This window comes from Phyllobates terribilis, unplaced genomic scaffold (genome assembly GCF_046119375.1).
Source record: "Phyllobates terribilis strain yellow unplaced genomic scaffold, ASM4611937v1 Scaffold_14__1_contigs__length_39327217, whole genome shotgun sequence".
NCBI classification, from domain to species: domain Eukaryota; kingdom Metazoa; phylum Chordata; class Amphibia; order Anura; family Dendrobatidae; genus Phyllobates; species Phyllobates terribilis.
Genome location: NW_027362774.1, coordinates 17,296,168 through 18,174,054, shown reverse-complemented (window position 1 = coordinate 18,174,054; position 877,887 = coordinate 17,296,168). Strand labels below are relative to the sequence as shown.

Below are 877,887 nucleotides of genomic sequence, written 5' to 3'. Positions count from 1 at the left end.
TGTGTCAGAACAATGTGGAGCTTCCTAAACCGTGAGGGGCAGTCTGGCCAAATCAGGCCATCTCTGTACCTGTACACTTCATATTTTTTTTTTATTATTATTTATTTTATTCACTTATATAGCGCCATTAATTCCATAGCGCTTTACAGACATTATCATCGCTGTCCCCATTGGGGCTCACAATCTAAATTCCCTATCAGTATGTCTGTGGAGTGTGGGAGGAAACCGGAGAACCCGGACCGGAGGAAACCCGTGCAAATACGAGGAGAACATACAAAATCCTTGCAGATGTTGTCCTTGGTGGGATTTGAACCCAGGACCCCAGCGCTGCAAGGCTGCAGTGGTAAGTTTTATCAATTTCCTACCACTTTAATAAAGTCTGTATGCCGAGCTGTTGGTGAGACTGTTTTCTGTAGGACCCAGTAAGGCACCAACCATTAATAAAATAGAGGTCATTCTACACTGAAATGATTGGGATCTGCAGTCGTCCCTAAATTTTGATATCTTTTATAAGGAAAATACTATCCTTGCCCCGACTTTGATCCCTTCTGTGCTGCAGATCCTGACAGCATGACTTTCATCTCCCAATTCATACCTACATATCGGTGCTATCAGCGGAGGAATGCAGCCACAAGTCCCGGTCAACGAGTGCAGACACGGAAATGGTGGAAAATGCTAAAAATAACAAACCCTGGGTCTACACACCATTAGCAGGAGGCCCATGACTAAAGAAGCCGTGACATGAATGGTCGGTTTTGTCAGTCAGACTATTATTCATAATGACACGGGAATTAATTCTGAAATACAGGAACAATAAGGTCAGAACCTCACCTTATCTCAATGACAAATTGTAGTTCTCCTCCCAATTCATTTCATTGCACCCAGTGATGGACCTGCAGGACTAGAACACAAAACCTACCCAGAAGATGATATGGGATATTATCCAAACCCAAATGATGCCATACAGTTACACAGGATGAGAGGACCTATACTAATATAAGAGACCATACCTTCTTATTGATTCCAAGGCGGCAGCATGATCAGAATTAGGATATCACCTCCTTAGATGTGTCTCACCGGCGTCCACAGGCCACACTGAGATGCATGGAGATATCCACTTTCATATGCTCCTGTTCATATATGTAAAGAATAGTGTTGAGCGAGTATGTTCTGTTCCGAGTATGCTCGGGCCGAGCTCCGAGTAGTTACAGCTGCTCGGTGATATGGTTAAATCGCTCCCGTGTGCATGATTTGTGACTGAATGACAGCTTTATTACATAGGAGAAATGTCTATTTCTTACACATTCCTCCCATGTAATAAAGCTGTCAAACAGTTGCAAATCATGGGAGCGATTTAACCATATCACCGAGCAGCTGTAAATACTCGGAGCTCGGCCCGAGCATACTCGGAACAGAACATACTCGCTCAACACTAGTAAAGAACCCTAATATCTGAGCCCAGCAATACACTGGGCATATATATATATATAGAGAGAGTATATGGGGAAATCAGAGTCAAACATGAGCTTCTTAAAGGAGCAGTGGATGCAGCAGTGATCGCACATGCTCACTACCACTCCATTCACACAGGTCTCCGGGACCCCCGTTCTTAGGATTTGTCGGATCCACAGCAATCATACATTTATCATCCATGCTGGGGATGGATATTGTTTACCTACCGTCCCATTATAAGGATTCATTTTACAACAGCTGCAAAGATCAACCTTATGGCTGAAAGCTTCCCGCATCCTATCATTCTGAAGCATCAGATAATCCCAACACGCGGTGCTGAGCCGGATATGGACTGATTTGTAGCCACTGATCATCGCTCAGGTTTATCTATGTATCAAGCACAAGACGACGGCGATATAAAGATCACTCGCTGCTCCGTGTCTTTTACTAAAGAATATTGAACAGATTCCACAAAGCCTTTCATATGGAGCCCAGATGTCTCTTCAAAAGCTTCCAATCTTTCTATTCTAAGAGTTGTATCTTTGATGACGGTCTTATGGGCATGTAATATGTATGAGTGCACTTTATTGGTCCCTTACTGAGACACCTGAGAAATGTACAGAATAAGCTCCTGTTTGCAGTCACATAAGTCAGTGAGGAGCACTGTGCCATCCGTGGAAGGTCCTCACCTGCAGGAGACTGGATTCACAGGTAGATCTGACCTACCTGCCGGCTCATCCTAATATCCATGTGAAGGATCCACTCAGCTTCAGCTCCAACATCAGAGAAGATTTCTCCACGTTCCTTCAAAGATAAAAAAAAAAATACACAATAAATATGAATGTAAAATTAACAACAAGAAAAACTGAGAGAAAATGTTCAAAAAAATAACAAAATCCAGCAAAAGGTGAAATAAATGTGACTCGCCCCCTGGGCCGTGGGGCACTCGGATCCGGGCGGTAGGGGAACGATCGGGGTAGTGGTGGCAACCCGGTTCCGTGGCTCAGGGTGGTCAGACCAATGGTAGTCTGCTATGTGCTGCTGATATTGTCCGACTACGCCACCCGTGGATTGCGGTTACTAGGAACCGCCGCTGCAAGGCAGTCCACTGAGGTTGATGGTATGCGCAGCTGAGATTGTATAACTCCCCACAGGAAGAGTGTAACCCCAGGGCAGTGCAGTGGATGGTGGGGGTGATGGTGCAGGGAGTCCCAGTACCGTTAGTGCTGGAGGAGCGAAAGAGTACACAGACAACGTCCTACAGTCCAATGCCTTTTACTCACAATTTAGATTCTCCGGGTCACTTCTGTACAGGTAGTGACCACCCAAGCCGTGCTGTGTCCACCAGGTGTGGGGCGCGGTCAACTCCCAGGCAATTCAGAAGTCTGGCTCAGGACCCCCTTTTATCCTTTCTCTGGCCTGCCTCACCAGTGACCCACTTTTGTCCAGTTGCCGCGGATCTGCGCGGGTACACGTGGATCCTGTTCCCCGCTTTGCTATATGGTGCCTTCCTAGCAGGTTTGATGAGGTGTCGCACCAATAAATGATCACGACCTCCGGTCTTTGGCTGAGGGTAGTTTCTCCTCCACCAACTTGGGATCCGGTACCCTTAATCTGCCTGACCCTTCACCCTGGATTCTCGTGGGTTCTTAGAAACAAGAAGGTGGAAGGGACCCTAAGCCTTTCCACACTTTGGATACTTCTCTTTCTGTTTCTTGCTGTTCCTTTCTGCTCCTTTCTGTTCCTTTCTTCTACTCCGGCCTTCACTCTAGGCCTGTCTCATGGAGCTGGGCCGAGGCTGAGCCACAGCTCCCTGTCACATCTCCACTCTGCTTCTTCTCTGACTGAACTGAACTACCCCAGAACTAAGATGGTGCCCACCTTATATACCCTTCCCTAGTGTGTGAGCTCAGGTGACTAGCAACCAATGAGCTCCTTCCTATGCTCAGAAACCATCCCCTATCTGCTCCTACATCACTGGGTATTCTTCCCCCCTCCCCACTCCAGCAGGGACATAGTCGGTCGTGCCTGCACTTCTGTCTAGTGGGAGCACCGTTGAGCTGTCCCTCGGAAATGGGGTGTGTGTGCTGTATGCAGCTAACTGAGCCCTGGTCCACACTCCATCCTTACCCGGGAGTGGAATATCACACCTCTGGCAGAGGTGCAATACCCCTGTAGCGGCCGAGCCCTCGGGGCGCTACAAATGTGCAGGCTGCTGAGGATGCAACGCAAAAGAAAAAAATGCACACGAGAAAAATATCAGCCGTCTGCAAAAGCGCTAAGGAATACGAAACCTGCAGAAAGATTGATCCTGAATGCATCGCTGCTGTATGAACATCCAGAAGGTTCTTAGTGCACGTGTGTGTGTGTGAGTGTGTGAGCCCATCAACCCCAACAAGGCGGCCGGCAGCAATGCAATTCAGAATCCATACATTCAATGTCTGCATGTTGCGTGCAAAGGTTATTTTGGATGCACAAGCAAAGTCTTTTTAGTTTTGAGTCCCATCTAATTAGGTGGCTCTGCCTTTCACAGATGGGCTCACACACTAAGCACCTCACATTTATATGCAAAGTGAAGGTAATCCATATGCAGTTATAATCAGAATGATCCCCCCTTTTCACATTGCAAATTCGGTTTCTTTGGAAAATTTACAAACTTTCTGCTCTTTGCAAAAAAAACAATCAAGCAAGAACAATGTGGATAGGTAAATAAATTGAGACAACTAATATAACAAGCGTTTGCTCCAAATTCAGCACAAAATGCCACTTTTACTGACGCCTGCAGTCTCAGAAATATGCACCCCTTTATACAAGGATCTTTAGTACTAAGTCGAGCCTCTCTGGCTGTTATAACCTGCTGCAGATGTGATCCATATCCAGACACCAGCTTCTGACCATGTTCCTTAGAGATATTGGCCTATTGCTCATGGGCAATGGACTCCAGATCACTAAAATTCTTGGGTTGTCCAGAGAATGGGCCAAGAGGTTAAGAATAGATCATTCCCTTGCCCAAACAAGGTAAAAGATAAAAAAACAAACAGTGACTATTCCTAAAGATACTGCTGGAAACAGAGCTCACATAGTAACACTGGCTACACTACCTGGACATGGCAGCAAGAGGAAGCGGACACAGGCTACTACCAGATTCCTGAGGTGACAGGTGGACAAACAAAATTAAAAGAGTGTCTGCAAAAAAAACTGCAGCAAGATTTGGTGGCAGCGAACACTGAGGTTTCAGTTTGCGCAGTAAGGCACATGCTAAGAGCTGAAGGTTTCCCTGTCTGAACTCCACTGACCCAAAGCACAAGAAAAGTCACCTCAGACATACTCAGAGCCATGTAAATATCCACGGAAGTTTCAGGATTCTGTCCTGTGGACCTTGGCTCAGTGGTTTGTCTAGAAATGGAAAAATGAAGTGTACACTGAAATGAACACTCTACTGTGAAACATAACAGCAGCTTAGTGATGCCTATAGTGAAGCATGGTGGTGGCTCGGTGCTGCTAATAGTGAAGAATGGTGGTGGCTTGGTGATGCTTACAGTGAAATATGGCAGAGACTCGGTGATGCCTACAGTGATGAAAGGTGGGGGCTTGGTGAAGTCTACAGTGAAGCATGGCAGGGAACTCTGTAATGTCTACAGTGAAGCATGGTGGATGCCTATAGTGAAGCAAGGCAGTCGATCGGTGAAACCTACAGTGTAGCATTGTAGGGGATTGGAGATGCCTGCAAAGAAGCATGGTGGAGGCTTGGTGATGCCTACAGAGTAGCACGGTGGTGGTTTGCAGATTCTCAGGGGCTGCTTTGCTTCCGCTAGCACTGGAAACCTGCATGTGTGGAGGGCAAGATTGATTCAACCAAACAATAATTCCACGTATACCTCAAAGTTCACCAAGGCTTGATTTTAGAACAAATCCGGGAAGATTCAGGAGGAGATCACAGTCCCCTGACCAGAAACCTGAACAATCTTTGATGGAATATGAAAAGGCAGCAGCAGAAAAACCGAAGAATATTAGTGTCCTGGATGCAATTGCCCATGAGGGATGGTCTAAAATTCCTCAGGAACCTTGCCAGAAGCTGGTGTCTGGCTATTCATTACAATTGCAGCAGGTTGCAACATTACTTAAGACACGTACAGATAAGACTTGTATAAGGTGCTAGTCACACAGATATCCACTCTGCGATGTTATGTGGATTTGGTACTTAATGGTAGAGTGAGTCCAGTTAGCATAGAAGATACCACGGCATTTCCAAATTCAAATAAGAAAAATTACTTATGTATTTCATATTCAGCAATAGCTCTGTGCAGGGAAAAAGGACCAATATTTTGGTCACATTGTTTACAGCCTACAAAAAATGTATATAAATATGTACAGAAATGAATCAGAAATGGCAATTACATGACAGTCAATAAAAAAAGCCAAACGAAAGCATGTGTAAAAAATGGATGGCAATAGACATGACCTTCCTCAAAACTGGACACAAAACAGTTGCGTAAGAGGGGGCCACATTCGACCCCATGGCCATACCTTTCTTATAAATGTAAAAATTATCGCCAAGTAAGAATGACTATTGTGGTTGTATACACACGTGGTCAAAATTGTTGGTACCTCTCATTTAATGAAAGAAAAACCCACAATGGTCACAGAAATAACTTGAATCTGACAAAAGTAATAATAAATTAAAAATCTATGAAAATGAACAAATGAGCGTCAGACATTGCTTTTCTGCTTCCACAGAATTTTTAAAAACATTAAACTCATGAATTAGGCCTGGACAGAAATGATGGTACCCCTGAAAATAATGTGACAAAGGGACATGTTTAATCAAGTTGTGTCCACTAATTAGCATCACAGGTGTCTACAATCTTGTAATCAGTCAGTGGTCCTGTATATAGGGCTACAGATACTCACTGTGCCTGTATATAGGGCTACAGATACTCACTGTGCTGTTTGGTGACATGGTGTGTACTACACTCAACATGGACCAGAGGAAGCAAAGGAAAGAGTTGTCTCAGGAGATTAGAAAGAAAATGATAGACAAGCATGTTAAAGGTAAAGACCATCTCCAAGCAGCTTGATGTTCCTGTGACTACTGTTGCACATATTATGATCCATGGGAATGTAGCCAACCTCCCTGGACGTGGCCGCAGAAGGAATATTGATGACAAATCAAAGAGACGGATAATACGAATAGTACCAAAAGAGTCCAGGATAACTTATAAAGAGAATAAAGGTGAACTTCAAGCTCAAGGAACATCAGTGTCGGATCGCACCATCCGTCGTTGTTTGATCCAAACTGGACTTCATGGGAGACGACCAAGGAGAACACCATTGTTGAAAAAGCCAGACTGGAATTTGCCAAACTACGTGTTGACAAGCCACAAAGAGAATATCCTATGGACAGATGAGACACAAATGGAATTTTTTGGCAAGGCACATCAGCTCTATGTTCACAGACGGAAAAATGAAGCATATCAAGAAAAGAACACTGTCCCTACTGTGAAACATGGTGGAGGCTCTGTTATGTTCTGGGGCTGCTTTGCTGCATCTAGCACAGGGTGTCTTGAATCTGTACAGGGTACAATGAAATCTCAAGACTATAAAGGGATTCTAGAGAGAAATGTGCTACCCAGTGTCAGATAGCTTGGTCTCAGTCGCAGGTCATGGGTCTTGCAACAGGATAATGACACAAAACACACAGCTAAAAACACCCAAGAATGACTAAGAGGAAAACATTGGACTATTCTGAAGTGGCTTCTATGAGCCCTGACCTAAATCCTATTGAGCATCTTTGGAAAGAGCTGAAACATGCCGTCCGGAAAAGGCAACCTTCAACCACGAGACAACTGGAGCAGTTTGCTCATGAGGAGTGGGCCAAAATGCCTGTCGAGAGGTGCAGAAGTCTCATTGACAGTTACAGGAATCGTTTGATTGCAGTGATCGCCTCAAAAGGTTGTTCAAGAAAATATTAAGTTAAGAAGAACCATCATTTCTGTCCAGGCCGATTTCATGAGTTTAATTTTTTTTTTTTAAATCTGTGGAAGCAGAAAAGCAATGTCTGACTTTCATTTGTTCATTTTCATAGATTTTGAATTTATTATTACTTTTCTCAGATTCAAGTTATTTCTGTGACCGTTTTTCTTTCATTAAATGAGGGGTACCAACAATTTTGACCACACATGTATGTGTAGTGCAGGCTCGGATTGCTAATCTGCCTTATCGGGCAGATGCCTGGTGGGCTGGTCTGTTAGGTCATAAAATGGGCTGCTTGACTACTTTTATAAGCAGGAGGGGGCCCAGAGCTGTCAGTAGCATTAACACTTATCAGGAGTGGCTGCTGCACACTACACAAGATTATGATGAAAGGGGCCTCTGTCCTACATGTTAAAGGTTAATGCTGCTGTCCTGTCTTATCTATGTGCTGACACTGCAGGGAGGAGGGAGTCATGCTGTGATTCCCTCTGCTGTGAGAGAGAGGAGATCACTGAAGCAGGACATTAACCATGCCCTGATCACTATAAGAGGGGTCTCCAGAGCACCCCTTCATACGCTATTATAAAGTTATAGGCACTGCACACAGTGACATTTGTGCCTCATTGCCTGTCAGTCAATCACAGACTTTGCTTTATAAGCACATCTGTGATTGGCTGACAGGGAATGCTATCCCTGTGTCCTCTCTGCCCTGCCGTCACAGCTTGGAGCAGCCAGGGAGCTTCAGCAGAAGGCGACTGTGGCCCAGACTGACAGGATGGTAAGACATGCAGCCTCTCCTGTGGAAGTTCTGGAATAGTATAGTACACAGTGTGTAGACCCATAGGATTACTATTCACCCCATGCACTGCGCTATGCGTGTGCTGCTTACAAGAGCACCGTACTTCAGAGCGGTGTGTTGAGCAATTGGTGGGGGTCTCGGGACCCAGACGTCCACCAATCACAAGCTATTTGCAGTACCTATTGTATATTTAACAAAAAAATTGTTATAATACTAAATAAAATGACCGCGAATGTGAAGCAGCAGAATCACAAGCCGAAGCTGCCTGTGACCCCTCTATGCCAGCACTGGGTAAGACAGGCAGGAAGTTAGTGTAACATGCAGAAGTAGTGCTGTTGCAGAGTGTAACATGCAGAAGTAGTGCTGTTGCAGAGTGTAACATGCAGAAGTAGTGCTGTTGCTTTAAAAGCATTCAGCAACTATTAGCAGTAACACAAGCACAGGAGACAGGAAGTGTTGTGTCCAGAAGCATCCAGCAACTAGAGGGGTTCACACAATCACAGGAGAAGGGGAGTGTTTTAGCAGAGCCCCAAGGGGATTGTGGGCAAGTTGTTTATTGTCTGGCCGGAGCCGAAGAGAAAGGTGGCTTATGATCTGTATCTCACAAAAGTCAAGGGAACAGAATTCAGGTCAGGAGGGAAGCTAAACAAAGGTCAGTTAGACTCCCTGAGCTAATAGTGTGAGCTAACAGTGTGGAGTATTATCGGCCAGGAAGATATGGACTGGAAGGTAGCCTGTCATAGAGCTCATGTCCCTCATCCTTCTCCCATGTACAGCTCCCATGCTCTTCTGAACTTCCTATAGGTATTGCACAATAAACCATGTCACAAATCCAAAAACTATCTGCTCTTTCTCTTTTTACTGCTACTACTCATTTCAGGGGATATCTCTCCTAATCCCGGACCACCCTCCACCAACCTCAACCTCACATCGAAACCCTGCTAACCTTATTAACATCAGCTGTACTCCTTCATCTCCCTCCTTCAATTGCACACTGTGGAATCCACGGTCTGTATGCAACAAGCTTCTTTTCCTGCACAATTACTTTCTGACCAACTCTCTCAATCTGCTGGCCCTCACTGAAACCTGGATCTAGGATTCTGACACTGTCTCCCCTGCTGCTATTTCTCATGACGGCCTGCATTTTTCCCATTCCCTGAGACCTGCAAACAGACTTGGTGGTGGGGTCGGCATACTCCTGCCCCCACATTGCACCTTCCAGGTCATCCCCCCAGTACCATCACTCTCATTCCCTTCTTTTGAGGTCCACACTATCAGGCTCTTCCATCCCCTCTCCCTCAGAGTAGCGGTCGTATATCGTTCCCCAGGCTCACCCACACAGTTCCTTGACCATTTTTCTGCCTGGCTGCCGCACTTCATATCCTCAGATTTACCAACCCTTATCCTGGGAGACTTCAACATCCCCATAAACAGCCCCACCTCCTCATCCGCATCCCAGCTTCTATCTATAACCACTTCTCTTGGCCTCTCACAGCTTTCAACCTCTGAGACACACAAAGATGGAAACACCCTTGATCTGGTCTTTGTCCGGCTTAGTTCAATCCCCCACCTAAATAACTCCCCTCTTCCCCTCTCTGATCATAACATTCTCTCCTTCACGCTCACAAATCCTCGCCCGCCCCAGCACACTCTTACCTATCACCCATTCAGAAATCTACAAGCCATTAACCCTCATACACTCACAGACTCCCTTCACTCATCACTGTCCTAAATCTCCTCTTTTTCCTGTCCTGATCTGGCTGTAAACCAGTACAATGACACTCTCAGAAGCACGCTGGACCAAGTAGCGCCCCTCACCCTCAGAACCTCTAAACACAGAGCAAAACAGCCCTGGCTCACACCGCAAACCCGATTTCTCCAGCGTTGCTCTAGAAGTGCCGAACGCCTATGGAGGAAAACTCGCACACTAGAAAACTTTATCCACTACAAATTTATGTTAAATACATATAACTTTGCCCTTCACCTCGCCAAACAGACCTACTTCACCACCATGATCTCCTCACTATCCAACAACCCCAAAAGACTCTTCGATACCTTTCACTCCCTCCTCAGTCCTAAAGCGCAGGCCCCCACCACGGACATTTGTGCCGAGGACTTGGCCTCCTACTTCACAGAGAAAATAGACACCATCCGTCAGGAAATCAGCCCCCAGCCACCAAGTGCCGTGACTCCCATCCCTCCCCACATCTCCTCTGGATCACTCTCCACATATGACCCAGTCACAGAAGACAAAGTCTCCAGGCTCCTCTCTTTTTCTCATCCCACTACATGCACCACTGACCCCATCCCCTCACATCTACTCCAGTCTCTTTCCTCAGTCGTCACTACTCACCTAACTAAAATCTTCAACCTCTCCCTCTCTTCTGGTATCTTCCCCTCCTCCTTCAAACACTCCATCATTACTCCATTATTAAAAAAGCCCTTCCTTGACCCTTCCTGAAACAAACAACTACAGACCAGTCTCCAATCTTCCCTTCATCTCTAAACTTTTGGAGCGCCTGGTCTACTCCCGCCTTACCAGTTACCTCTGCACTCACTCTCTTCTAGACCCATCACAGTCCGGCTTCCGCCCCCTACATTCTACAGAAACTGCACTCATCAAAGTAACCAATGACCTTCTGACAGCAAAACACAATGGTGACCACTCTTTGCTCATTCTTCTTGACCTCTCTGCAGCCTTTGACACCGTTGACCACCACCTCCTACTCTCTATGCTCCACTCAATCGGCATAAAGGACACTGCTCTCTCCTGGTTCTCCTCCTACCTATCTGACCGCTCTTTCAGTGTATCGTTCGCTGGCTCCACTTCTTCCCCTCTTCCTCTCACTATTGGGGTTCCTCGGGGTTCAGTCCTTGGCCCTCTTCCCTTCTCTCTCTACACAGCCCCAATCTTTATGCTGATGACACACAACTATACACCTCATCCCCTGACCTTACCCCCGCTGTACTACAGAACACCAGTGACTGTCTGGCCGCAGTTTCTAACATCATGTCCGCTCTCTACCTGAAACTCAACCTTTCCAAAACTGAACTTCTTCTGCTCCCACCATCTACTCACCTCTCTAAATCTGACATCTCTCACAATAACACCGAGCCAGCAGGTGCGCTGTCTGGGCGTTGTGTTTGACACCAATCTTTCCTTCACCTTCCACATACAATCTCTTGCACGCTCTTGTCGCTTGCACCTGAAGAACATCTCTAGAATCCGCCCCTTTCTCACCTTGGAAACAACAAAAACCCTCACTGTTGCCCTGATCCACTCCCGCCTCGACTACTGTAACTCTCTATTAATTGGCCTCCCCCTCACTCGACTTTCCCCCGTCCAGTCCGTCCTTAATACTGCAGCCAGAGTCATCTACTTGGCTAACCGTTATTCAGACTCCTCCGCTCTGTGCCAGTCATTGCACTGGCTGCCCATGAATTATAGGATCCAATTTAAATTGCTTGTTCTCACCCACAAAGCTCTCCAAAGCGCGGCACCCCCCTACATCTCTTCCCTCATTTCTGTTCATCGGCCTACCCGTTCTCTACGCTCCGCAAGCAACTTTCGACTTACATCCGCACTAATCCGTACCTCCCACTCCCAGCTTCAAGACTTCTCCCGAGCTGCACCTATTCTTTGGAATGCTCTACCCCAAGAAATTAGGATGAACCACAACTTATACAGTTTTAGGCGCTCCCTAAAAACACACCTGTTTAGGGCGGCCTATAACCTTCCCTAATCAAAGTCCTTTTATCTTCTTATAGCCCATATCTTATTTCTCTAAACATAAGTCTCCACCGAACCAAAAAGCACTACAGATACTGGCTGGTGAGGAGCTCGTGCAGCCTTTATCTATCCCTCATCCCCTCAAGATGGCCGGACCATCCTTGTAAATAAGCCATTGTACTTTGTGTCATCCCCACCTCATTGTAGATTGTAAGCTCTTAGGAGCAGGGTCGTCATTATTTTTGCTGTAATTATTGTATTATCTTTAGCTATGTTACTTATGACTGTTGTATATGAACCTCTGAATTGTTAAGCGCTGCGGAATATGTTGGCGCTATATAAATAAAGATTATTATTATCACACCCTTCCCCCTTCCATCTCCACGCAGGATAAAGAATGCTGTGTACTATAGAGTTATTGTGAAGGAAAAGCCTGTGGTTGTGTATGCATTAAAACTGTGCTGTACTGTGCAACCGGATAATAGACTGTGTACTGCTGTGCTGCAAAGGAGACTGTACTGTTATTACTGGAGCCTGTTGTTCAGAGAGACATTTACATTGCACTGGCCGTGCCTCATTAAATGATACTGTTCTACCGTTTATGAAGACTCTTGTCAGATGTGTCCGGTCAGCAATTGAATATATCATGTCGCCCTGAGTAACGGTTCCCCCAGGATTCCAACAAATTCATGTAACTGGTCTCACCACCTATCTGAACTAAGGCGGCGTGCGTGTAACAATAGCAACAATCTGCCTGTTAGCTCATAGTAAAAAAAAAAGATACGGTTCCGGATAATCCCTTAGAGTTTTGAAAAAAAAATCCATGTCTCCTAATTACGGTATTATTTCCTCCAATATGTAAAGTAGTGAGAGTCTGGACCACTGGATAAGTGATCGGCCACGATAAGCACATCCAAATACGACGTATCAATGGCATGACGGCTCTGTGTGATATTCAGTTCCTAAATATCCAGCTTACATTTATTGTTAGGTTTTATAATTGTGTTCTAAACTAGTAATACATATAACAATCTACTGTCCTGTATATATACACTCTTTGTTTCATTGCAGCCATTTGGTAAATTCTAAAAAGTTCATTTTTTTCTCCTTACAGTCCACTCTGCACCTCATCTTGACTGAAAAAAAAACTGAAATGTAGAAATGTTTGTAAATTTATTAAACTGAAAAACTGAAATATCACATGGTCATAAGTCTTCAGACCCTTTGCTCAGTATTGAGTAGAAGCCCCCTTTTGAGCTAGTACAGCCATGAGTCTTCTTGGGAATGATGCAACAAGTTTTTCACCCCTGGATTTGGGGATCCTCGGCCATTCTTCCTTGCAGATCCTCTCCAGTTCCGTCAGGTTGGATGGTGAACGTTGGTGGACGGACATTTTCAGGTCTCTCCAGAGATGCTCAATTGGGTTTAGGTCAGGGCTCTGGCTGGGCCAGTCAAGAATGGTCACAGAGTGGTTCTGAAGCCACTCCTTTGTTATTTTAGCTGTGTGCTTAGGGTCATTGTCTTGTTGGAAGGTGAACCTTTGGCCTAGTCTGAGGTCCACAGCACTCTGGAAGAGGTTTTCATCCAGGATAATTCTGTACTTGGCCGCATTCATGTTTCCTTCAATTGCAACCAGTTGTCCTGTCCCTGCAGCTGAAAAACACCCCCATAACACGATGCTGCCACCACCATGTTTCACTGTTGGGATTGTATTAGGCAGGTGATGAGCAGTGCCTGGTTTTCTCCACACATACCGCTTAGAATTATCACCAAAAAGTTTTATCTTCATCTCATCAGACCAGAGAATCTTATTTCTCATAGTCTGGGAGTCCTTCATGTGTTTTTGAGCAAACTCTATGCAGGATTTCATATGTCTTGCGCTGAGGAGAGGCTTCCGTCGGGCCACTCTGCCATAAAGGCCCGACTGGTGGAGGGCTCCAGTGATAGTTGATTTTGTGGAACTTTCTCCCATCTCCCTAAAGCATCTCTGGAGCTCAGCCACAGTGAGCTCCAGAGATCTTTACCTCTCTCACCAAGGCTCTTTTTCCACGATTGCTCAGTTTGGCTTGACGGCCAGGTCTAGGAAGACTTCTGGTGATCCCCCACTGTGCTCTTAGGAACCTTAAGTACTGCAGAAATTCTTTTGTAACCTTGGCCAGATCTGTGCCTTGCCACAATTCTGTCTCTGAGCTCCTTGGGCAGTTCCTTTGAGGTCATGATTCTCATTGGGTCTGACATGCACTGTGAGCTGTGAGGTCTTATATAGACAGGTGTGTGCCTTTCCAAATCAAGTCCTATCAGTTTAATTAAACACAGCTGGACTCCAATGAAGGAATAGAACCATCTCAAGGAGGATCACAAGGAAATGGACAGCGTGTGATTAAATATGAGTGTCTGAGCAAAAGGTCTAAATACGTATGACCATGTGATATTTCAATTTTTCTTTTTTAATAAATTTGCAAAAATTTCTACATTTCTGTTTTTTTTTCAGTCAAGATGGGGTGCAGAGTGTACATTACTGAGAAAAAAATTAACTTTTAAGAATTTACCAAATGGCTGCAATGAAACAAAGAGTGAAAAATGTAAAGGGTTCTGAATACTTTCCGTACCCACTGTATACACTGCACAGTACCACTCCTCCTGTCCTGTATATATACACTGCACAGTACCACTCCTCCTGTCCTGTATATATACACTGCACAGTAACACTTCTCCTGTCCTGTATATATACACTGCACAGTACCACTTCTCCTGTATATATACACTGCACGGTACCACTTCTCCTGTATATATATGTAGCACCCTGAGGATTCGGCTGCTACAGGGGTATTGCACCTCAACCCAGAGGTGTGGTATTCCACTCCCGGGTAAGGATGGAGTGTGGAACTGAGCTAGTAGGCTGCATGCACTACACACATCCCATTTCCGGGGGACAGACCGACGGTACTCCCACTTAATAAATGTGCAGGTACGACAGTGTCTGTTCCTGGCTGGAGTGGGAGGGGGGTGGAACATCCCAGTAGTGTAGGGGCAGATAGGGGGAGCAGCCTGGGTAAAGCTAGGAGCTCATTGGGTGCTGGTCACCTGAGCTCACACATAGAGGGAGTATATAAGGTGGGCACCATCTTAGATCAGGGTCAGTCAGTCAGTCAGTTGTCAGTCAGCCAGTCAGACAGTCTGTCTGAGAGCCTGAGAAGCAGAGCAGAGGAGAAGGAAGAGGGACCCAGAGGCGCAGGAAGAGGGGACCCCAAGAGCCCATAAGAGAGCTAATAGGGTGAAGGGTCGGCAACAGGGTACCGGATCCCAAGCTGGTGGAGGCCACAGCACTAATCCTCAGCCAGAGACCGGAGGTCGTGGGCAGGATCTGCCACGACCACCCACTAAATCCACCCGGAAGGCAGACCAAGAATAGGGTCAGGGAACCCAGAGACAAGGGTTTACCAACAAGAGGCCCGAGGGAGCCGGACTTAGGTGGATCCCTGGTGGGAACGGCCAGAAGAAGGGAGAGTCAGAAAGGAGCTCAGGACCACACTCCGGAGTTGCCTGGGAGTTGACCGAGTCCAGGACCTGGTGGACGCAGCACGGCTCGGGTGGTCACTGCTGTACACAGTGACCCGAGCAACACCAGTAAGTAAAACCCTGGAACTGCATTTTATGCCTCTGAGTCTCTTTGCTGCACCTTCACAACCACCATCCTCCACGGCTGACCCCCTGAGGCTATACCCCTCCCGTTGGGGGTTATACTACCCAAAGCTGCACACACACCACCAGCCTCAGCGGACCCTGCTGCAGCGGCGGCCGTAGTGACCGCAAATCAACGGGTGGCGTAGTCGACATAAAAGAACATCTAGTAACATCTATAAGGACTGCCACACACTGAGTTTGACACCCTGGGCACGGACCGGGTCACAGCCACTCGGAGACTACAACCCCCATCTGATCCGGCTCCGGGTATCCCTAACAGCACTGGCCCAGGGGGCGCGTCAACTTTGGCGTAGTCGGCAGGATAACGTGCCCGCAACAACCGGGTACTGCGTGCCTGAAGAAAAGTTCACCGTTACCTCAAAAAGAAGTCTCCCGCCGGTTCCGGAGGGTCCCCGCCAACGGACCCCATCACAGGTCGTTTCCCGCCGGTTGTCCGCCATTTGCAGCTTTTTCCCGCCATCCATGGAGTTTCCCGCCACTGGGAGACGATTCCCGCCATTTCCAAAGATTTCCCGCCTTGTAAGAGCGGACGCCATTATGGGCGTGCCAGAGGGTGGCAAGAGGCCACCTCCCATCGTGGGCCAGGTCGAAGAATGGCGCCAAAAGCGGAAACCGCGCCCACCAACAGAGACTGTGATGCTGGAAGTGTCCATCAGCGTAAGAGAACTGCCCCTGGAACTGACAATCACTAAGTTGCCCCGGGACCACCCTCAATGTGGGCGGAGACAGAACAAGAGAACAAAGATGGGTGTCGCCTGGAGCAGTCTGGAGAGAGCGCACCCGGAGACAAGAAGTCTGGAGGAGAGTCCAGAGAGAACACACCCGGAGATGGAGGGAGAGGCAGGCAGCACCGACCCAGTGGTCAGGAGCCTGTTGCAGGTCGCCACTCCAGAAGGCCTGCTGGAGATCCTGGCGCAGCTCCCCGGAGATCGGGAGCGTGCACAGACCGCGCTGGAGGGCCTAGCACGGAGGATGGCCCGGGTGCAGCAGGAAACACTGGCGGAGTGGACTCGAGAGATGGCCCAGCAAGCCGGAGCCCGCCAGCGAATCATGCCACCCGCAGCGGGGAGCAAGTCCACCTCTGAGGACGGCGAAGGAGGGACGACGGCCGGAGACGGCGCCGCGGAGGGAGCCGAAGAGATGAAGGCAGGTAATGGGGACGACAGCATCCCGTGCCCAGAAGCCGTAAACCTGCCCCAGCTCCCCGTCGCAGAGCCCGAAGCCCCACTCACCGTTCCCGTAGCCGCTGCGTCATCGCTCCAAGCTAGGCCTCAAGCGGCCGGAGCCGCGGCCACGCCCCCTGCTATGTCACGTGCCTCAATCCAGAGCGCGGCCAAGCAGGAGAAGCCACCGGCCTGGTCGCAAGGCCGAGTGCCCCCGGGCGCCGCAGTACCAACAGCGCCCTCCACCTCTGCCGAGCCGCCGGCCTGGTCGAAAGGCCAGGAACACCCGGGCGCCGCCGTCTTCACGGTGCCCTTCACATTCAGGGTGCCCCAAGCCTGGTCGCAAGGCCTGGTAAACCTGGGCGCCGCTACCACCACAGCGCCCTCAACCTCTAGAGCGCCGCACCTGGGTGAAGACCTGTTCGCCCAGCATACGTGCCCGGATGGGCAGCCCTTTGTGTGGCCTCCGGAGTTCGTCAATCCCCGACTCCGGAGGGAACGGCCTCTGGATGAGCCCCTGATACCGCCTCCGGCGCCTGTCAAGATGACCCCGCTCCCGCTGGAAGAAGCGCAGTTCGAGTGGGACCCCATCGGAGGAGACCTCATGGGGTTCACTCAGGAAACAAGGGCAGCCGCAGCTGAGCGTGCGGAGTGCTGCCGCCAGCAGTTGGAAGTCTTTGACAGGGAAAGGAGAGAGAGGCGGGTCCGTGAGCAGCGGCTGCAAATACAGAGCGCTGAACAGAAGAGCCGGACCCGGAGGAACCCCCGTGCAGCTCATGGTCCCCGCACCATCGGGACTGTGATTAAGTTCAACCTGCAGCATGGGTGGGGCTTCATTAGAGACCATCATACCCCCGGCGACGTCTTTGTGACCCGCAGAGACGTAGAAAGCCATCTGCCGGAGGGACACAGAGGTCGTGACCTGTATCTAGGGGACGAGGTCACCTTCACCCGGCACAAGTGTGCCAAAGGACCCTACGCCCTCCATGTGCATCGCCTGACGGAGGAGGAGCTGCGGTGTGAGGAGGAGCAAGAGGACCCGGACGGGTCTGAAACAGAAACTGAATCCAAAGAAAGAGCAGGAGGAGGACGCCGTCGTTGAGTACGGTAGAGAAGAGACTGTATATAGTTGCCCGTAGGGGTACCAAAAAAACTGTTGCTGCTTAAAATATGTTCCCCGTTGGGACAAAAGAGTGAACTGTACCCGTGAGTCCCCATCCCTTAACAGGCTGAGGACTGTGAACAGCCGTCCTTAATCCCACTGGTCGAGGACTGAGAGCGGCCATATCCCATTTGTATATAGTTGCGCTTCTTAAGGCGCCCTCTACCGGTTTTATAGGAAACTGTTTTCTTCCAAGAGAGACTGTCGCACTTTACCCGGTCACAAGTTGCACAGTGACCGGAGGAACCAGAAGCAAGAATGTTATTTATGAAAAGTTTTATATGAAAAGTTTATTACTGATGATAATATATATGATGTTTTATATGTTGATGTTTATGAAAAAAAAAAAAATTTGTATGTTTTTGGATGTTTATTCTTTTACAGCCCGAGGACGTGCTGTGATTTACCAGGGGGGAATGTAGCACCCTGAGGATTCGGCTGCTACAGGGGTATTGCACCTCAACCCAGAGGTGTGGTATTCCACTCCCGGGTAAGGATGGAGTGTGGAACTGAGCTAGTAGGCGGCATGCACTACACACATCCCATTTCCGGGGGACAGACCGACGGTACTCCCACTTAATAAATGTGCAGGTACGACAGTGTCTGTTCCTGGCTGGAGTGGGAGGGGGGTGGAACATCCCAGTAGTGTAGGGGCAGATAGGGGGAGCAGCCTGGGTAAAGCTAGGAGCTCATTGGGTGCTGGTCACCTGAGCTCACACATAGAGGGAGTATATAAGGTGGGCACCATCTTAGATCAGGATCAGTCAGTCAGTCAGTTGTCAGTCAGCCAGTCAGACAGTCTGTCTGAGAGCCTGAGAAGCAGAGCAGAGGAGAAGGAAGAGGGACCCAGAGGCGCAGGAAGAGGGGACCCCAAGAGCCCATAAGAGAGCTAATAGGGTGAAGGGTCGGCAACAGGGTACCGGATCCCAAGCTGGTGGAGGCCACAGCACTAATCCTCAGCCAGAGACCGGAGGTCGTGGGCAGGATCTGCCACGACCACCCACTAAATCCACCCGGAAGGCAGACCAAGAATAGGGTCAGGGAACCCAGAGACAAGGGTTTACCAACAAGAGGCCCGAGGGAGCCGGACTTAGGTGGATCCCTGGTGGGAACGGCCAGAAGAAGGGAGAGTCAGAAAGGAGCTCAGGACCACACTCCGGAGTTGCCTGGGAGTTGACCGAGTCCAGGACCTGGTGGACGCAGCACGGCTCGGGTGGTCACTGCTGTACACAGTGACCCGAGCAACACCAGTAAGTAAAACCCTGGAACTGCATTTTATGCCTCTGAGTCTCTTTGCTGCACCTTCACAACCACCATCCTCCACGGCTGACCCCCTGAGGCTATACCCCTCCCGTTGGGGGTTATACTACCCAAAGCTGCACACACACCACCAGCCTCAGTGGACCCTGCTGCAGCGGCGGCCGTAGTGACCGCAAATCAACGGGTGGCGTAGTCGACATAAAAGAACATCTAGTAACATCTATAAGGACTGCCACACACTGAGTTTGACACCCTGGGCACGGACCGGGTCACAGCCACTCGGAGACTACAACCCCCATCTGATCCGGCTCCAGGTATCCCTAACAGCACTGGCCCAGGGGGCGCGTCATATACACCGCACAGTACCACTTCTCCTGTATATATACACCGCACAGTACCACTTCTCCTGTATATATACACCCCACAGTACCACTTCTCCTGTATATATACACTGCACGGTACCACTTCTCCTGTCCTGTATATATACACTGCACAGTACCACTCCTCCTGTCCTGTATATATACACTGCACAGTACCTCTCCTCCTGTCCTGTATATATACACCGCACAGTACCACTTCTCCTGTATATATACACCGCACAGTGCCACTTCTCCTGTATATATACACCGCACAGTACCACTTCTCCTGTATATATACACTGCACAGTACCACTCCTTCTGTCCTGTATATATACACTGCACAGTACCACTCCTCCTGTCCTGTATATATACACTGCACAGTACCACTCCTCCTGTCCTGTATATATACACTGCACAGTACCACTCCTCCTGTCCTGTATATATACACTGCACAGTACCACTCCTCCTGTCCTGTATATATACACTGCACAGTACCACTCCTCCTGTCCTGTATATATACACTGCACAGTAACACTTCTCCTGTCCTGTATATATATACACCGCACAGTACCACTTCTCCTGTATATATACACTGCACGGTACCACTTCTCCTGTATATATACACCGCACAGTGCCACTTCTCCTGTATATATACACCGCACAGTACCACTTCTCCTGTATATATACACTGCACGGTACCACTCCTCCTGTCCTGTATATATACACTGCACAGAACCTCTCCTCCCGTCCTGTATATATACACCGCACAGTACCACTCCTCCTGTATATATACACCGCACAGTACCACTTCTCCTGTATATATACACCGCACAGTACCACTTCTCCTGTATATATACACTGCACAGTACCACTTCTCCTGTCCTGTATATATACACTGCACAGTACCACTCCTCCTGTCCTGTATATATACACTGCACAGTACCACTCCTCCTGTCCTGTATATATACACTGCACAGTACCACTCTTCCTGTCCTGTATATATACTGCACAGTACCCCTCCTCCTGTCCTGTATATATACACTGCACAGCACCACTCCTCCTGTCCTGTATATATACACTGCACAGCACCACTCCTCCTGTCCTGTATATATACACTGCACAGTACCCCTCCTCCTGTCCTGTATATATATACTGCACAGTACCACTCCTCCTGTCCTGTATATATACACTGCACAGCACCACTCCTCCTGTCCTGTATATATACACTGCACAGCACCACTCCTCCTGTCCTGTATATATACACTGCACAGCACCACTCCTCCTGTCCTGTATATATACACTGCACGGTACCACTCCTCCTGTCCTGTATATATATACTGCACAGTACCACTCCTCCTGTCCTGTATATATACACTGCACAGTATCACTCCTCCTGTCCTGTATATATACACTGCACAGCACCACTCCTCCTGTCCTGTATATATACACTGCACAGCATCACTCCTCCTGTCCTGTATATATACACTGCACAGTACCACTCCTCCTGTCCTGTATATATACACTGCACAGCACCACTCCTCCTGTCCTGTATATATACACTGCACAGTACCCCCCCTCCTGTCCTGTATATATACACTGCACAGCACCACTCCTCCTGTCCTGTATATATACACTGCACAGCACCACTCCTCCTGTCCTGTATATATACACTGCACAGTACCCCTCCTCCTGTCCTGTATATATATACTGCACAGTACCACTCCTCCTGTCCTGTATATATACACTGCACAGCACCACTCCTCCTGTCCTGTATATATACACTGCACAGCACCACTCCTCCTGTCCTGTATATATACACTGCACAGCACCACTCCTCCTGTCCTGTATATATACACTGCACGGTACCACTCCTCCTGTCCTGTATATATATACTGCACAGTACCACTCCTCCTGTCCTGTATATATACACTGCACAGTATCACTCCTCCTGTCCTGTATATATACACTGCACAGCACCACTCCTCCTGTCCTGTATATATACACTGCACAGCATCACTCCTCCTGTCCTGTATATATACACTGCACAGTACCACTCCTCCTGTCCTGTATATATACACTGCACAGCACCACTCCTCCTGTCCTGTATATATACACTGCACAGCATCACTCCTCCTGTCCTGTATATATACACTGCACAGTACCACTCCTCCTGTCCTGTATATATACACTGCACAGTACCACTCCTCCTGTCCTGTATATATACACTGCACAGCATCACTCCTCCTGTCCTGTATATATACACTGCACAGTACCACTCCTCCTGTCCTGTATATATACACTGCACAGTACCACTCCTCCTGTCCTGTATATATACACTGCACAGTACCACTCCTCCTGTCCTGTATATATACACTGCACAGTACCACTCCTCCTGTCCTGTATATATACACTGCACAGCACCACTCCTCCTGTCCTGTATATATACACTGCACAGCATCACTCCTCCTGTCCTGTATATATACACTGCACAGTACCACTCCTCCTGTCCTGTATATATACACTGCACAGCACCACTCCTCCTGTCCTGTATATATACACTGCACAGCATCACTCCTCCTGTCCTGTATATATACACTGCACAGTACCACTCCTCCTGTCCTGTATATATACACTGCACAGCACCACTCCTCCTGTCCTGTATATATACACTGCACAGCACCACTCCTCCTGTCCTGTATATATACACTGCACAGTACCACTCCTCCTGTCCTGTATATATACACTGCACAGCACCACTCCTCCTGTCCTGTATATATACACTGCACGGTACCACTCCTCCTGTCCTGTATATATACACTGCACAGCACCACTCCTCCTGTCCTGTATATATACACTGCACAGCACCACTCCTCCTGTCCTGTATATATACACTGCACAGCATCACTGCTCCTGTCCTGTATATATACACTGCACAGTACCACTCCTCCTGTCCTGTATATATACACCGCACATTACCACTCTTCCTGTCCTGTATATATACACTGCACAGTACCACTCCTCCTGTCCTGTATATATACACTGCACAGCACCACTCCTCCTGTCCTGTATATATACACTGCACAGTACCACTCCTCCTGTCCTGTATATATACACTGCACAGCACCACTCCTCCTGTCCTGTATATATACACCGCACAGTACCACTCCTCCTGTATATATACACCGCACAGTACCACTTCTCCTGTATATATACACCGCACAGTACCACTTTTCCTGTATATATACACTGCACGGTACCACTCCTCCTGTCCTGTATATATACACTGCACAGTACCACTCCTCCTGTCCTGTATATATACACTGCACAGTACCACTCCTCCTGCTCTGTATATATACACTGCACAGCACCACTTTTCCTGTATATATACACTGCACAGTACCACTCCTCCTGTCCTGTATATATACACTGCACAGTACCACTCCTCCTGTCCTGTATATATACACTGCACAGTACCACTTTTCCTGTATATATACACTGCACAGTACCACTCCTCCTGTCCTGTATATATACACTGCACAGTACCACTCCTCCTGTCCTGTATATATACACTGCACAGTACCACTCTTCCTGTCCTGTATATATACACTGCACAGTACAGCTCCTCCTGTCCTGTATATATACACTGCACAGTACCCCTCCTCCTGTCCTGTATATATACACTGCACAGCACCACTCCTCCTGTCCTGTATATATACACTGCACAGTACCACTCCTCCTGTCCTGTATATATATACTGCACAGTACCACTCCTCCTGTCCTGTATATATACACTGCACAGCACCACTCCTCCTGTCCTGTATATATACACTGCACAGCACCACTCCTCCTGTCCTGTATATATACACTGCACAGCATCACTCCTCCTGTCCTGTATATATACACTGCACAGTACCACTCTTCCTGTCCTGTATATATACACTGCACAGTACCACTCCTCCTGTATATATACACTGCACAGTACCACTCCTCCTGTCCTGTATATATACACTGCACAGTACCACTCCTCCTGTCCTGTATATATACACTGCACAGCACCACTCCTCCTGTCCTGTATATATACACTGCACAGCACCACTCCTCCTGTCCTGTATATATACACTGCACAGCACCACTCCTCCTGTCCTGTATATATACACTGCACCAGGCCTGGACTGCTAATCTGCCTTATCAGGCAGATGCCCGGTGGGCTGCTCTGTTAGGTCATAAAATGGGCTGCCTGGCTACTGTTGTCAGTGTAGCATTGTGTATCAGTGAGTCATGCATTCTGTGTGGAGTCTGAGGTTATCTGCTTATCTTTATGGTAGGTAAATAATGACAAATGACTGGACAACTCAGAGTTCTAAGAGTTTAGGATGGGCAATCCAGAAACAGATTTCACTTTGAAAAGCTGGTCTTGTATATTGTGCACTAATTAATAGCTTATAATGCCTCTAACTGCAGAGTTTCCTCTGAAGAGTTTGTCATTGTCAGAATAGTCATTCACACAGGTACCATTCCTCCAGTATTCACTGGGAAAATACTAATGTGTTTACAAAATGACAGTGTTCATGAAGCAGAGCTGGGCTATGTTAAGGTGTCACAGGTGTGTCAGAGGTGACAGACAGTCGACCAGCAGTTGGTTGCAGGAGAGCTCTAGGTTTGGCATTACAGACATCTTCTTAGAGGCTGTCTGTCTCTAGGACCCAGCGGCTACCTCCCTCTGGCTAATTAGCTCCCTGGCCTGGGTGTATAAATACCTGGTGTGTCTGGGAGGGAGATGATGGCGATATTCATTACTACTTGTGAGGCTTTAGCAAGAGCAGTACTTCGTCCTCTCTGGAGCTTGAGGATGTGTGCGCATTTGTCTGGAGTCGGCTAAAGCTAAGCAATCCCCCCCTGTTTGTCTAACCTTGTTGTCTATAGAGTTTAGTGGAGATCGACTAGTGCTCAACTACTCCCTTCCCTAGCCTTAGCTATACGCCAGGGAAAGTCAGGGCGAGGCACGTGTTCGGCGATTGGTGAAGACCCAATATAGGGATGGCAGTTGAGACAGGGTGACACTAGACCAGACTAGGAGGTCTCCTCTTCCCCCATTCCCTAGAGTCTGCGGTCACACAATATAAATCCATGCAACTTGTAGGGATTTATATTGTGTGCCCAACATATGAGGAGAGTTCTGCTTTCAAATGGTGCATCTATACTAAAAAAAAGAAAAAAAAAAAACTTATACTCACCTCTCCGGCAGCCCCCGGTCTCCACCTGGCGGTGATCCTCTCTCCTCGAAGGCCCGCGTTGTACTGGCAGGACCTGCGGTGACGTCATTTAATCAGCTGATGGTCACGCGACCATCACCTGACCGCTGACGTCAGCGTTTTTTTTAAAACCGCCGCGGAAACGCATTAAATCTGCATCGTGGGCACACAGCCTAAATGGAGCTATGGCCGATCATACGCACTGTGGCGCCATTCACATGCGGCTCTTGAAATAGCTCCTTTTAAGAGAGTGAGGGGCACGATAAAGTAAAGCAAAATTCACTGATCAGGGGTAATGAGTGTCAGGGTACGTGCACACGATCAGTAATTGCTGCACTTGCGCTGCGTGCAATCCGCAGCGGGCAGATGTTCCAGAATAGTGGATGGTATGTGTAGAAATCCCATGTCCACTATGCGTCTCCATGCACCTGTTGATCACCTGCGGACACGGATATGTGGCGCATCTTTCCAGACTGCAGCATGTCAATCTCTCTTGCGGAGACGCTAGTCTCCTCAAGAGAAATTCTATCAGTGCAATGTATAGGATGCGGTGAGTCCGCATGTGTTCAATGAACACATGCGGCATCACCTGCGTGCAGCGCTTTGGACGCAGCATGAAGTATACTGCGTTCAAAGCGCTGCCATTACCGACTGTGTGCACATACCCTTATAGTATCTGGGCTGGTGGGGGCAGGGCTGCTTTTTTTACCCAGTCTGGCCCTGGTGTAGTGTGACTATTTTCTGACAATCACCCGTGCTGGCTCTAACAGCATTGGTTTTTATCATTATTGTTGTCGCACTCCATTATTGTCCATACTATTAGGTCAGGCAGGCTGCCCAGCACTATGACAGGGCATATCGCAAGGATAGGCACAGCTAGTGTCCGTCTATGCATCACATCTGTAGCAGGTCTTATAAAGACACTGGTCATGCAGGGGGTGACTAATCCTGAGACTGCAGTAGTCAATTGTGTTCAGCTATGTAAATTATTCTCCTACATGGTGTATATATTGCATATTTCTTAGCATTTGTCAAATGCTGCTATATTTTTGTGTTTCAAGGACCTGTAAATTACTAATGACAGGCTTTGTAAATCACATTTATTTCTGCAAGTCTATGTGCCTATTTTCAAAAATATAAATTCCTAAAATAAGATCCATAGCGGACACCAGCCAATTCCCCACAGTGTTAACGGACTAGTTTGGCTGGAGCTTGCCAAGAGAGTATACTCCATCAATTACTAAAAACTAAGCCAATATCCTATAAAGTGAGAAGGAAAGTTCCCCACATGTGTCAGCTTCTTACAAAATGTTCTATCTACAAGATGTATTTTATAAGAATTAGACTTTTATTAGCGTGCTGGGCATCAGTCACAAAAATGCTGTCACAATTTTCTAACTACCTAAGGCCACGTTCACACATTCAATATTTGGTCAGTATTTTACATCAATACTTAAGCCAAAACCAGGAGTGGGTGACAATGCAGAAGAGGTGACGTGTTTCTATTATACCTTTCTTCTGATTGTTCCTCTCCTGATTTTGTCTTATAAATACTGATGTAAAATACTGACCAAATACTGAAGGTGTGAACATGGCCTTAGATAGATGTCACGCCAAGTGTGGGAAAGACTTAGTGCAACACAGAGGGAAAAGGAAAAGGGAGCCCAGACATTAGGGAAAGGGGGAAGTGGAGACCTCTTAGTCTGGTCTAGCGTCATCCTGTCTCCCCTATCGTCCCTATGTTGCCTCCTCAACAATCGCCGCACGTGTGCCTCGCCCTACTCTCCTTGGCGTATGGCTACGGCTAGGGAAGGGAGGAGATGAGCACTGGTCAACGTCCACTAAACTCCATAGACAACAAGGGTGGACAAAACAGGGGGAAATAGCTTAGCTTTAGATGAACTCCAAATAAGCACACGGCCTCAAGCTCCGGAGAGGACGAAGTACTGCTCCTGCTAAGCCTCACAAGTAGAAATGAGTATAAGGCTATGTGCCCACGATGCAGAAATGCTTCGGATTTTTCCTGAGCGTTTCTACATGCGGATTGTACATGCGGATTGTACATGCGGATTGTACATGCGGATTGTACATGCGTTTTTCCTGCCAGGGACATGCGGATGTGAAGCGTTCTTCACATGCATTTCTGCATGCGGGTTGTCAAGCGCTTTCCAAGCGATTTTAGCATCACTGGGAAAGTGCTTGACAACTTGGTCAAACTACATAAATCCATGCAACCGGCATGGATTTATATAGTGTGACCGAAAGAATGGTAAAAAATAAATATTATACTTACCTTCTGTAGGCCCCCAGTGTCCTTGTCCTGGAATGCCGGCAGCTCGCGGTAGACATAATTTAGTCATGTGACGGGTCACGCGACCGCCGACGTCAGCCTTCGCGTGACCCGTCACATGACTAAATGACGTCACCGCAGGTCCTTTAGTCTACTGCGAGCTGCCGGCAAGCCAGGACAAGGACACCGGGGGCCATCAGAAGGTAAGTATAATGTATATTTTTTATTTTATTCTTTTTTTTACAGGTTCTATGGTACCCGGGTCCGGAGGAGAGTCTCCTCTTCTCCACACCCGGGTACCATCCGCACATTGAAACGTATGTTATCTGCATGTACAGATGCAGTGATGCGTATGACATGCGGCCCAATGCAAGTCAATGGAGGCAAAAACGCCGCGATTCCGCAAAATAATTGGTAATGCTGCGGATTTTTTCCGCAATGATAATCCGCAGCGGAAATTTCCGCAGCATGTGCACAGCACATGCGGATTATCATTGGGGAACCTGGCAGACCTTCTACCAAGCGTTTTTTAAGCGTTTCTGCAGCGGAATTGCTGCTGCGGAAACGCTTAAAAAACGCATAGTGTGCACACAGCCTAAAAGGCGATTCCCTCTCAGACACACCAGGTATATATGCACCCAGGCAGAGAGCTAATTAGCAAGAGAGAAGTAGCCGCTCGGTCCTAAAGACAGACTCTTACCTAAGAAGCTGTCTGCAATGCCAAACGTAGAGATCTCCTGCAACCCACTGCAGGGCGACTGTCTGACACACGCGTGACAGTAGGTTACCACCCTGTCATACTCAGACACCTCTTACTGGACAGGATTGTAATGCCGCCATACATTGTATCTGCAGACAAACGCGGGATATTTAAATATTTCTTTAAGACGTGAATAACGTTTTTCTTCACTGGATTTATCCCAGATGTAGCGGAGAATAAAACTCACTGGGCATAATTTCATCTTGGTCAGTCCCGCATTCTTCTCACAAGCAAATTATAAAGGATATACTGTATCTGGGTTCTTAAGATCTCCTTTTTAATATCGGTTTATACCTAAGATGGTTGGGCTCAGGCCAAGAGACACACGGGCTGAGGTGGGATATAAGATAATGTTTCTTCGAGTCTGGAGCACTCGGGTCGTCTAACCTGCTGGATCTAAGGAGGGTTCAGATCTTAATCCTGGGTTTATTGCTCTCCTTTATCGGGTTTCTGCAGCAATAACTGCATACACAATGATAACACATGCATCAAATATTGGGGTAAAATCTTTCTTCATCGTCAGCACATGGTAGAAAACCACATATGTGTATAACCACCGAAAATGAGAAAAGAAACAATAAAGGCTAAACTGTTGTGTACTGCTCTCCTGTGGTATATGCTGATAAAGGACAGGAGAAAAGACATCCCTTATTGGTACTATATATATATGTATATATATATATATATATATATATATATATATATATATATATATATATATATACACAGTACAGGCCAAAAGTTTGGACACACCTTCTCATTTAAAGATTTTTCTGTATGTTCATGACTAGGAAAATTGTACATTCACACTGAAGGCATCAAAACTATGAATTACCACATGTGGAATTATATACTTAACAAAAAAGTGTGAAACAACTGAAAATATGTCTTATATTCTAGGGTCTTCACAGTAGCCACCTTTTGCTTTGATGACTTCTTTGCACACTCTTGGCATTCTCTTGATGAGCTTCAAGAGGTAGTCACCGGAAATGGTCTTCACTTCACAGGTGTGCCCTGTCAGGTTTAATAAGTGGGATTTTTTGCCTTATAAATGGGGTTGGGACCATCAGTTGTGTTGTGCAGAAGTCAGGTGGATACACAGCTGATAGTCCTACTGAATAGACTGTTAGAATTTGTATTATGGCAAGAAAAAAGCAGCTAAGTAAAGAAAAATGAGTGGCCATCATTACTTTAAGAAATGAAGTTCAGCCAGTGCGAAAAATTGGGCAAACTTTGAAAGTGTCCCCAAGTGCAGTTGCAAAACCATCAAGCGCTACAGAGAAACTGGCTCACATGAGGACCGCCCCAGGAAAGGAAGACCAAGAGTCACCTCTGCTTCTGAGGATAAGTTTATCCGAGTCACCAGCCTCAGAAATCGCAGGTTAACAGCAGCTCAGATTAGAGACCAGGTCTGCTGAGTCCAAATTTGAGATCTTTGGTTCCAACCACCGTGTCTTTGTGCGACGCAGAAAAGGTGAATGGATGGACTCTACATGCCTGGTTCTCACCGTGAAGCATGGAGGAGGAGGTGTGATGGTGTGGGGGGGCTTTGCTGGTGACACTGTTGGGGATTTATTCAAAATTGAAGGCATACTGAACCAGCATGGCTACCACAGCATCTTGCAGCGGCATGCTATTCCATCCGGTTTGCGTTTAGTTGGACCATCATTTATTTTTCAACAGGACAATGACCCCAAACACTCCTCCAGGCTGTGTAAGGGCTATTTGACCAAGAAGGAGAGTGATGGGGGGCTACGCCAGATGACCTGGCCTCCACAGTCACCAGACCTGAACCCAATCGAGATGGTTTGGGGTGAGCTGGACCGCAGAGTGAAGGCAAAAGGGCCAACAAGTGCTAAGCATCTCTGGGAACTCCTTCAAGATTGTTGGAAGACCATTTCCGGTGACTACCTCTTGAAGCTCATCAAGAGAATGCCAAGAGTGTGCAAAGCAGTCATCAAAGCAAAAGGTGGCTACTTTGAAGAACCTAGAATATAAGACATATTTTCAGTGGTTTCACACTTTTTTGTTAAGTATATAATTCCACATGTGGTAATTCATAGTTTTGATGCCTTCAGTGTGAATGTACAATTTTCATAGTCAAGAAAATACAGAAAAATCTTTAAATGAGAAGGTGTGTCCAAACCTTGGTCTGTACTGTATATATTTATATACACACACACACATATATATATATATATATATATATATATATATATATATATATATATATATACACATGGCCGGGTATGAATAATAATACAATGTAGTCACAAATCTGCCGACGTGCAATCTACACATAGGGTCTTTATTTCTGACACCTCCAGCATCCATGTTCCTCTGAAAATTCTCATAGTCAAAACTAATTCCTAATGAAGGGTCCCAGAGTGAGAGAAATCTGACCGACGGCTAAGTGAAACAATGCCGGCAGATATCAGCACCATATAAAGCTGCTGCAGCTGATGGATCCAAGATCGACAGAGAAATCTAAAGTTTACATCATATATAACTCAGTCAGTTCCATGTTTACATCCCAGCAATAGATACCAGGTGTTTCAGCGGCTCCATAAATTTGCATTACGCATTTCCGTAAATTTGCAACACATTTAGTTGTCTAGGAAATTGAGAACAGGGAAATGTATAGATTTGCAGTGTTACATGTTAATGGTTGGTACTGAAATGTTAAAGAAGAGGATAATTCACGAGATGGCAGAAGCGCAATATCAGCGAAAAGAGACATGTCCTACCTCGAAACTGGACATTAAACAGTAAGAGGAGGCCACATTCGACCCCATGGCCGTACCCTTGCCACATGTCAGTAGGTAAAAGATAACAACCGTCCAGGCTTAGTTTAGTTTGTTCCTTTGGCAAGCTGACAGTGAAGCCATTACAGGTTGCAAGAGGGCCACCTTAGACAATGCACAAGATTCAATCTTGGCAGAAGCCACTGTAATATAAAGTGTGCCAGCGTGTGGCGACAGGGGCAAATCTGAAGCGTTGAGCAATGCAGATCTTCTACCTGGATGGTGCTGATTTGTAACTCTCATTCCTGTCCTATAATATACAGCACAAGTCCGTATAGTGTAAGATCACTGATGGATGGGTGCCCTGAGTGCAGTCATGCAGCAGGTGCTGCGCACACAGCTATTCCCAGCACTGCCACCTGCAGGTTATTTTCCATACTGCACCTCACAGCACAGGCTTTGCGCAGCATGCTAAGGAAATTTCTAAGGGGGTAACGTTTCTCATTGTGGAGAGTGACAAGCCAATGTGAGGAGGCTTTTAAGCCTTGCAATGCTTCTCTGGGAAATTAAATATGCAAATGGCCTCTTTAGAGCGAAGAAGGCAATTTGTATGTGGAAATTTCTGCAACAGTGAAGATTAGTTCAGAGTTTGTACAAGCAGCAAATAAGCATAAAACACTCTGGTTTGTAAGGATTTTACTGTCCGGCATTTGCAGAGGTTCATGATTACTCACTATCTGACAATAGGCAACATAATTATGGAGTAAAGAATGAAAAAAATGTCCGGAGCATGTTCACGCATTCTTGTACGCTGCTCTCGGTGATTCACGCTCTCCTTGTTGGCAGAGATTCCCGGCCTGGCAGGGTTCCCACATATAACTTATACCGATTTGCTCCTGTGTTTGTACACATGTAATGTCAGCACACCCATCACCTACCTAATGGATTGGTTCACCCCCAGGTCAGTGACTTGGCAGGTGCCCAGCAGACGTGGCGGGGTATAACCCCCTGTGAGCCGGGACTGCTCTCATCTACAGGGTTGTGGAGTCAGGGATCGGATGAGAAAGTTGGGAATATTCTCCTAGCAGCATGAAGCAATTAAATGCAGGAGAAGAAGCCGAGGTAGAAGCATCTCCCACAGCGCTGCCATCAGGTGCGGGGATCTTCTCATGACTCTGGCTATTCTCTCAGCTGATGGGATCTCAGGGGTTTTATCCATCGTCAAAGTCCAAGGTGATACAATGGTGTATTACATAGACAATTATAAGACTGGGAACAGACTATATTGTGCAGCCGCTATTATGGAGAAGAGGGGTACTGTCTTATCTTACTTTAATTTAAAGGGATTGTTCAGGATTAAACGAAACGTTTTATACAAACACTACCCTCCCTACCTAAACTACAATACAACTACTTGGAACTCACTAATTACCGGAACAAGGACTCTTGCACCATACTGTGGTCCCTGTTCAGCACTTCGTTGGAGGTTTCCGTCTGAATACCCCCCAAAAAAAGGTATCCCAAACAGAGGCTGACTTTAATGAAGCAAACGGGGTCCAAATAAGAAACTTTGCCCTCCGTTTGTCCTCCTTTGTGACAGAGTCCATTTTTTAAATTGCACACAATGCCATAGAAATTGATAAAAGGGTGAGAAATGACCAGTCACATTACAAAACGTAGGGAATATGTATAGACCCCAAGACAGACGCATACAGTAAATAGTAAGGAAAAGTTGTAGGAAGCCTCACGTGAGGTCTGTACACTGCTCTAATTATTAGGTGAAAAGTTAGTAGCTCTATATATTTTTGCACTGATTTTTTATTTGCTTCCTAAATGCAAAGTTGGGCAACTTTCTACATAGTCTCTATTAAATCTGTTCTGCCATTTTGCGGCTGCAGTGTCTGTGAATCTTGGTACTGACTTGGATGACTTTCTCTGCTCTTTCTTTCTCTCAGTGTCAGGGATATTCGTACAGAAAAAAACGTCCAAGTTTCATCAGTGTTTTCCATTAGAGTCTTCAAAGTTTGGTCAATGTCAGTATTTACATCAAAGTTTGGTGAAAGTTTCAAAAGTTTTTCTAGGGTGAAACAGAAGTAATGGCGGTTTCTCGAGCCTAAAGTATCAAACACACACTGTGAAAAACAGACATTATATGGATGGAATCTGAGTGCTGCCGATTGTTTTCATGGAGCCCATAGACTTGTATCTGATTTGACAACTGGACGAATATCAGACAAGTCTCTGTGCTTTTGTGCGCAGATCATTCAGTCTCAGCATTAAAATCGTACATGTGAAAAGCAGTAATAAAAAATCTATTATCAACTAAATCATGCATGTCTATAACTTGCCCTCATTACAACATCCTAGATGTGAATGAATGAAATCTTCTCATTGAATACTTTGTTCTGTATAAAGCTGAATGTGCCGACAACAAAATCACACAAAAATCATCAATGGAAATCACATTTATTAACCAATGGAGGCCTGGATTTGGAGTCACCCCCAAAATGAAAGTGGAAAAACACACTACAGGCTGATCCAACTGTGATGAAATGTCCTTAAAACAAGTCAAAATGAGGCTGAGTATTGTGTGTGGCCTCCACGTGCCTGTATGACCTCCCTACAACGCCTGGACATGCTCCTGATGAGGCTGAGTATTGTGTGTGGCCTCCACGTGCCTGTATGACCTCCCTACAACGCCTGGGCATGCTCCTGATGAGGCTGAGTATTGTGTGTGGCCTCCACTTGCCTGTATGACCTCCCTACAACGCCTGGGCATGCTCCTGATGAGGCTGAGTATTGTGTGTGGCCTTCACGTGCCTGTATGACCTCCCTACAACGCCTGGGCATGCTCCTGATGAGTCTCAGTATGGTGTGTGGCCTACACGTGCCTGTATGACCTCCCTACAACGCCTGGGCATGCTCCTGATGAGGCTGAGTATTGTGTGTGGCCTTCACGTGCCTGTATGACCTCCCTACAACGCCTGGGCATGCTCCTGATGAAGCTGAGTATTGTGTGTGGCCTCCACGTGCCTGTATGACCTCCCTACAACGCCTGGGCATGCTCCTGATGAGGCTGAGTATTGTGTGTGGCCTTCACGTGCCTGTATGACCTCCCTACAACGCCTGGGCATGCTCCTGATGAGGCTGAGTATTGTGTGTGGCCTCCACGTGCCTGTGTGACCTCCCTACAACGCCTGGGCATGCTCCTGATGAGGCGGAGTATTGTGTGTGGCCTCCACGTGCCTGTATGACCTCCCTACAACGCCTGGGTATGCTCCTGATGAGGCTGAGTATTGTGTGTGGCCTTCACGTGCCTGTATGACCTCCCTACAACGCCTGGGCATGCTCCTGATGAGGCTGAGTATTGTGTGTGGCCTCCACGTGCCTGTATGACCTCCCTACAACGCCTGGGTATGCTCCTGATGAGGCTGAGTATTGTGTGTGGCCTTCACGTGCCTGTATGACCTCCCTACAACGCCTGGGCATGCTCCTGATGAGGCTGAGTATTGTGTGTGGCCTCCACGTGCCTGTATGACCTCCCTACAATGCCTGGGCATGCTCCTGATGAGGCTGAGTATTGTGTGTGGCCTCCACTTGCCTGTATGACCTCCCTACAATGCCTGGGCATGCTCCTGATGAGGCTCAGTATTGTGTGTGGCCTCCACGTGCCTGTATGACCTCCCTACAACGCCTGGGCATGCTCCTGATGAGTCTCAGTATGGTATGTGGCCTACACGTGCCTGTATGACCTCCCTACAACGCCTGGGCATGCTCCTGATGAGGCTGAGTATTGTGTGTGGCCTTCACGTGCCTGTATGACCTCCCTACAACGCCTGGGCATGCTCCTGATGAGGCTGAGTATTGTGTGTGGCCTCCACGTGCCTGTATGACCTCCCTACAACGCCTGGGCATGCTCCTGATGAGGCTCAGTATTGTGTGTGGCCTCCACGTGCCTGTATGACCTCCCTACAACGCCTGGGCATGCTCCTGATGAGTCTCAGTATGGTGTGTGGCCTACACGTGCCTGTATGACCTCCCTACAACGCCTGGGCATGCTCCTGATGAGGCTGAGTATTGTGTGTGGCCTTCACGTGCCTGTATGACCTCCCTACAATGCCTGGGCATGCTCCTGATGAGGCTGAGTATTGTGTGTGGCCTCCACGTGCCTGTATGACCTCCCTACAACGCCTGGGCATGCTCCTGATGAGGCTAAGTATTGTGTGTGGCCTCCACGTGCCTGTATGACCTCCCTACAATGCCTGGGCATGCTCCTGATGAGTGTCAGTATGGTGTGTGGCCTACACGTGCCTGTATGACCTCCCTACAACGCCTGGGCATGCTCCTGATGAGGCTGAGTATTGTGTGTGGCCTTCACGTGCCTGTATGACCTCCCTACAACGCCTGGGCATGCTCCTGATGAGGCTGAGTATTGTGTGTGGCCTCCACGTGCCTGTATGACCTCCCTACAATGCCTGGGCATGCTCCTGATGAGGCTGAGTATTGTGTGTGGCCTCCACGTGCCTGTATGACCTCCCTACAACGCCTGGGCATGCTCCTGATGAGGCTGAGTATTGTGTGTGGCCTCCACGTGCCTGTATGATCTCCCTACAACGCCTGGGCATGCTCCTGATGAGGCTGAGTATTGTGTGTGGCCTCCACGTGCCTGTATGACCTCCCTACAATGCCTGGGCATGCTCGTGATGAGGCTGAGTATTGTGTGTGGCCTCCACGTGCCTGTATGACCTCCCTACAACGCCTGGGCATGCTCCTGATGAGGCTGAGTATTGTGTGTGGCCTCCACGTGCCTGTATGACCTCCCTACAATGCCTGTGTAGCACCCCGAGGGCTCGGCTGCTACAGGGGTATTGCACCTCAAACCAGAGGTGTGGTATTCCATTCCCGGGTAAGGATGGAGTGTGGGACTGAGCTCAGCTAGCTGCATGCACTACACTCACCCCATTTCCGGGGGACAGAACAACGGTACTCCCACCAAATAGATGTGCAGGTACGATAGCGTCTGTCCCTGGCTGGAGTGGGGGGGGGGGAGGAACATCCCAGTAGTGTAGGGGCAGATAGGGGAGGGACTCTGGGCATAGAAGTAGGAGCCCATTGGGTGCTAGTCACCTGGGCTCACACATAGAGGGAGTATATAAGGTGGGCACCATCTTAGGACAGGGAGAGTCCAGGTCTGCTCAGAGAGGAGCTCAGCCAGAGAGGGCTGACAGGGAGCTGTGGCTCCGGCTGGGCCCAGCTCCAGGGCCAGGCCTGTAGTGGAGAGGAGGAGGAAGAAAGGCCCAGAGACGCAGGACAAGAGGGAACCCTGAGATCCCACAAGTTAACGGGTGAAGGGTTGGCAGAAAAGGGTACCGGATCCCAAACTGGCAGAGGCAAGATATCCTTAACCAGGAACCGGAGGTCGTGGTCAAGCTTTGGCACGACCCTCACCAAACCCACCAGGAAGGCACACCACGAATAGGGTCAGGAAAGCCAGAGAAGGTTTTACCACCAAGAGGCCCGAGGGAGCCGGACAAAGGTGGGTCCCTGGTGGGAACGGCCAGTAGGAAGGAAGAGAGGGGAGCTCAGGACCACGCTCTGGAGCTGCCTGGGAGTTGGCCGAGTCCCACACCTGGTGGACGCAGCACGACTCGGGTGGTCACTCAAGGCCGGAGTGACCGGGGCAACACCTGTGAGTAAAAACCCTGAATCTGCATCACATGTCTCTGAACTTTCTTGCTGCACCAACGCTACCACCATCATCTACACTTGCTGCCCTGAGGCCGTACCCCTCCCGTTGGGGGTTATACCATCTACGCTGCACAACCAAATCACCGGCCTCAGCGGACTGTCCTGCAGCAGCAGCCCTAAAGCTGCATTCAACGGGTGGCGTAGTCGTACAACACCCTACTATTCAAGACACTGCCGCTCAGCTTGACTCCCTGGGCACGGACCGGGTGACCGCCACGAGACTACTACCCCCATCTGATCCGGATCCGGGTAAGCTCCCCCGTGCGCGCGATGCCGCGCGACGCAGCAGGCCCAGGGGCGCGTCAGCTTTGGCGTAGTCGGCAGGATAACGTGCCCGCAACCACCGGGTACTGCGTACCTGAAGAAAAGTTCACATTTACCGTAAAAAGGAGTCTCCCGCCAATTCCGGAGGGTCCCCGCCGTCGGACGCCGTCTCGGGTCGTTTCCCGCCGTTTGCCCGCCATCTGCAGCCTTTTCCCGCCATCCACGGAGTTTCCCGCCATAAAGAACCGATTCCCGCCATCTGAGACGATTTCCCGCCCTGGCAGAGCGGACGCCATTGTGGGCGTGCCAGAGGGTGGCAAGAGACCACCTCCCATCGTGGGCCAGGCCCAGGAATGGCGCTAAAAGCGGAAACCGCCCCCACCAGCAGAGACTGCAATGGTAGAAATGTCCATCAGAGCGAGGGGTCTGCCCCTGGAACTGACAATCACCAAGTGGCCCCGGGACCACTCTCAGTATGGGCGGATCAAGAACAAAAGAGAGAGGATGGGTGCAGCCTGGAGGAGTCTGGAAAGATCGCACCCGGAGATGGAGGGAGAGTCAGGCAGCACCGACCCTCTGGTCAGGAGCCTGTTGCAGGCCGCCACCCCAGAAGGCCTGGTGGAGATCCTGGCACAGCTCCCCAAAGATCGGGAGCATGCACAGACCGCGCTGGAGGGCTTGGCTCGGAAGATGGCCCGAGTGCAGCAAGAAGTGCTGGCCGAGTGGAGCAGAGAAATGGCCCTGCAGGCTGGAACCCGCCAGCAAAGGACGCCACCCGGGACGAGGAGTCTGTCTGCCTCTGAGGATGGTGCAGGAGGGACGAAGGCCGGAGACGACGCCGTGGAAGGAGCTGAAGAGATGGAAGCAGGTAAAGGGGACGTCACCACCCCAGGCCTAGTAGCCGTGAGCCTGCCCCAGCTCCCCGTCGCAGAGCCCAAAATCCCCCTTACCGTGCCCGTTGCTGCACCGCCACCGCTCCAAACTAGGCCTCAAGCGGCAGGAGCCGCGGCCACGCCTCTTGTGACGTCACGCGCCTTAATCCAGAGCGCGGCCAAGCAGGAAACGCCACCGGCCTGGTCGCAAGGCCGAGTACCCCCGGGCGCCGCCGTATCCACGGTGCCCTTCACCTTCAGAGTGCCACCGGCCTGGTCGCAAGGCCTGGTGAATCCGGGCGCCGCTACCACCACCGCGCCCTCGACCTCCACAGTGCTGCCCTTAGGTGAAGACATGTTCGAACAGCATACTTGCCCGGATGGGCAGCCCTTTGAATGGCCACCGGAGTACCTCAGTCCCCGACTCCGGAAGGAAAGGCCCCTGTGTGAGCCCCTGATCCCGGCTCCGGCGCCCGCCAAGATCACCCCACTCCCGTTGGAGGAGGCGCAGTTCGCATGGGACCCCACCGGTGAAAACCTCATGGGGTTCACCCAAGAGACCCGGGCGGCCGCAGCCCAGCGTGCGGAGTGCTGCCGACAACAACTAGAGGTCTTCAACAAAGAACGGCGAGAGAGGCGGATCCGCGAGGAGCGGCTGCAGGTCCAAAGTGCGGAGCAGAAAAGCCGGACCCGGCGAAACCCCCGTGCAGCCCACGGTCCCCGCGCCACCGGGACTGTAATCAAGTTCCAACTGGAGCACGGTTGGGGCTTTATCAGGGATCACAGAACCCCCGGCGACGTCTTTGTTACCCGCAGGGATGTCGAGTCCCATCTGCCAGAGGGACACCGTGGACGTGACCTTTACCTGGGTGACGAGGTCACCTTCACCCGGCATCAGTGTGCCAAAGGACCGTACGCCCTTCATGTGCACCGGCTGACGGAGGAAGAACTGCGGTATGAGGAGGAACAAGAGGACCCGGACGGGTCTGAAGATTACCCTCAGGAGGAGACAAGGAGAAGACACCGCTACTGAAGGGAAGTAGCCCAAATAAAGTACTGTAAATAGTTACCCGTAGGGGTACTTGTCATACTGCTAATTAAAGTGTGTTCCCCGTTGGGACTAGTGTGAATTGTTCCCCGTGTGCCCCTAATCCCTTACCAGGCTGAGGACTGTGAGCAGCCATCCCTTATCCCCACTGGCCGAGGACTGAGAGCGGCCATACCCTGTAAATAGTTGCGCTTCTTAAAGCGCCCCCTTTTGGTTTTATAGGAGAACTGTTTTTCTCTAGTGACTGTTGCACTTTACCTGGTCACAAGTAGCACCGTGGCTGGAAGAACAAGAACATTTTATATAAAAGAGTTTTATATAATATAAGAAGTTACCCGTAACGTTATATTTTCTGATGATGTTTTATAATGTTTTATATGTTAGTGTATGTTTTAAAAAAGTTTGTATGTTTTGGTATGTTTTACTCTTTTACAGCCCGAGGACGTGCTGTGATTTACCAGGGGGGAATGTAGCACCCCGAGGGCTCGGCTGCTACAGGGGTATTGCACCTCAAACCAGAGGTGTGGTATTCCACTCCCGGGTAAGGATGGAGTGTGGGACTGAGCTCAGCTAGCTGCATGCACTACACTCACCCCATTTCCGGGGGACAGAACAACGGTACTCCCACCAAATAGATGTGCAGGTACGATAGCGTCTGTCCCTGGCTGGAGTGGGGGGGGGGGAGGAACATCCCAGTAGTGTAGGGGCAGATAGGGGAGGGACTCTGGGCATAGAAGTAGGAGCCCATTGGGTGCTAGTCACCTGGGCTCACACATAGAGGGAGTATATAAGGTGGGCACCATCTTAGGACAGGGAGAGTCCAGGTCTGCTCAGAGAGGAGCTCAGCCAGAGAGGGCTGACAGGGAGCTGTGGCTCCGGCTGGGCCCAGCTCCAGGGCCAGGCCTGTAGTGGAGAGGAGGAGGAAGAAAGGCCCAGAGACGCAGGACAAGAGGGAACCCTGAGATCCCACAAGTTAACGGGTGAAGGGTTGGCAGAAAAGGGTACCGGATCCCAAACTGGCAGAGGCAAGATATCCTTAACCAGGAACCGGAGGTCGTGGTCAAGCTTTGGCACGACCCTCACCAAACCCACCAGGAAGGCACACCACGAATAGGGTCAGGAAAGCCAGAGAAGGTTTTACCACCAAGAGGCCCGAGGGAGCCGGACAAAGGTGGGTCCCTGGTGGGAACGGCCAGTAGGAAGGAAGAGAGGGGAGCTCAGGACCACGCTCTGGAGCTGCCTGGGAGTTGGCCGAGTCCCACACCTGGTGGACTCAGCACGACTCGGGTGGTCACTCAAGGCCGGAGTGACCGGGGCAACACCTGTGAGTAAAAACCCTGAATCTGCATCACATGTCTCTGAACTTTCTTGCTGCACCAACGCTACCACCATCATCTACACTTGCTGCCCTGAGGCCGTACCCCTCCCGTTGGGGGTTATACCATCTACGCTGCACAACCAAATCACCGGCCTCAGCGGACTGTCCTGCAGCAGCAGCCCTAAAGCTGCATTAAACGGGTGGCGTAGTCGTACAACACCCTACTATTCAAGACACTGCCGCTCAGCTTGACTCCCTGGGCACGGACCGGGTCACCGCCACGAGACTACTACCCCCATCTGATCCGGATCCGGGTAAGCTCCCCCGTGCGCGCGATGCCACGCGACGCAGCAGGCCCAGGGGCGCGTCACCTGGGCATGCTCGTGATGAGGCTGAGTATTGTGTGTGGCCTCCACGTGCCTGTATGACCTCCCTACAACGCCTGGGCATGCTACTGATGAGGCTGTGTATTGTGTGTGGCCTCCGCGTGCCTGTATGACCTCCCTACTAGTGTTGAGCCACCCCCGTAGTGTTCGAGTTCGGTTCGGTTCGTCGAACACCCGTGTGTTCGCCGAACTGTTCGTCGAACTGTTCGTCGAACACCTTCGAACACCGTTAAAACCAATGGCAGGCAAACAAAAACACATAGAAACACATAGAAAACACCTTCAAAGGTGTCCAAAAGCTGACAAACTGCTCAGAAGACACAACTAACACATGGAAAAGTGACAAGTACATATAGTCATGCGAAAAGAAAAGAGGTGGAGGAGTAAAAGGAGGGGGAGACACAGATATAGGCATGTCATGCCCTTCTAAAATCCAAAAAGTGAGAAGCCGAGACGGCCAGTCCGCTCCTGCCCGTGCCACCTCCGTGTCGCCGGGTTTGTGCCAGAGCCGCGGTGAACCCTGACGGCCAGCCCCCCTCTCCCAATACTGGTGCCTGTCCGCTGGTGGGTCGAGAGAGCCCCCCTGTGGTGGAGGCAGCTCTAAGCTTTTTAATTTAAATTGTCTCTCTAATTTGAATGAATACACTTTAAATCCATTTACAAGGATCTATTGGAGGGCAAGTCTCATGCCAGCAGCCGCGTAATTCCAGCTCCAGTAGCGTCCACTAAAGCTGCTGCAGTTAAAAAGCTTTTATAAGGATCGAGCTCGGCTGTCCACCGCAAGGCATCCTACTGCCAGTCCCAGCCCCTATGCCTTGGGGTGCCTCCTGATGCTCTTCACTAAGTATCCCGTGGTCCCGAAGCATTTACTTTGAAAAAATTAAGTGTCCAAACTACAGGTGGTGTAGCTTGCTTAACAGCCGGGATAATCCGCTGACTAGCAGACACTGCTACTAGGCACAAAGTATTTCCTGGGCTAGTTGCAGTTAAAAATTTGTAAGTAGATACTCTCGTTGGATGCTGAGAAAGCATTCCATAGAGTCTCCTGGCACGCCATATATGATTCTCTTAAAAAGCTTGGGGTAGGGGTCTAGGGGACCCTTTTATAGCCAAAATCACGGCCCTGTATCACAATACGTCACCTAGGCTGAAGATAAATGGAACTGTAGCACCGAGGGCTCGGTTGCTACAGACGTATTGCACCTCACCCAGAGGTGTGATATCTCACTCTCAGATAAGGATGGAGTGTGGATCAGGACCCGACACCTGCATGCATTACACCACATTGCCGTGGGGCAGGGCGACCAATATGCCCCTGAGATGGGCACGACAGTCCCTGTCCCTGGCTGGAGTGGGGGGAGGGAACACTGAGGAAGGGGAACCCTGCAGTGCAGGAGCAGGGAGGAAGCAGTTCCTGGGTGCATTGAGAAGGGAGTATAAAAGGTGGGCACCATCTTAGTTCAGTGCAGAGAAGTCTGAGCAGAAGTGGCAGGGAGCAGGGGCTCTGCATGAGCTCTGCTCCGGAGGCGGGCCTAGTAACAGAGGCCCAGGCCTGCAAGAGGGAGAAGGAAGGAAGAGGAGCGGAGAAGGCTCCAGGAACGAGGAATGAAGGGATCCCAGGGGTGCGGACGGGCGAGTCGCCACCGCACGCCCGAATCCACCTGCGTGGAGGGGTCAGGCCAAAGGGGGAGACCGGTCCCCGAACTAGTGGAGGCAGGAAACGACCCTCAGCTAGAAACCGGAGGCTCTGACATTTTATGTTTCGCAGCCCCTTGCTCCACCCGCTAGGAAGGCACCACATAGGGTCAGGGAAACTGGCGCCAAGTTTACCAAGAGGAGGCCCGAGGCAGCCGGACAGAAGTGTTGGTAAGAAAGGCCAGACAAAGGACACACAAAGGGGGTCCTGTGAAGCGCTCCAAAGTTATCTGGGAGTTGTCTGAGCCCCTCACCTGGTGAGCACAGTACGACGTGGGCAGCCGTTACCTGCAGACGTGGTCTGGATAATAAGAACTGTGAGTAAAGGCCCTGAACTGCATCACTGACTCCGTGTCGTTACTGCTGCTGCCCTGCGCCATCACCCCCATCCTCCGCATACACTGCCCTGAGGCTATACTCCTCCCGTGGGGAGTTATGCTACGCTCTGCTGCACCCACAACACCAGCCTTAGCGGTCTGCCCTGTAGCGGCGGTTCACTCTGACCGCAATCCACGGGTGGCGTAGTCGGACATTTAAACATCAAAACCACATAAATAGTTCCGCCACTGGTTTGACCGCCCTGAGCCACGGAACCGGATCGCCGCCACGAAGACTACAACCACCAGCATCCACCAAAAAGGGTCCGGCTCCGGGTGTCCCAAGGCCCAGGGGGTGCGTCAGAACATTTTCATCACCTTTCACAATCACCAATGGGACAAGGCAGGGATGTCCTCTGTCCCCTCTCTTATACATCCTAGTGACGGAGCACCTGCTCTCATCAATTCGCCATAACCCCAATATTAGGTGGATTGAGGTGGGAGGCACCGAGTACAAGTGCTCTCTATTTGCTGATGATGTCCTAGTATATATCACTCAATCACATATATCCATCCCTGCTGTTATGGCTGAAATAGATCACTTTGTTACATGGTAACATTTTAAAATCAATGCAGCGAAGTCTGAGGCCCTCGATGTCTCCCTCCCCAAATCCATATAGGATTCCATCCAGTCCAACTTTCCCTTTGCCTGGCCCTCACAGGGTATCAAATACTTAGGAATTCCTATTCATAGAGACCTCTCCCATCTATGTTATCTTAATTTTGGGCCCTTTATTGAACAATTCCATACAGACCACGGTTGGCAAGTTGGAACTGTGAGATTCACTACGTGCACCACTGGTATTTTGTGGAAAAGCACATGTAAGATTCTGCAACAGTCTCTGCTGATACTCCTGCATGCGTGCATCCCTTTCTATGGCAAGAATAATTTCTGCAAATTTACTTTTGTACCGGGGATCTAACAGTGTGGCAACCCAGTAGTCAGGATTATTTCTAATTCTCACAATTCGAGGGTCATGTTGCAGGTAGTGCAGCAAGAAGGCACTCATGTGTGTTGCGCATCCAGGAGCACCAAGTCCCTGTTGTGTTGGTGGCGAGGTAACAATCATGCTTCCTTCCTCTGTCCTCTCCCCCCAACCTCGCACAACAGAAATGTGATCAAGGTCTCCCTCATCTGATGAGTCTTCCATCAGTTCGTCCTCCACTTCTTCCTGGGCTCCTGCACCTTCCTCACTAGTTTGGCTGCTACCATGCGCCCTGGTTAAACCATCTCCCCCACCCTCACATGCCTGCCGCCCTGGTGCTGCCGACCGTCTGGACCTTGCAGATGTTAGCCCTTCCGCATACAACTCCTCCTCCTCTACTTCCTCCACCTCCTCTTGTGCCACCACCTGACTCCGAATTCTGTTTAACATGTGCTCCAGCATGTAAATCACCGGAATAGTCATGCTGATAATGGCATCGTCAGCACTAAACATCTTCGTCGCCATTTCAAAACTGTGCAGAAGGGTGCATAGGTCCCTGATCTGAGACCACTCCTCCAGCGTGATTTGCCCCACCTCTGAATCTCGTTGGCCCAGGCTATACGTCAGAACGTATTGCACCAGGGCTTGTCGGTGCTGCCACAGTCGCTGCAACATGTGCAGAGTTGAATTCCACCGGGTAGGCACATCGCATTTTAGCCGGTGAAGTGGCAGGCCCAACGACTTCTGTAGAGATGTAAGTCGCTGAGCTGCGGGATGCGAACGGCGGAAGTGAGCACACAGCGACCGTGCCCTCTGCAGAAGGCCATCTAGTCTGGGATAGTGGGCTAAAAATTGCTGGACAACCAGGTTCAACACGTGAGCCATACAAGGCACGTGTGTGACATTGCCCCGGCGAAGGGCCGCACCCAGGTTTGCAGCATTGTCGCACACGGCCTTCCCTGGTTTCAGGTCCAGTGGAGACAACCATTCATGAAATTGGTTCTCCAGAGCTGACCACAACTCCTCAGCTGTGTGACTCACATTTCCCAGACATTTCAATGTAAAAACCGCCTGATGACGTTGAGCCCTACTGCCAGCATAGTAAGGAGGTGTGCAGGATCCCTTCTGCGCAGTTAGAAAGCTTGTGGCATGACCAGACAGCCTTTGGGTGCAGGTGGAAGACCGAGAGGAGGTTGAGGAGGCAGAAGCAGTGGAGGAAAAATGACATAAAGAGGATTGACGCACAACTCGTTGGGACGGCAAGACTTGGACAGCAGCCCCTTGTCCTGCTGTCACCATAGTTACCCAGTGCCCAGTCAGCGACATGTAACGCCCCTGTCCATGCCTACTCGTCCAAGTGTCTGTGGTGAAATGCACCCTGTCACACACAGAGTTTCTCAAAGAAGCGGTGATGTTGTGTGCGACATGCTGGTGGAGCGCAGGCACACCTTTCTTTGAGAAGTAGTGCCGACTGGGCATCTGGTACTGGGGCACTGCGACGGACATAAGGTCTCGAAAATCCTCTGTGTCCACCAGGCGGAAAGGCAGCATTTCTGTAGCCAAGAGCTTGCAGATGGTGAAATTCAACCTCTTAGCTTTCTCATGGCTAGGAGGAAATGGTCTTTTACTTGTCCACATCTGAGGGACCGAGGGCTGGCTATTGTGCTTAGACGGGGTTGATAAGGGTGTCCCCGGCAAACTGCCGGTCTGTGAGGAAGATGCAGGCGGACATGTTAGGTTGCCTTGATCCAAAGGTGGTGCTATCGATGTCGGACAGCGCTCAAGACCAGCTGGTGTTACCACCTCCAAAGAAAATGATGACCTGCCAATCACGCTGGCTGTTGCGGGTAAAGAGGTGGCAGGTCTGCGCCCCAAAACAGGTGTGACTGCTGTCCCCCCAGTCACAGAGGATGAAGAGGCCGCGGATGCACAAGATATGGCAGACGGTGGTTGGCCCGGCCGGCTAGACCGCATTGTAGCACACTGAGCTTCCCACTGCAACTTATGCTTCATGTCCATGTGCCGGTTCATGCATGAAGTACTCAAACTATGTATTTTTTGGCCTCTACTTAGCTTTTGCTGACAAATGTTACAGATAACACGAGTTGGGTCATCTGTATCGATCTGAAAAAATGCCCAGGCTATGCAAGGCTTAGCACCCATGCGACCTGAAGAGCCACCACGACTTGTGGTGAGAGGCAGAGTTGTGTTTGAGGATGCAGTTGTTGACGTGCTTCCAGTACTACGTCTCTGTCCAGGAAGGCGCAACCTGACCTCGTCGTCACTAGCATCTTCCTCCACCTCCTCTGCTGACCTCATCTCTTGGCTGACTGTGGGTTGACAGTAAGTGGGATCTCCGACCTCATCATCATCACCCTGTGCGTTATCACACCCGTCGTCCTCAGAGCCAACCTGTTCCTGCCCTGACAAAAAACTAAAGTTGTCGCTCCAATCAGGTATTTGAGTCTTATCATCGTCTTCCTCATTGTCTCCACCAACAGGAGTTACAGTTTGGGAATGAGGGTCTACATTATGGTCAGAACCTTCTGCGTCTGGTCCTGGATCCGACTCATAAAGATTCTGGGCATCAGTGCAGATCATGTCCTCGTCTGGATTCACAGAAGCGCTGGAGTCGACCTCTGATTCCCAGGCTATAGTATGAGTAAACAGCTCTGCAGACTCAACCATCTGTTCTACCTCATACTCAGACGGGCAGCTGGAGATTTGGGAGCTGTGAGGAAGCAAGTGCGATTTGGGTGACACCTTTGAGGACTGGAGTATTTGTGATGTTGAAGTTGATGTGGAGGAGAGCCCACTTAAAGGAGCACTTGATATCCGTTGAAGCACCTGCTGTTTTTGTGCCTCATCTGGAATTTGTAGCGATTGGCGTGGCCGTAAGAAAGGGATCTTATCACATTGTCCGCTAAAAGAAGTAGACATTTTAGTTTGGCTGGAAGATGGTCTTTCTTCTGCACCTACCCCACGGACACAACCTTTTTTCCCCTTCCCAACACGCCTATTCCCCTTTCCACCAGCAGCAGGCCTTTTTCCACTCATTTTGGTGGTTAACTAATTCACAACTCTGGAGTTGTTTGCACAAAAAAACAATGGATGGTAACCGAGCAGAGCTGAGTGGCCAAACTGTGGTATTAGGCCAAAACTATTGGCTGGGTTAGATGCAGAAAAAAATTATTTTTAATTTGCAACCTGATGGAGGTCAGTATAGATGGACTAATAGACCAAGTCCCACACACCGCTAGAAGCCCAAATATTTTTTCAGAGCTAGATGCAGAAAAAAATTATATTCAATTTGCAACCTGCTGGAGGTCAGTATAGAAGGACTAATAGAACAAGTCCCACACACTGCTAGAAGCCCAAATATTTTTTCAGAGCTAAATGAAGAAAAAAATTATTTTTAATTTGCAACCTGATGGAGGTCAGTATAGATGGACTAATAGACCAAGTCCCACACACTGCTAGAAGCCCAAATATTTTTTCAGAGCTAGATGCAGAAAAAAATTATTTTTAATTTGCAACCTGATGGAGGTCAGTATAGATGGACTAATAGACCAAGTCCCACACACTGCTAGAAGCCCAAATATTTTTTCAGAGCTAGATGCAGAAAAAAATTATTTTTAATTTGCACCCTGCTGGACGTCAGTATAGAAGGACTAATAGAACAAGTCCCACACACTGCTAGAAGCCCAAATATTTTTTCAGAGCTAAATGAAGAAAAAAATTATTTTTAATTTGCAACCTGATGGAGGTCAGTATAGATGGACTAATAGACCACGTCCCACACACTGCTAGAAGCCCAAATATTTTTTCTGAGCTAGATGCAGAAAAAAATTATTTTAATTTGCAACCTGATGGAGGTCAGTATAGATGGACTAATAGACCAAGTCCCACACACCGCTAGAAGCCCAAATATTTTTTCAGAGCTAGATGCAGAAATTTTTTTTATTCAATTTGCAACCTGATGGAGGTCAGTATAGATGGACTAATAGACCAAGTCCCACACACTGCTAGAAGCCCAAATATTTTTTCAGAGCTAGATGCAGAAAAAAATTATTTTTAATTTGCAACCTGATGGAGGTCAGTATAGATGGACTAATAGAACAAGTCCCACACGCTGCTAGAAGCCCAAATATTTTTTCAGAGATAAATGAAGAAAAAAATTATTTTTAATTTGCAACCTGATGGAGGTCAGTATAGATGGACTAATAGACCAAGTCCCACACACTGCTAGTGACGCGCCCCCTGGGACATATTCCTTTTTGAGGGGAATACCCGGCACCGGATCAGATGGGGGGTTGTAGTCTCCGAGCGGCTGTGACCCGGCCCGTGCCCAGGGCGTCAAACTCAGTGTTATGTGGCAGTCCTACAGATGTTATTAAGAGTTCTTTTGTGTCGACTACGCCACCCGTTGTGATGCGGTCACTGTGGCCGCCGCTGCAGCAGGGTCCGCTGAGGCTGATGGTGCAGGTGCAGCTTGTGATGATATAACCCCCAACGGGTGGGGTATAGCCTCAGGGGGGCCAGGTGCAGAGGATGGGGGTTGTGGTGGTGCAGTGCAGACGGCAGTGAAGACAGAGTCGGGTTGTGCAGTTAAGGGTGTTTACTTACTGCAGATGTTGTACTGGTCACTCCAGCTTCGAGTGACCACCCGAGCCGTGCTGCGTCCACCAGGTCCTGGATCCAGCCAACCCCCAAACAAGTCTGGAGCGTGGCCCTGAGCTCTCCTTCTGTCCCGTTCTCTGGCCGTCCCCACCAGTGATCCACCTAGGTCCAGCTCCCTCGGGCCTTCTGTTGGGACACCCTTGGCCTTGGGTTCCCTGACCCTTCATGTGGTGTGCCTTCGGGGTGGATGTGGTGGGTGACCGTGGCAAACGCTGCCCACGGTCTCCGGTCTCTGGCTGGGGAATGTTTTTACCCCCACCAGCTTGGGTTCCGGTACCCTGATGCCGACTCTTCACCCGGGGATTTAGTTTGGGATCTTAGAGTCCTTTTCTTCTGTGCCTCTGGGTCTCTCTCTCTCCTCTCTCACTCTGGGTCTTTCCTTCTCCTCTGCTCGCTGACTTGTTCTCTGCATCTGACCCTGTTCTTAGTTGGTGCCCACCTTATATACACCCTCTATGTGTGAGCTCAGGTGACCAGCACCCAATGAGCTCCTAACTTTACCCAGGCTGCTCCCCCTATCTGCCCCTACACTACTTGGGATGTACCACCCCCCTCCCACTCCAGCCAGGAACAGACTCGGTCGTACCTGCACATTTCTAAGTGGGAGTACCGTCGGTCTGCTCCTCGGAAATGGGATGTGTGTAGTGCATGCAGCCTACCGAGCTCAGATCCACACTCCATCCTTACCCGGGAGTGGAATATCACACCTCTGGGTTGAGGTGCAATACCCCTGTAGCAGCCGAATCCTCAGGGTGCTACATTCCCCCCTGGTAAATCACAGCACGTCCTCGGGCTGTAAGACATAAAACAACACCAAAACATACTAATTTTTTTTTCATAAACATATAAAACATATAAAACAACATATATTAGCATAAAACTTTTCATATACAACATTCTCGTCGCCTCTGGCTCCTCCTCCGGTCACTGTGCAACGTGTGACCGGGTAAAGTGCGACAGTCTCTCTGGAAAACTGGTTTTCCTATAAAACCGGTAGGGGGCGCTTTAGGACGCGCAACTATATACAGGGGATATGGCCGCTCTCAGTCCTCGGCCAGGTATTAGGGGAAAAACGGGTAACAGTTCACACTTGCTGGTCCCAACGGGGACTATTTTATCAACAGTAACAGTTTCAGTTTCAGTTTACGGTGCCCCGACGGGCAACTATATACAGCTTCTGCTTCGCTGTCCTTAGCGACGGCGTCCTCCTGCTCTTGCTTTTTGGTTACCTTTGGCTTCAGACCCGTTCGGGCACGTATGCTGGGCAAACAGGTCCTCTCCAGATGCGGCACTCTTGGTCTTATGGGCGCGGTGGTGTTAGCGCCCGGGTTGCCCAGGCCTTGCGGCCAGGCCTGGGGCACCTGGAAGGTGAAGGGCACCGTTAGGACGGCGGCACCCTGGGCTACCTGGCCTTGCGGCCAGGCCGGAGGCTCCGCGGAGGTAGGGGGCGCTGTTGGTATTGCGGCGCCCGGGGGTACTAGGCCTTGCGACCAGGCTGGTGGTACTTCCTGCTTGGTCACGCTCGGGGTCGAGGCGTGTGACGTCACAGGGGTCGCGGCGGCGGCTTCCGGTTGGGGCCTAGTCTGCGTCGGTGACATGGCGTTTTCGGGCACAGCAGGGGGACTTTCGGGCTCTGCGACGGGGAGCTGGGGCAGGTGGGCGGTGTCCCGGCTTGGGGTGTAGACGTCCCCTTTACCTGCCTCCATGCGTTCGGCTCCCTTCTCGGCGCCGTCTCCGGCCTTTGGTCCTCCCGCGCCATCCTCAGAGGTGGTCTGTCTCCTCATCTTGGCTGGCGTGCTCCGGGTCTTGGTTTCAGCTTGCTGGGCCATCTCCCGGCTCCATTCCGCCAATATCTCGCGCTGTACCCGGGCCATCCTCCGTGCGAGGCCCTCCAGGGCAGTCTGTGCACACTCCCGGTCTCGGGGGAGCTGTGCAAGGACCTCCACTAGGCCTAGTGGGGTCGTGGTGTCTAGCAGGCTCCTGACCAACGGGTCGGTGCTGCTCTGCTCTTCTTCCAGCAGGCTCCTGGCCAGCGGGCCGGTGCTGCTCTGCTCTCTGGACATCTCCGGGTGAGCTTCTCTGCTACTCCTCTCCAGGCTTCTTGCCTCCGGGTGCGCTCGCTCCAGACTGCTCCAGGCGGCACCCATCTTCGTTCTTTTCTCTCGTCTCCTCCCACTTCGAGGGCGGTCCCGGGGCAACTCGGTGACTGTCAGCTCCAGGGGTAGTTCTTTCACGCTGACAGACACCTCCAGCATCACAGTCTCTGTTGGTGGGGGCGGTTTCCACTTTTGGCGCCATTTTCTGTCCTGGCCCACGATGGGAGGTGGCCTCTCGCCATCCTCTGGCACGCCCATAATGGCGTCCGCTCTTCCAAGGCGGGAAACCTTTGGAAATGGCGGGAATCGCTTCCCAGTGGCGGGAAACTCTGCAGATGGCGGGAAAAAGCTGTTAATGGCGGACAACCGGCGGGAATCGACTGGTGATGGGGTCCGATGGCGGGGACCCTCCGGAACCGGCAGGAGACTTCTTCTTGAGGTAAACTCGTTCTTTTCTTCAGGCACGCAGTACCCGGGTGTTGCGGGCACGTAATCCTGCCGACTACGCCAAAGTTGACGCGCCCCCTGGGACATATTCCTTTTTGAGGGGAATACCCGGCACCGGATCAGATGGGGGGTTGTAGTCTCCGAGCGGCTGTGACCCGGCCCGTGCCCAGGGCGTCAAACTCAGTGTTATGTGGCAGTCCTACAGATGTTATTAAGAGTTCTTTTGTGTCGACTACGCCACCCGTTGTGATGCGGTCACTGTGGCCGCCGCTGCAGCAGGGTCCGCTGAGGCTGATGGTGCAGGTGCAGCTTGTGATGATATAACCCCCAACGGGTGGGGTATAGCCTCAGGGGGGCCAGGTGCAGAGGATGGGGGTTGTGGTGGTGCAGTGCAGACGGCAGTGAAGACAGAGTCGGGTTGTGCAGTTAAGGGTGTTTACTTACTGCAGATGTTGTACTGGTCACTCCAGCTTCGAGTGACCACCCGAGCCGTGCTGCGTCCACCAGGTCCTGGATCCAGCCAACCCCCAAACAAGTCCGGAGCGTGGCCCTGAGCTCTCCTTCTGTCCCGTTCTCTGGCCGTCCCCACCAGTGATCCACCTAGGTCCAGCTCCCTCGGGCCTTCTGTTGGGACACCCTTGGCCTTGGGTTCCCTGACCCTTCATGTGGTGTGCCTTCGGGGTGGATGTGGTGGGTGACCGTGGCAAACGCTGCCCACGGTCTCCGGTCTCTGGCTGGGGAATGTTTTTACCCCCACCAGCTTGGGTTCCGGTACCCTGATGCCGACTCTTCACCCGGGGATTTAGTTTGGGATCTTAGAGTCCTTTTCTTCTGTGCCTCTGGGTCTCTCTCTCTCCTCTCTCACTCTGGGTCTTTCCTTCTCCTCTGCTCGCTGACTTGTTCTCTGCATCTGACCCTGTTCTTAGTTGGTGCCCACCTTATATACACCCTCTATGTGTGAGCTCAGGTGACCAGCACCCAATGAGCTCCTAACTTTACCCAGGCTGCTCCCCCTATCTGCCCCTACACTACTTGGGATGTACCACCCCCCTCCCACTCCAGCCAGGAACAGACTCGGTCGTACCTGCACATTTCTAAGTGGGAGTACCGTCGGTCTGCTCCTCGGAAATGGGATGTGTGTAGTGCATGCAGCCTACCGAGCTCAGATCCACACTCCATCCTTACCCGGGAGTGGAATATCACACCTCTGGGTTGAGGTGCAATACCCCTGTAGCAGCCGAATCCTCAGGGTGCTACACTAGAAGCCCAAATATTTTTTCAGAGCTAGATGCAGAAAAAAATTATATTCAGTTTGCAACCTGATGGAGGTCAGTATAGATGGACTAATAGAATGATGCTATGCCCAAAAGATTTTACTTCACTAGGTGCAGTAAAAAAATTGGTATTCTATACACAGGTGGTATATCTTGCAACACAGATAGGCTACTCCACTGACTAACGCACTCTGCAATAGGCCAAAAAGGATTAGCTTTGCTAGATTCAGCCAAATGCTGTGAAAAAAACTTGCACAGCACTGGCACAGACCTGCCTGGCAAAAACTGATAGGAACTCATGTAACCTAGTCCTGAAAAGGACTCCAATTACAATTAGTCTTTACTCCCACAATCTATCTATTTAAGAGCACAGACCTGCCTGATAAAAGTCGTAGGAAATGCTGTAACCTAGTCCTTAAAAAAAATGGAGATCTTCATTGTTCCTGCAGAGATCCATCCCCTGCCCCTCCCCCCGCCCCGCTGTACACTCAAACTGCGTATTAACATTAATTTTCATCATTACTGAGAAAAAATCCAGTTATGATTTTGGTGCACGAACAGTTATCGAACATAACCTCGAACAGCCGAATTTTTCTCAAATTGTTCGTGTTCGCCGACCGGCTCGAACACCGCCCAAAACAGCTCGAATTTGAGATTGGCGAACAGTTCGAGTAGAACAGCGCTCATCTCTACTCCCTACAACGCCTGGGCATGCTCCTGATGAGGCTGAGTATTGTGTGTGACGCGTCCCTGGGCCTGTGTCGCGCTGCGTTGCGCATGCGGGAGCTTACCCGGAGCCGGATCTCTTGAGGGTTGTAGTCTCGTGGCGGTGATCCGGTCCGTGCCCAGGGAGTCAGACTAAGTGGCGCTGTATTAGCGGTAGATGTTGGACGACTACGCCACCCGTTGAGTACAGCTAAGGAGCTGCTGCTGCAGGGCAGACCGCTGAGGCTGGTGGTAGGATTGTGCAGCGTGATAGTATAACCCCCAACGGGAGGGGTATGGCCTCAGGGCAGCCGACGTGGATGATGGGGGTAGCAGGAACCACTCAGAGACGGTACGGTGTAGTTCAGGGTCTTTACTGGTGACAACGATAGACCCTCCCGGAGTACTGGCTAGCGATTGGGGCCTGGTCAGTCCTTGAGCAGATGGGATCTCCCCTGGCCAGGCGGAGTTGTAGGCCTCCCAAACTAACGATACTCTTCTGGCTACCTTGCTAGAAGCGGGTATAAGTAGCCCACGTCCCTGAGTGTACCGTGTGGTGCTCACCCGTATGGCCGGTGACTCGGGGCCTTCTAGTAGCTTCCGCTCCACGACGGCGGTGCTGGTCCCACGCGTGTGACCGTGCCTTCGGGTTTCTGGGCCAGAGGACCTGCAATCCCCTGCCGGTCGGTTTCTGCTGCTGGATAGGAGTTAGTCCCCACAGCCTCGGACTCCGGGTCCGGTGATAACTTCTCAGTCAGGGCGAGCTCTGCAGCTGCCAGCCCCTGACTCCTTGTAGCACTGCTCCCACAGAGCTCCTGATGTTCTTTCCTATATCTGCTTCTCTTCTCTGTCTCTACTTCTTCTCTACTCCCTAACCCTGCCTCAGCCCTAGGTTTATATAGGGGAAGTTCTTCCCCTCCCAGGACTGGGCAGGAGGTGTGGCATGCACAGGATCCCTGACCAAGAGACCTCCCACCTGCTCTCAGACATAACATTGCCGTTACTGTGGAAACCAGACCCCTGGGGTGCCACATTCCCCCCTAGTGAAATTTAGTACTCCGGGACGAAACATATTTTTAGAAAAACATAACAAGGTATAAACAATAATAATACAATAAGAAAAACACATAAAGATGGTTACGGCGTGTCCGCAACCGGGTGCAGTCTTTGAAGAAAAGCAAGGTGTCCATTTCACCAAAACAGGGAGACGTAACCAGGTAGGGGTCTGTCCTGCCCCGAGTCCTTAACAGTCTTTAGTCCGTCCTGGGTTACGCTCCAACTATACACAAAGGATTCCCGGTAAATCCACCAAGGACTCCTATAAATAACTAGAAACACATAATTATACACAAGCAACAAGAAAAACAGGTAACCACAAATAAAACAATTTATACACTTCAAATCCTCCAACGTGCGGGTAACTGGCCTCTAGTGGCCCTAGTGGACCTACGGAGCTGACTGTCTAGCCCTGAACTACAGGGTGTAGGAGCTGTCAAGGGTAAACTGGGCAGCTGTCTACCGGCTCTTTGACTCACTAGGGGTACGGCAGGCTCACTATAAGCAGAGGGTTGATCCTCCTGTTCTGCTTGTGTGGAGTCTTCTGCCTCCTGGACCGGCTGCTCTTCCAGCTCTACCTGTTGCTCTGTAGGCACTTGGGATGCTGGTTGGAGGAACGTGAGGACGGGTACCACAACTGCACCATTGACTTGAGTCCAGGACCGAGGGAAGTCTCCGAGCACAGTACTAACCATATCTTCCCTTTCCTCTACGGGTCGATGGTCTTCTTGTTCCTCTTCAGGGTTCCGTAGCTGTTCAGGACACTTCTTCAGGTGATCCCGGGATACAATGGCTACGGTCTCCCCTCCGTCTTTACTGATGGTACAGACTTTCGGGTTCTCGTGGCTTGAGGGCAGTACGGTGTACGGGTCCTTCTCCCACTGGTCGTCCAACTTGTGGAGCCGTCTTTTCCTCTTCAAGACCTGCTCTCCGGGTACCAGGGGAACAGCGGGAGCATACTGGTTGTAAGTTTTCTCTTGTCTTTCCCTAGCCTGACAGAGACTTCGCTCCACGCTCTCCTGTACTTTCCGGTACTGCTGCTGCCTCTCTGTGTCCCAGTCTGCTTCTGGTGAAGTGTCCTCGGGTGTCAGGACTCCCATTTCCAGGTCAACAGGTAACTTACCAGGTCTCGCCCTCATTAGGTAAGCCGGGGTACAGTTGGTGGAACCTACCGGGATGTGGTTGTATAGGTCCACTAGATCGGGCAGCTTCTCAGGCCACAGACTGCGTTCTTCCAGGGGCAACGTTTTCAGGAGATCCATTACCACCTAGTTCATTTTCTCACAAAGTCCATTAGTTTGCGGATGATAGGGTGTCGTCCTTATCTTCCGGCAGCCATACAGATTGCAGAATTCCCGGAAGACCTCCGCTTCAAAGGCAGGTCCCTGGTCCGTCAGCACTTGGTCCGGGTACCCGTGTGGACGGCAGAAGTGCTGCTGGAAGGCTCTAGCTGCTCTTTGAGCCGTTAAGTCCTTAACGGGGACGACAACCAAGAACCGGGAGTAATGATCCACAATGGTTAACGCGTAGACGTAGCCACTTCTGCTTGGGGTCAGTTTTACATGATCCAAGGCTACCAGTTCCAACGGCTGCCGGGTGACGATGGACTGCAGGGGAGTCTTCTGGCTGGCACGGTCCTTCCTTCTTAGGTTGCACGGGCCACAGTCTCTGCACCACCTCTCGATGGTTCCCCTCATGCCTACCCAGTGGAACCGCCCACGCAGCAGGAACTCCAGCTTCTTCCATCCGAAGTGTCCAGCCCCGTCGTGGTATGCTTCCATCACCATGGCTGCGTCTCTCCGTGGCACCACTACTTGCCAGATTAGTTCATGCGTCCGGGAGTTAACCATTCTGCGGCACAACTTCCCCTTGTAAAGGAACAGTCGACTCTTCTCAGCCCACAGTTGCTTGGCTTCCTCCGGAGCGTCTGGGTCAAGGCGAGCCTCTGGCCGAGTCAGCATCTCCTTCACCAGCCGGACGGCAGGGTCACTGTCTTGCGTTTCCTCCCAGTTGTAGTGAGGCAAGGGGTTAAACGTAGCAGCTTGCTTACTCCTTACCCGATGGGAATACTGGATAGTCCCATGACGGTGGAACGCGGGGAGTTCGACTTCTTCCAGTCCCTCTGGATCTTCTCCTACGTCCGGTAGGTTTGGCATCCTGGACAGGGCGTCCGCGTTGGTATTGGAGCGTCCTGCCCGGTATTTGATTGTGAACTCGTAGTTGGACAGACGGGCCATCCATCTCTGCTCTAGGGCACCGAGTCTTGCAGTGTCCAGGTGTGTCAACGGGTTGTTATCCGTGTACACGGTGAACCGGGAAGAAGCGAGGTAGTGCTTAAAGCGTTCGGTGACTGCCCACACCACTGCCAGGAACTCTAGCTTAAATGAGCTATAATTCTCAGGGTTTCTTTCGGTGGGTCGCAGTTTTCGGCTGGCGTAAGCGATTACTCGTTCTTTCCCCTGCTGGATCTGGGACAGCACGGCTCCTAGCCCGATGTTACTTGCGTCGGTGTAGAGGATAAAGGGCTGGCTGTAATCAGGGTACGCCAGGATTTCATCCCCCGTGAGGGCCATCTTCAGCTGGCGGAAGGACTCTTCTTCTAACTTCTCCCATCTGAAGGGTGGCTTCTGGTTCTTGGCCTTCCGGGACTGGCCTATCAGGAGGTCCTGCATAGGAGCTGCCTTTTTGGTGAAACCGGGGATGAATCTGCGGTAATAGCCTACCAACCCGAGGAACTGCCGCACTTCCTTTACACTGGAGGGACTTGACCATTCCTTAATTGCGGTGATCTTATCAGGGTCGGGAGCCACTCCATCAGCGCTCACCACGTGTCCCAGGTACTGCACCTTTGGTTTCAGGAGGTGACACTTGGAGGGTTTCACCTTTAGGCCGTAGCTTGCCAGAGCTTCGAACACTTCCGCCAGGTGTTTCAGGTGGTCCTCATACGTCTTGGAATATACGATGACATCGTCCAGGTACAACAGGACCGTCTCAAAGTTTCTGTGGCCCAGACAACACTCCATTAATCGTTGGAAGGTTCCTGGTGCATTGCAGAGTCCGAACGGCATGCAGGTAAACTCGCTAAGTTCCATCGGGGTGGTGAATGCGGTCTTCTCCCGGTCCGCCTCTGCTACAGGAACCTGCCAGTACCCACTAGTGAGATCCAAGGTAGAGAAGAAGTTAGCAGATCTTAAAGCAGCCAAAGACTCCTCTATCCTTGGTAAGGGGTACGCATCCTTGTGTGTGATACGGTTGATTTTCCGGTAATCTACACACATCCTCATGGTGTTGTCTTTCTTTTTGACTAAGACTAGGGGAGCTGCCCAGGGGCTACAGCTATCCCTGATCACCCCAGCCTCCTTCATGTCTCTAAGCATCCCCTTGGCGTGTTGGTAGTGTGCAGGGGGTACGGGTCGATACCTCTCTTTTATGGAAGGATGGTCTCCCGTGGGGATGTGGTGTTCTACCCCCTTGACTCGCCCGAAGTCTAACGGGTGTTTACTAAACACTCTCTCGTACTCTTGCACCACCCGATAGACTCCCTGTTTCTGGTGTGAGGGAGTGGAGTCAGTACCCAAATGTAGTTGCTGACACCAGTCCTCCATTGTTTTCTGAGAGCCGTTACCTTCCTCCGGGGAAGATGGAGGCAAGGGTTCTACGGACTGTATGGAATCTTGATTGATGGTATACAATTTGGCTAGCGTGGCATACCGGGGCAGGTACACTTCCCTCTTCCCGATATTTATTATGCGAACGGGCACCCTCCCATGGCGTACATTGACCACCCCCCGTGCTGTCAAAATGGTGGGCCTACTGTCTGAGTAAACTGGTTCTACCATTGCCTGGTAATCTCTACCTCTCAGACCAATAGCTGCCTGGCACCAAATCATCATTTCACTTTTCGGGGGCATGGCAATAGGGAAAGGGTCACACATTCGCACGCTACCAATCTCACCACCGGAGAGTTCTAGCTGTTGCCGTCGCATCAGTGCCCGGATCTCTTTCTGGAGCACTCGCTGCTGGCCGGAGCTGGCGTTCTTGGCAACCTGCTGTAAAAGGAAAATCACCTCTGCAAGACAATTTTCAATTACATTAGTTCCTAGAGTTATCTTTGGGTGACTCTCGTGTTTGTCAATGTCTACAATGATCAGTCCCTGTGCTGCCAGTTCGACTCTACCGATTTTAATGGTCACCTCTTTAAATCCAATCTGTGGCACGGGCTGACCATTGCTGGCGATGATACTCAAGTCGCCGTCAGGGTAGCGGGTGATATCCGAGTCATTCCAGTACTGCTTGAAGAGCTACGGGATGGTGGTGACCTGTGACCCGGTGTCCAGTAGGGCACTCATAGGAATGCCATTCAGTACCACGGGTAAGACTGGACGTCCTCCCACATATTTGTCGCGCCAGTTCGATGGGCCTGGTGATCTTTTTCCTGGGGGTTGGCCCTCTACCCCAGGTTGTGCCAGTTTAAAGGACAGTACCTTGCCATATGTCCGGGTTGATTGCAGCGGCGGCAGATGGGTCGTCCGTCCTCGTTGTATCGGTCGCTGGGTCTTCCTCTGGCCGGTGGGGTCCTCCTTGGTCGACGCCACGGGATGTCCTCCGGTCTGGATGCCAGCTGGATCTTCCCTGGAGTGGAAACCTTTAAAGACTGCACAGTTCGGGTTAGCGCAGCAACGCTTTTAGCTAGCTCTTGGACCTGATGGTGCAGGTCTGGAGCCGGGTCATTGTTCAAAGCCTGCGCATCAGCTCCCACAGGCCCTGCCGACAAGGGCGCCGCCTCCTGGTGGTAAGTGGTAGTGGGGCGTCTGGGGGTCACAACGCCACCTGGTGCCGGTTCTCGAAGCACCCGGATGGCTCTGTCCTTGAACTGTGCAAATCCCAGATGAGGGTCCTGTAAGGCCATTGCCCGCAACTGGGTTCGGTGGGCATTGCAATATAAACCCTCTATAAATTGTTCAGTCAACAGCCTGTCCTCGTCTCCCACGCCGTCAGGGTCGGTCTGCTTAATGGCTCTCAGGGCCTCTTGTAGGTTCAGGGCATAGTCCCTTATACTCTCATGTGCCCGCTGTTTGCACCCGTAGAATCTAAGCTTGATCTCGGCTGAGGTGCGGGTATCAAAGGTGTCCCTCAGCCGGGTTAGTATCCCTGCGACAGTCCTCCCCCCAGGTAGCCAGGACTTTACCTCCTTTTGGGCTGCTCCGGTTAATTGGGCCACCAGGATGCTCACTTTTTGCTCCTCTGTGAGGGGGTACACCTGGAAGAGGCTATCCAGCTTTTCTCTAAAGTCATGCAGGGTATGTGACTCCCCTGAGTACTGGGGTAGCCAGGCTGCCCCCGGGATATAGGGCATGGTGAAAGGCATGACCGCAACAGCGGTGGCGCTGGCGGGGATTGAAGCGGTGAAGCTCTCCTCCGTATCCGACATCCTTCTCCCCCCTAGTGGACCGTGGCCTACCTTGCGATGATCCTCTTCCGTAGGCCGCGGCTCCGCAGTGGATCGTCAGGGTTGAGGACCTTCCGTCGCGCTCCTGTGACGTCGGCGTCTGCTGGGCTCCTTCCAGGACCTTACGCAACGTCCGGACGTGAGGTGGGGCTTCAGTTCTCGCGCGCTTTCGGAGTCCACGCCCCTCTTCTTCCCGCGCGACGTCCTCAAGATGGCGTCCAATGGCGGGAAAACTCCACGTATGGCGGGAAGAAGGCCAAAGATGGCGCCGGATGGCGGGAAAACTCCACCGATGGCGGGAAGGAAGCGGAAGATGGCGCCGGATGGCGGGAATCTTCACCACAGGTAAGTTTGAACAGTCTTTTTCAGGCACGCAGTACCCGGTGGTTGCGGGCACGAAATCCTGCCGACTACGCCAAAAGTTGACGCGCCCCTGGGCCTGTGTCGCGCTGCGTTGCGCATGCGGGAGCTTACCCGGAGCCGGATCTCTTGAGGGTTGTAGTCTCGTGGCGGTGATCCGGTCCGTGCCCAGGGAGTCAGACTAAGTGGCGCTGTATTAGCGGTAGATGTTGGACGACTACGCCACCCGTTGAGTACAGCTAAGGAGCTGCTGCTGCAGGGCAGACCGCTGAGGCCGGTGGTAGGATTGTGCAGCGTGATAGTATAACCCCCAACGGGAGGGGTATGGCCTCAGGGCAGCCGACGTGGATGATGGGGGTAGCAGGAACCACTCAGAGACGGTACGGTGTAGTTCAGGGTCTTTACTGGTGACAACGATAGACCCTCCCGGAGTACTGGCTAGCGATTGGGGCCTGGTCAGTCCTTGAGCAGATGGGATCTCCCCTGGCCAGGCGGAGTTGTAGGCCTCCCAAACTAACGATACTCTTCTGGCTACCTTGCTAGAAGCGGGTATAAGTAGCCCACGTCCCTGAGTGTACCGTGTGGTGCTCACCCGTATGGCCGGTGACTCGGGGCCTTCTAGTAGCTTCCGCTCCACGACGGCGGTGCTGGTCCCACGCGTGTGACCGTGCCTTCGGGTTTCTGGGCCAGAGGACCTGCAATCCCCTGCCGGTCGGTTTCTGCTGCTGGATAGGAGTTAGTCCCCACAGCCTCGGACTTTGGGTCCGGTGATAACTTCTCAGTCAGGGCGAGCTCTGCAGCTGCCAGCCCCTGACTCCTTGTAGCACTGCTCCCACAGAGCTCCTGATGTTCTTTCCTATATCTGCTTCTCTTCTCTGTCTCTACTCCCTAACCCTGCCTCAGCCCTAGGTTTATATAGGGGAAGTTCTTCCCCTCCCAGGACTGGGCAGGAGGTGTGGCATGCACAGGATCCCTGACCAAGAGACCTCCCACCTGCTCTCAGACATAACATTGCCGTTACTGTGGAAACCAGACCCCTGGGGTGCCACATGTGTGGCCTCCACGTGCCTGTATGACCTCCCTACAACGCCTGGGCATGCTCCTGATGAGGCTGAGTATTGTGTGTGGCCTCCACGTGCCTGTATGACCTCCCTACAACGCCTGGGCATGCTCCTGATGAGGCTGAGTATTGTGTGTGGCCTCCACGTGCCTGTATGACCTCCCTACAACGCCTGGGCATGCTCCTGATGAGGCTGAGTATTGTGTGTGGCCTCCACGTGCCTGTATGACCTCCCTACAACGCCTGGGCATGCTCCTGATGAGGCTGAGTATTGTGTGTGGCCTCCACGTGCCTGTATGACCTCCCTACAATGCCTGGGCATGCTCCTGATGAGGCTGAGTATTGTGTGTGGCCTCCACGTGCCTGTATGACCTCTCTACAACGCCTGGGCATGCTCCTGATGAGGCTGAGTATTGTGTGTGGCCTCCACGTGCCTGTATGACCTCCCTACAACGCCTGGGCATGCTCCTGATGAGGCTGAGTATTATGTGTGGCCTCAACGTGCCTGTATGACCTCCCTACAACGCCTGGGCATGCTCCTGATGAGGCTGAGCATTGTGTGTGTCCTCCACGTGCCTGTATGACCTCCCTACAACGCCTGGGCATGCTCCTGATGAGGCTGAGTATTGTGTGTGGCCTTCACGTGCCTGTATGACCTTCCTACAATGCCTGGGCATGCTCCTGATGAGTCTCAGTATGGTGTGTGGCCTCCACGTGCCTGTATGACCTCCCTACTACGCCTGGGCATGCTCCTGATGAGGCTGAGTATTGTGTGTGGCCTTCTCGTGCCTGTATGACCTCCCTACAACGCCTGGGCATGCTCCTGATGAGGCTGAGTATTGTGTGTGGCCTCCACGTGCCTGTATGACCTCCCTACAATGCCTGGGCATGCTCCTGATGAGGCTGAGTATTGTGTGTGGCCTCCACGTGCCTGTATGACCTCCCTACAACGCCTGGGCATGCTCCTGATGGGGCTGAGTATTGTGTGTGGCCTCCACGTGCCTGTATGACCTCCCTACAACGCCTGGGCATGCTCCTGATGAGGCTGAGTATTGTGTGCGGCCTCCACGTGCCTGTATGACCTCCCTACAACGCCTGGGCATGCTCCTGATGAGGCTGAGTATTGTTTGTGGCCTCCACGTGTCTGTATGACCTCCCTACAACGCCTGGGCATGCTCCTGATGAGGCTGAGTATTGTGTGTGGCCTCCACGTGCCTGTATGACCTCCCTACAACGCCTGGGCATGCTCCTGATGACGCTGAGTATTGTGTGTGGCCTCCACGTGCCTGTATGACCTCCCTACAACGCCTGGGCATGCTCCTGATGAGGCTGAGTATTGTGTGTGGCCTCCACGTGCCTGTATGACCTCCCTACAACGCCTGGGCATGCTCTTGATGAGGCTCAGTATTATGTGTGGCCTCCACGTGCCTGTATGACCTCCCTACAACGCCTGGGCATGCTCCTGATGAGGCTGAGTATTGTGTGTGGCCTCCACGTGCCTGTATGACCTCCCTATAACGCCTGGGCATGCTCCTGATGAGGCTGAGTATTGTGTGTGGCCTCCACGTGCCTGTATGACCTCCCTACAACGCCTGGGCATGCTCCTGATGAGGCTGAGTATTGTATGCGGCCTCCACGTGCCTGTATGACCTCCCTACAATGCCTGGGCATGCTCCTGATGAGGCTGAGTATTGTGTGTGGCCTCCACGTGCCTGTATGACCTCCCTACAACGCCTGGGCATGCTCCTGATGAGGCTGAGTATTGTGTGTGGCCTCCACGTGCCTGTATGACCTCCCTATGACGCGCCCCCTGGGCCAGTGTTGTTGGGGATACCCGGAGCCGGATCAGATGGGGGTTGTAGTCTCCGAGTGGCTGTGACCCGGTCCGTGCCCAGGGTGTCAAGCTCAGTGTGTGGCAGTCCTTACTGATGTTACTAAAGTTCTTTATGTCGACTACGCCACCCGTTGAATTGCGGTCACTACGGCCGCCGCTGCAGCAGGGTCCGCTGAGGCTGATGGTGTTTGTGCAGCTTAGGTAGTATAACCCCCAACGGGAGGGGTATAGCCTCAGGGGGTCAGGTGCAGAGGATGGTGGTTGTGGAAGTGCAGGGAAGATGGTAATGAGAGTCAGAGTCGGGTTGTGCAGTTCAGGGTTCTTTACTTACTGCTGTTCTTGTACCGGTCATTCCGGCCTTGAGTGACCACCCGAGCCGTGCTGCATCCACCAGGTCCTGGACTCGGCCAACCCCCAAGTAGTTCTGGAGCGTGGTTCTGAGCTCCCTTTCTGTCCTGTCCTCGTCTCTGGCCTTCCCCACCAGGGATCCACCTATGTCCGGCTCCCTCGGGCCTCTTGGTGGTAAACCCTTGTCTCTGGGTTCCCTGACCCTATGCGTGGTCTGCCTTCCGGGTGGATATAGTGGGTGGCCGTGGCAGATTCTGCCCACGGCCTCCGGTTCCTGGCTAAGGTGTGCTGTAGCCTCTGCCAGCTTGGGATCCGGTACCCTGTTGCCAACTCTTCACCCTTTGATTTAGTTTGGGCTCTCAGAGTTCCTTCTTTCTCCCCCTCTGGGTCTTTCTTTCTCCTCTCTCACTCTTGGCTCTGGGGCTGCTCTGCTCCTCTGCTTTCCTCCACTCCTCTGCAAAGACTTACTGACTGACTGACTTCTCACAGACTGACCCTGATCTTAGATGGTGCCCACCTTAAATACTCCCTCTATGTGTGAGCTCAGGTGACCAGCACCCAATGAGCTCCTAACTTTACCCAGGCTGCTCCCCCTATCTGCCCCTACACTACTGGGATGTACCACCCCCCTCCCACTCCAGCCAAGGACAGACTCGGTCGTACCTGCACATTATTAAGTGGGAGTACCATTGGTCTGTCCTCCGGAAATGGGATGTGTGTAGTGCATGCAGCTAACTGAGCTCAGTTCCACACTCCATCCTTACCCGGGAGTGGAATATCACACCTCTGGGTTGAGGTGCAATACCCCTGTAGCAGCCGAATCCTCAGGGTGCTACATTCCCCCCTGGTAAATCACAGCACGTCCTCGGGCTGTAAGATATAAACAACATCCAAAACATACAATTTTTTTTCATAAACATAAACATATAAAACATATAAAACATCATATATATCAGCATAAACTTTTCATATAAACTTTTCATAAAAACATTCTTGTCTTCTGGTACCTCCGGTCACGGTGCAACTTGTGACCGGGTAAAGTGCGACAGTCTCTTGAAGAAACACGGTTTCCTATAAAACCGGTAGGGGGCGCTTTAGGAAGCGCAACTATATACAAGGGGATATGGCCGCTCTCAGTCCTCGGCCAGGTATTAGGAAAGGGATGACCGCTCTCAGTCCTCGGTCAGTGGGAATAGGGACACACGGGGTTAACAGTTCACTCTTGGCTGGTCCCAACGGGGACTATATTTTAAGCAGCAACAGTTCTTATAACCTGACGGGCAACTTTATACAGTCTCTCTCTACCGTACTTCAACGACGGCGTCCTCCTGCTCTTTCTTTGTGGACAGTTTCAGTTTCAGACCCGTCCGGGTCCTCTTGCTCCTCCTCACACCGCAGCTCCTCCTCCGTCAGGCGATGCACATGGAGGGCGTAGGGTCCTTTGGCACACTTGTGCCGGGTGAAGGTGACCTCGTCCCCTAAATACAGGTCACGACCTCTGTGTCCCTCCGGTAGGTGGGACTCAACGTCTCTCCTGGTCACGAAGACGTCGCCTGGGGTGCGGTGATCCCTGATGAAACCCCACCCATGCTGCAGATTGAACTTTATCACAGTCCCGATGGTACGGGGACCATACGCTGCACGGGGGTTTCTCCTGGTCCGGCTCTTCTGCTCCGCGCTCCTTATCTGCGCTTGCTGTTCCCGGACCCGCCTCTCTCTCCGCTCCCTCTCAAAGACCTCGAGCTGCTGGCGGCAGCACTCTGCACGCTCCGCTGCGGCTGCCCGAGTCTCCTGAGTGAACCCCATGAGGTCTTCTCCGGTGGGATCCCACTCAAACTGAGTCTCTTCTAGCGGGGGCGAGATCCTCTTCGTGGGCTTTGGAGCCGGGATCAGGGGTTCGTCTAGGGGTCTCTCTTTCCGGAGTCGGGGATGGTGAAACTCCGGTGGCCATATGAAGGGCTGCCCATCCGGGCACGTATGCTGGGCGAATAGGTCCTCACCCAGGTGCGGTACTTTAGGTGTTATGGGCGCCGTGGTGGTAGCGGCGCCCGGGTTAACCAGGCCTTGCGACCAGGCCTGGGGCACCTTGAAAGTAAAGGGCACCGTAAGAACGGCGGCGCCCTGTGTTACTTGGCCCTGCGACCAGGCCGGGGGCTCCGCGGAGGTAGGGGGCGCTGTTGGTATTGCGTCGCCCGGGGGTACTAGGCCTTGCGACCAGGCCGATGGTACTTCCTGCTTGGCCACGCTCGGGGTCGAGGCGTGTGACGTCACAGGGGTCGCGGCTTCCGTTTGAGGCCTAGTCTGCGGCGGTGACGTTGCAGCGACGGGCACGGCAGGGGGTACTTCGGGCTCTGCGACGGGGAGCTGGGGCAGGCACGCGGTTTCCCGGCTCGGGGTAGTGACGTCCCCTTTACCTGCCTCCATTCGTTCGGCTCCCTTCTCGGCGCCGTCTCCGGCCTTCAGTCCTCCTGCGCCATCCTCAGAGGCGGTCTGTCTCCTCGTCTCGGGTGGCGTGCTCCGCTGACGAGTTTCGGTCTGCTGGGCCATCTCTCGGCTCCACTCCGCCAACGTCTCTCGCTGCACCCGGGCCAACCTCTGTGCGAGGCCCTCCAGCGCAGTCTGTGCACACTCCTGGTCTCGGGGGAGCTGTGTTAGGATCTCCAGCAGGCCTTCTGGAGTGGCGACCTGCAACAGGCTCCTGACCACTGGGTCGGTGCTGCCTGGAGTGGCGGCCCGCATCAGGCTCCTGACCGCTGGGTCGGTGCTGCCTGGCTCTCCCTCCATCTCCGGGTGTGCTTTCTCTGGACTCTTCTCCAGGCTTCTCGTCTCCGGGTGCGCTCTCTCCAGACTGCTCCAGGCGACACCCATCTTTGTTCTCTTCTTCTGTCTCCGCCCACATCGAGGGTGGTCCCGGGGCAACTTCAGTTCCAGGGGCAGTTCTCTCACGCTGATGGACACTTCCAGCATCACAGTCTCTGTTGGTGGGCGCGGTTTCCGCTTTTGGCGCCATTCTTCGACCTGGCCCACGATGGGAGGTGGCCTTTTGCCACCCTCTGGCACGCCCATAATGGCGTCCGCTCTTCCAAGGCGGGAAATCTTTGGAAATGGCGGGAATCGTCTCCCAGTGGCGGGAAACTCCATGGATGGCGGGAAAAAGCTGCAAATGGCGGACAACCGGCGGGAAACGACCTGTGATGGGGCCCGATGGCGGGGACCCTCCGGAACCGGCGGTAGACTTCTTTTTAAGGTAACGATGTACTTTTCTTCAGGCACGCAGTACCCGGTTGTTGCGGGCACGTAATCCTGCCGACTACGCCAAAGTTGACGCGCCCCCTGGGCCAGTGTTGTTGGGGATACCCGGAGCCGGATCAGATGGGGGTTGTAGTCTCCGAGTGGCTGTGACCCGGTCCGTGCCCAGGGTGTCAAGCTCAGTGTGTGGCAGTCCTTACTGATGTTACTAAAGTTCTTTATGTCGACTACGCCACCCGTTGAATTGCGGTCACTACGGCCGCCGCTGCAGCAGGGTCCGCTGAGGCTGATGGTGTTTGTGCAGCTTAGGTAGTATAACCCCCAACGGGAGGGGTATAGCCTCAGGGGGTCAGGTGCAGAGGATGGTGGTTGTGGAAGTGCAGGGAAGATGGTAATGAGAGTCAGAGTCGGGTTGTGCAGTTCAGGGTTCTTTACTTACTGCTGTTCTTGTACCGGTCACTCCGGCCTTGAGTGACCACCCGAGCCGTGCTGCGTCCACCAGGTCCTGGACTCGGCCAACCCCCAAGTAGTTCTGGAGCGTGGTTCTGAGCTCCCTTTCTGTCCTGTCCTCGTCTCTGGCCTTCCCCACCAGGGATCCACCTATGTCCGGCTCCCTCGGGCCTCTTGGTGGTAAACCCTTGTCTCTGGGTTCCCTGACCCTATGCGTGGTCTGCCTTCCGGGTGGATATAGTGGGTGGCCGTGGCAGATTCTGCCCACGGCCTCCGGTTCCTGGCTAAGGTGTGCTGTAGCCTCTGCCAGCTTGGGATCCGGTACCCTGTTGCCAACTCTTCACCCTTTGATTTAGTTTGGGCTCTCAGAGTTCCTTCTTTCTCCCCCTCTGGGTCTTTCTTTCTCCTCTCTCACTCTTGGCTCTGGGGCTGCTCTGCTCCTCTGCTTTCCTCCACTCCTCTGCAAAGACTTACTGACTGACTGACTTCTCACAGACTGACCCTGATCTTAGATGGTGCCCACCTTAAATACTTCCTCTATGTGTGAGCTCAGGTGACCAGCACCCAATGAGCTCCTAACTTTACCCAGGCTGCTCCCCCTATCTGCCCCTACACTACTGGGATGTACCACCCCCCTCCCACTCCAGCCAAGGACAGACTCGGTCGTACCTGCACATTATTAAGTGGGAGTACCATTGGTCTGTCCTCCGGAAATGGGATGTGTGTAGTGCATGCAGCTAACTGAGCTCAGTTCCACACTCCATCCTTACCCGGGAGTGGAATATCACACCTCTGGGTTGAGGTGCAATACCCCTGTAGCAGCCGAATCCTCAGGGTGCTACACCTACAACGCCTGGGCATGCTCCTGATGAGGCTGAGTATTGTGTGTGGCCTCCACGTGCCTGTATGACCTCCCTACAACGCCTGGGCATGCTCCTGATGAGGCTGAGTATTGTGTGTGGCCTCCACGTGCCAGTATGACCTCCCTACAACGCCTGGGCATGCTCCTGATGAGGCTGAGTATTGTGTGTGGCCTCCACGTGCCTGTATGACCTCCCTACAATGCCTGGGCATGCTCCTGATGAGGCTGAGTATTGTGTGTGGCCTCCACGTGCCTGTATGACCTCCCTACAACGTCTGGGCATGCTCCTGATGGGGCTGAGTATTGTGTGCGGCCTGCACGTGCCTGTATGACCTCCCTACAACGCCTGGGCATGCTCCTGATGAGGCTGAGTATTGTGTGCGGCCTCCACGTGCCTGTATGACCTCCCTACAACGCCTGGGCATGCTCCTGATGAGGCTGAGTATTGTGTGTGGCCTCCACGTGTCTGTATGACCTCCCTACAACGCCTGGGCATGCTCCTGATGAGGCTGTGTATTGTGTGTGGCCTCCACGTGCCTGTATGACCTCCCTACAACGCCTGGGCATGCTCCTGATGAGGCTGAGTATTGTGTGCGGCCTCCACGTGCCTGTATGACCTCCCTACAACGCCTGGGCATGCTCCTGATGAGGCTGAGTATTGTGTGTGGCCTCCACGTGTCTGTATGACCTCCCTACAACACCTGGGCATGCTCCTGATGAGGCTGTGTATTGTGTGTGGCCTCCACGTGCCTGTATGACCTCCCTACAATGCCTGGGCATGCTCCTGATGAGGCTCAGTATTGTGTGTGGCCTCCACGTGCCTGTATGACCCCCTTACAACGCCTGGGCATGCTCCTGATGAGGCTGAGTATTGTGTGTGGCCTCCACGTGCCTGTATGACCTCCCTACAATGCCTGGGCATGCTCCTGATGAGGTTGCGGATGGTCTCCTGTGGGATCTCCTCCCAGACCTGGACTAAAGCATCCGCCAACTCCTGGACAGTCTGTGGTGCAACGTGACGTTGGCGGATGGAGCGAGACATGATGTCCCAGATGTGTTCAATCGGATTCAGGTCTGGGGAACGGGCGGCCAGTCCATAGCTTCAATGCCTTCATCTTGCAGGAACTGCTGACACTCTCCAGCCACATGAGGTCTGGCATTATCATGCATTAGGAGGAACCCAGGGCCAACCGCACCAGCATATGGTCTCACAAGGGGTCTGAGGATCTCATCTCGGTACCTAATGGCAGTCAGGCTACCTCTGGCGAGCACATGGAGGGCTGTGCGGCCCTCCAAAGAAATGCCACCCCACACCATTACTGACCCATTGCTAAACCGGTCATGCTGAAGGATGTTGCAGGCAGCAGATCGCTCTCCACGGCGTCTCCAGATTCTGTCACGTCTGTCACATGTGCTCAGTGTGAACCTGCTTTCATCTGTGAAGAGCACAGGACGCCAGTGGCGACTTTGCCAATCCTGGTGTTCTGTGGCAAATGCCAAGCATCCTGCACAGTGTTGGGCTGTGAGCACAACCCCCATCTGTGGATGTCGGGCCCTCATACCACCCTCATGGAGTCGGTTTCTAACCGTTTGTGCAGACACATGCACATTTGTGGCCTGCTGGAGGTCATTTTGCAGGGCTCGGGCAGTGCTCCTCCTGTTCCTCCTTGCACAAAGGAGGAGGTAATGGTCCTGCTGCTGGGTTGTTGCCCTCCTACGGCCCCCTCCACGTCTCCTGGTGTACTGGCCTGTCTCCTGGTAGCGTCTCCAGCCTCTGGACACTACGCTGACAGACACAGCAAACCTTCTTGCCACAGCTCGCATTGATGTGCCATCCTGGATGAGCTGCACTACCTGAGCAACTTCTGTGGGTTGTAGAGTCTGTCTCATGCTACCACGAGTGTGAAAGCAAAACCAACATTCAAAAGTGACCAAAACATCAGCCAGAAAGCATTGGTACTGAGATGTGGTCTGTGGTCCCCACCTGCAGAACCACTCCTTTATTGAGGGTGTCTTGATAATTGCCAATAATTTCCATCTATTGTCTATTCCGTTTGCACAACAACATGTGAAATTGATTGTCAATCAGTGTTGCTTCCTAAGTGGACAGTTTGATTTCACAGAAGTTTCATTTACTTGGAGTTATATTCTGTTGTTTAAGTGTTCCCTTTATTTTTTTGAGCAGTGTATATATATCATCAAGTGGGCTGACAGATTTGTTGATGTTGAATTCTAAGGTGACCATACAAATACGTAAAAAATAGCCAGACCCCCCACAACTGTCTTTTGGGTGGACCTTCCGACTCTCTCCCAACAATTGACGTTGTGGTAGTGAGTTAGGCATGTTGAATTTTAGTTTTTGATCCATTGGTTCCCAGAAGAAATAAGCTGCCCCTCTCCCCATAGGAAACACGTGCACTCAGTTGAGCGGATGGTGAATGTGTCATGTGCAGTAGTCAGTAACTCTCAGCTCAACTTCTGGAGCCAGTGATGGTTTGACTGCTGCGTGTTGTATTGGCTTTGGTCTAAATTACACTGGAGAGCACGCTCAATACTCCTACCTTCACACATCGTGGGGCTGTCTTGGTTTCTGCCTCCCCTGCAGCATCATTTTGCTGTAATTTTCCAAAGCCGCAGGTTTACGGCAAAAAATACAACATGGTTGTAATGTACAACTTCCCAAATAAGGGTATGTTTACACTATGCAATCGTGCTGCATTTTCTTTATTTTACCAAATCACCAAGTTCTCTAAAAGCAGTGTCAAAAAAACACAACTCGCGTTTAGTGCTCATGTTGCATCTTTGTCACCGATTTTCAAAAATCATAGGAAAAAAAAACCAAAACACAACGTGAAAGAACACCCAAAGTATTCAATGCGTATATTGTAACCGGTGACAAAGTCATATAATATGAAATTCATTCATTTTCTTTTAATGACAGAATAAAGTGAAAGATACGACATTTGGGGGAAGGGCGAGTCATCCCCAGTGGCCATTTTACTGTGGTGCAGCTCTGCCTCCTCAACATCATCGATCATCATGTGTAAAGGGCTATTCTTATCATAAAGGATAAAATTGCAAGGTGTTTTCTGTAAAGACTTCATTCACACATCCCTTTTTCATGGACGTGTCCTATCCCTGATTTTCACGGACAGAACACAAATCTATTATATAATCACATGTCCATGTTTTCTTTTGGCAATTTGTCTGCAAAAAGTCACGGAGACGTGCACGCCTCTGATGTTGCAGAAGCAATAAAACAAGTGCAGACCACTCCCCAGCAAGCGGTAGCCAGGAGTAAGGGGAGCGGTGTGCTCCTGACCACTCCCCAGCAAGTGGTAGCCAGGAGTAAGGGGAGCGGTGTGCTCCTGATCACTCCCCAGCAAGCGGTAGCCAGGAGTAAGGGGAGCAGTGTGCTACTGATCACTCCCCATCAAGCGTAGCCAGGAGTAAGGGGAGCGGTGTGCTACTGATCACTTCCCAGCAAGCGGTAGCCAGGAGTAAGGGGAGCGGTGTGCTCCTGACCACTCCCCAGCAAGCGGTAGCCAGGAGTAAGGGGAGCGGTGTGCTCCTGACCACTCCCCAGCAAGCGGTAGCCAGGAGTAAGGGGAGCAGTGTGCTACTGATCACTCCCCAGCAAGCGTAGCCAGGAGTAAGCGGAGCGGTGTGCTCCTGATCACTCCCCAGCAAGCGGTAGCCAGGAATAAGGGGAGCAGTGTGCTACTGATCACTCCCCAGCAAGCGTAGCCAGGAGTAAGGGGAGCGGTGTGCTACTGATCACTTCCCAGCAAGCGGTAGCCAGGAGTAAGGGGAGCGGTGTGCTCCTGACCACTCCCCAGCAAGCGGTAGCCAGGAGTAAGGGGAGCGGTGTGCTCCTGACCACTCCCCAGCAAGCGGTAGCCAGGAGTAAGGGGAGCAGTGTGCTACTGATCACTCCCCAGCAAGCGTAGCCAGGAGTAAGGGGAGCGGTGTGCTCCTGATCACTCCCCAGCAAGCGGTAGCCAGGAGTAAGGGGAGCAGTGTGCTACTGATCACTCCCCAGCAAGCGTAGCCAGGAGTAAGGGGAGCGGTGTGCTACTGATCACTTCCCAGCAAGCGGTAGCCAGGAGTAAGGGGAGCGGTGTGCTCCTGACCACTCCCCAGCAAGCGGTAGCCAGGAGTAAGGGGAGCGGTGTGCTTCTGACCACTCCCCAGCAAGCGGTAGCCAGGAGTAAGGGGAGCAGTGTGCTCCTGACCACTCCCCAGCAAGCGGTAGCCAGGAGTAAGGGGAGCGGTGTGCTACTGATCACTTCCCAGCAAGCGGTAGCCAGGAGTAAGGGGAGCGGTGTGCTTCTGACCACTCCCCAGCAAGCGGTAGCCAGGAGTAAGGGGAGCAGTGTGCTTCTGACCACTCCCCAGCAAGCGGTAGCCAGGAGTAAGGGGAGCGGTGTGCTACTGATCACTTCCCAGCAAGCGGTAGCCAGGAGTAAGGGGAGCGGTGTGCTCCTGACCACTCCCCAGCAAGCGTAGCCAGGAGTAAGGGGAGCGGTGTGCTACTGATCACTTCCCAGCAAGCGGTAGCCAGGAGTAAGGGGAGCGGTGTGCTCCTGGAGATGGAAGATGAAGAAACCCTTCAAGTAATGTAGTCGTCCTGGATGCTTTATTACCTGCTGCGGTGCCCACTCGCGTGTTTAAAACCACTACAGATATAGTGCGCCTCTGAAAATGCAACTGTAAGTAAAAGTCACCCGGGTTGGGGGCCCCCCACATTATCCCCCAGGCTGGACCCCTAACTACGCCTCCGCAGTGCACATATACAGGACAGAGAAACCTTTTTTTATTTCTATGATCCCGTAACGTAATGGTCGCCATATTTATTACATGTGACATCAGACTTTCCATTCGATTTGCAGCGATTATCTAGAATGAAATCCATACATTAGCTGTAAATAAGCAGTCAGGATGCAGCCACTTTTCATTACGCTGTAATCTGAGCGGCGAAACAAGTACGGACCCAGAGGATATTAACTTTGCATTACAATATGTTCATCTGCACAGATAATGCTTTTCTTATTATGAGTCCCATAAGTTGGTTTTCAAAGCAAAAAAAAAAAAAATCCTGGAAATGATCTGGTGATTTTGATCTAGAGAGATCCTAGGCGATTAGACAAATGCATCTTAAGGCAGTTCAACAATAGGTCAAATGGCTATTAGCCCTATGGGAATCTGTCACTGGGGTTTTGCAACCCCATCTAAGAGCAGCTTGTCGGGAGAGGGAAGCATGAAGAGCTCTACAATGTCCTGGTAGACGGCGGCGCTGACTTTGGTCTTGATAAAACACAGTGGACCTCCACCAGCAGATGACATGGCTCCCCAAACCATCACTGATTGTGGAGACTTCACACTAGACCTCCAGCAGCTTGGATTGTGGCCTCTCCACTCTTCCTCCAGACTCGGGGACCTTGATTTCCAAATGAAATGCAAAATTTACTTTCATCTGAAAACACCTTGGAGCACTGAGAACAGTCCAGGTCTTCTTCTCCTTGGCCCAGGTAAGACGCTTCTGGTGTTGTCTATTGGTCATGAGTGGCTTGACACCAGGAATGCGACACTTGTAGCCCATGTCCTGGATACGTCTGTGTGCGGTGGCTCTTGACTCCAGCAGCAGTCCACTCCTCGTGAATCTCACCCAAATGTTTGAATGGCCTTTTCTTAACAATCCTTTCCAGGCTGCGGTTATCCCGGTTTCTTCTGCACCTTTTCTACCACACTTTTTCCTTCCACACAACTTTCCATTAATATGCTTGGATACCTGTTAAATGGTTAATTATGGAAATTCATTTGGAATGTTAATCGATAATCATTTTTCTGAGTCCTATGCCTCAGCCATCGTGTCTAGTTGACATGCGCTATTTGTATGTGTATTTTTGGTTCACTACCATATGTAGAACAGGTGTCCATACGACTGGCTATAAAAGCCCATGGTACAGAAAGGGGGGCTCTCTCTCTTGCTCTGCCCACCCCACAAGACACAGAAGAAGAATCTTCATGCTGAGAAGCAGATGACATGTAGGCCTGGACACGTGCTGGACAAAGACATGATTTACCAGCCAGGATCCAAGGAAAGATGGGTGAATCTCAACAATTAAGCTAATTATGGACAAATGGACAACTACTTTATAACTAATTATTATATGTACCTGCTGCAATCTGATTCTTTTTAATGGACAATCCAAGAATAAATAGATACATTTTTTTATAAGAATATCGTGATATTGATACTTTGAGAAGTCCTCAGTAGAAAAAATAATACAGAGAAGAGTATTATTTTACAATACCGCACTCTGTGAACAGCCAGCTTCTGTAGCAATGACCTTTTGTGGCTTATCCTCCTTGTGGAGTGTGTCAGTGACTGCCTTCTGGACATCTGTCAAGTCAGCAGTCTTCCCCATTATTGTGGAGCCTACTGAAACAGACTAAGGGACCTTTTTAAACGCATCGGAAGCCTTTGCAGGTGTTTTTTGTTAATTATTCTAATTTACTGAGATAATGACTTTTGTGTTTTCATTGGCTGTAAGCCATAATCATCAACATTAACAGAAATAAACACATGGAATAGATCACGCTGTGTGTAATGACTCTATATAATATATGAGTTTCACTTTTTGTATGAAGAACTGAAATAAATTAACTTTTTGATGATATTTTAATTTAGTGAGAAGCACTTGTACATGCACTAGTGAAGACATGAGCACCCTGCATAACCAGAGACCTCACATCCAGCATGTATTACTGGGAGTGACACACAGACCTCACATCCAGCCTATATTACTGGGAGAGACATACAGACCTCACATCCAACCTATATTACTGGGAGAGACACACAGATCTCACATCCAGCCTATATTACAGGGAGACATGCACAGACCTCACATCCAACCTATATTACTGGGAGAGACACAGAGACCTCACATCCAGCCTATATTACTGGGAGAGACACAAAGACCTCACATCCAGCCTATATTACTGGGAGAGACACGCAAACATCATATCCAGCCTATATTACTGGGAGAGACACAAGAGAAAAATCTTAAACTTGGATTAGGCTGCAAAATGCATGGCAGAAAATGTATGAATGCGCAGAGTAGAATTAGATACATTGTATTAAATAAAAGTTGCTACCAACATAAGTAAAAATATTTTCTTTTCATACCAAAGGTGTCTGCAGCCCTTAGAGCTTAACCCTTTGACTCACAATAAAAATGTCACAATAAAAGTATCATGCATAGTTAAAATACCTGAAACTCACCTTTCTCTCTGGAGCAGTTCCATTGATTCATAGCATCCACTTTGTTTCTGTGAAATGGCTACAAACTAACCTGAAACTCTGTATGTGTTACATGAGGAATTGGCTTGGGACATCAACTGCAAAAGGAGGTTGATTACAATTTTTTCCGATGCATGTGATGAGTTCTGTAGAACACCATCCAGTTCATTGTGTCGTACAGACTTTGAAACCTAAAAATCCACAACAAATACTCCTTGTTTAACCCTAAATGAGCCCTAGTGTGTATATGCTCTGGGGAAATCTGGAAACTCATTTGAGGCAGGATGCAATCTTGGCCTATGTTCACATTGGTGTTTGGAGCCTCTGTCGGCAATTCCATCACATTTGATAGTACAAATAGTGCAGCAATCTTTGACAGAAACCATAGCAAAATCCAGAACGTCCGCATTATAAGTAAATGGATGCTATTTGTAACATTCAGACAACAGATGCAGCAGTGGAAGGCAGTCATGAGCACACCTTTAGGTAAAGAGTTTGCTGGTTTTATCTACATTAAGTTAAATAGAAAAAAAAAATAAAGTCTTAAGTTTGATCATTGTATAATGAGAAGGTCACATTTTTTCCATTCCTTACTGATCTGCTACAAGTACACCAAAGTACTGAACAGATGAGCATCATGTGGTGGTCGTTGTGGGGAAGCAATTTAAGTGACTCCAAATCAGAAAAAAAGGTTAGCTAACAGTATATATGTGTATAAACTAAAGTAGAAAAAAAAAACTGCAACTTGGGGACCGGTCACTGCTCGCCCTCCAATATGTACAGACTACAAGAATGAAGGCAGCGCTCCACTTCCAGGAATCCTCTTTATCACTCACGCAAAGTTTTGACTTCAAGCATAAAGTCCTATACATATACATCCTGTATAACTAACCGTATTAAGGGCCTAAGGGACAGAACATAAATGTTTTGTGTCATGTATACAGAATGAAAGAATGTAAATTCAGTTCCCATAAAATTAAAGTAAGTGAATATAACGAGTTCTGGTGCAGTAGAGCAGAACAAGGGAAAAGTCGAATGAGTGCGTCCAAGCATCATAGGTCCTTGGATCACGGGTCCATGTATCATAGGTCCTTGTATCATAGGTCCTTGGATCACGGGTCCATGTATCATAGGTCCTTGTATCATAGGTCCTTGGATCATGGGTCCGTGTGTCATAGGTCCATGTATCATAGGTCCTTGGATCATGGGTACATGTATCATAGGTCCTTGGATCACGGGTCCATGTATCATAGGTCCTTGTATCATAGGTCCTTGGATCATGGGTCCGTGTGTCATAGGTCCATGTATCATAGGTCCTTGGATCATGGGTACATGTATCATAGGTCCTTGGATCACGGGTCCATGTATCATAGGTCCTTGTATCATAGGTCCTTGGATCATGGGTCCGTGTGTCATAGGTCCATGTATCATAGGTCCTTGGATCATGGGTACATGTATCATAGGTCCTTGGATCACGGGTCCATGTATCATAGGTCCTTGTATAATAGGTCCTTGGATCATGGGTACGTGTATCATGGGTCAGTGTATCATGGGTCCGTGTATCATGGGTCCGTGTGTCATAGGTCCATGTATCATAGGTCCTTGGATCACGGGTCCGTGTATCATGGGTCCATGTATCATGGCTCCTTGTATAATGGGTCCGTATATCACGGGTCCATGTATCATGGGTCCTTGTATCATAGGTCTGTGTATCATGGGTCCGTGTATCATGGGTCCGTGTATCATGTGTCCTTGTATCATAGGTCCGTGTATCATGGGTCCGTGTATCATGGGTCAGTGTATCATAGGTCCTTGTATCATAGGTCATTGTATCATAGGTCCGTGTATCATGGGTCTGTGTATCATAGGTCCGTGTATCATGGGTCCGTGTATCATAGGTCCGTGTATCATAGGTCCGTGTATCATAGGTCCGTGTATCATGGGTCCTTGTATCATAGGTCCGTGTATCATGGGTCCGTGTATCATGGGTCCTTGTATCATAGGTCCGTGTATCATGGCTCCTTGTATAATGGGTCCTTGTATCATAGGTCCATGCATCATGCGTCCTTGTATCATAGGTCCGTCTATCATGGGTCCGTGTATCATGGGTCCGTGTATCTTGGGTCAGTGTATCATAGGTCTGTGTATCATGGGTCCGTGTATCATAGGTCCTTGTATCATAGGTCCGTGTATCATAGGTCCGTGTATCATGGGTCCTTGTATCATAGGTCCGTGTATCATGGGTCCGTGTATCATAGGTCCGTGTATCATGGCTCCTTGTATAATGGGTCCTTGCATCATAGGTCCATGCATCATGGGTCCTTGTATCATAGGTCCGTGCCTCATGGGTCCGTGTATCATGGGTCCTTGTATTAATGGTTTGCACCGTGTGGTGACCCCTCTGTATTTGCTCTCATGATGTCTTCTCTTTATGGTGGACTTAGATACTGAGACCCCCGACAGCCTGGAGAGTGTTCTTCACTTGGGTGGATGTTGTGAAGGGGTTTTTCTTCATCATGGGAAGGATTCTGCGATCATCCACCACTGTTGTCTTCCGTGGACGTCCAGGCCTTTCTGAGTTCCCAAGCTCACCAGTGCGATCTTTTTTTTTTTTTTGCAGAATGTACCAAACTGTTGATTTAGCCGCTCCTAACATTTCTACTATCCCTATGATGGATTACTTTTTTTTTTAGCTTAATGATGGTCGGTTTCTCTTCCATTGAGAGCTCCTCAGACTGTATGTTGTGGGTTCACAGCAACATCTACCAAAGGCAAATACCACACCTGGAATGATCTCCAGACCTTTTACGTGCTTAATTGATGATAGATTAATGGGGCAAAGCCTATGCAGCCCATTAAAGAGCTTTTGAGATAATTGTTCAATTACCTTTGGTTCCTTTAAAAAGAGGCAGCTTCATATTAAAGAGCTGTAATTCCTAAACCTTTACTCCAATTAGGATGTGAAAATCCTCAAATCAAGGGCACGCGCACACAAGCTTATAAATCAGACGAGTGCTATCTGATATTTTATGACTGACACTTAGCTCAATCTGTTCAGAGTTTGAGCCGAGTGTAATTAGCATAATCGAGCAGATTCTCTCTTATGAGAGAATCTATGCTCGTGTGACCTCGGCCTCAAGCTGCACTTTAAACTCATATTGATTATAGAAATGGATCTGGAATATGTTTTGGCAAACAGCTAAAATGCCAAAACTTGTGTCACTGTCCAAATATTTATGGACCTAACTGTAGGTTCTTGTATTATGAGTCAGTGTATCATAGGCCCATGTATCATAGGTCTGTCTATCATTCATGCTCCATTTTCTACTGTCTCCTACACACAGACAGGTTGTTACTCTGCAGGATATGCAGTGTAGGATACTGAAGATGCACCTTTTTTTTGGTCTTTGTGTGCATTCTCAAAAAATCCTGTGTATTCAACCTGGACTAAAACACAAGTTGTTGAAGATCAAACTTAAAAGTGAAAGCCGAGGAACCAGGAATGGTTAACATAATCCAACAAGACATCTCTGGTCTTGCAACTTTTGAAGTCTGATAAACAAAAAGAGAAGAGACTAATTGTTACACGCACACTGCTAGGTTCAGATAGGGGCAAGACGGGTTTCATGAATTCGTTGGAATCCTGGGGGAACCGTTACTCAGGGCGACCATAGGCTGCAGCTTCTCTCAGGCACATGATATATTCAGTTGCTGACCAGACACATCTGACAAGAGTCTTTTTCAACAGCTTAACAGTGGAATTTATTCTGAAGCACGGCCAGTGTAATTCAGGGATATTACAGCAGCAATCTTCATTACAGTACAGTTTAATGAAGCAGGCACAGTAACGTCAGTCTCTTCAGTAGCATAATTCAGCACAGATTAGATCTCTTAGCAGCACACTTCTATGCATACAAAACCACAGGCTTTTCCATCACAAGGACTCAATGGTGCACAGCATTCATTATCCTGCATGGAGATGGAGAGGGGGAGGGTTTGATGAGGGAGAAGATCCCTATGACAGGCTTCCTTCCAGTCCTTATCTTTCTGCCCGATAATACTCCACACTGTTAGCTCAGGGAGTCTATTTGACATGTGTTTAGCTTCCCTCCTGACCTGAATTCTGTTCAGAGTCCACAGTACCATGTCTGCCACATATTATTGTGTCTGCAGCTTTTATGCAGAACTATGTGTTACCATGTATATTTTCGCTCGCTTGCTGATTGCATGTTTTAAGAAGAGGACACCTGGTAGCCTTACAGCTGGATCAGAGGACACAAAGTTTGTTTGTAGTCTGTGACTGGAGATGACTAGCTCTTCATAGAAATAGCAGACACAAAACAAAAATGTATGGTCCACAAATTGAATGGGCACTTTTCTCAATAATACACATTAATTTTTGTGATTTTCATTTCTCCATGAAATCCCCAGCTTACACCAGTAATGGGCTGCGAGCTGCAACAGTACATAAAGGGCACATCTACTGAGCCCAAATTGTCAGAAGCGTTTAGGGAACCCAAAACCATTCTCTGAGGCACAAGTAAATGCCGAAATTGATGGGATGAAACCAACTGTGCATGCGCGACCACCGAACTGGATATCTGCTGGTGCAAATTGTTAAGAATTGGTAAAAAGAGGAGACACAAGCTGAGCTATAAAATAATGAAATTCTACATTACAAATTTGTCTATTTGTTGATCACTTATGAACTTATTTTGCTTAATCGGAAAACTATTGTCAATGCATACAGTCATGAGTGAAAATGTTGGCACCCTTCAAATTGTTCCACAAAATGAAGTATTTCTCCCAGAAAATTATTCCAATTGCACACATTTTGTTATACACAGGTTTATTTCCTTTGTGTGTATTGGAACAACACACACACAAAAAAAAAAATAACAGAAGAAAGAAAAGGTGATTTCACGCAAAACCCCAAAATAGGCTGGACAAAATTGTTGTCACCTTTCCAAAATTGTGGATAAACAACTTTGTTTCAAGCAACTGATGCTTGTTCACACTCACCTACGGCAAGTAACAGGTGTGGGCAATATGAAAATCACACCTGAAACCAGATATAAATGGGAGAGGTTCACTCAATCTTTGCATTGTGTGTCTGTGTGTGCCACACTAAGCAAGGAGAACACAAAGAGGAGAAGAGAACTGTCTGAGGACTTAAGAACCAAAATTGTTGAATAATATCAACAGTCTCAAGGTTACTAGTCCATCTTCAGAGATCTTTGTCTACGAAGCGCATCATCAAGAAGTCTACAACCCATTGCACTGTAGCTAATCTCCCTGGAAGTGGACGGCAGAGAAAAATTGATGAAAGGTTACAACGCAGGATAGTCCCAATCAAGGTCCAAAGAAATTCAAGCTATCCTGCAGGTTCAGGGTGCATCAGTGTCAGCACGAACTATCCGTCGACATGTGAATGAAATGAAACGCTATGGTAGGAGACCTCGGAGTACTCCACTGCTGACATAGAAAAATAAAAAAGCTAGACTGCAGTTTGCGAAAATGTACGTGAGTAAGCCAAAAATCCTTCTGGGAAAGCGTCTTGTGGACAGATGAGACCAAGATAGCGCATTCTGGTAAAGCACATCATTCTACTGTTTACCGAAAACGGAATGAGGCTTACAAAGAAAAGAACACAGCACCTACAGTCAGATATGGTGGAGGTTCAAAGATATTTTGTGGTTGTTTTGCTGCCTCTAGCACTGGGTGCCGTAGCTGAGAGCAAGGCATCATGAAAACTGAAGATTACCAAAGGATTTTAGGTGGCAATGTAATGCCCAGTGTCAGAAAGCTGGGTGTGCGTCCTAGGTCATGGGTCTTCCAGCAGGACAATGACCCCAAAAATACTTCAAGAAGCCCCCAGAAAAGGATGGAAACAAAGTGCTAGAGAGTTCTGAAATGGCCAGCAATGAGTCTGGATCTAAATCCCATTGATCACCTGTGGAGAGATCTTACAATTGCTGGTGAGAGAAGACGCCTTCAAATATGAGATCTGGAGCAGATTGTAAGAAGAATCCAAGATCCCAGCTGAGGAGGAAGAAGATTTTTGATGGTTATAGGAAGTGAATGATGCACCTATAGATGGCTTAGGAGGGTTGATCCTAGTGACAAATTCCATTTAAGGTACAATGAGCTGGTCAGATCCACCCTCACATTACAAGATCCTAGAGTGACGCTACTACATGAGATCTGCAGAACTTATAAGACCTGAATACCATCGCTAATGAAGTAATGGTCAGCTAAACAAGCATCGTGGCCTTCTGCTCTTCCCAGATGGCGTCATTGAAGCTTTTTTTTTTTTATCATATCAACAAAATGAGTAATTTGCGTCACACGTCATTAACTAATACAGTCATTGTGATGCAATGTATCAGAGCCACGGAACTTTCCTAGCCGTATGTTAATCTAGAAGTCTGTCCTAAATGTTGTCCTCTCAGCAAAATAACTCTAGCGAACTAAATGGAGATTAGATATAAGATCCCCTATTATAATGCACATCATGGACACAGAATATCTTTATATCAAAAAGTATTAAACAGATGGAACCCCCCTCCCCCAAACCTGTCATCTGTAAATATATTATTCTCATAACTGGATAAGTATGGACTCTCAATAGAGCGAACGTTCAGCTGGATCAGGGTTAAATATCTGTAAAGGGGGTGGAGAAGGGAATCCCAGGCTGGAACTTGAGACTTCAGCTGAGAAAGAAGGTTTCAGACATAATGATGCAGCTCAGCACACAGAGTCTCAGGATGAGAATGTAACTCACAGGCTGGGAGGAATGTCCACAGTGATTCCTATAGGGAGGACCTATAGCCATGCATGAGACTGTCACCTGCAGGGTAAGTGCACAGCTGAAATGGACATGTCCCACATTCTGTACCTGCTATAAGTCGGACCCTGCGCAGTCTGAACCAGGGCTGCAGCCCCTGTGCATATAATGTGCAGCTGTTCTCCTGCTGTGTATGGTGCATTACCTGTAGAGGTGGTGCTATGGCCGCTGATCACACAAACGCTGCATTTTTACAAATTGATAACTGTTGTCACTATGCCAAAATGAGTTTTCTGCCGGGTTTAACCTGTTGCTTACCGTACACAGCGGTGACTTGGGTAATGGCAAGTGCATGGTAGAGTATGTAGCGTACGCTAAAAGCATTGTTATTCAGAAAATCGCTGTGAAAATCTGCAAACTGTCATAGGAAACAAAGGGGCGCCTGGTATAAGTGAAGAGGTCTGGATTCGGGGAGAGGCCTCTCAGACCATTGTTGCAGTACTCAGTTCTGGTTTGGTTCTTGACAACTTTGTGATTGGATATGACATGTGCTTGTTTTTTTTGCTGTCGAGCAATGTTAATTAAAGCCGGAAAAAAATTTGCCTGGAATATGGTGTTAATGTGGATTAAACAGAGGTGGCGTGAATGATTTTTTTGCACAGGAATGAATGGTGATGCCGTGCACTATATTTAGTCGTTATGATGCAACGACATACCAGAGAAAGTCAGAAAGTGAACGAGGTGGCGTCCTTGAGCTAGAGACGGATCAGCGTGAGCTCTTCTACTGTCAAACTCCGGCCATGTGTTCAGAGGGAGCTCGGGAAATACCTGAACACACCGCAGCCAATCAGATGACAGCATCAGGATCACTCAGATCCCAATATTATGAGATCCCAGCAGACGCACGGCCATAAAGCAGAATGAAAAAAAAAACCATAATCCATCTTTACTAGAAAACATCTATTAGAGTAGCGATCGCTACCTTTTCTGCATTTAGCGGCACTAATATATCAGCTGCCGCTCTCCCGGCGGTCGTCATCGGTATCCGATACTCTATAGAGACTCCTGAATCAGGAATATTCCCATTATATAATGGATAATGAGAAATATTGACACAGTCCTTGAATATATCACCTGCTGCCCAGTATCCACATCAGAAGCAAGTAGATCCCAAAAAGTCTTATTATCCTATATAATCGACTAAAATCAGGAAAGATTTAGGTTTCTTCCCTCCAAATCTTAATAAGAATAATTGCGAGCAACAACATAACTTTCTTTTTAGTAATCCAAATGGCCCTGGAATTAGAAACAGATTGAAAGTTTGTAACTTCGTGAAGCTTAACGTCACGGTGACCGCATCTGTCAAAAAAAAAGAGAAACAAACAAAAAAAAATAATAACCCAAAGCTGCAGATCTCTACATGTAGTCACCTCGGACGGCTATTGGCTGACGGTTTCCACAGAGATCAGAACAACTAATGTGGGAGGAAAGGAACTTGGCAAAGTTTAGTTTCTCTTGTATAAAATAAAAGTTCTTAAACTATTCCTAAGTTAGATAAGTTGTTCTCAGAAATGTATGTGACTGCTCTGGAATAATTCCAGGTAGACCGGGCGGCCGGCAGAGAGAGCACTGATCGGATGCAGCGACCGTACAGGTTTTATTATCGGGAAGTGATGGCCATTTGGTTTCTATTTAGGCTTCACTTTGGATATACTTTGCAGAATATACTATAGAATACTAATTTCTAAAAATATTAAGAGAATCACTCGTTAATCAATCTGCTAAGTAAGATAATGGAGGATTATATTTTCCAAGGGTTTATTGTGTATCTATCTGCCAAATACTATTTGGGAGAAGCCCACCGGAGGCCTGAAGCAAGGATTTCATATTGCGCCCCCCATTCTCAGTCTCTGAACCCCAGCATTGTGGCCATCAGATGGACTGTCATTCAGTTATCAGCCCTGAGTAAGAAGTGTGTTACTTGTGAAGTCCATATACTGTATATATATATAATCCATACCCTGGCCGGTCTTCAGCTGAAATCCATCGCCTGCTCCAGTGAGAATGTAACGACACATTATCCGGAAATGACAATGTATTTGTAATCGTTACCAACATTCCACCTTTTTATTTCTCCTGTAAATTCTATCGCTACTTTTCCCTTTGATCTTATAATTTTTAAGGGTTATTTACTATGAAATAATTCTGGACGTACAACTGTAAGGATGGGAAGGAATGCATCTCTTTTGGAAATTAAAAGAGCGTATTAGAAGGGTAGGCGACCTGTAATCTGACAAGTGCGGCTGAACCAGAGCCATAGATTCACGGAGGGACTCCCTGCGGCGCACTCAACCTCGGCTTAGACTTTACAGATTATTTCCCAAAACAGAGTATTGGCGTAAAAGCAGAAAAAGTGAGAGGAGCACAGGTGCAGATATCAACTTTTCTCTTACACAATATTGGTAGAATTACACCCTGTATGTCTATTAATATACACACAGCTTGGCGGCTTCTTCTACTATTGAGATTTTGTGTATTTATTGCCACAGGTACGTCATATAAAAACACATGTAGGTGTAATGGTCACTTAAGGAATCAATGGAATATATATATATATATTTATATATATATTGAGTGGATAGTAGTTGGCACATTCCTGACAACCCAAATAAATTCTTTTCATCATCATCAATTAAAACGACAACTGCAAACCTCTGTGGTTCAGGTGACATAACTGCCATGATTTGCAAAGGAAATTATTCAACTACATTAATACCTATCAGGCTTAGAAGCGAAGAGTCGAGCACTTTATAGACCTGTGATTACATGATGAAGCAGTAACACTGAAAAGCGAAACGCGCGTTGGGGTCCAAGTGGGTTCCTGTGTGCCAACCTGCTGCACTGTCTCTTTTCCCCATCCTGCTCTCTGGTAAGCCATGGTCATTATATTTGATAGATACATTATCTATGTGCTCACAAAAGTTTCATAATGACCTGGTTGTGCCTACCCTATTCATGCAATATTGGTGTGTTATTATGACTTGTCACTCTTTAACTCTAGCCTATTTTTGGGATATACAAACCTGTGCATCTTAAAGAAATTTTTCTAGCATAGGTCTGTGCATGATTGGAATATATACATATTTATAACTGTATGCATTGCTGTGCACACTTTTTGTACTAATCTTCCTGTCTGTTCTGTCTGTATTTTATCTATTCATGCTTTTTAATACATACCTAATAAAAATGGTTTTTATTTGCATCTATAATACTCCGTATTCCTCCTGATTTAATAATGTCTTAACTTGGAGTTGGATGGGGTTGCAAGGCCGTGATTTCCCGGCTGTGCCCCCCGGTATCGATATAAATAATGCCTGATCTGGGACTATTTGTGATTACATATAGGGATGTAGATTTCCTGACATTGTGGATCCATGTAAGACCATAAGGCAGTCAGGTCATGGGCTGCTCTCCTCTTGGTATTATTCCTGGTGTTGAGATAATAAATGCAGAGCAATATTCATTGAGAAGCTGCAGGAGATAATAAAATGAACAGTAAATTTCCCCCAAATTGTCAGCAGACTCTCAGCCGCTTAATAACGATCTGTGCTCTGCTGACGGGAGGCACAAAAAGCTGCAGGGGATCTGATATTCTCCAGCAAGCAACCACTGATGAGTTCAGCTCTTGGGTCATAATTCTGTTGCACATATAGTCCACGTGTGCAGAATTTAAAGAGTCGCTCCAGATTGGACATACACATCGGCAATTCTCCACTGATCTCCTATTGGCAGAATGCCTCCATCACTTTCTTCAATGAGAACTATCCTGCACCTACAGAAATCACTCAGCAGCTGCCCTTCACTATCTGTAGATTCAGCACAATCTGATCAGTAATGGAGGAAATCACGCAATGAGCCCCCGGATATCTCAGACTCTTAATATCTAATAAGAACGTTATTCCTCCCGCATATGAGAATAGTGTGGAGTTTTCTGATTACGCTGCTCTTGCTCCGTTTTGCTGGTAACATTACTACTGTATCAGCTTACTGAACTATATACTATGGGGCCGTACATAGTACCGCGAGGTTCGGCTTTGGGACAATTTGCACATTTTCTACTCTTGAATCTGGATCTTCTGCCAAACTGCTTCATCCTACAGGGAGATTTAGAAACAATGTACATATTCAGTGAGATCCAACTGGATTTATTACAATGTCCTAGGAAATGTATGAATTGTAATGTATGGATTCCCTGCTGCTACAATGTAACGATATCTCCCGCTCCTGGGGATACAGAGTAACACGCAGGTTCTTGTACTGTTTGCATTGCTCGGTGCGAGCGATTCCTCGCAGTCTCTTTTCTGTCTAAGTACTGACACGTGTATAGGAGGATTCGCTTCCTCTGAGATGATATGTTAATAAGGATCGCGCACAAACGTCAGAATTGTCGTTGCAAATATAATACTTCCACATTTTTCATTTCAGATAGTTTTTTTTCCTATGCTTTTTATTATCTAAAATCACAGAGCAGAAATAAAAGGGCTTATATAAAAAAAAAAACGCTGCACAAAAATACTGCCATCAGCCGCAGACAGAACCGACCCGAGGAGATCACATTATGCTAATAATTGTAGTAATTACAGCAGTGGATCAATATTCTGATCAGGTGTTATATTGTCCAGATGATGGGATTTCACAGCTCGGCCTGTTCATATCATTAATTGATGTCATTTCAATGTGGAGGGGGATGTAATGTTTTATGTTTTTATGAAGATTATTGATTCTTCATACGATGAATGGATCTAGATCCGGCTCTGCCGCGCGTTGTCTCTCGTATTATACGACATGTGGGATCGATGAGCTTGAGATGTAGCAGAGATGAGATTGTCCTTATTAGAGATCTGTAAACTACAACCACCTGTCTATTCAGTGGCCCCATAATTCTTTAATGTTACAGGATTGATGAGTCTGTAATGATCTGTAGCCGCCATCATTAACTACTAGAGACTTCACTGATTCAATACAATTTCCGTAACTATCGCTGAGAAGATACATATTGTTCCCTCCTGACGAAGGGTAACCGAAACGCGCGTCGGGGCTATAGCTCCACGTGTGCAGCTCTCTCCCTTGTGCTCTGGTGCCCTGCCTCTTTATCTGTATGGCCCTCGTGGGACTCCCTGGTATGTATGTGTGGGGTCCCTTGTTGATATATGACTATTTACGGCAGTAAGATTTATATGGTATCATACAATTACTAAATATTATGGGCACTTGACTATAGGGGATTGACTATAGGAAATTATTTCATGGTGTATTCCAATGTATTGTATTACTTTATTGTACTATTTGTGAATATATCTAAAATTTCTGTGCAAAATTTTATGCTGTACTACGTGGAGCTGGATATGTATGGTTCATACTGGCTGCATTTATATCTTACCCCCATGTCTGTTTGTTATTATTATCCCTAATAAACTTTGTTAAATTTCTATATAAATATGAAGGCTTAATGATCGTTGTTTTTCTGTTTTTGATTTATATTGTTCCCATAGTCTAATGCGTCTCATCCCATTCCGGCTGTCATTCCCCTATAACATGACATCATTGATTGCTATTTTGCTAATTTCGCCTTCATTTTCAGAAAGTGAAAAGTAACTCTTTTTTAGGTTTATTGCCTCAATCTGTTCCATAAAGTCACGGCTAAACGTGGGACAAAGGGGCTGATTTATCAGATTTAATTTTCGGAATTCTGCTGTAAAACTATTTGAAATGTTGCAAAATTTTACTGCAGCGCGTAGTTGTGCAAAAATTGTGTACCTTTTGGGAATATAACACTGAAAAGTGTGTAAGTAAAAATGGAGCATGGTCAAGAGAGGCCAAAAAAAAATCATCATAAGTCACACCACAGTCGGAGACTGGAGAACATTTCTTATGCTGGTGCCCAGAACCTGATTCATTAAAAATCAGAGGACTAATAAGTGGACTGGAATATAAACCGCCAGTGATGAGGAGTCAGTCCCAAAGTCCTCACTTTCTTTTAACACACACCGTGTACTAGAGCGGGATCCTGGGAATGGGATCGTCTGCGCTGCCCACCTCCCACGACTCACTAGTATTTTTGGGTGTCAATTTTTCTTGAAATCTAGAAAACGTTCTTAATGCAGAATATGTCGGCAAATAACCCAAATTCAAGCGTCAAGTCAGATCAGTCTTCACAGACGTCACGCAAAAAACTCCGGAGCAGAAAGCAATGGATACAAAAAAACTGGCCACAATTTATACGCCGCTTTCCGTTTGGCATCTGACACATGTTAATGTGCAATTAATGTTCTCTTGAGTGGCCCAAAATTCCTAACAGAAACCCTGCTGGCAGGGCACAGGTTAAGAATATTTATTTAAGAGCTGATCCAAGGAAAACGGTGAAATGTTCGTGTCTGGGAATGCTGGGGAGGATGGTCAGAGGGGGACATCCCGTTGGGTCCATATTACATAGTTCTCTGACAACCTGTCCGTTCTATCTTGGCTACTGCCAGGACAAGGTGATGAAAGGTTCCTGGCAGAACATGCGGCCCATGGTGGTGCCAACTGTCTCTTACTTTGGGGAGACTGCTGGAATATTACTAAATCTTCAGTATTACCACAACTCGCCTGTTTCCTTCAACGTGAATCAGAAAGAAGCCAATCCATTTAATAAATCAGAAAGCCAATGTCAATAATGGAATATCATGGTGTTGGAATTTGTGACAAGAAGGTATTAATGTGTTATTGGCCCATCTGATAGATGTGCAATCATAACATGTCAGGGCGTTTAGTGTTTATTATACCGCACCCATGTATTTGGTGACCACAGATGGCTATTTATTGCCTCTCAGGACAACAATGTGAGCGCACATCACCGCATCTCCCCCACCTTGTGTTTATGGAACAAAAACCCAACACATCTGATCCAAGTCCTCGTCTCTTACTAACACACTGATGCAGCTATTCCCGAGCCATCGGTAAAGTTTAGCCCTGAGTTGTGATGTCCCCTATAAAACAGCACTATGTGCGTTTCCATCAATTAGGCTCAGAACGGTAGAAGCCTGTGTTATACGCGGTTTCATTTTTCTGTAATATTTAGTTTGGTACAGATCCCTATATACTGATCTATGCCTTACCACGATGCAAAAAAATTGGCTTCCACCAATCCAGTGACAGAGGCATAAGTCCACCCTTACTACATGTTACATGCTACCAAAATGCTATGGCCCCAATAACCAAACAGTTTTGCCAGAAATCAGGCTTAAAAAGTGTTAAAAATTAATTAGAATTCTGCGTGTAACTTGCTATGGCACAAAAAATATTTGTCTTTGTACCAGTTCCGGAAACTAGAAGTGGTCCGAGCTTAACAGGGTTAAGACTAGTATATAAAGTGCAGTCATTTCTATATTTAAATATTTAATTTTTTTTGCTAAAGGCTCCAAAGGAAAAGGTAAAATCTAAACCTCCTGGGCTTAATGCAAAATCTGTAGCAGTGTCGTCACTCACTAAGTGTCACTTATGATACTGGCGTCTTGTTATATGGCTGGGCAGCCTTTGTGCTGTCATGATGCCTCCGCTCAGTGAGTGACAGCTCAGTCATCCAACCTAGTGCAAGGGCGTGCTGAGCCATCAGTATTTTGATAAACAGCTCAACTGTCCAATCTGAGACTGGGAGGTGCTGAGCTTCCTTCAGATGCTTTTTGTTCTAAGTGATTACCCAGCTACTTAGCTAAGCGGTCAGTCCCAGATCTCTGCCAGTCGTAGCATTTGTTCGGAGGTGCTTTGCCTTGTATTCCTGTGCTCTGTTTGTTGATCTATTGCTGCCTGACCTTGGATCTTGTTTTGATCATCCGTTTGCCTAACCCCTTTGCTCTGATCCGCTATCTTCCTGCTATTCTGACCTTAGATCGTGACCTGACTTCGCCTTTGTCTTTTCCCTATGGTCTCGTGCTCTCTTGGTATCTGACCCCGGAACGTTTGACTACCCTGCGTCACGGCTTGCCCGTGAGTAGTGACTATCGTCACACATGCCACCCCAGGCTCCACGGCCTGGGTGCGATTGCTGTGATTTTCTTTTTGTTTAGTGTAGAGTTTCTTTGCAGTTTTCCTTTTGAGGAGTGCATTGCAAACTTGAGAAAGGCAGAACAACGCCTGTACCTACCACAAATACAGAACGAGGGGGTCACAAGCTCCGCGCTGCAAACTGGGCATCAAAGATATAAATGGTAGTTCTAGTAGCGGCTCTCCCAGTGTCATTCCAGAGCTGTCACCTGTAATTTACATTGATCTATCCAGAGAAAACTTCTCAGATCACAAGCCCCAAATGATGGGTGAAGCAAGACTGTACAGGAATAAATACGTTAAGAATTTGACAGTAACCTCCTTGTGCTGTGTACATATTCCACTAATATCACATATTTTCTACAGCATGGGTGTAACGTGTGCTTTCAGGCAATTTGTTCATGCATTAGTGGGAGCAGTACATGTTTTCTCTACAATAATTGAAGTCTTAAGGGAAGAGCCAGTGTCATTGTCTTGTATACCGGGCGCTTGTGATGGTCTGATGGGGAGTTAATGGCTGTGTAACACATTTACTGTAAGTCTATCCGAGCTTGTAATGTCGAATGGAGGAGAACAATCTGTGTGTAATCAGAACTGGTCAAGCTCCAGCGCAGTCAGATGGTCCGTACTACAACACCCAGCAATGCCTAACTGTAACTCTTTATTAAAAGGGAAATCTAGGACTGACTGACTCGGTAATTGACCACTAAAGTGCATTAATCTCCTGGAAAATGTTATTCTACGATACGGACTGAAGATGACAATGTACCGAACGCACGTTACATGGTGTGGAAGCGGACAGCTCTAGAAAGAAAAGGAAATGACTGAAGTTTGTTATTGCTTGTCCTAAGCACCAACATATTCCTCAGCGCTGTCTAGATTGTATCCCAGGCCATTATTCCGCCCTCCACACGTCATGTACAATGTGACACCACGACAGGATGGGGAGGATCCGCAGCTTCAGCTGGCACTAAACTCTGATGGTTCTTTATGCAATAAAGAACCAATAAAGTCCATTACTGAATAACCCACATGGTGTACTTTTTCTACACGTTGGAAATATTTAGCTACATATCATCACCAGAAAAAGATATATGTATGAAGATGATGTGCCCCCTGGACCGTGGGATACTCGGTGCCGGGCCGGTCGTTGCTTGGGGAGATGTCACAGTGGCGGTGACCCGGTCCGTGACCCAGGGCGGTCATTCAAAAGGGGAATTATTTATAGGAAATTTATAAGGTTTTTATATACAGTTTGTGACGCCACCTGTGGTATGCGGCTATGTAGAGCCGCCGCTGCGCAGCAGGTCCTCTGGAGCTGGTGTTTAATGCAGCAGAGTTGGTTTGGCTCTCCACAGGTAGAGCTTAGCTCCAGGGCAGCTTAGAGATGTTGTAGATGTTATAGGTGATGCTGGGCGTTGTAGTGCAGGGGTGATGGCGCAGATAATAATCACAGAGACAGTGGGGTGCAGTCTTCAGGGTCTTTACTCATGGTTGTTGCAGTCCAAGTTACAGGTACCAGTGTAACTTCCCTCGTCGTGCTGCGCTTACTCAGGGAGGGGTTCAGCCAACCCTCAGATATCTCCGGAGTACTTAGCGGGACCCCCTTCTGTGTGTTCTCTCTTTCTGGCCGTCTTCCTACACCTCACACCTAGTGTCCCAATCCAGTACCCGCGGGCCTTGTCGGGCGACGTCTGTTCCGTCCCCTGGGTCCTCTATGGCTACCTTCTTGGTGAGACTGATGTGGACTGTTGGCTACAGGACTTGAAATACTACAGCCTCCGGTTTCTAGTTGAGACGTACAGTCTTCCGCTAGTTGAGGGACCGGTCCCCTTTGTGCAGCCTGACCCCTCCACCTCCTGGTGGATTCGGGCGTACGGGTGGCCTCCAGCACTGCCCGTACCCCTGGGGTCCCTTCTTAGTTCCTGGAGCCTTCCCTGCTCCTCTCTCCTTCCTCAGCCTTGGGCCTCTCTGGCTAGGCCCTCCTCCAGAGCAGAGCTCCTGAAGAGCCTCTGCTCCCTCCACTGTCCTCCTCTGACTCACTCCTCTCACTGACTGACCTGTCCTTTCAAGATGGTTCCCTCTTTTATATCACTTCCTTTCATGTGCTCCCCTGATCTACGTCCTCCACCCACACCCACTACATGGTTCCCCCTCACTTGGTTCCCCTCCACTCCAGCCAGGGACCAGGGACTGTGCTCTCCCTTAGGAGCAATCTCGCCCTGCCCTACTGAAGAGGATGTGTTGGATGCAGGTGTTAGGGTCCCGGGCAGCACTCCTTCCTTACCTGAGAGTGAGATACCACACCTCTGGGTGAGATGCAGTACCTCTGTGGCAACTGAACCCTCAGGGGCACCACATAAATATTCTTCATCAGTTGTGTAATCACTAAAGGATCTGAGGCCGGTGAAATCATACACGTATATCGTCTTACTGCAAAGTAAGAAGAGGAGACCCACTATAGAGAAATAGGAGGTATCTAGTGAGCATGTGCGACTTCTAATGTAAAAACTACAGGACGTGTCCATGGGAAACCAGGTAGACAAAAGCCTCTGACATGCACGTTTTCTAGGGGTGATACCCGAAGTAGCCAACACTTTGGAAAATCGACTGCATTTGACAGCTTTGTTTTAGGATTTTAAGCCACTGAGGTGTGTGACTTATATTGTCAGAATAACCTTTTAAGAAGTAAGATGATTCTTCCCAGGTTTTTATTCTTTAATCTTTTTCTGTTGCATGAGTGGGGTTAAAAAAAAAAAAAAAATTCACATGCGCTGGATGAATAATGTTACTGCGTTTGATGAGGACTGTGCCAATCCCCTCATCAAATCCTAAACATGTGAATGGGGCAAACAATATTTTCTATATATTGAGACACCCTGTCTGTGGAAGATCCTGTATGACATGTTCTTTAGCTCAGGGATGGTTTACATTACAGTAAGTGAAATCTTCCTGGAGGTGCGAGCGAAACCCCCACTTCATACTTTCCACTAGATTTCTCGGAAGCCCTGGAAGGCATATTCCACGGCAGGAATGTTTGTTAGCAGGACATAATGAAGCAGGATTTCAGGCCACTGAGATCCATTAACCATAACCCGACAGGATAAATGGCTCTTTATTAGTTACAATGAATCGAGTGAATGTAGGAGCTCGGTGACACAATGACACAGACAAAAGTTATCAGTAGAACCTTCTCCTAGATACAATTTATACATAGTATCCAGTGACAGGATACAGAATCAGAAGCTCTGTTCTCTCCTGGACCAGGAGTGATCGGCTTTTTGTTGGGCTGCGGTTGGGAAGATAAAGGCAGTAAATGGAGAGTGTAGAGTGAAGCATGTGTTACCATGGAGGGGTTTAGTCTTTACGGAAATTATCTGATGAAAGACTAGATGTATATCATCTCACGTCTTGGAGAGAAGCTCATTAACTACCGCTGTGATATTGCAGCAAGAAAGGTGTCTAAACAAGCACAATGGCCGGACAATAATAAAGCTGCGCGTCTTACAGTGTGGTCAAGAAATTAACGCCATTAGTCCCTGTCTTGGGTCATCTACAAGCACAGAAATAATGAATAGATGGATCTGAGCCAATGTACATAGCGATGTGTGGAGTCTGACTAGGAAGCGAGGCTTTCGCTGGGCTCTTCTCTTTAGCTGGTGCCAAGGGACTGTGTGATGTCGGGATAGTGAACAGCTGCGGGGCATAAAGCGGATTGGGCAGAAGATTATCTGCCTCACATCCTGATGATCTTCACATCAATATCTGTATTTATAGAAAATGAAGCGAACACCATGGTACAATATCATAGTCAATAAACAGGGTACTCCTCAATCGAACATTAAGCCTAGAAAAATTGGAGTACAACACCCTACAAATCAAATATAGGACAATATCCCCCCGAGGAAGCCACGCGAAAAGCGCGTCGGGGCTGCAGCACGGCGGTGTGGTCACTCTAGTCCCCCATGGGTGAGTCCCTGACCTTGATTTTTTCTCCCGTCTTGGTCACTTGACCTTCCCTTTTGAGTACTGGTTACCCTCTATACCTGGCAATACTTCTCTCACTCAGGTCCTTGAGCCTTTATACATGTTCTATAGCCGTGTGCATTATGTATACATGCTATTCTATCTGCTCTATGAACTATTCATTTATTGAAGGGATGATTTACCTCTTTTCCCGGGGGACCCACTAATAAATTGCCGTATCTGCTTTGTGTGTACTCCTACCCTGTATGACCCCCCTTTTTAATTGTTACACATATTTTTAATTTTTCTATCAAATAAAAGTTTTTTTAAATACATCAATATTGTCCTATATTTGATTTGTAGGGTGTTCTACTCCAATTTTTCTAGGCTTAATATCTGTATTTATGTCTGCAAACAAAACGTAAGCTGACGGAAGGTCACTGTGTGCTGCTATGACTTTTCTGTATGTGAAATCCGTTTTTTATGAACTTTATTCGAAGAGGCTAGTCTTACTGCTCCTCAAGTGCATACATCGCAAATGACACCTGGTGCAGCATTTCCGCAGACCCAGCATAGTTACGTAGTTATATAACCGTGAGGACTTGAGAGTATGGGAAGGGGTGGAGATAGGTTGTTGCATCCAATCTACAGAAAACCAAGAGGTAAAGGGTCCAGCACCATTTAAACATGTTAGCATCTCATGCAGCTCTTACTTATAGCATCTGAATATTTTCAGGAAAGCAAGTTGAAATATTACCAATTAGTAAGTAAAAACAACAACTCTGAAACAGCACAGATTGGTCTAATTGACCAAAACACGTTGCCCAATATTGCCCCTACAGAGCACAAACACTAGAGGCGATTTCCACCTCTACAGTTAATGAAGAATCATCTGCTTTCCTCCCTATCTACAGCCTGAGAGCTGCCTCCCTAATAACATGAATACTTCCCCCCTTCTTTGATTTCGTATTTACAACCACCTCTCTGCTGCTATCTCTAACACTAAGAAAAGGGAAGGTTGAGTAGAAAGACGTCAGAAGCAGAAGCGCAGCCGGGACAAATATCCTGGTTAACCAAGCTAGGTGAAGGACTCGGAAGTAGCAAAATGATGGGAAATTTTAAAGACGATGTCCTCTACTGGACAACCCCTTCTTAAATTAAAAAAAAAATAAAATCAATCAGCCAATAGAAGCTAAGAGTATAAACAAATGGTATATGCTTCTATACATCTCATTCGCATTAGCCCAAACCTTTGGTGTGCATTCTACTGGGGCTTGGGTGACATTGTCCTCCCTGCTCCGTACATGAGCGATAGAGAAATAGGGCAGTACGTTTCTGCCTCGCTGCTATCGTTCAAAGGAATCTCTCAATCTTGGCAGCAGATAATCTGATATTAATGTGTATATGGAAATTATGCGAAGAAACAAAACTTTGTATTTGACATAGACTCAAAAAACTTGATAAAAAAAACCTACTTTTTGTGATGGAAAAAATCATGTATAGCAGGGAGAATAACTTCATGTTCTTCTAACATGCCAAAAGATTTTGGAGAACATCTCACCATGGATGACTTCAAAAGAGCTATGATATATGTATGCCCAGTTTTTAGATATTCTCATAGTGATCTAACGTTTCTCTGACAAGCACGGCTATCTGACCCAACAGTCTTGTCCCTAATGTGTTCTCACATCAATATTTGTTAGGTTACCGCATATTGTAAATTGAGGACTTTATGTTGGGAGAGGGGCGTTCTCCAGTCCCGAATCCCATCGTGTCCGTTACTTCCAAGGAATATCTAAATTACTGGGTTACGCTCCAGCTCTGGAGATACAAAGCATCTCATAAGTGTTATCATGGTCTTCTGTCAGACTTTTTAAACACCGGTGGCTGTTCTAATGCATCCCATAGTAGGAGAAACCCGAAAGGCATATATCTTAAGATCTCATGCAATCTTCAACCCCTTTGCTAGAGAAATGGAAACCTTTTTGCAAGTTTATTTTAGGGGTTCAATGCATTCCTACATTGTCACAGATCCAAAAACACTCAATAAAATGTTTCTCTAGAGCAGAAATCTTCCATGTCTGCACCATTCACTCCGTCTTTGAGCCAAGGACTGGATTGCATTATTGGGAGGTTTATAATGATAGCAAGGTTTAGTATTTAACCAATTCATATCTATTGGGAATTCTCTCAGTATCAATGACATACTGGCCTTTTACATGAGTTATAATCCAACGGGAGGCTTACAACATGGACTTCTGCTTTACGGGCAGCAGTAACATATCTCTACAATGGATTATTGCCTAAACCATGCGGCATAATTCAACCTAAGAAACAGTTTAATTCCAGAAAGACTAAATCCTGAGTCAGGGATCATAAATCACTGTGTAGTCAAATCCTTCTGTGTTTAAAGAAACCTCTTTACAGCCGTCAGAAAGAGAAGAGATTCTCATGTGGATATTATCTTTTATATACATAACCACTGACATTTCTGAGAGATTATCAGATAGACGGAAAGCAAAAAGCTCCTTCTACATAAACCGGATACAATGTATACTCATAAAACGGCTTTCAGTCCAGTAGAAAGCAACTATGTGATTGTAGTAAAGAAAGTAGTTTACATCATTTTAGCAAACAATAAGAAAATAAATAACATAAAACTCCTCGGAATCTTAAAGGAATATTCCCATCTTATAAAGACATGATAGATTATGTGTCATCCACCACTTTATAGAGTGACGGGGATCTGATCTCTGGAACATTTACTTATTCTGACCTCAACCAACTGGTGCAAAGTGTAAACTGCGGCACAGCTCAACCTAATGGGCCTTTAGGCACTTCACGCAGCTTTCAGAAGTATGAAAATTATAATCCTCTGACTGAGCTCCTGTCCGTGTCCTCTGACCCAGCTCCTGTCCATGTCCTCTGACCCAGCTCCTGCCCGTGTCCTCTGACCCAGCTCCTGCCCATGTCCTCTGACCCAGCTCCTGCCCGTGTCCTCTGACCCAGCTCCTGCCCATGTCCTCTGACCCAGCTCCTGCCCGTGTCCTCTGACCCAGCTCCTGGCCATGTCCTCTGACCCAGCTCCTGCCCGTGTCCTCTGACCCAGCTCCTGCCCATGTCCTCCGACCCAGCTCCTGCCCGTGTCCTCCGACCCAGCTCCTGCCCTTGTCCTCCGACCCAGCTCCTGCCCGTGTCCTCCGACCCAGCTCCTGCCCGTGTCCTCCGATCCAGCTCCTGCCCGTGTCCTCCGACCCAGCTCCTTCCCGTGTCCTCTGACCGAGCTCCAGCCCGTGTCCTCTGACCGAGCTCCTGCCCGTGTCCTCTGACCGAGCTCCTGCCCGTGTCTTCTGACCGAGCTCCTGCCCGTGTCCTCTGACCCAGCTCCTGCCGTGTCCTCTGACCCAGCTCCTGCCGTGTCCTCTGACCCAGCTCCTGCCCGTGTCCTCTGACCGAGCTCCTGCCCGTGTCCTCTGACCCAGCTCCTGCCGTGTCCTCTGACCCAGCTCCTGCCGTGTCCTCTGACCCAGCTCCTGCCCGTGTCCTCTGACCCAGCTCCTGCCGTGTCCTCTGACCCAGCTCTTGCCCGTGTCCTCTGACCCAGCTCCTGCCCGTGTTCTCTGACCCAGCTCCTGCCCGTGTCCTCTGACCCAGCTCTTGCCCGTGTCCTCTGACCCAGCTCCTGCCCGTGTCCTCTGACCCAGCTCCTGCCCGTGTCCTCTGACCCAGCTCCTGCCCGTGTCCTCTGACTGAGCTCCTGCCCGTGTCCTCTGACCCAGCTCCTGCCCGTGTCCTCTGACTGAGCTCCTGCCCGTGCTTCTGTCTCCCACATTAGTAATATGTATCTGGGATATAACCTGCATCTGCATATATTGAAGCGTTGTTAATAGTTAATACATTTTAATGTCTTTTTATGTAATTTTTCGTTACTTCCAGGGGTTAGGAGTTGACACTGAATTTTGTTCTCTCAAACCTACTGAAATCAGCAGCAAAGTTCGACCATCTAATGTGTATGGGGCTTTCTGACTCTCCCCCCACGAAGGATTTTGGAAGAAAGAAGGAGAGGGATGGCGCCTGATCCATTTATTCCCCCACGAGATAAGTCACCGCGCCAGCTGTATCTTAATGGTACAAAGTGTCTGACAGCAGATTATTTCTCCGTCCCTATTGATAATGCATCAACATTCAGATGATCATTGATGATTATAGGGAAGATGAAAGTAATATCTACTGGTTAAAGAAGCATTCCGCAAACAGCTATCTGAGATGGAAGAGTACCCTAAGCCTCAATCAGCCGTACTGATCATTGTTAACAGCAGCACTCGCCCCATGTAAATGGGGAATGTGCTGCCGACAACATGATGTTCCATGGGGACAAGACAGTAGTCAGCCCGTGTGAACCAGAGCTCATCATTTTGTACATGGCAGATCAGAGCTTATTACATAGTTTTAAGGTTGAAGGAAGACTAAGTCCATCTAGTTCAACCCATAGCCGAACATGTTGATCCAGAGGAAGGCAAAAAACCCCATGTGGCAAACTCTAAGCTCCACATTGGGGAAAAAAATTCCTTCCCGACTCCATACGACAATCAGACTAGTTCCCTGGATCAACGCCCTATCAAGGAATCTAGTATTTATAACCTGTAATATTATACTTTTCAGGAAAGACATCCAGGCCCTTCTTAAATTTTAGTAGTGAATCCCTCATTACAACATCATGCGGCAGAGAGCTCCATAGTCTCACTGCTCTTACAGTAAAGAATCCCGTCTGTGATTATGATTAAACCTTCTTTCCTCCAGACGTAGAAGATGCCCCCTTGTCCCCGTCTCAGGCCTCCGAGTAAAAAGATCAGTGGAAAGGTCTTTGTACTGTCCCCTCATATACTTGTACATAGTAATAAGATCCCCCCTAAACTAAATAACCCCAAGTGTAATAACCTGTCTTGTTATTGCAGACCCCCCAGTCCTCTAATAACCTGTCTTGGTATTGCAGACCCCCCAGTCCTCTAATAACCTGTCTTGGTATTGCAGACCCCCCAGTCGTCTAATAACCTGTCCTGGTATTGCAGACCCCCCAGTCCTCTAATAACCTGTCTTGGTATTGCAGACCCCCGAGTCCTCTAATAACCTTGGTCGCTCTTCTCTGCACCCGCTCTAGCTCAGCTATGTCTTTCTTATACACCGGAGACCAGAACTGTACACGGTATTCTAAGTGTGGTCGCACTAGTGACTTGTATAGAGGTAAAATTATCTTCTCCTCATGAGCATCTATGCCTCTTTTAATGCATCCCATTATTTTATTTGCCTTTGCAGCAGCAGCCTGACACTGGCCACTAAACGTGAGCTTGTCGTCCAACAATACACCCAGGTCTTTTTCAGTGACAGTTTTGGCCAGTGTTTTACAATTAAGCATATAATTATACATTTTATTTCCTCTGCCCAAGTGCATTACCTTACATTTATCCCCATTAAAGCTCATTTGCCATTTATCAGCCCAAGCTTCTAGTTTACATAGATCCTCCTGTAATATAAAATTGTCCTCCTCTGTATTGATTACCCTGCAGAGTTTAGTGTCATCTGCAAATATTTAAATATTACTCTGTATGCCCCCAACAAGGTCATTAATAAATATGTTAAAAAGAAGGGGGCCCAATACTGACCCCTGTGGTACCCCACTGTTAACGGTGACCCAGTCTGAGTGTTTTCCATTAATAACCACCCTTTGTTTCCTATCACTGAGCCAATTCTTAACCCACATACATATATTTTCCCCTATCCCCATTGTTCTCATTTCATGTATTAACCTTTTGTGTGGAACCGTATCAAAAGCTTTTGAAAAGTCCATATACACAACATCCACTGCATTTCCTTGGTCCAGTCCAGAACTTGCCTCCTCATAAAAGCTGATCAGATTAGTTTGACATGAACGGTCCCTCGTAAACCCATGTTGATATTAGGTCATGAGGTTATTCTTCTTCAGATACTCTAGTATAGCATCTCTTAGGAAACCCTCCAGGATTTTACCCACAGTAGAGGTTAAGCTTACTGGCCTAGAATCTCCAAGTTCGGTTTTTGTCCCCTTTTTGAATATTGGCACCACATTTGCTATACGCCAGTCCTGTGGTACAGACCCTGTTATTATGGAATCTTTAAAGATTAAAAATAATGGTCTATCTATGATGTTACTTAATTCCTGCAGTACTCGCGGATGTATCCCATCCGGGCCCGGGGATTTGTCCACTTTAGTGATTTTTAGCCGCCGCCGTACTTCCTGCTGGGTTAAGCAAGTGACATTTAATGGAGAATTTTTGTTATCACTAATCATGTTTTCTGTCATGCGATTTTCTTGTGTAAATACGGTTGAAAAAAAATCATTTAGCATATTGGCTTTTTCCTCATCCTCATCCACCATTTCACCCAGACTATTTTTAAGGGGGCCAACACTATCATTTTTTAGTTTTTTACTATTTATGTAGTTAAAGAATATTTTGGGGTTATTTTTACTTTCTCTGGCAATTATTCTCTATGCCTCAATCTTTGCTGCCTTGATTTGGTTTTTACAGAATTTATTTAATTTTTTATATTTATTTAATGCCTCATCACTACCTACTTGCTTTAGTTCTCTAAATGCTTTCTTTTTGTCACTTATTGCGCCCCTTACAGCTCTATTTAGCCATAGTGGTTTCCTCCTATTTCTAGCATGTTTATTCCCCTAGGGTATATATTGTGCACAGCTCCTATTCAGGATGCTAATAAATGTCTCCCATTTGCTTTGTGTAGTTTTATGTCTCAGGATATCGTCCCAGTTTATTGCACTAAGATCATCTCTCAACCGTTGGAAATTAGCCTTCCTGAAGTTTAGTGTCCTTGTAACCCCTCTACTACACATCTTATTAAAGGTTACATGAAAACGTATTATTTTGTGATCACTATTACCCAAGTGACCCCCAACTCGTATATTTGATATGCGGTCTGGCCTATTGGTTAATATTAGGTCTAGCAGCGCCCCCCTTCTTGTTGGGTCCGGAACCAGTTGTGAAAGGTAATTGTCTCTCATAGTTGTCAAAAACCTATTTCCTTTGCTTGAACTACATGTGTCTGTCCCCCAATGTATTTCAGGGTAGTTGAAGTCCCCCATAATAATGACTTCTCCTTGAGTCGCTGCTTCATCTATTTGCTTTACGAGGATATTCTCCGCTGCTTCCATTATTTTTGGAGACTTATAACAAACCCCTATCAGTAATTTATTATTTTTTCCCCCTCCGCTTATCGCCACCCATAGGGACTCTCTACATTTTCATTAGATTCACATATATCCTCCCGCAAGATGGGTTTTAAGGATGATTTTACATATAAACACACACCCCCCCTCGCTTGTTTGCACGGTCATTTCTGAACAGACTATAGCCCTGTAAATTAACTGCCCAGTCATGGCTCTCATCCAGCCACGTCTCAGATATCCCTACTAGTGTTGAGCAAGTATGTTCTGTCCGAGTATGCTCGGGCCGAGCTCCGAGTATTTACAGCTGCTCGGTGATGTGCATGATTTGCAACTGTTTGACAGTTTTATTACATGTGAGGAATGTGTAAGAAATAGGCATTCCTCACATGTAATAAAACTGTCAAACAGTTAAGGGTTAATAGAACATACTCGCTCAACACTAATCCCTACCATGTCATAATTATTTTCCAACAAAATTAATTCTAATTCCTCCATTTTGTTGGTGAGGCTTCTGGCATTAGTGTACATGCATTTTATGTATCTCTCTGTACCTCTATTCCTTCTTACTTTATTGACTGTTCTAACCCCAACCCCCAATTTCTATATTTGCGCCCAGGTCACTATCTGCACTATCTTCCCCACCTATAAAATGAATACCCCCCCCCAATCCCTAGTTTAAACACTCCTCCAACCTTCTAGCCATTTTCTCACCCAGCACAGCTGCACCCTCCCCATTGAGGTGCAGCCGGTCCCTAGCGTAGAGTCTGTAGCCAACTGAGAAGTCAGCCCAGTTCTCCAGGAACTCAAATCCCTCCTTCCTACACCAGTTCTTGAGCCACTTATTTATCTCCCTAATCTCCCGTTGCCTCTCTGGCGTGGCACGTGGTACCGGTAGTATTTCAGAGAATACCACCTTGGAGGTCCTTGCTTTCAGCTTGCAGCCTAATTCCCTGAAATCATCTGTAACGACCTTCCACCTACCTCTAACTTTGTCATTTGTGCCAATGTGCACCATGACCGCTGGGTCCTCACCAGCCCCTCCCAGTAATCTGTCAACCCGATCAGCGATGTGCCGGACTCGAGAGCCAGGTAGGCAGCACACTGTTTGACGATCCCTGTCTTTGTGACAGATTGCCCTATCTGTTCCCCTAATAATTGAGTCCCCCACTACCAGCACCTGCCTGGCCTGCCCTACTCTCCTATTTCCCCCCTTACTGGAGCTGACACTCCTCCGGCTTTCAGGGGACATGCCTTGCTGCAGCAGTGCTACCCCTGTACCGTCACTCCCCTCATCTGCCAACTTTGCAAACTTATTGGGGTGTGTCAGATCAGGACTAGCCTCCCTGGCACTCTTCCCTCTACCCCCCCTTCTAACTGTCACCCAACTAGTGGCCTCACTGTCCTACAGCTCCCGACTACCACCCTCCCCCACATCTACCCCAGTGAGCAGCTGCTCAGTGAGCAGCAGACTCCTTTCCATATTGTCAATGGATCTCAGTGTTGCCAGCTGCTCATTTAGATCCAGTACCTGGGCTTCCAAGCGCACAACGTGCACACATCTCGCGCAGCAGTAAGCAACCTCGACCGGCTGTTCAAGGAATGTATACATGTGGCAAGATGTACACTGGATAGCATTGCCAATAATGGAGCTCATTTCCTAATGGGGATTGCAATAGACAGAAATGTTATGTAAAAAGAAATTTAAAGAATTAATAAAATACAGACCGCAATTCAGTAATTCAGTCCAATTTCCTCCCTTCCAAACTCCCTGAATCCAAAGTCACTGAAAAACAAGTCACACACTTACTTTCGTTTGCACTTACGCTCCGATCACACTCAGCTCGTTCACACTCACTAACTAAGAAGATTTAAAGAGTTTGTTTGTTTTTCCCCCCTTTATGCAGCAATGCACCCTACAGCTCAATGCCAGGTGACATTTAACCAATCAGCTGCTTTAAAGACTAGAGATGTAACTACTCGTGAATGTTACCTCTCCTGGATCCAGAGGTGGGAGTTGTATCTTCCTCCTACCGTTATCTCTCGCTATTCCTTGGCACATTGGGCTACCATGGAACTTCTGATGTAACACTGTTTAGCCTCATAGGCTGTCTAAACCTAGCATTGCCTTGGACTTGTAACAAACTCAGCTCTGCTACATCGCTGAGTAACTGTGCTATAATGTTGGCCAGCTCTGCCTTGGACTCTGTAGCAAACACAGCTCTGTTATATCTCTGAGTGAAACCTGTCGCACGGCTGTGCTAGCTCTGTGATAAACTCAGCTCCGCTCTTTCATTGAATAACTATGCTCTATTGTTGTGCAGCTCAGCTCTGCTTCACTGGTTCTTCAACACTATGTTAATTCTGCTATGCTGCCAGACCCGCTCTGCCTCTGAATCTGCTATGCAGCTCAGCTCTGCTTCAATAGTACCTCATCGCTGAGTCTACCAATTTGTGGATTAAAACTCTGCTGCATCGGATCTCATGATTCTCTTTTGCTTTTCCTGTTACCATTGTGCAAATAACATCTGAATTTTTCTGCTGCACCAAAATCATCTGTCCATGCTGCAGAACAACCGCTCTTTGGAATAAAAGCTTAGTGGATCCACCTCACCGGGGGAGACATAATATGAAAAGTCATCTTGAGTTGTAAAAAGCTGAAAATATTTATAATATTATTCAATATTGATGGCTCTTAATGCACAGCTAAAGGGCAGTTAGGTGTCAAACCCTCCTTAATAAGCCCATTCCTCTAAGACATACAGGTGCATCTCACTAAATTACAATATCATCAAAAAGTCAATTTATTTCAGTTCTTCAACACAAAAAGTGAAACTCCTATATTATATAGAGTCATTACACACAGAGGGATCTATTATATAGTCATTACACACAGAGGGATCTATTATATAGAGTCATTACACACAGAGGGATCTATTATATAGAGTCATTACACACAGAGGGATCTATTATATAGAGTCATTACACACAGAGGGATGTATTATATAGAGTCATTACACACAGAGGGATCTATTATATAGAGTCATTACACACAGAGGGATCTATTATATAGAGTCATTATACACAGAGGGATCTATTATATAGAGTCATTACACACAGAGGGATCTATTATATAGAGTCATTACACGCAGAGTGATCTATTATATAGAGTCATTACACACGGAGGGATCTATTATATAGAGTCATTACACACAGAGGGATCTATTATATAGAGTCATTACACACAGAGGGATCTATTATATAGAGTCATTACACACAGAGGGATGTATTATATAGAGTCATTACACACAGAGGGATCTATTATATAGAGTCATTACACACAGAGGGATCTATTATATAGAGTCATTACACGCAGAGGGATCTATTATATAGAGTCATTACACACAGAGGGATCTATTATATAGAGTCATTACACGCAGAGGGATCTATTATATAGAGTCGTTACACACAGAGGGATCTATTATATAGAGTCATTACACGCAGAGGGATCTATTATATAGAGTCATTACACACAGAGGGATCTATTATATAGAGTCATTACACGCAGAGGGATCTATTATATAGAGTCATTACACACAGAGGGATCTATTATATAGAGTCATTACATACAGAGGGATCTATTATTTATATAGAGTCATTACACACAGAGGGATCTATTATATAGAGTCATTACACACAGAGGGATCTATTATATAGAGTCATTACACGCAGAGGGATCTATTATATAGAGTCATTACACACAGAGGGATCTATTATATAGTCATTACACACAGAGGGATCTATTATATAGAGTCATTACACGCAGAGGGATCTATTATATAGAGTCATTACACACAGAGGGATCTATTTCACGTGTTTATTTCTGTTAGTGATGATTATGGCTTACAGCCAACGAAAACATAAAAGTCATTATCTCAGTAAATTAGAATACTTTAGAATAACAGCTTGAAAAATTATTTTAAAATCAGAAATGTTGTCCTACTGAAATGTCTGTTCAGTAAATGCCTCAATACTTGGTCAGGCTCCTTGTGCATCAATTTCTGCATCAATGCGGCAATGTGGCATGGAGGGATCAGCCTGTGGCATGGAGGCGATCAGCCTGTGGCATGGAGGGATCAGCCTGTGGCATGGAGGCATCAGCCTGTGGCATGGAGGGATCAGCCTGTGGCATGGAGGGATCAGCCTGTGGCATGGAGGGATCAGCCTGTGGCTGCTGAGGTGTTATGGAAGCCCAGGTGGCTTTGATAGCAGCCTTCAGCTCGTCTGCATTGTGGGGTCTGGGGTCTCTCATCTTCCTCTTGACAATACCCCATAGATTCTCTATAATAGATCCTCTATGGGGTTAAGGTCAGGCGAGTTTGCTGCCAATCAAGCACAGTGATCCTGTTGTGTGTAAACCAGGTATTGGTACTTTTGGCCGTGTGGACAGGGGCCAAGTCCTGCTGGAGAACGACATTTCCATCTCCATAAAGCTTGTCGGGAGAGGGAAGCATGAAGGGCTGTAAAATGTCCTGGTAGACGGCGGCGCTGACTTTGGTCTTGATAAAACACAGTGGACCTCCACCAGCAGATGACATGGCCCCCCAAACCATCACTGATTGTGGAGACTTCACACTAGACCTCCAGCAGCTTGGATTGTGGCCTCTCCACTCTTCCTCCAGACTCGGGGACCTTGATTTCCAAATGAAATGCAAAATTTACTTTCATCTGAAAACAACACCTTGGACCACTGAGAACAGTCCAGGTCTTCTTCTCCTTGGCCCAGGTAAGACGCTTCTGGCGTTGTCTATTGGTCATGAGTGGCTTGACACCAGGAATGCGACACTTGTAGCCCATGTCCTGGATACGTCTGTGTGTGGTGGCTCTTGAAGCAATGACTCCAGCAGCAGTCCACTCCTTGTGAATCTCCCCAAAATGTTTGAATGGCCTTTTCTTAACAATCCTTTCAAGGCTGCGGTTATCCCGGTTGCTTGTGCAGCTTTTTCTACCACACTTTTTCCTTCCACTCAACTTTCCATTAATACGCTTGGATACAGCACTCTGTGAACAGCCAGCTTCTTTAGCAATGACCTTTTGTGGCTTACCCTCCTTGTGGAGTGTGCAAATGACTGCCTTCTGGACATCTGTCAAGTCAGCAGTCTTCCCCATGATTGTGGAGCCTACTGAAATAGACTAAGGGACCTTTTTAAACGCTTAGGAAGCCTTTGCAGGTGTTTTTTGTTAATTATTCTAATTTACTGAGATAATGACTTTTATGTTTTCATTGGCTGTAAGCCATAATCATCAACATTAACAGAAATATACACGTGAAATAGATCACTCTGTTTGTAATGACTCTATATAATATAGGAGTTTCAGTTTTTGTATTAAAGAATTGAAATAAATTAACTTTTTGATGATATTCTAATTTACTGAGAAGCATTTGCATAATGATTTAGTCCTGAGATTCCGTTCAACTAAATATAGAGAATATGGAAAGACATTCCCCATACACCCTAGATATCTACTGACTAAATGATGGTTCGGCAGCTTTCTCGCTTGACTTGATTGCGCAGTGTGCTGGGTTTTGGTGAGAGCTGCTGCCAGTGTCTTCTGCCGGAGGCTTATCTCTTAGAGAACAAAGGAATCGGCAGACCAAAACTGAACATGCTGAATCCTTATCTTCCCCAATAGAGAAGAGTCTGAAGCCCCTATACACAATAGATTGCTTATAGGGGACTTCAGCATATTGAACCGAGTAAGCAATATTAGGTGTGGTGCAGTTGTGCTCCCGGGAATTAATGTATATTCTGGGGGTGTTACACATTTCGGACCCCAACTCCTGGGTTCTTAGTCATAAGTATGATCTCCACATTACGGTCATCTCTGTGTAATATTGCTTGCAATTGTCTTGCAGCCTCCCGAAGGTCTCATTATGCTGACTGTATGTACGCAATGTTGTGGTTTCATTGAAAAATGTAGGAGCTTACATCTTAGTATTGTCATGGCTCTAAAACTTTTGATTGTTCTTCAATGGTATCATTTGTTCAAAAAAATTTCTTATGAAAGTCACAGTGGTGATGCCCATTCTCAGATCGGAACAAAAAGCAGTAAAAGTTTCCATGGGGGGGGGGTCCGTGGGTATAAAATCCTAAGAATATGAAAATGGTGGGAGAAATGTTATCAATATCTATAAGAAATGCGTCTCTCAGACATAATGGGGGCATCGCAACCATGGACTAGACTATGAGAAGAGAGGAGAAAAGTTTGATTTGATGCTGTCTGTCAAGGATGACACTGGAGAGATCACACAGATCCCACCGCTCCCACCAACTGACAAAGATCACAGCCTAGGGCAGTGTTTCTCAACTCCAGTCCTCAGGACCCCACAACAGATCATGTTTTCAGGATCTCCTTAGTATTGCACAGGTGAGAGAACTTCCATCACCTGTGCAATACTAAGGAAATCCTGAAAACATGGCCTGTTGGGGGGTCCTGAGGACTGTAGTTGAGAAACACTGGCCTAGGGGGTCACACTTAATCCACCAAGCTGTTATCTTTTTGTCACAAACAGCTCTCCGCTGCCCCCTATTGTCAGGACAATTACACAATTGGCCGACGATTAACGGATGAGGCTGCGGTTGTTACAACTAACAGGCCGGTTATTGGAGAACTAACAGAGAGCGTATGGTATATACACCTCCGATTCCAACACATGGAATATATATATAGACCCGGGTACGGTCACTGCTAACTCAACGGTAACCCAAGAACTATTCGCTGCCACCACCAATTGTTTTTTTACAGGCCGATCAGATGCCTGGTTTATGTTAGCGTATGGCTTTCAGGAGTTTAGTTTACAGAACAAAAGGAACAAAATTATTAAATGTTATATTTAATAGAGAACGATGAGTAGTGTTTATAAAAATATACAAAAGATTTTACAAATGGGACAAAACAATACATCATATACAGTTACATAAAATAAAAGGAGAAACAAAAAAAACTTACTACGCTGGTCACAGAGATAGCTCGGCTAGCGAAGGAGAGCACTTCGATTGGAAACTTCCAGTGAACGGGAATCATGCATAAATTGATATGTACGTATCTCTCTGAGGGAACACAGATCATAATTCGCCTTGTCCTTTTATCAGCACCTAAGTAACACCCACACACCTCCCCTTGATGACTCTCAACAGGGCTGGTTATGGGATGTGGCTTCAGTTTCAGGAAATTATGAGATTTCCAATTTCCAAGATATTTCCGCCCCTGGGGAACATAGAAAAGTAGACAGGTAGAGTTGGAAGGGACCTCCAGGGTCATCTGGTCCAACCCCCTGCTCAATGCAGGGACGGGATATATTAAGGGCAGAATATATTACCGTCACATTTTTTTTCATGATTTTACCGTTACCCAGAGACCAAACATGACCCACTACACACCATTTATCAGGTGGTTATTTAATTGGAAGGATTCTAGTGAACCCGCGGTGGAGTGAGTGAGTGAGTGAGTTCGTCACATCTGTACCCACGCAAAGACGCCGAAAAACTTTATCTCATAAATATCTCATCTATACAAACCTCAATATTCATAACTTCCCATCGGTACGAATTAACTAGTTGCAGACATCCAGTTTCCTCTGAGGTAATAATAGTTACCTTTGAAGGTGTTAGATATTCGCTTCCCTTCCTTTTAATCTCAGACTCTATGGCTTCTTCTCCACAATAGATATCCTCTTTCAGTCACCTGGCCACTGCAAGCAGTCTGGGCTTCAAAAGGTGTTTTAATTAGCTTTGTCCCTTCTCAGCTACACATAATTTCCTCACTTCCTATTTGTCAAATGTGCAATTCTATTTCAAAGAGACTCTTAGATTACCAGCTCTTTCTCCTTGAAATTAGGTGCGAGACAGGAGGTGGGGGGGGTGAAAGCACCCTCACTGGAGCTGTGTCATGGATCCCCTGCCAGATTCTCCATGCCTCCCTCCAGGTGACTGACAGGTCTCTCCCTGTGTACATACGGGAAGGAGTTGAGAACAATCCAGCGGGTTCTTCAAACTATGTTTTCTCCAAAATGACACAGACTTTCAGAGGAAAAGAAACCTGGCTACAATCACACAGTCAAGTTTAGATTCATGCTGCCTGAGGTTTGGGTATCTGAGTGACAGGTTCCCTTTGAAAAGGAATACCGTATTTTTCAGACTATAAGACGCACTTTTTTCCTCCAAAACTTTGGAGGAAAATGGGGGGTGATTCTTATAGTCCGATTGTTGGGGGGGTATATACTGTATATATACTGTGTGGGAAGAGCGGTAGCGGCTGAGGAGCGGGGCACAAGAGGCAGCAGCTGCCTGCTGCAGCCTACACTGTCCCCGCTGCTAAAGAAAAATTAATATTCACTGCTCCCCACGCCCATGGGAGTGGGGAGCACTGAATGTTTATTGATCCTTAATAGCCAGCACACAGTGTAGCCGCAGTGGTGCCATGCATACCAGGATGGGAATGGGGGCAACGTATAATAGGAAGGGGGGCATATATACAAGGATGGGGAATATTAACAGAATTGGGGGACATTACCCCTATACCAGTGTCAGCAGCAGACCCCCTCCCATTAACAGTGCATCGTGACCACATATTTTGCTTTAATTTTTTTTCTATTTTCCTCCTCTAAAACCTAGGTGCATCTTATGGTCCAGTGTGTCTTATAGTCCGAAAAAATACAGTAAATACTAAGAGTCTCAACTTCTGTGTGAGAAAAAGCTTCCTACAAACCTTCAACAGCTATGCAGACAATCAGCCAACAGTAATCCCTCCCGAACACCATTCACAAGCATTTTGATAGGAAGATGGAAGTCCCCTGGTAGAGACATTTCCCAGAGAACAATTGTAACTACACATGCTATATCCACCTCTCCCCTGACATCATCTGTTGCCGAAAGCCCCCGTATATATATAATATTGTCAGCCGATCCCATCACGGATTCAACCAACTTTACTTTAATTGAAATACACACATCTCTGCCGTGGATCAACATCACATGGATCCAGCATACGCTATCCACAGGCTACTATGGACCCGTACTGTGCCTGAATTTACAGCGATATATAGGTGTCTTACAGATTCCGCAACAAAAAAAGTTCTAAACAAGTAAAATGAGCCACATTACAGAGATAGATCAGAGAGAATTGTAGCACCCCGAGGGCTCGGCCGCTACAGGGGTATTGCACCTCAGACCAGAGGTGTGATATTCCACTCCCGGGTAAGGATGGAGTGTGGACCAGGACTCGTTTAGCTGCATGCACCACACACACCCCATTTCTGGGGGACAGCTCAACGGTTCTCCCACAGAAGTGCAGGCACGACAGCATCTGTCCCTGTCTGGAGTGGGGCGGGGAAAGGAAAACCCAGTGGTGTAGGAGCAGATAGGGGTGGGTCTCTGGGCATAGGCAGGAGCCCATTGGTTGCTAGTCACCTGGGCTCGGGTGTCAGAAGGAGGTATAAAAGGTGGGCACCATCTTAGATCAGGGTTCAGTTCAGTGGAGACAGTCTGAGGAGAAGACAGGAAGCAGAGCCCCTGCATGGGCTCTGCTCTGCAGGCAGGCCTTGTCAGGAGGCTGGAGCCTGAAAGAGAGAGGAGAAGGAACGGAAAGGAAAAGTAAGAAAGGAACTGGAACAGAGGAGAAAGTAAGCAAGGAACACAGAGAAAGGCCCAGAGACACGAGGACAGAAGGAACCCCATATGCCCAGGAGATACAGGGTGAAGAGTTGGCAGAACAGGGTACCGGAACCCAAATTGGTGGAGGCAACAGATTCCTCAGCCAAAGACCGGAGGTTGTTACCACATCTTGGTGCGACCCCTCACTACATCCACCAGAAAGGCATACTGTATAGGGTCAGGGAAACCGGAGAGAGGTTTCGCCAACAGAAGGCCCGAGGAAGCTGGACAAAGGTGGGTCGCTGGTGGGGACGGCCAGAGAAAGGAAAGAGAAGGGAGCTCTGAACCACACTCCGGAATTGCCTGGGAGTTGACAGAGTCCCTCACCTGGTGGACGCAGCATGACTCGGGCGGTCCTAACTGCACACAAGTGACCTGATAAAGAACTGTGAGTAAAGCATTGAAAACTGCAACTGCACGTCTCTGTGATTCCTTACCGCACCAGCACCATCAGTACTGGGACACTCACACCATCACCACCATCATCCACATTAGCTGCCCTGAGGCAATACTTCTCCCGTGGGGAGTCATCCCATACTCAGCTGCGCAAACAACATCAGCCTCAGCGGTCGGCAGCACAGCGGCGGTCCCCACTGACCGCAATCCACGGGTGGCGTAGTCGGACATTGTTAGTACTTAAGACTGCCACTGGTTTGACCGCCCTGGGCACGGACCGGGTCACCGCCACGGAGAACTACAACCCCCAGCGATCCGCCTCCGGGTATCCCCTTGCACAGCACAGGCCCAGGGGGGCGCGTCAGAATCACCTGGAGTGTCTCTAGGATTGTACTGTAGATACATGGTGGACTGGAGTATACTGCCAGGAGTATTCCCTAACCATGGGATAGGGGGAAACTTTCTGATCGCTGGAGCACATGTGCACCTCCACTCCATTCACGATATGGTTCAAGCCATCAAAACCCAAGCAAACAGCAAGCTATCCCCTATTTTGTGGATAGCGGAAAAAAAAGCAGAAGTGGATAGGGGATAACATGATTTTTTTTTGGAATAGTCCTTTAAGCCAAGTCCATAACAGTCATTCTTTCTTTATAGAAGGGGATTCTTTACGGTCAGAGCCGTGAGACTCTGGAACTCTCTGGGAGAGGAAGTGGTGATGTCCAACTCACTTAATGAGTTCAAGAGAGGCCTGGACGCCTTTCCTGAGAACAATAAAATTACATCTTATGCTTAGTGATAGTTAATTAATTCAGGGATTTAATCTGACTGCCAGATTGGTGTCGGGAAGTGAATTTGTCCTCAATGATGTAAATTGGCCTATACCGCATGGGTATTTTTTTGCCTTCCCCTGGATCAACGCTGCGGAATAGCTGCAGTGCACAAGAAATAGGCTGAACTGGATGGACGCTTGTCTTTTTTCGGCCTTATAAACTATGTAACTATGTAATTTTGGTTATGTGGCTTTACCTTGATGATATTGTAGAAATGGCCTATATACAAGGCGAGTCAATCACCCAACTTGAACTTAGGAGACGGCACACGTTGTGGGAAATCTTGGGATAAAACTAAATCTGTTATCTATGAAGTGACTCAATGACATTAACATAAGGAAGTGTATAGAGCGCAAGATGGGAACGACTTGCACGTCACTACATAAAGCTACACCACCGCCCCTCAACACATTCAGAGACCACCAACCCTTATAGAAAGTTTAATGTGTTACAGAGACACACAGTGTTCGGCCTCACCCTTCTCCCTGAACGCAGACACCAGCTGCCTTGCCACCAGCGCATTCTTGGAGATTCTTACACAATGAAAACCAGGATGGACAAGTCACTATGTTAGTCTTTTCATTATAACGTTCTGCACAGATGTGTTTGCAATATACTCACACCCATCCAGATGTGAACTTATAAGTTAACATAAACAAAAACTTCAAAATTAGTCAAAGAAAATGGAAAGCAAGAAATAAAAGGGAAAAAAAAAAACACATCAGGAGAAGCCAGTGACCAAAAAGCGACAGTCAATGACGAAAATGGCTTTTCCCTTAAAATTTGGATGTTGGTCAATTATATAGATGAATGGGCAGTGACTCTTAGCATCTAGTCTAGTGGTAGAGATTCTGGTAAGAGCCGTAACACAACAGGGTAGACACCATTTATTTCTTTCTTAAGAAAAGTTGCACCAGTCTGAACCCGTGGACCTGTGCAGATGGAGCGGCTTCTTTGGAATTCCAACCTTAAAATGAATCACCTTGCAAATAATGCCAGGGACATTAAACCCACTCTTCCTGCCCCACACAAGGATTTATGGCATATCCTGTGGATTACGCCTTTAGAGAGTTTGTAAGGGGTTATATATTGGTGACCTACTGTATCTTTTACGATAGGTCATCAATATAAAATATGTAGAGGTCCAACACCTGGCAACCCCACCAATGAGCTGTCACCAAGTCCCACCACCGCTTATGTGAGCAGTGTATGCCAGAAAACCACAGGACTTTACAATGGCCGTTCTTGAGCACTGCCGCTTAGCTCCTGTTGAAGTGATTGTGATCTGAGCTGCAGTACCTGAGAACGGCCAATTTCCAGTGCACGAAGTTGTGCTGTTTTAAGCTCTATACACCGTTAATATCCAGCTGCAATGTGAGCTGCAAATAGCGGATCGGTGGGGATGCCAGGTGTCAGACCTCTACACATCTGACACTTATCCTAAGGATAAGATCATCAATATTAACGTTAATGATCATCTGTGATAATCCATGAGTTACACTTGATCAGTTATATGCAATGATCTGCAGCGTATTTTCTGCAGATCCGGTGGTTGGGGTTAAGGGTAAAATCTCCGGTAATGGTTTATGAATGTGTTCCTAAATATCAGTCAGGAGCTCCAGAAAGGCTACGGATCACTAAGTTATTTACTTGGCTATTCCAACAATTTTCTTTACAGATTTCTGGAGAAGCCATGCGGGAAAAAAGGGTCATGCTCCTAGGGAACATTATGGTTACGCACAAAGGCTCCAGTCTTGGCAGCCCGGTGCAGCATCAGTCTACGTGCTGCGGATTTGCCTCTGAGCACTTGTCGCTAGCAATGTGCTAAAGTGCATATGCCACCAACAAAGGGTTATGGCAGCTGGAGGAATTAGTTGGAGGAATAAGCTGTGATTTCCCAGGCACCTATAAATATTCAGATGGTAAGAGCAGATGCGCTCCTTTCCTCATGTATGTTCCCTCCGCACCGCTCATCCACAGGAGATGACCAATCTCCCACTGGTCAGTGTCTGTTCCAGTATTTTAGTAGAGGGACACGGTTTGGTAGAATACTTTGGTTGCTATTATTCTTGGCTAATACAAATTCATAAAATGCTTTCTTTCTGATGTTTTTCTTATCATGACTTTTTTTTTGTGACATGCAGAACTTTTTCTTTTCTCTCTGACTTTTGATCCTTTGTCCTTTTTTTTTTGGTCCTTGATCTTATAAATGTTTTTTTTGAGCGTCTGTACATGATTTCCATTAACCTACTTAATGTGAGCTGGGCATTACTAGATAGGAAACAGAACTACTAATTTACTTATGAAATAAGGATTTTTTTTGTGGTCTCACATTCATTATCCTACCGTATATATAAAGGTTTATCAGAGCAGTAGTGAAATACAGTAATAGCGACGCTATATTTTACCATTCATAGTGGCCTAAATTTCCCAACCTCCTGCAGTTTTACTCAACTCCATATAAATCACTGTAAAAAAGCCAACAATACACAATAAAAAGCTGTCGATTAAACGATTATTCGGTCGAAAGATGATTCTTCCAAGTCTCCCAACCTAACCGGCCCGGCTAGGCAGATCGCTCCTTTGCTCTCTTTGAGGTCTTCATCTAGTTCCAAATAATAGCAAAATAATAATGATAGGAAGCAATTCAGAATATGTGAAACTGCAGAAAACACTGTACAAGTATGATGTCATTGAGCCTATGGTGTTACTTTACAAATATACCGTAGAACAGGTAATCCTGCGCGACTCCCCCACCTGTGCTCGCTGAAGACTCTCCATTGGTATCAGCAATCATTGCTGGGGGTATTCAGGAATTTAAGGACAGAGTCATACCAGGACACAGAGCAGACAATGAATGGAGTGAAACTTTACTAAGATGGTCTTCTTACACAACAGAAGTATTGTACTGGACAGCAGCTTGTACAGTGTCTCAGAAAGCTGCCTTGAGAAAGATTGTTATTCCAGTCCTCGTTGGGGTTAAGATAAGCATCTGTTCCATAACACTTGAAAATGTTCTCTTTGTTGCCTTATTAAACGTTTTTCGGACTTCTTTCAATGTCCTGAATCCATCGCAGAAGTTGTTTATTTTTTAATGCTGTTTTCTTCCAGCATTCAGAATAAATTGTTGCTTTAAAGAAAAGTTCTCAAACTGCAGATTTTATTTTAGTTTTGAAAAATTAAAAGGAGATAAAAGAAAGCATCCTAAAGTAAACACGTAGCTCCGAGAAGAGGGAGGATACTGGAACGACTTTCTGGAGAGTCTTTTTCTACTTTAGATCTCGGGCTTAAAATAGTCTTCCCACAAAGGACATTTATTATTCACATGATATGTGTTACGTGTCCGGGTGGTGGAACCTCTGTGCTGGGATGCAAGGGGGGACCAGACGGGCGTAACTAAGCGCCTACTCGGACCGAACCTGGCCACACGGCGGCTTAGTCGACTCCATGAACCAAGGAGGGACCGGGCAGGGGAATCAGGTGCCACTGTGGGACCGACCTTGTGTGAGAGCAGGCGACTCCCACGGGTCAGGTGGCTGAGGCTGACAGGTACAGCGGAAGAGTACGGCAGGTAGCTTGACGGGTGATCCGGGTAGGCAAGCAGGTGGGTACGGCTGGTAGCCACACAGGTGATCCGGGTAGACAAGCAGGCGGACACAGCAGGTAACCTGACAAGTGATCTGGGTAGGTAAGCCGGCGGGCACGGCAGGTAGAGAGGCTGGCGGGCACAGCAGATAGACAGACTGGTGGGCACGGCAGATAGACAGGCTGGCGGGCACGGCTTATAGACAGGCTGGCGGGCACGGCTGATAGACAGGCAGGTGGGCACGGCTGACAGACGGACTGGCGGGCACTGGAACCTGAGGGCTGATGAGAGTATTAACACACAAACAACAACCTTGCACAGGCACCTCCATTTTGGAGGAGGTGCGTTATGGCCAGGGACTTTTTAGCACGGCGCGCGCGGCCCCTTTAAGAGGGAGGGAGCGCGCATGCCCTAAGCACAGTGCCCGGGAAGCAGCAGGCGGTGCGCGCAACAGCAGCAGAGGAGCTGGAGGACACCGGACCAGGACCGCGGCGGAGAGGGAAACGGCGGAAGAACTGTTTAAGCAATCCAGACGGTGTAGCACAGGAGCGGAGGAGAAGGCTTGTTTAAGAGAGATAAAGGCATTCTCTGCCTCGGAAGGCCACTCCCTGGTATTTGCTCCCTTATGGGTAAGAGCAGAGATGGGAGCTGTCCGGGAGGAGAAATGAGGAATGAAGAGGCGGTAATAGTTAGCATATCCCAGAAACTGCTGAATAGCCTTCAACCCCTCCGGTCGGGGCCATTTTAAGACGGCAGACACCTTCTTGGGATACATCCGCAGTCCGGTCTCAGAGATGATATACCCCAGAAACGGCAGGGAGGTCTGCTCAAAGAGGCATTTCTCGAACTTTGCATACAGGCGATTCTTCCAGAGCCTCAGCAGGACCTGCCCAAAATCCCTCCGGTGAGAGGGCAGATCAGGGGAGAACACCAAGATATCGTCCAGGTACACCACCACACAGGAATATAGGAGATCTCGAAAGATATAGTTTACTAACTCCTGGAAGACGGCTGGAGCATTACAGAGAACGAAGGGCATCACGTGGTACTCGTAGTGACCATCCCGAGTGTTGAATGCCGTCTTCCACTCGTCTCCTTTGCGAATCCAGACCAGAATGTACGCCCCACGCAGGTCGAGCTTAGTGAAGATCCTTGCGCCTTTTAGGTGATCAAACAGCTCTGAGATGAGAGGCAGGGGGTACTTATTCTTGATGGTAATCTGGTTTAGGCCTCTCTAGTCGATACAAGGGCGAAGAGAGCCATCTTTCTTTTTGACAAAGAAGAATCCTGTTCCAGCCGGAGAGGTGGATTTCTGGATAAATCCCCTAGCAAGATTTTCTTCAATGTATTCAGACATGGCATGGGTCTCGGCCAGCGACAAGAGGTAGATTCACCCACGAGGAAGTGAAGCACCAGGTATTAGATCAATGGGGCAATCATACGGCCTATGAGGTGGTAGTATCTCTGCCTCTTTTTTATCAAAGACGTCCGCGTAGGACCAGTAGGGTGCTGGCAGGCCAGGTAGGTTAGCAGGAGTAGAAGGGGGTCTAGCAGGACGAACCGGAACCAGACAGGTCTTATGGCATTCCTGACCCCAACGGAGCACCTCACCCGAGCTCCAATTCAGGACGGGCTCATGTCTCTGTAACAAAGGCAGGCCAAGCAAGAGGGGATGAGAGAGACCGGACAGTACATAAAAGGAGATCTTCTCCGAGTGCAGCATTCCCACCTGAAGAGTTACCGGCTCAGTGACCAACAAGATGGTTTCAGGGAGAAGCTTTCCATCCACAGAGGAAACCGCTAAAGGATCCGCCAGACGTATGGTAGGAATCTGAAAACGCTCCACAACGGCCTGTTGGATGAGATTCCCAGCGGCTCCGGAATCCAGATGGGCAGTCTCGAAGAAGCGGGTCTCACCACTGGTAACAGAAACGGACAGAGTCATTTGCGGAGAGGAAGAACTCTTGCTTAGGACGACCTCTCCGAGCGGTCCTAGATATTGGAGTTTCCCGGACTCACAAGGCAAGAGCGGATCTGATGCTGTATATTGCCACAATAGAAGCAACTCCCCTCAGCACGACGGGTTTCCTGGCGAGACTTGACCATCTTTACCTGGTCAATTTGCATAGGCTCTGGAGAACACACCCGGGGGAGTACAGGTTGCAAGATTGGACTTTGGAAGACGGGAGTAAGGCGCAGAAGTTTCCTCTCACGGGTCATCTCATTAGCGCGTTCCAGAAAACGGATGTCAATCCGGGTAGCTAATGACATCAGGTCGTCCAGGGAGGAAGGTATGTCACGACCGGCTAGCTCATCCTTGATCAGTCCGGAAAGGCCCTCCCAAAAGGTGGACACCAGGACCTCTTTGTTCCAGGCAAGTTCAGATGCGAGGGTTCGGAAACGCAAGGCATACTGGCCCACAGAGAGACTCCCTTGGCGGAGTCGGAGAAGTGAGGAGGCAGTAGAAGATTTTCGTCCAGGCTCATTGAACACCTTCCGGAAAGCCGCGAGGAAAGCCTGGAGATAGGACACCAGAGGATCCCCTCTCTCCCACAGAGAGTTAAGCCATGCCAACGCCTCTCCAGTGAGGCGCGACATGATGAATGTCACTTTGGCCCGGTTGGAGGTGAACTGGTGTGCCAGGAGTTCAAAGTGCAGCGTGCACTGATTTATGAAGCCCCTACATAGGGCCGGGTCAAAACCATAACGTGGAGGAGCAGATAGCCGGGGTCCAAAGCCGGATGCCACAGCGCTGCTGGGTTGAGGTGCCGCCGGAGCGGCTGCCGCACGGTTAGCGGTGGACACAGTCGGGGTGGACAGCACGTCCAGGCGGGATTTGACTGTCCGCAGGTAGGACAGGATAGTATCCTGTTGGGCTCTCTGGCGAAAGACCTCTTGGTACAGGTCTGAGAGCGAAGGAGCCTGGAAGCCACCGGATTCCATGGCCTGTGCAAACTGTTACGGGTCCGGGTGGTGGAACCTCTGTGCTGGGATGCAAGGAGGGACCAGAGGGGCTTAACTAAGCGCCTACTCGGACCGAACCTGGCCACACGGCGGCTTCGTCGACTCCATGAACCAAGGAGGGACTGGGCAGGGGAACCAGGTGCCACTCTGGGACCGACCTTGTGTGGGAGCAGGCGACTCCCACGGGTCAGGTGGCTGAGGCTGACAGGTACAGCGGAAGAGTACAAGCAGGCGAACACAGCAGGTAACCTGACAGGTGATCCGGGTAGGTAAGCCGGCGGGCACGGCAGGTAGAGAGGCTGGCAGGCACAGCAGATAGACAGACTGGCCGGCACAGCTAATAGACAGGCTGGTGGGCATGGCTTATAGACAGGCTGGCGGGCACGGCTGATAGACAGGCAGGCGGGCACGGCTGACAGACTGGCGGGCACTGGAACCTGAGGGTTTAGGAGAGTGTTAGCACACAAACAACAACCTGGCACAGGCACCTCCATTTTGGAGGAGGCGCTTTAAATAGGAGTGGTCCTCCGGCCATTGGCCAGGGACTCTTTAGGACGGCGCGCGCGGCCCCTTTAAGAGGGAGGGAGCGCTCTCCCTAAGCACAGTGCCCGGGAAGCTTCGTGCGGTGCGCGCAACAGCAGCAGGGGAGCTGGAGGACGCAGGACCAGGAGCGCGGCAGTGAGGGGAACTGCATCTCTGCCCGGCAGGAGGCAGAGACGCCGGCGCTACAATATGTAATAAATGTCTTACCACAAGGGCCCAAAGATTTCCAAAGAGTAAAGTAGTGGTTGTCTGAGACAGCTCAGTAAAGCGCACCTCAGGGGTTCTAGTGATCAGACATTTATATCCCATCCTGGAGAGGTGATACATGTCTATATGGGATACCCCCTTTAAGGACAATTTCAAATGAATACAATATAGCTACATTTTAACATCAATACTCAAAATACAAGACCAAAAATTCACCAAACTTAGATCACCATAGAAGCTAATGTGAGTTCAGTTCATAAAAACATGAGCGGCCTGAATCCCATAGATATGACGCAGCCTATCTGAAACAGACATTCACCATAAAGAATTATAGGAGAGGTGTTGCGGAAAATCTTCACTCTTTGAGCACTGCCAAATATATTATCTCCTGATCCTATCCCCCCTAGCCCATATACTTACAGACCCAAACGACACGACAGCACAGTTGGAAAATATTACTAGCTCATTATGTAAATGTGATGCATGGAAACCAAATGCCAAGATAAACACAATAATTAAATGATTAATCCCCAGCCGGGCAGAATGTTATACAATAGACCACCAGCCTAGGTTCTCTGGGTAGAACGGAAGGCATCACAGAGAGCTTCAGGGATCATAAAACATACAAACCTTTCAGTACCAAGTACATTAAGTGCAGATGGATACTAATAGTGTAGCTTTCCCATAGTGGGATTAGGAAATTCTGAATGCGATGATACAGCTGATAGGTAATCAACAGAACTGTGATACTAAAACTGCTCGCTCAGATTATTTGGTACGGAGGATAAATCTGTGAAATCTTCACTTTCCATATACAAAAATCCACATCACGTAGTACTTTCTTCAGTGAAAGGGGTTATGTCCATTATGCAACATCTGTGCTTATCTTCCCCTCTCATTCTGTCTCAAACCCAAGAAACAACTGATTCCGCTGTGCCGAAGTTTACAAATTTTGCATTGTTCACGCGTTAGTCAGAAGTTTTGCTCCACTACAACTGGCCATAAGCCACCCTTCTCTTCCCTCGAGTGAAACTTGCTCCAGGAGTATAAGAAAGGTAGTTTTCACCGTACCTGGTGCCAGTGTAGTTTACAGAATAGACAGTGTCAGGGATGTCAGTGACGACACCGGGGAGATCATACAATATCTCACCGTTGCCGTCACTCTGTCAGGATTTCGTCAGGGATCCGTGCGCACACGATCCAGACTACTCACTAGGTAGCTAATGGCAAGCGAGCAGAAAGCGTATGCCGTCACACCTCCAGATTCCAATGCATGGAATATGTGTATACGCCCCAGTATGGTTACTGCCAGCTTCTCGCTAGCCCAATTAATTTTATTCGTTGCCACCACCGGCCGAGTTTGAACTATAATACAGGCCTGGCCGGACGCCTGCTTTCTGGTAGCGTATATGGCTTCAGGGGAGCGAATGATTACTGGACAAAAGAAACAGAACTATTACATTTTATATTTAATCCAAAAGGGAGGCAGTGTTATGAAACATATACAAGGATTTTACAAAGGGGACATTTACAGTACAGAGTATACAGTTACACAAATAAAACAGGATTAAAGAAGAAACTTACTATAAAGATCGCTGAGACGATTCAGTATAGGTGGAGGGGAGGCACTCCAGATTTGACAGTTATCAAACGTGATCCTTTGCTATAACAAATATATACTCCCGGCAATGAATACTACTCCCCCTTCGGCTGTGTCCTTTATGCCAAAGGGGAGACCTGACCACACCCCCCCTGGGATGACATCATGTGGGCTGGGCTCTATCCTTCATATTTTTGTTAGAATATCTGGCTTTTGCGATAACTTATCGCCGGTTGGTCGCAGAAGCCCGAAAGTGATACCATATTTTCTATTATGATTTTACCTTTCTTTAGAGATCACACACAATATAGTTGCAGTCTGTTATTTTGGTACTGTTGCGCCACAGCTCCCTGGAGGGGCTTACAGCTATGGGAAAAGAAGCATATTGTTCCTTAGCAAACCCTGTCCCTAAATATATGGGCCCCATTATTATCGGACGTACGGAACTTTAGTTATTTTATATTTTGTGTCGGCTCCGGCCTATCTGCAGACTTCTGTTAAATTCCCTTTGACGTCCTTGGAATACAACCTTCTCAGCTAGATGTAAATTTATCACAAGCCTGTGTTAATTCGGTTTGGTAGCACCTTTTAGGCTAGCATTTGCTTACAAGGCATTTCTCATGTGTGTGTTAATTTGAATACAAGAAAAAGAAAGGAGAAGTGCGCTGTGTAAAGAACCAGGTGGACCAAATTAGATTAAGGGCGGCCAAGAGGCCACTCACCTACTGGAGTTGTGCACCCCTGCACAACCCCGGTGACTGCCAAAAGGTGGAGGGATGGTGGTTCTAACCGCACAGTGCGGGCCGGTATGCTCACAACGTGCTGCGGACCGCTGTCTGTGACTGCTGCTTCCGGGTTCCTGGTCGCGGACCACGTGACCAGCCGCAGACCATGTGACTCGGGACTGGGTGCGTGTCACCTCAGGTCCTTTGGAGTTAGGAAGGGCGGCTCCGGTGCCGCAGGTCCTCAATTGATGAAATGGGGAATTACAGGGATAGCTAACATATGATCAAAAAGCTGCTCCTGCCACTAACCCTCAAGGAGGGAATAGAAAAGACTATGTATGAAAGGAACAAAAGCAGTCTGTGGAGTGCGGGAGTGATCACTAGGAATCAAAATTAGGGCTAAAATCATTTAATGAGCCCTCTCCACAACGCGTTTCGATAGCCAAACTATCTTGATCAGGTGTTACAAGGGTATGGACACAGGGAAAAACATATATAGACAAAACTTCACAATGATTGGTTGACATACTAATTAGTTTTACAATGATTGGTTCACAAGCTGATTAGATAATCATAGGTTCAACAAGAACCCTTCATGTGCCAGTGTGCATGTACTTCTAATGGTGGCACATGGACTACCTTCACATGAATTCAAAAATCAAGAACACATTAGATAAGTCGTAATAGCAATACATATTGATAAAAAATATATTGAAAGATCCACTGCTGGCAGCTCCTGTGTAATTACTGATCAATGACGTCACTGATGTGCTCAATGGGAGACAAGACCGGAGACGCTGCAGCCACAGGAGCAGGTTTAGACCACGCAGGCTGCTCACAGTTGCAATAGAACTATGTCCATTAGGTTTTTCTTTTGAAAAAAAATGGCTCCTAGGACACTTTGGAGACCTATATATTTGGTCTATATAATGAAGGCTTTCTCATATTGTTAACTGATGGGCTTTGGGTTCATGATATTTTTCCTGCCACGCTCCATGTGAGGTCAGTCCCTCAGAAGTCACAGTTCAGGGGAGTCCAGTGATCCAGTAAACTATCAGCTGCGTTATAACACATATTATTCCAAGAACAGCTGTAAATCTTGAGGAACAGAATAAGCGTATGACCTCAGTGCCATTCATCAGGTCCATCTGGTAAGAACTTGGTTACAATAATGTGCAATCAGAATTTAATTACAGAAACAAATAGACAAAGCTTTAAGTCCTGAACGCCACTGTTAATACAAGGTTACTACAAGGTGACGGCAGAGATTGGTGTCTTTCTTGCTTGAGGATGTCTGTAAGAACTGGCAAGAAACTTGATTGAATTGAATATTGGTAGATACGTGGTGGGTATAACAAACAATATGTATTGTCTTAGTTGGTCAATCAGCTGGTCCCAAATAATTCCATTTCCTCTAAGCACAATACTTTGCCTTACCAATCTCTCCAGGTTGACTCACCTCTCCCCATTCCCGCGGGCACACACAGCCCTGCGGTGGCTCTCCTACTCTCAGTTTTTGGCTGTGTCGAGCTTCCTGTCAACTGGCACTCTTCAATAATCTCAGTTGTGGCACAATATTTAAAGTGTTTGATCCATGCGGGACATTTATGGCAGATTAATAGGAACAGGGACCCAAAATGCACTGTCAGGAATGGAGAGGTACAGTACAGACCAAAAGTTTGGACACACCTTCTCATTTAAAGATTTTTCTGTATTTTCATGACTTTGAAAATTGTACATTCACACTGAAGGCATCAAAACTATGAATTACCACATGTGGAATTATATACTTAACAAAAAAGTGTGAAACAACTGAAAATATGTCTTATATTCTAGGTTCTTCACAGTAGCCACCTTTTGCTTTGATGACTGCTTTGCACACTCTTGGCATTCTCTTGATGAGCTTCAAGAGGTAGTCACCGGAAATGGTCTTCACTTCACAGGTGTGCCCTGTCAGGTTTAATAAGTGGGATTTCTTGCCTCATAAATTGGGTTGGGACCATCAGTTGTGTTGTGCAGAAGTCTGGTGGATACACAGCTGATAGTCCTACTGAATAGACTGTTAGAATTTGTATTATGGCAAGAAAAAAGCAGCTAACAGTCTATTCAGTAGGACTATCAGCTGTGTATCCACCAGACTTCTGTACATCACAACTGATGGTCCCAACCCCATTCTCTTTAAATGAGAAGGTATGTCCAAACTTTTGGTCTGTACTGTACATCTCCAGGAGTCACCTGGTGAAGATGCAGAGAAATCTTTTTTGGAACTATTCAGGAAGAATTTGACTGACATTCCTGGAAGAAATCTTGGGTTATCTGTAATTGGCATCATTGGTCCATTTGGGTCAATTATAAATCCTTTCATACTTGGCAAGTATATTGTTTTTAGTGTTGGATGCTCAATGGCAAACAAATTATTGTTTCGCACCAGGGCCAAATTCAAGGTAAAGTGGACAAGGACACGGAGCAAACATCTTGAGCAGCGCTAATCCATAATTTAGAATTATGTGTTATGTCAAGGATCCTCGCATGAGCAGACACTCGATAATATCGGCAACAGTCAGTAGACCAACACCCCCAGCATTTTTTTGACAAGCAAGAGTATTGCTCCGAATCCTAGGGAGACCTGTCGACCAGACAAATTGACTAAAATGTCTTTGAATTGTCATCCCCAAGGTGAAAGGAATGCAAATTGTAAAGGTTTGTCATAAATATAAAAGTCCAGGTAAGACTCTAATTTTAAGGTTATTGATTCTGTAGAACCAAGAGAATTCTCTACGGTTCCAATAATTAAGTTCTTCCTAAGAACCACGGATACCTAAGGTCCTATGATGCCTGCCCATGAGGTAAGAGAGCTAGCGAATCAAAAATACTATACTACATTTCTATGTCACTTATTTCATGTATTGTGGGACCTTAGGTATCCACGGTTACGACCACTGGCAGCTAGATAACTGTCACTATATCAGTGGTCGTAACCGTGGATACCTAAGGTCCTGCAGTGCCTGCACATGAGGAAAGAGACCTATCGAATCAGAAACACTATACTACATTTCTAATTGAAGGTATTTGCTAATATTATTATTATTACACCTACTACATATTGAGATAGGATCTTGGAGATGGGAATACCTCTTTAAGGGAGGGAAGAGAAATGTGTGGATTTGTGAGGTCAATTAAAAAATCATCCGAGAGGAACATTTGTATTCCACTCCGGCAATTTTGATTCCATGAATGTCAGGGTTGGAGTGAATGGCTTTCATAACATGTTACATGACCAGAATGTATAGTATGGGAGAGAGAGGACAGCCCTTCATAGAGAAGGGGGCTGATAACGTGCCATTGATTTTTAACTGTGCAGAAGGGGTTTGGTAGAGGGCAAGAATCTTGGATGTAAAGACTGGGCCCAGACCAATATGGTTTAAGGTGTGTGAGAGAGACGACCAGGAGATTATGTCAAGGGCCTTTTCAGCTTCCAGAGACAAGATCATCAGAGGGGTTTTGTGAGTATGTGCTTAGTCAATAATGTCATTTGTTTTAAGGGTATTATCACGTGCCTCTCTACCTGGGATAAAACCTCCCCGATCAGGGTGAGAAAGGTGAAAAGTGAGTTTTTAATCTGTTTGCAAGTAGTTTGTCGTAAAGTTTTAAGTCTACATCGAGAAGGATTGGGCGATAGCTACTGCAGGAATTGGGATCCTTTCCTGGTTTAGGAATGACCGTGATATGTGTGGCTGTGGAGTGATGAAGAAATGGGGTGGATTCTGAAATAGAATTAAAGGCATTTAACATCAGAGGGATTAGATGTTTAGAACATTTTTGTTGTCTGGACCTAGGCTTTTATTTCCAGGCAGGTTTCGAATTGTGACCAGAAATTCCTGAGTGGTGAAAGGTCCTTCAAGATCGTTAATTGTTTCTACATTTAGTTTTCCAAAGGGGAGGGCACGTTGGAGGGCGTTTCTGTCACTGTGGTTGCTGAATGCAGATTATATCATTTAGAATAACATGCGTGAAATGTATCTACATTAGGGGTGGTGTGAACCAATTTGTTGAATGAGTTTTTAATGCAGCAGATAGTAGTCTGAGCTCTTTTAGAGTTTAGGGCTCTCACTAACATCCTCCCAGGTTTGTTGCCAAACTCGTAAAACTTACTACAACCTAGCTGGAGTAATCATTTATGAGCAAATGTTTAGCTTCTAGTCTAGCTTTAAGCCGGTTCCTAGAGCCCCCGTCTCACATAGCGAGATCGCTGCTGTGTCACGGTTTTGGTGACGCAGCAGCGACCTCACCAGCGATGTCGCTATGTGTGACACTTTGCAGCGATCAGGCCCCTGCTGTGAGGTCGCTGATCGCTGCAAAGTGTCCTGGACCATTTTTTGGTCGTTGCCCTCCCGCTGGTCAGCACACATCACTGTGTGTGACCAGCGGGAGCAGCGATCAGGCTGGTAACCATGGTAAACATCGGGTTACTAGGGGCACACGAGCACTTAGTAACCCCCCTGTTTATCATGGTTACGAGCCTGCTAAAGTGAGCGGTAACCTCCTGCTCACCGTAGCAGAGTGGTAACCATGATAAACAACGGGTTACTAGGTGCGCGTGTACCCCATGCCCCATTTAGCAGCCAGGACCAGACCATTTTGGTGAAAGTAGGTACCTTGATCGAGCAGAATACTGGTGCATGATCTGACCAGAGAATGTTTCCAATAAGGAGAGAGCCAAGGTAAGGCTGTGCATTGAAGAAAAATATAATCGAGTCCTGAGGGTGAAAATAAAAGCTGTAGTCCTTATCTGAGAGGTGTTGTAGTCTCCCAGTATCATAAAGCTGAAGTTGTAATAACGCTTTATTGATGCGTTTGATGACCATATACGAGAGAGGAGAATTGTCTAACACCGAGTCAAGGTTAGTGTTTAAGTCTTGTAAGGCAGCTATCGGATATATAGTTGATGGGAGGTATGTGTCACATAGATGGCTGTCATCTGTGATGAAATTCTGGATTGTTGCTCTAGAGCACATAGCACTAAGAGGATTGTTTGGTGCATCCGGGACCAGGTTACGGGCAGCCATGAGAGATGGACGGGTCTGGCTGCCCACATACATCATCTCTGGGTGTGATTAAGAGTTTAAAATGGAGTCCTTTGTTTGACACATGGTCTGTGTTTGGAGGGAGAAGGCCTCCTGTGTGTTGCTGTCTCCAGACTGAGCCAGGGTACTGGATGCTATCCAGCCTGTGAGCCCACAGGGCTGGCTACCTAGAGACTTTGCCTAAAGGATTGTTTACTATGTTTTGCCTGCACTAAAAGCCGTTTGTTTTCCTTTTTACTTATGAACAGTTTATGAAGGAATAAACCGACATGGACACTTAAATGAAAAACGCTTCCTGTTTGCCTCCCGACGCACCCAAGTGAGTAGAAACAAACAGTCTCTACAGAGTATTACTATTCTCTGGATCAGTGGTAGGGCCATGTCAACCAAATTGATTGTAAAGCTGGCTTGGTCTTGATTGGAGACATAAATATTAATAATTGTAAAAGCTTGACCACCGATGGAAAGTGAAAGAATAATGTATTTAGCCTCTCGATCTACCGTGCAGTCTAAAATTTGGTGTGTCAGAGATTTATGTATAGCGATCGCCACTCCTTTAGTACTTGAGTTTGGGTTATTAGCAAAATGCCACTTAGTGTAATGTTTAATTATTGGTGAAAGGTATATGTTAATTTTGTTTCTGTCAGTTGAATGGCCAATATGAACACTCCGGTTCATTTTTTTCTGTTAAGTTTCAGGTTTCTGCAGTTAGTGCAGGTAAGGGTGCGGCCTCCCTTTTTTTGAGCTGGACATTACATTCATATAGCTTCCCATTTTGCTGGGTACTGATGTTCAAGACCCGGTCCCCGCTCGGCCCTTATTCACACTGATGTCACTTTGACACATGGTAAGGTTTCAATACTAGAGGTTAGGACTATCTCGAATTTTGGTACAGCTTGGCGCTGGTTGGATGGCTTTTACGATTTTTTTGATCAAAAACGGTGTTTACTAAGGACCTTATTTATATGCACTATTGATTTTATTTATTTACTTAGAGAGTGGTATATGTTCATTTTGTTTCGGTCTTAAGTTTTGTCCGTACGAGTAGTAGTTGAAGATGTAGAGGGAGTAATGAGAGATTATAATTTGGACGACCTCTTTGTGTTGGTATATTTGGGGTTACAGTAGGCCAGTTAGGGAAAGAAATGTTAGGTAACCCCAGGCCAGTGAGGAAAGCTGGCAGGTCTTCAGGGGAGCATAATACACGTGACTGCGATCTTTTGAGAACTTTAAGGGAAAAGGGGTAAACCCCAACGGAAGGAATTTCCTTTGTTCTGTAAGTATCTCTATTAGGGGTTTGAGTGCTGCCCGTTGAGCCAAAGTATGGCGCTATAGATCTTGCATAATTCAAATTGGTTTGTTGCAATATGGAACAGACTGTTTTTTCCCGTGCTGCTTGCAGAATGGATTCCTTTATGACAAAAAAAATAGATATTGCAAATTATGTCTCTAGGGAGAGGGTCCTCTGGGTCAGGAGGTCAAAGTGCTCCGTACACCCTGAAGATTTCTGTTGGAGTCCCAGGAGGACATCCGAGGAGGTTGTTGAAAATGGACAGACGGACAAAAGGAATGTCTGACATGGTTATGGATTCTGGTAAAAGTTGAATTTGGAGATTATTTATTTATTTTACTCACTTACATAGTGCCATTAATTCCACAGCGCTTCACAGACAATATCAGCATTGTCCCCATTGGGGCTCACAATCTAGATTCCCTATCAGTATGTCTTTGGAATGTGGGAGGAAACCCACGCAAACACAGGGAGAACATACAAACTCCTTGCAGATGTCGTCCTTGGTGGGATTTGAACCCAGGACCCCAGCACTGCAAGGCTGCAGTGCTAACCACTGAGCCACCATGCCGCCCGATTATTCTTTTTATTTTTATTTTCCAGGTCATCCATGTTGTGTTGGAGAGAGTAGAGCTGTGCAAAGTGATCTCGGACATTATCTTGTAGGGACAGTATGGCAGATTAATCAGCTTTTTGCGCCTGGGATAGCATATCATCCTGGGAAGAAAGTGAGGATAGGTTTGCCTGAAATTGAGCAAATTGCTGTTTGCACTCCACAAAAGCTTGGTTAGCTAGGGATGAAATGTCATTCTTGGTGGGAATTGCTTGTAAGCATTCTCGTAGGTCAGAAAGAGTTGCCGGTCTGTTATCATCAATAAGGGGGGAGGCAAGGGGAGTAGGACCAAAAAAACAGTGCTGATTTTGTACGGCATTGTTGTAGTGTAGTGCCACATATTCACATGTCTCAAGGGTATCCTACTCCCTGCAGCAATAGTGAGAGAAGATTGAGGGGGGTCTGAAAACCCATTATTTCTTGGTAGGGTGATATAGGGATCGAAGTAGGGCTAGTGGGTGGGGGGGGATTTAGTCCATGAGGAACTGGTGGACCACCATGGTGGAGAAAAGAGCTGATGTCCTGGGTATGGAACTGACCATGCTGAGTTCCATATTTCTACTGAGGTGTGGAGGCTCATTCAATTATTGTGGAGATCATGAGATTTTGGGGTATATGAAGAATGAGGGGATTCAGGCCGAAAGATGTTCAGAGGGAGGCCCCTCTAACTTTCTTGGTATCTGGGTCATGTTTGCCTGAGAGATATCTGAAGGCAGAAGGAGTTAACCCAGTTTAGTCCTTACCTCCTCTTGGAGGGACTTTGTAGTGTCGTCACATAAGCCGGATGAGGAAGACTCCGAGGTGCTGTGAGTCTCTGACCGCCGTGGCTGCTCAGCTTCAGGCACAAGGCGGCGGCTATCTTGGAATGGCACCATCACTCCCGACATCACTCCTGAGGTGTCCTTCACAGACATCCAACTGCGGGCGGGGTCTTGTGGAGTTCTGGCCAGGTGGGAGCGGGTCACAAATGCATCCATGTCCCCCCAGGGGAGGTGAGAACTGGGTCGAGGATCTGGTACATAGCTTCCTGGTGGTTTTACCCTTTGCAGGAGTTGGATACTAGCCGTTTTTGATAAGATATATGGAGGAGCTGAAGGGAACACATCCTCACGCTGCCATGTCTAGTCAAGCCTTCCCCCCGAATGATTCATGACATTTCTTCTAGCTGGATTCCTATGTTCGTTATCGCACATAACAGACCATGTGATACTTGAAAGTGCAGCATTTAATCCTTTGATCCTGAAAGTTGCCAACTGTCTGGTTCCACTTCCAGAGCTGTATTCACGAATAATCTTTCTGCTTGCTTCATTGGACTGTACTCCCAAATGTATTTTCCGACTCGAGTAAATTCCAGGCGTTGAACCACACACCGTGATGGGCACATTACCCACAATGCCTCGGAACCACGAGTATTGCGGAACACACTTTGGCCATGTATCTCTTATGGCATATTTTCTGTGCTTAAGGTAAATAGATTATATTGCACCCACTCCCAAGGGTTATAGGGACCGGGCCAAGTACTGAGCTGAGGGACAGGTCAGCTGCAGTGTTAGTAAATAACTATTCGATTTAGAGCTGCTGCGGATGCCATTCTGCAGGGGTCATCGTTCACAACAGCTGGCACACAGCTACTGAGCACACACTCACTGGTTTCTGTCACTGCATATGTGGCACCCCAGGGGTCTGGTTTTCCACAGTAATGTAATGTTATGTCTGAGAGCAGGTGGGAGGTCCTTTGGTCAGGGATCCTGTGCATGCCACACCTCCTGCCCAGTCTTGGGAGGGGAAGAACTTCCCCTGTATAAACCCGGGGCTGAGGCAGGGTGAGTCAGACAAGGAGAGTGGAGACAAGAAGCAGCATAGGAAACAGCAGAGTTACAAGGAGTCAGGGGCTGGCAGCTGTAGAGTTCGCCCTGACTAAGAAGATTCTTTACCGGACCCGGAGTCCGAGGCTGTGGGGACTAACTCCTACCCAGCAGCAGAATCCGACAGGCAGGGGATTTCAGGTCCTCTGGCCCAGAAGCCCGAAGGCACGGTCACACGCGTGGGACCAGCACCGCCATCGTGGAGCGGAAGCCATTAGAAGGCCCCGAGTCACCGGCCATACGGGTGAGCACCACACGGTACACTCAGGGACGTGGGCTACTTACATCAGCTTCTAGCAAGGTAGCCAGAAGAGTACAGTCAGTTTGGGAGGCCTACAACTACGCCTGGCCAGGGGAGATCCCATCTGCTCAAAGACTGACCAGGCCCCGTTTGCTAGCAAGTACTCCGGGAGGGTCTATCGTTGTTACCAGTAAAGACCCTGAACTACACCGTACCGTCTCTGAGTGGTTCCTGCTACCCCCATCATCCACGTCGGCTGCCCTGAGGCCATACCCCTCCCGTTGGGGGTTATACTATCACGCTGCACAATCCTACCACCGGCCTCAGCGGTCTGCCCTGCAGCAGCAGCTTCCTGGCTGCACTCAACGGGTGGCGTAGTCATCAACTATTTACTACTAATAGACTGCCGTCTAGTTTGACTCCCTGGGCACGGACCGGGTCACCGCCACGAGACTACAACCCTCCACTGATCCGGCTCCGGGTAGGCTCCCGCGTGCGCAACGCAGCGCGACACAGGCCCAGGGGCGCGTCAACTTTGGCGTAGTCGGCAGGATTTCGTGCCCGCAACCACCGGGTACTGCGTGCCTGAAAAGCAAAGACTGTTCAAACTTACCAGTGGTGAAGGTTTCCCGCCATCCGGCGCCATCTTCTACCTTCTTCCCGCCATCCGCGAAGTTTTCCCGCCATCCGGCGCCATCTTCGACCTTCTTCCCGCCATCCGTGGAGTTTTCCCGCCATTGGACGCCATCTTGAGGACGCCGCGCGGGAAGAAGAGGGGCGTGGACTCCGAAAGCGCGCGAGAACTGAAGCCCCGCCTCACGTCCGGACGTTGCGTAAGGTCCTGGAAGGAGCCCAGCAGACGCCGACGTCACAGGAGCGCGACGGAAGGTCCTCAACCCTGACGATCCACTGCGGAGCCGCGGCCTACGGAAGAGGATCATCGCAAGGTAGGCCACGGTCCACTAGGGGGGAGGAAGATGTCGGATACGGAGGAGAGCTTCACTGCCTCAACCCCCGCCAGCGCTACCGCTGCTGCAGTTATGCCCTTCACCATGCCCTATATCCCGGGAGCAGCTTGGCTACCCCAGTACTCAGGGGAGTCACATACCCTGCATGACTTTAGAGAAAAGCTGGATAGCCTCTTCCAGGTGTACCCCCTCACAGAAGAGCAAAAAGTGAGCATCCTGGTGGCCCAACTATCCGGGGCAGCCAAAAGGGAAGTAAAATCCTGGCCACCTGGGAGGAAGACTGTCACAGGGATACTAACCCGGCTGAAGGACACCTTTGATACCCGCACCTCAGCCGAGATTAAGCTTAGATTCTACGGGTGCAAGCAGCGAGCGCATGAGAATATAAGGGACTATGCACTAAACCTACAAGAGGCCCTGCGGGCCATAAAGCAGACCGACCCTGATGGGGTGGGAAACGAGGACAGGCTGTTGACTGAACAATTTATAGAGGGTTTATATTGCAATGCCCACCGAACCCAGTTGCGGGCAATGGCCTTACAGGATCCCCATCTGGACTTTGCACAGTTCAAGGACAGAGCCATCCGGGTGCTCCGAGAACCGGCACCAGGTGGCGTTGTGACCCACAGACGCCCCACTACCACTTACTACCAGGAGGCGGCGCCCTTGTCAGCAGGGCCTGTGGGAGCTGATGCGCAGGCTTTGGACAATGACCCGGCTCCAGAACTACACCATCAGGTCCAAGAGCTAGCTAAGAGCGTTGCTGCGCTAACCCGAACTGTGCAGTCTTTACAGGTTTCCACCCCAGGGAAGATCCAGCTGGCATCCGGACCGGAGGACATCCCGTGGCGTCGACCAAGGAGGACCCCACCGGCCAGAGGAAGACCCAGTGACCGATACAGCGAGGACGGACGACCCATCTGCCGCCGCTGCAATCAACCCGGACATATGGAAAGAGGTGATTTTCCTTTTACAGCAGGTTGCCAAGAACGCCAGCTCCGGCGAGCAGCGGGTGCTCCAGAAAGAGATCCGGGCACTGATGCAACGGCAACAAGTGGAACTCTCCGGCGTTGTTTTTAGGAAACCTTGGTGGATTTACCGGGAATCCTTGTATATAGTTGGAGCGTAACCCAGGATGGACTAGAGACTGTTAAGGACTCGGGGTAGGACAGACCCCTACCTGGTTACGTCTCCCTGTGTTGGTGAAATGGACACCTTTGCTTTTCTTCAAAGACTGCATCCGGTTGCGGACACGCCGTAACCATCTTATGTGTTTTTCTTATAGTATTGTTATTGTTATACTTTGTTATGTTTTTCTAAATGTGTTTAGTCCCGGAGTACTAAATTTCACTAGGGGGGAATGTGGCACCCCAGGGGTCTGGTTTTCCACAGTAATGTAATGTTATGTCTGAGAGCAGGTGGGAGGTCCTTTGGTCAGGGATCCTGTGCATGCCACACCTCCTGCCCAGTCTTGGGAGGGGAAGAACTTCCCCTGTATAAACCCGGGGCTGAGGCAGGGTGAGTCAGACAAGGAGAGTGGAGACAAGAAGCAGCATAGGAAACAGCAGAGTTACAAGGAGTCAGGGGCTGGCAGCTGTAGAGTTCGCCCTGACTAAGAAGATTCTTTACCGGACCCGGAGTCCGAGGCTGTGGGGACTAACTCCTACCCAGCAGCAGAATCCGACAGGCAGGGGATTTCAGGTCCTCTGGCCCAGAAGCCCGAAGGCACGGTCACACGCGTGGGACCAGCACCGCCATCGTGGAGCGGAAGCCATTAGAAGGCCCCGAGTCACCGGCCATACGGGTGAGCACCACACGGTACACTCAGGGACGTGGGCTACTTACATCAGCTTCTAGCAAGGTAGCCAGAAGAGTACAGTCAGTTTGGGAGGCCTACAACTACGCCTGGCCAGGGGAGATCCCATCTGCTCAAAGACTGACCAGGCCCCGTTTGCTAGCAAGTACTCCGGGAGGGTCTATCGTTGTTACCAGTAAAGACCCTGAACTACACCGTACCATCTCTGAGTGGTTCCTGCTACCCCCATCATCCACGTCGGCTGCCCTGAGGCCATACCCCTCCCGTTGGGGGTTATACTATCACGCTGCACAATCCTACCACCGGCCTCAGCGGTCTGCCCTGCAGCAGCAGCTTCCTGGCTGCACTCAACGGGTGGCGTAGTCATCAACTATTTACTACTAATAGACTGCCGTCTAGTTTGACTCCCTGGGCACGGACCGGGTCACCGCCACGAGACTACAACCCTCCACTGATCCGGCTCCGGGTAGGCTCCCGCGTGCGCAACGCAGCGCGACACAGGCCCAGGGGCGCGTCACATATATCTTCATAATATTTGCAATGTGCTGCCCATTCAGTATATACAAACAGGATAACATATACTGATCGTTTATGTCATATAAGAGGCTGAGTCGTGCGTGTGCTATATTTATTCAGCCTACATGTTAGAGATAGATCCATCCCTTTGATTGTATGTCTTTGGGTTTGATATGTTAACAGAGTCTTGAAAAAGCATTTGCTGATACGGTATAAACATTGTAACTTGCACGTCTGAAATAAAGTAAGTTTTGGGCTGTGATGCCATCTGAGCTAATCTACGAGAGGGAGGAAATCATTCATTAACATGCAGAATCTCTTTGAGGCCGGCGGCCACGTTTCTGCTTTCATTCTGGGTTATGTCATTACACAAAGAAACATTTAATGTACAGAGATGTGAAAAACGAGTCTGGTGAAAGTGCAAGTTCAGCTCAATGGCCGCCCGTTCATGTGATTTCACTGCGTGAGCTCAGCCCCCCCCCCGTGCACATTAAGTATATCAGACTCAGATCTCAGTCCTGTTCCCCTCCAAACGATCCTTCCTCCCACCATAGAAGCGTCTATCAGATATAACTGGAGGGCAAAGGTTGGCGCATCAGACCAAACACTTTCTAGATCTAGTTCTATGATACTAGGGACATCACTAGCAGATGGGAAAGAAGTGAAGGCTTATGATAATGTATGTAAAGCGCTGCGGAATATGTTAGCGCTATATAAAAATAAAGATTATTATAAGATTATTATCATGTATCTACAAACGAAGTTTGGAGGGCGGTTCTTATAAAAGTCTTTCTATAATATTAGAACTACATGCTTGCATTAAAAATATATCACAGCAAATATGGTTTCCTTTAAAGTGCATTCAACCAAAATTGAAATATCACTTTATTTCTTAAGATTTACCAGCTTTACTACAAGGAAAGTCAACATCAGATTATCCCTTTTCAGGAAAAATTACTTCAAATAACAAGTTATATCACTGTGGGACCCAAACAATCAGCTGCAATCTATGGGGGACCTTATTAGTAAGTGTTCCAATTCCCTGCAGCGCCACCGCTGGGGAAATTAAGAATTACACAGTTCACAATGAAATCATCGGGCTCTGTAAGTTATGACTTTGTAGCACGTCTCTAAGTTGGTCCAACACGTTTTTTTTTTTTAATGGTTTTCTAAACCAGGATTCATTTAGGCTGAGGCTTTGTGGTTACTTTGGTCACAACTAGAACAAATTGGCCCCGAATCATCATTGCTTTTTCTCCACTTTTTTTGAGAAATGAACTCCTTATTTAGCGGCTTAAGCCTCGAAGACTGGATATTTATCATGCATGCTCATAGGCTGGAGACCCACGACCAGTCCGTGCATTGCAGTCTGCACTCCGACCATGGCATACAGACATCTGAATTTGGCCTTAAAGTTGAGGGATTCATGGAATTTGTACAGTCCGAGGGCCAACATGTAGAACCCACCACGGACTTCATAAAAGGGATTTACCAAGTTTAAAAAAAATAAATAAAAAAAATAAATAAAATACATGCAAGGTGGACAAATGTGCTAAAATATTAAAATAACACTCACAACAAAGTGCTTAATACTATATTGCAGTCATCATATTATATAGCATTGTGTTCTTACAATTGCTTATTTTGACTTTCTACCCAATTAATTCGTCTCTCTGCTCTTTGTAGAAACAGGAAGTCTGTTTTCTCTGCATAAATCATTTCCCTCTTCAACTCCTGACCCAGCTGCTGCCTCCTCCCTCCTGCTTTTGCAGTGACTTATGACTCATATAGGGAAAAAATTCAACTCCTGTTCTTACATGGAGCTTAGATGGATTCAGCTCATCAGTTTTTTAATCACGTGATGCCAAAGACCTAATAAAAAAAAAAGAGAAGAAATATCTGGGTGGAAAGGCAAAATGAGCAATTGTAAGTACACAGTGATTTATACTATGATGATAAAAACTTTGATGGGAGTTCTTCTTTACAAAAAGCTCCATCAGTCTTCCTGTTCTTGGCAGCGGTGATTGCCACACTGTATACAACACAGAACCACTGCAGTCAATCACTGCGCTCTGTGGGGATATGAACATGCAAGGCACAAGATTGCTGAGGCCAGTCCAGTCTTCATAAACTCCTTATATTTACTCGTAAAAACCACTTTAATTCAGATTTATTAAATTATTATATGATCACTTGAAGATTTTATAGTAAGCATGATTCAAGCGGCAGTTTAATAAAAAAAAAAAAATACACCAGAACTACGTACGAGCCCTCCGCACTCCACCACCGCTAACGTCCAGGCTACTATCATATTTTCTGTAATTTACGTCCCTATTTCACTGTTTACCAAAACTCAATTAAATAAAAAAGAAAGGATGGACCAGGGATAGATCAGATAGAATAGGATGAGATCTCACAGCCGGAGAAGAGCTCAGTGGGTGGTCGGAGCGACGCTTCCCATCTGCTGTCAAATTCTGCGTTTCTGACATTTTTCCCATCCGTCTGTATGTCAGGTACAATCTTGTAAAAAAAAAAAAAGGACTTTGCCAATTTGCTGTAAGTTTAGAATGTTATGGTATAAACTCTGTCCTGATTGAATTCCCATCCACCGCTTTATACATCGGAGTAAGGATATGCAGGTCGACTGGATTTTTAGCAGAAATGCTTATCGGGTTCATTTACAGGACACCCGTGTAACGTTCTGTCCTCTCTGACATTTTGCTGACAGTGTCCTATAGGAATGTAAGTTTAATTTATACCTTGTTCTTCTAAAGTGCATTAAACGGTCTCTGTATTTTCAGACGGGTTATTCTCACCAAGAAGTGGGGGAAAGTCATGTATACAACTTCATACAGGTGTAAGAGAGAGGCAGGAGGCACAGGATAATGGCAGGTGCAGTCCGTGCTTGGAAGTGAGGAAAAATAAGTTCTGGTAAAAAAATATGTATAGGAACAAACCACAAAAAAAAAAAAGAGAGTGGATGGCAAGTTACAGAACAAGACAATCAGAACACTTCCTGGGACTGTGAAAATGTTTTAGGCAGGAGTGGAAAAATGTAGCAAGATATTACTGCTTTCAAAAATACAAGTGTTAATAGTTTATTTTTACCATTTAACAAAATACAAAATGTGGGAACGAGAGAGAAATGTAAATTAAAATCAATACTTGGTGACCGCCAGTCACGTCCATCATCAGTATCTGGTGACCGCCCGTCACCTTCATCATCAGTATCTGGTGACCGCCAGTCACCTCCATCACCAGTATCTGGTGACCGCCCGTCACCTCCATCATCAGTATCTGGTGACCGCTCATCTCCTCCATCATCAGTATCTGGTGACCGCCCGTCACCTCCATCATCAGTATCTGGAGACTGCTCCTCACCTCCATCATCAGTATCTGGTGACTGCTCGTCACCTCCATCATCAGTATCTGGTGACCGTGTATGAAAATTGTACATTCACACTGAAGGCATCAAAACTATGAATTACCACATGTGGAATTATATACTTAACAAAAAAGTGTGAAACAACTGAAAATATGTCTTATATTCTAGGTTCTTCACAGTAGCCACCTTTGGCTTTGATGACTGCTTTGCACACTCTTGGCATTCTCTTGATGAGCTTCAAGAGGTAGTCACCGGAAATGGTCTTCACTTCACAGGTGTGCCCTGTCAGGTTTAATAAGTGGGATTTCTTGCCTTATAAATGGGGTTGGGACCATCAGTTGTGTTGCCCAGAAGTCTGGTGGATGCACAGCTGATAGTCCTACTGAATAGACTGTTAGAATTTGTATTATGGCAAGAAAAAAGCAGCTAAGTAAAGAAAAACTAGTGACCATCATTACTTTAAGAAATGAAGGTCAGTCAGTGCGAAAAATTGGGAAAACTTTGAAAGTGTCCCCAAGTGCAGTTGCAAAAACCATCAAGCGCTACAAAGAAACTGGCTCACATGAGGACCGCCCCAGGAAAGGAAGACCAAGAGTCACCTCTGCTTCTGAGGATAAGTTTATCCGAGTCACCAGCCTCAGAAATCGCAGGTTAACAGCAGCTCAGATTAGAGACCAGGTCAATGCCACACAGAGTTCTAGCAGCAGACACATCTCTACAACAACTGTTAAGAGGAGACTTTGTGCAGCAGGCCTTCATGGTAAAATAGCTGCTAGGAAACCACTGCTAAGGACAGGCAACAAGCAGAAGAGACTTGTTTGGGCTAAAGAACACAAGGAATGGACATTAGACCAGTGGAAATCTGTGCTTTGGTCTGATGAGTCCAAATTTGAGATCCTTGGTTCCAACCTCCGTGTCTTTGTGCAACGCAGAAAAGGTGAACGGATGGACTCTACATGCCTGGTTCCCACCGTGAAGCATGGAGGAGGAGGTGTGATGGTGTGGGGGGGCTTTGCTGGTGACACTGTTGGGGATTTATTCAAAACTGAAGGCATACTGAACCAGCATGGCTACCACAGCATCTTGCAGCGGCATGCTATTCCATCCGGTTTGCGTTTAGTTGGACCATCATTTATTTTTCAACAGGACAATGACCCCAAACAACCTCCAGGCTGTGTAAGGGCTATTTGACCAAGAAGGAGAGTGATGGGGTGCTACGCCAGATGACCTGGCCTCCACAGTCACCAGACCTGAACCCAATCGAGATGGTTTGGGGTGAGCTGGACCGCAGAGTGAAGGCAAAAGGGGCAACAAGTGATAAACATCTCTTGGAACTCCTTCAAGAATGTTGAAAGACCTTTTCCGGTGACTACCTCTTGAAGCTCATCAAGAGAATGCCAAGAGTGTGCAAAGCAGTCATCAAAGCAAAAGGTGGCTACTTTGAAGAACCTAGAATATAAGACATATTTTCAGTTGTTTCACACTTTTTTGTTAAGTATATAATTCCACATGTGGTAATTCATAGTTTTGATGCCTTCAGTGTGAATGTACAATTTTGAAAGTCATGAAAATACAGGAAAATCTTTAAATGAGAAGGTGTGTCCAAACTTTTGGTCTGTACTGTATATATATATATTTTAAAGCATTCTTATTCTGTAACATTTTTTTTCGCACCTGCCTAAAACATTTGCACAGTACGGTATATAACTGGTATGTGCAAAAAAATGTAGCATTAACTGATTGTAGGACATGAGGACAGCGAGACCATGCTTTTCTACAGATTTAGTGTGAAATGACATCTATGCTCTAAATTTCCAGCCTATTACGAGAATGATTCATATACAGATACCGGCCTTCATATGATAACTACATCCTTCCTATTCCTCATAGAATAAAAAAATCAACTGGATGAGCCGTGTCTTCAGAATGTGACTGTACCTAGTGTACTTTCCAAATCGCTGGTACCCGGCTCCGGTTGGTACTCTAGGAAGATAGTCCCATATCCACACATGATCATCGTTATGAATCTGCATGAAACCTTATACACTGTAATAAAATAATTCTGGATTCCGGTTTCTTGTAGCTTCTTAAAAAGCACAATAATCAAAGTAATAATGTTGTCATCACTTTTAATTGCCCTTAATGAGCACATGTATGTAATTAAAGTCAAATTAACATTGGCTTGCTTTTCGTAAAATGAATCTCTCTGATCCAAGATTTGTCATGGATCCCGCTATAAAGGGGTCAATCAAATATTTTTGCTGCATAATCACACGGATTTGTATTTTTATGTCATTTGTCTATTGGGTGATACACAAGGAATAAGGACACATTTAGAAGAGTTGATCATTCATATATAGGCTCCAGAAATCCCCTAAGGACTGACATCAGGTGATCAGTTTATTAATGCGAGGATTAAAATCATGATCGGCAACACAAGGTCTTGCAAAAACAGGAGATGGTCCTGCCAATAATGTTAATATTCAATGGTTGTATTAATAGTAATAATTGTATCAGAGGTCGATAATTACAAGGTCAAACACATCACTAGAGGTGACCATACACTTTAGAGCAGAAGGACTGCGTTCACTTGTATCTACAACCCTTTTACTTTTCTATGTACTGTATAAGAGATCTCCCAGAACTCCACTTACAACAAGACTTTAAAGGACTCTTTAAGGAAGGAATCTCAACATAACGATGAATATACCGTAAATATATTTTAAAAACAAAATGACAAATTTGGCCAATATTTCATCATTAGTAATCTGACAGTTTTCCTTCAGGCTGAACCCCCATATTGCAGATGTTTTGGGTTCACATATGTGGTGCAGAGCTTTCCACACCAAGCACTTGGTGACCTCAGTTACACAAACGCTCGCTATAATCACATCCAGATCAACTGCTCCCTTTGATCCACTGAAAATCAGTTAATCTTGTGATATAAATACAATGAGCAGTCGGTGGACTCTTCTTTTCATATCTTGGAAGGAAATAAATCAGATTATTGGTTCAGAAATAAGGAATTAAAAATGAGGAGAAAGACAACACATGGCGTGAAAGGATCTGACCATTCGACACTGCTGAGCTGATGCCTCTCTTCTGATATAGCTACTGATCGCTACTTCCAATAGGTGGCGCTATAGAGTACAAGTCCTCTTTTTCTCCGAAGATGCAATTTGCATATTAAATTTCCCAGAGGAGCTTTGTATAGCGAATAAGCCTCCTTACCTTGACGTGCCAGAGCCGGTGTGTCACTCTCCATAAGGAGAAACGTTACCCCTTAGACCTCAGTCCATAGACTCTCACCTAGCCAAATCAGTTCTCATACTTTGCACTGACGAGGGTCAACAGCCCGAAACACCGTGTCTACAAACTGAGATTCTGATTTGGCTTTTATCGTAAGTCATATTGCACGACTCGTTAAAGGGTTGATTGTGACTTGTAGGATCGCTACTTCCAATAGGTGGCGCTATAGAGTACAAGTCCTCTTTTTCTCCGAAGAGGCAATTTGCATATCTCTTCTGATATAAAGCCTTGTCGACCATTACTTTTAATTTGACCTGTTAGGACACGATCAGCTCATAGATACGGAGACGGCACAGACATGAGTAAGGAATACACCGCTGGTAAATGCTAGTTACACTCTATGGAGTGATCCACTCTGTTACCTTTACTGGTCAAAGATATCAATGCAGCTGTTAAAAAAAAATTACAATTTGAGAGTCCTCAGTGGTTGTTACCTTTTAATGGCCAACTGAAAATAAGGTAACAAATAGCAGCTTTCAAGACTACTACGGTCTCTTCATCTCGATCAGTATGTCACGGGTGTGTCAGATGTGACAGACAGTCGCCCTGCAGTTGGTTGCAGGAGATCTCATCGTTTGGCATTACAGACACCTTCTTAGAAGCTGTCTCACTCTAGGACCCAGCAGCCACATCCCTCCTGCTCTAATTAACACGCTGGCCTGGGTGTTTAAATACTTTCAGTCTGCTTTAGGGCGGCGCCGGTGATATTCACATGTTTTCTTGTGAAAGCTTGGAGCAAGTGCAGCTCTTACTTCCTCTCTGCTGCTGAGAGGATGTGTGTGCTATCTCTCTGAAGTCGGCTCAAGCTAAATTACTTTCCCCCGTGGCTGTCTACCTTGTTGTCTTTAGTTGTTAGAGGGGACTGACTAGCGTTCACCCCCCCATCCCACACCCTAGCCAGGGCCTAGCTCTAGGGAAATACAGGGTTTAAGGTTCCTGTGAGGCGATTGGTGAGGGACCAATATAGGGACGATAGGGGAGAAAGAGTGATATTAGATCAGCCTATGAGGTCTCCACTTCCCCCTTTCCCTAGTGTCTGGGCTTCCTTCCCCTTATCCCTTCGTGTTGCACTTAGTCTTTCCCACACCTTGCGTGACACAGTAAAACAGAAAATCTGAAGCGTCACTGGCTAACATGGCACAAAGATATATTTTCCTGTATCACAATGCAGCATTAGGCAGATATATCTGAGTGCCCTCTCATGTGTCTTCTATGTCAGAGGTGAAGGAGCAGGGTGGAAAAGTGCTCCGTGGCTTCCACTAATTTAAGAGGGCCTGTCACTAGTCAAAAGTTTTTTTTTCAATCTTATTTTATTCTGGCTGCTCCCATAAGTATTCTGTATTTTTTGGGGGATTTTTAATGTTTGTTTTATTTTGTTTCAATCCGCTATACAGTTCCAGATATAAATGTCTTTTTTATTTAGTGCTAATTTTTATGGTCTTTACCAAGGTGACTTTTGCCCACAGGATCCTCTGTGAGCGTGTGTTTGGACTGTTCTGCATTATTGCCATGTGAGCAATGTCCTCTTGACGAAGGCCATAACAATTTGCACACATGGAACACTAGATAAAAAGGGCCACATCGCTGGAACTGTTTGGCAGATTTAAAAAAAATCAAAATGTAATAATTGAGTAGCAACAGTAATAAATTAAGTGCATAAGCTGGTCACTTTGGAATTTGTCACAGGTCCTCTTTATGTCAGTGTGTGGCTAGTACAGAATAAGATATGGCGAGCATTACATTATGGCCACTAAGAAGCTGTCACTATGCCACTAATAAAAGTCAATGCAAATCAGGCACTACTGGAGGGGGTGCAGGCTCTCCATCTGTATTCTGTCCAATGGCTTGCCAGCCCTGAATTGAAATACCACCTCTCTATTATGCCTGTATTCAGTTTAACAGATGAGCAATAAAACTCTCCCCCACTTCCTATACAAAGACCCTCCTCTACTTCCTGTATAGAAACAAAGACCCTCCACCACTTCCTGTAGAGACAAAGACACACCCCACCTCCTGTACAAAACAATTCCCCCACTGCCAGTAGAAACAAAGACCCTTCCCACCACCACTACATGAAAATACCCTCCCTCTCTTACTGTATTAAGACCCTCCCTCAGATTTGTAGAAACAAAGACCAGCTTCCACTTCCTGCAGAGAAACAAAGACCTGCCTGTGTCCTGTAAAGACAAAGACAATCCCCCACCTCTTGTAGAGACAGACACCCACATCCAGTATGGGAGACCTGCCTTACTTCCTGCAGAGAAACAAAGACCTGCCCTTACTTCCTGCAGAGAAACAAATACCTGCCCTTACCTCCTGCAGAGAAACAAAGACCTGCCCTTACTTCCTGCAGAGTAACAAAGACCTGCACTTACTTCCTGCAGAGAAACAAAGACCTGCCCTTACTTCCTGCAGAGAAACAAAGACCTGCCCTTACTTCCTGCAGAGAAAGAAAGACCTGCCATTACTTCCTGCAGATAGAAATAAAGATCTGCCCTTACTTCCTGCAGAGTAACAAAGACCTGCCCTTACTTCCTGCAGAGAAACAAAGACCTGCCCTTACTTCCTGCAGAGAAACAAAGACCTGCCCTTAATTCCTGCAGAGTAACAAAGACCTGCCCTTACTTCCTGCAGAGAAACAAAGACCCGTCCTAACTTCCTGCAGAGAAACAAAGACCTGCCCTTACTTCCTGCAGAGAAACAAAGACATGCCCTTACTTCCTGCAGAGAAACAAAGGCATGCCCTTACTTCCTGCAGATAAACAAAGACCTGCCCTTACCTCCTGCAGAGAAACAAAGACATGCCCTTACTTCCTGTAGAGAAACAAAGACCTACCCTTACTTCCTGCAAAGAGAAACAAAGACCTGCCCTTACTTCCTGCAGAGAAACAAAGACCTGACCTTACTTCCTGCAGAGAAACAAAGACCTGCCCTTACTTCCTGCAGAGTAACAAAGACCTGCCCTTACCTCCTGCAGAGAAACAAAGACCTGCCCTTACTTCCTGTAGAGAAAATGACTCTCACCTACTGTAGAGGCAAAGACCCTCACCCACTTTCTGTAGAAAGGTCCACCTCTTAAAAGAGACAAAGATCAGTCCCACTTCCTGTACAGAGACAAAGATCCACCACCACTTCCAGTAGAGAACATGATTTGTCTACATTTCCTGTAGAGACACAAAGATCCGCCCAACTTCCTGTAGAGAGACAGAGATCCACCTCCACTTCCCGTAACGACAAAGATCCGCCCAACTTCCTGTAGAGAGACAGAGATCCACCTCCACTTCCTGTAGAAAATATGATCTGTCCCCATTTCTTGTAGAGAGACAAAGATCCGCCCAACTTCCTGTAGAGAGACAGAGATCCACCTCCACTTCCTGTAAAGACAAAGATCCGCCCAACTTCCTGTAGAGAGACAGAGATCCACCTCCACTTCCTGTAGAGAGACAAAGATCCGCCCAACTTTCTGTAGAGAGACAATGATCCACCCTACTTCCTGTAGAAAGACGAGAGCCGCTCCTTTTCCTGTAGAGAGACACAGTCCTGTCTACACTTCCTGTCTGTCTCATCACCTGTTGGTAGAGACTGATTACATTTAACAGCCTGCAGTGGACAGCAAGTTACACAGGATAGAGACACCTACAGGCTGACACTTTGGGATCATTTTTTTTAGGGTATCATAGTACTTTTTTGTTTTTAAAGAAGTGATATAGATCGAGATTGCACATTACCAATTTAGATCACTAAAGACTTTGTGAAAATACAGTCACCATTTAGGTAATATTACAATCCATGCAAAATTGTTACTGTGTTATGCCACATGTAGGTGTAAGGAGCAGCGCCATAAATACCTTATAAGTAGGGGCTCCAACCATTTGGCCCATCTGGGAGTTGTGCTTTGCTCCATTGGAGACACCTAGTGTTGAGCGAGTATGTTCTGTTCCGAGTATGCTCGGGCCGAGCTCCGAGTAGTTACAGCTGCTCGGTGATAAGGTTAAATCGCTCCCGTGTGCATGATTTGTGACTGTGTGACAGCTTTATTGCATGTGAGGAATGATTGTTTCTTTTGCATTCCTCCCATATAATAAAGCTGTCAAACAGTTGCAAATCATGGGAGCGATTTAACCATATCACCGAGCAGCTGTAAATACTCGGAGCTCGGCCCGAGCATACTCGGAACAGAACATACTCGCTCAACACTAGGATAACTCCACTATTAGGCTTTTAATATGTATTGACATCTTGCCATAGACATCTCAGATGGGAATAACATATTTTATGACCCAGCCTTAAAGCCTCCACGTAACAAGTTCTTGCAGTGCTCAGTTCACTCCATTTTACCATTTAACCACGTTACAATTACATTTAGTAAACCCATTACCGTAGTTTTAATCATTTTATCAGCACATATATTTTGGCTGGGAGACGTTGATAAACGACCCCTAATAAGTTTAGATTGATGAGGAAGAGGAATGTAAAAACACAGGGATCCTTCAGAGAGGATTTACAGAGCCCTGTTTGTATGATTTGCGATTTAAAACCAAAGGAAGACAGCGGAGAGCTGGATGTCAGAGCTCGTAAATCATCTCGGGGACCATTTTCCATCACGTTTTCAGGCTAATACCTCACTTCCTACCGACATTCCTGTGCGTAGACATAGTACAGTGTATATATATTGATACATGCGTGTGTTTACCTTGACGTAAACATGTGTGATTACACAAATCCTCATTTATCACGGTGTTGTTTCCTAACTAATATAATGTTTAAGGAAATGTGCATGAAGGTCAAATGTTAAGAGCAGTGCACAGCCGACAGATGGGAAGAAGACATGGGACAGCACTTTGGGACAATTGTAAAGATCCAAGGGGTTGCGCGGACCCCATTCATGCCGTTCGTAGAAACTATAGTTCACACAGCAAAAAATGGAAAAGCAGCACTGCAACAGAAGTAGCAGATTAGAAAGTTTATTCCAGTGTTGCAATGTTTCACCCATCATGTGCAAGGAGCTCTGAGGACGGGAGGATCAGTCCAACACAATCGAGATGAAAAAAAAACAAGGAAGAAAAAAGGTTGCGTGGTTTTCTATTTTTAAGAATATTCTAAATAATAGATTTAAGGAGAACTTAGATTGATTACAAAAAATAATGCGCTGGTATAAGGAGAGATATAGACCATTTAAAAATGAAAAAAACAGTACAAAGGCTTTGACACATTAAAAGGGTTTGTCTAGAATAAGAAACAGGGTCGGCTATATATAGTAGGGCAGCATATCCACGCTGCAATACCAATTATAGCCTACGAACAAGAGTGGCGCCATTTCTGGTGTAAAACATTTTCTTAGACGACCCTTTTAAAGGGAATCTATCGGCAGGTTTTGCTATGTAATCTGCCACCATCATGAGGTAGGGTCTGAGACCCCGATTCTAAGGATGTATCACTTAGTATACTGGGTGCAGCAGTCACAATTTTCTTTGTTGCAGATCTAGCAGAGCTCAGTTGTTGATCTGTATTTAACCCTGCGCACACCACTGAAGGGTAGGTTTCTGTGTATGAGACAAAGTGCTGCTAATCAGTGCTGGGGCTGTGGTTAGACTAAGAGGCACACGGCCAACTGTCCTGTAGTGATAAATCTCCTGATAATTAAACACTTGATTTTATCGAAACAGCAAAAATACAGCCTAGGAAGTGACACATTGCTGTAATCGGCCTGTGCTTCTACGTTGTGGTGCTCTCAGATTACATAGCAATTACCTGCTCACAGATTCCCTTTAACAGGAATTACTTATACCAGCATGGTGGCTCAGTGGTTAGCATTGCAGCGCTGGGGTCCTGGGTTCAAATCTCACCAAGGACGACATCTGCAAGGAGTTTGTATGTTCTCCTCGTGTTTCTGTGGGTTTCCTCTGGGTTCTCCGGTTTCCTCGCACACTCCAAAGACATACTGATAGGGAATCTAGATTGTGAGCCCCAATGGGGACAGTGATGATGTCCGTAAAGCTGTGGAATTAATGGCACTATATAAGTGAGTAAAATAAATAAATAAATATAGACCAGGCCATTGTCCTGGGAAAAAGGTATGCAAAGTAGCTGATCTCCAAGAGGAAGAAAGCAGATTCTCTAGTGTCACTTATTGAACGCTCACATGACTTAGGATATTCAGCCAAAATAGAGTCTTCTCTAAAAAGAAAGGACACCAATCTGTAAACAGCTGTTTTGGTGATTTTCTCCTCATCATTGCAAAGTAGGTTGGGTGACAGGTCATTGATGCGCCCAGGGTGTTGGGGGACGGCTACTCGGTACCTGGGCCTTGCTGTTAGTTTAGGGGGATGCCGCGGTGGCCGGCTCCCGGGCCCGTACCCTGGGGTCACTCTTTAAAAGGCGAAGAAGGAATGGGGAAAAGGTGTATGGGAAAGGGGATAGTTCGTGATGCCACCCGTGGTGTCTGGTGAGGATCACCAGCGCAGCTACAGTCTTCTGAGGCTGGTGGTCAGGCAGCTTGATTGGCGCGGCTCCCCACAGGTGGAGCCAGGCCTCAGGGCAGCATAGGAGAAGGGGGATGCAGGACAGAGGGGGCCCAGCTGGGTCAGAAGAAGAATAGGCACACTCACAACAGTTCACTTCAGTACCTTTACTGGTGGTGTTTCAGGCACGATCCAGGGCACTGTAGGGTGAGGGGTGCATATCAGGACTCTCCCCAGTGAGCGGGTGTGGGGCCTCCTGTTTCTTGCCTTTTCCTGATAAGTTTGTGACCTACCGGAAGCTAGGCCTAACTTGGTCTCTGTCTAGCACTGGCTGACCTGGTGGTAGGGCCTTCTGTTGGAGATCACACTCCCTGGTTTCTTGGGCCTCAGTGACTCCTGACCCTGGTATGACGGTCAGCTTCTGGTGTGTTCCTGGGACATATAGTTCACCAGGGGTTCCGGTTGTTTCTGCTGGTCCTAGAGATCCTTGCAGACACGGACCCGGTGTCCGGTAGATGGTTTTGGGGTGAGCTGGCTAAGCTCCTCTGCCCCCTATGTAGCTCGCTTACTCCACTTGCCTTCGGCCGCTCGGGGCCCTCACTAGGCTTCACACTGGCAGTAGGCCTCGCTACTCTTCACCGCTCTTATGGCGTCGGCACGCCGTTGGCTCATGATTCTGAGCTCTATGAGTCTGAACTCTCTCTAGACTCCTTACAGACTGAGCTGCCTAGCTCCACCTTCCCTATTTATATCCCTAATGGGCTCCCTCTGGTGGTCTGAGGTGGAAGGTGGAGGTGTGTGAATGCTATGAAGGCCTCGTGTGGAGGAATCCGTCCATGCACCCTTCTAGGATCTGTGACACCAATGCACAGCAGAGCGCCACATCATTGATGCCAGTCTGCACTGACAAGGGGCAAGAAGCTCAGAACCGCTGTCTACGGATGGATTTTACTGGGTCACACAGTATATTATCCAGCAGGAGGCGTTACAGAGTATAGGGGAAAGGGTTACACAGAGCAACGCCATGTAAGTTGCAGCAGTTTCCAAATGTAATACTACTAACAACCGCTGTGCAGGACCCTCGAGATCCACACAAATATCAAATCGATTCTTACTGAAATCAATAAGTGTCTCTGTAATGTTAGGACTTGATGTTTCCTCAGAGCAGGAGCCATTCCTTGTAGTGATTTCTCCTCTCTGGTTAAGGCCTCATTCAGACGTCCATGATTTTTCTGATACGTAAAAACTCGGACCATCGTTCATGAGTGTTTTTAATAATTTTTTTTTTTAATCAATGTTCGGTCAGTGTCAGTTTTTGCTATCAGTGATTTTTCATGTTATGAAAAAAAAATCCCAAACAAAAGCCTGAAAAACTTCTCTCCGTTCACAATGTTAATCACGGACAGCACTCTGATGCCATCCATGTGCTGTCTGACAGTTTCATGGACCCTAAACTTGTATGAGTAATTTTGATGCGTGACTCAGATAAAAAATGGACATGTGTTAGTGATTTTTTTGAGGACCACTCGGTCAACAAACCCGTCCCCCCCAAACATGTGAACAGCACCATGCACAATAAGTGTTCTCCATGAAAAACACAGATGTATGAAAAAAGCCTAATACGGGGGAAGTGAAAGGGCCATTTACCTCTAGGTCGTCCGCACACATTTATCCTATTAAAAAAGCAAATAATGGAGAATTGTCCAAACAAGATGACCCCTTTAAGACATTAAATTGATTATACTTCTTGGTAAGCATTAGCTGATAGATAAGCCAATGACAATCAGATTGATCCATCCAAAGTTAATTTCATGACATGCGGCTGTAGACCACCCTATGACATAATGCTCAGATTGATAAGAGGAAAAGGAAATTAATTTATTCAGAGTAGTTCAGAAGAAGACATGTCTAATTGACGATATGGCACCAGACCACAAGCCCTGACTCAACGTTGCTGTTTAAACTCATCAGGAACCACAGCGATCTCTTGCCAAGAACGAAATTTCCCCTCTATGAAGCTCTTGAATGACATAAAAAGAACGTTGAGGGATGATAGGGGCTGCTTCGACTTTTACCGGCCACAATGAGGTTAAAACAGCAAGATTTTTACCCGAGAAAGCGGCCATGTGAACGCAGTCGCTGGGATAAAGTGACTTCAGCTGCACAATGGCAAGAAGCATGTCCTGGAATTCTGCTTTTAATTGGCGGTTAATGCTGGCCTGATAAAAAAGTATGGCTCTGCGTCTCTTGATTTGTAATCTTTGGCAGAGAAAGAATTATAGGGCGGGAAAAAAAGAGGATGGTTCCAAAAATCAGCTTGCAAGGATTTTATTTTAACGCTCTCCCTGCTCAAGACCGAGATTCATAAGCGGCAGAATTTCATCTTAAAACGTTCGCGGTAGTGGATGTCATAAAAAAAGTGGTAAATTATTTGTATAGCGTCGGGCAGATTCTAAGAATGGTATTATTGTAGCGAAAGTTTATTCCGGATGTTGTAGATCACTCTGCTCCAGGAGACAAAGGTTTCACATTTTGGTGATGAATGTTGATTGTGACTTTCCTTGCCATATTATATCGGACGCTGGGTCAGTGCAGTAATTGTCTGCTCAGTGATGAATAGCAATAACGAAGCCATTATAGAAGTCATAGGCCGGGCCATGGACTGTCATACAGGCTTCCGACCAGACCAAGCGTTCTATCAAATAATCTGTTTGTTTGTTTGTTTTTTAACCTGAGATTTTGTAACAGCAGCAACCGACCATTACGTCTCCGGTGTGTACGCCAGCTTCCTCCGATGTAGACAGGAGACTTCAGCAATCACATAGAAAGCTAACTAATCATCGATTGCAAAGTTGTCTAATGAATGATGATAACAATATAGGAGCGCTGAGTTTTCCTGAGAGAAGATGCATCTGGGTGTTAAAAGGGGCCCATCATCTACTTTCTCTTCACAGTTTAAGTCAGTTTCTGATGTTTTTTGACCACGGTCGGTTCCACATGGTTAGTAGTACATACGATGTGTGTGTGATGGTTACATTGCCCTCTGCTGGTTCCAGTAGAGATGACACAAGACGTCGCTTTCTATCCTCTGTGTTTTCGCAGGACATCTGCCTATACATATTCCCACTGAAAATCTCACTCGGCGTTAGTGTTAACAGGTACACGGATGCAACATCGTAGACGAGGAGGAGACAGTGGTACTTAACCAACAACTATTCGATTATCACAATTAAAGGGGGGCCTCCGCACATTATCATGGGGTAACGCAAACGGTGAAAATGAAACAAGTTGTGTTACGAGGAGGATACAGTATCCTGTTCAGATAAACAGGATATTGACACAATGTTTTTTATACACAGTTGTTCTATTATTACCACTAAATAACTGCTATTGTCAATGATGTCTTAGTCCTAATACCCCAAGCCAAAGGGCGTCACTCTCACTACTGGATCCGTCACCATTGTCACTCTCTAGGCAACACACAACCTAACGGGGTCGACATTACTACCTGCTAGGCCGCTAGTCTTAGGTTGGTGAGTTACTCTGCCCCCCGGCCGGCCGGCCACCTTTGCTCCCTGAAGCACGGCCCCAGTCCCCATTTTGTACCGTATGTCTACACTGGAAGCGACAACTCACACGATCGTCCCTCCGCTGCGGCCTAGTTATCTCTCTCTCAGCTCTGACTCTGCTCAGCTCTCCCAACTCTGGTCTCTCTCGGGTCTTCACTCAGGTCTGGTCTCTCTCGGGTTTGGTCTGTCTCGGGTTTTCACTTGGCTCTGGTCTCTCTCGGGTCTTCACTCGAGTCTGGTAACAAAGAAAATGACGGCACTTCCACTACAAAAACTAGGTGTGAACAGGTGCTTACTAAGAGCAGCTACCTCCATATATAATGAACAAATAAAGTAGCACACTGTAACACTGAGTATATAGATATGAAATATGAAATATGAATAGCTTAACTGCTGTAGAAAATAGAAATAAATGAAAAAAATTTTTTGAAAAATTTTTTTTTTTTTTTTTTTTTTTTTTTTTTTGCGCATGTAAATATGAAGTATGGAAAATGAATAGCATTACTGCTGTAAATAAATGAGAAATCTTAGCGCATAAATTGGCCAATTCATGTGTACCTGACAGCCGCGGTAAGGCGTTTCTCGATGTCAGGACCTATAATGTGAATACCTCTCTAAGAGACCTCCGTCTGCTTATGTGTGGGAAAGACAGATCCTGATGCATTTAAAACCACCTGCGGCATGGGGGTGGGGGTGGAGTGCTCAGTCAACGCTAAATCTAGTAACAAAGAAAATGACGGCACTTCCACTACAAAAACTAGGTGTGAACAGGTGCTTACTAAGAGCAGCTACCTCCATATATAATGAACAAATAAAGTAGCACACTGTAACACTGAGTATATAGATATGAAATATGAAATATGAATAGCTTAACTGCTGTAGAAAATAGAAATAAATGAAAAAAATTTTTTGAAAAATTTTTTTTTTTTTTTTTGCGCATGTAAATATGAAGTATGGAAAATGAATAGCATTACTGCTGTAAATAAATGAGAAATCTTAGCGCATAAATTGGCCAATTCATGTGTACCTGACAGCCGCGGTAAGGCGTTTCTCGATGTCAGGACCTATAATGTGAATACCTCTCTAAGAGACCTCCGTCTGCTTATGTGTGGGAAAGACAGATCCTGATGCATTTAAAACCACCTGCGGCATGGGGGTGGGGGTGGAGTGCTCAGTCAACGCTAAATCTAGTAACAAAGAAAATGACGGCACTTCCACTACAAAAACTAGGTGTGAACAGGTGCTTACTAAGAGCAGCTACCTCCATATATAATGAACAAATAAAGTAGCACACTGTAACACTGAGTATATAGATATGAAATATGAAATATGAATAGCTTAACTGCTGTAGAAAATAGAAATAAATGAAAAAAATTTTTTGAAAAATTTTTTTTTTGCGCATGTAAATATGAAGTATGGAAAATGAATAGCATTACTGCTGTAAATAAATGAGAAATCTTAGCGCATAAATTGGCCAATTCATGTGTACCTGACAGCCGCGGTAAGGCGTTTCTCGATGTCAGGACCTATAATGTGAATACCTCTCTAAGAGACCTCCGTCTGCTTATGTGTGGGAAAGACAGATCCTGATGCATTTAAAACCACCTGCGGCATGGGGGTGGGGGTGGAGTGCTCAGTCAACGCTAAATCTAGTAACAAAGAAAATGACGGCACTTCCACTACAAAAACTAGGTGTGAACAGGTGCTTACTAAGAGCAGCTACCTCCATATATAATGAACAAATAAAGTAGCACACTGTAACACTGAGTATATAGATATGAAATATGAAATATGAATAGCTTAACTGCTGTAGAAAATAGAAATAAATGAAAAAAATTTTTTGAAAAATTTTTTTTTTTTTTTGCGCATGTAAATATGAAGTATGGAAAATGAATAGCATTACTGCTGTAAATAAATGAGAAATCTTAGCGCATAAATTGGCCAATTCATGTGTACCTGACAGCCGCGGTAAGGCGTTTCTCGATGTCAGGACCTATAATGTGAATACCTCTCTAAGAGACCTCCGTCTGCTTATGTGTGGGAAAGACAGATCCTGATGCATTTAAAACCACCTGCGGCATGGGGGTGGGGGTGGAGTGCTCAGTCAACGCTAAATCTAGTAACAAAGAAAATGACGGCACTTCCACTACAAAAACTAGGTGTGAACAGGTGCTTACTAAGAGCAGCTACCTCCATATATAATGAACAAATAAAGTAGCACACTGTAACACTGAGTATATAGATATGAAATATGAAATATGAATAGCTTAACTGCTGTAGAAAATAGAAATAAATGAAAAAAATTTTTTGAAAAATTTTTTTTTTTTTTTTGCGCATGTAAATATGAAGTATGGAAAATGAATAGCATTACTGCTGTAAATAAATGAGAAATCTTAGCGCATAAATTGGCCAATTCATGTGTACCTGACAGCCGCGGTAAGGCGTTTCTCGATGTCAGGACCTATAATGTGAATACCTCTCTAAGAGACCTCCGTCTGCTTATGTGTGGGAAAGACAGATCCTGATGCATTTAAAACCACCTGCGGCATGGGGGTGGGGGTGGAGTGCTCAGTCAACGCTAAATCTAGTAACAAAGAAAATGACGGCACTTCCACTACAAAAACTAGGTGTGAACAGGTGCTTACTAAGAGCAGCTACCTCCATATATAATGAACAAATAAAGTAGCACACTGTAACACTGAGTATATAGATATGAAATATGAAATATGAATAGCTTAACTGCTGTAGAAAATAGAAATAAATGAAAAAAATTTTTTGAAAAATTTTTTTTTTTTTTTGCGCATGTAAATATGAAGTATGGAAAATGAATAGCATTACTGCTGTAAATAAATGAGAAATCTTAGCGCATAAATTGGCCAATTCATGTGTACCTGACAGCCGCGGTAAGGCGTTTCTCGATGTCAGGACCTATAATGTGAATACCTCTCTAAGAGACCTCCGTCTGCTTATGTGTGGGAAAGACAGATCCTGATGCATTTAAAACCACCTGCGGCATGGGGGTGGGGGTGGAGTGCTCAGTCAACGCTAAATCTAGTAACAAAGAAAATGACGGCACTTCCACTACAAAAACTAGGTGTGAACAGGTGCTTACTAAGAGCAGCTACCTCCATATATAATGAACAAATAAAGTAGCACACTGTAACACTGAGTATATAGATATGAAATATGAAATATGAATAGCTTAACTGCTGTAGAAAATAGAAATAAATGAAAAAAATTTTTTGAAAAATTTTTTTTTGCGCATGTAAATATGAAGTATGGAAAATGAATAGCATTACTGCTGTAAATAAATGAGAAATCTTAGCGCATAAATTGGCCAATTCATGTGTACCTGACAGCCGCGGTAAGGCGTTTCTCGATGTCAGGACCTATAATGTGAATACCTCTCTAAGAGACCTCCGTCTGCTTATGTGTGGGAAAGACAGATCCTGATGCATTTAAAACCACCTGCGGCATGGGGGTGGGGGTGGAGTGCTCAGTCAACGCTAAATCTAGTAACAAAGAAAATGACGGCACTTCCACTACAAAAACTAGGTGTGAACAGGTGCTTACTAAGAGCAGCTACCTCCATATATAATGAACAAATAAAGTAGCACACTGTAACACTGAGTATATAGATATGAAATATGAAATATGAATAGCTTAACTGCTGTAGAAAATAGAAATAAATGAAAAAAATTTATCCTATTAAAAAAGCAAATAATGGAGAATTGTCCAAACAAGATGACCCCTTTAAGACATTAAATTGATTATACTTCTTGGTAAGCATTAGCTGATAGATAAGCCAATGACAATCAGATTGATCCATCCAAAGTTAATTTCATGACATGCGGCTGTAGACCACCCTATGACATAATGCTCAGATTGATAAGAGGAAAAGGAAATTAATTTATTCAGAGTAGTTCAGAAGAAGACATGTCTAATTGACGATATGGCACCAGACCACAAGCCCTGACTCAACGTTGCTGTTTAAACTCATCAGGAACCACAGCGATCTCTTGCCAAGAACGAAATTTCCCCTCTATGAAGCTCTTGAATGACATAAAAAGAACGTTGAGGGATGATAGGGGCTGCTTCGACTTTTACCGGCCACAATGAGGTTAAAACAGCAAGATTTTTACCCGAGAAAGCGGCCATGTGAACGCAGTCGCTGGGATAAAGTGACTTCAGCTGCACAATGGCAAGAAGCATGTCCTGGAATTCTGCTTTTAATTGGCGGTTAATGCTGGCCTGATAAAAAAGTATGGCTCTGCGTCTCTTGATTTGTAATCTTTGGCAGAGAAAGAATTATAGGGCGGGAAAAAAAGAGGATGGTTCCAAAAATCAGCTTGCAAGGATTTTATTTTAACGCTCTCCCTGCTCAAGACCGAGATTCATAAGCGGCAGAATTTCATCTTAAAACGTTCGCGGTAGTGGATGTCATAAAAAAAGTGGTAAATTATTTGTATAGCGTCGGGCAGATTCTAAGAATGGTATTATTGTAGCGAAAGTTTATTCCGGATGTTGTAGATCACTCTGCTCCAGGAGACAAAGGTTTCACATTTTGGTGATGAATGTTGATTGTGACTTTCCTTGCCATATTATATCGGACGCTGGGTCAGTGCAGTAATTGTCTGCTCAGTGATGAATAGCAATAACGAAGCCATTATAGAAGTCATAGGCCGGGCCATGGACTGTCATACAGGCTTCCGACCAGACCAAGCGTTCTATCAAATAATCTGTTTGTTTGTTTGTTTTTTAACCTGAGATTTTGTAACAGCAGCAACCGACCATTACGTCTCCGGTGTGTACGCCAGCTTCCTCCGATGTAGACAGGAGACTTCAGCAATCACATAGAAAGCTAACTAATCATCGATTGCAAAGTTGTCTAATGAATGATGATAACAATATAGGAGCGCTGAGTTTTCCTGAGAGAAGATGCATCTGGGTGTTAAAAGGGGCCCATCATCTACTTTCTCTTCACAGTTTAAGTCAGTTTCTGATGTTTTTTGACCACGGTCGGTTCCACATGGTTAGTAGTACATACGATGTGTGTGTGATGGTTACATTGCCCTCTGCTGGTTCCAGTAGAGATGACACAAGACGTCGCTTTCTATCCTCTGTGTTTTCGCAGGACATCTGCCTATACATATTCCCACTGAAAATCTCACTCGGCGTTAGTGTTAACAGGTACACGGATGCAACATCGTAGACGAGGAGGAGACAGTGGTACTTAACCAACAACTATTCGATTATCACAATTAAAGGGGGGCCTCCGCACATTATCATGGGGTAACGCAAACGGTGAAAATGAAACAAGTTGTGTTACGAGGAGGATACAGTATCCTGTTCAGATAAACAGGATATTGACACAATGTTTTTTATACACAGTTGTTCTATTATTACCACTAAATAACTGCTATTGTCAATGATGTCTTAGTCCTAATACCCCAAGCCAAAGGGCGTCACTCTCACTACTGGATCCGTCACCATTGTCACTCTCTAGGCAACACACAACCTAACGGGGTCGACATTACTACCTGCTAGGCCGCTAGTCTTAGGTTGGTGAGTTACTCTGCCCCCCGGCCGGCCGGCCACCTTTGCTCCCTGAAGCACGGCCCCAGTCCCCATTTTGTACCGTATGTCTACACTGGAAGCGACAACTCACACGATCGTCCCTCCGCTGCGGCCTAGTTATCTCTCTCTCAGCTCTGACTCTGCTCAGCTCTCCCAACTCTGGTCTCTCTCGGGTCTTCACTCAGGTCTGGTCTCTCTCGGGTTTGGTCTGTCTCGGGTTTTCACTTGGCTCTGGTCTCTCTCGGGTCTTCACTCGAGTCTGGTCTCTCTCAGGTCTTCACTCGGGTCTGGTCTCTCGATTCCTTTACCCGGATCTGGTCTCTCGACTTCTTTATTAAGTTCTGGTCTCTCAACTCTTTTACTCGGATCTGGTCTTTCGTTATCATCTCTCGTAGTCATCTCTCTTGGCTGTGCTCACTCGGCTCAGCTCTCCCAGCTCTCGTCTCTCTCAGGTCTTCACTCATGTCTGGTCTCTCTCAGGTCTGGTCTCTCTCGGGTCTTCACTCAGGTTTAGTCTCTTTATTCCTTTAATAAGATCTGGTCTCTCTCGGGTTTTCACTTAGGTCTGATATCTCTCGGGTTTTCACTTGGGTCTGGTCTCTCTCAGGTCTTCACTCAGGACTGGTTTCTCTCGGGTCTTCACTTGGGTCTGGTCTCTCTCGGGTCTTTACTCAGGTCTGGTCTCTCTCGGGTCTGGCTTCTCTTGGGTCTTGCCTCTCTCGGGTCTTCACTCGGGTCTGGTCTCTTTCGGGTTTTCACTTGGGACTGGTCTCTCTGGGGTTTGGTCTCTTGGTTCCTTTACTCGGATCTGGTCTCTCGACTTCTTTACTAAGATCTAGTCTCTCAGCTCTTTTACTCAGATCTGGTCTCTCGTAATGGCAGCTATAAGCCAGCTCGCTGTAGTGCACCTCTGTCCCGCTACAGGTTCGGGCGCCATCTCCTCCCCTTCATTGCCCTCCTGGGCCTTTTATAATAACTAACAGGGCCGTAGCTATCACCTGACCTGGTGTCCTCTCCAATCTCTTCCCTGAGGGAACATGCACTTCACTCTTGAGTTCCTAAAAATGCAATTTTTTTTCTGCTTTCACTTTCTCTACCAGCAGATGGCGGTGTTAACTGGCAGCCACTCTGTTAGGCGTTAACTGTGCGTCTTCTCACTTGTCTATCTCCTTACTGTGCGTCTTCTCACTTGTCTATCTCCTTACACTGCAATGTTTATCTTCCTTACATATGACCACAACAAACACAAATAAATAAGATAACATTTAGAATATGGGCTCAGACCTAGTAATTTCATGTTATGTCTGGAACTGGAGTAAATTTTTAACAATATTTATAGTCAAGTTATAATTAGTCTCGTCTATGCAGTAATCGCAATAATCAATGATAAATGCTTCAGTACTGGATAAAATGGAGTCAGCTTCGTTCACACAAACAGATTTTTTGTCAGTTTGCTACTTGTGACAACAATGAACGCATGTGACTAAGGAATCAATCATAGAATGTTAGAGTTGGAAGGGACCTCCAGGGTCCTTGTGTCCAACCCCCCCGCTCAATGCAGGAAAATCAATAGAGCACATTTATCAAAGCGGTCTAATTCGTAGGCTGTGGAAACTTGGACTACAGTCTGAAGATGCGCCAAATTTATTGAAGTGGTTCACACTATTTGATAAATCTGTTTCATTTTAAGATTGTCTAGTCTATCTTTACCCCACCTATTAGATGGCTCACTATGTGCCAAAAATGAGCGCTACAATTTGGGTACATTGTGTTGCATGTTAAGAGATAAGCCCTTTTTTGACAAACCACAACGTTTTCAATTATGTCATGTCCCTTAGTCAGACAAGTCGTAAAAAGTGTCTAAATACATAATAAATATGGTCCAATCCATGAAAGACAGTTTTTGGTGCATTTATCTTAATATATTAGGCCTAATTTTGGTGTCTGTAGAAAAAAAATGCAGCAATTTCTAGATTCTGAAGCCCCCACAGTCAGCACTGGGCACTAGATTATGGGTAATAGAGTCCTGCGGCAACAGGCAACATACCAAAGATGTGTCCCTTATGCTACCAACACTCCCTTCTTGTGGAGCACTGGTCCTTATCATCATCATATCCCTTACAATATTTATCTATTCTGTTAAACATTCAAAGTAATAAAACACAAATGTAACAACCTCCCCAATACTGGAAAGCATAAAAAAAGTGTCAAATCATCGATGTAAAACTCTCGGAACACTTAGTTGATACTGTAGAATAGTATTCCTGTTCCGGATTCTATGCGGTGACACATCTGACGACGCGACATCAGCAGCAGTCCAAGCTGAAGAATTGAAAATTCTCATTTCATGAATGGAAAGGACAACTGTTTTGTGGCAACTTTGAAACATTTTACAATACCCGTGTACAGAGCAAATGAGTTTTATAAGCAGGAGAGAGAATTGTACAAGTGCAGACACAGGACAATTAAAGTGCACCTGCTCTTTAAGGTGACTTTCAGAATAAGCTGTGATGTTTCTGCGTGAGGAATAACACAATTTCTGGCTATCATACACTTGTATCTTACAGTTTCCCTCTGCATGGTTGATCTGTAATTTTCAGTTGTTTCTGAGCTTGTGGGTTGGAGATTAGCTGGTATGAAGTCTCTTATACACAGCACACTCAGTTATATAAAAAAAAAATCCTGCTCCCCTGTGAAATTCCTGCTCGATGTGGCAAATAGAGGACATTATACATCAGTACTGAGCAGCAGAGCTGTGAATCCAGCTCTTGTTTCTGAGCTAAAACACTTCTGGAATGAGAAGCATGATTGCCATTATACAGAAGTACTGAGCAGTGTAGGTGTAAATACATCACAGGGGAGTGAGAACACACTTGTTAGAAAGTGGCATGATCTCTGTGTACCTGCCTCTCTCCCAAGACTTCAATATGTAGCTGTAACCTGATCCCTCAGCGATCTGGCAGTCCTTGATTTGAGCTGTTTTTCTGAGTGGATGGTGAATGCAGGAGCAGGACAAGTGGCTTATAGCTGGAGTTAGAAGCAGATTTATTTGATAGGATATAGTACATTTTCTTTTCTTTACTATTGATTTATGAAAAGTTTGTTAGAAACGACATGGAGCATTTAATACTTTAATACTAATGCCACAATGTAATATAACAGCCTGTATTCTGCTAATAAGCTGCTTGCTTAGAAAGGACTACGTAGTGGTATTTACGGGAAAATGAAGGCAAAAAAAAAGGAAAAAATAAAATGACAACAGCTACAGTTAAGTTTCTGCGGAAATCCAATCTGTGGTGGGCTGAGAGACGATGAAGAGAAGACTGTTGCGCTGGTGATTAATATTTATTCAGAACAGTAGTAAGGTTTGCTGGCAGGTTTCGTTGAACTGACATTTTGGCCTAATGGAATTTTCTGTCGTCCCTCAGCATAAATAAATTAGCCAGATTTGAGGCGATGTTAATTTTGGCTGACAAACAAACTTTGCTTTAGACGGACAAGAACAACCTTTCTTTTAATTGGTAATGAGGAAGAAGACCCAGCGCTGATGGGGTTAAGGCTGTGTAATAAAGTCAGGATCCTGTGCTATTTGCTATGTTGGTTCTTCTGATGCACGTTTATACCGAGTGAAGCAGAGATCTGATCAGAGACGCTGACTCTGCCCGAGCGTGTACACGCAGCAGAGTAAGGATTCAGCACAAAGCTGACGACTTTCTAATGCATCAGTACTCCACTAAGGCAGTAGCTGTACTCCAGAGCTGCAAACTTCTAAGAGGTCTTTTGAGCAATCGGCTTAAAATGAAAGGGCCTAAAATAGGTAAAAAAAAAATACAAAGGTTTACTTATTCTCTAAATTTATCACTGTAAGGCTTTGCAGTTTTCTCCATTGAGTCTGCTGCTGCTCGTTTTCTAATGGACTAGAACTTCTCATAATAACAAGAACATAAATCTAAAGAGGTATTTGAGCCTATATAAATTATTACCTTTTCACAGGATAGGTGAAAACTGTTAGAGTGGAGTGGATTCCATCAACCCCATGCTCGCCTATTTCTCCTATGGTTGTGGCCTGAAGCTGAGCGGTCATGCTTGAGCCCAGTTGCTCCCGTTTCATTGCACTGTAAGGAGGTGGATGAGTGAGAAGACACACACACAGTAATGCCTAAACTGAGTGTCTGCAAGTGAACATTGCCATCTGCTGACCAAAGATGATAAAAATGCAGAAGGCAAAGAGAACTTAATTAGTAGGAACTGAAGAGAGAATTACACGTTCCCTGAGGGAAGAGATTTGAGGGGACGGGTGACAGCTGTGGAGCAGTTAATAAGTATAAAAGGCCCGGAAAGATCGAGAAGAGGAGGAGTTTGCGTCTGGACCTATAACAGGACGGTTGTGTGAGCAGCGGAGTTGGACGCCATTACGAGAGACCAGACTCCAGTAAAAGAACTGAAAGACCAGACCCGAATGAAGAAACGAGAGGCCAGACCCAAGTGAAGAACCAAGAGACCTGACCCGAGTAAAGAACCGAGAAACCAGATCTGAGTAAAGAAACAAGAGACCAGACCCGAGTAAAGAACCGAGAGACCAGACCCAAGTGAAGGAACTCAAGAGACCAGACCTGAGTAAAGGAACCAAGAGACCAGACCTGAGTAAAGAACCGAGAAACCAGACCTGAGTGAAGAACCGAGAGAATAGATCTGAGTAAATGACCCGAGAGACCAGACCCGAATAAAGGCCCGAGAGAGACCAGATCCGAGTGAAGAACTGAGGGACCTGACCCGAATAAAGACTCGAGAGAGACCAGACCCGAGTGAAGAACTGAGAGACCTGACCCGAGTAAAGGAACTGAGAGACCAGACCTGAGTGAAGGAACTGAGAGACCTGACCCGAGTAAAGGAACTGAGAGACCAGACCTGAGTAAAGGAACCAAGAGGCCAGACCTGAGTAAAGAACCGAGAAACCAGACCCGAATGAAGAACCGAGAGAATAGATCTGAGTAAAGGACCCGAGAGACCAGACCCGAATAAAGGCCCGAGAGAGACCAGACCCGAGTGAAGAACTGAGGGACCTGACCCGAATAAAGACTCGAGAGAGACCAGACCCGAGTGAAGAACTGAGAGACCTGACCCGAGTAAAGGAACTGAGAGACCAGACCTGAGTGAAGGAACTGAGAGACCTGACTCGAGTAAAGGATCCGAGAGACCAGACCTGAGTAAAGGAACCAAGAGACCAGACCTGAGTAAAGAACCGAGAAACCAGACCCGAATGAAGAACCGAGAGAATAGATCTGAGTAAAGGACCCGAGAGACCAGACCCGAATAAAGGCCCGAGAGAGACCAGACCCGAGTGAAGAACTGAGGCACCTGACCCAAATAAAAACCCGAGAAAGACCAGACCCGAGTGAAGAACTGAGAGACCTGACCCGAGTAAAGGATCCGAGAAACCAGACCTAAATAAAGGATCCGAGAGACCGGACCCAAGTGAAGAACCAAGAAACCAGACCCGAGTGAAGAACTGAGACACCAGACCCGAGTAAAGGATCTGAGAGACCAGACCTGAGTAAAGGAACCGAGAGACCAGACCTGAGTAAAGACCCAAGAAAGAGACCAGACCCGAGTAAAGGAACCGAGAGACCAGAGCTGGGAGAGCTGAGTCAGAGCCGAGAGAGACGACTAGGCCGTAGCGAAGGGATGTTTGTGTGAGCCATCACTTCCAGTGTACACGAACGGTACAAAGTGGGGACCTAGCCGGTAGTAATGTTGACCCCACGTTAGGGCCTGTGTTACGTTTCGTCTTGCCTAGAGAGTGATGACAGTGACGGGCCCGATAGTGACGCCTTTAAGGTTAGGGTATTAAGACTAAGACCTCACTGATGATAACAGTTGGTTAATTGTAATAGAACTATAGTGTGTAAATAGCATCGTGTTACTATCATGTTTATTTGCATTGCTATACTCTCATTGTAACATACAGTAATTTGTTTCCTTTTCATTGTTTGCATTGTCCCCTGATATTGTGCTGTAGACACCCCTGTAATTGTGTTAATCAAATAAATAGCTGTTGGTTTAAATACCATTGTTTCCTCATCTTCTGCGCTGTTGCATCTGCGTCCATTGTTTCCTCATTTTCTGCGCTGTTGCATCTGCGTCCATTGTTTCCTCATCTTCTGCGCTGTTGCATCTGCGTCCATTGTTTCCTCATTTTCTGCGCTGTTGCATCTGCGTCCATTGTTTCCTCATCTTCTGCGCTGTTGCATCTGCGTCCATTGTTTTCTCATTTTCTGCGCTGTTGCATCTGCGTCCATTGTTTCCTCATCTTCTGCGCTGTTGCATCTGCGTCCATTGTTTCCACATCTTCTGCGCTGTTGCATCTGCGTCCATTGTTTCCTCATTTTCTGCTCTGCTGCATCTGCGTCCATTGTTTCCTCATTTTCTGTGCTGTTGCATCTGCGTCCATTGTTTCCTCATTTTCTGCGCTGTTGCCTTCTGCGTCCATTGTTTCCTCATCTTCTGCGCTGTTGCATCTGCGTCCATTGTTTCCTCATTTTCTGCGCTGTTGCATCTGCGTCCATTGTTTCCTCATTTTCTGCGCTGTTGCCTCTGCGTCCATTGTTTCCTCATCTTCTGCGCTGTTGCATCTGCGTACCTGTTAACAGCACTTGGCTACCTTTGTCAGTTCCATTAACCTTGAATGGATCAGCGGTGCAAACGCACAACCTGTCATTGCAGTCAACTTCTGGCTGCAGAGAACTAGGAAAAAACAGATGACGCGAGTCCTGACAATCGATAGGTAAATATTATCCAGCGAACTGAAATATCCCTTTAAATCCAGTCAATTAACACAGAGATGATTCATTAGACTTGGCAACAGTAATAAAAGCTGAGTAAGGACTGGGTAGGATGATGACCCTCTTAGAAGTCATTAAGAGAAGGGGAAGAAAACCTATTAAAAAAGTAGGCTGGTATAGCAGGCAGACATTGATAAAGCTTTCCATCTCTGATTTATCACTATGACTCATCTACCTGGAAACTAAACGAGGATCTTCTCCAGACGGATCATAGTTTTACTGCTCCAATCAGCCCTGATACAGGGATCTACGCTAAATGGAAAGTTTTTTAACGTCATGCATTGAGTGGAAACATCTGGGCCTGATACATTTCTTTTCATACCACTAAACGCCAGTATTATAATAAGACATTTGCATTTTAAAAAGTTCTTTAACTCTGTGTGAACTCTCTGCGATTCGCCGAACACCGCACGGCCCTTTGCCCTATCCTCTGCCGCAAACTTCACAGGTTACTTTGTTTGGAGAGTTCCATGATGTAGCTATAAGTAACCGTGGTGAAGAATGGAGATCTGATCCTCAAACTTTAATACTACACCTTCCTGTTTGTGTCTCTGTGTCATTGTGAATAGTTCAGTGAAAACAAGACTGTGTTAGCGACATGAGCACAATGTGTAAGAAGAAGTGCGACGATTGATCTCAGCCGGTTTACATTCGTCTGGGTGCATGTGACAGACGGTGAGAGGAGACATCTGCAGTCTGTTTGACTGCGGTATAACATGTCAGTATGGCAAGGACAACCGGCCTCCTGGAGAAAACTTATATTCATTGGCCTCTATACTGTAATATAAGTATATCCAGGGGCGGGCTGGGCCGGGTGGCAGAGGGACAATTGCCCCCCAGGCCGGTCTTCCAGCAGAGGTTTTGGGAAGCCAGGCCATCAGCCATCGCCTTAATACTGCCGCGGCCACTCTCCTCTGCACGCGCCCTCCCATCAAGGTGCGCGGCCTAATGGGAAAGCACGCAGAGGAGAGTGGCTGCGGTGCTAGGGAAAGGGGAATTGTCCGTGGGCCGACAGGTAGGTAGTCATCAGCGGTGGAATGGCAGGGGTGAGTATTTCATTATTTTTTTTTAATGTGGGCCATGTATACTGTGTGGAGCACTATGCACTATGCAGGGCCATATATACAGTACGGAGCACTATGCGGGGCCATATATACAGTACGGAGCACTATGCAGGGCCATATATACAGTACGGAGCACTATGCGGGGCCATATATACAGTACGGAGCACTATGCGGGGCCATGTATACAGTACGGAGCACTATGCGGGGCCATATATACAGTACGGAGCACTATGCGGGGCCATACATACAGTACGGAGCACTATGCAGGGCCATATATACAGTACGGAGCACTATGCGGGGCCATGTATACAGTACGGAGCACTATGCGGGGCCATATATACAGTACAGAGCACTATGCAGGGCCATATATACAGTACAGAGCACTATGCACTATGCAGGGCCATATATACAGTACGGAGCACTATGCACTATGCAGGGCCATATATACAGTACGGAGCACTATGCGGGGCCATATATACAGTACGGAGCACTATGCGGGGCCATGTATACAGTACGGAGCACTATGCGGGGCCATATATACAGTACGGAGCACTATGCGGGGCCATGTATACAGTATGGAGCACTATGCAGGGCCATATATACAGTACAGAGCACTATGCGGGGCCATGTATACTGTATGGAGCACTATGCAGGGCCATGTATACTGTGTGGAGTACTATGCGGGGCCATGTATACAGTACAGAGCTCTATGCGGGGCCATGTATACAGTACAGAGCACTATGCGGGGCCATGTATACTGTGTGGAGCACTATGCGGGGCCATGTATACAGTACAGAGCTCTATGCGGGGCCATGTATACAGTACAGAGCACTATGCAGGGCCATATATACAGTACAGAGCACTATGCGGGGCCATGTATACTGTGTGGAGCACTATGCAGGGCCATGTATACAGTACAGAGCACTATGCAAGGCCATATATACAGTACAGAGCACTATGCGGGGCCATGTATACAGTACAGAGCACTATGCGGGGCCATGTATACAGTACAGAGCACTATGCAGGGCCATATATACAGTACAGAGCACTATGCGGGGCCATGTATACAGTACAGAGCACTGTGCGGGGCCATGTATACTGTGAGGAGCACTATGTGGTGGCCATGTATACTGTGTGGAGCACTATGCGGGGCCATGTATACAGTACAGAGCACTATGCGGGGCCATGTATACAGTACAGAGCACTATGGGGGGCCATGTATACAGTACGGAGCACTATGCAAGGCCATGTATACAGTACGGAGCACTATGCGGGGCCATGTATACAGTACGGAGCACTATGCAGGGCCATATATACAGTACAGAGCACTATGCGGGGCCATGTATACTGTGTGGAGCAGTATGCAGGGCCATGTATACAGTACAGAGCACTATGCGGGGCCATGTATACTGTGAGGAGCACTATGGGGGGCCATGTATACAGTACGGAGCACTATGCGGGGCCATGTATACAGTACGGAGCACTATGCAGGGCCATATATACAGTACAGAGCACTATGCGGGGCCATGTATACTGTGTGGAGCAGTATGCAGGGCCATGTATACAGTACAGAGCACTATGCGGGGCCATGTATACTGTGAGGAGCACTATGGGGGGCCATGTATACAGTACGGAGCACTATGCGGGGCCATGTATACAGTACGGTGCACTATGCGGGGCCATGTATACTGTGAGGAGCACCATGCGGGGCCATGTATACAGTACAGAGCACTATGGGGGGCCATGTATACAGTACAGAGCACTATGCGGGGCCATGTATACAGTACAGAGCACTATGGGGGGCCATGTATACTGTGTGGAGCACTATGCGGGGCCATATATACAGTACAGAGCACTATGCGGGGCCATATATACAGTACAGAGCACTATGCGGGGTCATGTATACACTACGGAGCACTATGGGGGCCATGTATACAGTACGGAGCACTATGCGGGGCCATATATACAGTACAGAGCACTATGCTGGGCCATATATACAGTACAGAGCACTATGCGGGGCCATATATACAGTACAGAGCACTATGCGGGGTCATGTATACACTACGGAGCACTATGGGGGGCCATGTATACTGTGTGGAGCACTATGCGGGGCCATATATACAGTACAGAGCACTATGCTGGGCCATATATACAGTACAGAGCACTATGCGGGGCCATATATACAGTACAGAGCACTATGCGGGGTCATGTATACACTACGGAGCACTATGGGGGGCCATGTATACTGTGTGGAGCACTATGCGGGGCCATATATACAGTATGGAGCACTATACAGGGGCCATGTATACAGTATGGAGCACTATGCGGGGCCATATATACAGTACAGAGCACTATGCAGGGTCATATATACAGTATGGAGCACTATGCGGGGCCATATATACAGTATGGAGCACTATGCGGGGCCATATATACTGTGTGGAGCACTATGCGGGGCCATATATACAGTATTGAGCACTATGCAGGGCCACATATACAGTATGGAGCACTATGCGGGGCCATATATACAGTATGGAGCACTATGCGGGGCCATATATACAGTACAGAGCACTATGCAAGGCCATGTATACTGTGTGGAGCACTATGCAGGGCCACATATACAGTATGGAGCACTATGCAGGGCCATATATACAGTATGGAGCACTATGCGGGGCCATATATACAGTACAGAGCACTATGCAGGGCCATGTATACAGTATGGAGCACTATGCAGGGCCACATATACAGTACAGAGCACTATGCGGGGCCATATATACAGTACAGAGCACTATGCGGGGCCATATATACAGTACGGAGGACTATGCAAGGCCATGTATACAGTACAGAGCACTATGCGGGGCCATGTATACAGTACAGAGCACTATGCGGGGCCATATATACAGTACAGAGCACTATGCAAGGCCATGTATACAGTACAGAGCACTATGCGGGGCCATGTATACAGTACAGAGCACTATGCGGGGCCATATATACAGTACGGAGCACTATGTGGGGCCATATATACAGTACAGAGCACTATGCGGGGCCATATATACAGTACAGAGCACTATGCGGGGCCATGTATACAGTACGGAGCACTATGCGGGGCCATGTATACAGTACAGAGCACTATGCGGGGCCATGTATACTGTGTGGGGCACTATGCGGGGCCATGTATACTGTGTGGAGCACTATGCAGGGCCATGTATACAGTACAGAGCACTATGCGGGGCCATGTATACTGTGTGGGGCACTATGCGGGGCCATGTATACTGTGTGGAGCACTATGCAGGGCCATATATACAGTATGGAGCACTATACAGGGGCCATGTATACAGTATGGAGCACTATGCGGGGCCATATATACTGTGTGGAGCACTATGCGGGGCCATATATACAGTATTGAGCACTATGCAGGGCCACATATACAGTATGGAGCACTATGCGGGGCCATATATACAGTATGGAGCACTATGCGGGGCCATATATACAGTACAGAGCACTATGCAAGGCCATGTATACTGTGTGGAGCACTATGCAGGGCCATATATACAGTATGGAGCACTATGCGGGGCCATATATACAGTACAGAGCACTATGCAGGGCCATATATACAGTACAGAGCACTATGCAGGGCCACATATACAGTACAGAGCACTTATGCGGGGCCATATATACAGTACGGAGCACTATGCAAGGCCATGTATACAGTACAGAGCACTATGCAGGGCCATGTATACAGTACAGAGCACTATGCGGGGCCATATATACAGTACAGAGCACTATGCAAGGCCATGTATACAGTACAGAGCACTATGCAGGGCCATGTATACAGTACAGAGCACTATGCGGGGCCATATATACAGTACGGAGCACTATGTGGGGCCATATATACAGTACAGAGCACTATGCGGGGCCATATATACAGTACAGAGCACTATGCGGGGCCATGTATACAGTACGGAGCACTATGCGGGGCCATGTATACAGTACAGAGCACTATGCGGGGCCATGTATACTGTGTGGGGCACTATGCGGGGCCATGTATACTGTGTGGAGCACTATGCGGGGCTATGTATACTGTGTGGGGCACTATGCGGGGCCATGTATACTGTGTGGAGCACTATGCAGGGCCATGTATACAGTACAGAGCACTATGCAGGGCCATGTATACTGTGTGGAGCACTATGCGGGGCCATGTATACAGTACGGAGCACTATGCGGGGCCATGTATACAGTACGGAGCACTATGCGGGGCCATGTATACTGTGTGGAGCACTATGCGGGGCCATGTATACAGTACGGAGCACTATGCGGGGCCATGTATACAGAACAGAGCACTATGCGGGGCCATGTATACAGTACAGAGCACTATGCAGGGCCATGTATATAGTACGGAGCACTATGGGGGGCTATGTATACAGTACGGAGCACTATGCAGGGCCATATATACAGTACGGAGCACTATGCGGGGCCATGTATACAGTACGGAGCACTATGCGGGGCCATGTATACAGTACGGAGCACTATGCGGGCCATGTATACAGTACGGAGCACTATGCGGGGCCATGTATACAGTACGGAGCACTATGCAGGGCCATGTATACAGTACAGAGCACTATGGGGGGCCATGTATACAGTACGGAGCATTATGCGGGGCCATGTATACTGTGTGGAGCACTATGCAAGGCCATGTATACAGTACAGAGCACTATGCGGGGCCATGTATACTGTGTGGAGCACTATGCGGGGCCATGTATACTGTGTGGAGCACTATGCAGGGCCATGTATACTGTGTGGAGCACTATGCGGGGCCATGTATACTGTGTGGAGCACTATGCAGAGCCATGTATACAGTACAGAGCACTATGCGGGGCCATGTATACAGTACGGAGCACTATGCGGGGCCATGTATACTGTGTGGAGCACTAAGCGGGGCCATGCATACAGTACAGAGCACTATGCGGGGCCATGTATACAGTACGGAGCACTATGCGGGGCCATGTATACTGTGTGGAGCACTATGCGGGGCCATGTATACTGTGTGGAGCACTATGCGGGGCCATGTATACAGTACGGAGCACTAAGCGGGGCCATGTATACAGTACAGAGCACTATGCGGGGCCATATATACAGTACGGATCACTATGCAGGGCCATGTATACTGTGTGGAGCACTATGCGGGGCCATATATACAGTACGGAGCACTATGAGGGGCCATGTATACTGTGAGGAGCACCATGCGGGGCCATGTATACAGTACGGAGCACTATGGGGGGCCATGTATACAGTACGAATCACTATGCAGGGCCATGTATACAGTACGGAGCACTATGCAGGGGCCATGTATACAGTACAGAGCACTATACGGGGCCATGTATACAGTACAGAGCACTATGCGGGGCCATGTATACAGTACAGAGCACTATGCAGGGCCATGTATACAGTACAGAGCACTATGCAGGGCCATGTATACAGTACGGAGCACTATGCGGGGCCATGTATACTGTGTGGAGCACTATGCGGGGCCATTTATACTGTGTGGAGCACTATGCAGGGCCATGTATACAGTACGGAGCACTATGCGGGGCCATGTATACAGTACGGAGCACTATGCGGGGCCATGTATACTGTGTGGAGTACTATGCGGGGCCATGTATACTGTGTGGAGTACTATGCGGGCCATGTATACTGTGTGGAGTACTATGCAGGGCCATGTATACAGTACGGAGCACTATGCGGGGCCATGTATACAGTACGGAGCACTATGCGGGGCCATGTATACAGTACAGATCACTATGGGGGGCCATGTATACTGTGTGCAGCACTATGCAGGGCCATGTATACAGTACGGAGCACTATGCGGGGCCATGTATACAGTACAGATCACTATGGGGGGCCATGTATACTGTGTGGAGCACTATGCAGGGCCATGTATACAGTACGGAGCACTATGCAGGGCCATGTATACAGTACAGAGCACTATGCGGGGCCATGTATACTGTGTGGAGCACTATGCAGGGCCATGTATACAGTACAGAGCACTATGCGGGGCCATGTATACTGTGTGGAGCACTATGCAGGGCCATGTATACAGTACAGAGCACTATGCGGGGCCATGTATACTGTGTGGAGCACTAAGCGGGGCCATGTATACAGTACAGAGCACTATGCGGGGCCATGTATACAGTACGGAGCACTATGCGGGGCCATGTATACTGTGTGGAGCACTATGCGGGGCCATGTATACTGTGTGGAGCACAATGCGGGGCCATGTATACTGTGTGGAGCACTATGCGGGGCCATGTATACAGTACGGAGCACTAAGCGGGGCCATGTATACAGTACAGAGCACTATGCGGGGCCATATATAGAGTACGGAGCACTATGCAGGGCCATGTATACTGTGTGGAGCACTATGCGGGGCCATATATACAGTACGGAGCACTATGCAGGGCCATGTATACTGTGTGGAGCACTATGCGGGGCCATGTATACAGTACGGAGCACTAAGCGGGGCCATGTATACAGTACAGAGCACTATGCGGGGCCATATATACAGTACGGAGCACTATGCAGGGCCATGTATACTGTGTGGGGCACTATGCAGGGCCATGTATACAGTACAGAGCACTATGCGGGGCCATGTATACATTACGGAGCACTATGCGGGGCCATGTATACTGTGTGGAGCACTATGCAGGGCCATGTATACAGTACAGAGCACTATGCGGGGCCATGTATACTGTGAGGAGCACCATGCGGGGCCATGTATACAGTACGAATCACTATGCAGGGCCATGTATACAGTACGGAGCACTATGCTGGGCCATGTATACAGTACGGAGCACTATACAGGGGCCATGTATACAGTACGGAGCACTATGCGGGGCCATGTATACTGTGTGGGGCACTATGCGGGGCCATGTATACAGTACAGAGCACTATACGGGGCCATGTATACAGTACAGAGCACTATGCGGGGCCATGTATACAGTACAGAGCACTATGCAGGGCCATGTATACCGTACGGAGCACTATGCGGGGCCATGTATACTGTGTGGAGCACTATGCGGGGCCATTTATACTGTGTGGAGCACTATGCAGGGCCATGTATACAGTACGGAGCACTATGCGGGGCCATGTATACTGTGTGGAGTACTATGCGGGGCCATGTATACTGTGTGGAGTACTATGCAGGGCCATGTATACAGTACAGAGCACTATGCGGGGCCATGTACACAGTACAGAGCACTATGCGGGGCCATGTATACAGTACAGAGCACTATGCGGGGCCATATATACAGTACGGAGCACTATGCGGGGCCATGTATACAGTACGGAGCACTATGCGGGGCCATGTATACAGTACGGAGCACTATGCGGGGCCATGTATACAGTACAGATCACTATGGGGGGCCATGTATACAGTACAGAGCACTATGTGGGGCCATGTATACTGTGTGGAGCACTATGCGGGGCCATGTATACTGTGTGGAGTACTATGCGGGGCCATGTATACTGTGTGGAGCACTATGCAGGGCCATGTATACAGTACAGAGCACTATGTGGGGCCATGTATACTGTGTGGAGCACTATGTGGGGCCATGTATACTGTGTGGAGTACTATGCGGGGCCATGTATACTGTGTGGAGCACTATGCAGGGCCATGTATACAGTACAGAGCACTATGTGGGGCCATGTATACTGTGTGGAGCACTATGTGGGGCCATGTATACTGTGTGGAGTACTATGCGGGGCCATGTATACTGTGTGGAGCACTATGCGGGGCCATGTATACTGTGTGGAGTACTATGCGGGGCCATGTATACTGTGTGGAGCACTATGCAGGGCCATGTATACAGTACGGAGCACTATGCGGGGCCATGTATACAGTACGGAGCACTATGCGGGGCCATGTATACTGTGTGGAGCACTATGCAGGGCCATATATACAGTACAGAGCACTATGGGGGGCCATGTATACTGTGTGGAGCACTATGCGGGGCCATGTATACAGTACGGAGCACTATGCAGGGCCATATATACAGTACAGAGCACTATGCGGGGCCATGTATACTGTGTGGAGCACTATGCGGGGCCATGTATACTGTGTGGAGTACTATGCGGGGCCATGTATACTGTGTGGAGCACTATGCAGGGCCATGTATACAGTACGGAGCACTATGCAGGGCCATATATACAGTACAGAGCACTATGCGGGGCCATGTATACTGTGTGGAGCACTATGCGGGGCCATGTATACAGTACGGAGCACTATGCGGGGCCATGTATACTGTGTGGAGCACTATGCAGGGCCATATATACAGTACAGAGCACTATGGGGGGCCATGTATACTGTGTGGAGCACTATGCGGGGCCATGTATACAGTACGGAGCACTATGCAGGGCCATATATACAGTACAGAGCACTATGCGGGGCCATGTATACTGTGTGGAGCACTATGCGGGGCCATGTATACTGTGTGGAGTACTATGCGGGGCCATGTATACTGTGTGGAGCACTATGCAGGGCCATGTATACAGTACGGAGCACTATGCAGGGCCATATATACAGTACAGAGCACTATGCGGGGCCATGTATACTGTGTGGAGCACTATGCGGGGCCATGTATACTGTGTGGAGTACTATGCGGGGCCATGTATACTGTGTGGAGCACTATGCGGGGCCATGTATACAGTACGGAGCACTATGCGGGGCCATGTATACTGTGTGGAGCACTATGCAGGGCCATATATACAGTACAGAGCACTATGGGGGGCCATGTATACAGTACGGAGCACTATGCGGGGCCATGTATACTGTGTGGAGCACTATGCAGGGCCATGTATACAGTACGGAGCACTATGCGGGGCCATGTATACAGTACAGAGCACTATGGGGGGCCATGTATACAGTACAGAGCACTATGCGGGGCCATGTATACAGTACAGAGCACTATGCAGGGCCATGTATACAGTACAGAGCACTATGGGGGGCCATGTATACTTTGTGGAGCACTATGCAGGGCCATGTATACAGTACAGAGCACTATGGGGGGCCATGTATACTGTGTGGAGTACTATGCGGGGCCATGTATACTGTGTGGAGTACTATGCGGGGCCATGTATACTGTGTGGAGTACTATGCAGGGCCATGTATACAGTACAGAGCACTATGGGGGGCCATGTATACAGTACAGAGCACTATGCGGGGCCATGTATACAGTACAGAGCACTATGCAGGGCCATGTATACAGTACAGAGCACTATGGGGGGCCATGTATACTTTGTGGAGCACTATGCAGGGCCATGTATACAGTACAGAGCACTATGGGGGGCCATGTATACTGTGTGGAGTACTATGCGGGGCCATGTATACTGTGTGGAGTACTATGCGGGGCCATGTATACTGTGTGGAGTACTATGCAGGGCCATGTATACAGTACGGAGCACTATGCGGGGCCATGTATACAGTACGGAGCACTATGCGGGGCCATGTATACAGTACAGATCACTATGGGGGGCCATGTATACTGTGTGGAGCACTATGCAGGGCCATGTATACAGTACAGAGCACTATGCGGGGCCATGTATACTGTGTGGAGCACTATGTGGGGGCATGTATACTGTGTGGAGCACTATGCAGGGCCATGTATACAGTACAGAGCACTATGCGGGGCCATGTATACTGTGTGGAGCACTATGTGGGGGCATGTATACTGTGTGGAGCACTATGCAGGGCCATGTATACAGTACGGAGCACTATGCGGGGCCATGTATACAGTATGGAGCACTATGCGGGGCCATGTATACTGTGTGGAGCACTATGCGGGGCCATGTATACTGTGTGGAGCACTATGCGGGGCCATGTATACAGTATGGAGCACTATGCAGGGCCATGTATACTGTGTGGGGCACTATGCAGGGCCATGTATACAGTACAGAGCACTATGTGGGGCCATGTATACTGTGTGGAGCACTATGGGGGGCCATGTATACTGTGTGGAGCACTATGCGGGGCCATGTATACTGTGTGGAGCACTATGCAGGGCCATGTATACAGTACAGAGCACTATGCGGGGCCATGTATACTGTGTGGAGCACTAAGCGGGGCCATGTATACAGTACAGAGCACTATGCGGGGCCATGTATACAGTACAGAGCACTATGCGGGGCCATGTATACTGTGTGGAGCACTATGCAGGGCCATGTATACAGTACGGAGCACTATGCGGGGCCATGTATACTGTGTGGAGCACTATGCGGGGCCATGTATACTGTGTGGAGCACTATGCGGGGCCATGTATACTGTGTGGAGCACTATGCGGGGCCATGTATACAGTACGGAGCACTAAGCGGGACCATGTATACAGTACAGAGCACTATGCGGGGCCATATATACAGTACGGAGCACTATGCAGGGCCATGTATACTGTGTGGAGCACTATGCGGGGCCATATATACAGTACGGAGCACTATGCGGGGCCATGTATACTGTGAGGAGCACCATGCGGGGCCATGTATACAGTACGAATCACTATGCAGGGCCATGTATACAGTACGGAGCACTATGCAGGGCCATGTATACAGTACGGAGCACTATACAGGGGCCATGTATACAGTACGGAGCACTATGCGGGGCCATGTATACTGTGTGGGGCACTATGCGGGGCCATGTATACAGTACAGAGCACTATACGGGGCCATGTATACAGTACAGAGCACTATGCGGGGCCATGTATACAGTACAGAGCACTATGCAGGGCCATGTATACCGTACGGAGCACTATGCGGGGCCATGTATACTGTGTGGAGCACTATGCGGGGCCATTTATACTGTGTGGAGCACTATGCAGGGCCATGTATACAGTACGGAGCACTATGCGGGGCCATGTATACTGTGTGGAGTACTATGCGGGGCCATGTATACTGTGTGGAGTACTATGCGGGGCCATGTATACTGTGTGGAGTACTATGCAGGGCCATGTATACAGTACAGAGCACTATGCGGGGCCATGTATACAGTACAGAGCACTATGCGGGGCCATATATACAGTACGGAGCACTATGCGGGGCCATGTATACAGTACGGAGCACTATGCGGGGCCATGTATACAGTACGGAGCACTATGCGGGGCCATGTATACAGTACAGATCACTATGGGGGGCCATGTATACTGTGTGGAGCACTATGCGGGGCCATGTATACAGTACAGAGCACTATGCGGGGCCATGTATACAGTACGGAGCACTATGAGGGGCCATGTATACTGTTTGGAGCACTATGCAGGGCCATATATACAGTACAGAGCACTATGGGGGGCCATGTATACTGTGTGGAGCACTATGCGGGGCCATGTATACAGTACGGAGCACTATTCAGGGCCATATATACAGTACAGAGCACTATGCGGGGCCATGTATACTGTGTGGAGCACTATGCGGGGCCATGTATACTGTGTGGAGTACTATGCGGGGCCATGTATACTGTGTGGAGCACTATGCAGGGCCATATATACAGTACAGAGCACTATGCGGGGCCATGTATACTGTGTGGAGCACTATGCAGGGCCATATATACAGTACAGAGCACTATGGGGGGCCATGTATACAGTACAGAGCACTATGCGGGGCCATGTATACTGTGTGGAGCACTATGCAGGGCCATATATACAGTACAGAGCACTATGGGGGGCCATGTATACTGTGTGGAGCACTATGCGGGGCCATGTATACAGTACGGAGCACTATGCAGGGCCATATATACAGTACAGAGCACTATGCGGGGCCATGTATACTGTGTGGAGCACTATGCGGGGCCATGTATACTGTGTGGAGTACTATGCGGGGCCATGTATACTGTGTGGAGCACTATGCAGGGCCATGTATACAGTACGGAGCACTATGCAGGGCCATATATACAGTACGGAGCACTATGCGGGGCCATGTATACTGTGTGGAGCACTATGCAGGGCCATGTATACAGTACAGAGCACTATGCGGGGCCATGTATACAGTACGGAGCACTATGCGGGGCCATGTATACTGTGCTGAGCACTATGCAGGGCCATATATACAGTACAGAGCACTATGGGGGGCCATGTATACTGTGTGGAGCACTATGCGGGGCCATGTATACAGTACGGAGCACTATGCAGGGCCATATATACAGTACAGAGCACTATGCGGGGCCATGTATACTGTGTGGAGCACTATGCGGGGCCATGTATACTGTGTGGAGTACTATGCGGGGCCATGTATACTGTGTGGAGCACTATGCAGGGCCATATATACAGTACAGAGCACTATGCGGGGCCATGTATACTGTGTGGAGCACTATGCAGGGCCATATATACAGTACAGAGCACTATGGGGGGCCATGTATACAGTACGGAGCACTATGCGGGGCCATGTATACTGTGTGGAGCACTATGCAGGGCCATATATACAGTACAGAGCACTATGGGGGGCCATGTATACTGTGTGGAGCACTATGCGGGGCCATGTATACAGTACGGAGCACTATGCAGGGCCATATATACAGTACAGAGCACTATGCGGGGCCATGTATACTGTGTGGAGCACTATGCGGGGCCATGTATACTGTGTGGAGCACTATGCGGGGCCATGTATACTGTGTGGAGCACTATGCAGGGCCATATATACAGTACAGAGCACTATGGGGGGCCATGTATACAGTACGGAGCACTATGCGGGGCCATGTATACTGTGTGGAGCACTATGCAGGGCCATGTATACAGTATGGAGCACTATGCGGGGCCATGTATACTGTGTGGAGTACTATGCAGGGCCATGTATACAGTACGGAGCACTATGCGGGGCCATGTATACTGTGTGGAGTACTATGCGGGGCCATGTATACTGTGTGGAGCACTATGCAGGGCCATGTATACAGTACAGAGCACTATGGGGGGCCATGTATACAGTACAGAGCACTATGCGGGGCCATGTATACAGTACAGAGCACTATGCAGGGCCATGTATACAGTACGGAGCACTATGCAAGGCCATGTATACAGTACAGAGCACTATGGGGGGCCATGTATACTTTGTGGAGCACTATGCAGGGCCATGTATACAGTATGGAGCACTATGCAAGGCCATATATTCAGTACTGAGCACTATGCGGGGCCATGTATACTGTGTGGAGCACTATGCAGGGCCATGTATACAGTACAGAGCACTATGCGGGGCCATTTATACTGTGTGGAGCACTATGCAGGGCCATATATACAGTACGGAGCACTATGCGGGGCCATGTATACTGTGTGGAGCACTATGCAGGGCCATGTATACTTTGTGGAGTACTATGCAGGGCCATGTATACAGTACATAGCACTATGCAAGGCCATATATTCAGTACGGAGCACTATGCGGGGCCATATATACAGTACGGAGCACTATGCAAGGCCATATATTCAGTACGGAGAACTATGCGGGGCCATGTATACTGTGTGGAGCACTATGCAGGGCCATATATACAGTACGGAGCACTATGCGGGGCTATGTATACTGTGTGGAGCACTATGCGGGGCCATTTATACTGTGTGGAGCACTATGCAGGGCCATGTATACAGTACGGAGCACTATGCGGGGCTATGTATACTGTGTGGAGCACTATGGGGGGTCATGTATACAGTATAGAGCACTATGCAAGGCCATATATTCAGTACGGAGCACTATGCGGGGCCATGTATACTGTGTGGAGCACTATGCGGGGCCATTTATACTGTGTGGAGCACTATGGGGGGTCATGTATACAGTACAGAGCACTATGCAGGGCCATATATACAGTACGGAGCACTATGCAAGGCCATGTATACAGTACGGAGCACTATGCGGGGCCATGTATACAGTACAGAGCACTATGCAGGGCCATATATACAGTACGGAGCACTATGCAAGGCCATGTATACAGTACGGAGCACTATGCGGGGCCATGTATACAGTACAGAGCACTATGCAGGGCCATGTATACTGTGTGGAGCACTATGCGGGGCCATGTATACAGTACGGAGCACTATGCGGGGCCATGTATACAGTACGGAGCACTATGCAAGGCCATGTATACAGTACGGAGCACTATGCGGGGCCATGTATACTGTGTGGAGCACTATGCGGGGCCATGTATACAGTACGGAGCACTATGCAAGGCCATGTATACAGTACGGAGCACTATGCGGGGCCATGTATACTGTGTGGAGCACTATGCGGGGCCATGTATACTGTGTGGAGCACTATGCGGGGCTATGTATACTGTGTGGAGCACTATGCAGGGCCATGTATACAGTACAGAGCACTATGGGGGGCCATGTATACAGTACGGAGCACTATGCGGGGCCATTTATACTGTGTGGAGTACTATGCAGGGCCATGTATACAGTACGGAGCACTATGCGGGGCCATGTATACAGTACGGAGCACTATGCGGGGCCATGTATACAGTACGGAGCACTATGCGGGGCCATGTATACAGTACGGAGCACTATGGGGGGCCATGTATACTGTGTGGAGCACTATGCAGGGCCATGTATACAGTACGGAGCACTATGCAGGGCCATGTATACTGTGTGGAGCACTATGGGGGGCCATGTATACAGTACGGAGCACTATGGGGGGCCATGTATACAGTACGGAGCACTATGGGGGGCCATGTATACTGTGTGGAGCACTATGCAGGGCCATGTATACTGTGTGGAGCACTATGCGGGGCCATGTATACAGTACGGAACACTATGCGGGGCCATGTACAGTGGTGGCCAAAAGTATTGGCACCCCTGCAATTCTGTCAGATAATACTCAGTTTCTTCCTGATAATGATTGCAATCGCAAATTCTTTGGTCTTATTATCTTCATCTAATTTGTCTTCAATGAAAAAACACAAAAAGAATTGTCCTAAAGCCAAATTGGATATAATTCCACACCAAACCTAAAAAAGGGGGTGGACAAAAGTATTGGCACTGTTTGAAAAATCATGTGATGCTTCTGTAATTCGTGTAATTAACAGCACCTGTAACTTACCTGTGGCACCTAACAGGTGTTGGCAATAACTAAATCACACTTGCAGCCAGTTAACATGGATTAAAGTTGACTCAACCTCTGTCCTGTGTCCTTGTGTGACCACATTGAGCATGGAGAAAAGAAAGAAGACCAAAGAACTGTCTGAGGACTTGAGAAACCAAATTGTGAGGAAGCATGAGCAATCTCAAGGCTACAAGTCCATCTCCAAAGACCTGAATGTTCCTGTGTCTTCCGTGCGCCGTGTCATCAAGAAGTGTAAAGCCCATGGCACTGTGGCTAACCTCCCTAGATGTGGACGGAAAAGAAAAATTGACGAGAGATTTCAACGCAAGATTGTGCGGATGGTGGATAAAGAACCTTGACTAACATCCAAACAAGTTCAAGCTGCCCTGCAGTCCGAGGGTACAACAGTGTCAACCCGTACTATCCGTCGGCGTCTGAATGAAAAGGGACTGTATGGTAGGATACCCAGGAAGACCCCACTTCTTACCTCGAGACATAAAAAAGCCAGGCTGGAGTTTGCCAAAACTTACCTGAGAAAGCCTAAAACGTTTTGGAAGAATGTTCTCTGGTCAGATGAGACAAAAGTAGATGGGAAAAAGCATCAACATAGAGTGTACAGGAAAAAAAAGAGGCATTCAAAGAAAAGAACACGGTCCCTACAGTCAAACATGGCGGAGGTTCCCTGATATTTTGGGGTTGCTTTGCTGCCTCTGGCACTGGACTGCTTGACCGTGTGCATGGCATTATGAAGTCTGAAGACTACCAACAAATTTTGCAGCATAATGTAGGGCCCAGTGTGAGAAAGCTGGGTCTCCCTCAGAGGTCATGGGTCTTCCAGCAGGACAATGACCCAAAACACACTTCCAAAAGCACTATAAAATGGTTTGAGAGAAAGCACTGGAGACTTCTAAGGTGGCCAGCAATGAGTCCAGACCTGAATCCCATAGAACACCTGTGGAGAGATCTCAAAATGGCAGTTTGGAGAAGGCACCCTTCAAATATCAGGGACCTGGAGCAGTTTGCCAAAGAAGAATGGTCTACAATTCCAGCAGAGCATTGTAAGAAACTCATTGATGGTTACCGGAAGCGGTTGTTCGCAGTTATTTTGGCTAAAGGTTGTGCAACCAAGTATTAAGCTGAGGGTGCCAATACTTTTGTCCGGCCCTTTTTTGGAGTTTTGTGTGAAATGATCAATGATTTGATTTTTGCTTCATTCTCTTTTGTGTTTTTTCCTTGCAAGCAAATTAAATGAAGAGAATAAGACCAAAGAATTTGTGATTGCAATCATTTTCAGGAAGAAACTGAGTATTATCTGACAGAATTGCAGGGGTGCCAATACTTTTGGCCACCACTGCATACTGTGTGGAGCACTATGCGGGGCCATGTATACAGTATAGAGCACTATGCGGGGCCATGTATACAGTACGGAGCACTATGCGGGGCCATATATACAGTACGGAGCACTATGCGGGGCCATGTATACTGTGTGGAGCACTATGCGGGGCCATGTATACTGTGTGGAGCACTATGCGGGGCCATGTATACAGTACGGAGCACTATGCGGGGCCATGTATACAGTACGGAGCACTATGCGGGGCCATGTATACAGTACAGAGCACTATGGGGGGCCATGTATACAGTACAGAGCACTATGCGGGGCCATGTATACAGTACAGAGCACTATGCAGGGCCATGTATACAGTACAGAGCACTATGCAGGGCCATGTATACAGTACGGAGCACTATGCAAGGCCATGTATACAGTACGGAGCACTATGCGGGGCCATGTATACAGTACAGAGCACTATGCAGGGCCATGTATACAGTACGGAGCACTATGCAAGGCCATGTATACAGTACGGAGCACTATGCGGGGCCATGTATACAGTACAGAGCACTATGTGGGGCCATGTATACTGTGTGGAGCACTATGCGGGGCCATGTATACAGTATGGAGCACTATGCAGGGCCATGTATACAGTACGGAGCACTATGCGGGGCCATGTATACAGTACAGAGCACTATGCAGGGCCATGTATACAGTACGGAGCACTATGCAAGGCCATGTATACAGTACGGAGCACTATGCGGGGCCATGTATACAGTACAGAGCACTATGTGGGGCCATGTATACTGTGTGGAGCACTATGCGGGGCCATGTATACAGTATGGAGCACTATGCAGGGCCATGTATACAGTACGGAGCACTATGCGGGGCCATGTATACTGTGTGGGGCACTATGCAGGGCCATGTATACAGTACGGAGCACTATGCAAGGCCATGTATACAGTACGGAGCACTATGCGGGGCCATGTATACTGTGTGGAGCACTATGCGGGGCCATGTATACTGTGTGGAGCACTATGCGGGGACATGTATACAGTATGGAGCACTGTGCGGGGACATGTATACAGTACAGAGCACTATGTGGTGGCCATGTATACAGTACAGAGCACTATGCGGGGCCATGTATACAGTACGGAGCACTATGCGGGGACATGTATACAGTACAGAGCACTATGCGGGGCCATGTATACAGTACGGAGCACTATGCGGGGCCATGTATACAGTACGGAGCACTATGCGGGGCCATGTATACAGTACGGAGCACTATGCGGGGCCATGTATACAGTACAGAGCACTATGCGGGGCCATGTATACAGTACGGAGCACTATGCAGGGCCATGTATACAGTACGGAGCACTATGCGGGGCCATGTATACAGTACGGAGCACTATGCGGGGCCATGTATACAGTACGGAGCACTATGCGGGGCCATGTATGCAGTACGGAGCACTATGCAGGGCCATGTATACAGTACGGAGCACTATACAGGGCCATGTATACAGTACGGAGCACTATACAGGGCCATGTATACAGTACAGAGCACTATGCGGGGCCATGTATACTGTGTGGAGCACTATGCAGGGCCATGTATACTTTGTGGAGTACTATGCAGGGCCATGTATACAGTACATAGCACTATGCAAGGCCATATATTCAGTACGGAGCACTATGCGGGGCCATATATACAGTACGGAGCACTATGCAAGGCCATATATTCAGTACGGAGAACTATGCGGGGCCATGTATACTGTGTGGAGCACTATGCAGGGCCATATATACAGTACGGAGCACTATGCGGGGCTATGTATACTGTGTGGAGCACTATGCGGGGCCATTTATACTGTGTGGAGCACTATGCAGGGCCATGTATACAGTACGGAGCACTATGCGGGGCTATGTATACTGTGTGGAGCACTATGGGGGGTCATGTATACAGTATAGAGCACTATGCAAGGCCATATATTCAGTACGGAGCACTATGCGGGGCCATGTATACTGTGTGGAGCACTATGCGGGGCCATTTATACTGTGTGGAGCACTATGGGGGGTCATGTATACAGTACAGAGCACTATGCAGGGCCATATATACAGTACGGAGCACTATGCAAGGCCATGTATACAGTACGGAGCACTATGCGGGGCCATGTATACAGTACAGAGCACTATGCAGGGCCATATATACAGTACGGAGCACTATGCAAGGCCATGTATACAGTACGGAGCACTATGCGGGGCCATGTATACAGTACAGAGCACTATGCAGGGCCATGTATACTGTGTGGAGCACTATGCGGGGCCATGTATACAGTACGGAGCACTATGCGGGGCCATGTATACAGTACGGAGCACTATGCAAGGCCATGTATACAGTACGGAGCACTATGCGGGGCCATGTATACTGTGTGGAGCACTATGCGGGGCCATGTATACAGTACGGAGCACTATGCAAGGCCATGTATACAGTACGGAGCACTATGCGGGGCCATGTATACTGTGTGGAGCACTATGCGGGGCCATGTATACTGTGTGGAGCACTATGCGGGGCTATGTATACTGTGTGGAGCACTATGCAGGGCCATGTATACAGTACAGAGCACTATGGGGGGCCATGTATACAGTACGGAGCACTATGCGGGGCCATTTATACTGTGTGGAGTACTATGCAGGGCCATGTATACAGTACGGAGCACTATGCGGGGCCATGTATACAGTACGGAGCACTATGCGGGGCCATGTATACAGTACGGAGCACTATGCGGGGCCATGTATACAGTACGGAGCACTATGGGGGGCCATGTATACTGTGTGGAGCACTATGCAGGGCCATGTATACAGTACGGAGCACTATGCAGGGCCATGTATACTGTGTGGAGCACTATGGGGGGCCATGTATACAGTACGGAGCACTATGGGGGGCCATGTATACAGTACGGAGCACTATGGGGGGCCATGTATACTGTGTGGAGCACTATGCAGGGCCATGTATACTGTGTGGAGCACTATGCAGGGCCATGTATACAGTACGGAGCACTATGCGGGGCCATGTATACAGTACGGAACACTATGCGGGGCCATGTACAGTGGTGGCCAAAAGTATTGGCACCCCTGCAATTCTGTCAGATAATACTCAGTTTCTTCCTGATAATGATTGCAATCGCAAATTCTTTGGTCTTATTATCTTCATCTAATTTGTCTTCAATGAAAAAACACAAAAAGAATTGTCCTAAAGCCAAATTGGATATAATTCCACACCAAACCTAAAAATGGGGTGGACAAAAGTATTGGCACTGTTTGAAAAATCATGTGATGGTTCTGTAATTCGTGTAATTAACAGCACCTGTAACTTACCTGTGGCACCTAACAGGTGTTGGCAATAACTAAATCACACTTGCAGCCAGTTAACATGGATTAAAGTTGACTCAACCTCTGTCCTGTGTCCTTGTGTGACCACATTGAGCATGGAGAAAAGAAAGAAGACCAAAGAACTGTCTGAGGACTTGAGAAACCAAATTGTGAGGAAGCATGAGCAATCTCAAGGCTACAAGTCCATCTCCAAAGACCTGAATGTTCCTGTGTCTTCCGTGCGCCGTGTCATCAAGAAGTGTAAAGCCCATGGCACTGTGGCTAACCTCCCTAGATGTGGACGGAAAAGAAAAATTGACGAGAGATTTCAACGCAAGATTGTGCGGATGGTGGATAAAGAACCTTGACTAACATCCAAACAAGTTCAAGCTGCCCTGCAGTCCGAGGGTACAACAGTGTCAACCCGTACTATCCGTCGGCGTCTGAATGAAAAGGGACTGTATGGTAGGATACCCAGGAAGACCCCACTTCTTACCTCGAGACATAAAAAAGCCAGGCTGGAGTTTGCCAAAACTTACCTGAGAAAGCCTAAAACGTTTTGGAAGAATGTTCTCTGGTCAGATGAGACAAAAGTAGATGGGAAAAAGCATCAACATAGAGTGTACAGGAAAAAAAAGAGGCATTCAAAGAAAAGAACACGGTCCCTACAGTCAAACATGGCGGAGGTTCCCTGATATTTTGGGGTTGCTTTGCTGCCTCTGGCACTGGACTGCTTGACCGTGTGCATGGCATTATGAAGTCTGAAGACTACCAACAAATTTTGCAGCATAATGTAGGGCCCAGTGTGAGAAAGCTGGGTCTCCCTCAGAGGTCATGGGTCTTCCAGCAGGACAATGACCCAAAACACACTTCCAAAAGCACTATAAAATGGTTTGAGAGAAAGCACTGGAGACTTCTAAGGTGGCCAGCAATGAGTCCAGACCTGAATCCCATAGAACACCTGTGGAGAGATCTCAAAATGGCAGTTTGGAGAAGGCACCCTTCAAATATCAGGGACCTGGAGCAGCTTGCCAAAGAAGAATGGTCTACAATTCCAGCAGAGCATTGTAAGAAACTCATTGATGGTTACCGGAAGCGGTTGTTCGCAGTTATTTTGGCTAAAGGTTGTGCAACCAAGTATTAGGCTGAGGGTGCCAATACTTTTGTCCGGCCCTTTTTTGGAGTTTTGTGTGAAATGATCAATGATTTGATTTTTGCTTCATTCTCTTTTGTGTTTTTTCCTTGCAAGCAAATTAAATGAAGATAATAAGACCAAAGAATTTGTGATTGCAAGAAACTGAGTATTATCTGACAAAATTGCAGGGGTGCCAATACTTTTGGCCACCACTGCATACTGTGTGGAGCACTATGCGGGGCCATGTATACAGTATAGAGCACTATGCGGGGCCATGTATACAGTACGGAGCACTATGCGGGGCCATATATACAGTACGGAGCACTATGCGGGGCCATGTATACTGTGTGGAGCACTATGCGGGGCCATGTATACTGTGTGGAGCACTATGCGGGGCCATGTATACAGTACGGAGCACTATGCGGGGCCATGTATACAGTACGGAGCACTATGCGGGGCCATGTATACAGTACAGAGCACTATGGGGGGCCATGTATACAGTACAGAGCACTATGCGGGGCCATGTATACAGTACAGAGCACTATGCAGGGCCATGTATACAGTACAGAGCACTATGCAGGGCCATGTATACAGTACGGAGCACTATGCAAGGCCATGTATACAGTACGGAGCACTATGCGGGGCCATGTATACAGTACAGAGCACTATGCAGGGCCATGTATACAGTACGGAGCACTATGCAAGGCCATGTATACAGTACGGAGCACTATGCGGGGCCATGTATACAGTACAGAGCACTATGTGGGGCCATGTATACTGTGTGGAGCACTATGCGGGGCCATGTATACAGTATGGAGCACTATGCAGGGCCATGTATACAGTACGGAGCACTATGCGGGGCCATGTATACAGTACAGAGCACTATGCAGGGCCATGTATACAGTACGGAGCACTATGCAAGGCCATGTATACAGTACGGAGCACTATGCGGGGCCATGTATACAGTACAGAGCACTATGTGGGGCCATGTATACTGTGTGGAGCACTATGCGGGGCCATGTATACAGTATGGAGCACTATGCAGGGCCATGTATACAGTACGGAGCACTATGCGGGGCCATGTATACTGTGTGGGGCACTATGCAGGGCCATGTATACAGTACGGAGCACTATGCAAGGCCATGTATACAGTACGGAGCACTATGCGGGGCCATGTATACTGTGTGGAGCACTATGCGGGGCCATGTATACTGTGTGGAGCACTATGCGGGGACATGTATACAGTATGGAGCACTATGCGGGGACATGTATACAGTACAGAGCACTATGTGGTGGCCATGTATACAGTACAGAGCACTATGCGGGGCCATGTATACAGTACGGAGCACTATGCGGGGACATGTATACAGTACAGAGCACTATGCGGGGCCATGTATACAGTACGGAGCACTATGCGGGGCCATGTATACAGTACGGAGCACTATGCGGGGCCATGTATACAGTACGGAGCACTATGCGGGGCCATGTATACAGTACAGAGCACTATGCGGGGCCATGTATACAGTACGGAGCACTATGCAGGGCCATGTATACAGTACGGAGCACTATGCGGGGCCATGTATACAGTACGGAGCACTATGCGGGGCCATGTATACAGTACGGAGCACTATGCGGGGCCATGTATACAGTACGGAGCACTATGCGGGGCCATGTATGCAGTACGGAGCACTATGCAGGGCCATATATACAGTACAGAGCACTATGCGGGGCCATGTATACAGTACGGAGCACTATACAGGGCCATGTATACAGTACAGAGCACTATGCGGGGCCATGTATACAGTACGGAGCACTATGCGGGGCCATGTATACAGTACAGAGCACTATGCGGGGCCATGTATACAGTACGGAGCACTATGCAGGACCATGTATACAGTACAGAGCACTATGCGGGGCCATGTATACAGTACGGAGCACTATGCGGGGCCATGTATACAGTACGGAGCACTATGCGGGGCCATGTATACAGTACGGAGCACTATGCGGGGCCATGTATACAGTACAGAGCACTATGCGGGGCCATGTATACAGTACGGAGCACTATGCAGGGCCATGTATACAGTACGGAGCACTATGCGGGGCCATGTATACAGTACGGAGCACTATGCGGGGCCATGTATACAGTACGGAGCACTATGCGGGGCCATGTATACAGTACAGAGCACTATGCGGGGCCATGTATACAGTACAGAGCACTATGCGGGGCCATGTATACAGTACGGAGCACTATGCGGGGCCATGTATACAGTACAGAGCACTATGCGGGGCCATGTATACAGTACGGAGCACTATGCGGGGCCATGTATACAGTACGGAGCACTATGGGGGGCCATGTATACTGTGTGGAGCACTATGCAGGGCCATGTATACAGTACGGAGCACTATGGGGGGCCATGTATACTGTGTGGAGCACTATGCAGGGCCATGTATACAGTACGGAGCACTATGCGGGGCCATGTATACAGTACGGAGCACTATGCAGGGCCATGTATACAGTACGGAGCACTATGGGGGGCCATGTATACTGTGTGGAGCACTATGAAGGGCCATGTATACAGTACTGAGCACTCTGCGGGGCCATGTATACTGTGTGGAGCACTATGCAGGGCCATGTATACAGTACGGAGCACTATGGGGGGCCATGTATACTGTGTGGAGCACTATGCGGGGCCATGTATACAATACGGAGCACTATGCAGGGCCATGTATACAGTACAGAGCACTATGCGGGGCCATGTATACAGTACGGAGCACTATGCAGGGCCATGTATACAGTACGGAGCACTATGCGGGGCCATGTATACAGTACGGAGCACTATGCGGGGCCATGTATACAGTACGGAGCACTATGCGGGGCCATGTATACAGTACAGAGCACTATGCGGGGCCATGTATACAGTACAGAGCACTATGCGGTGCCATGTATACAGTACGGAGCACTATGCGGGGCCATGTATACAGTACAGAGCACTATGCGGGGCCATGTATACAGTACGGAGCACTATGCGGGGCCATGTATACAGTACGGAGCACTATGGGGGGCCATGTATACTGTGTGGAGCACTATGCAGGGCCATGTATACAGTACGGAGCACTATGGGGGGCCATGTATACTGTGTGGAGCACTATGCAGGGCCATGTATACAGTACGGAGCACTATGCGGGGCCATGTATACAGTACGGAGCACTATGCAGGGCCATGTATACAGTACGGAGCACTATGGGGGGCCATGTATACTGTGTGGAGCACTATGAAGGGCCATGTATACAGTACTGAGCACTCTGCGGGGCCATGTATACTGTGTGGAGCACTATGCAGGGCCATGTATACAGTACGGAGCACTATGGGGGGCCATGTATACTGTGTGGAGCACTATGCGGGGCCATGTATACAATACGGAGCACTATGCGGGGCCATGTATACTGTACGGAGCACTATGCAGGGCCATGTATACAGTACAGAGCACTATGCGGGGCCATGTATACAGTACGGAGCACTATGCGGGGCTATGTATACAGTACGGAGCACTATGCGGGGCTATGTATACAGTACGGAGCACTATGCAGGGCCATGTATACAGTACGGAGCACTATGCAGGGCCATGTATACAGTACGGAGCACTGTGCGGGGCCATGTATACTGTGTGGAGCACTATGCGGGGCCATGTATACTGTACGGAGCACTATGCAGGGCCATGTATATAGTACGGAGCACTATGGGGGGCTATGTATACAGTACGGAGCACTATGCGGGGCCATGTATACAGTACGGAGCACTATGCGGGGCCATGTATACAGTACGGAGCACTATGCGGGGCCATGTATACAGTACGGAGCACTATGCAGGGCCATGTATACTGTGTGGAGCACTATGGGGGGCCATGTATACAGTACGGAGCACTATGGGGGGCCATGTATACAGTACGGAGCACTATGGGGGGCCATGTATACTGTGTGGAGCACTATGCAGGGCCATGTATACAGTACGGAGCACTATGCGGGGCCATGTATACAGTACGGAACACTATGCGGGGCCATGTACAGTGGTGGCCAAAAGTATTGGCACCCCTGCAATTCTGTCAGATAATACTCTGTTTCTTCCTGAAAATGATTGCAATCGCAAATTCTTTGGTCTTATTATCTTCATCTAATTTGTCTTCAATGAAAAAACACAAAAAGAATTGTCCTAAAGCCAAATTGGATATAATTCCACACCAAACCTAAAAAAGGGGGTGGACAAAAGTATTGGCACTGTTTGAAAAATCCTGTGATGGTTCTGTAATTCGTGTAATTAACAGCACCTGTAACTTACCTGTGGCACCTAACAGGTGTTGGCAATAACTAAATCACACTTGCAGCCAGTTAACATGGATTAAAGTTGACTCAACCTCTGTCCTGTGTCCTTGTGTGACCACATTGAGCATGGAGAAAAGAAAGAAGACCAAAGAACTGTCTGAGGACTTGAGAAACCAAATTGTGAGGAAGCATGAGCAATCTCAAGGCTACAAGTCCATCTCCAAAGACCTGAATGTTCCTGTGTCTTCCGTGCGCAGTGTCATCAAGAAGTGTAAAGCCCATGGCACTGTGGCTAACCTCCCTAGATGTGGACGGAAAAGAAAAATTGACGAGAGATTTCAACGCAAGATTGTGCGGATGGTGGATAAAGAACCTCGACTAACATCCAAACAAGTTCAAGCTGCCCTGCAGTCCGAGGGTACAACAGTGTCAACCCGTACTATCCGTCGGCGTCTGAATGAAAAGGGACTGTATGGTAGGATACCCAGGAAGACCCCACTTCTTACCTCGAGACATAAAAAAGCCAGGCTGGAGTTTGCCAAAACTTACCTGAGAAAGCCTAAAACGTTTTGGAAGAATGTTCTCTGGTCAGATGAGACAAAAGTAGATGGGAAAAAGCATCAACATAGAGTGTACAGGAAAAAAAAGAGGCATTCAAAGAAAAGAACACGGTCCCTACAGTCAAACATGGCGGAGGTTCCCTGATGTTTTGGGGTTGCTTTGCTGCCTCTGGCACTGGACTGCTTGACCGTGTGCATGGCATTATGAAGTCTGAAGACTACCAACAAATTTTGCAGCATAATGTAGGGCCCAGTGTGAGAAAGCTGGGTCTCCCTCAGAGGTCATGGGTCTTCCAGCAGGACAATGACCCAAAACACACTTCCAAAAGCACTATAAAATGGTTTGAGAGAAAGCACTGGAGACTTCTAAGGTGGCCAGCAATGAGTCCAGACCTGAATCCCATAGAACACCTGTGGAGAGATCTCAAAATGGCAGTTTGGAGAAGGCACCCTTCAAATATCAGGGACCTGGAGCAGTTTGCCAAAGAAGAATGGTCTACAATTCCAGCAGAGCATTGTAAGAAACTCATTGATGGTTACCGGAAGCGGTTGTTCGCAGTTATTTTGGCTAAAGGTTGTGCAACCAAGTATTAAGCTGAGGGTGCCAATACTTTTGTCCGGCCCTTTTTTGGAGTTTTGTGTGAAATGATCAATGATTTGATTTTTGCTTCATTCTCTTTTGTGTTTTTTCCTTGCAAGCAAATTAAATGAAGAGAATAAGACCAAAGAATTTGTGATTGCAAGAAACTGAGTATTATCTGACAGAATTGCAGGGGTGCCAATACTTTTGGCCACCACTGCATACTGTGTGGAGCACTATGCGGGGCCATGTATACAGTACAGAGCACTATGCGGGGCCATGTATACAGTACGGAGCACTATGCGGGGCCATATATACAGTACGGAGCACTATGCGGGGCCATGTATACTGTGTGGAGCACTATGCGGGGCCATGTATACTGTGTGGAGCACTATGCGGGGCCATGTATACAGTACGGAGCACTATGGGGGGCCATGTATACTGTGTGGAGCACTATGCAGGGCCATGTATACAGTACGGAGCACTATGCGGGGCCATGTATACAGTACGGAGCACTATGCGGGGCCATGTATACAGTACAGAGCACTATGGGGGGCCATGTATACAGTACAGAGCACTATGCGGGGCCATGTATACAGTACAGAGCACTATGCAGGGCCATGTATACAGTACAGAGCACTATGCAGGGCCATGTATACAGTACGGAGCACTATGCGGGGCCATGTATACAGTACAGAGCACTATGCAGGGCCATGTATACAGTACGGAGCACTATGCAAGGCCATGTATACAGTACGGAGCACTATGCGGGGCCATGTATACAGTACAGAGCACTATGTGGGGCCATGTATACAGTACAGAGCACTATGCGGGGCCATGTATACAGTATGGAGCACTATGCAGGGCCATGTATACAGTATGGAGCACTATGCAGGGCCATGTATACAGTACGGAGCACTATGCGGGGCCATGTATACAGTACAGAGCACTATGCAGGGCCATATATACAGTACGGAGCACTATGCAAGGCCATGTATACAGTACGGAGCACTATGCGGGGCCATGTATACAGTACAGAGCACTATGTGGGGCCATGTATACTGTGTGGAGCACTATGCGGGGCCATGTATACAGTATGGAGCACTATGCAGGGCCATGTATACAGTACGGAGCACTATGCGGGGCCATGTATACTGTGTGGGGCACTATGCAGGGCCATGTATACAGTACGGAGCACTATGCAAGGCCATGTATACAGTACGGAGCACTATGCGGGGCCATGTATACTGTGTGGAGCACTATGCGGGGCCATGTATACTGTGTGGAGCACTATGCGGGGACATGTATACAGTATGGAGCACTATGCGGGGACATGTATACAGTACAGAGCACTATGTGGTGGCCATGTATACAGTACAGAGCACTATGCGGGGCCATGTATACAGTACGGAGCACTATGCGGGGACATGTATACAGTACAGAGCACTATGCGGGGCCATGTATACAGTACGGAGCACTATGCGGGGCCATGTATACAGTACGGAGCACTATGCGGGGCCATGTATACAGTACGGAGCACTATGCGGGGCCATGTATACAGTACGGAGCACTATGCGGGGCCATGTATACAGTACAGAGCACTATGCGGGGCCATGTATACAGTACGGAGCACTATGCAGGGCCATGTATACAGTACGGAGCACTATGCAGGGCCATGTATACAGTACGGAGCACTATGCGGGGCCATGTATACAGTACGGAGCACTATGCGGGGCCATGTATGCAGTACGGAGCACTATGCAGGGCCATATATACAGTACAGAGCACTATGCGGGGCCATGTATACAGTACGGAGCACTATACAGGGCCATGTATACAGTACAGAGCACTATGCGGGGCCATGTATACAGTACGGAGCACTATGCGGGGCCATGTATACAGTACAGAGCACTATGCGGGGCCATGTATACAGTACGGAGCACTATGCAGGGCCATGTATACAGTACAGAGCACTATGCGGGGCCATGTATACAGTACGGAGCACTATGCGGGGCCATGTATACAGTACGGAGCACTATGCGGGGCCATGTATACAGTACGGAGCACTATGCGGGGCCATGTATACAGTACAGAGCACTATGCGGGGCCATGTATACAGTACGGAGCACTATGCAGGGCCATGTATACAGTACGGAGCACTATGCGGGGCCATGTATACAGTACGGAGCACTATGCGGGGCCATGTATACAGTACGGAGCACTATGCGGGGCCATGTATACAGTACAGAGCACTATGCGGGGCCATGTATACAGTACAGAGCACTATGCGGGGCCATGTATACAGTACGGAGCACTATGCGGGGCCATGTATACAGTACAGAGCACTATGCGGGGCCATGTATACAGTACGGAGCACTATGCGGGGCCATGTATACAGTACGGAGCACTATGGGGGGCCATGTATACTGTGTGGAGCACTATGCAGGGCCATGTATACAGTACGGAGCACTATGCGGGGCCATGTATACTGTGTGGAGCACTATGCAGGGCCATGTATACAGTACGGAGCACTATGCGGGGCCATGTATACAGTACGGAGCACTATGCAGGGCCATGTATACAGTACGGAGCACTATGGGGGGCCATGTATACTGTGTGGAGCACTATGAAGGGCCATGTATACAGTACTGAGCACTCTGCGGGGCCATGTATACTGTGTGGAGCACTATGCAGGGCCATGTATACAGTACGGAGCACTATGGGGGGCCATGTATACTGTGTGGAGCACTATGCGGGGCCATGTATACAATACGGAGCACTATGCGGGGCCATGTATACTGTACGGAGCACTATGCAGGGCCATGTATACAGTACAGAGCACTATGCGGGGCCATGTATACAGTACGGAGCACTATGCGGGGCTATGTATACAGTACGGAGCACTATGCGGGGCTATGTATACAGTACGGAGCACTATGCAGGGCCATGTATACAGTACGGAGCACTATGCAGGGCCATGTATACAGTACGGAGCACTGTGCGGGGCCATGTATACAGTACGGAGCACTATGCGGGGCCATATATACAGTACAGAGCACTATGCGGGGCCATGTATACAGTACGGAGCACTAGGGGGGGCCATGTATACTGTGTGGAACACTATGGGGGCCATATATACAGTACAGAGCACTATGCGGGGCCATGTATACTGTATGGAGCACTATGCGGGGACATGTATACAGTACGGAGCACTATGCGGGGCCATGTATACAGTACGGAGCACTATGCAGGGCCATGTATACTGTGTGGAGCACTATGCAGGGCCATGTATACAGTACGGAGCGCTAGGGGGGGCCATGTATACTGTGTGGAGCACTATGGGGGCCATATATACAGTACGGAGCACAATTCGGGGCCATGTATACAGTACGGAGCACTATGCGGGGCCGTGTATACAGTACAGAGCACTATGCGGGGCCATGTATACAGTACAGAGCACTATGCGGGGCCATGTATACAGTACGGTGCACTATGCGGGGCCGTGTATACAGTACGGAGCACTATGCGGGGCAATATATAATGTGTGGAGCACCATGCGGGGCCATGTATACAGTACGGAGCACTATGCGGGGCCATATATACAGTACGGAGCACTATGCGGGGCCATGTATACTGTGTGGAGCACTATGCAAGGCCATGTATACAGTACGGAGAACTATGTGGGGCCATTATACTGTATGGAGGACTATGCGGGTCCCATTATACTGTATGGAGGACTATGTGGGGCCCATTATACTGTATGGAGGACTATGTGGGGCCCATTATTCTGCATGGAGGACTATGTGGGGCCCATTATACTGTATGGAGGACTATGTGGGGCCTATTATTCTGTATGGAGGACTATGTGAGGCCCATTATACTGTATGGAGGACTATGAGGGGCTCTTTATTCTGTATGGAGGACTATATGGGGCCCTTTATACTGTATGGAGGACTATGTGGGCCCATTATACTGTATGGAAGACTATGTGGGCCTATTATACTGTATGGAGGATTATGTGGGTCCCATTATTCTGTATGGAGGACTATGTGGGGCCATTATACTGTATGGAGGACTATGTGGGGCCCATTATACTGTATGGAGGACTCTTTGTGCCCATTATACTGTATGGAGGACTATGTGGGGCCAGTATACTGTATGGAGGACTCTTTGTGCCCATTATACTGTATGGAGGACTATGTGGGGCCATTATACTGTATGGAGGACTCTTTGTGCCCATTATACTGTATGGAGGACTATGTGGGTCCCATTATACTGTATGGAGGACTCTCTGTGGGGCCCATTATACTGTATGGAGGACTATGTGGGGCCCATTATACTGTATGGAGGACTATGTGGGGCCATTATACTTTATGAAGGACTATGAGGGGCTCTTTATTCTGTATGGAGGACTATGTGGGCCCATTATACTGTATGGAGGACTCTTTGTGCCCATTATACTGTTTGGAGGACTATGTGGGGCCATTATACTGTATGGAGGACTACATGGGGCCCATTATACTGTATGGAGGACTATGTGGGGCCATTATTCTGTATGGAGGACTACATGGGGCCCTATATACTGTATGGAGGACTCTTTGTGCCCATTATACTGTATGGAGGACTCTTTGTGGCCATTATACTATATGGAGGGCTGTGTGTGGATTACAGTTGGAGAATCATACTGTGATGGAGTCACGATTCTTTGTTGGGGGGATAGAGGTGGAGGGGTACAGTAGGATCATCATACTGTCAGTGTGGAGGAATTCTCTGTGGGGGTATTATACTGTGTTTGGGGGCACTCTTGCTTACATCATACATTATTATCTGTTTCATTCAAGGATTTTTATCCTCTGTTAAATTACATATTTAAGCTAGGCCATTGGGCCATATGATTTTTACTGCTTTTACGTAACATATAAGATTCCACTGTCATTTTTAAATTAATTGTCATATTTGATAAAGAAAAACTTCCTCAATTGTAGACACTTTTTTTTAATAAATATCAAGGTTGGTGCACGACTTTGTCCAAGCTTTGAACTTTGACCTCTGTGTATTTGAATTTGGCATCCCTGGCTTTAAAAGGAACCTGTCACGTCCTAGTTGCTATCTACACTGCTCCCATTGCTTTGCTAGTGCTGCAATGTGCAATGTGCATCACTCACAAGCTTTTTTTCATTAAAATTGGTGGTCATATAATGATTTTATAACATTATATACACTTTGTCCTACCTGCTCGTTTGCAGTCATAGGGGTGTGATTCTGCTATTCAATCAGGGGGGGCGCCGCATTCAGTCGCCGCTGATATTGTGGGGAGCATGCGCATTTCTACATGTCCGGCCGCTGGTCCCGCACCTGCGCAGTGAGGCTGTGCCGCTGCTCATGGGCCACTGCTGTATGCTTGCCCCCTAGGTCAAAAATTGCCAGCCAGCCCCTGAGTATATCTCCGGCCGCTGGATGGCTGAACGTTGCGTCACTCACGATCATTCAGAAGGGATGAACACAAGTTTTAGAGTATATGCACATGTTGAGTATTTGGATGCAAAAATTTCTGCACCATTTCTGCATCTCTTGGCAGGAAAAACGCAGCGGCAAAAATGAGCATTTTTCGCCACGTTGTCAGTGTGGTTTTGCATAGCAATGAATGCTATAGAGATAGATAATAGAGACAGATAGATATACAGACAGACATATAATTGCACAACCCCCGGACATATTATAAAATTGCACCCTGTGGCGTTTATTGGACAGAATTTATGATTAAATAAATGAAAAAAACGAAGTGGGGTCCCTCCCAGTTTTTGCAACCAGCAAAGGTAAAGCTGATAACTGCTTATATTATAAGGCTGGGAAGGCCCCTGGCTATTGGGCACTTTCCAGCCTAAAAATACCGGCCGTCAGCCACCCCAGAAGTGGGGCATCACATGAGATGCTCCTATTCTGGCGCTTTGCCTCGGCTCTTCCCGATTACCGGTTGCTTTAAAAATCGGGGTAATGGGGATTTGGGGTTGATGTCAGCTGTGAATTGTCCAAAAACACAGCTGGTGATAGTAATGGAGAGATGTCTATCAGACACCCCATTACTAACCCAATAAGAAATAAGAAAAACACACAAAAATACTCTTTTGAAATAAACACAAGACACTGTCCCTCGTACACCAATTTATTTAAGAAAAAAAGTTACCACGCTGGTCCAACGTAGTCCTCAGAATCCAACATAGTCCAGAGCGCAGAGTGAGCAGGAATGTCTGAAGAGTGGTGACGTCAATAAAAACGCAGTAAATACCCAATCATTTTTATACCTGCGTTTTTATAGAACGCTCTTAACTGACTTCATTGAAGTCAATGCGTGAAAAAAAAAACGCTGCAAAACGGTGAAAAAATTAACATGTTGCAGATTTGAATCTGCGCCAAATGTGCAAGTCACAAATAAGCAACATGTGCATGAGATTTTAGCATTCTCATTCACTTTGCTGGCATCATGAATCCCTTCAGGTTGTGTGACAAATCCATATGGCAAAAACATAGCAAAGATGCAACGTGTGCACACAGCCTTACACTTTTACATATCTTGCTGTATAAATATTCTATACACTGGCAGATCCAGACCGAAAAGGGCCTCTGTGCAAAAACATATGAGCCCTTTACAGTCCAATATCTTATCCTAATGCACAATACCACCTGATTTTGAGGTGGGAATGGACCCCTTTACCTCTTGCGCCGCTGTGCAGCTGCACCAATGATATGTCCACCCTTGATCCTATAGTTAGATAAATGCATGGTTAGCTTTTCAGCGTGGGGTCACATAAGGAGCCAGAACACCAAAAATGGTGATGAAAATAACCAGATGGGTCCTTGATTTCTTGGGGGACTGTCTGGCAGTCGCTGTAGGACTAAGATGGACGGTGCAGCCTGTTAGACTTGGTGGGATCCTCCAACTGCCTTAACATTTCACTGGATAGAGGCCAATGTTCTGCAATTTAATCAGGTCTGAAAACATCCAACCTTCCAACATCAACTGAAGATCGCAGACTCCTATAAAAAAAAAAGTTCAACCAAGGAGTTCCTCCATCTTTTTATTGGTCTTCAAGGATACTTCACAACTACAGTAGATACAGAAGTGATACGAGTGGGTTTCTTCAATCTGCTTTGTACTGATATAAATGTCCTTCTATACTTCTAGGGATTTAGAAAATGCAGAAAATATACGTGATGATCAATGTTAGAGGCAATGCCACACCCCAGGGTTCATTCCAGGGCTCCAGATGAAGTGTTGGTTAGGGAAACCTCATTAACAAACAAACAAGCCCGACTTCCGATTTGATTTCCTTCTCACCGCAGTTTATAACATATGTGCCTCTCTTTACTAATTACACCCTTTGGAATTAATTTGTCTCTGGGACAAGTGTGGTTCTGCGGTCCTGCACATGTGGGAGGCTCATCCATTGGCGTACTCGGTGCCTCAGGAAGATGACAGATATGGAGGCTTGTGATATACGCATGGTGAGAGCTGACGAGCCAGGGAAGACACATAAGGTTAATACCACGTGGTATAAAGTAATACAATGGATTTCACAGTTCGAACATACAACAATGCTACTCCTCCTCATATCACTGGGACTTTTAGGAAACATTACCAGCATATGAAAACATCAATGTTAATGCCTGGTTTAGGAAAGTTACTAATAAAAATAGGAGCTGCAGAGAACGAGCACTCCTTAAGACGAGTATGAAGTCTTCATAGCAAAAGAAATGCAAAAGAAATGTATCTCACAAATACCACATATGAAAAGTAGCAACATGACCAACCAAGCCAGAATCTTATCTACTGACCACTGTTTTGGGGTACTTGACCCCCATCAGTGTTGAGCAGAGTTTTGCTGGTTAAGGGCGTCTCACTCAACTAGTCCAAACTGTGCTCTGCACTGATGAGGGGCAATTACCCTGGAACAACAGGCTGTAGATGAGTTTCTATTATCCCTGGCAGGATCAGACATTATCTTATAGGGTTGCTACATGGCACTTGTGAGAGCAAACTTGCAAAACAAAATGACAAAAACAGCCATGTTTGCAGGACAAATTGTACGCTGATGTTTCAACAGTAGCATGACAGCAGGCAGGTGGAAGTTCGTTTAGGGATGAGACCTGCACTTGGTGTTAAGTGGGATAGTCACCGACCTAATCACTGATTTTGGGAGAAATTAGAAAGTAGCCCCTTTCGGTTTAGTGCTGCCTTTCTTGATGGTTGATTGCTGCGGTGGTTTGGGACTTCATCAGGTTATCAGTGCAGCACTGCTTTTATCTCCCACATAAGTATCTGCTTAGTGCGGGGTCTGGATTGGGGTATATAGTGACACGAAGCCGCCAGTCTGATGACTTTAAGAACAGCCATACTCCACGGCAGATGATCATTCACACAGTAAGCAGACAATCACATCATTATTTCACTGTAGGCCTGAAACTCCCGCAGTTGAAATTTTCTGAAATAACGAATAATGTGTGGCCCCCTGGAGAGAATAAGGGCCACATGTGAGGTCCCTAAAATGTATCATTTCCTTCATTCCTACTTTATAACCTGGATAAGCAAGTGACGCCTGACAAAGTATTAACAGAGGGTGAAGGAACCTACTGTTCCCCTCCATCTCTGTGATTTATGAATCCTAAAGACCGTGACTTTACAACACGAAATAATACCCAGCGGTGCCGGCCGCGGACACATGTGGCTCACTCTGTAATCCATACTGTATCGTCATAATAGTTTAGCATTTGTCTGAATTTTCATTCTTTATGAAACACTTGAGAATTACTTTTCTTGAATCATTAATGAACTGAAAGATATACGGCCGCCTGCAATAAGTCTCAATCAGAAAAGCCAACAGATGTACCGCAAGCCCATCAGCTGTAACAATAGACACAGCGGCGAGGCAGAAAGTCAATCACTTACCATACACGGACGTTTCATTCTTCGCGTTGATTTTTTATAACATCTTTTACTATCACGTCTTATTGCTTGTTCTTATTTGCAGGATTATCATCAGGATAGTTTCCTCACAATTGAAACTCCGTGTTCTCTTATTAAAGGGTATTAATGTACTCCCTGTGACGCGGAGTCACGTCTCACGGACAAGCCGTGAGTCAGGATAGTCAAAATAGTCCAAGGTCAAAAGCCAGGAGGGTATGTCATAAACAGAAGGAAAAGACAAAGGCGTAGTCAGGTAACGTTCCGAGGGAAAAATACTAGGAAGATAGCAGATCAGAGCAAAGGGGTTAAACAGACGGATGGTCAGAACGAGGTCCAAGATCAGGCAACCAAAGATCAACAAATAGAACACAAGACACATAGAGACAAACTACACACAAGATTAATGTACCTCTGGCAGAGGTCTGGGACTTACAGCCCAGTTAAGTAGCCGGGCAATCACCTGGGACAATGAACACCTGGAGATAGTCAGCACCTTCCAGTCTCATATTGGACTGCCGAGCTGTCAATCAAAGTACTGACATCTTCAGCACGCCCCTGCACCAGACTGGACACTGAGCTATCAAAGTACTGACATCTTCAGCACGCCCCTGCACCAGACTGGACACTGAGCTATCAAAGTACTGACATCTTCAGCACGCCCCTGCACCAGACTGGACACTGAGCTGTCAAAGTACTGACATCTTCAGCACTCCCCTGCACCAGACTGGACACTGAGCTGTCAAAGTACTGACATCTTCAGCACTCCCCTGCACCAGACTGGACACTGAGCTGTCAAAGTACTGACGTCTTCAGCACGCCCCTGCACCAGACTGGACACTGAGCTATCAAAGTACTGACATCTTCAGCACGCCCCTGCACCAGACTGGACACTGAGCTATCAAAGTACTGACATCTTCAGCACGCCCCTGCACCAGACTGGACACTGAGCTATCAAAGTACTGACGTCTTCTGCACGCCCCTGCACCAGACTGGACACTGAGCTATCAAAGTACTGACATCTTCAGCACGCCTCTGCACCAGACTGGACACTGAGCTATCAAAGTACTGACATCTTCAGCAGGCCCCTGCACCAGAATGGACACTAAGCTATCAAAGTATTGACGTCTTCAGCACGCCCCTGCATCAGACTGGACACAGAGCTGTCAAAGTACTGACGTCTTCAGCACTCCCCTGCACCAGACTGGACACTGAGCTATCAAAGTACTGACATCTTCAGCACGCCCCTGCACCAGACTGGACACTGAGCTATCAAAGTACTGACATCTTCAGCACGCCCCTACACCAGACTGGACACTGAGCTATCAAAGTACTGACATCTTCAGCACGCCCCTGCATCAGACTGGACACTGAGCTGTCAAAGTACTGACATCTTCAGCACGCCCCTGCACCAGACTGGACACTGAGCTATCAAAGTACTGACATCTTCAGCACGCTCCTGCACCAGACTGGACACTGAGCTATCAAAGTACTGACATCTTCAGCACGTCCCTGCATCAGACTGGACACTGAGCTATCAAAGTACTGACATCTTCAGCACGCCCCTGCACCAGACTGGACACTGAGCTGTCAAAGTACTGACGTCTTCAGCACACCCCTGCACCAGATTGGACACTGAGCTATCAAAGTACTGACATCTTCAGCACGTCCCTGCATCAGACTGGACACTGAGCTATCAAAGTACTGACATCTTCAGCACGCCCCTGCACCAGACTGGACACTGAGCTGTCAAAGTACTGACATCTTCAGCACGCCCCTGCACCAGATTGGACACTGAGCTATCAAAGTACTGACGTCTTCAGCACGCCCCTGCACCAGACTGGACACTGAGCTATCAAAGTACTGACGTCTTCAGCACGCCCCTGCACCAGACTGGACACTGAGCTGTCAAAGTACTGACATCTTCAGCACGCCCCTGCACCAGACTGGACACTGAGCTATCAAAGTACTAACGTCTTCAGCACGCCCCTGCACCAGACTGGACACTGAGCTGTCAAAGTACTGACGTCTTCAGCACGCCCCTGCACCAGATTGGATGGCTGAGCCATCAGTAACTGCATCCCAGACACACTGAGGGGTGGAATCGTGATACTCCCAACAACCACCCTGCTCCTACACCCACTATTTGGATAATTGGCTGAAGGTGCCCATACATATTAGATAAAAATAAACAATCGGGTATGATGAATTTCAACCGCCCAATCCTATGTTTTTAAGGCACAGAAGCCACTGCAAGAGATTTCCGGTAGCAGCTCATACACAAACTCCGGTAAACTGCGCGATCACGTGTATAGGGAGGTCAGAAACGTTTGGGGTAATGGACGTTCAAGCCGACAACTATTGAAGGTATATGGTCATCTTAGCAGAGGAAAACCACAGGAACGACCTCCTAGATGTGAAAAGTAATTTGTAATCATAACATTATATCAAGGAATGATAACCTTGCTTCGTTTCAATGCTGCACGTGCCTTCCCACTGCCATTTCTTACGGGATTGCGTCTGTTTGTCAAGCCCTGGCCGGGATATGTATTGCTACTGTACCTGGAAAGCTTAATCAGCAATGTGGTCTTGGCCAGATTCCCAAGATAAAAAAAAACACATTCATTCATCATGAGTGGAAACTAGGAAATCAGTAAGAGAAATGTAAAGTGCTGTGATAATTTGATGGAAATTGATCTCCAACTCGGGTAAACGTAAGTCCCGCCGGCACAGAGCAATGCATTTCTATGCTGTGCAGCGAACACCTATGATGTATAGTGGACCCAGCTCAGGATGAGACATAGTATATAACAGGATAAACATATGGTTATAAAGTGCAGAGTGTACAGCGGTGGTAACCACCAAACCTCGGAATGACTCACCGACGACGTCTAACCTTATAACGGGAGAAGCAGTAACTCTATCACCTCTTGGCTCGGACATAAAATAACTCCATTGAAGAACAGACTGTGCCTATAAAATGGATGTTCATTGCTAAGTAGTCATTATTATTAGCTGCGCCGTTTGCAGGAGAAACAACTGTCTGGAAGCCAGTTTCCGTTGATCACCACTTGGCAGACATCGTTAGTGTATTTTGTACCGGTCCATGGTAGAAATGGTACAAATGATCAGCGATTAAAATGATTTGTACGTTGTGTATACTCTGCATTTTATGAAACTGGATTAGGTGAAGTGGCCTGCTTTAAAATTGAATGATTTGACAGGAGCCATACATGTCCCATGTTCAGGCAATTATCAAGGATTAAAGGGTTGGTCTAGTATTTCATCTTGAGGAGCGTGCCGCTCCCCTGTCTCCCCTCTTCCGGCTTGCCATGGGGTGTTGCTTCCTGAAGATTGACGGTTCGGTCAGCGGCATGGTCCAAACTGCGCACTGTCCGATGTCACAGGGACCGCAGAAAAGTGCAGGGACACCAACGTTCAATCGGTGCTTCCAAACTTTCCTAAAAAGGGCTTGCACAGTGCAGTGCAAATTAATTGGGACAAAGCCAAAAAAAACATATTTTTGAATATTTAATAATTAAATGTTTTAATGCACTGTTACATACTAATTTTAGTAAGAAATATGTCCTCCTTTAGCCGATATGAGATTTTCAATGCGTTTTGGCACTGATTCTACCAAGTTTTTGCATAAATTCTTCAATTCTTCATCATGGAACCACACTTGTATGGCACTGTTTATCATGCGTTCTTTGGTTGTACAGTCCATTTTGCCAAGACGTCTCTTCACAATGCTCCACAAATTTTCTATAGGATTTAAGTCTGGTGAATTGCCAGGCCAGTCCAGCACGTTTACTTTATTTTCTTCCAGGAATTTCTTCACACACTTGGAATTGTGGCATGGAGAAAAAGTACACTAAACCACTCCTCAGGGAAACAAGCTCTCAACTGAAGCTGAAGGGGGCAGCTAACTGTTATTTTCTGACTAAAACCAGTCAAACCACATTTTCAAAGCAGTTAAAATTGGTTTGAATCACTGACTGGTAACCAACTTACGATTTTACTTAAAAAATGCTTTGTCCCAATTAATTTGCACAGCACTGTAAGTAGTGGGAATGCTCAGCCACTTTAGTCAACGAGCATTAAACAATAAAACCAAAAATCCCTTCCTTCTTGAGCTGTTTTTACAAGCACTTTGCTTTTTTAACTATTCAAGAGGTTGAGTCCCTTCTTAAAAACCAAAGCAAAAAAAAAAAAAGATCTATTATGCAGATGGGGCGGCAGTGACAAGGGGAGATATTCCTACTGGCGGACCCAGCATAACCACGTATAGGGCAAACTATTAATTTCAATGGGAGTTCTTGATTTCTCCTGCGGCTACAGAGGAAATGAACACTTACTGCCGGTGATTGGTCTCTGTAGGGAACAATTCTAAATAACAATTCTACTTGGGAATCTTAGAAAGTTATTGTGAGCATCTTAATGTCCACTAAGTCTCTATTCACATCTGCATTGTCGGATGCATCAGCCTCCATTGCAGATTCTCCTACATTGAATAACCACCCCAAAAATAGAGTTACACGCAGCACTATTTTTTTTTCTAATAAAACAGCAGCCAAATAGACATAACCCAGATTATAAGTCAATGGGGGTTAACTGGATCCTGTGGTGGATCCAACCCTACATCATGGTTTCTATCCAAGGCAGATGTGAGCAAAGAACTAACTGTCAACTGTGCTAATTCTCAATTAGCTAAGACCCCAAAGTGGTTACAAATAAGTAGTTGCCTTAAAGAAATTATTGAACAGAAATTAAAAAAGCAAACGTTTGTTTGGCAGACAGCCATCTCTCCCGACTCCTCGGCCGAGCGTTCATGGGTTTTCAATGTCAAGAGTGAAGAAAAAAAACTCTAGCCCCTGAAAGTATTGGGAGTTGAAATATCAACTTCTATCCTCCAGCATCTCCGGTTGGGGGAGTCACGAAGACCCTATCATGTACAACAGATAGTGTCAGCTGAGATCATCCGCATTTTGCCTTGCGGCTAGTGAGGTAATACGGCACTCATTTTCAGTGCCTGGCTGCGCGTCATCCCCTGATGGACAACCTGACAGAGGCGAAACGAGTCGGGATACAGTTATATGGGATAAAGGTATATGGGTTTCTGAAATACAACATCTATTAGCAAATCATTGTCTCACCTGAAGGGATGTGTCACTGAAGGATTGGATATATCTTATGGGATGTGATGGATTGGTTACATTGCACGGTCCTATCAATTTAGCCTTGGCAGCTTTCTTTTACAAGTTAGGTGCGTATTAGGGCACTCGCAGGGGAGTTTAGTTCTCTAGAGTGCCATCCACCGCAGTTATGAAGGGCCTTCAAGTATGGGATTGACAAGGCTACGGTTAGACGGATTCATAACTGGCTGATCGTACTCAAAGAATGCTAATAAAAGGGTTGCACATCCAATTGGAAGAGTGTTTCAAGTGGTGTACTGTTCTTGTGGACAGAGCCTTGTGGTCCACTGCTTAAACAATGGGCAGCAACGAATAGAATGGGATTTCACAGGGAGAAATGCAAGATTCTACATCAGGGCAAGAAAAACAAAAATGACATCTACAGAATGGGAGGAATAGAACTAAGCAACAGCACGTGCGAAAAAGACTTGGGTATACTAATAGATCACAATTGCAAAAAGAACTTCGGCACTCCATACATGAAAATATAAGAAATATTGTATCTGGACTAATGTCACTTTGAAAAATGAAGGTTTTTTGCGCATAATTTGGCCAATTTATGTGTGCCCATCAACCACGACAAGGTCACCTTCGTATGATGGGAAACTACGCTACACTACCACTGGATATGCCACTCTTGGGCTGTAAGCCTGTATGGACAATATGTCTCTGCTTGGGCTTTTAACCTACAATGTATGGGCTGGTAGAGCTAGTTAAAACCACCTGTGACTGAATGGGAGGGACACATGGTCAGAAAAAAGGCTGTCAAACTTCTAAAAAAATGAAGGTTTTTTGCGCATAATTTGGCCAATTTTAAATTGGCCAAATTATGCGCAAAAAACCTTCATTTTTCAAAGTGACATTAGTCCAGATACAATATTTCTTATATTTTCATGTATGGAGTGCCGAAGTTCTTTTTGCAATTGAGATTACTTTTTTCTTCAGAGCACCCGAATAGACCAGTGAGCGACCCCTCTCTTTTTTCTATTAATCATTTTTGGGATCCCGCTCCTGGAGCATTGCAGCAGGTACGTGTTCACACTATTAGAAGTTTGACAGCCTTTTTTCTGACCATGTGTCCCTCCCATTCAGTCACAGGTGGTTTTAACTAGCTCTACCAGCCCATACATTGTAGGTTAAAAGCCCAAGCAGAGACATATTGTCCATACAGGCTTACAGCCCAAGAGTGGCATATCCAGTGGTAGTGTAGCGTAGTTTCCCATCATACGAAGGTGACCTTGTCGTGGTTGATGGGCACACATAAATTGGCCAAATTATGCGCAAAAAACCTTCATTTTTCAAAGTGACATTAGTCCAGATACAATATTTCTTATATTTTCATGTATGGAGTGCCGAAGTTCTTTTTGCAATTGAGATTACTTTTTTCTTCAGAGCACCCGAATAGACCAGTGAGCGACCCCTCTCTTTTTTCTACTAATAGATCACAGACTGCACATGAGTCAACAGTGTGATGCAGCAGCAAAAGAAGGCAAAGACAGTTCAGGGATGTTTTAAGAGAAGCATAGAGTCTAGATCACGTGAAGTAATTATCCCCCTCAACTCCTTGGTCAGACCTTAGCTGGAATACTATGTGCACTTCTGGGCACCACATGTTTAAAAAAGATTCTATGATTGTAGTAAGGCGGAATAGGGACAGTTATTGCCTCTTTGCTCATAACTTAGCATTGTTTCAGGGTGCATAGGCATCATACTTGGCTCTCGTCATTAATTAACTCAATCTGGGTTGACACCTCTGTAATGAGATTGAGATGTGATAATTGTGGGGTCTCTCTGCCCTGGGGAAAGAAAAAAAAGAGGGGGGAATCGCCTTATGCGTTGCATTCATATTACCTTCATTGGTTACTTTGATAATACTCAGATGCTATTCTTAATAGTTTTCAAAACCTCATTTATAAAACTAATTATCTAACAAAAAAAAAAGATATCAAAGCCCAAAACTTAGAGAATGTGGTTGAACAATGGAGTTCAGCAATATATGGAAAAAAAATGCATGGAAATAAATGTGATTAATTTGATTTTCAACACTGAAAAGCGTGAAGAGAAAAGGAAGTGACGAAAGAGTTGTAAACCGCGTACAAATTCAGCTAGGCCGGCCATGGGGAAGTGCAAGGAATAGAAATCTGCCAACTGAGATGAACCAAAGTATTAGGCCACAAGGCCGTTTTCATAAAGTTTGCACAATTAGTGTCTCTTCTAAATTCATCCTTCTTAGGCTATGTTGGGTTTTTCAGCGTTTTTTTGCTGCAGATTTTTATGTAAATTTTCAGCTGCATTTTGCAGTACCAGCAAAGTCTATGAGAAACCAGAATTCTCTATTCACACATCACGTTTTTTTTGTTGTTGCGTGTATTGTGCCTTGGTTGGATTTTTGGAAAATAGAGCATGTCACTTCTTTCAGCGTTTTGGGTGGTGAAAAAAACGCATCAAAAATGCACCAAAAAACGCACCAAAATTTGCATCAGTGTTTTTGATAGCAAAATAGAATGGGGTTCTTTTTTTTCACAGAACTTTATGTGCATGCATAAATAGAGACAGAAGGACAGAGAAAAAACGCTGAAACAATGCAGCAAAAAAACGCCGCAAAACCTGTGTTTTTTGACGCCGCTGATTTCCTGCCAGAGATTAGGTTTTTGCTGCAGATTTGTGACGCTGAAAAACCCAACATGTGTGAATATAGCCTTACAGAACTACTGATACATATCTACTCTCTGGTAACAATTCACTGATTTGGAAATAATTCATCTTTGCATCAGAGTATAATGGAGAAACAGACACAGCAAAATTGACGTAGATATCGTGTAGTAATCTGCTGATCGTAACGACCCAGGAGTCATGCTACAATACAGCAGTCCCATAATTAAGGTCAATCTGCCTTCGCATATGTTGGACGGCCTTGGCCTCCGCTGGATTACAAAGTGAGGCTGAAAGTTCAGATCTATTTACTTTCCAGAGTTTTGCCTTTGAAGGCGCAGCGCTGTACATCATTTTACGAGCAGTTTATTTCATGTTTGCGAGCCAAAAAAGCGGAGTGATCTGGGACGTCAGCTCCTCGTCTCTAATCTCCGCAACTATTTTTAGCTGCGATAAGCCTCAATAAAGGCGAGAAACTCTGCCGGGAGACGAGAAGTTTTCTCACTTAAATTTAACTAGTTTTTCCTTTTGTTATAGACATCATCATTAAACGCCCGGCTCCTCCTGCAGACCTGGACCGTTCATTATCAGGTAAGGGAGCCACCATTACTTCATTCTCAGCTTCTTTACACTGTATAACAGATTTCTCTATTTTCGTCTCTTGTAACGTGTTGGAAAATACAGATTTATACAGTCGCGTTAACATTTTGGTATTGTAAAGAGGTTTTTCCTAACTTTGAAACATACCGCAAGGATATGCAATCGCTTTATGATCAGTAGCTAAATTCCGCACCGATGCTGAGAATAAAGGATCGGAGTGAGTCACTATAAAAGGGTCAGACACCCCGCTAAGCCTCACTTCTCATGATCGGTAAGGTCACATCCTCATATATCGTAAAGTTTGCCGTCACTTTTATAAAATTTGAAAAAAAAAATCTTTCAGGCCATTGCTGAGTACTCTCGTAGGTGCATAGCTTAGTGAATCGAGTCGCAGCACCCTGGTCCGCCAAACATGTAAATATTCCGCTGGACCAGAACACTGCGAACCTCTTCCAATCTGCCGGCTTGCCCAACTCCTCCTTCGATTAGCCAAAATGCCAACAATAACGTCGTGCCAGGCCGGCTAATCAAAGGAGTCAGGAATGCCGGCAGGAAGAATGTCTCACAAGACTACAATCCGGCCGTCATCGAACGTTGACGTGGCCTCTGGACTGGGGTCCCGTGAATATTTTCATTCATCTCTAAAAACTAATGTAGCTGTCAAGATTCTATCCTTTCAGAAAAATTGCCATTTTTTTGGGGGATGAAAATATTCTTTTGTGTACAGAAAAATACCAATGTGCACTACAATGAGGAGAAATAAGTAATTAAGATAATAATTGCCACTTGGATATGAAGCTGGCAAACATATGGATGTCCAGTCCATCCCAGAGCTCATGAGATCTGAATGGGACTAATGAAAATCTGGCAGCAGATTAAGAACAAAAAGATAGGGCACGATGAAAAAATACAAAAGCCTTCCCCCCTACATCTGCAGTCACGTAAGATTCTGGAAATTTGGGGTTCACTGATATTAAAGGCTACACAATACATGTAAAATAATAACACCTTTAAGTGACCGCTGCGTCTAATCACTGGACTTCGCTATCTATTACACAGGACAGTGAATGTTTGCAGCGGTCAAAAAGGTAAGCTCAAAACAAGCGGGGAGCATCAAGGTCACGTTACTGGAAAGTCGGGAAGAAAAAGGCTTCGTATTTATGCTGGTACATGTATTGCTGTCTGTGTGCAAAATGTTCCTAAAAGTACAAAAAGCATTTACAATACTGCCCCTTATACAAAGAGTAACTGGTATATCTATAACAGCGGTCAAAAAGGTAAGCTCAAAATAAGCGGGCAGCATCAAGGTCACGTTACTGGAAAGTCGGGAAGAGAAAGGCTTCGTATTTATGCTGGTACATGTATTCCTAAAAGTACAAAAAGCATTTACAATACTGCCCCTTATACAAAGAGTGACAGGTATATCTATAAAAGAAGGGTAACTCTGAGCGGACCAGACACTGGCAAAAAAAAATACATCTCTTTCTCATTTTACCCCCATACAAACTGCTTATACAAAACAGCTCCTCTAACATTGGAAGTGCAGCTCCCTAACATGGGTGGTCTCAAAAACGGGCAGGACCATCGCCAGCTCTTTCTCGGAAAATGATATCACTGAATTTCCCCCTCCTCTGGTATTGTCTCTGGACCCAGATTTCGTGGCGTGGCAAACTCTACAAATGGATGTTTTTCCTTCTTTTCAGTGGGACAAGACAGAATTCAGATCTCATGTCTGGAAAGCAGACCTACTGCTACATATTAATGCCGCTTTTCTCAGACTTACAACGTCCAAACTAAGCCTTTGAAGCTCAGAATTGATTGGACTAATGGTGATGATAGATTATTTCCAAGTTAATGGGTATTTATTCCTTAACTGGAGTTTCCACTATTATAAAACTCTTGACATGACTGAGGAAAAAGACAGACAGTTTGCAGACATTAATTGCAGTGTGATTCTCCTGAGCAGAACGATTGCAAGAAATGATTCCAGGAGATGAAAGTTAAATTATTCCTGTACAAAGAGTATTAAATCTCTCCAGACATCCGTATAAAATAATGTAAAACACAATACCAGTGGAAGTGAATGTAAACATCGTTAATAAAGTAATATTGACTCTCTCGCACAGTAAAGACATTTACAAAAGATTTCACTAATTAACTATTTTAATTTTAAATGACCTTCCTGCCATGATTCTCAGAAGAGCACGCAAGCCTAAGGAACATTCCCCTGTGCCGCATGTCGCCCCCTGCTGAGAAATGTATCTCATATAAACTGTACAGAGCAATTAGAAAAAAGGTGGAATTTTTCAACCTAATTTACCTATTTTCTTCATACATTTAAAAATTACCTTATGAACATAAATACATCTACTATAATACTGCTCCCTATATAGAAAAATATAACTACTATAATACTGCTCCCTATATAGAAAAATATAACTACTATAATACTGCTCCCTATATAGAAAAATATAACTACTATAATACTGTCCCCTATGTACAAGAATATAACTACTATAATACTGCCCCCTATGTACAAGAATATAACTACTATAATACTACTCCTATATACAAGAATATAACTACTATAATACTGCCCCTATGTACAAGAATATAACTACTATAATACTGCTCCTATGTACAAGAATATAACTACTATAATACTGCCCCTATGTACAAGAATATAACTACTATAATACTGCTCCCTATATACAAGAATATAACTACTATAATACTGCCCCCTATGTACAAGAATATAACTACTATAATACTGCCCCTATGTACAAGAATATAACTACTATAATACTGCCCCCTATGTACAAGAATATAACTACTATAATACTACTCCTATATACAAGAATATAACTACTATAATACTGCCCCCTATGTACAAGAATATAACTACTATAATACTGCTCCTATGTACAGGAATATAACTACTATAATACTGCACCTATGTACAAGAATATAACTACTATAATACTGCTCCTATGTACAAGAATATAACTACTATAATACTGTTCCTATGTACAAGAATATAACTACTATAATACTGCCCCTATGTACAAGAATATAACTACTATAATACTGCTCCCTATATACAAAAATATAACTACTATATTACTGCTCCCTATATACAAAAATATAACTACTATAATACTGCCCCCTATGTACAAGAATATAACTACTATAATACTGCCCTTATGTACAAGAATATAACTACTATAATACTGCCCTCTATGTACAAGAATATAACTACTATAATACTGCCCCTATGTACAAGAATATAACTACTATAATACTGCTCCCTATGTACAAGAATATAACTACTATAATACTGCCCCCTATGTACAAGAATATAACTATTATATTACTGCTCCTATGTACAATAATATAACTACTATAATACTGCCCCCTATGTACAAGAATATAACTACTATAATACTGCTCCTATGTACAAGAATATATCTACTATAATACTGCCCCTATGTACAAGAATATAACTACTATAATACTGCTCCTATGTACAAGAATATAACTACTATAATACTGCCCCCTATGTACAAGAATATAACTACTATAATACTGCTCCTATATACAAGAATATAACTACTATAATACTGCTCCTATATACAAGAATATAACTACTATAATACTGCTCCCTATGTACAAGAATATAACTACTATAATACTGCCCCCTATATACAAGAATATAACTACTATAATACTGCCCTCTATGTACAAGAATATAACTACTATAATACTGCACCTATGTACAAGAATATAACTACTATAATACTGCTCCTATGTACAAGAATATAACTACTATAATACTGCTCCTATGTACAAGAATATAACTACTATAATACTGCTCCTATGTACAAGAATATAACAACTATAATACTGCCCCCTATGTACAAGAATATAACTACTATAATACTGCCCCCTATATACAAGAATATAACTACTATAATACTGCCCCCTATGTACAAGAATATATCTACTATAATACTGCTCCTATGTACAAGAATATAACTACTATAATACTGCCCCTATGTACAAGAATATACCTACTATAATACTGCTCCCTATGTACAAGAATATAACTACTATAATACTGCCCCCTATGTACAAGAATATAACTACTATAATACTGCCCCCTATGTACAAGAATATAACTACTATAATACTGCCCCCTGTATACAAGAATATAACTACTATAATACTGCCCCTATGTACAAGAATATAACTACTATAATACTGCTCCCTATGTACAAGAATATAACTACTATAATACTGCTCCCTATGTACAAGAATATAACTACTATAATACTGCCCTTATGTACAAGAATATAACTACTATAATACTGCCCCCTATGTACAAGAATATAACTACTATAATACTGCTCCTATGTACAAGAATAAAACTACTATAATACTGCTCCTATGTACAAGAATATAACTACTATAATACTGCTCCCTATGTACAAGAATATAACTACTATAATACTGCCCCTATGTACAAGAATATAACTACTATAATACTGCTCCTATGTACAAGAATATAACTACTATAATACTGCTCCCTATGTACAAGAATATAACTACTATAATACTGCTCCCTATGTACAAGAATATAACTACTATAATACTGCCCCTATGTACAAGAATATAACTACTATAATACTGCTCCTATGTACAAGAATATAACTACTATAATACTGCCCTCTATGTACAAGAATATAACTACTATAATACTGCCCTCTATGTACAAGAATATAACTACTATAATACTGCCCCCTATGTACAAGAATATAACTACTATAATGCTGCTCCTATGTACAAGAATATAACTACTATAATACTGCCCCTATGTACAAGGATATAACTACTATAATACTGCCCCTATGTACAAGAATATAACTACTATAATACTGCTCCTATGTACAAGAATATAACTACTATAATACTGCCCCTATGTACAAGAATATAACTACTATAATACTGCCCCTATGTACAAGAATATAACTACTATAATACTGCTCCCTATATACAAGAATATAACTACTATAATACTGCCCCCTATGTACAAGAATATAACTACTATAATACTGCCCCTATGTACAAGAATATAACTACTATAATACTGCCCCCTATGTACAAGAATATAACTACTATAATACTACTCCTATATACAAGAATATAACTACTATAATACTGCCCCTATGTACAAGAATATAACTACTATAATACTGCTCCTATGTACAGGAATATAACTACTATAATACTGCACCTATGTACAAGAATATAACTACTATAATACTGCTCCTATGTACAAGAATATAACTACTATAATACTGTTCCTATGTACAAGAATATAACTACTATAATACTGCCCCTATGTACAAGAATATAACTACTATAATACTGCTCCCTATATACAAAAATATAACTACTATATTACTGCTCCCTATATACAAAAATATAACTACTATAATACTGCCCCCTATGTACAAGAATATAACTACTATAATACTGCCCTTATGTACAAGAATATAACTACTATAATACTGCCCTCTATGTACAAGAATATAACTACTATAATACTGCCCCCTATGTACAAGAATATAACTATTATATTACTGCTCCTATGTACAATAATATAACTACTATAATACTGCCCCCTATGTACAAGAATATAACTACTATAATACTGCTCCTATGTACAAGAATATATCTACTATAATACTGCCCCTATGTACAAGAATATAACTACTATAATACTGCTCCTATGTACAAGAATATAACTACTATAATACTGCCCCCTATGTACAAGAATATAACTACTATAATACTGCTCCTATATACAAGAATATAACTACTATAATACTGCTCCTATATACAAGAATATAACTACTATAATACTGATCCCTATGTACAAGAATATAACTACTATAATACTGCCCCCTATGTACAAGAATATAACTACTATAATACTGCCCCCTATATACAAGAATATAACTACTATAATACTGCCCTCTATGTACAAGAATATAACTACTATAATACTGCACCTATGTACAAGAATATAACTACTATAATACTGCTCCTATGTACAAGAATATAACTACTATAATACTGCTCCTATGTACAAGAATATAACTACTATAATACTGCTCCTATGTACAAGAATATAACAACTATAATACTGCCCCTATGTACAAGAATATAACTACTATAATACTGCCCCCTATATACAAGAATATAACTACTATAATACTGCTCCTATGTACAAGAATATAACTACTATAATACTGCCCCTATGTACAAGAATATAACTACTATAATACTGCCCCTATGTACAAGAATATAACTACTATAATACTGCTCCCTATATACAAGAATATAACTACTATAATACTGCCCCCTATGTACAAGAATATAACTACTATAATACTGCCCCTATGTACAAGAATATAACTACTATAATACTGCCCCCTATGTACAAGAATATAACTACTATAATACTACTCCTATATACAAGAATATAACTACTATAATACTGCCCCTATGTACAAGAATATAACTACTATAATACTGCTCCTATGTACAGGAATATAACTACTATAATACTGCACCTATGTACAAGAATATAACTACTATAATACTGCTCCTATGTACAAGAATATAACTACTATAATACTGTTTCTATGTACAAGAATATAACTACTATAATACTGCCCCTATGTACAAGAATATAACTACTATAATACTGCTCCCTATATACAAAAATATAACTACTATATTACTGCTCCCTATATACAAAAATATAACTACTATAATACTGCCCCCTATGTACAAGAATATAACTACTATAATACTGCCCTTATGTACAAGAATATAACTACTATAATACTGCCCTCTATGTACAAGAATATAACTACTATAATACTGCCCCCTATGTACAAGAATATAACTATTATATTACTGCTCCTATGTACAATAATATAACTACTATAATACTGCCCCCTATGTACAAGAATATAACTACTATAATACTGCTCCTATGTACAAGAATATATCTACTATAATACTGCCCCTATGTACAAGAATATAACTACTATAATACTGCTCCTATGTACAAGAATATAACTACTATAATACTGCCCCCTATGTACAAGAATATAACTACTATAATACTGCTCCTATATACAAGAATATAACTACTATAATACTGCTCCTATATACAAGAATATAACTACTATAATACTGCTCCCTATGTACAAGAATATAACTACTATAATACTGCCCCCTATGTACAAGAATATAACTACTATAATACTGCCCCCTATATACAAGAATATAACTACTATAATACTGCCCTCTATGTACAAGAATATAACTACTATAATACTGCACCTATGTACAAGAATATAACTACTATAATACTGCTCCTATGTACAAGAATATAACTACTATAATACTGCTCCTATGTACAAGAATATAACTACTATAATACTGCTCCTATGTACAAGAATATAACAACTATAATACTGCCCCCTATGTACAAGAATATAACTACTATAATACTGCCCCCTATATACAAGAATATAACTACTATAATACTGCCCCCTATGTACAAGAATATATCTACTATAATACTGCTCCTATGTACAAGAATATAACTACTATAATACTGCCCCTATGTACAAGAATATACCTACTATAATACTGCTCCCTATGTACAAGAATATAACTACTATAATACTGCCCCCTATGTACAAGAATACAACTACTATAATACTGCCCCCTATGTACAAGAATATAACTACTATAATACTGCCCCCTGTATACAAGAATATAACTACTATAATACTGCCCCTATGTTCAAGAATATAACTACTATAATACTGCTCCCTATGTACAAGAATATAACTACTATAATACTGCTCCCTATGTACAAGAATATAACTACTATAATACTGCCCTTATGTACAAGAATATAACTACTATAATACTGCCCCCTATGTACAAGAATATAACTACTATAATACTGCTCCTATGTACAAGAATATAACTACTATAATACTGCTCCTATGTACAAGAATATAACTACTATAATACTGCTCCCTATGTACAAGAATATAACTACTATAATACTGCCCCTATGTACAAGAATATAACTACTATAATACTGCTCCTATGTACAAGAATATAACTACTATAATACTGCTCCCTATGTACAAGAATATAACTACTATAATACTGCTCCTATGTACAAGAATAAAACTACTATAATACTGCCCCTATGTACAAGAATATAACTACTATAATACTGCTCCTATGTACAAGAATATAACTACTATAATACTGCCCTCTATGTACAAGAATATAACTACTATAATACTGCCCTCTATGTACAAGAATATAACTACTATAATACTGCCCCCTATGTACAAGAATATAACTACTATAATGCTGCTCCTATGTACAAGAATATAACTACTATAATGCTGCTCCTATGTACAAGAATATAACTACTATAATACTGCTCCTATGTACAAGAATATAACTACTATAATACTGCCCCTATGTACAAGAATATAACTACTATAATACTGCCCCCTATGTACAAGAATATAACTACTATAATGCTGCTCCTATGTACAAGAATATAACTACTATAATACTGCTCCTATGTACAAGAATATAACTACTATAATACTGCCCCTATGTACAAGAATATAACTACTATAATACTGCCCTCTATGTACAAGAATATAACTACTATAATACTGCCCCTATGTACAAGAATATAACTACTATAATACTGCTCCTATGTACAAGAATATAACTACTATAATACTGCTCCTATGTACAAGAATATAACTACTATAATACTGCCCCTATGTACAAGAATATAACTACTATAATACTGCCCCCTATGTACAAGAATATAACTACTATAATACTGCTGCTATGTACAAGAATATAACTACTATAATACTGCCCCCTATGTACAAGAATATAACTACTATAATACTGCTGCTATGTACAAGAATATAACTACTATAATACTGCCCCCTATGTACAAGAATATAACTACTATAATACTGCCCCCTATGTACAAGAATATAACTACTATAATACTGCCCCCTATATACAAGAATATAACTACTATAATACTGCACCCTATGTACAAGAATATATCTACTATAATACTGCTCCTATGTACAAGAATATAACTACTATAATACTGCCCCTATGTACAAGAATATACCTACTATAATACTGCTCCCTATGTACAAGAATATAACTACTATAATACTGCCCCCTATGTACAAGAATATAACTACTATAATACTGCCCCCTATGTACAAGAATATAACTACTATAATACTGCCCCCTGTATACAAGAATATAACTACTATAATACTGCCCCTATGTACAAGAATATAACTACTATAATACTGCTCCCTATGTACAAGAATATAACTACTATAATACTGCTCCCTATGTACAAGAATATAACTACTATAATACTGCCCTTATGTACAAGAATATAACTACTATAATACTGCCCCCTATGTACAAGAATATAACTACTATAATACTGCTCCTATGTACAAGAATATAACTACTATAATACTGCTCCTATGTACAAGAATATAACTACTATAATACTGCTCCCTATGTACAAGAATATAACTACTATAATACTGCCCCTATGTACAAGAATATAACTACTATAATACTGCTCCTATGTACAAGAATATAACTACTATAATACTGCTCCCTATGTACAAGAATATAACTACTATAATACTGCTCCTATGTACAAGAATATAACTACTATAATACTGCTCCCTATGTACAAGAATATAATTACTATAATACTGCCCCTATGTACAAGAATATAACTACTATAATACTGCTCCTATGTACAAGAATATAACTACTATAATACTGCCCTCTATGTACAAGAATATAACTACTATAATACTGCCCTCTATGTACAAGAATATAACTACTATAATACTGCCCCCTATGTACAAGAATATAACTACTATAATGCTGCTCCTATGTACAAGAATATAACTACTATAATACTGCCCCTATGTACAAGGATATAACTACTATAATACTGCCCCTATGTACAAGAATATAACTACTATAATACTGCTCCTATGTACAAGAATATAACTACTATAATACTGCCCCTATGTACAAGAATATAACTACTATAATACTGCTCCCTATATACAAGAATATAACTACTATAATACTGCCCCCTATGTACAAGAATATAACTACTATAATACTGCCCCTATGTACAAGAATATAACTACTATAATACTGCCCCCTATGTACAAGAATATAACTACTATAATACTACTCCTATATACAAGAATATAACTACTATAATACTGCCCCTATGTACAAGAATATAACTACTATAATACTGCTCCTATGTACAGGAATATAACTACTATAATACTGCACCTATGTACAAGAATATAACTACTGTAATACTGCTCCTATGTACAAGAATATAACTACTATAATACTGTTCCTATGTACAAGAATATAACTACTATAATACTGCCCCTATGTACAAGAATATAACTACTATAATACTGCTCCCTATATACAAAAATATAACTACTATATTACTGCTCCCTATATACAAAAATATAACTACTATAATACTGCCCCCTATGTACAAGAATATAACTACTATAATACTGCCCTTATGTACAAGAATATAACTACTATAATACTGCCCCTATGTACAAGAATATAACTACTATAATACTGCTCCCTATGTACAAGAATATAACTACTATAATACTGCCCCCTATGTACAAGAATATAACTATTATATTACTGCTCCTATGTACAATAATATAACTACTATAATACTGCCCCCTATGTACAAGAATATAACTACTATAATACTGCTCCTATGTACAAGAATATATCTACTATAATACTGCCCCTATGTACAAGAATATAACTACTATAATACTGCTCCTATGTACAAGAATATAACTACTATAATACTGCCCCCTATGTACAAGAATATAACTACTATAATACTGCTCCTATATACAAGAATATAACTACTATAATACTGCTCCTATATACAAGAATATAACTACTATAGTACTGCTCCCTATGTACAAGAATATAACTACTATAATACTGCCCCCTATGTACAAGAATATAACTACTATAATACTGCCCCCTATATACAAGAATATAACTACTATAATACTGCCCTCTATGTACAAGAATATAACTACTATAATACTGCACCTATGTACAAGAATATAACTACTATAATACTGCTCCTATGTACAAGAATATAACTACTATAATACTGCTCCTATGTACAAGAATATAACTACTATAATACTGCTCCTATGTACAAGAATATAACAACTATAATACTGCCCCCTATGTACAAGAATATAACTACTATAATACTGCCCCCTATATACAAGAATATAACTACTATAATACTGCCCCCTATGTACAAGAATATATCTACTATAATACTGCTCCTATGTACAAGAATATAACTACTATAATACTGCCCCTATGTACAAGAATATACCTACTATAATACTGCTCCCTATGTACAAGAATATAACTACTATAATACTGCCCCCTATGTACAAGAATATAACTACTATAATACTGCCCCCTATGTACAAGAATATAACTACTATAATACTGCCCCCTTTATACAAGAATATAACTACTATAATACTGCCCCTATGTACAAGAATATAACTACTATAATACTGCTCCCTATGTACAAGAATATAACTACTATAATACTGCTCCCTATGTACAAGAATATAACTACTATAATACTGCCCTTATGTACAAGAATATAACTACTATAATACTGCCCCCTATGTACAAGAATATAACTACTATAATACTGCTCCTATGTACAAGAATATAACTACTATAATACTGCTCCTATGTACAAGAATATAACTACTATAATACTGCTCCCTATGTACAAGAATATAACTACTATAATACTGCCCCTATGTACAAGAATATAACTACTATAATACTGCTCCCTATGTACAAGAATATAACTACTATAATACTGCTCCCTATGTACAAGAATATAACTACTATAATACTGCTCCTATGTACAAGAATATAACTACTATAATACTGCTCCCTATGTACAAGAATATAACTACTATAATACTGCCCCTATGTACAAGAATATAACTACTATAATACTGCTCCTATGTACAAGAATATAACTACTATAATACTGCCCTCTATGTACAAGAATATAACTACTATAATACTGCCCTCTATGTACAAGAATATAACTACTATAATACTGCCCCCTATGTACAAGAATATAACTACTATAATGCTGCTCCTATGTACAAGAATATAACTACTATAATACTGCCCCTATGTACAAGGATATAACTACTATAATACTGCCCCTATGTACAAGAATATAACTACTATGATACTGCCCTCTATGTACAAGAATATAACTACTATAATACTGCCCTCTATGTACAAGAATATAACTACTATAATACTGCCCCCTATGTACAAGAATATAACTACTATAATACTGCCCCCTATGTACAAGAATATAACTACTATAATACTGCCCCCTATGTACAAGAATATAACTACTATAATACTGCCCCTATGTACAAGAATATAACTACTATAATACTGCTCCTATGTACAAGAATATAACTACTATAATACTGCTCCTATGTACAAGAATATAACTACTATAATACTGCCCCTATGTACAAGAATATAACTACTATAATACTGCCTCCTATGTACAAGAATATAACTACTATAATACTGCCTCCTATGTACAAGAATATAACTACTATAATACTGCCCCCTATGTACAAGAATATAACTACTATAATACTGCTGCTATGTACAAGAATATAACTACTATAATACTGCCCCCTATGTACAAGAATATAACTACTATAATACTGCCCCCTATGTACAAGAATATAACTACTATAATACTGCACCTATGTACAAGAATATAACTACTATAATACTGCTCCTATGTACAAGAATATAACTACTATAATACTGCCCCCTATGTACAAGAATATAACTACTATAATACTGCCCCCTATGTACAAGAATATAACTACTATAATACTGCCCCCTATATACAAGAATATAACTACTATAATACTGCCCCCTATGTACAAGAATATATCTACTATAATACTGCTCCTATGTACAAGAATATAACTACTATAATACTGCCCCTATGTACAAGAATATACCTACTATAATACTGCTCCCTATGTACAAGAATATAACTACTATAATACTGCCCCCTATGTACAAGAATATAACTACTATAATACTTCCCCCTATGTACAAGAATATAACTACTATAATACTGCCCCCTGTATACAAGAATATAACTACTATAATACTGCCCCTATGTTCAAGAATATAACTAATATAATACTGCTCCCTATGTACAAGAATATAACTACTATAATACTGCTCCCTATGTACAAGAATATAACTACTATAATACTGCCCTTATGTACAAGAATATAACTACTATAATACTGCCCCCTATGTACAAGAATATAACTACTATAATACTGCTCCCTATGTACAAGAATATAACTACTATAATACTGCCCTTATGTACAAGAATATAACTACTATAATACTGCCCCCTATGTACAAGAATATAACTACTATAATACTGCTCCTATGTACAAGAATATAACTACTATAATACTGCTCCTATGTACAAGAATATAACTACTATAATACTGCTCCCTATGTACAAGAATATAACTACTATAATACTGCCCCTATGTACAAGAATATAACTACTATAATACTGCTCCTATGTACAAGAATATAACTACTATAATACTGCTCCCTATGTACAAGAATATAACTACTATAATACTGCTCCTATGTACAAGAATATAACTATTATAATACTGCCCCTATGTACAAGAATATAACTACTATAATACTGCCTCCTATGTACAAGAATATAACTACTATAATACTGCCTCCTATGTACAAGAATATAACTACTATAATACTGCCCCCTATGTACAAGAATATAACTACTATAATACTGCTGCTATGTACAAGAATATAACTACTATAATACTGCCCCCTATGTACAAGAATATAACTACTATAATGCTGCTCCTATGTACAAGATTATAACTACTATAATACTGCCCCTATGTACAAGGATATAACTACTATAATACTGCCCCTATGTACAAGAATATAACTACTATGATACTGCCCTCTATGTACAAGAATATAACTACTATAATACTGCCCTCTATGTACAAGAATATAACTACTATAATACTGCCCCCTATGTACAAGAATATAACTACTATAATACTGCCCCCTATGTACAAGAATATAACTACTATAATACTGCCCCTATGTACAAGAATATAACTACTATAATACTGCTCCTATGTACAAGAATATAACTACTATAATACTGCTCCTATGTACAAGAATATAACTACTATAATACTGCCCCTATGTACAAGAATATAACTACTATAATACTGCCTCCTATGTACAAGAATATAACTACTATAATACTGCCTCCTATGTACAAGAATATAACTACTATAATACTGCCCCCTATGTACAAGAATATAACTACTATAATACTGCCCCCTATGTACAAGAATATAACTACTATAATACTGCTGCTATGTACAAGAATATAACTACTATAATACTGCCCCCTATGTACAAGAATATAACTACTATAATACTGCACCTATGTACAAGAATATAACTACTATAATACTGCACCTATGTACAAGAATATAACTACTATAATACTGCCCCCTATGTACAAGAATATAACTACTATAATACTGCCCCCTATGTACAAGAATATAACTACTATAATACTGCCCCCTATGTACAAGAATATAACTACTATAATACTGCCCCCTATATACAAGAATATAACTACTATAATACTGCCCCCTATGTACAAGAATATATCTACTATAATACTGCTCCTATGTACAAGAATATAACTACTATAATACTGCTCCTATGTACAAGAATATAACTACTATAATACTGCCCCTATGTACAAGAATATACCTACTATAATACTGCTCCCTATGTACAAGAATATAACTACTATAATACTGCCCCCTATGTACAAGAATATAACTACTATAATACTGCCCCCTATGTACAAGAATATAACTACTATAATACTGCCCCCTGTATACAAGAATATAACTACTATAATACTGCCCCTATGTTCAAGAATATAACTACTATAATACTGCTCCCTATGTACAAGAATATAACTACTATAATACTGCTCCCTATGTACAAGAATATAACTACTATAATACTGCCCTTATGTACAAGAATATAACTACTATAATACTGCCCCCTATGTACAAGAATATAACTACTATAATACTGCTCCCTATGTACAAGAATATAACTACTATAATACTGCCCTTATGTACAAGAATATAACTACTATAATACTGCCCCCTATGTACAAGAATATAACTACTATAATACTGCTCCTATGTACAAGAATATAACTACTATAATACTGCTCCTATGTACAAGAATATAACTACTATAATACTGCTCCCTATGTACAAGAATATAACTACTATAATACTGCCCCTATGTACAAGAATATAACTACTATAATACTGCTCCTATGTACAAGAATATAACTACTATAATACTGCTCCCTATGTACAAGAATATAACTACTATAATACTGCTCCTATGTACAAGAATATAACTACTATAATACTGCCCCTATGTACAAGAATATAACTACTATAATACTGCCTCCTATGTACAAGAATATAACTACTATAATACTGCCTCCTATGTACAAGAATATAACTACTATAATACTGCCCCCTATGTACAAGAATATAACTACTATAATACTGCTGCTATGTACAAGAATATAACTACTATAATACTGCCCCCTATGTACAAGAATATAACTACTATAATACTGCCCCTATGTACAAGAATATAACTACTATAATACTGCCTCCTATGTACAAGAATATAACTACTATAATACTGCCTCCTATGTACAAGAATATAACTACTATAATACTGCCCCCTATGTACAAGAATATAACTACTATAATACTGCTGCTATGTACAAGAATATAACTACTATAATACTGCCCCTATGTACAAGAATATAACTACTATAATGATCTTTTTATTTAAAACTGACAACCAAATATTACAGAATAATTACATTAAAATCACAAAATAATAAATATTAAAGAAAATAAATACTGTGTTGTTACATCACTTACACAATAATATTAGATAACATTAATAAATCCCGCCACATGAATGTTCCTCCAGTTCACATTACCTGAGTTAATCTTTATATCCTTCTTATACACTGACTTGAGACTTTCCAGGATCTTATACCTGACACTATCACAGGACAGGACCTCCTTATTGATTAGCAGGCAGCACCGTGCGCACCACAGATGATAGATGGTCACCACATTTATTACATATAGTGAGCTTCGGTTATACGCCCTGAGCTCAGGCTGGAAGTCTCCGTACAGCAGCTGACCATACGACTGTCCCACCAGGTGCGGTAACTTTAGGGACAAGGACACAGACTCCCATACCTGCATACTGAAGGGACACTCTAGCAGCAGATGCTCCATAGTCTCCTGTATATGGGGGCACTCTTCTCTAGGACAGGATCTGTCTGATACATTCCTGCACTTTAGGTTGTCTCTGACGTACATCTTACTATGGAGCCCCAGCCACGCCACGTCTCTCATATGAGGGGGAATTCTGGGATCTAGTACGTTTTTTGCAGCCTGTTTTACATCTAGACTTGGGGCGCCCCTCAATTGAACATGGACACTAAAGTGAGATGACAGCACGTTCTTATACAACTCCTTCCTACTGAGCTGCCTGACGTCCTCATACAGGATCCTCCATCTAATAACCTTACTTATTACATGGACACCATACCAAGAAACATTATTCTTTAGTCGTCCTGAGATTCTCTTGATGGGGTCCCCTACCGACCACACGGACACAAACTGCTGGATCTGGCTCTTAAACAAACAAGACCATGGCGTCTTCTCTGAATTCTTACAAAAAGAGAAATTCTTCATAAGAAACATGAGATTAAAGAAGAGCTCAGGACAGGGCATGGAGAGACCACCCTCCTTATGGGGGAGATAGACAATGTTTCTCCTGACCACATTCACTCTGTTACCCCATAAGAAGTGAAAGAAGACATTGGTAAGTCTGGGGAGTAACGCATCGGGCACCGGGAACACCACACTGATATAGAGGAAGAGCGGGAGCAGGAAGGTCTTCAGCAGGCGGACCTTCTCCAGATACGTCAGCTTCCAGTGTCTCCAGCTCTGCACCTTCTGCTCACACACCACCAGCTTCTCCTCCCAGTTCACCTTCCCATCATCTACAGCTCCAAACACTACTCCCAAAATCTTTATCTGACCCTGAACTGTTCTGAAGGGCACAGAGAAGACATCACTGTCACCCCCCAACCACAACGCCTCGCTCTTCTCCATGTTCACAGAGGAGTTAGACACATTGGAGAAGGCTGTGATCTCCTGCTGTAGAGCCGCACAGTCATCTCTAGACGACACCACCACCGACACGTCATCCGCATAGGCGCAGAACTTTACATCCTCCACTGTACTCTGCAGGCGACACCTCAGCCCTGTGAAACCTCTATGATCCTGCACTTTTCTGAGGAAAGGATCCAGACTGAAAACATACAACAATGGGCTGAGAGGACAGCCCTGCCTCACCCGACATGATCCTGAAGGGCTCAGCCAAGTGACCATTAATCAGCGGCAGGCTTACAGCCTCCTTATACACAACCTGCAGCCACTGCACAAACCGCACCGGGAGGCCATAGTGTAACAACACCTGGTACAGGTAGTCATGATGGACTCTATCAAAGGCTTTACTCTGGTCTAAGCCCACAATATACGCCCCCACATTGTGCTGCTTAATGTACGTCACAGCTTCTCTCACCAGCAGCAATGAGTCCTCTATCGTCCGACCTCGCTCAGCCGATAATACAAGATCTTGGCCAGGATTTTATAGTCAGTGTTTAGCAAAGACAGTGGACGCCAGTTCTTTACATCTTTTAGATTTCCCTTCTTTGCTAAGAGAACCAGAACAGATCTATACTGGGACTGTAGGAGCTTCCCTGCAGAGAGGCAATCATTATAGACCTGCACCAGGTCCGGAGCCAACAAGTCCCTGAACTCTTTGTAAAACTCGCTGGTCAGGCCGTCCAGTCCTGGGCTCTTGTTGGCCTTTAAGGAGTCAATGCTCCTCTTCATCTCATCCTCAGTTATGGGATCGGCCATACTATCTGCCTGCACCAGGTCTAACGTTGGTAGGGACACCCCCTTCAGATAGGCTTTAATGTCATCCTTATCAATATGAGCCCCTTTATACAGATCTCTATAATAATCACCAATGATCCTGTGGACTTTCTCCGGCTCTGACTGCTCCACCCCATTCTCATCTAACAAGCCAATGATCAGCTTCTTACTGACCCTGTTCTTACAGGCAATAAAGGGATCTGGATTATGGACGCCCCAACTATCAAACTGTCCCTCCGCCTTGAGAGACTTGAGGCGATCGTACTGCAGCTCCCTCATCCGCTGCTTTATATGGCTGATGCTCCGTCCATCCACCTTCTCTCCACCATTCATCCTGCTGTATAGCCGGCTGAGGTGCAGTCTCAGGGCTGTGTATCTCATATAATCCATATTACTACGTCTCCTGGCTGCTCCTACAATAAACTGCTTGATGTCACTCTTCATGATCTCCCACCACTCGGCTGTGTCATCACACATACATTGGGTGGTCCTACGCTCATTATAGAATGTGGTGAAGGCCTCTCTGAACCGAGGATCTTGGACTACAGTGCTGTTCACCTTCCAGTACCCCTTTCCACAGACCACAGCTTGGGCCAAATCCAGCGTCACACTCACCATACAATGGTCCGAATACTCCAGGGGGCTGATCCTGTACTGAGAGCATCTCACCTCCCTCTTTATATACACCCGGTCTATCCTACTGGCATTACCACCCTTATGGTAAGTGTACGTCTTACTGGTATGATGAGACCCATAGGGGTCTACTAGGTGGGCCTGCTGGACTATATTATTAAGGAACGTCTCATCATATCTTAGTTGCTTATGACTACTGGATCTGTCCACATTACAGGACACATTATTAAAGTCCCCACACAATATAAATACTTTAGATGTAAAGCAATATGGTTTCATGTGGTCAAATAGTTCCCTCCGCTCTTTCCTGGTCTGCGGAGCATAAATGTTTATCGCTCTATAATGGATGGAGTCCAATGTAAAGTCCAGCATCAGACAGCGACCCGGACAGATCTCCAGGACTCTGTCCACCTGGACATTCATGGTATTAAAGAGGACCCCCACACCGTCATTTCTCTCCAGACCGAAGGACCAGTATGACGGCCCAAGTCTCCAGTCTCTCTTAGCAGCATACACATGGGCATTGCTCTTCAGATACGTCTCCTGCAAGAAGAAGACGTCAGATCTCTCGTCAGATAAACGCTGGTAAATCGCCTGCCGCCGGCTCACAGTCCTCACACTGTTCACATTAATGGAGTTTATTCTCAGCTGCATCCTGATCACTTGGACTTTTTAGTCTTCTTCCTCCTTCCACTGCTGTCACCTGTAGTGCCCCATCTCTTTGTGGACACGGGAGGGTCAGGATCCACCTCATCAGAGACGTTTTCTAGGACGCATGAAGGACTTTGCTCCATTTGTGCCTCTTCTTCTTGGTCGTCTTTTCCCAGCACATTGTAACGTCCAGGACTTATCGCCAGCACTGGAGGCTCAGAGGTTTTCTGTACTGTTGTGACTTTTCTGGTGGGATCCACAGATGCATTTTTTCTTTTTACGGTCACAAAGCCTTCCTCATCCACACTGGACAGTGCAGGCGGACTAACTGCTTCCACAGATGTACTGGGCTGATGTTTGGATGGTTTGGTGGCAGGCTTTCTGGACACCTTAGGCCTCTCTTTAACAACTGGCATTTTAGGCCCTACTTTAGTGGCTGATCGAAGCTTAGGTCTTATTATATTGGCTGATGGCGGTTTAGGTCTTTCTTTAGTGGCTGGTGGGCCTTTAGGTGGTTCTTCAGTGGCTGGTGGTCCTAGTAGTGCAGCATCCGTTAATACATGAGACTCTGGAGCAGGTTCACTGATACTGTGACTTCTGTCCTCATCCATACCAGCTTCTGGGACATCAGAACCTCTGGTGACATCTTCCTGAATAACTTCTGAGGAGGTCTGGCCATTATATTTATTGTGTTCTGCATGCCGGCAATCCCGGAACGTATGCCCTGGTTCTGAGCACAGATTACAGATGACGGGTCCTGTGCATTTGTCCTTTGTATGACCTGACTGTCCACATAATGAGCACGTGATACGAGAGCAGTTTATGGCGAGATGCCGGCCCCCACATCTATGGCACAGACGTGGCTGACCAGGGTAGTAGCATATCCCCCTCTCTGAGCCCAGGTAGAAGGAGTGCGGCAGATGTCTGGTCACACCGCTCTCTTGCATAAGCTGGATTCTTACCGTATATCCTCCATTCCATATCTGCTCCTCGTCATAGATCTTGTCGGGATGACTTCTCACTATGCACTGCCGGTTCAGCCAGTGCTGCAGATCCGCCACCGCCACCACCTCAGACTGGAACAGGACAGTGGCCGTTATCTCCTGCGGCTTAGACAGCTGGATACAATGGAGGTGATCCCAGATCTCATCTTCTCTGGTGTCATTATAGATGTTCCAGAACAGATCCAGATCACACTGGAGCTTAAAGCTGATGTCATAGATCCTGCTGGATGGGATATGGATCAGAGCGTAGACCTCAGACGCATTGAACTTCATGAAGTCTTTCAGGAGAACTTTCCCAATGTAAATTCTGGATGGGATGTTCTCCTCTGGTCCTGTGTATTTTATCCTTACAGCGTTTCTCCTCTGAGGCGGGGGGTTCACTGGTCTGGTGACATTAGAGAACAGTCTCCTGAACTGATGGTCAGCAGATGGGTCAGTGCCGGAGCTTTCACCAGCCGCAGATGGGTCAGTGCCGGAGCTTTCACCAGCCGCAGATGGGTCAGTGCTGGAGATCTCCACCGCTGCTGGAGGATTAGTGCTGGAGCTCTCCCCAGTCCCATGATTACTGACACCTGACTGTGCTGCAACAACGCCCAGATCTACTACTGATGGTTGCACAGTATTGTCTCCATTCACTGACATGGAGGGTTCAGAGTCCATTACCCCTGCAGTGTGGTCTCCATCCACTGACACACATGACATAGAGTCCATCACCACTGATTGCTGCACAGTATTGTCTCCATTCACTGACATGGAGGGTTCAGAGTCCATTATAATATTTGTATTATCTGTTGCAGACAGACATTCACTAGCACCAGTGAGCGGGGTCTCACTCACAGCGCTGAGGGGGGTCTCACTCACAGTATCAGTACAGGGTGCACTTTCTTTCTCACTCTCAGCAGCTGAGCTCACTTCATTGCTGCATAGAGAGGTCACTGCAGTTAACCCCTCGTTTGCTGGCACACTTTCCTCTGCAGCACTTTCTGGTGTCTCGGACCCCTGATATCAGCGCTGCACTTCTCACTGGGCTTCCCTGCTCCACAATGCTGTACACAGTTTTATATTTAATGTCCTTATTCCCTATGAAGCGTTTTCTGCTCACAGTCTGGGCTCTGGATCCTTTTTTTTTCTCTTTAGCCCAAGTCTCCTTTCTGGGCGCAGAGATTAAACCTTTCTCCAGTTTTTCTTTCCTGATCAGCAGCTCTCGGCTGCAATCATCCAGACACTCGCACTTCATCAGTTTTACCTTAGGATCAGTCTCTTTCTTAATTTCTTCTTTTAGTTTGCTGATATGCAATTCCAGCTTAAATATACTTTGCCTTGTAACTTTAGCATTTAATCCTCCAACATAACAAGCAGGTTTAGAAGACTCACCAGCCACCATCTCCAGCTTTCCATTACCATCAGGTGCAGGCTGCAGGCCAGACTCCAGACCAGGGGCTTTCCCTGGATCATCAGCCCAGCTCCCCTCCCCTCCACCTGGGTCAGAAGCCTCCGCCCTACTGAGAGCTCACAAGCACACGTCTATCCTCTCCTATGGATAAGAATAGAACTACTATGATACTGCCCTCTATGTACAAGAATATAACTACTATAATACTGCCCTCTATGTACAAGACAAGAATATAACTACTATAATACTGCCCCCTATGTACAAGAATATAACTACTATAATACTGCCCCCTATGTACAAGAATAATAACTACTATAATACTGCCCCCTATGTACAAGAATATAACTACTATAATACTGCCCCTATGTACAAGAATATAACTACTATAATACTGCCCTATGTACAAGAATATAACTACTATAATACTGCCCCTATTGTACAAGAATATAACTACTATAATACTGCCCCCTATGTACAAGAATATAACTACTATAATACTGCTCCTATGTACAAGAATATAACTACTATAATACTGCCCCTATGTACAAGAATATAACTACTATAATACTGCCCCTATGTACAAGAATATAACTACTATAATACTGCCTCCTATGTACAAGAAATAACTACTATAATACTGCCCTCTATGTACAGGAATATAACTACTATAATACTGCTCTATGTACAAGAATATAACTACTATATATACTGCCCCCTAGTACAAGAATATAACTACTATAATACTGCTCCTATGTACAAGAATATAACTACTATAATACTGCCCCTATGTACAAGAATATAACTACTATAATACTGCTCCTATGTACAAGAATATAACTACTATAATACTGCTCCTATGTACAAGAATATAACTACTATAATACTGCCCCCTATGTACAAGAATATAACTACTATAATACTGCCTCTATGTACAAGAATATAACTACTATAATACTGCCCCTATGTACAAGAATATAACTACTATAATACTGCTGCTATGTACAAGAATATAACTACTATAATACTGCCCCCTATGTATAGAATATAACTACTATAATACTGCCCCTATGTACAAGAATATAACTACTATAATACTGCCCCCTATGTACAAGAATATAACTACTATAATACTGCCCCCTATGTACAAGAATATAACTACTATAATACTGCCCCCTATGTACAAGAATATAACTACTATAATACTGCTGCTATGTACAAGAATATAACTACTATAATACTGCTCCCTATGTACAAGAATATAACTACTATAATACTGCCCCTATGTACAAGAATATAACTACTATAATACTGCTCCCTATGTACAAGAATATAACTACTATAATACTGCCCCCTATGTACAAGAATATAACTACTATAATACTGCTCCCTATGTACAAGAATATAACTACTATAATACTGCCTCTATGTACAAGAATATAACTACTATAATACTGCTCCTATGTAAAGAATATAACTACTATAATACTGCCCCTATGTACAGGAATATAACTACTATAATACTGCTCCTATGTACAAGAATATAACTACTATAATACTGCCCCTATGTACAAGAATATAACTACTATAATACTGCTCCTATGTACAAGAATATAACTACTATAATACTGCCTCCTATGTACAAGAATATAACTACTATAATACTGCTCCTATGTACAAGAATATAACTACTGTAATACTGCCCTCTATGTACAAGAATATAACTACTATAATACTGCCCCCTATGTACAAGAATATAACTACTATAATACTGCCCCTATGTACAAGAATATAACTACTATAATACTGCCCCCTATGTACAAGAATATAACTACTATAATACTGCCCCTATGTACAAGAATATAACTACTATAATACTGCTCCTATGTACAAGAATATAACTACTATAATACTGCTCCTATGTACAAGAATATAACTACTATAATACTGCCCCTATGTACAAGAATATAACTACTATAATACTGCCTCCTATGTACAAGAATATAACTACTATAATACTGCCCCCTATGTACAAGAATATAACTACTATAATACTGCTGCTATGTACAAGAATATAACTACTATAATACTGCCCCCTATGTACAAGAATATAACTACTATAATACTGCCCCTATGTACAAGAATATAACTACTATAATTACTGCCCCCTATGTACAAGAATATAACTACTATAATACTGCCCCCTATGTACAAGAATATAACTACTATAATACTGCTCCTATGTACAAGAATATAACTACTATAATACTACCCCTATATACAAGAATATAGCTACTATAATACTGCTCCCTATGTACAAGAATATAACTACTATAATACTGCTCCTGTGTGCAAGAATATAACTACTATAATACTGCCTCCCTATGTACAAGAATATAACTACTATAATACTGCCCCCTATGTACAAGAATATAACTACTATAATACTGCTCCTATGTACAAGAATATAACTACTATAATGCTGCCCCTATGTACAAGAATATAACTACTATAATACTGCCCCCTATGTACAAGAATATAACTACTATAATACTGCTCCTATGTACAAGAATATAACTACTATAATGCTGCCCCTATGTACAAGAATATAACTACTATAATACTGCCCCCTATGTACAAGAATATAACTACTATAATACTGCCCCCTATGTACAAGAATATAACTACTATAATACTGCTCCTATGTACAAGAATATAACTACTATAATACTGCTCCTATGTACAAGAATATAACTACTATAATACTGCCCCTATGTACAAGAATATAACTACTATAATACTGCTCCCTATGTACAAGAATATAACTACTATAATACTGCCCCCTATGTACAAGAATATAACTACTATAATACTGCTCCTATGTACAAGAATATAACTACTATAATACTGCTCCTATGTACAAGAATATAACTACTATAATACTGCTCCTATGTACAAGAATATAACTACTATAATACTGCTCCTATGTACAAGAATATAACTACTATAATACTGCCCCCTATGTACAAGAATATCACAAACCTGCTACAATATTTTCTGCCTTGCAATGCATACAATCAGAGGTCGCACTAACGCTTGTATAAACTTTGGCACTGCTAACTGATTAAAGTGTAATGTCAAAGCTGCCGGAGTTCCTAAGCGTCAAGCAGAGGCGTACGGTTCGGCTGTGTAGCGCTCCTCATCTAGAGTGGTGATTGAAAGTTTGTGAACCCTTCAGAGTTTTTCATGCTTATGAATTAATTTGACCTAAAACTATGTCAGAATTTCACACAAGTCCTAAAAGTAGATAGAAAGAGCCAAATTAAATAAACAAGTAAAAAAATATTAAGACTTTTATGTAAGGAATATGATCCATTATCACACATCTATGAGTGGCAAAAGTATGTGAACCTTGAGGATCAGCAGGTGATTTGAAGGTGAAATTAGGGTTTGTTATTTTCAATCAATGAGATGACAATCGGTGTGAATGGACAACCTGTTATGTTTAAAGAATATGAGTCTATCAATGTCGAATCTTCGCAACATGTTTGTGGGAGCGTATCATGGCTCGAACAAAAGTAAATTTATGGAGGACCTCAAAAGAAGAGTTGGTGGTGCTCTTCAGGCTGGAAAATGTTACAAAACCAACTTTAAAGAGTTTGTGCTCCTCTAATCCACAGTCAGACGGATTGTGCAGCACTCCCTAGGGCGGCATAACAATCTAAAAGAGTATTATGATCTCACCGTACATGCCATAAATGCCTGATATTTCATTCACTATTACTTATTTGGAGGATGGGAGTCCACATTTGGAACTTCAGGGAAAAGGAGTCAAGATAGAAACAGACAAGTTATGTAACCAGTCAAGTGCTTCACATCCCACATATGATAAGAGAGAAAGAACCACATTCATGCACAAACATAATATCCTCTCTGGAGTACAGACCAGATGGAGTACCAAATATGCAAGTGCCAAAGATGATGGAGGAATGGTATCGCAGGTTGGGCACTAATGCTGTAGAGTAACGGTCATTAGTGGGAATAACCATCTACTTGCAATTTGTCACGTTGTTGCTTTTCATGCGATTCTTTTCCAAGCAACATATTAAACTGTGACAAAATTGTGGGTATTTTTGTTAGAAGTATCAACTGTTCTCTTTAGTTAATAATCCGTTAGTCTTTGAAAAAAAATAACGATCAAGCAAAAATTGCCAGTAGTTAAAGCCTGTTAATAAGATTTGCCAAGTTTACGAGTGAACCTGCTTTGTTCCGGTCAAGCACTTGTAGGAGTCAGTGTTGGTTCCATATTTGACACCCACAGGCCGTCACCGCGCTGCCTCCAATGCAGAGACAGGAGCTGCGGTATATCCTACAACACTGTTTCCTCGCAAAGCGTGCCGGACACATTTGCTTTGTGTATCGCTGCTTTGGCTACAGTCACTGATGCATTATCCGATGAGTCAAACATTTCACTCGACAGAGGCAGTTCCTGGTGTCAACTTAATGGTCTGGAACCGAAGCAGTGAGACCGTGGAAAATGAAATATTTTACAGGGAATGTCATAGGATCGGGCCCTATTTATTTCACAAGGGTTCACTGCAAATTGTAAAAGGGATCAGGAATATAATTGAAGCTAAAAGGGAATGAACGTTGCGACCTGAATCTTTTCCAATAAATGGAATGAAAATCTATTATATAACTGTCTGAATAAAGTGGATGATTTACCTAATGGGTCTGTCCGTTTAATGCTTAGCCATATAATCAGGACAAGGGTGTGCCGGGGCTTCACCCATGTGTCTCCTGTTCAGAGCAGTTACCTGGCTATTCAACCAGCTCTGTGCCTTAGATTACTGCAAATTGTAGCTTTTCTCAAGAGGTGTGTATGTGCTCCTAGTTTTGTATTCTGATCTTTGTTGCTTGACCTTGGTTTTGCCTTGACCATCCATTTGTCTAGCCCTTTTGTTGTGATCACTACCTTCTTGGAATTCTAACCCTGGACTGTGCCCAGACTACGCCTTTGTCTCACCCTTCTGTCTATGACGTACCCTTCTAGCTTTTGACCTTGGACCTCTTGACTACCCAGCCATGTGGCTTATCTGTAAATAGTGACTACTGTCACAACTATGATCCTGTTCTTCTTGAATAGACCAGTCCGTCTTTACCTTAGCCCTCGGCTTGACACGAAAATAAGCTTTAAAAAAAAAGTTTATGACACTTTATCGGGAGATGTTTATGCTGTATGTGTCTATGTATAGCCATCCAGTGGTTGTGGTGTAACTTATAGCCAGTCAAGTGGTTTCCACCCAGTCGTGATAATGTATTGAATCCGTATTGAAACGCTTAAGGGGTGTATTCCCAGAATAGTACTTTATCCCCTATCTATAGAAAAGGGGATAACATTTTGAGGGATGGGGCGTCCCAGTAGTCGGAGTGGCTTCTACACGGTACATACTTGACCTCTTCTCTATACAGTACTGGGATATTTCAGGTGGTCCCATAAGCAATGAATGGAGAGAAGGGCATTTGTCCAGCACCTCAGAGAATATAAGGTGACACCACTATTACTTGAGGCTCGTGTGGTTTCTATTATGTTTGTACCGTAGTTTCTCGTTCGTTGTAAAGCGCTATGTTCACATTACAGCTGTTTATAGTAGAGATAGTCAATTAAACGCTCTAAATGCTTGGGATGCCAACAGAATGACTTACTAGCGTTCTTCTGAAATCCGGCATCATAACTGCCAGAAAAAAATACTACCTAGAAAGCCAAGAGTACATTAACTTAAAGGTGACCTCCTATAAGTCTGTGCACTTTAACTCTTTGTCAGTTAGAGAAGAATGTACAAGACCATTTTATTACGTGCAGAGTAATTGCCGTGAGCTTCGCGAAGAGGTCACGGCTCATATTACAGCGTCCACTTTTATTACTTAGCAATTAATGTCTTGGAGACCCCCAACTCTGGGCCCAACGTGACTTTATAGACTTAAATTCAAAGTTGACAAACTTTTTTAACCTCTTCTGTGTGAGTTTGTCTTAACAATGTAAATCAAGAGTTTCCTCTACCTGGAGATCATCTATGCCTGGGCATATTATAAAGAATTAAAGGGGTTGTCCAGGAGTAAAATACTGATGACTTACCCTTAGGATAAGTCATGATCAGCAGGGTGTAAATAAATGAATGGAGTAAATCTTACTATGCCCCACAACACTGAAAACCTTTCCGTACTTAGTTATCCTCTGTTTTCCTTCCTGGCATGCCTAACCACCTGCTTAATTGATTGGGCTCATGTTTGCTTCCCTTTATGTCCAATGGGAGTGGTATAAGGTCAATGGCATCATCAAGAAAATCCCTGTGCGGTTAGCGGAGGACCACTGAAGAAAGTAGAGTGGGCCATTAGACCCTGAAATTCAAGTTATTTAACATTTGAGAAGTGAGGTACAGTCTGCGTCCACATAACCGTGCATTAGGCGTCAAAACTGTGTCCTTCTTTATGAAGCTTTTTACAACCTTGTAAATACATTACTTATCATGTACTGATCTAAATTTACAACCGATATTATACTCCAGTGCTGTGATCACTACTCTCCTGTTCATCATGGTAATATTCACCAACAAGCATAACCTGAGATCCCATTATAGTTGTGCTCAAAAGTTTACATACCCCGGCAGAATTTTTGCTTTCTTGGCCTTGTTTCAGAGAATATGAATGATAACAAAAAAAACTTTTTCTCCCCTCATGGTTACTGGTTGGGTGAAGCCATTTATTGTCAAACTACTGTGTTTTCTCTTTTTAAATTTTAATAACAACCAAAAACATCCAAATGACCCTGATCAATAGTTCATATACCCTGGTGATTTTGGCCTGATAACATGCACAGAATTTGACACAAATGGGTTTGAATGGCTACAAAAGGTAACATCCTCACCTGTGACCCGTTTGCTTGTAATCAGTGTGTGTGCATAAAAGCTGAGTGAGTTTCTGGGATCTAGACAGACTCTTGCATCTTTCATCCAGCCACTGACGTTTCTGGATTGTGAGTCATGGGGAAAGCAAAAGAATTGTCAACAACGGATCTACGGGAAAAGGTAGTTGAACTGCATAACACAGGAAAGGGATACAAAAAGGTATCCAAGGTATTGATAACTCCAGTCAGCAGCATTCAAGCTGTGATTAACAAATCAAGGGCTCTGTAAAAACCAAACCACGGTCAGGTAGAACAACAAAAATTTCGGCCACAACTGCCAGGAAAATTGTTCGGGATGCAAAGAAAAACCCACAAATATCATCAGTTGAAATTCAGGACTCTCTGAAAACTAGCGGTGTGGCTGTTTCAAGATGCACAATAAGGAGGCACTGGAAGAAAAATGTGCTGCATGGTCGAGTCGCCAGAAGAAAGCCATTACTGCGCAAATGCCAAAAAGTATCTCGCCTACAATACGCCAAACAGCACAGAGACAAGCCTCAAAACTTCTGGAGCAAGGTAATTTGGAGTGATGAGACCAAAATTTAACTTTTTGGCCACAACCATAAACGTTACATTTGGAGAGAGGTCAACAAGGCCTATGATGAAAGGAACACCATTCCTACAGTAAAGCACGGAGGTGGATCGCTGATGTTTTGGGGATGAGTGAGCTACAAAGGCACAGGAAACTTGGTAAGAGTTGAAGGAAAGATGAATGCAGCACGTCATCCGCAAATACTGGAGGCAAAGTTGCACTCATCAGCCCGGAAGCTGCACATGGGACGTACTTGGACGTTCCAACATGACAACGATCCAAAACACAAGGCCAAGTCGACCTGTCATTGGCTACAGCATAACAAAGTGAAGGTTCTGGAGTGGCCATCTCAGTCTCCTGACCTCAATATCATTGAGCCACTCTGGGGAGATCTGAAGTGCGCAGTTCATGCAAGACAGCCCAGGAATTTACAGGAACAGGAGGCTTTTTGCCAAGAAGAATGGGTAGCTTTACCATCTGAGAAAATAAAGAACCTCATCCACAAATACCACAAAAGACTTCAAGCTGTCATTGATGTTAGAGGGGGCAATACACGGTATTAAGGACTGGGGTATGTGAACTTTTCATCAGGGTCATTTGGATGTTTTTGGTTGTAATTAAGATTTAAAAAGAGAAAAAACAGTAGTTTGACAATAAATGGTTTCACCCAACCAATAACCATGAGTGGAGAAAAAGGTTTTTTTTGTTATCATTCATATTCTCTGAAATAAGACCAAGAAAGCAAAAATTCTGCCGGGGTATGTAAACTTTTGAGCACAACTGTAAATGGAGAACAGCATTTATTTTGCTTTAATCAAATAAATATACAGTGAGAAGAGAAAAACAATGCAAATCACAACAGCAAGGCCTGTACATACAGTGAAGCAGCAGGGAAGGTTGGAGCATTCAACTCTGAAGACTGAAAAACATTTGATGGCAGCTCTAGAGCATAAAAGAGGCAGGGGACGTAGGGTTAGTACAGGATCAGTAATGTAATATATGTACACAGGGACTGCACCAGCAGAATAGTGAGTGCAGCTCTGGAGTATAATACAGGAGGTAACTCAGCATCAGTAATGTAATGTATGTACACAGTGACTGCACCAGCAGAATAGTGAGTGCAGCTCTGGAGTATAATACAGGAGGTAACTCAGCATCAGTAATGTAATGTATGTACACAGTGACTGCACCAGCAGAATAGTGAGTGCAGCTCTGGAGTATAATACAGGAGGTAACTCAGGATCAGTAATGTAATGTATGTACACAGTGACTGCACCAGCAGAATAGTGAGTGCAGCTCTGGAGTATAATACAGGAGGTAACTCAGCATCAGTAATGTAATGTATGTACACAGTGACTGCACCAGCAGAATAGTGAGTGCAGCTCTGGAGTATAATACATGAGGTAACTCAGGATCAGTAATGTAATGTATGTACACAGTGACTGCACCAGCAGAATAGTGAGTGCAGCTCTGGAGTATAATACAGGATGTAACTCAGGATCAGTAATGTAATGTATGTACACAGTGACTGCACCAGCAGAATAGTGAGTGCAGCTCTGGAGTATAATACTGGATGTATCTCAGGATCAGTAAAGTAATGTATGTACACAGTGACTGCACCAGCAGAATAGTGAGTGCAGCTCTGGAGTATAATACAGGATGTAACTCAGGATCAGTAATGTAATGTATGTACACAGTGACTGCACCAGCAGAACAGTGAGTGCAGCTCTGGAGTATAATACAGGATGTAACTCAGGATCAGTAATGTAATGTATGTACACAGTGACTGCACCAGCAGAATAGTGAGTGCAGCTCTGGAGTATAATACAGGATGTAACTCAGGATCAGTAATGTAATGTATGTACACAGTGACTGCACCAGCAGAATAGTGAGTGCAGCTCTGGAGTATAATACAGGATGTAACTCAGGATCAGTAATGTAATGTATGTACACAGTGACTGCACCAGCAGAACAGTGAGTGCAGCTCTGGAGTATAATACAGGATGTAACTCAGGATCAGTAATGTAATGTATGTACACAGTGACTGCACCAGCAGAATAGTGAGTGCAGCTCTGGAGTATAATACAGGATGTAACTCAGGATCAGTAATGTAATGTATGTACACAGTGACTGCACCAGCAGAATAGTGAGTGCAGCTCTGGAGTATAATACAGGAGGTAACTCAGGATCAGTAATGTAATGTATGTACAGAGTCACTGCACCAGCAGAATAGTGAGTGCAGCTCTGGAGTATAATACAGGATGTAACTCAGGATCAGTAATGTAATGTATGTACAGAGTGACTGCACCAGCAGAATAGTGAGTGCAGCTCTGGAGTATAATACAGGAGGTAACTCAGGATCAGTAATGTAATGTATGTACACAGTGACTGCACCAGCAGAATAGTGAGTGCGGCTCTGGAGTATAATACAGGATGTAACTCGGGATCAGTAATGTAATGTATGTACACAGTGACTGCACCAGCAGAATAGTGAGTGCAGCTCTGGAGTATAATACAGGATGTAACTCAGGATCAGTAATGTAATGTATGTACACAGCGACTGCACCAGCAGAATAGTGAGTGCAGCTCTGGAGTATAATACAGGAGGTAACTCAGGATCAGTAATGTAATGTATGTACACAGTGACTGCACCAGCAGAATAGTGAGTGCATCTCTGGAGTATAATACAGGAGGTAACTCAGGATCAGTAATGTAATGTATGTACACAGTGACTGCACCAGCAGAATAGTGAGTGCAGCTCTGGAGTATAATACAGGAGGTAACTCAGGATCAGTAATGTAATGTATGTACAGAGTGACTGCACCAGCAGAATAGTGAGTGCAGCTCTGGGGTATAATACAGGAGGTAACTCAGGATCAGTAATGTAATGTATGTACACAGCGACTGCACCAGCAGAATAGTGAGTGCAGCTCTGGAGTATAATACAGGAGGTAACTCAGGATCAGTAATGTAATGTATGTACACAGTGACTGCACCAGCAGAATAGTGAGTGCAGCTCTGGAGTATAATACAGGATGTAACTCAGGATCAGTAATGTAATGTATGTACACAGTGACTGCACCAGCAGAATAGTGAGTGCAGCTCTGGAGTATAATACAGGAGGTAACTCAGGATCAGTAATGTAATGTATGTACACAGTGACTGCACCAGCAGAATAGTGAGTGCAGCTCTGGGGTATAATACAGGATATAACTCAGGATCAGTAATGTAATGTATGTACACAGTGACTGCACCAGCAGAATAGTGAGTGCAGCTCTGGAGTATAATACAGGAGGTAACTCAGGATCAGTAATGTAATGTATGTACAGAGTCACTGCACCAGCAGAATAGTGAGTGCAACTCTGGAGTATAATACAGGATGTAACTCAGGATCAGTACAGGATCAGTAATGTAATGTATGTACACAGTGACTGCACCAGCAGAATAGTGAGTGCATCTCTGGAGTATAATACAGGATGTAACACAGGATCAGTAATGTAATGTATGTACACAGCGACTGCACCAGCAGAATAGTGAGTGCAGCTCTGGAGTATAATACAGGAGGTAACTCAGGATCAGTAATGTAATGTATGTACACAGTGACTGCACCAGCAGAATAGTGAGTGCAGCTCTGGAGTATAATACAGGAGGTAACTCAGGATCAGTAATGTAATGTATGTACAGAGTGACTGCACCAGCAGAATAGTGAGTGCAGCTCTGGGGTATAATACAGGAGGTAACTCAGGATCAGTAATTTAATGTATGTACACAGCGACTGCACCAGCAGAATAGTGAGTGCAGCTCTGGAGTATAATACAGGAGGTAACTCAGGATCAGTAATGTAATGTATGTACACAGTGACTGCACCAGCAGAATAGTGAGTGCAGCTCTGGAGTATAATACAGGATGTAACTCAGGATCAGTAATGTAATGTATGTACACAGTGACTGCACCAGCAGAATAGTGAGTGCAGCTCTGGAGTATAATACAGGATGTAACTCAGGATCAGTAATGTAATGTATGTACACAGTGACTGCACCAGCAGAATAGTGAGTGCAGCTCTGGAGTATAATACAGGATGTAACTCAGGATCAGTAATGTAATGTATGTACAGAGTGACTGCACCAGCAGAATAGTGAGTGCAGCTCTGGAGTATAATACAGGATGTAACTCAGGATCAGTAATGTAATGTATGTACACAGTGACTGCACCAGCAGAATAGTGAGTGCATCTCTGGAGTATAATACAGGAGGTAACACAGGATCAGTAATGTAATGTATGTACACAGCGACTGCACCAGCAGAATAGTGAGTGCAGCTCTGGAGTATAATACAGGAGGTAACTCAGGATCAGTAATGTAATGTATGTACACAGTGACTGCACCAGCAGAATAGTGAGTGCAGCTCTGGAGTATAATACAGGAGGTAACTCAGGATCAGTAATGTAATGTATGTACACAGCGACTGCACCAGCAGAATAGTGAGTGCAGCTCTGGAGTATAATACAGGAGGTAACTCAGGATCAGTAATGTAATGTATGTACACAGTGACTGCACCAGCAGAATAGTGAGTGCAGCTCTGGAGTATAATACAGGATGTAACTCAGGATCAGTAATGTACTGTATGTACACAGTGACTGCACCAGCAGAATAGTGAGTGCAGCTCTGGAGTATAATACAGGATGTAACTCAGGATCAGTAAAGTAATGTATGTACAGAGTGACTGCACCAGCAGAATAGTGAGTGCAGCTCTGGAGTATAATACAGGATGTAACTCAGGATCAGTAATGTAATGTATGTGCACAGTGACTGCACCAGCAGAATAGTGAGTGCAGCTCTGGAGTATAATACAGGAGGTAACTCAGGATCAGTAATGTAATGTATGTACACAGTAACTGCACCAGCAGAATAGTGAGCGCAGCTCTGGAGTATAATACAGGATGTAACCCAGGATCAGTAATGTAATGTATATACACAGTGACTGCACCAGCAGAATAGTGAGTGCAGCTCTGGAGTATAATACAGGAGGTAACTCAGGATCAGTAATGTAATGTATGTACACAGTAACTGCACCAGCAGAATAGTGAGCGCAGCTCTGGAGTATAATACAGGATGTAACTCAGGATCAGTAATGTAATGTATGTACAGAGTGACTGCACCAGCAGAATAGTGAGTGCAGCTCTGGAGTATAATACAGGATGTAACTCAGGATCAGTAATGTAATGTATGTACACAGTGACTGCACCAGCAGAATAGTGAGTGCAGCTCTGGAGTATAATACAGGATGTAACTCAGGATCAGTAATGTAATGTATGTACACAGTGACTGCACCAGCAGAATAGTGAGTGCAGCTCTGGAGTATAATACAGGATGTAACTCAGGATCAGTAATGTAATGTATGTGCACAGTGACTGCACCAGCAGAATAGTGAGTGCAGCTCTGGAGTATAATACAGGATGTAACTCAGGATCAGTAATGTAATGTATGTACACAGCGACTGCACCAGCAGAATAGTGAGTGCAGCTCTGGAGTATAATACAGGATATAACTCAGGATTAGCAATGTAATGTATGTACACAGTGACTGCACCAGCAGAATAGTGAGTGCAGCTCTGGAGGATAATACAGGATGTAACTCAGGATCAGTACAGGATCAGTAATGTATGTACACAGTGACTGCACCAGCAGAATAGTGAGTGCAGCTCTGGAGTATAATACAGGATGTAACTCAGGATCAGTAATGTAATGTATGTACACAGTGACTGCACCAGCAGAGTAGTGAGTGCAGCTCTGGAGTATAATACAGGATATAACTCAGGATTAGTAATGTAATGTATGTACACAGTGACTGCACCAGCAGAATAGTGAGTGCAGCTCTGGAGTATAATACAGGATGTAACTCAGGATCAGTAATGTAATGTATGTACACAGTGACTGCACCAGCAGAATAGTGAGTGCAGCTCTGGAGTATAATACAGGATATAACTCAGGATTAGCAATGTAATGTATGTACACAGTGACTGCACCAGCAGAATAGTGAGCGCAACTCTGGAGTATAATACAGGATATAACTCAGGATTAGTAATGTATGTACACAGTGACTGTACCAGCAGAATAGTGAGTGCAGCTCTGGAAGATAATACAGGATGTAACTCAGGATCAGTACACGATCAGTAATGTATGTACACATTGACTGCACCAGCAGAATAGTGAGTGCAGCTCTGGAGTATAATACAGGATGTAACTCAGGATCAGTAATGTAATGTATATACACAGTGACTGCACCAGCAGAATAGTGAGTGCAGCTCTGGAGTATAATACAGGATGTAACTCAGGATCAGTAATGTAATGTATGTACACAGTGACTGCACCAGCAGAATAGTGAGTGCAGCTCTGGGGTATAATACAGGATGTAACTCAGGATCAGTAATGTAATGTATGTACACAGTGACTGCACCAGCAGAATAGTGAGTGCAGCTCTGGAGTATAATACAGGAGGTAACTCAGGATCAGTAATGTAATGTATGTACACAGTGACTGTACCAGCAGAATAGTGAGTGCAGCTCTGGAGTATAATACAGGATGTAACTCAGGATCAGTAATGTAATGTATGTACACAGTGACTGCACCAGCAGAATAGTGAGTGCAGCTCTGGAGTATAATACAGGAGGTAACTCAGGATCAGTAATGTAATGTATGTACACAGTGACTGCACCAGCAGAATAGTGAGTGCAGCTCTGGAGTATAATACAGGATGTAACTCAGGATTAGTAATGTAATGTATGTACACAGTGACTGCACCAGCAGAATAGTGAGTGCAGCTCTGGAGTATAATACAGGATGTAACTCAGGATCAGTGATGTAATATATGTACACAGTGACTGCACCAGAAGAATAGTGAGTGCAGCTCTGGAGTATAATACAGGATGTAACTCATAATAAGTATTGTAATGTATGTACACAGTGACTGCACCAGCAGAATAGTGAGCGCAGCTCTGGAGTATAATACAGGATATAACTCAGGATTCGTAATGTAATGTATATACACAGTGACTGCACCAGCAGAATAGTGAGTGCAGCTCTGGAGTATAATACAGGATATAACTCAGGATTAGTAATGTAATGTGTGTACACAGTCACTGCACCAGCAGAATAGTGAGTGCAGCTCTGGAGTATAATACAGGAGGTAACTCAGGATCAGTAATGTAATGTATGTACACAGTGACTGCACCAGCAGAATAGTGAGTGCAGCTCTGGAGTATAATACAGGATGTAACTCAGGATCAGTAATGTAATGTATGTACACAGTGACTGCACCAGCAGAATAGTGAGCACAGCTCTGGAGTATAATACAGGATATAACTCAGGATTAGTAATGTAATGTATGTACACAGTGACTGCACCAGCAGAATAGTGAGTGCAGCTCCGGAGTATAATACAGGATGTAACTCAGGATCAGTAATGTAATGTATGTACACAGTGACTGCACCAGCAGAATAGTGAGTGCAGCTCTGGAGTATAATACAGGATGTAACTCAGGATCAGTAATGTAATGTATGTACACAGTGACTGCACCAGCAGAATAGTGAGTGCAGCTCTGGAGTATAATACAGGATGTAACTCAGGATCAGTAATGTAATGTATGTACAGAGTGACTGCACCAGCAGCATACTGGGTGCAGCTCTGATCAGCTGCTAGTCAGTGTGGTGATTGCGGGTGTGGTGGCTGCAGATCCTGCTGTGAGCTCCTGATCTCTGAGAACCAACACCTCTCCACCTGGGGACCTGCTCTCTCTCTTTCCCGGAGGGAGAGCTGGTTTCTGGGATGAGTGAAGGAGCCAAGCCCCAGGCTTCTGCTTCCCGAACCAGGCCGGCGGGGGGCAGAAGAAACCAGCAACCGGCCTGCACATCAGAGGACTCGGGGGTGAGACGCTGCACCAGGAGTCGCAGCAATGTGGCTCCTACTCCTCCCGGGATTGTGGAGACCCCTAGAAGCCGCAAGGCTTCCAGCATGGAGGTAAAGCCTGACAGCGGCGTGCATGATGGTGCTCCTTCCGGAGGAAAGTGGAGTGCTCACGGAGGTGAGGCCGACCTCCCTGAGGGGGGTTGGGCGCTGCAGGGACCCCGGGAGTCTGTGTCCACCTATGCCTCCCGGGTCATGATCCACCTCCGTGAGTATGAAGATGCCAGTAAGCTCATCAGGAGGCTCCGGGAGGAGCTGCGCTGCACAAGCGCCAAAGCTGCGGGGGCCTCCAAACAGAGCAAGGCTAAACTCCAGGCCGAGGTAAAGCGACTGACCAGCGAGATTCACCTGCTGGAACTGAGGAAAGCTGACATCAGGGAGCAGAGTGGTCATTTCAAAGAAAAACTAATAAATGAAGACCTCTTTAGAGAAATGGCTGATACCAGAGAGCAAAGGCAGATGGGGCTGCAGCCTGAGAGCCAGGTGGATGATGAGAGTGATGATGACCAGCAGGAAGCCCCACCTGGCAGCCTGCAAAGTCACCCGCAGGCCACGTGCAGCGAGCTCCCTCCAGGACAGGCGACAGTGACATCCGGTCGCAGTTCTGCCGGCTCTGGGGAGGACAGTGACAGCAGCGGCCAGGGAGGGGCGCTAATGGCGGAGATTAAGCTCCTGGAGTCCCCAGTGTGCCTCCAAAACTTCCATCTTGGTGACGATCTACGAGAAGAGGCACCTGGGGGCCACAATAAGGCAATGAAGACCAAGCCAAAGCTGCAGGAGGTGGTAAGATACGTATATGCCCCCCTCCCTGTACCCCCTGAGTCGGCGGCAGGCTCAGCTCGCTGTATAAGCCCCGTTGCCCAGCCCAGCCCGGGTTCTGCTGTGGATCCGGTGCAAAGGCGCGGGGAGATTACAGACCGCGGTAGTGAGGCGCAGAGCTCCGTCTCTGCTTGTAGTAGCGGGGACGCAGCAGGAGGTGCATCAGCCGAGAGGCTGGACAGTGAGGGCGGCCCGGCGGCGGGTGTTCCATCAGGCCACGATGCTGTGGTGCGCTCCTCAGTGGGAGGGGGGAGCAGCCCAGTGTCGGGGGCAGCTCCGGTAGCCTCGGCACCTCTGAATGCTGTTGCCGCTGATCACTTAGTTGAGAAGCGACGGCAGTGTGAGGGGGCTGTCGGGGCTGAGCGTTCCGGTCCTCCCACGAAAGTGCTATTTTGTGTTGGCATCGCTGGTCCGGAAGATCCTGATGCTAAAGATCAGCGGCGCCTAACAGCATCTAAAGATCAGCGGCACATTATACCGAATGCCAAACAGCGGAAATTACCGACCAATGATGTGGAGGGCACACATAAGACCGGGGGTGAGGTCGCCTCCAGTTCTATGGAGGTGACTGAGCCCCTTGTGCCTGATGCGGAGGTCAAAATGTCATCCGCCATTGTTACTGGTCCAGCAGGAATGAATGTGGTGGTGGGGGTGAATGAGGCTAATTCATTGTCTAGTGGTGTGGTTGCTGGTTTGGTGGAGGGTGAGATGGAGGTGGGTAATGGTGTTGCTGTTCGGGCTGATGTGGTCACTGGTCCGGTTGCCCCCCCGGGGGTGGCAACACCTGTCCAGAGTTATGCCAGTGTCACCTCCGGGGCAAATAGGGCATCCTCCTTGTCTCCGGGCTTTGGGGACGGCATGTTGCAACGGCGCCTTCTGGAGGCTCTAAAGAAGGGGGAGAGATCACTAATGGTAGAGGGTCGAGAGGTTGATCTATCCTTCTGGATAGAGAGGCATGGCCTCGGGGCCTTTCGAGAGCAAAAAGGGGGGGATACAGTGTGGTCCCTCCCAACAGCCGGGCCAGGCAGTGTGCGTAGGAATGTGGTCCGTCTTCGGTGGAGGGGCAGTGATGCATGTCCTCCAAGGTCTAAAGTTGTGGAGCTCCTGCTGAGGATGGGCTTCAAGGCGATTGACATCTACGCCTTGATACATCCCTATTCCACGCCTGAGTTTGATATCAGCTTTGTTCGGCCGGAGGGGCTTGAGCTCTTCTGGGCGAATTATGAGCTGGCAAAAAATGAGCCTGGCTGGCGAGACTTTGCCGTTCAGGCAGTGTCTTGCCAAAACCAGATCAAGAAAGTGACCGTGATGACTCGTAACGAGTCGCTTTCTTGCTATGACATCATGACGTGGCTTGGTCGGTATGGAGAGGTGGTGGAGATGCCAAAGAAAAACCGCGACGAGTTTGGTATCTGGTCAGGGGCCTGGACGTTTATGGTAAAACTTAAGCGTTCAGGTGGTACGGTTGCCCACATTCCATCGTCTGCCTTCCTGGGTAGGGATCGTATCCTGGTCTTCTACCAGGGGCAACCGAAGCTCTGTCACAGGTGCGGCGACCCCACACACTTCAGTGCAAACTGCACCGTGCAGAAATGCGTGTTGTGTGGGGGTGTCGGCCATCTTGCCGCCTCTTGTGTGGAGATTAAGTGCCACCTGTGTGGTGAGTTAGGTCACCCATTCAGCCGTTGTCCTCGCTCCTTTGCTAATGCAGTCGAGACCCCGGTGGGAGTAAGCCGTGAGGCCGATTCTGCTGGGGAGGGGACTAGCAGGGGTGGGGGAGCCGAGGGGCCAGGGAAGAAAAGCAATAAAAAGACGCCTGCCCAGCTGAGGCATCTAGACAAGCGCAGACAGGAGAGGGAGCGGGGCGAGCCCCAGACTACCGGGGCAGCCCCTGTCCTGGATGCCAGTCTTGCTGCTGAGGCCCCGAGGGATGATGAGTTGGATGAGGAGGTCAGGAGGATCCACAGGGAGGAAACCGCCTCTGCTTCAGAATCCTCCCATTATGAAAGTATGGATGAGGATAATAAGCGGTGGCTAGAGCACAAGCGTAAGCTCGGCACCAAAAAGAAGAAAAGGAAGGGAGATAAAACATCTTCTCCCGCTCTGACCAAGGTACCTAAGGAAGGTAAAACTGACTCCCCTCTGGTTGGTCTTTCTAACCGGTTCCAAGCCCTTGATAACATCTCTTCCTCTGAGGAGGAGGCCGAGGGTGAGGTTCCGGCTTCAGCGGAGCTTACAGGGGGTGCCGAGTCTCCTTCTCCTGGGGATGCAGGGTCCTTGGGGGGAGGGACTGGCCCAGAGTCCGGAGACGAGGACGAGAAAAGAAGGAAAAATGTGGGAATGGACACCTCTGTGTCATTAAAGAGGGGGAAGGATTCCTCCTCTGAGGCAGAGGGTAAGGGGAGTGGGAAGAAGAAAGCCATCTAACTCAATCACCAATGATGGCGGTACCCACTCCGTTGACGCTGGCTTCCATTAATGTCGCCAGCATTAAGTCAAATATGGCTAGATTTGCGGCCTTTGATTTTCTCAGCCGGGTTGAAGCTGACATTTTCTTTTTGCAAGAGACCAGGCTGCCAAATATGGCAGAGGTGTTTATAGCTAAGAGGGAGTGGAGACTCGGGCCCTCCTATTGGTCTCTTGCGGCCGAGCCGTATAGCGGAGTGGCGGTCCTTTTTACCGCACCAGTAGAATGCCGACGGGTTATTGAGTTAGAAATGGGGAGGTGCCTGATATTAGATGTCCTCATGAAGGGACAGGAGCTTCGGCTCATTAACATTTATGGTCCCCAATCTAAGTGGGACCGGAAGTGTCTCTTTACGAGGATCAAGCCCTACCTTTTTATGAGTCGGCAGGTCGTCTTTGGAGGGGACTTCAACACTGTCACGAGGCCCCGGGATAGAGGAGGTTCCAGAGACAAGCTGACTTATGATAGCGTCGCCCTTAATAGTATAGCTAGTGAGGCTCGCCTGGTGGATGTCCACATCCGGCACACCGCAGGCCACGAGGGGTTCACCTATCATAGAGGTAACTGTAGGTCCAGGATAGACAGGTTTTATTTAAAGGAGGAAGCCGTCTCTTCAGCAGTATCTGTTGTTGAGGTGGAGTTCTCCGATCACTGTATGATTTTGTTTTCCCTGAATGTTACAGAGACCCCCCGGATGGGAAGAGGCTTTTGGAGGCTCAATTCGTCTCTCTTGGAAGAAGCGGAGATAAGACAGTCCTTTGAGGATTTTCTTCAGAGCCAGGTACCCTTACTGGATCTTTGTAGTAGTAAGTCAGAGTGGTGGGAGATGTTCAAGAAAAGGGTGGCGAGATTCTTCCGCCAGCTCTCGAGCCTCAGGAGCCTGGACAGGTATCGCCTGTATCAGGGCCTGAGGAGGAAACTCGAGCATCTTGTCTCAACTGGAGGTAGCCGCGAGGAGATCTCCAGAGTGAAATCTTTGCTAATGAGGTGTCAGTATGATAGACACGCATCTTTAGTTTTTGAGAGGGATTACGGGAAGTACCGCTCGCCCGACCCTTACAGAAACTGCAAGATGTCAGTGAATAGTAAAGTTGTTACAGGACTGGTTGACACTGCGGGGTCCCTGAAAAGATCCAGATCGGGGATCCTGGAGGTCGTCAGATCCTTCTACTCGCACCTCTTGGGGAAGAGGGATCTGGATTGGGATGAGATGTCGGCTTTTCTGGCTGAAGCCGTCCCCGAACCAGGGGTAGACCCCTCTCTTGGCGTTTTGACAGAGATGATCAGGGAAGAGGAAGTTAAGTTGGCGATTGAAGGGCTTGCCCTGAAGAAATCTCCCGGTCCGGATGGCTTAACATCTGAATTCTATAAGACCTTTAAGGACGCCTTGGTTCCCCTCTTGACTGAGGTATTCAATGAGTGTCTTTCCTCGGGCACTCTGCCAAAGTCAATGAGGAGGTCTGCCCTGATCATCTTGTCAAAGGGTAAGGACCCATCTTGCATTGAGAATTGGCGTCCCATAGCGCTTCTCAATGCAGACAGGAAGGTTTTGGCAAAGGTGCTGTTTAATCGGCTGGTGAAATTTGCACCCCAGCTCCATTCGGGGGCCCAGCATTGCTCTGTTCCGGGCCGCAGTACAATTAGTGCTGTACTCGGTGTCCGAGAGGCGGTGGAGCAGGGTAGGGCTGGCCACTGGAAGGGGTACATGCTGTCATTGGACCAGGCAAAAGCGTTTGATCGGGTTAATCATGAGTACCTCTGGTCTGTCCTTCTGAGGTATGGCCTGCCGGGGGGGTTCGTTGATTGGCTTAAGACCTTGTACGCTGGGGCAGAGAGTTTCCCGCTTGTGAACGGTTGGATTGGCAGCTCTTTTGAGGTTGGGTGTGGTGTTCGCCAAGGTTGTCCCTTGAGCCCGCTACTGTATGCGTTTTCGATTGACCCACTTCTTAGGAGGGTGGAGCGTGGACCGTTAGCTGGGATCGGGATGGACCGGGCAGCACCGGAAGCCACTCTGAGAGTGGTGGCGTATGCCGATGACGTCACCGTTTTTGTTTCCTCTGATGGGGAGGCAGAATGGCTGATGTCAGAGGTAAATCGCTACTCGGAGGCATCCGGGTCTAAGATCAACCGGGATAAGTGTGAGAGTCTCTGGCTGGGAGGAGGAGATCCTGGTTTTGATCTCCTGGACACCCTTCCAGAACCCAAAGTCTCTGCAAAAGTTCTTGGCATCGAATTTGGCCAGGGGGATTACCCCAAACAAAATTGGGACAGCAGGCTAGAGATCGCCACTCAGAAGGTGAACCAATGGAAGGGTTGGTCTTTGACCCTAAGGGAAAGGGAAACCTGATCAAAACTTACCTGCTCCCTTTGCTAATCTATCTGGGCAGTGTGTGCATCTTGCCAGAGCCTCTCTGGACTCGGGTCTACAGTTTGTTCTTTCAACTGTTATGGGGGAATAGACTGAACCTGGTCAAGAGGGAGGTTACTTACCGTACGAGGAGACTAGGAGGGTTGGGTATGGTCAACCCTGTGGTATTCCTTGTGAATACCTTCATTAAGATCAATATTGCAAACCTCTGGAAAGAGAGGGCTCCTCCGTGGGTATTCTCCTGTAAGGGATGGTTTCAGCCTTTCTTCCAGGAATGGGAGACAGGAGGGCAAGTGAAGGATCTCCGCACACCGCATGGACATCTCCCGGCTTACGCTACCGTGGTTCTGAAGGTAATTCGCCGGTGGGGTCTGGGAATGTGGGAGGTCAGGACTCTGCCAAGGAAGCTCCTTGACAAAAGGGTTCTGTTGACCCATTTTCAGAGGCCTCTGGCGCTCAGGGATTGCCCAAGTCGGGATCTTGGGGTGGGTCTGCATCTTTTGAATTCTATCAGGATCCCCTCGAAGGTTTGGGACTTGGCTTGGCGCTGCTTCCATGGGAAACTGTGTGTGAGGGACAATCTGAAGTGTAGGAGCTCTGAGGACAGGAACTGTCCTCGGGAGCATTGTGGTACCATGCTTGAAAGCATGGACCACTTCCTGCTTCGTTGTCCCTTTAACACAGAGGTGTACAACAGGGTGGGCGCCTCCATTGGCTGGCCCCGGCTGGCCGGTCTCTCTTATGCGGAATGGGCCTATGGAGCATTCGGGGACCTGGGTGGTCGGGACCGCTGCACCTTATTTCTAGTTAGCGCAGTGGTTAGGTATCACACGTGGAACGCACGGTGCTTAGTATCGACGCAGCGGAAAATCCTCCCAGTGGACGATGTGTTTAGGACCATACTCGGTGACCTGGTGAAGGTGCGTTCTCTGGAGTATGAGAGACTGGGTACACGGAGGGCCGCTTTCCTCTGGAGGGGCTTTTCTCTTAGTGTGCCCTAGTCTGGTCATCTCCTCTCCTGGTGGTGGGCTGCTGCTGACACCATAGATTTTTGTTTTATTGATCAGTAGACAGTGATGTAGGGCTGCAGGCGCCGAACTTGGGCTTTGTCAGTTGTGGTTATTGTATTGTTTCTTTCTGTATATATTGTATATATGGGTTGGGGTGGAGGTGTTAGGTTGGGTGGAGGGAAAAGGGGGGAGGTGGGTTCATCTTGTGGGACACTGGTTATTTGGGTGAAAAACTGGCACTGCCTGATCTGGCCTATGGACGTTGGACATGGACTGAGGCATGAGGCGCAGGACCAGCTCTCAGGTCAGTGCCGGGGAGGGACTGGTGGGCTCGAGTGTGGGGGGTTTTGTTTTGTCTTGTATATATTTGTATAGTTAGCATTTATTTTATTTATTAAAAAAAAAAAAAAAGAATGTATATATTAGTTTGTATATAATTTGTCGGTTATTGTTTATTATATTGTTATTTGTTTTGTTTGATAACCGGACCAGATGTCATGGTGTAGATAGTTATTATTGTGTGTATATGTATAATGTGTGTGAGGAGAGAGGGAGCGGCTGGACCAGTTCATTACATTGTTTATTGTCTGGTTATTAATTTTGTTATGTTTTTCATTTTTATAATAAAAGATCTACAGGATGTAACTCAGGATCAGTAATGTAATGTATGTACACAGTGACTGCACCAGCAGAATAGTGAGTGCAGCTCTGGAGTATAATACAGGATGTAACTCAGGATCAGTAATGTAATGTATGTACACAGTGACTGCACCAGCAGAATAGTGAGTGCAGCTCTGGAGTATAATACAGGATGTAACTCAGGATCAGTAATGTAATGTATGTACACAGTGACTGCACCAGCAGAATAGTGAGTGCAGCTCTGGAGTATAATACAGGATGTAACTCAGGATCAGTAATGTGTGTACACAGTGACTGCACCAGCAGAATAGTGAGTGCAGCTCTGGGGTATAATACAGGATGTAACTCAGGATCAGTAATGTAATGTATGTACACAGTGACTGCACCAGCAGAATAGTGAGCGCAGCTCTGGAGTATAATACAGGATGTAACCCAGGATCAGTAATGTAATGTATGTGCAGAGTGACTGCACCAGCAGAATAGTGAGTGCAGCTCTGGAGTATAATACAGGATATAACTCAGGATTAGTAATGTAATGTGTGTACACAGTGACTGCACCAGCAGAATAGTGAGTGCAGCTCTGGAGTATAATACAGGAGGTAACTCAGGATCAGTAATGTAATGTATGTACACAGTGACTGCAGCAGCAGAATAGTGAGTGCAGCTCTGGAGTATAATACAGGATATAACTCAGGATCAGCAATGTAATGTATGTACACAGTGACTGCACCAGCAGAATGGTGAATTCAGCTCTGGGGTCATAATATAAGATGCATGTATTATCTCCTCTTGTCCATGGCTCTCACTTAGAATATTATTATAAATGGTATTAATGTGTTGTACCTGCATTGAGGGTCACATAGGGATTTTGGCTCAGCCGATCATCCTCCTATAATTCGGGATCCTGCCTTTGGTGTAACATGAGCCTTTGTTTGGCATAGTCATACTTGTGACATGACATGGGGTTTTCGCCTGTTTTAATTAGTGTAATTGTCTTGTAATTTTGTTGAACTTCAAACAGTGAGTAATTCCATCTATTTATCTTAAATGAAGTTAAAATAAAGTGTTGTCACTAAATGAACAATAATGAAGATGTGGAGCCTCTGAATAAATACATCGCTACATAATTGATATTTCTCTACTGAAGGTTTTGATGGGAAGGAAACTGCATTCTTCCAGACCATTATACCTCATTTCCCTAGAGCCTATACTGTAACAATAAATGATGCGCTCGTTCTCTGTGGCTCAGCAGGTCTTAATCATTCATTTTTTTTTGTACCAAAACCAATGCCAACTGGTTTATGTAATTATCCTATTGCTACTGTGCTAAAGAAATAAAAAAAATGATGTGTAAGATGAAAGAAGTGATAAAGTGTGTAAGCGATGAGAAGGACTTTCTCACTTTGGTTAAACAGATTGTATAGATAGATAATTAATTAGACTTTTGACAGTATTGGCAGATTTGGCCAATGTTAGTCTAATGTGTACGGGGACTTTAAGCCAGTTAAAGTTATATTCAGTTTTTTAATGAAAAACCCACCACCAATAAAAGTTGCCATTGCAAAAACGGAGAAAAAGTTCAAAGCAATTATCTTGTTAACTGTAGCTAAGATCTATTCTAAATGAGACGGGTTCATTTGATGTGTATGCCCCCCGCTCACTAAAGAAACGATAAGAAATGATCAAGACGAGCATTTTATATGCAAGAGTGGATTATACACACTCTTGCAAATACATTAAGTGGTATGTCTGGCTTTGCGTGTTTTTTTTTTTTTAATTAAATCTACACCTCCTAATTGAGGACTAAGATTTGTCATAGGATACACTTCACACCAACTTATGGTTTAGGTTTGATGGGCACGAGTTGAGCACGCCAGCAGGAATCAGCAAGAAGTTTTTGCACAAACTAAGAGTGTGAAAATATGCAACGTGATATCAGTTTTCTAGTGTAGGTCCAATTCTAAACTTATTACGATTTTCTTGCTATATCAGGCTGTAGATTAAACACTGTTCACATAATTCTCTGTCATCTGAACCTTCATCAGTCCTCAGCGCCGTATCCCGCACTCCGGCCGTCTGATTGCTCTACAGAATAGGAACATATTATTCAATCCACGGCAAGTCTGCAGTCAAGAATGATAGAAACCACAAGAAGCGGTCGGGTTATAATTACAGATAATTCACGGACTCAGATTGTCTCTGGTGGAATTATAAGTGTTAGTTTGAGCCACAGAAGGACGGCCAGAAACCAGAGATCCTGAGCAAGATACAATCTGGGTGGCACGGTGACTCAGTGGTTAGCATTGCACGGTGACTCAGTGGTTAGCATTGCACAGTGACTCAGTGGTTAGCATTGCACAGTGGCTCAGTGGTTAGCATTGCAGCCTCGCAGCGCTGGGGTCCTGGGTTCCAATCCCACCAAGGACAACACCTCCAAGGAGTTTGTATGTTCTCCTTGTGTTTGCGTGGGTTTTCTCCAGGTTCTCCAGTTTCCTCCCACACTCCAAAGACATACTGATAGGGAATCTAGATTGTGAGCCCCGATGGGGACAGCGACAATAATGTATGTAAAGCGCTGCGGAATATGCTAGCGCTATATAAAGATTATTATTAATAATCTGTTTTTTTACAACAACATGAAGAAATAATCTGTGCATGTTCAGCAGTTTAGCAATTTAATTCTTGACAAAAGTATCTGTGTGATGAACTGTGACCATTTGTCAGATTCGGTGCAATTTTTTTGTCTCCGTGGATCTGAAAAGAATAATGGAGAGAATTATAAAGGAAAGTGTTATATTTCCTTTTTTTCTTACATCTAAAATTAACTTTATGTTCCAAAATCACCAAATATCGGTGCCGGGAGTGACATTATTCACACTGCTGACAGTCAGGACATGAAGTAACTAAGATGGTCCCCTTCCCATGTGACAGCTGGGGTTAGAGCACATCGTGCGGATGTCACCAGTCACCTCTCGGTGATCACTTTAGCAATAAACAGAATATAACGCAGGGGTTTTCCGCCTGCGGCTGGGGTCCCAATGCTCCCTTCTGGACTATATTCTCTACGCTCACGTCCTTAGATGGAACAGAAGGTTTCTATGTTTTCATTTGAGAAGCCGCTCATTCTTCAGGTAGAGTCGGAGACAGAATTTCTACACGTCCTCCGTGCGCCTTTCTGCTTAGTTTATATATTCACGCAAGCTATTTGCATGATTGATTGAATATTTGCGCTATCCGTCATCCGAGATCATTACTTCTCTCGTGCATTCATTATACCCCTCCAAAACAAAAAGTGAGTGCATTCAGAAATTCCAGCAAAGCAATAGCTACTTAACGATCGTCTGGAACCAGCTCTAAGGACATGGGGCAATTTGCAGCCTCTTTGTTCCTATGCTCTCAAAAGCTGAAATGATAAATGTAGCTGAACGCATTAGTCAGTATAATTAAGGCTTAACAGTTATTTATTGTGAAAGGCCTGATGTGGAATATCAGTCACATTACCTGCATCGCAGCGCCATTCCTCCACCATGCCTCACATGCTGCAGGGCACAGCGCACCATAAGGCTCGTGCTGTTTATGTTAAGTTCTTGGAGAATGACGGAAATATTGTGATAATTGCATCCATTAGGTCACTATGAAGGTCCATCCAAGGCTACAGATAATCACTAGATGAAATGATAACTTACAAACAGTGGTGTAACTAATTACAGATGATGGGATACAGCAGCGCCCCCTGTGTCTATAGTGGAGAAAGCAGCGTCTGTGCTGGCAATTTATTTTGCTAATAATTATCCAATCCTCATCCCAGACTCTTTACATTTTTGTAGACTGCTTTGGTGACTATGTATCACTACTAGGCTGAAGTGTTGCCCTAATAAAAATACATTACAGACCGTAAAACAATATAGACTAAGGTCAGCCAAACCCGGCAATATCGTCTAACAATCTAATGAGAAGTGGCATCCAGACTCCCACCTGACAGATAATGTTGGGGGCGTAAAGAAGGGTCCGGCCTGCTGGATTTTCAATGGTCATTCCTTTCCTCTCCGGCTTTCTCATAAAGAACATAGGAGCAATCAGCCAAGTGAGCCTGTGCATGGGGAATTGGCGGAGACAGCCATCAGTCTTAAATAACAAACTCTTTAGGACACTTGCTTATCAATGCTCTTATCAGTGGCTGTATACCAATCATAATACCAAACCACCTGTCTTATATAATGTGTAGGACCCCTTAAAATACCTCTGCACAGTTACAGCACGGGCTCCACAAGGCCTGTGAAGGAGTCATGTGGCATCTGAAACCAGTAGCAGCAAATCTTTAATTGCACTAAATTTTAGAGTAACGGCCTCCACCGATCAGATTTGACTTTTCCAAAGTTTGTGCAGCACCAGCTCTCTTAGGTGCGAACCACTGCATACTGGCAACACCTCACAACACCACGTATACCAGGGAGACCCCACAAGTCCTACCGTATACCAGGAACACCCCACAAGACCTGCTGTATACCGGGAACACCCCACTTGACCTGCTATATACTGGGAACACCCAACTTGACCTGCTGTATATTGGGAACACCCCACTTGACCTGCTGTATACTGGGAACACCCAACTTGACCTGCTGTATATTGGGAACACCCCACTTGACCTGCTGTATACTGGGAACACCCAACTTGACCTGCTGTATACTGGGAACACCCAGCTTGACTTGCAGTATACTGGAAACACCCCACTTTACCTGCTGTATACTGGGAACACCCCACTTTACCTGCTGTATACTGGGAACACCCCACTTTACCTGCTGTATACTGGGAACACCCCACTTTACCTGCTGTATACTGGGAACACCCCACTTTACCTGCTGTATACTGGGAACACCCCACTTTACCTGCTGTATACTGGGAACACCCCACTTTACCTGATGTATACTGGGAACACCCCACTTTACCTGATGTATACTGGGAACACCCCACTTTACCTGATGTATACTGGGAACACCCCACTTGACCTGCTGCATACAGGGAACACCCAACTTGACCTGCTGTATACTGGGAACACCCAACTTGACCTGCTGTATACTGGGAACACCCCACTTGACCTGCTGTATACTGGAAACACCCCACTTGACCTGCTGTATACTGGGAACACCCCACTTGACCTTCTATATACTGGGAACACCCAGCTTGACCTGATGTATACTGGGAACACCCCACTTGACCTGCTGCATACAGGGAACACCCAACTTGACCTGCTGTATACAGGGAACACCCAACTTGACCTGCTGTATACTGGGAACACCCAACTTGACCTGCTGTATACTGGGAACACCCCACTTGACCTGCTGTATACTGGAAACACCCCACTTGACCTGCTGTATACTGGGAACACCCCACTTGACCTTCTATATACTGGGAACACCCAGCTTGACCTGATGTATACTGGGAACACCCCACTTGACCTGCTGCATACAGGGAACACCCAACTTGACCTGCTGTATACAGGGAACACCCCACTTGACCTGCTGTATACAGGGAACACCCAACTTGACCTGCTGTATACCGGGAACACCCCACAAGACCTGCTGTATACCGGGAACACCCCACTTGACCTGCTATATACTGGGAACACCCAACTTGACCTGCTGTATACTGGGAACACCCAGCTTGACCTGCAGTATACTGGAAACACCCCACTTTACCTGCTGTATACTGGGAACACCCCACTTTACCTGCTGTATACTGGGAACACCCCACTTTACCTGCTGTATACTGGGAACACCCCACTTTACCTGCTGTATACTGGGAACACCCCACTTTACCTGCTGTATACTGGGAACACCCCACTTTACCTGATGTATACTGGGAACACCCCACTTTACCTGATGTATACTGGGAACACCCCACTTTACCTGATGTATACTGGGAACACCCCACTTGACCTGCTGCATACAGGGAACACCCAACTTGACCTGCTGTATACTGGGAACACCCAACTTGACCTGCTGTATACTGGGAACACCCCACTTGACCTGCTGTATACTGGAAACACCCCACTTGACCTGCTGTATACTGGGAACACCCCACTTGACCTTCTATATACTGGGAACACCCAGCTTGACCTGATGTATACTGGGAACACCCCACTTGACCTGCTGCATACAGGGAACACCCAACTTGACCTGCTGTATACAGGGAACACCCAACTTGACCTGCTGTATACTGGGAACACCCAACTTGACCTGCTGTATACTGGGAACACCCCACTTGACCTGCTGTATACTGGAAAGACCCCACTTGACCTGCTGTATACTGGGAACACCCCACTTGACCTTCTATATACTGGGAACACCCAGCTTGACCTGATGTATACTGGGAACACCCCACTTGACCTGCTGCATACAGGGAACACCCAACTTGACCTGCTGTATACAGGGAACACCCAACTTGACCTGCTGTATACTGGGAACACCCAACTTGACCTGCTGTATACTGGGAACACCCCACTTGACCTGCTGTATACTGGAAACACCCCACTTGACCTGCTGTATACTGGGAACACCCCATTTGACCTTCTATATACTGGGAACACCCAGCTTGACCTGATGTATACTGGGAACACCCCACTTGACCTGCTGCATACAGGGAACACCCAACTTGACCTGCTGTATACAGGGAACACCCAACTTGACCTGCTGTATACTGGGAACACCCAACTTGACCTGCTGTATACTGGGAACACCCCACTTGACCTGCTGTATACTGGAAACACCCCACTTGACCTGCTGTATACTGGGAACACCCCACTTGACCTTCTATATACTGGGAACACCCAGCTTGACCTGATGTATACTGGGAACACCCCACTTGACCTGCTGCATACAGGGAACACCCAACTTGACCTGCTGTATACAGGGAACACCCAACTTGACCTGCTGTATACTGGGAACACCCAACTTGACCTGCTGTATACTGGGAACACCCCACTTGACCTGCTGTATACTGGGAACACCCCACTTGACCTGCTGTATACTGGAAACACCCCACTTGACCTGCTGTATACTGGGAACACCCCACTTGACCTGCTATATACTGGGAACACCCAGCTTGACCTGCTGTATATTGGGAACACCCCACTTGACCTGCTGTATATTAGGAGCACCCCACTTGACCTGCTGTATACTGGGAACACCCAACTTGACCTGCTGTATACAGGGAACATCCAACTTGACCTGCTGTATACTGGGAACACCCAACTTGACCTGCTGTATACTGGGAACACCCAACTTGACCGGCCATATATCAGAAACACCCTATACAAGACATGTCATACATTTTAAACATTCCACAAGACCGTCCGTATACCGGAAACAGTCCATCAGATCTGCCATGTACTGTTAATCCCCCCATAGGACCTTCATCTTTGGAGATGACAGAGTCATTTAACCACCACAATTTGGCCCTGGTCTCAGAGGCTCGCCTCCTTACGCTTTCCCATGTTCAGTTATTCCAGCTCATCACCTTCAAATCTTCACTCTTAATAGGTGCCACTGTCACAAGATAATCAATGTTGTTCACTTCACTAGTCAGAGGTTTTAATATGAGGACGGATCGATGCTTTACAAAACTCTAAACTTGGGCAAGCACCATGTAAGCCAACACACTAAGCTCATTTGCTTCACCTACATTTATAAGGAATCCAAAACCCCGGCATTTTTTGCCGTACTAAGCAGAAAACCCCATCATCCTTCCAAGCATTTAACAGGAGGGGGCCCATAAGCTGTGTTTTCTATGGCCAAAACCGAATGTAAAATAATAAATAAATTGTAAGGTCAATGCATAAGGACACCAGAATGTGTTATTTGTGCCCTCCCCCAATGTTCTAGCCTCGTATACAAAGAAACGAAATGGCCTGTAGCCCAAAACTTTGTTTTTTGTTCTTAAAAAATTCCCAAACTTATGTGCATTTAAAAACATAAGAATGCCAGAAGCGTTCCCATTCCCAGGATGAATTATCTAGGTCTCTCCCAGGGTTTTACGCTGAATCAGCCAGAGTGAAGAAAAAAACAAAAAACTGAATGAGACAACTGAAGACTTTGTAATCTAATAAGGGATTAGAGAAAAAGTTTCAAAGAGCCTACAGGAGAAAAATCACTAAATCAAGTTATGCAGAGTACAGTCTACTGCGATAGAAAGAAAAACACTGTATGATATCCCTTATAAATCATTTCTTTATAGCCCTTACCTGTATGAACATCTATAGAAATAGACTCAAACAATGCTCATTCAGTAAGTGCCAATAGATATATGAATAAGGCTCTGTTCACACGTTCAATATGTGGTCAGTATTTTACATCAGTATTTGTAGCCTAGTTTGGGCTGACTAGTAGGACACTCCCAAGCAGATACATCCTACAAGAGGCATGGAGTCACAAGTCCTTAATAGTGAAAAATAGCAGTGGACACAGCCCCCCCCCCCCCCGAGAAAGCCCACGCAAAACGCGCGTTGGGGCTGCATCTACTGTTGGTCCAAAAGGGTATATGATGGGTAAGGTGTCCTCCCTTTTATGATGGTCCCTTTTTCATTATATTATGTGACTCTCTGCTTGTGGGCAGATACATAATAATAATCTTTTTATTTATATAGCGCCAACATATTCCGCAGCACTTTACAATTCAGACAATTTACATACATTATTGACACTGTCCCCAATCTACATTCCCTATCAGTATGTCTTTGGAGTGTGGGAGGAAACTGGAGAACTTGGAGGAAACCCATGCAAACACAGGGAGAACATACAAACTCCTTGCAGATGTTGACCTTGTTGGGATTTGAACCTAGGACCCCAGTGTTGTAAGGCTACAGTGCTAACCACTGAGCCACCATGTGCTAACCACTGAGCCACCATGTGCTAACCACTGAGCCACCATGTGCTAACCACTGCACCACCATGCTGCCCATACTTCCTTATTTAGGTTTACCCCAGATATTTATGTGTTGGTCTTCTATTCAATCTGCCTGATCTGTATTATTTCTAGATACAGACTCTATGCACACACGCTTTATTTTATTATTTTGCTGGGTGGCCTGATGATGATGAGATGTATGATAGTACTGTAGTTTGATATAGGACTATAAATTGCGCATGTTGTGCATTTCACTCATAGTTATATACTTACCGGGCTATCATGATACTAGTGGTCTGTGTCACCACTAATGCTGATTGTCACAAACTTTATATACTTCTTGGATATACCCCCCCCCAGCCCGTTAGACCATAATGGCTCAGCAGTCTGTGTCTTTTCTTTTTTTTTTGATTGTTTCTTGATTACTGTTATGTAACTTGTATTTCAGTACATTTTGATATCTTTTACTATTACGGACTTATAACTCCATGCCTCATATAGGATGTAGCAATAAACATTGGTGGCAAATATGTGCGCAGCCTTTTAGTATGTGCAATATCAGGATAGGGTCTAATGGACCCCAATATTTCATGACAAGGATCAGATAGCGAACGCTGCCCCTTTTAATAAGGTCATACCAGAACAATGCGTCTCCACTGCGGCCAGCCATCGCACAGTTAACACCGGCCCGGCGTCTTAATTTGTTTCTAATGGTGAAATATATATATATGAATCCAGCTCATTGTCTGCAGCTAACAGAGGTGACCTGTTGAGTTATGTTCATGAAGCTGGAGACATGGAGCGACATGCTGAGAAATAACCACATAGTGAACCCAGCAAATATATTTTCCTCCATTTTAAAGAGAGCAAGGGTCAAGCTTCCAACCAAAAAGCACTTGTCTACTGAACAGTATGCGTGTTCTAGTCTGAGCGCTAAATATGCACCCAGCGGCTTATGTTACAGTAAAGGCTGAGACCCGCTTCCCGAGCATTAATTATGCGGGTGAAACAAGGTCCAGTCGCTGCTCCGTCACACATCTGGAGGAGTCTGGCACTAGTAAAGAGCGCACGACTGCTGAGGAGGAGGAGGAAGAGGAGGCGATTGAAGGTCTGGCTATCTGATCATCAATCTGGTAGAGGCGATTGAAGGTCTGGCTATCTGATCATCAATCTGGCAGAGGCGATTGAAGGTCTGGCTATCTGATCATCAATCTGGCAGAGGCGATTGAAGGTCTGGCCATCTGATCATCAATCTGGCACTGATCTGGAAGGATAACCTTAAGTTATATGTTATTGGAGTAAAATACGCCTTGCAATGTGCAGAGGGGATCTAAACAGTTGTTTACAATAAGTAATCTGACTAATTGCCAATCTTCATGCAGAGAAGACTTGGATCCATCCAGGAGTTACGAGGTTAACCCCCCCCCCCCCCATATAAACCAAGTTTATGAAGTGCGGACAGAGATTTCATGCTGTAATATAATATGAGTTATGGAAACTTAATGGCTTCGTCATACCTTCCTTTGATCTCCGCAAGCCAAGTAAACAAATAGTCACATCTCCAAGTCTATATGCCAAGAAATATTAAGCTTGGAGCAATGGCGGTGAATTACCAGCTCTGTAACATTAAAGGCAGGGTAACATTTGGTATCTATTTTACAAGCCCAGAATGAACTGATAGTTTTAACAGACTTGTAATATCTAAAAAGGGGAATGACGTAGACTCTGAATAATCTGCTCAGTGGCCCAGCAAGCAGGGAATACTGGAAGATTTCAGCTCTGAAGTCCACACATTTGTAACTGCAGCTCCGTGCTAGAACACAGATTAACGTGAAGATGGATTATTCATCAGACTATACAAGTTCTGTGAGTGGTTCTGAAGAGGAATTACCACAATAGATAAAGGTGATACCATAAACCCCAGCGAGTGAACAGTCAATACTTTATACATTGTTTATGAATTACTGCAAGTTACATAAAACGGATAAACGCTCATAGATATACTGGCCATAAATGGCCTGCCATGTGTAATACAATGTAACAGGCTTTGTCTTTGTGGATGCCACTGTCCATGGTACTGATAAGGCATGTGATAGATAGCCTGCCGATATGAGGATTATTTGCAGACCAGGCCCATCAGATACATAATGTACAAGCCAAACAATGGGAGAAACATTGTCATCAGATTATTCTGACTTGGAGGGTTTGAGAATATCTCCATTTAGGTATTACCGTAGAACAGCCTTTACCGGATCTATCCCACTGCCTGTGCGGAGTGGGATAGGATTTGGAATAAAGACTCCTGTTCATTACTATTGCCGCGCTAAAGTGTTCTTCCTCTGTGGTTTTACCTTTTTTTTAAGATCTGGAAGAGATTACGGAGAGATCATTCCCGCGGTATCTCCCGCTACTGTGACTTTTACTAGAACAAATCAGATTCCACAGCTTTAATGGAGATGAGACCCAAATGTGTCCTGTCTTATTTGTACCGCAGACCTGGCTTTATTTCCTTTTCCTTAGACGCGCTGTCACAGTATGTGTGAAGATACTCAGCATTTTATATCGATTTCTTCAGTAAAATGTTGTTAAACGTGGCGTTACGACTTACCGGCAGGATGTTATTATCCGCTCTTCATGGTGACTTCATAGATAAGTGATAGTGAGGGGGGTTCACAATGCATTTATGGTCACAGATGTATCTAGATTATCCACTCAGTAGAGAAAGCATCAGTTTTCTAACCTGCTTTAATATTTTGATTGGATGTTTTTTTTTAAAGGAATTTTCTCACCTCTTAAAGCTATGACATATTGCTTGGATATGTGACCTGTAAGGAGGTCATTGTACTTGGGGGGGGGGGGGAGATGTGTTAATGGTGGATTCTGTGTTATCTACTGTATATAGAGGTGTTATCAGTCATTGTACAGGAGGAGGAGGAGGTGAGCTGTGACATCATCTATTGTGAATGGTGGATCCTGTGTTATCTGCTGTATATAGAGGTGTTATCAGTCATTGTACAGGAGGAGGTGAGCTGTGATATCACCTATTGTGAATGGTGGATCCTGTATTATCTACTGTATATAGAGGTGTTATCAGTCACTGTACAGCGGGGAGGAGGTGAGCTGTGACATCACCTATTGTGAATGGTGGATCCTGTGTTATCTACTGTCTATAGAGGTGTTATCATTCATTGTACAGGAGGAGGAGGAGGTGAGCTGTGATATCACCTATTGTGAATGGTGGATCCTGTGTTATCTGCTGTATATTGAGGTGTTATCAGTCATTATACAGGAGGAGGAGGTGAGCTGTGACATCATCTATTGTGAATGGTGGATCCTGTGTTATCTGCTGTATATAGAGGTGTTATCAGTCATTGTACAGGAGGAGGTAAGCTGTGACATCACCTATTGTGACTGGTGGATCCTGTGTTGTAATCTACTTTATATAGAGGTGTTATCAGTCATTGTACAGGAGGAGGAGGAGGTGAGCTGTGACATCATCTATTGTGAATGGTGGATCCTGTGTTATCTACTGTATATAGAGGTGTTCTCAGTCATTGTACAGGAGGAGGAGGAGGAGGTGAGCTGTGACATCACCTATTGTGAATAGTGGATCTTGTGTTATCTACTGTATATAGAGGTGTTATCAGTCATTGTACAGGAGTAGGAGGTGAGCTGTGACATCACCTATTGTGAATGGTGGATCCTGTGTTATCTGCTGTATATAGAGGTGTCACCAGTCATTGTACAGGAGGAGGAGGAGGTGAGCTGTGACATCACCTATTGTGAATGATGGATCCTGTATTATCTACTGTATATAGAGGTGTTATCAGTCATTGTACAGGAGTAGGAGGTGAGCTGTGATATCACCTATTGTGAATGGTGGATCCTGTGTTATCTACTGTCTATAGAGGTGTTATCAGTCATTGTACAGGAGGAGGAGGAGGTGAGCTGTGATATCACCTATTGTGAATGGTGGATCCTGTGTTATCTGCTGTATATTGAGGTGTTATCAGTCATTATACAGGAGGAGAAGGTGAGCTGTGACATCATCTATTGTGAATGGTGGATCCTGTGTTATCTGCTGTATATAGAGGTGTTATCAGTCATTGTACGGGAGGAGGTAAACTGTGACATCTATTGTGAATGGTGGATCCTGTGTTATCCACTGTATATAGAGGTGTTATCAGTCATTGTACAGGAGGAGGAGGAGGTGAGCTATGACATAACCTATTGTGAATGGTGGATCCTGTGTTATCCACTGTATATAGAGGTGTTATCAGTCATTGTACAGGAGGAGGAGGAGGTGAGTTGTGGCATCAGCTATTGTGAATGGTGGATCCTGTGTTATCTACTGTATATAGAGGTGTTATCAATCATTGTACATGAGGAGGTGAGCTGCGACATCACCTATTGCAAATGGTGGATCCTGTGTTATCTGCTGTATATAGAGGTGTTATCAGTCATTGTACAGGAGGAGGAGGTGAGCTGTGACATCATCTATTGTGAATGGTGGATCCTGTGTTATCTACTGTATATAGAGGTGTTATCAGTCATTGTACAGGAGGAGTAGGTTAGCTGTGACATCACTTATTTTGAATGGTGGATCCTGTGTTATCTACTGTATATAGAGGTGTTCTCAGTCATTGTACAGGAGGAGGAGGAGGTGAGCTGTGACATCACCTATTGTGACTGGTGGATCCTGTGTTGTAATCTACTTTATATAGAGGTGTTATCAGTCATTGTACAGGGGGAGGAGGAGGTGAGCTGTGAGATCATCTATTGTGAATGGTGGATCCTGTGTTATCCACTGTATATAGAGGTGTTCTCAGTCATTGTACAGGAGGAGGAGGAGGAGGTGAGCTGTGACATCACCTATTGTGAATGGTGGATCCTGTGTTATCGACTGTATATAGAGATGTTATCAGTCATTATACAGGAGGAGGAGGAGGTGAGCTGTGACATCACCTATTGTGAATGGTGGATCCTGTGTTGTAATCTACTGTGTATAGTGGTGTTATCAGTCACTGTAATCCTTTCTGTGATGATAATGATTTCAGTGGTGAGAAGTGATTTCTACAGAACAGTAAATGCTCAGAGTCTCATAATATGAAAACTGCAACATTTCTGGATATATTTAATGCTAGCGACATGGAAACTCCTAAAAAAACAAACCCACCAAATATTCCTACACATTCATTTAAAATGAAAACGTGATTTAACCGATAGGTGATGATCTGATTGTCTGTGAGCCTCCTCCCTCCCGGGGTCACCGGGTTCGGCATCTGATACCTCAGCGCACACAGTGTTCCACAGTGACCTTTGCAGAGGGGCAGCACATTCGGCAAGAGGTGGACACAAGCAGTAAGATCTTTAAGAATGTCTCGTTCATCCTAAAATATTTCCCTGTAGTTTTTGGCAGGCGGGAATAGCCCAACACAACTGCGCGTCTTTATAAACACTAATAAAAAAACAGTCGAAAAAGCCAACTGGCAACCTCCACCCGTCCAGAGAGTCTACAATCTGCAGCCTGATGCCTCATTTATCACCAGGAACTAATAAAATCTGCTACAGAAAAAAAAAACGCCAGAGAGAGACTTATTTAGAAGGAAACCAACACGTGTCCAAAATAAATCTTAGGTGACAAACGTAGCTTATGAGCTACTTGAGAGGTTGCTGCACATACAGCAGCCATAGACATGTGCTGGGTATATAAACACACTGTGCGCCAGGATGCCACGCTGCCAAAGCTATATCCCGTTACATATTTAGCATCTACAGTTAAACTGTGGGTAGTGAAGCTGTCACAACTGTGAATGTGTAGATGAAACACTGCGATCCGTACACTGAGGCGCACACATTCCAGCTTGGAACATTTAACACTTTTTTAAATCGCCTGATGTGACACTTTAAATACTGCAATGAGCCTGCACGCCATTGTTTCCTGTAAGTTTACCTAACCTTCCGAAGGAAACAGGCAGCGCTCTGTCTGCCAGACGCAGAGACAAGCAGTAGGTAAAGCAGATGTATTCATGAAAAACTGAGGTTTATCTAGATGTGAAGCTGTGACAACATAGGAATATTGCGCTGACATATCTGTGGAGCTCAAGTGCAGAGAGGAAACCTTGGTCTTTCCTCTACTGCTGGGGCAAAAGTTTAGTTAATCGCCCAAATCTGACAGCTACATACCCTGGCAAAAGGCAAAGTAGCCTGCTGGCACATACAACCGGGTGTCCCAATCATAGCTATGTCCCTGCCCTAAGCATATGAGAAAAAAATAAGCCGCCCAATAGTACTTCATTTATGTTGCAGACAAACTCACTAAACTGTTTCCTTTCTGCAATGCGATATTTAAAGAACATAGGAAGCGTAAAGACAGCAATAATGACACAAAAACATCAGGGAGGCCGGGAGAGCCTCTAACTGGAGACTGATTAGAGGCCTGAATATACATTCAGATCTTGTGACACTTCATCCTTAGCTGTCCTAGAGATTGTGCCCGACTGTGAATATAGTAATACATTTACTGTGGGGATGGTAATGGTCACACAGGCGGATTCTCTGCAGGAGACCTGCGTCCAGCTGTAATGTATTTAGAGCGCAGGAATGTCAACACTTTAATATGACACAGAGGGCAACGCCGCCGTCCTGATACATTGTGCAGACATCTCTGAACGGGATCTGACACAAGAGGAGACGCCAATGTTTTATAACATTGCTAAACATTGGAAGGCATATTTGACTTTTCTCACTCTTCAACAAGATACTTCAAAACTATGAAAAGTAATCAAAAACTTAAAGGGGTTGTCCGGGCTTTCTGTATAATCTGTCTGTGTGTCTAGGCTGCAGAATGCAGACAGTTAGGTAATATACTCCCTGTCAGCATTCTGCATGGTGTCCTAGATAGTACACCAGTCATAGGAGCAGCTTTCTCCAGATTCTGGAGGAGCTGTTTACTTCCCTGCTAGAGTTTCCCTGTCTGACAGAGACTAGTCTGTGAAGTCACAATAGACCCCGCCCCCAGTCTCTGCCAGACCCTCCCCCAGTTTCTGCCAGACCCTCCCCCTACCTTCTGCTCCAGCCTCCTGTGCAGCTCACATCCATCCATTCCTCATCCATCACTTTAGACTGAAGTTCTGCAGCAGCTGGGGTGTATTGAGGAGTTGAAACCAGAAGTTTCTGACGCTCCCCTGGGCCTGTGTCGCGCTGCGTTGCGCACGCGGGAGCTTACCCGGAGCCGGATCTCTTGAGGGTTGTAGTCTCGTGGCGGTGATCCGGTCCGTGCCCAGGGAGTCAGACTAAGTGGCGCTGTATTAGCGGTAGATGTTGGACGACTGCGCCACCCGTTGAGTACAGCTAAGGAGCTGCCGCTGCAGGGCAGACCGCTGAGGCCGGTGGTAGGATTGTGCAGCGTGATAGTATAACCCCCAACGGGAGGGGTATGGCCTCAGGGCAGCCGACGTGGATGATGGGGGTAGCAGGAACCACTCGGAGACGGTACAGTGTAGTTCAGGGTCTTTACTGGTGACAAAGATATACCCTCCCGGAGTACTGGCTAGCGATTGGGGCCTGGTCAGTCCTTGAGCAGATGGGATCTCCCCTGGCCAGGCGGAGTTGTAGGCCTCCCAAACTAACGATACTCTTCCGGCTACCTTGCTAGAGGCGGGTATAAGTAGCCCACGTCCCTGAGTGTACCGTGTGGTGCTCACCCGTATGGCCGGTGACTCGGGGCCTTCTAGTAGCTTCCGCTCCACGACGGCGGTGCTGGTCCCACGCGTGTGACCGTGCCTTCGGGTTTCTGGGCCAGAGGATCTGCAATCCCCTGCCGGTCGGTTTCTGCTGCTGGATAGGAGTTAGTCCCCACAGCCTCGGACTCCGGGTCCGGTGATAACTTTCCAGTCAGGGCGAGCTCTGCAGCTGCCAGTCCCTGACTCCTTGTAGTACTGCTCCCACAGAGCTCCTGATGTTCTTTTCCTATATCTGCTTCTCTGTCTCTACTTCTTCTCTACTCACTAACCCTGCCTCAGCCCTAGGTTTATATAGGGGAAGTTCTTCCCCTCCCAGGACTGGGCAGGAGGTGTGGCATGCACAGGATCCCTGACCAAGAGACCTCCCACCTGCTCTCAGACATAACATTGCTTGTTACTGTGGAAACCAGACCCCTGGGGTGCCACATTCCCCCCTAGTGAAATTTAGTACTCCGGGACTAAACATATTTTTAGAAAAACATAACAAGGTATAAACAATAATAATACAATAAGAAAAACACATAAAGATGGTTACGGCGTGTCCGCAACCGGGTGCAGTCTTTGAAGAAAACAAAGGTGTCCATTTCACCAAAACAGGGAGACGTAACCAGGTAGGGGTCTGTCCTGCCCCGAGTCCTTAACAGTCTTTTAGTCCATTCCTGGGTTACGCTCCAACCAATTGTACAAGGATTCCCGGTAAATCCACCAAGGACTCCTAAAAATAACTAGAAACACATAATTATTTACAAGTAACAGACAGGTGACCACAAATAAAACAATTTAAACACTTCAAATCCTCCAACGTGCGGGTAACTGGCCTCTAGTGGCCCTAGTGGACCTACGGAGCTGACTGTCTGGCCCTGAACTACAGGGTGTAGGAGCTATCAAGGATAAACTGGGCAGCTGTCTACGGGCTCTTTGGCTCACTAGGGGTATGGCAGGCTCACTATGAGCAGAGGGTTGATCCTCCTGTTCTGCTTGTGTGGAGTCTGCTGCCTCCTGGACCGGCTGCTCTTCCAGCTCTACCTGTTGCTCCGTAGGCACTTGGGATGCTGGTTGGAGGAACGTGAGGACGGGTACCACAACTGCACCATTGACTTGAGTCCAGGATCGAGGGAAGTCTCCGAGCACAGTACTAACCATATCTTCCCTTTCCTCTACGGGTCGAGGGTCTTCTTGCTCTCCTTCTGGGTTCCGTAGCTGTTCGGGACACTTCTTCAGGTGATCCCGGGATACAATGGCTGTGGTTTCCCCTCCGTCTTTACTGATGGTACAAACCTTTGGGTTGTCGTGGCTTGAGGGCAGTACGGTGTACGGGTCCTTCTCCCACTGGTCGTCCAACTTGTGGAGCCGTCTCTTCCTCTTCAAGACCTGCTCTCCGGGTACCAGGGGAACAGTGGGAGCATACTGGTTGTAATTTTTCTCTTGTCTTTCCCTAGCGAGACAGAGACTTCGCTCCACGCTCTCTTGTACTTTCCGGTACTGCTGCTGCCTCTCTGTGTCCCAGTCTGTTTCCGGTGAAGTGTCCTCGGGTGTCAGGACTCCCATTTCCAGGTCAACAGGTAACTTACCAGGTCTCGCCCTCATTAGGTAAGCCGGGGTACAGTTGGTGGAACCTACCGGGATGTGGTTGTATAGGTCCACCAGATCGGGCAGCTTCTCAGGCCACAGACTGCGTTCTTCCAGGGGCAACGTTTTCAGGAGATCCATTACCACCTGGTTCATTTTCTCACAAAGTCCATTAGTTTGCGGATGATAGGGTGTCGTCCTTATCTTCCGGCAGCCATACAGATTGCAGAATTCTTGGAAGATCTCCGCTTCAAAGGCAGGTCCCTGGTCCGTCAGCACTTGGTCCGGGTATCCGTGTGGACGGCAGAAGTGCTGCTGGAAGGCTCTAGCTGCTGTTTGAGCCGTTAAGTCCTTAACGGGGACGACAACCAAGAACCGGGAGTAATGATCCACAATGGTTAACGCGTAGACGTAGCCACTTCTGCTTGGGGTCAGTTTTACATGATCCAAGGCTACCAGTTCCAACGGCTGCCGGGTGACGATGGACTGCAGGGGAGTCTTCTGGCTGGCACGGTCCTTCCTTCTTAGGTTGCACGGGCCACAGTCTCTGCACCACCTCTCGATGGTTCCCCTCATGCCTACCCAGTGGAACCGCCCACGCAGCAGGAACTCCAGCTTCTTCCATCCGAAGTGTCCAGCCCCGTCGTGGTATGCTTCCATCACCATGGCTGCGTCTCTCCGTGGCACCACTACTTGCCAGATTAGTTCATGCGTCCGGGAGTTAACCATTCTGCGGCACAACTTCCCCTTGTAAAGGAACAGTCGACTCTTCTCAGCCCACAGTTGCTTGGCTTCCTCCGGAGCGTCTGGGTCAAGGCGAGCCTCTGGCCGAGTCAGCATCTCCTTCACCAGCCGGACGGCAGGGTCACTGTCTTGCGTTTCCTCCCAGTTGTAGTGAGGCAAGGGGTTAAACGTAGCGGCTTGCTTACTCCTTACCCGATGGGAATACTGGATAGTCCCATGACGGTGGAACGCGGGGAGTTCGACTTCTTCCAGTCCCTCTGGATCTTCTCCTTCGTCCGGTAGGTTTGGCATCCTGGACAGGGCGTCCGCGTTGGTATTGGAGCGTCCTGCCCGGTATTTGATTGTGAACTCGTAGTTGGACAGACGGGCCATCCATCTCTGCTCTAGGGCACCGAGTCTTGCCGTGTCCAGGTGTGTCAACGGGTTGTTATCCGTGTACACGGTGAACCGGGAAGAAGCGAGGTAGTGCTTAAAGCGTTCGGTGACTGCCCACACCACTGCCAGGAACTCTAGCTTAAATGAGCTGTAATTCTCAGGGTTTCTTTCGGTGGGTCGCAGTTTTCGGCTAGCGTAAGCGATTACTCGTTCTTTCCCCTGCTGGATCTGGGACAGTACGGCTCCTAGCCCGATGTTACTTGCGTCGGTGTAGAGGATAAAGGGCTGGCTGTAATCAGGGTACGCCAGGATTTCATCCCCCGTGAGGGCCATCTCCAGCTGGCGGAAGGACTCTTCTTCTAACTTCTCCCATTTGAAGGGCGGCTTCTGGTTCTTGGCCTTCCGGGACTGGCCTATCAGGAGGTCCTGCATAGGAGCTGGCTTTTTGGTGAAACCGGGGATGAATCTGCGGTAATAGCCTACCAACCCGAGGAACTGCCGCACTTCCTTTACACTGGAGGGACTTGGCCATTCCTTAATTGCGGTGATCTTATCAGGGTCGGGAGCCACTCCATCAGCGCTCACCACGTGTCCCAGGTACTGCACCTTTGGTTTCAGGAGGTGACACTTGGAGGGTTTCACCTTTAGGCCGTAGCTTGCCAGAGCTTCGAACACTTCCGCCAGGTGTTTCAAGTGGTCCTCATACGTCTTGGAATATACGATGACATCGTCCAGGTACAGCAGGACCGTCTCGAAGTTTCTGTGGCCCAGACAGCACTCCATTAATCGTTGGAAGGTTCCTGGTGCGTTGCAGAGTCCGAACGGCATGCAGGTAAACTCGCTAAGTCCCATCGGGGTGGTGAATGCGGTCTTCTCCCGGTCCGCCTCTGCTACAGGAACCTGCCAGTACCCACTAGTGAGATCCAAGGTAGAGAAGAAGTTAGCAGATCTTAAAGCAGCCAAAGACTCCTCTATCCTTGGTAAGGGGTACGCATCCTTGTGTGTGATACGGTTGATTCTCCGGTAATCTACACACATCCTCATGGTGTTGTCTTTCTTTTTGACTAAGACTAGTGGAGCTGCCCAGGGGCTACAGCTATCCCTGATCACCCCAGCCTCCTTCATGTCTCTAAGCATCCCCTTGGCGTGTTGGTAGTGTGCAGGGGGTACGGGTCGATACCTCTCTTTTATGGGAGGATGGTCTCCCGTGGGGATGTGGTGTTCTACCCCCTTGACTCGCCCGAAGTCTAACGGGTGTTTACTAAACACTCTCTCATACTCTTGAACCACCCGATAGACTCCCTGTTTCTGGTGTGAGGGAGTGGAGTCAGTACCCAAATGTAGTTGCTGACACCAGTCCTCCATTGTTTTCTGAGAGCCGTTACCTTCCTCCGGGGAAGATGGAGGCAAGGGTTCTACGGACTGTATGGAATCTTGATTGATGGTATACAATTTGGCTAGCGTGGCATACCGGGGCAGGTACACTTCCCTCTTCCCGATATTTATTATGCGAACGGGCACCCTCCCATGGCGTACATTGACCACCCCCCGTGCTGTCAAAATGGTGGGCCTACTGTCTGAGTAAACTGGTTCTACCATTGCCTGGTAATCTCTACCTCTCAGACCAATAGCTGCCCGGCACCAAATCATCATTTCACTTTTCGGGGGCATGGCAATAGGGAAAGGGTCACACATTCGCACGCTACCAATCTCACCACCGGAGAGTTCTAGCTGTTGCCGTCGCATCAGTGCCCGGATCTCTTTCTGGAGCACTCGCTGCTGGCCGGAGCTGGCGTTCTTGGCAACCTGCTGTAAAAGGAAAATCACCTCTGCAAGACAATTTTCAATTACATTAGTTCCTAGAGTTATCTTTGGGTGACTCTCGTGTTTGTCAATGTCTACAATGATCAGTCCCTGTGCTGCCAGTTCGACTCTACCGATTTTAATGGTCACCTCTTTAAATCCAATCTGTGGCACGGGCTGACCATTGCTGGCGATGATACTCAAGTCGTCGTCAGGGTAGCGGGTGATATCCGAGTCATTCCAGTACTGCTTGAAGAGCACGTACGGGATGGTGGTGACCTGTGACCCGGTGTCCAGTAGGGCACTCATAGGAATGCCATCCAGTACCACGGGTAAGACTGGACGTCCTCCCACATATTTGTCGCGCCAGTTCGATGGGCCTGGTGATCTTTTTCCTGGGGGTTGGCCCTCTACCCCAGGTTGTGCCAGTTTAAAGGACAGTACCTTGCCATATGTCCGGGTTGATTGCAGCGGCGGCAGATGGGTCGTCCGTCCTCGTTGTATCGGTCGCTGGGTCTTCCTCTGGCCGGTGGGGTCCTCCTTGGTCGACGCCACGGGATGTCCTCCGGTCCGGATGCCAGCTGGATCTTCCCTGGAGTGGAAACCTGTAAAGACTGCACAGTTCGGGTTAGCGCAGCAACGCTTTTAGCTAGCTCTTGGACCTGATGGTGCAGGTCTGGAGCCGGGTCATTGTTCAAAGCCTGCGCATCAGCCCCCACAGGCCCTGCCGACAAGGGCGCCGCCTCCTGGTGGTAAGTGGCAGTGGGGCGTCTGGGGGTCACAACGCCACCTGGTGCCGGTTCTCGAAGCACCCGGATGGCTCTGTCCTTGAACTGTGCAAATCCCAGATGAGGGTCCTGTAAGGCCATTGCCCGCAACTGGGTTCGGTGGGCATTGCAATATAAACCCTCTATAAATTGTTCAGTCAACAGCCTGTCCTCGTCTCCCACGCCGTCAGGGTCGGTCTGCTTAATGGCTCTCAGGGCCTCTTGTAGGTTCAGGGCATAGTCCCTTATACTCTCATGTGCCCGCTGTTTGCACCCGTAGAATCTAAGCTTGATCTCGGCTGAGGTGCGGGTATCAAAGGTGTCCCTCAGCCGGGTTAGTATCCCTGTGACAGTCCTCCCCCCAGGTGGCCAGGACTTTACCTCCCTTTGGGCTGCCCCGGTTAATTGGGCCACCAGGATGCTCACTTTTTGCTCCTCTGTGAGGGGGTACACCTGGAAGAGGCTATCCAGCTTTTCTCTAAAGTCATGCAGGGTATGTGACTCCCCTGAGTACTGGGGTAGCCAGGCTACCCCCGGGATATAGGGCATGGTGAAAGGCATGACCGCAACAGCGGTGGCGCTGGCGGGGGTTGAAGCGGTGAAGCTCTCCTCCGTATCCGACATCCTTCTCCCCCCTAGTGGACCGTGGCCTACCTTGCGATGATCCTCTTCCGTAGGCCGCGGCTCCGCAGTGGATCGTCAGGGTTGAGGACCTTCCGTCGCGCTCCTGTGACGTCGGCGTCTGCTGGGCTCCTTCCAGGACCTTACGCAACGTCCGGACGTGAGGCGGGGCTTCAGTTCTCGCGCGCTTTCGGAGTCCACGCCCCTCTTCTTCCCGCGCGGCGTCTTCAAGATGGCGTCCAACGGCGGGAAAACTCCACGGAAGGCGGGAAGAAGGCTGAAAATGGCGCCGGATGGCGGGAATCTTCACCGATGGCGGGAAGAAGGCTGAAAATGGCGCCAGATGGCGGGAATCTTCACCGATGGTAAGTTTAAAAGTCTCTTTTTTTTTTTTCCAGGCACGCAGTACCCGGTGGTTGCGGGCACGGAATCCTGCCGACTACGCCAAAAGTTGACGCGCCCCTGGGCCTGTGTCGCGCTGCGTTGCGCACGCGGGAGCTTACCCGGAGCCGGATCTCTTGAGGGTTGTAGTCTCGTGGCGGTGATCCGGTCCGTGCCTAGGGAGTCAGACTAAGTGGCGCTGTATTAGCGGTAGATGTTGGACGACTACGCCACCCGTTGAGTACAGCTAAGGAGCTGCCGCTGCAGGGCAGACCGCTGAGGCCGGTGGTAGGATTGTGCAGCGTGATAGTATAACCCCCAACGGGAGGGGTATGGCCTCAGGGCAGCCGACGTGGATGATGGGGGTAGCAGGAACCACTCGGAGACGGTACAGTGTAGTTCAGGGTCTTTACTGGTGACAAAGATAGACCCTCCCGGAGTACTGGCTAGCGATTGGGGCCTGGTCAGTCCTTGAGCAGATGGGATCTCCCCTGGCCAGGCGGAGTTGTAGGCCTCCCAAACTAACGATACTCTTCCGGCTACCTTGCTAGAGGCGGGTATAAGTAGCCCACGTCCCTGAGTGTACCGTGTGGTGCTCACCCGTATGGCCGGTGACTCGGGGCCTTCTAGTAGCTTCCGCTCCACGACGGCGGTGCTGGTCCCACGCGTGTGACCGTGCCTTCGGGTTTCTGGGCCAGAGGACCTGCAATCCCCTGCCGGTCGGTTTCTGCTGCTGGATAGGAGTTAGTCCCCACAGCCTCGGACTCCGGGTCCGGTGATAACTTTCCAGTCAGGGCGAGCTCTGCAGCTGCCAGCCCCTGACTCCTTGTAGTACTGCTCCCACAGAGCTCCTGTTGTTTCTTCCTATGCTGCTTCTCTTCTCTGTCTCTACTTCTTCTCTACACACTAACCCTGCCTCAGCCCTAGGTTTATATAGGGGAAGTTCTTCCCCTCCCAGGACTGGGCAGGAGGTGTGGCATGCACAGGATCCCTGACCAAGAGACCTCCCACCTGCTCTCAGACATAACATTGCTTGTTACTGTGGAAACCAGACCCCTGGGGTGCCACATTTCCATACACAATATAAAAAGACACATATGCATATTTTTCTCAATATCTAACATAAAATCACAATAAACCTTTCCTTTTTTAGGTCAATTAGGATTACCAGAATTTTTAATATTTGCCAACTGCCAGAATAATGAGAGTGAGAGAATGTTTTAAGGCATTTTTATTACTTACTGCAAAGTCAAAAGTTTACAATCACTAAGATTACTATGCCTTTAAACAATTCTGGACTGCCCATATGATGATGTCATGTGTTTGGAAGCTTCTGATTTGGTAACATCTGAATTAATTAGAGACACACCAGTGGATGTATTTTAATGCACACCTGAAACACACTGCTTCTTTGTGTAGCATCATGGGAAAGGCTAAAGAAATCAGCCAAGATATCAGGAAGAGAATTGTGGACTTGCACAAGTCTGGCTCATCCTTCGGTACAATTTCAAGATATCTGAAGGCGCCTCGTTTATCTGTACAAACAATTATACGCAAGTACAAACAAGATGGGAATGTCCAGCCATCATACGTCTCAGGAATGAGACGGGTGCTGTGTCCCAGAGATGAGCTTGCTTTGGTCTGACATGTGCACATCAACCCAAGGACAAAAGCAAAAGACCTTGTGAAGATGATGGCGGAAGCTGGTAAGATTGTGTCAATATCCACAGTGAAACGAGCACTGTATGAACATGGGCTGAAAGGCCACTCTGCCAGGAAGAAGCCATTACTCCAAAAGAAACAGAAAAAAGCCAGATTAATGTTTGCAAATGCACACAGGAACATAGACCTTAATTTTTGGAGACATGTCCTGTGGTCTGATGAAACTAAAATTGAACTTTTTGGGCCCGGTGGTCGGCGCTCATAGCAGATGAGCATTTTTGTTACACATAGCAGGGCTCCAGCGCTGCTATGTGTAACACAATCGATCAGAAGATCACAGTTTCTAGTTTCCCATGGAGACTATTGAAGGATGTAAAAAGTAAAAAAAAATAAAAGTTTTTAAAAATATAAAAAAATATAAAAGTTCAAATCACCCCTCCTTTCGCCCCATTCAAAATAAAAAAAAAAAAAAAAATCAAGTATACACATATTTGGCATCGCCGCGTTCAGAATCTCCTGATCTATCAAAATACAAAAATAATTAATCCGATCGGTAAGCGGCATAAAGGGAAAAAAAATCAAAGTGCCAAAATTACGTTTTTTTGGTCGCCGCATCATTGCAATAAAATGTAATAATGGGCAATGAAAACATCGTGTCTATCCCAAAATGGTATCAATAAAAGTGACAGCTCGGCGCGCAAAAATTAAGCCCTTACCTGGCCCCAGATCCCGAAAAATGGAGGCACATTGCGTCTCGGAAAATGGCGCCATTTTTTCATTTTTTTTTTACAAAACTTGGATTTTTTTTTCACCACTTAAATAAAAAATAATCTATACATGTTCGGTATCTGTGAACTCATAATGACCTGGAGAATCATAATGGCAGGTCAGTTTTAGCATTTAGTGAACATGGTAAAAAAAAAACAATTGTGGAATTGCACTTTTTTGCAATCTCACTGCACTTGGAATTTTTCCTGTTTTCCAGTACATTATATGGTAAAAGCAATGATGTCGTTCAAAAGTGCAACTCGTCCCGCAAAAAAACAAGCCCTCACATGGCCATATTGACAGAAAAATAAAAAAGTTATGCCTATGTGAAGAAGGGGAGCAAAAAACAGAAACTGAAAAACCCAAGGTGGGTGAAGGGGTTAAGGTGGCCATAAACTTTAGATTCATTTCTATTTGTGGAAAGAAGGATCTGGCGGCTGGATTTCAACAAGTCTGATTATTTTGTTTTTGTGGAAGTTAAGGTGCTTTCATAGGTGACTGGGTGGCAGAAAAGTGCCAGGGTGAAAAAAGATGCCATGGGGCACAGCAGAATCCGAGAGGGGGCACAGAGAAGTCTGAGAGGAGGAACAGAGGCGTCCGAGAGGAAACCGAAAGGAGGAACCGAGGGGTCCGAGAGGAGGCAGAGAGGAGTCCGAAAGGAGGAAAAGAGGAATCAAAGAGGAGTCAGAGAGGAGGAACAGAGGAATCAAAAAGGAGGAACAGAGGAGTCTGAGAGGAGGCAGAGAGGAGTCCCCGAGAGGAGGAAAAGAGGAATCAAAGAGGAGGAAGAGAGGAGTCTGAGAGGAGGAAGAGAGGAGTCTGAGAGGAGGAACAGAGGAGTCCGAGAGGAGTCCGAAAGGAGGAACAGATGAGTCTGAGAGGAGGCAGGGAGGGGTCCGAGAGGAGGAAAAGAGGAATCAAAGAGGAGTCAGAGAGGAGGAACAGAGGAATCAAAAAGGAGGAACAGAGGAGTCTAAGAGGAGGCAGGGAGGAGTCCGAAAGGAGCAACAGAGGAGTCTGAGAGGAGGCAGGGAGGAGTACGAGAGGAGGAAAAGAGGAATCAAAGAGGAGTCAGAGAGGAGGAACAGAGGAATCAAAAAGGAGGAACAGAGGAGTCCGAGAGGAGGCAGAGAGGAGTCCGAAAGGAGGAACAGAGGAGTCTGAGAGGAGGCAGAGAGGAGTCCGAGAGGAGGAAAAGAGGAATCAAAGAGGAGTCAGAGAGGAGGAACAGAGGAATCAAAAAGGAGGAACAGAGGAGTCTGAGAGGAGGCAGAGAGGAGTCCCCGAGAGGAGGAAAAGAGGAATCAAAGAGGAGGAAGAGAGGAGTCTGAGAGGAGGAACAGAGGAGTCCGAGAGGAGGCAGAGAGGAGTCCGAAAGGAGGAACAGATGAGTCTGAGAGGAGGCAGGGAGGGGTCCGAGAGGAGAAAAAGAGGAATCAAAGAGGAGTCAGAGAGGAGGAACAGAGGAATCAAAAAGGAGGAACAGAGGAGTCCGAGAGGAGGCAGAGAGGAGTCCGAAAGGAGCAACAGAGGAGTCTGAGAGGAGGCAGGGAGGAGTACGAGAGAAGGAAAAGAGGAATCAAAGAGGAGTCAGAGAGGAGGAACAGAGGAATCAAAAAGGAGGAACAGAGGAGTCTGAGAGGAGGCAGGGAGGAGTCCGAGAGGAGAAAAAGAGGAATCAAAGAGGAGTCAGAGAGGAGGAACAGAGGAATCAAAAAGGAGGAACAGAGGAGTCCGAGAGGAGGCAGAGAGGAGTCCGAAAGGAGGAACAGAGGAGTCTGAGAGGAGGCAGGGAGGAGTCTGAGAGGAGGAAAAGAGGAATCAAAGAGGAGTCAGAGAGGAAGAACAGAGGAATCAAAAAGGAGGAACAGAGGAGTCTGAGAGGAGGCACAGAGGAGTTTGAGAGAAGGAACAGAGGAGTCCAAGAGGAGGCAGAGAGGAGTGGGAGAAGAGTCCTAGAAGAGGAACCGAGGAGTCCGAGAGGAGGGAGAAAGGAGGAGCAGAGGAGTTGAAGAAGAAGAACAGAGGAGTCCAAGAGGAGGAACAGGGGAGTCAGAGAGGAGGCATAGGGGAGTCTGTGCAGGGCTTCAAAGTCAAGAAGGAGGGACAGAAGTGTCCGGAGAGGGCAAAGAGGAGTCTGTCAGCAACTTTTTCCCCTTCCCCATGAGAACATGCATGCCCCTGCATGTATATGGGGCAAAGAGGAGGAATAGCTGTCGGCCAAACCATTATCTACATTGTATGAAGCTTTAGAGTCCTCACCAATGGAAATCTGGAACATGCACATAAATATACCTGTTGGTCATTGGCAGTAAATGCTATGATCATAAGACTTACTATCAATACATGTCAGTCAATATAAGGTTACAGTATTGCAATACTGAACACATCGTTCCAAAGATTGGAAAGATTTGTTTTTCCCTGCAAGCCACAATCCATCCTGCTTGGTGCACAACTATGAGTGTTGTGACTGGGCATCATGCCCTGCTAGGTTTGCCATAACCTTCATCCCTCCTATTAAAGGGAACCTGCCGCACAATTCATGTTACCCAAACCACAGGCAGCATAAATCAGATCCTCAGTAAATGATTGCAGCCGGTATATTTTGCTCTGAAACGCTCCACCTGCCTGATTTTCACGGACCTATAGACTTGAATTGAACGAGTTTGATGCATGATTTATTGCGGACACATGGTAAGATACAATATGAGTTCCTGAAAAGCTCAGACAGCACTTTGATACCATCCGAGCTGCATCTGTGTCTGGACTGTTTTTCAGGCTTGTTTGATAGAAGTTTGAGAATCCGCCATCAGTTTTTTTTGCATACTGGAGAACCCGATGAAACACGGATAGTAAAAACTGACACACGAACCAAACTCTGGTGAAAATCTCATCCAAAACACTAATGGAAATTGGTTTTATTTTTTTATTTTTTTTATTTTTTAGAGTATGAGAGAAATCCATAAATAAAGTCTTTGATGCCGGCATGCATCCGGTGAGATCATTATCCCAACACAAGTAGCTCTGCGCCACTTTGCACCATTTCCGGACTTTACAGCCATGAGCAGTGGTACCACATCTCCCGGACTTTTGCAAAGCCAGCTGCTACATTCCCTGAAGCCGTCCGTCCACTCTTGGCCCGCTGACACACAGCTGGGCCAGATCATTTGATCCGTAGACCTAGGATTTCTGAATTTCCATCCATAGTCAGCCGACAGTCATCTCCATGGTTTTGTAATGGGAAGAAACATTTGTTGCAGATTAAGTAAAGCGAGTGTGTCTTCAACGTTCCTCTTGTTGCGATGGTCCAGAGACCCTTCTTTAGTCTGGGTCCCATATGCGCTGGGCTCTCTAGATCATCTCCCTATGTGCGGCGTGCATCATCGCTTCTACATATAAACACAGCTCTCGCTTCATAGCAATGGCTGACCCCAGAGGAGCAGAGTGATTTCATTCCGACACACAGACAACCAGCTACATAAACACCGAGGAGAGGACACACGCAGGTGCAGTCCTCCGAGCCGCCAGAGACCTCACAGTAACTGTCTGGATCGAGACGATTACGCTATAAAAACTAGTACTAGACTACCGGACGCCTGATTACAGGAATTTTCTGACTCAATCAGCAGATCATCATTTACACTCAACATTGAAATCGGAAAAGTTACGCTATTTACTATAGCTATCTGGGGTTAATCGGCAGGTAAATAGCGTTAAAATCACATCTGTCTTACTGGAAGAGTGGCTAAGGGAGAAAATGAACTTATATCTTCCCTGCAGCCAGTAAGGATGGTCCAGACAGAGATTCCAGTCACCGCCCAATACACAGTGCACTTTGATTGACAGTCTGCTCTGCAGCATGTGTGTGTGTGCAGAGAAGGCTGTCAATCAAAGCGCTAAGGAGTGATTACAGCATGCTCACTGTGTATTGGCCTGTAATCACTCACTGCACCGCCCCCATGAAAGGACGCATGGCGGATATAAGTTCATTTTCTCTGTAGCTACTTTTCCAGTAGGGCACATATGATTTTAACACAATGAACCTTAAATCTGCAGGTAAATAGCGTTTCCGGACATGAAACATTCTCTTTAAACAATAGGTCATTTTCTGATGATACATTCCCTTTAAAACCATCCAGATCTATACTTCTCTGCCTTGAAATATGCAATTATGACTTCCTTGCATTTCCACTATCTCCGCCTCAATTACAAAACTTCAAGAATTATTTCTTTGGGAATTCAGAGTAGGCTCAGACGTAGGTTATATTATGCGACTTCCCAGAAACACCTGGCACACACATAGCCTTAATTTACAAGTGTCCGTAGACAAGTGCCGGCTATATCTGGAGGAAACGGCACATGTACAGGCAGCGCTGGAGATTTGTTGCCTTCTAAATCACAGTTTTATTCCGGAGTGTCACTGGTAAAAAAATTATTAAAATAGCACAAATATTTCCAGTGCCAACCAAAGCTGTAAATCCTGCCGGAGAGCGATAGACCTCCGCACATAGACAATCTCATAAACATAAAAGGCTGTGATGACTCAAGTCTTTAGAAAATGTGTCCACGGGGGGAAAAAAAAAAAGATAAATTGCTACAAATTTGGTGTTTGGACTCACATAGTGAATACAGGAGCGATAGAAAGTAAGTAACTATTATAGAGAAGTCTCTACAATGGAGGATTTCCTTTATGACTGCATCAATACAGGAAAACGATCTATTGCTACTGCTCCTCTTGAGAAATTCAAAGTTTTCAAGGCGAAACGCGCGTTGGGGCATTGTCTATCTCCACGGATTTCTACCTTTCCAGCGCTCTCTATTAAGGCATCTATCATTTAATTATGGGCTGTTTGTCATTGCAGCAGACTGCTGCCTGTGACTATCTATTACTATTGCCTATAATCCACACTTATTTCAGTGTGCCTTGCTCTTTCCCATCCTTTTGAATTATATGTAATGGATATGGGATTAAGAAATCAATGAGCGCTGTGTATCCCTGACTATATACACTATTGATCATCCAAGCTATGACAGTCTTATTGATTTATCTATTATGTGATGTTCATGTATTAAATATAATTATTAAAGTTTATACTTCTTTCTACCTTTATGCTCCTTGTTTTTCCTCCTCTTAAAACATGCTTTTGGAGTCGGTATATATACGCTGATTCTGGCATTGTCCAGGTTTATCGGCGATGTTTTCTTTTGCTTCTTGTGTATACAAGGCCGGTCTATGTGTACCGATCTGTCAGTCTTCATGGTGAAACCTTGTGTCAGATGGTAGGGGTCTAAAATAAAAATTTCAGTAGAGAGCACTACAATTCCCATGTATTGGCATCGCTCATTAAAGAAGCCCTCCTCCTCCTCCTCCCATCAAAATTGTTATCCTCTTAATAAATTCCAATCCTCATATTACGGTATATAGCGCTGTGTACTTACAATTGCTTATTTTTCCCTTCTACCCAGCTAATTCTTTTACATTACATCTATGACATCACATAATTAAAAACTGACTAGCTGAATCCTTTTAAGTTCTATGTAGAAACAGGAGGTCAATTTTCTCTGCGCAAGCAATGAGTCACTGCAAAAGGTCTATAGCAGGGAGGAGGAACCCAGCAGCTGGGTCAGGAGTTGAAGGGGGAATGATAAATGAGGGGAAAAGAGACTTCCTGTTTCTACATAGAGCAGAGAAAAAAAAAGAATAATTATCTGGGTAGAAATGCAAAATGAGCAATTGTAAGTACACAGTGCTACATGATATGATGACTGCAATATATTAAGAGCAAAAACATTTTGATGGGAAGATTGCTTCTTTAAAAGAGGAAAAAATGGACGAAAACACTGTTAAAAGAAGAATACGACGGTCTATTCTTTTTGTTTGTTGCACTTTTTCAGGCCGTGGCTGCAGTTTTTCCAACTCTAGTACAATGGTTTGTAAGAAGCAGTGAAAATACATTGTGTGTGAATTATGGTGCACTTTTGTGGTGATACTTATGCATGGAACTAAAGCGATCAGACAAACTGAAGCTTGAAGCGGTCCATTCATTCTAAAACTAACCTACTGAACCACAAAAAAAGACATTAAAAAACAAGGATATGTAGAGATAAGAACGACCAACGCACATGAGGAATCTAAAGTCTGTGAGGCAGGGGGAAGGAGAGAGTTGTGGTGGACTCTGATGATGAGATCTCAATGGCGCCGTGTAGACATATCCTTATCTTGTGCCTCTTGATAAAGCCGACGTGAAACGCGCGTCGAGGCCCTCTGTGGATGGAAACTATCTGCCTCCCTGTGCCCCCTACATTATAGAGACTGTACCAACTATTTGGGTGAGTACCCTAAATTACTGATTATTACAGCTTTCTACTCGAGATAATGGGTATCTCACCCTGGTTGGATTGATACTTTATACTCTCTCTATGTCTCTATTTCCCCCGCGGCTTCTTGTTCCCCCCCCCCTCTCCCTTTTATCTTATCTTTTTGTGGATTGTGGCTGTATCCATTATGTATAAGAATATATATCTATGAGGGGTCTCAAGATGTAGCGGGATTTTTCCCTATCCAATGATCACCCATTGTTATTGTATGTATATCTTTTGTGTCACTATTTATCTATTTATATTTGAATAATAAAAATATTGCTCCTTAATGCCATTTTTACTCGTTTTCGCTTTTTCTATTATCCTTATCTTGTATTGCCACATGCGGTTTAGCTGCATAACTGGGCCGCCATTAACTTAACGTGGCTGCGTCCACAACCCGATTGCTCTTATTTTGCATCCTCTCACTAGATACATTACTTGATTTTCTCCATATGTGTATATTTAAGGCGCCTTTCTAAAGTGGTCTGGTTCAATGCCATACATCACTGCCCTAAGGAAGCAGTTATATTAAATAAAAAGAAAAGAAGGTCATGGCCAAGAATAATGTGTATATATTATGTATACGCAGAGATAGGTGACATATAAGTCTCAGCGGAATACACAAGAGAAGCCAAAATCATTAAGTCATGCAATTAAGACAGGAGTGAGGTGTCACAATAAAGCTCCAGAATGAGGAGTAACGCCATGCGGGACAACGTCTGACTGACAGATGGTGTTTAAGGGCATGACCTGCTGTAAAAGCAGAATAGGATATTGCAGCTTGGAGACTTCCTCTTCCCAAGGAATGACAAGGACTTTTTCCCCAGCCCACAACCAAATGATCATAAACTAAATTCATATGGCCAACACAGGAGGAAGATGGGACTTAATGCTTCTCCCACCTGGACAGACGGAGGGCAGACCACTGCCCAGTCACTATTAGCCATTAAGGAGAAATTGTATCATTACTTTAATAACTTTAATATTTCTACAAATGTCCATAAGATAGACATAGGAGCTGTACACAAAATTCTAAGACGTAAGATACTTATTACTAAAAAAAAGCTTTATTGTTGCCAATGCATTTTATTACAAGAGACCCAAGTGGAAAGGAGTCTTCAGAAAAGGGTTCTTGTGAGAATGGTAATAGCAGAGTATTAACCTCAGACGTTATTACAGGGACTGAAGGGAACGTTAAACTATTGTGTCTGGCGTAAAGGGCCGCTATTGCCAGAAAAGAGGTCAATGGGAGTCCAAAAATGTATGTTTTAAACTCCTTTGGGTGCAGAAGTAAATTGCGTTTTTTGGGGGTTCAGACAATAGCATCCACTAGTCAGGATCAGGTAGCCAAGCATGCTCAGTTGGCGGCCTGACCACAACCACTACAGCATTTATTTTTCAATTTTCAGATTTCTATCAAGCAAAGCAGAGCCGAATCGTAGGTTCAAATTTGGGGGAATAAAAAAGTAAAAAAAAAATAAAATAAAAAAAATGTTAAAATAAAATGAAAACACTGAATCGCCTTTTCCTTTTCCCTTTCCAAAAAGAAAAATATGCATTTTCAATATTGCCGCCTCTGTAAAAGTATGATATATCAAAATATAAAATTATTTAGCCCATATTGTAAATGTCGCAAAGAATAAAAAAAAAAAAAAGGATCAAAATATCAGGATTGCCTTTTATATCAGTCAGCACACCAACAGAAAAGATGATCAAAAAACGCTGTACGTACCCCAAAATGGTGCCAATAAGAAGTACAGCTCGCCACATTAAAAAGAATATATAGTAGATCAACATCAACAAAGAAATAAAATAAGATATGGGTCTGGGAAAATTACATTAACCAATTTTTATTTTTCCATAGTTCAGAAAGTTTTTAAGCTACTATGAAAAAAAATTACAAAACTATACAAGTTTGCTTTGATCGTAATCATACTGGCCTGAGCGCTGTAAAAAAATTTTTGCCTAAATTTGACTTAAAACTACATCAGATTATGAAACAAATCTTAAAACTAGATAAAGAACCATATCAAACATGACAGTCAACAATATTAGACTTTTTCTTATTAAGGAAAAGATCTTGAGTTTGATGAGAGGCAAATGTATATGAAGCTTTAGGAGTAGCAAAAAAATTGAAGGTTAAATTAGAGTCTAGTGTTTTTAAGTCAATGGGATGACAATCGGTGTGAATGGACGACCTGTTTTATTTTATGAACAAGTTTCATTTTAAAGTCTGATCTTCACAATGCATGCCCGTAGAAGTGTATAATGGCACGAAAAAAAAGATTCATGGGGACCTCTGAAGAAGAGTTGTTGATGCTCATCAGGCTGGAAACGGTTACAAAATTAAGAGTTTGTACTCCACCAATACACAGTCAGACAGATTGTGTATAAATGAAGGATATTAAAGGCCATTAATACCTTCCACAAGAATTGTCAACCAACAAAGATCACTCCAAGAAAAAGGAGTCTACGAGGCCACAAAGGAACCCAAGGTCACCTGAAAGCAACTAAAGGCCTCTCTCACATTAGCTTATGTTAATGATCATGAAGCCACTGAACAACAACGGTCTGCATAACAGGATTACAAGGAGAAAGCCATTACTTACTAAAACGAACATTTCTGCCGGTCTGCAGTTTGATTAAGATCATCTGGACAGCCCAGAAGGCTACTGGAACAAAGTTTTGTGGACAGATGAGACCAAAATAGAGCTTTTTGGCATAAATGAGAAGTGTTATGTTTGGAGAAAGAAATACACTGCGTTAAAGCATGAAACCCTCCTAACATCTGAGAAACACTGTGGTGATATCGGGGTTTGGGGCTGTATTGCTGCATCCGGGCCAGGACGGCCACCATCATTGATGGAACAATGAATTCTGAATTTTATCAGCAAATTCTAAAGGAAAATGTTCAGATGTCTGTCCATGAGCTGAATCTCAGGAGAAAGTGGCTCATGCAGAAGAAGACAACAACCCAAAGCACACATGTACTTCTACAAAAGTATGTTAAAGTAGATTAAAGTTAAAGGTTTGGAACAGCCAAATGAAAGTCCTGACCTTAATCCTATAGAAATGTTGTGGACGGATCTGAAGCGAGCAGTTCGTGGGAGAAAACCACCAACATAAGTGAAGTGAAGCTGTTTTGTAGGAAGGCATGGGTTAAAATTCCTCCCAGCCGATGTGCAGGACTAATCAGCAATTACAGAAAAGGTTTTGATGTAGCTATTGCAGGGCAGTTCACTAGATAGCGACAGCAAGGGTTCACCAGATAGCGACAACAAGGGTACACCAGATAGCGACAGCAAGGGTACACCAGATAGCGACAGCAAGGGTACACCAGATAGCGACAGCAAGGGTACACCAGATAGCGACAGCAAGGGTACACCAGATAGCGACAGCAAGGGTTCACCAGATAGCGACAGCAAGGGTTCACCAGATAGCGACAGCAAGGGTTCACCAGATAGCTACAGCAAGGGTTCACCAGATAGCGACAGCAATGGTACACCAGATAGCGACAGCAAGGGTTCACCAGATAGCGACAGCAAGGGTACACCAGATAGCGACAGCAAGGGTACACCAGATAGCGACAGCAAGGGTACACCAGATAGCGACAGCAAGGGTACACCAGATAGCGACAGCAAGGGTACATCAGATAGCGACAGCAAGGGTTCACCAGATAGCGACAGCAAGGGTACACCAGATAGCGACAGCAAGGGTACACCATATAGCGACAGCAATGGTACACCAGATAGCGACAGCAAGGGTTCACCAGATAGCGACAGCAATGGTACACCAGATAGCGACAGCAATGGTACACCAGATAGCGACAGCAAGGGTTCACCAGATAGCGACAGCAAGGGTACACCAGATAGCGACAGCAAGGGTACACCAGATAGCGACAGCAAGGGTACACCAGATAGCGACAGCAAGGGTACACCAGATAGCGACAGCAAGGGTACACCAGATAGCGACAGCAAGGGTTCACCAGATAGCGACAGCAAGGGTTCACCAGATAGCGACAGCAAGGGTTCACCAGATAGCGACAGCAAGGGTACACCAGATAGCGACAGCAAGGGTTCACCAGATAGCGACAGCAAGGGTACACCAGATAGCGACAGCAAGGGTTCACCAGATAGCGACAGCAAGGGTACACCAGATAGCGACAGCAAGGGTTCACCAGATAGCGACAGCAAGGGTTCACCAGATAGCGACAGCAATGGTTCAACAGACAGCGACAGCAGTGGTTCACCATATAGCGACAGCAAGGGTTCACCAGATAGCGACAGCAAGGGTACACCAGATAGCGACAGCAAGGGTTCACCAGATAGCGACAGCAAGGGTTCACCAGATAGCGACAGCAAAGGTTCACCAGATAGCGACAGCAAGGGTTCACCAGATAGCGACAGCAAGGGTACACCAGATAGCGACAGCAAGGGTACACCAGATAGCGACAGCAAGGGTACACCAGATAGCGACAGCAAGGGTTCACCAGATAGCGACAGCAAGGGTTCACCAGATAGCGACAGGAAGGGTTCACCAGATAGCGACAGCAAGGGTTCACCATATAGCGACAGCAAGGGTTCACCATATAGCGACAGCAAGGGTTCACCATATAGCGACAGCAAGGGTACACCAGATAGCGACAGCAAGGGTTCACCAGATAGCGACAGCAATGGTTCAACAGATAGCGACAGCAAGGGTTCACCAGATAGCGACAGCAAGGGTTCACCAGATAGCGACAGCAAGGGTACACCAGATAGCGACAGCAAGGGTACACCAGATAGCGACAGCAAGGGTACACCAGATAGCGACAGCAATGGTTCACCATATAGCGACAGCAAGGGTACACCAGACAGCGACAGCAAGGGTACACCAGATAGCGACAGCAAGGGTTCACCATATAGCAACAGCAAGGGTACACCAGATAGCGACAGCAAGGGTTCACCATATAGCGACAGCAAGGGTTCACCAGACAGCGACAGCAAGGGTACACCAGATAGCGACAGCAAGGGTACACCAGATAGCGACAGCAAGGGTTCACCATATAGCGACAGCAAGGGTACACCAGATAGCGACAGCAAGGGTACACCATATAGCGACAGCAAGGGTACACCATATAGCGACAGCAAGGGTACACCATATAGCGACAGCAAGGGTTCACCAGATAGCGACAGCAAGGGTACACCAGATAGCGACAGCAAGGGTACACCATATAGCGACAGCAAGGGTACACCAGATAGCGACAGCAAGGGTACACCAGATAGCGACAGCAAGGGTACACCAGATAGCGACAGCAAGGGTACACCAGATAGCGACAGCAAGGGTTCACCAGATAGCGACAGCAAGGGTTCACCAGATAGCGACAGCAAGGGTTCACCAGATAGCGACACATGTATCCTAGAGCCTTTTTAGTGGCAGCTATGCCCGCTTGACTTCAAATACAGACTTCAGGAAAGTACAGCAACAATATTCACTTATAGCGCCGATTTACCTTTGCCGGGTCTCAGCTGCTTCTGTCAGCTCGGTTCTGCCACAGATGTGGCTTTAAGGCTTCCCAAATGTGGCCTCCGGGCCACGTACCTTCCAAGACTACTGGTATCTCAAACACAGGGATCCAGCCTCTGCCTTCCAGGCTAGTGAAGTCCCACACAAGGACCAGACCTCTTGCCTTCCAAGGCTACTGGTATCTCAAACACAGGGATCCAGCCTCTGTCTTCCAGACTAGTGGAGTCCCACACAAGGACCAGGCCTCTTGCCTTCCAAGGCTACTGGTATCTCAAACACAGGGATCCAGCCTCTGCCTTCCAGGCTAGTGGAGTCCCACACAAGGACCAGGCCTCTTGCCTTCCAAGGCTACTGGTATCCCCAAACACAGGGATCCTGCCTCTGCCTTCCAGGCTTCACCAGGCCTCTCTCTCTCTCTCTCTGTTTCAAAACCACCAGGATTTATATATCCTTCTGTGCACACAGGACCTGTGATGATGTCACAGTCATGTGATCAGTCACCTGAGGGAGAGGTAAATGGTCAGCCAGAACACACCCCCTGGACATTTTAGCAATGCAGCAAGCCGCTGCTTTACATTAGACTTTCTTGGAGAAATATTATAGCACACATCAACATGGCGCGTCTCGTCAAATTAATGGACCATCTGTTATCAATATTGCTAAGACATACAATGGGAGGAGAAGCCTTTAGTGACGTTCAGATTCATTCTCCATATATACGTGTATATATACACTGCTCAAAAAAATAAAGGGAACACTTAAATAACTGAATATAACTCCAAGTAAATCAAACTTCTGTGAAATCAAACTGTCCACTTAGGAAGCAACACTGATTGACAATCAATGTCACATGCTGTTGTGCAAATGGAATAGACAATAGATGGAAATTATTGTCAATTATGAAGACACCCTCAATAAAGGAGTGGTTCTGCAGGTGGGGACCACAGACCACATCTCAGTACCAATGCTTTCTGGCTGATGTTTTGGTCACTTTTGAATGTTGGTTGTGCTTCCACACTCGTGGTAGCATGAGACGGACTCTACAACCCACAGAAGTTGCTCAGGTAGTGCAGCTCATCCAGGATGGCACATCAATGCGAGCTGTGGCAAGGTGGTTTGCTGTGTCTGTCAGTGTAGTGTCCAGAGGCTGGAGGCGCTACCAGGAGACAGGCCAGTACACCAGGAGACGTGGAGGGGGCCGTAGGAGGGCAACAACCCAGCAGCAGGACCGCTACCTCCGCCTTTGTGCAAGGAGGAACAGGAGGAACACTGCCAGAGCCCTGCAAAATGACCTCCAGCAGGCCACAAATGTGCATGTGTCTGCACAAACGGTTAGAAACCGACTCCGTGAGGGTGGTATGAGGGCCCGACGTCGACAGATGGGGGTTGTGCTCACAGCCCAACACCGTGCTGGACGCTTGGCATTTGCCACAGAACACCAGGATTGGCAATGTCGCCACTGGCGCCCTGTGCTCTTCACAGATGAAAGCAGGTTCACACTGAGCACATGTGACAGATGTGACAGAGTCTGGAGACGCCGTGGAGAGCCATCTGCTGCCCGCAACATCCTTCAGCATGACCGGTTTGGCAGTGGGTCAGTAATGGTGTGGGGTGGCATTTCTTTGGAGGGCTGCACTGCCGTCCATGTGCTTGCCAGAGGTAGCCTGACTGCCATTAAGTACTGAGATGAGATCCTCAGACCCCTTGTGAGACCATATGCTGGTGCGGTTGGCCCTGGGTTCCTCCTAATGCAGGACAATGCCAGACCTCATGTAGCTGGAGTGTGTCAGCAGTTCCTGCAAGATGAAGGCATTGAAGCTATGGACTGGCCGCCCGTTCCCCAGACCTGAATCTGATTGAGCACATCTGGGACATCATGTCTCGCTCCATCCACCAACGTCACGTTGCACCACAGACTGTCCAGGAGTTGGTGGATGCTTTAGTCCAGGCCTGGGAGGAGATCCCACAGGAGACCATCCACAACCTCATCAGGAGCATGCCCAGGCGTTGTAGGGAGGTCATACAGGCACGTGGAGGCCACACACAATACTCAGCCTCATCAGGAGCATGCCCAGGCGTTGTAGGGAGGTCATAGAGGCACGAGGAGGCCACACACAATACTCAGCCTCATCAGGAGCATGCCCAGGCGTTGTAGGGAGGTCATACAGGCACGTGGAGGCCACACACAATACTCAGCCTCATCAGGAGCATGCCCAGGCGTTGTAGGGAGGTCATACAGGCACGTGGAGGCCACACACAATACTCAGCCTCATCAGGAGCATGCCCAGGCGTTCTAGGGAGGTCATACAGGCACTAGAGGCCACACACAATACTCAGCCTCATCAGGAGCATGCCCAGGCGTTGTAGGGAGGTCATACAGGCACGTGGAGGCCACACACAATACTCAGCCTCATCAGGAGCATGCCCAGGCGTTGTAGGGAGGTCATACAGGCACGTGGAGGCCACACACAATACTCAGCCTCATCAGGAGCATGCCCAGGCGTTGTAGGGAGGTCAGACAGGCACGTGGAGGCCACACACAATACTCAGCCTCATCAGGAGCATGCCCAGGCGTGGTAGGGAGGTCATACAGGCACGTGGAGGCCACACAAAATACTCAGCCTCATCAGGAGCATGCCCAGGCGTTGTAGGGAGGTCATACAGGCACGTGGAGGTCACACACAATACTCAGCCTCATCAGGAGCATGCCCAGGCGTTGTAGGGAGGTCATACAGGCACGTGGAGGCCACACACAATACTCAGCCTCATCAGGAGCATGCCCAGGTGTTGTAGGGAGGTCATACAAGCACGTGGAGGCCACACACAATACTCAGCCTCATCAGGAGCATGCCCAGGCGTTGTAGGGAGGTCATACAGGCACGTGGAGGCCACACACAATACTCAGCCTCATCAGGAGCATGCCCAGGCGTTGTAGGGAGGTCATACAGGCACGTGGAGGCCACACACAATACTCAGCCTCATCAGGAGCATGCCCAGGCGTTGTAGGGAGGTCATACAGGCATGTGGAGGCCACACACAATACTCAGCCTCATCAGGAGCATGCCCAGGCGTTGCAGGGAGGTCATACAGGCACGTGGAGGCCACACACAATACTCAGCCTCATCAGGAGCATGCCCAGGCGTTGTAGGGAGGTCATACAGGCACGTGGAGGCCACACACAATACTCAGCCTCATCAGGAGCATGCCCAGGTGTTGTAGGGAGGTCATACAAGCACATGGAGGCCACACACAATACTCAGCCTCATCAGGAGCATGCCCAGGCGTTGTAGGGAGGTCATACAGGCACGTGGAGGCCACACACAATACTCAGCCTCATCAGGAGCATGCCCAGGCGTTGTAGGGAGGTCATACAGGCACGTGGAGGCCACACACAATACTCAGCCTCATCAGGAGCATACCCAGGCGTTGTAGGGAGGTCATACAGGCACGTGGAGGCCACACACAATACTCAGCCTCATCAGGAGCATGCCCAGGCGTTGAAGGGAGGTCATACAGGCACGTGGAGGCCACACACAATACTCAACCTCATCAGGAGCATGCCCAGGCGTTGTAGGGAGGTCATACAGGCACGTGGAGGCCACACACAATACTCAGCCTCATCAGGAGCATGTCCAGGCGTTGTAGGGAGGTCATACAGGCACGTGGAGGTCACACACAATACTGAGCCTCGTCAGGAGCATGCCCAGGCGTTGTAGGGAGGTCATACAGGCACGTGGAGGCCACACACAATACTCAGCCTCATCAGGAGCATGCCCAGGCGTTGTAGGGAGGTCATACAGGCACTTGGAGGCCACACACAATACTCAGCCTCATCAGGAGCATGCCCAGGCGTTGTAGGGAGGTCATACAGGCACGTGGAGGCCACACACAATGCTCAGCCTCATCAGGAGCATGCCCAGGCGTTGTAGGGAGGTCATACAGGCACGTGGAGGCCACACACAATACTCAGCCTCATCAGGAGCATGCCCAGGCGTTGTAGGGAGGTCATACAGGCACGTGGAGGCCACACACAATACTAAGCCTCATCAGGAGCATGCCCATGCGTTGTAGGGAGGTCATACAGGCACGTGGAGGCCGCACACAATACTCAGCCTCATCAGGAGCATGCCCAGGTGTTGTAGGGAGGTCATACAGACACGTGGAGGCCACACACAATACTCAGCCTCATCAGGAGCATGCCCAGGCGTTGTAGGGAGGTCATACAGGCACGTGGAGGCCACACACAATACTCAGCCTCATCAGGAGCATGCCCAGGCATTGTAGGGAGGTCATACAGGCACGTGGAGGCCACACACAATACTCAGCCTCATCAGGAGCATGCCCAGGCGTTGTAGGGAGGTCATACAGGCACGTGGAGGCCACACACAATACTCAGCCTCATCAGGAGCATGCCCAGGCATTGTAGGGAGGTCATACAGGCACGTGGAGGCCACAAACAATACTCAGCCTCATCAGGAGCATGTCCAGGCGTTGTAGGGAGGTCATACAGGCACGTGAAGATCACACACAATACTCAGCCTCATCAGGAGCATGCCCAGGTGTTGTAGGGAGGTCATACAGTCACGTGGAGGTCACACACAATACTAAGCCTCATCAGGAGCATGCCCAGGCGTTGTAGGGAGGTCATTCAGGCACGTGGAGGTCACACACAATACTCAGCATCATCAGGAGCATGCCCAGGCGTTGTAGGGAGGTCATACAGGCACGTGGAGGCCACACACAATACTCAGCCTCATCAGGAGCATGCCCAGGCGTTGAAGGGAGGTCATACAGGCACGTGGAGGCCACACACAATACTCAACCTCATCAGGAGCATGCCCAGGCGTTGTAGGGAGGTCATACAGGCACGTGGAGGCCACACACAATACTCAGCCTCATCAGGAGCATGTCCAGGCGTTGTAGGGAGGTCATACAGGCACGTGGAGGTCACATGACGCGCCCCTGGGCCTGTGTCGCGCTGCGTTGCGCACGCGGGAGCTTACCCGGAGCCGGATCTCTTGAGGGTTGTAGTCTCGTGGCGGCGACCCGGTCCGTGCCCAGGGAGTCAAACTGAGCGGCGATGTACTAGCAGTAGATGGTTGGTGACTACGCCACCCGTTGAATGCAGCTATGGAGCTGCCGCTGCAGGGCAGACCGCTGAGGCCGGTGGAAGGATGGTGCAGCGTGGATGGTATAACCCCCAACGGGAGGGGTATGGCCTCAGGGCAGCCGACGTGGATGATGGGGGTAGCAGGAACCACTCAGAGACGGTGCGGTGTAGTTCAGGGTCTTTACTGGTGACAAAGATAGACCCTCCCGGAGTACTTGCTAGTGATAGGGGCCTGGTCAGTCCTTGAGCAGATGGGATCTCCCCTGGCCAGGCGGAGTTGTAGGCCTTCCCTACTAACTGTACTCTTCTGGCTACCTTGCTAGAGGCGGGAATAAGTAGCCCACGTCCCTGAGTGTACCGTGTGGCGCTCACCCGTATGGCCGGTGACTCGGGGCCTTCTAATGGCTTCCGCTCCACGATGGCGGTGCTGGTCCCACGCGTGTGACCGTGCCTTCGGGCTTCTGGGCCAGAGGACCTGAAATCCTCTGCCGGACGGTTTCTGCTGCTGGGTAGGAGTTAGTCCCCACAGCCTCGGACTCCGGGTCCGGTAAGAAATCTTCTCAGTCAGGGCGAGCTCTGCAGCTGCCAGCCCCTGACTCGTTGTAACACTGCTCCCCACAAAGCTCCTGATGTTTCTTGCTATGCTGCTTCTCTTCTCTACTCTTGTTCTGTCTTCTTTCTCACTAACCCTGCCTCAGCCCCGGGTTTATATAGGGGAAGTCCTTCCCCTCCCAAGACTGGGCAGGAGGTGTGGCATGCACAGGATCCCTGACCAAAGGACCTCCCACCTGCTCTCAGACGTAATATCTCTATCACTGTGGCAACCAGACCCCTGGGGTGTCACATTCCCCCCTAGTGAAATTTAGTACTCCGGGACTAAACATATTTTTTTAGAAAAACATAACAAGGTATAACAATAACAATACAATAAGAAAAACACATAAGATGGTTACGGCGTGTCCGCAACCGGGTGCAGTTTTGAAAAGCAAGGTGTCCATTTCACCAAAACAGGGAGACGTAACCAGGTAGGGGCCTGTCCTGCCCCGAGTCCTTAACAGTCTTTAGTCCATCCTGGGTTACGCTCCAACTATGTACAAGGATTCCCGGTAAATCCACCAAGGACTCCTAAAAAGAACTAGAAACACAAAATTATACACAAGCAACTATAAACAAGTAAACATTATAAGATAGCTTAAACATTTAGATCCTCCAACGTGCGGGTAGCTGGCCTCTAGTGGCCCTAGTGGACCTACGGAGCTGACTGTCTGGCCCTGAACTACAGGGTGTAGGAGCTGTTAAGGGTAAACTGGGCAGCTGTCTATGGGCCCTCTGGCTCACTAGGGGTATGGCAGGCTCACTATAAGCAGAGGGTTGATTTTCCGGGTCTGCTTGTGTAGAGTCTTCTGCCTCCTGGACCGGCTGTTCTTCCAGCTCTACCGGTTGCTCCGTAGGTTCTTGGGATGATGGTCGGAGGAAGGTGAGTACGGGTACCACAACTGCACCATTGACTTGAGTCCAAGACCGAGGGAAGTCCCCGAGCACGGTACTAACCATATCTTCCCTTTCCTCTACGGGTCGATGGTCTTCTTGTTCCTCTTCAGGGTTCCTCAGTTGTTCGGGACACTTCTTCAGGTGGTCCCGGGATACAATGGCTGTGGTTTCCCCTCCGTCTTTACTGATGGTACAGACCTTCGGGTTTTCGTGGCTTGAGGGCAGTACGGTGTACGGGTCCTTCTCCCACTGGTCGTCCAACTTGTGGAGCCGTCTCTTCCTCTTCAAGACCTGCTCTCCGGGTACCAGGGGAACAGCGGGAGCATACTGGTTGTAAGTTTTCTCTTGTCTTTCCCTAGCCTGACAGAGACTTCGCTCCACGCTCTCCTGTACTCTCCGGTACTGCTGCTGCCTCTCTGTGTCCCAGTCTGTTTCTGGTGAAGTGTCCTCGGGTGTCAGGACTCCCATTTCCAGGTCAACAGGTAACTTACCAGGTCTTGCCCTCATTAGGTAAGCCGGGGTACAGTTGGTGGAACCTACCGGGATGTGGTTGTATAGGTCCACCAGATCGGGCAACTTTTCAGGCCACAGACTGCGTTCTTCCAGGGGCAACGTTTTTAGAAGATCCATTACCACCTGGTTCATTTTTTCACAAAGTCCATTAGTCTGCGGATGGTAGGGTGTCGTCCTTATCTTCCGGCAGCCATACAGATTGCAGAATTCCTGGAAGACCTCCGCTTCAAAGGCAGGTCCCTGGTCCGTCAGCACTTGGTCCGGGTACCCGTGTGGACGGCAAAAGTGCTGCTGGAAGGCTCTAGCTGCTGTTTGAGCCGTTAAGTCCTTGACGGGGACGACAACCAGAAACCGGGAGTAATGATCCACGATGGTTAACGCGTAGACGTAGCCACTTCTGCTTGGGGTCAGTTTTACATGATCCAAGGCTACCAGTTCCAACGGTTGCCGGGTGACGATGGACTGCAGGGGAGTCTTCTGGCTGGCGCGGTCCTTCCTTCTCAGGTTGCACGGGCCACAGTCTCTGCACCACTTCTCAATGGTTCCCCTCATGCCTACCCAGTGGAATCGCTCGCGCAGCAGGAACTCCAGCTTCTTCCACCCGAAGTGTCCAGCTCCGTCGTGGTATGCCTCCATCACCATGGCTGCGTCTCTTCGTGGCACCACTACTTGCCAGAGTAATTCATGCGTCCGGGAGTTAACCATTCTGCGGCACAACTTCCCTTTGTAAAGGAACAGTCGACTCTTCTCTGCCCATAGTTGTTTGGCTTCCTCCGGAGCGTCTGGTTCAAGGCGAGCCTCCGGCCGAGTCAGCATCTCCTTCACCAGTCGGACGGCAGGGTCGCTGTCTTGCGTTTCCGCCCAGTTGTAGTGAGGTAAGGGGTTCAACGTAGCAGCCTGCTTACTCCTTACCCGGTGGGAATACTGGATAGTCCCATGACGGTGGAACGCAGGGAGTTCAATTTCTTCCAGTCCCTCCGGATCTTCTCCTTCGTCCGGCAGGTTGGGCATCCTGGACAGGGCGTCCGCGTTAGTATTGGAGCGCCCTGCCCGGTATTTGATTATGAACTCGTAGTTGGACAGACGGGCCATCCACCTCTGCTCCAGGGCACCGAGTCTTGCCGTGTCCAGGTGTGTCAACGGGTTGTTATCCGTGTACACGGTGAAACGGGAAGAAGCAAGGTAATGCTTAAAGCGCTCAGTGACTGCCCATACCACGGCCAGGAACTCTAGCTTAAATGAGCTATAATTCTCGGGGTTCCTTTCGGTGGGTCGCAGTTTTCGGCTGGCGTAGGCGATTACTCGTTCTTTCCCCTGCTGGATCTGGGACAGTACGGCTCCTAGCCCGATGTTACTGGCGTCGGTGTAGGGGATGAAGGGCTGGCTATAATCCGGGTACGCCAAGATTTCATCCCCCGTGAGGGCCATCTTCAGCTGGCGGAAGGACTCTTCTTCTAGCTCTTCCCATTTGAAGGGCGGCTTCTGGTTCTTGGCCTTCCGGGACTGGCCTATCAGGAGGTCCTGCATAGGCGCTGCCTTTTTGGTGAAACCGGGAATAAACCTTCGGTAGTAGCCTACCAACCCGAGGAACTGCCGCACTTCTTTTACGCTGGAGGGGCTTGGCCATCCCTTAATTGCGGTGATCTTATCGGGGTCGGGAGCCACTCCGTCAGCGCTCACCACGTGTCCCAGGTACTGCACCTTTGGTTTCAGGAGGTGACACTTGGAGGGTTTCACCTTTAGGCCGTAACTCGCCAGAGCTTCGAACACCTCCGCCAGGTGTTTCAGGTGGTCCTCATAAGTTTTGGAGTATACGATGACATCGTCCAGGTACAACAGGACCGTCTCGAAGTTTCTGTGGCCCAGACAGCACTCCATCAATCGTTGGAAGGTTCCTGGGGCGTTGCAGAGTCCGAACGGCATGCAGGTGAACTCGCTAAGTCCCATCGGGGTGGTGAATGCGGTCTTCTCCCGGTCCGCCTCTGCTACAGGAACCTGCCAGTACCCGCTAGTGAGATCCAAGGTAGAGAAGAAGTTAGCAGACCTTAAAGCAGCCAATGACTCCTCTATCCTTGGTAAGGGGTACGCATCCTTGTGTGTGATACGGTTGATTTTCCGGTAATCTACACACATCCTCATGGTGTTGTCTTTCTTTTTGACTAAAACTAGCGGGGCTGCCCAGGGGCTACAGCTATCCCGGATTACCCCAGCCTCCTTCATGTCTCTAAGCATCCCCTTGGCATGTTGGTAATGTGCAGGGGGTACGGGTCGATACCTCTCTTTTATGGGAGGATGATCTCCCGTGGGGATGCGGTGTTCTACCCCCTTGACTCGCCCGAAGTCTAACGGGTGTTTACTAAACACTCTCTCATACTCTTGAACCACCCGGTAGACTCCCTGTTTCTGGTGGGAGGGAGTGGAGTCAGTTCCCAAGTGTAGTTGCTGACACCAATCCTCCATTACTTTCTTAGAGCCGTTACCTTCCTCCGGGTGAGATGGAGGCAAGGGTTCCACAGACTGTATAGAGTTTTGGTTGATGGTATATAATTTTGCTAGCGTGGCATACCGGGGCAGGTACACTTCCCTCTCCCCGATATTGATTATGCGAACGGGCACCCTCCCATGGCGTACATTGACCACCCCTCGTGCTGTCAAAATGGTGGGCCTACTGTCTGAGTAAACTGGTTCTACCATTGCCTGGTAATCTCTACCTCTCAGACCAATAGCTGCCCGGCACCAAATCATCATTTCACTTTTTGGGGGCATGGCAATAGGGAAAGGGTCACACATTCTTACGCTACCAATCTCACCGCCGGAGAGTTCCACCTGTTGCCGTCGCATCAGTGCCCGAATCTCTTTCTGGAGCACTCGCTGCTCGCCGGAGCTGGCGTTCTTGGCAACCTGCTGTAGAAGGAAAATCACCTCTGCAAGACAATTTTCAATTACATTAGTTCCTAGAGTTATATTTGAGTGGCTCTCATGTTTGTCAATGTCTACAATGATCAGTCCCTGTGCTGCCAGTTCGACTCTACCGATTTTGATGGTCACCTCTTTAAATCCGATCTGTGGCACGGGCTGGCCATTGCTGGCGATGATACTCAAGTCGTCGTCAGGGTAGCGGGTAATATCCGAGTCATTCCAGGACTGCTTAAAGAGCACGTACGGGATGGTGGTGACCTGTGACCCGGTGTCCAGTAGGGCACTCATGGGAATGCCATCCAGTACCACAGGCAAGACTGGACGTCCTCCCACATATCTGTCGCGCCAGTTCGATGGGCCTGGTGATCTTTTTCCTGGGGGTTGGCCCTCTACCCCAGGTTGTGCCCGTTTAAAGAACAGTACCTTTCCATATGTCCGGGTTGATTGCAGCGGCGGCAGATGGGTCGTCCGTCCTCGCTGTATCGGTCACTGGGTCTTCCTCTGGCCGGTGGGGTCCTCCTTGGTCGACGCCACGGGATGTCCTCCGGTCCGGATGCCAGCTGGATCTTCCCTGGGGTGGAAACCTGTAAAGACTGCACAGTTCGGGTTAGCGCAGCAACGCTCTTAGCTAGCTCTTGGACCTGATGGCGTAGGTCTGGAGCCGGGTCATTGTCCAGAGCCTGCGCATCAGCTCCCACAGGCCCTGCCGACAAGGGCGCCGCCTCCTGGTGGTAAGTGATAGCTGGGCGCCTGTGGGTCACAACGCCACCCGGTGCCGGTTCTCGGAGCACCCGGATGGCTCTGTCCTTGAACTGTGCAAAGTCCAGATGGGGATCCTGTAAGGCCATTGCCCGCAACTGGGTTCGGTGGGCATTGCAATATAAACCCTCTATAAATTGTTCAGTCAACAGCCTGTCCTCGTTTCCCACCCCATCAGGGTCGGTCTGCTTTATGGCCCTCAGGGCCTCTTGTAGGTTTAGTGCATAGTCCCTTATACTCTCATGCGCTCGCTGCTTGCACCCGTAGAATCTAAGCTTAATCTCGGCTGAGGTGCGGGTATCAAAGGTGTCCTTCAGCCGGGTTAGTATCCCTGCGACAGTCTTCCTCCCAGGTGGCCAGGATTTTACTTCCCTTTTGGCTGCCCCAGTTAGTTGGGCCACCAGGATGCTCACTTTTTGCTCTTCTGTGAGGGGGTACACCTGGAAGAGGCTATCCAGCTTTTCTCTAAAGTCATGCAGGGTATGTGACTCCCCTGAGTACTGGGGTAGCCAAGCTGCTCCCGGGATATAGGGCATGGTGAAGGGCATAACTGCAGCAGCGGTGGCGCTGGCGGGGGTTGAGGCAGTGAAGCTCTCCTCCGTATCCGACATCTTCCTCCCCCCTAGTGGACCGTGGCCTACCTTGCGATGATCCTGTTCCGTAGGCCGCGGCTCCGCAGTGGATCGTCAGGGTTGAGGACCTTCCGTCGCGCTCCGGTGACGTCGGCGTCTGCTGGGCTCCTTCCAGGACCTTACGCAACGTCCGGACGTGAGGCGGGGCTTCAGTTCTCGCGCGCTTTCGGAGTCCACGCCCCTCTTCTTCCCGCGCGGCGTCCTCAAGATGGCGTCCAATGGCGGGAAAACTCCACGGATGGCGGGAAGAAGGTCGAAGATGGCACCGGATGGCGGGAAAACTTCGCGGATGGCGGGAAGAAGGTAGAAGATGGCGCCGGATGGCGGGAAACCTCCACGGATAGCGGGAATCTTCACCACTGGTAAGTTTGAACAGTCTTTGCTTTTCAGGCACGCAGTACCCGGTGGTTGCGGGCACGAAATCCTGCCGACTACTCCAAAGTTGACGCGCCCCTGGGCCTGTGTCGCGCTGCGTTGCGCACGCGGGAGCTTACCCGGAGCCGGATCTCTTGAGGGTTGTAGTCTCGTGGCGGCGACCCGGTCCGTGCCCAGGGAGTCAAACTGAGCGGCGATGTACTAGCAGTAGATGGTTGGTGACTACGCCACCCGTTGAATGCAGCTATGGAGCTGCCGCTGCAGGGCAGACCGCTGAGGCCGGTGGAAGGATGGTGCAGCGTGGATGGTATAACCCCCAACGGGAGGGGTATGGCCTCAGGGCAGCCGACGTGGATGATGGGGGTAGCAGGAACCACTCAGAGACGGTGCGGTGTAGTTCAGGGTCTTTACTGGTGACAAAGATAGACCCTCCCGGAGTACTTGCTAGTGATAGGGGCCTGGTCAGTCCTTGAGCAGATGGGATCTCCCCTGGCCAGGCGGAGTTGTAGGCCTTCCCTACTAACTGTACCCTTCTGGCTACCTTGCTAGAGGCGGGAATAAGTAGCCCACGTCCCTGAGTGTACCGTGTGGCGCTCACCCGTATGGCCGGTGACTCGGGGCCTTCTAATGGCTTCCGCTCCACGATGGCGGTGCTGGTCCCACGCGTGTGACCGTGCCTTCGGGCTTCTGGGCCAGAGGACCTGAAATCCTCTGCCGGACGGTTTCTGCTGCTGGGTAGGAGTTAGTCCCCACAGCCTCGGACTCCGGGTCCGGTAAGAAATCTTCTCAGTCAGGGCGAGCTCTGCAGCTGCCAGCCCCTGACTCGTTGTAACACTGCTCCCCACAAAGCTCCTGATGTTTCTTGCTATGCTGCTTCTCTTCTCTACTCTTGTTCTGTCTTCTTTCTCACTAACCCTGCCTCAGCCCCGGGTTTATATAGGGGAAGTCCTTCCCCTCCCAAGACTGGGCAGGAGGTGTGGCATGCACAGGATCCCTGACCAAAGGACCTCCCACCTGCTCTCAGACGTAATATCTCTATCACTGTGGCAACCAGACCCCTGGGGTGTCACACACACACAATACTGAGCCTCGTCAGGAGCATGCCCAGGCGTTGTAGGGAGGTCATACAGGCACGTGGAGGCCACACACAATACTCAGCCTCATCAGGAGCATGCCCAGGCGTTGTAGGGAGGTCATACAGGCACTTGGAGGCCACACACAATACTCAGCCTCATCAGGAGCATGCCCAGGCGTTGTAGGGAGGTCATACAGGCACGTGGAGGCCACACACAATACTCAGCCTCATCAGGAGCATGCCCAGGCGTTGTAGGGAGGTCATACAGGCACGTGGAGGCCACACACAATACTCAGCCTCATCAGGAGCATGCCAAGGCGTTGTAGGGAGGTCATACAGGCACGTGGAGGCCACACACAATACTCAGCCTCATCAGGAGCATGCCCATGCGTTGTAGGGAGGTCATACAGGCACGTGGAGGCCGCACACAATACTCAGCCTCATCAGGAGCATGCCCAGGTGTTGTAGGGAGGTCATACAGACACGTGGAGGCCACACACAATACTCAGCCTCATCAGGAGCATGCCCAGGCGTTGTAGGGAGGTCATACAGGCACGTGGAGGCCACACACAATACTCTGCCTCATCAGGAGCATGCCCAGGCATTGTAGGGAGGTCATACAGGCACGTGGAGGCCACACACAATACTCAGCCTCATCAGGAGCATGCCCAGGCGTTGTAGGGAGGTCATACAGGCACGTGGAGACCACACACAATACTCAGCCTCATCAGGAGCATGCCCAGGCATTGTAGGGAGGTCATACAGGCACGTGGAGGCCACAAACAATACTCAGCCTCATCAGGAGCATGCCCAGGCGTTGTAGGGAGGTCATACAGGCACGTGAAGATCACACACAATACTCAGCCTCATCAGGAGCATGCCCAGGTGTTGTAGGGAGGTCATACAGTCATGTGGAGGTCACACACAATACTAAGCCTCATCAGGAGCATGCCCAGGCGTTGTAGGGAGGTCATTCAGGCACGTGGAGGTCACACACAATACTCAGCATCATCAGGAGCATGCCCAGGCGTTGTAGGGAGGTCATACAGGCACGTGGAGGCCACACACAATACTCAGCCTCATCAGGAGTATGCCCAGGCGTTGTAGGGAGGTCATACAGGCACGTGGAGGCCACACACAATACTCAGCCTCATCAGGAGCATGCCCAGGCGTTGTTGGGAGGTCATACAGGCACGTGGAGGCCACACACAATACTCAGCCTCATCAGGAGCATGCCCATGTGACGCGCCCCTGGGCCTGTGTCGCGCTGCGTTGCGCACGCGGGAGCTTACCCGGAGCCGGATCTCTTGAGGGTTGTAGTCTCGTGGCGGTGATCCGGTCCGTGCCCAGGGAGTCAGACTAAGTGGCGCTGTATCAGCGGTAGATGATGGACGACTACGCCACCCGTTGAATGCAGCTATGGAGCTGCCGCTGCAGGGCAGACCGCTGAGGCCGGTGTAGAATTGTGCAGCGTGATAGTATAACCCCCAATGGGAGGGGTATGGCCTCAGGGCAGCCGACGTGGAAGATGGGGGTAGCAGGAACCACTCAGAGACGGTGCGGTGTAATTCAGGGTCTTTACTGGTAACAACAATAGACCCTCCCGGAGTACTTGCTAGCGAACGGGGCCTGGTCAGTCCTTGAGCAGATGGGATCTCCCCTGGCCAGGCGGAGTTGTAGGCCTCCCAAACTGACTGTACTCTTCTGGCTACCTTGCTAGAAGCGGATATAAGTAGCCCACGTCCCTGAGTGTACCGTGTGGTGCTCACCCGTATGGCCGGTGACTCGGGGCCTTCTAATGGCTTCCGCTCCACGATGGCGGTGCTGGTCCCACGCGTGTGACCGTGCCTTCAGGTTTCTGGGCCTGAGGACCTGAAATCCCCTGCCGGTCGGCTTCTGCTGCTGGGTAAGAGTTAGTCCCCACAACCTCGGACGCCGGGTCCGGTAAGAAAGCTTCTCAGTCAGGGCGAGCTCTGCAGCTGCCAGCCCCTGACTCGTAGTAGTATTGCTCCCACTGAGCTTCTGCTGTTTCTTCCTATGACTGTTTCTTGTCTCTACTCTCCTTGACTGACTAACCCTGCTTCAGCCCCGGGTTTATATAGGGGAAGTTCTTCCCCTCCCAAGACTGGGCAGGAGGTGTGGCATGCACAGGATCCCTGACCAAAGGACCTCCCACCTGCTCTCAGACATAACATTACATTACTGTGGAAACCAGACCCCTGGGGTGCCACATTCCCCCCTAGTAAAATTTAGTACTCCGGGACTAAACACATTTTTGTAAACATAACAGAGTACAACCAAAACATTATAATAAAGAGACACATAACAATGGTCACGGCGTGTCCGCAACCGGGTGCAGTCTTTGAGGGAAAGCAAGGTGTCCATTTCACCAAAACAGGGAGACGTAACCAGGTAGGGGTCTGTCCTACCCCGAGTCCTTAACAGTCTCTAGTCCATCCTGGGTTACGCTCCAACTATGTACAAGGATTCCCGGTAAATCCACCAAGGACTCCTACAAATAACTAGAAACACAAAATTATACACAAGCAACAATACACAGGTAAACATAAATAAAACAATTTATACACTTTAAATCCTCCAACGTGCGGGTAACTGGCCTCTAGTGGCCCTAGTGGACCTACGGAGCTGACTGTCTAGCCCTGAACTACAGGGTGTAGGAGCTGTCAAGGGTAAACTGGGCAGCTGTCTACCGGCTCTTTAGCTCACTAGGGATATGGCAGGCTCACTGCAAGCAGAGGGTTGATCCTCCTGGTCTGCTGGTGTGGGGTCTTCTGCCTCCTGGACCGGCTGTTCTTCCAGCTCTACCTGTTGCTCCGTAGGTGCTTGGGATGCTGGTTGGAGGAAGGTGAGTACGGGTACCACAACTGCACCATTGACTTGAGTCCAAGACCGAGGGAAGTCCCCGAGCACAGTACTAACCATATCTTCCCTTTCCTCTACGGGTCGATGGTCTTCTTGTTCCTCTTCAGGGTTCCTCAGTTGTTCGGGACACTTTTTCAGGTGGTCCCGGGATACAATGGCTGTGGTTTCCCCTCCGTCTTTACTGATGGTACAAACCTTCGGGTTCTCGTGGCTTGAGGGCAGTATGGTGTACGGGTCCTTCTCCCACTGGTCGTCCAACTTGTGGAGCCGTCTCTTCCTCTTCAAGACCTGCTCTCCGGGTACCAGGGGAACAGCGGGAGCATACTGGTTGTAAGTTTTCTCTTGTCTTTCCCTAGCCTGACAGAGACTTCGCTCCACGCTCTCCTGTACTCTCCGGTACTGCTGCTGCCTCTCTGTGTCCCAGTCTGCTTCTGGTGAAGTGTCCTCGGGTGTCAGGACTCCCATTTCCAGGTCAACAGGTAACTTACCAGGTCTTGCCCTCATTAGGTAAGCCGGGGTACAGTTGGTGGAACCTACCGGGATGTGGTTGTATAGGTCCACCAGATCGGGCAGCTTCTCAGGCCACAGACTGCGTTCTTCCAGGGGCAACGTTTTCAGAAGATCCATTACCACCTGGTTCATTTTCTCACAAAGTCCATTAGTTTGCGGATGATAGGGTGTCGTCCTTATCTTCCGGCAGCCATACAGAGTGCAGAATTCTTGGAAGACCTCCGCTTCAAAGGCAGGTCCCTGGTCTGTCAACACTTGGTCCGGGTACCCGTGTGGACGGCAGAAATGCTGCTGGAAGGCTCTCGCTGCTGTTCGAGCTGTTAAGTCCTTGACGGGGACGACAACCAAGAACCGGGAGTAGTGATCCACGATGGTTAGTGCGTAGACGTAGCCACTTCTGCTTGGGGTCAGTTTTACATGATCCAAGGCTACTAGTTCCAACGGCTGCCGGGTGACGATGGACTGCAGGGGAGTCTTCTGGCTGGCACGGTCCTTCCTTCTTAGGTTGCACGGGCCACAGTCTCTGCACCACTTCTCAATGGTTCCCCTCATGCCTACCCAGCGGAATCGCTCGCGCAGCAGGAACTCCAGCTTCTTCCACCCGAAGTGTCCAGCTCCGTCGTGGTAGGCCTCCATCACCATGGCTGCGTCTCTTCGTGGCACCACTACTTGCCAGAGTAGTTCATGCGTCCGGGAGTTAACCATTCTGCGGCACAACTTCCCCTTGTAAAGGAACAGTCGACTCCTCTCTGCCCATAGTTGTTTGGCTTCCTCCGGAGCGTCTGGTTCAAGACAAGCCTCCGGGCGAGTCAGCATCTCCTTCACCAGCCGGACGGCAGGGTCGCTGTCTTGCGTTTCCGCCCAGTTGTAGTGAGGTAAGGGGTTCAACGTAGCAGCCTGCTTACTCCTTACCCGGTGGGAATACTGGATAGTCCCATGATGGTGGAACGCAGGGAGTTCAACTTCTTCCAGTCCCTCCGGATCTTCTCCTTCGTCCGGCAGGTTGGGCATCCCGGACAGGGCGTCCGCGTTGGTATTGGAGCGTCCGGCCCGGTATTTGATTGTGAACTCGTAGTTGGACAGACGGGCCATCCACCTCTGCTCCAGGGCACCGAGTCTTGCCGTGTCCAGGTGTGTCAACGGGTTGTTATCCGTGTACACGGTGAACCGGGAAGAAGCGAGGTAATGCTTAAAGCGCTCGGTGACTGCCCATACTACGGCCAGGAACTCCAGCTTAAATGAGCTGTAATTCTCGGGGTTCCTTTCGGTGGGTCGCAGCTTTCGGCTGGCGTAGGCGATTACTCGTTCCTTCCCCTGCTGGATCTGGGACAGTACGGCTCCTTGCCCGATGTTACTGGCGTCGGTGTAGAGGATAAAGGGCTGGCTATAATCCGGGTACGCCAGGATTTCGTCCCCCGTGAGGGCCATCTTCAGCTGGCGGAAGGACTCTTCTTCCAGCTCCTCCCATTTGAAGGGCGGCTTCTGGTTCTTGGCCTTCCGGGACTGGCCTATCAGGAGGTCCTGCATAGGTGCTGCCTTGTTGGTGAAACCGGGAATAAACCTTCGGTAGTAGCCTACCAACCCGAGGAACTGCCGCACTTCTTTTACGCTGGAGGGGCTTGGCCATTCCTTAATTGCGGTGATCTTATCAGGGTCGGGAGCCACTCCGTCAGCGCTCACCACGTGTCCCAGGTACTGCACCTTTGGTTTCAGGAGGTGACACTTGGAGGGTTTCACCTTTAGGCCGTAACTCGCCAGAGCTTCGAACACTTCCGCCAGGTGTTTCAGGTGGTCCTCATACGTCTTGGAATATACAATGACATCGTCCAGGTACAACAGGACCGTCTCGAAGTTTCTGTGGCCCAGACAACACTCCATTAGTCGTTGGAAGGTTCCTGGTGCGTTGCAGAGTCCGAACGGCATGCAGGTGAACTCGCTAAGTCCCATCGGGGTGGTGAATGCGGTCTTCTCCCGGTCCGCCTCTGCTACAGGAACCTGCCAGTACCCGCTAGTGAGATCCAAGGTAGAGAAGAAGTTAGCAGATCTTAATACAGCCAATGACTCCTCTATCCTTGGTAAGGGGTACGCATCCTTGTGTGTGATACGGTTGATTTTCCGGTAATCTACACACATCCTCATGGTGTTGTCTTTTTTTCTGACTAAGACTAGTGGAGCTGCCCAGGGGCTACAGCTATCCCTGATCACCCCAGCCTCCTTCATGTCTCTAAGCATCCCCTTGGCGTGTTGGTAGTGTGCAGGGGGTACGGGTCGATACCTCTTTTATGGGAGGATGGTCTCCCGTGGGGATATGGTGTTCTACCCCCTTGACTCGCCCGAAGTCTAACAGGTGTTTACTAAACACTCTCTCGTACTCTTGAACGACCCGATAGACTCCCTGTTTCTGATGTGAGGGAGTGGAGTCAGTACCCAAATGTAGTTGCTGACACCAGTCCTCCATTGTTTTCTTAGAGCCGTTACCTTCCTCCGGGTGAGATGGAGGCAAGGGTTCCACAGATTGTATAGCATTTTGGTTAATGGTATATAATTTGGCTAGCTTGGCATACCGGGGCAGGTACACTTCCCTCTTCCCGATATTGATTATGCGAACGGGCACCCTCCCATGGCGTACATTGACCACCCCCCGTGCTGTCAAGATGGTGGGCCTACTGTCTGAGTAAACTGGTTCTACCATTGCCTGGTAATCTCTACCTCTCAGACCAATAGCTGCCCGGCACCAAATCATCATTTCACTTTTTGGGGGCATGGCAATAGGAAAAGGGTCACACATTCTTACGCTACCAATCTCACCGCCGGAGAGTTCCACCTGTTGCCGTCGCATCAGTGCCCGGATCTCTTTCTGGAGTACCTGCTGCTCGCCGGAGCTGGCGTTCTTGGCAACCTGCTGTAAAAGGAAAATCACCTCTGCAAGACAATTTTCAATTACATTAGTTCCTAGCGTTATCTTTGGGTGACTCTCGTGTTTGTCAATGTCTACAATAATCAGTCCCTGTGCTGCTAGTTCGACTCTACCAATTTTAATGGTCGCCTCTTTAAATCCGATCTGTGGCACGGGCTGACCATTGCTGGCGATGATACTCAAGTCGTCGTCAGGGTAGCGGGTTATATCCGAGTCATTCCAGTACTGCTTGAAGAGCACGTACGGGATGGTGGTGACCTGTGACCCGGTGTCCAGTAGGGCACTCATAGGGATGCCATCCAGTACCACAGGCAAGACTGGACGTCCTCCGACATATTTGTCGCGCCAGTTCGATGGGCCTGGTGATCTTTTTCCTGGGGGTTGGCCCTCTACCCCCAGGTTGTGCCAGTTTAAAGGACAGTACCTTGCCATATGTCCGGGTTGATTGCAGCGGCGGCAGATGGGTCGTCCGTCCTCGTTGTACCGGTCACTGGGTCTTCCTCTGGCCGGTGGGGTCCTCCTTGGTCGACGCCACGGGATGTTCTCCGGTCCGGATGCCAGCTGGATCTTCCCTGGAGTGGAAGCCTGTAAAGACTGCACAGTTCGGGTTAACGCAGCAACGCTTTTAGCTAGCTCTTGGACCTGATGGTGCAGGTCTGGAGCCGGGTCATTGTTCAAAGCCTGCGCATCAGCCCCTACAGGCCCTGCCGACAAGGGCGCCGCCTCCTGGTGGTAAGTGATAGCTGGGCGCCTGTGGGTCACAACGCCATCCGGTGCCGGTTCTCGGAGCACCCGGATGGCTCTGTCCTTGAACTGTGCAAATCCCAGATGAGGGTCCTGTAGGGCCATTGCCCGCAACTGGGTTCGGTGGGCATTGCAATATAAACCCTCTATAAATTGTTCAGTCAACAGCCTGTCCTCGTCTCCCACGCCGTCAGGGTCGGTCTGCTTAACGGCTCTCAGGGCCTCTTGTAGGTTCAGGGCATAGTCCCTTATACTCTCATGGGCCCGCTGTTTGCACCCGTAGAATCTAAGCTTGATCTCGGCTGAGGTGCGGGTATCAAAGGTGTCCCTCAGCCGGGTTAGTATCCCTGCGACAGTCCTCCCCCCAGGTGGCCAGGACTTTACCTCCCTTCGGGCTGCTCCGGTTAATTGGGCCACCAGGATGCTCACTTTTTGCTCCTCTGTGAGGGGGTACACCTGGAAGAGGCTATCCAGCCTTTCTCTAAAGTCCTGCAGGGTATGTGACTCCCCTGAGTACTGGGGTAGCCAGGCTGCCCCCGGGATATAGGGCATGGTGAAAGGCATGACCGCGACAGCGGTGGCGCTGGCGGGGGTTGAGGCAGTGAAGCTCTCCTCCGTATCCGACATCTTCCTCCCCCCTAGTGGACCGTGGCCTACCTTGCGATGATCCTCTTCCGTAGGCCGCGGCTCCGCAGTGGATCGTCAGGGTTGAGGACCTTCCGTCGCGCTCCTGTGACGTCGGCGTCTGCTGGGCTCCTTCCAGGACCTTACGCGACGTCCGGACGTGAGGCGGGGCTTCAGTTTTCGCCCGCTTTCGGAGTCCACGCCCCTCTTCTTCCCGCGCGGCGTCTTCAAGATGGCGTCCAACGGCGGGAAAACTCCACGGATGGCGGGAAGAAGGCAGAAGATGGCGCCGGATGGCGGGAAAACTCCACGGATGGCGGGAAGAAGGTAGAAGATGGCGCCGGATGGCGGGAAACCTCCACGGATGGCGGGAATCTTCACCACTGGTAAGTTTGAACAGTCTTTTTCAGGCACGCAGTACCCGGTGGTTGCGGGCACGAAATCCTGCCGACTACGCCAAAAGTTGACGCGCCCCTGGGCCTGTGTCGCGCTGCGTTGCGCACGCGGGAGCTTACCCGGAGCCGGATCTCTTGAGGGTTGTAGTCTCGTGGCGGTGATCCGGTCCGTGCCCAGGGAGTCAGACTAAGTGGCGCTGTATCAGCGGTAGATGATGGACGACTACGCCACCCGTTGAATGCAGCTATGGAGCTGCCGCTGCAGGGCAGACCGCTGAGGCCGGTGTAGAATTGTGCAGCGTGATAGTATAACCCCCAACGGGAGGGGTATGGCCTCAGGGCAGCCGACGTGGAAGATGGGGGTAGCAGGAACCACTCAGAGACGGTGCGGTGTAATTCAGGGTCTTTACTGGTAACAACGATAGACCCTCCCGGAGTACTTGCTAGCGAACGGGGCCTGGTCAGTCCTTGAGCAGATGGGATCTCCCCTGGCCAGGCGGAGTTGTAGGCCTCCCAAACTGACTGTACTCTTCTGGCTACCTTGCTAGAAGCGGATATAAGTAGCCCACGTCCCTGAGTGTACCGTGTGGTGCTCACCCGTATGGCCGGTGACTCGGGGCCTTCTAATGGCTTCCGCTCCACGATGGCGGTGCTGGTCCCACGCGTGTGACCGTGCCTTCGGGTTTCTGGGCCTGAGGACCTGAAATCCCCTGCCGGTCGGCTTCTGCTGCTGGGTAAGAGTTAGTCCCCACAGCCTCGGACGCCGGGTCCGGTAAGAAAGCTTCTCAGTCAGGGCGAGCTCTGCAGCTGCCAGCCCCTGACTCGTAGTAGTATTGCTCCCACTGAGCTTCTGCTGTTTCTTCCTATGACTGTTTCTTGTCTCTACTCTCCTTGACTGACTAACCCTGCTTCAGCCCCGGGTTTATATAGGGGAAGTTCTTCCCCTCCTAAGACTGGGCAGGAGGTGTGGCATGCACAGGATCCCTGACCAAAGGACCTCCCACCTGCTCTCAGACATAACATTACATTACTGTGGAAACCAGACCCCTGGGGTGCCACACATGCGTTGTAGGGAGGTCATACAGGCACGTGGAGGCCAGACACAATACTCAGCCTCATCAGGAGCATGCCCAGGCGTTGTAGGGAGGTCATACAGGCACGTGGAGGTCACACACAATACTCAGCCTCATCAGGAGCATGCCCAGGCGTTGTAGGGAGGTCATACAGGCACGTGGAGGCCACACACAATACTCAGCGTCATCAGGAGCATGCCCATGTGTTGTAGGGAGGTCATACAGGCACGTGGAGGCCGCACACAATACTCAGCCTCATCAGGAGCATGCCCAGGCGTTGTAGGGAGGTCATACAGACACGTGGAGGCCACACACAATACTCAGCCTCATCAGGAGCATGCCCAGGCGTTGTAGGGAGGTCATACAGGCACGTGGAGGCCACACACAATACTCTGCCTCATCAGGAGCATGCCCAGGCGTTGTAGGGAGGTCATACAGGCACGTGGAGGCCACACACAATACTCAGCCTCATCAGGAGCATGCCCAGGCGTTGTAGGGAGGTCAGACAGGCACGTGGAGGCCACACACAATACTCAGCCTCATCAGGAGCATTCCCAGGCATTGTAGGGAGGTCATACAGGCACGTGGAGGCCACAAACAATACTCAGCCTCATCAGGAGCATGCCCAGGCGTTGTAGGGAGGTCATACAGGCACGTGGAGGCCAGACACAATACTCAGCCTCATCAGGAGCATGCCCAGGCGTTGTAGGGAGGTCATACAGGCACGTGGAGGCCACACACAATATTCAGCCTCATCAGGAGCATGCCCAGGCGTTGTAGGGAGGTCATACAGGCACGTGGAGGCCACACACAATACTCAGCCTCATCAGGAGCATGCCCAGGCGTTGTAGGGAGGTCATACAGGCACGTGGAGGTCACACACAATATTCAGCCTCATCAGGAGCATGCCCAGGCGTTGTAGGGAGGTCATACAGGCACGTGGAGGCCACACACAATACTCAGCCTCATCAGGAGCATGCCCAGGCGTTGTAGGGAGGTCATACAGGCACGTGGAGGCCACACACAATACTCAGCCTCATCAGGAGCATGTCCAGGCGTTGTAGGGAGGTCATACAGGCACGTGGAGGCCACACACAATACTCAGCCTCATCAGGAGCATGCCCAGGCGTTGTAGGGAGGTCATACAGGCACATGGATGCCACACACAATAGTCAGCCTCATCAGGAGCATGCCCAGGCGTTGTAGGGAGGTCATACAGGCACGTGGAGGCCACACACAATACTCAGCCTCATCAGGAGCATGCCCAGGCATTGTAGGGAGGTCATACAGGCACGTGGAGGCCACACACAATACTCAGCCTCATTGTGACTTGTTTTAAGGACATTACATCACATTTGGATCAGCCTGTAGTGTATTTCCACTTTAATTTTGGGGGTGACTCCACATCCAGGCCTCCATTGGTTAATAAATGTGATTTCCGTTGATGATTTTTGTGTGATTTTGTTCTCAGCACATTCAGCTTCTACAGAACAAAGTATTCAATGAGAAGATTTCATTCATTCAGATCTAGGAGGGGGGATTTCAGTGCTCCCTGTATGTTTTTGAGCAGTGTATATGTATATATATATATATATATATATAAACAGACATACAAAAAGTACAGTGTTACTGTTGGTATTAAACACACAACAACAGCAATGTCTGACAATATTGTTGGACACCACCGGCATATATGACAATATCCTCTTTCCTGAAGCTACAGGTAGGATGTGGCTCTGCTGCTGTCCGGAGATGTGAAGATCGAGCCGAAACTGATCAAGTTGGAAGGTTTTGGGTCACAATGGCCGTCGGCTGGACAACTGATGGTCTGACAGTGATCTCTCCTGTATCCCCCATACCCAGGAGCGATCAGTGGTCTGTCCTCTGCTCCTCCAGCAGCGGCCGATCTCTCAGACACAAGGATCATCCCTTGGAAATCTGATGTGCTTGAACCTTCTTTTTCCATGACGTCATCTGTCAGGGGAGAGCCGGGAGCCCCCCATACACATTAGACTGATATTGGTGGGTTCGATCAATGTTAATCAGCAGAAGAGATTTAGAAAAGACTTAACGTCGCCTGATATTCTGGTGAAATATAAGCTTCTCCCTTTTTCCTCACTTAAAAGTTTTTATATGTTCTTACACTGTTGTGAACTTGAAAGCGGCCAATAACTATTGTTCCTGGCAACCTATAACCATGCAAACAGATCACCAAAGCGTGCAAGGAAATGTATGAAGTCAAGGTGAGCTGCTGCCAACACCTCCGTCCCCTCCAGACGCTTCTGGCAGTTGTTATTTCCACGCTGAACTCATTCTACCATTGGGGGACTGTTGCTTCACTTCATCAACAGAAATCTGTATAATAGTTATTATTATTATTTTTTTTTTTAATGCATTTTTTTGACCAGTTATGTTATATCGCATTAACTACATGAGTAGAAATGCTAAGGCCTAAGATTAGGGCACCCCATGTTTGCCTGTCACATCTTTAATATGTCTCGTATTAGTGAATCTCCAGTAGAGTTGTGACATGACATCAAGCAGTGTCCACCGTTGTCCACCATGCTGCGCACTGCAGGCCGGCAGACCAGGTATTTTCTGTCTTCTGATATATGGCTGATTTACTGTGGTCTAACTGTTCACGGGTGATAAACACGGCACGAGGGGAGAGAGGACATTGTGTATCATCCTTTTCAGCAAACAGATTAAATAAGAATTCAGCAAAAAAAATAAATCTGTAAATGTAAAATGTATTCACTGAATTTAATTTAATTTTGAATTAACAAAGTTACTTGTTTTTTTATCAAACGCAGTAAAACATAAGTGTGCGCTAAAGGACGTGCGCTAGATTTAGTAATTTTAGTAAATTAAAACCCGGGGCCCTGACGGATGAAGGTATAGGACAGGGATGTCAAACTCAAACACACAGAGGGCCGAAATGAAAAACTTGGACACAGTAGTGGGCCAACCATATAAAGTAGAATAATGGGCCTCATTTAGTCCTCCATACAGTATAATGAGCCCCACATAGTCCTCCATACAGAATAATGGGCCCCACACAGTCCTCCATACAGTATAATGAGCCCCACATAGCCCTCCATACAGTATAATGGGCCCCACATAGCCCTCCATACAGTATAATGAGCCCCACATAGCCCTCCATACAGTATAATGGCCCCACATAGCCCTCCATACAGTATAATGGGCCCCACATAGCCCTCCATACAGTATAATGAGCCCCACATAGTCCTCCATACAGTATAATGAGCCCCACATAGCCCTCCATACAGTATAATGAGCCCCACATAGCCCTCCATACAGTATAATGAGCCCCACATAGCCCTCCATACAGTATAATGAGCCCCACATAGCCCTCCATACAGTATAATGGGCCCCACATAGCCCTCCATACAGTATAATGAGCCCCACATAGTCCTCCATACAGTATAATGAGCCCCACATAGTCCTCCATACAGTATAATGGGCCCCACATAGTCCTCTATACAGTATAATGGGCCCCACATAGTCCTCCATACAGTATAATGGGCCCCACATAGTCCTCCCCATACAGTATAATGGGCTCCACATAGTCCTCCATACAGTATAATGGCCCCACATAGTCCTCCATACAGTATAATGGGCCCCACATAGTCCTCCATATAGTATAATGGGCCCCACATAGTCCTCCATACAGTATAATGGGCCCCACATAGTCCTCCATACAGAATAATGGGCCCCACATAGTCCACCATACAGTATAATGGGACCCACATAGTCCTCCATACAGAATAATGGGCCCCACATAGTCCTCCATACAGTATAATGGGCTCCACATACTCCTCCATACAGTATAATGGGCCCCACATAATCCTCCATACAGTATAATGGCCCCACATAGTCCTCCATACAGTATAATGGCCCCACATAGTCCTCCATACAGTATAATGGCCCCACACAGTCCTCCATACAGTATAATGGGTCCCACATAGTCCTCCATACAGAATAATGGCCCCACATAGTCCTCCATACAGAATAATGGCCTCACATAGTCCTCCATACAGTATAATGGGTCCCACATAGTCCTCCATATAGAATAATGGGTCCCACATAGTCCTCCATACAGAATAATGGCCCCACATAGTCCTCCATACAGTATAATGGGTCCCACATAGTCCTCCGTACAGAATAATGAGCCCCACATAGTCCTCCATACAGAATAATGGCCCCACATAGTCCTCCATACAGTATAATGGGCCCCACATAGTCCTCCATACAGTATAATGGGCCCCACATAGTCCTCCATACAGTATAATGGGCCCCACATAGAGGTGGTGATTCTGGGGTGCGGGCCGAATAAAACCATCCTGCGGGCCAGGGTTTGACATGTATGGGCTAGGGTCTGTCACTCATCTAATGAATATTTGCTCCGAGTACAGTCGGAAGCACTAGAATGACACCGAGTAGGGTGGTAGCGTCCTTGTACACGCTGTCAATGACAGGCGCCCGTCTGTACAGATATCAGCATAACGTGTGACCGGGAAGCGCCCAGCTAGCAATGGTGCTCGGTGCGTGAAGGCATAGTTATTAGGCTAGCTTCACACCTGCACTCGTGCTTCCATTTTCCGGTTTCTGAACAGAAAAAAAAAAATGAGGGTGTTGGTGGATAATGAAATCCATCAGGGTCTAATACTGCAATATGTTTTTTTGGCGGTGAGTGCCACAGAGGCTCCGATATCTGGCTTTAGAGGAATGCCAACAGAAGGGATGTGATAACGCAGCATCACCGATCACGGCCCTTGTGGGTGAGTAAACCGCGCACACTATTTCTGTTACTTGCAAATAACTGTTAAGTACAGAGGACCAGTGTTGTGGATGCTGCCACCCTTCTCCTTACCCTCACTGCTCAATGCCAAGCAGGCAGGCTATGCCCAGTATTAATGGAGTCAGCCAAGCTTAGGGTAAGAATCATTTACAATTAACAGTAAACACAGGCGACGTGTAAATGAATGCGGAGAATAGAGCCGGCGCGCTCTCGGGCTGAGCAATACTGACTCCTGATGACTTAACATGTCTTATATTAAATGTGCAGAATAGTCCACAGCCAACCAAATATCCCCAGGCTGGACACCCACGGATGGTGTTTTCTTAGGAGTAGTACCCAGGCCAGAGGTTGTAGAAGGAGGGGGAATCAGTAAATAAACAGAGATCTCGGTGGGATCCTGGGCTTGTAGCCGGTATATATATAAATCATCAGGCTCCAGGGCCAGTGCAGAATAACAGCAGGCCAGTGAGACATTGTTTCCACAGACAGACAACATTCTACCCGCCACATGTGAGAGGTAGTGAATGTCTCCCTGGCATCATCTAATGCCACCTCGTGAGCAAGAAACCTTTTTGCCCGGGGTCCATCCACTCATCTCTTTAATTACTTTTACTACTGACAACATTAAATGCATTGAACATCTCTGGAGAACATCTGTAAATACGCTGCTCCAAAAAAATAAAGGGAAGACTTAAACAACAGAATATAACTCCAAGTAAATCAGACTTCTGTGAAATCAAACTGTCCACTTAGGAATCAACACTGATTGACAATCAATTTCACATGCTGTTGTGCAAATGGAATAGACAATAGATGGAAATTATTGCCAATTATCAAGACACCCTCAATAAAGGAGTAGTTCTGCAGGTGGGGACCACAGACCACATCTCAGTACCAATGCTTTCTGGCTGATGTTTTGGTCACTTTTGAATGTTGGTTGTGCTTTTACACTCGTGGTAGCATGAGATGGACTCTACAACCCACAGAAGTTGCTCAGGTAGTGCAGCTCATCCAGGATGGCACATCAATGCAAGCTGTGGCAAGAAGGTTTGCTGTGTCTGTCAGCGTAGTGCCCAGAGACTGGAGACGCTACCAGGAGACAGGCCAGTACACCAGGAGACGTGGAGGGGGCCATAGGAGGGCAACAACCCAGCAGCAGGACCGCTACCTCCGCCTTTGTGCATGGAGGAACAGGAGGAGCACTGCCAGAGCCCTGCAAAATGACCTCCAGCAGGCCACAAATGTGCATGTGTCTGCACAAACGGTTATAAACCGACTCCATGAGGGTGGCATGAGGGCCCGACGTCCACGGATGGGGGTTCTGCTCACAGCCCAACACCGTGCAGGACGCTTGGCATTTGCCACAGAACACCAGGATTGGCAAAGTGGCCACTGGCGCCCTGTTCTCTTCACAGATGAAAGCAGGTTCACACTGAGCACATGTGACAGACTTGACAGAGTCTGGAGACGCCGTGGAGAGTGATCTGCTGCCTGCAACATCCTTCAGCATGACTGGTTTGGCAGTGGGTCAGTAATGGTGTGGGGTGGCATTTCTTTGGTGGGCCGCACAGCCCTCCATGTGCTCGCCAGAGGTAGCCTGAGCCTGACTGCCATTAGGTACCGAGATGAGATCCTCAGACCCCTTGTGAGACCATATGCTGGTGCGGTTGGCCCTGGGTTCCTCCTAATGCAGGACAATGCCAGACCTCATGTGGCTGGAGTGTGTCAGCAGTTCCTGCAAGATGAAGGCATTGAAGCTATGGACTGGCCGCCCGTTCCCCAGACCTGAATCTTATGGAGCACATCTGGTACATCATGTCTCGCTCCATCCACCAACAGACTGTCCAGGAGTTGGAGGATGCTTTAGTCCAGGTCTGGGAGGAGATCCCACAGGAGACCATCCGCAACCTCATCAGAAGCATGCCCAGGCATTGTAGGGAGGTCATACAGGCACGTGGAGGCCACACACAATACTCAGCCTCATCAGGAGCATGCTCAGGCGTTGTAGGGAGGTCATACAGGCACATGGAGGCCACACACAATATTCAGCCGCATCAGGACCGTGTCCAGGCGTTGTAGGGAGGTCATACAGGCATGTGGAGGCCACACACAATACTGAGCCTCATCAGGAGCATGCCCAGGCGTTGTAGGGAGGTCATACAGGCACGTGGAGGCCACACACAATACTCAGCCTCATCAGGAGCATGCCCAGGCGTTGTAGGGAGGTCACACAGGCACGTGGAGACCACACACAATACTCAGCTTCATCAGGAGCATGCCCAGGCGTTGTAGGGAGGTCATACAGGCATGTGGAGGCCACACACAATACTCAGCCTCATCAGGAGCATGCCCAGGCGTTGTAGGGAGGTCATACAGGCATGTGGAGGCCACACACAATACTCAGCCTCATCAGGAGCATGCCCAGGCGTTGTAGGGAGGTCATACAGGCACGTGGAGGCCACACACAATACTCAGCCCACATCAGGAGCATGCCCAGGCGTTGTAGGGAGGTCATACAGGCATGTGGAGGCCACACACAATACTGAGCCTCATCAGGAGCATGCCCAGGCGTTGTAGGGAGGTCATACAGGCACGTGGAGGCCACACATAATACTCAGCCTCATCAGGAGCATGCCCAGGCGTTGTAGGGAGGTCATACAGGCACGTGGAGACCAAACACAATACTCAGCTTCATCAGGAGCATGCCCAGGCGTTGTAGGGAGGTCATACAGGCATGTGGAGGCCACACACAATACTCAGCCTCATCAGGAGCATGCCCAGGCGTTGTAGGGAGGTCATACAGGCATGTGGAGGCCACATACAATACTCAGTCTCATCAGGAGCATGCCCAGGCGTTGTAGGGAGGTCATACAGGCACGTGGAGGCCACACACAATACTCAGCCTCATCAGGAGCATGCCCAGGCGTTGTAGGGAGGTCATAGAGGCACGTGAAGGCCACACACAATACTCAGCCTCATCAGGAGCATGCCCAGGCGTTGTAGGGAGGTCATACAGGCACGTGGAGGCCACACACAATACTCAGCCTCATCAGGAGCATGCCCAGGCGTTGTAGGGAGGTCATACAGGCACGTGGAGGCCACACACAATACTCAGCCTCATCAGGAGCATGCCCAGGCATTGTAGGGAGGTCATACATGACGCGCCCCCTGGGCCATATTCTTTAGGGGAATACCCGGAGCCGGATCAGATGGGGGTTGTAGTCTCCGAGTGGCTGTGACCCGGTCCGTGCCCAGGGTGTCAAGCTCAGAGTATGTGGCAGTCCTACAGATGTTACAAAGTTCGTTATGTCGACTACGCCACCCGTTGGATTGCGGTCACTACGGCCGCCGCTGCAGCAGGGTCCGCTGAGGCTGATGGTGTTGGTGCAGCTTTAGATAGTATAACCCCCAACGGGAGGGGTATGGCCTCAGGGGGTCAGGTGCAGAGGATGGGGGTTGTGGTGGTGCAGCGTAGATGATAATAAAAGACAGAGTCGGGTTGTGCAGTTCAGGGTGTTTACTTACTGCAGATATTCCGGTCACTCCGGCCTTGAGTGACCACCCGAGCCGTGCTGCGCCCACCAGGTCCTGGATTCAGCCAACCCCCAAGCAAGTCCGGAGCGTGTCCCTGAGCCCTCCTTCTTGTCCTTTCTTCTGGCCGTCCCCACCAGGGATCCACCTAGGTCCAGCTCCCTCGGGCCTTCTGTTGGGAGACCCTTGGCCTTGGGTTCCCTGACCCTACACGTGGTTTGCCTTCAGGGTGGATGTGGTGGGTGGCCGTGGCAGATCCTGCCCACGGCCTCCGGTCTCTGGCTGAGGTGTGCTTTAGCCCCCACCAGTTTGGGATCCGGTACCCTTTTGCCAACTCTTCACCCTTTGATTTAGTTTGGGTTCTCAGAGTTCCTTTTGTGTCCCCCTCTGGGTCTTTCTTTCTTCTCCTCTCTCACTCTGGGGCTGCTCTGCTCTCTGCTCTCTTCCACTGCTTCTCACAGACGGACTCCTCTGCAAAGACTGACTGACTGACCCTGATCTTAGATGGTGCCCACTTTATATACTCCCTCTATGTGTGAGCTCAGGTGACCAGCACCCAATGAGCTCCTAACTTTACCCAGGCTGCTCCCCCTATCTGCCCCTACACTACTGGGATGTACCACCCCCCTCCCACTCCAGCCAGGAACAGACTCGGTCGTACCTGCACATTTCTAAGTGGGAGTACCGTTGGTCTGTTCCTCGGAAATGGGATGTGTGTAGTGCATGCAGCTTTCTGAGCTCAGTTCCACACTCCATCCTTACCCGGGAGTGGAATATCACACCTCTGGGTTGAGGTGCAATACCCCTGTAGCAGCCGGATCCTCAGGGTGCTACATTCCCCCCTGGTAAATCACAGCACGTCCTCGGGCTGTAAGATATAAACAACATCCAAAACATACAATTTTTGCATAAACAACATAATAAAAACATATAAAACATATATTAGCAGCATCATAAAACTTTTCATATTAACATTCTTGTTTCTAGTTCCTCCTCCGGACACTGTGCAACGTGTGCCCGGGAAAAGTGCAACAGTTTCTCTAGAAAACCGGTAGGGGGCGCTTTAGGAAGCGCAACTATATACAAGGGATATGGCCGCTCTCAGTCCTCGGCCAGGTAATGGGAATAGGGATGACCGCTCTCAGTCCTCGGTCAGTGGGAATAGGGACACACGGGTTAACAGTTCAATTCTCTGGTCCCAACGGGGACTATAATAGCAGCAGTTCACTGTGCCCCGACGGGCAACTATATACAGCTTGTACTCTGCTGTACTTAACGACGGCGTCCTCCTGCTCTTTCTTTGTGGTTACCTTTAGCTTCAGACCCGTCCGGGTCCTCTTGCTCCTCCTCACACCGCAGCTCCTCCTCCGTCAGGCGATGCACATGGAGGGCGTAGGGTCCTTTGGCACACTTGTGCCGGGTGAAGGTGACCTCGTCCCCTAAATACAGGTCACGTCCTCTGTGTCCCTCCGGTAGGTGGGACTCAACGTCTCTTCTTGTCACGAAGACGTCGCCTGGGGTGCGGTGATCTCGGATGAAGCCCCACCCGTGCTGCATATTAAACTTGATCACAGTCCCGGTGGAAGGGGGACCATGAGCTGCACGGGGACTCCTCCTGGCCCGGCTCTTCTGCTCCGCGCTCCTTATTTGGGCTTGTTGTTCCCGGACCCGCCTCTCTCTCCGCTCCCTCTCAAAGACCTCGAGCTGCTGGCGGCAGCACTCTGCACGCTCCGCTGCGGCTGCCCGAGTCTCCTGAGTGAACCCCATGAGGTCTTCTCCGGTGGGGTCCCACTCAAACTGTGCCTCCTCTAGCGGGGGCGAGGTCCTTTTTACGGGCTTTGGAACCGGAATCAGGGGCTCGTCTAGGGGTCTCTCTTTCCGGAGTCGGGGATGGTGAAACTCCGGTGGCCATATAAAGGGCTGCCCATCCGGGCACGTATGTTGGGCGAACAGATTTTCTCCCAGATGCGGCACTCTTGGTTTTATGGGCGCGGTGGTGGTGGCGCCCGGGTTGCCCAGGCCTTGCGGCCAGGCCTGGGGCACCTGGAAAGTGAAGGGCACCGTAAGGACGGCGGCGCCCTGGGCTACTTGGCCCTGCGACCAGGCCGGTGGCTCCGCGGAGGTAGGGGGCGCTGTTGGTATTGCGGCGCCCGGGGGTACTAGGCCTTGCGACCAGGCTGGTGGTACTTCCTGCTTGGTCACGCTCGGGGTCGAGGCGTGTGACGTCACAGGGGTCGCGGCTGCGGCTTCCGGTTGAGGCCTAGTCTGTGGCGGTGACGTTGCGGTTACGGGCACGGCAGGGGGTACTTCGGGCTCTGCGACGGGGAGCTGGGGCAGGTGCGCGGTTTCCCGGTTTGGGGTAGAGACGTCCCCTTTACCTGCCTCCATTCGTTCGGCTCCCTTCTCGGCGCCGTCTCCGGCCTTCAGTCCTCCTGCGCCATCCTCAGAGGCGGTCTGTCTCCTCGTCTCGGGTGGCGTGCTCCGCTGACGGGCTCTTGTCTGCTGGGCCATCTCTCGGCTCCACTCCGCTAACGTCTCTCGCTGCACCCGGGCCATCCTCCGTGCGAGGCCCTCCAGCGCAGTCTGTGCACACTCCCGATCTCGGGGGAGCTGTGCCAGGACCTCCACTAAGCCTAGTGGGGTCGTTGCTTCTAGCAGGCTCCTGACCAACGGGTCGGTGCTGCTCTGCTCTCCTTCCGTTGTCTCCAGCAGGCTCCTGGCCAGCGGGCCGGTGCTGCTCTGCTCTTCTTCCATCTCCGGGTAAGCTTCTTCTGGACTCAGCTCTAGGCTTCTTGTCTCCGGGTGCGCTCTCTCCAGACTGCTCCAGGCGACACCCATCTTTGCTCTCTCCTTCTCAGTCCTCCCACTTCGAGGGCGGTCCCGGGGCCACTTGGTGATTGTCAGCTCCTGGGGCAGTTCTTTCACGCTGACAGACACCTCTAGCATCACAGTCTCTGTTGGTGGGGGCGGTTTCCACTTTTGGTGCCATTTTCGGTCCTGGCCCACGATGGGAGGTGGCCTCTTGCCATCCTCTGGCACGCCCATAATGGCGTCCGCTCTTCCAAGGCGGGAAACCTTTGGAAATGGCGGGAATCGTCTCCCAGTGGCGGGAAACTCTGCAAATGGCGGGAAAAAGCTGTTAATGGCGGACAACCGGCGGGAATCGACCTGTGATGGAGTCCGATGGCGTGGACCCTCCGGAACCGGCAGGAGACTTCTTTTTGAGGTAAACTTGTTCTTTTCTTCAGGCACGCAGTGCCCGGGTGTTGCGGGCACGTTATCCTGCCGACTACGCCAAAGTTGACGCGCCCCCTGGGCCATATTCTTTAGGGGAATACCCGGAGCCGGATCAGATGGGGGTTGTAGTCTCCGAGTGGCTGTGACCCGGTCCGTGCCCAGGGTGTCAAGCTCAGAGTATGTGGCAGTCCTACAGATGTTACAAAGTTCGTTATGTCGACTACGCCACCCGTTGGATTGCGGTCACTACGGCCGCCGCTGCAGCAGGGTCCGCTGAGGCTGATGGTGTTGGTGCAGCTTTAGATAGTATAACCCCCAACGGGAGGGGTATGGCCTCAGGGGGTCAGGTGCAGAGGATGGGGGTTGTGGTGGTGCAGCGTAGATGATAATAAAAGACAGAGTCGGGTTGTGCAGTTCAGGGTGTTTACTTACTGCAGATATTCCGGTCACTCCGGCCTTGAGTGACCACCCGAGCCGTGCTGCGCCCACCAGGTCCTGGATTCAGCCAACCCCCAAGCAAGTCCGGAGCGTGTCCCTGAGCCCTCCTTCTTGTCCTTTCTTCTGGCCGTCCCCACCAGGGATCCACCTAGGTCCAGCTCCCTCGGGCCTTCTGTTGGGAGACCCTTGGCCTTGGGTTCCCTGACCCTACACGTGGTTTGCCTTCAGGGTGGATGTGGTGGGTGGCCGTGGCAGATCCTGCCCACGGCCTCCGGTCTCTGGCTGAGGTGTGCTTTAGCCCCCACCAGTTTGGGATCCGGTACCCTTTTGCCAACTCTTCACCCTTTGATTTAGTTTGGGTTCTCAGAGTTCCTTTTGTGTCCCCCTCTGGGTCTTTCTTTCTTCTCCTCTCTCACTCTGGGGCTGCTCTGCTCTCTGCTCTCTTCCACTGCTTCTCACAGACGGACTCCTCTGCAAAGACTGACTGACTGACCCTGATCTTAGATGGTGCCCACTTTATATACTCCCTCTATGTGTGAGCTCAGGTGACCAGCACCCAATGAGCTCCTAACTTTACCCAGGCTGCTCCCCCTATCTGCCCCTACACTACTGGGATGTACCACCCCCCTCCCACTCCAGCCAGGAACAGACTCGGTCGTACCTGCACATTTCTAAGTGGGAGTACCGTTGGTCTGTTCCTCGGAAATGGGATGTGTGTAGTGCATGCAGCTTTCTGAGCTCAGTTCCACACTCCATCCTTACCCGGGAGTGGAATATCACACCTCTGGGTTGAGGTGCAATACCCCTGTAGCAGCCGGATCCTCAGGGTGCTACAATACAGACACGTGGAGGCCACACACAATACACAGCCTCATCAGGAGCATGCCCAGGCATTGTAGGGAGGTCATACAGGCACGTGGAGGCCACACACAATACTCGGCCTCATCAGGAGCATGCCCAGGCGTTGTAGGGAGGTCATACAGGCACGTGGAGGCCACACACAATACTCAGCCTCATCAGGAGCATGCCCAGGCGTTGTAGGGAGGTCATACAGGCACGTGGAGGCCACACACAATACTCAGCCTCATCAGGAGCATGCCCAGGCGTTGTAGGGAGGTCATACAGGCACGTGGAGGCCACACATAATACTCAGCCTCATCAGGAGCATGCCCAGGCGTTGTATGGAGGTCATACAGGCACGTGGAGGCCACACACAATACTCAGCCTCATCAGGAGCATGCCCAGGCATTGTAGGGAGGTCATACAGGCACGTGGAGGCCACACACAATACTCAGCCTCATCAGGAGCATGCCCAGGCATTGTAGGGAGGTCATACAGGCACGTGGAGGCCACACACAATACTCAACCTCATCAGGAGCATGCCCAGGCGTTGTAGGGAGGCCATACAGGCACGTGGAGGCCACACACAATACTCAGCCTCATCAGGAGCATGCCCAGGCGTTGTAGGGAGGTCATACAGGCACGTGGAGGCCACACACAATACTCAGCCTCATTGTGACTTGTTTTATGGACATTACATCATAGTTGGATCAGCCTGTATTGTGTTTTTCCACTTTAATTTTGGGGGTGACTCCAAATCCAGGCCTCCATTGGTTAATAAATGTGATTTCCATTGATGATTTTTGTGTGATTTTGTTGTCAGCACATTCAGCTTTCTACAGAACAAAATATTCAATGAGAAGATTTCATTCATTCAGATCTAGGACGGGTTATTTCAGTGCTCCCTATATTTTCTTGAGCAGTGTAATAATCACTAGTCTTTTTATGTTTCTAAGTCAGATACAAAAATAAAAACCTCTAAAGATAAGCTCTACCATTAACCATCAGAAATTGGTGAAAATAATTATAATCAACAAAAAAAAAAAGAATAGGCTTTTGTGTTAGGAATCACAGGTTGTGTGTCCAACAGTCTGGAGGGTGAGGAAGTTAAACTGGGGTACGACTGTGAAAAAAACTCACCTCTATGTTATGGAACGAGGAATTGTAAATACATGTCAGCGTCATTATCCTGCACCCCGAGTGTCAGTGTCATTATCCCGTACCCTGAGTGTCAGCGTCATTATCCCGTACCCTGAGTGTCAGCGTCATTATCCCGTACCCCGAGTGTCAGTGTCATTATCCCGTACCCTGAGTGTCAGCGTCATTATCCCGTACCCTGAGTGTCAGCGTCATTATCCCGTACCCCGAGTGTCAGTGTCATTATCCTGTACCCCGACTGTCAGCGTCATTATCCCGTACCCCGAGTGTCAGCGTCATTATCCTGTACCCCGAGTGTCAGCGTCATTATCCCGTACCCCCATTGTCAGCGTCATTATCCTGTACCCTGAGTGTCAGCATCTTTATCCTGTACCCCGAGTGTCAACATCATTATCCTGTACCCCGAGTGTCAGCGTCATTATCCCGTACCCTGAGTGTCAGTGACGCGCCCTTGGGCCTGTGTCGCGCTGCGTTGCGCACGCGGGAGCTTACCCGGAGCCGGATCTCTTGAGGGTTGTAGTCTCGTGGCGGTGATCCGGTCCGTGCCCAGGGAGTCAGACTAAGTGGCGCTGTATTAGCGGTAGATGTTGGACGACTACGCCACCCGTTGAGTCCAGCTGAGGAACCGCTGCTGCAGGGCAGACCGCTGAGGCCGGTGGTAGGATTGTGCAGCGTGATAGTATAACCCCCAACGGGAGGGGTATGGCCTCAGGGCAGCCGACGTGGATGATGGGGGTAGCAGGAACCACTCGGAGACGGTACGGTGTAGTTCAGGGTCTTTACTGGTGACAAAGATAGACCCTCCCGGAGTACTGGCTAGTGATTGGGGCCTGGTCAGTCCTTGAGCAGATGGGATCTCCCCTGGCCAGGCGGAGTTGTAGGCCTCCCAAACTAATGATACTCTTCCGGCTACCTTGCTAGAGGCGGGTATAAGTAGCCCACGTCCCTGAGTGTACCGTGTGGTGCTCACCCGTATGGCCGGTGACTCGGGGCCTTCTAGTAGCTTCCGCTCCACGACGGCGGTGCTGGTCCCACGCGTGTGACCGTGCCTTCGGGTTTCTGGGCCAGAGGACCTGCAATCCCCTGCCGGTCGGTTTCTGCTGCTGGATAGGAGTTAGTCCCCACAGCCTCGGACTCCGGGTCCGGTGATAACTTCTCAGTCAGTGCGAGCTCTGCAGCTGCCAGCCCCTGACTCCTTGTAGCACTGCTCCCACAGAGCTCCTGATGTTCTTTTCCTATATCTGCTTCTCTGTCTCTACTTCTTCTCTACTCACTAACCCTGCCTCAGCCCTAGGTTTATATAGGGGAAGTTCTTCCCCTCCCAGGACTGGGCAGGAGGTGTGGCATGCATAGGATCCCTGACCAAGAGACCTCCCACCTGCTCTCAGACGTAATATCTCTATCACTGTGGCAACCAGACCCCTGGGGTGTCACATTCCCCCCTAGTGAACTTTAGTACTCCGGGACTAAACATATTTTTAGAAAAAACATAACAAGGTATAAACAATAATAATACAATAAGAAAAACACATAAAGATGGTTACGGCGTGTCCGCAACCGGGTGCAGTTTTGAAGAAAACAAAGGTGTCCATTTCACCAAAACAGGGAGACGTAACCAGGTAGGGGTCTGTCCTGCCCCGAGTCCTTATCAGTCTTTTAGTCCATCCTGGGTTACGCTCCAACTAATTGTACAAGGATTCCCGGTAAATCCACCAAGGACTCCTAAAAATAACTAGAAACACATAATTATTTACAAGCAACAAGAAAAACAGGTAACCATAAATAAAACAACTTATACACTTCAAATCCTCCATCGTGCGGGTAACTGGCCTCTAGTGGCCCTAGTGGACCTACGGAGCTGACTGTCTAGCCCCGAACTACAGGGTGTAGGAACTGTCAAGGGTAAACTGGGCAGCTGTCCACGGGCCCTTTGGCTCACTAGAGGCATGGCAGGTTCACTATAAGCAGAGGGTTGATCCTCCTGGTCTGCTGGTGTGGGGTCTTCTGCCTCCTGGACCGGCTGTTCTTCCAGCTCTAGCTGTTGCTCCGTAGATGCTTGGGATGCTGGTTGGAGGAAGGTGAGTACGGGTACCACAACTGCGCCATTGACTTGAGTCCAAGACCGAGGGAAGTCTCCGAGCACAGTACTAACCATATCTTCCCTTTCCTCTACGGGTCGAGGGTCTTCTTGTTCCTCTTCAGGGTTCCGTAGCTGTTCGGGACACTTCTTCAGGTGATCCCGGGATACAATGGTTGTGGTTTCCCCTCCGTCTTTACTGATGGTACAGACCTTTGGGTTGTCGTGGCTTGAGGGCAGTACGATGTACGGGTCCTTCTCCCACTGGTCGTCCAACTTGTGGAGCCGCCTTTTCCTCTTCAAGACCTGCTCTCCGGGTACCAGGGGAACAGCGGGAGCACACTGGTTGTAAGTTTTCTCTTGTCTTTCCCTAGCTTGACAGAGACTTCGCTCCACGCTCTCCTGTACTTTCCGGTACTGCTGCTGCCTCTCTGTGTCCCAGTCTGCTTCTGGTGAAGTGTCCTCGGGTGTCAGGACTCCCATCTCCAGGTCAACAGGTAGCTTCCCAGGTCTTGCCCTCATCAGGTAAGCCGGGGTACAGTTGGTGGAACCTACCGGGATGTGGTTGTATAGGTCCACTAGGTCGGGCAGCCTCTCAGGCCACAGACTGCGTTCTTCCAGGGGCAATGTTTTCAGAAGATCTATCACCACCTGGTTCATTTTCTCACAAAGTCCATTAGTTTGCGGATGATAGGGTGTCGTCCTTATCTTCCGGCAGCCATACAGAGTGCAGAATTCTTGGAAGACCTCCGCTTCAAAGGCAGGTCCCTGGTCTGTCAACACTTGGTCCGGGTACCCGTGTGGACGGCAGAAATGCTGCTGGAAGGCTCTAGCTGCTGTTCGAGCTGTTAAGTCCTTGACGGGGACGACAACCAAGAACCGGGAGTAGTGATCCACGATGGTTAGTGCGTAGACGTAGCCACTTCTGCTTGGGGTCAGTTTTACATGATCCAAGGCTACCAGTTCCAACGGCTGCCGGGTGACGATGGACTGCAGGGGAGTCTTCTGGCTGGCACGGTCCTTCCTTCTTAGGTTGCACGGGCCACAGTCTCTGCACCACCTCTCGATGGTTCCCCTCATGCCTACCCAGTGGAACCGCCCGCGCAGCAGGAACTCCAGCTTCTTCCATCCGAAGTGTCCAGCCCCGTCGTGGTATGCCTCCATCACCACGGCTGCGTCTCTTCGTGGCACCACTACTTGCCAGATTAGTTCATGCGTCCGGGAGTTAACCATTCGGCGGCACAACTTCCCCTTATAAAGGAACAGTCGACTCTTCTCAGCCCACAGTTGCTTGGCTTCCTCCGGAGCGTCTGGGTCAAGGTGAGCCTCTGGCCGAGTCAGCATCTCCTTCACCAGTCGGACGGCAGGGTCACTGTCTTGCGTTTCCGCCCAGTTGTAGTGAGGCAAGGGATTAAACGTAGCAGCTTGCTTACTCCTTACCCGGTGGGAATACTGGATAGTCCCATGACGGTGGAACGCGGGGAGTTCGACTTCTTCCAGTCCCTCTGGATCTTCTCCTACGTCCGGTAGGTTTGGCATCCTGGACAGGGCGTCTGCGTTGGTATTGGAGCGTCCTGCCCGGTATTTGATTGTGAACTCGTAGTTGGACAGACGGGCCATCCATCTCTGCTCTAGGGCACCGAGTCTTGCTGTGTCCAGGTGTGTCAACGGGTTGTTATCCGTGTACACGGTGAACCGGGAGGAAGCGAGGTAGTGCTTAAAGCGTTCGGTGACTGCCCACACCACTGCCAGGAACTCTAGCTTAAATGAGCTGTAATTCTCAGGGTTTCTCTCGGTGGGTCGCAGTTTTCGGCTGGCGTAAGCAATTACTCGTTCTTTCCCCTGCTGGATCTGGGACAGCACGGCTCCTAGCCCGATGTTACTTGCGTCGGTGTAGAGGATAAAGGGCTGGCTGTAATCAGGGTACGCCAGGATTTCATCCCCCGTGAGGGCCATCTTCAGCTGGCGGAAGGACTCTTCTTCTAACTTCTCCCATCTGAAGGGTGGCTTCTGGTTCTTGGCCTTCCGGGACTGGCCTATCAGGAGGTCCTGCATAGGAGCTGCCTTTTTGGTGAAACCGGGGATGAATCTGCGGTAATAGCCTACCAACCCGAGGAACTGCCGCACTTCCTTTACACTGGAGGGACTTGGCCATTCCTTAATTGCGGTGATCTTGTCAGGGTCGGGAGCCACTCCATCAGCGCTCACCACGTGTCCCAGGTACTTCACCTTTGGTTTCAGGAGGTGACACTTGGAGGGTTTCACCTTTAGGCCGTAGCTTGCCAGAGCTTCGAACACTTCCGCCAGGTGTTTCAGGTGGTCCTCATACGTCTTGGAATCTTGATTGATGGTATACAATTTGGCTAGCGTGGCATACCGGGGCAGGTACACTTCCCTCTTCCCGATATTTATTATGCGAACGGGCACCCTCCCATGGCGTACATTGACCACCCCCCGTGCTGTCAAAATGGTGGGCCTACTGTCTGAGTAAACTGGTTCTACCATTGCCTGGTAATCTCTACCTCTCAGACCAATAGCTGCCCGGCACCAAATCATCATTTCACTTTTCGGGGGCATGGCAATAGGGAAAGGGTCACACATTCGCACGCTACCAATCTCACCACCGGAGAGTTCTAGCTGTTGCCGTCGCATCAGTGCCCGGATCTCTTTCTGGAGCACTCGCTGCTGGCCGGAGCTGGCGTTCTTGGCAACCTGCTGTAAAAGGAAAATCACCTCTGCAAGACAATTTTCAATTACATTAGTTCCTAGAGTTATCTTTGGATGACTCTCGTGTTTGTCAATGTCTACAATGATCAGTCCCTGTGCTGCCAGTTCGACTCTACCGATTTTAATGGTCACCTCTTTAAATCCAATCTGTGGCACGGGCTGACCATTGCTGGCGATGATACTCAAGTCGTCGTCAGGGTAGCGGGTGATATCCGAGTCATTCCAATACTGCTTGAAGAGCACGTACGGGATGGTGGTGACCTGTGACCCGGTGTCCAGTAGGGCACTCATAGGAATGCCATCCAGTACCACGGGTAAGACTGGACGTCCTCCCACATATTTGTCGCGCCAGTTCGATGGGCCTGGTGATCTTTTTCCTGGGGGTTGGCCCTCTACCCCAGGTTGTGCCAGTTTAAAGGACAGTACCTTGCCATATGTCCGGGTTGATTGCAGCGGCGGCAGATGGGTCGTCCGTCCTCGTTGTATCGGTCGCTGGGTCTCCCTCTGGCCGGTGGGGTCCTCCTTGGTCGACGCCACGGGATGTCCTCCGGTCCGGATGCCAGCTGGATCTTCCCTGGAGTGGAAACCTGTAAAGACTGCACAGTTCGGGTTAGCGCAGCAACGCTTTTAGCTAGCTCTTGGACCTGATGGTGCAGGTCTGGAGCCGGGTCATTGTTCAAAGCCTGCGCATCAGCTCCCACAGGCCCTGCCGACAAGGGTGCCGCCTCCTGGTGGTAAGTGGTAGTGGGGCGTCTGTGGGTCACAACGCCACCTGGTGCCGGTTCTCGGAGCACCCGGATGGCTCTGTCTTTGAACTGTGCAAATCCCAGATGAGGGTCCTGTAAGGCCATTGCCCGCAACTGGGTTCGGTGGGCATTGCAATATAAACCCTCTATAAATTGTTCAGTCAACAGCCTGTCCTCGTCTCCCACGCCGTCAGGGTCGGTCTGCTTAATGGCTCTAAGGGCCTCTTGTAGGTTCAGGGCATAGTCCCTTATACTCTCGTGTGCTCGCTGCTTGCACCCGTAGAATCTAAGCTTGATCTCGGCTGAGGTGCGGGTATCAAAGGTGTCCCTCAGCCGGGTTAGTATCCCTGCGACAGTCCTCCCCCCAGGTGGCCAGGACTTTACCTCCCTTTGGGCTGCCCCGGTTAATTGGGCCACCAGGATGCTCACTTTTTGCTCCTCTGTGAGGGGGTACACCTGGAAGAGGCTATCCAGCTTTTCTCTAAAGTCATGCAGGGTATGTGACTCCCCTGAGTACTGGGGTAGCCAGGCTGCCCCCGGGATATAGGGCATGGTGAAAGGCATGACCGCAACAGCGGTGGCGCTGGCGGGGGTTGAAGCGGTGAAGCTCTCCTCCGTATCCGACATCCTTCTCCCCCCTAGTGGACCGTGGCCTACCTTGCGATGATCCTCTTCCGTAGGCCGCGGCTCCGCAGTGGATCGTCAGGGTTGAGGACCTTCCGTCGCGCTCCTGTGACGTCGGCGTCTGCTGGGCTCCTTCCAGGACCTTACGCAACGTCCGGACGTGAGGCGGGGCTTCAGTTCTCGCGCGCTTTCGGAGTCCATGCCCCTCTTCTTCCCGCGCGGCGTCCTCAAGATGGCGTCCAATGGCGGGAAAACTCCACGTATGGCGGGAAGAAGGCCGAAGATGGCGCCGGATGGCGGGAAAACTCCACCGATGGCGGGAAGGAAGCGGAAGATGGCGCCGGATGGCGGGAATCTTCACCACAGGTAAGTTTGAACAGTCTTTTTCAGGCACGCAGTACCCGGTGGTTGCGGGCACGGGATCCTGCCGACTACGCCAAAAGTTGACGCGCCCTTGGGCCTGTGTCGCGCTGCGTTGCGCACGCGGGAGCTTACCCGGAGCCGGATCTCTTGAGGGTTGTAGTCTCGTGGCGGTGATCCGGTCCGTGCCCAGGGAGTCAGACTAAGTGGCGCTGTATTAGCGGTAGATGTTGGACGACTACGCCACCCGTTGAGTCCAGCTGATGAACCGCTGCTGCAGGGCAGACCGCTGAGGCCGGTGGTAGGATTGTGCAGCGTGATAGTATAACCCCCAACGGGAGGGGTATGGCCTCAGGGCAGCCGACGTGGATGATGGGGGTAGCAGGAACCACTCGGAGACGGTACAGTGTAGTTCAGGGTCTTTACTGGTGACAAAGATAGACCCCCCCGGAGTACTGGCTAGTGATTGGGGCCTGGTCAGTCCTTGAGCAGATGGGATCTCCCCTGGCCAGGCGGAGTTGTAGGCCTCCCAAACTAACGATACTCTTCCGGCTACCTTGCTAGAGGCGGGTATAAGTAGCCCACGTCCCTGAGTGTACCGTGTGGTGCTCACCCGTATGGCCGGTGACTCGGGGCCTTCTAATGGCTTCCGCTCCACGACGGCGGTGCTGGTCCCACGCGTGTGACCGTGCCTTCGGGTTTCTGGGCCAGAGGACCTGCAATCCCCTGCCGGTCGGTTTCTGCTGCTGGATAGGAGTTAGTCCCCACAGCCTCGGACTCCGGGTCCGGTGATAACTTCTCAGTCAGGGCGAGCTCTGCAGCTGCCAGCCCCTGACTCCTTGTAACACTGCTCCCACAGAGCTCCTGATGTTCTGTTCCTATATTTGCTTCTTTTCTCTGTCTCTACTTCTTCTCTACTCACTAACCCTGCCTCAGCCCTAGGTTTATATAGGGGAAGTTCTTCCCCTCCCAGGACTGGGCAGGAGGTGTGGCATGCATAGGATTCCTGACCAAGAGACCTCCAACCTGCTCTCAGACGTAATATCTCTATCACTGTGGCAACCAGACCCCTGGGGGGTCACATCAACGTCTTTATCCTGTACCCCGACTGTCAGCGTCATTATCCTGTACCCCGAGTGTCAACATCATTATCCTGTACCCTGAGTGTCAGTGTCATTATCCTGTACCCCGAGTGTCAGTGTCATTATCCTGTACCCCGAGTGTCAACATCATTATCCTGTACCCTGAGTGTCAGTGTCATTATCCTGTACCCTGAGTGTCAGCGTCATTATCCTGTACCCCGAGTGTCAGTGTCATTATCCTGTATCCCCAGTGTCAGTGTCATTATCCTGTACCCTGAGTGTCAGCGTCTTTATCCGGTACCCCGAGTGTCAGTGTCATTATCCTGTACCCCGAGTGTCAGTGTCATTATCCTGTACCCCGAGTGTCAGCGTCATTATCCTGTACCCTGAGTGTCAGCGTCATTATCCTGTACCCTGAGTGTCAGTGTCATTATCCTGTATCCCCAGTGTCAGTGTCATTATCCTGTACCCTGAGTGTCAGTGTCATTATCCTGTATCCCCAGTGTCAGTGTCATTATCCTGTATCCCCAGTGTCAGTGTCATTATCCTGTACCCCGAGTGTCAACATCATTATCCTGTACCCTGAGTGTCAGTGCCATTATCCTGTACCCTGAGTGTCAGCGTCATTATCCTGTACCCCGAGTGTCAGTGTCATTATCCTGTATCCCGAGTGTCAGTGTCATTATCCTGCACCCCGAGTGTCAGTGTCATTATCCTGTACCCCAAGTGTCAGTGTCATTATCCTGTACCCCTAGTGTCAGCGTTATTATCCCGTACCCCGAGTGTCAGCGTCATTATCCTGTACACCGAGTGTCAGCGTCATTATCCAGTACCCCGAGTGTCAGCGTCATTATCCTGTACCCCGAGTGTCAGCGTCATTATCCCGTACCCCGAGTGTCAGCGTCATTATCCTGTACCCCGAGTGTCAGCGTCATTATCCAGTACACCGAGTGTCAGCGTCATTATCCCGTACCCCGAGAGACGGCGTCATTATCCGGTACCTCGAGTGTCAGCGTCTTTATCCTGTACCCCGAGTGTCAAAATCATTATCCTGTACCTCTTGTGTCAGCGTCATTATCCTGTACCTCGAGTGTCAGCGTCATTATCCCGCACCCCGAGTGTCAGCATCATTATCCCGCACCCCGAGTGTCAGCATCATTATCCCGTACCCTGAGTGTCAGCGTCATTATCCTGTACCTCGAGTGTCAGCGTCATTATCCCGCACCCCGAGTGTCAGCATCATTATCCCGTACTCCGAGTGTCAGCGTCATTATCCTGTACCCTGAGTGTCAGCGTCATTATCCTGTACCCTGAGTGTCAGCGTCTTTATCCTGTACCCCGAGTGTCAGCATCATTATCCTGTATCCCCAGTGTCAGTGTCATTATCCTTTACCCCGAGTGTCAGCGTCATTATCCTGTACACCGAGTGTCAGCGTCATTATCCAGTACCCCGAGTGTCAGCGTCATTATCCAGTACACCGAGTGTCAGCGTCATTATCCCGTACCCCGAGTGTCAGCGTCATTATCCTGTACCCCGAGTGTCAGCGTCATTATCCAGTACACCGAGTGTCAGCGTCATTATCCCGTACCCCGAGTGTCGGCGTCATTATCCCGTACCTCGAGTGTCAGCGTCTTTATCCTGTACCCCGAGTGTCAAAATCATTATCCTGTACCCCTTGTGTCAGCGTCATTATCCTGTACCTCGAGTGTCAGCGTCATTATCCCGCACCCCGAGTGTCAGCATCATTATCCCGTACTCCGAGTGTCAGCGTCATTATCCTGTACCCTGAGTGTCAGCGTCTTTATCCTGTACCCCGAGTGTCAGCATCATTATCCTGTATCCCCAGTGTCAGTGTCATTATCCTGTACCCTGAGTGTCAGCGTCTTTATCCAGTACCCCGAGTGTCAGTGTCATTATCCTGTATCCCCAGTGTCAGCGTCATTATCCTGTACTGTACCCCAAGTGTCAGTGTCATTATCCTGTACCCCTAGTGTCAGCGTTATTATCCCGTATCCCGAGTGTCAGTGTTATTATCCCGTACCCCGAGTGTCAGTGTCATTATCCTGTACCCCGAGTGTCAGCGTCATTATCCTGTACCTCGAGTGTCAGCGTTATTATCCCGTATCCCGAGTGTCAGTGTTATTATCCCGTACCCCGAGTGTCAGTGTCATTATCTTGTACCCCGAGTGTCAGTGTCATTATCCTGTACACGGAGTGTCAGCGTCATTATCCAGTACACCGAGTGTCAGCGTCATTATCCCGTACCCCGACTGTCGGCGTCATTATTCCGTATGTCGGCGTCATTATCCCGTACCCCGAGTGTCGGCTTCATTATCCTGTACCCTAAGTGTCAGCATCATTATCCCGTACCCCGAGTGTCAACATCATTATCCCGTACCCCGAGTGTCAACGTCATTATCCCGTACCCCGAGTGTCAGTGTCATTATCCTGTACCCTGAGTGTCAGCATCATTATCCTGTACCCCGAGTGTCAACGTCATTGTCCTGTATCCCGAGTGTCGGTGTCATTATCTCGTACCCCGAGTGTCGGCGTCATTATCCTGTACCCCGAGTGTCAGTGTCATTATCCTGTATCCCGAGTGTCGGCGTCATTATCCTGTATCCCGAGTGTCGGCGTCATTATCTCGTACCCCGAGTGTCGGCCTCATTATCCTGTACCTCGAGTGTCAGCATCATTATCCTGTACCCCGCGTGTCAGCGTCATTATCCTGTACCCTAAGTGTCAGTGTCATTATCCTGTACCCCGAGTGTCAGTGTCATTATCCTGTACCCCGAGTGTCAGTGTTATTATCCTGTATCCCCAGTGTCAGTGTCATTATCCTGTACTGTACCCCAAGTGTCAGTGTCATTATCCTGTACCCCGAGTGTCAGCGTTATTATCCCGTACCCCGAGTGTCAGCGTCATTATCCTGTACCTCGAGTGTCAGCGTTATTATCCCGTACCCCGAGTGTCAGCGTCATTATCCAGTACCCCGAGTGTCAGCGTCATTATCCTGTACCCCGAGTGTCGGCTTCATTATCCTGTACCCCCAGTGTTAGCATCATTATCCCGTACCCCGAGTGTCAACATCATTATCCCGTACCCCGAGTGTCAACGTCATTATCCCGTACCCCGAGTGTCAGCGTCATTATTCCGTATCTCGGCGTCATTATCCCGTACCCCGAGTGTCAGTGTCATTATCCTGTACCCTGAGTGTCAGCGTCATTATCCCGTACCCCGAGTGTCGGCGTCATTATCCTGTACCCTAAGTGTCAGCATCATTATCCCGTACCCCGAGTGTCAACATCATTATCCCGTACCCCGAGTGTCAGCGTCATTATCCCGTACCCCGAGTGTCAACATCATTATCCCGTACCCCGAGTGTCAACGTCATTATCCTGTATCCCGAGTGTCGGTGTCATTATCTCGTACCCCGAGTGTCGGTGTCATTATCCTGTACCCCGAGTGTCAGTGTCAATATCCTGTACCCCGAGTGTCAGTGTCATTATCCTGTACCCCGAGTGTCAGCGTTATTATCCCGTACCCCGAGTGTCGGCGTCATTATCCTGTACCTCGAGTGTCAGCATCATTATCCTGTACCCCGAGTGTCAGTGTCATTATCCTGTACCCCGAGTGTCGGCGTCATTATCCCGTACCTCGAGTGTCAGCATCATTATCCCGTACCCCGAGTGTCAGTGTCATTATCCTGTACCCCGAGTGTCAGCATCATTATCCCGTACCCCGAGTGTCAGTGTCATTATCCTGTCCCCCTAGTGTCAGCATCATTATCCCGTACCCCGAGTGTCGGCGTCATTATCCCGTACCTCGAGTGTCAGCGTCATTATCCTGTACCCCGAGTGTCAGTGTCATTATCCTGTACCCCGAGTGTCAGTGTCATTATCCTGTATCCCGAGTGTCAGTGTCATTATCCTGTACCCTGAGTGTCAGCGTCATTATCCTGTACCCCGAGTGTCAGTGTCATTATCCTGTATCCCGAGTGTCAGTGTCATTATCCTCTACCCCGAGTGTCAACGTCATTATCCTGTACCTCGAGTGTCAGCATCATTATCCCGTACCCCGAGTGTCAGTGTCATTATCCTGTACCCCGAGTGTCAGCATCATTATCCCGTACCCCGAGTGTCAGTGTCATTATCCTGTCCCCCTAGTGTCAGCATCATTATCCCGTACCCCGAGTGTCGGCGTCATTATCCCGTACCTCGAGTGTCAGCATCATTATCCTGTACCCCGAGTGTCAGTGTCATTATCCTGTACCCCGAGTGTCAGTGTCATTATCCTGTATCCCGAGTGTCAGTGTCATTATCCTGTACCCTGAGTGTTGGCGTCATTATCCTGTACCCCGAGTGTCAGTGTCATTATCCTGTATCCCGAGTGTCAGTGTCATTATCCTGTACCCTGAGTGTCGGCGTCATTATCCTGTACCCCGAGTGTCAGTGTCATTATCCTGTATCCCGAGTGTCAGTTTCATTATCCTCTACCCCGAGTGTCAGTGTCATTATCCTGTATCCCGAGTGACAGTGTCATTATCCTGTACCCCGAGTGTCAGCGTCATTATCCTGTACCCCGAGTGTCAGTGTCATTATCCTGTACCCCGAGTGTCAGCGTCATTATCCTGTACCCCGAGTGTCAGTGTCATTATCCTGTATCCCGAGTGTCAGTGTCATTATCCTGTACCCCGAGTGTCAGCGTCATTATCCTGTACCCCGAGTGTCAGTGTCATTATCCTGTATCCCGAGTGTCAGTGTCATTATCCTGTATCCCGAGTGTCAGTGTCATTATCCTGTACCCTGAGTGTCGGCGTCATTATCCTGTACCCCGAGTGTCAGCGTCATTATCCTGTACCCCGAGTGTCAGTGTCATTATCCTGTATCCCGAGTGTCAGTGTCATTATCCTGTACCCTGAGTGTCGGCGTCATTATCCTGTACCCCGAGTGGCAGTGTCATTATCCTGTATCCCGAGTGTCAGTGTCATTATCCTGTACCCCGAGTGTCAGTGTCATTATCCTGTACCCCGCTTGTCAACGTCATTATCCTGTATCCCGAGTGTCAGTGTCATTATCCTGTAACCCGAGTGTCAGTGTCATTATCCTGTACCCCGAGTGTCAGTGTCATTATCCTGTATCCCGAGTGTCAGTGTCATTATCCTGTACCCCGAGTGTCAGTGTCATTATCCTGTATCCCGAGTGTCAGTGTCATTATCCTGTACCCCCAGTGTCAGCGTCATTATCCTGTACCCCGAGTGTCAGTGTCATTATCCTGTATCCCGAGTGTCAGTGTCATTATCCTGTACCCCCAGTGTCAGCGTCATTATCTTGTACCCCGAGTGTCAGCGTCATTATCCTGTACCCCCAGTGTCAGTGTCATTATCCTGTACCCCTAGTGTCAGCGTTATTATCCCGTACCCCGAGTGTCAGCGTCATTATCCTGTACACCGAGTGTCAGCGTCATTATCCAGTACACCGAGTGTCAGCGTCATTATCCCGTACCCCGAGTGTCAGCGTCATTATCCTGTACCCCGAGTGTCAGCGTCATTATCCAGTACACCGAGTGTCAGCGTCATTATCCCGTACCCCGAGTGTCAGCGTCTTTATCCTGTACCCCGAGTGTCAAAATCATTATCCTGTACCTCGAGTGTCAGCGTCATTATCCCATACTCCGAGTGTCAGCGTCATTATCCTGTACCCTGAGTGTCAGCATCATTATCCTGTATCCCCAGTGTCAGTGTCATTATCCTGTACCCCGAGTGTCAGTGTCATTATCCTGTACCCTGAGTGTCAGCGTCTTTATCCTGTACCCCGAGTGTCAGTGTCATTTTCCTGTATCCCCAGTGTCATCGTCATTATCCTGTACTGTACCCCAAGTGTCAGTGTCATTATCCTGTACCCCTAGTGTCAGCGTTATTATCCCGTATCCCGAGTGTCAGTGTTATTATCCCGTACCCCGAGTGTCAGTGTCATTATCCTGTACCCCGAGTGTCAGTGTCATTATCCTGTACCGGAGTGTCAGCGTCATTATCCAGTACACCGAGTGTCAGCGTCATTATCCTGTACCCCGACTGTCGGCGTCATTATTCCGTATCTCGGCGTCATTATCCCGTACCCCGAGTGTCAGTGTCATTATCCCGTATCTCGGCGTCATTATCCCGTACCCCGAGTGTCAACATCATTATCCCGTACCCCGAGTGTCAACATCATTATCCCGTACCCCGAGTGTCAACGTCATTATCCCGTACCCCGAGTGTCAGTGTCATTATCCCGTATCTCGGCGTCATTATCCCGTACCCCGAGTGTCAGTGTCATTATCCCGTATCTCGGCGTCATTATCCCGTACCCCGAGTGTCAGTGTCATTATCCCGTACCCCGAGTGTCAGTGTCATTATCCCGTACCCCGAGTGTCAACGTCATTATCCCGTACCCCGAGTGTCAGTGTCATTATCCCGTATCTCGGCGTCATTATCCCGTACCCCGAGTGTCAGTGTCATTATCCCGTATCTCGGCGTCATTATCCCGTACCCCGAGTGTCAGTGTCATTATCCTGTACCCCGAGTGTCAGCATCATTATCCTGTACCCCGAGTGTCAACGTCATTGTCCTGTATCCCGAGTGTCGGTGTCATTATCTCGTACCCCGAGTGTCGGCGTCATTATCCTGTACCCCGAGTGTCAGTGTCATTATCCTGTATCCCGAGTGTCGGCGTCATTATCTCGTACCCCGAGTGTCGGCCTCATTATCCTGTACCTCGAGTGTCAGCATCATTATCCTGTACCCCGAGTGTCAGCGTCATTATCCTGTACCCTAAGTGTCAGTGTCATTATCCTGTACCCCGAGTGTCAGTGTCATTATCCTGTACCCCGAGTGTCAGTGTCATTATCCTGTACCCCGAGTGTCAGTGTTATTATCCTGTACCCCGAGTGTCAGTGTCATTATCCCGTACCCCGAGTGTCAGCGTCATTATCCCGTACCTCGAGTGTCAGCATCATTATCCTGTACCCCGAGTGTCAACGTCATTATCCTGTACCCCGAGTGTCAGTGTCATTATCCTGTACCCCGAGTGTCAGTGTCATTATCCTGTATCCCGAGTGTCAGTGTCATTATCCTGTACCCCCAGTGTCAGTGTCATTATCCTGTACCCTGAGTGTTGGCGTCATTATCCTGTACCCCGAGTGTCAGTGTCATTATCCTGTACCCCAAGTGTCAGTGTCATTATCCTGTACCCCGAGTGTCAGTGTCATTATCCCGTACCCCGAGTGTCAGCGTCATTATCCTGTACCCCGAGTGTCGGCGTCATTATCCTGTACCCCGAGTGTCAGTGTCATTATCCTGTATCCTGAGTGTCAGTGTCATTATCCTGTACCCCGAGTGTTAGTGTCATTATCCTGTACCCCCAGTGTCAGCGTCATTATCCTGTACCCCGAGTGTCTGCATCATTATCCTGTACCCCCAGTGTCAGCGTCATTATCCTGTACTGTACCCCGAGTGTCAGCGTCATTATCCTGTACCCCGAGTGTCAGCGTCATTATCCTGTACCCCCAGTGTCAGCGTCATTATCCTGTACCCCGAGTGTCAGCGTCATTATCCTGTACCCCCAGTGTCAGCGTCATTATCCTGTATCCCCAGTGTCAGCGTCATTATCCTGTACTGTACCCCAAGTGTCAGTGTCATTATCCTGTACCCCTAGTGTCAGCGTTATTATCCCGTACCCCGAGTGTCAGCGTTATTATCCCGTACCCCGAGTGTCAGCGTCATTATCCTGTACCTCGAGTGTCAGCGTTATTATCCCGTACCCCGGGTGTCAGCGTCATTATCCAGTACCCCGAGTGTCAGCGTCATTATCCTGTACCCCGAGTGTCGGCTTCATTATCCTGTACCCCCAGTGTCAGCATCATTATCCCGTACCCCGAGTGTCAACATCATTATCCCGTACCCCGAGTGTCAACGTCATTATCCCGTACCCCGAGTGTCAGCGTCATCATCCTGTACCCCGAGTGTCAGCGTCATCATCCTGTACCCCGAGTGTCAGCGTCATTATTCCGTATCTCGGCGTCATTATCCCGTACCCCGAGTGTCAGAGTCATTATCCTGTACCCTGAGTGTCAGCGTCATCATCCTGTACCCCGAGTGTCAGCGTCATTATTCCGTATCTCGGCGTCATTATCCCGTACCCCGAGTGTCGGCGTCATTATCCTGTACCCTAAGTGTCAGCATCATTATCCCGTACCCCGAGTGTCAACATCATTATCCCGTACCCCAAGTGTCAACGTCATTATCCTGTATCCCGAGTGTCGGTGTCATTATCTCGTACCCCGAGTGTCGGTGTCATTATCCTGTACCCCGAGTGTCGGTGTCATTATCCTGTACCCCGAGTGTCGGCGTCATTATCCCGTACCTCGAGTGTCAGCATCCATTATCCCGTACCCCGAGTGTCAGTGTCATTATCCTGTACCCCGAGTGTCGGCGTCATTATCCCGTACCTCGAGTGTCAGCATCATTATCCTGTACCCCGAGTGTCAACGTCATTATCCTGTACCCCGAGTGTCAGTGTCATTATCCTGTACCCCGAGTGTCAGTGTCATTATCCTGTATCCCGAGTGTCAGTGTCATTATCCTGTACCCCCAGTGTCGGCGTCATTATCCTGTACCCCCAGTGTCAGTGTCATTATCCTGTATCCCGAGTGTCAACGTCATTATCCTGTATCCCGAGTGTCAGCGTCATTATCCTGTACCCCGAGTGTCAGTGTCATTATCCTGTACCCCGAGTGTCAGTGTCATTATCCTGTACCCCGAGTGTCGGCGTCATTATCCTGTACCCCGAGTGTCAGTGTCATTATCCTGTATCCCGAGTGTCAGTGTCATTATCCTCTACCCTGAGTGTCAACGTCATTATCCTGTACCCCGAGTGTCAGCATCATTCTCCTGTACCCCGAGTGTCAACGTCATTATCCTGTATCCCGAGTGTCAACGTCATTATCCTGTACCCCGAGTGTCAGTGTCATTATCCTGTACCCTGAGTGTCAACGTCATTATCCTGTATCCCGAGTGTCAACGTCATTATCCTGTATCCCGAGTGTCAGTGTCATTATCCTGTACCCCGAGTGTCAGTGTCATTATCCTGTATCCCGAGTGTCAGTGTCATTATCCTGTACCCCGAGTGTCAACGTCATTATCCTGTATCCCGAGTGTCAGTGTCATTATCCTGTATCCCGAGTGTCAGTGTCATTATCCTGTACCCCGAGTGTCAGTGTCATTATCCTCTACCCCGAGTGTCAGCATCATTCTCCTGTACCCCGAGTGTCAATGTCATTATCCTGTATCCCGAGTGTCAACGTCATTATCCTGTATCCCGAGTGTCAGTGTCATTATCCTGTACCCCGAGAGTCAGTGTCATTATCCTGTATCCCGAGTGTCAACGTCATTATCCTGTACCCCGAGTGTCAGTGTCATTATCCTGTATCCCGAGTGTCAGTGTCATTATCCTGTACCCCGAGTGTCAACGTCATTATCCTGTATCCCGAGTGTCAGTGTCATTATCCTGTATCCCGAGTGTCAGTGTCATTATCCTGTACCCCGAGTGTCGGCGTCATTATCCTGTACCCCGAGTGTCAGTGTCATTATCCTGTATCCCGAGTGTCAGTGTCATTATCCTCTACCCCGAGTGTCAACGTCATTATCCTGTACCCCGAGTGTCAGCATCATTCTCCTGTACCCCGAGTGTCAACGTCATTATCCTGTATCCCGAGTGTCAGTGTCATTATCCTGTACCCCGAGTGTCAGTGTCATTATCCTGTATCCCGAGTGTCAGTGTCATTATCCTGTATCCCGAGTGTCAGTGTCATTATCCTCTACCCCGAGTGTCAACGTCATTATCCTGTATCCCGAGTGTCAACGTCATTATCCTGTATCCCGAGTGTCAACGTCATTATCCTGTACCCCGAGTGTCAGCGTCATTATCCTGTACCCCGAGTGTCAGTGTCATTATCCTGTACCCCGAGTGTCAGTGTCATTATCCTGTATCCCGAGTGTCAGTGTCATTATCCTGTACCCCGAGTGTCAACGTCATTATCCTGTATCCCGAGTGTCAGTGTCATTATCCTGTACCCCGAGTGTCAGTGTCATTATCCTGTACCCTGAGTGTCGGCGTCATTATCCTGTACCCCGAGTGTCGGCGTCATTATCCTGTATCCCGAGTGTCAGTGTCATTATCCTGTACCCCAAGTGTCAGTGTCATTATCCTGTACCCCGAGTGTCAGTGTCATTATCCTGTACCCCGAGTGTCAGTGTCATTATCCTGTATCCCGAGTGTCAGCGTCATTATCCTGTACCCCCAGTGTCAGCGTCATTATCTTGTACCCCGAGTGTCAGCGTCATTATCCTGTACCCCCAGTGTCAGCGTCATTATCCTGTACCCCGAGTGTCAGCGTCATTATCCTGTACCCCCAGTGTCAGCGTCATTATCCTGTACCCCGAGTGTCAGCGTCATTATCCTGTACCCCCAGTGTCAGCATCATTATCCTGTACCCCCAATGTCAGCGTTATTATCCTGTACCCCCAGTGTCAGCGTCATTATCCTGTATCCCCAGTGTCAGTGTCATTATCCTGTATCCCCAGTGTCAGTGTCATTATCCTGTACCCCGAGTGTCAGTGTCATTATCCTGTATCCCCAGTGTCAGTGTCATTATCCTGTACCCCGAGTGTCAGCGTCATTATCCTGTACCCCCAGTGTCAGCATCATTATCCTGTACCCCCAATGTCAGCGTTATTATCCTGTACCCCCAGTGTCAGCGTCATTATCCTGTACCCCGAGTGTCATTATCCTGTACCCCCAGTGTCAGTGTCATTATCCTGTATCCCCAGTGTCAGTGTCATTATCCTGTACCCCGAGTGTCAGCGTCATTATCCTGTACCCCGAGTGTCAGCGTCATTATCCTGTACCCCCAATGTCAGTGTCATTATCCTGTATCCCCAGTGTCATTATCCTGTACCTCGAGTGTCAGCGTCATTATCCTGTACCCCGAATGTCAGCGTCATTATCCTGTACCCCCAATGTCAGTGTCATTATCCTGTATCCCCAGTGTCATTATCCTGTACCTCGAGTGTCAGCGTCATTATCCTGTACCCCCAATGTCAGTGTCATTATCCTGTATCCCCAGTGTCATTATCCTGTATCCCGAGTGTCAGCGTCATTATCCTGTACCCCCAGTGTCAGCGTCATTATCTTGTACCCCCAATGTCAGTGTCATTATCCTGTATCCCCAGTGTCATTATCCTGTATCCCGAGTGTCAGCGTCATTATCCTGTACCCCCAGTGTCAGCGTCATTATCTTGTACCCCGATTGTCAGCGTCATTATCCTGTACCCCCAGTGTCAGCGTCATTATCCTGTACCCCGAGTGTCAGCGTCATTATCCTGTACCCCCAGTGTCAGCGTCATTATCCTGTACCCCGAGTGTCAGCGTCATTATCCTGTACCCCCAGTGTCAGCGTTATTATCCTGTACCCCCAGTGTCAGCATCATTATCCTGTACCCCCAATGTCAGCGTTATTATCCTGTACCCCCAGTGTCAGCGTCATTATCCTGTACCCCGAGTGTCATTATCCTGTACCCCCAGTGTCAGTGTCATTATCCTGTATCCCCAGTGTCAGTGTCATTATCCTGTACCCCGAGTGTCAGCGTCATTATCCTGTACCCCGAGTGTCAGCGTCATTATCCTGTACCCCCAATGTCAGTGTCATTATCCTGTATCCCCAATGTCATTATCCTGTACCTCGAGTGTCAGCGTCATTATCCTGTACCCCGAGTGTCAGCGTCATTATCCTGTACCCCGAGTGTCAGCGTCATTATCCTGTACCCCCAATGTCAGTGTCATTATCCTGTATCCCCAATGTCATTATCCTGTACCTCGAGTGTCAGCGTCATTATCCTGTACCCCGAGTGTCAGTGTCATTATCCTGTATCCCGAGTGTCAACGTCATTATCCTGTATCCCGAGTGTCAGTGTCATTATCCTGTACCCCGAGAGTCAGTGTCATTATCCTGTATCCCGAGTGTCAACGTCATTATCCTGTATCCCGAGTGTCAGTGTCATTATCCTGTACCCCGAGTGTCAGTGTCATTATCCTGTATCCCGAGTGTCAGTGTCATTATCCTGTACCCCGAGTGTCGGCGTCATTATCCTGTACCCCGAGTGTCAGTGTCATTATCCTGTATCCCGAGTGTCAGTGTCATTATCCTCTACCCCGAGTGTCAACGTCATTATCCTGTACCCCGAGTGTCAGTGTCATTATCCTGCACCCCGAGTGTCAACGTCATTATCCTGTATCCCGAGTGTCAGTGTCATTATCCTGTACCCCGAGTGTCAGTGTCATTATCCTGTATCCCGAGTGTCAGTGTCATTATCCTGTACCCCGAGTGTCAACGTCATTATCCTGTATCCCGAGTGTCAGTGTCATTATCCTGTACCCCGAGTGTCATTATCCTGTACCCCCAGTGTCAGTGTCATTATCCTGTATCCCCAGTGTCAGTGTCATTATCCTGTACCCCGAGTGTCAGCGTCATTATCCTGTACCCCGAGTGTCAGCGTCATTATCCTGTACCCCGAGTGTCAGCGTCATTATCCTGTATCCCCAGTGTCATTATCCTGTACCTCGAGTGTCAGCGTCATTATCCTGTACCCCGAGTGTCAGCGTCATTATCCTGTACCCCCAATGTCAGTGTCATTATCCTGTACCCCCAGTGTCATTATCCTGTACCTCGAGTGTCAGCGTCATTATCCTGTACCCCCAATGTCAGTGTCATTATCCTGTATCCCCAGTGTCATTATCCTGTATCCCGAGTGTCAGCGTCATTATCCTGTACCCCCAGTGTCAGCGTCATTATCTTGTACCCCGAGTGTCAGCGTCATTATCCTGTACCCCCAGTGTCAGCGTCATTATCCTGTACCCCGAGTGTCAGCGTCATTATCCTGTACCCCGAGTGTCAGTGTCATTATCCTGTACCCCCAGTGTCAGCGTCATTATCCTGTACCCCGAGTGTCAGCGTCATTATCCTGTACCCCCAGTGTCAGTGTCATTATCCTGTACCCCCAGTGTCAGTGTCATTATCCTGTACCCCGAGTGTCAGTGTCATTATCCTGTACCCCGAGTGTCAGCGTCATTATCCTGTACCCCCAGTGTCAGCGTTATTATCCTGTACCCCGAGTGTCAGTGTCATTATCCTGTATCCCGAGTGTCAGCGTCATTATCCTGTACCCCCAGTGTCAGCGTCATTATCTTGTACCCCGAGTGTCAGCGTCATTATCCTGTACCCCCAGTGTCAGCGTCATTATCCTGTACCCCGAGTGTCAGCGTCATTATCCTGTACCCCCAGTGTCAGCGTCATTATCCTGTACCCCGAGTGTCAGCGTCATTATCCTGTACCCCCAGTGTCAGCGTTATTATCCTGTACCCCCAGTGTCAGCATCATTATCCTGTACCCCCAATGTCAGCGTTATTATCCTGTACCCCCAGTGTCAGCGTCATTATCCTGTACCCCGAGTGTCATTATCCTGTACCCCCAGTGTCAGTGTCATTATCCTGTATCCCCAGTGTCAGTGTCATTATCCTGTACCCCGAGTGTCAGCGTCATTATCCTGTACCCCCAATGTCAGTGTCATTATCCTGTACCCCGAGTGTCAGCGTCATTATCCTGTACCCCGAGTGTCAGCGTCATTATCCTGTACCCCCAATGTCAGTGTCATTATCCTGTATCCCCAGTGTCATTATCCTGTACCCCGAGTGTCAGCGTCATTATCCTGTGCCCCCAGTGTCAGCGTCATTATCCTGTACCCCCAGTGTCAGCGTCATTATCCTGTACTGTACCCCGAGTGTCAGCGTCATTATCCTGTACCCCGAGTGTCAGCGTCATTATCCTGTACCCCCAGTGTCAGCGTCATTATCCTGTACCCCGAGTGTCAGCGTCATTATCCTGTACCCCCAGTGTCAGCGTCATTATCCTGTATCCCCAGTGTCAGCGTCATTATCCTGTACTGTACCCCAAGTGTCAGTGTCATTATCCTGTACCCCTAGTGTCAGCGTTATTATCCCGTACCCCGAGTGTCAGCGTTATTATCCCGTACCCCGAGTGTCAGCGTCATTATCCTGTACCTCGAGTGTCAGCGTTATTATCCCGTACCCCGGGTGTCAGCGTCATTATCCAGTACCCCGAGTGTCAGCGTCATTATCCTGTACCCCGAGTGTCGGCTTCATTATCCTGTACCCCCAGTGTCAGCATCATTATCCCGTACCCCGAGTGTCAACATCATTATCCCGTACCCCGAGTGTCAACGTCATTATCCCGTACCCCGAGTGTCAGCGTCATCATCCTGTACCCCGAGTGTCAGCGTCATCATCCTGTACCCCGAGTGTCAGCGTCATTATTCCGTATCTCGGCGTCATTATCCCGTACCCCGAGTGTCAGAGTCATTATCCTGTACCCTGAGTGTCAGCGTCATCATCCTGTACCCCGAGTGTCAGCGTCATTATTCCGTATCTCGGCGTCATTATCCCGTACCCCGAGTGTCGGCGTCATTATCCTGTACCCTAAGTGTCAGCATCATTATCCCGTACCCCGAGTGTCAACATCATTATCCCGTACCCCAAGTGTCAACGTCATTATCCTGTATCCCGAGTGTCGGTGTCATTATCTCGTACCCCGAGTGTCGGTGTCATTATCCTGTACCCCGAGTGTCGGTGTCATTATCCTGTACCCCGAGTGTCGGCGTCATTATCCCGTACCTCGAGTGTCAGCATCCATTATCCCGTACCCCGAGTGTCAGTGTCATTATCCTGTACCCCGAGTGTCGGCGTCATTATCCCGTACCTCGAGTGTCAGCATCATTATCCTGTACCCCGAGTGTCAACGTCATTATCCTGTACCCCGAGTGTCAGTGTCATTATCCTGTACCCCGAGTGTCAGTGTCATTATCCTGTATCCCGAGTGTCAGTGTCATTATCCTGTACCCCCAGTGTCGGCGTCATTATCCTGTACCCCCAGTGTCAGTGTCATTATCCTGTATCCCGAGTGTCAACGTCATTATCCTGTATCCCGAGTGTCAGCGTCATTATCCTGTACCCCGAGTGTCAGTGTCATTATCCTGTACCCCGAGTGTCAGTGTCATTATCCTGTACCCCGAGTGTCGGCGTCATTATCCTGTACCCCGAGTGTCAGTGTCATTATCCTGTATCCCGAGTGTCAGTGTCATTATCCTCTACCCTGAGTGTCAACGTCATTATCCTGTACCCCGAGTGTCAGCATCATTCTCCTGTACCCCGAGTGTCAACGTCATTATCCTGTATCCCGAGTGTCAACGTCATTATCCTGTACCCCGAGTGTCAGTGTCATTATCCTGTACCCTGAGTGTCAACGTCATTATCCTGTATCCCGAGTGTCAACGTCATTATCCTGTATCCCGAGTGTCAGTGTCATTATCCTGTACCCCGAGTGTCAGTGTCATTATCCTGTATCCCGAGTGTCAGTGTCATTATCCTGTACCCCGAGTGTCAACGTCATTATCCTGTATCCCGAGTGTCAGTGTCATTATCCTGTATCCCGAGTGTCAGTGTCATTATCCTGTACCCCGAGTGTCAGTGTCATTATCCTCTACCCCGAGTGTCAGCATCATTCTCCTGTACCCCGAGTGTCAATGTCATTATCCTGTATCCCGAGTGTCAACGTCATTATCCTGTATCCCGAGTGTCAGTGTCATTATCCTGTACCCCGAGAGTCAGTGTCATTATCCTGTATCCCGAGTGTCAACGTCATTATCCTGTACCCCGAGTGTCAGTGTCATTATCCTGTATCCCGAGTGTCAGTGTCATTATCCTGTACCCCGAGTGTCGGCGTCATTATCCTGTACCCCGAGTGTCAGTGTCATTATCCTGTATCCCGAGTGTCAGTGTCATTATCCTCTACCCCGAGTGTCAACGTCATTATCCTGTACCCCGAGTGTCAGCATCATTCTCCTGTACCCCGAGTGTCAACGTCATTATCCTGTATCCCGAGTGTCAACGTCATTATCCTGTATCCCGAGTGTCAGTGTCATTATCCTGTACCCCGAGTGTCAGTGTCATTATCCTGTATCCCGAGTGTCAGTGTCATTATCCTGTACCCCGAGTGTCAACGTCATTATCCTGTATCCCGAGTGTCAGTGTCATTATCCTGTACCCCGAGAGTCAGTGTCATTATCCTGTATCCCGAGTGTCAGTGTCATTATCCTGTACCCCGAGTGTCAACGTCATTATCCTGTATCCCGAGTGTCAGTGTCATTATCCTGTATCCCGAGTGTCAGTGTCATTATCCTGTACCCCGAGTGTCGGCGTCATTATCCTGTACCCCGAGTGTCAGTGTCATTATCCTGTATCCCGAGTGTCAGTGTCATTATCCTCTACCCCGAGTGTCAACGTCATTATCCTGTACCCCGAGTGTCAGCATCATTCTCCTGTACCCCGAGTGTCAACGTCATTATCCTGTATCCCGAGTGTCAGTGTCATTATCCTGTACCCCGAGTGTCAGTGTCATTATCCTGTATCCCGAGTGTCAGTGTCATTATCCTGTATCCCGAGTGTCAGTGTCATTATCCTCTACCCCGAGTGTCAACGTCATTATCCTGTATCCCGAGTGTCAACGTCATTATCCTGTATCCCGAGTGTCAACGTCATTATCCTGTACCCCGAGTGTCAGCGTCATTATCCTGTACCCCGAGTGTCAGTGTCATTATCCTGTACCCCGAGTGTCAGTGTCATTATCCTGTATCCCGAGTGTCAGTGTCATTATCCTGTACCCCGAGTGTCAACGTCATTATCCTGTATCCCGAGTGTCAGTGTCATTATCCTGTACCCCGAGTGTCAGTGTCATTATCCTGTACCCTGAGTGTCGGCGTCATTATCCTGTACCCCGAGTGTCGGCGTCATTATCCTGTATCCCGAGTGTCAGTGTCATTATCCTGTACCCCAAGTGTCAGTGTCATTATCCTGTACCCCGAGTGTCAGTGTCATTATCCTGTACCCCGAGTGTCAGTGTCATTATCCTGTATCCCGAGTGTCAGCGTCATTATCCTGTACCCCCAGTGTCAGCGTCATTATCTTGTACCCCGAGTGTCAGCGTCATTATCCTGTACCCCCAGTGTCAGCGTCATTATCCTGTACCCCGAGTGTCAGCGTCATTATCCTGTACCCCCAGTGTCAGCGTCATTATCCTGTACCCCGAGTGTCAGCGTCATTATCCTGTACCCCCAGTGTCAGCATCATTATCCTGTACCCCCAATGTCAGCGTTATTATCCTGTACCCCCAGTGTCAGCGTCATTATCCTGTATCCCCAGTGTCAGTGTCATTATCCTGTATCCCCAGTGTCAGTGTCATTATCCTGTACCCCGAGTGTCAGTGTCATTATCCTGTATCCCCAGTGTCAGTGTCATTATCCTGTACCCCGAGTGTCAGCGTCATTATCCTGTACCCCCAGTGTCAGCATCATTATCCTGTACCCCCAATGTCAGCGTTATTATCCTGTACCCCCAGTGTCAGCGTCATTATCCTGTACCCCGAGTGTCATTATCCTGTACCCCCAGTGTCAGTGTCATTATCCTGTATCCCCAGTGTCAGTGTCATTATCCTGTACCCCGAGTGTCAGCGTCATTATCCTGTACCCCGAGTGTCAGCGTCATTATCCTGTACCCCCAATGTCAGTGTCATTATCCTGTATCCCCAGTGTCATTATCCTGTACCTCGAGTGTCAGCGTCATTATCCTGTACCCCGAATGTCAGCGTCATTATCCTGTACCCCCAATGTCAGTGTCATTATCCTGTATCCCCAGTGTCATTATCCTGTACCTCGAGTGTCAGCGTCATTATCCTGTACCCCCAATGTCAGTGTCATTATCCTGTATCCCCAGTGTCATTATCCTGTATCCCGAGTGTCAGCGTCATTATCCTGTACCCCCAGTGTCAGCGTCATTATCTTGTACCCCCAATGTCAGTGTCATTATCCTGTATCCCCAGTGTCATTATCCTGTATCCCGAGTGTCAGCGTCATTATCCTGTACCCCCAGTGTCAGCGTCATTATCTTGTACCCCGATTGTCAGCGTCATTATCCTGTACCCCCAGTGTCAGCGTCATTATCCTGTACCCCGAGTGTCAGCGTCATTATCCTGTACCCCCAGTGTCAGCGTCATTATCCTGTACCCCGAGTGTCAGCGTCATTATCCTGTACCCCCAGTGTCAGCGTTATTATCCTGTACCCCCAGTGTCAGCATCATTATCCTGTACCCCCAATGTCAGCGTTATTATCCTGTACCCCCAGTGTCAGCGTCATTATCCTGTACCCCGAGTGTCATTATCCTGTACCCCCAGTGTCAGTGTCATTATCCTGTATCCCCAGTGTCAGTGTCATTATCCTGTACCCCGAGTGTCAGCGTCATTATCCTGTACCCCGAGTGTCAGCGTCATTATCCTGTACCCCCAATGTCAGTGTCATTATCCTGTATCCCCAATGTCATTATCCTGTACCTCGAGTGTCAGCGTCATTATCCTGTACCCCGAGTGTCAGCGTCATTATCCTGTACCCCGAGTGTCAGCGTCATTATCCTGTACCCCCAATGTCAGTGTCATTATCCTGTATCCCCAATGTCATTATCCTGTACCTCGAGTGTCAGCGTCATTATCCTGTACCCCGAGTGTCAGTGTCATTATCCTGTATCCCGAGTGTCAACGTCATTATCCTGTATCCCGAGTGTCAGTGTCATTATCCTGTACCCCGAGAGTCAGTGTCATTATCCTGTATCCCGAGTGTCAACGTCATTATCCTGTATCCCGAGTGTCAGTGTCATTATCCTGTACCCCGAGTGTCAGTGTCATTATCCTGTATCCCGAGTGTCAGTGTCATTATCCTGTACCCCGAGTGTCGGCGTCATTATCCTGTACCCCGAGTGTCAGTGTCATTATCCTGTATCCCGAGTGTCAGTGTCATTATCCTCTACCCCGAGTGTCAACGTCATTATCCTGTACCCCGAGTGTCAGTGTCATTATCCTGCACCCCGAGTGTCAACGTCATTATCCTGTATCCCGAGTGTCAGTGTCATTATCCTGTACCCCGAGTGTCAGTGTCATTATCCTGTATCCCGAGTGTCAGTGTCATTATCCTGTACCCCGAGTGTCAACGTCATTATCCTGTATCCCGAGTGTCAGTGTCATTATCCTGTACCCCGAGTGTCATTATCCTGTACCCCCAGTGTCAGTGTCATTATCCTGTATCCCCAGTGTCAGTGTCATTATCCTGTACCCCGAGTGTCAGCGTCATTATCCTGTACCCCGAGTGTCAGCGTCATTATCCTGTACCCCGAGTGTCAGCGTCATTATCCTGTATCCCCAGTGTCATTATCCTGTACCTCGAGTGTCAGCGTCATTATCCTGTACCCCGAGTGTCAGCGTCATTATCCTGTACCCCCAATGTCAGTGTCATTATCCTGTACCCCCAGTGTCATTATCCTGTACCTCGAGTGTCAGCGTCATTATCCTGTACCCCCAATGTCAGTGTCATTATCCTGTATCCCCAGTGTCATTATCCTGTATCCCGAGTGTCAGCGTCATTATCCTGTACCCCCAGTGTCAGTGTCATTATCCTGTACCCCCAGTGTCAGTGTCATTATCCTGTACCCCGAGTGTCAGTGTCATTATCCTGTATCCCGAGTGTCAGCGTCATTATCCTGTACCCCCAGTGTCAGTGTCATTATCCTGTATCCCCAGTGTCAGCGTCATTATCTTGTACCCCGAGTGTCAGCGTCATTATCCTGTACCCCCAGTGTCAGCGTCATTATCCTGTACCCCGAGTGTCAGCGTCATTATCCTGTACCCCGAGTGTCAGTGTCATTATCCTGTACCCCCAGTGTCAGCGTCATTATCCTGTACCCCGAGTGTCAGCGTCATTATCCTGTACCCCCAGTGTCAGTGTCATTATCCTGTACCCCCAGTGTCAGTGTCATTATCCTGTACCCCGAGTGTCAGTGTCATTATCCTGTACCCCGAGTGTCAGCGTCATTATCCTGTACCCCCAGTGTCAGCGTTATTATCCTGTACCCCGAGTGTCAGTGTCATTATCCTGTATCCCGAGTGTCAGCGTCATTATCCTGTACCCCCAGTGTCAGCGTCATTATCTTGTACCCCGAGTGTCAGCGTCATTATCCTGTACCCCCAGTGTCAGCGTCATTATCCTGTACCCCGAGTGTCAGCGTCATTATCCTGTACCCCCAGTGTCAGCGTCATTATCCTGTACCCCGAGTGTCAGCGTCATTATCCTGTACCCCCAGTGTCAGCGTTATTATCCTGTACCCCCAGTGTCAGCATCATTATCCTGTACCCCCAATGTCAGCGTTATTATCCTGTACCCCCAGTGTCAGCGTCATTATCCTGTACCCCGAGTGTCATTATCCTGTACCCCCAGTGTCAGTGTCATTATCCTGTATCCCCAGTGTCAGTGTCATTATCCTGTACCCCGAGTGTCAGCGTCATTATCCTGTACCCCCAATGTCAGTGTCATTATCCTGTACCCCGAGTGTCAGCGTCATTATCCTGTACCCCGAGTGTCAGCGTCATTATCCTGTACCCCCAATGTCAGTGTCATTATCCTGTATCCCCAGTGTCATTATCCTGTACCCCGAGTGTCAGCGTCATTATCCTGTGCCCCCAGTGTCAGCGTCATTATCCTGTACCCCCAGTGTCAGCGTCATTATCCTGTACCCCGAGTGTCAGTGTCATTATCCTGTACCCCCAATGTCAGCGTCATTATCCTGTACCCCCAGTGTCATTATCCTGTACCCCGAGTGTCAGCGTCATTATCCTGTACCCCGAGTGTCAGCGTCATTATCCTGTACCCCAAGTGTCAGTGTCATTATCCTGTGCCCCCAGTGTCAGTGTCATTATCCTGTACCCCGAGTGTCAGCGTCATTATCCTGTACCCCGAGTGTCAGCGTCATTATCCTGTACCCCCAGTGTCAGCGTCATTATCCTGTATCCCCAGTGTCAGCGTCATTATCCTGTATCCCCAGTGTCAGTGTCATTATCCTGTACCCCCAGTGTCAGCGTCATTATCCTGTACCCCCAGTGTCAGCGTCATTATCCTGTATCCCCAGTGTCAGCGTCATTATCCTGTACCCCCAGCGTCATTATCCTGTACCCCGAGTGTCAGCGTCATTATCCTGTACCCCCAGTGTCAGTGTCATTATCCTGTACCCCGAGTGTCAGTGTCATTATCCTGTGCCCCCAGTGTCAGTGTCATTATCCTGTACCCCGAGTGTCAGTGTCATTATCCTGTGCCCCCAGTGTCAGTGTCATTATCCTGTACCCCCAGTGTCAGTGTCATTATCCTGTACCCCGAGTGTCAGTGTCATTATCCTGTGCCCCCAGTGTCAGTGTCATTATCCTGTACACCGAGTGTCAGCGTCATTATCCTGTATCCCCAGTGTCAGCGTCATTATCCTGTACCCCGAGTGTCAGTGTCATTATCCTGTGCCCCCAGTGTCAGTGTCATTATCCTGTACCCCGAGTGTCAGCGTCATTATCCTGTACCCCGAGTGTCAGCGTCATTATCCTGTACCCCCAGTGTCAGCGTCATTATCCTGTACCCCCAATGTCAGCGTCATTATCCTGTCCCTCGGGTGGATGAGTGAAGCCTATGTTCACCACAGCTCTGCTCCATATCTCCTACTAACCTTGGAAAGCTCTGACGTTCAGGTCAAGTGTTTCCGCTGCACCTAAAGCGAATGTTCGCGGAGCCCTGTAGAATATTTCCTCATCACAGAGGAGAAGCGACAGCTCGGGACAATATTTCAGGTCTCAGAGTGTAAGGATTAATCTGCCTGCATTAGATGATAGACATTCTGGCAGCGATGCTCTGCACCTGTGGCTTGGCCCCCATTCAGATTTTTGTATTTCTGTGATGAAAAACTATGAAGTGGAATAGAAGCCAAGAAAGTGCTTCTTTCTGATCTGCTTCCATCTTGCTTTTGGCTGAAGCAGCAGGTGTGAGTCTGTGCAGGGCGTGTGAGGAGGCTGCAGCGAGCGGCTCCACTGATCAGGGCTCCGGGCCGGGAGCCACTTCATTCACAGCGTGGCTCATTCTCGGGGCAGCGTGCAGCGTGTATGTCACAGCACAGCTGAACGCAATAAATCATCAGCAGAAAAATTATCTGTTCAAAACTCAATAAGTTTAAATTCCAAATTGTTGCCATGAAAAACATTCAGATCTCAGTGATAAAAATTAGATGGATTGATAACTTATAAAGCAGGAGTATCAGAAAAAAAACAACAAATACATATCATAACCAGTACAGACATAACCAATCCCAAAGGAAATGAATGGGAGTTACAGAAACTTAAGTGTGCCTCCGCAAAAGAACAGCGAACATCCCTTCAAAAGATAAACCATCATCCTGTGACAATCTGATTCCCAGTCTTCCATATTATGCCATCTAACGAATTACCACCATTGAAAAAGACTATATTAAATAACTCAATCAAAATTCAACTCGTAGAGAGATACGAGAACCTCGTCCATAATCAATTCTTTATTATCACAAAAAAAAAACACAAGGGCAGTGTGGTTTATAATGTGGAGGCACAGATATTATACAAGGGTATATTGATAAAGATCACAGTAAATACATAACATTTAAGTGGTTACATAATTACATGCCGATCAAAAAGCATATTAGGACACTCAGATATGATTCCATAAGTGCACAAATATGTAACAGCAGATAGTACAAAGATGCTTGCGTAGTCAAGCCAAAATCATGTTACAATAATACACCCTAGCAGCACCAATAGGGCGGCAATATAAATAATAGTATCGGTACCGCACAGCTGTGTACACACAAATTAGTTGCACATATAAAGGCAATCAAGATAGGTTTCAAAACACACCATGTGCCATAGTAGCAGAAACCACAACGCCCAGTACCCCAACGCGCGTTTCGCATATCGCTTCGTCAGGAAGTACTGGGTCAGTGACTTTTAAGAAATATATATCATCCTATTCTGTGCCCCCAGCACTATACATATAATTTGCCAATACATCTTTGACTACAAGGATAATAATCTGCTTACAGTTGATTTTGATTGAGCTAATATTTGCCATTTATTTAAAATACGGCACTGTCAGATAATGTACAAGCTACTTAAGGGGTTATAATCCCCCTCAGGTGATGGATCATTGCAGACATGAGAAACAAATTATGACCCCGTGATACATGCTCTTTGATGGAACGAGTGCAGAGGTTAAACACAGCGAAGTCTTCAAATTGAAAACACTCTCTGACTTACAGATAAAATGAACCATTTAAATAATCTCACTGTAAGCATTTTTCTTCTAGCTCCTCCATAATAAATTGTGTAAAACCACATGAAACGGGCTGTATTTAGGGATTCAAATACTTTCATAAGCTTTTGTGCCGCAATGTGTGTCTCCCGAGTTGGTGCATCGGGGATTTTTCAGGCCTCGTTCTTATCGAAGGCTGTCCTCTTTCAGGATTCAGGCAAGATGCCTGGCGCAAGTATAAAAGATTTAACTCGTTGCAGCTCAAACCCTGCGCCAGTTATCTTGTGTAAAAAAATTCCTGAAGAAGGACCTTGTGTGAAACATCATTTACCCTACAAGCTGACAACCTCAATAAATCCTCTGAATTAGCAGGAAATCGGAAGTGAGCTTTTTCTTATTTGATCCTATTTTTTTAATGGATCTCATGGACACATCACAGTCTTTGTGCCTTTTCACATCTGGAGCTTTTTGCACAGAAATTTTCTTCAATTTGAGGAGCCAGCTCACCGACTCTACAGTAGTAATAGAGTCCACATTGAATCAAACAGCACACAGATGCCATCCATGTAGACTTGCAGAGTTCTGCACTAAAAAAACATCTTATCGTGTGTCTTCTGGTTTTACAGAATGAGGATCTGTTTATGGACTGGGTAACCAATGCCGCCATTCAACAAGATCACAGAACAAGTTAACTGCTATATAACAGTGAGCAGAATGCGTGAAACCCTCGAATGTACAATTCTTGATTCTCTCTCATTCATCAATGCGTTTCAGGCAGCCAATTTCTTTTTCCTTTTCCAGATTATTTCCATCTGTAGAAGTACTGTACTGTAATTCTACCTAGTTGTGTGCTACTTCAAAAGCTAAAATCAGTAGCTCATGTGTAAGAGGAGCACATCACACAACATGGGCTTCATCCACAGAGGTGGGACTTGTTTGGACAAATTATACTTGTAAACATTTTGTCTTATGGGAATTTCTTTCATGGAAACATATACATTTTGTACACAATGTGCACTCACATATTGTACTGCTACGCTCACAACAAGGCTACAGCAAGCAATGAGATACAACACGCAGCACAAAGTACCATCACGAATGGTAGCACAAAGTACCATCACGAATGGTAGCACAAAGTACCATCACGAATGGTAGCACAAAGTACCATCACGAATGTGAAATATCCCACACATGGTCGAAGAGACCACATTTGGGGCTTTGTTCAATTCATTATAGAACTTCTCTCACAATAAAATACATAGTATTTTTTATTATTATTAGGCTTTGCTTACATAGCGCTATCATAGTCCGCAGCACTTTACACACATCATCATCGCTGTCCCCATTGGGGCTCACAGTCTAAATTCCCTGTCAGTATGTCAGTATGAAAACCCTTGGCTTGTACTAGAGTAGAAAACTGTTTAAGGTACACAGAGGTAAAGCTGCCGGTCAGCGCCGGGATCGGACGGCAGCAGACGCCTCCCCAGCAAGAGTCAAAAGGAGAATCTTCTGGCACACGCTGTGCGCATGGGGTAAATGGATCCTTTTGGTGAGTGCGTTGGAAACTATTTGGGAAAATCACAGTTGTGAAAAGTTACTACTTAACATCACATCCATGATACAATTGAAGGGAAAACATATATACTAGTTTATTTATGGCGCGCTGAGTTATCAATGTATTCCAGCATGTTTTCCCAAATCAAGGTCTCCACTGCTGAACGAGCAGAATTCTGGGTACAACAGAAATGGTAAAGTCTTAGTACAAGTGCAAACATTTCCAAATGGCTCAATAAGCAGCATATGAATATGGAACTATAGAAGTATAATTGTCCACATTCTTTAGCCGCATTATCCTACGTGAAAGTGGAGTTCTGCTGAGGGCAGACACTGGTTGCTGCGTCAGCCCCTCCACTAATAGAGGCAGTTCTGCTTGCATTGCTTGTCTTGCAGAATGGTGAGGTCACAATGTGTTTTTTTTTTTTTTTTTTATAAGACAAACATCAGAAAACTTTCCTGGATAACGAATACACTCCAATTCCAGAATCCATCATTTCCAGCGGGACTGCTCCCAGATCTCTTTCGGCACCGCCTGTACTAAGAGGGCCGGCTTCAGGGGATCCCACAGACTGGAGACAGGGGAAAGGAACGATAATGTTCTGGGCACCCCTCCGACATAACCCAGTCTGATGTCATAACCAAAAATTCTGTTGTTGCCAAAAATACCCTTTAAATAATACTGTGGTCTCCAGATTCCAACCACAATGTGTATAATATCCATTTAACTGTTTGCTGCTGAGAGCGACTCGCTATATAAAGGGTGACCGATACAGAACCATCCTATGAACACACACACACAGGCCCGAGTCATCATTGTCCTTTGCGTCCTTTCTTCTGGAATAAAAGTGTGACTTTTTGTAAATTTGAGCTTTATTCATTATTTCATTTGCGACTTTTTTTTAAAGATTATTTTACTTGGTTTCGTCTGTTTTTGTTTTCCTAGACGTGGTTTTGGTTATCCAGATATATCATCTTAAGTCATCATTTGCGACTGAAATATTGCAAAATTTTTGCGACTTTGCACTCCAGTCATCTAGTAAAGAATAAAATCCCTCTAATTTATTTTTTTGTCGGGTTGAAGACTAACATGCAACGTTTTAAAGAATTATGCAACTAAAAAAAGGCCCAAAATAAGATTTAAAGAAAAAAAAAAAGAGCATCTTTGATTTTGCGCAAAATTCATCAACCCACAATGCGCCAATTTGAAGAAAAACTCACCAAAAATGAAATGAAGAATCGTGGCCACAGGTTCAATGTGATCAGCGGCTGCGATACTAGTGTCTATCGGGAAACAAGAGCTACGTGAATCTATCGACATTATTGTTTTCCCATCGAAATCATCTAATCTGTCAATATTCAAATTCTCCAAAGCGCGTGGTACCTCCAAGCATAAACGCTCATCAAGGAAAGGCCGGTTCACTGAGTAAGACCACCCACTGGACCAGCCCAGAAGGAGCAGGGATTTAAATCATTAACAATTTATGATGAATCGTGTCCCGCAAAACAAAATATCAATATTTTCACCTTTTCCTGCTCTGTATCACTGATGCCGTTTTCTTGGTGACAAGTTTCCTTGAAAGCTCTGTTTCACATGGCCATTTTTCCATTTCCGCTTTTTTTTTATATATATATATATTTTTGATGATTTATAGTACAATTTATAAAATATATTCACATCAGACTGGATAACCTGACAGTGCAAACAAACAAGAATGCCAAACTTGTAAGTGAGTCAATTAAGCAGTCAGAGGAAACTATCAGCGTTGGGGGGGGGGGAGTCCGCCGCGCGGGAGCAGAACGTCCGCTCCAGACTCATGTTGTGACTGGTATGGATCCTCTTGGGTCCAGTGACTCATTTCCAGCTCTTTGAGCTGATGACGAGGGATCAGGGAATCCTGTATCTGAAGAGGTCGTGAAGAGCTCGCTGACGCACAACGGCCAAAGCAAAAAAAAAAAAGAAAAGTTCTCTATAATGTGTAAATGAGGCCACAGTCCTTTCCTTTTGCCACACTACCTTTTCCCCGCAGTTGCAGTCTTGGGATCCGTTGTTATTGCTGAACAACAAATCTGATTGATCACATTCCCCGAATCCTGCGGACTTATTTATAGATCTGGAGCGCCCCCCCCCCCTCTATCATTATTACGCCAACCGCAGACGCTGTGCCAGTGGGATGCCAGCCAAACTACCAAAGGGAAAGCCTCTACCATAAAGGAAGTGAGATCATTGTTTATATGGCTTTCATTAACCCCCTCCTTGCTGGACAGAGATTTTTTTATTTATTTTTTTTTTCATTAGAATTTAAAAAAGGTCAGAAAACCCTTCGGGGAAATAATACTTATGGACTGAAGACCAACGTCCAGAAGAAGCACAATGTACTCCTATAGCTCACTCGTTGCTGATGCCAGTTTACGGGACGCGTACGTCAGAATATATATAAAGGCCGCTCTACACATCTTCATTTTTGAATGCTTGACGGAATAGAAATACTAGCTGCGTTCTCCGAAAACACATTCCTGAGTGCTAATTTTAGGAGAGAGAGGAAATCTTTGTGAGCAGTCTCAGCCGACGACGTGAGTAAAAAGTCCTTAAACTGTTATTTAAGCGAACTTCTACAGAGTCTTTCCAAGAAAAAAAAAAAGAGAGAGAGATCATTTTCATAGCTGCGTTCCAGAAGGAAGCGGAGGGGAAAGGGGAATCTGACTGGTATGTTTCCATCATAGCAGACGCTGAAATTATTCATGACAGAATGAAAAGGAGCGATTTATCCGGAGCGCCGCTGCCTTGTTGCTTTCAGGAAGGGTTAATATGGAGGAATATGTCTCCTGTTTCAGCCAAAGTATAATAAACAATGAGGCAGAAAAAAAGTTTTACCTGGGGGTTAAAGATAGACTCCAACGGCCCAGAGCAAGGGCTGCTCCGGCTCCCGGTATATTCATCATCTGCCGACATTCAACAGGTTAAATGCAGATTGGCTTCCAACCAACGATCTATAAGATCTCAATAAGTAGATTGATAGTCGCTGCCCGGCTGCAGATGCCTAGGAAGTAGTACAATTAATCTAAGACTTCAAAGCTTATAAAGGCAATGAAGAAAAAAAGGCATGAGCAAAAAGATACACGTTGTAACGCAAGGCAACCAATTAAACTGCACCAGAATAGAAAAAGAAATCAGTAACCTTACTGGCTGCAATGGAAACATCAGTATCTGTCCATATACTACTGTAGAGTATAAAGATACACGTTGTAACGCAAGGCAACTGACTCGCCCCCTGGGCCGTGGGGCACCCGGAACCGGGCTTCTGTGCGATGCTGGGGGTAGTAGTGGCAACCCGGTCCCGTGGCTCAGGGTGGTCAGACCAAATTGTGTGGCAGTCTATTTATCAGTGTTTTGAATGTCCGACTACGCCACCCGTGGATTGCGGTCAGGGATGACCGCCGCTGCAAGGCAGACCGCTGAGGCTGATGTTGGTGTGCAGCACAGGGATAGGATAACTCCGCACGGGAAGAGTGTAGCCTCAGGGCAATGTAGGTGGATGCTGGGGGTGATGGTGCAGGCGCGGCATAAATCACACAGAGTCCAATGGTGCAGTTCAGGCCTTTTACTCACAGTTGATATCCAAGTCACTTCCGTCGGCAATGACTGCCCAAGCCGTGCTGCGTCCACCAGGTGAGGGGCTCGGTCAACCCCCAGGCAACTCAGGAGTGTGGCACAGGACCCCCTTCTATCCTTTCTCTGGCCTCTCGTGCCCCACCAGTGACCACGCTTCTGTCCGGCTGCCTCGGGCCTTCTCTGGTAAAACTTGGCGCCAGTTTCCCTGACCCTATGTGGTGCCTTCCTAGCAGGTTTGGCGGGGGGTCGCACCAATAAATAATCACGACCTCCGGTTCTTGGCTGAGGGATGATTTACCTCCACCAACTTGGGAATCCGGTACCCTTTCACGGCCTGACCCTTCACCTGATATAACGCACGCTTGCAACGGTTGCTGTCCGTTCTGCTCTCTTAGGGTCCCTTCTGCCTTCTTGTTTCTGGAGCCTTTCTACTCCTCTGTCTCTCCTCTTTCCTTCCTTCTCCTTCTCCTCTTCTCCTCTCTGGCCCCAGCCTTCTCTCTAGGCCTGCCTCGTGGAGCTGAGCTCAGGCTGAGCCACAGCTCCCTGTCAGCTCTCTCTGGCTGAACTACTTCTGAGAACTGATCTCTCCCACTCTCCACTCTCTTCTGACTTAAGATGGCTCCTACCTTTTATCTACCTCTCTGTGTCTGAGCTCAGGTGACCAGCACCCAATAAGCTCCTTCCTATGCTCAGAAACCAACCCCTATCTGCTCCTACATCACTGGGTTCTCACCCCCCTCCCCACTCCAGCCAGGGACATGGTCAGTCGTGCCTGCATAAATGGGAGCACCGTCGAGCTGTCCCCCGGAAATGGGGTGTGTGTGCTGTATGCAGCTAACTGAGCCCTGGTTCACACTCCATCCTTACCTGGGAGTGGAATATCACACCTCTGGTTGAGGTGCAATACCTCTGTAGCGGCCGAACCCTCGGGGCGCTACACAACCAATTAAACTACACCAGAATAGAAAAACAAATCAGTAACCTTACTGGCTGCAATGGAAACATCTGTATCTGTCCATATACTACTGTAGGGTATAAAAAGCTGCAGTTCATCAGCAACTTATACACAATATCACCTCTCTCCTTTTTATAATAAGTTATAAGTTTACAATTTTGTTCTCTTTTTTTTTAAATGAAAAATGAACATAGTAAATTGTCTTGATTACTACTAGTGTTGAGTGAATTTGTTCGGCATTTCAAATTCGGGTTCGTGTGACATCTGCGTGACAGCGTGGCAAATCAGGGATGTTCATGGGTGGAGACGATTTTTTTGGTACGAACAAGCCGGAACTCCGAACACGAATTTGAAATTCCGTACAACACTAATTATTACTTATGGTTCTGTGCATCCTATGTATCTCCTCAGTCCCCGACTTTACTCTCTTCATTCTTATCAACTTACTAAATGTCACCATCAAGTAGTGGATGGTTAGCGCTGCAGGATCACACCACAAATGGGTTATTTCTAGCTTCAATATGGAGGAACACAGGACTATATAGGTAGGATATGTTTATACGAGAACGTGGTGGTGAAAAAAAAATCAGAAATCCATTAAATTTTTTGCTTTGCACCATTTCTAAGGACCTGTAACTTTTTTTTTTTTTTTTTTTTGGCCATGGAGCTGTGTGAAGGCTTGATTTTTGTTTGGCGAGTGGACATTCTTATTTATACAATTTTTAGGTAGATACGAAGTTTTGATCACTTTTTAGTGTATTTTTTTGATGAATTACAACGATTGAAAAAAACGCAATTCTGCTGCTTCAGATTTCTTTCTCTTTACACTTTTTAATGATGGAGTAATTTTGTATTTTAATAGAATGGACTTTTACAGATGTGATGATAACAAATATGTTTCTTTCTTTTTTTTAATTAGATTTATTTTTAATGGAGGGAAAAGGGTTGAATAGAACTTTTTCATTTTTAACACACATACATACAGTGGGGAAAATAAGTGTTTGATAAAAATTACAGACCTCTCCATTCTTTGTAGGTGGGAAAACTTGCAAAATCCGCAGAGAATCAAATACTTTTTTTCCCCCACTGTGGAAAAATATATTTAGATTTTAGTCTTGAACCTCGATTGTCTGAACACCTATACTATATACTTCAATACCATAGTGGTGTAGTATATAGTGCAAGTCACTGACTACTATGAAGTCCAGCCACTGACTACTATGAAGTCCAGCCACTGACTACTATGAAGTCCAGCTACATCCTGTGCTTCATAGGAGTACAGTCATGGTAGGCATGAGGGCGTTTAGCAAACCCAACGGGAGCTTGAAACATTGTGCCCCATGCCGCACGCTGTAAATGCTGTCAACAAAGAGGCATTTAACAAAGGGAAAGACCTGTCAGTCACTTGGAGAAGGGTTGGGAATGTATCAGACTCATCTCATCTCTTCCAATAGTCCTTGGCCGGCTCCTCAGACTATGTTTTTTTCTGAAATGCCAGAGTGTTTCAAAGAAAACATACCAGGTGGCAATCGTGCAATGAAGCTCTGATTCTTGTTGCCTGTGGTTTGGGCAGCATGAATCAAGTGACAGGTTCCCTTTAAAACTTATATAAAATGCATTGTAATAATTAAAAAAAAGAAGTAGCTATAGTTTGTAAAGGTAAGTTCACATGTATCAGATTTGTTGCAGAAATTTCTTGCTTCTGAAAACTCTATTTCATTCAGCTGAATGTGGTTGTATAAGCAGCACGGATTGTACATGTAATTTTGTTTTGCCCCATTAACAGAAATGGGACAGTTGCAAAAGCTTATTCAATAAATTTACTGCATGTGAATATGACGCGCCCCTGGGCCTGTGTCGCGCTGCGTTGCGCATGCGGGAGCTTACCCGGAGCCGGATCTCTTGAGGGTTGTAGTCTCGTGGCGGTGATCCGGTCCGTGCCCAGGGAGTCAGACTAAGTGGCGCTGTATTAGCGGTAGATGTTGGACGACTACGCCACCCGTTGAGTACAGCTAAGGAGCTGCTGCTGCAGGGCAGACCGCTGAGGCCGGTGGTAGGATTGTGCAGCGTGATAGTATAACCCCCAACGGGAGGGGTATGGCCTCAGGGCAGCCGACGTGGATGATGGGGGTAGCAGGAACCACTCAGAGACGGTACGGTGTAGTTCAGGGTCTTTACTGGTGACAACGATAGACCCTCCCGGAGTACTGGCTAGCGATTGGGGCCTGGTCAGTCCTTGAGCAGATGGGATCTCCCCTGGCCAGGCGGAGTTGTAGGCCTCCCAAACTAACGATACTCTTCTGGCTACCTTGCTAGAAGCGGGTATAAGTAGCCCACGTCCCTGAGTGTACCGTGTGGTGCTCACCCGTATGGCCGGTGACTCGGGGCCTTCTAGTAGCTTCCGCTCCACGACGGCGGTGCTGGTCCCACGCGTGTGACCGTGCCTTCGGGTTTCTGGGCCAGAGGACCTGCAATCCCCTGCCGGTCGGTTTCTGCTGCTGGATAGGAGTTAGTCCCCACAGCCTCGGACTCCGGGTCCGGTGATAACTTCTCAGTCAGGGCGAGCTCTGCAGCTGCCAGCCCCTGACTCCTTGTAGCACTGCTCCCACAGAGCTCCTGATGTTCTTTCCTATATCTGCTTCTCTTCTCTGTCTCTACTTCTTCTCTACTCACTAACCCTGCCTCAGCCCTAGGTTTATATAGGGGAAGTTCTTCCCCTCCCAGGACTGGGCAGGAGGTGTGGCATGCACAGGATCCCTGACCAAGAGACCTCCCACCTGCTCTCAGACATAACATTGCCGTTACTGTGGAAACCAGACCCCTGGGGTGCCACATTCCCCCCTAGTGAAATTTAGTACTCCGGGACTAAACATATTTTTAGAAAAACATAACAAGGTATAAACAATAATAATACAATAAGAAAAACACATAAAGATGGTTACGGCGTGTCCGCAACCGGGTGCAGTCTTTGAAGAAAAGCAAGGTGTCCATTTCACCAAAACAGGGAGACGTAACCAGGTAGGGGTCTGTCCTGCCCCGAGTCCTTAACAGTCTTTAGTCCATTCCTGGGTTACGCTCCAACCATGTACAAAGGATTCCCGGTAAATCCACCAAAGACTCCCATAAATTACTAGAAACACATAATTATTTACAGGATATGGCCGCTCTCAGTCCTCGGCCAGTGGGGATAAGGAATGGCTGCTCACAGTCCTCAGCCTGGTTTAAGATAGGGGCACATGGGGAACAATTCACTAATCCCAACGGGGACCATATTTTAATTAGCAGCAGTCCTTGTACCCTTACGGGTAACTATTTACAGCTCTTTATTCACGCTACTTCCCTTCAGTAGCTATGTCCTCTTTGTGCTCCCTCCTGAGGGTAGTCCTCAGACCCGTCCGGGTCCTCTTGGCTTTCCTCGTATTGGTAGTACTGCAGCTCCTCCTCGGTTAGCTGGGTTAGTATCTCTGCGACAGTCCTCCTCCCAGGTGGCCAGGACTTTACCTCCCTTTGGGCTGCCCCGGTTAATTGGGCCACCAGGATGCTCACTTTTTGCTCCTCTGTGAGGGGGTACACCTGGAAGAGGCTATCCAGCTTTTCTCTAAAGTCATGCAGGGTATGTGACTCCCCTGAGTACTGGGGTAGCCAGGCTGCCCCCGGGATATAGGGCATGGTGAAAGGCATGACCGCAACAGCGGTGGCGCTGGCGGGGGTTGAAGCGGTGAAGCTCTCCTCCGTATCCGACATCCTTCTCCCCCCTAGTGGACCGTGGCCTACCTTGCGATGATCCCCTTCCGTAGGCCGCGGCTCCGCAGTGGATCGTCAGGGTTGAGGACCTTCCGTCGCGCTCCTGTGACGTCAGCGTCTGCTGGGCTCCTTCCAGGACCTTACGCGACGTCTGGACGTGAGGCGGGGCTTCAGTTCTCGCGCGCTTTTGGAGTCCACGCCCCTCTTCTTCCCGCGCGGCGTCTTCAAGATGGCGTCCAACGGCGGGAAAACTCCACGGAAGGCGGGAAGAAGGCTGAAAATGGCGCCGGATGGCGGGAATCTTCACCGATGGCGGGAAGAAGGCTGAAGATGGCGCCGGATGGCGGGAATCTTCACCACTGGTAAGTTTGAACAGTCTTTTTCAGGCACGCAGTACCCGGTGGTTGCGGGCACGAGATCCTGCCGACTACGCCAAAAGGTGACGCGCCCCTGGGCCTGTGTCGCGCTGCGTTGCGCACACGGGAGCTTACCCGGAGCCGGATCTCTTGAGGGTTGTAGTCTCGTGGCGGTGATCCGGTCCGTGCCCAGGGAGTCAGACTAAGTGGCGCTGTATTAGCGGTAGATGTTGGACGACTACGCCACCCGTTGAGTACAGCTAAGGAGCTGCTGCTGCAGGGCAGACCGCTGAGGCCGGTGGTAGGATTGTGCAGCGTGATAGTATAACCCCCAACGGGAGGGGTATGGCCTCAGGGCAGCCGACGTGGATGATGGGGGTAGCAGGAACCACTCAGAGACGGTATGGTGTAGTTCAGGGTCTTTACTGGTGACAACGATAGACCCTCCCGGAGTACTGGCTAGCGATTGGGGCCTGGTCAGTCCTTGAGCAGATGGGATCTCCCCTGGCCAGGCGGAGTTGTAGGCCTCCCAAACTAACGATACTCTTCTGGCTACCTTGCTAGAAGCGGGTATAAGTAGCCCACGTCCCTGAGTGTACCGTGTGGTGCTCACCCGTATGGCCGGTGACTCGGGGCCTTCTAGTAGCTTCCGCTCCACGACGGCGGTGCTGGTCCCACGCGTGTGACCGTGCCTTCGGGTTTCTGGGCCAGAGGACCTGCAATCCCCTGCCGGGCGGTTTCTGCTGCTGGATAGGAGTTAGTCCCCACAGCCTCGGACTCCGGGTCCGGTGATAACTTCTCAGTCAGGGCGAGCTCTGCAGCTGCCAGCCCCTGACTCCTTGTAGCACTGCTCCCACAGAGCTCCTGATGTTCTTTCCTATATCTGCTTCTCTTCTCTGTCTCTACTTCTTCTCTACTCACTAACCCTGCCTCAGCCCTAGGTTTATATAGGGGAAGTTCTTCCCCTCCCAGGACTGGGCAGGAGGTGTGGCATGCACAGGATCCCTGACCAAGAGACCTCCCACCTGCTCTCAGACATAACATTGCCGTTACTGTGGAAACCAGACCCCTGGGGTGCCACAAATACACCCGCCTACAACTTTTCATTAAATGGGCAGCTGTCTGTCCGAATATGATTTCCTCTAGTAAGATCCGCTGTCTGCTGTGGGATCTAGCAGCTCTGGTGAAGCAGGTTTTGTCTCTAATAAGATAATTCCCTTTAACCTATTTAATAGTGCAATGTGACCGTACAGTCAGGACTGGCGATATGGCAGGGCAGACTAGGCATCTGCTTAGGGCCCCCACTCCCTTGGGGCCCCCAGCCGCTACAGCAGGAGCTTCACTGATAATAGCATTATCAGTGAAGCTTCCGATGTAGAGACTGGTCGAGGACCTGTAGTGACATCACGATCATGTGACCATGATGTCACTACAGGCCTTGCAGTCTGAAAAACTTCAGGACCTTTGGTGAAGGTGTTGCATTGAAAGAGGAGCATGCAGTGAAGGACAGGAGCAGCGGCCACTGAACCTCCCCCATCAGAGTGATAGAAGCGCTCATTGGCCAGTGCTCCTGTCCTACTGCATAGAGCCTGAGGGGGAGGGAGAGCCAGAGACCTGGCACCTACTGAGCTGAGCTGCCACATAAGTGTCCACCTGTGTGCTGTGCTTCTCCTGTCAGCCTCCTCCTGCTCTTGTCAGCAGTCCCAGCAGAGGAGGGGGCAGGGAAGTGTCTGCTGGGACAGGGCTGCTGTGAGAAGGAGAAGCTGCAGCTCATATTGTGGAACATCTTCATTCCCTTCAGCATAAAGAAGTGTGTGTATGTGAGGTGTGTGTAGTGTGTGCTGTCTGTGAGAGATTTGTATGTGTTTATATGAATGTTTGTTGTCCTGCATATACAGTGCTGGCCAAAAGTATTGGCACCCCTGCAATTCTGTCAGATAATACTCAGTTTCTTCCTGAAAATGATTGCAATCACAAATTCTTTGGTATTATTATCTTCATTTAATTTGTCGTCAATGAAAAAAACACAAAAAGAATTGTCCTAAAGCCAAATTGGATATAATTCCACACCAAACCTAAAAAAGGGGGTGGACAAAAGTATTGGCACTGTTTGAAAAATCATGTGATGGTTCTGTAATTGGTGTAATTAACAGCACCTGTAACTTACCTGTGGCACCTAACAGGTGTTGGCAATAACTAAATCACACTTGCAGCCAGTTAACATGGATTAAAGTTGACTCAACCTCTGTCCTGTGTCCTTGTGTGTACCACATTGAGCATGGAGAAAAGAAAGAAGACCAAAGAACTGTCTGAGGACTTGAGAAACCAGCAATCTCAAGGCTACAAGTCCATTTCCAAAGACCTGAATGTTCCTGTGTCTTCCGTGCGCAGTGTCATCAAGAAGTGTAAAGCCCATGGAACTGCGGCTAACCTCCCTAGATGTGGACGGAAAAGAAAAATTGACGAGAGATTTCAACGCAAGATTGTGCGGATGGTGGATAAAGAACCTCGACTAACATCCAAACAAGTTCAAGCTGCCCTGCAGTCTGAGGGTACAACAGTGTCAACCCGTACTATCCGTCGGCGTCTGAATGAAAAGGGACTGTATGGTAGGATACCCAGGAAGACCCCACTTCTTACCCCGAGATACAAAAAAGCCAGGCTGGAGTTTGCCAAAACTTACCTGAGAAAGTCTAAAACGTTTTGGAAAAATGTTCTCTGGTCAGATGAGACAAAAGTAGATGGGAAAAAGCATCAACATAGAGTGTACAGGAAAAAAAAAGAGGCATTCAAAGAAAAGAACACGGTCCCTACAGTCAAACATGGCGGAGGTTCCTTGATGTTTTGGGGTTGCTTTGCTGCCTCTGGCACTGGACTGCTTGACCGTGTGCATGGCATTATGAAGTCTGAAGACTACCAACAAATTTTGCAGCATAATGTAGGGCCCAGTGTGAGAAACCTGGGTCTACCTCAGAGGTCATGGGTCTTCCAGCAGGACAATGACCCAAAACACACTTCCAAAAGCACTATAAAATGGTTTGAGAGAAAGCACTGGAGACTTCTAAGGTGGCCAGCAATGAGTCCAGACCTGAATCCCATAGAACACCTGTGGAGAGATCTCAAAATGGCAGTTTGGAGAAGGCACCCTTCAAATATCAGGGACCTGGAGCAGTTTGCCAAAGAAGAATGGTCTAGAATTCCAGCAGAGCATTGTAAGAAACTCATTGATGGTTACCGGAAGCGGTTGTTCGCAGTTATTTTGGCTAAAGGTTGTGCAACCAAGTATTAGGCTGAGGGTGCCAATAGAATCATAGAATCATAGAATCATAGAATGTAGAGTTAGAAGGGACCTCCTGGGTCATCTGGTCCAACCCCCTGCTCAAAGCAGGATTCACTAAATCATCTCAAACAGATGTCTGTCCAGCCTCTGTTTGAAGACGTCCATTGAAGGGGAACTCACCACCTCTCGTGGCAGCCTGTTCCACTCATTGATCACCCTCACTGTCAAAAAGTTTTTTCTAATATCTAATCTGTGTCTCCTCCCATTTAGTTTCATCCCATTGCTTCTAGTCTTTCCTTGTGCAAATGAGAATAAAGATGATCCTTCTACAATGTGACAGCCCTTGACATATTTGTAGACAGCTATTAAGTCTCCTCTCAGTCTTCTTTTTGCAAGCTAAACATTCCCAAATCCTGCAACCGTTCCTCATAGGACATGGTTTGCAGACCAGTCACCATTCTGGTCGCTCTTCTCTGAACTTGCTCCAGTTTGTCTATGTCTTTTTTAAAATGTGGTGCCCAAAACTGTACACAGTATTCCAGATGAGGTCTGACCAAAGAGGAGTAAAGTCCGATAATGACTTCACGTGATCTAGACTGTATGCTTCTGTTAATACATCCCAGAATTGTATTTGCCTTTTTTGCTGCTGCATCACACTGTTGACTCATGTTCAGTCTATGATCTATTAGTATACCTAAGTCTTTTTCACATGTACTGTTGCTTAGCTCTATTCCTCCCATTCTGTATATGCTTTTTTCATTTTTATTGCCCAGATGTAGTACTTTGCATTTTTCCCTGTTAAAAACCATTCTGTTTGTTGCTGCCCACTGCTCCAGTTTATTTAGGTCTTTTTGAATCCTCTCTCTCTCTTCTCTAGTATTAGCTATCCCTCCTAGCTTTTTGTCATCAGCAAATTTAATCAGTTTACCCTCAATTCCTTCATCTAAATCATTGATAAAGATGTTGAACAATACAGGTCCCAGGACGGAGCCCTGTGGTACCCCACTTGAGACATTCATCCAGCTGGATGTGAAGCCATTTACAACCACCCTTTGAGTCCGATCACTAAGCCAGTTATGAATCCACCTAACAGTTGCCTGGTCCATTGCATACTTGGTCATTTTTTCAATAAGGATGGTGTGAGATACTTTGTCAAATGCTTTGCTGAAGTCAAGATATACTATATCTACAGCATTTCCCTGATCCACCCAGTCAGTGATTCTGTCATAGAAGGAAATTAAGTTAGTCTGACATGACTTGTTAGTTACAAACCCATGCTGACTCTGGTTAATCACTTCATTCTTATCCATGTACTTACCTACATGTTGTTTAATAATTTGTTCAAAGATCTTTCCTGGTATAGAAGTCAGACTCACCGGCCTATAGTTCCCTGGGTCCACCTTCTTCCCCTTTTTGAAGATAGGAACAACATTTGCTCTTCTCCAGTCTTCTGGGACTTCTCCTGTTCTCCAAGAATTTTCAAAGATTATGGAGAGTGGTTCTAAAATTTCTTCTACGATCTCCTTCAGTACTCTGGGGTGTAATTCATCTGGACCTGGAGACTTGAACTCATTTATGTTAGCTAAATATTCCCTCACAATCTTTCTGTTTACAGATAACTTGGATTCTTCTATTCCTTTAAAACGACAGTGAAGATCAGTTGATGATACATTTTCTTTCTGAGAGAAAACAGATGCAAAATAGGAATTAAAAAGTTCGGCCTTCTCAACATCCTCTCTTACCATTTCTCCATTTTCATCCTGTAAAAATCCTATAGCATCTTTGACTTTTCTTTTACTTTTGACATACCCCCAAAATCCTTTTTTGTTGCTTTTGACATCTCTTGCAAGCCTTAATTCATTGTCAGCTTTAGCTAACCTGATACGTGCCCTACAGGATCTGCAGACTGCATTATAATCTTCTTTAGATATGCCTCCCTCTTTCCATTTAATAAACATTTCTTTCTTTCTTTTTAGCATGTGTTTAAGTTCTGTGTTCATCCATCCTGGTTTCCTTAAATGCTTCCCATTCTTCCTACTTTTCGGGATTGTTAACGATTGTGCTTTGAGAGTCTCAGTTTTAAAAATTTCCCATCCTTCCTGGACATTTTTGTCCTTAAGGACATCCAGCCATTGGATCCCTCCTATTCTCTTTCTGAGTCTCTTAAAATCTGCCTTTCTAAAATCTAACCTTTTGTCTGGCCCATTTTTGGAGTTTTGTGTGAAATGATCAATGATTTGATTTTTGCTTCATTCTCTTTTGTGTTTTTTCCTTGCAAGCAAATTAAATGAAGAGAATAAGACCAAATAATTTGTGATTGCAATCATTTTCAGGAAGAAACTGAGTATTATCTGACAGAATTGCAGGGGTGCCAATACTTTTGGCCAGCACTGTATGTGCTGTGCGTAATGTGTGTATCTACTGAGCATTTGTGGGCCGTGTACCGTGTGTGTGCCGTGTACATGTGTGTATGTTTATATATTTTATTGTATTATTCTAACTTGTATATATGTTAATAGTATATGTAGATGGTCGGGTATAGACACACAGTGGAAGTATGTGACACACAGTCTGTATGTGTGTGTGTGAGATCCACATTTATAAGGGTATGTTCACACAGTCAGGAGCCGCCTGCAAATGAGCGGCGCCATTTATTTATTTTTTTCACATGCGGACTCTGCTCATAGATGTTAGGTCTATGGGGAAAGTCCACATGCGGACCCGCAAGAGAAATGTTGGCAATCGTCCAACAAATGAGCAAAATGCTGCCTATTCAATTTGATTGGATTGTTTATGGCAGAACAAAATCATTGTTCTCTGCAGCACATCGCCTGTGTAAACTGCAGATGTGCTGCTGGTAACATGATATGTATGGGGACAGATTGATCTATTAGTGATCGTTCTGTGCCCATCATTCTTCCTCTGCCGACGTAAAGAAGCCGGCAAACAAGAACTGAACTATTTCAATATTGTCAATCGCACTCATTGAACGACCTGAACTCAGAACATGTAAATACAACCGAAATGTTTGAGTGTGATGGTGCAATATGTGAGCATTTAGGGCCACACACTAAACTTTTGACTAGGGCCCCACTTTGCCTAAAACCGGCCCTGCCTACAGTCAAACACAGCCATAAAAGAACTAGATCAACACGATACAAACAGTGGGCGAATTAAGTATTGAACATGTCACCAATTTTCTAAGTAAATCTAAAGGTGCTATTGACACAAAATTCTTCCCAGATTTCGATAACAACCAATCCAATCCACACATGCAAAGGAATCAAACCATAAATGTCCATAAATTATGTGTAATAATGAGAAATGACACAGGGAAAAAGTAATGAACACATGAAGAAAGAGAAAGCAAGAAGCCATGGAAAGTCCTGATGAAGGCTGAAATCTATCAGTAATTAGAAAGCAATCTTGCCATTTGGTGAAAAATAATATCAGCTGGTTCAACTGATTCCTATAAAAATGTGTCTCATTACCAAGGTGCCACACAAGACACATCTCATGATGGGTAACACCAGTGAACTGTCTCAAGACCTTCGCAACCTTATTGTTGTAAAACATATTAATGGCATTGGTTACAGAAGAATTTCTAAACTACTGAATGTTCCAGTGAGCATTGTTAGGGCAATAATCCAGAAGTGGAAAGAACTTCATTCACCATAAACCAACTACAACCAGGTGCTCCCCGCAAGATTTCACCATAAATCGGCCACGTCCAGGTGCTCCTGGAAGGGTTTCACCATAAACCGGCCATGACTAGGTGCTCCCTGCAAGATTTCACCATAAACCAGACATGACCAGGTTTATTTCAAACAGACAGAAGAGTGAGGCTATGTGCCCACGATGAAGAAATGCTACGGATTTTTTCCTGAGCGTTTCTGCATCTCCCTGGTAGAAAAAACGAATGCGCATTTTACATGCGTTTTTTCTGCCAGGGACAAGCGTTTGTCAAGCGTTTTTAGCATGCGATTTCACATGCTTTTGTCAAGCGCTTTTCCAAGCTATTTTAGCATCACTTGGAAAAGTGCTTGAAAGTTAGTCACACAATATAAATCCATGCAACCGACATGGATTTATATTGTGTGACCAACATAATGTTAAAAAAAGAAAGAATTAGAAGGAAAAAAAAAAAAAACCTTATACTCACCTTCTGATTGCCCAAGCTCTGCTCCCGGCGTCGCTGCTGGCTCTGTGGCGGGTACCGGTAATGTAAAAGGACCTTCCATGACGTCAGCGGTCATGTGACAGGTCACAGTCTTTAGTTTTGTAGCACCCTGAGGATTCGGCTGCTACAGGAGTATTGCACCTCAAGCCAGAGGTGTGATATTCCACTCCCGGGTAAGGATGGAGTGTGGAACTGAGCTCAGTAGGCTGCATGCACTACATACATCACATTTCCGGGGGACAGACCAATGGTACTCCCACTAGAGAAATGTGCAGGTACGACAGCGTCTGTCCCTGGCTGGAGTGGGAGGGGGTGGAACATCCCAGTAGTGTAGGGGCAGATAGGGGGAGCAGTCTGGGTAATGCTAGGAGCTCATTGGGTGCTGGTCACCTGAGCTCACACATAGAGGGAATATATAAGGTGGGAACCATCTTAGAACAGGGTCTTTTGTAGAGGTTTGGTCCGACAAGCAGAGCAGCTCAGCCAGCTCCAAGGCCAAGAGAGTGAGAGAGAGGAGAGAAGAAGGACCCAGAGGGGGAGAAGAGGGAACTCCAAGAACCCAAAATTAGACCAGAGGGTGAAGAGTTGGCACAAGGGTACCGGATCCCAAGCTGGTGGAGGGCACTAATCCTTAGCCAGAGACCGGAGGTCGTGGGCAGGATCTGCCACGACCACCCACTAAATCCATCCGGAAGGCAAACCAAGAATAGGGTCAGGGAACCCAGAGACAAGGGTTTTACCAACAAGAGGCCCGAGGGAGCCGGACTTAGGTGGATCCCTGGTGGGGAAGGCCAGAGAGAAGGACAAGTCAGAAAGGGAGCTCGGGAACACGCTCCAGAATCACCTGGGGGTTGGCCGAGTCCAGGACCTGGTGGACGCAGCACGGCTAAGGTGGTCACTCAAGGCCGGAGTGACCAACACAAAAGCAGTAAGTAAAAAAAACCTGAACTGCACAGCCCGACTCTGAGTTTCATTACCATCCTCACTGCACCTCCACAACCACCATCCTCTGCAACTGACCCCCTGAGGCTATACCCCTCCCGTTGGGGGTTATACTACCTGGGCTGCACACACACCACCAGCCTCAGCGGACCCTGCTGCAGTGGCGGCCGTAGTGACCGCAAATCAACGGGTGGCGTAGTCGACACTAAAGAACATCCAGTAACATTTGTAGGACTGCCACACACTGAGCTTGACACCCTGGGCACGGACCGGGTCACCGCCACTCGGAGACTACAACCCCCATCTGATCCGGCTCCGGGTATCCCCCAAACAACACTGGCCCAGGGGGCGCGTCAACTTTGGCGTAGTCGGCAGGATAACGTGCCCGCAACAACCGGGTACTGCGTGCCTGAAGAAAAGTTCACCGTTACCTTAAAAAGAAGTCTCCCGCCGGTTCCGGAGGGTCCCCGCCAACGGACCCCATCACAGGTCGTTTCCCGCCGGTTGTCCGCCATTTGCAGCTTTTTCCCGCCATCCGTGGAGTTTCCCGCCACTGGGAGACGATTCCCGCCATTTCCAAAGATTTCCCGCCTTGGAAGAGCGGACGCCATTATGGGCGTGCCAGAGGGTGGCAAAAGGCCACCTCCCATCGTGGGCCAGGTCGAAGAATGGCGCCAAAAGCAGAAACCGCGCCCACCAACAGAGACTGTGATGCTGGAAGTGTCCATCAGCGTGAGAGAACTGCCCCTGGAACTGACAATCACAAAGTTGCCCCGGGACCACCCTCAATGTGGGCGGAGACTGAACAAGAGAGCAAAGATGGGTGCAGCCTGGAGCAGTCTGGAGAGAGCGCACCCGGAGACAAGAAGTCTGGAGAGGAGTCCAGAGAAAGCCTACCCGGAGATGGAGGGAGAGTCAGGCAGCACCGACCCAGTGGTCAGGAGCCTGCTACAAGCCACAACCCCACTAGGCCTAGTGGAGGTCCTGGCACAGCTCCCCCGAGACCGGGAGTGTGCACAGACTGCGCTGGAGGGCCTCGCACGGAGGATGGCCCGGGTGCAGCGAGAGACGTTGGCGGAGTGGAGCCGAGAGATGGCCCAGCGGACCGAAACCCGTCAGCGGAGCACGCCACCCGAGACGAGGAGACAGACCGCCTCTGAGGATGGTGCAGGAGGACTCAAGGCCGGAGACGGCGCCGAGAAGGGAGCTGAACGAATGGAGGCAGGTAAAGGGGACGTCTCTACCCCGAGCCGGGAAACCGCGTGCCTGCCCCAGCTCCCCGTCGCAGAGCCCGAAATTCCCCCTGCCGTGCCCGTCGCTGCATCGTCACCGCCGCAGACTAGGCCTCAACCGGAAACCGCGGCCGCGACCCCTGTGACGTCACGCGCTTCGACCCTGAGCGCGGCAAAGCAGGAAATACCATCGGCCTGGTCGCAAGGCCTAGTACACCCGGGCGCCGCCATTCCAACAGCGCCCCCTACCTCCGCGGAGCCACCAGCCTGGTCGCAGGGCCGAGTAACCACGGGCGCCGCCGTTCTTACGGTGCCCTTTTCCTTTAGCGTGCCCCAAGCCTGGTCGCAAGGCCTGGTCAACCCGGGCGCCGCTACCACCACAGCGCCCATAACACCTAAAGTACCGCACCTGGGTGAGGACCTGTTCGCCCAGCATACGTGCCCGGATGGGCAGCCCTTCATATGGCCCCAGGAGTACTACCAACTGGAACTCCAAAGGGCGAGGCCCCTGTGTGAGCCCCTGATTCCGGCTCCGAAGCCCGTCAGGAGGACCCAGCCTCCGCTAGAGGAGGCACAGTTTGAGTGGGACCCCACCGGAGGAGACCTCATGGGGTTCACTCAGGAGACTCGGGCGGCCGCAGCGGAGCGTGCAGAGTGCTGCCGCCAGCAGCTCGAGGTCTTCGAGAAGGAGCGGAGAGAGAGGCGGGTCCGGGAACAGCAAGCACAGATAAGGAGCGCGGAGCAGAAGAGCCGGACCAGGAGAGATCCCCGTGCAGCTCATGGTCCCCGTACCACCGGGACTGTGATTAAATTCAACCTGCAGCATGCGTGGGGCTTCATAAGAGACCATCATACCCCCGGCGACGTCTTTGTCACCCGCAGAGACGTAGAAAGCCATCTGCCGGAGGGACACAGAGGTCGTGACCCATACGTAGGGGACGAGGTCACCTTCACCCAGCACAAGTGTGCCAAAGGACCCTACGCCCTCCATGTACATCGCCTGACGGAGGAGGAGTTGCGGTGTGAGGAGGAGCAGGAGGACCCGGACGGGTCTGAATCCAAAGAAGGAGCAGGAGGACGCCGTCGTTAAAGTACGGTAAAGAGACTGTAAATAGTTACCCATCGGGGTACAGTGAACTGTTGCTGCTTTAAATATGTCCCCGTTGGGACAAGAGTGAACTGTTAACCCGTGTTTCCCTATTCCCATTACCTGGCCGAGGACTGAGAGCGGCCATATTCCCCCTGTATATAGTTGCGCTTTCTAAGGCGCCCTCTACAGGTTTTATAGGAAAACCGTGTTTCTAAAGGACAAGGATGTTATTTATGAAAAGTTTTATATGAAAAGTTTTATTGCTGATAATATATGTGATGTTTTATATGTTTATGTTTATGAAAAAAAAAAATTGTATGTTTTGGATGTTTTTTTTATATCTTACAGCCCGAGGACGTGCTGTGATTTACCAGGGGGGAATGTAGCACCCTGAGGATTCGGCTGCTACAGGGGTATTGCACCTCAAGCCAGAGGTGTGATATTCCACTCCCGGGTAAGGATGGAGTGTGGAACTGAGCTCAGTAGGCTGCATGCACTACATACATCCCATTTCCGGGGGACAGACCAATGGTACTCCCACTAGAGAAATGTGCAGGTACGACAGCGTCTGTCCCTGGCTGGAGTGGGAGGGGGGTGGAACATCCCAGTAGTGTAGGGTCAGATAGGGGGAGCAGTCTGGGTAATGCTAGGAGCTCATTGGGTGCTGGTCACCTGAGCTCACACATAGAGGGAATATATAAGGTGGGAACCATCTTAGAACAGGGTCTTTTGTAGAGGTTTGGTCCGACAAGCAGAGCAGCTCAGCCAGCTCCAAGGCCAAGAGAGAGAGGAGAGAAGAAGGACCCAGAGGGGGAGAAGAGGGAACTCCAAGAACCCAAAATTAGACCAGAGGGTGAAGAGTTGGCACAAGGGTACCGGATCCCAAGCTGGTGGAGGGCACTAATCCTTAGCCAGAGACCGGAGGTCGTGGGCAGGATCTGCCACGACCACCCACTAAATCCATCCGGAAGGCAAACCAAGAATAGGGTCAGGGAACCCAGAGACAAGGGTTTTACCAACAAGAGGCCCGAGGGAGCCGGACTTAGGTGGATCCCTGGTGGGGAAGGCCAGAGAGAAGGACAAGTCAGAAAGGGAGCTCGGGAACACGCTCCAGAATCACCTGGGGGTTGGCCGAGTCCAGGACCTGGTGGACGCAGCACGGCTCGGGTGGTCACTCAAGGCCAGAGTGACCAACACAAAAGCAGTAAGTAAAAAAAACCTGAACTGCACAGCCCGACTCTGAGTTTCATTACCATCCTCACTGCACCTCCACAACCACCATCCTCTGCAACTGACCCCCTGAGGCTATACCCCTCCCGTTGGGGGTTATACTACCTGGGCTGCACACACACCACCAGCCTCAGCGGACCCTGCTGCAGCGGCGGCCGTAGTGACCGCAAATCAACGGGTGGCGTAGTCGACACTAAAGAACATCCAGTAACATCTGTAGGACTGCCACACACTGAGCTTGACACCCTGGGCACGGACCGGGTCACCGCCACTCGGAGACTACAACCCCCATCTGATCCGGCTCCGGGTATCCCCCAAACAACACTGGCCCAGGGGGCGCGTCAGTTTCGGTAAGGGAAAGACTAAGTGCACAATGACGGGAAAAGGGGGAGGAAACCCAAAAACAAGAGAAAGGGGGAGTGGAGACCCCTAGGGAGATCTGACAACACCCTGACTGCCCTAACGTCCCTAAATAGGTTCCGTACCTATCACCGAGCAGGAAACCTAATCCCTGACTGCCCCTAGCGATAGGCCCTAGATCGGGAGGGGACGAGGTGAGCACTAGTCAGCTCCCACTGCAATTAAAGATAAAAAGGTAAACAGACAAGGGAATACACTTAGCTTGAGAAGACACCAGAGAGATCACGCCAACTATCCTCCAAGGGAACTCCAAGAAGACACTAGCCAAATACTAGTACTTTAGGACAGGACAGAGGAAAATAGAGCCATCACCGGTGATTCTCTGGAGAGACTGAAGGTATTTAAACATCCAGCAAGGGTGTGTCAATTAGCAGCAGAAGGTGGAGGTCACTGCTAGGTCCTAGAGACCAAGGATATTACTACACTACAGAGATGAAAAGATCAAGAAGGTGCCTGCAGAGCCAAGCGCAATGACCTTCTACAGCTGGATCCAGAGCGACTGTCTGTCACACCTGACACATCCGTGACAATACCTTTTTCCTGTTTCATTTCTCATTATTACACATAATTTATGGACATCCATGGTTCGATTTCTTTGCCTGTTTGGATTGGATGGGTTGTTGTCGACATCTAGTGAGAATTTCATGTTGACAGCACCTTTAGAAATATATTTACTTAGAAAATTGGTGACGTGTTCAATAGTTGTTTCTCCACTGTAACTGGAAACCTTGCAGTAGTGACTATAACAGCTGACTGCATATGATGAAAGGGCTAATTAATCAGCAATATTTTAAGTCATAGCCAATTAAGTTTCCTGATTTATCTGTGTAAATGAAGCATGGCCAAATGTACATTTTACGTCCAGCCTTATTCTGTTCTAGAACCCCAGACACTAACATGACCATGATCTCTGACCTCCTAGCAGGAACGCACGTATAACAATACACACTCCATTTGGTTGCCCTTTCTGCCCATCATCGTGTCAGTGTAGTTATTTACCTAAGGACAGTTTAAACTCTCGGAGGAAATGTGTTTAACGTGCCGACTCCAGAAAGGACCTCTTTACTGTATGTATATTCAAGAAGAAGTTGATTTATTTTTCCAGAATTAACATTAATCAAGAGGAAAGGTAGAGCGGGCTGGTGACTTGCAAGTGCAGCACGGGGTTTGGTCCTTTTGAGTGATTGGCATTCCTATTCTGGAAAGCCTTCCTCTTGTATATTTGCTTAGTAGTTCCTTAGACTAAATCCGTTATTTCGACAAAGAATTTAATGCAATTTGCTCCCAAACAAGGCAATATTTACACAAGATGAATGGAAATTCCGACCCAGTTATGTGAAATATACTATTTTACTAAACCTTCTACTGTTGAGAGCCCGGTGACACTCTAGTGGTTTGCTTAAACAAACTTTCCTAATTAAGAACAGGGTTATAATTCATCAAGTAGCCATAGTCTGAAGATATTTTCCGAGAGCTTCACTTCTGAAGCTGCACAAAGTGTTATGCTATGGAAACTGCGGTTCTTCATCTAATTCAGCCAACTGTCCTGATAATTAGATCTTCACAAGGGAAACCTCAGCTATAGCCACAAGTAGTGAACTGGCCCTTTAAACCTGTTACATTTTACATATTTCACAATTTAGTGACCTTTTACGTTCTGATTGCAGCCTTCGTAAAAAAAAAAAAAAAATTTTGGCAAAACCTTCATAAACACCGTTTCATTTGGCGTTTTGACATATTTTTTTTTTAGCGCCAAATTGAGAAGATGTGTAAGTTACGTAACCTGAGATATCTTGTATTTTACAATTATAACGTTGGGTTCAACCTGCGATGCCCTTGGTTGATCTTAGCGGAGTTAGAAGAGCTTTGGAGGTATCTGATTTCACACACATCGCCCGGCACCCGACCATTACAGAGTCTTGAGGACCTGACTGTCTGTATTAGAGCAGATCCAGGGAGGCCTAGGGGTAAGGGACGGGGAAGCTGAATTAGGCCATTGAAGACAATAAAGGGCAATATAAGTGTCTTTTGTTTGCAGGTGGTCTTATAAAAGGTTGGCCTTTCCACAAACATTAATTGCACCACAGAGCACATCCATACTCGATAGGAAGACACTGTGCCTCGTTCATTAATGTCAAATGATTCTGATATTCAATCTGCATACCCATCCAAAACCACTAATAACTCTTCCCCAGGTGAGGGGGCACACTCCGCGCTGCCAATCACAGCTCCTTCCGTCAGGTCACGCACCTGTGGGGCAATGGGGGCAGGTTGGCCTCATCCTTGAACACATTTATAAGATACAGTATGTATAAAACTATATACTTTATGTAAGTAGACCTCAACACAAGGAAAATAATAAAAATATGTACTGTATATAAATTGCATTTAGGTACAGCCAGTCAGGAAGGAAAAGAAGCGAATGTTCTATGTGTATTGGGTGGGTGGTATAAGGGCTGTATAACTAAGGACTGATCTTACTATATAATCGTGTGATATCGACCTTCAGGGCAGGTAACAGAAATGTGACAGCTGCCACAATGGAAAACCATTGTTCTGTCAATGAGACCATTATTCAGTTCATTCTTTTGCACAATAAAGAATTCTTTACTGGCAAATTAATTTGGCTTATGATGTATAAATTTTGGTGCAAGGGTAAAATCATTTCCAGATTCTTTCTTGTGAAAAATTTGTAAATTCTTATAGGGGGGTTTCCATTTTGCTTTAAAAGTCCCATTCTTCCCAATCTCCTTCCTACATAGGAGAACCATGAGTGCAAATGTCGCGCCCCCGGTAGGGCCTTACTGTCTGGGGCAAAATATATGTATATCACGGTGGCTGGCCCAGGGCGGACAGTGCGCCAAAAAAGGGGTTTAATAATATGAAAATAAAAGTTTGTGACGCCACCTGTGGATTCTGGTAAGAGGTTACCAGCGCTGCGACAGTCCACTGAGGCTGATGTTAGGGGCAGCTTTGATGGGACGGCTCCACACAGGTGTAGAATGAATGGAGGTGGGTGTCCTGGGCGTTGTGGTGCAGGTAGGGAACGATGGCACAGCCGGAGTAACGGACAGAGACAGGGGGTTTTGCTTCGTTACCTTTACTGGTACAGCTGTTAGATACGGTCCAGGGTATTCTAGGTGAAGGGCGCACTTTTGGACTTCTCCCCAGTGAGCGGGTATAAGGCCTCCTGTTCCGTGTCTGTCTCTGTGTAAGCTCCTGGCCATCCTGCAACTGTGCCTAGCTTATGTGTCCTGCTTTTACTTAACCTGTTGCTCTGAGGTGGGACCTCCGGTTGGTAACCACTTTCCCTGGACGTCGGGGCCTTCGTGGTTCCTGGTCCTGTGAGTCTAGCTTCAGGTCTGCCAGGGACTTGTAGTCCTCCTGAGATTCCGGTTAACCCTACTGGGTGTGAAGGGTCCCTGTAGGCTCGAACCCGGTGTCCGGTAAATATACTGGGGTGAGCCTGGCATGCTCCTCTGCCCCCTTTATCACTCCTTCTCTCCTCGCCGTCGGCCACGCTCGGGGCCTTCACTACAAGGCAGCTGGCGTACTGCTTCTTCACCACTCTCTGAGCGTCGGCACGCTCTCTGTCTGGCTTCAGAGCTGCTGGAGGCCTAGCTTGCCTCTCACAGCAGCCTGTGTGCTGCTCACTGTCTGAGCACACTGCAACACTCATCTGACTTGGACTGAAGACTCTGACTACTCTCCAACTCAGGCTCAGACTCTCCTCTCTGCCTGGCTCCACCTTCCCTTTATATCCCTATCAGGGCTCCCTCTGCTGGTATGGAGGTGTTTGAATGTAGTGAGGGCCTCTTGTTGAGAAATCCAGCCATGCACCCTTCTGGGTCCTGTGGCACCAAGCGCAGCAGGGTGCCACACCAGCTGATCACAGGCACACTGACCGCCAACCTCTATCTTGCATACCCCATCCTAGTAGCTATTCTGGCCAGCTTCTCTTAGGAGATGACTTCCCCGATGCACATGTCACTGGGTGCCAGAAGTATACCCTATCTAGATCAGCTTGGATTGAATCTATGAAGCATTGTATATCTTTTCCATTGTGTCAATGCTTCTTCTGTTGAACGTTGTTCAGTAACCTCTTGGTTACTTTGTAATTCTCTTGTATTCAGTCAAAATGTTTAAAGTTCTAAAGAGATGAAGTCTATGAATGTAGATTGTGAGCCCCAATGGGGACAGTGCTGATATTGTCTGAATCGTAAAGCCCTGCAGAATATGTTGGCGCTATATAAATAAAAAGATTATTATTATTATTATTATTATTAAGTCCCGACCACCAGCCAGTCTGTGGCCCTGATGGTCCAAACATCATCACTTCAAGTATGACGGTGATTATCACCACGGCAGTGGAGTGGGGGGCAGATTCCACTTGATAGTATGGCTGATTTCTTTCTTTTATAAGCACGGCCTCCCTCTCTTAAATTTTAAAAGGGAATCTGTCAGCTTAAACTTACAGTATAAACTAAGCAAATGGCCTTATAGGTATATTGTCTCTATAAAAATCACACCTGCAGTGATCTAATTGCTGCTTCAGTTTAATTAAACATGCCAATGAGGGTACTCCGTGCACTGTTCTGCCCACTGGTTTTGCATAGCCCCCCCTGCATTGGTGATTGACAGGCTCGCTTGCCTTAGCTTTCACTGCAGCCAGTGCCAGTGGAACGGTGCAGTGAGCCTCTTGGCCACACTCAGGGTGCACCGATCTCCCTAATTATCATATATAATTAAACTTCAGTTTCTGCAGATTGGAGGCAGTGATTAAACCATTTAAGGTTTATAGGGGCTATATCCCATACAAGGCTATTTGCTTAAATTATACTGTCAGTTTGTGCTGACAGATTTAACATCATAGCTAAACAATGGGGGGTAATGCACCTGTCTATTATAGTCTTCCTATGTCTCAATAACATCAGTGTATTACTACATCGGACTGGCCACTAGGTTGAGTAGTTTTATTACTGATGAGTAACAGAGAAGACACCAATTATCAATTATTCTAACTACATTAGTTATTAAATTGATTAACAATAAAGTTTACATTTTAATCGTTATAGAATCTTTAGTTAGGGTTTATTTGCCTCGAGGCAATTTGTAAATAATACTTATAAAGGCTATCCTAAATTTATAGCACATTACCCATCCAGAGGATAAACTGCAAGTACACTCATGAGAAAGGGGGTCTTTATCCCTCTATATACCTGGAACGTACTGCCGTTCCTTTCAATGTCTATAGGTTGGACAGAGATAGCTAAGTGTGTTTTGATGAATGGTTTACATTTTCTTTAACATTTAGTAGAATTGAACCCACGAGAGCTGAAGGCCATACTTAAAGGAGACTTTCAATGAACACAACGGGGTATAAAGTAACAGATTAATGCACTGAAGCCACCGATGAGGGTCTCACAGGATGCAGTCGTGGGCTGCTAAATCGACAGAAGTCACGATCAACATGACCATCTCATAAACTTTCTGATGCCTGTGTGTATTCAGGATATTTGGCGTCATCCCAAAACACACAGCTCATTCTATATGAAACAGCAACCTGCAGTGCCAACCAGAACCTATGACCGGTGTTACGTCCTTTTCTTCCTCCTTCAACACCGCACTTCACCGTGCCACTGCGCCGACTACAGAGGGATCTAAGGGTTGAGTTACAACAAAGTCTTTTTGTGTTGTATTCTTCCCTTGGGATGTTGGTTGACACTGGAAAGATAAATAGCATCAATCATTTTGACAGGTGATATGTGCAGGAATATGTGTAAATGTTTGTGCACGCCTCCATTTCTGCTTGTGCATCTGTTTACGCACAAATCTACAATCCAATGAGTGTGCGAGTGTTTCTGCACCCGGCAGCTGATGCCTATCTATTAGCATATATGAGTGAGTGTCCGTCTGTTTCGGGATGTGTATCCAGAGTCATAATCAACCAATGTGTGCGCCTATTCATTCTCTCTCTCTGTGTATTTACTTGAAGGGAATATTTTCAGATCGGATTCACATGTACAGGAGTGCAGCTCGTGACGCGAGTCAATGTATGGAAGACTTGTTAGATGGCCGCCGTGCCGCGGGATATCAAAAACTATTTCAGAAGGTCTGTTTTCACATCTACTGTGTTAAAATGTCTCTCGTCACCGTATAGTAGAACAATATAAACACTCAGACAGACTCATTTCATATGAATTCGATTTTTACGTCTGACTTTGCCTTTCCAAGTTCCATTTTTTTTTCTTCTCAAAGGTCTAAGGTCTCATGCACAGATTATGGATCGCATTATGCGAACCACAATGTTTTAGTATTGTGTGCCATATTCGAGAGCTTACATTCTTAAGCCAATTTTTTTTAGGGAAAAATACAATCACGCGTATGGCAACTGATGTATCATGCTGGAATTTATTGTGCTCTGACATAAACCCATCATGTAAGTATGCCTCCACTGGATTCAGAATCGGCATCACTTGACTTCCCATGTCATCATTTGTAAATGAAAGCAAAGGGTCTTTTAACCGTTTCGTCATGGAGCAAGGCATCCCCTCCAAATATACAGGGGTTGGAAAAAATAATGGAAACATCCTGAAACATCAACAAAAGTTTGTTTAATATGGTGTAAGTCCACCTTTTGCGGCGATTACAGCCTCAATTCTCCGAGGTATGGATTCATACAAGGTGTGAATTGTTTTCCAGTCTTCAGTTAATACACCCTCCAGTTCTTTGAGCGACGATGGCGGCGGAAAAAGACGTCTAACTTGAATCTCTAAAATCGACCATAAATGCTCAATAATGTTGAGGTCTGGGGATTGTGGGGGCCAGATGAGATGCTCAACTTCATTAGAATGTTCCTCGTGCCATGCTTGAACGATTCTAGCTGTATGAATTGGTGCATTATCATCCTGAAAGATGGCGTTCTCCTCCAGGAACAGTGCTTGAACCATAGGATGCACTTGGTCGACCAAAATGCCTAAATAATCTCGGCTGTTAATTCTTCCATGAAAGGATATCATTGGCCTGGCGGATCTCCACGAAATAGCAGACCAGATCATCACAGAATCTCCGCCATGTTTTACGGTTGGGAGAAGGCAGTCTGGATGGAAGGCTTCTTTCGGCTGTCTCCAAACGTACACTCGGCCGGAGGTCGGAAAAAGGGTAAACGATGATTAGTCGGAGAATATCACATGTTTCCATTGCACGTGGGACCAATTCTGGAGGTTTCTACACCACTCTAAATGCTTGGAAACATTTGTCATTGAGAGCAGCGGTTTTCTAATTGAAGCTCTTCCGTGGAATCCAGATTTGTGCAGCTCCCGACGAACAGTTTTCGTGGAAACTGGGTTCTGAAGGTGTTCATTGAGCTCAGCAGTGATTTTTGGAGCCGTGGTCTTGCGATCCTCTCTCACAATTTGCTTTAGAGTCCGACGGTCTCTCTCAGTCAACTTCGACTTTCGGCTGGACCTGTTCTTTGCTGTGGACGTTTTTCCTTCTCTTTCAAACGCAGTCATTACTTTTGAGACTGTACCTCTTGACACGCCAAGCATTCGGGCACTTTCGGTTACACTAGCGCCTGCTATACAAGCACCAACAATTTGTCCTCTTTGAAAATCCAAGAGGTCTGCCATTGGTATCAGGTTCTCATAAATGTTCTTACAATTCTGCCAAACAAACATTTAATTTACATACACATATCACAAATAATCAACTACAAAACATTACCATATGTCACGGTTTGCATGCTTATAACATGTTCGAAGATTATGATGCCAAAACGTTAGGTGTTTCCATTATTTTGTCCAACCCCTGTATATCAAAGCCACCAACAAAGCCATGATGAAGTGTTTTGTGAGTGGTTTCCAGTGGAAGTTTCCAGCCTTGAACAGGCAGACGAGACACCGCCATAGCTCATCACGACTTGGTGTGAACGTTTCTTGAGACAACTGCTGCATAAACTGTCAAGACGAACACATGGATAAAAATAATCCACGATATAAACCATGAACCGTCTGCCTTTTGTATTGGAGGTCCACAGAACACTAGAAACAGATGAGGACCGAAGTCTTCCATGTAGTCCCTTATTTTCCATAATTATGGGCTTGTTGTAAGGAAACACTTACATGTTCATCCAAACACGTCTGTACTGGTCCAGGGATGTAACACAAAACACATTGCTGATAGGTCATGTCAGTTATCTAGAACTTACAGATATCCACAAACAATCAGTTAATCAATTATGTGGACAGATGTAATCGGTTGCTGACCGGTCTGACCAGACGATAGTCATTACACGTGGATGGCACAAATATGGAACATTTTCTGAAAATCAGCACTTTCCTTTTGTTCCTCCAAACAGGTAATAAAAGTGACATCAAAATGGTTAATCCCATGAACTAGGACTACTGGCACTGACTTAATCGGCATAATTTGCAGTTGCACCTCAGAATCATTCCTAAACACAGGAGACTCAAGCAGCTGGAAATGAGACGATGTTGGCTTTCTTTCCATATCAGACCATTTTGGGCCAAAAAGTCCTTCTAAAATAAAGCCTTGGGCTGGGATGCAAGGAGCAGACGTGTCTTTTAGAGCTTCATTCTTTGTTTCTTTATTGACTTTCAGAGATCAGATTAAGTAAACAATGGTGAAATGTTAACAATTGTGTGGAACCGCTCTGTGATTTCATTTCCAAAGAGCCCCAGGACAAGTATCATGGCTGTAACTTTCCCAGAGAGTAAGATATTGGTTACCCTGATTTCCCAGCTCAATCTTCAGAGAGGGCTGTTTCACATTTCAGTTTGGCTTTATATAGAGGGACACAAGCTATTAGCAAGTCACGTTTTAAAACAATCTACAGATTATGACATGCATCTCTATCCTTGCATGATGGGTTGAAAATAGGTTTCTTTGTTCTTGCTCTGACTTTGCGGTCAAATTCAAGGTACGAGCTCCAGAAAACGTCACTTCAATTTCATCATGGTGGTGGCATTGAAAGCTTCAATCGTTCCAGGCCCTGGCTGATAAAAGAGTGAATGATTTCTCTCTAGGATAACTGGTTGGAAGGTTAGAAGAGTAAAACAGACTCAAACTTCAGGCGAAGAAATGGCAATTCAGATTTTGGGCAATTCCTTGAAGTCTAATTTGCTCTCAAGAACAATTTTCTTCAGCATTTTCCTCCTGGGTTTGAATCCGACCAAGGACTACATCTGCATAGAGTTTATATGTTTGCATCAATCTCCTCCAGGTACTCTGGTTTCCATTCACAATCAAAAATAATACTCAGTAAAAAGTCTACGAAACATGGCACTGGACTTTATAGCAGACGTAAAAGATTCTATCTCAGATGATAATGGCGTCTTCTCAGAATATGTCTGATATAGGTCTTGTCTTTCTCAAGAACAGGGCACAGGGCGGTACTGAGGAATGAGAGATGACGGTGCATGTGGGTCTATTCACCTCTATGGGAGATCTGCTCAAAATCTATGTATCTCACCCCGTCATCCTGAGCGCAGAGTGAAATGCTGTGACTAATATTATATAAACTACTGCGGTGTCATAATCGATGCGTCCCTTTACTACATAATTGTAAAATAAATTATTAAAGTGGATATGATTTTGACGCGCCCCCTGGGCCATATTCGTTATTGGGAATATCCGGAGCCGGATCAGATGGGAGTTGTAGTCTTCCGAGCGGCTGTGACCCGGTCCGTGCCCAGGGTGTCAAACTCAGTTGTATGTGGCAGTCCTACAGATGTTATAAGTTCTTTATTGTCGACTACGCCACCCGTTGTATTGCGGTCACTGTGGCCGCCGCTGCAGCAGGGTCCGCTGAGGCTGGTGGTGTAGGTGCAGCTCTGGTGATATAACCCCCAACGGGTGGGGTATAGCCTCAGGGGGATCAGGTGCAGAGGATGGGGGTTGTGGTGATGCAGTGCAGACGGCAATCAGAGACAGAGTCGGGTTATGCAGTTTAGGATGTTTACTCACTGCTGATGTTCCGGTCACTCCAGCTTCGAGTGACCTCCCGAGCCGTGCTGCGTCCACCAGGTTCTGGATCCAGCCAACCCCCAAATAAGTCCGGAGCGTGACCCTGAGCTCTCCTTCTGTCCTTTCTCTGGCCGTCCCCACTATTGATCCACCCAGGTCCAGCTCCCTCGGGCCTTCTGTTGGGAGACCCTTGGCCTTGGGTTCCCTGACCCTCCTCGTGGTATGCCTTCGTGGTGGATGTGGTGGGTGACCGTGGCAAACGCTGCCCACGGTCTCCGGTCTCTGGCTGGGGAGTGTTTTTGCCCCCACCAGCTTGGGTTCCGGTACCCTGATGCCGACTCTTCACCCGGGGATTTAGTTTGGGGTCTTAGAGTCCTTTTCTTCTGTGCCTCTGGGTCTCTCTCTCTTCTCCTCTCTCACTCTGGGTCTCTCTTCTCCTCTGCTCGCTGACTTCCTCTCTGCAACTGACCCTGTTCTTAGTTGGTGCCCACCTTATATACACCCTCTATGTGTGAGCTCAGGTGACCAGCACCCAATGAGCTCCTATCTTTACCCAGGCTGCTCCCCCTATCTGCCCCTACACTACTTGGGATGTACCACCCCCCTCCCACTCCAGCCAGGAACAGACTCGGTCGTACCTGCACATTTCTAAGTGGGAGTACCGTCGGTCTGTTCCTCGGAAATGGGATGTATGTAGTGCATGCAGCCTACCGAGCTCAGATCCACACTCCATCCTTACCCGGGAGTGGAATATCACACCTCTGGGTTGAGGTGCAATACCCCTGTAGCAGCCGAATCCTCAGGGTGCTACATTCCCCCCTGGTAAATCACAGCACGTCCTCGGGCTGTAAGACAAAAAAACATCACAAAACATACAAAATTTTTCATGAACATATAAAACATATAAAACATTATATAAATAACATATCTTAGCAGATAAAACATTCTCGTCGTCTCTTGTTCCTCCTCCGGTCACTGTGCAACTGTTGACCGGGCAAAGTGCGACAGTCTTTCTAGAAAAATGGTTTTTCCTATAAAACCGGTAGGGGGCGCTTTAGGACGCGCAACTATATACAGGGATATGGCCGCTCTCAGTCCTCGGCCAGTTAAGGAGGGAAAGGGAATGGCTGCTCACAGTCCTCAGCCTGTGGGATTAAGGGTAAACGGGTAAACAGTTCACTCAGCTGGTCCCAACGGGGACTATATTAGCAACAGCAACAGTTTCTTTATACCCCGATCGGGTAACTATTTACAGCACCTACTCCGCTGTACTCAACAACGTCTTCCTCCTGCTCCTTCTTTGGGGATCTCAGCTTCAGACCCGTCCGGATCCTCTTGCTCTTCCTCCTCACATCGCAGCTCCTCCTCTGTCAGGCGATGCACATGGAGGGCGTAAGGTCCTTTGGCACACTTGTGCCGGGTGAAGGTGACCTCGTCCCCGATATAAAGGTCACGACCTCTGTGTCCCTCCGGTAGATGGGACTCCACATCTCTGCGCGTGACAAAGACGTCGCCGGGGGTGTTGTGGTCTCTGATGAAGCCCCACCCATGCTGCATATTGAACTTAATTACAGTCCCGGTGGTGCGGGGACTGTGCGCTGCACGGGGGTCTCTCCTGGCCCGGCTCTTCTGCTCCGCGCTCCTTACTTGAGCTTGCTGTTCCCGGACCCGCCTCTCTCTCCGCTCCCTCTCGAAGTCCTCGAGCTGTTGGCGGCAGCACTCAGCACGCTCCGCTGCAGCTGCCCTGGTTTCCTGAGTGAACCCCATTAGGTCTTCTCCGGTGGGGTCCCACTCAAACTGCGCTTCCGCTAGCGGGGGCGAGATCCTTATCACGGGCTTCGGAGCCGGAATCAGGGGTGCACACATGGCCCCAACCCTCCTCTGGTGCTCCAGTTCGTAATATTTCTGGGGCCAGATGAAAGGCTGCCCGTCCGGCCACGTGTGCTGGGCAAACAAGTCCTCTCCCAGACGCGGCACCCTTGGTTTTACGGGTGCGGGCGCGGTGGTGGTGGCGCCCGGGTTGCCCAGGCCTTGCGGCCAGGCCTGGGGCACCTGGAAGGTGAAGGGCACCGTTAGGACGGCGGCGCCCTGGGCTACCTGGCCTTGCGGCCAGGCCGGAGGCTCCGCGGAGGTAGGGGGCGCTGTTGGTGATGCGACGCCCGGGGGTACTAGGCCTTGCGACCAGGCTGGTGGTACTTCCTGCTTGGTCACGCTCGGGGTCGAGGCGTGTGACGTCACAGGGGTCGCGGCGGCGGCTTCCGGTTGGGGCCTAGTCTGCGTCGGTGACATGGCGTTTTCGGGCACAGCAGGGGGACTTTCGGGCTCTGCGACGGGGAGCTGGGGCAGGTAAGCGGTGTCCCGGTTTGGGGTATAGACGTCCCCTTTACCTGCCTCCACTCGTTCGGCTCCCTTCTCGGCGCCGTCTCCGGCCTTGGGTCCTCCCGCGCCATCCTCAGAGGCGGTCTGTCTCCTCATCTTGGCTGGCGTGCTCCGGGTCTTGGTTTGCTGGGCCATCTCTCGGCTCCACTCCGCCAATGTCTCTCGCTGTACCCGGGCCATCCTCTGTGCGAGGCCCTCCAGGGCAGTTTATGCACACTCCCGGTCTCGGGGGAGCTGTGCAAGGACCTCCACTAGGCCTAGTGGGGTCGTGGTTTCTAGCAGGCTCCTGACCAACGGGTCGGTGCTGCTCTGCTCTTCTTCCAGCAGGCTCCTGGCCAGCGGGCCGGTGCTGCTTTGCTCTCTCGCCATCTCCGGGTGAGCTTCTCTGCTACTCTTCTCCAGGCTTCCTGCCTCCGGGTGCGCTCGCTCCAGACTGCTCCAGGCGGCACCCATCTTCGTTCTTTTCTTTCGTCCCCTCCCACTTCGAGGGCGGTCCCGGGGCCACTGGGTGACTGTCAGCTCCAGGGGCGGTTCTTTCACGCTGACAGACACCTCTAGCATCACAGTCTCTGTTGGTGGGGGCGGTTTCCACTTTTGGCGCCATTTTCGGTCCTGGCCCACGATGGGAGGTGGCCTCTTGCCACCCTCTGGCACGCCCATAATGGCGTCCGCTCTTCCAAGGCGGGAAACCTTTGGAAATGGCGGGAATCGTCTCCCAGTGGCGGGAAACTCTGCAGATGGCGGGAAAAAGCTGTTAATGGCGGACAACCGGCGGGAATCGACTGGTGATGGGGTCCGATGGCGGGGACCCTCCGGAACCGGCAGGAGACTTCTTTTTGAGGTAAACTTGCACTTTTCTTCAGGCACGCAGTACCCGGGTGTTGCGGGCACGTAATCCTGCCGACTACGCCAAAGTTGACGCGCCCCCTGGGCCATATTCGTTATTGGGAATATCCGGAGCCGGATCAGATGGGGGTTGTAGTCTTCCGAGCGGCTGTGACCCGGTCCGTGCCCAGGGTGTCAAACTCAGTTGTATGTGGCAGTCCTACAGATGTTATAAGTTCTTTATTGTCGACTACGCCACCCGTTGTATTGCGGTCACTGTGGCCGCCGCTGCAGCAGGGTCCGCTGAGGCTGGTGGTGTAGGTGCAGCTCTGGTGATATAACCCCCAACGGGTGGGGTATAGCCTCAGGGGGATCAGGTGCAGAGGATGGGGGTTGTGGTGATGCAGTGCAGACGGCAATCAGAGACAGAGTCGGGTTATGCAGTTTAGGATGTTTACTCACTGCTGATGTTCCGGTCACTCCAGCTTCGAGTGACCTCCCGAGCCGTGCTGCGTCCACCAGGTTCTGGATCCAGCCAACCCCCAAATAAGTCCGGAGCGTGACCCTGAGCTCTCCTTCTGTCCTTTCTCTGGCCGTCCCCACTATTGATCCACCCAGGTCCAGCTCCCTCGGGCCTTCTGTTGGGAGACCCTTGGCCTTGGGTTCCCTGACCCTCCTCGTGGTATGCCTTCGTGGTGGATGTGGTGGGTGACCGTGGCAAACGCTGCCCACGGTCTCCGGTCTCTGGCTGGGGAGTGTTTTTGCCCCCACCAGCTTGGGTTCCGGTACCCTGATGCCGACTCTTCACCCGGGGATTTAGTTTGGGGTCTTAGAGTCCTTTTCTTCTGTGCCTCTGGGTCTCTCTCTCTTCTCCTCTCTCACTCTGGGTCTCTCTTCTCCTCTGCTCGCTGACTTCCTCTCTGCAACTGACCCTGTTCTTAGTTGGTGCCCACCTTATATACACCCTCTATGTGTGAGCTCAGGTGACCAGCACCCAATGAGCTCCTATCTTTACCCAGGCTGCTCCCCCTATCTGCCCCTACACTACTTGGGATGTACCACCCCCCTCCCACTCCAGCCAGGAACAGACTCGGTCGTACCTGCACATTTCTAAGTGGGAGTACCGTCGGTCTGTTCCTCGGAAATGGGATGTATGTAGTGCATGCAGCCTACCGAGCTCAGATCCACACTCCATCCTTACCCGGGAGTGGAATATCACACCTCTGGGTTGAGGTGCAATACCCCTGTAGCAGCCGAATCCTCAGGGTGCTACAATTTCCCAATACAAGACCGCATAGTCCTGACGATCTTGGTGTACTAACTTTGAAAATCCACACCAGACTAGCTGTATAATCCTATTTCAAAGTTTCCTAGTCTAATATTACATTAAAATTGCAGGAGTACTAACTCCAGCTAAAACACTTTATTACTATCAGGATTATACACTGACTTCGACCTGTTTTAAAGTAGCTTTTTCTAAGGAGCTTTAGATTAGAGCTATAACAGGACATGAAGACCATTCACATGAGACTCCTTATAATGAATACTACCATTCAGATTTTTAGAAAAGTGAAGGTGTCAGTGATGAAACTCCACTTCCTTCTTCCGCCGAGGGTAGAATGGAGAGTGATGGAAAAACAGTACAATGCAATTTGTGGGGGTCACAGGAGCCTGGATCCCTGCTTTCCGCTATTTCAGAAATATGAGGCGTTTGCTCAATTATAGACTTCTGAATATTCATTAGGACATTTGGATATGATTAGAGAGCGCACTAACCATAAATGAAGGAATGGTGGTAATTTTAGCACTGTTCAGGGATTCAGGGTCCTTAGACGCATATGGCCATGTGTATATACATCATATTGCAATGACCTGCTCATACTTGTTAGAAGGGTCCATTGATAATAAGCGGTCTACAGCATTACTCCCTACTAAAGCCCCCATCTCACATAGCGAGATCGCTGCTGTGTCACGGTTTTGGTGACGCAGCAGCGACCTCACCAGCGATGTCGCTATGTGTGACACTTTGCAGCGATCAGGCCCCTGCTGTGAGGTCGCTGATCCCTGCAAAGTGTCCTGGACCATTTTTTGGTCGTTGCTTTCCCGCTGGTCAGCACACATCGCTGTGTGTGACCAGCGGGAGCAGCGATCAGGCTGGTAACTATGGTAAACATCGGGTTACTAGGGGCACACGCGCACCTAGTAACCCGCTGTTTATCATGGTTACGAGCCTGCTAAAGTGAGCGGTAACCTCCCGCTCACCATAGCAGAGTGGTAACCATGATAAACAGCGGGTTACTAGGTGCGCGTGTGCCCCTAGTAACCCGATGTTTATCATGGTTACCAGCCTGCTCCTGCTTCAGCAGGCTGGTAACCAGGAGCAGGACATCGTGGAAAGATTCTTTCCACGATGTCGCTGCTCCCCTGATCGCTGGTGAGCCTGCCTGTTTGACAGCTCACCAGCGACCACATAGCGACGCAGCAACGATCCCTGACAGGTCGTATCGTTGTCGGGATCGCTGCAGCGTCTCTAAGTGTGACAGGGCCTTAAGGCCCCTGCGGTCAACTGTAATCTATAAGGACATCTGTGAGTAAAGCTGCCCATATGAATTAGAATAATGTTGTCTAAACCCGCGATATCGACAGGTTCGGCTGACTATCTAATGTGTATGGGGGCACAGACCACCTGATGGTCGGGCATGTCTGATTTCGGACTCCTGACTACATTTTTCTTCCGGACATGAGGCGCTGGCTGATGTGTCAACCAGTGGCTCTCTCATAGAGAACACAGGAGGCCATAGCCGAACAAGTGTTTCTGTATACTGGAGAGTCGGCTGAGATTGCTGAGATTGAAGCACTTCTAGGCCAACAGACATCTAATGTATAACGCAGGACAGGCCTTCCAGAGCAAGAGGCACTCTCTACTACTTCTGTCTACTCTGGTCAAGACATCAGCATCCATTTATTTTCTTAAAATTCCCTAACTGCGCCTATGAATGGCTTTTCTAAACTGGATAAGCCCTTGAAGTAATAACAGGCATATTTCTACCAGAAGGATTTGAATGTAGATAAACAGTGTCCTAGATGCTATACTTTAATGCCAGTCTGTCCTCTATTTTAAGGTGCAGCATGTTTAGCAATCAAATCCGTCATTAAAAATAGTTTGTAGAATGTTCCCTGGGTCTCTAAGAAAGTCGCCTGGTAAGTTTTTATAGATGGCTCCAAGATAAGCATGTGAAACCCCAAGAATTGACCATTCCAAAGGTAGTTTCTGTCCGGGGCATTGTTGGTTTCTCACTAGATGCTTAGTCCCTCTTGTATTTTATCTGCGTACTCGAACATAAGAGGAAAACATATAGAAACTCTAAACGTACTGTTCAAGTTATAACATCTACAGTTATGGCCAAAAAAGTGTTGGCACCCTTAAAATTGTTCCAGGAAATTGAAGTATTTCTCCCAGACAATTATGGCATTTACACATGTTTCGATATTCACATGTTTACTTCCTTTGTGTGCATTGGAGCAACACAAAAAAAACAGAAAAAAAGGCAAATTGGACATAATTTCACACAAAACCCCATAAATTGGCCAGACAAAATTGTAGGCATCCTTAACTTAATATTTGGTTGCACACCCTTTGGAATAAATAACTGCGATCAATCACTTCCTATAACCATCAAAAATCTTCTTCCACTTCTCACCTGGAATTCTGGACCACTCTTCTTTTGCAAACTGCTCCAGGTCTCTCATATGTGAAGGTTTCTTCTCCCAACAGCAATTGTAAGATCTCTCCACAGGTGATCAATGGGATTTAGATCCGGACTCATTGCTGCCACTTTAGGACTCTCCAGCGCTTTGTTTCCATCCATTTCTGGGGGGCTTCTTGAAGTATGTTTTCTGACACTTGACACTACATTGTGACCCAAAATCTTTTGGTAATCTTCAGATTTCATGATGCCTTGAAAAACAGTCAATGCCCCCAGTGCCAGAAGCACCAAAACAACACCAAAGCATCTTTGAACCTCCACCATATCTGACAGTAGGTATGGTGTTCTCTACTTTGTAAGCCTCATTCCATTTTCCATTTTCAGTAAACAGTAGAATGATGTGCTTTGCCAAAAAGCTCCATCTTAGTCTCATCTGTCCACAAGAAGTTGTCCCAGAAGGATTTTGGCTTACTCACATACATTTTGGCAAACTGCAGTCTAGCCTTTTTAAGCCTCTGTGTCAGCAGTGGGGTCCTCCTGGGTCTCCTGCCATAGCATTTAATTTCATTCACATGTTGACAGATAGATTGGGCTGAGCTGACACTGATGCACCCTGAGCCTGCAGGATAGCTTGAATATGTTTGGATCTTGATTGGGGCTTATCCACCATCTGGACTATCCTGCGTTGCAATCTTTCATCAATTTTTCTCTGCCATCCACGTCCAGGGAGCTACAGTGCCATGGGTTGTAAACTTCTTGATTATGTTGTGTACCATGGACAAAGGAACATCAAGATCTCTGGAGATGGACTTGTAACTTTGAAATTGTTGTAATTTTTCAACAATTTTGGTTCTAAACTTCTCAGACAGTTCTTGCCTCCTCTTTCTGTTCTCCATGCTTAGTGTGGCACACACAGACACACAATGCAAAGATTGAGGCAACTTCTACCCTTTTTATATGGTTTCAGGTGTGATTTTCATCATATTACCTACACCTATTACTTGCCACAGGTGAGTGTGAACGAGCATCACATGCTTGAAACAAAGTTGTTTACCCACAATTTTGGAGAGGTGACAACAATTTTGTTTGGACCATTTTGGGGGTTTTGTGTGAAATTATGTCGAATTTGCCCTTTTTTCTGTTTTTTTTTGTGTGTTGTTCCAATATATGTGAATAACAAAACATGCGTAATTGCAATAATTTTCTGGGAGAAATACTTAATTTTCTGGAACAATTTCAAGGGGGCTAAAACTTTCCGCCATGACTGTATATTAATACTACAGAATACATTACGGAATTGCTCAGTTTTACGTATATCATAATAGTGAATATAATATATATCATGATATATTATAATCAGGACATACACTACGATGCTGCCAGAAGTGCAGATGTGGGATAAAAATCCATTATACTGGGCCAGTAACAGTAAGGGTACATTAAAGTATCTCTATGACAAGAAGCCCAAAAGGAAATGCCTTCTGAGTTCAAGATGGATCAGAAACAAACAAACTAAACAGGATCAGATGCTGCCATACTATATCAAAGCATTGTGAGTATAATTCCTCTCTCATAATCCTGGTAGACTGAAGAATATGAAAACTGTCTGTACCCAGTCTATGGCTGATTAGCGGTTGCTGTGTACCCCTGGGAGCGGCCATGCATTATGCATCATGAGATAATGGGATGACTTTGTGAACTGATATCTCTGGAGGAAACTCCTATTGTTGAAACTAATACTTTTATAAAATTTGTAGGTGTCTTATAAATTAGATGTACAGGAATATTGTGTGCAGTGTGGTTTTCCGGGCAAACAGCAGTTAAGAATCCGCGTCTTTTTCCTCCGATTTGCTCATGCTTGGCACGGTATCGATGCATCATATGCTGGATGAAAGTAGTGAGAAAGTTGTCATTTCTGCATTTCCAGAGCCTGGAGTTTCAGTCCAGAATTTGGCGCCTTTCTTCAAAACAAATCAAAACAATTCTGAAATACTAAATCAGATGCAGAGGTTGTTTATGGCTTTGTAGGCGACATGCCGTGAGCTGATCTGTGAAGGCTGTTTGCATCCTCCACCACTTACTGCTACATAGATTTGTTCTGAAAAGCATTTGTTGGCCGCAGCTTTTACCAATCTATAATCCAGGACTCCCTAGATTTGTTTATACAAAATTTAAAAGATATTTTTTATTTTCATGTATCCTGGCAATAAAGACGACCTTATCAAGAGCTGACTCCAGATTTCATGCTCTCGGCACCCGATGCAGCCCATTACAAACCTCTTCCAACCAAGCTCAACCTCGGTGGGTGAATTCACTTGCAGCAGATAGGATGTCGAAATTTTTGCAAATGCAAACCTGTCCCACAAATCTGTCAGCCAATAGATCTTACCTTTACTGTACCACAATGCAACATGGCTCTTCCACATAACGTACCAGCAGGTTCACACGGCAATAACCAAGGGAAGCATAAAAGATAACCGTCTTTCTGACGTCAATTTTAGCCCCTTTATTTTTGGATTTATTGTAGTTTTTAAGAATTTTTATTTTTGCACCGAATCATTATGACGTTGCTTGCACCATTTTTATAATATTTTTTCATCCTGTGACATTTTTTGAGGGGATTTGCTGAACAATGTAACTAAAGTTGTAATTATCCAGATGTTTTTGAGTGATTTGTTTGTACAATCCAACACCCTAGTGGGTCCATTTTTTTTGTGCAGTCAAAGACTAATGTGAGACATTTGAAATCCAACTAAAAGGACTAAAAAAATACAGCAAAAAAAAATTATTACTACTTTTGGTTAGCATCAAATTCATCAAATACTAGGCTCAAAATTTTGATGAATTAGGTATAAAGTCCATCAGCAAAGCCTAGCAGAAAAGACAGAAAATGAATTAAAAACAAGAAGACGCAGTTGATGTATCAGGGTCTGTGTTTTAAAAAAGTTCACAAAAAAATTGTCACTTGTAATATTTTCCCAAATTGTGGCTAAATTACAATTTTTTTAGGACAATGGCTCTGATGTTATTTTTTCTTAAATTTGAGTCAGAAAAAAAATGAACTGTTATTAATTTACACAACTCATAACAAGTGGGTAAAATAAAAAAAGAAGCTATGCACAATAAATGGCGGATCGGAGAGACGTAATGAGCTGGACCGGGTAATTGGCTGGACATTGTGTAAATAGTGCGTGTAAATGAGCCATCTAATAAGGACTGGGATCAAAGCACTTAAATGTTTTATAGCAGATGGGAAAATGGGCAAAGGAGAAAGGCCAAGTGCCGTTATCTGCTTAAAGCTATTGACACTAAACGGTCCATTAAGAATAAGCAGGAGGCATGAGCTCTTGAAACATTTAATTTAATAACTAATAGTTTTGAGACTTGGGAATGAGAGTGAATGACACGACTTGTGTAATAGAATAGACTCATTATTACAAATGCACTGGCTAAAAAAGGCTGAGGGATCCTTATTAGGGGGCCCCTCTGCAGCATCAACAGGTCCCCTAAAAGATCATTTGGAAAAGTGTTGGCTAAAATACAGAACCGTAAAAAAAAAGACTGACACAGCACTTGGCACAATAATCAGAAGTTGGCTGGTTGTACAATTTATAGCCCAGAGCGACCATCTACATGCCAGGATCATTATAAAGCATATGACAGGTGAAAGCTCCCACTGCAGGCTCTTACCTCACTATCTGGCCCATCAGCCCACGGCTATATTTTTCTTTTAAGAAAATAATAAACTATAAAAATTTAGGAGATATCAATTTGCCAGAAGACTATAAATTAAACTCTGCTATGAGATCCTTACACAATGTGCTCCAGGCAGGCACATAATGGGGCACTAAAGAGGTTACAGTGACTCACGCGATCGGCTCCGAGATGGAAAATAATGCAGTAACATTTCCCAAACGAGGAAAGAATGAAACCAATAAAAAGGTCTATAAATCAGAGCGAGTGTCCCCTGTTTGGGGCTGGGATATTCCCACATGAGGGATACAAAATGCATTAGGGCCTCTCTGCAAATGGCAGCAAAATTCATTTCATGCAATAAATTAATTTCTCGTATATGTCATAAAAAAATAGATTGTTCCCAGAGTTTATATGTTGGAGTCTTGCATCCATTCTGCAGTACAATGTGGTTGCACTGGCAGTGGAGGGCAGCAGAAGCTGGCACCATGAGCGTGGGCTGGTATACTGGCAGAGCTTGGCTAAACCAAACAAGACTTACAGTGCCTACAAGTAGTATTCAACCCCCTGCAGATTTAGCTGGTTTGACAAGATGCAAATAAGTTAGAGCCTTCAAACTGCAAACGAGAGTCGGTTTTATGAACAGAAGCATAAATCTTACAAACCAAAAAGTTATGTTGCTCAGTTGAATTTTATTAAATTTTAAACATAAAAGTGTGGGTCAATTATTATACAACCCCTATGTTTAATATTTTGTGGAATAACCCTTGTTTGCAATTACAGCTAATAATCGTCTTTTATGAGACCTGATCAGGCCGGCACAGGTCTGTGGAGTTATCTTGGCCCACTCCTCCATGCAGATCTTCTCCAAGTTATCTAGGTTCTTTGGGTGTCTCATGTGGACTTTATTCTTGAGCTCCTTCCACAAGTTTTCAATTGGGTTAAGGTCAGGAGACTGACTAGGCCACTCCAACACCTTGACTTTTTCCCTCTTGAACCAGGCCTTGGTTTTCTTGGCTGTGTGCTTTGGGTCGTTGTCTTGTTGGAAGATGAAATTACGACCCATCTTAAGATCCTTGATGGAGGAGAGGAGGTTCTTGGCCAAAATCTCCAGGTAGGCCGTGCTATCCATCTTCCCATGGATGCGGACCAGATGGCCAGGCCCCTTGGCTGAGAAACAGCCCCACAGCATGATGCTGCCACCACCATGCTTGACTGTAGGGATGGTATTCTTGGGGTCGTATGCAGTGCCATCCAGTCTCCAAACGTCACGTGTGTGGTTGGCACCAAAGATCTCGATCTTGGTCTCATCAGACCATAGAACCTTGAACCAGTCTGTCTCAGAGTCCTCCAAGTGATCATGAGCAAACTGTAGATGAGCCTTGACATGACGCTTTGAAAGTAAAGGTACCTTACGGGCTCGTCTGGAACGGAGACCATTGCGGTGGAGTACGTTACTTATGGTATTGACTGAAGCCAATGTCCCCACTGCCATGAGATCTTCCCGGAGCTCCTTCCTTGTTGTCCTTGGGTTAGCCTTGACTCTTCGGACAAGCCTGGCCTCGGCACGGGAGGACACTTTCAAAGGCTGTCCAGGCCGTGGAAGGCTAACAGTAGTTCCATAAGCATTCCACTTACGGATGATGCTCCCAACAGTGGAGACAGGTAGGCCCAACTCCTTGGAAAGGGTTTTGTACCCCTTGCCAGCCTTGTGACCCTCCACGATCTTGTCTCTGATGGCCTTGGAATGCTCCTTTGTCTTTCCCATGTTGACCATGTCTGAGTGCTGTTCACAAGTTTGGGGAGGGTCTTAAATAGTTAGAAAAGGCTGGCAAAAGAGATCTTTAATCCACACATGTGAAGCTCATTATTCTTGGTGCCTGAACTACTTCTTAATACTTTAGGGGGACCAAACAGAATTCTTGTGGTTTGAGGGGTTGAATAATAAATGACACTCTGAATTAACTTTTAACGTTTAAAAAAAAAAATAAAAAAATTTGCTGCAGTGCATTTCCCACTTCCAGGCTGATCTACAGTACAAATGTCACAATGGCAAGTTAATTCCGCATGTGTCAACCAGCTAAATCTGCAGGGGGTTGAATACTACTTGTAGGCACTGTTTAAGTGCAGCAACATTGTGTCAACCCTATAAGGGCTCCGCACTTTGTGCAGCTGCAATGTTAAGTAACAAAAAAATAGCGATATATTCTCCACCAGCCCCAAAAGAAAAGAAACGTGCTAATAAAAAAAAAGACACACCTTGTGCGAATACAGCTTAAAGGTAACCATGTCAGCAGGTTCCCTCTGTAATTACCAAGGGATGCATAAAAGACAGCCTTCTTACCAATCACAATGAAATAAAGCCCTGATTCATCATTCTCTTTGCAATTTGTTTTTAGAGTAAAAGTCTTAAATTTTTGGCAAAAATTCATTTTAGTTCTTGCACCATTTTTACACTGTTTCTTTTTCTTAGTCCTTGTCATGTTTGTGGGTTTTCTTCACAATGTGGACATTGCTTTTCATTATCTAGATGTTTTCTGCTAATTCATCATTTGCGATTATTCGAAACTTTGCAATATTTTTGCACAGTGGTTCCAGTGTCTCAATAGAGGTCGGTCCAATGAGCTTTTTGCGCAGATAACTAACATGCTACATTTTAAAACTTATTGAAAATGCTTTTTATTTTTTTTTAAGAAATAATAATTCATAGTAATAATCTTATTTCTATAGCGCCAACATATTTCAATGCACTTTAAAGTTAAGCGGCAACATGTTCAGATAATAAAAACAATACAATGTATCACATTTTCAACAGTTACAGGAGGAGTGAGGGCGCTGCTGCTCGCGAGATTACAATCTATAAAGAAATAGGGGGACACAACAGGTAGAACGTCTTGTCATGTACAGTCCGGCCATCATTATAATAAATAGCAGTTATTATATAAAGCTGCATGATCCGGTCGTGCAGTTATCATGTGCTATTTGGTGCATGGAGAATGTGGAGACAGATAAATAGGAGGGAGCAGATTATGATTAAAATTTAGGAGTGAACAGGGGAGAGTTAGGTCGGTGAGTTGAGGTGATAGGCTTGTTTAAAGTGATGTATTTAAAGCACGTTTGAAAACATGGGGTCTAGATATTAGTCAGATCGTTTAGGGTAGTGCATTCCAGAAAATTGGTGCATCATGAGAGAAGTCTTGGAGACGGAGGTGCGAGGTTTGGATTATGGAGGATGTTAGTCTTAGATCAGTTGCAGAATGGAGGGCACGTGTAGGGCGATAGACAGAAATGAGGGAGGAGGTGGAGGGCGGTGCAGAACTGTGGAGAGCTTTTGTGGGTGAGAGAGATAAGTCTGTATTATATTCTGTAGTGGATGGGCAACCAGTGCACTAACTGCCACTAGGTGGAGGCATCGGTGAAGTGGCTGGACAAAATACGACCCTGGCTGCCGCATTCAGGATGGTTTGGAGAGGAGAGAGTTTGGTTAGAGGGAGACCCATCAGTAAAGAGTTGCAGTAGTCCAGACGAGAGTGAACAAGAGCGACATTAAGAGTTTCTGCAGTTTCAAAGGTGAGAAAAGGTCGGATTCTGGAGACGTTTTTAAGATGCAGGTGACAAGAGCGAGTGAGTGATCGGATATAGGGAATAAAGGAAAGTTCTGTGTCACATAGGACCCCAAGACAGCGGGCGTGCCGCTGGGTAGTAATGGTAGAACCAACCACAGTAACTGCAATATCGGGGATAGGTAGGTTAGTAGAAGGAGAAAACACAAGGAGTTCAGTTTTGGAGAGAATCAGTTTCAGATATAGGGAGGACATGATGTTAGAGACAGCAGTCAGACAATCCCTGGTAGAGGAGCACTCATTGCCAGGGGGTATAGATACTATAAGCAACGGGTCACGTTCGATAACGTTCAAATCAAATCGGGGAGAGCCTCCTCCACCTATATTGAATCGTCTCGATCTTATAGTAAGTCTCTTCTTTAATCCTTATTATTTTGTGTAACTGCTTATATATTGTAATGTCTCCTTTGTAAAATCCTTGTATATATTTTTCCTAAATACAGCCTCCCTTTTGGATTAAATATAAAATTTAATAGTTCTGTTTCTTTTGTCCTGTAATCGTTCCCTCCCCCGAAGCCATATACGCTACCAAAAAGCAGGCGTCCGGCCTGGCCTGTTTTATAGTTCAAACTCGGCCGGTGGTGGCAGAGAATATTAATAATCGAGCTATCGTGAAGCTGACAGTGACCGCACGGAGGGCATAGACACATATTCCATGCTTTGGAATCCAGAGGTGTAACGCCATACGCTGGTCGCTTGCCGATACCTCCATAGTGAGTAGTGGGGACCGTGTGTTCGCGGATCCCTGACGAAATCCCGACCGAGTGACGGCACTGGTGATATATTTTGTGATCTCCCCGGTGTCGTCGCTGAGGGATTCCTGACAATGGTGTTTTCAAATTAATTCTCACAGAAAAATAGCAACTAAAGCTTTACTTATCTGACGTAAGCAAGTAGTGATTAGAAAAAAAAAAATCATATTACTAATATTAAACTAATAACAAATATCAGCGTTTCCCACCAGATATACAAGATTCAATACATTCCTCTGACTATTCCCATAGCCTTATGTGAACTGCCTTCATAGCAGCAGTAATGTCAACTCATATGAAGTCAGAGCCAAGAGCGAGCAACAAATATGATTAAAGTACTTGTCACTCATTAAGCCTCAGGTCAAGTAATCCGCAGCGTTCCAGGACATTCAACCAGGGATTATAGAGAAAGTCTAGCAACTTAATAAGGCATAGAAAGGTATAAAGTTCAGAGAGAACCTAATTTGAACAACATTCTAATATTTGTTTTTGTATTCCGTCCACAGAATAAGGTTTCGTGTACTTCTGCCATCTGGACAGCAAATGTGCCCTGTGCTTGAAATGCTCATTTTCGCTCTTTATTTGCTTTGTTTGGTGATGTGAGAATGGTAATTAAGTATGTGTAAAATCAAAACTTGAGCTTAATGGGGAAGCACTTCTGATATTCAATGTGGGGTTGGGGTTTCTGGGCACTTCCGCTTACAATACCATAAAGGTATAAAGCTGCTATGGCAGACGAACCTCACATTGTACAGTTTTAATGTAAATTGTATGGACTTTGGAAACACAGTACACCCTCGTACGTCCCTCAGCCTCAGGGGGTTGATGTATTTGTTTAAAAAAAAATATTTAATTCTAATATTCATAAAATCCTGAGTGTGTTTTTATAATATGTTCTAAAATGAGTTGGTGCACCCTTTTTTCTGATTGAAGCCCCTAATTCCCCTGACACTATTCTGGCTTGATACCACGGTCACCTGGCGGAGCTCCCCTCATCTGCAGGGCAAGGAAATGTGAAGTAATACATTTTGTCAGGGAGCATGGACTTCAGCTTTAGCCTTGGCTGGGAGACAGCTTTCAGCAAGCGGAGCTGAACAAACTGATTTCTAGACTAAATGTCAAGTGGCACAAAGTCTCCTATATCCTCTAAGATTTGTACAAAATTGTTCATTTCAGACTACCTGTAAAAATAATTTGAGATCAGAAAATCCACATTCACCTATTTATAAGATTATTGCAAAACATGATGATATTTTCATACTTTCTATGACTTTACTGCTCCAACAAAAATATCCAAAAAGAAAAAAGTCAAAGAATATTCACCACAATGGGTGCAGAACATCCAGATCCAATGATGCACAAAAAAAAGCAGACAGATCCCCAAACAATTGCATCATTAATAGTTGTTAGAACAAAATAAGATCACAGTCACCAATTTTCAGACCTTTCTAAGGCTTTACAGGTTGGTGACTGGCAGTGTTAAGGCAGAATGTATAACTATTCTGAATAATAAAGGCTTCTCTTGAAATCCCCCCGGATCTGCAGTTGTGCTATGCAGATACCAGAATATTCATTATCAATAAGGAATAAGTTACATTGTTGGGCTGTAAATATCAGCATTAATGATCACGGCACAACGACCTCCCACAGTCGATTATGTAACCCAACAGGGAATCTGGGCAGGACGGCTGCTGTAAAATAGCAGATTGATGGATATATTTTTACATCTTGCTACAAAAACAAGATTGTGGATGGATGGTGTATGGAAAATGACTCAAAGCAACAGTAAGGCAGTATCTGCGATGAGATATTCTGTGTGTCAGGTTACCAGCTGAAGTCCAAGAATGCTGTGGCTTTTATGGCGAGGATTAACCCTGCTAATATCATGTCTTTAAGGGGAGCCTGGCCACAAGACCATCTCATGTGCGGTTCCGGCACAGCTCTACTGTGGAAAAGCAAGGACAGGCAGTTTTCTTTGGGTTTTATAAACTGGTGCCACTTTTACTTTAGCCAGAATTGGAAAAATATCAACTGGCAAGAGACACTTTTTATTTTCACGGTTTCATTTAATAGAAATTTGCAATCCTGTCATAAGAATGGTCAAATAACGCAAAAGCATTAGGGAAATAAACTTACCATTAAAAGTCATTATTTTAGACTGTATCATTGTATCTGGTGAGATCCTGTCATGAAGAAGTGCAAGTGTACAGATATCCATAACACATAATCACCTCAGGAAGAAAAGACACCAGCTATACATATAAATCACAATTCTAATCATTTATGAACTAAAACTATGGGAACTGGGGAAATTAGGCTTCTACGGTTTGGCCCTTATTGTGTCTTTGATTAACTACCTATAGGACCTACACCACACATGTCAAATGTTGGCCTGCAGGGTGGTTTTATTTGGCCCGCGACACCAGAACCACCATCCCTATGTGGGGCCATTATACTGTATGGAGGACTATGTGAGGCCATTATTATGTATGGAGGACTATGTGGGTCCCATTATTCTGTATGGAGGACTATGTGGGGCCCATTATTCTGTATGGAGGACTATGTGGGGCCATTATTATGTATGGAGGACTATGTGGGTCCCATTATTCTGTATGGAGGACTATTTTGGGCCATTATTATGTATGGAGGACTATGTGGGTCCCATTATTCTGTATGGAGGACTATGTTGGGCCAATTATTCTGTATGGAGGACTATGTGGGGCCTATTATACTGTATAGAGAACTATGTGGGGCCCATTATACTCTATGGAGGACTATGTGGGGCCCATTATACTCTATGGAGGACTATGTGGGGCCCATTATACTGTATGGAGGACTATGTGGGGCCCATTATACTCTATGGAGGACTATGTGGGGCCCATTATTCTGTATGGAGGACTATGTGGGGCCATTATTCTGTATGGAGAACTATGTTGGGCCCATTTTTCTGTATGGAGGACTATGTGGGGCCATTATTCTGTATGGAGAACTATGTTGGGCCCATTTTTCTGTATGGAGGACTATGTGGGGCCCATTATTCTGTATAGAGGACTATGCGGGGCCCATTATTCTGTATGGAGGACTATGCGGGGCCCATTATTCTGTATGGAGGACTATGCGGGGCCCATTATACTGTATGGAGAACTATGTTGGGCCCATTATTCTGTATGGAGGACTATGTGGGGCCCATTATTCTGTATGGAGGACTATGTGGGGCCATTATACTCTACGGAGGGCTATGTTGGGCCCATTATTCTGTATGGAGGACTATGTGGGGCCCATTATTCTGTATGGAGGACTATGTGGGGCCATTATACTCTACGGAGGGCTATGTTGGGCCCATTATTCTGTATGGAGGACTATGTGGGGCCCATTATTCTGTATGGAGGACTATGTGGGGCCATTATGCTGTATGGAGGACTATGTTCAGCCCATTATACTGTATGGAGGACTATGTGGGGCCCATTATGCTGTATGGAGGACTATGTGGGGCCCATTATTCTGTATGGAGGACTATGTGGGCCCATTATGCTGTATGGAGGACTATGTGGGGCCCATTATTCTGTATGGAGGACTATGTGGGGCCCATTATACTGTATGGAGGACTATGTTCAGCCCATTATACTGTATGGAGGACTATGTGGGGCCCATTATACTGTATGGAGGACTATGTGGTGCCCATAATACTGTATGGAGGACTATGTGGGGGCCCATTATTCTGTATACTGATTGGCTCGCAACTTTGTCCAAGTTTTTAATTTTGGCCCTCTGTGTGTTGAAAGTGTGACATCCCTGACCTAGACGCAAATTAGATCTTCTGCAGAAGGAAGAAAACTAACTCTCTAGGACCTAGAAAGTTAGTTTTCTTCCTTCTGCAGAAGATCTAATTTGCGTCTAGGTCAGGGATGTCACACTTTCAACACACAGAGGGCCAAAATGAAAAACTTTGACAAAGTTGCGGGCCAACTAGTATATAGGTCCTAGAGAGTCAGTGTTCTTCCTTCTGCAGTAGATCTAATTTGCATATTTACTCCCAGGGAGCATTGCTTCATACACTAACTAGATCTCCCAAGTAAAGTCAGCATCTCCTGATTTCTGTCTGTCAGTAAAAACTATGTGGGGAAATTTACTAAAGCTGCACTATCACACTGGAAAACTATAGGCTGCATTAATACATTTCCCCATTCTGTGTATATTGATTTAGAGAATCTTGGTACCATTTACCCGCAGTAATATCTAACCTGTTTTTTTCTGTGGCTCCTTTCTTCAGATGATACTTCCAATGAAAGCTGCAGAAATCGGCGTCCTGCGATCGTAGCTGTTGTATCCCAGACATGGCTGTGAACAGGTCCTGACCAGGGTAAGCCAACTCACTCTCTCTTACAATGTCCGTTTATAAGGATTATGGATTTAGAGCAGAAGCTGGAAATGAAACGGCATGTTTTCTAGCTATCTGATGGGAAATGATATACTTATGCTGCTTAAAAGCTATTCCTCGAGCCAAAGTAATGAACAATCGCTGGAGTAATCAGCAGTTTGCTGCTGGAAACTTGCAGAATATTATAAACTTTCCTCCGGGAAGGAGATGACTTCCAAATTATATTGTGATGGACTAGGCTTGGACAGAACGATCCAACCACCTTCTGCAGATCGCCTCATTTATGAGACTATGCAGAAATAATGGAAATACTCAATACAGACATGAAATACGGATTGTTTTTTTTTTCAGGATTTAGCTCTGTCAGTCTTCAGTTCTCATCCGCATTTTTTTTCCAGTGTCGCAGGTACGAATACTGATCAAATGTGACAATGATCATTCATGCATCTTCACCATATCGGTCCCGGCAACGTTATTCTCGGCTAAGGACTTGTCGGTGATCCACTCCTAGATGCTGACAAGCTGCAGATAATAGAAGTCCCACAATCAAAAACTCTGTATATTGATCTAAATTCAGAGTAGAGAAGAGATCCATAAATGTTAAAAATGTAATTTTTATTAATCAATATATTAAAACACAATAAAATATAGAAATAGAGTGCCCGGTAGGGGGACACCATCATTTCACTGAATCAATATCCTTGTAAGCATAGGATAATCAAATTACCCTTTATAAAATAGTGAATATTTACACCAGCAATCCCATAATCTAATCTAACAAACAGGAAATATAATCCCGCAACCACTGCTTATTAATAGGATATGACACATACAAGTATTCTTAAGGTGAGCTTTTAGTAAGCCCTACATAATAAAATATAGTATGCATATCATCCTATATAAAACCACAGACAATGGTGTTTAGGAATAGATATATATCTTAATTAGAGATGGTGTATAGGGACACCGGGTGATCCAGGATAAGAGAGATGTCCCCTCACCCCGACGCACGTTTCGCCACTGGCTTCTTGTATTTTAATATATTGCTTAATAAATATATAATAATATATATATATAATATATTGCTTAATTGCTTTTAATATATTGCTTAATAAAAATTCAATTTTAACATTTATGTATCTCTTCTCTACTCTGATATTGTCTGACGTGCCATAGCTCTTACAATTGGACCTTTTTTTGACACTAGATAATAGAAGTGATAGATTGCTTTACAGCACAATCACATGCTAAGAAAAATCAGAGCAAAACAGTGAACCCGCGGCAGATACCCATTAATGCCATGTATTCGGCTACAAAAAAACCATGGACTAGCTTCATTATATTACAATTAATCTATCCTGTGGGTGGATCTGCTGGACAATCAGTGGCAAAAATTAGAATTTCTTCTTCAGATTCCTGACGTAAATTTTTGGAAAAATCCAAGCAGGATTTGCCCATGGACAAAGTGGTCATGGCCTAACAGTTGCGGTCTCTATCATTATCTTGGGTCTAAAGGTCCAGAGGACAGGCTGATTGCTTTTTAATAATGGCAGACTAGGACAGACTTGGCTAATATTTTGCAGCTGGTTAATGGAGGAACGGAAAAAATGTATCAAACTGTTTGATGTTGTTGTACAGAGGGATTAATTGTGGAGCGTATAAAGCAGTTTAATATGGAGGGCCATTTCCAGGAAGAGACTGAGGACGGCATGCCGCTTCATGTTAACAGTCCTCATTAGCATTACATGTGGTCAGACAACCCCGTGGCAGCAACTGTGCTTACTTCTAGGAATCCAGGGAATGGCTGCAATGTCCCGGCACACGTTGCTTCTCTCTTCTTGCTCATTTATCATAGCTCCATTTCTGAAGTTTAGACTTTTTGACAGATTTAAATTTTCCAACATGACAAATGTCAGAAGATAAATCTACATAAATTCTTTAAAATGTTAGTTATAATCCCAAAACATGCTTGTGAGATAACCTGCAAACCATCCAGAGCGCTGCAGAGGGGAATGGTCTACATTCATACAGCCGACCTCATATCATAGCTACTAAGTGGTCATCAAGTCAGCGTTTATTGGACCCCTCTCTCTGAAAAGATACGTTGCGTTCCACAGAAACCTTGGATCTTCAGGCTTCCTACAGGTTCATCAATTGTGTGGTCGGTCTTCTGCCATCTTCTTGCTGGTCTTTCGAATTAATTTTTTTTATTCAACTCCTGCAGGCTTCCCATCGTATGGTAAAAATTAGTGCCTAACGAAGTTTATTTTATTTTACTCACTTACTTATATAGCGCCATTAATTCCACAGCGCTTCACAGACATTATCGGCACTGTCCCCATTGGGGCTCACAATCTACATTTCCTAGCAGTATGTCTGGAGTGTGGGAGGAAACCGGAGAACCCGGAGGAAACCCACAGAAACATGGAAGGCTGCAGTGCTAACCACTGAGCCACTGTGCTGCCCTATGTATAGTGCAGTACTTACCACTGAGCCGCCGTGATGCCCTATATATAATACAGTGCTAACCACTGAGCCACCGTGATGCTCTATATATAGTACAGTGCTGACCATTGAGCCACCGTGCTGCCCTATAGTACAGTGCTAACCACTGAGCCATCGTGCTGCCCTATATATAGTACAATGCTAACCACTGAGCCGCCGTGATGCCCTATATATAATACAGTGCTAACCACTGAGCCACCGTGATGCTCTATATATAGTACAGTGCTGACCATTGAGCAACCGTGCTGCCCTATAGTACAGTGCTAACCACTGAGCCATCGTGCTGCCCTATATATAGTACAGTGCTAACCACTGAGCCACCGTGATGCTCTATATATAGTACAGTGCTGACCATTGAGCAACCGTGCTGCCCTATAGTACAGTGCTAACCACTGAGCCACCGTGATGCTCTATATATAGTACAGTGCTGACCATTGAGCAACCGTGCTGCCCTATAGTACAGTGCTAACCACTGAGCCACCGTGATGCTCTATATATAGTACAGTGCTGACCATTGAGCCACCGTGCTGCCCTTTAGTACAGTGCTAACCACTGAGCCATCGTGCTGCCCTATAGTACAGTGATAACCACTGAGCAATGTAAAGCATGAGGGATTGCAAGAGTAAGGCTATGTTCCTAAATCATGTTGTTGTTTTTTTTCAAGGGAATTTTGTTCAGGATTTTTCTTGCAGTTTTGTTGCTTTTTTGATGCGTTTTTGGTGCATTTTTTCAGCATTTTTTTCACTGTCCTTCTGTCTCTTTTTATTCATGTACATGAAGTTCTGTGAAAAAAAGAGAACCCCATTCTATTTTGGCAACAAAAACGCTGCTACAAATTTTGATGCGTTTTTTTCAGCGTTTTTTTCACCACCCATTACTTCCTATGGGTGAAAAGTCGCTGAAAGAAGTGACATGCTCTATTTTCCCAAATAAAACATGCAAGGCACAAAATCCTGAACAAAAAAAAAAGCATGATGCGTGAACAGAGAATTCTGGTTTCTCGTAGACTTTGCTGGTACTTCAAAAGGCAGCTGAAAATCTGCATAAAAAACTGCATCGAAAAAACACTGAAAAAACATGATGTGTGAACATAGCCTAACAGGGCCTTTGAGACAAGAAGCATTTCCACACTTCTTTGCAGATCATCCATTTCTGCTATTGTACTTAATTAAAACCTTGTAACTCTTTGCTTCTGTAGCTTTCATGTATTACTACACACTGCAAGCTGCTGAATGCCGTTCAGTGTGAATACGGACAGCCTTGCTGCCTGGTTTTATAATACTGTCCTTGAAAAAGGAGACCTAAATAAGACATTAAAGAAGTGGTCCAGTACTTTATATTACCCCCACAATGTATCCCCCCAGGGCCCATAAGGATTTTTGTGAATACCTTACGTTGCTGTTTTTGTCTGTGAGCGGCACTATCGGTGGCCGCTCACAGGCATCACGTGACCCCGCGCTGACGTCACGACAAGTGAGGCGTGACTCAGCGCTGGGGTCCCCGCGGTGGCTGCTGGGTTGTGGGCGGGGTTATTCCCCGCATCACACCCGGCATCCACCGCGCGCTTTCCCAAATAATGAGGACAGAGAGAGTGCGCGGTGGATGCCGGGTGTGACGCGTGGGGTAACCTCGCCCACGTGAAACGCAGAAGACAGAGACCCCCGGCTGCTGCCAGCACTTGTCGTGACGTTAGCGGATGTCAACGCCGGCTGCAGCCGGGGGTCACGTGATGCCTGTGAGCGGCCAGTAATAGCGCCGCTCACAGGCAGTATCAGCAACGTAAGGTAATTACAAAAATCCTTAGGGGCCCCGGGGGGATATGACTCACCCCCTGGGCCATGTTGTGCAGCGTTGCGCATGCGGGGAATACCCGGAGCCGGATCCGATGGGGGTTGTAGTCTCCGAGTGGCGGGGACCCGGTCCGTGCCCAGGGTGGTCAAACCAAGTGGCGCTATTGATTTGATGGTATTAGTGTCCGACTACGCCACCCGTTGAATGCGGCGATGAAGCCGCCGCTGCAGGGCAGTCCGCTGAGGCCGGTGATATGGTTGTGCAGCGTAGATGGTATAACCCCCAACGGGAGGGGTATGGCCCCAGGGCAGCAAATGTGAATGATAGTGGTAGTGATGGTGCAGCAAGGAAGCTCAGAGACGTGTGGTGCAGTTTCAAGGCTTTTACTCACAGGTGTTGCTCCGGTCACTTCGGCCAAGGGTGACCACCCGAGCCGTGCTGCGTCCACCAGGTGCGGGACTCGGCCAACTCCCAGGCAGTTCCAGAGCGTGGTCCTGAGCTCCCCTCTCGTCCTTCCTACAGGCCGTCCTCACCAGGGACCCACCTATGTCCGGCTTCCTCGGGCCTTATGGGGCAAAACCTCTCCGGTTTTCCTGACCCTATGTGGCGTGCCTTCCTGGTGGATGTGGCGAGGGGTCGTGCCAAAGCTTGACCACGACCTCCGGTTTCTGGCTAAGGATAATTTGCCTCCACCAGCTTGGGATCCGGTACCCTTCTCTGCCAACCCCTCACCCGTTCTGGTTCACTCGTGGGATCTCAGGGTTCCCTCTGCTTGCGTCTCTGGGCCTTTCCTTGTGTTCCCTTTTCTTCCTCTCTCTGCTTCAGGCCTGGCTCTGGAGCTGGGCCCAGACGGAGCCACAGCTCCCCCTCAGCCCTCTCTGGCTGAGCTCCTCTCTGAACAGACTCTCCTCTGAACAGGACCCTGTCTAAAGATGGTGCCCACCTCTTATACTCCCTCTGACACCCGAGCCCAGGTGACTAGCACCCAATGGGCTCCTTCCTATGCCCAGAGTCCCTCCCCTGACTGCTCCTACACTACTGGGATGTTCCTACCCCCCTCCCACTCCAGCCAGGGACAGACGCTGTCGTACCTGCACATCTATCTGGTGGGAGTACCGTTGTTCTGTCCCCCGGAAATGGGATGAGTGTAGTGCATGCAACTAGCTGAGCTCAGTTCCACCCTCCATCCTTACCCGGGAGTGGAATACCACACCTCTGGATCGAGGTGCAATACCCCTGTAGCAGCCGAGTCCTCGGGGTGCTACATTCCCCCCTGGTAAACCACAGCACGTCCTCGGGCTGTAAAAGAATAAAACAAAACATACAAAAATTTATTTATTTTTTTTAAAGTGCACTTACATATAAAATATATAAACTTTTTTTTTATTTTTAGCATAATATAAAACCTTTTCATATAAAACATTCTTGACTAATACGTCCTCAATCCCTGGCCACCGTGCAACTTGGGACCAGGTAAAGCGCAACAGTCACTAGAGAAAAACAGTTCTTTATAAAACCAGAAGGGGGCGCTTTAGGAAGCGCAACTATTTACAGGGTATGGCCGCTCTCAGTCCTCGGCCAGTGGGGAATAGGGGAATGGCTGTTCACAGTCCTCAGCCTGGTAAGGGATTAGGGGCACACAGGAAACAGTCCCTTAAACAGTTCCACACTAGTCCCAACGGGGACCACACTCCAATTAGCAACATGTCAAATACCCATACGGGTAACTTATCTACAGTACTCTGCTTATGCTACTCCCCTTTAGTAGCGGTGTCCTCTCCTTGTCTCCTCCTGAGGGTAGTCTTCAGACCCGTCCGGGTCCTCTTGATCTTCCTCATACTGCAACTCCTCCTCCGTCAACCGGTGCACGTGAAGGGCGTATGGTCCTTTGGCACACTGGTGCCGGGTGAAGGTGACCTCATCACCCGGGTAGAGGTCACGACCACGGTGTCCCTCCGGCAGGTGGCTCTCGACATCCCTGCGGGTGACAAAGACGTCGCCGGGGGTTCGGTGATCTCGTATAAAGCCCCAGCCGTGCTCCATTTGAAACTTTATTACAGTCCCGGTGGCGCGGGGACCGTGGGCCGCACGGCGGTTTCGTCGGGTCCGGCTTTTCTGCTCCGCGCTTTGGACCTGCAGCCGCTCCTCGCGGACCCGCCTCTCTCGCCGTTCCCTCTGAAAGACTTCCAGTTGTTGTCGGCAACACTCCTCACGTTGGGCTGCGGCCGCCCGGGTCTCTTGGGTGAACCCCATGAGGTCTTCGCCGGTGGGGTCCCACGCAAATTGGGCCTCCTCCCGCGGGAGCGGAACAATTTTGGCGGGTGCCGGAGCCGGGATCAGAGGCTCACACAGAGGCCATTCCTTCCGGAGTCGGGGGTTGACGTACTCCGGTGGCCAAGCGAAAGGCAGCCCATCCGGGCTAGTATGCTGCGCAAACAGACCTTCGCCCAGGGGCAGCACTGTGGAGGTTGAGGGCGCGGTGGGGGCAGCGGCGCCCGGATGCACCAGGCCTTGCGACCAGACCGGTAGCACTCTGAAGGTGAAGGGTACGGTGGAGACTGCGGCGCCCGGGGGTACTCGGCCCTGCGACCAGGCTGGGGGCACTTCCTCTTTTGCCGCGCTCTGGGTCAAGGGGCGTGGCGTAACAGAGGGCGCTTGAGGCCTAGTTGGAAGCAGCGGCGGTGCGGCAACGGGCACGGTGAGTGGAACTTTGGGCTCTGCGACGGGGAGCTGGGGCAGGCTTACGGCTACGGGGCACGGGGTGATGACGTCCCCATTACCTGCTTCCATCTCTGCGGCTCCCTCCGCGGCGTCGTCTCCGGCCTCCGTTCCTCCTGCACCATCCTCAGGAGCAGACACGCTCCACGTTGCGGGTGGCATCCTCTGCTGGCGGGTTCCAGCCTACTGGACCATCTCTCTCCTCCACTCGGCCAGTGCTTCTTGCTGTACCCGGGCCATCTTCCGGGCCAAGGCCTCCAGCGCGGTCTGTGCACGCTCCCGATTTCTGGGGAGCTGTGCCAGGATCTCCACCAGGCCTTCCGGGGTGGCAGCCTGCAACATGTTCCGGACCACAGGGTCGGTGCTGATTGACTCTTCCTCCATCTCCGGGTGCGATCTGTCCAGGCTCCTCCAGGCCGCACCCATCTTCTCTGTTTTGTTCTGTATCCGCCCCCATTGAGGGTGGTCCCGGGGCAACTTAGTGATTGTCAGTTCCAGGGGCAGCCCTCTCACGCTGATGGACATTTCTATCATTGCAGTCTCTGCTGATGGAGGCGGTTTCCGCTTTTGGCGCCATTCCTGGACCTGGCCCACGATGGGAGGTGGCCTCTTGCCACCCTCTGGCACGCCCATAATGGAGTCCGCTCTGCCAGGGCGGGAAATCGTCTCAGATGGCGGGAATCGTCTCCTTATGGCGGGAAACTCCGTGGATGGCGGGAAAAGGCTGCAGATGGCGGGCAAACGGCGGGAAACGACCCGTGATGGCGTCCGATGGCGGGAGCCCTCTGGAATTGGCGGGAGACTCCTTTTTACGGTAAATATGAACTTTTCTTCAGGCACGCAGTACCCGGTGGTTGCGGGCACGTGATCCTGCCGACTACGCCAAAGTTGACTCACCCCCTGGGCCATGTTGTGCAGCGTTGCGCATGCGGGGAATACCCGGAGCCGGATCCGATGGGGGTTGTAGTCTCCGAGTGGCGGGGACCCGGTCCGTGCCCAGGGTGGTCAAACCAAGTGGCGCTATTGATTTGATGGTATTAGTGTCCGACTACGCCACCCGTTGAATGCGGCGATGAAGCCGCCGCTGCAGGGCAGTCCGCTGAGGCCGGTGATATGGTTGTGCAGCGTAGATGGTATGACCCCCAACGGGAGGGGTATGGCCCCAGGGCAGCAAATGTGAATGATAGTGGTAGTGATGGTGCAGCAAGGAAGCTCAGAGACGTGTGGTGCAGTTTCAAGGCTTTTACTCACAGGTGTTGCTCCGGTCACTTCGGCCAAGAGTGACCACCCGAGCCGTGCTGCGTCCACCAGGTGTGAGACTCGGCCAACTCCCAGGCAGTTCCAGAGCGTGGTCCTGAGCTCCCCTCTCGTCCTTCCTACAGGCCGTCCTCACCAGGGACCCACCTATGTCCGGCTTCCTCGGGCCTTATGGGGCAAAACCTCTCTCCGGTTTTCCTGACCCTATGTGGCGTGCCTTCCTGGTGGATGTGGCCAGGGGTCGTGCCAAAGCTTGACCACGACCTCCGGTTTCTGGCTAAGGATAATTTGCCTCCACCAGCTTGGGATCCGGTACCCTTCTCTGCCAACCCCTCACCCGTTCTGGTTCACTCGTGGGATCTCAGGGTTCCCTCTGCTTGCGTCTCTGAGCCTTTCCTTGTGTTCCCTTTTCTTCCTCTCTCTGCTTCAGGCCTGGCTCTGGAGCTGGGCCCAGACGGAGCCACAGCTCCCCCTCAGCCCTCTCTGGCTGAGCTCCTCTCTGAACAGACTCTCCTCTGAACAGGACCCTGTCTAAAGATGGTGCCCACCTCTTATACTCCCTCTGACACCCGAGCCCAGGTGACTAGCACCCAATGGGCTCCTTCCTATGCCCAGAGTCCCTCCCCTGACTGCTCCTACACTACTGGGATGTTCCTCCCCCCCTCCCACTCCAGCCAGGGACAGACGCTGTCGTACCTGCACATCTATCTGGTGGGAGCACCGTTGTTCTGTCCCCCGGAAATGGGATGAGTGTAGTGCATGCAACTAGCTGAGCTCAGTTCCACCCTCCATCCTTACCCGGGAGTGGAATACCACACCTCTGGATCGAGGTGCAATACCCCTGTAGCAGCCGAGTCCTCGGGGTGCTACAGATACATTGGGGGGGGGGGTAATATAAAGTACTGGACAACCCCTTTAAGAACCACCATCAAATAAGTGTTTTATATATAACAACTGTGACAGGGGGTTTCACCATTAAACCCATGATTAGACGGCATGCAGACAACCTTTTATCTACCTAATAAATTCCATTTTACAATCCTCACCATGCTTTAATTAGGAACCGCGACCGCGCTGTGAACTTACAACCTGCCCCGACAGTGCCCCGTTTTCTCAACAGAAGATGATCGTGCAAATGTGCCTGTATGAAATACAATTCAGAGCATTGGTGCCGCGGACAGACGTACGCTTTGATATCCTAAGCCCAGCTCGGTGCTGATGGAAAGGCTGCAGATTGATGCATTAATAGGAAGATTCATGCTACCTTTTTTAGCAGCACCCATAGGTGCTATGATAATCTCCCACCTGACATCACATCGCGAGCTGGCCCTGAGCCGGAGGTGGAAACAAAGTATCAGTCCGGCGTTCACATGTTCAAACGTTCCTTCTCTTTCGCATCTATTCTTATACTTTCTAATGATTTGGCAATGCGCCTTTAATCTATCTAGATGATATCTCCACATCTGCTGACTTTCTTTTCTTCCGATTCCCTGCACACGAGTTATCAGAAGCTGACAGCTGGTAATATTTAGGAGTAAATCAGAAACCGACAACTGGCAATATAGAACTGATCGGAAATTGACAACTGGCAACACTTACAATGATCGGAAACCGATGACTGGCAACAATATCAGATTTATCGGCATATGGCTGATTGCTGGTTTATTGCTCTACCTTTTACTGTGCTCAGGAGTGAATGACACATGGGAGTGATCACTTTGTGCATACAGATATGCCCAATCCTAGATTACCACCAGGCACTACTTGTCTGCAGGAGACACACACACCCTAGGATAACCGGCCAACTTGAGGAAATAAAACAGGTGGTTGTTTTGGCTAGGGTCACCAACATACGATCACAGTCCGCTCCACTGAACACTGCATTGAGGCTTCATGATAGTGAAAGGCTCCATCGGGACTTTGGGTTTTTGACTGAATCCTGTTTTTCGGGGATCCCAATGGAAGCACCGGCGTGGCGCTCAGTGGAGGACACTGTAATTAGAAGAAGAAAAAAAAAGGAAAATCCCTTTGACTGCTAGAAGGAAAATGAAAAATAGTGGGCGACATAGTTTCACCATTCTCTTTAAAACCAATCAACAATTCCCAGGATTTAAATATTTCAATCTAGAGGTTTAAATGAAATATGTCAGCAGGTTTTTGCTATGTAATCTGACAGCAGTAAAGAGTAGGGGCAGAGACCCTGATTCCAGCACTTAGTTTCCTGGGGCAGCAGTTGTGACAGAGTTACAGTTTTCTCTAGCAGTTTCCACAGCTTTCTATGTACAATGTATAGTGACAGAGAGCTGTAGCCTCTGATGGGGGCGGGGTTGGACTAGGAGACACAAGACCAGTTGTCCTCTAGTGATAATATCCTGCTAATAAAACACTGATTGTACTGAAACAGCAAAACACAACCTAGTAAGTGACACATCACTAGAATCAGGGTCTCTGCTCCTACATCAGGCTGCTATCAGATTACATAGAAAAAAAAAACCTGCTGACAAATTCCCTTTCAGTCCATTGTAAGGAAAATGTACATTTAGCTTAGCAGGCCATAAAATCATTGGATGAATAACTTTTAATGTCAGCAAACCCATAGAGAATGAATGGAGCGGTGGTGGAGCATGTGTATTACTGCTCAATTCAGACCAGACAAAAGTGACTCCTTCTGATTATAGGTGGGGGTCTCTGCGATCAGACCGCCACCAACCTAAAAGTTATCACCAATCCTGTGATAAATCATGAATACCCCCTTAGGAGACATACACAGATCACACCGATACCTACAGTACAGACCAAAAGTTTGGACACACCTTCTCATTTAAAGATTTTTCTGTATTTTCTTGACTATGAAAATTGTATATTCACACTGAAGGCATCAAAACTATGAATTAGCACATGTGGAATTATATACTTAACAAAAAAGTGTGAAACAACTGAAAATATGTCTTATATTCTAGGTTCTTCACAGTAGCCACCTTTTGCTTTGATGACTGCTTTGCACTCTCTTGGCATTCTCTTGATGAGCTTCAGGAGGTAGTCACCGGAAATGGTCTTCCAACAATCTTGAAGGAGTTCCCAGAGATGCTTAGCACTTGTTGGCCCTTTTGCCTTCACTCTGCGGTCCAGCTCACCCCAAACCATCTCGATTGGGTTCAGGTCTGGTGACTGTGGAGGCCAGGTCATCTGGCGTAGCCCCCATCACTCTCCTTCTTGGTCAAATAGCCCTTACACAGCCTGGAGGTGTGTTTGGGGTCATTGTCTTGTTGAAAAATAAATGATGGTCCAACTAAACGCAAACCGGATGGAATAGCATGCCGCTGCAAGATGCTGTGGTAGCCATGCTGGTTCAGTATGCCTTCAATTTTGAATAAATCCCCAACAGTGTCACCAGCAAACCCCCCCCCACACCATCACACCTCCTCCTCCATGCTTCACGGTGGGAACCAGGCATGTAGAGTCCATCCGTTCACCTTTTCTGCGTCGCACAAAGACACGGTGGTTGGAACCAAAGATCTCAAATTTGGACTCATCAGACCAAAGCACAGATTTCCACTGGTCTAATGTCCATTCCTTGTGTTCTTTAGCCCAAACAAGTCTCTTCTGCTTGTTGCCGGTCCTTAGCAGTGGTTTCCTAGCAGCTATTTTACCATGAAGGCCTGCTGCACAAAGTCTCCTCTTAACAGTTGTTGTAGAGATGTGTCTGCTGCTAGAACTCTGCGTGGCATTGACCTGGTCTCTAATCTGAGCTGCTGTTAACCTGCGATTTCTGAGGCTGGTGACTCGGATAAACTTATCCTCAGAAGCAGAGGTGACTCTTGGTCTTCCTTTCCTGGGGCGGTCCTCATGTGAGCCAGTTTCTTTGTAGCGCTTGATGGTTTTTGCAACTGCACTTGGGGACACTTTCAAAGTTTGCCCAATTTTTCGCACTGACTGACCTTCATTTCTTAAAGTAATGATGGCCACTCGTTTTTCTTTACTTAGCTGATTTTTTCTTGCCATAATACAAATTCTAACAGTCTATTCAGTAGGACTATCAGCTGTGTATCCACCAGACTTCTGCACAACACAACTGATTGTCCCAACCCCATTTATAAGGCAAGAAATCCCACTTATTAAACCTGACAGGGCACACCTGTGAAGTGAAGACCATTTCCGGTGACTACCTCTTGAAGCTCAACAAGAGAATGCCAAGAGTGTGCAAAGCAGTCATCAAAGCAAAAGGTGGCTACTGTGAAGAACCTAGAATATAAGACATATCTTCAGTTGTTTCACACTTTTTTGTTAAGTATATAATTCCACATGTGGTAATTCATAGTTTTGATGCCTTCAGTGTGAATGTACAATTTTCATAGTCATGAAAATACAGAAAAATCTTTAAATGAGAAGGTGTGTCCAAACTTTTGGTCTATACTGTATTGGCTTTTTCTCTTCAGGAGCCCCCCTTTAACAATACAAGACATTTTCCTAGAAATAGTAACGTTGGTGGTGACGGGCCGGTAAATGTGAGGAATGCGCAGCTCAGAATAAGGAAATGTTTTCCTAATCAATGGATGGAGATATAAGGTCCCAGGGAGACTGATAGAGCCAGCTACAGAAGTGTTAAACCTCCGGCCCTATTCCTAGCAGAACACGCTTTTCCATTATAAATGCTTCTAAGAAATCTCCTATATTCCAGCAATATGACTTGGTTTAGGGATGTCCCTCCAGTCGACTTTCATTTATAGGCTGCATGGAAGAAGCCTGGACCGTATGTAATTAGAAAACACTGTCTGGAGTCTAGACCGAAACATAGAGGAAAAGATTAGGATTTCTTCATTGCCTCCATGCTCTGGAATACATTCATCCATATAAGATAGAGGATTCTTCAATCTGAAACATAAATGATCGAGATAGAAGCGAGCGGTCGGTTTGTTCCCTTAGGTCGTGAATGCTCTTGTAATTTATCCATTTTATTAATCTGTATTATTATTTTATGGGCCTATATAAAGTCAATATTTTCTTCAGAGAATTACAGAGATTATCACCCCTCACACTGTAATACAATATATCTATATAGTGTAGAGTAGAGGAATCTGCTCAGCTCTGACTGAATCGTGGCCGCGGCAGGACACTACACATTCCCTTATTATTGTAATTGTTCTTGTATTATACCCCCTTTTCACATGTAAAGCGCCATGGAATAAATGGCGCTATAACAATAAATAATAATAATTCCCTATTCACATGACTAGGAGGGGATCTGCAGTACCCCAATGTGACCACTATACAGTTGACGGAGCTGTGTAGTTCCTTTCCACAAAAGATCAGTTCCAGCCGCTGCTGACACCGAGATCTGATATTTGTGGGGGGTGTTGGGATCTGATACTGATGAGCTATCCTAAGGATAGACGGACCATCACTATAAAGTACTGGACAACCCCATTAAGTGATTTGCTTTAATAAATTAAGTTGTATTATAGTTTGCTTACTTTGTACAACGAATAATAAAACTTTACAGATAAATGATATTTACCATGTTTTTCTGGAATTATTTTTGAATCATGTGTAAGCTTTTTCTGCAGCTCTGCCATGTTCACCTGCTTAGTTTTCCTTTAGATTTCTTACCGAGTAATCTTTTTCTGCTTGATTCCACCCCCAGTGTAGATGTCATTATAAATGGAGTCACAAAGATGTGAAGTCTCTAACGCATTTGCTTAAAGGCGTAGTCCACCTACACGTGGAATTCAGGGGACTCGCGGCAGCGTGCACAGTTTGACAGTCTGACAACTTTTAATTTCAGCCCAATCCCTTTAACTGTGCATGTAACATAGTACATGTGTAGCCTACAATACAATGTCGGGAAGGCCCATGTAAATGACACAGATCACTTATCGGGGAAAGCCTTGTGCTTTTACATGTGACCTAGAAGTCTTGTAAGAAGCTACTAACTGCCCCGACGCAATGCCCAGGAGGTTGATAGGGCAGCAAAAGACACATCTAGAAAATAATTTAGATATGAAGCTGTAGGTGTAGACGGAGAGGACAACTTGTATAGAAGGTGCAGCGCATGGTAATTAACACTGCTTTGATGAGTACTGGGAAGGATGGTAGAAAGAAAAGGCATGGATTGTGCTTAGGAGGTACAATCACAAGGTGCTCTGGAAGTTATGGCAGAGGTACAGTGTCCATTTTATGACATGATCAGATATCAAAATCAAACATCAGAATGATGTCAGTTTGAGGCTAAATACCCTGTCTGAGAACTGATTCTGACGAGAGATTCTGACGAGTGATTCTGACGAGTGATTCTGACGAGTGATTCTGACGAGTGATTTTGACGAGTGATTCTGACGAGTGATTTTGACGAGTGATTCTGACGAGTGATTCTGACGAGTGATTTTGACGAGTGATTCTGACGAGTGATTCTGACGAGTGATTCTGACGAGTGATTTTGACGAGTGATTCTGACAAGTGATTCTGACGAGTGATTTTGACGAGTGATTCTGACGAGTGATTCTGACGAGTGATTCTGACGAGTGATTCTGACGAATGATTTTGACGAGTGATTCTGACGAGTGATTTTGACGAGTGATTCTGACGAGTGATTCTGACGAGTGATTTTGACGAGTGATTCTGACGAGTGATTCTGACGAGTGATTCTGACGAGTGATTTTGACGAGTGATTCTGACAAGTGATTCTGACGAGTGATTTTGACGAGTGATTCTGACGAGTGATTCTGACGAGTGATTTTGACGAGTGATTCTGACGAGTGATTTTGATGAGTGATTCTGACGAGTGATTCTGACGAGTGATTTTGACGAGTGATTCTGACGAGTGATTCTGACGAGTGATTTTGACGAGTGATTCTGACGAGTGATTCTGACGAGTGATTCTGACGAGTGATTTTGACGAGTGATTCTGACAAGTGATTCTGACGAGTGATTTTGACGAGTGATTCTGACGAGTGATTTTGACGAGTGATTCTGACGAGTGATTCTGACGAGTGATTTTGACGAGTGATTCTGACGAGTGATTCTGACGAGTGATTCTGACGAATGATTCTGACGAGTGATTTTGACGAGTGATTCTGACGAGTGATTTTGACGAGTGATTCTGACGAGTGATTTTGACGAGTGATTCTGACGAGTGATTCTGACGAATGATTCTGACGAGTGATTCTGACGAGTGATTCTGACGAGTGATTCTGACGAATGATTCTGACGAGTGATTTTGACAAGTGATTCTGACGAGTGATTTTGACGAGTGATTCTGACGAGTGATTCTGACGAGTGATTTTGACGAGTGATTCTGACGAGTGATTCTGACGAATGATTTTGACGAGTGATTCTGACGAGTGATTTTGACGAGTGATTCTGACGAATGATTCTGACGAATGATTCTGACGAGTGATTCTGACGAGTGATTCTGACGAGTGATTTTGACGAGTGATTTTGACGAGTGATTCTGACGAGTGATTCTGACGCGCCCCTGGGCCTGTGTCGCGCTGCGTTGCGCACGCGGGAGTTTACCCGGAGCCGGATCTGTTGAGGGTTGTAGTCTCGTGGCGGTGACCAGGTCCGTGCCCAGGGAGTCAAACTGAGCGGCGATGTATCAGCGGTAGATGTTGGACGACTACGCCACCCGTTGAGTACAGCTAAGGAGCTGCTGCTGCAGGGCAGACCGCTGAGGCCGGTGGTAGGATTGTGCAGCGTGATAGTATAACCCCCAACGGGAGGGGTATGGCCTCAGGGCAGCCGACGTGGATGATGGGGGTAGCAGGAACCACTCGGAGACGGTACGGTGTAGTTCAGGGTCTTTACTGGTGACAAAGATAGACCCTCCCGGAGTACTGGCTAGCGATTGGGGCCTGGTCAGTCCTTGAGCAGATGGGATCTCCCCTGGCCAGGCGGAGTTGTAGGCCTCCCAAACTAACTGTACTCTTCTGGCTACCTTGCTAGAGGCGGGTATAAGTAGCCCACGTCCCTCAGTGTACCGTGTGGTGCTCACCCGTATGGCCGGTGACTTGGGGCCTTCTAGTAGCTTCCGCTCCACGACGGCGGTGCTGGTCCCATGCGTGTGACCGTGCCTTCGGGTTTCTTGGCCAGAGGACCTGGAATCCCCTGCCTGACGGATTCTGCTGCTGGGTAGGAGTTAGTCCCCACAGCCTCGGACTCCGGGTCCGGTAAGAAATCTTCTCAGTCAGGGCGAGCTCTGCAGCTGCCAGCCCCTGACTCCTTGTAACACTGCTCCCACAGAGCTCCTGATGTTCTGTTCCTATATTTGCTTCTTTTCTCTGTCTCTACTTCTTCTCTACTCACTAACCCTGCCTCAGCCCTCGGTTTATATAGGGGAAGTTCTTCCCCTCCCAGGACTGGGCAGGAGGTGTGGCATGCATAGGATCCCTGACCAAGAGACCTCCCACCTGCTCTCAGACATAACATAGCTGTTACTGTGGAAACCAGACCCCTGGGGTGCCACATTCCCCCCTAGTGAAATTTAGTACTCCGGGACTAAACATATTTTTAGAAAAACATAACAAGGTATAAACAATAATAATACAATAAGAAAAACACATAAAGATGGTCACGGCATGTCCGCAACCGGGTGCAGTTTTTTCAAGAAAACAAGGGTGTCCATTTCACCAAAAACAGGGAGACGTAACCAGGTAGGGGTTTGTCCTGCCCCGAGTCCTTAACAGTCTTTAGTCCGTCCTGGGTTACGCTCCAACTATGTACAAAGGATTCCCGGTAAATCCACCAAGTGTTATGTTCTGCTACCAAAGCTAAGGAAAGAGAGGAGATCTGTCCCTACTATAGGACTCAGCTGAATCCCTACGATGTAACAGGGAACCTGATCCTGCGATCAGACCTGCTAAAGTCCTAATCTACGGTAGTCTGTACGGAGACCTATAGATGTGGGGAGGGAATCCCTACAAGTACTAAGGACTGGGAGGAATATGGGACACCTCCTAACAGAAATAGTAGCAGACAGACGAACAAACAAAATAGATAGAACATAGAGGTCCGTAGACCAAGCAAACTAACAGAGCTAGATACAGAGCACAGGCTAGCTAGAAAGTAGATATACAATGAAGTCCAGCAAAGCCAGAAGGGCGGAGCAGGATTAAATAGGCCAACAAGGTCATGTGACCAGCAAAGGAAAAAAAACCTAACAGCAAGGTTCTAACAGTACCCCCCCTTCTAAGAGGATCCTCCGGATCCCCTAGGACCAGGCTTATCAGGAAATCTCCTGTGAAACGCTCTGATAAGTCTGGACGCGGAAACATCATCTGACCTCACCCAAGAGTTATCCTCGGGTCCGAAACCTTTCCAGGCCACAAGATACTGCAAACTACCTCTATACCGTCTAGAGTCAAGGATGCGAGAAATTTCATATTCCCCGTCCTCCACCACCGGAGGAACAGAGGCAGAGGCGTCACCATCCGACACAACAGCTTTTTTTAACAGAGAGACATGAAAGACCGGATTAATTCTCCAGGAGGTAGGAACCTCCAACCTAACAGCAGATTGGTTGACAACCTGAAGCACCTTAAAGGGCCCTACAAACTTGGGACCCAATTTCTTAGAAGGAATCCTCAACCGCAGATTTCTAGAGGACAACCAAACCATGTCACCAACAGCGAACAAAACCTCCTGTCGTTTCCTATCAAAGTAGTCTTTAGATTTTCTGTTGGCCTCCTGAAGATTACCACGCACATCCGTCCAAACTCTTTCCAAATCACCGGAAAAATTCTCCTCCTCAGGCACGGCAGATCCCAACTTGGAGAACGACCCAAACGACGGATGTCTCCCAGAACAACAAAAAAAAGGCGAACAACCAGCAGAAGAAGATGTATGATTGTTCAGAGCAAATTCGGCAAGTGGCAGAAACTCAGACCACCCCTCTTGATTGTCTGCCACAAAACAACGCAAGAACTGCTCAACATCCTGGTTTTTCCTTTCTGTCTGGCCATTAGATTCAGGATGATATCCGGACGAAAACGACAAATGAATTCCCAACCTGTCACAAAAGGCACGCCAAAAACGAGCCACGAACTGAGGACCCCTATCAGAAACAATGTCAGTAGGAACGCCATGAAGTCTGACAATTTCCTTGACAAAGGCCTTAGCGAGAGTTTTAGCGCAGGGCAGTTTGACGAAGGGAACCAAGTGACACATCTTGCTAAAACGGTCCACGACCACCCAGATGACAGTAAAACCCTCAGAGGGGGGAAGGTCAGTTATAAAGTCCATAGCCAAATGTGTCCAAGGAGCACTGGGGACCTCCAAAGGACAAAGCAACCCCGCAGCAGGAGTATGTGAGGACTTAGATCTAGCACATATAGTACATTGGCGCACCCACTTAATGACTTCCTTCTGCCATCCAGGCCACCAAAAACTGCGACCCACCAGTCTCTTGGTCTCAGAGATTCCGGGATGACCTGCCAACCGAGATTCGTGACACTCAACAAACAAATCTCTCCTAAAGGTCCCAGGCACAAACAACCTCCCATGAGGAGTGTTAGATGGGGCATTCTCCTGAGCTTTAAGAATCTCATCTTCCAAAACGGAGTCTAAAGCAGCTATCACAACACCTTCTTGTAAAATGTTTTCCTCTTTCTCAGCACAGACTATGGGAGAAAAACTGCGAGACAAGGCATCCGCCTTAACATTCTTAGTACCAGGGATGTAAGTAACGGAGAAATTAAACCGCGAGAAAAACAGTGCCCACCTAGCCTGACGGGCATTCAGGCGCTTGGCAGCATCAAGATATATCAGATTTTTATGATCCGTAAGAACCTGAACGGGAAATTCCGCACCTTCCAAGAAGTGGCGCCAGTGTTCAAATGCGAGTTTAATAGCCAATAATTCCCGATTACCAATATCGTAATTCAATTCAGTCTCCGAAATTTTTTTTGAAAAAAAGGCACAGGGATGTAATCCATCCCCGTTATCCTGAGACAATACTGCGCCAACCCCCACAGAGGAAGCATCAACCTCAACCAAAAACGGCCTAGTAACATCAGGCTGCATAAGGATGGGAGCAGAGGTGAACCTCTCCTTGAGATACACAAAAGCTTCAATGGCCTCAGAAGACCACTGAACCGCATCAGCATCTTTCCTGGTGAGATCAGTCAGAGGTTTGACAATACTAGAAAAAATTTTTATGAATTTTCTATAGTAATTGGCGAAACCCAAAAACCTCTGTATCGATTTCAAACCAATAGGCCTAGGCCATTCCTGCACAGCCTGAACCTTAACCGGATCCATCTCAAAACCTTTGCTGGAGATAATGTAGCCCAAAAAACTAATTCTCTGTACAGCGAACTCACATTTCTCCAGCTTAGCAAAAAGCGAATTGTCCATTAATAACTGTAATACCTCACGCACGCTCCGCCAATGAGACTCCAGATCTGGCGAATAAATCAAAATGTCATCCAAATACACAACCACATTTTTACCGATCAAAGGTCTAAGGATGTCATTAATCAGATTCTGAAAAAATGCAGGAGCATTAGTAAGACCAAAAGGCATAACCAGATTCTCAAAATGACCCACAGGAGTGTTAAAAGCAGTCTTCCATTCATCACCCTCCTTCATGCGCAACAGATTGTATGCCCCCTTAAGGTCAATATTAGAGAACCACTTGGCCCCCAATAACTGGTTAAACAGATCAGGAATCAATGGCAGTGGGTAAGGATTGCGTACCGTAATTTTGTTAATCTCACGAAAATCCAGACAAGGACGTAAACCGCCGTCCTTTTTTTTTACAAAAAAAAATCCAACCGCCACAGGAGACTTAGAGGGCCTAATGTGACCGGCGGCCAAGCTTGTCTGTATGTATTCCTCCAAAGCCTTCCTCTCAGGAATAGTAAGGTTAAATAAACGACTTTTAGGAAGAGTCGCTCCAGGGACAAATTCAATAGAACAATCATAGTCTCTATGGGGAGGCAAAACCTGCGATTCTTTCTCAGAAAAAACTCTCCAAAAATCCTGAATAGGAACAGGCAATTCTCCCCTATCCAAAGCTGCAATACGCCCGTTACAACACTTGTCATAACATTTATGGCTCCAGGATTTAATTTCACTGGTAGACCAATCCAGTACAGGATTGTGAAATTTTAACTAGGGCAAACCCAATATTACTGGAGAAGGCAAGTTATTCAACACTACCAAATCCAATTTCTCATGGTGAACACCATTAATAGTGAGAGGAAATTCACTGACCTTGAGAGTAATATTCTTCAAAGGGGAGCCATCCACAGAAACCACAGCAATGGGGGATGATAAAGGTTCAGGTTTTAAATTGAGTTTTTCCACGAATCCCCCATCAATTACATTCAGTGTAGACCCGCAATCAACAAACACCCGAAATTCCATTAATTTTTCCTGAGCAATCGTGGAAGCAGCTAAAAATATACCCTTGGAATTTAAACAGGCAATACGGGCGTGACTGACCATTTTTTTTTCTTTCTTCATACGAAGCTCACAGCCTTTAATCAAATGACCAGATTTTCCGCAATAGAAACACAAGCCTTCCGAAAAACGACGGTCTTTTTCTTGAGAGCGAGGTGCCACCGATCCAATCTCCATCGGTTCACCACTGTTAGTACACACATTATCATAACCAGAAACTGACATAGCAGAGGATTTGCTCTCATTAACCCTAGCACGCAGTCTTCTATCCACCCGTATAGCTAATTGCATAGCCTGTTGCAAATCCTCAGGTGTAGGATAAGCAATTAGCAGGTCTTTAACCCTTTCACTGAGCCCAGCAAGAAATAGACTTTTCAGAGCAGAATCGTTCCACCCTGTTTGAGTGGACCAACGACGAAAATGAGTACAATATTTTTCCACATTACCTGATCCTTGTTTTAAACGTCTCAACTCAGTCTCAGCTGATGCCACACGGTCAGGATCATCATATAATAATCCTAAAGCAGAAAAAAAACTATCCACTGATCTGAAGCATGTATCACTAGGTTGCAAAGAAAAGGCCCAGTCCTGAGGCTCTTTGCGCAAAAGTGACATTATGAACCCTACGCGCTGGGATTCATCCCCAGAGGACTTGGGTCTCAAACGAAAATACAATAAGCAAGCATTTTTAAATGAAAAAAATTCTCGATGTTCACCAAAAAATAAATCCGGCAAACATACCTTAGGCTCCAAGAAATATGCTCCAGGACAGTTACTCACGTGCTGACGGAGCTCGGCCACTTCCAGAGAGAGTCCCTGCAGGTGTTTAGCCAAATCCTGAACCGACACCATGATGGAACAAAAAAAAAAAAAAAATCTTTCCTTAGAGAATTTGCAGGCTGGACTTACTGTTATGTTCTGCTACCAAAGCTAAGGAAAGAGAGGAGATCTGTCCCTACTATAGGACTCAGCTGAATCCCTACGATGTAACAGGGAACCTGATCCTGCGATCAGACCTGCTAAAGTCCTAATCTAGTCTGTACGGAGACCTATAGATGTGGGGAGGGAATCCCTACAAGTACTAAGGACTGGGAGGAATATGGGACACCTCCTAACAGAAATAGTAGCAGACAGACGAACAAACAAAATAGATAGAACATAGAGGTCCGTAGACCAAGCAAACTAACAGAGCTAGATACAGAGCACAGGCTAGCTAGAAAGTAGATATACAATGAAGTCCAGCAAAGCCAGAAGGGCGGAGCAGGATTAAATAGGCCAACAAGGTCATGTGACCAGCAAAGGAAAAAAAACCTAACAGCAAGGTTCTAACACCAAGGACTCCTAAAAATAACTAGAAACACATAATTATTTACAAGTAACAGACAGGTGACCACAAATAAAACAATTTAAACACTTCAAATCCTCCAACGTGCGGGTAACTGGCCTCTAGTGGCCCTAGTGGACCTACGGAGCTGACTGTCTGGCCCTGAACTACAGGGTGTAGGAGCTGTCAAGGGTAAACTGGGCAGCTGTCCACGGGCCCTTTGGCTCACTAGAGGCATGGCAGGTTCACTATAAGCAGAGGGTTGATCCTCCTGGTCTGCTGGTGTGGGGTCTTCTGCCTCCTGGACCGGCTGTTCTTCCAGCTCTAGCTGTTGCTCCGTAGGTGCTTGGGATGCTGGTTGGAGGAAGGTGAGTACGGGTACCACAACTGCGCCATTGACTTGAGTCCAAGACCGAGGGAAGTCTCCGAGCACAGTACTAACCATATCTTCCCTTTCCTCTACGGGTCGAGGGTCTTCTTGTTCCTCTTCAGGGTTCCGTAGCTGTTCGGGACACTTCTTCAGGTGATCCCGGGATACAATGGTTGTGGTTTCCCCTCCGTCTTTACTGATGGTACAGACCTTTGGGTTGTCGTGGCTTGAGGGCAGTACGATGTACGGGTCCTTCTCCCACTGGTCGTCCAACTTGTGGAGCCGCCTTTTCCTCTTCAAGACCTGCTCTCCGGGTACCAGGTAGCTTCCCAGGTCTTGCCCTCATCAGGTAAGCCGGGGTACAGTTGGTGGAACCTACCGGGATGTGGTTGTATAGGTCCACTAGGTCGGGCAGCCTCTCAGGCCACAGACTGCGTTCTTCCAGGGGCAATGTTTTCAGAAGATCTATCACCACCTGGTTCATTTTCTCACAAAGTCCATTAGTTTGCGGATGATAGGGTGTCATCCTTATCTTCCGGCAGCCATACAGAGTGCAGAATTCTTGGAAGACCTCCGCTTCAAAGGCAGGTCCCTGGTCTGTCAACACTTGGTCCGGGTACCCGTGTGGACGGCAGAAATGCTGCTGGAAGGCTCTAGCTGCTGTTCGAGCTGTTAAGTCCTTGACGGGGACGACAACCAAGAACCGGGAGTAGTGATCCACGATGGTTAGTGCGTAGACGTAGCCACTTCTGCTTGGGGTCAGTTTTACATGATCCAAGGCTACCAGTTCCAACGGCTGCCGGGTGACGATGGACTGCAGGGGAGTCTTCTGGCTGGCACGGTCCTTCCTTCTTAGGTTGCACGGGCCACAGTCTCTGCACCACCTCTCGATGGTTCCCCTCATGCCTACCCAGTGGAACCGCCCGCACAGCAGGAACTCCAGCTTCTTCCATCCGAAGTGCCCAGCTCCATCGTGGTATGCCTCCATCACCATGGCTGCGTCTCGTCGTGGCACCACTACTTGCCAGATTAGTTCATGCGTCCGGGAGTTAACCATCCTGCGGCACAACTTCCCCTTGTAAAGGAACAGTCTACTCTTTTCTGCCCACAGTTGCTTGGCTTCCTCCGGAGCGTCTGGGTCAAGGCGAGCCTCTGGCCGAGTCAGCATCTCCTTCACCAGCCGGACGGCAGGGTCACTGTCTTGCGTTTCCGCCCAGTTGTAGTGAGGTAAGGGGTTAAGCGTAGCGCCTTGCTTACTCCTTACCCGATGGGAATACTGGATAGTCCCATGACGGTGAAACGCGGGGAGTTCGACTTCTTCCAGTCCCTCTGGATCTTCTCCTACGTCCGGTAGGTTTGGCATCCTGGACAGGGCGTCCGCGTTGGTATTGGAGCGTCCTGCCCGGTATTTGATGGTGAACTCGTAGTTGGACAGGCGGGCCATCCATCTCTGCTCTAGGGCACCGAGTCTTGCCGTGTCCAGGTGTGTCAACGGGTTGTTATCCGTGTACACGACGAACCGGGAAGAAGCGAGGTAGTGCTTAAAGCGTTCGGTGACTGCCCACACCACTGCCAGGAACTCTAGCTTAAATGAGCTGTAATTCTCAGGGTTTCTTTCGGTGGGTCGCAGTTTTCGGCTGGCGTAAGCGATTACTCGCTCTTTCCCCTGCTGGATCTGGGACAGCACGGCTCCTAGCCCGATGTTACTTGCGTCGGTGTAGAGGATAAAGGGCTGGCTGTAATCCGGGTACGCCAGGATTTCATCCCCCGTGAGGGCCATCTTCAGCTGGCGGAAGGACTCTTCTTCCAACTTCTCCCATCTGAAGGGCGGCTTCTGGTTCTTGGCCTTCCGGGACTGGCCTATCAGGAGGTCCTGCATAGGAGCTGCCTTTTTGGTGAAACCGGGGATGAACCTGCGGTAGTAGCCTACCAACCCGAGGAACTGCCGCACTTCCTTTACACTGGAGGGACTTGGCCATTCCTTAATTGCGGTGATCTTATCAGGGTCGGGAGCCACTCCGTCAGCGCTCACCACGTGTCCCAGGTACTGCACCTTTGGTTTCAGGAGGTGACACTTGGAGGGTTTCACCTTTAGGCCGTAGCTTGCCAGAGCTTCGAACACTTCCGCCAGGTGTTTCAGGTGGTCCTCATAAGTCTTAGAATATACGATGACATCGTCCAGGTACAACAGGACCGTCTCGAAGTTTCTGTGGCCCAGACAGCACTCCATTAATCGTTGGAAGGTTCCTGGTGCGTTGCAGAGTCCGAACGGCATACAGGTAAACTCGCTAAGTCCCATCGGGGTGGTGAATGCGGTCTTCTCCCGGTCCGCCTCTGCTACAGGAACCTGCCAGTACCCACTAGTGAGATCCAAGGTAGAGAAGAAGTTAGCAGATCTTAAAGCAGCCAAAGACTCCTCTATCCTTGGTAAGGGGTACGCATCCTTGTGTGTGATACGGTTGATTTTCCGGTAATCTACACACATCCTCATGGTGTTGTCTTTCTTTTTGACTAAGACTAGTGGAGCTGCCCAGGGGCTACAGCTATCCCTGATCACCCCAGCCTCCTTCATGTCTCTAAGCATCCCCTTGGCGTGTTGGTAGTGTGCAGGGGGTACGGGTCGATACCTCTCTTTTATGGGAGGATGGTCTCCCGTGGGGATGTGGTGTTCTACCCCCTTGACTCGCCCGAAGTCTAACGGGTGTTTACTAAACACTCTCTCGTACTCTTGAACCACCCGATAGACTCCCTGTTTCTGGTGTGAGGGAGTGGAGTCAGTACCCAAATGTAGTTGCTGACACCAGTCCTCCATTGTTTTCTTAGAGCCGTTACCTTCCTCCGGGTGAGATGGAGGCAAGGGTGCCACAGATTGTATAGCATTTTGGTTAATGGTATATAATTTGGCTAGCGTGGCATACCGGGGCAGGTACACTTCCCTCTTCCCGATATTGATTATTCGAACGGGCACCCTCCCATGGCGTACATTAACCACCCCCCGTGCTGTCAAGATGGTGGGCCTACTGTCTGAGTAAACTGGTTCTACCATTGCCTGGTAATCTCTACCTCTCAGACCAATAGCTGCCCGGCACCAAATCATCATTTCACTTTTTGGGGGCATGGCAATAGGGAAAGGGTCACACATTCTCACGCTACCAATCTCACCGCCGGAGAGTTCCACCTGTTGCCGTCGCATCAGTGCCCGGATCTCTTTTTGGAGCACTCGCTGCTCGCCGGAGCTGGCGTTCTTGGCAACCTGCTGTAAAAGGAAAATCACCTCTGCAAGACAATTTTCAATTACATTAGTTCCTAGAGTTATCTTTGGGTGACTCTCGTGTTTGTCAATGTCTACAATGATCAGTCCCTGTGCTGCCAGTTCGACTCTACCGATTTTAATGGTCACCTCTTTAAATCCAATCTGTGGCACGGGCTGACCATTGCTGGCGATGATACTCAAGTCGTCGTCAGGGTAGCGGGTGATATCCGAGTCATTCCAGTACTGCTTGAAGAGCACGTACGGGATGGTGGTGACCTGTGACCCGGTGTCCAGTAGGGCACTCATAGGAATGCCATCCAGTACCACGGGTAAGACTGGACGTCCTCCCACATATTTGTTGCGCCAGTTCGATGGGCCTGGTGATCTTTTTCCTGGGGGTTGGCCCTCTACCCCAGGTTGTGCCAGTTTAAAGGACAGTACCTTGCCATATGTCCGGGTTGATTGCAGCGGCGGCAGATGGGTCGTCCGTCCTCGTTGTATCGGTCGCTGGGTCTCCCTCTGGCCGGTGGGGTCCTCCTTGGTCGACGCCACGGGATGTCCTCTCCGGTCCGGATGCCAGCTGGATCTTCCCTGGAGTGGAAACCTGTAAAGACTGCACAGTTCGGGTTAGCGCAGCAACACTTTTAGCTAGCTCTTGGACCTGATGGTGCAGGTCTGGAGCCGGGTCATTGTTCAAAGCCTGCGCATCAGCTCCCACAGGCCCTGCCGACAAGGGTGCCGCCTCCTGGTGGTAAGTGGTAGTGGGGCGTCTGTGGGTCACAACGCCACCTGGTGCCGGTTCTCGGAGCACCCTGATGGCTCTGTCCTTGAACTGTGCAAATCCCAGATGAGGGTCCTGTAAGGCCATTGCCCGCAACTGGGTTCGGTGGGCATTGCAATATAAACCCTCTATAAATTGTTCAGTCAACAGCCTGTCCTCGTCTCCCACGCCGTCAGGGTCGGTCTGCTTAATGGCTCTCAGGGCCTCTTGTAGGTTCAGGGCATAGTCCCTTATACTCTCGTATGCTCGCTGCTTGCACCCGTAGAATCTAAGCTTGATCTCGGCTGAGGTGCGGGTATCAAAGGTGTCCCTCAGCCGGGTTAGTATCCCTGCGACAGTCCTCCCCCCAGGTGGCCAGGACTTTACCTCCCTTCGGGCTGCCCCAGTTAATTGGGCCACCAGGATGCTCACTTTTTGCTCTTCTGTGAGGGGGTACACCTGGAAGAGGCTATCCAGCTTTTCTCTAAAGTCATGCAGGGTATGTGACTCCCCTGAGTACTGGGGTAGCCAGGCCGCTCCTGGGATATAGGGCATGGTGAAAGGCATGACTGCAGCAGCGGTGGCGCTGGCGGGGGTTGAGGCAGTGAAGCTCTCCTCCGTATCCGACATCCTCCTCCCCCCTAGTAGACCGTGGCCTACCTTGCGATGATCCTCTTCCGTAGGCCGCGGCTCCGCAGTAGATCGTCAGGGTTGAGGACCTTCCGTCGCGCTCCTGTGACGTCGGCGTCTGCTGGGCTCCTTCCAGGACCTTACGCGACGTCCGGACGTGAGGCGGGGCTTCAGTTCTCGCGCGCTTTCGGAGTCCACGCCCCTCTTCTTCCCGCGCGACGTCTTCAAGATGGCGTCCAACGGCGGGAAAACTCCACGGAAGGCGGGAAGAAGGCTGAAAATGGCGGGAATCTTCACCGATGGCGGGAAGAAGGCTGAAGATGGCGCCGGATGGCGGGAATCTTCACCACAGGTAAGTTTGAACAGTCTTTTTCAGGCACGCAGTACCCGGTGGTTGCGGGCACGAAATCCTGCCGACTACGCCAAAAGTTGACGCGCCCCTGGGCCTGTGTCGCGCTGCGTTGCGCACGCGGGAGCTTACCCGGAGCCGGATCTGTTGAGGGTTGTAGTCTCGTGGCGGTGACCCGGTCCGTGCCCAGGGAGTCAAACTGAGCGGCGATGTATCAGCGGTAGATGTTGGACGACTACGCCACCCGTTGAGTACAGCTAAGGAGCTGCTGCTGCAGGGCAGACCGCTGAGGCCGGTGGTAGGATTGTGCAGCGTGATAGTATAACCCCCAACGGGAGGGGTATGGCCTCAGGGCAGCCGACGTGGATGATGGGGGTAGCAGGAACCACTCGGAGACGGTACGGTGTAGTTCAGGGTCTTTACTGGTGACAAAGATAGACCCCCCCGGAGTACTGGCTAGCGATTGGGGCCTGGTCAGTCCTTGAGCAGATGGGATCTCCCCTGGCCAGGCGGAGTTGTAGGCCTCCCAAACTAACTGTACTCTTCTGGCTACCTTGCTAGAGGCGGGTATAAGTAGCCCACGTCCCTCAGTGTACCGTGTGGTGCTCACCCGTATGGCCGGTGACTCGGGGCCTTCTAGTAGCTTCCGCTCCACGACGGCGGTGCTGGTCCCATGCGTGTGACCGTGCCTTCGGGTTTCTTGGCCAGAGGACCTGGAATCCCCTGCCTGACGGATTCTGCTGCTGGGTAGGAGTTAGTCCCCACAGCCTCGGACTCCGGGTCCGGTAAGAAATCTTCTCAGTCAGGGCGAGCTCTGCAGCTGCCAGCCCCTGACTCCTTGTAACACTGCTCCCACAGAGCTCCTGATGTTCTGTTCCTATATTTGCTTCTTTTCTCTGTCTCTACTTCTTCTCTACTCACTAACCCTGCCTCAGCCCTCGGTTTATATAGGGGAAGTTCTTCTCCTCCCAGGACTGGGCAGGAGGTGTGGCATGCATAAGATCCCTGACCAAGAGACCTCCCACCTGCTCTCAGACATAACATAGCTGTTACTGTGGAAACCAGACCCCTGGGGTGCCACAATTCTGACGAGTGATTCTGACGAATGATTTTGACGAGTGATTCTGACGAGTGATTTTGACAAGTGATTTTGACGAGTGATTCTGACGAGTGATTCTGACGAGTGATTCTGACGAGTGATTCTGACGAGTGATTTTGACGAGTGATTCTGACGAGTGATTCTGACGAGTGATTTTGACGAGTGATTCTGACGAGTGATTTTGACGAGTGATTCTGACGAGTGATTCTGACGAATGATTCTGACGAGTGATTCTGACGAGTGATTCTGACGAATGATTCTGACGAGTGATTTTGACGAGTGATTCTGACGAGTGATTCTGACGAGTGATTTTGACGAGTGATTCTGACGAGTGATTCTGACGAGTGATTCTGACGAGTGATTCTGACGAGTGATTCTGTCGAGTGATTTTGACGAGTGATTTTGATGAGTGATTCTGACGAGTGATTCTGACGAGTGATTCTGACGAGTGATTCTGACGAATGATTCTGACGAGTGATTCTGACGAGTGATTCTGACGAATGATTCTGACGAGTGATTCTGACGAGTGATTCTGACGAGTGATTCTGACGAGTGATTTTGACGAGTGATTCTGACGAGTGATTCTGACAAATGATTCTGACGAGTGATTCTGACGAGTGATTTTGACGAGTGATTGTGACGAGTGATTTTGACGAGTGATTCTGACGAGTGATTCTGACGAATGATTCTGACGAGTGATTCTGACGAGTGATTCTGACGAATGATTCTGACGAGTGATTTTGACGAGTGATTCTGACGAGTGATTTTGACGAGTGATTCTGACGAGTGATTCTGACGAGTGATTCTGACGAGTGATTTTGACGAGTGATTCTGACGAGTGATTCTGACGAATGATTCTGACGAGTGATTCTGACGAGTGATTCTGACGAATGATTCTGACAAGTGATTCTGATGAGTGATTCTGATGAGTGACTTTTACAACTGTAATAATAATAATAATAATAATAAAAAAAAAAAAGTAACTATTCGCTGATGAGACTTGAACCCAAAATTCTGAGTCCCAAAGCCAATGCACTAACCACTAATCTATTAACTTAGTTGTAAAACCCTTTGAGTTTTATTTGGTTATATGATTTTCAGTGCAAACTTGTCTAAAACTCATTGGGATGTATGTACAGACTGCAAGCAAGCCAAATTCAAATGATGTTTGATTCTGTTTTGTGAGTCTGATGGTTGACTTTCTTCAGACATCAGAATCACAATGACTTTTAGTCACCCTGAGTATTTCCATGGTTGATCTCATAAGGCAAGAAAAGCTACAGTTGCTATCACTTGATTAGATAGTGCAATAGTAAGGTATCAGTCTCTCAAGCTGCAGTATCAGAGTTCAAATCCCGATAGGAAGAAGAATTTTTTTTTTTTTTATAATTATGACTGTTTAGCACACAAACTACAGGGATGTTTTACTTTTAATATCTGACACTCTGATTGTCATACTGACGTGTTAAGAGTTTCAGACACGCTGTATATTTGCATGATAAATTACATAGTCAAAGTAAATTGGGAGTTTGCAGCCAGTACTTGGGTGGATGGAAATAAAAATTTACAATAAAGACATTTTATCATTAGACCCCTTTAAGAAATTATGCAACTATAAAGTCACTTGGAAATAGATATCTAGTAAATTATTGCCTCCCAATTTACTTTGGCTATGTAATTTACCATGCAAATTGACAGTGTGTCTGAAACTCTTAACACATCAGGATGACAATCGAGTGTCAGATGTTAAAAGTAAAACACCCCTGTAGTTTGTATGCTAAATAGTCATAATTAAAAAAATAAATACAAATCTTACTCCTATCAGGATTTGAACTCTGACACAGCAGTTTCAGAGGCTGATGCCTTACCATTGCGCTATCAAGTCAAACAATACTAGCTGTCAGCTTTTCTTGTCTTATGAGATCAACCATGAAAATACTCGGGGTGACTAAACATCATGATTCTGATGTCTGAAGAAAGTCACACATCAGAATCAAACATCATTTGAATTTGTCTTGCTTGCAGTCTGTGCATAAGTCCCAATGAGTTTTAGACAAGTTTGCACTGAAAATCATATAACCAAATAGAACTCCAAGGTTTTTACAACTAAGTTAATAGATTAGTGGTTAGTCCACTGGCTTTGGGACACAGAATTTTGGGTTCAAGTCCCATCTGCGAATAGTTACTTTTTTTTTTTCTTATTATTATTAGTACAGTTTTAAAAGTCACTCGTCAGAATCACTCGTCAAAATCATTCATCAGAATCATTCGTCAGAATCACTCGTCAGAATCATTTGTCAAAATCACTCATCAAAATCATTCGTCAGGACCATTCGTCAGAATCACTCGTCAGAATCACTTGTCAGAATCACTCGTCAGAATCACTCGTCAGAATCATTTGTCAGAATCACTCGTCAAAATCACTCGTCAAAATCATTCGTCAAAATCATTCGTCAAAATCATTCGTCAGAATCACTCGTCAGAATCACTTGTCAGACAGGGTATTTAGCCTCAAACTGACATCATTCTGATGTTTGATTTTGATATCTGATCATGTCCTAAAATGGACACTGTACAGAGGGATGATCTCATGACTAATGAAATGCACCAAACTGGAAAATACCTCAGCACAACACATGATACACACTGAATGAAAAGGGGTGTCCAGAAAAAAATGCAAAATAGACATCTACGCAATCTATATACATTGCAACAAGTTTCTAATGCAATTGTATGTTTCCAGAAAAGCCCTTTAAGCACTATTGATACAGTTTTTTTTCCAATCTGACCAGGGTAATTCTAAGTACACACATTCATGTCCGCAGCACTATACCTTTGGGTTATGCATCTTTCTCATCTTCAAGGACGAGCTCTGCTTTCTTCCCCCATGGCTGCCGCCCTTTGCAGAGCTCCATGTCAGGTCTTGCAAGCAGCCCATTGTTCCTCAGTGGCATCAACTCCGAGCACTCTTTAAGGGGTTTTTCCACCAAGAAAGTACATTTTAATTAATAGATCTTGGAGAAATAATAATTTCCACAATTGGATGTGTTTTAAAAAAAATGTCCCTGTGCTGAGATAATCTTATAAATGTGTCCCTGCTCTGTGCTGTGTAATGGCTGTGTCTGACCGTACAGGAACATGGTCTGATCATACCACAGCTCCTGGGCAGGGGAGGAAGAAAAAGAGAGGATACAGACAGGACAGCAGGGGATCACAAATTATTTTTTTATGAGGGAAAACCTTTTACTGTCTGTTTTTAAGCAATGGTTTACCTCAAAGAAAAGAGTCAGCTGTGATCCCCAACAGGAGCATTTTATTTAAACATATCCAATTGTGGAACTTATTTTTATTCCAAGATGTACTTATTAAAATTTTGATTAAAATTAACTTTGTTCATGGGAAAACCCCGTTAGGGCGTAATTGGACACAACCCTGTGTCTGAGTATTGACTTTGTAACATATCCAGGTGCTGTTTGGAGGTTGCCACTATCCTGTTCTTTCTGTTCCCATCTTCTGCTCAGACTTCAGTGATTTCCGTCATTTCCATCTGTTCACGTTAATCCACCATTAGTAGTAATCTATTTACACTACTTGCATCTGATGCAGGTTACCCATTGTTTGTTGCAACATCAAGAACTGTTTCTGAAACTGATATCACTTCGTTACAATCTTCTGTGGATTCTATAACCAGAATGCCCATTGTTTGCTGCAAGCATCAAGAACTGTTTCTGAAACTGATATCACTTCGTTACAATCTTCTGTGGATTCTATAACCAGAATGCCCATTGTTTGCTGCAAGCATCAAGAACTGTTTCTGAAACTGATATCACTTCGTTACAATCTTCTGTGGATTCTATAACCTGAATGCCCATTGTTTGCTGCACGCATCAAGAACTGTTTCTGAGACTGATCTCACTTCATCACAATTTTCTGTGGATTCTATAACCTGCATACCCATTGCATTCTGCAAGCGTAACATACTTAGAACATCTGTTCACATTACATTACTACCTATGGTGGACCTTGCCACCTACATGAGTTTTGCTTGGGACCAGCCTTCTCCTCTCCTTCTGCCTTTCTGGTTCTGTGGCGTCTGGTGTTTCCTGCCTAGCTTGTTTGTTTACTGTCCAGCATAGCCTGTTGGTCAAGTCCTCTATATTCCCCTGCCTTCAGGCCTGCAGTGCCCACCTCCTGGGTCTGTGTGTCCACCCTGACCTGCTGCTTTGTGAATCCAGCTAATCAGATAAGCCTAACACTTTGGCAGGAACTGCTTAGAAATATAGAAAATCCAGTAGAGCCCCCCAAAATCAGTGCATTTTCTGCTACAATTCACACTGGTGTTCTTGACATTAATATGACACTTCCCAGGATTATTATGTAGCTAATTTGCCGATAACAGTAGCAACTAGTCATAATTCAGGCTCTATGTAATGTAAGTCCACATGAAATGGATCTGGAGGGGATTTGTCTTTTCTAATTAGTAAAATTTTCTGTACAATGTTGGACAACAAAAAAAATAATAAAAATGACTTGAAGATATGACAAGATCATCAATAAGGTGATGCTCCGCTCAGGTCAGGGCGCTGAACACCAAGTATGCTGAAGGAATCTTGTTGTGACCTTCCTCGAATGCTGATAGGAATCAGTGGTCATCACATGCGGAGTGTTGACAGGTGGATAATATCTGGTCTTAATAAGCACATAACTCAAAGGACTGGCCTGTTATCTTCCATAATTATGGTGTAATTGACCGTCTGCTACTTTGTAAACCAGTTGGACTTTGCTTAAAAGGAATTTTCATAAATGGCCAATGAGAAGACTCGTTACAAACCATTAAAAATTACATAATGAAAAAACTAGTTACATTTTAAGGATTTTTTTTTTCTCTAGGAGTACACATTAACATTCTATCCCTAGGAAAGGCCATCAATTTCCCATGGGTGTGGGTGACTACGGGGACATTCAATGATGAACAGAATATGACCCGTTAAATGTCTATGCAGGGTCCATCATCCAACTTCAGATTATGGCGACTCTTACTGAAGGGATGTGTCGCAGTCCCTCCATTCTGCTACCCAGAGGGGGCTTGACCAATGGCACCAGTCACCTAAAATCCTTTTTTAAGCCTGGAATTACAGTTTATTATGCATTTTTTTTAACCAAAGCCAAAAATGGATTTAACTAGAATGGCATATATAAAAGAAAGGACATATACCTCTTCGCCCCCATTATGTCCATTTCTGCCAAAAACTGCATGTGTGTTTCCAGCCTATGAAATATTTGTAACTTTGTGTCCTCTGTATCCAAACATACAGCCTAAATCATTGCCACTCTTGTCCATGGGTTGTACCTGGTGGTATGGCAGATCAGTGCAATGGAGGATTTTCAGGCATAAAGCCGGCCTTTCCATCCTCTCTCATACAAACCCATTATTGTGTAAATCTCACGTTTAATAATCATAGTAAAGAAAACTTTGCCGTATGAAATGTAATAAAATATAAACCTCCCAGTGACCTGAGGGGGATCACTCCTACATTGTGACTCCATGACAGACTTCCCTTGGGCTTCATATCTCAAGTGTATTTGGCAGAAAGACATTTCCCCCTTTTATATCTTTAATCTGTTAGCAAAATTAGGAGCAAAAAAAAAGAAAAAAAAATGTCAAGTAAGGATACAGTCACAGAGACAGGGCAAGGAATGAACAAGATGCCCCATATTACAAATCAATCGTGTGCCGTGCTTTTATCACTGGCAAGCAGAATGTCCAATCTTTATATAGACAGAATGGCAAATATGCTCAGATATTCTGCTCCTACTCAGCTGTAGTGGCATAAGTAACCCGTAATTATGTAGTAATACATTCTCCGAATAGTTTTTACATTTCTAAAAATTCTTTAAGGGCTTGCATAATGAATGCAGTAATCTGGTATACCAGGAAAGTATGTGTCATAGATGATGGCTAAAGCAGATGTGGCGATTCTTATTAAACCTGACACATTGTAACACACACATCCTCTCTGTTCGTGAGAAGTGGCTCTGAATATTTTCCAAGCTGCACGAAATCTGCATATCAGGAGTTTCTGGGTTTTCTTGATCACTTAAAATCAATATTACCTCTCATTATATCACATGTGCCACTAAAGATTGAACTATTGATACTGTTCTGTAAAGTAAAAAAAAACACCACAGTCTTCGCAATCAATGCATGGCACACTTTTCTTCTGATTCAATAGCTTTTCCTTTAATCGAAGTATCTACAAACATCAATAGAATTTCACATTCTAATAGTAGATAACTACCACAATAATCCCCACTGGTGCGATTGATCAGACACTGAGGTTCCCATTTGCTACATTGAAGCTTCAGAGGATCGATTAAAGGAGGAAAACAGGAGTGCTTAAAGCATAAAAAATCACCTTTATTTAATTCATATTAAAAACTCCAGAAGGAGTGTTAAGAAATGGACATCACAGTGATAACACACAGTGAGGGGTTACATGCAACACAATCAGGGATATTTACATAAGATAGTATATATCGTACATAAGGATGGCAGGGAAAATAGAGGTAGTATTGAGTAATTTGAAAGTCTAACCGTAAAGACTCCTCACCAATGTTCCCACCAATAATTATGCAGATTTACCCATAAATCTTACCCATATTGGAAGGGAGAGCCCCTTGTGCTCATGCAAGTTGAAAAAAAGAATCCCCGACGCGCGTTTTGTGTACTAGTCTCCTCGCTTTCTCAAGGGGAAGAAAAAGTGAGGAGACTGGTAAGCAAACGCACGTCAGGGATTCTTTTTCTCCACTTGCATGAGCACAAGGGGCAATATTTATGGGTAAATCGGCATAATTATTGGTGGGAACATTGGTGAGGAGTCTTTACTGTTTGACTTTCAAATTACTCAATACTACCTCTATCTTCCCTACCATTCCTATGGACTACATGTACTATCTTATGTATATATCCCTGATTGTGTTGGATGTAACCCCTCACTGTGTGTTATCACTGTGATGTCCATTTCTTAACACTACTTATGAAGTTTTTAATATGAATTAAATAAAGGTGATTTTTAAGCTTTAAACACTCCTGTTTTCCTCCTTTAATCGATTGTATTTTGAAGAGTGGTTTATGATACTCACATGCATTCAGTGGTCTATAAGGATCTGACCTATGCTGAGTAATTATGTCCCTGGGACTTTTCATATTAAATTGAAGCTTCAGAGGTATTCAAACTTTTATGATGGAAGGAGGTTGGTGATCATCCGCACACAGAGGCAGCTACGTTTCAAGGAAGGTTCCCCCCTTTCTCAAGCCAACGTGCCTGAAACATCGCAGCACCTACCTCCTTCATCATGCAGCATGCTCAAGGTTATGATTAAAAAGGTTTGAAATGAGTCATCTCTATCCATGTGATTTTAAATATTTTTCCTTACTTTTCTTATTTCATCACGTTTTTAATATTTTGGAATAAATAATATTTTTTTAATCTTTTTGGGATTGCTGGATTAAAACTATTGCTTCTTCATTGGGGCATGATGATAACTCCTAGCTTCTCAGCTGTATTCCTTACCTAGCAGCACTTTCCTCTGGCTGATTGACAGGTTCCTTGCTGGGAGGGTAGGAAACACAGCGTGAGGCTGAGAAGCGAGAAGTGCATCCTCACGCCACAATGCACTTCCAGAAGCAACTTGAAAATGTGATTTCTCGCTGCTGGAACAGCACTTTTTTTCAGTTATAAGGGGATGGACAGGCTTATCTTTTAAACAGCTACACAGTAGTATATTTCCAGCAGTTGGGACTATTCTATTAATCTTTATAGTACTTCTACATTTTCTGACTGACTGGAAAGAAATCAGACAGAGGATTTAACACCCTCAAGGTGTGTAATTGAGACATTGGATCACAGAGATGTATGAAGCTCTGTGGTTTCACGATATGAAACACTGTTCAACAAATACCCAGTAGCTCAGAGGCAGAATGTAGCGCACACCAATACCTGGCAGCTATGTCTGTCTGCTTCATCATCTGCTGCAGACAGGTAGGGTGAATTTCCTCCTGACTAGTCCTGCTCATCTGTCTGCAGCCTGATATTTTGTGATTGAGTCACAACTGATGATAATACTTACTGGCAAGAACCAGATGTGCATCTGACGATGTTTTATATCACTGGGATCATCTCATATTAAGCTGTTCTAAATTTAGTCTTCTGTGATATTAACTTAAGAAGAATTGAAGGCGCTAGAGGTCAGAAATGTATAAAGGCTAATTGGATTTGCAGAAGTGAAAGCACATTTGTAAGCCTAAAAAAGTTTTAAAAAGCCAGACTTTTCACACAGGACAAAATTATGCAACCTAAAAGAACCCCAATACAATGTTCTGGGACTGAATTTAAAGGGAACTTGTTAGCAGCTCTGAATGAGTAAAAATGAAGATAGGGATAGATAGCAGAATGGATGAGCTGCATAAATATTTCTATAAGTTGCAAGGAAGTGGCGACATGATTGCTGAAATACACTTTCACTGCTGCACAAATCCTAGCTATGAAGTGCACTCCCGTCTCTGTACTCATCACTCAACCAACCTCTCGTCACGGACGTGGTCTGTGGAACCACTGTGCCACGGACCGCGGAGAGCCTGGAGAGGCGTGACTAAGCGAGCACCCGACTGTTCACTAGAGCCTCTGATGGTGAGGTTAGACTTGGCTCCCGATGAACGCCAGGTGCCACTCCAGGTCAGACCAACGGACCCGCAGCAGCTGGACCCAGTAGGACAGACTGGATGGCGGAGCAGGCAGAGTTTGTATCAGAGTGCAGCAGGCAGAATTTTGTAATGGAGTGCAGCAAGCAGGATCTGCACCGAAGTGCAGCAGGCGGGATCTGCACCAGAGTACAGCAGGCAGGCAGGCTCTGCACCAGAGTGCAGCAAGGACTGGTACGCAACCTTACACAACTTAGACTGCAGAACAGGAAGATAGCTCAGGCACCTCCCCAGTGGGGAGGAAGCAATATATACATAGTGCCCCACAGCCATTGGCTGGGGATGAAATAGCAAGTGCACGCGCTGGCCCTTTAAGAGGGCGGGAGCGCACGCGTGCCCTAAGGACATGGCTAGAAGCAGGCAGAGTATGGGGAAGGGAAGCACCGACCCGCAGCGCGGGTGAGTGAAGTGACACGCCGGAGACCCCGCCTGTTAGAGCAGAGATCCGGGATAGTGCTAACACCTCTCCGCCTCTGCACTTAACTCATGGACACATCCTTATACAAGCAAAGTTTACAAAAACTAATGTGATGCTTGTTATGCACACGCCCGGGCTAAGCGGCGTGTGCGTGTGATTGGTAGTGATTCCACTGGACCGTGCCGGAGAGTGAATGCCTGGAGGGGCGTGACTAGGTATTCACCCGATCCGACCAGGGTCGCACGACGGCATACGACGCCAGTGCACCAAGGAGGAACCGAGCAGAGGGACCAGGTGCTACTCCAGGACAGACCCCGGACACGGCTGTTGACCCACACAGGGGAATACAGGAACAGGCTGGTAGGCTGGCACACAGACTGGTGGGTATAGGCAGGCACGACTGGTATGCAGGCAGGCGGGTATGCAGGCAGGGGGGTAAAGGCAAGCACAGCTAGAGTGCAGACAGGGAGGCACTAGCAGGTAGGAACACAGGCGGGATAGGACCCAGTACACACCGGGACACAGGAACAATACAGGCAAAGGGGTACAGGCAAGCACGGCTAGAGTGCAGACAAGGCTGAGCAGGGAGGACAGGGCTCTGTTCACACGGAACAGACAGGAAGGGAAAGACAGAGCCAGACACCCACAGGGTACTTGCAGTGAAGTAGCGAGTGGACCACAAACTCACAAACGGGAGTACAGAGACAACTGGCAGGAGTTAGGTACGAGTTCAGACTCTGCAGAAAAAGGAAGGGAACGGACATAGAGGCAAAAACAGGTAAAGGATAGGAGAGAGTTCAGACTGGAACTGAGTGTACGGAGGAGACCGACACTGCAGCGGGATACAGGAGCGGGTCTGGGAATACTGCCCCCAGAGAGGCGGGACGAACAGGCAAGGAGCGTGTTCAGACAGGACAGACAAGATACAGGAGCGGGTCTAGGTAATCGGCCCCTAGAAGGCAGGAGGAACAGGCTAGGAGCGTGTTCAGACAGGACAGACAAGAGAACACAGAAAGGACTCAGTTCAGACACGGGAACTAATACCGAAAAGCAGGAGACATACAGGACTCAGTTCAGACACGGGAGCTGAAACCGCAAAGCAGGAGAAATACAGGACTCAGTTCAGACACGGGAGCTGATACCGCAAAGCAGAAGACATACAGGACACAGTTCAGACACGGGAGCTGATACCGCAAAGCAGGAGACATACAGGACTCAGTTCAGACACGGGAACTGATACAAAAAGCAGGAGACAAGAGACGGGACCTGGCACCTTCAGAGTGCAAGCACACACTGAAGGAAAACACTATGCTCAGGCAGGGATAGAAGGGAGCTGCTGAGCTATATACCAAGTGACAGACAGCAATAGGCTGAGGACGCACAAGGGGTGTGACCCACAGCAGGTACAAAAGGCAGGAAGTGATCGGGCGCCGCCCTTAAGCAGCAGAAACAGACACAAACAGACAGCATGGAGGGAAGCCAGAGAGACATTCTGGACAGGAGATCAAGTGCGCCCTCTTGCACAGTGGGAGATGGACCACCATGCAAGGACGCCGCCAGGTATGTTACAGTACCTCCCCCCTTACGCCCCCTCTTCTTCAGGCCTGCCAGAATCTTCCGCAGGGAATTCGAGGACCAGTCGTTCACTGGGTTGGAGGGGGACAGAGACTTAAGGGTAATCTCTGCTTCGAGGTACATCTTGTCAAGCTCACAGGAAGAAATAGACGGGTTATCAGGTACATAATGAGGAAAAGTCACTGTCTCTTTGTTATCTGGTGGTATCCCGGAGGATTCAGGAAACAACTGGAGGTCCTCCGCCGGGTCAGAAGAGTGCAGAGGCTCAGAGAAAACAACTGCTTCAGAGTACACTAGGTCGGACTCACTGGAGGAAGCAGGCGAGGTATCAGATCCAGGATATAGGAAAGTCTCTGTCCATTCACCACCAGGTGGCACCCCGAAGGATTCTGAACACAACTGGAGGTCCTCCGCCTGGTCGGAGGGGTGTAGAGACTCAGGAGTAACCTCTGCTTCGGAGTACACTAGGTTGGACTCACTGGACGAAGCAAGCGAGGTATCAGATCCAGGATATAGGAAAGTCTCTGTCCATTCACCACCAGGTGGCACCCCGAAGGATTCTGAACACAACTGGAGGTCCTCCGCCTGGTCGGAGGGGTGTAGAGACTCAGGAGTAACCTCTGCTTCGGAGTACACTAAGTTGGACTCACTGGACGAAGCGAGCGAGGTATCAGGTACAGAGTATAGGATAGTCTCTGTCCTTTCGCTACCAGGTAGCACCCCGAAGGGTTCAGGAGACAACTGGAGATCCTCCGCCTGGTCGGAGGGGTGTAGAGACTCGGAGGTAACTACCACTTTGGGGTACCCATTGTCAGGCTCACAGGACGAAGCGGACAAAGTATTGAGTACCGGGTGTAGAGAAGTCTCTCTCCATTTGTCATCGAGTGGTATCCCGGAGGGTTCAGGAGGCAACAGGGGATCCTCCGCCAGGTAGTAGAGGTGCACAGACTCTGAGGTAACCACAGCTTTGGAGCATCCTTGGACATGCACACCGGTTAAAGAGAAAGAAGCATCTGATGCCGGGTGCAGGAAGTTCTCCTGTGTGGAGTCTGGATGGGCAGAAGTCTCTTCGGCCAGGAGAACTGGTGCACTACCCACGCACATTACCCATTGGGGTTTCTCCGGGATACAGGGAGATGAAGCTTCAGTAGGGACTTCAAGGTTGGGGTCAGGAGGTCTCAGGGAGGACAGACCCTGGCGTGACGGCTTGCCTCTAAGTCTAGCACGTCTGGACTGCCTCTTGAGGTTGAGAGAAGTATTCCGGAAAGCGTAGTCACCCTGTGAGGATTCTGGGTGGGCAGTAGTCTCATTGGGCTGGAGGACTATTGCGCTACCCACACACATTACCCGTCGGGGCTGCTCCGGGATATTGGGAAGTGAAGCTTCAGCAGGGGCTTCAGAGTTAGGGTCCTCGAAGACCATACGAAAGGCCACCAGGAAGGCCTGCAGGTCAAGGATGACAGGCGGGATAGGACCCAGTACACACCGGGACACAGGAACAATACAGGCAAAGGGGTACAGGCAAGCACGGCTAGAGTGCAGACAAGGCTGAGCAGGGAGGACAGGGCTCTGTTCACACGGAACAGACAGGAAGGGAAAGACAGAGCCAGACACCCACAGGGTACTTGCAGTGAAGTAGCGAGTGGACCACAAACTCACAAACGGGAGTACAGAGACAACTGGCAGGAGTTAGGTACGAGTTCAGACTCTGCAGAAAAAGGAAGGGAACGGACATAGAGGCAAAAACAGGTAAAGGATAGGAGAGAGTTCAGACTGGAACTGAGTGTACGGAGGAGACCGACACTGCAGCGGGATACAGGAGCGGGTCTGGGAATACTGCCCCCAGAGAGGCGGGACGAACAGGCAAGGAGCGTGTTCAGACAGGACAGACAAGATACAGGAGCGGGTCTAGGTAATCGGCCCCTAGAAGGCAGGAGGAACAGGCTAGGAGCGTGTTCAGACAGGACAGACAAGAGAACACAGAAAGGACTCAGTTCAGACACGGGAACTAATACCGAAAAGCAGGAGACATACAGGACTCAGTTCAGACACGGGAGCTGAAACCGCAAAGCAGGAGAAATACAGGACTCAGTTCAGACACGGGAGCTGATACCGCAAAGCAGAAGACATACAGGACACAGTTCAGACACGGGAGCTGATACCGCAAAGCAGGAGACATACAGGACTCAGTTCAGACACGGGAACTGATACAAAAAGCAGGAGACAAGAGACGGGACCTGGCACCTTCAGAGTGCAAGCACACACTGAAGGAAAACACTATGCTCAGGCAGGGATAGAAGGGAGCTGCTGAGCTATATACCAAGTGACAGACAGCAATAGGCTGAGGACGCACAAGGGGTGTGACCCACAGCAGGTACAAAAGGCAGGAAGTGATCGGGCGCCGCCCTTAAGCAGCAGAAACAGACACAAACAGACAGCATGGAGGGAAGCCAGAGAGACATTCTGGACAGGAGATCAAGTGCGCCCTCTTGCACAGTGGGAGATGGACCACCATGCAAGGACGCCGCCAGGTGTTACAATGCTCTTGACGCGCCCCCTGGGCCAGTGCTGTTTGGGGATTACCCGGAGCCGGATCAGATGGGGGTTGTAGTCTCCGAGTGGCGGTGACCCGGTCCGTGCCCAGGGTGTCAAGCTCAGTGTGTGGCAGTCCTTATAGATGTTACTAGATGTTCTTTTATGTCGACTACGCCACCCGTTGAATTGCGGTCAATACGGCCGCCGCTGCAGCAGGGTCCGCTGAGGCTGGTGATGTGTGTGCAGCTCAGGTAGTATAACCCCCAACGGGAGGGGTATAGCCTCAGGGGGTCAGTTGCAGAGGATGGTGGTTGTGGAGGTGCAGTGAGGATGGTAATGAGAGTCAGAGTCGGGCTGTGCAGTTCAGGGTTTTTACTTACTGCTTTTGTTTGGTAACTCCGGCCTTGAGTGACCGCCCGAGCCGTGCTGCGTCCACCAGGTCCTGGACTCGGCCAACCCCCAGGTGATTCTGGAGCGTGGTCCTGAGCTCCCTTTCTGACTTGTCCTTCTCTCTGGCCTTCCCCACCAGGGATCCACCTAAGTCCGGCTCCCTCGGGCCTCTTGTTGGTAAACCCTTGTCTCTGGGTTCCCTGACCCTATTCTTGGTTTGCCTTCCGGGTGGATTTAGTGGGTGGTCGTGGCAGATCCTGCCCACGACCTCCGGTCTCTGGCTAAGGATTAGGGCCCTCCACCAGCTTGGGATCCGGTACCCTTGTGCCAACTCTTCACCCTCTGATCTAATCTTGGGTTCTTGGAGTTCTCTCTTCTCCCCCTCTGGGTCCTTCTTTCTCCTCTCTCTCTCTCTTGGCCTTGGAGCTGCTCTTCTCCTCTGCTCTCTTCCTCTGACTCTGCAAAAAGACTGACCCTGATCTAAGATGGTGCCCACCTTATATACTCCCTCTATGTGTGAGCTCAGGTGACCAGCACCCAATGAGCTCCTAGCTTTACCCAGACTGCTCCCCCTATCTGCCCCTACACTACTGGGATGTTCCACCCCCCTCCCACTCCAGCCAGGGACAGACACTGTCGTACCTGCACATTTCTCTAGTGGGAGTACCATTGGTCTGTCCCCCGGAAATGGGATGTGTGTAGTGCATGCAGCCTACTGAGCTCAGTTCCACACTCCATCCTTACCCGGGAGTGGAATACCACACCTCTGGCTGAGGTGCAATACCCCTGTAGCAGCCGAATCCTCAGGGTGCTACACTCTTAGTTAACAGTTTACTCACAGCGCCAAAGCCACATGACCATTTTAAGAGGGTTCCTGCTCTTTCAGTCTTTGTTGAATTCCTCGGCAACCACCGCCATCCACTGCTACCAGGCAAAGCCCCCTTGGCTCCGGACCACACCATCCCACAGACACATCACCATAGCACAGTTGTCTTTTACCAGATAAAAGACAGACATATATGCACTGGCATAGAAATCTTTTAGACCTCGATATATTTAACTTTTGTGGCAGACTGGACACCCGAATGCACAAGTAAAATCTTCAATATGAGCATATAAATTCCACGACCCATCGCTTTCATACAGATCGTCTGTAGGAATTTCTCTTGTCATGAAGATAATACGGATGATTGTAGCAGTGGTTCTTTTCTTTTACAGCGGAATTAAAGGTTATAAATTGGATTTGAATTCATTTGCTCATCTTGGACAGTAAACAACAGAGCAATATCCTGTTAGTTTAAGCACACAAGTCATAATAAAGAGGTCCCCTGGGGCAACTCTTAATCGCTTCTCCAGTTTGACACTAGAGCTTCTGAACAATCCTACTTTGTACCGTGACGCTAACCACCTCCTCATTTCCTCTGGAACCCCACTGGGTTATACCAGACCTGGGGTAACTATATCTTTCCTACTTCAATCTGTGCACTTTCATTGTAATAAGTTATTCGCCAAACCAAGATTACCCTGGGATATAACTGACTGTAGGAGGAAGAGCCATTCTTACGTAACGCTTTCAAAGATTAATTATACTCGGTTGCTCTTAGCTCAGCAGTAGCTGTGCATGATCAGTATTCAATCCATCAATGTGGTCATATGTATTTTACAAAACAAATGGTTCCACTTTCATTACATTTCTGAATATCCTTCCTCTAATCCTAAAGTCTGCTTAAAGTAAATCTCTCACCAGATTTTACAATACAAATTGAATACATTATCATTTATTAATAATAAAAATAATTTTAAACTTGATGAGGATGATGTTGTTACTTTGAAACCCCATATCAGAATGGCTGTGTAATTCTTTCTGAAATTTAATCTCAATCTCCACCCACCAGCCTGATTGACAGCTCCCCTCGACGTCCTACTCCCCGCTGCTGAGGTCTCACACTGCTCAGTACAAGCTGCAGATATGAGTCAGGCTGGGTGGATAGAGACTGAATTCATTGGACTCTTTAGCTGGACTCATAAAATGCTCATCTTCATATGAGGATTAAACAGCCACTTTGACATGGGTTTACAAAATAAGTACAACGGTCTTAGCAGGTCTAGGAGATTTACGCAATAATGTATGCAGTTTCTACAGTGAAATATGGTTATGCTTTAAAATATAAGACTGGTGTAGCTTCGGCGGGCAGAGACGCCGTTCCCCTTACCGCCGCGGTCCAGGTCTGGCATCCTCCCGCTCCCCTGGTGCTGTGGCGCGCACCGCGTGCAGCTTCCAGGAATCTGTGCTTAGGGAGCGCGTTAGCTACCTCCCTCTTAAAGGGGCCGCGCGTGCCGTCCTATAGAGTCCCCGGCCAATGGCCGGAGGACTGCCCCTATATAAGGCACCTCCTCCAAAATGGAGGTGCCTGTGCAAGGTTGTTGTTCCGTCTGCTAACACTTACTTCAGCCCTCAGGTCCCGCTGCCTGTCTACAGTCCTGCCCGCCAGTCTGTCTTCAGTCCAGTCCGCCAGCTTGTCTACAGTCCTGCCCGCCAGCCTGCTTACCTGGAAGCACCTGCCAGTTACCTGCCATGCCCGCCAGCCTGCTTACCTGGAGCATCAGTCTGTTACCTGTTGTGCCTGCCAGCCAGCCTACCTGGAGCACCTGCCTGTAACCTGCCGTGCCCGCCAGCCTGCCTACCCGGAGCACCCATCTGGCTATCTGCTGTACCAGCCTGCTTATCTACCCGGATCATCCGTCGTCAGTTCCTGCCATCTGACCCGTGGGAGTCACCTGCTCTCACACAAGGTCGGTCCCAGAGTGGCACCTGGTCCACCTGCCCGGTCTCTCCCTGGTTCACGGAGTCGATTGAGCCGCCGTGCGACCTTGGTCAGGCCGAGTAGGCACTTAGTCACGCCCCTTTGGTCCCTCCTTGCACCGAAGCACAGAGGTTCCACCACCTGGACTTGTAACAGACCATGGTACCCAGTGGCCCCCAGGCTCCTTCACTCTCTGACCTGTACCTGGAGGTCTCACGTCAGAGATCACAACAGGAGACTATCCTGTCCTATCTGCGGACTGTCAACTCCCGCCTGGACACGCTGTCCACCCCGTCTGTGTTCGTCTCTAGCCGAGCGGCACCCGCTCCGGCGGCACCTCAACCTACTGGCGCTATGGCACCCAGCTCTGGACCCCGGCTCGCTGCGCCTCCACGTTTTGGTGGTGACCCTGTCTTATGTCGGGGCTTCTTAAATCAGTGCACGCTGCACTTTGAACTCCTGGCTCATCAGTTGCCCTCCGACCGGGCCAAGGTGGCATTCATCATGTCCCACCTCACCTGGGAGGCATTGGCATGGCTAAACCCTCTGTGGGAAAGAGGGGATCCCCTGGTGTCCAATCTTCCGGCTTTCCTCGCTGCCTTCCAGGAAGGTCTTCGATGAGCCCGGACGAAAATCTTCTACTGCCTCCTCACTTCTCCGTCTCCACCAAGGGAGTCTCTCCGTGGGCCAGTATGCCATACTGTTCCGAACCCTCGCATCTGAGCTTGCCTGGAACAACGAGACCCTGGTGTCCACCTTCTGGGAGGGTCTCTACGGACAGATCAAGGATGAGCCAGCCGATCGTGACATCCCTTCCACCCTGGATGACCTGGTGTCATTAGCTACCCGGATTGGCATCCGTTTTCTAGAACGTGCTAAGGAGACTACCCTGGAGAGAAGATTTCCACGTCTCACTCCTGTATTCCAAAAGCCAGCCTAGCAACCAGCAATTCCCCGGGCATGGTCGCATGAGCCAATGCAAATTGACCAAACCAGGATGGTCAAGTCTCGCCAGCAGACGCGCCGAGCCGAGGGGAGTTGTTTCTACTGTGGCAGTAAAGTGCATCTGATCCATTCCTGCCCGGTGAGGCCGGTAAACTCCAGTGTCTAGGACCGCTCTGAGAGGTTGTCCTAGGCAAGAGTAAATCCTCTCCGTTCTTGACTCAGTCTGTTTCTATTTCCAGTGGTGAGACCCGCTTCTTCGAGATTGCCCATCTGGATTTCGGTGCCTCTGGGAATCTCATTCAACAGGCTGTTGTGGAGCGGTTTCAGATTCCTACTGTACGGCTGGCTGAACAGTTGGCGGTTACCTCCATGGATGGGAGGCATCTTCCGGAGACCATCTTACTCGCGACAGAGCCTGTAACCCTGCTGCACTCGGAAAAGATCTCCTTTCATGTGCTGTCCGGTCTTTCTCACCCCCTATTGTTTGGTCTACCCTGGTTACAAAGACATGAGCCCATCCTGAATTAGAGATCTGGTGAAGTGCTCCGTTGGGGTCAGGAACACCATGAGTCCTGTCTGGTTCTTCCAGCTCGACTCCCGTTCACTCCAGATAATCTACCTGGTCTGCCGGCACCCTACTGGTCCTATGCGGACGTCTTCGACAAGAAGGAAGCAGAGACACTACCACCTCATAGGCCATATGATTGCCCCATCGACCTGGTACCTGGTGCTTCTACTCCCCGCGGGCGTATCTACCCCTTGTTGCTGGCTGAGACCCGGGCCATGTCTGAGTACATAGAGGAGAATCTTGCTAGAGGATTTATCCAGAAATCCACCTCCCCGGCTGGTGCAGGATTCTTCTTTGTCAAGAAGAAAGACGGCTCCCTACGTCCCTGTATCGATTACAGGGGTCTTAACCACATTACCGTCAAAAATAAGTACCCCCTGCCCCTCATCTCGGAGCTGTTCGACCACCTTAAAGGCGCGAAAATCTTCACTAAGCTTGATCTTCGTGGGGCGTATAATTTGATCCGGATCCGCCAGGGAGACGAGTGGAAGACGGCATTCAACACCCAGGATGGTCACTACGAGTGCCACGTGATGCCCTTTGGTCTCTGTAATGCTCCAGCCATATTCCAGGAGCTGGTTAACGACATCTTCCGTGATCTTCTGTATTCTTGCGTAGTGGTATACCTGGACGATATCTTAGTCTTCTGTCCAGATCTGCCCTCACACTGGAGGGATGTTCGTCAGGTTCTGCTAAGGCTCTGGCAGAATCGCCTTTACGCTAAGTTCGAGAAATGCCTCTTTGAGCAGACCTCTCTACCGTTCCTGGGCTATATTATCTCCAAGACTGGTCTGCAGATGGATTCCGAGAAGGTCTCTGCCGTCCTAAAATGGCCCCGTCCGGAGGGGTTGAAGGCGACTCAGCGATTCCTGGGCTTCGCAAATTATTACCGCTTCTTCATTCCTCATTTCTCCTACAGGACTGCTCCCATCTCAGCGCTCACCCATAAGAGAGCAAATCCCAGGGAATGGACTTCCGAAGCGGAGGAGGCCTTCGTCTCCCTGAAACAAGCCTTCTCTTCCGCCCCTGTGCTACACCGTCCGGATTGCAACAAGCAGTTCTTCCTGGAGGTTGATGCATCCTCCTCCGGAGCCGGAGCGGTGCTCACCCAGAAGTCCTCATCTGGGAGAATGGTAATCTGCGGCTTCTTCTCCAAGCTCTTCTCCTCGTCTGAGTGCAATTACTCCATAGGAGATCGTGAGATGCTGGCCATCAAATTAGCACTGGAGGAGTGGCGCTACTTGCTGGAAGGGGCTCTGCACCCGGTCATTTTGTGGTCCTCTACACCAGTGGTCCCCAACCTTTTTTGCACCAGGGACCGGCTTGAAGCAAGATCATTTTTCCATGGCCCAGCAAGGAGGGGGTGGGGTGGGCGGGGCTTTGGTCATATGGGGGCGGGGTAATGGAGGGATTTGGAGTTTAGTGCATACTTATCATATAGTGTAGACCAGGTCCCCGCCAGGAGCTATGCCAGGAGCCTCACATAATGTGCTGTGCCAGGAGCCGCATCACTGAGGCCCCATCACGCCCTGCAGCAGGACAGGGCAGCTGTCCTGACAGCTGCTGTTCAGCTGCATTTACTTCATCCCAGGGGCGGACACAGACTGTAGTGGGCCCCTGTGCAAGAAATTTTTGGGGGCCCCCCCCGCCCTTCATAAGGCAACAAAGTTATGTAAACATAACCCCCCCATGTGCATCTCTCACCCCCCCATGTGCAGCTCACCCCCGTGCATCTCTCATCCCCCTCCGTGCATCTCTCATCCCCCTCCGTGCATCTCTCATCCCTCCCCCCCGTGCATCTCTCATCTCTCCCCTCCCTCCCATGTGCATCTCTCATCTCTCCCCTCCCCCAATGTGCATCTCTCATCTCTCCCCTCCCTCCCATGTGCATCTCTCATCTCTCCCCTCCCCCCCATGTGGATCTCTCATCTCTCCCCTCCCCCATGTGCATCTCTCATCTCTCCCCTCCCCCCCATGTGGATCTCTCATCTCTCCCCTCCCCCATGTGCATCTCTCATCTCTCCCCTCCCCCCCATGTGGATCTCTCATCTCTCCCCTCCCCCATGTGCATCTCTCATCTCTCCCCTCCCCCCATGTGCATCTCCCATTCCCCCCACTCCTAGTTAATTGTATTTAAAAAAAAATAAAACTTGTTATACTTACCCCCATGCGATCCCTGCAGAATCCTGGTGCTCGTCCAAATCGCTGACACCAGGTTCTCCTGACTTCCGGCCATGTGACGGCGCCGTCACATGACCGGAAGTCAGGGGAATCATGAAGGTGCTGCCGCAGCAGCGCGGCGCTAAGATGTCCCGGACCCGGCGCTTAGCATGCGGCCGGGGGCCCCATGAGGAGAGAGACGCACAAGAGGGGGGCTCCGAGGGGGCTCCTACCGGCCGGGCCCCATACTGGAGTCAGGGCAGTCATGCCCTGATGGCGGCCCTGCTGGAGGCTGGAGGGGCCCCCTCTCCCCGCGGACCGGCTGAAAAACCCCAACAGCCCGGTCCTGGTCTGCGGACCGGCGGTTGGGGACCTCTGCTCTACACTGACCACAAAAACCTCGCTTATGTGCAGAACGCCCAAAGATTAAATCCGCGCCAGGCCAGGTGTTCTCTTTCCTTTGCCCGATTCTGCTTCACGCTGCATTACCGCCCGGCAGACAAGAACATTAAAGTTTACGCTCTATCCCGCTCATTCCTGTCTTCCGACCAAGAGGAGGAACCTCTACATATCATCGACCCCTCCAAAGTAATGACTGTGGCCCCGTTTGACCTGTCTCATCTTCCACCCGGTAAGACCTTTGTAGCGGTTCCAGATCGTAAGAAGGTTCTACTCTGGGGCCATTCATCCAAACTAGCCGGTCATGCCGGCCAGAAGAAGACCTTTTTGCTCATCGCCCGACATTACTGGTGGCCTTCCCTACGCAAGGATGTTGCGGACTTCGTTGCGGCTTGTTCCTCCTGTGCCCATAACAAGGTTCCCAGGCACCTTCCATCCGGCCGTCTTCTTCCCCTTCCCGTGCCTTCCGCTCCGTGGCAACACATTGCTATGGACTTTATTACGGATCTCCCTGTTTCTGCTGGTTGTACTGTTATTTGGGTGGTCGCTGACCGCTTTGCTAAAATGGCTCACTTCATCCCTCTGCCTGGTCTTCCATCTGCATCTGTGCTGGCTAAGGAATTCATTCATCACATTTTTCATCTCCACGGCCTACCCCTCCACATTGTGTCTGATCGGGGTTCAGTTCACTTCGCACTTCTGGAGAGCTACGTGTAAACTGCTGGATGTCTCCTTGAATTTCTCCTCCGCTTATCATCCTCAGCCCAATGATCAAGTGGAACGTATCAACCAGATTCTTACCAGCTTTCTTCGGCACTTTGTCAACGCTCACCATAACGATTGGGTTGAGCTCCTGCCTTGGGCCGAGTTCTCCTATAATAACCATAAAAGCGAGTCCTCTTTCAAATCTCCGTTCTTTGTGGTCTACGGTCAACACCCCCGGATTCCGTTTCCAGTCTCCTCTTCAGTGGACAATCCTGCCGCAGAGTCTTTGGTCAGCGAATTTTCAGCCATTTGGGAGGACACTAGATCTGCGCTTCTTCAGTCCTCCGAGCGGATGAAGAAGCATGCTGATAAGAGACGCCTGGATCTGCCTCAATTCCGTCCGGGAGACAAGGACTGGCTTTCCTCCAAATATGTTCATCTCAAGATACCTTCCTATTAGTGTTGAGCGAGTATGTTCTGTTCCGAGTATGCTCGGGCGAGCACCGAGTATTTATAGCTGCTCGGTGATATGGTTGAATCGCTCTCCCGTGTGCATGATTTGCAACTGTTTGACAGCTTTATTACATGTGAGGAATGTGTAAGAAAGAGACATTCCTCCCATGTAGTAAAACTGTCAGTCGCAAATCATGCACACGGGATCGATTCAACCATATCACCGAGCAGCTGTAAATACTCGGAGCTCGGCCCGAGCATACTCGGTGAAAGGGTTAACAGAACATACTCGCTCAACACTACTTATAAGTCCGCGGTTCATCGGTCCAGTCGAGGTTCTGAACCAAATCAATCCCGTGGCTTACAAGCTGAAACGCCCGGTCACCTTACGGATTCCCAATTCCTTTCATGTATCCCTCCTCAAACCTGTTATCCTTAATTCTTTCTCTGACAATCCAGGTACCGCTCCAGCTCCTGTCTCTGCTGAGGACGTCTTTGAGGTAGAAAACATTTTGGCCACCAAGAGGGTAAGAGGAAAGACTTTCTTTCTTGTGGATTGGAAGGGGTTTGGCCCGGAGGAGAGGTCTTGGGAACCCAGGGAGAACATTCATGCCCCTCATCTTCTTAAAAAATTTCTTGCGGGCCTGAAAAAGAGGTGGCGTAAAGGGGGGTTACTGTAACATCAGCGTCTCTGCCTCCTGCCGGGCAGAGACGCCGTTCCCCTCACCGCCGAGGTCCAGGTCCGGCGTCCTTCCGCTCCCCTTCTGCTGTAGTGCGCACCGCACGAAGCTTCCCGGGCTCTGTGCTTAGGGAGAGCGCTCCCTCCCTCTTAAAGGGGTTGCGCGCGCCGTCCTATAGAGTCCCCGGCAAATGGCTGGAGGACTGCCCCAATATAAGGCACCTCCTCCAAAATGGAGGTGCCTGTGAAAGGTTGTTGTTCCGTGTGCTAACACTTGCTTCAGCCCTCAGGTCCCGCTGCCTGTCTACAGTCCTGCCTGCCAGTCTGTCTACAGTCCTGCCTGCCAGCCTGCTTACCTGGAAGTACCTGCCAGTTACCTGTCATGCCCGCCAGCCTGCTTACCTGGTGCACCAGTCTGCTACCTGTTGAGCCAGCCAGCCAGCCTACCTGGAGCACCTGCCTGTAACCTGCCATGCCCGCCAGCCTGCCTACCTGGAGCACCCATCAAGCTATCTGCCGTACCAGCCTGCTTGTCTACCCGGACCATCCGTCTGCCTTCCTGCCGTGCTCATCCGCTGTACCGGCCAGTTCCTGCCATCTGACCCGTGGGAGTCGCCTGCTCTCATACAAGGTCGGTCCCAGAGTGGCACCTGGTTCCCCTGCCCGGTCCCTCCCTGGTTCACGGAGTCGATTGAGCCGCTGTGCGACCTTGGTCAGGCCGAATAGGCACTTAGTCACGACCCTCTGGTCCCTCCTTGCACCGAAGCATAGAGGTTCCACCACCTGGACTCGTAACAACTGGCTTCTAGCAAGCTGTAGTCCGCTGTCAGGTTTTATGCAATTGTACAATATAAAGCTCAGAGATATAGGGCTTTGTTCAAGCTGACGTAATTGTTGCCATTATTACAAAATCAATGTAAGATCCATCATAATCTCTTTTTCTTCTTGCCTAGTTGTATTCTAGTTTCTATAATCGCCACCCCATTGTCAGACTCATTCCTAGCCATTTCGCAAAACTTACAGGAGATAGAGCTGCCATATTGGTTGTTATTTTGGCAATAGCTTCTAAGAAAGTGATGAGCTATAGGAGTCAATTCAAAGATCACTACTTTTTATTGTCACCTTTGTGGTTTGTTACGTAAAAACCACAAATACTAAACTGGGGCTTCAGCACTAAGTTTGGATTTGCCAATAAAAGAGCAACTTGTGATTCCGGGTTTAAGAATCTAGTCAATAAGGGGTAAAGACGACAGGTTAATATCTTATATTATTTACTGACAGATTCCAAAACTTTTAGACATGTGAAAAAGATGATAAATGTAAGTCAAGATGTAGAATGACACACAAAAGCTCCAGCACATAGACTATGTCATAAGAGATTCAGTGCAATCATGTGGTCACATCAGACCTGGAGGCTCAGTATCTGGGATGCCAATCAGTGATGAGAGAGAAAGATGGCCCCGGCCGGGTCATAGGGTGAAACAATGCCAATCAGTGATGAGAGAGAAAGATGGCCCCGGCCGGGTCATAGGGTGAAACAACGAGCAGAGTGTGTAACGCAAAATATCACAAGTAATGAGGATGGATAGAACAAGAAGAACCAATGCTGCCGCAGGCTCATCATCTGCTGTTACAGTTACTCAAAGAATTTACAAAAAAAGTAGATGACAGAAGACAACTACCCTGATATCCTGTAAAACATATACAGAGGTTGTACTTCTCCCAGGAGCTAAAATCTGAGAACATAACCTGAAATAGAGTATTATTCAGAGGATCTTGCATACATGGACATAGTTGAAAATTCTGCATATGTAACCTTTCCTGATGACTGGGTTGAGGTGACGCTTACACTAAAAAAAAAAAAAAAAAAAAAAAAAAAGGATAAATTGCAAGTATAGCCCCGTAACACATCAAACTGTACAGAAAACTAAGTTTCTCTTGGCCAATGCAGTTTAGTGACCGGCGTTCTTTTTAGCTCATGCTGTGGCCGGTTTCATTCTGGTGTCACGGGTGTGTCGCCACGAAGATCGTCACGATTACACAGCCTGACTTCTCGCAGCTGACTTTTTGGTGCTTTGTGTTTTTCGGCAGTGAGGGAGTTAATTCTCTCTCTCTCTCTGTGCTAGACGAGGTCCTGCCTCGCCCAGCTGCAATCAATGCTGCTGTAGTGAGATTCCTTCAAATGCCTGCTGGTCTGTTAGGGAAGTGTCGGTGAAAGCATTTCATGCAGACTAACAGAGCGGATCGTGGTATTTGGAGTTTCAGAGATAAGTGTATTTGGAGTGTTTTTTCCCTTCCTCGCTTTATCATTTATCTCCTTTCCCGTTGGTGTTCCCTCTGTTGTAGTTGTGTAGTTTTTGTATGCAAGGTGGTTTTGGTTTTTCCCTTGTACTGTCTCGTTCGTCTAAGTACTGTGTGTGGGCATATTATTACTTGTCCCCTTTTGTTGTGATCGGGGTCCTTCTCAGGACTAGATTACTTAGGTGCAGGGATCCTCAGGAGGTAGGGGTTACGCTGGCGGCCTGGACCTCTGTACCTTTAACAGTACCTCCAGGTTGAGGGATTAGTCAGGGCCCCAGCTTAGGGTCAGCTTAGGCCCCCTACCTCCAGTATACAGAGACAGCGTGACATTTTCACCGACCACTTAGTTTTTCTCCAGCTACCATGGATCCAGTAGCCGGTCTAGCTCGGCAGTTGCAGAGTTTGTCCATGGAGCTGGCGGACGTTAGGTCCAAGATTTTGTATCCTCAGGAGCAAGCCGGACCAGAACCTAAAGTAGCTCTCCCTGACAGGTTCACTGGGGGGCGGGACAAGTTTTTTGTTTTCCGGGAGGCATGCAAGTTGTACTTTCGGCTGCGGCCTCGGTCATCGGGGAGTGAAGAACAAAGGGTGGGAATTGTCATCTCGCTCCTACAAGGGGACCCACAATCTTGGGCGTTCTCTCTTCCCCCGGGCTCCCCGGCTCTCCAGTCAGTGGATAGGTTTTTCGCTGCTCTGGGACTCGTATATGATGACCCAGATCGGATCTCCCTTGCTGAGTCTAAGTTACGTAGGATCCAGCAGGGAGATCGTCCGGCGGAGGAATTCTGTTCGGAGTTCCGTAGGTGGGCCATGGACACCCAGTGGAATGACCCGGCTCTTAGGAGCCAGTTTTGTCAAGGTTTATCCGACAAATTACAGGATGTGTTGGCACAGTATGACTCTCCCGCGTCACTGGAAGCCGCTATGGCCCTTTCTATTCGCGTTGACAGACGGCTTCGGGAGAGGTGCGGGATAACTCTACCCCCTGTGATGACTCCACCTCCTACAAGGTCCCCTCATATGGTTGTTCCCCTGGTCAGTCCAGAGGAGCCTATGCAATTAGGAGGGACATCATTTCGGGGGAGGGGACCGGTGGTGCGCCATAAGACAGGAAGGTGTTTCTTCTGCGGGAGAAAGGGACATTTTATTGGGGGGTGTCCATCCCGTCCCTTGCAGAGTGAAGAGTCGTCGGAAAACTGTTGATCCCAGGTTGTGTGGTGGACGGCAATCTGGGAGTAGGTATTTCGTCCCTAGGTTCGTCTCAGTTTCTCGTACCGGCGGAGGTGGTGGTGGGTACGAGAACTGAGAGGATATCTGTTCTTCTGGATAGTGGGGCCGGGGCTAATCTGGTTGATGCTCGGTTTGCCCGGGTTCAAGGTATGCGATTGAGTGAGTTGGCTAAACCCATCCCCATATTCTCGATCGATGCCAGGCCTCTCGGTCAGGGAAGTTTTTTGCAAGCTGTGCATGACGTAAAACTTCAAGTGGGGGCGATACATAAAGAACTGTTGTCTTGCTACGTGTTGGAGGGTCTTCCCACTCCTATAGTGTTGGGCCTTCCTTGGTTAACTAAGCATAACCCGGTTATTAATTGGCAAACCAGAGAGATAAGCCAATGGAGTAAATTCTGTAATAAAAACTGCATGAACACGGTCATCGGTGCGGTTACTCCTTGGGTCTTACCTCCATTTCTGGCGGACTTTGAGGATGTATTCTCGGAGAAAGGGTGTCAGGAACTACCTCCTCATCGCGAGTATGACTGTTCTGTAAAACTGCTCCCTGAGGCCAAGTTACCTAAAGCTAGGTTGTATAACCTTTCTGGTCCTGAGAGGCAGGCCATGAAGGATTATATTTCAGAAAGTCTGGCTAAGGGGCATATTAGACCTTCATCTTCACCGGTGGCTGCGGGGTTCTTCTTTGTTAAGAAGAAAGATGGAGGCCTACGCCCTTGCCTGGATTTCCGTGAACTTAATCGGATTACGGTCCGAGATCCATATCCGCTCCCACTTATTCCCGATCTCTTTAATCAGATCGTGGGCGCCAAATGGTTCTCTAAGTTGGATCTCAGGGGGGCGTACAATCTGATTAGGATGAAGGAGGGGGATGAGTGGAAGACGGCGTTTAACACTCCGGAGGGGCATTATGAGAACCTTGTCATGCCATTCGGTCTGACTAATGCCCCGGCGGTGTTCCAACACTTTGTTAATGACATTTTTCGCCGCCTGGTGGGACAGTTTGTTGTCATATATCTGGATGATATCTTAATTTACTCGCCGGATCTGGTGTCTCATCAGGAGCACGTTAGGCAGGTGTTACAGATCTTGCGGGATAATAAACTGTATGCCAAATGGGAAAAGTGTGTGTTCGCCGTACAGGAACTCCAGTTTTTAGGCTTCCTGGTTTCAGCGTCCGGTTTTCGTATGGACCCTGGGAAAGTGCGGGCAGTTCTTGAGTGGGATCGGCCAGAGAATCTTAAGGCACTACAACGTTTCCTGGGGTTTGCTAATTATTACCGGAAGTTCATTCGTAATTTCTCGTCCATGGTTAAGCCTCTCACAGACATGACTAAAAAGGGGACGGATTTTTCTAGGTGGTCTGACAAGGCTTGTCAAGCATTCTCCTCCTTGAAAAAATGTTTTGCCTCGGCACCCATACTCATTCAACCTGATGCGTCACAGCCATTCATTGTAGAGGTAGACGCTTCCGAGGTAGGGGTGGGAGCAGTATTGTCACAAGGTTCGTCCCCTGGTAAGTGGCATCCGTGCGCCTTTTTCTCTAAAAAATTGTCGTCCACTGAGAGGAATTACGATGTCGGCAATAGGGAACTCTTGGCCATTAAGTTAGCTTTTGAGGAGTGGCGCCATTTTTTGGAGGGGGCAGTCCATCCGGTCACCGTCATCACCGATCACAAGAACCTGCTATATCTGGAGTCCGCGAAACGTCTGAATCCCAGACAAGCTAGGTGGTCATTGTTTTTTACCAGGTTTAATTTTGTCGTTACATATCGTCCTGGGTCAAAAAATGTAAAGGCGGATGCCTTATCTCGTAGTTTCCCTGGGGCCGGGAATACGGACGACCCGATTCCTATCCTTCAGGAGGGGGTGGTGGTTTCGGCAGTATGCTCTGAGCTGGAGGAGGAGGTATTGGAGGCTCAGGGGGACGCCCCTGTTGGACCTCCGGGGAGACTGTTTGTTCCAGATCAGTTGCGACAAAAGGTGATCGAGGCACACCATAACTCAGTTTTCGCAGGACACCCGGGGAGTAGAGCAACTGTGGATCTCCTCTCGCGTCGGTTTTGGTGGCCTAACTTGCATAAGGAGGTGGTAACTTTTGTCGCGTCCTGTGGGGTTTGTGCGCACTCTAAGACCTCACATACCCGTCCGTCTGGGGCCCTCTTACCTTTGAAGATCCCGGAGCGTCCTTGGACTCATCTGTCTATGGACTTTATTACGGACCTCCCTCCGTCTTCGGGTAAAACGGTCATACTCGTTGTAGTGGACAGGTTCAGCAAGATGGCACATTTTATCGCTCTTCCGGCTCTCCCTAATGCTAAAACTCTTGCGCAGGTGTTCATTGGGGAGATTGTGAGGCTTCACGGGGTACCCTCCGAGGTGGTGTCTGATCGGGGGTCTCAGTTTGTGTCCAAGTTCTGGAAGGCGTTTTGTGCACGGCGGGGGATGCATTTGTCGTTCTCATCGGCTTTTCATCCTCAGACCAATGGTCAGACGGAACGTATGAACCAGAGCTTGGAGACATATCTCCGGTGTTTTGTGTCAGAGAACCAGGAGGACTGGGCTTCTTTCTTACCTCTGGCAGAGTTTGCTATTAATAATAGGCGGAGCGAGTCCACTGGTAAGTCCCCGTTTTTTGGGGCATATGGTTTTCACCCCCAGTTTTGTACTTTCAGTAGGGGGGGCTCTTCGGGGGTTCCTGAGGAGGAACGATTTTCCTCATCACTCGCTTCAGTATGGAGAGGGGTGCTGAAGAATCTGAATACTATGGGGAACCGATACAAATGTATGGCTGATAGGAGGAGAGTGTCTGGTCCGGACCTAAGTGTGAACGATCGGGTATGGTTGTCTACCAGGAATATAAAACTTAAGGTTCCCTCCTGGAAACTGGGTCCCAGGTTCATCGGGCTGTACAGAATCAGTTCTATTATTAATCCGGTGGCATTCCGTCTTGACCTCCCCCCTACGTTTAAAATTCACAACGTGTTCCACAGATCGTTGCTTAAGAGGTATGTGGCGCCGGTGGTACCGTCACCTTTACCTCCCCCTCCAGTGGTGGTCAAGGGTAACTTGGAGTTCCAGGTATCGAGGGTCATCGATTCACGCTTTAATCGCCGATCCCTTCAGTACCTGGTTCATTGGAAAGGGTATGGTCCTGAGGAGAGGATGTGGGTTCCTGCGTCGGATATTAACGCAGACTGATTAGTTCGGGCCTTCCACACGACTCACCCGGATAAACCTGGCCCTGAGGGTCCGGAGGCCCCTCGTAGAAGGGGGGGTACTGTCACGGGTGTGTCGCCACGAAGATCGTCACGATTACACAGCCTGACTTCTCGCAGCTGACTTTTTGGTGCTTTGTGTTTTTCGGCAGTGAGGGAGTTAATTCTCTCTCTCTCTCTGTGCTAGACGAGGTCCTGCCTCGCCCAGCTGCAATCAATGCTGCTGTAGTGAGATTCCTTCAAATGCCTGCTGGTCTGTTAGGGAAGTGTCGGTGAAAGCATTTCATGCAGACTAACAGAGCGGATCGTGGTATTTGGAGTTTCAGAGATAAGTGTATTTGGAGTGTTTTTTCCCTTCCTCGCTTTATCATTTATCTCCTTTCCCGTTGGTGTTCCCTCTGTTGTAGTTGTGTAGTTTTTGTATGCAAGGTGGTTTTGGTTTTTCCCTTGTACTGTCTCGTTCGTCTAAGTACTGTGTGTGGGCATATTATTACTTGTCCCCTTTTGTTGTGATCGGGGTCCTTCTCAGGACTAGATTACTTAGGTGCAGGGATCCTCAGGAGGTAGGGGTTACGCTGGCGGCCTGGACCTCTGTACCTTTAACAGTACCTCCAGGTTGAGGGATTAGTCAGGGCCCCAGCTTAGGGTCAGCTTAGGCCCCCTACCTCCAGTATACAGAGACAGCGTGACATCTGGCTGCTGAGCGTCACAACAGTCTGACACTCGCTGCTCTGTAGACATTTTTATCTACAGTGATCTCATTATCATCACAACCAGGATCACAAAGAAAATTATCACCAATATATATGCAAGTTGCCTCTTCAGAGGGGAAGAAGACTTGAACTCTATAGCGCCGCCTATTGGAAGCAGCGATCCTACAAGTCACAATCGACGTTTTAACGAGTCTTGCAATATGACTTAGGATAAAAGCCAAATCAGAATCTCAGTTTGTAGACACGGTGTTTTGGGCTGTTGGCCCTCATCAGTGCAAAGTATGAGAACTGATTTGGCTAGGTGAGAGTCTATGGACTGAGGTCTAAGGGGCAATATATAGACATACAGATGCATCTCACTAAATTAGAATATCATCAAAAAGTTCATTTATTTCAGTTCTTCAATGCAAAAAGTGAAACTCCTATATTATATAGAGTCATTACAAACAGAGGGATCTATTATATAGAGTCATTACACACAGAGCGATCTATTATATAGAGTCATTACACACACAGGGATCTATTATATAGAGTCATTACACACAGAGGGATCTATTATATAGAGTCATTACACGCAGAGGGATCTATTATATAGAGTCATTACACAGAGACGGATCTATTATATAGAGTCATTACACACAGAGGGATCTATTATATAGAGTCATTACAAACAGAGGGATCTATTATATAGAGTCATTACAGACAGAGGGATCTATTATATAGAGTCATTACACGCAGAGGGATCTATTATATAGAGTCATTACACGCAGAGCGATCTATTATATAGAGTCATTACACACAGAGGGATCTATTATATAGAGTCATTACACGCAGAGTGATCTATTATATAGAGTCATTACACACAGAGCGATCTATTATATAGAGTCATTACACGCAGAGGGATCTATTATATAGCGTCATTACACACAGAGGGATCTATTATATAGAGTCATTACACACAGAGGGATCTATTATATAGAGTCATTACACACAGAGCGATCTATTATATAGAGACATTACACACAGAGGGATCTATTATATAGAGTCATTACACACAGAGGGATCTATTATATAGAGTCATTACACACAGAGCGATCTATTATATAGAGACATTACACACAGAGGGATCTATTATATAGAGTCATTACACACAGAGGGATCTATTATATAGAGTCATTACACGCAGAGGGATCTATTATATAGAGTCTTTACACGCAGAGGGATCTATTATATAGAGATATTACACACAGAGGGATCTATTATATAGAGTCATTACACACAGAGGGATCTATTATATAGAGTCATTACACGCAGAGTGATCTATTATATAGAGTCATTACACGCAGAGGGATCTATTATATAGAGTCATTACACACAGAGCGATCTATTATATAGAGTCATTACACACAGAGGGATCTATTATATAGAGTCATTACACACAGAGGGATCTATTATATAGAGTCATTACACACAGAGGGATCTATTATATAGAGTCATTACACACAGAGATCTATTATATAGAGTCATTACACACAGAGGGTTCTATTATAGAGTCATTACACACAGAGGGATCTATTATATAGAGTCATTACACACAGAGGGGTCTATTATATACAGTCATTACACACAGAGGGATCTATTATATAGAGTCATTACACACAGAGGGATCTATTATATAGAGTCATTACACAGAGAGGGATCTATTATATAGAGCCATTACACACAGAGTGATCTATTATATAGAGTCATTACACACAGAGGGATCTATTATATAGAGTCATTACACGCAGAGGGATCTATTATATAGAGTCATTACACACAGAGTGATCTATTATATAGAGTCATTACACACAGAGGGATCTATTATATAGAGTCATTACACACAGAGGGATCTATTATATAGAGTCATTACACACAGAGGGATCTATTATATAGAGTCATTACCCACAGAGTGATCTATTATATAGAGTCATTACACACAGAGGGATCTATCATATAGAGTCATTACACACAGAGCGATCTATTATATAGAGTCATTACACACAGAGGGATCTATTATATAGAGTCATTACACACAGAGGGATCTATTATATAGAGTCATTACACACAGAGGGATCTATTATATAGAGTCATTACACACACAGCGATCTATTATATAGAGTCATTACACGCAGAGGGATCTATTATATAGTCATTACACACAGAGGGATCTATTATATAGAGTCATTACACACAGAGGGATCTATTATATAGTCATTACACACAGAGGGATCTATTATATAGAGTCATTACACACAGAATGATCTATTCCAAGTGTTTATTTCTGTTAATGTTGATGATTATGGCTTACAGCCAATGAAAACACAAAAGTCATTATCTCAGTAAATTAAAATAATTAACAAAAAACACCTGCAAAGGCTTCCTAAGCATTTAAAAAGGCCCCTTAGTCTGTTTCAGTAGGCTCCACAATTATGCGGAAGACTGCTGACTTGACAGATGTCCAGAAGGCAGACATTGACACATTATTTTAATTTACTGAGATAATGACTTTTGTGTTTTCATTGGCTGTAAGCCATAATCATCAACATTAACAGACATAAACACATGAAATAGATCCCTCTGTGTGTAATGACTCTATATAATAGATCCCTCTGTGTGTAATGACTCTATATAATAGATCCCTCTGTTTGTAATGACTCTATATAATAGATCGCTGTGTGTAATGACTCTATATAATAGATCCCTCTGTGTGTAATGACTCTATATAATAGATCCCTCTGTGTGTAATGACTCTAAATAATAGATCCCTCTGCGTGTAATGACTCTATATAATAGATCCCTCTGCGTGTAATGACTCTATATAATAGATACCTCTGTGTGTAATGACTCTATGTAATAGATCCCTCTGTGTGTAATGACTCTATATAATAGATCCCTCTGCGTGTAATGACTCTATATAATAGATCCCTCTGTGTGTAATGACTCTATATAATAGATCCCTCTGTGTGTAATGACTCTATATAATAGATCCCTCTGTGTGTAATGACTCTATATAATAGATCACTCTGTTTGTAATGACTCTATATAATAGATCCCTCTGTGTGTAATGACTCTATATAATAGATCCCTCTGTGTGTAATGACTCTATATAATAGATCCCTCTGTGTGTAATGACTTTATATAATAGATCCCCCTGTGTGTAATGACTCTATATAATAGATCCCTCTGTGTGTAACGACTCTATATAATAGATCCCTCTGTGTGTAACGACTCTATATAATAGATCGCTGCGTGTAATGACTCTATATAATAGATCACTCTATGTGTAATGACTCTATATAATAGATCCCTCTGTGTGTAATGACTCTCTATAATAGATCCCTCTGTGTGTAATGACTCTATATAATAGATGCCTCTGTGTGTAATGACTCTATATAATAGATCCCTCTGTGTGTAATGACTCTATATAATAGATCCCTTTGCGTGTAATAACTCTATATAATACATCACTGTGTGTCTAATGACTCTATATAATAGATCCCTCTGTGTGTAATGACTCTATATAATAGATCCCTCCGTGTGTAATGACTCTATATAATAGATCCATCCGCGTGTAATGACTCTATATAATAGATCCCTCCGCATGTAATGACTCTATATAATAGATCCCTCTGCGTGTAATGACTCTATATAATAGATCCCTCTGTGTGTAATGACTCTATATAATAGATCCCTCTGTGTGTAATGACTCTAAATAATAGATCCCTCTGCGTGTAATGACTCTATATAATAGATCCCTCTGCGTGTAATGACTCTATATAATAGATACCTCTGTGTGTAATGACTCTATGTAATAGATCCCTCTGTGTGTAATGACTCTATATAATAGATCCCTCTGCGTGTAATGACTCTATATAATAGATCCCTCTGTGTGTAATGACTCTATATAATAGATCCCTCTGTGTGTAATGACTCTATATAATAGATCCCTCTGTGTGTAATGACTCTATATAATAGATCACTGTGTTTGTAATGACTCTATATAATAGATCCCTCTGTGTGTAATGACTCTATATAATAGATCCCTCTGTGTGTAATGACTCTATATAATAGATCCCTCTGTGTGTAATGACTCTATATAATAGATCCCCCTGTGTGTAATGACTCTATATAATAGATCCCTCTGTGTGTAACGACTCTATATAATAGATCCCTCTGTGTGTAACGACTCTATATAATAGATCGCTGCGTGTAATGACTCTATATAATAGATCACTCTATGTGTAATGACTCTATATAATAGATCCCTCTGTGTGTAATGACTCTCTATAATAGATCCCTCTGTGTGTAATGACTCTATATAATAGATGCCTCTGTGTGTAATGACTCTATATAATAGATCCCTCTGTGTGTAATGACTCTATATAATAGATCCCTTTGCGTGTAATGACTCTATATAATACATCACTGTGTGTCTAATGACTCTATATAATAGATCCCTCTGTGTGTAATGACTCTATATAATAGATCCCTCCGTGTGTAATGACTCTATATAATAGATCCATCCGCGTGTAATGACTCTATATAATAGATCCCTCCGCATGTAATGACTCTATATAATAGATCCCTCTGCGTGTAATGACTCTATATAATAGATCCCTCTGTGTGTAATGACTCTATATAATAGATCCCTCTGCGTGTAATGACTCTATATAATAGATCCCTCTGCGTGCGATGACTCTATATAATAGATCACTCTGTGTGTAATGACTCTATATAATAGATCCCTCTGTGTGTAATGACTCTATATAATAGATCCCTCTGCGTGTAATTACTCTATATAATAGATCACTCTGTGTGTAATGACTCTATATAATAGATCACTGTGTGTAATGACTCTATATAATAGATCCCTCTGCGTGTAATGACTCTATATAATAGATCCCTCTGCGTGTAATGACTCTATATAATAGATCCCTCTGTGTGTAATGACTCTATATAATAGATCCCTCCGTGTGTAATGACTCTATATAATAGATCACTCTGTGTGTAATGACTCTATATAATAGATCCCTCTGTGTGTAATGACTCTATATAATAGATCCCTCTGCATGTAATGACTCTATATAATAGATCCCTCTGCGTGTAATGACTCTATATAATAGATCCCTCTGTGTGTAATGACTCTATATAATAGATCACTGTGTGTAATGACTCTATATAATAGACCCCTCTGTGTGTAATGACTCTATATAATAGATCCCTCTGCGTGTAATGACTCTATATAATAGATCCTTCTGTGTGTAATGACTCTATATATTAGATCCCTCTGCGTGTAATGACTCTATATAATAGATCCCTCTGCGTGTAATGACTCTATTTAATAGATCCCTCTGCGTGTAATGACTCTATATAATAGATCCCTCTGTCTGTAATGACTCTATATAATAGATCCCTCTGCGTGTAATGACTCTATATAATAGATCCCTCTGTGTGTAATGACTCTATATAATAGATCGCTATGTGTGTAATGACTCTATATAATAGATCCCTCTGTGTGTAATGACTCTATATAATAGATCCCTCTGCGTGTAATGACTCTATATAATAGATCCCTCTCTGTGTAATGACTCTATATAATAGATCCCTCTGCGTGTAATGACTCTATATAATAGATCCCTCTCTGTGTAATGACTCTATATAATAGATCCCTCTGCGTGTAATGACTCTATATAATAGATCCCTCTGCGTGTAATGACTCTATATAATAGATCACTCTGTGTGTAATGACTCTATATAATAGATCCCTCTGTGTGTAATGACTCTATATAATAGATCCCTCTGCGTGTAATGACTCTATATAATAGATCCCTCTGCGTGTAATGACTCTATATAATAGATCCCTCTGCGTGTAATGACTCTATATAATAGATCCCTCTCTGTGTAATGACTCTATATAATAGATCCCTCTGCGTGTAATGACTCTATATAATAGATCCCTCTGTGTGTAATGACTCTATATAATAGATCCCTCTGTGTGTAATGACTCTATATAATAGATCCCTCTGTGTGTAATGACTCTATAGAATATAGGAGTTTCACTTTTTGTATTGAAGAACTGAAATAAATTAACTTTTTGATGATATTGTTAGTTAGTGAGATGCACCTGTAGATAACTCAGGATAAACTGTTTACCTCCTCCCTGCACAATGACCTCTGCACAGGTCACTGAGTGGGCCCACAACACTATTTCATAAAAATGAATGAGTCATCTGATTACTATCACAGATAGGGTTACAAATGAAAGGTAAAATATAGGGTATGTGCACACGATGAGTTCCAGCCTGTGGTCCCATCTGGATATGCAAATGAGCGGCGCCTTTTTTTTTCCACTTGCGGACTTTCCTGATAGAGACTAGGTCTATGGGGAAAGTCAGCATACGGACCCACAGGAGAAATTGACACGCTGCGGTCTGGAAAGATGCGGCGCATGTCAGTTTCCGCGGGTGTGCCGCAGACACATAATGGACATGGGATTTCTACAAATCCCATCCACTATTCAGTAACATCTGGCCGCTGCGGGTTTGACGCTGCATAAGTCCGCAGCGTCCAACCCGCAGAGGCTCCGGATCGTGTGCACATACCCATATAGTGATCACAGGATCTACCATTCACAATAGGAGATGGTCATTACCCTCCCTGCAAAAATCACAAAGTCATTACCGAAAGTCCCATAATAGTAAAAGGGAGAAAACAGCGCAGCACTGCGAGCATCATATCATTTATCCGTCTACAGCAGGCCACCTACCAGAGTGTCATTAGAAGTTTCCTACATTGAGATTGACAGGTTAAGATCAGTATTCAAGAAAAAAAATATCTTCTATTTCTGATCTCATTCACTCGGGGGGCTGAAGAGGGCAGTTTGATGCTTTGATTGATTGATATAAAGCATCTCCTCTGAAGCTCTTTAACATGAAGTAGACAGATCTTCTCGACTCTTTCCTTGCAAACATTAAGGTTTGAAGATCACCCTCCTACACATCGGATGTTTTCTGACATGTGTCTAATCCGCACCAGGAAGGATCTCTTGTGACTGAGATACTATGTAAATAAATGTCCATAACACACACATGACCACCGATGGGAATGAGAGGCCGACTAGCATCACTCATACTGGCGAAGACAGACAATGAGAGATGCGACGTCTCAGCAGATGGTTCTTGCATTTTTGTTACATTTAAGCAAGTAAAACTTTAAAAGCACCAAGACGGAAAAATAACAGGCAATTTGCCGTGAAGTCTGTATCGAGGAATGATTATGAGGTTTCCTGAAAGCCCTTGATCTGTCTGAAGCGAAAGGAAGACAATTGTTTATGGTCTGAGTTTTATTTTGAATCAGGAAATTATGCAGTGATCTGTTCGCTGGCGACTCGTAGCATGTGTGCTTCACATGGATCCTACACATATCTGCTAAGTAATCTGAAGGCTCGTGGAAACTGGCACGCACAGATAAGCTAGTCTGATGGTATACTGCTAGAGGGGATATAATCATTATCATTGGCTCTGCAGCTATAGTATCAGCACTGGCATATGTAGCAACGTGTGGTGTACACACTCATTTCTATGTACATTGGTTATCTATACACGCGACTCTACGGACATCCACCCTGTAAATACAGAAGCAGACTATAGTCCCCAGGGTCTCAACTGGATCACTGAATATGCACAGCATGCATGTTACAAAGTTTTTAGAAAAAATATTTAGATTTGAGAGTCCTCAGTGGTTGATACCTTTTAATGGCTAACTGAAAAGATGGTAACAAATTGCAAGCTTTCGAGACTACTCAGGTCTCTTCATCAGGCATAGTATAAGATGGTAACAAATTGCAAGCTTTCCAGACTACTCAGGTCTCTTCATCAGGCATAGTATAAGATGGTAACAAATTGCAAGCTTTCCAGACTACTCAGGTCTCTTCATCAGGCATAGTATAAGATGGTAACAAATTGCAAGCTTTCCAGACTACTCAGGTCTCTTCATCAGGCATAGTATAAGATGGTAACAAATTGCAAGCTTTCCAGACTACTCAGGTCTCTTCATCAGGCATAGTATAAGATGGTAACAAATTGCAAGCTTTCCAGACTACTCAGGTCTCTTCATCAGGCATAGTATAAGATGGTAACAAATTGCAAGCTTTCCAGACTACTCAGGTCTCTTCATCAGGCATAGTATAAGATGGTAACAAATTGCAAGCTTTCCAGACTACTCAGGTCTCTTCATCAGGCATAGTACAAAGTTTTTATTAATCAGTTATATAGTCAAGTGAACTTCTTTAAGAAACAGGGATGTTTAAATAGATAAATAAGACAGTAATATTATAACGTTATCCCAGATCATTTTATATTAGAATCAGGAGGAAATTCTCGGCAAACAATAATGCTTCTTCTATTTTGTTCTTAATGTTTGTAATGTCTGGAAAAAAAAATGAATGCACAAATAGCAGTAAAGGAAACCTGTCAGGTGCCCAAAAACACATGTAGCAAGACTCCATCTTTTACTCGGAAGCGGAGCAGCGGTATTGAGGAGACCTATGAATTTAGCCAATGTAGCAGGGAAGAGGTCAGCCCGTATGACTGTTCTCAGCTTTTTCAGGGGTCATAGATGCTTGCAATGAGGGAGCTTGTTCCTGATCCAGGTAGACATCACCCATCATGCTGTATAATTACCATCGGTTTAGTCTACTTTACATGCATTTTTTCATAACTTCAGTTATGGATTTGCACTGGTGATTAATATTCAGTTTCCATATTTATGAACCTACAGGAAATATTAAGACTATATTATGTGAGCACATTCTGGAAGAATGCTAAAAAAAAGTGCTGATTCTACACAATTGATGAAAAACAGGAAAACCCCCCCCAAAAAAACGTGCCTGAACAAAACCAATAAGTACAGCTTTGCCTTTAGTGATTAACCACAAGCACTGGGGAAATGTAACTTATGCCAGCGGTACCAATGTCAACACTCACCGCATTTGGCTCTCTGTATGTGCTATGAATGAGAACATGGCTGAAAACACTATACCTCCATACAGTGACTCATACAAGGATTGTGCGGGTCCCCGGGTTTGCAGAAATCTTTTGACAATGATTGGGTTTGTCGTGGATAGACATCTTAGTAATCATGTTGTAAACTCACTTATATAGGAGGGGGATCTCTTATATCTATAAAAGAAGTATAGTATAATCCTCATAAGAAAGTTTGTAAAACTCCACTGCCACTCCAGAGTTCACATACATGTCAAAAAAGCGACTCTCCCCTCCCCCCATGCTTAATTTTGATTGATGTATGACACCAGAGGCAAGGAGAAGAGCCTCGTGGCCATCTAGTGCACTGCACTACCTTGACTCTCTCACAAGCATGCCGGGGCAAGTTGTATCGGCTCCCTGGGCTTGGAGAAACTTGAGCAGGTGTGCTTATAAACATTGACCTGAGAAGTAGATATTCATGAAATGGGAAAAAAATTGTAGCTCTGGGCTATAAGAAACCTTCTATGCTTCATTAAGGAAAGAAGCACCCTGGAAACCTGCCACCGATTACATTACTCCATCCTTCTAAACCTTTTTTTGACCTCTAAGTGTGAGATATTAGTATACAGCGATAAGAAGATCGAACGTTTTAAAAAGAACTGAATATCGACCGGATCCTACAGTTCTTGAGAAATTGCTACTTACTGATGTCTAAGAAGCGTTTGAGAAAAGAAAAATCAGAAACATTTGGTGTAAAATTTAATGTTTTTCAAAATACAATAAGCAATAAAAATAATCTATCATCAACTTTAAGATGATCCCTCTTTGGGCAGCATGAGATGCCGACAGACACTTTATCTGTTATATCTGCCAGTAGTGAAGTTTCCGTGAAGTTTATACTTTATTAGTCTTTTGAGCTGCCGGATAACTCCACTCGCCCGCCCATGACGGACAGCTTTCCCCTATGTATAGTAATAGGGAGAAACCTGTAAATCCACAGCCCGAACCACAGAGTATAAATTACCAGGACTATCTCCTAACAGCACAATGCAAGCACTGAAAATACTACAAATGTCGACTCACGAGTAAGGAAAGTGGATTGAAATATATGTACGTATGCATATATATAGAGAGAGAGATATGTGCAAAATAATAATGTTTAAACCATGCAACATGGGAAAAAAAATCATGACTAGGTGTAGGCAAGTAGTGGGCAACCAACAGTCACGACATGCACGCTGCTACTTGGGTGTAATTGGCTCATTTAATGAAAGGGGGGGGGGTGTTCTAATTAATAGCAGTGCAAACTTAAATTAGTGAGGTCATCCATTCTGTGAAAAAAACAAGTGTCAATTATGGCCCATATTTAACCCCTTTCTGACATTGTCTGTAATAGTACGTCCCTGTGCCCTGGGCGTATTGGACCAGGTACGTATTATTACGTACAATGCCATCGCGCCCACATAGAAGCTGCACGGGGCGATCGCAGCCGGGTGTCAGCTGATACCCTGTGCCGCACCGCTCCCGGCACATTAACCCCCGAAATGCTGCAATCGAAGTCGATCGCAGCATTCCAGGAGCAAAGGGAGGTAAGAGCGAGCCTTATGTCTTGTCTCTGGCGTCCCGCGTTGTCTGTACTGGGTCCCGGTAGTTGCCATGGTGACCCGATGTCATCATGACGACATCCGGGTCACCAGGCATCAGCAAGTTACTTTGATCATGCACAGTCCAGGATCAAAGCAAGTTGTGCCTGTGCAGGGGCAGACAGGTTGCATAGCATAGAGATGCTGCTGCATCTCTATGCTATACAAGCGATCAGCCTGCAAAAAATGAAAGTCCCATAGTGGGACAAAGTGTAAAAATAAAAAAAGTGTCAGAAAGTGAACATTTTTTTTAAAAAATTGTAAAAATATATAAAAAAAATGAAAAAAATAATCCAAGAAAAATATAAATATATTGTACCCATAAATAAGTATTATGAAAAAAAACCAAAAACAAACAAACAATAGAAGTACACATATTTGGTATCACTGCGTCCGGAACAACCTGACCTATAAAACTGTCCCATTAGTTAACCCCTTTAGTGAACACGGTAAAAAATAAAAAACAAAGCAAAAAACAATGCTTTATCATCATACTGCCTGTCATGAAAGTTAGCCGCCATCTTAGGTATGATACGTCATACCTGAAGACATTCCCTATTGTCATTTCTAAAAATCCCTCACACAGCTCCTACCATGTCACATTTTTCCAGCCCCTGGTAAATAGAGCAATTTGCCCCCACCTCTGGAGATCAGTCTCTAGGAATTTCTTTGATATGGTAAATAGATGGGCCAGCCTTGTTGTGTCCAAGCAGGACAGAGTCAGCGAGACCCTAGGGGGTAATTAACACCTTGATGTCACTTGAAACCAGAAGCAAACCATTTGTGCAAGCCTGAAAACCTCTCCATTGTCTCAAGAAACCATGTGCTTTCTTTGTGGAAAATGGCCGCCAAAAGCTACAGATATAATATCAATTCATAACCACACGATACAAGTTAGGGAACCTGAACAAAATGTATCATGTGGGGAAGGTGCCCGCTGACACAATCATGGGACTTATAAATCCATGAGTGGCCTGGAAAGCTAGATATTTAGAAGAATCATATACAAGGTCCCAGGGGAGGCATGTTTAGAGTCAATGACTTCCCCAGAAGAGTAGGATCACGACGTGACCTTTGGTGATACAATGAGATCACCCCAGGGAAAGTTATGGGTACTTTTCTCAAATGGAGCCAAAACTGGCATTGGTAGGGGGGTGGGGCTTAGTAAACTGACATCACCAAGAGTGGGCGTGACAGGACTTTAGTATAGCCGACAGCCAGAAACCCCCTCAGTTTTGACCCAGGAGATGATGTGAACAACTCCTAACGTCGGGTCCTGGTCTCTGAGTGGGAGGAGCACCTTTGCCATGTGCTACTGAGGCCTGGACGACTGCAACAAAGCTTGAACCTGTGGGATAGCAGAGCTTCCCTTGCACCACAAGAACGGGAACTGATTTATCGTTGTTATTCCTGTATTTTGTATTTCTAATTGTTATATCTCTTATTCTGGCCAAATACCGTTGTATAGTTAATTGTATAGCCTTGTAATCTAGTGTATTGTTATAATCAATTAAATCATAAATTAATCGTGGGCTGTAACCTTTACTCTGCATATACAAATCCATTGGTCCGGAAATGCTTGGCTGAAACGCTACTGGGTTGGTTCCTGACCCGATGCAAGTCTATTAACGGACCGGGCTTGTATCAAACGAGAACTGGTGGCAGCATACCATCTGGGGGATTTGAGGAAGGCTGGCAGTGACGGTCGGAGGTGTGGATATATATTACTGGTGCAGCAAGGGAAATATATATACCGCCCTCACTGCAGAGGGCCTCAAATACCCAGAGGGCTACAGGACAGCCACTCCGGCGACCACTCACTCTAGGTGCAGTACCTTGACTGACCTGAGAGGCAAGGGGGCGCCAGAGAGTTGTGCCTGTATCGTGGCATCACGGATTGGTGACGTGTAAGGGACAACACACCACCGTGTTTTCCCCCGCTGGTAGCAGCTTCCTGGCACTACTTACTCTAGGTGCAGTACCTTGACTCACCTGAGAGGTAAGGGGGCGCCAGAGAGCTGCACCCACCGGCCGGCATTTCATCACACTGCCAAACAAAAAATGGAATGAAACACGATCAAAAAGATGAATGTAAATAAAAATGGTACCGCTGAAAACGTCATCTTGTCCCACAAAAAACAAGCCACCATACAGCTCCATTATCCAAAACATCAAGAAGTTATAGCTCTCAGAATCAAGCGATAAAAACAAATATTTTTATATAAAATAGTTTCTATTGTGTAAAAGCGCCAAAACATAAAAAAAGTATAAATGTAGTACAGCTGTAAACGTACTGACCCGAAGAATAAAGCTACCTTATCAATTTTACCACACGCCGAACGGTGTAAAAAATAAACTCTAGGGTTAGGATTGTGCTAGGGTTAGGGTTGGGGTTGAGCTAGGGTTAGGGTTGGGATTAGGGCTGTGCTGGGGTTAAGGTTGTGCTAGTGTTAGGGCTGTGCTAGGGTTGGGATTTTTTCAAAAGTAAAAAAAAAAATTATGACAATATGGCGACTAGTGTTGAGCGCAAGTGCTCGCTACTTGAGTTTGCATAGGGTGCTCGGTTATGCACCGAGTATCGTGGGTGCTCGAGTGATATGATCGAGTCTCTGCCCCATATACTTTACGACCAAAAAAAATCTTGCGGGAATTGCCTGCCATGCACGAGCGATCCCCGCATGTTTTTTTTTGGGTGTCAAACAACCATGAAACATGCGGGCGGGGACTCGAGCATGTCACATGGTGCGTAACCGAGTACCGAAAGCAAACTCAAGTAGCGAGCACTTGAACTCGAGACTAATGACAACTTATTCAATATGATGACCTAATGTTATCAAATTCTGTGTCGTACCTCTGGGTTCAAAATGTTCACTATACCCCTTGATAAAATCCTTGAGGGGTCTAGTTTCCAAAATGGGGTCACTTGTGGGGGGTTTACACTATTTAGGCTCATCAGGCGCTCTACAAACACGACATTGTGTCCGCTCTCGATTCCAGCCAATTTTGCATTCAAAAAGTCACACATTGCTCCTTCCCTTCTGTACCCTGCTGTGCGCCCAAACAGTGTATTTTCCCCCACATATGGGGTATCGGTGTACTCAGGAGAAATTGCACAACAGTTTTTGGGGTCCATTTTCTCCTCTTACCCTCGTGAAAATAAAAATTTTGGGGCTAAAAGATCATTTTTGTGGAAAAAGTTTGATTTTTTTATTTTCACGGCTCCATGTTACAAACTTCTGTGAAGCACCTGGGGTTTCAGGGTGCTCACCACACATCTAGGTTTCCACTATTTAGGCACATCAGGGGCTCTCCAAACGCAACATGGCGTCCGCTAATTATTCAAGCAAATTTTACATTCAAAAAGTCAAATGGCGCTCCTTCCCTTCCGAACCCTGCTGTGTGCCCAAACAGAGGGTTTTCCCCCACATATAGGGTATCAGCTTATTCAGGAGAAATTGCACAACAAATGGTATGGTGCAATTTCTCCCGTTACCCTTATGAAAATGCAAAATTGGAGGCTGAAAAATATTTTTGTGGGAAAAATGTGAAAATTTTATTTTTACGACTCAGTGTTATAAACTTCTGTGAAGCACCTGGGGGTTCAAGGTGCTAACCACACATCTAGATAAGTTCCTTGAGGGGTCTAGTTTCCAAAATGGTGTCACTTGCAGGGCTGTGGAGTCGGAGTCGTGGAGTCGGAGCCCATTTTGGTGGAGTCGGTATAAAATGGACCGACTCCTAAAATATATAATAAATTGGGTACAGTAGTTCAGTGCAGTTTGTGGGGAATATTTTTTCATAAGACTTTGGGAAAGTTATGAAATGTCCTATAAATGTCTGTCCGATTCCTGATCTCAGGGTCTGGACTTTTAGCTGAGATGAATCTGTGCTACAGTAAATTTATCACTTAAACATGAGCCATGTATGAAGGAGTTGGAATCGTGGAGTTGGAGTCATGGAAATTGAGGAGTCGGAGGTTTGGCTTACCGACTCCACAGCCCTGGTCACCTGTATGGGGTTTCCACTGTATATGCACATCAGGGGCTCCCCAAACGCAACATGGCATCCACTAGTTATTCAAACTAATTTTACATTCAAAAAGTCAAATGGGGCTCCTTCCGATCTGAACCCTGCCGTGTGCCGAAACAGTAGTTTTCCCCCACATATGGGCTATCGGCGTGCTCATGAGAAATTGCACAACAAATTTTGGGGTAAATTTTTTGCGGTTACCCTTGGAAAAAAAAAAGGGGTCTAAAGTAACATTTTTGTGAAAAAAGTTAAATGTTTTTTCTTCCAAATTCCAAAAACTCCCGTGAAGCATGTGAAGGGTTAAACAACTTCTTGAATGTGGTTTTGAGCACCTTGAGGGGTGCAGTTTTTAGAATGGTGTCACTTTTGGGTATTTTCTGTCATAAAGGCCCCTCAAAGTCACTTCAAATGTGATGTGGTCCCTAAAAAAATGTTTTTTTTAAATTTTGTTGGAAAAATGAGAAAACGCTGGTCAACTTTTAACCCTTATAACTTCCTAACCCCAAAAAAACAGTCGGTTCCAAAATTGTGAAGAGTGAAGGCAAAAGGGTCAACAAGTGCTAAGCATCTCTGGGAACTCCTTCAAGATTGTTGGAAGACCATTTCCAGTGACTACCTCTTGAAGCTCATCAAGAGAATGCCAAGAGTGTGCAAAGCAGTCATCAAAGCAAAAGGTGGCTACTGTGAAGAACCTAGAATATAAGACATATTTTCAGTTGTTTCACACTTTTTTGTTAAGTATATAATTCCACATGTGTTAATTCATAGTTTTGATGCCTTCAGTGTGAATGTACAATTTTCATAGTCATGAAAATACAGAAAAATCTTTAAATGAGAAGGTGTGTCCAAACTTTCGGTCTGTACTGTATATATGTATATATATATATATACACACACACACAAAGTCAACATACATAACCCCATACTCATCAATTTATAGACACCAGTACATTTATTTATGCCAGGAAGGTGCAGACACTGTAAAAGCAGCACCCAATGTACAAATCTAATTAAAAAAAGTAAAGTACTTCACTTATACATAAAAAGAAACCCCTCTGGCAAAACGACAACCAACTGGACACAGCATCTGTCACTATGCAGAAGTCTGAACTTGGACCAAGTGAATTTATGGCTATATACTTCACTGCTGTCTAGCTGTTATAATCCTGTCTGCTATATACAAATACTGTATACAATTGACTGTAATTTCACAGGTGTGTCAAAGGAAATCTTTTTAACATTTTAATCCCAAAATGCCCCAGTACAGATGAAATTGTAGATTATGTGCGTCCTAATTTTAATCTTATCTCTTTCATGTTGTGCGAGGACTCGTCTCCCATTGTTGTTACGTCTTATCAATTAAATTTACGAAGAGTTTGTGCTGCCAGATATAACCGTGAAGCGCACAACTGTCCACTCACTGGTGGGATTTCACTCAGGCTTCTATGTAGCAAGGGGAAAAAAAAAAAAAAACAGAAAGAGAATTAAGATTATGGTGGTTTAAGGTTTCTTGGTCTTCTGGCAAATATCCGACATCCGAGTGAAAGCAGAATATAACAGTGAATGGGGTGAAGATTGATACTCGTTTGTCCCATCAACATTCGCCAGAACTGTTGATTAATAGCGCTTTCCTTTTACTTATGCACGATGGAAAATATGTTACAAGTCATCTTTGTTAATGTAATCATTGCTGTGGGGCTTCCATAAGCACAGACTCCTTCTATTGTCAGGCCGCTGAGCAGGGCGTGGGCTGGATACGGGGCAAGCTGGCTCATGCTCCAATAATCAGCCAAAAAGCCAGACTTACTGGAAGACACCTTCTACGTCTGATTAGCACTAAGTAATCACTACATTTTATACAGAATATAGCACCTGCTGAAGATCAGACAGATGTGCTCTGTTTATACAGAGCACAGCATAAAGAATTATGTATATATGCATTTTTGTGTATATACACTGCTCAAAAAAATAAAGGGAACCCTGAAATCCCCCCTCCTAGATGTGAATGAATGAAATCTCCTCATTGAATACTTTGTTCTGTATAAAGCTGAATGTGCTGACAACAAAATCACACAAAAATCATCAATGGAAATCACATTTATTAACCAATGGAGGCCTGGATGTGGTCACCCCCAAAATTAAAGTGGAAAAACCCACTACAGGCCGATCCAACTGTGATGTAATGTCCTTAAAACAAGTCACAATGAGTCTCAGGGTATGTGCACACAATGCAGAAATGAAGCAGAAAATTTCTGCATCATTTCTGCATCTCCCTGGCAGAAAAAAAACATGCAGATTGACAAGCGCTTTCCAGGCGATTTTAGCATCACCTGGAAAGTGCTTGACAACTAGGTCACACTATATAAATCCATGCAAACAGCATGGATTTATATAGTGTGACCCGAGAGAGTGTATATACTTACCTCCGATGGCCCGCACTGTCCTGCTCAATCCATTCTCCCTCGCCGGCAACTTTGAATTGAAAGACCTGCTGACGTCAGCGTCACGTGACCCGTCACATGACTCTGACATCAGCGCAGGTCCTACAACTCACTGCAAGTGCCGAGAACCAAGCGGGAGCGGTGCGCGGGCCGACAGATGGTAAGTATATATATATTTTTTATTTTATTCTTGTTTTACAGCTTTTTAATGGTACCTGGGTGTGGAGGAGACTCTCCTTTCCTCCACACCCGGGTACCATCCGCACATTAGAACGCGCCAATAACGCAAGTACAAATGCAGTCTTGCGGAATTGGCGCGTTCTAATGCAAGTCAATGGCGGCGAAAACGCCGCGTTTACGCAAAATTAATTGACATGCTGCGGATTTTTGAGCACAGCGTTTACGCTGCGGAAAAATCCGCATCATGGGCACAGCACATGCGGATTTCAATTGGGGAACATTGCTTCCCTTCTACCATGCGTTTTTAATGCGTTTCCGCAGCGTTTACGCAACTTCAAAAACGCCGCGGAAATGCATTAAATACGCATCGTGTGAACTCAGCCTCAGTATTGTGTGTGGCCTCCACGTGCCTGTATGACCTCCCTACAACGCCTGGGCATGCTCCTGATGAGGCTCAGTATTGTGTGTGGCCTCCACGTGCCTGTATGACCTCCCTACAACGCCTGGACACGCTCCTGATGAGGCTGAGTATTGTGTGTGGCCTCCACGTGTCTGTATGACCTCCCTACAATGCCTGGGCATGCTCATGATGAGGCTGAGTATTGTGTGTGGCCTCCACGTGCCTGTATGACCTCCCTACAACGCCTGGGCATGCTCCTGATGAGGCTGAGTATTGTGTGTGGCCTCCACGTGCCTGTATGACCTCCCTACAACGCCTGAGCATGCTCCTGATGAGGCTGAGTATTGTGTGTGGCCTCCACGTGCTTGTATGACCTCCCTACAACGCCTGGGCATGCTCCTGATGAGGCTGAGTATTGTGTGTGGCCTCCACGTGCCTGTATGACCTCCCTACAACGCCTGGGCATGCTCCTGATGAGGCTCAGTATTGTGTGTGGCCTCCACGTGCCTGTATGACCTCCCTACAATGCCTGGGCATGCTCCTGATGAGGCTGAGTATTGTGTGTGGCCTCCACGTGCCTGTATGACCTCCCTACAACACCTGGGCATGCTCCTGATGAGGCTGAGTATTGTGTGTGGCCTCCACGTGCCTGTATGACCTCCCTACAACGCCTGGGCATGCTCCTGATGAGGCTGAGTATTGTGTGTGGCCTCCACGTGCCTGTATGACCTCCCTACAACGCCTGGGCATGCTCCTGATGAGGCTGAATATTGTATGTGGCCTCCACGTGCCTGTATGACCTCCCTACAAGGCCTGGGCATGCTCCTGATGAGGCTGAGTATTGTGTGTGGCCTCCACGTGCCTGTATGACCTCCCTACAATGCCTGGGCATGCTCCTGATGAGGCTGAGTATTGTGTGTGGCCTCCACGTGCCTGTATGACCTCCCTACAATGCCTGGGCATGCTCCTGATGAGGCTGAGTATTGTGTGTGGCCTCTACATGCCTGTATGACGCCCCCTACAACGCCTGGGCATGCTCCTGATGAGGCTGAGTATTGTGTGTGGCCTCCACGTGCCTGTATGACCTCCCTACAACGCCTGGGCATGCTCCTGATGAGGCTGAGTATTGTGTGTGGCCTCCACGTGCCTGTATGACCTCCCTACAACGCCTGGGCATGCTCCTGATGAGGCTGAGTATTGTGTGTGGCCTCCACGTGCCTGTGTGACCTCCCTACAACGCCTGGGCATGCTCCTGATGAGGCTGAGTATTGTGTGTGGCCTCCATGTGCCTGTATGACCTCCCTACAACGCCTGGGCATGCTCCTGATGAGGCGGAGTATTGTGTGTGGCCTCCACGTGCCTGTATGACCTCCCTACAACGCCTGGGCATGCTCCTGATGAGGCTGAGTATTGTGTGTGGCCTCCACGTGCCTGTATGACCTCCCTACAACGCCTGGGCATGCTCCTGATGAGGCTGAGTATTGTGTGTGACCTCCACGTGCCTGTATGACCTCCCTACAACGCCTGGGCATGCTCCTGATGAGGCTGAGTATTGTGTGTGGCCTCCACGTGCCTGTATGACCTCCCTACAATGCCTGGGCATGCTCCTGATGAGGCTGAGTATTGTGTCTGGCCTCCACGTGCCTGTATGACCTCCCTACAACGCCTGGGCATGCTCCTGATGAGGCTGAGTATTGTGTGTGGCCTCCACGTGCCTGTATGACCTCCCTACAACGCCTGGGCATGCTCCTGATGAGGCTGAGTATTGTGTGTGGCCTCCACGTACCTGTATGACCTCCCTACAACGCCTGGGCATGCTCCTGATGAGGTTGTGGATGGTCTCCTGTGGGATCTCCTCCCAGACCTGGACTAAAGCATCCGCCAACTCCTGGACAGTCTGTGGAGCAACGTGACGTTGGTGGATGGAGCGAGACATGATGTCCCAGATGTGCGCTATCGGATTCATGTCTGGGGAACGGGCGGCCAGTCCATAGCTTCAATGCCTTCATCTTGCAGGAACTGCTGACACACTCCAGCCACATGAGGTCTGGCATTGTCCTGCATTAGGAGGAACCTCGGGCCAACCGCACCAGCATATGGTCTCACAAGGGGTCTGAGGATCTCATCTCGGTACCTAATGGCAGTCAGGCTACATCTGGCTAGCACATGGGGTGCTGTGCGGCCCTCCAAAGAAATGCCACCCCACACCATTACTGACCCACTGCCAAACCGGTGATGCTGAAGGATGTTGCAGGCAGCAGATCGCTCTCCATGGCGTCTCCAGACTCTGTCACGTCTGTCACATGTGCTCATAGTGAACCTGCTTTCATCTGTGAAGAGCACAGGGCGCCAGTGGCGACTTTGCCAATCCTGGTGTTCTGTGGCAAATGCCAAGCGTCCTGCACAGTGTTGGGCTGTGAGCACAACCCCCATCTGTGGACGTCGGGCCCTCATACCACCCTCATGGAGTTGGTTTCTAACCGTTTGGGCAGACACATGCACATTTGTGGCCTGCTGGAGGTCATTTTGCAAGGCTCTGGCAGTGCTCCTCCTGATCCTCCTTGCACAAAGGCGGAGGTAGCGGTCCTGCTGCTGGGTTGTTGCCCTCCTACGGCCCCCTCCATGTCTCCTGGTGTACTGGCCTGTCTCCTGGTAGCGCATCCAGCCTCTGGACACTACGCTGACAGACACAGCAAACCTTCTTGCCACAGCTCGCATTGATGTGCTATCCTGGATGAGCTGCACTACCTGAGCAACTTCTGTGGGTTGTAGAGTCCATCTCATGCTACCTCGAGTGTGAAAGCACAACCAACATTCAAAAGTGACCAAAACATCAGCCAGAAAGCATTGGTGCTGAGATGTGGTCTGTGGTCCCCACCTGCAGAACCACTCCTTTATTGAGGGTGTCTTGATAATTGCCAATAATTTCCATCTATTGTCTATTCCATTTGCAGAACAGGATGTGAAATTGATTGTCAATCAGTGTGGCTTCATAAGAATTACTTGGAGTTATATTTAATTGTTTAACTGCTCCCTTTATTTTTTGGAGCAGTGTATATATATATATATATAAATAAACATAGGTTTCTTGTTTACCAGGAAGGCTCATAGGGGGAATTATGGTGCACAAAATAGGCTCAGATTTTGCTGCACCCATTTCTGCACCAAAACCAGCAATTTTTTGCTCTATTGCTCCATATAACAGTGGAGGACGTTTAGCAGGATGGGCATGGCATAAGCCAGCCTGACAGATTTACTATAATTTATCCCTAAAGTGTCATTTTCTGGCACACGACAAGCAGAGATGTGCCAAATTTATTTTAAAATTGTGTGCCTCTTAAAACAACTCCAGCACCCTGCTGCAAATTATCCCCATGGGGTTCAGAGTTCCAGGTATCTTTTACTACTACTGACGCACCCCCTGGGACATATTCCTTTTTGAGGGGAATACCCGGCACCGGATCAGATGGGGGGGGGTTGTAGTCTCCGAGCGGCTGTGACCCGGTCCCGTGCCCAGGGCGTCAAGCTCAGTGTGATGTGGCAGTTCTACAGATGTTACTAAAGTTCTTTTGTGTCGACTACGCCACCCGTTGTGATGCGGTCACTGTGGCCGCCGCTGCAGCAGGGTCCGCTGAGGCTGATGGTGGGTGCGCAGCTTGGTGAGATAACCCCCAACGGGAGGGGTATAGCCTCAGAGGGGACAGGCGCAGAGGATGGGGGTTGTGGTGGTGTAGTGCAGACGGCAGTGAAGACAGAGTCGGGTTGTGCAGTTAAGGGTGTTTACTTACTGCAGATGTTGTACTGGTCACTCCAGCTGCTAGTGACCACCCGAGCCGTGCTGCGTCCACCAGGTCCTGGATCCAGCCAACCCCCAAACAAGTCCGGAGCGTGGCCCTGAGCTCTCCCTCTGTCCTTTCTTCAGCCGTCCCCACCAGTGATCCACCTAGGTCCAGCTCCCTCGGGCCTTCTGTTGGGACACCCTTGGCCCTGGGTTCCCTGACCCTTCATGTGGTGTGCCTTCGGGGTGAATGTGGTGGGTGACCGTGACAGACACTGCCCACGGTCTCCGGTCTCTGGCTGGGGATTGTTTTTACCCCCACCAGCTTGGGTTCCGGTACCCTGATGCTGACTCCTCACCCGGTGCTCTGATTTGGGTTCTTGGGTCCCTTCTCTTCTGTGCTCTGGGTCTTTCTCTTTTCTCCTCTCTCACTCTGGGTCTTGGTCTTTCTTCTCTCCTCTCCTAACTTGTTTTCTGCAGCTGATCCTCTCTGCATCTGACTCTCTGCGTCTGACCCTGATTCTAGTTGGTGCCCACCTTATATATCCCTCTATGTGTGAGCTCAGGTGACCAGCACCCAATGAGCTCCTAACTTTACCCAGGCTGCTCCCCCTATCTGCCCCTACACTACATGGGATGTACCACCCCCCTCCCACTCCAGCCAGGAACAGACTCGGTCGTACCTGCACATTTCTAAGTGGGAGTACCGTCGGCCTGTTCCTCGGAAATGGGATGTGTGTAGTGCATGCAGCCTACCGAGCTCAGTTCCACTCTCCATCCTTACCCGGGAGTGGAATATCACACCTCTGGGTTGAGGTGCAATACCCCTGTAGCAGCCGAATCCTCAGGGTGCTACATTCCCCCCTGGTAAATCACAGCACGTCCTCGGGCTGTAAAGACAAAAACACCAAAACATACAAAATTTTTTTCATATAAACATATAAAACATATAAAAAAACATTATATAAATAACATATCTTAGCAGATAAAACTTTCTCGTCGTCTCCTGTTTCAGGTTCCTCCTCCGGACACTGTGCACCGTGTGTCCGGGAAAAGTGCGACAGTCTCTTAGAAAATCTGGTTTTCTATAAAACCGGTAGGGGGCGCTTTAGGACGCGCAACTATTTACAGGTGAAATTGGCCGCTCTCAGTCCTCGGCCAGGTAGAGGGAAGGGAATGGCTGCTCACAGTCCTCAGCCTGTAGGATGAAGGGGTTAACGGGTAAACAGTTCACTGGTCCCAACGGGGACTATTTTAGCAGCAACGGTTCACTGTGCCCCGACGGGCAACTATATACAGCTCCTGCTTCGCTGTCCTTAGCGACGGCGTCCTCCTGCTCTTGCTTTTTGGTTACCTTTGGCTCTAGTTTCAGACCCGTCCGGGTCCTCTTGCTCCTCCTCCCCGCACTGCAACTCCTCCTCCGTCAGGCGGTGCACGTGGAGGGCATAAGGTCCTTTGGCACACTTGTGCCGGGTGAAGGTGACCTCGTCTCCGATGTAGAGGTCACGACCTCTGTGCCCCTCTGGCAGATGGGACTCCACGTCTCTGCGCGTGACAAAGACGTCGCCGAGAGTGTTGTTGTCTCTGATAAAGCCCCACCCGTGCTGCTGGTTAAACTTGATTACAGTCCCGGTGGTACGGGGACTGTGCGCTGCACGGGGGTCCCTCCTGGTCCGGCTCTTTTGCTCGGCGCGCTCTGCTGCAGCTGCCCTAGTTTCCTGAGTGAACCCCATTAGATCTTCTCCGGTGGGGTCCCACTCAAACTGTGCTTCCGCTAGCGGGGGCGAGATCCGTGCCACGGGCTTCGGAGCCGGAATCAGGGGTTCATCCAGGGGTCTTAGTTTCTGCTGCCGTTCCAGCTCATGGTATCCTTCGGGCCAGATGAAGGGCCGCCCGTCCGGCCATGTGAGCTGGCTGAACAAGTCCTTCCCCAGGTGTGGCACCCTTGGTTTTACGGGCGCGGGCGCGGTGGTGGTGGCGCCCGGGTTGCCCAGGCCTTGCGGCCAGGCCTGGGGCACCTGGAAAGTGAAGGGCACCGTTAGGACGGCGGCACCCTGGGCTACCTGGCCTTGCGGCCAGGCCGGAGGCTCCGCGGAGGTAGGGGGCGCTGTTGGTGATGCGGCGCCCGGGGGTACTAGGCCTTGCGACCAGGCTGGTGGTATTTCCTGCTTTGTCACGCTCCGGGTCGAGGCGCGTGACGTCACAGGGGTCGCTGCGGCGGCTTCCGGTCGGGGCCTAGTCCATAGCGGTGACATGACGGCTACGGGCACAGCAGGGGGACTTTCGGGCTCTGCGACGGGGAGCTGGGGCAGGTGGGCGGTTTCTCGGCTTGGGGTATAGGCGTCCCCTTTACCTGCCTCCATGCGTTCGGCTCCCTTCTCGGCGCCGTCTCCGGCCTTGGGTCCTCCCGCGCCATCCTCAGAGGCGGTCTGCTTCCTCTTCCAGGGTAGCGTGCTCCGTTGACTGGTCTCAGCTTGCTGGGTCATCTCCCGGCTCCACTCCGCCAGTATCTCACGCTGTACCCGGGCCATCCTCCGTGCGAGGCCCTCCAGGGCAGTTTGTGCACACTCCCGGTCTCGGGGGAGCTGCGCTAAGATCTCCGCTAGACCTAGCGGGGTTGTGGTTTCTAGCAGGCTCCTGACCAACGGGTCGGTGCTGCTCTGCTCTTCTTCCGGCAGGCTCCTGGCCAGCGGGCCGGTGCTGCTCTGCCCTCCTTCCTCGGTCTCTAGCAGACTCCTGGCCAGCGGGCCGGTGCTGTTCTGCTTTCTCTCCATCTCCGGGTAAGCTTCTCCGCTACTCCTCGTTAGACCTCTTGCCTCCGGGTGCGCTCGCTCCAGACTCCTCCAAGCGGCACCCATCTTTTCTCTTCTCTTTCGTCTCCTCCCACTTCGAGGGCGGTCCCGGGGCAACTCGGTGACTGTCAGCTCCAGGGGGAGTTCTTTCACGCTGACAGACACCTCCAGCATCACAGTCTCTGTTGGTGGGGGCGGTTTCCACTTTTGGCGCCATTTTCTGTCCTGGCCCACGATGGGAGGTGGCCTCTTGCCCTCCTTTGGCACGCCCATAATGGCGTCCGCTGCTCTTCCAAGGCGGGAAATCTGCGGTTTTGGCGGGAAGCGTCGCCCAGTGGCGGGAAACTCTGCAGATGGCGGGAACAAGTTGGAAATGGCGGACAATCGGCGGGAAACGACTGGTGATGGAGTCCGATGGCGTGGACCCTCCGGAACCGGCGGGAGACTTCTTTCTGAGGTAAACTTGCACTTTTCTTCAGGCACGCAGTACCCGGGTGTTGCGGGCACGTAATCCTGCCGACTACGCCAAAGTTGACGCACCCCCTGGGACATATTCCTTTTTGAGGGGAATACCCGGCACCGGATCAGATGGGGGGGGGTTGTAGTCTCCGAGCGGCTGTGACCCGGTCCCGTGCCCAGGGCGTCAAGCTCAGTGTGATGTGGCAGTTCTACAGATGTTACTAAAGTTCTTTTGTGTCGACTACGCCACCCGTTGTGATGCGGTCACTGTGGCCGCCGCTGCAGCAGGGTCCGCTGAGGCTGATGGTGGGTGCGCAGCTTGGTGAGATAACCCCCAACGGGAGGGGTATAGCCTCAGAGGGGACAGGCGCAGAGGATGGGGGTTGTGGTGGTGTAGTGCAGACGGCAGTGAAGACAGAGTCGGGTTGTGCAGTTAAGGGTGTTTACTTACTGCAGATGTTGTACTGGTCACTCCAGCTGCTAGTGACCACCCGAGCCGTGCTGCGTCCACCAGGTCCTGGATCCAGCCAACCCCCAAACAAGTCCGGAGCGTGGCCCTGAGCTCTCCCTCTGTCCTTTCTTCAGCCGTCCCCACCAGTGATCCACCTAGGTCCAGCTCCCTCGGGCCTTCTGTTGGGACACCCTTGGCCCTGGGTTCCCTGACCCTTCATGTGGTGTGCCTTCGGGGTGAATGTGGTGGGTGACCGTGACAGACACTGCCCACGGTCTCCGGTCTCTGGCTGGGGATTGTTTTTACCCCCACCAGCTTGGGTTCCGGTACCCTGATGCTGACTCCTCACCCGGTGCTCTGATTTGGGTTCTTGGGTCCCTTCTCTTCTGTGCTCTGGGTCTTTCTCTTTTCTCCTCTCTCACTCTGGGTCTTGGTCTTTCTTCTCTCCTCTCCTAACTTGTTTTCTGCAGCTGATCCTCTCTGCATCTGACTCTCTGCGTCTGACCCTGATTCTAGTTGGTGCCCACCTTATATATCCCTCTATGTGTGAGCTCAGGTGACCAGCACCCAATGAGCTCCTAACTTTACCCAGGCTGCTCCCCCTATCTGCCCCTACACTACATGGGATGTACCACCCCCCTCCCACTCCAGCCAGGAACAGACTCGGTCGTACCTGCACATTTCTAAGTGGGAGTACCGTCGGCCTGTTCCTCGGAAATGGGATGTGTGTAGTGCATGCAGCCTACCGAGCTCAGTTCCACTCTCCATCCTTACCCGGGAGTGGAATATCACACCTCTGGGTTGAGGTGCAATACCCCTGTAGCAGCCAAATCCTCAGGGTGCTACACTACAAATATGAGTTCTTAAAATGAGAAGCACTACGAGTCTCAGGTTAGTCACTGAATTTACATTATTACGACATGCATGTGAATGTTCAGTTTGTTGCCGCATTGTAGCTCGAAATCTTTACAAAAATGGAGTCAGCTTCTGTTTCATTAAATAAATCAGAAAAAAAAAAACTTTAAAGCAATAAAACTAACAGCATTAGGGAAAGACGTTCAGGTGGTCCAGTGTTCAGGCACAAGAAAACAATGAAGGATGTAAATACAGATATATTAGGAAGCGGCAGGACTTTGCAATGGTGTTAAAGAGAACCTGTCACCAAGGTCAGAAATGTTCAGTTTTTGCTCTTTGCTCCTGATTATTATTTATTTGTTTCTCTAAATCCACCATATGGTTCCAGAGATATCGGTGTTGGACCTTTTGAAAAGACCATGAAAATTAGCGCTAAATAAAAAGGTCCACATCTCGAACCGTATGGCGGATTTAGAAAAAAATCAGGGGAGCAGTGGAATAAAAATAAAGAGTCAAAGCCGGTTACTACGGACCTGGTGACACGTCGGTTTTTCATTTATATAAAACGGGCACTCCTCACCCTATAAGGGACGTCTCTAGTTTAAGCATTTTGTAGGTGTAAAACATGACCCAAATAAAAATGTTATGCCGGCCCTAAGACGTCTGTGAAATACTAATACTGGGTGCCATTCTATGACGAGAACCTACAAGAAATAAAAACAAAGCCAGTCTGAAAATCCTTCTATTCCTTTCCTATTCTCAGACGCACTTTTTGACATTATTATTTTTATTACGGAAACGTTTCTGGCCTCCATATGTCTGTGACTTGAAGGACCGGCTCAGGGAGTGGTGTGTGTATGGATGTCTGGATCATATCTATTCAGGAATGTGACATTACTATTTTTTAAAATAATAATAAAAATAGGTTTTGGGGGCCCACATGTATCCGCTGAGTCGCACCAACCTGCTAGATGTTTAATTTAGTAGACTCGCTGGAATGTCCATTATCCTTCATGATTCAGTAATTATAAAAACACTCTGGCTGGGTGACTCAATGGGAGGTCCTTACCCTGGGCCTAAAACCATGGCAGACAAAAAAACCCCCCATAAAAACAGAGAAACAGCAAAGTTAATTATAGTAACTATGGGAAGATCCCAAATGAGGCCAAAAACAGCGCCGCCATGTGGATTCATCACAAGTTATCTCAACTTTTAAGTAAATTGTTAATTGACACTTTGTGCGTACCCATCCTAAAACCTCGTTCACACATTTAGTCTATGGCAGGTTTATTGTTTTTTTTTTGTGAAAAAATGGTTGGAAAAAAAAAAAAAAATTGTGGAGCCATGTTCGGATTTGAAGATTACCCCCATACATTACATTGAATGGGTTAGTGATGTGGACAGACAGCAGACTGATGCCCTCCGTGATGCATTCGTGTGCTTGTCCACTTCAAACACAAATGAATAATCACAGGAGGAAAATCCAATGCAAACTCACTCCTGGGCTCTGCATTCAGCTTACAAGTGCGAAGAGTGTTGCTGAAAAAATGACCCACATATATGCAACATTATGCCTACTGTACCTTGCATACGTGTGTACTGGACTTTCCCTGTAAAAATTGATAAATAAATTAAAAAAAAGTAAAAAAAAAAAAAGAAAATTACATAAATTTTTTCTTGTTTTAAAAGGAAGGCAGAAAGGTATGCCAATACATGGTAGCCAAATCTTTGAAACACCCATTAAATCTTTATGGGCATCTTAGATGTATATGGTATGCTGAATGTAGAAATGAAACATAGTAAGAACACAGCACTTAATTGGTTCTCCAAGAATGAGATGAAATGGTCCCTTCATGTATCCTGGTCACATGTCAGGACAGGTTGCAGTCTAAAGAGACACACAGATCCTTAGACCTGCGTCTCAACTGTCAGAGGAGATGTATCATAAGCACATGTACCCGTGTGTAGCCGAAGAGAAAAGCTGTGAAACGACAATAAATATATCTTCTCCTTGGCAGACTGAGCACTGAGGCTGGGGAAAAAAATCCTTTGTGCCGATTCAAGCGGTCAGTCTCCTGTCAAACTGCTTCTCTGGCAATTCTGGTATCTATGCTTATGATACAGCTCCTCTGACAGTTGAGACGCAGATATCGGAAGCTGTATTTCTTCAGACTGCAAACCGTCCTGACACGTGATTAGAACGGGCTGTCGTTTGAGTTATGTGACAGAAGCTATTTTATTACATTCTTGGATATCCCTTAAAGTGAGCCTGCCAACTGATTTTTACTTACATAAGTGGCTGTATAAACGCTAGCCCTCTATGGTCTGATGTGCTAGCTATCAGATAAAGCACAGAAACCATATGCAACTCAGACTAAAAATGCATTGGGGTATGCCAAGAAGAAGAAGTCTAAGTGCACTCACTTGCCCCCAGTGCACTTCCAGCCCAATTTGCATCTGAGCTAGAGTTTTCATAACCGGATTATTAGGGACATGCGCCTATATAGCTATACCTCTACTTTCAGAAATTGCTGACAGGTTCCCTTTAAAGATGTGTTGTCAATTGTAAACTAACATGATACTCCGTTTTTTTTTTCTGGGGAATATCTAATAACACCAGTGGACAAAGTAAACTGCTCCATCTTAAATTGTATCATCTGATAAGGTTCTCTATGGATGGCAAAGTAAATTTTTAATTGATAAAATGAAGTCTTCTATCTATAAAACACTATCTTGACACTATTTTTTGTATGTTTCTACATGAGAATTACCACAGAGGCCCAGATGTATTTTTCTGGCAACATGGACATTAGATCAATCATTTTTCTCAAGTGATTTCCCGATGTGATGAAAGATGATGTCTGATGCAACGTGGTAATTTACTTAGACGATTAAGCATAAAAGTACTTTTCGCTAATAAAATAGTAAGACTTGTGGAGGTTTACACATTGTTTCCTTATGGTTCATAAGTTTAGCCGGTTGCCTAGAGAACAGAACACAGGCGTAACCCCAGGGCGAGACGTGAGACAGACTCATGACAAGTTTATTACACTTCCTGGCAATGTCAGGACTCCATGTTACACAGTCTCATTCCACCTACCAATATTCTTGTACCGTGTTAGCCAGTAGATAGAAAAATATTTAGATTTGAGAGTCCTCAGTGGCTGATACCTTTTAATGGCTAACTGAAAAGATGGTAACAAATTGCAAGCTTTCCAGACTACTCAGGTCTCTTCATCAGGCATAGTATAAGATGGTAACAAATTGCAAGCTTTCCAGACTACTCAGGTCTCTTCATCAGGCATAGTATAAGATGGTAACAAATTGCAAGCTTTCCAGACTACTCAGGTCTCTTCATCAGGCATAGTATAAGATGGTAACAAATTGCAAGCTTTCGAGACTACTCAGGTCTCTTCATCAGGCATAGTATAAGATGGTAACAAATTGCAAGCTTTCGAGACTACTCAGGTCTCTTCATCAGGCATAGTATAAGATGGTAACAAATTGCAAGCTTTCGAGACTACTCAGGTCTCTTCATCAGGCATAGTATAAGATGGTAACAAATTGCAAGCTTTCGAGACTACTCAGGTCTCTTCATCAGGCATAGTATAAGATGGTAACAAATTGCAAGCTTTCGAGACTACTCAGGTCTCTTCATCAGGCATAGTATAAGATGGTAACAAATTGCAAGCTTTCGAGACTACTCAGGTCTCTTCATCAGGCATAGTATAAGATGGTAACAAATTGCAAGCTTTCGAGACTGCTCAGGTCTCTTCATCAGGCATAGTATAAGATGGTAACAAATTGCAGGCATAGTATATGTATAGTATCATATTATGCCTGATGAAGAGACCTGAGTAGTCTGGAAAGCTTGCAATTTGTTACCATCTTATACTATGCCTGATGAAGAGACCTGAGTAGCCTCGAAAGCTTGCAATTTGTTACCATCTTTTCAGTTAGCCATTAACAGGTATCAACCACTGAGGACTCTCAAATCGAAATATTTTTCCACCTACCAAAAAAGTGACGTCATACCTTAGTGCGACATGCTGTAAAGCCCCTATACACCTTAGATTAACGTCTGTAGGATCCCATCAACTACCAATCAGGTGAAGAAGTAATTGATGTATATTATGTCTTATGAAAATACACATCTGGAGATGCTCCTTATCGGCAAAAGCAATTAGTAATTTACACATTTCATGTGCAATTCAGAAGATTAATATCATTCAGATTATGGATTATGGAAAGCGAAGAAAGATTTTATTAGTTTCAGAATCGCTGGAAATATTTTGGTCAGCACAAAGCCGCTGGATTTTTACAATTTTATATTTCCACTTCTAACTGTATGAAGAAAAAAAGTGAATAAATTAAAATCCATGGGCACAAATCTAAATTGCTAGAAAAAAAAAAAAAAAACTAGGTACGACACATTTTGGGCACTATGTTACTGACTTGGAGCCAAGAATGGGGCTTAGAACCGAAGCCTGAATTCCATGATGTTACAGCACTTTTGTTGTGCTGTCCAAAAGTAAATGTCTGATTTAATTGGAAAAGTCTTCAAAGTCATTCAAAGACCCTGCAAGAGCTGGAAAGGAGCATGTTAATAAAGTGATGTCACCGGCACACGGCAAGGTCGCCTCTAGCTGTGTATAGCAACAGCACAGGTGTACCTTTTCCTTCGGGAGACTAGTAGCTGCAGACTGTCACTCCACCTCTGATCCCTTGCATTTTGACGATTTTTTTTCCATGCTTTCATTTCCAATGGGATATTATTTTTCTCATTTTGCAAAAAAAAAAAAAAAAAGTCATGGCGTGAGTGTAAAGGAAGGCAAGTTCCTGTGACATAAAACATCCACCAGTAAAAAGAGATGGCGCTGCTCTGTAACTGAACTGAAGGGTTCACGGCAGACAGACAGGATCCAGGTCAGGGGGAGTTTCGCTGAAGAAATGTTATTTGTCTTATAATAGGATTAAAACAATTCTTAAAGGAAAAGGTAGAATCTCTTTTATTTAGTCGTTTGTCTTTATAAATGTAGCGGCTGTATAATCGCTAAACATAAAGGTAAGTATATGCTTATCTTATGGACTGTACGCGGATGTTAGATGTCGAAGTTTGTCTTGTTGTTACGAGCAGAACAGTGGAATCCAGCAACATTGTTATTTTTTTCTTTTTACAATGGAGTCCTATGGGTGACGGATGTTTCTGGGTATATACATTTAACCAAAGCCATGAATGCATTGTGAAGGCAGCCTACTTGTATGTATGATAAAGAAGAACTAGAGGAAAAAGTTTTGGAGACTTGTCCTTATTACAGCTACTTTAATATTACTCATACAACTTCACCACTGAAAACTTCTGTCTCATACTGAGCTCTTCTATTGCCTCCAAGGTCATTTCTGCTCGTTGATTATTTAAATCACAAACTATTATTTACTTCAATGATAACTTAATATCTTGAGGCTTATTCTACTGGAAACTAAAGGCAAAGAAGCTGATTACTTGTCAGGTGTGCAGGCAGATTCCTGATTATGCCTGAAAACAAAGTGTGCAACATAAAACAGGTGAGGCTTGGAAAAGTTCTAAGAATTTCAGAAGACTGTCCATTTTTAGCACATTGTCTCTTCTAAAGCAGGATTAAGGCAGAAGTATCTTCTTCTGTAGGTCAGATTCGATCTCTTTTAGTTAGGGAAGATCATTAAGCTTGTAATCTTTCAGGCTATCTCTTGGGATGTGCACATAAGTAAGATTTAATCAATGAAGATTGTCAAAGGAAAGGGAAGTCAGTCTGTAGCCAGGAAACCTCTGATGCGGATAGAGCAATGTACATCTTTGGATTTTGTTGGGAGAGCTATTCGGGGTTGGACAATATAACTCAGCAGATCATCTGCAAAAAAAAAGTGCTATTTTAATATTTGGAAACATTCACTCCAAAACCCTCAAGTCAAGGTGTATTTCAAAGTTCCCTCGCCAGGGACTTCATCAACAAAACATAGAAAAGAGGCGGCAGGGCAACCCTGGCAAGTGCCATTGCATATTTGCAGAGGACTTGACAATTGGCCAAGGACCTTGATCTGAGCAGAAAGGATTGGTGTAAAGGGCCAGGATTCTAATAAATACAGTGAAACTATGTGAGAATTTCAATGCATTGTGCTCAGTAAATCTCCTCCAATGATCTAAGATACATACATAGCCATCCTTGTACCCCACAAGCTGGCATGCAAAAGTACAGTATATTAACTTCTGGATGCCATTTATCAACTGTCATAAACCGATATATATATATATATTCTAATGATCTGGAATATATCAAAAGACTCAATTTTTACACCCCAAATCATATAGTTCTACCTCTATGCTTCACACATTTCTGCTATTCCACCTACTTGCTGTTAATGAAACATCTAATCTCACTTTCAAGTTGTAATAAAAGATTCTAATTCAAAGCCAATAAGTAAAAAAATCAACCAAAGAACACAGCAACCAAATCCAATGTTTCTCTTAAGAGTCAGTTCAATAGTGAAAGATTCACATCAAAGCTTCCCACATTACTCACATCTAGGAATGACCAGCGGTTCTGACACAATGTATTTTTTAACTACTGCACAGTGAATTGAGAAGTGTCTGATGTAACAATGCGGGCAGTGAAGGCTCTGAATCCCTTCACAGGAGGCGAGGGGAACGTTCCCTGTTTTGTCTACCTGCATTCTTGTAAATGGTTATAAGTCTGTACAGCGCTCCACATCATTTCCCAGACACTTAGCCACATCTGAGGCACAAGTGAAAGCTCCAGGGTTTATTAGCTGCTTAAATAAACCTCTTCAGTGTGAACAATTCTCTAAATCTCCTGTTAATCAACAAAGCTCAATGAAAGCCATGATTTCACTAGTATGGAGGCTGGCGTGCAGGAACGTAGGCCCTGTATGAACGCAGAATCAGAAGTACAAGCAAAAGACTTTGGTTATCAGACTCTGATTATCATCAGTCTCACGTCCACTTATCAGCTGTGTTAGGGAATGGGCAGACTGCAACTTTTTCAGGTGGTCAAAAATGACGAGTTTTCATGTGGAAACCGCTTCAGTTAAGTAGGTTGAATAAAGACCTCGGTCCATCAAGTTCAACCTTCCTCCCCCAATTGTACTCCCTACACTAACACTACACCAACTTACTAACTCACTAGGACTCGGCCTCACAATTTATTATTATTATTGCTACCATTTTTTTATTAATGCTGCACTATTACAATTCAAAATGTACTCGTTTATAATTACATTTTTTTAATTATTTTATGTTTTGTATTACTCTTGTGATTCTAATAATGGTATTACTAATATACCTATGCCTAAATCTGTACATCCAGAAGAAGGAAAAAACACCAGGACACATTCAGCCAATTTGCATCACAGGGGAAAAATTCCTTCTTGACCCCGAGAAAAGGCGATCAGTCCTAGAACCCTGGATCAAACCTAATTATGATACTACTTACGATGATACTACTATAATTGTAACATTTTGTCTAATTTAACTATAACCCACAATGTTATGTGTATCGAGGAAATCCTCCAGCCCTTGTATAAAGCTGTTATAGTGTCGGCCCCTGTATAAAGCTGTTATAGTGTCAGCCATCACTACCTCTTATGGTCGGCGCTCCACAGTCTGACTGCTCTGACTGTAAAGAACCCTTTCCTGTTTAGCTGCCGGAATCGCCTTTCTTCCACCTGTAATGAGCCCCCTGGTCCTCAGTATGGTCTTTGGAAGGAATAAGTCCTGTGCCGCCCTTTGTACTGACCACACATATATTTATACATGTAAATGAGATCTCCGCTGAGGAGCCTTTTTTCTAAGCTAAACAAGATCAACTTTTTCAACCTCTCATTATATGAGACGCCTCCATCCTGTGTAACATATGAGACGCCTCCATCCCGTGTAACATATGAGACGCCTCCATCCCGTGTAACATATGAGACGCCTCCATCCCGTGTAACATATGAGACGCCTCCATCCCGTGTAACATATGAGATGCCTCCATCCCGTGTAATATAGGAGACGCCTCCATCCCATGTAATATAGGAGAGGCCTCCATCCCGTGTAATATAGGAGAGACCTCCATCCCGTGTAATATAGGAGAGACCTCCATCCCGTGTAATATAGGAGAGGACTCAATCCCGTGTAATATAGGAGAGGCCTCCATCCCGTGTAATATAGGAGAGACCTCCATCCCGTGTAATATAGGAGAGGCCTCCATCCCGTGTAATAGAGGAGAGGCATCCATCCCGTGTAATATAGGAGAGGCCTCCATCCCGTGTAATATAGGAGAGGCCTCCATCCCGTGTAATATAGGAGAGGACTCCATCCCGTGTAATATAGGAGAGGCCTCCATCCCGTGTAACATATTAGAGGCCTCCATCCCGTGTAACATATGAGACGCCTCCATCCCGTGTAACATATTAGAGGCCTCCATCCCGTGTAACATATGAGACGCCTCAATCCCGTGTAACATATGAGACGCCTCCATCCCGTGTAATATAGGAGAGGCCTCCATCCCATGTAATATAGGAGAGGCCTCCATCCCGTGTAATATAGGAGAGGCCTTCATCCCGTGTAATATAGGAGAGGCCTCCATCCCGTGTAATATAGGAGAGGCCTCAATCCCGTGTAATATAGGAGAGGCCTCCATCCCATGTAATATAGGAGAGGCCTCCATCCCGTGTAATATAGGAGAGGCCTCCATCCAGTGTAATATAGGAGAGGCCTCCATCCTGTGTAATATAGGAGAGGCCTCCATCCCGTGTAATATAGGAGAGGCCTTCATCCCGTGTAATATAGGAGAGGACTCCATCCCGTGTAATATAGGAGAGGCCTCCATCCCGTGTAATATAGGAGAGGACTCCATCCCGTGTAATATAGGAGAGGCCTCCATCCCGTGTAATATAGGAGAGGCCTCCATCCCGTGTAATATAGGAGAGGACTCCATCCCGTGTAATATAGGAGAGGCCTCCATCCCGTGTAATATAGGAGAGGCCTTCATCCCGTGTAATATAGGAGAGGACTCCATCCCGTGTAATATAGGAGAGGCCTCCATCCCGTGTAATATAGGAGAGGACTCCATCCCGTGTAATATAGGAGAGGCCTCCATCCCGTGTAATATAGGAGAGGCCTCCATCCCGTGTAATAATCTCGTTGCCGCCTTTGAACTGATTCTAACTTCTAAATATCCTTTTTAAAATGTGGAGCCCAAAACTGGATCCCACATTGCAGATGGGGTAACAGTACTTTGGGATCGCGGGATTTTATTTCTCTTTTTATACATCTTAAAATCTTGTTTGCTTTTGCGGCTGATGCTTGACATTGAGCACTGCTGGTCACGTTACTTGTCACCAGAATCCCCCGTCCTTCTCCTGTTCTCTAGTCCTGAGTATACTCCCATTTAATGTATATGCAGCAATAGGATTACTCCGTCCTAGGTGCATTACTCTACATTAGTCTACATTAAACCTCATCTGCTGAGTGTTTGCCCATTCAGTCATCTTATCCAGATCGTTCTGCAATATTGTACTGTCAAGATCAGATTTTAATAACCTACATGGTTTGGTGTCGTCAGCAAAGACTGATGATGACTTTTCATGTGGAAACCGCTTCAGGAAAGGTTCCTTCTTTGATGAGTTTTGATGAGTTTTTGAATTGATTTGGAAAAGTTTTTTTTCCTGAAATGTGTTTTTTTTGCAGCCATTTGATTGGACAGTGCCCAGCTTGGAGCCGATTCCATCAGGAGCTACTTAAAAAAAAAAAGTGACATTTGCTTTATTTTTTTTCCCCACTCCGCATTTTTAGAAATGTAAAGCTGAAAAGCACAATATTCAAAAGACAAAACATATGAATAGCAAAAGTTTTTCAAGCTTTTTTTCTTTTTTTTTTTGCAGTTTTTCAGGACTCTTTGGAGTAAATCTGCACCAAAAAATCTCCGTGTGCGCAATCACTTACTGCTCAATAGGTAACATAACCAAATATTATCAGTCAGATTCTCACTTTCTTTTGTCTAATGGAACAGAAGTTCGTGTTAAGGAAACAAGGCAAATAAATGACGAGCGCACAGTAAAACACTACAAGAAGAAGCCATTTAATTAGTTACGTTATCCGAGGTCTCAGATGCGACTGCATTTCATTGCTGCTGCGATATTATTTAATCTCTCCGCTCATGAAGTGAGTCATTAAAATAACAGTTATCTCCTAAGGAACTGTACATTTGGTTCATTAAAGGTGAATCTAATATCTAGATCTTCAATAAGGAGCGTACAGCTAGAGGACTAGTTCTGTCAGAATGAGCCCCTGGTCACTCCAACTTTCATACCGCTGATATTTTTCGGGTGTCATCTATGAGATCAGATCCCTTCTGACAGACGCCACCTTCCTTCTAGCCTCATCTGTACTTTATGACAGCGCGGCGCAGAGTTCTTCAGTCTCCTGTGGTGTCGCTGCTGCCGGATATCATGATGCAACAAAGCATCAGTTTATATTTTGCTTATTGGGAAATAAAATATAATGTTTGGTTTTGTTATTATTTATATTCTTAAATCTATTATAGCAAATATGGTTCATCATGAAAATGAAATCAATTACAAAGTAGGATGGACATGGCTGATACAGGGCTATGCTCGTCTTCTTTGTTCAGGAGCACAACATTGCTTTGCTCTGCGCTACTGAAGATTGACAGTTCTGACCGGCTTCGGGTTGAGCCGCTGGTCTGAACTGCAACACTTCCCAATGTTGCTAGCAGAGGCAGCGTTGCCGCTGCGGCATGAGAGGAGCACAAAGGCATTGAAGCTGGCTGGATTCAGCAATATGGCCAACTGAAGATCAGCACTTCCAAGCTCTATAGCAAAGAGCATGCACGAGAGTGTTCATTGCCCAGGAAACCAGCCACCCACCACTAGTCTGCAGCGGTGGCTGGTAGCTTAGCAAAACACAACAGAATAACAAACAAAAAAACTCTTTTCTTTATGAGGGAGAGGATTTTAATAGTGAAGTATGACTGATATAATGCACTACAGGGTAACCTTCCTCAGGCATCAGACAGAGCCATGAATATATATATATATTTGTCATGATTACACATGCAGCCTGATTCAAGTCAGAACACACTACTCCTCGTATACAGGAAGAAACTAGAGCGGGAGCACAGATGAGCTTGTGTGGATAAGTCACAGCCCCTGGTTACTGTCTGCAATGCCAAGAATCAGTTTCCTCTCCATGTGCTTCTTGGTCTCTTTGTTCAGTCACACATCTGAGATACAGGTGTAGGATGAAGGGCAAGTGCACACGGTGCTGGTTATTCTCTTATGTGAGGGAGAACACCAGGGGAGCTTTGATCATGATAACCCTTCAGAGGCTCTGGTACATTGCACTAAACCACAGTATATCACCAAAAGAAATAAGGAAGGGCTGACCCAGAACTCTCATATACAAATGAATATGATTCCTGATCATCAATGTAGAAAGCTGCAAGAGAACAATGTCGCCATCTGCATGACACATGTGACACTACAGACGGATTCATCACGCTGGCGCTCAGCTGGGTCCTAACAGACAGACCCTGATAGAAATAGAAACTTCAGCTTCAGAGCCACATACGTCACGTAAATGCAGGATACAGTGTATGTAGAAAGAGAACGGCGGCACTTCCTGCACTGCAGGCTGGTGTATGGAGAGGAGGCAGAGCTAGCGCTTATTACAATGTTGCAGGTAGTACATTCCTGCTGGAACCAAAGGAACAGCTTCTTATTCTTTGTTATGAGAGACTAGATGGTGGCCCGATTCTAACGCATCGGGTATTCTAGAATAGGTATGCGGCCGACCGGGCGCAATCCGCAGAGCGGTGTTTAAATGGGTTGTGCACTACTTTAAATTAACCCCCCAATGTATGGGCAGACGCAGACTTTGTCATTTCTTCTAGAGGTTTCCTTGAAATTATGTTACCACTATCACCACTCACTTCCTCTGGCTACCTCTATGGTGTATTGGGAGTTTAGTTAGAGGAAGCAATGGCCGACTAATATCTGCAAGTTCTGGGGCAGGTTCACTACAATCTATCCTCTCTCTGGAGAACTTAGGGAAGGTTCACTCCAGAGGATTGCTACCGAATTTTCTGGCACAATTCTTGACCATAAGTCTTGAGATCCGACCAGCAGCATCATATATGATGGTGTAAGATTAGGTCACAATAATCACACTGTCGGGGCGTGAACTGAGTTTGTAACGTGGACAAGAAATACGGCTGAATATAGTTGTGTGAATAAGCCTCTAGAAATATATTAGATTAACAGGTGATTAGTGCAAATAATTAAAAATTCGCAAAACAGTTTTGCAGAGGAAACCAGGTATAGTTAGCAGGCTGGCTGGTCAGGATTAGAAGGCAATGGCAACTGTAAGGCTATGTGCCCACGATGCAGAAATGCTCCGGTTTCTTCCTGAGCGTTTCTGCATCTCCCTGGCATGCGGATTGTACATGCGGATTGTACATGCGGATTGTACATGCGGATTGTACATGCGTTTTCCTGCCAGCGACATGCGGATGCGATTTTAGCATCACTTGGAAAGTGCTTGTCAACTTGGTCACACTATATAAATCCATGCAAACGGCATATATAGTGTGACCAACTTAGTTAAAAAAAAAAGAATAAAAATGGTAAAAAATAAAAAAATATATATACTCACCTTCCGATGGCCCCCGGTCTCCTTATCCGATGCGTCCGGTCTTCCCGGTGTCTTGCGGTTGGGTAAAAGGACCTTCCATGGCGTCATTTAGTCATGTGACGGGTCACGCGTGACCCGTCACATGACTAAATGATGTCATGGAAGGCCCTTTTAGACCATCGCGAGCTGCCGGGGAGCCAGGACGCATCGCTGAGGACACCGGGGGCCATCAGAAGGGGAGTATAATGTATATTTTTTATTTTAATTCTTTTTTTTTTACAGGTACTATGGTACCCGGGTCTTGAGGAGAGTCTCTTCTTCTCCAGACCCGGGTATCATCTGCACAATGAATCGCTTAATATCCGCATGTGCACATGTAGTCATACGGATATTAGGCGATTCAATGCAAGTCAATGGCGGCGAAAACGCTGCGATTACGCAAAATAATTGGTAGTGCTGCGGATTTTTCCGCAGCATGTGCACAGCACATGCGGATTATCATTGGGGAACATGGCAGACCTTTTTCAAGCGTTTCTGCAGCGGAATTGCAGCTGTGGAAAGGCATAGTGGGCACACAGCCTAACGGTCCCTTGATTCCTGGTCATGTGTGATACCTTGCAGAACACCTTCAGGAGGAAACTTGCCACATAATCACTTCCCAGGGTGGAACCAAGATTAACCTGTCATATTCCGGTCACAGGGAACTGTTCATGAGAAGATATTCTTCTGTTTAACCCGTGTTTGTGGCCACTTATGTTTATATTAGATAATAGAAGAGCAGGGACAATAGAGCTGGAAAGAGCCAAGACAGTTCTCCACTTATGGCAGCATTTATAATGCGTCAGATCCCCCCATCGCAGCATCTTTTCATGGTGACGAATGTTCCTTAGTGCAGAATTACAATGACATATATATAGCATAAGCCTATGTTCACACATCCTGTTTTTTTTTTGTTGCATATTTTGTGCCTTGCATGCTTTTTTGGAAAATAGAGCATGTCACTTCTTTCAGCGTTTTTTTCACCCATAGGAAGTAATGGGTGGTAAAAAAAAAACACTGAAAAAACGCATCAAAATTTATATCAGCGTTTTTGATGGCAAAATAGAATGGGGTTCTTTGTTTTCACAGAACTTTATGTACATGCATAAATAGAGACAGAAGGACGGTAAAAAAACCCGCACCAAAAATGCATCAAAAAAGCACCAAAACTGCAAGAAAAATACTGAGCAAAATGCTCCTGAAGATAAAGTTTTGCTGCAGATTTGTGACGCAAAAAAAAAAACATGATGTGTGAACATAGCCTTAGCCCACTATATATTTTGAAGATGCAAACTAGGAGAAGCCAAACTTTCTCTCTATAGGATGTACATTTTGTCATTTATGTAACCTATTACATGGAAAAGGTATGCACACAGATGTAACAAGGCTTATAACGTCTCATAACGCAGCATCCTGATAACCGGTCACAGGTTATCTCACTTCAGAGAATTTAGATAAAGTTGCACAAGCCATTGCCGGATGTCACGTTAGGGGTCAAACTACACTTTTTTTGTGCCATGATATCTCAGAGCTATGTGATCCGAGTCAAGTTAACCTTTGCTACATCTGCACTTTGATTGCTATCACTATTATAGGGGCTTCTTGTAAAGTGCTGCGGAATATGTTGGCGCTATAAAAATAAAAACTATTATAAAAAAACTTCAGAACATATGAAAAGAGGCACGCAATAGAGTTTATTTATTCACTTGCTCCAATACAATACCCTCTGCGCCTCTATAAAACATTGTGGTCCCCGTTCTGAATCTACTCACAGATTATAATCCACTTGGGCGTTATATAAACCAGAAGCACATGGGCACTTTGTTCACATTGTATCTCGATATTACGGGAAAAGACCAGTGTGGATTGGTGGCACGCAACCTCTTCCGATCCTACTAAACTCTACAGAGACTCATGATCAGCGGAATGATGCCAGATGGCGACCATACCGCAATCAGGCACAACCCATGCCATGGCATTGTGTGTTTTTTTGTTATTGCAGGATTATTTGCGGTAGACGATTGACAAGCTTGTGTATGATTGGAAGGTGCTGATCAAACATAAACTGTAGAGGACATATTGATACTCATGCTAGAGCAACTTCATTTTGTCTACTCGCTTTAAAATCATGTTATTATCACTTCTTGCATAACATACATTCTTTCTTTCTCTTCCCATAGAACTTCTCTCACACTAACTTTTTCTCAAGAGAACATTTTGTCAGACACTGTTATCTAACTTGTTTAGGCCAGGTTTGACCTTGTAAAATTTCCATAGTGCTTCAAACTAACAATGATAATATGACCATATATGTGTTTTCCGTAATAATTGTACTAACATCAGTTAGCCAATAGTATTGTAGTATGGCTGTAGAGTTGATTGGCTATTTGATATACTCAAAACAATATAAAATGCTAAGCAAAATAAACAGGATCAGAGATTCTTTGAATCCTCCCAATACAGAACATTGTTTCCGTTTGGTTTTCTGTGGGTTGCAATCAACCTAATAATTTAATAATTTGACACTCACTTGGTCAACCGTGAAGGGTTATTGCCCTCCCTGCAAGCAATTACCTAAGGAGTACACAGATTCTGGCTCCGCACTGTGGATTTTACCTGCTGTTTGCTGACTAGAATAGTGAAGGGGACATGATGAGAGAAGGGGAAGGTGGCTGACACCAGAGAGAAGCAACAACACTCAGCAATGTTTGACAATCGCACTGTTTATATGAAAAATTCCTGAGCACTAAAACCAATCCCTTCACCCTTGTAAGGGAAAAGGCTTGGTCTCTGTCCCTTAATGAGTATATATGATGTGCCATCACTATGTGTATTTAGTAGGAGACATATGAATTAATATACCATGTATGTAGTATTCGCTTATAGCAGATTGCTTTGTTGCCGTGCACTTGTCTGCTAGTTTTCGGATATAATAATCTATAAGATTGGATGCAGATTAATGAATATAACCCCAGATCTGGCAAATTATATATAATAGGGAAAACCAAGAGGCAAAGTTACCCCTAGTGAACCCATAGTTAAACTCCATATGCAATCATAGTAACTCAAAAGAAAACAGGGAGTCTTACAGACTCGAAAAATAAAAGCTACATTTTATTGAGGTAGAATTAAAAGTTTTGTAGAAAAAGACAGGAGACATATAAAGTGACATAGTGCACGGCCACAAAATATCCATATTTTTAGTATAATATGAGGCTGTCAGACATGTAAGTTGCCATCAGTCTGAATGTAGGTTACAGAAAAAAGGGGGGTAAACATGGATACCATATCCAAATGGACGCCTGGGAAAAAATTACAATGTATACAGATATCCCCCATGATGAAGCGGTGAACACAACACAGCGAAACGCGCGTAGGGGTCCTTGAGGGTGATTCTTCTTCTGCAGCTGGCCACCTTTTCCTTTTTGATGTCTGTTTATTTTCTTTTCGATATGGCTATTTGCCTAATATCTGAGGGAGCACGATGCCTGCCGTGTACTAGTTAGGACATCTGGGTACCTATGTGATATACAATTTTGAGGGGCTCTGTATACATTGTAATTTTTTCCCATCCTTGTCTTACCATACACCAAACTAGTTTCTCAGACTATAATCTGCCGCTTTTCTAACATATAGTAAGAAACACAGATGATTTTAGACTTACCGGACAATTGCTCAAAATACTCATTTCCTATGAGGCCATAAAGGAATGGACCAATCCATTTAGACATCTTTTTTTTTTTTTGCTCTGTATTTCATCAGAATTTGTAAGCAGAAACCAATAATGGCTCCAAAACACAGAAGAAGAGTGAATCTTTATAAGGCTACGGTCACACTATCAGTATTTGGTCAGTATTTCACATCAGTATTTGTAACACAAAACCAGGAGTGAATCTTTATAAGGCCACGGCCCCACTATCAGTATTCGGTCAGTATTTTTTCCCAGGAGTGGGTGATAAATGCAGAATTGGTGACTTGTTTCTATTATACCTTTTCTCTGATTGTTCCTCACCTGGTTTTGACTTACAAATACTGATGTGAAATACTGACCAAACACTGATAGTGTGACCATAGCCTAAATCTCTTTGTAGGTTCCACTTCTGATCTTGCTTACAAATTGTGAGGAAACGCTGAACCTAAATAATTGATTTGTGTACAGCCCCTAATTTCGAAAGGGGAGAGTTGACCTTGTTTATTTACCTAGGAGACCTATTTACTATAAATCTTGCTTACATCACATTCAGAAGACGGGACAATAAGTTGTTATAATATTACAACAATAGGCATGATGAATGGCAAAGTGGTGGAGCATAAGAACTGACACTCTATTCAAGCAGTGGACTCGGGACCACCTTTATTGTGATCAGTGGAGGTCTCTGCAATCAGCAACTTACTACCTATCCTGTGGATGGGGTGAAACTGCAGTCTTGATACAATTCCTCCAAACTTAAAAAAAAACAAGGAAGAAAGGCATAACTAGTGAGCAAAAGCAATGAAATTCCATCCAGATTTCTCTTATGACATCTTCACCCGGCCTTCTTACAGGTTAGCAGGTGTGGGGCATGGCCTTGTCCCATAATTCATATGGAGAAGAATTTCCAAAAATTAGTCAAAAACCTAAATTAAACTCAAAATGTTTCCCACTTGCAAGTGAAAGGAGCAACAGTGTTAGTGACGGCAGATGATTTCAGAAAAGAAAGCGGACATTGTCCTGGCCTTGGTACACAGAACCTGTAGCAGCTTAACTCATGCATGTTTGCGTATGTTAAAAATATTTAAGTCCAAGATGTAGGGCCAGATAAATATAATAGCATCTATGTGAGTGCGGGACTCTAAGCACAGAGGAGTACTGTGCCTTCCATCCTGTGGAACAGCTCCGATGCGGCAGGGAAGAGAACAGGTTAGAGGAGAAGGTCATGTGAGCCAGCATCCAAAAATCAGCTCCATCTGTAAATTAGGATTGTAGAGTAAATAAAAAATTGTAAAAAAAATCAAGGTCAATCCTTTCGTTTTCAGGAGACATAACGCTCCTCTGGTGGACTCTACAAGCGGCTTTTTCCTCTCTCCCTGTTGAGAACACATGAATGCTCAGCCTAACCAAGCGCTCACGTTACTCATGACATCTGACCATACAGTCGTCCCTTAAGTTATTATATTCATTGATGTCCAAGTTGAAAATTATGTTTCTTGACACCATGACTACAAAAAACTGATGATTTGTTCCAAAGCTCCCCAAAATGTTAAACAAAAATAAGAAAAAAAAATACAGAAAACTAAGCACAAAAGTTTTTTCTTGTTGTGTTAATACTGTATCTCAGAGAGAACACAGATAACACACAGAAATGTATCAAAGTTAATATGTTGAGATAAGACCATTAAAAAAAACTTGACTTCTCTTTGGGGGGGCAGAGTAAAACGACAATGACTGGCTGTAGTGGACCCTGATGATTGACTTATCTTTCAGCTCATCATTGATACCCATAAAACGTACAATGCTCATAGGATAGACTTTCTACAAGGGGCCACTCCTGATAGGGCCACATCCCACAGGAGCCCACAAGTTGAGGGCATCTTACGTTGAGAGATCACAGCATTGTGCACATAGTCTGATAATAGTTACATTTTTACAACAATCTAATTCTCTTTTCTTCTCACACGCAGTGTTGTCTACTGGCTGCTGTCTAAACCTTGAATGGTTTTTTTTTCTGTTAATTTTATCAGATTATTTATTATGCTTGGAAAACTAGAACTTAACCAAATGCCCCAACTCTTGAATAAAAACAAAATCAGTCAGCGTTACCCATAGCAAACGCTAAGATCACAGCTGTCATTCTCCAAAGCATGTCTGAAAATAAAGTAACGATAGAAAGAATGGAAAATCTGACCCTTCTTGTTTGGACAGTTTTTTTTATTTTTTTTTATTTTGAGGGTCAAAAATCTCGAAACATTATTTGTTACAAATTACAAAAAGGAGGCAAAAGCATCTGCGGCTGGTAAACGCCTCAGGTTTAGTACAATATTGTACATGCAACTATACTACACTAAGGGCAACGAGTTCTACACAAATACCCGGCTCCCTACTGACAGCTGCGGGGCTAAAAGGTCCCGTCATGTCAGCAACAACTAGAGACACAAGCCAGAAAGTTGAAGCATAGTCAGTGTAATAACCACAATTCATTTGGGAATCAACATTTATATCTTCAAGTCTATGACTGCCTAGTTCCAAGACCAGACCAATATCATTATCTTTACAGTTAAAAGGAATGTGTCATCAGAAAAATGTTAAAGTCAAGATTTTGTGTTAAATATATTTTTAAAAAGATTTTTGATATATTTTTTTTTTTATATCACAATCTTTAAAAATAAGCAAAACACGCATGTAATCTTACAATTTTCACACAGGCCACATGGGCTATTTTAAAGTTTTCAGCAGTTTCCTTATCATCAGAGGCAGGATTATAATGACTGATAATAACACATCTACACTATACTAATAATTCAGGATCCACCATTCACAATAGGGGATGTCACAGCTCACCTCCTCCTGTACAATGACTGATAACAGCTCTATATACAGTAAATAACACAGGATCCACCATTCACAATAGGTGATATCACAGCTCACCCTCTCCTCCTCCTGTACAATGACTGATAACACCTCTATACACAGCAGACAACACAGGTTCCACCATTCACAATAGGTGATATCACAGCTCACCTCCTCCTCCTCCTGTACAATGACTGAGAACACCTCTATATACAGTAAATAACACAGGATCCACCATTCACAATAGGTGATATCACAGCTCACCTTCTCCTCCTCCTGTACAATGACTGAGAACACCTCTATATACAGCAGATAACACAGGATCCACCATTCACAATAGGTGATGTCACAGCTCACCTTCTCCTCCTCCTGTACAATGACTGAGAACACCTCTATATACAGTAAATAACACAGGATCCACCATTCACAATAGGTGATATAACAGCTCACCTCCTCCTCCTCCTGTACAATGACTGAGAACACCTCTATATACAGTAAATAACACAGGATCCACCATTCACAATAGGTGATGTCACAGCTCACCTCCTCTTCCTCCTGTACAATGACTGAGAACACCTCTATATACAGCAGATAACACAGGATCCACCATTCACAATAGGTGATGTCACAGCTCACCTTCTCCTCCTCCTGTACAATGACTGATAACACCTCTATATACAGTAGATAACACAAAATCTGCCATTCATAACAGCTGATGATATCACAGCTCACCTCACCTATTGTACAATGACAGGTAACAATGTCACAGTTGACCCTCCGCACTTCACAATGACCCCTGCACACTTTCATTAGATGTGTCAATACAAAAGATAGGGTCAGAATCTGTTAATTACGGCTAATGTAGATTTGGATTTCCTGGAACAACAGTAAGTCACAGTAGCCGGAGTAAAAAATGGCAAGATTTACAGTTAGTAAATTTTCTGGTGACTGATAAAACACTGATAACACATAAAATAACAGTTAAACTCCCATTCAACTACATTTTAGAAGAAAATTCACATTTTCTTTAAAAAAAAACAAAAAAAACACACACAGCAGAAAACCCTAATCTGACTCTGACCTGTACTCATGGAGTATTTCTCACAAGCCAAAAATGTTCTTAAACTTTTTTGAACCCAATCTTCTTCTAAAAAAACTGCTTGTCATGTCCGTTCCATTACCTTGGATCTTGAGTCAGACACAAAGGAGTGAACAAAACTGGTGATGAAGCGAGTAAGAGCCAGAAGAGTTCTATAAAGTTATCCCTTACACTCCATTCATTCATTCTGCTCCCACGATCGGACTTGGTTATATAGACATGTGTTTATAAAACTCACAATGTGAGTCAATGGCTCGGTTGTTTTTACGGATATGTGTGTGTAATTTTTGCTACAGAAATAATCCATTAATTCCCCCTAAGAGTAGTAATAATTATTCTTTTCTGGTGAATTTAGATAGTGTTGGATAGAACAAAGAATAACCAATATGTGCCTGGCAAATAGCTAATATTGATAAGAGGTTATACAAAGAACTAATACGGTAAAGGCATTTTACATTAATAATTCCATCTACTGAAGCTCGATAGACCTGACAGGACCATTTTACTCCTCAGACTCTAGAGCAATGTTACAATTATGTCTTAATGATCTTAAACTATGTGTCTTCGTATTTCCCCTAGTATTTCCTTCTAGCTCTTGCAATGGAATCCTTGAAATGCCTGGGCTTCTATGGCAGCGTCCTGTGTAAGCTGGACCAGAGTGAAAGGGTTTATTCATGGTTACCGCCCTGCCGTCTTCAATTACCACACCTAGGGCCTCACTGCTCCCTGGGCTGCTGTGTTTTTCTTTAACTAGAAGGAATCTCCGAATCAATGTCTAGGTCAGGATGCAGGAGGAGGATGCTGCACCTACTCTGTCTGACAGTCTCAATCTTAGACCAGGGGTGCAAAAAAGAGACAAGTACATAAAAAAAAAATATCAAAACTTTGAAGTAAAAAATAAACTAATGCTGTGCTGTATATTTAGTGAGAAAATCAGTAAGTTACCAAGAAGCACAGGCCATCCGCCTCGACAGATGTGAAGAGTATCAGCCCTGATCTGAAATACTCCACATTGATTAATAATCCAGAAATACCACTTTGGCTCTGTGGGAACACAAACGGCAAAGGACTAGACATATGTGTTATGAGCACAGTAATACAGTGCTGCTCACCATCACTGGCACCCCTTCATTTTTTTCATAGACTGTACAATATCTTCAGAAATAAATGGAAATGTACCAAAGTTATATCCTCAGGATTTTTTAATTAGTGACCCAAAGTTATACAACAATAAAACATTGTTTTTTAACTTCCATGTTGCAATTTCCAAGAAGAAACAGAATAAGCAGCATGTGCAGCAATAAAGGCCCCTAATTAATACTTGGTTGCCCCCTTAATTAATACTTGGCTGCCCCCTTAATTAATACTTGGTTGCCCCCTTAATTAATACTTGGTTGCCCCCCTAAGTAATACTTGGTTGCCCCCTTAATTAATACTTGGTTGCCCCCCTAATTAATACTTGGTGGCCCCTAATTAATACTTGGTTGCCCTCCTAATTAATACTTGGTTGCCCCCCTAATTAATACTTGGTTGCCCCCTTAATTAATACTTGGTTGCCCCCCTAATTAATACTTGGTTGCCCCCCTAATTAATACTTGGTTGCCCCCTTAATTAATACTTGGTTGCCCCCCTAATTAATACTTGGTTGCCCCCTTAATTAATACTTGGTTGCCCCCCTAATTAATACTTGGTTGCCCCCTTAATTAACACTTGGTTGCCCCCCCCCTTTGTCATTGCTGGCAGCCTCCACACGTTCCTTGTCGCCATCTATAAGCTTCTTGCTCTTCTCAGCTGCAGTTTTCTCCCATCATCCTTTGCGGTTTGTTCAGGTTCTTGAATGTTTGCAGGTTCTTTTTTCCCAATGGCAGATTTCAGCTCATCCCAAAGATTTTCAATGGGATTGAGGTCAGGACTCGTTGCTGGACATTTTAAAACAGTCCAGTTTTTCTTTTTCAACCATTCCTGTGTACTTTTGGAGGTATGCTTAGGGTTCATTGTCTTGCTGGAGGACCCATGATCTTCGACTCAAACCAAGTTTTCTTATACTGGGTAGGACATTTAGCTTTACAATCTCTTGATAATTCTCTCTCTGATTTCATGATTCATGTGATCCGGTTAAGACCTCCAGCACCAGTTGCAGCAAAGCAACCCCGCAGCATTATGGATCCTTCACCATGCTTAACTATTGGTAAGGTGTTCTTTTCTTTGTAAGCTTCATTGCGCCGTCTGTAAACAAACTTTTGCTTTGCATTGCCAAAAAGTCCTACTTTTGTTTCATCTGTCCACAGAACATTTTCCCAGAAGGATTGTGGTTTGTCAAGGTACTCTTTGACAAAGATCAGTCATCCCTTTTTATGTATTTTCTTCAGCAATGGTTTCTAACTTGACCTTCACCCATAAAACTCTGCTTGGTTTAGGGTGCGGCGTATGGTACTTGTTGAAACCATGACCCCAGATTGTTCCAGGTTGGCCTTCAGGTCTTTGGATGTTTGACGTGGTGTTTATTCCACCATTTGCACAACCTTCAAAGACATCTCTTTCTTTTCCTCTTTCCCCCCATGTCCACGGAAGTTCTTGATGATTCCATACTTGGTAAACTTCTTAATAACATTGTGCACTGTTGAAACTGGGATAACCAAGGTCTTTGGAGATGGCCTGATACCCTTTGGAAGTCTTGTGTTTGCTAATAATAGCAGTTCTGATATCCTCAGTCAGCTCCTTTGTCTTCACCATTGTGACAAAGGAACAGGGCCTACCATATGGTTTTTTAAAACACTGATGGCTAATTCATATCACATGGGCACCAACAATTAATCACAGGTAAATCTCTTTTGTGAATTACCACAGGCGAGTCAAGATGTGTTTCCGTACTAAATTAATATAAAGGTGCCAATACCAGTGACACAGCAAGATTTAGGTTTTTCTATTTTCCCTCCCATTGGTTTTGGTTTTAAATTATTGTTTATTATTTGCTCTTTTGTATTTAACACGAGTGCTCTATACAAAAAAACTGTTTCACTTGATTCATTTTGTTCAGGAGATATTCCACATTATGTACTTACACTTCATGGGTGCCAATAACGATGAGCAGGACTGTATACCAATGACAAACCAAGCTCTATATTAGGCCAAGGTTATGCTGCTTGAAGGTGGGGCTGTATAATCGCAGGCCCTTGAATACTTTTAATTCTGTATGCTCATGTTAGATATACACATTGGGAGTCTCCCAGAGTACACACCAAGTGCTGAGCCCAAATTTGGAATAAGGGTAGCTTAAAGGGAACTTTTCACATTGTACAGGGTATGATGTCCTAAAGCAGGAGAATCGAGTAGGATTAATATATAGTTTTGCAGCAGATTCAGTACAACTTGTACTTTATTCACCTACTCTTTCTATACTTTGGAGTCCAGGGGGAGGGGCCTATTCAGGGATCACAGGTGCATAAAGATAGCTGTCAATCACTAAGCAAGCCCACCCATTGGACGACTCCTAGGCATAGAAAAAGCAGGGATTTAAGTGAATAAACTTATGAAATCCCTCTCCCCCAATATTAATCTGCTCAGCTCTTCCAGATCTATACTATTCTGCCCACAGATGGGACTCCATGTACATCGTGCCCAATACCCCAATTCGACATCTATGTATCACTCACTCTCTGACTGCAGGTTACACAGAGCACAATTAAGTGTATCGCTTTTCCTTCACTTCTAGGGGTACATGCACATGACGTCCTTTAGATATTTTTCATGGAGGAAGATGCTTCAGGACACACCGGTGTTTTCTGTCATGAAGCGTCTTTTTTTTTTTTTTTTTTTTTACATCTTTTTTTGAAAAACTTTTATTGAATGAACTAGTGAGCGGCTTCCACGTGAAACCACCTTACAAACGGTCAGGTCACTTCTTTTAACTGCTTGGTATCTTTGAAAATCTGAAGCGGTTAAAGACGTTCAAGAGACAGTACATATGCACAGGAAGTCAATTGCAATGCATACAGTACAGACCAAAAGTTTGGACACACCTTCTCATTTAAAGATTTTTCTGTATTTTCATGACTTTGAAAATTGTACATTCACACTGAAGGCATCAAAACTATGAATTACCACATGTGGAATTATATACTTCACAAAAAAGTGTGAAACAACTGAAAATATGTCTTATATTCTAGGTTCTTCACAGTAGCCACCTTTTGCTTTGATGACTGCTTTGCACACTCTTGGCATTCTCTTGATGAGCTTCAAGAGGTAGTCACCGGAAATGGTTTTCACTTCACAGGTGTGCCCTGTCAGGTTTAATAAGTGGGATTTCTTGCCTTATAAATGGGGTTGGGACCATCAGTTGTGTTGTGCAGAAGTCAGGTGGATACACAGCTGATAGTCCTACTGAATAGACTGTTAGAATTTGTATTATGGCAAGAAAAAAGCAGCTATGTAAAGAAAAACGAGTGGTCATCATTACTGTAAGAAATGAAGGTCAGTCAGTCTGAAAAATTGGGCAAACTTTGAAAGTGTCCCCAAGTGCAGTTGCAAAAACCATCAAGCGCTACAAAGAAACTGGCTCACATGATGACCGCCCCAGGAAAGGAAGACCAAGAGTCACCTCTGCTTCTGAGGATAAGTTTATCCGAGTCACCAGCCTCAGAAATCGAGGGTTAACAGCAGCTCAGATTAGAGACCAGGTCAATGCCACACAGAGTTCTAGCAGCAGACACATCTCTACAACAACTGTTAAGAGGAGACTTTGTGCAGCAGGCCTTCATGGTAAAATAGCTGCTAGGAAACCACTGCTAAGGACAGGCAACAAGCAGAAGAGACTTGTTTGGGCTAAAGAACACAAGGAATGGACATTAGACCAATGGAAATCTGTGCTTTGGTCTGATGAGTCCAAATTTGAGATCTTTGGTTCCAACCACCGTGTATTTGTGTGACGCAGAAAAGGTGAACGGATGGACTCTACATGCCTGGTTCCCACCGTGAAGCATGGAGGAGGAGGTGTGATGGTGTGGGGGGGCTTTGCTGGTGACACTGTTGGGGATTTATTCAAAATTGAAGGCATACTGAACCAGCATGGCAACCACAGCATCTTGCAGCGGCATGCTATTCCATCCGGTTTGTGTTTAGTTGGACCATCTTTTTTTTTTTCAACAGGACAATGACCCCAAACACACCTCCAGGCTGTGTAAGGGCTATTTGACCAAGAAGGAGAGTGATGGGGGGCTACGCCAGATGACCTGGCCTCCACAGTCACCAGACCTGAACCCAATCGAGATGGTTTGGGGTGAGCTGGACCGCAGAGTGAAGGCAAAAGGGCCAACAAGTGCTAAGCATCTCTGGGAACTCCTTCAAGATTGTTGGAAGACCATTTCCGGTGACTACCTCTTGAAGCTCATCAAGAGAATGCCAAGAGTGTGCAAAGCAGTCATCAAAGCAAAAGGTGGCTACTTTGAAGAACCTAGAATATAAGACATATTTTCAGTTGTTTCACACTTTTTTGTTAAGTATATAATTCCACATGTGGTAATTCATAGTTTTGATGACTTCAGTGTGAATGTACAATTTTCAGTCAAGAAAACACAGAAAAATTGTTAAATGAGAAGGTGTGTCCAAACTTTTGGTCTGTACTGTATGTTCATTCTTTTTTATGTTTATTTGGTGCTTTTTCAGGCAGGTTATGTAGTGTACCCATCTGAAAAACACATTGTGTGCACATACCCAGGGCCGGCTCCAGGTTGTTGTGGGTCCCGGGCAAAAGAGTCTCAGTGGCCCCTATAACACATACCATGATTCATAATGCACAGATAGAGCAGAGAAATATAGGTATAGCACAATACAAAGATTTCAATGCAAAGATTTCACTTCTTACATTACATGAGTGATATCTAATGTAAATTCTACAATAGCTCAGAAACCGGCGAATCCTCACAGCGCACAGTGCAGACCGGACAATATAGTCCTCCATACAGTATAATGGCCCCACATAGTCCTCCATACAGTATAATGGCCCCACATAGTCCTCCATACAGTATAATGGCCCCACATAGTCCTCCATACAGTATTATGGGCACCACATAATCCTCAATACAGAATAATGAGCCCCATATAGTCCTCCATACTGAATAATGAGCCCCATATATTGCTCCACGCAGAATAATGAGCCCCATATATTGCTCCACACAGAATAATGGACCCCATATATTGCTCCACATAGAACAATGAGCCCTATATATTGCTCCATACAAAATAATGGACCCCATATATTGCTCTATACAGAATAATGAGCTCCATACAGAATAATGAGCCTCATATATTGCACCATATAGAATAATGGGCCCAACATTGTTCTCCATACAGTATAATGGGTCCCACATAGTCCTCCATGCAGTATAATGGGCCCCACATAGTCCTCCATACAGTATAAAGGGCCACACATATTCCTCCATACAGAATAATGGGCCCCACATAGTCCTCCATGCAGTATAATGGGCCCCACATAGTCCTCCATACAGTATAAAGGGCCACACATAGTCCTCCATACAGTACAATGGCCCCACATAGTCCTCCATACAGAATAATGGCCCCACATAGTCCTCCATACAGTATAATGGGCCCCATATATTGCTCCATACAGTATAATGGGCCCCATATATTGCTCCATACAGTATAATGGGCCCCATATAATTCTCCATACAGTATAATGGGCCACATATAATGTTCCATACAGTATAAAGGACACCATATATTGCTCCATACAGAATGGGCCCCAAATATTGCTACATATTGTATGGTTCTCATATAATGATCCATACAGAATGGGCCCCATATAATGTGCTATACAGTATGGACCCCATATATTACTCCATACAGAATGGGCCCCATATATTTTTCCATACAGAATGGGCCCCATATAATGCTCCATACAGAATGGGCCCCATTTATAGCTCCAGAATGGGCCCCATATATAGCTTCATACAGAATGAGTCCCATATATTGCTCCATTCAGTGTGGGTCTCATATAATGCTCCATACAGTATGAGCCCCATATAATGCTCCATACATCAAAAAGAAAAAAAAATCAAATACTCACCTCTCCTCGCTGGCCGCAGGTCCGGTCTCTTCAGCGTCTTCTGACTCTGTGACTGTTCAGCAGGGTATGTTCCCACAGCCTTAAGGTATGTACCCACAGCCTTAAGGTATGTACCCACAGCCTTAAGGTATGTACCCACAGTCTAAGGGTATGCACCCACAGCCTTAATGTATGTACCCACAGCCTAAGGGTATGTACCCACAGCCTAAGGGTATGTTCCCACAACCTAAGGGTATGCACACACAGCCTAAGGGTATGTACCCACAGCCTTAAGGTATGTACCCACAGCCTTAAGGTATGTACCCACAGTCTTAAGGTATGTACCCACAGTCTAAGGGTATGTACCCACAGCCTTAAGGTATGTACCCACAGCCTTAAGGTATGTACCCACAGTCTAAGGGTATGTACCCACAGCCTTAAGGTATGTACCCACAGTCTAAGGGTATGTACCCACAGCCTTAAGGTATGTACCCACAGCCTTAAGGTATGTACCCACAGCCTAAGGGTATGTACCCACAGCCTTAAAGTATGTACACACAGCCTAATGGTATGTACCCACAGCCTTAAGGTATGTACCCACAGCCTAAGGGTATGTACCCACAGCCTTAAGGTATGTACACACAGCCTAATGGTATGTACCCACAGCCTAAGGGTATGTTCTCACAGCCTTAAAGTATGTACACACAGCCTAAGGGTATGTTCTCACAGCCTTAAGGTATGTACACACAGCCTAAGGGTATGTACCCACAGCCTTAAGGTATGTACCCACAGCCTAAGGGTATGTACCCACAGTCTAAGGGTATGTACCCTCAGCCTTAAGGTATGTACCCACAGCCTAAGGGTATGTACCCACAGTCTAAGGGTATGTACCCACAGCCTTAAGGTATGTACCCACAGTCTAAGGGTATGTACCCACAGCCTTAAGGTATGTACACACAGCCTAAGGGTGTGTACCCACAGCCTAAGGGTATGTACCCACAGTCTAAGGGTATGTACCCACAGCCTTAAGGTATGTACCCACAGCCTTAAGGTATGTACCCACAGTCTAAGGGTATGTACCCACAGCCTTAAGGTATGTACCCACAGTCTTAAGGTATGTACCCACAGTCTAAGGGTATGTACCCACAGCCTTAAGGTATGTACCCACAGCCTTAAGGTATGTACCCACAGCCTTAAGGTATGTACCCACAGTCTAAGGGTATGTACCCACAGCCTTAAGGTATGTACCCACAGCCTTAAGGTATGTACCCACAGTCTAAGGGTATGTACCCACAGCCTTAAGGTATGTACTCACAGTCTTAAGGTATGTACCCACAGTCTAAGGGTATGTACCCACAGCCTTAAGGTATGTACCCACAGCCTTAAGGTATGTACCCACAGTCTAAGGGTATGTACACACAGCCTAAGGGTATGTTCCCACAGCCTTAAGGTATGTACACACAGCCTAAGGGTATGTACCCACAGCCTAAGGGTATGTACCCACAGCCTTAAAGTATGTACACACAGCCTAATGGTATGTACCCACAGCCTTAAGGTATGTACCCACAGCCTAAGGGTATGTACCCACAGCCTTAAGGTATGTACACACAGCCTAATGGTATGTACCCACAGCCTAAGGGTATGTTCTCACAGCCTTAAGGTATGTACACACAGCCTAAGGGTATGTTCTCACAGCCTTAAGGTATGTACACACAGCCTAAGGGTATGTACCCACAGCCTTAAGGTATGTACCCACAGCCTAAGGGTATGTACCCACAGTCTAAGGGTATGTACCCTCAGCCTTAAGGTATGTACCCACAGCCTAAGGGTATGTACCCACAGTCTAAGGGTATGTACCCACAGCCTTAAGGTATGTACCCACAGTCTAAGGGTATGTACCCACAGCCTTAAGGTATGTACACACAGCCTAAGGGTGTGTACCCACAGCCTAAGGGTATGTACCCACAGTCTAAGGGTATGTACCCACAGCCTTAAGGTATGTACCCACAGCCTTAAGGTATGTACCCACAGTCTAAGGGTATGTACCCACAGCCTTAAGGTATGTACCCACAGTCTTAAGGTATGTACCCACAGTCTAAGGGTATGTACCCACAGCCTTAAGGTATGTACCCACAGCCTTAAGGTATGTACCCACAGCCTTAAGGTATGTACCCACAGTCTAAGGGTATGTACCCACAGCCTTAAGGTATGTACCCACAGCCTTAAGGTATGTACCCACAGTCTAAGGGTATGTACCCACAGCCTTAAGGTATGTACTCACAGTCTTAAGGTATGTACCCACAGTCTAAGGGTATGTACCCACAGCCTTAAGGTATGTACCCACAGCCTTAAGGTATGTACCCACAGTCTAAGGGTATGTACACACAGCCTAAGGGTATGTTCCCACAGCCTTAAGGTATGTACACACAGCCTAAGGGTATGTACCCACAGCCTAAGGGTATGTACCCACAGCCTATCGATATGTACCCACAGTCTAAGGGTATGTACCCACAGCCTAATGGTATGTACCCACAGCCTAATGGTATGTACCCACAGCCTTAAGGTATGTACACACAGCCTATCGATATGTACCCACAGTCTAAGGGTATGTACCCACAGCCTTAAGGTATGTACCCACAGTCTAAGGGTATGTACACACAGCCTAAGGGTATGTTCCCACAGCCTTAAGGTATGTACACACAGCCTAAGGGTATGTACCCACAGCCTATCGATATGTACCCACAGCCTAAGGGTATGTACCCACAGCCTAATGGTATGTACCCACAGCCTAAGGGTATGTACCCACAGTCTAAGGGTATGTACCCACAGCCTTAAGGTATGTACACACAGCCTATCGATATGTACCCACAGTCTAAGGGTATGTACCCACAGCCTTAAGGTATGTACCCACAGTCTAAGGGTATGTACCCACAGCCTAAGGGTATGTGCACATGGAGTCTTTTGCTGAGTTTTAAAGTAGCAGGAACTTGTCAAATCCTCCTCAAAAACTCTTCAAAAACTTGGAGTTTCTGCTTAGTTTCCGCTTCAAAGACTCAGTAAAATAAATTAAATATATGTTTTCTCGAAAGTGCCTGGCTGAAATGACAGAGCCGGTGCCTGGTTCATGCTGCCCCTGGTTCGGGCGGTATGAATCCGCTGTCAGGTTCACTTATCCAGATGAGTGACATGAGGCCGGCACCATTTTGTTATTAAATGCCATTTGTTTATTGATGCCGGTTCCCAGAGAATAGAGCCATATTCCTCAAGGTATGTGCTAATGTGGAACTAACGTCAAACTGACATTAAGCATCCCCTGCGGGGCGTCCGCTCCAGTGGGGTATACATCCAGCAATCAGCGGATTTCTTCAAATGTTCAGAATCCGGCATCGCTAATAAGTGCACGCATCAGGGAGTAAGCTTATGTTTGTAAGTCATGACCTCGGCAGAAGACAGAAAATTTGACATAAAGTACTGCCCAACATGGGTTGACACGAGGGATATTCTTGGTATATACTAAGACCTCACAAGAACAACCAAGGAACAGAGATAAAAAGAGATTAATCTGCCTTTACAACCTAATAAATACTAAAAGTACCAGATACGAAAATGACATTCATTGTGCAAAGCTTCATTCATTAAAGTACAGTTCAGGACATCTGTGCAGCATATATTGTACAGAATATCAATTGTATCTACAAACAGACGCCACAATGTTCAATTTGCACATTTTATGTCTCTGGTTGGCTGTTTCTGTACTGAGCACCGTAAATTTGGACATTACGGTAATTTTGCCCCCTATCCCCCCAACAAATGCAGATATGGAATTACAAAATAGCCAGAGAACCTTTCAAACCATTAATTAATTAGCTATTAAAATATCTCAGAAACTTGAGCCAATGTGGCAAAACCAAAGTCATATTCTTAATCAGCATCATAAACTTATATATAAAACCATTCAGACATCGTTGGCACCAAAATCACTGTATACGATTGTTATATATACACCCCCTGTATACCAGTGTTATACATAACATTAATAAATGTTGGCATAAAAAATATCATCTCCTAATTGTTCATGCAAAGAGCGGTTCACTCACCTAACCGGCATTTACATCAGCGTTCAGGAGACTCGCAACCTTGTCTCCATCACAAGTTACACTGGATATTAAAAGGGCAAAAAAATTACTCAAGATTCGACACTGGTTTTACCAGTATGTGAACGGGAAGCTGAATACAGGCCTTAAGGACACATATTGCTTCCAAGACACTGGTGGGGTAAACTATCCTAAAAAAAATGTTTTGCTTTCTTAGAAGTAACACAATTTTTATCTTCCTTTTTGGAAAACTACAGGTGCTTCTCATGAAATTAGAATATCATTTATTTCAATTCTTCAATACACAAACTGAAACTCCTATATTATATAGAGTCATTACACACAGAGGGATCTATTATATAGAGTCATTACACACAGAGGGATCTATTATATAGAGTCATTACACGCAGAGGGATCTATTATATAGAGTCATTACACACAGCGATCTATTATATAGAGTCATTACACACAGACGGATCTATTATATAGAGTCATTACACGCAGAGGGATCTATTATATAGAGTCATTACACGCAGAGGGATCTATTATATAGAGTCATTACACGCAGAGGGATCTATTATATAGAGTCATTACACAGAGGGATCTATTATATAGAGTCATTACACACAGAGGGATCTATTAGATAGAGTCATTACACACAGAGGGATCTATTATATAGAGTCATTACACGCAGAGGGATCTATTAGATAGAGTCATTACACGCAGAGGGATCTATTATATAGAGTCATTATACGCAGAGGGATCTATTATATAGAGTCATTACACGCAGAGGGATCTATTATATAGAGTCATTACACGCAGAGGGATCTATTATATAGAGTCATTACACACAGAGGGATCTATTAGATAGAGTCATTACACACAGAGGGATCTATTAGATAGAGTCATTACACACAGAGGGATCTATTATATAGAGTCATTACACACAGAGAGATCTATTATATAGAGTCATTACACGCAGAGGGATCTATTATATAGAGTCATTACACACAGCGATCTATTATATAGAGTCATTACACACAGAGGTATCTATTATATAGAGTCATTACACGCAGAGGGATCTATTATATAGAGTCATTACACGCAGAGGGATCTATTATATAGAGTCATTACACGCAGAGGGATCTATTATATAGAGTCATTACACGCAGAGGGATCTATTATATAGAGTCATTACACACAGAGGGATCTATTATATAGAGTCATTACACGCAGAGGGATCTATTATATAGAGTCATTACACGCAGAGGGATCTATTATATAGAGTCATTACACGCAGAGGGATCTATTATATAGAGTCATTACACACAGAGGGATCTATTATATAGAGTCATTACACACAGAGGGATCTATTAGATAGAGTCATTACACACAGAGGGATCTATTATATAGAGTCATTACACAGAGGGATCTATTAGATAGAGTCATTACACACAGAGGGATCTATTAGATAGAGTCATTACACACAGAGGGATCCATTATATAGAGTCATTACACACAGAGGGATCTATTAGATAGAGTCATTACACACAGAGGGATCTATTATATAGAGTCATTACACAGAGGGATCTATTATATAGAGTCATTACACACAGAGGGATCTATTAGATAGAGTCATTACACACAGAGGGATCTATTATATAGAGTCATTACACGCAGAGGGATCTATTAGATAGAGTCATTACATGCAGAGGGATCTATTATATAGAGTCATTATACGCAGAGGGATCTATTATATAGAGTCATTACACGCAGAGGGATCTATTATATAGAGTCATTACACACAGAGGGATCTATTAGATAGAGTCATTACACACAGAGGGATCTATTATATAGAGTCATTACACGCAGAGGGATCTATTGGATAGAGTCATTACACGCAGAGGGATCTATTATATAGAGTCATTATACGCAGAGGGATCTATTATAAAGAGTTATTACACGCAGAGGGATCTATTATATAGAGTCATTACACAGAGGGATCTATTATATAGAGTCATTACACACAGAGGGATCTATTAGATAGAGTCATTACACACAGAGGGATCTATTATATAGAGTCATTACACACAGAGGGATCTATTAGATAGAGTCATTACACACAGAGGGATCTATTAGATAGAGTCATTACACACAGAGGGATCTATTAGATAGAGTCATTACACACAGAGGGATCTATTAGATAGAGTCATTACACACAGAGGGATCTATTAGATAGAGTCATTACACACAGAGGGATCTATTAGAGTCATTACACAGAGGGATCTATTAGATAGAGTCATTACACACAGAGGGATCTATTATATAGAGTCATTACACACAGAGGGATCTATTAGATAGAGTCATTACACACAGGGGGATCTATTAGATAGAGTCATTACACACAGAGGGATCTATTAGATAGAGTCATTACACACAGAGGGATCTATTATATAGAGTCATTACACAGAGGGATCTATTATATAGAGTCATTACACACAGAGGGATCTATTACATAGAGTCATTACACACAGAGGGATCTATTATATAGTCATTACACACATAGGGATCTATAATATAGAGTCATTACACACAGAGGGATCTATTATATAGAGTCATTACACACAGAGGGATCTATTATATACAGTCATTACACACAGAGGGATCTATTATATAGAGTCATTACACACAGAGGGATCTATTATATAGAGTCATTACACACAGAGGGATCTATTGTATAGTCATTACACGCAGAGGGATCTATTATATAGAGTCATTACACGCAGAGGGATCTATTATATAGAGTCATTACACGCAGAGGGATCTATTATATAGAGTCATTACACGCAGAGGGATCTATTATATAGAGTCATTACACGCAGAGGGATCTATTATATAGAGTCATTACATGCAGAGGGATCTATTATATAGAGTCATTACACGCAGAGGGATCTATTATAGAGTCATTACACGCAGAGGGATCTATTATATAGAGTCATTACACACAGAGGGATCTATTATATAGAATCATTACACGCAGAGGGATCTATTATATAGAGCCATTACACGCAGAGGGATCTATTATATAGAGTCATTACACGCAGAGGGATCTATTATATAGAGCCATTACACGCAGAGGGATCTATTATATAGAGTCATTACACGCAGAGGGATCTATTATATAGAGTCATTGCACACAGGGATCTATTATATAGAGTCATTACACACAGCGATCTATTATATAGAGTCATTACACACAGAGTGATCTATTATATAGAGTCATTACACACAGAGGGATCTATTATACAGAGTCATTACACACAGAGGGATCTATTATATAGAGTCATTACACACAGAGGGATCTATTATACAGAGTCATTACACACAGAGGGATCTATTATATAGAGTCATTACACACAGAGGGATCTATTATATAGAGTCATTACACACAGAGGGATCTATTATATAGAGTCATTACACACAGAGGGATCTATTATATAGTCATTACACACAGAGCGATCTATTCTATAGTCATTACACACAGAGGGATCTATTATACAGAGTCATTACACACAGAGGGATCTATTATATAGAGTCATTACACACAGAGGGATCTATTATACAGAGTCATTACACACAGAGGGATCTATTATATAGAGTCATTACACACAGAGGGATCTATTATATAGAGTCATTACACACAGAGGGATCTATTATATAGAGTCATTACACACAGAGGGATCTATTATATAGTCATTACACACAGAGCGATCTATTCTATAGTCATTACACACAGAGGGATCTATTATATAGAGTCATTACACACAGAGCGATCTATTCTATAGAGTCATTACACACAGAGGGATCTATTATATAGAATCATTACAAACAGAGGGATCTATTATATAGTCATTACACACAGAGCGATCTATTCTATAGAGTCATTACACACAGTAGGATCTATTATATAGAGTCATTACACACAGAGGGATCTATTCTATAGAGTCATTACACGCAGAGGGATCTATTATATAGAGTCATTACACGCAGAGGGATCTATTATATAGAGTCATTACACACAGAGCGATCTATTATAAAGAGTCATTACACGCAGAGGGATCTATTATATAGAGTCATTACACGCAGAGGGATCTATTATATAGAGTCATTACACGCAGAGTGATCTATTGTATAGAGTCATTACACGCAGAGGGATCTATTATATAGAGTCATTACACACAGAGCGATCTATTATATAGAGTCATTACACACAGAGCGATCTATTATATAGAGTCATTACACACAGAGGGGTCTATTATATAGAGTCATTACACACAGAGGGATCTATTATATAGAGTCATTACACACAGAGTGATCTATTATATAGAGTCATTACACACAGAGCGATCTAGTATATAGAGTCATTACACGCAGAGCGATCTATTATATAGAGTCATTACACACAGAGGGATCTATTATATAGAGTCATTACACACAGAGCAATCTATTATATAGAGTCATTACACGCAGAGCGATCTATTATATAGAGTCATTACACACTGAGGGATCTATTATATAGAGTCATTACACACAGAGGGATCTATTATATAGAGTCATTACACGCAGAGGGATCTATTATATAGAGTCATTACACACAGCGATCTATTATATAGAGTCATTACACACAGACGGATCTATTATATAGAGTCATTACACGCAGAGGGATCTATTATATAGAGTCATTACACGCAGAGGGATCTATTATATAGAGTCATTACACGCAGAGGGATCTATTATATAGAGTCATTACACAGAGGGATCTATTATATAGAGTCATTACACACAGAGGGATCTATTAGATAGAGTCATTACACACAGAGGGATCTATTATATAGAGTCATTACACGCAGAGGGATCTATTAGATAGAGTCATTACACGCAGAGGGATCTATTATATAGAGTCATTATACGCAGAGGGATCTATTATATAGAGTCATTACACGCAGAGGGATCTATTATATAGAGTCATTACACGCAGAGGGATCTATTATATAGAGTCATTACACACAGAGGGATCTATTAGATAGAGTCATTACACACAGAGGGATCTATTAGATAGAGTCATTACACACAGAGGGATCTATTATATAGAGTCATTACACACAGAGAGATCTATTATATAGAGTGATTACACGCAGAGGGATCTATTATATAGAGTCATTACACACAGCGATCTATTATATAGAGTCATTACACACAGAGGTATCTATTCTATAGAGTCATTACACGCAGAGGGATCTATTATATAGAGTCATTACACGCAGAGGGATCTATTATATAGAGTCATTACACACAGAGGGATCTATTATATAGAGTCATTACACGCAGAGGGATCTATTATATAGAGTCATTACACACAGAGGGATCTATTATATAGAGTCATTACACGCAGAGGGATCTATTATATAGAGTCATTACACGCAGAGGGATCTATTATATAGAGTCATTACACGCAGAGGGATCTATTATATAGAGTCATTACACACAGAGGGATCTATTATATAGAGTCATTACACACAGAGGGATCTATTAGATAGAGTCATTACACACAGAGGGATCTATTATATAGAGTCATTACACAGAGGGATCTATTAGATAGAGTCATTACACACAGAGGGATCTATTAGATAGAGTCATTACACACAGAGGGATCTATTATATAGAGTCATTACACACAGAGGGATCTATTAGATAGAGTCATTACACACAGAGGGATCTATTATATAGAGTCATTACACAGAGGGATCTATTATATAGAGTCATTACACACAGAGGGATCTATTCTATAGAGTCATTACACACAGAGGGATCTATTATATAGAATCATTACAAACAGAGGGATCTATTATATAGTCATTACACACAGAGCGATCTATTCTATAGAGTCATTACACACAGTAGGATCTATTATATAGAGTCATTACACACAGAGGGATCTATTCTATAGAGTCATTACACGCAGAGGGATCTATTATATAGAGTCATTACACGCAGAGGGATCTATTATATAGAGTCATTACACACAGAGCGATCTATTATAAAGAGTCATTACACGCAGAGGGATCTATTATATAGAGTCATTACACGCAGAGGGATCTATTATATAGAGTCATTACACGCAGAGGGATCTATTATATAGAGTCATTACACGCAGAGTGATCTATTGTATAGAGTCATTACACGCAGAGGGATCTATTATATAGAGTCATTACACACAGAGCGATCTATTATATAGAGTCATTACACACAGAGCGATCTATTATATAGAGTCATTACACACAGAGGGGTCTATTATATAGAGTCATTACACACAGAGGGATCTATTATATAGAGTCATTACACACAGAGTGATCTATTATATAGAGTCATTACACACAGAGCGATCTAGTATATAGAGTCATTACACGCAGAGCGATCTATTATATAGAGTCATTACACACAGAGGGATCTATTATATAGAGTCATTACACACAGAGCAATCTATTATATAGAGTCATTACACGCAGAGCGATCTATTATATAGAGTCATTACACACTGAGGGATCTATTATATAGAGTCATTACACACAGAGGGATCTATTATATAGAGTCATTACACACAGAGTGATCTATTATATAGAATCATTACACACAGAGCGATCTAGTATATAGAGTCATTACACGCAGAGCGATCTATTATATAGTCATTACACACAGAGGGATCTATTATATAGAGTCATTACACACAGAGCAATGTATTATATAGAGTCATTACACGCAGAGCGATCTATTATATAGAGTCATTACACACAGAGGGATCTATTATATAGAGTCATTACACACAGAGGGATCTATTATATAGAGTCATTACACACAGAGGGATCTATTATATAGAGTCATTACACACAGAGTGATCTATTATATAGAGTCATTACACACAGAGGGATCTATTATATAGAGTCATTACACAAAGAGGGATCTATTATATAGAGCCATTACACACAGAGTGATCTATTATATAGAGTCATTACACGCAGAGCGATCTATTATATAGAGTCATTACACGCAGAGGGATCTATTATATAGAGTCATTACACGCAGAGGGATCTATTATATATAGTCATTACACACAGAGGGATCTATTATATAGAGTCATTACACACAGAGGGATCTATTATATAGAGTCATTACACACAGAGGGATCTATTATATAGAGTCATTACACGCAGCGTGATCTATTATATAGAGTCATTACACACAGAGGGATCTATTATATAGAGTCATTACACACAGAGGGATCTATTTCACGTGTTTATTTCTGTTAGTGATGATTATGGCTTACAGCTAATGAAAACACAAAAGTCATTATCTCAGTAAATTAGAATACTTTATAACAACAGCTTGAAAAATTATTTTAAAATCCGAAATGTTGTCCTCCTGAAATGTCTGTTCAGTAAATGCCTCAATACTTGGTCGCGGCTCCTTGTGCATCAATTACTGCATCAATGCGGCAATGTGGCATGGAGGGATCAGCCTGTGGCATGGAGGGATCAGCCTGTGGCATGGAGGGATCAGCCTGTGGCATGGAGGCGATCAGCCTGTGGCATGGAGGGATCAGCCTGTGGCATGGAGGGATCAGCCTGTGGCTGCTGAGGTGTTATGGAAGCCCAGGTGGCTTTGATAGCAGCCTTCAGCTCGTCTGCATTGTTGGGTCTGGGGTCTCTCATCTTCCTCTTGACAATACCCCATAGATTCTCTATAATAGATCCTCTATGGGGTTACGGTCAGGCGAGTTTGCTGACAATCAAGCACAGTGATACTGTTGTGTGTAAACCAGGTATTGGTACTTTTGGCAGTGTGGACAGGGGCCAAGTCCTGCTGGAGAATGACATTTCCATCTCCATAAAGCTTGTCGGGAGAGGGAAGCATGAAGGGCTGTAAAATGTCCTGGTAGACGGCGGCACTGACTTTGGTCTTGATAAAACACAGTGGACCTCCACCAGCAGATGACATGGCCCCCAAACCATCACTGACTGTGGAAACTTCACACTAGACCTCCAGCAGCTTGGATTGTGGCCTCTCCACTCTTCCTCCAGACTCTGGGACCTTGATTTCCAAATAAAATGCAAAATTTACTTTCATCTGAAAACACGACCTTGGACCACTGAGAACAGTCCAGGTCTTCTTCTCCTTGGCCCAGGTAAGACGCTTCTGGTGTTGTCTATTGGTCATGAGTGGCTTGACACAAGGAATGCGACACTTGTAGCCCATGTCCTGGATACGTCTGTGTGCGGTGGCTCTTGACTCCAGCAGCTGTCCACTCCTTGTGAATCTCACCCAAATGTTTGAATGGCCTTTTCTTAACAATCCTTTCCAGGCTGCGGTTATCCCGGTTGCTTGTGCACCTTTTCTACCACACTTTTTCCTTCCACACAACTTTCCATTAATATGCTTGGATACAGCACTATGTGAACAGCCAGCTTCTTTAGCATTGACCTTTTGTGGCTTACCCTCCTTGTGGAGTGTGTCAGTGACTGCCTTCTGGACATCTGTCAAGTCAGCAGTCTTCTCCATGATTGTGGAGCCTACTGAAACAGACTAAGGGACCTTTTTAAATGCTTAGGAAGCCTTTGCAGGTGTTTTTTGTTAATTATTCTAATTTACTGAGATAATGTATTTTGTGTTTTCATTGGCTGTAAGCCATAATCATCAACATTAACAGAAATAAACACGTGAAATAGCTCACTCTGTGTGTAATGACTCTATATAACATATAAGTTTCACTTTTTGTATTGAAGAACTCAAATAAATTAACTTTTTGATGATATTCTAATTTAGTGAGATGCACCTGTAGATAACTCAGGATAAACTGTTCGCCTCCCCCCTGCACAATGACATCTGCACAGGTCACTGAGCGGGCCCACAACACTATTCCATAAAAATTAATGAGTCATCTGATTACTATCACAGATAGGGTTACAAATGAAAGGTAAGATACAGGGTATGTGTCATTAACATAATTTATCTAATTCTGTCACAGACAGAATAAACAATCGTGTGACCCTGGTCTAAAGGCACCAAGAGAAACAACTTCTGGGAAAATTCACAACTTACTACTGATATCTTGTCTATAAGGACTCTTTCACACGTCCGGAAATTTTCGGTACTAGAAAAACCAGTACCGGAGATATCCGTGTCCGTGTGTATGTGTGTATAATACGTGTGGCAATCGTGTGCCGCATCAGGAGCACATGTACCGGCGCCTGGGAATCAGCGGTACAGTTAGTGCTGTTCCCAAGCGCCGGCTTCTGAACACTGCCCTCATCATTGTCCCCTGCTGGAGCTGGGATCATCATCAGCAGGGGACAATGTTGAGAGTAGTATTCTGCTCCCACTGTCTCCAAAACCTGAAAAATAAGAATAAAATTATTTATTAAAAAAAAATCCTTGTACTCACCTGTCCGAAGATTAAATAAGTGTGCCACGCTGTAATCCATCTGACTGCACATGCTGAGGAGCAGAGCAGAATGACTCGCTCCAGCGAGCGGGCCCCTGACCTGTGCTGAGCTCACTGATCGGTGTCCTGTCACTCACTGAGCTCAGAACAGGACAGGGGCCCGTTCGCTGTAGCGGGTGATGCTGATGCAGAATTGTCGGTCAGATGGATTACAGCGTGGGACGGTATGTCGGACAGGTGAGTATTTATGGTTATTTTTTTTCAGGGGCAATGGCTTCAGGGAATTAGGTGTAAAGATGAATATAATGTTTCTTATTTTATTCTTGTTTTACACTTGCTGGAAACAGCGGGGGCAGAATACAACTGTCAACATTGTCCCCTGCTCACGCTGATCTCAGGGCCGGCAGGGGACAATGATGACAGATGCCTGCAGCACCCGGCGCTTGGGAACAGGACCGCTGATTCCCAGACGCCCGTACGCGTCACATGGATGACACACGGATGTCATCCGTGTGCCATCACTGTGCACATGTGCAGGACGTTTTGCGGCCCGTGCTGCGGGTAAAATACAGGCATGTCAGCGTGTTTTGCCCATGGACTCACGTGTACAAACCCATTCAATTGAATGGGTCTACGTGTGTCAGGGTCTCCGGTACGTGTGCAAACGAACACCACACATACCCGAAACACGGCAGCACGGTGGCTCAGTGGTTAGCACTGCAGCCTTGCAGGGCTGGGGTGCAGGGTTCAAATCCCACCAAGGACAACATCTGCAAGGAGTTTGTATGTTCTCCCCGTGTTTGCGTGGGTTTCCTCCGGGTTCTCCGGTTTCTTCCCACACTCCAAAAACATACTGATAGGGAATGTAGATTGTGAGCCCTGATGGGGACAGTGCCGATAATGTATGTAAATTGTCTGAATTGTAAAGTGCTGCAGAATATGTTGGCGCTATATAAATAAAGAGATTATTATTATTACCACGGGCGTGTGAAAGAGCCCTAAAGCAAAGTCCTCAAAACTTGGTTAAAACTTCTTGCCAATATCCTTGTATAATAACAATATAAAAGAAATTAAGTAAGCCCAGGAGACATCATCACTACAAGGATGGACATGCTGATAAAAGAATGAGGGTGCACTTGGGAGACAACAAGCCATAGAAAAACGAAGACTTCAGAAACGATTATTTCACGCTGGACCCTTCCAGAGAGGTTTTGGAGTTTGCCTACAACTAAAACTGTTCATACAAGTTAGAATACCAAAAAATGGGTACTCCTATTAATAATTACCAGATAAATAAAAACTTTGCTAAGGGAATACCTGCCTTTTTCAGTACAGGGGTCTAGTTTAGAAGACCCATGTTCATGTACCATACTAGGAAATTCAGAGTTAATAGAGAGAGTCCTCCGTTTTGGACCCTCATCTCTTGGCCAAAGTGGTTAACGTATACAAAAAGCATATCTCACTTGTTACATAGATAGACAGCTCTTACTCGGATTCCCCATTGTATAGGGAGCCACCAGAGGGACACTATGTGATCTGTTTTTTTGTCAAGGAACTTTTCTAACAAGTAGGGATTGTTTATAGCGGATAACCGCTGAAAGTTTTTACATAATAGTCATGATATGACATAGGGGGTCACAAAGAAGCCTCAGCATTCCTTTATATTCAGGGAACTGCACTAATATAAGGCTATAAGACGGCACCAAATACACTGTGTCTCATCTTATTGTCAAAGGGGTCACATTGCAACCCACGTTCTACCATGCTCATACTAAAAAGTCAACCCAGTTTGAATTTTTTGGTAGCAAATCATGCACAGCTTTCCATGCAACTACAATAGCTGCCCACCCACAAGTCACACAGATATGTTTGGTTTTGGGACCTGACCATACTTCCTAGTCTAAATCAGAGATTTAAAAAATAATGTAGTTAATATTTATTGCCCACACAACATTTTTCCATTGCATTTTTAAAAAAGTTCCTTTCACTTAGTGGCCTTCAAAAGCAAGTTCATCTTAAAGAACAACTCCAGAACTTTGTTTATTTCAGCGCTAGAGTGGTGCAACTAATCTAAGTTCCCTGACCCTAGTATTATTCTCACCAGCCACTGCCTTCAGCTGTTTCCAATTCCAGTCCGCTCCCGCGACGCCATCTTTGTGACAGCAACTTCTGACTGAATGGATATCAGAGGTAACAGTCACAAGTTCTAAATTTAAGTCTATGAGTCTCATTCTGGCTTTCATAGACTAACATTGAGAAGTGACTTCCGGATTGCAGTGATCCGGTAGGTCACAAACTGCAGAAGACCCACCGGAGCGGCACTGAGAAATGAAGAAGACAGTTAGTTGTACCATTCCAGTGCTGCAATAAAAAAAAAACCGCTGGAGTGGTGCTTTAAAATAAAAAGATTGCAGTGGTAACTTTATAGTGTCAAATCCCCTTCTACCTCAAATGCTGGTTAGATTATTATTATTATTATTATTAATAATTATTATAGTGCCATTTATTCCATGGCACTTTACATGTGAAGAGGTATACATACAAGAACAATTACAATAATCTTGACCCTGCCCGCGAGGGCTCACAGTCTACAAGGGATGGGTGAGGATACAGTAGGTGAGGGCAGAGCTGGTCGTGCAGCGGTATGGTGGAGCGAGGACCCTGCCCGCGAGGGCTCACAGTCTACAAGGGATGGGTGAGGATACAGTAGGTGAGGGTACAGCTGGTCATGCAGCGGTATGGTGGAGCGAGGACCCTGCCCGCGAGGGCTCACAGTCTACAAGGGATGGGTGAGGATACAGTAGGTGAGGGTACAGCTGGTCATGCAGCGGTATGGTGGAGCGAGGACCCTGCCCGCGAGGGCTCACAGTCTACAAGGGATGGGTGAGGATACAGTAGGTGGGGGTAGATCTGGTCGTGCAGCGGTATGGTGGAGCGAGGACCCTGCCCGCGAGGGCTCACAGTCTACAAGGGATGGGTGAGGATACAGTAGGTGAGGGTACAGCTGGTCGTGCAGCGGTATGGTGGAGCGAGGACCCTGCCCGCGAGGGCTCACAGTCTACAAGGGATGGGTGAGGATACAGTAGGTGAGGGTACAGCTGGTCGTGCAGCGGTATGGTGGAGCGAGGACCCTGCCCGCGAGGGCTCACAATCTACAAGGGATGGGTGAGGATACAGTAGGTGAGGGCAGAGCTGGTCGTGCAGTGGTATGGTGGAGCGAGGACCCTGCCCGCGAGGGCTCACAGTCTACAGGGGATGGGTGAGGATACAGTAGGTGAGGGTAGAGCTGGTCGTACAGCGGTATGGAGGAGCGAGGACCCTGCCCGCGAGGGCTCACAGTCTACAAGGGATGGGTGAGGATACAGTAGGTGAGGGCAGAGCTGGTCGTACAGCGGTGTGGTGGAGCGAGGACCCTGCCCGCGAGGGCTCACAGTCTACAGGGGATGGGTGAGGATACAGTAGGTGAGGGTAGAGCTGGTCATGCAGCGGTATGGAGGAGCGAGGGCTCACAATCTACAAGGGATGGGTGAGGATACAGTAGGTGAGGGTAGAGCTGGTCGTGCAGCGGTATGGCGGAGCGAGGACCCTGCCCGCGAGGGCTCACAATCTACAAGGGATGGGTGAGGATACAGTAGGTGAGGGTAGAGCTGGTCGTGCAGTGGTATGGTGGAGGGAGGACCCTGCCCGCGAGGGCTCACAATCTACAAGGGATGGGTGAGGATACAGTAGGTGAGGGTAGAGCTGGTCATGCAGCGGTATGGAGGAGCGAGGGCTCACAATCTACAAGGGATGGGTGAGGATACAGTAGGTGAGGGTAGAGCTGGTCGTGCAGCGGTATGGCGGAGCGAGGACCCTGCCCGCGAGGGCTCACAATCTACAAGGGATGGGTGAGGATACAGTAGGTGGGGGTAGAGCTGGTCGTGCAGCGGTATGGTGGAGCGAGGACCCTGCCCGCGAGGGCTCACAGTCTACAAGGGATGGGTGAGGATACAGTAGGTGAGGGCAGAGCTGGTCGTACAGCGGTGTGGTGGAGCGAGGACCCTGCCCGCGAGGGCTCACAGTCTACAGGGGATGGGTGAGGATACAGTAGGTGAGGGTAGAGCTGGTCATGCAGCGGTATGGAGGAGCGAGGGCTCACAATCTACAAGGGATGGGTGAGGATACAGTAGGTGAGGGTAGAGCTGGTCGTGCAGCGGTATGGCGGAGCGAGGACCCTGCCCGCGAGGGCTCACAATCTACAAGGGATGGGTGAGGATACAGTAGGTGAGGGTAGAGCTGGTCGTGCAGTGGTATGGTGGAGGGAGGACCCTGCCCGCGAGGGCTCACAATCTACAAGGGATGGGTGAGGATACAGTAGGTGAGGGTAGAGCTGGTCATGCAGCGGTATGGAGGAGCGAGGGCTCACAATCTACAAGGGATGGGTGAGGATACAGTAGGTGAGGGTAGAGCTGGTCGTGCAGCGGTATGGCGGAGCGAGGACCCTGCCCGCGAGGGCTCACAATCTACAAGGGATGGGTGAGGATACAGTAGGTGGGGGTAGAGCTGGTCGTGCAGCTTTATGGTGGAGCGAGGACCCTGCCCGCGAGGGCTCACAATCTACAGGGGATGGGTGAGGATACAGTAGGTGAGGGTAGAGCTGGTCATGCAGCGGTATGGAGGAGCGAGGGCTCACAATCTACAAGGGATGGGTGAGGATACAGTAGGTGAGGGTAGAGCTGGTCGTGCAGCGGTATGGCGGAGCGAGGACCCTGCCCGCGAGGGCTCACAATCTACAAGGGATGGGTGAGGATACAGTAGGTGAGGGTAGAGCTGGTCGTGCAGCGGTATGGTGGAGCGAGGACCCTGCCCGCAAGAGCTCACAGTCTACAGGGGATGGGTGAGGATACAGTAGGTGAGGGTAGAGCTGGTCGTGCAGCGGTATGGTGGAGCGAGGACCCTGCCCGCAAGAGCTCACAGTCTACAGGGGATGGGTGAGGATACAGTAGGTGAGGGTAGAGCTGGTCGTGCAGCGGTATGGTGGAGCGAGGACCCTGTCCGCGAGGGCTCACAGTCTACAAGGGATGGGTGAGGATACAGTAGGTGAGGGTAGAGCTGGTCGTGCAGCGGTATGGTGGAGCGAGGACCCTGTCCGCGAGGGCTCACAGTCTACAAGGGATGGGTGAGGATACAGTAGGTGAGGGTAGAGCTGGTTGTGCAGCGGTATGGTGGAGCGAGGACCCTGCCCGCGAGGGCTCAGTCTACAAGGGATGGGTGAGGATACAGTAGGTGAGGGTAGAGCTGGTCGTGCAGTGGTATGGTGGAGCGAGGACCCTGCCCGCGAGGGCTCACAGCCTACAAGGGATGGGTGAGGATACAGTAGGTGAGGGTAGAGCTGGTTGTGCAGCGGTATGGTGGAGCGAGGACCCTGCCCGCGAGGGCTCACAATCTACAAGGGATGGGTGAGGATACAGTAGGTGAGGGTAGAGCTGGTTGTGCAGCGGTATTGGTGGAGATTAGACCCAACAATGTGATCTATCAATTAAAATCAATGTCACGCGATCTTAGAAAGCTGAATCTAATTCCATTATGTCCACTAAACAGCTTTTTTTATGACAGTTACCTCTACTTTGATCAGAAACAATAAATGCAGACTTTGTTGTTTTTGTTTTTTATAGCATGGGCTAGACACATCCCACTAAAATTCACACACAATCTGGTGCACATTTTTAGCAGACTATCCACAGTTGTCCCATCTGGGAGTTGTTTGGCAATCTGCAATAAATCCAGCTTCAAAAAAGCACTTGTGTATTACTGCATTTGATAAGAAAAGAATGGAACAGAGAAGGTGCATTAGCTGCACTTAATCCGAAGCAGCAGTAGGTACTGACAGATGACAGAAGTGCTATTGCAGCCTGGAGGAGGGGGATCCACGGTCCCAGCAGCTGAGAGGAGAAGGAGCTTTTCCAGCAGTGTCTGTAGCCTTGTGAACACTGTGCGCTACTGGCTGGAGTGACTTGGAGAGGGCGTGCGCTGCAGAGCCGGAGCCTGTGCTCAGTAATGAAGCTTCCTCAGTCTGTTCATACATTACTACGGAACTAGCATGATTGCTGCAGCCGGAGGAGTGAGGCAGCCATAGGATCTAGCATGCTGATGATGAGGTAAGAGATCCTGGCTTCCTCATCTATATTATATATATATATATATAGCAAGGTCCTGGCAATATCAGCTGCTGCTGGTTGCAGTAACAGACAGCAAAGATGCATTTTTTTTTTAAATTGCAAGTAGAGTTGCTTAGATCCAGTTGCTTGTCACCAGTGTTAGGAGTTGTTGTCTGCTGGCATAATATCAGAGGGCTGCCAGGCAGTGAAACTGGTTGGTACCAGCAGCTTTATGGTGGTGTTGTGTCTGCATTCATTCTCACTTCTGCATTTATATTTAGGTGGATTGCATTTGCTTGTGTTAGATGGATACCGGTGACAGTGTGTAACGATGCCTAATTATGTCATCTGTCAGAGGTTACCAGATGCCTGTGCACAGATACACCCCTTCCATGCCAGGTGGGGTTGTGTGACTGGCACCTTGCCCAGTATGCATTGTCAGTTCCAGATGGCAGATTATGTCCCCCTGCCTCCTATTTCAGAAGTTGCTGAAGTTGATCTGTACAGTAGTAGAAAGGATTTTTTAACCCTGGAAAGCATTTAGATGACTAGAGGAGCCTGAACATATACAGTTTTTGGATATTAGTTATGACAATGTTGCTATTTGGGGAAACATTATAACAGCGATTAAAGAAAAAAAAACTACTGGATGGATCTTTAACTATACAGCAACAGAGATGTGAATGAATGAATGAACGAATGAATGAATGCGTATACAGCCCTGTTTATGCGCAAGTGGCAATATTGTATACTTTCTTACACAATGTAGGGTTTTTCTTCTGCATAATGAAGGAGTCCTGAGCAGGGATGGATCTCAGTCCTGAGCAGGGATGGATCTCAGTCCTGAGCAGGGATAGATCTCAGTCCTGTGCAGGGATGGATCTCAGTCCTGAGCAGGGATGGATCTCAGTCCTGTGCAGGGATGGATCTCAGTCCTGAGCAGGGATGGATCTCAGTCCTGTGCAGGGATGGATCTCAGTCCTGAGCAGGGATGGATCTCAGTCCTGTGCAGGGATGGATCTCAGTCCTGTGCAGGGATAGATCTCAGTCCTGAGCAGGGATGGATCTCAGTCCTGAGCAGGGATGGATCTCAGTCCTGTGCAGGGATGGATCTCAGTCCTGTGCAGGGATAGATCTCAGTCCTGTGCAGGGATGGATCTCAGTCCTATGCAGGGATGGATCTCAGTCCTGAGCAGGGATGGATCTCAGTCCTGTGCAGGGATGGATCTCAGTCCTGTGCAGGGATAGATCTCAGTCCTGAGCAGGGATAGATCTCAGTCCTGAGCAGGAATAGATCTCAGTCCTGTGCAGGGATGGATCTCAGTCCTGAGCAGGGATGGATCTCAGTCCTGTGCAGGGATGGATCTCAGTCCTGAGCAGGGATGGATCTCAGTCCTGTGCAGGGATGGATCTCAGTCCTGAGCAGGTATGGATCTCAGTCCTGTGCAGGGATGGATCTCAGTCCTGTGCAGGGATGGATCTCAGTCCTGAGCAGGGATGGATCTCAGTCCTGTGCAGGGACGGATCTCAGTCCTGTGCAGGGACGGATCTCAGTCCTGTGCAGGGATGGATCTCAGTCCTGTGCAGGGATGGATCTCAGTCCTGAGCAGGGATGGATCTCAGTCCTGTGCCTGGAGGCTGGAGAAGGGGAGTGGACTGGGAATCAGCTGTAGGGGAGAGCAGCTGTCTGATGAAGGGGAGTTCCTGACATTACTGAGGAGGTCTCATACTCTACACTTAGGGGCATTCCTTTCTTCCTGCTGCAGTCTGCTGCTGCTGCTGCCATTGTTAACCCCTGCTGCACCATCATAAATGCGACACAAGACACCTCATTGCTGCCACTCATCCCAAAGTGACGCAGATAAATGATATCCCGGATGATTTGCAGAGGATATGGCTTCTGTAACTAAGTGCCGGACTGTTTTTTTTTATGGTTTTGGCCATCGCATACGCCTAACAATCACCCCCACACAGGAATAATTTGGGAATCTGGAAAGGAAAATACACTTTTTTTTTTTCTCTCTGCTGGAACTGAGGGCCTTTTTTGTTTGATTTCTCCTGCAGATAATGACAGCAGCTGAGCAGTGCTATGCGGAGTACAGTGGGGTTATTCTCCAGGCACATGTGTAGCTCCTGTTCAAACTGTGCAATCTACCAAGACAAGTACCATTCTCAGGAATGATGGCGGGATTAGAGACTGGAGCACTTATCTTGGGTTTCTACAAGCCCTCTGGGCCTATCAACATTATGCATGCCGCCCTTCTATAAATGGTTAGAATTTATTGCAATAAGTAAAAATACATTCACTTCAATGCTGGTAGCTGAATGAGGTGTGCTATGTAATGCACATATACTATTATACAGGAGCGGACACAGACAGAGGAGGCCTCTGTGCAAGTAACAATATACGGACCATTTGCACAATTCCATCTGTTTTGGAGGTGCATATGGCCGCCTTACCTCTTGGGCCCCAGTGCGCCTGCACAGGTTGCACCGATGGCATGTCCGCCTCTACTATTATAACTGAATGGCTGAGTACGGAGCTTGTACTGTTAAGCATAGGTAGAAGTCTTACAGATGAGCGCAGGCTGACAGATGTATCATGGGGCCGCTGCTTCTTGTATTTTGTCTGGATGTGTACACTGGAAGACGAGGCACTTAAGCGAATTCCCATTCACTGTTGGACAGAGTAGACTTTGCGGTTACCCAAATTTCAGACTGCTTAACTCTCAGCGAGCCTGTCAGGTCTACGACCAGTAAGACTATTAAGTAGAACTATTAAGCAATGTGCTACATATCCACTTATGAAAATGTGGAATAGACAAAGTAACTATGATATCAATATTACTGCAAGCAGGAGGTTATATGCAAGGCTGCAATGTTGTTTTATAGGTTGCAACATAATAGCATAATGTGCTCAAATGTACACATACAATTAGCTAAACTGGCCTGGCACAGATATAGACAGACTCAAAGGATGGGGATCTGAGCAATTCAGAAATATCTCAGTTCAAAGTTATGTTGGGAAAACCACAAGAACAAGTATGTCATTACTGAGCCACAGTGAGACAAGACATAATATAGAATGTGGGCAGAGAGATACAACATGTCGTCCACTACACCCCCACGGTGGGGGGGGGGGGTTACCAAAGATGTGGCCTGAATACTTCTTAGACTAACGTGGTATTATCGCAGCAACAAGTAGTAAAGGATCAATGGATTTCAAAATGTGAATCATTGCGGGGCGCACGTATCCTTCAGGTCACCCTGCTGCATTCAGTAAGAAATGCCGAGTTCTTAAAAGTTTATCTGCTAGTCTGGTGAGAATATGAATAAGGTTTGATGGCGTTAACGACGCTGCACCAATTGCAGATTGCTCTGCTGTTCCTCGGGTGTCTGCTCTCGGAGCGAGCTGGGAGTTTTGTGAGACGAGAGTAATGTTTTTCCATTTAGCATTTATTTTTCCTTTCGTTGTTCCCTCTCTAAGAAATGAGGTGTTCTGGGGTTAGCTCATAAACTTAAGGACAAGCAGCGGTGTCTGGAGCCAGTCATAACACAGTAGAGCAGTGCGCAGGCCTGACACACAGTGTCGTTCTCACTCCGGCCCTGTATAAGTTAGATGGGAAGAGTCTGCCAGTGAGGAAGGCGAACCTGACCGGAAACTAAGTCCTAGGAAACCTTCACTAGAATAAAGCACCGTAAACTAAGAAAAGATTCAGGAGAGTACAGTATGACGAATAGTCTGCCATTAGGGGCATTTTATATACCCGGCGTAATAAAGAGGATTTCTGCAGTATGGCATCTTTCATACATTGTGGGATGGCCAGTAATTACCATACAGCTACACCGGAGATTAGAGATGCCATCTAGATCTGCTAAGGACTCCACTATCCGCCATTTCATATGGTTAGTTATCATAAGGCCATGTTCACACATTCAGTATTTGGTTAGTATTTTACATCAGTATTTGCACGCCAAAACCAGGAGCGGGTGAAAAGTGCAGAAGTGGTGCAAGTCAGAGGCGTAGAGGGGTTCAGCTGAGGGTGGGGGGCGATATATCTGACCAGATAACCCTGATTACATCTATAGTGGCACACTGATATTACCGCCATAAGTGGTAGATACCAGTCCTGCAGAACATACAAGTGATAATAGTACAGTTATATAGACACATTTGACGTCTCCCATTTCCAGCACCGTCCCCATCCATTCCCAACCTGCACAAACTCCTCATCCTGCTGATATCCCAATACTGAGCCGCTGCTGCCGTATGTGTCCATATTACTGCACCTACAGTGTGGTACAATAACAGCGCTCTTCTTAGTGCACCACATAGTTGTGCCCCTTACATAGTAATAATGCCTCCTTTGTGCCCTATTGATGGTAACATTTCCCCCAAGAAAATATTAATGCCCTAGAAAAGTGTCCACATTTTGCCCCTTTGACGGCCACAATACTCTGAGTTCCCCATAACAATAATGCTTCTTAAGTGCCCACTTAACATTTAATAATGTCCGCTGAGTCCCCCAATGTACAGCTCCCCTATACACAGTATGATGGCTCCCAGATCCCTTATACAGAGTATGATACTCCCACAGCTCCCCTATACACAGTATGGCTCCCCACAACTACATTATATACAGTATGATGGGCCCACAGCTCCCTAATTTGATGTCCCCAATGCTCCCCCAAAGCACAGTATAATAACCCCCACACTAGCCCTCACACTGTATAATGTTCCCCACACTAGCCCTCACACTGTATAATGTTCCCCACATTAGCTCCCATACTGTATAATGGCTCCCACACTTTATGAGAACCCCTACATATGTCCTTACAATGTATGAGAGCCCCCAACACTGTATGAGGCCCCCCACAGTAGTCCCCACGGTAGACATCAAACTTTATAATGGCCCTCACATTAGCCCCCAAACTGTATAATGGCCCTGACATTATCCCCCAGACTGTATAATGGCCTCCACATTAGCATCTACACTGTATAATGGCCCCCACGCTATATAATGGCCCCCACATTAGTCCACAAACTGTATAATTTCCCCTGCATTACCCCAAAACTGTATAATGGCCACTGTATTAGCCCCCCCAAACTGCATAATGGCCCCTGCATTAGCCCCCAAACTGCATAATGGCCCCTGCATTAGCCCCCAAACTGCATAATGGCCCCTGCATTAGCCCCCAAACTGCATAATGGCCCCTGCATTAGCCCCCAAACTGCATAATGGCCCCTGCATTAGCCCCCAAACTGCATAATGGCCCCTGCATTAGCCCCCAAACTGTGTAATAGCTCTACATTAGCCCCAAATTGTATAATGTCCCTCACATTAGCCCCCAAGCTGTATAATGGCCACTGCATTATATCCTATACTGTATAATGGCCACTGTATTATATCCTACACTGTATAATGGCCACTGCATTATATCCTATACTGTATAATGGCCACTGTATTATATCCTACACTGTATAATGGCCACTGTATTATATCCTACACTGTATAATGGCCACTGCATTATATCCTATACTGTATAATGGCCACTGTATTATATCCTACACTGTATAATGGCCACTGTATTATATCCTATACTGTATAATGGCCACTGTATTATATCCTACACTGTATAATGGCCACTGCATTATATCCTATACTGTATAATGGCCACTGTATTATATCCTACACTGTATAATGGCCACTGTATTATATCCTACACTGTATAATGGCCACTGTATTATATCCTACACTGTATAATGGCCACTGTATTAGCCCCAAACTATTTAACGCCACCCACACTGTAATGTATGATGTAAAATACTGACCAAATAATGGGTGAGTGACCATGGCCTTAGCCTGAAGAAAGCAGCCAAAATTATAAGGCTATCTATAGCCCACACCCAAGCCAAGAAAAATGTCCATATAGTTCTTATAGGTTCTATTGAAGTGGAAAACAACCAGCAGTAGGCATCTTCACTGCACCTTTGCTAATCTCCAAATTTCCACAGTTCATAGGAAGACCAGGAGTAGCTGTGCAGTAAGTCACACTTATAGGACAAGGTGACAGAATGAAGACTGAAGCTTGTCCAGGTGGAACTTTGCAAATCCCCTAACACATTATCCAGAGATTTGCTCTAGGGTCACACATTCCAAAGAAAAATGATATTCTTACTCAACCATCATCTATACAAAGATGGGAGCAGGTCAGTATGTGAATAATATATATTCGCTGCCCTTTAGCACCTCCTACTATTACATTTCAAGGTCCCAGAACGGATAGTTTTTCGGTTTAGATTTCTCCAATCCTACCTTAGGGGGTACATTCTTTTATTTTGGCATTGACCTTAACTTTTGACTTGGATGCTGCTTCCTGCAAATCTCTCCCTTCACACTGACACATCAGCTGTCAATTAAAAAGCCCCCCGCAGAGCTTGCAATCAAATTGAGAACAGGTTAAAATTTTGGAAACAGTAATAAAAAAAAAAAAAAAAAAGTGTTCAATAATTTGCCCATAGGCATCTAGAGTATACCGTACTACAGAACGAGGATGGAAACTGCTTTGCTTGCAGGGTTCACTTAGTAAAAATACATCTTCGGTTCCACATCTGTGTCTGGTCTGTGCCTCCCAGACCATGTCTGCAGTGTCTGGAGCAGAAGCTCACTGCATGTCACACATACTACACCCATGAAACCGAGTTATGGCAAGTAGACGGTACACGGACATTCACTGCAGTAGGATCCACCTGATGGCAATGACTGCCTAGATTTGTTTTTTTTTGTTTTTTTCCCCTCAAGAGTTTCCATTTTAAATATTTACCAAAAATTACAACCCACTACATGATTATAGAATCTCCCTAGTTATGTCAGAAGCATGGACTCACAATTAAATTGTATTCTTTCGCTAAAGAATAACTTTGGCTGCGACACACATCAGTATAATGAGGCCACATTGGAACATGATGAACAGGAACCGAGGTCATGATGTGATCCACAAGTAAGCGCAATAATGTTGCAAGTCCCTACAGGATCCAATGGGGAGGGCTTTCTTGCGACCTGCATGACTCGGTGACCACACATACTGCGATAACTTGGCCTGTGAGATGTGTTTCATGGCCAAAGTTGCCATATAGATTTGGCCCAAACAGGGACACTGAATCCAATTGATGCCCACTGCCTAAAGAAATGAGAACATCTACTCCACGTTTACATGCCTCCTCTGTTGGCAAAAGAAATCAAACTCTATAACCTGTCTGAATGTGTAAACAAAAGAATGACAACAGTCAATAAAATAAATTGATAAGTACGTCACAGTATAAACTGCCCTTTTGTTCACGGTTCACATACACCTGATAAAATTAATTTACCACTTCTCCATAAGTCGGTCATTTTTACTTGAAGAAATATCACAGAACGCTGCATTGAATTTTTCTGCTAAAAACACAAACGCTCAAATGGAAACCAGACAGATACCATGTGTCAAAGCAGCGGATGTTCTCCTGCCATGAGATCTGCTTTTGCGGATCTTCTCCTGTCATGAGATCTGCTTTTGCGGATCTTCTCCTGCCATGAGATCTGCTTTTGCGGATCTTCTCCTGCCATGAGATCTGCTTTTGCGGATCTTCTCCTGCCATGAGATCAGCTTTTGCGGATCTTCTCCTGCCATGAGATCTGCTTTTGCGGATCTTCTCCTGCCATGAGATCAGCTTTTGCGGATCTTCTCCTGTCATGAGATCTGCTTTTGCGGATCTTCTCCTGCCATGAGATCTGCTTTTGCGGATCTTCTCCTGCCATGAGATTTGCTTTTGCGGATCTTCTCCTGCCATAAGATCAGCTTTTGCGGATCTTCTCCTGCCATGAGATCAGCTTTTGCGGATCTTCTCCTGTCATGAGATCTGCTTTTGTGGATCTTCTCCTGTCATGAGATCTGCTTTTACTACTATAAAACAATATAATGGAGCTCAGAAGTAGGGAGAGCCGAGGCTCCGTGACGGAATTCACCGGAGTGAGATCACAGAAAATGATACTTCTAGACTCTGGCGCTATCTCAGATACAAGGTATCGCACTCATCACTGTTACTGGAGAAGCAAGGAAGACTTGGCCTGCACAGTGCTAGCAAGGAGGGAATTTTGGGTATTATCTGTAACAGGCGCACTGTGGAGCAGGTCATCAGTGGTGAACACTCGCGTGGCAAGCAAGGTTGGGTTTGTAGGCAATAATTACCTTTTACAAATATTAACCACAAATTTATGTAGGAGACCCCAAAATATGATGGGGCCCTTTCTGAAAAAAGTCCTATTAAATGGAATCTGTCACAAGGCTCTGGCTAAGCCATCTGACAGCAGTATGATGTAGGGAAGAGACCCTGATTCCAGCAATGTATCACTTACTGAGCTGACTGCGCAGGTGTGATAAAATACCTATTTTGTCTGCAGCAGATCTGCAGAAAGCTGCTAACACTGTGCATAGGCAGAAAGCTGCTGTGAATTAGTGAAGGAGAAAGACCAGCAGCACTGTCCTTTTAATTATAGTGTGCTTGAGGAAGGGACTCAAGGTCCAGACTAATTGAAGTAGAAACCTCAGCACCACAAAAAAAAAAGGGAATTGTAGGTCTTGCTGCTGTTATTTATTTTGATCCAGCAAGGAGTCAAAACAGATATGGTGCAACGTTTCGACTGAGAACCGTCTTTATCAAGGACATCTGTGTGTAGCAAGAGCCGGGACCCTGGAAATGCAGCAGTGTGTAAGCACTACAGCAGGGGTGGGGAACCATTTACTGCCCTCGATGACCTTTTATCCGGCCCCCGATGACCTTTTATCCGGCCCCCGGGCAGATTCCTGGGGACCACAGTGCTTGGGCCGGCAGCTGTATACTGATGGCCACCGGCCCATTTCTTCTACACAGTGTTCACTACTGAATGTTGAGGCGTGTGCAATGAAAGATTACGTCCTGACACCAGTGCCAGCGTCAGGACGTACTTTGTGGGCAGAGTTGGAGTGTGATTTGTACGGCCCCTGAAGGATGGTATAAATATCAAAATGGCCCTTGGCAGAAAAAAAATTCCCCACCCCTGCACTACAGCAAGTCCCATTTTCTTTTTTTGTGGCACTGAGTTCACTCCGTGGTGGGGGCAGGATAATACAGAGCTCATGAATATGGAGGACTACCTGTCACACACAGTGTAGGTAAGACAAAGTGCAATACGAAGGGATGAGGGGAAGGGAGCCCAGACACTAGGGAAATGGGGAGTGGAGACCCCTAGGCTGATCTAATATCACCCTGTCTCCCCTACCGTCCCTATATTGGTTCCTCACCAATCGCCGAACAGGAGTATATCCCTAGAGCTAGGCCCTGGATAGGTAAGGGGGGATGTGCACTGGTCAGTCCCCACTATAAACTAAAGACAACAAGGGAGACAAACACAGGGGGGAGTTACTAGTCCTCTAGTGATAATCTCCTGCTGATAATACTATTAATTTGATCAAAAGTACAGTAAGCAGTCAAGTAAATGACACATCACTGGAATCAGAGTCTCTGTCTCTAAGCTATGCTGCTCTCAGATTAGGTGGCAAAAATCCGGTGACATATTTAATGTCCTCAACTCACCATACTACAGTTGGCAGGATCGTCCAATAATCTAATGTGTCCTGAGAGAAGATATTTTCGGAGAGAAGGAGCCTCCCTGCTGAATTGTAGCCGTTGATTCGGTGCAGAGATTAAGCTGTATTATTTCATAGAGAATACCTGAGCGCTCGGCTGAGAGTTTCTCTGTATGGGGGTGTCGGGAGGGATAGCAGATGTCGGTATGATCGATTGGTTGACAGCTATCTAATGTGTATGGGGGGCCTGTAGACACAAAATAAGACCTCCTGTAGACACATTAAATTCTAATTATCTGAAATCAAACGGCCCTTCACTGTGATTGGTATGTGTATAGTGGTGTAATGCCCCAGAAATTAACCCAATGAATTCTGGACAAGCAGTCCGTATACTATATTTGTGGATATGGCTGTTAAGAAAAAATACTATACACCCTCTATCATAACTAATTAAGGAGAATTATATAACCCACTAATTAAATGGAAATAAAGTTTAAACGACGGCCTCCCAGAGGCAGCAGCCGCTCAGAGATCAATGCCAAGAACAAGAAACAGTAGTACTATGTTCTATTGGAAGAGAAACCTCTGATACTTAACTCCTAAATTTGCCGAACCTTACTAAGTGTCTGTTCCTACAGCACTTATACTTCTGCATATCACTAGCAAAATGTGTTACGCTTATCAAGTGATCAATAAGATTCATTAGGGCATTGTACACATGACGTCTTTTTGGCAAACCTTTTCTGAGCTTTTTTTTTTTTTCAGGCAGAATTCCAATGAAAAAGACATTGTGTCCACATACCCTCATTGTATACCCCAATACAAGATGGACACTCGCAAAGGAAAAAGCCAAGTAAACTTATTAATAACTTTAGTAGTATGAAGAAGAGTGTGTCTATCTGAATAAAATATTAACTGAAATAATTCGCTTAAATCATGAATGTGAAAGAACCACATGTACAATTAAACAGGTGCATTTATAGTATAGATGTAATACATTCAAGGTGGAAACATTGCTGATTTATATTCGGAAAACAGGAAATTCGTGCATTAAGGAGAAATAGTTTACTGAAACTTTGGTTCCTTTTATAATCAGTGTTAACAACCTGGCTACTCCACTTGGGTGTTGCAGCGAAAACACTCTTTGAAAGACAGTCCGGGAACTGGCAGACACAGACAGGAAAGGGTCCCTGTGCAAGAACAGTACATGAGCCCTTTGTAGTCCAATAGCCCCTCACAGTGAAAAATTCCAACTGCTTTGGGAGAGGAATTGGGCCCCCTGACCTCTTGGGCCCCTGTGCGACTGCACAAGGTGCACCGATAATATCCACCCCTACATCTGGTTACGGTGCATCATGGATGCATGACTGACAGGTCTCTCCACTTGTGCGACTGTATAGGGAGAGACAATGAATTAAATGCAACTTACAAGTGCCGTGCACCTCCGGCGAGGCATTTACACTAGTCAGGCACTGGAGTATATTACGGCACTAACGTGCCATCACTTTTAATGAATTTAACACGTGGGCTTTGTCACACCCCGTCCATGCGACTTATTAAGGTGATTTATGACATAATTCTGGCGTAAATACCTTAATGATTTGGTTCCAGAGTTTTTTTTTTAGTTTTAGTCCTGTCTGAAAAATGCTGCAAAAGTCGCTCCAAAAAAAAAAAACTTGCAAGAATCTATGAATTTCTGTTGCTGTTCATATGTTCTGTCTTTTGAATGTCTTTTTTTCCGCTTCAGCTTTTGAAAAACACCTGGTGGGAAAAAAAAAAAAAAGAAAGTTCATGTCACTTCTAGTATGGGTGCTTCCTGTTAGGATGGTTCCTAGCAGATTGCAAAGGAAAAAAAAAAAAAACATTTCCGGAAATGGAAAATTCCTCCAACACCTCCAGAAAAGAAACATTTCTTGCAGCGGTTTCCACTTCAAAAATGCACTTGTTTTGAAAGCCTTAAAAAAAAAAAAACAACTCAGTGTGCACATAGCCTTAGATGCAAGGTTGTTGCTTATTATAAGAGACGTGTTCTTACCGGGTCAAAGACGGCTCGGCACAATCCTACAAGAATGGAGCGGCTTTATTGTACAGCTTGCGGCTATGGATGTGAGAGGAGATAATCATGATCATTATCCAGCGTTTCAGGATAGGTTCGGATTACTGTTCTGAAAGCCTCCCATTTCTTTCCAGTGCTTTATTTCATTTTCAAGTTCCTTAAAAGACCTTCCGGTCACCCCTCTGCTGCGTTTAATTGCCGCTTTGGGACTAAATTGCAGCTTGAGAATTTTTTTCTTGACACAACAATGTAGAACGTGTCCAGGTCATTGAGGTCTGGATGAGATACAAAGGAAGAATCTTGGGTTGGGATATGAGGAGTCTTGTTTGTACACAATCTTGGATAGGATACATGGCACATATTACATCTGCACACAGCCTGTATGTTCTATTGAGGAACACTCACTGAATATCCAATGAGAATATGACCGTTACTTGACATTCCTTCAATGATCAGGGCTGGACCATCATCTATGGCCATGTTTGTGCAATTCTCCTGCTGCAGTTGACACAGCTGGGCACTATATCCAGCACAACAGGGGTTAGTAAGTGAGGAAGGCTCACAGCTCTTGGGTTGTGGGTGAGGAAAGGCTCCTGTTTATTATTGGAAGGCATATTCTTTTTCCAGGCGAGAATCAGTAATCTCCAGCGTGCAGCCTTTCTTTTTTTCATTTATACAGGGGTCTTTTGTAGCGTAGGGCTGACCCTGCTCCCAGCGGAGGCCAATGCAGGATGATATGAGCAAGGCTGAACCAAGGGAAGGTACAAGAAGGGGCTGCAGACTTCTGAACTAAAACACTTCCACAAGATCACTCTTAAGATCTTTGCTAATACCCAGATTCCTGTCTGCATATGTTTCATCTGCTTGTATTAATAATGCTCTAGTTAACCCAGTGTTAAGAGGTCCAGAAAGTGAATACAAAGGGTATATTCATAATCTCAATATCTATTAACAACCAGCTTGGAAATGTAGCAATAAAACAGATATTTATGAGAAAGAAATGATGAATATGAATGGTATTTTTTTTTACATTCCAGATACAAAGGGATTATGATGCCTTAAAAAATATCTGTTTCAATCTCTCTCTCTATTGTGTTACGTATGGAACGATAACCGGCCATAGGCATTAACGTCAGCCGGACCTGACAATTTCATTGAGAATAGAAGACCATCAAATGTGTATAGGGGCCTCTTGTCTCTCCCTTGTTTCTTCACAGAAGATGTCAGGAGAAAAAAAAAATGATCAGGCATGTCAAATTTCGAATGCCCCATCCTTTTGTTCCCTGGGAATATAAACAGCTGCTAAAGATGTCTAGCGGGGTTCTTCTTCACATTGAAAATACACTCGCATTAAAGCCACGGCCCCACTATCAGTATCTGATCAGTATCCGGTCAGTATTTGTTCTCAGGAGGGGGTGATAAATGCAGAATTGGTGACTTGTTTCTATTCTACCTTTTCTCTGATTGTTCCTCACCTGGTTTTGACTCCAACTCCTGAGAAAAAATACTGACCAAATACTGACCGAATACTGATAGTGGGGCCGTGGCCTAGGGCCTTATTCAGACGTCTGATTTTCGTGATTGAATGATATTCATATTTTTCCACAGATCGCACTCATACCTGTGATAGTCTGTGGGGCCATTCACATGTTCGATTTTTTTTTTTTTTCCTCAGACTGAGAGATCCATGGGAAATATCGGAGAAATGTCTGATTTAGATCTGAGAGTCAGATTAAAATCATCAATGCAAGTCAATGGGTCCGCGAAAAAAATCGGACTGCACTCCACACAGAGCGCGCTTTGCTTCATCCCGGCCCCATCTGCCTGTGCACTGCGCTCCTCGCGCCTGCGCAATAGAACCCTGCAGCGCAGAGAGACGGGGCCGGAAGTGACAGTGACTCCTCGCACCTGCGCGATAGAACCGTGCAGCGCAGAGAGACGGGGCCGGAAGTGACTGTGACTCCTCGCGCCTGCACAATAGAACCCTGCAGCGCAGAGAGACGGGGCCGAAAGTGACAGTGACTCCTCGCGCCTGCGCAATAGAACCGTGCAGCGCAGAGAGACGGGGCCGGAAGTGACAGTGACTCCTCGCGCCTGCGCGATAGAACCCTGCAGCGCAGAGAGACGGGGCTGGAAGTGACAGTGACTCCTCGCGCCTGCGCAATAGAACCCTGCAGCGCAGAGAGACGGGGCCGGAAGTGACTGTGACTCCTCGCGCCTGCGCGATAGAACCGTGCAGCGCAGAGAGACGGGGCCGGAAGTGACTGTGACTCCTCGCGCCTGCGCGATAGAACCGTGCAGCGCAGAGAGACGGGGCCGGAAGTGACAGTGACTCCTCGCGCCTGCGCGATAGAACCCTGCAGCGCAGAGAGACGGGGCCGGAAGTGACAGTGACTCCTCGCGCCTGCGCAATAGAACCCTGCAGCGCAGAGAGACGGGGCCGGAAGTGACTGTGACTCCTCGCGCCTGCGCGATAGAACCGTGCAGCGCAGAGAGACGGGGCCGGAAGTGACTGTGACTCCTCGCGCCTGCGCGATAGAACCGTGCAGCGCAGAGAGACGGGGCCGGAAGTGACAGTGACTCCTCGCGCCTGCGCAATAGAACTGTGCAGCGCAGAGAGATGGGGCCAGAAGTGACAGTGACTCCTCGCGCCTGCGCAATAGAACTGTGCAGCGCAGAGAGAAGGTGCCGGAAGTGACTGTGACTCCTCGCGCCTGCGCGATAGAACTGTGCAGCGCAGAGAGAAGGGGCCGGAAGTGACAGTGACTCCTCGCGCCTGCGCGATAGAACCGTGCAGCGCAGAGAGACGGGGCCGGAAGTGACAGTGACTCCTCGCGCCTGCGCAATAGAACTGTGCAGCGCAGAGAGACGGGGCCGGAAGTGACAGTGACTCCTCGCGCCTGCGCGATAGAACTGTGCAGCGCAGAGAGACGGGGCCGGAAGTGACTGTGACTCCTCGCGCCTGCGCAATAGAACTGTGCAGCGCAGAGTGACGGGGCCGGAAGTGACAGTGACTCCTCGCACCTGCGCGATAGAACTGTGCAGCGCAGAGAGACGGGGCCGGAAGTGACAGTGACTCCTCGCGCCTGCGCGATAGAACTGTGCAGCGCAGAGAGACGGGGCCGGAAGTGACAGTGACTCCTCGCGCCTGCGCGATAGAACTGTGCAGCGCAGAGAGACGGGGCCGGAAGTGACAGTGACTCCTCGCACCTGCGCGATAGAACTGTGCAGCACAGAGAGACGGGGCTGGGATGAAGCAAAGCGCGCTCTATGTGAGTGGTGCTTTGTGCATGCCCGGAAGTCAGGGAGCACAGTGCTTAATATGATAATCAAGCATATAGGCGGAGATTTGGGGGAATAATAAGCACATAGGCGGGGATTTCTTGGCGTCCCCCTGTACAAAATAGAACTGATTAAAGCGCTTTTCTCTGCAATCAAACCTCTACTATGGGCCATTCAGGTATGTATAGATTTACTTTTCTATACCCTGTATGGCCATAGTAGAGGTCTGGTAACTCCAAAGTGGTGACAGATTCCCTTTTAAACAGTGAGCATTAAACAATAAAATAAAAAAATCTCCCAGTTCTTGTGAGCAGAGAGGATTTTTAATAAGATTAAAATTGCAAATTTGCTTACTTTTAGTCGCATTTTGCAATTGTAATCATTACACAGGTCTACAAAAAAAACAACAACAATTTTTCAGGTGTCAAGGTTTTTTGAATGCACTTAGGGTATCTTGAGGGTGCGGAATTAAAAAATCCCATTACTTTTGCTAAATTGATTCTAGTTTTTGAGATAATTCATCCATAAAATAATGCATTCCCCCAATACAACTTGTGTGTGATCACTAATGCAATAGCTTTTGGTCTTTTGCCTCTTTAACAGTGTCTTAGGTAATGAAATATCCCATATTATTATTTTGTATTTCGGTATGTAGGCTTAGGCTATGTTCACACAATGCATTTTTTTTATGCAAATGTTCAGTACCAGCAAAGCCTATGAGATTCCAGAAATCTCATGCACACATCTCGGGGTTTTTTTATCAGGATTTTGTGCTTTGCGTGTTTTTTTTTTGCAGAATAGAGCATGTCACTTCTTTGAGCATTTTGTTCAGCGTTTTTCACCCATTGGAAGTAATGGGTGGTGAAAAAACGCTGAAAAAAACGCACCAAAAATGCAGGTGTCAGTTTTTTGTTCCAAAACCTGATGAGATGAGATTTTTTTTTTTTTTTTCACTGAACTTTATGTACATACATAAAGAGACAAAAGGACAAAAAACACATCAAAAAACGCACCAAAAAAAACCCAAGAAAAATCCTGAACAAACCTCCTGGCAAGAGATCAGGTTTTGCTGCAGAAAAAAAAAACACTGAAAAAAACGCAATGTGTGAACATAGCCTAAGCTATAAAAGCCAGAATTCTACTGTAATCAATTAACTATTAAATATCTCAGAAACTTTAGCCAATCTGGCAAAACCAAAGTCATATTCCTAATCAGCGCCGTAAACTTATTATAAAACCGTTCAGTGATGTTGCTACCAAAATCACTGTATACCAATGACTGATGTTAAAACAACCCCTTTAAGAAATGCAACTTGGATTTCCCATTGAAAACAGTGGTTAGTGGGTTGAGTTTATGCAGAATTTAGAGTGAAATGTGCCCTGTGTAGAACAACCTCCGTGTCAATGTAACTAAATGGATTTGCAAGATCTGATCACCTTTTTGGTATGTATTCCTTCTGATCGCTACACAGTATCAAAGTGAAAGAACAAGTCCTAAAAGAATTTAGCAGGAAATCCCACATGAAATCCAGTTCTAGTTCTATATTTAGTAGTAGCTCGTGTAAAACTCCTCTCCTGGACTGACCCATCTGATGTTTCACCGCAGGATCTTAAAGGTCTAGGAAGTGGCTGTCTTCCAAAACACGAGCCGTCCAGCAGTGGTTACATCTATAGATATTAGACTATATAATGACATACTTTCCTGCATGTGGGCTGCTTGGGACTCGGCCAGCAGGCAGCTACCTTTATAGCCACAGGCCACTGATGTTCAGCCCCGACAAAGAGTCTACTGATCATCTGCATATTTTAGCGAGGCACCACTACAATCTCCTACAAGCCAAAATTACTCATTTACCAAATGAGAATATAGTTACAGAATCAACTTTCACCAAGTCTTAATTAAAGAGATATGGTATTGATAATTGTAGTTATGACACATGAAACATTTCACAGTATAAATATTACATTGCTTAAATGTAAAAGTGCAAACGAGGACTCTCACATCACAGGGAGGGGTGATAAAACCACTCCATATAGCATTAAATATACAGAATTGTACAGCGCTACATAGGCCGTGTACCTCACTCTGGACCTGGAGACGCTGGAAGTTCCTCCTCGGCAGACATGGAAGAAAGCATGAGGAAGCTACAAGGACTGTCAGCTCACATACACAACTGTCATACAGCGCCACATAGAAAACTGTAATGAAGTGAAGGCCAATTTGTAATATTTAGCAAGTGAAATTAAGTTCCTCCATTCTCTTGAAAAAGTGGTTCTGATATATATATATATATATATATATATATATATATATGAGAGAGAAAGAGAGCTATATATAAAAAAAGATTCACTGACAATGTCACATCTGTCACACCTAATTTTTCACATTCTCTAAAAACTTGGCTACAGCCACCAATAGTAGTAATATAATAAAAAAAATGCTTATGAAAAAGATGGCTAGCACTTATACGTGAAAAAATGAAGTGTGAATAAGCCCTAAGGAATAGTTTGCAGGAGTTTCCTTATCATCACAGGCAAAATTACAATGATACCTGTGAGCACAGGTGATAAGACAGGGTCCACAAATCACAAAAGGTGATATCACAGGTGATCCTACTCCCCCTTCCTCCACAATGACCTTTGCACATGCTCATTAGATACAAAAGATAGGGTCAGGGTCTGTTCATTGTAGCTGTGTGCATTTGTTTCTTGAAAGAAGCCCCCCTCCTCCCCCTATTAAAATGTATATCCTCTTAATATCTTGTAATCATCATATTATATTATACAGCACTGTGCACTTACAATTGCTCATTTTCCTTTCGAACCAGCTAATTCTTCTCTTTTCCATTAGATCTGTGACATCACGTGATTAAAAACTGACTAGTTGAATCCTTCTAGCTCTATGTAGTAGCGAAGAGCGTAAAATCGCGGTGTTCGGCGATCATAACTCCGCCCACTCGAACCAAACTCCGCCAACTCATCAATTTAATTGGCTGATTGCAACTCGGCAGCGTTTCGGCAGAGTTTTGGCCTCAACAACGTCATCTTAAATATGTGTTCACCTATGGTGAACACATATTTAATACGGATCCATTTAGGATCCAAAAGAGCCGGCTCTTTTTTGGTGAGCGGAGCCAGATCACCAAAAACTGCCAGACTGCCCATCACTACCATGTAAAAACAGGAGGTCAACTTTCTCTGCACAAGTCATGAGTCACTGCAAAAATCCCGATGGGGGAAGAGGGAAAAGCTGGGTCAGGAGTTGAAGAGGAGAATGATAAATGCGGGGACAAGAGGCTTACTGTTTCTACATAGAGCAGAGAAAAGAGAAGCATAAGCTGGGTAGAAAGGCAAAATGAGCAATTGTAAGTGCACAGTACTATATAATATGATGACTGCAATATATTAAACTTTGCAGGGAGGAGGAGGAGAAGGAGGAGAAGGAGGAGGAGGAGGAGGAGGGCTTCTGGAAACAGGACGTTCGATTCTAAAACAAGCAAAAAAAAAAACTCAGTGGCAAGAGCGAAAATTGCAAGACTTCTAATTTATATTTTTGATAAAGATCAGGCTACGGAAAAAGAAACAAGGCCAACATTTGTTACAAAGTATATTTAACAAAAAAGCCTTATTAAAACCAATAGGTAATTTTCTGATGATGCATTCCCTTTAATGACATGCCGGATAATATATAATTGTGCAAATACCCATTAATATGGTGCTTGCCCATTTCAAGTCTATGGCTACATTTTTAGACTCCCTGCTCCAAACTCAGGTCTGGTAATAAAGTCTTTCATGTGGTTTCTCTCAAGCTGTGTCTTCACATCAAACATCAAAATAGCATCTTGGGGGTCGGGAGGCTCAAAGGTTTCAGCCTCGAAGGATAAATGTGTATCTCATTCTTCTTTATTCTCCTTTGTGGGGTGTATATGAACTAGCGGAATAAAGAAAAAATTCCCCCAAAACATCAGCTAAAACCAACAAAGCCGGCAGTTCATTCATTCATAGCCGTAATGTGGGCACAAGATGGTAGTTGGTTGAATAATTCTGCTTGTTGACATGAGAGCTTTAATCTGTAATTCCTGCAGTAGGACAGAGGATATCATCTGCTGAGTACAGTCTATTTCTCTGAATAAGATCTCTGTTTGTTTGTAGCACAATGTTATTTCCCCTCACAAGTCTGAAAAAAAGAGTCTTTACAATACAGTATGAAGAGCCCAGACCACCGCCGTCTATTATTAAGTTGAAGCTATTTGACTGACTACATTGCTAGTGACTAGCCCAGGGGGGATGGGGACGACTCGGTACCCGGGCCTTTGCCTGGCCTTGGGGATGTCGCGGTGGTCGGCTCCCGGGCCCGTACCCTGGGGTCAGCTTTTAAAAGGGGATTATTTGTTAACTCTATGAAAGTTCGTGACGCCACCTGTGGTTTCTGGTGAGAATCACCAGCGCTGCGGCAGTCCACTGAGGCCGGTGATAAGGCAGCTCGATGGTATAGCTCCCCACAGGTGGAGCTAGGCCTCAGGGCAGCGTACGGAGAGGAGGATGCAGGACAGGCGAGACCCAGCCGGGTCAGAGCAAGAACGGGGACGGACACGGTAGTCACTTCAGTACCTTTTACTGGTGGTAGTTCAGGCACGTCCCGGAGCACTGTAGGGTGAAGGGTGCATATCACGATCCTCCCCAGTGAGCGGGTGTGCCTCCTGTTTCTTGCCTCTGCGTAGTAAGTTTCTGACCTGCCTGGAGCTAGGCCTAACTTGGTTTCTGTTCTGCACCTGCTGACTTGGTGATAGGGCCTACTGTTGGAGATCACTCTCCCTATTCTCTGGGGTCTCCGTGATTCCTGACCCTGGTACGTATCAGCTTTTGGTGATCCTGGGACATGTAGTTCGCCAGGGGTTCCGGTTGTTTTCTACTGTTCATGAAGATCCACATAGACTCGGACCCGGTGTCCGGTATATGCTTATGGGGTGAGCTTGTAAAGCTCCTCTGCCCCCTATGTTACTCTCTTCCACTTGCCTTCGGCCCCGCTCGGGCCCTCACTAGGCTACACACACTGCAGCAGGGACGCTGCTCTTCTTCGCCGCTCTGAGTGTCGGCACACTCCTAGCTCTCTATCCTGAGCTCTGTGAGTTCTAGTCTGGACTCACTCTACAGACTATACTGAACTCTTTCTGCAGAAACTGCTAGGCTCTGGCTCGACTGCACTGACTCCTTCTGTGTCTGAGCAGGAACTGCTGAATCACTGAGCTGCCTGGCTCCACCTTCCCTATTTATATCCCTAACGGCTCCCTCTGGTGGTCTGAGGTGGAAGGTGGAGGTGTGTGTATGCTGTGGGGGCCTCTTGTGGAGGAATCCGTTAATGCACCCTTCTAGGATCTGTGGTACCAAGCTCAGCTGGGCGCCACACTAGAGTCTTAGATACACCAGGGACTCTGACCAGTCCAGACACTTGGATACACTAGACCAGTGCTGGCGAACCTATGGCACGCGTGCCAGAGTGGGCACACAGAGCCCTCCCTGAGGGCACAAGCGCCAAAGCCGCAGCACTAGTGCTCCTGGACATGGACCGGGCCGGCGGGTGAGTACTCGGAGCCCGCTGACGCCAGCCCCTACTTCAGCTAGATGTGCGTTCTCTGACACACATCTAGCTGAAGTGTATTGCAGCGCACGAACTTGCCAAACCTGTGCACTGCAGTATACGCTGCTGGCTGATCTGAGGCCAGCGTCTAACGTCAGCGTACACGCGACTGGGCGCATGGCAGTGACGTCATGTGCTCCCATTGCTAGGACATTGAAATCAGCTGCTGGCTACAGGAGAGGACGTGGCGTGGGAGAGGAAGGAAGGTGAGTAGGAGTGTTTGTTATGTTTTTTTGTTTGTTTTTTATATGCGATGAACAGAAACAGCAGCAGGGGCATATACATGGATGGGGGGTGTGGAGGCAGCATACACTACCGTTCAAAAGTTTTGGGGTCACCCAGACAATTTTGTGTTTCACATGAAAACTCATACTTTTATTTATCAAATGAGTTGCAAAATGAATAGAAAATATTGTCCAGACATTGACAAGGTTAGAAATAATGATTTTTATTTGAAAGAATAATTTTCTCCTTCAGACTTTGCTTTGGTCACAGAATGCTCCTTTGCAGCAATTCCAGCATTACAGACCTTTGACTTCTAGCTGTTAATTTGCTGAAGTCATCTTGAGACATTTCCCCCCCATGCTTCCTGAAGCCCCTCCACAAGTTGGATTGTCTTGATGGGCACTTTTTGCGTACCATACGGTCAAGCTGCTCCCACAACAGCACAATGGGGTTGAGATCTGGTGACTGCGCTGGCCACTCCATTACAGATAGAATACCAGCTGACAGCTTCTTCCCTAAATAGTTCATGCATAATTTGGAGGTGTGCTTTGGGTCATTGTCCTGTTGTAGGATGAAATTGGCTGCAATCAAGCACTGTCCACAGGGTATGGAATGGCGTAGCAAAATGGAGTGATCGCCTTCCTTATTCAAAATCCCATTTACCTTGTACAAATCTCCCACTTTACCAGCACCAAAGCAACCTCAGACCATCACATTACCTCCACCATGCTTGACAGATGGCGTCAGGCACTCTTCCAGCATCTTTTCAGTTGTTCTGCATCTCACAAATGTTCTTCTGTGTGATCCAAACACCTCAAACTTTGATTCGTCTGTCCATAAAACTTTTTTCAATCTTTCTCTGTCCAATGTCTGTGTTCTTTTGCCCATATTAATCTTTTCCATTTATTAGCCAGTCTCAGATATGGCTTTTTCTTTGCCACTTTGCCCTGAAGGCCAGCATCCACGGAGTCGCCTCTTCACTGTAGACGTTGACACTGGCGTTTTGCGTGTACTATTTAATGAAGCTGCCAGTTGAGCAGCTGTGAGGCATCGATTTCTCACACTAGAGACTCTAATGTCCTTGTCTTGTTGCTCAGTTGTGCAGCGCGGCCTCCCACTTCTCTCTACTCTGGTTACAGCCTGTTTGTGCTCTCCTCTGAAGGGAGTAGTACACACCGTTGTAGGAAATCTTCAGTTTCTTGGCAATTTCTTGCATGGAATAGCCTTCATTTCTAAGAACAAGAATAGACTGTCGAGTTTCACACGAAAGTTCTCTTTTTCTGGCCATTTTGAGAGTTTCATAGAACAAACAAATGTAATGCTCCAGATTCTCAACTAGCTCAAAGTAAGGTCAATGTTATAGCTTCTCAAATCAGCCAAACCGTTTTCAGCTGGGCTAACATACTTGTGCAAGGGTTTTCTAGGGTTTTCTAAACATCCATTAGCCTTCTTACACAGTTACCAAACACAATGTACCATTAAAACACTGGAGTGGTGGTTGTTGGAAATGGGTCTCTATACACCTATGTAGATATTGCAATAAAAACAAGACGTTTGCAGCTAGAATAGTCATTTACCACATTAGCAATGTATAGAGTTTACATAGTTACATAGTTTATAAGGCCAAAAAAAGACAAGCGTCCATCCAGTTCAGCCTATTTCTTGTGCACTGCAGCTATTCCGCAGCGTTGATCCAGGGGAAGGCAAAAAAAAACCATGCGGTGTATTTCTGATTCATTTAATGTTAGCTTCATTGAAAAAAAAGTGCTTTTCTTTCAAAAATAATGAAATTTCTAAATGACCCCAAACTTTTTAACGACAGTGTATATACATGGATGGGGGCAGCATATATGCAAGGATTGGGGGAGGGCAGCATATATACATGGATTGGGGGAGGGCAGCATATATACATGGATTGGGGGAGGGCAGCATATATACATGGAATGTGGGAGAGCAGCATATATACATGGATTGGGGGAGGGCAGCATATATACATGGATTGGGGGAGGGCAGCATATATACATGGATTGGGGGAGGGCAGTATATATACAAGGATTGGGGGCATATACCAAGATGGGGGTGAGCACATTCTTTATTTCGGCGGTCTCATACCCCTGCTCTTTTCTGTGGTTGCTCTATGCTGCCCCCTCCTGCTCTCTGTATGAGTTGTTTTTTTTTAAACTAAACCTCAGTATTCAGGTTAATTTGCCGTGTTGGCGATAAATAAGTGGGTTTTGGGCTGCAGTTTGGGCACTCGGTCTGTATAAGGTTCGCCATTACCGCACTAGACTGTGTAAGAATTGCTCCTCATTATTGCTAGCAATTTGCTCAATACAACATCTGCCCAATTTTCAGTGCGCTTATGCACAATAACCAAAGAGTATGGTTGGAAGTGAAACAATATCTTAAAAAGAAAAAAAAAAAAGTTCTGCATGGCCAAGAAGTAAAACTTAATAAGTATCGCCTAGCTTCAAACTAAAATTTAACAAAAAGCTGTCATAAACCTGTTGGTACCGATATTACATATTGTATGAGCTGCCATTTACCAATATGGATATTCAACATACCGAAAATCCAATTCACCAGATACAACCACACTGCTCAAATATTGAGGAATATGGTCAGGAGAAAACAATATCAGCTGCGAAGGACTACACAGACCATTTACCAAGAGAAACGTTTGGTATCTTAAAAGATACAAAGTCTTCAAAAGAGTAAATAAAAAAGTGTAAAAGTAACAATGTAATGATATCAAAGACTACTAGCTAAAGAGAAGCTGTCAGCACGCTCTCACCCTCCAACTACTTCTATGTGCATGTAGCTCTATCAAAGACAAGGCCAGCAATACATGGCCGGTCCGTTCCCCTGTTACTGAGAAATCAGCGTTTGAGTTTAGATGCAAATGAAGCTGAAGAGCTATTTGTAGATCGGAAGCCTCCGTCACTCCAGCTCTGACAGTCACACAGCTTTAGATCTACCATGAGCCATTTGCACATCTATTCTAAAAAAAAATATTCTTAAAATTCTTTTAAAACCAGATGACCGGTTCCCTTAAAAGGAGCCCACACTCCTTAGATAGCGGTTGGCCAAACAAATTTTCAGCTGATAACCATTTCTCTAAAATTTACAAAACGTATGCATGCTTGCAAGTGTTTTCAATAGCGAGAGTGGAGTAAGTAGCTGCCAGACATTTGTGGAGACAACTTATCTCTTGGGGAAACCAAAGGACAGAGATGTAATTCAACATGCCTAATCCTTCTCCCCTTCAACAGATGGACAGAGTCATGGTTTCCCCCATAGATGGTCAGCAGGTTAGGCCAACATGAATCTAACAATGTAACAGTGACTTAAGAAAAACTTTTCTCCAGGTTTATTTAAAAAAAAATTAAATAAAAAAGAAAATCGATATTCTAAACGATATATTGTCTTGAGCTGAACAGTTGAAGCATAAATGACTAGCTGCTACAGTGCACTGTGTGACAACTACATCCTAATATTTTTCTACATCGTCTCATATTTATAGTATCTTGCTCCTCTACTTTGGACCATGGCTTCTTTTTACTGTGGACGGACTCTTATGCCTGAGCGTAGAGATGTGATGGCGGAGATAGTGTATCCACACTTATACTCTGTACTTTACGCACAGCTCCTGATTGTGAGACTCCCAGCCAACACTAATAAACAGAAGCTTGTTTTATGGCTGCCATGAACGGCTATAGATAGAGCTGCAGATTCAAGATGTCAGGGTATATTACAGAAAAGATCTGCAGATTTTGGCTGTATGAGACTCGCATGATGAAACGATTAACTTTTAGAAAGTTGTGTGCTAGTCATTGTATCAAACAAACGACAAAGCTAGATATCGGGAAATTTGTACTACAAACTAGAAAGAAGCCATGTACTGAAATTACACTGAGAATAGGCCTGGTATATATTCTGCGTCATGTCTACGTCTAAGTTGTAGTAGGGAGAGGGGTGATGGAATATTATTATAGCTGAGTTGTAATGTATACATTACTATGCAATTAAAATATCATTAATTCCTTCATACTTCTCCTCTGCCTGGTATAGCAGTGGATATTCATCGTCGATAGGGTGAAGTCACTGTTCATATTGGTACATTACATGCTTAGCACAGATTTTGCACTTGAGAAGGAAATAACGACGTTTCAGTGAGTCGATCCTGGCAGTATAAACCAAGCACAAAGTCCCTTTAAAAATTGCAACATTAGTGTTGTAATTGCTTCCTGCAGAAGCTGAAGTTTAATTGAACATACTAGCTAGGATGCTGGGTGTACCCATGGTGCGGCCGTTCCTCCACTGGTTTTGCTTGCTCGGCCTCTATCTCTAGTGACTGACAGCCATTGGTTTGCTTGGAGTGAACACTGTCTGCAGAGAAGGCTCTGTCAATTACCAGAGTTTACCAACTACCCTTAATTACCCTAATTAGCATATCTGATTAAACTTCAGTTTCTGCAGAAGGGAGGTAATGATTAAAAGACAAAAGTTCATCGAGCAGTTCTCACCAGAAATCAGGAGTAAAATTGCTTGCAATGTTGGAATTTCTTTTTTTGCACAAAAATTTTGCAAATGTTTGTTCTTTCGTCCCCAGTCAACATTTTGAAAAGCGGGTAGGACGGAAAGTGGCAAAGTGCGCCCAAGAAATTCAACAAAATGTATGCCACAGGAGCTGTGGCGCATGTCTCTTAATGAATTTGAAGCATTTTACTCCAGCACTTTCCTTTAGGCTGGCCACATATGTTGCAATACAGCCGTTTTTTGAAAAGTCATGCAACAAAAACATTTGTGAGACTGAGAGCTGTCATGCGACTATTTTACTGCTCTGATTTTGCTGTTAATAAAACAGCCAAGTTGTCGATAAATCACACGAGTCGCATGTCGTGTGTGACTGGTTACACTGCAGTCTATGGCAAGTGTGTCACGTGCGGCCAGCAACGGAAAATACGACTTATTTGGAAACATTTGCGACTGTGTCTTCCCACAAAACAGCAACCAAAAGAGTTTACGTTTTTCCTCTGGATTCTGATGGGAGAATGTACAATGTCATGAGTTTTTGGGCCTCCTGTCAAATATCTCTCACTTACATGATATATAGATGCAGGGTAAAAGGATATGTGCTAGCTGTGGGGATTCCGAACAGTAGCAGCTATTAGATGGGGTTAGTACCATGCTATGATCCTGCAGCAAATCCCCGCCGGCCGCCTGGGCTGATTTGTAACATTATAAGAGGCATCTGTTTTTTATATGTGCTGTGTTTTGGTATTAGAGCCGGTTGTCTCTAGCAGGATTCACACGGGATTTGCAGGAGTAAAGGTATTAACATTTCACTTGCCAAAATGTACATATAGTCCTTTGTGGTCTTTGGAAGTTAATCTATGAAAAATTAAATTTTATTTTCAAGATGTCGTATTCTTCTCTAAATCGTATCTATAACTACAAAATATCAAACTTTATTGCGCTAGTACAGCATATACTAAATGCCCCCATAAACTTTAAATAGCTGTTGGCCAAACGATGGTTCGGATGGCCCGACTCTCTGCCGGACGCTCCTGTGTTCTCCCTACGAGAGAGTCGCTGCCAGACTCCTCTGGCGGTGGCTTATCCAGCCGTCCAAAATTGGTGTCGGGGGCAGAGTCGGGGGCGCCTCTACACATTAATCTGTTGATATCGGCTTCAACTGACGTTAGTCTAATGTGTATAGTGGCCAATAGCGTGTATTCTGCAGACAACACCAGCCACATCTTTTTTGGTCTCCATAGAAGTTAGAAACTTAATTACAGTATTTACAGATATAAACCAGAGGAGATTTCCACATACATAGCGTCCTGGTGTTACATAATAATAATGGTTTTTTTTGCCTTTTCCTTTGTTTATGACACAGAGTTTATTGATCAGCAGTCGTTTAGCGCTGCCAGTCGGCGCCATATAAGGCCATGTTCACATGCAGCGTTTTTGCTGTGTCTTTTTCTGCAACGCTGAGTTCAACATGGCAGTTTTTCAGCATTTTCGATGCATTTTTGTCGTGTTTTATTTCAGCGGATTACATGTGTGCTTGGTCTACAGTGTATGTTTAATAAAGTTCGTTTTATTCATCAAAAACGCTTCAAAAACGCTGAACATTCTTTTCACTTTCTCATAGCTTTCTATGGATGAAAAACACTGCAAACAACTGACATGCTGCAGATTTTAAAAAAAACAATGCAGTTCTCAAACAAAAAACAATTTGTGATCTCATAGCTTTTGCTGGCACTGTAAAAATCTGCTTTTAATTTGTGAAAAAAAACAACACAGCATTTAAACCTAATGGTGTGCACATAGCCTTAGGTTAAGCACTGAAGTGTTGGCACGAAAAACTCAGCATAAAATACACATGTTTTTGATGCATGTTTGACAAGTTTTTTTTGCATGCGCTTTTGATGCAATTTCTCCGCATTCATTAGAATAGGCAAAGAACGCTGCAAAGATGCTGAAAATTGATTCAGATCTGCAAGGGGAAAAATAAGCATGTGACTTCACTTTGCTGGTACTAGGAAATGCTTCACTTTTTGCAACAAAAATATGTGGGGGAAAAATGTGACAAAAACGAAGCAAATACTGAACATTTGCACATACCCTATAATAAGTGCAAACACAGATCATAGGTGATCTAAATGCTTTTTCGATGGTGAGGGCTATGGCAGTATCCACCATCCTGGACAGGATTTGACCGTGTTTGTTAAAAATATGATTGACGGTTTTGTTTCTGGAACAAAGGATTGTGTAAACCAACAATATAGCCGTGATTATGCCCAATGATCCCGTATCTCCGGGACTCCTGCACTTGGCAGGTTACCAGCAGCAGGCAAGCAGTCGTCCCTTGGCTGGCAAAGGATATGCTCTATTTCATGTTGAATCCATGTACAGAGGCTCTCAGCAGATGGGAAGTAATATGAGGGTGATCGCCTATAATGTAAGGCATATGCACAAGTCTGCGAGGAGCCAATGAGAAAGGCTTTTCTTTCATCCAGGATGTTTGTACAGATGTTTCATTTTTTTTAATATTTCAATTCAAACTGAGAAACTCCAAGTTTAAAGGATTCTGCCGCAAAGATTAAAGGACGTATGGTGATATTCTCATGCCAGTCTTCTCATCCAAGTCTACACTGAACCAGCTGAGTACCAAAGAGGAGTGCCACCATAACCAAGAGCAGATGGTAGAGGTAGGAAAGAAGAGAGGGGGTATGTGAGTGATGGATCAGAAAGTCACACATCTATTCCAAGTATGATATCCAATATATTAGAAAAATTATCAGCCCCCCTGTTTATCAGATATCGATCGGTACATAGTAATCCATGTTGGGTCAGCCAGAAACAAAACGTAACCTAGAGCTTAACTCTTCCTAGTCCATGCTGATGAAAAGACGTCAATGCCGGCTCGTCTGAAAATCCAGCATCCAGAAATATTTTCCATTATTTCATTCCACTTTCCCATCAAAATGGCTGTATTTGGTCATATACGTAGCGAGTCGGAAACGCAATGTTTTCCAGTCTAGGGTTTCAATGGAATGTAAGTGGAAGCAAATGGTTTTAGTGGAAATGACATTTACAGGGCCCGTTAACCCCTTACTGTCCACCTTTCATATTTTATAGATCTTTTATAAATAGTAACAGTCTTACACAGAAATAATAAAGCCTGAAGTATTAAAGTGTAACCTCCATTCAGAAGCTGTTCTTCAGGAAATAACTGGGAAATTCCAAAACAGCGGTTTCCTTCTATAACTTTATAGTAAAATATATCCCTTTAGCTATAGAAAAAAATGTAAGTTTCTGCCATAAGGGAAGATACAGGAGTTGTGAATCTCACTTGGGATGACAATCCCAAAATCCAATGATTACAAATCTGACCGACAATCCAAGATGCATCCAACTCTGAAGCAATCAGTAAGATTGTCATTTAGACACACGTGTCCGTCTATGGTAGACATGTATCCAGGGCTGTGGAGTCGGCAAGCCAAACCTCCGACTCCTCAATTTCCAAGACACCAACTCCAACTCCGACTCCACGACTCCCTCATACACGGCTCATGTTTAAGTGATAAATTTACTGCAGCACAGATTCATCTCCGCTAAAAGTCCAAACCCCGAGATCAGGAATAGGACAGACATTTATAGGACATTTCATAACTTTCCCAAATTCTTATTAAAAAATATTCCCCACAAACTGCATTGAACTATTGTACCCAATTTATTATATACAGTATTTTAGAAGTTGGAGTTGGTCCATTTTATACCGACTCCGACTCCACAGCCCTGCATGTATCTTTACCTAATTATTTAGGCGCACGTGTCCGTCTATGGTTGGTAGACATGTATCTTTTCCTATTTATTTAGGCACACGTGTCCGTCTATGGTTGGTAGACATGTATCTTTACCTATTTATTTAGGCACACGTGTCCGTCTATGGTTGGTAGACATGTATCTTTTCCTATTTATTTAGGCACAGATGTCCGTCTATGGTTGGTAGACATGTATCTTTTCCTATTTATTTAGGCACACGTGTCCGTCTATGGTTGGTAGACATGTATCTTTTCCTATTTATTTAGGCACAGATGTCCGTCTATGGTTGGTAGACATGTATCTTTTCCTATTTATTTAGGCACAGATGTCCGTCTATGGTTGGTAGACATGAATCTTTTCCTATTTATTTAGGCACACGTGTCCGTCTATGGTTGGTAGACATGTATCTTTTCCTATTTATTTAGGCACAGATGTCCGTCTATGGTTGGTAGACATGTATCTTTTCCTATTTATTTAGGCACACGTGTCTCTCTATGGTTGGTAGACATGTATCTTTACCTAATTATTTAGGCACAGATGTCCGTCTATGGTTGGTAGACATGTATCTTTACCTATTTATTTAGGCACACGTGTCCGTCTATGGTTGGTAGACATGTATCTTTTCCTATTTATTTAGGCACAGATGTCCGTCTATGGTTGGTAGACATGTATCTTTTCCTATTTATTTAGGCACACGTGTCCGTCTATGGTTGGTAGACATGTATCTTTACCTAATTATTTAGGCGCACGTGTCCGTCTATGGTTGGTAGACATGTATCTTTTCCTATTTATTTAGGCACACGTGTCCGTCTATGGTTGGTAGACATGTATCTTTACCTATTTATTTAGGCACACGTGTCCGTCTATGGTTGGTAGACATGTATCTTTTCCTATTTATTTAGGCACAGATGTCCGTCTATGGTTGGTAGACATGTATCTTTTCCTATTTATTTAGGCACACGTGTCCGTCTATGGTTGGTAGACATGTATCTTTTCCTATTTATTTAGGCACAGATGTCCGTCTATGGTTGGTAGACATGTATCTTTTCCTATTTATTTAGGCACAGATGTCCGTCTATGGTTGGTAGACATGAATCTTTTCCTATTTATTTAGGCACACGTGTCCGTCTATGGTTGGTAGACATGTATCTTTTCCTATTTATTTAGGCACAGATGTCCGTCTATGGTTGGTAGACATGTATCTTTTCCTATTTATTTAGGCACACGTGTCTCTCTATGGTTGGTAGACATGTATCTTTACCTAATTATTTAGGCACAGATGTCCGTCTATGGTTGGTAGACATGTATCTTTTCCTATTTATTTAGGCACACGTGTCCGTCTATGGTTGGTAGACATGTATCTTTTCCTATTTATTTAGGCACACGTGTCCGTCTATGCCTGGTAGACATGTATCTTTTCCTATTTATTTAGGCACACGTGTCCGTCTATGGTTGGTAGACATGTATCTTTTCCTATTTATTTAGGCACAGATGTCCGTCTATGGTTGGTAGACATGTATCTTTACCTAATTATTTAGGCACACGTGTCCGTCTATGGTTGGTAGACATGTATCTTTTCCTATTTATTTAGGCACAGATGTCCGTCTATGGTTGGTAGACATGTATCTTTTCCTATTTATTTAGGCACACATGTCCGTCTATGGTTGGTAGACATGTATCTTTACCTATTTATTTAGGCACACGTGTCCGTCTATGGTTGGCAGACATGTATCTTTTCCTATTTATTTAGGCACACATGTCCGTCTATGGTTGGTAGACATGTATATTTACCTATTTATTTAGGCACACATGTCCGTCTATGGTTGGTAGACATGTATCTTTCCTATTTATTTAGGCACACGTGTCCGTCTATGATTGGTAGACATGTATCTTTTCCTATTTATTTAGGCACACGTGTCCGTCTATGGTTGGTAGACATGTATCTTTACCTATTTATTTAGGCACACGTGTCTCTCTATGGTTGGTAGACATGTATCTTTACCTATGTATTTAGGCACAGATGTCCGTCTATGGTTGGTAGACATGTATCTTTTCCTATTTATTTAGGCACACGTGTCCGTCTATGGTTGGTAGACATGTATCTTTTCCTATTTATTTAGGCACACGTGTCCGTCTATGGTTGGTAGACATGTTTCTTTTCCTATTTATTTAGGCGCACGTGTCCGTCTATGGTTGGTAGACATGTATCTTTTCCTATTTATTTAGGCGCACGTGTCCGTCTATGGTTGGTAGACATGTATCTTTTCCTATTTATTTAGGCACACGTGTCCGTCTATGGTTGGTAGACATGTATCTTTTCCTATTTATTTAGGCACACGTGTCTGTCTATGGTTGGTAGACATGTATCTTTTCCTATTTATTTAGGCACACGTGTCTGTCTATGGTTGGTAGACATGTATCTTTACCTAATTATTTAGGCACAGATGTCCGTCTATGGTTGGTAGACATGTATCTTTTCCTATTTACTTAGGCACACGTGTCCGTCTATGGTTGGTAGACATGTATCTTTACCTATTTAGGCACAGATGTCCGTCTATGGTTGGTAGACATGTATCTTTTCCTATTTATTTAGGCACAGATGTCCGTCTATGGTTGGTAGACATGTATCTTTTCCTATTTATTTAGGCACACGTGTCCGTCTATGGTTGGTAGACATGTATCTTTTCCTATTTATTTAGGCACACGTGTCCGTCTATGGTTGGTAGACATGTATCTTTTCCTGTTTATTTAGGCACAGATGTCCGTCTATGGTTGGTAGACATGTATCTTTTCCTATTTATTTAGGCACACATGTCCGTCTATGGTTGGTAGACATGTATCTTTTCCTATTTATTTAGGCACAGATGTCCGTCTATGGTTGGTAGACATGTATCTTTACCTATGTATTTAGGCACACGTGTCCGTCTATGGTTGGCAGACATGTATCTTTTCCTATTTATTTAGGCACACGTGTCCGTCTATGGTTGGTAGACATGTATCTTTTCCTATTTATTTAGGCACAGATGTCCGTCTATGGTTGGTAGACATGTATCTTTTCCTATTTATTTAGGCACAGATGTCCGTCTATGGTTTGTAGACATGTATCTTTTCCTATTTATTTAGGCACACGTGTCCGTCTATGGTTGGTAGACATGTATCTTTACCTATGTATTTAGGCACACGTGTCCGTCTATGGTTGGTAGACATGTATCTTTTCCTATTTATTTAGGCACACGTGTCCGTCTATGGTTGGTAGACATGTATCTTTACCTATTTATTTAGGCACACGTGTCCGTCTATGGTTGGTAGACATGTATCTTTACCTATTTATTTAGGCGCACGTGTCCATCTATGGTTGGTAGACATGTATCTTTTCCTATTTATTTAGGCGCACGCGTCCGTCTATGGTTGGTAGACAAGTATCTTTTCCTATTTATTTAGGCACACGTGTCCGTCTATGGTTGGTAGACAAGTATCTTTACCTATTTATTTAGGCACACGTGTCCGTCTATGGTTGGTAGACATGTATCTTTACCTATTTATTTAGGCGCACGTGTCCGTCTATGGTTGGTAGACATGTATCTTTTCCTATTTATTTAGGCGCACGCGTCCGTCTATGGTTGGTAGACAAGTATCTTTACCTATTTATTTAGGCGCACGCGTCCGTCTATGGTTGGTAGACAAGTATCTTTTCCTATTTATTTAGGCACACGCGTCCGTCTATGGTTGGTAGACAAGTATCTTTACCTATTTATTTAGGCACACGTGTCCGTCTATGGTTGGTAGACATTTATCTTTTCCTATTTATTTAGGCACACGTGTCCGTCTATGGTTGGTAGACATGTATCTTTTCCTATTTATTTAGGCACAGATGTCCGTCTATGGTTGGTAGACATGTATCTTTTCCTATTTATTTAGGCACACGTGTCCTTCTATGGTTGGTAGACATGTATCTTTACCTATGTATTTAGGCACACGTGTCCGTCTATGGTTGGTAGACATGTATCTTTTCCTATTTATTTAGGCGCACGTGTCCGTCTATGGTTGGTAGACATGTATCTTTACCTATGTATTTAGGCACATATGTCCGTCTATGGTTGGTAGACATGTATCTTTACCTATTTATTTAGGCACACGTGTCCGTCTATGGTTGGTAGACATGTATCTTTTCCTATTTATTTAGGCACACGTGTCCGTCTATGGTTGGTAGACATGTATCTTTTCCTATTTATTTAGGCACACGTGTCCGTCTATGGTTGGTAGACATGTATCTTTTCCTATTTATTTAGGCACACGTGTCCGTCTATGGTTGGTAGACATGTATCTTTACCTATTTATTTAGGCACACGTGTCCGTCTATGGTTGGTAGACATGTATCTTTACCTATTTATTTAGGCACACATGTCCGTCTATGGTTGGTAGACATGTATCTTTACCTATTTATTTAGGCACACGTGTCCGTCTATGGTTGGTAGACATGTATCTTTTCCTATTTATTTAGGCACACGTGTCCGTCTATGGTTGGTAGATATGTATCTTTTTCTATTTATTTAGGCACACGCGTCCGTCTATGGTTAGTAGACATGTATCTTTTCCTATTTATTTAGGCACACGCGTCCGTCTATGGTTGGTAGACATGTATCTTTTCCTATTTATTTAGGCACACGTGTCCGTCTATGGTTGGTAGACATGTATCTTTTCCTATTTATTTAGGCACACGTGTCCGTCTATGGTTGGTAGACATGTATCTTTTCCTATTTATTTAGGCACAGATGTCCGTCTATGGTTGGCAGACATGTATCTTTTCCTATTTATTTAGGCGCACGTGTCCGTCTATGGTTGGTAGACATGTATCTTTACCTATGTATTTAGGCACACATGTCCGTCTATGGTTGGTAGACATGTATCTTTTCCTATTTATTTAGGCACACGTGTCCGTCTATGGTTGGTAGACATGTATCTTTTCCTATTTATTTAGGCACACGTGTCCGTCTATGGTTGGTAGACATGTATCTTTTCCTATTTATTTAGGCGCACGTGTCCGTCTATGGTTGGCAGACATGTATCTTTTCCTATTTATTTAGGCGCACGTGTCCGTCTATGGTTGGCAGACATGTATCTTTTCCTATTTATTTAGGCACACGTGTCCGTCTATGGTTGGTAGACATGTATCTTTTCCTATTTATTTAGGCACACGTGTCCGTCTATGGTTGGTAGACATGTATCTTTTCCTATTTATTTAGGCACACGTGTCCGTCTATGGTTGGTAGACATGTATCTTTTCCTATTTATTTAGGCGCACGTGTCCGTCTATGGTTGGCAGACATGTATCTTTTCCTATTTATTTAGGCACACGTGTCCGTCTATGGTTGGTAGACATGTATCTTTACCTATGTATTTAGGCACACGTGTCCGTCTATGGTTGGTAGACATGTATCTTTTCCTATTTATTTAGGCACACGTGTCCGTCTATGGTTAGTAAACATGTATCTTTACGTCTATTTAAAGCTTAGACGTCCATGTGCAACCAAAGCGAACATTAAATTTCCAGCTGAGGGTGTTCCTTGGGTTAGACTGTAACCAAGACATGAAGGCAGTGGGCTGGGACTCACCAGGACGCTTTGGCCTAACTGTGCCCTCCCATGACGTTATGGCCGGGATGTGAAGGCACAAAGATAACTGTACATACACTCACATGGATTTTCCTGCAGTGTTTATACAGCTGGGAAGAATATACACTGTTGATGTCTGTGTCTTCATTTGGCTGACACTTGCCTGCATAATTCACCTGGGGTTTTCTTTCCAGTCTTGGGTAATTAACTGCTTGGCTACCAGTGAAGTCATTAATAAAACACAGGACAACTACTTCCAGACTATTAGCCCCATCTGAGATTGGAAACATATAGCATTTATAATATATATATATATATATATATGAGGTCACATTATAGTAAAGTCACATACAAGAACTAGTCAAGGATTATACAAAAATTAAAGTGGACCTGTCACTTTCCATAAATTGGTAATGTTTATTTCTGGAGTAAATGTCCTGAATCCGGGGGTTGTTTTTCTTTTATTCTTGCTCCTCTTCATTGCTGAGATATGGCCCCCACCTCCGTGTGAATAAATCTCATCTTTTTAGCCAAATGGGCGTGTTCCTCAACTCTTCTAGCTTCTAATCATTGTGAAAATAATGATGCAAAATCAAAATGTCAAAATAAGTCACCCAAAGAGTTACTTGCACCAAACACTCCTGCCGTATACATTTGGTGGTGGCTGGCGCCTCACGTCATAACTAATGGATCTTTATGAGCTTACAATCTGATCTTGGTGTCTTGTTCCTGACAGCAAATTTATAGATGCTATTAACTCAGGTTAAGATGAGCTTTAGCGGAGGCTCTGCTCCTTGTCTACCTCTGAATCTCATATGCAATGTATTCAGCCAACTTACTTATTTTACTATGTCCCATGCATTTTCACCCAAGAAGCTAGCAATCTATTTTAGAGTGGAAACAGGAGGAAAATGGACAGGACCTCATCAAAGCTTCCAGATCTGCAAGGTCATTCTTTCTGTGATTACAAGTGTCTATTTTAGCTTTCAGATGTGGCAGAGTTTATTTTCATCTCTGAATTACTGATAGGGAGTGGTGCAGCTACATGTGCTCATAATATGGGGTTAGGGATGTAGGCTGACTTCCATTCATTCATGCTGTTGTCTAGTGGATTATAATGAATAACTCTTACAAAAGTCGGGCCATAAATCTCCTGACTTGTAATTTACAACTTCACCCAAAACTGAACCTTAGTAATAATACCTTTTGTATGAAAAGTTTTTACAAAACAGAAAATAAATATTTGTAAGGAAGCATACATAGCTTAGAGTGACAGCAGAGCATCGTTAGACTCGGTGCACATTATTACAGGGCTCTTCGCTGAACACCACATGGGGCGTTCTGTTGTCCTGAAAAAGTCTGGCGGGAACCCTGACATGAATGAACTCACTGTGCGTAGTATCTGACCTCTGTCCTGGCAGTATTCGACTGTCAGACCCACACCAATCCCGTGGATAGGTGATTACTTGTTTTCACCGGACAACCCCTTTAAGGTGGTTGTCTGGTCTTTTGCTAGAAGTCCGTAGTCCTACTATGTGACTGCAGATTCCTGAATCCTCACACTGTGCGCACCACACACTGTCAGGACTCTCAGGTGTCGGAGTCATTCGTTAACGGACAATGATGTGCATACTTCTGGGCCACATTCCAACTAGAAGTTCACAGCCTCGCTCAGTTCAATTGCATTGAGCGAGGCCATGCCCGTCTAGTCATAATGTGGCCAAAAGTACGCATAGTTGAGGTCACATGACTGCCCGCTGGATAATCTTGACAGAGTTGCGGTGTGCAAGCCGTGAGAATTAAGAAATCTGCAGTCATAGAGTCACTGCAGACTTTTAGGGAAAGAACAGTCAACTCCTTTAAGGGTCTGTTCACATATTGTCTCTATGCTGAGGGCATGGGTCTCATAGATGCATTAATTATATGTAGTGGGAGCTTAAAAAAGCGCCTACATCAACTGTGTTCACGAAAAGAAGCATGGACGGAACCGAAGGAATCCATGACTCTTATATAACAGCACAACAATAAAGTTTAGCTTCAAGTTAAGCCACAACTATAACTGCTCAGAGGACAACCCCTTTAAGCAGAAGCTATAGGACATCATTTTTAAATAATTACATATTTGTGTGCCGCAAACTTTTGTGTTTGACAATAGTGGTTCCCAAACTAGTCCAAAACTGATAGCGACATCAAGGCTCTCTTAATCCGGTCAAAGAGGGAATAATGCAACAATGTTCTCTAGATAACCTGGAGTTTGACATCACTTCAGAGTCCCTGTAATAATAATAATAATAATAATAATCTTTATTTTTATATTATCGTCTGTAAATCACTGGCACAGCCGTCCCACAATGGTAACATGTGTAAAAATGCATGCAACATTGGTACATATAGAACATATTCTGCTACTTTGTGTAATAATAGATATTTAGCAATGATTCACAAATCAAAAGCGTGAGAAAGAAACCTTTTCAGTGATTGCCTCAGCATTCCTCCAAGACCGAACAGAGCCAGAAAAATGCCACAATACGACAATATATGTGCGCCCCCTTCATGTGCACAAATGGTTTTTCAATGAAGGCCTGGTGATGAGTAAGAGGTAGGCTTAATCTCTGACGTCCCATAGGAAATGCTGTAAGAGAGAATGTGCTGCCTCCGCCTGCAGTGATTGATACAAGAGCATCTGAGATGTCATTCATATCATACAGATCTTTCCTCCATATTTTCTGATTTCTTGGGTTTGACCGATAGAAATCTCGAGAAGTGTCTTGTAGCCACTGTGTCTGGAACTTACTTACCGACACTGGGGATTCCTGACCTCGTACACAAGTAGATTACAATTTATTTTCAAATGAGAAGTGTCTGTCATCAGATAATTAGTGCATCTTTCAAGTAAAACTCTTGGTTCCACAATGAACAGCAGCAGCTTAAGGTCACGTTCACAAGTTGCTGTTTTTTTTCTGCAAATTAAAAGCTGCTTTTTACAATCTCAGCAAAAGCTATGCGATTTCAGAAATCTCATGCACACGCAGGTTTTTTTTTGCTGACTGAATTGGAAAACTACTGTGCTTTTGAAAACTGCAGCATGTCAATTCTTCCAGCGCCTTTGCAGCATTTTTTTCACCCATATTAAGCAACAAAGTAAGTGCAAAAACACTGCCATCAGTTTTTGGTGAAAAAGACACAAGTACAGAAGGATGTGAAACACATTTATTTTTGTGATTTTCCCAAGATAAACCATAATGTTTTGGTGTCCTCACATGAGCATGTCAGCTAGTATTAGTACAGTTTAATTACATTTTGTGATATGTGATAAAGTATACAATGCCCTACCAATGTGTGAAAGTAAATAATGCCTGACCAACTCAATGCCCTACCAATGTGTTAGGTAAACAATGCCTGACCAACTCAATGCCCTACCAATATGTAAAAAGTAAACAATGCCTGACCAACTCAATGACCTATCAATGTGTTAGGTAAACAATGCCTGACCAACTCAATGCCCTACTAATGTGTAAAAAGTAAACAATGCCTGACCAACTCAATGCCTTACCAATATGTAAAAAGTAAACAATGCCTGACCAACTCAATGCCCTACTAATATGTAAAAATTAAATAATGCCTGACCAACTCAATGCCCTACCAATATGTAAAAAGTAAACAATGCCTGACCAACTCAATGACCTACCAATGTGTTAGGTAAACAATGCCTGACCAACTCAATGCTCTACCAATGTGTAAAAAGTAAACAATGCCTGACCAACTCAATGCCCTACCAATATGTAAAAAGTAGACAATGCCTCCAACTCAATGACCTACCAATGTGTTTGGTAAACAATGCCTGACCAACTCAATGCCCTACCAATATGTAAAAAGTAGACAATGCCTGACCAACTCAATGCCCTACCAATGTGTTAGGTAAACAATGCCTGACCAACTCAATGCCCTACCAATGTGTTAGGTAAACAATGCCTGACCAACTCAATGACCTACCAATGTGTTAGGTAAACAATGCCTGACCAACTCAATGCCCTACCAATGTGTTAGGTAAACAATGCCTGACCAACTCAATGACCTACCAATGTGTTAGGTAAACAATGCCTGACCAACTCAATGCCCTACCAATGTGTTAGGTAAACAATGCCTGACCAACTGACCAGCAGGAAAAGGTAAAATTAGCATTTCTGCGCCACTCGGTGGACCCATCACCTATGGAAATTTACATATTAATTTAAGTTCCTATAATCTTCATGTGCTTTCCACAGATACAATTAGGATCCAACCAGGTTTAGAGAGCCTATGGCAAGATGAATGATCAGCACTACTGACAAGTGAAGCGACTGTTTATTTCTACAGCCAGTAATGCTCTATAATAATAAACTCAGCACTATGTGCTGGAAGGAGAAAATGGGAGGAGGATCTAAGTTTAACATACAAAACTGCAGACCAAAAGTTCAAAAATTCTGTAGAGCCGCCAAAAAGCGGAACACTCAGATATCTATGACCCACCCATCGCCTTCTTCATATAGACACTATATATTTGCCACCTCCACACAAAGTGCCGGGGCCCCGTGAGCTCGCCCACTCTCTGCAAAGATCCTACAGTATCTCCATTTAGTTCCTGTGTTTGCACATCTGTTAGTTGTGAAGAGTCCCCTTCACAGGGAACATGTGAGGAGCTGCTTTCATCCCTCAGCCCAGCGAGAGAGATAAATCAAACTGAAATGGTCACATAAAATATGCAGCTAAATAACATGCTCCAGGGAGCCCAGAAATGTCAACCTTTTCCTGCCTTTTATCTGAAAATGCTGCTGGAGAGACCAGGACTCCTTTTCCTGCCTGGATTAAGAGTTTTTGATTTAAAATTAAAAAAAGTAAATGGAAAATGAAATTCGAAACATTAATTACCTCTGTAATAATGGCTATTGAATGCAGAATGCCGATACCTAAACCTGCTGAGGCTTTCACACCTGATCAGAAATTTAGCACATTGTCAAACACAACCATATGGGTATGTTCACATTACAACCAGCACTTTACATGCCACCCTTCTACAGCCCAATTCTCTGTGGGCAAAAGCATGAGCATTTTTAAAGGTGCAATATTCAGGTGGCTTAAATGCTCACACCGCACTACTTTATGGGACATGGTGATGGCCGCTCTCAGGACAGTGGGTCAACATGGATGTTCAGAGGCATCAAAAATAATTATTGGGGATAACCAGTACAAAAATGGACTGTTGGGGAGGTGAAAGACTGTAGCGTGGATACAGTTGCAGACTGTATGAAAGTCATATTGTATTTGCCAAGCAGGGTGAACCCTCCTGGAAGAAGAATGTGAGCTAAGCTGCCCAAGTAGAGACTTTAATTATATTTTCTGGACAAAACAATACTTTTCTGAGCGAGGGTAATCTGAACAACTGCAGCATGAATGAACCATGCCCTTCTCTGCATGCTAGAAGTGTGCGACAACCGTCACGGCATTCCACGTTTCTGCTTTAAACCCTTAATGTCCGCCATAACGCATTTCCACGGCAGCAGTTAAAGGTACTTATGCCTCAGCGGCGTGAAAATGCGTCGCTGCGGAATAAGGCTGTAGCGCCCCCCAGAGTTGGAAATTCTCCAGGGTCTCAGCTACGGGGTAGCTGAGACCCTGGAGAACATGATCAGGGCCGGTCACAAGAAAATGTAGCCCTCCCGTTACCTCCGCCGTCCCCCGGATCTTCTGATTATCCCCTGGCCCTCCGTCATCTTTCTATAAAAAAAAAATGGCAGGCGCATGCGGCGTGCGCCCCCCGAGATCTGCCGACCGGTGCCTTGCAACAATAAGGAATTTTCCCTATTGGTTCCTTTTGTTCACTGTGATAGGGTTTATCACAGTGATCAAAAGAAAAAAAATAAATCAAACCACCCCTTTGTTAGATAAAAATTATAAAATAAAAATATTTTTTTCCATTCTTTGCAGTTAGGGTTAGGATTAGGGTTGTGTTAGGGTTAGGATTAGGGTTGGGCTAGGGTTACGGTTAGGTTTGTGTTAGGGTTAGGTTTGTGTTAGGGTTAGGTTGGGTTAGGGTTAGGTTTGGGTTAGGGTTAGGTTTGGGTTAGGTTTGGGTTAGGGTTAGGTTTGTGTTAGGGTTAGGTTTGGGTTAGGTTTGTATTAGGGTTAGGTTTGTGTTAGGGTTAGGTTTGGGTTAGGGTTAGGTTTGTGTTAGGGTTAGGTTTGGGTTAGGTTTGTGTTAGGGTTAAGTTTGTGTTAGGGTTATGTTTGGGTTAGGTTTAGGTTTGGGTTAGGTTTAGGTTTGTGTTAGGGTTAGGTTTGTGTTAGGGTTAGGTTAGGATTAGGGTTGTGTTAGGGTTAGGTTTATGTTAGGGTAAGGTTTGGGTTAGGGTTAGGTTTGGGTTAGGGTTAGGTTTGGGTTAGGTTTGGGTTAGGGTTAGGTTTGGGTTAGGGTTAGGTTTGTGTTAGGGTTGTGTTAGGATTAGGGTTGTGTTAGGGTTAGGTTTGTGTTAGGGTTAGGTTTGGGTTAGGGTTAGGTTTGGGTTAGGTTTGGGTTAGGGTTAGGTTTGGGTTAGGGTTAGGTTTGGGTTAGGGTTAGGTTTGGGTTAGGGTTAGGTTTGGGTTAGGGTTAGGTTTGGGTTAGGGTTAGGTTTGGGTTAGGGTTAGGTTTGGGTTAGGATTAGGGTTGTGTTAGGGTTGGGGTTACGGATAGGATTGTGTTGGGATTTTTTCAAAAGTAAAGAAAAAAAATGATGACAATATGGCGACTAGTGTTGAGCACAAGTGCTCTCTACTCGAGTTTGCATCGGGTGCTCGGGTATGCACAGAGTATTGTGGGTGCTCGAGTGACATGCTCGAGTCTTCGCCCCATATGCTTAGCGGCTGTTATACAGCCAAAAAAACATGCGAGGATTGCCTGCCATACACGAGCAATCCCCATATGGTTTTTTTTTGGGGTGTCTAACAACCGTAAAGCATGTGAGCATGTCACTCAAGCATCCGCGATACTCGGTGTAAACCAGAGTATCCGATGCAAACTCAAGTAGCGAGCACTTGCACTCAAGACTAATGACAACTTATTCAATATGATGACCTAATGTTATCAAATTCTGTGCCGTACCTCTGGGTTCAAAATGATCACTATACCCCTTGATAAAATCCTTGAGGGGTCACTTGTGGGGGGGGTTCCACTGTTTAGGCACATCAGGGGCTCCCCAAAAGTGACATGGCGTCCGCTAATTATTCAAGCAAATTTTACGTTCAAAAAGTCAAATGGCGCTCCTTCCCTTCCGAGTACTCAAACAGTGGTTTTCCCCGACATTTGGGTATCAGCGTACTCAGGAGAAATTGCACAACAAATTTTGTGGTCCATTTTCTCTTGTTACCCTTGTGAAAATAAAAAAATTGGGGCCTGAAGTAAAATTTGTGTGAAAAAAAGTTAAATGTAAATTTCCTTCCACATTGCTTCAGTTCCTGTGAAGCAAGTGAAGGGTTAATAAACTTATTCAATGTGGTTTTGAGCACCTTGAGGGGGTGCAGTTTTTTAGAATGGTGTCACTTTTGGGGATTTTCTGTCATATAGACCCCTCAAAGTCACTTCAAATGTGATGTGGTCCCTAAAAAAAATGGTTTTGTAAATTTCGTTGGAAAAATTAGAAATCGCTGGTCAACTTTAACCCTTATAGCTTCGTAACAAAAAAAAAAAAAAACTTTGTTGCAAACATTGTGTTGATGTAAAGTAGACATGTGGGAAATGTTATTTATTAACTATTGTGTGTGACTTATTTCTCTTATTTAAGGGCATAAAAATTCAAAGTTTGAAAATTGCAAAACTTTCACCAAATTTCCCCTTTTTTTTTTTTTTTACACATAAACGCAAGTCATATCAAACTAAATTTTACAACTATCATTAAGTACAATATGCAATAAAAAAAAACAAATCTCAGAATCAGTGGGATCCGTTGAAGCGTTCCGGAGTCATTACCTGGTCAGAATTGTAAAATTTGGCTTAGTCATTAAGAACATAATTGGCTCTGTCACTAAGGGGTTAAATAAGTGATTGTTATACACACAAGCATCTCTGCTAGTGAAACCACCAAACTTTTTTGCCCACATGACTAACCAAAAAGAGCGTGCCCCTTTTGAGCTCTGGACTGTTGCCTTGTACGTGCCAACCCCAGTCGAGTTAGCCACAATCTCCAGTGCTTTGATGAGTATTTTTTCCTCAATGATGTAAATTGGCCTATACCGCATGGTTTTTTTTGCCTTCCCCTGGATCAACGCTGCGGAATAGCTGCAGTGCACAAGAAATAGGCTGAACTGGATGGACGCTTGTCTTTTTTCGGCCTTATAAACTATGTGACTATGTAACTACCTCAACCATATCACATAGACTCACTTGTCAGAAGTTGTCTAATGTTGCACAAGCCCTTAAATCCTTTATTTGGAAGCACAACACTACATTGTTGATACAGGGCACCGTTATGCAAATTTAGAAAGAAGCGGCTGGTGATTAAAGGCAGCCTTCCATTCTGTAAATCGTTGGCAACCACAATGGAATAAGTCATTAGATAAAAATGGTGTTTAGAGTCCTCCCACCCTCAAATGCCTTTATCCCCTACTGAACACTGCCATAAGTGGACAGTCTGTTACGCTCAACTTCATAGTATTACAACACACACACATTAACAGCCAAATGACATCATAGGCCAAGCACCGGCCTTTGGGCTTGTGGAGAGCTAGACACGTAGCCATCACTCTTCATCATTTCCAGGAATTCTCCACTCACATATGTCTAAAGTCAGGAAGTTTCTGGCTTTATTCTCATTAGGACTGACCACAAGATAACACTGTGCAAGCATCACCCCACTGCATCTACAGGCTACACAAGTAATATGTCAGTGTCGATTGAATACAGAAAACTTCACCATTAATTGAGATCACTTCAATGACAGATGCTGAAATTATAAAAATGCCAATCATTCCACAGGTAAATAGAGAGGACAGACAGGCAAATATCCAGAGGAACTTGGATACATCTTCAAAAATATGCAACATTAAAATGGCATTAATTAAAAAAATAAACTTATAATAGGGGCTGTCTGCTACTTATAATCCCGTTTTCTTAGAAGAAAAATAGGTTAGTGTTACGATACTGACGTAGTATCGCTGGAAACCAGTGGCCGAAGGAGCACAAGCAGGAACGGCAATTGGTAGTAGAAGTTCTTGTAGTTAGAAAAAGGAGTTGTAGGAAACAATCTGTAGATAGGTGAGAACTATCTAGGTAAGAATGTTCAGGAGCTAGGAGACTAGACTAAAGGCCCCGTCACACATAACCAGATCGTTAGCGAGATCGTTATTACGTCACGGTTTTGGGATCGCTGGAGAGTCATTTCGTGATCGCTGGGGAGCTGTCAAACATGCAGAACTTCCCAACGATGAAACTGGCATGGCTGCCAGTGGCACTGGGTCACTAGTGTTTATTGATGATGTGACACAGGACAGAAGCAGCCGAATGAATTCTGATGTATTCAGAGCCATCCTGTGTGCTCAGATCCAGCCAAATGCAGCCAAACTGATTGGTCGTCATTTCATACTACAGATGGAAAATGACCCAAAACATAAAGCCAAAGCAACCCAGGAGTTTATTAAAGCAAAGAAGTGGAATATTCTTGAATGGCCAAGTCAGTCACCTGATTTCAACCCAATTGAGCATGCATTTCACTTGTTAAAGACTAAACTTCAGACAGAAAGGCCCACAAACAAACAGCAACTGAAAACCACCGCAGTGAAGGCCTGGCAGAGCATCAAAAAGGAGGAAACACAGCGTCTGGTGATGTCCATGAGTTCAAGACTTCAGGCAGTCATTGCCAACAAAGGGTTTTCAACCAAGTACTAGAAATGAACATTTTATTTACAATTATTTAATCTGTCCAATTACTTTTGGTCCCTTTAAAAACAGGGTGGCACATGTTAAGGAGCTGAAACTCCTAAACCCTTCATCCAATGTTAATGTGGATACCCTCAAATGAAAGCGGAAAGTCTGAACTTCAACTGCATCTGAATTGTTTTGTTTAAAATTCATTGTTGCAATGTCTAGAACCAAAATTAGAAAAATGTTGTCTCTGTCCAAATATATATGGACCTAACTGTATATCTGAGTGACCAATAATAAAAGAAAGGCCATTAACCACTAATAATCACTAATTTGGACTCCTAAATCCACAATAAGTTTAGATTTAAATGAAAAAAAAAATTCAATCAATACTGAATCTTTTGTCAATAAGCTATATATCAATCTGTTCAGCTCCATAACCTGTTGCGGATAGCATTTTCAAGATGACAGGCTCCCTTTAAATACTCCACTTTTGGGAATTCAATTGTAATAACTTATTTTACCTTCCATTACATATTAGTAATTAAACCTGGACACATTTAAAAATGTCTCGCAACTATTGTCCAAATTTTCAGCCTTGGCTATATTTAATTAAAAAAAAAATCATTTTGCAAAATCACAGTCTTCAAGACTTAAGTGTAAAAACTACAAGATTAATAGATTAAAATTAATTTTGAGGAGTTATAAAATGAAAGAAAAAAAAAGATAAATTTGCTCTAGAGAACGTAAATTGTAGCCTGTGTACTTCTGTAAAAACACATGTCAGTGGCAGCGACTTGACGCTCTGCACACAGAGTACCCTGTGTGGGTTGACAGGGATGGGAAGTTGTGGTGTAAATTGATCCCATCATCCAGAACACAGATCCTTTCAGAGGAGCCATAAGCTCCCTCCACCCTTCCTATGTCCCTCCGAATAGCGCGGGCAGGTAACGATGGAACCATGACCCCAATGGATTCAGCAGATGTGGACAATACGAGCGCATAGCTCTGATGGCATTACAAATATGGACACTGTAAATCCACTCAGCATAGCGTAATATTACATTACACTCAGCTTGCCCTGTAACTTTAAGAGGACTATAGTATATTTACAAGATCTTTCCAGTACTCATTTTCTTGGTGCCACTCCTATACTTTAAGGAAAGATGAAAATTAATGCTGCCGCATAAAGTAATCTATATTATGCAACATCATTTATATAATGGGACAGCGAGCATCATTATTCTGAAAATGTGTGTCTGGGATATAATAAAAATTGACAGGTAAACACAGCCTGAAGGTATGTGCACACTGAATCTTTATCCTGAGTTTTCACAACTTTTTTGGAGTAGGATTTGGAGAGTTTCTGCTCCAAAAAACTCAACAAAAACACTTAGTGTGCACGTATCCAAAAGACAATACAACAGCATTTATGCGCTGGTAGTACAGAGACAACTCACAGCCTGACCTCGGTGCTGATCACAAGAACCAACAGCATCATCGGTCTTCCTTATGACTTGTGGTCCTGGAATTTGTGGACTGTGATGAGAGATGGGGCATGGGAGAGGACATGGATGAAGAGAAGGGTTATGCTTTTACAATGGATAATGCCGAATCACTCCTTTTGAAAAGATTTGGTACCTTTATGGCTTTCTACACATCACTAATTTAATTAAACTGTCCTAATCCAAACTGCCATCTCAGGTGAAAAAGACAAGATGGTAAAATCACAAAAATAAATGAGTTTCACATACTGCTGTACTTACTTTTTTTCACTAAAAACGCAGCAAAACCTGATAGCTATGTTCACACTAGGCGTTTTTTCACCACCCATTATAAATTCTCTGAGACACCCCATGGGGCCATAGAGATCTTGTTTGCTCTGTCTAAAAAGTATTTAATGGCATGACTAAAATTAGAAAAGGAAAAAGCGGCACTCACCATCCCATAAAATTGATCCTTTATTATTTCACTTGCACAGGTCCTGTACGCTACCTGCGTCCGCCAGAAACCATTTTCATGTCTTCCAAGTGAAGTAATAAAGAATCCATTTTATGGGAAGGTGAGTGCTACTTTTTCCTTTTCTAATTTTTGGTCAAAGGCTTTCATTTGAAATGGTACAAAAAAAAAAAAAAAAAAAAAGAAGAAAGACAAAACATTAGTCATGATGAGTCAATCTGCTGAAAAATGGAAAGATTTCCTTTTGGATCCCAAGTGGCGATTAGACTTAGATGAACAGTTAAAAAAATAAATCTATATTTATTATATTTCACTCCATAAAATCATCATTGTGGAGCCTTCAGCGGTTACTGCTATGGCTTGAACATGGGTCAGTATACTGCATAGTCACACAGCCCTGATGGCACTTTATCTCTTTTACATTATGACAGCATTTGTCAAAAATCTATTTCATTTTTACCACCTTAGTCAAAATGTGTCTAATATGTCCCCTCCCGACACTGACAAAAGCTTCACAGAAGTTGTCAGAACCCAACAAGAAAGGCATATATTTTTACAATGCCTTTTTCAGCCTTGCTCAAGTATGTAATTTGTAACTTTTGCTTCTAAAAGAAAACACACAGTCAGAAGTTAAGCGATCGGGAACCTAACATAAGGCAACCACACCATTGCATGAATATTGGTATTATACTGTGGTCAATGAATGGGTTTAAATAAAGCTTCTCTTACTGCAGGCTTCACCAAAACAGCCATGATCCTGTGGCTGATCAAGAGAAAGGGGCAGTCTGTGTCGGTGATGGGAAGCCATACTGGTTATAGCAATGTGGTTTGGTCCTCTGCTGCCAAATCCACGGTGGCTTTTAACCTCTGAATCTAGAGGGAATCGCTATGAGTGTAAGAATGTAGAATTTGTGTAGAATGCTTGCAATGTTTTCCATCACTTATACTGGTCCCGGTAGCGGAGGGCTTTGACGTTGTTGCATACAGTATGTATTCTATAATAGATTCTTCCCTCCTCATACAGTTCTGGGAAAGGCTTGCTTTAATATAAATGGCTTTGTATTTACAATAATTGAATTCACTGGTGTTTTTCCCTTTGATCTGCAAGTTCTGGTCTCCATATTAGAGATAAAAGCAAGATGCCTGCACAGTACACCTAGTAGTGAACTTGCACAATACCATCTACTCATAAACTCATGTACCCAGCTAACTTATCTACCAGATACTAAATAGACAAGACATATGATCCAACGTGAAAGTTCCAACAAGACCATAAGAATTGACATTTACACTAATATACAGTAATGCAATGTTGTGTCTTCCTAGTATTCTTCCTTCAAGTTCTTTTTGTGTGGGTAGCAGCTAAACGGGTTTGGCATACCTCAGAAATGTATAGTACAATGATGGAAAAGTACAAAAGGGAGGGGGGGTGGATTGGTTCTTCTATTTTCTTACTCAGATGCTTCTTTTGCAGTTAGAGGGGCAACTTGTAAAAGTTTTATAGTAAAAAAATATATGTAAATTAGCTATATTTTATTTAAAAATGACTTAGTTAACTAAATAAGTTTTATTATGCCAGGTGCCCCGATCCTCTGGTAGAAGCTCCATTCTGAACAACGTCAAAAAGTGCTCTTAGGTTATGTGCACATGTAGCGTTTTTGATGCGTTTTCGCATCGAAAACACTTATGTAATCCGTCTGACAGTTATTGCAATGGTAATCCTGATGTGCTGTGCACATGATGCGGAAATTTCCGCTCACGATTACCATTGCGGAAAAAAACGCAGCATGTCCATTGTGTGCGCGTTTCTGCTGTGAATTTGCGCCCATTGACTTTAATTGAACAGCAGCAAATCCGCAGGTATAAGATCTTCTTCACCTGCGGATTTGCTGTGTTTCAATTAAAGCCAATGGGCACGAATTAGCGGCGGAAACGTGCTGCGGGTGGTACCCACGTCGGCAGAGGAGGACTACTACTCCTTATCATCCGACCTCCGCTCCCGCTGATAACGGTGCGAGCGCCGTGCCTGAGGGGAGCAGTAGTCCCCTCAGCCGAGTCGGGTACCACGTGGTGTAAAAAAAAAAAAACACTATACTCACCTGTCCGGCGGCCCCCAGTGTCCTCGCGATGCATTCAGCCCGGTGGCCGGCGGTACACTGCAGGGAGTGCGTTCGCTCCCAGCAGTGTACTGCGCTGCCACGACCTGAGGTCACGTGAGCTCTCAGCTGAAGATCAGCTGAGAGCTCACGTGACCTCACCGTGGGAACATTCTGAAAAATGTTCCCACCAGTACTGGTGGTGAGCTCACCAGGGCTGATCAGGTGATCTTCAGCTGATGAACTCCAGTGACCTCACTTCTGCAGCAGCAATGTATACTGACCGGAGTGATTTAACACTCCTGTCAGTATACATTGCAGTCTTCTACAGCAGTGACATCAGTGATTGCTGATGTTACTGCTGTAGAAGTGACCTGGATCGCCGAGAGGCAATCGTTGGCAGTAATCATGGTCTACGTCATGACGGCGGACAGGTGAGGGATATGATTGTTTTTTATTTTACGTTTTTTTCAGAAGATCGAGGGATTCCGTGACTGAGTGTAATAAATTTTATTTTTTTTTTTAAAAAAAGTGTGTTTTTTATTTTATTAAAATACTTTATTCTGGCCGTGTATTTACTGAAAAAGCGGCGACCACTTTACTACGCGGATACTAATAATGGGGGCGTCTTATAGACGCCCTCCATTACTAACCTGGGCTACACGTCAGCCGCAAATACAAGGCTGACGTGAACCCCAACCCCATTACCCCACTCGCCACCGCTACAGGGCAGTGGAAAGAGCGGAGGCTAAGCGCCAGATTTGGCGCATCTTATGGATGCGCCATTTCTGGGACTGCTGAGGGGTGATATTAATAGCCGTGGAGGGGGCTAGTATTCATGGCCCCTTCCCTGGCTATTAATATCAGCCCGCAGCTGTCTGTTTAGCCTTTTCTGGTTAGATTTTATAGGGGGACCCCACATCAATTTTTTTCTGGGGTCCCCCTGTAATCTAGCCAGTAAAGGCTAAACAAACAGCTGTGGGCTGATATTAATAGCCAGGGAACATTGTTGGCTAATGGCTCCTTCCCGGGCTACTAATATCAGCCCCCAGCGGTCAGCTTTCCCTCTGTTGGTTATAAAAATAATGCGGGAGCCCACGCCATTTATTTTTTTTTAAGCTTAGGCTCTGTGCCCACGATCCGGACGTAGCATCGCTTTGGACGCATATTTTTTGCTGCGTCCAAAACGTTGCATTCTATTGAATGCAGGTAAATCAACGTGTTCACTGAACCATGCGTATTTACCGCATTCAATACTTTCTAGTGGTCAAATTTCTGTTGTGGCGACTAGCGACTCCGCAAGATAATTTGACATGCTGCTATCCTGAAAGACGCGCCACATGTCAGTGTCCACAGATAATTTGCAGCCTCTGATGCACGCATAGTGGACATGGGATTTCTAGAGATCCCATCCACTATGCTGTAACATCTGGACACTGTGGGTTTGATGCTGTATAAACACGCAGTGTCAAACCTGCAGCGGTACCTGATCAGGGCCACATACCCAAACTCACCCGCAGCATGTCAATTTCCGTAGCGGACACGCTAGTCTCCGCTGCAGATTTTGACCGATTGAAGTGTCATTATATGCAGTGGATTCACATGTACCGACAACAAAAGTGCGGCATTAGAACACCGCGTTTTTGATGCAGCAAAAATACGCTGCATCCAAAGCGCTGCTGAGTGCTGATTGGGCGGACATAGCGGCTAACGAAACAGCTGTGAGCTGTTAATAATAGCCAGGGACCATGTTTGCTTAATGTCACCTTCCTAGGCTAAAAATAGCAGCTCACAGCTGCCCCAGAAATTATATGAATGGAAATGCTAATGAGATTAGGTGAATGAGATTAGCTAACATGTAGCTCTTTTGTTTGGTGATGACAAGGTGTCAATCAGACCCTTTCATCACCAAACCTAACTAAAGTAAAGTAAAGAGTTAAATAAACACACAGACACAGAGTAAACACTTCATTTCAAATACAACAGACACATTCTTTAATCATTTAAATTAACCAATATACTCACCCCAGTTCTGACGGTAATCCAAAAAGCAATGTCCCACCAAATAACTTTATTTAGCTTCAAAAAGCATTAATTGATGTACAAAAACGCTTAAAAAAAACGCATCAAAAACAAGCATTTTTTCAGCCGCGTTTTTCCTGCCAAGAGATGCAGAAACGCTGTGGAAATTTCTGCTTCAAATCCTGAACATGCGCACATAGCCTTAGTATTGAAATATTTAGTCAGACAAACCAGATCAAACAGTGCTCTGGTCACAAGAAGATACAGGACAGGTCAAGATCTAAGGACCAGCATACAGCGGCTGCCGGAGTATTAGGGCACCTGGCCTAAGAGCTATTAGAAAGTTTTATAACTTGCTATTTAAAATTAGTTTACTTTTTTTTTTTCCTGGTAAGGTGCTCAGGCAACCATTATTGGGCATCTGTCCTGACAATAATTTTCCTTTACCTTATAGTATATGTTATAGAAGCAGCTGCAAAGTGTCAATTGCTAGTTTTTGCTGGGATACTGTATATATTCCAACCAGGTATAGGTCAGTCCTACAGACAATGAATGGAGTGATGGTATGTAAGCAATACTGCTCCATCCATACGGGGTTTCTCAGGATCTGTCAGCGATCATACATTCATCATCACCCATCCTGTGGATATGTGATAAATGTATACATCTAAAAAAAAACCGCAGTGGCTGCTTTACACGAAGGAGTCACAGACATCATCAATTCATCATCATTGTCTCCATTGGAGCTTGCAATATGAATTTGGAGGGTCGGTGGAAACCCCCACAGAGGGAGAACATACAAACTAATTCTGATGTTGTCCTTGATGGTTGAACCAAAGGCTCCAGGTCTACAAAGCAACAGTATTAACCACTGAGCCACCGTGCTGCCCAATATCGGAGGCACTGGTGGAAATGTAATGTATATAATGGAAAGAGAGGCAAAATAGAGCATTGCAATCATCATGAGCAGTTCCAAAATAGATACCAAATCTTAATGATCATAAAGGTTCCCACAGATACAAGCAGGACAAACATCAGTTGTATACAGCAGTTGTGTACTTCAGCTGTACAATTAAGTAGTAAGCAGTGCAATCTGTCCAGACATCCCCTGGAATGTATTACAATATGTCCTCCTTTGCTGACCCCATAGCTGCAGGTCAGAGATCAGATGCTTGTCCGGACTTTGGTTATTGAGGTCTGTGTCATTGCATAGTACCACAGAATTTGACACCAGTCATCCTTATACCTACAGTACAGACCAAAAGTTTGGACACACCTTCTCATTTAAAGATTTTTCTGTATTTTCATGACTATGAAAATTGTACATTCACACTGAAGGCAACAAAACTATGAATTACCACATGTGGAATTATATACTTAACAAAAAAGTGTGAAACAACTGAAAATATGTCTTATATTCTAGGGTCTTCACAGTAGCCACCTTTTGCTTTGATGACTGCTTTGCACACTCTTGGCATTCTCTTGATGAGCTTCAAGAGGTAGTCACCGGAAATGGTCTTCCAACAATCTTGAAGGAGTTCCCAGAGATGCTTAGCACTTGTTGGCCCTTTTGCCTTCACTCTGCGGTCCAGCTCACCCCGAACCATCTCGATTGGGTTCAGGTCTGGTGACTGTGGAGGCCAGGTCATCTGGCGTAGCCCCCCATCACTCTACTGCTTGGTCACATAGCCCTTACACAGTCTGGAGGTGTTTGGGGTCATCATCCTGTTGAAAAATAAATGATGGTCCAACTAAACGCAAACCGGATGGAATAGCATGCCGCTGCAAGATGCTGTGGTAGCCATGCTGGTTCAGTATGCCTTCAATTTTGAATAAATCCCCAACAGTGTCACCAGCAAAGCCCCCCCACACCATCACACCTCCTCCTCCATGCTTCACGGTGGGAACCAGGCATGTAGAGTCCATCCGTTCACCTTTTCTGCGTCGCACAAAGACACGGTGGTTGGAACCTAAGATCTTGTATTTTGACTCATCAGACCAAAGCACAGATTTCCACTGGTCTAATGGCCATTCCTTGTGTTCTTTAGCTCAAACAAGTCTCTTCTGCTTGTTGCCGGTCCTTAGCAGTGGTTTCCTAGCAGCTATTTTACCATGAAGGCCTGCTGCACAAAGTCTCCTCTTAACAGTTGTTGTAGAGATGTGTCTGCTGCTAGAACTCTGCGTGGCATTGACCTGGTCTCTAATCTGAGCTGCTGTTAACCTGCGATTTCTGAGGCTGGTGACTCGGATAAACTTATCCTCAGAAGCAGAGGTGACTCTTGGTCTTCCTTTCCTGGGGCGGTCCTCATGTGAGCCAGTTTCTTTGTAGCGCTTGATGGTTTTTGCAACTGCACTTGGGGACACTTTCAAAGTTTTCCCAATTTTTCGCACTGACTGACCTTCATTTCTTAAAGTAATGATGGCCACTCGTTTTTCTTTACTTAGCTGCTTTTTTCTTGCCATAATACAAATTCTAACAGTCTATTCAGTAGGACTATCAGCTGTGTATCCACCAGACTTCTGCACAACACAACTGATGGTCCCAACCCCATTTATAAGGCAAGAAATCCCACTTATTAACCCTGACAGGGCACACCTGTGAAATGAAAACCATTTCCGGTGACTACCTCTTGAAGCTCATCAAGAGAATGCCAAGAGTGTGCAAAGCAGTCATCAAAGCAAAAGGTGGCTACTTTGAAGAACCTAGAATATAAGACATATTTTCAGTTGTTTCACACTTTTTTGTTAAGTATATAATTCCACATGTGGTAATTCATAGTTTTGATGCCTTCAGTGTGAATGTACAATTTTCATAGTCATGAAAATACAGAAAAATCTTTACATGAGAAGGTGTGTCCAAACGTTTGGTCTGTACTGTAAGTATAAACATATACATTTGTGCTAATTTATTTTCACTACACCAATGCCACTTAATGCTGAATGCACAATTCTGATGACTAACAATTACTCCAGATTCTGCCATTAAGGCATTACAATGAAATACTTCATTACTGGGCAAAAGGGTCACACAGTGCTGTTCCAGACGGGCAACTTCTATTTGGCATCTTTTAAGAAACTCTTACATTTCATGGACATGGTCTTACATCAGCTCGGATATATACACGGTGACAGGTTCACACCTATAGACCCTGACTATAAAAAGATGCCACGCTCCTCCAGCGCTGCTCATACAGATGATGGGAAATTATTGATCACCATAAAAATAAAAATGTGGTCAAAGACACAAATGTTAAGGCTATGGCTAGATGATTATACACTACGTTAAATGCCAAATTGTTTAATATAGATAAATAAAAAACTATGTGCTGATTTATAGCCATTGGAGTCCTTATATTTTTGAATAGAGAGCTCCAAATCATCTGCCTCGGCGGCATAGAGAGTTTAAGGTTTTATTCAAGGCTACAAAATAAATGTCCTTCGGAAGGACCATAAATATCAGATCGATGAAGGGTCTCTTGCTCTGGGCAGTGCGGCCCTTTCATTCAGCTGACGACCTATTATGAGTTTTGGAAATTGGACTAACAATTTGATGTGTGTGGACTACGCCAATAACATGTCCTCAATATTGTAGTTCCAAAATAAAACCTGCTAAAAATATCTAATTATGCTGCGCCTTCAATTACCAATAGGAGATAAATAATTATTATACGTAGATTTTCTATTATACTGCTATTGCAAAATACAGACTAGGATTGAGGCTGTATTCACACATCGGACCACGATGCACGGACTGACGGTGGGTCTCCTGACCTGAGCTTGATAGCCTCATAGGGCGGCACGGTGGTGCAGTGGTTAGCCCTGCAGCGCTGGGGTCCTGGGTTCAAATCCCACCAAGGACGACATCTGCAAAGAGTTTGTATGTTCTCCCCGTGTTTCGGTGGGTTTTCTCCGGGTTCTCCGGTTTCCTCCCACACTCCAAAGACATACTGATAGGGAATCTAGATTGTGAGCCCCGATGGGGACAGCGACGATAATGTATGTAAAGCGCTGCGGAATATGCTAGCGCTATATAAAAATAAAGATTATTATTATATAAATGCATATAACACTTTTGAGTTCGGGTCGAGAGACCAGCGGCCGATCCAATGCATCATAGACCGTGATATTCAGGATACAGGATTTTAGACCTCTAGCAGATCTTGATATGGTATTGCACTGAGGGGGTAGCACTAAATGGGTGTTTTCCTTACAAATAAATGGTTGTTTTTGCTTAACTAAGCAAGCATTCCTTACCTGCTAAAGCCCCCCAGCCACTCCATTGTCACCTCCATTGCTGCTCCTGACAATTTGTTTATAGCACTGCAGCAGAGTCCACAGCATGTGACCGCTGCAGCCACTCACTGGGCTCAGCGGTCTTATGACTTCTACCTCACCATGACCAAGGCTCGGCAGTCTCATACTGTCTACGTTAGACTGGAAAGCAGCAGCAGGGAAGCTGGAGCCACAGATGATATTTTATAGGAGGTTCAGCCTCCAGAGCAGTTTTCTATGGGAGCCCATACACACTAGATTAAAATTATGTCAAATGGACGATTGTGACCATAAGGAAAAGTCGGTAAAACAAAACGATCGTGCCTTTCAACCAAAAGATGAATCTTAGTAATTATTCAAAAACCTAATAGTGCATTATTGGATTTTTTTCTGCACTCGCCGCATCACTTACCTAAAATAAAATGCAACATTGCCTGATGTAGTCCGTACTGTGTTTTAGGGGCTCCTTGGCTCATCTTTATCTAATGTGTACGGGGACCGTAAGCAGGGAACCAACCGTCTGTCATCTGTATTTTGAGGCATTTTTTGTTTATAGCGTACAAAACACCTACAATGAAAAATGTCCAAGAAGGGCCAAGCAACTGCATGCCGATAGCATCTTCTCTCGGAGGAATTTGGCGACATTCTCTTAACTCTTACCCTGCTGATATTTCCAGGCTGGCTGTTCCACCCCAGTGTCCAAGGCCTGTCAATGTCTTTTCCCAGCCACATCCACATAACAAGGTGTGTGTGTTTTTCTTTAAGGGAGGGGACTCCTTCAATTAATAGAAGCCTAAAGAAGACCTTGTTGGATAAATAGACACTAAATGGAACGGCCAGACAGGAGCCGGCTTCAAATCTCTCGCTGCAAGCTGTGAAAATTGGCAACAGGGTCCGTTTTTCCAGAGCTTGCCTGGAGTGTCTGTCTGACATGTGCGGGTTTCTTAACCCCTGCTGAACTGCACCTTACCTACAATGGCATTAGGAATAGCCATAAATAGACGAGGCACTGTCGGAGTCATCAACTACACACCAAGTTCCTGTGCACTGCACATTATGGAGGTTGTAGAGTACCTAAATACTGTTAACTTAACCTTAGTATAGGACATTGATATCAAATTAATAATAATAATTTTTATTTTTATAGCGCCAACATATTCCGCAGCACTTTCCAATTTTAGGGGGGACTTATACAGACAATACAGAATAAGCATATCTCATATCGAAAGGAGTGAGGGCCCTGCTCACAAGCTTACAGGTAAAAAGTACATACATTGTATAATGCAGCCTTGATATACTATATAGGATAAATAATAATACATGGACTGGTCGCCTGCCAGTATGTGTACAGTCCTGACAGAGGCTATTAAGTGCATGGATGGTATGAACCTTAAATTCAAGAAGATTTTAATATGGGGGAAAACTGGGACAGTTAGATAGTGTGTGGAGGCGATACGCCAGTCTAAAGAAATGTGTTTTTAGGGTCTGCTTGAAACTGTGGGTATTGGGAATTAATCGAACTGTCCTGGGTAGTGCATTCCAAAGAATTGGCGCAGCACGCGAGGAATCTTGGAAACGGGAGTGGGAAGTTCGGATTATGGAGGATTTTAGTTTTAAGTCATTGGCAGAACGGAGGGCACGTGTAGGGTGGTAGACTGAGACAAGGGAGGAGATGTAGGGGGGTACTGAAGCATGGAGCGCTTTGTGGGTAAGCGTGATAAGTTTAAAACGAACTCTATATTGGATGGGTAACCAGTGCAATGACTGGCACAGGGAAGAGGCATCGGTGTATCAATTGGCGAGGAATATGATCCTTGCTGCTGCGTTAAGGACGGATTGGAGAGGGGAGAGTTTAGTAAGAAGGAGACCGATAAGTAAAGAGTTACAATAGTCGAGACGTGAATGAAGAACTACAGTAAGAGTTTTTGCCGAGTCAAAGGTAAGAAAAGTCCTGATTCTTGAGATGTTTTTGAGGAGTAGATGACATGAGCGAGCGAGTGATTTGGTGTGGTGGGATTGTGTGGTCGGACATCAATCCCCCCCATCAATCAGCTCATACCTGGTGTTGCTGATGGCCCGAAGTCCAGTGTACGGAGTCACTACTCCACAACTGTCAATCAGCAAGATATCGGCAGTCACGGGCTATCAACAGAGCAGAAGAGAAGCATCTGCTCTGTCAACGTGATGTCACCAGATGCTGCAGAATTGCCGGCAGGAGGATTGTGGCGGCTCTGAGAGGGCAGAGATTGGCACCGGGCACAACCTGCATGTTATTACTAAGGCCCTTAAATAAAAATAAAATAGTCCTGGATAACCCCTTTAAATGGCAGTTCTTCCATGAAGCTCTGCCACAAACTAGACTTCAAAAGAGGACCAAAATGACATCCATGGAGGAAATCAGTCACCCCGCTGGGGGGGACCAACGGGCACCAGGGCATATGTGCACCAGCAAATTAGCCATTTAATCATTGCTGTCAGTGATTGACAGTGGCATTTAAATTGTTAAAGAGCAGCAATCAGAGCTAGCTCAGGCCGCTGCTGTTACAGGCAGAAGATGGCTGTGTAACACAGTCAGCATCTGCAGCCCATTACTGAACCTGCTCCATACACTCACCGTGACCATATGACACAATTTTATGTTATGTGATCGCGAATGGGGTTAACCTGGCAGTCATTAAAGAGTTAGTTGGTTACAAAAAAGTTCACACTGTATGGAAGACAAATGAGGTAGGTCAAGTGAGCACAGGACTGTCCAGCAGGAATGATAGGCCACACTTGTCAGGCAGATTCTCTCCACATATAATAAATGAGATCAGCACTGGAAGAAGTAGCCACATGTGAGGGGCTGGACTGGAGGAAGCAGTGCAAGATAAGACCCCCTCTGACCACCCTTCATTGTGTATGCTATGAGTTTGCACCCTTTTCTATGCCTGAATTATGATTTTCTAGCATATCAACAAAACACATGGTATATCTGTACATGGTGAAATGAAGTCCTGCTTGTATGTACATAAAGTAGCGCTGCCATAAAGTAGAACACTTACCGGGAGCCGCCAATTATGTTCCATCTTCTCGTATGTTTTAACTTACATTTAAAAAACTGAAAGCTTTATTCTACTTTGCGCTGCTGCTCTACTTTTAAATGTGGGACCATAATTCACTTAGAGATCAAGTTATGAATGTCTGAACCACACTTGACTTTCATGTACCGTAGAAACGTACAGAAAAAAAAAAAAAAAGGACTGGATGTTAAAATGTAAACATGCCTGATCCCTCTATTCCTGAAAAGTTGGGTAGAGGGTCAGGAGGCACATACATATTAGATGGTCAGCTGGTTTCAAACAACTGTATTCTAAATGACACATGATAATATACATTCTAAGACAAGTATTGACACAGTAATGTAAACTTTTAGAATCAGTTAAACCTTTCTAGGAGCCAGTAAATAATAAAGTATTATGTAAATGAGAAGAAATAATCCAAAATGGAAGTGCACTCCGCAAAACATTAAGCGCTTTGCTTACCTGGCGCCAGTCCAACTTTGCTAACAATTTTGCAGCCTTATGCTTTTAAATCATCCAAAAATATTGGAGGTGACAATTCTACTTTAATGTCTTTATTATTATTATAAAACCCCTAAAACTAAACTGTTAACCATTCTTAAAGGGCATTTGACAGCAGGATTTCACCCCCAAACTATTTATATGTGCTTGTAGTTCTTTCAACTAATATCCAAAGGAGGCCTCCTCCTCCTCCTCCTCCTGCTGCTGCTGCTTGACTGATAGTTCCTTTTCCTGAAGTCACACTGCATAAAGGCTGTAAATTAAGCAGGAGGAGGCTGCGCTGTGTGGGAAATAGAGCTGGAGTGACAGAGGTTTCAAATCTACATCCACATTTGCATATCAGTTCAAAAGCTAATTTCTCAAGAACGGAGGAACGGACCGGCCGTGTATTGCTGGACATGTCTCTGAGATAGCTACAGTGAAGGAATTAAGTATTTGATCCCTCGCTGTTTTCGTAAGTTTGTTCACTGACAAAGACATGAACAGTCTATAATTTTAAGGGTAGGTTAATTTTAATATTGAGAGATAGAATATCCCCCCCCAAAAAAATCAAGAAAATCACATTGTATAAATTAGATACATTTATTTGCATTTTGCAGTGAGAAATAAGTATTTGATCCCCTACAAACCATTATGAGTTCTGGCTTCTATAGACCAGTTAGACGCTCCTAATCAACTCGTTACCTGCATTAAAGACAGCTGTCTTACATAGTCACCTGTATAAAAGACTCCTGTCCACAGACTCCATTAATCAGTCAGACTCTAACCTCTACAACATGGGCAAGACCAAAGTGCTTTCTAAGGATGTCAGGGACAAGATCATAGACCTGCACAAAGCTGGAATGGGCTACAAAACCATAAGTAAGATGCTGGGTGAGAAAGAGACAACTGTTGGTGCAATAGTAAGAAAATGGAAGAAATACAAAATGACTGTCAATCAACATTGATCTGGGGCACCATGCAAAATCTCACCTTGTGTGGTATCCTTGATCATGAGGAAGGTGAGAGATCAGACTAAAACTACACGGGGGGAACTTGTTAATGATCTCCAGGCAGCTGGGACCACAGTCACCAAGAAAGCCATTGGTAACACATTACGCCTTAAAGGTTTAAATCCTGCAGTGCCCGCAAGGTCCCCCTGCTCAAGAAAGCACATGTGCAGGCCCGTCTGAAGTTTGCCAATGAACACCTGGATGATTCTGTGAGTTATTGGGAGAGGGTGCTGTGGTCAGATGAGACAAAAACTTGAGTTCTTTGGCATTAACTAAACTCGCCGTGTTTGGAGGAAGAAGGATGAGTACAACCCTAAAAACATCGTCCCAACCGTGAAGCATGGTGGGGGAAACATTATACTTTGGGGGTGCTTTTCTGCAAAGGGGACATGGCGACTGCACCGTACTGAAGGCAAGATGGATGGGGTCATGCATCGCAAGATTTTGGCCAACAACCCCCTTCCCTCAGTAAGAGCATTGAAGATGGGTCGTGGCTGGGTCTTCCAGAAAGACAGTGACCCAAAACATACAGCCAAGGCAACAAAGGAGTGGCTGAAAAAGAAGCACAGTAAGGTCATGGAGTGGCTTAGCCAGTCTCCAGACCTTAATCCCATAGAAAACTTATGGAGGGAGTTGAAGCTCCGAGTTGCCAAGCGACAGCCTCAAAATCTTAATGATTTAGAGATGATCTGCAAAGAGGAGTGGACCAAAACTCCTCCTGACATGTGCGCAACCCTCATCATCAACTACAGACAACGTCTGACTGCTGTGCTTGCCAACAAGGGTTTTGCCACCAAGTATTAAGTGTTGTTTGCCGGAGGGATCAAATACTTATTTCTCACTGCAAAATGAAAAAAAAAAATAAATCTAATTTATACAATGTGATTTTCTTGATTTTCTTTGGATATTCTATCTCTCAATGTTAAAATTAACCTTACCCTTAAAATTCTAGACTGTTCATGTCTTTGTCAGTGGGCAAACTTACAAAAACAGCGAGGGATCAAATACTTATTTCCTTCACTGTACATGGAAATATAAATAGTTTGGGAGGTGAAATCCTGCTGACAGTTTCGCTTTACTTGAAAATAACCTCTGTTTATAGATGGTTAAAGCCTTGACCAATATGAAGATCGTGATAATGATCGGATCACTGTAGATACAGAAATGGCAATTTCATGAAATATTAACAGAAAGTTTATCAAACATATTTTCATTTAAAAAGAATCTGTCATCAGGTTTTTCTGCCTCATCTGAGAGCAGGATGCTGTAGGTGCAGCGACTCCAATTCTAGCGCTATGTGGCTTATTGGGCTTCTTGTGGTAGTTTTGATAAATTCTTTGATTTATGTGCTGCAGCTCTGATGATCCTCTAAATAATGATCTCTATAAAACTGAACATACCAATGTTTGACAGCTTTCTGTCTACACCCTGTATAATCCGTGATGTCGGCAGGGATAGACAAGAGATCATGAATATCGAGGACTACATTGCTGCAGATTTGCTAGTTTTCTCAGGGATTCTCCTGCTGATAAAACACTTTTATCAAAACTACAGCTCCAGTAAGTGATACACCTGTGGAATCAGGGTCTCTACCTTCACTTTATCCCACTTTCGGAGTTAGCAAAAACATGGTGAATGACCTTTGTATACTTATAGCATTGTGTTTGAAATAAGAAAAAGCAACGTCTAAACAAGCCCTTGATCGTTTTTTAAGTAGGTTTGTTTTTTGCACATTTTTGCTTTTTATAGTGGCAGCAAAGTGAATGAGATTTCTTAAATCTCATGCATATGCTGCTTATTTTTTTCCTTGCAGATTTGAACCTTTTAAAGCATTTTTTTCCAAATCTGCAGCATCAATTCTCTCAGCCTTTTTGCCGGGTTTTTCACCAATTGAAACACAAGTAAAAATGCATAAAAAGCACACAAAAATGTAGCAAAAACTGCATATTTTACCCTGTTGTTTACCCGCCAACACTCAGATTTTTGCAGATTTTTCTAAATGTGTGTACATACGCTTAAATAAAAATGTATATTAATTAATAAATTCATGGTCACAATACCTTTGAACATGAAGTCATATTTAAAATATTCAGAACCTGGGAGGGTTAAACATAGTTGACCAACTGTCATTAAAAGTCTTTACCTTGATTATGTGCAACATTTGCAACAGACAAAGTAATAAAATATTCATCATAAGATGGAACAATGCCCGGTATCCTAACACAGTATTTACAGTTATAATCATTTCCTCACCATAAAGTACTGAAAAATAAAAGATTGAAGTCACAATGGCTCCCTCTGCAGGAAATCCCAATAACTGCAATGTTGTTAAACCTGCTGATGTACTAAATTTCTGGAAATTGTCACTTCAGAGAGGAAGAGAACTAGGACTCTACTGCCACCTATAGGAAGTAGCAATCCTAAGAGTCAATATTGACTCTTCAAGGAGCCTTATCACATGACTTAGGATAATAGTCAAAACTAAGTGTCTGCAAATTGAAATTCTGGTTTTGGCTATTATCCTAAGTCATGTGATAAGGCTCCTTGAAGAGTCAGTATTGACTCTTAGGATTGCTACTTCCTATAGGTGGCACTAGAGTTCTAGTTCTCTTCCCAGAGGAGCATTGCGGCTTAAAAGTCTCCTCACCTTAACATGCTTAACATGTCACTCTACGCAAGGAAAAACATTACCCCTTGTATAAGTTTCTGGAAGACATTGCTCCTTCCACTTCGTCTCTATTCTTCTTTCGTTTATTGAACTTTGACTTAAAAAGAGTCCATCACCCCAGAAGTATATATTAAATGTGCTATACAGTGTTGTTGGGGACTAGCACTGTACTTGTTATACCTGTAATAACTTTTAATTCATATCAAATGAGGAGGCTTCGGTGCACCCTTGGCGTGTTGGCAGAGCTTGGTGCATAGTTACGCCTCCTCATTTGGACATTTGGATAGTGGGGCTGTTTCTCCGTTTGATTGACAGTGCTCACTTCCCAGAGCGAATACTGTCTGAATGCTGCCGGCACGTGCGTTCTCCTCCCTGTGTTCTTTCTTGTGACGCCGCTTGCTACACTAATACACCCAAAAGGCGTATTCGAAGAAAGGAGACAGGGAGGTGAAAGCATGCCATCAGTATTGAGACCATGCTCGCTCTGAGAAGTGAGCACTGTCAATCAGAAGAAGGGTCTTAATATGCAAATAAAGAGGCATAAGGATGCACCAAACTCTTGGCCACATCAAGGGTGCTTGGACGTTTCCTCTCATTTGCATATGAATTAAAAGTTATTTTTCTTAGACTCAAACCAGTAACAGGTACAGGCTACTAGGGTTGTTATAAATCCTCTACAACAATGTATAGCCTATTAAAAATGCATTTTGGAGGTGATGGGACTCCCTTTAAATATTTTCACCAAGTAATTTTTATTAGAATCAGTTTATACAGGATGACTTGTCTGAAATGGTAACCAAATTTGCCAACTGCAGGGGTACTATTAAGATGACAAACTTGGGCATATTCACCCGCTGGATACAGCACAGACATGTCTGGTGGTCTGTGCTGAGCCTGTTCACCTGACCGTGGAAAGAGGCGTTATTAGTGACATGCTCGACAAAGCGCCATTCGAGTCACCTGATTGCTACAGCCAATCAAAGGCCACTGTGGTCAGGTGACCGAAGAACAGCATTTCACTCCTTCCAGTCCTAGAGCAAACACCTGGAGCGGGCTGCACTTGATCTATGGGGTAAGAGCAAGTATGTCTCAGTTTATTGATTTAAAAACATCTCTGTGGAAAGCAAATCTTCCACAGTTTTCTGTGGCTAAAGCAGGACTTGTACTGGATCAGTCTGGTTAAGGTTAATATTACCATTTCCGCAACGCTTTACCAATCTTTCATGGAGCATTTAAAAGTATCATGAGCCACAAAATTTGCAAAATCTTTTCTGATGCTGGATTGAGTTTGTGATTTATTATCACTACATATATATAGCTCCCTACATTGCTCACACTGCCCCTGAATATGTGTCCACATGCAATGCGATGCACTGTGTGGCTTTTCAATCAGCATGGATCTTAATGTTCCATTCCACTACTCTTTCCCGGCTGAGCATGCACAGAGGATGCATTCTTCTACTAAGGAAAAAAAAGGACTCTATGTTGTTATAGTCCCTCAAGTGGCCATCTACCACCAGTCTGAAAAAAAAATACTTCCTTACCTGCCATTTTTTTTTTAGCTCAAGTGAAAAATGCAGGTCTATCTTAAAAGGGTTTTCCAATTAAATAGTGTAATGGAATTTGACACGCAGATCCTTCTTTTTCACCAAAATATGTCACCAAAGCATAGTCGGGTGGCATTAGAACTTCGGCCGATCACGCTGAGATACGTGGGTTTGGTCAAATTTTGGCGCATGCAGAGTAGGGCTATAAAAAAAATTTACAATGTTATCAAATGAATACAAAGCTACAACCTATTTGCACTGGAATATAAATAATATATGCTAGAACCATTATTGCAATCAACAACAAAATAACACAACTTTGTTTGTAAGCGCACTGTCAGATATGGTAGAATTTCTTAGCCCCGGAAGATTGCGTGAGATGAGAAATAGCCCCAAAGAAGTGATTTAGTCAAGAATACCGTCTTATGTCTATATTATTCTTACAGTAAATCTAATTTCTTTGAGCATACGGCACCTGAACAATGGGGTGATTTATCAGTAGGCTATTTAAATAGAGGGGGCATGCCACCATAATAAGCTCCACTTGTGTAAATACCTTTTAAAAGGGAGCCTTCTCGTTAACCCAATCCATTCCAAAGGAAGTCATGATCGGGGGAAAAGATCATTACCCTAGCAAAAATAAAATCACCAATTCATGAGCTAGTCATGAGAATGTCCAGCTTGTAAGACAAGTTTGAAATGTAACCATCTGGTGGTAAACAATCTAATTAAGTTATGTTTAATCCTACATTTCTGTCTCCTATTAGACTCTCTGTAGGTATACCATATTACAGTGCTTGGAGAGCTGACAATCACTATAATCTATATGAGCCTTATGAAGAATGTAGCAAAAGAAATGTTACAAATATGTTATCTCCACTTTACTCTGCAAAGATCCCATTTGGTCTGATTTTAATCTGGACTAAATGATCACAAATGAAACAACCATATCGGTCACCAGATTGGACCTCTGGTCAAGACCGTAGGCCATACACTATAGGATCAGTTGACTTTAGTTAAAGAGTAGTTATCTGGTGGCCAACACAAAGCATAATGTAATGGTCATCTGTGTGACAGGTCACAAAAATAAGAGGATACAAAGAAGCGTCTCATGTCAACTATTGGTTGGCTTGCAGATTTAGTGCATGTGCTTTAACACAGGTTGTGTGTGTTTCAGCCCACAGGGCAGGCAGGCATTGCTAGGATATTCTCTTACCAAAGTCATTAAGATTAATGCAGTAGATAATTTAGGAAGTATGTTTAAATGTAGCTGTCTGCACCTTATCTGCACAGATATCACTTTACCCAGTGATTTATCAGAGGCTGCTGTAATAGAGCTTTCTGCATAGAGAAGAGACATTTAACTCTTTATTGTATGATAAAGCAACGGGATACTAATGTGACCAAATATATATGGTGGTAAACAGCGTTGTATTTAGAGTTTGAGGGGCCTTTGGACCTCCCTATCCTGAGATAGATATATTATACCGTACCTTGTGGATTAGAAGACGCACCGGATTATAAGACACACACAAAATGATATTTTAATCCTTATAATCCGTTTTAACAGTAGTTTACCTGAGGGTGGCGGTGGTCACAAGAGCCAGGGTCACTGCTTCAGGAGGTCGGCGGCGGCAGGAGTAGGGTGACGCTGTGGGACCTCCACTCACCACCGAATTCTTCTGAGAGGACGGGTCCCACAACATCGCCCGACTCCTGCCGACATCCAGAAGCTTTGACCCCACTCCATCGCCGTAAATCCCCAGGTAAAATACCCTACTTTCGAATTATAAGATGCACCCCCTTTTTCCAACTAAATTTGGGGGGAAAAAGTGCGTCTTCTAATTCGAAAAATACAGTATCCTCCATCCTGATATATGTCCCTTATCCTGGGCCGCATCCTGATATACAGTACAGACCAAAAGTTTGGACACACCTTCTCATTTAAAGATTTTTCTGTATTTTCTTGACTATGAAAATTGTACATTCACATTGAAGGCATCAAAACTATGAATTACCACATGTGGAATTATATACTTAACAAAAAAGTGTGAAACCACTGAAAATATGTCTTATATTCTAGGTTCTTCAAAGTAGCCACCTTTTGCTTTGATGACTGCTTTGCACACTCTTGGCATTCTCTTGATGAGCTTCAAGAGGTAGTCACCGGAAATGGTCTTCACTTCACAGGTGTGCCCTGTCAGGTTTAATAAGTGGGATTTCTTGCCTTGTAAATGGGGTTGGGACCATCAGTTGTGTTGTGCCGAAGTCTGGTGGATACACAGCTGATAGTCCTACTGAATAGACTGTTAGAATTTGTATTATGACAAGAAAAAAGCAGCTAAGTAAAGAAAAATGAGTGGCCATCATTACTTTAAGAAATGAAGGTCAGTCAGTCCGAAAAATTGGGAAAACTTTGAAAGTGTCCCCAAGTGCAGTTGCAAAAACCATCAAGCGCTACAAAGAAACTGGCTCACATGAGGACCGCCCCAGGAAAGGAAGACCAAGAGTCACCTCTGCTTCTGAGGATAAGTTTATCCGAGTCACCAGCCTCAGAAATCGCAGGTTAACAGCAGCTCAGATTAGAGACCAGGTCAATGCCACACAGAGTTCTAGCAGCAGACACATCTCTACAACAACTGTTAAGAGGAGACTTTGTGCAGCAGGCCTTCATGGTAAAATAGCTGCTAGGAAACCACTGCTAAGAACAGGCAACAAGCAGAAGAGACTTGTTTGGGCTAAAGAACACAAGGAATGGACATTAGACCAGTGGAAGTCTGTGCTTTGGTCTGATGAGTCCAAATCTGAGATCTTTGGTTCCAACCACCGTGTCTTTGTGTGACGCAGAAAAGGTGAACGGATGGACTCTACATGCCTGGTTCCCACCGTGAAGCATGGAGGAGGAGGTGTGATGGTGTGGGGGGGCTTTGCTGGTGACACTGTTGGGGATTTATTCAAAATTGAAGGCATACTGAACCAGCATGGCTACCACAGCATCTTGCAGCGGCATGCTATTCCATCCGGTTTGCGTTTAGTTGGACCATCATTTATCTTTCAACAGGACAATGACCCCAAACACACCTCCAGGCTGTGTAAGGGTTATTTGACCAAGAAGGAGAGTGATGGGGTGCTACGCCAGATGACCTGGCCTCCACAGTCACCATCCCGGAACCCAATCGAGATGGTTTGGGGTGAGCTGGACCGCAGAGTGAAGGCGAAAGGGCCAACAAGTGCTAAGCATCTCTGGGAACTCCTTCAAGATTGTTGGAAGACCATTTCCGGTGACTACCTCTTGAAGCTCATCAAGAGAATGCCAAGAGTGTGCAAAGCAGTCATCAAAGCAAATGGTGGCTACTTTGAAGAACCTAGAATATAAGACATATTTTCAGTTGTTTCACACTTTTTTGTTAAGTATATAATTCCACATGTGGTAATTCATAGTTTTGATGCCTTCAGTGTGAATGTACAATTTTCATAGTCATGAAAATACAGAAAAATCTTTAAATGAGAAGGTGTGTCCAAACTTTTGGTCTGTACTGTATACAGTTAGGTCCATATATATTTGGACAGAGACAATATTTTTCTCATTTTGGTTCTAGACATTACCACAATGAATTTTAAACAAAACAATTCAGATGCAGTTGAAGTTCAGACTTTCAGCTTTCATTTGAGGGTATCCACATTAAAATTGGATGAAGGGTTTAGGAGTTTCAGCTCCTTAACATGTGCCACCCTGTTTTTAAAAGGACCAAAAGTAATTGGACAGATTAAATAATTGTAAAAAAAATGTTCATTTCTAGTACTTGGTTGAAAACCCGTTGTTGGCAATGACTGCCTGAAGTCTTGAACTCATGGACATCACCAGACGCTGTGTTTCCTCCTTTTAGATGCTCTGCCAGGCCTTCACCGCGGTGGTTTTCAGTTGCTGTTTGTTTGTGGGCCTTTCTGTCTGAAGTTTAGTCTTTAACAAGTGAAATGCCTGCTCAATTGGGTTGAGATCAGGTGACTGACTTGGCCATTCAAGAATATTCCACTTCTTTGCTTTAATAAACTCCTGGGTTGCTTTGGCTTTATGTTTTGGGTGATTGTCCATCTGTAGTATGAATAATAATAATAATTTTTATTTATATAGCGCCAACATATTCCGCAGCACTTTACAATTAAGCGGGGACATGTACAAACAATAAATTCAATACAAGGTGAGACAGTTTAACAGTTACATCAGGAGTGAGGTCCCTGCTCGCACGCTTACAATCTACATGGAAATGGGGGGACACAATAGGTGGAAAGTGCTTGTTATTTCAGGTCTGGCAATTATAATAAGTCGGGATTATCATATAAAGCTGTATGATCCGGTCATCAGCCTGTATGTTAAAGTGCAATACTCAATTACCGAGTGCAGTTATCGAGTGCATGGAGGGTGTAGAAACAGATGAACAGTAGGGTGCAGATTCTGAATAGTATTTAGGATGGAACAGGGGAAAGTTAGTTTACTGAGTAGTTGAGGTGGTAGGCTTGTTTAAAGAGATGGGTTTTTAAAGCGCGCTTGAAGACATCGGGGCTAGGCATCAATCGGATCGTCTGGGGTAGAGCATTCCAGAGAACTGGTGCAGCACGAGAGAAGTCTTGGAGACGGAGGTGTGAGGTTCGGATTATGGGGGATGTTAGCCTTAGGTCATTTGTGAAACGGAGGGCACGTGTAGGACGATAGACTGAGATGAGAGAGGAGATATAAGGTGGTGCAGAACTGTAGAGAGCTTTGTGGGTGAGAGCAATGAGTTTATATTGGACCCTGTAGTGAATGGGTAACCAGTGTAATGACTGGCACAAGGTGGAGGCATCGGTGAAGCGGCTGGACATAAATACGACCCTGGCTGCCGCATTCAGGACAGATTGGAGAGGGGAAATTTTGGTAAGAGGGAGACCGATCAGAAGAGAGTTGCAGTAGTCCAGACGAGAGTGAATAAGAGCGACAGTAAGAGTTTTAGCAGTTTCCAAAGTGACAAAAGGTCGGATTCTGGAGATGTTTTTAAGATGCAGGTGACAAGAGCAAGTGATTGATCGGATATAGGGAGTAAAGGAAAGGTTAGTGTCGAATATGACCCCAAGGCAGCGGGCGTGCTGCTTGGGAGTTATGGTTGACCCCTCCAAGGTAATTTCGATATTAGGTAGAGTTAGGTTACTAGAGGGGGGAAACATAAGAAGTTCAGTTTTGGAGAGATTCAATTTGAGATAGAGGGAGGACATGATGCTAGACACAGCAGATAAACAATCCTTGGTGTTTTGTATTAGGGTAGGGGTGATGTCAGGGGAAGAAGTGTATAGTTGGGTGTCGTCAGCATAGAGATGATACTGGAACCCAAATCTGCTGATTGTTTGTCCAATAGGGGCAGTGTATAGAGAGAAGAGGAGGGGGCCTAGGACTGAGCCCTGAGGAACCCCGATAGGCTCAGTCCTAGGCCCCCTCCTCTTCTCTCTGAAACGACGACCAATCAGTTTGGCTGCATTTGGCTGGATCTGAGCACACAGTGTGGCTCTGAATACATCAGAATTCATTCGGCTGCTTCTGTCCTGTGTCACATCATCAATAAACACTAGTGACCCAGTGCCACTGGCAGCCATGCATGCCCAAGCCATCACACTGCCTCCGCCGTGTTTTACAGATGATGTGGTATCCTTTGGATCATGAACTGTACCACGCCTTCGCCATACTTTTCTCTTTCCATCATTCTGGTAGAGGTTGATCTTGGTTTCATCTGTCCAAAGAATGTTCTTCCAGAACTGTGCTGGCTTTTTTAGATGTTTTTTAGCAAAGTCCAGTCTAGGCTTTTTCTTCTTGATGCTTATGAGTGGCTTGCACCGTGCAGTGAACCCTCTGTAGTTACTTTCATGCAGTCTTCTCTTTATGGTAGATTTGGATATTGATGCGCCTACCTCCTGGAGAGTGTTGTTCACTTGGTTGGCTGTTGTGAAGGGGTTCCTCTTCACGATGGAGATTATTCTGTGATCATCCACCACTGTTGTCTTCCGTGGGCGCCCAGGTCTTTTTGCATTGATGAGTTCACCAGTGCTTTCTTTCTTTCTCAGGATGTACCAAACTGTAGATTTTGCCACTCCTAATATTGTAGCAATTTCTCGGATGGGTTTTTTCTGTTTTTGCAGCTTAAGGATGGCTTGTTTCACCTGCATGGAGAGCTCCTTTGACCTCATGTTTACTTCACAGTAAAACCTTCCAAATGCAAGCACCACACCTCAAATCAACTCCAGGCCTTTTATCTGCTTAATTGAGAATGACATAGCGAAGGGATTGCCCACACCTGTCCATGAAATAGCCGCGGAGTCAATTGTCCAATTACTTTTGGTCCCTTTAAAAACAGGGTGGCACATGTTAAAGAGCTGAAACTCCTAAACCCTTCATCCAATTTTAATGTGGAGACCCTCAAATGAAAGCTGAAAGTCTGAACTTCAACTGCATCTGAATTGTTTTGTTTAAAATTCATTGTGGTAATGTCTAGAACCAAAATTAGAAAAATGTTGTCTCTGTCCAAATATATATGGACCTAACTGTATATCCCCATCCTGGTATATGTCCCCCGTTCTGCCACTGCTCTTTAATGTATAGAAAAAAATAAACCATTATACTCCCCTTCCCTCCACTCCCACACCACACAGCGTTCTCTTCTGAAGCCAGCATCTGACTTTAGCTTGCAAGCGACGGTAGCGCATGACGTCATGCACGCTGCTGGCCACTGATTGGCCGGCAGCGTGCATTGCCAAGCATGGACCCGATGGGTCTGTGCGGCGCATTACACTTTAGCTGAATCTGCGTCTGAGGACACACATCCAGCTGAAGAAATATTTGCTGCCATAGGCGGGTCCCTCACCCGCCGGGCCCAGTTGCAGCGGTGACCGCTGTGACTGCGGTAGTTACGCCCCTGGAGGTAGAAATGCAAATATTTCTTGTATTAATAACAATAACAAGTTATGTACATTGTCAATAGGGGAAAATTTCTTTGACTATGGGATTTAATCGGGGTCATCAAGAAATCCTACAGATAAACTACTGTATGTCAGTCCATAGTCTATTAGCAAAATTCACTGTATGTCATTTATATGTCAATACTTACCACTGTAAGACATTTGACATGACCCAATGAGGATGATAGGCTCCTATAGGCACAACACTATTGTTAGCTTTGTAATTGGGTATAGTGAGGCTGCACCTTCATACCTCCTCTGGCAGGGTCTAGTGCCAACACCGTGGTGATAAAAGGATTAGCAGTATAGGAAAATAAGATAATTCTTGGGACCTTGTATGACACAATGATTTTATTTGCAATTCTTAAAGTGCAATAGTGTTTTAACAACCTTTGACTCAACAAATGAAATGGACGACCATTGCACTTTCCGCCCTTTTATGATATATAGCAACCAAATAGAACCCCAATTCAAAAAAAAGTTGGGACACTGTGTAAAATGTAAAGACAACAATGACGAAATGATTTGGAAATCTCTTTTAGCCGAATATTATTCACATGAGAACATAGAAAAAAGATAAATTGAAAGTTGGGAGATTTTTGCATTTCATTTGAAAAAAATTAACTCATTTAGAAATTGAGGGCAGCAACAAATCTCAAAAAAAAGTTGGGACAGGGTTAATAAAAGGTTAGCAAAGTGGCAGTAATTAAAGACAAATGAAGTGACACTATTCAACTGAGTAATGTGACTGTTTAAAAAAAAAAAAGCATGTTAGAGAGGCAGAGTCTCTCTGAAGCAAAGATAGTCAGAGGTTCACCTGTCTGAACAGCTACGTCTAAAAATTGTGAAATAATTTCAGAAAAATATTCCTTGATGATGAGCTAATTTGTTTTCAAATAAAATGGAAAAATGTCTAACTTTCAGCTTCTGATCTGTGTTCTATGTTCTGTTGTAAATTAAATATGGCTGTAAGAGGATTTCAAACTCGTTGCATTTTTATTTTCTTTACAATTTACCAAATTTTGGAATTGGGGATGCATATTACACAATCTGATGCAAAGAGCAGTCCGTTCTCTAAACAAATAATCAAATATAAGTAATGCGCTGAAATACAATTACAGTCTCCATTCTGAGCAGAGATTGTCCTATGAAGCCCCGAGGATCATCTCATTTTTCCTATATTGCTATCAGCTAATTGATGATTTGGAAACTGCTGATGCTCCACAATCTCTGAAATCGCTGGATCTAGAAATATTATAGAAATGGAGATCTGATCTATAGAATTCTCTGAGAATGAAGTCAAATGAATCCAATGTGCTTTTACGATATTCTAGTACCCAGGATTTACACGTGCAGATTCTTCAAATAGCTAAACTTTGACATTGGCTAAAGGAATTTCTATTCCACAGAGAAAACAAACTACCGCCAAGGTGAGCTGCTGAGCTGACATTTTATTTAGAGACTTATGCAGCCCTGAAAGATTGAAAACTTTCATGGGGACCTGCAAGTAGCATCCAGTATAACATCAGAGACAGGTGACATTATTTCTTTATCTACTCAAAAGGAACGCTCTATCATTTATAGCTTTTAACGTGTTCACGATTTCTTGGAACGGCGATGCTGGAAAGCACGTATAGTAAATGAAAATTGCGTGAGATATTATCAAGCCAATGAGAATTGACAGTGCTTTCTAAAAAAAAAGAAAAGTAAAAGTTGCTAAATTTTGTCTTGACTGGCGATGATGAGTGGAAAAAAAGTATGCTACCTTACAATCAAACCTATAGCATACTCTTAACTTACATTTTAATGAGAAATATTGCAAAGCCAATACTTAAAATGAAAATTTGTGGTATGCAGTAAAAGTGAAAGTTTCAGTAAATATTCTGCACTACTATGAACCATTTGATTTTTTTTTATTAAATTAAATTGTGCTAACCTATTTAAAATAAACTACAAGCCTAATAAGTAAAAGAGGAACATATAGTCCAGTCCCCGAGGGGATAAGATGTGCTTGATAATTCCGTCTGCTGGTTCAATCATCACCATGCAAGAAACCTAAGGATCAATGCGAGCCACAATCTGCTCCTGAGAGGGGTCAATTCACAGTAGCAAGTCATTTTTTACAAGCAAAGCATAGACTTGGCAAGCGCCCCAAACTAAATCTGCCATTCTATATAACTGAAACTGTAGAACAGAGAAGATTAAGTGCTTGACATGCTGTTCTGAGACAATATGAACCTTCAATATGCAACACTGTCAATGAAGATTCCAGCATACTTTCATCAAAGCAGAGTGAATCTGCACCCTCACTCTGATGGTTAATCGGTTATAATACTTGCATCCATCTACATGATTGTGTAAGGAAAAATACAGGACGTTTTCCTTGGACAAGGATGAATGTGAGCTTTTTTTTTTAATCCAGCCTCTGGTTGATTAGGTATTACATTCAGGGCTGCCATATACAAAGGACAAATACTGTTACAACATGACCAGACCACATATTACCACCACATAGTGACCGAATATTACAATACTGATCATTAATTTAAAAAAAAACACAATACTAAGCGCCATTATACACAGGAGCTCTGTATATAGTATCAGTGTACAGGTAATACATTGATCACCAGTGACATTATACACAGGAGCTCTGTATATAGTATCAGTGTACAGGTAATACATTGATCACCAGTGACATTATACACAGGAGCTCTGTATATAGTATCAGTGTACAGGTAATACATTGATCACCAGTGACATTATGTCACGGGTGTGTCAGAGGTGACAGACAGTCGCCCTACAGTTGGTTACAGGAGATCTCTACGTTTGGCATCATCTTAGAGGCTGGCTGCCTCTAGGACCCAGCGGCTACCTCCCTCTGGCTAATTAGCTCCCTGGCCTGGGTGTATAAATAACTGGTGTATCTGAGAGGGAGGTGCCCGCGATATTCTCACTACTTGTGAGACTTTAGACATGCATGTGGCAATTGGTGAAGAGCCAATATAGGGACAGTAGTTGAGACAGGGTGACACTAGACCAGACTAGGAGGTCTCCCCTTCCTCCTTTCCCTAGAGTCTGGGCTCCCTTTCTGTTGCACTTAGTCTTTCCCACACCTGGCGTTGTTAGAACCTTGCTCTTAGGTTTTTTCCTTTGCTGGTCACATGACCTTGTTGGCCTATTTAATCCTGCTCCGCCCTTCTGGCTTTGCTGGACTTCATTGTATAACTACTTTCTAGCTAGCCTGTGCTCTGTATCTAACTCTGTTAGTTTGCTTGGTCTACGGACCTCTATGTTCTATATATTTTGTTTGTTCGTCTGTCTGCTACTATTTCTGTTAGGAGGTGTCCCATTTTCCTCCCAGTCCTTAGTACTTGTAGGGATTCCTTCCCCACATGTATAGGTCTCCGTACAGACTAGCTTAGGACTTTAGCAGGTCTGATCGCAGGATCAGGTTCCCTGTTACATCGTAGGGATTCAGCTGAGTTCTATCGTAGGGACAGATCTCCTCTCTTTCCTTAGCTCTGGTAGCAGAACATAACAGGCGTGACACATGTATATACAGAGCTCCTGTGTATACTATATAGTGTACAGGTAATAAAGTGATCACCAGTGACATTATACACAGGAGCTCTGTATACAGTATACAGGTAATACAGTGATCACCAGTGACAATATACACAGGAGCTATGTACAGTACAGACCAAAAGTTTGGACACACCTTCTCATTTAAAGATTTTTCTGTATTTTCATGACTATTAAAATTGTACATTCACACTGAAGGCATCAAAACTATGAATTAACACATGTGGAATTATATACTTAACAAAAAAGTGTGAAACAACTGAAAATATGTCTTATATTCTAGGTTCTTCAAAGTAGCCACCTTTTGGTTTGATGACTGCTTTGCACACTCTTGGCATTCTCTTGATGAGCTTCAAGAGGTAGTCACCGGAAATGGTCTTCCAACAATCTTGAAGGAGTTCCCAGAGATGCTTAGCACTTGTTGGCCCTTTTGCCTTCACTCTGCGGTCCAGCTCACCCCAAACCATCTCGATTGAGTTTAGGTCTGGTGGCTGTGGAGGCCAGGTCATCTGGCGTAGCACCCCATCACTCTCCTTCTTGGTCAAATAGCCCTTACACAGCCTGGAGGTGTTTGGGGTCATTGTCCTGTTGAAAAATAAATGATGGTCCAACTAAACGCAAACCGGATGGAATAGCATGCCGCTGCAAGATGCTGTGGTAGCCATGCTGGTTCAGTATGCCTTCAATTTTGAATAAATCCCCAACAGTGTCACCAGCAAAGCCCCCCCACACTATCACACCTCCTCCTCCATGCTTCACGGTGGGAACCAGCCATGTAGAGTCCATCCGTTCACCTTTTCTGCGTCGCACAAAGACACGGTGGTTGGAACCAAAGATCTCAAATTTGGACTCATCAGACCAAAGCACAGATTTCCACTGGTGCAATGTCTATTCCTTGTGTTCTTCAGCCCAAACAAATCTCTTTTGCTTGTTGCCTGTCCTTAGCAGTGGTTTCCTAGCAGCTATTTTACGATTAAGGCTTGCTGCACAAAGTCTCCTCTTAACAGGTGTTGAAGAGATGTGTCTGCTGCTAGAACTCTGTGTGGCATTGACCTGGTCTCTAATCTGAGCTGCTGTTAACCTGCGATTTCTGAGGCTGGTGACTCGGATAAACTTATCCTCAGAAGCAGAGGTGACTCTTGGTCTTCCTTTCCTGGGGCGGTCCTCATGTGAGCCAGTTTCTTTGCAGCACTTGATGGTTTTTGCAACTGCACTTGGGAACACTTTTAAAGTTTTCCCAATTTTTCGCACTGGCTGACCTTCATTTCTTAAAGTAATGATGGCCACTCGTTTTTCTTTACTTAGCTGCTTTTTTCTTGCCATAATACAAATTCTAACAGTCTATTCAGTAGGACTATCAGCTGTGTATCCACCAGACTTCGGCACAACACAACTGATGGTCCCAACCCCATTTACAAGGCAAGAAATCCCACTTATTAAACCTGACAGGGCACACCTGTGAAGTGAAGACCATTTCCGGTGACTACCTCTTGAAGCTCATCAAGAGAATGCCAAGAGTGTGCAAAGCAGTCATCAAAGCAAAAGGTGGCGACTTTGAAGAATCTAGAATATAAGACATATTTTCAGTTGTTTCACACTTTTTTGTTAAGTATATAATTCCACATGTGGTAATTCATAGTTTTGATGCCTTCAGTGTGAATGTACAATTTTCATAGTCAAGAAAATACAGAAAATCTTTAAATGAGAAGGTGTGTCCAAACTTTTGGTCTGTACTGTATATAGCGTCAGTGTACAGGTGATACAGTGATCACCAGTGATATTATACACAGGAGCTATGTATATAGTGTATAGTGTACAGGTAATAAAGGGGTCACCAGTGACATTATACACGGGAGCTCTGTACATAGTGTAGTGTCAGTGTACAGGTAACACACTGACTCACCGGTGACGTCTCTAATTTGAAGATATTCATCTTCACTTTTCATTCAGCGCAGACCGCCATCTTTTTTCCCAACCTGGACTCGTCTGTACATAAAATAACTCACAGTTATCTAGAGCACCGCTGCCAGAGCACAGTCCCCAACTTCTACACTACGCAGCTGAATACAGATGTGCACCCACCATTAATATATAGTTATTGTGCAACCAACCATTCCAAATTTAAATTGTAATCCCCCAGTGCTCCCCACTGACTGTCAATAGCCACTGTACACACCTAATAAATATATAAATTAATTAGCACCTGTACTCTTTCCCCAATTCAGTACCAGTCACTGCATCCTCAATGCCCACCACTCTGTACCTCCAGCTCCCACGATTCATTAGATTTACATGTCCCCCCTCCGCCCCAATTCATTGTCATGTCCTCTCTCCCACCCCCAGCCTCTATTCATTATCAACTGTTCTCCCCCACATTCAATACATCATTTACTCTCCTCCACCCTCAATTCATCAATATTTACTGCCTCCAGTCTCAATACATCATCATGTAATCCCCCACCCTCAAAATTCATCATTTGCTCTGCCCCCAGCTCCCAAGTCATCATTTGCTCTCCCCATCCCCCACCTTCAATTCAATTGCTGTTCTCCATCACCCAACCTCACTTCATCGTTTGCTGTCCCCCGTCCTCCTCACTTCATCATTTTCAGTCCCCCCCCTCTACCATCATTTGCAATCCACCGTCGCTCTCCCCCTCACTTCATCATTTGCAGTACCCCGCCCCCCTTCATTTCATAATTTGCAGTCCCCCCTCTCACGTCATCATTTGCAGCCCCCACTCACGTCATCATTTACAGTCCCCCCTCACGTCATTTGCAGTCCCCCCCTCCACTCACTCCATCACTTGCAGCCCCCCTCCCTTCACTCCATCATTTGCAGCCCCTCCTCCCCTCACTCCATCATTTGCAGCCCCCGCTCTCACTTCATCATTTGCAGTACCCCGCCCCCCTTCATTTCATAATTTGCAGTCCCCCCTCTCACGTCATCATTTGCAGCCCCCACTCACGTCATCATTTACAGTCCCCCCTCACGTCATTTGCAGTCCCCCCCTCCACTCACTCCATCACTTGCAGCCCCCCTCCCTTCACTCCATCATTTGCAGCCCCTCCTCCCATCACTCCATCATTTGCAGCCCCCCCACTCACTTCATCATTTGCAGTACCCCGCCCCCCTTCATTTCATAATTTGCAGTCCCCCCTCTCACGTCATCATTTGCAGCCCCCACTCACGTCATTTGCAGTCCCCCCCCCTCCACTCACTCCATCACTTGCAGCCCCCCTCCCTTCACTCCATCATTTGCAGCCCCTCCTCCCCTCACTCCATCATTTGCAGCCCCCCCTCTCACTTCATCATTTGCAGTCCCCCTCCCCTCACCCATTCAATCCATTTTGTAAAGAAAAAAGATTTTCATACTGTTATGCACACGCCCGGACTGACTGGCGTGAGCGTGATTAGTGATCCCACTGGACCATGAATCGAGGAGTGCCTGGAGGGACGTAACTAAGTATCAACCCAATCCGACCAAAGTTGCACGGCCGCTCAGTCGACTCCGTGAGCCAAGGAGGAACCGAGCAGAGGGACCAGGTGCTACTCCAGGTCAGACCCCGGTCACAGCTGTTTACCCACACCGGGGAATGCAGGAACAGGCAGGTTAGACTGGCATGTAGACAGGTGGGTACTGGCAAACACGGCTGGTATGCAGACAGGTGGATATTGACAGGCACAGCTGGTATGCAGACAGGTGGGCACTGGCAGGCACGGCTGACATGCAGAGAGGCGGATACTGGCAGGTAGAAACGCAGGCAGGATTGGGACCTGTACAGACTGGGACACAGGAACGGAGCCGCAGGTGCGGTAGACGAGCAGAGCAGAGCAAAACCCGAAGATGCGGTAGATGAGCTGAGCAGAGCAAAACCCGCAGATGCGGTAGACGAGCTGAGCAGAGCAAAACCCGCAGATGCGGTAGACGAGCTGAGCAGAGCAAAACCCGCAGATGTGGTAAACAAGTGAAGCAGAGCGGAACCGCTGGAGCGGTGAACAAGCAGAGCAGAAGGTGAAGGCAGACATGACAGGGCTCTGTTCACATGGAACAGACTGGAAAATACAGGAAGATAGTTAAAACACAGGAGATAGATACGGAGGCAGGGAAAGGGGACAAGCAGAACCAGATACACACAAGGTACTTTCAATGAAGTAGATAGTGGACACAAAACTCACAAACAGAAGTACAGAGACAACGAGTTGGAGTTAGGTGCAAGTTCAGACACTGCAGGCAAAGGGAAGGTACAGACATAGAGAGAAACAAGCAAAGGGCTAGGACACTGTTCAGACAGGAACTGAACCAGGAATAAGATACAGGAACGAGCCTGGGAACTCAGCCCCCAGGGTGGCAGAAACAGACTAGAAGTCAGAGATACAGGTAGCGGCCCTGGGTACTCGGCCCCCAGGGTGGAGGAAACAGACTAGAAGTCACAGGTACAGGAAAAGGCCCTGGGTACTCAGCCGCCAGGGTGGCGGACAGACTAGAGTCAGGACAGGACCTGGCACCTCAGTTGAAAAAGACAAACTGAGTGAAAGTGTTGCTCAGGCCCCTCCTACTGGGTGGAGGGGGTTTAAGTATCCAGTGACTCACAGCAATAGGCGGGGGACGCATTAGGACTGTACACAAGGTAGCTATAAGAAACAAGCAGAAAGCCGCGCCGACGCCCTAAGCAATCAGACAAGAGACATGGACACAGCAGGAACTGAAACAAAGAGTGCAGCATGGACTGACAGGTAAGATTGCGGTCTTGCATGGTGGGAGGTGGTGCACCATGCAAGCACGCCGCCAGGAATGTTACACATACAGTACAGACCAAAAGTTTGGACACACCTTCTCATTTAAAGATTATTTTCATGACTATGAAAATTGTACATTCACACTGAAGGCACCAAAACTATGAATTACCACATGTGGAATTATATACTTAACAAAAAAGTGTGAAACAACTGAAAATATGTCTTATATTCTAGGTTCTTCAAAGTAGCCACCTTTTGCTTTGATGACTGCTTTGCACACTCTTGGCATTCTCTTGATGAGCTTCAAGAGGTAGTCACCGGAAATGGTCTTCCAACAATCTTTAAGGAGTTCCCAGAGATGCTTAGCACTTGTTGGCCCTTTTGCCTTCAGTCTGAGGTTCAGCTCACCCCAAACCATCTCGATTGGGTTCAGGTCTGGTGACTGTGGAGGCCAGGTCATCTGGCGTAGCACCCCATCACTCTCCTTCTTGGTCAAATAGCCCTTACACAGCCTGGAGATGTGTTTGGGGTCATTGTCCTGTTGAAAAATAAATGATGGTCCAACTAAACGCAAACCGGATGGAATAGCATGCCGCTGCAAGATGCTGTGGTAGCCATGCTGGTTCAGTATGCCTTCAATTTTGAATAAATCCCCAACAGTGTCACCAGCAAAGCCCCCCCACACCATCACACCTCCTCCTCCATGCTTCACGGTGGGAACCAGGCATGTAGAGTCCATCCATTCACCTTTTCTGCATCGCACAAAGACACAGTGGTTGGAACCAAAGATCTCAAATTTGGACTCATCAGACCAAAGCACAGATTTCCACTGGTCTAATGTCCATTCCTTGTGTTCTTTAGCCCAAACAAGTCTCTTCTGCTTGTTGCCCGTCCTTAGCAGTGGTTTCCTAGCAGCTATTTTACCATGAAGCCCTGCTGCACAAAGTCTCCTCTTAACAGTTGTTGAAGAGATGTGTCTGCTGCTAGAACTCTGTGTGGCATTGACCTGGTCTCTAATCTGAGCTGCTGTTAACCTGCGATTTCTGAGGCTGGTGACTCGGATAAACTTATCCTCAGAAGCAGAGGTGACTCTTGGTCTTCCTTTCCTGGGGCGGTCCTCATGTGAGCCACTTTCTTTGTAGAGCTTGATGGTTTTTGCAACTGCACTTGGGGACACTTTCAAAGTTTGCCCAATTTTTCAGACTGACTGATCTTCATTTCTTAAAGTAATGATGGCCACTCATTTTTCTTTACTTAGCAGCTTTTTTCTTGCCATAATACAAATTCTAACAGTCTATTCAGTAGGACTATCAGCTGTGTATCCACCAGACTTCTGCACAACACAACCGATGGTCCTAACCCCATTTATGAGGCAAGAAATCCCACTTATTAAACCTGACAGGGCACACCTGTGAAGTGAAAACCATTTCCGGTGACTACCTCTTGAAGCTCATCAAGAGAATGCCAAGAGTGTGCAAAGCAGTCATCAAAGAACCTAGAATATAAGACATATTTTCAGTTGTTTCACATTTTTTGTTAAGTATATAATTCCACATGTGTTAATTCATAGTTTTGATGCCTTCAGTGTGAATGTACAATTTTCATAGTCATGAAAATACAGAAATATCTTTAAATGAGAAGGTGTGTCCAAACTTTTGGTCTGTACTTATATCACTTACGATCTCCTGCAGGCACATCTCAACTTCTGCTGTCCTGGCAACAGCCAGTGTCGTGTGTACATGACGGAGCGTATGCGATGACATCATTGTGTACACGCCGTCACCTGACCAGAAGTCCGGAGAAGGCGGAGGGAGCTGGAGCTGCGCAGCCTTTCAGGTACTTTGTTGGCCGTGGAGCTCCGGGAAAGCTCCCGGCGCCGAGGTATGCGCGGCCGAAGGCGCACAGCACTTTGTTACATCCTGGGGCCTGATGAGCAGAAGCACAAGAGGAGGGGCTCTGACTGGGTCCGGGTCCCCTCTGCTCACCGGGCCCCGTACAGCAGTAAGGGCAGTAATGCCCTGATGGCGGCCCTGATTAGGTTATAGCATATTACAGATATTACTCTTGAAAATATGGGAGCAAATCTTCCATGAAAGATGATTTCCACAAAGGTCACACACAAAGCTCTGGTGGAATTTCTCTATAATTAGAAGCTGGGGCTAACTGGGTACACAGCCATATGGCGCTGCATTGGGGGCCATATGTTAGATATGTTTTTCCATAATTTTCAAAAGAGACTTCTCCTGTAAGACAGTATGCAGTGGAGCATGCCAAAGTAGGTCCATTCCACTTACCACCAAAAAGAGCACAACTCTACCACATCGTGTGTATCAGGTATTGCAGCTCAGCCCTATTCATTTATATGAGGCTAAACTGCATACCAAACAATGCTCAAAGAAAAGGGGGGCGCTGTTCATAAAGAAATAACAGGCAACTAATCTCACAGAATTTAAAACGTCTGCACCTTATCACCCATTCAACCACACTGTTCCAACTCCATACATCATGAACATCTGGCTACTGTCAGGTCTTGGACCCCAGCAATCCTATGGATAGGTCATCAGTATATTAGTCTTAGAAAACATCATTAATAATGTACAAACTCAACTTTAAAAGCCTAGACCTTATATGTAGTGTCATGTAAATATGGTAATATACTTACTGACTGGCCACGACTGCAGCTGAGCTTTAGGCTGTGTTCCCACAATGCGTTTTTTAAGCGTTTCCGCAGCGGCAAAAAGGCTGCAGAAACGCTTAAAAAATGCATGGTAGAAGGCCTGCCATGGTCGCCAATGATAATCCGCATGTGCTGTGCACATGCTGCGGAAATTTCCGTTGCGGAAAAAAACGCAGCACTACCAATTATTTTGTGGAAGTGCTGCGTTTTCGCCGCCATTGACTTGCATTGGAACGCATGGATTATGCATCACTGCATCTGTACATGCAGAATCCATGCGTTTCAATGTGCGGATGGTACCCGGGTCTAGAGGAGACTCTCCTCCGGACCCGGGTACCATAGAAACTGTGAAAAAAAGAATAAAATACAAAAATAAAGATTATATTTACCTTCTGGCCGCCCGCGGTGCACTACACTGTGTTCCAAATTATTATGCAAATAATATTTTCTCAGATTTTCCCAAATTCCCTATATGAATTGCAGTCATTGTAATTTTCCAGTCAAATAACTATTAGAGTACAATTGAAAGGTTTTTGTACAAACTGCCTATGATAACAGGATATTTTTAAAAAAATAAAAAACTCAAACTGCACTCAAAATGCATGTTCCAAATTATTATGCACAGCAGAGTTTTCAACCTTTTCATTTTAATAAAGAACCAAAAAATCGTCATTTTTGCAATTATAAGCATTAGCAGGTTATTACACACTGAAATCAAACAGTTTTCAACTCAAAACTTTATTCTAGGTGATGTTACATTTGCACATAGGACCCCTTGTTGGAAAGCAGCTTCTGAACTCTCTCGTCCATTGAATTTGTCAGGTTTTGGATTGTTTCTGCTTCAATTGTTTTGCATGAGGACAGAATACCCTCCCAGAGCTGTTGCTTAGATGTGAACTGCCTCCCGCCATCATAGACACTCCTTTTGATGATGCTCCAGAGGTTCTCAATGGGGTTGAGGTCAGGGGAGCATGGGGGCCACATCATAAGTTTGTCCCCTTTTATGCCCATAGCAGCCAGAGATGCAGATGTGTTATGTGCAGCATGAGACGGGGCATTATCATGCATGAAATGATCTCGATGGTCCAGATGGACGGAGTGGAGGATGGCTGGTTGATGGACACCCCATGCAAACACGGCTACGGCGCTAATGAGGAGGTGGAGTAATGTTTTGGGCAGGAATCATGGGGAGAGGGATTGTTGGCCCCTTTAGGATCCCTGAAGGGGTAAAAATGAACTCCATAATGTATGTTGAGTTTCTCAAACAGCACTTCCTGCCATGGTTCAAGAAGAAGAACCGTGTATTCCGCAGCAAGATCATTTTCATGCATGATAATGCCCCGTCTCATGCTGCACATAACACATCTGCATCTCTGGCTGCTATGGGCATAAAAGGGGACAAACTTATGGTGTGACCCCCATGCTCCTCTGACCTCAACCCCATTGAGAACCTCTGGAGCATCATCAAAAGGAGTGTCTATGATGGCAGGAGGCAGTTCACATCTAAGCAACAGCTCTGGGAGGGTATTCTGTCCTCATGGAAAACAATTGAAGCAGAAACCATCCAAAACCTGACAAATTCAATGGACGAGAGAGTTCAGAAGCTCCTTTCCAACAAGGGGTCCTATGTGCAAATGTAACATCACCTAGAATAAAGTTTTGAGTTGGAAACTGTTTGATTTCAGTGTGTAATAACCTACTAATGCTTATAATTTCAAAAATGACCATTTTTTTGTTCTTTATTAAAATGAAAAGGTTGAAAACTCTGCTGTGCATAATAATTTGGAACATGCATTTTGAGGGCAGTTTGAGTTTTTTATTTTTTAAAAAATATCCTGTTATCATAGGCAGTTTGTACAAAAACCTTTCAATTGTACTCGAATAGTTATTTGACTGGAAAATTACAATGACTGCAATTCATATAGGTAATTTGGTAAAATCTGAGAAAATATTATTTGCATAATAATTTGGAACACAGTGTATTCCTTTCATGCCGGCAGCTAGCAATGGACTGAAGGACCTGTGCTGACGTCATAGTCATGTGACGGGTCACACGACGCTGACGTCGGCAGGTCCTTCAGTGTACCGCTGCCGGCAAGGGAGAACGGAAGGAAGCAAGACACCGGGGGCCATCAGAGGGTAAGTATATATTTATTTTTTTATTTTTTACTATTCTTTTACGGTCACACTATATATGCCGGTTGCATGGATTTATATAGTGTGACCAAGTTGACAAGCACTTTCCAAGTGATGCTAAAATCGCTTGTCAACCCGCATGCAGAAATGCAAGTGAAGAACGCTTCACATCCGCATGTCCCTGGCAGGAAAACGCATGTACAATCCGCATGTACAATCCGCATGCGTTTTTTTCTGCCAGGGAGATGCAGAAACGCTCAGGAAAAAATCCTGAGCATTTCTGCATCGTGTGCACATAGCCTTACTTAGTGCTCATACACATTGATATAAGGAAGGGAAGCATGTGAATAAACACTAGAGTAATCCAAAGGCCACTAGATTTCAACCAGGACTGTGTGTAAAATTGTTTCCTTTTTATTTTAGGTGAACTGTTGCAATAAAAAAAAATTCTTGGAAATGTGCCTAAAGTAGCCTAGAGAAATCAACTTAGGTTGCAATGCATGAATTGCCATCTACAGGTTAAGAAGCTGCATTGCATATGTTAAAAATAATGTATAGGAAAATGACTTGTAAGGCTATGTTCACACACCGTGTCACTGCAGCATTTTTAGCTGTTTTTTATGCAAATAAGAAAATGCATTTTACAGTACCAACAAAAGCGACGAGATTTCAAAAATCTCATGTACACACTTGGTTCTATTTTTCCTGACTGAATTTGAGATCTGCAGCTTTTCTAAATCTGCCGCCGGTGAACTGTTTCAGTGTTTTTTCAGCATTTTTTTTCACCAATAGAAAGCAATGAGAGATTGCAAAAAAAAAAACGCTGCAATACTAATAAGAAGGCAGGTTTTGGCGGCAGAAAAAAAAATGCTGCAAAAACGTTGTTTGTCAATATAGCCTAACTTGTTACTTCATTTTAAATATTCTACAAATTCAAAAACACAAAAGGTAATCTGCTGGGAACGATGTTTTGATTAAATGATCATAAAATTCAGATCCGTCCTGTATGCTCATTCATCTCAGCCGCACAAAAGAATGTTTCCCTTACAGGATAGTAATGCAAAGATAGCATCACTTAAAGGGGTTGTTCCCTTTCAAATATAATTTGTTCCTTGGCGCATTTTGTTTAAAAAAAAAAAAACACAAATTATGCTGTACTAACCTTTCCAGGGTCAACCAGGAGTCTCCGCCGCTGCTCCTGATATGCGGCATTGCTGTGACGCTGAAGTCCTGTCGACGGTGCGGCAGCCAATCAGTGAGCACAGCAGCTCTGAGCAGTCCAGTGTAGACAGAACGTCCAGCTCTGAGCCACAGAGCGCAAGCCAGTGCCAGACAAAGGGAGCAGCGGCGGAGACTCGCCAGTGGACCCTGGGAAAGTGAGTATGGAGTGTTTGTTTTTTGTTCTTAAATAAAATTGTTACGATACTGGCGTAGTACTGTTGGAAACCAGTGGCCGAAGGAGCACGAGCAGGAACAGCAAGCGGTAGTAGAAGTTCTTGTAGTTAGCAAAAAAGTTGTAGGAAACAATCCGTAGATAGTTGAGAACAATCTAGGTAAGAATGTTCAGGAGCTTTGGAGACTGGAAACTAGGCTAAGAGCAAGACACAATACTCGAGCAACGAGTGAGAGATTCATGCGGCTTTAAGTGGGCCCAAACAGGAAACAAGATGGATCCCACAGGTTCAGAATCTGCCATCTTAGTAAAGGGCAATTGCAGAACACAACAGCAGCCTCCAGTGGTAAGGAGTGGGATTGCAGCATAATTATTAAGGTGAACAATAGCAGCCACTAGTGGTCAAACTGTAGAAGGACAACTGGAATTCTAACAAAAATGCAGTTACGGATGAATTCTATTTGAAAAGGAACAACCCTTTTAACTAACATTTCTTTCTGAATATTACCATGTCTGGCAATGGTCAGACTGATACAGCCTTGGGTCTAAAGTACGTTCTTTATGCAACTGAAAGACCACAACGGTAATGATATGGCACGGGAGGCCTGTCTATTTTGTGTTGGCAGGAAGCCCTTGCAGATCTGAACAGACTTCATACTTACAGCAGTATTAGGAATAAGTGGTGGATTGTTGTCAAGCTAATACACACTGATTGCCTGTGGATTTAGCTATGTCAACTCAGCAGGTACTGAATAAGAGCCTACAGCTGAATGGATGGCTGAAGAAATAGCATCAGGCCTGAAGTAAGAAATTCATAGGAAGGCCATACTGTAGGGGGTGTAAAATGAATACAAAATTATATATATTTTATGTTTACAGAATAATATAGAATCACCGCTTTCTTGGAACATATTGCTTTTACGCCATGTCCCTACGTGCAAAAACACTTTTTTTTTCTAGCTGCATATTTTCCGCTGGTGTCCACTATAAAACACGCAATGGCAATCTGATCTGATTATTGTGGGTTTTAGTGCAGATTTGAAGCGGGGTTTTCACACCAGAGATGATGAGGAATAAGATTCTTGAGTACTAGTGCTATCGGTGACTTTCACGCATAGAACTTGTACATGTGATAGTCTATGGGGGCCACTCACACGGCAGTGATTTTTCACGGTCCGAGAGGTCCGCGAAAAATAGTGGAGACATGTCCGATTTTGTTCCAAGGGTCGGATCTAAATTGGCAAATGGAAGTCAAAGGGTCTGTGAAAAAAAAATCAGACTTGCACTTTGATAACCTCCGAGCGCAAGTCTGATTTTCATGGACTGTCAGAATGAAGATAGTGGAGAATTTTTTTTATTTTTTTTAAATTTCTCCAAGTTCAAGAAAATCGGATCGCACTCGGATCATACTCTGCTCAGATCAGAATAACAGGTCCGTTTTTCTTGTACGTGGAAAAATGGGACGTCTGAATGAGCCCTAACTCTGCGAGAATCAGTTATGAAAACTGATATTTGATTGAAGAAAGATGACCCTGGAGGCTTGAAATGTCAGCTGTCCAATATACTATTAACAAGCTCGAACATCTTCAAACAAGTTAATGGTGGAACCGAGGCAAGTTATACATTAATCTCTGTAATGTTCACATTTTTAGGTCAAGTTACTATCTAAATTATTAGTTTAGAAGTGACTATGTAAATTCCAGGAATAATTCTAAACATTAAAGCTCTGACAGCTATTTCATTACATTGTATTTAGTTACCTGCAGGCTTTACTCTACACCATAGAATATTCTCTCACTTATACAGTGTATTATATATATATATATATATATATATATATATATATATATATATATATATATATATATATACACACAGTATATCTATATATATATATATATTATCCCGTCTGTCTGTCTGTGTGTCTGTCTGTCCAGGAAATCCCACGTCGCTCATTGGTCCGGCAGCGGCCAATCAGCGCCGGGGGATTTCTAAAAAAAGATGGCGGCCGTTAGCAGCTCATCTGCGGGACAGAGCTGAGCGGCGATGCAGCCAGGAGATGACCGGCGCGAGGCGCTCATCTCCCGGCCGGCAACAGCAGAAGGAACCCGACCGCCGGACCCATCTGCGGGACGGAGATGCAGCCGGGAGATGAGCGGCGCCAGGCGCTCATCTCCCGGCCGGTAGCAGCGGAAGGACCGCCGGCGCCGCTGACCTCCATGCGGAAGGGAGGACCGGGGAGCGGCGCTGCGGGTCGGGATACTTCTGCTTCGAGCGCCCGCTATGTCCCGGGTTTTCGCAGCGGATGTAGCCGCACAGGCAGCCGCTCCCCGGTCCTCACAAAGATGATTCGATGATTGGTCGCGGTCTTCGAACCCGACCAATCACTGATCTTAGTGCAAAACTTAAACACTATTGTGCTGATTGATCGCCGACGCTGCCCACGACCAATCACCGATTTGGGCGCCAAATTCAAATATCGGCCGCGACCAATCAGCACAGCGGTGTTTAAATGTGGAGCCAAGATCGGTGATTGGTCGCGGCCGATATTTAAATTTGGCGCCCAAATCGGTGATTGGTCGCGGGCAGCGCCTGCGACCAATCAGCGATTTTTCACACAAATGTCCGGACCTTTGTAACACTATGCGGATACTGTGGGGACATCAGCGGCTAGGGTGTGAAGGGAGGACCGGGGAGTGGCGCTGCGGGTCGGGATACTTCTGCTCCGAGCGCCCGCTCATCTCCCGGCTTCTCAGAGTGGAAGTATCCGCACAGGCAGCGCCGCTCCCCGGTCCTCACTAATACGATTCCACTCCCCGCTACTCACCAATACGATTCGCTGATTGGTCGCGCTCTCCGCGACCAATCAGTGATCTTGGCGCTAAAGTTAAACACCGCTCTGCTGATTGGTCGCGGCCGCTGCCCGCGACCAATCACCGATTTGGGCGCCACATTTAAATAGCGGCCGCGACCAATCACAGATCTTAGCGCCACATTTAAACACTGCTGTGCTGATTGGTCACGGACGCTGACCGTGACCAATCACCGATTTGGGCGCCACATTTAAATAGCGGCCGCGACCAATCACCGATCTTGCCGCGACATTTAAACACTGCTGTGCTAATTGGTCGCGGACTCCAGCCGCGACCAATCAGCGAGCTTGGCGCCAAATTTAAACAATGCTCTGCTCATTGGTTGCGGACGCCAGACGCGTCCAATCAGCGAGATTGGCGCCAAATTTAAACAACGCTCTGGTGATTGATCGCGGTCGCTGGCCGAGATCAATCAGCAGTATTGGCGCAAAATTTAAACACCGCTCTGCTGATTGGTCGTGACTAATCAGCGATTTTGGTGCCAAATTTAAACACGCTCTCCAGTCCTCACTAACACGGTTCGCTGATTGGTCGCGGCCGCCACCCGCGACCAATCACCAATATTGCCGCCAAATTTAAACACTGCTTTGCTGATTGGTCGCGGTTGCCGAACGCGACCAATCAGCGATTTTGGTGCAAAATTTAAACACCGCTCTGCTAATTGCGCCCCGTCGGCCGCATACATATTCTAGAATACCCGATGCATTAGAATCGGGCCACCATCTAGTATATCTATATATATCTATATATAGATATATATCATGACATGAATGTACATTACTGCACACTACTAATGTTCTGCATTTTAAATAAAATTATGTACTGCATCAAAAATTGTAAGGACCTACTAAATGTATAACAACTGCATTATTATCTGTGGTCACTTTTTTTTTTAGACCTTCTGGTTTTAGACTGAAAATTCTTAGCATTTTTTGTGTTTATGTCAAGATACAGTTCTAGAAGGTAGAGGAAAGAATCAATGCAATGAGGATGTGCACAGCTAATAAACGAATAAGTATATGATTTTATTGATACAAAAAGGACACACACAAGGTAATAAAATCACTTAAAAAATGTACAAAACCGTACCCCTGCCCTGAACTTTTTGTATCAATAAAATTGTATAACTTATTCATTTATCAGGTGTGCACATCCTTATTGCATTGATTCTTTCCTCTCCCTACTAGAGTTGTTAGTGTCTTCAATGCAGGATTCAGCACCCGCTTTTCTAATCATGCATGGTTATATACATTAATGGTATTTCGGTGCACCCCACCCTCTATGAAGATACAAAAAAGTAGAAATAAACCTGCTACTATAGTTTGCATCATAAGTAGAATGAAAAACAATGAACACTAATTTAGACCTGAATAATTTAAAATCATTTATCATTAATTTTGTTTTGTTTGTTCTATTTTAGGTTTTTCATGGATGTTTGAAAAGAAAGAATCTCTGCAATGAAGTCTAAGGAACAACCATGAAAAAAGCATCAACGGGGCTGTTTCTGTGATCTCCACCATGTATCTCAAAGGATGACCATCAACAGTCATTATGTAAAAAGCATGAGAAAGCAAAGGGTGACTGGTGCCACCTATTCGCTCTGAGTGGTACCATGACCAGGGAAACAAAGTCTGCGTATCCCATCAATGCTAAGTCGCCCAGCTCCAAGGATGACTCTACTTTTGAACAATTTGTTAAGAAGAATTCAGCCGACAGTAAACTAACTGGGTTGTCAGAAGCCTCTGATGGTGTCTTCATTTCTGACAAAGCATCTCTTTTAAATGGTCGAGAAAGTCACAGTCAAAGGGAAGCTGTGATAAGGCCTCAACAAGCAGGGAAAATAGACTTTAAATCTCTTCATAACAGACCAAAGTTTTCCAGCGATGCTACATGGACTAATGGCAAAAGTAGTCCCCTGTCTCCGACAGGGAAGAACAGGGGGAAAGACAAAAATAAAAGGTCTGGAAAGGGAGATCGCAATCAACACCAGCTCTACAGACTCAGTATTAGCAGTTCAAGGTCCAATCCTACCATTGGAATTGCATATCCTCAGCAAAAGGTGACAGAACCTAAAAAAATAGAAGTAAGTCATGGGCCCATCTCTGGAAGTTATCGTTTTAATGTTTCAAGTCTTCCGGACAGAGACGGGGAAGTCCATCAAGAAGATCGTAGCTTTAACAGGTCACACCCAGAGCCCAGTCCCAGCCTTACTTCCACCAGCTATACCTCACAAACAGCTCCGGCATCCAGGATCCATCAAGGCTTAAAGATCCAGCCGGGTAATCTTCATGATACAGCTAACTCTAGTGGGCAGTTGCATTACTTGGAATTCCAACCAAATGGAAATACATGGCATCCATCTGATAAACATTTTAATGGTACCAGTGGATATATCATTTCTAATCAAAAAGTATGTCCTTTTCCAGAAGTCAACAAGTCAGACTATGGGCCTGTGTCATTTCAGTATCAATTTCCATCACTGCAGGAGCAAGTTGGGAATAATTTCTGCAATAATGGGGGTAATCAGGACTTTGTGGATGCTGCACTTGCTGCAAACCAGGTAGCACACAATACTTATTCCTTCCAGTCCTCATCAAGAGAAGGACCAGAGGATCCACAAGGCAGTGGGTCCTACAATACTGTTTTGCCAGACAACAGAACTTATGGAATACCCTCTCAGCAGGCTCCATTTCTACATACTCAACAAGGGGTTCAGCATTCACCCACACCACCTTGTTACACAGGACGTAATGATCACGTCTCTGATCATAATGGTGCTATTTCATCTACTGGTGCTTTCTCTTCCTCTGGTGCTATAGAACAAACCCAAAGCACTTTTCAAGAAAATCAATCGGTTTTTAATCCTAGCGAATTTAGTTTACATAGTAACAGTATGCCAGCATTGATCAATAAAAGGCAGACATCTAAAGACTTTGTACATAACCAAAGACTCCTGACTGCAGGGAGTACACTGCGAAGGAATATACCACAGACTTCTCTAAACAAAGTGCACTTCTACAGTGGTGTAAACACAGGATCCGTGCCTTTCGATAAAAATCTTCCAAGAATACCTCAGACTTGGGATGCCGGAAACAATAATTTCCTACCTTTGGACCAAAACTCTGTTTCATATCCTAATTCTTCGGTAAATGTAATTCCATATCAATGTCAGACAAATGAGCAGAGACCGGTACTAAAAAATCAAAGGATGCCTTGGCAGCAAACCATCAATACACCTTCCATAAAAAAACAAAATCGTATCGAGCTGTCGAGGCACATTGGAATTCCAAAGTCTTATCCACTCACTAATCCTGACTGGCAAAACAATAATTTAACGACAAAAATTCCACCTAGTTATCATGCAAAGAAACATGATGTAGTGGTGGATGGGAGTCCCACACAAAGGGTTGAAATGACCAGGCAAAATTACAACTCAAGTAATGACATTTTGTATGATAGTACAAAGGATACAAATAACACAAGAACTAAAAATATTTCATACGGAGTAAGCCAACCGATTCAACAATCCCGAAATAACGCCAACCAGCCACTACAATTGTCAGGAAAGTCTTTTGTACCTGAATCTCCCTATGAATCGCCTCTTCCTTCTCCTGCTACCAATCCTATTTCTGGTAGTACCTGCTCGTCACTTTCACCCATGTCAGGCAGTCCGATCAATCCTGATGACAATCACGTCCCTCTAACGCTAACATCTTCCCCCTATTTCCACCCGTCATGTCACCCAGCTGAAAAGTCTTTTAACATTTCTGAATCGATTAGCTCTGGTTCGTTTCTATACCCCAATTCGGAATCTACCAAAACGTACAATTACATCCCAGAGCCCTCCAAAGATGAACACGAGTTCAAAAATCTACAAGAGAATCAATACCCAAAAATTGCCAATGAGCCAAGTAAAGGTTGTCTTGGGAATTTTGAAAGTGAACCGCCACCTCCCTATTCTTCTCACCACTTTCTTGCCAATTCGCTTAGCAGTGCAAATTTGGATCAGCTTGATGTTCTTCTGACCTGCAAACAGTGTGACCAAAATTTTGGCAATTTATCCTCATTCTTAGAGCACAGGCAGTACTGTCATTTGAATTCAGCTGTCCATAATGAGATGAAGGATTCTTTACATGGAGATTTAAGGAAGTCTACTGTTGACCCATCAAAGTCTTCTCAAATGCTACCAGGAATATCACTATCCAAAGCACAAATAGAATTTAATTCACATTTAACTGGTTTCAGCAAAGACTATCTTCTTGATTGCGATGCCAAATCAGAAGCCAAAGAAGATCCCATGAAAGGTACTAATGTACATAATGCCACGCCACATTTAATGCCTCTGACTGCCTGTGACACTTTAGAAATGGACGATGCGAAACTGGACAGTTTAATCATAGAAGCACTGAATGGTTTAGAGTTTCAAGTAGACAATGAGATAGACAGCACTTTTATTGATGTTTTTGTAGACGACGACCTCAGCGCTGCCAAGGTACCTAGCAATTCCCAAAAAGTGAAAGAGAGTAAAGAAACAAAAAAAATGTTAAATGTAGAACAAAACCAAGCTCACCATAGCTCAATAGCAAACGCATATGAAGAAAAATATGAAACAGAAGGGTCACAACTCCAAAAAAGTGCTCCTAAACATACGGCAAACACTGAATCAATGCACAGCATAAAGATAACAAGAACAAATTTGGAAGACCATGAATGGCAGAAAGCAGACAACATTAATAAACATACAACTTCCCAGGCAATAAAAAAAGCTGCTCAACATAAAACTGGTTTGGAATATACGGATGGCAGAGACCTAAAATCTTATGAATCCCAGCAAGAGAAATCAGTGAAAAATGATACACATGATTTTGCCATCACGGAAACACCAAAGTTACGTAGGGCTGGGTTAAAAGACGCAAAGAAAAAGAAAGCTCACAACGGCACTTGGAGCAAAGAGCTTATACATAAAATTGTACAGCAAAAAAATAAACTTCACAAGCTACAAGTAAAAAGTAACAAAAACGTGCAGTTTTCACTGGTAACAGAAAGACTTTTTTCTCCATCAAAAACGCATCCTTTTGGTGAATATGACTATATCTCGGATTCGGAAGATGAATTTGCTACTACCTTGCCCAAAAATATGCCAAATGGCAGGATGAAGTACAATTTTACTCGGGATGTACAAGGAAGAGGAACCAGAACAAAAGTAAAGGAACCAATATGGCGTGTGGGAGAGGCCACGAGATTTCAGCTGCAGAGCAAAGATTTGAGGAATACAAATAAGGAGACCACAAATAGAATTAGGAGAAGAAACAGCCAGTCGTCAAATAGCAGTGACCAAAGCACCAGCATTTCAAGTGAGACAGGGTCAAGTCCAAAAAGCACTGAACGCACGGATTCTGAAAATGAAGAGTGTGTTCCTAGATGCAAAAGCTTCAGCGCTCAATCTCAGAATAATGGAGAAAGGAACTTAATAAAGCCTCTGCTCAGAAAAAACCCGCCAGAAATGTTAGCACATACAGACTTTATCAAAGGCACAAAGAGGTTTGGATCTGCTAAATTCCTACTTGCAGGTTCAAAAGTAAACCAAAAGATGAATGAAACACGTGATGATGAAAATCAAAAACAACAAACCACTGATTCTACCAGCACGAGTAAAACACATGGCGTGAAGAATGCTGAAGAGGATAGACTAAGCACTTACCAAGAAGCAATGGCAGCTAGCACCTTATCACAAGACAATTACACAGCTAAAGGAATTGCAAACATTGACGCTCTGCCCCAGCAGCATTCTTCTTCTTTTGATATCACAAATACAAACTACCAAGAGAAACAAATGAACTCATGTGAAATAAATCCATCTTTCTGTGATGGAAGTATAAAGTACTTAAACGAAGAAATATGCAGTGGCAGCAAAGACTTTTCCATATCCATGCCAAGCTACGACAGAGATTCACCACTGCCTGTAATGGCGCAACAAAACGACAAATCCTATGGAGGCGAATGTCCACAATATCCACACAAAGATGTGCACCATCTATATAGAAATATTTTCTCGAAAAGCCAGGACAGTGCTTCCACGTATATTGAGCAAGTATATGCAAATCAAACTGATGGCAATAACGCGCAGAATAAATGTTCTGATCGGTCATCATATCCGTCTGATAACAATCAAAATAAAGTTGCAGCCGGTCTATCATTTGATTCCTCTTCTATATTTGCTGAGTTACCGAACTTTGAAACGCCATTGTACAATGAAGCCGCAACTTCAAAAGATAACTATGTTGAATTTAACCAATCCGGCAAATCAAGCAACTTTGAACAACAATTTCCTGAGTTTTTGCATGAGAAAAATTGGGATCTCATTGAAAGCATATCAACCGGTAACGTTCCTCCATTTCATGTACAAGAAAATCAAGCAACAGAGAAGTTTGTCGAACACCTATCAGTGCCCTCGCAACAGCTGCCAACTCTCTCTGATTACAACATAGCATTTATTAACAGTTCAGAAGATGAGCTGGAAATTAAGAGACTGGTAACAGAATTAGAAAGTCAACTTCAAACGAGCAAAGTTTCTAATGACACATCTTCAAAGTCATTGTCTAAAGGTCAGATTAGCCAAGAGCTCACAGATACTGCTCTCCCATTAACAGAGATGGCCGTCAGTCCAACGGAAAGATCCAGAAATGATGCATACTTTAATGAAATTCCTAACAATGTACATAACTCAAATCATGCAACACCTCAACTTCAGGATTCTCAACCACTTGTAAAAGTTGACAGAAGCTGTGAAAATCTCAGGAACTCTTGGACTTGCTCAGATCAATTTGTATCTTTCACTTCTGACATCCAATGTCACAAACGGATCAGTCTGCAAAATGATATAGGTATGACCGAAGAAATGGGCTCATTGGGAAATAATTGTAGCCACTCTGCTGACGTATCTGACGATGGTATGTGTGATGACCCTCTGAAAGAGACATTGGTCCTACCTGAAACACAATTTCTAAAAAACAATGAAAACAAAGGTATTAATGAAACAGAAAGACGACAACATAATTCAGAAACGGACCAAAAAGCTGAAGAGCGGTATGATGACCCACCAAAGCTAGAACCTGTCCGAAGTGTGACAGAAATTAATCCTGAATATGTTTTGCAAGATGACAGTACGTTTGTGGTAACCTTAAATGACACTCCATCCAACAAGAACAATGAGCCAGAAGACAGACTTTGTGACCAAGACCTGCTGTCTACAAAAGTAGAGACTACAGCAGACACTGTGTACGACCCCCAAAAAATAATTGTACACAATAAAGAAGCATTACAGGATGATAATGATAACAGCCAAAAAGATTTTGTCAATCTTGACATGCCAATCCTGGTAAAAGAGGAAAATGCAATTAGTGAAAAATCTCTCACTTCTAAAGAATCATCAGAGAATCCTTTGCAACAACTCCAACTATTTGTGGCGAGAACAGCCAAAAATAATGAGGAAGACATGCTTATACCTTGCTTCCCAATGCTACTAGCAGCTTCAACATCCGATTCCAAATCAGAAGCGGAGAGTCAAGTTTTGTGTAGTGTGGAGAGTACGTTGACTCCAATAGGAGAATCGGAAAATGACAGTAGGTTTTTAGAGAACAATGGAGTATTGCAAATATCGGAATCTTGCACACGGCAAAAAGACATTGATAAAGCAGACTATAATTGCTGCACATTTTTGGAGTCATTAAGTAGTGACACTCAAAGGGAGGACGAACCAGCAAACAATAAAGAATCCTCAGAGCAGGGAATTCTTAATGTTGGTGCGGTTGGCTTGAGAAACGATCCGAACAGTCTGCAGTCAGAAAAACGGTTGCAAGCAGAAAATAATGGAAAAGCGAGAAGCTATGGAGAAAACGAGAAATTGTCATCTGTTGTGAAGAAGGGAAAGCAGACAAGCACTAATACAGTGTTTGATAATGAAGCATACACAGGTGGTAACATCACTTCCACGCTGATTGATGTTCAGAACAACTCGTCTGATATAGCTGAAGGGGAAACTGAGACCTTAGAAACCAAAAAGACACAAATTTCCAAACCGAAAGATGTTCAGGCACAAAACCTAACTAATGAAATCTCTGTTTTTCGAACCCAAGAAAATAATCAGCAGCATATGGATATTCTACCAGAAGCAGAACTATTTTTGAGAACTGATAGCACAAAAGAAGCTTCTCTTTTAAGTGAAAATAAATGTGGTGCTGTAGTCACTGGTGACAAGTTATCTACTCCTTTCCCTTTGCCTCCTAGTACTAATGACGTCCTGTGCAACGGTAACACGGACTACGAAGAACATCTACTAAGCATCCCTACAGCCCATTCTGTGTTGAGTTTTGATCTGCTCTCTCATGCTTCACTTAAAGAATCAGGGTCACCACAAAAACTTTTATATACATCCACAGAGAATGGCTTTAGTTCAGAAGAAAGGGATTCACTTTGTGAAAATACTGAAAAATGTCAAAGTGAACAAGAATTAGGAAAGGGTTCAGCGGGAGACATGGATATACAGCTTTACCTTCACAAAGACAAAACTTTGACAGTAGATAATACAGAAAAACTAGCGAAAGAGAAAGTGTTAATGGAACCAGTTGTTGAAGGAAACATAACACCATGTTTCTGCTCGGAATTAGTTTGTGCACATTACAAAAGTCAACAAGAAGAACATGTTACGGACATGATCCTTGAGTGTCAATCAATACCAACAAATGATACATATCCAATTTATACTGGAGAAAATACTAACTATCTGACTTTGCAAAGTGACATTTTTCCTGACAGTATACAGACATCTTTAGGCTCATCAATATGCAATCAACAAGCGGCAAATACTTGCAATTGGAACAATATTAATGATGCCTCACATATGGCACATGTGTTTCCAAACAATGAGGACGGGACATCAGGTACAAGATGCGACCTCATGAGTATTGATGATCAGAAGTTTGTAGAGTTTAACTGCCGGACAACAGAGAAAACGGCTGTGCAGTTGGTTACAGGTCTCCACAATGCGAATGTTGAAAACAAGATTGCTACAGATGAACCTGAAAATAGGTGTACCAGTGATATGCACTCTGTAATAGATGGTGTCCTACGAATTCTAGAAGGTGACAAGAGCAAAGAAATACTTCAGAGCATTGGAATTTCACCAAAAAGTAGTCCCATCAAAGAAAAGAAATCAGTTGGGTTATCACTAACCTGTGATATATGTTCTGTATCTTTCCGCTCAAAACCGGGACTGACAAGACACAAAGCGGTTAAGCATAACGGGTCACTGGCATCGCAAAAAGATGGTGCGATTAGTGCAAAACTACCTAATGTGAAAAATACAGCATGTGAGTGGAAAGGCATTAATGAGAGTCAACATGACCTTGACACAACATCACAGAACATAATTGCAGATTTGCTAAACCCAGACAGCAATCTTCAGTCTCAAATCCTAATTCCAGACGAAGACCAGAGACCTTTGGTGGCCAAAAACAGTGAAGACAATATTATTTCTGATTCAGTGAGCAAAAATAAGTTGAATGCAAAAGTAAAGAAAAGAAAGCGCAAGGTCTCCATCAAATCTACAGGTTCACAAATTCCCTCTGATGATGTCTTAAACATCCTAAAAACAAATATTTTGAAGGCCATTGGACGCTCGAACAGCTTCAATTCCTCAGAGCTGAACTTGGAAGAGTCGTTAAATAAAGACATGGCGCATATAGAAATCAATTCACAAAAAGAGAGTGCGGAGTCCTACTCCAATGCAATAACTATGGATGACGATGAAAAGCTGGTCAGTGACGTTTTAGACATGGAAATGAATGGAGAGAATTTGCTTCGAGAGCAAACGTGGGCCGAAAATCTGAACAGTCACCATGAACACGTTATCAATGACTGCAAAATTCAACCTGTGGAAACTATGCTGGTGGTGAACGATCAAAATGTATTAACTGGAGGGAAGGAGCATATCGTAGAAACTGCCCAAGTTCAAAAAGAAGTTGAAGTGTCAAACATACCTAAAGAAACAGTAACTGACTTTCATATATTCTTTGACGACGATCATACGTTTTCCCAATTATTTCCTAGAGATGATCATTTTATTAGAAGAAAATGTACCCGCGTCTATGGGAAAAAAAACAAAAGACAAGCCCCTCATTTTGATTCAGACGTCAAACACATTGATACAGCGGATCAATGCCATACGTCACAAATAAATTACTCAAGTGAGTACGGTAACATTGAACTTGACTCGACATTAGATGGCAGCCATTTTTCTAACCAAAAAGAACACATAGCCCATTATGAACACCTTAATCTTTCAAAGGAAACTAATGAGGGGGATGAAAACAACATACCGTCTTTTGTATGCCAGAACCAGGAAAATCTAAATATGCCATCGCTTATTGACAGAACCGAAAATGAGAAAGACGGAGATGTATCCCTTCACATCACCATATACAAGCCATCTCCTGAATCTTCCGATCTGTCAGTAGAGATGAGTCCAGACATGAGAGACCCTGAAGATATTCTGAACACTAGTCTTAGTGATGAAATGGGTCTTCCTGATGTTCCTACTATTGACATGAAGATGCTTAGTACAAAGTTTGATATGAGAGAACTGTCTTTCTTTAGCGCTTGTGGAGACGACTCGGACCAATCTGATTTTGAAACATTAGATAGTAACCAAATGCCAGAAAAACGTAAAAAGAACAGCAAAAATAAATTCAGTGACAAGAAGCAGGCAAGAAATCACAGCAATGCAAAAGTGAAAAACAAGGACAAGCAATATAAATGTAAAGTGTGCTTTCAATGGTTTCTGACGTTAGGCGAGCTAGATTTCCATAAGCTGACGCACAATCCTTCACCTCCTCCAACCTGTTACATGTGTGTTCAGCGTAAGTTTAGTTCTCGTGAACAGTTAAGAGATCACCTGAAAGAAAAACATGCAAAAAATAAGGCAGGACTTTGGATTTGTGGAATGTGTTTAAAGGAAATCTCTGATGTATGGATGTATAATGAGCACTTGAGAGAACACGCTACTCAATTTGCTAGGAAAGGACAAGCACAAAAATCGGTGATGGGTATTTCAGGCTGTTTTGCAGGCGACAGTATGGTGAGGACGTTCCTCAGTACTTTTATATACAGGACACCTAGCACGTTATCAAAAATTTCAGAGGCAGATGATAAAGGTTTATTGAATAAAAGACAAGATCAAAAGGAACACAAGGGGGAAGAAGAAGTGGCCAGTGAAAAAGAAGTAGACAATTTTATCCATGTTGTTCCACCTGTTCCTATGCAACAAGTAAAACTTTCGGTGAGTCCTTCAACGGAAAGTTCGCAAAAAAGTGACATTTCTAAAAATGCAGTTATGCATCCTCATTGTAAAGATCCCTCCAGAGATTGTCACCACTGCGGGAAACAGTTCCCTAAACCTTTCAAACTACAAAGGCATCTTGTTGTCCACAGTTTGCAAAAAATCTTCTTGTGTCACAAATGTCCCAAATCCTATCAAGAAGCACAGGAGTTGAGAAGTCATCTGAACGGTGCGCATCAATTAGCGGAAAAGTCTGAAATAAAGCACACCACACTTTATGCATGTGAGCTATGTGCCGATGTTATGCATGTGATAAAGAAGTCTTTTATCTGTAGCACATGCAATTATACGTTTTCTAAAAAAGAACAGTATGACCGACACATGGAAAAACACCTGATAGGTGGAAGTATGACTTTCAAATTTAGAGGCGTAACCAGGCCCACAGTTTCTGGAAAGTCGCTCAAGCTAAAAATAAAAGATTCTCCAGCATATAATGACACGCCGCTTCCAAAAAAGCCAAAGACTTCTACTTATTCTCACCCATGTGACAATATACCAGCCGTTGACCATAGTGATCTTTATCAATACCCTAAACTTTCACCTGGTGTGATTTTGGATGAAATGATAGAAGATAATATAGAAAACAAACATGAAAGCCCAGTCAAAGTAGAGGAGATACTGATCGAAGCGCCAGAACTCCAAGCGGAAGGAAACGAGCAAACCCAATGCATCACTGAAGAACGCCCATTGGCAAAAGATGATGATGGCACGATTGGCGACACAGTAGCCACACTAGAATCTTCTTCTGCAAGTGCAGAGATAAATGTTGCTTTTTCGGAGAGTAATGATAAATGTACCGACATGTCAACAGATCATCAAGCAATAAATAAGCAGGATGAATTAATGGACATACAAGCCCCTCAAATCAAAGCTAACGATGATTTGTGTCAACTATTCACAGAAGAACAGGAAACATTATTGACTACTGCGAAAAAAATGCAACCCTTCAATGACATCCCGGTAGAACTCCAACTGCCATTACGAAAAGGCATGGAGGCCGATGACGAAAAAGCAGGGTCACCCTCGACAGAAGGAAATAAGACACTTGATTCGCCACCACCCAATGAAAAATTGCGTACCACAGATATAGAGACTTTGTTAAAAAGCTTTAAAAAGAACAAATCAGGCAGTTTACTAATAGAAACAAGTGTTACAGAATCTCAAAGTGAAGAGTTCCCAAAAATCCTTACACCAAAATTAAAGCTGGAATCCTCTGTATCAAGGGATAATACGGCCTGCAATCTAAAGGAAACAAATGCTTCCCAAACAAAGATAGTAAAAAAAGATCTGGCTATAAATGTGTCAAAAAATAATACTGATATTAAAATGCTGGACAAATTGTCAAGGCCAATATGCCAAAAATTACACCAGAGGAAACGTAAGGAACACAAAATTTCTGTCCATAAAGGCAATGCTGAATCCCAGGAAAATATAGTAGAAATCAAAAGAAAAAAGACAAAACTGGTAGCTAGTGGAAAACATGAAACTTCTGTTAATGTTAAAAAATCAGAATGGATAAGTGGTCTTCTGGACACAAAAGACGATACTTCTAGCATCCGGCCTCACCCAAAGGCACAAACTGGAGGAACCGGTAGTCAGTTCAGAAAATCTGTGTTGGACACACAAAACCACAAGAAACTGAACTCTCAGTCTAACTATGGGGAGTACAAGAGCAAAAGAACTACCGTTACTAAAAGTAATCAGTTCTCTCCAAAATCCTCTGCTCTGTCTTCAAACAGCCCTTCGCAGAAACGCAAAATGGGGCACAACGTGAAACCCACTGAGCCATCAAATTATAGGACTGCTGAATCACAGAATAATTTGCTAAGCCAACTCTTTGGACAAAAACTAACTAGCTTTAAGATTCCTTTAAGAAGGGACGTTACCGAATGATATTAGGTGATTTCTGTCCTAAAAAAAAGAAAAATATTAATTATTAATGCATTCCCTAAGCTTTGCCAAACTTGCACTGCCTCCATTGTAAATGAGTCCTTTTGTGCTGTAATCTACTTCAATGCATTTGATTTGTTATGCCGATGTTGGGACATTATATATACATATGAACTTTACAAAAACCAATGTTTTTTCATTTCTTTGGTCAAGCATACTAGCAAAAGCTCTTATCTACTGTTGTATATAGTTTCTGTTTTTGTTCAGGATGAAGAGCTAGGATATAAAAGTTACAAATAGTTTATCCCATGCTCATCAATAAAATAAAAACAAATAAGAATAATTCAGCCTAAACACAAAATCCCCCCAAAATGTTATACTATTCTTGAGAGCATTATTCAATTATTTAGATAACAAAAAAAAATAAAAATAAAATAAATAAATATATATATATATATATATATATATATATATATATATATATATATATATATATATAGGTTTAAGAAGTATAAGATTGAATTTATCTTCAGAAGCATTTTGTTATCTATCCGGTGAACTAGTCACGATGACAACTTTGCATTATTACATACATATGAAATGTATGTATAGCTGTATAGATCATCCAGAACTTGACAAGCTTTTCAAAAAATATATCTATATTCTTTAGAAATTTGATTTTGTCTATAGATCTAGATGGCAGGATAGAAAAAAAAATGCTGATAAAAACAAAGCTACTAATTTTGCTATAGTATGCTTAATCGATACTCAATCCTTTAAAACGAATAAAATGGTACAAGATAAATTGTAGCAAACCCAAAAGATACACAGAAAATATTAGACTTGAGGATTTTTAATACTATAGACGATCCAAAGGAGTTTTGTAGTAGGCTGACTCTTCTCAGTCCAAGAGCATTAATGTAAAATACACTGTATTAACGTTATGTAAGAAACGCTTCCTCGGCTTTTATATATGCTGCCCGTTAGATGCGATAACGTGAAAGGGCTATTAAATGTAAAATAAACTGCATGATCTGCTTCCATATGGGACTGACCAACCTTTTCAGAGTAACTAACATCACATTGTGAGCTGGGGGTCTTACTGTACGGAGTCTACTCACAATCACTGGAGGAAGCTCATCCACTTTGCCTCTCGTGTCTGCCACGTATATTTATCAGTATAGTTTATCCCTGTTGTATTCATAATGTGTGTTTTTTATTAATGGGCAGAGTTACTTATTTCTATTTCCATGGGGAGGACACATAATAGACTAGCGCTCTACATGGGATGAAATTCACACTCTGCCCTGTGAACTAATGCACATTTGAAGACTTTCAGAACTACCGTATTTTTTCTCTATTTAAGTAGCATTTCATACTGTAAAGAAAAGAGTATCCCAGTACTGTTTGAACACGTGCCTGATACAATGTGTTCCTACAGACTTACCAGAACATGCAATTTCTGTGACCACTGTAAAACAACACATTACAATTATTTTGCTACCCAAATGTTACATTGTGCCTTCTCTGCTTCCAGTTAGTGCATTAATGAACCACAATGCTCCAGACCTTTTCCCCGAAGAACTTGGGGTGTCCCGTCTTTGAAGGACTATCTATTAATATTTTATTCTTTGACAATCTTACTGTAAATCACCCAGAATCTTTGCTTAATGATAACCATGGTGCTATTTGTTCATAGTTCAACAAATGTGAAAACTGAAATGTTCAATGTCCAGTGCCGAACAGTGTTAAAAAATCACTCTCCCTTTATCTAGCTTATGTAAATCTATATGCAACTATATCTACTATATACAGAGAGACAAGAAACTCAGGTGCAACGGACAGTCGCTCTGGTTCAGCTGAAAACCTCTAAGAGACGTTAGTATCCTATAAAGCACTGATGTAGCTTGCGACACCAGAGTACTTCTCCAGCACAGAACCCTGAGAAATGTACCAACATGCAAGGCCTTAACTTGTTTATATGTATCATTAAAGAACATTGTATTGTATAAAATATATTCTAGTTATTTGGTGCAATGACTAATTCAAAAGATTTTATTTTGATATTTGTGTCCAAAAAAAGAGCAGAAAGAGCATTATGCATTTTTATATCATTATTTTGTATGACGTAAAGTGCCTCTTTATATTGTTGTTGAATAAACTATAAGATGACGAATGGCTGCCTATTTCTAAGCGTATATACACACACAATGAAGGACTTTCTTGTAACAAAATATAAGGACCTCTCCCTACTTATTGCCAGCCAAATCTTGCGACCGTTTTGACAAGAGTAAGTGGCAAATAAAGTAAGAGAAAGATGGTTGACGGAGAAAGAGATGTAAAGTTAAGGCCCCCATACTCATCAGATAAAAGCTGGCTGAACACGGCGATTTCTGCGGTATCGGACGGATATCTAATGTGTATCTGGGTCTTTCAAGCCGATGTCTGGGACAAGACAAGGGGGTCCCAGAAATGTGATGTGATCATAACCTAATGTTGTCATTTTATGCACACCAGTGAGCTTTAATTCATACAGAGCAAATGACGTACAAGAACGTAATAGTACATAAAAATGCAAAGTTTATTGTAAACACACAATTTAAAAACTGACATATTAATTAGACATAATGACACAGATACATTAGTAGTGGGCAATAAGAACTCAAGGCTGAACAAGGACACATTGTGCAAGGTAATTATAAAGAATTGTAAGTATGGATATGTCAAACATATACCATAGCCAAGTTGGTAGTATAGAGACTATCAGAAAGGCTCCAATGAGCCACTAAGGAGCACAGTGCATGGCTAAGTGTAAAAGAAGTAATATCCATTAAGCAGCAAAGGTATACACAGAATAATATAACTTACATGTGTAGATGTCAAAAGTGTAAGCCCAGGTACCGTCACCCCTACGCGCGTTTCGGCGCTGTGCCTTCTTCTGGGGGAGGTGAGCTTTGTAAACTAGATCGGTAGAAATAGGCTATGTTCACAAATTGCGTTTTTTTTATGCCAATTTTCAGCGGCGTTTTACAGTACCAGCAAAGTCTTTTGAGATTTCAGAAATCTCATGCACACACTTTGTTTTTTTTTTCCTGGCTCCGGTCACTTCTTTCAGATGTGCAAAAAATGCAGATATCAGGTTTTGCTGCATTTCTGGTGCCAAAAACCTGATGAATTTGAATTAGGTTATTTTTTTTCTGCCCTAAGCTTTATCAGCATGTACAAGAGACAAATGTACGCTTGACAAAAAAAGCAACAAAAACTCCAGAAAACCTACTTTTTTTTATGTTTCTTCTTTCCTTCTAAGAGAGCAGGTTTTGCTTGTGGGAAAAAAAGGCAATGTGTGAATATAGCCTTACTGTAGGTGATTGTCTACAGGAAAACTAACAATTCTTCCATATTTTAACTCTACCGTTGGCCAAAAAAAATCTTTTTTACCAAGTTTTCTGCTAGCCGTGCGCTGATAGTATTCCAATCTGAACATCTCATAGTTCCGAGTACCCACATTTTTTCTCACACTCTACATCTATATCAGGACACATCCACTCAGTGTGTGGAGGACGTTTTAACAACGCAGATGACAATCTCAGCGCTCGCAGCAAAAAATTCGGAAGTATGCAAAAAGTGTTAACAAATTGCTTTTTGATATGAATTTAAAAAAAAAAAAAAAAAAGACGAAAGATAAACAAAAAATATCTCTTCTTATATCACATCCCCTTTTCACCAAGGCGTAAAAAAAAAAGTATTGATAATATTTAAAGACAAAATTTTATATTAATAAATGACACATGTATAATAATAGTAGTAACGAATAAAGATGCAAAGTACCGCAAAGATTAACTCAACACATTTTAGCCACTGGGTGGCGACATTACCCTTTGAACAGTCCCTACAGCATCTGCTACTTGGAAATGGAAATGAACATATTTTTGAGACATATTTGAAAAACTGAATATGTTAATTTCTTGGCCTTGGTGTTGGAGGTTAGCCATTGGAAAATTGAGGAGAGAAGCAGGCAACCAGGGGAGAACATAAAAACCATGCTCAGATGACAAGGCTTTAGAGGATAAGGCTATATTGCCAACAGGTTAATAAAGAATTGACATAATAGATATTAGGTAAAGCGTCAGGTATAGTTAAAGGAGTTACTCTCAAGTTTGGAAGTTGATAGGGAACTACTCCCGGTTGGTGTGGGTCCGACTGCTGGGCTTCCCACTGATCCTGAGAACGCGGGCTCCGAAGAGCAACCGTGTAAACGAAGCAGACCTCAATCATGCACACTATGATACTTATAGTATGAATAAATGAAGCAGCAGTGCATGTGACTGACCACCACTCCACTCGTAAGGCACTCTTCAGAGTCCCAGTTCATCGGATCGGTGGGGATCCTAGTTATAGGGAAGTTATCCCCCCCTATACCATTAATGGGGGATAGCTTCCAAACTTTCGAATATCTTTAAAGGTTTAGTAGCAAGTATGGAAGTTATCCCTTATCTCTAAGATAGGGAACACCTTCCCAATAGTCTGGGGTCTATCTAGCCACTGGAAAGCTCCACTGATGCTCAGGACCTGTCTGAATGGAGCAGAAGCAGAGCATGCACATCTCCCCTCCATTAAATCTCCATGAGAAATAGCCAAGCGCTGTGCTCCGCTATCCCGTCAATCTAAGAGACATAGAGCGCAGGTGTGCATGCTTCACCTCAGCTTCATTCAAACGGGTTCTTAGGATCGATGGGGGTCTCTGTAGTCAGAACGTTGTCCCCTATGATGTGGATTAGTGGTAACTTCCATACTTTGTACAAACTCTTTAAAGGGAACATATCACTAGATTTTGGGGTTCCTGTGTGTATAGTTACAAACATGCACATGACAAAACCAGCTGTTTCAGAGTTAGGTAGTAAAAAAAAAAAATGTATACCTCGCCCAAGTTCTGGAGATGAGACCATCAACAGGAGAAGCACACAGTGGGCAGATGACGGAGTGGACAGTAAACCATCCACTTACTGCCGCTAGATTCATCTCCCAGGAAAAGTCTAAACCTTTTACTACCTAATGCCAAAACAGCAGAATGGATCTCTGTACGATCAGCTCCTGTTCAGATGGACTCGAGCCACCCGTGTACTAAGAAAGCCGAATCCGCCAGGGGGGAAAAGCTTGACTTCTCCCAGAAATATCAGCGGTTTAAATGGAATCTGGCACTAGGATCAACCCTCCTAAGACGTGTACACCGGCATGCAGGTCACAGAGAGCTGAATAAAACGATACCTTGATAACTGTGATCCAATGTCTTATTCAAGAGAAATCCTTAGGGAAGAGTCACGTGGCCGTATAACCCGGACGGGGATCGCAATGCACGGACTGGCCATCTGCTCTCTTGACCAGATTGTGAAAGCTGGATAGAAATACACGCCGTCACGCTCACCAAGCATTGCGCTCCGATCCTTCTCCGAGTTATACGGCCGTCTGACTTTCCCTTAGGATTTCCCTGAAGGATTTCTAAGCACCAGCAAAGTGAATGAGATTCCTAAAGTCCCATGCACACGTTGCTTATTTGCTTCCTTGAAGATTTGCAGCAGATTAAAATCTGCAGCGTTTTTCACCTATTCTAAGGCTGTGTGCCCACTATACGTTTTTCAAGCGGAATTTCCGCAGCGTAAACGATTGCAAAACGCTTGGTAATCCGTGCCCCGTGATCCCCAATGAAAATCTGCATGTTCTGTGCCCATGCTGCGGAATTTTCCGCAGAGGATTTTCCTTGCGGAAAAATCCGCAGCATGTCCATTATTTGTGCGTTTCTGCATGCGGATTTGAGGTCCCAATGCATTTGAAAAACGCACGGCAAATCAGCATGTAAAAACGCGTCAAAAACGCGTCAAAAAACGCGTGTAAAATCCGCAAGCGTTTTTACTGCCAAGAACATGCAGAAACGCTGCAGAAATTTTCGGCTTCATTTCTGCATCGTGGGCACATACCCTAACGAGTGGGGGAAAATCTGCATACAAAAAAAAAAAAAAAAACGCAACGAAAATTACAAGTGCGGTGAAACAAAGAAAAAAAACAACAACATAATTCCGAGGTTGATTTTTGAGGTTTTGCTTTTACGGCAAATATTTCAATATCTAAAAAAAAAATTCTGTGCTTTGTAAAAAAGAAAAAAAAAAATTATTGAATAGCCTTAAAGAGGTTGTCTATAACTTTAGCATTGATGACCTATCCTTAAGATAGAGGTCATCTTCGGGGTCTGACACCTGGCACCCCCACCGATCAGCTGTTATAGGTGTTGGAGGTGGCCGGAAATACTCACTTGTGGAGGTGCTCCGTCTTCTGATAGTGGCTGCCGCAAGGTACTACACATCCGCTTCCCATTGATTTGAATTGGAGGCCGATATGCAGTACCCTCCCTTGGCCACTGTCAGAAGATGGAGCAGTTCCGCAAGTGAGTATTTCCATCCGGTGGCCACCGCCGACAGCAATAACAGATGATCGGCGGCAGGGCCGTATTTGGAGTTTCTGCTGCCCTAGGCACTGTCAGTGGTCGTCGCTTCCCCCCCCCCCCGGTCACACCCACCCTCACCCCCCGTCACGTCCCCCCCACGACGTGCCCCCCCTCGCATCCAATATCTCCCCCCCCCCGTGGCGGCCGTTTCCCCAAGTTTCATGTAGCTTCCCCCCCCCCATTCCATGTAGCACATATAAAAGGTTTGTAGGGGTAAATTCCTGCAGACAAACTGCCTAGAAATAAGACCACAGGGCTGCAGCATTGTATATGGGGGGGGGGATGGGAGCGGCCCACACAGACCACAGGGCTGCAGCATTGTATATGGGGGGGGGATGGGAGCGGCCCACACAGACCATAGGGCTGCAGCATTGTATATGGGGGTGGGGGGGATGGGAGTGGCCCACACAGACCACAGGGCTGCAGCATTGTATATGGGGGTGGGGGGGATGGGAGCGGCCCACACAGACCACAGGGCTGCAGCATTGTATATGGGGGTGGGGGGGGGGTGGGAATGGCCCACACAGACCACAGGGCTGCAGCATTGTATATGGGGGTGGGGGGGATGGGAGTGGCCCACACAGACCACAGGGCTGCAGCATTGTATATGGGGGTGGGGGGGATGGGAGTGGCCCATACAGACCACAGGGCTGCAGCATTGTATATGGGGGTGGGGGGGATGGGAGTGGCCCACACAGACCACAGGGCTGCAGCATTGTATATGGGGGTGGGGGGGATGGGAGTGGCCCACACAGACCACAGGGCTGCAGCATTGCATATGGGGGTGGGGGGGATGGGAGTGGCCCATACAGACCACAGGGCTGCAGCATTGTATATGGGGGTGGGGGGGATGGGAGTGGCCCATACAGACCACAGGGCTGCAGCATTGTATATGGGGGGGGGATGGGAGTGGCCCATACAGACCACAGGGCTGCAGCATTGTATATGGGGGGGGGATGGGAGTGGCCCATACAGACCACAGGGCTGCAGCATTGTATATGGGGGTGGGGGGGTGGGAATGGCCCACACAGACCACAGGGCTGCAGCATTGTATATGGGGGTGGGGGGGATGGGAGTGGCCCACACAGACCATAGGGCTGCAGCATTGTATATGGGGGTGGGGGGGATGGGAGCGGCCCACACAGACCACAGGGCTGCAGCATTGTATATGGGGGTGGGGGGGATGGGAGCGGCCCACACAGACCACAGGGCTGCAGCATTGTATATGGGGGTGGGGGGGATGGGAGCGGCCCACACAGACCACAGGGCTGCAGCATTGTATATGGGGGTGGGGGGGATGGGAGTGGCCCACACAGACCACAGGGCTGCAGCATTGTATATGGGGGTGGGGGGGATGGGAGTGGCCCATACAGACCACAGGGCTGCAGCATTGTATATGGGGGGGGATGGGAGTGGCCCATACAGACCACAGGGCTGCAGCATTGTATATGGGGGGGGGATGGGAGTGGCCCATACAGACCACAGGGCTGCAGCATTGTATATGGGGGGGGATGGGAGTGGCCCATACAGACCACAGGGCTGCAGCATTGTATATGGGGGTGGGGGGATGGGAATGGCCCACACAGACCACAGGGCTGCAGCATTGTATATGGGGGTGGGGGGGTGGGAATGGCCCATACAGACCACAGGGCTGCAGCATTGTATATGGGGGTGGGGGGGATGGGAGTGGCCCACACAGACCATAGGGCTGCAGCATTGTATATGGGGGAGGGGATGGGAGTGGCCCACACAGACCACAGGGCTGCAGCATTGTATATGGGGGTGGGGGGGGTGTGGGAATGGCCCACACAGACCACAGGGCTGCAGCATTGTATATGGGGGTGGGGGGGATGGGAGTGGCCCACACAGACCATAGGGCTGCAGCATTGTATATGGGGGAGGGGATGGGAGTGGCCCACACAGACCACAGGGCTGCAGCATTGTATATATGGGGGGGGATGGGAGTGGCCCACACAGACCACAGGGCTGCAGCATTGTATATGGGGGTGGGGGGGGGGAATGGCCCACACAGACCACAGGGCTGCAGCATTGTATATGGGGGTGGGGGGGATGGGAGTGGCCCACACAGACCATAGGGCTGCAGCATTGTATATGGGGGAGGGGATGGGAGTGGCCCACACAGACCACAGGGCTGCAGCATTGTATATATGGGGGGGGGGGGGGTGGGAATGGCCCACACAGACCACAGGGCTGCAGCATTATATATGGGGGTGGGGGGGATGGGAGTGGCCCACACAGACCATAGGGCTGCAGCATTGTATATGGGGGTGGGGGGGGGGTGGGAATGGCCCACACAGACCACAGGGCTGCAGCATTGTATATGGGGGTGGGGGGGGGTGGGAATGGCCCACACAGACCACAGGGCTGCAGCATTGTATATGGGGGTGGGGGGATGGGAGTGGCCCACACAGACCATAGGGCTGCAGCATTGTATATGGGGGTGGGGGGGATGGGAGTGGCCCACACAGACCATAGGGCTGCAGCATTGTATATGGGGGTGGGGGGGATGGGAGTGGCCCACACAGACCACAGGGCTGCAGCATTGTATATGGGGGTGGGGGGGATGTGAGCGGCCCACACAGACCACAGGGCTGCAGCATTGTATGTGGGGGGGGGATGGGAGCGGCCCACACAGACCACAGGGCTGCAGCATTGTATATGGGGGTGGGGGGGATGGGAGTAGCCCACACAGACCACAGGGCTGCAGCATTGTATATGGGGGGGGGATGTGAGCGGCCCACACAGACCACAGGGCTGCAGCATTGTATGTGGGGGGGGGATGGGAGCGGCCCACACAGACCACAGGGCTGCAGCATCGTATATGGGGGTGGGGGAGATGGGAGCGGCCCACACAGAACTGGGCTGCAGCAGGCACTGCAGCATTGCATATGGCCCATATGCAATGCTGCAGTGCCTGATGCAGCCCATGTCTGGGATTCAGACCCCACTTTGTCCCTCCCTGCTGCTGCCTGCCATCATGTCAGACCAGTGACAGTCAACAGTCACAGACTAGTCAGAGACTCAGGCAGTCTGGGCTCTGTCAGGCTGGCACTGCTGCCCGCTGGCTGTACGGTCACAGCACAGAACACAGTACCGGCAGCAGCTGCTGACTGCGCGTCTGCGTCTAAACTGTGATCCCGCTGCCCGCCTCGCTGCCTGCCATCATCAATTATGCTGCAGAGCAGACTGTCTGCAGAAGCGGCAGCTCCTCAGCCAGCATCATGCACCAGCACCATGGCCCGGGTGGCAGGGTCGGCGCAATGGCACATCACAACAGGACACAATTACCGGCGCTGCCTGCTGAGATGAACCGCCGCCAGCGTTGTGCTGCCCGGGCCTCCATGGGAGGTTCAAGTGCCCGGGCTCCTCCTCTTCTTTCCAGACAATAGGGGCAGGATGGAGACATGGCAGCATAATGGAGACAATGGGGGCAGAATGGAAACAATGGGGGCAGGATGGAGACATGGGAGCATAATGAAGACAATGGGGGCAGGATGGAGACAATGGGGGCAGGATGGAGACATGGGAGCATAATGGAACTTATGGTAATATTAGTATTGTGTTTTTTTATTAATGATCAGTGTAGTATTTGGTCACTATGTGGTTGTAATATGTGGTTTGGTCATAGTGTGGCAGGATTATTCGGTCATTATGTGGTCTGGTAATGGTGTGACGGTATTTGTCCCTTGTATGTGGTATTATTTGTCATTTTAAAAAAATCTACAGTACAGACCAAAAGTTTGGACACACCTTCTCATTTAAAGATTTTTCTGTATTTTCTTGGCTATGAAAATTGTACATTCACACTGAAGGCATCAAAACTATGAATTACCACATGTGGAATTATATACTTAACACAAAAGTGTGAAACTACTGAAAATATGTCTTATATTCTAGGTTATTCAAAGTAGCCACCTTTTGCTTTGATGACTGCTTTGCACACTCTTGGCATTCTCAGTTTATGCCGTAGATCCATAAAGGCTCCCTGACCCTCCATTCTCCGTCTTGTAGGACAAAAGTCACTTTAAGACACTCAGGAACAGATGTCACCACTGCATGCCACTGTCTGCGCTTGGCCAGTCACTTCAAGAGTGCTGTAACCTAGTGGGGGGGGGACGGACAAAAGAGGGTCGAGAAAAGGAAGGGTTGATAATACTACTACCAAAAAAAGCCAAGCTTATTCGAAGTGGGAAACGTCATACACAGCTAAAAGCAGAGGGGACACGGAACAGGGGTGGACACAGACAGAGGAGGGCCCCAGAGCAGAAGCTGTATATGGGCCCCTTACAGTCCAATAACTTATCATAATGCATATTTCCACTTGCTTTGGAGTTGGTAGTGGCCCCCTGACCTCTTGGGTCTCTGTGCTGCACAGGTTGCACCAATGGTATTGTTAAAAGGCTCGGATGCCGCACGCAGCACGCAGAGAGTATGGCAGAAGTTTAATTCAAGATTTGGTTTCTCCACGCAGGGAGTGTAAATTTAAGCAACACAACAATAAAACAGTAAAATCGGACAATAAACGATTGTGGTTTAACTATAACACGGAAAGAATGAACAATACGGCGCAGTCCCAAAAGTTCAGGCTGAATAAGAGAAGGTAGATTACTGGAGGCTTGCACTTATCTGTCCTTTAGTGATTACTACGTCTGTCTTCAGACACTCACTCCGGAGGGTGTCCGTCTTCTGGCGGCAGTGGGCGGTCTCGGGTCTCACCCACTGGGCCCCCAGTCCTTCTGACCACACGACAGCGGTCACGACTCCTTTAAGAGCCGTAGCAAGCTCCTCCGACGTACAACAAACTGCATTAGGATCACTAATCCCGGGTGCGTCCTCACCCGTAGGTCACCGTCAGATGTCTGGAAAACTGTGGTGATGCAGGTAACTGAACGTTCATTTTCTGTAGGCCCGGTACAGACCACGCGCCCCTTGTTTTGCGGCAAGCTGTGACACCCATTCGTCCGTCACTGCAGACCGGTCAGCACGTCTCTATTTCACCGAGGACAGGGCAGCACGTCTCTCTCTCGTTGTCGGCAGGACAGACTGTTTCTCCCCAACTGCCGGTCTGCTCTCCACAACCAACTGTCTCTTTCGCGCGAGCCCAGACACCTGGCTTCCTCTCTTCCGTTCCTCTCCTCTGTCCCCCAGCACTGTCCAGGAAGTCCCCCGTGCACTCTTAATCCCGTCCCCTGGCAACACTGGGCAGGACCCTGGCAGTTCCGGCGCCGGAGCTCCGCACCTGTCCCTAGGCAAGTCTTCCTTCTTACACTCCCGCTCCCTTTGAGCTCGCCATTCCACGGGCGAGAGTTTTTTCACCAGGCGCTCACACTCTCTGACCTCTTGGATGATATGTTGGCAGATGAACTGATCCTGATGGCAGCAGATAGGCGGCACACCAGCCGTGGATCGTTCGGACCGGCGTAACGCAGTTGGAGCGCAGGGTACTTGAGAGTCGCTGGGGTTCCCAACTTCGCCCGGCCCAGCCTGATGGAGCGGTGGGCCCTCCTCTCTCGTGTGGGAAGCTGTGGGCGATGTGAGACTGGGGATCGCAGCCACTATCGTCCCTTCCTCCTCATCATTGTAGACAGGCGCACTGGGTGCTGAGTTCCTCCTTCTTTTCCTCATCGCTAGACAAGCAGGGCCGTAACATGCTTTGATGAATGATTCTAGTTGGAGCCGCTTCTTCCCCCTCAGGCTGAACCTCATACACCGATCCTTCAGGACTAACTCTCCGTTTCACTCGATACCGTGTCGACTCCCACCATCTACTCAGCTTGCCCCGGGGTCTCTTGTCCCATACCAACACCCGTTCTCCCGACTTAAGGGCTGTCCACCGAAGAGGTGGCGTTTCATGGTGCCTATGTTCCTTAAACTTCTGCTGCACCAACCTCCGAAGAGTCTGCAACCGGTGCCGATGCTCCCGGACCCAGGTAGATGGGCCCGTCCGGGGCTGTCCTCCACGGGATCTAGTTCGAGCTCGGTGATCTCCCTACCCTTTTGTCCAAACAGCAGGGTGTAGGGGGTGAGCCCTGTGGCACTATGTACCCGGTTATTATAGACCCACACCAGCTCGGCCACAAACTCCGGCCAGCGTACCTTCCGATCTTCTTCCAAGGCTCGAAGCATCTGGATCAAAGTTCTGTTGAAGCGTTCACAGGACCCATTCCCTTGCAGATGGTAAGGGGTGGTCCTAGACTTCTCGATCTTGTATAGCCGGTGCAGCTCCTCCATCACCCGTCCTTGGAAACAAGTTCCTTGATCGGAGTGAATTCTCTTCAGACAGCCATAGACCCTGATGAAGTCCCGACAGATAGCCTGGGCAGCAGATTCAGCTGTCTGATCCCTGGTCGGAGTTACCACCGCGAATTTCGTGAAGTGGTCGGTCATGACCAGGTCATGACCAGGCAATGTCCATACCTGAGATGCTCCGGCCCGATGGTCAGGTAGTCGATCAACACCTCTAAGGGCGCAGCCGTCACAATGGTCTGGACGGGGGCCCGCTGCTCTGGGGTTTTCACCAACTCACAACTCCGGCACTTCTGGCAGACGTTCTCCACTGCAACTCTTAGCAGGGGGTGGTACACCAGTCTCTGCAGCCACTGGAAGGTCTTTTCGGGTCCAAAGTGTGCTCCCAGCTTGTGTGCTTCCTTGGCCAGTGTCCCGATCACACTCTCTGGAACCACTACTTGCCAAGTGGGGCCAAACTCCCGTACCAACTGGACCCGTCTGTACAACAAGCCGTCCTGCAAGCTCAGTCTCTCCCACTGCCGCAGCATCTTCAGCCCCTCTGGTGCCAGGGTCCCCCTTTCTTCGGGGTTAGAGACTTGTTTCAAAGCCACCCACTGTCGCAACCGCTCAATCTCTCCATCCATTTGCTGTATCCGTACCCACTCGTCCCTGGGCCGCCCCAACACGTGTCCTTCTTTCACTTCCCCGATCTGTCCCAGCGTAGCGGATATCGGGCTGCCAACCCTCCGGAAGCTGGGCACTTCTTCGGCCTCCAGTTCTTCGTCTCGCTAACAGTCGGGGTGCTCATGGGTCACCCTGGAGATGGCATCAGCATGCGTGTTTTCAGCCCTAGGCCGGTAGGTGATCTTATACCGGTACCGAGCCATGCGAGCCACCCATCGTTGTTCAGCCAGCCAGTATCCGCTGGCCAGATCCAGAGAGAAGTATTTCGCCTTGCCTAGGGCGGATAGAGACTCCTCGATCCTGGGTAAAGGGTACGACTCTCTTACGGTGCAAGCATTTAGCCGCCTGTAGTCCACACAGAATCGTAGGGTTCCATCCTTCTTCCTGACCAGGACGATTGGAGCCGCCCACGGGCTCTGGCTTTCCCGAATCACCCTGTTCTGTATCATATGGGCCAGCATTTCCTTCACCTCCTGGTACATTTACGGGGGTATCTGTCTATACCGTTCCTGTACCGGAGCATCATTTCCCGTAGGGATCTCATGGGTGATGGCCTCGGTACATCCAAAGTCGTCCTCATGTCGGGCAAAGACGTCCTGGTACCGTCCCAGCATCTCTTCGACCTGGTACACCTGTTCCGTCGTGAGCCCTGTCAAATCAGCACGCATCTGTTCTAGAATCCTTCGACCGTCCTTAGTCTGAGGTCGAGGAGACCCCGATAGTATGGTGATCGCCAGGGTCCAGGGATCCCCCCCTTACGGCTGGCAATTGTATCTTATCTGGCGGTCCAGCTGTTCTGGCATCCCCAGGATCTGGGCCATTTCGGTCCTGGCGGGAAGAATGAGCTCACTCGGATTCAGGTTCACGCATCGTACCACCACGTTTCCCTTATGGACGGTAGACAAGGTCCGCGCTACCAATAGACCCGGAGGCACCTTGTCCACGGTGGTTGACTCGATCTGAATCTCTACCCCTTCTAGTGGGGTGCAGGCTCGGACGGGCAAAGTGAGGACTGTCTGTCCTGGTGGTAAGGTGAGGGTATTGGTGGCGGGTATTATCACCTTTCCCAGAACTTTTCCACCACTCGAGGTCTCTTGCGCCTGGGCAACCCTGATCAGCTGCTGGAGGGCCTTCCTTTGAGGGGCTCTAGAGTTCCACCGCCCTAGCGTGAGCTCTCGTGGTTCCCTAATCAGGATCTGCCCGATTTCCTTCAGCACGTTCATACCGAGGGTCACTGGTGGTCCTAGGCTGGCATCTCCCCCTGTCAGGACGACTCCTTTTCTTCCCACATCTTGTCCGCACACCCGGATGCGTAATCACACTACTCCTGTGACCGGAAATGACAGTTGGTTAGCGGCTGTGAGCTTTATCAAGGGACCCCCTTCATTTCGTGCCATCTCTGGGTACCGCTGACGGAAAAAAGTTTCTCCCCTGGTGGTCATTTGAGATCCCGTGTCGATCAAGCAGTGAACCGCCCATCCGCCAAGCTCGGCCCACACTGGGCTCATGGATAGTAAGTCTTCGGGACTCACTGCCTTCCTCCGCTTCGGGTTGCGTCCCTCACACCCGGAGCCCGTCAGTTTAACGGCTGCCGGGACAGAGGCCTTCCTCGACTGGCACAGCTCCTGGCCTAATGCCCCCACAATTCCAACACGTTGGTCCCCTGTCTGCAGGGGGTCATCGGGCCACCCAATTGGGCTCTGTTGCAACCCGGGGTCTGGGCTCGTCCTTTACTTCGCCCGGGGGTCTCGGGTCAACTGTTCCAGCTCTCACTGATTGAGCCACTCGAATATTGTACCACTCTTCTCGCATTTCTTGGATCTCCCGCCGCATCTCTCGGGCCCATTCTGGTTTGGCCGTGGGTGACGGGGGCACTGCATTGCCCCGGACCATCCCTGCAAGGGTTAGATTACTGGAGGCTTGCATTTATCTGTCCTTTAGTGATAACTACGTCCGTCTTCAGACACTCACTCCGGAGGGTGTCCGTCTTCTGGCGGCAGTGGGCGGTCTCGGGTCTCACCCACTGGGCCCCCAGTCCTTTTGACCACACGACAGAGGTCGCGACTCCTTTAAGAGCCGTAGCAAACTCCTCTGGCGTACAACAAACTGCGTTAGGATCACTAATCCCGGGTGCGTCCTCACCTGTAGGTCACCGTCAGATGTCTGGAAAACTGTGGTGATGCAGGTAACTGAACGATCACTTTCTGTAGGCCTGGTACAGACCGGGCACCACTTGTTTTGCGGCAAGCTGTGTCACCCGTTCGTCCGTCATCGCAGACCGGTCAGCACGTCTCTATTTCACCGAGGACAGGGCAGCACGTCTCTCTCTCTCGTCGGCAGGACAGACTGTTTCTCCCCAACTGCCGGTCTGCTCTCCACAACCAACTGTCTCTTTCGCGCGTGCCCAGACACCTGACTTCCTCTCTTCCGTTCCTCTCCTCTGTCCCCCAGCACTGTCCAGGAAGTCCCCCGTGCACTCTTAATCCCGTCCCCTGGCAACACTGGGCAGGACCCTGGCAGTTCCGGCGCCGGAGCTCCGCACTTGTCCCTAGGCAAGTCTTCCTTCTTACACTATGTCCGCCCCTGGCCCGGACCATCATTGTTGAAATCCACATTGATTTCCAGAACCAGGCACTCATTCCTCAATCTTCTATCCCCCCCAAGGTCGCAGCCAGCAGGAGTTGAATGAAGTAGCAGGTCGCCCGTGGACTCTGCCAGATCTGTGACACTAAAGAGGCACTGCCGCCATGAACACTTCCCCCCTCTACCACTTCTGGTTTCGGTCTTGCAGTCAGGAGAGAATACTGCACAAAGACCCTCATCAAAGCAATTGATTGAGGTCCCAAACCGATCTAAGAGTTATCACCTACAGATAACGCATTACGCTGGAATATCCCTTTAAACTTTTTTTTTTCCAGAATTCTGGACTTGCCCTTCAATCGAAGATGTCCACGTATTGACCCAAAAGAACGGACCACATATCTGCATCCGCTCAGTGGGTATGTAGGCCCTCCTGCACAGCAGTGATATTAGGAGCCGGCTGATAAATCCGTGTGGTTGGCATCTGAATGGAAGCATTTAGGAGATTTAATTGATGCGGCGGTACCAGTCGGGAAATGCTGTCAACATCAGATAGTGTTACAAGGAGCTCGTCCGCTGGGGACTTGTAACTAGAACTTGCTTGGTTAATTAGATTACTGGATAGAATTCGGCTCAGGGTCGTCCTTTTGTTTGTGGAGGTTTAAAGAGTTTCCAGTCTCTTCATGTGGGGTTTTGCATGACTGAGATAAAACTTGGCTGAAGAAACATGGTGCAGTGGATTAATCTGAAGTCATGTTCCCCTGAGTCTCGCTGGATTTTTTTTTTCATTTGTTGGTTGTCTGGTGCATAAATCCAAAGTTTATGATAAGATTATTGAATAGTTTTGTAATATGCAGCATTAAACATAAAGGGTATGGGCTGGGGTCATTATAGCACTAAGCGTGCTCACCTCTTTTATTAAATTGATGCATCTTTCAACTGCCTAGAGCCACCAGCGGAGATCTACTCCAATCAGGGACTAGTTTACAGTTCTGTCCTGATTTATACCACTTTTTAGCGTAAATTATGATGAATTTGTCAGGCACGCTTGCCCGAACCTCACCCACTTTTCTAAAAGCCGGCAGAGATGGCCGTGACTGATGTAAAAAGGTGGGAATTGCACAAAAACATTGCCAAATTTTCAGCAGTTTTTCACCAGAATTCTGTTGAATACTGTTTGATGAATCATCCCTATGAGTACCATAATAGGAGGAGCAGCATCCCCACAGCACAGAGTATTACAGGAAAGTTGTGTGCTGGAGCTAGCAGTATGGCGATGTCTGAATTAGGCCTTAAGATGAGCAAATCTACTCTAAACAACTGGAATCTGTTTATAATTTCACAAAATTTGCAGATTCTGGGGAATCTAGATTTGTCTATTAAATGATTCGGAAGACTAAGCCTGCGATTGGCGAGTATATAAGAACACTGACATCACACTACGCTAACATTTGCACACGTTTAGCTAACAAAAAGGAGTGCTTCATTAATCAGCCTTAAAATTGAATAAATAAATCATCTTAATATACTGTATTTATATATTTATTATTTTTGGACTTTTACTTAATTTATTTTTTTACGTTGTTGCTGCGTTTGTGGGGTGATGTGGCCTGGAGCCGTGGGAGCTCAGCCTTACCGCATTGGGGCTGTGGGGCATCGGGTCACTTGCACTAATCTGTTGACAAACACCCCATTAAAGCTCAAATCACAATAAGACCATGGTCTAAGTTTAAAGGGAACCTGTCATGTCATCTAAACTGTCCCCAGTGCGTTGTTAGTGATGCAATGTAGGCTATATCCTTTATTTGATTTGGATTGCTGTTATGGTGTAGTAACAACTCTTTAAGATTGGCTCTTGTTGGATTATACCTATATTTGATTGTACCATTTGATGTCCTCACTGTCTTACTGGAGTCTGTGTTACTATTGTCTCCCTTCTATTGGAGGTTCCCCTGTGTTTTTTGTTTTTTATGTTTGCATTTTTATTTTTTGCATCAATAAATGTATATATTTTTAAACAAAAAACGGAGCTGGAGTCACTTTTATCCTGAAGCCCCCTTTGTTGTGTGGCTCGTAGGGATCTAGGATATACTTACCTCCCAACTTTTGAAGAACAGTTAGAGGGACATATTTTGACCACGCCCCGGGCCACACCGCCAATCCTCGCCCATTTACCATTATCTTTCTCCCCTGGCAGGAGGAGTTGTCAGAGGGGCGCTGGTAGTGAGGGATATTCAGCTGACGGCTGAGACTGCAGGTGTAGACCCAAATCCAGGACTGTCTGCTGTATGCGGGACAGTCGGGACTAGAGATGAGCGGATGGATTCCCGGGGTCTCCAGATCCAGCGTCCAGGTCAGTGCTACCTGGCGGCTGGACAGGAGGCTGAAAATCTCTTATCTTTCGGGGCAGCGTAACTTCATCTGTGCGTCCTGCTCATCTCTTGTTGAGACCTGTAGATTATTTTTTGTTCCCTCATTCACAGTCGGAGCCGCCAGAACTTTCTGATCTTCACTATACGACATCCGGCTTTTTTTGTGTCTGTACGGCCGTGTTCACACATTGCAGAAATACTGTGTTCTTTGTTTTCTGCAGGATCGTCCCCAAACTTCGCAATAACAATCTCTTCCCCCTTATTTCATGCGTTTCTGGTGCAGATGTGAAGCCACATTTTTAAGGTGCTTTTTATTGTACAGAAAAGCTTTGATTTTGCACTTAATAAAGTATCTGCGCTTTTTTTTTAGGCTCCACATAGAAAAAGAACGCAGCATTTACGCTACGTGTGAACAGCATTACAGTTTTGTTACATTTTTCATGGGTTTAATAAAGAAAAAATATCAATCACTCCATTTACCAATCCCCATAAATAATCTGATCGCTGTGTTCTGCGGGTCGTTACGATTACAGGGACATCAAATATGTCCATGTTATTTGCGGATTTGTGATGTTCATTACTTTTTACAAAACGCAAATGACAATATTTTTTAATGATGAAATGTTTTTGATCCATCCGCGGCTGTTAACCAGTTAAATGCCGCTGTCAATCTCTGACATCGGCATTTAACAGCGCCGCGCGCGGCATTAGCCCCGCCCATCGTGATTGCGGGTCACCGATGGGTGGGCATGACAACCCGGGGTCTGCAGCAGACCCCTGTGGTGGTCATGTCTCGCTTGCTGTGAGGGCCACCCAGTGGTCGGCGCTCATAGCAAGTGAGCATTTCTGCTACACAGAGGGGATCTGCTCATTGCCTCTGTGTAGCAGAGCCGATCAGATAGCTGCAGCTTCTAGTCTCCTATGGAGACCATTGAAGCATGCAAAAAAAAAAAGTAAAAAAAAAAAAAATGTTTTTAAAAATATTAAAAAAATATAAAAGTTTAAATACCCCCCTTTCGCCCAATTAAAAATTAATAATAGAAAAAAACCCACATACACATATTTGGTATCGCCGCGTTCAAAATCACCCGCTCTATCAATATAAAATAAGAATTAATCCGATCGGTAAGCGGCGTAACGAGAAAAAAAATTCTAAACGCCAGGATTATGTTTCTTTGGTCATCGCAACATTGAAATAAAATGCAATAACTGGCGATCAAAACATCACATCTGCCTCAAAACAGTGTCAATAAAAACGTCAGCTCGACGCGCAAAAAATAAGCCCTCACCCGGCCCCAGGTCCCGAGAAATGGAGACGCTACGGGTCTTGGAAAATGGCGCCACTTTTTTTTTTAGCAAACTTTGGATTTTTTTTTCACCACTTAAATAAAAAATAACCTATAGATGTTTGGTGTCTACGAACTGGTAATGACCTGGAGAATAAGAATGGCAGGTCAGTTTTAGCATTCAGTGAATGTGGTAAAAAAAAACGTGGAATTGCATTTTTTGGGGAATTTCACCGCACTTGGAATTTTTTTCCAGTACACGATATGGTAAAACCAGTGACGGCGTTTAAAAGTACAACTTGTCCCGCAAAAAAATAAGCCCTCACACGGCCATATTGACCAAAAAATAAAAAAGCTATGGCTCTGGGAACAAGGGGAGCAAAAACGGAAAAACCCAAGGTCGTTAAGGGGTTAATAATAAAGACCTTCATTTAAAACCTGCATTTTGTGATTACTTTTGTTATTTTTGTGTAATATTTAAATTTGTTTTGTGATCTGAAACATTTAAGTTGCAAACGTGCAAAAGAATAAGAAACCAGGAAGGGGGCAAATACTTTTTCACACCACTGTATATATGTGTATATTTATATATTCTAGCAGCCCAAGTTCCAAAACAAATAAGTTTCAGAAGCTAGAAAAGTTTTCTCTACATAATAAAAACTAACTCAAATTACCCATGTCTATTGACTTTTCAGCCTTTTCACACGATAAACAACAAAGTTGTCATAATTAATAGATTAGTAAATGGCATTAAGGAAAACAAAATAAAATTTGGACGATTACAGAGATATTTGCCAATTCAAAAAGTGAATTGCCCAGGGCAGATGGCATGGAAATCTCTCGGTGTGCTGCCCCTCTGGCCTACTGAAGTAATTGCAGCTGACGTTTTTCTCGGACTCAACTCCATGCCGGTTGCATGGATTTATATAGTGTGACCAAGTTGTCAAGCACTTTCCAAGTGATGCTAAAATCGCTTGTCAACCCGTATGCGGAAATGCAAGTGAAGTACGCTTCACATCCGCATATCCCTGGCAGGAAAACGCATGTACAATCCGCATGTACAATCCGCATGTACAATCCGCATGTACAATCCGCATGCACAATCCGCATGCACAATCCGCATGCACAATCCGCATGTACAATCCGCATGCACAATCCGCATGTACAATCCGCATGCACAATCCGCATGTACAATCCGCATGCACAATCCGCATGCACAATCCGCATGCACAATCCGCATGTACAATCCGCATGTACAATCCGCATGCACAATCCGCATGCACAATCCGCATGTACAATCCGCATGCGTTTTTTTCTGCCAGAGACATGCAGAAACGCTCAGGAAAAAATCCTGAGCATTTCTGCATCGTGTGCACATAGCCTAATTGTTTCAGATGATTTTGCTCTTGAAAAAATGTAACTTTACACTTGTCCTGTGCTATTTAGAAGCCTATAAAGAAGTGTGGCCACTAGGTGGCAACACATCACTGGACAATTTTTTTTTTTAGTATTTTTATTTTTTCTAAAAACTTTCAGTAGTTATTTGCCATCTCAACTATGTCATGAGTAAAGATCAGGGGTTTTTGTTTGCTGGTGTTTGGCATTTTCATGACACCATTCTATGCTGTAGATATCTTTAATGGTTATTGAAATCTTAGCAAAGTTGCTTAATTGTTTGTTTGTTTTTTCAGCAGATTATCATGATGGCTGCCCCTCCCTCACCCCCAAAGTGTTAAATCACAAATTCTGAGGAAGTTCCTTTCCCGGGTTAGTTTTCCATTTCAAACTTGTTTAATTATTTAATTATTTGCCTTTTAAGTTAAACCTGTGTATTTCTCCGGAACATGACATTAGGGCATTTTCAGATGACAATACTTCTCATCCGTGTGGACCATAACATTTAATGGCAAATTGACCAATCGAATTGGGCTGTTCAGATGAACATTTTTTCACGCAGACCGAGTTGCTGTTTGGGGAAAGTAATAAAAATTGTTGCCTGCACTTGTCTCTTCTGTGTTTCAGATTAAACAATGGAGAAGATGGAGAAATTAAATTATCCGTCTTCTCCGTACCTGTGCTGCGATTCTTTCATGCGAGAGAATTGGATCACACTAAACTGACACTCGGATCAAACTCTGGCAGAGTTTGAGCCAAGTGTCATTAACATAATTGGTCCAATTCTTTCGCATGACAAAATCAACGCTTGTGTGACCCCTGCTTTACCAAACACCGATCAAGACCACTAATGAAACTAGGACCATTTTTTTTCTTGCGTACGAGAAAAATCACTGACGTGTGAACATGGCCTTAGAGTCAGCACATTCCTACTTTTCTCAGCTGACTAAACCAAAGATGGCCCTGCACATTCAGATGAATGTATTTGCAATCTCTCTGATGTCCATGTGGAAAACAGACTAACAATGGGTACATGTGCTATGTGTCAGTTCACATGGACTATTTTTCTTACTGACCTATGGCCCTTGTGAAAAATAAACTTAGCATGCACTAGTTTGACTTAAAAATATATCTGACGTGTTTCTCGAGTCTAGCTGACCCTTAAAGGGGTTGTGCCCCCCATAAAGAATACAGTTAACCAAGCAGAAAAGGTGGAAATAAATAGTTTTGTAATTTATAGTCATTAAAAATTATGCTCCATTCAAAAGGTAACAAGCTTTTATTCATTTAATTATGCTCTCTGGCGCGCACTGACGATATTCCATTACGTCCTCGTAGTGGGCGATCAGCTGGTCGAGTTTGCGCTGTTCCTGTCATCATAAGAGGTCCCCCCAACTCCCCACTCCCAGTGGGCATAACGTATTCTCTCTCATAAGTCTGAGAGCGCAGGCTCCCTGCTGTAAGCCCAGAGCATGTCCCCCCTGCACTCACACAGATGACCTCCGGGTGAGATCATCTGCTCCACAGACCTGTGAGCGCGACAAGTCTGTGAAGCAGATGATCTCACCCGGAGGTCATCTGTGTGAGTGCAGGGGGGACATGCTCTGGGCTTACAGCAGGGAGCCTGCGCTCTCAGACTTATGAGAGAGAATACATTGTGCACACTGGTGGTGGGGAGTTGGGGGGACCTCTTATGATGACAGGAACTGCGCAAACTCAACCAGCCGATTGTCCACTACGAGGATGTAATAAAATAATGCCAGGGGGCGCCAGTGAGCATAATAAAAAAAAATAAAAGCTTGTTACCTTTTGAATGGAGCATAATTTTTAATCACTATAAATTACAAAACTATTTATTTCCACCTTTTCTGCTTGGTGAACTGTATTCTTTGAACTATAATCGTGGAACTATATCTACGATTAAGAGTCAGCCAGACTCGAAACGCATCAGATATATTTTTTTTATGCCCATGCTACTATTGTAATGAAGTCATAATAAAGTAGTTTTTGCTTTCGTGGATTACAAAAACCTCTTTTCACAACTTTGAACAAAGCTGCTTGATACCTCACAAGCTTTATCCATGCGTAGTGAAGTGGATTGCCCAGGAAACCAGGCTGAACAGCATACATACATGGGATGGGGAGGGCGAGCTGTATCTCTAAACATTTTTTTTATATTAATGCTCTAGTCTTGCTCTCCTTTCCGGACCAGATTAGTGTAATATTCTGCAGACTATATAATGGTGAAAATCCATAGTAACATGATGTAAACCAAGCTGGCTCATGAGATTCTGGATGCTGCGCTCAATCTGCTTGGACTTCTCGCATCAATGCTGCAGGCAGCTCCCAGCTTGATGGGCTGAGCAGAATTAAGTCCTCCGTGCTGTGCACACACCAGCCGACCATAACATTCCTCAACCAGCTCCACTCAGTTCTTTAATAATATCAGCACAGACTAATTGGCTCTTATACAAGTGTGCAAAAGTATGTAAGAGGTGTCAGCCGGAGCACAATAGCAGCTGCGCTTCCCGGGCCATTATCTCCTCCCTGCAGACCTGCTACTCATTTCTCTGCAAAACAGCATTTTATTTCCATATATCTGAACAATAGGCATGCAGATAGGAGTGCAGCAGGAAAAACACAGCAGGGAGGATTAACCATTGCGGTGAATACGCTGTATATCTTAATATGCGCTCGCATCCCATTCATTGTCGTGGAAGTCATTAGCGCCAGCACTCAACCAGGGATGAATTAAACGAATAAAAGCAGCTCAGTGGATCCGTTATTGTGAGAGGCGAATCGTAAAGACCCATCGTTCTTATCCAGTGAAACTTATTTTCAGTTTTTATTTTCGGTCTTTAGAGAATGCTATATTCTTGCCCAGATCTTATTAACCCCTCTCCCAAAGTATGGTATTTAGCGGCCATATGTGCCTCCAGCAATTGATTAAAAAGAACATATCCCATTAAAAATGGTGTCCGATCTGTGTGCAGCAGATTGATGTGTGGATCTGTGGGAAAACATTGAGTATAATTTCTGGGTTTTGCTCACTGATTGACAGCCGTCGCTGTTTGCACACTTTATACATGGATAGCTGTCAATCACTATTGAGGCCACCCACTGGACTCCTAAGCCCAGATTGAGTTACTAATTGTACTTTCAAGTCTTTTGAAATCTTTCTCAATCTGCATCATCTTCTATAACTTGCTGCCCTCATATCAATCTGCATATTCAATGTGGCAGGTACCCTTCAAGCATGATTTTGATCAGTAATATTATCAATAGTATTATCAATAATGTCCTCCATCCTGGCCCCTTTCTGTAATAATATCCCCCATCCTGGTATAATGATCCCCATCCTGAGCCACATCCTGGTATAATGACCCCCCACCCTGTGTCACATCCTGGTATAGTGACCCCCTACCCTGGGCCACATCCTGGTATAATGACCCCCACCCTGAGCTGCATCCTAGTATAATGACCCCCTACCCTAGGCCATATGCTGGTATAATGACCCCTACCCTGGGCTACATCCTGGTATAATGATCCCCACCCTGAGCCACATCCTGGTATAATGACCCCCCACCCTATGTCACATCCTGGTATAGTGACCCCCTACCCTGGGCCACATCCTGGTATAATGACTCCTAGCCTGGACCACATCCTGGTATAATGATCCCCCACATCCTGGTATAATGACCCCCACCCTGGGCCACATCCTGGTATAATAACTCCCCACCCTGGGTCACATCAACTTCTAATGACCCCTCGCCCTGGCCCCCCATCCTGGTAAAATGACCCTCACCCTGGGCCACATCCTGGTATAATGACCCCCATCCTGGGCCACATCCTGGTATAATGACCCCCATCCTGGGCTACATCCTGGTATAATGACCCCCATCCAGGGCTGCATCCTGGTATAATGACTCCCATCCTGGCATAATGACCCCCATTCTGGGCTACATCCTGGTATAATGACCCCCATCTTGGGCCACATCCAGGTATAATGACCCCAACCCTGAGCTACATCCTTGTACAATGACACCCCCCCACCCTGGACCACATCCTGGTATAATGACCCCCACCCTGGACCACATCCTAGTATAATGACCCCCACCCTGGGCCACATCCTGGTATAATAACTCCCCACCCTGGGCCACATCAACGTCTAATGACCCCTCGCCCTGGCCCCCATCCTGGTATAATGACCCCCACCCTGGACCACATCCTGGTATAATGACCCCCACCCTGGGCCACATCCTGGTATAATAACTCCACACCCTGGGCCACATCAACGTCTAATGACCCTTCGCCCTGGCCCCCATCCTGGTATAATGACCCTCACCCTGGGCCACATTCTGGTATAATGACCCCCATCCTGGGCCACATCCTGGTATAATAACCCCCATCCTGGGTCACATCTTGGTATAATGACCCCTCATCCTGAGCCACATCTTGGTATAATTACCCCCATCCTGGGCCACATCCAGGTATAATGATCCTCACTCTGGGTCACATCTTGGTATAATGACCCTCATCCTGGGCCACACCCTGGTATAATGATCCTCACTCTGGGTCACATCTTGGTATAATGGCCCCCATCCTGGGCCACATCCTGGTATAATGACCCCTCATCCTGGGCCACACCCTGGTATAATGATCCTCACTCTGGGTCACATCTTGGTATAATGGCCCCCATCCTGGGCCACATCCTGGTATAATGATCCTCACTCTGGGTCACATCTTGGTATAATGACCCCCCATCCTGGGCCACATTCTGGCATAATGGCCCCCATCCTGGGCCACATCCTGGTATAATGATTCTGACACTGGGTCACATCTTGGTATAATGACCCCCCATCCTGGGCCACATCCTGGTATAATGGCCCCCATCCTGGGCCAGATCCTGGTATAATGATTCTCACTCTGGGTCACATCTTGGTATAATGACCCCCATCCTGTGCCACATCCTGGTATAATTAGCCCCAACCTGGTATAATGATCCTCACTCTGGGTCACATCTTGGTGTAATGACCCCCCATCCTGGTATAATGATCTTCACTCTTGGTCACATCTTGTCACAACTTGGTGTAATGACCCCCCATCCTGGGCCACATCTTGGTATAATGATCCTCACTCTGGGTCACATCTTGGTGTAATGACCCCCCATCCTGGGCCACATCCTGGTATAATGATCCTCACTCTGGGTCACATCTTGGTGTAATGACCCCCCATCCTGGGCCACATCCTGGTATAATGATTCTCACTCTGGGTCACATCATGGTATAATGACCCCCCATCCTGGGCCACATCCTGGTATAATGGCCCCCATCCCGGGCCAGATCCTGGTATAATGATCCTCACTCTGGGTCACATCTTGGTGTAATGACTCCCCCCCCATCCTGGGCCACATCCTGGTATAATGGTCCCCATCCTGGGCCATATCCTGGTATAATGATCCTCACTCTGGGTCACATCTTAGTATAATGACCCCCCATCCTGGGCCACATCCTGGTTTAATATTCTGATTATCTTTTCCAACACACAAAAAGCACTTTACAGAAATCATCATCGTCCCTGTTGACGTTCACAATCTAAATCAGTATGTCTTTAGATTGTGAGTGGAAACCCACACATACTCAGGGAAAGCATACAAACTCCTTGCAGATGCTGTCCTTGGTGGGATTTGACTACAGCGCTGCAAAGCTGCAATGCTAACCACTGAGCCACTGTGCTGCCCATACTTAAAACAGTACTGCGATCTCTGAAGTTACAGGGCAAGCAAAGGTGGCAATACACATTTAAAGAAAGCTGGCTGAACCCACTAATTTCACCAGGACCAGCCAACCCTCTCACAATGGATGAATACTAAATGTTGAATCCTTTTTATCCTCTGGAGAGATAAGCCACCTCCAGGGATGTCTTGCAGCTGCTTATGCTGAGCGTGCATATGTATTGGGACTCAGGAGGACTAGCTGTTATCCTAGCCAGCATTCAGCTGACAGTTATTGAAGGTTTGTAGTGTTCATGTTGGAGTAACACACTGTAACTTCATAGAGGAGACACCTTGTAGGGTTAGAAAACCTCAAAATCTCCTTATGGCAGACTCTAGATTCACAGATAAGTGGAATTAGAATTCAGCATAAGAGATCATGATTATCATAACAGAAATCTAGGACAGAGGTGTGGGCATCCCACTTTAGGGTCTAAAGCCCCCGTCTCACATAGCGAGATCGCTGCTGTGTCACGGTTTTGGTGACGCAACAGCGACCTCACCAGCGATGTCGCTATGTGTGACACTTTGCAGCGATCAGGCCCCTGTTGTGAGGTCGCTGATCGCTGCAAAGTGTCCTGGACCATTTTTTGGTCGTTGCCCTCCCGCTGGTCAGCACACATCGCTGTGTGTGACCAGCGGGAGCAGCGATCAGGCTGGTAACCATGGTAAACATCGGGTTACTAGGGGCACACGCGCACCTAGTAACCCGTTGTTTATCATGGTTACCAGCCTGCTCCTGCTTCAGCAGGCTGGTAACCAGGAGCAGGACATCGTGGAAAGATTCTTTCCACGATGTCGCTGCTCCCCTGATCGCTGGTGAGCCTGCCTGTTTGACAGCTCACCAGCGACCACATAGCGACGCAGCAACGATCCCTGACAGGTCGTATCGTTGTCGGGATCGTTGCAGAGTCGCTAAGTGTGACGGGGCCTTAAGATAATGGGGTTGTTCACTACTTTAACAGTTTACATTAATGAGCCCAGGCTGATGTAAAAGAAAAAAAAAATATGCTCACCTAGACTGGTGCTGCCACTCTGCCAGTCTTCTGGCATCATCTGGGAGGGGGATTTCATTTGACTGCTGCAGGCAATCAGTGGCCACTGATTGGCTGTAGACTTTACATTTCATCCAAACCATAAGAGATATATTTCTTCCTGTTTAGATTGTCTGCAGCCTTCGCATTGTATCAGCAGCCCCCCTCCAACTTACAATTGCCTACAGTGGTCACATCACCCACCCACCACATGTTAATGCCAGGAAACTGGTTGGGAACACAATACAAAGTCTACAGGAGCGGTGGCAGTTCAGTAGAGCTTCTTTTTTTATTTTTATTTCTTGCACCACCCTGGGTCCGTTAAATAGCGGGCAACCCCGTTAATTTTTTGGCCCTCGTTCTTGATACCTGTGATCGCTGCTTTGTTTTTTTTTTTTCTCCTGTAGCAGTATGGCTCTTATTCATCCCCCCATGATATCGGCCAGTGCCGATGAACAATAAGTCATAGAAAATTTCTAATAATTTGGGCTATTTTAATTTTTCTTCAAAATATCATTGATTGCCGTCCATATACTTGCCGCCTCTGTATTGTTCCTTGTTTAAAATAATTTCCAGCAATACGTCGGCCATTACTGGCCCAGTGTAATGTAATATATGGTCATTTTTAACAACTACAATGGCTGATATCTAGTACTGTGTGTATGGCTGTTGTTCAACCATCATCCAACTTCTGTCTAATGTGAACGCTCAACTTTGTTCATTTTCAAGCAGTCAAAAAAACAACACATTTCTGTCTGTGTGTCCTATGGTCATATTCTCTTCAGCTCGTTCTGAAAACAACTGGTGGATATGTGGCACCCCAGGGGTCTGGTTTCCACAGTAACGGCAATGTTATGTCTGAGAGCAGGTGGGAGGTCTCTTGGTCAGGGATCCTGTGCATGCCACACCTCCTGCCCAGTCCTGGGAGGGGAAGAACTTCCCCTAGATAAACCTGGGGCTGAGGCAGGGTTAGAGAGTTCAGAGGGAGAGTTCAGCCAGGAGGGCTGACAGGGAGCTGTGGCTCCGGCTGGGTCCAGCTCCTGGGCCATGCCAGAAGTAGAGAAGAGAAGCAGCATAGGAAGAAACAACAGGAGCTCTGTGGGAGCAGTGTTACAAAGAGTCAGGGGCTGGCAGCTGCAGAGCTCGCCCTGACTGAGAAGATTTCTTACCGGACCCGGAGTCCGAGGCTGTGGGGACTAACTCCTACCCAGCAGCAGAATCCGTCAGGCAGGGGATTTCAGGTCCTCTGGCCAAGAAACCCGAAGGCACGGTCACACGCATGGGACCAGCACCGCCGTCGTGGAGCGGAAGCTACTAGAAGGCCCCGAGTCACCGGCCATACGGGTGAGCACCACACGGTACACTCAGGGATGTGGGCTACTTATACTCGCTTCTAGCAAGGTAGCCAGAAGAGTATCGTTAGTTTGGGAGGCCTACAACTCCGCCTGGCCAGGGGAGATCCCATCTGCTCAAGGACTGACCAGGCCCCAACCGCTAGCCAGTACTCCGGGAGGGTCTATCTTTGTCACCAGTAAAGACCCTGAACTACACCGCATCGTCTCTGAGTGGTTCCTGCTACCCCCATCATCCACGTCGGCTGCCCTGAGGCCATACCCCTCCCGTTGGGGGTTATACCATCCACGCTGCACCATCCTTCCACCGGCCTCAGCGGTCTGCCCTGCAGCGGCAGCTCCATAGCTGCATTCAACGGGTGGCGTAGTCGTCCATCATCTACCGCTGATACAGCGCCACTTAGTCTGACTCCCTGGGCACGGACCGGATCACCGCCACGAGACTACAACCCTCAAGAGATCCGGCTCCGGGTAAGCTCCCGCGTGCGCAACGCAGCGCGACACAGGCCCAGGGGCGCGTCAACTTTTGGCGTAGTCGGCTGGATTTCGTGCCCGCAACCACCGGGTACTGCGTGCCTGAAAAAGACTGTTCAAACTTACCTGTGGTGAAGATTCCCGCCATCCGGCGCCATCTTCGGCCTTCTTCCCGCCATACGTGGAGTTTTCCCGCCATTGGATGCCATCTTGAGGACGCCGCGCGGGAAGAAGAGGGGCGTGGACTCCGAAAGCGCGCGAGAACTGAAGCCCCGCCTCACGTCCGGACGTTGCGTAAGGTCCTGGAAGGAGCCCAGCAGACGCCGACGTCACTGGAGCGCGACGAAAGGTCCTCGACCCTGATGATCAACTGCGGAGCCGCGGCCTACGGAAGAGGATCATCGCCAGGTAGGCCACGGTCCACCAGGGGGGAGGAGGACACCAGGAACGGACAGCAAGATGGCGGACCGGCAGCAGACTAAGCTGCCCAGCATCGGCAGCGCCCCAGCCGTCGCGGGCCCCGACCAGCACCAGGAGAAGACGCGTGATGCAGGAGCGGTCACGGGAGCAGGTAAGAGGAGTCTCCCTGTCCCGGACGCTGCCAGCGTCAGCCTGCTCCCGGGCCACCCGGTGGAGCCGCCGATCCCGGGCGCTGCAGACGCAGACCTGCTCCAGACTCCGCAACAAGCCCTGCAGCCGAGCCCTCCAGACCTGGGCACTGCCACCACTAGCCCGCGCCCAGGCCCAAAGTCACACCCCCTGACCCCGGGCGTCATTAACAGTACCACTCAGACCCCGAGTACCAAGAGGGCCCGGACGGGTCTGAACCTGAGAAAGAGAAAGGAGCGTGTGGAGCACACCGTTAATCGTAAACGGTAAAAGAGGAGATGTAAATAGTTACCCGACCGGGTATAAGGACTGTTGTGGGACTGTTTCCACTAAGAGTGTGGTCCCCGTTGGGACAGAAAGAGAACTGTTTCCCTTACCCCCTACCTGGCTGGGGACTGAGAACAGCCACCCCCTTTTCCCTCTAACTGGCTGGGGACTGAGAACAGCCACCCCTACCTGGCCGAGGACTGAGAGCGGCCATATCCTGTAAATAATTATGTGTTTCTATGTTTCTAGTTATTGTTTATGAGTCCTTGGTGGATTTACCGGGAATCCTTGTACAATTGGTTGGAGCGTAACCCAGGAATGGACTAAAGACTGTTAAGGACTCGGGGCAGGACAGACCCCTACCTGGTTACGTCTCCCTGTTTTGGTGAAATGGACACCTTGCTTTTCTTCAAAGACTGCACCCGGTTGCGGACACGCCGTAACCATCTTTATGTGTTTTTCTTATTGTATTATTATTGTTTATACCTTGTTATGTTTTTCTAAAAATATGTTTAGTCCCGGAGTACTAAATTTCACTAGGGGGGAATGTGGCACCCCAGGGGTCTGGTTTCCACAGTAACGGCAATGTTATGTCTGAGAGCAGGTGGGAGGTCTCTTGGTCAGGAATCCTATGCATGCCACACCTCCTGCCCAGTCCTGGGAGGGGAAGAACTTCCCCTAGATAAACCTGGGGCTGAGGCAGGGTTAGAGAGTTCAGAGGGAGAGTTCAGCCAGGAGGGCTGACAGGGAGCTGTGGCTCCGGCTGGGCCCAGCTCCTGGGCCATGCCAGAAGCAGAGAAGAGAAGCAGCATAGGAAGAAACAACAGGAGCTCTGTGGGAGCAGTGTTACAAAGAGTCAGGGGCTGGCAGCTGCAGAGCTCGCCCTGACTGAGAAGATTTCTTACCGGACCCGGAGTCCGAGGCTGTGGGGACTAACTCCTACCCAGCAGCAGAATCCGTCAGGCAGGGGATTTCAGGTCCTCTGGCCAAGAAACCCGAAGGCACAGTCACACGCATGGGACCAGCACCGCCGTCGTGGAGCGGAAGCTACTAGAAGGCCCCGAGTCACCGGCCATACGGGTGAGCACCACACGGTACACTCAGGGACGTGGGCTACTTATACTCGCTTCTAGCAAGGTAGCCAGAAGAGTATCGTTAGTTTGGGAGGCCTACAACTCCGCCTGGCCAGGGGAGATCCCATCTGCTCAAGGACTGACCAGGCCCCAACCGCTAGCCAGTACTCCGGGAGGGTCTATCTTTGTCACCAGTAAAGACCCTGAACTACACCGCATCGTCTCTGAGTGGTTCCTGCTACCCCCATCATCCACGTCGGCTGCCCTGAGGCCATACCCCTCCCGTTGGGGGTTATACCATCCACGCTGCACCATCCTTCCACCGGCCTCAGCGGTCTGCCCTGCAGCGGCAGCTCCATAGCTGCATTCAACGGGTGGCGTAGTCGTCCATCATCTACCGCTGATACAGCGCCACTTAGTCTGACTCCCTGGGCACGGACCGGATCACCGCCACGAGACTACAACCCTCAAGAGATCCGGCTCCGGGTAAGCTCCCGCGTGTGCAACGCAGCGCGACACAGGCCCAGGGGCGCGTCAGATATGTTATCATTTATCGCCTGATAGCGTCTTTGTCTGAGCCTCGCGAAAAATGACCTTTGACTGAAATGAACAAGTGATAAAAGCAGAGGACATCAAAGTATTGTGCGGTCATGAGGGAGAACAGCGGTGAGGTTGGTACGCATCACAATGAATTGCATATCGTTGTAGTTTTATTAGACAACCTCTTAAGGCCTTCATCTACATTAAAGTCAGATTGAGCCTGCCAATATCTGCCAGTTTGGCCAACAATCTAATATGTTTGAGGGTCTCCTGATAGATTATCTAGGGCAGGAGTGGGGAACCTTTTTTCTGCCAAGGGCCATTTGGATATTTTTACCATAATTCGGAGTTCACAAAATAATCAGCTTGAAAATGATCCCTGCGATATTTGGTCGAACATTTAATTAACTCGACCCTAATGTGATGGCTAGAGCTGCTTCTCTTTGGTGCGGCTGTGATGTTAGGTGGTAATGAGAATGTTGAGACTCACAACTGCTTTTCCAGTTTTGCGTCGGTCTGGAACGCAGTCAACTCCTTTACGATGATAAGTTTTGTAAAAGACTTGCAGCACTAGGTTGTTCCAAGCGCAGTTGTATTTTACACTATATGTCTCCTCAAAGTGTGGAAATTCATCACTGCTCACGTTACATTTAAAGAACTCAAGCAGTGAAAGGTATGCTGTATACATCACATAGGAGACAACGGGGCTGGAGCATATACAACGCATAGGAGACACCAGGCTGGAGCATATACTTCACATACGAGACATCGGGGCAGGAGCATATACTTCACATACGAGACATCGGGGCAGGAGCATATACTTCACATAGGAGACACCAGGGCCAGAGCATATACATCATATAGGAGACACCGGGGATGGAGCATATACATCACATAGGAGGCACCGGGAATGGAGCATATACTTCACATAGGAGACACCATGACTGGAGCATATACTTCACATAGGAAACACCATGGCTGGAGCATATACTTCACATAGGAGACACCGTGACTGGAGCATATACTTCACATAGCAGACACCGTGGCTGGAGCATATACTTCAAATAGCAGACACCGTGGCTGGAGCATATACTTCCAATAGACACTAGGGCTGGAGCATATACATCACATAGGAGACACTGGGGCTAGTGCATTTACATCACACAGGATACACTTTTGCTGGAGCATATACATCACATAGTAGACACTGGGGCTGGAGCATATACTTCACATAGGACACACCGAGGCTGGAGCATATAATTCACATAGGACACACCGGGGCTGGAGCATATACTTCACATAGGAGACACCAGGGCTGGAGCATATACATCACATAGGAGACACTGGGGCTAGTGCATTTACACCACATAGGATACACTTTTGCTGGAGCATATACAGTTACATAGTTACATAGTTTATAAGGCCGAAAAAAGACAAGCGTCCATCCAGTTCAGCCTATTTCTTGTGCACTGCAGCTATTCCGCAGCGTTGATCCAGGGGAAGGCAAAAAAAAACATGCGGTATAGGCCAATTTACATCATTGAGAAAAAATTCACTTCCCGACTCCAATCTGGCAGTCAGATTAAATCCCTGGATTAATTAACTATCACTAAGCATAAGATGTAATTTTATTGTTCTCAAGAAAGGCGTCCAGGCCTCTCTTGAACTCATTAAGTGAGTTGGACATCACCACTTCCTCTCCCAGAGAGTTCCAGAGTCTCACGGCTCTGACCGTAAAGAATCCCCTTCTATGCTGGTGCAGGAACCTCCTTTCCTCCAGACGCATAGTGTGGACACTGGGGCTGGAGCATATACTTCACATAGGACACACTGGGGCTGGAGTACATACATCACACAGCCACCGGGGCTGGAGCATATACATCACATAGAAGACACTGGGACTAGTGCATATGCATCACATAGGAGACATTGGGGCTGTAGTATATACAATTGGAGACATTTGAGCTGGGGCACATACATTACTGGACACACTGAGGCTGCCCCTGCTTTTATTCATCTGTGGTAATGGAGCGCATTGCGTGCTATCTCCTCCCACAAAGTACGTCCAGATGCTGGAACTGGCCAGCGTCAAGACATAGGGAAAGTTGCATATGCATGCTCACAGTGCAAGGAGGAATTAAAGGGCTGGCAAAAAGGGGCTTCCAGTCCGAGCACTGTGGTTCCTGGGAATCTGCCCGGGGGCCAGAGCTAAGGTCATCTTGGGCCATAAACGGCATGCGGGCCAGAGTCTCCCCACTTCTGATCTAGGTGGGATAGAACTATCTGGTATGTCTGATTTCGGAGTGCTGATCCTTTTCTTTTCTAAGTGATAAGCCAATGTCGAAGGAGTTATAGGGGATACAGGAGATTTCGGCAGAGTGAGCACTCCCGCGGGAGAGTTTGAGAAGATAGCTGTTGGTTGAACATCGGTCTAACAAATGTTCATCCAACAACAGCTATGTAACGTGTATGGAGGGCTTTAAACAGGGGAAGGCTCTACTGCTGCACACGATGCTGGGAAGCATGACATAGAAGTACATCTGCCTGGTTCATGAAGAGAAGGCTAGAGCTACAGTAAACATACATTGTACTTATGAAGAGAGGTGGAAGAAGCAAAAGAAGTCACCAGTGCTAATGTTTGCAGGTCAATTATTTACTGTGGGGCTTGGGCTTTCTGTGCCCCCATTCATTTCATTGGATAGTATTCGAGCACATGCGGCAACATCTTCAAGAAGAACAGGGAAAAGGCGTGACATCATTCTCTGGGATTGTCCGGGCTAGCAATAGTTTATACTTTCCTGGTAGGTCTAATAAACATACATGCCATAAAAACTACTGGAAAACCCCAAAATAACCAGAATATCTGATAAAATCTGGTAAATCATTGCCGATCAGACCGGATGTGCCGATGTTATGGATGGGATGAACCATGGTTGGGTACCTTATATCTTTGGAGGTACAGGAAACAGCTAGAGAACCATGCTGCTAATATGTGTTATGGAAGAATGGTGGACTAGAGGGGGCAGCGTGCGGACCAGTACAAGTACGGGTCAGTGTTTTGTTCTTCTGTGCCAAAGAGAACTATTAGTTTTGCACAGGGATATACTCCGTTTCTGACCTTAAATGTTTGCACTCCGTTGAATGAACCTTTATCCTTGTCGATGTCTCCTCCACTGATGTGATGTAAATCTATTTTTTTATTCTTTTTTTTTTTTTTTCCCTCTATCCCAAAGAAACCTGAAGTAATTTTCAGCTGCACGACCAACAATAAAACTAATCTTTATGGTTATTTTTCTCCATCATATCTGAAGCTTTCAGTGTACGGAGCTGGTGATTGGCAGACACTTCCCTTTGATGTCGAATTATAATACTCGCACAGAAGAGTCAAATAGTGCCCTGTGCAATTTAGAAACTCGTGTACTGCCAGAGGAAAAGAAAAAAAAAAATTCCGGTGCTTTTTATGCAGTGGTTGTAAAACTCTATAAAAGCATTAATGCTGCTGAAGGCTGACAGGAGCGAGCTGGATTGTGGACTATTGGTATGTAAAAAATGGGGAAAAAGCTGCTCGTCTGCTGCCCTGAATGAGGGGCATTACGAGTCTATGGGATCCATTTTTCTTTTTAATCTTACCTTGTTTAAAGCATTTTCAAAAAAGCATCAGGGGATTAAAAAAAATCATCAGTGTAACCAGGAGGGATTAGCATACAGCATTACTCATATACAGTATATAGTCATATTGAGGGGCTGGTTGAGTGCCAGATGCAGAAGACCATTGGGTGGCACAGGTGAAAAGTTTCTTGCACCAGGCTTGCAGTTGTCTAGGCTTATATACAGTGGTGGCCAAAAGTATTGGCACCCCTGCAATTCTGTCAGATAATACTCAGTTTCTTCCTGAAAATGATTGCAATCACAAATTCTTTGGTCTTATTCTCTTCATTTAATTTGCTTGCAAGGAAAAAACACAAAAGAGAATGAAGCAAAAATCAAATCATTGATCATTTCACACAAAACTCCAAAAAAGGGCCGGACAAAAGTATTGGCACCCTCAGCCTAATACTTGGTTGCACAACCTTTAGTCAAAATAACTGCGAACAACCGCTTCCGGTAACCATCAATGAGTTTCTTTCAATGCTCTGCTGGAATTGTAGACCATTCTTCTTTGGCAAACTGCTCCAGGTCCCTGATATTTGAAGGGTGCCTTCTCCAAACTGCCATTTTGAGATCTCTCCACAGGTGTTCTATGGGATTCAGGTCTGGACTCATTGCTGGCCACCTTAGAAGTCTCCAGTGCTTTCTCTCAAACCATTTTATAGTGCTTTTGGAAGTGTGTTTTGTGTCATTGTCCTGCTGGAAGACCCATGACCTCTGAGGGAGACCCAGCTTTCTCACACTGGGCCCTACATTATGCTGCAAAATTTGTTGGTAGTCTTCAGACTTCATAATGCCATGCATACGGTCAAGCAGTCCAGTGCCAGAGGCAGCAAAGCAACCCCAAAACATCAGGGAACCTCCGCCATGTTTGACTGTAGGGACCGTGTTCTTTTCTTTGAATGCCTCTTTTTTTTTCCTGTACACTCTATGTTGATGATTTTTCCCAAAAAGCTCTACTTTTGTCTCATCTGACCAGAGAACATTCTTCCAAAACGTTTTAGGCTTTCTCAGGTAAGTTTTGGCAAACTCCAGCCTGGCTTTTTTATGTCTCGGGGTAAGAAGTGGGGTCTTCCTGGGTATCCTACCATACAGTCCCTTTTCATTCAGACGCCGACGGATAGTACGGGTTGACACTGTTGTAACCTCGGACTTCAGGGCAGCTTGAACTTGTTTGGATGTTAGTCGAGGTTCTTTATCCACCATCCGCACAATCTTGCGTTGAAATCTCTCGTCAGTTTTTCTTTTCCGTCCACATCTAGGGAGGTTAGCCACAGTGCCATGGGCTTTACACTTCTTGATGACACTGCGCACGGAAGACACAGGAACATTCAGGTCTTTGGAGATGGACTTGTAGCCTTGTGATTGCTCATGCTTCCTCACAATTTGGTTTCTCAAGTCCTCAGACAGTTCTTTGGTCTTCTTTCTTTTCTCCATGCTCAATGTGGTCACACAAGGACACAGGACAGAGGTTAAGTCAACTTTAATCCATGTTAACTGGCTGCAAGTGTAATTTAGTTATTGCCAACACCTGTTAGGTGCCACAGGTAAGTTACAGGTGCTGTTAATTACACGAATTAGAGAAGCATCACAGGATTTTTCAAACAGTGCCAATACTTTTGTCCACCCCCTTTTTTAGGTTTGGTGTGGAATTATATCCAATTTGGCTTTAGGACAATTCTTTTTGTGTTTTTTCATTGAAGACAAATTAAATGAAGATAATAAGACCAAAGAATTTGTGATTGCAATCATTTTCAGGAAGAAACTGAGTATTATCTGACAGAATTGCAGGGGTGCCAATACTTTTGGCCACCACTGTATGATTAGGTCCAGAAATATTTGGACAGTGTCACAAGTTTTGGCATTTTAGCTGTTTACCAGAACAAATTTGAGATGGTTATATAATCAATATGTGCTTCACCCCTGGGACATTTTCCATTTTTTTGTTTTGTTTTTGTTTTTCCTCCCTTTATTCCAAGAGTCATAACGTTTTTTATTTTTCCGTCAATATAGCCATATGAAGGCTTATTTTTTGCAAGACGAGTTGGACTTTTCAATGACACCATTCATTTTACCATATAGTGTACTGGAAAACATGGGAAAACAATTCCAAGTGCGGTGAAATTGCAAATGAAGTGCAATTCCACAATTGTTTTTTGGGGGTTTTATTTACCATGTTCACTATATGTTAAAACTGACCGGCCAATATGATTCCCCACATCAGTATGAGTACGCAGATACCGAACATCTATGCATTATTTTTTATTCAAGTTGTGAGAAAAAAATCTGAAATTTGTTCGAAAAAAAGGTTTCGCTTTTGTCGCCATTTCCCATGAGGGCGTTTTTTTTTTTTTATTTTTGCTGATACCATTTTGGGGGTAGATACAATGTTGCAGCGACCAAAAAAACATAATCCCGGAGTTTTGAATTTTTTTCTCGTTACGCCGTTTACCGATCAGACTAATTTATTTTATACTTTGATTTGACTTTTCTGAATGCAGCAATACCAAATATGTGTATTTTCTTTGTTTTGTTGTTTTTCAATCGGGCAAAAGGAGGGTGATTTGAACTTCTGTGTTTTTATTTTTTTATATTTTTTCCATAATTTTTAAAAACTTTTTTTTACTTTATTTAATAGTCCCCTTAGGAGACTTGAAGCTGCAATCGTCTGTGCTATATGTAGCAGAGCTTCAGCACTATAACAGAAGTCACCATCTCTTATCAACATCTGCGTTCACAGGAGTATTGTAATGACAGGGCACCGCTCCATCTATGGCTGTTAAAGGCACATGACAGCTGATTAAATCAGTTGTCATACACGAGTAAAGATGCGAGGTCGGAATTCACATTAAAGTCAGGATCACGACGTATGACGTAAATATACGTCATATGTCGTGAAGGAGTTAAAGTGCAGACTGACAGCTTAGGGTTCACTCACACTAGTGTATACAGTGGCATGTAAAAGTTTGGGCACCCCTGGCCAAAATTACTGTTATTGTGAACAGTTAAGCAAGTTGAAGATGAAACTATCTTTAACCCCATTCTGATGTGGGGTGTAATAATACGTACATGCGCCCTGGACCTTATTGACCAGGTACATATTATTACGCCCCAGCGATTGCGCCCGCACAGAGGCTGTGCGGGTCTGATCACCGCCGGGTGTCAGGTGATTCTAACAGCTGACACCTGGTACCATGTGCCAGGCGCGGTCCCGTACCGCTCCCGGCACATTAAACCCCGAAATGCTGCGATCGAAGTCGAATGCAGCATTTCCGGGGCAAGCAAAGGTAAGAGCGCCCCTTTTACCTTGGATCGTTGCCATGGTGACCCTATGTCATCATGACGACATCCGGGTCACCAGGCATCAGGAAGTTAGATAGATCATGCGCAGTGCACAATCTATCTAACTTGTGTCTGAAGGGTTGACAGCCTGCATAGCATAAGGCTTGTTGCATAATAGCAACAAGGATTTGGATTTCTGGATCACGGAATGAATTACCTATACAATGGACTACTTGCTAGAGATGGGGTGCACCTTACGAAGACTGGGAAACGTGTATTTGGAAGTCGCCTTGCTACACTCATCAGAAGAGCTTTAAACTAGAACAATGTGGGAAAAGCAAAAGGCCAGAAAAAGCCATACAGCTGACAAATACTATTGAGATCTCTGCTACTGGAAGTGGAAAGGAAGAACAAAGACAAAACAATCTAAATAATAAAAATATGGGAGGAAGAGAAACCAATCACAAACTACAATGTTTTTATACAAATGCACAAAGCATGGGCAACAAACAAGGAGAATTGGAACTACTAACGCAGGAAAAGAAATATGATGTCATTGGAATCACTGAGACTTGGTGGGACGATACACATGATTGGAATACAAGGCTAAAAGGATACAACTTATTTGCAAGAAACAGACTTGATAAACGAGGAGGAGATGTCGCTTTGTATGTTAGAAAAGCGTATATCTGCACAGAGATTGAAGCTTCAGAGGCTGGGAGTTCTGTGGAAACTGTTTGGGTAAGAATACAAGGAGAGAACAACGGAAAGGACACCATTGTAGGCATAGGCGGATTATAATGAGGGCAATCTGGGCTACCGCCCGGGGCCCTGAACCTCCAGGGGGCCCGGGGCTCCGGGGTGTCTTAGGCCAGATTGCCCTCATTATATGTGCGGCGACGCGGCACATACTGGCAGACAGTGGCGGGGGGGGCCCCCGGACCGCTCCCCCAGCAGCGGCGCACGGCCGCTGCTTCTTCTTCGGCCGGGCCAGCACTGCAGCAGTTAACTTCCCTGTGCTGGCCCGGCCGCGTCATTGTTAGGAGACACGGCCCTGTGTTCTCCTAGCTGTGACATCACGCAGTGCGCACCCGGCCTGCAGTGCTGCACCGAAAAAGAGCAGGAGGCCTGGAGCCGAGCCGGGGGATGGTGAGTCTGTGTGTGTCTGTGTGAGTGTGTGTGTATGTATGTGTGTGTGTGTGCAGGCAGATATCATTGTGTGATGTCTGTTTATATGTATTTTTGTGTTTGAAATGTGTTTATGCGTGTATGTACAGTACAGACCAAAAGTTTGGACACGCCTTCTCATTTAAAGATTTTTCTGTATTTTCATGACTATGAAAATTGTACATTCACACTGAAGGCATCAAAACTATGAATTACCACATGTGGAATTATATACTTAACAAAAAAGTGTGAAACAACTGAAAATATGTATTATATTCTAGGTTCTTCAAAGTAGACACCTTTTGCTTTGATGACTGCTTTGCACACTCTTGGCATTCTCTTGATGAGCTTCAAGAGGTAGTCACCGGAAATGGTCTTCCAACAATCTCGAAGGAGTTCCCAGAGATGCTTAGCACTTGTTGGCCCTTTTGCCTTCACTCTGCAGTCCAGCTCACCGCAAACCATCTCGATTGGGTTCCGGTCTGGTGACTGTGGAGGCCAGGTCATCTGGCGTAGCACCCCATCACTCTCCTACTTGGTCAAATAGCCCTTACACAGCCTGGAGGTGTGTTTGGGGTCATTGTCCTGTTGAAAAATAAATGATGGTCCAACTAAACGCAAACCGGATGGAATAGCATGCCACTGCAAGATGCTGTGGTAGCCATGCTGGTTCAGTATGCCTTCAATTTTGAATAAATCCCCAACAGTGTCACCAGCAAAGCACCCCCACACCATCACACCTCCTCCTCCATGCTTCACGGTGGGAACCAGGCATGTAGAGTCCATCCGTTCACCTTTTCTGCGTCGCACAAAGATACGGTGGTTGGAACCAAAGATCTCAAATTTGGACTCATCAGACCAAAGCACAGATTTCCACTGGTCTAATGTCCATTCCTTGTGTTCTTTAGCCCAAACAAGTCTCTTCTGCTTGTTGCCTGTCCTTAGCAGTGGTTTCCTAGCAGATATTTTACCATGAAGGCCTGCTGCACAAAATCTCCTCTTAACAGTTGTTGTAGAGATGTGTCTGCTGCTAGAACTCTGTGTGGCATTGACCTGGTCTCTAATCTGAGCTGCTGTTAACCTGCAATTTCTGAGGCTGGTGACTCAGATAAACTTATCCTCAGAAGCAGAGGTGACTCTTGGTCTTCCTTTCCTGGGGCGGTCCTCATGTGAGCCAGTTTCTTTGTAGCGCTTGATGGTTTTTGCAACTGCACTTGGGGACACATTCAAAGTTTGCCCAATTTTTCGGACTGACTGACCTTCATTTCTTAAAGTAATGATGGCCACTCATTTTTCTTTACTTAGCTGCTTTTTTCTTGCCATAATACAAATTCTAACAGTCTATTCAGTAGGACTATCAACTTTGTATCCACCTGACTTTTGCACAACACAACTGATGGTCCCAACCCCATTTATAAGGCAAGAAATCCCACTTATTAAACCTGACAGGGCACACCTGTGAAGTGAAAACCATTTCCGGTGACTACTTCTTGAAGCTCATCAAGAGAATGCCAAGAGTGTGCAAAGCAGTCATCAAAGCAAAAGGGGGCTACTTTAAAGAACCTAGAATATAAGACATATTTTCAGTTGTTTCACACTTTTTTGTTAAGTATATAATTCCACATGTGTTAATTCATAGTTTTGATGCCTTCAGTGTGAATGTACAATTTTCAAAGTCATGAAAATACAGAAAAATCTTTAAATGAGAAGGTGTGTCCAAACTTTTGGTCTGTACTGTATATGTCTGTATATGTTTGTGTGTGTCTGTGTGTGCGTGTGTATGTATGTAGGTGTGTGTGTGTGTGCAGGCAGATATCATTGTGTGATGTCTGTGACTATCCCAGGGGATGGGGATGACTCGGTTACCCGGGCCTTTAGCCTTAAGGAGGTCGCGGTGGTCGGCTCCCAGGCCCGTACCCTGGGCCTCTCCTGTAAAAGGGTTGGTGTTTTTGTTTGAGTTTATAAAAGTGTTCGTGATGCCACCTATGGTTTCTGATGATATTCACCAGCGCTGCGCAGTCCACTGAGGCCGGTGATAAGGCAGCTAGATGGTATGGCTCCCCACAGGTGGAGCTGGGCCTCAGGGCAGTATAAGAACGGGGATGCAGGACAAGGAGACTTAGCCGAGTCGGAGCAAGAACAGGGACGGACACAAAAGTCACTTCAGTACCTTTTACTGATGGAAATTCAGGCACTCCCCGGAGCACTGTAGGGTGAAGGGTGTATGTCCGGATCCTCCCCAATGAGCAGGTTTTGGGCCTCCTGGTTCTGGCTTCTGCGTAGTAAGTTTCTGAGCTGCCTGGAGCTAGGCCTAACTTTGTCTCTGTCCTGCGCTGGCTGACCTGGAATGATTACTGCACCTCCTATTTGAGGCCAATCAGCTGGGAAGTCTCCAAGGTCAGTGTGGATCACTGTTTCTTCAGGTTCTTCCTGGATTGTGAGAGGCACTCCTTCTTGGGTTTCAGTAATTCTGGACACAACTTTAAGTGGTCCCTGGACACTATAGCAGATGTTTTTCCTCCATCTCGACTAATTATGCATGTCTCTTGACGGTAACACAGTGTAAGGGTCTTTTTCCCACTGGTCGTCGAGTTTGTGGTTGCGTCTTTTTCTTTTTAGTACTGTTTCACCTGGTGTGAAAGGTTCTGCTGGTGCGTTTTTGTTGTACTGCATTTCCTGTTTTTCTCTCAAACGAGTAAGACTGTCCTTGACACAAGCTTGTACCCTTCTGTACTGCTCTTGTCTGGTGGTGTCCCAGTCTTCAGTGGTCATATCAGCCTCTGGTTCAACAACACCAAGCTCCAGATCCATGGGCAGCTTTCCTGGCCTTGCCCGCATGAGATATGCCGGAGTGCAATTGGTGGAACTGACTGGTATATGATTGTACAGATCCACTAGGTCTGGTAGTAGGTCTGGCCACTGGTTTCTCTCCTCAAGTGGTATGGTCTTTAGCAGGTCGATGATGATGTTGTTCATCTTTTCCCAGAGACCGTTTGTTTGTGGGTGGTAAGGTGTAGTTCTTATCTTTTTAAGATGGCAGAACTCCTTGAACAACTCAGCCTCAAAGGCCGGGCCTTAGTCAGTCAGTACCTGCTCAGGGTATCCATGGGGTCTCCAGAAATACGCTTGGAACGTTTTTGCTGCTGTCTCTGCCGTCAGGTCTTTGACAGGGGCGACCACCAGGAAACGTGAGTAATGATCCACCATAGTCAGAGCATAGGAGTACCCTGACCTGCTGGGGGACAGCTTGACATGGTCCAGGCCCACGATCTCCAGGGGCCGAGTCATCTTGATGGGCTGCAGGGGTGCCTTCTGGCTGCTGAAGTCTTTCCTTCTTAGGTCGCAGGGTCCACAGTCCCGGCACCACCTTTCAATGGAGCTGCGCATTCCTACCCAGTAGAATCGACTTTTCAGCAGGGTCTCTAGCTTTTTCCAGCCAAAGTGCCCCGCCTGATCGTGGTATGCTTCTAATACCATCTGGATGTCTGTCTTAGGAACCACTATCTGCCATACCATCTCATGGGTTCTTGGATTAACGTACCTCCGGCACAGCTTCTCACGGTAGATAAACAGCCGGCTTCTCTCGTTCCACAGCTGCTTTGCTTGCAGAGACGCATCTTTCTCCAGGGAGGCACCCTCTTGGGTTATCAGCTGTTTGATGCGGCTGACAACCGGGTTGCTGTCCTGGGTCTCTTTCCAGCTGTAGTGAGGCAGGGGGTTTAACGTCTTTTCACGCGACTTCCTGGAGGCTCGTTGTTCATGGATCATCCCACTCCGGTGAAAGGCAGGTAGCTCTATCTCTTCCAGGTCATCCACTTCTTCTTCTGTGTCTGACTGGTGAGGCATCCTAGACAGGGCATCGGCGTTGGCGTTCTTGCGGCCCGCCCGGTATTTAATTGTAAATTGGTAGTTTGACAGCCGAGCCATCCATCGTTGTTCGAGAGCCCCCAACTTAGCTGTTTCAAGATGGGTCAAGGAATTGTTATCAGTAAAGGCAGTGAATTTGCTGGAGGCTAGATAGTGCTTGAATCTTTCGGTGATGGCCCAGACCAAGGCCAGGAACTCCAACTTGAAACTGCTATAGTTCTCTGAGTTCCTCTCAGTCGGACGGAGCTTCCTGCTTGCGTATGCGATGACTTTCTCTTGCCCATTCTGCTTCTGACTTAAGACAGCGCCCAGACCTTCGTTGCTGGCATCTGTATACAGCAGGAACGGTTGGCTGTAGTCAGGGTAGGCTAGGATTTCGTCACCTGTCAGGATCTCCTTCATCTCCTGAAACAATTTTGCTTGCTCCTTACCCCAGTGGAATGCAGGGTTTTTGCCTTTGGGGGACTGCCCTACCAGGAGGTCTTGCAGAGGAGCTGCCTTCTTACTGTAGTCCTTTACGAACCTCCGGTAGTATCCTACTAGTCCCAAGAACTGACGCACCTCCTTGAGGTTCTTCGGCTCCGGCCACTTCTGGATGGCTGTGACTTTCTCCGGGTCTGGTGCTACCCCTTCCGGACTGACAATGTGCCCCAGGTACTGTACCTTCTTCTTGAGCAGGTGGCACTTTGAGGGCTTCAGCTTCATCCCGTACCGGGACAGTGACTCAAATACCTCTGCCAGGTGTTTCAAGTGGTCCTCGTACGTTCTGGAGTACACAATTACGTCATCCAGGTAAAGTAACACAGTTTCGAAGTTGCGGTGTCCCAGGCAGCACTCCATCAATCTCTGGAACGTTCCGGGGGCATTGCAAAGTCCAAATGGCATACTGTTGAACTCGCAGAGTCCCATCGGGGTGGTGAAGGCCGTCTTCTCCTGATCCTCCTCAGCCACAGCTACTTGCCAGTATCCACTCGTGAGGTCAAGGGTGGAAAAGTAATTTGCAGACTTCAAGGCAGCTAGGGACTCCTCTATGCGTGGTAAAGGGTATGCATCTTTATGTGTAATGCGATTTACTTGACGGTAATCTACACACATTCTCATGCTCCCGTCCTTCTTCCTCACTAGCACTAGGGGAGCTGCCCAGGGACTACAACTATCCCTTATTACTCCCGCCTTTATCATGTCATGCAGCATTTCTTTAGCCTTCTGGTAGTGAGCTGGGGGTATAGGCCTATAGCGTTCTTTGATTGGGGAATGGCTGCCTGTGGGGATATGATGTTGAACCCCCTTAATCCTCCCGAAGTCTAGTGGATGTTTACTGAACACCTGCGAGTATTCTTGAACCACCCGGTGTACACCCTGTTTTTGATGGGCAGGAGTGGTGTCCGTCCCAACATGGAGCTGTAGACACCAATCCTCCACCTGGGTTGCAGGGTCTTTATCCTCTACTTCATCTGGTGAGGTTAAGGACTCCGCCTCATGGATGCAGTTATTATTGACAGCATGTAATTTGGCAACAGTGGCATAAAGTGGCAGTTTGACCTCATCTTCCCCTAGGTTAAGAAGACGGACAGGCACCCTCCCATTACGTACATCTACCACTCCCCTGGCAGTTAAGAGCGTGGGTCTGTGCTCAGAGCAAAGGGGTTCTACTACCGCCTGGTAGCTTTGTCCTCTAAGACCTATGGCAGCTCTACACCAGATGAGCATTTCACTCATTGGGGGGATGACAATGGGTATGGGGTCTGTTACCCTCACGTTACCGATTTCACCATCTGTCAACCTTACTTGCTGTTGATACATCAGGACGCGGATCTCCTTCTGCAGTGCCCTCCTCTGTCCTGGCTTGGCAGTGTCGGCGATCTGTTGGAGTAAGAACACAACCTCTCCCAAACAGTTACCAACAATGTTAGTGCCAAGTACCATATATGGGTTGCTGTCATCAGGGTTAGTCTCCACTACAATTAGTCCCTGGTCCTTCAGCTCCACTCTCCCCACTTTTACAGTCACATTCTTAACCCCGAGTAGGTTAAGGGGGAGTCCATTTAAAGCATAGACAGACAAATTTGGAGCTGGCGGACGTAGATCGTCCATGGACCAGAACCTCTTGTAGAGGACTTCAGGCATGATGGTTACCTGAGATCCTGTGTCCAGCAGGGCATGCGTCGGGATCCCGTCCAGTACAATGGACAGGAAAGGTCTTCCTCCGACGAACCTGTTGTACCAGTCTGATGGGCCTGGTGAGTCTACTCCTGGGTGGCGGCCCTCGGACCCAGGGTTTTCCCGTTTAAAGGACAATTCTGAGCGATGTGTCCGGTCTTACGGCATCAGTAGCAGATTGGTTCCCTTGGTGGACGGCGTTGGTCACTGGTCCTCGGCGAGGGTGGTGTTGGCCTCCTCCTCCTCCGCATCCAGGGGACATCCTCAGGGCTATCGGCTAGCAGGATCTTCCCTCCTTCCTCGGGCTAAGTCCGCAGCTGCAGAGCACTCAGCACAGTGGTCAGGGTTTTGCTCAACTGACGCACCTCAGAGCGCAGACTGTCCAGTTCTTTAGGAAACGTTGCTGGAACTTTAACTTCAGCTGCCACTGGAGAAAAGGTGGGTGTTGCAGGCTCTGGGGTAGCCCCACCCTGGTAACGCTGGATGGCATTTGCTTCCAGGGACTGCAATCCTTTTATAGCCATTTCCTTAAGATTGTCAAAGGTGGCATCTGGATGATCCAGGGACCACCTCCTCTGGAGACTTCAGTCCCCGGACAAACTGTTCCTTCAGCATTCGGTTCTCATTCTCAAAGCTGGTCGGACTAACCTGGTTCAGAGCCCGCAGGGCCCCTTGGAGACGCCAGGCGTAGTCCCGAACATTGTCCTCTGGTTGTTGGGAGCAGCTGTAGAACCTCATCCGGAGGTCCGCCTCAGTAAGGTCCTCAAATACAGTCTGTAGTTTTTGGAATATTGCGGACACTGACTCCTGGTCTGCGGCTGACCATGTTTCCACTTCCCGCTCCGCAGCATCGGTCAGTTGTCCTAATACAACGGCAGCTCTTTGTTTGCCGGTCATAGAGTACATGTCTAAGATACCACATATCTTCCGCTTAAATCCAGACAGGGTATCTGGTTTGCCGTTGTACTGGGGGAGCCACTTTGCTCCTGGGATGTACGGTAAAGTCATAGGGATAACGGGTGTTACAGGAGCTGCCGGTGGAGCGGCGGCTTCGGCCTGCTCATTATCGGGCGCGGGCTGAACTTCAGGGACGTTGACCGGTAGGTCGGCGTTCTGCTGTTCGACGGACATCTTAGAGCCCCCCTAGTTAACCGTGGCCTACCTTCTGGTTTTTCTTCCGGTAGGCCGCAGCTCTGCAGGTGACGGTTATCTTCAGGACCTTGCGTCGCTTGCGTCCTACGTCAGAGCGTTCAGCGACGCTCCGTCCAGGACCTGGCGCTTCCTGCTTTGACGTCGAGGCGTGGGGCGTGTCCGGGACTTTGCGCTCTTTTGCAGGTACACCCCTTATTTTCCCGCGGTTACGCTCTTCTTCTCGCTTAACGGCCCAACAATGGCGGCTATCTTCACCACAACTTTACGTACACAGTTCAAAATAAAGGCGCACAGTACCCGGTGGCAACGGGCGAAACACGGCGTCGTTGCAGCGGGCATGCAATCCTGTTCGTGATGCCAAAAAGAGAATGACTAGCCCAGGGGATGGGGATGACTCGGTTACCCGGGCCTTTAGCCTTATGGAGGTCGCGGTGGTCGGCTCCCGGGCCCGTACCCTGGGCCTCTCCTGTAAAAGGGTTGGTGTTTTTGTTTGAGTTTATAAAAGTGTTCGTGACGCCACCTATGGTTTCTGATGATATTCACCAGCGCTGCGCAGTCCACTGAGGCCGGTGATAAGGCAGCTAGATGGTATGGCTCCCCACGGGTGGAGCTGGGCCTCAGGGCAGTATAAGAATGGGGATGCAGGACAAGGAGACTCAGCCGAGTCAGAGCAAGAACAGGGACGGACACAAAAGTCACTTCAGTACCTTTTACTGATGGAAATTCAGGCACTCCCCGGAGCACTGTAGGGTGAAGGGTGTATGTCCGGATCCTCCCCAATGAGCAGGTTTTGGGCCTCCTGGTTCTTGCTGCTGCGTAGTAAGTTTCTGACCTGCCTGGAGCTAGGCTTAACTTTGTCTCTGTCCTGCGCTGCCTGACCTTGTGGTAGGGCCTTCTTTTGGAGTGCACGCTCCCGACCTACGGGGCCTATGTGTCTCCTGGCTCTGGTACGTATCAGCACTTTAGCGATCCTGGGACCTATAGTTCTCCAGTGATTCCGGTTTATCTTACTGGGTCCTGGAGATCCCGGCAAGCTTCGGACCCGGTGTCCGGTAACTGCTTCTTCTTCGGGGTGAGCTAGTTAAGCTCCTCAGCCCCCTATGAACTAACTCTCTCTACTCTTTCGCCTTCGGCCTACTCGGACCCTCAATAGGCTACTCACACTAACGGCAGCTTGCCGCGCTTCACCGATCTTATGGCGCCGGCACACCTAAAGCTCACCTCACTGAGCTACACGGAGTCTTGATCTGGAAGCTCCACTGCAGGATAGCAATTGCAGGAGCTGAACAGGCTTTTGTCCTCTGAGGTAACTCCTCTCAGGCTGTACTGGACTCACTGTTAAACCAGAATAGACTAGACTAACTGCTGCTTAGCTCCACCTTCCCTTTTATATCTCCCTAACGGGCTCCCCCTGGTGGTCTGAGGTGGAAGGTGGAGATGTGTGAATGGTTATGAGGGCCTCTTGTGGAGGAATCCTTCAATACACCCTTCTAGGATTTGTGATACCAAGCACAGCTGGGCTTCACATCTGCTTATATGTATTTTTGTGTTTCAAATGTGTTTATGCGTGTATGTATATGTCTGTATATGTTTGTGTGTGTGCGTGACTGCATGCGGCCTCCTGCTGAGTATAGATGGCGCCGTGCAGCCCGCTGCTGTGTATAGATGGCACCGTGCGGCCTCCCGCTGTGTATAGATGGCACCATGCGGCCTCCCGCTGTGTATATATGGCACCGTGCGGCCTCCTGCTGTGTATAGATGGCTACGTATGGCCTCCTGCTGTGTATAGATGGCTCCGTGCGGCGTCCCGCTGTGTATAGATGGCTCCGTGCGGCCTCCTGCTGTGTATAGATGGCTACGTGCGGCCTCCCGCTGTGTATAGATGGCGCCGTGCGGCCTCCCGCTGTGTATAGATGGCTACGTGCGGCCTCCCATTGTGTATAGATGGCTACGTGCGGCCTCCTGCTGTGTATAGATGGCACTATGCGGCCTCCCGCTGTGTATAGATGGCGCCGTGCGGCCTCCCGCCGTGTTTCGATGGCTACGTGCGGCCTCCCGCTGTGTATAGATGGCTACGTGCGGCCTCCCGCTGTGTATAGATGGCTACGTGCGGCCTCCGACCGTGTTTAGATGGCTACGTGTGCTCAATATTGAGTCATACAATTAATGTAAGGCTATGTGCCCACGATGCAGAAATGCTCCGGATTTTTTTTGAGCGTTTCTGCATCTCCCTGGCAGAAAAAACGCATGTGGATTATACATGCGGATTGTACATGAGGATTGTACTTGCGTTTTTTCTGCCAGGGACTTGCGGATGTGAAGCGTTCTTCACATGCATTTCCGCATGCGGGTTGACAAGCGCTTTCCCAGCAATTTAAGGCTATGTGCCCACGTTGCATTTATGAAGCAGAAAATTTCTGCTTCATTTCTGCAAGTCCTCTCCCGGAAAAACGCATGCGGAATTCCGCACGCGTTTATCGCGCATTTTTCGCGCGTTTATCACGCGTTTTCCACATGCGGAATTGCCTTGCGTTTTTTATGCATTGGACAAAGGCAATTCTGCATGCGGAAACGCAAAATGAAATGACATGCTGCGGATTTTTGAACGCAGCATAAACGCTGCGGAAAAATCCGCAGCATGGGCATTGCCATTGCGGAATGCCATTGGGGACCATGGGGTGCGGATATACATGCGTTTTTCAAGCGTTTACGCTGCGGAAATTCCGCAGCATATACGCTTGAAAAATGCTACGTGGGCACACAGCCTTAGCATCACTTGGAAAGTGCTTGACAACTTGGTCACACTATATAAATCCATGCAACCGGCATATATAGTGTGACTGTAAAAGAATGGTAAAAAATAAATATATAATTACCTTCTGATGGCCTGCCGACGTCAGCGGTCGCGTGACCCGTCACATGACTAAATGACGTCAGGGCAGGTCCTTTTCAGACCATCGCGAGCTGCCAGGGAGCCAGGACGCATTGGATAAAGACACCGGGGGCCATCAGAAGGTAAGTATAATATTTATTTTTTATTTTATTCTTTTTGTACAGGTTCTATGGTACCCGGGTCCGGAGGAGAGTCTCCTGTCCTCCACACCCGGGTACCATCCGCACATTGAAACGCATGGATTCTCCATGTACAGATGCAGTGATGCGGATTCCATGTGTTCCAATGCAAGTCAATGGCGGTGAAAGCGCCGCGCTTCCGCAAAATACTTGGTAGTGCTGCGGATTTTTCCGCAATGATAATCCGCAGCGGAAATTTCCGCAGCATGTGCACAGCACATGCGGATTATCATTGGGGAACATGGCAGACCTTCTACCAAGCGTTTTTTAAGCGTTTCTGCAGCGGAATTGCCGCTGCGGAAACGCTTAAAAAATGCATAGTGGGCACACAGCCTAAAAAAAATTATTATAATTAATATTGTGCCAAATTAATTCCACTTGAACTATCACATGATCTTTCACAGGGTATCATGTGACATGTCATGTGATACATCAGGTGTGTGTGTGTGTGTGTGTGGGGGGGGGGGGGGGGGCGGGGGCCCTTGCTACTCTTAATCCACCCCTGATTGTAGGCATTTACTACAGGTCACCTGGGCAAGCTGAAGATATGGATGAACTCTTTATGTATCAAATGACCAAGTTCTCCAAAAAATATGACGTAGTGGTCATGGGAGATTTCAACTATCCAGACATTTGTTGGGAATCTCTCTCAAGTAAAACTAACAGGTCAAGCAAATTCTTATCCTCTCTTGCTGACAACTTTATCTTCCAAAAGGTAGGGGAGAAAACAAGGGGATCTGCTACTTTGGATCTAATCCTTATAAACAGGGAGGAAATGGTTGAGGAGGTAAAGGTGGCTGGGACCCTCGGAGGCAGCGATCATGCTATTATAGAAGTTTATATAACTATAGGAGGAAGACATGTGAAGACTCAAACTTCAAGATTAGATTTCAGAAAGGCAGATTTTAAGTGACTCAGAAAGAGACTAGGAGGGATCCAATGGCTGGATGTCCTTAAGGACAAAAATGTCCAGGAAGGATGGGAAATTTTTAAAAATTAGATTCTCAAAGCACAATCGTTAACAATCCCAAAAAGTAGGAAAAATGGGAAGCATTTAAGGAAACCAGGATGGATGAACGCAGAACTTAAACACATGCTAAAAAGAAAGAAAGAAATGTTTATTAAATGGAAAGAGAGAGGCATATCTAAAGAAAATTATAATGCAGTCTGCAGAACCTGTAGGGCATGTATCGGGTTAGCTAAAGCTGACAATGAATTAAGGCTTGCAAGAGATGTCAAAAGCAATAAAAAAGGATTTTGGGGGTATGTCAAAAGCAAAAGAAAACTCAAAGATGCTATAGGATTTTTACAGGATGAAAATGGTGAAATGGTAAGAAAGGATGTTGAGAAGGCAGAACTTTTTAATTCCTATTTTGCATCAGTTTTCTCTCAGAAGAAAATGTAACATTGACTGATCTTCACTGTCCTATTAAAGGAATAGAAGAATCCAAGTTATCTGTAAACAGAAAGACTGTGAGGGAATATTTAGCTAACATAAATGAGTTCAACTCTCCCGGTCCAGATGAATTACACCCCAGAGTACTGAAGGAGATCGTAGAAGAAATTTTAGAACCACTCTCCATAATCTTTGAAAATTCTTGGAGAACAGGAGAAGTCCCAGAAGACTGTAGAAGAGCAAATGTTGTTCCTATCTTCAAAAAGGGGAAGAAGGTGGACCCAGGGAACTATAGGCCGGTGAGTCTGACTTCTATACCAGGAAAGATCTTTGAACAAATTATTAAACAACATGTATGTAAGTACCTGGATAAGAAGGAAGTGATTAACCTGAGTCAGCATGGGTTTGTAACTAACAAGTCATGTCAGACTAACTTAATTTCCTTCAATGACAGAATCACTGACTGGGTGGATCAGGGAAATGCTGTAGATATAGTATATCTTGACTTCAGCAAAGCATTTGACAAAGTATCTCACACCATCCTTATTGAAAAAATGACCAAGTATGGAATGGACAAGGCAACTGTTAGGTGGATTCATAACTGGCTTAGTGATCGGACTCAAAGAGTGGTCGTAAATGGCTTCACATCCAGTTGGATGAATGTCTCAAGTGGGGTACCACAGGGTTCTGTCCTGGGACCTGTATTGTTCAACATCTTTATCGATGATTTAGATGAAGGAATTGAGGCTAAACTGATTAAATTTGCTAATGATGACACAAAGCTAGGAGGGATAGCTAACACTAGAGAAGAGAGAGAGAGGCTTCAAAAAGACCTAAATAAACTGGAGCAGTGGGCAGCAACTAACAGAATGGTTTTTAACAGGGAAAAATGCAAAGTACTACATCTTGGCAATAAAAATGAAAAAAGCATATACAGAATGGGAGGAATAGAGCTAAGCAACAGTACATGTGAAAAAGACTTAGATATACTAATAGATCACAGACTGAACATGAGTCAACAGTGTGATGCAGCAGCAAAAAAGGCAAATACAATTCTGGGATGTATTAACAGAAGCATACAGTCTAGATCACGTGAAGTCATTATCGCACTTTACTCCTCTTTGGTCAGACCTCATTTGGAGTACTGTGTTCAGTTTTGGGCACCACATTTTAAAAAAGACATTGACAAACTGGAGCAAGTTCAGAGAAGAGCGACCAGAATGGTGACCGGTCTGCAAACCATGTCCTATGAGGAGCGGTTACAGGATTTGGGAATGTTTAGCTTGCAAAAAAGAAGACTGAGAGGAGACTTAATAGCTGTCTACAAATATCTCAAGGGATGTAACATTGTAGAAGGATCATCTTTATTCTCATTTGCACATGGAAACACCAGAAGCAATGGGAAGAAACTAAGTGGGAGAAGATACAGATTAGATATTAGGAAAAACTTTTTGACAGTTACGGTGATCAATGAGTGGAACAGGCGGCCACGAGAGGTGGTGAGTTCTCCTTCAATGGACATCTTCACACAGAGGCTGGACAGATATCTGTCTGAGATGATTTAGTGAATCCTGCTTTGAGCAGGGGGTTGGACCAGATGACCCAGGAGGTCCCTTCCAACTCTAACATTCTATGATTCTATAAATGAAAGTCCCATAGTGGGACAAAGTGTAAAAGTAAAAAACAGTATCAGAAAGTGAAAAAAAAAAAAAATTGTAAAAATAAAAAAAAATAAAAAAAATCCAAAAATAATAAAAATATACTGTACTCATAAATTAACATCATTATTATGAAAAAAATAAATAAAAGTACACGTTTGGTATGGCCGCGTCCGGAACGGCCTGACCTATAAAACTGTCCCACTAGTTAACCCTTTTAGAGAACATGGTAAAAAAATAAAAGACAAAGCAAAAAACGATGCTTTATCATACCGCCAAACAAAAAATGGAAACAGAAAACGCGATCAAAAAGACAAATGTACATGAAAATGGTACCCCTGAAAACGTCATCTTGTCCCCCAAAAAACAAGCCGCCATACAGCTCCATCAGCCAAAAAAGAAAAAAGTTATATCTCTCAGAATAAAGCGATGCAAAAAGAATTCTTTTTTCTATAAAATAGTTTTTATTGTGTAAAAGCGCCAAAATATAAAAATGCGATATAAATGTATAAAAAGCGCCAAAATATAAAAATGCGATATAAATGTAGTATCGCTTATCAATTTCACCACACGTGGAACGGCATAAAAAAAATAAAAAAAATTCCCGAATTGTTGGTTTTTGTTTATTCTGCCTCCCAAAAATCGGAATGGAAAGCAATCGAAAAATGTCACATGCCCAAAAATTGTACCAATAAAAACGTTAACTTGTCCCACAAAAAATAAGTCCTTACATGACTCTGTCAGCCGAATTATGGAAAACTGATTGCAAAAACTAGTCTTTGCAAAAAAAAAGCGTCTTTTAGTGTGTGACAGCTGCCAAAATAAAAACCCGATTTAAGTCTGGTATCTCTGTAATCGCACCAACCCAAAGAATAAAGTAGTCTAATCACTTATACCACACGAGGAATGGCGTAAAAAAATAAACTCTTGGGTTACGGTTGTGCTAGGGTTAGGGCTAGGCCGTGCTAGGGTTAGGGCTGTGCTAGGGCTGTATTAGGGTTGGGGTTATTGTTGTGTTGGGGTTGGGATTTTTTCAAAAGTAAAACAAAAAATGATGACGATATGGCAACTAGTGTTGAGCGCAAGTGCTCACTACTAGAGTATGCCATGCACGAGCGATCACCGCATGTTTTTTTTGGTGTCTAACAACCGTGAAACATGCAGGGAGGAGACTCGAGCACCCGCGATACTTGGTGCATACCCGAGTACCCGATGCAAACTCAATTAGCGAGCACTTGCGCTCAAGACTAGTCACCATATTGTCGTCATTTTTTTTTTCTTTACTTTTGAAAACATCCCAACCCCAACACAACCCTACAACTTATTCAATATGATGACCTAATGTTATCAAATTCTGTGTCGTTCCTCTGGGTTCAAAATGTTCACTATACCCCTTGATAAAATCCTTGAGTTTCACTTTTTGCATTAAAGAACTGAAATAAATTAACTTTTTGATATTCTAATTTTGTGAGAAGCACCTGTATGTATGTTTTCATCTTTTACATTGTAAAAATTGCCAAAAGGAAAATGGGCACCCTGCATGGTCAGTACCTAGCAGCACCCCCTTGTGAAAGTATCACAGCTTGTAAATTATTTTTGTAGCCGGACAAGAGTCTTTCATTCAGTTCTTATTTGCGGGATTTTCATCCATTCTTCCTTGGAGAATTCCTCCAGTTCTGTGAGATTCCTGGGGCATCTTGCACGCTTTGCTATTTTGAGGCCACGGATTTTCAATGAAGTTCAGATCAGGGGACTGAGAGGGCCATTGTAAAACCTTCAGCTTGCGCTTTTTGAGGTCGTCTATTATGGATTTTGACGTGTATTTAGGATCATTATCCATTTGTAGAATCCTCTTTTCAGCTTCAGCTTTTTTACAGATGGTGTTATGTTTGCATCAAGAAATTGTTGAAATTTCATTGAATCCATTCTTCCCTCTACCCGTGAAATGTTCCCCCGTGCCATTGGCTGTAACACAACCCCAAAGCATGCTTGATCCACCCCCATGCTTAATAGTTAACGAGATGTTTTTACTGAAATTCTGTGCCCTTTTTCTCAACACATACCTGTGATCATTGTGGCCAAAGAGTTCTATTTTACCTCATCAATCCATCAGGCTTGCTCAGATGTCCTTTTGCAGTTCTGATGCTGAATTTTATGGTGAGGACGCATGAGAGGTTTTCTTCTGATGACTTTTCCATGAAGGCCATATTTATGCAGATGTCTCTGAACAGGAGAACAATGAACCACAAGTCCAGAGTCTGCTACATCTTTCTGAAGGTCTTTTGCAGTCAAGCGGGGGTTCTGATTTGCCTCTCTAGCAATCCTACAGGCAGCTCACACTGAAATTTTTCTTGGTCTTCCAGACCTTATCTTTACCTCCACTGTTCCTGGTAACTGCCATTTCTTAATTCCATTTCGAACTGAGGAAAGGGCGACTTGAAAACACTTTGCCATCTCCTTATAGCCTTCTCCTGCTTTTGTGGGCCTCCACCATTTTCATTTTCAGAGTGCTCTGCACCCATGGCTGCTGATTTTTGGCGTTTTTTTTTTAGAGGAGGCTGGGTTTTTTAAAGCTGGGAAATTTGCAATACCTGGCCTTTCCTAACGATGATAGTGAAGAAGCCATAACCCTGACAGGCTAAATAAGAGCTGAAACCTTCGTCAAAATTATCTGACCACTCAAATCTCCAAGGGTGCCCAAACTTTTGCATCGGTCCATTTCCCTTTTTTGCAATTTTTAAAATGAAAAAAAAAAAAAAAATCTCCAAGTGAAAAATTCAACTGAGACGAAATCTCGATCTGCACATGCGCCGCCTCCAGCACCACGTTATTGAAACCCTGCACACAGGACACAGACTCACACTGCGCATGATATAAACCCTGCAAAACTGAAGTTTAGCCAAACCTGCTAATTATGTTGCACTGTGCAGCTTTGGCGTGACCAAGCGGTTCTGTGCACCGTTTTGCCCGCTGGTTGTGCCTGCCTCCCCTCCCTCATTGCCGGGCTAGCTTACCTCAGCTTTCTCTGCAGTGAAAGGGCGTACTGAAGTCAGACGCTCCTCCTGATTCATTAGGAAGCACATACCTCCTGACGAGTGGCATGTGCCTCTGTGCCAGAAATCTTACTCCAGTTCCAGTTGCTTTTTTTTTTCTTTCAAAGTCTCTATGTTAACATGTTTATTTTTTTATGTTCGTCATTTTAGGCAGGATTTTGGTTTTTCACATGTTTTCGGTTGATTCATGAATTGCAACTTTTTAAAAAGTTTGCTAACTTTTTGCACAAATGTATACCAGTAACCCCCCTGGAGTGATTTTTTTATATACGTCTTGAACTTATACACAAATTTTGTGACATTCTGGCACACCATGCGACTGAAAGGTTGTAAAAAAAATGTATAGAAAAAAAAAAAGTATATTTTCTATTTTGTGCAAAATTCATGATGAGCCACTTTCGCCATTCTAAAGAATACACATGACAAATAAGAAAACTGACTTCATAGTTGGTCAAATTGGCAATGCAAGAGATCATAATCTGTGTACCCCCTTGTAATGGAATATGTTGGCTGTATCTATGTAAAAAGGTTCCTGTTATTTCTAGTTATTCGTTGTAGTACTGTTGTGCAGCCTGCTGGTGTCGCTTTTGCTCTTGATGTCCATAGGGAGTTTTCATTGAGAATTATTGTTTTCTATGGCATGTACCATTCTTCTGACTTCCATTGATTGTAGCGATAAAGGGGCTCTACTATATGCAATGCTACCTTTGGCGTTAATGAGTTGATTGTGGATAGCACAGCTCTTTTTCATGGTTTACAAGTGCTTCTCACTAAATTAGAATATCATCAAAAAAGTTAATTAATTTCAGTTCTTCAATACAAAAAGTGAAACTCATATATTACATAGAGTCATTATAAGCAGAGGGATCTATTTCAGGTGTTTATTCCTGTTAATGTTGATGATTATGGATTACAGCCAATGAAAACACAAAAGTCATTATCTCAGTAAATTAGAATAATTAACAAAAAACACCTGCAAAGGCTTCTGATGCGTTTAAAAAGGTCCCTTAGTCTGTTTCAGTAGGCTCCACAATCATGGGGAAGACTACTGACTTGACAGATGTCCAGAAGGCAGTCATTTGCACACTGGCGCTCCTATGACAGCGCTGTCCTGGTCCCTGGCAGTCACTTTTGATTTACACAAGTTTAACATGTCAAGGGACTTATGGGGCCATACATATTAACTGACCGCTTATTTGGCTATCTTGTCTCTCCGCTACCTCTCCCCATATACATAAATATTCGGCTTAGCTCGCCAGTGGGGAGAGCAAAGAAAGCCGCTGCCAGATGTGCGGAAAACCTGAGGTCGAGCAATTGAATTCAAACCCTTATCTCCCCAATATCATCCTGGGAGAGTTGAGAGGACCCCAGAAGGTGTTTGGATGACTTTATTCAATATGTTTGGGAACTTTAAGAACTTGTCACCATGAAAATGCCTTCTAATCTGCAGGCAGCAGGTTATAGAGCAGGAGGAGCTGACCAGATTACTAAATAATTGTATGAGAAAAAGTTCAGTATAATTCAATATAACCTGTGTTTTCATAATTAAAATCTTTGCTCTTTCTGTGATTTTTGGTCCAGTGTGAGGTCAGTGATTGACCACTGCCTCTGTATGCACACATATACATAGACAGCTGTCAGTCACTGATAGGACCGCCCACTGGACCCAAAATCCCTGAAAGAGCAAAAGTTTTAATTATGAAAACACAAGTTATAATAAATCACTGAATCTTTTCTCACAAACCATATATCATTCTGGTCAGCTCCTCCTGCTCTATAACATGGTGCCTGCAGATTGGACTGTATTTTTATGGTGACAGGTTCCTTTTAAGCTGGAGAATTAGATGAGCATCACCATTTTTACGTAAACCTGTCACGGGTGTGTCAGGTTTGACAGACAGTCATTCTGGATCCGGCTGTAGAAGGTCGCTGCGCTTGGCCTTGCAGACACCTTGATCCTTTCATCATCCCTCCCTCTGTAGGACCCAGCGGTGATCTCCACCTTCTGCTGCTAATTGACACACCCTTGCTGGATCTTTAAATACACTCAATTTCTCCAGAGAGTTGCAGGTGATAGAAGTATTTTCCTCTGTTCAGGTCTGGAATTCTAGCAGTCGGCTAGATTCTCCTTGGAGTTCCTTTGTGGATTGTAGTCGGTACCTCTCTGGTGTCTTCTCAAAGCTAAGTGTATCCCCTTGTATGTTTCCCTTGTTTGTCTTTAGTTGCAGTGGGGCTGACTAATGCTCCCCCCTCCCCCCTTCCTACCTAGGGCCTAGTTCTAGGGTTAGTCAGGGATTAGGTATCCTGCTCGGTAATAGGTGCTCAACCTATTTAGGGACGATAGGGGAGTCAGGGTGCTGTTAGATCTGCTTAGGGGTCTCCACTCCCCCTTTCCCTAGTTGCTGGGCTTCCCCCCTTTTCCCATCATTGTACACTGGGTTCTTCACATGCCTAGCATGACAATACCCCATTCTTCCATGCATGTTTTGCAAGTTGCAGTAGAATCTGGAATAGCGTATTGCCACTTTTATAAGGTAACAATATCAAACACTGCAATTTAACATCATTAGTAAATTATCGAATGTCTACACACAGCTTTTTGTTGACATTTTTGTGATGTTTTTAGTGTTTGTGGCAATTTTTTTCATATTGCAGGATGCTCCGGGTATCTTGTCTGGTTTCACCCGATCTCCACCTACTCTATCATTTTTCTGACTAACAAAATATTCCAAGCAGTAAGGCAGCGGAGTCGCACTCCTGCTCAGTAAAGAAGGGGCAATGCGATCTCATAGCTGCTCAGTAGATGTTTCAGGAAGGCATTCGACAAGTCTACAGGTCAGTTGTTTGGTCATGAGGGCAACAGCCATGATTCCACTGGTGTTTATTCAATGTCTGCTCAATGCTTGCTCAGTGGCTTCCCATTGGAGTTACTTGTAATAGTCTGATGTACAATGCAAAGTTATATTGTGGTACCGTGTTAGACAGAAAAATCGATGTAAATGCTTTTGTGCCCAAAAATGACACAAGTATTCTCGGAATGATAACTTTATTGGCTAACCAGAAATATATATATATGCATCTTGGTTATATCCAATACATCAGGGGTAAATGTTATATTTTGCAATTCTCTAAACACAGTTTGGAGCTGTCTAAGCTTCTTTATCAGTAGCGTAAAGTTTGTCTGCGGATTGGGCATGTTGGATTTTAATGTGGACTATTCTTTTGTATATCAGGAGGGACAGAGGATTTGGCAACTTACTCCTCCTCAAGTAGGGGACTCCAGAGAAGTCGCTGTGGAAAGAATGAGCAGTTTAAGGTGTGTATGATCATCTTAAGATACAGCGGCTTAGCGGACAGTTTCACACATGCTACCATTAGATACACATTTTAAAAGGCAATGTCACAAACTATAGTGTTAGTTATGCATCACAACAGACAGTATTATAAATGATAGGATTAGATACATCGTTTAGCAGATGAGATCACACATGATAGGATTAGGTACACAGCTCATCAGACAACATCACGCTTAATTTTAAGAGTTGTAAATTACTGGGTAACCCCTTATTAATCGCTTCAGGTAGTATAAAAACACTTGGTCACCTCCTGGAGCAGCACCGTTCTGGAGCAGCACCGTTCTGCAGCAGCACCGTTCTGGAGCAGCACCGTTCTGCAGCAGCACCGTTCTGCAGCAGCACCGTTCTGGAGCAGCACCGTTCTGCAGCAGCACCGTTCTGGAGCAGCACCGTTCTGCAGCAGCACCGTTCTGCAGCAGCACCGTTCTGCAGCAGCACCGTTCTGCAGCAGCACCGTTCTGGAGCAGCACCGTTCTGCAGCAACACCGTTCTGGAGCAGCACCGTTCTGGAGCAGCACCGTTCTGCAGCAGCACCGTTCTGGAGCAGCACCGTTCTGGAGCAGCACCGTTCTGCAGCAGCACCGTTCTGGAGCAGCACCGTTCTGGAGCAGCACCGCTCTGGAGCAGCACCGCTCTGGAGCAGCACCGTTCTGGAGCAGCACCGTTCTGCAGCAGCACCGTTCTGGAGCAGCACCGTTCTGGAGCAGCACCGTTCTGCAGCAGCACCGTTCTGGAGCAGCACCGTTCTGGAGCAGCACCGTTCTGCAGCAGCACCGTTCTGGAGCAGCACCGTTCTGGAGCAGCACCGTTCTAGAGCAGCACCGTTCTGCAGCAGCACCGTTCTGGAGCAGCACCATTCTGGAGCAGCACCGTTCTGGAGCAGCACCGTTCTGCAGCAGCACCGTTCTGGAGCAGCACCGTTCTGGAGCAGCACCGTTCTGCAGCAGCACCGTTCTGGAGCAGCACCGTTCTGGAGCAGCACCGTTCTGGAGCAGCACCGTTCTGCAGCAGCACCGTTCTGGAGCAGCACCGTTCTGGAGCAGCACCGTTCTGCAGCAGCACCGTTCTGGAGCAGCACCGTTCTGGCGATGTTGGCGTTGTCTCTTCTGGAGAGCTATTTGATATTATGACATGAGACTGCTGCACTCTATCGGCTACTGCTGATCGCCTGCAGCCTTTACTATTATTAGATTGGATGTTAAAAATGAATTCATCCAAGATACTTGCTTGTCAGATAATTAGCAACCTGTTTATACTGGACGATTATTGGGAAACGAGCGTGCATAGCTTTGCAGAAAGTATCGCACACAGATTAGTATCATACTCTGAGATTGGATGTGCAGAGTGTATCATGCGCTAGGTTTGGATGTGCCAAGGGTATCATCGGTGGCATAACTGGAGTCCGATAAGCCCCGGTGCAAGATTTGGACTGGGTACACCCCCCCTCACCCATCCAGGTATATATATGCCCCATCCTGGTGTACAGCATATCACAAAAGTGAGTTGACCCCTTACATTTTTGTAAGTATTTTATTATATCTTTTCGTGGGATAACATTGAAGATATGACACTTTAATACAATGTAAAGTAATCATTGTACAGCTTGTATACCAGTATAAATTTGGAGCCCTCTAAATATCTCAACACACAGTCATTAATGTCTAAATCGCTGGCAAAAAAAATGAGTACACCCCTAAATAAAAATGGCCAAATTGTGCCCAAAGTGTCAATATTTTGTGTGGCCACCATTATTTTCTGCCTTACCTCTCTTGGGGATGGAGGTCACTAGAGCTTCACTGTTCCACTCCTCCATGAAGACATCACGGAGCTGGTGGATGTTAGAGACCTTGCGCTCCTCTACCTTCCGTTAGAGGAGGCCTGTAACGGGTCTGGGAGGTGGAACCACAGAGCAACTATACAAAGGGGCAGTCCTTGTAAGGAAGCGGGTGACACCCAGGGAAGGCGGGCAGGCAGTCACGGCTAGTGACGGGGACAGTCTCTGGGTAAGAGGGCAGGAGATCACGGCAAGTGACGGGGACAGTCTCTGGGTAAGAGGGCAGGAGGTCACGGCAAGTGACGGGGGCAGTCTCTTGACAGGCAGGTGGTCACGGCAAGTGATGGCTAAGCCTCCAGGTAGGCTAGCAGGCAGGTAGCGGGTGGACGCTCCCAGGTGAGCGGGCGAGAGTCTCTGGACAAGCGGGTGGTCACAGCAAGTGGCGGCTGAGCCTCCAGGTAGGCAAGCAGGCAGGTAGCAGGTGGACACTCCCAGGTGAGCGGGCAAGAGTCTCTGGACGGGCAGGTGGTCACAGCACGTGACGGCAGAGCCTCCAGGTAGGCTAGCGGGCAGGTAGCAGGTGAGCGCTCCCAGGTGAGCGGGCAAGAGTCTCTGGACGGGCAGGTGGTCACAGCACGTGACGGCAGAGCCTCCAGGTAGGCTAGCAGGCAGGTAGCAGGTGAGCGCTCCCAGGTGAGCAGGCAGCCGGATCCATAGACAGACTGGAAGGGCTGGTAGGCAGACTGTCGGACCGCAGGAATAACAGCAGATAGACACGAGTCAGGCAGGCATCAGACAGGAAACTGGCAGGTAACTGGAAACGGGACCTGAGGGCTGAAGCAGAGTGATGAACTATGCTACAACATTGCTCGGGCACCTCCATTTTGGAGGAGGTGCCTTATATATGGTGAGGTCCTCCGACCATTGGCCGGGGACTCCTTAGAACGGCGCGCGCGGCCTCTTTAAGAGAGGGGGAGCTCGCGCGCGCGCGCCCTAAGCACAGTGGCCGGGAAGCAGCGCGCGCTGCCAGCAGAGCGGGAGGAGGATGCCGGGCACGGAGCGGAGAGGTGAGGGGAACAGCGTCCCTGCCTAGCAGGAGGCAGGGACGCCGACGCTACAGTACCCCCCCCCTTTAGGCCCCCCCTTTTTTAGGCCAGACAGAAATTTAGCTAGGATAAGAGGGGCATGGATTTTCTCCCGGGGCTCCCAAGTTCTCTCCTCAGGACCAAACCCCTTCCAATCCACTAGAAAAAAGGTCTTTCCTCTTACCCTTTTGGTGGCCAGAATGTTCTCTACCTCAAACTCGTTTTCAGATGAAACTGGAGCAGGAGGCGTACCTGTAGACTTGGAAAAAGAGTTAAGTACCACGGGTTTGAGGAGAGATACATGGAAGGAGTTAGGGATCCGCAAGTTGGCCGGGAGTTTCAATTTATAGGCCACTGGGTTGATTTGTTTGATAACTTCCAGTGGGCCGATGAACCGAGGCCCTAACTTGTAGGAAGGAATCTTGAGCCGGACATACTTGGACGAGAGCCAGACTTTATCTCCAGGATGGAATTGAGGAGGATCCAGGCGTTTTTTGTCAGCGTGTTTTTTTCATCCGCTCGGATGACTGAAGGAGTGCAGATCGGGTACTCTCCCAAGTGGAGGAGAATTCGCTAACGAGAGATTCCGCAGCCGGATTGTCCACCGAGGTGGAGACGGGAAATGGGATCCGAGGATGCTGACCGAAGACTACAAAAAACGGGGATTTGGAGGAAGATTCGCTCTCGTGATTATTGTAAGAGAACTCGGCCCATGGTAGGAGATCCACCCAGTCCGAATGGTGGGCATTAACGAAGTGCCGGAGGTAACTGGTCAGGATCTGATTGATCCGCTCCACTTGACCATTGGACTGTGGGTGGTAAGCGGAGGAGAAGTCCAGGGTGACGTCCAGCAGTTTACATGTGGCTCTCCAGAAGCGTGAGGTGAACTGAACCCCACGATCCGACACGATGTGGAGGGGCAGGCCATGGAGACGGAAGATGTGGCGGATAAAGTCTTTAGCCAGCTCGGGTGCAGCCGGGAGGCCCGGCAGGGGAATGAAGTGAGCCATCTTGGAAAAGCGGTCAGCGACCACCCAAATGACCGTACAACCGGCAGAGACAGGGAGATCCGTTATAAAGTCCATAGCTATATGCTGCCACGGGGCAGCAGGTACTGGAAGAGGAAGGAGGCGACCGGCTGGCAGATGTCTCGGAACCTTGTTGCGGGCGCAGGACACACAGGCTGAAACAAAGTCTATTACGTCCTTGTGCAGGGTAGGCCACCAGTAATGCCGGGTAATAAGCTGGAGGGTCTTTTTCTGACCGGCGTGGCCAGCTAGCTTAGACGAGTGACCCCAGTGTAGGATCTTCTTCCGATCAGGTACTGTTACGAACGTCTTACCGGGAGGGAGACGATTTAGATTCACGGGGGCCACCTGCATTACTCTGGCAGGATCAATGATGTGTTTAGGCTCCTCCTCTAGATCAGACACCAGGAAGGATCGGGACAAGGAGTCAGCTTTGATGTTTTTGTCTGCCGGGCAAAAATGAAGAATGAAATCAAAGCGGGCAAAAAACAAGGACCACCGGGCTTGGCGCGGGTTAAGTCTCTGGGCGCTCTGGAGATAAGTCAAGTTCTTGTGGTCCGTGTAAATAATTACCGGGTGAAGAGCCCCCTCGAGTAGGTAACGCCACTCCTCCAGTGCCAGCTTAATGGCCAATAACTCTCGGTCTCCTATAGAATAATTGCGCTCAGAAGGGGAGAAGAGTTTGGAGAAGAAGCCGCAAGTTACCATTCTTCCGGAAGACGACTTTTGGGTAAGTACCGCTCCGGCTCCAGAGGAGGAGGCATCCACTTCCAGAAAGAATTGCTTGTTGCCGTCCGGGCGATGCAGCACCGGGGCGGAAGAGAAAGCCTGTTTTAAGGAAAGAAAGGCTTCCTCTGCTTCGGGCGGCCATTCTCTGGGATTAGTGCCCTTATGGGTGAGCGCAGAGATTGGGGCAGTCCGGGAAGAGAAGTGCGGTATGAAGAGGCGGTAGTAGTTGGCGAAGCCCAGGAACCGCTGAATAGCCTTCAACCCCTCTGGTTGGGGCCACTTCTGGATGGCAGATGTAACATACCTGGCGGCGTCCTTGCATGGTGGTCCATCTCCCACTGTGCAAGAGCGTGCACTTGATCTCCAGTCCAGAATGTCTCTCTGGCTTCCCTCCTTGCTGTCTGTTTGTCTGTTTTGGCTGCATAGGGCGACGCCCGCTGAACTTCCTGTTTCTTGTACCTGCTGTGGACACGCCCCTGTTGCACCTTCAGCCTATTGCTGTCCATCTTTGGGTATTTATACCACCTTCTTCCTCAAGATGGCGCCTGAGCATTGTGTCCTGTCAGTCGGCTGTTTGTCTCTGACATGCCAGGTCCTATCCTGTTTTCCTGCCTGTTTTCCAGTTCTTTGTCTGAACTGTGGTCTGTTCTTGTGAACACGCTTCTTGCCTGTTCTTTCGCCTTCTAGGGGCCGTATTCCTAGATCTGCCTGTCTGTGCCTTGCGGTATCTGTTCCCGTCTGAACAGAGTCCTGTTTGTGTCCCTGCCTTGCGGTATCTGTTCCTGTCTGAACTGAGTCCTGTCTATTTCTCCTGTCTTGCAGTATCTGTTCCCGTGTCTGAACTGAGTCCTGTCTGTGTACTCTTGCCTGCTGCCTTTCCTGGAGGCTGTATTTCCAGGCCTGTCTGGACACGCTCCTAGCCTGTTCCTCCCGCCTTCTAGGGGCCGATTACCTAGATCCGTTCCTGTATCTTGTCTGTCCTGTCTGAACACGCTCCTTGCCTGTTCGTCCCGCCTCTCTGGGGGCCGTATTCCCAGACCCGCTCCTGTATCCCGCTGCAGTGTCGGTCTCTTCCGTACACTCAGTTCCAGTCTGAACTCTCTCCTATCCTTTACCTGTTTTGCCTCTATGTCCGTTCCTTTCCTTTTTCTGCAGAGTCTGAACTCGTACCTAACTCCTGCTGGTTGTCTCTGTACTCCCGTTTGTGAGTTTGTGGTCCCCTCGCTACTTCACTGCAAGTACCCTGTGGGTATCTGGCTCTGCCTTTCCCTTCCTGTCTGTTCCGTGTGAACAGAGCCCTGTCCGTCCTGCTCTGACTCCTTGCTCACTGCTCCGGCAGCCTTGCTCCGCTCTTACCCTTTTGCTCACTGCTCCGGCAGTCCTGTCCTGCCCTGCTTCTGCCCGCTGCTCCGGCAGTCCTGTCCTGCCCTGCTTCTGCCCGCTGCTCCGGCAGTCCTGTCCTGCCCTGCTTCTGCCCGCTGCTCCGGCAGTCCTGTCCTGCCCTGCTTCTGCCCGCTGCTCCGGCAGTCCTGTCCTGCCCTGCTTCTGCCCGCTGCTCCGGCAGTCCTGTCCTGCCCTGCTTCTGCCCGCTGCTCCGGCAGTCCTGTCCTGCCCTGCTTGTGCTCGCTGCTCCTGCAGCCCCGTCCTGCTCTGTTCTTGCCCACCGCTTTGGGCGTTCCCTCTCTGCTGTGGTTGTCTACCGCATCTGCGGTTCTGTGACCCAGTCTGTACTGGGTCTTAACCTTTCTGTGCTCCAGCCCGTCCTTTCGGCCAGTACCTCCCTGCCTGCATACTCGCCTGTATCCACCCCTCTGCATACCTGCCGTGTTTGCTTACATCCACCAGTCTGTGCCAGCCTAACCTGCCTGTTCCAGTAATTCCAGTGTGGGTCAACCCCCGTGTCCGGAGTTTGACCTGGAGTAGCACCTGGTCCCTCTGCCCGGTTTCTCCCTGGTGCACTGGCGTCGTATGCCGTCGTGCCACCTTGGTCGGATCGGCCAGATACTTAGTCACGCCCCTCCAGGCACTCTCCGGTCCATGGTCCAGTGGAACCACAACACCCGCACACGCCAGTCAGTCCGGGCGTGTGCATAACAGCATGCTCAGGCCATGGTTCCCGTTGAGCCCCACGGCCTTCGCTCTCTGAGAAGTTTTCCAGCGAATACATGCATTAAAAATAAATAAATAAAATTTTTTTTTTTTTTTTCTCAGCTGAGTTCCAGGCGAATTACGCACCCGTCCAGATGGATCTATCTGCTCTCGTTCCTGCGGATCCGCCACGTTACTATGGGGATCCAAGACAAAGTCGTGCATTTGTGGAGCAATGCATGCTACACTTCAAGTTCTACCCTCTATGTTTTCCCACCGATCGGGTTAAGGTGGCATTCATTATGTCTTACCTGGCGGGTGATGCCTTGGAATGGATCAACCCCCTATATGAAACACGGGATCCGATTCTCCTGGACCTAATGGCCTTCCTGGTGGCCTTTCTAATGGTCTTCGATGATCCTAACCCGGAGGCTCCTGCTGATGCTTCACCTCCCAATATCCCGGAGCAGCCCCGATGGGTAATGTGTGTGGGTAGCGCAATAGTCCTCCAGCCCAATGAGACTACTGCCCACCCAGAATCCTCACAGGGTGACTACGCTTTCCGGAATACTTCTCCCAACCTCAAGAGGCAGTCCAGACGTGCTAGACGTAGAGGCAAGCCGTCACGCCAGGGTCTGTCCTCCCTGAGACCTCCTGACCCCAACCTTGAAGTCCCTACTGAAGCTTCATCTCCCTGTATCCCGGAGAAGCCCCAACGGGTAATGTGCGTGGGTAGTGCTCCGGTTCTCCTGCCCGAAGAGACTTCTGCCCATCCAGACTCCACACAGGAGAACTTCCTGCACCCAGCATCAGATGCTTCACCCACTTTAACCGGTGTGCATGTCCAAGGATGCTCCAAAGCTGTGGTTACCTCTGAGTCTGTGCACCTCTACTACCTGGCGGAGGACCCCCTGTTGCCTCCTGAATCCTCCGGGATACCACTCGATGACAAATGGAGAGAGACTTCTCTACACTCGGTACTCGATACTTTGTCCGCTTCGTCCTGTGAGCCTGACAATGGGTACCCCAAAGTGGTAGTTACCCCCGAGTCTCTACACCCCTCCGACCAGGCGGAGGACCTCCAGTTGTCTCCAGAACCCTTCGGGGTGCTACCTGGTAGCGAAAGGACAGAGACTCTCCTATACTCTGTACCTGATACCTCGCTCGCTTCGTCCAGTGAGTCCAACCTAGTGTACTCCGAAGCAGAGGTTACTCCCAAGTCTCTACACCCCTCCGACCAGGCGCAGGACCTCCAGTTGTCTCCAGAACCCTTCGGGGTGCTACCTGGTAGCGAAAGGACAGAGACTCTCCTTTACTCTGTACCTGATACCTCGCTCGCTTCGTCCAGTGAGTCCAACCTAGTGTACTCCGAAGCAGAGGTTAATCCCGAGTCTCTACACCCCTCCGACCAGGCGGAGGACCTCCAGTTGTCTCCAGAACCCTTCGGGGTGCCACCTGGTGGTGAATGGACAGAGACTTTCCTATATCCTGGATCTGATACCTCGCTTGCTTCGTCCAGTGAGTCCGACCTTGTGTACTCTGAAGCAGAGGTTACCCTTGAGTCTCTACACCCATTTGACCAGGCGGAGGACCTCCAGTTGTCTCCAGAACCCTTCGGGGTGCCACCTGGTGGTGAATGGACAGAGACTTTCCTATACTCGGTACCCGATACCTCGCCTGCTTCCTCCAGTGAGTCCGACCTAGTGTACTCTGAAGCAGATGTTTTCTCTGAGCCTCTGCACTCTTCTGACCCGGCGGAGGACCTCCAGTTGTTTCCTGAATTCTCCGGGGTACCACCAGATAACAAAGAGACAGTGACTTTTCCTCATTATGTACCTGATAACCCGTCTATTTCTTCCTGTGAGCTTGACAAGATGTACCTTGAAGCAGAGATTACCCCCAAGTCTCTGTCCCCCTCCAACCCGGTGAAGGACTTCCAGTCGTCTCCTGTACCCTCTGGGGTGCCACCTGAAAATATGTGGAGAGAGACTTCCTTGTGTGCTGTTCCTGGTACTCCACCCGTTTCGTCTGTTGCTAGGGATGGCTGGATAGGAGGTAGCATCCTAGCTAACCAGATGAGATCAATTTTTCCTGTGGACAGTGGAAGTGATCTCCTTGAAGTGAACGACTGGTCCTCGAATTCCCTGCGGAAGAATCTGGCAGGCCTGAAGAAGAGGGGGCGTAAGGGGGGGGGGTACTGTAACATACCTGGCGGCGTCCTTGCATGGTGGTCCATCTCCCACTGTGCAAGAGCGCGCACTTGATCTCCAGTCCAGAATGTCTCTCTGGCTTCCCTCCTTGCTGTCTGTTTGTCTGTTTTGGCTGCATAGGGCGACGCCCGCTGAACTTCCTGTTTCTTGTACCTGCTGTGGACACGCCCCTGTTGCACCTTCAGCCTATTGCTGTCCATCTTTGGGTATTTATACCACCTTCTTCCTCAAGATGGCGCCTGAGCATTGTGTCCTGTCAGTCGGCTGTTTGTCTCTGACATGCCAGGTCCTATCCTGTTTTCCTGCCTGTTTTCCAGTTCTTTGTCTGAACTGTGGTCTGTTCTTGTGAACACGCTTCTTGCCTGTTCTTTCGCCTTCTAGGGGCCGTATTCCTAGATCTGCCTGTCTGTGCCTTGCGGTATCTGTTCCCGTCTGAACAGAGTCCTGTTTGTGTCCCTGCCTTGCGGTATCTGTTCCTGTCTGAACTGAGTCCTGTCTATTTCTCCTGTCTTGCAGTATCTGTTCCCGTGTCTGAACTGAGTCCTGTCTGTGTACTCTTGCCTGCTGCCTTTCCTGGAGGCTGTATTTCCAGGCCTGTCTGGACACGCTCCTAGCCTGTTCCTCCCGCCTTCTAGGGGCCGATTACCTAGATCCGTTCCTGTATCTTGTCTGTCCTGTCTGAACACGCTCCTTGCCTGTTCGTCCCGCCTCTCTGGGGGCCGTATTCCCAGACCCGCTCCTGTATCCCGCTGCAGTGTCGGTCTCTTCCGTACACTCAGTTCCAGTCTGAACTCTCTCCTATCCTTTACCTGTTTTGCCTCTATGTCCGTTCCTTTCCTTTTTCTGCAGAGTCTGAACTCGTACCTAACTCCTGCTGGTTGTCTCTGTACTCCCGTTTGTGAGTTTGTGGTCCCCTCGCTACTTCACTGCAAGTACCCTGTGGGTATCTGGCTCTGCCTTTCCCTTCCTGTCTGTTCCGTGTGAACAGAGCCCTGTCCGTCCTGCTCTGACTCCTTGCTCACTGCTCCGGCAGCCTTGCTCCGCTCTTACCCTTTTGCTCACTGCTCCGGCAGTCCTGTCCTGCCCTGCTTCTGCCCGCTGCTCCGGCAGTCCTGTCCTGCCCTGCTTCTGCCCGCTGCTCCGGCAGTCCTGTCCTGCCCTGCTTCTGCCCGCTGCTCCGGCAGTCCTGTCCTGCCCTGCTTCTGCCCGCTGCTCCGGCAGTCCTGTGCTGCCCTGCTTCTGCCCGCTGCTCCGGCAGTCCTGTCCTGCCCTGCTTCTGCCCGCTGCTCCGGCAGTCCTGTCCTGCCCTGCTTCTGCCCGCTGCTCCGGCAGTCCTGTCCTGCCCTGCTTGTGCTCGCTGCTCCTGCAGCCCCGTCCTGCTCTGTTCTTGCCCACCGCTTTGGGCGTTCCCTCTCTGCTGTGGTTGTCTACCGCATCTGCGGTTCTGTGACCCAGTCTGTACTGGGTCTTAACCTTTCTGTGCTCCAGCCCGTCCTTTCGGCCAGTACCTCCCTGCCTGCATACTCGCCTGTATCCACCCCTCTGCATACCTGCCGTGTTTGCTTACATCCACCAGTCTGTGCCAGCCTAACCTGCCTGTTCCAGTAATTCCAGTGTGGGTCAACCCCCGTGTCCGGAGTTTGACCTGGAGTAGCACCTGGTCCCTCTGCCCGGTTTCTCCCTGGTGCACTGGCGTCGTATGCCGTCGTGCCACCTTGGTCGGATCGGCCAGATACTTAGTCACGCCCCTCCAGGCACTCTCCGGTCCATGGTCCAGTGGAACCACAACACCCGCACACGCCAGTCAGTCCGGGCGTGTGCATAACAGCAGACAGTTTCTCAGGATCCATTCGTAGGCCGGTCTGAGAGATTATGTAGTCCAAGAACGGAAGCGAGGTCTGCTCAAAGAGGCACTTCTCATATTTAGCGTAGAGGTGGTTCTGCCTGAGCCTGAGCAGGACCTGACGAACATCCCTCCGGTGAGTGAGAAGATCCGGAGAGAAGACCAAGATGTCGTCCAGGTACACCACTACGCAGGAGTAGAGAAGATCCCGGAAGATGTCATTAACCAACTCTTGAAAGACGGCGGGAGCGTTACAGAGACCGAAGGGCATTACCAGATATTCATAGTGGCCGTCCCGGGTGTTGAATACCGTCTTCCATTCATCCCCCTGACGGATACAGACCAGGTTATACGCCCCACGGAAGTCCAGCTTGGTGAAGATTCTAGCCCCCCTCAGACGGTCAAATAATTCCGGAATGAGCGGAAGGGGGTATTTATTCTTCACCGTGATCTGGTTAAGGCCTCTATAGTCTATACAGGGACGGAGTGAGCCGTCCTTCTTTTTGACGAAGAAGAAGCCTGCTCCCGCCGGGGAGGTCGATTTCCGGATAAATCCCCGGGTCACATTCTCCCCAATATATTCAGACATGGACCGGGTCTCAGCAGCGGACAAAGGGTAAATACGCCCACGGGGAGGAGTAGCGCCGGGCATCAGGTCGATTGGGCAGTCGTATGGTCTATGAGGGGGTAATGTCTCTGCCTCCTTTTTATTAAAGACGTCCGCATAAGACCAATAGGGAACCGGAAGACCAGGTAGATTGGCTGGGGTAGGAGAAGGACGGACGGGATGGACGGGAACTAAACAAGTCTTATGGCAGTCCTGTCCCCAGCAAAGGACTTCTCCGGTCTGCCAGTCAAGCACGGGTGCATGCTTCTGAAGCCAAGGTAGGCCTAGCAAGAGGGCGTGAGAGAGTCCAGGCAGAACATGAAAGAAGATGCTCTCTGAGTGCAGCATTCCCACCTGCAGGGTTATGGATTCGGTGATGAGTTGGATGGAATGTGGTAAGAGGCCCCCATCTACGGCAGCGACAGACAAGGGTACAGCTAGAGGTTTGGTGGGAATGCGGTATTTCTCTACCAGGGACTGAGAAATGAGATTTCCGGCAGCTCCAGAGTCAAGTTGGGCTAGTTCAAAATAACGGTTCTCCCCGCAGATGATAGAGACCGACAGCAACAGAGATGGAGAGGGTTTACTCTTGTCTAGGACGACCTCTCTGAGCGATCCTAGACACAGGCGTTTCCCGACCTCTCCGGGCAGGAACGGATCCGGTGCTCCTTACTGCCACAGTAGAAGCAGCTCCCCTCGGCTCGGCGTAACTCTTGACGGGTTTTGACCATCTTGGTCTGGTCGACCTGCATAGGCTCGGGTGAGTGCGCCTGGGGAGTAGCGGGAGAAGTGACAGGTTTCTGAAAGGTAGGGGCTAGACGTGGAAACCTCCTCTCACGGGTGACCTCTTTGGCGTGTCCCTGGAACCGGATGTCAATCCGGGTGGCAAGAGTTATTAAGTCGTCGAGAGTGGTAGGTATGTCCCGACCTGCGAGTTCATCTTTAATATGGCCGGACAGACCCTCCCAAAAGACAGACACCAGGGCGTCGTTATCCCAGGCCAGCTCCGAAGCAAGGGTACGGAACCGTATGGCATATTGGCCCACGGTGAGATTTCCTTGATGGAGGCGTAGCAGAGATGATGCGGATGAGGTCTTCCGTCCGGGTTCGTCGAAGACTTTCCGGAAAGCCGTGAGAAAGGCTGGCAGGTTGGACACCAGGGGGTCTCCTCTCTCCCATAGAGGATTTAGCCAAGCCAGTGCCTCCCCCGTGAGATGGGACATGATGAAGGCTACTTTGGCCCGGTCGGAGATAAACTGGTGGGACAGGAGTTCAAAGTGCAGGGTGCACTGGTTTATGAAGCCCCGAGCTTGAGCGGGGTCGCCTCCGAAGCAAGGAGGTGCAGAAAGCCGGGGTCCGGGGCAGGATGCCATGGTATTGGTGGGCAGCGGCGCTGCCGGGCTGCGAGTCATGACACTAGCGGCGGTGGTTGCTGGTGGAGCAGTCAGAGTGTCCAGGCGAGAGTTGACATTCCGCAGATGACTCAGGATGGACTCCTGTTGGGACCTCTGACGGGACAGTTCATGACATAGGTCCGAGAGCGAGGGAGCTTGGGTGCCACCGGGTTCCATGGCCCGAGCAAACTGTAACGGGTCTGGGAGGTGGAACCACAGAGCAACTATACAAAGGGGCAGTCCTTGTAAGGAAGCGGGTGACACCCAGGGAAGACGGGCAGGCAGTCACGGCTAGTGACGGGGACAGTCTCTGGGTAAGAGGGCAGGAGATCACGGCAAGTGACGGGGACAGTCTCTGGGTAAGAGGGCAGGAGGTCACGGCAAGTGACGGGGGCAGTCTCTTGACAGGCGGGTGGTCACGGCAAGTGATGGCTAAGCCTCCAGGTAGGCTAGCAGGCAGGTAGCGGGTGGACGCTCCCAGGTGAGCGGGCGAGAGTCTCTGGACAAGTGGGTGGTCACAGCAAGTGATGGCTGAGCCTCCAGGTAGGCAAGCAGGCAGGTAGCAGGTGGACGCTCCCAGGTGAGCGGGCAAGAGTCTCTGGACGGGCAGGTGGTCACAGCACGTGACGGCAGAGCCTCCAGGTAGGCTAGCGGGCAGGTAGCAGGTGAGCGCTCCCAGGTGAGCGGGTAAGATTCTCTGGACAGGCAGGTGGTCACAGCACGTGACGGCAGAGCCTCCAGGTAGGCTAGCAGGCAGGTAGCAGGTGAGCACTCCCAGGTGAGCGGGCAGCCGGATCCATAGACAGACTGGCAGGGCTGGTAGGCAGACTGTCGGACCGCAGGAATAACAGCAGATAGACACGAGTCAGGCAGGTATCAGACAGGAAACTGGCAGGTAACTGGAAACGGGACCTGAGGGCTGAAGCAGAGTGATGAACTATGCTACAACATTGCTCGGGCACCTCCATTTTGGAGAAGGTGCCTTATATATGGTGAGGTCCTCCAGCCATTGGCCGGGGACTCCTTAGGACGGCGCGCGCGGCCCCCTCAAGAGAGGGGGAGCGCGCTCGCGCGCGCCCTAAGCACAGTGGCCGGGAAGCAGCGCGCGCTGCCAGCAGAGTGGGAGGAGGACGCCGGGCACGGAGCGGAGAGGTGAGGGGAACAGCGTCCCTGCCTAGCAGGAGGCAGGGACGCCGACGCTACAAGGCCCCACAGATGCTCAATAGGATTTAGGTCTGGAGAGATGCCTTGCCAATCCAGCACCTTTACCCTCAGTTTCTTAATGGTCATTTGGGGGTCGTTATCATGTTGGAATACTGCCCTGCGGCCCAGTGTCCAAAGAGAGGGGATCATGCTCTTCTTCAGTATATCACAGTACATGTTGGCATTCATGGTTCCCTCAATTATTATTATTATTATTATTTATTATTATAGCGCCATTTATTCCATGGCGCTTTACATGTGATAGGGATATACATAACAAAAGCATTTACATAATCTTAACAAAACGAGTCAGCGACTGGTACAGGAGGAGCGAGGACCCTGCCCGCGAGGGCTCACAGTCTACAAGGGATGGGTGAGGATACAGTAGGTGAGGGTAGAGCTGGTCGTGCAGTGGTGTTTACTGCAGGTTGTAGGCTTGTCGGAAGAGGTGGGTCTTCAGGTTCCTTTTGAAGGTTTCCACGGTCGGCGAGAGTCTGATATGTTGGGGTAGAGAGTTCCAGAGTAGTGGGGAAGCACGGGAGAAATCTTGTATACGATTGTGGGAGGAGGAGATAAGAGGGGAGTAGAGCAGGAGATCTTGTGAGGATCGGAGGTTGCGTGCAGGTAAGTACCGGGAGACTAGGTCACAGATGTATGGGGGAGACAGGTTGTGGATGGCTTTGTATGCCATGGTTAGAGTTTTGAACTGAATTCTCTGGGCAATAGGGAGCCAGTGAAGGGATTGACAGAGAGGAGAGGCCGGGGAATAGGTGGATTAGTCGAGCAGCAGAGTTTAGGATAGATTGGAGAGGTGCAAGAGTGTTGGAAGGGATGCCACGGAGCAGGAGGTTGCAGTAGTCGAGGCGGGATATGATGAGGGCATGCACTAGTGTTTTTGCAGAGTCTTTGCTGGAGGTGGAAAGGGCTTGAATATGTGGCTTGAAGGAGAGATCAGAGTCTAGGGTTACCCCAAGGCAGCGAGCTTGTGGGACTGGGGAGAGTGAACAGCCATTGACGTTGATGGATAGGTCGGATGGGGGATGTGAATGAGAGGGTGGAAAGATGATGAACTCTGTTTTATCCATGTTGAGTTTTAGAAAACCTGTCGGAGAAGAAGGATGAGATGGCGGACAGACATTGTGGGATTCTGGTTAGTAGGGAGGAGATATCGGGTCCAGAGAGGTAGATCTGTGTGTCATCAGCATAGAGGTGATACTGAAAGCCGTGAGACTCTATGAGCTGTCCCAGGCCGAAGGTGTAGATGGAGAAGAGCAGAGGTCCTAGAACTGAACCTTGGGGGACACCGACAGATAGGGGGCGAGATGAGGAGGTGGTGCGTGAGTGGGAGACGCTGAATGTCCTGTCTGTTAAGTATGAGGAGATCCAAGATAGAGCCAAGTCAGTGATGCCAAGAGATGAGAGAATCTGGAGTAAGAGGGAATGGTCCACTGTGTCAAAGGCAGATGACAGGTCCAGAAGGAGGAGGATGGAGTAGTGTCGCTTGGATTTGGCATTTAGTAGGTCGTTGGTGACTTTGGTCAGGGCAGTTTCAGTCGAGTGATGCGGTCGGAAGCCAGATTGTAGACGGTCGAAGAGGGAGCAGGAGGAGAGGTGGGAGGACAGTTCAAGGTGGACATGTTGTTCTAGAAGTTTTGAGGCAAAGGGGAGGAGTGATATGGGGCGGTAGCTGGTCAGAGAGGAAGGGTCAAGGGAGGGCTTTTTGAGGATGGGTGTGATTGCGGCATGTTTGAAACATGAGGGGAAGACTCCGGTTGTTAGTGATAGATTGAAGAGGTGGGTTAGGGTTGGGATGAAGACTGAGGTGAGGTTAGTGATGAGGTGGGATGGGATTGGGTCAAGTTCGCAGGTGGTGAGGTGTGAATTGGAGAGTAAAGAGGAGACTTGACCTTCTGTAATGGTGGAGAAGTGGGGTTTGGAGGAGGAGGGTTGAGTAGATATGAACTCAATGAACTGTAGCTCCCCACAGCCAGCAGCACTCATGCAGCCCCAAACCACGACACTCCCACCACCATGCTTGACTGTAGTCAAGACACACTTCTCTTTGTAGACCTCAGCTGGTTGCCACCACACAAGTTTTACACCATTTGAGACAAATAAGTGTATCTTGGTCTCATCATACCACAGGACATGGTTCCAGTAATCCGTGTCCTTAGTCTGCTTGTTTTCAGAAAACTATTTGTGGGCTTTCTTGTGCATCATCTTTAGAAGAGGCTTCCTTGTGGGACTACAGCAATGCAGACCAATTTGATGCAGTGTACAGTCTGAGCACTGACAGGCGGACCCCCACCCCTGTAACCTCTGAAGCTATTCTGGCAGCACTCATACGTCTATTTTGAAAAGACAACCTGTGGATATGATTCTGAGCACGTGAACTCAACTCCTTTGGTCGACCACGACAAGGCCTATTTTGATTGGACCCTGTCTTGTTAAACCGCTGTATGGTCTTGGCCCCGTGCTGCAGCTCAGTTTCAGGGTTGGCAATCTTCATATAGCCTCGGCCATCTTTATGTAAAGCAACAGTTCTTTTTTTCAGATCCTCAGAAAGTTCTTTGCCATGGGGCGCCATGTTGGACTTCCAGTGACCAGTGTGAGAGCGATAACACCAAGTTTAACCACAGCTGCTCTCAATTCACTCCTGAGACCGTGTAACACTGATGAGTCACATGACACCGGGAAAGAAAAATGGCTATTTGGGCACAATTTGGCCATTTTCACTTCTAAACTTTTGCTTCCATCAGTTTAGACATTAATGGCTGTATGTTGAGTTATTTAGAGGGCACCAAATTTACACTGTAATACAAGTTGCACACTGACTACATTACATCGTATCAAAGTGTCATATCTTCAGTGTTGTCCCATGAAAAGATATAATAAAATATTTACAAAAGTACTCACTTTTGTGACATACTGTATATGTCCCTTATCCTGCCTGGGCCTCATCCTGGTATATATATCCCTCATCCTGGTAACATGTCCCTTATCATGGGCCCCATCCTGATATATATATTTCACATCCTGGTAACATGTCCCTTATCTTGTCATATGTTCCTTGTCCTGGGCCTCATTCTGGTATATATATCCCCCATCCTGGTAACATGTCCCCTATCCTGCCTGGGCCTCATCCTGGTATATATATCCCCCATCCTGGTAACATGTCCCTTTATCATGGGCCCCATCCTGATATATATATATTTCACATCCTGGTAACATGTCCCTTATCTTGTCATATGTTCCTTGTCCTGGGCCTCATCCTGGTATATATCCCCCATCTTGGTAATACTTCCCTTATCCTGGACCCCATCTTGGTATATATATCCCCCATCCTGGTATATGTCTTTGTTCTGCTGTCCTTCTTTAATGCATAGAATAAAATAAACCATTATACTCACCTCCCATTTGCTTCCCCGCCTCGAGGCGTTCTCTTCTGAAGCCGGCAGCTGACTTCAGCGGCAAGCGACCGGAGTGCATGACGTCACCGCCGTGTGCCCCCAGTCACATGCACGGTGATGTCAGCTGCTGGCCTCTTGACTGGCGGCAGCATGTATTGCTTTGTGCACTGCAATACACTTCAGCTGGATGACACACATCCAGCTGTAGTTTCTGCTGGCGTCGGCGGGCTCCCACCCAATACGGGTCTGGTTGTGGTCGCGACCTCTGCGACTGTGTGGTCGATACGCTCCTGGGTATCACGCGCTGGGATTGGATGAGTCTCTGAGCGTATATAGCTTAGCAGAAAGTATCACACATGGTAGGATGAGATATACAGCTTAGCAGACACAACTCATATTACATAAATACAGCACGGGGTGTATAGTCCTCACACGCAAGGCACCAGTTTCTATTTACCAAGGAACGGCTGCTGCTAATTTTCACCCTTTTGTGCCTATAAAGAAAGAAATGAGAAGTGAGTTGGGTGTACACAGCAGATGGAGATATAATCTGCTGCAAATAACATCTCTTCGTGCAGTATTTCTATAGCTGATTCATCTGATCTCAGGGCCCCATACAATACATGGCGGAGGAGATGTTATCAGCAGGAAGATGTTATCACCTCTCACAAACACCAGTGCACTTGTGACAAACCTGCTCTGTGCACCACTGTGTGACATGGAGGAGGCTCCAGGGAAAATTCTAGTCCTGGCATTAGAACCTGCTTAGAAAGACACCAGGTAAAAGGTCTCAACCACAATTTTAAAAAATTTCTATAAAGACACCAAATAATTCTGTGCCCTCCTTATATCTGCATTTACCATGTAGATATACCATTTACCAGCAGTTATCTACAAGCAAAGCTGGATTCTCCCAGTCTGACAAGAGAGTGATGAGACTGAGTATTGTCAAACTATAATGAGCGAAAAATGCTCATGAGAAGGAAGATTGTCCAGCGCAGGCATCCGTAGCTCGAGCAGGTAATATGAAAGTCGTCTATGCCTTGTGCTTGTGCGTGCATCGTGATGTTGCAGAAGGGGCGGTGACACTTCGGTGTGTACCAGTGGGAGGGTTTCTTTGCGCCGCCCTCTTTGTCTAGGCCACGCCCCATTTGGAATGTTGCGGCCGCTTTGATACATTTCACCGTTCCACTTCCATTAAGAAAAAATAATCTCGGAGCGTGTCATCTAGGGAGAGACTGAGAGCAGAGCCCGGCCCCCGGCAGCCGCCTGTGTCTGCACCGCTGTCACTGATCCACAGCAGCAGAACTGGCGATCGCTCGTCCGTGGGCTCTTGTCACTCTCCCAGCAAAGCTCGAAATTGGGCTTCTCTGGTTGACACCAGAATTGGGGCTGTGAATTGGTGACTTTGTCCAGTACACCTCGGATTACGCGCTTGGAGGGATTTTCCATGACACCAGAGACTGGAGGATTTGTCAATCAGACTGTTAAGAGGGCACTTACCTCTGCTCTCCGGACATCTCCACCTGCCACCGGCTGGAAATAGGGCAAAATAACCCTGGTTTTAACGACACCGTTATTCCAGATGAGATAGAGGTTTACCAACTATGCTTCCCATAAATAATTGAAACCACCCAAGTTCAACCTTTGATGAGTGGGGTTTGGCCACAGCTTTTATTCCAACATCATAACTTTATAAAAACTCATACTTTGGTACCATGGGTAGAACGCCCTTAGCCGGGAAACCGGTGGCGTGGAACTCCATACCTTTTAAACCATCCTGGTCCTTAATGACCGCTGTGACTTTCATGTAAACAATAATGACGCACCCCTGGGCCTGTGTCGCGCAGCGTTGCGCACGCGGGAGCTTACCCGGAGCCGGATCTGTTGAGGGTTGTAGTCTCGTGGCGGTGACCCGGTCCGTGCCCAGGGAGTCAGACTAAGTGGCGCTGTATTAGCGGTAGATGTTGGACGACTACGCCACCCGTTGAATGCAGCGAAGGAGCTGCCGCTGCAGGGCAGACCGCTGAGGCCGGTGGTAGGATTGTGCAGCGTGATAGTATCACCCCCAACGGGAGGGGTATGGCCTCAGGGCAGCCGACGTGGATGATGGGGTAGCAGGAATCACTCAGAGACGATGCGGTGTAATTCAGGGTCTTTACTGGTGATAAAGATAGACCCTCCCGGAGTACTGGCTAGCGATCGGGGCCTGGTCAGTCCTTGAGCAGATGGGATCTCCCCTGGCCAGGCGGAGTTGTAGGCCTCCCAAACTGACTGTACTCTTCTGGCTACCTTGCTAGAGGCGGGTATAAGTAGCCCACGTCCCTGAGTGTACCGTGTGGTGCTCACCCGTATGGCCGGTGACTCGGGGCCTTCTAGTAGCTTCCGCTCCACGACGGCGGTGCTGGTCCCACGCGTGTAACCGTGCCTTCGGGTTTCTTGGCCAGAGGACCTGAAATCCCCTGCCGGGCGGTTTCTGCTGCTGGGTAAAGATTAGTCCCCACAGCCTCGGACTCCGGGTCCGGTGATAGCTTCTCAGTCAGGGCGAGCTCTGCAGCTGCCAGCCCCTGACTCCTTATAGCACTGCTCCCACAGAGCTCCTGATGTTCTTTTCCTATATCTGCTTCTCTTCTCTGTCTCTACTTCTTCTCTACTCACTAACCCTGCCTCAGCCCTAGGTTTATATAGGGGAAGTTCTTCCCCTCCCAGGACTGGGCAGGAGGTGTGGCATGCACAGGATCCCTGCCAAGAGACCTCCCACCTGCTCTCAGACATAACATTGCCGTTACTGTGGAAACCAGACCCCTGGGGTGCCACATTCCCCCCTAGTGAAATTTAGTACTCCGGGACTAAACATATTTTTAGAAAAACATAACAAGGTATAAACAATAATAATACAATAAGAAAAACACATAAAGATGGTTACGGCGTGTCCGCAACCGGGTGCAGTCTTTGAAGAAAAGCAAGGTGTCCATTTCACCAAAACAGGGAGACGTAACCAGGTAGGGGTCTGTCCTGCCCCGAGTCCTTAACAGTCTTTAGTCCGTCCTGGGTTACGCTCCAACTATACACAAAGGATTCCCGGTAAATCCACCAAGGACTCCTATAAATAACTAGAAACACATAATTATACACAAGCAACAAGAAAAACAGGTAACCACAAATAAAACAATTTATACACTTCAAATCCTCCAACGTGCGGGTAACTGGCCTCTAGTGGCCCTAGTGGACCTACGGAGCTGACTGTCTAGCCCTGAACTACAGGGTGTAGGAGCTGTCAAGGGTAAACTGGGCAGCTGTCTACCGGCTCTTTGGCTCACTAGGGGTACGGCAGGCTCACTATAAGCAGAGGGTTGATCCTCCTGTTCTGCTTGTGTGGAGTCTTCTGCCTCCTGGACTGGCTGCTCTTCCAGCTCTACCTGTTGCTCCATAGGCACTTGGGATGCTGGTTGGAGGAACGTGAGGACGGGTACCACAACTGCACCATTGACTTGAGTCCAGGACCGAGGGAAGTCTCCGAGCACAGTACTAACCATATCCTCCCTTTCCTCTACGGGTCGATGATCTTCTTGTTCCTCTTCAGGGTTCCGTAGCTGTTCAGGACACTTCTTCAGGTGATCCCGGGATACAATGGCTATGGTCTCCCCTCCGTCTTTACTGATGGTACAGACTTTCGGGTTCTCGTGGCTTGAGGGCAGTACGGTGTACGGGTCCTTCTCCCACTGGTCGTCCAACTTGTGGAGCCGTCTTTTCCTCTTCAAGACCTGCTCTCCGGGTACCAGGGGAACAGCGGGAGCATACTGGTTGTAAGTTTTCTCTTGTCTTTCCCTAGCCTGACAGAGACTTCGCTCCACGCTCTCCTGTACTTTCCGGTACTGCTGCTGCCTCTCTGTGTCCCAGTCTGCTTCTGGTGAAGTGTCCTCGGGTGTCAGGACTCCCATTTCCAGGTCAACAGGTAACTTACCAGGTCTCGCCCTCATTAGGTAAGCCGGGGTACAGTTGGTGGAACCTACCGGGATGTGGTTGTATAGGTCCACCAGATCGGGCAGCTTCTCAGGCCACAGACTGCGTTCTTCCAGGGGCAACGTTTTCAGGAGATCCATTACCACCTGGTTCATTTTCTCACAAAGTCCATTAGTTTGCGGATGATAGGGTGTCGTCCTTATCTTCCGGCAGCCATACAGATTGCAGAATTCCTGGAAGACCTCCGCTTCAAAGGCAGGTCCCTGGTCCGTCAGCACTTGGTCCGGGTACCCGTGTGGACGGCAGAAGTGCTGCTGGAAGGCTCTAGCTGCTGTTTGAGCCGTTAAGTCCTTAACGGGGACGACAACCAAGAACCGGGAGTAATGATCCACAATGGTTAACGCGTAGACGTAGCCACTTCTGCTTGGGGTCAGTTTTACATGATCCAAGGCTACCAGTTCCAACGGCTGTCGGGTGACGATGGACTGCAGGGGAGTCTTCTGGCTGGCACGGTCCTTCCTTCTTAGGTTGCACGGGCCACAGTCTCTGCACCACCTCTCGATGGTTCCCCTCATGCCTACCCAGTGGAACCGCCCACGCAGCAGGAACTCCAGCTTCTTCCATCCGAAGTGTCCAGCCCCGTCGTGGTATGCCTCCATCACCATGGCTGCGTCTCTCCGTGGCACCACTACTTGCCAGATTAGTTCATGCGTCCGGGAGTTAACCATTCTGCGGCACAACTTCCCCTTGTAAAGGAACAGTCGACTCTTCTCAGCCCACAGTTGCTTGGCTTCCTCCGGAGCATCTGGGTCAAGGCGAGCCTCTGGCCGAGTCAGCATCTCCTTCACCAGCCGGACGGCAGGATCACTGTCTTGCGTTTCCTCCCAGTTGTAGTGAGGCAAGGGGTTAAACGTAGCGGCTTGCTTACTCCTTACCCGATGGGAATACTGGATAGTCCCATGACGGTGGAACGCGGGGAGTTCGACTTCTTCCAGTCCCTCTGGATCTTCTCCTACGTCCGGTAGGTTTGGCATCCTGGACAGGGCGTCCGCGTTGGTATTGGAGCGTCCTGCCCGGTATTTGATTGTGAACTCGTAGTTGGACAGACGGGCCATCCATCTCTGCTCTAGGGCACCGAGTCTTGCCGTGTCCAGGTGTGTCAACGGGTTGTTATCCGTGTACACGGTGAACCGGGAAGAAGCGAGGTAGTGCTTAAAGCGTTCGGTGACTGCCCACACCACTGCCAGGAACTCTAGCTTAAATGAGCTGTAATTCTCAGGGTTTCTTTCGGTGGGTCGCAGTTTTCGGCTAGCGTAAGCGATTACTCGTTCTTTCCCCTGCTGGATCTGGGACAGTACGGCTCCTAGCCCGATGTTACTTGAGTCGGTGTAGAGGATAAAGGGCTGGCTGTAATCAGGGTACGCCAGGATTTCATCCCCCGTGAGGGCCATCTTCAGCTGGCGGAAGGACTCTTCTTCTAACTTCTCCCATTTGAAGGGCGGCTTCTGGTTCTTGGCCTTCCGGGACTGGCCTATCAGGAGGTCCTGCATAGGAGCTGCCTTTTTAGTGAAACCGGGGATGAATCTGCGGTAATAGCCTACCAACCCGAGGAACTGCCGCACTTCCTTTACACTGGAGGGACTTGGCCATTCCTTAATTGCGGTGATCTTATCAGGGTCGGGAGCCACTCCGTCAGCGCTCACCACGTGTCCCAGGTACTGCACCTTTGGTTTCAAGAGGTGACACTTGGAGGGTTTTACCTTTAAGCCGTAGCTTGCCAGAGCTTCGAACACTTCCGCCAGGTGTTTCAGGTGGTCCTCATAAGTCTTGGAATATACGATGACATCGTCCAGGTACAACAGGACCGTCTCGAAGTTTCTGTGGCCCAGACAGCACTCCATTAATCGTTGGAAGGTTCCCGGTGCGTTGCAGAGTCCGAACGGCATACAGGTAAACTCGCTAAGTCCCATCGGGGTGGTGAATGCGGTCTTCTCCCGGTCCGCCTCTGCTACAGGAACCTGCCAGTACCCGCTAGTGAGATCCAAGGTAGAGAAGAAGTTAGCAGATCTTAAAGCAGCCAAAGACTCCTCTATCCTTGGTAAGGGGTACGCATCCTTGTGTGTGATACGGTTAATTTTCCGGTAATCTACACACATCCTCATGGTGTTGTCTTTCTTTTTGACTAAGACTAGTGGAGCTGCCCAGGGACTACAGCTATCCCTGATCACCCCAGCCTCCTTCATGTCCCTAAGCATCCCCTTGGCGTGTTGGTAGTGTGCAGGGGGTACGGGTCGATACCTCTCTTTTATGGGAAGATGGTCTCCCGTGGGGATGTGGTGTTCTACGACCCTTGACTCGCCCGAAGTCTAACGGGTGTTTACTAAACACTCTCTCGTACTCTTGAACCACCCGATAGACTCCCTGTTTCTGGTGTGAGGGAGTGGAGTCAGTACCCAAATGTAGTTGCTGACACCAGTCCTCCATTGTTTCTTTAGAGCGGTTACCTTCCTCCGGGGAAGATGGAGGCAAGGGTTCTATGGACTGTATGGAATTTTGATTGATGGTATACAATTTGGCTAGCGTGGCATACCGGGGCAGGTACACTTCCCTCTTCCTGATATTTATTATGCGAACGGGCACCCTCCCATGGCGTACATTGACCACCCCCCGTGCTGTCAAAATGGTGGGCCTACTGCCTGAGTAAACTGGTTCTACCATTGCCTGGTAATCTCTACCTCTCAGACCAATAGCTGCCCGGCACCAAATCATCATTTCACTTTTTGGGGGCATGGCAATAGGGAAAGGGTCACACATTCTTACGCTACCAATCTCACCACCGGAGAGTTCTATCTGTTGCCGTCGCATCAGTGCCCGGATCTCTTTCTGGAGCACTCGCTGCTGGCCGGAGCTGGCGTTCTTGGCAACCTGTTGTAAAAGGAAAATCACCTCTGCAAGACAATTTTCAATTACATTAGTTCCTAGAGTTATCTTTGGGTGACTCTCGTGTTTGTCAATGTCTACAATGATCAGTCCCTGTGCTGCCAGTTCGACTCTACCGATTTTAATGGTCACCTCTTTAAATCCAATCTGTGGCACGGGCTGACCATTGCTGGCGATGATACTCAAGTCGTCGTCAGGGTAGCGGGTGATATCCGAGTCATTCCAGTACTGCTTGAAGAGCACGTACGGGATAGTGGTAACCTGTGATCCGGTGTCCAGTAGGGCACTCATGGGGATGCCATCCAGTACCACGGGCAAGACTGGACGTCCTCCCACATATTTGTCGCGCCAGTTCGATGGGCCTGATGATCTTTTTCCTGGGGTTTGGCCCTCTACCCCAGGTTGTGCCAGTTTAAAGGACAGTACCTTGCCATATGTCCGGGTTGATTGCAGCGGCGGCAGATGGGTTGTCCGTCCTCGTTGTATCGGTCGCTGGGTCTTCCTCTGGCCGGTGGGGTCCTCCTTGGTCGACGCCACGGGATGTCCTCCGGTCCGGATGCCAGCTGGATCTTCCCTAGAGTGGAAACCTGTAAAGACTGCACAGTTCGGGTTAGCGCGGCAACGCTTTTAGCTAGCTCTTGGACCTGATGGTGCAGGTCTGGAGCCGGGTCATTGTTCAAAGCCTGCGCATCAGCTCCCACAGGCCCTGCCGACAAGGGTGCCGCCTCCTGGTGGTAAGTGGTAGTGGGGCGTCTGTGGGTCACAACGCCACCTGGTGCCGGTTCTCGGAGCACCCGGATGGCTCTGTCCTTGAACTGTGCAAATCCCAGATGAGGGTCCTGTAAGGCCATTGCCCGCAACTGGGTTCGGTGGGCATTGCAATATAAACCCTCTATAAATTGTTCAGTCAACAGCCTGTCCTCGTCTCCCACGCCGTCAGGGTCGGTCTGCTTAATGGCTCTCAGGGCCTCTTGTAGGTTCAGGGCATAGTCCCTTATACTCTCATGTGCCCGCTGTTTGCACCCGTAGAATCTAAGCTTGATCTCGGCTGAGGTGCGGGTATCAAAGGTGTCCCTCAGCCGGGTTAGTATCTCTGCGACAGTCCTCCTCCCAGGTGGCCAGGACTTTACCTCCCTTTGGGCTGCCCCGGTTAATTGGGCCACCAGGATGCTCACTTTTTGCTCCTCTGTGAGGGGATACACCTGGAAGAGGCTATCCAGCTTTTCTCTAAAGTCATGCAGGGTATGTGACTCCCCTGAGTACTGGGGTAGCCAGGCTGCCCCCGGGATATAGGGCATGGTGAAAGGCATGACCGCAACAGCGGTGGCGCTGGCGGGGGTTGAAGCGGTGAAGCTCTCCTCCGTATCCGACATCCTCCTCCCCCCTAGTGGACCGTGGCCTACCTTGCGATGATCCTCTTCCGTAGGCCGCGGCTCCGCAGTGGATCGTCAGGGTCGAGGACCTTCCGTCGCGCTCCTGTGACGTCGGCGTCTGCTGGGCTCCTTCCAGGACCTTACGCAACGTCCGGACGTGAGGCGGGGCTTCAGTTCTCGCGGGCTTTCGGAGTCCACGCCCCTCTTCTTCCTGCGCGGCGTCTTCAAGATGGCGTCCAACGGCGGGAAAACTCCACGGAAGGCGGGAAGAAGGCTGAAAATGGCGCCGGATGGCGGGAAAACTTCACGGATGGCGGGAAGAAGGCTGAAGATGGCGCCGGATGGCGGGAATCTTCGCGGATGGCGGGAAGAAGGCTGAAGATGGTGCCGGATGGCGGGAATCTTCAACACAGGTTAGTTTAAAAGTCTCTTTTTCAGGCGCGCAGTACCCGGTGGTTGCGGGCACGAAATCCTGCCGACTACGCCAAAAGTTGACGCACCCCTGGGCCTGTGTCGCGCAGCGTTGCGCACGCGGGAGCTTACCCGGAGCCGGATCTGTTGAATGTTGTAGTCTCGTGGCGGTGACCCGGTCCGTGCCCAGGGAGTCAGACTAAGTGGCGCTGTATTAGCGGTAGATGTTGGACGATTACACCACCCGTTGAATGCAGCGAAGGAGCTGCCGCTGCAGGGCAGACCGCTGAGGCCGGTGGTAGGATTGTGCAGCGTGATAGTATCACCCCCAACGGGAGGGGTATGGCCTCAGGGCAGCCGACGTGGATGATGGGGTAGCAGGAATCACTCAGAGACGATGCGGTGTAATTCAGGGTCTTTACTGGTGATAAAGATAGACCCTCCCGGAGTACTGGCTAGCGATCGGGGCCTGGTCAGTCCTTGAGCAGATGGGATCTCCCCTGGCCAGGCGGAGTTGTAGGCCTCCCAAACTGACTGTACTCTTCTGGCTACCTTGCTAGAGGCGGGTATAAGTAGCCCACGTCCCTGAGTGTACCGTGTGGTGCTCACCCGTATGGCCGGTGACTCGGGGCCTTCTAGTAGCTTCCGCTCCACGACGGCGGTGCTGGTCCCACGCGTGTGACCGTGCCTTCGGGTTTCTTGGCCAGAGGACCTGAAATCCCCTGCCGGGCGGTTTCTACTGCTGGGTAAAGATTAGTCCCCACAGCCTCGGACTCCGGGTCCGGTGATAGCTTCTCAGTCAGGGTGAGCTCTGCAGCTGCCAGCCCCTGACTCCTTATAGCACTGCTCCCACAGAGCTCCTGATGTTCTTTTCCTATATCTGCTTCTCTTCTCTGTCTCTACTTCTTCTCTACTCACTAACCCTGCCTCAGCCCTAGGTTTATATAGGGGAAGTTCTTCCCCTCCCAGGACTGGGCAGGAGGTGTGGCATGCATAGGATCCCTGACCAAGAGACCTCCCACCTGCTCTCAGACATAACATTGCCGTTACTGTGGAAACCAGACCCCTGGGGTGCCACAATAACATTTCCAGATCTTACATATATGTACAGTATATATTTTTTTACATATATAAATATATATAAAAGAGTAGTGCATAAAACAGTATACAATAAACATAGGGCAGGAGGGTGGGTCTCCTTGTTCCACTGCACGCAGGGAGCAAAGAGGCAGAACCCACATGGGAAAGGGTGTATAAAGAGGAACCTATTATTACATCACCCGAATAGCCAATCACTGAAGCCCTGGAGACACAATCTCCATTACCTTTTACATACCAACACACCCCACAGTCAGGCATTTCCTATGCTGACCTGCCATATCCAGACTGTGGGGATGCAACAAACTTAATAGATCTTTACCACCCATGCTTCCCATAAATAACTGAAACCACAGAAGTTCAATCTTTGATGGGTGGGATTTGGCCACAGCTTTTATTTCAACATCATAACTTTATTAAAACTTGTACTTTGGTACCATGGGTAGAACGCCCTTAGCCGGGATACCGATGGCGTGGAATTCCATACCTTTTAAACCATCCTGGTCCCTGATGACCGCCGTGAGGAGCGAGTGTATCTCCTACCTCCTACCTAACCTCAGACCAGACCACTATCAATTCAGGGAAAAACTGTTAAAACGCTCTAAATCTGTCTTTTTCAGGGGGAACAGTTCGCTCTGCCGAACCAAACCTATATCATTACCCCCTGCGTGCAGAACTAAAATTATTGGACTTTAAGGTTTTCTGCTGATTTCGACCACCTGCGACCACCGTAGGCCACGTATCCCTTTCCAGTGAATGTCTGCCGCTTGAACACAAGGCTCCGGCCCTCTGGACGGCATTCGGTCTTGTGGGCAACCCAGAAGATATGCGAACGTCCTATGATCCACACCTTTGGTCGACCTATGGCATACAAATATTAGCTACCAAGAACTAGTCAAATGTATCTGGGGTAGCAGTTTGACCTCCATCTACCTATACGCCTCAGCGCCCACTCCTTAATATAACCCTACAAGAAGCCTGTGTTGCGGCCCCCATGTGGAGAGAGTGATTACCATAATCTTCGGGATCACGACCCGCCGTGGAAAGACTTCTTTTGAACATGAAGTTAAATTGAAATTTTGTTAAAGGTGAACCATAAGAATGTACAAAAATAACGGCAGGGCCAGATTAATGTTGGCAAGATCACTACTCCGCTTAACCGAACAAAATGTTTCTGATGTGGCTCTTATCACTATCCAAGATCCCTTGACGGATTGGTCAGTTTCAGCATATTATGATTCACAATTATATCTTCCTTTGCCAAACCTTTTAATTGGGACTGTGAATTCACTAACCCTAATCACCCCAAGGAACGCTAGAGAAAATGCTGAACTAAACAATTTGATTTCATAACCTGCAGTATAGATCACAGGGAGGCCATAATCAATTTTTCCAGTAATTGTATAGTTATCGGGCGTCTATGTTCCTTGGAAAAGGGTTTCTTATGCAGCCTTTTACTTTTTTTTTTTTATTATCAAAAACTGGTTACCCACATTGTACCGACCTCTGAGTTGAAAATGGAAGATTACTCCTGATATTCTACTACCGATCCTGAAACATTTGCACCTCATAAGTAAGTTAAATAGCCCAGAGTAATTTCCAGGCAGATCCGATCTGATGTGTGGGCTGTGCAATTTCCTATACATCGAAACCCACTTCTCCTACGCCTTACCATATGCCGTCCATGTAGAAGGAGCCACTCCTGATAATGGCGTCAGTATTCCGTGACCACTTCCCAGAGGATCTCTGGGCAAGGGAAGCCCATTGTGCTCCCCTGAGGAAATTGGTCCTGAAAAAAAATTAAATTCTATTCAGGACAATACATTAGCCAAATTATTCTTAACTTCAGGAACATGTGGCACTTTAAACCACTAACAGCGCAGCACCATACGTCTAATAAGGCTGAGAACTGGAAGAGAAGAGGACAACCGATTACTAGTGTGCACCACACTGTTATTGCACCAAAAAACAAACTCTTTTGTTTTCCATTAATTTACCCTATAACTCAATTGCTACCACAATAGGAAACATTTCCAGCAGCGTCAAATATTTTTACACCATCCTACGTTCCACCAGGATCTTGGACAAGTGTGGGCACACCAGTGGGTCCCAAAAATGGCCCCAAAAACAGAGGAACCAGCTGCATTTGTGTATAATGAAATATTGTTATTGTCCATCTCCTCCTCCTTCCATCTGTTTGAGTGTAATATGTATTTATTTCTTTTTGGGCAGTGTAGCAACCGGTTTTTATCTCAAGGAGACATGTTACTGTCTCAGGCAGAAGCCTAAAAATCATGGCTTCAGAATCCAGCTCATTGGCCAAAATGCTAAATTTGTAATTGGACTTTCAGCTCTGTCTTCCTCTATAGGGCTGCCGAAACGTTACATGAAATAACGGAATTTATTCAGTGACAATTACAAGTCAGAATAATATTTTTCTTCGACTATTCAACCGAGTAGGTGGTAACAACGGGTGCACCGGCCATAATCTAAACGCTGACTGTATGTCTGATTTGGCCAGTAAAGTGCCAGGTCCAGTCGACCTGATCAGCGCAACTTACCAGTCAAGTGGTACACAAGAAACCAACGCTTCATCTTCAGAAATACTATCATTAACTGATTTTCCTCTAGGGTATGACAAATGATGTATGAGACAATGAGCCAGCCATTCTGCCTAAAGCTACTTCGTTGTTTACTTTTTCTATTAAACTCTCACGCCACAACAGTAGACGTCTCAATATAGATTAGCGTGTATTGGTGTTGCTGGTGTGATGGGGGTGTGTTTAACCAATAAATTAATTGCTGTTAATAGCTAATTAGTCGCGTTTTCTACCCCCCATTCCCCAGCATACGTTAACTCTCCAGACATAGTAGGTAGAACTGCCGTTGGTTTTGGAGTCGGAACTGTAACTGGTTCATAGCTGGTTGTTCAACTCGTAGAGGAGACTGGTGAGTCGATGGGCGACGCTGTAATTGTCGGTTGTGACTGCGTTATGGCCAGAATAACATAATAACATGCACTGCAACAAGTGCAGAAAACGTCATCATCTTACTTCGACAGCAACCTCCATTTTGAGGGTCAAAAAACGGCGACCTCCATCTTGAGGGTCAAAAAATGGCGACCTCCATATTGAAGACTTTCTGGAAGACCGGGACGCCCTTGATGGATGGGGGACCGATAATGGTTGTGTTGGGCTGACATACGGTGACAACGCTATCCGTGACCCTGAGTAACCGATCCCAAGAGTAACTTCTTGAGTAACGTTCCCGACCGCCACCGCAGAACACATGGGGTGACCGGGGCGGAGTCGTAGCAGTCAGCTGAGATACAGCAGGCTGGATGAATGGGAAGGCACTCCGGTGGCATCAACATGGCGGGCTAGTGATTGCACAGGGAATGCAAGTTCCCCTGTAATTTAGGGGGGGAGGGTAGGTGTTTATTATCATTGGTTGTGTGTCCTGTTTGTGTATTAATCTGCCCCACTGTAACTGGTCAATTCTGGCCAACACCGAGGACAGCTGATAAGGGAGGTGCCGAGTGTCACACCACCACCGATGACACATTGATCACCTATCCATCAATGTTAAAGCTGTAGACACCTCTTTAAACCTGTTCTACATGCAATACTACCTCAATAATTATTACTGTAACTAAAGTTAGTATGTAACTAGTGTATATGTAACTATACTATGTGTATATAAACACTTTATATCATTAGTAGGTCGCATCACAGACCTATAGTTTCAGCCATAGGGGTGGTGCTTTTTACCGATAAAAAAAAAAAAAGTAATAAAAAAACGCTGGAGTGGTGCTTTAACTACACCCTCTAACAGCTTTTCTCTTTTTCTACTTCCATTTGATGACGCCTCATTTGAGAATCCTTTTGCCTACTGGGATACTCAAATGAAGCATCATCAGGTAAAAATTGGAATCCCCCCCACCCTTTACTCTAGTGAACAATAAAGAAGTGTTAAAAAGTCAAAAATAAATCACATTTGGTATCAACGTGTCCACAAAAGTATGATCTGGTTAAATTTAAGATTGACCCGATCTGTAAAAACTATAAGGGCTCGCTCACACAAGCGCATAAATTGAAAAAGTACAATCCGATAAAAAAATTGGATTGTACTCGGGCCAGTGTAAGACTATGGGGCAGTGCACATCTGCCATTATTTTCTCACGCTGATTCGGCAGCTTGCTGCGAATGGATGTGAGAATCAAGATGATCAGTGCAGTGCGATTCCCGCTGACGCCGGCAATGGAGGAGATGGAGAAATTTCTTTTTCTCTGTCTCTTCCGCATCTGTGCTGCTATTTTCTCATGCGAGAGGATCGGAGCACAGACACTCGGCTCACACTCGCAGCAGAACAGGAGCCGAGTATCATTAGCATATTGCATCCAATGCTGTACGCTCGTGTGACTCTGGCCTAAAAGAAAAAAAAATTATTGAATGCCAGAATTGTGGGTTTTTGGTCACAATTCCACAAAAAATGCAATAAGAAGCAATCAAAGCATCGTATGTAGCCCAAAATACACTGCTCAAAAAAATAAAGGGAACACTCAAATCCCCCCTCCTAGATCTGAATGAATGAAATCTTCTCATTGAATACTTTGTTCTGTATAAAGCTGAATGTGCTGACAACAAAATCACACAAAAATCATCAATGGAAATCACATTTATTAACCAATGGAGGCCTGGATTTGGAGTCACCCCCAAAATTAAAGTGGAAAAACACACAACAGGCCGATCCAACTGTGATGTAATGTCCTTAAAACAAGTCATAATGAGGCTGAGTATTGTGTGTGGCCTCCACGTGCCTGTATGACCTCCCTACAACGCCTGGGCATGCTCCTGATGAGGCTGAGTATTGTGTGTGGCCTCCACGTGCCTGTATGACCTCCCTACAACGCCTGGACATGCTCCTGATGAGGCTGAGTATTGTGTGTGGCCTCCACGTGCCTGTATGACCTCCCTACAACGCCTGGACATGCTCCTGATGAGGCTGAGTATTGTGTGTGGCCTCCACGTGCCTGTATGACCTCCCTACAACGCCTGGGCATGCTCCTGATGAGGCCGAGTATTGTGTGTGGCCTCCACGTGCCTGTATGACCTCCCTACAACGCCTGGGCATGCTCCTGATGAGGCTCAGTATTGTGTGTGGCCTCCACGTGCCTGTATGACCTCCCTACAACGCCTGGACATGCTCCTGATGAGGCTGAGTATTGTGTGTGGCCTCCACGTGCCTGTATGACCTCCCTACACCGCCTGGGCATGCTCCTGATGAGGCTGAGTATTGTGTGTGGCCTCCACGTGCCTGTATGACCTCCCTACAACGCCTGGGCATGCTCCTGATGAGGCTGAGTATTGTGTGTGGCCTCCACGTGCCTGTATGACCTCCCTACAACGCCTGGACATGCTCCTGATGAGGCTGAGTATTGTGTGTGGCCTCCACGTGCCTGTATGACCTCCCTACAATGCCTGGGCATGCTCCTGATGAGGCTCAGTATTGTGTGTGGCCTCCACGTGCCTGTATGACCTCCCTACACCGCCTGGGCATGCTCCTGATGAGGCTGAGTATTGTGTGTGGCCTCCACGTGCCTGTATGACCTCCCTACACCGCCTGGGCATGCTCCTGATGAGGCTGAGTATTGTGTGTGGCCTCCACGTGCCTGTATGACCTCCCTACAATGCCTGGGCATGCTCCTGATGAGGCGGAGTATTGTGTGTGGCCTCCACGTGCCTGTATGACCTCCCTACAACGCCTGGGCATGCTCCTGATGAGGCTGAGTATTGTGTGTGGCCTCCACGTGCCTGTATGACCTCCCTACAACGCCTGGGCATGCTCCTGATGAGGCTGAGCATTGTGTGTGGCCTCCACGTGCCGGTATGACCTCCCTACAACGCCTGGGCATGCTCCTGATGAGGCTGAGTATTGTGTGTGGCCTCCACGTGCCTGTATGACCTCCCTACAACGCCTGGGCATGCTCCTGATGAGGCTGAGTATTGTGTGTGGCCTCCACGTGCCTGTATGACCTCCCTACAACACCTGGGCATGCTCCTGATGAGGCTGAGCATTGTGTGTGGCCTCCACGTGCCGGTATGACCTCCCTACAACGCCTGGGCATGCTCCTGATGAGGCTGAGTATTGTGTGTGGCCTCCACGTGCCTGTATGACCTCCCTACAACGCCTGGGCATGCTCCTGATGAGGCTGAGTATTGTGTGTGGCCTCCACGTGCCTGTATGACCTCCCTACAACGCCTGGACATGCTCCTGATGAGGCTGAGTATTGTGTGTGGCCTCCACGTGCCTGTATGACCTCCCTACAACGCCTGGACATGCTCCTGATGAGGCTGAGTATTGTGTGTGGCCTCCACGTGCCTGTATGACCTCCCTACAACGCCTGGGCATGCTCCTGATGAGGCCGAGTATTGTGTGTGGCCTCCACGTGCCTGTATGACCTCCCTACAACGCCTGGGCATGCTCCTGATGAGGCTCAGTATTGTGTGTGGCCTCCACGTGCCTGTATGACCTCCCTACAACGCCTGGACATGCTCCTGATGAGGCTGAGTATTGTGTGTGGCCTCCACGTGCCTGTATGACCTCCCTACACCGCCTGGGCATGCTCCTGATGAGGCTGAGTATTGTGTGTGGCCTCCACGTGCCTGTATGACCTCCCTACAACGCCTGGGCATGCTCCTGATGAGGCTGAGTATTGTGTGTGGCCTCCACGTGCCTGTATGACCTCCCTACAACGCCTGGACATGCTCCTGATGAGGCTGAGTATTGTGTGTGGCCTCCACGTGCCTGTATGACCTCCCTACAATGCCTGGGCATGCTCCTGATGAGGCTCAGTATTGTGTGTGGCCTCCACGTGCCTGTATGACCTCCCTACACCGCCTGGGCATGCTCCTGATGAGGCTGAGTATTGTGTGTGGCCTCCACGTGCCTGTATGACCTCCCTACACCGCCTGGGCATGCTCCTGATGAGGCTGAGTATTGTGTGTGGCCTCCACGTGCCTGTATGACCTCCCTACAATGCCTGGGCATGCTCCTGATGAGGCGGAGTATTGTGTGTGGCCTCCACGTGCCTGTATGACCTCCCTACAACGCCTGGGCATGCTCCTGATGAGGCTGAGTATTGTGTGTGGCCTCCACGTGCCTGTATGACCTCCCTACAACGCCTGGGCATGCTCCTGATGAGGCTGAGCATTGTGTGTGGCCTCCACGTGCCGGTATGACCTCCCTACAACGCCTGGGCATGCTCCTGATGAGGCTGAGTATTGTGTGTGGCCTCCACGTGCCTGTATGACCTCCCTACAACGCCTGGGCATGCTCCTGATGAGGCTGAGTATTGTGTGTGGCCTCCACGTGCCTGTATGACCTCCCTACAACACCTGGGCATGCTCCTGATGAGGCTGAGCATTGTGTGTGGCCTCCACGTGCCGGTATGACCTCCCTACAACGCCTGGGCATGCTCCTGATGAGGCTGAGTATTGTGTGTGGCCTCCACGTGCCTGTATGACCTCCCTACAACGCCTGGGCATGCTCCTGATGAGGCCGAGTATTGTGTGTGGCCTCCACATGCCTGTATGACCTCCCTACAACGCCTGGGCATGCTCCTGATGAGGCTGAGTATTGTGTGTGGCCTCCACGTGCCTGTATGACCTCCATACAACGCCTGGGCATGCTCCTGATGAGGCTGAGTATTGTGTGTGGCCTCGACGTGCCTGTATGACCTCCCTACAACACCTGGGCATGCTCCTGATGAGGCTGAGTATTGTGTGTGGCCTCCACGAGCCTGTATGACCTCCCTACAACACCTGGGCATGCTCCTGATGAGGCTGAGTATTGTGTGTGGCCTCCTCGTGCCTGTATGACCTCCCTACAACGCCTGGGCATGCTCCTGATGAGGCTGAGTATTGTGTGGCCTCCACATGCCTGTATGACCTCCCTACGCCTGGGCATGCTCCTGATGAGGCTGAGTATTGTGTGTGGCCTCCACGTGCCTGTATGACCCCCCTACAATGCCTGGGCATGCTCCTGATGAAGCTGAGTATTGTGTGTGGCCTCCACGTGCCTGTATGACCTCCCTACAACGCCTGGGCATGCTCCTGATGAGGCTGAGTATTGTGTGTGGCCTCCACGTGCCTGTATGACCTCCCTACAATGCCTGGGCATGCTCCTGATGAGGCTGAGTATTGTGTGTGGCCTCCACGTGCCTGTATGACCTCCCTACAACGCCTGGGCATGCTCCTGATGAGGCTGAGTATTGTGTGGCCTCCACATGCCTGTATGACCTCCCTACAACGCCTGGGCATGCTCCTGATGAGGCTGAGTATTGTGTGTGGCCTCCACGTGCCTGTATGACCCCCCTACAATGCCTGGGCATGCTCCTGATGAAGCTGAGTATTGTGTGTGGCCTCCACGTGCCTGTATGACCTCCCTACAACGCCTGGGCATGCTCCTGATGAGGCTGAGTATTGTGTGTGGCCTCCACGTGCCTGTATGACCTCCCTACAATGCCTGGGCATGCTCCTGATGAGGCTGAGTATTGTGTGTGGCCTCCACGTGCCTGTATGACCTCCCTACAACGCCTGGGCATGCTCCTGATGAGGCTGAGTATTGTGTGTGGCCTCCACGTGCCTGTATGACCTCCCTACAACACCTGGGCATGCTCCTGATGAGGCTGAGTATTGTATGTGGCCTCCACGTGCCTGTATGACCTCCCTACAGCACCTGGGCATGCTCCTGATGAGGCTCAGTATTGTGTGTGGCCTCCACGTGCCTGTATGACCTCCCTACAACGCCTGGGCATGCTCCTGATGAGGTTGCGGATGGTCTCCTGTGGGATCTCCTCCCAGACCTGGACTAAAGAATCTGCCAACTCCTGGACAGTCTGTGGTGCAACGTGACGTTGGTTGATGGAGCGGACATGATGTCCCAGATGTGCTCAATCGGATTCAGGTCTGGGGAACGGGCGGGCCAGTCCATAGCTTCAATGCCTTCATCTTGTAGGAACTGCTGACACACTCCAGCCACATGAGGTCTGGCTTTGTCCTGCTTTAGGAGGAACCCCGGGCCAACTGCACCAGCATATGGTCTCACTAGGGGTCTGAGGATCTCATCTCGGTACCTAATGGCAGTCAGGCTACCTCTGGTGAGCACATGGAGGGCTGTGCGGCCCTCCAAAGAAATGCCACCCCACACCATTACTGACCCACTGCCAAACTGGTCATGCTGAAGGATGTTGCAGGCAGCAGATCGCTCTCCACGGCGTCTCCAGACTCTGTCACGTCTGTCACATGTGCTCAGTGTGAACCTGCTATCATCTGTAAAGAGCACAGGGCGCCAGTGGCGACTTTGCCAATCCTGGTGTTCTGTGGCAAATGCCAAGCGTCCTGCACGGTGTTGGGCTGAGCACAACCCCCATCTGTGGACGTCGGGCCCTCATACCACCCTCATGGAGTTGGTTTCTAACCATTTGTGCAGACACATGCACATTTGTGGCCTGCTGGAGGTCATTTTGCAGGGCTCTGGCAGTGCTCCTCCTGTTCCTCCTTGCACAAAGGCGGAGGTAGCGGTCCTGCTGCTGGGTTGTTGTCGTCCTACGGCCCCCTCCACGTCTCCTGGTGTACTGGCCTGTCTCCTGGTAGCATCTCCAGCCTCTGGACACTACGCTGACAGACACAGCAAACCTTCTAGCCACAGCTCGCATTGATGTGCCATCCTGGATGAGCTGCACTACCTGAGCAACTTCTGTGGGTTGTAGAGTCAGTCTCATGCTACCACGAGTGTGAAAGCACAACCAACATTCAAAAGTGACCAAAACATAAGCCAGAAAGCATTGGTACTGAGATGTGGTCTGTGGTCCCCACCTGCAGAACCACTCCTTTATTGAGGGTGTCTTGAGAATTGCCAATAATTTCCATCTATTGTCTATTCCATTTGCACAGCAGCATGTGAAATTGATTGTCAATCAGTGTTGCTTCCTAAGTGGACAGTTTGATTTCACAGAAGTTTCATTCACTTGGAGTTATATTCTGTTGTTTAAGTGTTCCCTTTATATAAATGAAAATACTAAAGATCCCTCAACCTGCTCTGAAAAAAAGTTCTGGGTTTTGGAAAATTGCAGCTCAAGTAACACATAAAAAAAAACAAAAACCAAGCGCACACATGAAAATAAAAAGTTACAGCTCTTGGAAGAAGGGGAGGGAAAGAGGAAAGCGCAGAAATTGAGGGAAAAAAACCATTGCATGATTGCACAGTGTAATAACACTGCTCTCAGCGACCCCAGTCTCCTGTACTCTATATATTATGTCAGCACTTACTTAAGGACCTTAATGACCTCACTGATCATGTGTACAGTAGGCAGCCAATCACCATCAATAGAAGCATTCATGTGGACGGAGCCCGGTCACAGCCATTGCCAGTCGCCCCACATGGTCACACTCCCTGCTCTCCTCGGCTCCCCCCAGACCTCAGTCCATTCCTGAATAAACTAGCAGACAGGGAAAAGAAAACATTAGTCTCAGCTCCCAGTGGTGACCGGCCCCCGTCCTTCACATAAAGGAGCCGGCTCTTCGTCTCGGATGGTTCACATCACTAATGTGAAGGAAGATTGTCCAGCGCAGGCATCCGTAGCTCGAGCAGGTAATATGAAAGTCGTCTATGCCTTGTGCTTGTGCGTGCGTCATGATGTTGCAGAAGGGGCGGTGACACTTCGGTGTGTACCAGTGGGAGGGTTTCTTTGCGCCGCCCTCTTTGTCTAGGCCACGCCCCATTTGGAATGTTACGGCCGCTTTGATACATTTCAGCGTTCCACTTCCATTGAGAAAAAAAGTAACAATCTCGGAGCGTGTCATCCGGGGAGAGACTGAGAGCAGAGCCCGGCCCCCGGCAGCCGCCTGTGTCTGCACCGCTGTCACCGATCCACAGCAGCAGGACTGGCGATCGCTCGTCCGTGGGCTCTTGTCACTCTCCCAGCAAAGCTCGGAATTGGGCTTCTCTGGTTGACACCAGAATTGGAGCTGTGAATTGGTGACTTTGTCCAGTACACCTCGGATTACGCGCTTGGAGGGATTTTCCATGACACCAGAGACTGGAGGATTTGTCAATCAGACTGTTAAGAGGGCACTTACCTCTGCTCTCCGGACATCTCCACCTGCCACCGGCTGGAAATAGGGTTTTAATGACACCGTTATTCCAGGTGAATGGGAGCTGGTGACGGGAGAGCTGGCACAACCTGCATCATTCCTGGTCTACAAATGGTTTTGTAGTAACTACAAGAGGGGACTTGACACTTGGAGCAAGTACCAGCGCAGAGCCTACCTGTCTGAGAAGCCTTCATGCAGCTCCTTCTCCTGGGCTGAAGATCAGTATTGCTGAAGCCAAAGGACTGAAGTGGGCATGAGGACAGTCTGATCCCTCCTAGCCCATCACAGAGAGATGTCCAGGCGAAAACAGAGTAATCCCAGGCAGATTAAACGTGAGTACTGTGCTGCCAGAATAGGAAGTGCCAATTTATCTCATCATATGCAGGAGCCAAGCTTTCTTTATGTGCTGGTACTGTCCTATACATGTGCATGATCCACAGAAGCGCCTGTTAATCAACGATCTGCATTAGATTGCCCATCATGCTGATACTCTGTTGATGACTTGATGTGACTGCGGGGAAGTTCTTTTCTTTGAACATATAAGTCATTTTATTAGAATCTCTTCAGACCCTTCCATATAGTTCACAAACACAGAGAAAAGGCGCATTTTAGTAGTTTAAATTTCATTGATTAGATCACACACATACAGCATCATTTGTACCGCCGTTAATCAGCTGTCTGTTCATAGAGGTTGTGGCCTGGGGGTGAACAATTGACGGCCAAAAGAATTTATAACATTATTGGTACCTTTAGTTTTAAGAATGTCATGTTGTAGTTCTACTGCTCCCATCATACCCTGAGGATTGTTTGCATGTGTCTAACTTCTGCACTCGTGGTAACACGCCATTGATAAATGGCGGACCATACTTCTCTCTTTCTATGGGTTAGATATAAATTCTTTTTAGTGGTTCAAACTTCCATTATACGTCCACTTATTCCACTATAGTGGGACACGAACTACAGTAGAAGACTATCATGTTGGGTGTCAGTTTTTTACAGTAGGTTGATACACTATGCTTTTACCATCCCATTATATACTGCAGTTATTCTCTTATATTGGCCTACATTTTATCTTTCTTTTTCCGTGTATATTCCTCCGAAATGCCACAGAGTCTGGTTGACTATAACATTTTTTTTTTTTTTCTGTTGGGCACAGTACACACTATTTGACACCTTGATAAATATACTCTGATTATCACTTGCCAACACAAAGCGGTAATAAAAGGTGAGCTGTTTATAGCTGGGGTTTGCTGAGTGTAATTTGTATTTGTGCAATCTGTGTACCTAGGAGAAACTGGAAGCCAGGCCTTCAGACAATGGCTCAAAGTTTATTTGGTTTCTGTTTAAACTATCGGTGGCGCTGTGAAGTGTCCTCCCGGATTTGTGCCCAGAGGGCAGTCTGTGAACCCTCCAGAGCCTTCTGTGTGAGATTTCGTAGACTATCATCTGCTTCTAGTCATGTGTTGAATTTTGTCATGTGGGCCATTAATAATGTCATTTCATCACCCTGGGAATTCAGGCAGCTATGGAATAAAGGTGATGTCTTGTATCCCTCAGTCCGTGGTCATTAGGGTCTACAGTCCAGCAGTTTTATATAGTGATGATCTAATGTCTTTATTCTTTGCGATTAATATCAAGTTCTTGTGTATTATTAGTAATGTTGCACATGGAAAAGGCATCTTTTATATGATCTATTACTTGTCTATATCACCAATATATTCCGTAACATTGTAGACATAACCGCATCACTTCCTATTCCCAGCAGCTGACCATCTACAAGGAGCCTTTAAATTAATGGTGGCCCGAGGTCACAGATCTCAGGTAGATTGGTTTCCCGAATGTCCAGTTTTTAATTGCTATCGATATATCCATTGTGCTATACCATGAAAGAATAATTTTCATGTGGAAAGACATTTCCATCTTTTCTGGTATCTGCCAGTTCATGCCTATTCAACAATGGTGGAAAATACTGGACTGCCAGTGCTGAGGCTGGTAAATTGTAACTGGAATGACTGCCTGAGGATTCAGATTCACTGCAATGTGACATGACGTTCTGGTGGATTCAGAATTGTAGAGTGCTGTGGAATATGTTGCCACTTTAGAAGTAAAATGATTATTATGTATTGTGTTCTGACGTCTCTGAAGTATAATGGGCTGTTTTGCAGTTTCCTACATATTAGGCGACCTGGGGCATTGCAGTGCCAATGAAGCACAAAAGGAAAGTCAAACTTCAACAATGAGTTGGTGGTGGCGTATCCCATCCACATGCCATCAGTTACTCTTGTAGGAATATCCATTTAATAGACCCCCATCCCACACCTCTCCATTCCACATCCGAAGGTCGGCGGTGCTCCTTATCTGGCCTTGTCCACCTGTCCTTTTACTTACAATTGGACCATGCACAATACCTGCCAATATCTGGCATATGGCCATCGGTCGCCATGCCCTGTGCACATCGCACCTCCCGTTGATGAGGTGCTGAACAACTCTTCTAATATTCCTTCTTCTTGCTAGCAAATGGTTATGGTATAGAACTTAGTTTCTTCACCTTGTAGACTGTGTTTAGCATTCTTGCATATTGATATGTAATAGATAGTTGTGCCCATTGTACGGTCATGGTAGCATAAATACTGTAGACTTAGAGATGATCGATCATTTCAGAAAATCTGTGCTAGGGTAGGTAATGGTATGAAATAATTATGCCTCACTCACCCCTGGAAATGCCATGTTTCAGCACCGCGATTCTCTTCGAAAGTTTAAACAAAAAAAATTAGTTTTGTCCATCACCTTCCTGCGTCAGCCAATCACTGGCCTCGTTTGTCGTAACAGACAAGCAAGCATCGGACTAAGACCAGTGGTTGGCTGCAATAGTAAAGTTACAGATGGATGGGCAGAGGGGGAGACAACTGGAGCAGGGGCGCTTATTTCTTTTTTTATATTACTCTCTACATTTGAGCAGATTTGTGAAAAACCCTTTGCGCAGCCAGTCAGCCCACTTACAGTCTTGACCGAAAGTGTAGACACCCTTGAAATTGTTCCAGAAAATGAATTATTTATGATTTAGATCTGGACACATTGCTGCCACTTTATAACACTCCAGTGCTTTATTTCCATCCATTTCTGGGGGCTTCTTGAAGAGGACACAAACCCAGCTTTCTGACAGTGGGCACTACACTGCCACCCAAAATTCTTTGCTAATCTTCACATTTCATGATGCCTTGCACACAGTCATAACACCCAGTGCCAGAGGCAGCAAAACAACCCCAAAACATCTGTGACCCTCCACCATATCCGACTGTAGATATTGTGTTCTTTTCTTTGTAGGCCTCATTCCAATTTTCAGTAAACGGTAGAATGATGTGCTTTACCAAGAAGCTCTATCTTGGTCTCCTCTGTCCACAAGACGCTTTTCCAGAAGGATTTTGGCTTGCATACATTTTGGCAAACTGCAGTGTAGCTTTTCAATGTCATAGAATCATAGAATGGTAGAGTTGGAAGGGACCTCCTGGGTCATCTGGTCCAACCCCCTGCTCAAAGCAGGATTCACTAAATGATCTCAGACAGATGTCTGTCCAGCCTCTGTTTGAAGACGTCCATTGAAGGGGAACTCACAACCTCTCGTGGCCGCCTGTTCCACTCATTAATCACCCTAACTGTCAAAAAGTGTCTTCTAATATCTAATCTGTGTCTCCTCCCATTCAGTTTCATCCCATTGCTTCTAGTCTTTCCTTGTGCAAATGAGAATAAAGATGATCCTTCTACAATGTGACAGCCCTTGAGATATTTGTAGACAGCTATTAAGTCTCCTCTCAGTCTTCTTTTTTGCAGCTAAACATTCCCAAATCCTGCAACCGTTCCTCATAGGACATGGTTTGCAGACCAGTCACCATTCTGGTTGCTCTTCTCTGAACTTGCTCCAGTTTGTCGATGTCTTTTTTTAAAATGTGGTGCCCAAAACTGGACGCAGTATTCCAGATGAGGTCTGACCAAAGAGGAGTAAAGACCGATAATGACTTCACGTGATCTAGACTGTATGCTTCTGTTAATACATCCCAGAATTGTATTTGCCTTTTTTGCTGCTTCATCACACTGTTGACTCATGTTCAGTCTGTGATCTATTAGTATACCTAAGTCTTTTTCACATGTGCTGTTGCTTAGCTCTATTCCTCCCATTCTGTATATGCTTTTTTTCATTTTTATTGCCCAGATGTAGTACTTTGCATTTTTCCCTGTTAAAAACTATTCTGTTAGTTACTGCCCACTGCTCCAGTTTATTTAGGTCTTTTTGAATCCTCTCTCTCTCTTCTCTCGTGTTAGCTATCCCTCCCAGCGTTGTGTCATCAGCAAATTTAATCAGTTTACCCTCAATTCCTTCATCTAAATCATTGATAAAGATGTTGAACAATACAGGTCCCAGGACAGAACCCTGTGGTACCCCACTTGAGACATTCATCCAACTGGATGTGAAGCCATTTACGACCACTCTTTGAGTCCGATCACTAAGCCAGTTATGAATCCACCTAACAGTTGCCTTGTCCATTCCATACTTGGTCATTTTTTCAATAAGGATGGTGTGAGATACTTTGTCAAATGCTTTGCTGAAGTCAAGATCTACTATATCTACAGCATTTCCCTGATCCACCCAGTCAGTGATTCTGTCATTGAAGGAAATTAAGTTAGTCTGACATGACTTGTTAGTTACAAACCCATGCTGACTCTGGTTAATCACTTCCTTCTTATCCAGGTACTTGCATACATGTTGTTTAATAATTTGTTCAAAGATCTTTCCTGGTATAGAAGTCAGACTCACCGGCCTATAGTTCCCTGGGTCCACCTTCTTCCCCTTTTTGAAGATAGGAATAGCATTTTCTCTTCTCCAGTCTTCTGGGACTTCTCCTGTTCTCCAAGAATTTTCTTCTACGATCTCCTTCAGTACTCTGGGGTGTAATTCATCTGGACCGGGAGAGTTGAACTCATTTATGTTAGTTAAATATTCCCTCACAGTCTTTCTGTTTACAGATAACTTGGATTCTTCTATTCCTTTAATAGGACAGTGAAGATCAGTTGATGTTACATTTTCTTTCTGAGAGAAAACTGATGCAAAATAGGAATTAAAAAGTTCGGCCTTCTCAACATCCTCTCTTACCATTTCACCATTTTCATCCTGTAAAAATCCTATAGCATCTTTGACTTTTCTTTTACTTTTGACATACCCCCAAAATCCTTTTCTATTGCTTTTGACATCTCTTGCAAGCCTTAATTCATTGTCAGCTTTAGCTAACCTGATACGTGCCCTGCAGTATCTGCAGACTGCATTATAATCTTCTTTAGATATGCCTCCCTCTTTCCATTTAATAAACATTTCTTTCTTTCTTTTTAGCATGTGTTTAAGTTCTGTGTTCATCCATCCTGGTTTCCTTAAATGCTTCCCATTCTTCCTACTTTTCGGGATTGTTAACGATTGTGCTTTGAAAATCTCATTTTTAAAAATTTCCCATCCTTCCTGGACATTTTTGTCCTTAAGGACATCCAGCCATTGGATCCCTCCTATTCTCTTTCTGGGTCGCTTAAAATCTGCCTTTCTGAAATCTAACCTTGAAGTTTGAGTCTTCACATGTCTTCCTCCTCTAGTTATCCAAAATTCTATAATAGCATGATCTCTGCCTCCGAGGGTCCCAGCCACTTTTACCTCCTCAACCATTTCCTCCCTGTTTATAAGGATTAGATCCAAAGTAGCAGATCCCCTTGTTTTTTCTCCTACCTTTTGGAAAATAAAGTTGTCAGCAAGAGAGGATAAGAATTTGCTTGACCTGTTAGTTTTACTTGAGAGAGATTCCCAACAAATGTCTGGATAGTTGAAATCTCCCATGACCACTACGTCATATTTTTTTTGGAGAACTTGGTCATTTGATACATAAAGAGTTCATCCATAACTTCAGTTTGCCCAGGTGGCCTGTAGTAAATGGCTACAATGGTGTCCTTTCCGTTGTTCTCTCCTTGTATTCTTACCCAAACAGTTTCCACAGAACTCCCAGTCTCTGAAGCTTCAATCTCTGTGCAGATATACGCTTTTCTAACATAAAAAGCGACACCTCCTCCTCGTTTATCAAGTCTGTTTCTGGCAAATAAGTTGTATCCTTTTAGCCTTTTATTCCAATCATGTGTATCGTTCCACCAAGTTTCAGTGATTCCAATGACATCATATTTCTTTTCCTGCATTAGTAGTTCCAATTCTCCTTGTTTGTTGCCCATGCTTTGTGCATTTGTATAAAAACATTGTAGTTTGTGATTGGTTTCTCTTCCTCCCATATTTTTATTATTTAGATTTTTTTGTCTTTGTTCTTCTTTTCCACTTCCAGTAGCAGAGATCTCAATAGTATTTGTCAGCTGTATGGCTTTTTCTGGCCTTTTGCTTTTCCCACATTGTTCTAGTTTAAAGCTCTTCTGATGAGTGTAGCAAGGCGACTTCCAAATACATGTTTTCCAGTCTTCGTAAGGTGCACCCCATCTCTAGCAAGTAGTCCATCGTATAGGTAATTCATTCCGTGATCCAGAAATCCAAATCCTTGTTGACGGCACCATCGACGTAGCCAGTTGTTCACCTGTAGACTCTTATTCCACCTCATTGTTCCATGGCCATCCACTGGGAGGATGGATGAGAAGACCACCTGTGCTCCCAATTCTTTCACTTACTTCCTTAAGTGTCTGTGTCAGCAGTGAGGTCCTCCTGGATCTCCTGCCATAGCATTTCATTTTTATTCACATGTTGACAAATAGTTGACACTGATGCACCCAGAGCCTGTAGAATAGCTTGAATTTCTTTGGACCTTGATTGGGGCTGCTTATCCACCATCCGAAATATCCTGCGTTGCAACCTTTTCAACAATTTTTCTCTACTGTTCACGTCCAGAGGGATTAGCTGCAGTGCCATCTCTGAAGATGGACTTGTAACCTTGAAATTGTTGATGAGATCCAAAATTGTTGAAAAATTAAGTCCTCAAACGGTTCTCTTCTCCTCATTCTGTTCTCCATGCTTATTGTGACACACAAATACACACAATGCAAAGATTAAGGCAACTTCTCCCTTTTTTATCTTGTTTCAGGTGGGGTTTTCATATTGTCCACACCTGATACCTGCAAGCTGTCAACAGTTTTGTCCGGATCATTGCTGTTTTTTTTTTTGTGCCACAAGTCATTCATTCAAACACATTGGGAGATATTTGATAAAGCTACACTGACGAGCAAAAGGGTAACAATGTTTTGAACTTTTGACTTTCAGGCTCCATATCTCTCCATCCACTACTTCAAATGTGAGACTGCCATCATTTTATAGACAATCATCTTGGCTATCGCATACATAACTATGACTTGCAGCTATTTAGCATATGATTAGTTATGCAAATTCTTGTAATGTCACTGCATTGTTACTGTTTTGCTCCTGGTGGTGGAAAAATCTTCTTTTTTTTTTTTTCCTGTATACTGCAAAATACAACCTGTTCTCACATAATGGCTCAGTGTGTTAGGTTGATCCCCCCAAGGGAAAGGTCATTGGTTCGAATCGAGGAGCGGCCATGAAGAAGATTTCCCAAGAAATGAGAAACAGCATTATCCAGCTCATCGATAGCAGTTCCTTGGCCAAGAAAATTGCCAAACTGCATCATGTGAGCGCCATGACAGCTGGAAAAAGACGAAATCTGTCCATCCATTCAAAAGCCAAGAGGTGGACGTCCAGGCAAAATATCAGAGTCAACAAGGTCTATCTTTGTAATAATGAGATCACAGATGTCCATGCAAACACTGTTACACAAGTCTGCAATGTTACCTGGAAAAAAAAGGTGAAGAAGCCTCAACTTCAATATCATCATAAGAAGCATCGGTGGGAGTTTGCAAAAAAAAAATACAAAAAGTGAACAGTAGAAGATTGGAAACAGGTGATTTAGAGCGATGAGAGGAAAGTCAATAGACTAGGCTCTGATGGGGCAAATGGGTCAGGAAGAAACATGGGAAAAAGGGGCTCACGGATCGAGAAATTGAAGGAACTGTCAAGTTCGGTGGAGAAAACCGGTTGATATCGAGTTGTTTCACAGTGAAAGGCTTTAGATACTTAACCAGGATTGATGGTGGTGTCAATGCTGAGCTATATGTGTGTATCCTAGAAGACGAGTTACTTTGTACACTCTAGTATTATGGGTATGAAAGGGACGACATAGTGTTCCAGCAGGACAACGACCTGAAGCATACGTCGAGATAGGTGAAGAAATGGTTCAATGACAATGAAGTGGAGGTGCTGGATTGGCCCCCACAGTCTCCAGACCTCAACCCAATCCAACACTTGTGGGTAGAGTTGTAGCAAAAGCTGTATACAGACCCAAGTGAGTCGACCAGTATGCACCAACTTTGGGAACGTGTAGAAGAGACATGGGATCAGATTTTGGTAGAGACATGCTTGAATCTGATCAATAGCATGCCCAGAAGGGTTCAGGCCATGTTGAAAGCCAAAGGTGGATTTACAAAATAATAAAAAATTGGAATTTTGATTTTTAACAGTAACAATGCAGCGGCTCTGCGTAATTAATAATAGCTGCAAGTCAAATTTATGTATGAGATAGCCAAGATGTTTGTCTATCAAAATGAAGGTAGTCTCACGTTGGAAGCAGTAGTGGATGGTGAGATACGGAGCCTGAAAGCCAAAAGTTGAAAACATTGTTACCCTTTTGCTCGTCAGTGTAAACATTGGCTTAATTTACATCCATAAAATGTGGTCTGTGCATCACATTTATTTTGTGTTTTAGACACTTTTTTTCCTGCTCGTTAGACAAGGGTGTGTGGTTTTGTGTGAAATAATAATCTACTTTGGTCTAGTCTGAGAGTCCCAGATTTGGGGCAGACATTGCAGTCACTTGGACTTGGCTGTTACGTTGAGTATTGGAGAAATATCGCGCTGTCTGAATTTGATGAATCCAGGGTTTTCGATGATGCAGCATGTCTGCGGTGAGTTGTAGGAGTGCACACATCATTGATGTAGGGAAAGGCACCTGTAATGTGGGGACTTGTGCAGATGCTCAGTGCTGGTCAGGAGATAACAGCAGATGACTGATTGAACAGCCACAGGATGTCACCAAGATTGTAATTGTGTCAATATCGATTATTGAAGAGATTCTCAATTCATGGATGATATTTGACAAGATGCTGCCAAATAAAAATACATTTGTTTCACCAAGCTGATTGCATATATTTATTTAAAAAGCCTCTGCATCTGGTGCATTGGCAGATATCTGACCATTTCGTTACATGCTTGCTATCAACAACACCTTCTTCTATATATGGCCCCCTCCTTCCTGTTATACGTGGTCCTTATCCCCATCCTGATATATATGGCACCCTTTATCCCTCTTCCTGCTATGTATGGTACCTTCATGCCTCTTCCTGGTATGTATGCACTCTTCATCCCTGTATGTATCATAGAATCATAGAATGGTAGAGTTGGAAGGGACCTCCTGGGTCATCTGGTCCAACCCCCTGCTCAAAGCAGGATTCACTAGATCATCTCAGACAGATGTCTGTCCAGCCTCTGTTTGAAGACGTCCATTGAAGGGGAACTCACCACCTCTCGTGGCAGCCTGTTCCACTCATTAATCACCCTAACTGTCAAAAAGTTTTTTCTAATATCTAATCTGTGTCTCCTCCCATTTAGTTTCATCCCATTGCTTCTAGTCTTTCCTTGTGCAAATGAGAATAAAGATGATCCTTCTACAATGTGACAGCCCTTGAGATATTTGTAGACAGCTATTAAGTCTCCTCTCAGTCTTCTTTTTTGCAAGCTAAACATTCCCAAATCCTGTAACCGCTCCTCATAGGACATGGTTTGCCGACCAGTCACCATTCTGGTCGCTCTTCTCTGAACTTGCTCCAGTTTGTCTATGTCTTTTTTAAAATGTGGTGCCCAAAACTGTACACAGTATTCCAGATGAGGTCTGACCAAAGAGGAGTAAAGACCGATAATGACTTCACGTGATCTAGACTGTATGCTTCTGTTAATACATCCCAGAATTGTATTTGCCTTTTTTGCTGCTGCATCACACTGTTGACTCATGTTCAGTCTATGATCTATTAGTATACCTAAGTCTTTTTCACATGTACTGTTGCTTAGCTCTATTCCTCCCATTCTGTATATGTTTTTTTTCATTTTTATTGCCCAGATGTAGTACTTTGCATTTTTCCCTGTTAAAAACCATTCTGTTGGTTGCTGCCCACTGCTCCAGTTTATTTAGGTCTTTTTGAATCCTCTCTCTCTCTTCTCTAGTATTAGCTATCCCTCCTAGCTTTGTGTCATCAGCAAATTTAATCAGTTTACCCTCAATTCCTTCATCTAAATCATTGATAAAGATGTTGAACAATACAGGTCCCAGGACGGAGCCCTGTGGTACCCCACTTGAGACATTCATCCAGCTGGATGTGAAGCCATTTACAACCACCCTTTGAGTCCGATCACTAAGCCAGTTATGAATCCACCTAACAGTTGCCTGGTCCATTGCATACTTGGTCATTTTTTCAATAAGGATGGTGTGAGATACTTTGTCAAATGCTTTGCTGAAGTCAAGATATACTATATCTACAGCATTTCCCTGATCCACCCAGTCAGTGATTCTGTCATAGAAGGAAATTAAGTTAGTCTGACATGACTTGTTAGTTACAAACCCATGCTGACTCTGGTTAATCACTTCATTCTTATCCATGTACTTACATACGTGTTGTTTAATAATTTGTTCAAAGATCTTTCCTGGTATAGAAGTCAGACTCACCGGCCTATAGTTCCCTGGGTCCACCTTCTTCCCCTTTTTGAAGATAGGAACAACATTTGCTCTTCTCCAGTCTTCTGGGACTTCTCCTGTTCTCCAAGAATTTTCAAAGATTATGGAGAGTGGTTCTAAAATTTCTTCTATGATCTCCTTCAGTACTCTGGGGTGTAATTCATCTGGACCTGGAGACTTGAACTCATTTATGTTAGCTAAATATTCCCTCACAATCTTTCTGTTTACAGATAACTTGGATTCCTCTATTCCTTTAAAAGGACAGTGAAGATCAGTTGATGTTACATTTTCTTTCTGAGAGAAAACAGATGCAAAATAGGAATTAAAAAGTTCGGCCTTCTCAACATCCTCTCTTACCATTTCTCCATTTTCATCCTGTAAAAATCCTATAGCATCTTTGACTTTTCTTTTACTTTTGACATACCCCCAAAATCCTTTTTTATTGCTTTTGACATCTCTTGCAAGCCTTAATTCATTGTCAGCTTTAGCTAACCTGATACGTGCCCTACAGGATCTGCAGACTGCATTATAATCTTCTTTAGATATGCCTCCCTCTTTCCATTTAATAAACATTTCTTTCTTTCTTTTTAGCATGTGTTTAAGTTCTGTGTTCATCCATCCTGGTTTCCTTAAATGCTTCCCATTCTTCCTACTTTTCGGGATTGTTAACGATTGTGCTTTGAGAATCTCATTTTTAAAAATTTCCCATCCTTCCTGGACATTTTTGTCCTTAAGGACATCCAGCCATTGGATCCCTCCTATTCTCTTTCTGAGTCTCTTAAAATCTGCCTTTCTAAAATCTAACCTTGAAGTTTGAGTCTTCACATGTCTTCCTCCTCTAGTTATCCAAAATTCTATAATAGCATGATCGCTGCCTCCTAGCGTCCCAGCCACCTTTACCTCCTCAACCATTTCCTCCCTGTTTATAAGGATTAGATCCAAAGTAGCAGATCCCCTTGTTTTCTCCCCTACCTTTTGGAAGATAAAGTTGTCAGCAAGAGAGGATAAGAATTTGCTTGACCTGTTAGTTTTACTTGAGAGAGATTCCCAACAAATGTCTGGATAGTTGAAATCTCCCATGACCACTACGTCATATTTTTTGGAGAACTTGGTCATTTGATACATAAAGAGTTCATCCATATCTTCAGCTTGCCCAGGTGGCCTGTAGTAAATGCCTACAATGGTGTCCTTTCCGTTGTTCTCTCCTTGTATTCTTACCCAAACAGTTTCCACAGAACTCCCAGTCTCTGAAGCTTCAATCTCTGTGCAGATATACGCTTTTCTAACATACAATGCGACACCTCCTCCTCGTTTATCAAGTCTGTTTCTTGCAAATAACTTGTATCCTTTTAGCCTTGTATTCCAATCATGTGTATCGTCCCACCAAGTTTCAGTGATTCCAATGACATCATATTCCTTTTCCTGCATTAGTAGTTCCAATTCTCCTTGTTTGTTGCCCATGCTTTGTGCATTTGTATAAAAACATTTTAGTTTGTGATTGGTTTCTTTTCCTCCCATATTTTTATTATTTAAATTGTTTTGTCTTTGTTCTTCCTTTCCACTTCCAGTAGCAGAGATCTCAATAGTATTTGTCAGCTGTATGGCTTTTTCTGGCCTTTTGCTTCCCTTCCCACATTGTTCTGGTATAAAGCTCTCCTGATGAGTGCAGCAAGGCGACTTCCAAATACATGTTTTCCAGTCTTCGTAAGGTGCACCCCATCTCTAGCAAGTAGTCCATCGTATAGGTAATTCATGCCGTGATCCAGAAATCCAAATCCTTGTTGACGGCACCATCGACGTAGCCAGTTGTTCACCTGTAGAATCTTATTCCACCTCATTGTTCCATGGCCATCCAGTGGGAGGATGGATGAGAAGACCACCTGCGCTCCCAATTCTTTCACTTTCTTGCCTAAGTCTTCAAAGTCACTGCAGATGGTTTCCAGGTCCTTTCTTGCGGTGTCATTTGTCCCCACATGTATTAGCAGGAATGGGTAGTGATCTGTAGGTCTGAAGAGTCTTGATATCCTGTCAGACACATCTTTAATTTTTGCTCCTGGAAGACAGCACATTTCTCTTGAGGTTATGTCTGGTCTGCAGATAGCGGCCTCTGTTCCTCTTAACAGGGAATCCCCCATGACCACCACTCTCCGTTTTTTCTTCACAACATTCTTCTTTCTCCATCCAGGAGGATTCTGAGGGCTTACAAGGTTATTCATTGCTGGCAAAGTCTTATTTTGCTGTATTTCTTCATGGTTCTCCTGCGTGAGAGCCTAGTACTGGTTCCTGAGCAGTATGGGTGCTGACTGCCTCTCGATCCTCCTGCTTCTGTGGGTCACATGCTTCCATTCCTCTGTTTCGTCAGGTGCAGTTCGAATTTCTTCTCTTTCTGAATCATGAAGAGATAATTCTGCTCTGTCTAAGAACTCTTCACCTTCCTTAATGATTTTCAAGGTAGTTAACCTCTCTTCTAGATTTCGCAACTTTTCCTCCAACAGGGACACAAGCTGCATTTCTGGCATGTGAAGTTTGGCTTTTCCACTGGCAAGTCTGTGAACATGTAGCAGGATATGCAGCTCACCAAATGGCTCCTGGACTCTTCCATGTTCTTACTGTTAATGTTCTGAAAACAGTGAAAAAAGCTTAAAAAAAAAAGCTTCAAAATGCGCGCGCCGGCAGGCGCGCGGTTTACCGATGTCCTCTTTCCTGCTCCAACAGCCAAAATCCAGTGTTCTTTGAGCTCGCGGAGACTCTTCACTTACCCCAAAATGCAGTGGGAATATGCAAATTATCTCCTCAGGACTCCTCCCCTTCATTCCTGTATGTATGGCCCCCTTCATGCCTCATTCCTGTATGTATGGCCCCCTCATCCCTCTTCCTGGTATGTATGGCCCCTCTCACACCCATCCTGGTATGTATGGCACCTTCATTCCTCTTCCTGGTATGCTTGGCACCCCCTGATCCCAATCACGCTGCACAGAAAAAAAATAAACTTTCATACTCACCTCCTGTCTCCTCCAGCGCTGTGTTCCGCTCTGTGCCGGAATAGTCACTGCTCCCCACACCGGGACTGTGTGTGTGGGGAGCAGGGACCATTCATCTCCCTAATAGCGCGCATGCTGTAGCTGCAGCGCGGCTCCTGCTGCGCTCGGCTGTCAGCGTGCCCGTTATTAAAGGCCATGAATATTAACCACTCCCATGGGAGCAGTGAATATTCATTTTCTTTAGTATCAGGCACAGTGTAGGCTGCAGCAGGCGGCTGCTGCCTTCTGTGCACCACTACTCCACCACAGTTGCTTGCCCCGCATCTCCCACCACCCACAGTCACAGTATTTATGTATATTGGACTATAAGACGCACGCCCCCACTTTCGTCCAAAATTTTGGAGGGAAAAAGTGTGTCTTATAGTCTGAAAAATACGATATATAATTATATACAGGAGATGTCCAGGTTACACCAGCTGTACATATGTAATTATATACAGGAGATGCCCAGGTTATACCAGCTGTACATATGTAATTATATACAGGGGATGCCCAGGTTATACCAGCTGTACATATATAATTATATACAGGAGATGCCCAGGTTATACCAGCTGTACATATGTAATTATACACAGGAAATGTCCAGGTTATACCAGCTGTACCTGTATAATTATATAGAGGAGATGCCCAGGTTATACCAGCTGTACATATATAATTATATACAGGAGATGCCCAGGTTATACCAGCTGTACATATGTAATTATATACAGGAGATGCCCAGGTTATACCAGCTGTACATATGTAATTATATACAGGGGATGCCCAGGTTATACCAGCTGTACATATGTAATTATATACAGGGGATGCCCAGGTTATACCAGCTGTACATATATAATTATATACAGGGGATGCCCAGGTTATACCGGCTGTACATATATAATTATATACAGGAGATGCCCAGGTTATACCGGCTGTACATATATAATTATATACAGGAGATGCCCAGGTTATACCGGCTGTACATATATAATTATATACAGGAGATGCCCAGGTTATACCGGCTGTACATATATAATTATATACAGGATATACCCAGGTTATACCAGCTGTACATATATAATTATATAGAGGAGATGCCCAGGTTATACCAGCTGTACATATATAATTATATACAGGGGATGCCCAGGTTATACCGGCTGTACATATATAATTATATACAGGAGATGCCCAGGTTATACCAGCTGTACATATATAATTATATACAGGGGATGCCCAGGTTATACCGGCTGTACATATATAATTATATACAGGGGATGCCCAGGTTATACCGGCTGTACATATATAATTATATACAGGAGATGCCCAGGTTATACCGGCTGTACATATATAATTATATACAGGAGATGCCCAGGTTATACCGGCTGTACATATATAATTATATACAGGAGATGCCCAGGTTATACCGGCTGTACATATATAATTATATACAGGAGATGTCCAGGTTATACCGGCTGTACATATATAATTATATACAGGAGATGTCCAGGTTATACCAGCTGTACATATATAATTATATACAGGAGATGCTCAGGTTATACCAGCTGTACATATGTAATTATATACAGGAGATGCCCAGGTTATACCGGCTGTACATATATAATTATATACAGGAGATGTCCAGGTTATACCGGCTGTACATATATAATTATATACAGGAGATGTCCAGGTTATACCAGCTGTACATATATAATTATATACAGGAGATGCTCAGGTTATACCAGCTGTACATATATAATTATATACAGGAGATGTCCAGGTTATACCAGCTGTACATATGGAATTATAGACCGAATATATCCATTTTATACCGGCTGTACATTTATATACAGGAGATGCCCAGGTTATACCAGCTGTACATATAAAATTATGTATAGAATGTACCCAGGTTATACCAGCTGTACTTATAGAATTATATACCGACTGTATACATAATTATATACCGGAGATGCCCAGGTTATACCAGTTTAGAATATATAGCTGTATAATTCTTATTTTATCCTAACAGGAGCAGTTATATAGAATGACGTGTTGGCTGGCAATACCTGGGCTGACCATAAAGCATATACATTATCCATAGTAAATTGGAGACCGAACAACCAAGAGGTGTTTTTTGTAACTTGCATTTAGCTTTTTGGCCTCTCCAGCCATGAAGCAAGCGGCAGGAATATTGCATATCCATACGGTGACATGTAACCTTATCTCCCCAGTCCAGATACATGGAGGTGATGGAGACCGCCTGGGACTCATTACTCTGCTTGCTTTTATGCAGATTATTGTGATAGGGGGAAGGGCTGATGTGAAAGGTGAGAAGAAGCTACTTGTGCATCTTCTGAGACCCCCCCAGCTCCCACCCAGATGCTGGGCAGGATAAGAGCCAGAGCTGTGATCTGCAGGCAGATAAGCTGAAAATCTCCCATTATGCAGTCACATCCTGATAGAATCAGTGTGTCGGGACAGGCCTGGATGCAAGATCTTATCTCCTGTGACTCTCACATTCATTGTATTAAAAGGATCACGTGTGTTGCAAAGTATTTCTTCTGAGATCTCGCAGCTGCTGTGATCTTATCTCGCCCTCACTAGATATTACTTTGCAGCCAGCAGACATATAGGGTTTTTTTTTTTTTTTTTTCCCTGATGATGATTCTGAACATAGATAACAGGAAAATGCAAAATGAACTGGACTCTGGTTGTGGGAGCAGATGGTGGAATGGAATTAGATTGCGGGTTCTAATAATAATTTTTATGCTACTAAGCTTTTTTTTTGGTGGTGGGGGTTGCGGTGTCAGCTGGGTGACGAGTGGGGGGTGATCTGCTTCTCCCAGAACTTTCTGACAGTGTTCTGTGGGCATCTCCTACCTTGTTTGCTCTGCAGAGATCTAGGCTGCAGATAAGGAGCTGATTTGAGGATGACAGAAATAACTGCCTGATAAAAACTGGTTTATCTGACGGGGGAAGTAATTGCAAGCCTGAAGTTCTATCTACCTGTCTGGGTTTTTCCAGAAGCGATTATTAAATTGATAAATCGGAGTCTTTCCCTTTTCTCCCTTTTTTTTGTTTTTCTCTCATCCCAACTTCCTCTCCACCTTTTTAACCCCAACACTTATCAAACTCCTTTTATTCACTGGCAAAACATTTGGCGGCGATGTTTCGTAAGTAAACTATGGTGGTGACTTAGTCTTTCGCCATCAAGCAAGGAATTTTTTTTTGTGCCAGTGGGCAGGGGGTTAACGCGCCTCCCACGCGTTTATTGTACCAGGTCTGCCATGGAGGCAGGCGGGCAGCCACGCTGTCTGCTGTTAATGCTTTTCAAAGACTCAGCTGCTGAAATACAATACCGATCTCCGGTGCGATAAGGGAAGGGTTCTTACGGAAGGAAGCAAAGCAGGTATCCTGCAGCCCGGGCAGGAGTCCCTTGGCAGGTGCCATCTGTTGCATGGAGACTAATCCTATGCCATGGAAAAAGCATAAAAAAAAAAAATTAGCTGGGATATAAGTTGGTGTGCATGCAGTGTGTAAGCGCAAGTTCACACTGGCCACTAAACATGGTAAAAGCATAGCCAGGAGTTGACCCGTGTAACATATATCGTTAAACACATAACTGCAGCTCTGCAATTTTTGGCAATTTTTTTATTGTCCTAGTGTAATTGGCATCATAAACCGCTGCCAGTCTTGTATATCGTTTAATTCAGATGACTTAGGCTTCGTAAATGTCCATAGTGGCCATTTTTTTCTAAGTCATTGGTATTGATCTTGGCCGTCATGAACTGTATCCCTCTTGCTTACCTGGTTCTTTACTAGCTGTGATCGATCTTCTTGTAATGGGTGAATGGTTACATTGTATCACCTGATGGTATGAGGGGGGGGGTTACCTCTACTTTGCTAATAAATCCCCCCCATTTCACCGATAGATGTCCGTTTTGCTTATTATGGCATGGTGAAGGCTGTTCATATATCTGATTAACTTGTCACATTTGCAATTCCCTTTTGAAACTCAGAATGTTATGTAGCAAAATGTTATGAAGAGATTTAAAATGCCGAAAGAAATTTCGTTTTAACCCTGTCTATGCTTGTGACATGAACTTTACTAATTCCAGAAATCATTTTCTACAAGGTTCCTTAATAGGGCTGAAGAAGTTTCGAAATAACCTAAAGATCATGTGAAGTTATGGGCCAGAGGCTGCATAAGAGAGATGCTGGAGATGACGTGTCCCATCTGATTGAAGACAGCGGTGTCATTGTGAGATTGTGTGGAACCAAATCACCATCCACATCAATGGCTAAAATGTGGTGGATGTGTCATCATTGAAGGCCCCCCCCATGAATGATCATTCAGCTATTTCCCAACTCCCCAAAGTAGAGGAGCACTCGGCTCAGCCGGTGATTCTTGTGTCCTCCATGAGCGAGCCGCTGCCATACTCTTTGATCAGCCACTTATATTAGCGCCAAGCAAAAAGATCATTTAGATTCCATCAACCGGATCCCTCTGTGGCTGGATATCATCTGTCGGGGGAGAATCTAGAGGCCCCCATACACATTAGACTTTCGCCCGATATCTTCATCAACCGGATCCCTCTGTGGCTGGATATCATCTGTCGGGGGAGAATCTAGAGGCCCCCGTACACATTAGACTTTCGCCCGATATCTTCAAGTCTGGACAACTTTAGTTAAATGTGCATGGGGGGGACCTTGACGTAAATGGTGGTTTAGAGCCAAACAAAGTTTCCGTGGCATTTGATGGGGATATGTTGCCATCAAAATTTCTCGGTGCTTCTTTAAGCTTTGTAAAGACAAACTAACAGGTCTTGAAAAAATTAAGCTGCAGCTCTCACTTTCTCTGGATGTATGCGATTTGTCTGAATTGGCTGCGGACTGGCCTCAGGGATCGCGTGACATAAGTGTCACGCGAGCCCCGGGAGAGGCAGTGTCAACACCACTGAAAGGGCACAGGAAGCAAGTATAGGTGTTGTTTTACTGAGGGCAAACATACGGATTGAGAATAGGTTGTCTGAGTTGTGGACAACCTCCTTTAAATGCTTTTTTTATGTGGGTAGGTAGATTTTCTGGATTGAAAGCTTGGTACATGTTACGGTAGCAAGATTTGAACTGCTGCCGCACGTCACGTTTCAGACATGGCCTCAAATTTCTCCATCAGGAGTAAAAATGTGTCACGAATCTGCAGCGGATACGACCTGTGTACACACCTTCTGCAAGGTCTCCATTTAGCAGGTGGCCATGTGTTCTGCAGACACTACTTTTTTCAGCCTCCTTTTACTTCCGCCAGCCTCTTGGTCTCTACAATCTGATCTCTGATCTTGCTGCGTTATCATGATAATCTCGTATCTTCGAGGTTCATGTATGAAGACAGAGTTTTCTATTCCTGTGTAGGTAAATCCTGTGATGTCACTTCCCATGACGGGCAGCGATCTGGTCAGGGACTGTTCTTTGGATCCTGTTGTGCCACCACACTCGCCTGGCACAGGAGGTGGTGAGGGGGGCGCAGTTTCCATGTCCTTTGTTCTTATTGTTGTCAGTTCAGATGCAGCAGATAAAAACTGAGAACTGATCAGACCTGGAGATTGCAGCCAGGGAGCAGGACCTTTCTATAATGAGAATTTTATTTGTACGGGTTTTAATTTTAACTCTTTCAGAGCAGAACTTTGTGTAAAATGGTGTTTCAGCTGCAAGGAAACCAGAGGTCAAGCTGCACTTGAATATATTATTCCTGTTTTGAGGAGCGGTGTCCTGATGGTATCGCACAGTTCATGCCCTCCATATTAAACTTCCCTTATTTATATATTCCTCTTCCTTCCTAAAGTTTTAAAGTGGTCCAATAATATATGTGCACGCATCAATGGCAGCTGTTTTCTGGGTAGGAAATAGTAGTCGTCCTAATTCAGGCATGCCTTGTGACTTGGGGGGTATTCCTAATTACTTTAAGGGATGCATGAAAACTTTTCAGTTTTTTGCTGGTGGTCACTGCAGCAAGACTATCTAATACATATTAATGATGTCACTTCCTGCATAATATAACCGTCATCTTATATGGAGAGCTGTGATTTATTATTTATTATGGTTTTCTTATATAGCGCCATCATATTCTGCAGCGCTTTACATACATCATCATCACTGTCCCCATTGGGGCTCCCAATCTACATTCCCTATCAGTATGTCTTTGGAGTGTGGGAGGAAACCGGAGAACCCGAAGGAAACCCACGCAAACACGGGGAGAACATACAAACTCCTTGCAGATGTGAGTGGGAATTTAATCCAGGAATAGAGCGGTCATGTGGAGAGCTGTGATGTCACTATTTAGATGGACAGTTGTGAGGTCACGGAGAGCTCTGATGTCACTGTTAGGATGGTCATGTGGAGAGCTGTGATGTCACTGCTAGGATAGTCATATGAAGAGCTGTGATGTCACTGTGCTAGGATAGTCATGTGGAGAGCTGTGATGTCACTGTGCTAGGATAGTCATGTGAAGAGCTGTGATGTCACTGCTTATATAAACAGTTGGGATGTCACTGTTAGGATGGTCATGTGGAGAGCTGTGATGTCACTGCTAGGATAGTCATATGAAGAGCTGTGATGTCACTGTTAGGATGGTCATGTGGAGAGCTGTGATGTCACTGTGCTAGGATAGTCATGTGGAGAGCTGTGATGTCACTACTTATATGGACAGTTGTGAGGTCACGGAGAGCTCTGATGTCACTGTTAGGATGGACATGTGAAGAGCTGTGATGTCACTGTGCTAGGATAGTCATGTGAAGAGCTGTGATGTCACTGTGCTAGGATAGTCATGTGAAGAGCTGTGATGTCACTGCTTATATAAACAGTTGTGATGTCACTGTGCTAGGACGGACATATGCAGAGCTGTGAGGTCACTTCCTGTTTATTATAATGGTCGTATGGATAGTGATGTCACGCTTACACTTGTATATGACTCCTGACTTATGGAAATTAATGATGTAACCTCTCGGACATTATAAGGACTCTTTCAGACCTCTATGATTTTTCTCATGCACAACAATCTGTTTCATCAGGGTTTTTGAACAGCGTGTCATCAGGGTTTTTGAACGGCGCGTCATCAGGGTTTTTGAACGGCGCGTCATCAGGGTTTTTGAACGGCGCGTCATCAGGGTTTTTGAACGGCGCGTCATCAGGGTTTTTGAACGGCGCGTCATCAGGGTTTTTGAACGGCGCGTCATCAGGGTTTTTGAACGGCGCGTCATCAGGGTTTTTGAACGGCGCGTCATCAGGGTTTTTGAACGGCGCGTCATCAGGGTTTTTGAACGGCGCGTCATCAGGGTTTTTGAACGGCGCGTCATCAGGGTTTTTGAACGGCGCGTCATCAGGGTTTTTGAACGGCGCGTCATCAGGGTTTTTGAACAGCGTGTCATCAGGGTTTTGCCAGGGTCAGTCTTTAACATCAGAATTTGGTTGGGGTTTCATAATTATTATTATTTTTTTTTTTTTCAGATGAAAAAGAACAAAACAAAAAAAACACACCGGTGGTTTCTGAAGCTTTTCTTGCCCAAACAGTCCATGAAAAATGGACATCACATAGATGGCACTTCACCAGTGTTTTCACAGACCCATAGACTTACATTGACGAATTCGATCTTAGATTCTCTTTGTTTTTGTGTCCAATATTACACAGACATGTGAACAACGCCATAGACTATAAGAGGTACAAGTTCTGTATGTGAAAATCACTGAACAACACAGATGTCTGAATAAACCCCCGTACAATCCTAGATACACAAGGACATGTGAGTGCAAAGTTCCAATAGTTTGTGCCCCCGACACGTCCTATAATACAGTGCACCAGCAGGAATGAAATGTGTCGATCAGGGAGTGAGCGAACTCTGCACCACCAGAGCTTACAGTCTAAAGATGAAGACAATGCTGTGCTGATACATGATCACGGTTTATATCTTCCTGCTTCCTTTGTTCTCAGGGTGTTTACAGATCTTGGTGGCTGATAGTGACAGTGATGTGCACCTGATATACCTGCATGCCAGGCTCCTGCCCTTGGCTACTGGTGGATGATGTGATTATGTGGTCTTCATCCCCCTATTGATAAATGATCTGGTTTAGCTGCTGTCCAGTAGACACATGGGACCCTCCAATGCTTCACCTTCAATAATGATCTTACAAATACCATTGTCTCATAAACCAGCAGAAGTTACAATCCGTGTGTTGGGGTCCATGAAACCTTCTACCCTCACCTACATGTGAAGTTTCTGTAGTTTGGACTTGAACTCGTGACCCTCAGAAGCTTAGTTCAGGAGTATTACCCACTGAGCCCAAGGGTGTACGTACAATAGAGTCAGACTGGGCAAAATACTGTAGTCATTAACTTCCAGCCTGACTTTTTCATAGACTTTATAAAAAAAAAAAAAGACCATGTTAGCTAAGTTCACATGTCCAGCAGTAATCATCTGTTAGAACCAGCAGCAATCAATGAGTTGTGCAGACACAACTTTTTTGTCCGCCTGAAAAAAAAAAACTGATTTCAACCAGATCCAGGTTGTTGTTTTTTTTATTTATTTTTTTTTTAAAACACAGAAGTCTATGGAAAACGGATCCGTTAATGGATCTGTTTTTTGCTCACTGGAGGTGGAAAATTAAATATTTCACGTTCTACTGGATGTGAACGTTCAAGCAATCCTCTATTTGAAACTGAAACTGATCCTGTAAGCAAAATAAAAACGGATTATTTTCAGATGGGGAAAAAAAACGGACGGCTATTTAACGGATCCATTTTCCATAGACTTCAGTGTTTTAATAAAACTGATCCGGTTGCAATCAGTTTTTTTTTTTTTTTCAGGCGGACAAAAAGTCTACACAACTTTTTTGTCAACTGATTGCTGTGGGATCCAGCAGTTCTAACTGATGATTTCAGGACATGTGAACATATCCTTAGACACCAGCTGCAAGTTTTAAGCATATTGACTATCCACGTCGTAAGTCAACTTATGTAGGTTCCAAACATTTCTGGAGACAGGGGGCATCCAGATGGGGATTGCCCAACTCATTGCTTCATGGCTAATACAAATAAGAGCAAAGAGAGTCAACCAAATGGTCAGGTAAACATTTTTTTTTTTTTTTCTAGAGGGCAAAGTTTCAATAATAGGCAGGCTGTGGAGTCTGGGTCGGTGTCCATTTTGGTGGAGTCAATATAAAATGGACCAACTCTGACTCCTAAAATATATAATAAATTGGGTTCATTAGTACAATGCAATATGTGCTGTAAATGTTTCCATAAGAATTTGGGAAAGTTGTGAAATGTTCTATTCCTGATCTAAGTATCTTGGCTTTTACTTGAGATAAATCTGTGCTGCACTTTATGTACATGCTCAGTAGTGAGGCAGTGCTGCACTTTATGTACATGCTCAGTAGTGAGGCAGTGCTGCACTTTATGTACATGCTCAGTAGTGAGGCAGCGCTGCACTTTATGTACATGCTCAGTAGTGAGGCAGCGCTGCACTTTATGTACATGCTCAGTAGTGAGGCAGTGCTGCACTTTATGTACATGCTCAGTAGTGAGGCAGTGCTGCACTTTATGTACATGCTCAGTAGTGAGGCAGTGCTGCACTTTATGTACATGCTCAGTAGTGAGGCAGCGCTGCACTTTATGTACATGCTCAGTAGTGAGGCAGTGCTGCACTTTATGTACATGCTCAGTAGTGAGGCAGTGCTGCACTTTATGTACATGCTCAGTAGTGAGGCAGTGCTGCACTTTATGTACATGCTCAGTAGTGAGGCAGTGCTGCACTTTATGTACATGCTTAATAGTGAGGCAGTGCTGCACTTTATGTACATGCTCAGTAGTGAGGCAGTGCTGCACTTTATGTACATGCTCAGTAGTGAGGCAGTGCTGCACTTTATGTACATGCGCAGTAGTGAGGCAGTGCTGCACTTTATGTACATGCTCAGTAGTGAGGCAGTGCTGCACTTTATGTACATGCTTGATAGTGAGGCAGTGCTGCACTTTATGTACATGCTCGATAGTGAGGCAGTGCTGCACTTTATGTACATGCTCAGTAGTGAGGCAGTGCTGCACTTTATGTACATGCTCAGTAGTGAGGCAGTGCTGCACTTTATGTACATGCTCAGTAGTGAGGCAGTGCTGCACTTTATGTACATGCTCAGTAGTGAGGCAGTGCTGCACTTTATGTACATGCTTGATAGTGAGGCAGTGCTGCACTTTATGTACATGCTTGATAGTGAGGCAGTGCTGCACTTTATGTACATGCTCAGTAGTGAGGCAGTGCTGCACTTTATGTACATGCTCAGTAGTGAGGCAGTGCTGCACTTTATGTACATGCTCAGTAGTGAGGCAGTGCTGCACTTTATGTACATGCTCAGTAGTGAGGCAGTGCTGCACTTTATGTACATGCGCAGTAGTGAGGCAGTGCTGCACTTTATGTACATGCGCAGTAGTGAGGCAGTGCTGCACTTTATGTACATGCGCAGTAGTGAGGCAGTGCTGCACCGACTCCACAGCCCTGATAATAGGGGTGCACAATTTGTGACCCGGGGTCCATGTGTTGCTCACTATTCCATTCTGCGCTGCCCCCAAACATCTTGTCACAGAAATGCTTGTCTTTGTGTGCTTGCTTCAATAGAAAACTGGGGATGACATGTCCCCCATAAATTTTAGGCAAATTGGGTGCCTTTTACTTTGTTACTCCAGAAAGATGTACCGTATTTTGCGGACTATAAATCGCACGAGACCATAAGACGCACCCCAATTTTTTGGGGACGAAAATGGTAAAAAAATTTTTTTAAATAAAATGGTGGTGCGTATTACAGTCCGATTTTACGGTAGATTACCTTGAGGGGCGGCGGAGTGGGGTTACAGAAGGCAGGGTTACTGGCTGCTGCAGAAAGCTGGCGGCGGCAGGAGTGGGGAAATGCTGCAGACCCCGGGCTGGGAGGAAGGGGGTGTCCTGGTGCTGCGGCCCCTGGGCTGTCAGAAAATGTTGGCGGTGAGCAGAGTTCCCGCACTTTCCATTGATTTCACTGCGGTGGGCTTTGGGAAAATGGCCACTGGAGGCAACGCATGCGCAGATTGAGATCTCGCCACGCCGTTTCGCCCCTGGAAGAAGCGCGGCGAAACGGCGTTGTCAGGTTGCAGCTACACAACATGTGGACTTCAGCACACTGAATTTTTGTAAGTAAATGTTGCATTAAATGCTTATATTGAATTGTACTTGCCTACAAATATACATATGGGTGCCCCTGAGAATTACATATAGCGCATGGCAATATGTTTTGCTTGCACTTTACTTTGATTCTGATGAGGGAACCCAACCCTTAGGTATTTCAAGCTATCTACACATTTATTTATTCATCTTTCCACATAGTCTTTGTTGTTGCTCAGGTTTTCCCTGCTTATTTTAAAGGTGTATTTTATATATATTTTCAATAAAAATATATATATTTTTAACTTGCTATAGCATATGTCTCTTCTTGACCCGAGGTTGGTGTCTCTGGGTAGTGCTTTTATTATTTATGGCATATAGTATTGATATGTTATAAACGTCTCAGATGATAATACCCCTCTTAAGTGTTCATTGCAGCCCTTGGGAGTGATTAAACAGGACCTAGAAAGGGTTGTGCTCCCCTGGTCTAGAAAGAATGAGCGTTTTTTTTTTCCTCTCAGGTGTCATGAAATAGTTTACAATAGTATAGACTGCTAGAATATTTGCTGAATGCTCATTTGGGTAACGTCTATTCCTCCCATACGAATGCATATCTGATTTCTGCACAGGAAAAATATATATCTTTGTACCGTGTTAGCCAGAAGATAGAAAAATATTTAGATTTGAGAGTCCTCAGTGGTTGATACCTTTTTAATGGCTAACTGAAAAAATGGTAACAAATTGCAAGCTTTCGAGACTACTCGGGTCTCTTCCTGAGAAGTCTCGAAACCTTGCAATTTGTTACCATTTTTTTCAGTTAGCCATTAACAGGCATCAACCACTGAGGACCCAGAAAAATATTTAGATTTGAGAGTCCTCAGTGGTTGATGCCTTTTAATGGCTAACTGAAAAAAATGGCAACAAATTGCAAGGTTTCGAGACTTCTCAGGAAGAGACCCGAGTAGTCTCGAAAGCTTGCAATTTGTTACCATTTTTTTCAGTTAGCCATTAAAAGGCATCAACCACTTGAGAACTCTCAGATCGAAATATTTTTGTATCTGTTTTCTGAATGTGTAGAAAGTTGTTGGCTTCTGACAGTCACTTCTGTTGGTTATGTTCCCGCTTCCTCAGAACAAATGGATCGGGGCATATCGAAATTCAACATTCTCAATCCCTCTTCGGCATCGGGGGGAAGAGTCACAACACCCCTGTCCACATTAGATGGTCCTGCAGAAATCAATGGGTTTGGCTGACCTTAATCTAATGTGTATGCCCACCTTAAAAGTTATGGTATTTAAAATGTGAATACTGCAAAGAGAATTGATTGAGAAGTCATCTGTTAGTGCTGCCTAATGCCAGAGCCTCACCAACCTCTATTTAGTACTGGGCAAAATAAAAATGAACGATGGCAAAGTTGATACCTTCACTAAAAAGAATAAAAACACAAAACGCATTTCTGTAAAGAAGCGGATCTCCCCATGTCTTGTCTGGCATGGCTGGATGGACCACCACCCTGCTAGGCCCATTCTAATAGACTAGGCTAATTTTTTTTTTACCACTGTAACGTAAGGGAGGTCTTGGGCATGGGAGTACCCTGTATTCCTTGGCATGGACATCTGGATGAACAATGGGTTTTATGTTCCTTTTTGGTTTGACCCCTTGTTTTCTCTGTTGCTTGTGTAAAGTTCAAGTTAACCCCAAGAATCCAGGAATTTGCCAACTGAGGCCAAACCTTTCCAATCAACTTAAACAAACGAGAAGAGGAAGCGTGAAGTCAGGTCTGTTCTCAGGAGTTGGTTTGCCTGTTTTTCCTCTCTGCTCAGGCTCTTGACTAGATGTGAATTTCAGATAAGGTCTTTGGGCTGATCTGCTCCCTGATAAAGATCTCCCAGGCAGATAAAGGACCCTTATCTCCAGCAAGCAGACGGGAGAAGGATTCAGCTATAATAACAATCGGTGAATAGAGGCAAAGACACAAGGGCTCCGCTCTGCTGGGTCACTGCCTGGCCATGATTAATGCCATCCACTCACTTATCAGCTGGGGGAGGTGATTGAGTGCTGATGGGGGTGGGGGACTGCTTCTACCTTTGCATATATGTAATATAATATTTGTAGGCTACACGTCTTTGCAGCTCATCCCATTATTTTCAATGGTGGTGTCATAGGGGCGACGCTGGGATATTTGTGAATTCTGTGCCAAGTTCAACAACACTTGTGTCATCCTCTTGGTTGTGGACTTGTACACTTGTGTCATCCTCTTGGTTGTGGACTTGTACACTTGTGTCATCCTCTTGGTTGTACACTTGTGTCATCCTCTTGGTTGTGGACTTGTACACTTGTGTCATCCTCTTGGTTGTACACTTGTGTCATCCTCTTGGTTGTGGACTTGTACACTTGTGTCATCCTCTTGGTTGTGGACTTGTACACTTGTGTCATCCTCTTGGTTGTGCACTTGTACACTTGTGTCATTCTCTTGGTTGTGGACTTGTACACTTGTGTCATCCTCTTGGTTGTGGACTTGTACACTTGTGTCATCCTCTTGGTTGTGGACTTGTACACTTGTGTCATCCTCTTGGTTGTGCACTTGTACACTTGTGTCATCCTCTTGGTTGTGCACTTGTACACTTGTGTCATCCTCTTGGTTGTGCACTTGTACACTTGTGTCATCCTCTTGGTTGTGCACTTGTACACTTGTGTCATCCTCTTGGTTGTGCACTTGTACACTTGTGTCATCCTCTTGGTTGTGCACTTGTACACTTGTGTCATCCTCTTGGTTGTGGACTTGTACACTTGTGTCATCCTCTTGGTTGTGCACTTGTACACTTGTGTCATCCTCTTGGTTGTGGACTTGTGTCATCCTCTTGGTTGTGGACTTGTGTCATCCTCTTGGTTGTGGACTTGTGTCATCCTCTTGGTTGTACACTTGTGTCATCCTCTTGGTTGTGGACTTGTACACTTGTGTCATCCTCTTGGTTGTACACTTGTGTCATCCTCTTGGTTGTGCACTTGTACACTTGTGTCATCCTCTTGGTTGTGCACTTGTACACTTGTGTCATCCTCTTGGTTGTGCACTTGTACACTTGTGTCATCCTCTTGGTTGTGGACTTGTGTCATCCTCTTGGTTGTGGACTTGTGTCATCCTCTTGGTTGTACACTTGTGTCATCCTCTTGGTTGTGGACTTGTACACTTGTGTCATCCTCTTGGTTGTACACTTGTGTCATCCTCTTGGTTGTGCACTTGTACACTTGTGTCATCCTCTTGGTTGTGGACTTGTACACTTGTGTCACCCTCTTGGTTGTGCACTTGTACACTTGTGTCACCCTCTTGGTTGTGCACTTGTACACTTGTGTCATCCTCTTGGTTGTGGACTTGTACACTTGTGTCATCCTCTTGGTTGTGGACTTGTACACTTGTGTCATCCTCTTGGTTGTGGACTTGTACACTTGTGTCATCCTCTTGGTTGTACACTTGTGTCATCCTCTTGGTTGTGCACTTGTACACTTGTGTCATCCTCTTGGTTGTGCACTTGTACACTTGTGTCATCCTCTTGGTTGTGCACTTGTACACTTGTGTCATCCTCTTGGTTGTGCACTTGTACACTTGTGTCATCCTCTTGGTTGTGCACTTGTACACTTGTGTCATCCTCTTGGTTGTGGACTTGTACACTTGTGTCATCCTCTTGGTTGTACACTTGTACACTTGTGTCATCCTCTTGGTTGTGCACTTGTACACTTGTGTCATCCTCTTGGTTGTGCACTTGTTGTAGAACAAGATCCTTTGGGGCCAGTTTTTGGCTTTCCCTGCGGTAGTCCACCAGGGTTGCTGGTACGTGGTTGTTTTTTTTTACATTACATCTTCACGAATGAAGATATATTTTTAATTAAGGTGGTCTGGGCACACACCATCTTGGAGGGAATGGCCAACCGTTGTAATTTCTCTGGAAACGTCCCAACTTTTCCCCTACAGCAGAAGTTGGAGAGATGGAAAAGGATCTTCAGATTCTTGGACTTTAACTTGCCCAATCTGTTTGTTTTCAGGGGATTTTCTTTTGCCTAATATTAGCCAACTACTTCTAATTGGCCCAGGGAGGTAAGTAATAAAAAAAAAATGTAATACTCGCCTCCCTGACCGGCGCTGCTCCTCTGTAGTTGGGGAATGAATCAACCACCAGCCTTCTGGGATCATTCTCTGAGCCGGGGCGTCCTTGGCTTTGCAGTCAATCAGCAGCGTTCACATTTGGCTCAAGTGGAAGAAACTGTGTTTCCCCCCCCCCAGTCTGGACCCATTAATATGGACTTTTCCAGTAGTGGCCAAATCTTTACATTTCCTGGGAATATATTAAAAAAACTGAAAATTCCCCCTGACCTTCATCTTATGTTTGTGGCTAAATAATAGGGGATCTTTTATATGTATAGTGCAGGGTTAATGTATTGCAGATAAATTCTACCTCCCTTAGCATAAAAACATAAGATAAGATCCGATCACTATTTTAGAATATGAAGTGTTTCCTTCTCGACGCAGTGTGTGAATGTATTTGTTTTATCGTTTTTAATAATTTCTGCTTTTACATCACTTACAGAATTTAATTTATTTATTACCTTTTTTTTTCTGTTCATCTTTCTCTCTTGCAAGGAAACCATCAGCAAGCTGCTGTCGGCTGCTTTACATCCCTATTAGGTACTTTACAATGCATAATATTGGTGCTTTAGCTGTGGATCTGATGGTCTTATTAATATCCTCTAGTCTACATAATATATTTAAGGCCAATTATTCAGAAATGGATTGTCACTGTATCCATAGGATGAAAAACAGGCTGACATGGGGGGTACCTACTGTGTTTCTCGGAGTATCATGTTGGGCCTTGTGCACACTGTTGTATTCCTAAAAGGATATGGGATATCATCTACAAAGGTAATTTTCACTAAAAGCATTGCTTATAGATGCAATTACGATGTCATAATGAGGCAACACACGTAGGATATGGGATGGTCGGGGCTCTATTTGCCAAGTGAATGGGCCTTAATTGGATAAGATTTGCCTTCAAACCTGACTAGATGCATTTTGATGAAGACCCTTTTAATTTACGCCTGTATACAGCCGCTTTTTCAGTCTCTCGGTACCCTGTATACTTTAAGATGCCCAAAGGATTAGAAACAAATCTTGCTCAGTGTTCTCAAATTATCACCAATCTGAAAACGCACGTCCTGCCAGAGACATTTTCAGGATAAGAGTCAGGAGCAGTTCAATGACATTAGCAGACGTCCTGAGTTCTCCGTCCCAGGTACATGTGAATGTCTGGTAATGTGATTTACTGCACAGCTGCAAAAAGTGAAATATTCAGTGTATTGCTAACCCCAAACTGAGCCGTCAGGTGAAAAAAGAAAAAAAAAAAAAAAAAAAAAACATACATGGGAAAATCCATTTTGGCTGCAAAATTGTAAACTTGTATCAAGGCGGGAAATTCTCAGCTAATTGTTTATGATAAGAAGCAGAAAGTTTAGATAAAAGTTTAGTTTTTTGTCAATTGTCTCCTAAAATCTTTTACAATTTGGAAGCTTTGACGTGCCTGGATTTCTATGCCTGTGTTCACATGTCCAGTAATCGTCCCATTAAAACCGATCCAGCAGCAATCGGTTCTGTGGAGACACAACTTTTTTGTCTGTTTAAAAAAAAAAACCTGATGTCAATTGGAATTGTTTCTTTTTAACATTGAAGTCTATAAAAAAAATGAATCAGATTTTCTCTAATTTCAAAAGGATCAAAAGGATCCATTTTTTGCTTACTGGATCAGTTTCAAATGGAAGATAACGGATGGCTATTTAATGGATCCGTTTTCCATACACTTCAGTGTTAATGAAACAGATTCAGATGTAATTAGTTAGTTTTTTGTTAAACACACAAAAGTCACGTCTGCTCTACTTTTTTGTCAACGGATTGCTGCTGGTTTCGTTCTAAGGCCACGGCCCCACTATCAGTATTTGATCAGTATTCGGTCAGTATTTTTTCTCAGGAGTTGGAGCCAAAACCAGGTGAGGAACAATCAGAGAAAAGGTAGAATAGAAACAAGTCACCAATTCTGGATTTATCACCCCCTCCTGAGAACAAATACTGACCGGATACTGATAGTGGGGCCGTGGCCTTACGAATGATTACTGGACATGTGAACATAGCCTTAGAGCACACGTGTTAAACTCTGGCCCGCAGGGTGATTATATTTGGCTCGTGACACCAGAACCACCACCCCTATGTGGGCCGATTATTCTGTATGGAGGACTATGTGGGGCCATTATACTGTATGGAGGACTATGTGGGCCCATTATACTGTATGGAGGACTATGTGGGGCCATTATACTGTATGGAGAACTATGTGGGGCCCATTATTCTGTATGGAGGACTATGTGGGGCCATTATACTGTATGGAGGACTATGTGGGGCCATTATTCTGTATGGAGGACTATGTGGGGCCCATTATACTGTATGGAGGACTATGTGGGGCCCATTATACTGTATGGAGGACTATGTGGGGCCATTATACTTTATGGAGGACTATGTGGGGCCATTATACTGTATGGAGGACTATGTGGGGCCATTATACTTTATGGAGGACTATGTGGGGCCATTATTCTGTATGGAGGACTATGTGGGGCCATTATACTGTATGGAGAACTATGTGGGGCCCATTATTCTGTATGGAGGACTATGTGGGGCCATTATACTGTATGGAGGACTATGTGGGGCCATTATTCTGTATGGAGGACTATGTGGGGCCCATTATACTGTATGGAGGACTATGTGGGGCCCATTATACTGTATGGAGGACTATGTGGGGCCCCATTATACTGTATGGAGGACTATGTGTGGCCATTATACTGTATGGAGGACTATGTGTGGCCATTATACTGTATGGAGGACTATGTGGGGCCCATTATTCTGTATGGAGGACTATGTGGGGCCATTATACTGTATGGAGGACTATGTGGGGCCATTATTCTGTATGGAGGACTATGTGGGGCCCATTATACTGTATGGAGGACTATGTGGGGCCCCATTATACTGTATGGAGGACTATGTGTGGCCATTATACTGTATGGAGGACTATGTGGGGCCCATTATACTGTATGGAGGACTATGTGTGGCCTATTATTCTGTATGGAGGACTATGTGGGGCCCATTATACTGTATGGAGGACTATGTGATGCCCATTATTCTGTATGGAGGACTATGTGGGGCCCATTATACTGTATGGAGGACTATGTGGGGTCATTATACTGTATGGAGGACTATATGGGACCCATTATTCTGTATGGAGGACTATGTGGAGCCCATTATACTGTATGGAGGACTATGTGGGGCCCATTATTCTGTATGGAGGACCATGTGGTGCCCATTATACCGTATGGAGGACTATGTGGGGCCCATTATTCTGTATGGAGGACTATGTGAGGCCCATTATTCTGTATGGAGGACTATGTGGGGCCCATTATTTTGTATGGAGGACTATGTGGGGCCCATTATTTTGTATGGAGGACTATGTGGGGCCCATTATTCTGTACGGAGGACTATGTGGGGCCCCATTATTCTGTACGGAGGACTATGTGGGGCCTCATTATTCTGTATGGAGGACTATGTGGGGCCCATTATACTGTATACTGGTCGGCTCTAGACTTTGTCCAAGTTTGTTATTTTGGCCCTCTAAGTGTTACATATCTTCCTTAGAGAGTCTTCCTGGGCGTTCTGGTGACTTCTCTTGTGACTTGAGACTGTGGTCAGCCTCCATCGTTCTCACTTTAGAAAGGTTCTCCAGAGTCGGCTGTTCGTCATTAATGTGGTGTCGGTGCTGTATTAATACCTCTTCCGTTGACGTCTGCTATATACAATGCTGCGGAACAACGACGGCATATATATATATATATATATATATATATATATATATATATATATATATATATATATATATATATATATATATATATATATATATATATATATATATATATATATATATATATATATATATATATATATATATATATAAAATATATATATATATAATATAGAGCTACACCATTGCAGAATATACTACTATGTATCGTCCTTTGCCACAAATCGCTTGCGTCCCACCGGCAGTGCGTAGGGTTAACGCGCGGTATCAACCCAAATGGCAATAAGTAATCTCCTTGATTTTTCTAAATACACTGGATGCTTATTCACGACTCTCCGGTCGTCTCGCAGCCTTGTGTCCCTCTGGCTCGAATCAGTCTCCCTGATAAAGCAGAAAGTTGAACCGGCCCCATTACTGAGCTGTGATGGTTGCATTGATAAGGCCTTGATAATGGTGGAGATAGGCGGCCTCCGCAGCCAATCTCTCCGCTCTTCCTCCTATTAACATTCCCCACCAGTGCTCGGCCTGGGAGCTGCCTATCTGCTCCGTTTCCACTCCTCCACCAGATAAGGCTGGAAACACTGACTTCATAGCTCACTGATTAAAGTGTCTGGCTTTCTTGATAATACACAGATAAATTATGTTTTTCAAAGAGAGGTAAGGAAAGGGAGTGAAATAAAATAAAAAGGACATTTTTTTTTTTTTTTTTTCCATTTTGCCTGATCCACATATATTGTAAGAATCCTCCCCTCCCCCCCACCATAACCTCCTGCACCGAAAGTGCTGAATCTAAGGCAAGAAAATAATATTTTAATATACCCAATGCACCATTTAGAAATTTATGGTGGAGAACTAAACCTCTCGTCACCATGCAATTTATTTTTTTTTTTTTTAGTGATCCTTTTTTTTTTTTTTTTTTTTGCTCCATACTTGTGGCAAATCCGCAGCAGATATTTTACAAAATGGCACAAAAGTGAAGACCTCCTTAATTCTATGGTACCAGGAATTTTTTATTTTTTTTGCATGGCAAAGAGGATAATTTGCTGAAATGGACGGCTCGATTAGATGAGATCACGCCCTGTAAATGGCTCGTTGGTTGAGTATAGGAATGAGAACCATAAAGCCTCATTCACACGTCCATTTTTTTTTTTTTTTTTTAATGTAAAAAAAATCTGATCAATTATTTAGATCCGAGTGTGGTACGAGCGTCATCCGATTTTCTCGTACGTGGAGAAATTCTAAAAAAAAAAAAAAACAACAAAAATTTCTCCACCTTCTCCATTCTTAGAGTCGGATGACATTACAGAGTGCGGTCGTGATTTTTTTTCATGGACCCCTTGACTTGCGTTGCCAATTTTGAGCCAACCCTTGGCTCAAAATTGGTCGTGTCTCCAATATTTGCTGCGGACCACTCGGTGCAAGGAAAAAATTGGTCATGTGAATGGTCCCATAGACTATCATGGGTACGAGTGCTATCCGCCAAAATTGGATGTCTGAATGAGAACATAGGCTGGTCATACACATGTAATATTTATCTGCAGATCCGGCTACATTTGGTAAAATCTGCTGAGAATCTGATCTCCTGTGCGTGGTCCGCTTTAGTTGTAGCAATGTAATTATCATTTTATATGGAAGCAAATTTACTTCTTTTTGTGGAACAATATGATCCCCCCCCCCCCCCATAAGAGTTATTGCAGGAACAACACGACTCTTGTGTAAGGCGGCAGAATTGCTTTTTAGGCGTCTGCGAGATGAACCTGGAAAGTTGCATTTTTGAAGTTGAGGAATTCTTTACTTATATTTAAGGGAAAGTTCAGACAAGGATGTGATAAATTCCCGTTCTTCCTAATTCTTCCGCTTTATATCCTAATAAATGTAACTGGTCGGTAAAGATGGCTATGGAGGGCTGTATACCGGATCCATGTGATGATCCTATTAGGATTCCATCCTGCCATGTCCCAATCTCCGGCTGCGACTCGGCCCTTGTCATGATGGATGGCGGACGCCTCTCGGTGTCTCTTGCTTTCCCTCCATCTTCATTTACCTTGTGAGCCGTGTCAGCTGTGCGAGCTCTTTTTATATTTTAAGTCTTTTTTTATTTTCCGCTGTTTGCATAATGTCGCTCCTCAGCCCAACGCGGGAATGAGCAGATAGGGCGACTCTGCACGGACTCGCCATGAAGATTATTATTAGCAGGCTGTACATTTTACCATTATTATGGTAATTCTATCGGCAGCACCAAAAAACAAGTGTTTATGAGCAATAGAAGGTCAATGTGGGACAGATGAAAGGTACGATATTTCCTATTCTTCATAAAGATTGAAACCTCTCCGCTCATGGCTGCCATTGCTCAGCTAATCGGGGCTGTAAAGGTTGCAGGGCAGACTGTTGTTCTCAATGTTGTCAGTGTCCTTTAGCTCGGTGTAATCTTATCATAAAATATTAGCACGAACATTAATGGCCGTTTCTGCTGATACTCAAATTGATTTTTGCTTACATTTCCTTTTCATTGCACTTAAAAAAAAAAAACAAAAAAAAAACACCTTTACAAGTAGCTGGATAACAACCTTAAGATTTAGGTTTTATTAGAATATCCACCCCAAATCTTTCTTAATTATATGGAGAAAGGTATTGGGACACCTACATATACACCTCCAGGAGCCTTTCTGTCCTCTATCTACATCCAGAGACATTAGTATGGAGACGCTGCAGATATAACTGCTTCCGTTTCTTGGTTTTCTAAGATTTTGGAGGCGTCTTGTGGGGATTTTTGCCCCTTCACCTAGAAGAGCATTTGTGACGTCAGACCCTGATGTTGGGGGAGGCCGGGCTCACAATATCTTGTCTAGTTCATTATTATTATTATTTATTATTATTATAGCGCCATTTATTCCATGGCGCTTTACATGTGAAAAGGGGTATACATACAAGAACTGTTGCGAAGATCTTTAACAAAACCTGACGACTGGTACAGGAGGAGCGAGGACCCTGCCCGCGAGGGCTCACAGTCTACAAGGGATGGGTGAGGATACAGTAGGTGAGGGTAGAGCTGGTCATGCAGCGGTATGGTGGAGAGAGGACCCTGCCCGCGAGGGCTCACAGTCTACAAGGGATGAGTGAGGATACAGTAGGTGGGGGTAGAGCTGGTCGTGCAGCGGTATGGTGGAGCGAGGACCCTGCCCGCGAGGGCTCACAGTCTACAAGGGATGGGTGAGGATACAGTAGGTGAGGGTAGAGCTGGTCGTGCAGCGGTATGGTGGAGAGAGGACCCTGCCCGCCAGGGCTCACAGTCTACAAGGGATGGGTGAGGATACAGTAGGTGAGGGCAGAGCTGGTTGTGCAGCGGTATGGTGGAGCGAGGACCCTGCCCGCGAGGGCTCACAGTCTACAAGGGATGGGTGAGGATACAGTAGGTGAGGGTAGAGCTGGACGTGCAGCGGTATGGAGGAGCGAGGACCCTGCCCGCGAGGGCTCACAGCCTACAAGGGATGGGTGAGGATACAGTAGGTGAGGGTAGAGCTGGTCGTGCAGTGGTATGGTGGAGCGAGGACCCTGCCCGCGAGGGCTCACAGTCTACAAGGGATGGGTGAGGATACAGTAGGTGAGGGTAGAGCTGGTCGTGCAGCGGTATGGTGGAGAGAGGACCCTGCCCGCCAGGGCTCACAGTCTACAAGGGATGGGTGAGGATACAGTAGGTGAGGGCAGAGCTGGTTGTGCAGTGGTATGGTGGAGCGAGGACCCTGCCCGCGAGGGCTCACAGTCTACAAGGGATGGGTGAGGATACAGTAGGTGAGGGTAGAGCTGGACGTGCAGCGGTATGGAGGAGCAAGGACCCTCAGCCTACAAGGGATGGGTGAGGATACAGTAGGTGAGGGTAGAGCTGGTCGTGCAGTGGTATGGTGGAGCAAGGACCCTGCCCGCGAGGGCTTACAGTCTACAGGGGATGGGTGAGGATACAGTAGGTGAGGGTAGAGCTGGTCGTGCAGCGGTATAATGGAGCGAGGACCCTGCCCGCGAGGGCTCACAGTCTACAAGGGATGGGTGAGGATACAGTAAGTGCGGGTAGAGCTGGTCGTGCAGCGGTATGGTGGAGCGAGGACCCTGCCCGCGAGGGCTCACAGCCTACAAGGGATGGGTGAGGATACAGTAGGTGAGGGCAGAGCTGGTTGTGCAGCGGTATGGTGGAGCGAGGACCCTGCCCGCGAGGGCTCACAGTCTACAGGGGATGGGTGAGGATACAGTAGGTGAGGGTAGAGCTGGTCGTGCAGCGGTATGGTGGAGCGAGGACCCTGCCCGCGAGGGCTCACAGCCTACAAGGGATGGGTGAGGATACAGTAGGTGAGGGTAGAGCTGGTCGTGCAGCAGTATGGTGGAACGAGGACCCTGCCCGCGAGGGCTCACAGTCTACAAGGGATGGGTGAGGATACAGTAGGTGAGGGTAGAGCTGGTCGTGCAGTGGTATGGTGGAGCGAGGACCCTGCCCGCGAGGGCTCACAATCTACAAGGGATGGGTGAGGATACAGTAGGTGAGGGTAGAGCTGGTCGTGCAGCGGTATGGTGGAGCGAGGACCCTGCCCGCGAGGGCTCACAGTCTACAGGGGATGGGTGAGGATACAGTAGGTGAGGGCAGAGCTGGTCGTGCAGCGGTATGGTGGAGCGAGGGTTACTGCCGGTTGTAGGCTTGTTGGAAGAGGTGGGTCTTCAGGTTCCTTTTGAAGGTTTCCACGGTCGGCGAGAGTCCAATGTGTTGGGGTAGAGCGTTCCAGAGTAGGGGGATGCACGGGAGAAATCTTGTATGCGATTGAGGGGAGTAGAGAAGGAGATCTTGTGAGGATCGGAGGTTGCGTGCGGGTATGTACCGGGAGACTAGGTCACAGATATATGGAGGAGACAGTTGGTGGATGGCTTTGTATGCCAGGGTTAGGGTTTTGAACTTGAGTCTCTGGGCAATGGGGAGCCAGTGAAGGGATTGACAGAGGGGAGAGGCCGGGGAATAGCGGGGGGAGAGGTGCATCCAAAAGATGCAGTTCGGCCGCTCATGGATTTGCCCACATTGTCTGCACTCGCTCCTGCACTTTTACTAATCAAATGGTATTCAAATCATTATAAAATTTCACCTATCTACTGAACAGATGATAATTGTTAGATTGGTGTGGATTTCATGACTGGGGCCCTTATTAAATACCAGTACAGGGACTGCGCTTGGATGTCCTTGTATCTTCAGGGCGCACGTGCCACCAGATGCACCATTCTGCTCCTCCTGGACGATCTAACAATCGCCATCGGCTATGGGGGATAAAATACATAGACCTGAACACTCCTTTAACTTCCTACTTGTCTTGACTGTCTAGTTATACAGAATTAGAGCGATGTCGACGTGTCAGGAGATTGTGGCTGCCGTTTTAGCACCTTTTAAAGGCCTTTGGTTCAGATAGGAAGCAGTGTTTTTATTTATTTTTTTAACTTAAGTGCAGAAACACTGAGGGCCTGATTTATTATTGCTATTTATTACTCACTTTTTTGTATAGTTTTTGGTATTTTGCACCTTTTTTTCATTGCACCAAACTCCTCTTTCCATGTGCGCCTTTTTTTAAAGTATATTTTATGTGTTTGCATTTATTTTTTTGCTTTTCTTTCACCGCTATGGTCATGGTTTAGGGTTTCCAGATTTTCTTCCACCTGACTAATCATTTGCAACTTTTCATAAAGTCACAAAATTTTTTTTTTTTATCTACACCAGAAATTTTTTACCTTTTAAAAATTGCCAAAAAAAGACCAGTTTTTACTGTGCGCAAAATTAATGAGCTGCGTGTGCCATTTTGATAAATTTGGCACAATAAGGCTATGTTCACACACTGCGTTATTTTTCAATGTTTTTTTTTCTAATGCAAATTTTCAGCTGCGGTTTACAGTCTATGAGCTTCCAGAAATCTCATGCACACACTTTAGGTTTTTGTTTGATCAGTATTTTTTATGCTTGGCATGTTTGTTTTTTTTGCAGAATAGAGAATGTCACTTCTTTCAGCGTTTTTCACCTATTGGAAGTAATGGGTGGTGCAAAAACGCTGAAAAAACACGTCAGTTTTTTGTGCCAAAACCTGATGAAATAGAATGAGATTATTTTTTTTTTACTGAACTTTATGTACATACATAAAGAGACCAAAGGACATTTAAAAAAATGCAGCAAAAAAACAAGCAAAATCCTGAACAAACCTTTCTGCCAAGAGATCAGGTTTTGCTGCGGAAAAAAAACGCAATGTGTGAACAAAGCCTAAATGTCAGCGAATACCAAAAGTGACTTTAAAAAAAAAAAACCTCAGATGATTAATCAGACCCTGGGATTCTTCACTTAAAAATGCGACTATATTTTTAATGTAGTCGTAGAAGCATATAGAAAAAAAAAAATACTCCAAAAACCCGCAGTGGCCATGAGTTTTCATGAAATCACACTTTGCTTGACCTGTTAAATGAAGCTGATTTTCTGCACAAAAGAAGAAATGCAGCGTTTTCGGTATGTGTGAACACGGACGTAGATTTTTATTTTTTTTTCCTGGGTCACGCGGTCTGATGGCTGTATCTTTGGATAACTGAGGATAGCAGATAGATGTCTCCGGGGCCATAGTTCTGACATTTCACACTGAATCACCGCTGGTACTTGCAACATTTCCTAGCACAGAGTTCAAAACCTTCTCATTTACCAGAAATAATGCGCTGGTCAATCGTGATATCTCTGATGTAAGAAAGCTGAGAATCCAGGCAGCAAAACAAGGATCTGACCGCTGTCATTTTTTTTTCCCTTTAATTTTGCAGGGATAAGAGGATTTATCCTCTAAATATATTGCAATCATCATATTATATGTATACTTACAATTACTCATATTTCCCTTCTACCCAGATAATTCTTCTCTTTTCCATTATGTCTACGACATCACGTGATTAAAAACTGATCCTTCTAAGCTCTATGTAGCTCTTTTCCCTGCATGAGTCATCATTAGAACTACAATTGGACCTCACTGCAAAGTCCCAGCTCCACCCTCTCTTCAACTCCTGACCCAGCCGCTCCCTCCTCCCCCCCCTGCCATAGTGACTTATGACTTGTGCAGAGAAAATTGACCTCCTGTTTCTACATAGAGCTTAGAAGGATTCAGCTCGTCAGTTTTTAATCACGTGATGTCATAGACCTAATGGAAAAGAGAAGAATTATCTGGGTAGAAAGGAAAAATGAGCAATTGTAAGTGCATAGTGTTATATAATATGATGACTGCAATATATTAAGAGGGTAAAAACCTTAATGGGGAGAGGAGGAGGAGGGCTTCTTTAAAAAAAAAATAAAAACAGATGCATGTTCTACTTTGGTCTATTTTGCGTGCAGAAGTTACTCGTGAATGCGGCGAGCGTGTGGATGGCAGCTGTGTTTTGGTGGGATTTTTTTGTGTTTAAAGCTAGAAAAACTAATGACAAACGGATGGAGAACACACACATTTACAGAAACCAATGAATAATTGAAAAAAGAAGGATTACACGGATTTAATTTTATTTTTCCGCTAATGCAAAATGTCCTCTGCTTTCCTAAAAAATAGTCAGTCGGCTGCACTTTCCTAATAAATTGGAGTCAGACTTGATCTACCTCTTTACTTTCTTCCTGCGTTGGGTGAATGGGGGCTACAATGTTGCAGCATGTATTAGGCTATGTTCACACTAGGCATTTTTTTTTTCTGCAGCAAAACCTGATCTCTTGCCAGGAAGGTTTGTTCAGAATTTTGCTTGTTTTTTTGGTGAGTTTTTTTTTTTTTTCACTGTCCTTTTGTCTCTTTATGTATGTACATAAAGTTCAGTGAAAAAAAAAATCTCATTCTATTTCATCAGGTTTTGGCACAAAAAAATGCTGCAAAACCAGACACCTCTGTGTTTTTTCACCACCCATTACTTCCAGTGAGTGAAAAATGCTGAAAAAACGCTGAAAGAAGTGACATTCTCTATTCTGCAAAAAAAAAAACACGCAAAGCACAAAATACTGAGGAAACAAAAACCAAGGTGTGTGCATGAGATCTCTGGAATCTCGTAGACTTTGCTGCTACTGTAAAACACGGCAGAAAATTTGCGGAAAAAAAAAACGCCTAGTGTGAACATAGCCTTAGGGTATATGCACACATTAAGTATTTGGTGCTGAAACTTCTGCACCATGTTTGCATGGTTTTGTTGCGTTTTTTTTTAATATGTATTTTTGGTGAAGATTTTTCACCGCTCGTTAGTATGAGTGAAATCTGCATCAAAAACGCTGAAACAATCTACATGCTGCAAATATAAATCGGCAAGTAAAAAAATAAGCAGCATGTTCACGAGACTTCAGGATCAACATTCACTTTGCTGCGTCAGGAAGCCTTCAAGTTTTGTGACAAATCTGAACAGAAAAAAACGTGACAAACTGCAACATGTGCACAGACTCTTAGGGTTTCGCCAGGTGTCACACTTTGCTGATTCTTTCTCTACTTGCGACCAGTCAGTAATTATTTTCCTCTTTTGACTTTGTTTGGCCCAGTCATGGATTTGGGTTGTAGAACTGAACTGTGCACAGTCAGCAGAAAAACTTATTAAGAGATAAATGTTAATTCTGACGTTTTCTTTTTTACTCTCTTATGTATCACATCTTCCCTTATAACTGTATTTTTAGCTTCAGTGGCTGGGAAACTAGGATTCCCACAGTGTGGCTGGACTTGCTGGGACTTGTAGTCTCCGATCTCCCGCAGCTTTACTGTACGTCTCCGCTGAGCCTGACTGTAGATGACTGATAAATCATGTAAGACGGGCTAAACGGAGATGCAGATTGGCTGAGCTCTCAGGACTCTCGCTGCTCGATAAATCCTGTTCCACGCAATTCCGCTGTGTGACGTGATAATATCTCTCAGGAGCTAATGTTACCCTCTCCATGAATATAATTCATTGTGCCGTATCTGCGCCTCGCCTAACCTCAGCACCGGGGCCAAACTGTCTCCATGTAAATAATACATGTAAATCTGTACGTGTGGATGTTTATGTGAGAGACGGGGAAACCTTTTAGCATGGAAGCCATTTTTATTGTGACCTGAGCCAACTACAGGCAGCTCCGTACCTGACCTTGTTGGTTTCCAAAATAACCATCTGTAATGGAGATACTGCAACATAGATTTAATAGCTTGTTTTTCACATTATCCCTGTCAATCTTAAAACTGCATTGTTTTAGTGCATAAACTAGAAGCCTACAACCCCCAGCATGATGATCCAGACACTGTACATAATCAGAAATATATATATATATAGATATATACAGTGGTGGCCAAAAGTATTGGCACCCCTGCAATTCTGTCAGATAATACTCAGTTTCTTCCTGATAATGATTGCAATCACAAATTCTTTGGTATTATTATCTTCATTTAATTTGTCTTCAATGTAAAAAACACAAAAAGAATTGTCCTAAAGCCAAATTGGATATAATTCCACACCAAACCTAAAAAAGGGGGTGGACAAAAGTATTGGCACCCTATGAAAAATCATGTGATGCTTCTCTAATTCGTGTAATTAACAGCACCTGTAACTTACCTGTGGCACCTAACAGGTGTTGGCAATAACTAAATCACACTTGCAGCCAGTTAACATGGATTAAAGATGACTCAACCTCTGTCCTGTGTCCTTGTGTGACCACATTGAGCATGGAGAAAAGAAAGAAGACCAAAGAACTGTCTGAGGACTTGAGAAACCAAATTGTGAGGAAGCATGAGCAATCTCAAGGCTACAAGTCCATCTCCAAACACCTGAATGTTCCTGTGTCTTCCGTGCGCCGTGTCATCAAGAAGTGTAAAGCCCATGGCACACTGGCTAACCTCCCTAGATGTGGATGGAAAAGAAAAATTGACGAGAGATTTCAACGCAAGATTGTGCGGATGGTGGATAAAGAACCTCGACTAACATCCAAACAAGTTCAAGCTGCCCTGCAGTCCGAGGGTACAACAGTGTCAACCCGTACTATACGTCGACGTCTGAATGAAAAGGGACTGTATGGTAGGATACCCAGGAAGACCCCACTTCTTACCCCGAGACATAAAAAAGCCAGGCTGGAGTTTGCCAAAACTTACCTGAGAAAGCCTAAAACGTTTTGGAAGAATGTTCTCTGGTCAGATGAGACAAAAGTAGAGCTTTTTGGGAAAAAGCATCAACATAGAGTGTACAGGAAAAAAAAAAGAGGCATTCAAAGAAAAGAACACGGTCCCTACAGTCAAACATGGCGGAGGTTCCCTGATGTTTTGGGGTTGCTTTGCTGCCTCTGGCACTGGACTGCTTGACCGTGTGCATGGCATTATGAAGTCTGAAGACTACCAACAAATTTTGCAGCATAATGTAGGGCCCAGTGTGAGAAAGCTGGGTCTCCCTCAGAGGTCATGGGTCTTCCAGCAGGACAAGGACCCAAAACACACTTCCAAAAGCACTATAAAATGGTTTGAGAGAAAGCACTGGAGACTTCTAAGGTGGCCAGCAATGAGTCCAGACCTGAATCCCATAGAACACCTGTAGAGAGATCTCAAAATGGCAGTTTGGAGAAGGCACCCTTCAAATATCAGGGACCTGGAGCAGTTTGCCAAAGAAGAATGGTCTACAATTCCAGCAGAGCATTGTAAGAAACTCATTGATGGTTACCGGAAGCGGTTGTTCGCAGTTATTTTGGCTAAAGGTTGTGCAACCAAGTATTAGGCTGAGGGTGCCAATACTTTTGTCCGGCCCTTTTTTGGAGTTTTGTGTGAAATGATCAATGATTTGATTTTTGCTTCATTCTCTTTTGTGTTTTTTCCTTGCAAGTAAATTAAATGAAGAGAATAAGACCAAAGAATTTGTGATTGCAATCATTTTCAGGAAGAAACTGAGTATTATCTGACAGAATTGCAGGGGTGCCAATACTTTTGGCCACCACTGTATCTGTTCATCGTTTTCCTTGTTTTTATTGGAATGTGCACTCTATAGATTCAGGCTGAAGGCGTCAAAAGCATGAAGAGACATATGAAAACAAGGAGTAAAAAAAAAAAAAGTGTGAAACACATCAGACTATTTGTTAAACCTTAGATTTCTCTTTGTGCCCCCTTTTACTCTGATGACCGCTCTACACCCCCTGACAGTCTCTCAAGCAGCTTCATCAGGTCCTCACCTGGAATGACTTTACAATAGTCCTGAAGGAGTTCCCAGAGGTTCTGAGCGCTTGACGGCTGCTTTGCCTTCACTCCGCCACCAAACCATGTCAATTAGGTTAAAATCTGGTGATTGTGGAGGCTATATCTTCTGATGCAGACTCCATCCCTCTCATACGTGGTCACATAGCCCTTATATAAGAGGTACAGTAGGCGTGTTTTGGGTCATTGTCCTGTTGCAACATAAATTCAAGCCCTACTAAGTGAAAACTAACTGGGATGGCATGATGTTGCAGAATGCTGTGGTGGCTATGCCTGGTAAATGTGTCTTGGATTTGGAAAAGAAATCTACAACAGTGTCCCAAGCAAAGCACCCCTATACCATGGCAGCTCCCCGCCAGTCCATGCTTCATGGTGGGCACGAAATGTAGAACCATCTACTCACCTTTTCTGCATCTCACTAAGACCTGGATGTTGGTAACAAACATCTCACATTTTGATTCATCCAGACACAGTACAGATTTCCACTGATCTAATGTCCAGTACTTGCTTGGCCCAAACAAGTCACTTCTAGTGATTTCCTTGGAGCAGTTCGACCATAAATTCTCGCTTCTCATAGTCTCCTCTGGACAGTTGATGTTTAGATACGTCCGCTACTTGATGTCTGTGCATAATTTATGAGGGCTGTTTTCTGTGGTGCTGTCAATTTACAGTTTGAGACTGTTAACTCTGATGAACTCATCCTCTTAACATCCCCTTGGTTTTGTAACCCTTGTCAATACTTGAATTAATAAAAATATATTTTTCTACTTAATTACTTTGGACTCCTTTTTTCAAAGTTTTTTCTTTCCCTCCCCTTCATGAACTTATCCTCTGCAGCAAAGGTCATTCTTGGTCCTCTTTCCAGTGGCTGTCCTCATGAGAGCCAGTTTCATCATAGCGATCGATGGTTTTAATGACTTCACTTGAGGATACCTTCAGTGTTCTTGCAACTTACCGGAATTACTAAATTTCATGTCTTAAAGTCTTGCTGGATTGTTGTTTCTCTCTATTTAGTAGAGTCTTTCTTGCCATATTCAGATTTAAGCAGTTGAGGAATAAAGCTCCGCACTGGTGATCCCAAACACTTTGTCAAGCTTGATGTTTCCACAAATGAAGTCTAGTTGAGGCGACCTCTTCATTGGAAGCCATTCCAGTCGATGACCTGATGAACCTGCTTGATAGACTGCCAAGAAGAGTGTAAACAGGTCATCGGATTAAAAGGACTGTAGGAATCTAAGGTGTAGCATGAATTCTGGTTTGTTTCACAGCTTCTTCTTTAGGGCATGTGCACACAAAGCGTTTTTGCTGCGTTTCCACAGCTTTTTTTTCTGCTGCGAAAATGCTTTCCAATCGGTCTGCCAGCTATTGCAATGGTAATCCTGATGTGATGTGCAAATTTCCGCTCAGGATTATCCTTGTGGAAAAAAATGCAGCATGTCCATTCTTTGCGCGTTTCTGCCGCGAATTCGCGCCCATTGATTTTAATTGAACCACCTGCGGATTGGCTGCGTTTCAATTAAAGCCATTGGGCGCGAATTCACGGCGGAAATGCGCTACGGGTGGTACCCGGGTCGGCAGAGGAGCACTACTATTCCTCTCATCCAACCGGCGCTCCCGCTGTATGAACAGGTGTGTCCAAACTTTTAACTGGTACTGTAGCCACTACATTTCTATTATACTCTGTACCTAGAACATTACTATCCCCAACATGGTGGTCAGATCACCGTACGTGATCAGAAAAGAGTTCTGAAGTAACATATTCATAATGCAACTCTCTGTATGCAACACTAATACTACAATTCCCATCATGACTAAACAGGACCATAAGGGTACGTGCACACAGTCAGGAATGGCTGCGGATTGGACGCAGCGCACTTGTGCTGTGTGCAATCCGCAGCGGCCAGATGTTATAGCATAGTGGATGGGATTTCAAATCCCATGCCCACTATGCGTCTCCATGCTCCTGCGCCTCACCCGCGGACACTGACATGTGGCTCGTCTCCTCCAGGAGAAATTCTATCAGTGCAATGTATAGGATGCGGTGAGTCCGCATGTGTGTCAGTGAACACATGCGGCTTCACCTGCGTGCAGCGCTTTGGATGCAGCAGAGAGTATGCTGTGTTCAAAGCGCTGCCGGAAAGGATCGTGTGCACATACCCTTATACAAATATAATATATTCTACAAATAGAAGACATTACCCCCCCCCCCCCCCCCAGTATGACCAACGTTTGGAAATTGCCATAATACAATCCTATTGTAATTATGAACAATGCCATAAAGGGATTCTCTGCTCAACACAAATCCTACTTGTTAGAAGGGACCTTCGACCAAAAGCTTCATCTTCTTGGTCCCCTGTTATCAGCTGTATTTTGTATGATTTTGGAGTTCAATTTCCCCACAAGTTCATCCCAGGGGAAATGAAGCATTAAGGCCCCCATTAAATAAAGACATCTGAACCCACTGATTATTGGCCCCATCTGCTGTGTGTGGGGGGGTATCACACATTCGATTGCCCAATCCTTTATATTTTTTTCATTGGGAAGATAACCTGACTGTGGCAGCTACTCCATCATACGAAACACCGGATCACTCGGCCGAACCTTCCTGTGTATGGGGATGCCGAGAGATGGCGGTGACTCGGCCGTTCGTACCACTGATTGGTTGTGTAGTGCGGAACTGGACCGGTCCTGCAGAGCAGGGAACACTTTGTAACTGCTGAGATGAAAATCCTGAATAGTGGAACCTGTCTATCAGAATTCCATAGCAAGGATGTGTATTTTTTTTATTTTTATTATGGCTTTATAAACAGTACAATTCTTTTTAAAGTTATTGTCCAGGCATACAATATTGATGACCTATCTGCAGTGTAATCCATGAATACCAGATTGGTGGGTGTACGACACTCTGTGTCCCTACTGATCAGCTCTTATTTGCTCCAGCATTGGCAGGATGTAAACACTTTGAAATGGAGCTGCTGCCGGGCATCTCTGATCATGGTGTAGCGGTCATTGCCGGCTGCTGCCGGGCATCTCTGATCATGGTGTAGCAGTCGTTGCCGGCTGCTGCAGTGCATCTCTAATCATAGTGTAGTGGCCATTGCTAGTTACTGCAGTGCAGCCCTGATCATAGTGTAGTGGCCATTGCCGGCTACTGCAGTGCAGTTCTGATCATAGTGTAGCGACTGTTGATGGTTACTGCAGTGCAGTTCTGATCATAGTGTAGCGGCTGTTGCTGGTTACTGCAGTGCAGCTGTGATCATAGTATCGTGGCCGTTGCTGGTTACTGCAGTGCAGATCTGATCATAGTGTAGCTTCTGTTGCTGGTTACTACCGTGCAGCTCTGATCATAGTGTAGCAGCCGTTGCTGGTTACTACAGTGCATCTCTGATCATAGTGTAGTGGCTGTTGCTAGTTACTGTAGTGCAGCTCTGATCATAGAGTAGCGGCCGTTGCTGGTTACTACAGTGCATCTCTGATCATAGTGTAGCAGCCGTTGCTGGTTACTACAGTGCATCTCTGATCATAGTGTAGCAGCCGTTGCTGGTTACTACAGTGCATCTCTGATCATAGAGTAGCGGCCGTTGCTGGTTACTACAGTGCATCTCTGATCATAGTGTAGCAGCCGTTGCTGGTTACTACAGTGCATCTCTGATCATAGAGTAGCGGCCGTTGCTGGTTACTACAGTGCATCTCTGATCATAGTGTAGCAGCCGTTGCTGGTTACTACAGTGCATCTCTGATCATAGTGTAGCGGCCGTTGCTGGTTACTGCAGTGCATCTCTGATCATAGTGTAGTGGCCGTTCCTGGCTGCTGCAGTGCATCTCTGATCATAGTGTAGCAGCCGTTGCTGGTTACTACAGTGCATCTCTGATCATAGCGTAGCGGCCGTTGCTGGCTACTACAGTGCATCTCTGATCATAGTGTAGCGGTCATTGTCGGCTGCTGCCGGGCATCTCTGATCATGGTGTAGCGGTCGTTGCCGGCTGCTGCAGTGCATCTCTGATCATGGTGTAGTGGTCATTGCCGGCTGCTGCAGTGCATCTCTAATCATAGTGTAGTGGCCATTGCTGGTTACTGCAGTGCAGCCCTGATCATAGTGTAGTGGCCGTTGCCGGCTACTGCAGTGCAGTTCTGATCATAGTGTAGCGACTGTTGATGGTTACTGCAGTGCAGCTGTGATCATAGTATCGTGGCTGTTGCTGGTTACTGCTGTGCAGCTCTGATCATAGTGTAGCGGCTGTTGCTGGTTACTGCAGTGCAGCTGTGATCATAGTATCGTGGCCGTTGCTGGTTACTGCAGTGCAGCTCTGATCATAGTGTAGCGGCTGTTGCTGGTTACTACCGTGCAGCTCTGATCATAGTGTAGCGGCCGTTCCTGGCTGCTGCAGTGCATCTCTGATCATAGTGTAGCGGCCGTTCCTGGCTGCTGCAGTGCATCTCTGATCATAGTGTAGTGGGCGTTGCTGGTTACTGCAGTGCATCTCTGATCATAATGTAGCGACGTTGCTGGCTACTGCAGTGCAGCTCCTACTCTTTGGCATAAAGCCTGTTCTGCAGTAGCCGGCAATGGCCAATACCATATGATCGGAGCAGCGCTCAACAGCGCTATTCAAATTGTTTACATCTGGCCAGCAAAAGAACTAGCTGATCAGTAAGGGCGCTGGGTGTCGGACCCCACCTATCTGACCCATCATGCGGATAGGTCATCAATACCGTATGCCCAAATATAAGGTTCTCTGAACCATTTCTGGCGATTAGTACTGCCCTTCTAAGGCAAATGTTGTGGAACCTTCACGTCACCGGATCGTCCAATTCTTCTGAAGTGACTAATAGGGGCCATCACTTCTGTTCTAGTTCTTACATAGAAGAGCTGCGCTCTCCGGCGCCATCATCTGAGCCGTGCCTGTAGGTTGTGGACCACGCACCTGCCCCATTAATCCCCAATGACACTGATGAAGCTTTGTGACAAGTAACACCTTCTTTACTTTGTAACAATTCCACCAATAAACTCGGTATTGATCACTTCTATTTACAATGAGGACTATAACCCCTATCTTCTCCCATCAGCATAGCCTGCTCGGAGATACAGCTGCTTTCCATGCATGGCAGCTGGTGATGTGGCACTTTATTAACCCCGTCCATGCTAAAGTCTTTGAGTGTAGAGTCACAGGACACAATCAGGGGGAAGTGTGGAAACTTGTTATTATCTCGCACCATTACAATTAATCTTCCACTTATCACAGGGCGATCATTCCATGTTATTTGCACCTCGGTATCAGAAGCAGAGTAAAGTTCAGCTGTAGCTTTGGTCCAGTCCTGATGGGGCTCCCAGGAGGAGGGGGAAGGGGGGAACCGAAGGGGAAGGGAAGGGAAGATAAAAAGCCCAGATAAGCATGGGGGCTGTTTGGTGTAGGAGTTCTATCAATGTTATCTATCTGCCTGTTCTCACTCTTCCAGTACTGCTGTTGTTTTTACCTTATCTCGCTCCACCAAAATGCCAGGAACAGAGAATAGCCACTCTGATAATTCATGGAGCCCATGATAAAATGTTAACAATAAATTAAGAAATATGCAGCTGCTTTCTCTCTCTCTCTCTCTCTCTCTCTCTCCGCTGCTTCTTTTGTTCTCTTAACAAATTCAGCTTATGGACGTTAATAATTGCTGCAGAAAATCCACAATATATTCTGCTTCCCGTTTGTGTAGAACGGTGGGGCTACAATGCGTCTGAAGAAAAGAACGTGTAATTATATATTATAATGTGTAAGTCTCTGCAGATAAAAAAAACAAAAAACATGGCTTATTCAGACGCGCGTATCATACAGATGTGCGCAGCCCATGTGTGTGCCCATTAAAGCCAACAATGGCGCAACTTGAAGCTTGTGGGCCCCAATGCAAAATCTCCAACAGGGCCCATAGTTCTTTTAATGGTAATAATCTATTGGGGGCCACCCCCCTAGTCTCCAGGACCCGGGTGTGATTTCAACCCCTGCACGATGAATGGGAACAAACAAGTGTTGTCCACCACTGAGGACCATAACTTTTATTTTTTACTTAAAATTAATGTATTTGTGGCTAAAAAAAATACAAGTAAAAAAACCCACAAACTTTTAAGTACAATTGTTTAAAGTTGAACTAAAATTGTCATATTGTGTCACTCCTGGGCGAAGTTCATACAGTGCTTGCGGCTTAGTCAGGTGCATAGGAGTTATATGCCCAACAACAGCCACAGTCTGAGTGGAGGCCAAGGGATTTATTATTCATCCACCATAGGCACTCATTGCAAAAATAAAAAAGCATAGTATGATATGCATTGTTTTTTGTTTTTTTCTTGTGTCTCTATGTATCACAAAGCCTAGTATCTGATCTAGTCAAATATATGGTGTGTGGGTGCATAAGGGCCAGACAGGGGCCATAACTCCATCTGCTTAATGAGGCCTATGGGAATGTTAAAAGAATACGCCAGGAGCTTTTCACTGCACATATGCTTTCGGCCAAGTGCAAGAACGCAGTGTATACTTGGCCCAAGTTACGCTGAATATTATAGTAGCGGCCTTGTGAATTGATATCTTGGGTAATGTCACACACACAAGGCAGAGAAAATCTGCAGCACTAATTCACCGGCACTGTTGAATTAAAATTGACAACTTATGGCTGTTGGGTTTCTTCATTTGTAAAACACAGTGAAAAGTTTTTTTTTCTTCTTAAGCTGTTTATTTGGCTGAGGAGATCCTGCAGTGGATGCGAGGTGTGGGATTCAGACAGACCGGGAATTTTTTAATTTTTTTATTACAGATGTATATAGGAAGGACTTGGCACACACAAATATGGAATTTCAAGGTGATTTAATTGAAAGCTGGAATCCATAACGTTTCGGTGTGTGCATAGACCTTCCTCAGGTACCCAGAGAACAGGCATAAAATGTTGCTGGAAGGCGCCCGCCGCACCTATAGTGGATTCTTCACTTCTCTACTGTGCTTTATGCTACTAAGGCCTTCCATAAGTATGGTGCCCTTTTATGCATGTTCTCCTATGGCAATCCGTGCATCTGAGGAAGCTCTATGCACAGAGCGAAACGTTACCTTCTCACTGTGGATTGCAACTCCCAATTAAATCCCCTTGACATTCTATATTTGAGTACCACCTTCTTCCTACATGTATTACTACGTATTGGGCTCCTACTTGTGCGCCCATACACAGTAGTGCTCTTATACCACATTTATTACAGACGTGTCCAGACAATTATATGGGGACTTTGTAAACTGGAATCCTCTTATTTATTTTACTTGCATTAATACTATTTGTATCAAAGTATCAGAACAGCAAGTTGATAATGGCGAGGAGTCAAATCCAATAGATTTTTATTTTATTTTCATAAAACCAGGAGATCCTTTCAGGGTTTGTCCCCTCACAAGGGACAACATATTTTCCAGAATAATTTCTTTTTGGAAATGCGGAGAAAACCTGCAGTGTTGATGTTGATTGAGGGTTATTTTATGCTGTGGATATTCAATTTCACCTTTTCCACTACATTTATAATGGGCACGTCTTCTATACATAAAAAAAAAATGGAGTTTTAAGCTGTGTTCAAACATACATGACCAGAGTCTTTTCTGATACATCCGTCAGGCTGTATGTTTTTTGTTTTTTTTTCCGTTATTTTAGCAGCGTTTATTCTTTCCGCACAACCTGCGGAGCCTGCCGACAGCAGCAGTGTGTACAGAGCCTTAGTTCATGCAGAATTTCTTATTTATTGTGAATTCTCTGCGTTTATGGTGCCACCTGTTTTTCAAGCATTGGCGACTGTAGATTTATGTCTGGCAATTTTTTAATTCCTGTTTTGCAGCTGCCACCTCCGCCCCATAAATCTGCCGTTGCTCAGTGAGGACCTGCACAAAGTTCTTCCATTTTTTTTTTTTTTTTTTTTTTTTTTTTTTTTTTAAACTCCTTTACTGTATTTTCATAGACACCACACTCAGTGCAAAGGACTTCTCCCCTTGCTCTTCTTCCTTCTTTACAGCCTTGCTCCGGAGAACGTGGGCTCGCTATTAGTATTAGTAATTGTGTTCCGTGAAGTGTAACAATCTGCTGTAATCTATCAGACTTTTATCTGCTTTATCAGAGAGCTGAGAATGGCCGGGCCTGGAGATGGCGCCATGCTGCGGAGCTGATAAAGTTTCAGAGTTCAGGCAGTGATGAATGTTGAGTGAGTACACGCCAGTTACATGGGATAGAGACTTGGCAAGGAGAGCATTTTCGTCTGAAACCAATCTCCCAGATATCATTGGAGCTGTTTTTTCTCAGGCTCCCCTCTCTCTGCGTCCTACCTCTGTCTCTCTATCTCCCCCCCCCCCTCTGTGTCTCCCTCCTTTCTTAGCAGTTTTTTTTTTTTAATCTCCCCCCCCCCCCCACATTATCTTCCTGCTCCGTCAGCGTGTCTCTTTTCTTATTGTTTTGCTCCGTCTCTTCTGTCTTGCATTGAATACTCCTCTTCTTTTTTTTTTCTTTCTTTACTGTCCATTCATTTAATAGGTTTGGCCTTTTGGGTGGAGGAATTCGGTTCTGTAAAATCCATAGTAAATGTTGTCCGCAGCAGGATATTGGTTGGGTGGACTTTCCTGTGCCAGTAATGGACGGTGGTGGCCAATGTTTGACCATGACGTTTTCTCGTTGGGTAGCCTCGTTCTTTGTCACACTCTTTGTCATGTCCTTTTCGTCTAGATTACTGGTCTGTAACCTGTGGCTCTTGCCAACTACTGAGAAGCTACGACTCTTAACACGCCCTGACCGCAACTGGCACAGCAGAGACCCAACTTTTCTGTCGTACAACTCCTCATCCTCTCCAATGCAGAGATGGAGGACTTTCCCCTACAATATCCTTGGTGGGACACCACTTTATGACCTTCTCATGTCTCCTTTGGATGATGGCCCCGATGGCACAGTATCTGTGTGTCATTGGACTTTCTTTTAATTCATTACGGGGTTGTTTTTATCACAACTTTTTCAAACAATTGAATAATCCATTTGGCAAATTTTATGAATGTTTTACCCTTTCACATTCGACCCTCTCTTATCTCAATAATAAGGAGGAGGGGAAAAAAAAACACTCCTTTCTTCCTCGTTGCTCACGTCTGTGACTGTCCCCGCCACACGTGTGAACGATATCACCTGCCTGGGTATAGCGCTCGATCACGCGTCCTTCCAAAGCAGGAAAGGTACATCATTGCTCCCTACCCCCCATCAATGCCTCTCTCCCCACCACCCATTCCTGTCACCCCCCCCCCCATCTGCCATTTATTATTTTAATCTCTCAAATTATTAATGACAAGAGGGCAACGATGTCTCCATAGCAACCGATAGAGAAGGTCAGCAGGAGTTTATCTTATCTGGATAGAAAAGGGTTACTAATTAGAGGCACTGCTCAGCATTAGGACAAGGCCAACAATGCCGCTATCAGCCTTCTACAGCAGATGCACAATGCAATCCATCTCAAGGGGCTGCCTGGAGAGTGGGGGGGTACAGCCAGGGTGCTGGGATATTACACGAGCCGAGCCATCGGGGAAATTCCCAGGCAATTGGTTACTATTCTCCAGTCTGATCTGTTATGGTAGATCCAGCAGGATAATAAAAAATTATAAAGATTTCTGATTACAACAAGGAAGTGGACACCTTGTATGGCCCGATACATTGTAATAAGTCAGAGGAAAGCGAGAACGTTTATAAAGATACAATGCTATTATATATGCAATACCTTAAAAGAGCACTTGTCACCAAATATTTCATGTTGAACTTGACACATGATGTAATAGTGGCTGTAGAGAAAAACAAAACTTTTTTTTTTTTTTTTTAATATGGTCTCTCCTCTCATAGATATTAGCCATCAAAGCATAAAGACAAAGTGGGTGTTATCAGTCAATTCTCAATGGGGGCGTGTCCTTCTTCTCCCTGAATGTTGCTGACCAATAATAAGCAGATAGCAACATTCACTCACAGGAGAAAAAGAACACGCCCCCACAGCAGCTGAGAGCAGGTCTCTAAGTACAAATATCCCTACTAATTTCTTGCCGTTTCGTTAATAGAAGTTGTCACTGTGATTTCCAGGCTTCATGATTATAGTTATGCAGTTATGCATTGTTAGTTGTAAAGTGCTGAGGAATATTTTGGTGCACTATAAAATAAATATATTATTTTATAGTAGGCTGCCCATGGGGGTTAGCCAATCCTGGGAGCAGTGGTAGCTGGACTTTATGGTCGCAGGGCATGGTGCCATTTCCAGACACAGGAGATGAACGACTGATATATTGGAAGGTATATCAGGCATTTTTAAAAAATATTAGTCAAATCATTGGGGGTCTTTTTACCCCTGTAGAACAGTTAAAGAGTAAACAAACTGTTTACCAATGTTTTGGGGGTGTATTTTTAAGGATCCCATACACTTTAGACTACCGTTAGCCAAACTTGCCAATGCAATGGGGGCTCAGCTGACAGTCTAATATAGGGGGCTTCCCGACTCTCCCTTGACAGATGATGTTGGGCGAGATAAAGATCCGACATGACTAATTTTAGATTTCCGATCCTTTTGTTCTCGGCGAAATGAGACCTATCTGGCAATGGTCCTCTTGTAGAGAACGAACGCTCCTGTGTACGTAGCAGCCGGGAGAGATATCTACTGGCTGACCCATCGTTTGGCCGAAAACTACCTATTGTGTATGGTTCCCTATGGACCCTTTAATAGTTTGCAGACTGTTGGGGATGGTTTCCTGAGACCCCCACAATTGTTCAAAACTCCCCTGAAAAGTGCTGAGTTCAGGGAGCAGAGAGCGGGGTATGGAGTCAGAGGTGCTTCCAAGCTGCTACTTCTCCCCAGTCTTTTGAGTGATAAGATGGGGGTCTCAGGATAAGAAGACAATTAAAAAGCCTTATACCGGTAATTAAAAAATGGTCACCCTCCTATAATGAAAAAATGGTCACCATTTAAATATCCCTTTCTCGGGTGTATGGAAGTAAAGGTCTTTTTTTTTTCCCTATTTGGAGAAGAAAGGATGGATTGTTGAGAATTATTTCTATACGTGTTGCTTACCGGCAGGTGTGCAGACGATGCAGACAGCGCCGGCAGGAACCACGAACATCTCTGCCAACAGTTGTCTCTATAAGAACTCTCTCTAAAAAAAAAAATAACTTTTGAGAACAATACATGTTTTATGTAAGGCGTCGCGATGCGTCTTCCCCCTCCCATGCCCGGCAGCTGATGTGCTCATAATCGTTCACATGGCCTCTTATTTGTGTTGGTTCTGAAAAAAAAAAAAGAAAGACTACACGGAGCTCGGCAAGTAACGTGCTCAGGAGTCCAAAACCGAACGGATATCTGAATGTGTCGGAGCGAATCGCCTGCACCAGAGCAGCGCAGCCACCTGTACAGTAACGACCTCAAGGTTCGCTCTCGTGGTGGTAAAGATGGCGGCTTTCTTAGGTCTTAACGCTGCGACGCGTGAAGAACGTTATAAAAACAGTGGCTAATATCAGTCGCACATATGATGTCAATGTCTCAGTGTTATGTGACATAAATTGGTGATCACCGGGTCAGGGAGTTTTCTGCACTTCTGTCACTCATCCCTTTGAAAAATACTATAGTCAACCCAATATGACTAATAGAAATAATATAAAGACTTGATGTATGAACTGCGGCATAAAATAAAATGCATAATGTATCTCATGGTTGACCAGGATTCGGGCGGATTCTTCCAGGATCTTAGTTTTTTACTGCCCATCCTCTATAGCAAGTGACTTTTTTGTGTCTAGACAAACCCTTTAAAGGGATTCTTAGAATAATAGATATTTATCACCTCTCTACCTGATGGCGGGATAAAGGACTGAATGCTGGGACCCCCGTAATAAAAAAAAAATGGGGGTTGAAAGTAACGCCACCACCACCCCCTTCTTCCTCATTGTGTGACGGTAAAGTTTAGGTTCAGCAGCGTTGCTCCTCTCAAGGAAACAGCCGAGCGCTGTCATCCGCAGCAAAATTATCCCCGATCTCGCCTGCATCCACAATAATTAGGTGAAAATCTGTTCTGACGTTTATCTTGAGATCATTTTGAACAATAATTTTTTATTTTTTTTTGCTAGAGGTTTCCCCAGTCACAGGACTGCCGAGACAAATCTGGGATAACTTGGCAGCAAGTTCCTGATTTGTGCGTTTTTTTTTTAGTTAAAGGCACAAATTATAAGAATAAAGCGCAGATGACACCAAAAACTAACCTCAAATAGACACAAATGCAATAATGAGTTCGCCACAAGCGCTTTAAGAAGCACTCTATCCATGACCGTTTTTAATCTCTTATTATATTGCAATTATCATGTTATGCAACACTGTGTACTAACAATTGCTCAATTTGCCTTTCTACCCACTTAATGCTTCTCTTTTCTCTTCTCTATGTAGAAACAGAGTCTCTTTTCCCTGCATGAGTCATTCCTGTCTTCAGCTGCTTCCTTCCTTCCTCCTCCTGCCAGGGACTTTTGCAGTGATGACTCATGCAAGGAAAAGAGATTTCCTATTTCTACATGGAGCTTAGAAGGATTCAGCTCCTCAGTTTTTATTCACGTGACGTCATGGACCTAATGGAAAAGAGAAGAATTATCTGGGTAGAAAGGAAAAATGAGCAATTGTAAGTGCATAGTGTTATATAATAGGATGATTGCAATATATTAAAAGGATATAAATGTTGATGGGAGTGATTCTTTAATCTCCCTCCAGAGCCTCCGCAGGTCGTATACAGCAGCACACGTTAATTAATAGCCTGTCTCTGCGTTTTATGGCGGTGCTGGGTCGTCCACGACCAGCGACATCCTCTGTTGCTAATAGGTGAAAGTTTTGAACAAGTAATTTTCCTTTTATTAAAGGAGTTTTCTAGAACTCTATGACGCTTACGTACCAGCAGTTCTTCCGTGGACATGAAATCTCTCGCCATTTCTGCCTTGCCGCTCAAGTGACTGCTGCAGCCAATCACTGGCTTTAGTGTTGATGCTCACATGTATGACACATGAGCACTGGAGCCAATGATTGGTTGCAGAGACCACGCTGCAACTGCGGAGAATTTAAAGGTAATGTATGATTTACATTGCTGCGATTAGGCAACCCCTTTAAAATAAAATTCCCCTGCAGTAGTCATTAGTCAGAATTTTTTTAATATTTCGCACGGAATGATGATTTTTAAGTCTTCATGAATTTTGAGGCTTTTTGTAAATCAGTCAACAGCATCTTATATATATATTAGAAGGTGACCCAACAAGGAGGTTCTGGTTCGTCTGCGTTCGTCGGGCGCCTGCCTCGAATCCTGAGCTTAGGCGCCATGAAAACAAGACACAAGTAGAGCTAATTGTTATGGATCTGTACACATTGCTACCTGGTAAGATCAGGAGAACCATGGCCATTGCTCTTGTAAGACCATTAATTCTCCAGCCGGGGATCACATAAAGGAAAGTTGCAGCAGCCTGTTTGTTTTAAGTGGTGTTAAGGTGGAAGTGATCTTTTATAGCCGCAGTAATGCCATGTTTATTCTGCAGGAGAGGAAAGCCTCATAACTCACACCCTTGTGCCAGGCGGACTGTGTGTCTGCTGGAGATTATATCCCACTTGTGGTCTCTCTGCAGATAACTAAACCCAGCGCTCTCACTTTATGAGGCAGTAACCAGATCTCTTGGTAGATAAGGCCATGGAGGCCGGGGAGACGTGGTTATTACCAGGTTAGTGTCCCTGGCAAGGAAATAAATCTTAGTATGTAGCTACAGGCGGCATTTTGAGAATTTTTTGTCCCCTTTTCAAGAGTTTTTTTTTCTTCGTAGTAATAAGAAAAGGAAGTATGAATTGTGCATCATAAGACGTTCTACAACTTTCTAATATACTTTGGGTTTCGATTCATCAAGATACTGCTACCAGAATTTTGGCGTAAAAATGCCTCGAAATCTTGCAAAGTTGTGCAAAAACTTTGTAACTTTTGCCGTTTTACACCAAAAGTGTGTGGAGCTGGGACGGAGCGTTTCAAAGCCACGCCTGGCAAATTCATCAAGTGTCGTAAATTCAGTGAGAAATGTAAAGGAATATTTCTGCCGCTGGTAAAATTCAGGAGCGCAAATCTCTACAATGTAGTGAAGAAAAAAAAAACCTTTTAATCGGCCCCTCTGCTCCTTTTTACCGATTTACACCATACTCCTTACAATGTAACATTTTGTGAATGGGTCCTTTCAGCATTGTCTGCATGTTCAGATCTTTTTCCCATTAAAACAATCAGAAGAATGTTGTACAAAGAGTGGGATTTTGGAGCAGAATCGATTTTCTAAATCCTCATTAATAACTGTGTGAAGCATCATTGGAGCTCTGATTATTGGCAGTAAGTAGAATTTATTTAACGTCCCAGAAGGAAATGCCCCTTTACTTTTGATTGCAGCCCCTAGCCAAGCTCTGCGGATGGTTGCTGAGTAAAGGCTTAGCAGACACTCAACCTCCTGGTTTAGGTCTTTATACCATCTGCTATTTTTTGTTGCCCAACTTGTTCTCCATCAAAGAAAACCGAAAGGACATATTCACACGCAGCAGATTAATTGCAGGAATTTCTGCAACTGATAAATATATTCCATACATCTGAAATGAATCATCTGCAGCCGGTGAATAGATTTCTGTAAGTCCCTGTTCAGATGGATTGGACAGTTGCAGAAATGTCTGCCGCAGGATCTTCTGCTTGTTAATTCACCCTAAAATAATTGTCTGGCCACCTACAATCGATCTGTCCATCTTACCTTTCTGCCACCATATCCAAAGGTGTTATTAAAACATTATTTTTATTACTTTACGTTACTTTTACTTGTTATTACTTAACCTGAATAATGTGATATTCCCGACACGAAGTCCCTAATGTGCACATTATCCAATATCCCCGTCTAATTGAGAAAACAATTCCTTAACTCTCCTTTTGCTGCACTAGTTGTGCTAATGGTGTGTCTCTGGTTTATACCGCCCGATTTGTGCCAGGAACAGCCACCACAATTGTTGAAACATATTGTACGAGTCCGCCAACATGTTTCACTTTTAATCTGGCTTCATCAGGGGTGCAGAAACGAAGGGCTCTAAGATCCTGTACCACTGAAGAAGCCAGGTTAATGGTGAAACCTTAAGTGGAGGTAGGGAGTCTTGTGTGATACGGCTTAAGAATTGTGGTGGCTGGCCTGACATATACAGTACAGACCAAAAGTTTGGACACACCTTCTCATTTAAAGATTTTTCTGTATTTTCCTGACTATGAAAATTGTACATTCACACTGAAGGCATCAAAACTATGAATTAACACATGTGGAATTATATACTTAACAAAAAAGTGTGAAACAACTGAAAATGTGTCTTATATTCTAGGTTCTTCAAAGTAGCCACCTTTTGCTTTGATGACTGCTTTGCACACTCTTGGCATTCTCTTGATGAGCTTCAAGAGGTAGTCACCGGAAATGGTCTTCACTTCACAGGTGTGCCCTGGCAGGTTTAATAAGTGGGATTTCTTGCCTTATAAATGGGGTTGGGACCATCAGTTGTGTTGTGCAGAAGTCTGGTGGATACACAGCTGATAGTCCTACTGAATAGACTGTTAGAATTTGTATTATGGCAAGAAAAAAGCAGCTAAGAAAAACGAGTGGCCATCATTACTTTAAGAAATGAAGGTCAGTTAGTGCGAAAAATTGGGCAAACTTTGAAAGTGTCCCCAAGTGCAGTTGCAAAAACCATCAAGCGCTACAAAGAAACTGGCTCACATGAGGACCGCCCCAGGAAAGGAAGACCATGAGTCACCTCTGCTTCTGAGGATAAGTTTATCCGAGACACCAGCCTCAGAAATCGCAGGTTAACAGCAGCTCAGATTAGAGACCAGGTCAATGCCACACAGAGTTCTAGCAGCAGACACATCTCTACAACAACTGTTAAGAGGAGACTTTGTGCAGCAGGCCTTCATGGTAAAATAGCTGCTAGGAAACCACTGCTAAGGACCGGCAACAAGCAGAAGAGACTTGTTTGGGCTAAAGAACACAAGGAATGGACATTAGACCAGTGGAAATCTGTGCTTTGGTCTGATGAGTCCAAATATGAGATCTTTGGTTCCAACCACCGTGTCTTTGTGCGACGCAGAAAAGGTGAACGGATGGACTCTACATGCCTGGTTCCCACCGTGAAGCATGGAGGAGGAGGTGTGATGGTGTGGGGGGGCTTTGCTGGTGACACTGTTGGGGATTTATTCAAAATTGAAGGCAGACTGAACCAGCATGGCTACCACAGCATCTTGCAGCGGCATGCTATTCCATCCGGTTTGCGTTTAGTTGGACCATCATTTATTTTTCAACAGGACAATGACCCCAAACACACCTCCAGGCTGTGTAAGGGCTATTTGACCAAGAAGGAGAGTGATGGGGGGCTACGCCAGATGACCTGGCCTCCACAGTCACCAGACCTGAACCATATAGAGATGGTTTGGGGTGAGCTGGACCGCAGAGTGAAGGCAAAAGGGCCAACAAGTGCTAAGCATCTCTGGGAACTCCTTCAAGATTGTTGGAAGACCATTTCCGGTGACTACCTCTTGAAGCGCATCAAGAGAATGCCAAGAGTGTGCAAAGCAGTCATCAAAGCAAAAGGTGGCTACTGTGAAGACCCTAGAATATAAGACCTATTTTCAGTTGTTTCACACTTTTTTGTTAAGTATATAATTCCACATGTGGTAATTCATAGTTTTGATGCCTTCAGTGTGAATGTACAATTTTCAGAGTCAGGGAAAATACAGAAAAATCTTTAAATGAGAAGGTGTGTCCAAACTTTTGGTCTGTACTGTATAATTTTAAATAGTACATAATACAAGTGATGTTTTATTAACGGCAGTGAACTTGGTGGAAGAAGATTAATTTGGACAATCGTGTATGCACTTGTATCACTTACCATCATTCCAGGGTCCAAACGCTGTTGATTTTGTAATGGCTTTTCCCAGACACCAGAACGATATGACCTGTAATCACTGACAGAAATGTAATGTCTATGGTCAAGTTTATTACACGTACAACCTAAGAGCCTAAAAAAAAAAACAGGTGAAGCATAAAAATACAGTTTACAGGTAAGAAGAGGCCTGCAAGCTGTAATTAGGATTTCTTTGCATTGTCGTACGTGGGACTTCTGAGCCGTCACATTTCCTAACCAACAGGACAACGTTATTTTGAGTGGGAGACGATTACCTCCTTCACTGCCCTTCACTAGTCCGTGGTCAAACTATCAAGTATGGCGACCTAGTGTGTATACTGGATACATATAGCAACCGGCAATCTGCAGGTTGTGAAACTGCAAGTCCCAGCATTCCCTGCCAATCTGTGGCTGTCTGGAGTGCTGCGCGTTGCAGCTTCTTAACCTCCATAATGCCACAAATTGCTGATCCTTGTAGAACGTGTAAGTCTGTTACAACGTGTGATGATATGTGTATATAGTATCAGGGCATGTTCACACGTTGCTTTTTTTGCTTTTTTTTTTTTTCTTCACCAAAAACCAAAGTGGTGGGAGGAAAAAGGCCACGTACAACATGCGCAGTTTTGTCTTATTTTTTTAGTTGCTTTTTTAACTTGCGTGAACTCATTTATTTTAATAGGTGGAAAGCGTTGCAAAAAAAAAAAAAAAAAAAGCTGTAATAATTGTTCTGGCAAAAATGTAACCGGGCTCCAGATGCATATTTTATGCAATAGGCTGCATAGAAAATGCAGGTGTGAACATACCTTTATGCTGGCCTTTTACATGTCCAGCCGGCAGGTAGGTCAGTGCCGCTGCTTGTCAATCATCCAGGGAAGCAGATCAGAAGCCTCTGACCCCTCTCTGCTGGCTTTGGCAGGAGTGGTTCAACCTCTCCCCCCAGACCCTTAATTGTAGAGTGATTGATAAACATCAGACCCTTGTTTTACAAGCGGTGGAGCCCCCTCTATGCTCCCCAGGGCTTGATAGGAAGCATCTGCCTCTGGATCCTGGCTCTTCTCTGTCTAATGTGAAGATGAATTCAGGGTCATGGCCTATGGAGGAACTGACAGTCTCGGAAGAGGGCGAGGACCTGCCATTATCTGCTTCTATCAGTCACTTTGTGTCTGTGGGGGGGGGACAAGCTTCCCCTTCATTCCTAAGAGTTCACTAATCTCTGGACTGCTCAGGGTCACAGTCTTTTGAAGCAAAATCTGAGAATATTTTCTGTAGATTTTTCTATAGTCTCACGCAAAATCTACTGAAGATCAACACCCTGCGAGCTCACCAGCTGCTAATGGACTACAACTCTCAGCTGCTAATGGACTACAACTCTCAGCATGGCATGACCATCCCTGTTTTATACTTCTTGCTGAGAGTTGTAGTGTCAACCAGCTGAAGAGCCTGACGTTCCTGACGCGTTACTGGAGGCTTTTACCGTATGAACGGCCTTTGGGCTCGCAACGTATTTGCTCCGTATTATCTAATAATCACTGTCCAGATGATATCACTTGTGGTAGATGGAGCAAAGGAAATGCTGAGTGCACTGGGAAAACCTTCCTCCGCTCTTCCTTCCTCATCTGATTCTGTATTATCTGCCTTCTGATAAGTTCCGGATTTGTTTGTTCTTTATAATTTATCTACTTTTTTGCTTGTTTGTGTAAAATGCATCTAAAAATTTAAACAATGTATCAGTTTTCTCTAAGAGAATAGTGAAGATTGCAGCTGATCAGTGAACGCTGATTGACTGCAGCCGATCAGTCAACGCTGATTGACTGCAGCGGTCGCGTAACAATAGCAATTTCAAGTGACTGCTGAGTATCTTTATTATTATTATTATTATTATTATTATTATTTTTATTCTTTTATGTGGGGCACTTTTGCAGTTAAAGGGGTTGTCCAGTAGTGAGAACTCTTAGGAGTTGCGCCCCATAGACTTTCTACAGGGGCAGCGTTACATATTATTGCACAAGGTTCCGGGATTACTTTTTCTATTGATTTTATAAAAATCGAAGAACGAGCAAATATCCTAATTGTTATATTATAATTTTAGTATTATTGAATGATTATTTTTGCAGCTTTTTTTTTAGCAATTCTTTCCACATTCTGTATATATAAAAAAAAAAAAACGCATAAAGGATCATTATTTAATAATTTAGGAAAATAAACAACAGTCGAAACGAGAGACGGTGATCTATTCAGCTGTGGTAAATTCATTAAATATCACCGCATTGTGTTCTGCAACCTGCAGATTGGGAGACAAGGAAAGGGTTTTATTTCTTAGCAATTCACCGATTCCTATTTATTTGCTCTTGCGCCTCGTTTCCTTCCTCCCTATGGCAACCAATCAGAATTACATATTGGAAATGACAGACGAACACTTTGTTGTTTTTCTCCAAGCCTCGGAGGTTGAGTTTTGGTATGTGGGAATATTCCCTACAAATGTGGATCTTTTAACCCATTACTTGCCAAATTAGCAATTTTTCTTTTCTTTTTTTTTTTTGACCTAATTGGACCTAATTTGAAAATCTTGGTTGCTAGAAGCAAAAAAATTAGGCGTCCCAAAAAAAGGACATTGGTAGATAATGGGTTAATAGCCTCGTCTTGGATACACCCCACAGGTGTCCATTTTTCCTACTTAATTTTACCTTTTTTTTTTTCAGAGGCCGCTAATTTATTACACGCCAGTGAGAGGTGGTGAATCTATATTAATAAATGCTGATATAGATTTATAGTAATTTTTCGGCTTTGCTGAATACTGGCCGTGGCCACAGGATGGACGGTGAAGCGACAAATGGATTAAAGTCAGGTCTATTGCTTGGAAAACTGCGGCCCACTGGGTGTCATTATGTATCGGCTATTATCCTAGAGGCTAATAAGGCTGTGCAAATGGTGAATAAGTGCAGGCGTGTTAGGATTGTGCATGTTGTGAGCTGGTTCTGCATGGGCGGGTGCATCAGTCACAGCCATACCCCTGAGCAGCAACTGGCACAATAATGGTTGTCTTTTCTGGATCTCACTCTGGCATCTGGTCATGAATTTAGCAGCATAGCGAATAATATGGAACTTTCTGCAAACATTTATTACTTTTTTTTTTTTTTGCCTAGAGCCCTTTAGTGACCTCTTTGGGCCACTACCTCCCGCAGGGCACTCAAGGGTTAAGTGGCATTGTATGTGCGGGGCGCAGGAGGGCTGCGGCAGATAGCTGGGCCGAAGGTGGGGAGGGCAGCGCTATCCTTCTCCCATGATCTCCAGGCTGGTGGGAAAGTTCGGATGTGTTACTATTTTCTGTTATCGGCTTTCCTTATCGGCCTGCTCTTGTCTGCATGCCTGACTTCTGATATGGCATGGTCTTTCACTTGCCAGCCTGAAATTCTTTCTCTTTTAAACCACTTTTTTTTTTTTTTTTTTTAATTTAGTGGATAAACGAGGAGCATTTTAGAAACGGTTTATTATTTCACTGTTGAAAGAAGTTAATTCGGCCTTTTTAATTTGGGCGAAGCGCTCAGACAATCGCTTGGAATCCTTTTCTCCTTTGAACCGTAGCTTCTCTCCCCCCCTATCCTTTGTTTGGATCGGCTCCTAACCTTCTGCCGCTCGCTACTTGTACTGGATCACGATGATCGTTTCTAAACTCAGACCCCATGGGTGACAATTCTTGTGGCTACATTTGCAACTTGTGTAAAGGGATTGTTAGTTGCCCAACTTTTCCTGACTCCAAACTAACAAATCTGCCAAGTTATACGTTATCTTATCGATGCCCATTTGTGAGTTTATGGCACTTGGGTCACTTTTTGGCTTCCTGAAAGCACAGGTGGCTCAGTGGTTAGCACTGCTTGCTTTGCAGCACTGGGGTCCTGGGTTAAAATCCCACCATCTGCAGAGACTTTTCATGTCCCCCCCCCTTGTTTGCTTGAGTTTCCTGGCTCCAGAGAATTTAATCTCTGTCTCCTCCATTTATGTCAGAATGTAATTGTACTTCTCGGGCAATCCGGGCATGCTGAAGGTTGTAGTTTCATAAAGGCTGTTGAGATGCCGCCTGCACACCAGTGCTTCAGAGCTTGCAGTACTGTAACGTGGTGACGAAATTTAGGGATAAATTGTATCTCAATCCACTGAGTGAGCAGCGGAGAGCTGGAAGTGCTGGGAATTAGCAGCCTGACAGGAGGATGATGTGACCTGATCAGATGACGCGTCGGCTCCTTGCCCGTTTCTTCTGCACAGCGTACGGTTGTTTCCCGTGGTTTCATAGACTGAGTACTGCCCTATAACATTATTACAACCATTCAGGTGCAAAACTCTGAATCTGGAAGGAAAGCAAGAAAAAGTGGCGATCTCCGATGAGAAAACTAGTATTCTCCTATGTCCAGAATATTTTATTTCCTCCATTGAGTTCTGACATTATGGGAATGTTTGATAATCCGGCACTTGCTGGGTTCTCTACTTACTAAATTCACCTGTGTTCATCAGTATCTCATTATTGTGCCTCTTTTAGACTTTTGGATTTCTGCATTCATTGACAAATTTGGATATTCGGTGGCTTTTACAAAAATTGGCAATATTTTAATCCTTATGGAAGATCACAAGGGTTTCGAGGGGCCAGAGGGATCTGGTCGCTGCCTGTCTTCATGCATCGGGGTGGAGGGGGGATCATTGGTTAGACATGTAAATGGCAAGCGTGACACTTGTAGTGTTATTGCCTGGTATTGAAACATACAGTGGGGGAAATAAGTATTTGATCCCTTGCTGTTTTTTTTGTAAGTTTGTCCACTGACAAAGACATGAACAGTCTATAATTTTAAGGGTAGGTTAACCGGTTCAGGACCGCCCACTGTACATAAACGTCGGCGCTGCCTGGGCTCTGTGCAGCGCCGACGTTTAAAAACGGTGGGTGGTCACGAAGCGCTCAGGACCCCCAGGGTCCTGCAAGCGCTGCAGTTCCGGTGCAGAGCGACAGCTCTGACATGTGACATCATGGGGACCTGATTGGATCAGGTCCCCATGATGTTAACCCGTTCCTATCTTCTAGATGCCGTGATCCATAGCGATCACGGCATTTAAAAGATAGTGACAGCCGGTGATCGGGACCCCCACATACCTTAACAGCAAGGGGATCCCGGTGCTGTGACCTCTGACCTCATCTAGACCTGATTGGCTCAGGTCTCGATGATGTCAGCGTCACACCAGCCAATCCGAGAGATCACTAGGGAAGTTTGTTTTAGCAACAAACTTTCCCGGGCGATCTGCCTGATAAAACACTGTTTCCCCTCAGATCTCAGTGAGAGAGCAGAGGAGAAACAGTGCGACAAGAGCTGTGTCAGCCTCGCCACTGTGACAGTAATAAAAAAAAAAGAAAGTAAGAGTAAAGGCCCCGTCACACTTAGCGACTCTGCAGCGAACCCGACAACGATACGACCTGTCAGGGATCGTTGCTGCGTCGCTATGTGGTCGCTGGTGAGCTGTCAAACAGGCAGGCTCACCAACGATCAGGGGAGCAGCGACATCGTGGAAAGAATCTTTCCACGATGTCCTGCTCCTGGTTACCAGTCTGCTGAAGCAGGAGCAGGCTGGTAACCATGATAAACATCGGGTTACTAGGGGCACACGCACACCTAGTAACCCGCTGTTTATCATGGTTACCACTCTGTTATGGTGAGCGGGAGTTTACCGCTCACTTTAGCAGGCTCGTAACCATGATAAACAGCGGGTTACTAAGTGCGCGTGTGCCCCTAGTAACCCGATGTTTACCATGGTTACCAGCCTGATCGCTGGTCCCGCTGGTCACACACAGCGATGTGTGCTGACCAGTGGGAGGGCAATGACCAAAAAATGGTCCAGGACACTTTGCAGGGATCAGCGACCTCACAGCAGGGGCCTGATCGCTGCAAAGTGTCACACATAGCGACATCGCTGGTGAGGTCGCTGCTGCGTCACCAAAACCGTGACATAGCAGCGATCTCGCTATGTGAGACGGGGGCTCTAGGCTAAAGTTAGGGTTAGCCTTAGGGTTAGTCAGTCCGGTCAGTCCAGTCCGGTCAGTCCAGTCTGGTCAGTCCAGTCCGGTCAGTCCAGTCCGGTCAGTCCAGTCCGGTCAGTCCTGTCCGGTCAGTCCTGTCCAGTCTGGTCAGTCCAGTCTGGTCCGGTCAGTCCAGTCCGGTCAGTCCAGTCCGGTCAGTCCAGTCTGGTCAGTCCAGTCAAAAAATATAAAAATAAAATGGCCCGTCAGACTTATACCACAGAGGAGGTGTATGCCCTGCTGTGTTCTGACACTGATGACAGCGCAATCTCAGATGGAGATGTGGATTTTGAGGGCTTTAGTAGCGGCGACACTGAGAGCTCAGAAATGAGCAGTGATTCTGTTCCATCCTCAAGCCCAAGGACCAGTACAGCAATAGGGGCAAATAGCGCTACTGGAGAAACGTCTCCAAATCAGGGAACACTGCCCAGTACAAGCGCTGTCCCTGCTACTAGTGAATTGGCGCACGCCAGTGTACAAGGGGCTTTGCCACATGATCTAGCATTTCCCAGATGGGAGGCTTCGGATTCGGCTGCTCCATTCAGCCCTGATTTCAACGCCATTCCTGGTATAAATGTGGAGGTGGAAGATTTTGGACCAATTCATTTTTTTAATTTGTTTTTTACAGACAGCTTGCTAGAGCATATTGTCGTGCAAACAAATTTTATATGCATCCCAATTCATAAGCCAGAATCCCCGATCTTACTATGCAGGGGCAAATTTATGGACACCAACTAATGTCCCGGAAATAAAAAAAATTTTTATTTAGGACTTACATTTGCCATGGGGCTTGTTAAAAAACCGAGCATTCGATCCTACTGGTCCAACCACCCTGTTCAAGCCACCCCTATGTTTTCAGTCGTTCTTCCTAGGACCCGTTATGAAATGCTCATGCGGTTTTGGCATTTTAACGACAATAGTCAATGCCTGCCCAGAAATGCCCCAGAACATGACAGGTTATATAAAATTAGACCCATCATTGAAAATTTGTCAGAAAAATTCTTAAGCCTCTACACCCCAACACAAAATATTTCTATAGACGAGTCCCTTGTAAAATTCAAAGGAAGACTGCACCTCAAGCAATTTATCCCATCTAAAAGGGCAAGGTTTGGAATAAAGCTCTATAAAATGTGCGAAAGTTCAACCGGATACACATCCGCTTTTCGCATATATGAGGGGAAAGATAGCCAACTAAACCCACCAGGATGCCCTACTTATCTGGGGACATCTGGAAAAATTGTTTGGGAGCTGATAAGTCCATTTTTTTCAAAAAGGCTACAATCTATACGTGGACAATTATTACACCAGCATACCCCTATTTAAAAGTCTGGTTGAACACAACATCGGGGCTTGTGGGACCATTCGTAAAAACCGTCAGGGGTTTCCACAACCATTGGTCAACCAAAAGTTCCAAAATGGGCAGTCAGGGGCTGTACGCAACGGAGAGCTGCTTGCCCTGAAGTATAGGGATAAGAGGGATATTTTTGTCCTCACCTCGATCCACACAGATGCCACAAGGGCCACTGTAGAACTAGGATCCACCACTCCGAAGCAAAAACCTGTGTCAGTCATTGACTACAACAAACACATGGGGGGGTGTGGACCTTGCAGACCAGGTTCTACAGCCATACCAGGTATCAAGAAAGTCCTATACCTGGTATAAAAAGTTGGTTATTTATTTGTTTCAGGTGGCCACATACAATTCTTTTGTGTTGTACAAAAAAAGCAGGAAATTCAGATCCTTTTCTTGATTCTCCAGAATCTAAACCTTCCATTGCGTGCTTGTTTCTGGAAATCATCCATTGAGTTAAAATGGTCACTAAACCCATAGATGAATTCCCAGAGAGGTGTCATTTCCAAAATGGGGTCACTTCAGGGGGGGATTCTTTAGTTCTGGTACTTAGCGGCTCTGAAAAATGCCAGAACAGCAGAATCCCCCCTGAAGTGACCCCATTTTGGAAATGACGCCTCTCTGGGAATTCATCTATGTGTTTAGTGACCATTTACTTATCTACTTATTTTTTCCACCACTAGATTAATTTATACAGAGGAGTAGATTGTAAAATTCGGTCTCTTTTGGGGGTTTCCTCTGTTTAGGCACCTCAGGGGCTCTCCAAATGCAACATGGCGTCCGCTATTGATTCCAGCCAATTTTCCATTCCAAAAGTCAAATGGCGCTTCTTACCTTCCGAGCCATGCCGTGCGCCCAAACAGTGGTTTTGCGCCACATATGGGGTATCAGCGTGCTCAGGAGAAATTGCACAACACATTTTGGGTTCCATTTTTTTCTGACTGCCCTTGTGGAAATTAAAAATTTGAGGCTAAAGTAGCAGTTTTCTGTTTAAAAATGTGTTTTTTTATTTTCACACTTCAACATTATAAAATTCTGTGAAGCCCCTGGGGGTTCAAGGTGCTCACCACACATCTAGATAAGTTCCTTGAGGGGTCTAGTTTCCAAAATGGAGTCACTTGTTGGTGGTTTCCTCTGTTTAGGCACCTCAGGGGCTCTCCAAATGCAACATGGCGTCCGCTATCAATTCCAGACAAATTTCCATTCCAAAAGTCAAATGGCGCTCCTTACCTTCCGAGCCATGCCGTGCGCCCAAACAGTGGTTTTGTACCACATATGGGGGTATCAGCGTGCTCAGGAGAAATTGCACAACACATTTTGGGGTCCCCTTTTTCCTATTACCCTTGCGAAAATTAAAAAATATTGGGTCTAAGGTAATTTTTTGTGAAAAAAAGTTAAATGTTCATTGTTTTCTTCCACATTCCAAAAATTCCTGTGAAGCACCTGAAGGGTTAATAAAGTTCTTGAATGTGGTTTTGAGCACCTTGAGGGGTGCAGTTTTTACAATGGTGTCACTTTTGGGTATTTTCTGTCATAAAGACCCCTCAAAGTCACTTCAAATAAGATGTGGTCCCTATAAAAAAATGTTTTTGTAAATTTTGTTGTAAAAATGAGAAATCGCTGGTCAACTTTTAACCCTTATAGCTTTCTAACAAAAAAAAAATGTTGGTTCCAAAATTGTGCTGATGGGAAGTAGACAGGTGGGAAATGTTATTTATTAACTCTTTTGTGTGACATATCTCTCTGATTTAAGGACATGAAAATTCAAAGTTTGAAAATTGCAAAATTTTCAAAATTCTCGCCAAATTTCCTATTTTTTCACAAATAAACGCAAGTGATATCGAAGAAATTTTACCACAATCATGAAGCACAATATGTCACGAAAAAACATTCTCAGAATCAGGGGGATCCATTGAAGCGTTCCAGAGAAATTACCTCATAAAGTGACAGTGGTCAGAATTGAAAAAATTGGCCTGGTCACGAAGGCAAAAACAGCCTCTGGCGCAAAGTGGTTAATTTTAACGTTGAGAGGTAGAATATCCCCAAAAAATCAAGAAAATCACATTGTATAAATTAGATTATTTTTTTGCATTTTGCAGTGAGAAATAAGTATTTGATCCCTCTGGCAAACAACACTTAATACTTGGTGGCAAAACCCTTGTTGGCAGCACAGCAGTCAGACGTTGTTTGTAGTTGATGATGAGGTTTGCGCACATGTCAGGAGGAGTTTTGGTCCACTCCTCTTTACAGATTCATCTCTAAATCATTCAGATTTTGAGGCTGTCACTTGGAAACTCGGAGCTTCAACTCCCTCCATAAGTTTTCTATGGGATTAAGGTCTGGAGACTGGCTTACTGTGCTTCTTTTTCAGCCACTCCTTTGTTGCCTTGGCTGTATGTTTTGGGTCATTGTCTTGCTGGAAGACGCAGCCATGACCCATCTTCAATGCTCTTACTGAGGGAAGGAAGTTGTTGGCTAAAATCTCGCGATACATGACCCCATCCATATTCCCTTCACTACGGTGCAGTCGCCATGTCCCCTTTGCAGAAAAGCACCCCCAAAGAATAACGTTTCCCCCACCATGCTTCATGGTTGGGACGATGTTCTTACGGTTGTACTCATTTTTCTTCTTCCTCCAAACACGGCGAGTTGAGTTAATGCCAAAGAGCTCAATTTTTGTCTCATCTGACCACAGCACCTTCTCCCAATAACTCACAGAATCATCCAGATGTTCATTGGCAAACTTCAGACGGGCCTGCACATGTGCCTTCTTGACCAGGGGGACCTTGCGGGCACTGCAAGATTTTAAACTTTTATGGTGTAATGTGTTACCAATGGTTTTCTTGGTGACTGTGGTCCCAGCTGCCTGGAGATCATTAACAAGTTCCCCCCGTGTAGTTTTAGGCTGATCTCTCACCTTCCTCATGATCAAGGATACCCCATGAGGGGAGATTTTGCATGGTGCCCCAGATTGATGTCGATTGACAGTCATTTTGTATTTCTTCCATTTTCTTACTATTGCACCAACAGTTGTCTCCCTCTCACCCAGCGTCTTACTTATGGTTTTGTAGCCCATTCCAGCTTTGTGCAGGTCTTGTCCCTGACATCCTTAGAAAGCACTTTGGTCTTGCCCATGTTGTAGAGGTTAGAGTCTGACTGATTGAGTCTGTGGACAGGAGTCTTTTATACAGGTGGCTATGTAAGAGTCAGAACTCATAATGGTTTGTAGGGGATCAAATACTTATTTCTCACTGCAAAATGCAAATAAATGTATCTAATTTATACAATGTGATTTTCTTGATTTTTTTGTTGGATATTCTATCTCTCCATGTTAAAATTAACCTACTGTTAAAATTATAGACTGTTCATGTCTTTGTCAGTTGGCAAACTTACAAAAACAGGAAGGGATCAAATACTTATTTCCCCCACTGTATGTGACCCTAAAGTGCACCCCGACCCAATGCATAATATCCTCAAAACCATTTAACTTGCTGTTAACATCTAGATGATATTTTAATATTTATACACCCACCTGGTGTTTAAATGATGTTTAAGTGGTATTCCCATCTCCAAGATATTAGCAAATACTTCCAATCAGAAATGTAGTATAGTTCTCTTGATTAGCTATGCCTCTTGTGCAAGGCATTGCAGTAGTTTAGATATCCATTGTTACGACCACTAGCAACTGTGACTATATGAATGGTCGTAACCATGGATAAATAACCTACTGCAATGCCCTGCCAAAAAGGTAAGTGACAGCTAATCAGGAGAACTATACATGTTGCTTACCTCTTGAGCTTATGTATCCATGGTTATGACCATTCATATAGTGACAGTTGCTAGTCTTATCTAAACTACTTCAATGCCCTGCACATGGGGTAAGTGACATAGCTAATCAGGCGAACTATACAACATTTCTAATTGGAGGCATTTGCTATTATTATTATTATTATTATTCCTACTACTTATTGGGATAGGATCTTGGAGATGGGAATACCCCTTTTAACATAATTTTCAGTTTTATTGTGGGAGAAATCTTCTCCAATTTGCTCTCCCTTATGCAGATTGGACTCTGATTTGTCTCCTTCTTTTACATTTCACTTTATCGTCTTCTCCCCTATAGATATCCCCGGAGACTCTTTATCACCGTCAGCCATAATTCTTCATCTCCGTCTTAATACGTGACCGTATGGCTGATCATGGATAGTATTTAATTGGGTCTTGTCGGTGGGATTTAACTCCCGGGATGCCATCACTGTAACATATATTGCCACATATTTCCGCTCCCCCCTCCCTTGTTACAATGTAACAATAAGAGAGATTGTGTGTAACGGTTTGAGCTCCCCCCCCATTTCTCTACATTTCAGTGACCGGCCGAGTAATTCCATTTTTAAACCATGAAAAAAAGGAACGCTGATGAAATTTCACTATCAGCGACAAACCAATATGCAAAATATCTCTCAGCAAATCAAATGGCTATTATGTGCTCATTCCCTTCCCAGCGCATTTGCTTAATGAAGAATAGACAGATCAGTCTGTTGGAGGATGCCTGCGAGAGGTGATAAGTGCCAGCCATCCCAGCGAAGTCAGCAGCGCAGACAGGCATTTCTCCCTGCCCCCCACCGCCAGCCCTAGCCTTGGCGACTCGCTTCATGTTGGCAGCCCTGGTGGCTTATAGCCCAGTTTTAGTGAATGCAGAACGGGCACAAACAGTGGCGGATGGCTTCGACGGCTAGAACCTGATAATATGCAAGTGGACTGCATTCCTATGTTTAACCATAAAAGGGGGGAAAAAAAATAATGAAGTCCGTTCCCAAATTAGGTCTTTGAGGTTTTGCCAAGGGCATGACTGGAGTAGGCAGATCTGTCCATGTTGTGATATTGAAGGCTAGGGATGCAACACTGTATAGGAGCTTGTAACAACCAGATAATGGCCCCTTCCAATATCCGGTCCTAAACCCTGCAAACCAGGAATTGCCCCCCGCTCTTAGTGCGCACTCCTAATTAATGCATTAGAGCTTCTCCAAAACTTGGTAAACTTAATCTGTGCAATGGGTACTGAGTCAATTCTCCCTATGGGGCAGCCGCCGCGTTTCGCCTCCATCAGATAGGACATTGATAGTATTGTTCTTCCGCATAAAACGAGGGTTTTCCGTGGCTTGGCCTCACGCTGGGATGTAGTATTTCAGCTTAGAACGTCAAGAAAGTTAAGACAACAGGAGGCAGCGTGAAAAAAAGGAAGGGGATGAAATTTGGGTCAGATATCAACATTTTCCTTTTTTAATCTTTTTTTTTTTTCTTCTTACGTCTGCCAGAAGACTAAATTCATTGCATTGATCTTGGGCCTGAACGGCAGGCGTTTGATCTCAGATTGTTATCAGGAGAGAATTTAAAGTTTGCTGAAAAGATCCTTTGTTCCCTAACCGGGGCTCTTCCATTAGCCTCTGAGGGCACTTTTCATGCATGCTGTTTCATGGGCAGGAATCTAAACTGGGTGTGAAAATATTGCTTTTATAAAATGTTAATTAACCCGTCCTTGACATAAATGACTGTACGTTGTATATAGAGTTATGGCTGGCCCTAAAACGTAGGATTTGGGGAATCTCCGTACCACGAGAGAGTCTATGGACAGGTGATAATGGTGTTTGGGTTATTGAGTTTGTGATAGCCAACTATTTCTCTCCTGGTGTTTTCCTGCCCTCACAGTGCCGCTAAGCCAGTGCTGGAGAAATCCAGCCAGATTTGCTCCTTGGGTGACCCAACAATTCTCGAACTATGTGGTCTATGGATTCGGCAGGACCCTTCATTGACGTCGTAGCTCTAGGTTAATGCATTTTCTGTTGCTTTGTCTTATTTCATCCATGGTGCCTAAGGTAGCTTAGGTAAGTTATTTAGTTATAGAAATCCAGCCAAACTTTGCTCTTTGGGTGACCCAACCATTTTTGGACTATGTGGTCTATGGATTTGGCAGACCCTTCATTGACATCATAGAGCTAGGTTAATGCATTTTCTGTTGCTTTGTTTTATTTCATCCATGGTGCCTAAGGTAGCTTAGATAAGTTATTTAGTTGGAGAAATCTGGCCAAACTTTGCTCTTTGGTCGACCCAACCATTTTTGGACTATGTGGTCTATGGATTCGGCAGATCCTTCATTGACATCATAGAGCTAGGTTAATGCATTTTCTGTTGCTTTGTCTTATTTCATCCATGGTGCCTAAGGTAGCTTGGGTAAGTTATTTAGTTGGAGAAATCCAGCCAAACTTTGCTCTTTGGTTGACCCAACCATTTTTGGACTATGTGGTCTATGGATTCGGCAGACCCTTCATTGACATCATAGAGCTAGGTTAATGCATTTTCTGTTGCTTTGTCTTATTTCATCCATGGTGCCTAAGGTAGCTTAGGTAAGTTATTTAGTTGGTCATTTGGTTATTTAGCAGGTCTTGTGAAAGGCGTATGGTACAATATCTCAATGTGCTTACCTGCCATCCTTTCCACATAGTTATGGTTCCTTGACGCCCCATGTTTGAGAACCGTGCTACCTGTAACGCTGCAGCTTGTCTGAGATGTACATGGAGATAATACGGAACTATGCAAAAAAAAATGCACTTCATTCGTCTCCTAGTCCATTAATTCTCTCTCCACCAAGTGCCACTGCCCCCATTCTCCCTGGCAAGAAAGGCGGACCATGTGACCAGGCAGCCAAGGGGTTAACTTTATCAGACACCCAAGAGCCGTGCAGCCGTGAACGAAGAAATTAGCTTAACGATGTTACATTTACAAGAGGAGAAAAGCGATTTGTTAGCTGCTGATTGTTTCTCAGCATTATCAGTGCAGGCTTTAATTGTGCTGGAACTGAAATTAGCAGAATTAGAAAAATTGCCTGTGCCGGGTCTGGCAGTGGCTTTCTCCACGCTCATTGTTGTGCGCTATGTATAGATTATGGAGCCTTTGTTCTCGCTGCGTAAATATACATGCCTGCAGACAGGGAGCCTCTGAGGTCTGAACGCCGTGCCGCGCTCTATCTCGTCCCCAAAACCCCGGCTAAAAAATGTCTTCAACTTCTATCGCCGCCATATGCGATTGTTTCCAAGGCATATTCGGGTCACAATCAGGCCAATAGATCATTGTCTCGCAATGGCGATGAGCAAAATGATCCGCTCCAATTGGTTGACCCTAAAATGTGATAGTTGGGCCATGCTCATTGTGTCTACTGGTACCCGGCTCCGCACCCTGGTGCACAATAGTTTTGTCCCCAAGAGCTCACAATTAGTTTCCCCTAACATATACTAGTGGCATGTTTTGGGAAAATTCATGATAACGCAGGGAAACCAGGCAAAGTTACCATAATAGATCTGGACATCTTAGGGGACTTTAAAATATAAAAAAAAAAAATAAAATGTGAGTATTTTATGCTAAAAAATAATTATGTGATTGGGTTTCATTAAAAATTTTGCACAGTTTGGCTTTTACAAGCTCTTTAAGTTTGGCTGCAGAATGACTTAGCTGAGGATCTGTCAGTGAGCTGGTACCGACGGAGATTTCGTAACTACTTTAATTCTTTCCTTTTTTCGGCAATCACCACGGACCATATATCCAATTTGAACTTTTGTAAGCGAGGGGGGACTCAGAAAAAGTGAGATGAAAGAGTTACGAATGCAAATGCCCCTGACTGATTCTCCATTAACTCATTCTTCAGCCAGCAATGTCCAGCAGAACAAAAAGCTTGTAAAAATCCAAATGGTGCAAATTTTTTGTTATAGAACCCAATTGCAAAAAATATGCATCGAAGAAAAAAAAAAAGACCCCAAATGTGTCAGTCTTCTTCTTTTTTTTTTTTTGTGCTTTAACGGTGCCAATCACTGAGATCCTCATGGCCAGTTTTTCTTCTGCCATAGGCATCCTTATAACTGATGACTTGTCCTCTCAGTGATAATGATGTATTCTGTTATTGTGCACTTTCACCAGCAGCCAAGTATTAGGTTACATTTTACGTGAGTGACGTCCGTGCTTTCAAGCGGAGGAGTAAATTATCTTTTTCTTTTACTTTATGACTATATTTGAAGTAATATCACTGTTTTTTTTTTTTTTTTTAAAGGTTCTCTTGGTAATATGGAAGAGACAGATGAGAACTTAGCAGCAGAGTCTGCCCTTTCCGAAAAAGATGGAACCACGTCTGACCCAGAAGAATTATCAGATTGCAGCTCTTCCAGTACCTCGTACAGTGATGGCGCAGAAGGTGAGCTTTGTCTTCTGATGTTTCACTCCTATAAATATATACGGTATAATTATTTTTATTTTTTTTATTTTGCCAAGACTTATATATCCTAGATATTGTCAGTTTTGTTGTCTACTTTTATTAGGATCCTCGTATACTAAACCCCTTGTATCCCATGTAATGTTTCCGTCATGACCTGTTATCTTTACTACCAGGAGAACGATGCAGTCCGGTGCCGCAGTCACTGGACCAAGAGATGGAGGAACCAGACCCGATGCCGAACCTGTGCGAACTCGCTGAGGAGCCTTCACTTTCAGGCATCTCAGGTACTTATAGAAGATTGGTCTTAATGATGGACCAATGAATTATGATATGGGAATTACACAGACAGCTACCTGCCCATAACATTGTAAGTAGGGTCCATTGTCTTCTACATATATTCTCAAGAGACCCCAATAGTTGGTGTGGTATCTTAAACCATATATTAACAGATTCCCCTTTTGGGAGTAACAGGTTACCTAACAACTTCCATCTTTTCATTAAAATCTTAACTTTTTTATTTATTATGCCTGAAAATTGGTGTCTTTTCTCAATCCTTAGCTCTCAAAAATCAATTTTAAAATCCCAAAAATTGGGCAGCTTCATTTATATCACTCAATACGTGCTGAAACCTCTGTACTGCGGCAATAGTGAATGAAATTGGCAGTGGTCTGCAGATTCCAACACTATTTAATGTAGATTTTAGTCATTGGTTAACGTGTGATCACAAATCCCATCTCCAACATGTTTCGCCGACAAGTCTGCTTCATCAGGGGCCACTGCCCTATTGTACCTCTGATGATGCCGATTTGTTGGTGAAACATGTTTTTAATTATCTATGATTAAACAGCCTAAGACTTAAAAAGAAATAGTGGTGGAAATATTGAATGATATGAATGAGGCTGCCAAATTTTTGCTATTTCAAAAATTCCCTTTTGAGAGATACAAATTTGGGGCAAGGTACCAATTTCAATGTATTTTGTTCTATAGACTCTTACTTTCATGAAGGTTCTGGTGGTAAATGGGTACAGCTGGTCAATATATCTAAAGTAAAACCCTATAACTGGTATAATGAGCATGAACATCCAATCACAACGCATCACAGAAATTCTAGATTATTGGCTTAAATTGATATGGAGCTGAGCATGGCTGATGTACTTGCAGTCTATTAAGACAACACAATAAATGAGACGCTTTCGCTGTGTCCACTTGTTCTGAAATTGTCTCCATCAGTGGAAAAGCTGAAGAATTGATAGCGATTAAGTCCCTTTACAATACTCATTGGCCGCGTGAAGCAGCTGCTCCCTAGAAAACGTGTTGGGGTGCGGCCTTGATTCCCATCGATCCGATGGTAATCATGTTCCCGGGCAGCTATTAATAATTCTGACGTCAGATTTTATGGGCATTATCGATCTCAACTGTTGTGGTTATCGTTGCAGGACAATATGCAAACATGCACTTTGTGCAGTAATCAGCAGGACTGTCATATGCAGATAGGCTTATCACGCCATCTTTAACTGCTGTTAATGGGGAGAAATATTATCAGCTCAGTTGCTAGGAATAGGCCGAGTGAAAAGCCTGGGCCTGCTCCCTGTTAACCTCTGAGCTGCCGTAGAACTGGACGGGAAGGTCAGAAGCTGATGAACAGAGTATGATCGAGATATTTATAGCCCCCGTAAGGTTAAGGCCGTCATTTATTATTATTATTATTATTATTATTATTATTATTATTATATATCATTATCTCCCTCTTTTAATTATTTCAAAGAAAGTCCTACAAATTGCTTGGCAGCAAGGTCCAAAAAAATTACCCACCCTTGAGCGCTCATTTTTTTGGAGCCTTGTTTTTTCACCTTCTGAGCTCCAGAAATGATGATGCTCTAAGTTATAATTTGCTTCTATAGACCCCAAAACAATCTATACTAACCGTAGGGCCGGTTTTACACGTCCAACAATCACTGACAGTTCGCATGTCTCCTGACCCGAACGCTGCAGCCTCAAACCACAGGAAAAAAACAAACCTTTAAAAATGGGATCAGTGGACCCGATTGAGAATGTGTCATCAATAGACTGGATTCAATGTCCTGCTAGCTGCCGGCATCCTTGGCACTTCTTCTACCTAGTAGGCCCCTGCCACGTCATGACGTTGCTTGACCTACTAATCAAAAGGAATGCCTTCAGTGCGTCGAGGTAGGTGGACGTTCACAGGGCTAGCAACGTGGCTGCTGAACCAGGGTCCTGTGAATTATTTTAACTAAGTGTTTGTGCACACTGTGTATTTTAGACTCCTCAGGGCACTCCGGCATCTTGTCCTGAAGGATCTTTTCCATCTTTTTTTTTTTGTTTTCACCTGTGGATTTTTCATTTGGACATTTTGATACAAACTATTGAGCAGAAGCGGTTAAAAGTTATTTAGAAAGACTGAACATATGCACAGCAAGTCGATTTGACATTGCAATACTTGTGTTTTCTTTCTAGCATTTTTTTTAGCACTTTTTCAAGCAAATCAGCTCCGATAAAGATGTGATGTGCACATACCCGAAAACTTTCTGAATAGTTAGAATTTTTCTCCTGCCGGACAGGAAGTGGCATCATATCAGAGATGGGCGATAAATAAATAATACAGTGTTTTCTGAGAATTCTGTGCCTGCAATCAATTGATATACAGCTTTGGATTTTCTTTTCTGGGTGCAGCGGCTCAATCTCCAGAGGATGAGGGGAGTCCGAATTACAAAGCATCGGAGTCTCCGTCCAGCAGGGAAAACATGGAGGAGCCGCTCAGGTGGAACGGTCCAGGTCTGTGTCACTATATTCTTACCTGTAAATAACTTTGGTGACTTTTTCTGCACAGTAAAACAAACAGAAGGTGTCAATGTACGATCATTGTAATGAGTGGGACACCTCATATGGGCACGCTGTTGTTTTTTTTGTTTTTTTCCCTACCCAGGGGCATAGGAGGAAAACAAATATTGTATCCCTCTTCGTACATACATTTTCATATGATTCTAGGCTTTTCAGGTTACAAGGGTGGATAGGGTAAACTATATAGACCAGGGTTGTCAAACTTAAACACACAGATGTGGGCCCCACATAGTCCTCCATACAAAATAATAGGCCCCACATAGTCCTCCATACAGAATAATGGGCCCCACATAGTCCTCCATACAGAATACTGGGCCCCACATAGTCCTCCATACAGAATAATGGGCCTCACATAGTCCTCCATACAGTATAATGGGCCCACATAGTCTTCCATACAGTATAATAGGCCCCACATAGTCCTCCATACAGAATGGGCCCCACATAGTCCTCCATACAGTATAATGGGCCCCACATAGTCCTCCATACAGTATAATGGGCCCCACATAGTCCTCCATACAGTATAATGGGCCCCACATAGTCCTCCATACAGAATAATGGGCCCCACATAGTCCTCCATACAGAATAATGGGCCCCACATAGTCCTCCATACAGAATAATGGGCCCCACATAGTCCTCCATACAGAATAATGGGCCCCACATAGTCCTCCATACAGAATAATGGGCCCCACATAGTCCTTCATACAGAATAATGGGCCCCACATAGTCCTCCATACAGTATAATGGCGCCACATAGTCCACCATACAGTATAATGGCTCCACATAGTCCTCCATACAGTATAATGGCCCCACATAGTCCTCCATACAGTATAATGGGCTCCACATAGTCCTCCATACAGAATAATGGCCCCACATAGTCCTCCATACAGAATAATGGCCCCACATAGTCCTCCATACAGAATAATGGCCCCACATAGTCCTCCATACAGAATGATGGGCCCCACATAGTCCTCCATACAGTATAATGGGCCCCACATAGTCTTCCATACAGAATAATGGGCCCACATAGTCCTCCATACAGAATAATGGGCCCCACATAGTCCTCCATACAGAATAATGTGCCCCACATAGTCCTCCATACAGAATGATGGGCCCCACATAGTCCTCCATACAGTATAATGGCCCCACATAGTCCTCCATACAGAATAATGGCCCCACATAGTCCTCCATACAGAATAATGGCCCCACATAGTCCTCCATACAGAATAATGGCCCCACATAGTCCTCCATACAGAATAATGGCCCCACATAGTGCTCCATACAGTATAATGGGCCCCACATGGTCCTCCATACAGTATAATGGGCCCCACATGGTCCTCCATACAGTATAATGGGCGCCACATAGTCCTCCATACAGAATAATGGGCCCACATAGTCCTCCATACAGAATAATGGGCCCCACATAGTCCTCCATACAGTATAATGGGCCCCACATAGTCCTCCATACAGTATAATGGCCCCACATAGTCCTCCATACAGAATAATGTGCCCCACATAGTCCTCCATACAGAATAATGTGCCCACATAGTCCTCCATACAGAATAATGGGCCCCACATAGTCCTCCATACAGTATAATGGGCCCCACACAGTCCTCCATACAGAATAATGGGCCCCACACAGTCCTCCATACAGAATAATGGGCCCACATAGTCCTCCATACAGAATAATGGGCCCCACATAGTCCTCCATACAGTAAAATGGGCCCCACACAGTCCTCCATACAGTAAAATGGGCCCCACACAGTCCTCCATACAGTATAATGGGCCCACATAGTCCTCCATACAGTATAATGGGCCCCACATAGTCCTCCGTACAGTATAATGGGCCCCACACAGTCCTCCGTACAGTATAATGGGCCCCACACAGTCCTCCGTACAGAATAATGGGCCCCACACAGTCCTCCGTACAGAATAATGGGCCCACATAGTCCTCCATACAGAATAATGGGCCCCACATAGTCCTCCATACAGTATAATGGGCCCCACATAGTCTTCCATAAAGAATAATGGGCCCCACATAGTCCTACATACAGTATAATGGGACCCACATAGTCCTCCATACAGTATAATGGGACCCACATAGTCCTCCATACAGTATAATGGGACCCACATAGTCCTCCATACAGTATAATGGGCACCATATAGTCCTCCATACAGTATAATGGGCCCCACATAGTCCTCCATACAGTATAATGGGACCCACATAGTCCTCCATACAGTATAATGGGCCCCACCTAGTCCTCCATACAGTATAATGGGACCCACATAGTCCTCCATACAGTATAATGGGCCCCACCTAGTCCTCCATACAGTATAATGGGCCCCACATAGTCCTCCATACAGTATAATGGGCCCCACATAGTCCTCCATACAGTATAATGGGCCCCACATAGTCCTCCATACAGTATAATGGGCCCCACATAGTCCTCCATACAGTATAATGGGACCCACATAGTCCTCCATACAGTATAATGGGCCCCACCTAGTCCTCCATACAGTATAATGGGACCCACATAGTCCTCCATACAGTATAATGGGACCCACATAGTCCTCCATACAGTATAATGGCCCCACATAGTCCTCCATACAGTATAATGGGCCCCACATAGTCCTCCATACAGTATAATGGGCCCCACATAGTCCTCCATACAGTATAATGGGCCCCACATAGTCCTACATACAGTATAATGGGCCCCACATAGTCCTCCATACAGAATAATGGGCACCACATGGTCCTCCATACAGTATAATGGGCCCCACATGGTCCTCCATACAGTATAATGGGCCCCACCTGGTCCTCCATACAGTATAATGGGCCCCACCTAGTCCTCCATACAGTATAATGGGACCCACATAGTCCTCCATACAGTATAATGGGACCCACATAGTCCTCCATACAGTATAATGGGACCCACATAGTCCTCCATACAGTATAATGGCCCCACATAGTCCTCCATACAGTATAATGGGCCCCACATAGTCCTCCATACAGTATAATGGGCCCCACATAGTCCTCCATACAGTATAATGGGCCCCACATAGTCCTCCATACAGAATAATGGGCACCACATGGTCCTCCATACAGTATAATGGGCCCCACATGGTCCTCCATACAGAATAATGGGCCCCACATAGTCCTCCATACAGTATAATGGGCCCCACATAGTCTTCCATAAAGAATAATGGGCCCCACATAGTCCTACATACAGTATAATGGGACCCACATAGTCCTCCATACAGTATAATGGGACCCACATAGTCCTCCATACAGTATAATGGGACCCACATAGTCCTCCATACAGTATAATGGGCACCATATAGTCCTCCATACAGTATAATGGGCCCCACATAGTCCTCCATACAGTATAATGGGACCCACATAGTCCTCCATACAGTATAATGGGCCCCACCTAGTCCTCCATACAGTATAATGGGACCCACATAGTCCTCCATACAGTATAATGGGCCCCACCTAGTCCTCCATACAGTATAATGGGCCCCACATAGTCCTCCATACAGTATAATGGGCCCCACATAGTCCTCCATACAGTATAATGGGCCCCACATAGTCCTCCATACAGTATAATGGGCCCCACATAGTCCTCCATACAGTATAATGGGACCCACATAGTCCTCCATACAGTATAATGGGCCCCACCTAGTCCTCCATACAGTATAATGGGCCCCACCTAGTCCTCCATACAGTATAATGGGACCCACATAGTCCTCCATACAGTATAATGGCCCCACATAGTCCTCCATACAGTATAATGGGCCCCACATAGTCCTCCATACAGTATAATGGGCCCCACATAGTCCTCCATACAGTATAATGGGCCCCACATAGTCCTACATACAGTATAATGGGCCCCACATAGTCCTCCATACAGAATAATGGGCACCACATGGTCCTCCATACAGTATAATGGGCCCCACATGGTCCTCCATACAGTATAATGGGCCCCACCTGGTCCTCCATACAGTATAATGGGCCCCACCTAGTCCTCCATACAGTATAATGGGACCCACATAGTCCTCCATACAGTATAATGGGACCCACATAGTCCTCCATACAGTATAATGGGACCCACATAGTCCTCCATACAGTATAATGGCCCCACATAGTCCTCCATACAGTATAATGGGCCCCACATAGTCCTCCATACAGTATAATGGGCCCCACATAGTCCTCCATACAGTATAATGGGCCCCACATAGTCCTCCATACAGAATAATGGGCACCACATGGTCCTCCATACAGTATAATGGGCCCCACATGGTCCTCCATACAGTATAATGGGCCCCACATAGTCCTCCATACAGTATAATGGGACCCACATAGTCCTCCATACAGTATAATGGGACCCACATAGTCCTCCATACAGTATAATGGGCCCCACATAGTCCTCCATACAGTATAATGGGCCCCACATAGTCCTCCATACAGAATAATGAGACCCACATAGTCCTCCATACAGTATAATGGGCGCCACATAGTCCTCCATACAGTATAATGGGCGCCACATAGTCCTCCATACAGAATAATGGGCCCCACATAGTCCTCCATACAGTATAATGGCCCCACATAGTCCTCCATACAGTATAATGGCCTTATATAGTCCACCATACAGAATAATGGGCCCCACATAGTCCTCCATACAGAATAATGGGCCCCACATAGTCCTCCATACAGAATAATGGGCACCACATGGTCCTCCATACAGAATAATGGGCACCACATGGTCCTCCATACAGTATAATGGGCCCCACATGGTCCTCCATACAGTATAATGGGCCCCACATGGTCCTCCATACAGTATAATGGGCCCCACATAGTCCTCCATACAGTATAATGGGCCCCACATAGTCCTCCATACAGTATAATGGGACCCACATAGTCCTCCATACAGTATAATGGGCCCCACATAGTCCTCCATACAGTATAATGGGACCCACATAGTCCTCCATACAGTATAATGGGCCCCACATAGTCCTCCATACAGAATAATGGGCCCCACATAGTCCTCCATACAGTATAATGGCCCCACATAGTCCTCCATACAGTATAATGGCCTCATATAGTCCACCATACAGAATAATGGGCCCCACATAGTCCTCCATACAGAATAATGGGCCCCACATAGTCCTCCATACAGTATAATGGTCCCACATAGTCCTCCATACAGTATAATGGGCCCCACATAGTCCTCCATACAGTATAATGGGCCCCACATAGTCCTCCATACAGTATAATGGGACCCACATAGTCCTCCATACAGTATAATGGGACCCACATAGTCCTCCATACAGTATAATGGGACCCACATAGTCCTCCATACAGTATAATGGGACCCACATAGTCCTCCATACAGTATAATGGGCCCCACATAGTCCTCCATACAGAATAATGGGCCCCACATAGTCCTCCATACAGTATAATGGCCCCACATAGTCCTCCATACAGTATAATGGCCTCATATAGTCCACCATACAGAATAATGGGCCCCACATAGTCCTCCATACAGAATAATGGGCCCCACATAGTCCTCCATACAGAATAATGGGCACCACATGGTCCTCCATACAGAATAATGGGCACCACATGGTCCTCCATACAGTATAATGGGCCCCACATGGTCCTCCATACAGTATAATGGCCCCACATAGTCCTCCATACAGTATAATGGCCTCATATAGTCCACCATACAGAATAATGGGCCCCACATAGTCCTCCATACAGAATAATGGGCCCCACATGGTCCTCCATACAGAATAATGGGCACCACATGGTCCTCCATACAGAATAATGGGCACCACATGGTCCTCCATACAGTATAATGGGCCCCACATGGTCCTCCATACAGTATAATGGGCCCCACATGGTCCTCCATACAGTATAATGGGCCCCACATAGTCCTCCATACAGTATAATGGGCCCCACATAGTCCTCCATACAGTATAATGGGACCCACATAGTCCTCCATACAGTATAATGGGCCCCACATAGTCCTCCATACAGTATAATGGGACCCACATAGTCCTCCATACAGTATAATGGGCCCCACATAGTCCTCCATACAGAATAATGGGCCCCACATAGTCCTCCATACAGTATAATGGCCCCACATAGTCCTCCATACAGTATAATGGCCTCATATAGTCCACCATACAGAATAATGGGCCCCACATAGTCCTCCATACAGAATAATGGGCCCCACATAGTCCTCCATACAGTATAATGGTCCCACATAGTCCTCCATACAGTATAATGGGCCCCACATAGTCCTCCATACAGTATAATGGGCCCCACATAGTCCTCCATACAGTATAATGGGACCCACATAGTCCTCCATACAGTATAATGGGACCCACATAGTCCTCCATACAGTATAATGGGACCCACATAGTCCTCCATACAGTGTAATGGGACCCACATAGTCCTCCATATAGTATAATGGGCCCCACATAGTCCTCCATACAGAATAATGGGCCCCACATAGTCCTCCATACAGTATAATGGCCCCACATAGTCCTCCATACAGTATAATGGCCTCATATAGTCCACCATACAGAATAATGGGCCCCACATAGTCCTCCATACAGAATAATGGGCCCCACATAGTCCTCCATACAGAATAATGGGCACCACATGGTCCTCCATACAGAATAATGGGCACCACATGGTCCTCCATACAGTATAATGGGCCCCACATGGTCCTCCATACAGTATAATGGGCCCCACATAGTCCTCCATACAGTATAATGGGCCCCACATAGTCCTCCATACAGTATAATGGGACCCACATAGGCCTCCATACAGTATAATGGGACCCACATAGTCCTCCATACAGTATAATGGGACCCACATAGTCCTCCATACAGTATAATGGGACCCACATAGTCCTCCATACAGTATAATGGGACCCACATAGTCCTCCATACAGTATAATGGGACCCACATAGTCCTCCATACAGAATATTGGGCACCACATGGTCCTCCATACAGAATAATGGGCACCACATGGTCCTCCATACAGTATAATGGGCCCCACATGGTCCTCCATACAGTATAATGGGCCCCACATAGTCCTCCATACAGTAAAATGGGCCCCACATAGTCCTCCATACAGTATAATGGGCCCCACATAGTCCTCCATACAGTATAATGGGACCCACATAGTCCTCCATACAGTATAATGGGACCCACATAGTCCTCCATACAGTATAATGGGACCCACATAGTCCTCCATACAGTATAATGGGCCCCACATAGTCCTCCATACAGAATAATGGGCCCCACATAGTCCTCCATACAGTATAATGGCCCCACATAGTCCTCCATACAGTATAATGGCCTCATATAGTCCACCATACAGAATAATGGGCCCCACATAGTCCTCCATACAGAATAATGGGCCCCACATAGTCCTCCATACAGAATAATGGGCACCACATGGTCCTCCATACAGAATAATGGGCACCACATGGTCCTCCATACAGTATAATGGGCCCCACATAGTCCTCCATACAGTATAATGGGCCCCACATAGTCCTCCATACAGTATAATGGGCCCCACATAGTCCTCCATACAGTATAATGGGACCCACATAGTCCTCCATACAGTATAATGGGACCCACATAGTCCTCCATACAGTATAATGGGACCCACATAGTCCTCCATACAGTATAATGGGACCCACATAGTCCTCCATACAGTATAATGGGACCCACATAGTCCTCCATACAGTATAATGGGCCCCACATAGTCCTCCATACAGAATAATGGGCCCCACATGGTCCTCCACACAGAATAATGGGCACCACATGGTCCTCCATACAGTATAATGGGCCCCACATGGTCCTCCATACAGTATAATGGGCCCCACATAGTCCTCCATACAGTAAAATGGGCCCCACATAGTCCTCCATACAGTATAATGGGACCCACATAGTCCTCCTTACAGTATAATGGGACCCACATAGTCCTCCATACAGTATAATGGGACCCACATAGTCCTCCATACAGAATAATGGCCCCACATAGGGGTAGTGGTTTTGGTGTCACGGGCCAGATTTGGCATGTATGATATAGACAGAATGCATTGACGGTAAATAACTAGTTTGATAGATTCTCCATCACAGAGAGGTCGCTTTAAAGTTTTTCTTGCCAGGATACACTTTTTCCATATTGTTTGTACGTTAAGATGTGTTTTTCTCACAATGTAACACCCCTGCTTGCTATTAGTCAGTGGAAGCCACTTGTTTCCATCCAGGGACTGATAAGACCCAATAAGTGTCACAGCTAAGAGTTTGCTAAAGTCTTATAATGCGCTTTACCTGCAGTGATACTTTGTACCAACTTTTAGGACCAATGGGGTTAGTGCTGCGGTTGTATACTGTCACTTGTAGCAAACCTCAGCTGTGACAGTCATTAGGGCTGCGCAAATCACTGACCGCAGCAGTGAGCCTGAAAATAGTGAGAAAGAGAAAGTTTGTTAGAACTTTGCAAAACTACTTCTACTGTAATTGAGATTTGTTTGTCCAATACCGGAGATCCCCTTTAACTCCTTGAGTTCCAAATCTCATTCGCTTAGACACATGGGCTTTTTTAGAAGACGTGAGGACTGAAATGACCGTGCGGGGATTCTGGTAGCGGAACTGTCCGTGGAGTGACGGAGCCGCACTGGAATGCTCTGGAATTCTGCAAGATATCATAAACAGGAAGTGGAGCGTTAGATAGGAAATAGGTGGCACGTACGCAGGCAGAAGAGGCCTCGAGACTGATCCTAGGTGGGAGCCGGCGCTCATAGGAGAGGGATTATATGGTCTTCTGCCGCAATGGTTCATCTAATACGTCACTTAGACTCGGTCATTCACTCGCGTTACTGTAAACACCATATTGATCTATAGAAACATATATGGCTAATAAATGACCGGATATTATTTTTACCAGCATGATGAGAGTGTCTGAACACAACTAATATAACAAGTGATTTATCTGAATTCAGAACACAAAATGTCACTTTTCCTGACTCCTGTAGTTTCAGAATTATTCACTCCTTCATGACTAGCGACTTTAGTGCTCTGGCTGTTATAACCAGCCACTTCAGTGCTCATTAGTCCCCTCTGGCTGTTATAACCTGCTGCAGACATGGTTTATAGTCAGACACTGTAGCCTATTCCTCATTTGTCAGTCTCCAGGTCACTAGTATATTTGGGTATGCTGTTGCAGCCGCCTTCTCCATATCCCACCAAAGATTTTTTTTCTATGCAGTTCAGGTCAGACGACTGGAGTCTTCCAGGACTTCTTTTGACACCGAGCCTCGTTGGGCGGTGAGGTAGTGGATATGCTGGGGATCGTTGTCCTGTTGGACGCTCCAATGACGCCCGACCTTCAGCTCCTCGCTTTAAGTCGTGATTGTTTTCCCTGAGGATTTCCTGTTACTACATTGAATCTATTAAATAATTATTATTAAATGTAATATTTTTTTATTGTAACTCTGTGTACTAAGATGGCTACGTTCACACTGAGAGTTTTTTTCAGCGTTAATTTCTGCAGCCTTCACTTTTGGCAGTAAAAATGCTGCTGATAAAACTCCCCTATTTGCTGCATTTTTGCTCCTTTTTTATGCTGCATTTTTCAGGCATGTTCACGCGTGCTTCGTCTATAGTTCGTGTTAATAAAGTTAATTTTATTTACCAATAATGCTGTAAAAAAAAAACACAGCGCAAATACTTTCCTGCATTTTTCCGCGCTTCCCATTGGTTTCTGTAGGGAAAAAGTGCTGAAAGAACTGACAAGCTGCCGATTGTTTCAGGAAAAAAAACAAACAAGTGAGTGCAGTAGATTTCTGAGATCTCTGAGCTTTTACTACTGCAAAATGCAAGCTGCTTTCCTGCAGAAAAAAAAAACCTGCAAAAAAGGCCACGTGTGAACATACCCTGAAAGTTGCAGGTGGGTTTGGGGTGATACAGATGTAGCCAAGTCTAACTTGACAAATACTGCCCCATCTTGATAACTTGTTACAGGTGGTCTTACTTATGAGGAATAAGTCGTCTCCTCAGTTTTTTTTTTTTGCTCGGTGACATCCCAGTGTTGTGTTATCCTCGTCCTGGTAAACTTGGCCACATCTGCATGTCACCTATCCTGTCACCCTTGCCTTATACACTTGATCTGATCGGCAGGGTCACGCGTAGCACCCCTCTGCACCCAGCGATGACTAAACTGACACATGCAAAGTTCACCTGATTAGCTAATCGCCTGCCTTGATTAATTGCTGATGAGAGATGCTGTGCGGTAGATTTCCACTGGTGCTTTCGATGTGAAAAACATCCTGTTCAGATACTGGAACATATATCTCCGGACTACACACCCAGGTAATCGCGTCACCTGTAGAAATGAACGTCGCTGGTCACATCGGGGGGTGTAGGACCCCACGTTATTAACCCACGCCCTGAAGTCCTGCAAAGCCCCCACCAATGGCACCGTCCTCCACACCTAGCACCAAGGCCCTCTTGACCCCAGTGAGGGCACCCTATTAATTTCCATAAATAGTCTATTGTTAACTGCTACAACTATTTTGGGCTGAATGTAGGAGTCGTGAATACAATTTATTGCTCCCTTTTGTCAGCCATTTTGGGCAGTACTGAGGGATGAATATATGACATTTTATTGTTCTCTGGTATCAGGCCTTTCAGGCATTGGAGAGGCTATTGCTGCATTCGCACTGCATAATTATAGTTCCTAGAAACATACATTGCATGATAATTGTATAATTAAAACCAGCTGCCCGTCCCCTCAAGAACAAGTCGGGTGAAATGATCTTTTGTTTGCCAAAGATAACCATTCTCAGCAGCACATTGTCCTGTGTAACCAGGTCCAGAGCTGCTGAGAACAATGGCAGCCTGTGTGCACTGACCGATCCATTACAGATCATCATTCTCGGCAGAACATCGTCCTGTGTAACCAGGTCCGGAGCTGCTGAGAACAATGGCAGCCTGTGTGCACTGAGCAATCCATTACAGATCATTATCCACGGCAGCACGTCGTCCTGTGTAACCAGGTCCGATGCTGCTGAGAACAATGGCAGCCTGTGTGCACTGAGTGATCCATTACAGATCATCATTCTCGGCAGAACATCATCCTGTGTAACCAGGTCCGGAGCTGCTGAGAACAATGGCAGCCTGTGTGCACTGAGCGATCCATTACAGATCATCATTCTCGGCAGAACATCGTCCTGTGTAACCAGGTCCGGAGCTGCTGAGAACAATGGCAGCCTGTGTGCACTGACCGATCCATTACAGATCATCATTCTCGGCAGAACATCGTCCTGTGTAACCAGGTCCGGAGCTGCTGAGAACAATGGCTGCCTGTGTGCACTGACCGATCCATTACAGATCATCATTCTTGGCAGCACATCGTCCTGTGTAACCAGGTCCGGAGCTGCTGAGAACAATGGCAGCCTGTGTGCACTGAGCAATCCATTACAGATCATTATCCTCGGCAGCACGTCGTCCTGTTTAACCAGGTCCGACGCTGCTGAGAACAATGGCAGCCTGTGTGCACTGAGCGATCCATTACAGATCATCATTCTCGGCAGAACATCATCCTGTGTAACCAGGTCCGGAGCTGCTGAGAACAATGGCAGCCTGTGTGCACTGAGCGATCCATTACAGATCATTATCCTCGGCAGCACGTCATTCTGTTTAACCAGGTCCGACGCTGCTGAGAACAATGGCTGCCTGTGTGCACTGACCGATCCATTACAGATCATCATTCTCGGCAGCACATCGTCCTGTGTAACCAGGTCCAGAGCTGCTGAGAACAATGGCAGCCTGTGTGCACTGACCGATCCATTACAGATCATCATTCTCAGCAGCACATCATCCTGTGTAACCAGGTCCAGAGTTGCTGAAAACAATGGCAGCCTGTGTGCACTGACCGATCCATTACAGATCATCATTCTCGGCAACACATCGTCCTGTGTAACCAGGTTCCGACGCTGCTGAGAACAATGGCAGCCTGTGTGCACTGAGCGATCCATTACAGATCATCATTCTCGGCAGCACATCGTCCTGTGTAACCAGGTCCGACGCTGTTGAGAACAATGGCAGCCTGTGTGCACTGAGCGATCCATTACTAGACCATTCATCTGAAGATCGCTCTGAGTAAGTAGTTGATCGTCAGTCATTTATTGCTGCGGTACGGACCGTGTACATGGACCCGGTGGCTGCGCAGCGTTAATCCACCGCCGATCGGTGACACCTCTGCAGGTTGGTGGTCATTTAATAGCACGTTACACTTGCGCTGAATGATCTGCAATTGATCTTTCCATTCTTGCAGCTCAAGACTTGTTGACACAGAACGTCGCGCTGCCGAGAACGATGATCTTTTGTGCGAACCTAGGGACGCTCGTTAGCTGATAATTGTGCAATCAACCCAAAAAAAAAGAGTAAAAGGGTGAATTGTTTTTTTTTTTTTTTTTTTTTTTTTTTAAGCTTTCTTGAAAATCATTGCTCTCTGCGGCACATCGTCCTGTGTGACCCAAGACGAGCTGCCGAGGACAATGACGTTCTGTGGATTGAACGGATCATTCTGTGCACATGGAAGGGCGGTCGATCTGTCTAGACAGCTATTAAACGATCGCTGATCGACGGCGGTCATTTAATGGCTGCAGGTCGGACATTATAAATGCATCTTAACTGAAGGATGGGAGGTTTAGAAATCCTCTGTATACAGGACACATATAATACCAGTGGGTGAGCCGCATTCCTCCGCTGTCCCTCAAACCTGTCCTATTTTTTTTTTCTCCATTTCATGCTTCCTCTCCACGTATGAGATCCTTCCCTATCATGTGCCTTCAGCCTCGCTCTGTTCCGGTAATTGGAGTGTTATTAATTTCTGTGTGGTTGGGAGTAGATGGCAGCGCCTGCGATCAAATGGTGATAGGGGACTTCGCTCGCACATACCCGACTGATAGGCTTTCTATCTGCTCCTGTGCAGACAGTGCACTTATCAGGGACAGCACTGGTGAAAAGACCAGAGAAGGAAATGGAGGAGACACTGAATTCCTTCATTTTATCACCCTGCGTCCACTGCACATGCAGCGTGTTAACACGGGAACCGCGGAATTACATTCAGCGCCAAAACCACGGAAAAAAACCCAATATTCCACATCCCTCCCCCTGCAGCTTCTACCGTCAGCCACATATCTGATATTGCTGGAAAATTCATGCATGTCCCCCCCCTATCCCCCGACCATGTGCCATGGAAGCCAATACAGGCAGACAGTCGCCCACAATGGACATATCATTGGTGCAACCTGTGCGGCTGCACAGGGGTCCAAGGAGTCAGGGGCCCACATCCATCTCCAAAGCAGATCGGCAAAGGTTCAATATATTGTTGGGAACAGGAACACTTTTCTATCTTTTCCGCCTGTGCCCATAGCGGCACCAGGCAGTAATGAAGCCTTGATTTCTTTATTCACTATGCTTTACACTGCAGTTCTGCTCCGTTAGGGAGTAGTAACTGTGTTTTCCTACATTTTTCTTTCTATTCCGGGTAGTCTGAATCCACCTCCTGTTCATCGGAGTTTTGGGCTGCTGCTCTGCCATTTCCCCCTTACATTACTGTATATTGGTCCGTTCACACGGTGCAGTTGTTTTCGTCTTCAGATGCAATTTTCTCTTGTCCACCCGCTTTTAGGTCTCTGTTCCTCTCCCTCCCCAGACGCTATAGACCATTGATGGCAGCCAGAGCGGATTAGTTTACGGCGAGCCCTTTGCGGCTCTGATCGCAGTCTGCCCCCTCCTTTGTCCGCCCGGCGTTTCTGCCTCGCACTGGTGAATAATTTAGGCTCAGATTGCTATCTCGGTCCCTAGTATTCTCCATCTCTGGAGCAGCCATGGGATCCCTGCTGTTTGCATCACACAGCTTGTAAAACATGACCGGGAGCTCACGCGACGTCTACTTAGGTGACATTCGTGGCAAGGAAGACATTCGATACCAGCGACCATTCCAAAAACCGCCCCGAGGTCCCCTATGTCAGTGCTTGAGGGTGCACGACCTGTTGGCTACACCTCGGTGTCTTGGTCACACCCAATGTTCCTCTGTAACTCCTAAAGGCATGGTCGCCCAGCTGCAGAGTGGCACCGTTGGCCCCGTGAGCAGTTTATCCATGTGGCTGTGCTTATAAGTAAGCGACAACTCCTACCGGAGCCGTCATGGCGGCTTTACGAGAGCACATGTATCCGCAGCCAAAGTTTCCTTTCCCAGTAGCAAAATTTTAGTTTTCTAAAACCCAATTCCCGTGCAGTAATAACCGTTTAGTCTGTGCTTCTATCAGAAATCTGTCTGACATGACTAATACAGCAGTGCCAACGTCTTAACCAGCTCCAAGAATGAAGACAGTGCGACCTAAAAGATGGGTCTGGGGGGCTAGTAGTCCGTCAGCCGATTTTAACCCCGGCCTCGGAGCCTGACTGTGCCCCTTTTTTTATATGGGGCATTATTTAATTTAGGAAGTGGACATTCCCTTTAAGTAATGTCTGGTGTAAGCTCTCTGGTCTGGAAGACCATTACCCCTCCCTATACCACTTCACCTACTTTCTACAATTTTATTTGGACCCAGGCAAAAACAAGAAAAAAATTGCACAAACAAGTATTGCAAGACTACAACTCCCATCAAGCCTTGGCTCCAGGTTTCCCACCATGGCTCTACCTCTGGGGCTCAATTTGGAGCATTTTTCCTTCTCGTTTCACAAGTGTAACTATGTTGGGGTCTTTTTTCTTTTTTTTTTCTTTCAAAAATGTAAAATATTAAAAAAAATAAACAAACAAAGAGGAGAGCAGAGGAGCTCCATTGTGGTTTGGCTGTGAAGGTGTGTTCTCTGTTGTGGTGAAGCTCTTGATCTTCCAGCACCTCCAGGGTTAATTTTATAATGTCACTTTAAGCATGACAAGTTGAGGCTGGGAATTAAAGAAGAAGAAGAAGAAGAAGAAGAAAAAAAAAAATAACTGAATTTTTATCTTTGGAATGACCTTGTTTGCTGGAGGGGTTTGTCTGCTTTAAAATTCTGATATGCAAATAACTGATAACTATAATCTATAATCCTCAACTTGGTCGCATTTACAGATGGAGGGCTGGTTCATTTGCTTTTACAAATTGATGAGAAAACTGTTCCCTGAAAAATTCCAAACTCTTCACCCCCGGAGCCGCAGACACAGACGCTCATGGGGATTTACAGCGCGGACTCCGTGCGTGACGCCGTGTAGTTCTCTGCACCGCATTGAGCCACAGCAAAGAGAATTTACCTCCTAATTTAGCCTTTCGTGAGGTCTGCCAGCATTGATCCGATTCTAGAAAAGATGAGTGACAAGTAACGTGAAGTTCTAATGCCCAACTTTCCAAAAATCCTGAAACAAAAACAGGCTAAGAAAGCCGTGGAACAACTCCTGAATTACAAATCATCCGTACTTCTATATCACTTCTTGTTTATGAGGAATTGTCCTTTAAGCCATTATTATAATAGGCGTGGGTCTACTTTGCAGGTTTCCCCCCGTGGTTTGTTTGTTTGTTTGCCTTCCTCGGCTTTTCCTAAGCTCTGGTTACATTTTCTCTTTGCTACATTTAATGATCCGTTTTTCGCTTCCTTCACATCTCTTTAATTAAATCCATTTTAACGCCGTGCATTGTCCCTTTTTATGGGCTCTATGTTATTTTGCCTGGAAGCATAAAAATTAAAAGTTCATTACTGCGCATGGGGGCAGAGATGTTATCAGGATGCGTCTGCATAGTCGAGGAAGGATTGCAGCAGATTACTCGGCCATGTTTTTGCTCTCGGTATGTGATGCCAGAGCACCAGGATTAGCGCTTTTACCTTTTAGACTTCCATTAAATTTATTGGATCGCTCTGCCCGTAATTCATAAACTTTATCCTTGAGCTTTCTCATTTTCGTGATGACTTTGGATTAACTGTTTCTTGCAGTCTTTACAAGACACCCAAGTCTGGCAGGTTGCATCATGCACTTTTTATGAATAGGTTACTTCAATGTAGGCGATGGTCGAGGAGTAAGGTTACTGCTCTCCGTCATCGGATGTAGTTATGCCTGACATTGTCTTTGATAGCCTTATTTTCTGCAATTACTCTATTTTTAGCTCTTTTTGTCTTAATCATCCCTGTCTACTTCTGTACATATTGACGAGGTGCAGAATGCTTGCATGGTTTGCCGCAGTTGCTCCGGATCTACACTGTGTGCAGAATTATTAGGCAAATACGTATTTTGCTCACATGATACTTTTTATACATGTTGTCCTAATCCAAGCTGCATATTCTGGAGAGCCAACTACCAATTAAGTAAATCTGGTGATGAGCATCTCTGTAATGAGGAGGGGTGTTGACTAATTACATCAACACCCTATATAAGGTGTGCTTAATTATTAGGCAACTTCTTTTCCTTTGGCAAAATGGGTCAGAAGAGAGATTTGACGAGCTCTGAAAAGTCCAGTATTGTGAGCTGTCTTGCAGAGGGAGGCAGCAGTCTTGAAATTTCCAAACTTTTGAAGCGTGATCACCGAACAATCAAGCGTTTCATGGCAAACAGCCAACAGGGTCGCAAGAAGCGTGTTGGCCAAAAAAGGCGCAAAATAACTGCCCATGAATTGAGGAAAATCAAGCGTGAAGCTGCCAAGATGCCATTCGCCACCAGTTTTACCATATTTCAGAGCTGCAATGTTACTGGAGTATCAAAAAGCACAAGGTGTGCGATACTCAGGGACATGACCAAGGTAAGGAAGGCTGAAAAACCACCACCTATAAACAAGAAACATAAGATAAAACGTCAAGAATGGGCCAAGAAATACCTTAAGACTGATTGTTCAAAGGTTTTATGGACTGATGAAATGAGTGTGAATCTTGATGGGCCAGATGGATGGGCCAGAGGCTGGATCAGTAAAGGGCATCGAGCTCTACTCCGACTCAGACGCCAGCAAGGTGGAGGTGGGGTACTGGTATGGGCTGGTATCATCAAAGATGAACTTGTGGGACCTTTTCGGGTTGAGGATGGAGTGAAGGTCAACTCCCAGACCTACTGCCAGTTTCTGGAAGACAACTTCTTCAAGCAGTGGTACAGGAAGAAGTCTGTATCGTTCAAGAAAAACATGATTTTCATGCAGGACAATGCTCCATCACATGCATCCAACTACTCCACAGCGTGGCTGGCCAGTAAAGGTTTAAAAGAAGAAAAAATAATGACATGGCCCCCTTGTTCACCTGATCTGAACCCCATAGAGAACCTGTGGTCCATCATAAAATGTGAGATCTACAGGGAGGGAAAACAGTACACCTCTGGGAGCAGTGTCTGGGAGGCTGTGGTGGCTGCTGCACGCAATGTTGATCGAAAACAGATCAAGCAACTGACAGAATCTATGGATGGAGGCTGCTGAGGGTCATCATAAAGAAAGGTGGCTATATTCATCACTCATTTTTTTTTGTTTTTGCATGTCAGAAATGTTTATTTCTAAATTTTGTGCACTGATATTGGTTTACCTGGTGAAAGTAAACAAGTGAGATGGGATTATATTTGGTTTTTATTAAGTTGCCTAATAATTCTGCACAGTAATATTTACCTGCACAAACAGATATCCTCCTAAGATAGCCAAATCTAAAGAAAACCACTCCAACTTCCAAAAATATTAAGCTTGGATATTTGAGTCTTTTGGGTTGATTGAGAACATAGTTGTTGATCAATAATAAAAATAATGATCTAAAATACAACTTGCCTAATAATTCTGTACACAGTGTATTACAGTAGTTAACTTCTTTTCCTTTAATCTTTGCTCAATTGCTTCGAGTTTATATTCCTTCTTACTTTGCTGATTTCTTTTTCTGCCACTATGCTTTACCCTGCAGCTCAGCTTTTTTAGCTTCTGGCCTTCATCTCCTCCTCTTCCAGACCCTTCTGGCCCTCGCCGCCTCCTCTTCCAGACCCTTCTGGCCCTCGCCGCCTCCTTTTCCAGACCCTTCTGGCCCTCGCCGCCTCCTCTTCCAGACCCTTCTGGCCCTCGCCGCCTCCTCTTCCAGACCCTTCTGGCCCTCGCCGCCTCCTCTTCCAGACCCTTCTGGCCCTCGCCGCCTCCTCTTCCAGACCCTTCTGGCCCTCGCCGCCTCCTCTTCCAGACCCTTCTGGCCCTCGCCGCCTCCTCTTCCAGACCCTTCTGGCCCTCGCCGCCTCCTCTTCCAGACCCTTCTGGCCCTCGCCGCCTCCTCTTCCAGACCCTTCTGGCCCTCGCCGCCTCCTCTTCCAGACCCTTCTGGCCCTCGCCGCCTCCTCTTCCAGACCCTTTTGGCCCTTGCTGCCTCCTCTTCTGGTTCTTGTCTCCTCCTCTTGCAGACCCTTTTGGCCCTTGCCGCCTCCTCTTCCAGATCCTCGCCTCCTCTTCTGGTTCTTGTCTCCTCATCTTCCAGACCCTTCTGGCCCTCGCCGCCTCGTCCTCTTCCAGACCCTTCTGGCCCTCGCCGCCACCTCCTCTTCCAGCTCCTTGCTTCCTCTTCTGGATCTTGCCTCATCCTCTTCCAGACCATTCTGGCCTTCGCCGCCTCCTCCCCTTCCGGACCCTTCTGGCCCTCGCCTCCTTCCCTTCCAGACCCTTCTGGCCCTCGCCGCCTCCTCTTCCAGACCCTTCTGGCCCTCGCCGCCTCCTCTTCCAGACCCTTCTGGCCCTCGCCGCCTCCTCTTCCAGACCCTTCTGGCCCTCGCCGCCTCCTCTTCCAGACCCTTCTGGCCCTCGCCGCTTCCTCTTCCAGACCCTTCTGGCCCTCGCCGCCTCCTCTTCCAGACCCTTCTGGCCCTCGCCGTCTCCTCTTCCAGACCCTTCTGGCCCTCGCCGCCTCCTCTTCCAGACCCTTCTGGCCCTCGCCGCCTCCTCTTCCAGACCCTTCTGGCCCTCGCCGCCTCTTCTTCCAGACCCTTCTGGCCCTCGCCGCCTCTTCTTCCATACCCTTCTGGCCCTCGCCGCCTCCTCTTCCAGACCCTTCTGGCCCTCGCCGCCTCCTCTTCCAGACCCTTCTGGCCCTCGCCGCCTCCTCTTCCAGACCCTTCTGGCCCTCGCCGCCTCTTCTTCCAGACCCTTCTGGCCCTCGCCGCCTCTTCTTCCATACCCTTCTGGCCCTTGCCGCCTCCTCTTCAGGTTCTTGTCTCCTCCTCTTCCAGACTCTTCTGGCCCACGCCGCCTTGTCCTCTTCCAGACCCTTCTGGCCCTCGTTGCCTCGTCCTCTTCCAGACCCTTCTGGCCCTCGCCGCCACCTCCTCTTCCAGCTCCTTGCTTCCTCTTCTGGATCTTGCCTCATTCTCTTCCAGACCATTCTGGTCTTCGCCGCCTCCTCCCCTTCCGGACCCTTCTGGCCCTCGCCGCCTCCTCCCCTTCCAGACCATTCTGGCCTTCGCCGCCTCCTCCCCTTCCGGACCCTTCTGGCTCTCGCCTCCTCCCCTTCCGGACCCTTCTGGCCCTCGCCTCCTCCCCTTCCGGAGCCTTCTGGCCCTCGCGTCCTCCCCTTCCAGACCCTTCTGGCCCTTGCCGCCTCGTCCTCTTCCAGACCCTTCTGGCCCTTGCCGCCTCGTCCTCTTCCAGACCCTTCTGGCCCTTGCCGCCTAGTCATCTTCCAGACCCTTCTGGCCCTTGCCGCCTCGTCATCTTCCAGACCCTTCTGGCCCTCGCCGCCTCGTCCTCTTCCAGACACTTCTGGCCCTCGCCGCCTCGTCCTCTTCCAGACACTTCTGGCTCTCGCCACCTCGTCCTCTTCCAGACACTTCTGGCCCTTGCCGCATCGTCCTCTTCCAGACCCTTTTGGCTCTCGCCGCCGCCTCCTCTTCCAGCTCCTTGCTTCCTCTTCTGGATCTTGCCTCATTCTCTTCCAGACCATTCTGGCCTTCGCCGCCTCCTCCCCTTCCGGACCCTTCTGGCCCTCGCCTCCTCCCCTTCCGGACCCTTCTGGCCCTCGCCTCCTCCCCTTCCGGACCCTTCTGGCCCTCGCCTCCTCCCCTTCCAGACCCTTCTGGCCCTTGCCGCATCATCCTCTTCCAGACCCTTCTGGCCCTCGCCTCCTCCTCTTCTGGCCCTGGAGAATGTTGGGATGCACCCCATACACATTAGACTGTCATCCAATTCTGGCAATTTCGGCAGGTTTGGCCACTGTTCCTCTAATGTGTTGGGCGGCCTTAATGGAACACTTCAGAGCTTGGTGGTCCTTGGAGTCAGCAAGTTCTCACCCATCCTGTGAATAAATAACTAGCCCATATGGGAATAGCCCTTTAATAAATGCTGCCCTATTGCTTAGTTATTAGGAATATTGGGAGCGGCCATGCATGTACATTCAGTGCTAACTTTGCTCTACAGTCGAATGGATGGTTTAACCCGCACCTTCTCTATTTTGTCTAAAGCCTTGAGCTGGGTCATCGCGTCCCCCTAAACCTGCTCAGATTAAGGATTCTTACCCCCTCATCCTTATCTTTTGTGTTTCTGTTGCGTTACGATCCTGTGATAAATCCTTCTCTCTCCCCTCAGAACGTGACATCTCCTCCTCTCATGTGCGAAAAAAAAGTTCTCCTTGTTTTTTTAACTTTTAATTTCAAAGTGTTTTCATTCAAATGTGATGAAAACCGGTTTCAGTTAATTTTATCTCCCCCCCCAAGTTCTCCTGCCTCCCTAATCTCCAAATGCCTGGAGTTTGGGTAAAAACCTCAAGGTCTCGCTATCTGTGGGACCAGAACTCCACACCACGGAGGCACAGCATGTTCTGATGGACATGGGAGGGAAGAGATGCCGCTGATAACGTCACTTTTTTTTGGTATGTGTGGGTGGGGAGAATAATTTAAGTTATTTTGCTCCTTATCGGACGGAGCTTGCTTTGGCGGCAGATAGAAGTATTTGTTTTAGATTAACACTCCATATCCAAAAAAAATAAGGGGGGGAAACTTTCAGCCGAGAATACGCCTATTACTTTATAAAACTAAGTAGATTCCTATATGAGGCCCAAGAAGAAAGACCCTGAGGCTGTCAGATAATTCCCTTATACCTGTCTCTCGGAAAGCAGGGTATGAACCAATATGACTGCCACAGACTCCTGAATACTTTGTAGGAATACCATTAATACAGTGGTAAAAAAAAAGCAGCATTGCCATTCAGGAGCCTGAGAAAGCTGGGCAGCTATTCCTATTGTTAATACATAGGATCAAGGGCAGACATATCATCGGTGCAACCTGTGCGGCCGAACTGGGACCCAAGAGGTAAGGGGGCCCATTTCTACCTCGAAAGCAGGTGCAATTTTGCAATTTTTAGGAGTTTTTGGGCTGAAAAGGGGCCATATATTATTCTTGCTCAGGGGCCCTTTTCTGTCGTTGTTGGCCAGTGCATAGGATAGAAGGCGATGTCGTGGCGGCAGCCATAGCGGTGCGTAATGGGTCCAACTTGGCGGGATATTATGCTTAGAAACATTTTAATAGGGAGGCTAAACCTCTCTGTATAGAAGGCAGATTGCATCTGGATTGACCCCAATCACGTTCAGTTATGGCGGATTTGTGCGCAGTGAAGTAAACGAGATCTCAACTTCTCGCGGCTGAAAAATTCTTCATAAAAATTAACCCGCAGTGCGGATTTTAAGACGTGCAGCGTGTGAATTCATTGTGCAGAACCGGGGAACGTAAAGGGTAAAATCTGTGACAAATCGGCCTGAAAATCCACATGTAACAAAGCACAGATTTCGCTGCAGAAAAATCCGCCAAACGTGTGCAAAATTAGCCTTCGTCATGGTAGGAACATATACACATAAAATAGCTATCGATTATCTGTATTAATGACCTTGGGATTTTAGGATATCTATCGTGGGTCTGTACATTTTGGAGTTGAATCCAAGCTATTCGCCCTCTTTATACTCTGCTGTATGAAAGTCTTCTGCGCTGTTCTAAGCGCCAAAACGTCGTAATACAGGATATACACAACCATTAAATGACGTGCTACATGAAAGCCGATCAGGGGTTGTTAGACCACAACTCCCAAGTGCACAGAATGATCGTCAGTGTGATCGTTCCGTATGTGTAGAATAACAAGTTCTCGGCAGCACGTGTTCTGCTTTCTCAGGGCGGTGTGCTGGCGAGAATAATGATTTTTTTTAGGAAAGCTTAAAAATCACTCAACACCTGGTGAATGAGCCTTTTGTTTGGAAGTCCTGATAGTCCTATATAACCATTTATTTCCTGATTAGATATCACACAGTATGCCTTCTTTTTTTCTGTAAGGTGCTGACAGATGTCGCTTTCTTGCCTATATAGGAGGTATATGTCATGTCCAGAAATCCTCCTGATTTATAGCTGCTGGACAGTGAAAGCCCCATACTGAGTATCAGCAGCTTTGTGACTTGTTAATGGGTCACATCGTAAACCAATTATTGGTAGGAGCTCGGCTACTGATCCCCAATGGACACTTGCCCCAGGACTGGAGCTGCCAGCGTCATTAGGACTGGAGCTGCCAGCGTCATTAGGACTGGAGCTACCAGCGTCATTAGGACTGGAGCTGCCAGCGTCATTAGGACTGGAGCTGCCAGCGTCATTAGGACTGGAGCTACCAGCGTCATTAGGACTGGAGCTGCCAGCGTCATTAGGTCTGGAGCTACCAGCGTCATTAGGACTGGAGCTGCCAGCGTCATTAGGACTGGAGCTGCCAGCGTCATTAGGTCTGGAGCTACCAGCGTCATTAGGACTGGCGCTGCCAGCGTCATTATGGCCAAAGATGGCAGGCACAATATTATGGGTAGACGTGTGCACGTTGCCATTAGCCTGGTCCTGCTGGTCATGGGGGGGGGCACATCCTATGCTGAGTATGGAAGCCCCACTTGTGTATGACTGCAGGGTCGCAGTACGGTGGTTTTAACCCCATTTAACATTTCTAGCGGTTGTGACTCAATAGTGATCCTCGGGGTGTCACATTAGTGGGTGCAGGGCCCTGGGCACTAGTGGGGGGCTTAAAAGGTCTCCCAAGCGGTATTATTAAACATCAGTGATATTGGGGTCTTTGTTAGAGATTTTGCATTGGGGATTTTTTTTTTGCCACTTTGTTATTCTGCGTCCTGTTCTATACACTGTATGCAATGTGCTCAGTCCCCTGAATATGACCAGGTCATCTGGAGTCCATACCACTACCAAGGTGGATAGGACCGGGCACCCCGAGTGCTGACAGCCGGCTCTCGCAATCTGAGGTCCCATTTTTCACAGTCATCCTCTGGCTATCAGCAGCTGGGGTGACATCAGAGATGTGGTTCCCCCTTTCCGGCACGGGATATCAGGACTGCTCATCGTCTCTGGCACGGAGCTAATCGCCCTGCACTTGCTTCCTTCTCCCGCCACGGTTTCCTGGGAATAGAGGCTTTGCTATCCTTGGAAGGCCAGCCGCCCTCGGGCCGTGTCTTCTGCTTCCTGCACCAGCGAGCAGGTTGTGGAGATGTTCTGCCATTAGTACTTGGAGGGTCCTAACATGAGAGAGAAAAAAAAATCTTTGCATTATTGTCCCAGTGTAAGGGCAGTTTCCCCGTGTCTTAATATTCACCGTATATCGGTAGTCTGTGCCTGTACAACTGGGCGGATCTGCCATTCAGGAGCCCAGAAAAGAGTCCATTTTTTCCCATTGGCATAAACCACCCCATAACCAATGCACACAGCGCTTCCGTAGCATTCACGGCCATCATTAATAACTGGCGTATCTCACCAGCTCGTTACTTTTTCTGCTTGTTCCGCTTTATTCGTCCCTCCTCCACCCCCCCCCAACGCAAGGAAAAAAAATTCGACCTAATCCGGTTGTACTATCTGTGCCGCGTTTCTCATGGTGCGAAGATCTCGGAGCTATTAGTGGAGGTCACAGTTCACCGCTGATAAACATTTCAGTTTGTGCTGTGTCAAAAAAAAAAAATCAATAAATGTGAATTGTGATTTCCAAGCTTTGTGATCACAGCTGAGGCGACTCCAAACACAAGTCCCCCAAGGGGGCTCATTGTGATGCCTGCAAACTCACAGCCTAAAGTATTGATCTCATCCTCTCCACCTCCTCCCCTGGGGTGAAGATCATGGCGGAGAGACTGTGCACAAACACTAAATTAAGGACTATAACTTTGTATCCAGAATGTCTGTTAACGATAAGAGATGTCGGAGGCTGAGATCACGTGCGCCATATTGTGCCGCATGCAGGTCATTGGTGCAACCTGTGCAGCCCGCAGGGGTCCAAGAGTTAAAGGGGGCACCTGCAAAACGGCAAACATCTTGACTTTAAATGGCCCATATAGTGTTCTTGCACAGGGGCCTTTAACTGCTACATCACCGCAAAACCGTATCTCTTCCTGGCACGGTAATAGCCCACACGCCCCGTCAGCCCGCACGCCACAACACTCAGCCTTGGAGTATGTTCACACCAATGTATTTACAGTCACTGATAGCGCACGGATCAACTCTAGTCGTGTACTAGTGCACATAGGGGGGTGAAAAAAGTCTGCTCCACTGTACAGACTAGCAAATATTAGGCAGTTCCTTCACCCATCCGACAAGAACATGGAGCCCGTCACGTCCACAAAGTTCAGCGCTCGTCTGAACTTAACCTTATGGCCTGGTGAGATTTTATATGATTATATTACAGTTTTGTGCTGGATTATCTGACCCCAGAGGAAAGGGAAAATTAGATGCTCAGACGTATCCAGCCGATACTGAACACCCACAATGTATCCCCCCCCCCACATCCACGAACATTGTGGAGTGTGGAAAGTTTACTTTTAAAATACTTTTTTCTCTTGTTTCTTGTCTACAAACTTGTCCAGATCATCTGCAATAAGTTTTGGGCACAGCGGTGACCTGTTCAATATTCCATTAGGTGATTTTTTATTTTTATTTTATTTATTTATTAATTAAATGCTTATATTGAACGTTTGTCAACATCATTTTTTCAACCACAGAAAGTAGGACAAAAAGGCGGAAGCAAAGGGCAAGATAAAGGAGGGGGATCACATATGGTCTGATATCATGGTCCGGGCCGACACGGCCAATAGTGTCTAGATTTTATATACGAAAAGCGGTTACAAGTCCATGAAGGACATTGATAGTTTGAGTATATTTCTATTTCATGGAGTAATACTATGGGAATGGGTTGCTGTAGTTTTCTTTCTGCTTCTCTGTGAAATTGTTTCCTCCCAGAAAAAAAAGATGATGTGGGGGGAATTATTTAGTGAGGAGGAGGAGGATAGCTTTCCAGATCTTTAGGCATTCGCAGGCTTCCCTTTAAAAAGGGGTAAGAGCCATTTAAGGACCTGCTTAAAGGGAATCAGCCATGTTGTACGTGCGGTCTGATCTGCGGGCAGCAGGGTATAGAGGAGCCGAGTAGAATGATTAAATACCATAGGTGAAAAAGTTCCAGTACTTGTATTTTACTCTTTGAAATCCCTGGAGGAGTCCAGCGGGCAGTCCTACTCCGAGATTGGCAGTCATCTTGCATCTAGATCTACCTGTCAATCACTGATTAGGACCGCCCACTGGACTCCTCCATACAAACACCAGGGATTTCAGTGAAGAAAATAGAAGCTTTACTTAAACTTCTGCCACAAACCTGTAGATCGATCGGATCCGCTCCTCCTGCTCCATACCATCCTGCAGAGCAGAGACAGAATTCATCATGATCGCTTCCCTTGGATAGACCTTTCTTTATGGGCTGCCACTAGCCCACCAGTCCACGTGCTTCCTGCTAGCTCATCCATGGTGAGGGGCTCTATACTGCACATGTGGGAGTCCGGCTCCCCCCTGTCCGCAGACGTGAAGGATATTGGGGGAAGGGTTATCAGTGGTAATGAATATTAGAAGAAAAAAAAAAATGAATCCCCTTTAACTATAGAAAAGTTTAGTCCGCTGGGATCCTGTCCCTTTAATTATCTGTCCCTGGCGCTGCCCCAGCACGTCGGTGCCTTCTTCCTTCATGCTCCATCTGTCGCTGGGGAAGTGTAATTGGGCTGTTAGTCCTCTGCCCGTCTCCATTGTTTCCCTCTACCTGGGCAGCTAATTACCTGATAGGGAACACCAGACCGGTTCTTTTTAAATAAGGCAGCAAGCGCCTGCCCGAATACAACCCTCCTGGGAATTTCCTGCCCCATTTTACCTCTTGGGAATTAACCTTTCTGCTGCTGGATCTGTTAAAAAAAAAAAAAAAATCAAATAAACTACTGCCAAATTCTTCCACGGATCCGAAATTAATATTTTTTCCGCATAATATGAATGGGTTTTTGGTAAAGTCCGGCCAACTTGCATTTTAAAAAGGGACACGTAATCCTTGGTAGAACTGATCATTCATCTGGTATAAAGTCCATCCTGCTGAAAGAAATGAAACGCTTAACTTTGCTCATATATTTCGGATATTTACCCAAATTCCCTTTTTTATTTTTTTTTCTGACAATGGAAACCAATAGTGCTACCTAGTGGCAGAAGTGAGCGCTGCACCCTCGTTGCGACTTGCTTGTTTTTTTTTTTTTTGCAGCATGTCGATACTGACTTCCATGTCTTACAAGTGAAACCCATTGTCTTATTAAACCTGGACACGATCAGCAGCGCTGCTCCTGATCGATCGTCCCCCCCACCCCCCGCCCAGCGGTAAACGCGGCGTCAGCATTATATAAAGGCTCCCAGTGACCTTCCGCCTCTCCCAGGAAACCCGCTAATAGTCTGACTCTCTTATTATTTCATTTCAGAGCCACTTATCAGTGACAAACAGCCCCAGTTACCTGCAACATTTACTTAATGATCCCAGTGATAGGAAATAGTCTGATAATGCGCAGACCAGCTGGCTGGCGCTGGCCAATCAGATGCTGGAGTGCGATGGGAGATTAGATTACGGGGGACTGTATTTGTTGTGGTTCGGAGTCACCGAGAACCAACACTATTGATACAGAGATAGGATTCAGAGCGGACTTTGCCTCCTGTGATAATCGGGGGAAAAAAAGATTATTTTTAACTACTTAGCTCACTGAGTGCTCTTAATATTAATGACGGCGGCGAGATCAGCGCTATCTTCACAAGCTCAGGGAAAAATAACTATCGGGGGATCATAGAGCGAAGGTCTTGGGGGGGGTCAGCGCTTCGTACGTGCAGAGCCGGGGTATTAGCCCAACTCGGATAAAGCCGCAGTCGTCCCAACACTCCCGGGCGGCCATATCGTGCAGTGATAGCGAGACCGCGAAAGCCCAAGATAATGCCGACAGGTGATGTTCCACTTTTTCCAACTCTTACGGATACAATTTACTGACGGAAAATGTAATATCACGTACCATTATGGCCACCATCTTGCTTTTTTCAGGCTTTGTGGTGATTTTTCATCAGGGTGACAGTCCCCTGTGCAGCCGTGCTTATTGTCACCCAGCTTTCCCCGGACCGGATTACTATATTTTAGGGAGAAATTCTGTCTTAATTTTTGCATTTCACTAGAATTTTTTTGCAATCGCAATGATGCAAGTCCACCTGCCCTCCATTACTCATGCATTTCCCACCGCCGTGCTTTCTCTATACGCTGCAGAGAGGCACCGAGGAGCTGACAATCTAGTCTCTGCACCCAGGCCGCCTGGGAACCGAGCTGCTGCGGTTGCTACTGTGCGGCGGCGGCCCTGTTTGTTAGCGTGTCCTCCGCTCAGGCCGCCTTATCTGGGACTCTGTGTATTTTCCTTGGTGGGGTTTGATATACAGAAGATAGATGGATGTTTTGACATGGAAAGTGTCAGGCCAGGAGCCTTATCAGCTGCACATGAGCGCCCCGACCTCGCTGCTCTCGTGTTAGCCTTATGTTAACAAAGGATTCACATTGTTATTTTACGCTCAGTTGTAATTCTGAGGTTGCAATAATAATCACCCCCCACCCTTTCCTGCCAGTTAAAGGGATCTGCTCATTGCTGCGCTCCTATTTCCTTGTATGATCAGTGATTTTCTATAACCATTCACATGATGGCTGCATCATAATATCTGCTTCTATGGCTGATCAAATGTTCTCCCTGCTCCTTGTCTTTTCACAGAGGAGTTGGTTTTGGAGATCCCATCGCCCGATGGCATCAGTCAGGTTCGAGCCGAGAGCAACATCCTCCGAGGCTTTACATGGGGGCCATACAGAGGAAGCTTCAGCGGTGCATCGTCTTCTCCAGACCGGACAGACCTGGTAAGACATGTCGCGGTCACCCAGCGGTGGGTAAGAGTGAGGACCTGAGCGAGAGGTGATTACTAAATACTGGTGAGGCTGGAGGTAAAGGGATTGCCTGTGCGCCGATTTCCAATCTCGGTGGTCAGCTGCCGGATACAAGAAGACATAAATTCAGTTTTTTTCTGGCCATAATTATGGAGCACACTCCATCCATCCATTACCATATTAGCATGTTAATGGCCCCGTACACATTAGAGTAACGTTGGCCGAACCCGCCGATATCCATGAGTTCATCCGGCAGTCTGTTTTGATGTTGGCACCTATCCGATTTTGGGGTGCCGATACTTTTTTGCTTTTGGCGAAACGAGCCTCCGCCAGAGATGTCTCTTTCATAGAGTATACAGGAGCGCGCGTCAGGATAGTTGGGTGCCGGACTAACGATTGCTCATCTGACAGCTATGTAAAGTAATTCACATTGCAGTTCATTGAAGATTTCCTGACCTACACCTCAAATATTCTTCCATCTGGAAAAGTGCAGCAGATGATCTTATTCCATGCAAGGGAAAAGAAACATAGCGGAGTCTACCAGTCCGACGACATTGTTTTCACCCCCAATCAGGTGAACTTCCTGCTATGGGTACATTTACCTGGTGCAAACGTAGACCCCTGGGGTTTTCACCAGAATTCTGCTGCAAAATGCCTTGAAATGTCACAAACTTTCTGCACAACTCAAAGTTTTGACATTTTTAGTCCGGTTTCTGCCGAAGCGAGTGGAGCTGGGTCGGAGCGTGGGGAAACCTGTTTCCCCCAAATCCAACATCATTTATGGCTCAAAAGTGGCAAATTATGCCAAAAAATGAGCGCCATCCCCCCGAGTGTAGCAACGGCGATTGTAAGAGGTTTGTACTTGCGTATTGTGGATGTCAAATTCCACTGCCTCCTGTAGATGAGATTTTGCAAAATTGCATCCTCAGTTCTGGAACCTTGCAGAAAAATCCACCCAGAAAAATCTGGATGGAAAAGTGCGCTGTGTGAACGCACCCATAAATTGCGCCTCTTTGTATCTTCAGAGGTTGCTCAGCTCGGGAAACGTTTCATGCATTTTAATTGCAATATTATAAATATTCTTCTCCTCTTATAGCAACGTCCTCCCTCTCCCGTTTTGTGTCATGTGGACGTGTGCAACACCGAAAAGGACCCTGAATATTTCCATCTGGCGCCAGAACATCCGCCATGTCCCAATTAAGAACTAAATGCTTCTGTTGTTGCGGGGGGGGGCTCGATATCTCCAGATATAAATTATTATTTTTTTTTTGGGGAGGTAACCTGAATGTTGACTTATGGGGTGAAATAAACCAAAATCTGAGCTTCTCTATCTCTAGCACAAAGAGGGGGAAGACGAGGAGGGGAGGGGGAAGACTAGGAGGGGAGGGGGAAGACGAGGAGGGGAGGGGGGGGCGTTATCTCCTCCGCTTTAAGGTTAAAGCTCGAAATTTTAGACGAGAGCAAGCTGGGTGTGTGATAGTGATTGAGCCCGTTATCTGCTCAGAATGAAATCCTTCTTTAACCCCTTATCTCCCCTGTTCGGGGGTGTTATGATCTTGTGGCGCCACTAGTCGAGACATCAGACGGCCAAGTGATTGATTCCTCTCTGATAATGTCCTGCCTTCCCGATACTTCATTTATTGTCTAAATATTTTCACTGGTGTTTTCAGCATTCGCCCCCGGCCCTTATCGGGTGTCTTGATGGTTTGCAGCTCATCATTTCCCCCCTTGCAGGATGGAGAAGGGGCCATCCTTAACACTTTTAAGTATCTTCAAACTTCCTCGCTCTCCTTCTTGGCAGAAAACCATTTTCTCTAATTGTCGCACATCCTGTGATGAGATGGCCTTGTTCACAGGTTGCCAGGCTCCACATTAACCCATTTCTTATAGGTTCTATCTGTAATTCTGCAAAAATCTACTTTGGACTTAATGGGGAGGAGGACATTATTTTTTGCCATTTTTTTTTCAAGATTAGAAGCAAAAACGCTGCAGTTTTTAGAGAACTGTAGCACAAAATTGCATCACGACCACATCCATCTGTGCGAAAAGTTAAGGTTCATTTCCATTGCATGACTGTCTCTCTGTAGTATAATTGTTTTTCTAACTCGCTCTGTTCTTGCGGTCCGGCCGAGGGTTGCAATAAACTAAGCTGCGTCCTGCTCTTAGCTGCCATCTTTAACGCGGCGTCCTAGGGATCCTACGGCATCTCGGAGCAGGACGCCGTCTAATTCAGTGGCGGTCCGTGCTGTGGATAAACGGCAAAAAGCCTCTTATCGATGGATTTAGGAAATGTCCTACAGAAATGGCAGAATCGGGAAATCTCCGTACAACATCCTCCGCTGTAACCGTCTGGAAATTATCCATGATCTGTTGCAGCAGCACATTTCCATTTCATGGCACAAGATTTGGGTCGTACACGGACATGAAATTTGTGGGTTTTACTACTCGTACATAGATAATTGGGGAAAAAATCTTCTAAGTTTTGGCATTTTTTTCCCCTTTGTGGTTTTTAATCTCATTGCTGTTTTAGCGAGACCCCTGTAATGTCCAGGGGGGGTCACTATGGCTGTATTTTAGCACAATGTGACTCTGGATGAATTGGGGGCAATGACTACATCTTCTGAATGTGAAGCTGCAGAACGTCATTCATTTTTTTTTTTTTGTAGTTGCCCAACATGTACGTAAATGGGCCGTACCCCCTCCCTGCGGGTCATCCTTTGCAGCGCTCCTGGAAACTGTGCCAGGCTTTAGAAGCCCCTTCCCTGGATAAGCCGAGCGGCGGATGCAGTCTAGATAGAGTTTCTGATGGTATCAGACAAAGTTCAGAGCAGAGACAGTGACCTCTTTGTTCCAGAAGAAAACAACACATCTTGTCACAGACCTTGAGATGGGGGGAAGGTTTAAAGATACAGCTTCCCCGTCCTGCAAGTATTTTTCCATCCCTCCAAGGATCCTGGGTATAGAGATGAGCAGAAAGATTGGCGTCTAGTTGGACCCTTGTTGGTAGCCGGACCAGGTCAATGTTCAATCCGGCATTAACGATACCAACGCTATGGGTGTTAATAAGTCTCATAATCCCATTCGGGAAAAAACGGGGTTGTACTGCCTGAATATATATAACCTATAAATGCTGTATTGAACCCTAATAAAGAATTGTATGACCAATAAATAAAAAATGTAAATTTGTTAAAACAAACAGTCAGATAAATAAGTATAAATAGGTATGAGGTGAGGATACAAAAAAATTGCAAACAGAATATATCAAAAATTGTCCAGTGACCATGATAAAAAAGTAAGTAGGCAACAATCGCCCATAAATTCATATCCAACCACTAAACACAGTCAAACAAAGAAATAGTCCTGTGATATTACATCTGCACTGTAGTGAGAAAACTGAGTCCACTAAAGGGAGATGGTATATAACTCATCTATGCAGAGTATAGCTTATCCATGGCTGCAGATAGTAACTGTCCGTCCACGAACGTCGCCCCGACGCACGTTTCGCATGTTGGGCTTCCTTGCGGGGGCGGTTTTCAATTCTGACCCCAGCGATCCTCTGCCCGTCATCACAACGTCATAGTATGGGGTGAAGTAAGTGCCCAGGATTGCTGGCTCCGAAACAGTCGTGGTCCATGTGCCACGGAGGACCGGACCGGACACCAGACCGAGGTAGTATAAATACTTCTGCTTATCTCTAATATATTGTCCTCTATAATAACATGTAAATTTACTATAATATGATCGTTATCCACCATGTCCTATAAAAGGGTCCTGCTAATTTATGGCAGATGTGCCGGACCAGGTCAATGTTCATTCCGGCATTAACGATACCAACACTATGGGTGTTAACCCGCACAATGCACCATAATCACCGCATCTGTTGTCTCCACGCTGCGCCACCTCTACACCAGCAGAAGAGATGAATAATGTTATATTTCCAAATCTTCGCAGATGCAAACGAGTCTCTTCCCGAGCGCCGAGGACGCTTTCCCCCCCGTTCTTCCTAATTGCTTGTGACATCACGGTTGTCGTACTTTCCAGAAAGCATTTTGAGGGGAAGGTGAAGGAGGCAGGCGGCTGGTGTTTGACAATGAGGGCTTTTCTGCATCATCAGCAGTGCCCGGCTCTTTATCGTGCCGGGAACACGCGGCCCATCGCAGTGATAAGCCAGAGCTGACTAGCACCAGCGCTCTGTTCGAGGGTCTTAGAAATATTGGAAGGAATAATTAGATTTCATATCGTCACTGACGCAGCCATCTGAGGATCAGGCAGATTAATTTCTCTTTCTCTGCGCTCATTAATATTCATTAGAGACATGGAAGGACTCGGTCCTAAGCGGAGTGATGTCTACGGGAAGCTGCAGGGCTCACGGCGGTGCGTCTTCTGCGGTGCGTCTTCTGCGGTGCTGAAATGTTTGGGATCCTTAGTGCAAATATCCATTATCCGTAGAATTCACCGCTCTGGCCATGAGCGATGCCGGAGCCTCATTTTTTTTTTAAAGGTTTCCTGTAAATGTGATTTAAAAACATTTAAAATCCGCATTTGTCATTTTCTGTCGCGTTTTCACCTCTACATGCAGCGTGGTCCCGTAGCCCAGCGCTTTACGGCCCATTGATCAGGTCGTTGACAGCATTAAACTAGGTGTAAAAAGCATCCGAGAAGCGCTGAGCGTGTTAAAGCCTCTCGCAAAGTGACATCTCTCAGAATAACACTCTGATAAAGTCGCAGCAAAAGCTGCAACTGAAGGGAGAGACTGCCACCTGGTGGCCACTGACTCTAGTAGCAGTTTATGGCCTTTCTATCTGTTCGTGAATCAGTGGGAGGAGGTGAAGGTCCCAGCAGCGCAGAGTATTTTCAGAAGAGGAATATTTAGAAATAAAATGATAATTTACCTTAAAATATTGAGTGCTGGATTTTGTAACGACTTCTCTTTATGTCTTTTGCAGAACACTTCCCTGTCTCTGGAAGTGGATAGTGATTGCTGGCTGAGGAACTTGACTTTAGTCCCTTGTGAACTAGAAGCCAACTCCGTTATATACCGGAAAGGTAAGACAGTCATAATGTATTAAAGGTCAGGGCCTTCAATCCCAGGACAGCCTCTAAACCATCCTCCCCATGTAACATCCCACGTCCAGGTGACCAGATCTGGTGCAAGACCTCACAAGACATACAGCAAGGGGATGTGGTCAAAGCTTTCCTTATGGCCGAGCCTCAGGCCATCCTCAACTTCAAAGTAAAAGAAGAACCCTGCGAACCATCCCAGGAGACCCCCACCCCTACAGAATTCCCCCTGCTCCCCCAACAAGCCGGCATGGCCGCGATACTAGCCACGGCGGTAGTCAACAGTAAGTGGTGTTGGTCGCGCTCGACCATCTCCGTACACCAGTGATGTCGCCAGTGTCTTGTAGAAATCTGTTTATTCTGAAAATGCTGAATCCTTGGAACCACTTTAATTTGGGCTTACGTTACATTTAGGGGCATTCCGCGTGCATTTCATCATACTTATTTGTGGGCATCACAGCTGAGAGGCCAAGACACTTTTTCCCCTTTTACATGGGCCAATTATTTATTTATTTATAAATATTATATAGATAGATATAAATATATATATATACAGAAAAAATATATAATGAACGGCACCAGCAAAAGGATATGGTACAAAGCTCCCCAGGCACATACCAATCCACAATATATCCAGAAATTATAGAAGCAGCACTCCAGTTCAGTGAAAAAAACTAGATTTTAATGGCCCATATGGCGACGTTTCGGTCCACGGTGGGGACCTTGAGAAATTTATATATATATATATAATATATAAAATGTATAATATGTATAATATATAAAATATACATATATATATATATATATATATATATATATATATATATATATATATATATATATATATATATATATATATAATTACAGTTACACACCTACTGATGCCTGTTGCCTTCTGCCTATTCCAGAGGACGTGTTTCCCTGCAAGGACTGTGGCATTTGGTATCGCAGCGAGCGGAATCTGCAGGCGCATCTCATGTATTATTGCGCCAGCCGGCAGAACTCCACCTCTCCATCGGTTGAAGAGAAGCCCAAAGACTCCTACCCCAATGAGCGGATATGTCCTTTTCCCCAATGTAAGAAAAGCTGCCCCAGCGCGAGCTCCCTGGAGATTCACATGAGGAGTCATAGCGGTAAGTAGGAGGAGATTTTTTTTCCATTTTGGTTGCTATTCTTAAAATATGATGAAAAATTGTAATCATGTCCAAAGGGTTATTGTAAAGTGGCAGCAATATCAATCAGTGGAGGGTCCGGGTTCTGAGACCCCCATAGACCACAGGGAGAAACACTGAAATCATGCACAGCAGTGTACAAGCCCAATAGTTTGTTACAGTTGTATCCACTCGCCTCCTATACTGCCTGGACTCCAGACTGATACATTGTAACAAATTGTAATTTAAAAGGAACGTTCCGTTTCGGTAAAATCAGACTAGACGTTGCACGTCGCTTATTTTACACATCGCTCCGGAAGAGACCAAATAAAAATTAAGATATCTCCGTACATTCCAGCGCTGATAAGGAAACGTCCTCACCGAACGGAGGAATCCAGGTGAATTAAGGATACGGCTTATCTCCAGATCTCATCGGGATGACGGTAGAAGACGACGACTCCTGCTTAACCCTTCGCTGCCCCGACGCCCAGCGACAGGCATTTAGTAACCAGGGGGTTAATGTAAAGCGTCTCATTGCAACAATCTGATCCGAGAACTATTTTGCGCTCCGGAGAGGGAGATATTTAATCTGCCGCCTCGCCTCCTCTGTTTTATAATAGGCTCCAATCCATTTGTTCAAAGTATCCCCCTTCAGATTAATAGCATCATAGGACGTTATCTTGCCATCTTAATCAGAGAGCGGCGCACTCCTCTCTATTAGCACAAGTGGCTAGCATCGCTTTGTGATAACGAGGAGCCCAAGGTGCTGCAGCGAGAGGCGAAATAACCCAGACGCTTATCTGTTTGCAGGCGAGAGACCGTTCGTGTGCCTGATCTGTCTGTCCGCGTTCACCACCAAGGCGAACTGCGAGCGTCATCTGAAGGTTCACACCGACACCCTGAACGGTGAGTAATGGGCTTCTCTTGATGCCTCGGTTCTCACACCACTAACGCGTTTCAGGCAGAAGCAGAGCTGATCCGGACGTGTGACCGCGGTGTGCGGCGTTGGCTCCCTGGTTCAGGTATTTCCTTGGATTAAAAACCAAAATGGATGTGTGAATAGAGCTTTAACGGAATTGCCCAGTACTTTATATTGATGGTCTATCCAGTCAGACGACCGTATAAATCAGACCAAGATTGGAACGCGGTGCACGGACTGGCTGGCGGCTCTCCCGACCCGACTATGACAGCTGCATGTATTTCTATGCAGCTGTCCAACTCTGGTTAGGAGAACCGCCAGCCGGTCCGTGCACCGCGTTCCAATCTTGGTCCGATTTATACGGTCGTCTGACTGTGCCCTCAGGATAGGGCATCAATGTCTGATCAATGAGGGTGTGACACCCGGCACCCACGATTGGCACCAGCAGAACTGCTCTGTTACAGACCTGCACAGCTCCATCAACGGAATAGTGGCCGCTGCTGGGTACTGCACATCCACCCCCTATTGATTCTAATAGGGGGTGGATGTGTCGTGCAGCTCCGCAACTGAGCAGTCCCACCGGCGTAGGGAACAGCTGATCGGCGGGGGTGCCGGTTGTCGTACCTTCACAGATCAGAGATTGGTAAGTGGTAGGCCATTAATATAAAATACTAGACAACCCCTTTGTGCTATTTTTTTTTTTACCTATAGACTTCTAAAGTGGAGCCTGAAAATAAAATGCATTAAAAAAATATAATTGCATTTTTAAATGCAAAATCCCAGAGCTGCTGCTTTGAAAAAAAAAAAAATACAAAAACCATGCACTAAAAAACCGCTTTGTCAAATCTGTATCAAAAACGCATTAAAAAAAGAGAAAAAAATGCAGTAAAAACTCAGAGCTGATTACAATTGTGTTTTTTTGGGAGGACACCTACAGAAAAAAAAACGCACCAGAGAAAAGACCAGTTTTTATCACATGGGAACAAGGCTCGTTTTGTTCGGCCAATGAGGCTTGTTTTGTTTGGCCAATGAGGCTTGTTTTGTTTGGCCAATAAGGCTCGTTTTGTATGGCCATTGAGGCTCGTTTTGTTTGGCCAATGAGGCTCGTTTTGTTTGGCCAATGAGGCTCGTTTTGTTTGGCCAATGAGGCTCGTTTTGTTTGGCCAATGAGGCTCGTTTTGTTTGGCCAATGAGGCTCGTTTTGTTTGGTCATTGAGGCTCGTTTTGTTTGGCCAATGAGGCTCGTTTTGTATGGCCATTGAGGCTCGTTTTGTTTGGCCAATGAGGCTCGTTTTGTTTGGTCATTGAGGCTCGTTTTGTTTGGTCAATGAGGCTCGTTTTGTTTGGCCAATGAGGCTCGTTTTGTTTGGCCAATGAGGCTCGTTTTGTATAGTCATTGAGGCTCGTTTTGTTTGGCCAATGAGGCTCGTTTTGTTTGGTCATTGAGGCTCGTTTTGTTTGGTCATTGAGGCTCGTTTTGTTTGGCCAATGAGGCTCGTTTTGTTTGGCCAATGAGGCTCGTTTTGTTTGGCCAATGAAGCTCGTTTTGTATGGTCATTGAGGCTCTTTTTGTTTGGCCAATGAGGCTCGTTTTGTTTGGCCAATGAAGCTCGTTTTGTATGCTGCAGCACTGTCAGATTGTTCACTCCTTATCCCCGACCTTTTTTGTTGAAAATGGCAGCTTCATTACCTTCTGTATGACGAGCGGTCCCATCGTTTCTGAGGTCATTGCTTGGGAAGACATTCCCTTGCCCTCTGGGACTATTGGGGGCACTCTGGAGGGGTTAGCACTCTTAAGGCTCATTCTCACCATCTGTTTTTACATACAAATTCTATACTTGTGTTTTTCGCTCATAGAACAAGTGCCCATTAAAATCTCTGCAGGTCTTTGCAGTCTAATAGTTATATCTGTCTATCTCTGCTGGATGTCCTGGTTGCATCCTACTGCCGTAGTACGTCTGCATTCTGTCATTTTCTGGAAGAGTCCTGTGGTGGACTATCAGATGCTGGATTAACCAAGTGTTCCCTATGTAAATGTCCTTTTTCTCTTTTTTCAGGTGTGTGCCATGGCTGCGGCTTCATCTCCACCACCCGTGACATTCTCTACAGCCACCTGGTGACCAATCATATGATTTGCCAACCAGGATCCAAGGTCGATGTGTTTCCCGTTGTTAAAACGCTACCTACCGTCAAGTCTGGAAACTCTGGTGCGTGTACAGACTATGGTCGCTGTGTCTGTAGGAACAGGCGATAAGGGAGACGATAAGTTTCCCGTAGATTCCAATGTTTCCAGAATCTGTCATTTACTAAACGCTTGCAATTACAGCAAGTGAAATGTCACATTGGGCGCGACTGAAGGACCGAGATTTCTGTTAATCTGCAGGGATGTCTAAACTCAGATTTCCCATTCTTAAAGGGGTTGCCCAGACATGTGATGTAATATGCCGCTCTTAGGAGGATAGAGCACCAATGTAAGATCAGTGTGGGTCCGACACCTGGCACCTCCACCGGAGAGCCGCCGGCCAGTCCTGCACTGCCGTCTGATTTATACGGCCGCCTGACAGCGCTCCCTTAGGATGGGTCATCAATACTGTTTATTTATAGGCAGCCATACTATTGAGTTACCTGTGAGCCGACAGCGACATCTCACTAAATTAGAATATCATCAAAAAGTAAATTTATTTCAGTTCTTCAATACAAAAAGTGACACTCCTATATTATATAGAGTCATTACACACAGAGGGATCTATTATATAGAGTCATTACACACAGAGGGATCTATTATGTAGAGCCATTACACACAGAGGGATCTATTATATAGAGTCATTACACGCAGAGGGATCTATTATATAGAGTCATTACACGCAGAGGGATCTATTATATAGAGTCATTACACGCAGAGGGATCTATTGTATAGAGTCATTACACACAGAGGGATCTATTATATAGAGTCATTACACACAGAGTGATCTATTATGTAGAGCCATTACACACAGAGGGATCTATTATATAGAGTCATTACACACAGAGGGATCTATTATATAGAGCCATTACACACAGAGGGATCTATTATATAGAGTCATTACACACAGAGGGATCTATTATATAGAGTCATTACACGCAGAGGGATCTATTATATAGAGTCATTACACGCAGAGGGATCTATTATATAGAGTCATTACACGCAGAGGGATCTATTATATAGAGTCATTACACACAGAGGGATCTATTATATAGAGTCATTACACGCAGAGGGATCTATTATATAGAGTCATTACACACAGAGGGATCTATTATATAGAGCCATTACACACAGAGGGATCTATTATATAGAGTCATTACACACAGAGGGATCTATTATGTAGAGCCATTACACACAGAGGGATCTATTATATAGAGTCATTACACGCAGAGGGATCTATTATATAGAGTCATTACACGCAGAGGGATCTATTATATAGAGTCATTACACACAGAGGGATCTATTATATAGAGCCATTACACACAGAGGGATCTATTATATAGAGCCATTACACACAGAGGGATCTATTATATAGAGTCATTACACACAGAGGGATCTATTATATAGAGCCATTACACACAGAGGGATCTATTATATAGAGTCATTACACACAGAGGGATCTATTATATAGAGTCATTACACGCAGAGGGATCTATTATATAGAGTCATTACACGCAGAGGGATCTATTATATAGAGTCATTACACGCAGAGGGATCTATTATATAGAGTCATTACACACAGAGGGATCTATTATATAGAGTCATTACACGCAGAGGGATCTATTATATAGAGTCATTACACGCAGAGGGATCTATTATATAGAGTCATTACACGCAGAGGGATCTATTATATAGAGTCATTACACGCAGAGGGATCTATTATATAGAGTCATTACACGCAGAGGGATCTATTATATAGAGTCATTACACGCAGAGGGATCTATTATATAGAGTCATTACACGCAGAGGGATCTATTATATAGAGTCATTACACGCAGAGGGATCTATTATATAGAGTCATTACACGCAGAGGGATCTATTATATAGCGTCATTACACGCAGGGGGATCTATTATATAGAGCCATTACACGCAGAGGGATCTATTGTAGATTCATTACACGCAGGGGGATCTATTATATAGTCATTACACGCAGAGGGATCTATTATATAGAGTCATTACACAGAGAGGGATCTATTATATGGAGTCATTACACACAGCGATCTATTATATAGAGTCATTACACACAGAGGGATCTATTATATAGAGTCATTATACACAGAGGGATCTATTATATAGAGCCATTACACACAGAGGGATCTATTATATAGTCATTACACGCAGAGGGATCTATTATATAGTCATTACACGCAGAGGGATCTATTATATAGAGTCATTACACACAGAGGGATCTATTATATAGAGCCATTACACACAGAGGGATCTATTATATAGAGCCATTACACACAGAGGGATCTATTATATAGAGTCATTACACACAGAGGGATCTATTATATAGAGTCATTACACACAGAGGGATCTATTATATAGAGTCATTACAGGCAGAGGCATCTATTATATAGAGTCATTACACGCAGAGGGATCTATTATATAGAGTCATTACACGCAGAGGGATCTATTATATAGAGTCATTACACGCAGAGGGATCTATTATATAGAGTCATTACACGCAGAGGGATCTATTATATAGAGTCATTACACGCAGAGGGATCTATTATATAGAGTCATTACACGCAGAGGGATCTATTATATAGAGTCATTACACGCAGAGGGATCTATTATATAGAGTCATTACACGCAGAGGGATCTATTATATAGAGTCATTACACGCAGAGGGATCTATTATATAGAGTCATTACACGCAGAGGGATCTATTATATAGAGTCATTACACGCAGTGGGATCTATTATATAGAGTCATTACACGCAGAGGGATCTATTATATAGAGTCATTACACGCAGAGGGATCTATTATATAGAGTCATTACACGCAGAGGGATCTATTATATAGAGTCATTACACGCAGAGGGATCTATTATATAGAGTCATTACACGCAGAGGGATCTATTATATAGAGTCATTACACGCAGAGGGATCTATTCTATAGTCATTACACCCAGAGGGATCTATTCTATAGAGTCATTACACCCAGAGGGATCTATTCTATAGAGTCATTACACGCAGAGGGATCTATTATTTAGAGGCATTACACGCAGAGGGATCTATTCTATAGAGTCATTACACGCAGAGGGATCTATTATATAGAGTCATTACACGCAGAGGGATCTATTATATAGAGTCATTACACGCAGAGGGATCTATTATATAGAGTCATTACACGCAGTGGGATCTATTATATAGAGTCATTACACGCAGAGGGATCTATTATATAGAGTCATTACACGCAGAGGGATCTATTATATAGAGTCATTACACGCAGAGGGATCTATTATATAGAGTCATTACACGCAGAGGGATCTATTATATAGAGTCATTACACGCAGAGGGATCTATTATATAGAGTCATTACACGCAGAGGGATCTATTCTATAGTCATTACACCCAGAGGGATCTATTCTATAGAGTCATTACACCCAGAGGGATCTATTCTATAGAGTCATTACACGCAGAGGGATCTATTATTTAGAGGCATTACACGCAGAGGGATCTATTCTATAGAGTCATTACACGCAGAGGGATCTATTATATAGAGTCATTACACGCAGAGGGATCTGTTATATAGAGTCATTACACGCAGAGGGATCTATTATATAGAGTCATTACACGCAGAGGGATCTATTATATAGAGTCATTACACGCAGAAGGATCTATTATATAGTCATTACACGCAGAGGGATCTATTATATAGAGTCATTACACGCAGAGGGATCTATTATATAGAGTCATTACACGCAGAGGGATCTATTATATAGAGTCATTACACGCAGAGGGATCTATTATATAGAGTCATTACACGCAGAGGGATCTATTATATAGTCATTACACGCAGAGGGATCTATTATATAGAGTCATTACACGCAGAGGGATCTATTATATAGAGTCATTACACGCAGAGGGATCTATTATATAGAGTCATTACACGCAGAGGGATCTATTATATAGAGTCATTACACGCAGAGGGATCTATTCTATAGAGTCATTACACGCAGAGGGATCTATTCTATAGAGTCATTACACGCAGAGGGATCTATTTCATGTGTTTATTTCTGTTAATGTTGATGATTATGGCTTACAGCAAATGAAAACACAAAAGTCATTATCTCAGTAAATTAAAATCATTTACAAAAAACACCTGCAATGGCTTCCTAAGCGTTTAAAAGGGTCCCTTAGTCTGTTTCAGTAGGCTCCACAATCATGGGGAAGACTGCTGACGTGACAGATGTCCAGAAGGCAGTCACTGACACACTCCACAAGGTCCCCGAGTCTGGAGGAAGAGTGGAGAGGCCACAATCCAAGCTGCTGGAGGTCTAGTGTGACGTCTCCACAATCAGTGATGGTTTGGGGGGCCATGTCATCTGCTGGTGGAGGTCCACTGTGTTTTATCAAGACCAAAGTCAGCGCCGCCGTCTACCAGGACATTGTAGAGCACTTCATGCTTCCCTCTGCCGACAAGCTTTATGGAGATGGAGATGTCGTTCTCCAGCAGGACTTGGCCCCTGTACACATGGCCAAAAGTACCAATACCTGGTTTACACACAACAGTATCACTGTGCTTGATTGTCAGCAAACTCGCCTGACCTTAACCCCATAGAGGATCTATTATAGAGAATCTATGGGGTATTGTCAAGAGGAAGATGAGAGACCCCAGACCCCACAATGCCGACGAGCTGAAGGCAGCTATCAAAGCCATCTGGGCTTCCATAACCCCTCAGCAGCCACAGGCTGATCCCTCCATGCCACAGGCTGATCGCCTCCAAGCCACAGGCTGATCGCCTCCATGCCACAGGCTGATCGCCTCCATGCCACAGGCTGATCGCCTCCATGCCACAGGCTGATCCCTCCATGCCACAGGCTGATCTCCTCCATGCCACAGGCTGATCCCTCCATGCCACAGGCTGATCGCCTCCATGCCACAGGCTGATCGCCTCCATGCCACAGGCTGATCCCTCCATGCCACAGGCTGATCGCCTCCATGCCACATTGCCGCATTGATGCAGTAATTGATGCACAAGGAGCCCGACCAAGTATTGAGGCATTTACTGAACAGACATTTCAGGAGGACATTTTGGATTTTAAAATAATTTTTCAAGCTGTTGTTCTAAAGTATTCTAATTTACTGAGATAATGACTTCTGTGTTTTCATTGGCTGTAAGCCATAATCATCAACATTAACAGAAATAAACACGTGAAATAGATCCCTCTGTGTGTAATGACTCTATATAATAGATCCCTCTGTGTGTAATGACTCTATATAATAGATCCCTCTGTGTGTAATGACTCTATATAATAGATCCCTCTGTGTGTAATGACTCTATATAATAGATCCCTCTGTGTGTAATGACTCTATATAATAGATCCCTCTGCGTGTAATGACTCTATATAATAGATCCCTCTGTGTGTAATGACTCTATATAATAGATCCCTCTGCGTGTAATGACTCTATATAATAGATCCCTCTGTGTGTAATGACTCTATATAATAGATCCCTCTGTGTGTAATGACTCTATATAATAGATCCCTCTGTGTGTAATGACTCTATATAATAGATCCCTCTGCGTGTAATGACTCTGTATAATAGATCCCTCTGTGTGTAATGACTCTATATAATAGATCCCTCTGCGTGTAATGACTCTATATAATAGATCGCTCTGTGTGTAATGACTCTATATAATAGATCCCTCTGTGTGTAATGACTCTATATAATAGATCCCTCTGTGTGTAATGACTCTATATAATAGATCCCTCTGTGTGTAATGACTCTATATAATAGATCCCTCTGCATGTAATGACTCTGTATAATAGATCCCTCTGTGTGTAATGACTCTATATAATAGATCCCTCTGTGTGTAATGACTCTATATAATATGAGTTTCACTTTTTGTATTGAAGAACTGAAATAAATTAACTTTTTGATGATATTCTAATTTAGTGAGATGGACCTGTATTTCTCCAGACCCACAGACCCCTCCATATAAGTGCACTTGTAAATTGACAAGTGTGCACATGTTTTCAACAGCACAGCGGCACCGGACACCTCTGGGGGCTTATCACCCATGCAAACAAATGATCAGACATGTCTAGATCTAACAGCCCAACGCTTCCTTTCGCCTGACATCTACCATGAAGTTAGAGCCTGGACACTATACACATAATATGGGTGGCCGGGGCTGCTAAAATTTTAGTTTTCTGCAGACATTCATCTGCATAAGAGCTCCTTAAAGAGAAGTCATATTTCCTTTACTCTCAGAAAATCCCTTTTAACCCTAGAGTCCATCTTTCTCCAATTCAGCTAGACGCAGTGTTTTGTTCTCAGTTATCAGTCATTTTCCACTGTACTGATCCTTGATGGGATGAGTGTTGGTAAGTGCAGTAACCTTTCTGGCCCCCATGATCAGTGCTCATTCATTGACATGTGTGTCCGGTGTACACCGACGCGCGTGTCCGGTGTACACCGACGCGCGTGTCCGGTGTACACCGACGCTCGGATATACACTATGGACCTCAGTACGAATGGCAGGACGCTGTGCAGGATATAGCCATATTTAATGCTTGTGTACCTTTTCTTCCAGCCGTTTCCCTCCCAGTAATGACGTGTTCTTTCGTTTCCACAGTGGTAAATCCGAGCTCATCCTCCGGTCTCCTAAAGTGCAGCTTGTGTGGATTTCTGGCGGACGGACTGACCAGTCTCCAGCAGCACGCCATCCTGCACACCACATCCCCCATCATCACACAGTCTGTTCAGTCCCCTCCTGAACCTGAAAGAGAGCAGCCACCTGAAGTCCTAAAAAATGGTGACGCTTCATCTCCGGTCTCCTCTCTGTCAGGAAGTGAGGAACCTCCAATCAAAATCAAGATTAAAGAGGAACCAGAACCGCTGCTGCCCATCAGCGAGCCCGGCGTTTCAAGTTCTGAGACCACAGACGCAGCAGCACTAATGCCATCCCCAGCTGTCAAAGTAAAGACTGAAGTCTCAAGTCCCACTCCAGGGTCCAGCCCTGTCCCCAATGAATCCGGAGCAGCAGCTGGCGGTGGCACCATCATCATGCCACACTATGTCTTTGGACATGAAGCCGCTCCTGCCATTGTACCACAGGCGTCTGAGATCCTGGCAAAGATGTCGGAGTTGGTCCACAGCCGGCTGAAACAGGGGCAAGCTGTTAGTCCGGCTGGCTTTTCAGGGAATGCAGCACCGAAGGGCGCTACTTGTTTTGAGTGTGAAATCACCTTTAATAATATCAATAATTATTATGTGCACAAGAGACTTTATTGCTCAGGGAGACACGTGTCCGATGAAAGCCCAGCCAGTGGCCGCAAAATTAAAGTGACACCAGTACGAGCCGCAGTGGTCCCTGGCACTTCCACTTTACCGACCATTGATGACCAAGGGACTGTCCCACCCAAGGAAGAAGCTGGAGGAGAAAGCAGCGCCCCTGTGATTACCGTGAAAGTCGAAGAGGGTGCGGGCACAGAGAGTGAACCCACGGGGAGCGGGCATGTCAGTGAAGGCAGCCAGAGTCCTAGCTCCTTAGAGGACACAGAAGAAGATCCAACCCGCACAGTGTGTGAGGCGTGCAACATCCGATTCAGCAGACATGAAACCTACGTGGTCCACAAACGTTACTACTGTGCCTCGCGCCATGACCCTCCCCTGCGCCGGACTGGTATAACCAAGCCGGGACCGCCGTACACACCTCAGCCCACTCCGCGCACACGCAAAAGAAGGAAGCTTTATGAAATCCATGGAATGGCCCCTGCAGAGGTGACGCCATCAGCATTGCTTCCTCTAAACAGGATAGAAGTGCTGCCCATCATACAAGGCCTCATTGCCGCTCCCGCTGTTCCCTCCCCGAGCTCCAGCCCCGATGCTTCTGACGGGCCAATAGACTTGAGCAAGAAACCTCGTCTTCTGGTTGAAGTTCCGGTGCCATCTCCAGCTGCAGCAGTGGTCCCATTAACGGACTACCATGAGTGCACCGCTTGCCGGCTCAGCTTTAACAGCCTTGAAAGTTACCTGGCACACAAGAAGTTTTCTTGCCCCGTCGCTCCATTACAGCAAAAGGCTTTGCAGCAACTTCAGAAAATTAAAACTCCAGTCAACACAATGGCAAAGATCGGAGAAGACTCAGTGAAGGTGAAAGTAGAGAGACAGAGTCCGGGATCTGTGATCGAGCCCACCCAGTCTATTGCTGTGCCCTTTAGCTCCATTCCAGACACTAAACCTATCCTTCAGTACTCCCCCGCTGCCGAGGCATCGCCATCGTCTACGGCCTCCTGTCCCTACTGCCCTCCGAATGTGGTCATCCGAGGAGACTTACTTGAACATTTCAGAAGCGTCCATGGTTTGCTCTTGGCAAAAGCCACCCCAGGTCACCGCCTACAAGGCACATTCATGGAAGTGATCCTACCCGCTCGAGCACAACCAAGTACTGCGTCAGAGGGCAGCTTGCCCAGTCCTCCGGTGTCATCCGCTTCTCCATTGCAAATGCCAAGAGAAAATACAAACAGCAAAGATTGCTCGTCGTCATCGTCCTCTGCCAATGGTAGTCCTGTTTCCAACTCCGCTCCGCGGCCAGTGTTAACCAGCACCCCCAGACCGCTGCTGCCAAACTCTCCAGCCCTCCCGTTAAATTCTCTGGTAGAAACAAGAAGAGAAGACGGACTCCGGGCAACCACTCTAGCTCTCCTGCAACCTCCGAAGCCCGGCCTGGCTACTCCATTACCGAATGGAAACCACAGGTACTGTCGCCTCTGTAACATCAAGTTCAGCAGCCTGTCCACGTTCATCGCCCACAAAAAATACTACTGTTCATCGCACGCAGCTGAGCACGTGAAATAACCCGGTCCAAAAACTTTGCTTGAATTTGTCGTAAAGCACTAAAGTGACCGAGCAATCCAGGGGACAATAAGGGTCGTTGTGACTTGAGGCGTCTGCGACTGTGTGCAGCCACACGATTAGCAAATTAGTCATAAAGGATTCACTGTCATATTGACACTTGGAATGAATCTGTGTCGGGAATCATGGCCGCCGATCTATTTAACAAGACTGTATAGAGAGGGTACCCCAAGAGGGTATCTGAGTGCGCTGCCCATGGAGAGGATACACTCTGATCCGTTTAGTGATGACAGTACGCGTTTCGGTCCGGGTGCAACCCCACCCTTCATCTCCCACGCATTTCAGAATTGCACTGTCAGATGAGTCCGGACTCTGTAGTGAACGCCTTCTGATTGTGAAGCACAATAACTGTTACAGCAAATGAAAACCATGAAACGCGCGGGGTTTTTTTTTTGTTACAGGGCGGGGGAAGGGAATGCATTTTTTCTTTTTTCTTTTTTTTTTAGTAAGTTATTTCTTAAGAAGTATTTAAAGCCAAGTTAAGAAGAAGAAAAAAAATCTGTTCTTTTTTTTTTTTTATAATGAAAAGTTAATTAAACTTATTTCCTTGGAGACAGTTTTTTTTAAAGTTTTGAAACTCATTGGCCCTGTTCTTGTCATAGAGACAACTGGCAAAAATACTCACGTCCTATAGCTGAAAAATAATTTGGGACACGGGGGTCTTGAGGTCCAGATGTTCTTTTCCATCTGGGAAGCACTGCTGCTCCGCTCCCCTTTCTTAGATTTTACAAGGTCAGCGTTTCACGTTGTATCCGGATACTGTACGTTGCTTTTATACCTTTGGTTGTCAGATACTGCAAGCAAGGCAGGTGGCACATTTACATCAAGAAATACGTTAAATAAAAGCCCCCCCCCCCCCGGACCTCTTTAATATGAAGGCAATTGATGTACACCTATAGAGATGAGTGCTGCATTTTGGAACGTTCCACATTTGTCAAAAATTGGGGCACTTAAAAGTTTACAAAGCACGTCGCGTCCTACGATTGAGTGACCGTTAGGAGGATGTGACGGTAGCGCAGAGGAGGGACGGTAACGAGCACTATCTACAGGTAACGGGTTGGTTTTTGCCCCCTTTGCCTTCTAATCCCTGCTCCACTTCTTTTTTTTTTTTGTATTTTTTACATGGCATTATATACATGACAAAAACTGGAAAAAAAACAAACAATTGTGTTTAAAAATAGTCCTTAAATATATTTATATATTAATATAGATACGGAGAGCACTGATTTACAAATAAACACACATTTCTGGTGACTAACGAGTGTGTATAATTGTGTACAGAAATAAAGCCTGTGTATATTACCGCCTCATGTCTCATTGTCCTTGTTGTTCATGTGTTCACGGGCCGGCACTGGGGGTCCCGTCTGTGTCCCTCCTGGATAGCGGGGCTACGTGGACAAATCACACGAGGGCCACAGCCGCGAACTTCTACAAGCAGGAAACGACTGCCAATGGGGTCACTCAGAAACTTTTCCCATGTATGGATGAAATTTTTTTTTAACTTTTCCTGGAGGATGTAACTTTTTTATTTTTTGCATTTTTCATCCAAGGCCCATTTGACATTGCAGAACTCAAACTCGCACGTCCTACATCTCTATACAGCTGTCAGACTCCCGATCGTGCTGGGACTATATGGGTGCCCAAAAGTTCCTCGAATGCACCAGTCTAAAATCAGCCTTGGGCGCTTCATCTATACATCCATTTTTTTTCTCATCAATGTGCCGTCTGTTTTTAAAGCCGACAAAACTCCGACACGGAGTTTAATGAAATCATTCCAAGAGAAGTTAAAAAAACAAAAAACAAAAACAGACCCGTTTGTTCCATTAAACTCCAGATCACTTGCAGATCAGACTCAGCCATTCAAGTCTATGGGGAGCCATCAGATTTACATCAGATTTAAAGTGCTCTATTGAAAAGTGTCATGAAAACAATAAATCGAGATGAAAAAAAAAAAAAGTTTTAAAACAACAAATCGAGATGGAAGACTGCAAAAAAAAAGAAGCAATCTGATGGGTTTTTTTGCCCGTTATCAGCTGAATCTAGACGTGCATGGGATGATCGTACCGATCAGTTGTTCCCTTACGTTAATGTCTCAGATCTGCTAATTTCATCTATAATGTCGTACATCAGATCATCCCTAGGAACAATCCCACTACGACCGATCAGCCATGTTCTGGCCAATCCTAAACTTGTGTGTGTGGCCAGCTGTAATCTTTACTGTCTATCCTCTTAAATGGGTTTTCCCAAAGTTTTAAAAAAGTTATTTACTATCCACAGGAGAGGGGATAAGTTGCTGATCGCTGGAGGTCTGACTGCTTGGACCCCTAGCGATCCTGAGATCTGAATGCAAACCTCTACCCGGTTCATTCTCTATTAGAACGGTAGCCAGAAATACCCATTTCTGGGCTCGGCTATGCTCAGCGGTCCCATAGGGAATGAATAGAGTTGTGGTGGGCATGCTTGACCTCCGTTCCATTCAGATTGTTTAATACATATTCAAAATTCTACACGTGTTGTGTATCCACCGATACTAATACAAATATGATACACAACAAAGGTATGTTTGAATTAATAAAGATTTTATTTCAACTAATATAAAGCTTATAAAAAAGAAGGGGATGACAATAAAAACCTACAAGTGGAATAAAAATGCGAAGGTATCAGTACTACAGGTAGTTACAGGTCTGTGAGCGCCAGAAATCTTGCTTGTTTGTAATTAATAATAATAATCTTTATTTTTATATAGCGCAAACATATTCCGCAGCGCTTTACATACAGTGCCTACAAGTAGTATTCAACCCCCTGCAGATTTAGCTGGTTTGATAAGATGCAAATAAGTTAGTGCCTTCAAACTGCAAACGAGAGTCGGTTTTATGAACAGAAGCATAAATCTTACAAACCAAAAAGTTATGTTGCTCAGTTGAATTTTATTAAATTTTAAACATAAAAGTGTGGGTCAATTATTATACAACCCCTATGTTTAATATTTTGTGGAATAACCCTTGTTTGCAATTACAGCTAATAATCGTCTTTTATAAGACCTGATCAGGCCGGCACAGGTCTGTGGAGTTATCTTGGCCCACTCCTCCATGCAGATCTTCTCCAAGTTATCTAGGTTCTTTGGGTGTCTCATGTGGACTTTATTCTTGAGCTCCTTCCACAAGTTTTCACTTGGGTTAAGGTCAGGAGACTGACTAGGCCACTCCAACACCTTGCCTTTTTCCCTCTTGAACCAGGCCTTGAGGCCTTGGTTTTCTTGGCTGTGTGCTTTGGGTCGTTGTCTTGTTGGAAGATGAAATTACGACCCATCTTAAGATCCTTGATGGAGGAGCGGAGGTTCTTGGCCAAAATCTCCAGGTAGGCCGTGCTATCCATCTTCCCATGGATGCGGACCAGATGGCCAGGCCCCTTGGCAGAGAAACAGCCCCACAGCATGATGCTGCCACCACCATGCTTGACTGTAGGGATGGTATTCTTGGGGTCGTATGCAGTGCCATCCAGTCTCCAAACGTCACGTGTGTGGTTGGCACCAAAGATCTCGATCTTGGTCTCATCAGACCATAGAACCTTGAACCAGTCTGTCTCAGAGTCCTCCAAGTGATCATGAGCAACTGTAGACGAGCCTTGACATGACGCTTTGAAAGTAAAGGTACCTTACGGGCTCGTCTGGAATGGAGACCATTGCGGTGGAGTACGTTACTTATGGTATTGACTGAAACCAATGTCCCCACTGCCATGAGATCTTCCCGGAGCTCCTTCCTTGTTTTCCTTGGGTTAGCCTTGACTCTTCGGACAAGCCTGGCCTCGGCACGGGAGGACACTTTCAAAGGCTGTCCTGGCCGTGAAAGGCTAACAGTAGTTCCATAAGCCTTCCACTTACGGATGATGCTCCCAACAGTGGAGACAGGTAGGCCCAACTCCTTGGAAAGGGTTTTGTACCCCTTGCCAGCCTTGTGACCCTCCACGATCTTGTCTCTGATGGCCTTGGAATGCTCCTTTGTCTTTCCCATGTTGACCATGTCTGAGTGCTGTTCACAAGTTTGGTGAGGGTCTTAAATAGTCAGAAAAGGCTGGCAAAAGAGATCTTTAATCCACACATGTGAAGCTCATTATTCTTGGTGCCTGAACTACTTCTTAATACTTTAGGGGGACCAAACAGAATTCTTGTGGTTTGAGGGGTTGAATAATAAATGACTCTGAATTAACTTTTTACGTTTTAAAAAAAAAAACAAAAACAAAATTTGCTGCAGTGCATTTCCCACTTCCAGGCTGATCTACAGTACAAATGTCACAATGCCAAGTTAATTCCGCATGTGTCAACCAGCTAAATCTGCAGGGGGTTGAATACTACTTGTAGGCACTGTACATTATTGTCGCTGTCCCCATCGGGGTTCACAATCTAGATTTCCTATCACTATGTCTTTGGAGAGTGGGAGGAAACCGGAGAACCCGGAGGAAACCTACGCAAACACGAGGAGAACATACAAACTCCTTGCAGATGTCGTCCTTGGTGGGATTTGAACCCAGGACCTCAGCGCTGCAAGGCTGCAGTGCTAACCACTGAGCCACCGTGTAATTGACCAAATACTTACATTCCCCCAAAATGTGAAAAAAAAATTTCTTTCCAAATCAGACAATGTGATTTTCAGGATTTGTTTTCTCATTTTGTCTCTCGTAGTTGAGGTCGACCTATGATGTCACTTACAGGCCGACCTCATCTTTTTAAGTGGGAGAACTTGCACAATTGGTGGCTGATGAAATACTTTTTCCCCCATTGTACATGTACTATATGAATCATCGCATATGAAGAAATATATTGTACAATGAAATTAAATATTTCAAAATCCGAAAAGGAAAAAAGTTAAATCAAAGTAGATGGTAAAGTGCAAGTGCATAAGAAGGAATAATCAACTGATCATCAGGTAATGACCCCACATGCACAGACCGCCTCTCCCAACGCGCGTTTTGCCTGGGCTTTGACGAGGGAATCCATTCAAACTGCGTGGATTCAGGTCAGTGATCACTACAGTTTCCCATCTGAGGAGGATAACTTTAAATATCTGGAAATCCCTGTAAGTGCATGTTAAACAGTCAAGCCATATCCCATGTTTAGGCAATAAGTGAGTAGTGTTGAGCCACCCCCGTAGTGTTCGAGTTCGGTTCGGTTCGTCGAACACCCGTGTGTTCGCCGAACTGTTCGTCGAACACCTTCGAACACCGTTAAAACCAATGGCAGGCAAACAAAAACACATAGAAACACATAGAAAACACCTTCAAAGGTGTCCAAAAGCTGACAAACTGCTCAGAAGACATAACTAACACATGGAAAAGTGACAAGTACATATAGTCATGCGAAAATAAAAGAGGTGGAGGAGTAAAAGGAGGGGGAGACACAGATATAGGCATGTCATGCCCTTCTAAAATCCAAAAAGTGAGAAGCCGAGACGGCCAGTCCGCTCCTGCCCGTGTCGCCGGGTTTGTGCCAGAGCCGCGGTGAACCCTGACGGCCAGCCCCCCTCTCCCAATACTGGTGCCTGTCCGCTGGTGGGTCGAGAGAGCCCCCCTGTGGTGGAGGCAGCTCTAAGCTTTTTAATTTAAATTGTCTCTCTAATTTGAATGAATACACTTTAAATCCATTTACAAGGATCTATTGGAGGGCAAGTCTCATGCCAGCAGCCGCGGTAATTCCAGCTCCAGTAGCGTCCACTAAAGCTGCTGCAGTTAAAAAGCTTTTATAAGGATCGAGCTCGGCTGTCCACCGCAAGGCATCCTACTGCCAGTCCCAGCCCCTATGCCTTGGGGTGCCTCCTGATGCTCTTCACTGAGTATCCCGTGGTCCCGAAGCATTTCCTTTGAAAAAATTAAGTGTCTAAACTACAGGTGGTGCAGCTTGCTTAACAGCCGGGATAATCCACTGACTAGCAGACACTGCTACTAGGCACAAAGTATTTCCTGGGCTAGATGCAGTTAAAAATTTGTAATTAGATACTCTCGTTGGATGCTGAGAAAGCATTCCATAGAGTCTCCTGGCACGCCATATATGATTCTCTTAAAAAGCTTGGGGTAGGGGTCTAGGGGACCCTTTTATAGCCAAAATCACGGCCCTGTATCGCAATACGTCACCTAGGCTGAAGATAAATGGAACTGTAGCACCGAGGGCTCGGTTGCTACAGACGTATTGCACCTCACCCAGAGGTGTGATATCTCACTCTCAGGTAAGGATGGAGTGTGGATCAGGACCCGACACCTGCATGCATTACACCACATTGCCGTGGGGCAGGGCGACCAATATGCCCCTGAGATGGGCACGACAGTCCCTGTCCCTGGCTGGAGTGGGGGGAGGGAACACTGAGGAAGGGGAACCCTGCAGTGCAGGAGCAGGGAGGAAGCAGTTCCTGGGTGCATTGAGAAGGGAGTATAAAAGGTGGGCACCATCTTAGTTCAGTGCAGAGAAGTCTGAGCAGAAGTGGCAGGGAGCAGGGGCTCTGCATGAGCTCTGCTCCGGAGGCGGGCCTAGTAACAGAGGCCCAGGCCTGCAAGAGGGAGAAGGAAGGAAGAGGAGCGGAGAAGGCTCCAGGAACGAGGAATGAAGGGATCCCAGGGGTGCGGACGGGCGAGTCGCCACCGCACGCCCGAATCCACCTGCGTGGAGGGGTCAGGCCAAAGGGGGAGACCGGTCCCCGAACTAGTGGAGGCAGGAAACGACCCTCAGCTAGAAACCGGAGGCTCTGACATTTTATGTGGCGCAGCCCCTTGCTCCACCCGCTAGGAAGGCACCACATAGGGTCAGGGAAACTGGCGCCAAGTTTACCAAGAGGAGGCCCGAGGCAGCCGGACAGAAGTGTTGGTAAGAAAGGCCAGACAAAGGACACACAAAGGGGGTCCTGTGAAGCGCTCCAAAGTTATCTGGGAGTTGTCTGAGCCCCTCACCTGGTGAGCACAGTACGACGTGGGCAGCCGTTACCTGCAGACGTGGTCTGGATAATAAGAACTGTGAGTAAAGGCCCTGAACTGCATCACTGACTCCGTGTCGTTACTGCTGCTGCCCTGCACCATCACCCCCATCCTCCGCATACACTGCCCTGAGGCTATACTCCTCCCGTGGGGAGTTATGCTACGCTCTGCTGCACCCACAACACCAGCCTTAGCGGTCTGCCCTGTAGCGGCGGTTCACTCTGACCGCAATCCACGGGTGGCGTAGTCGGACATTTAAACATCAAAACCACATAAATAGTTCCGCCACTGGTTTGACCGCCCTGAGCCACGGAACCGGATCGCCGCCACGAAGACTACAACCACCAGCATCCACCAAAAAGGGTCCGGCTCCGGGTGTCCCAAGGCCCAGGGGGTGCGTCAGAACATTTTCATCACCTTTCACAATCACCAATGGGACAAGGCAGGGATGTCCTCTGTCCCCTCTCTTATACATCCTAGTGACGGAGCACCTGCTCTCATCAATTCGCCATAACCCCAATATTAGGTGGATTGAGGTGGGAGGCACCGAGTACAAGTGCTCTCTATTTGCTGATGATGTCCTAGTATATATCACTCAATCACATATATCCATCCCTGCTGTTATGGCTGAAATAGATCACTTTGTTACATGGTCAAATTTTAAAATCAATGCAGCGAAGTCTGAGGCCCTCGATGTCTCCCTCCCCAAATCCATATAGGATTCCATCCAGTCCAACTTTCCCTTTGCCTGGCCCTCACAGGGTATCAAATACTTAGGAATTCCTATTCATAGAGACCTCTCCCATCTATGTTATCTTAATTTTGGGCCCTTTATTGAACAATTCCATACAGACCACGGTTGGCAAGTTAGAACTGTGAGATTCACTACGTGAACCACTGGTGTTTTGTGGAAAAGCACATGTAAGATTCTGCAACAGTCTCTGCTGATACTCCTGCATGCGTGCATCCCTTTCTATGGCAAGAATAATTTCTGCAAATTTACTTTTGTACCGGGGATCTAACAGTGTGGCAACCCAGTAGTCAGGATTATTTCTAATTCTCACAATTCGAGGGTCATGTTGCAGGTAGTGCAGCAAGAAGGCACTCATGTGTCTTGCGCATCCAGGAGCACCAAGTCCCTGTTGTGTTGGTGGCGAGGTAACAATCATGCTTCCTTCCTCTGTCCTCTCCCCCCAACCTCGCACAACAGAAATGTGATCAAGGTCTCCCTCATCTGATGAGTCTTCCATCAGTTCGTCCTCCACTTCTTCCTGGGCTCCTGCACCTTCCTCACTAGTTTGGCTGCTACCATGCGCCCTGGTTAAACCATCTCCCCCACCCTCACATGCCTGCCGCCCTGGTGCTGCCGACCGTCTGGACCTTGCAGATGTTAGCCCTTCCGCATACAACTCCTCCTCCTCTACTTCCTCCACCTCCTCTTGTGCCACCACCTGACTCCGAATTCTGTTTAACATGTGTTCCAGCATGTAAATCACCGGAATAGTCATGCTGATAATGGCATCGTCAGCACTAAACATCTTCGTCGCCATTTCAAAACTGTGCAGAAGGGTGCATAGGTCCCTGATCTGAGACCACTCCTCCAGCGTGATTTGCCCCACCTCTGAATCTCGTTGGCCCAGGCTATACGTCAGAACGTATTGCACCAGGGCTTGTCGGTGCTGCCACAGTCGCTGCAACATGTGCAGAGTTGAATTCCACCGGGTAGGCACATCGCATTTTAGCCGGTGAAGTGGCAGGCCCATCGACTTCTGTAGAGATGTAAGTCGCTGAGCTGCGGGATGCGAACGGCGGAAGTGAGCACACAGCGACCGTGCCCTCTGCAGAAGGCCATCTAGTCTGGGATAGTGGGCTAAAAATTGCTGGACAACCAGGTTCAACACGTGAGCCATACAAGGCACGTGTGTGACATTGCCCCGGCGAAGGGCCGCACCCAGGTTTGCAGCATTGTCGCACACGGCCTTCCCTGGTTTCAGGTCCAGTGGAGACAACCATTCATGAAATTGGTTCTCCAGAGCTGACCACAACTCCTCAGCTGTGTGACTCACATTTCCCAGACATTTCAATGTAAAAACTGCCTGATGACGTTGAGCCCTACTTCCAGCATAGTAAGGAGGTGTGCAGGATCCCTTCTGCGCAGTTAGAAAGCTTGTGGCATGACCAGACAGGCTTTGGGTGCAGGTGGAAGACCGAGAGGAGGTTGAGGAGGCAGAAGCAGTGGAGGAAAAATGACATAAAGAGGATTGACGCACAACTCGTGGGGACGGCAAGACTTGGACAGCAGCCCCTTGTACTGCTGTCACCATAGTTACCCAGTGCCCAGTCAGCGACATGTAACGCCCCTGTCCATGCCTACTCGTCCAAGTGTCTGTGGTGAAATGCACCCTGTCACACACAGAGTTTCTCAAAGAAGCGGTGATGTTGTGTGCGACATGCTGGTGGAGCGCAGGCACACCTTTCTTTGAGAAGTAGTGCCGACTGGGCATCTGGTACTGGGGCACTGCGACGGACATAAGGTCTCGAAAATCCTCTGTGTCCACCAGGCGGAAAGGCAGCATTTCTGTAGCCAAGAGCTTGCAGATGGTGAAATTCAACCTCTTAGCTTTCTCATGGCTAGGAGGAAATGGTCTTTTACTTGTCCACATCTGAGGGACCGAGGGCTGGCTATTGTGCTTAGACGGGGTTGATAAGGGTGTCCCCGGCAAACTGCCGGTCTGTGAGGAAGATGCAGGCGGACATGTTAGGTTGCCTTGATCCAAAGGTGGTGCTATCGATGTCGGACAGCGCTCAAGACCAGCTGGTGTTACCACCTCCAAAGAAAATGATGACCTGCCAATCACGCTGGCTGTTGCGGGTAAAGAGGTGGCAGGTCTGCGCCCCAAAACAGGTGTGACTGCTGTCCCCCCAGTCACAGAGGATGAAGAGGCCGCGGATGCACAAGATATGGCAGACGGTGATTGGCCCGGCCGGCTAGACCGCATTGTAGCACACTGAGCTTCCCACTGCAACTTATGCTTCATGTCCATGTGCCGGTTCATGCATGAAGTACTCAAACTATGTATTTTTTGGCCTCTACTTAGCTTTTGCTGACAAATGTTACAGATAACACGAGTTGGGTCATCTTTATCGATCTGAAAAAATGCCCAGGCTATGCAAGGCTTAGCACCCATGCGACCTGAAGAGCCACCACGACTTGTGGTGAGAGGCAGAGTTGTGTTTGAGGATGCAGTTGTTGACGTGCTTCCAGTACTACGTCTCTGTCCAGGAAGGCGCAACCTGACCTCGTCGTCACTAGCATCTTCCTCCACCTCCTCTGCTGACCTCATCTCTTGGCTGACTGTGGGTTGACAGTAAGTGGGATCTCCAACCTCATCATCATCACCCTGTGTGTTATCACACCCGTCGTCCTCAGAGCCAACCTGTTCCTGCCCTGACAAAAAACTAAAGTTGTCGCTCCAATCAGGTATTTGAGTCTTATCATCGTCTTCCTCATTGTCTCCACCAACAGGAGTTACAGTTTGGGAATGAGGGTCTACATTATGGTCAGAACCTTCTGCGTCTGGTCCTGGATCCGACTCATAAAGATTCTGGGCATCAGTGCAGATCATTTCCTCGTCTGGATTCACAGAAGCGCTGGAGTCGACCTCTGATTCCCAGGCTATAGTATGAGTAAACAGCTCTGCAGACTCAACCATCTGTTCTACCTCATACTCAGACGGGCAGCTGGAGATTTGGGAGCTGTGAGGAAGCAAGTGCGATTGGGGTGACACCTTTGAGGACTGGAGTATTTGTGATGTTGAAGTTGATGTGGAGGAGAGCCCACTTAAAGGAGCACTTGATATCCGTTGAAGCACCTGCTGTTTTTGTGCCTCATCTGGAATTTGTAGCGATTGGCGTGGCCGTAAGAAAGGGATCTTATCACATTGTCCGCTAAAAGAAGTAGACATTTTAGTTTGGCTGGAAGATGGTCTTTCTTCTGCACCTACCCCACGGACACAACCTTTTTTCCCCTTCCCAACACGCCTATTCCCCTTTCCACCAGCAGCAGGCCTTTTTCCACTCATTTTGGTGGTTAACTAATTCACAACTCTGGAGTTGTTTGCACAAAAAAACAATGGATGGTAACCGAGCAGAGCTGAGTGGCCAAACTGTGGTATTAGGCCAAAACTATTGGCTGGGTTAGATGCAGAAAAAAATTATTTTGAATTTGCAACCTGATGGAGGTCAGTATAGATGGACTAATACAAATAGTCCCACACACCGCTAGAAGCCCAAATATTTTTTCAGAGGTACTGTAGATGCAGATAAAAATTATTTTTAATTTGCAACCTGATGGAGGTCAGTATAGATGGACTAATAGACCAAGTCCCACACACTGCTAGAAGCCCAAATATTTTTTCAGAGCTAGATGCAGAAAAAAAATATTTTTAATTTGCAACCTGCTGGAGGTCAGTATAGATGGACTAATAGAACAAGTCCCACACACAGCTAGAAGCCCAAATATTTTTTCAGAGGTACTGTAGATGCAGATAAAAATTATTTTTAATTTGCAACCTGATGGAGGTCAGTATAGATGGACTAATAGACCAAGTCCCACACACCGCTAGAAGCCCAACTATTTTTTCAGAGCTAAATGAAGAAAAAAATTATTTTTAATTTGCAACCTGATGGAGGTCAGTATAGATGGACTAATAGAATGATGCTATGCCCAAAAGATTTTACTTCACTAGGTGCAGTAAAAAAATTGGTATTCTATACACAGGTGGTATATCTTGCAACACAGATAGGCTACTCCACTGACTAACACACTCTGCAATAGGCCAAAAAGGATTAGCTTTGCTAGATTCAGCCAAATGCTGTGAAAAAAACTTGCACAGCACTGGCACAGACCTGCCTGGCAAAAACTGATAGGAACTGATGTAACCTAGTCCTGAAAAGGACTCCAATTACAATTAGTCTTTACTCCCACAATCTATCTATTTAAGAGCACAGACCTGCCTGATAAAAGTCGTAGGAAATGCTGTAACCTAGTCCTTAAAAGGACTGCAATCACAACTATTCCCTACTCCCAAGCTATCTGTAGATTTGTGCGAAAATTGGCTTGAAAT

At 46.2% G+C, this 877,887-nt stretch overlaps 2 protein-coding genes across 5 annotated transcripts; both read left to right on the top strand.

Annotated features, from left to right (window-relative positions):
• Window positions 1–81,161: 81,161 nt before the first annotated feature.
• On the top strand, window positions 81,162–643,596 carry ZNF469 (zinc finger protein 469). 3 transcript variants are annotated; one of them, XM_073659716.1, is made up of 5 exons: window positions 81,162–81,316; window positions 207,352–207,405; window positions 408,386–408,475; window positions 586,630–586,710; window positions 629,565–643,596. In XM_073659716.1, exon 5 carries the CDS (start codon window positions 629,757–629,759, stop codon window positions 641,430–641,432), a length of 11,676 nt encoding a protein of 3,891 aa, XP_073515817.1. In that variant the 5' UTR covers window positions 81,162–81,316; window positions 207,352–207,405; window positions 408,386–408,475; window positions 586,630–586,710; window positions 629,565–629,756; the 3' UTR covers window positions 641,433–643,596. The 3 variants fall into 3 exon arrangements, with proteins under 3 accessions (XP_073515817.1, XP_073515818.1, XP_073515819.1); XM_073659717.1 differs by lacking the exon at window positions 586,630–586,710; XM_073659718.1 differs by lacking the exons at window positions 81,162–81,316; window positions 207,352–207,405; window positions 408,386–408,475; window positions 586,630–586,710 and adding an exon at window positions 539,884–540,021.
• Window positions 643,597–738,979: 95,383 nt separating this feature from the next.
• On the top strand, window positions 738,980–867,065 carry ZFPM1 (zinc finger protein, FOG family member 1). Of its 2 annotated transcripts, none has more exons than XM_073659714.1 (11): window positions 738,980–739,233; window positions 816,285–816,425; window positions 816,620–816,730; window positions 819,138–819,239; window positions 847,396–847,535; window positions 852,509–852,608; window positions 852,698–852,907; window positions 853,532–853,756; window positions 854,585–854,680; window positions 856,751–856,900; window positions 863,526–867,065. In XM_073659714.1, the coding sequence occupies exons 1-11, from the start codon at window positions 739,173–739,175 to the stop codon at window positions 865,748–865,750; spliced, it is 3,561 nt and encodes a 1,186-aa protein (XP_073515815.1). In that variant the 5' UTR covers window positions 738,980–739,172; the 3' UTR covers window positions 865,751–867,065. The 2 variants fall into 2 exon arrangements, with proteins under 2 accessions (XP_073515815.1, XP_073515816.1); XM_073659715.1 differs by lacking the exon at window positions 738,980–739,233 and adding an exon at window positions 739,328–740,068.
• The last annotated feature ends 10,822 nt before the right edge of the window (window positions 867,066–877,887 follow it).

Bases quoted from the DNA above. Each gene is read 5' to 3' on its own strand.
- ZNF469 (XM_073659717.1), top strand. From the start codon at position 629,757: ATGACCAGGGAAACAAAGTCTGCGTATCCCATCAATGCTAAGTCGCCC.
- ZFPM1 (XM_073659714.1), top strand. From the start codon at position 739,173: ATGGTTCACATCACTAATGTGAAGGAAGATTGTCCAGCGCAGGCATCC. The intron at 854,681-856,750 runs GTGAGTAATGGG...CTCTTTTTTCAG, and splicing joins TCACACCGACACCCTGAACG to GTGTGTGCCATGGCTGCGGC. The intron at 856,901-863,525 runs GTGCGTGTACAG...TCGTTTCCACAG, and splicing joins CGTCAAGTCTGGAAACTCTG to TGGTAAATCCGAGCTCATCC.